This window comes from Natrix helvetica (genome assembly GCF_964273705.1).
Source record: "Natrix helvetica genome assembly, chromosome: 4".
NCBI classification, from domain to species: Eukaryota; Metazoa; Chordata; class Lepidosauria; order Squamata; family Natricidae; genus Natrix; species Natrix helvetica.
This window is the reverse complement of record NC_138550.1, coordinates 143,609,468-144,750,303: the sequence shown is the minus strand read 5'-3', so window position 1 is coordinate 144,750,303 and position 1,140,836 is coordinate 143,609,468. Positions and strand designations below refer to the sequence as shown.

Below are 1,140,836 nucleotides of genomic sequence, written 5' to 3'. Positions count from 1 at the left end.
AGGTGCACGTGAAGGTTCATCCAGGGGGATATTTTTTTTATCTTTTCTTGGACCATTTATCTGTGTTTTCTTCATAGAAAAACATCCCCAAAGGGAATCTTCCTTCTCCCGTTTCCACCTAGGATCCTCTTCTGTAGGATCCAGGGTCTCCTTTGATTCAAAGAACGAGACCAGTGTTAGTTTTCAGCCTTCAGCCCCCTTGTCCTTGAAATCCTGCTGATGGTGGCCCTCCAAGTCATCCATGCTTTTCCTCCAGCTATTTACAAATCCTAAACCTTGATTCCTTGCTAGGTGTTTGTGTTTTAGCACAAGGACTTCCAGAAAACCTCTACTGACCTCAGCAGGATAGCTCTTCCAAAGCCTTGAAAAATTCTGGTCAGTCAATACTGTAAATCTGCAGCTATTTCAGAGCAGAGTTGTTGTTTTTGTTGTTGTTGTTGGTGGTGGTAGTGTCTCTTTCTCTTTAAAGGTGAAGCACACATACATACACAAAATTAGCACACCACACATAATTAGCCTCCTTTCAATTATTCCTGATGCATCTATTAAGGGCGTCCTCTATACGCAGCACATACAAGCTTTTTTTTGAACTGTCTGGAAGAGAGAACTAGATATCACCTGTATTAGCAATTGAATCTCACTTTGGTGTCAGCAACAAATTAGTCACTTCTACCATTCTTGGGGCACCAGGAGTCTTGGATAGACTGTATAACATTCTGATGTTTTCAGAGTCTTTCCCAAGTTAAATCAGGTTAGAGAAATGTATAAGAAAGATAATTTTGGCATGGGAAATAAACAGCAGGCTCAACATTTCCTGATCTCCAGGATCTTCTTAAGGTAGGAATACATAACCTATGGCCCAGAGTTGCATGTGAAAACCCTAGGTGTGCCCCCTGCAAAATCCATCTAAAGGTTGCTGCCACGTTGAAGGTTGTAATGTGGTTTAGGGGGATATTTATTCATCACATGGGGAATACTTTAGCCTTTATCCTGGCTCCACCATCATGGTCTTGTCAGTTGAGAAGAAAAACCACATCTGAGGTATCCTAAATACAGATACAGTCATTCTACACTACAACAAATATGCCAAGCCAGGAAAGGCCCCATAGTTTTTATCCTTGAATCAATAGGTTTTGATCTGAACTAGATGTCTTCTCCACTTTTAGGAGCACGTGTATCCAGGTAGAGAAGTAAAACTGTTGATGCATGAGAATCTACTTTTACTTTCAGCTGTGAAGATCTAACTCTCCCCCCAAAAATGTATCCTGGGCATTTGAATTTGTCTTGTCTCTGGATTTCCTCATTCATTTGCCCCTTTCAAGGCTTCAGTGAGCTTTCCCATGTTCTGAGAGTAGAGATAACCCAGAGAATGAACTGTTGCCTGTGAAGTTAATGTATCTACCTACTTTCGGAATATTATTTTAGCATGTCACTCAAATCTACTTTTCCTCCCCAACTGGTCACCTTTGTTCTAAAGTGGATATATTTTCATTTGGCAAAACAACTTTGAGAGTAGCAAAAGATCTTCCGTTTCTCCACTTCCTCTGAATTTTTGCAATTGCCTATTCTCCAAAAACAAAAAAAACAAAAAGGGGGGGAGAGTATTCTTATCATGACAGCCACCATGTATGAATGTATGAATGAAAATCACAGACGGGGATCTGAAACGGAAACAGAGGCACTCTACAAATCAACTACTTGGCCAATAATCCCATTTTCACAGTGGATACATTTCAGTGGTGGGTTATCAATCGCTTTACTACTGGTTCTCTCATGCTTGCGTATGCCCTCGTTCACTCGCACAATGTGCAGAAGCATCTGGGTGGGTGGGTGGAGCCTCCCACCACCGCCACTACCGGTTCGGTCTAGCCGGGCTGAACTGGGAGCAACCCACCTCTGATACATTTGTATGCACCACTCATATTACTGATACATCTAATAGTGATTCAACCATGTCACACTCCAAATAATTTTAAACAACATGCCTTAGGTTAGACTCCACATAGACTGCCCATATCACACTCTAGATGTACAATAGAGAAAACACTAGTTTTTCAACAGTGCCATCATACTGGTAGAATGGACTCCGCAACGGACATTTGCCTATTTTACTGCAATTTTGTTATCTTGGTTCCTTTTCTCAGGATTTCGCATTTAAGTTCATCTAGCTTGGGTCATGAGTCCTCATGATGTGATTTTACAAGTTTTCAGTATCTCTGAGTGTATTTTATTTCATTTTTCTGAATATGTTTTATTGTACTTTGACATTTTGTTTCATGCTTTAGGGATATTTTTGAAAAGGGTGAGCTGTTGGCTCTGAGAACAAGCAAAATTGTTAGCTGGGACAGCATGTGAATCCATCCTGCCATTTCCAGGCAGCCTGGTATCAACCTGATGATCAGCATAAAATAGGTGCATTTTCTTCTCTTTGCAAATTATCAAGACATACCGTGACCTTTCTCTATATATCTCCTGCGTGATTCATCTCTCTTTGTGTTTTCCAGAAGCTGGAACCACATTGATGCAGCTAAGGGCAAAGCTAATACACTGAAGTTCACAGTTGTAATACTTTTACTGGAAATTAATCTGCCTTATGTCCTCTTTGCAAAGACAGGTAGCACCACGATTTATTGTGGTAATCTCTCAATTAAAACATATTGCTAAACTCTGAAGTGGCACACTTACCTGAGGTCCACTAATGTAGGAGAAGTTTAAGCACATATATCATTCTCTGAAGCTTGGTGTCTTTCCAGAGTCCTTCTAAAATGAGGCATCCAATTGTCCCAAAGGTGCTTTTCAAAAGGCAACTGGACTTTCTTTGTTTTTTTTCTTGAAGATGTTTCATTTCTCATCTAAGTAGCATTCTCAGTTCTAGCTGAATGCTGGGGAATGGAAGGATTTATATTCCTTGCAGTCATCTGGCTGTTAGCACTTTGAAGGATACCACCTATAGACAAAATCTTGCCAGAATAAGCATTCAACTCTCTACATCTACCATACATTCTGTGAAATATTAGAGAGAGGCTCTCTTCACTCTTTCTCTCACACAAAATATGTGGACTGTGTTGTTTCCTAATCCTCTAAAATGCACCCTCTCCTTCCTGGGAATTCAGACTACTACATTTCATTATGCCGTCACACATTAAAAAATGTGATGTTTCAATCACATAGTTGTGGCACCAACTTGTTTTTTTTAAATCTCCACATTGTGGACATTCTGGTCTTGTTAAACTCCCCCCCCCTTTTTTTTTTTTACATTTGAAGATACTTTTTGCAAGTGTCTCACTCTGCAACCGTAGCATCAAGGCATTCTAAAACACGTTACACTTAATTATTACAAGTACATATTATTTACTTTACACTATTTATAACATACTCTAATCCTAGCAGATTCTGAGCAGGCTACAACAAGGTCAGACAAAACAACAAAACACAACACAAATAATTAAAATAAAGCATCTCAAACCTAAACATTACAATACGGTATATGCACCCATGCAATTAAATTAATATTTTAAGCACTGAATGCCTGCTGGAAAAAGAACAGAACTGCTTCAGCTTGTTTACAAAATGCTATCGGAATTGGGGGTGAGGTATACCTCTGGGGAAATGTATTCCATATAATGGGAAGTGGTCCGTGCCCAATGTACAGGGGGAGCCTAGTTTGTGAATGACGTTACCTACTTTGGGTAATGAAATGTCTGCAAGAAAAAAAGAAAGCCCAGAGAGCATCAAGGACCCCTCATTTCAACCCTGACCCACAAATATTCTTGCTTATTAGAACCTGCAATAGTCTCCCTTTTGAGGACCAGATTGGACAGAGAAAGTAAATTCTGCCATGCCATTATCTGATGTATTCCTATGCTGGGCTGAAAAGTGCTTTTGAGATAATGAACAGTACTTTTCATTGGACCTGGAAGCCTTCTAACAACCAGTGAAGCAGTTTCCAAATACTATAAAAGTATAATCCGAAAAAGTAACACCACAAACAGTGTATATCATCTGTACTGTTTGCTATTTGTTGCAAGGAGGCAAATTGCCGGGAGGCAGATTTTTCCCCTTGTCCAACTATGTGGGAATCAAGATGCAAATTATCCTCAGGACCTATTTGTCTATGTAAGTTTGGAAGTAACACAGTGGTGGGATTCAGCCAGTTTGCACCACTTCAGGAGAACTGGTTGTTAACTTTCTGAGCAGTTTGGTGAACTGGTGGTTGGAAGAAATCATTAGGGCAGAGAACTGGTTGTTAAATTATTTGAATCCCATCACTGAAATAACACATAAGTTGCAAAAGGTGGAGGCTCCCCCCACCCATGGTTTCTACCTACTTAAGCAGACACTGTGAGAAAGAGATCTTCCAAGTAAAAAAATAATAATCCATGCTTTTGGGAGGAGTGCAAGGCAGTCCAGAGTATGCACCTGAGCTAATGCTATTAGGTGTTAAGATGTGTACTGACAATTAGCAACTCCGTCCTGGTAGGATTTTGCCCCAGCCAGATCATCACAGCCTCCAAGCACTAGGTCAGGATTTCTTTAGCATATTTGGTGTAGCCAAGGGTAACATAAAGTGAGGGCAGCGCCCACTTTTTAGACTTTTTTAAACTAGCAAAATTCTGGCTTTTTCAGAGGCCCTTCAGAGATTAATTGTGTAAACACCAGCACCTCTATTAATATATTATGGCTGCATATTATAACTTAATACTGCTTATTATTTTGTCTGTTAACAACATAGAATCCCTCTGGATTGAAGCAGGGCTAGATCTCATCAATAAATATGAACAGCATATTGATGCTACCTCATCCTGAACCACTGAGCTCTCCCAATCATTTCATGTAGATATCAAATAACAGTGGTGGTGGTAGTGTTCAGCCCTGAAGTACCCTTCACTGGAGGTCTCAAGGATTGAAGCATTGGCCTCTCCATCACCACCAGCAGAAACCTCTTGCCAAAGTAAGGGTGGAACCACCACAAAACACTGCCTCAAACTTCCAACCTCTGCAGATAGTTCAGAAAGATAGCAGGGTCAATAGTATCAAATTCTACTGTGGAGTTTAATAGGACCAAGAGTGGTGTTCTAAATTCTGATGAAGGTTATTGACCAAACCAACAAATGCCATTTCTGACCCCTTCCAGTAGAGGGCAATTTCAATGGTCTCTCCCCCCCCCACTTTAATATAAAAGGAAAAATTATCTTGTGCAATAGGCTATTAGAGGAAAGTCCCTAATCCAAAAGCATGCTAAATATTTCATGATTAAGTGGAGATTTGAGACTAATTGTGGTCTCTCTAGTATTGAGTTTCATTAGGAACCCCCCAAGAAAACTAGAGTGTTTTAAGCAAAGCGTAATCCAAGTGCCCTGGTGGGCTAATCTAATCCCCTGCAGTTTCCTTCTGAATAAATTAAAACATCTAGGAACGCCTCTGTCTCACTTGTTCTCCTTCCAGAGAATGGGAATGAATCATGCTGAATACATTTTCTGAAGCACAACCACATCCAGTCGCTGGGTAAGCATTTGCTTTTTATTTCTGAGTATCACGCTGTCAGAATTAGGCAGTTCCTTATATGGGCCCATTTAGAAATTTCAGTCTCTGATCATTCCTATGCTGTCAATACACATTCACGAGAACAAGGCTGGATTAAGGTCAATTGATACCCTAAGCCAGGGGTGTCAAACAATTTCATTGAGGGCCCCATCAGGGTTGTGTTTGACCTCGAAGGGGGGGGGGGAGTGCAGAGTGGGTGTAACCAGGGTGGATGTGGCCAGCTTGACATCACTTGTGTTGGGGGTGGCCTGAGCACTCTGCCAGCGAAAATGAATTCCTGAGCTCCATTTTCAGCTGTGATGGCCTCCTGCAACCTTCTGCCAGCGAAAACGGAGCTCAGGAGGGCCACCCCTCCTTTTACTGGCAGAGGCACCACGGGCTGGTCCTTCACTTTTTCCAGAGCAGCCCCATGGGCCAGATCTAAGCATGTCGTGGGCTGGATCTGGCCCCTGGGCCTTGAGTTTGATACCCCAGCCCTAAGGACAACTGATTTCCTAAGCCAAATCTAACAATGGTGGCCCCCTTCATTGCTTAACTACCGTATTTTTTGGAGTATAAGATGCACCAGAGTATAAGATGCAGCAAGGTTTTGAAGAGGAAAATTTTTTAAAAAAGGTTTTGCACTCTGCAATCCTCCCCAAAACGGCCCGTTTTTCATTAAAACGGCCCATTTTTTCATAAAAAAGGCATGAATAGCCCTTAGGAGGCTTGTAGAGTGCTCCTGGGAGGGAGCAAAAATGAGCCCTCCAAAACGAGCAAAAAACAGTCCATTTCTTGTGAAAACGGGCCCATTTTTTGTTTAAAAGGGGCATGGATAGCCTTTAGGAAGCTTATAGAGTGCTGCTGGGTGGGTGGGGGTGGGGCAAAAACAGGCCATTTTCCCACTCATTTCTGCCTTCCCCAGCCCCCAGGAGCTCTCTGAAAGCCTTCTAAAAGCTATGCACAGCCATTTTGGTGAAGGAGTCGGAGTTTCGGGAGGCAGAAAATGCTGTATTCAGTGTATAAGATGCACCCAGATTTTCAGCCTCTTTTTTGAGGGAAAAAGGTGTGTCCTATACTCCAAAAAATATGGTAATAAGACATTAAAGACTCAGTAATTGTTGAAAACCTAAGTCCCACCTCTTTAGTACTTATCTTGACAAAAAGCTGCTGATTTGCCTACAGTCTGGAGGCTGTAGGAATCTCAACCAAAGCCTTTGAGAAATGTATGGAAGCTTCTTGTCCATAGACTCATCTCAGGTTTGTGGACTATAAACAATAGAATCAGCCCCTTTTTTTAGTGCACTCACAAAACCAGTATTGTAATGGTAGGTGGCCCTTGGGAAGCTGCAGACTGGGCAACTCATATATAAGGAATTTTCTCAGCCCACAAAAGGAGGACATAGGAAATATTTTAGAAGAAAGCCTCCCTAGTTTTTCAGCGAATAAAAAGAAGCAACAAGAGAAATACTTTTAGGCTTGGAGTATTCTGCTGATGTATGTAAAGATTCTGTTGATGTATGTAAAGATTCTGCTGATGTATGTAAAGATTCTGCTGATGTATGTAAAGATTCTGCTGATGTATGTAAAGATTCTGCTGATGTATGTAAAGATTCTGCTGATGTATGTAAAGATTCTGCTGATGTATGTAAAGATTCTAGTGATGCATGTAAAGATTCTGCTGATGTATGTAAAGATTCTGTTGATGTATGTAAAGATTCTGTTGATGTATGTAAAGATTCTGTTGATGTATGTAAAGATTCTGCTGATGTATGTAAAGATTCTGCTGATGTATGTAAAGATTCTGCTGATGTATGTAAAGATTCTAGTGATGCATGTAAAGATTCTGCTGATGTATGTAAAGATTCTGCTGATGTATGTAAAGATTCTGTTGATGTATGTAAAGATAGAGCTACTACTCTTGTAGGTCTCAGGCATGAAAAAAGCAGGTCAACACGTGAAGGTTCAATTTAACTGATTTATTGCTAAAAGCCTATGAATAGGAACCTTCTCAACTAATAGATCAACACCTCGTGAGAGCTAGATAAGGTTCAATGACAATCAAGAACAGCTGGTTTCAGTTCTTTGTTGCTACCTAATGACTCTAAACCCATGATGAAGAACCTATGGCACAGGTGACACGTGGAGCCCTCTCTGCAGGCACCCGAGCCGTTGCCCCAGCTCAGCTCCACGATGCATGTGCGCGCATCTCCTGCTGGCCAGCTGATTTTAAGGTCTCTATCACACATAAACAGGAGGTGGGGCTCATGCGGGAGATGTGTGTGCATGCACGGGTGGGACGCATGCATGTGCAGGGGGCAGGGGCAGTGGGGAGGTGTTGTTTTGGGTCCCAAGAGGCTTCAGGGAGGCCTGCTAGGCCCAAAACAGGGGGTGGGGGTGTCACACACACATACGCAGGGGTGCAGGGTGCGCGGGGATGTGTGTCGCGCACACATTGCATGATAGATGTGGCCACACGCTATTGGCATTCAATGACAAAAGGTTAGCCAATCCCTCTTTTTTCCCCTCCCCCTGGGTCTGCCAATCATTCTCCTAGAAGTGGCGCTTCTTATCTGCATTACCTTGCAGAGCTAATAAATACAATAAGTGGAGCAGAAGGTACAATAACGTTGTTTAGCAAAGAAGACGGACCACTATAACCGAGAAGTTTATGATCAGGGAAAGCTTTTCTAACAAATCTAAATTTACTGTTATTTTTCGGGAAATACAGTCTTCCTAATCTGACGCACTTCATATGTACTATCATATCATATTTCAGCTTCTGCGATCCAAAGGCCGTGAATGCTGGGGATGATGGAGGTCAGGATCCAATACATCAGGAAATCCAAGTTATTAACAATGCTTAATAGTCCCTGTAAAAAAAACTGCAGTCAAGATGGACGAGAAAGTGTTGCGATGTGCAACTTGTTCTCTCTACTGCGACAAAAATACCTATGTTAATTTACACCCTTCACTCCAGGCAAAATGACTGAGCTGATTCCTCATTTCTCTTCATATTTGTAAAATGAGCATCAGTCCCCAGATTCAAAAGAGTGTTAAGTAACTGAAGACCTTTTCTTTTCTATTCTTTACCTAGAAATGTCTTAATTGCATGTTGTGAATGTGACAGGTTTATTTTCAAGTTTCAGTCTATTTCAGTCCGAAGTGAGATAATTTGAATTAATGATGGAAAAAGCAGGAAGTGTGATAGAGATTATTATATAGTCTAATTAATCCACAGAGGTTGGAGTCAGCTCAAAAAGGCATTTGACCCCAAAGGCCAGGGCACCTTCCTGCTGTGTGGTTGCTGGCTCAGGCTTCCAGGGAGCAAGCCATCTTTTAAATGTTTATTGCCTTGAGTCAGCTAGATGAAATCGGGCTGATTTATGGAGCATATAGCTAGATATTCTGTATTGAGTGGACACGTATAAAAAAGGGTGTGTATATGTTGAGTGAGTAATATCAATGGTGGGATTCACTTACCTTCCCTACTGCTTTCCAAATGTGAGGGCAAGCGCTGCATCTGCCCAGGCGCACCGCCTTCTGCACATGCAAAGAAGGTCGCACAATAAGTCGGGGCAGGTGGGTGGAGACTCCCACAGCTGCTGCTATCGGTTTGCCCAAATCGGAGAGGACCAGCTGAATACCACCTCTGGTGAGTATGTACATTGTTCATACCAGGGATGCCCAGCCCAAGGCCTGGGACTGCATCTCTTGGGTGTGTCTTCCACTCTTCTTTCCAAATGGCCCTAACTCTATATTTTTGAATAATAGAAGGAAGAAATTGTCAAACACATTAGAGGAATATTCAATCACTTCACAATTAATCAAATATACATGAACATAAATTAAATCAAATTTCTGTTTTCTTCTGGTTCAATTTTGTCCAGGCTGCATTTACTGATGAACCTGAACATAAGGATCTTGGAGTCCTAGTGGGCAACCATCTAAATATGAGCCAGCAGTGTGCAGCAGCTGCCAAAAAAGCCAGCACAGTTCTAGGCTGCATCAACAGAGGGATAGAATCAAGATCACGTGAAGTGTTAATACCACTTTATAATGCCTTGGTAAGGCCACACTTGGAATACTGCATTCAGTTCTGGTCACCACGATGTAGAAAAGATGTTAAGACTCTAGAAAGAGTGCAGAGAAGAGCAACAAAGATGATTAGGGGACTGGAGGCTAAAACATATGAAGAACGGTTGCAGAAACTGGGCATGTCTAGTTTAATGAAAAGAAGGACTAGGGGAGACATGATAGCATTGTTCCAATATCTCAGAGGTTGCCACAAAGAAGAGGGAGTCAAACTATTCTCCAGGACATCTGACGGTAGAACAAGAAGCAATGGGTGGAAACTAATCAAGGAGAGAAGCAACTTAGAACTGAGGAGAAATATCCTGACAGTTAGAACAATTAATCAGTGGAATAGCTTGCTTCCAGAAGTTGTGAATGTCCCAATACTGGAAGTCTTTAAGAAGATGTTGGATAGCCATTTGTCTGAAACAGTATAGGGTTTCCTGCCTAGGCAGGGGGTTGGACTAGAAGACCTCCAAGGTCCCTTCCAACTCTGGTATTGTATTGTATTGTATTGTATTGTATTGTATTGTATTGTATTATATTGTATTATATTGTATAATATTGTATTATATTGTATTATATTGTATTATATTGTATTATATTGTATTATATTGTATTATATTATATTGTATAGGTATTCGGTATACCACTCAAAGATCTACTACTACTGACCTAAAAAAGCTGCACATCCTTGGCGAGATTGATTGACTCTAGATTTCTGACTTTGTTCAACAGGAGGTGTGTTTATGTTTTAATATTGGGGATTTTTAAAAATAGGGAATTGCTTTGATTAGAAGTTGAAAAAGAAGAGTCGCCTTCCAGCTAGAAAGCTTTGGGCTCCTGAACAACTGATTTAATTATCCCAGGTCCTGTACTTGCAGCATGCAGTGATAGGGCAAGTGACTATGGAACAAGATGATTTAATCATGAAGATTTAATTTGTGTGCATCTGGGTGTGTTTATGTTCATGTATTTTTTTTAAATTCAAGAAATCTGAGCACCTGCTATGAAGCTGCAAAATCACGATTCTTCAATTGTATTTTAAAGCCAATTGGCAACTGCAATTGTAATGTACAATCTACAATATGACCATGTCCATTCATGATTTGGTAGTAACAAGCACTCAGTCTTGGCATGTATTACAGAGACCTGATTGGGTGAGGGTGGCAATATCATTCTCTATGAAATCTGCTCTGATGGCTTTTGGCTTCTGCATCAGCCTTGAGGACAGGGCTTAAGTGTGGAAGTGGCATTGATCTACCAGGATACCTTATCTGTGATCAGACTTTTTCTTCCAATATTGGAAAATATCTGTAGCTCAGAGTTGAAATGGGACTAGCACTGATGAGGTTACCCAGTTTGGGTAATAAAACATCTGCAAGAAAATAACCAAGCTCGAAGAGCACCAAAAGCTTCCTTCAGGCAGCGGTGGGTTCCTAACCGGTTTACTACCGCTTTGGTGAGAGAGTGTTTTGCCCTCCCAAGCTCCATTTTCACTGGCAGAGGACTGCAGGAGGCCATCGCAGCCAAAAATGGAGCCAACTAGCTCTGTTTTCAGGACGGGCCCGCGGGCCAGATTTAAGCACCCTGCGGGCCGGATCCAGCCCAAGGGCGTTGAGTTTGACACCCCTGCTTCAGTGCCATTCTGTTGGTTCCAACACCCTTAAGGTAACGAATCATTTTGGTTGATGCATCTTCCTTATACTCTCTTTGGGAAACAGGGAAAGTGTCAGGCTAATGCAAGCATGCTGTTGCTATAGAAATGCAAACTTAGCAGGAAGACAATAAGGACAACTCCAGACACAGATTTTCTACTGCAGCCTTCCACAAAGCCATTGTGCCTTAAAACCTTCATGTATTTTCCTGAATACACACAGCATCCCACTGAGGCATGGTGCAAGCATGCAATTACCTTATTATCGAAAGCCATAAATTTGAAACATGTTCATTCTCCAAACCACAAGGCTGTCTTACAATACAATACAATACAATACAATAGCAGATTTGGAAGGGACTTTGGAGGTCTTCTAGTCTAACCCCCTGCTTAGGCAGGAAACCATGCCATTTCGGACAAATGGCTATCCAACATCTTCTTAAAGACTTCCAGTGTTGGGGCATTCACAACTTCTGGAGGCAAGCTGTTCCATTGATTAATTGTTCTAACTGTCAGGGAAATTTTCCTCAGTTCTAAGTAGCTTCTCTCCTTGATTAGTTTCCACCCATTGCTTCTTGTTCTACCCTCAGGTGCCTTGGAAAATAGTTGAACTCCCTCTTCTTTGTGGCAACCCCTGAGATATTGGAACACTGCTATCATGTCTCCCCTAGTCCTTCTTTCTATTAAACTAGACATACCCAGTTCCTGCAACCGTTCTTCATATGTTTTAGTCTCTAGTTCCCTAATCATCTTTGTTGCTCTTCTCTGCACTCTTTCTAGAGTCTCTACATCTTTTCTACATCGTGGTGATCAAAACTGAATGCAGTATTCCAAGTGTGGCCTTACCAAGGCATTATAAAGTGGTATTAACACTTCTTGTGATCTTGATTCTATCCCTCTGTTGATGCAGCCTAGAACTGTGTTGGCTTTTTTGGCAGCTGCTGCATACTGCTGGCTCATATTTAAATGGTTGTCCACTAGGACTCCAAGATCCCTTTCACAGTTACTACTGTTGAGCAAGGTACTACCTATACTGTACCTGTGCATTTCATTTTTGTTGCCTAAATGTAGAACCTTACTCTTTTCACCATTGAATTTCATTTTGTTATATAGTGCCCAATATTCAAGTTTGTCAAGATCCTTCTTCATTTCCTCAGCTTGTTTGATCTCAGAATGTATTTATCCTGCTCGGCTTGACCACGTCTAACAACAGGAGGTCTACCGATAATTACTTTTTTTTAAAGAAACACACTCTCTTTGGACCCTTTGGCAGAGTTTCTGCCTGAATATATTTTTAAAACTTCAAAAGATGTTTGTTTGAATATGGCCAGGGCATCTCTAATGATTCTTTTAAAAAATATCTTTCATTGTTAATTAGATCTTTCCTTAAAACCTCTGGATTATGCTATGTTTTGAGGCCAAGGAACAACCAAGATACTGACTGGATTCATAAAATTCATTAAGACCTTCTTTATGTGGCAAAGTGATAGCCACCCATCCTGGGGTCTCCACAAATTAATACCATAGCAGCATCTTGTTTCTATTGCCCCTGTTCCTGTTCTGATCTAGGCTTCCCAAGAGCCTGAAGCAAACTCCTTCTCCTGACAAAAACCCCTTTTATTAAGTTACTGTGGATTCCTCTCATTTACATCCAGCAAAGCCTTTCAAGGGAGGATTTACAGTCACAGACCTTATCTGGCTTGGAGAGCTGCCAGGCTGATATCTGCAAAACTTGGCAAGGAGTCTCTGAGAGTCACAAACTGATTAAGCAAAGTAATTGTTTCCTGCAAACTCCACTCCCCTTTTGCTCCTCTTTTATTCCCTATGGGAGGAGCCATTCGCCATCCACCTGTGGCCTTACTCCCAAGTTGACCCTTATTCCTTAGCTGTTCCCTTCGTCTGGCAACTCTGCACATGCACACAGGCTCCAATACAATACAATACAATAGTAGAGTTGGAAGGGACCTTGGAGGTCTTCTAGTCCAACCCCCTGCCTAGCCAGGAAACCCTATACTGTTCCAGACAAATGGCTATCCAACATCTTCTTAAAGACTTCCAGTGTTGAAGCATTCACAACTTCTGGAGGCAAGCTGTTCCACTGATTAATTGTTCTAACTGTCAGGAAGTTTCTCCTCAGTTCTAAGTTGCTTCTCTCCTTGATTAGTTTCCACCCATTGCTTTTTGTTCTACCCTCAGGTGCCTTGGAGAATAGTTTGACTCCCTCTTCTTTGTGGCAACCCCTGAGATATTGGAACACTGCTATCATGTCTCCCCTAGTCCTTCTTTCTCTTAAGCTAAACATACCCAGTTCCGGCAACCGTTCTTCATATGTTTTAGTCTCCAGTCTCCAGCGGTCCGTCTGCCTCACTGATGTCTGACTCTGAAGGCAGCTAATAGCTGGCATACAGCTCTGGCCCCCTCTCTGCCTCCGACACAATCAGAGCCTTCCCCAGACTCCAGGACTGGCCCATGTTCCTTCCCAACCTCCTTACTGTCCGAATCTGCTGCCAGCTGGCCGCTGATGGGTCACAACAGTTCTATGTCACTGACCATCAGGGTTGTGATGGTCCTTCCGTCAGAAACTCAAAACCCACCTGTTTCAGCTAACCGGCCTGGCCTAATTCCAGCTTTCCCACCTCAGTTTTATTTTTAAATTTTTATGATCGGTTTTATGGTCTAAGTTTTTAATTTTTATAAATTCGTACAGGGGCTATTTAATCTAATTTTAGCTATGTATACTATTGTTTGTATGGTTTTTTAAATTTATACCTGTACACCGCCCCGAGTCCCTTCGGGGAGAGGGGGCGGTCTAGAAATCTAATATATTATTATTATTATTATTATTATTATTATTATTATTATTATTATTGTTGTTCTAAATAGCAAGTAGGCTATTTGTTATAAGGCAAGATGATTGGTTTGCTCCTCTGATTTGGCTTCTCTCCCCTTCAAGTGTGCCACCAGCTATGGAGAGAAAAATCCTCCCATCAAGCACTACCTGGATCTGACTTCAGGAAGTTGCTTAAATGAATCTATCCCGTCTCCCATATCTCATTAAAACATCTCCCAAGTTAAAATAATAGTTGGGAAAAGAGAAAAAATATGTGAGGACACCAAGAGAGAAGTAATTCCAGAAAAGAGTATGTCAGAGTGTATAACTGACTAGGTTTCATAAAGGTAAAGGTTCCTCTTGCACATATGTGCTAGGCCAGTGATGGCGAACCTTTTTTGGCTTGCGTGCCACAAGTGGGGGGAGCGCAGGGGGGTCGAGTGCGGGTGTGCCGCACCCATAATGCAATGTGCGACACCCCCCAGTGCGCATGCGCGCACAACGCTCGATCTCCCCCCATTTTTACATGCTTTTTTTGCCCTCCCCAGGCTCCAGGGGCTTTATAGGAGCCTGGGGAGGGTGAAGAGCCTCCCCCGACCCTCCGGAGGCTTCAGGGACCGTCCAGAGGCTTCCCTGAAGCCTTCAGAGCGCTTAAAACCACCCTCTGAGCAAACCGGAAGTGACTTCCGGGTTGCTTGGAGGGTGGTTTTAAGCGTTCCGAAGGCTTCAGGGACGGTCCCTGAAGCCTCCGGGGGGACGGGGGAGGCTCTTTTCGCCCTCCCCAGGCTCCTATAAAGCCTCTGGAGCCTGGGGAAGGCGAAAAATAGCTTTTAAAAAGGTGAACTAAGCTGGCCAGCGCGCGCATGCGCGCTGGCCAGCTCACAGGGCATCGCCTCGCGTGCCCCGACAAATGGCTCCGCGTGCCACTTGTGGCATGCGTGCCATAGGTTCGCCATCACTGTGCTAGTCATTCCTGACTTTAGGGTGTGTGTGCTCATCTCCATTTTAAAGCCAAAGAGCCAGTGCTGTCTCCGTGGTCATGTGGCCGGCAGGACTAAATGCCAAAGGTGCACGGAACACTGTTACCTTCCCACCAAAGTGGCCCCTATTTTTCTACTTGCATTTTTGCGTGCTTTCAAACTGCTAGGTTGGTAAAAGCTGGGACAAGTAATGGAGCTCACTCCTTTATGTGGCACTAGGGATTCGAACCGCCGAACTGCCGACCTTTCTGATTGACAAGTTCAGCGTCTTAGTCACTGAGCCACCGCGTCCCATGTAGGTTTCATAGAAGAGGAGAATTAAAACTGACAAGCTGCAGAACAATCAATGTTTTATTTTTATTTTTTTCATTTGGGGTGAAGGAAGTGAATAAATGGACAAAGAAATGAACTAGCAGAGGTCTGTTCTCCTCCTCTTTGTTGGATGCTGGAAAAGAAAGCTGTGTCAGAAACAGGGGCCAATGGTGCACAGCATCTCCCAATACTTCCAAAACACATCTCTGACTATATCTACTACTGTTTATTCTATCACACTTCCAGGGTAATGGCTGGCAAAACATAATGAAATTTGCACATGTAAAAGATATCTGGAGGTCAGTATTAGAAAGAGAGAAAATACTACATTTATCCCAACGTAGCATGCACATGAAGCATGTTTAGCTCCTGGGCTAAGGACAAAGTAAGGGAAGAGCCGAAAGGACGAGAGGGAATTGCTGCTGTCATCTGATGATAAAGGTGATAATGACAACTTAAATTTGTTTATGATTGCCTACTCCAAAGGGCTGGGCAGTTTAACACATTATTTTACAAAACCATGTATATCAGAGGCCTTCAAATTTGGCAACTTTAAGACTTGTGAACTTCAACTCCCAGAGCTTCAACTCCAGCTGGCTGGAGAATTCTGGGAGTTGAAGTCCACAAGTCTTAAAGTTGCCAAGTTTGGATGTAATATAATGATGTATATAATACATGTTTGGGGCACCACACACACACACACACACACACACTACCCCAGGTTAAGGAAAAGAACCAGGTTCCAAGGGCTTGCTGGAATCCCAGAAAGAGTGGCTGCCATATGTATCTCTGATGGGATGCTATTCCAGAGAGCAGGAACAATGATAGAGAATACACACTTCCTTGGTTCCATGAGATGATGGCATTGAATGAAGGGTACTTGGAGTTATCCACAGTGCCCAACCATATTGGGCAGGCAGAAATAACTGGGGATAGATTGTCCCAAAGATAACCAAGTCCTTAAGTAAAATGGGGTAAACATCTGAATCATCATGGGATTTAATTCTGAGTTTTGTGGCATAGAATTTGGCTCAGTTGTCATTTGAACCAGTCACCGGGGGGGTATCCACATCATGATTCCTAGGTTAACATGATCTGTGGACTCAATCGTTTTTGCTTATTCAGCAAAAAAAAAATACCATACATTGAGATGCATGTTTTCTTCTTAAGGGCTTAAAGATGCTGAGTGACAGATAATGCCACTTTTTTCCCTTTGAAGTTCTTCTTTGCAAACCCAATGCTAGAAATTTGTGTTTTTGTGCTTGCTTTTAAATGGAAAAGCCGAGGAAGGTTCCATAGGGAGAAAGATGTTGCAGATGCATGGTTAAAATAAAATGACTTTTAAAAATATTGCTGTGAATGTACGTAGTGATAAAACATGCGAAGAAGAATCCCTCTTTGCAAGAATGCAAGCAGATAATTATGGAGCAGGGAGAGAGGAACGAATGAAAGTGTCTCTCTGTTGCATATTCAATCTGTTCATTCTGCAGGACTCTTTCCCGATGCAAGAATAGGATGACAAAGATGAAAGGGCACGTCATACAGTATATCTGCTCAGTATGAGGGGAGGGGATGCCAAATCCAGCTCTTTTGCATTTCTGGGGAAAGACTCGGCCATCCCTGACACGTAGCTTGCACTCCTTCAAATGGCAGGAATAGAAACAATGGGCTTTCTTTTGCTCTTCCATTTTCTGAGCTTCATTTGGGATAGTTTTCCCACCCTGTTTTGCTTTGTTTTTGCTCCACCTCAAGGCGTTCCTTGCCTTCTGTGTTTCTAGAAAAATAAAAATTAAAAGTGACAGCCACATCTGTTCCGTGAGTTTCCCGGAGTGCTATCAGATCGGCGGCTGCATTGGACCAGGCAGCATTCAAAGGAAAGCATCTCTTTTCTATGCAGGTGGTCTTGAGGCAAATCAAAATCCTGGTGGTTCCCAGCTCAGGATCTTGAAAGAGCTTTATAAATACCAATTAGCTTGGCTGCAACGCACGCCTTGCATGTGTTTAGGGGGGAAACGGCTGTTAATGTGTAATGTAAATAATGCCTATAAGAAATTGAGTAAAAGGACCTCTGGCTGTTTGCACAGCATTATCTGAACCTCTTGTGAGCTAGCCAGGTGCACCGATGGGTTCTGATTTCAGGAGGAGCATTCCCAAGGCCTCCATTGCCTTATTGGAGGTGCACCGGAGATGGAAACAACAGTCAAAATGGCAGCCATGACAGTGCAGGTAAAGCTCAACCTGGTGTCACCTCTGCATCCCTGTGTTATCCAGTGTGGGATTCAAACGGTGTAACAACCAGTTTGCTGAGAGCTCGCAGTGCGTTTGAAAACTTACCTTCTACTTCAGCCCCGGTGCAAAACAGCTGAGGTGCAGCAACCCGCTATGCCACGGCTATCAGCTGGGCTTCAGAAAAGGGAATATAGGTGAGTATAGCGCAGGAGCGGGCAGGCCCAGCTGAAAGTCAGAGCAACCAGTTCGCCCAAACCGATCCGAATCAGTATAATCCCACCCCTGCTGTTATCCCGTTATCTCTTTGCAGCTTAATCACACTATTTAAAAAATAGAAAAAGGTATAGAATGTGTTGCACTACATTTATTCTGCTTCACCTTTTCCTTCGCCCTCTTTTTATGGATTTCATAGCAATTAGTTGCAATACCAGGAGTAAACATAAACATAAAAGAACAGCTGAGAGGTTTTGCCTGACACTCTTCAATACAGATAGAGGAACAAGATGACATTTCAGTGTTTGAAACATATTATGTTCTCCTGATGGGAAAAAAAAATAATACTTTGGCAATCTTGCTAAAAACAACAACAACATGGATGGGTATTCTCATGATTCAAGAAAGTTTTTTTCCCCCTCTTGAAATGCATCTCATTTCCATTCCAGTAACATTGGCTCCAAGTCAATGATTTGTTAAGACTTGGAGAGTTCTTAGAACAGAATAATCATTCTTCGTGTATTCCTTCCCTTTCTTTGTACGGTTTCTTATGTGATTGTAATTTTTCTCCATTGTCCTTTATAATCAGCGGCTTAGTAAAAATAGGAGTTAGGTTGGGTTTGATTTGATTGGCTCTGTTGGAGAAAAAACATTATCTGTCTGTTCATTCTAAATAATCAAGGCTACAGTACTCTGTAAGCCTGTTCCCCCATTCATACCATTAATCGACCTCAGTGCTGCTTCCCTTAAAAAGGCCTTGGGAAGCATATCATGGTCTTAAAGCCCTAATCACACTTGCCAGGAACAAAGACTTACTGAGTCTTACAAGAAGACTTTCCTGGAAATCTGCATAGCGTTACAGTTCAGCATGGCTGCATTGATTCATAAGCTTAGCCTACTTATTGGGAAAAAATATTCACAATGTATTTATTATTAATTATTATACAAGTTTGAGGCACTGGGCTAGAAACCAAGGCTGGGAGTTCTAGTTCCACTTTAGACATGAAAGTCAGCTGGGTGACTTTGGATCAATCTGTCAGACCTGCCTCAGCCAACCCCATCAGGAAAGCAACACTCTGGAATCCATTGAGTTGAATTAAAAGAACTTTTGCTGAGAGAAACTGGATGCAGCAAAGTCAGCCGGAACCTTAATGATTCATTGCGGGAGAGCAAGTTAAGCGAACAGCATAAGAGGAAAAATCCCAAGCACACCACTGCTGTCTGCACCATCTCTACCCCCCAATAGCATAATGGCAGGACACCATAAAGCAGGGGTGTCCAAACTTGGCAACTTTAAGACTTGTGGACTTCAACTCCCAGAATTCTGGGACTTGAAGTCCACAAGTCTTAAAGTTGCCAAGTTTGGACACCACTGCCATAAAGCATGGTGAATCTGACACAATCACTCTCTTAACCCAATCCACCTCACAGGGTTGTTGTTGTGAGGGAAATTGGAGGAAGAAGGAGTAGTAGGGATGTTCTCTACCAGAGTTATCTATAAAAATAATAAAGGTGGGATAAAAATGTAAAATAAGTAACAATTACTATTTGTTGTTGTTAGCTAGGAAGTTGTGTCTGACCCATTGTGACCCCATGGACAACGTATCTCCATATAAAGGCTCTGGAGCCTGGGGAGGGTGAAAAATGGCCTCAAAAAAAGGCTAAAGTCAGCTGGCCAGCGTGCACACCTTGCGTGCCATGACAAATGGCTCCGCGTACCACCTGTGGCATGTGTGTCATAGATTCGCCATCCCGGGCATATGCCATTCCACAGGTATACTAACCAAACATTGCATATTGTATGAATGCAGTCTCTAAGTCTTTAAATGACTCTGGTAATTGTGCTGGGTAAAGTCCATCGTGTGTGTGTGTGTGTGTGTGTGTGTGTGTGTGAGAGAGAGAGAGAGAGAGAGAGAGATACAATAGATAGATAGATAGATAGATAGATAGATAGATAGATAGATAGATAGATAGATGATAGATAGATAGATAGATATGACTATATATATATTTAGTCAGTGACTCAATGCTCAAAAGACTTAAGGCATTGTGTTTAAACAGGAGCTGGAATTTGCCCTTAAACACAGAATAAGTACTTGACTAGGTAACCAATTACAAGTCAGTGACTCAATGCTCAAAAGACTTACAGCATTGTGTTTACATTTCTCCTTTCTTTAAAAACATCTGCAAGCAGAGGGATTGATCTGATCATTGAACATGAAATGAACATGGCTGAGTCAACACGTAAAATGTTGTCGCTGTAGCTTAAAATATGAAGTCATCAACATCACCACCAAATTGGTGAAGTGACCTAATCATTATTTTAAAAGATGACCTGACCTGGTCAGACAATTGTTGCAGTCCAAATCTGGACCATCAGCAACAGCCAAATTATTCTGTGACATCGACAGAGAGTAAGAGCTAGCATCATAATAAATGGCAATGGCAGACCATCTATTTATTATATTTGTCAAGTATCAGAGTGGATAAAACAAAATTGCAGAAGCCCACATATTAATCCTAGATTATGCTACAGTATTTCAGTGTCAAATGAATCCCACCAAATTATACCAATGGAAGCAGATCTCTTGCTGCAATTACCGCATTTCAACTCAGAAATATGTCCTCTATTCTTCCATCAACCAATAGTTGGGTAGACAAGACATATGTATTCTCCAACCAGATCATGTTTGACCCTTTGAGGATCCTTTTGAGGAGGTAAACATAAGGGATTATTGCTATTCATGTACTGGCTCATTTTCACAGCAACATTAGAACCAAAGGTGGGTTGCTCCCGGTTCAGCTTGGATCGGGCAAACCAGTAGTAGTGGCGGTGGGAGACTCCGCCCACCTGCATGCGCAGAAGTGTCACACCTGCTCGAACCAGTAGTAAAAAAATTGGCAACCCCCCCACTGATTAGAACATTTATCTTGATTCTCAGCTCTTCCAAAGTGAGTTTACAGCAGTCACAGGAAGGTCATCACCATTCATATGCAGTAGAATTCCAATTCCTATTAGTTTTTCTATGGAGTTAGGCAAAGGACCCTAACGTTCACACAATGGCTTCTCCCGATTTATAGGATTAGGACTAAACACTGCAGTAGAGTCTTATAACAATAACAACGGCAAAATCTCTCTCTTAACCTAAAAGGATATTGAGAGGAAGGAAGAACTGGAATATCTTCTTTTATCAGAATAATGTAAGATTAAATTGTGCAAGTGAAATTTCATCCTCCTGAAAAAATATATAAAAACAGTCTTACTGTAAACACGCTAGTTGGAAATTGTTTTTCTTTCTCTATTTATAACCACAGGTTTACTTCAATAGGTGAATACAAATGGGATATTTATAGAGATAAGAATGGGAAGAGTTGTTTTCAAAGAATTATTATTGAACCTGTTGCCCAAGTTTAAAGGATGAGCTCATGCATCTTAAATAACTCAGTGTTTTTTGTTTTGTTTTTCGGAAATGGATTTGTTCTATTCTTAACTGGAGACAGGGCTGCAACCTGGTTGCAAATTTATGAGATGCTGAGACTTGAATCCTCAAAAATCTTTCGGAGCAGCAAAATAAAAATTATCATATGGAAACAAAGAATGAAAAGACATAGTTGGAGAAATCCTGGAAGGTTACAATTAAGCTACTTATATTTTATAGCCTTCTTAAAATATCAATATACTTGGCATCTTGCACCAGCTTAAGCAAATTATAAAGGAAACTATTGCATTTTACAGTTGAACCTTTTTAACATTGGATAATATTTAATTTTTATGGATAACTGGCACCAGTGTAGGTGATTCTTACATTTTATTAAGCCCAATAAGTTGGTTATTTTATCCATTTAGCTAATTCTAGCTAAGTATGTTGTGTGAACCCAGCCATAATAGTTTACAATCATAGTTAATGGTTTACTATTAAACCATTAAGAGTATGGACCAATGCGTGGACCAATTGTGACTTATACAGTAAAGCATAATAACCAACTTATTGGGCAGGAACTGGGTATGTCTAGCTTAAGAGAAAGAAGGACTAGGGGAGACATGATAGCAGTGTTCCAATATCTCAGGGGTTGCCACAAAGAAGAGGGAGTCAAACTATTCTCCAAGGCACCTGAGGGTAGAACAAGAAGCAATGGGTGGAAACTAATCAAGGAGAGAAGCAACTTAGAACTGAGGAGAAATTTCCTGACAGTTAGAACAATTAATCAGTGGAACAGCTTGCCTCCAGAAGTTGTGAATGCCCCAACACTGGAAGTCTTTAAGAAGATGTTGGATAGCCATCTGTCTGAAACAGTATAGGGTTTCCTGCCTAGGCAGGGGGTTGGACTAGAAGGCCTCCAAGGTCCCTTCCAACTCTACTATTGTATTGTATTGTATTGTATTGTATTGTATTGTATTGTATTGTATTGTATTGTATTGTATTGTATTGTATTGTATTGTATTGTATTGTATTGCATGGTTAAACAAACCATGATTTGATAGATTCATTTGTTGTATTATGTGACCCTCAAATTAAGTTGTATTAGATTCCAATCGTAATATAAAAAATGCAAAATAATTAATTTGTTAAGTGAGGACATTTATTATATGGATAATTATATGGATGTGTTGAAAGATTTGCAAAGATAATGAGCTTTCCACCATTTTCCTAGTCCTAGTCATAAAATTTAACATTGTACCACAGTCAACTCTGGTTGATTTATCATCTCCATTGACTGGAGAGTAACATGCACTGATTACTTGCCCGTGGATTCCTGCATGGAATCACAAGCATAATAGTTACATGAAGTGATCCTGTTTTGGATGCATCCCTGGATCCAGGAAAGGTAGAAACCCAATCATAGATAGGAGTGAATAAGAAGCAAGGGTAAGAAGTAAGAACATTTTATATTATCATTGATGGACTTTAGCAGTTGTACTCCAATAAGTTGGGCTGTATTTAGAAAGTTCCATCCTAAAAATAAAACAATAAAAATGTTGTGGTCTGCCGGTGGCCTGCGGAGCTGGCAGCAGAGTCGGACAGTGAGGAGGTTGGGGAGGAACATGTGCCAGTCCTGGAGTCTGGGGAAGGCTCGGATGAGGGCTCTACGTCAGAGGCAGAGAGTGGGCCAGGGCCATCTGGGAGTTATGTGTTGCCTCCGGAGCCTCCAGTCAGACATCAGAGAGGCAGAGGAACTGGGGGATGGGCTGTCCGCAGTGCGCGCATGCGCAGAGCTGCCAGAAGGCAAGAACAGTTAAGACAAAAGGGACAACTTGGGAGTAAGACTTAGAGGGTGATTGGCCACTCCCATAGTGTTGCAGAAAATGACAGGCTTAGACTTCTCAGGATACAGGAAAAGTTTATTTGGCAGCCAGGTTCAGAAAGCTAGCACATAGCTAGCATTGGAAATTCTGAACAATCTTTATTATCGAAGCACGCATTCTTATACATTCTCAAAGACAGTGTAACACGGAAACACTTAACTCATTTCTTATTGGTTACCTTGAGGAAAAAGCCTTATAAGGAGATGGGGGTCTTACTTCTCCTTTTGTTACAGGTAAGGGCTACGTGTCATTAACGAATTTTATTTGAACCTTGTGGTTTTGGACTTTTGACATAGGGACGTTGGCTAGAACATCTTGTGGTTGAAGGCTGATGACATTTCCCTGTCCCTTTAAGCAAGCATCTAACTGTTCCTTTTATGCCACGTCTCCATTCTTATATTTTTAATCCATATTTTATTCCACTTTAATAGGACATAAAGGAGGAGCAAAGGTACATGAGCCTTTGCAGGAAGCAACTTTGTTTGCGCTGATCGGTTTAAATTCTGAAGCTCCATTTTGACTCTTTGCTCTGTGTGGCCTTGCAAGCTAATTGCCAATTAGGTCTTTGGCAGTGTTTCAAGGAAGATAAAGGTGGGTGCTTATCAGCCTTATCCCGAAAAACTTTAGCAGATTACTGTTGGACTCTTTACAAACTATTTGTGACTCATTACGAGCTGTGAATGAACATAATTCACAGCCTTTGAAATAAAAAGAGGGTTTTGGGGACTAAGCGTGTGCTTTTTACTGTATCAGGAAGCCTAGGTCAGAACAAAAAATTACTGTAATTCTCACTTTAAGCCAGTGAATGGATTAAAAATATTTATATATTCTCTTATAAAAATAGTTTTAAAACATCAAGAGGTTTTCTGGACATAAGGTGAGGAAAACAATATTATTTGTTTTTTGTGCCTTTTCTAGGAAGGTTTCCTGACCTTTGCAAAGGTTTCCTTTGCAAAATTTATTGTCTTTTTAAATCTCAGGGATGTTTGAAGTATTATATTTTTTTCCACACTAGATTTGGTCAAGAATCTTCATTGTCTATGTATAATGAGTAACTTCTACACAATTTTGAAACTGGCTATAAAGAATGAGACAAACCCCCACCCACCCCAAAAAAGCTGCAGGTCTAAAATACATCCTTTAAATTGCATATTTTCACTGCTAAAAACAAGACAAAACAAACAATACTGTTGACAAGAATTCTGACCCCAAAAGTCAATTTAAAAGCCAGGGATTTGAGGACAGGAAGGTGGGAATAAAAAAAACTGTGACAAAGGTTAAAATTTGCTTTTCACCTCCAGAAGTGTGTGAGTTTAAGCAAAGTACGGATGCTTTTAAAGAGATTAAAGTATATAGCAACTGGAGAAACTTTATAAACTCTGAGCATCCCATTCTTAACACAGCAAACAGTAACTTAGAAACATATGTGGTGAGCAATAACAGTCATAAATCTTACGAGATTATGTGTTCCTAATGTAAGATTTCAGACCGATCCATTCAGCTCGCAGTGCCAAACTTCAGCAGGGTTCAATCAAGTTTGGCTTAATCTGAATTTATTTACTCTGGGTGAAGATGATGATTCATTGGATATGTCTGTAGTCCAGACTGTTGAACTAATTTATCAGGCATTTTGATGGACTGGTGATTTGTTTTCTCTGAATATTTCTTTGTTTATTTATATCATCATCATTGGATAAGAGTTGAGTTGCGCAGGGAAAGAGCTTTGTGTTCTGCTATGAATTAAACATTCCAAGCAGCCATTCCATCTGTTAGCAACAGTAAACACCTTGCATTCAGGCATTCAGCTGTGGCTGAGCTGGAGACAAATAAACTCATAGAATATGCATTGCTTTCTGAAGATGGAAGACACCATTTTAATCTCTCCCTCTCCCTTGGCCCCCTCTCTCCATCTCTCTCTCCCTCTCCATAATTGTTTTAATCTCCAAGTTAAAGACAACTAGAAAAAGAGATCTTCCATATTTTGGGCTGGTGAATACATTTGGAATTTTGGACTGTTGCGGGGGCTCTCACAAAATGATTACAGTGTGGGGGCTCGCCCATTCACAAAAAGAGTTGGCCACTTACTTTGCCAGAATGTGATTTAAGCGGGATGCTTTGTACAAATTCTGCCATTTTCCAGGCATGGCGATCGATTTTCCAAACAAAATTCAGAACAGGCAATTTAGTGTTGTGTTTCGTTTGCTGTCATCCCGAACGAAGACCAGCAACGATAAGGGAATTATTTATTTATTTGAAATATTTCTATAAGCCACCCGTCTTGGAAACAGCTCTGAATAGCTTACATCCAACAAAACATTGTAAAATCAACAACCATAAAACTAGAAATAGAAGAACAAGAGATGTAGTTCAAAGCTTCAGGCAGACACCAAATTGTCTTCTAAAAAAGGATCAGGGGGGTGAATGTAGGTGGCATAACCATGTTGGGAATTTAAACATATGCTGAAAACTGGAATCTGTTTTTGTTGTATGCCAGGGCTTCCCATTTCTTAAAGTTAAAATATTTATATTTATGCATTGAATGCGAAAGATATATCTAGATTTGTAAAAAAACAAAAGTTAGGTGGATCATAACATCTGGCAGATGGCATGAGATATATCTGTAGCCAGCCAGGGATCCAAGCCATAAATATTTGGAAGGAAATGAAAAAGTGAAGAATTATAATGCTATAAAACCATCTAACCATGATTATATTTAGCAGCATCTAATTTTACCATAATGCTGAGTTTTATTTTAAGCAAGAGCTTGCATTGAATCCTCCCTGAATCCTCGGATGATGGCCCATATATCTGGAGCAAAAATGGCGGGAAAGAACATGCAAAAAAGTTTATCATCACAACTTAATCTTCCGCAAAGGAAGAAAAGAACCCAACTCTTATAACTACATCTCCATTCTGACTACATAGACAATGTATACCACCCACCCATATTCATTTATTGCCCTCAAAGATATACTTCTTGGCAGGGGTGGGTTCCTGCCAGTTCTAACCTCTTCTACAGAAGAGGTTCCACAAATCTACAGTGACGTTTAGAACCAGTTCCAGCTTCCTCCCTCCGCACATCCGCACATCATCAAGATGAAGAGCGAGAGGAAGAATTCTGGGAATTGAAGTCCTCAAGTCTTAAAGCGGTCAAGTTTGAACACCCCTGGGTTTTTTTTTCTAAAGGGTTAGGGGTACAAGGGTCTTGTAACTTGACAGCTTTAAGACGTGCATGCTTCAAATGCCAGAGTTCCTGAGCCAACATGACTGGAGGAGGAATTCTGGGAGTTGAAGTCCACAAGTCTTAAAGCTGTCAAGTTTGAACACCCCTGGGTTTTTTTTCTGAAGGGTTAGGGGTGCAAGGGTTTTGTAACTTGACAGCTTTAAGACTTGCGTGCTTCAAATGCCAGAGTTTCTTAGCCAACATTTTGGTTGCTAAGCAAGAGTGTTGTTAAGTGAGTTTCACCACATTTTACAAGTTGGCCACAACCACCCAATCACATGACTGCCAAGCCACTCCCACAAAGCAGGCCACACCTACAGAAGAGGTTTTTAAAAAATTTGAAACCCACCACTGCTTCTCGGTCACTAAAAGGAGCCTATCATTTACGGTTTCTGTATTTTGAAGGAAATAAAAGCGGTAAGGGACTGAAACAGTGCTTTGGAAATATGTCTATTTGCCAAGAAAAAGTGAAAGCATATCCTGGGAATTAGAGGCCATGAAAATAAATATCTCCAAACTCAGGTAGGGCATTCCAGACGGTGACAACTCTATTACAGAACTCATATTTTTTACAGTCAAGTTTAGAACGATTCACGTTGAGTTTGCTGTTGTTTGCGTGCGTATTATTGCAATTAAAACAGAAAAAGTTATTTACAGGTAAAACATTACTACATATAATTTTGTATGCAATACCTAGGTATGACCACAAGCGTTGCAGTTATCCAAACCAAGAATTTCGAGCCTAGTAGAATAAAGAATTCTATTGTGTACAGAAGAGTGCAAGACTTTTCTCGGGAAGTACTTCTGAACCCCCTCGATTGTGCTGATGTCAGATATGAACTGATATTGTATTGATGTCAGATACCTACTCTTGCACTAACCTAAGGATGTAAACAACAAGGATGTAGGTAGGCGATTTCCTCCATATCCACCTTTGGATTCCTGCATAGAAATGTTGACCATATTGCTTCTTCGGTGTTTCTTGTGCACATCTAAAATTATATAAGAACTCAACAGCAGGACTTTCAATATACATGAGTAACGTCCTACATCATTCTCTTGGCAGTCATCCCTATCGGTTTTTCAGGGCTCACAGAGCAAAAGGGAAGAATATAACCCTAGCAATCCCTCTGCTGTTGCTTTACTGTCAAATAAACCATCCAAGATCTCATTCATTTAAAAACACCACCGTTTCCAGGATCACTTGCATTTTGTCATTTTCAAACTAGAGTCTCGCCAGCTGTTAGATATTGATTGTCCACACTGTGTGTGTTTCTTTCAATTCTCCATTTCCCCCCCCCCCCTCCTCATGATCTGGCAGCAGTTTGCAACACCTCCAATTTGTTATAATTTACTACAATGAATATAAACCAAGTTAACATGCTGTTTATTCCTCTCTTCCAGATCATTAATATAGATGCTAAATAAAACCAGATCTAACGCAGAGCCCTCTAGTATCACACTGGATACTTCCTGATGAACTCTGCGCCTGGCTGTTTATCATTTAATACTCTTTGTTTAAAGGACTCAACCTGTTTCTAATCTATATGACGGTACTTGTATTTCAGCCAATTTACATTTTAAAAAAAATTTTTTTTTAAGGGAATATTGCTGACCCAGAAGCTCCATTCTGGTCTTCCTGTGTTGTATTTATTTAGCTGCGATTACCCATCAGGTTCTCTTAATTCAGTTGGTGCTAGCAGTAGGTCTGCTTCAACACATGTCCTCCATGGACATTATGCCTTCCCCTTCCTACACCACCACTCAGCTTGGGCCTCTGTTTGGCTTCTCAAAGCCACCCTTTTACATCAAGCAGATGGAAGGCAATTAAAATGCCAGCCCCAAGGCACCTGGTCTCTATCACAGCCATATTGCTGCTACTCTTAGGCAAGGTTTCTCAAGCTGTGTTTGCACAGCCTTAAGAATTAATCAGAAATTACATTGAGCTAGATCCTATATTAAACAATCCAATTTCCAATCCTTCCATTTGTAGCGCGGGTGTTTCCATAAAGTTATAATGCTTGTCTACTCATCATTGAGCAGAAGAAGATTACATACAGTCCTTGACTTATGAACACAACTGAGCCCAACATTTCTGTTGTTAAGGGAGACATTTGTTAAGTGAGTTTTGCCCCATTTTACGACCTTTCTTGCCACAGCTGTTAAGTGAATCACTGCAGTTGTTAAGTTAGTAAGCTGGTTGTTAAGTGAATCAGGCTTCCCCTTTGACTTTGCGTGTCAGAAGATCGCTAAAGGGGATCATTTGCTTTGGGACACAGCAAATGTCATAAATATGAACCAGTGGCCAAGCGCCTGGTTTTTGATCTCATGATCATGTGGATGGCTGCAAAGGTGGTAACTGTGAAAAACAGTCATAAGCCACTTTTTTCTGTGCCATTGTAACTTTGAATGGTCACTAAGCAAACTGTTATAAGTTGAGGACTGCCTGTATAGTGTTGGAATATTTTCTTTATTCGTTTACAACACTATAAAGAAGCACAAGAACTGCTGAATAATTAGGTAGTAATGTGCCATACTAAAAAGCAGAGACATCACCCTGCCAACAAAAGTGCGTACAGTCAAGGCTATGGTTTTCCCGGTTGCAATGTATGGCTGTGGAAGTTGGACCATAAGAAAAGCTGAGCATCAAAGAATTGAGGCCTTTGAACGATGGTCCTGGAGAAGACTCCTGAGATTCCCTTGGACTGCAAGACGATCAAACCGGTCAGTCCTAGAGGAGATCAATCCTGACTGCTCTTTAGAAGGCCAGATCCTGAAGATGAAACTCAAATACTTTGGCCACCTAATGAGAAGGAAGGACTCACTGGAGAAGAGCCTAATGCTGGGAAAGATTGAGGGCAAAAGAAGAATGGGACGACAGAGAATGAGGTGGCTGGATGGAGTCACCAAAGCAGTAGGCGTGAACTTAAATGGACTCCTGAGAATGGTAGAGGATAGGAAGGCCTAGAGGAACGTTGTCCATGGGGTTGTGATGGGTCGGACACGACTTCGCAACTAACAACAATAACAACAATGAGCCACAATGAGGTCATTTTGCAGGGCAGAACTTGATCTGTCATTATGGTGAAGCATCACCTTAGATGTGCATAAAGAAGATTAATGGGAGGAAATGCTACATGTGCCATCTTGTGTGCCATGTTTAGCTTAAGAGAAAGAAGGACTAGGGGAGACATGATAGCAGTGTTCCAATATCTCAGGGGTTGCCACAAAGAAGAGGGAGTCAAACTATTCTCCAAGGCACCTGAGGGTAGAACAATAAGCAATGGGTGGAAACTAATCAAGGAGAGAAGCAACTTAGAACTGAGGAGAAATTTCCTGACAGTTAGAACAATTAATCAGTGGAATAGCTTGACTCCAGAATTTGTGAATGCCCCAACACTGGAAGTCTTTAAGAAGATGTTGGATAGCTATTTGTCTGAAACGGTATAGGGTTTCCTGCCTAGGCAGGGGGTTGGACTAGAAGACCTCCAAGGTCCCTTCCAACTCTACTATTGTATTGTATTATCTGCGTCTCCCGAATGAAAAGGAACATAAAATATAGCAAACAAAATATATAAATAAAGGGATATATAGATTTGAGAGGCTGTACAAAAGCTATAGATAAATGAGTAATTAGGTATAGAAAACATGACTTTGATTGTAGAAGAAATAAACTAATCTATAGAACAATAAATGTTGCTGTGGACATTTAGGAATGTGAAAAGTGCAACTCTACCAGCAGACTTTTTGGCAGTTGCAGAGTAGATGTGGCCAAAACTGTATAGGTAGGGCCCAAAATGTCCTAAGCAAGGCAGATGTTAAGTGAGTTGCATCTCATTTTATGATCTTGTTGCCACAGTTGTTAAACAAGTCACTGCAATTATTAATTGAACCGTGCAGTCATTAAGCAAATCTGTCTTCCTCTGCTGATTTGGCGTATGGAAGCAAGTTGAGAAAGTTACAAATGGTGATCACATGATTTCAGGGTAGTGCAGCAGTCATAAATACATGCCAGTTGCCAAGCACCTGAATTTTGATCATGTGATCATGCTGCAATGGTCGTAAGTGTGAAATCCGGTCATAAGTCACTTTTTTCAGCACCATTGTAACTTCCATTCACTAAATGAATGATTACAAGTTGAGTATTGCTTATATATCTCTTCTGCAGTTTGGGAGACTTTGGGGGAAATAAATGTCAAAAGAGGGACTCAGTGGCTCAGTGACTAAGACGATGTCCTTGTCGATCAGAAAGGTCAGCAGTTCGGCAGTTCGAAACCCTAGCGCCGCATAACAGAGTGAGCTCCGGTTACTTGTCCCAGCTTCTGCCAACCTAACAGTTCGAAAGAACGTAGGAACCACCTTTGGTGGAAAGGTAACAGCGTTCCATGCACCTTCAGTGTTTAGTCATGCCAGCCACATGACCATGGAGATGTCTTCGGACAGCGCTGATTCTTTGGCTTTGAAACGGAGATGAGCACCTCCCCTTAGAGTCGGGAATGACTAACACATATGTGCAAGGGGAAATTTTACCTTTACCTAAATGTCAAAATGGGGCATTAAGCTTTTCAGGGACTTAAAGAATCCTCAGAGGTCACACAGGCTGAAAAGTGAAGCGATTGACAATAGAGCAAATTAAAATAGGTAGACCAAGATCAGAATCCAGATGTGCACAAGATAAAGGAAAGCGAGAGAGAGAAAGGTGTAATGGGAAGAGAAATGGTTTTCAGAAACAACTCCTGTCTAGGTAAGGCAACTCTCAAGGTCCATCAAAAGACAATCACAGACAAGTGTGATTTTTCCACAGAGTTCATGCTGTATTTCTATGGCTTGGTGAGCAGACAAGATGACAGGAATGGAAAGTACTAATTTTGACTCAGAAACCTTTCTCTCCTTCTATCACCAAATCAATAGCATTCATTGTCAGCTGTCCCTGCTTCCAGCAGGGGCAAACTTGGAGTCCTAGTGGACAACCATTTAAATAGGAGCCAGCAGTGTGCAGCAGCTGCCAAAAAAGCCAACACAGTTCTAGGCTGCATCAACAGAGGGATAGAATCAAGATCACGTGAAGTGTTAATACCACTTTATAATGCCTTGGTAAGGCCACACTTGGAATACTGCATTCAGTTTTGGTCGCCACGATGTAGAAAAGATGTGGAGACTCTAGAAAGAGTGCAGAGAAGAGCAACAAAGATGATTAGGGGACTGGAGACTAAAACATATGAAGAATGGTTGCAGGAACTGGGTATGTCTAGTTTAATGAAAAGAAGGACTAGGGGAGACATGATAGCAGTGTTCCAATATCTCAGGGGTTGCCACAAAGAAGAGGGAGTCAAACTATTCTCCAAGGCACCTGAGGGTAGAACAAGAAGCAATGGGTGGAACCTAATCAAGGAGAGAAGCGACTTTGAACTGAGGAGAAATTTCCTGACAGAATAATTAATCAGTGGAACAGCTTGCCTCCAGAAGTTGTGAATGCCCCAACACTGGAAGTCTTTAAGAAGATGTTGGATAGCCATTTGTCTGGAACGGTATAGGGTTTCCTGCCTAGGCAGGGGGTTGGACTAGAAGACCTCCAAGGTCCCTTCCAACTCTACTATTGTATTGTATTGTATAAATTTGGCCCACAGCTGCTTCCAGAACCAGGAAAAGTATGATGACCCTCAGAGAAACAGGTCTTGAGTGGCTTACAGATCTAAATCCCAGCAGGGCATACAATATTATGCTTTATCCTGCGGTGACAGTAAACTTAGCTAGTAACAGGCTTGCTTCTGCAAGATTGTAACTTGGAGAGCAGTGTTGAAAAAAGAAAAGTAAGAAAAGATTGTTGCTCCCATTCCATTCTCCTTCTGTTTTTGACTGTGTTTATGCTACCTTGTTAGTCCAAGATTTCAGCTGGATCTCTGTGGGGAATAGTTTCAGCGTATCAGGTTTAAGGCCACTTCTCCTGTAGTCATGTGGCAGAAGACAAACAAGGATATAACTAACTGACAGTTTTCTTTACAAGCTGCTGTTTTGACTTGAGAAAATGTTAGCTGAGGAATGTTAAACCTTCAAGAAAGCCAGTCTAGATCAATAGAATACTTCCAAGTCAAAGAATTAATCAATAGAGTGTGGTTTGTATGTATACAAATTTTATTGAATTTTTTTTCATTTTTAATAATGACTTTTAAGCTTTTTTTATTGTTCTTTATATATCTGATGTTTTATTGATTGCTGTATGCCATCCAGAATCACTTTTTATGAGATGAATGGCCATATAAATGTATACATGTATATACATTTATGTAAATTACATGGTATTATAAATTATATTATACACATTTCATTAGAGAGAAGTTCCCCGAAAATGGGCTCCAGCACAAGTCTGAAAGCTCAGAAGATTAAATCTCTGGTCCCTGTGATTGATCCAGATTGGATCTTGCAAAATTATATGGTTCTCATTGTCGTGGGTTATTTAGGGAATCAGAATCTGCTGCTTCTCCCAACACATGTCAGATTGACATTAAAAATAAGGCACAAAATAACTGTACAAACTATATTTATTCCTCTTCATTATTTGTTGTTGTTGTTAGTTGAGAAGTCATGTCCTACCCATCATGACCCCATGGACAACTTTCCTCCAGGCCTTCCTGTCCTCTACCTCCCCCGGAGACCATTTAAACTCACGCCGACTGCTTTGGTGAGTCCATCCAGCCACCTCATTCTCTGTCGTCCCCTTCTTCTTTTGCCCTCAATCGTTCCCAGCATTAGGCTCTTCTCCAATGAGTCCTTCCTTCTCATTAAGTGGCCAAAGAATTTCAGTTTCCTCTTCAGGATCTGGCCTTCTAAAGAGCAGGGTTGATCTCCTCTAGGACTGACCGGTTTGATTGCCTTGCAGTCCAAGGGACTCGCAGGAGTCTTCTCCAGCACCATAGTTCAAAGGGCCTCAATTCTTTCGCGCTCAGCCTTCCTTATGGTCCAACTTTCACAGCCATACATTGCAACTGGAAAAACCATAGCCTTGACTATACACACTTTTATTGGCAGGGTGATGTCTCTGCTTTTTAGTATGCTGTCTAGATTTGCCATAGCTTTCCTCCCCAGGAGCAAGCGTCTTTTAATTTCTTGGCTGCAGTCCCCGTATGTGGTGTTCTTGGAGCCCAGGAAAATAAAATCTGTCACTGCCTCCATTTTTTCCCCATCTATATGCCAGGAATAGAGAAGGCCGGATGCCATGATATTAGTTTTCTTAATGTTGAGTTTCAAGCCAACTTTTGCACTCTCCTCCTTCACCCACATCAAGAGGCTCTTTAGCTCCTCTTCACTTTCTGCCATTAGACATTTCTTAGTAGTATACAAATATTTATTTATTGAAGTTGTATACTGCAGGTTTTAACCAATACAGTGAGGTATATCTGTCGTAAAACAATCATAAAATTAGTCTTACAATCAAAAAGGCATCACCCACCTGAAAATGTGCAGGGGGAGTTGTAGAAAGACATAGCAAAAAAATCAGGCACCACTCGAGGTGGATATTCCATAAATTTAGGTAGTACCATAAGAAGGGAAAAAAGGCACACTCTGAATACTTTTTGTATATATCTGAAGGCAGCCATGAAAACTCAAAAAAGCTGAAGTGAGATTAAACATTAAGAACTTCATTTGCTGTAAAGTTAAGGTCCCCCACCAGGCAATGTGGGATTGTAAGTAAGCCCATGGACACTTACCATGGCACCTGCCAGATTTCCTGCCTTATCTGAATTGTTTGGGTCTTTTTAAGAAAAGTGACTTTAAAAATAGGAATCTGGCATGCTGCAAAGTAACTTGTCAGCCTTTCTGTGTGTGTAACTTCGACTCAGTACTGAATCCTGGTGACTGCTTGGATTAGTCTCTGCAGTTTTCTTGGACCAAAATTGAGAAGTAGTTTGCCATTGTTCCATCTTAGGTCTGAGAGAGAGCGACTGGCCCAAGGTCCCTCAGCTGGCTTGGTGCCTAAAGTGTTACTAGAACTCACAGTCTCACAGTTTCTAGCCCGGTGCTGTACCAAACTGGCTCTCTTGCAAAACTTTAACTTTTATGAATGCCTCCCAGTTTCCAGCTGGAAACCAGAAGCTAGAAAGCAAAAGAGGTTACAGACAATTGGAAAGGAGGACAAATGGGGAAAAAGAAGGACATATTGTTTAACTTTCTCGGCCTTTCAATTACAATGGTAAACTGCAAAAAAAAAAAAAAAGTATGTAGACCTATATGCATGTTATCTTAATGTTTTTCCAGCATGAGAAAGGCTGATTTTCAACCCCAATTTTTCAAATCTGTATTTTCAAAAACATAAAAGGTAAAGGTAAATGTTCCCCTTTCACATACATGCTAGTCGTTCCTGACTCTAGGGGGCGGTGCTCATCTCCATTTCAAAGCCGAAGAGCCAGTGCAGTCCGAAGATGTTTCCGTGGTCATGTGGCCGGCATGACTAAACACCGAAGGCGCACGGAACGCTGTTCCCTTCCCACCAAAGGTGGTCCCTATTTTTCTATTGGCATTTTTTACGTGCTTTTGAACTGCTAGGTTGGCAGAAGCTGGGACAAGTAACGGGAGCTCACTCCATTACATGGCACTAGGGATTCGAACTGTCAAACTGCTGACCCTTCTGATCAACAAGCTCATCGTTTTAGTCACTGAGCCACTGCGTCCCCTTTCAAGAACATATGCTACCAATAATGTAAAATCAATGACGATGCACTTTTTAAACATCATCATAGAAACATATGATGAGTCCGGTGACCCGCAAAGCACACAGACAGACGGACCAATAGATTTGAAGGGGCTGGATTGACTCTAATTGCTGGAATCGGGAAATAAATAATGTAAATCTGAATCCTTGAGCCTGTCAATAGATGAGGAAAAGAAGCAGACAATTTACACTGTCACAATACACAAACGTCTGAATGACTGCTGTTGTGAAAACAATCCAGAATTTAAATAAACAAAACAAAAAACAAGACACTCAAAAAGCTGGTAAATATTTTATTTGAAGGCAATGGCTGCCAGATGAAAGACATCAGGACAGAAAGGAGAACCTGTTCTCCTTTTATTGAACTCAATAACCTTGAGAGCCAAGAAAATAGAAAGCATTTACTAGATGGATTTTGCACAGGTGGTCCTCAATTCACGTCAGCTCATTTAGTGACTGCTTGAAGATGCAGTGGCACTGAAAAAAGTGACCTATGACTGTCTTTCACACTTACGACCATTGCAACATCCCCAGGGTCACATGATCAAAATTTAGATTCTTGGCAACCAAGTCATAGTTTTGACGGTTGTCATGTCCCGGGGTCATATGACCATCTTTTGAGATCTTCTGACAAGCAAAGTCAATGAGGAAGCCAGATTTACTTAACAATCACGTGACTAACTTAACAATTACAGGGATTCACTTAACAACTGTGGCAAGAAAGGTGGTAAAATGGGCCAAAATTCACTTAACAATTGTCTCACTCAGCAACAGGGATTTTGAGATCGATTGTGGTGGTAAGTCGAGGACCACCTGTACTTAAGATAGACTTCTCTAAAGAATGTTTCAGAACTTGCATTAAGAAAGGTACTGGAGTACACCATTTCTCAGTAACCATTAGTTCGGGTGTCAAAGGTATCACATTAGGCAAGTAGCCTAAAGCTTGGAATTGTGCACCATGGATTTAAAAATATTTATTTTCCCTATTCAAGAATATGATGTTAATAAAGGTAGGAAGAGTTGAGAGCCAGTATTGTGTAGTGGTTAAGATATCAAGTTAGAATTGGGAGTTCTAGTCCCACCTTAGACACAAAACTAGCCTTGGGTCAAAGTCAATGATTGACCTTGGGACAATCATTTTCTCTCATCCCTAGGACGGAGGCCATGGCAAATCACTTCTGAAAAACCTTGCCAAGAAAACTGCAGGGACTTTCCAGGCAGGTCTCCAAGAATCGGACATGACTGAAAGGAAGAAGAGAAAAAGGAAGAGCTGCCTTTTCAAAAGGGAAGTTTAACAAATAAGAGGACCCAAGGATTTGCTGGAGAGCAGAAGTGTCAAACTCGAGGCCCGGGGGCCAGATCTGGCCTGCAGGGTGCTTAGATCTGGCCCGCGGGGCCACCTTGGAAACAGCAAAGGACTGGGCCATGGTGCCTCTGCCAGCAAAAATGGAATTCGGAAATGAAGGGGGCTGACCACACGCACTGTGGCCATGCCCCCCCCCGAGGTCAAACACAACCCTGATGTGGACCTCAATGAAATCGAGTTTGACGCCCTGCCTTAGAGAATGGATTTCCCTTTTACCCAGCCCCAAGCTCTCTTCCCCATCCCCTTATAATGAGAGTTTGCTTTGGATCCAATGTGCAGTCAGCCTGGGCAAGCAAATAACCAGATCATTGACAGACCCAATGGTGAATTAGCTACGGCAGACATACTTGTGCTTATAAATAACCTTATGCTTATAAATAAGACTAGGTTATCCCAGCCAAATTTATGAAGTGTCCAGGGATCAGCTCACAAAAGATCAAATTGTTGACATTTTCATCTTTAAAAGTGTAAAATTATCTAACTGTTAAGAGCTGTTGACCAAACTTGGACTGCAATGGCTATTATGAAATTTATGTTCAGGCCAGTCTTGGTGCTTTTATCCCCTTAGAGCAGGGGCGTCCAAACTTGGCAACTTTAAGACTTGTGGACTTCAACTCCCAGAATTCCCCAGCCAGCATGCTTAAAGTTCCCAAGTTTGGACACCCCTGATCTAGATATATAGCTTTCAATTTTCAGTACTGCTCTGTCAATATGTTTACTGCTAAAACTTGGGGGCATGTCCCAAACTTGGCGCCTTCCAGATGTAGGGATGTCTTTTGTCATACATCTGGAGGACACCAATGTTTTAAAAAGTTCATTTTGGTTACTTCCATATGTTGAATGAAAACCTGAATGAAGTGGACTTCTGGGAGTTGAAGTCCACAAGTCTTAAAGTTGCCAAGTTTGGACACCCCTGCCTTAGAGACTTGGAGCATCGGCTTCTGCGTTTAAAAATGCCCAGTTTTCCTCATAAATTTTTTTTTTAGTTGTGATGTAACCACAACTGCAGGCTTGACATCCAAACTGTTTTATTTATTTTTTCTTCCCCTCACTGGTAAAGATAAGCTTTAGAATAACTTTGCACCTATGCTTACTGACAAAGCAAAGCCTGGGATAGAAGAGCGTTTGGTTGATGCATACCAGGGCAGAAGTTCTGATTTCTTTCTGCAATAGCTCAAAATGATCGTGTAGATAAAAAACAGGCTTTTATTAAAGCTTTGTGAAAAAGCTTGGATGAGCAGGAATATCAACAACTTGGCACAGCAACTAAAAATAGGACATGGCAAATGTCAGATGATAAAGATTCTACTTTGTCCTATAATTCTGGGAAAAATCTGCATGAAACAGGGGTCTTCCATATGGTCTCATCAATGTGTTTTCCTTCAATCTCTCAGGATACACAAAAGTATGTTCGCTTGCATATTACAACCAGTGCTGTCATCATAGATTTCAAGTAGAACAACCACAAGGGAAGTGATTGGTGGATGCAAAACCTTAGAATAGAATAGAATGACAGAGTTGGAAGGGACCTCAGAGGTCTTCTAGTCCAACCCCCTGCTCAAGCAGGAGACTCTATATCAGGGGCATCAAACTCAAGGTCCACGGGCCAAATCTGGCTCATGGGGTGCTTAGATCTGGCCCGCGGGGCTGCCCTGGAAACAGAGGAGGACCAGCCCACCAGTGCCTCTGCCAGTGAAAACAGGCTCCCAATTTCCGTTTTCAGCTGGGATGGTCTCCTGAAACCCTCTGCCCTTCCCAGCTCCATTTTCGTTGGCAGAGGGTTGCAGGAGGCCATATCAGCTGAAAACGGAAATTGGGAGCCTGTTTTCACTGATAAAGCGCTCGGGCCGCCATAGGCACCCCTGACACTAGTGACATCAAGATGGCCATGCCCACCCTGGCCATGCACCCCAGCCCCTCTGAGGTCAAACAAGCTCTCAATGAAATTGAGTTTGACACCCCTGCTCTATTTCATTTCAGACAAATGGTTGTCCAATCTCTTCTTAAAAACTTCCAATGTTGGAGCATTCACAACTTCTGGAGGTAAGTTGTTCCTTTCTCTTGGGTATCTCCAGGCCCTTCTAATAATCTGTAAGATTGAAGATTTGGAGTGTCTCCTCCCCCATATTTTCTCCTGCCCCCGTAATATATTGGGGGGGGGGTCTGCTTCTAAGGGTAAAAGAATAGCTGGAGGATTGTTGAGAAGCCACTTCTAGTTTTAATCTTTTTTTAAAAAGTTGTGCTCTGTGTTTCCAGATTGTTTGGGGACGATAAAAATCCAAGAGATGATTTCAGAAGCAATTTTAGGCAGGGCTACCATCTCGGCTGCAACAATTTGGATGGCTATTAGGTGGAAACAAAGTTTTCTATATTTCTTTTTTGCCCTCTGATGAACGTCTGGAGCAGTGGTAGCAGAGGTGGTATTCTGCCAGTTCGGACTGGCTCGCCCGAACCAAAAGCTGAAATCGTGGCTGGCCCCGCCCGCCCACCCCTACTCTATGGCATCCCAATTTAGGCACTATTTTTAGCCAAAGCGCATGCACAGAAGGCTGAGCCCATGTGCAGACGGGAGAGTGCATGCATGGATGGGAGAGCACACGCACTCATATTTGCAAACCAATAGGGAAAGAAAGTGAATACCACCCCTGACTGGTAGTGTAGCCTTCTGTATGAATCCTTATATTTCCTTGTACAAAATAGCAAAAATTTAAAGATATCATGCTTTTTTTGGGGGGGAACCCATAGGAATGTCCTTACTAAAGTTAACATGACTCTTCAAGCAGCAGCAGCTTTTTTTTAGGCAGGCATGGAAACTTGACAAAGTTGGGCTGAATTAATGAATTGCAGAGCACTGCTGGTTTACCCTGCCATAATTCTAATGCTTGCCATTGACTATAAGAGTCACATGCTTGTGTAATTATACAATATAGCTTTGGATTCAGATTTAATATCATTTAAAGTAAGCCCACTGAAATGAAAGGACCTTAATTAAACCCAGGATTTTAAAAGTGACTGAATATGGATCCATTATCCATTTGCATTCCTGAAGATGAGAGTGCTTTGTCACTACTGCCCATGAATTTAACATCCACAAACTTGCAGCTGTATCTCACATTGCATTTATTTATAAAATGTTTTATTCATGGCCATTACGTGAAGTATTTGCATTGTTACGGTTCCAGAAAAATCAAACCCTTTCCAGAACAAACAGAACACTTAGGCATCTTGCCTGGTGGGGGGGGGGGGGGGAGGAGAGAAAGGGGGCTGAATTCTCCAGATGATGTGACAAAATAGAAAAGAGAGTCAGATCTTAACTGAGTTTCCAGATATCTCCTTGTCCACTTGCACATCTTAGCAGAAACTCCTCAAAAATGTACTTCAAACAACCACTTCCATAGTTACTAACGAATACATTTCTTGCATACTATAAAATGTTGCATGAGTCTAAAATCTAGTGGGTGCAATAATCTTCCTCATTGTGAGCAAATTAGTTTCAATCTTTCTGCCTGGTTTAGCACAGCAACCAAACAAAACAGACACAGACTTCAACTGATAGTTAGGACTACAGTTGTAACCAGCCTGCCTTCCATTGAAGACCTATATACTTCACGAGCTAGAAGGTGGGCTGTGAAAATATCTACAAGACTCCTCACATCCTAGACATAAACTGTTTCAACTTCTTCCCTCAAGATGATGCTACAGGGCATTGCATGCCAAAACAACACAGTTGTCGTCATTGACCTCCCCCATGCTATCACTCTGCTAAACAACTAATTCGCAGTCAAACCACATAGTAGGACTGTCACGATGTTAAAAAGTTTGCTAGATATGAACTGACTGGAAACTGACACTCAAGAGTTAAACTAAGAAAGCTTTATTGCGCAGGTCATAAATGTTATCTGAAAGTGATTTATTGCGCATGCCTTCACACATTCCAGTATATTCCTTTGTTCTTTGTCCGACGGCCAAGCAGAGCTGGCAGGCGGAACATTTATTATCAAAATGTAACAATTAGTTAACTTTTCTGTTTTATTTACTTTTATTATTTTCGTATTAAAGTTTGTTTATTAATTAGAATATACTTCTCAAAGACTTTTATTTTATTTTCTTAACATCTTAATGGTATGCCGCTGGGAATCAGCCCGGTCCATAGACTTCATTTTTCATCAGGGTGTTTTTTCCCCTGACAAGGACTGCATTACTATTATCCTTCTCATCCTTCCTATTACCTAGTTCCTGGGATTCTTTTTTTTTTTTGAAAAAAAATATTTTTATTTTTGCATAAACACAAACAAACCCAACACAAAGAATCCTCTTTCTTTACATACTATAGAAAGTGTGTCAATTGGTTATAAAAAGCTTTTGTGCATCTCTTCCACAGTCATCACCTATAATACATATCAAATCATATATTTAAATCAAATATATTTATAGATATTACTATCATCATACCTCAATTTTCATTTGACTATAATGGTTTTAATGTCCTTTTGCATAGAATATTCCAAAGTTTAAAACATAACCACATAATGGCATTTCGTTATCTATTTTCATTATCATCCAATAACATTAAATCCTTATGACCTATTCTAAATAAAAATCAATAATATTTAGTAACCAAGTTTCTAGTCCTCCTTTCCAAATCACTGTGTACAATTTATATCCAATTTCCTTTTATTAAGCCAATACATGTATATATGTTACAATACAATACAATACAATAGTAGAGTTGGAAGGGACCTTGGAGGTCTTCTAGTCCAACCCCCTGCCTAGGCAGGAAACCCTATACCGTTTCAGACAAATAGCTATCCAACATCTTCTTAAAGACTTCCAGTGTTGGGGCATTCACAACTTCTGGAGGCAAGCTGTTCCACTGATTAATTGTTCTCACTGTCAGGAAATTTCTCCTCAGTTCTAAGTTGCTTCTCTCCTTGATTAGTTTCCACCCATTGCTTCTTGTTCTACCCTCAGGTGCTTTGGAGAATAGTTTGACTCCCTCTTCTTTGTGGCAACCTCTGAGATATTGGAATAATGCTATCATGTCTCCCCTAGTCCTTCTTTCTCTTAAGCTAAACATACCCAGTTCCTGCAACCGTTCTTCATATGTTTTAGTCTCCAGTCCCCTAATCATCTTTGTTGCTCTTCTCTGCACTCTTTCTAGAGTCTCCACATCTTTTTTACATCGTGGCGACCAGAACTGAATGCAGTATTCCAAGTGTGGCCTTACCAAGGCATTATAAAGTGGTATTAACACTTCACGTGATCTTGATTCTATCCCTCTGTTGATGCAGCCTAGAACTGTGTTGGCTTTTTTGGCAGCTGCTGCACACTGCTGGCTCATATTTAAATGGTTGTCCACTAGGACTCCAAGATCCCTTTCACAGTTACTACTACTGAGTAAGGTATCACCTATACTGTACCTGTGCATTCCGTTTTTGTTGCCTAAATGTAGAACCTTACTCTTTTCACCATTGAATTTCATTTTATTAGATAGTGCCCAATGTTCAAGTTTGTCAAGATCCTTCTGTATCTTAAGCCTATCTTCTGGAGTGTTGGCTATTCCTGCCAGCTTGGTATCATCTGCAAATTTGATGAGTTCCCCATTTATTCCCTCATCCAAATCATTGATGAAGATGTTGAAGAGTACTGGGCCTAAAACAGAGCCTTGGGGTACTCCACTGCATACTTCCCTCCATGTAGATGCAGTTCCATTGAGAACTACACGTTGAGTGCGGTTGGTCAGCCAGTTACCAATCCATCTGGTGGTGATGCTGTCTAACCCACATTCTTCTACTTTATCTAGTAGTAGGTTATGGTCTACCTTATCAAAAGCCTTACTGAAGTCCAAGTAAACTATATCAACGGCATTCCTCTGGTCCACTAATTTTGTCACATTATCAAAGAATGCAATAAGATTAGTCTGGCATGATCTGTTTTTGACAAATCCATGTTGGCTTTTGGCTATTTTGGCTTTTGGATATGTTATCATTATCATTATCAATTATTTATTTGACTATGTCATCATAACATTTTTTGACCTAATATTCAAAGTTTAACTAGATTTAATTTAATTTTTTATTATTAGCTTTTATGTCAGAACAAAATTTCTAATCTTCCTTTCATAGTCACCATTTACCATTCATATCCAATTAATTCTTATCAAACCACTACATATGTATACATTATTATCATTGTCAATTATTTATTTAACTATATCCATTATCACTTCATTTTTTACATAATGCTCTAAATGTGACTAAATTTAACTAATTTTTTGTTATAAGCTTTCATATATCAACCTGTATCTTTCCAGTAATAATGCAATCTTATGTCTTTTGCCATTTGTGGAATAAATCTTCTGATTATTTCCTTGATAATATTTGTGCGGACTTTTCTTCGCAGTTCATTGCTTATTGCATCTCTTATATAATCTCGATACCCTCCATCTGTTTCTTTAATCAGCATATCTTTGGTCATCAACAGTGCTTCTGATAAGATTTCTCTCCTTAAATCCATCAATTCTTCTCTTTTTTCTTCTTCTATACCTTGCCATCTAGGGTAGAGTTCCTGGCCATCTAGCTCCCCTTTCCACATTCCACTCTCTCCATTTCCAACCACACTCCATTCACTGTAGATGTCAACACATTTCTTGTCTTCGTGCTCATTTTTCTCTTCCATTTTTAGGACTCTAGCCTCCACTTTTTCCAATTGAAATTCTCCATCATATTTTGCTGTTATATGCTCTATGTTTTTCAGTTTCTCTTCAATTCTCTCAGATACTTCTAGTAATTTTTGAATTCCAAACATTATCTCTTGCAATATTAAAGTTTCTTTTTGAAGTTGATATTGTGCCATTCTTTCAACTGGTAAACACTGCCACTCTGGCTTTCAAAGCTTATTAGATTAACCACAAATTCATTTATAGAGCATATGAGAGCATATGCACCGGAGACAAATTCCTTGTGTGTCCAATCACACTTGGCCAATAAAGAATTCTATCTATCTTCTATCTTCTATCTCATTGAGAGCAATTTAATATATCTTGTAGACTCGGATCAAGTTACATGGTATGTGTGAACCTATGCCCACAGGTATTGCTGTCTCTTTTTTCAGATTAGTTGCGCTTTTTATTACTTTTTTTAAACTGAATCCTAGTTTCAGTGACACAATGAAAAAAATCAATGAAAATTAACGATTTCATCTCTGAAAAAAAAGTACTTTTAAAAAAACTCTGGCAACAGCCTATTATTTAGGGTAGTGTCTGATATTGTAACTTCATCAGTTAAAATGCTTATTTATGGACAAGTTATTCACTTGCCCATATATTTTCCATATATTTTCCTAATGGTTTGCCCTAGCCCTATTTTGTATATGTTCAGTCTTTTTTGGTGCGCTTGACCTATGATTCATCCCAGCTGATTCCTGCTGCTTTATGTCTCTTTTCTAAATATTTCTGGTTCACAAGATTTCCTGCTATCCCTGTAAAATATTATCAGGCACTATACTGATGGCATAATGTTGGCAGTGTAAAACACAGATTCTTCTTTTGGATGGTGTTGATCTAAGGACTTGATTGAATGATGCACTGTCTGTACATCTTATTTCTTTGACTATCTGCACCAGGGAACCTGTCCAGAGAAGATCCATGGAGCTGTGGTGGCGCAGTGGTTAGAGTGCAGTTCTGCAGGCTACTTCTGCTGCCTGCCGGCTGCCTGCAATTTGGCAGTTCAAATTTCACCAGGCTCAAGGTTGACTCAGCCTTCCATCCTTCCGAGATGGGTGAAATGAGGACTGTTGGGGGCAATATGCTGACTCTATAAACCACTTAGAGAGCACTGTAAAGCAGTATATAAGTCTAAGTGATATTGATATTAAGCTCTATTGTTATGGGAAAGTAATTTGTCTTGCGTAGGTCTCTAAGTAGTTTATGGAGATGGCGATAGTCAAGAAGTGTGGATGGCACAACTAAAAGCTGAAGCTGCAGCTTCTTTGACCAAAGATAATAATTAATGATAATTAATGGGAACTGCTTATTTTCCCCCCAATGTCTCCTCATCCCATGTTATTACTGTGTTTTTTAAATTAGAAATAAAAGTAATCAAATGTTAGAATGCAAAGCAAAGTGTTAGCTGCTTGCATCATCTTAATTGATAGGAATACCTGTAACTCCTACATAACTTTATCAGCATTCTTATAATATAAATATAATGGGTGGCTGAAAGCCAATGCTTGTATAGAACTGAGGACATCTGTTTAGAAAGAAAGACTACGTAAAGTGGGGGGTAACGTGTCTCTTGGAAGGCTAGATAAGCTTTCAGAGAGAAAAGTTACCAGCTTGCCTCTTAGAAAATGGGTTGGTAGTGATGGATGATCACTGTATCAAGATGGCAGCCATTTTGTGACAACGCCGATCACAGGCTCTCAAAATTTTAAATATGCTTTGCAGCCCCCAAGTTCTTTGAGCCTGTTGTAAATAAAAGAGCTGCTTAAATACATTCAGCTCCCAAAAGCCAAACTCAAAAGAGAAGTAGCTAATTCATAGAGTGTTGCCTGACAGCACTTGCTGTTCTCAAATTGTTGTATGCAGTACTTATTTTTGCATAACGTGCCTAAATAAGAGAAATATATTTGCTGAAAACCAGAACCAAGAAGTACTTTCTTTTGAAGTTGAATTAACTTGCCCTGAAAGAAGTATAACCATCTAAGGGTGACGTCACATAAGCTACTTCCTTAGACTCCCTTCTCTTGGGAGACTGGTCTCTTTGAGGTCTTAAACTATTTTTTATTTGTAACAAGTATTTATATCCTGCTGTTCTGAATAAGGTTCCTCCCTAAGTGGCCTGTAAGCAATATGAACAACAGTTCATAAAAATGCAGTTAAGTCACTCTACGGATCCCTCCCACTGAGGCTATTGTGGATGATGGTCTTGGGGAGGGAAGAGGAAGATTCTGGTCTGAATGAGCATGGGTGGCTCAAGAATTCTGGGAGTTACAGTTTGTAAAGTTCCATTGTTGCCCATCCTGTGGCGGAAGGTTTTATCCAACTGAACAGACTTCTGAGCTGGTTCACAATGACTGCTTTCCAGAATGCTATTGATCCTGGCTTTTTCTCCAGGCGAGTTTAGGAATTATGTGCTACTATAGGAATAGGGACGCTCAGTGGCGGTGGCTCAGGGGCTAAGATGCAGAGCTTGTCAATCAGAAGGGTCGGCAGTTCAGCGGTTTGAATCCCTAGCGCCATGTAATGGAGAGAGCTCCTGTTACTTGTCTCAGCTTCTGCCAACCTAGCAGTTCGAAAGTATATAAAAATGCAAGTAGAAAAAATAGGAGCCACCTTTGTTGGGAAGGAAACAGCATTTCGTGCACCTTTGGCATCGAGTCATGCCGGCCACATGACCATGGAGACGTCTTTGGACAGCGCTGGCTCTTCGGCTATGAAACAGAGATAAGCACCGCCCCCTAGATTCAGGAATGACTAGCACATATGTGCGAGGGGAACCTTTACCTTTTTATCTTTATAGGAATTACCCAAATGGGATTGTTTTTGTAATCCCAGTTTATGTACACTTCCTGCTTGCGTTGTCTTGGTTTATTTTGAACTGTAGGCCATCCGAGGTTGCTAGGAGGAGCGCGAATTTGGATTATAAATAAGTAAATAAATGGGGTGGTTTTTTTTTGCCAGCTTCCTTCTTTCCCTATCATTATGGTGTCAGAGGAGATAGATAGATGTCCAATCACCCACTGTGGAGATGACTGAGCAGTCTTCCTATTCTGTCACCATAAACAGCTGTGATGCCATATACAATTGGATTTTTAAATTTAAATTTTAATTTATTCCCCTGCCTTTTTACACAGAGGGAATTGAAAGCAATAACAGAAAAAGACAAAAAAATAAATCGATTAAATCTAAGTAAAAGTAATAAAGCCTAACAAAAACAACAATCAAAATCACAAATGAGGGTGAACATATGTGGCCCAGGATAACGTTGAAAATTCCAATCTGGGTTGATCACTGGGTCCAGAGGTTTCATCTCTTTGTGGACTTGTGCTGGAGCCCATCTTTCAGCGAACTTCTCTCTAGCAGAGTACGTGCTTTGTGCTATTCTGTGTGTGGTATTTATCTGGTGACTGGTTGTGTGTAACTTTTGAGTTGTTGATTAGGGTGTTGATGGCCAGCGGTTAAGTCATTAGCTGTTGTTTCCTTGTGCTGCCAAGCCCTGGACTTTTAAGTACTTGATAACTGGTAGTAAATCAACACTCTTGTTTACTGGGGAGAGGCCTGTTTCCCAGACTTCCCTGGCTATTTTTGTGCCTGTTCACCCAACAATCTTAGTAGCTGCAAAATTGAATGTATGTTGTTGTTCATTGCATTCATTGCCCAAAGCACACATTCTGTAGAGAGGAGTTCCCTGAGAATGGATTCTAGCATGAGTCCGAAAGCCCAGAAGACTAAACCCCCTTGTTCAGGTGACCAACCCAGATTGGAACATGCAGCAATTAAAATCATTCATCCAAGAATGCTTCTTTCAAAGACTTCTACTGCACACAGAACCCTTTTTTTAAAACATAAAAAAACCTTGGCAGTTTTCCAAAAAGTCTCAAAGCTTTTTCAAGTTCTTGACTTTTGTGGTGCACAACAGAATCTGTTTCATCAGTTCTCAATTCAGAATGTATGAAATTTATTTTATTTATTTATTTGATTTGATTTCTAGACCGCCCCCTCTCCCCAAAGGGACTCGGGGCGGTGTACAGTCCCGAGTACAATGCAGTTGTAGGCAAATATCTCAGAATGCAGTGAGGATAATAGTAAAGGGATATTACCCAAGCTTTATTGAAAAACCCAATCTCTTTGATTAGCTAGTGGGCAAGTGATATTAATAAAACAAATGTGTAAACATCACACTCTATACCCTGGAGATGGGAAACACTTTCATTCAAAGGTGAAGTTCAACTAATATGCCAAGATGAAACCAAGTGTGAGAACAATCCCCTATTTCTGTTATAACATAAAAAGTGCCAGACAAAGCCACTGATAACTCAACCTCATGTTGAGAGCCTGTATAAATTGGATTCATTTTTTAATCTTAAAAATAGGCCTGTCCTATATTATTTTTTAATACAGAGCCACAAATGGTGTATAGTAGACTGTCTTGTTATTCCAACATGACTCTTAGGAAGGTAGATTCACCCATATAGTAAAGTTTGATTTTCTGGACATCAGAGATGGAGTATTTAATGGAGAAAGTATAAGTGTTCCCAAACACACCAGCTTTCATTTTTTTCATGGTTCAATAAAAGGAGAATGAAGGAAGGGAGGATGGGAGGATAACATCTAAGGTAAAGACCAGATAATGTCTGATCAACTATATTCTCTGCAATGAATGCTGAACATGTCCTGAAACCTAAAGTCTTACTTAAGGAGAAAAGATTTTAGCTAAATTGACTGTATGTACTTTATTTGGAATTCTATATAGGGCTATTGACCTCCTGGTTTTTTTCCCCCCTTGCATCCTCCCTTTCTCAATAAACTCTTTATTACACCTAGAGATAGAGATATAGTTTAATGACTTCAATAAGACAATTTGTCATTAAAAGATTCCAATGGATAAGCTGGTTGAGCAGTTCTCTGGCCACCCCTTGTGTTTCAACATTTATTCTGTTCTGTTCTGTTCTGTTCCATTCCATTCAATTCCCTTCTATTTTATTCTATTCTAAATTGCATTAATTGAGTTAACTGGTGGCTTCTGGCTTCCAAACCACCTATCCAAGGTTAGATGTTCAGATGCTCCCCTTCTCCTGCCAAATGCAACTTCCATCCATTGTAATCTCATTAGTCCTGGTTGGTGGTAAATTTGTTACAGCTATGTTCGCTGTATCCTATTCCTATGGATGGAACAGTTAGCATAACATCCTAGAGATTGGATCCCACCCCAGCTACATAGCAAGGAACCAGGTGTTGGAGTGTTATCATCATAAAACATATCAAACAACTTTCAAATGTGTTATTAAATGTTGTTTAAACATTAGTTAATTATAAAATCATTGCGGAACCAAGATGGTAACGTACATTTCTTTTATTATTGAGTTATATTCTTGTATGTCCTGGCTATGGTTTGTAGCTGTTTTCCTATTATGAACATCTGTGCAAAAGATTTCCTTGTGATTATTTTAGACGAACGACACCTTGGAATCCAGAAACATTCATCTGACTGCTGGCTGGCTGAATAGTGACATTAACATCAGAAATGCATTTTTCTGATGTGCTGCTTTTCACAGATGAAAGGATTGCCCCTTCCTCTCCCTTCCACTCACCCACGGGGTAAGGTGGTAAAGGAAAATCAACTAATCTAATTGTAGAATTGGATTCTACTTTGCAAAGTGGAACCGAAAGGGAAAAAAAGAAAGTCAGACATTTTACTGTGTGTAACTCTGTTTTACGTGAAACCTACAGTCCTTTTGTAGATCAATGGGCCCCCGGATGTCTTGTAAGAGAGGGTTATTGCTTATAGCAAAGTAATGTGGAACAGCCACTTTCTGGAAAGCAAGTAGGATAGTTTGCCTACTCATGCATGTTTCTCTTTAAATACTTTAAATTGATTGCACTCCTTGAGAAACTTCTCTTATACCAATTATAATGCTCAGGGCAGCCATACCTAACAGTGAGCTTCCAAGCCAAATAAGCCAATAAGTGCATACACATTTATGTTTCTCTCTGGGTAATCATGACCCTTCCATGCCATGGTACCGTTAATGCTATAGCTGTCAGTGATATAATACAGACCCATTCCCCCTCCAATCAAACAAAGCTGCGCAGTGAACATGCAATCATATTGGTCTTGAAATAAAGTCAACATACTCACTGACACACACACACAGACACAAACTCTAAGAAAAATAACAAGAAAATGATCGCTGACCATAACCTCTAATCAAAAGAATGGTATGCATTTCAGAATCAAATACATTAGCTTCTACCACCAATATGGTTTCCATCAATTTTGCAAACAAGCTTCACCCTCCTCCCCAACTTCCTTTAGCATGACAGCTGGGGAATCCTGGGAGTTGAAGTTCAGGCATCTTAAAGATGCCAAGATTGAGAACCACTGTTCTAAATATTGATGGATACTATTTTTAGCCCTGGAGAGCAGAGTCACAATCTGGGATAATAGGAACAGAATTTTTTTTTAAAAAAAAACCACCCTAGGGGTCATATATTCTTAGTTCCTGGCCAATGGAATGTGGCAATGTCAAGAAATAGCGTGTAAAATATTACAGCAAAAATACATACGGGAATCATTGTCACTTCTCATTTTTTAATAAGTGTACATGTCTTATACTGACAGCAAAGACATAGCAGACCTAAATCCCGAGAAGGGAAACAAAGAGTCCTCTATTCCTTTTTTTCAGGTAAGCACCCAAAACTTACATCTTTTTACAATTGCAAGAAATTTTAGAGGGATGAGTATATATGTCAAGGTAGGTGGATGAGTGAAAACAGGCTGCCAGGCATGTTGAATATATGCCAGAAACAGGGCTCATCTATGTTTTTATTTTTCTGGTGAAATACTATTGTGACAGATTGAGGGCAAAAGAAGAATGGGATGACAGAGAATGAGGTGGTTGGATGGAGTTATCGAAGCAGCAGACGTGAGCTTAAATGGACTCCAGAGAATGGTAGAGGACAGGAAGGCCTGGAGGAAGATTGTCTATGGGGTCGCGATGCATCCGACACAACATTGCAACTAACAACAAGAAGTATCGTGACATCTTAATTCCACCAATGACTATTGATGCCTGTGGATCAAAGGAGATGGTGCTCTTGAAAAAGAACTCTTATTCAAGAGAAAGATTCTGAGATTAAAAACTCCTTTCAGTACCAGAGGATTAGGTCAGCAATAATCCAAACAACCACTAGATGGCCCAAAGAGACACAGAAGATTCCAACTCTTTGCTGCCACCTAGTGGTTGTTTGGATTTAGCAACAGTCCTTCATAATATTTTATGTCTATGAGAGAGATATTTACAAATACAATACCGGCAGTCCACAATTGAGCTCAAAATTTCTGTTGTTCAGTGAGACATTTGTTAAGTGAATTTTGCCCCATTTTACGACCTTTCTTGCCACGGTTGTGAAGTGAATTACTGAAGTTCTTAAATTAGTGACCCAGTTGCTCAGTGGATCTGGCTTCCCCATTGATTTTGCTTGAAAGAAGGTCGCAAAAGGAAATCACATGATTTTGGGACACTGCAGTTGTCATAAATATGAACCAGTTGCCAAGCATCTGCATTTTGATCACATGATCATGGTCATAACTGAACTTTTTCGGTGCCCTTGTGACGTTGAACGGTCACTATATGAATTGTTCTAACTCAAGGACTACCTGTACCACCACAATCCCAATATTATTTTAGTTTTTTCTCCTGCAGTCCGGGGATATAAATTCTTGCCTTGGACACAACTTTTAGAATGGTTATTAGCCTGCAAAAGTGCAGGGCCTTCCAATAGATAGGTAGATAGACAGAATTCTAACCTGCTTCTGCCAGATTTTTTTCACGCTGGGTATAGAAAAGGCTAACCTTTTCCGGACTGAGTGCCCAAAGCACGTGCATGCAAATGTGTGCATGCACCCTGCCCACCACACATGCCCCACCCCACCCAGCACGTGCTCCACCTCCCATGCATGCATGCACATCCCCCCTATACCCATCCTACCCCACACACATGCGCGGCAGAGACCTGAAGACCAGCTGGCCGGCGGGAGGCACGCGCACATGCGTGGCAGAACTGAACTTGGTCGAAAGCTCACGTGACATCAGAGAGGGCACTGCGTGCCGCCTCTGGCACACATGCCATAGGTTCGCCATCAGGGGTATAGAGGAAACATAACATGCCCTTTTGTCTGTGAGGGAATTTGCCTTGCTGTAACATAAACCAGTTATTTGATAGAGAATTATGAAATAGATTATGGCCTTCTTTCCCAGCTCTTCAGGTACTCATATCCTCTTCAGTTGTCATCTGTCAAGATTAAATGTACCCCATTCCCTCAAAGCCTCTCAGAAGTCCCCTTTTTAACACCTGATCATCTTCATCACCTTCTTTGAACCTATTCTAGAGAGTTTGAGTACTTCCTAAAGGACGGTGCCTAAATATGCATGCAGAACTTGAGGTGAAGCAGGCCAAAGTGAATGTCAGGGTTCCAAGGAACACCCCTAACGAAAGAAGACTTGGAGGCTTGAGGTTCCTCAAAGTTCCATTTCATTAGAGATGTCATATTGGCACATCTGGGAAAACCCAAATCTGAAAACTTCCAGATTTTCCCCACCCAAATGAAAGTCTAAGTCCCTGCCCAGCACCCACATGTCCATCACATGGCCCCATCAGGAACCGTCCCAACTGGAGATGTCTCCCAGTCACACCACTCCAGGTGCAGGCCAAGGTGTCCTTGACTCTCTGAGAAAGGAATGTTGTTATGACTATATATCTCCCATACTCCATATAATCCTTCCTCCCATTTTCCCACAACATTAAATGTGGCAGGTCCGAAGGCCCAATGCAAAAGATGGCTTCCAGGCTTGACAATGGAACTGATGCACCCTAAAATGATTGCCCTTCTTTGCTCATTTCAGTTATTCTGAATCCTTCTTAAGGTTGGTGGGTGTGTAAGAAAGTGTGGCAGAACAATGGCATTTATTAAAACGAGTGATCCGTAAATGAGTCTTGCTCTATGTCCTATTGGTTTCATTGGGTCCATTCTAATTATGGCCCAGCATCCATTTGTTCAGGATAAAACCAAAAGCATGCTTTAATTTCAAGAATCCCTACTTTTTAGCCCTTGTTTAATAGACTAAAAAGCTCATACATTTGAAAGACATGTCCTTCTTTTTATTGCTTGCGTGCTACAGTGATATTAAAAGTAAACCAGCCTGTTGTTGCATTGAAAGAAAATATATATAAATGAAAAGCAGACAAGTGAACAATAACTCAAAGAATCCACATCATGAAAAACTTAAAAGGACACTGTCAAGTTGATTTAGGTTAAAATTTTTAGGTTTTGTGAAATGGGAACAATGCAAAAGTCTCTATTAAACAGGGTTTTTTTTTTCCACTTCTAAAATTTCAAGGGAAAAAACCCCAATTTCCTATATCCATGCATGCTTTCTTTTTCCAAGGATACTTTTCTTATGAGTGAATATATAGTACCACAGGATTTAATTTTTGCAGTGTGCAAAATAGTGACGGCTAATAAACCAAGTAGACCAGCTTTCTCTCAACTTCCTTTTCAGATGGGATAGGTTTCAACTTCTGTAACCATCCAGCATCAGAACAGGAGTTTAACACATCTGGCGGACATTGGTTTGGGAAAGCTGGATTAGACAATCAATGCACTACAAATGCAAATTGATGATGCAAATGCAAATTGATGACATCTTATTTCTTTAAATAAAACATAAATTTGTTTGTTTACTCTATCTTTCAGCAAACCATTGTGGCGTAGTGATTAAGACACCATGCTAGAGACTGAGAGACTCCAGATTTTAGTCCTAATTGAGCCACAAAAGCCAACTGCATGATCCTGAGCCTCCCTCAGCCTTAGGAAAAAGGCAAGCCACTTCTGAAAATCTTGACCAAGAAGCCTTTAGGAACCAGTTCAGGCAGTTAGCAGGGGTCAAGGCTGACTTAATGACATGCATATAAAGCATAGCACTCCGTTGCATTTCAGTGCAAGAGTGCTAAGGGGGATATAGTATTGTGTTTTTAAAGTTACACACCTTCAAAAACATAATGCCAAGCAATAACATTCTGCAACAAAGGAAGAAAGAATCAGACTATGATAATATTTTAAACCAGAAAATATATATCTGTTTTTATCCATTATTTCAAAAGGACAACTTGCGGTGCCAAATAAAGAACTAAAGTACAGGACTTAGAGGTGCCATTACTAAGAAGGCCCTGTTCCTGGAAGCCACCTACTTTACTTCAGGGAAGAACTATTCAAATATTCTTTGCAATGAGTCATCCTGCTTATAGTTTGGGTCTGATTTTTCTAGCTTTCCATGGATATAAGATAAAGTTAGGAGAATATCTGTCTGTCTGTCTGTCTGTCTATCTATCTATCTATCTATCTATCTATCTATCTATCTATCTATCTATCTATCTATCATCTATCATCTATCTATCTCTATCTATCTATCTATCTATCTATCTATCTATCTATCTATCTATCTATCTATCTATCTATCTATCTATCTATTGAATCATCATTGACATGGCCTTCCAAATATTCCAGGAAAGGCTTTTTCTCCCAGCATTTCTGCTCGAGAGCTTGTAAATAGAAGTCAAAATCTAATCAAGGGAATACACGTGTATCTTTCTGATCAATGTCATTTTCATGTAGGTTTGTTCTTCTTCAATGTATCCCATTGTTCCCATATACCCCAAGTGTGACTAGAGTCACCATTACTCATAATATTTTAGGCGTAACTTAAATGAGAGTGAAGAGAAAGTGTGAAGAGCTGAGCTTCTCCACCTATTAAGCAGATATCTCACGGATGAAGATAGTGGAGGACATTTGCATGCTTTCTAAGCTACACATCCTAGCAGACTTTTAAGACTCAAACTCAAGTTAACCATTAGCCAAACAAAGGTGGAAAAGGTTAAGGATCATCATTCTTCTTCATTCCCTGCCTCTCTTTTAAGGAAATCTTTCTGGATGAAGGCATGGCAAATTGGCCAAAAAGGAAAGGAGGAAAAGAGTTGCAGTATGACTCAGTGTTTGCACTGCAAAAAAAAGATTGTCTAAAGACAACTTGTGCAAATAGTCACTGAAATGGATTAAAAAAGAAAAAAAAGAATGGCCATGGGGCAGCTGGGGCAGGATCTATTTCTATTTGTCTCTTTAAAATGCCGTTTCCCCCCCTCCAAACTCAATAATTTACTTAGTTGAGATCCCTGGATGGGTGGATAACACCATATACTTTGGTCACTAGGTAGCACAGGACCTAGGGCACACTCTGAAGGAATCTCTTTCTTTTTTGTCAGAAAGAGACAAAAGCATGACCCTTTGAAACACAAATCCAGGTTAATAAAACACAATCCTTAAGTGCAGGCAATCCCCCCAAACAAATAAACCAGAGTATTGCTTGATTTGATGGCCTGGATAAGAAGAAGGTTGAACTCCCACTGCATGCCGAGCCATAAATTCCCCAACTTGGTTGTAGCACAATGCATTTTGTGCAAACTAAGACCAGGTTTGTTTAACTGTTTTGTCCATTGAGCCTACTGCGATGTGTGCAAATTGTTAGCTTCTAGCCCAGCTGATATTACAATAGTGGAGAATAGTCCCAAACCATACAAAATAAGACAAAAGACAATTTAGCTAATGAGAGTTAATAGATTTTGTCATTTTTTTAAAAAAATGAAGTTGGAAGGGACCTTGGAGATCTACTAGTCCAACCCCCTGCTCAGGCAGGAAACCCTATAACATTTCAGACAAATGGTTATCCAACATCTTCTTTAAAACTTCCAGTATTGGAGCATTCACAACTTCTGAAGGCAAGTTGTTCCACTGATTAATTGTTCTAACTGTCAGGAAGTTTCTTCTTAATTCTAGATTGCTTCTCTCCTTGATTAGTTTCCATCAGTGGTGGGTTCCGGATCCCATTGCAACTGGTATGGTTGCAACAGGGTGCTGCATCCACCACATACACGTGTGCAGCACATGCGTGCGTCCTTACCTCTTGTGACACCTCCACGAGCCTCCATGACGCCACAGCTGCTCGGTGGAGCATCACGGAGGTGCCGTGTGCTCCGTGCGCATGTGCAGAAACAGCGAAGAGGTAAGGAGCTCAGGCAGGCGGGTGGGCTCTCTGGAGCACAGTACTGGAACAGTACCTGGTGCTCCGGGCAGGCACCGGTACGCCCTAATCGGGGCGTACTGCCTGCAACCCACCACCAGTTTCCATCCATTGCTTCTGCCCCCAGGTGCTTTGGAGAATAGCTGGACTCCCTCTTCTTTGTGGCAGCCCCTTAGATCAGGGGTGTCAAACAGCAGCATTGCATGACATATTAGGACTTCCCCCCCCCTTTGCTAAACCAGGTGTGGGCGTGGCAAGCATATGACGCATCCAGCCTGCGGACCGCGCGTTTGACGGCCTTAGATATTGGAACACAGCTATCATGTCACCCCTATCGTGTCATGGGAGATGCAAAGGAACGTGATTCTGTAATCAAAGAATCACAAGGGTGGTAATAGTCAAGTAGCCAAAGCAACTGGCAATTGTATGTATCTTGCCTTTGAGCAAGATACATTATGCAATACAGAGTAGATAACTGTATGGGAAAATGTAATGGGAAAAAGCCCACCTCCCAACCTCATGTTTCTTTCAGACATCCAGTCACTTCCATTGCTTCATGACCCTGCCTCACGGTTGTTAATAAAACTAGTATTCTAGGAATCTCTGTTACCTCTGCCCCAAGGCTTGTCAAAATAACTTGGTTAATGAACTCCCAGCAAGCTGTCCAGCTTTAGACAGGGAAACATATGTAAATGTCTTAGTTTGCATAATATGCACCAGCTGAACAATTCTGGGGATTCTGTGGTTTTTCTAAAAGAAGAAATAACTACAGATCTCCTATCAGAAGGTCACAAAATTCACTTCTTTCCTTTGTGTCACTATGCCTTTTTCTAAGGCTACTGACAAAGAGCCTACATGTCTTTGGAAAGGGGTCAAGGGCAGTAGAATGACAGAATAACAGATTTGGAAGGGGCCTTAGAGGTCTCCTAGTCCAACCCCCTGCTCAAGCAGGAGACCCTCTGCTATTCCAGACAAATGACTATTTGATCTCTTCTATGTTCTACATTCCACAGAAGTTAAAAACCTCCAATGATGGAGCACTCAGAACTTTCCACCTGTAGAAACTGTTCCTGTGATTGTCTGAAGGATTTGCACTCTTGATATATACATGTTAGAAAAAGATGTGGGGCTAGAGGATTCCCAATCCATGCACACAGATCTTTTACAACATTTTTGCATCCTTATGTTGATACAAAATGGTATCTAACAATAAATAGAAGCTGGACAGTGACATTTCTGAGATGCTGTATGTGCCACTTTCCTGCACTGAATTGAGCAGGTGGACTAAATAATTTCCAAGATCCTTTCCACTACTAAATTTCCATAACTACATGATTATGGATTTTTAATTCTGCTTTTAGTTATGTTACTGTTATGCTTGGTTCTACAATTTTAGTTTTGTGAGAGTAGGGTGATCTTGGACCTTTAAGGAGAACTTTAAAAATCCAATCAATCCATCTGTTAATATTGAACTGAGATGCTGAATTTATTATACAGTACTGTAAAAAGGAGTAATTTTTTTCAGGATCACAGAACTGAGATGCTCTGGTTTCCAAACTGAGACTTCCAAGCTCTTGTTGGCAGGAATTACTTTATCAAAAATGCATACCTTTCTCATGCTAAAAAAAATGTTTATGTTGCAAATCACTGAATCAGGACAGAGCAGCTGACTTTAAGGATCTGATCACATTAAAATGTGATCCACATTATAACCTTTATCTTGAATCTAATCCAAAATTCTCATTCCGAATATGTCTTGTAAATCCATCATTCACCTCATAAATATAATCCATTTGCTTAAAATTGTTCTTTTCCCCCCTGTGGAGTACTTGGTATTCCTTGAGCTTAGAATGTCTTTTACTCAATACATGAACTATATTTCTCACTTTTGAAGTACTAAACAATGAGAAAAAACAAAGTTTGTTATAAAAACTAACAAAAATAAACTAAGGTTTGTTTTCAGAACTAGTTTGGTCTAGTGCAGAGGTCTTCCAACTTGGCAACTTTAAGATTTGTGGACTTCAACTGCCAGCTATGTTGGCTGGAGAATTCTGGGAGTTGAAGTCCACAAGTCTTAAAGTTGCCAAGTTTGGGGACCCCTGTTCTAGTGGTTAAGGCACCAGGCTATATAAAGTGTTCTATTCCTCAGGTGTTCTAGTCCTGCCTTAGCCATGAAAGCAAGCTGGGTAATCTTGGGCCAGTCACTCTCTTTCAAAGGTATGTTGGATTCGTTCATTATTTGTAAAAAAAATATAATAAAGGTGAGATGCAAATCAATCAATCAATAAAGCAGTTTAATTTCAAGAGAAAATGAATATGTTAATAGGAAAGGAGGTATTTTACACTTGTTTTTAATCTAGGAGGTACATCATGCAAACCAACCTAGATATAGTTGCTTGCTGCCTTACTGGGCCTCAGTAGGCTCAGACTTGAAAATGCACACTGGGCTAAATATACATTCTGAAGACCTTTCCTTTCCGGAAATGAAAGTGGATTCTGGGCTAACTCTGACCTATACTGTTGAGAACATAAAGCAGTCCTCAACATACAACCATAATGGAATCTGTTATGATGGAATGCACAGGTACAGTATAGGTGGTACCTTGCTCAGTAGTAGTAACTGTAAAAGGGATCTTGGAGTACTAGTGGATAACCATTTAAATATGAGCCAGCAGTGTGCAGCAGCTGCCAAAAAAGCCAACACAATTCTAGGCTGCATCAACAGAGGGATAGAATCAAGATCACGTGAAGTGTTAATACCACTTTATAATGCCTTGGTAAGGCCACACTTGGAATACTGCATTCAGTTTTGGTCACCACGATGTAAAAAAGATGTGGAGACTCTAGAAAGAGTGCAGAGAAGAGCAACAAAGATGATTAGGGGACTGGAGACTAAAACATATGAAGAACGGTTGCAGGAACTGGGTATGTTTAGCTTAAGAGAAAGAAGGACTAGGGGAGACATGATAGCAGTGTTCCAATATCTCAGGGGTTGCCACAAAGAAGAGGGAGTCATACTATTCTCCAAGGCACCTGAGGGTAGAACAAGAAGCAATGGATGGAAACTAATCAAGGAGAGAAGCAACTTAGAACTGAGGAGAAATTTCCTGACAGTTAGAACAATTAATCAGTGGAACAGCTTGCCTCCAGAAGTTGTGAACGCTCCAACACTGGAAGCCTTTAAGAAGATGTTGGATAGCCATTTGTCTGAAACGGTATAGGGTTTCCTGCCTAGGCAGGGGGTTGGACTAGAAGACCTCCAAGGTCCCTTCCAACTCTGCTATTGTATTGTATTATTATTGATCACAAATCATGTCATAAAATGGATCTATCATATGATCAACTTACTTTTAGGATTTCTTTTGTGGCGGTTGTTGAAGTTTTGCTGAAAATTGGAAGTAAGTACATCCTCAAACCCAGGGGTGGGTTTTGCTACCACTACTGCTGGTTTGCACAAGGATGCACCGCACAACAAAAACTGCTCTGCACATGCGCAGAAGGGAAAAACAAGATGGCAGTGCCTATGGCACCCCCGAGAGAACTGGTTCAGGGGCATGGCAGGCCTGGGTCACTGTCAGTTGCAGTGACCCAGGCCGCTAAGTTATTACTGGTTCGGCCAAACCGGTCTGAACCGGTAGGGACCCACCTCTGCTCAAACCCCCATAATTTTAACTTTGAACTGTCTATTGTTGACCTCACCCCATTCCTAAGAGGTCAGTAGGGGGGTACATGAGCAACTCAGTATGCCTAATGTCCCTGTCTTACTGTCTCCACTTATTTGTACCCATTTCCTGTGTTCTTATTCATGTTTATTCTTTCCTGTTATCTTGTACATGAGTGACAAACTAAATAAATAAATAAAACCATAATAAAACAAGGTCATGTGACCATGGGACACTACAAGCAGCCATAACTGAATCCACGGTCCACCCAAAATTCAGTTATTTGACCCCAGAGAGCATCCCACTGTCATAATTTTGATTTAGAGTCCTAAGTAGTCTGAAGGTACAGTAGGTCCCTTGTAATTTTGAATGGTCACTAAACCACCAGTTATAAGTCAAGGACTTCCGGTATATCATAGCTTCAGTTGTTGATTATCTTACTTTATGATTTCATCTTGGAAACAATCAGGACAGAACTCCACAACTTCTTTCTCCACACTCAGGAGAACGTGCAGCTTTTTTTTTTTAGCGCAGCTGTCGTGAATGTGTCTGGGAATGGTTTTCAAAGCCAAGGATTAAGCCACTGATGACACAGCCTGGAGGTGAAATCAAGACTTTCTTGAACTGTCTTCCGCTGAGGGAAAGAATGGCTTTTTTCTCCTGCTTGATCAAGATACATTTATGGCCAATGGAGCACTTTCCTGATCTATGCTGGGCTTCATTTGGCATCCATTTTGACTCCACTGGGGGAAGATAATATTAAAAACTAGAAAAGGAAAAAGGAAGAAAGAAAGAAAAAAAACTCCAATCAGCATTACCAAATGGGAGCCTTCTCCTTCATCTTTGTAATTCCGACATATGGTGTATGTTAAAGAATAGAGCCGTGTTGGTAAACACACCCATGGCAGCCTTTCGAAGGAACTGGTGCCAATCACCAGCAGAACAATAGAGCTCTGAGGCTGAAATTGGCCATGAAGTGTGATATGCCATGCAAAGGCACATGCCTTTGTTTTTCCAAGTGTGTTCATGTTTCCATATGCAGTTTACTAAAACACAGAGCGTCTCCGCAGAGCTGGAAGCGGCTGTCATCTGGCACGAGTCTTGTACCAAACAGAGCATCAGGCTGGGAAAAGAGGAAGCTTGAGAACGATGATGATGTTTCTCCACTTCCTCGCCTGGTATTCTCTCTAAGACAATAATAACTAATATTCTGTCCCTCCATCAAAGGGTTTTCAAGGCTTCCTTTGGAGAGGAGAATCCCTCCATGTCTATGGGGCCACCTCCTGTTTTGATTGTGAGAGGCTGCAGGACCACGCAAAGCAATAGGCCAGTTTGGTCTGGTGGTTAACCAACTTGCCCGGTAGGGGATGGACTAATTTACAATGAGTTCTAGTCTCTCCATTCTCTCTTTAGGCATGAAAGCCAGCTGTGTGACTATGGGCTAACCACCAGGAGATGGTGAGTTCTAGTCCCACATTAGAAATGAAAGATGGCTGGGTGACTTTGGGCCAATCACCAGGAGATGGTGAGTTCTAGTCCCACATTAGGAATGAAAGCCGGCTGTATGACTTTGGGCTAACCACCAGGAGATGGTGAGTTCTAGTCCCACATTAGGAATGAAAGCTGGTTGGGTAACTTTGGACCAATCACCAGGAGATGGTGAGTTCTAGTCCCTCCTTCGACATGAGTAGTAAACTGAAGGGGGGAAAAAATCAAACCATTCCCCACGTGTTGTGTGTTGTTGCAAAGAGGACCAGTTCAAATGGAAACACTCCAAAGTGACATCTTTGAAGAGCCAGTTTAAAGCACAGAACAGCAACTTGGGTGGGGGGGAGGGGGGAGTTGAGGAAAATTACAGCAGAAGTTTCTAATCTGTGTGCAGGATTTGCCCTCTCCAAAATAAATGGATCTGGTAGAAAGAACAAAAAATGGATTACACAATATGATTAAAATGTCATTTAATTATTGAATGATTACATATGACTCCTGCTTCTTTATTTCCATGTAGTCTTCTTTCACATTAAAAAATGGCAATTGCAGTTCTAGGAGAGGTTCTTCTGACAACCATAATCTTAACCCTTGTGGCCCAACCTGCGCATCTTATATTTAAGTCCTGATGTGAACAAAAGCTGGATGCAGCCGCAATGCTAGATGTGTCATTAATATTGCAAGTGAAGGATGTCAGCGTCGTGTTGAAAATACGCCCCTCCCTTCATATAACATTTAGTACTTCCAAGGAAATATTCTAAATTAGTCCATCCCTACTGGGCAAGTTGGCTAGATGCAAGGAAAGTATTGGTTTTAATTGAAAGAGAAAACTGAAAACGAACGCTCTTTCATTTTTTAAAATCTTTCCAGAAAGGCAGGAAAACAGCATCCTTGATCACGATGGGACGCTATCACTCAGCCTGTTTTATCTGCTGCATGTATCAACAAGGATTCAGAGACAAGGTCTGAAATGATAAAATTGTGCATGAGATGAAGATGCCACTTGTTTCAGGCGAGTGACTCACTACTTGAAAATTAGTGAGAGGAGCTTAGCAGGTCAGTATCTCTTTGAGTGAGGTCCCCTGCTGATAAAGTCAAGCTGCAGCAGGCAAAATACATGGTCAAGTACTTTCAGCCCAGAGGCTGCTTTCACACATCATGCTCGCATAATGGGGCTTGTCAGTGTGACATGTAAACCTACCTATTACAGCTTAATGTTCTATATGAGCTAGATCAGGGGTCGGCAAACGTAAACACTCAAAGAGCCATTTGGACCCGTTTCCCACAGAAAAGAAAACACTGGGAACCACAAAGGTCCTAACCGGAAGCCCCCTGTTCAGTTCTGGAGTTGACCGGAAGTTCAGTTCCCCCACCATAGAGTCTCCTCCTAGCGCGGCATACTTTTTCCTCTACCTGTCATAAGCGAAAGCCCTATCAATTGGGGAGACAACTGGAAAACCCTCCCCTTGTCATAGAGTCTTCTCCTGGCGCACTGTGCTTCACTCCCCCCACCACCCGGAACTCCTCTCAAAATTATGGCGCTGACCGGTGACGGAGCTGCAGCAGAGGGAGGAAAGAGCCACATGTGGCTCCAGAGCCACAGTTTGCTGACCCCTGAGCTAGACCAATGTGGTTTGCTCAACACATAAAGTAAGTTAATAGCTTGCTATCTGTGTATGGATAGATACACATTGTGGATACCCTCATGTTGATGTATTAATGTATTAATACCACTTTATAAAGTGTTACTTATAATGCCTCGGTAAGGCCACACTTGGAATATTGCATCCAGGTTTGGTCACCCCGATATGAAAAAGATGTTGAAACTCTAGAAAGAGTACAAAGAAGAGCAACAAAGATGATTAGAGGACTGGAGGCTAAAGCATATGAAGAACGGTTGCACAAATTGGGTATATGTACTTTAGCAATAGCAATAGCACTTAGACTTATATACAGCTTCACAGCCCTTTATACCCGTCTCTAAGAGTCAGCATATTGCCTCCAACAATCTGGGTCCTCATTTTACCCACCTCAGAAGGACGGAAGAATGAGTCAACCTTGAGAAGGCTGAGTCAACCTTGATACTTTAATAAAAAGAAGGACTGGGGTGAAATGATAGCATTGTTCCAATATCTAATGGCCTGCCACAAAGAAGAGGCAATCAAACTATTTTCCAAAGCACCTGAAGACAAAACAAGAAACAATGGATGGAAACTAACCAAGCAGAGATGTAACCTAGATCTAAAGAGAAATTTTCTGACAGTGAGAACAATGGAAAAAAAAATGGGGTGTTTCAACCCTGGAGGTTTTCATAAGAAGAGATTGGACAACAATTTGTCTGAAATAATATAGGGTTTCCTGCTTGAGCAGGGGATTGGATTAGAAGACCTCCAAAGTCCCTTCCATCCTTTCCAACTCTGTTGTTCTGTTTTTCTGTTGTTCATGACAGTTGCCGAAGTCATGTAGTTACATTAATTCACACAACATTTAAAGAAGTTCTTCAGATTCAAACTGAACTGAACTTAGAATTAAGGTGCCTTAGCTCATCTATCTGAGTATTATCCACACTGACTGGCAGTGGATGCACAAGGTTACAGAGGAAAACATTGATCAGCCTTGTCAGGTATATCTTGGTTGAGATTTGGATGAGAGACAACTAGGAATGTTGGGAATTCCAAAAAAGATCCTAGAAGAAAGCAGCAGCAACCACTCGCATGTGGTTGCCAAAAATCCTGTGTGGATGAATTCCTCTAGTTATTAAAAGTCAAGTGTGATTTAAAGGTATTTTTCTCTCTAACCATATGGGAAGATCAGGATGGAATCCTCCAACGTGACTTCTTTTGAAAACAGCTCCATTATGCAAGTATCTATTTGGGGGTCCGAGCTACTCCATAGGAAATGAGAGCCCAATTCTGTCTCATCCCCTTGCCGTGATCACAATTCTACTCATCTCCCACCATTCTAGTGGCTACAAAGAGGAAGACACCTAAGCACAATACATGCAAGTTTGTCTCCTGTCTTTCAGCAGGGGAGGAAAAAATCAAATCTTTCCATGACCCCCAATCCAATTGGTAGAAAAGAGACCAATCTTTTAGAAACATTCATTCTAAAGTTCAACTATTTGAGGTACTTGGTGGGGTAAAATCAGTTGTATAATTCAGAGCAGCTAATGTAATGTAACAGCTAATGTGTGAGGACTCAAAATTTCCATGAAACAATGAAACTGAAGAATGGCATAGGACAGGGTTTCTCAACCTTGGTCATTTTAAGATGGGTGGACTTCAACTCCGGCTGGGGAATTCTGGGAGTTGAAGACCACCCATCTTAAAATGGCCAAGGTTGAGAAACACTGGCGTGCAGTGGCATAGGGCAGAGGTGGTATTCAGCAGGTTCTGACCAGTTCTAGAGAACAGGTAGCGGAAATTTTGAGTAGTTCGGAGAACCGGTAAATACCACCTCTGACTGGCCCCGCCCCCATCTATTCTCTGCCTCCCGAGTCCCAGCTGATCGGAAGGGAATGGGGGATTTCGCAGTATCCTTCCTCTAGAGTGTGGTGGGAATGGAGATTTTACAGTATCCTTCCCCTGCCACGCCCACCAAGCCATGCCCACAGAACCGGTAGTAAAAAAAATTGAATCCCACCAGTGCCGTAGGGTATAACTTCCTCATACCTTTTCTATCCAATCAGAATGCATGTAACAGATGCTTATAAGGAAAATAATGTTTATCAGGGATGCTGACATTGCATTGATCAAAGGGTTGGACTAAATAACTTCGAATCCACATTCTTTGTTTCTCTGACTTTAAGTTGTTAACTGCCTGAATATAGAAACTTAAAGAAAAGAAAAGGCCTTCTCCCACAATGTGTATTTGTCAGTGGAATGATCACAGGTACATTTAAACAATGAATTGGTTGGGAATTGAAAAGGTAAGAGAGTGACCTAGACTAAATAGTAAAGGATGCTCAAATAGGTCACCGCCTAGTCCTCAAATTGATCTTGAGCGCTTCTAAAAGCAGCTGGAAATAAACTGCCAAAGACAGATTCTTTCTTTTATTTTGATTGCAAGATGTGCCTTGAGGTTGGATCTCTTTCTCAGAGGGGCCGTTACACTGTTTGCATCTTCTGGCTAAGCTAATAAAATTGAAGGCCATTGGAAAAGTTTCTTGTCGTACAATGTTGTAGCAATTGCCCTAATTGTGTGTGATTCAAGACTGATGTAAATCAGCAATGCCACCTCTCTCTTTCTCTTTTAATCTGTTTCCTTGGCAGTTGTTCAGTCAACTGCTGAGTTTCAAACACGGTTCATTATAACACACTTGGAGTATTTAGGGGTTGCCCCAGAAAAGACAGGACAACAAAGACAAATGTACCTGACAATGTTCCTTATCAGAAAAAGGGGGGAAATAATGCAACAGTGGTGGTGTCCTGATGCTGAAGAGGTTATGGATCTCAGATCACAGAAGGTGCAGCAGAAGACATCTTTTGGTCTCATTGCTCCAGCCCTGCTTATAATACAAGTTGCCCTTCCTCCAGAGAAACATTCAGGATTCAGTTCTAAACAGTAATGTTTGGGAAAGGCACAATCTAAAACAGACAAATCTGTATGTGTTTAGGTTTTGCTTTCTTTCCACTTTTAAATATTAAAAATTGACTCCAGCTGTGGGGTAAAGTAACGCCCAGCCTATAAAGACTTTGACAAATAAATCACAGTGCAATTTGCTGTGCATTTTTGTGAGGTCTAAACACCGATTCTTGAAGAGAATTTTCCATTATTGCATCTTGGGAAGTGGTCTTTGCCACTACCAGCTCATTTTCATTTTTTTGTTCTTCTAAAATATATGTCCCTGAATTTCAGTAAGGAAGGTTCTGCCATAACTGGCAAACTGATCACAGCATTTAATTCCATGACTGATAAAAAAAGTCTTTCTCAATCCAGCATGCTGGTTGGGAATTCTGGGGGCTGTTACCTCAACGCATCTGGAGGGGGGGTTGCAGAGGTGGATTACTCCTGGTTCGGCCCAGATCGGGCAAACCGGTAATAGCGGCAGTGGGAGGCTCCGCCCACCTGCCCGGATGCTTCTGCACATGCACGGGAATGCACCCGAACCAGTAGTAAAAAAATTGGCAACCCACCTTTTGGGGGTGTTGACTTAAAATCTGTTCTAATAAACTGAAAGGCAACCATGCCTTTAACAAATGCAACAAATGGTGTAAACAAACAATGTATTTCAAACTTAGCAACTTTAAGATGTATGGATTTCAACTCCCAGAATTCCCCAGCCAGCCATATTTCTGGGAATTGAAGTCCATGTATCTTAAAGTTGCCAAGTTTGAAAAACACTGATCTAGCAAGATGATTTTTACTACCGAGTCCATTTCTGGACAAGGCCATATCTACTACCTCTCTAAATTATGATTAGGCTTGGGGTTATTCAGTGAAGGTACACTGAAGGCAAGGTCGTAAATATTTTTCTATTTGTTCTTTGAAGAGATGGTAAGCCACCTTTTATCTCCCACCTGTAAAGATCATTAGAAACCAAGAAGAAAGGGAGGTTTTATATTATTCCTACTAAAGAAAGCTATTTCAAGATGTTTAACTTTGTTAAAAGTAATTAGAACATAGTTTCTGAATTTTAAAGAAATCTGTAATAGATAGAGAAACAAGGGACAGAATGTGAGAATAGATAAGTTTAGCATTTCCTCCGTTTATTTATCTGCAAATACATCTACCATGTCCCACTTTCTCCTTTATTTTAGTGATATACTTGGCAATCTAAACTCATATTATCCCCACCTGAGTTCTGTGAAAAGAGTTTGGCTGAGAGATTGTAACTGGCCTAAAGTCACTTAGTCTGAACTTCCCATCCCGTCTTGCATCTTAACCAATGCATTACATAAGATGTCCTAAGCGCGTGCGAGTGGGGGGGGGATGGGATTATAGGCTAATTTAGAGTTGCCCACAGCTGCCCATAGCCATTGCCACATACTTATGCTGTGAAGGGATTGATGGTGAAAGATAGGTTGCAAATGGCTGCAGATGGGCTGACAGTCACAATTCCCAAATTTCAACTGTGCGTTGTGTGGAGGTGTGCATCTTTCATGTTGAGTGGTTGATCAGACTTCCTGCTCTATGCTTTGCTCTTTGAGTGCTCCCTAGCCAGAGCATTACATTTGCAGAAATATAAATGGAACACCTATGCAACCATTCCCGAATCACAGACGCATACATTCCCTGACATGCATTGCTGGAGAAGTCTGCTCAAACCTTGAATCGCACTGCAATATTGCTACTCAAAGTGATAATAGATGTGGGCTTGATATGGTTGTGTTTATTATTTTTTTATACAATAGTAGAGTTGGAAGGGACCTTGGAGGTCTTCTAGTCCAACCCCCTGCCTAGGCAGGAAACCCTATACCGTTCCAGACAAATGGCTATCCAACATCTTCTTAAAGACTTCCAGTGTTGGGGCATTCACAACTTCTGGAGGCAAGCTGTTCCACTGATTAATTGTTCTAACTGTCAGGAAGTTTCTCCTCAGTTCTAAGTTGCTTCTCTCCTTGATTAGTTTCCACCCATTGCTTCTTGTTCTGTCCTCAGGTGCCTTGGAGAATAGCTTGACTCCCTCTTCTTTGTGGCAACCCCTGAGATATTGGAACACTGCTATCATGTCTCCCCTAGTCCTTCTTTCTCTTAAGCTAGACATACCTAATTCCTGCAACTGTTCTTCATATGTTTTAGTCTCCAGTCCCCTAATCATCTTTGTTGCTCTTCTCTGCACTCTTTCTAGAGTCTCCACATCTTTTTTACATCGTGGTGACCAGAACTGAATGCAGTATTCCAAGTGTGGCCTTACCAAGGCATTATAAAGTGGTATTAACACTTCACGTGATCTTGATTCTATCCCTCTGTTGATGCAGCCTAGAACTGTGTTGGCTTTTTTGGCAGCTGCTGCACACTGCTGGCTCATATTTAAATGGTTGTCCACTAGGACTCCAAGATCCCTCTCACAGTTACTACTATTGAGCACGGTACCACCTATACTGTACCTGTGCATTCCGTTTTTGTTGCCTAAATGTAGAACCTTACTCTTTTCACCATTGAATTTCATTTTATTAGATAGTGCCCAATGTTCAAGTTTGTCAAGATCCTTCTGTATCTTAAGCCTATCTTCTGGAGTGTTGGCTATTCCTGCCAGCTTGGTGTCATCTGCAAATTTGATGAGTTCCCCATTTATTCCTTCATCCAAATCATTGATGAAGATGTTGAAGAGTACTGGGCCTAAAACAGAGCCTTGGGGTACTCCATTGCATACTTCCCTCCATGTAGATGCAGTTCCATTGAGGACTACACGTTGAGTGCGGTTGGTCAGCCAGTTACGAATCCATCTGGTGGTGATGCTGTCCAACCCACATTCTTCTACTTTATCTAGTAGTAGGTTATGGTCTACCTTATCAAAAGCCTTACTGAAGTCCAAGTAAACTATATCAACGGCATTCCTCTGGTCCACTAATTTTGTCACTTTGTCAAAGAATGCAATAAGATTAGTCTGGCATGATCTGTTTTTGACAAATCCATGTTGACTTTTGGCTATTACTTTGTTTGCTTCTAGGTGTTCTCAAATTCGTTGCTTGATTATTTTTTCCAGAATCTTTCCTGGTATTGAGGTCAGGCTGATAGGTCTGTAGTTTCCTGGATCTATTTTTTTCCCTTTTTTGAAGATGGGAACCACATCAGCTCTTTTCCAGTCCTCTGGTAGTTCCCCGGTGTTCCAGGATCTCTGAAAGATATAATTCAGTGGTTCTGAGATCTCATCTGCTAGTTCCTTCAGAATCCTGGGGTGTAATCCATCCGGTCCTGGTGATTTGAACTCATCTAGGGTAGACAGGTGCTCACTTACCATTTTCTTCCCTATTTCAATTTGTGTTCCTAATCTGATTTTTGTGGTGCTGCTTTTGACAGGTTGGATTGTTTTATCCCTTTGTGTAAAGACAGATGCAAAACATGAGTTAAATAGTTCTGCTTTCTCCCTGTTGCTTGTCACCTTCTTGCCACTTTCTCCTAGCAATGGACCAATTGTTTCCTTAACTTTTTTCTTGTTTTTAACATGTTGGAAGAAGCTTTTTTGTTAATTTTTACTTTTGTGGCAAGCCTTTCTTCATTGTGAGCCTTAGCTTTCCTCACTTCATCTTTACAGGCTCGGGCTATTTGCTGATATTCTGCCTTAGTTATGTCCCCCTCCTTCCACTTTTTATACTTACCTTTTTTGTCTTTCAGTTTGTCAGATAGTTCTTTATGCAGCCATGCTGGTTTCTTTTGGGAGCTGATATTTTTCTTCTTCATTGGTATTGTGCTAGACTGGGTTTTTGTAATCTCATTTTTCAAAATTTCCCAAGCTTCTTGAGTTGTTTGTCGAGGAACGAGAGCAAAGTCCTTCATGGCGCTCTGCTTTCTTCTTCTCTTTCCAGGAATTTAATCCCTAGTTTATCCCTAGGTAAGAATTTTCACATTATTATGAAAGCATGTCCCTAAATTAATGTTAACAGCAGCAGAAACTACTATAAGAAATATTCTCTTAAAATAGTCTAGAAATAAAACCATTGATTAGGGGAAATTGTTGGGCTTCCTGTGCTGATAACACAGAAGCTTTTAATTGAGGTGGATGAGTTGTTATGCAAAGAGCAGGATATTATGTGGTTCCCAGCCTACATAATGCAACAGTGATATCCTGATGCTGAAGAGGTTGTGGATCTCAGATCACAGAAGGTGCAGCAGAAGACATCTTTTGGTCTCATTGCTCCAGTCATGTGATTTATTTATTGTACGCCGCCCCGAGTCCCTTCGTGGAGAGGGAGCGGCTAACAAGTCCAATAAATAATAATAATAATAATAATAATAAAAAGTCCTGATTATAATACAAGTTGCCCTTCCTCCAGAGAAACATTCAGGATTCAGTTCTAAACAGTAATGTTTGGGAAAGACACAATCTAAAACAGACAATATGTTGAATCTCTATGTTCATTCATTGAACAATTCATTTATTGCTAGAAGTGGGGGGTGGGGGTGGATTAGTGTTTGAATTGTCCACCAATCCTGGGTTGAATAGCCAAGTCATTGCACTGTATCACTCTGAGGTTGTTCCAAAAATCCACTACAGCTGTAACTGAGGTTCTATGCTTCGTAAAAATTGGAAGATGTCCTATTGTCTGGTTACCATACCTCAGTCTGTTATGACCAAAAAATTTATAAGATTTTTTAAAATAATATTTTTTCAGCGAATCTTCAGTCAACAGTTTTTATATACTGGCTATACCAGGAAAAAAAATTCTTAGCCAATGCTTGAACAAGTTTTCTTGATAACTTGTTAAAATGATTTTTAAGCTGTTCATAGATCTCTGTTATATGAGTGTCTTTTATGCCTCCACAAGGGATTTCTAAAGGAGAACTAAGTTAATTATAATGGAATGAAGCTGTGATTTAAATATGACTCTTTAATGGATGTCTAATGAGAAAACATCTTTCTCTGCCTGTTTTGAAATTGTGACCATTAGAGCAGATTCACCAACACTGACAAGGCAAGCCATTTGATAGCACTGATAATAGCAATAGCAATAGCACTTATTCATAGGCTTCAAAGTGCTTTTACAGCCCTCTCTAAAATGGATTACAGAGTCAGCATGTTGCCCCCAACAATCTGAGTCCTTGTTTTACCCATCTCAGAAGAATGGAAGGCTGAGTCAACCTTGAGCTGGTGAGATTTGAACTGCCAAACTGCAGCTAGCAGTCAGCTGAAGTAGCCTGCAGTGCTGCACTCTAACCACTGCACCACCTCGTCTCTATGATGATGTTATTGGATTGGGTAATTAAACATCTGCAACAAAACAGTCAAGTTCTGCGAACCCAAAGATTCTTCTCCTCCAATAGTTGCAACACTCATTGATATACACTTGGTCCTACACTCCACATTATCGCTTGCAGCAGAGTTCAAATCACAAAGGAGAAGAAATCTTGATCATATATTTATTCTGCGCAGACCAGCATTTTTTTTAAAAAAAGTATATTAGAGGCACGTTCTGTTTCAATGCCTCCGTATTTCTGGTTATTCTATCAATCTTCACTTGTTGAAGATGAAGGACTGCAAAAGAGTTGAAAGGGAATAATATCTTTAGCTAAAATATTTGTTACCTTCTTTGAGCCAGGTGCACTCACAGCATTTTGAAACTCTTATGGTTTTGAAGATACTTGATCAAATTCTCCAGGATACAATTCAATGTTTTTAATAATTTATAAACTTTACTAAAACAAAGGCTGTTAATTCACAAGAACTTTGAAATAAAAAAAAATTACAGGCTCTCTGTTTACAAAATCAATGGCCTCATCTTTTTAAGTACCATCGATGCATCCCCTATCATCTTCATTTGAGTTCAATTTTTAAAAATGAGTTGACAAGACCTCTCAATGGATAATGAAAAAGCATCATTTGTCTAATTGAGGATGGAATCAGCTGAAGGGACTTTAGTAAACATTTGGTGCAAAGGTGGGCTGCTATGGGTTCACCCGGGTTCAGGAGAACCTGTAGCTAACGTTATGGCTGGTTCAGAGAACCTCTAAATCCCAGCCCTGGCTGGCCCTGCCCACCACACTCCTCCAATCTCAGGAGTCTCCATGCGGCCTGTTTTGGATGCGAGGTAAGTTCAGGGCTTCCGCGGAGGCTCGGGGAGGGGGGAAAACAAGCCTCTCCCAGGAGAGGGAGTTTTCACCTTCCCAGAGGTTTGAGGAATGCCTCCGGAGCCTGGGGAAGGCGAAAACACCTCCCCACACACCATGGTGCAGGAGGCTGACTAGGCCATGCCCACCCAGCAACCAGGCAGAGAACCTGTTGCTGAAATTTTGGAAGCCCACTCCTGATTTGGTGGTGTCTTGTTGGCTGGATATTCCTACTATTGTGAACAAGGTTTGTGGAAGAATATTTAAGTTTTGAAGATGTTATTGCTAAAGTACATTCCAAAATTTGAAATTAATCTACCTATGAAGAAATCAAGATTTACAGTTCATGGATTGTTGCTAAAAATATTATGTTTTCATTTTAAAAAAAAGACTTGTGTGTGAGATTTCAAAGCTTGGCTTGATGAAACATGTCAGCTTGCGACCTTTGAATTAACTTTTTATTGGCATAAAAAACCTGAGCAGTATCATTTCATAGGGTTAAGGTTCCTATTTGCTGTTTAAAAACTGGCTTGCAGTAATTTTCACTTAGCTGTAATTATTGAACTTTTAAGTTTTGTTTGTTTGCTTCTCTTATTTGTCCTTACATCATTGTTTTATTTGAAAAGCATTTGTTTTTCTTCTCTTTTGTAGTTGTATAAAAATGATAATAATAAAAAGGCCTGCAAAAGAATTGCAATGAAGCATATTCAACTGAGGTTAGCTACAGACTTCACCGCAATCAGGGATGTTATTCATTCATGTATTCAGTGAATGTCTTCCTTTCATTTCATAGAGTAATTAAGGGGGTTAACAAAAGAAATACCAAAGCAAACTAAACAGTTTAAAAGAAAGGACAAGTGGAAGACACCTTATACCAGATTAAAACTGTATTTTAAGGTTATTATTCACAATGGAGATTTTACTACTGAAAGTGTAAGAATGCCAAGAGATAGACTAAGTGGCTTCTGTCATCTTTTCAACTTCATGATTCCATGCTTTGAAGGAAGAGAGTTGGAACATGGCAATTACTCTATTTTGAAAGCACACGGTCTCCAGTGGTGGGATTCACTTAGTTTACCACCGATTCACAACTGTGAGCATATGTGTGTGCATGCTCACATCACGCATGTGTGCCTTCCATGCATGCATGCGCCCTTCCGTGCATGCACTTTGCTCATGCACACTGTGCACGCATGCGCGTGGCATTGAACACTAGGCTACATAGGATGTTTTGGAGCAGGGGCAGATGGGGCCACCCTCAGTTTGGGGCCCATTCTCAGTTTGGCACTAATTCAGCCAGTTCGGGTGAACTGGTCCGAACCGGCTGAATACCACTTCTGAAGTTCTCCCTGAAGATTCAACAAAAGGGTTGCTACTTAAGTAAATGAGATTGTGCTGATTTGAACAAATGTTGCTGCTGCTAATGAACACAGGGCAAAATCCTTTCCTTCAGAAAAACCAGAGAGTAGCAGAAAGCCTCTTCAGCCTGCCGAGAATATTGTGGTGAGAACTGGGCTGAATTCTAAAACAGGAAAACAGAAGACTTAAACAAAACCTAAAGAAGATAATGCCAATCAGCTCTAAGAAAACATTAAAACAGCAACAAATGTGTTGGCACTGTGGACGTAGAACATATTTGTGCGTCAGCCAAAAGAAGCTTGATACCTATGCAGATGTTTTTCAATGCTTCATCATGGCCAGATGTTGTCTCTCAAGGGGAATGCCTCCAGCAGAATTCATTGGCTTCCTTCCCCAAAAGAAAATGTCCAATGAGTCTGGCCTACTGTAGTGCAATATTCATTGCAGAGTCAATGTGTTTCTGGTTGCTGTACTGTAGTATTATCATGCATGCTTCATTCACATGTATATCATATTTGTATTCCTGTACAGGCTCATTCAAGGGATGCGATGGCTCAGTGTCTAAGACGCTAAGCTTGTCAATCAGAAAAGTTGGCAGTTTGGTGGTTCGAATCCCTAGTGCCGTGTAACGGAGTGAGTTCCCGTTACTTGTCCCGGCTTCTGCCAACCTAGCAGTTCGAAAGCACATGAAAATGCAAGTAGAAAAATAGGAACCAACTTTGGTGGGAAGATAACAGCTTTCTGTGCGCCTTTGGTGTTTAGCCATGTCGGTCACATGACCATGGAGACGTCTTTGGACAGCGCTTACTCTTTGACTTTGAAACAGAGATGAGCACCGCCCCCTAGAGTCAGGAACGATTAGCACATATGTGCAAGGGAAACCTTTTCCTTTACTTTTACAGGCTCATTAGCTAAAGAATCTTCTGCTGTAACATGCATATAACATAATTGTCTGCTATGTATCAACAAAGAAGAATTACTTTGGAATTGGGGAACATTAGATGATATACCCAAATTCAAAATTAACATATTTTTAATATGCATAATCAGAAATGTAAATTACAAAGAGAAAAATATTTATATAATATTGGACTATAATATTCTCTTCCAAATTTCCCTACACAGAGTAATGGAAAAGAGTGGCATTTTTTGAGAAACTAGCATTAAAAAATAAGTGTGAGGAAGTTCTAGAAATGGCAAAGCAAAGGTTGCTGTAAATGAGAAAATCTTGAATGCTGGTGAAATACACAGTAAGGGCAAAATGGATATGAATTAGGGAGATGAGAAGAACTAATGTATATGCACTGATTATTAACCTTTGAAAGACCAAGGGCAGTACAAAGCACATCTGTTCTAGTTTAATCATAGACAAATAGTGTGAATGCAGAATATAAAAGAGGCAAAGACATCTAAAGCCAACTAAAAGACCTTGAAAGATAGTGCATAAAATCATAGGATTGGAAGGAACCTTGCAGGTCTTCTACAGAAGGATCTTGACAAACCTGAACATTGGGCACTATCTAATAAAATGAAATTCAATGGTGAAAAGAATAAGGTTCTACATTTAGGCAAGAAAAACGAAATGCACAGATACAGTATAGGTGGTACCTTGCTCAATAGTAGTAACTGTGAGAGGGATCTTGGAGTCCTAGTGGACAACCATTTAAATATGAGCCAGCAGTGTGCAGCAACTGCCAAAAAAGCCAACACAGTTCTAGGCTGCATAAACAGAGGGATAGAATCAAGATCACGTGAAATGTTAATACCACTTTATAATGCCTTGGTAAGGCCACACTTGGAATACTGCATTCCGTTTTGGTTACCACGATGTAGAAAAGGTGTGGAGACTCTAGAAAGAGTGCAGAGAAGAGCAACAAAGATGATTAGGGGACTGGAGGCTAAAGCACATAAAGAACGGTTGCAGGAACTGGATATGTCTAGTTTAATGAAAAGAAGGACTAGGGGGGACATGATAGCAGTGTTCCAATATCTCAGGGGTTGCCACAAAGAAGAGGGAGTCAAACTATTCTCCAAGGCACCTGAGGATAGAACAAGAAGCAATGAGTGGAAACTGATAGGAAGAAGCAACTTAGAACTGAGGAGAAATTTCCTGACAGTTAGAACAATTAATCAGTGGAACAGCTTGCCTCCAGAAGTTGTGAATGCCCCAACACTGGAAGTCTTTAAGAAGATGTTGGATAGCCATTTGTCTGGAACAGTATAGGGTTTCCTGGCTAGGCAGGGGGTTGGACTAGAAGACCTCCAAGGTCCCTTCCAACTCTGCTATTGTATTGTATTGTATTACTCCTACTCACATAGGAGACTTTATCCTATGCCCAGTTTCTTCTTGAACACCGTCAGCGATGGAGCCCCCACAGCTCCAAAAGGCAAACCATTCCATTGATTAATTCTTCTAGTCAAGACATTTCTTCTTAATTCTAAATTGGATATTCCACTCATTATTTCTTGCCCCATCCTTCAGTGCTTCGGAGAATAAGGTGACCCCCTCTTCTCTGTGACAGCCCCTCAAATACTGGAATTAATCTGACTTGATCATTATTGTATACTGAATAGAATAGCATCATATTCTTCTGATGTTCACGGGAAGATCAAAAGGAAGCTTATTTGCTCTTAGAATTGCAGGATTTGATGCAAAACTAAATGGGGCTGCTCAAAATCTGTCTGATCATTCCAGCCACTGACCTGAAAAGTAGCAACTGACATGTACAATGTGTTTGAATATTAAAAATGCAAGAAGGGAGATCATACCAGCTACGGAGCCAGGCTTGTATATCACTGTATTCCATTTAAAAACCTTCATTCTGTGTATTCAACATAAACTGATCTCACAGAGCAAGTTCCAAAAAGTTATATTCAAGGGAAGAAAGCTAGGAGGGAAAAATCACGAGAAGCAGTTTTGGTAAGTGAGTGAACGTTAGCTTAATCTTAAAGCTGAGCACAACACTCACAAATATGGAAGTTGAGGCAAAAAGAAAACGATCCAAAGTCCTTCAGACTCACAGGTTTCAAAATAAAGAGTAAAAAAAAAATGCAATTAATTTGATGCTGGATTCCAAACAAAGCAGAGCAGATAGATTACCCAGTAACGATGGTGTAATGCAAGAAAATCTTTGAGAACTTCCTAGTTACAATCTACAAATTCATTCTGATTGTCTAAAACCAGAGGTGGTATTCAGCAGGTTTTGACCAGTTCCGGAGAACTAGTAGCGGAAATTTTGAGTAGTTCAGAGAACCAGTAAATACCACCTCTGACTGGCCCTGCCCCCATCTATTCTCTACCTCCCGAGTCCCAAGTTGCAGTAACCTTCCCCTGAAGTGGGGAGGGAATGGAGATTTTATAGTATCCTTCCCCTGCCATTCCCATCAAGCCACACCCACCAAGCCAAGCCACACCTGCCAAGCCACGCCCACAGAACTGGTAGTAAAAAAAATTGAATCCCACCACTGTCTAAAACCCAACTAAATCCAAATCAAGAAGGGACAAATAGGTACAAATAGTTATGATGGAAACAAACATTATAAAGAACAAATATTACAAGTGATAAAAATAGTTATCATGACCTAAACTACCTTGTCAGTTGTAGAATAGGGCAGGATTTATTTTTTTCCCACCAGGACATTGGATTTCCACGTTCCCTTGTGAGCCCCTGCATTAAATAACTATTTGGGCATATTACTACATTCAACCTACTCAAGAAGACATGTAATCCTCCTTTGGGTTAATCATTGGTGGACACTGATTCTCAGCTCTCTGATTCTCTGTGATATTTGAGGCTGTGGTTCTTGCTCCTTTTTTCTGAGGACAAAATGGCTTCCCAAGCTAAGGCATCAGGAAAACGTCAGCAGAAAATGTAAGGGGAAATTACACACCAAGAGTCCATTGGCACAGCTCCTTGGCAACAGTAGCCTTGGCTGTTTGGTTTCTCTGTGAAATGTTGCTTGAATCAGTGAGGCAAATGTTCAAGAAAGCAATCTAATGCTGGATCTGCTTTGGCAGAAGCTGGGCCAGTGATTAAAACAAGGAGGCATGGGTCTCCAGGTGACTGGTTTAGAATAGAATAGAACAACAGAGTTGGAAGAGACCTTGGAGGTCTTCTAGTCCAACCCCCTGCTTAGGCAGGAAACCCCATAGCATTTCAGACAAATGGCTGTCCAATCTCTTCTTAAAAACTTCCAGTGTTGGAGCATTCACAACTTCTGGAGGCAAGTCATTCCACTGATTAATTGTTCTATCAGGTTTTCTCAGCTGTGGGATCCGAGAGGTAGCTGGGCATTTATTCAAGGATAAAATGTGTGCCCTCACATAAAACTGAAACCAGAAGCTTTCCTTTTAGGTTTGATGGATAAAGAGCTTGAAAGAAAATTTGGAAACCCGTTGCTATATACGTGGACAGCAACGAGAATCTTATATGCACAAAGATGAAAAGACACACTAATTCCCACCACCGAAGAACAAATGGTAAAGGTGATGTAGCTGGTAAAGATGGCAAAATGGATTGTTTGAATTCAAGAGAAGAGAACTCTCTAGTTTTGTTTCCACTTGGAAATGGTTTCTGGACTTTGCTCTGCTCAAAACGGGAGGGAGGGGGATGAAAGTTTGATTTTAGGTTTGGTTTTAGGAATGACTTTGTTAATATAGAAATAGCTTAAAATGTTTAGAAATGTAGGGCAAAAGGTTGAGGCTGCAATTGTTTTTTGTATTCTTCTGCACTGAAAAATAATCAGTAGTCACTACTTGCTCTTCCTTTCCTTTTCATTACACCTCTCTTCTTTTCTCTTTAACTTTCCTGATTTTTGTTGTCTATCTGTATTTTATTTTACAATGAATTCTAATAAAATCTTTTTTAAAAGTATAAAATGCATGCTCTGTGTGGCAGGGAGAAGACACCGATCTATTTAAAATTCAGTCCCTCTTTAGTAGCAAAAAAATAATCAGCTCCACGCCATCTGGCTTCTGTGAAAAAAAAATCATATTGCATATAGAAGAGTGTATAGAAGGGCTGTCAATTTACAGTTTAAATAGGGCTCTTATGCATGGTCAAAATTGGGTAACGAGAGATTTCTTATATGTGTTCTGAATTATATCTAACATATACCAAGGGAGGCCAATCATATTCCTTTGCTCTAGCCAGCTTTCTTGGGGAGGGAAACAAGAAAATTATTCACACTTTTAAACACAAACAAATGTAGTCAAATAGGTTGTTTGCAAAAAAAAAAAAAGAGACTTAAAACTGAAAGTGTGTGTAAAGTAAAACTTACACAATGAATAGAATATTTATTTGGGTGACACTGTGGTTGTTTATTACTTTCGCACTGTCAATATGTAGGCTTCCATAGAAAACACAAACAGAAATTTTATCCTACCCTGCAGGGTAAGACAAGAAGCGATGGGTGGAAGCTCCTTAAAGAGAAATCCAACCTGGAACTAAGGAGAAATTTCCTGACAATTAATCAATGGAACAGCTTGCCTTCCAAAGTGGGTGCTCCATCCTGGAGATTTTCAAGAAAGGATTGACCAACTGTTTGTTCGGGATGGTATAATGTCTTGGGATGTGGGTTACAATGGAAGACCTCCAAGGTCCCTTCCAGCTCTGTGATTCTGTTCTATTCCCTTCCGTTCCAGTCCATCATACCCTACCCTACCCTACCCTAAATCCTACATAGAGGAGAGTTTAACAGGGGATGGAAATAGATAGAGATAAAAAATTATGGAGATTGGCTTTAAAGTAAATAATATTAATTCATTTTTAAACCATTAATATGCAGGTACCCAATTAACATTAGCAAATGAGTGCAAAGTATCTTTATATTTAAAACAATGCTTAGGATCACCCAATGTAGATTACAGTTCTCTGTGAAAGGAAGATGCCAGGTATTCAAGATGGATTTGGAAAAGGCCAATAAGCAAGAGGAAGGATTGCTGATACATGCTGGGTAATTGAGAAAGCAAAGCATATCAACAAGAAGTCAGTATGTACTTCATTAACCACAGCAAGGCCCTTGATCGTGCTTCATCATTCCAAGCTATGGAATGCCTTAGAAAAACTGGGATCCCAGAACATCTCCGTGGCCTCATGAGAAACATACAGGAAAACAAAAACAGAATCTGAATGGAAACAAGCCCCATTTCAGACTGGCAAAGGAGTAAAATAAGCCTGTACGCCCTCTCCTCACTTGTTCACCCTACTGTATTTTTCAGAGTGTAAGACCCCTAAAAGAGCGTGGAAATGTTGGTGCGTCTTATACACCAAATACAGCCATTTTTGGCCTCCTGAAGCCCCACCCCTGCATCCCATTTTTGCAGAAAACTGAGGCTTTTTTGCCTCTCCTCAGCCCCAAGCAGCCCTCTGTGGGCTTCAGCAGGTATGGGGCAAGGCAAAAATGTCCCAGTTTTTGTGAAAAATAGGCCGTTTTTCACAAAAACAGAGGCTTTTTTGCCTTCCCACAGTCCCTAGCAGCACTCTGCAGGCTTCAGCAGGGCTGGGGCAAGGCAAAAATGGGGGAGTTTTTACCTTGCCCCAGCCCTGCTGAAGCCTGCAGAGGGCTGCTGGGGGTTGAGGGAAGGCAAAAACTTTTTTTCCCTTACTTACCTCTTCGAAATCTTGGTGCGGCCTATACACCGGTGGGTCTTATAGTCCGAAAATAAGGTATATGTAGAATATACGTATATTGACAGAGGCTGGATTGGAAGAAGACGAGTTTGTTTTTAAAACTGATGACATATAAGAGAATCAATAGTTAAATATTTTTTTAATTAAAAAAATTATAGACACCTTTGCTTTCAAGAAGGTGGATTCGGGGTGGGGAGGTTTGAATTGATATTTTCCACGAATAATTCTAAACAACTTGAAACACCGAGGAAAAGCCTTTATTCTGTTTGCACTTGGACCCAGCACTTCAAGTTTTTAATAACACCCTTCTGTTCCTGCTGCTCCTCTCTCCCTCCCTCCCTCTCTCTCTGTCTCTCTCTGTTCAATGAAGAGCTTAGTTTTCCTTTGTGGTTAGCGTCACGCACAATCTCATCAAGCAGAATCTCATCAAAAGCCACTTCAAAGACTATCGCCCTCCCTTTTTCTTACAACTGTAACATCATCTCTTATGCCTTGGCAGCGCTAGGATGCCATGGAAAATATCTATGGATGGTGGGAGGGAACAATGCATTACAGAAGGAGAGGCATACAGTAACATTCAAGCCAATTAACTGTAACTGCAAGGCATTTCAAGGCCCGGGAGTGGTGGACAGGACTCCAGGAGAGCAAACAGAAGCCAGGAGCATTTCTGATCTCAGTAGAAAAACTACAGCACAGGGAGCCCTGGGCTTTACAATGTCAAGATTGCCATATTTGGCATAGGAGCAACTGTTATGAAGTGGCAGCTATTTCTTAGTTTATATTTAAACATGCACATGTACACAGAGAATAAGTTGCAAAAAATAAATGAATTCCATTTTTGTTCAGCTAACTCTCATTTAGCCTTCAGTATGGAATTTAGCATTCTGTTGAAATTAATGGAGCAAATAGTCTCGTGTTTGTTTGTTTGTTTGTTTATCAAACATGTACAAGATAACAAGTATAGGTATGAACATAAACATGAACAAAGTAAGTAAATACAGATAAATGGGGACAGTAAGACAGGGACAGTAGGCACGCTGGTGCGCTTATGCACGCCCCTTTTACGGCCCTCTTAAGAATGGGGTGAGGTCCACGGTAGACAGTTTGAGATTGAAGCTGTGAGGGTCTGAGGCTGTAACAACAGAGTCGGGTAGAGCATTCCAGGCATTGACCACTCTGTTGCTAAAGTCGTATTTTCTGCAATCGAGTTTGAAGCAGTTTACCTTCAGTTTGTATCGACTGTTTGCCCGTGTATTAGGTTGAAGCTGAAGAAGTTGTGGACAGACAAGGTGTTGTAGCAGGCAACTTTGTGTACTGTGCTTGGATCCGACCAATATACTAACTCTTGAGTTCCCCGAGATCGCTTCTAATGAAGTATGTTTACAATTCTACAAAACTTAAAAATCTCTCCCCCCCCCCCCATAACAGGCAAGGATGGGCAACCTTCAGAAAATATTTAATTGTTTTAATTGTTGATAGGTTTTGTCAACACAAGGGGCATAGGCCTCTTATTCTTTGCAATAGTATCCACCCACTACAGTCCTTGACTCCCCAATATGTCTCGCTTGTCCCCTGTCATCCAAAAGTTGTAGCCCCTTGATTTAACAGAAGCATTTTTCTAAGCAGTTCAGAGGAGTAATTACTGCTAGCATTACAGCTACATGAATCGACCCTGGTACCTATAGAGATTAAACCAAGAGGTTTCCAGGGACCACCGTTGTGGCTGCTACTGCACACATGCTCATCTCACTGAACACATCTACAATATTTTGCAGAAAAAGTCATGCAGAAAGAACTAATGAAAACCCCCAAATAGCTTTCATTTTGTTTCAAATCTTCCTCCCCACAAAAACATTTTAAAAAATCTGATAATTCGGACATAGCCTCCCGTTTTACATCACTGCACAACTCAAGATGGCCCATAGACTCTCCCCAAATGTGAAATGTGGCCTCTGGCCACCAAAAACTGGCCCACCTCTCCTTTAAGTAATGTGTATATCCAGTTTGGTATCCATTTCTAGTACTGGTGTTGGGGTAGCAGAAAGCTGCGTAATAAAACAAGAACTTCTCATTTCTCTTGTAAAGACACTTCCCCCACTCTTGTTTAGACTACAGGTAGACCTCAATTAACAACACATTTGAGCCCCAAATTTCCATTGCTAAGCAAGACAATTGTTAAATGAATTTTTACGAACTTTCTTGTCACACTTGTTAAATGAATCACTGCAGTTGTTAAGTTACACTGTTGTTAAGTGAATCTGGCTTCCCCGTACTTTGTTTGTTAGATGGTCACAAAAGGTGATCAGATGACCCTGGGAAACTACAACCGTCATAAATACATACCAGTTGTTAAGCATCCGAATTTTGATCATGTGACCATGAGATTCGTCATCTATCTGAAAAATGGTCACGATGCCCTTTTTTCAGTGCTGTTATTACTTCAAATGGTCATTTAATGAATGGTTGTAAGTTGAGGATTACCTGTGCAGCTCCAACCAGTATAGGAAGGCACCAAGATGAAAAAAGACTGATAGGACAATTCTATAATCACTCTTTTGAAGTTTTGCCCAAATGAATATGGCATTTTGCAGATCTTAAAAGATCTGCTTGTTGAATCTCTATACTCTGTACAGATAGTAATATTCACCACTCTTTGGGGAGGAAAATAACTGTATACTATACTTTGTAATTGTGATTTTTAAAATCTATGGTAAAGAATTCCTGCATTCTCCCAGGTTTGCCTCTTTTATGGAAACAAAAACTTTTGAGCTGGATTTATAGGAATTCATCATGTACAGTATTTCTGCATGCAGTTCAGACATGCCAAACTATTTTCAATCAGCTGGAAAGTGGTGCTGCCTAACTCCCCACCATGTCATACGTAGGCGGTGGGATTACACTCCCTTAGAACAAGAATCCTGTGTGAGTAAATTACAAAGCAGAAGAAAGCCTGGGGGACTTTGAATAGGGGTGGATTCCATTTATTCCATATGTGTGAAAACTGGACATGTAACAAGATTATCCACAACCACTAAGTCATCTTCATATGTTACACCCATAAGCCTCTCTAATTGAAATCCCCATAAATCTCTTCCATCATTAATCAGCTTCTTTGTCTAGTACAGCTTGATTTCAAGTTGGCGGGCTTTTATTTCTCTTTCCAGCACATTGATCCCTGCAGGAAAAGAAACGGAAGACAATCTCTAAATACTGTATATAAAATAACTTTTAATACACATGGCAAAAATGTTATTTTCAGAAAGAAAGATCAGTTCCTGATGACAAGGCACTGACCTTTCAACTTTCAAATTGCTAGAATATGTTGAAAACATAATAAATATGATAAGGAATGTCCTGTATATTCTAAACATAGAATCGAATTCACAACACGGAAAAAAACTGACCTCCCCACGGAAAGCAGGCAAATTTCACATGACATTTCTGGAAAATATATTTTATATACCGATCATTTTCAAAAATGCTTCAGTAACATTTTTAACCAAAACCTTGTGTGGGATATGTGTGTGTTTGTGCTCTGCATGTGTCCTTTTGAATTAAGCAAAGTGTGTTTCTATTCAGGTAGTGTCTCTCTTTAGAAAACAACCTTTTATTTCAATGTTTCCAAACCTTGGTGACTTCCAGATGTGCAACACCAACTTCAAATCCCAGCAACTGCCATGCATGATAGTGTGTACAGGATTGTGTAGAAAGAGCGATGTAGAGGACATAAAATGTTTGGCCTTAGATTAAGCCAAAGATTAGGGATCCTTGATGCTCTTTGAGCTTAGTTGTTTTCTTGCAAACGTTTCATTACCCAAGCTAGTGCTAGTGAGGGAGATACGCATATTTTCCTCTATTGGTTCCAAAAAATTCTTCACCAAAAGATTCTTCTGAAAGCTGAACAGCCATGGATGAAGAGGGCAGGTCCTCATTGGCCAAGGGACAGGAAACACAGGATAGGAAGGAGCTCCCTAAGATAACTGTTTTTAGAAGCAGGTAATGGATTTTGTGGTTCTGTTTTGTAAAAGAGAAGGTTAGAGGCAGTTGTGACAACAGTTTTACAGAACTGTAAAAAGCAGAAAAGAAGGGAAAGAATTTTAAAAAATAAATTATTTTCTTGTTGCTCTTTCTATCTTTAAAGAAGAAAAATGTGTTTTTTTTTATTAGAAGTTCTAAAATTTTATCCCCAGTATGTTTTTTCCAGCTACCTCTTTAAATTCTACTTCAGACTCTGTGGGAATTCCATTTTGATTCCATAATTTTAACCTCTTGTTTGGCTGGACTCCATCTGCGATGTTACTCTAGAGCTGAGTGTGATGTTGGGATAAGAGGAGGTGCCTTCCAAACCGTCTGTTGCTTTGGACCCCAAATTCTTAAACTGGCCCTGATCTCAGCTAGTTGAGATTTGCACAATTAACAACATGTGTACCCGCTGCGATCATTGATGACAATTACACACATACCATCCTTACATCCCAGCTTGACTATTGCAAGGAGCTGTTTGAAGGAACTGTAGAACTGGTGAATGCAATCCTTTCTAAAACCCTTTTGTTAAGTAGGAGTTCGTTCTGTTTTACTTATTTATTTAGTTTGTCAAACATGTACGAGATAACAGGTATAAGTATAAACACGGACATGAACAAAGGAAATGAGTACAAATAAATAGGGACAGTAGGGACGGAAGGCATGCTGGTGCGCTTATGCACGCCCCCTCACGGACCTCTTAGGAATGGGGTGAAGTCCATGGTAGACAGTTTGAGGTTGAAGCTATGAGGTTTAGAGGATGTAACAATAGAGTCAGGGAGAGCTTTCCAGGCGTTGACCACTCTGTTGCTGAAGTGAAATTTTCTGCAATCGAGTTTGGAGCGGTTTTCCTTGAGTTTGTATCGACTGTTTGCCCATGTATTATTGAGGTTGAAGCTGAAGTAGTCGTTGACAGGTAGGACATTGTAGCAGATAATTTTGTGTACTATGCTTAGGTCAGACCGTAGGTGGCATAGTTCCAGGTTGTCCAATCCCAAAATTCCGTGCCTGGTGGCGCTTTCTTTTATTCCTTTCACTATTGGCCTGGCAAACAGTTTGCCACACTCTTGAATGCCACCCCGGTGTCACACAAAACTTCTTTCCCACCAAGTTTCTTGCATTTATGTAAAACCCAGCCACAGGTTTGTATTTCAAAGAGACGAACACAACATGGCTGGTTTCTGCACTGTGCAAGTTGAGATTCATTGTAGAGGACATCTGAGAATCCTCACAGCACACAGGAATTCAGTGGCAAACGTATGGGTGGCGACTTAGTAAAGTGGGGGGGGGGGGAATTAGTGGAGGAAAGGTCCCTGAGGGAAGTTTGTTGGAAAACCACCAGGGTAGATAATGTGGCTTATATTTGCATGCCTGGCATCTGGCTTTCTTCTGCCAAAACTAAGCTATTTTTAGCATCCCAGTATTCTGCGTGCAAGGATTCTGTTTAAGGAGATATGCTCTGCAGATTAGATGTTTGCAGTCAAAGATGCAGGGCCTGTCTAGGAACTTTAGGAGGTTGGAATAGCAATGGCAGACGATCACATCAAGGAACAAAGGGATAAAACAGTCCAACCTATCAAAAACAGCACCACAAAAATCAGATTAGGAACACAAGTTGAAATAGGGAAGAAAATGGTAAGTGAGCACCTGTCTACCCTAGATGAGCTCAAATCACCAGGACCGGATGGATTACACCCCAGGGTTCTGAAGGAACTGGCAGATGAGATCTCAGAACTACTGAACTATATCTTTCAGAGATCCTGGAGCACCAGGTTTAAGGTTTAAGGTTTAAGGTTTATTTAATTTATAGACCGCCCCCTCTCCCCGTAGGGACTCGGGGCGGTGTACAGACCGTTCATGATCAAAACAACAAAACATAACATAGGACATTGAACAAAAACAACACACACATACTGTCTGTATATAAGACCCCAAAACCAATTTAAATAATTAAAAACAATTTTAAAACCCGTTTAAAACCCCAATATAAAATTTAAAAAGCCATCCAGGAAAGTTAGTAATAGATGTTCCCTGTAAATACATTACGATTATAATTAGGCCAGACCAGCTACTCGAAACAGGTGGGTCTTGAGTTTCTTGCGGAAGGAGCGGAGATCAGAGGTGGTTCTAATATCGGGGGGGAGGTCGTTCCAGAGGGTTGGGCCCATCACAGAGAAGGCCCTCCTCCTAGGCACCGCCCGCCCACATAGTTTAGCGGAAGGTACCCGGAGGAGACCCTCTCTGTGAGAGCGGATTGGTCGCAGGGATGTATGGGGTAGAATGCGATCCCGCAGATAACTAGGTCCCGAGCCATGGAGCGCTTTGAAGATGACGATCAACACCTTGAAACGCACCTGAAAAGCCACAGGCAGCCAGTGCAGCTCACGCAGGAAAGGTGTTACATGGGAGTACCTAGTACTCCCCATAATAACCGGCGCGACTGTGTTCTGAACCAGCTGGAGCCTTCGGGTGCATCTCAAGGGGAGCCCCATGTAGAGAGCATTACAGTAATCAAGGCGAGAAGTCACTAGGGCATGGGTGACTGTGCAAAGGGCGTCCCACTCTAGTAAGGGGCGCAATTGGCGCACCAGGCGGACCTGGTGGAACGCCCCCCTAGCCACGGCCGTCACATGATCATCTAGCGACAGCCGGGAATCTAGGAGGATGCCCAGGGAACTACCAGAGAACTGGAAAAGAGCTGAAGGGGGGAAAAAACAGATCCAGGAAACTACAGACCTATCAGCCTGACCTCAATACCAGAAAAGATTCTGGAAAAGATAATCAAGCAACGAATTAGCGAACACCTAGAAGCAAACAAAGTAATAGCCAAAAGCCAACATGGGTTTGTCATAAACAGATCATGCCAGACTAATCTTATTGCATTCTTTGATAATGTGACAAAATTAGTGGACCAGAGGAATGACGTCGATATAGTTTACTTGGACTTCAGTAAGGCATTTGATAAGATAGACCATAACCTACTACTAGATAAAGTAGAAGAATGTGGGTTAGACAGCATCACCACCAGATGGATTCATAACTGGCTGACCAACCGCACTCAACATGTAGTCCTCAATAGAACTGCATCTTCATGGAGGGAAGTATGCAGTGGAGTACCCCAAGGCTCTGTTTTGGGCCCAGCACTCTGCAACATCTTCATCAATGATTTGGATGAGGGAATAAATGGGGAACTCATCAAATTTGCAGATGACACCAAGCTGGCAGGAATAGCCAATACTCCAGAAGATAGGCTTAAGATGCAGAAGGATCTTGACAAACTTGAACATTGGGCACTATCTAACAAAATGAAATTCAATGGTGAAAAGAGTAAGGTTCTACATTTAGGCAAGAAAAACAAAATGCACAGGTACAGTATAGGTGGTACCTTCCTCAATAGTAGTAACTGTGGGAGGGATCTTGGAGTCCTAGTGGACAACTATTTAAATATGAGCCAGCAGTGTGCAGCAGCTGCCAAAAAAGCCAACACAATTCTAGGCTGCATAAACAGAGGGATAGAATCAAGATCACGTGAAGTGTTAATACCACTTTATAATGCCTTGGTAAGGCCACACTTGGAATACTGCATTCAGTTCTGGTCGCCACGATGTAAAAAAGATGTGGAGACTCTAGAAAGAGTGCAGAGAAGAGCAACAAAGATGATTAGGGGATTGGAGACTAAAGCATATGAAGAACGGTGTCTGCATTATTTTCTGATCTTTCTTGATTGATCTGCTGAGGGTTTGATCTGAAAAACCTCTGAAGCGTACAGAATCTGAATTCATTGGATTCAACTTGTTTATCTCATTCTTCAATTCAAACAGGGGAAGGGGGGAAACAATGCAGTTGCACCTGCCAAGCTAAAATTAATTTGAGGTGTAGGTAATCCTGTCTGTGGGGCAGGAACAGAAGTGGGTTCCTACCGGTTCGGATGAGTAGGTAGTAACTCGGCCTGCCACATCCCCAAACTGGTTCTATCAATGGCAGCGTCATCTTGATTTTCAGTTCTGCGCATGCGCAGAACAGCCTTCATTGCAAAAATGCATTTTTTTGTTCTTTTCTTTGTGCACATGCGCAGACCTTTTTAGGTGTGACTTTTTTGCGCAACGAACTGGCAATAATGCCAGCAGCAACCCATCCCTGGGCAAGAAGCAGCAGTGGTGCAGGGAAATAGCTGCCAATGCACACTTCCAAAAATGTGTCCCATAAGTAGATTTCTCAGAAATGTTATTGCTTTAAATCTCACTCTCGACTTCTATTAGTTTAGTCATGTAATGCAAGCTGGTTCTGCTGGTTCAGACTGGTTTGCCCGAAGTGGTAGCGGAAATCATGGGTGGCCTCGCCCATTTGCCCTGGCTATATGGCATCCCATTTAGGCACTTTTTAATAGCCAAAGCGCATGCAAGGATGGCTGAGTGCTTGCATCGATTGGCACTTGCATTGATTGGCATTGGCAAACTAGATTTCTTAAAATATTTGGGGACTTTCAAGATTGCCAAGGCTCCTGTTTTTACTCCAGCATTCTATTATTTCATGTTTTTTTCAAAATTCAACATACATGCAGGGATGACTAAAAATTCCCCAGCCACCCTCTTGAGGTTGCCAAGGTTGAAAAACACTGCTCTTGTGATTCCTGTGCTGAGTAGCAGGTTGATGTAGAGGACCTTTAAGGTTTCTTTCAACTCGAAGTCTTTGCTTATTATTACTACAAGTACAATTTAGTTGACCTTGCATGTATTTTGATTTCTAAAAACCAGCAAAATGAGAGATAATTTAAAATATTTTGGGGAATAGGGTTGAAACATGAATTCCCTGAAAATAGCTTGTCCATCACTCTATCTCCAAGAAATGGAGAAATGTTCAAACATCCAGAAAAAGGCAATGGCAAACTACGTATTTCTCAGTTATGCCCAGGGTTATTTCCATGAAGCATTATACTATTAAACATGTTCTCTTTTTCAACACATCTACCATAATCTATCTTTGATAAATTGATCAGGGCAGGAAAATGTCCTACAGAAGTTTTAGGTGTGGCTGAATGGGAGTTTTTCAACATAGTTCACATGGTGAATTACCCCAAAGCTACTGAATATAACATGCACAGTATATATTACTTTCAAGTATTCCCTGAAAGAGCATAGGACAGGGGTGTCAAACTCGATTTCATTGATGGCCGCATCAGGGTTGTGTTTGACCTTGGAGGGTGAGGTGGGGGCGTGGCCAGGGTGGGCGTGGCCAGCTCGACATCATTCATGTCGGGGGCACATGCGGTGGCCCGCATGGGGCTGGGGAATTCCTTCCTTCCTTCCTTCCTTCCCTTCTTTTTCCTTCCCTTGAGTTTGACACAGTTTGCATAGGATATACAGTATTCATACCAAGTTTCAACAGATAGAATTCAGCTTAAAACCATTTGTTTAGCCACTGCTCGAAATAACAATGGACTTAGAAAAAGTGGCTTTTGACTAGTCTTTGCACTTAGGATGTTTATAGCATCCCCACAATCAAAATTCAGGTGCTTGGCAACTGGCATGTATTTATGATGGTTGCAGCATCTTGGAGTCATGTGCTTGCTATTTGTGACCTTCTCAGCTGGCTCCTGACAAGCAAAACCAATCAGATTCGCTTAACAAGGGGGAATGACTCACTGAACAACAGCAGTGGTTCATTTAACAACTGTGGCAAAAAGGTCATAAAATTCGGCACTACTCACTTAGCAATTGCTTGGTTTAGCAACCAAAATTCTGGTCCCAACTGTTGTTGTAAGTCAAGGACTACATGCACATCTTTGCAATGAGATATTGCAACGCATTGCTAGATGCTTCAGCTATAATCATGCCATCATTTGCCATGATCAACAATGCTGCCCTTTATAAAAATGCCATTTACTGCATTTGTGGGTACTGAAAGTCAAGGGACAAATTATACAGTGGATTTATTTTTCTGAAAGCAAACACAGGGATTGCTGCACCGAACAAGGATGTCAAATTATCTGGCGCTGAATGTCAGCCTTTCCTAACCGGGGGCCAATCTATATCATTTCAGATTACCGCGGAAACAAACTCATATGATTTGTATGAAAAACAAACATTGTACTTGTCCACAGAACTTTCATGGGAACATGCAACTAAAAAATGATAAAACGAATAACAACTAACAAAGTTAAGAGGAATTTGTTATGCAAGGCTTATGTTCAACATATTTAAAAATGACTTGGATGTGGATTTAAAAAATACGATATGCAAACGTGCAGATGACAGGAACATTGGGAGATGGCAAAGACTTCAGAAGACAGCATCAGGGTCAGGAGAATCTTGACAAGCTGAAACATTGGCAGACACCAGGAAGATGGATTTCAATAGCAACAAATGCTAAATGCTACTTTGGGTAGGAAAAAGGCAACAGATGTGGGATAGAACCTTCCTGCACATGCAAACAGGATGTGAGTGTATCATAAGCTGAACATGAGCCAACAATATGATGCAGCCTAGGACAGCATCCACTTTTGTTTTACAGCTGCAGTCAAGATCAATAAACATTGCCATTCCTCTCTGTACTGCATTATTTAAACCACACCTAAAGTATTGTGTCCAAATTCTGGGCACTGTATTTTAGAAAGAACATTAGCAAAGTGGACCATGTCCAGAGAACCAGGAAAGTGAGGGACCTGGAAGGAATGGTTTGAAGCTCTGGATATATTTAACTGTGGAAGACATGACTGCGTGTTCATGTACCTGAAGTAATGTCACGGAGAAGACAGGGCAGAAAAGAAATTGGATTTCAATTACAAGGAAGTAGATTTTGTTTGGACATCAGGATGAACTTCCTAACAAATGAGAGTTGTTCATAGAATATCAGAGTTGGAGGGGACCTTGGAGGCTTTCTAATCCAACTTCCCTCAAGCAGGAGGCCCTATACCCATGATGGTTAACCTTTTCGGCACCAAGTGCTGAAACTGGAGTGCGTGTGCCAGAGCACCGGAACCCGGAAGATAGCAGCTGGGCGGTGTGCATGCACATGGCAGCCAGCTGCTCTTCCAGGTTCGGTCGTGTGGTGGCCAGTTGCTCTCTTCTGGACACATGCATGTGCCGGAACCTGGAAGAGCAGCTGGCAACAGCGCATGAACCCACAGAGAGGGCTCTGAGTGCAACCTCTGGCACCCGTGCCATAGGTTTGCCATCACTATACCATTTCAGACAGTCTCTTCTTAAAAACCTCCAGTGATGGAACACCCACAGCCTCTGAAGACAAGCATTCTACTGGTTGATTGTCCTAACTGTCAGGAAATTTATCCTTATTTCTAGTTCAATAAGGGATCAGCCTGCCCAGGAAATGGTGAATCTCCCTCACTGAAGGGATTTAAATGATGTCTTGGATGCTGTAAACAGTGGGAACCCATTCTGAGCAGAAAGATGAAATAGGTATCTTCCAGGCCCCTTACAATGTTTATATTATGTGATTCTACAATTTAGGATTGCATGAATAGTCCTGGATCCCATACACACTTGAACAACAATAAGATACAAAATCCAAAACAGATCAGGTAGGTCTGCTCCAATGGATTGTTTTTTTCTGAATATTTCATGATTTAAGAGATAGTGCCTGTTTAAAAAGAATCAGAGTAAAGAGAATAAAATTGCACCAAATTGTACTAAATGTTTCAAATATATTCTCTGCCATTGATGCTTATTGATCAGATAACATAATTCAGGGACCAGTGATTCCATTCATACACAATGCTATTCCAGGTTTTTTAATCACTTTGTCAAGCAAATCAATATTGCCTGGTGGACCCATAACCTTAAACCATATGAATTTGAATGTAATGCTAAGTCCAGTACAAACAAATCACACATTAAGGCTTCATGTTATATATGAACAGGAGGCAAACAGAAGAAATTATGATGATGCCCTATGTGTCATGACATCAACAAGCAAATGGCATGAATTATGTAATTTGTGCCAGCTGTATCATAATGTTATACATTATGTAAAGTTAGAGTTTAGGAGTGGCATAATTTCAGATCAGATCAAAGCCCCAGAATTTGTTTAGTAATAAACATGTCTACCACATAGAGAAGTCAATATGAAAAAACTTCCTTTAAGCCTAATCTTTTCTCTGACATCAAATTTTGGTGTTCAAAGTCATGTTCAGTACATAAGAATCGTAATTTATATTCCTTTACTTGCACTATGACATACAGCATAGCCAAGCAAAATGACAGTGGCTTTGCAGTTGCAGCTCAATTAGCCCTTGATTTTTCATAGATGAAAAAGACCAAACAGAATATTACAGCTTATATGTAATTGGTAGCTCTCCCCACATATATATATATATATACAAACAAACAAACAAGAACCCAATCTCACATCACCAGATAAGGAGATCAAAAGTTTGGGGTTATGTTAATATTATCACAACTGACATTCTAAAGACGTTGTTTGAATAAGAAAAGAGTTAACCATTTAACAAAAGAGCTTGTTTGACAGTCAGCTGTCAAGGTTTAAAAGAGGTCCATTATATAATTGTTCCTTGCATTAAATTCTGGATTAAAATTACATTTAAATTTCACTTCCTTTACTCCATCCTGCTTTTGATTATCTTTAAGAATAGTTGATGGTCTTGTGAGTTGGACCTTTTAAAATTTTTAATATTTTGTGTACATGGACTGGAATTTTATATGAAATTGTGGGTTTGATCTTTGACCTCTGTTTACTATAATACTGATTTCTCTCTAATTTGATAGCATGGAGTCCCTACTAGTACAGTGGTTTATTGTAAACAAGCTGCTCACTTTACATAGCTATGTTTGGCGAGCTCTTAAGTGAAGAAGTATGCATGGTGTATACTTTGGATGCTGTAGTATACTATAGGAATAATAAAACCCACATAATAACTGTTCAGCTTCACAGGTAATATACACATTTGAAAAAAGTGATTGCATGCCTATTACCGGGGAGGGGGGGAACCCACAGTTCAGTGGGAGGTTACCTCCATGCAACTCTACACAGAACTGCAGTTTTATTTTTATTTTAGAGCCATCTTGGTCTAGTGGTTAAAGCACCAGGCTAGAAACCGTGAGTTCTAGTCCCGCCTTAGGCCTGAAAGTTGGCTGTGTGACTTTGGGCCAGTCACTGTCTTTCAGCCCAACTCAACCCACAGTTGTTGTTGCGAGGGGGGGGGGGATAGGAGGAGGAAGGACTATTAGGTATGTTCACTGTCTTGAGTTATTCCTAAAAATAATAAATAAAATATATAAATGTACCCCAATGAATTTAATGGGGGCATCTCCCAGATAAATATATACCAGATTACAGGTTTAATCACTTGATGTTTTATTGCTTTGCATTATTCAGAATGTGAAAAAATCTATGATTTCCTCATTTTATTACCAACCCTAATCTCTGTCACAATAGCTTCATCATTCAAGATATGAAGAGAATGTGTTTCAAATATGTTGGACAAATGCAGAGAACACAGACCTGGAAGGAAATGGCTGTTGTGATACTGTTGTGGATTTTTGCTGTCTCTTCTCATTTATTGATTGTAAACCTTTTTGGAAGGTCATTCAAAATAAATTCCACTTACAAATGAGGCTGTCTCCACTGGTTTGCAATTTGACACAGCTTTACACAATTTAGGAAGCAAATAGCTATGATATTTGTATACTGAGTTTTCCTATTTTTCCTATTGGTAACCTCTGCAGCAATAATATAATATGAACCATGAAGAATCTAACCTAAAAAAAAAAGAATCTAACCTAACAGGTATTTCAAGTTGATATATATTGACATAGTCTAAAGGAGTCCTTTATTTTTGGTTTGCTTTGAATCATCTTTCACTTTTTTAAAAAAATCAACTTTCTTTTATAAGTTTACTCCAGTTCCCATTTTACTCTCCAGCCCATTTTACTATCCAGCCATCACAATTTGTTTGCATTTATGACATGCATTCAAGTATTCATGGGAGAAAGCCCTTACTTTGCATAGCTCAACTGCTTAAATCACACCACATCGGTGCATTTCCTTGCATTTGCTCTCTTTCCTCATACTTCCCCTTCTAATTATGGTTATAAATATTTCTCAGTAGTAATACAAGTGCTTCCTGCCAAAGGAGCCATGAGTTTTTTCTCACAGTCAACGAGCTGAGATACATTAAAAGAGACTGCCGCTATTATTATGGCTGGATGGCTTGTGTTTCTGGGACTCTTGCCCAGTAATAATAACCGAGCCTGGAGGAGAGCAAAGATTGGCTGCCAATCTCATTATTCAATCAAAGAGTTTTGCCTGACAATATGGTCTCCCTGTGCCCCAATGTAAGCAAAGGGCAGCCTCTTTGTAGCCATGGAATATGGGCAGTATTAGAACACTTCAAGGCTCAAAGAAACGACATTCTTTTCTAAATGTTACTGGCATTTTTTCCTCTAATCTTTGTTCCCTAATTATAGCTAATTTCCTAATGACAGAACTACCATTCTGCAGGCCCACAGCTATTTATTAAGCATGTGCTCCTATCCTCCTTGACCAAAGCCAATGGACAATGTTGTCTGAAGAAATTCCATATTTAGCCGTTCAGGGATTCCTATTGTATCAAGTCTTCTTGGATTGGATGACACCAAGACCAGGGGTGAAATTCAGCAGGTTCTGACAGGTTCTGGAGAACCGGTAGTGGAAATTTTGAGTAGTTCGGAGAACCGGCAAATACCACCTCTGACTGGCCCTAGAGTGGGATGGGAATGGAGATTTTGCAGTATCCTTCCCTGCCACGGCCACCAAGCCATGCCCACAGAACAGGTTAAAAAATGTGAATTTCACCAGTGACCAAGACTCGATTTAAATTGTAGTGTTATGAATTGTGGGCTGAGTTTGAACAACTCACCCAATCTTCTATAACTCTGTTCAACGTAGTATACTAAATAGGAATGATCAGCACTGTTGTAATGTTAAGAGGAATGTGAGGTTCTGCTCTACTTATATGACCCCAATATACATGCTACCCAAAAGTTCCCCAAAGGGAGGAGTAAGGAACTGGAGCAGGCAATTCCACAGCCTATCCGACCACTGGCAAATTCTGAATGAGTGGCTGAGGCAGTGCTGGGGTGCCAAAGGAAGGTGTCAGTCTCATATGTAGATCCCATATAAGATATAAGAGAGGGACTTCTCCGGGTGCCGTCCACTAAGCAATGCCAGAGGGCGGCGCCGAGGGGTAGGGCCTTCTCTGTGATGGGCCCAGCCCTCTGGAATGACCTCCCCCCCGACATTAGGACAGCTACCGATCTCCGCTCCTTCCGCACGAAACTCAAGACTCACCTGTTCCAACTAGCCGGCCTGGCCTGAATTATAACTATACTTCTAATCCCCCTGGATAATTTTAAATTTTAAATTAAGTTTGACTTTGGGTATTTTAATTGTTTTAATTGTATTATGCTGTTTTTAACTAATGATTATTTATTTATTGATGTATTGTACAATGTTTTGTATATCTCCTCGTCATTTTTTGTATAATGAATTGTACGCCGCCCCGAGTCCCTTGGTGGAGAGGGAGCGGCCTATAAATTGGATTAATAATAATAATAATAATAATAATAATAAGAAGAAGAAGAAGAAGAAGAAGAAGAAGAAGAAGAAGAAGAAGAAGAAGAAGTCACTGCAATGCAGAAGCATCACACTTACTTTACCACTCCATGCCTACAAATACATTGTGTGTTGACCAATCTCCCAACTTACTCCAACACATGGTGCCATACCATGGGAAGGTCAGGTGGAAGAGCAGAACACATAAAGCTGCACTTGGAGAATGTCAGCCACAGGTGGGAACAGCATTTCCTAACCTCTGCAATTTTAAGCCGCATGGACTTCAACTCCCAGAGGCCACATCGGAATGTGTCTTCATTTTTCCAACTTGTGTTTGCAGCATTGCTCCCCTTTTAAAAAACCCCATGGAATCACCACACTATAGCTATTTGAAATGAACCACTCCATTCCCTTAGCAGTTTGCTTTCAACAGTAGCCAAACCAGGAAGGGGTTATAGTTAAGGTCTTTCTAGCATGAATCTTTTTAGGAGACGCTTGCTGGACAAGATCAAGTGAGGTACTAATACTACTCTATAAAACCTTAGTAAGGCCACACCTAGAGTACTGCATCCAATTTTGTCACCACACTATAAAAAAGATGCTGAGAGTCGAGACTCTAGAACTGTGATTGCAATCCTATAGCATACGTGCCACAGGTGGCACACGGAGCCATTTGTTAAGGCACGCAAGGCGTTGCTGGCCAGCTGACTTCGGCCTTCTTTTGAGGCCATTTTTCACACAAAAAAACGGACCTACGGGGAACCCGGAAGTTTGGGACCAGACTTCCAGTTTGTTCGTAGGACCAGTTTTTGCCCTCCTGGAAGCCCCCTGAAGGCTCAGGAGTGCAAAAATCGGCTCTACGAGCAAACCTGAAGTCACCATTCCCAAACTTCCAGGTTCCCCATAGGTCCATTTTTCGCCCTCCGGAGGCTTCAGGGAAGCTCCTGAGTCCTCCGCAAGGCATCCGGGGGGTGGGCAGGGAGGCTGTTTTCTCCCTCCCCGGGCTCCTAGAAAGTCTCTGGAGCCTGTTGAGGGTGAAAAAAACCGTGCCAAAAGCAGGGGGTGTCGCCGGTCGTGCACACATGCGCACGCAGGGGGGGCCACACGCATAGCATTATGGGTGTGGCCCACCCACGCACAACCCCCCTACACTCCCCCCGCTTTTGGCATGGGAGCCAAAAAAGGTTCGCCATCACTGCTCTAGAACAATGGTACCCAAAGGGGGGCAATTTGATTTTTAATGGGGGTAATTTGAACCTTGTTTAAAACAAGTTAATGGCCTTTTAGGCTTCCTCTGCCATGAGTAGAGTTCACTTTTTGAGTAAAGTAAGAATCATATGTCGGGGTGGGGTCAGAATTTTAGAAATGCTTAGGTGGGGCATGGCCAAAAAATGGTTGGGAACCACTGCTCTAGAAAGAGTGCAGAGAAGAGCAACCAAGATGATTAGGGGATTGGAGGCTAAAACATACAGGACATGGCTAGTCTAGTGAAGAGAAGGACCAGGGGAGACATGATAGCAATGTTCCAATATTTGAGGGGTTGCCACAGAGAGGAGGGGGTCAAGCTATTTTCCAAAGCACCTGAAGGCCAGATATGGAATAATGGATGGAAACTGAACAAGGAGAGATTCAACCTGGAAATCAGTGGTGGGTTCCGGATCCCGGTGCAACCGTACGGTGCAACGGGGCCTGGTGTCTACCACATGAACTCGCGCAGCATGCCCATGCGTCCTTACCTCCTGCAACGCCTCCGCAATGCTCCAGCTGCTTGGCCGAGCGTCGCGCAGGCACCATACGCACCATGCGCATGCACAGAAGCGCCAAAGAGCTCAAATACAGGTAGAGGACGAGCAGGTGGGCCCTCTGGAGCACTGTACAGGAACGGTACCCAGTGTTCCCGGCAGCCACCAGTACACCCATACCGGTGTGTACCGCCTGCAATCCACCACTGCTGAAAATAAGAATTTTTCTGATAGTGAGAGCAATCAACCCATGGAACACCTTGTCTTCAGAGTGGTTGGAGCTTCATCACTGGAAGCTTTCAAGAAGAGACTGGACTGCCATTTGTCAAAAATGGCATATGGTCTGCTTCAGGAGTGAAAAATTCAGCAGGTTCTGGAGAACCAGTAGTGGACATTGTGAGTAGTTCAGAGAACCGGCCAATACCACCTCTGGCTGCCCCCCCCCCCCGTGGGGTGGGAATGGAGATTTGGCAATATCCTTCCCCTGCCACGCCCAACAAGCCACGCCCACAGAACAGGTAGTTAAAAAATTGAATTTCACTACTGGTCTGCTTGGGGGTGGGGTGGGGGGCGTTGGACTAGATGACCTACAAGGTCCCTTCCGACTCTGTTAATCTGTATCTGTATCTACCTATTTAACGGAAGTCAGACAGGTTTATCCTATGTAGTTACTCAAAGATTAGTGAAGCTCGCCTGCCAAAACAAACATTTTCTGCTGCAGCAAAGCGTCTCGCCTCGCTTTGCTGGCCGCCTGCTTTCTTCCCGAATCACGCCCCTTCCAGTCCCCGGTTCTCTTTTGGGCCAACCCCACCCCACCTGTTGTGAAAACATCCGGTCCACGAAGGCAGGAGCCCAGCGCTCCGGCCCCAGGAAGTTCACCTGGGCTTAAAAAACCGGTTTCTTCGGCTCCCAGCGTCGCTTGGGGCGTTGATGCAGCTGAAGAGCCCGGAGAAGCGGGGGCGAAGTAGAGACTATGGGATCGTCTCCCACTTTGGGAGGGGGGGCGAGCAGGCGTGAGTTTCTTTCCCAAGGCTGGTATTTTGCAAATGAGCAGGTAAGGAGAAGAGAGGCTGGCGCCGAGGGCTTTCTAAGGGGCTAGCTTAAGAGCAGCGTTTCTCAACCTCAGCAACCTGAAGAGGGGTGGACTTCAACTCCCAGAATTCCCCAGGCAGCATACTGGCTGAAGAATTCTGGGAGTTGAAGTCCGTCTTAAAGGAGCCGAGGCTGAGAAAGCTTACTTAGAGATCGCCTCTGAAGTAAGATCTATTAAAGCCCCCCCGGGGTTTCTTAAGTAAGGTGAGAACAGCAGCGGTAGAGGACAGTGTCCAACCCAGATGGGCTCTTCTTGGAGCAGGTATATAGAGTCGCCCTGGTTTCAGCTGCTGGACACTGCACGGGTGCAGACACCAAGAATCCCGTTTCTGAGTATAAATAAGGATCCTACTCATTGCTGCACTGCAAGAATCTTAGACGGGGGATTAAAATGGGGTAACTTTACACTGCTCTGTGTATCTCATCAGGCCCAGTTCACATTTCTCCTCCTGTGATTTAGAACCATTGCTATGTGCTAAAAAAAAACAAAAAACAGTATAATCAGATCCTATTCTTTGCTCCACCTCCCCATCCCAAATTTTGAACATGTCTGGGTTCTTATTTCGAATTTGAATCCAGGCACCATTATAATTAAAGGAACAGAAAGGAGTTTGCTCCTGTTGTTAAGCATGCCTAGTGGGGATTAAGCATCACCCTTTGTAGAAAAAGACAACACGCATTACATCAACAACAAATTAAAAATGATAGATAAAATGACAATTTATCAACATGCTTTTAAATCCAAATTGGCTGAAATCTTAAAGGTAAACAGGAAGGAGTTCTTTGGGGAGCTCCTGAACTGGAGAATGTCCATTTGCTAATTTGGGTAAATTATCGTAGGGAAAAAATCTATTTGTTGTTTATTGTTTTAATATTCCAGTTTAAGCATGGTTTTAAAAAATATTTTTTAGCATGAGCTTTGGTGTTAATGAACAATTGTCATTTTAATGAGGGATAAGACACATCTTTAATGGTTTGCCTACTATAACTGGACTTAAATTTGCCAGATGTCTTCCATAGCAAAAATAAAGTATTCCATAGAGTTGGAAACGACCTTTTGGGGGAACTAAGTGTAACCTGCTGTTCATTGTTTTAACATTCCACCGTAGGCGGAATGTAACGTAAGCGTGGTTTAAAAATTACTTTTTTATGTCCCATTGTAATTATTCAATTCAATTCAAGTGGGGAATGGAGGGAGGTGGGTTTGTTGTTACTGCATTTGTTGAGATGAGATTCAGTCATTTCTGATGGTCTAGAGAAGCCACTTGATGGTCTTCTGATGGTCTAGAGAAGCCACTAGAGAAGCCACTTGATGGTCTAGAGAAGCCACTTGATGGTCTTCTGATGGTCTAGAGAAGCCACTTCAGGAGCCACTTGTCTTTTGTGCTGCTAAGAGAATGGTTCATATTCATTGTCTGATTCATATTCCTGTTTTGCATCATGGAAATAAGAGCCAATTTTTCTCTTTTGAAAATTCAAGATTATTTCAAAAGAGGTTTAGCAGTTCTTTAAAACCATTTATAGAAGTTTAGTCTACAATAATGTAACTTTGAATGTTGCTGCTCAGTTTTCTGGAGACTTAAGGCACCGGCTCCCAGCCTTTTGGGCACCAGGGATCAGTTCCACGGAGAAAGATTTTGCCATGGACTGGGGGGGGGGGTATAGTTTTGCGTGCTGCCTGCATATCGCAGATGTGGCTTTACTTGTTTGCATGGCCCAGTTGCTGACATGCCAGTTCATGGATCGGGGGTTGGAGAACCTTTGCCTTACGACATATTTTTTTTAAATCTGTACTGCAGATTAACTGTTTTTACCTGTTTACCTCTTTCCCTTTTATTCTAGTTCCAGTCTATAAGATTTTTCAATAGGTGCAGCCTGATTTTCAGTCAGATTTGCTCTTTGATTATTATCCAAATAAAGTATGGAAAAGGTCAGGAAACACTCTTGGACACTTTTTCCCTACTGGCATGTGCCTTCTGACACTTTTTTCCAGAAAGCAAACACAGTTCTTGGAATTGTTATTTGGAATCATACTCCGTACCCACCTCCTGTCTTCTTTAGGGACAGATAGAATAACAGAGTTGGAAGGGACCTTGGAGGTCTTCGAGTCCAACCCCCTGCCTAGGCAGGAAACCCTACACCACTTCAGAGAAATGGTTATCCAACATCTTCTTTAAAACTTCCAGTGTTGGAACATTCACAATTTATGGAGCCAAGCTGTTCCACTGATTAATTGTTCTAATTTGATGTCAGGAAATTTCTCCTCAGTTCTAAGTTGCTTCTCTCCTTGATTAGTTTCCACCCATTGCTTCTTGTCCTGCCCTCAGGTGCTTTGGAGAATAGCTTGACTCCCTCTTCTTTGTGGCAACCCCTGAGATGAAGCTTTATGATAAGACAAGCAGACACACACACACCGTAAAGGTAGTGAAAAAACACTAAAATTTGATGTCACTTGTGAGTCTTCCAAAGTCAATTTATAGAATACCATAATGTGATCTAAGAAATATTTAAAAATCAAATGATTTTATTAAAAAAAAATAGAAGTACAGGTAGTCCTCAGCTTATGAACACAATTGAGTCCAAAACTTATGTTGTTGAGTGAGAAATTTGTTAAGTGAGTGTGCCCCATTTTACAACTTTTGTTTATGTGAATCACTGCAGTTCTTAAGTTAGTAACACAGTTGTTGAGTGAATCTCGTTTCCCCACTGACTTTGCTTTCAGCAAGTTGCAAAAGGACACCATACGACTCCAGGACAATGCAATCATTATAAATGTGATCCAGTTGTCAAGCATCAGAATGTAAATCACATGACTATGATGCTGTTGCAATGGTCATAAGTCTGAAAAATGGTCCTAAGTCACTTCCAGTGCCGTTGTAACTTTGAATGGTCACTCAATGAATTGTTGTAAGTCAAGGACTACCTGTATTGTTATGTCCTGACGTGTCCTGCCTCATCCTTCGGCCAATCTTTTACATGTATAGGAATAGATGTCAGAAATTTTGAAAATTTTTATCTGACTGACTGATTATATGTATATTTTTCAGACTTTGCTCTTTGGCATCTTATTGGCAATCACAGGAAACATTTTTATCAGCATCTCCTTGAATCTGCAGGTATGAAAACTTCATTGTATTGCAAGCTGTGGAACTATGTGTAGACTGGAAGGGAGGCCATAGATGAAATTGGAATTTAGTCACACTTAAATAGGCTTTTTAAAATAATAGATAAAATTGGTGTGATACTGTTGTGGCCCAGCAGGATCCGGTTGAGCTGCTGATGGACTCGGATAGCGAGGAACCATATGAATCTGCCCTGGACTATGTGGAGGACCCTGTGCAGGGTTCAGACTCAGAGCAGGGACCAGAGAGCGTGGTTGGCCACCAGGAGGTGCCTGAGGCATCGAGCAGTGGGGAGGATCAAAGGCAGTTTGTCCTTGATGCTAGTTTGAGAAGGGCTGAGAAACGGAAGCACCAACTCCATAGGCAGACTTACAGAAGATGATTAAGCACAGGTGGTTGTGGATTGGCCCCTCCCAAGAGAGATTATAGGTGAGGCGTTGGGAGGGGACATTTGCAGGAAACAACCGTTCGAATTAAGAAAATCTATCTGTGTATTCTAGCCGTGTCTGTTCGTTTGGACTATCTGCGTGGCTTCATTTGACTTATCTGGGTTGCTGCAGAGTTAATCTATTGAACGAGAGTTGTCTGGGCCCTCAGCCAAAGGATTCATTATCTCAGTATTTAAATAGTGGCAAACAGCCAAGCCTGTGTTCTGATTTATTCACAGGGGTGGAAGGGGGGGTCAGAACAGATACCTTAAATGTAACTGAGTTCACTAAGATTGACTGGTATAAGTCTAGTATTACTTGATGTTGCTCTGAGATAAAGTAGTTGAGCTACATTATAGTTGCAGTGTGGTTACTGTATGTATTCATATATTATTTATAAATTTGTAAAACATGGCCCATACGTCTTTCTGATTTATATAAATGTGCATAAGTGCAATACAAAACAGATGTGGGCAATACATGGGCTAAAACATCTTAATGTAGAACTATAACCATAATAATAAGAAATGCTTATAAAAATCATTTGTAATAAAATTAAACTCATGTATTGGAACGCTATGGTACACATATCTTTGGGAATCTTTGTGTGTTTTATAGCATTACACCCTGTATTAACATCAGCTTTTGGAGTGGGAAGTTATACATTCACAAATGCAATGAAATAAATAAAAAAATAAATCATAGGAACAACTCTTATGTTAAAGCAAATCACATTTATTTGTATTCTGAGAATCTATGAAAGGCAGTCAATTCTTATAAAAGGTCTCAATTGTATTTTTCGTTCCCTCCATGACTGAATCATTTGGTCGATTTATCTTGCCAATTGATCCATTTAACAATTGATAGATGCTTCTGTATTATGTTTATGCCACCAGTCTTACGAAGCTTGAAAGACATATTATATCACCTTCAAGATACAACTCTTAGGAAGGAAATGACTTACAAAAAAGTTGAAAACTTAGAAGTGGCTTTGGGAGAGAAAGAGAAAAGGAAAGCAGTTCTGTTCTTGCTAACGGAAATTTCTACTGAGTCAAGATCATTTCTCAATTGCTATTCATAGGCATACACAACAGTGGTGGGTTGCAGGCGGTATGCCCCAGTAGGTGCGTACCGGTGCCTGCTGGAAGCCACAGACACCGTACCGGAACGGTGCTTTGGAGGGCCTGCCCGCCTGCCCTCGTTCCTTACCTGTATTTGAAGGAAATGGACCATCTGTGCACGCGCGCGCAGCATATGGCACCTGTGCAATGCTCGGCCGAGCAGCTAGAGCGTCGCAGGCGGTGGGTAAGCATGTGTGCACAGCGCGCATGCCCGTGGTGCATGCCCGGCTCCCATTGCAGCGTACCGGTTGCAACGGGAACCGAAACCCACCACTGATACACAACCAATATTCCTTTTAATTTTTTGATAAATCCTTTTATTTATATTCTCCAGCCAGTTCATGTTACCCTTCTTCAGGCAACAAACACACAAGTGAAGCTTCCTTTCTGATTTCTTAAAACAAAATGCTTCTCTTGGCATTGATGTGAGATCAGTGGTGAAATCCAAATTTTTTTACTACTGGTTCTGTGGGCATGGCTTGTTGGGCATGGCAGGGGAAAGAAACTGCAAAATCTCCCTTCCCTTCCCTTCCCCACTCTGGGGCCAGCCAGAGGTGGCATTTGCCGGTTCTCCAAACTACTCAAAATTTCCACTACTGGTTCTCCAGAACCGTTGAGAACCTGCTGGATTTCACCCCTGTGTGAGACCACCTTAAATATTCAAAGTTTCTGAAATATTTATGCTTGAAAGTCCAAAATATTCCAGCATTGCAAACGTTTGACACAGAATACTAACTCTTGATTCCTGATGTTTTTGTTCTATAAATTCTTATTTAAAGATCAAAGTTTTATATAATAGCTATAATGGCGTATTACAGTGATGGCTAACCTTTTTGTCGTTGTATGCAAAAAGCGCACGCACAAATCCCACCCACAATGCAATGTGTGGATGACACCCCCGTGCCCCCCGCACCCTGTGCATTCACACGTGACCCCCTTACCCTGTTTTGGGCCTAGCAGGCCTCCCTGCAGTCTCCTGGGACCAAAAACAGGCCTGTGTGTGTGTGTTTGTGTGTGTGTGTGCACCACACCCTCTATGCTCCCCCTGTCCATGTGTGCAGGCCCCCTGCACATCTCCCGCATGCATCCTGCCCCCCATGCATGTACGACAGAGAGCTGAAAATCAACTGGCTGACAGGAGTGTGTGCGCATGTGCGTTGTAGCTGAGCTGGGGTGACAACTCATGTGCCCGCAGAAAGGGCTCTGTATGTTACCTGTGGCATGCATGCCATAGGTTCGCCATCACAGCTGTATTATCTCTCTAAGGTGGAAAAATATTTATAGTACCATATTAATGCTCACTTACCATTAATCTATTAATCCATATCTTTCATTCTCATATCTTACTTTCAGAAATATTCTCATCTTCGGTTGGCCCAACAAGTCATCCAGAAACCTTGTTACAGAAGCAAACTCTGGTGGTGTGGAATTATATTTATGGGAATTGGAGAAATTGGGAACTTCGCAGCCTATGGATTTGCTCCAGTTATGGTTGTTGCTCCTTTAGGAGGTGTGGCTGTCATTGGTGAGACTTCCTCTCCTTCATTTTATGTGTGAACCTAAATGATACTGCGGGGGTCTTGCTGCCTTCTGAGCTTCATTGTTTTCTTGAAGACATTTCATTACCCAGCTAGGTAACATCATCAGTTCTAGAAGGGAATGGGATTTTCTAGCACTTATAACATTGCATACTTGTGTAATGAAATGTTTACAAGAAAACAGCCAAGCTCAGACAGTACCAGGGTACCCATAGTTCAACCCTGTACTATAAATATTCTCTTCCAAACAGTACTATTTTAAGGTTCTTGAGAAAGCAATGTGGCAATGTCATAGAACTGTCCTGCTCAGACATTGTGGTCTCTTCCTCTGAATGCTAGTTGGTCTCATTTTGTCTAGCACTGAAAATTGAGTTTGCTATTGATGTTCTCACACACATGACAGTTCTCAGAACTTTTCAGGCAAATGACAGTCCTAGAGAAAAATAATTCCATGCAGATGTCTTACTGTTGTCAACTTGTTCATGCCAAGCTGAATACTGTCTTTGTTCTGAAACAGTAAAAGCAGAAACAGTGCATGGTTGGTACATGTGACTGGTTCCATGCAAGCTGAAACAGCTTAGGATGCTACTGAAAATAAGGGCTGATGCTAATTAAACTCCAAGTCTTAAATTTCAAAATACATTATTACAGCCAAGGTGCCTTTATTTAAAATGAAATAAAACATTGGATGACATCAAGATGGTCAACATCAAGATGGTCAACAAAAAGTTTTAACTATGGGAGATCTTGCATTAGTTGGTGCCTAATTTTCACTGCCACCACACAGTATCTTGCAATAATTTAGGTTATATTGTTTAGGTTTATTGTTTACTGATTAATCAAACGGCCATATCAAATCATAACATGTCATCAAAATAGAGTAAAATTAATATATAAACTGAATATCTGAATTTATAAACATCTTCAGTAAAATAATCCAATAAGATCATCTTTTGGGGAGTTGACCTCAATCTGATCTAGTTAAGAAGTTCTCAGTTGGATGGTTTTAGCTATAAACTTGCCAGTCTTTCTGACTATCCAGATGTTTGTTCCTTGAAGGAGGTAAAACGATTTATTGATGGGTTGTCCGGTCAAATTGGGTTATGGATTTAGAGTTTTGTGAAAAGTAAAATCATCTAAAAGTTCTTCCAGGTGAAGAAGGGATTATGTGTAAGAATGGTAAATGTGTGAATAGATGCTACAGTAAATGACACATTATCCCTTAATTCCATAGGGACAAATACATTTTCTTATATGGGATCTTAGAATACGTAGGTTCTTTGTAATAATGCCAAATGCAAACTATTAGGCCTAGCCCAGAAAATTCATCTTTGCCTCTTGGGAAATGTAAGTGAGGAGAAATAACTGATTACTTTGTTGTAGTACATTCTTTACTTCCATCTGGAATTCTATATTATTCAGTCACCGCAGATTTGTATGTTTCATACAGTCATAGTCTAAAGATCATAGAAGCCTTGCTCTGATAACTCACGTCATTAATTTTTGTCCTATAACTTCAGTTAAACTTGAGGAGACTTTTTAGAGACATCTCATCTTTAGAGAAGATTTGGGCCTAGTTGATAAGTTATATCAGAACTGTACCACTTGCTATATTGCTGAGGCATTTTGGCTCTCCAAAAGCACAATACAAATTCTTCCACATAGATTGGTCGTTTTTGAGGAAAAAGCTCATCATAGCTTCTTTCTCACTAATACTAGAGGTGGTATCCTACCGGTTCGGACCGGGTCTCCAGAACCGGTAATGGAAATCGTGGGAGGTTCCACCCACCCGCGCTCGGCTATATAGCATCCCATTTAGGCCCTTTGTTCGCCAAAAGCGCATGTGCGGAAGGGAAGGGCTCTGTGCATGCACGGAGATTTGCGAAATGTGAAAAAAATGTGTGCACTTTCACATTTGCCAAGTGGTAGGGATGGTAAGTGTCTACCACCCCTGACTAATACATAGCTTTCAATACGAAGGCTATTTGGTCCATTCCCCAAATCCTGCAGGCTAAGGGGATCCATTTGAGATGCAAGACTGAAATTGTGATGTGAGTGGAATTTGGAGGGAACAGTGATTTATATTCTGGAGTGTTTCCCCTCCACATTCACTCCTTTCGATCATTCTGCTGTAGTTTAACGTTGCTTGGATACCAGTACTTTTTGCTTGTGAAAGCTGTCAGCCTAAATCTTTCACATGAAGTGATGATCTAAGTAGATATATATTTTAAGTGCATCTCCAAAAGGATCACATTTTTAAAATCTGCATATGGAACCCGGTAGCTCTTCACAGCTAATATATTTAAATTACTTAAAGGTGGGGGAATTATATTTCCCGGGGAAAGAGAATGCCTACTAAAAGCACACATTTTTGCAGGTGGCTATTTCTCTTTTTAATCCCCTGGGAGCAAGTCAGTTTTCTATTTTTGTGGGTCATTGGCAAAATAAAATACGCTGGATATCTTTTTTTCCCCAAAAAGGAACAGCTGAAGTAAGAAGATTGCCTGAATTTAAAGCCTTCTTGCTAGCAATCATGAGAAATTTTTTTACCAAAGACTGCCAAAGAGTTAATATAATGCCTGATGAGAGCTTGTAGCAGATTGAAACAAAAATTAGGTGGTAGAATCCTAGGAAGATGCAAGTGATAATATTTGAGAGTTTGGCTGCTGTACAGTACACAAAATGCAACAGTTCAGTATAACGGTGCGGTATTATTTTTCTCTCTGTGTGCTAACTACCTGCAGGGAGATCTTACATAATAAGCTTGTGTCCTCTGCGCGTATTATAATTATATCAAGTATTTACCGAATGCTTATAAACACAAATGCTGTGAGTTGCCACCATCATCATCACATATCTAACAGTGTAATAACCAGACTGATGCTTGTCACCGATTACAGGACATTTAAAAGGGAGTTGAATTTCAATAGCTGGCATAATTAGAGTAGAAGAGGAAGGTAAGTCACAGAATTAGACAGGTCGTATTGTTGCGACACTAGAACCTGTGGCCAGGTATGAGCCCGTTAGTGATATGCAATCGATAAAAAGAAAGACGATGTGATGATCCTGAACAGATTCATGTGTAAGAGAACGAATATGCTATGTAAATGTTGCCTTGGCAAGCACAGTCAGTTGACTTTCATCCAGCTCTCTCAGCATGACTCACTTTAAATTATAGATGTGAAGCCGAGGCTTGCATCAAAATAGGAGCTTGATAAAGAGCGAGGTGTTTTTTTTTTTTCTGAAGAAGCTATCTGAGTGGACATAATTAATTCTTTTCACTGGTTTCTCAGTTGATTATTGCTTTGTACAAGCAAAATCTCTGCACTGGTTATTCATTTTTACTCTCTTTGTCAGAATTACAAATAGACTGAAAGCCTGACTGTGGGTGATCTTCTACATCCTCGCTCAGCAACACAGTGTGCAGGGACACACACACACACCCCAACACAGTGTGTAGGAACACACCCCCCCCAAAGCTAAATTGGGGGAAAAAATTAAAATGTTTATTAGAAATGACTGACGTTTGCAATCTTCCTCACTGAAATGAGGAAGCAGCCAGAATAATGTATGCCCAAAATTGGAAAAACAACGTAGTACCAAAGGAAGATGAGGTGATAAGAAAAATTTTAGAGTGTGCGCACATGGATAAACTGACAAAAGAAATACAAGGAAAGGAGGAATCAGAATATTATTTAATATGGAATAAATGGTATAAATGGTTAGAAGATAGAAACAAGAAGTAGGGAAACATAAAATAGCGATGTTGTAGAAGTGTTAAGATATAGTGATAAGATAAGATATAGTTAAGATATGTAAGTTATAGTTAAGATATAGTAGCTAAACGATAGCAAGTATACAGTGTACAATAATGTACAATATATGTAAAGTGATATTCTGATACAAACTGTTGTGTTGAGACCTAAGATAGGTGGACACTCTGGTAGACCAGGGAAGAGGAGCCATGCGGCTGAGAGCTCTTTGGCAGAAGGGATAGCACATTCCGCCAAACCTTTCCCCGCTGGGTGGAATGGAGCAACAGGGGCATGGCGTATGCCTAAGCCAGTTAGGTAGTGCTGGAATTATTCAGAGGTAAACTGGGGCCCATTGTCCGATACGAGCACGTCAGGAAGACCGTGGGTAGTGAACAGAGAGACTAATACGTGAATGGTGGTCCCAGAGGTAGTGCTTTTCATAGGAAATAGTTCGACCCATTTTGACCAGGTGTCGACAACTATGAAGAATGTGAGACCAGCCATAGTACCCATGAAGTCAATGTGGATGTGACTCCAAGGGGCCATGGGCTGTTCCCAGTCCCTGGGCGGAGCGGCGGGAGGCGCCAACCTCACGCTTTGGCAAGGCATGCAGCGCTACACCCAGGCAGCAATGTCAGCATCCATTGAGGGCCACCAGACATAGCCATGGCCCAGACTTTTCATCCGTACAGTGCCCAGGTGCCCTTCGTGGAGGTGGGTGAGTACAGCGTGGCAAAGGGAGGCAGGAATTGCTACATGGTTGCCCCACAGAAGGCAGCCCTGAAGGACTGGCAGTTCTGTGCGGCGGCGGAAGTAAGGAAGGAAGTGGGCATCCCTGGAACTAGAGGGCCAGCCCCTGCGGACAGCGTTTAGGACATAGGAGAGGACGGGGTCAGTCAGAGAGGACTGAGCTATGTCCGTGGCGGACATGGGCAGGTGCAGATCCTCAATGAGGCAGATAGAATTAGTGGTGGCAGGATTGGAGACCTCGATGGGCAGTGGGCAGCGGCTCAAGGCATCTGCATGGCCCATATGGCGACCTGGTTTATGAATTAGGAGTAAGAGTAAGCAGCCAGGAACTCTGACAGTCAAGTATAAATAAGTATGGAATAGTATACACAAATAAGTAAAGAACAAGGGGACCACAAGTGTAAGATATGAATGTATAGGGGGGGAATCTGCAATTGTAAAGATATACCGATATGGAACTGCTGTATGATGGAAAAAGTTTTTGTTCCTTTGTTGCCTTAATCTATGTCTTGTTATGTTTATGTGTTTAAAATTAAATTAAATTAAAAATTAAAAAATAGGAAATGGCTCATATTTTAGAAGGTTGTCAAGATTTTGTCGCTTTCCCATGGGATTTGAATGCCAAAATATTGTGAACTTGTAAGAAAAAGCTAATTAGAACTTTTATGCATTCACGGCCACCCCATCGTGAAAAATTGCACAGTGGATTCCACTCCCCAGACTTCAATCACAAGTGTTCAGTGAACTAATAGGGGAGTAATTGGAACACTTCAGAGGCTGCGGTTAAGTTTTCTTTCTTTAATTTACGATTTGTACACCACCAGCTACAAAGGGGCTTTTGGCAATTTGCAGCCATAAAAATTCCTACGTTAAACTACCTTCGTAGTCTCCCAAACAGTGGCATCCGCAGGGGACGTGTAACCCAGCACCTTTCTTTTTAAAGTACGTTGACAAACAAGCGTACAGAGATGTCTTCATTATGCTGCCATGACATCTTGATTCCCATTGAGCTACTCCCAAACAATGAAGGAGTCCTATATCCTTAAGAAATTTTATAGATGTAGTCCTATTTCTTCAAACTTAAAAGTTCTGAATGGTAAGCAATTTACTATGGCTAAGACAGAACATAATGCCTGTTGCATTAGACCAGTGGTTCCCAAAGTGGGCGGTACCTCCCTCTGGGGGGCGGTGGAATGGCTTAGGGGGGCGGTAAGAGGCAAGGGGGGCGGTAGGGGGGCGGTAAGAGGCAAGGGGCGGCGGCAGAGGAGTGCTGGAGGTGGCCTCCTCTAGTGAGCCATTCAGAACCAGTTCGCTCACTCACCCCCGCCCATCCAGAAGCTGCTCGATCGCTTGCTCCCCCCGCCCATCCGCACTATGCTAGCCCTGCCCACCACTCACTGATTGGCTGGCTCACCAATCGCCCTGCCTGCCTCTAAGAGCCCTATCTAAACCCAGTTACCTTTTTTTTCTGCTTGGCTTTCTATAGATAGGGCTCTTAGAGGCGGGCGGGATGATTGGTGAGCCAGCCAATCAGTGAGCGGTGGGCAGGGCTAGCATAGTGTGGATGGGCAGGGGGAGCAAGTGATCAAAGGGAGACCACTTCGCCTCCCTTCGCTCACACTTTGTCTTGATGAGGTTGCTGCAGCTGCTGGGCGTGGACGGAAGGAGGTAGCCAGAGCAGCGGGGAAGCCCGGGCGGGTGAATGAGTGAGAGAGCTGCCTGATCCTCCATCGCTTGCCCGCCCAGGCTGCTCTGGCTACCTCTGTCCATCCATGCCTGGCAGCTGCAGCGACCTCATCAAGACAAAGTGGGAGGCGAAGGGGCCCTGGTGCCCTGCCTGATCCTCCTTTGCTCGCTCGCTATTTTGCGTGCACGGAGTGCCTCAGCGGAAGCCCTTTGCTGGCGGCCAGACCTCCCCTCCCCGGGGCGACGGCCCGTCCATGCTCACCGTCCCGGTAGCGCTGCAGCCGCCCAGACTACGAAGAGAGTGAGTGAGTGAGAGTGAAGGGTGGGGGAGAGCAGCAGAAGAGGTGGGGGCTCCGCATTCCCCCCCACCGGAGCCTTCCCAGAGGAGGTGGGGCTGGGGAATGTGGGGCGGGGGGCGCTGTCTGGGGTGGGACTAGATGACTTCTGGGGGTCCCAACCGGCCCCTCTGATTCTGGAGACCAGAAGCAAGCAAACACGCGCGCGAACACACACACACAGAGAAAAGTGTCTGGTTTTGAATATAATCCTCCCTAGTGCTTGGGGAAAAAAATAAGAGGAACATTTGGATATACATTTTGAATTAACTTGGAAAGAAAATTGCTAAAATCACTTTTAGCTGTGCTCTGCATTAAGGATTCATGCAGTAGCATTTCTTGTTGAATTAGCAGAGTAATATTTACAACAGCCAGCTAAGATAGTTTTATCTGTCTTATAATGTCCGTGGGTAGAGGACTTAGGCATAAGTGCAATGTTTGCCTGTGATTATATAATAAATTCACAGCTTATACATTTGAATTAGATGTTTTTCAATTCATGTTTAACCTATACTTGATATACTTGTATTCAATACATAAGGTGTTAATTATGTCAATGGAAGAGATAGGAAACTGCATTAGTGATATATACATCAATGTGTTGATTTGTACTAAAAATGTTTAGTTTAAAGAAGTTATAAGGAATCACTAATATGAGTGTGGAAAATGTAATGTAGTTGTGGATGACCCTTTGCATGAGTTGTATTGGGAAAAATTAAAAAAATCATAATAATAATAATTTAAAAAAATAATGATTTCCCAAAGAGGTAAAAAGCTACATTTTGCTAGAGTTATTCTTTGCTTCCAAACTGTTGAGGAAGGGGATTGGACTCCATTGTCTATATTTCCCCTTCCATCCCCATGGTTCTTTAGTGAAAATTATAACCCAAGAACATATATATCTGTTAAAATGTTCCCATTCTCACTTTCCATATTGGGAATCCCTAGGTACCATGCAATAATCTCATCAAATAATTCAAGCAAATGTTGGTGACATTGAGCTGAAGCCAAAGTTCAAGAAATCATACCAAGAGTTTTGGTTACAGAAAGAAATTTCTGATCGCTATCCTGCACTATGGACAGTGGTTAAGGAGCTCCTTGTTGCATTTCCAACATCATATTTGGTGGAACGTGGCTTCAGTGTGGTCATCCAACTTCTTTCCAAGCAAAGAAAATGACTCCAGATTACTGAATGTGGTGATTTAAGACTCCTGCTAAGTGACTTAAAACCAGACGTTGGGAAACTGGTATCACTTCATCAAGCCCATCCATCACATTAAGAATTTACTGAACAGTGAAGTAGTTACTAAATTTTACTAAGTTTACTAAGTTACTAGTTACTAAGGTTCTTGATAAATGACTATCAGACTTTGAAAACCTAGTATCACTGGATCATGTTCAACAATTTTGCTGAATTAACTAACTACAAAGGTTTTTAAATTGGATTTTGAATAAATGTACAATTAATTGTTACAGTTTTGAATTTTACTGTTACTATCTTTATTCCGTCATGCAAACCTCCCAGTCACATGACTCCCCCAGCCATGCCCATCAAGCCACGCCCACAGAACCGGTCGTAAAAAAAATTGAATTCCACCACTGGGTGGGGGGCACTGAGGATCAGTTTGTAGCACCAAGGGGGCGGTGGACTGAAAAAGTTTGGGAACCACTGCATTAGACAAATGCTGTCAGGATTTAGTTGATAGACCTTTACAATTTTGACCCTTCCCCTAGGCAACCTATGTTGGGTTCTTATTTTAGGTGTCCCAAATTTTTCCATTAACCCACTTAGCTTTGCCTATTGCACTGCCCAAATAACCTATCAAGACTAACTACATGTTTAATATATATATATATATATAATATATATATTAACCTACATAATATTAATATTTCTTCCCCAGGTAGTGCAGTTATAGCTGTGTTATTCCTAAAAGAGAATTTTCGATCTCAAAATATATTGGGTAAGTACCATAAATCATTGCCAAATTATTACTTGATGTATTGCTTATTCTGAAAACATTAACTTTGCAAACTCAACATCTTTACTGTAATTAAGCACAATTTAAAAATTAATATAAATGAATGTTTCTGTCCCCTTTTTATACTATCTTAATCACTTACTAAAAGTATTTTAATAATGTTTTGCTGGTGAATCTTTGCAATAAGTTGAACTTTACTTACCATCCCCAGCAGTTTTATATTAATATAAATGGATTAATGTATAATTGATTAATAATTATTCCCTTCAAATATATTTATTCTTTTAGATAGATTAACAGTCCAATGTTATGTTTGGCACTGAAATTACAGCAGTCATTTGCAAATATAACATATTAAAGATAACTGAGGGCCTCAAACTTTATTACAATAATCCTTTTTGTAGCATCCTGTGTCACGGTATGGTATGCTGGCTTAACAGCCGCGGACAGGAAGCCATCACAGAGGGTTATGAGCATACCACAACAAATCATGGGCTGTCCCCTAGCCCCACTGGATGAAATCGCCCAGTCCCGCTGTCTCAGCAGAGTAGGAAAATCCTCAGGGACGATTCACACCCTGGACAGCGTTTCTTTATTCTCCTACCATCGGGCAGGAGATAAAGAAGCATAGCCAGCCAAACAAATAGGAAGGAAAATAGCTTTTATCCATGGGCTGTTAGGCTTTTAAATGCAACATAACATCACAATCAGGCTAATGTGATAGACTTGCAGGGGCAGTATGATGTGCAACAAGTATATATCAATGTAATATAATTGTGTGTGTGTGTGTGTGTGTATGTGTGTGTGTATACACAGATACACACAGATACACACACCATATTTTTCGGAGTATAAGACGCACCTTTTCCCTCCAAAAAAGAGGGTGAAAATCTGAGTGCATTTTATACACTGAATACAGCATTTCTGGTCTCACAAAACCCCGTCCCCTTTGCAATGGCCATGCATAGCCTTTAGGAAGCTTCCAGAGTGCTCCTGGGGGCTGGAGAGGGTGAAAAAGAGTGAAAAACGGGCTGTTTTTTGCTCATTTTTGCCTCCCCAGCCCCCAGGAGCATTCTACAAGCCTCCTAAAGGCTATTGCGTGCCCCTTTTTGACAAAAAATGGGCCCATTTTTGTGAAAAACGGGCCGTTTTTGGGAGGTCTGCAGAGTGCAAAAAACTTTTTTTTTAAATTTGCCTCTTCAAAATCTTGGTGCGTCTTATACTCCGGTATATCTTACACTCCGAAAAAATATGGTGTGTATGTGTGTGTGTGTGTGTGTTGGGCACACCTGGTGCTTTGACAAAACAATCATTCCCCTAGCTCAGCTGATAAGAGGAGAGTTTGTAGGTTAGAGGTTAATATAACTGCCTAACATATAAAAACAGCCCAAGTTCGAATCCCAGTTTCTTTTACTTTAGGGATTTACTGTAGGGATTTATTTTACTTATTCATTTATTGAGATGTATTCTGTGTTCTTGGGTGAGTTGCACCAAGGGAGGCAAATTCAATTTCATTGTACATATGTTGTGCATTGGCAATAAAGGGTTTGTTTGTTTGTTTGTTTGTCAATAAAAGATTGATTTGTTTATGTATTTAAGTGGGACATTCTGATTGATTTTCCTTCTTAGGAACAAATTTCAGAAGCTAATTGTGAAAAAAAGTTATCTTGTTTTCATCTGATTATGGTCGCCATTACGAATGGAGAATTTTCTGTCAGCTATCTGTGAAACATATACAGTATATGATTTATTCATAAGTTTTATGTCTTCATTACTTTGCTGATAAGTGAGCTAATTATTTTAAAAAGAATGGCTCATGTGGCTTGGGAAGTATGCCTATGTTCAAGATTTTTTTGCCCAATAAATAATACAGAGGCATGCCTATGAGAATTGAGCAAAACCAAGAAATAGTGTATTTTACACTCGCTACGGATAGTTGATGCCTAAAGAGTATGAGTCATAATGGCTGTGTGTAAAATTCTCCAGATTCACTGTAAGAAAATAACTGATATTAGGATGCTTGCAAAGAAAGCGTTGAAAGTACAATTGCTCTGCTTCTGTCTTTGAATGTCCCATTATGCTAAATAAAATCATCTCCTTTTGTGTTTTTCCCATTGGTATCTGAGTCTTTTCCCTTTTTCAACAAAAGTTGTTAAGAAGAACATGATGAAAATGGGACAAGGGGTATTCGAATTGATAATGCTAATCCTGAAAAACGGTGTGAACATGTCCCTTGGAGCCTCTCCAAAAAGTTGGTGTCAAATAGCAACTTGTCAAAGAGAAGGCCAAACATACAGGGAGTAACATTTTCGCTTATTTTAATGTTTCATAATGTTAGGTTTAATTTAAATTTAAATGTTGTCCAGTTCTATTACTTCCTTATTGCATCGAAGCTCCCTAGAAGCCTTTGCTTCTTGTGCTCCAGGTCCCTACTTTAGATACCTTCTACACAGTGGCTCAGTGGCTAAGACTCTGAGCTTGTCTATCAGAAAGGTTGGCAGTTCAGCGGTTCGAATCTCTAGTGCTGCGTAACAGAGTGAGCTCTCGTTACTTGTCCCAGCGTCTGCCAACCTAGCAGTTCGAAAGCATTAAAAAGTACAAAAATAGGAACCACCTTTGGTGGGAAGGTAACAGTGTTCCATGTGCTTTCAGAGTTTAGTCATGCCAGCCATATGACCTTGGAGACGTCTTCAACAGCACTGGCTCTTCGGCTTTGAAACAGAGATGAGCACTGCCCCCTAGAGTCGGAAATGATTAGCACATATATGCGAGGGGAACCTTTACCTTTACCCTACAGTATCTTATTGCTTCCTAATCTTGATTATGACCATGTTGGAAGCATCTGCTTGATTAGGCTGGAAAGTAGGATCCCTGGAGAAACTTTCATCAATATTCAACAAGGTTGGTCATAACTAAATGTTATTAGTCCTGGTAGTATTTCTGTTTATTATGCAGTTATAGTTAAGTATAACTTAATTATAATTATACATCTACATAGAATAAAATGGCAATTAATGTGATAACACATTACAATTGATGATCACTTCATGCAGGATTATAAAATTAGAAGCATCTAAACCATAAAGTCCAAGACATACATTAACATCTGTACATTTAAAATAACAGGCAAGAATTTATATTTTCATTGATTTTCAAAAAACTTCATGAAGGGGGTTCATGAAGGATAAATATTTTTAGTGCCTTTGTAACCTTTAAGGATCTGACTCCAAGGTCATCTTGGTTGGAGTCAATTCCAATTACCCAAAGGCAAGTAAGAAAAGACAACTGTGATGGAGCTGATCCAGATGGTAGAACTATATGAGCCTGACTGGTAATTATGTCAAGACTATAGGTTGAAAGACCAATAGTAGGTGAATTTTTTTGGATTAGTTTTGAGAAGCCACAACCACCCACCACTTCTTCCTCTTTAAACGAAACAAATTGTGTGCTTTTTCCTGCCCAAACTTACCATCTTCACATCTTGAAGTATTCCCCTTATGCACAAATTGCAAGAAATGACTTTGGACAAGCTGGTGCCCTCCAGGTGTTTTGGGGTTACAAGCAGGGATGAAATCCAGCAGGTTCTGACAGGTTCTGGAGAGCTGGTAACGGAAATTTTGAGTAGTTCAGAGAACTGGTAGCGGAAGTTTTGGGTAGTTCGGAGAACTGGTAGTGGAAATTTTGAGTAGTTTGGTGAACCAGCAAATGCCACCTCTGACTGGCCCCAGAGTGGGGTGGGAATGGAGATTTTGCACTATCCTTCCCCTGCCACTCCCACCAGGCCACACCATGTCCACCAAGCCACGCCCACAGAACTGGTATTTTAAAAAATTGAATTTCCACACAGGTTACAAGCCTCCCGGGTAATGCTGTGTTAGAGGAAGCTGGTTTTTGAGCTCCTATGCGAATAAACAAGCAGATAATACAACCTATGGAATAGCCTCTAGATTTTTGCACTAACCCTGGAATACGTAGTTGATTCCAGAGAATTTACAGGAATGTGCAGAGAATTTATTTTTCAGCTGATCAGGTTCCTCTTAGGTGCTTCTCATAGTTTGAAGCCACCATCTGCGCTGATTTATTTCTGTGAGTGTCTTTGCCACAGAGGTTTTTAACGATGTGGCTGCATTCCGTTAACATTAGCAATATCATGAGAAAGAGAATGAGTATTCGGAGGATTTGCGTAAGCACATAAATACTTTATAGAATTCTGCCATGCCTCTGCATTTTTCTCCCCCTTTCAAATAATCCCATTAATATTTCTGTAGAGACTTTTGTATCCCCAGATATTCTCCATGGATTGACTATGGAAGCAAAGGATTTTAAACTCAAAAGAAAAAAGATACATGTTTTTCTGGTTAAAGAAAACTTATTTAATGTTTACATATTGTTTACCAATAAAATCATGAAAAAATAAACAATAAACCTTTTAGGTCCTTTCTATTAACATTTACAAAATTGTTACATAATAATGATTTCCTCATTTTTTAAAAATATATTTATATTTATATATATGCTGGTTTTGTTGTATTAAAAAAGCCCAAGCCTGAAGATGGCACGTGAGATCTTGCTGAAACGTTGCCAAGACAATCTCAATCTTACATGGGAAAAGACCCAAATACACAAACATGTATGTATGTATGTATGTATGTATGTATGTATGTATGTATGTATGTATGTATGTATGTATTTGTGTTACAACCCCTGGTATGCTCAAATATGGGAGGGAGCCAATGGGAGGGTATGGCTAGCTAATGAGACCTAAATGGGTTGAAATAGATCTATACTAGTCTCCCTTTATTTATTTATCAGCACAAATACAACATTATATATATATATATATATATATATATATATATATATATATATATATATATATATATATATATATATATATATATATATATATATATATATATGAGCAAATATATATATATATATATTTGCTCATATAATATAGTACAGTCTTTATTGTCATTGTGCAAAATAAATACAACGAAATTGGTTTTAGCCTCACTGGTGCGATCACATGACAACAAATATAAACATAAATAGTGAAAAGAATTATCCCAATGCAAGTCATTAGGGGAAAAGAAAAAAGAAAGAAAAAGAAAAATTAGTCATACATTTCCCTGTGTGCGTGGAGTGATTGTGGTTGTGTTTAAGAGCCTGACAGCCCAAGGATGGAAACTATTTTTAAGACTACTTGCTTGGCTATGCTTTGATGTCTTCTGCCCGATTGTAGAAGTGCGAAGAGACACTGACTAGGGTGTGAATCATCTCTGAGTATCTTCCTTACTCTGCTAAAGCAGCGAGATCTGGCGATGTCATCCAATGGTATTAGAGCGCAACCAATGGTTTCTTGGGCCGAATTGATCACTCTCTGTAGTGCCTTCCTGTCCGCAGCTGTTAAACCGACATACCATACTGTAATGAAGTATGTGAGGACACATACGTATCAATTTAACATCTCATTTTGTTTATCTTCTTCAGGTTGCAAATTAATTTAGCAATTCAGTTATCTATTGGACAGATGTGTATTATCAGTTTTTTAAATGTTTTTTTTTGGTGTATTTTTAAAAATTCAGTAAAAGAAAAACATGTTTATTTAAATGTGTTTCAAGGTGGAACAGTGATGCTTGTGGGAATGTTTCTGTTGGTGACTTTTGCGCCTCACGTTATCCAAAAAGTCACAGCAAGGACGATACAGACCGATTTAGTTAGTTGGCAGTTCTTGGTTTATATGGTGAGTAGAACATTCTTAATTCAGTATATAGAAGCATGACCTGTAACCAATTTTTACACCGTACAGTAGTCTGTTCCTGTTCAGGTTTCTAGCCAGTTTTGCCCTTTTTCTTGATTATTTCACTCTGTTTCTCCTCCCCTCCCATTTCTGTCTCTCCCACCTGAGGGCCTTTGATTGCGGATGGGGCCATTTTGGATGGCTAAGGATTACTGTCCTCAAATGATACATGAAGGATAATTTGAGCATTCTGGTGAAGAGGCAAAAGTTGTTTCTCTTATAGCACGTTCTCTAGAATAAGGATGATGATACAAGCAGTCCTCGACTTACAACAGTTAGTGACCGTTCAAAATTACGACGACACTGAAAAAAGGGTCTTATGACTATTTTTCAAACTTAACGACCATCCCCATGGTCACATGATCAAAATTAAGATGCTTGGAAACTGAGTCATACTTATGAGGTTTGCAGTGCCCTGGGATTAGGTCGTCATCTTTTGCGACTTTCTAGCAAGCAAAGTCAATGGGGAACCCAGATTCACTTAACAATCGTGTTACTAACTTAACAATTGCAATGATTTACTTAAAAACTCTGTCAGGAAAGGTCATAAAATGAGGCAAAACTCTCTTCACAAATGCCTCTCTTAGCAACATACATTTTCGGCTCAATTGTGGTCGTAAGTTGAGGATGACCTGTATTTACCCACTTCAGCAGCTGTGGTATTCCCATTCCTTGGATGAGATAAAAATAATTTTGGAGTGCTTCTCTGTGAGAAACAATGCAGCTTTAAAAAAAGCTAGTCTATTTTCACCAAGATAGAACAAAAGATAAAGCTTAGCGTAACAACGATATTTATATTTTTGTGTAGATTTCATATTCCATAGATGACAATTTGCCAGACTAGTGGCAAATCATGTGACTAGTTATTTGAAATCCTCAAGAATTGAGAATAGTGAAAGACTCTTCAGACAAACCAATGAATTCCCAAATATTTATATTTTTAATTTGCATTTTGCTTAGAAAAAAACAAACTTATTTTATAGCTACCATGCTTCATGCCATAACTACCATGTGTTTCCAATCTCAAATTGGGGGGTGCAAGCTCTCCTGCTGATTTTCAGTAAGCTCAAATATGATGCCAGGTCTACAATAAGGGAACAAAGAAGCAAGTTACAGGAGCTACTTGTAAGTGCAAGTATGAAGTGCATAAAGACATTTGCAACACTTCTACCAATGCCAACTGTAGGTTCTGGTTTGATGATCTCTATGAATTACATTCATATGAGTAAAAATGTACCGTGATGAGTAGAATGATGGTTAAATCTGGAAAGGAGAAAGAGCATTTGTACAGGAGAGAGAAAGCAGATTCGTCTAATCAGTATTAAATATGATTAAAATATTTAATACAACAGGGAGCCAAAGTGTTCCATTCTTTTCTTGTTTCTTCAGAATTGTAAGTGAAAATTTGCCTTGTCAAAAATTTTCACCTTCTAGTCTTTAGACCAACCCAGGAAAGTTTAGACTTTGAGTTAGGAATCACAAATTCCAAGTCTTGAAGCTGAAGTAACCAAAGATTGTCTCTACCAAATTAAAGGTAAAAGTAAAGAATCCCCTCGCACGTATGTGCTAGTCGTTCATGACTCTAGGGGCCGGTGCTCATCTCTGTTTCAAAGCCGAAGAGCCAATGCTGTCTGAAGATGTCTCCGTGGTCATGTGTCATGTCTACAACTTCCACATGCATGGCCATCCTGGCTGAAACTTAAGGTGTTGGGTGACGTATAAATCCAGAGGGCACCAGATTTGGGAAGATGGTTCCACAGAGTATCTTTATAGCATTAGTGCTTTAAATCTGGAGTAACAGTCCTTGATTAGACAATTGGCTAATTCAGGCTTGCACCACTTAGCATACATCTGAAAAGTTGGGTAAACAACTCTTTTAAGAACAATGTCGATGGTTCTTTGTGCATGTGTAGAACAATTTACAGCGGACTGCGCACACGCAGTCACCAAAAATCAAAATGGCGGTGGCACAGCGGCGGTGAGGGAACCAGTTCGGGGGTGTGGCAGGCCTGGGTTGCTGCCGGTTCTGTGACCCAGGCCTGAATTCCACTACCGGTTCAGCCGAACCAGGCCAAATCAGGAGCAACCCACCTCTGGATTAAACACCAAAGGACATGGAGCACTGTTACCTTCCCCCAAAAGTGGTCTCTATTTTTCTACTTGCATTTTTTACGTGCTTTCGAACTGTTAGGTTGGCAGAAGCTGGGACAAGTAACAGGAATTCACTCCGTCACTTTTCACTAGGGATTCAAACCGCTGAACTGCTGACCTTTTGATTGACAAGCTCAGCATCTTAGTGTCTGAGCCACCTTCCCTACCAAATTTTATTGGTCCAATTACTACCAATTATTGATTTGTACCATATATATTTAAAGTATGAATCAAAATTATTTTAAGGCATTTATCATATGAACTGTTGTGTAAATGTTCTGCATCCTTCTGCAGAAAAGTAAAAGAGGGAACTTTTTCAACCATTGTTATTTGCAGAAGAGCAAAGCTTTCAGAGTCATTGAGCCATATTAAAATTAGAAAGAGTTGGGAGGAACTGGTAAGAGAATCTCCCTCATCTCCTTATAATGAAACATGGGAATGAATAATTGATAATTCAATTTCTGCAGTGCAAGTTTTTGCCCTCTATAGCAGGGGTTCCCAGCACCCAGTCTGTGGACCAGCACCGGTCTGCAACATGCTGGAAACCAGTAGGCACAAAAAAGCGAAGTCCCATCTGTGGGATGTAGGCAGCACACAAAGCCATGCCCCCCTCCTGTCCATGGAAAAGTCTCTCTCCATGGAATCAGTCCCTGGTGCCCAAAGGATTGGGGGCCACTGTTCTATAGCATAGAAGAAACATGGAGTCCAATCTTCATCTCTTTATCTCTCTATATAGCCATCAATCTATTATCTATTATCCTTCATCTAGTAGTTGTCCTATCTATATGCAATCTTTATCTATCTATGTATCCATCCATCCATCCATTTATCCATCTATCCATCCATCATCTCTTGTCTGTCTGTCTATCATCTATTTGCAAACTATTTCTCTATGTATCTTTCTATTTATCCATCCATTTATGATTTATTGACTATCATCTATATGTATAATCTTTATCCATCTCTCCATCCATCCATCATCTCTTGTCTGTCTGTCTCTCTATCAGCAATCTTTAACTCTCTACTTATCTATCCGGCCATCCATATATTATCTCTATCTATCTATCTATCTCTATATCTATCTATCTATCTATCTATCTATCTATCTATCTATCTATCTATCTATCTATCTATCATCTATCATAAATCTACCAAATTTATATGGCCACCCATGAAATAAAAAAGCAATTTGACATTGTACAACGATCTTCATTCATTGTGATTTGTGAAGGTGAGAGCATGATTTGTTTAGAAAAAAATGGTTCCAAGAAGAAATAACAGCAAGAATGGTGTCTTTCATATCTATAAGAGCTGAAAGGTGTACATGAAATCAGTCTTTGTTTAAAAGAAGGGAAAAAAGCTTTCCCTCCATGTCTATTATCTTGCTATGGGGGAAATTGCTTTGCAAGTATAATTTATATTTCTGTTGCCCCTGGGACAAACTGTATGAAGTTCAGCTGAAAAATTACTTGAGACCGGGGAGGCGAAAGAAAAATAGGGATTGCTTACCCGCTCATTTGTCATACTACAAATGGATTTTTGTATTAAAGTGGCACCAAATATATATAAATGAATCTCTCTCACATAGAGCCATATAAACCCTAAAAATACAGTTGTAAATGAAGTAAATTTATGTAATTGTAAGGTAAGGACAAGAGGGGAGAAGCAGCAGCTCTTTTATGAAAAATAGGACAGTGAATGATTATAGCTCTTGAGTTGATTCAGATTTTTCCTTTCTAAACACCAGTATTAAAATACACGTTGAAAACCCTAAAGCAAGAAGTGTCTCATGATGCTGATAGACCTAATCAATCTTTTTTAAAAGAGAAGACTACATGACTTACCGACAGAGGAGAATATTTGTAGCTCAGAATTGAACTGTGTGGTCTGTGGTGCAATCTGAGTGTGGCTGTTTCCTTGCAGACATTTCATTACCAAACTAGGTAATATCATCAGTTTACTAATGGTGATTTCATTACCTAGTTTGGTAATGAAATGTCTGGAAGAAAACAGCCACACTCAGACAGCATCAAGGATCCCATGTTCCTTGATTTGCATTTCACACATTAAGTTATCACATCTTAAGTTATCTTTGAAGTATGTACTTCTCAATGCAGTTTTTGGCTAAAAAGTCATATGCAAAAACATACTGTGGCAGTAAATCTAAATCTAAATTTTCATCCATATTTTGATTCTGGAAAATGGAATGAAACAGATTTATTGGCCATGTGAAACTCATCTGGATCAAAAGTAAACAAGTTGTCCATTAGAAGAAGTGTCAATTATTTTATTGGCTCTGGTTTGGAGCCATAGGTCAGAGCATGGAGACATTTAATGATTACCCATGTATTTTTCTTGCTTTGCACAATGCCCAAGAAAAAGAATCTTAACTTGAAGCACGGGTATAGATACAGATGTTTGCAGAATCATTTCCAGGTATCTCCAGGTAAAAGAATCAAGTGGCAAGAAAATATGCTTCTGAGATCTTAAAAGAGTTGTTTACCCAACTCTTCAGATTTATGCTAAATGGTGCAAGCCTGAATTAGCCAATTTTCTAATCAAGAACTGTTACTCCAGAATTACAGCACTAATGCTATAAATATATTCTGTAGATTCTACAGTGTAGAACCATCTTCCCAAATGCAGTGGCCTCTGGATTTATACTTCACCCAATACCTTAAGTTTCAGCCAGGATGGCCATGCATGTGGAAGCTGTAGACCAACATAGCTGGAGGAGATCAAATTGGTGAAAGCTGAAATTCGGTAGCTAATTCCAGAGCAATCTATGGTCCAGATGAAAACTACTTTCAATAGGAAAGTCATGCAGGTTGGGGTGTTGCCGTTAGCTGTGAGACTGCAGGTCTAGGTTATATGTAGTGTTAAGGCAGTCCCATCTGTGAAATGTCTTTCAAAGCAGCCTTTCCCTAGCATACGATTAAACCCTGCTGTATATTTTTCTTTTATGCAACCTTTTGACAAGTAGTTGGCTAGGCAATGATTGAAAGCCAGCGTATGGTTACAAATGCATTGCAGGTGTGTTGAGCTGAACTATAAGTTTATTCTATGTTTTTTAGAGCTTAAGAGGAAGGTAGCTGAATAATAGGAATGATGAATAAGATAGGCCATAGTTTTAAGAATCAAGTCTACAGCTTGCTTATACAGGAGTACTCTCATTGCACTTAGATTATATTTGGCTTTCTTTATTTCCTTTCCTAACCAAGATGATTGTGTACATTTATGGCTCAGTATTATTAAAGTTGGATGCCTTTGTTTGCCAGATTATTACAGCAAAACTCCCCTTCCCCCAGTTCTCCTGCCTTTGTTTAAATCTTTCAAGGCACGTGAAAGGGTAAGATAACATAGGAAGAATGGGAATTTATCTTTGCCTTTGGAAATGTTTATGGAGAATTGATAAATGTGGCAATGTTGCTCTTCTTATTCATCTTAAAAGAGGAAAGTGGATTGTGTTAAAGGTTTTGTTGAAAACTTTTCTTTTTTAACAATTGAAGCTTGCTATCTTTTTTCCTATTTTCAGACGGTGGAAATAGTAGCTTTCTGCATTCTTTTGTATTTCTACAAGAGGAAAGAAGCAAAGCACATTGTGGTTTTGTTAACAATAGTAGCGCTATTAGGTAAGAATGTGGTTCAGCTTGTGTTTTTTTTTGTTAAGTATATATACGATGGTATTTTCTCCACACATTTTGGTGGCTGGGGATAAATTAGTATGGAATCTCAGGGCAGATTAACACAGTTGAAAGGGGCCATTATAGGTCATCTAATCCAACCCTCTGCTCAAGCAGGAAACCCTACACCATTTCTGACAGATGGCAGTCCAATCTCTTCTTGAAAGCCTCCAGTGATGAAGCTTCCATAACTTCTGAAGGCAAGCTGTTCCATTGGTTGATTGTTCCCACTGTCAGAGAATTCCTCTTTATTTCTAGGTTGAATCTCTCCTTGGTCAGTTTCCCTCCATTATTCCATTATTTATTGGCCTTCAGGTGCTTTGGAAGCAGAACTAAGGTCCTGTACTTCGTTTCTCCTCCATGTTAGGATATAGAATCTTATATAAAAGCATTTAGAAATACACTTGTCCTCTACTTAACAAGCATTCATTTAGCAATTCTTCAAAGGTACAACAGAACAGCACTGAAAAGAAAATCTTACAGCCAGTCTTTGTACTTGCAGCATCTCTAAGATTGTATGGTCAAAACTTGGTTGCTTGTCAACCAGTATGTATTTATGACAGTTGGAGCATCTTGGAATTATATGGTTGCCATTCATGACTGTCCCAGCCAGATACCAATACAGTGGCGTAGCATGGGGGGTGCAGGGGGGGCCGGCCGCACCGGGTGCAACATCTGGGGGGGCGCCCTGACTCGCCCCGCGCCACCCTTTGCCGGACTGTGGCCACCTCTTTCCGCGCCCGGCTCGGCCTGTGAACTAATCTCCCCGGCCCGCCCAGGCCCCTCCTGCGCACAGCCTACCTCCCAGCGGAGCCGCCAAGACCTGCCACGCCGCCCCCGTGGGAGCCGAAGGAGAGCGGCTCTGCGCTCCATCTGCCCGCCGCTGCAATGCCACCGCGTCCTCCCGCTCCGCCTGGAGCGCCCCGGGGAGCCGGCGCCTTCCCGAAGCCCCCGGTGCGCCTCCCACCCCCGCGGCACCTGCTTCCCTTCAGTCGAGCCTTTTCCCGCTGCCCTTCGAGCTCCTCCTCGGGAGGAAGGCAGGAGGCCAGCATGGAGAGCCTCACTTGACTGATGCCGACCCAGGGGCAGCTGCAGTCGGGCCGCCCTCGGGTTAGGGGGCGCAAATTACTTGCCTTGCCCCGGGTGCTGACAACCCACGCTACGCCACTGTACCAATAAGCAAAGTCAATGGGGGAAACTTAACGATTGCCTGATTTGCTTAAAAACAAAAGTGATTCGCTTAACAATTTTATTTATTTATTTATTTACTGCGCTTCTAGACCGCCCCCTCTCCCAAAAGGGACTCGGGGCAGTGTACAGTCCATACAAAAAATACATCATAATATAATTAAATAGCTGAACAATTAAAATTGTTAAATAGGTAGAGTTAAATATGGAGGAGGTTAAAAAGAAAGTTAAAAAGAACTGTATGGCAAAAAAAAAAAAGATTATGAAATTGGGCATGACTCACTTAACAACCACATTGCTTAGTTACATAAATTCTTGCCCTTAACCCTAACCCTTTAGGGCAGGGGTGTCCAAACTTGGCAACTTTAAGACTTGTGGACTTCAACTCCCAGAATTCCCCAGCCAGCTCTGCTCTGCTGGCTGGGGAATTCTGGGAGTTGAAGTCCACAAGTCTTAAAGTTGCCAAGTTTGGACACCCTTGCTTTAGGGTCATGGGTTAAGTCAAAAACTAGCCCATAATCAGAAATGGCATAATGTAGCGGTTAAGACTGAAACTGGGGAGACCAGGGTTCAAATCCTCTTTTGATTGTAGGAATTCACTAGGTGCCTTTCAACCAGTCCCTCCCTTCTGAGCCCCAAGGCCAAAATGCAAAATAGTAGCACTGACCAGTGGAACTTTCTGTTCTCACTATGCTCACTTCCTCGGAAAGTGCGTTTGACTCAAATCAAATTCTTCACATTTTCATATATAGCCAGAGAAAGCTTGTATACAGGGAAGATCACTGGAGGTTTTAAAGAAGAAATTGGACAACCATTTGTCTGAAATGGTATAGGGCCTCCTGCATGAACAGAAGGTTGGACTAGAAGACCTCCAAAGTCCCATTAACTCTGTTATTCTGTTATAACTAGATATCAATGGGATTATTCAGAGATCATGTTGGCTCTAAAGGTGGCTGTCTAATAAGGTTTACCCTACCCTTAGTTTTGCTATTTTCAGGAGCATTTCCTACCACACCGGTCTCACAGTTTTCTAAATTATGAAAGACTGGCTTACAAATACGACTAAAAAACCCCCAGTATCTATCTACCATATCTTGCCCTTATGTGAATCTGGGATGCAGGACATTTCTGTTTATGAACCTCATGAAACACACATTAGCTTATCTTTGATGCTGTGGAATCAGAACTTCCAGATGTTTGTTGCAGATCAGGGGTGGGTTCCTGCCAGTTCTAACCTCTTCTATAGAACCTTCTATAGAACCTCCTCTACAGTGCTGTTTAGAACCGGTTCTAGCTTCCTCCCCCCGCCCGTCTGCATATCATCAAGATGAAGAACGAGAGGAGGAATTCTGGGAGTTGAAGTCCACAAGTCTTAAAGCTGTCAAGTTTGAACACTCCTGGGAGTTTTTTCTAAAGGGTTAGGGGTGCAAGGATCTTGTAACTTGACAGCTTTAAGACTTGCGTGCTTCAAAGGCCAGAGTTTCTGAGCCAACATTTTGGTTGCTATGCAAGAGCATTGTTAAGTGAGTTTCACCACATTTCACAAGTTGGCCATGCCCACCCAGTCACATGGCCTGCAAGCCACTCCCACAAAGCAGGCCACACCTACAGAAGAGGTTCTAAAAAATTTTGAAACCCACCACTGCTGCAGATGTATCTGTATAAAGCTGGGCATTGTGGGATTGCTTTGGGCTAGGTTTCTTGGGTTTATACCTTAATTAGCTTTCCCATTTGCTCTTAGGAGGAGCGAATTAGAGTTTCTGTAACATTTTGTTAAAGCAAAAAAGATATTCTGACCAGCACTGGCTGAAACAAACTACACAGTTGCAAGAAAAACTTGTTTCTGTTAAGCACTTTGAGAAAAAGCATATAGAGGCCATACGTTTATACGAGCACCACATAATGTGCTGTCACACGCATATGTATTACATTCAGAGTTAAGATAAACATACAATTGAAGATTGTGCAATTGTTTTCATTCTTTATGACACACCCAAGGTAAAAGATGATATTGTTGGTTACACATCCTAGAAAATTAACCAGATCCCTGGAAGGTTCTTATGAGGTAACCCTGTCAAGTTCATTGATTGAGTTCAGAATGATGCACTGAGTGGGTCTCGGAAACCTAGAGGCACATTGTGTGTCCTAAGATAAAGTTGGTTTTCATAGATTAAGCTCAAGTAAGTAAAGGTTCTGATGGACTATACTATAGCAACTTTCCCCACCCTGGTGCCAGATGTATTGCCATTCAGCTTCCAGTATTCATGGTTCAATGTGATATTGGCACCCAGCAGTTCCTAAAACTCTAGTCCAATACATTCGGAGAACACAAGTTTGTTCTAGAAGGAAGTTGCTAGAACCCATAAGAGTACTTGTTTTGGTTCAGTTTGCCTTGGTCAATATTGGGCAACAATTTTACATCATTCCTATTTGCATGTTACAGTCATCTCCTTGCATTCAGTTTAATCCATGGTTTATGTTTCACACAACATTCCACAACAGCATTAAGCACATGCACATGTGCGGCACGCCCACAAGTTAACTGGCAGTAGTGCCTGCCGGAACCCACCCCTGGTAAGGAGGATGGGAGGAAATCAGAATGCTTTTTGTATTTGACCCACTTGCCTTAATAAGATGTGTCCTTCTTTTTTAATTAGAAAAGAGATTGGATAAGACTGTAGATGGTTTGAGTAAGGCAGTTCTACACAGTGACTCATCGCACAACACTTTGCTTCATGCTTAATCTGGGATGTATAACATGGTTAGAATCAAGAAGCAAAATAGGGACAATGAAAAGGATTTCTATGTCTTCTGCTTTCAAAGTGATGTCATTTTCCAGCTGCTGCCGTTGTAGCCAAGTAGAAATTGTTATAAGAGTCCACAAACCAATCCATCCTCTTTTGGTTCTACATTAACTAAAAATAATAATTGCTCCATTTAAATAATAGATGCTTTTAGAGGCTCCCTGGGCCTGATAAGAGTGGAAATTGCTTCACCATCTCTGATAATACCATCAGTTTTAATATCTTCACTTCTAGCAATACATCTGTCAGCAAGCAGAATGGAAGCGGCAAGTTTTATTGGGAAAAAATTACATCAGTTGACTTCTCTCGTTCCACATGCCAACATTTTAACTTGCTGAGGTCTACCCTCTGTTATTTTACCTTGGTTCTCATGTTGGACAAAAGAGTTGCAGAATAGTGCCAAACATCTGAAATTGCCCCTGTGAATAAAAGCGCAACCACAAATTATATACACACATAGAACGGTTGTACTGTATTATGGAAAAATACCATTTTTCAGTTAATATCTAAGTAGGCTTAACAAAGAGGCACATATTGCATATATTAGTGGTGCAATTTATGGCTCTAGGGAGGCTGGATAAGTTTGTCACCACAAGCAGAGAATTAGGAAAGAACAAGATTATGTTTGCTTTTATATATCCTGACAAAAGATCATTTTGTTCTTCAAATGAATTCAGTGGTGTGATTAGATGAATTATATTATTTAGATGAATGAGGTGGAATTAGATGAAAAAGAAAGACTAGTGCTTATATGCTGATCATACAAAAAAAAAACTATTTATTCGATGGATACAAAATCCAAAGATTTATTGATTCAGACATCATAATCCTACTGTATCAACACGATGCTCTTTATAAGTTCAATTGACCCACTGCTCAAAATTGGCAATATACATTGATGTATGATATTAATTTTACTGCAAAACCGTAAGTTTTCATCTACTTTAGATAAAAGAGGCTGTTCATAAATAATTAACTACCAGCTCCATGTTATCAATTCTTAAAAGTTTTCAGTAGAGGACATTGATAGTTGTTACGTTTTGAACTATATGAGGATGCTTACCAATTTTTCACAGTTGGTTGGTTGATAAAATTGTCTTTATTAATATTCTGTTTTCATCGGCTTCTTTTTATTTTTCTCCAGCATCTCTGACCATCATTTCAGTGAAAGCAGTGGCAACCATGTTGACATTTTCTGTGAAGGGAAACATGCAACTAACCTATCCTATTTTCTATCTTATGCTCATTCTAATGATGTCAACTTGTATATTTCAAGTCAAGTAAGTTTTTAGAAAACGTAAATTAACGTACTGTTTTCTCCATGTTCCCATATTCTTTTAAAAGAGCAGCCAAATCCTGCCAAACTTGGACACGGATGCATTTATGAGTTTATCTTCTACTTTTGTTTTATGACCATGATGCTTTATCTTGCTGTTAACCAGACAGGCAGGTTTTCTTGAGCATACTTTTATGTTTCTCAGGGACTTCAAGCCAGCTACATCTTTTTACTGCTTTGTTGAATCAACAAGGTAGCTTTTAGCTCTATGATCAGTCATTAACATTCATCTTCCTATTCACCTTAATGTCTTTCCTCCCTCTCTGCTTAGTATTCACAAATTTGTTCCTTAGTTTCATGTCTCCATTGTAAGCAAAGTTTGCTTACTAAATATGGATTCAGAATGTTACATCCATATTCTCACATGCTGAGTTTTCAAACTTTTCCTAACTTCGTTCACTTCAGTTGTATAAGATTGCTGATTGGAAACTCGGGCAATTATGATCCCACCACTTCTAGAAGATTTTGGCTAGAGAAGGCTGCTCTGAATTATTCCTCTTTTTTTTTTCCTGGATTAGATTCCATCCTGATGGTGGCAAGAAAGCATAATGATTCTTAAAGCTGAATTAGATGTTATAGGAGAGGTGGTAGATATAACTTAGCAAATAGTTATATCATTTTTATGTCTGCCTCTTTCTCCAACCTAATATTCACCCGATGTATTAGACTTTGATCCAATGTCCTCCAGCAAAGTTGGCCAATGGCAGAAGGCTTGGAAAAACAGTCATATCCATTCTAATCAAGAATAATAAACTTTAATGTATTCCCATCAGTTATGGTCACCTACAGTGATCAGAGAAGAAGTAATTATTAATGTGTTCAAGGCCTAGATTCATACTTCATACTTCAAGCTTCTGCTACAAAGCTCTTTAAGTACCCTGAAGATTGTCACCCCCTATTTGTATAGCTGACTTCTCCATCACCTAGTCTTATTAATGGCTCTTGCTAAAGATTGAGCTTGGGTCCTTCTATGTGCAAAGTCTGCTATCTGGAGCACCCCCAGATAGCTAGCCAAAGTTATTAGAAGGATAAAATGGAGTGATGGAAATGCTTATCTTTAGATTGTGAGAAGAACTTGTTTATGTAGGGTCTTCCCTACATTAAAAGATACAATGTGTGAGTTTTTCAAAAAGGCAAATGAAGGGAAGATGTGAATGTAGATTACAAGTGCCTGTAAGTATTGAAAATTTAGATCAATTTTTTTATTCTTCATAAATATTAGAACTCAGGATCATTTGATGAAATTGTCAGGAAGAAATTTAAGACTGAGATAAAGATGCGGATCTTTAATTGCCCTAATATACAGATATAGAAATGTGGGTCAATTACTGTATCTCAGACTATTTTAGAAGGAAATTATATATGGTCAAGGAAGGAAGGCCTTTCCTAATCTAGTGCATTGCTGTAAACTGAGCAGTAGTCCATAAAAGTACATTCAGAAGAACTAAGCTCTACTTTATTGTAAAGTTGCAATACTGGAAATTGTAAAAAAAAAGAGCTTGCAGGCAAACTTAATGCAAGACTTATTTTGTGGACCATCTGTTTTTGCTTTTTGCAGCATCTTCACACATTTGTGTTGGATTTTCTCAGATTGACGTTAGAACAAATAGCTAAAATCAGAGGAATTTGCAATAACTTTGAAATCTGACTATTCCATAAACATGCAAGTTTTAAAAAATTACTTTGGATCCGTGGAGACTGCTCAGTTATTGCTTTAAAAAGTCACAATAATTCCTAATGGTTAAAACAATTAAGAAACTGGACTTTAAGATGATTTCAAAAGGCTATTTTGGTAGATGATATCATTCAATGGCACACTGTCTTCTGCAAAGTGAGGACTTTTGCATTCAAATTGTGATGGAAGTTTCTTAAGACATACAGTAATAGGTTTCCATCACTTTTATTGGACAGTATTTTAACAATCTGGAAGCCTAAAAAATTGAAATGCCTGGTGGTCAGGAAAGAGGTGCCATTGCTTATGAAATAAAATATACTGTTTCGTTATCTTTAAAAATCTAATAAACACTCACTCTAATAAAATTTGAATAAAATGTACAATGGCATGCAAAGGTTTAACCACCTGTAGGTCAAATTGTATTGGTCAATGAATCCTTATGTGATAAAGTGACCCAACCTTTACATGTTACACAAGGTTTCTGCAAATTTCGATATCTATATACTGTATATAAAAGCCAAATACCACTCACTCATCATGAAATCTACAGAACTGCAAATCCTACTCACTTGAAATTTGGCACATAGGTTCCTCTTGGCTTCTAGCTTCTTGCTAAGAAAGGATTTTTCAAAATGACCATCCGATCATTAATATTTCTTATGCAGTATTGTATTAACACGCTCTAATGCTAAGGAGTTAGCCATTCTACTTCCCCTCCCCACCTGAAAAGAACTCTGTTCCAACTGCCAGTTGCCTTATGTTAACCAAGCCCTATCACATAGTTTCGTAGCGAAGCACGGGTATCCAGCTACTACAACATAAATGTGTAGTGGAACAAAGATTAAAAACAACAAAAACGATGAATATGATGCAGAGAATTGAACACCTTTGGGGTTGAGACTTTGTAACACTTTGGCAGAAGTAACAGCTTCTATGTGTTTCTGTAGGTTGATAGGAATGCTTTTTAGTTACTAGAGAGATAATAATATATCCTCGTTTTTAGATGTTTTCTCTCTCTTCCTTGCAGAGCCCTTCTATCTCAGAACTATTTTTACTGTCTCAGCAAGTACTAAATGTTTCAAAGTCTCTTCACAGATGCTCAATAACATTCAGGTCTAGGATTGTGAAGGCCATTCCAAAATGTTATCCTTTCTTGTAACTATATGCTTCATGATTGATTTCTCTTACTGCGGTGTCCAATCTCTTTCCAGTTCAATTTCTTCACTGAAGATACGTTAGCTTCTAGGGCCGTGATGGTGAACGCAAAGCCATATCTGTAGGCACGCAAGTCATCAGGTCCAGCATGCCAGCCAGCTGATTTTCTGCCTTCCAGAGGGCCTGGGGAGGCCGTTTTCGCCCTCCCCAGGCTTCAGGGAAGCCTCCAAAGCCCGGGGAGAGCAAAAACTCCCCCACACGGGCGGGGTGGGTGGGTGTTCGTGCGCACATACGTTCGGCTCATTTTTTCACCCACCCCAGACTCTGGTCACTCGTGCATGCGCAAGTGGGCAGGGCACATTATATTGTGGGTTTGGCACGCCTTTGTAAAAAGGTTCGCCATCACTTTTCTAGGGTATGTTAACATTTAGTTTTGTCCCTTTTTCCTGCCATCTGCACAATATTGCCTGTGCCACTGGCTGCCACTCAATTCCAAAGCATAAATGGAACTCATCCTCAAAATTTACGGTTGCTAAGGGTTTTTCTCCCCTTGAATTTTATCACCCTGTTTTTCTTCAAATCTATCTTGTGTAGTTGTGGCTGAACACTTCAGCATTTGTTTCATCAGCCCAAAGCCCTTTTCTTCTAAAATATGTAATGCTTATTACACTTTCCTTTGCATATTTTAGACAATGGATTTTGTGATGAGATTGGAGGAAAAGTTTCCTTTTGCAAGTCAATACGCGTAGTTTTAAAATCAATATTGTGTGGTGAGCAGCTTTTTTAGGATCAGCTCAAGTTTTTAGCAAGTTATTTGCAGTGATCTGTGAGTTGTTTTGCAGATCTGACACATTTTCAGGCAGTGGCAGCAAATATTTTCTTCCAGATCTTGCTTTGACATCAACTATTTCATGTGACTTTGTTTCTCACAGTTGAAATTGCTAGCTGGAAGCATTTAGATTTTTTTTATAGCCTTCCCATGCTTTTTAAGAGTGAATTATCTTTACTTTCCAATATGCAAACAGCTGCTTGGAAGCTCCTGTAACTTTTGAATAGATAGAAAAATAGCCATAGTCAAAGAGGTCAGAAACATCAAAATATATGTTGATCTAGGGAATTTCTGATCTGGGTCAGTTGTAAGTCTATCAAGTCAATCTCTTTGGGCCTTATTAATGACTTCGTTTATAATGGAACAGAATCAGCTGGAAAGATGTCCAAGTTCTGCACGTGATCTTTTCAGTTTTCTTATTTTAAATCTGTAAATGATGGCATGTATTTATGACCTGGAGTCATCCTTTTGCAATCTTCTGACAAGCAAAGTCAAAGGGGAAGTCAGATTCACTTAACAACTGTGTTACTAACTTAACTGCTGCAGTGATTCACTTAACAACTATGGGAAGAAAATGTGTAAAATAGGGCAAAATTCACTTAACAATCTCTTGCTTAGCAATGAAAAATTTGGGCTCAATTGTGGTTGTAAGTAGAGGACTACCTGTTTGCCCATTTACATTCATGCAATGCCCAATATATAATTGCATAAAATAGCCCTATAAGTGTGGGGAAAAATAGAGCTCATGATGGCACTTCTCTACATTACTAAATAAAAATCTCCCTTGAATTATATCTGAGGGTTGCATAGAGAAAAATTTATTGGTAATCCATTTTTTTCCTCAATCTAATATACATTTTTTGGCATTTCCAGGCAGTCTCCCATTCAGATGCTAAGCATTAGCTTTTTCAAGATCAGCCAGGTGCTGTCATCGGCCATGTTGTTATTGTTTTTAATTAAATATATGTAGTAAGTTCCCCCCCCCCCCAAAATATAATGTTTTTGCTATGGAAGAAGTGTTGAAATTCAGTTCTTATTTATATTACATTGACATTCTTCTTATAGGTTCTTGAATCAAGCAATGGAGATCTACGGTTCAGCAGAAGTCATTCCACTGAACTACATGCTGTCTACTCTTAGTTCTATCCTTGCAGGTAGGTGTTGATCAAATAAAGGCATCAATCTTTGTTTTCACCTTTTCCGCCAAGTGTGAGACCAAGAGGGGAGAGCTTGTGCTTTGGGGTTTTCTGGAATCATGGACTCTTCCATAGCAACCTTTCCCCAAATCTCAAGTTCTCCAGGCACTTTGGGACTATAACTCCATTAATTCATAAGCACCATGTCTATTGCTTAGTCGGAGTGGGAGCTATAGACCGATTAATATCAAGGGCAAAAGTTGGAGTAACTTGGTTAATCAGTAGAAAGCAGAGGCACAGAGTTGATGAAAGCAGGACTAACTCCCAGGATTGCTTATTAACTTTGATGAAAGTGAATTAATGAGTAGTAATTTTTGTTTAAAAAGATGCTTCAAAAGATGTTGGGCTCTTACCATGAAGTTTTCCCCAAAGCGATTGGCTGACACAGGTACTGTTGCACTAGAAATAAAAATTGTTTTCACCTAGCTATTTTCAGGCTGGCTAAGACTGGCTTGTTTCACAGAGCACCCAGAAGGGTAAAAATAAAAGTGAGTTTTGCAAGAGGATACTCCAGTATGTCCCCTTTTGCATTGCCACAGTACTCTCTCTACCACCTATCTTAAGGATAAACAATTTCCCTTCTGGATGTGAACCAATCAAACCTAAGCATTTCTTAAATTCCTCATCATCCATTAAAGGCTATGCTTATCTCCGCCATTTTTGGTGTCTTAAGACTTATTTGTTTCTGGAACAAGTCTAATGGCTGAAGATCCATTTTGAATAAGACAATTGAGTCATAGGGCACAAAAGTCTGAATATAATTTTCTCAGCAACCATGGTTTCCCTCTGCCTTGCTTTATTGATTTATTACAAGTATTTACATTGACACACAATGGATGTGTTTCTAATACACATTGTGGTTTTTCCATTCCCTTACCTGCTGAAGTAATTTCAGCACTAAAGCAATTCCCAGCCAACCATGTACTGAAGCAGTCCTATTCTGTTTCAACGTGCTATACTTGTAAGGCCAAGGTGAAGAAATTAGAATGAATCCAAGGTCATTTTAAGTTACTTACATTTATCCTGGATGATGTGAAGTGGATATGATTGAAAAGAGGCTCCAGTTCCCAAGCACTCTGTGCTGAGGTAAGACAGAAGCGAGCAAAATGGGACCAATATACTACATTTTCAGTGAGCCAAAAAGTTATTCTTACACTAAATTTTATGATCCCTTTAACACACACTGGGGTTTGTTCAGTCATTGGTTGTTGAAGAGATTTCCATTCAGGAATTCCATTATTTTATATGGATTACTTATTTGGAGCTCACCAAAGTTTGAAAATACAGATTGATTCAGCAGCTGGGTAAAAATTGGCCTCTGTTACTTGATCCAGAGGAAAGATTTACCCCCAAACAGCTGTAATGATGTAACCAAATGGAGAATTTGATTCTCTATGCTTCTGGGCCAACTCCTAAATATTCTTATTCACAGTGAATTTGACTTGCATAAAGTGTCATTAACATTTTTAAAAAGCAATTTGCCTATAGTGTATGCATGCCATATTTATTATTGGGAAACTTATTATTACTGTCAAGGAATGGCTGATACAAGAGGTCTTTTGAAGAAGAGCTAACACTTGGAAAGGCTTCCAGTTTGCTGCATGTGTCCTTGCTAGCTACAAGCATCTATTGGTCCCTTGAAAATAAGAATAGCATGGTGGTTTTGGGGTGAGGTCAGGGAGAATAAAGTCCACAGGTCCCTTGTGGCCACAAAAGCAGAGCCACACTGTTGTGACCATATCTTGATTTTTTTTACACCCTCCCTATAAGGGGTGGCACCAATAAATAGTCAAATAATAATAATGCCCCATAAGCCACAAAAGTAGACATGTGTGTTCTCACTTAACCATAGTCATTGCTCTGGCTCAGGAATTCTTTCATGTGCATTCTATAACACTGGTCATCTGAAATTCAGCATTCTGTACTCCACTACCAAATTGAGGCAGAACATCAAATGATTCTAAATGGGTGTCAACTATCAAGTAATCCGTGAACAAGGCAGAGAAATTGCATGATTATAAACTCGTTAGGAAGCTCCTGATTTGTGTAAACAGCACAAAATGTATCATGGCAATTAAAACCTTTTTAATTAGATGTACAAATGTACTTTTAATTTCAGGATAGAACCTTATTCTCATTTACTCATGCTGAGAATATTCATTTTAATTATCTTTTTTTAAAAAAAACCATTTATTAAATTTATTGTCTATTTCATATTTTTAAAGTCAGTTCAAAATTCTGTTTTACACATACTGCATTCTGTTTATATTCTACTTGAGTAATGAGTGAATGAACTGGAAGTCTTCAATGATTTGGTCTAGAGATCTAGAAACCCCTAACTCCACTAGGGGTGACATGATAGCAGTGTTCCAATATCTGAGGGGCTGCCACAATGAAGAGGAAGTCAAGCTATTCTCCAAGGGCAGGACAAGAAACAATGGGTGTAAACTAATGGGTGTAAACTAATCAAGGAGAGCAGCAAATTAGAACTAAGGAGAAATTTCCTGACAGTTAGAACAATTAACCAGTGGAACAACTTGCCTCCAGAAGTTATAAATGCTCCAACACTGGAAGTTTTTAAGAAGAAATTGCATAATCATTTGTCTTTGCTCCCATTTTGTGATAGTGGGGCAGGGAGTTAGGTGACTGCCAGGTGAGGCCCGAATGAATAAGAGAGCTTGGAAGTTTCTGGCATATTTGAAATTATTTGTTATTTGGGGAGGGGGTGTTTAACTGTATTTATCTCATATCAGGAATTACAGACCTGTAGAAATAAGGTTGTGCTTTTGACTTACTAATATTTAAAATGATAGTTTTACCAATATATTATTATAAACTATTTACCAATAGTTTACTAATTGTCATAGTACACAGTGATAGTGCATTCAGTTAGATGTTTATGGCCTAATCTGTTCAATTTCTGCAATGCATTAGCCAAAATGGAGAACTAGAGAGGGTCAAGCCTAAGATATTTTTTTCAAATTTCTTCCCTAGGCTCAACTTTCTTTTATCTGACTGTTGTCTTGTTTTGGCTCTTTTTTCTATTCCTTAAGCGTATTCTGAATACCCATGATAGAAGATTATGGGCATTCTTCACATGCTGTGAAATTTTTTTGAGCTGGGCATTCTTGCAACCACTTCTTCTATGGTAGAAAACACCATTCTCCAGGTGATATTCCCATAACTTTCATTTCCAGCTGGAATAGGAAAATTAACACATTTCCTACATGAATACAAGAGAAGAGTGCAGTAGCAACAAAAAGTACCTTTTGGGATCTGAAATAGATATAAGTAGTCCTCATTTAGCGATCACAACTGGGACTGGCAATAGAATCATTAAGCAAAGTGGTTGTTAAATGAAAATCACATGACCACAGCCGGGTTTATGATTTTACTTCCGGTTTTGTTTTACACCCAAAGGATAGCATACCAAAGAGTTGGTTGAGAAGAAACTTTCTGGAATTCGGCTAATGGAGAAACTGAGTAAAATGGCAAATGTGATAGTTTGTATGCACTCCCCTCCCTCCCTCCTCCTGAATGGTCACCTGGATGCTGGGATAATGATCAAGAAGGGAATTGATCTTTGTATTTACATTAATTGGATAAGAATGGATTACAAGAGACTTAAGAATGGATTACAAGACGCAATGAACGAGCTGCTTAGGCACCAAAAGAAACCAGTTAGTGCAGAGGTCAGCAACCTTAAATACTCAAAGAGCCACAAAAAAAGCCACACTTAAAGCCCCCAATTCAATTCTGAACCTGAGCGGAAGTCTGGTTCCCCCACCATAGAGTCTCCTCCTAGCGTGGCGTCCTTTTTCCTCTACCTGTTCTAACCAAAAGCCCTATCAATTGTGGAGCTGATCGGTAATGGAGCCGCAGCAGAGGGATAAAAGAGCCACATGCAGCCCCAGAGCTGCAGGTTGCTGACCCCTGATCTAGTGTGAAACGGATTAGGGTTTGCTCAATATTAGGTAGCAGTACAGCCCCACCATAGAGTTCTAATCAGGTGACAGATTGCAATTAGCATTTTTAGAGACATACTAGTCTGTGGAGAAAAGCGGCTCAGGAAGAGATGGTTTGAAAGGAAAGGAAAATAGCTCAGGCCCAGGACAGTGGTTGCTAACTGAGTGGCAAACATGTGACACAGAGGGAGCACTGCAAAAGTTATAAATCTGTGCATTCTTTGCAAAGTTGTTTTTTTTAATCACCATAGTGATGAACAGATAATTGATAGAGAGATGAGAGAGGATTAAGGCTAGAGGAAACGTCATTGCTTTCAAAAGTAACTGATTTTTATTCAAACAATGCTGTTTGGGGTTTTGTCTCAATCCAAGGAGCCATGTTTTATCACGAGTTCCAAGGTGCAGGCTTCCTGAGTAGTTTCATGTCTCTGTTTGGGTAAGTCATTTACTTCCAAAAATTACACTCAAGTTCTTAACTATGTTAAGAGGAAGAAGAACCACATAATGGTTCAAGTCAGTTACAGAGGGTAATCTGGGCTTGCCTGCCCGACTACAGCTTCTCACACTAGAGGACAGCTTTAATAAGGATCACATGTGGGTTTTATTTCACTCAGTTTTCATTCCATGTATGAATGGGAGTTTTCATCCATCAATTAAACGGGGCAGGCTAAGCATTACAAACAGCTTAGGATACTTCATAAATAACACAGGAAAGATAAATGAGAATAAAATACATGAAAACCCCTAATACCGACACACAAAGCCAGGGGTGTCCAAACTTGGGAACTTTAAGACTTTTGGACTTCAACTCCCAGAATTCTGGGAGTTGAAGTCCACAAGTCTTAAAGTTCCCAAGTTTGGACACCCCTGCATAAAGCAAAAACAAATTAGGGAACTACCAGGGAGAAATACCAGAGGTGGGTTGCTACTGTTTGGAATCTGCTGAACCGGTAGTAGCGGCGGCGGGAAGCTGTGCCCGCCTGCCCAGACGCTTCTGCACATGTGCAAAAGCTTCTGCACATGGGCAGAGGCATGGTGTGTGTGAGCATGCACAGGAACGCGCCCAAACCACTAGGTAAAAAATTAGCAACCCACCTCTTGAGATAAACACTAGGAAGGATTCATTCCAGAAGGTTTTCTCAAAAGGGACTCTGACTTCTTGCCCCTTGTAGTTACTTATTTCACTGCAAAGGGCAGGGGCTGCAGAACAATATCTAGCAAAGTATGTTTCTCAAATCCAGAACAATTCATCAATGGTGGTTTTAAAAAAGCCAACACAAATAGTAAAATAGACAAAAAAAATCACACAAAAGTTACAACATTTCCATCTTCGAGCAGCCTCTTACCTTATCCGGTGTCCCACAGAGGTGAAATTCCAGTAGCTCAACCAATTGCAGGTGGTCCTTGACGTATGACCATAATTGAGCTGAGAATTATGGTTGCAAGTTTTCATGGTTGTTAAGCAGATTGCCATGTAACTGCACCCAATGCAGAGGTAAAATTCAGCAGGTTCTGGAGAACCAGTAGGGGAAATTTTGAGTAGTTTGAAGAACCGGCCAATACCACCTCTGGCTGGCCCAAGAGTGGGGTGGGAATGGAGATTTCGCAGTACCCTTTCCCTGCTATGCCCACCAAGCCACGCCCACAGAACCGGTAGTAAAAAAATGTGAATTTCACCACTGATCCAATGTTGTGACCTTTTTTTGTGATGGTCAAGTCAATGCCATTAATCTCTTTAAGCAAACCTATTATATCTGAGGGGTGTTTTGGGGGAGGGACACCAGAGGCAAACCCCAGTTACTGGCAAAAGAAATCCAAAAAATTGTGGTCCCGTTAGTGCAGGCTGGTTGCCAAGCACCCAAAATGTGATCACATGACCATGAGGGGGACAGCTATCAAAACTTTAAAAGTAAAAAAAAACTTTCACAAGTAGCTCTGTGAAGGTTTGTTGTATCTCAGGGGTGTCAAACTGGTAGCCCTCAGGCCGGAGGCGTCACATGCAGGCCACGCCCACCCCAACTCCGTGAAGGGAAAAAACATCATGAAACATCACCTGACAGCAACGTGACGCCGTAAGTTTGACACCCGTGCTGTAACTGAACAGTCATAAAATTTTTGGTCATAAATCAAGGACCACCTATAGTTCACTTTTTAAAAGTGCATCTCTGAGATAAGAAGGTTTAAGATTCTTTTGAGCTTACCAGCAACAGTAAGTGTACTTCAGAGGGATCTTGGAATCCTAGTGGACAACCATTTAAATATGAGCCAGCAGTGTGCAGCAGCTGCCAAAAAAGCCAACACAGTTCTAGGCTACATCAACAGAGGGATAGAATCAAGATCACGTGAAATGTTAATACGACTTTATAATGCCTTGGTAAGGCCACACTTGGAATGCTGCATTCAGTTTTGGTCACCACGATGTAGAAAAGATGTGGAGACTCTAGAAAGAGTGCAGAGAAGAGGAACAAAGTTGATTAGGGGACTGGAGGCTAAAACATATGAGGAACGGTTGCAGGAACTGGGCATGTCTAGTTTAATGAAAATAAGGACTAGGGGAGACATGATAGCAGTGTTCCAATATCTCAGGGGTTGCCACAAAGAAGAGGGAGTCAAACTATTCTCCAAGGCACCTGAGGGCAGAACAAGAAGCAATGGGTGGAAACTAATCAAGGAGAGAAGCAACTTAGAACTGAGGAGAAATTTCCTGACAGTTAGAACAATTAATCAGTGGAACAGCTTGCCTCTAGAAGTTGTGAATGCCCCAACACTGGAAGTCTTTAAGAAGATGTTGAATAGCCATTTGTCTGAAACGGTATAGGGTTTCCTGCCTAGGCAGGGGGTTGGACTCGAAGACCTCCAAGGTCCCTTCCAACTCTACTATTGTATTGTATTCAGTTATACAAAACAGCCTTGCCCTGTTTTGGTGGAATGAGAAGAACAGGTATGACTTGAGATGTATTATAAATTAATTGCATTTATTGTTTGAAGGCTTCCAGGGGTAATGTTAGCTTTATTCTAGTTTACACCCTATACCACCTAGATAAACTTGGCTTCCAAATCTTTCAGCAACAAGAGAGAAGCCCACAGTAAACTCCACTGATTTGGGGCTTCATGTCCCATCACTCCCAGCCATCATGGCCAATGGACTTATGGGAGATATGGACCAAAACATCTGGGAGACAGCTGGTGGTTGTTGCATAAAAGTCACAAGTTGACCACTCTTCTGCAGGTGTTCTCTGATGTTTATTGGCGTTTCTATAATAACCCAGAACAGAAGCAAGGAACATTTGACAACATTTTATATAGACTGTGGACACATTCCTGGTAAGTCAGAGTCTGGAAATATTTTGTCTGTCATTCCTATTCGCACAGCTGAAAAACAACCATTAGCGGGATGGCTGAAGAGAAAAACCACATCAGATACCTCTTCAAATCATCTTTAATAAAAATTACTTTTCACTTAATTTCTTTTCCTATTGCCAGTGCACTTTTTAAAAACAAAGCCTTGAATTATTTCCATCCCGTTGCCATTCTCTATTACAGCAAAACAAAGTGAAGCTTCTAGTGAGAAGCTTTTTAGAAGGAACATAATTAAACATGTTGGATTTGATTTATCATATTTGCTCCAAGCATTTTTATTGTTATTTTAATCCCGCAGGGAAGAAGAAGAAAGGCTCAATACAGCCAGATTCAAATAACCCATCCTATGGTTCTTTATATGAAGAAAGTATCTCTCTCAAGGCTCCAACCAAAGAATAAAAAAAAATATTTTTTAAAAATAGTCCATTGATGTGTTTTGCATTCACTACACTTCTCTCTCCTAATTACGTATCAGATCATTTTATCCTCATAGCTCCTGGGTTGTTGTTTTTTCATAATCTTCCAGAATCCTTTGGTATCACACACTGCAGTGCAAACCAGTAATGCTGCTTGAAGAGTAGCCCATCAAACTTGAATTGGGTGGATCCCTTTGGCCAGTGATGGCTAACCTTTTTGTGGTTGCGTGCCGAAAGAACATGCGTGGCTGCGACAGTGTGTGTGTGTGTCCACACCCATAATGCAATGGGTCTGTGACACACACATCCCGCGCGGCACATACCTTGGGCCTAGCAGGGCCCCCTGCAGCCTCCTGGAACCAAAAATGGGGTGCAGGGGGGCACTGCAACTCCCCTGCATGCCCCCCCGTGCATGTGCGCCCCCCTTCATGCATGCACATGCATCTCCTGCATGTGCCCTGCCCCTGTGCATGTATGGCAGAGATCTGAAAATCAGCTCACTGATGGGAGAGACAGACACGTTTGGTGGAGCTGAGCTGGGGTGATGGCTCGTGCCCGCGGAGAGGGCTCTATGTTCCACCTGTGGCACATGTGCCATAGGTTTGCCATCATGGTCTTAGGCCATTAATTATGCAGCTATTCCTTATTATTTGCAATACTTGGCCTTAGATAAATGTGCCACAGGGTTTCCAATCGCTAGAGTTGTGCAACTCTAGGTTTGTGGACTGCCATTTCATGAAACTAATGGGAAGAGAATAAGTCAAAATCACTCCTGAGCTTATGTTGGCAAGAATGTAGTATGTTTCGGCTGCAGTGCAACTCATCAGCTAATTGCAGTTTAAAAGTTGTGTCAAATGAAATGAAGCAGACCTATTTCTCAGTGCTGCTCTAGTTTACCTTACAGCAGTCTTCCCTAAACTGGGCCGCTTGAAGATGTGTGGACTTCAACTCCCATAATTCTCCATCTAGCATGACTGGCTCAGGAATTCTGGGACTTGAAGTCCGCACATCTTCAAGTGGCCAAGGTTGGGGAACAATGCCTTATAGTATTTAGAATTTAGTATTTAAAAGGAAGACTTTCAGCAATCCTTTTTTTTTTTTGCCTGTTACATTATTGAAGTGCATCATGCAGTTTGCAAAACTATTTGCAGCTCTTCCTGGTAATGATTTTTGTTCCAATTATATGCTCGTCAATAGCGGTGGACAAACCCTATAGCAGCAAGTAGATTCAACTCAAGCAGCTGATGCTTGTTCCAGGAACTGAACTTTCTAACTTCAAAATTGGCAAGTAAATATACAGATGTTGGAAACTAAGCCCAATACACTCAGTTTCCCCCCCCCCCCAATGGGACTTAGAGGAATTTAGGCCTTGGCTTAATCACTGAAGCAGAGGCCATGTGCCACTTCCCACAAGCATTAAAACTGCAGCAGACCACATTCACAGTCAAGCCAACTATTCAGTCATTTTCTCAGTTCTTTCCCAGTTTGCAAACACGCTGCAATCTTTTAACACCAATAGATTGTCATTTACGAAGCTGACCAATTACGTATATAAATGCATGGACATGCACCTACACACACAATAAATTGGGAGTGTGGCTCATAGTTCTGAATAAGTTATCCTCCAAGTCTGGATATTTACTCTAATTCTACTTTGTGTGGTTTGCCCAAAGGGGTGCCTTCAGATGTGTTGGATTTCAATAACTAGATTTTGGGCTGGGAATTGGTCCAGAATTCAAGCACATCTGAAGGGCACCAGATTGGCTTCAGCTGTGCTCCTCTGTTGCAACACCAACTCAATACTGACTCACCTCTTTGCACTGATGTCATAAAATAAATCTCTCAGATAATGAGGGAGGCCATGGCTATGTCAAGCAGCTCGCTCCGCAAAATCTAGAAGTTGAACCTTATTGTTTAATAATAGTCTGCACTCAAATTCTTTTCAAAAGGAACCGAAGAATTGACAGTCACTAATTTACAGGCATAATTTTTCTGGGGCTGATTATTCCTCTTACCTCTTTTCATAGCTAAACTTCTCCCAAAGGAGAAAGTTACAACCTGGTAGATTATCCAAATATGTAATATTCTTTCCTATGTTAATTTACAGTTCTGGTGCGATTTACTATTGTATAAGGCTGTGGTGGCGAACCTATGGCACCTCTCTGTGTGAGCACGCCAGCTGACGCCCCAGCCCAGCTCCACCGTGCATGTGCACATACCTACCGCTGGCCAGCTGGTCTTCAGGTCTCTACCACGCATGCAGGGGGTGGGGCGCATGCATGCGTGTGTATGCTCGCATTGCATTTTGGGGTCTCGTGCAGCGCCCCTGCACCCCGGGGCCTGGGAGGCCTCCAGCACCAACCTGGAAGCCAAAAATGGGCGAGGGGGGGCAGGGGGTGGGGGAGCACAGGGGGGTGTCTCACATACACATTGCATTAAGGATGCAGGCGGGCACGTACTTTCGGCACACGACCCAAAGGTTAGCCATCACTGGTATAAGGTCTCATTTTTGATCCACATTACCTCTGTTCAAAAACAGCTAAAGGAAAACCTAGTACCTTGACTAATTTTGAGAGATAATCATCTCTTAAGTTTTTATCTTTGTATTGCATGCTTTTTTCCTGGGAACAAACTTTTTTTTCTACTTAATTCATGCACAATTGATTGTATTATGGATACAGGTTGTTTCAGATAGATTTATCAGTTGGGGGGCAGCACAGGGGCAGGGACAGATGTTGCGTCGAGCCACTCAAGCAGCATAGATGGGCACAAGATTGAACAGATCTCTTGTTTCAAATATCTGGGATTCGTCCTTCATTCTCCTGGCAGTAGGAAAGCCTACGAGGACTGCATTGCTGAAAATGCACAGAGTAGCTCATTAACCATCCTTAAATTCCTTAAGATAAGAGGCGGTCACTGTATACCGGCAGCAGTGGTGGGTTTCAAAATTTTTTAGAACCTCTTCTGTGGGTGTGGCCTGCTTTGTGGGAGTGGCTTGCTGGTCATGTGATTGGGTGGGCATGGCCAAGTTGTAAAATTGGTGAAACGCTTAACAACGCTCTCGCTTAGTAACCAAAATGTTGGCTCAGAAACTCTGGCATTTGAAGCACGCAAGTCTTAAAGCTGTCAAGTTATAAGATCCTTGCACCCCTAACCCTTTAGAAAAAAAACCCAGGGGTGTTCAAACTTGACAGCTTTAAGACTTGTGGACTTCAACTCCCAGAATTCCTCCTCTCCCTCTTCATCTTGATGATATGCAGACGGGCAGGGGGAGGGAGCTAGAACCAGTTCTAAACGGCACTGTAGATTTGTGGAACCTCTTCTATAGAAGAGGTTAGAACTGGCAGGAACCCACCCCTGACCTACAGCATTCAAATTATTCAAGGCCAAGCAAATAGCTCTTCTTTAGGGTGTTCAGCTGGAGTTCTTCTCCAATTGCATAATTAGAACTTGTACAATCCAAATTTCTAAGATTGGCCGGTTAAGACCCAAAGTGTGTCTCTAATGCCACCGTGAGACTAGAGATAAGCCTCATGAAAGTGAAATCTAGAGTGTGAGTAACCATACTCAATTATTGGCTCACATTATCCTTTTTGCCCCTTTAGCCTTGCTGCATTAGGTACACTAACTATGAGTGATGCTTTTTTCGTCCATATGGAAACAGGCAATGGCAACTAAAATCTTGTCCTTGGGCTTTTCTCCAGTCTTCTACTCAGAATGGGATATGATCAGGCCAAAGTATTCATTAACAAGGTGTAGCAGACACAGCGTGTCCATCAGATCTAGCCAGGTTCTCAGCCTTAATTGCCTGTGAATCAAATAGTATTCTTCCCACCTCCCCACAGCGTACATAAGTAATCTCAAAGTATCTAGATACCAGAGGGCCTTAATTATGGCACAATGTCATGCTCTTCCCTTCAACTGTCCTTGAAGGCTGATATAGGAAGATTCCTTACCCAGAGAAACAAGGCTCCTGGAACATAGAAATCACAGAGCATGTGCTTTTCCAGTCCCTGTGTTACAGAAACCTCTGTACTAGCCTCACTTCCCCAATACTGCACCAATACTCGGCACAGAGAGCAAGACTACACCTCCCTGTTACTTTCAGATACTAATCTGAAGAGGGCTGTGAAAATATATACAGATCCCTCACATCCTGGACATAAATTGTTTCAACTTCTACCTTCAAAACGAGGCTATAGGGCTCTGCACACCAGAATGGCTACACACAAGGACAGTTTTTCCCCGAATGCCATCACTCTGCTTAACAACTAATTCCCACAACACTGTTAATAATTTACTAAGAATGTATTACTATTATTCTTCTCTTCCTCCCTAGTATCTATCTCTTCCCACTTATAACCATGTTGCTTGTATCTTTCAATTTATATTGTTTTTGTTTCTTAGTACAATTTGATAGCTTATTAGTAACCTTGACTATCACTAAGTGTTGCATCTTTTTATTCTTGATGAATGTATTTTATTCTCCTTATGTAAACTGAGAACATACACACCAAAGACAAATTCCTTGAATGTCCAATCACACTTGGCCAATAAAGAATTCTATTCTATTCTATTCTATTCTATTCTATTCCTGCTATAACAAAGAATGTTGCTAGGTTCTGCACAGCACCCTTTAAAATCTGTCAGATGACAACCGCTGCCATAAATCAGACTAAAGGAGCACCTAGTTTGTCATAAAAGAATGCTCTGTAATTTGATACATATGTCACCTACTAATTTTTATGGTCCCCTACACCCATTTAATGCTGTTACCCCTCTTTTTAAACTATTTTACTTTTGTTTCTATATATACTTTGTACTATGTTTTTGTTTTATTTATTTTTTTAGTTTTAAAATTATTTTAGATTATGATGTAACCTTTTAATTTTTTAACTGTATCTTGCCATTTTTAAGACCTATGACCATAAAAAGAGAACGATTTTGATTTGAGGTTGCTTCAACTGATGTCCCTGTATCTCCTCCCCAACCTATCAATCAATTTTGTTCATTTGCTTTCAACCCAAATAAACATGGATAGGGGCATCATATTTGCATGCCCACAGTACTTCCATGGTCATAGAAACATCGAAACTCCACAAGCCAGCTTCCCAGGCTCTCTTGCAATCCTGGGCTCATCGCCGTCTCATCCTGGGCTATGGTTTGCCAACTTTGTCATCAAGGGGAGCCAAATCTTTTTCTGGCTCATGTTCACACTTGACATTTTATGAACTGAGTAAAAACAAAAAAAAAGCAGCATTGGGGAACCAGTGTTGTAGGGATTAAAGTATAGGATGGGAACCTGGGGCATGCCAGAGCGTATCTGTCAGGGTGGAAGCCATTTTTCCTTTTTTCCAGCTTCCTGACTGCCACATATGTTAGCCTGGGAATTTGGGGGGGGGGGATTTGGTTGGAGCGGTAGAGTTTAGCCATAACAACATTCTTTCTTCTGGGAACCAAGGGCACTTGCCTGCACCTGGATGGGAGTGGTTGGAGATTGTCTCCAGTTACGTTTGAACGTTGGATTGGACCATGTGATGAACTTGTGGGTGTGGGGCAAAGGTTGTGAACTTTCAACTGGGTAGGGAAAGCCTGGAAGCTTTCAGATTTGGGTTTCCCCAGATATGCCAACATGACATCTAATAAAGTGGAACTTTGAGGAATTTCAGGCCTTGGGAGTTTTATTTGGTTGGGGTGGGGGTGTTTCTTGGAACCCTGACAATATCATTTGGCCATGGAGAACACCATATTGACCTTGGCCCTCACAAGATTGTTGTGGGGGATAAAAAAAGTAGAAAACTAATGAGTACCCAGAAGAAGGGTGGGCTATAAAAGTAATGCAAATCAATAACAGGTTATGGTATTACTGGCTTATTAATAACAGGAGCACCACCACCACCAAGGGAATGGATGCAGGAAGATAGCTAGCCTCCCCATTTCCATGTGGATTAGGAGCCTGCGTCTTCAGTTCTAAAGATACATCACTGAAAGTTCAGGGGAATCAACGGGATTACCATGCAAACAATTTAAATCAGCTATTGGTTCTCCCCCTTCCTATCATCCTTGCTCTGATTAAGTTCCCAAGCGCTCTCGTGTGCACGAAGCTTAGCTTAGCCTCTGTCCCAGAAGGAGCGTAGATGGTTTGTACTCTGATTGGGATGACTCATTAGCTATTGGCTATTTTTGTGACCAAGACCTCTTCCAGTGAACTAGGGTTACTGCTCTTTTTCCACACATAACATGAAAAATATCCTTCCACAGAGCTGAGTGAGCAAGAGCCCATCTGCTGGAACTTGGCTCTTGTTCACTTAAGCATTACACATGCCCTTTGGTAAAGCAAACCACCTGTTGCTTGTGCACAATTTAGCCCCAAGCATTCGAAATGTTTCTCAGAGGAGGAAATCCATCCAAACCACTGATGGGGAGTGACAACCTTGGCATTCTTTTCAACTCCATTTGCTGGTGTGCCATTTATTGTTCTCTCCACAAAGGCCTGTGGTCTCTGGTGGGGTTTTTGCCCCCGCTAACAAAAACAGAGGAGGGGGTCTGAATAATGCCAAAAGCAAACAGCTTTTGCATTTCCCTGCTTCTCTCTTTCTCCTTTTCCCCAAGTCACCATTCTAGAACCTAAGAAAATATATGGCAAATAAAAACAGACTGATGGGAGAACGAATATCCCACACTTTGCAGCATGAGGTAGTCAACCAAGCTGTTAAACTAATCTAACTTGTATTTGGTTTCTGGCCTGGGACCAAAAATTGACTTTTACTTCAATGTTTTATTTTTAGAAATGCCAGCTAATCAGTAAGTAAGTGCCAAATGTCCATTTCAGGCCAGCTCCCTTGAAGATTTTTTTCAATGTGGGTTTGGCTACCTTTGTGGGGCCACAGGTGCTGCCTTTTGAGCATACCCCTTGCATGGGAAGAGAATGTAAAGGTATCCCACCTGCAAAAAAGCCTGCAGAGCTGCTTTGCATAAGGTAGCTTACTTCTCAGAATGAAAGGGGAGAGGGGGAACAAAATTAGATGTCCCCAATGGTGGCAGAGGGGAAGTGCCTGCTTTGGTTGAATTTAGATGAAAAGTAATCCACATTGAATGTTAAGTTTCTTTAGAAGAAAAGGAGCTTCTCCTGGGCAGCCTAATTTAGCACCGTTATACTCTTACAATACTCACTCTATTTGATTGAATTCCTTAGGCTATTGTAATTGCAAATAAATAAATAAGCAAGATAAGATAGAATAATAAGGGACCTTGGAGGTCTTCTAGTCGAAATCCCTACTCGAGTAGGAATCCCTATACCAGGGGTGTCAAACTCAATTTCATTGAGGCCTGCATCAGGGTTGTGTTTGACCTTGGGGGGGGGCAGGGTGGGTGTGGCAAGATTAGACGAGGCAAGGGTGGGTGCAGCCAGCTTGGCCTCTCTTGTGTCAGGGCCACCTGTGGCGGCCTGAGCATTCTGCCATCAAAAACAGGCTCCCGAGCGCCGTTTTCGGCTGCGACAACTTCCTGCAACCCCTCTGCCAATGACAACGGAGCTCGGGACGGCCACCCGTGACCATCTCGATTTCTGTTTTCGGCTGCAATTGCTTCCTGCCAGGAAAACGGCTTCCTGCCAGCTAAAATGGCATTCTGCAACCCTCTACCAGCTGAAATGGAGCTCGGGAAGGTCGCCTGCGGTCTTTCCAAGCTCCATTTGCCCTGGCAGAAGCACTGTGGGCAAGTCCTGTGCTGTTTCCAGGGTGGCCCTGCGGGTCAGATCTAAGCACCGCGTGGGCTGGATCTGGCCCCTGGGCCTTGAGTTTCACACCCCTGCCCTATACTATTTCTGTCTAATCACTTCTTAAAAGCCTCCACTCATTAACCAGGTAAGCCTGGTCAATTGTTCTCACTGTTAGACATTTCTCCTTAGTTCTAGATGGCTTCTCTCTTGATTCGTTTCCAGCTATTGGCACAATCTTGTAAAACAAAACTTCAGCCACTGATTTTCAGGTATCCCATTAAGCTTCGCATACACTCCAGAGACATTCCTGAAGAAGAAGAGATGGTGAGTGCTGGCAGCCTGGTGCCAGAAGTATGCTGAGTGGATAAAGAATCTCTTAGAAGGCCAGCCAGATGAGCTGAGAAGCAGAGTCCCCTGCTGGCCATCTGGAAGAACAGCAGAATTTTCAGATCTCGACTGCAAAAAGCAGTAAGACTCCCAGAGAGCAACAGAACAGTGCAGAAAACTCCTTATTGCCATCTGACAGTCAGCTGGAGTTTTGATGCAAAACTCTGATAATACTAAATTTGTGATTGACCATGGTTTGCAGTTTTGAAAAAGTGACCTGTTAGATACTTGTTCTAACTACAGTGGTTTCCACCAAGGTTCTCTGTTCCGGCGGGAACAGAGGTTTAATCCTATTGGTCGAAGGGTCTGACAGCTCCCTATAAAAGGGCTGCTGTCAGACTCAATCTTTGCTGGATTGTTCTCACTTGTTGTACTTAATAAAGAGCTGTTGTTACCGTTAAGCCTGTGTATGCCTACCCATTATGCAATCTAACATGACCGTTTGACTTTTACATTTCCAAAAGTGCTCTCCATATTGTAAAACGTTTATGCCAAGATAACATCCTTCTGAAAGGGGATGCGGTGGCTCAGTGGCTAAGACGCTGAGTTTGTCGATCAGAAGGTAGACAGTTCAGCAGTTGGAATCCCTAGCGCTGCATAACGGAGGGAGCTCCTGCTACTTCTCCCAGCTTCTGCCAATCTAGCAGTTCAAACGCACGTAAAAATGCAAGTAGAAACATAGTAATCACCTTTGGTGGGAAGATAACCGAGTTCCGTGCACCTTCGGCATTTAGTCACACTGGCCACATGACCACGTAGACGTCTTCGGACAGCGCTGGCTCTTCGGCTTTGAAACAGAGATGAGCACCACCTCCTAGAGTCGGGAATGACTAGTATATATGTGCAAGGGGAACCTTTACCTTTGCCTAACATCCTTCTGAAGTCTGATAATATGTTAAGAATATCATAAATAGAAATGTTCACCTTATTACCTAGTTCTAAAATAATTTGTATTTATTATGGAACATATTCCCTGAGCCACTTTACCAAAGCTAATTTCCCTTAATATAAATATTACAAATAAGCTATGTCCATGTAAACTACCTACATATACTGCATATCAATATTATAATGTTGGGGCGGAGGAAGTCCCATAAGTTCCAACCATTATAGTAATGACAAGGTTACGATGTCCAAAATATCTCTGCTACTACCATGGAATAATATGCAGTTGCCATATATTTTATTATTTATCTCATATCTTTAGATCAGGGGTGTCCAAACTTGGGAACTTTAAGACTTGTGGACTTCAACTCCCAGAATTCCCCAGCCAGAGTCTGGCTGGGGAATTCTGGGAGTTGAAGTCCACAAGTCTTAAAGTTCCCAAGTTTGGACACCCCTGCTTTAGATAATTCTAATGGAAGAATTGAACTGGGGAGCTGTAGGTGAGCTTAGTTGTTTGCTTGCAGACATTTCATTACCCAACTAGATAACACTGTTGGGAGTATACTCCTAATGTTGGGTAGGCAACATATATCTATATACAATAACAAATGGCCGTTGTTGCTTTAAATGAGTGAATGTACTTATCAGCTGTAATTAACTTCACAATAAGAGGGAGTCAGGAGAGCTCACTCACTCTCTCTCTGCTTGTCCTATGTTCGATAACTACTTGCTCGCTTGATGACTGGAACGTGAACTGTGACTGTAAGCAATTGTTTGTTCTTTGAATTGTGTTTGGACATATATCTACTATCATTCCTTGTGAAGCAATTATTAGTAGTAAAGCTACTTGTTTTTTACTAGCAATGTCTGAAACTCTATTCGTGTGTTTTTTCTACTAGCAACGTTCTTTCTCTCTAGCTGTACATTCTGCTGCGCTATTTTCTGTCTCCCAACGGAGATGCCCCTAATAAACACCAGAAAAATAGATATGATTTTATCTAGTAATGAAACATCTACAAGCAAACCACCAAGCTCAGAGACAACCAAAGATGGCACACTTAAGAAAATTCTCTTTGCAAGCGAGTAATTCTCAAGATCAAGAAAGAGCAGGCTGGTGCCTCATGCTCTGAAGGATTAAAAAGAATAGGTGTGTCAAACTCAAAGCCTGTGGGCCAGATCTGGAGCCAGTGAAGGACCAGTCCATGGTGCCTCTGCCAGCGAAAACAAGCTCCCGGGCTCCGTTTTTGGCTGGGACGGCCTCCCGCAACCCTTTGCCAGCAAAAGCAGAGCTAGGCTTTCACTGGCAGAGGGTTGCAGGAGGCTGTCCCAGCCAAAAATGGAGATCGGGAGCCTGTTTTCACTGGCAGAGCACTTGGGCCACCACAGGCACCCCCAACACAAGTGATGTCAAGCTGGCCATGCCCATCCTGGCTATGTCCACTCTGACACCCCTCCCCCCCCAAGGTCAAACACAACCCTCAATGAAATTGAGTTTGACATGCCTGGTTTAGATGAAGGTGATGAATTAGAACATGTCTTTTTCTTTGGTGCACAGATTCCTATCTTGATCCACACAAGACAGTCTATTTAGTGATCAAATAGTGTTCCAAATTTCTACCAGTTAAAAGATACTTTGCTTTTGTGCCGAGTTGGCACAGTGGTTAGAGTGCAGTACTGCAGGCTACTTCATCTGACTGCTAGCTGAAGTTCAACAGTTGAAATCTCATCGGCTCAAGGTTGACTCAGCCTTCCATCCTTCCGAGGTGGGTGAAATGAAAACCCAGCTTGTTGGGGACAATATGCTGACTCTGTAAACCGCATAGAGAGGGCTGTAAAAGCACTATGAAGCCGTATATAAGTCTATATGCTATTGCTGGAAAGAAAAGAGAAATAGCAGACTGAAAGCTCCAGAGATTCACTGTTACGGACAGCAATATTTTACTTTCTTTTCCTACCTTCTTTTCCCTTGCAGTTCTTTGTGCAAACGGCAATTTTATTAAAATGCTTTTTGGAGCCATTTTAGTACAACAAATATTTTAATGCCAATTCTATGAAGATACTCTCTGCACTATTTTGAAAAGGAAGGGATAGTGTAAATCACTTACTAATCAGCAGTAGAACAATTTTAATTAGTATGGAAATGCAATCAAGAAGAGCAATTATTCTTATATTACATAAGGCAAACAGATTGAATTTTTATATCCAACCTAATATCATGATTAATTTGCTTGAATGTTAACATAATAATTATAGATCAATCAGTATGTCAGAAATGGTTTACTGATGTAGTTTTTGACCATTTTAGAAGCTGATTTACAACAATCTAGAGGAGTGTTTCTCAACCTTGGAGACCCTATGATGTGTGGACTTCAACGACCAGAATTCCCCAGCCAGCTACTCTGGTTGGGGAATTCTGGGAGTTGAAGTCAGCATGTTATAAAGTTGGCAAGATTGAGAAATACTGATCTAGAGAGACCAGAGTTGGAAACCAGATGGTTTAAAAATTAATCTTGTCCATTGACCATTCGTGTACTAAAAATGAATAAATGCTTTGATTCAGTTAAAATTTCTGGTTACACTCATGTACCAACAATAGCTGCACAGATCCTGCTTTTGATATTCCATCCCAAACAGTAGCCAAGGTAACCTATTTAATAGCTTCAAAATCACAGCTGCTCAAAAATATACACAAAAGCTTCTGGGGGAAAAAAATGTCCAATTTCTTGGCCATTCACAAACTGAGAACATTTATCATCCTCTCAATTACATAGGTCTAACTAGTATTCCCAGCTCTCTGTAAAATATATTTCCAGAGGGGAAAAATAGAATTTTAAAAATGATCAGCAGGGAATAATCTACTCAGTTTTCAAAAAAAAACTATGCAAGACTAAATAACGGGAACCACATTGTTATTCTCTGAATAACAAAAGCTTGATCAGGCGTTTTTGGTCCTCAAAAGCCTGATAGGGAGGGACAAATATAGATGCCAATTTTAATTACAACAAAGGAAATCTCACGAAAAGGAGTCAAAGCAGACTCAAATGTGAAACAATACATTGTCTCGAAATGAGAAAGCTGATCTGTACAGCAACTCACTGTGCATTTCATTCACTTCTTGAAAAGAGGGAAAGGGCATCCTACTCGTGGTATCCTACTGGTTTAACAACCGGTTCTCTGAGCACATGCTTTGCGCTGCGTGTGTGTGCACAATTCAGAAAATACTTACCTTCCAGATTGCTGCTTGGGAAGGAAAAGAGCGGAGGCACAGCAATCCACTCTGCTGCGCAACTCACCTGCGAAGATAAAGGTAGGTAAAGCGCAGGGACAGGCAGGCAAGCCCATTTAATCGTGGGAGTGAACAGGTTCGCTCCCAGCTGATCAGCGGAGCTACCGCGTAACGGAGTGAGCTCACTCCGCTAGCTCCCGTTACTTGTCCCAGCTTCTGCCAACCTAGCAGTTCGAAAGCACATAAAAATGCAAGTAGAAAAATAGGAACTACCTTTGTTGAGTAGGTAACAGCATTCAAGACAGAGGCAGAACCAGTAACTAAAAGTGCGATGTGAAATGAGAACACCTTCTCTGGGTGTTCAAGGGGAAGAGGGCCTTCTTTTTGGGGGGAGGGGGGAACCCTCAAGCTATAATAGGTGGTTAGCAGAGCTGGTTTGCAATGCTAAGGTAAGAGAATTCAAGGCTGCCATAGATTATCCAGCCAGCAGCCTTAAGAGGTCCTTATTTTCCTTTCCTTCACTGAAGAGACCAGGATCTAAAATCTGCTTTTGCTTATTAGTTCTGGAAGGACATTTGAGACAATATTACACGCTTCACATTTTTTTGGTTGGAATGGGAGATCCATCACCAAAGATTTCAAAGCAGCAACCATAACATCTGGAGTTACTGTTCTCCTCTATTGATATTCTGAAGGTGCTTGAAGTCAAATTGAATGTACTGGGAGCCTTCACTATCCCCAGCGTGTCTCCAGCTTCTGTGGTACATCAGTGAGACAAATGTAAGAATACTTATTTGCAACACAGTAGTGGGGAGGGAAAGCAAATCTCCCCATTGATCTCCAGGCCTTTGGAACATAGTGGCTTCTATCTCAAGGGATCTCCACCCTTCCCAATGCTCTCTGGGAAAGGGGAGATTAACTATTATCCATCTGTTTTAAATACTATTGATTAAAAGGCGATGAGGAAACGATTGACTTGAAAGGGGTATATTTGAGCTTGGCCCAAATTAATAGGGCTGTAATAACACCAGCATGTCCAAACACAAGCAACTAGTTGATGCTACTCTGCGCATCATAGTATTTCAGAAGTTGCAGAATGACAGAGTTGGAAGGGACCTTGGAAGTCTTCTTGGCCAACCCCAGTTTGAGCAGGAGATCTATGCCATTCAAGACAAATGGCTGTCCCATCTCTTTGTAAAAAAAAAAATTACAGCAGTGGGGCATCCACAACTTTTGGAGTTAAGCTGTTCCCATGGTTCTCACTGATAGGAAATGTCTCCTTAATTCTAGGAGAATCTACAATCTCTCTTACTTCTTGACTTGCCCTAGGGTGCTTTGGAGAACAGATCGACACACAACTCTTCTCTGTAACAGCCCTTCAAATATTGGGAAACTGCTATCAAGAGGGAGATATGCTAGTGTTCCTCTTTGTTAGACTAGTCATTCCCAGTTCTTGAAACCATTCATCATATGGTTTAGCCACCAACCCGCTAATCATCTTTGTTACTATTCCTTGAATTCTTTCTAGACTCTCAAAGGCTTTTTTGTATTGTGGTTAACAGAATTGGACAAGTGTGGCTTTACAAGCGCAGCATAAAGCGATAGTATCATTTGTTTGTGATCTTGATGCTATCCCTCTGTTGGTGCAGCCTAAAACTGCATTGGTTGTTTGTTTGTTTTTTGGCAGCTGCAGCACATTGCTGGCTCATACTTAAGTGGTGGTCTACTAGAACAGGGGTCTCCAACCTTGGCAAGTTTAAGACTTGTGGATTTCAGCTCCCAGAAGTCCTCAGCTTTGCTGCCTGAGGAACTCTGGGAGTTGAAGTCCACAAGTCTTAAAGTTGCCAAGGTTGGAGACCCCTGTACTAGAACGCTTAGATTCTCATTTACTGCTGTTGATATATATGTTGTTCATATCCTTTTGCTCTTTTATTGTTGTTCCAATGTACATATTTTCTAGACAATAGGTTGAGGCACCTTTTATTCTTTGCATCCATAATATATACCGTGTTTCCCAGAAAGTAAGACAGAGTCTTATTTTCTTTTGACCCCTGAAATAGGCACTTGGCCTTATTTTTTGGGAGGTCTTATTATTTTTGAGGTGCATGAGTCAAGCGTGGTCACCTCATGGCTGCTGCTGTGTTGCAATGTTTTCGGGGAGGACTTATTTCCAGGGGAGGGCTTGTTTTAGTGCATGCACTCAGAAGCCTGGTTGGGCTTATTATCCAAGGAGGTCTTATTTTGGGGGAAACAGGGTAGTCCTTTTGAGGAATATGTGCTCCTTACACCCTAGGAATGTCCCAGATGAGGAATCTATAACATGTATTGGACTCTCCATTAGCTTTAGAAACCTGAAGGGAAAGCAGGTAGCACGCCCTAAAAGCCTTTGTTGATAATAAAAACCTTTTGCTGTATTTCATTGCCTCATTTTCAAGACAGGCCTATCTACATATGCTAGCATTGCCCTTCTCCAGAGTTCTAAGGCACAACTGGGACAAATAAGTATTTTAAGGCTTTTGCTTTAAAATTTATGATGGAAGGGCTTGAGTGCGGCTTTTCCCTGGCTGCTTCTAGCAATAAAAATGACTCTGATGTGTTCTGTTTGTCTGTTTGCTTCATCGACAATATTATTCAGCAATGTAGCCACAGGCAGTATTGATGCATTTGTGTTAATAAAGAGAGAGAGAGAGAACCAAATGGAGATATTTTTACAAGATAAAATATAGTACACAATTAAAATTCCACTTTTAAATTTTAAAAAAGCCTGTTTTCCTAATAGAAGGCTTATATCAAATCTATCCCTTTCAAAGTAAACCATTCCTGGTCTTCAGGGAATTTAAAATCTACATGTTTTTGAGGCTTATGCAATAATAAAGAAGTACTTTGCATATTCGCCAGCAGATGTAGATAAACCATCTATATTAGCAAGCAGAAGGTTTCCTAGTATGTAGATCTCTAAACTGGTGCCAAGAGTCAACCATGGCTATTTATTCATTTATTTAAATTCAGGTGCCGTCCAACTCTGGAGACTCATAATGAACAAAAAAATCCAGTTCAAAATAAAACAAGATGAGATCTGGTCACTCCACACAGAAACAAAAACACATCCAACACGGGTCTCCATCCAACGTAATCAGAGGCCTTGGAGAAAACCCAAGTCCTTAGGGCTCTACAGAACTCCAGCAGGATGGGAGCCACACAGATTTTAGGGGGCTCTCATTCCAGAGGGCAGGCATTGCAACAGATGTGGCAGGCTTTCTGAGTCCCAACACATGGTACTATGGCTGCCAGCCTGGCCGGGATTATGAGAGATAGGTGGTTCCTCATATAAGCCCGCCCAATGTCTTCTGTGACCAATACCTTCAACTGCACCCGGAAGTATACTGGCAGCCAAGGTAGTTCATGAAACAAAGGTGTCACACAGGTACAGGTAGTCCTCAACTTACAACCACAATTGAGTCCAACATTTATGTTGCTAAGTGAGACATTTCTTAAGTGACGTTTGCCCTGTTTTATGACTTTTGTTGCCACTGTTGTTAAGTGAGTCATAATTGTTACGTTTTAAGTTAATAAGGCACATGGTGGCTCAGTGGCTAAGACACTGAGCTTGTCGATCAGAAAGGTCGGCAGTTCGGTGGTCCGAATCCCTAGAGTCGCGTAATGGAGTGGGCTTCCATTACTTGTCCCAGCTTCTGCCAACCTAGCAGTTCAAAAACATGTAAAGTGCAAGTAGAAAAATAGGAACCACTTTTGGTGGGAAGGTAACAGTGTTCCGTGTGCCTTAGGCGTTGAGTCATGCCGGCCACAGGACCATGGAGACAACTGGCTCTTTGGCTTTGAAACGGAGATGAGCACTGCCCCCTAGAGTTGGGAATGACTAGCACATATGTGCGAGGGGAACCTTTACCTTTACCTCTATAGTTCTAAAACCACTGTATTTATTTATTTATTTATGACCCATCTTTATTATTTTTATAAACAACTCAAAGTGGCAAATCTATCTAAAACTCCTTCTTCCTCCTATCTTCCTCACAATAACAATCCTGTGAGATGAGTTGGGCTGAGAAAGTGTGACTGGCCCAAGGACCTGGCTTTCATTGAACTCAGAGTCTCCTGGTTTCTAGGCTGATGCCTTAATCATAGGACCAAACTGGCTTCCCAGTTTGTAGATTATTCCTGCTTCTTAAATTTGTTGGCAACCTGAACAAGGTGGAGAAAGTCCATCTTGTCCTTTCTTGCACACTTTTCCTGCAAAATGGACCTACAGAGGTATAGCTGAGTTCAAACAGTTTTCAAAATCTCTAATCTGAAGACATAGAATATTGGAACGTCTCTGTAGAATGGCAGGACCTGGAAGCAGAAGGGAGATTAGCCAAGGAGGAGGAAGAGCCACAAGAGAACTAAATCTATTTCCCCTTGAGTGCTGGTAACCATTATCTAACTCTAAGCAGGTACCAACTGTTAGCTGAGAAGATTCCCATGCAATTAAATCAGTTTAATTGAACCTTCAGTTTGGACCTGGTCTTTCGTGCTTGATCATCTCCTTCAGTTCCAAAATATCTAAGTGTTACATGAAAGTTGGGCAATGAGTCTATTTTCATATTCTTAACGCACTTCTTCCCTTTAAGGTTAGAGCTAGAACAAGTTGTGGTTTTTTGTGTTGCCCATTGTACATAGCCAAATATATGTAGCCTATTTCCATCTTAAGGCTCTTTTGTGCAGCTTGTTGGAAGATAAAAAAAATGTGTATTATTATTATTGCCAAACCCAAGATTAGATATGGTGTGAAAACAGAAGAAAAAATGCAAGGGAAATAAATGGATCAGATGCAAGATTATTAAGGGAGGGGGAGGAGGAAGAGAAAGAATAAGAGTTCAGCTGCTGGAGTAGAGGAGGTTGTAGAGCATTGAACTGGAGAAGTTGGCATGTAGGAACTCTAATAATTGTCTCTCAACAAAGCTCTGCCTTTGTGAAGACATTTTGGGAGTGTTGTTCCTTGTTAGATAACAATGGACAGATGGGAAATATGAAACCATTCTTTAAATTATGTTACATACCGGTACATGAATTGTCACCTTTATGTACTGCTCCAACCCAATCCACAATTTCTGGTATCCTAATTCTCTTTGGTCATAATTATTCTTTGCCTGAGTTCATGCGTTATCCTCAATGCTTTCACTTAACCTATTGCTTCGTTACTCTCAACACTACTATTAACCTAATGCTTACTATTTTATTGGAATATAGACTCAGTCTAACAACCTCACAGTCGTATACTTTCCTTTTAATCTGCAAGAGCTGGTAAAGAAAGATGGGAATTGAGAAAGAGATATGATGTAGTCCATCAACCTGATCCCTTGAGACCCCCTCTAATGAGTTAAACCAGAGTCATTAACTATTTATATCTGCCCTTCTGGTACATCAGAAGATGGCAGTCCATGGATGGGAAGCAATGGATGGGTGCACATCCGGTACCTTGTTCCCATTAATGTACAAAGTTACCTCAAACAAATAGATTTCATAAAGACAACGCAGCTAATCAGATTCCACATGCATTTGACATTAGTAGTCAAGTCCCCCCCTGGATAATGGGCCAACAAATGGGTTTAAAAGGTTGCTCATAGCTACAATCAGCATACTTCCTGTAGGATTAAAAGTAGATTTTAAAAAATCTGATTGCAGAATATGTTGAACTGCTTCCCTGGGCTTTCCTCAATGTTCCCATGCCTTTTTTCATCTGCTTTCTTTTGGAAAGATCTGGTTATAGTTCTTAGCTAATTTGATACATTTTTTGAGATACAATTTTGAGACCCTTGATATATTTGCCAACTGACTTACAAGAGCTATTGCACTCTGAAAGTATTTAGAAAGCCTGGATACAATTAATATGCTGACAAAATGGCTTGCAGAAAGAAGTTACAGCTTTTGTTAACTCTTTAATCTAGCAGCCGACTAGAATGCCACAATTCTGCAGTAGTACAGAAGGCAGTCACGTCTTTTAAAAAGTCACAATATGTTTGAAAATACTAGCACAGGTCCCGGCCTTAGCACACCTCCAGAAAAAAAAAACCACCACTACTTCCAAATAAAGAAAGCATACGTTCAAATCAGATAAACTGATCTGATTAAGCTGAGTTCAAAATCAATATGTGCATGAGAGATACCACACAGTTCGTGACGGGCAACATGAAGCCTAAACTCTGCATTGCAATCATATTCTGGCCTTAAAGTCCATTGTGGTATCATGTAGTATGTCTCACTTTAAAGGAACCAGTGTGAAAGAGGTGCCAGTTTGTAAAAAATAGTTCTTTGAAGACTTAGCCATCAGCTGTGCCAGTGATAAAAGATAAAAAAGAAATCTTAACGTTTTATTGGGCCTGGAAGCTAATCCAGGATCGTTTCTTCTAATCTGGCTCAAATATTTTGGAATTGTCTCCAAAGTGCTGTTTTCTAAAAGGCAACTGGACTTTCTTGTTTTTGTTTTTTGAAAATGTTTCTCTTCTCATCCAAGAAGCTTCTTCAGTTCTATGTTCAGTTTATTTCATGCAGAGGTTCTAGTAGTAGTAACTTACTCTTTGTTTGTGTGTGTGTTTGTTCTGTTTATTTAGTTTTTTTTAAAAGACTACTGTAGATTGTTGATTTTTTTCCTCCGAAGTTTTATTTTAAAGATACTTACTGGGCAAATTAAACATGAAAATCTTGGATTTTCTATTTTTAAGAAGAAATTAATATGCTTCTGCACAGGAAAAACAATGTTGGCTAGCAGCTGAACTCATCACCTATATATTAGTTGAAAATCAATATTAGTTGAAAATCACCTATATATTAGTTGAAAATCAAATTCTGTAATTTTGATTAACAAGTCTTAAAATGTATAGTAAAACAACAAAGGGCCTAGAAGGACATCTTTTTACTATTGATTATTGAATGTTTTAATAACAATACTTGTGTTTGAATTACTGTATCTAAACTTTAGACTCTAAAGGAACATCCAGATGTTTCAACATAGCTACTTTAAATGTTTGTCTTCATTTTGCTTGAAGATTTTAATCAAGTGATGATCCTGTGTTATAGCACAATATTTTCCAATTGAATTAATTCCCTTACATCGAAATCCCTTACATGGAAATCACATATAAACTTACATGTTAAATGTTTAGCAAGATATGAGACTTTTAAATCCTTCACCACAAAGACATTTTTTTCTCAGCTCCAAATCAGAGTTCTTCCCAGCTGGATTATTTTTTAAAATATTTTAATCTTTAATTGAATGCACACATATATCTGATAATGCTCCAGTAATGTTATCAGTTATTATACTAAATATCCTATTTTTCTAAGATGGTTTTAAATACAACATTCAAGGATTTACTTTTTATATGACGGATTAAACAAGATTTTGAATATCTTTAAAAAAAATAATGATGTGCACTTAATGGTTGTTTGGAAACTTTACAGCGTTTGTAGTTATATTATTGCAGATACTTTATGGAGAAAGAAAATTAACTTCTGAACAGCTTCCAGAAAACATTCGGAAAATAAAGTTAAAGAAATTTAAATAATTTATCCTTACTTCAAACATATATTTTTCTGGGATCAGAGCTAATGCTCAGGCCCGGAAAAAGATACCTTTTAAAAGAAATCTCATTTACCTACAACCACTCTGAATCATCGTGCTACATGATCTGAAACAACAGAAATCCTTAATGTGAACTACTAGAGACTTTACAATTAAGATGCATAAGGGAGGGAAAAATACTTAAGGTTTTTTCCCTTCTATGTATAAATTTAAGCTTCTTGGCCTAAATCTATAAATCATTATTGGCCCATATTAGCACTCATATATTTATATTTTATCCATTTTAGAATCAACATTTTGAAATGAAAGAGATAGGACTTCCATATCTGCGTTGCAAAAATGTGAGTCAGCACTAAATTGCAACAAAAAAGCAGGGAACATTTTGGGAAAAAAGTTTACATGAATTAACTTCTTTCTGTATATCTTTAACCAATCTTTTCAATTAAGAAAAAGTATAAAGCAGGCTAGAATCTCAATTGAATGATATAAATTATAACATACCTGAAGAAGAACGGTTTTGGGGAAAGCAAGCTAGCGGAATAAAGGCAACAAATAGGAACTATATGAGAAATGTGGGGAAACAATCCTATTCTTTATCTTGCCTTCACTGTTTCTTTTATTTCAAGTCATCCATTCCTGCACTGAGAGTTGGCTAAGGAAGAAGGGAAAAACTTAGCAGTAGGCCTTAAAAATTATTTTAATCCCTCTGTAAGGTAGTAAATTGAAAAAAATCTAATAACTGACTGCTCTTGATTTATTATCTCAGTGTATTCTGAGTACATGCCAATAAGTGAAAAAAGTGTCCCAAGTTGAAAGAAGGAAGAACCATTAATGAGTAAAATGAAATATGGAATATTAATTGAATGCAATCATTGTTACTATAAGAAACACACATTTAAAGTATTTTTAAAAAATTATTTGCATACATCTTTTTGATGCATTTTCCTACAAACATGAGGGGCAAAATATTGTGCACTGCATTGTTTTTCCTATGGGGACATCTTGTGGCCTGTTTCAGCATTGGAAGAATTAACAATACAGGTGAAACTCGAAAAATTAGAATATCCTGCAAATGTTCATTTATTTCAGTAATGTAACTTAAAAGGTGAAAGTAATATATGAGAGACTCATTACATGCAAAGCAAGATAGTTCAAGACGTGATTTGTCATAATTGTGATGATTATGGCTTACAGCTCATGAAAACCCCAAATCCACAATCTCAGAAAATTAGAATATTACATGCAATCAATAAAACAAGGATTGTACATAGATCAATATCGGACCTCTGAAGAGTATAAGCATGCATATGTACTCAGTATGTGGTTTGGGCCCCTTTTGCAGCAATTACTGCCTCAATGTGGCGTGGCATGGAAGCTATCAGTCTGTGGCACTGCTGAGGTGTTATGAAAGACCAGGATGCTTCAATAGTAGCCTTCAGCTCTTCTGCATTGTTCGGTCTCATGTCTCTCATCTTTCTCTTGGCAATGCCCCATAGATTCTCTATGAGGTTCAGGTCAGGCGAGTTTGCTGGCCAATCAAGCACAGTAATCCCACGGTCATTGAACCAGGTTTTGGTGCTTTTGGCAGTGTGGGCAGCTGGAAAATGAAGCCAGCATCCCCATAAAGCTCATCTGCGGAAGGAAGCATGAAGTGCTCCAAAATCTCCTGGTAGACGCCTGCGTTGACCCTGGACTTAATGAAGCACAGTGGACCAACACCAGCAGATGACATGGCTCCCCAAATCAACAGAGACTGTGGAAACTTCACACTGGACTTCAAGCATATTGCAGTGTGTGCCTCTTCATTCTTCCTCCATACTCTGGGTCCTTGGTTTCCAAATGAGAGATGAAAAGTTGCTCTCCTCAGAAAAGAGGACTTTGGACCACTGAGTAACAGACCAGGTCTGTTTTTCTTTAGCCCAGGTAAGACGCTTCTGACATTGCTTGTTGTTCAGGAGTGGCTTGACAAGAGGAATACGACATTTGATGTCCAGGATCCGTCTGTGTGTGGTGGCTCTTGATGCACTGAACCCCAGCCTCAGTCCACTCCTTGTGAAAGTCCCCAACACTTTTGAATGGCCTTTTCCTGACAATCCTCTCCAGGCTGCGGTCATCCCTGCTGTTTGTGTACCTTTTTCTTCCACTTTTCCCTTCCACATAACTTTCTATTAAGGTGCTTTGATACAGCACTTTGGGAACATCCAACTTCTTTTGCAATTATCTTTTGAGGCTTTCCCTCCTTGAGGAGGGTGTCAATGATGGTTTTCTGCACAACTGTCAGGTCAGCAGTCTTTCCCATGATTGTGATTCCTACTGAACCAGACTGAGAGACCATTGAAAGGCTCAGGAAGCCTTTGCAGGTGTTATGGCTTAATTAGCTGATTAGAGTGGGACACTTTGAGCCTAGAATATTGAATCTTTTCACAATGTTCTAATTTTCGGAGATTGTGGATTTGGGGTTTTCATGAACTGTAAGCCATAATCATCACAATTATGAGACATCATGGCTTGAACTATCTTGCTTTGCATGTAATTAGTCTTATCTCATATTAGTTTTACCTTTTAAGTTGCGTTACTGAAATAAATGAACTTTTGCATGATATTCTGATTTTTCGAGTTTCACCTGTACATGCACGAAAGTGCACTGAACACCTTATTGCCACTTTTGTAAAAAGAAAAAAAAACCAAATTCCCCCCTGCAACTACCTATGATATTGTTAATGCAAAGCATGTTAAATTAGTATAATTAATGTTCTCATTTATATTGTTGTCTATAGAATTGTGACAGGTTTATCACAAGGAGAAATATCCTATGAACTAAATAGAAAAGTTGGTTACTTAGAAAAACACATTTTTCTTAAAAATAGTGTGGCTAATTAGCAGATAATAATTGTACTAAAAAGCTTATCGAAAATTACAAAGAAAGACTCTGGAAATGACTATTAATAATTTCTTCCTAGAATGCATTTATTTCATTACAAGCTTTGGCCTACATTTAAAGTCTATCTATAGCAGAGTTTTAAATTATACAAGTGATTTTAAATATCTGCACATTTTTTAAAAATTGCAAGTAAAATGTGAAGAAACAATACCTTTAGCTCAAACAGTAAAAACTCTGATTCAGCTTATGGAATATAGGTAGCCTTCCCCAAGTTGATTCTCTTGGGATGTGAGGGATTTAAATTAGCCTAATTCTGAAACAGCATGAAAATTGGAGAAATTGAAATCCAATACATTTGGAAGGACTCAAATCTGGGCAAAATGTTCCAAACGCCATTTAGCCACTGTTTGTCCTTAAATCAATAGTCCATCACTCAATGGTTCACATGCTGGACGCATTACGCTTTCTAAACCATGGTTCACTGATCAATGCACAACTGACTAGGTTCACACACTTTAGCAATAAACCACAATTTATAGAGCACGGAAGTCAAAACCAAGCAAAGCTGTTATGGCTTAGCAGAATACTGGAATCCAGCCAATCTTTCCTTTTGTAACAAATTGTTGCTACACAGAAAAAAGGAGATGGCCACATAAATCACTACAAACGCTTGGGAAAAAAAAATAAGCAAATTTGGGTTTTTTTACACTCAAATTTTGGAAGCTTACTTATCTTGTATTTTTTTTTAAAAAAATGTGAACTTTTAACAAAAAGTGCTAGCTATTTAAACAAAATTTCTGCTATTTAAATAATAAAATATCAAACAGAATCTTAAAATAGAGAACAAGATACATCTGTTTCATGTACTGTCTTAACATACATTTGTGTTGTCAATGAAAAAAACATGTCCTTACAGAATTATACTAAAAAATAGCTGAACATTGTTTGAAAAAGTGGCTCTTTCATCAAAGGAAAATCAAGGCCAAAAAAGTTAAATCCATCAAAATGAATGTAAATATTTAAAACCAAGAGTCCATTGCATATGTGTTATTATCCATCTTAATATAAAATAAAGCTTATGATTCAAGTAAGACTTAAATTCCCAACATCATAGAAGGGTTTCTTTCATTCTTTTTGAGGGTTAAAATGCAACAGTGCCACTACTATGTATTTTCCATTATGGTTTGATTCAAATTTTCAGGCACACATGCATGTTATTAGTAATTCTACTACATCTTAAACAAAAGCTCAAATATTATTTAAGATCTGAATTCAACAATTTGAAATCACATAAGGAATTCAACCGTGTCTATGCCAAGTAACAGAGCCATCCTGGGAGGGAAGGGGAAAACTTCACAATTTATCTTCACGTGAGAATTCAAATACAACACATATAGATACAGACACAAACACTAATCTTCTGTTGTAAGAATGTTTATTGCCTTTAAAACATTCTAATATGCTGACTGGTGAATGGGACTTCTCATTACCATCAAAAAGTATGCCTTTGAAGCAGAGGTGGTATTCAGCCAGTTCTGACAGGTTCTGGAGAACTGGTAGCGGAAATGTTTAGTAGTTCGGAGAACCGTCAAATAGGCTGGTCCCATCCCCATTGCTTCCCAGCTTATCTTCTTTTGTTGCCTTGAACAGGAGAACGGAGCTGGAAAGCAGGTTAGTGGGGTGGGGAAGGAATCAGGATTTTGCAGTAACCTTCCCCCAGGAGTAGGGAGGAAGGGGATTTTGCAGGATCCTTCCCCTGCCATGCCAACAAAGCCATGCCACACCCACAAAGCCATGCCCACAGAACCTGTAGTAAAAATGTTTGAATCCCATCACCGCTTTGAAGCAAAGTAAGGCAATTCCACCTTCCAATCATGAAAAATGGCACAGTTTGAAAGAGAAACCAAATTACCTTCTCTTGAACATTGTGAAGACTTTCAGAGTACAAGATAACTACCGAAGTATAATTTGCTTAATCAGAACAGCCAAGGCTAAAACGGGTAGCCGAATCCTTCATGCAGTTAGCAGCCCATAGCTTTATTAATTTTGGTTTCATTCAATGTCATGTCAGATTCAAAGCATGGAAAGTAATATTGTACCATCATGCTATTTTCAGATACAACTCTCTTACAAGGAGTCCATAATCCACTGCCAGCTCCAGCAATATAGTCAAAAGGATATTATTTAAAGTGTCAAAGCTAGCAGTTTCAGGCAATTTGTTTAAACATACAGTGAATGCCAGTTGCTTTTAAAGCAACTTTTAAATGTATGTATACATTTTCAGAAATTTCATATCCCCCTGAATAATGGAAATGGGTACTTGAATCAACCACGAACACAGGTTTTTAAAGCCTGTTTCGTGTTACATATAAACAAAGGTGGCATTCGTTTTTGGAAGGCTTGAGTCTAAACGAGAGAAACTGCGCGTGTGTTTACTGCACATTTTCTTTAGTACCCCTTAAATGTTACATTGAAGTTCAAGGCAAATTAAACTTCAACACTAAGCCTAGCAAATCTGTACTGTAATGAATCTGGATTTCTCAACAGTACAAGCCCCTTCTTGTCTGCCGGCTGATCAATCAACATTTGCAGCAAACCTGTCAGACTTACAAAGCCAAGAGCTTCACCACAGCCAGAGGCCAATGAGAAGTCCCCTTGAGTAACAAAGCCTAAGAGAACTCTGGAGCAGTGAGATACAACATCTGGTAGAGGGTGAGGCCACAACCCCAAAACTAGGTCTTCCTGTATATCTGCCATTACGTCCATGGGTTTCAAAGCACTGTTTTCTGTTACCTTCCCATCATTCGCTTTCTTTCTTCTTCCCTTTCTCTTCGAGAGCTTGTTTTTAAATTGGTCCTTGTGCTTAGGTTCCTGAGGACCACAAAAATGCTGGTCTTTGTCGAGCTGAAGCAAGTCCTCCTTTTCTGGAATGCAAATCATTGTGTGCAATTCAGGATTTCCTTTTCTGAGAAGGGACAAGCTCACCCATATTAGGGCCCTGGGATAATGCTGATTAATACACATTAGAGTATCTTCAGCCAGTTCTTTCTCATTCATCTTGGAAGCACGATGCTGTCGGTACCGCCTTTGGCCAGATGTAGGATGACACCAAAATGATATTTGCCTTAATAATTTTCTGGTCCTGTTGAAAGGATACAATTTATATATATATAAAAGTAAAATACCACTCACGCATCATCATGAAATCTCCAGAACTGTAAAGCCTACAAACTTGAAATTAGGCACGTATGTTCCTCTTGGCTTCTAGGTGCTCGCTAAGAAAGGATTTTTCGAAATGACCATCAGATCATTAGTATTTCTTATATTATTATTAACAAACTCTGATACTAAGGAGTTAGACCTTCTACTCCCCCTCCCCACCTGAAAAGAATTCTGTTCTAACTGCCACTTGGGTGTGGGCATGGCCAGCACATGACTCATCTGGCCTATGGGCTGCGAGTTTAAACATTCTACTCCCCCTCCCCACCTGAAAAACACTCTGATGCTAAGGAGTTAGACAGAGGGAGAGAAGGGGATAAGATAGTAGAGGCCTCTGTGGGGCAAGCCTGAGGGAGAGAAGGGGAATAGGAGAGGAGAGGATTCTGTGGGGCAAGCCTGAGGGAGAGAAGGGGAGAGGAGAGGCTGATCGTAACCACTCATTAATTTTCAAGCTTTAAGTGTCAATTTTTCAAGCCCGAACACATAGTTTCATAGCGGAGCACGGGTATCCAGCTAGTAGATTATATTTTTCTAGTTTATAAAAAAAGTAAAACATTAAAAACTTTGGAATAGAATGCTCCCAGTTCAGACTCTAACCAACTACTCAGTCATATTTTTCTAGAATAATTTATTCCACATTTCCACCTTCTCATTTCATTGTATTTTTCTCCTTCCTAGACATACAAATACATGTACTCTCATGTATAGCATTTATACCCAAATATATTAAATTATTTAAAACCTTGTGGGAGTTTGATTGGCACATAAACTGCACTTACACTGCAATAAAATGTAAAATATTTTTCCTTTTCTGGAAAACCTAGGTGCTCTATACTCTATTAACAATTCTTTCTTTGAATGATGCCTGTTTGGCTACAAAATAAGTAAAATAAAAGGATGAGCACTCAAGATCATTTAATTCATTGTATGAGACAGTCATAAGAGCTGTGGGGATGCAGTGGTTAGAATGCAATATTGCAGGCAAACTCTGCCCACCTACCAAGAATTTGTTCAAAGTTGACTCAGCCTTCCCTACTTCCAAGGTTGGTAAAATGCGGACCCAGATTGTTGGGGGAAATATGTTGGCATTGTAAACTACTCAGAGAGTGCTGTGGTGTAAAGCACTATGAAGCTGTATATTGCTATTCATAAGATTATTACAACATTACTTCTGAACTTTCTAACTTTGCATGTGTGTGGACTGTATTTACTTTGACTTCATGGGACAGAATTTCTTCAAAGTTTAAAATATTTCTTTTTTTTTAACTTGCTGAGACCAATGTTAACTAAACCAAGACACATGAATTAATTTAATTGTCTGGTTTCATTTAGGACCAGGGAGAGTGGTTTCACCCTCAGGCACAGAAGATCACTAGAAGATTTTGGACCAATTACTCTTAGCCCAATTACCTCATAAGATGGTTGTTGTGTGGGAAATGAGGAAAAGACGCTATGTACCATCTTGAACTCTTGAAGAAAACGTAAAATATAACTACTACTGTATTATTATGATTGGTTGTACAGTCAGCCAGATGTTTAGACTGGATTTGATGATCTCTGGAGGGCCAGAGATAGAGGTTGTTCCTCTATCCTGGTCCTATTAGACCTCTCAGCGGCTTTTGATACCATCGACCATGGTATCCTATTGCGCCGGCTGGGGGGGATGGGAGTCGGAGGCACCGTTCTACGGTGGTTCGGCTCCTACCTCTCTGACCGGACGCAATGTGTGTTGACAGGGGGGCAGAGGTCGACCCTGAGGCCACTCTCTTGTGGGGTGCCGCAGGGGTCGGTCCTCTCGCCCCTCCTGTTCAACGCATATGTGAAGCCGCTGGGGGAGATCATCCGTGGTTTTGGGGTTGAATACCATCTGTACGCTGATGATACGCAGCTGTACATCTCAACCCCAAACCACGCCAACGAGGCTGTCGAAGTGATGTCCCGGTGTTTGGAAGCCGTTGGGGTCTGGATGGGGGACAACAGACTCAAACTCAACCCCTCCAAGACTGAGTGGCTGTGGCTACCGGCACCCCGGTTCAGCCAGCTAACTCCATCGCTGACCATAGGGGGTGAACAACTCCCCCTTGTGGAGCGGGCGCGCAATTTGGGCGTCCTCCTAGATGCCCGGCTGTCTATGGATGACCATGTGGCAGCCGTGGCAAGGGGGGCGTTCCACCAGGTTCGCTTGGTGCGTCAATTGCGCCCCCTACTGGACCGGGATGCCCTACGCACGGTCACTCATGCGCTGGTGACGTCTCGCCTGGACTACTGCAATGCCCTCTACATGGGGCTTCCCTTGGGATGCATCCGAAGACTACAGCTAGTCCAGAACGCAGCCGCGCGGGTGATTATGGGGAGCTCAAGATACTCCCACGTGACACCTCTCCTGCGCGAGCTGCACTGGCTACCTGTGGTTTTTCGGGTGCGTTTCAAGGTATTGATTACCATCTTTAAAGCGCTCCATGGCACAGGACCCAGTTACCTGCGGGATCGTATCCTCCCGCACACATCCCTACAACCAATCCGCTCTCACAGGGAGGGACTACTACTGGTGCCGTCCACTAGGCAGTGCCAGCGGGCGACGCCTAGGGGTAGGACCTTCTCTGTGATGGGCCCAACCCTCTGGAATGACCTCCCCCCCGACATTAGAACTACCACTGACTTCCGTTCCTTCCGTCAAAAATTAAAGACTCACCTGTTTCGATTAGCTGGCCTGGCACATTCTTAGTTTTTACCTCCCGGTGGATATATTTTAATGGGTAATTTTGGGTAATATTTTAACTCCTGGGTTATTAGAGCTTTTAATGTACTATATTTATTATTCTATATACAGTCTTGCAACCTCCTCCACCTACGTATTTAATTATTTAACTGTTTTATGTATGTATTTTATAATGCATTTTAGTGACTGTACACCGCCCCGAGTCCCTTTCGGGAGAGGGGGCGGTCTATAAATACGAATAATAAATAAATAAATAAATAAATTTGGCATTATTTTCCACCTATCATGTCCTTCCCAAGGCCCTAGGATAGGCAGATGTTCTGGTTTGATGGTGTTAAAGGTATTACTGCAGAATTATTATTACTAATTATTATTAACAGATCAACATATAGCCTGGGTTCACACAATATGCTGGGCAAAAATATCCTTAATTTCTGGATCAATGTGCAGAGTGAATCCTTTGTGATGTTGGTCCCTTCCTCCATCAACCTCCAGCTGCACTACCATAAGGGGCTTGGAGGTGGCAAATGTGGGGAAGTCGGGGCCCTATGTGACCTACATATTGTTTTCCTCTGTACTATACTAGCATACATGCATACATGGTAAAATGTACTATACTCTGTACTATACTAACATACATGGTAAATGACAAAATAATATTATATGCTTTTTGCACAAATGAAATTCATATTTCTAACTATGTGTTTGAATTAGTAAAATGGATGGGTGCACGTTTGGCATGCTCAACCTTTAAAATATCTAAGGAGTAGCAAAGAGTATGTAGTTTTTTCTGCTGACATCCCACCCTAAAGTAATTCTTTATGTGCATAAGGAATGGCAGGGAGATGCAGAAACTCAACAATTGTACTGTATTGACAACATTTCACAACCAATTCCTGTAATTCAAACAACTGAAGAAAAATTAATAAGCAGAAAGCTCTATCTTGGCTAAAGTGAAAATTCTATATCCTGAAGGTGATGATTTGCTCTATGTCTAGTTTTTCTTTCAAGACAAAGGCATTGCAGGGATTTACATTGCTTGTAAGTTAATTATCCAAGAGTGATTGACAAGGCATACATTTGTTTTACATACCTGAGAATACAGAAGGCCTGACTTGAAATGACCTCATCTGTTTTGCATGGATCTATTGCCTTTTCCTCATTTTCCATCTGCAGAATTTGACAGCATTTATCTATTTGCTGGTCTGCTTTGCTTGTTGGAGCATCTACCACACTTGTTATAGAGCTGGGACCACCAAGGACATGTTCTTCAGAGACACAATCTTCCTTGTCCAAAGCTGATAACTGTGTGGATTCCATATTGACTTTGTGTCTAGTCTCCCAATCCTGTGTGAGTTTATCCCATGGACAGAGGAATGGAGCCAAGGTCCCGTGTTTAATATAATTGGCTCTTTTTGCAGGAGGTCGCCTATGGTAAAAAAAATTGTCGGAGTATGTTCAAAGACTGGAATACACATAGCAACAGGTCACCAATGGAGACTGTTGGAATAGACATGGCAATAGATCAGTCAATGGGGACTATTTGGATAGACATTGCAACAGGTCAGTCCATGGGGACTGTCGGAATAGACATGGCAACAGGTCAGCCAATGGGGACTGTTGGAATACTGAAACGTAGTATTTGTTTGTATAGGGCCATAAGAGATAGTTTTGGAGTCTGGGTTGGCTTAGACTTGCTGTACTGTATATAAGAGTTGGTTTGGCCTCTGTACAATATAGGCCTCTGTATCTCTGTACTCTGTAATGACTTGCTTCTATGAATATTGCTTCTGTGTTCCTGATATTGTATGCTGAATTCTGCTATTTGGTATTGTATATAAAGAAGCTTCTTATATATAATTGAATCCTGCTGAAGTTAATTTACTTGTATGCTTGCTGGATGTGCTGCTGCAAACAAAAAACTCTGACAAAAATATTCTCCATTTAGGAGAAAAGCCCATAATACAATATGAAATTATCTATTCCTACAAAAAATGTATTTTTAAAATTGTTTTCCTCTTCAGTTACATACTGAGCTGCAAGGTTCAAGTTTGCATGTATAACGGATCATAAAAAATAATTTTTCACGTCCATGCAGGTACCTGATAAAATCAGAAGCTTTATTAACACTGGACATTTTTCAACATATCTCAGTTCTTTGATAAATGAGACTTCATTTTCCCATCACTGGCTTTCATGTTAAGATACTTCCAAGTATGCCAGAATAAATTCATTCCTTAATACTATGGCTCATTCTAAATCATCTCTGATCCCAACAGCTGCTGAATCTAGATGTCTTGGCACACTAATGTCTATGGCTCTATTATAAAAAAGACAGTGGCTACTTTGCACCCTCAAATAAATTCTGCAAATATAAAAGGAATTATGTCTGCATCATATGGTACCCAACAGACTACTTCTAAAAATCCCCAGATAGTTTCAAGGGTGGGCTTCCATGCACTCACAGACTAGGAAAAAATTGAATTGCAGCTACCTATTGCAAATGAGTGCATTTGAGAGACTTATTTCCAAATAAATGTAATCATAATACCATTCTATAATATGCCTGTCTACATTTATTTTATCTTTATCCCCTTTGGGGATCTTTATTCGGAAGGGAAAAAAGTATAAACATCACCATAATTCCTCCATTGCACACAAAGTAATAAAATGCTACTGCATATTGCAGGACCGGATTTGTTGATTGCGACACCTCAGTGAGATGTTTACCTTTTAAACTTCTCAAGAAGACTCTCCTCTAGTTCTTTTGCAAACTGGCTACCAGCAGGACAGTCTGGATAATCATGAGGAACATGGGGTGTCCCCTTATACAGGGAGTGCTTCAAAGCTTCTTGTAATCCACCAACTCTTGCACCTTGATATATCTACAAGGTAAGACAATGACATGGTCTTGGATGCTGGTCAGATAAAAGTTATTCTCATTCAGTTTACCGTATTTTTCGGAGTATAAGGCGCACCAAGGTTTTGAAGAGGCAAATTTTTAAAAAAAGTTTTTGCACTCTGCAAACCTTTCAAAAACGGTCCGTTTTTCTTCCAAAAAAAGGCTTGAATAGCCTTTAGGGGGCTTGCAGAGTGCTTGGGGGGGGGGGGGAAATGGCCCATTTTACACAAAAACGGGCCCGTTTTTTGTAAAAGAAAATTGCATGCATAGTCTTTAGGTGGCTTATAGAGTACTCCTGGGGACTGGGGGCGGTCAAAATTGAGCAAAAAACAGCCCATTTTTCACTCGTTTCTGCCTTCCCCAGCCCCCAGGAGCTCTCTGAAAGCCTTCTACAGGCTCTGCACGGCCATTTTGATGAAGGGGCGGGGTTTGGGGAGGCAAAAAATGCTGTATTCAGTGTATAAGACGCACCCAGATTTTCAGCCTCTTTTTTGAGGGAAAAAGGTGCGTGTTATACTCCAAAAAATACGGTATATATCGTCAACAAAATACCATCCTTTTTGGTTTTCTTACCTATGTTCCATGGGCGAAGATTAAAAAATGTGGTGAAAAACTATTTTTCACATGTTCAGTTTACTTACATCCTTGAGTACAATTGTTTAAATTTAAAATGCTGCATTTAAATTAAAAAGTGTTATTCGAGATTTATATCTGTTGCTACTTTGGAGTTGTATTTTTGCACTTTTAGGTTTTCTCCACGAACGTACACTATAGTATCTATATGCAAGCATGGGTGAGATAAAGAAATACAGAAGCTCTTATGGGAAAAATCACAATTGTTATTTACTAATGTATTTGCAAATATGGATAGCCAGAGAAATAGCTTGCCAATAAATTTTTGCATTGTGTATATGCCGTATATTATAAAAATAACTTTTGAATTCCCTCATAATTTTGCGAGAAAATAGAATTTGAATATAAAGAATTTTTACAAGACATCTGTAATTTAAAGTTATCCTATATTTTTCTTTGGAAAAAGGAGCACAACATGATTCAAGAAAATAAATACATGCATGAATGCATGCATGCACATTAGACTGTACTTCCTTTTGTTTTCACAACAAAATTGGATACAACTTACAGTTATATATAAAAGTATATATGAACTTTCAGTGGAAAATGTAAGGCAAACTCTTCTTGGGGCACCAAGCATGAGGTTATATAATACATAATTTAGGTTAATTTCTCCTTATTTCACTTTGAGACATTACTTACAAAAGGCAGCCAGAAGGCCATGCCCCAACCTTTGGGCAGATAAATATCCCAGCCACTTCCCCATCCTAATCGATCATCTCCAAGCATTTTTCCAGGCTGTTGAACCAGAAGTATAGGAATCTTGGATTCTCCCAGGCCCAAATCAAGATGCGATCCTGGTACCAACAGTTTACTTCTCAGACGATTCAAATCCTGGGACAGAAAAGGAGGACAAAGTGCTGTGAAGTCTGGATTAAAAGGTAGTTCAAAAATAAGTCAGATCTTGTTATGGTGAGCTGTGTATCAGGAGCCATTACCAGGCCATAGGAACCAGGCCTCTGAAGTGGCAGATAAGCACACAAATTTTTATTTGCCTCTAGCCTCCATGCAATTTCTTAAGAGATACTGAATATCATATATATTCTATGAGTTTATCCCATGGACAGAGGAATATCTAATATCACAGTAGCAACAGATCCAAATCTAGAATATCCCTCTGAGATGCTGAAGTTAAAGCAAAGCCAATTTCAGAAGTTGGGGCACAAAAATAAAGCAGAACTGTATTTTCTGGGAACCAATACTGATCAGCAGCTACACTGTATGAAAAGCAAATCAGCAGGTTTTTATTATAACATTTGCATGTGGCTAAATGTTTTTTTTAGGCACTTACAAATGTTTTTAGGCTGGTTTGGCTGGAGCAGCCTTCCCCAACCTTCTTGTGATATGCTGAGAACTGCAACTCCCAGAATTATACAGTGCAGTTAGTACAGGTAGTCCTCAACTTACCACCTTTCATTTAGTGACAGTTCAAAGTTACAATGACCTAGAAAAAAGTGATGTTATGAACATTTGGCACACTTAAGCCATTGCAGCATCTCATGATCACATCATCAAAATTCAGACACTTGGCAACTGACTCCTGTTTATGACTGTTGCAGTGTCCCGGGGTCATGTGATCACCGTTTGTGGCCGTCTGACAAGCAAAATCAATGGGGAAGCCATATTCACTTAACAAGCGTGATACTAACTTAATAATTGCAGTGATTCACTTAACAACTGTGGCAAGAAAGGCCCTATAATGGGAAAAAATCATTCAACACATGTCTCACTTAAGAACAGAAATGTTGTGGTCAGTTGTGGTCAAAGGTTGAGGACTATCTGTAAGAGGGCTGCAAAATATAAATGAGAGAGAAAGGGAACAAAACACTGCAAATATATGGTTGGAATGTAGATGCCATCCATGGCAGTCCTCCAACGAACACAACTGTCCTTTGTGGTATGTAATTTTCATGTTAACATAAACATAGATGGGGAGAACATGAGATGTTGTAGCTCAGCAGGTAGGGATCTGGTTGTCTGTACTGCCTAGATGTCCTATATATATATATATTATTTGAGTCCGCAGAGGCAAGACAGAAGGAATGCAATTTTTGTTGGTTTGAATGAGCAGAAATAGTTCATGTTATGGAGGTTAACCAACTGATCAGAGGAGCAGCATCACTCTTGAAAGGACATCATCCTATAGGTTAGTCAACATCCTCTGCTACATATAAAATACATCAAAATCTTTTGATTTATAAGCATATTACTAGACATTGCAAGTCTCAATCAGTATTTAATGTTGTGGAAGATACAAAAGACCCACAGAAAGTGGGACAACATGCAAATTGAACCAAGCCATGTCACGCATGAATGTCATTATAAGAACTTTGGTGTGTTTCCCACCTAAAAATAGACTCACACAGGATTTTAGGAGCTGAACAAAATTCAAGTTCATTCACCCAAGGAAATCTGGTGGACCAGGGAAGATCCTTAGTGTAATTTTTTTCAATCTAAGTTCAATGATCTATTACAGCAACACCCCTGGACATAAATGCAAACAGCCTAGGAAAAAATTCAGCTTATAGTTTTTTTGCATAAACGTACGAGATTTAGGAATGGGGTTTGTTAATATAGTGAAAACTACCTGTTCTGACATTTTATGGTCTGTGACACTCTTACGGACATTGGAGTCCCAAAGAAAGCTCTGAGCACATTCTTCAGATACACCTTCTAACATCAGTTGCTTAACTTTATCTTCTAAAAGAAAAAAGAAAAAAGAAGATCTTGTCATCGTGGAAAGGCTACCATTATATTGTACAAGTAGAAAAGTATTCAAATTAGTAGCTGGGAGAAATAATTCTAATATATGTATTTCTACTAGAGTCCTCATTAATATATTCCTCATTAATTCCACAAAAACTTTACAGGATTCTGTGGAACTGACATCTTAATTACCGTGCACTCTAAATTCTACATAACACTTTTAATTGCAGCTATAAAATGGGAAATTGTGACTTCAGTTTTAGCTTTATCCAGTAAAGTACTGCCTCTTTGCCCTTCAACATTTAAGATATGAAAGCTATATGCATTTTCCTAATTGCATAGTCAAATTGAATACTCTGTCATTAAGAGAATTTTTAACACTTCAACTATGATTTACAGATGCTCAGAAGTTGTGTGCAAAATCCAATGTTGCCTGCATTCTTTAGATTAGAACTAGATCCTATAAATAGTTAATATATCTGAATGTAACTTAAATTTGCTGGGAGATGCTATTTTTTTTGTAAAAGTTTTTTTATTTTTAGACAGACAAAGTCAAACAAAACATAAAACATTAAATCCTCTTCAATTACATACAGCATATTGTTTTGTTATAAGGCTTTTGTGCATCCTTTCCATAGTCCCCACTTTCAGTTGTATATAAAATCACAGATTATCCATCTAGTACAGCGATGGCGAACCTTTTTTGGCTCGCATGCCATAAGTGGGGGGAGCGCAGGGGGGGTCGTGTGTGGGCGTGCTGCACCCATAATGCAATGCGCGACCCCCCAGTGCGCATGCGCACACTACAGGCGCGACCCCATTTTTACATGCTTTTTTCGTCCTCACCAGGCTCCAGAGGCTTTGTAGGAGCCTGGGGAGAGAGAAAAGAGCCTCCCCCCCCCCCCCGGAGGCTTCATGAGCTTCCCTGAAGCCTTCGGAACGCTCAAAACGATCCTCCGAGCAAACCAGAAGTCACTTCCTGTTTGCTCGGAGGATCGTTTTGAGCGCTCCGAAGGCTTCAGGGACCGTCCGGAGGCTTCCCTGACGCCTGTGGAGTGCTCAAAACGACCCTCCGAGAAAACCGGAAGTCACTGATAAAATAGAACAACGATTCTAAAGCTGTTTGGCCCATTTAGCAATAGCATTTAGGCTTATATAAAAATTCCCCATGGTGTTTTACAGCACTCCTTGGGTGATTTACAAGGTAGAAGCATTATTTACATATTGCTCCCAACAATTCAGGTCATTTTACCAACCTCAGAAGGATGGAAGGCTGAGTCAACCTTGAGTCACATTAGGGCTGAACTTCAGGTTGTGGACAGAGTTTGCCTGTCATACTCCACTTTAACCACTGCACCACCATGGCTTTCAATTACGCCCTTTTCCAGTCTAGAATAAATAGATTGCCTCACCAACCCATAAACAGACTCCAAACTGGATCCTCAACTCACAATCAATCAATTACAAATGGCTCCATTATTCAATGATATGCCTAAATTATCTTCTTAGGGGAAATTCATCTCAAGTTAAGAACCATTGCATTAAGAGATATATGTGCATTTAAGACTTTCTTTTTCTTGCCTTAATTCTTCTATTATAAATCACAGATTTAATGGTTGCCTGCTAGTATATACTAGTTATACATTCTTCAAAAACAGAATAAAGATTAAATTTTTAAATGCAGCCAGGCTGTCACACCAGTCTTCCAAAAAATCTGATGCATCCATAATTGCCTCATACTAAGATAAGGTACAGACTTTCTGACATTAAATATGCAACAGTCCCTAGTGCATTTAGACTAGGTAATTAGACCAGGTGCAAGGAAGCCTCCGGAGGGGGGAAAATGGCCTTAAAAGAAGGCCAAAATCAGCTGGCCAGCGCATGCATGCACGCTGGAACTGACAGGGCAACGTCTCGCTTGCCCTAACAAATGGCTCTGTGTGCCACCTGTGGCACGCGTGCCATAGGTTCGCCATCACGGTTCTAGATCAATCAGGGTCAGACTTTAGACAAATGGATAAAACACTTTATTGGGCAAGACTGAAAGTTAGAAAGTAAGGTTTCATAAGGCAAGCTGCATCTGGCCAATGCTGCTGGAAGCAATAGAGATGTTTGCTATAGAAAAATCAAGCATTCATCCTTGTTTTTTCAGAGTTGAAGGATACCAGATGAGGGAGCTAAGAAAGCTTCTGTGCAAAAAGATGGAGAGTGAGTGAAATGCCAGATGACTGGAGGAGAGCAAATGTTGTCCCTATCTTAAAAAATAGAAAACATCTGAAAAGCCACAGACCAATCAATCTGACAGTATATCTCAGAAAATTCTAAGCCGAAAAAGGAATCAATCAGCACATAGTTTTTAATTAAAAATATGCCTGAATCATCAAAAACAAGTCTTGTTGCACTTGTTTCATTTTTGGTTTAGGTGAGTTTTTCAGTAGACTGCGGAGATGCTGTAATACCTTAATTTCAGCAAATCATTTCACAAAATCCTGCACAAAATTAGCATGAGCAAACTAGTTCGATAGGGGCTTGGATGCATGACATTTAAAGAGATACACAAAAGAGTAAAAAATCAAGCTCAAGAAGAGCTCAGTGCAATGTGTCTCTGAGTCAGGTTCCTGTATTTTTATTAATGATTTTGGAGAGGGAGATGGCCAAAAGGCCTACCAGAATTAGAGGTGCCACAAAATTTATTTATTTTTTTATTTTATTTTTCATGCTTCTAGACCGCCCCCTCTCCCAAAAGGGACTCGGGGCGGTGTACAGTCCATGCAAAATATATCAAAATACAATAAAAATTGAATATGTACAGTTAGAATGGAGGAGGTTAAAAATGGAATTAAAAGAACTGTACAAAGCAGTATATATAAATATAGGATTTTGAACCCCTAAAACACACACAATAAATTAAAAACAATACCCCTAAAATAACCAGTTAATAGTACATTTGCCAGGAGGGACAGTTGTAATTATGCCAGGCCTGCTAGTCGGAACAGGTGAAAAGTGGGGCAGCTAATACTCCGGAAGGAACAAATAAAATTTAAAACAATCTTGCTGCTTGGAGAAACAGACTGAAATACAGGTAGCTTACAACCTTACACTAAATAACCGCTCACTAATTACGAGGTTACGACCTACCTGAAAAGGGGGACTTGCAACTTGGATCCGAATTTCCGGAGTTGGAGTTTTACCCATGGTCATTTGACCACACTTCAGAAATGTGTCAACACAGTCACATGTAAAGTTGGTTACAGTGTTCCATGGTCATGTGACCATGTTTTACAACAGTTTTGCCAGAAATTGTCACTTTCAGTTTTTGGCAAAACCATACCATAGCAAAACCATGTGTTCGTTTAATGACCATCACAAGAACACTCATAAAATGATTGTTACATATGTAATAGGCAAGCCCCATTACGGTTGTAACTTGAGGACTACCTGTAATGGATGATGGAGCCAAACACCAAGTCTTTACTTAGGAAAGAGAAATCAAATGCCCAAGTCTAGGACTGAGGATGCTTGGCTTGAGAATGTCACTTGTGAAAAATAATTTGGAATAGTGGTTAATGAAAGGTGATTGAAGAACAAAATAAGTTGCAAAAAGAGCAAATTCTAATGTAGGCCGCAGTAATAGAAGTACAATTTCCAATTCTTGAATGTGAGATTCATAATTTATTGGGCATTGATTAGAACCCACCTCAAGTACTGTGTCCAGTTCTGGGCACCACAGTTTAAAAAAGACAAACTGGAATAGATTCAAAGAATGGTAATTCAGATGATTTGGAGACTAGAAATGAGGTGCTCTAAATAAAAGATTGAAGGAACTAGGAATGAGAAAACTGAAGAGGGCTTTGCTAAAACTTTTAATACCCAAAAAGGTATCATGAAGATGCCAAGGCCTGTTGTATTATCATTTTACAGGAAAGAAAATGGAATAATAGTTTAAGGTCAACCAAATTGGTTAACACAGGGCCTGCTGCAGCCTTGCTGAGGTCTCAAATCACACAACTAATATGTGGCAGCAAAAGGCAAGATTTCCCTGGTACTTTTGTCTTGAACAATAATTGGGCAATCAAGCCACTCCAATTTACGCTATATGCTCAAACTTCCTTCCACCCAGACCAGTGGTGCGTTCTGGATCCCGTTGCAAACGGTATGATTGCAACAGGGACTGGCATGCTCCACATGAACGCACGGGGTGCGTTTTACCTTCCAGTGACGTCTCCGCAAGCCTCTGCAAAGCTCTAGCTGCTCGGCGGAGCGTTGCACAGGTGCTGTACGTGCCATGCGCGTGCGCGGAAGCGCCAAAGGGTTTAAAGACAAGTAAGGAGCGCGGGCGGGCGGGCCCTCCGGAGCACCGTACTGGAACGGTACCCGATGGTCTGGGCAGGCTCCGGTATGCCTGTACCGGGGCATACCGCCTGCAACCCACCACTGACCCAGACTCAAAATGCACCATTAGAATTTGACTGTGCTGATAGTCTGATTTGGGAGAATTTTTTAAAAGAGTAGAAATGGTAGCTGTTTGCCTTCCAGGGGGGTTCCACTCCTTCTCAACTCCCTAAAAACAGGTGAAAATGTTCTGCCCTTTTAGCTGGAGGGGGAAACAAATTGCAGGTTCCAAGTCTAAAAAGTTTGCAATCCAAGATGTAAGAAAACTGGTTCCAGTAGAATGTTAGGGGGGGGAAAGCTTCTGAACTATTAAGAGCAGTTTCACATTGTAAACCAATATTTCTCAATATTTCTTGCAATTATGTGGAACTCAACTCTCAGAATTCCCCAGCCAGCATGCTGATGTAAAGCATTGCTAGAAAGATAGATTGCATGACTTTCAACACAACCTAGACTGCCATCAAATTAGGATCCTCAGCTATTCCTGCATTGAGCAGAGGGCTGGACATGACAACCTTAATGGTTCCTTCAATCTTTATGATTGCATTGCAATTTTCACTGTATAATTGGGTTGGATTATTGATTGCCTATATCAAGTAATGTAGAGATACCTTTAGGAAGACAGGTGGCAAAATGCAGAAGGGTAAACAGATTGTTAAAATTGCGCTGCTAAAAAAGCCATGAGCTACGAGCAAATAAATGGATAAAAGTGAACTCATAATCTTAAGAATCCAATTCCAAGCTGCAACTTGCAATTATCAGCCTATGATTATTACTCCAATTATAGAAAGAAAAAGTTTCTACAGCGAAGCAAGCAGTGTCTGCCAGGAACTCTTAAGACTTCTCTTAAAATATCTATTTCTGGAATAATTTAAACAAAGAGTTATTATCTTGGGTGATGACACCTGTTGGCCTCGCCAGGATTCGAACCTGGATCATCTGTATCATTTAACAGAGGCTTCCATTGAGCACAAGACCAGTTTGGTGCCACACCCCTTCCTCACCGTTCTATTCTCTACATAATGCTTATTGGCCTGGACACATCTAGTTGAATCCCAAGTCTTAAGATGTCCCATGGCAATTTTTAAAAACACATAAACTTAACCTGATATAATATAATTTTGGTTTTGTTACATTATGGACATGACACGTTACCTTGGTATTTTGCTGGATTCGGCATGGCTTTCAATCTCTTTTTTGGTAAATTCACTCGAGGATCCCCAACAGTCAAACCCAGTACAGTACCTGATGGAATGTCTGAGGAAGCTAAACCTTAAAGTATACAAAACAGGTGAAACTTCAAAAATAAACTTTTGTCAACTTTATATTACATAGATTGTACCTAGCAAAATATGAAGAACAGATAAGTAACTTTCTCCTTGCTGTGAGATTGAAGACTTGTTCCAAAATTAAACTCAGAGCAGTAATCCCAATTGTCTTAGTCTGCAGTTCAATTATTTCAAAAGAGAGGCTCAATCCCAGCAATAGAGTGGCTTAAAGTATGGAAAGCTTTTGATTCCAGAAATCAGTTCATAAATCTAGGAATCCCTCTGAATTCACAATTCCTGCCTTAAATCGCAGATGTAGCTAGGATGGCCTTTGCACAGCTTTATCTTAGACCTCAGGTTTTTTCTCAATCATGAGATCTTGCTCCTTGTCACATGTTTTAGCCATCACATACAGACTGCTATAATGCACTCCACAATATTAAAAAGGTAAATGTTCCCCTTACACATATCTGCTAGCCGTTCCTGACTCTAGGATACGGTGCTCATCTCTGTTTCAAAGCCGAAGAGACAGCGCTGTCCGAAGACATCTCCGTGGTCATGTGGCCAGCATGATTAAACGCTGAAGGTGCATGGAGCACAGTTCCCTTCCCACCAAAGGTGGTCCCTATTTTTCTACTGGCATTTTTACTGGCTTTCGAACTGCTATGTTGGCAGAAGCTGGTACAAGTAACGGGAGCTCATTCCATTACGTGGCGCTAGGGATTCAAACTGCCAACCTTTCTGATTGACAAGTTCAGCGTCTTAAATCCACTAATGGCTTCACCTACAGAAAAAAAAATCATAAGGAATACTATTAGACCTTACCTTGCATTGCTTCAAAGTTGGACTCTTGACAATGATGGAGAGATACCCGATCGGGATTTTTGCAATTTTCTACCCACCAACTGTTGATTTCAGGATCTGTAGGATCTAGGTCCTAGTGATCAAAAGAATAGTGATCAGAGGAATAATACAGAAAATATAATCAGCTAACAAAGTTAATTCCTCTCTCTGATACAAAGAGCTAGGAAGCATATGCGTATATGAGTAAAAGTACTGGTTTAGCTATATCGCATTACAAAATCCATGGGCCTTGATCGTGCATATGATAAAGGAAAGCAATAAATACCCACTTCCCAAGTTTTAAAAAAATATTTGATAATAAAAAAAGTCCTTTGAATCTGAAATGCAGATTGTAAATAGAAACTCTAGAGCACTGTTTCTTAATCCTGGCAGTTTGAAGGTGTGCAGAGTTAAACTCCCAGAATTCCCCAGCCAGCAATTTTTAGAAGTTAAATTCATTTTCAAGCTGCTAAAGTTGAAAAACAGAGGTCTAGAGTTCAATGGGTTATACAATGCATTCCTCTCTATTCCTTCAAAAGCCAGAAGCATGACAGATAATCTGAAATAACATAGAGCTCTTGAGACAATTTGTGAAGGCTTGTGCTTCTGTAATACAATAATTATAATTAGGGACATAAAATGTTGAATTTTACATTTATCATAACTGAATAGTATCTTGTACATAAAAAAAAATTACTGAAGTTACTGATTTACTTACTGTATGGACAAATGCAACTTTGAGTGCCTCTGTAAGGACGCAATGTGAGAGGGGACCTATCAATCGATATCGGAGAATCTCCATTGTCAAGTCACTGAAAGAGGTAAGAAATCGATGTAACTGTTAAGGCAGTTTAAATAGCTTACATTTGCGAGGCAAAAAAATATTGGAAAATGATTCAATCATGGCTAGAACAAATGGTGGGAGAACAAATTATGTTTAAACCAGAAACTTTTCTCCTAGGCATAATACCGGAGGGGTTTAAGAAAGATACACTTTATTTAATTATACATATACTAACTGCAGCGCGCATAACCTATGCACAGTATTGGAAAAAAGAAAATACACCATCAGAGCTAGATATAATCAGAAAAGTGTTGGCCTGTGCAGAAGCAGATAAACTTACTCTTGAACTTAAAAATAAAGGGGAATCAGAATATTTTGAAGTATGGAATAGATTTTATGATTGGTATAAGACAAGGTGACAAGACTGGAACTAATGTATATATTGTGATTGGACAGAAGGATAGACAATGTATTAAGTAGTTTAATTGTCAATGGTTGAAACTAACTGTATATAATGTGAATGTATGGTCACTCCGACTCCGCGGTATTGCATTGTTTTAAATGTAAAAATAATAAAAAAATATTTTTTAAAAAAATAGCTTACATTTGCAAACAGTCATGAAAAGTTAGCCATGATCTACATCTACCTTATGGTAATTCCAGTAGTTTGTGATGACCAGCAATATGGTTGGTTTGGATCTCTGGTTCCATCACCAATGATCTTTTTCACTGGAACAACTGTTTCTCCTGCTTTATCTTCCCTTTTTCGTTTGTGGCCAACATGTTCAGGAATGTTTGTTTTATCTTCCTCTTGTGTAAAAGTAACCACAGGTTCAGGCTCACAGGTTTCCACAGGCTCAGAACACTGGAAGACTGATTTTAATTCAGCAAGAATGCCCTACAGAGAAGCAAGAGAAAAAAGGACTTCTAAATATGGGAACCGTCTTTAATGTATCTCTGCCAAGGAAACAGTACTATCCTAGGAACAGGAAGGAATGGAATGGCTGAAAATGAAAGAGCTACAGTACCTAAGGACTTCATTCTCAGAATTCTTATTTAGCCTACCAAGCCTGCTTCCAAACTAATTTGGAAACTAATGTTTCCAAAAGGCATTAGTTGATACTTGACAATAAAACACCTTTTTTTCAAAACCTGCAGCAACATTACACCAGAAGAGAAAATGGCATTGCATTTGTTTTTTTCCCCTTGATTATTTCAGAAGAGATTATAGTTCAGAAGGGTAATATTTACTCTGCAACCATCATTTTTTTGTCAGCTGGTGCCATGTTTTTCTGGCCTTACTCTTCATATTTATCCCCAAAACAAGAACTGATGTTTTGGTATGCAATTACCTACTATCCATCATTATACATAGATAACTTGATTCTATCACATGCCTCAGGCTCAAAGAGCACATTTTTTTCAGTCCTCATTACTTCCTTAACAAGGATCTAATAATTTCAGAATTATTCTGTGCTTTTAAGACATGGAATCAAAGGGAGGGAGGGGGTTAAATGTTATACAATATATCTTCGTATTTCTGAGACAACAAACTCTTTCGAGTGACCTCCCAAAAATGTCTCATGACCAGTATTAAGCCTTGTTCAGCTATTTGTAATGTCATACATCCAAATGACAATCAAAAGATCTTTTGATAGGTTTCCTTTAGGAACATCCAAGGTGACCAAAGATGGACAGTCAAATGCATCAGCCTATAGGTGAAACGTAAAACTGCTTACACTTTTGGGGAACTTTTAGCAACCAGAACAGATGCTACTACTTGGCTGGATCGCTAATACCCTGACCTGGTAAGGCAACTTCCAGTCAAACTATCCAAATGGCAGAGCAAAGAATAAAAGTATTCCCTGGCAATATGTGCATGTAGCATTCTTGTCACTGGTTGCTAACATGAGCCTCTGAAGAAAATATAATAATCAGTCTTCCACTCAGAGGGAAGGCTAATACCAAATTAATTACTGTATTTTTCAGAGTATAAGACGCACCTTTTCCCCCCCCAAAAGAGGGTGAAAATCTGGGTGCGTCTTAACGCACGGAATACAGAATTTTTGGCCTCCCGAAACCTCGTCCCCTTCACCAAAATGGCCGTGCATAGCCTTTAGGAAGCTTTCATAGTGCTCCTGGGGGCTGGGGAGGAAGGAAATAAGCGAAAAGGCCGGTTTTTGCTCGTTTTTGCCCCCCTCCAGCCCCCAGGAGCACTTTGTAGTCCTCTCAAACTCTCTGCACAAAAAAATGAGGCATACAGAGGGTTTGGGCGGCCTACTGAGTACAGAAACTTTTTTCTTAATTTATCTCTTCAAAATCTTGGTGTGTCTTACACTCTGGTGCCTCTTATAGTCCCAAAAATACAGTAAATGAACCAGCCCAAAGCATCACATATTTGTAATATTTCACGCAAGAATCACATGGTGAGCTTTGTACCTGCTTAAAAGCTGGATGTGTCCATATCCACAGTTGCCTGTTTTCAGAAGTCTCACCAGACCCATGTCTGGGTTTCCAAAGGAAAGTAACTGGACCAAGCGTATCCTGAGGATACCGGTCCTTTTGGTATAACACAAGGGAACCTTGACGCTTTCCAGATAGGCAAGAAACAGCTGCGAATGTCGGCCCTGGAAAAGGGGACATCAAGTAAGCACACTTCAAAATAATGTTTTAAGTACTGTCTAGATTCAAAGGACCACCCCAAAGTATCCCTTGCAAGTTTAAATGCTGGGTAAAGGAGGGCCAGGAGAGAAAAGGAATACAACATGTGGGGGAGATTGTCCCCCCCCCCTTTTTTTTAATAGACTCCACTTCTGTTCAAATTATTTTTGAAGATACAAAGGAGTCATGGGGAATGGGAGAGGTTTCCCCCCCTCTTTTTCTAAAGTTATATTACTAAATAGTTATTTTCTTAGCCACTTTCTATTAATGATTCAGAATAAGGATAAATACCAGAATGCAAAGATCTATAGAAAATAAGCTGAGCTCTTCCTTAGAAACAATATCCATACAAACTAGGCTGCTAAATTCTTGAAGATATCCTTTAGGATAGGTTTTTAATAGTTTGAAGAAATGTATTACCTGTGTCTACATTGCACATTCGAGCAAGAGCTGTTAAAAGTGTCTCCTCTTTTCCAATCAATTCCAGACAACAGTAGTAGGATAAATCCTGATACAAAAGAAAAACTACTCAATTTCAGGTGAGGCATCCCAATAAAATTCCTCCAGTCTCCTACTGCAAGCACTCGAGTCTACTGCCTTTATTAATTTATTATTGATTAATCTAAAGAAATACAGCTTAATGTCCTTATCAGGAAGCTGGGCTGATGAGATTCAGATGAGATGGTTAAGTCTGAAGAATTGCTGCAAATAAACATCAAACTATTTTACAAGTTCTATAAAGGCCAAATGTTAATTGAGTTGCTTTGGCTCTATAAGAATAAAACATTCCATTTTTTTAAATACAGGTAGTTCTCAAACCTATGACTGTAATTGAGCCCAGAATTACAGTCATAAGTCATGACAATTTTTAAGGGGGACACCACATGGTCAACCTGACTTTACATTTTTTTACAGTTTTTGCTAAGCAAATCCCTATGGTCATTAAGCAAACCCATTTTCCGGAATGGACTTTTTTTTTTTTTTTTGCCTGAAACCAGAAGTAAATGCTGGTTTCCAGGAAAAGAACATCATAAATTGTGGTTATGTGACCGCAGAATCTGAAAATAGTCATAAATGCAGTCCGATTGCAGAGTGCCCAAAATATGAATGCAGGTCGGGAAAGAAGGCTGTCGTAACTCTGAATCCAGATTGCAAGTACCTCTTTTTTTTAAATCCATTTTATTTTTAAATGTTCACTGAGTGACCAGTCGTAAATTGAGGACTATCTGTATTGAGTATTCTATATTCAATATGAATCATCATCTTTTAATGATCCCCAAATCTCTTCTAGGTGGACTGTGGGCAACTGAATGGATGCCTTTCCTGCCGCCAATGTGGAGTTATTTTCAGCAGATATATTCTCATCGGATGGTCGGATTTCGAAAGATCTCCTGTATGGAGAATTAGTGCAGGGAAAGCGCCCCAGAGGGAGACCACGGCTGCGATACAAGGATACCTGCAAGAGGGATCTAAAGGCCTTGGGAATGGACATTAACAGCTGGGAAAACCTCTGATCGTTCAGCTTGGAGGCTAAAGATGCAGCATGGCCTTCTCCAATTCAAAGAGACACTTGTTCGGCAGGCTGAGGCAAAGAGGCAGTCCCAGAACCAGCGAAATCTGGACCAGAATGTATCTGCCCTCAGTGTGGAAGGGATTGCCGCTCCCGAATTGCCCTTTTTAGCCGCACCAGATGCTGTTTCAGGACCTCTTTCCAGAGCACAATACCATAGTCTTTTGAGACTGAAGGATGCCAACGAATATTCTCATCGTGCCCAGAAGGAGAAATATCTGCCTCTACCAAGGATTGAACTCACACCCTCCTGATTGTGAGGCGAGAGCTCCACCTCTAGGCCACCACACCACTCTCTATATCCAATATGAATGAAAATCTGAAAGAAACCAGCCAGTACATAGAATTTCCCAGATACAGACCAGCCTACTTCGGGTTTTTTATTGCCCAACAGGTATAGCTGACTATGGCAAAGAAAGAACCCATGGAATGCCACTTTCTACAAGAGCAAATGGATTAGCTAACTAAGAATGGATGCATTCATAGTACCTGAAGGAGGCAATGTTGTGTCATGGCTCGGTAACAGGCTCTATAACTCTTCATTGTGGGCTTGTCTCCTAAGCAGTATCCCCATTTCTTCACCATGTGAAACCTCTTGGCATGCCAGATGTGTGTTTCCAGCCAAATGTTCTTCTTCTGCCTGCGGTTGAACTCCAGCGTCAGGTTTATGTGACGGCGCCTGGCTTTACGGCACTTGCTCTTTGGAAGTGCTTTTTTCTGATGTTCCGGTTTCTCTGCCTAGTTTGTTGAAGCAAGGGATAATACTATCATTCACTGCACTGTTTATTAAATTCAGATAACCTATGAATTGTGATTTGGGAAGGAATGGGAAGAAGACATAGTGACCCAAAGATCCAAAACGATTATCTTGGGGACAAAAAATCTCAAGAATCGCCAGCAAAAAATAAAGGGTAGGAAATTGGGGGCGGGGGGGGGGATATCTGAATAGTCCACAGAGGATAAAACTCTGCCATAACATTTACTGGGGTTAGGAATTCTGTAATTTTTTTAAAAAAAGAAATCCCACAATTTTCCAGAATTCTAAACATGGCCATGTTGGCTCGAGAATGCTAGAGATTGAAGTCCCGTATATGTGGAGGACATCTAAAGGTAAAAGTAAAGGTTCCCCTCGCATATATGTGCTAGTCGTTCCCAATTCTAGGGGCGGTGCTCATCTCCGTTTCAAAGCCAAAGAGCCAGTGCTGTCTGAAGTCGTCTCCGTGGTCATGTAGCCAGCGTGACTAGACCCCAAGGGTGACCGGAACGCTGCTACCTTCCCACCAAAGGTGGTCCCTATTTTTCTACTTGCATTTTTATATGCTTTCAAACTGCTAGGTTGGCAGAAGCTGAGACAAGTAATGGAAGCTCACCCCGTTATGCGGCCCTAGGGATTCGAACTGCCAACCTTTCTGATTGACAAGCTCAACATCTTAGCCACTGAGCCACTGCATCCCTTGGAGGACATCTCGATCAATACTTATAACACTTGGCAGCTTTAAGCTGCGAGGACTTCAACCTGCACTAGCCACATTGCTAGTGTGCACAGGTTACCTAGCAGGCAAAGTATTAAGAAAGCTAAAGCGGGTAAGTAAGGAAAAGAAACTCACTTCTATTGTGGCAAGTTCACGGAGACGTCGTGGCAAACGTTTAACATTATGACTCATAGCTCGCCTCCTCATATGTCTAGGCAAGGACTGAAACACCAAAGTATTGGACGACTTCTGTTTAACAGCCTTCAACATAGCCTTAATTTCAGCAGCTCGGGCTTGCACAAAAGGAGACACTGGAAAAAGAGATTTTGCTTAAAAATTCAGTTTGAAGAAGAGACAGTATTCTGAAGCAGATTTTCCCAAACAAAAAGATCCTGACCTGCCGATGTCTTCATTTTTACTTCTGTTTTTTTGTTATTTACAATTTAACAATGCTGGTTTAAGCAGCTGCAAATTCAATGCCAATGTTTGCTTATGCTTGGGGGGGGGGATGCTATTTGCATAATTTAAAAATCAGCTTACTAAAGAATATAGAATCTAGCAAACTATGTTGCTTGGTCAAAACTAGGAACAAAACTTCCAGTATTTTTTGTGCGGCCCTCCTAAGGATGAGCTCAAGGATTGCTATGGGTAATTTTACAGTTCAACACAAAGGAAAGTCTAAAGCAGTGTTTCCCAACCTTGGCAACTTGAAGATGTCTGGACTTCAACTCCCAGAATTCCCCAGCCAGCGAATGCTGGCTGGGGAATTCTGGGAGTTGAAGTCCAGACATCTTCAAGTTGCCAAGGTTGGGAAACACTGGTCTAAAGTACAGCAGGGGAGTGGAGACAAACTGCATAGCGAAGTCTAAGATCAGTTCAGACCAGATTAAAAGTGAATCTTCTTGCCTACTTTATTGCACCTAAATGTAGCATTTCACAGATGGTTGGCTATTCTTGAATACTCACCCGTTATGCATTTTGGCATTTCATGGGAAACTTTTTGATAGAAGCCTTGTTGTGAAGTTTCAAAATGCAACTCTGTTGATAAATCGGGGGAAAGTTTTATATTATAAAATGATTAAAACCTCAGGAGTGTACATAAAAATTTAGCGGCAAATGTCCATTTGATAAATTAAGTATATAAAAATATATTCTATCATTTTCGAAAAAGGTTTGAGATTATTTATACTTCATTCAGTGTGTTGCCACACTACAGAAAATATCTGTATGGTAGTCGTATCCTTTACATGTAAGTTATGTTTATCAGCAATGATCAAACAAATTATGTAAATAGTATTAATACCAAGAATAGCTATTAAGGCCAGCTATGGTGTAGTAACTATTAGAAACAGTTTGGAGTAGTGGTTAATGTACCAGTCTAGAAATGGGAATACTGGGAGTTCTAGTTCTACCTTAGACCAAACCATCTGGGTGACCTTGGACCAGTCACTTTCTCTAACCTTCAAACAATGACAAAATACTCCCAAATTTTGATTGATCTAAAAGCTAAGCAGGATTGGATTGGATAAGTACTTAGATAAGAGACCCTCTAAAATATTCTAAGGCTGTAAATTAGACTGGAAACAAACAAACAACAATATCCTGGAAGGAGACACTAGCAAATCTATTAAAATATTCATGACTGGGAGAGACATGATAACAAGGTCAGCCAAAGAATAGGCATAGCAACAAGATCAGCCAATGGGAGCTGAAACAGTTAGGGGCCAGGGCGTGGTTTAGCTGCAACCTTCTAAGTCTGTGCAAAGAATTGAAACAGAAACTCTGTCTGCTCTGAACTCTGAAATACAAGGAGACCATGAGTTCCAGTCCACCCTTACACTCAAAGCTGGCTGAGTGACTTTGGGTCAGTTACTCTTTCAGCTCAGCCCAACTCATAGGATTCTTGTTGTGGGAAAACAGGAAGTAAGAGTATTATGTCTGTCACTTTGAGTTGTACAAAATAAAGGTGGAATATAAATCAGATCAAACAAATCAATAAACTTCCAGGAACTCTATATAAACTTGGGAAAATCAGTGTTTGTTCTTACAGTTTTAAAAATAACTTGAAAATGGAAAGAATACTAAGTATTCGGTCTTTATGATCTACCTGAAATTCCAAGACTATAAGCTGGACAGTGAAGTTGAATGACAAGCAATAATAATAATATTATTATTCTGTAATGACCACTAACAGATCTCTTGATAGATTTCTTAGATTTATTTTAAATCTAAGAAATCTGTTCAAAGATTTAGCTACTAAACGTAACAAATACCTTGTTTCTTCCGCTGAGGAGTTCTTTCGCCTCCATTCCAAAAATATGCTTCATTGTGACTTGGCCCAGCATCAAAAGGATAGGTCACACTAGCAGGCTGATTTTTCATTTTCTTGCCTCTTCTTTTTTGTTTTGCATTTGACATTTCTGCAGTGGAAAATGCCGCATATTAAAATAGCTTTTATCTCCAGTAGTTTGAAAAACACAACAGAAGTCATAACACACATGCAGTGCTGTAAAACTGCTCATTATTTCTATTTTTCAACATTCTTTAGAGCAACTTAAAAAAAATTATTACAGAATTAACAAAAACAACCTATCCTGAAAACTGAATGGCACCACAACAGCAATGTGCAAACATAATAAAATTCATTATGCATATGTAACCATACATATGTAAAGGGCATACATTGCTTTCTTTTCACATCTTTGGAAGCATTTAGAAACATTTATACAAAAAAAAAAAATGAAGTGTGGCGGATGATAAACTCTTGTAGGTATGTGCACTGAAAAATCTTTTGCATTTACACACATTACCCTCAAGCTGCAGTGAAATAGGTCAGCATCTGTCATGGTGATGCCGCGCAAAAGCTGGTGCTGGACTTTTGCTGCTTTGGTACAGGCATAGATTAGTAATGCTAATGAAGAAGAAACAACAGGAAGGATTTTGCTAATCGTCAGAACTGGTGCTTCAAAACAGGGCGCAGAGCATTAACATTTAAATTTCTGCAGCCTCGCTGTGTACCCAACAGAACTCCAGAGGGATTCTAAACGAAGGTATTTTCTACCACCCAAAAAGCCACCAAACCGGAAGAAAATGGACTCGCCCCAAGGAACATTTTTGCACGGGATAATCTCTCAACTGAAACCGGGCATCAATTCAGGAACGTAGGCAAGCCCTAAAAACCTCTGCTGAACCCACTTCTCACTCGCCCAAGGGGCAGCTTCCCACAGGGCAGTTCAGAGGTAAAGAGCAATGCGCCTTCCCAGCCACACAGTGTTTTTCGGCGGCGGACCTTCAGCCTCCCATAAGCAACCAAGCCTTCATTCCTCGTGGCCCAGCGCACAAGTTCTTCAATTGTGCCGCAGAGGCAACCTTCCCTCTCCTTCAGTCGCCCTACCTATGTTGCCAATCCGGGGCGGGGGGGGGGGACAAAGAGCCTCTCACCGTCCGCGTTCTCCTCGCACGCGGTTTCCAGCCGGATAGAAAAAGGCGGGGCCGCTTCTCCCTCTGGGATCCTTTTCTCTCTTTCCACCAATCGCGTGGTAGCCGCTTCCGCCTGAAAGCAGCAGCCTTCGAGACCAGCTCCTGCAACGTCTCTTACTTTGAAAACCACATCCCCCAGAATCCTTCGCGGCACCTACGGTGGGCGGAGAAGGCCCTAAAAAATGGCTCTTAGGAAAAAGGGCGCCCGCTTTATGGATCTGTCTGACGAGGGGGCGGCGTCGCCGCGGGAGGCGGGGCAGGGCTGAGTTGGGTGCGGATAAAAGTTCAGGAGCAGCGAAGCGTCAGCTTTGTTGGCTTGGCAGTTGCCGAAGGAGTGCTTGTTCCGCTGCTTTTGCCGCTATGGCTGCGTTAGTGAAGAGAATCATCAGTACTACAAGGGCTCCCGCTGCTATGGGTCCCTACAGGTAAGAGGGGGAATGAAAAGTGCTTTTTGACATAACTTAGCCTGTGGAACTCACTGCCACTAGATGTGAGCTTTGCCCAAATTGGTTCTTCCCGGGTCCAGAGGAGAGAGCACGGGTTACAGCAGCTTCAGGTTACTGCACAGGGAGAAATGTCAAATGGGCTAAAGTTTCTTCCCCAATGTGGGAAGAAAGTGAACATGTTGTAGTCTACAATAACTTGATTTGGCAACTCCAGATGTTGCTCAAAAACATTGCAACATCTAAAAATGGGTTTGCTGTTGCATAGGTATAAAACATATAAGTAATGGATAAGGTGACTGTTAAGCATATATCTATCAAACAATGTTTAAAAAGCCTCTTGAAGACTCTCCAGGAGTCTGTTTTCTGTTTTCTCTGAGAGGCAATACAAAATTGTTTGGAGCAAAATCCCCTGGTCTCAATACATTTTACATTTGAATAAATTCCTTTGGAAGGACAGCTATCCAAGCCAAAGCTCAAATACTTTGGAAGATTCATTTGAAAAGACCCCAATGTTGGGAAAGATTGAAGTTAAAAGGAAAAGGGGACAGCAGAGGATGGGATGGTTAAATAGTGTCATTGAACATTGAACATGAATTTGGGCAGGGCAAGGGAGCTGGGGAAGGATGGGGTGGGGGGAGGGCTGGCATGCTATGGTCCAGGGGGTTGCGAAGAATTAGACACAACTGAATGACTGAACAAGACCAGCCTTGCACTTATTTTGAACACATCATCCCTAAGACTGCAAACTTTTATCTGAGAGAAGCTGAACTGAAGTAGTAAATTTTTATTTTTGAGCAGAGTTATAGGAATGCTCTATCAATGTTGCTAGGAATGCCACAAAACATAAGTTTCGTTAAATTTTAAATTGTGATATATATTTTTTCCTATAACCTCAATGTAGCATTGTAGATTCTTTAAGGAAGAGGCTCCCAATCTTTTGAATACCAGAGACCGGTTCCGTGGAGAAAGGTTATTCCGTGGACCGGAGGGGTATGGTTTTATGTGCTGGCTGCATCCTGTAGATGGGGCTTCTTCGCTTGTTTGTGTGGCCCGGTTGCTGGCATGCCGTGGACCGGTGGAGGTCCACGGACTGGGGGTTGGGGACCCCTGCTTTAAGGTGTATCTGCTGACCAGGTACAAGGGTTTATTTACTTAGGATTTTGGAAGCTTTTTTGCATTTTTTTGTTAAATGGTTGAATCAACAAAATAAACTATTATCTATCTGGGTCACAATATGAGAAAAAAATGTATAACATCCAACTCATTTTTTTTTAATTTAAATTTTCATTACTTCTTACTTCGCATTTTTACGAAATAATTCTTGAGCTGTGTAGAAAGCGAACACCCACCTACCCTCCTAGAGAATGAAATGTTTGGGGGAATATTAAAAAGGTAGGATAGAATATTTCCCCTAAAGGAGAAATAGGGGGGAAAAAATCTTAAGGGAGGTAGAGACCAGCACCAGTGTCCCTGCCCCAAGCAGTAACTGGGGAGGCCAGCTTTTAGAAATTCAGATTTGGTAATCCATTCAGAAAGACTGAGTCAGGCAGAAGCTCCAGAAAAGCAATTAAGGTTGACAAGATAAACACTCATGATTTGCATTTGTCCTTCTGCTTATAGAGCAGCTATGATTCCCATAGGAATCTGACAACAGTCATTACAATATTAAAGGTCATTTTCTTGCACAGGAACAGGGAGCTCAAATACAAAGCCCAAAGAAGGTATAAAAACCCACCCACTCTCAACTCCATTTGTTCAGCTGTCCCAGAAATGCATGCTGTAGTTCTGCTCATCAATAAACTTTCTTTCCAATCAACCTCCATTTTTTCCCCAACACCTTTCTCCCAGCTTGGAAATGAACTGGATGAATTTTTCCTTCCTACAATTGCTCAAATGACATAGTTAATGAATACTGTAAAGTTAAAGATTGCTACTCCTGTTTGCTTGAATTCAAATTCCACAGGGTCTTATTTTTTGAAGTGTGCAAATTAAATCTTGCAAAACAATACTGTACTTATTTTCATGTTTATTAAAATAATTCTAATACTATATTACTATTTTACTGGTTTTTAGTCCCTCGAATCAATGTATTGTAGAAGCTCACTCTATGCTTAGTTCAAAGGAAATCTGTAATTCACTTCATATAAAAATAACAGAACTCAGATTAGCAATATCCTCTTTTATACAAAACTAAGGATTTGCATAGCAGCACTGAATAAGCTTAAATGCTTGGAGGTGATTGCCAGTCGCAGAATAGGATTGACAAACTATTCAGACTGGTAGGAAGCAGCTTTGCAAATTCACTGTGTTCACCTGAGAGGACATGTGATTTTAATTTGGAGTATTCACTTGGGATTCACTTTACTTTTTTCTGCATTGGTTGACTACCACCTATACAAAGAGACTTGGACAAAACTACTAATTATTATGGTAAATAATCATTATAATAAACATGAATCAGCTATGTAATAATTGTAAATGCTTGTCTGGAATATAATAAATAGGATAGTTATACCTTTTTGTCACTTCCATTGTTTTTGGTTCGGGCTACAATATTTTAAATATTTGTTCAAGTAACTAATAAAAACATATGTTCATAGCATTTCCCACCTTCTGCAATATTTGCTTTGGGGTGAGATTCCAAATTGGCTCTCATCCAAAATTCTTTTTTTCCCCCCTGCTCAAGGATGCTCAAATTCATGCTTGGTTTCTTTATTTCTAACCTTTCCAGTAACTATGTGTGAATTTTAATCATTCCTGACAACATTTCTTAAAATTGTAGAATGGAAAATTGTATAAGCAGATAAATTGGGCTAGTAATTGCTTCAATAAGTAAGAGTACTGACCTGCTCTCTTTCCATTTTTAGTCATCTCTACAGACGCTGCCCAGACTTCAAAAAACTAATTAGTGTAAAATATAATGTGTAAAAAAAGAATTAATCTTTTCTCAAGGCACAGCAATCAGGAGAAGGCTTTTATGGGATTTAGTGGTTGTTGTTTTTAATTTGTTAGAAGTTGCTTGTATGGCAGAAACTTTTGCCAACAATTCTTGGGTGTTGGAAGAGAGCAATATTAGTCTATCGTAACCAAAAATCGGGAGTGTGGTAGTGTCCTTTCCAAGTAACAGATTTTATTAAAAGGCTTTAATTACTATGAACTTCATTGTGGCTCACTTCATCAGATATATGTTATAGTATAAAGTTGGGCTCTTAACTCCAGCCCTAGTATGTTCTTGGTCAGATGGGAAATAGTGTGAGGTGATTGGACTTTCAATTAAGCTGTCCCAATTTAGTAAGATATGACCTATAGAGCAAGCAGAGCCATCCTTTTGGCTTGTCTGGGACACATTGAGTGAAGAGGAATTGTCTTAGGCCACATACAAAATATATAATATAATTAATGTATATAAATAACAAATTTCATTCATATAGCTTTTGCTACAAATTGTAATAATCATGCGAGGCCACATTACTAGTTGTCCAGCTCCATGGGTTGGACACACTTGTTATAGAGAAAAAACACAAAGATGATACCTTTTTCACTGAGGGTTCAGTAGCTAGAGACTATTCATAACTAAGAAAAAATGAAGAATCAGAAGTTGTATTGATAGACACATCAGGAAATAGAAGTGATTGAAATATATATATTCCATACTGAATAGGAATAGGATAAGACAAATGGTAATGGGAAAGCAACAGCTTAATATATCATTTATAAAAACAAAAACATGTTTTGAAAGTTATTAGAAGCTAAGCTCAATGCCATGCATTCATTGGTGAGACTTTATTTTTCCTATACAAAATTGACTTTGTGGATTTTTCAAAAATTACTTTAAACTTTCAGTATGCGGCCACGTAAACAGAAATGTTGGTCTCAGTCTATATTTATCTCATTTAAATTGACTTGAAATCTTCCCTATATTAGCATTGCAAAATACTGTTCCAAATTAATTAGTTACTACTCTGAACTAAAGAATTTAAAAGGTATTTGCTGAACTGGCATGTGAGTTAAGGTGTGTTATTAAATAGTTAAAAATCAAGTCAGCAGAACTATAAGACGCCTTGGGAATTTACTTCCCAAATAGCCATTTGGTTAATGTCTATTATTTTATAATATTTTAACCCATCCCAATCCTGTTAACATAAACTTTGCAGATTATTGATTAGTTGGCATCATTTATTTCTTTTCAGCAGCATTAACATCAATACCAAAAACTTCAACAGAACTTAGATTAGGTCTGATTCAACCAAGCCCCCCTCCCCCAATAAATAACAAAAATAATAATAATGGTTCCATTGTGTTTTCAAAGAAAAGATATTCAGAGAATCGTCTAGAACATAATTCACTGAAATTTCCATTGTTAAGCAAGGTGATTGATAAATGAGTTGTGCCCAATTATACGATGTTTTTTTGCCATGGTTGTTGAGTGAATCAGGGCAGGTGTTAAGTGAATAACATAGTTGTTAAGCCAATCCATGTTTCCCTATTGGCTTAGCTTGTCAGAAGCCACCTGGAAAGGTCGTCAATGGTGATCATAAGATCCTGGGATGTTGCAACCATAAATATGTACCAAGTGCCCTAATTCTGATCATGTGACTGTGGAGATGCTGCAGAGGTCTTAAAGGCATAGCCTGATTGTAAATCACTTGATTTAGTGCCATTCAGAGGTGGTATTCAGCAGGTTCTGATCAGTTCTGGAGAACTGGTAGCGGAAATATTGAGTAGTTCAGAGAACCGGCAAATACCACCTCTGACTGGCCCAGTCCCCATCTATTCTCTGCCTCCCGAGTCCCAGCTGATCGGGAGGATATGGGGCTTTTGCAGTAACCTTCCCCTGGAGTGGGGAGGGAATGAAGACTTTACAGTATCCTTCCCCTGCCATGCCACCAAACCACAGTCACCAAGCCAAGCCATGCCCATCAAGCCACGGCCACAGAACCGGTAGTAAAAAAAAATTGAATCCCACCACTGGTGCCATTGTAACTTTGGACGGTTACTAAATAAATAGTTGTAAGTCGAGGACTGGCTTGCCATGCTAGCCATGCAATATGACTAATGCTATATTTAAAAGCATATTTATAGAGTAACCTATAATTGTTCCAGTTTGGGAGGAGGTTATTAACGTATTAACGCCTTTTGAGTAATCACTTTGATGCAAGATTTAATATTCTTTGATTCATATTCTTTTGAACTAAATTCTTGCTGCGTAGAAATTGACAAATTTCTAAAATATTTGCCAAAATATTTATTTTTCAGCATTGAACAAACGTACATGTTCAAAATAAAAATCCAAAATCCTTTCTCTGGATTTCCTCTATGGAGGGAAACTCCATGCAATTTGCTACCTGTGTCCACAGAGAGAAAGAAAGTGGTGAAAATAAATCAGGCTTCTAAAAGTTGCCTAGCAAGGTTTTTTGTTACTAGTAATAATAATATATGAATGTCATATATTATATGAATATAATTATTTATATAAATATTTATATATTCAAACAGCAAATCAATTAATATGTCTTGTTCTCTTTCCTGATTCCTCTTTCCCCTTCTTTTTACTATCTTAGCCAAGCAGTGTTGGTAGATCGGACTATGTATATCGCAGGGCAGCTTGGTATGGATCCCTCCAGTGGGCAACTTGTTCCAGGAGGTGCAAAAGAACAAACTGAACAGGTGAAATGTGACCTCACTTATTCTACTAGCACGTCTAATATTACTATTATGGCTTGTCATGTAGTCAGCAAGGTGTTTAGACTGGATTTAGGATGTGGGATAAACAGATGTTGCTGCTTGATGATGATTAATGTAACATTTGTTGTATGAAAAGAACAGATCCACAAAGTTCAAAATAGAAGGTCTGGTATTATATTTCATTATGGAAATAGACAATATTATTCGAGCTCAATAGAGCTGAAATAAAACACATCCCTACTTGCAATTTCAGAGAAGAGGCATCCTCTCAGCAAAAAAAAAAAAGAGTGGATGAACTAAGTCCTGCCATTCACCAGTGCCAAATATTTAAGTCCTTCTGCCTTCTGACTTCCATTGACAAAATCATTAACTTTTATCTGCCAACAAATGTTTGAATTAAAACCGAGTGACCTTCCTGATATTGTGGTTGTGAAAGGGCAATTATGCTGGCTCAGTTCAGCTTAAAAGGCATAAGATAGAAGCATCATATCCTGTGTTTTTTTTTAAATGAACAAACCTTTCAGAGTATTAATATAATTTCCCTAAAGCTTTTGAGAAGGTAAATACATCAAGCAATAAACACTACATCAGTGTTTCTCAAACTTGGCGACTTTAAGTCCTGTGGACTTCAACTCCCAGAATCCCCCAGCCAGCATAGCTGGCTGGGGAATTCTGGGAGTTGAAGTCCACAGGACTTAAAGTCGCCAAGTTTGAGAAACACTGCACTACATGATATCTGTTGGTTGCCGTAATAGACTGTTAAATGAAAAGGTATACTTATAAAATGCATACAGGAGCATGCCAAGCAAATAAACAATTGAACTGGCTATGTAAAATAAAGATCCAGTTAATTCTATATCTTCCAGGAACCACTGCGAACTCTAGCACAGGGTAGAATACCTGCCCTTTTCCACACCATTTCTGTATAAAATTGTGTTTCCTTCAGGATTGCCCTATGGATGGCAGTCGAGCATAAGGAAAAGAATTCAGCTGCTAGGGTGTGTAATTGCCATTTGTTGCACACTTACTTTTCTATCTTGAGAAAGTTCATTTCAGTGAACTAATTGAATCTCTGAGGGGTCCTTGGTGCTCTCTGAGCTTGGTGGTTCTCTTGCAGATGTTTTATTACCCAAACTATCGTGTTTCCCTGAAAATAAGATAGAGTCTTATTTTCTTTTGACCCCCGAAATAAGCACTTGGACTTATTTTCGGGGAGGTCTTATTATTTTTGAGGTTCAGGAGGCAGAAAGCGTGGTCACCTCATGGCTGCTGTTTGTTGCAGTATTTTCAGGGAGGGCTTATTTTAGTGCATGTGCTCAAAAGCCTGATTGGGCTTATTATCTGGGGAGGGCTTATTTTCAGGGAAACAGGGTAGGTAATGAATCAGATGCTAGTGGTATGATGTTATCTAGTTTGGATAATGAAACATGTGCAAGAGAACAGCCGTGCTAAGAAAGCACAAAGGACCCCTCAGTTCAACCCTGAGATACAAATATTCTCCATTATTAGTAACTGAATCTCTCTACACTGGGACTTCCATCGTTTCATGTTTTCTTAGATAGTATGTTTTCATTATCATAAGTTGTTCTTGCGTATATTTCATGATGTTTTACTTCTGTGTTTGCATATGTTTATCATTGTGTCCTGTTCTGAGCTCAAGGGATGATGTTGTCATGTTCAAATAAATTCAACATTGTCCTCATTAGGTCCTCCAAAACCTTTTGGAAATTCTGCAAGATGCTGGCTGTGAACCCTCTAATGGTATGTTTACATTCAAATAAATTAGTGACCTTATCTATAAATGTATAGGCAGAAAAAGATGTTTTTGCCTAATGAGAAAGAACAGCTATTGATTGTTTGTTCAGGATAACTGTTGCAATAGAACCCAGGCTGTTACTCCGTATAATTTTGAAATTTATTGTGTTAAAGATTTTATTATGCTGGTTTTGTTTAAGATTTTTTTAAAAATATCTCTAGACTTTTTGAAGAAAAGTTGTATATAAGTAATTTAAATAATACATATTTTGTGTCATTTCTTGGAATAGTGGATTAGTGCTGCAACTTTTCTGTCTGGTAAAACTACGGGTATTTTGATAATCCTTCTCCTCCAAGATAGTGAGGTTTCGGTTTTGGAGATTATTAGTACACTTTTTCTTCCTTAAGGGTTTTCTCTGTTTTTCAGATTGTCAGATTAAATGACAATCAGAATTAATGTTCATAATACTATTTTTTCTGGGTCAAGAATCACATTTGGCCTTTGTGATAAGATAACATTTCACTCCATTAACATTGAAAGGTACCATATTTTTTGGAGTATAAGACACACCTTTTTCCCTCAAAAAAGAGGGTGAAAATCTGGGTGCATCTTATACACTGAATACAGCATTTTTGGCCTCCCGAAACCCTGATCCCTTTGCAAAAATGGCCATGCAGAGCCTGTAGGAGATTTCCAGAGTGTTCCTCTGGGCTGGGAAGGATAGAAATGAGCAAAAAATGAGCCGTTTTCTGCTCGTTTTTGACCCGCCCCCAAGACCACTCTATAAACCTCCTAAAGGCTATGCATACCCTCTTTTTTTGACAAAAAACAGTCCCTTTTTTTGCGAAAAATAGGCCATTTTTGAGAAGTCTACAGAGTGCAAGAACTTTTTTAAAAATTTGCCTCTTCAAAATCTTGGTGTGTCTTATACTCTGGTGCGTCTTATACTCCGAAAAATGCGGTGATTAAAATTTGTTTCTGTGAACATTTTTGAGTCCACTATCATTGTTCCCTGCATGATGATGATGATATTTTTATCCCACTTTTTATGTAACTCAAACTAACAATCTTACTAGTTGGGTTGGGTTGAGAGAGAGGGACTAACCCAAAGTCACCTATCCAGCTTTCATGTTTAAGGGAGCTCTAAAACACTCTCCTGGTTTCTAGGTCAGCAACTTTAGCCACTGCAACCTAACTCAGCACACTCAGTTTGATTAAGTCATTTAATAACTTCTGGAGGTCTCTGGGGACCATTTGGAATGGGTTGGCCTACTCATAAAAAAAGAATCACAATTCCAAATCACTTGCCAGATAAGACCCTTGCAATACATTTCCTATGAAGGTTTGCTCAGAAGAAATGCCAAACTACTCTGAAGTGTGTGTGTGATGCACAAAGGTTCAGACTTAATTTTTTTGACTGCTGAAATGTTTATAGCTAGGTGATATAAAGCAAAATTGAAGAGAAGGTTTCTTCGTTTTTAGTGGTAAAGACTACTGTACTGATGACCGACATGGAGGATTTTAATGATATTAATGAAGTCTACAAGCAATGTAAGTATGGCTATTGAAATACATTAAATGCATATTTAATGTATTTACCTTATTCTGTGTTTGAATGGAGATATATTCAAATATGTACCTAGGCTTCTGCTAGAACTAAGATATAGAGGTTTATGAATTATATTATCTCAAAGTACAAAGCAGTATTAGAGACTGTAGAGCAGTGATGGCGAACCTTTTTTGGCTCGCGTGCCACAAGTGGGGGGAGCACAGGGGGGTCGAGTGCGGGTGTGCCGCACCCATAATGCAATGCGCGACCCCCCCAGTGCGCATGTGCGCAAAACGCGCGACCCCCCCATTTTTACATTTTTTTTGCCCTCCCCATACTCCAGGGGCTTTATAGGAGCCTGAGGAGGGTGAAAAGAGCCTTCCCCGACCCCCCGGAGGCCCTCCGGAGGCTTCAGGGACTATCCAGAGGCTTCCCTGAAGCCTTCGGAGTGCTTAAAACCATCCTCCGAGCAAACCGGAAGTGACTTCCGGGTTGCTCGGAGGGTCGTTTTAAGTGCTCCGAAGGCATCAAGGAAGCCTCGGACGGTCCCTGAAGCCTTCGGAACGCTTAAAACCACCCTCCGAGCAAACCGGAAGTCAAAGTCAAACCCTCCGAGCAAACCGGAAGTTTTAAGCGTTCCGAAGGCTTCAGGGACGGTCCCTGAAGCCTCCGGGTGGGGGTGGGGGGGCTCTTTTCGCCCTCCCCAGGCTCCTATAAAGCCTCTGGAGCCTGGGGAAGGCGAAAAATAGCTTTTAAAAAGGTGAACTCAGCTGGCCAGCGCACGCATGCGTGCTGGCCAGCTGACAGGGCAGCGCCTTGCGTGCCCTGACAAATGGCTCCGCGTGCCATAGGTTCGCCATCACGGCTGTAGAGGAACATTTGAAGTCTATAATCTGCTAAAAAGCATGCAATTTCTTTCATTTGGCTATCCTTTAGCTAGAAAGTATTTTATATGGGACTAAAACTCTATTGCTTGTTTCTATAAATTCTCATGGTTTACAAGGTCTCACTTGGTATTGTTCATACCTTGCAAACACATTTGTTTCAGGACATGCTCTCTTTTGAAAAAAAAAATGGGGATTTAAATTCTTAGATTGCTAATTTATCCACTTGCATTCTATATGAATTTATATAGAATCAGGAGGCTTTTTCCTTACCTAACTTATAATTCTCTGTGTAACATAGTTCAGCTAAATACAATTCGCTACTTCTGCAGTTAGTTATTAATTGGAGCTATTTATCTACTCCATATAGTTTTCAAGAGCAACTTTCCAGCCCGAGCTGCTTATCAGGTTGTGGCTCTTCCAAAGGTAAAAGTATCAGTTCTTATTTCTATAAACACTGGGAATGAATGTAATGTTTTTTAGATTAGAAAAAATGCAAACCTTTGTCGAATTTTGTTATGTTCTTAAATATAACTTAAATGTTCAGAAACTAGCCACGTCTTTTGTTAGTGCAGTCTTGTCTGTGTTTCTTCATAGATTGTGTGCTATTTCTTTGTCCTCCTCTCATTTGAATTAAGGGACTTCCTCTAATTTGCACAAGACATAATATTTTCTCATTTGAATTAAGGGAATTCCTCTAATTTGCACAAGACATAATATTTTCTGTAATTGCAACATCAGCATGGGATAACTCCTGGATTTTCACCAGCAAAGAGAGAATTAAATTCATATAAACTTGGCTGGAAGGATAAGAAAGAGAGAAGCCAAATTGGTGCGCTCAGGTTGATTATTATACCCTCTGCTTTTTAGATGAGCTGTGTTGGGAACTGAGGTGCAATACCATCAATATGCTTATGATATTTAGCTTTATCTGGCTACCTCAGATTTGCCTGGAAATGCTAAATTTATGTTGCAGGACCAGGAGATTGGATGGGTCAAACCAAGTTAAAGTTGAACCCAAGAAAGATGAAGTTGCTGCTGTTCCTTTGTTAGCTCCAGGGTTTTCTAAGGTGATGGCACTGCTTCTTTGCAAGCAGGCCATCAACCCAGGTTCATAGTTCTGCTGGATGTATAGCTGGTATGCCAGCTGTGTGACTGGAATGGAAGAACCTGGGTACAGTGACTCATGCCCTTACTCACCATTATCTGATTGAACTTCTGTAATAAACGTAGGGCTACTTTTGTAGTCCATACAAAAGCTGCATTTGGTTCAACTTATTATTTGGATCAACTTTTTATTAGTATTTATTAAGTACTCCTTGTTATTTTGAAATTATTACCCATGTTTTGCAGGCCCTCAATAGTTGCCAATAGAATTTGAAGTACAGTTTGAAATGCTAGTTTTGACTATGAAGTCCAATATGGTTTGGTACCAAGATATGTACAGAACTCTTGTCCCACATTGTGTCAGATATGTCTTCTAAGAGAAACCAGTAGATGCCCCATTTTTATGAACTAAGGGGACCTGAGGTCAGAAAACGTTACATTTTGGTGATGGCACAGCATCTCCTGGAAGGGAGATGAGTTCTTTGATAATAGCCTTCCAGAAACTGATACAACCAAGCTTTTCTGAATGGCTTCCAGAGCGTAATTGTCACCAGTTATGTTTTACTGATTTGGTTTGCATATTACTGGGATTTTGTGAGAGGAGATATTGATTAATTTAGGGTTTATTCTGAAAGTGTTCTATCCTTGTAAACTCAAATGTATTTGAATTAAATACATTTAACCAGGGTTCTTCAAAGTAGTCAATAATGACCCCCCAACATTGATGGGACTATCCTATGGGTCAATGTTTGTAGGAGATGACCAGGCTGAACCCAAGGGACGGGTCAATCATCAGTCTTTAGTTCCTTCCCGGCCACAAGAGATCTAAATCCAGCACACTTTGAATTCCATCCCAATTTTAACTGCTGCCAATTTGCTTTGACATTAGTAGTTCAGATTCTTGTAGAGAGCTTAAGCTTGCAATAAACATTCATATTAATTTGAACTGCCTGGATTTTTTGATTTCTCCGGTACTTGACAATGTTGTTCTTATTATTATTATTCATAGCAAAGTAGCATTTATTATTTTCATATTTTAAATTTCTGGGGGAAGGTGCCAATGAATAATCTAAAACACTGAACCTTGGCAACCTGAAGAAATGTGGGCATACAGTAACTCCCAGAATGCTCTATCAGCAAGGCTGGTTGGGGAATTCTGGAAGCTGAAGTCCACATCTCTTCAAATCACTAAGGTTGAGAAACACTGATCTAAAACATCATGAGCTGAAGAATTTGAGGAGTCCTACATTAAACAAATCAACTCTGCCCTGATTTTGTGTGTTATATTTCTTCTTTCCAGGGTGCCTGTGTGGAGATTGAAGCTATTGCCATTTTGGGACCTCTTCAAGATGCCTGACCAGCTAAAATCTCGCAGCTCTGATTTCTTTTCCCATGGTCATTCTCACTATCTATAGGATTCAATTCTGCTACCGATTCTCTCAAATAGTATTATTCCTGAATTGTGAATCTGGCTCATTTATTTGGGTGGGCAGATTGACTTCATAGGCACCACTGCACCATTAAGACTGTCTGTTTATTCACGGTATAGCAGTTTCCTCAGTCTCAGTGACTTTAAGCTGTGTGCTGGCTGGAGAATTTTGAGAGTTGAAGTTCATACATCTTAAAGTCACCGAGGTTGAGAAACATTGGAGTATAGTATGAGTAAAGGACATTACAAGACTAAATACTGCAAGCTGCTTAAAAGCATATTTTGAGGAGGAAAAAGCAATAGAATACTTCAAATAAACTTGTCATAGGTAAGAGAGAGTAGATTTTCTAAAATTTGGGAGTCAAGGTTAACTTCTAGCTGTGTACTACATTAAGCGGAATTGTATACTTTAAAACATTAGAATAAAAATCTATGAAGAATAAATCAAATTGCTATAACACTGATCAGTGTTGATAAATCCATTTTGTGGTCGTCTTCTTTTTTTTGAGAAAATTAGCTGTTAAACTTACCAGTTCACATTTTGCCTGATTCACAAGATAATATTCAAAGCTGTTACAAATTTTGCAATGAAAAACATAACGACATTTTGTGTAGTAGTTATATCTTTTTAAAACTAATTGGCTTTTGAAGGGAAATGCTTAATAATAACTACATCACATCACATTTTTTTATTTTTTTATTTGTAAAAGTATGTTTGGGCTTTCTGAGTAGACCTTTTAATACTCAGATTTAGGGATGTGCTCTATTAAGAAGATTCAGTTTGGATCTTAATTCAGTACAGTGGAAAACAGCTTGCCTGTCCAAATTAGAATGTCAATTCAGAAATATTCAAATGTTTTTTCCTTCACAACAAATCAGTATAATTCTGTGTGTGATTGATAGATTGATCTTACTAGATATTGTCACAAATACTTTTACACCAAATTCCAGACAAACAGGCATTTTAAACAGAGCAGTAGTATTATGCTAGGCACCCTATTTCTCTTAAATGATCAAATTTTGCAATATTAAGATATGGTGTTTAGATACTCCCTAGGAGAACAAGTTTGCCAGCTTTCATATGACTAAAACCAGGGATTGATATTATGCAATTTTTCCATGATTTTATTGCATCTACCTCATAATTATTGATATGCAAGCAATAGCATGTTGGTTTACAAAATGGTCTCCAAATTCCAGCTTGCATAGAATAGCATGAGGGAGAACTGGGCTTTGGTTGCACTTGGGACATGCAGGCCAAAATGTCGGAAAACTAATACTGTCCTTATATGTAATTTGACCATAAGGCAGGATTAGAATTCACTGTCTCTTGAGTTTCCAGCCTGGTGTCTTTAATCATTATACCACACTGGCTGTCATATAAACAAATATAGATAGTATTCAATTGGGACCGACAACTAATTAAATGAAACATCATGGGACAATGCTGAACGTATGTCAGTTCTGCTGTGGCTGTTAAGCAAATAATTTGCTGTCATTAAGTGGAACAGCATATGACTGTGATTTGCAAATTATTGCCAGCTTCTCAACTGGTTGTTTGGCAGAAGCTGCCTGTTAAACCCAAATGGTGATCCTGTGACTGCAGGCTGCTGCAACTGTCTTATATGCTAATTGCCAAATGGCTGAATGGTGGTCACGTGATTGGGAATGCTACAATGGTTATAAGTTTGGGGACCAGTTGTAAAGCTATATTTTGGATGCCAATGTACGTTTCAATAGTTGTTGAACAGGGCAGTCATTAACTGAGGTCTACTGTAGATCTGGCATAAAGGGATGCAGAGTTTGTGAGCAAACCTGGGGAATTCTTGTTCCTAAATATTGGAAATTCTGTACAAAGCATACAGATGAAGATGAACAATATAAGAAACAGAAGGGGTATCATTACCAAAGATTACTACTAATGTCCCAGAGGTTGTGGATAATATCTTCCTAAATACAGATAATCCTTGACTTACAACCACAATTAAGCCAAAATTTCTGCTAAGTGAGATGTTTGTTAAATGAGTTTTGTCCCATTTTACGACTTTCCTTGCCACGGTTGTTAAGTGAATCACTGCACGTGTTAAAATATTAACACAATTGTTAAAGTGAATCTGGCTTCCCCATTGACTTTGCTTGTCTGAAGGGTGCAAAAAGTGATCACATGACCCTGGGACACTGCAACTATCATAAATGAGTCAGTTGCCAAGCATAAGTTGACTGACCTGAATTTCCCTCCCCTCACTTGTGAATGGATCAAAGACTTCCTGACGGATCGTCCACAAACAGTAAGGGTTGGGTCCTTTACATCTTCCACGCTGAAGCTCAGCACAGGCTCCCCTCAGGGCTGTGTGCTCAGCCCATACCTGTACTCGCTGTATACATGATTGCATATCCTCTGATCCATCCAACCTCATAATAAAGTTTGCAGACGACACAATAGTGCTGGGTCTCATAACTGGAGGGGACGAATCAGCATACAGGGAAGAAGTCCAGAAGGTATCCCGCATGGTGCTCAAGAAACAACTTACATCTAAGTACTAGTAAGACAAAGGAGATGGTGCTAGATTTCCGGAAGCACAGAGAGGAACCTGCCCCACTTTATATTGAGGGGGGCTGTGTGGAGAGGGTTTACTCTTTTAAATTCTTGGGAGTGCTTATTAGTCAAGATCTCACCTGGAAAAGCAACACGTCTCTGGTGATTGGCAAGACCCAACAGAGACTTCATTTCCTTAGAGTCCTGCGAAAAAAATCAGGCGGAACAATGGCTGATGACCTCTTTCTATCGGTCCACCATAGAAAGTGTCCTCACATATTGTATTACAGTATGGTATGCTGGTTTAACAGCTGCGGACAGGAAGGCACTACAGAGAGTGATCAATTCAGCACAAGAAACCATTGGTTGCCCTCTGACACCACTGGATGACATCGCCAGATCTCGCTGCTTTAGCAGAGTAAGGAAGATACTCAGAGATTATTCACACCCTGGTCAGTGTCTCTGCACTTCTGCCATCAGGCAGAAGACATCAAAGTATAGCCAGCCAAACCAACAGGTTTAAAGATAGTTTCTATCCTTGGGCTGTGAGACTTTTAAATACAACCACAATCACTCCATGCACACGCTAGGTTTTTTTTCTTTTTCTTTCTTTTTTTCTTTCTGTTATAATTTTGCACCAGTGAGGTTAAAACCAATTTTGTTGTATTTAAGTACAATGACAATAAAGGCAACAGTAAAAATAAAAATAGGGTTTTCTGCCTGCATGGTCTTCTGTGATAAGCCGAAGGACAGAAAGAGGGAGCAGTGACCTTCCTCCCATATTTAGTCATACCAGGGGTTGTAACACAAATACATACATACATACATACATACATACATACATACATACATACATACATACATATGTTGTATTTGTACTGATAAATAAAGGGAGACTAGTATAGATCTATTTCGAGCTAATTAGCTCTCATCAGTTAGCCGTATTTAGTCATTAGCTCTCATCAGCAGCTATATTTAGTCATACCAGGGGTTGTAACACAAATACATTATATATATATATATATATATATATATATATATATATATATATATATATATATATATATATATATATATATATATATATATATATACATACATACATACATACATACATACATATACATATACAACATATATACATACATACATACATACATACATACATATATATATATATATATACATACATACATATCTGAATTTTGATCACACGACTGGAGATGTTGCAAGGCTCCTAAGTCTGAAAAATGGTCACAAGTCACTTTTTTTCAGTGCCGTTGTAACTTTGAATGGTCTCTAAATGAACTGTTGTAAATTGAGGACTACCTGTAAAATTCTTCAAATAATCTGAGATTTGCTAGAAAAGTAACTAAACTTTGGATTGATTTGGGTGGATTGATTTCTCTTGCTGACAGTTTAATTTTTCAGAACATTGGCAAAACAAGGTGGTCAACTCTCCTGACCTAATCTTGATCAACAAGGAATTGGTCAACTGATTGAAGCTTTTAGGCATTTTGAAAGAAAGCAACCATATCAAAGAGTTAACTCGGGAGGAAATGTGAGACGTCAGTCCCATATCTTGGATTTAGATGAAAGATGAGAAGATATCACCTTGAAATTCTGCACCATGCGCGCTCTGGGCAGCTAAGTTCAGCCTTTTTAAAAGCCATTTTTCGCCCACCCAGGCTCCAGAGGCTGGGGAGGGCAAAAAGAGCCTCCCACCACCGGAGGCCTCCGAAGGCTTCAAGAGCTTCCTGAAGCCTCCGGAGCGCAAAAAACCTGGCCCTATGGGCAAACTGGAAGTTCAGGAATGGACTTCCGGTTTGCTCGTAGGGTCGGTTTAAGCCCTCCAGAGCCTTCAGGGACCTTCAGGAGGCTTCCTCCAGAGCCTTCAGGGAAGCCTCCTGAAAGTCCCTGAAGGCTCCAGAGGACTAAAAATGGCCCTACGAGCAAACCAGAAGTGACTTCCGGTTTGCTTGTAGGGTTGTTTTTTGCCCCTCGGAGGCTTCAGGGAAGCCGCCTGAAGGTCCCTGAAGCCTTTGGAGGGTCTCCGGGGAGCGGGGGAGACTGTTTTTGCCTTCCCCAGGCCCCTTTAAAGCCTCTGGAGCCTGGGGAGGGCGAAAAAAGCTTGCAAAAAAAGGGGATGAGCGCCTGTCATGTGCCATGCACACTTGGGGGGTCGTGCATTGCATTATGGGTGCGGCACGCCCACGCACGACCCCTCTGCGCTCCCCCCACTTATGGCACATGAGCCAGAAAAGGTTCGCCATCGCTGTCCTATAAGATGTCTTCCATTTCATAAATTGCATGATTCTAAAATCTATCAGTTACAACAACTTTCTGCTTTCCTGTGTTGTACCAAATGTGTAAGTTAATACATTTTCTTCAATACCCATAGATATTTACCCATATTTGGACAAAATTATCATATTCCACAAATATATTATTTATTTCAAAGTTTAAGGTTACATTTTAGAGACATTTGAGAAGGCTTATGAGACCAACCATATCACACAAATAGCAGCAAAGAATAAATGTGTTTTTGAAAATGAGTGAAGCACAGCTCTGCTCACTTTATTGGTTGCATAGTTTAAAGAATACTGTAATCAATCATTTATTTCATTTTTAGCCTGACATTTGCAATATAATTGTTTTTTTTAGAAGGCTATCTCCTCTAATTTTTAAATATAAACATTCATACTACTGCTCATCTAAGTATTTTGAGGAGCACAATCACTGTTTTCATTAGTTTCAGGAAATAAAATTTGTATTTTCTTTCCTATACCATTTTGAAGGAATAGGATCCATGCTATAAATCAGCCTAACCCCATCTGGTCTCCTTCCAGATAAGAATTACAATTCTTACATGTTTACAAGAAACTTCATCTAAGAAATTTAATGTAATTAATCTGCAAAAACTCCACTGGATTTTGGTCATTTTCACCCTAGTTTAGACCATATACATTCTTAGATCTAAGATTATAATCACATTTACAATTTATATTATTTGTGCTATATTATCCTTCATATTTATTTTCTACCTAAAGCAAGTAAAAGTGTTCTGCAATTTGTAGTTCCATTTGAAAGAATAGCAGGAGGCATTTTCTGGCAGGTGTGATGGTTTAACAACGGAGTTCCCTCAGTGGTGCCTTGGCAACTTGATTTTTCCATTAAAATTTCTTAAAATGGTTTTCACTTAGCATTCAGTAGTTGTGATAGGTTTTTACAAGCTTTTATAAAAACTAGATTTTTGTTTGTCAAACAGAAATATAAATTTTAACTGAGCGATCAAGGATAAGGTCCAGCCAGAAGCCATACATTTTAGCCATGAAGTGCAGCCAGAAGCCCTGGGTCATTCCTCATTGGCTTGTTCTGTAATATAAACACAAAATTTAAAAAGTGATAAAGGTCTTCAAGTGAATAATTTTTGAAGTAAAGGTAATGCACATACCATGAAAATTTGTAAGTGCTTTTCATGTAAAAAACAAAAAAAATAGAATAAGCTTTTTAAAAAGATCAATTTCAGATTGGAAATAGAGATCTTGAATAGAATCCTAAACCAATTTAGACCCTAAAGCTGAACAGAAAGAAGAGATTCTGGAGGCGGGGCTTGACGTCGCAACGACATGACATGCAATCTTGGGGCTCCAGGATTGCTGTTGATATAGCTGTTCCTGGACGGTCCTTTTGGACCTAAACTGTTCTGAAGGAACAGTGATAGAGAAGAGCATGTCCTGCTGATCTCAGGCACATCGCAAAGTTCCTGATTGATCCAAGAGAAAGCTTTTTTTGCTAGCTACAAGAGAAACAGCCAAAATGGCTGCAGAAGGTTGGGACAAGCCCCTGAAATAGAAGCAGTACAGGAGAGACAGTGTGTCAAAATGATGAGAATTTTTTTATTATTAGAGAAGGGGAAATCCAAAAGACTTGGAGTTTAAAATAAAATTGAAGACAGAAGAAAATAAGCGGCGAATTAACTCTGGTTTAAAACTATTGTGTTATCTTTTCTACCTTAACTTTGTTTGTTTTTTATGGATGGACTTTTTATAAATGCCTCTTACTTTTAAACTGGGCTGGTCTCTTTTTTTCCTTCTTCCTCTATACTTTTTCCATTTTTTTGTATTGTGGATTAAAAGTTTCTTCCCTCGTAAGGCTTGGACGGAGCTAATTTTTAAACCTTTTTTTCCCTCTTCCGGAGCTTGGAGTTTACAGAGAGAGGCAAAAATAGATGGAAAAGAGGTAACACTGCCATCTAGTGGCTAGAGGCTTGGCAATATCTGATATTACAAAGCTATAAGCTTTGTTTACTGAAAGGGTCAGTGGAAAATGTTTTGTTTATACAGGTGTTCCTTTGAAGGAAAGAGAAAGCTTTGATTTGAAAAACACTGAATTTTTTTTAACCTAAAAAGTCTCGGATGTTTTGGCAATGTTTATAACCTGGAAAATGGCACAACGTGAAGAAGAAAAGGCACTAACTTTGCAAATAATTTTCTTAGAAATTCAAAAAGTTTTAATAATAACAGAGAGAATTGAAGAGACTTGAAATTATAGATCAAAATACAGAAAGTACAGCGACAGTGATGAAGTTTGATGACAGAGCTCAAAAAATCACAGACATATGAAAGTGATAAGAAAATTGTTGACACTGACAACAAACTGAGAGTGGAGGGAAATGACAAGTGTGAAATATGGATAGGAGAGATCGATGAACTGGAACTTTATTTCAGATGTCAGAACATAGATGTAGAAAGGAGAGAAAATTTGGCAGAAATAATGAGCATAATCTCGGCAGAAGCACTAATGATAACAAAAGTTAAGCTGATAAAAGGAGCAGATAGAGGGTTTCGAATCCTTATAAGACATGCAATGAACAACAAGTTCTTAAGAGAAGTCCACATAAGATTTATCAAAAAAACACTTAGAATACAGACTTTACAAATGGCAAGAAATATTGGACTACACTATTTCTGGAAGGATACAGGATGATGAACTGAAACGTCACAATAAATTTTAGCTAAATGTAGTTAAATTTTGAGTGCTACGTACAATGTAATAATAGCTATAGTCAAATAAATGATTAATAATGATAACAAAGCATTTATATATACTAGATTGATAATATGAAATGTTATACAAACTAAGTGAGGATTATGGAGATGATGTTGAAAAGCCTTTTTATAAAAGATTCTATATAGAATAGAATATAAAGATGTAATATCACTGGATGATTTCAGGATGATGTAATAAAATGTCATAATATAAATTTACTTTAAATTTAATATGCCTTATGTTGAAAGGATGTAATAATAGCTAGGCTTAATGGATGTTTAATAATTACAACCATTTCTATACATGTACATTAGATTAATAATACTAATAATGGGGAAAAAACATGGAATTGAAATAATAGAATTACTTAGAATAGGATAAAAAAATAACTATTATTGGATATATTGAAGATGATATAATGAATCATTATAATATTAATGGTTATATATTTAGAATATCCTGTCTAAAATGGAGAGACAATAGAGATAGTCAAACAAAGGAAGCTTAATAACAATGTATACAAAGATATCTTGATTGACAATATGTGAATTTTAATAAAATTCAAGTGATGACTATGGAAAGGACCCTAACCTTGTAACCAATCGACACACTGTATGTAGTTGAAGAGGCTTTTGTTATATGTGTTGTGTGTTTGTGTTTGTTTGAAAATAAAATTTTTATTAAAAAAAAGAAAGAGATTCTAAAACTGAATAGATAATCTAGATATCCAACTAGATCAAGGATGGATAATTTGTGGCACTCCAAACATTTCTAAAAGAGAACCAGTTTGATGTAAAGGTTAAAGTAACAGGCTAAAAATCAAGAGACTGAATTATAGTTCCACTTTAGGCAAAAAACTGACTGGGTGACCAGTCACTCTCTCCACACAATGGCAAATCACTTCTGAAATCTTGCCAAGAAAATGGCAGGGACATGTTCAGGCAGTTGTTAGGAGCTAGCACAGATTTGGAGGTACCCCCAAAAAATTATTTTATGAACTCCAGCCTCCAGTCTACTCAGCATAACCAAAGACCAATTCCTACCTTAGAGGCCTATATGCTCTCACCGGGTAAAGGAGATCACTCCTTCGCTCAGGGAGGGAGCGATAGAAGACAGTCTAGTGGAAACAATCCAGGTTGTAGTTCATTAAAAAGAAATTTGAAATAAAATTGTGTGTGCATGTGTGTTTGTGTATCTGCACTGTGGTAGCATGTAGCCAACCCTTATGGGTCCTAGTTAGTACTTTGATGGGAGACAGTTACCCTTTTTCCTCCCTGAAATAATTTTAAAAAGAAGGAAGCCTTTGCTATCAGAAACAATAAAAAGATATCAAAGAACAAGAACTGCTTGTTCTTTTTTGTTTGTCTTTACTTGCTTTGACTTCCAGGAAGTCAGATGAGTGAGAATGGGAAATCTCAAAGCTATAGCAATAATCTGATTCTTACTAAAACAAGTTTGGCAAATAGTAACTATGGAATTTAGAGTGTTTAATTAAGCATCTCATTTTCCAAGTACTTCCTGCTATTATTATCAGCTAGTTGGTTTACATCAGAAGGCTATGCTTTCCCTTTTAAAACAGCATCCTGACTGAACAATAGTGTGAGGGTGTAGGAACCAAATGCTAAATCTGTCCAATTTGCAGCTTGCTTTGATGCAGCCTTTCCCCAATATCCATTACAGTATTTCTTTCCTATGGTGCTAAAAAATTTTCAACAATGATCTTTGGAGGGGAGTGATGAGGAGGATTATAGGGGGGGAAAGGAATGACACAAGTAAAGGAAGGTGGAAATCTGAAGGGGCTAACAAGTCACAAGTCAAACATGAACCAGCAGTCTCCTGTACTGCTAAAACAAAAGCAATTACTGTGTTAACAGGAGCATTAATGCTTAGCTCATTGGGATTTAATTGTAGCATTTACGTTACCTTATTCAAACATCATTTATAATTTTTGTCTATTTCTGGATACCCCAGTTCAAAAAAGACAATGAATTCAGAGAAAGGCTACGAAAATGGTGAGTCTTGAAATCAAGCATTTTGAGGAACAGTTAAAGCAGGGGTGTCAAACTCATGTCGTCACGGTATCATCACATGACATATCACAACTTTTCCCCCTTCGCTAAACCGGGCTTAGGCGTGGCCAGTGCATGATGCATCCAGCCCGCAGGCTGTGAGTTTGACAACCCTGAGTTAAAGGGTCTGGGAATGTTTAGGTTACCAAAAAAAATAGATTAGGAGAAATATGACAGCAGTCTTCAAATAAAGACTTGTCACACAGAAGAGGTAATGGACGTATACAGGTAGCTATTGACATGACTGTTACTGAGCATTGAGTGAATTATAATTATTGCGTTGTGCTGGTCATTAAGCAGATTGTGACTGGGACTGATTTTATGACTTCTTTTGTGACAGTCATTAAGCAAATACTGCAGTCAGAAAGTGAACCTATTTTTTGCAATGGGTGTCTTCGCCAGAAACGTAAAGTAAATGCCAGTTTCTGGTAAAAAAATAAATAAATTGTGAATTGTGATCACAGGACTGCAGGACGCTGCAAAGTCAATAAATGTGGACTAATTACCGAGTGCCCAGAATAGTCATGTGACTGGGGTTAGTGAGATGGATGGCATCTGTTAGAACTTTGAATCTAGGTTGTAACTAGTCTGGGAGCTACTTACTTGAATGGTCACTAAGGAAGCAGTCACAAGTTGAGGCCTACCTGTTCTCCCTTGCCTCAGAGGGCAGGACCAGAACTAGTAAGTTAAAACTACAAGGAAAGAGGTTCAAGCCAGATATGAAAAGGCTATTTCTGAATGTACATAGGCTATCACATAAAGTGATGATCTTTTTGCTGGAGATCTTTAAACAGGGCAAAAAGATATATTTATAGTGCACTGAACAAGAGGTGAGACCATATGACTTTTAAGGTCATGTCCATCTATGATTCATCCTATATCTCTAGTTCCCTTTTGAATATGCTTATTCATCATGCCTTCTGAAACACTTTCTCAAAGAAATTCCCAGCAAATATACCTATCAATTCACAGGCTGCTAACCTGACTATCTGCTGTAGAACACACAAGAATATCAATACAATATACTGCGTTCGTAATATATTACATTGTATTACATTTTTGTGTTCTCCATCAACATACCTATCTCCGTGACCAGTGTAGCTTCTCTGGTTTCTTCTTTTGTTTCCGAGGCCCCAGGTATTATCTCGTGGTGTGTCTCAGTTTCCACCTTTTCTCCTGCCTCACCTGGTACAGTAACTATAGAGATCAAGGCAAGGAACACTGAAAAGAGCACTAAGTGTCTCAACAAACTACAGATGTTACTCTTTCAGCCATAGATTTTCTTTAACTAGGAAAAAGCACAAGTGATACCTAGTATTGCTGCTGAGATATAGGTACTTGTTTCTTAGAAATTTAGTCGCGAAAGGCTCTTTTTTTATCATTGCAACAATTTGTATCCTTCATTTAGCTTTTTTTTGTGGCTGAAAAAAAATTGGTAAAACTACTTAGAAATTAAATTACTAAAGCTATATTAAACCATTTTGATTTATTGGCATTCTAAGTCAAAATATGTAAATGCACATAGATCGAATTCCCATTCCCTAAAAAAGTATCTACTTTGTTCAAGTAATTCAATAAAATACTACAGATGCTGTTTCCAGCAGAACACATTTTTCATAGATCCAGTCATACTGATACAGTATAAGAATCTATATTTGTAGGTCACAATTATCTTTAAAAAAGAGTTTGTTGGGTCTTATGTAAAAATGCAGGATCACTATTACTTCCTCTTTTCCATGATCATCTCAATTTCTATGCATTCTTAGAGTGAACAAGATGTACCATAAATCAACGCAATATGGCACTTTGGGGGGGAAATGGATTCCAGTAGTCTAAACCAGGGGTCTCCAACCTTGGCAACTTTAAGACTTGTGGACTTCAACTCCCAGAATTCCTCAGCCAGCATCGCTGGCTGAGGAATTCTGGGAGTTGAAGTCCACAAGTCTTAAAGTTGCCAAGGTTGGAGACCCCTGGACTCTAAACCAAACAACACATGTATTTTGGGTCAACAATTCATACAAGCATGGGAATAATTGTATCTGACCTGAAATACAATATTATCCTTAGCAATGAGCAAATCCATTTCTATATTAGAGATGGTTACTCCTATTTGCATATATTCTCTAAATATACTGCTAGATAGAGCTTTCCCACCTAAAATTACTATCTAATTACCACTTTATCTGGTAAGTTATTGGAGGGAGGAACAAACAAGGAAAAATTAACACCTGATAGCACGCGGTCATTTAATCTTGAACAGCTATTATACCTTTATATTACTTTTCCAAGATAAATTATTGTTATTACTTTTAAATACTCAAATATTTGCTCAAATCCACTGAACAAAATTTTCTGTTCCCAAGCAGAGGACCAAGAAAGTTAAGGGCAATATGCTGACTCTGTAAACTGCTTAGAGAGTGGGCTATAAAGCACTGTGAAGCAAATATATAAGTGTAAGCACTATTGCTATTCACGCATAAAAATAATTGCTTGAACCTGTCCCTTGAAATTGTTGCAAAGGAATATTTATTACCCTCTGTTAGCTGTTCCTCTTCATCCATAAGCAGTTCCGTCACGATTTCTGTTACAAAACATCGAATTTCCTCTGTTGAAGGCTCAGGTGTGCCCCCTTCTGAGGTTTTGGTAGGTTCAGGCTTCTTATCATGGAGAGATTCTGAAGGTGAAGAACCAGCAGCTTCTGCGGCAACTTGAGGATTGCTAGCCAACTCTGTTGACTCTACAGCCTGAGGCCCACCAGCTTCAATGAAGTCTAAAGATAAGCATTGACTTCTGTCAAACTTTTCTTCTGATGCCATTAGCTGAGGCTCTGTACCCTCAGGATCTACTCTGTGACAGGTAGAAAGGTCACATTTTGTTATTTCCTGAATCAAAGCATCAGACTCCTCTTTACAGAGATCCTCATCTGTTTTTTTCCAAGAAGATCCAAGCTTCACCTCCTCTAGGGGTTCAAGTTTAGTCTGGTCAGATCCTGTGTCATTTTTATCTGTGATAGGCAAGCTGTCATCTGATTTCCCAGTGTTGATGAAATGTGTGTTTTAAAGAAGAAAAAGAGAGAAACAGAAATAAATATTTGTGGCCATTTTTAATAATGGAATTACCTTTTTATGAATATTTTGCATTTTGTTTCCTTCTGAATTTGCTATTTATTCACCTCTCATCCTACCCATATGATATATTATGAAACTTATGAAAAGGTTATTCTTAAAGGTACCACATGTTGCTTTGCTATAACTAATCGCTGGGGAATAATACAGACAGAACTGCATGTATTTTAAATACATGTATATCACTGTGGTTACAAATAGGTAAATGAGCTAAGGCTCGGTTTTTCTGAGGACATCAGGCTGATCTTCTTCCTATGTTCAGAAAAATGCCGAAACTGTTCCATAAGGAATAGTACAAGATTCAGCCATCTGTGCTTTCATGTTTGTTTGATCTTTGATTTCCCTGTTACTTAGTGTTTATCCCATTTTCTACACAAGTCGATTTGGAAGAAAGCATATCTTTACATAATTATCTTTAAAACTATTACATAATCCTCATTAGTTTCAGTACAATTCATCTCAACATTTTAGCAATTCCAGTTCAACCATTGTTTTTCGTGATTTGGCAGAAAATGCTGAAAATAAACACTTAAGGACAAACAACTTGCAAGAGAGCAATATGTCATTATTGATTAGTGAGAAATAAGGATGACAGCCCTATGCTAATTGGTTTAAATAGACTCAATTCAACAAAAAGAGCATTCATTCCTCAAGGTCTACTTGCACGTTTCTAGAATGGCATTTTATGACTAAGTCCACCCATAACGAATGATTACATGGTTTCCTCTTTAGATTTCTTCTATGTGCCACAGAGAAGGGACCAGAGCAAAGCTTCATTTTGCAATATGGGGGCCTGGAAATTACCTGCCCTCCGATGATGGAATGGGATACACAAAGGGGAAGTCAACTAGAGCAGCCAAGTTTAGGCGACGTAAGCAGCTCTTCAGTTGCAGACGTTGGAGGGGGGGTGGGGGGTGGGACAGGCTGCATTTCCTAAAATCGTACTTTCTCCGCGTTGATTTAGCTCTCTCTCCAGCCAGAATAAGCTTCTTTTCAGATTATCTCTTTTCCAGCCTTGAATGTCTCTCTCTCACACACACCCCTTCCCTCAAACTTCTTGAAGCGGCGCCTCTTGCGAGGGCGACTCCTCCACTCGGGCGCACGTTAAAAAAAAACCGCCGAGCACTCACCGCACTGGGGTAGCCCGTTGGCCTCCGGGGATTTGGGAGTTTGTCGGCCCAACTCCTTGACTTTGGTCTGAGCGCTGCTCGAGCACCCCATGGCGTGGTTATAGCACCGGCGGCTCCCAAGGGCGCCAGGTATCCAGGTGAGTCCTTCTCGGCTGTGGCTACAGGTGAGACCCCGGCGAGTCCGCTCTCCGCTTCCTGCCAGGGAAGGAAAACGCACAGGTGGTTCCTCCTCGGACCCGTAAAAAAGAAGAAGAAGAAGAAGAAGAAGAAGAAGAAGAAGAAGAAAAGCCCGGCCAAAGCGCACCCCTCCCTTCCCCTCCCGCGTTGTGCTGGCAGAGCAACTCACCCCTTGTCCGCTCGCGCGGGAGAGTGTTTATCGCTCCGGCTCGGTTGCCATAAGAACGGCTCAGTGAGGGGTAGTTTCCAACAAGGCTCCTCTCAGATTTTTGGCATGCCCGGCCTTGGTGCGGGGCGCAGGCGCGTCTGCGGCGGGACTGCAGGAGGGCGAGGGGGTTAATGGGAGCCACACGCGGCGATTCTGCTAAATGGGCTGAATGCAGCCTGCCCTGCCTGGGACGTTTCGCCAAGCGCTCCCTCCTCTAAGCCCCCTCCAAGTTGTGTTGATTCCAACCGATGCATACACAATCCCCAAATCCTTTCTGACCCGACGGGGGTAATTTTGAACAGCTCTTCGCTGCCTTTTCATAACGCCTCAGATCATCTGAATTAACCATCCCTTCAGTCAGTGTGCTCTATGCCTCCATAGCTATAACCCACTTTCCGCCACATATGTGGGCCTGTATTTCCTCAGCCAGGGAGGGCACATCCCGAAGTGCCAAACGCTCTCCTCTTTATTTTAGCTTGTCAAACGTGTACAAGATAACAGGTATAAGTATAAACATGGATATGAACAAAGGAAATGAGTACAAATAAATGGGGACAGTAGGACGGGGACGGAAGGCACTCTGGTGTGCTTATGCACGCCCCTGGCTGCCATGGGGGTGAATGTGATTCAAAAAACACCACCTCAGATTATTTGGGGCTGACCTGCCTGTGGGTAGTGCAATCCTTAACTAGCAACAAAGGACACTTAGGGAGCCTCTAAAAGTTACCTTTGGCAAGGCCAATACTACCTTTTATTGTTACTTTTCTTTTCTTTCATTATTTTTTCCCTATCATATTTTGATGACAGGGGCCTGTGGTGGGGTGCCATTTGCCACCACCACCCCATTCAGACAATAGGCCTATTGATTTAAACAGTTACACCTTTACTTGGTTGTTTGGTGACTTGGTCTGCATTGCTCAGGTACTGTAACCATTATGATTTAGGTTTTGAAAACTAGTTTATTTCCTGGTGAAAGAAAAGCAAAACAAATATTTCAGGTTCTTTAATTATCTTAAATAGCTGTTGCATCAGGTGGTCCATGTGGGTGATGCAGCTAGTAATTGTTTAACCTTCTGAACATTAGCAACTATCAGCCAAACAGATGGGAAATGTGGAACACACAAGCGGGAGGCAAGTTTGTACAAAACAGTTAATCCAAGGCAAACAGTTTTTGTTTTTGATTACAAAACATTCACATGCAATGCAAACATTAATGAATACTGTACAAAGTACACGACTCTTTCATATGTATGTAGTCATAAACATAAAAAGTAACACAGAAGCTATCTAAATATCTATTGAATATCTGTTGCATTCTACAAGTTGACTGATATAATTCATTATATTTCTACTATAGGCTGCTGATAAGTGATTTTTTTTGAGACGGAGTATGTTCTTGAAGGCCACAGTTGACTTCCTATGTTGCCAGTTGAATTTGAAGCCTATTTCAAGTTGCTCATAATCGTTTTTTCATGGGTGACAGGCCAACCAATTTTATAGTGTTCACTCTGTACCTTTAATTCAATGGAACACATTTTGCTGATCCTTCCCTTGGATACATCTGACACCAGTTGTTAATTCTGCTTGATTCATTATGTAGGTCATTCTGTGGAATTGGAATTAGAACAAGTCCTTTCCTTTAATTAGAGTTTACAAATTGGCTCAAAATATGTTAATTTTTTAACTGCTTAACTTTTTAAAACAATTTAATTATTTGAAAATATACATTGTTTTGATTTAATAATGCTTTTAACTTGTGGTGACGTCTATATTCTGGTGACTTCTATATTATAGAAGTCACCAGAAGCCATTAGAAGAGGTTTAATATGCTCTAAATAAATGAACGTGTATTTGTTAGGTTGCATTATCCATCTATTGACTGTATTTTATTTATTTGATTTGTATTTCACTTTTTTTTTGCAATGTACATAACGTTGACTCCTTTTATTTTCCTAACAACAATCCTATTAAGATGGGTTGGGCTGAGAGTGACTGATCCAAAGTCACCAGCTGGTTTCCATGCCAAAGGAAGAACAGTTAGTTTCGAGTCCAACATTTTAACTGCTATATCAAATTTTATATGGATGTTTCTGGCAGTTGATTAATATTTTTGTAGGTTTTGTCTATACTTCTGCAGTCTTTGCTTTATCAGTTTTATTTTTAATCTGTTTCCTGACTGGTGATAGAATGACAAAAATGCCAGTGTTGATTCAGCAGATTGCAACCTTCCAAAATTCTCATTGTGTTAGATTTGGAACAATGAGGTCTATTTGGTTTCTAGACCCTAAGTGAATAGAGCAGTACATGCATCAGAGGTAATTGAATGAGCATGTTTACACTTCTTTTATAAATGATAACTTATCATGAACCTCAGTCTGCCACTTTTAATCCTATAGGAAGAAAACTAATTAGTGTGGTTGCCAAAATGGAATTTTAATAAAGCCCTTTGGTTTGTTTGATGAGAGAAATGCATGAAAGAAATGTCCAATGTCTGCTACTTTTACAGAGTGTTTGGGGGGTTCTGACTATGGTATTAGGATAACAATGTTCACAGTGATAAAATACCAAGCAGAGTTGAAAAGTAGCAGAAGTAAGGTAAATGTACAGGCAGCCCAATTGGGACCAAACTTTCTGTTGTTAAACAAGGCAGCTGTTAAGTGAATCATGCAGTTGTTAAATGGATTCTGCTTCCACCGTTGATTTTGCTTGTTGGAAGGTGGCTGGGAAATGGGGTTCATATGACCCCAGGACACTGCAACTATCATAAATACATGACAATTGCCAAACACCAAAATTTTGATCATATGAATGTGGGGATGATTAAATGTCGAGGACTACCTGTAAATCAAACGAATAAATAATACAACTAACTTAAACAGCGCTTTTGTTTCCAACATCAACATACTTGTCCATTTGCAAACTAACAGATTTCAGAGTCTCATAGATTTGAGAAAATTAACCTGATAGCCTCACCTTCTCAGTGCTGATGCAACTGTCTTAATAGAATGAAGATATGTTGTTGCCCGAATTAAAAAAAAAAGATTCTTCCCCTTTTATATATAAAAGTTGAGTAGACTGATCATCAAACCTTACTGTCACTTTGACGATAAGAGAATATCCGCCACACTATTAGATGTGGTAGCCTGTTGTAGAAGGACCAGGACAGGATATGCATCAATACATTTAGCGGAAGGTATTTAGACTGAGTCCAAGCTATCATCGTTGTACAGGAATCCAAATGAATCCTTTGCTCCTAGTTAGAATTTTACCATTTTCACTTAGCAATTTTCTTTATTTTGAATAGATACATTATATTAGCTTTAGTTAAAATCCCAAGGCAATCTTTGAACATATATATTTATTCTATTCCTCTTGATCAAACTGTATTATTCGGTTACTGCAATCAAATAAGGGGAGTTATCAATCGGGTCTCTGACATACTGGTAAGACATTTATCTTCCTATATTAAGAATGCAGTGCCCACTAGAGGACAGCAGTTAGCCATCACTTGGCTGATCTCAAAAAGCTAAGCTATGTCTAGAAATCCTCTGCATATAAATATTTATAGTTATGATCCACTGATTATTTCCTAAAACAAAGTGAACAGCAAAAAATCTGGTGGGAAAGACATTTATTGTTAATCCAGGTTGGATTACAAAATAGGATGGTGGTTAGCATTTATGTTCAAAGGTGCTTCTTTGATAAGTTGGACAATACAAATTTTACATTCCACAATGTCTAAGTTATCAATTATTCATCCCTGTTTATAAAAATAATATGTTTTAGGTAGGACCAAAGTTTGATGGATCTCTTTAACTCAGATCTCACTATTTCATAGAGAACTGTTTCATTCTTCAATTTAGTACAATAATATTTTCAAAGTGGCTCATCTACCTTCCCCATTATGTTTCCGTTCTTTGATTTTCATGAATCTTGCCAAACACTTTTTCTAATCCCATACCCATTATCCTCCCCCCACAATATATATATATATATAATTTTGTTTCTACACTTTAACAAACATGCAGTTTTTGGAACAACATGACACAGATTTGCCATTGTGTTTTTCTATGATATCTTTTCATTGTTCAATCCAATCTGGAGAACTGCTGTTTACCCATTGTTTCTTTAGCAAGCTGGTCCCACTTAGCTTCCATGGCCAAAAGCTCCAACATGGTAGCACTTGTTGAGACAAAAATTTGTGTACTTCTACTCAAGGTAAGAGCCTGATGGAATGGTAATTTTAAGCTTAATTTGAAGAAAGCAGCAGAAATGTATGGATCTAGAATGGACTTTCCCTAGTTGCTGAGATCAAAGCAGATAGGGAACACAGCAGATACCGGTAATTAAATTAGAGACTTTGCTACCCAAATTCCTTTCCCCTAAAAACTGTGCCTTATCAATGAAAGTTAGAGAAACTGGGATTATCTTTTCCTAGCAATCACAATGCCCATCTTGTATGTCTACCTTTCAGTTTATACGGTGGTATCCACATTTTGGGTGTGTTTTTAACTGTTTACCAATGAAATTATACAGTACTTGTTAATGTCACAATTTCCCCATTGCAACGCTTTAAAACTCACTCCTTAAAACAAATCCATGCACATGTCCCTCAATCCAAATGCTCTCTATTTTGCAAATTAAAGATTTTAAAGAGATTTACATTTTGCATGTTAATTGAGCCAGTTTGTTGGGATAATAATCCAAGTAAGAGTATGGTGCTAATTTTCATTTGAAAATATTCAGGATTCCAAATACAGTATCAATTTGGACTTTCCTTCCTCCAGAGACAAAACTCTCTACATTTAATTGTTATCCATAAAACTCAGGCACCCAAGTTCATGTGGAGTTAAAAAGTACCTAGTCTCAGAATTAGAAATACACCCAGTATCTTTGTAAAGTAGCTTTTCCATCACCATCACCTACCATACAAACCACAAATACTTGAGGCAAAGCAAAAGGCATTAAGGAGGTGAAGTCTTTGTATACTGTATAAAAACAAATGAAACACACTAGATTTAGAATAGAATAAAGCTGGGAGGTCTTCTAGTCCAGCTCAAGCAGGAGAAATGTAGGTAATGTGTCAAAGAAACAAATCAAGCTATAAAAGACATTGATATACAATAAAGACTTTCCTTTGTAAGACTTGAGAAAAGACAGCCACACTTAAAATGTTTCATCTCCTTTCCCATCTATTTCTTTAAGCTTGCAATTGTAATGAAGGGCTTCAGAATACAGTACAGCCCTATTGCCTAACAGCCCCTGAAAGGGCTAGTTTTTGTACATTAAAGGAAATTGCTTTGCTCAAAGGAAAACATGGTTTCCCAAAGTTGAAAAGGACGCAAAGATGCTATGCTAAAATGTTAAAAATGCTAATAATGAACCCTAACATTTTATGCAGCAGTTCTCTACAGCCAAACTGACATCCTCCGATTATTCATTCTTCTTAATGTCCATTCTTCTTAAAGGTGCTAAGGTTGAGAAACACTGCTTTACCCTTTGCACTGTGAACCACGCCCCGCATAAACCTATGAAAAGTCGCTAGTTTTATGAAGCGCGGCAGTCTCGCCATTGTTGCGCGCGCATCCTCAATGTAAGCCAGAAAGCAGCGAGGGTTTTCGGACGGGAGGGACGAGTTGTCTCCTCTCGCGAGAGTCGCTGACCCGCGTGGTCCTCCGCGTTGCCGTGAGAGACTTCCTTCCTTTCCTCGTTTCCCGGCCATCTTGGAGGGGCTCCTCTGGTGAGCTGGGCCTTTGGAGGAGGGGGCCGCCTTGAGCGGGGGTGCGTTTGGCGGGTGGTAAACGGTTGTGCTCGGCCGCAGTGTTGACTCTCTCCCTTTTGCGCAGGCAACGGCAGGGCCGACGTGAGCCGGCAAGATGGTGGCCGCCAAGAAGACGGTGAGTGAGCGTGCCTGCCACCAACCTGGCTGACCTGGCGATAAAAGGGGATCCCGAGGCCAGAGATAGCAGCGCTCCAACGATTGGAGAGGCCTCTGACCCGAGACGGCAAATTTCTGATCAAACGGGGTGGAGGGTTGCTCATCGGAAGAGGCACGGATAACAGCTACGCAATAGCGATTGGGCCTTCTTTAGCGTCCTAGAAGGCCCGGTCCATTTCGGAGCTTTCTGCCCTAGTTATTGCTCCCATGCCGGGTGTCCTATGGAGTGGCAAAGAAAGGTGCTATGAGATATAGAATCATGTAAGAGTCACTGTAGGTCTTTGGGTGATGGCCGTAGGTTTTGCTGCGTGCTGGTGCCGGTACCATCTGTGCCGAGTATGCGCACATGCTGACAGGATTTATATGGAAGATCGCGGCTTTGTTGCAGTTGGGAAAAATGTTTGTGGCCCGGGTTTTTGCCACAGCTGTTTAAATGAGTTTGGATTGCTTAATGTAAAGGTAAAATATACATTAAAATGTCCTAAAATATATAGTCAATAGTCACCAATAAGGGTGTAGTGGCAAGATGATTATTATGATGGTAATATCCATTCAGTCATTATCTGACTCTGGACGATTTTATGACCCAGGTCTCCATATCTTCCAATCTTGCACTGTTACTGAGTTTTAAAGTTGGCTTTATTAAGAAAAATCAATCCATCTGAAACTGACATGCTTTTGAATAAATGCATTCAGTTTATAGGCATTTTAAAGGAAGCTTTAATTTTTGAAAACATTAGGATGAAAAGAAAACACTATTTGGATTCATTTAACACTACTGGTTAAGCACTTCATATTATGAATTCTCTCTTAAAGTTATTCTTTATGGCTTGGGTTGAGGATTGAACAAGAACTGTAATAGAATTATACACATAATTCGCTTTTGCTCCCAAGCCACTTAGTTTTTAAGGCTGGAAGATACGATTGTGTTCTAATAATTCTTGACAGAGCTTTTGAGAAAGAGAAAATTCAACAAATATTAGTTGTGTTTTAAATGGGATTTTTAGATATTTTGATTGCATTCTATCATGTTAAAAAAACTTGCAAACTATTAATATTGAATAAAATGTTACATTTTGTGGTGATGTCAACATACAGAGCCAGGATCTAGGGAGAAAGTAGACAAGGTATTTTGATAGATTATGTATAATAGAAGAGCTAAGAGAGTCTTTGCACAATTTTGTGTTGTGTGCCAGTTGCATCCTTTCCAGGAATATGAGCCCTGTGGCCTGCCACTCGTGCTCTGATCTTCTCTCTGTTGAATTATTGCAACATGCTCTTCATGGGGCTACCCTTGAAGAGTGTTCAGATGCTGCAATTGGTACAGAATGTGGCAGTTCTGGAGGCCTCTTTAATGGCACATGGGATACTGCTGTTGCATATATTACATTGGTTGTCAGTTTCATATGGTTCACTGGTCTAATTCAATATGTTGATCATTATATTTAAAGCCCTTTATAGCATGGCTCCAGGGTCTCTGAAGAGCCATGACATCCGGATGGGACTAGCCCACCCTGCTTGCTTCAGTAGAAGGGCCCCACTTTGGATCCCCTCTGCCTAAGAATTTCAATTGGCAGGGTCCAGGAGAAGGGCCTTTTCTGCTATGTCTCCTGGCTTCTGGAATGCTCTCCTGCTGGAGATGAAGTCTACCCCAACACTCCTGGCCTAGGTCAGACAGCAAAGCCCAGGTTTTCAGGTTCTGGGAAGAGCCTGAGAACTTGGGCTCTGCTATCTGACCTAGGGCCCCAACAGAGTGTGCTATGTTGAGGGTGGCCGATGGCATAGAGAAGATCCCAAACCACAGGTTCCCCATCATCTTGGATTTTAGCTTTCCCATTTAACTACCCTAGTTTTAATTGCCTTTTGTAATCTTTTTTACTTTTTATTATATTGTAAGCTGCTCAATGTTGCAGTGAGATGGGCAGCATAAAAATTTAATGACTGCAGAAAACGCTCTATACATTCACTCTTTTTTTTAAACAGAAAAAGTCTTTAGAGTCCATAAACTCTAGACTTCAGCTGGTTATGAAAAGTGGTAAATATGTACTTGGATATAAACAAACTCTGAAAATGATTCGACAGGGCAAAGCCAAGTTGGTTATCCTAGCCAATAACTGTCCTGCTTTGAGGTAAGTGTGCATTTTTTGATTAGTAGTTTTATTAAAGGATCACATAAAAGAGTTGCTTTCTTATAGTATTAATGAAAATGTTTTATCATCAAACGCAAAAAATCTAATCTACTTATCAATCTTCTTTTACTTTTTTATATAGGTTTTCAAATATATTAAACAACTAGATACTGGATATCAATTTTTTGCTGAAATTAGATTTCAACAATGAAGGGAGGTTGGATGAGACATTCCAACACTGGTTTTGTGATCTTGTATGTTATTAATTTGTTTTTTTTTAAAAAAGCAGGAAGACTACTATATGTGATAGGGTAGCGATGGCGAACCTTTTTTAGCTCGTGTGCCACAAGTGGGGAGCGCAGGGGGGGTCGTGTGCGGGCGTGCTGCACCCATAATGCAATGCGCGAACCCCCCCAGTGCACATGCGCACACAACGGGCGCAACCCCCCCCCCATTTTACGTGCTTTTTTCACCCTCCCCAGGCTCCAGAGGCTTTATAGGAGCCTGGGGAGGGTGAAAAGAGCCTTCCCCATCCCCTGGAGGCCCTCCTGAGGCTTCCCTGAAGCCTTTGGAACGTTTAAAATGACCCTCCGAGCAAACCGGAAGTGACTTCCTGTTTGCTCGGAGAGTCTTTTTAAACGCTCCGAAGGCTTCAGGAACCGTCCGGAGGCTTCCCTGACGCCTTCGGAGCATTTAAAACGACCCTCCGAGCAAACCGGAAGTCACTTCTGGTTTGCTCGGAGGGTCATTTTAAGCGTTCCGAAGGCTTCAGGGAAGCCTCCGGACAGTTCCTGAAGCCTCCGGAGGGCCTCCGGGGGGGGCGGGGGAGGCTCTTTTCGCCCTGCCCAGGCTCCTATAAAGCCTCTGGAGCCTGGGGAGGGTGAAAAAATGGCTTTTAAAAATGGTGAATTCAGCTGGCTGACATGGCAGCGCCTCGCGTGCCCTGACAAATGGCTCCGCGTGCCACCTGTGGCATGCGTGCCATAAGTTCGCCATCACTGTGATAGGGTAATGTGAAGATAAAAGTTCTGAATATATATAATGGAAGAAAACTATGATCCCTTTGTAGGTTGATATGCTTCTGGGAAATGTATTATACTCTTGTATTAGAATGTATAAAGTATGTTCTGCTTGCATATAGCAATTATGGATATATAATGTATAAAGCATTTATGAGATTCTATTTTGCAAAAATATTGCCAGCATCAGTGGTCTCTGGTTAATAACAGGAAGAAACTCAGTTTACTCCTCAAATCTAAGTTCCTACCTGTATTCCAGGTTAAAATAGAATCTAGTCTTCTTAATGCATTAGTCCCATAAAAATTAATGCAGTGTAAATTGAGATTGAATTAAATAGTTGTAGTGCGTGTTTATTTTGTTCACTGTACAGAGTTCGTTTTGATAAACCGATGGCTGTATGTTTTAATAAATAAATGAAATGAATAAACATTAATTGTTAATGTCCTAACAGGAGATTCCATAGAAGTAAAATGTGACTTAATCTGGAACAAAGCCAAATAAGTACACTATGTTTATTTCTGTACCTTTAGAAAATCAGAAATTGAGTACTATGCTATGTTGGCCAAAACTGGTGTGCATCACTACAGTGGCAACAATATTGAACTGGGAACAGCTTGTGGGAAGTACTACAGAGTATGTACACTTGCTATAATTGACCCAGGTATGTATGTAGTATTTAATATCTCTGTGTCTGGAACTGTTAAAATTGGATTTGCCTTTATCATTGTCTATTCACTAGGATTCTCTCATCAATTTTATTCAATGGAAAACTCTGCACTTCGGTATGCTAATGCAAAATCTGTAGTGTTTGTAAAGCAAAAATCGTATAATCTTATTTCATGTGTGGTTTAAGAACTATAAAATAAGATGTTGTGATAGTGAGTTATTTTGTAAAATGCCAGTGCACCTGTCAGGTTAAATGACAATTGGTTGAATCAGTAAATACAGGTAGTGCTCAACTTCATTTAGTGACCATTCAAAGTTACGGCCACACTGAAAAAAGTGACTTATATACCACTTTTCATATTTAAAATCATTGCAGTATTCCTATGGTCATGTGATCAAAACTCAGATGCTAGGCAATTGACTCATTTATGTCAGTTGCTAGATTCACTTTACAACCATGTTAACAGCAGCAGTCGTTAAATTAACTCTGGCAAGGAAGACAGTGAAGTGGGGCAAAACTCACTTAATAACTGTCTTGCTTAGCAACAGAAATTTTGGGCTCAATTATGGGCATATGTGGAGGGTTGCCTGTACAAAACCTTAATAGGCAGTCTTAAAGATAATGTGGCCTCAGAGTAGTAGTTATACCTGGCATCTCTTCAATTGTTTCCTAAAAAATGAGAACCCGGGGCAAGTCAGACTACACTAGGGAGAAAGGTCCATAACTAAGGCATTTTCATTGGGAAAGGTCAACTTCTGACTGTTGCCCCTTGAACACTTGCTGTAATTGCAATGCCATTAGATTCTTCCCTGCTAATCTTAACTTGTGACTTTGATGGGAACATGATAGTTTGCTACTTAAATTTTCATAAACTAATAGCAACATCTTAAAATGTAATAAACACCCAAAACATATATTCTCACTAAAATAAGCTTTTTCCTGATCAGAAGAAAATATGTTTGTCAGGAGGACATTGAAATTGATACCTGACCTGTATGTAGGTCCAGTGGTGCAAATAATTTTAGAATTAAGCATCTGGTAACTAATACAATTCACTCTTTGCTGTGTAGGTTCTTAAAGTGCATTAGAAAGTAATTTATCAGAGGCTAAGAATTGAAACTATGTATAGGATGTGAGAAGTCAATTTATCTTAATGCAAAATTAAATGCGAATATTCTCGCTGTTCTGGTTTGTACAATAATCAGGGCAGGCTAGACATTCGCTATATTACCACTTTGCACTGTGTCCTCAGAGCTAGTTGGTCTTCCTAGTTCTGATTTTTACCTGCAAGTTACATTAACTAATTGAACTTTGTAATATGATCTATAAGGTTATTAAGAAAAATTTTGTAATACAGTATACTGTACATGACAAAGGTGTTTATGAAATTTTGATACTGAAATATGATGTTTTCCCCAACAGGTGACTCTGACATCATTAGAAGCATGCCAGAACAAACCAGTGAGAAGTAAAATTAATAAACTTTACATTTTGTGTAATAAAACTGGCTTTACATCTGTTGTTGGTATGAGTTTTTATAAGTAAGACACAACAAGTTGTATGCAAAGTTTGATGGAGAAATTAAATAGTTAAGGTCTAAATAAAATAATTTAATTTGGAGTTAAAGATCAATGGGATTAAAGAATATAGCCATAGTTGGCTCCCCTGATTGAGTTCTGTATTTACCTATAGAGATATGGCAAAAAAAATACAAACAAACTCAATCTACAATATCCAGATTTCTCATCCATCTTGAAGCACCTACTTCATAAATGTGTATGTACATATGTAAACATATTCAGATTGTACAGCGCATTCGAACAGTTTTTTTTAAACATGGTTAATTTTGTGATTAGAAACCATCTAGAGTCACTTAATTGTATAAATGCAGGAAGGAGGGAACCAACCATCTTCTAATTAAGGCTATGCAGTGTTTCACATTCAGTATGGAAAATTCTGAATGTGCTGAGAGACTTGCAACTCTTTGTAGAAGCTGGTACTGCTGCAGAATACTGTTGCAGAAAAAATGCTAGGTAGGAAATGATAAGTGTGCTAGGAAGAGAGAGAGAAAAATAAACAAAATTGAGGCTGAAGCGAGGGCAAAAAGAAAAGCCCTGTTTAAATATTGTAGAAAAAGTAAAATTTAACAAGCAACCACATTATGTATTATCAGTAAGGGTGAATTTACCTTACCTTACTTGGGGCAACTTCCACACATTAACAGTAAATAAGGATATAGTTAAGCAAATTCAGCCTTTTATTTAGATCAAGAAAGCCAAACAGAATAACTTAACAACTGAAAGAAAAACAATAGATGATGGGAAAAGGTTATTGAACATAATTTATTTTTGGGATAATTCAGCTAAGGCACTTCTTAATTTGTTCTGAAATAATAATACTATAATTCATTCTGTAATGAATTAATTTCCCCATATGATGACTATCCATTCCTCCAAGTTGGCCAACACTGTTAGAATATTTGTGTGATAACATCTGTTTGAGAGTTGTTTTATAAAAATACTCAAATTTTTGGTATATAATTCTAGCAATAAAATAACATTTTATACATTATATCCACAAGCCCTATCCCACATATAAATACCAGTGGTTAACATGAACATAGGGAGTGTGCCTTAAATATGCTGGTTACTACTTCCCAATTTTCCTATCATCAATCACTTATGGGAAGAAGTGCTGCCTATAGGAAGTTTTAAGCACAGAGAAATTATTTGCTATTACTATGGATATTAGCATTACCACTACACGAGAAGCACAAGAACACCATTGTAACATAACGTTTGACTACGTCCATTCAGTACATTATTACAATGAATAGTGAACAATATTTGGCCTTTCCAAATTTCTGAATAGTAAAAATTGCCTTTTATATACTAATATTTTACAACATACAGCTTCTCAATTGAAAAAAAATAGTTTTCTAAAAAGTTTGTATTTTATCTTCGTCAATGCAAAAATACACTATTACATGGCACTGTATTACTGAAGTTATAAATTCTCCTTTTTGTGCAAAACATACCTACCTACATAGCTTTGATACATTTTCTTGTGTGTAATTATCCAACAAAGGTACATTGCTGCTAAGGACATTTTATTAGTATCTTAATCGATTTTCCAATGCTTCTATTCTTTTTGACATTTCTTCCAGTAATTTCAAGTTAAGGAAAACAATTTTAAACTGCTTCAATATTTAATATCCAGAATATCTACACATATAATGGACAAACTTGGGAAATCTAGAGTTACTAAGCTTGGGAAATCTACAATTACTTCTTTTAAAATGAAAAACCCTGAAATGAGTCAGAGTCAGAGCTAGCTGTGTGTATAATTGTATTTCCAAAAATCCAGTATTGATTAGTTCTTGGATATTTCATTTTGGCAATGGGAAGGTGGTGTTTTGTTCTTGCTTTTAATAAACAGCTGAGAGTTAGAAATCCCTATGGAGCTAATGATCAAGAAATGATACAAGTCACATCAATAGTAATACCGTTTGTGGTTTTTCCAAAAGCATCAAGTGAAACAGGATAAACATCCAGTGTTACGTTCAATATGAAACACATACACACACACATAAAATTAGGCTTGTGGAATGAATGCTAAAGAAATATGATGCAACCCATTGTAATAGTTCTTGCAAATATCACTTTTCTACATTTCTATGTTGGAAGTTAAATGGTTTTAATTGTACTTATAAAATATCCAGAACTGGCTTAGACTGAGGCGTCTCTCTTAAGAACATAAAATCATCACTGAAAAAGAAATTAGCAGATTCCTTTTGGCACAAATATTTAGGCCAGCAACTTTTGCTAATACTGTTTACCTGAAAATAAGGCCTAAACTGAAAATAAACCCTACTCTGATTTTTAAGTGCCTAAAAATAAGCTTTAGTGAAGATTGTCATAAGCCAGGGAGAGGGTGGCCACCACTGGAGGCGGTGCAGGGGCTGACGTCTAGCCATAAAATAAACATCTACTTGGGAGAAAGTCTGGCTGATCTAGATCAAATATAAAATGGCAGTTTATATAATATGGTTTGTTGTTCAGTTGGTTCCTTATGCAACCTGATGGGTATCACTAAAATTACCGATGATTATTTCTTTAAATAAGCTCATTATTGTCATTGGCAGTATCTACCCAACGTATTTTCTGTTGGCCAATTTCAACCGCCTTTGAATCATGTTTGGAATGTTTTCCAATAATTTTTGCTGCAGTGTGGGCTCAAAGGTATATAGTGTCCCACGGCAATATTGACCGATGGTGACCCTTCCCATCCATGTGGAGATTTGTATTTTTAGACTGATTTACAAGGAAGAGGCAGTATTAGTACCTCCTAAAATTTGGTGCCTTAGATGGCCATGGCCCTAACATTACATCTCCAAAGTATTCCCAACCATGTTCTCCAGATACCATAATTCTAAGACATTTTGTTCCATCTTTTCTGAAGGAAAATTCAGGCTTTTAAAGCCTAGTTGTGAAAATAAGAGTCTTGATAATACATAATTTTGACGTTAGTGTGAAATCCCTGTTCTGTATTTTGAAACTGCAGCTAGAGGGGGCTTGTGCTTCAGCTTCATCATTAATGTTCTTAAAGAGTGATGCATTAGCTACAGTGTACTAGTAGGCCACATACTCATGGCACTGCCATTCGTGAAAAGACAACAAAACCAATACTGAGATTTAGCATTATTCATCATCATAATTCCCTCTGTACTAAAACACTAATAGATTGGAACAAGAACAGAATATGAGAAAATGAGTGGGGCGTTTGTACATAAACCATATAAAGTTTGCCAGTGGGCAGAATTAGAAATGCCAAATTTGGGCTGCCAAAATCCAGTGAATTGCAAAGAAATAAGCTCTTTGTTGCCATCTAGTGGTCAACTGGATTCAAGCAGCCAAATTCTGCAAGAAATTTTAAAATAACTATGGGGAAAGTACTATATTTGGCTTTGCAACAGAAGCCTTCAAGACCAATTTCATCTCCACTGAAATGGGCCCGATCAGTTTGATCATGCCAGGAAAAGCAGCTGATCATTCCATTTTTCAGAAGTTAGAGTAATGAACTTCCATTGTTAGCCCAGCCCTCTGGAACAGCCTTCTATGAGAAGCATGTTTGGCTTCAATTCTAGCCAACCACCAGAACTTTCTTAAAACAATTCCATAAAACATTTTAAGATTTAAACCTACAGTAGGTGCATTTTCTAAAGCAGTTTTGTCTATGTTTTATTCTTAGGTTTACATTTAAATTGCTTCTGTTGTGAGCTGCCTTTTTGTGGATATGTGCCTTCAAATCATTGTTTATCCCTGGCAACTGCCTGGATAGGTCTGCAGTTGTCTTTGCAAGATCTTTGAAAATGGCTTTTTGTTGCCTTCCTAGGGCTGTGAAAGAGTAACTAAGCCAAGACCACTGAGTTGGCTTTGTGACTAGAACTCAGTCTCCTGGTTTCTAGCCTGGTACTTAATCAATATAGCAGACTAGCTCTGTGAGCTGCCTCAAGTTCCTATATAATTATGATAGGTATTAATGTGATGATAGATAGATGATAGATAGATAGATAGATGATAGACAGACAGACAGACAATTGGGTAAGTATCTGAGTAAGTATTGTGTTACATAGAAGTCAGGCAGTAGCTAGGAGTCAATACTAATTTGAAGGCGCACACACTTACATTACATAAAATTAATAGCTGGCAAGGTAACCCCCTTAATTAATCTCCTTACCATGGAATAGGATTGGGTTTAGGGACAAAGTGTGTTTGGACTGTGTGTATGCCTGTATTCAAAGACAACCCTACTACGGTATCAGCAGATAGTTGGGCTTCTTTTGGTCACAGAATTAGTGTATTCCAGCAAAAGCTATAGTAATCTGGAACATAACTGCCAGGTATGGGAAGAACTGCACTATGGAGTAACAAAGATTAGACATTATTATCTCTCTCTCGTCCCCCCTCTTGCAATCAACTATTTCCCTATATAGAACTAGAAATATAGTTTATTTTCAAATATATTGACTTGAAAATCTGTATGAAAAATTAATAGATATACAGAAAGGATATGTTGCTGAATTAGTTTCCTAAATTCAGTATTTGCAAAATTCTGGAAATTTGTAAGATTCTCACATTTGCATAGGTCTTTCTTGTCATCTGAAGGATTTACTGGGGAAAAAAAACAAGTGGAGTGTATTTGGTTAAATACGGTAGTTAAGGAGAAATATATTTTCATTGAAAGAACAAAATCACTACAAAATATATTTTGTTTTTAGTCTATTGAACTCATTGGAAATATTGAATTCATGGAATGACAAAATAATTTTAGAAAAGTTTCTCTCTCTTTTTTAATTGCTGTAGGAAAACAGAACCATGTGAGATTAAAAAGAGGATAGTTCCATGCAATGCATGTATTTTAATACTGAGTTATGGTAACCACTATAATAAAAGTGCAATTGCCCAAGGTTTAGATGATAAGACTAATTATAAACAAGTGTTTCAAATTACTAAATGGAATTTCAGTGGTTTCACATTTGCAAAAAGACACATAATAAGTGGGAAACTGCCTTTTTCTACAACATATCCAAGAATCCCAGGGAATCAAAGTGGATGCATAGTACAATTGTTTAATATGACAGGAAATAAATTATAGCTATACAAAGTAATGGATGGTCTAAATGGAAATAAATTTTACCTGAAGTTTTTGTCCATAACTGCTTTTCTTTAAAAAGATATTTATGATGCACAGCGAAATTGGAACAGGAAAGAACATCTGTGATTGCTAAGGTAGATGTTTCGGGTTCTACAGAGGACAACACAGTGAGACCAGAAGTGAGATTATATTTCATCCTTTTATGAAGTGGTTTCTTTGTGTGTATGTTTTCAAAAAGACAGCCCCCCACCCCCATTGATGGATATTAAGGAATATAAAGATTTGCATAATTATTTCTCAATTAGAAATATTAACCTGGACAGGGTAGAATTAGTACATGTGTGGTAATATATGGTTTTTGATTGCATTTGTGCCATATTGACCAAAATGTGGCAAAACTGCTGCTGCTTTTACTGTTATCAGTAACTATGTGGCATAAGTGTCACTAAAACTGTTAACCTTCTCTACACATTCTGCAATGAAGAAGTATTATTACACTAAAAATGACACAATGTTAGCTTTTTTTTCTGGCAAGGGCAGAGTGTAAAAGAATCAAACTGAATAAAAACGATATGCACAGTGATAATTTCAAACCTTCAGAAAGTAAATTCATTGAATGAAAGCGATTTGTTGTTTCCTGGTAATCCTTTAGATCTAGAAAAAATGAAATAAAATAGGACATTGCCAAATGCAGTCAGATTGTAATAGTGAGCCACAAACAAGCCAGATACTGCAACAGATTTTGTAATTTAAAAATTGTTGCTAGAACGTTTTGAATATAAATAAAATTAGGGATAGTTGGTTTGTTATTTGTATGTTTGGCTATTCAGATGTGAACTGGGCCATTCATATTGATTTTATAATCTTAGATATTGGGAAATGTTTCCAGGATCACAGAGATTTATGGAAAATATGTAACATAACTTTTTTTTAAAAAAGTGCCTCATGATTCTTTGGAAGCACACAGGAAATAATCTGAAGGACCACAAAGTCCATAACTCTAGTATTTATTGAATGAGAAGACAGTCCATGAAGTTGGACTGTCTCCCATTAGCTCCAGCTTGAATGACCAACGATCAGAGATGATGGATGCTGACACCAGTAAGCAAATAAACCTTTTTCTTTTTCAGACCAAGGATGGTGTTGAGAACACAGAGACTTGCACAAATGGAGTGTATGGAAAGTTTATTTGTATTAAAGAATATCCATCCCACATTCTTTTATAAATAGTCCTAGATAATTTTTAGCAATATATCATAATGCAGTGTGTAAAAAGGGAAGGATTTTCATGGAGTTTTGAGCTCTACATGTCATTTTTGTTAAAGTGAGTGAAGTAGTAGATACTTTAATTTATGACTTTGGCCTTAAAATAAAGTTATACACTTCGTAAGTGATAGATTACAGAAATATTATTTGTCCTACTAGTGTATTGCTCATTGTGTTTTATATATATTCCAGCAGTTATGCAGATGCTCAGAAAGAATGGGCAGAATTATTTATTTTAATCTCTTACTCATCCAAATCCAATGGATCCCCAAATTTCTATCTCTGTTAGTTTTATATAGTTTCTTGTGTAGAATATCATGTGGTGCTTACTTAGTACCTTCACAGATTCTTTTCTGCAGTTTTTCAGTGATCTCTTCCATGGCTTTGAATTCCTGAGCATAAAAAATATTTTTTTCAACAGGTTCAGAAGCAATTGCTCGTAGTTCTTCCTCAATCAATTTCCCTATTCCAACAGCATATATAGTGATTCCTAAAAATGAAACAAGTTTAATTTCATAATATAGTTCAAGATTGAGATATCGCATTTAAGGAATATTAATTAATAGAAAAGAATTGTATTCAAAAATTTATCTACAGAGTATTTCAAAAGCAACAATAAAATGCAAGAGTTCTAATTCAGAAGAGACAAGTTACATTTAATATCACAGAAATCAACTGGGCAAATTAATTCTGATTAAGCTAAGTCCTATTATTTTTATTTATCATGATCAAAACCAAAATATAATGTCCCTCAAATTTCTTACAAGTTGATTACATCTAATGGCTTTGGTGTAAAAATACGTATTTAGTCATTGCCTATTATTGTTACTATGATTGCATAATCATAGTCAGGGGACTCTCAAATGTAAAGAAATTTGGACTGGCATTCTATCGATACATTAATTCATAAATGCTCATGCTTATAATATTTATATGAATTGGTTATTATATATCACTGTATTCTACAGTTAATTTCCGCTAAATACATTTGGATTAAAACTGCCAGAAATAAATGTAGCTTTGGAAAAGGAAAATTTATATTGAGTCCAGTGTAAGATTTCCAAATCTTCCTTAACATCAGACAAGTAGTATGTATTTCATTCCTAGAGATTCTCCAGAATCCTTCTAGAAGTTAATAAAAAACTCTAGATTTAAAAATTGATACCGTATATAACGTAGTAATAGCAGTGTTGCTTTTGTAGCTTTCTTTTGTATTTCTTTTACTGTTTGCACTTCTAATAAATATTCATCCTACCACTTTGCTTTGCTTTTGCTGCCCATTCAGAAGCATCATCTTGGGCACGTCCATCTGTAAACACAACTGACACCCTGGGAACATTTGCTGAAATGCGCCTGGCTCCGTCTGCTTCAGTAAAGCTTCTCTCAGTCATCTGTTTCAGTGCAAGCCCGGTCATGGAGCCTTTCCCCATGTATTTAATTTGTGTCACTGCTTTCTTCATATCTTTGGCTGTCTTGAATTGTTTCAGTGTGAATTCTGTGCGAACCTGGCTGGAATATTGCAACAAACCAATACGTGCAGCTTTGGGAGATATTGTAAGAAAGTCCAAAATTCCCAAGACAAATTCCTTGACAATTTCAAAATTATTTTCTCCTAGACTTTTTGATCCATCTATCACAAATACCAGATCAATTGGGCCTTCATTACATCCTGTTAAAATAAAATGAACAAATGAAATAGTGGAATATTGTCAGTGAAAGAATCTATTTCTCCAACTTGAGGATTTATCACATAATGTTCAATGGAGTTGCAAAGGTACTTACATAAAAACAAAAGTCATCAATATCAATATATTTTTGCTAAAAAATGATGGAACATCAAAACGTTCTTGTTTTTTAATCTCTGCAATGAGGATCTGATGACTGGAGGAAAAAATGGTCACTGAATGAAAAGCCTTTCCTCATTTATACTTTCAACAGGAAAAACATGCTTAAGCAGTGTTTATTCATTTATTAATCAAATTTATATAGCTGCCTATCTAGCAAGAAATAACTCTGGATAGTTCACAACACTTTATTTTAACCTTACAACATTGCTTTACTATGAATACTTTAGGGCAGTGATGGCTAACCTTCACATTGCCATGTGCCTAAAGCACACACACCCATAATGCAATGGGTGCAAAACCCCATGTGCCTCCCCTCGCATGTGCTTATGCCCCCCACTTGCGCCCCACCCTCCATGCATGCACGCACATCCCAGTGCTCCCTGTGCATGCACGTGCAACCCCCCACGTGGCCTCTGCGCATGCATGCATCCCACCCCATGCATCCATACACAACCCCCTTACACTCCCCCCACACATGCGTGCACGTCTCCCACATGCACCCCACCCTTACGTATGTGCGGCAGAGACCAGAAAACCAGCTGGTCGGCGGGTGGTGCACCCACATACACGATGGAGTTGAGCTGGGACGATAGCTCCTATGCCCCCGGAGAGGGCTCTGTGTGCCACCTGTGGCACACGTGCCACAGGTTCACCATCACGGCTTTAGGGTGTTGCAAGTACAGCTCCTCCCTCTGGTCAATTTCCAGAATAATTCTGCTTTGGACAGTCAGAAAATCTGACTCTTTCAAGCTAGGCTCTCTTCTTAGATCTGCCATATATAGCAACTCAGGTCAGAGAGATGGCTTTGAAAGAGGGTTCAATCCAAGTAACACCTAACCACTAGTGAAGGCTTATTCATACAGTAGCAGAGCGAAATCTCCAATACTTCACGATGCAATCCTTTCACTGCCACATCTCACCAATTGCTATTTGGGCTCCTTTTGAAAGAATAGGTAGTGCAAACTAATTAAATACAATAACAATAACTATGTTAACTAATTCTAAGTTAATTGAAATTATCGTACCTTACTGTAACTTAATTCTAATTTCATTAAAATCATTTTCAGTTTCCAACTTAGTCCAAGTATTGCTTCTTTTCCCCTAGCTCCACTTATTTTTGGAACTAGAATTCTTAGAATATTACTTAAATATCAAGTGCAGTTCTTTTTCTCCTTAAAGTTGCACATGTGTGCATTGAGCTTTTATAATATCTGAATATGGTCAGGATCTTTTTTGAGAGACTTCTTCCAATAATAAAATAAATAATGATGTGATAGATATAAATTACTTACTTTTGCATGTTTTCCCATCATTCCATAATATATATCCTTCATAGCATTCACAGACATATGAATCATTAATATTAACACAGATATGTTCACAACCATGGTCAATGGACTTGCAGACATCTCGATCTGGTTACAATCAAAGAGATTTCTCTTAACTTCTTTAGCTGTATATGCAAGCTAGATTTCAAAAAAGTCAATTTCTACAAATTTAGAGAGATATGAGGCCCAGTACTGGGGACAGAAATTGTCAGATCAAAGGAAGTCATGGGAGGCTTGGAAATTTCTCAAAAATAAGATATTGGGTGTATAATCATATAGCATGCTAATGGGAAAAACATGGGATGGAAAACAGGAAATTCAGAGGGACAGGAAATTTTTGACCTAAATAATCAAAAGAGCCAAGCAAAGGAAATGGAAGATCACCGGGGAAGCAAACCAGCAAGTAGCCTATGTTCCCAGAAAAGTGCAAAAGTATAAAAGGAATTTAGGCTTGAAAGCAAAGCTAAACAAAGGGTGGTTTTTGATTTTTTGGTATATCTATAGTAAAAGAAAAAGAAAAAGGAAGCAATGCAGTGACCTGTAGAAGATGGTATAACAGGTAAGGAGATAATAAAAAAGCTCCTCAACTCTTTGCTTTGTTCTTCTCCCAAAGGAGAAAGTATTCAAATAAAGCTAAATAGAACTATTGACACAAAGAGAGAATAAACAAGTGAAAGCAAATAACGACATTTAGGGAGCACTCAACTACCACAAATGATATTAAATCTCCTAGACCAGATTAATATCTAACTGTCCTAAAGGAAATAGAAGAAGTTATCCTAGAGCCCTTTTCTGTGATCTTTGAGCAATCACAGAGGTATGTAATGTCATAGAAAAAAGCAAATCTTGTTGCTTTCCTCAAAAAAGGGGAAAATGGATTTGGATAACTACAGGCAAGTTGGCTTATTGCTAATACTGAACAAAATGTCTGATACCAAATAAATAATTAAGCAGTCATTTTGTAAGCATTTAAAAGAGATAAAAGTATTTTCTTCTACATACTGTGTTGATTAGAGTACACTTAAAATATTGTATTATAATATGCACCTACAATATTGTATCAATTTCTGGGCATTACAAAGACATAAACAAAATGAAAGTGTCCAATGGTGAGCAACCAAAATGATGAAGGGGCTGGAAAGAAAAAGCAACAAGAAAAGCTTGGAAACCCTGGGTATGTTTAGCTTGGTGAAGAGAAGACTAGAAGAAGATATAGTAACATTCTTCATGTTCTTGAAGGGATGACATGCATAAGATGAGAAGACTTGTTCAGAGTTAGTCTAGAAGACAAATAAGGAAAAGATGGATTTAAATCCTAAAGAAGTAGATTTTGATTGGACTTTAATGTTTTTGGTAAAAGTTGTTCAACTGTGAAATAGACTTCTTTAGGGGCATGAAACCTAATCAGTGATGCTGATTAATCATTCCTTTTTTAGCATGATAAACTATCTTCAGGGATGCTTGCTTACTTCTGCAGGTTCTTCTATCCTTGTTTAGTATGAATCCTTCATGACACTTGCAGACATATGATTCACCATCACTGTCACAAAGTTGCTCACATCCATGGTCTGCCAGCTTACAAAGATCTGTACCTGAAAACAATTGACAATGCAATGTATTAAATTGACAAAAAGAAAATTAAAATAAGCATCTATTGCTCTGCTTCCCAACAGCTCCTACCTCATAATCCCTATTTTTATTCCTTGTCTTATTTCGCAAATCTCAAAAAAACAAAGCAAAGCAAAACAAAACCTTAGCCAAGTCAAAATCTATTTCCTGACAATAAGATACTGTTTAATTTATATAGGGGCTGTAGTTATTCAATAACTGCAGTTTTATTATGAATGACAGGCCACACTGACATTCACAGTCAACACATTTCCATGCCAGACAGGCTCAGAAATTCTATCAACCTTTACAAGTACAGATATGTTTTCTTGGTCACACTCAAAATCAAATTTCCCAAGCTCTTCCCTCTGTTGAATTTAGGAGATTTGAGTCCATTTGAAACAAACAAAGAAATTTCTTTGTTTCAAAGGCAGAAACTGATATTTCACATTTTTTCAAGGCCTGAGAATCAACTAATTCAAATTTTCAGGAAGGAAGGAAAATCCACATAAAGAAAAGCAATAAAAACACTTGTTCCTATTTATTTTTAAGAAAAAAATGAACATTTCAGCCAGCAACCTGTATAAGACATTTTTCCTATTGTTAGTTAATCTTTGTTGTCTTTACTAATATCTCTCTATTCAAGGTCAGGAATTCTGTGTATTTCAGGTAGTCTTTTATGCGTATCCTCAGTTTTCGCCTGAGAGTTTTTAATTTCTTTCATTTATAATCCACCTCTTTTTTATGGAGTCTATGGGATAGTAAACTAGTCTTTAGGGGACCAGTACCATCTAGAGGTCTAACAGGAACATTGCATATGCTTTAAAAACCTTTCTTTTCCTTGGTGGTTGAATTTTTAAAAAGACATTTATTTTTTTAAATAAAGTTTTATTTCATTTATCTGTGATGTAAGTAAATCGAAGAGCTGGTATTTCTAGTTACTTACCTTCATTTCTTTCTTTTTCTCATTTTTATTTTTTCACTGCCATTTTATGAATTTGAGATATATTGATACACACACTGGGAATAAGGGCAGGGTGCCAAGTATGGCACCCCCAGAAGATTTTGTAGATGGCAGCAGTGGTAATTATCAAGCAGCTTTGAAGAACAGAGTAAGAGATGGGACAAGGATGAGTATTCTCAGTGGTATTCTGGGAAAGTATGTTTGAAACTTTCAGACTTTTACGGTGTAAATTCAGCCATGCTACAAGTTTATTAATTTATTTTGTGCAATACATATTTAAGGGCAAAAAGATACAGAAGCATTCAACTAAAAGCAAGCTTACGTTTGCAGGCTTTCCCATCACTCTGAAGCACATATCCTTCAATGCACTGGCAAATGTAAGATGTTCCGGAGTTCACACATAAATGTTCGCAGCCATGGTCATTCAGCAAACAATAATCTGCTCCTGAGGACCAGTTTAAGCATAATTAATTAATTTATATAGGTATATAATCTATAATATGCTATTTTAAAAAATGTTGGTTTAATTGTCCCTATTTGTTATGTGAACAATACAGACAACTAATTGGGGTGGGAATGGGAGTTGGGGGTGGGGGGGTGTAATAATGTTTCTTTATTGTAGCCACAAACAGCCCTGCTTTATTTGGGGCTAAAGTAATTGTTCTGTGAACTATTTCCTCTTAAACTCTTATTGAAGGTTTATTTATCATTTCCTGGTTCAAAAAAGAGACAAATTCCTAGGGAAGACAAAAGAAAACAAACGCAAACCAGTAGTAAAAAAAATAGCAACCCACCACCGAGTTTCGTATGCTTAAAAGTCCACACGTAGCTGCACTTACTGACACCTGTGACAAGGCTTCCTTACAATAATTCAAAAGCGAATAGTAATACTTCTTCTCTTTGTTTTGAAATACACCCTTCCTTTTTTATTTCTATTTATTTTCTTCTATTTTACTTCTTTCTATGAAACTGAAATTTACTGATGTGTTTTCTTAATGCAGGGGTGTCCAAACTTGGGAACTTTAAGACTTGTGGACTTCAACTCCCAGAATTCCCCAGCCAGCATAGCTGGCTGGGGAATTCTGGGAATTGAAGTCCACAAGTCTTAAAGTTCCCAAGTTTGGACACCCCTGTCTTAATGGAATCACATTTTGTGGAAAATCTCTCTCCCTATGTCTCAGTTCCTTTTCTGAGTAGTTTGCCAACACGTGCTTTTCTTGACCATTTAATCCAGTGGTTCCCAAAGTGGTGGTACCGCCCTCTGGAGGGAGGTGGGATGACTTAGGGGGGCACTAAGAGGCAAGGGGGGCAGCAGGGGGGCGCGAAGAGGCAAGGGGGGCAGCAGGGGGCGCTAAGGGGACAACCCGAAGGGGACATTCTCCCAGTGGCGTCTCAGGTACCTTTCTCTCTTGCCGCGCAAGGAAGCGAAGCCAAATTTGTTTATTTAACCTCCCGCTCCAGCCTCCCTCGCCCTACTTCATTAAGATTCCCGCACTTCCCATTTCTGCTGGAAGCACGCAGGCCATGTGAGCAAGCAGGTGTGCGAGGCCCCTCGATGATCTGAGGTGAGCCGGGAGGTGCCAAACTCTCCAAGAGCTGCAGGTGGCAGAGAAAACGAGGCTTCTTTGCCAGCTTCCCAGCTGGCAAAACAGAAATTTTCACCAACTGGAAGGTATGCGTGTGTGAGAGAGAGAGTTGGGGTGAGAGAGAGAGAGAGAGAATAAAAGGAAAGAAGAGGGAGAGAGAAAAAAGAGAGAGACAAAGAGAGAAAGAGAGAGAAAGAAAGAGAAAGAAGGAAAGAGAAAGTAAGTGGGGGAGACTGAGACAAGAAAGAAAGAAGGAACAAAGGAAGGAAGGAAGAGAAAGGAAGAAAAGAAAAAGACACACAAAAAAGAAAGAATGGACGGAAGGAAGAAAAAGAAAGGAAAGAAAGAAAGAGGGAAAGAGAGATAAAAGAAAGAAAGAAGAAAAAGAAAGAGAACTTATGATCACAATTGAGCCCAAAATTTTGGTTGCTAAGCAAGAGCATTGTTAAATGAGTTTCACCACATTCTACAAGTTGGCCACTCCCACCCGGTCACATGACTGCCAAGCCATGCCCACAAAATAGGCCACACGTACAGAATAGGTGCTAAAAATTTTTGAAACCCACCACTGGTATATGTGTATGTTTGTGAGGGAGAGGAAGAATAATGAAGGTCATTGATCTAAAGATGAAAAACTTTAGATAAAAGACAAAAGTGTTTACTATCCATTTTGGGTTTCTTACAAGAACATCTTTTTGTGTAAGTTTGTGATATCTTAATGATATCTGTTGCAGTTTTGTGCTTTGTGATAATACCTTACTGAGATTACTTCTTTCAATATCTACACAGGAATTATCATCTACTAAGAACAGTGAAGTTGTTACTAAATTTTACTGAGTTTACTAAGTTACTAGTTACTAAGGTTCTTGATAAATGACTATCAGACTTTGAAAACCTGGTATCACTGGATCATATTCAACAATTTTGTTGAATTAACATTAACTAAAAAGGTTTTTAAATTGGATTTTGAATAAATGTGCAATTAATTGTTACAGTTTTGAATTTTACTGTTACTATCTTCCTTCCATCGTGCAAACCGCCCAGTCATATGACCCCCCCCAGCCATGCCCACCAAGCCACACCCACAGAACTGGTAGTAAAAAAAATGAATTCCACCACTGGGTGGGGGGCACTGAGGATCAGTTTGTAGCACCAAGGGGGCGGTGGACTGATAAAGTTTGGGAACCACTGATTTAATCCAATCACTGCTAATTAACGTGAAATTCTACTTGAATAAAGCTTTGCTAGAAATTATGGAAACAGTGTAAGCACTATTTTGTTTAATTTTATAGAATATCTCGGGCAAGAAACTTACGTGAACAAGTTTTCAGATCCTCATTAATGATGAATCCTTCAGAGCACTGGCAAATGTAGGATTCTCTGGTATTTAGGCAGAGTTGTTCACACCCATGATTGAACTCAGCACAGTGATCTATTCCTGAATTGTTGTGTTGAGCAGTAAAAGAGAAAACATTTGAATTTTCAGGCTATAAAATATCCAGATATGAAAACTTCAGAAACAGAAACAGATACAAAATAGTTTTTATATTTTCTCTTCTACAGGTAGTAAAATCTGTCACAAATGAGAAAGCTTTCTTACCAATAATATATAGGATTGCAAACATAAACCAAGAGAGTTTTATGTATCAGAGATATCCCAAAAAATTAAATGTAGATGCTCATAAATAACAAAAAAGTTGTAGGCATTCTCACTATTTTGGCAACCATCTATATTTGAAAAATAAAGATAAGATTCCTAGAATTAATGTGTTATTCTTTTTGGGGCTTTGTAGCAAATTTGTTATTTATGGAATAAGCAAACTTATTAAGTCACTTAATAAATTAATTTTAAAGGCATAACATTGTTATAGCCAACATATTCCTAGGGGACTCCTGTTCATATGAAAATTATTTCTGATATGCCAATTTACTCCTTCAAATAATCTAACTTACTTCTGCATGTTTTGCCATCATGGTTTAGAATGTATCCAATTTGACATTTGCACATATATGATTCTTCAGTGGTAACACACTCATGCTGGCAGCCATGTTTACCTAAACTGCAGGTATTTATTCCTATGGAAAGAGAAAACTAATAACATGTCAGGTAAAAATGCTGGAAAATAATGTAATTTTTAAAACACTGATTAATAATCAGCATATATAGCTACTAAAAACTGCACCTTTCATTTATGTTCCCAGAAAGCAAAAGCAAAATTAAAAATTACCTAGGCTCTTGAAGGCAGTTGTGTTTGTGCAAGAAGGAGCATCAAGAGGACTAGAGTTTCCAAAACTTTGGGGACTGGTATTTAAAGTTGAGGCCTGGCTTTCAAATTGAGTTTTTTACTGAAGTTGGCAGGCTGGCACTGTATAGTGAACTTGATTAATTGCAGAGACTCATAGCTAGTGATAAGGCCTATTGGCATGATGACAGCCCTGCTTCTGGCCCTTAGTGGCCACAATTGCTTTTTAATTGTCCCAAATTCCTTGGCTTGGGAAATCCATTACTCTAATCTACCTTGGATAAGCCTATATTGGATTTAGTACTAAAATAGGGTAGCAGTTACCTTGTTTTTGTTTACATAAGTCATTAGAACTGGGACACTAAAAAAAAAAAGATAGATTATGAAAATATTTTGGTATAAAATATTAGACAGATTATATACTTCTGTTCTCTATTCAATACTTAAACAATTTTTAATTTGGAATACTTTTATATGGTACAGAAAAGAGCAGGCATTTTTTATCTATCGAGAGCACTTTCTCAGGAGTAATCTGTCTCAAGCAACATTTAAATAATGAACAGGTCTATAGCAAATAATAAATGAGACTTAATCTTTCTAAGACTTTCTTCTTCATATTCTTGTTTTTATCACACTTGAGTTCTTTTCAATACTCAATTTTCTCCCTCTAAAAAACAAACAGGCAGAAAATGAATAGTTAATTCTTCTGAGAGCTTTAATTGCTTATGAAATTAGGCTGAGGGTCACAGATAGTCTTAAGACCCCATTTCCCCTTACCCTATTAGGGTTTTCAATTTAATATAAGTCTGTGACATTTTTGGTAATCTGCTTTATTTACATGGTGTTGCATCAGTTTCCTATTTAAGAAGTGTAAAATCTGTTCTAATCATCCAGACCTTGGCTATCACACTTCTTTTTCCCCTATAAATGTTTAAATCTAGGTTTGGATAGAACTCCAAAAGAAATGGGAATTGTTTCTTATGAAGACTTCTTATGCACATGTTGTACTCTAACTGGGACACAGCTTTTGACAAAATAAAAAAGTATATATACACATGTACTTGAATGAATAAACATTGTCTGTAGATAGGAATGACTATTTGAACTGAACACTTTAAAGAAATGTAGGAAGGAGGAAGTTTCATATGCATGTTCTAAAGTTATAATTGAAGTGATTATAAATTATATGTTATGACAGCAATGTTGATAAATAAAAGCAGATGAACTTACTATACACTTTTAGGGCAACATACTTTTGCAAGTTCTTTTATCCAGATTAAGAGTAAATCCTTGCTTGCATTGGCAAAAGTAGGATTCATCTGTATTGACACATTCCTGCTGACAGCCATGATTTTTCAAAGCACAATGGTCTGGTCCTGAAGATTGAGAATAAACTCTTAGAAGAACAGTACTGGAAAGTACCAAATATACAGAATGTAATGAAGATTAGCACCTTGGCTTTAGTGAGCACTTTTTATCTTTGGAGATTTGCAGGTAGAATATTTTCTTCATATAAAAATTACATAATATAAAATGTACAGTCATTCCTAGAAACATAGGAATGTGTTGTTTCACTCCCCCCACCCCTTGCAGCATACTCCAACCATGCCTTAACATTTTAAAAGGGTGTCTTATTCAAAAACTGACTCTTCAGCATTTCATGGATCACAATGTAAAGTAATGTAGATATGGGCTTGTGGATTTACTGCATGTCATCTCATTGACCATCACTCTGTCTAAGAGATGAGTCAAATCCTTTTGTCTTTTCCTCAGGGCAACGTACACTCTTTGAATCTCCTTCTGATAGGATGTTGCTAGTCGATACTAGTTTTTTTTTTCTATTCCTATTTTTCCCCCTGTAATTAAGTATCCTTTCTGTTACACGTATAAAACTTCTTTAATATTTGCTCAGGTTAAATTTTCATTCTCAGGAACATGCACTCACAACTTCCATCCCCAAAACTAAAATGGCTGTTTCCCTCTTTTCCTGACACAAGTTTTACGTATGAACAATCTGAGTTAGGGATGTTCCCAGGTCTTATTAGTTGCTTAAGTCTCTTGTTGGCATGTCTGTGTCCATCCAGTTGCTGGCACTGCCCTCATAGCCTCTCAGGACTATCACTCTCCTGATACGCAGGTGTATCCTCCTAAGTGTCAGGAATATCAAACTTTGTTCTCTTGATGAGTATTGCTCTGTACATCTAATTTGGACACCTGGTATTTTTCTTATTGCTAAATCAACTGTGAATTAGAAATTACTCTGCAAAAAGTATTTCCTAGGAAAGGGTACATGAAATTATTTCTGTTAGAGATGTTATGGGATGAACCTTCTGCATGCAAAGGAACTACTGAGTAATCTTGCTTTGTGTGCAAGATGGTACATATAACTTTTGAAGTATTAAATAGCAGAATTGAGATGTGGATAACTTACGTTTGCAAGTTTTTTTATCTGGATTTAGAACGAATCCATTATGGCACTGACAATAATAAGAATCTTCAGTATTGATACACTCATGTTGACAGCCTTGGTTATTCAAAGCACAATAGTCCACAACTGAAACACAAGCAAGATCAAATTTAAGACAAGTTACTTTGATACAGAATCTTAAAATTGAATGCATAGTATGTTCATAGTACCTAGTTCTTCACCTACTGCTGACATACCAGCCAAGTTCTATATAAATTTCAGTGGCATAATAAAAAAGCATTGTTTATTTATAAATGTATCCATATTCCTATATTATTGTCATTGTTAAGAATTGAAACAGCCTATTCCAAAACATACTCAGGTAAATGTAATTCTTCAACCAAAATACTGTCTTATCACGTTACCAATTTATAACGGACTGTTGTAAATCAGATGCTGTAACTACAATAAAACGAAGTGTATGTTTGAAATCCACACAGCCCAGTATGTTTGCTACTTCTGTTAAACAGATACATGCAACAAGAAAAAAATGGAGCTATAGATAAGCTCACTACTAGAAGTCTATAAAGGCACATATTGTGTGGTCTGAACTTTGATTTAAAATAATCTTATTGCAATTAATGGAACTGAAATTACTCATTCTTAACAAATCAGAATATGACACTACAGAAAAAATGGAGTTAAGTATTAAAGTTCTCTACATCATTTCACAAAACAAAGGAGAGTACAGAGTGTGGTGGCTCAACTGGATAAAACACTGCAAGCCTGCGTTTGAAACTTGAGTACTGCTATGCAATGGGTGAGCTCTGTCATTTGCTCCAGCTCCTGCCCACCTACCAGTTCAAAAGCATAATCATGAATAGATAAATAGGTACGGTACTACTTTGGTGGGCAATTAACAGGGCATGAAATGAGCCCCCAACCGGGCATCGCCTGGGCAACAGTGTTATTTAATTCTTTCAACCCAGAAGTGCCTTGGTGCTTCTGACACGAAAGCAGCAGCAGTCGATACTGAACAATATTTGGAAGATTTTCATCAGTTATGTCAAGCTTGTTGTGTTATACCCAAGCAGAAGAAATGTGGATTATTTACTGGAAATTACAAATCAAATCAAATTTCTCTTAAATAACATTCCTTTTCAATTGCTTCATGAGACGCAATATTAACACAAATCTTTTATGATCACCACATTTTAGGAGATGATTCATTGATTAATTGCAGTAATAAAGTTTCAATCAATAGGAAAACATTTGTCACAGAAATTATTTAGAAATAATGCAAACAGTAAATTGTAATGCAATTTTAAACAAATTTGTGTACTTCATTTTATACACAGACTTATTTAACAGAAAATATATCACTATTTCTGCCTCTAAGTAAGCAATTAATAACAGCAATACAGGAAGAATAGAGAAAGAGTTTAATTATAATAAGGAAAAAGTCCTATGCAGTGCCTTGCTTCATATTTTAAATTTGTCAACTCCTGCTGAAATAATTCTTGGAAGTTTTTCCCTCCTCAATAAATTGAGCGGTGTGGTGGCAGAGTTGTTCGCCTACCACTTGAAATGTCAAGAGTTCAATCCTAGGTAATGGCAGATATTTTTCTCCTAGTATGAAAAGAAAAAATATCTGTTGCGAACTCCGTGTGATGTCAGGAAGGCATCCTGATCCCACGTAGGGTGGTGTGTCGTGATGGCACAGTGATTAGAATGCAGTATTGCAGGCTAATTATGCTGACTGGCAGCAGTTCAATTGTTACTGACTCAAGGTTGATTCGGCCTTCCATTCTTCCAAGGTCGGTCAAACGAGGACCCAGATTGTTGGGGGCAATGGCTGGTTCTGTAAACCACTTAGAGAGGCCTGGAAAGAACGGTAAAGTGGTATATAAATTTAAGTGCTATTGCTATCCGGCCAGTAAATGCTGAGTTCCAACCAATCATCCCGACTCTACCCCAAATTAGGGGGTAAAAAAGGGTCAGAAATTATTTCCCTTTTCAATAAATATGTCTATACAGCATATTATATGTGCATATATGCATGTGTGTATTATCCCTGCCAGCAACCACACTCTTAAAAGGAACAAGGTGGGACAAAAATATATTCATTGAATGACTAAGCACAGACACACAGAAGTATACATGACTACATCCATTCTCTCTCTCCTCCTGCAACTCTCTTTCCAGAAACAGCAGAAAAGAAGTACAATAAGGAAATAAGACAAAAGGAAGATAAAGCTATGCTGAGAAAGGCAGAGGGGAAAAAAGGAAGAACAAAACTGTGCATAGAGAATATGAGGGAAGAGGTAGGATTTGGTGTATGTCTATTATTTTAGCTTCCTATTTTGATTCCTAGTATCATCTCTTCCAATCCTGCCATTCTTATAAAATATTCATTGTAGAAGTTAAACAAACGTAAGGAATCATGCCTCCTCGTCTCATTCTTTTTCGTTCTCTGAACTATGCTATTCCATTTTAAGCTATTTTGAAATATTCAGTGACATTCATATAAATATTTTATATAATACAAAGAACTTATTATGGTAAAGCAAGAAGTCAACATTCTCACCAGAAATATTTGAATACAGCAAATAATTCAAATGATACAGGATTATGTAGGGGAAATAACAGAAATAATCAGCTACTTTATGAATTAGTGCAATTGAAAACAAATACATACTGAAACAATTCTTCCCATTTTCTTCAAGTTCATAGCCATCATAACATTGGCAGACATAGGACCCAGGTGTATTTATACATATGTGCTCACATTCATGCTTTTCAGTTTCACATAGATCTTGGACTAGAAATTTTATAAAAACAATCAAATATTATTATATGAAGCAAGAAACTGGTAATTATTTCATTAGCTAGGAGAGTTTAAGAAAGTATAATGAAATAATAAGAAATATATAATATTAGTATATAAATATAAATCTTTTAGCTTCCGGATTAAATTAGAGCGGTAACATTTTATTCAGAAAGTGAAACACTGGACATAATATTTTTGAATGTCTGGTTGTACAGAATCCTTTTTATGTTTGTTGGTATACCCAATGATAATTTCTGTCCATCTGCAGCAAATATTATGAGATAATATTTCAGATCAGATGGTTTAAAGCCAAAGTCTTTGTATAATCTTTTGCTCCATAGCAAGAACTTGGAGATGTCATTATTATTTATATCTGGAATTACATTGTATAGTCTATTATGAACACTGATCCCAAAACCCTTCATATGACAGTACTTTGGATTTAACTCTCAATTGCTCTGACAAAGCCAGTGTCACAGTAGCAATTGTTTTTGTCTTCTGCCTCTACGGGAATTGCTGATTAGTTAAGTTTATGTAGGGTTGGCTCTTCAAATGCAAAAAGCCTGAAAACTACTTCATTACAAAACTGCATATCACAATTGCACTTGGGTCAACTGACAGAGGTACAGAATACAAATACAAACATGCAAGGAGGTGCACAATGCAACTGCGAAGATTAAGCAGAGGAATTGGAGAAAATCAACTGTAACAAAACAGTTAAGGTTGCCCCTGTTTTAGAGTGAAATGCCAGATGGCAAGAAACTGGAAAGAAAAGAGTTTCAAAATACAGATGTTACCACAAACTGGGATTGGGATTATTTTTTAAACTGAATGGCAGAGGCAAGATTATTTAAAATATTGAATGTTCATTTTAAAGCAAAACATAATTATTATAAAATGCTCAAAGCAAAGATGAATAAAAATTGAATAAATTCTTAGACTTTACTATTTCATTTGTCAGTCAGCTGCAAATTAAATTAATTAGCTGCAAAACCATCTCTAATAATATTCACTAGGCAAGGATAAGCTTCACAACATTACTGTTAGAAGAAACTGCAACACTGTACTATCAATATTTAGCATACCATTCTGTATACAGTATAGTTTCATTTTTTTACTGCTTTATCCTATACAAATCTACTGAGGAAAACCTACTGAGTTTGTTTGGATTTCATCATAGATAACTGGATTGCAGTCTCAGATTTCAGTATAAGTATAGTTTAATTGAATCCAAAAATGGCGAGAGGAAAGAAAACAGCTGTAGTGCTGTTTTACAAATGCATGTATAGTTATTTAAACTATACATTTAAGTTCAGATATATTTACATTTTATATATAATCATCAGTGATAGATATATGAAGTTTAGAATTATATATCAAAATATATGTGACATTTAGAGTCTAAAATCAACATTTTCTTTAGATATTTATTATTTTGAGATAAATAAATGCTGAAAGGAGCATGAAAATTGGGGGAGAAAGAGGAAAAGAATTGAGTTAAACATTTGCCTACAAAAAAAATCTTAATTCAAGACATAACATAAAACTTGCACAATGCTCTTCAATTCACACTGGACAAAGAATACTGATCTTAAAGCCAACTCTCTAACACATACTGCAGCATTGCTGCCAAGCAGTCAGTGATGTGGAACAAGAAAAAAGACTTGAGCTATATTTTAATAGCCATTACTGAAGGAGAACCTTGATGGTTATATCGATTATATGCCTAATATGTTTCTGCAATATGTAATTCTGCCCTGTGAAATTTTGTCAATACTTTCAACTGTTAGTGCACACAACAAATATATATAAATCTATTCTAATTTCTAAGGAAGGTAATAAATATTTTATACCTATAAAAATATCTGTAAAACAAAATCTGTGTATAAGTAGGGCAATCTGTGACTCTTGCATTGTTGCTGAATGTCAATTCCCATTAGCCCCAATCCATAGTAAAAGAATGTAGTTGTTCAGCAACATTTCAATGGCTACAGAATGTCCAATTTTCCATGTTCATCTGTGTTAAATACTTTGTCAAAGCAGACATCATATTTTTGATAGTGATAAATAAGGTATTACTCCATAAAGACTATAAAACTGATTAGGAGACAAGGTAGAATACTTTCTATTTTAACCCATTAATGTGGATCATAATCACAGATGGAAACTAATAATTGGAAGCATACATATTGGAAAGAGGGAAAATGTGTGCGAATATTATGGTTATGAACTATTTTAAAGTGTGCATATTATATGTGACTACCAGATTTTTTTGGAGTATAAGACGCACCAAGATTTTGAAGAGGCAAATTTTTAAAAAAAGTTTTTGCACTTTGCAAACCTCCCAAAAACGGCCCGTTTTTCGCAAAAATGGGCCCTTTTTTGTCAAAAGGGCATGCATAGCCTTTAGGAGGCTTGTAGAGTGCTCCTGGGGGCTGGGGCAGACAAAAAATGGCCCGTTTTTCGCTCATTTTTGCCTTCCCTAAGCCCCAGGAGCACTCTGGAAGCCTCCTAAAGACTGTGCATGGCCATTTTTGCAAAGGGGGTGGAGTTTTGGGAGGCCAAAAATGCTGTATTCAGTGTATAAGACACACCCAGATTTTCAGTCTCTTTTTTGAGGGAAAAAGGTGCTTCTTATACTCTGAAAAATACAGTAGGTATATTTGCACACCTCTAATCTGCAAGTAATTCAGTCCTTGGGTCAAAATGTTGCATCTTCCCACCATGTTCTGTTCATAAGATAGTGAACTACAAAAGACGTAATACATAAAACTCACTGCTACAGCTTCTCCGATCTAAGTCCAGAATATATCCATGTTTACATTTGCATACATAAGAGCCAGGAATGTTGATGCAGAAATGATCACAACCATGTTGAGTTATACTACACATATGCTGGACTGAGGGGGGAAAGCAATATATAAATTAGCACAAAACGTGACTTCAAAATCCAATTTATGAACACATAAGAATGTCTCCCCAAATATCAACAGAATAGAAAATATGCATGTTAAAGTGATAAAATATGCAAAACTGATCAAAACTGATGTTTATACCTCATTTATATATATTCTAAATTTCGTAAATCTGTACATTTTAGGCATAAATATCAATCTATTGATAAGCACTACAATTTCTTAGAGTAGGGGAACTAAGAAATGGCCTACACTTTCAGGAACACAGCAGGATTTGCTTAATTTATTATGTGTTTCCCAATTCCATGCATTAAATGTTTTTTTTTAAATTAAACACCCATTTATGATTTTCATTCCATTCATGTTGACTTTTCTTCCTGTAATCTCATCACTTTATAATCCTTTCTCTATAGGTAGTTTTCAATTTACGACCACAACTAGGACCAGAATTTTGGTCACTAAGTGATGCAATTGTAGAGCGAGATATCATATGACCACACCTCTTAGCAACTGCAATCCTTACAATCCCCATTGCCATTGTTAGCTGAACAACCATCGCAATCCGAGCCATTCCAGGCCTGGTCCGTTCCAGTCCCAAGCCTCAATAAAATAAGGGACTGCTTCCAACTCTCCTTACCTGCCTATCTCCTCCCTGCCTCTTTGTCCGCCTTGCGCCCTACCTTGTGGGACAGGAAGCAGCCCCCAAATCAGTATGTCTAACACAGCCTTTTAAATATATATTTAATACCTTACCACAGATTTTGGTTTGGAACACAGAAGTCAGTGATTCAATTTGGCTGAAGTTTGCAACCAGAAAAACATGTTCTTCATGCGGTTCACTCCCAATTGATTTTAGTGTGTTCATATCTACCCTTCCCACTCCAATAGCAAATATAAGGATTCCTGAATTTCGGGTTTTTGCTGCAATTTCTGCAACTGGATCCTGTGGTCTCCCATCTGTCACTATCATGATAACTCTAGGTACATTCTCCCTGAGTGGCCGAGCCCCTTCAGATTCTGAAAATGCAATGTTCATGGCATATTGAATAGCTAATCCTGTCATGGTTCCAGTGGCAAGATACATCATCCTTTTTACTGCTCTCTCTACATCCTGTTTCTTCTTAAAAGTCTTCAGTGAAAATTCATTTTTGACGGTGCTGGCATATTGGATTAATCCCACTCTAGTGTTATCGGGACTAATGTCCAAAAATTGCAGGATGTTTAAGATAAATTCTTTCACTTTTTCAAAGTCATAAGGGCGAACACTCCGAGAGCTATCAATGATGAACACAAGGTCAAGACGTTTATTACTGCAAGCATTTTCTGGAATGAGAATAAAACAAGATAAAATGTATATAATCAGCTTTATAAAGCAAAACATCTTCAAAATAAAAGTGTCTAAAAAGTGTAAGAAGTTTTATTTCCAGGTAGAAAATATTAAAATATAAATGTTAGTGCACACAGGGTTTCTCCACAAAAGAATTAATATGGGTTATAGAACTAGAGTGGAACATTGTAAGTTCGTATTTTTAAAAATAGATCTAACTAGTGGTAAGTATTTGTTCTTAAAGAACAGGTTTGTTCTTAAAAGCAACATCGCACCATCATTTATGTATTTTATGTATGTGCCGTATTTTTAAGAAATCACATATTTCACCAATTTACTGAAAAAAGCCTATAAAGAATTTTCCTAGCCACATCACTGAAGGAGCCAGTTACCTTCTATTTCTTATATAGTCTCCCTGGCCTATAGACAGCTTTCTCTTGAATAATACATGGTCAAAAAAAAAGGAAAGGAAACAATATATACCTTTGTTTCTACATTTTAATGTCTGACCCAAATTCTTTCTTAAAGTTCACCATCATTGTGAATCACTGAGCCCAGCAAGATAAAGCCTTTTATTATTTTAGGTTTTTCTCTTCCTGTATCCATTGGGTTGATATTGGCATAATCTTAATTGTTTTTAAATATGATGTAGAAAATGAAAAGCTTCATTATTTCAATTTCAACAATAAATCCATTGCTTTCAACTATAAAAGCATCATCAGCATGTCAAAGGTTGTTAGGCTTTATTTCTATCAAGTGTAATTAAAATGTATATTTTCCCTAGATCAGCATTTCTCATAATATACCTTGCATGTAAACTAACGAATGAAGATATAATACACAATCTTGATGTCTATAGAGATTCTTAATCATCCAGGTCATGTTTGTAATATACAGTCTGGATATATATTTTTCTTAATTCTGCACCATTTAGTTGTGCTACTCTAACTGTTGCTTCTTAGGTGTCATATAACCAAATGGCCCAGTATATTAAGGACTAGCCTCAATTAGTTCTGCATTGACAAAAGTAGTACACGTAGTCAATTTATGGCTGTTCCCTTAACAAATTAACAATGGTGTTGGAAAGGCGGCTTTATGGCATATAAAGCGCTTCTGACCATCACAAAGCATTGTTCACTCCCTCCCCTGGTGGTCATGAAATTGTGATCTGGTTGTCTGGTAACTTGCTCAGACTTACAATTATTTGCCAAGCACCTACAATCATGTGATCACCATTTGCAATCTTCTCTCCTCGTTTCCCAAGGAAGTCCATGGGGAACCCAGCAGAAAAGATACAAACTGTTGCCACCTACCAGTTCCCTCTCATTTATGGGAGGCCAACATTTCCAGTTCCTCTACATTACAAATTGCCACAGAATTATTAATTTCTGCTTTGTCTGCATTTGTGATTGGAACATAAATCATAAGGTCTGACTACTCCATTTCTTCTCTGATTTCTTGTCCATGGTAGAAGATCTGACATGAAGTGTTTTCTTTCAGTTCAATTTAATTCACTAATACACAGAATGACAACATACATTCTTGATATTTCCACTCTAACAAAATTAAATTTCCATTGCTTTGATTCATTATATAAATGATGTGAATTATCACAAATGACATAACATTAATGTAAAATTAATAATATCTGCTTCATTATTTTAAATGCAAGAGATCTATTATTTCACAGGGACACCTGATAGATTTTTGATCCATTTCAATGGAGTTTCACTAAATAGGGTGCATTAAATCTAGATTTCAAAAGGAAAAATAGGGTGAAGGAGAAAAAAATAGTGTTTATGTTGTAATTTGGAGGCCAAACTTCTACTGGGAATCAAGCGTTTATTATACATAAGCAATGGAAAGAAAAATTATGCATTATGTCATACAGTTAAGCTTCCAACAGAGGTTTGTTATCCTAGTTTATTCCAAGATACTGTTATATATTTCAAACATAATACAAATAGACAATTAATCTTACTGAGACTAGTATTTTCCAATATGCATGCTGCATTAGAAGTCCAAATGTATAAATTACATACAGATGAACAAAACATTATCCCAATATGACTTTTTATATTATAAAAGCTACTTCCGGAAAGAAATTTTGGTTGAAAAGGCAGTGGAAGGAATGGAGGAAATTAACTATTTTTCTGCCTATTTTCCTGCTCTAAATTTTATTGTAAAACTAAGAGAAAAAAACTGTTTTAAATATAGAAAAGAAAAACAATAGTAAAGAAAATGGTCATGTACACATTTTTGTAAACTCAATGACTTCTTCAGAAGTGGTTTTTATTTTAAATATTATAGGAATTTATATGCAATATAGTTTTTCCTTAATTTGTTTCCTCAAAATCCTAACTCTAACTTTATTATTTGCCGTTTTACTGATTTATTTCAAAATAAGTCACCAGTCCAGTAAAATATTTAACTTCCCTTTCATTTGCTATTCCTTTTTCTATTGAAATCAATTATTCCACATACACGCAAGTCCCTATGCCTCTTATCTGCAAAGATTAGGAAAATTAAATTATACACATTTCTTTGCTTTACAAACTCACAGCAACTTACCAAGAAAAGTAGCATCATTTCTTTGACTTAAAGGTATTCTTGGAAGCTGTCGTTCCCTGGCTGAAACAGGAAAAAGTCCAACCAGCAAAAGGAAATATAAAATCATTCTTTTCATTTTCAAGAATAGGAAAAAATGAAGCAATAGGTATAATCAGGGCAGAACTCTGTAACAAGATAAAGAAATTATGAACTTTTTCACCAAACCACTGATGCCAGAAGAACAAAATAAACCTTGCTTCTCATTGTCTTTTAACATATATACCATCCTAATAATATTAGCAGAAACTTTAGAATGAATTAGAAAAATACTTTTAACAGATATTTGGGGACTCTGATCCTTTCACATCCATTCATGTATCTACTCATTTGATCTCATTAAGAGATCCACTCTTGATTCTGGAGACAGCTCCTAATATATATCAGAAAATATACTGAAAAACATAGGTTGGGAGGCTGATTGTCAGCATTGAAAAAAAGCACTGGGTACTAGGTATTAATCAGGTTTCAATATTAGATAAGGCAGCAACAAATGCCACTGTTTCCATATGAGAGGTTCAAAACTTTGTTGGAGAATCACGTCCTTATTCCTGCTATGAAGATTTTTAAATGAAATAAATGATTCTTCTTACATGAGATAAGTGATACAAGGCTGTGGGAATGAGTGCTGTAAGTGGAAATATTTGAACAGTGCCAAGATCCATTTAGGACAGTCTGGCAGGACTACCTGTTGGAGGATGAGGGAAGACAATTCAAAGCTAGTTTTAGCTTTGGCAGCAAAGGAAGAGCCCCCCACCCCGCAAAAAAAAATACCACCCACTCTCATTTATCCCTTCGCTTTGAATCACTTATATTAAAGTTTCATACAACGGGTTACACTTCTGTTTCGCTTCAGTAATAATATTCCTTGCCATTCTTTTCCTCTTGATTTTCCCCTCTTGGCATTTCCTCCCTTTGTCCCTTCTCTAAGCAGGTTTGATTTAAGGTATTGCGGAAGTGGGGGGGGGGAGGAACTGGACTGGCCACCGACCCCATAAAACCTTTCTCCCTTCAGTTTAGGGTTCATTTCGGGGTCTGATTTGCCGCCTCTCCTACGCTGGGCTAACTAGACGGATTTTGTTCTGTCACTGACAACGGACCCCTTCTCCAACCCCCAGAAGTGCCCCTTCAGGCCAGAGGGAATCACATTTGCGGGAAAGCCAAGTCCCAGCGCCAAGAATAGGAGTTGGCGCCAAAACATCTCTTCCCCGCTCTTCGCGCGTGCGCCTCTCTTACCTGCCGCGCCAGGTGGGTCCGGGCTCCCGAGCTGAGGCGACGGTGAGGCGATACGCGGCCCGGTTGACGGCGCCTGCAGAGCCGGGGACGCAATTCTTTCCCCGTCCCATCCGAAGAGAGGCGCTGAGCCCTTGTCTATCTGAGCGAAGGGGAGGAGAGACGGCTGGAGGTCAAGCCCCGCCGCGCCGGGAGGCTCTGCGGAAGGGTAGCGCCGCTACCTCAGGGAGCTGGAAAACGGGAGGAGAGGCAACTCCAGAACCGCGCGGCCTGCTGAGCATGCCTCTCTTTTATGTCCCGGCGGAGACTCGCCGTTAAAGAATTTAAAGCCCGATTGAGTCCTGTTTTTTTTATTATTATTATTGAGGCTTCTCGATTTCTGCTGACCCTGTCGGTTGTCGTCGAAGGGACGTTTTCTCCCCTGCTCTTAGGCTACGATCCAGCGATGCTAAGCCTTCTCTTGTTTATTTACTTCGTCTTCTTCAGGAAAATAATATCCAGACTTTTCTTCAAGAGGAAACCAAGATTACTGGCAACCATGAAATACCAAGTGATATGAGATCTAGGATTCTTTTTTTGGGGGGGGGGTCGGAGGGAGGGAGGGCAGAACTAAAGAAAAACCAGACATTAAACCAGAGATCCTCAGGTGCTTTGGGGATATATCTCAGAGGAAGAAACATTTCTCAACTCAGAGCAAAGACAGTGAAGGGACCTCCTGGATTTTGCATGGAAAGGGGACGCTGCCACCACAAAGTCCTTGCTTCTTGGTCCTTACCTTCTTCCCCATATCTGAGGGATCTGGAAGATCCCTCCAATTTGGACAGAGAATCTAAGAAGAATCTACTCTGAAGAAAGTGATCCTACAGATGGCAACCTCCCAAATCTTTTCTTTATTGTGGTTGCCTATGTTCTAATGTTAGCAAGTACTTTGGCTGACTCAAATGAAACCCCATGTATTTATTTTAAATGGTCAACCATTTTGAAAAAACAAAACAAAACAAAAAACCAAAGCCAATTCTTCGTGTTATACTTTATTTATTCAGGTGCTCATAGGGTGTGACAGTTCAGTCTCAGCCTCTTGGTGTTTTATTAGCAGCACCCTAAGGAATTTCCCTTTGGAAAATATGTATAGGCAACATAGCCTTCTTTCAACACAATAGCTATAATCTTGAGGTGTTTCTATTTTTCATTACAATTAACATTAGGCTTAAATCCATGCAGATTCTCCTTTTTACTTTTTTCTTCCCTGCTTCCCAATCTGTTGTCTAGCAAAACAGATTAATCACTCTTTCTGTCCTCAAGTTATAACTACAGAAGATAACAAAAATATCAAAGTCTACTCCTCTTGATCTCTGTGGTCATTGTCATTGATATCTATCTTCATCTCCACTTCCATTAGGAAAATATTCCTCTATTTTGAGGTAGACACTACTAGAAGAAAATACTACAAGAGGAACCACTGGCCTAATGGAACCTCTCAGACTGAATAAGTGGTCACTGTTTATTTTCTTGAAGTAGTATTTTCCAAGTGAGAATGTTATAAGAGTGATGGAGATATCTACAGATATCCTCTTTTCTCCTTTACTTTGCTTCCATTATCCCTAATAATGATTTAATTCTCACATACTAGTTGTAGAGTGCGAAGTTACAGTTTTTGCTAATATTTTTGGGCCAAGAAGGATACTTCATCATTGGACTCATGTCTGTAGAAACTAGTTTTGTGGGTCATCTTAAGACAGAAAGATATTAACTATAATTCCAAATATTTTTCTTGTCAATTATGAAACGTTTACAAGATTGCTTCTTGTCTCTCAAGAGACATTTGAGCATTTCCACAAATGAGGACTACATTGATTTCATTTTTTCTGCTCTAGCCATTCAGATGAAAAATACAGTTTATTACATATGTATACATATTACATTGAAGACTTGTAATGCTTGAGTGTTAACAACTAAAATTTTACACACACACACACACACAACACATATGTATATGTATATATAGAATTTTAGTTGTTAAAACTCAAGTATTTCAAGTCTTCAATGATCCCAGGTTAACAAAATAAAATTTTGTTTCATGGATTTTAGTATTACTGTGCACAATAAATTTAGTACCAGTATCTACATTTCCTAGTTGTAGCCTTGAGTTACTAATATGTTAAATATGTTCCAATATTGAAATTGATTTATGCTTTCACATGCATTCAGACATTAATGTTAAATTAAGATTACATATTTGAATACAGGTTCATGTCAGAAATGTTATAGTTCTGAACCTGATACAAATATTGTTTAGAAAATAGTCAACTTGGGATCTCTCTCTCTCTCTCTCTCTCTCTCTCTCTCTCTCTGTGTGTGTGTGTGTGTGTGTGTGTGTATAAATTGGATCACATTGGGATTATTTTCTACAAACAGCACTTTTATTTGCAGTAGCATCTTCAAAATACTACCTTGTCCTAAAAAGACAATAAATTATAGAGCTTTAAAACATGAGCCTTTGAAATGTTGTTTTCTAATAATAATGGGTTATAGGTTAGAAGTTGATAAAACTATTGTGTGAAACATTTCTATTATTTATCCTCCTTTAAATTCCAAGTTACATATGCCATGGCTGTCATCACATGATAGATATTGACATTCACTTGTATGTATTTAATAAACAAAATTCTTTTAAAGAAGTGGTTGCAAGTCTTTGCTGAATCAATCAGAGTTATATCCCATGTTCCAGAACATAGGCTAAATGATGTTTTTTGTTTGAGGAAAGTTGAGGTAGTAGTAGAGGCGGGTTGCTCCCGGTTTCGGATCAGGTGAACCGGTAGTAGCGGTGGCAGGAGGCTCCACCCACCCGCATGCCCAGAAGTGTTGCTCACGCACATGCAAGCACACACGAATCGGTTTTTAAAAAATTGGCAACCCATTACTGTGTAGTAGTATATTAATCAGCAAGGAAATAATGTTTTCTTTGCTTAATATATTAAGCACGTATAATAAATAAATGGAATTAGTCCATACATACAATCCACAGCTATTTAAAGGAAGGATACAATGAAGTAATTCAGAATAAGACTTCCCAGCTTTTAATAGTCTGTGCCAAATATACAAATATGCATCCAAGGAAAACAAATGTTGAAATGAGAAGGTTGGGTTAGAAATAACAATGCCAAGAATAATTCACAGTAATGGAGATATGAACTTGTTTAACACAAAGGATAAAAAATAGAGGTGTTACATTTGTTACAATACTAGGTTATAGAACATCAAAAGAATATTATGAGAGAGCTAGGTAATATGCTGTCTCAGGTTGAACTGGAATATCAAATTCTAGTATATGGCAACAGCGATAGATTTTACACTGTTCCGTTATATCTGTGCAGGCCAGGTTAGATACTTTACTTTTAAAAGGGAAATTTATCATACATTGCTCTGTGGGTAATATGCTAAATGTCTGAATTGATAATATTTTTGCAGTATTAGGTGCATATTAATGACTGCTGCAAACTGCAAGATAATTACAAAATTGTGATAGTAGCTTCCAAAAAAATGCCATGTGTACAATGCATTATTATGTTTAAAACATGATCATGAAGCGTACTTTCCCATATAGCATTATTAAGTACAGAACAGACTTTAGAAAGGTTTTTCTTTTCCCCGATCTATTGCACTATAATTGCAGGTTTCAATTATTGCTAGGTTTTTTTAAGATTCTTAACTGTCTGTGAATGTACCATATGTGACCATTGGCTACAACTAATGCTCTGCCCGCAAATTCTTTCCTTTCTCAGTCTAGAAGAAAAAAAAGCAGTTGGTTTTTTAACCAAACTTATTTGTTCCCTAGCTTTGCTTTCAGAAGCAGCCTAAATTGTGAATAGATTGGGAGGGGGGAATGACCCCTCCTCAAGGTAGTGTACAATAGAGGCTGCCATCTTGACTTTTTTCACTCCTCCCTCCTGTGAACAACTTGGCCGCCATTCCTGAAAACAATATTGATTTCAATGGAAAAGGAGAGAAATAATGAAAGAAAAAAAAGTTTGGTGAAGGGGCATAAATCTACATAAACATAAGAATTGACTTTACATTTGTATGCCATCTTCCCTCTAGGAGCCAATTTCATGTATGGGACAATTTTAGCTCATTTCCATTAACAACCCAACTCTGAGAATGGCCTCAAATCACCCTATTTCAGATCACTCACTCATTGGCTGAGAGTTGAGTAGATCTTAAACTCAAATATTTCTGATCTGATACTTGAACCAATAATGGAATTTATTGAAAACATGTTGTAAATCATACAAAGATATGAGGAAATAATCCTTTTATTAGAGATCATTTTACCACAAGTTTTGAATCAAAGTATGTATAGCTGTTTTTCATACAGATAATTTAAAATGTCACAAATTAAAAACAACATGAACTCTTAGCATAATAATCCAGACCAGCAGGTAAACCAAAACTGTTAGATAGGGCAATGAGAAGGCAGACTCAGGTTAACACAACAACAGCTCTTTATTCAACAGTCAAATATGTACAATCCAGCAACTGTTAGGTCTGACAGCTCTCCTTTTATAGGGAGCTGTCAGACCTCTCAACCAATCAGATTGAACCTCTGTTCCCACCTAAACAGAGGACTGGAGTGAAAACCACAGCAGTCTGTGTGGATATCTAACAAAAACTAAAGAAAATAGGAATTCAAATTGATTGTAAAGCCTAATCCAGGGTAATAGTGACTTGTATAACAATAAAACAACTCATGTGGAAAATTTCTTGTCAGTGCATTGATTTAGCAAGTAGGACTCACTTCATTGCTTAATCAGCAGATCAGTACATACAGTAGAAATAGCCTGTACTAGAGGTAGGGGTGTCTATCAGTTCTTCCTTTTACATCAGGGGTGTCAAACTCGCGCCCGATGGTTGGATGCATCACATGCTGGTCACACCGCCAGTATAGCGAAGGGGGGAAAAGTTGTGATACGTCACATGATGACAATGTGTTGTCCGTGAGTTTGACCCCCTGCTTTACATCATCCCAGGAGGAGAAAATTGCTTTGTTTCCAGTTCCAGTTCCACTTCGCTACTTTCATTACCCTCAATCCTGTTTTTTAGTTCTACAAGCATTTCAAAAACTTTTGGGGAAAATGGAAGTTTATGTGAATGTAACCAGAACTGAACCCTTGGCTTACTGCACTAAGACATATGTTCTACCAATAGGCTAATAATCGTCAACAGCTGGGCTGAGACTAATATGTAATCTGCTTTAAACATTGGCCAAATGGAGGAATAAATGTCCCTAGTTTCTTCATAATCTTTTTTTTTTTAGTTTACGCATTGCGGTAACCCACATATAACTTTCTTAATGTTGTCATCTGCACAAACCCAGCCAGCTGTGGTTCTTTTAAGCAAACTATGGCTTCATGTAATGCATGACTCATTTAAAAAGTGAGAGGGATTCCATTTTTAAAGGAATGAAAAATAAACAATTTTATTGATTTATAGCTTTGTGACTATATACCAGCTTCTCAAGTAAATCTATGTTTAAGAAACATAGGCTTAAAATCAATAGGACTCAAGACAGTCATGCTTATGTCTAACTGATTTAATGGGTCCCAGATAAGAACCACAAATATTATTTACTTATTCTTTTAGTCAGTTTGTATGCTGACACAGTCATGAAGGCAACCGTAGCCAGCTTATTTATAAGAATTAAACTAGTCATGGAAATAATGGCCTACCCTCTAGGGTAACAATAACAATTAATAACAATTAATAACAATAACAATGCTTTCAATATGTATTACATATTGGAGTGTTAAATTCTTATATTAAAGCAGACAACAAAACACACACAGAATGATGTAACCAACATTAGTACAAAACAGCATATTAAATTTCCCCAAATACCACAGAAATACTGACTGTTCAACTAGCTTTTATTTGCACAAAGTGACAGAGTCACAGTAGATACAAGCAGTACCCCTGAGTTCAATTGGGGTGTGTGTGTTAAAAAATTGTTCAAAAATCCATGAAATCAATGACATTCAAAAATGGTTTACTTCCAGCACTCGTAATTGCCGAGCTGGATTACTTAAGTAGCAATTGCTTAAGTGGACAAAACAATGTTGCCAGAATTGGGAGAGCAGGAAAATTAAGAGTCTGACCTCACGATTAAGAAATCTAAAGCATTATACTGTATTGAGGAATTGTTTAATTTGGGAGTAGATTAAAAGTCTTGATCTGTAGTCCCCAACCTGAAACACTTCCATTATTTTAAATTGCACCATTTTCATATCCTTCAGCCGGTACAGTGGTTGGCTATTACAGCCAGGGATAATGGGAACTGTGGTTCAATTTTTATGGAAACATCAGGCTGATGAAACATTCTGGATTTGTTTGGGGGTGGGACGGTTAGAGTAAGAAAGGAACATAAATAGCAATATCACTTAGACATATACCACTTCACAGTGCTTTACAGCCCTCTTTAAGTGGGTTACAGAGTCACCATATTGCCTCCAGCAATTTGGGTCCCCATTTTATTCACCTCAGAAGGATGGAAGGCTGAGTCAACCTTGAGCCTGGTGAGATTTGAACTGCCAAATTGCAGTCAGCCAGCAGTCAGCAGAAGTAGCCTGCAGTACTGCACTCTAACCACTGTGCCACCATGCCTCATAAATCCCTATTTTTGGAGGAGGGAGATAGATAACGTTATTCCTATCCTTACAAGCCCTACAGTCTGAAATTCCTTTGAAATTTGGCTATTTTGCTACCCAATAGCTACATTGTGATATAAGATGGGGGAGGATTATGTGACCTATAGTTTGCCTGTATCTGGATCAGAGGTGGCTTGCTCCCGGTTTGGCCTGGTTCAGCCAAACCGGTAGTGGAATTCAGGCCTGGGTCACAGAACCGGCAGCGATCCAGGCCTGCCACGTCCCCAAACTGGTTCCCTTGCCACCACTGGGCCGCCATCATTTGGGTTTTTAGTGGCTGTGCGTGTGCAGTTCACTGTAAATTGTTCTGCGCATGCACAAAGAACAATTTACATTGAACAGCGTACACCTGTGCAGCATACATTTTGCGCGGGTTGCAAACCGGTAGTAAAACTGGAAGCAACCCACTCCTGATCTAGATTAACGGAAAGCTAAATCTAAATCCAGTTGAGGATTGTAAATTGATTCTTAAAACTGACTTGAAAATTCTGCCATTTAAACTAGCAAAACTTCCACATTAGGTATGGTGGGAATAAAAATACATCTTACAGGAAAAAAAAAAAAACCTACAATGCGATTATAGTATACTTTGCTAAACTGAGCCAGTTCAGTAATGCTTTCGGCAAAACAAAAAAACACAAAACACATTTTGAAAATAATCTATAAATAAATCTGGGATCTTGCAGGTCCATCTTGAAAGTGAAAGGCTATATTGCTTGGATGATCTGAAAAATAGTATAATTGGTTTTTTTAGGTACACATCACACTTATGCGGCTACATAAGGAGGAGGTGGGGCATCTTTCCCTGGCCCATTTGCAGAGTCTTCATACGATGGCAACAGCACCTGAGGAAAAGAAAAAGAAAGAAAGAAAGAAAGAAAGAAAGAAAGAAAGAAAGAAAGAAAGAAAGAAAGAGAAAGAAAGAAAGAAAGAAAGAAAGAAAGAAAGAAAGATGGTTTTGAAAACTGTAGGATTAAAACAGGGATGTCCAACCTTGCAACTTTAAGACTTGTGAACTTCAACTCCCAGAATTCCCCAGCCAGCTGTAGTCTTTGTCCTACACCCATTCACTTAGTGACCATTCAAATTTACAATGGCACTGAAAAAAGTGACCCAAAGCTGCTTTTTCTTGGATAAGAAGAGAAATGTTTTCAAAGAAAAACCAGAAAGTCCAGTTGCCTCCTGAAAAAAGCCCCTTAGGGGGCAACCATGACTTGGATGGCTGAGACACCGGAAAAAAGCGACCTGCAGTCAGTCTTCACACTTATGACTACTGCAGCATCTCTAGGGTCAAGTACTCAAAATCCGGGTGCTTGGCAACCGGCATGTATTAATGATGGTTGTAGCATTCTGGGTCATGTGATCACCATGTGCAACCTTCCCAAATGGCTTCCGACAAGCCAATAGCTGATTTGGATAGCTGGTTTGGTTTAACAACCACAGTGATTAATTTAAGAACTGGGGGGGGGGGGGGGTTGCAAAATGAGGCGTGATTCATTTAATAACCATATTGCTTAGCAATAGAAATTCTGCTCTCAATTGTGGTTGTATGTTGAGCGTGTAGTGGGCTAAATATATATATATCAGCTTTTACAAGGGAAATATTTCTTTTAACAGGAAAAATAATAGATACATGTATGTATGTATGTATGTATGTGTATGTATGTATGTGTGTATATATATATATATATATATATATATATATATATATATATATATATATATATATATATATATATATATATATATATATATATATATATATATATATACATACATACATACATACATACATATATACACACATACACATACATACATACATACCTGCATGCATACATACATACCTGCATGCATACATACATACGTCAGTGTACCCACAGACCATTTTATTACAACTCTTCCCACTTCGGAGTATTTTCAACTCTTGCTTACAAAATTTAAAATTCCTCCTAAAATAGATCTCACACTTTCAGGAATTTTGAAAGAAATGGGACAAAAAAAGAGGTATTTTCTACATTGGCATTGGCAATTGTGGTTTTAGTCGATACATGTATAACTTTGGAGCCATGGAACCAAAAACTGATTTTGCAGCATCATTCATTAATAAAATAAGACTCAATGGAACAATTCCAAAATGGATGAAGAACAAATTGAATTACAGCAAACAGCAATCCCTACAGGCATTAGGGATACATATGTTTTAACCAATGAATTTGGCTCAAATAAAACTCCACATATTGGTTGTGAATTTCTTTTCTTTTCTTTTGTTAAATCACAGAAACATTCTTTTTACACCAGCACATCTGCACCAAGCACTTAGGAGCAGTAGGAAGCAGAATTATTTCTCATTTAAACATTGTCACAATGCAAACGTGGAATGGCAAATCATTGTACTGGCTGCTAAGTTAACTCCAGCCTTTTCCAGTGCTAATGATAAGGCTATCTGAGATAGCAAACATGCAAGTTAATGATACCATGGTGTATCATCCGAATGCTGATGATATTCAATTATGTATCTCCACCCCCGGTGAATTAAACAATGCTGTTAATTTCCCATCTCTGTGTCTAGATGGGAGACAGCAGGCTTTGGCTAAACCCTGGCAAGATTGAGTGGCTTTGGGTTTTAGGACCTTCTGGACCTGGGACTTTACCATCTTTGGTGCTGGATGAAATTGCAGCTAGTATACAATTCTGTGGTCCTTCTGTACTCATGACACCTGCTCAAGAAGCACATGGCTGTCATGGATAGGAGTACCTTTGCACACCTTCGGGTTCAGTGCTAGTTTCACCATTTCCTGGATCATGAGGTTCTAGGCATAGTTACTCATGCCCTGGTTACCTCTAGAATGGACTATTGTAATGCATTCTCCATGGGGCTGCCCTTGAAGAGAGTCTGGAAGCTTCAGTTGGTGCAAAATGTGATGGCGTGGGCAGTTGCATGTGCCCCTAGAACAGCCAGTGACGTGCAGTCAGGAGAGGCACAGCCTCACCACTGTCATCATGAAAAGGAAAAAGGCGAGAGCTGAGATCAGGCTGAGCTAGTTGCTGCCTCACCGTGGATGACTGCTTAACTGTTTAAAAAAGCCTCTAAAAAGCACCCTCTACTATGAGGCAGGAGAACTGCATGCCTCATCTAGTCTGACTTTAGGCATTTTATGATCACTTGAGTAGAGTTAAGCAAGGGTTAAAAGACTAAAAATTCCTGACGTAGGTGAGGCATGCAGTTCTCCTGCCTCGTAGTAGAGGGCGCTCGTTTGGGCGGGGCTTCTTCAGAGGACCCGAGGCAAGAGCAGAGTTGAAATCCTCTCTGAAACAGCTGGTAAAGGTACACGTGGGTCGGAGGGAGGGGGAGGAATTCAAACTTCATCCTCCTGGTGCGGGGCTTTGGGCAAAGGCTGGAGGGAAGGACCCTGGCTCGCTTGTGTGCTCTCCCTCCCCAAGTGTAGTTTGATTGCAGGCAGAGCCACGTTGCCTTTTGAAACCTGTAATCAGTGAAGCTGGGCTGGATCCTTCCAGGGCTGGGGGAAAGTGTGTGTAATCCAATCCAACTTCCTGTGTGTGTGTGTGTGTGTGTGTGTGTGTTTGAGAGAGGGGGGAGGGAGGGAGAGAGGGAGGAAGGAGGGGAAGGGAGAAGAAAAAGAAAAAGAAAGAAGGAAGCTTCTTTCGCAAAGAAGAAAAACAAATGCTGTCGCTTTAAATCGGAACTGAGCATGCCTGGCTGTGGAATTCTGGGAGTTGAAGTCCACAAGTCTAAAAAAATTTGAAACTCACCACTGGGTCAGTGCCTCACCAGCCATAAACCTCACCGCACGTCATTGAGAACAGCACGTTAGACTTCTGCCCTGTGAGCTGTATTTGCTTCCAGGTTCAATCCAGGGTATTAGTTTTGATCCTTACAACCCTATATGGCATGAGACTAGGTTATTTGAGGGGCCACCTCTCCTGGGTTACATCTATCCATCCCATTAGATTCAGCAGGAGGAATATGTTACAGATCCCATCTGCTACACTCTTCCCTTTGATGGAACAGATTTAACAGATTAACAGAGTTGGAAGGGACCTTGTAGGTCATCCAGTCCAACCCCCCCCCCCCCAAACAGGAGACCTTACACCAGGGGTGAAATTCAGCAGGTTCTGGAGAACTGGTAGCACAAATTTTGAGTAGTTCAGAGAACCGACAAATACCACCTCTGGCTGGCTCCAGAGTGGGGTGGGAATGAAGATTTTGCAGTATCCTTCCCCTGCCACACCCACCAAGCCAAGCTGTTCCATTGGTTGATTGTTCCCACCGTTAGAAACTTTCTCCTTATTTCCAGGTTGAATCTCTCCTTGTTCAGTTCCCATCCATTATTCCTTGTCTGGCCTTTCAGGTGCTTTGAAAAATAGCTTGATCCCTTCCTCCCTGTGGCAGCCCCTCAAATATTGGAACACTGCTATCATGTCTCCCCTGCTCCTTCTCTTCACTAGACTAGCCATGCCCAGGGCCTGTAACCGTTCTTCATATGTTTTAGTCTCTAGTCCCTTGCTCATCTTGGTTGCTTTTCTCTGCACTCTTTCTAGAGTCTTAACATCTTTTTTTATAGTGTGATGACAAAAACTGGATGCAGTACTAAGGCTTAATGGAGTGGTGTTTTTGGAACCCAGGAGATGAGTCTTTTCTGCTGTGATTCCTATCCTCTGGAACACCATTCTCTCTGAGGTGAAATTAGTTCCAGTTCTATTAGCCTTCCAAAAATCCATTAAGGTTTGGAGGAATGCAAACCTCCTGTTCCTCCTTGATCTCTCAGCAGTTTTTAAACCCCTCAACTTTGTTAGATTCCTGGGCCACTTCTGAGCAATTGGAGTGGTAGGCATTGCTCTGCAGTGGTTCTCGTTGTTTCTGAAGGGCCACTGACATTCAGGGTTGGTGGTGACAAGAGATCTGCCCAGAGACTTCTACACTTTGAATGCCTTAGAGATCTTTCCTCTCCTTTAGCTATCTAAAACTGTCTTTTTTGCATCCTGTTGGCAGAGATTTGGTCAGTTTGTCCATTTTGGGCTTCCGTAAAATTGTGAAGACCTATCTGTTCTGTCCTATGCAGTAGCAATAGCAATAGCACTTAGATTGATATACCACTTTACAATGCTTTACAGTCCTTTCTAAACGATTTACAGAGTCAGCATATTGCCTCTGACAATCTGGGTCCTCATTTTACTAACCTCAGAAGGATGGAAGGCTGAGTCAACCTTGAACCTGGTGAGATTCGAATTGCAGACAGCCGGCAGTCAGCAGAAGTAGTCTGCAGTCCTGCATTCCAACCACTGCGCCACCACGGCTCAAAGAAACAACTGCAACTCTTTATTGAATTAATCTGTTTTTGTAACTTTACAATGCACTCCAACTATCTGAATCTTCGTGTGATGGCCAGACCTGGACACAATGGTCTCTACCTGAATATCAACAGCACTTAGACTTACATATCACTTCACAGTGCTTTACAGCCCTCTCTAAACGGTTTTACAGAGTCAGCATATTGCCCTCAATGATCTGGGTCCTCATTTTACCATCCTCAGAAGGATGGAAGGCTGAGTCAACCTTGAGCCTGGAGAGATTTGAACTGCTAAATTGCAGTCAGCCGGCAGTCAGCAGAAGTAGCCTGCAGTACTGCCCTTTAACCACTGAGCCACCATGGCTCATAGAATATATACCCTGGATTGAACCTGGAAGAACCTGAATGGTGTGTTGTAATTGAATGTGATTTTTATCTTTTGTTTTGCTCTTTTTATTCTTATATCTATTTGAAGGTTTAGGACAGCGATGGCGAACCTTTTTTGGTTCGCGTGCCACAAGTGGGGGGAGCGCAGGGGGGTCGTGTGCGGGCGTGCCGCACCCATAATGCAACATGCGACCCCCCAGTGCGCAGGCGCGCACAACGCATGACCCCCCACTTTTACATGCTTTTTTCGCCCTCCCCAGGCTCCAGAGGCTTTATAGGAGCCTGGGGTGTGCAAAAAGAGCCTCCCCCGCCCCCCTGGAGGCCCTCCGGAGGCTTCAGGGACCGTCCGGAGGCTTTCCTGAAGCCTTCGGAACGCTTAAAACCACCCTCCGAGCAAACCGGAAGTGACTTCCGGGTTGCTTGGAGGGTCGTTTTAAGCGTTCTGAAGGCTTCAGGGATCGTCCGGAGGCTTCCCTGACGCCTTCGCTGATGGTCCCTGAAGCCTCGGGGGGGGCAGGGGGGGCTCTTTTCGCCCTCCCCAGGCTCCTATAAAGCCTCTGGAGCCTAGGGAAGGCGAAAAATAGCTTTTAAAAAGGTCAACTCAGCTGGCCAGCGCGCGCATGCGTGCTGGCCAGCTGACAGGGCAGCGCCTCGTGTGCCCTGACAAATGGCTCCACGTGCCACTTGTGGCACGCATGCCATAGGTTCGCCATCACTGGTTTAGGATAATCATTTTATATGTTGTGAGCCACCACACAATCTGGGAATAGGCACCATACAAGTAAAGTAAATGAATAAACAAAAAAACCATAATTGTATGGTTTGCCTGAAACACATATACTAAGGAGCAGCTGGAATTATTTCTCAATAAAATGTCATCTGTCAAATAGTCAAGCTCAGTTTGTCTCTCTGCTTAACTGAGCAGGAAGCAACCTAAATGTTTGTCTATGAGCATTGCCATTAGAAACCACTCTGGAGCAATTACAAATGGAAATGGACTGCCCAGAGATAATTTATAGCTTTGAAATCCTTTGTGTTGCCAAAACATTCCTCAGAAGACATTTATTGTGTGAGAGAATATACAGCTGCCCACATATTTGACAGTATTAACTTTTAGAAAACAAAAGAGCTCTCTCTAGACAAAAAGCATACACTTATCAGGGGAAGTGATATAAAATATACAGTCTACTGTGGCAGGATCATCTGGGAATCATTAAAAGACACCTCCAAGAAATGGGTTTTCTGGGTCTAATTTAGAGCAAAAGTTAACGGAAAAAGTTTCTGTTCCTGGATCGTTTCATATCAGGGTGTGGATAGTTATGAGAATTAAAGCAAAAGGATTCAATTGCATTAATGCACATTAATGGTGCACTTTTTGTTTAAGATTTCTCAGGCTGAGGAACTAAATTTTTTCGGAGAAGAAGGTGAGCAGGTGGTGGTCCTTACAGGAAGTAGGACCTACTGACAGTCCAGTCCAGTCCAGATTCATAAGCTAATATCCCCAAACTGGGAGCCAATGTTTCTAGAAAACTCAAGGTTTCATCTGCTCAATATAAGAATTTTTTAAAAGACCCATTTACTACAATATCTATATCAGCATCAAGGTTGGAACAAATTAAGATGTGAAAATTTAGTTCGGTGTTTTGTTAAATGATGGCTTGTTCTAATTCTAATAGTTCATAAAATAAAATAATAAAAGGCATGCAACAGGCAATTCACTAGAAAATGCTAAATAACAGCATGAAGAAAAGAGAATCTTGTAAGGGAAGAAGCAGCACAAGGATGGTCAACATAGGGACAAGCTAGGACACATCTTGGCAGTGACAATATATCTTTATTCCTGAACAATGCAACTGTAAATATAAGACCACTGAAAGCACCCTATTAGATCTGGATTCATACACCAATCTAAGTCATAATCTACATTTGTTTTTGATTTAATGTACCATGAGCCATTGTGGTTTATAACCTAAGATTCATGACTAAGTGGAGTATTGAAACAACACTAATTTGGGACTATTTACCAAACTATGGTTAAAATCAAGTCTTACCTACATGAACTTACTGAAAAGAAGGTATCTCTGGGAAGCTCAACAGGAAGGCAAAAGCATTCCCTGCTAATATCCCGAAATGCACATTATCCAAAAACCACAGACAAGTTTCTCCAGAAATGAATTTAGCTGATTTTTCCTTGGTGAAACCAGAGCACAGGGAAAGTGATATCTGACTTGGGCAACTTGTATTCTCAGCATAATAGGACCCATCATTGTCGGATAAGTACACAGAAAAGCAATAGCTCTGCTGGTCAAAGTTGCATCCTTGAAGATTTCTATCCCGTTGGATTTTGTACCATTCAAAACAGGTCTTCTCATCTAAACCCAGGAACCTCTCACAGCTCCAGCCAATTCCAACAAAACTTACCGCTGTGTCATTAGTGGTAATGTAGACCAGGACATCAGAGTTGTTTCTGTTATTAATGTAACGATAACAGTTCCATACACAACTGATCAAGTAACCCTGGAAAGAAAGAGGGTGGAGGAAAGGAAGAAGACAAGATGTGTTGAGCTGTGAACTGAATTGCTTCAACCCTGTGCAGTTTTCCTAAATTTTGGTACCTTCAGCTATGACTGTGCTGGCTGAAGACCTCAGGGAAGGTTCTCAAATTGGAGAAGCTGAATCATATGTTATATGTTGCTTAAGAGATCCCTGTTTTTTTCTTCCTGTCTCATTTCCAAAAGCCAACTGTGCAGAACATTGGTTAGTGTGGATACTCCCAAAGCTCTTCTCCTTTCACTGGAACAGTTTTGTACTTATTTAAAGTAGTTACTGTATTTTTAGGGTGTAAGACGTACCTTTTCCCACCTAAAAGAGCATAGAAATTTTGGTGCGTCTTAGACACCAAATACAGCCATTTTTGGCCTCCTGAATCCCTGCTCCCACCTCCCATTTTTGTAAAAAATGGGCCGCTTTTTGCAAAAACAGGGGCATTTTTGCCTTCCCCCACCACCCAGAAGGACTCTGCAGGCTTCAGCAGGGCTGGGGAAAGGGAAAAATGCCCCCGTTTTAGTGAAAAACGGGAGCGTTTTTGCCTTCCCATAACTCTGCTGCAGCTTGCAGAGTGCTCCTGGGGGCCGGAGAGGACAAAAAACTTTTTTTTCTTACTTACCTCTTCGAAATCTTGGTGCGTCTTATACACCGGTGCGTCTTATAGTTCGAAAAATACGGTAAATTTATGGAAAAAAATATATTTAAAATGACAAATTCGAAATAGAGATAGGCTAAGCCTCGAACGTTGGGAGATAAAATGGCAAAACGACTGTTTAAATCACCAGTCACCAACTGGCATTTTTTATATTGCACTAAATCGGGGGTTCTCAAACTACAGCCCCCGGGCTGGATACTTGCAATGAACATTTGTGTTGCTGCAGAGAGTCCTTTTGTATAGATTGGAATTCTGACTTGGGGGTCTGCTTCAGCCTCCTGGTGCCGGACTTTGGGCGAAGGCTGGAGGGAAGCGCTGCTGGTAGTGAAGAGCCAGAGGGCCTTGTTCCAGTGGGACTGCATCATGGCCTGGAACTGGCTGACCATCTCAGCTCTCTGAGCGTTCAGGAATCAGTACCTGGCCTTGCACTCCTACAGGTCTTCCCTCTGCTTGGAAAGCCTATGCTCGTAGTCCTCAGTGAGGTGCTTCTGCTGAGCCTCCTTCTTGGTCAGATCCAATTTGAACTGAGCCAGCGGTTTAACTTTAACTTTAACTTTTATTTGATTTCTAGACCGCCCCTCTCCCAGAAGAGACTTGGGGCGGAGTACAGTCATATTAAAAACAGTAAATATACATAATATAAATATAAAATAAATATAGATGTGGCAGGAGGAGGTAGCAATAGTTTACTGTACAATAGTTAAAGTTAGATCTAAAATTTTAAGAAATTTAAAAATACATTAAAAAACACCCCTAAAAACTATCCCAGGGTAAAATATTTGCCAGGAGGTATAAATGGGACTATAAATGGGCCAGGCCAGCTAATTGGAACAGGTGAGTCTTAAGTTTTTGTCGGAAGGAGGGGAGGTCGGTAGTAGTTCTGATATCAGGGGGGAGGTCATTCCAGAGGGTTGGGCCCATCACAGAGAAGGCTCTACTCCTAGGCGCCGCCCGTTGGCATTGCTTGGTGGACAGCATCCGGAGGAGTCCCTCCCTGTGAGAGCGAATTGGTCGCAGGGATGTATGCCAACTCTTTCTCATGGTGGCTGCTTAGCTCCAACAACTGCTTCCTGTAGGGAGCCTAAGGAGCCCACGTGGGGAGGAGAGGAGTAGCTGGGAGGGGAAGGGTGAGTAGAGGCCAGAGAGGTACCCCTCGATATGAGTGACATGAAGTTGGCCACGCCCATCCTGCCAGTCATTAGGCAGATCCTATTAGTGGTCCGCAGGATTTAAACTTATGAATTTAGTGGTCCCTAAGGTCCAAGAGTTTGGGGACCCCTGGTTTAAATCATTGTAGACAAGTTCCTTTGCTCACAGTAAAAAAAAAAACCTGTAGTCTTCTCTTCGAAAATTCATCTGGGTATTATCGTTCATATTCTACATGCATATCAAGGCTTCAAATATTTCCTTGTCAGGATTAATCTCATCATAAATTTGCTTGCAAGGCTAGATTAATGAGATGTGGTGATATAAGCCAGAGCTAAGGGAATATACAGACACTTTAAAAAGTTATAAAAATGTGCACGGTCATATCACTCCAAATCTACATCTTTCTTTCTTTTTCTTTGAAAGCCAGGTCACAAGTGTTTATTATTAAAAAAAAAAACACCATCAGTTTGCCCACAACTGACACCTGGTAGAACCATCTGTTAACACATGTATCTGAGAATATGATTAACTAAATCCAGCAAGCTGGCAAGACCAATTGCCTTGGAGATTTGCGCACAGAAACACTATTTACATAAACACTGAAATGAAAATTCTTTCTGTCCACCTCTTTCCTGCAGATTTGTCCTTAAAAAACTTTCAGGCTGCTGAAAGATCTTCACGTTGTCATGAACTGATTTTATACTGCACACTTTTCCTATCCAGCAGTAGAGATGGTCAGATTAATTTTTTGAGATTCTACCTCTAAAGATGGCTGGTCTAGCATAATAACGAAAGGCTCTTTTAGAATTATGAAATCCTTGTTTCAAATCTCACTTCTTCTATTTACTCACCCAACAGCCTTGATTGGCTGTTCTCAATCAGCCAGTCTCCCACGCTGACTTTTTTTGTAGTAGAGGAGCACAATATTTTTGGGACTAAGAGCCACATTTGGATTTTAAATACATTCTAGGAACCAGTGACGGATTAAGGCTCACTGGTGCCCTAAACACTGACAAATCTTGGTACCCCCCTCCTTTATACATACTGTACAAATCTTCATTTGTTTTGTTTTCTTTCTCAACTTTGTGGTGCCCCCTTGGTGCCCTAAGCACATGCTTAGTCTGCTTAATGGTTAATACACCACTGCTAGGAACCACCTGCACTCCAAAATAGTGTATGAAACCAGGGCAGCAAGTAAATTTGATTTCATTTTTTAAATATTTCAGGTTAACCTAAAGTAAATATAGCTACCCCAATTACAATTTCCAAGCATTTCCTCTTCTGGCACTTTAAAAACAATTCAATAGTAATTTTTGGAGGTTTCAGGGTGCTATATTCAAAGTTTTGGGTTGCTGTGTATCATCTGGGTTAGGGTAAAACACCCAGAATACCCTAGTAGGAATGTCTGAAATATCCTACATTAAAAGGATATTTAGGAGGTGTGTGTGTGTGTGTGTATCAGAGGACAGAAAGCATATGAACCTGAGAGTTGCTAAAGCTCACTGATTTCGCTGAACTTCAGCTACTGTCTCAAAACTGTAGATCTCAGAAATCCATCATAGCAGGTGTCCAAAATGTCTGTCTGCCTTACGCAGAGTTTATTTGGCTTTTTATACAGTTTCAACAAGCAAAGCAAGAGCATAGGTAGCAACAGCATCTTATTGGTTTATTCTCCTTGTCAATCTCTAAGACCATCCCAGCCAGGGTTGAATCTCGCGTAACTCCCTGGTAGTGCCTGGTTCCACTAATTAGGTGAGCTCATAGATGTTGAGGTAATCGGTTACTAAGATATGGCAGTTTGCTGCGCATGTCTGTACATAATCTTTGTATAACCTCTACAAAAACATTAACAAAAACAAGATCTAAATCAAAGCAAAGAAATATATAAACTCATGTAACTGTTTGCTGCCATTTAGCCGTTGTCTTCTTTTTTATTTTTTGACAGCTGAGATCTTTTTGGGATGCCTTTAAGACAATCTTGTCTCCTGACAATTGCTTGGATAAGTCCCTGCAATTTTCTTGGCAACATTTCAGAAATGGTTTGCCATTATTGCTTCCTTGGTAGAACTGAGAGAGGGTAAGTGGTGCAAGGTTCCCCAGCTGACTTCATGATCAAAGCGGGATTGCAATTCACAATCTCTCAGTTTCTAACCTAGTACTTTTAGCTACTCTGTTTCCCCAAAAATAAAACCTCTGCGGATAATAAGCCCAATCGGGCCTTTGAGTGCATGTGCTAAAATAAGCCCTCCCCCGAAAATAAGCCCTCCTCGAAAATATTGCAACACAGCAGCAGCCATGAGGTGACCATGCTCGCTGCCTCCTGCACCTCAAAAATAATAAGACCTATCCAAAAATAAGGCCAAGCGCTTATTTCGGGGGTCAAAAGAAAATAAGACTTTGTCTTATTTTCGGAGAAACATGGTAGAATACCTGGCTCTCCAGTTGAGACTTGGCAGACCTAATCTGAATAATCCCATTTAACAATAACCCTTAGAACTTTTAAAAACATAATTAAGTATGCTTTCCTTGTTCTTACATTCCATTCTATTAACCGAACATTCTATAAACAAAGCCCAGGAGTCAATTTAAAAGGTTAGAGGATTTATTTATAGCTTTCTTCCTTTTCTACAACAGAAATGGTTTTCTATCTTTCTAACATTTTGCCTTTGCAAATGTTACTATTACAGTAATCTCTTAAACATGATATATATTGTATTAATCAGCATATACTAGCTCAACGGAGTCATCCATTTTTGGTTTAAGCAAATGCAATCTGGGGGGAAGTTTTTAAAACTGCTGGGGAAAAAAAAAGTAAGGCTGGCCAAACATAAAAGAACTCCATGTACAGGAAACCACAAAACAGGGCTGCACGCCTTGCCAAAGATTAATAAGTTCCAGCGATTAGTTTTACAAAGCTTTAAAGGGCTTCTAACACAGCGCAAGGCTTCAATAAATGCCCTAAATGATGATAAAAATTTTAAAATATATTTAATATCAGAAAGTAAAGATTCCCTTGTCTCCATGACTCACAAAAGATATAGGAGTTCATTTCATCTTAATTGAAAACAAACTATCTATCAAAACTTAATTCAAAATTACTTTTCAAGATACTGTATTGATGACCAAGAAATCAGCTGATGGCAGACAACTGACTGATACTGAAGCAAATGAAAGTTGGAACAAACCAGTGGTGGGTTCCTAATGGTTTGGACTGGTTCGGCCGAACCAGTAATGGTTTGGCAACCTAGGTCGTTGGAACCAGGCCTGCCAAACCCTTGAACCAGTTCTCTGGGTGGCGCCATAGGCACCGCCATCTTGTTTTTCAGTTCTGTGCATGTGCAGAGCAATTTTAATTGCACTGTGCATGCGCACATTGCATGCATCAAGGGTGCACAGTGCGCACATGAGCGAACCGCCAGCAGTGCCTGCCGGAACCCACCCCTGGAACAAACCACTAAAATAGAAGGGAAGTGACTTTAAGAGTAATTCTGATGAGAATAAGAGTTGAGATTTATAGCAATAATGTTTAGACTCATATACCGCCCCATAGTACCGTATTTTTTGGAGTATAAGACACACCGGAGTATAAGACGCACCAAGGTTTTGAAGAGGCAATTTAAAAAAAATAGATAGGTAGATAGAGGGATAGACAGGGAGAGAAAGAGAGAGAAATACAGTAGGTAGGTAGGGAGTGAGAGAGTAATTAAGTAGGTAGGTACGTAGATAAAGGGATAGAGAGAGAGAGAAATACAGTATGTAGGTAGGGAGAGAGAGAGAGAGAGTAGGTAGGTAGGTAGGTAGAGGGATAGATAGATAGAGAGAGAGAGAGAGAGAGAGAGAGAGAGAGAGAGAAATACAGTAGATAGGTAGAGAGAGAGAAAGTACTTAGGTAGGTAGGTAGGTAGATAAAGGGATAGAGAGAGAGAAATACAGTAGGTAGGGAGGGAGAGAGAGAGTGTGTGTGTAAGTAGGTATGTAGAGGGATAGAGAGAGAGAGAGAGAAATACAGTAGATGGGTAGGGAGAGAGAAAGAGTAGGTAGGTAGATAGATGTTTCCAGGTGTATTTATCCATGTGCTGGAGAAAGAAATCGCTGATAATCTGCAGAACCTAACACTTTGTTTCTGCTGGCACAGCACTTGATAAATGTAATTCTCATCAATCAGTTAAAGAGCTTTCCAAAGGGGAAAAAAAAGTTTTTGCCTTCTGCAAACCTGCCAAAAACGGGCCCTCCCCCTCCCCCCAAAAAGGCATGAATAGCCTTGGGGGGGGGGGCTTGCAGAGTGCTCCTGGGGGTGGGGTGGGGGGCAAAAACAAGCAAAAAACGGTTTGTTTTTTGCGAAAACGGGCCTGTTTTTTGTCAAAAAAATGCATGCATAGTCTTATGGAGGCTTATAGAGTGCTGCTGGGGGCTGGGGGGGGGCAAAAATGGCCCGTTATGTGCTCATTTCTGCCCTCCCCAGCCCCCAGGAGCTCTCTGAAAGCCTCTATAAGGAATGCACGGCCATTTTGGTGAAGGGGCAGGCGGGGCTTCGGGAGGAAAAAAATGCTATATTCGGTGTATGACTCACCCAGATTTTCAGCTTCTTTTTTGAGGAAAAAAGGTGCATCTTATACTCCGAAAAATACGGTACTTTACAGTACCCTCTGAGCAGTTTACAATGTCAGTGTATTGTCCCCTACAATATGGGTCCTCATTTTACCAACCTCGGAAGGATGGAAAAATGAATCAACCTTATAGTCCCTAAATACCAAATCAGCCAACAGCGTATTGCAAAGAAATCTAAACCTTCTGTATCAGAAGAAGGATCATACTCAGATACATAAGAAATTTTCATTCTTAATAACTTGCATCCAAGAAAAGAGAAATCACAATGGGCTATACATTTATTGCACTAATCATTTTGTCATGAGAACCAAGCACAAAAAACAAAAACAAACTGGAGAAAAGTGTTAAAAGTTTTCAAATATCTGCAAATTACAGTTATACATTGCGCTCTGTCCGACAGATTCTAGAGCAAAATTTAGAGGCACAAAGTAGCTAATTCGTTTCCTGACAAACTCCTTACTACCTTTGCTTTCAAGGAAAGCATTTTGATGCTGTTCACCATTATTTTTATTTTATAATTCTGTTAATTAGACGTTTATAAGATTGCCATTGGCTGGCATTTCACTGTGCCGCACCTCATCTTCCAATTTTCCCTTCATAATTAGAAGAATCTTTAATAGTCAAAAAACAAATCAGATGAGACAGGAAGACAAAGGGGCACCAAGGAAGATTCTGTGGGCGTATTGGCACATGTTGGCAACAGAGTCCCTGTGCTTGTCCATACTCAACCAAGAGGACTGGTTTAAAAGTTGTTTCCCTTTTGCTCTTGCCCACTTTGATTTATGGTGGGCACCTAAATGTAGGCATCATGAAGCTTACCAGATTCACTTGATAGTAAACTGGGTAGCAGATAATTTTAATAAACAAGCAAGCAAACAATAAGCCTTTTTCTCGTTCATATTGTTTCCAGTTTATATTGTTCAGGGGGGTAAAATATGTTATGCTTACCTTGAAAGCCAATGTGATACTTAAACAAAGGAGAAGAATCACAATTAAGCAGATGGAATTCATTGACATAATCTCTTCCTTGTAGGGGAAATTTGCAGGCTGAAAATTAGAAAGAAATTGTTAGCAATCTCATCAAACTTTCTGCTTTCTTTTTAAAATAATTTTACAACACAAACTTCGTTTAACATGGTTGTATCCTGTGAAACTGAGGGATATTTTACAACTTCAGAGTCATCCTACCAGAACAAGTTTTTTGATATGTGTCTGCCTTAAAGTCAATTTTGAATCCTGGTGTTCGCTATCCCTGGAGTTTTTTGGGAAATAGGTTGCCATTGCTAGAAAGAAAGTGATGGGCCCAAAATCACCCAGCAGGCTTCATGCTGATGGCAAAACAAGAACTCACAGTTTGCCAGTTTCCTGCCCAATGCCTTAACCACTACACCAAGCTGATTTTAAAGTTCTTTCTTACTACTCATCAATTTCACAGAGCTTGAAGTGGATTTTATAAAATTACATTCCGAGGGACTCCCAATCTCCAGTCTCCAACATGATACAGGCAGTCTTCAAGTTACAAACATAATGTGGCCTGTGAAACAAGTCGGTAACATTATCAATCAGATTTTTTGGCCTTTTTTTGCAGTGGTTTATTAAATGAATGCTGTAGTCATAAAGTGACCACTCAGATCATTAAATGAATGTCGTGGTCATTAAGCAAACCCATGGTTTGCTATGGGTCGGTTTCACAGAAAACTGGGTGTAAATGCTGGTTTTCATTAAAATCATTGTAATACATTGTAATAACCAATTTCATTGTATTTATTTTGTACAACGACAATAAAGACTATACTATAATACACAATCATGCTGCCAATGGCTATAAATGTAGCTTGGTTACCAAGCACATGAAGTGTGGTCATAAAACTGAGGGGCCAACCATTAGACCATAGAATCTGGGTCGTAAGTACCCCAGGTAGGTCTGTCATAATTTTGAACAGTCACTAAGTGACAGTCCATAAATCGAGGTCTACCTGTAATCTGTTAAAACAAGGAGAAAAGATTAGGGAGACAAGGAGATTTAGCAGTCAGTATACAAAGGAGGAAAATAAGTTTTCAGAACCATAAACTTAATTTGGAAACATAATTCAACTTTCTCAAATAAAAATATTGACACACACTAGGAATAATCATCTCCACAGTCCTATAAGGACCATATTTACATAATTATATGAATGGATAGGAAGACAAGAAAAGATGGTGCCTATGGAACTGACATTTGCATAGAACTTTGGGCATCTTGTATACATAACATTCAATTTGCAGCAAAACTAAACATCAAACTCCAGCAGAGTTTCTGGATGCTACAAAGTTCTTTTCCCTGTGTTGAATTAACTATGAGTCATAGACTGGATTCACACATTGTATAAATTACACCAAATTGTAATTTGTTTGGTTTTGACTTAATCTGTTGCATAAATCTAGGCAGCTGTGATATATTCCCTCAGCTGTGGCTAGAATTCAGCAATTAGGATATTGGGCAGGAATTTACCTCTCCACCCAGCTAAGACCATGTTGCGATTGTCGCTTTCTCAAAACCTAACTTGCCCCCAAAGATTGTTTTGACAATAAAATAAAGAAGCAGAGAGAACCATGCATCCTACTCCCAATTCCTTCTACAAGTTATGCAGTGAAAGTATAAAACTCATATATAATCTTCATTTTCATCACACAATTGGAAAAGGCTATTAAGAGCATTAAGTCCCACCACTTTCCCTATGAAACAGTCTAAATTAAAGAATTTCTGACACATTCTTGAACATGCCTTCACATCTTTGTGTTATTGGCCTTACTATCAAAGTGCTCTTATTGTTCCTAATATTCATTCCAAGCCAGTTTTAACTTAAAATCCTTTTTTGCATCCTGAGTCTGATGTAAGGTTATCCATTATGAAGAGGGTGCTCTTGTCTACAGGTTGTCCTCAACTTACAACTGCAATGTTCAAAGTTATGAGCTACTTCAAAAAGGGGGCTAACAACCAGAAGTGGCATTCAGCCAGTTTGGACTGTGAGTGAACTGGTAGCGCTGACAATCAGTTGGCCCCACCCACCCACCCCTGCCCTATCCTGTCATTTATTTCCTGCTTTCTAACTTATCTCAATCGCGCATCACAGCTGATTTCCCTCCCCTCACTGTTCTACTTACCGTTGCTGACTTGGAAGGTAAGCAACTGAGTTTCTAAATGCTCCATTTTCAATGGTGCAAGCACTTTAGCCATGTACACGCGAAGCAAGTGCTCACCGAACCGATTGTTTAAACCGGCAGCATCCCACCACTGCTTACGACCCAGATCTGAGGTTCCAAGGGTTGAATCCCCCTGTGGTCATGTGACTGCACTTCCGGTATTCAGCAACATGGCTGCATTTGTGGCCGTTTTCGGTGTTCTCCAGTCATGTGACCACATTTGGTTTTGCTGAAAATTGGTGCTTCCATTTTTTGGCAAAACCGCTGCGCTTACTTAACAACTGTGGTGTTTGTCTACACAATGGCCACATTTGCTTAACTGCCACAAAAAAAGTCATAGAATTGGTCTGGTCACAAATCATTTTACAACCATTAATATTATGACCATAATGGACAGTTTCCTTCATAGTTATAACCAGAGAACTACCTGTGTGACATCTTAACCACCCCATCTGAATCTTCATGTGATGTCCAGACCTGGACACAATGGTCTCGACCACAATAGCAATAGCACTTAGACTTATATATCACTTCACAGTGCTTCACAACCCTTACTAAGCGGTCTACAGAGTCAGCATTTTGCCCCCAACAATCTGGGTCCTCATTTTACTGACTTCAGAAGATTGGGAGCTGAGTCAACCATGAGCCTGGTGAGATTCGAACTGCCAAATTGCAGGTAGCCAGCAGTCTGCAGAACTAGCCTGCAGTACTGCATTCCAACCACTGCACCACCACGGCTCAAAGAAGCAACTCTTCATTGAATGTATCTGTTTTTGTAACTTTACAATGCACTCAACAGTGATCTTTTATGTTAGCATTTTAAATTACAGAATTCCAGAGGGAGAAAGGGAGTTCTTTTTCATTTCCAAAGATTGCAGCAATAAATTATTTGATGTTTTTTTGCCAGATCCATTTAAACACAAATATTTCTGCACGCCTTTCTTTTTTGCCAAGTGCCAGCAAGACATTTTCCTCATTTGGAATTTCACTGAAGTGCACCAACTGTTTAATCCCACCAGATGAAGTATAACAGATTGAAGATAAACACTGTACAATCATGTTTTCACTTCTCTATTTAAAGAGGAACTACTCGAGTGCCAAACTAATATTTTCATCACTCTTCACTTTGTTGGGAATTCATGCCTGGTTTTTGAATGATGGTAGTTTGGTCTCTCTTCTCATACAAAGCATTTCCCAATTCAAATAATGTTCAGCATATGTCAGACAAAGTCACTCAAATTTGCTCACTATGGGATACAGGGCTTGCTGTAGGTCCAGGGGAGATGGCTAGGGGTGGGGGTCTTGTCTGCTTATCTGGGAATGGTTTGAATCTGTTGAGCTGAGGAAGTGGACTTCCATCACTGAAAATTTTTAGGAAGAGACTGGACAACCATTTGCCTGAAATAGTATATGGTGTCCTGCTTGAGCAGGGGATTGGATTAGAAGACAACAAAAGTCCCTTCTAACTCTGTTATTCTGGAATAGCTTGTTTCCTGGAGTTGTAGGTGCAAAAATAGATTGGATAACTCTTTGATTGGGATGGTATAAGGTCTCCTGCTTTGAACAGTGGGTTAGACTAGAAGTTCCTTCTAGCCTTATGATTCTATGATCACTAAGCTTCCTGAGAGCATGAAGCAAACTTCTTTCCCCGGCAAAAACCCTTTTGTTAATATACTGTGAATTCTGCTCATTCACATCCAGTGAAGCCTTTCAAGGGGAGGATTTACAGTCACAGACCTTATCTGGCTTGGAGAGCTGCCAGACCAATATCTGCAAAAAAACCTGGCAAGGAGTCTCGGAGAGTCACGAACCAATTAAGCGAACTAATTGTCTCCTGCAAACTCCCCTCCCCTTTCTCTCCTCTTTTATTTCCTCTGGGAGGGGCCACTCACCATCCACCTGTGGCCTTACTCCCAAGTCGACCCCTGTTCTTTAGCTATTCCCTTTGTCTGGCAACTCTGTGCATGCGCACACTGGGAACAGGCTCCAGTTGTTTGTCTGCCTCACTGATGTTTGACTCTGAAGACAGCTGGTAACTGGCATACGGCTCTGGCTCCCTCTCTGCCTCCAACACAGAGTCCTCATCAGAGCCTTCTCCAGACTCCAGGACTGTCCCATGTTCCTCCCCAACCTCCTCACTATCCAAATCTGCTGCCAGCTCCACCTGGCTGCTGGCGGGCCACAACAATCACTGCATTTTGCATTAGCTGAAGCTTTCAAATACTTTTCCAAAACAATTCCCACATAGAGTACATTATAGTAATCCAATCAGGAGGTGATTAGGGTATGAATGATTCTGAGCCTAGCCTTCCAATCTAAGAATGGGTATAATTCAGTGGTGGGTTGTTGGCGGTACGCCCCTGTACGGGCATACCGGGGCCTGCTGGGAGCAGCAGGCACCGTTTCGGTACAATGCTTTGGAGGGCCCACCCATGTTCCTGAGCTGTATTTGACCCAACCGGGCCATTTGCGCATGCGCACGCAGTGTACAGCACCCGAGTGACGCTCCGCCGAGCAGCTGGAGCATCACGGGCAATGGGTGTATATGCGTGTGCAGCACATGTGCATGTGGTGGACACCCAGCCCCGTCGCAGTGTACTGCTTGCGACGGGATCTGGAACCCACCACTGGTGCAATTGACATGAAAGCTGTACAAAAGTCCTCCTAGTCACAACTGCCACTTGCTCTTAGAGCAGGAGCCACAAATCTAGAAGGAGCCCCAAATTGCACACTGGGTTTGTTTGGAGCTGAGAACGGGATCTCTCTCCACCTATCGCCACCAATTGGAGGTGGAGAGAGATCCTGTTCTCAACATTGGAGAAGGGAGGTGAAATGTGATGGATTGTGCCTATGAAGAAAAATGCACATTATACCTCTACTCTCCAAATTGAACTAGTTGCCTGTTTGCTTCAGACAGAAGGAAAAGACCGGAATCTAAGATTAGCATACCACTAAACTCTTCCAGGCTGCTTACAGAGTTAGAGCTATTCCCTCCTTAAAAAAAAAAACTTGCCCTAAGAAGAAATCTTGGAGCAAAAGAGAAATTGAAAGATGAAAGCATTGCAATATTAAAACTATCTGCAATAAATTCTGTGCCCCTCTGAATGGGACACATTTTCCAGTCCAACATTATACTTTTGAGAGTTGTCTCCTCTCCCGTTAATCCTGTCTGTCCCCCGCCCCCTCGCAAGATATAATTTAGAACATTTCCCGTGCCTGGAAAAGATGGGGCTTTAATATAAAGTGGGAGGGGGGAATTCTTCCTTCGTCCTGGGTTAAATAGCACTCTGGCACTGCATATTTTCTTTGGGCATAATGTTCCTCTTATTATTTCCTGGAGCAGTGGAAGCTGATTTAGCATTCCTGACATTCTGATCCAAACATTTTCACACATGCGAAATAGGTTGGCAATTACTACAACAGCAAAAGGAGGGATTAGAGGTACAGATGTCAATGTTTTTGATACTCTTGTCACTTCTAATGCTGATCTGCATTTGCTGTATCCATAAAGCCATCTCCCCCCACATTAGTGTCAGTTTCAGCTAACACCCCCCCCCCCCCAACGTTTGCTCTCAAATTATAGGAAGAAATAAATGCTGCCTTTGCTCTCTATAAAATTTTTTTAGGGTACTCTAGGTTCTGGAAATATCCGACAGATTATAAATATATAAAGATGATAAATATTCTTATAATCTTATGTTTAGCCTGCATGAGTGGCCAGGTGAATCTTATTCTCATCGTCTGTGAATGAAGTCTACAACAATCATTGACATAAACAGTTTGAACATTGAATAAGAAAGTCTTTTACCAGTTGCTGCAGATAATCCCGAACGGTGTTTGGATAAACCAGTATGCTGATAGCAACTAAAGTATTGAGTGCAAAATCAAAGATTTGGTAACAGAAGAAAGGGATGATCCAGGCCGCATGTTGCTAGACATAAACAAATAAAAAGAGAGGAGAGAATGCTGTAGTTGCTTATGGAATTTTAATGCAATTTTTAATCATTTTTTTCTGAACAGGTCAAAGGGGTCCATACATAAAAAGAGTTAGATTATAAAGCATTGGAGCTCTTTCAATCAAATCAATAGGCAGGAATTTTTTAAAAGGCTTTTTATTCAAGGACCAGCACGTTTCATCCAAACCAACATATATATTTAATTAGGTTTAAGTTAGTCATAAAATATAAATTAATCTTGAACTACAGATGTTCTTTCTCTTCAGAAAAAATACATTAAATGAACATCTCTTTATTTATCTTCTTTACAGAACATAATCACGAGTGTAAATATTACTATTCATAAGGGCACAGTGTTAAGTAAAGTGCTATGGTAAAGCAAGTAAACTTTATGAATAATTTACATGTATTCACGACTTCATATATAAACGATTATCCTTAAAATCAAGATTTCCTGAAAAGTCTATGGAGATTCTCAATCATCCTGGTCATTGTTGTCTCAAAAGTGCTTTTTCAACAAGTAACTAGGCTTTCTTGTTTTTCCCCCCCTTGGAGACGTTTCACTTCTCATCCAGGAAGCTTCTTCAGTTCTGACTGAGTGGTGGAGAATGGAAGGATTTTCAACCACACAACATGCATGCACGCTTGAAACCCGAGAATACTAAGGCAGAAGCTTGTGCACTCCAAGGACAAAACACCCAGACACCAACTGTGGTACAACGCACTGAGACATGTGCAGATTTGTACATTGGAGAAGCAAAACAACCACTTCACAAACGCATGGCACATCATAGGAGAACTAACCTATCAGGGCAAGATTCAACAGTCTATCTACATTTGAAAGACAAAGGCCATGTTTTGAAGACAGCAAAGTCAACATTCTGGACAGACAGGACCACTGGTATGAAAGAGAGGTTAAAGAGGCTACTTACCTTAAAATTGAACAGCCCTCTCTTAATAGAAGGAGGGATATGATATGACCTAACTCCTGTTTCAGCACAGGCCTTTCAACAGTTCCAAGAAGGTTCCATGATCCACACCCATTTGCACTATCCAAGGGACCCTGAAGGCACAGATAAACTTCCTAGTGGTCTCAACGGTTTTCAGAGAGAGAGAGCTAATGACCAGATGATTGCAAGGAATATATATCCTTCCATTTGCCACCATTCAGTCAGAACTGAAAGAGCTTCTTGGATGAGAAGTGAAAAGGTCTTCAAGGAAAAAAGTCCAGTTGCCTTTTGAAAAAGCACCTTTGGGACATCTTCCTGAAAAGTTTTTCAAAGCAATTTACTGGTCCTGAGAAAAGTTCACAATGCTTATACTTGTTATTCTAGGAAGACTTTCCCAAGTAGGTGCTCTTTATATTGGGTTATAATTCTTAGAATTCCCAGCTATCGGGGCCACCGAAGACATAATTAAACATAACTGGAGGGCACTAGATTGGGGAATCCATCCTCCCCTATAATTAATCTAGGCTAACTTCTTTATATATTTCTAAATGTAGCCTCATGCTGTTGTGTACGCATCTCCTAGATCCGTGATGGTGAACCTATGGCATGCGTGCTACAGGTGGCGCGTGGAGCCCTGTGGGCAGCTGAGCCGTCGCCCAGCTCAGCTCCACCACATATGTGCGTGCGCCTCCTGCCGGCCAGCTGATTTTCAGGTCTTGGCTGTGCATGTGGGAGACACGTGTAAATGCGTGGGAGGGCAGGGGGGGTCATGCACACATCTGCGGGAACGGGTGAGCGTGCGTGGTGGTGGAGGTGCAGCCTGCCTCCCCATGCCCTGTTTTTTGGTTTCAGGAGGCTTCAGGGAGGCCTGCTAGCCCAAAGTGGGTGCCAGAGGGAGGGGTCGTGCACACATGCGTAGGGGGACCTGGTGCATTGCATTGTGGGTGGGTGCACACGTGCGATTTCAGCACGCAAGAACAAAAAGGTTGGCCATCCCTGTCCTAAACAATGTGTAATATCTTTTCTCCTTATATTCTGCAAAATACATCGTTATTCCATCATGCTTTGGGCCTTACTGACTGTAGATAATCCTTCTTTAGGAATACCTGGCTTTCTTTGTGCTTTGTGGTTTGCTGCCCAAAGCCCCACGACTTATGGATCAGTTTCAAAGTAAGTTAATTAAAACAGAATACAATGCCAAACATTATGCCTCACCTTATACGCACCGTAGGTGGCCATCGCACAAATGAGAATCATGAGAAGAGAGACTGCCGTTGCAATGCACATATCTGAAATAAATCACGAATCAGTCACAGCTCTGTGGAAAGCCAGCATTTTTGTTTTATTACATCAAATGTATTCATTATTATTGGTCCCCAAGGAAAACATTCAGAGATTCAACCGAAACTGCTCCCTTAATAGCATTCCATGTTTTTAACAATACACAATGGTACCAGAGGCCACAGAAATCAAGCTGGCTTTTTCCTCCTAAACAAGCCTCTCCTTGTTTATGAAACACGAACTGGCCTGAGACAAAACTGGATTTCCTTGGTATTATTAGAATGTGTTTCCGGCCTAGTTTCTTCTTCTCCTTTGGCCCAGAAAGTATTTTTCTGGTGCAGGAGCATCCTCTGCTGGAGGACTTGACTTGCAGTGGTGTGTCCAAATGTTTTCAGACTAATGTTTGCAGAAGATAGTGATTTTGGACCAGACAGCTCTTTGGCCTGAGAAAAACATGCCTGAGCTAAACCCCACCCGCTTAACTCTGTATTCTTAGCTCCATCGAACTTATATCCCTGTCCACATTTATGAGTCAGAACAGGGACGGGTTGCTGCCAGCTTTACTGCTGGTTCGGTGGGTGTGCAATTTTGTGTGTGCATGCAATTTTGCGTGCGCACGCTCACTCCGCTCGCGCCCACGCCTGACGCACACTCCACGCACTTGCACAGTTGACCACAAGTAGGTCAGCGCATGTGCAAGACATTTTAAAAAGGGAAAAAAATAACTTTGTGCAATTAAAATAGTTCTGTTCATGCGCAGAACTGAAAAACAAGATGGGAACGCCAACGGAGCCTCCCAGGGAACCGGTTGGGGGGGGGGCATGGCAAGCCTGGATCGCTGTCGGTTCCGCTACCGGTTTGGCCAAAGCAGTCCGAACCGATAGGAACCCACCATTGGGTCAGAACTATCAGGCTATCTTCTGCACCTTCTGCATACTGAAGCTGCTTCATAATCATCATTATCATCATCATCACTAATTTATGCTCTTTTATATATTAAAAAGTTTACTTTCTTAATATAAAATACAAATAGAAATAAAGATAGTGGAAAAATTGGAAAGGAAAGGGAATAAAGGGAATAGAAAACATACAATATAGAATCATTGAGTTGGAAGTTGGAAGTTGGCAGTGATGTGCAGTCAGGGGAGGCAGGGGAGGCAGAGCGTCACCGTTCTCATCATGAAAAGAAAAAAAATGTAAAAGGGAAAAGGCGAGTGCTGAGGTGAGGCTTTAAAAAGTCTCTAAAAAAGCACCCTCTACTATGAGACAGCTAGTTGCTGCCTCACCGTGAAAGACTGCCTAACTGTTTAAAAAAGCCTCTAAAAAAGCGCCTTCTACTATGAGGCAGGAGAACTGCATGCCTCATCTAGTCTGACTTTTTAGGCATTTTATGATCGCTCGAGCAGAATTAAGCGAGGGTTAAAAGCCTAAAAAATCCCGAGGTAGGTGAGGCAGGCAGTTCTCCTGCCTCATAGTAGAGGGCGCTCGTTCTTCCTGTGACTCAACTCTTTCCTTTTTCTTCCCTTCTTGCTTGCCATACAGTGACAATAAAGGAGGAGAGCAGAGACGTACCTTCATCTCTTCATTGATTTCCCTTTTACAGCTTCCTGCTTCTTTTATTTTCTGGAGGTCTCACTTCTTTCTCCATTTCTGACATTTTTTATTTTATTTTATTTTTTTGTTTGGTGTGTGTGTGTGTCTGTGTGGCGCGCATGCGTGTCTGTATGTATGTATCTACTTTGGTGGAGATGAAATGGCTGCTGGTATTATTTGGGAAAAAGCTTTTGGGGGGAAAGGTTGTGGAGAGGAAGGGAGGGAGGACGGGGGTGGCTTTTAGCACTGATTTGTTTCCCTCTCTTTTCCCTCTCTCCCATTCTCTCCTTCCAGCTCTCTTTCATTTCTCTCTATCTAACTCTCTTTCTCCCCTTTTCTCTTTCATCTCTTTCTTGCGCGTGCAAGCAAAATACCCCAGGATCACGGTGGCGGGGACAGCAACTCCTTCTGCTGCGCTGCAGAGAAGAGCCACGCTGTGCAGGAGACTCCTCAGTGCTAACCTCAGGTCAGTGCGAGCTGCGGTCCCCTTCATGTTGGCTCAGGAAGGAGGGGAATGGGACAGCGTGTGCAGGAGACTCCTCACTAGCCTCAGGTCAGCGCGAGCCGTGGTCCCCTTCATGTTGGCTCAGGAAGGAGGGGAATGGGACAGCGTGTGCAGGAGACTCCTCACTAGCCTCAGGTCAGCGCGAGCCGTGGTCCCCTTCATGTTGGCTCAGGAAGGAGGGGAATGGGACCGCGGCTCGTGCTGACCTGAGGCTAGCGCTGAGGAGTCTCATGCACACGCTGCCCCATTCCCCTCCTTCCTGAGCCAACATGAAGGGGACTGTGGATCTCACTGACCTGAGGCTAGCACTGAGGAGTCTCCTGCACAGCATGGCTCTTCTCCGCAGCGCAGCGGAAGGAGTTACTGTCCCCGCAACCGTGATCCTGGGGTATTTTGCTTGCACGTGCAAGAAAGAGATGAAAGAGAAACCAGCTGTGTTTGTGTGTGTGGAGAGCAGAAGCTGGTGCCTGTCCTGGCCAGACGCAAGGCAACAAAATGCAAGGTGAGGTAAGACGGGTGGAAGAGCCCAAAATAACTAGCAATCTGAGCACCACTAGTCAGCTGGTGTTAGTTGAGTTTGCCCCATATGATGCATGCAAGCACCAAACAGAATGAATTAGCAACTGTGGCTGTCAGGACTGCCTTATGTCCAGGGCCGGATTTTCCTATAGGCTAACTAGGCCTCAAGATCAAGAGGGGCCTTTTATTTTTATTTATTATCCGTGCCACCTTTTTTATAAAGGTTAGTACCAATTACAACATGTTTCATTTAATATATTGATATATATCACAGTAATGATGTATTTTATTATCTCTCATGTAATTTACAAACTTAAAAGTGGGAGGTGAAAGGGCCCCATAAGTGGAATAGCCTAGGGCCTCTTTTCATCTAAATCCGGCCCTGCTTATGCCTATCATTTGCAGATTTCCCTGACATTGCATGCCATACGCTAAATAAATAAATAATAACCATCTTCATTGGTGCTGCAAAACTGCAGGACACCATTAGATGTCAGCCAAGTGTTAGATTGTTCTCTGTTTCTTTGCTGCCATCTACTAATCTTCTTCATGTTGGTTTTTTTTTTTTTTTTTTTTTTTGAGCCAGGACTTTTTCCAATTTTCCCGTGTAAAGTTGAGATTGTCTTTGCAACGTTTCGGCAGGATCACACCTGCCATCTTCAAGCTGTGAGCTTAAAATGGGAACGGAGCTGCCGTCTTTTTGTAAGTCTTGGTGGGAGGGGATGGGGTGGTGGCTTTGTTTCAGTAAGTGGAATGATTGGTTGTGTAGTTGTATCATGATTGGTAGATTGGTGCTGATTGGTGCAGGTTGTGTGTGCATTGTTGTTTTGTATTTTAACGGCTTGGGTGGTGGGTGGTGTTCGTTTGTTGGGTAGGGCTGGTTTCCAGATGTTTGGTAGGCGGGAGGTATCATCACGTTTGTTCATGCTGTGGGGGTGTTTCTCTGTTTCGATGGCTTCCATGATTATTCTCTTGTGGAGGTCATGGAATCATGGAAGCCATCGAAATAGAGAAACACCCCCACAGCATGAACAAACGTGATGATACCTCCCGCCTACCAAACATCTGGAAACCAGCCCTAGCCAACAAACGAACACCACCCACCACCCAAGCCGTTAAAATACAAAACAACAATGCACACACAACCTGCACCAATCAGCACCAATCTACCAATCATGATACAACCACACAACCAATCATTCCACTTACTGAAACAAAGCCACCACCCCATCCCCTCCCACCAAGACTTACAGAAAGACGGCAGCTCCGTTCCCATTTTAAGCCCACAGCTTGAAGATGGCAGGTGTGATCCTGCCGAAACGTTGCAAAGACAGTCTCAACCTTACACGAGAAAAGACCCGAATACAACAAAACCAGCATACCTACACCCGTGAAAATCTACGAAAACAAATATATATATATATATACACACACACACACAGCAATTTAATGCCAGCTGTGAAAGTGCTGCCCTGGCACAATATCAGGTCAGTTTAACAGGAGCCAGATTGTAAATTACTAATGAAATGATATATACTTACTGGCATCATCCATAAATTCAAACTCATTGCTTAATTCAGTACCCGCCAAGTGATACTGGCCAGGATCTGTCAAGGCGCTCAATATAATCAGCAGAACCACTGCATTGAGGATCTGGATAAGAAAAGGAAAAAAGACAAAGTGGGAGGAGAATCAGAAGGTCAGACTATCAATTCTGAAGTTGTGTTCTATGATGGAAATCACTAGAAGGGAGCATATTTTGTATTTTTTATTCCATAATGTATACTTAAAATCAGGTGATATTTTTGACATGCTTAATGACCACATATTTTCATTCTGCCAGATATAAAAATACAGGTGTCACTTTGAGGCAGAAAATCCAGAAGACATAAATGTGAACATCATGACCCTTCTTTAGAGATTTTATTTGAAAATGTGTGACCTTTTCAAATATGCAGAAGCATTCTAGGATGTTAGATGCATGATAATTCCATTTGGCAAGACAAATACGATCTAATTGGATTGATGTTACAGAGGATTTCTCATCTCTTTTTTTGGTCATTATTGGACCGGCCCAAGGGATAGCCTCAAGAAAAACTCTAAATAGCAGACAGTTAAAGCGAGACTCTAGAAAGAGTGCAGAGAAGAACAACAAAGATGATTAGGGGCCTGGAGACTAAAACATATGAAGAATGGTTGCAGGAACTGGGTATGTTTAGCTTAAGAGAAAGAAGGACTAGGGGAGACATGATAGCAGTGTTCCAATATCTCAGAGGTTGCCACAAAGAAGAGGGAGTCAAACTATTCTCCAAGGCACCTGAGGGTAGAACAAGAAGCAATGGGTGGAAACTAACCAAGGAGAGAAGCAACTTAGAAGTGAGGAGAAATTTCCTGACAGTTAGAACAATTAACCAGTGGAACAACTTGCCTCCAGAAGTTGTGAATGCCCCAACACTGGAAGTCTTTAAGAAGATGCTGGATAGCTATTTGTCTGAAACGGTATAGGGTTTCCTGCCTAGGCAGGGGGTTGGACTAGAAGACCTCCAAGGTCCCTTCTAACTCTACTACTGTATTGTATTGTAAAGCAAGTCTTAAGATTTTATGTTGTTTATAATTTAGGCTGACTTTTAATGATAACCAAGCTTTAATATAAGGGGTGGGTTGCTGCTGGCATTACTGCCGGTTTGGTGGGTGCGTAATTTTGTGTGTGTGCCAGACGCATGCTACGGGCATATGCGCAGTGCCCATAAATAGGTCTGTGTATGTGCAGAACATTTAAAAATGGGGTAAAAAAAACCATGGCGCACCAACCTGGGAATCAGTTTGGAGGTGTGGCAGGCATGGGTTGCTGCTGGTTCCGGCAGCCCAGGCCAGCAAACCATTACCGGTTCAGCCGAACCAGGCCGAACTGGTGGGAATCCACCTCTGTTTAATATATATTCCTGTGCCATATGCCAACTCTAAACAAATTGCACACATTGTGAGAAGCAATTGTTTTAATTTTCAGGTCAGGAGATAAATTCCAATTGATAAAGAATGCTAAGATTTGTAGGGTAATGGCTAAGAAAAATATCTACAATGAAAACAAATTGGATCAGGCACCTTATCAGGAAACAGATTAAAATTTGAAGAATGTCCATGCAGTAAATCTCTCTTGACCAGATACTTTGTATTTTGCAACTGAATGCAACACAACAGCACATTTCACTCACTTTCTTCTATTGCAGGGGTCCCCAAACTTGGCAATTTTAAGACTTGTGGACTTCAACTCAAGTTGAAGTCCACAAGTCTTAAAGTTGCCCAAGTTTGAAGACTTCTGTTCTATTGGCTTTTAAACTATATCATTGTCCAACATTCCCATTTTATTGAAATATACTTAAAATGTATTTATTTAAATCAATTTTAAATAAATTGCCCGCCCTCCGTGGTGAATTGGAAATTAAAACAAAAACAACAACAAAACAACATAATGAATGAAAAAGAAATAACAACTGATGAAAGGCCCAGATTCAGAACATAAAAAACCTTGTGCCTCTTCTAAATCACAAGGTGTAGTTTCAACTGTGCAGTTTTGCACATGGGTATAATGAAACATTTCCTGATTAGACCAGTGAATCCAAATTTCTCTTGGTTATTGGGAAAACAGAAATATGAAACAAAAGGAAGGCAACTGTCAAAGATATAGACTTCTAAATGAAATCAATACACTCTAGCAAAATTATTTATTTACTACCTCTTTGAATACAGTATGTTCTTGAGTTTCAGTTCAAGATCAGGGCTCACTTCAGAGAGGACACTTATTTTTCTTCCCCGCTTCTTCTCATTCTCCTAAGTTTTATAGAATATCCAGGGTAATGGGAAGCCATTCTCTTCAGGGATGGAGTGGAAACTGGATCTAGTTTAGCACCATCAGAGAAAATGTTCTATCACTGATGTTCTGAGTTTAGCCAGCAGCGGTGAGATTCATTTACCTTCCCTATCCGTTCGCAAATGTGAGTGCACATACCACGTCTGCACATGCGCACTGCCTTCTATGCATGCGCAGTGCTCACACATTACTTCGGGGCAGGTGGACGGAACCTCCCGCATCCGCCGAAACCGGTTCACCTGAACTGGAGAAAACCAGGTAAACCATCTTCAAAGCGCTCCATGGCACAGGACCTAGTTACTTGCGGGATCGCATCCTACCCCATACATCCCTGCGGCCAATTCGCTCTCACAGAGAGGGACTCCTCCGGGTGCCGTCCACTAAGCAATGCCAGCGGGCGGCACCCAGGAGTAGGGCCTTCTCTGTGATGGGCCCAGCCCTCTGGAATGACCTCCCCTCAGATATTAGGACCACCACCGACCTCCGCTCTTTCCGTACGAAACTCAAGACCCACCTGTTCCAACTAGCCGGCCTGGCTTAACTATAGTATTACCTTCTAATCCTCCTGGCAGTTATTTTAAACTATAGGGTAGTTTTTAATGTTGTATTATATTTTACCATTACTGGACTAATTTTACCATTATTGGATTGATTTTAATGAATTGGTTTTATGAGTCCTAATACCTCCTCTATATAAATGTAATATATAAATGTAATTGTATATACTTTATGCAATGTCTATGTAATTATATATGCTTTTAACTTCCGATTGTACACCGCCCCGAGTCCCTTTGGGGAGAGGGAGCGGTTTAGAAATGCAATAAATCTAATCTAATCTAATCTAATCTAATCTAATCTAATCTAATCTAAATACCACCTCTGCTAGCCAATGAATCTAGCCTCACCTTCCCAATGATTCTAGAGAATGATAAACAAAGGCTCTTATAATCTACATTCCCCCACCCAGCTCCAAGGACAGGGTATGGCTTCCCAGCCACAGTGGGAGCTAGGCAACAATAATTAGAATACTAAAAAGGGCACTCAAGCACAGGTCAAAAGTACATTTCACAGCATCTTTATCACATCACAGGTATCTCTATCACAAAGCACCAAAGAATGTATAAAATCCCACCTATCTCAACTCCATTTTGTCAGCCAACCCAGAAGCAGGCTGCTGTCACTGAAGTTTCTGGAAAACCAAATAAACAGAGTCTGCAGCCAGACTCCATTTTATTTCCAGCGTCTTTCTCCTGGCTTAGAACCAGACTGGGTTTTTCTTCCAACAGGGAGATTTTTTTTAAAAAAATAAAAAAATCAGGACTCTCTGTGTGGGGATAATTTTTCAGTTTCTTGTGGGGGCTCATAACCGCTTCCCATCTGCTTAATATTAGCTAGACGAGAAAGAGGAGGCAGAACTAGGAAAGCCTTTGGACTAATTCAGGGGTGTCCAAACTTGGCCACTTTAAGACTTGTGGACTTCAACTCCCAGAATTCCCCTGCCAGCAGAGCTGGCTGGGGAATTCTGGGAGTTGAAGTCCACAAGTCTTAAAGTGGCCAAGTTTGGACACCCCTGGACTAATTCAAAGGGTACTTTGGTATTTTACAATAAAGTGGTCAGCTGTCCCTAACTCGCCACTAAAAGCCATGATTTTCTGCTTCATGTGTTGTGTGAATCCAGGCAAAAATATCTGTAGCGATCGATCATGATTTTAGGTGGGTCTTTGGGAAATAGCTATAAATCTGCACTTGAAAGGATTCCAGAAATTGGAAGCAGGTCAGAATATTGTAGGAGGAGGGGGTGGGAAGCAAAAGACGTCCAGAGGCAAACAAGCACGCAGACAGTATTAGCACATAAGGGATTAAAGGAGGGTGACTGAGCTACAGCATGCTGAGTAATCTGTTTGCCCGCTGTGCAAAATGAAGTTCTGGTTATATAAAGGATAAAGCTTGGGCAAATCACTTAGCATGTAGCTCAGCAATTCCATTCAGTTGATGCAAAATGCTTACGTTTGAAATCATCATCATCTCGTAAGTCTCCCGAGCCATGATGAGAGATACAAAGAAATAAGGCATTTCAGAGAAGACTGTCCCAGTTCACACACGGCACTTAAGGTACTGTGTGTTTTAACATGGTCAAAAGAAGACACGTTAATTATCCACAGTAGCTTGCCCTAGCTGTCTTTGTTAGTCCGGATGTTTCTTTCTGATTTTCTGTGCCTCCAGAAAATCAAAGACCCTAGAGCCGTGAGGGCAAACCTGTGGCACACGTGCTACGGGTGGCACGCAGAGCCCTCTCTTGGGCACGCCAGCTGTCATCCCAGCCCAGCTCTACCGCAGATACATGTGTGCCTCCCACTGACCAGCTGGGGGTTGGGGCACATGCATGGGGGAGCGCTTGCATTGCATTTTGGGGCCTTGTGCAACACTCTGAACCCCGTTTTGGTTTCCAGGTTGGTGCAAGAGGCCTTCCAGGCCAAAAACAGGGGGCAGGGTGTGTGTATGTGCCCCGTTTTGGGCCTGGAAAGCCTCCTGCACCAACCTGGAAGCCAAAAATCGGCATGGGGGAGCACATGCATGGGGATCAGCGCGCATGCGTGGGGTGTGGGGGAATGCAGGTGCACGCGCACATGCTTTTGGAACGCGTCAACAAAATGTTTAGCCATCACTGCCCTAGAGATACGGTAGCAACTTCCAGCTCTTGAATTTCCTTCTATTGCCTTTGGAGATTTTGAAATGATTGCTGAAACAGCACAGTCTCCTGCCATTCTTGGTGGTTAGGAAGGAGTTCTTTTAGGCCTTGGAAGATCTGAGATTTCTCATTCTGTTCCTCGTTTCTTTCAAGAAAGCGAGAGAGTCTTTCATAAGCTTTATGCCCCAGTTTCACAACAGGCAATAACCTTGTCGTCATCTTAGAGGAAGAAAGCAGGATGTAGTCAAATATTGCTACTTCCCAACTAGCTATGACCTATCTCCCTAAGAAAAGATAAAAGGGAAAAGTGAGAGTGTTGTTCAGAAAAGTTAAGAAAAGTTATTCTAGGAAGGCTCAAAGGTCTCCCCCCCCCCCCTTATTCTTGGATTCAGGGAAGTCTTAACACTGAGTGACTTAATTCTAAAATGTGAAAGGAAAGCATGTTGTATATATCTAGGGAGTAGCTTTCTATCTGCTATTTTAGCAGAGGAATTTCCAATTCATTAATTTGATCTTGGGTATGCGATGAGTTGCTGATACAAGCTTTCCAAAGTTGGAGAACAGGCCAGCATTTTCCAAGGTTACCGTGCCACGCATTATACTACAAAGGGTGCCGTAATTTTGCCAAAAACGAAAGTTACCAAATATGTTGCCTGCCTAAGTTTGGTTACCTTTGGGATGGATGGCTCACAGGAGAATGGGGACATTTGATCATAAATGAGTTTGAAAATATTCAAGCTGAGCATAGGTGGAAGAAGATTTTGTATGTAGGCGGCACAGTAGAAAATCCACCACTCGTCATCAAATCCTCAGAAAAGGATTTCTGTTCTCCTCAAGCTTGTTGTCTTTGGTTCTTTGAGCAAAACATCTTGCCTGTATCTTGCATATGTTATCTTTAGCCTGAGGGGCAGGAGGGAAAGAGAAAAAGAAGCCTTTACCAAAATAGTTCTCTCTTCCAAATATTTCCTCCTCCCTGTTTTGTAATTTCCTTTCAAAAGATAAGCCTAGCAGATTTATTGCTAATTTTTAAGCAAGCAGCCTTTCCCATTTTGCAAATAATGTGCATTTAACTTGCCTTCCCCGCCCACATCTTCCCCAAGTATCGTGTACAGACATCCTTACTTAATTAAATTCCAGAGCTTAGAATTTACATTTCTGTTATTGCCACTTTTTTCTGAGCTATTATGGCATATAGTATTCTCAGCTATTCCTTCCTCTCACCAAGATAGGTCACACATTTGACATTATTATTTTTCTCCTTGCAGTATAGGAACACAGCCAAGTCATGAAAACACAAAGGCAGTTTTGGCTTTGATGTCTGCTTTGTTTCCCCATCATTTTGTGAAGGACTTTTGTGAAGCGTGTACATAATCTTCTGCTATAGCGTTACAGTATAATACTCAGCAAGCCTTGTCTAATCTTGGCAGTTACTTGCCCTCCAGGCCTGTACCTAAGTGGCAGATTACCAGGGATTCCATAACCATGGGCTGATTGGGAAGTTGAAAAAACATGACACTTCCATAATGAAATTAAGCAAAATGGGTTAGGCCCTTGATGGCGAACCTATGGCATGCGTGCCACAGGTGGAATGGGGAGCCATATGTGCCGATATGCAAGCTGTCAGCTCCAGCACACATGTCCACATTGGCCAGCTAATTTTTGGCCTTCCAGAGGGCCAGGGTAGGGCATTTCCGCCCTCCCCAGGCTTCAGGAAAGTCTCTGGAGCCTGTGGAGGGCGAAAAACAGACCCAATGGGCCTACCCGAAGTTCATTTCTGAACTTCTGGTTGGCCTGTTGGACCCATTTTCCGCCCTCCCCAGGCTCTGAAGACTTTCCTGAAGCATGGGGAGGACGAAAACAGCCTCCCCCGCCCCCCTGAGGCCATCCAGAATCCAGAATCGGATTATTTCCGAACTTCCGGTTGGTACATTGGGCCCGTTTTTTGCCCTCTCCAGGCTCGGGAGGCTTTCCTGGCGATTGGGGAGGGTGAAAACAACCTTCAACCAGCCCCTCTGGAGGAAATACCAAGCTCAGTTTTGAGGCAAGCAGTGTGGTGCACGTGGAGGGAGTAGGTGGGGGTTGTGCGCGCATGTGCATGTGCAGGTGAGGGGGGGCTTTGTATTATAGGTGCCAGCACCCGTGCATGCTGTTGCACGCAGGCCCTTGCATTTTTGGCACCCAACAACAAAAAGGTTCACCATCACCGGTTTAGGCTCTTACTACACACTACAATAGATAGCCCATTAGTGTAGCAGGTAAGGTGTCGCATTAGAAACAGGAAGTCTGAGTGCTATTCCCACCTTAGGCCCAAAGCTAGGTGTATGACCTTGAGCCAACCATTTTCTCTCAGCTCTAGGAAGGAGGCAATGATTGCAAACCGACTTCTGAGAAAAGGAAATTGCAGGGACTTGTCCAGAGAAGTCTCTGAAAATCTGGCATGATTTGAAAAGGAGGGGAAAGGGGGGAAACACTGTAGATATGGATGTACAAGCCAATATGGTAATAACTGAAGAACCTGCTCTTTTGAAAAGTCTACAATGCTCAGAAAGGTACACAGAAGGATAAGAAGAAAATGAGCACCAGCAGCAAGGAAGATGAATTAATTATAACAGTAATACGTAGATATAAAACTTAAGGTTTAGGGGCAGATCATCCTAGATAAGGACTATCTATATCCGTGATGGCGAACCTATGGCACATGTGCCAGAGGTGGCCCACAGTGCCCTCTCTGATGGCACGCGAGCCCTTGCCCCAGTTGAGCTTCACTGCGCATGCGCATGCCCCTCCCACTAGCCAGCTGGTCTTTGGGTACTTGCCGCACATGCGTGGGGGGTGGGGCCCATGCAGGGAGTGTGTGCATGCATGGGAGGGCAGGGTACATGCAGAGGATTGCACATGCACATGCAAGGGGCATGCGGGGGACCATGTGTGCATGTGCAGGGCACATATGGGGGCGCGCATGCACAGGCATTGGGGGTTCAGGTGCTGTGGGCACTCGGCCCAGAAAAGGTTAGCTATAACTGATCTATATGGTCACTTGACCCTGGAGAAGATTCCTGAGAATATTGTGGAAAAATATACAAATGAATCATTAAACAGAACAACCCAGAATTCTCACTAGAGGCACAAATGAGTCTCAGACTGTCCTACTTCAGATACATTATGCAAAGGTCTAACTCTTTGCAGAAGGCTCTAGTGCTGCCAACAGTAGAAGATAAATAGATGAACAACAGCAAAGTGGAATGGATTCCTTGTTCTGCTGAACATATGAAGAGTGCTAAAAGAATACAGAGAAACAAAATAGCAGCAGGCTCCACTCAAAAGGGGAAAATGTTCATAATGTAGCTGCTTGCAATGCAAAGGGTTGATTTGGCCCTGCTGTTAATGAATACTAATAAGTTTTTGTGATGCAAATGGTACCTTTATTTAAAAAAAATACATAGGATGGGACAGCTGAACTTCTATTTAAATCACACGTTGGAGAGAATGACAGGAAATCCGCTTGTTCTTTAACCCAAGACACTCATTTTACTGACAATCGTCCAAATGAGGAACAAAACACATGGAGAGACTTTTTCTCCTCTCTCCCTCTCATGGTCAGATAGGGTCATTGGTGCAAAAAGACCTTAAACCTTGTTGTGGTTGCCAGTCAATGAAGAAAATTAAAATATACAATGATGCAACTCGTAAGAGTATTCTTTCAATCTAAGCTTTTCATGCAAACAATTTAAAGTGGTAGAATAATAATAATAATAAAACCTACAAATGCGAGGAGCCGAATGGAGTGTAAGAAATAGGAAAGATGTAGTTATATAGTATTCATTTATATCGTAGTTATAATTTTAAAAATACCTTCTCAAGCAAAGTTGGACTCCCAACAACTGCATGCACATGACCATATTATTTTGTCAAATGAGGTCAAGGTCAGTGGAAGCATAGATTTATCTGCAAGCAGTAGTTGTTTTCATATATGTACAAGACACTTCCTTTCCAGGATTGTTTCCATGCATTGATGTAATAAGATTGTGATCCATGAAAACTTTACAATGAATTGTTGCATTTATCCCCAGAAGACTGCTATCCAAATGCATATTGGAAGCAGGCTGTAACATCCCATCAGATAAAAAAATGATCTCTTTGCCATTTCTCCAAACGGTTTGTTACGATCCAGAACAGGCATGTAGCAACCTTATTAGTTCAGCAACCATTTCCACTGACTGTTCCATACAGGGGATGATCCATTGGTGGGAAGACCGTGATACATTGCCTGCTCAGCTAATTCCTGGTCTCCAGAGCGTCCTGTAACAATACCGCAGCTTTGGAGACTTTAGAATATCAATTATCTCTTTCCTCCCTCTGGATTGCTCTCTTTAATTTTAGCTGACAGGTTTACTACGAGACGGAAAAGATTTATTGCATTTAAAAAATTGAACGTTTAGGGGTATTTACAACTTTGGGGTTTAAATGAGACAAGTTAGAGCTATTGGAAAAAACTGCACATATAGAAAGGCGAGATGTGTAAACTTGGCTAGCAAGAGTAAGTCCTTTAAATAGCCAGGAGGCTAGTTTCAGTACAGCTAGATACAAGTCAAACTGAAATATGCAAAAGTCATGACATTAGCCTATTTTAATGTGTTATTAACATCAGTACCCGATAGAAAATATATGAAATATGTATCTGAAGACTATTTGTGTGGGGTGGGCCTTATTGAATCCACAACCCATTTTCTTTTACACAATCATTAATTATATATTTAAACTATACATTTACATTTTAAGAATTGTTTTAATTATTCTTTTCCAGGGTACTTAGACTTGTTCTACCTCCTGCACCTATTGTCAGATCAGAATGTCTCCAAATGTGTCTCAATTCTTCGCCATGTTGCCTGCAGAATTGTATTCATTACCTGATTTGTTGATTTTGGGTCCTGGGCCATGATAAAGAATTGCTGCTATGGTACTTCAAAGTAGGGGAATAAGAAAGTTGGCAACAAGAAACATCAGCGGGGAGATTTCTCCTCTATGAGCCGCATTCATCTGCCATGTCCCAAACACCATGAAATGCAATCTGGATTTCAGTGATACCAACAGAAAAGAATTCGTAGCAAAGGGTTGAATTGTGGGGTCCTTGCTGCTCTCTGAGCTTGGGGGTTTCTTGTAGACATTTCATTACCAAACTAGGTAACATCATCAGTGCACTGTTGGTGTTACCTAGTTTGATAATGAAGTGTCTGCAAGAAAACCATCGAAAGATCTGACAGATTAGAGTGGGTTGCTTTTTTCAGTTTGTTCAGAAATGATCTGAAGGGTGTGTGAGTTGTCTAGTTTTGCTGAACCAACTCATTTGAACTGGGTATGTCTAATGCTGTGCAAAAAACAAAAAAACCCGGAATGTGAGACATTTCAATTTTGAAACATCTATTTTGAGCTTGAAACAACTGTTCTGACCTTTCTGAAAGTGTTCTTATGCAGTTTCAATAGTTCCAGAAATATTCTGAGCCCGAAACTGACATGTTATAGTCAAGAATACCTCTGGCATGTCCAGGGTGGATTGTGAGCAACGTTATAAGGTCAACATAACCTGTGTTGAGCTTGAAAAGTTTTAGACAGCTCTGATTAATACACAGAGAAACAGCAAAGAGCTTCAAAAAGACCTCTGCAAACAAGGACTGGCAACTGCAGGTCAATGTGACTAAATGTAAAGACACAAACCAGGGTCAAAAAGCCCAAAATTCAGACATGCATTAATTCCAGTCTGTGGAAAGAAAATATTGATAGAGCCAGTAGCGCTATAAATAAGTAGTGCTATAAAGAAAAGATAAATGTTTTGTTGGGAATTGTTCAGAAAGGAAACAAAAGTAAAATTGCTTTTATAGAAATCGATGGTATGAACATATGTTGGTTCAGGCACTTCAAGAAAGATATTGCAAAGCTGGAAAAATGCTCCAACATAAAGCAAATTCTTCTGCAGGGTCAACCTTTCATAATATTTTGACACAACATTCACCCCTGTTTGAAAATGCTGAAGCCTGTTTCTAGATTTTTTCCCCCTTCAAAACAGGGCTTGAGTTGCTGCAGCAAAGAAGCTGCTTTTTTTAATTAATGAAAAATTAATTTGCGGCAATTGTCTGCACACCAAGGAAGCAGCCTTTCTTGAGTAACAAAACAAAATACTTTGGGATTGTAAGCCTAGTCGCAGTTTTGTTTAGTGATTGCTTCACTTAATGACCAAGTTGCCACTCCCAACTGTGGTTGCTAGATGAGAATTACCTCTGTATGCAGTGGTGGGATTCAAATAATTTAACAACCGGTTCTCTACCCTAATGATTTCTTCCAACAACCAGTTCATCAAACTGCTCAGAAAGTTAACAAACTGTTCTCCTGAAGTGGTGCGAACTGGCTGAATCCCACCACTGTCTGTATGGTAGTAAATCTACGAAGCCCTTCCAAAAGAATTTCAGCGGTGTCAAAAGTAAGTTCTATTTATACTACAATTAATGTTTAGGCTTCTGTGCCTCTTTTTCCCACCTGCTGTATATAAAGGACTAGAAGTAATTCTCTTTTGGACAACAGATAAAATTTCCATCCATTCCTGGTTTTTGTAATGGCCTGATCTAGTATCAGATTATTTATTTTTGACCACTGAGAACTAACTTTCACAATACCCAAGAACAAGGATAAAGCTATCTGATTTCTCTGAGGAAACAGATAGTGTTTGTTGCTACTTAACACAAGTCTACATATAACAGATAGTATTACCAGCCAGGCCGCATTAATAGATTAATACTTTTAGGCGGAGAACTGCAGGATTATTTTGGATTACATGACTGGGTTGGGAAGAAGAACATGTTGCCAGAGGACAGAACAAGAAGCTATGGGTGGAAACTAATCAAGGAGAGAAGCAACTTAGAACTGAGGAGAAATTTCCTGACAGTTAGAACAATTAATCAGTGGAACAGCTTGCCTCCAGAAGTTGTGAATGCCCTAACACTGGAAGTCTTTAAGAAGATGTTGGATAACCATTTGTCTGAAACGGTATAGGGTTTCCTGCCTAGGCAGGGGGTTGGACTAGAAGACCTCCAAGGTCCCTTCCAACTCTGCTATTGTATATGGGTTAAATTCTGCGTAGTACTCATGGAGATACAGAGAAAACAGGCAAATCTTTGGTTGTTTAAATTAAACAAGTGTTTATAGGGGGCAGCAAAGAAAGACATGTTTATCTTGACATCATCATGCAAAGAATGTGATTTAAATACTTCAATGTCATTGTGATCATGTACCGCAGGGGTGTCAAACTTGATTTCATTGAGGGCCGTATCAGGGCTGTGTTTAACTTCAGGGAGCCAGGGTGGGCATGGCCATGACCTCATTCATTTCAGGGGGTTCCTTTGGTGGTCCTCCTGAGCTCCATTTTCACTGGCAGAGGCCCCGTGGGCCAATTCTTTGCTGTTTCCAGGGCAGCCCCGTGGGCGAGATCTAAGCACTACACAGGCCTGTGGGCCTTGAGTTTGACACCCTTGATGTACAGTATCCTAATTTTGATATCATTGTTGTAGTGTCCTGGCAAGTGACGTCAGGAAGCTTCCTCTAGTCATTGTGACTTATTATGGACACTTATACTAAAGAAGTCTCTCCCTGATCAGCTTTAGATGGGATATACCGTATATAGTTGAGAATCCAGTTACTGTTAGTTTTACAGACGAAAGAAAAAAGAATTGAGATATTATAAATATAGGATTTAAAGAATCTCTCAGAGGAATGTGAGTTATTCTGTTTAGTCCTAACGTACTAACCTTGGTACTAAAAATGAATTAGTTCCAGCTTTCCCCAATCTATTACAGGTTGGTCCTCAACTTATGACCACAATTGAGCCCCAAATTACTGTTGCTAAAAGTGAGACAGTTCTTAAGTGAGTTTTGCCCCATTTTACCATCTTTCTTACACAGTGGTTAAGTCAGGGGTGTCCAAACTTGGCAACTTTAAGACTTGTGGACTTCAACTCCCAGAATTCCAGGCTGGGGAATTCTGGGAGTTGAAGTCCACAAGTCTTAAAGTTGCCAAGTTTGGACACCCCTGGGTTAAGTGAATCATTGCAGTTGTTAAGGTAGTAACACAGAGGTTACGGTAAGTGAATCTGGCTTCCCCATTGACTTTGCTCGTCAGAAGGTTGGAAAAGGTGGGATCACATGACCCTCAGAACAATGCAACTGTCCTAAATTCTGAGCCAGTTGCCAAATGGTCCCTAAAAAATGGTTGTAAGGCTACCTGCACCATCTCTGCATCTGCTAGGATTACGATTCTCAGAAATCTAACCAGCGTAATTCTAAACCAGGCTGGTCGAGACTCATAGCCCCAACATACCTGGTAACAACAACTAACTCGTGGAAAATGCAGCATTCCTACTCAAGCCACTCCAAGCTCTCCCAGCCCATCTCTCTTGATTTTGGGACACCCCTCATAAACAGTTATTTTGAACACTATAATACATCCTTAGAGAACTGGGGTGGAAAGAAAGTCATTTATTCAATACCAGGCAGCCTAATTATCTCAGAAGATTAGCTTAAATCAATTTACTATTCAGCATTTTTATAGATTTGTTTCATTTACCACCTCTCTTCCTATTGAAAGTCCTTTGGAGAAGTGGCTGTATAAAATGATAATAAGCAAACAAATACATTAAGGCAAGCTATTTTGAGATATCCCTGCCAATTTTCCAGGTCTGAATATTGTCAGTGTATTATCACACCATAATATCCTTGATAGTTTTCTGTAAAGGTTTCTTATTCTGTTGCTATGGACAGAAGGGCACTACAGAGAGTGGTCAATTCGGCACAAGAAACCATTGGTTGCCCTCTAACACGACTGGATGACATCGCCAGGTCCCGCTGCTTTAGCAGAGTAAGGAAGATACTCAGATATGACTCACACCCTGGTCAGTGTCTCTTCGCACTTCTACCATCGGGCAGAAGACATCAAAGCATAGCCAGCCGAACAAATAGGTTTAAAAATAGTTTCCATCCTTAGGCTGTCAGACTCTTAAACACAACCACAATCACTCCACGCACACAGGGAAACGTATGACTAGTTTTTTGCATAGGGATTATTCTTTATTCTATTTATGTTGTTTGTATTTTTTGTCATGGATTGCACCAGTGAGGCAAAAACCAATTTCATTGTATACATGATGTACAATGACAATAAAGGCTATTCTATTATCCCCATACTGTATTAACAGACGTATCCTTTTTAGTTTTGTAGAACGGCTAAGGTCAGCCCAAATGTTCACATATTATTCACTTTATTGTGCCCTTTCTAATTTTTCTAAGCTGCCCACAGACATGTTCTTTGACTTGGGCAGTTATACATAAATGCAGTGCATAAATAGATCCTGCCGTTTGGCTACAAACTTACAAATAAGTCACTTGAATTCAGAAAATAAATAATGCATTTTAATATAGTGCCATTGTAGAAAGAATAACATTTCCTGGCAGAGTGTCAGTTTTAATCCCTTACATTCCGGTTGTTCTTTTTTTCTCTCTCTTTATAATGAGATGAGGCAGCAAGTAAAAAGCATTTTCTTATCCTTTTTAAATAAGTGCATCTATAAGTTGAATTAACATCAACTTATATTGCATTTCAGAATGGCTCACATCCATTTCCTATCCTGAATAAATATTCACAGGAGATGTTGTCCAGACAGAAAGTATTCTTAATAGCACTTAATATAACTCCATAATATCAGAATAGCCATCATCAAGCCATTTCATATCTGAACAGCTCATTCATAAACATTTGTAAAAGCTTTTTTAAAGATAGGCCTGGAGGCCAATTATTCTTAGGCCAGAGATTTGATCTGAATGCAAAGTTATAATACATGCAATTCTACAAAAAGCTTCCGGAAATTTACAGGAGAAAAGTAAGGTTTTAGTACAAGATCACATATCTACTGAAGGTGAAAGAGGGTGTGGAATGGAATTTTATTTTAACGCTCTGAATATTCTAACTGCATATGCCTTTAATAATTTGAATGTAGCTCTAGTAAGCCAATTAACTTTCAGAAAAAAAATTAAATCAATTTTTTGCTTATCTTACCTCAGCTATGGTACAGAGCCTCTTTTATAGCTATATAATTGTTGTACAAGATTCCTAAAATGTGCAGATCTGTATATGAAATCAAAATGTTGTATTGAAACCTTATCCAATTTTAACCTGTTCAGATGTGTTGTAGTTCAACAAATTGGAAGACTGCCTGATCAGGGAAGGTTGCAATATAAAAGGCAAATTTTGCCTTTTAAAAATCTCACCCCCCCCCCCATGTCAATAAATATATCAAACATCAATCCATGATACATCATTCCTGGTTTGAAAATGGTTTGATCTACACAAAGTGAAAAACATAATTGTTGACTCTCAAATAAATCTTAGAAATCTTAGCTGATTAATTTGTAGAAAAGTCTTTTCCTTTAATACAGGCAAGATGCTAACAAGATGGGATCCCATATGGGCTGACTTCTAATCTGTTGGACTTCCAATTTATCTAGAGCAGGGGTGTCCAAAATTGGGAACTTTAAGACTTGTGGATTTCAACTCCCAGAATTCCCCAGCCAGCCAGCCATGGAGGCAGGACATAATGACTTTGGCTGTTAAAAAGAAAACCTTCAGGATATAAGGACAGGTTGTGATACCAAAATAAGTTCTAGAAGAAGGCACTGACAGACTATTTCTGTGCTGTTGTGCAGAGACATGGAGATGGACAACGTGTCTACAGTATTGGAATCCCTCATTCATCTTAGCCCCTTATTCTAATAAAAAAATATCTTTCTTGTATGATAGCTCCACAAATACCAAAGATATGTTACAAAAAGACCAAACATTCCTGCATTAAAATCTACATGCAGCTCAAACTTATACAGTGAGACCGAGATGTACAGAAGTACGTACAGTAGACTTCTGGTCACGAACGCTTCTGACCACAACCAAATCGGCTTCCAACCAAAAAATTCACATTTTTTTTTCATGGCTGACTTCCCTTTCACGCCAATTTTTTTGGGTAAGCGCCGAATTTCCAAAATTAGGTTCGGGTCAACCCCAAATCAGTTTGTGACCAAAGTTATGGAACAAATTATGGTCATGACCAGAGGTTCTACTGTATAGAAAATTAAGCTTCATCTATTGCGATCTGTATTTAAATGCTGACTTAGGTGGGTATTCATTGGATGATCATGGGCCACATAATTCTTATAAGGGATAATAGATGACAATAAAAATTCAACAGATAATACAGATGGAACAGCCTAATTAATTGAGTGAACTCAGTCTCAGAAAAAAAGGACAGGGAACAGTTGCTCTTAAGGAGGTACATTCTTAAGTCTCCTCCTGAGAAGCCCTGGAACCTGGGAGGAGCTGCTTTTGATTGGATCATGTGTACCATGAGGATAAGTAAATCCACAATTACATTGCCATGACCTTCTGTGGCAATGCATATGAGCCATGGTGGCGCAGTAGTTACAGTGCAGTACTGCAGGCTACATCTGCTGACTGCTGGTTGCCAGCAGTTTGGCAGTTCGAATCTCACCAGGCTCAAGGTTGACGCAGCCTTCCATCCTTCCAAGGTGGATAAAATGAAGACCCAAATTGTTGGGGGCAATAGGCTGATATTTGTACAGCCCGCTTAGAGAGGGCTGTAAAGCACTCTGAAGTGGTATATCTGCAAGTGCTATAGAGCTTCTTCCATCCACCTGCAACCAAGGTTCTTCTAAAAAGTGGCACATTGAATTTTGATAAGTTGTTCTTCCAGATGATTATCTCTGCTTATCTCACTCTCTGCTATTCTTTAAATGAATATCAGATATGCAGCTCTTTCCAAGTGTTTGAAGCTCAGATCTGGATCACTTTTGTGACTTTTTCAACGTCTGCTGTTAATTTTATACACACCTGCTAAGGAGGGTGGGGATAATAGTTTTAGCATGATTTATAATTAATTATTGATTTATTTATTGGCTTTATATCCTGCCTTTCCCCCAGAATAGATATTATATTTCTCTCTCTCTCTCTCTCTCTCTCTCTCTCTCTCTCTCTCTCTCTCTCTCTCTCTCTCTCTCTCTCTCTCTCTCTCTCTCACACACACACACACACACACACACACACACACCACTTATTCAGAACAGGAACCATTCAGGGGGGAAAGGAAACCCGACCTTATTCACTGCTTTCAAATCATTACCTGTTAAGTCAGGTAACTTATGGATTTTATTCTGCCTTTGTTCTTCTGATGTGCTCCCTAAATGCTTCACCTAGAATATTTTATGGTCTCTCTATAAAGAGAGGAAGGAAACTGCCGGTGGGGTTACAAATAGCAGCAGGAAGGGCATTACTGCATCTCAAAAAGAATTATGTTGCTAATGACTCTTTAGACAGTTAAGCTCTCCAGAAATAACCTCTCTTTTGAAAAGCAGCCTTAGCTGCTGAAGTCAGCATCCCACAGAAGTCTGAAAAGATGCAAGCCTCTGCTAGAATGGGCAAGATGCCAATTTGCAAGGCAAGGAGCCAAGATATTGGAAACCAGCTGGAGCAGACAAGGAGAAGGAAGACAGAATAACAAAGGAGGGATGGAATCTGCCAAGCATCCTGGAGAAGGGTAGAAGGGTGGGGAAACCTGCACCAAGTTCTCCTGCTAAGTAAAAGCTTAGAATTTATTTATGCATGGATGAGGCCTGCCAAGTGGAAGTGGGCTGTTTGGCCATCTTTTCCTGCTCCGCAAGAACTTTTTTTGAGGTCTTCTGGCTGCAATGTAAATTTGAATAAACACAGCAAGATATTCAAGCAAAGTGGATTCTTTTTTTTTCAGATCCTTCAGGAAGAATCAGAATCCCTTTTCCAAAGCAAAAACGGTACAAACAGGCATCCTTGCTCCCTGGCTTCCTTTATGCTCTTCTAATGAATTGGGGTCAAATGCACCAGACTGGGACCTCTCTCCCTCCCCCCTCCCCCCCCGCTCATCTCTATATCTCTCAACTTTGTCTCTATCCATCCATAGTTAACTGAACCAGGCATAATTCAGTTTAGCAGACTGAATAAAAGGGGGCTATAATTTAACAAAGACCAAGGCACTATTCAGCTCACAACATACATTAGTCTAAAAAGCTTGGTTAGCTTGGGGCTGATTGTCCTGGAATTTCACCCCCCCCCCAGGGTGTGTATTCTGGGCTGCAAAAAGAGCTTTTGGCTACCAACGAAAGGTGGTCAGGATTTTTGCAGTCCAAAGGAGCAGCGGCTCTTTCTACCCCTCTCACCAACTAATACAGAGATGGGAAGGAAGTCTCTTTTTCCTGGGCAGGGCAGCAAAGAGGATCAGGTTCAAGGGGGGGAAAATAGTCCAAGATTAAAGAGATGAGGGTCGAGAGAAGATGAGCTAGGATTCCCTGGATCCAATTCACACCTGCCCTGCTGTCCAGAGAAAGAGCAGAAGAAGCTGGTGATGGTGTCCATTTGTGGTCAGCAGAACAGAGAGGCGGGATGAAGACCGGATGGTGGTGGGGGTGGTAGTGGGGTTTCCAGCCTCTGGTTTTCTGAGGATGGGACCCGGCTTAGCCAAGTTCATCAGAGCAGCGGTCCCCAACTGGTGGTCCGTGAGAAAAATTTGGAGGTCCACAGAAAAATTATTTGCATTTTTTAATATTGCACTAAATACTATTTATCTTTTTTTTTTTAAAAAAAAAAGAAATCATATTAGCGGTCCCCGGGATTTAAAATTATTAATTTAGTGGTCCAAAAGGTTGCGGATCCCTGCACCAGAGGAAGAGCAGAGAGGAAGGCAGAAAGAAGGAAACCCCATGCACCCCGTACTTTGCAAAAAGTCGGATCCTGGGAAAAGGAATCTAACCCTCCTGAGTATTTTACTGCATTTAATCAAATCTACAGCGCAGCCTCAGAAGTACAGAACAATTCTCCCCCGCCCCGCTTTTGCAAGGGACAGCGACCTTGTCCTTCTTCCTTTGGCATCAGTCCCCATCCTCGGGAAAGCGAGACCGTTTGCGTTGCGCCACTTCTCTGATCTGGGGGAGGGGGGGCAAGGGGAAGGGGGCATCCGAGGACGTGCCGTTCCAAGTCTCCCCCTCCCCTCCCCAAGAAGAAGAAGAAGAAGAAGAGCGAACCAGCTCCGCTATTGGTCTCCTTGACCCCCGCCGTTCGATTGCAGCCCCCGCCGACCCTTACCAAATACCAGACTCCCAGGATTATGGTGCCAGTGCGGACGTGACAGCACAAGCAGCAGCTGTTGGAGTAGAACCGAGTCCAAGGCGAACCCAGCATCTTCATCGCGTCTTTCCGAACCGCCTCCCGGGCCCTTTCGCAGCGATGCCCAAGCGCCAGGTTTCTCCCTTAAGGACCGCCGGAGAGCGAGAGGGAAAAGCCGCTCGGAGCGGTTGAGGAGCAGCTTCTCCCGGCGCAACACCTCCAGAGGGAAAGGCGAGGTCGCAGCCAGCAGCGCCTTCTATCAGCTGGAGAGGCGGGTGGAGGTGGGGAACCCTCTCTTCCATGACGTCATCGGGCTTTCTAGCCTGCCAAAGAGGAGGAGGGGCGGAGCCTTCCGACCCCAAGACCGGCTCAGCAAAAGGCCGGCAAAACGCTCCCCAGGCGGGAGGGTGAATGGGCCGCGGGGGGATCGGGCGGCGTCGGGGAACATCTAGGCAGGGGCGGAACGCTCCCCAAAAGCTGCGTGCCTGCCTCAAGGCAGATCTCTCGGCCTGGCAAGCGGGCAATGGCTTCGAAATGAATTGTGCGGTTTCTAAGTAGGTTATTCTGCAAAGCGCCAGAGGGCAGAATAGATGGAAGCTGATCAAAGAGAGAAGCAACCCGGAATTAAGGAGACACTTCCTAACAGTGAGGACGATTAACCAATGGAACGGTTTGCCCTGCGGGTGCTTCGTCGCTGGAGGTTTTTAAGAAAAGACTAGGCAGTCATTTGTCTGAGATTGTATACAGTAGTTCTCCCGCTTGAGCAGGGGGCTGGACTAAAAGACCTCCAAGGTCCCTTCCAGATTCTACTCTACTCTACTCTACTCTACTCTACTCTACTCTACTCTACTCTACTCTACTCTACTCTACTCTACTCTACTCTACTCTACTCTACTCTACTCTAAATTATCTGAAGGCCTTTTTATGATAAACCCCCATCAAAGGGGCTAAAACACTGAGCTTGCTTATCAGAAGGTCAGCAGTTCAGTGTTTCAAATCCCTAGCGCCGCATAACGGAGTGAGCTCCCATGACTTGTCCCAGCTTCTGTCAACCTAGCAGTTCGAAAGCACTTAAGAAATGCAAGTAGAAAAAAATAGGAGCCACCTTTAGTGGGAAGGTAACAGTGTTCCATGTGCCTTTGGCGGCCCCATGACCACAGAGACATCTTCAGCAGCACTGGCTCTTCGGCTTAGAAACGGAGATGAGCATTGCCCCCTAGAGGCAGAAATGACTAGCACGTGTGTGGGGGAATGTTTAACTTAAGCCCCCATCATCTGTACAGGTAGTCTTCAACCTACAACAATTCATTTAGTGATTGTTTGAAGTTACAGCGGCACTGAAAAAAGTGATTTACGGCCCTTTTTTCACACTCATGAGCGTGGCAGCATCCACATAGTCACTTGATCAAAACTCAGATGCTTGACAACTGGTTCATATTCATGATGGTTGCAGAGTCCCAGGATCGTGTGATCCCCTTTTGCGAACTTCCAACAAGCAGAATCTATAGGGAAGCCAGATTCATTTAACATCCTCATTGCTAACTTAACAATTGCAGTGATTTACTTAACAACAGTGGCAGGAAAAATCATAAAAGGGGGCAAAACTCATGTAGCAAATGTCTCACAACCACAGAAATTTTGGGCTCAATTGTGGTCATAAGTCGAGGACAACCTTTACTTCACTAATCCTTATTCCTAGGATTCAGCTCTCTTTTTTTTCAACCCCACAATTAAAGTCAACTTAATAGTGTTGGGTTGTCAGAAGACAAAGTGACTACAAATTAGCCGATCACATTTTAGCCCGGTGTTTTGTGTGAATTCTTCCATCTCTCCGCTTAAAAGTTGGGCTATTTATTCATTATGACAAACAGAAGTCTGTCCTTGTTGAAATGTGCTAGATTTCTTCCTTTTTGTTGTACATGCAGCCTCCTTGCCAAAGAACAGATTCAAAGATTCAGTGCACGATTACATAAGTGAGTCATGGCTGTTCTTGAATAGAGCCCAGATTAGCCCCTTCTCTGCCTGTTCTGGATGTAGAAAAGATTGGCTCCTTGCTTCATTTTCAAAGAGGCCTTTTCTTTCCCAATAAGAGAGGAAGGAGCCTCTGAGTATTATGATCTGTGAACAGAGGCTGGGGAAAAGTATTGACTGCATCTTAATCTCAGAAGTCTGGAATTTCCAGGAACCTGGGGGAAGTCCAGTTGAGTGGAACACAGGGGGCTTTGCTTAGGAAAGTGGTCATTTCTATAAAAACAGGCAAACTATCTAGACAAGAATTTGTGCTGAGATTTTTATTTCTATTTGCTATCTTGTCTTGCACTAAATTCTGTCTTTGGAAACATTATAGAACTGGGTACTTAAACTTCAATCTTTATTTTATTATCTTGAAGGAAAATGATCAATTTGCTTAGTTAAAGTACTAAACCATATTTTGTGTGGCATCCAGTTTATCATTGGAGTAGTTGCCCCCATCCTTTTTTCCTTCCAAGTTCCAGAAGATGTTCCATTGTATGAATACATCAAAATACTAGCAACATCATTTCAAACAAAATACTTAGTTTTTCCAAATCTACTTTCATCCAGATGTGTATATTATATCTCCCATAATCCTTTATGGAAAACTGTATGGATAATTCTCGGCGTACAATCATTTGTTTAGAGACTCTTTCAGAGTTACAATGGCAATGAAAAAAGTGACGTAAGTCACTGGTCCTCTCAATTTACAATTGTGACTGGTCCTCTCAATTTACAACTGTTGCAGCATCCTCTCAGTCACCTGATCAAAATTCAGGCACTTGGCAACTGGCATATTTATGATGGTTTCAGTCTTCCAGGGTCATGTGATCACCATTTGAAGCTTTCCCAGCTGGCTTCCAACAAGCAGAGTCAGTGGGGGAAGCCTGATTTATTTAATGATCACATGATTTACTTAACAAATGTAATGATTTGCTTAACCACTGTGACAAAAAGGTTATAAAATCAGGCATGACTCAGTCAACAACTGCCTTGCCAAAATTTTGATCCCAATTATAGTCATACGTTTGAGATGACATAAGTTTGTAGTCTATACTCTGATAGTCAACTAGTTGGGGAATAAAACTGCACTAAACCATACCAGAGGGATAGAATCAAAATCATGTGAAGTATTAATACCACTTTATAATGCCTTGGTAAGGCTGGAATACTGCATTCAGTTTTGGTCATCACGATGTAGAAAAGATGTGGAGACTCTAGAAAGAGTGCAGAGAAGAGCAACAAAGATGATTAGAGGACTGGAGGCTAAAACACATAAAGAACAGTTCCTGGAATTGGGTATGTCTAGTCTGATGAAAAGAAGGACTAGGGGAAACATGATAGCAGTGTTTCAATATCTCAGGGGTTGCCATAAAGAAGAGGGAGTCAAGCTATTCTCCAAAGCACCTGAGGGCAGGACAAGAAGCAATGGGTGGAAACTAATCAAGGAGAGAAGCAACCTAGAACTAAAGAAATCATACTAAATCAGCTGCTCTAATCTGGAATGTAATGCCTATTAACACATCTTTATTTAGGAAAAAAAGTAGCATTTTCCATATGAAGCAATGAACTCCACAAATGTATTTCTGTTGGGTGTCCATGATATGAAATAATTTAGCTTTATTCCCATCCATGGTTTTGTTCCTATATGAAGCAAGCTCTCTTCATTGAGAGCCTTGAATAGCAAACATCAAATAATCTTAATGATCTTTCCGAGCAATATCTCATACATTCATGCAAAGACATTAATTGGTAATTAGTAAGCTAAAACATAAGTCAGATAAAAAGAAAGGACATAGTAAGTTTATCCTTATAATATTCACATTGTATAAAATATGTATGATGTGAATAGACAGGCTATGTCTATTTTCCTTGGGAAATGCTCAGTGAAATGCATTAAAATGTGCTTATGATACTATTCTATAATAATTAGCATTGGGAACTGGCTTAAGTTACATATCTGGTCATTTCTCCTAAATCTCTGCACCTAAACAGATTCTTCTTATATCCTGCTCTAATCAGATTGATTATGTGTATCAAAGATCCTTGGTTTGAGCTCCATTTTAGCATGGTTTTAAGTCACTATGCTTATAGCATCTAAAGAAAGACCATATGGGGGCCATTTTTTCCCCTATAACGTGTCTCCCAAAATTTATTTATTGTAGTTATTTGTATATTGACAATCTCATGGTTCTGGATGGTTTAGTGTCAAATCACAGTACTTTTGACAGTGATCGTGTGAATTTTGGATTCAAGTTCATGTGTGTGCGTGTGTGTGTGTGTATCTCTGTGTGTTCCAGCATTATTTTGACTTGACACAACAGATATAATTCATTCCTTTTCCTGTCTAATACAGGATTAGCATAAATAAATACTCGGACAACGCTAGTTATCAGCTAGTTACCTACAAATATGGCATAATATCAAGTTGTTTTAGGGCCGTGATGGCGAACCTATGGCACGCGTGCCACAGGCGGCACGCGGAGCCATTTCTGAGGGCACGCGAGGCATTGCCCTGTGCGCATGCACCCGCTGGCCAGCTGATTTTTGATAGTTTTTTTTAAATCTCTGGAGGATTCCCTGAAGCCTCCAAAGGGCGAAAAACAGCCCAATGCAAACCAGAAATGAGGAGAGAGCTGCCGGAACGGGGGAAAGACAAGCGGCAAGAAAAGAGGCTTCTTTTACTCGTGCTGGCTGCTCTGTTCCCCCCTCCCCCCTGCTACTAAAAAGGATCTTCATTTCCCTTTGGATTGCAGCGACCAGGCAGGATCCTCTGTGCTAGCACGGGGGAGGGGGGGAAACAGAGCAGCCACCTTGAGGGAAAAAAGCTGCTTTTTCTTCTTATCTTGCCGCTTTTCTTTCCCCTGTGCCAGTAGCTCCCTTCCTCATTTGTCTATTGACTGTAGCGCCCAGGATCCTCTTTAATAGAAGGGGAGAATTTAGCAACTGGACTCACACCTGCCATTGTAAAAAGGGCCCAATCTTTACACAGGAGAATGATAAGGGAAGGTTTTTTGACACAGGAGCACACTTGAGCATCCCCCCACCCCCACCCCAATCTCTGCTGTTAGTGGCAGAGCAACTTCTCCCCTCACTGGGTGTTATCCAAGGGGAAGCAGCCAGAGCAGGGAGTGGCGAGGAAACCTTGTGCAAAAATGCACAGTCCACACAGGTGAGGGGGGACATTAAGTTATGTGGGTGGGCACTCGAGTTCGTGTGATAGCGCGCACGTATGTGCTTTTGGCACCCGAGGCAAAAAAGGTTCGCCATCACTGCTATAGATATAATTCATTCCTTTTCATTTCAGCGGCTCAGGTGTTCCAGATTTATGCTGGAACGACACACACACACACACACACACTCCGAGGAGTGTTAGGGGTGTCTTACCCCCACAGTATTTGTTTCCAGAGAGTAAATCATCTATGTACCAAGTTTGGTTTTAATTGTTCCAGAGTTATGCTGGAACACCCACCCACACCCACCCATTTTTATATATAGAAGATGACCAGCGTTTTGAACTGGGCTCAGAAATATATACATAACTAGCACAAGTACCGAAGCATAAATTATACTGTGCAATAGGATAATAGGCCTCATCTCTGCAGTTTGTATAAATTGTGGCATCTGAGTCATCTTCATAAACAGCTCCAGGTAGTGCGTGTGTGTTGCAGTACTGTAATTGTAAGATAATGAAGGTATGAGTCATTGTTGCCAGGACCTAACTGTCCAGGAAGATTTATAACTGATCTAAAGCTGAAGATGGGAAAAAGCTGTCTTCGCTATGATCTCCTCTTTCTCTAGCACAGTGGTTCTCAACCTTCGCAATGCCGTGACCCTTTAATACAGTTCTACATGTTGTGGTGACCCCCAACCATAAAATTGGTGTCTCGGTTCCTAAGACCATTGAAAATATGTGTTTTCTGATGGTCTTAGGCGACCCCTGTGAAAGGGGTCCTGACCCACAGGTTGAGAACCACTGCTCTAGCAGAAGCATAGTCCAGAAGAACCTCCAAATCCTGCTCTTTCATTGTCCCACCCATAAATGTCACTGGAATTGAGAGCACAGAAGTTTCTGAAAAAAAATCTGTCTTGCTAGAATTCAGTTTTAGATTGTTTTGTCTCATTCAGTCTCTCATAAGTTCCATTGACCAGAACAGTGTTTCTCAACCTTGGCAGCTTTAAGATGTCCCAGATTTCCCTTCTTCAATTCCAGCATAGCTGGTTAGGAAATTCTGGAATTTCTGCAGCATTTTTGGCATAGTCTGATGTAGCAATGTTAAATCAAGAATTATTGACATTCTGATGACACCGGGACACAAACCAAAATATAAGATCTCCTAGTGGTTTTATTTAGACATTAATCAACATGGGGAGACATATAAGCTTTGTGATATTCTACATTAGGGCAACCAAAGCTTTACTGCTCTACCCCAGTGGGTACCAGTTGTAAAATACCCAGTCATAAAATGATTGCTTCCAGTTTTTGAGGGCAATCCAAATGGCTGCCAAGAGGAGTCATTAATATGATCTCAAATCCATGTTCAGGTCTGAATCTGACTGGAATGGATCTAGATAATCTGCTTTATCTGGAATTTTCTTTATCTGACATCCTGTCAACTTCTCCAGAATCTTTTTGCAAAAGGGAAGTAGATCAAGAGATGGTTTCTTTCAGAGACAAAGTACAGGTAGTCCTTGACTTGTGAGCGTTCATTTTGCAACTGTTTGAAGTTACAACTGTGCTGAATAAAAGTGATTTACACCCATTCTTCATGCTTAAACCATTGCAGTGTTCCTCCAGTTATACAATCAAAATTGGGAGCACCTAGCAATCAGCATGTATTTATGATGGTTCACACTATCACCATTTGTGACCTTTCTAGCTGGCTTCTTACAACCAAAGTCAATGGAAAAGCAGTTACTTAATGACCATGTGATTCAATTAACAACCATAGTGACTTGTTTAATAATCACACTGAAAAAGGCCATAAAATCTGGCATGACTCAAAGACCACATTGCTTACCAATGGAAGTTTCAGTCCAAATTGTTGTCTTTAGTTCGGACTATCTTTGTCATGACCTCTTTTAAGTTGATGGCACCTCATCCTCCATCAAAGAGGAATTTTTCATCTCTCCAATCCCCCTGAATTCCTTACCCCCTTGAGAAAATCAGAGGGGCCTGGTTGGGCATAGGTCTACCTAATGATGTCAGGATTTATTCCTAGAAAACCATATCCATTCCCTCAGGCCTCACAAGATTGCCAAAATCCAACTCATATTGGAGGTGGTGACCCTTTGAGAACTGTATGCAATCAAATTTCATTTTAATGTATGCCGCTTAGTGTACATTCAAAGTGACAATAAAGTTGTTCTTATGGCAAGACATAGCCTCTACTATCTTGACTCTGTGCAAATTGCATGGAATCTTAAGCCAATAGGAATGACATTATTTGTAAATACTCTCACAAACGTGTCACAACTGTCTGAAGGTATTGAAATGTATTTGAATGCCTGAATATATATTATTCCACCCTTCCTTCCCTAACAGGTTCCAAGTAATTCTGAACAGGGTACCTGGATGGAAAGTGACGGGTGCAATAAGAGCAATTCAGACATTTTATTTGCCAGATTCAAGTGGATGCAAAAAAAAGATACTTTTTTTGAATCATATTAAATTGAACAACATTCAATTTTTGTGCATGCCAATGTTAGGAAATAATTCCTTCTATTAAATCTTAAATTTCCTTGAGGTTGCCAAGTGATGTCTTAATTATTTTGAAACTACCATGTAGACTTGACACCAACAAAATCTTACAAACCTTACAAACAAGTTGAAATAAGAAATTGGGTGCAGAATTTGGCATCTTAAGAATCTGTTTCCATCTGTTTTCATACAGTTAGTCCAAAACCTCAGTAAGATTTTCAACAATTGGGATGAGATTGTGTGTGCCTTACAGAGATCTTCTCCTATGACTAGAAAATTCCAAAATGGTAAAAAGAACAGCATTATTTTAAAAGAAATATGCAATGACATATACTGCACAGCTAAATAATTTTACTTGTTATTGGCATTTCTTCTATTTCGTTTATTATATATCAAAAACCCTGCACTTTGCATAATCATATATCTTGAAACTACTGGTACAGTTTTTGCTTTGAGAATATTATCTTCTCCTTATGCAGCAAGAACATAATTTAAATCCTGAGTGCTGGCCAGAGTTTTGTTCAAAGTACTAAGGACTAGTATAACACTCTTTAAACTATAAATCCATTTATAATTATATTGCAAATGGTTTACAGAAGCCAAGACAAAAGCATTGCCTATTTGCTAACTGCTTGTGGGTTTTTTTTTGTTTGTGTGTGTGTGCAGTGTTTGAACATTTAGTTCTGTGCAATCTAAACTGATAGTGAATGAAACCACTATGCTATATTTACCTTGGATCATGTTCTTACATCAGAATACTACACACTACAGGCAAATGCACTTTCCGCCTTCATGCATGTTGCTTCAGAGTGTAATAACCTCTAGGCCGGATTTGGGCTGTCTAAGGATATTACAATTATTGCTGATGCACACTGGATAATTGAAAAAGTCAAAGAATATGCAAAAGAACTCAGTATGTGCTTCATGGATTATGGAAATGTCTTCAATTGCATTGATGTCAAAGTTTTGGAATATTCATGGAAATATGGGAATTTCTGGCACACAGTCCAGAAGATGCTCTTGTCTCGGCTTGGAAAGATCATGTGATGGGGGCTTGGATTGAGTTGCATCTGTGTGGACTCTATGCATGGAGATTTGAGAGCACCATGGTTTACTGATAAGCTATCAGAGAAGAAATGGCACAAGAGATGTCTAGAACATTGCTGGAGGAAGGCAAAAAGTGGTTGATTGATCACAAATAAGAACTCTTACTTACAACCAGTCACTTAGCAACACCTGCCCCCTCTGAAGGTAATTATGATCCATTTTCAATTGAAAATTACGTAAATGTCTGCATTTACAACCCTATCTAGATTACCTTTTTTAAAAAAAATTACATTATCTACACAAATAAAACACTTTTGTTATAAAAAGGAATTGTATATGCCACTTATGCCATGTTCCAATGTTTAAACTTAGCAAAGTGTGTTACAGAATTAGATTTAGATCTAACCCAAAACATTTTCTTTCTCACTGTTGCTTTAAAAAACAGATTCTTAAGACATAAAGTCAAGACAAACATGTCAAACCAACCTGTTATGCCACGTTGACAGCAAGTTTGGGGCAGGTGCTTTGTAGATGAAGTTGGCTCTGACTTCCCAAGAAAAATATAAACTTCTGTATAAATTCACACCTGCAGCCTATTGCCCCTGATGTCAGGAAGTGATTTAAATTTGAATTTGGAAGAGTTGGAAGACTGACCTGAAACTTAGAATTCATGCAAGGAACTGAAAAGGTATGTAATTTTAAAAAATATTAAAGAGCAAAGCTTAAAAGGCATTTCTGTATAGATGTGGAATCTTCAAATCTTTAGTAAATATATACTTTTTAATATTAAAAAAATCAGAATGTTTTCATCCAACTTCACCCATTTCTCACTCCAATATACTGATTAGTACTGCAAAGCCTAAAAGAAAAATTAAATATGCATTGATTCTTTTATCACATATTAAAATTTGAGTAAAGTTGTATAACCAACTAAAATTACTTCTTGGAAAACATTTTATGGGCTTTCACTATGTTTAGCTGGCTTGCCCTGTTTGTGTCATAAAAAGATATCAAGTATATCTGGTTATAAAGGCTATTATTAATAATGCAAAAGTGGATGCACACTTTTATTGATTGCCTTCTATACTGATACAACTCTATTGTGGGAAACTGTTGTCATTGTGTAACTTGGTAGCTTAAGTACATGAATGAAATAGTTTTATAGCATTGCCCATTTTCACTACTTAAAATCTTCACATTTTATGAATATCCCATTCTTAGGTGACAAAAATGTCATTTTCATCTTAATGGATTACATATTCTAAAGTTCAAGGAAAAATATGTCATCTACAGGCATTAAATCCTAATGGAACCAGAATAAATGAAAATATCCACATAACTGAACATTTCAACTTAAAAGCTGGATTAGACAATTTAGGATAGTGGTGGACATAATCAGAAAAATGACATTTTCCAGTTCCAGTGGACTGCAGAGATAGATCATTTATAAGTTTTAGTTTCATTAGGTATCATGCATACTGACTTCTGCACAGGAATAGTATTCATGGCAAAGCAATGCTATAAGCATTGAAAAGTCCTGTTTGCAAAAAAAGATTCCACAATGACTAAGAAAAAATGAATTTTGCAAACTCCCACTTTTTAATGAGGAACTATCCAGTTCTTCAAACCATTTTTAAAACAATATAAACTATTCAAAATTGGTTGAATATGAACTCCTGAGAAAGAGACACATATTTGTAAAAATATCACCAAACTGTCCCAAAGCAAGTCTGGCCTTAGCCAAATGGCTAATTTTGCTATTGTTATGAATATCATTTTGAAAGAATCATAGCATGATTTATGGAAAGCTTGATTTCTTTTCAGTGTCAAAAGCTGCTCTTAAAATGGAATAACATGCAGCCTTTTACAAAATGATATCTGGTCAAGTGAAGAATGTCTTCACTGGGAAACTGATTATGTAAACATACTTAAGATACACTTGAAGAATTTAAAAAATCACAATAAAGAGCAGACACAACTAGCATATTCAATACCCTTTTAAAATTACTGTAGTTGTTGTACAGTCTATTTGGGTACCAAGAATTTTCAGGGATACCATTTTATTGTGATAAAATATTTATCCACGATCTCCCTTCCCATAAACAACACAATGCTATCAATTTGCTCAATTTATTTTAACAAAATTGATGTAGAAATGTCACTGAATTAAACAAACATCTGAACATGTAAACATCTGCCATGTTCCTGAAACAGGAGTTAATACCTGTGCACATAAGAATTCATTAGGAACACTTATCAATTAATAAGGCTTGTCTTCAAAACAACTAAATCCAGTTTGTTGCTTTAATTGTTCTTGCATTGCAAGTTATTTTTACGAAAATTTTCAAATGTACATAATTAGACATTATGGGAGAGTTAATAGTACCATTGGTTACAGCTGTTACAAGTTTTCTGTCACATGAAAAAAAAAACTAAGCCAATCACATCAAATAATCATGGCTTTTCTTTAATAGTTGTTCACCAAGTTATGTTGATTATGGTCCTTTAAACACACACAAACATTTCATAAAGGCTATATACAGTTGTACATGGCTGAGCATGCACTATTCATAGATACCTGCCTGTTTAACGTGATGTCATTATAGTACTTGAAAATGATGCAATTCAACTCCCATTTTAATCAATAATTACAAGTGGAAAGATGGTTCATTTCCCATTTTAATCAATAATTACAAGTGGAAAGATTATTTGTTTTACAATTGCTGCTGTTGCATGATTTTTTTAAAAAAAATACAAAACAAAAAACAAAATGCTAACCCCATTTAAGAACTCTAGATACAGATTCTACATAGGTTAAGGCAGTAAAAAAGCACTTCCTGATACAGGTGGTCTCAACATCAATTAAATCTGTTTTGAAGCCAACATTACTCTTTTCATTCTCTACCACAGGGGTGTCCAAACTTGGCAACTTTAAGACTTGTGGACTTCAACTCCCAAAATTCCCCAGCCAGCTGCTGGCTGGGGAATTCTGGGAGTTGAAGTCCACAAGTCTTAAAAGTTGCCAAGTTTGGACACCCCTGCTCTACCACATCTCTGAAGAATTTTAAAAAATCAAATTAAAAAAAGAAACAAAAGAAAAGCAATATAGTGGCAGAGAAATGAATCATGGCTTTCAAAATGACCGGGTACGAAGGTTATAGGGCACCAACTAATTTCCTACTTTAGATAAGGAAAAAAAAATCGAGGCTCACTTGGAAATACTGCCTCAACAACTTAAAATGATCTGAGCATTTAAGTAAGAAACTATTAGAAGCAACATTAGGAACCATGTTGTAGTTCTGATACAGTATTTTTAGTTTCTTGATACAGAAGTTTTTGAGGTTTAATTTAATCCACTTTTTTTGCTGAAAAATGTTTTTATTGATTAATTCTAACACAATTTGAGTGCACACTTACTCTGAAGTCAACTATTATTCAGGCTGAGGGGTTATTCAAGAATAAGGTCTTCAATGATACCAGCTTCTCTGCAATTGTAATTAATTTCATGGTTAGCAGATTCTATTAAATATTAGAAATATATGGCAAATTTGAATAGAGTTCTTTGATCTAGGCATTAAACAGATTCAAGATAGACACCACCATTCAGTGACATGTATCAGTTTTAAAGATGATTAGAGATATTTAAGACAAATCCTCTTTCTCCAGTGGACAGGAAATAGAAATATGTTGTAAACAGGGCACTGTTTTAAAGCCAAGGTTTTAAAAATTACTTTTTCCATAGCTTGAAAATACATTCTTCAATGAGTCTTCCAGTAATGCCATTATTTCCTGTGAAATTAAGTCACCAACTTTTTCATTCAGTTCCTATTCTTAAAGATGGTTGTGTTCAAAGCAGTTTTTTTAAAAAAATCTGTTGAAAGTTCTATAAAATTCTGTACAGTTTCACAAATTATTGCATAAACAGCATAATCTCCACGACAAGTGTTTCTGCAACACACGTCCATTTCAGAAAATTCACGTTTCCCTTCTGGCTTTTTTCTTCTTTTTGATTTGCTTGGGGGATTCCCAGCTCTCTTCAGACTTGGCTAAAAGTGTAAGAGAAATCAAGAAGTGTTTTATATTGTATTTTATTACACTCATTCATACATTGCATTTTACTGACTTAAGCTTCTTCTTCTTCTTCTTTTTGTGCCATATCTGTCATTGGACGTTGGCGATCATATTGGCAATCCTATGACTTAAGCTAGTAAAGCATATTATCAGAAGTCAGCATTATTTTGTCTTTATGGCTATAAACTTCCTTGAGTTTTTCAATATTGTTATTACAACATTGATCAATATTGTTATTACTGAATAATATACTTTTACAACATGGATACAATTTCCATTTAGAAGTTATTCATCATAGGTTGCCAACACACTATAAAATACTAGAAGAGGAAATATTGGACATCTGTAAGCAGAGCACTAGCTTTGCACCTGAGGTAAGATCTATTTGATTATAAATGCAGTTTTAATAGCTACTGTTTGTACATATCTTTTTATAAGCCTTATATGCATTTGATATAAACAATCACTTACTTTGAGGTGGAGGCACACTGTTTTGCTTAACATTAGAAATGACTTCTGCCTCCTGCAGCATCTGTGGCACTTGGGAAATTATCTTTTCAGAGTCACTCTCTGATACAGGTACAGACAGTTCAGTAGAAACAGCAAATGAGGGCATCTCCTTCGGCTACAATAGATAGACATTGTAGTTCAGAATACTGAGTTTTTGACATCATCTAATATCCAATCCAAAAATATGTGGATAGAATGTCTTTTGAAATGTTTGATTAATCATACAGAACACCAAGACCTATTCTTAACACTGTCAACAGCAAAAGCCCCAAATGCATCAAAGTAGAACCTTATAAAATAGCTCCATGCACCAAGTTATAACTCTCTCTCATAAATCTTCTAAGATTTACACCAGAAACATTCATAGAACTAATCTGCTTTTCAAATGCTGTTGTGATTGAAGCTATTTCTAGGTCTTATTAGATGGAAATTCCCATTAAATAGAATCAAGGATTGTTTAAACTGTTTTAGACTGAAACCAGGCATTATGGTGACTGTAGTACCTCCACTTTCACCTGCAAACTGTCACAGTACAACAATGTTGTTGCTGGGTGAATGCTGGGAGAGAATAATTTCTTCTCACTGGTTCATTTTAGTAACATAGTCTTTAGTCAGCAAAATATCACAACTGTTTCTGTGAATCTAACCGAAATCTATTATGCCTATCCAAATGCTGAAAACATCAATTTTAGCATATCTAACACTGTGCCTATTTCAAGCTATTACTGCAGCAGGCTTACACTAACTTTGCAACTTAGCTTAAAGATGGTAGGGTTTACAAATAAACAGACATTAGCATGCCCTTTTAATTTATACCTCAGCTTGTTCACTAGTGCTGATGGTCTTTAAAGAGAAAGTTATCTCCACTTGTTGAACTTTTGAGGTATCTTCTGGAAATTCTTCTCCAGCATGTCTCTCCAGATCATCAGAATCCTAGATGTGGGAGAAAGATGACCTAATTAAAAAAGAGTGAGGTTTGGCGCCATTACTAAAATAACCCAAATGAATGAATGAATGTGGAACCAAGTAAGAAGCTATAAATGATACATTTCCATGCAATGTTAAAACAGAAACCTTTTTCAAATGGTATAATCACATTCATATATTTTCACTCCAATTAGCTTCAAAGATAAACCATGTAAATATGAAGCAAAGGACAAAAGCTCTATTTTTGTCCAGAATAGACCTAATGGGATATACTCCATAAGCAGGCAACACACTTTTCTTTTTAAGGAGGGGAGAGAGCTTCAGAGGGCATGATAATGAGTGGACAGAATCAGTATTGGCTGTTTTGTCAAAAGGCTCTTTCATAATTTAGGCTTGACTTAAGCTGACAGTATAATTTTCACATATTTCCTGTCTCAAAACAGAAAGAAATTGAAGTTAAACAATATTAGATTAAGATTAAGAACAAGTTTTGAGAGCTGCCGGTTGCCCATCCATATTATTCAAAGCATGACTGTGCAAACTCAGTTTGTAGTAAATCCATTTAAAGAGAAAAAAACCCATATAAGTTTTGCATAGATATCAAGAATATTGTGGCTTAATGTGAACCATAAGAAACACAGAAACCATCCAGTTAAGATTTAATCCACCCAGGAGATCACGTCCGGTTTCTGAAGGCGATGGACGTTGGTCTGGTGTTTGCTTCTCCGGTGGGCTCCTTTTAGGAGCAGAGGTCCCTCTTGGAGGGACCACCTGCCGTAGGGTGGCTTGCTGGAACCCCCCGGATAGACGGCAGCCATGGGGGGGTCTCCAGTTTCGCCGGGGAGCGTAGGGGGTGCATAACAGCACCTTCGCTGAATGGATTTTGGAAAGAAAGAGTTAACTACATGCAGCGGCTGAAGTGCTGGAGGTGAGAAATTCGTTCCAATCTCCTTAATTGCTTTCAACTGATGAGCAGCGGCTTTTTTATAAATTGTGGATTCAATCTGTTTGAAGTAAGAAGATTGGAGGGGGGTTGCTTTTTTTCTTCTACCCCTCTCAGGCAAAGTGGCATTTGGACTGTCTCTCAATCTCGGAATGGAGATAGAGAGCAAAAAGTTGAATTAGCCACTTGAACTATGTGAAAAAATTTATATCATAACTGCAAGAGCTGATTGCTGAGTTGTTTTGAAAGCTTTATGGAAATTTTTAATGTTCTGCTCCTGATTCTGAGGAGCAGCCAAGATGGCCTGCTTCCTTCTTCTTCTTCGCACTTATAAATGAAGTCTGCCTTTTGAAACTACCTTTGAAGAAAGTCTGGCTTTATATTATCCCCCCTGAAGGACTCTCGGAGCCTCTCCTGTTACATGGTCTTTCTGGATTTGGATTATTTGATTTCTTTTTTTTCTTTTTTTTTGAGTGACTTCTTGGCTTGGAACTATGACAGAGGGTTAATTTTCACTTTTGGATTTGCCTGTCTTCTCGGACTCGCTCTGCTGCGCGCTTCACAGACGCCATTTCTTTTGCAAAATATTTATACTCTTTCTGAACTTAGACAATGGGGGCCAGAAAACCACCTACAGGCAAAGCAGCCTCGGCACCGACTTCTACTGCATCCAGTCCAATGATTCAACAGACAAAAATTTCATCATTTTCACAAGAAAGGACTGGAGAGAGTTCAAAAGATTTATCTGTTACTCAAATGTTTCAAGCTCTTATGCAGGGACAAAATGAGTTGAAAAAGGAGGTAGCAGGTTTTAGAGAAGAGTTTAAAAGTGTGCAGCAACAAATAACAGAAAATAAACAGAGAATTGGTGTGCTGGAGGAGGGCGCGGCTGGGCTGGGGGAGGAGGTTAAGGCAGTCCAGAAGGGGAATATAGAATTGGAAAATTTTATGGCAAAGATAGAACTTGAAAGAATGTCCTTCTTTCTCAGATTCCAGAACCTTCCGGAGACAGAAGATGAAGATCTTAAGGATATTATGAGTACAATTTTAGCAGAATATATTAAAAGAGATAAAGAACAGTTGTGGTGGGATATGGATCTGGTTTATAGGATTAATTCAGCATATGCCAGAACACATAATGTTCCAAGGGAAGTACATGTTAAATTTCTTAGGAACACCACGAGGGATGAGATTCTAGGGGCTCAGAGGGGGGGGGGCACTAAAATATAAAGATAAAGAAATTGCCATTCTTAAGCAAATTCCGAAAAAAATAAGAGATAAGAGGAGGAAGTATTCCTCCTTATCAAAGAAATTATATAATAAGGGAATTTGGTTTAGAGGGTTATTGCCAGAAGGAATGCTGATCTTCTGGGAGGGAACCAGAATTAGAATTAACACAGTTGTGGAGGCAGAGGCCTTCATTAAAAAACAGTGCCCTCCTAGAGGACGGAAATATAAGAAGTAGTGAAAAAGGCAACAACACACAAGACATGAAGGAGGGAGGGGCTGCGCTCCGCCTGGGGACAGGGGGGAGGGAACAATAATGGAAAGACTCAGGTCACAAAGATAAATATATCTGGAATATCATTCTAATTGTTGATATATTAGAAAGCGGCAAAAGTGATGATTGAACACATGGTTGATACAATGTATAATAAGATGCTGTTTCTGCTTATCTTTTATCTTTTGTTTTTTTTTTCTGTAAAAAGTTGTGAGAATTGGAGATTCCTGCCTCTAGCACGATGGAGCTGCCAAAATTTTTTTTTGTATTTCCACCTACCCTTTCCCCATAAATTTTAAAAACCAATAAAATTCTTTTTTAAAAAAAGATTTAATCCACCCAGGACTCATTCCTAAATTGCCTTCAAAAGACTAATATTTATTGTTTCTTGCCTGTATAGGAGAGTTAGCATCTTCTCCCTGCTTTTTCTTTTTCTTCTTTTTCTTTTTTGATTTGCCACTTGCAGTATTTTGTTGAGCTGCTTCAGGTTTTTCTTTCTCTTCATCTGATGCCTAATAGAAAACCAGAGATATCCATCAATATCACATTTGTACCCTAACCCTAACCCAAACCCAATATATCATTAATGTAAGTTTTAGTTTGAACCTTTCTCAAATTGTAATTTAACAATAAATTACAACACACATGTGAGTGTCATGATGCAAATCCCACTCTTACACACTCACATACACATGTTGTTTGGTGACATGCCTTATAGGGCCAATTTTCCCTCCAACCAATCCTATGGATACCTTGGAGTGTTCTAGTTCTTTCTACAAAGTGAGGACTATCAAACTCAAACAGTACACGTCTTACTAACAATTCCTGCAGCAGCTGTCAATCTGATACCTTTTGAGTTTCAGATAATGCTTCTTCTAGTTGTGGAATGGAAGGTGGGTTTTCTTCTTCAACCCAGTTCCCCCATTCCTCTGCTGGGGCATTCCAGTCAGAAGTTGGATCGGCAGAAGAAAGCCCATCTGTGAGAAATAAAGTTTCAAGTGGATGAACAAGACAGTAAGGCAAGAATACCTGTTTTGCAATACATGTATAATTTCATACTACATATTTTAGTAACAAAAGCCTAGGAGTAGGAATTTAAAATATTCCTTCTCAAAATAAATTTAAAGAGTATTACCTGATCATTAAAGGTAAGTATTAAGTACAATTATAAAACAACTCAATTCTCTGATCTTGCCCTGATACTAAAGGCAACCTTCTACAGATACAAATAGAAAATTCTTAAATTCAAAATAGAATGACAAAAATAAATGATAGTGGACCAATACTTTAGAGGAATCAATTATCATCTTCTATAGAAGAAAAAGTATAAATTTAGAAGCAACATTGCAGTCTAATACTGATCAAGTTATTTTTAAATTTTGCCTTTCAAATGTTTTCTTATTGATATATTGAAATAAAAAAAAGTAGAACATGGCTAAATAAACCATTTAGAAAAAGCCATGTAGATGTTGCATTGATTAAAAAATACATTAATTTTTTTTGTTTATCTCTTAGATTAAATTTGCTTGTATGAACATTTCAAGCATTAATTATTGATCAAGGAATCTATGCTTTATTTTTGCAAAACTATTTTGAAAGCATATGGATAAATATTTGGTGTTGTTTACCAGAACAGTTGTGAATAGGAATATGGATGCAAAAAAGTAAATGCAAATTAAGCAAAATCAGGGAAGATTCTAAAAAGGAACATACTTAATCCAGACCACTCGTCATCAACAGGTGCCTGGTTACGATTTAAATCCCACTGAAAATCTGTTGTACTAGGTTGAGAAACAGATTCGCTATTGGATCCTAAAAAGGGCAGAATACATACCCAGTCACTCCATGAGAATGTAGGCTCATTATTCCACATTAACTTTCATCAGATAGAGGTAGTGCTCAAATCCTTCCTTCCTTCAATTTACAGAGCACTGAATGAACTGTAGCTATATCTATCCCTTGAAATTAGCCATTGCATCACCATAATTGCAGCATTATAAGCATGTGTGATGTCTCCTGTGGATGATGGCTCATCCACATCTTCCTCAGAGGCCTTGAGGAAGAATGATGGCATTCCTGGCACGTCCAGTATTGCTGTCCCTGAACTGTCGGCTGAATATGCCTCGGCTGGGGAGAGCTCGCAGGCCAATGAGAAAGAGGGAGAGGAGCTGCCGACCTTGGTAGATGCTAGAGCATGCAAGATGGAGAGGCAGAGATTGATGGGGGAAAAGCCTCGCCCCCTTAATGGGCTATAGCGGGAGGGGCTATTTAGCAGGCAGAGGGAGGCGTTCCTGGAAACGACATGTATAGGTCGTGGCCAGATGGTTTGTGTTTCTGGAACTCTGCAGCTCATAGAGTTAATTCAGTTGCAGACAGCGTTTATGTTTGTGTTTGGAGCAGCCAGTTATCTGTTGGGTGGACTAATTGGTCATTGCCTGGAAGGTTAGTCTGGAGCTTGTTCATGGCTGGCTTTGATGAAAATGATCTCCCGAACTCCTGGCTTGGACTATTCCTGTGACTTCTCCTTGCAAGTCCTGAAACTCGGACCACTGGACTTGTTGACAAACCTCAGTGGAGGGCACTAACCTCAGAGGGGATTTTGAGCTGTTTGTTTTTGAAACCTAGCCAGGGAAAACCTTTGTTTTCAAGACTGTTTTGGTTTGGCTATACGTTTGTTTAGCTTTTGGTTATCTATTTGGTTGCGAGCCAATTATTGTGCTAAGCTGAAAACCTGAAATGGAACGTTGAGGGAACGGACTGAATAAAGCTCTCTACACCAACCCTGATGTGTGGGTAAGTGGGGGCAGTATAGCATGTGATCAGGCACTTGGCAGTCCATCTGGATTTAAAATCAGCACTTCATCCTTCCTTCCATGCCTATCTCTTACTTGCCCTTTGGCTGCCCTGTGGCACACTTCAGCAGTGGCGCTTGTGCTGGAGTAGACGCCTGAGGCCTTCAGCAGTCTCAGCTGATCACCACTATGCTCCTACTTCAGCCCCACAGAGTATTACCTCAAGCCCGACACCACAGCCATCCACTGCAGACCTACAGAATAAAGCCCAAACTTCCCTAAATAATCTTTTCTCTGCCACTTTGCTACCCTTGCATCCTGCACTCACCGGCCCTGCCACTCCCAGATGATGTCTATCTTCCTCCCAGTGGTGAGGTTTGCCCAGCTAGCCTTATGAAGCAGGTGTTCCTGTGCTGATTTGGAAGACTTCTGAGGCTTTCTGAAACTTTGCAAGAAGGCTGCACTTGTCATTCTCCAAACCGTGGAAAAGGGCAGCAAGGCTGGCAGGGCGAACAGAGTGCAGGGTGGTGAGGGAGGCAGGCCCAGCACAGCCAGTGAAGTGCAAGGCGGCCAAAAGAAGTGCAGAATGTAAGAGGGCAAAAAGGGCAGAGATGGGGGGTAGGAAAGACTTATCGTACAAAGGTTTGGGGTTGGAACTGATCATACTAAGAGGGGCTTGGATTAGAGTGGGACCTCACCTAAGGAACAGTGAGGTTTGGCTGACAATGGCAACAGGGATATTGGGACTGGTGTCGCTAAGTGATGTGGTCATGTGACATCATGCTTTACAACTGCATTGCTTAGCAACAAAAAATCTAGTCCCAATTACCATAACCACCTAAGGACTACCTTTATATGGGATATATGCATCAGATTTACTTCCTTGTCATCAGAATAGAATAGAGTAACAGAGTTGGAAGGGACCTTGGAGGTCTTCAAGTTGAATCCTCTGCCTAGGCAGGAAATCCTATACCATTTCAGACAAATGGTTGCCCAATCTCTTCTTAAAAACTTCCAGTGTTGGAGCATTCACAACCTCTGGAGGCAAGTCGCTGTACTGATTAATTGTTCTAACTGTCAGGAAATTTCTCCTTAGTTCTAGGTTGCTTCTCTCTTTGGTTAGTTTAACATTGACACTAATGATTCAACTTCACTGTTCTAGGCAACACATTATTTTCATAAAAAGAACAAGCACAGTCCTTCTCTATTCCAAATGTTGAAAATGTATTGAGTTGAATTTGCTGAGGCAATAATACTTGAAATTTAGGACTTTACCAGACTAGAACATGCTATGCCATAAATAGGACACACGTGTAGTTCATTTATAAGATGCCTGTTAAAAGCATACCATACCAGAGACTGTAGGATTTAGTCCCAAGGGAGTAAATGAAGCAGAACTTTGTTCGGGAGTATTAATTCTTCCATCCACTCCAGACCAAGCTGTTAACAACAAAAAATAGTATGTGTGTGTGCTCATATCATATATTTTCCCACACTGACAATTAGGAATACATTCCTAAGGGAGGGTCCCACAAATCAAAGTAAATTGGCATACTTCTGCAACTGCATAAAATCTCGTTCCCATTTTAAAGAAGTATAATATCCATATATTATGCATGTGTAAAATCCCACTATAAATTAGTAGATATTCTGCTTTAACTGACAACTGCCCTCCTTCTAGACCAGTGTTTCTCAAACTTGGCGACTTTAAGTCCTGTGGACTTCAACTCCCAGAATCCCCCAGCCAGCATAGCTGGCTGGGGAATTCTGGGAGTTGAAGTCCACAGGACTTAAAGTCGCCAAGTTTGAGAAACACTGTTCTAGACTGAGGTTATTGTACTTTGAAAAGTAAGGGATTAAAAAAAAAATCTAGGATCAGGAAATTAAGGAAACATTCCCATGTTTTTCTAAGTTTTAATTTTAGTCACTTCAGAGAACCAAATCCAAACCAAACAAGCCAGGACAAACAAGCACATTATCTTACCTATACCAGGGAATAAAGTACGTTCGCCCCAGGTTCTGCCAACCAGGGATACTCCCCAATCCTTCCCATTTCCATTATCTCCAGCATCTTTTCCCCAGGCTGATGTCTCAGTTTTCCTCTTGCTACCTGCAGAGGAGCCTGTAGTCCATTTCTCCTCACTTGCACCAATCTGAGGAGCAATCTTAACAGGTTTTTCATTCCAGTTGCCCCCATTTACTGTGGGGCCTTCACTCATCCCTGAAAGTAATTTTAAACAGGGAACAGATAGTTAACTTAGTTTGCTGGTAAACATGGTAGTAAAATAAACATATGCTTTTCCAGCTTTAATTTGGACATTTTCCAGCATTATATTGTTGCTATCATGTTATTAAGAACCAGCTTGTTTCTGGTTTCATATTTCAATATTCCTTTTGATCCATAATTTTCTTCTAGTAATAGTTGGCTGTTCACTATCTCATGATGATCAAAGTTGAGAACACAATTGTTGCATTTGAATTACCAAATGTCAATTTAAATACTTTTGTAGTTCAGACACATAAAAAAGTATAGCAAATGTGATTTTGGGTTTTTTATAAAGAAGGAAAAATTGTGGCTGATCCTCACAATCGTCAGCATAGAGATTAGAGATTCTTTATTAATATACAGCATGAATTATATTGCACTATTACAATATATCTGACTTTTTACTTTGGATATAAATCAATGCACAAAATTCAAGTGAACTTAGAACTTAAAAGAACCACATTGTGAAATATAAACAAACAAACAAACAAATATTGCATACCTGGCTGAAGTGCAGCATCACCTTTTCCAGATTTAGAATTGCTAATTTGAACATTCAGAACTGGATCACCTTATTTAAAAACAAAGGAGATAATTTAATTATCAAATATCTTCAGTCTGTTTTTTATTGCAGATGAATAGGCAGCACAAAGCCTAAACCCAAGAAATCAAAGCTTTTATATTTTATTACAAAACATATCTAGCCATCAATTTTTGAAGCACAATTTTATTTTATTAAAAATGGATTTTGTTGCTTAAGAGTAAATCAGAAATCATATTTATAAGAACTGCAATATGCTGTGAGATACTGCAGATATGATTTCCTTCATTGACATATATATGATTTGTCCACACGATAAATTTTATTTGTACAGGGATTGTGTTGTTGTTGCCATAAATATCGCAGCTAGAGATTTATTCCGTATTCTAAAAATTTAAAGATAATATATAATTCAAAATACTGTATTTTTAATGGGCTGAGCTTATTTATATTTCCTTTTCAAATGTAATAAACAATACTACTATGAAAATATAATTCACTTCTCTTATTTACTATTCTTGCCTAAATTGATTTATTTGACATAAACAATACAAATAATCAGCTTGCTAACATGTGTATTTACTACATAACGGCTAGATTGATATGCCCATAAAATTGAACCATAAACCATAGGTCACAATCCTGAATGGATTAATCCAGGGGTGCTGGCTGGGGAATTCTGGGAGTTGAAGTCCACAAGTCTTAAAGTTGCCAAGTTTGGACACCTCTGGATTAATATATAAGTTTAGGTAATATATAAGGAAAGAAGTGTACATAAATAGGCAAATAAATGAAACAACCATCTTCTAAAACTATTCAAGTAACAACAACAACAAATTGAATATATTCCACCATGTTTAGGAGATCATCAGGGTATTTCAAAAAGTGTCAACTAGCCATAAATACAATTTAGTGTGTGTGTGTGTGTGTTTACAAACTTCATGTGTCCTTCAACTAAATCTCTAAAAGGTCTGACTATGTCTTATAAGAAGCTCATGGTCTTGTCTAACAGAAAAGCTATTGAAGCAGTTATAAAGGTTTAATTTCTTTGCAGAACATAATGTGATTTAATTTATTATTTTTAAACTACATACTTTAGACAGAAATAAATTACACAAAATACGGAATATTTAGAGTTGTATACGGGCTGATTTACTTGCATCAACTAAACACAGTTCCATAACTAACAAAAGAGAAAGGTATAAGGCAAGACTACATATCAGAACAATAGAAACACATTATCTATACTGTAAATATTTATACTCAATGGTTTAATCAATAATAGGGGTTTTATAACGTAATTATATGCAAAGAAGAGCTTTCTTTATGAAGCATTCTTTATGCTATAGTATTTTCTTTTTCTTCCTGCCCTATCCTTAAAGATGAGAAATTAGAAAGTGCTAGAAAAATCATGATTTACCTTTATTTTTTCTAGGACCAACTGAAAATGGTATTGCAGATGTTATCTGTTCAGAAGATACTGTTACTGGGATTTCCAAGGATGGTAAATTTGATTCTGACCCAGCGTCAGTCAGTACCTTATCACGTTTACGTTGCTGCCGTTTTTCTCTGTTGCTGATTTTTGTTTCCCATGCACCTGAAACAATCATAAGAAAGCATTAGTTACAGTCAGTAACATACTTTTCAAAATGTGCACCAGGGAGCTTGAGGTATTACTCAGGAACTTATCAGGAATTATTAAATGAGATTAAGATCCAACATATGATCAGAAGTGCATCTCCAGCAACTGTCTTCGTATTATTTTATTAAATTTGAAGGCTAACAAACCTTTGCAGGCTCACATGGCTTACAACATACTAAAATATAGATATAGCTTCCAGCTCTCACTTTTGAATCTTTATTGCAAATATAGCTCTGCCTGCCCTGAACTCTGTAGATGGAAGTTTTTAGAATGTTAACGAAGACAGCTTATGCTGACAGCTAAATTGATGTTCTTCTAAAAGATTCCACAATGTCTAGCCGCTGGGTTCTTCTTAAGATGTAATGTGCAATAATGCAAGTTTAATTCTGCTTTTTATATATTGGACAAATTTTAATATTCAAAAATTATTCTTAAAGAAAATAGGCAAACTTCAAAAATTAAATGTAAAGATTGAGCTGTTAATATGAAGACTATCACCCTGTTAAAAGGTTAGAAACATTACACCTTTTAAGATTTGAATATGAACTATGAATTCTTTAATTACGGCTTGCATGTAGAATGTGCTTTCTGTGGACATAGAGGACAAAAAGCTCAGGGAATCCTAAAGGAATCCTTTGGGTAAAATGGAAGTAAAGCTTGTAATCTACTTCCTCCCACTGCAATTTCCTCCTAAAATTTGCATTGGATGCTGGGAGACATCTTGTAGTTATAGGGAAATGTAAAGAATGTGTTTTTCAGTACCTTCATCGGCTTCCTTTCCATCACCACGTGACTGATCCTGAGCTGTTTTAGCGTCTCCTTTTGTTTTTTTCCTATTTTTCTTTGACTAAAGTAGAAGGAAAATATTTTCTCTCAGAATAAATTAATGCTATCAAAATGTCTGAAGTTCAGCAATAGGAATGACCCCGGAAACATGATGAAGTTTAATGTAAGCTTTCTATATTTTTATTTTTTTCCAAAAACTATGAACACAAAACCAATAGTATACCTTGATTCGTATTACTTACAGAAGATGCACACTTATATGACAAAGTATCTTAAAGACACAATTTTAGATACACTTCAGCCTCTTTCATCTCATTGGGTCTATCTCATATGTAATATGGCACAAATTTGCATCAAGAAAATCAGACGTTGCTTGTGGGAAGCTGGCGGGGGGCTCAGAAATCACTCCTCTTCCTATTTTCAACTTTACTGAGGGGAGGATGAATGAAGGGAACTATGGACCACAAGGAAAACTGCACCCGGGCTCCCTACCCTGGTGTATTCCCAAGGGCCTGGGAAGCTTCCATGGTCCATGGGTGGGCACTTTTCCTCTTTGGAGGAAGGGACCCCTTGGGATTTTGCCTTTTATGGGGGAGGCTACTTTACACTGCATCCTTTGAGTTTCCTGAGTGTTTAAAGGCATAGATGGCGGGGGGAGATGGGCAGGTGGAGGGAGTTGCAATGCCCTGCGGTCGATCAAAGTGCAGGTGGGTTGCCAAGTGTCCAAAATTTTAACACAAGAATGCGGGGTGTTTAAATGACCATAACTAGACACAAGAACAGTTTTTTCCTGAACGCCATCACTCTGCTAAACAAATAATTCCCTCACCACTGTCAAACTATTCATTAAGGCTGCGTTACTATTACTATTAGTCTTCTCATTGTTCCTATCAACCGTCTCCTCCCACTTATGACTACATGACTGTAACTTTGTTGCTTGTAGCCTTACGTTTTATATTTATATTGTTTCCTGATTGCTTATTTATACCCTATGACTATCTTTAAGTGTTGTACCTTATGTTTCTTGACGAATATATTTTGTCTTTTTATGTACACTGAGAGCATATACACCAAAGACAAATTTCTTGTGTGTCCAATCGCACTTGGCCAATAAAGAATCTATTCTATTTTATTAAACTCAAGGCATGGGTTCCAATTCCCTTTGTTCAGCACTGTCATAATTTCAGTTGCTGAACGAATTGTCATAAGTTGAGGACTCTGTATGCACTTTTGAAGACAGAAAAGACTGTTTTTCTAGTCTTAGAGTTGACCCACTCTGACACAAGACACAAATCATGACATACAAAATCCATTCTTGGAAGGAACTTATTATTTATAACTAAAGTAAACTGTGGCTGATCCAACTTCAGCAAAATATAGCAAAGGCCAGTTTAATACTGGTCTTGAATTGAAAGATTAAAAATATTTTTTTTTTATCAGTCACTAACCAATAACCAACCTTTTCAGTTTTCTTTTCCATATCCAATGCCTGCTTCAGATTCTCTTTTCGTGTTGTCTGTATTATTTCTTCAGACACATCATGAGCTGGTTGACCATTAAGCTGAATACATATATATATATAATGATAAATTTTATGCAATGGAAACAAGCCCGTCTATATTAAATACTTAATTGCTGTACAACATAAATATCAGCATTTTATCAATTTAAATGAAATGTGCCAAGGATATAGTGACTTTAATTGCTTAGATCAGGGGTGTCAAACTCAAGACCTGCAGACCGCATCTGGCCCGCGGAGTGCTTAACTCTGGCCCGTGGAGCTAGCTAGGAAATAGCAAAGGACCAGCTCACAATGCTTCTGGCAGCCAAAACAGGGCATGGAGGGCGCATATGCCCCCCCACGCCCCATTTTTGGCCTGGACGACCTCCTGCAGCACTGCTGACCAAAACGGAACATGGGGGACCCCCACACCACATTTTGGCTGTCTGGGTGCTGCAGGAGGCGTCTGTTCCGTCTCCCCCCCTCCCCAGCTGGCCCGCAGAGGAGAACTACAATGCTGATCTGGCCCTCAAAGAAATCCAGTTTGACACCCGTGACTTAGATGCTGGACAATAGGATTATAATTAATATATTATTATGCTATTCACACATTTCATACTGCCTCCTTTGATTCTATGCAATTATGAAATAATCCATAAATCAAAATTCATCCTCTTTAAACTAGCACAATCATCCAGTCACCATCAAGTCAATCTAATGTCTGTTTAAAAAGGATTTTTCAGGACTTTCCAGAATGCCAGTCATTAGAAATAGCCTTATCTTTGGGAGAAGCAAGTTTTACAATGTCAGGGCAACCAGGGGAAAGGTCTGTGATCTGACTGACACTCTTTTCTCACTCCCTTATACCCGTTAACATCTAAAAATGAAGTAACTTAAAACTCTAACCTTGTCAGAGAAAACTAAAATAGATGCAAACAGTACCACTTCATTACCAGTTAACTGAAGTTAAAACAGTTAATTTAAAGCCTGCTTTCAGTTAAGTATAGACCAAGGCCACAAAAATACCATTTGGGATTGCATTTGGTTTCACAAGAATGATACAATAGAAGCAAAACCCTGTAACAAAGTGTTGCAGTTTAAAGTTCTCCTATTCAGGAATAGACTGAACTGTCATTGCTTTATTCAAAATTTCCAATAGAAAATTACAGTCCTAAATAGGTTTCACATTATTACATTTAAATTATTTGCTTGCCCACTTATACATCCTCTCAGGGCTGTAAAACATAATGTGTTTTAATAGAATCCCATCCAATCTTTTATTTGAATTGTTGGGCTGTTGTAATTTAAACTGATCTTTTAAAAATTGAATATCCATGTTCAATTTAACTATTTTAAGCTTTTTGGGCACACTTATAAGCAGTGTTTAAATGACATGTCTAAAATATATATACATTTATCAGGATTGATTTTTACCATATATATTACATCTTCCGCTTCAATGTTATTTGGTAGAAAAGCAAGAAACTAATTTCTGAAAAATCTATGCATGATTTTCTTTTTCATATGGATTAAGTTGGTACACAAGATGCCCTATTCAGCATTCAAGTTCTTGTACAGTGCTGTAGAGATGTCAATCACAATGTTTACATATGCTTCATTGATTTTGAAAAAGCATTTGATAAAACAAGACACAGAAAACTATTACAAATTCTGAAACAAGTGGGATTAGATGACAAAGACATCCAAATAATAAAGAATCTATATTGGCACCAGGTAGCAAATGTGAGACTAGGCCAAAAATACTCAGATGATGCAGAAATACGAAGAAAGGTCAGACAGGGCTGTATTCTGTCTCCGCTGTTGTTTAATAACTACTCTGAGTCAATTTTCAATGAAGCACTGGAAAACATTGATGCTAGCCTCAAAGTAAACGGTGTTTGGATCAACAATTTAAGATATGCTGATGATACAGTTCTGCTTGCCAGTAAGCATGAAGACCTTCAGCTTCTCATCAACAGTCTCAGAAATATCTGAAAAATACAGCTTGAAGCTTAACGCCTCAAAAACCAAGATCATGGTCATCAGCAAACAACCCATTATTTTATCACTGATAAATTTGGAAGGAATACCACTAGAAAAAGTTGAAAGGATCATGTACCTCGGTTTTAATTTACATAAAAGCTGCGACATGATCAGTGAAGTAAAGACAAAGATAGAGAAACAGCATTCTTCAAAATGAAAAAGGTCTTCTGCAGTCACAACATAAGCCTAAGACTGAAAACCTTGTTTTCAAACCAGGCTTGTCAGATGTTACATCTTTTCTATCCTCTATAGAGTAGAGAGCTGGTCTCTGGCAGAAAATCACTTGAAGAAACTAGAAGCATTTGAAATGTGGATTTACAGACGGCTGTTATGTATAAACTGGGTTGACAAAATCATAAATGAGGAGGTGATAAGCCACCTGGGAAAGCAATGGGAAATCATCAAAACCATTTAAAGGCAAAAATTAGAATATTTTGGACATGTGATGCGACACCCAGAAAAATACGGCTTATTTCACTTAATCCTACAGGGAAAAAGATTGAAGGCAAATGAACTCCAGGCAGAAGAAGAACATCATGGCTTGAAAACCTAAGGGACTGGTTTGGATAAAACTCAGCAACACTTTTTCATGCAGCTGTTGTCAAAAATAGGATTGCCAACACGATCGCCAACTTTTGATGATGGATATGGCACAAGAAGAAGAAGAAGGATTAAGTGGGCAGTCCCTAAGATACCCTGCATAATCTGGAATCTTCCAAATTTGTGTTCAAAAAGTCAGTTAAGGCATAGGATTCTAATAGATTGAGAAGGATAATAAGAAAACATTTGTTTCTCCTGGCTTAGAAAATAATTGGCATGACTATTAGCTATGCTGCTGATACATGCAACTGAAAAAGATTGCAGCGCAAGTGCAGTGGCTAAGATAGTTTTTAGTTGAATGCAAGTTTTAAAGAAAGCCAGAAATGTATGCAAATAATCTAAATGTAGCAATTCAGTTTTGCTCAAGATATATCATATGTTGGAAATCTTATCGAGAACAATAAATATGACATGACAGGTAAATTGAAAGCTCACCCAGATCTAAGAAAAACTTACCAAGAGTAGTACACTACCTCTTTCAGTTATGCTACAGACCATGCCAGATATGATGTATTTTAACCAGATATTGGTTATGCAGTATAAAACACTATAAAAATCTAATACAGGATCCAATAAATTCCTTATATTATTCAAGCATCACCACTGAAAAATATATTAAAATACATTGTTCTAAAGCCAAATTTTCAGTAACAATTCTTGTTTGTTGATATTTTGGATACCAGATTAAATACAATTATGCTCTAACTATGGTTTCCAAAATGTATACTGATGTGATCAAATTTGGAGCATAGGTCCAGATCCAAAAACTACAACTTAATGTTGCTGGGCAGAAAACTCATAGATAAAATAGTTGACCGAATAATTTTTATCACAAATCTCTCTCCTTCCTTCTCCACATATGTGAATATAATATCTTATATAATATAATATATTATATATCTTATATTATATTATATATATTATATATCTTCTCCGACTCTATTGCTCAATACACTCTCTCAGAAGGAATATTGCTTCACATGCCCCAAGGAAGAACATCTCAACATGCAGACAAGCTCTCTGCTGGTGAAGACCAGGCACTCCACTTCACTATTAACACTAAATCTGTGCAGCGCTCTAGATTTGATTGGGTAAAGATGCATTTAGGTACTCACATTAGATCTCTCAGCAACTCCTTTAAAGCAGACATGTTCTTTCCTGGAATAAAGTCCTCTGTAGCTGTTATATAACCCCAGGACAAGATACGTTTAAGGAGTTGCCAGTAGGTGCTATAAGTATTCTAAAGCATCTTCTTCCTTCAAATTCAGAGCATTGCATCATGATAATATCACTGCTAGTTAAATATGATCAGTTTTGTCTTGCAGAATTATACCCTGAATGAACAGAGCAGAATAGTAATTGCCTGCAAAAAATTCCACTGTAAACATAAAGGGATAGAGAATATACAGTACAATCACTGCAGTTTCCTATGCCATTCAATGGGACTGGGAAAAGCACTCAGCAGTTTTCACTCTTCTGTCATTCTCTCATATCTTTTATATTTAAATTTCTATGATGGTCTCTCACATTTTTGGGATCTATTCTGCATTTCTTCTTTCTGGGGCAAAAGGAAAGCCTATTCCCATGATCACTACCCTGCATCAGGATGCAGTTTCTTCATGGAGATGGTTATCTCCTTGGCCTAAAGGATCCACTTCTTCCGCCTCTGTACATAACAAGCAGATTTGTAATAGAGAAGGAATACTGCTTGCACAACTGGAGCAATGCATGCTGGCATCTACTGAATCAGTGACTAAGACCCAGAAGAGCTGCTAATTAAATGATACCCCTCCTTTTATCTTAGCAATTTGGGGCTATAAAATGAACAATAGCAACTTGAATTGTGCCTAGTTTCTGAAGGGCATGGCATAAAAGGAGTTTATCAGAATATATGAAACTGCCAGCTGGCAAGGTTTTTGAAAGAAGTGAATTGCTACACAATGTGAACAAAGTACTTTTAAAATCTTTTTTTTTTTTTTTTTGCAAAAGACACCTCTGCTTTAGCAAGGGAAGTGCTTCATTCGCACAAATGGATATTGTAACAGCTCTTTCAAATGCTTTGCAAAGCCCTACCAAAAAGTAGTTTTCCGGAAGAAAAAGCAATAAGGTTGGCAGATTCCCCTGGAATATTAAAATGCAAAGGTGGATTCAGAAGCACACTAATTGGGATTTCTCTTTCAGAGCATGATGAACTCCAGAACAAGCAATCTAATTCTTTTTAAGAATAATTCCATTCATTGGCTTAAACCAAGTGTAAACAAGCTGCTGCTTCTCAGATAAGTTTGGATTTCAATGAACAATTACTACCTGTATTATCAATCTCAATTATGAAAGTCATTGTCTAAAATTTCCGAAGACTCAAGTTGCCAAGCACTGATTCAGAAATTACTTCACTATATTTGAGTATGAAAATAGTTGAGCTCATCCAAATATATAACCAAGAGCATACAAATCTGAACACAACGTCTCTTAATGGATTTTTCAATTCCATATTAATGCTTCCAATATCATGCCTACAAAATAGTTTATTTCAAATTCATACTGCATTGCTTTAATACACTGAAATTAATAAACAAACAAGATATGTGCCAGAATATGTAGTATTATAAACTTTTGATACTAACTTTGGAAATCTAAGCTTACTGTGCTTTACATATAATTTTAAGCCTATAGATAAATCTTTCAAATATGTCAGTGCACCTGATAATCTGGTCATGTATAATTTGTTTTTGCACATAATTCTGAATAAAATTTTAAAATCTTAAGCACTATTTTATAGAAAACAGAATAAAAATGTTTAAGTGTGCATGACCAGCATATTTCTATTATAGCTATTACAAATAATTTATTCATTAAATATTTCTCTTGATCAAGCAATGAATATTTATGCTGAAAAAAGTTTAACTGAATCAAATCCACTGAATTCTGTATCTAAAATTAGCATTTAAGTTGATTAAGAAACATTTAGAAACATTTATCGATGCCACGTGAGCAAATGTTAAAGTCTGACCTTGTCCTCCAGCCAAGGGTTATTGCTTCACAGATTTTCTGTGTGGCAAAGTTAGGAAACTCAGATATGGATCCTCAAATTTTGTGACACATGCGTAAGTATTCTGATAGATGCATGCTATTTATTTACTGCCTCTTAATTAAAAACCTGACTGAATAGTTAAAGATTACTATGACATTACTTATAAAGAAAAACCAAACTACAGAAAACCAGTAATGTTGTAGCAGCGACCCCTCACGAGAGCAATCACATGAGCACTGCAACGTCAAAAGGCTCTTAGAAGATTGCAAATTATTTTAGTGATATGGGGGGGGGGGAATCTAACTACGCATTACATTGTTCTGGGGAACCCATTTTCTGACGTTAATTTCAGAATATGGAGGTGGGGAGGCATGACAGGGTACACGTGAAGGCATGGACGGACAACTTTTCAAAGCCAAGAGGCATGTAGAAAAACCCAAATCTCAGCCAGAATAAAGCGCATTGAACCCAGGCCCTTGAATCACCCACGTTTCCTTCACAGCCACTTTTGACACCCGTCGCCCTGGCACCCACCCGGCCGGTTTTCTCCGCTGCCTTCTTTTTATTGCGCTTCTTCTGCTCTTCCCCCTTCAGCAGCACCGTCGTGGCAGTCCCAGGAGGCCCCTTGTTCGAGACGCCGCCGCCTCCCGTCAAGCCCGGGGTGGCCGCCGTCACCTCATCTTCTTCGTCTTCCTCTTCCTCCTCGTCGTCGTCCTCCTCCTCCTCGCCCACCTCGGCCGCCCTCCTGGAAGGCTTTCTGCGCGCATCCCCTCCACGGGCGGAGGCCGCGGCCCACAGGAGCCCCAGCAGCAGCAGCAGCGCCAGAAGTGACGTGGAGAGCAGGACGAGCCAGGTGGGCAGATGCTGCGGCTCCAGACCGGCAGGCAGCGGCAGGCCCAGCTCGGAACGCAGCAAACCCACTCCGGTCGACAACACGTCCCGTAGCCGGGCCGACACCTCCTCGGCCTGCTGGGCCACGGCCTCCAGCCAGTTCGGTGCAGCCATGGCTCCAGCGGACACCGAGCAGGCGCTCACGTCACTGCCAACACATCGCCTCGGTACCAATTTGGGAGGCCCTCGGCGGTTCCGCCGCCCTTCCGCTCCGTCGGCAGGCAGGGGTAAAAAAAAGGAACGGCGATTGGGCGCCTCGCTTTGGCGGGGGGAAGCGCCGCCTCGGCCTCCCGCGACCTAAAGACAGAGCAACGTCACCCTCCGCCGCCGAAAGTCGGCGGCCGCAGCGTCCTAGCGCGCACGCGCGCCTGGAAATGCCCCGCACGGGGGCGACGAGGACGGTCACGTGGGGCTCAGAGAGCCGTCGATTGGGGAGCGCGGAGAGCGCGCGAACGCGTCATCTGTCTCCTCCGTCCTGATTGGAGGCGGCTCCCCCACCGCCCAGCTTTTCTTTTATGGTCGGAGCCGAAGAGATGCTCCTTAGCCAGCTTGACAGGGCGCGTCATGGACGGCTTGCGATTGGACGGCTGCGAAGTTGTAAGGAATCTCGACGTGGCAGCGATTTCCTCACGGAGGCAAACGGGAGGAGGAGCTATTGCCCTGGATCTCACCAATCAGGGCCTTCGAAGGAATAAGATTGACACAATCCTTGACAGGAGAAATGAATCACTCCCCCCCTTCCCGTAAAAGATTTATTATTTAATATAATATTAAAACAGAAGGATATTATAATTGCATTTGATGTCCCTGCTGATATTTAATATATCCAATGTGTTCTCATTACAGTTACATTGGATCTTTAATCATAATAACAAGATAACAATAATTACTTTTAAATGAAACTAAAGGCACCCAACCCAGCCTCCAATGCATATTTTCCTTACTGGCAGGAAAAAGGATAAAATTACAGTCGCTCTTTACAGGTAGTCCTCAACCTATGACCACAATTGAGCCCCAAATTTCTGTTAAGTGAGATATTTGCTAACTGAATTTTGCCCCATTTTACAACCTTTCTTGTCACCGTTGTTAAGAGAATCACTGCAGTTTCTAAGTTAGTAACATGGTTGTTAAGTGAATCTGGCTTCGATATTGACTTTGCTTGTCGGAAGATCGCAAATGGGGATCACAGGACCTTGGGATACAGCAATGGTCATAAATATGAACCATCGTGGGGCTGCTGCAGAAATCGTCACTAAACTAACGGTTGTAAATTGAGAACTATTTTGTTCAATGGATGATTTGAAAACACATATGGAGACACACTTTCAGATGGCCACTAGATGGCAACAAAGAGCTCTGCAGCCAGTATTTCCCTCCATCTAGTAGCCAGAGTTTGTACCTCATATATGGTACCCCTATACCAGGGGTCCCCAAATTTGGCATCTTTAAGACTTGTGGACTTCAACTCCCAGAATTCTCCAGCCAGACTGGAGAATTCTGGGAGTTGAAGTCCACAAGTCTTAAAGTTGCCAAGTTTGAAGACCTCTGCCCTGTACCCATGATGGCGAACCTATGGCACGAGTGCCAAAGGTGGCATGCAGAGCACTCTCTGTGGGCACGTGCGCCATCGCCAGCTGCTATTCTGGATTCTGGAACGCCGGCCAGCTGGTCTTCGCAGGTGCTGGAGCGCCGGAAAACTGCCTGAAAAATGGCTTGAAAAAATTGTGTTTTGGGACCATTTTCGGGCCGTTTTCAGGCATCTTCAGGACATTTTCAGGCTGTTTGGGGGGCGTTTTCGGGCCATTTTTCAGGCCAAAACAGACCTGAAAACATCCTGAAAATGCCCCCAAAATGCCCCAAAATTAGGCATGTGCACGCCGACCAACTGGTCAGGTTTCGGGCACTCCAGCATGCACACATGAATGTGCATGCATGTGCGTTCCGGTTTGCACACTCGGTGCCGAAAAGGTTCACCATCACTACCCTATACAAGACTATATCCTTAAACTCCTAGTTAAATGAATCATTTTTAATGTTTCTCTGTTTTAATATATTCAGGGGTTGCTGAACCTGGCAGGTAACTTGCTGTCTCAAGAGGGGACACTAAGAAGGTGTAGGAAGTTAGCACCCATCCCTCTCCTAGGAAAATGAGATGTTTTAGGAAATATTAAAAAGGCAGAATATTTCATCTAAAAGGGAGGCAGAAACTCAGCTCCCCCCCTCCATCTTTGTCAATGGACCATTAAGCCTGGGCTAGTCTATTCTACATAACAAAGATTTACCTCCTTCAGCAGAGCCATAGTAGGAATTGCCCAAACCCCTTTCATTGCATCATCACCCAGCAAGAGTCAACCAAACTTGGGACTCAGGACAGGCCACGGAATTGCCCCTGCATGACCCCATGGGAGTCTGACAACCAATCAGAATACAAGCTCAAATTCAAATCCCCCAAAAGGGTATACATGTCTCTCTCTCTCTCACACACATGTGCCTCTTTGCCCAGGACCTCAAGCCATGTGGTACTGTTCATCAATAAACCTTCTTTCCAAGAAACTTCCATGAATCCAGTGTCTTTTTCCCCACTTGGGAACTGAACCCAGATGGACATTTCTTCCAACAATTATTTTGAGCCCCCTAAACCTAACTTCATTTTACTTGGAAAGGTTTTTCAGAAGTGGTTTTCCATTGCCTGCTTCCTAGGGTTGAAGGAGAGTCATTGGCCCAAGGTCACCCAGATTGCTCAGTGCGTATGGTGGGACTAGAACTGAGAGTCTCCCAGTTTCTAACCTGGTACTTTAACCACTGCACCAAGTTGTCTCTCAGTTTCAAAGTTTGGCAGCCAGAAATTGCCTAAAATGATGATAGAGAACAGATGAGGCTGACCAGTGACTATAGGCAAGGAAGTATGCTTGCATCAGCCTGAACTGTCAGTAAACACCCAGCTGATCCCATTTGCCACCAGTCACCTAACATCACCACTTTTTGAATAAATGGATACTGAAGTGCATCGGATTTAATATATTTTGCCACTGCTGCTGGATGGAGTTGGCCGGGATATGTGTGTGTCTTTCGTACACTACTTTAATACAGATGCATCTAGAATAATGTAAAGCTGCCCAGCTTTGGGTTTAGAAAATACTGAGGGCAATGTCACACGGGCATTGCAATATTGTGTTACTAGGTTGTGGTAGGTGGGGCAATAAGGCAGGTCAGAAAAAAAACACCTAATTGGGAGCAGTACTTATGAATTCAATTTAGGCGCTTAGCAATGCAGCTGGGCATTGTAAAATGAGTTAATGCCAGAATTTTGAGAAATAATAGCTGCAGTTAATTTTTTGCCGATTGGACCATGTATGAATTACTATATTTAGTTCTTGGTGCTGCTTTTAGGAATGAGATTAACATATGGCAGCATACAGTATTCTAAAATAGCATGACGAAGATGGTGAAGGCTCTTGAAACTACATGGGGGAGGCAATGGGTTAAAGAAGGAATGATTGATAAAATATAATGATCCAATTATCTGAAGGCTTGTGATTGAATGGTGGAACGTGCCTGTTATGTATTGCTCTAGAACAGGGAGAGTCAATGACATGTTGTCATGTGACATATCACAACTTTCCCCACTTCACTAAACCGGGGGTGGGGGTGGCCAGTGCGTGATACCTCCGGCCTGCGAGCTGCAAGTTTGACACCCATGCTCTAGAAGCAAGATTGATTCAAGATTAAAAGGTAAAGGTAAGGATTCCCCTCGCACATATGGTCTAGTTGTTCCTGACTCTAGGGGTAGGTGCTCATCTCTGTTTCAAAGCCGAAGAGCCAGCGCTGTCCGAAGATGTCTCCATAGTCATGTGGCCGGCATGACTAAATACCGAAGGCGCATGGAACGCTGTTATCTTCCCACCAAATGTGGTTCCTATTTTTTTACTTGCTTTTTTACATGCTTTCGAACTGCTAGGTTGGCAGAAGCTGGGACAAGTAACGGGAGCTCACTCGGTTACGCGGCACCAGGGATTCGAACCACCAAACTGCCAACCTTCTGATCGATAAGCTCAGCGTCTTAGCCACCGAGCCATCGCATCCTTTTTGAATATTAAGTGTTACCAAATCTTTTTTGACTTCTAGCAACCAAGTAGATTTTCTTCATGAAGATCTATCTCTAACCTGGTCTTTCAAGTCTCCCAATGGAGCATCATCAACATCACTGAAACTGTGTCCAGCCAGGTCTGAAAGGTCTTCTTCCCTTTCCTTCCACCACCTTCCCAGCATTAAAGTCTTCTCCCGAGAGCTGGATCTTTGCATATGATGTCCAAAGTAGGATGATTTGATCCTGGTCATTTATGCCTCTAGTGACATGGATGTCCATAGTATACTCAGGATACCATGGACAGCCAAGACTAGAACTAAATGTCGAAATACCAAAGCAGCTTTCCCCTAAATATTAAGGGAAGAGTTGCCAAATAGACATATAGCATTTTTTTTCCCTATTGGAAGTATATAAGCAGAAAGTGAATAGTTATCCTTTAGAGCAGGGGTCGGCAAACTTAAACACTCAAAGAGCCATTTGGACCTGTTTCCCACAGAAAAGAAAACACCGGGAGTCACAAAGGTCCTAACCGGAAGTCCCCTGTTCAATTCTGGAGCTGACCGGAAGTTCAGTTCCCCCACCATAGAGTCTCCTCCTAGCGTGGGGTAGTTTTTCCTCTACCTGTCATAACCAAAAGCCCTATCAATTGTGGAGACAACTGGAAAACCCTCTCCTTGCCATAGAGTCTTCTCCTGGCGCACTGTGCTTCTTTCTCCCCCACCACCGGAAGCTCCTCTCAAAATTGTGGGGCCAACCGGTAACGGAGCCGCAGCAGAGGGAGAGCTGCGCTTTGCTGGCCCCCTGCTTTAGAGACAAGGTCGTTCTGTCCTGCATTAAACAAGAGACGCGCCAGTGTATTTTGTGATGAATCCTAGTTCTATGATACTGTGAAGCCAGATCGTTTGATTCCTTTTTATATGCTAATAGGATATTCTTGTGAATATAATCTCTTTGCCATGGAGACAGGCTCAGAAATGTGAACGAACTTTAAAGCCCTTTTTGTAGGCAGGCAAAAAGTGCATCACAAGGTTTCTTGGTCTATGAAACATATTCATGTGCACATTTTCTCTCTCCTCTCAATAAATTATTGCTTCAGAGTTCTTTCTGACTTAACAGATCTCTTTCAAAGAATTGCCACCTCTGTTTTTAACTGTTTATTATACATACAGATTTCATTTAAATGCTGTTTAATGAGTATGGATATTGTTAAATAAATGATTGATAATGATAATAATGTAATATTTGTATTGACATGATAAAAGGGAAATTGGATATAAATTGTAAACAGTGATTAAGAAAGGAGGTCTAGAAACTTTGTTATTAAACATAATTGATTTTTATTTAGAAAGTGTTATAAAGATGTCATGTTGCTGGATGATATTGAAAATAGATAATGGAATGTCATCATGTGGTTTTGCTTGAAATTTGGAATATTTTATATAAAGGGACATAAAAACAATTATAGTCATATGAAGAATGAGGTATGATGATAGTAATATATATATAAATATATTTGATTTAAAATATATAACTTGATATGAATTGTAGGTGATGACTGTGGAAGGGATGCACGAAAGCTCTTTGTAACCAATTGACACACTTTTTACAATTTGTAATGGAAGATATTTTTGTGGTGTTGTGTTTTGTCTGGAAAGAGAAAGTGTTTCCAGCTGGTGAGGAATTTTTATTGTTTTAAAAGTGACTGCCTATAAAAAAACTTAAAATTAATAAATTGGAGAACAGAAGAAATAAGTGGCGGAATTAAATTTGGGCTGTTTTTGGACAGTGGGTTATCTTACTTTTTAAATGCTATCTTCACGGATGGAATTTATGCAAGCCTTTTAAAACGAATGGATTAAGTTTCCTTCTTCTATTTTTCTTTTCTTTTACTATTCTCTGTAATCTATGGACTAAAATTCTCCTCTTTCATTACTGTGGGTGTTTTTCTAACTCATTTAAGAATTGGACTTTTTAAAAATTTGAAATACAAAAAAGATACAAAAAGAAACAAAGAAATTGTAACATTGTAACACTGCTACTCAGAGGCTGGAGGTTTGTGTATTGGAAACAAAACACTTTTTTCACTGATTATCCTGGCTTGGCACTTCAAGGTCTCACAGCTTGTTTATAGAGAGTGATAAGAAGATAATTACACAGATGTTCCTTTGAAGTATATTTTTAACCAGAGAAAGGTGAAATGTTATTGTGATGCTTAATCCTGTTAAAACCTTCTAAGCTAGAGCAGCAGTGTTTGTTAGCTGGAGATAATGGCACAATTTCAACAGCAGAAAGAAGTTTTAAGTCTGCAAAAGCTACTCTGAGAAATACAGAAATTATCAGATACACATGAGAGGATAGAGAAGAAGTTGGAAGTTTTTGTCAAGGGGGAGGGGGTTTCCACCCTGAATTAATGAGGCAAAGATCTTGGCATTCCTTATGCCATACAACATACTTCTGAAGACAAGCAAAATAAAACTTGAAGCATGTTCTAATAAAAAACCTTTTAATACAAAATAAAATAAAAATACAAAACTTTGCTAACTCAATTAACTACATCTCTGCAGAGTTATGTTGCCCACCCTCTTGGCAGGCGAACAGAAGATCAGAAAGAAAGTAAAGAATGTGTGATGTATTATGTCTGACATGCACACTAATCATTGTCAGATAAGAAACAGTTCAGTCTACTGTATAACTCAGAATATAAGCACAAGTTGGCAAACCAATTAACGCAGTGACAGTTTTAGTGCATTTAACAGCAAAATATGATGAAGAAGTTGGAGATGTTTATCAAGTGGAAAAAGTGGTGGTTAAAATCCTAACAATCGAAGAGGAAAATGAATATAAAGAAATTAAATTTGCTAATATTTATGGTGATTGGTTTGTCTCTGAAAAGGGAAAGAGTGGAATATTGAAAGAGGAATTAAATGGAGGGAAAATCTACCCCAGATGGCAAGATACAGAAGAAGAGAAAACAAAAGAATTTATGGGTTTAAAGAGAGAAATTTTATTAGCAATATCATTGATAACACTACGACAATCAAAGATAAGCTGATTAAGGAAACAGAAGAAGGACATCAAAATTACATGAGAGATTTTATAAGCAAAGAGTTGCTAAGAGGAGTCCATATGAAGTTGATTAAGAAGATGATTAATTAGAGAACTGACACCACAAATGGCAGAAGATATGAGACTGTTTTGCTACTGGAAAGATACAGGTTGATAGATGGAAGAGTATAATTTAAAATTAGCTAAACTTTAGTGACAATAGATATAAATGAATAATTGATAATGATAATAATGTATACAATGTGTAGTGTTATGATAAATAATAACTGGATATGAATATTGAATGGTACCCATGAAAGGAAGATTAGAAACCCATTTGGATTATATATAAAGGTTAATTAAATAAAGAATTAAGTTGGATTCAGTTAAGTCTTGATTATTAGGGGGAAAATGATATGATGCAGGATATAGTCAAATAAAGGAGGGACAATGATAATAATGTATATATATGTATGGGTACCAGTGACGTGCGGTGAGGTTTATGGCTGGTGAGGCACTGACACAGTGGTGGGTTTCAATTTTTTTTAGACTTGTGGACTTCATTTCCCAGAATTCCACAGCCAGGCATGCTCAGTTCCGATTTAAAGCGACAGCATTTGTTTTTCTCCTTTGCAAAAGAAGTTTCCTCCTTTTTCTTTTTCTTCTCCCTTCCCCTTCTTCCTCCCTCTCTCCCTCCCTCCCCCTCTCTCAAACACACACACACACACACACACACACACACACACACACACACACACGTTGGATTGGACTATCTCTCCTACCTCCTTCCCTCTCTCTCTCACTCTCTCTCTCAAACAAACACACACATGCACACACAAAGTTGGATTGGAGGTAGAGCACCAGCGAGGAGACCACAGGAGGAGGCAGGAAGCCAGTCAAAGAGCCATACTGGAGCACACACACTTTCCCCCAGCCTCGGAAGGATCCAGCCCAGCTTCACTGATTACAGGTTTGAAAAGGCAACGTGACTCTGTCCCTCCAGCCCCACACCAGGAGGATAGTTTGAATTCCTCCCCCTCCCTCCAACCCACACGTACCTTTTCCAGCTGTTTCAGAGAGGATTTCAACTCTGCTCTTGCCTCCAGTCCTCTGAAGAAGCCCCGCCCAAATGAACGTCCTCTACTATGAGGCAGGAGAACTGCGTGCCTCACCTACGTCAGGAATTTTTAGGCTTTTAACCTTTGCTTAACTCTGCTCGAGTGATCATAAAACGCCTAAAGTCAGACTAGTTGAGGCATGCAGTTCTCCTGCCTCATAGTAGAGGGAGCTTTTTTAGAGGCTTTTTTAAACAGTTAAGCAGAGTCATCCACGTTGAGGCAGCAACTAGCTCAGCCTGACTTAAGCTCTCGCCTTTTTCCTTTTACATTTTTTTTCTTTTCATGATGACAGTGGTGAGGCTGTGCCTCTCCTGCCTCACCTGACTGCACGTCACTGATGGGTACAACATAAGGAAATGGGATAAACAGTGATTAAAAAGAAGGATTAGAAAACTTGGTTATGAAATATTATGGATGTTTAGCTAGAATAGGACATAAGGATTTAGTGTCATTGGAGGATTTTAGAAATAGTAAATGAAATAGCAGTATGTGGTTATGTATTAAATCTTGGTATATTTTATGATGAAGGACGTTTAAACAATTATAGTCAAATGAAAATGGAGGTATGATGACGGTAACATGTATAAATATCTGAGTTAAAATACTTGAGTTAATATGAATTATGCTTGATGACTGTGGAAGAGATGAACGAAAGTCTTTTGTAACCAACTGATACACTTTCTACAGTATTGTGCATTTAAGTAGCGGTTGGTGTGTGTTTTTTTCTGGTAGATGGTGTGTCCTAGGGAGCCATTGGGTTTTTTGTATGCAGAGTCCATCACCTCACACGTACAAAACTCACTCCACTTCATAGAAACAATAAAGAAACAAAACCTACAACCCAGCGACCTACTCGTGAGTTTCAATGTCATATCCCTCTTCACCCAAGTGCCTATAAAAGAAGCCTTGACCGCCATCCAGAACAAACACAACCCCCCTAAACACATCCTGGACCTGACCAACCACTGCCTAACCAACACATACTTCATCCATAATGGACAAAGATACAAACAGATAGAAGGAGCACCCATGGGATCACCCCTCTCACCTGTCATTGCAAACTTATACATGGAACATTTTGAAACCAACGCCTTAGACAAATCTGAACACAAACCCAAACTCTGGCTTAAATATGTTGATGACACTTTCGTGATTTGGCTACACAGGAAAGAAAAACTGGACAACTTCCTCACACATCTCAACAGCCTACACCCCAAAATGCAATTCACCATGGAAATAGAAGCAAACAACCAACTTCCCTTTCTGGATGTGCTAATCTACAAAAAACCCAATGGCTCCCTAGGACACACCATCTACCAGAAAAAAACACACACCAACCGCTACTTAAATGCACAATCCCATCACCACCCTGCACAGATCAACTCTGTAGCCAAGGCCCTCATCTCCAGAACCAAACGCCTAGCCGACAAAGACCACCTGAAAACTGAATTACACACTCTCACAAATGTATTAATCTCCAACGGATTCCAAAGAAAAACAATCACCAATCTAATCCAAAAGGAGACTCCCCCAAAAAACCAAGAGACAGAACAGGACAATGGCATCACCCTCCTCCCTTACATCAAAGGCACCACAGATAAAATCAGCAAAATTCTCCATAAGCACAATATCAGGACAGCCTTCACCACTGACCAAAAAATAGCCAACATCTTAAGAAACCCCAAAGACAAAATCCAGCTAGAAAACCAAGGAGTCTACGAAATAACATGCAAAATCTGCCCGGCAACATATATAGGACAAACAAACAGGAGGATAAATGCATGCATCACAGAACACAAGAACGCAGTAAGAAAAAAAGAAAAAACTTCCTCCCTTTTCCAGCACCTTAAAGCTACAGGACATGAAATCAACTTTGAAGGAGACAGGTTAATCTCCAAAACAGAACACCTCAACAAGAGAATAATTATGGAAGCCATCGAAATAGAGAAACACCCCCACAACATGAATAAACTTGATGATACCTCCCGCCTACCAAACATCTGGAAACCAGCCCTAGTCAACAAATGAACACCACCCACCACCCAGGCCGTTACAATACAAAACAACAATGCACACACAGCCAGCACCAGTCAGCACCAATTTACCAATCATGATACAACCACACAACCAATCATTCCACTTACTGAAACAAAGCCAGCACCCCATCCCCTCCCACCAAGATTTACAGAAAGACGGCAGCTCCGTTCCCATTTTAAGCCCAAGCCTGAAGATGGCAGGTGAGATCTTGCCGAAATGTTGCCAAGACAATCTCAATCCTACACGGGAAAAGACCCGAATACAACAAAACCAGCATACCTACACCCGTGAAAATCTACGAAAACAAATATATATATATATATATAAAGATCTTGGGTGAAGAAATAATAGGCGAGATGCTGAGAGTGCCTTAGTTTTATGCCCTCTCTGGGCTTTTGAATTTGAGCTTGTATTCTGATTGGTTGTCAGACTCCCATGAAGCCATGCAGGGGCAACTCTGTAGGCTGTCCTGAGTCCCAGGCTAGGTTGAGCCTTGCTGGATGATGTAATCTTCCCAGGTGCCATGTGGTGAGATGTGTAGAGGGCTTTGGGCAATTCCTACTATGGCTCTGCCTGAAAGAGGTAGATCTTTGTTATGTCAAAATAGACTGACTCAGGCCTTAATGGCCCATTGACAAAGGTGGGGGAGCTGAGTTTCTGTCTCCCTTTTAAGGGAAATATTCTGTCCTTTTAACATTTCCTAAAATATCTCATTTTCTTAGGAGAGGGATGGGTGCTAACTTCCTACAGCATGACTAAAACTCATGGTCTCCTGGTTTCTAGCCTGGTGCATTAACCCTGCATCAAACAGGTTCAATTTATGTACATTCACATACATTTAAATTTATGTATCTGTATACCTCTCCTAAAAGCAGATTCAGGGCACTGAAATTCCATGGTGGATTCTGAATGGCGGTTCTAAAAAATAGGCTTACCAAATATGCATTTTATGAAAAATACTGCATTTCTGTAAATTCACCCAGCTCAATGCAAGAGTTTATTTTAATAGAGAACAAATATTGTTGGCAAAGACAGCATTCTGTCTTATCTCTTAATGGCTTCAGGATCAGATCTCTGCAATGTCTGGGGCATAATTAGCCATTAGCCATTCTCACTGTTTATGCCTGGTAGTTATTTGCAGCTGCTCCATCAGGCCATTTAAACCTTTCCTTTCACCTAACTGCTGCCTGACATTTTCAAAGTCTTATGCACCTAAGCTTTAATTGAGCTAATTCTAGTTTCTGCAGTAAGAATGCCACATGGATGGATAAGTAATAATATTTCAGAAACTGATTAAGCCATCCAGCCCTTTTATTTGTCCCTCTGTACTTCCTCTTTAAACTTTTTCTCAGCAAAAGTCTATCTGAAGAGCTTACAAATGGATTTTAAAGGCATTTTTGGCAACCTTAAAGCAGGCTTTCCGAAACTAAGATGCACCTCTCTTGGGGAGGTTCAGACGGAGTCCAAGGAAGGGCGATGAACTTTATATTTTTAAATATTTTTATTAAAAATAAAGTTTCATTGTACTGTTTCCATTGTTCATTTGTGTTTATTTTAGTGTTTGGATTTTTAGGGGAAGTGCGTATATTAAGATTACACTAAACTAAAGGGACTGTGATGGCAAAAAGTTTAGGAACCCTGCTTTAAAGGAAGAGGAACCATGAAATTGTTTTCTTAGCCCTACTAAGATTGTCAGTACTCTTTCTTTTAGTTTAGCCAAGATCACAAGGGAGGGGGAGTTACCACTAAATAGCTGATAATATATCACTTTGTGGTTTCTTGCCATTTGACAGCTGCCTAAAGCATTTTCCCCCTCTTGTAATACGAAGTTTATCCCGTATGAAAGGTATCTTATTGTGTCTTGAAATGCAAAGATTAAAGAAAACCACTCTATTGAGGGGTTCTATTTTGATAGGTAATGTATTGTAATATATTATAGAAAGTTAGCATCCACCCCACTCCTAGAAGAATGAAATAATAAAAAGGCAGAATATTATAATCCCCTAGATGAAAAAAGGAGAAACATGCTCTTGGAAAGCAGCCCCAGAGGTGGTATTCAGCAGGTTCTGACTAGTTCTGGAAAACCGGTAGCAGAAATTTTGAGCAGTTCGGAGAACTGGTAAATGCCACCTCTGACGGGCCCTGCCCCCATCTATTCTCTGCCTCCCAAATCCCAGCTGATTGGGAGGGAATGGGGATTTCACAGTAACCTTCTCCTGGAGTGATGAGGGAATGGAGATTTTATAGCATCCTTCCCCTGCCATGCCCACCAAGCCACACCCACCAAGCCAAGCCATGCCCACCAAGCCACGCCCACAGAACTGGTAGTAAAAAAATTTGAATCCCACCACTGGGCAGCCCCCACCTTTGTTAATAGCCCCAGAAAGGCTGGGCCATCTTATCTACAAGACAAAAGACCTTCGGCCTCAAGGTGATAGGATTAGCCCTCATTCAAGATCCAAACCAGGAAAAACCATTAAGCCATAATAGGAATTGCCCAACACCCTTTTGCAACACAAGCCTCTTCATTACATCATCACCCAACAAGATTCAACCAAGCATGAGATACAGGCAGCCTACAAGGTTAGCTGGACCCCGCATAGCCCCCTGGGAGTCTGGCAACCAATAGGATACATTTCTTGCACAGGAACAGGAAGCTCTAGGGCAAGGCCCAAGAGAGGGTATAAATATATCTCTCTCTCCACTCCATGTGTTCAGCTGCACCAGGACCATGTGCTTAATGGTTTTGCTCCATTAAACCATCCTTCCAAACAGCCTCCACGTTTCCAGTGTCTTTCTCCTCACTTGAAACTGAACCCAGATGGACATTTCTTCCAGATCATTTTCTCTCAGTCCTAGGAAGAAGGCAATGGCAAACCACACTTTTGATACACCTTACCAAGAAAACTACCTCAAATCCGGTATTACTCTATGTAGAATTAAAATCTGAGTAAAATGATTTTGATTCTTGATTCTTCCTAAGCAAGATGGGTTTTCAATAGAACTTTTACTATGCAACTGCCAATTTACAGACTTTTATTATGGGAGTTAAGCATCTTAAATCTAGGATGGTGATGAGATAATAATTGATGTCAGCATAGAGATCAGGTATGTACACAGAGTGTAGTCAAAACATTCCAGATAGTGTTGTGTCCTCAGAGATACGACCAGTGGCTACCAGTGGAGACAGGAGAAGCCCTGATTGGTCATGATGCGCCTGCCGGCTGGCAGGAAGAATACAGTCCTCCCATTGGTTCCCCGTCGGACAGCTCTCATATATAAATAGCTGTCAGACGGGTGCGTTGTTGTTGTTCAGTTATTCTTGAGTTAACGTTAATAAATAGTTTTGCTGCAACCAGCCTCCTCCTCATTATTGAACAAGGTGGTAGCGGCTATAAAAGATAGTGGTCACAATGATGAGATCAAACCTCTGTTTGGTTTTTATCTGTGTCACAAACCCTTGAAAGAGAGCTCTTTTTCATAGCTCTTTACTATATCTAGAGCTTTGCGACCAAGATATGCTATGTACAGCTGAAGGACTGGTTTTAAATGACTTACTGTATAGCAGCAGGAGAATGGTATAATGTACATACATACATACATGCGCACTTCAGAGAGCCATTTAAGAATAATATTAAATAATGCTTTTCTTCTGGAAGATGTAAAGGAAAATGTACCATTGTGATATAATGGGAAAAGTTGCCTACCAAAAAACATTTTGTTGTTGACTTTCTTTTATCAATTTTCTTTCGTTCTCCTTTTTTCCTTCTACATGTAAAGTTCTTGTCTGAAAAAAAAAGGTTTTAAAATATTCTTTGTGCTATCTAATAAAACAGGTGTTTGAGCCCTTTAACCCCACACATGTGAATTAAAATCTCGCATTGTGGTAAGATGGACAGCAAACAAATTTAATAAATAAAAAAATAAAGAAATAAAAGAGGGGAAAACTCTGTTCAACAGAACTATGGTATCAGCAATCAAAAAGTAATTAAAATTTCCTCTAAACTGTATCTTGAAATCTAAGGTTCTCCCTATTGTGGTGGATTCTTAGGTGAAATCAGACCACAAACTCAAAATATTGATGATCTGATCTACTTTACAAGGATCCATTAATTTTCTTGCATGGTTTAGAAGCAACACAGACAATTACTTTGGTTTTAAGAGCTTTATCAAAATTAGTTGTGGAATAGGTTCTTTCTGCAGTACTGGCAATAGGTTCTGATGACCTCTACTTGAATTCAGAGGAATGTTCTAGTTAGTAGATTGGATTACTTGTACAGTTTGCCTCCAATGATTTATTCTAGTTCATCCTAGCCAATTCGAGCAACATTTTTCAAATCCTTAGGGGAAAGAGATATTGGCTTCATGGCTGAGTAAGTGTCTGATATTAGCCCTCTCTAATAAAACTCGACAAGCTGATAATGCATTATGCATCAACAGAGGGATAGCATCAAGATCACTAGAAGTTATAGTACTACTTTATGCTGCACTAGTGAGATCACACTTGGAATATTGCATCCAGTTCTGTCACCACAATAGAAAAAAAATGTTGCCACCCTGAAAAGTGGGCCGAGAAGTGCAACAAAGATGATAAGGGGGTCTGGAGGCTACATCATATGATGAATAGTTGAAGAAGTTAGATATGTCAAAGAGAAGGATTAGCATAGGGGACATGATAACTGTCTTCCAGTACTTGACCGGCTGTCATAGAGAAGAGGGATTGACTTATTCTAAAGCACCAGAGAGCTGGACAAGAAGTAATGGGTGGGAAGCTTGTTAGAGAGACATCCAACTTTGAAGTAAGAAGAAATTTTCTGACAGTGAGAACAATTCATCAATGGAATAGCTTGCCTCTCAGACTTGTGGGTGCTCCATCACTGGAGATTTTCAAAAATAGAATGGACAACCATTTGACTGGAATGGTATAAGACTCCTGCCTTGAGCAGGGGTTTGGACTAGAAGACATCTGAGGTCCCTTTGAGCTCTATGATTCTGTTGTATGCTAATATCCATCAACATTATCTCCAGCTTTATTAATTTAGTATCAAGCAAGAATTTATCTTGTTTCCCCCCCTAGTTGTTGAGTAATCTGTGCATTTTATTTGAACAATAAAACTACTTTGAAACAGGAGCAGGCATCTACACTAGATACCAAGAATTCCAATTCAGAAATATATATTTTGACAACACAACACAAACTCTATTCTGTGGTATGTGAGTTGCAACTCATCCAAACACATAAGGGCAGAATTTATGTTGCAGTATCACAACATATATTTAGTCACTTGCCCCTTGACTCCCATATCATTGATAGTTGCCGAATTTTGGAAATGGGAGGCAACCCTTTTCAAGCTGAACCCATAATGACATCTGTTAAAGCCAAATTTGTGCAATCTTCTCCCACATTTAATTTTTAAACTATAGTTCAATTCAAGTTCCATTATGTCAATGCTAATGTCATCTTTCTTTTTCTGTGCCTTAAAACTCACCTTGCTGAGTGAATTGTTTTGAAAATGCAAAAGTTCTGCCCATTATTTTGTAACTTTTTGAATTAGTCTAATAAGGGATCTTCTATTGAATTTAGACACTTTTATGTCCAGTGAGGCTATCTTCTATTTGTTCTGTTTTGTTTAAATCTTGTATTTTGTTTAATATGGCAAAGCAACCTACATTTAAAAAAAAAGAAGCTAATATTTGTATGGCCAGCAGATGGCAGTTAATGCTCATCCAGTAAGCACTTCATGATTTCTTTTGCAGTTTTACCAGTTTTTGCAAATTACTATGGGTAATTGAATAACAGTGAAAGGGGACACACATAGTCTAGTTGGAATTATAAGTAATATTGCATTCTCCTTGTTTGGGAATAATGTGGGACCCATTTATATCTAAAGGTTCATTTGCAGTCAGTTTCTGTAATTAATTATGCAAAATTAACAATAAGTATTTCTGCTGTGTAAAATCTTTGTCACGTGACAACTGGTATTCAAAACATCTGTATGATTACATTTTTTTTTGTAACTCAGTTGCATGCATAGCTACTGATATGCACATACAGTGAAAACTACCGGAGATGAATCGATTAAGCCTTCGGTTTGTTGGAGCGTGGCTACACCACAAAATCACATGTCAGTTTGAAACAGTGGAGGCTCAGTCTAAAGACTTCAACTAAGAAATTGAATGGTAATGTTGGGCATGGCTGGATTTTGCGATCCTCCCAAGCTCCGTTTTCATTAGTAGAGGGTTGCAGGAGGCGGTGGCAGCTGAAAATGGTGCTTGGGCGCCTGTTTTCACTGGCAGAAGCACCGCAGGCCAGTCTGCTGTTTCCAGGGCGGCCCCACCAGCCAGATCGAATTATCCTGCAAACCAGACCCAGACTCCAGGCCTTGAGTTTGACACCTCTGCTGTAGGTGCTTGGCGAACTCAGGGAGTGTCTCCTTGTTTTCTGTAAAAAAAGGTACCGATAACTAGATTGGTTGTCCCTTAGGCACTTTCTTTCTTGTCTGCTGATCCTATGTCATTTAGTTTATTCAGTAACTCTAGGAAATGAAGTAGCAAAAGAGATACTTTGGCTCATTAGTGGAGCTGATGTTCTGATCAGTGGGGAAACTAGAAGTTAACTGAATACAGAGAAGAGTTCATGTTCAAGACTACATTGTGGTAATAAAGGTAGTGAAGCGTGCTTACTTACAATCTTCACTGTATCAGTGGTTGAGTTGGTGAGCTATTTGTGCATGTTGAAAGAAATGTCCTTCTGGGTTTGGCTCCAAGTGGGGAAAAAGACACTGGAGACATGGAGGCTGCTTGGAAAGATGGTTTAATGGTGGACAGGACCACATGGCTTGAGTCCTGAACAGAAAAGGTGATCACATGCTTCAGTGTTGGGAAGAAGAAGAGAAGGAAGGACTATGATTCTGAGTGCCTGGTTTTATGCCCTCTCTGGCCTTTGATCTTGAGCTTGTGTTCTGATTGGTTGTCAGACTCCCATGGGGCCATGTAGGGGCAACTCTCTAGGCTGCGTTTTGAATCCAGGCTTGGTTGAGTTCTCAGATGCCATGTGGGGAGTTGGGTAAAGGGCCAATATTATCATGCCTTAATCCCATCCCCCTGGAACTGAAGGGGAGAACTCTTTATTTTGCAAAGGGACTGTCTTGGCCTTCTTAATGGCCCATTGACAAAGTGGGTGGAGGCAGGAAGCTACAGGGAGCTATTCTCAATTTTTCACATCCAGGGAAATATAATATTCTGCTTTTTCAATATTTCCTAGGATATTTCAATTTTCTGGGAGAGGGCTGGGTGATAACTTTCCACATGCAACACTACTAATAAAAATTGGTCAGATTTGCTCATTTCTAGACTCTAAAAGTGTAAGGTCAGAGAAGGTGATCGAGTAGTATTTTGTGGGATTACTTCACAATTCAACCTGTTGATTCTGAAGAAATGGAAAGGTGATATTGAAATGAAGTCTACTACTCTGTGGGTCAGAGAATGGCTAGATCCAGGAGAAGTTGGTCTATGTCAGGTGAGAAGATGAAGCTGGCTATCTTAAGGAAGCTTAAGTGTATCCCCTTCTTCTCTGGATGTGGATAATTCAGAGAAAGCTATTGTGAAGATAGTGGGGCTGCAATTGTGGAACATCCTAACTGAAGCAGATCCTTTTCAGTCTGGGTTCAGATTGTTCTTTGTTGAGACTTTGGTGGGAAGAGTATTTTCCTCTATCTGGGTTGTTCGGCATCTTTCAGTTTTGTGGGCATGGTATCCTTCTGGACTATCTGTGAAAGTTAGAAGACTGTTTCTACTCTTTCCTAAGTGTGCAGTTTCATATGGTCTTGATCAGGGGTGTCAAACTGGCGGCCTGTAGGCTGGATGCGTCACACACTGGCCACGCCCACCCCACCTCCATGAAGGGGAAAAGTGTCATGATACATCATGTGATGGCAACATGATGCTGCAAGTTTGACAGATGTGGTCTTGATGGTGGGAGGAGAGGTCAGTCTAGCAGTTTTTCCCTTGTGGAGTGCCACAAAGTTAATCTCTCCAATTGCTGTCCTTTGCCATTTACATAAACCTACAAGGTCTTCTTCACTCATGATTATTGCTGGATAGCCAGGAGCATGATATGACAGCGTGTGCATGTGTGCATGTATGTGTGCGCATGCTTTCTTTGGTTTTGACTCGTGCATTAATTATGGCCCTCTCGGGAGAGGGTGATCATGGAGACCCATGAGTTAGCCATGCTTTTACCCCATCTAGATTGTACTTCAATGCATACTACATGGCACGGCATTTGAAGATTAACTAAAATTATAATTGGTGCAATTTTTTTGTGCTGGGCCATTAAAAAATGCAGTGGACTGTCTATTCTAACAGTGATGAAAAAGTAACTTTACAACCAATCCTTGCATTTATGACCTTCACAGGTCTATAAAGAAAAGGAAAGCTGAAATAAGATCATATGTACAATTCTGAGTAAAATAGCAATGATCAATTATGTGTTTGTGTGAGGTGAAATTAATACACACCATACCAGTATTATGAGTACTTGCAACCATTTAACATCTAGTTTGACCTGAAGTTACAGTGGGTAGCTTGTGACTTTCTGGAAATTAGTGGACTTTAGCTTAATCACTGGCTAGACTATGCTGTTTGCAACCGCTAAAAATAGGAGTCCCGAGGCTCTCGATTCTTCAAACAGACAATCTGCAAGGTGTATATAACTAGCCCCCAAATCCCTAATTTAGAATTTAAAAGAGAAGACACCGATTTCTGATCATTTTTAATGATTGAAAATTAAGCAGAGCATTTATAAACAACTGATGATAATACATAATATTTTTTGTGGTTTATGAATAAAAGTTTCCTTAATATTTTTTTTTAAAATCAGCAGCTTGTTTCACAAAACCTATAAAGCCATAATTTGGTTGGGTGTGTTGTAAGAGACCAGCCATGGTGGGATCATGTAGGATCACCAGGGTTGATGGAATAGTGTATTGTCCAAATCCAGACTAAAGACTTCTTTTATGGCCCTCTCTTGTAAGTCTTGGCATCTGTAAGCAAAGTAAGAAAATATTTGCAAGTCCAGGAAGTCATATTACATCCTATACCTGTGCTGAGCATAATGACAAGCTGATCAATTTTTGAGGTCCAACGCATATTGTTCTCCAGGGGCCATATTGCTAAGTCTACAGTCAGGGAAGGTGATAACGGAGCAAGAGCAAGAAGAAACGGCAACCTTCTGCATAGAGAAGGGGATAAAAAGCAGGATTAACCACTTCCATTGCTATGGCAATGGTACAAAGAAGTCCTAGTGACTAAGAGATTGCTAAAAAAAGGGGGGGGGGAACTAGCAGCACACTAGTCTTCTCAATACTGCTGGGGCCTCAGTCTTGTTGGAGAACATCTTACGATGTTCTACCTCTACCTATGATGGGCTACCTCTGACTGAAAAAAAGGGATGTACTTTTTCTCAGCATCTGATGTGATGAAGTTAGTTTCTTGGCAGGAAACAAAATAGTTATACATTTCTGATCTCAAGCCATATCAGCAACGAAGAGCACCAGTTTGATTGGGATGGAAAGAAAATCATCGGCCATGTCAACATTTGCCACACATGTGAATTTACGGACGCCTGGTATTCTACAAAAGGGGCAATTAAGATGTCACGATGTTAAAAAGTTTGCTAGGCATGAGCTGACTGAATTGACACTCAAGAGTTAAACTAAGAAAGCTTTATTGCGCAGGTCATAAAACAAATGTTATCTGAAAGTGATTTATTGCGCATGCTTCACACATTCCAGAACTTATTCCTTTGTTCTTTTGTCCGGCTGCCAATTTGGCAGACGGAGCTTTCATTATCAAAATGTAACAATTTAGTTAACTTTCTGTTTTATTTGCTTTTATTATTTTCGTATTAAAGTTTGTTTATTAATTAGAATATACTTCTCAAAGACTTTTATTTTATTTTTCTTAATATCTCAAAAGATATGCTGAAGGGAATCAGCCCGGTTCATAGACCTCATTTTCTCCAGGGTGTTTTTTTCCCCCCTGACATAAGAAGCATATTGATTTAGATCCAACATATGAACATGTAAGAAACCGGACCATTCGAACCACCAATCAACAAGAGAACAGACCAGCTCCTCAGCAGTTAAGTATAGCCAAACCAAACAGCCAGTCACATGACCAACTGACGGCACCAACACACAAAACATATATAAGATAAAGAGGAATAGAAGAAGATATTTCTACTGAAGTCCCTGCTGATGATGTGATTTTGGAATTAAATGGCAAGCTTGGAGAGCAAATCACTGGCAAAAACAAATGGCTGTATTTGTGTGAAGATTAATGCTCCACCTCACCCCAACTCGCACAGCTTTACCCATCATCCATTCTCTATTTGTATATGTGCATGCATGCTCAGCTATGATATTTCACTAGCAGTCCCACCAGAAACAGACAACTGGAATCAGCCTTCAGAGCAACCAACAATTATACAGGTAACAATTTCTTCTATGTCTCCCATCAGTCTTCCCCATCCTCCTCACCACAGGTTTTGTCATCATCACTGAGAAAGAAGGAGAATGGTCTTGCCACTTGGTATCACAAACAAATTGCATGATAACAGACTCTCTTAGGCAGTTGCTGGGGAACAAATCTTTCGGTTCTGCCTGGCTGATCTATGTTATTTTTCTGCAACTGCATGTTACTTTGGCTGATCATTAGAAACCTCCATGTCACTGGCAACTGAGGAACAAGAACTTTTCAATAATAAAAAATAGTCTGAGTGCTTCAGAGTACGGTGTCTCCATTAGCCTGCAGACATTTAAGAATTGGTTCCATCCATCATGGAAACGATGCTTCTGGTTTAAAAAAAATCCCCTGGCTTCCTCATGCTCTGATTATCCAAGTGTTCCAAGCAAGCGTACTTAGATTTTTCTCACTCACTATGAGCCATCCTAAGCTAGAAGGTGCTCAAAGCATTTAAATCATTAATGTCGTTATAATTTAATCATTTAAATTTTAATGCAATCATAGTTCAGTTCTTTTATGAGTTTATTATCAGTTGAAACTCATGCACATTTTTGCATCTAGGAAACCCAGACACAAATTCTATATGCAAAAGAGTTATCTAAAATTGTTAATTATTTGCAAGTCCATCTTTTAATTAATGTCTCACTTTCTTCCCTAATTTTTTCCAATGTTTGGAAGGCTGTATTTTTTTTAAAGAAGTGGTATGACCCAGATTTAGAATAATTCTGTGCTCGCTAACATTGGGGTGAACACAACATCCTTGTATCTCCTAAAGCCACTTCTTCTGCAGCAATGTCCTCTGTGGCCTGCTGCAAGGATTTTCTCAGTTGTTATATGTAATGCTGATCAGAGGTGGTATTCAGCCAGTTTGGACCTGTTTGGGCAAACCTGTAATGGAATTTGTGAGTAGTTCGGAGAACCAGCAAATACCACCTCTGGTTGGCCCTGCCCTCCCACCCGCATCGTTTCCTGTCCTATATTATCTTGGTTTTTTTTTTAGCTCAGCTGATTTGCGTAGCATAGTGGATTGCCACGCCTCAGCTGAGTTAAAAAACAGCTCAGCTCACCAGTACTGAACACCGAGGATGGTCTTTGAGCGCTGAACGCATGCGCGCAAAGCGCTCCCTTATAGAACCAATAGGAAAAGATTTTTAATCCCACTGCTGATGTGATTTCCTAGATTTTGCAATATCTGCCTGAACTTCCAGTATTCATGAAGCCGGAGTAGTTCAAACTACTGGGTTTTAAAATATATATATATATATGTGTGTGTGTGTGTGTGTGTGTAAGTTTTAAGTATTGGGTTTGAGAGGGGGGAGAGATTAGTAAATACCGTAGTAGATAGTGACTCATTTTCTAAAACTGATCTTTTTGAAGTGGAAAGCAGGCTTAGCAGCTTGTCCCACAATTGTGGTTAGCATCTCAAGAGTTTGGTTTAACTAGCAGAATCATCATTCACTCTCACAGCTCCTACCCAATTAGAAAAAAATTACAGGAAAAAATAATTATTTGCTTCCTAACAGCTTTCATTGCCACAAGGCTACAGAAATCTGGTCTAAATTCCTGAGAAAAGAATCTGCATATAAAAAAGAAAGAAAGAAAGAAAGATAGATAGATAGATAGATGATAGATAGATAGATAGATAGATAGATAGATAGATAGATAGATAGATAGATAGATAGATAGATAGATAGATAGATTTCTATTTCTATTTCTATACAGGATGCTAGATGTCCTGAAGTGATCATGAAAACCCAACATAATATGAGCCAAAATTTGTTTTATTAAAAGATTATTTCAGTCTTATGTATTTTGATTCAGATATGTTTGATATTATTTTTACTGATTTTCTTTTTCACTTGAACATTCATGTTTTCTGAACTTTTATTAAGGATAAGTTGCATTTAACTTTCCAGTGTGGTTTTGGACTGACTGAAATGTAAACAATTGGATAATTTAAGAGGAGACTTAATAGACTTCAGAGAAATTCCTCAGCTGGCTTCATACTGAAAACATTTTGATTCCTGGTATTGCAAGTATGCTACAGCATTTGTTTGTCATTAAACAGTGAATAACCACAGTACCAGGATGTGGGTAGCTTTAAAAACTTGTGTCCACATTCATGCCGATGAAATCCTTTGAAAACTGAGTTACTCTTTATCATAAAAGACATAAAGACGTACTTGAGGGATTTATTTTGAAATTTTCAACCGCACATATAAATTCCCGAAGATCGTATTGAACTGAAGGTATTCCATACTGAATAGTTTTTCAGTCACTTCAAACAGAGGCAAAAATAGTGAAACATTTCTGGTCATTAAGCATCTGGAGGGGAAAAAAAGGAAAACATTGTTAATAAAAGATCATCTTTCATAATTTGAAATTCTCCCCCTGTGAACAATTTTCACCTTCCAGATAAATTATCAGTAATTATGAGGTGGAAAAGGTAGTATGACACACCCGTAATTACATGCAACGAACAATTTTTGTCATCGTTGGATTTGCAGTGTGAGCAATTGCAGTTGCTGAGAGACAATTGCTGAATGACGATTGAACATAATTCCCCTTCTGTATCAGATCATTGCTTTGCATTCGAGTTTTTGTGCCTTGTGCAATCTGGATTCTGCTCTGACTAAATGTACTTTGCCTTAAAAGGGGCATAAGGGCCCACCCGTGAGCAAATCATCTCTGTTTCTGATCTAATATGTTGACAGATATGAACTTGCCCATTCTACCTGCAGTGTTTCATGGTAATACTTCAAAATATGGAAATTGCAGTAGAAGCTTTTATTTGGGTTTCGGCATAGTCTCCACTGCTCATAATATTGTCTTAATGACCTCACCTCCTTAGTAAGAATGTCTTCTGCTTCCTCAAAATCCTTGATTTGAATAGCTATACCCATATCATTGGCATAGCAAAATCTTCCAGAGATAATTTCTGGTAACCCACTAGTACATAGATTAAATAGGAGTGGGGCTAGAGCCAATCTAGTGTCTGCAGTCAGCATCTGCTCGCCAGCATGGCCCTGACGATTGATTGGCCGCCCCCAGGCCACGTTCTAGACTTCTTAGCTGATGAGTGGCCACTCCAGGGCATGCTGCTCTGTGGATTGTGCCGCCGGACCCCTCCATGCCTCCCTCTTCACTGAATTGCATGCACACGCTTGTGCCAGGCAGGCATGTGTGGCGCCGCCACCCCAACCCGGGTTCCTCCTTTTGTGTTCTGTTTTCATGCCTTTGGGTGGAGGTAAGCAGACCCTGCACGGCATCCTGGCTCTGCGCTCTGCTCCACATGAAGGCATGGAAACAGAAAGCAAAAAGTTTGGCAGCCTTCAGCCACCTCTCCCCTTTAGACTCGCTGGATCTAGGTGCTCATTTTCCTACTTGGAGGCCAGACCAGGCCCGCTCACCTGCTCGACGCTTTCCCTGATGGCCACCCAGTTGACCAGGCGTGGCCCAGGTTGCAGCCAGCGGGGGCAGAGGGCTAGGTTAGTGCGAATGCTGCTTACCTGTGTATAGGCAGGAGGAGGCTGTTCTGTGGATCCACATGACGAAGGCAAAGCAGGACGCGCATCGGAGCGGGCCAGTTTGGGGGCTTGGCCAGCCAGTGTAATAAAAATTGCTCTGTGCATGCACAGAAGAAAAAATAAGATGGTAGTGCCTATGGCGCTGCTGGGAGAATCAGTTCGGGGATGTGGCAGGCTGCCAGTTCCAGCTACCCAGGCTGCCAAACCACAATTGGTTTGACCGAACCGGGCTGAACCGGTAGGAAGCCACCTCTGTACTTGATGGTCCAGGGTTGACAGTAGTGGGTTAGGCCACTTAATAGAGGGAAGTTTTAAATCGCCATGATTGTTATTCCTGATATTTCAATAGTGATATTTGATGTTGAATTGTTGGGTACAATTGATGATCTTGTATTCTTTGATGTCATGATGGAGATACACTATGGAGCCACGAACATTAGATGGCATGTCAGCTACAATTTCCTTCCCTCGCACTTTGATCTGTTTCTTGTCAGACATATGTGTCTCTTGTAGTGTTATAACGTCTATCCTATTATCTGTGGTCAGTCTGATTAGGTACACACATTTATTTCTACTTAAAGCCTTCTATGTTTAGTTGCAAAATATGGTTCTGAGGTCTAACATCTTTTGTCAATGAGTTCTTAAAAGAACTGTTGTAGTCTAATCGCTGCCTCTGTAGTTTTTGACCATGAGTAATACAATATCTAGATTGGTTGCCATGTGTATACTGTGGATACTGATTATCCACAAAGGTTATCCATTAACCTTCATCAGGGTTATTCCTGGACAGGCAGAAACTACCTTGAAAGAGAAGGTTGTGAGTTGAGGGTCCTGTTAAAATCACAACTCCTGCTAAGGCAGAAGCTAGGGCTAGGAGGGTCTTTGCCAGTTTTGACTGGTGCACTATTTGACATCTCGCTGTAGTAATTCATGCCCTGGTTAGACTTAACATGTACTGTAGTTTCCGTTAATTTAGAAGTGATAATACCGTAAGTTCAGAATGCAGTGGTCCGTATCCCCGACCACTGCAAGCAGATAATCTCTTTGCTATGGACCCCATACTGGCTAAATATTAGTCTTTTTGGTGCAATTTGAAGTGCTGCTTTTTGTTCATAAAGCCCTTTATGGCTTGGCATTATTTCTGAGACTGCTTGCTCCCACCAAAGTCAGCCTGACCTAGAAAGTCACTCAGGAAGACGCTGCCCCTGGAGCCCTACTTTCAGGAGGTAAAGGAAGCTAAGGCCAGAGGTGCTATTTCTTTGTGGTGATAGTGATTTTCTGGGACTGCCTCCCTATGGAAATCAGGCTGGCTTTCTCCTTGATTAAATTCAGAAAAATGCTGAAAACAAAACTGCTCTGCAGGGCATTCTAATTAAATGAGTCCACCTCTGATTTATTTATTTTTAATTGGTTCTATTCCTGGGATCTTATTTTAGTGTTATATTGTTTTGACGTTATCTTGATTTTCCTTCTATCATGGATATTTTCAGCTGTTTTCTATATTATCTTAACTATAGGTAGTTCTTGACTTATGACCACAACTCAGCCCAACATTTCTGTTGCTAAGTGAAACATTTGTTAAGTGGTTTTTGCCCCACTTCATGACTTTTTTTTTGCCACAGTTGTTAAGTGATTCACTGTAGTTGTTAGTAACACGGTTGTTAAGTGAATCTGGCTTCCCCACTGACTTTCCTTAAAAGAAGGTCACAAAAGGAGTCACATGAGCCTAGGATACTCCAACCAATAATAAATATGAGTCAGTTGCCAAGTGTCCAAATTTTGCTCACATGACCATGGGAATGCTGAAATAGTTGTAAGTGTGAAAAATGGTCATGTCACTTTTTTCAGTGCTGTTGTAACTTTGAATGGTCACTAAATGAACTTTTGTGAGTTGAGGAATACCTGTATATTATTTTAACCATTGACAGTCATTTTAATTGTGGCAGGATATAAATAGAATGACTGAATGAGTAACTAAATTCATTGATGTCTTGACTAAGGGTCAATTGCAAAAAACACATTAAGTTCATCATTTAGCTGCTGTGTGTCTTTTAAAGGGTTCAAATCAGTGGTGGGATTCAAAAAAGTTTACTACCAGTTTGGTAGGCTTGGTTGGCGTAGCATGGCTTGGTGAATGTGGGTTGTTGGGCGTGGCATGGGAAGGATACTGTAAAATCTCCATTTCCTTCCCATTCCAGGGGAAGGATACTGTAAAATCTCCATTCCCTCCTCACTCCAGAGGAAGGATACTGTAAAATCTCCATTCCCACCCCACTCCAGGGGAAGGATACTGTAAAATCTCCATTCCCACCCCACTCCAGGGGAAGGATACTGTAAAATTTCCATTCCCACCCCACTCCAGGGGAAGGATACTGCAAAATCTCCATTCCCACCCCACTCCAGAGGAAGGATACTGTAAAATCTCCATTCCCTCCTCACTCCAGAGGAAGGATACTGTAAAATCTCCATTCCCTCACTCCAGGGGAAGGATACTGTAAAATCTCCATTCCCTCCCCACTCCAGGGGAAGGATACTGCAAAATCTCCATTCCCACCCCACTCCAGGGGAAGGATACTGCAAAATCTCCATTCCCACCCCACTCCAGGGGAAGGTTACTGTAAAATCTCCATTTCCTTCCCACTCCAGAGGAAGGATACTGTAAAATCTCCATTCCCTCACTCCAGGGGAAGGATACTGTAAAATCTCCATTCCCTCCCCACTCCAGGGGAAGGATACTGCAAAATCTCCATTCCCACCCCACTCCAGGGGAAGGATACTGTAAAATCTTCATTCCCTCCCCACTCCAGGGGAAGGATACTGCAAAATCTCCATTCCCACCCCACTCCAGGGGAAGGATACTGTAAAATCTTCATTCCCTCCCCACTCCAGGGGAAGGATACTGTAAAATCTTCATTCCCTCCCCACTCCAGGGGAAGGATACTGTAAAATCTTCATTCCCTCCCCACTCCAGGGGAAGGATACTGCAAAATCTCCATTCCCTCCCGATCAGCTGGGACTCAGGAGGCAGAGAATAGATGGGGGCGGGGCCAGTCAGAGATGGTATTTACTGGTTCTCCAAACTACTCAACGTTTCTGCTACTGGTTCTCCAGAACTAGTCAGAACCTGCTGAATACCACCTCTGGTTCAAATGCTTCCTGAAAAGGATAATGCTATATAAAATAGTTATTGGTAACTCTTGCAGAACCCTTAAATAAGGTGGCCTTTGAGAGTCTGACTTAAATCAAAGATGGAGTTTGTCCATCCTGTAGACCTTAACATGATCCACAAGATTCTTCAATCTGGCCCTTGAGACTTTTTTTTATTGGATGTACCCTTCTTTCCATCACCACTCACTTCCTTGCTTTTGACACTAGTGGCTTATTACATTACTTATAGTGTAGAGAAGCAAAATGCATCCCTCTTTCATAGCACTAGAATGCCAGGTAAATCCATAAAACTGAATTATATGAGATTCAGGAGAGACAAAAAAAAGAAGAAGGAATCTTGCCGGCAGAAGATGCAGTGATGCCTGTCAGTGTGGATGGCTTTCAAAACAAGCAAGCATGAGGAGGATCTGGTTATCAGGTTTTATATTCCAACATGGCTTAATGTGGAAGCGGTACGAACCAGTTGGTGGGGTACGTATGTATGAAGATGTTACTGTACTTGTGCTCTTCTTATAGACTTGGTTGGCTTCCGTGGCACACAAATGTTGAGCTATGGCTACAACCATCAGACATTGAAGAAAAAAGTAATGTAGATAGATTGATAAATGTCACTGAACTTGCTTTCTTCTTGTCCTTTCAGACATGTAAATTCTGTTTTCAAATGCTGACTCTCCAAGTAGTCCTCGACTTCCAACAGTTCATTTAGTGACCATTCAAAGTTTCAGGGGCACCAAAAAAGTAACTTATGACCGTTTTTCATCCTTACAACCATTGCAGCATTCCAATGGTCATGGGATCCAAATTTGGATGATTGGCAATTGACTCACATTTATGACTTTTGCTGTGTCCCATGGTGACACGATTATCTTTTGCGACCTTCTTACAAAGCAAAGTCAAAGGGGAAGCCAGATTCACTTAACAACCGTGCTACTAACTTAAGAATTGAAGTGATTCACTTAACAACTATAGCAAGGAAGGTAGGGCAAAATTCACTTCACAAATGTTTCATTTAGCAGTGGAAATGTTGGGCTCAATTGTGGTCGTACATCAAGGACTACCTCTATTATCAGTCCTACTGTCCTATCCTACATCAAAGGGTTTTCTATTTCATGGTTTAAACGGCCTAGGGACATCTTTTCTATGATAATCATTTGTTTATTAATAAGAAAAAGAACCTCTCATTTTTAAAAATGACTTCATGTTTATGAGTTCTTGTTGGCATCATGGATAAATTCAGCAGTCAGTGATGATTACACAATCTGGGAGCATAATATGAACCTCTGAAGGCTATGCCTGTAGTTCTAATAATTTTTCCGAAAGTTGTAGAAGGTCAACAAAAAGCTCACTTTAAATGAAAAATTAGTTGTCTGAAAGTGCAGGTGCCTTACTGATTTTCTTCTTTGGTTCTTTGTTTTAAATTTATTAGCATAATACATTATCCTTGAAAGAAGACATTAGGCCACTGAAGAGGAAAACTCTGTTTTAATTGCATATATTTGCAATAAAAAGTTGCTAATAAATATTTTTAAACAAAGGCTTATATAAGACAACTGTCCTACTTTATGGCAATTGCAGTGAAACTCATAATTAAGGTAAATACTAAAAATAATTCAGGATGTATCCCTTGTTATGGTAGTGGTTTTTATGCAATATAATAGTCATATATTTACATTAATTCCTTGTAACCACTTTTATTTTTAGTTATAAAGTGCTTGTTTGTGGATATGGTATATTGTACAACATGCACTTAAAAAAAAAGATTGATGTAAGCCATCGCCTTAAGAATGTTTGCATTCTATCTCCTGGGTGGAAGTTAATGGGAATGCCATTCACTTATTGCATAAAAACGGTGGCCTCTGAATTAGAATTCAGCTCCTGATGCTACGAGACACAGTTCTGGGGCATAGAATTCCACCCATCGTGTAATTTTCCTAGTTATCGTTAGCACAAATGGCTATTATTCATACTCTGTCTTTAGCGCACATTTCCCTTTTTCATTTGTATGCTTAGGAAGCCAAGAAAAGTCTCAGAGTAATCTGTACAAATTCTCGTTCCTCAAGCTGTGTTGTATGCTAATCAGTTTCATTTAGGGAAAACATCTTTTCCAACAGCTCCTGTGTCAAGTTGTTCTGTTGTTACTCGATGGGCAGCACCTGTCTAGTACAACACTAAGTATAATTTGCACCAAATGGCTATGTCTTACCGTGCCAGCATAGCGGCATTTCTAAAATTGTCTATCAATAGTTGCATCCCATCGTCTTGCAAACAGAGTGGCCACTTTGCTCCCCAAACCCAGCATAAAATGAACCATGTGTAATTTTTGGAAGGATCATATTGAATGAATGAATCACCCATGATTCATTGTAATTTACATATTAACAAGCATTAGCTCATTCCTCACATCCCTGTCTTGCTTGTATGGCTGTCACGAAAAAAAAAAAGGAAAGAAAAGAAAACAAAGCAAAACAAACAGGTGTGTGTGTGTGTGTGTGTGTGTGTGTGTGTGTAAAACAATTGGAATAAATACTGGTAATTTCAATATATAAAAACTACTAGTTCGAGTAAAACAGTCCATCAGAGGGCAGCAGAGGGCATGTTATATCTCCATCTCAGCACACATCCTCTCTAATAAGGAAAAAGGTTCTCTATATAGTAAGGCTTCATTTTTGGTACCATGATTCAGTCCCCATCTGGTCTAGAATGGTTTAATCTCTAAACGTATAAGCAATGTCATTCAGTTACCACAATCAGAAGGTCAAATCCACATCTGCACATCAAAAACAGGCAAATGATGAAAGTGGCATATATGTCTGTGTGTCTGTGTGTGTGTGTGTGTGTTTGTGTGTGTGTGTGTATTCCTAAACTAGAAGATAAGAATACGTGCAGGATTTGGACCTTGCATTACTTTGCTACACATAAAGGTTTGAAATACTAGCTAATGCAAAATGCAATGCCCAGAGTGTTACCTGGTATCTGTTTTATGGATTAGACAAGTAACTGGTTCTTAATGCTGAGGACCGATGAGCTTGGGGTCATGGGTTCAAAAAGGCCACTTTCTTCCAAATAAGCCTATCTAAAGTCGTTTTGTGGTATGCTATTGTCCTGATTTTCAGAAGTGTGATATTGTCGCCTATTCTGCCTAGCAGCTTTCTGGTTGTGGCATTTCCTATGTGGGGGATTAAGCTATCTCTTCTTTCCGCGACATTATTGTATAATTTGTATCAACTCTCTGCTTTTACAATTAAAATAATGGTATGTTATTGACCCATTTGAGGGAGCTTCTTATCAGAAGTGGTATTCAGCAAGTTTTGACCACTTCTGGAGAACCAGTAGTGGGAATTTTGAGTAGTTTGGAGAACTGGTTAATACCACCTCTGACTGGCCCCACCCCCCATCTATTCTCTGCCTCCTGAGCCCCAGCTGATTGGGATGGAATGGAGATTTTGCAATAACCTTCCCCTGGAGTGAGGAGGGAATAGAGATTTTACAGTATCCTTGCCCTGCCACGCTGACCAAGCCACGCCCACTAAGCCACACTCACAAATCTTTAAGAACTCACAGAGACTGGACCTTGTGGAGGGTGGGGTGGCGGAGGCGAGGGGGGGGGTAGAGGCTTTACAGAAGGGGAACAAAGAACTTGACATCCAACAAATGAAAATAGAGTTTGAGAGAATGTCCCTTTATCTTAGATTTCAAAATGTAATAGAAGCAGATGGGGAAAACATAAGGGACATTATGACTAATATTTTAGCTGAATACATACACAAAGATAAACAGCAGATGGATTGGGAGATAGACCTAGCTTATAGAGTGAATTCAGCATATGCCAGAACACATAATGTACCCAGGGAGGTTCACATTAAATTCCTTAGGAAAACCACAAGAGATGAAATTCTGGGTGTGCAAAGGGGGCAAACATTGACATACTGTGACAGGGAGATAACCATTCTAAAGCAGATTCCCAAAAAAATTAGGGAAAAAAGGAAAAATTATTCGCAATTGGCGAATAAATTATACCAGAAGGGGGTGTGGTTTAGATGGTTGATGCCTGAAGGTATGCTAATATTCTGGGAGGAGACAAGAATCAGAATTAATACACCCATAGAGGCACAGGCCTTTATGGAAAAAAACAAAGCCAACCTAGAAAAAACAGAAGATACTACAACGGTCATACAGGACACGGGAGGGGCCGGAGCTCTGCCAGCGGGGGGTGAAGGGGCAACACCAAGAAAGCTCAGATCACAAAAATAAATAAGGAAATCACAATGTTATAAACAGACCGAAAGTAAAAATGAATTTATAACTAGACTATATATTATAATTATATAAATTGATTGAAAATTATTTTTTCTAGAATTAAGATGCTGACTTTTTATGATTATGTATTAAGATTTGATATTTTGATGTAATCTAGGAGTTTGGAGGGAGGGGGCGTCTGCCACATTTGCAACTGCCAAAATTTGTAATTCCACCTACCCCTTTTCCACATAAATGTTTTTAAAAAAAACCAATAAAACTTTTTGAAAAAAACAAAAAAACAAAAAACAAAACGGGTAGTAAAAAAATTTGAATCCCGCCACTGCTTCTTATAGTTCATAACTTATACTTTTTATTATTTTTATTTTCTCATTGACTGAAACAAGACTGCCATAAGATAAATGCAGGTTTTTTTTTTTGTTTCATGGTTTTATTGCAACCTCTCTATTTCCAGCTCAATCCCTACCCCAATCTATTGATGTTAGGGATGATGGTAGAGGTGGTGTTTTATCAATTTTATGTTGAGGATTTTTAATCCTGTAAGACACCTGTAAGTCATGTTTTAGCTTCCAGTCCCCTAATCGTCTTTGTTTCTCTTCTCTGTACTCTTTCTAGAGTCTAAACATCTTATTTACATCGTGGCGACCAAACCTGAATGCAGTATTTCAAGTGTGGCCTTAACAAGGCATTATAAAGTGTATTAACACTTAACGTGATCTTGTTGCTATCCCTCTGTTAATGCAGCCTAGAACTGTGTTGGTTTTTTTTGGGTAGCTGTAGCATACTGCTATCTCATATTTAAGTGATTGTCCACTAGGACTCCAAGATCTCTCTTACAGTTACTACTATTAATATATACTGTCAACTTGCAAATGAGCGTCACTGTTTTGGAGGAAAGAATTATATCTTCTGCAGGAATTATAATATGATTATCTGTAACTACAATATATACCAGCCCATCTGGCCAAATATAAAATGTTTATTGCAAAATATTTTAAAAATCCAAAATACTGACATGTTCTCTGGTCTGACTCTCTGCTACTTCTAACTGAACCATTCTTATGTTTAAGTGTAGGTGGATATGCATGTATGTATGAATGAATGAATGTATGGACAATCCAACAAGGGGATCTGGAAGAGACAAAAAGTCAAAATGGCGGCTGTGATTGTGTGATTGAAGCTGTCCTTTTTATCTGCATCATACATAAAAGAGAGGCAGATTCAGTTGTGTAGTCATGGCCACCATCTTGAGTTTTTGATCCTTACTTTGACCGTCTCAGGATCCAAAAATACTTTACATAATAAATACTTACTAATTGTGAAAAGAAATATTGTCTGATAGCTTTTGTTATGAAGAACAAGAAATGTGCAAAAAGTCTTGAAATGGAATGAAGAACCAGAAAAAGAAAATGTGCAACAGAAGATATTTTAAGATCTGAGCTACTGAGCAACTCTATACTTTAAAAAATATGGTGACAATCTAATTGATGCAATCAACAAGCATTGCTCAGCTGACAAAAAGCATTAACACAGCTATCATTTATGAAATTATAGGCTAGCAGGACAAAGCAAGGGATTTCACAAGTAGCAAAAATACTACTTTAGGGACATACTGTACATAGAAATGTTATAGACTCTGAATTGTTGGCACTCATCATAATCTTTCCAGTATTCTAACACTTTTATTTTCAATGTAGTTTACCATTGCTTCTTAAAATGAGATTTTTTTTCTACTCAGATATGGCTACCTTACTGCAACTGAATAAATATTGAAAGTGCAATAGGAAGTATGGCATTCCAAAAATAGCTTTGGAACAGTTTGGGGCAATAATATTAATAAAAGAATCTTTACCAGATGCTGAAAGAACCAAAATGTTGGTTTTCAATTGGCTTGTCTGGAAAGATCATTCTACAGATAAGCTGCTTACAAGGAAAATATTTTCTTCCTTGAGATCACTCATCCCTCCTCATTTGATAAAGAATTTGGAGAACAGCCTTGATGAGGACCTTGTGACTCAAATATGAATATAGAATTAGACAGTCAGAATGAAACGGAGATTGCATTTCTGTAATCGTAACTTGGAATGTATTTCTGTTTTTAGAAACATTTTTAATGTATTGATATGATGGTGCAGTGGTTAGAATGCAGTATTGCAGGCTAATTCTACCGACTACCAGGAGTTTGATCCTGAGTGGCTCAAGATTGACTCAGCCTTCCATTCAATGCGCTTGCATGTAATTCTTATAATGCTACTGTAGCTAATTTCCAAGTAAATGGCTAATGTACCTTCTTGTGGCCTGACTATTAGTGATTCCTCTAATAAACCAGCTCGTTTTAATCTGCCCACTCTGTCTGAACAAAATGGAACAGGATTAGATGTGATGCTGGAAGAAGTGCCTCTGCTCTGTATAAGTGAGAATAGAATGATTCTCCTTGTTGCCATTGTGCTAATATGCTAACTATTAAATATATCATGCAAGATTGCTCACGATGCATGTTCTCTGGTTCCTTAGAAGATCTGCAGGAAGTAATGCCAAAGGCAGTTGCAAGAGTAGCTGAATTGGACATCCAATGATGAGGCCACGGTCACAATCCCTAGTAGTTTTGTATATAATTACGTGGATTGTGTATATATGTTTACTTCTCTTTTGTCATGTTCTCATCATAGGCGAAATAATGCATAATCTCAGAGACTTAAAGTATGCTACTTTTGGGATCTCAGCTATGCTGATGTTTCCTGTTCTAAACCGTTGTAATAGGATAAAAATTAATTGTTAATTTTATAAATATATCTTCCCTCCCATCATATGCCCAAGTGTCATCTGTATTTATGGCCCATCATTACTGCTTTTCCATTTAATGGGAAGAGGAGCATCCTTCTTTTTGGCTTGGTTAATGAAGCACGGAGGGTCATAATCTTATCTGAAGCATGTTTCATTCTGAATTGGGTTTAGCAGAATTATAGTAGTCAGAGCCTCCAGATCTAGACCTAATGATTCATCTTCTCTATAAACAAACCCTTGCTTCAAAATGCCACAAAATTTATCTCTGTTTCATGTCAATCTTTCCCCACTGTAACATCATCAATCAGCCAGATTGCTCTCATATTTCATTATGTTTCCATAGTGATTTGTCCTGCAAAGTTAAAAATAAAATCCCTGGTTTGTAGATGAAATTTAAAAGGTAGAAATCTCCATAATTGCTTAATAGCTGTCTATATAAGAGAGCAGAAATAGATGTAGAAATAGGTAGGAGATGGAATTCAGCAATATATTGGGGTGGGGGGATTGCTGAATTCTAGATTCCTTCCTAAAGTATGCTAGTTTCCTTCAATATGCTGCATAATTCAGTATGTCCTCAAAACTACTGTAGCCCTAACCAAGACAAATAATTGTGAGGTCCAGCACTACAGATTCTATTAACAATTTGGATATTGCACAAATAGATTTGGAGATGGTGCTGATAAATTGCAAAGCTTGGTGTTTTAATTAAAAAAGAAAGAATTCCAACATAGGAGTGATTACAACCAAAACACCTTCTCTTAAATTGTGTCATAGTGAATTCCTGGCAAATGTAATACATTGAAGTGGATATGCCCATCAAAATCTTAATAAGCAGACTCAGACATTGATAAGAAATTGATTCATTTAATCAGTATTTCTCAATCCTAACAACTTTCAGACATGTGGATTTTAATTCCCAGAATTCCCCAGCCAGCATGTTGGTAAGGGAATTCTGGGACTGGAAGTCCACATATCTTAAATCTGCTGAAATTGAGAAACATTAGCTATTCAGATCCCTAGCTATGTAGGGTTAATGTCATACTAGTACTTTGTCTCAGTCACAATTTAGCAGCCAGTATATAGGTAAGTGTCTGTCTGTCTGTCTCTCTGTGGCACTTAGATATATACCACTTCAGAGTGCTTTACAGCCCTTTCTAAGCAGTTTACAGAGTCAGCCTATTGACCCCAACTATCTGAGTCCTCATTTTACAAACCTCAGAAGAATGGAAGGCTGAGTCAACCTTGAGCCATTGAGAATTGAACTGCTGAACTGCCAGCAATCTATGTTTATAACCCTATCTATCTATCTATCTATCTATCTATCTATCTATCTATCTATCTATCTATCTATCTATCTATCATCTATCTATCTATCTATCTATCTATCTATCTATTATCTACAAACACATATCTCTATATACAAAACACATCCATAATGTATATGGATGTGTTTTGTATATAGAGATATGTGTTTGTAGATAATACATACATACATACATACATACATACATACATACATACATCATACATACATACATACATACATTACACTTTTCAATAGCGTGAATAGAGTATATTTGGCCATTCAGTCTAAAGTTATATACAGTACTAAGAAATATGTTATATTATGTGGCATTTATTTCAATATGTCTTGAAGTCATTTTTAGAAAATAGTACATCAATGTCAGCATATAGATAGACAAAACTACTTCCAAAATGCAAGGGGGTTTACAATAATCTTGGATCTGTTTTTCTCAAAGAACAAATGAGTTGGCAGTCATTGGTAGGCAATCCTTTGCATGCTGTCTAAATTAATCCAGAGACAAAGATGTTCTCAATGTCTCAATTGCAGCCACCTTAATGCTTGTCACAAGAGTTTAGGGGGTTCACAGAATTTGATCCAAGGCAAAGCCCCAGGACACTTCTTGTGAATCTCATTTCTTTTCATTAATAAAACAAGGTGATACAAGTTTCATTTTCATAAAGTTTCACTATCCAAACACAACTTAACAAGCCAATTTCCTTTCTGTCTGCTTTCCACCCTTCCTTACTGGTATGAGCTGATATGACAATAAATCCTTAAAAATAAAAAAAGAAAAGTCAACAGGGACTTGATTGGTATAGAATTGCAAAGCATTTCTATGCAAGACTATTTTTCTACTGGCAAGGTCAAATCTTCTTTTGCAATTCTAGAGTATTGACTAAATATGAATGTTGCTACTTCTACATTCCAACCTTACTTCTTATTTAGATATATGTAAGGGATTAATTATGCTGGTTGGTATTTTCTCTCTCAGGTGTCCCTCTATTTCTCTGGCTGTGAAAGAACCTCTTGCCTTCTTTCTACAGAAGCTATCTGCATTTGAAAGATTTGCCTTAAATTGGTCTTCTTACTCCTTCAATTGCATTGAAAGGCTTGTGTTAGGCTTTCCTGGAAACTGCATACCTTCAACAGCCAACACTGCCTGGAATCCATATTGTTTCATCAACCATTATAGTTATAGTTACATTTCACCTTGTCTTGCCATAAGATTTTTCTTTGGTCTCTAGCTTTCTCCGCCTCCCGCTCAGCAGCAGCTCCTCTTTCATATAGTTATGAAAACTAAGCAACCTCTCTTCTTGTATGGTCTGCTTTCAGATAAAAAAGCATCATATCTGGCCTGGGAGTGAGTGAGTGGATATGGGGGTGGATATGAAGAGAACTCTGAGCAACTCTGCATGTGTGTTCACTATTACCAAAAAGTGGAATTGAGACCCGTAAGAAAGGTAAATGATTTATTAATTGTTTTTCCTTTAAAACTGCTCATGGAAGGAAACAATCTAAATTTGAGGAAAATTGTCTCCAGCGCATAGCTGCTGGAACATCCTGAAACAGATTAACGGCACAGTAGCCCAAACTAGAATGGAATATGGCAGGCTTGGACGCATCTGGGAATTGATTTGAAAATAGTGCATGAGCTGGTTTTTTTTTTTTTTACTTTTCTGGCGATGTTGCTTCTTTGAAAACGGATGGCAAGAAATTGTTCCAATATGTGATATTCTCTGGAGCTGACCTCTCAAACAACTAGAAATGTCACCTGAAATATCTCATTTTTACTGCTTTTCTGATAAATTCAAATGCGTCACAGATGAAAAAAGAAAGAATGAATTGCTATCGTTCTCCTTTTCAGTACAAATCTCATTGTTGCAATGCGGGAAAACTGAATATAAGCTGAGCAAATAAGGCCATTTGTCTGAAACAGGATCAGGACAATGCAGATGGAAATCCATTTTTTTAAAAACCCAATTTGCTCTTCTAGGTGACAGAACCTATATTCCATAATGTGTAATTTCCTTTCTAATTATACTATTGAAAAAAGGCTCAGCCACACTGTTTGCACTGCTCTGTTGCACTGTGTGTTTTTCATGTTGTAGCTTTTTATGTCTTGAAACCATTATCAAAGTTATGTTTATTTCAACATTATATTATTTATTTTATTTGTATGTGTGTGTGTGTGTGTGTGTGTGTGTGTGTGTATGTTCTGTTTTTGTTTTAATGAAGACTATTTGTGGGTCTGGAATTTCAGTCCTCAGTGTATAATTACAAATAATGGCCAAGAATTCAGATTTCTACTACAGAGTGATTTATTCCTTCCCTAAGAGTACAGCAGGAAGAATGATAGTGAGATTGGAAATAGTACAGAAAAAAGGATTAGAAAATAAACAGCAGATAACCACTTAGTTGAGTTGGGTAACTGTAGAAATTGAATAAAGAAAGGAAAAGGAATGGTTCCATCCATTTTTGGCACTGTTGACTCATTGATCATGGTCTGGACTATTGCTCTTAGATCTAATATCATGTGGGGATAGGTTGGGTTTATTATTATTGTTCGTCCCATGGAAGTTCAGACTGGATTTGGCATTTGTCCATCTATTGAGTCCTTTCCAAGGACCTGGGATATTATTATATACACAGCAATATGAAATCACAGCTGCCAGACCTTCATATGCATTGAGTTCTTCCAAGAACCTAGGATGTCTTTATGTATGTATTGGCATAGTGTATGTGTGGATCCAAGCAGTGTGGCCTTTTGTAATTGACAGATGGAAATTTTATCAATGTGAAGATTTTCAAAATGTTGTCCAAGATTTTTTGGTATAGTACCCAGTGTGCCAATAGCCACTGGGACTACCAAGACTGGTTTATGTTGTAACCTTTAAACTTTGATACTTCGTGATCTTCTCCAATTCTTTGTCTTTTATTCTACTATCCCTTTGTATTGCCACATCAATTAGCCACACTTTCTTAAATATGTTGTGTTATGAGCCAAGATTTATTAGTTAATATTCAATAATCCAGAATTATCATCTTAACGGTTCATCACAAAGTCAGTGAGATACTTAGGTTGAATATGGCATTTTTATCCACCTATTCAATCCTTCCCAAGAACCTAGGATAAGCAGATGTTATCATTCAATTTTAAAGGTATCATCATAGGATGTAATCTGTTCCAAACAAAGCTGCCTTTTGCAATTGACTGATAGTGGTTTTGTCAATGCCAATTGTTTGTTTAGTACTTTGTTTATTTTGTGATCCCACCAGGCCTTACTTGCATGGTATGACCTGTATTAAGACAGGCTTCCCAACTTGATATTCTGTAGATGCAATGGGATGACAACTTCCAGAATTCCCAGCTATGCTGCATGAGAATTCTGGAAGCTGTTGTTCCAATGCATCTGGAAGGCAACTCACAGAAAATTCTGACTGTAAGAATAGCAGAATATAGGAGAAGGAAACTCAGAGGACACCAAGAATCCAACAGGTCAACCCTGTGCTCTATAAGATCTTGACTATGGCAATATAAGAATGGGCATGGCCATGCCATACAATAACCCAAAGCAGGAGATGCTGGGGGAGGAACAGATGAAGGCCATAACCAGCATCTGCACAACTATTACAAGCCTTTTAAAATGATTTTTAAACTGTATTTAAGGTAACTGCTACATGAACGATGGTTTTAAAAAGCAAACTGTCTTGGGTGCCTATTGAGTGTGGGAAAAATTGAAAGTACATGGAAATTCAAATTCTAGTCCAAAGTTGGATTTCTTGGTATCATTTATGAGAAGAAAGATGAATAGAAACAACAGCAAAAATGGAACTGATGGCCATTTGGTATTACTATTATTGCTACGAATTGCTGGCAAAGACTGGCTGCATTGCTTCTCTAGTCTATCCTTGTAGTCTTGAAGATGATGTGAAAAGTCATAAGTAATGAAGCTAGTTAAAAATGGTCAGCTTTGTATCACTGCATGATCACGGCAAAATGTATTCTTATGATATATAATTTTTGAGCACTTAATGAAAATATTACATGTAGGCAATTGTTAAACAGCATCTTTCTTGTTTTTCTTTGTATCCTTTTTTTACTGCAGTTTAACAGATTAACTGAGTTGGAAGGGACCTTATAGGTCATCTAGTGCAAACCCCCCCTCCCCGCTCAAGCAGGAGATCTTATACCATTTCTGACAAATGTCAGTCCAATCTCTTCTGTAAAGTCTCAAGTGATAAAGCCCCCACAACTTCTGAAGGCAAGCTGTTCCATTGGTTGTTTGTTTTCACTGTCAGAAAGTTCCTCCTTATTTCTAAGTTGAATCTCTCCTTGGTCAGTTTCCATCCATTATTCCTTGTCTGGCCTTCAGGTACTTTGGAAAATAGCTTGACCTCCTCCTCTCTATGGCAGCCCCTTAAATATTGGAACACTGCTATCATGTCCCCCCTGATTCTTCTATTCTCTAGACTAGCCATGCCCAGTTCCTGTAACCATTCCTCATATGTTTTAGTCTCCAGTCCCCTAATCATCCTGGTTGCTCTTCTATGCACTTTTTCTAGAGTCTCAACATCTTTTTTTATAGTGTGGTGACCAAAACTGGATGCAGTACTCTAGGTGTGGTCTTACTAGGACTTTATAAAGTGGTATTAGTACCTCACTTGAGATTGATTGTATCCCTCTGTTAATGCAATTTAGAATTGCATTGACTTTTTTGGCTGCCACTGCACACTGCTGGCTCATATTTACTTGGTTGATCACTAATACTCCAAGATCCCTCTCACAGTCATTGCTATTAAGCCTAGTTCTGGATTTGCCTTTTAGATAACTGTGTTATTGCTGATGACCTTTTGGGGGGGATGGGGGGGTTTCTTTTCAAGCATTTCTTTTTTTCTTTAATGATCTTATTTTCAATAGCAACTTACATTTCTGACTCATTCTCCCACAGCAGACAGTTGTGACATAAATGCCAGGAAAGGAAAAGTGTCCTATGCTCTTTTTTCTGGAATCAGAGAAACAAACTTAATAGCCCATTTGACATGTAAGTTATTGACTATCTTGTCTTCTTTTCATGAGCCCAAGTTCTTCTCCGATAATCATATTTCTTATTTAAAAGAGAAAAGAGGAGGGAGAATTTCCTTCTTAGCCAGAGACCTTCATAGAAGAGTAATAAATGAGCTGCCATCTGTACTTCTAATTAAAAATGCAATCATATAATGTAATGAGTTTTGGAGGTACAATTAGTGACTGCTGATGGTATCTTTATGGAAACAGCTCTACAATTATGAGACAAATTGACACTATTCATATGTTTTAAAAAGATCAATTTAAAAGTTTGTTCTATCCTTATCTAGCCAAGAATTTACATTTAAGTCACCCAAGTCAAAGGGGACCATTAGGGATTTGCAATCATCCTGGGCATTTTTAAGTGGTGTCTTTGAACACTGCTCTTCCCCTCTATGAAGGAAGGAGCCATATGAACAGGATACAAGTTGGGTCAGCAGTGATGCAAACCAGGCATGGATGTTGTGTGAGTACAGCATGAGATGTAGCAGAATCAAATCCAGATGCAGCTAAATTTTCCCATAGGCTCTAATCCAAATAGCCCAGGTCCTAATGCTAAATGTTCAATTGCCAGAGTGCTACAATACATAATAAAGATAATATCTCTCCATACAAGCTTCCAGAAATACATTTGCAAATTATGGGATTTGGCTGATGAACAAAACAATGATGGCTATTAGGCTTGGGACAAATAACCAAAAATGGCAGCTTTTCAAGGAAATCCATTCATGTTGTTGAATCTTGTACTCACTCCTTGACTAGGGTCTTGGGCTGACATGTCTCTAAAAGGAGGACACTATGTTCATACACTTCCTTTACTAACCACTTCAGAAATTTCAGTCTATTAACTGTTTTTAAGATATGAATAACTTTTGGATCAACACATTTTATAGCATTAGGTAAGTTTCCTTCAATCCATAGTAAAAGAAAATTTCAATATAAGTTTATAAAATTTAAATGCAACTCATTTTTGGGGGGACAAAAATAGCAAAAGACTGATTAAAGTGTTGATTTTAGAAAGTTACATTTGGGCTAGGGATCCAGATAAATTTGAAGTAAGATTTGGAATTCATTATAAGAATAGGTAAAGTTAAACTGTTCTGTAGGGAGAACGAGGCAGACAGGAACCGAGGCAAGGCAGGTTGAAGCCAACACAACTTTTATTAACAGTATAACATGTCAAAATGTAAGGCAAACCTTGACCCAGCAAACAGCAACATTTGACATCTGACAGCCCTTTTTATACTAGAGCTTCAGATGCTGAACCAATAGAATGGCTGCATTCTCCCGCCAGCTGGCTGCTCGCGTCTCAACCAATCAGGGGCCGGCAATGATAGTCAATAGCATCGTAGCCTCGAGGACTTAACAGCCCTCTCCTCCCAGTTAGCACATGCGTAGTCAGCCAAATACGCCGGCCGGCGTCGGCTCCACCCAAATCACCTAAGTTCAGGGGCAGTGGCCAAAGGAGGAGCTGCTGGTGGAGAGTCTTGTGGAACATCAGGAGACTGCCCAGCTGAGTTGGTGGGAAACTTGATTGCCATGGGACTGACCGGATTCTCAGGTAAGCCTGGCGACAAGAATGCATCAGTGGTGGTTGTTGCGTGCGGCTCTGTCTGCGCTGGAGCAACCGCTGTCGATATTAGTTCCCTGGGGCAGGATTGGGCCTGCATCGGGTGTTGGTCTGCTGCGCTGGTGGCTTGCCGTCTCAGCTGGTTGATGTGTCGGCACCACATTCGCCCGTCACTGAGCTGGACCTTATAAGAGTAGGGTCCAGTCAGTTGCCTGATTTGTCTGGGGAGCCACCTTGGTTTGGCCCCATAGTTTTGGGCATAGACTGGGTCTCCCACATTAAAGGCCAATGTGGAGTTGGCTGTAAGGGGGCTTTTCTCTGCTGCATAACCAGGGTGTAGCTGGTCCAGGGTTGTCCAGAGCCGACGACCCATAAGACGTTCTGCGGGATTTTGCTTGGTGATTGGGCACGGGGTTGTATGCTGTGCCAGTAGGTATTGGAACAGTTTGTTGTGCCAATTCCCTGGCCCCAGGCAGCCCAATTCCTCCTTAGCCGACCGGATGGTTCATTCTGACAGGCCATATTTGGCCGGGTGGAACGGGGCTGTCAGGGCGTGTCATATGCTGGCCTAAAAACATCTGGAAGGGTGCCGATGTGAACCTGGGCCCATTGTCGGTCACCACCAAGTCAGGCAACCCATGGGTCGCGAATAACCTCCCCAGCACCCTAATCACGGCCTCCGAAGTGGTGGGATGGCATGAGTTTCAGCCCCACTTGGCGGAAATGAGTCAGGACTGCTCTTAATTTATCGACGAGCTCAGCTTGGTCCAAAGTGGATATAAGCCTCCGAAGTGGTGGGATGGCATGAGTGCCAGCTCCACCCACTTCAAGTAGGCATCTACGAGGACCAAGAAGTTCTGCCCTAAGAACAGGCTGGCGAAATCCAAATGGACTCGTGCCCATGGAGCCCGGGGCATGACCCATTCCGTGATGGGCACAGAAGGGGGAGCCAGTCTAGATTGCTGGCACTGCTGGCAGGTGGCTACCCAGTTTTCTATTTCCTGGCCTTCATGCGCACAATGCCCGGGTGAGCAGTGTGCAGGCAACTTAAAATTGGTGACCTAAGCTTTGGGGGAACTATCAATCTGAGGAGTCTGGCCAAGAGGGGTTTATGGTCGGTCACTAAATGAAAAAAAGACCATAAAAGTAATCGTGAAACCGCTTTACCCCTGCTACAGCAGCTAGGGCCTCCTTATCCAGCTGACTGTAATTTCTTTCAGCTGCTGAGAGCATGCGCAAATAATAGGCAATTGGGGCTTCTGAGCCATTAGGTAGGATGTGATTCAGAACGGCCCCAATGCTATAAGGCGATGCATCGCACGCCAAAGTTAATGGGAGGTGATCACTGTATTGCACTAATAAAGATTTGGATGTAAGGACATCCTTAACTGCTCTAAAGGCTTGGGCTTCCTTAGACCCCCAATGCCAGGGCGTCTTGGAGTCCAGGAGTCTATGAAGAGGCTCTGCCAAAGACGCCTTATGGGGTAAAGAATTGGAGTAAAAATTAAGCAGCCTCAGAAAAGCTTGCAATTCAGCCTTAGAGGAGGGCATGGGGGCTTTCTTAATTGCCTCTACCTTGGACGGAGTAGTGTGGATGCCTTTGGAATCAACTAGATACCCCAAAAATTCTACACTGGGGACCCCTATCCTACACTTTTCTTGTTTGAGTTTCAGCCCCACTTGGCGAAAATGGGTCAGGACTGCTCTTAATTTATCGACGAGCTCAGCTTGGTCCAAAGTGGATATAAGCATGTCGTCGAAATAGGGTACCACCCCTGGCAGCCCCTGGAGCATCCGCTCTATTAGGCTCTGGAAAATACCTGGGGCTACACTGACCCCAAATTGCAAGTGCTTACATTTGAAAGCTCCCCATTGTGTTATGATGGTTTGAGCCATGGCAGTGGCTTCATCCACCAGGAGCTGCTGGTACGCTTGTGCCAAGTCTAACTGTCACACCGATGGCATATTGCGGCTTTGAACCTGCAGACTGACCTTGTATGGTTCCTGTCACAACTCAGGCAACCCGCCTGAGGTAAAAAATCAGCTGAGTCCATTTTTTCCTGGTGGCCAGTTTGAGGTGGCTAATCTTTTCTTCCTCATCCGAGAAGTCTTTTTTGTCATCTTCTTCGTGGTGGACAGCATGGCCCCTGCTGGCATGGTTAGCCGGTGGCAGAAATCTCTGAATTTCTGCGGTGGATTTGTCTGACATTTGATATGCCATGGCTTCATCCACGGCTGCCTGAAGGCTCAGCTCTTTTCATGCCAGCAAGCGTCGCTGAAGTCTGAGGTTTTGATACCACAAACCAGCTGTTCTAACAGGGCATCATCCAGCACAGGAAAGTCACAGTGCAAGGCCACTGTTCTGAGGGAAGCCATGTAATCGCTCACAGATTCCCCTTCTCTCTGGGCCCTCTGCCTAAATGCATAATGTCTGGCTATGCGCAAGGGAGTTGTAGAGTAATGATTTTTAAGTTTCTCCAAAAGAGTCTTCCAAGGCATCGAATGGATGGATTGAGGGGCTGCTAAAGCCCTGGCTGTTCCAAACATCTCGTGTCCACACGCACTGAGAAAATATCCTTTTTTACGGCCACTGGACAAACCAGTGAAGTAGTTTGCCTCCAGGAAGCACTCAAACCGCTCATGGTAGGAGTCCCATGTGTCAGTGGCTGGGCTGAATGCCGTGAATGCCGGTAGATTAGCCATCCTTAGAAGGACAGAACTTGAGGAATTAGCCTTGGAGCGACTTCTCGTCGCCTGTGACTTGAGGCAGCTCTTATTAGTGACTTCGCTTTTCCTTTACCTCAGTCCTGATCCCACCTTCGTCGCCAGTGTTCTGTAGGGAGAACAAGGCAGACAGGAACTGAGGCAAGGCAGGTTGAAGCTAACCCAACCTTTATTAAGAGTATAACACGGCAAGATGTAAGGCAAACCTCAACCCAGCAAACAGCAAAATTTGACAGCTGACAGCCCTTTTTATACTAGAGCTGTCAGACGCTGAACCAATAGAATGGCTGCATTCTCCCGCCAGCTGGCTGCTCGCATTTCAACCAATCAGGGGCCGGCAATGATAGTCAATGGCGTTGTAGCATCGAGGACTTAACATAAATGTTCCCCTCACACATATGTGCTAGTTGTTACTTACTTTGGGGGGGGGTGTGCTCTCTCCATTTCAAAGCCGAAGAGCCAACAGTGTCCGAAGACATCTCCATGGTCATGTGGCCGGCATGACTAAACACTGAAGGCGCACGGAACGCTGTTATCTTCCCATCAAAGATGTTTCCTATTTTTTCTACTTGCATTTTTACATGCTTTGGAACTGTTAGGTTGGCAGAAGCTGGGACAAGTAACGGGAGCTCATTTAGTTATGTGGTGCTCGGGATTCGAACCATCGAACTGCCAACCTTTCTGATCGACAAGCTCAGTGTCTTAGCCACTGAGCCACCGTGTCCCTCTAATATAAGAATACTTCCTGTGAAAATTTTTTTTTTTGTTTTGAACTCTTTTAAAAAACTTGATAATGTAAGATTTTAAAAAATGACACTAGAGAGAACTGAAGATTACAATTAAAGAACATAGTTACAATTTACAAAATGAAGCAAAATGTTCTAACATTGGGCAAATTGAAGGTTGTTTTTGAACAATTGAACCAGAAGATAATTTTAAGTGAGTGCTTCAATAGATAGACTAGGTTTAAAAGAGGAAGAGGAACATGTTTTATTTGACAAGATTTTGTCTGGATTTAAACACAAGAAACTAGTAGAGGAACATGGAAAAAGATGCTACCATGGAAATACAAAATAAACTGGCTGGTATTTCAGTAATTAAAAGGAATAAATAATTAACAAACCAAGTGTAGAAGAAGAAATACAGAGCCTGGGGTGAAGTATAAGAGGAATCATCCTCATCATTGGTTGTTATTTTAAGGTAAGATAATATATTGCTAACATTGTTTAGATTTGTGATGAAAGTAAGAATTCACCTTACATATTTCTTTTTTTTTCTTTGCTATATTCTTATTTTTCCTTTCTTTTTTGTTTTCTATTTTATTTTCTGCACCTTTTAATTCTTTTTTTAGTTTGTATTAGTTTTCATTGTTGTATTTGTAATTCTTTAAAAAAAAAACAAATATGTATACTGATACGTATACTTAAACTTCCAGAATTTCCAGCTAGCGGTATCATAGTTGAGAATCTGGAGTTGAGTCAAGTCCTTCAATTTCTATGGGTTTGCTTGTTACAAAAATGTATAATATTTGGCATTTGAATAACCAGCTGTGGACTGCCTTCCTGGAGAGCAGAACCAGCTGAGGATAAAGCAGTAGGTCAAACCGGGAGAAAGCCCAGTTGATCGGGAGGAAATGGGGATTTTGCACTAACCTTTCCCTGGAGTGGGGAGGGAATGGAGAGTTTACAGAATCCTTCCCCTGCCACGCCCACCAAGCCACGCCACGCCCATCAAGCCACGTCCACAGAACCAGTAGTAAAAATTTTTGAATCCCACCACTGATATGCCCATTCTGTTCTCTCCATAGATTCAAAATTGCAAAGAATTCACAAGCAGTAAAGTTGATGTCCTGCTTATTATTATTAACTTAGAACCACAGCCATAATGCCAGTTTGAGGGGTTCTCCCTGACCTAAGAAGTTTTATAATGCAGACTTGTCATTTAAAAAAAAACCTTTCAATGTCAGTATCCTTTTTGTATCTCCAAAAACAAGCAAACCCCAAACATGCTGTTCAATGTCTGGTGTAATAGATCCATATAGGAAGCTGTACATCTCAACTATATTGCAATATATTTAATACATTTAATGTATTTATAGGCCTGTCACAAATCTATTCTAGAAAACGGATTTGACATTTAAGTAGAGAAAATAATAAATATGTTAATAAAAAAAGCAATACTAGCTGTAATTTATTTATAATATGCCTATAGCTAAGCACATTACAAATATAAGAAAGCTCAAGTAGTCCTTGCCTTCCCAAGATAAAGTAAAAAACAACAACAAATAATATCAGCAATAAGTTAAATGCCATTATAAGTATCAATCTCAGAAATGGAAGTGGCATACAATATGGTTGTCCTTTTAAAAAAAAAAAACAAAATATTGTATGGAATTGGTTTAAAAACATGAATAAAATGTGAACTTACATTCTCTGCCAAAATAACTCAAGGAAGGGTTATTTTCCCCCAGAATGAATTATAGGTATTATTTGATTTTAATTATATGATTATGAAATGGGTATCTATACAAATATGATTCATAAAAAACAAATAAATAAATTGTCATAAATCCCTGTGTAAAAGTGCATTGCAATCTAACCCTCTGACAATTATATTTACCTGAATTATGATCAGTGTGTGTAAGATATTGTGTATTCTCTTGCTATTGTTGTGGGCCTACTGCTTCGTTGTGTTTAAGCCCTCCAGATACATGAGTCCCCTGGATAGTCTAGAAATCAAACAATATTGTGTTTATAGAGCTACTTTGACATCAGCCTCTGCTATTAATTTTCAAAATCGTTCCAGGGTTCATTGATGTAACCATATTGTCTACGGTCTGACTCTACCAACCTCAGGGCAACTGGTAGAATCAATTGTACGGCAAGCTACTTTAAGTCAGTGTTAGGATTACTAATGGGTTTGAATAGAAAATCCTGACAGTTGAAAAGCCAAGCCCATTACCTATTATTACTTCTAGATCTCTTGATTTAATTACCAGTGGGGAGGATTTGAAAAACTATTGCCCATCATGAAGAACTCAGAATACCGAAGCATGCATGCTCATTATATTCCAAGTATGCACAACATTGAGTATGCCAAGGCAATACTAACTATTGATTGGAGGGTTGGGCACATTCTTAAACAGGGCCCAAAATCAGAAATAAATTAACATTATTATTATTTTACTTACTATTAATTAAACATTGATTCCTATCAATGTAATTAATTGAAGTGCATTTCTTTATTTACAATCAAGAGCCAGGAAAATAATTACTACACTAGAGCAACCCATAAAAGCAGGCTCAAATACAATAAGAGCAATCAAGTGGCCATGTAGACCTGCCAATTAAAATTTACACATGTAAGAACAAAAGAGAATGAAATGAAGCAAAGCAAGACAAAACAGATGAAATAAATATTAAGATCAAGGGTTCATTCTTAAGATCTGGATACTTTAAATCAGTGTTGCGTGAAGGGATTCTGGGAATTGAAGTCCACACATCATCAAGTTGCTGAAGTTGAGACACGTTGCCTTAAGCAATAGCTGCTAAGTTGTTATTGGCAGCTCTGTTTGTAATAGCAGGGTTTTGGTATGAGAGTATCTTTATCAATTGCTTGAGCACTCTCCTTCACTGAAAGCTTGATATACATTTATTAGCAGAATGGCTGAGTGACAGGCTGAGATCTCAAACATCTTTTCCTAGGGTGGCAATCTCAATTTGGGTGGCAATGGCTTTTCCTTCGGCATTGGCCCAAGATATCATGTGACCCCATGTGTAATAATTGTTATTAGTGGTTGTGTCTCTACCCCCATCATGGTCGCTTCTATATTATTCTATTGTTTTAACCTTGTAAGTTGCCCAGAGACATTTACAAATAGGTACATTTACAAATAGGTAGCTATAGAAATTGAACTTTACGCACACACATATATATATATATATATATATATATATATATATATATATATATATATATATATATATATATATATATATATATATATATATATATATATATATATATATATATATATATATATATATATATATCCAACTTATTTCAGATGTTACATAGGACCTCTGAGGGGGTGGATGAATATATGTACAGTATGTGGCTATTTTTTTTTAATTGAAAAAGTTTTATACAAACAAATTTTCCCCCTTTTAACCCCCCCCCATACAATGTAAATCTCATACAGATGCTATGCCCCCTCCCCTCCCCCAACCCCCCCAAATTTTTCTCATTCAAATATTATACTAAATACTTTACCCCCTCCCCTCCCCCATCTTAAAATAGATTACTCATTCACATATTATACCCCTCACCTCCCAACAAACATAATATAAGTTTCTCTTAAAGTAACAATAGCCCATTAATCCCATCTTCTAAGTTAATTAAACATATATAAATCATAATATAAATTTCTCTTAAAATAACAATATTTCATTAATCCCATCTTCTAGTTTAATTATGCATATATATTACCCCCCCCTCCACCCTAACCCACCCCAACCTCCCACTCAACCCCCCCCCCCCCCCCCCAGTATGTGGCTATTTTTGATCTGCATGAACTCTGCCATATTTTATACAAACTTCATCATATGCATAACTGTGAAGGCCAACCTTTGTAAAATTAAGGCCATTGTCAGGTTTAATATGTTCTGCCCACCCCTCATAATGAGGATTCTGTTTTGCGAACAGATAATTAAAATGGGAAGTGCTGATTACAACCACTTAGTAACCACTTCAGACTATATTGATTGATTTCAATCTTGCAATTAATTACGATTTGTATTGACACAGATAATTCTGTTGTAATCTTGTTCATGTCTTACAGTTTTATAATTCTTAGCAATAGCCTTTGGTTTGTTTCCCCCCCATGTGACTTAATTCATGCTTGTACCTGTGCTAAACTATATGCTTTGAAACAGTGGGGAAATTCAATTTTTTTTACTACCGGTTTTGTGGGCGTGGCTTGGTGGGCGTGGCAGGGGAAGGATGTTGCAAAATCTCCAGTCCCACCCTACTCTGCGGCCAGTCAGAGGCGGTATTTGATGGTTGTCCGAACTACTCAAAATTTCCACTACAGGTTCTCCAGAACCTGTCAGAACCTGCTGAATTTCACCCCTGCTTTGAAATCACCCCTGGTTTTTTTCCCATTTAATCCTACTGAACAAGAACGATATGTATTGCATGTTATATAAATTAGGCAACATTTAATTCTGATGATAATTCACAATTTTCAGAGCTAGGGGAATGGTGAGGGGCAGGCCAGATATTACTGAATAAGAACTGTGAACATCTATGGGACCAGTAGAAGTAATTTGCTTTTTTGTTTGAGAAAGAAGTTCAAAAGAGTTGTTAATTCATAGAGCACTCGAATTGCAGTAATTGATCCACTGAAATATAAAAAGTCAGAATGTACTGATTAACTTTCTCTATGCTTATCTATTTGGTAGCATGAATTGAATAATGATTGGCTGAAAATACTCTCTGCATGCTATGGACTCATAAGCATCCTCCAAATTTTGAAATCTGCAGATGATAAGGATAATAATTTACAAAAAAACCTCCAGGGTTTAATTCAAGATGCTGGTTGTTTCTTATAAAGCTCTTCACGACACAAGGGTTCGCAATCTAAAGGATCGCCTGTCTCCCAGTGCTTCTTCCAATCTGGCAACTTCTGTCAGAATTGGCATGACCAGGTCCCATCTTTAAAGCAATGTTATTTGACAGGATTTAGGACAGGGGGGACTTGATTTCACTGAGGGCCGCATCAGGGTTGTGTTTGATGTTGGAGACCTGGGGGGCTGTGGCCCAGCTGGTCATGGCCAGCTCGATGTCACTCGTGTCAGGGGCACCTGCGATGGCTCGAGCACTCTGCCAGCAAAAATGAAGCTTGGGAGGACTGTGTGCGGGCCCTCCTGAAGTCCGTTTTTGCTGGCAGAGGCACCGCAGGCCGGTCCTTTACTGTTTCCAGGGTGACCCGCGGGCCACATCTAAGCACCCCACAGACCAGATGTGGCCCACGGGCCTTGAGTTTGACATCCGTGATCTAGGGCAGCGATGGCGAACCTTTTTTGGCTCGTGTGCCATAAGTGGGGGGAGCGCAGGGGGGTCATGTGCGGGTGTGCCGCAACCATAATGCAATGCGTGGCCCCCAGTGCACATGCGCGCACTACAGGCGCTCCCCCTCCCATTTACATGCTTTTCTCGCCCTCCCCAGGCTCCAGAGGCTTTATAGGAGCCTGGGGAGGGTGAAAACAGCCTCCCCCGCCCCCCAGACGCCCTCCGGAGGCGTCAGGGAAGCCTCCGGACAGTCCCGAAGCCTTCGGAGTGCTCAAAATGATCCTCCGAGCAAACTGGAAGTCCAGTTTGTGACTTCCGGTGACTTCTGGTTTGCTCGGAAGGTCATTTTGAGCACTCCGAAGGCTTCAGGGACTGTCCGGAGGCTTCCCTGATGCCTCCGGAGGGCTTCCGGGGGGTGGGGGAGGCTGTTTTCGCCCTCCCCAGGCTCCTATAAAGCCTCTGGAGCCTGGGGAGGGCGAAAAAAGGCTTTAAAAAAGGCTGAACTCAGCTGGCCAGCATGCGCATATGCACTGGCCAGCTGACAGGGCAGCGCTTCGTGTGCCCTGACAAATGGCTCCGCGTGCCATAGGTTCGCCATCACTGATCTAGGGGATATGCCGGTTCTCTGGAATAGTATGCTTCTTGAAATTTCAAAATAGAACAGGTTAGGAAATGAATCTACACAATATAATATTGTGTACACAATATAATATTGCACAATATAATATTGCCTATAATATTGATATATATAATAACTATAATAATCTCTAAAAGTGAATATTTCTCCTTTGCTCCCTCTTATACTAAAGAGAATCAAGGTAAATGTTTTTCATATTATCTTGTTTTCCTGGGAGGGATTCATGCTTTGCTAGTGGTCTTTATATACTTTCACCAAAGTCATTTCTGCCATCCTCAATGCTTGTGGAGGCTCAGGTTGCCCCAACCTGCCAATCCTTTACTGAGGCCTTGAAAACCTGGTTTTCCCCAGGTCTTTGGTCAAGTGGGATATTGTTTTATTGTTTTATTGCACTGACTCTGGCTTTTAACTTGTATGCTGCCCAGAGTCATTACAAATCAGGCAATAGTAATGTAATAGATAAGTAAATAAATGTTCAACTATTATACTCACCACACTTCTAAGACAACAAATCCAATGTTTTTGATTTGGAGGGGGGGGCTAATCTTTGTATCCTTCCCGCAGCAAAACAGTCTTAAGGGAAAAGAAGTTTTCAGACCATAACTGGTGTTCCGGATAATAGAACAAGGTTTACCTGGATTACATTTATGACCAATACAAGAAGCTACATGATCGGAAGGAATTTTAAAGAATGACCCAGGGGAAAAAAAAACCTGAATTAATCAGCAGCAAATTTAGAACTCTTCTTATGAGCCTCTTAAGTTAACAAAAACAGAACAAAATCTATCTGGTAGCAGATAGATGTGAATGTACTGTAATTATCATTAAAGCTGGCACTTTAACATTTTTACTTTTACTGTCTAATTCCTTTTCAGGGGAAGATTCATAAGGACTGTCAAAGTCTGGCTTCAGGTCACAACTTTTCCCAAAACCTTTGCCAAATTTTACATATTTATTTATTTTGTAAATTTATATGGCTGCCCATCTTGCCATCAATTCTTGGCAATAGACAAGCCACACATTTTTTTAAAAAAAGAGAAGCAATAGAAAGAAAAGAATGAAAATTATAAAAATGCCAGGTAAAGATTCCTTACTCAAATTACCAGACAGAGACCAGTCTCCATTAATATGCCATTAAGGCCTGAGGTAAGAGCCAGGTTTCCAAGCCTTCAAAAAGACCAAGGGGTTGTCTGTAGGATGCAGTTCAGTCTTTGCTGTTTTCATATTATAATGTTTAAGGCTTCTGCTTGCTTCCCATTCTAAATGATGTTTATGGGTTTATTTTGTTCCTGGCCACAAGTAGCTTCTTCAGCAGACTGCTTTCTCTACTCTAACCTCTAATTCTTACCACAATGCTTTGTGCACATTGTCTCCACTCTTTGCATTGAGTCTTGAGGTCCAAGAACTGCATTTCACATCCCCAAATTTAAGAAAATAACTGTGTGAGAATAACCATCTGTGCTATTTGTAAGAACAAAAGAGAACATTCTTCAGAGATATTATTCACTGTGAATGGCCTTTTCCCATTGCACCTCTCAGCATGCATGGAGAACGATCACCTTGATGCTTACGAGTAGATATTACAGAGAAACATTTAGTACATATTTTATGCTGCTTGTTTCGGTGCCAGAAATCTGGTAATGCAACTAAAATGGACTATTAACTGCCAGCCAAAGATCTATTTTCAGGACTAAATCCTTGGGGAAGAAGACAGAAAGTATATTCAGTCACACACAATTACTGTTCTGCTCTCTGGTATTGTAATTCTCTTCTCTCAAATTTAGCTGTGATCTTTGCAACAGCACTTGCAAAGGTTGGATGGTCTTGGATGTATTACTTGAATTGTCCTTTCTGAGGATGACAAATGTGTGATTTTTAGGCAAAAGGAAGAAAATGAGTAGAATCTAAGGAAGCAGCAAGGGAGAGGGCAGCATGAGAAATACAGAGAAGAGATGAAGAAAAAAATGATGGAAAAGAGAGCTGAGAAGTTTAGAGGAACAGCATATAGCAAATATTACAATTCTGTCTACTCTGGGGACCCTTTTATAGTATGTATAATTATCCTGTACAGAGTGTCAGCTACTTGGTTGTGCCATTCAGTGTATTCAAGTATTTATGTGTTGAATTTATGGAAGTGGACATGTGGGGTAGACAATGGATCTATGCACCAATCCACATGACCTAATATTTGTACCTAACATTGCAACTCAAGCATAAAAGGTTACATTGTGATATTGGGATCAATGGACATCCTTAAGTATTGGTGATAAATTATTGGAGTAGATCAATCAAAATACTAAAAATAGCAACTTCTGCTCCCCCTGTTTTTCTAGAAAGAGCTCAAGATGATATACATACAGTATATTCTTCAAGTGAAATATTTTTGCTTGTTTATTCGCTTCCAGTTCGCATCATTTGAATATTTTATTGCTGTGACTAGAAAAATAAAGGAAGATATACCTTCTCAAATTTATATTAAAAAAATAAAAATAAGAAAGCAAAATAGGGCAAGTGTGGGCCAAGCAGCCTCATTTTTATATTATTTTACACTTTCAATATAATGACTGATAACCAATCTCTTTTAAACATTCTCTAAAATGTCCAATAGACATGGAAAAAAGTCTGCTGTTGAAATAATTTCACGTGTTGCTTATAAGACATTTAATATTCTCAAAGAGCATTAGCCACTGAATTGTTAATAAGGGATATTTCTAATTTTAACTCTACTATATGGAAAAGTTTATATAATAAGAATTTTATCTGCTAGGTAAATGGCAATTTTTAACTTCTTTACAAGAATATAAATGACTTAATATAAAAGCTGCCTTTCTTACTATCAAAGTAAATATGGCATTCACTTCCTCTTGCATATAATCCAGGAGTGGGTTCCTGAACGGGTTAGTACCGGTTAGTGCCGGCCGCAATTGACTAAAAATTGCTCTGCACATGGACAGAACCATGCCGGCAATGGCAGAAGACACCAGAGAATCGGTTCGGGGGTGTGTTCAGGCCTGGGTCACTGCTGGTTGTGCGACCCAGGCCTGAATTCTACTACTGCTTCGGTTGAACTGGGCCGAACCGGCAGCAAACCACCTCTGATGTAATCTACATGCTTTGAAAATGAAAACAGTCCAGCTGAAGTGGGAACTGATCATTATTAGGACCACAATAAGTGGGGAAGAACAACTTACGCACACTTTCCATTAAATATAGTGGGCCTTATGTCTGTATAAGCATGCACAAGATTGTGCTGAAAAGCAAGTTTCATTTTAAAGTGCTCACAAACAACTACTGCCATTTGCAATGTATTTCCTATGTATTTTTGATAGATGATTGCAATGGATGAGCCTCTGCTTTTTCTCATATGGCATTCAATTTTGGGATGAGTGAACTCTGCTTGTGTTACTGATGAGGAATTTGCTGCACAATTTCCTGTCAAATCGTGGCAGGAAAATAAAAAGATAAGCTGCATCAATCCTTAGCAGATCTTAAACTGCACAAAACAAAACAATCACTCAAATGCCTAGAAAAAACAACAACATCAGTCTTGTCTCCTGGCCATTTGGATGAGTCTGTTACATCATTGACCTCCCTCCGCGTTTTCCAATCACTGATTTTATTAAACAAAGACAAATTTTCCCTAGATATATAATGGAAACCCATTGTAGTATGGCATGTAGACAGATATTTTATAAACAACTTCTGTATGTTTTGATATTTATTTTTGACCGAGCATAAAGATATAAGAAGCCAAAACTAGGCCACAGTTTGCTTTATGACTTAGCCAACTTACTGAAAATGCTAGTCCCAGTTATAAAAATATACTGCATGTAACCAACAGCAAATGCCAATTTAATTAGATTACACATTTAAAGTAATTGAAAGCATAGTAGGAAAAGGCACTTGGAATCATGAGCCACATTAGAAGCTGACCTTAGAATTTATGATGATAGATACAGTCTTAGAGTAATGTAGAGACTCATTGTGATACAATTAGTACAGTTCTGTTTTTCACCTGAATTAATTTCTCACTGTAAAGCTGGTATAAATTTTAATGCTTTTCACCATCTGCTGCTGGAGAACACCATTAACATGAAAATCTCAGAGTGACACGAGTCTCTTCCCCTATTACTTCATGGAGCCAAATTGAGAAAAAATGCTTTTGTCGGGGCTGCTGTCTTTCTATAAATCTTGGTGGGTGGGTAAAATAGAGAAATACCCCCACAATATGAATAAACGTGATGATACCTCCTGCCTACCAGACATCTGGAAACAGCCCTAGTCAACAAACAAGCCCCACCCACCACCCAGGCCATTACAACACAAAACAACAACGGACACACAGCCAGCACCAATCAGCACCAATCTACCAATGTGTTCTGCGATTCATGCATTTATTCTCCGGTTTGTTTGTCCCCTGTATGTTGCCGGGCAGATTTTGCATGGTATTTTGTAGACTCCTTGGTTTTCTAGCTGGATTTTGTCTTTGGCGTTTCTTAAGATGTTGGCTATTTTTTGGTCAGTGTTGAAGGCTGTCTTGATATTGTGTTTGTGGAGAATTTTGCTGATTTTATCTGTGGTACCTTTGATGTAAGGGAGGAGGGTGATGCCGTTGTCCTGTTCTGTGTCTTAGTTTTTTGGGGGAGTGTCCCTTTGAATTAGGTTGGTAATTGTTTTTCTTTGGAATCCGTTGGAGATTAATATGTTTGTGAGAGTGTGTAATTCAGTTTTCAGGTGGTCTTTGTCGGCTAGGTGTTTGGTTCTGGAGATGAGGGTCTTGGCTACAGAGTTGATCTGTGCAGGGTGGTGATGGGATTGTGCATTTAAGTAGCGGTTGGTGTGTGTTTTTTTCTGGTAGATGGTATGTCCTAGGGAGCCATTGGGTTTTTTGTAGATTAGGACATCCAGAAAGGGAAGTTGGTTGTTTGCTTCTATTTCCATGGTGAATTGCATTTTGGGGTGTAGGCTGTTGAGATGTGTGAGGAAGTTGTCCAGTTTTTCTTTCCTGTGTAGCCAAATCATGAAAGTGTCATCAACATATTTAAGCCAGAGTTTGGGTTTGTGTTCAGATTTGTCTAAGGCGTTGGTTTCAAAATGTTCCATGTATAAGTTTGCAATGACAGGTGAGAGGGGTGATCCCATGGGTGCTCCTTCTATCTGTTTGTATCTTTGTCCATTATGGATGAAGTATGTGTTGGTTAGGCAGTGGTTGGTCAGGTCCAGGATGTGTTTAGGGGGGTTGTGTTTGTTCTGGATAGCTGTCAAGGCTTCTTTTATAGGCACTTGGGTGAAGAGGGATATGACATCAAAACTCACGAGTAGGTCGCTGGGTTGTAGGTTTTGTTTCTTTATTGTTTCTATGAAGTGGAGTGAGTTTTGTATGTGTGAGGTGATGGATTCTGCGTAGGGTTGGAGTTGTTTGGCGAGGAATTTGGCAAGATTCTGTAGAGGTGAGCCTATGGAGCTGACTATGGGTCTGAGTGGTGTTCCTTCTTTGTGTATCTTGGGGAGGCCATAGAGTTTGGGGCATCTGGAGGATTTCTCTTTGGGGATGATTCTTTGCTGGATTTCTTCACTGATGGGAGAGGCTTTTATTTTGGATTTGGTGGTTTTTTCCAGGTAGGTGGTGGGGTCTGTGTTTAGAGGTTTGTAAGCGGGGTCTTGGAGTAGGTTAATCTCCAAAACAGAACACTTCAACAAGAGAATAATTATGGAAGCTATCAAAATAGAGAAACAGCCCCACAACATGGATAAACTTGACGATACCTCCCACCTACCAGACACCTGGAAATCAGCCCTAGTCAACAAACGAGCCCCACCCACCACCCAGGCCGTTACAACACGAAACAACAATAGATGCACAGCCAGCACCAATCAGCACCAATCTATCAATCATGATACAAACACACAACCAATCATTCCACTTACTGAAACAAAGCCAGCACTCCACACACACACACCAAGATTTATAGAAAGGTGGCAGCTCCGATCACACTTTAAGCCCAAAACCCAGCCTGAAGATGGTGAGTGAGACCTCGCTGAAACGTTGCCAAGACAATCTCAATCTTACACGGGAGAAGACCCGAATACAACAAGACCAGCACACACACACACACACACACAAACACACACACACACACACACACACACACACAGAGTGTATATGTTTGAAGAAAATTCTGGACATGAAAATAATCATGAAGATCTGTAAAATAGCCTTTACTGCCATTAAATAATGCTTTTCCACCGAAGCATATCAGCACTGAAAGGCAAAAACAGAGGAATTGCCTTGGATATTCAGGATACAATCATATTGAAATAAAAGATGAGTGGAAGTAAAGCTACGGAGGTGATGAACTACCTTCTGAAGATTTCAAAATCTCAAGATTTCAAAATCATCTGAAATTTTTTGAAATCAATCCAGTTGGCCTCCACCAAACTATGCAGTTATAGTGGCTTTAAGAGCTGTGGCTTCTCCTGGCTAATTGTTGGAATCACAGGAGATCAGCTCTTGTGGATCTTTAACACTTAAACAGAATTTTAACTTCTCCCAAGTCATACTGCAGTTTGCTAACTTCTCAGGTTTGCTCTAAATTATCTTATTTGATGGTTCAAATGGAACAATTCCAGTGTAGTTGTCAGATAATTCAAAGTCATCCCTCCAGCCACAAGTACATAATATATATGGGTAGATCAAATTGTTATTGGTGGTTACCAGGTTCCATATGAATATTTACTGTAGTGTTACTGGATTCCAGTTTGCTTATCTGCAGATTTTTTTGCTGCAAATCTGACTGTTGAGATCGGAATTTAGCAGTGACGTGCAGTCAGGTGAGGCAAGTGAGGCACAGCCTAACTTCTCATCATCAGGGCAGCGAGTCATTCGATGGGAAACTTGCCTTTTGGGAGGAATGACCCAGCTTGGCTCCCACTTTCGATCTGCCACCCAACGACCGAACGGAGAAGCGAAGAGGCAGGAGAGGCAAAGCAGGAGCCAAGCCGAGTCATTCCTTCCAAGAGGCAAGTTTCCTATCGAATGACTCGCTGCCCTAGACTCGAGGCTCCAGTCCAGCCTGCGGTGCTTGCAGGACTCCCAAGCTCAGCACCAGAGAGCCGCCGCGAGAGAGGCCGGCCAGGTTGCCTGGGTGGTGGCAGAGGTTCCCTTTGTTCTTTCGGGTGTGGGAAGTGGGGGGGAGAGGCTTCCTCCACTCCGTCCGCTCCCCATCTGTGCTGCCCTCACCCGACAAGCGCGCCCCGGATTCCGCGCAGCTCTGGCAGGTGGTGCCGTGGCCGAATCCCATGTTTTGAGCTTTAAAAGTATTCTGCAGACCAAAAATGCTAATTAGCCACATCTGGAAAATTCATTTCTTTATTCAGTTTAGACATCTAACACTTGCTGTGTGACTCTGAGTGGATAACATCTGGGTAAAAGCGATTAAAAAAATGAAAGGAAAAGTAAAAACATCCAAAGCCTTTGATAAATCCATATAAATAAATCATCTGAAAAGGAGTTCACCAATGCCCTAGTAAGTTTAATGCCCAAGGGAAAATAACATTTTCGCAGCACCTGCAAAAGCCCTTTGAGGCTGGCAATCTCAGGAAACAAGAACTACAATATTTTGATTTCTGAAATTATTTTTGAGTGCTAGTAGTTAATAATAGCACTAAGGGAGTTATAACAATTGCCAAAGCAATTCTCCAAATCAGTTTATATCTAGTCTAATTAAGATTGAGTTATGGTCTTTCCTATGCTTCCTCTTTCTCTTGGAGTAAGGATTTTGGTTCTGTAACGGTTCTACTCCCTCTTCTGTGTTTCCGAGGTCTGCAAGGTATTCCATCACAATGCTTTACAAAAGGCTGGCAGAGTCAGGAGCATTCACAACTTGGGAGATCTGTTGTTCTATGGAGCAAGTGCCCAAACAAAGAAGGAGCCCGTCATAAGTCTCGTGAGATAACCTTATGTAATAGAAATAACCTGGAGCATATCTTGCAAATAACATTCCATTGTGCCACAAAGGCTCTCTGGTGGCAACTAGCATCTTTCGTTCCATATGAAACCAGTACAATATTTAAACTTGTGATATATAAAGGTGCCCCTATAACTGCCTCCCAGCTGCAGTTCTGAGTGGTTTTCAAGGGCAGTCCCAAGCAGCACTCATTGCAATATAATCCAGCCTAGAGGCAATCAAGATATGAATGACCATAAAGATGGCCTCCCAATCCAGGGATTGTAGACAAGAGAGATTTGTGCAAAGAGTCTTTCAGAGTCTCAGTTCCTGCACCAGGTCCATCTAGGGCAGTGATGGCGAACCTTTTTTGGCTCGCGTGCCCTAAGTGGGGGGAGCGCAGGGGGGTAGTGTGCAGGCGTGCCGCACCCATAATGCAATGCGCGACCCCCCAGTGTGCATGCTTTTTTAGCCCTCCCCAGGCTCCAGAGGCTTTATAGGAGTCTGGGGAGGGCAAAAACAGCCTCCCCCACCTCCCGGAAACCCTCTGGAGGCTTGAGGGACCTTCAGGACGCTTCCCTGAAGCCTCCGGGGCAGTCAAAACAAATCTCCGAGCAAACTGGAAGTCCGTTCCCAAACTTCCGGTTTGCCCGTAGGGCTGGTTTTTTGCATGAAGCCTCCGGAGGGCCTCCAGGGGGGGGCTCTTTTCGCCTTCCCCAGGTTCCTATAAAGGCTCTGGAGCCTGGGGAGGGCGAAAAATGGCTTTAAAAAAGGGTAAACTCAGCTGGCCAGCTGACAGGGCAGTGCCTCGCGTGCCCTGGCAAATGGCTCCGCGTGCCACCTGTGGCACGCGTGCCATAGGTTCGCCATCACTGATCTAGGGGAATGTTGCCCTATTCAGAACACATAATGGAAAATCCCCAGATTTAGGAGGCCATAAAATCAATATCCGTTTGGTCTTGCTCTATGCCAGATGGAGCTGTTATGGAGACAGTAACATGGCTACCATTGGGATCATTGTATGTTCTGGACAGTAAAGCTGGAATAGATAACTCTTGTGGTCACTTCCAGCTCCCCAATTCTATGATTGTGCAGGATAAGAAATATGAATGGATCCAGTGGGTAGGGCTGTCATGTGGAACATAACCAGTTATAAATTATTAGAATGTTATATCTACTATTCCTCTTTCAGAATGTTTCTCATTATCCTTGTGTACCTTTGCCTTTTTATGGGCAAGCAAAGAAAACATTGGAATTTATCTTTTCATCCTTTTTATGTTCTAGGAATGCTTGTTATCTGAAGCTGATGCTGGAAAACCACACTTTTTCCTAACATGCCATGTTTGAGATAGATGATGGATAGATGGATGGATGGATGGATAGCTAGCTAGCTAGCTAGTACTGTTGTATTTGTGTCAAATACTGAGGTGCTTACAGGTTGAAAGAATTAGTGGTGACATCACTGTTTTCCAGGGGACACTCATTTGGGGGCTCCTTTCATGTCCCCATTAATGAGTCCACTAAAGTGGCACCTATTTATTTACTCATGTTTGCATGCTTTCAAACTGCTAGGTGGACAAGAGCTTAAGCGAAAGGATGGAGCTCACACAGCAGCACTTGGGTAAGGCATTGTACTCTTATAGATAGCATTAAGGGAGTTATTTTACCTCTGGCACACTGTACATTGATTATAGTTGTTACAATTTTTCTAATTGTTACTGTTTTTAGGATTTTATTTCCTCTCAGCCTTCCATAGTCTCAACAGTGAGATTGGGGAGTCATATAAACTGTTTATATCCATCCATCCACACAAAATTCATGTAGGCAGAATGCCTGAGAAGCATCAAAAAAGGTATCTGTAGAAAGATTCACCCACGAACGGCTAGAGGATAGGTGTAAAGCTTAAGGAAAGACTAAATGAAGAAGACACAGGAGCTAAAAATTAGCAATGTATAGATAGACATAAACAACCATGTATAAGCACAATGAAGGATTGTAAATTAAGGAATGTATATAATAGCATCATATGTATAGACAAAGAGAAATTGAAATAAGTGGGGAGAAGTACCCTATTTTTCAGAGTATCAGATGCGCCTTTTTCCCATAAAGAGAATGAAAATCTGGGTGCGTCTTATACACTGAATACAACATTTTTAGCCTCCCGAAACCCCACCCCCTTTGCAAAAATGGCTGTGCGTAGCCTTGAGGAGGCTTCCAGAGTGCTCCTGGGGGTTGAAGAGGGCAAAAATGAGCAAAAAATTGACTTGTTTTGCTCATTTTTGCCTCCCCCAGCCCCTAGGAGCATTCTATAAGTCTCTTAAACGCTATGCATGCCCTTTTTTTGACAAAAAAGGTCCTGTTTTGGCAAAAAATGGGCTGTTTTGGGGAGGTCTGCAGAGTGCAAAAACTTTTTTTTAAAATTTGCGTCTTCAAAATCTCGGTGTGTCTTATACTCCGAAATATATGGTACATTTACAATGGATGTATACCGAGGTGGAAATGTTGTATAGAAGGAAATTACAAAAAAAATAAAATATTCACCCATCAGTATTTTATTGGAACAGGATTAAGGGAAATGCACGTGAGAACAATGGAAGAATAGGAGCAACTCTTTATATTTAAAAAAAAAAAACCTTGCAAAAGCACATGCAAAGAATACTGTTTGTGTTCAGAGAAATGCAAGTATATATTCACAGCCTGATCCAAACATCTCCCAAACATCATCTCAGCTATCACTTAGGACACCAATCAACCTGAGAAAGAGACCTCTTCTCCATAGAAGTTCTGTCATGGTCAGCAGATCCAGCAGTTGCTCTAGCTGCACCGCCCACCCCTTTTCCACTTAAGTACATTCAGCCGATGCCACTTGACTATAATCTGCAGTTTAATTACCTCTTGTGTTATATACCTGATGGAATGCCTTTGCTTATAAGGAGGGAGTTCTTGATCTTATGAGCTTAACTAGCCTACTTACCCTCAGATCTGTAATGGCAATCAAGGATGAAAAATAATTGAATCCCTTTGCTCAGCGATGAATAATGCATATTCCCGTAGAGCTGCAAAACGTTTTATATATATATATATATAAAGAGGCACTTAAAATGTAATGCACACATCTATACACGCACTTCATTAAATTATATGGCTTTATTTCTTTCTCTCTTTTTTGGCATTTATGGTAGAGTATGGTTTAGCATACTTTAAATTCTATTACGTTCTTTTTATACTCCTTTGCGTTGCCAGCCTCCTCAGTCCCCGTACAGAATATCTTTCAACAGAAGCAGGATAAAAGGATTGTACAAGGGAGGAGAAAGAGAGGAATCTGAATCAAGGGAAGAATGCATAAAATATGCTTTTAATGTGGATGCATCTGGAAAGCATAATAGAAGTGGATTAAATGATCTAAGCGGTCTGAATGGATATGATTACACGGCGGGGCTCTCTACGAAATTCCTGAGAAATGCTGAGGGAGATTGGTTGGCTTGTCTAAGGGGAGCAAAGCAGACGTAAAGTGTTAGATACTTGTTCTAACTACAGTGGTTTCCACCAAGGTCCCCTGTTCCGGCGGGAACAGAGGTTTAATCTTATTGGTCAAAGGGTCTGACAGCTCCCTATAAAAGGGCTGCTGTCAGACTCAACTTTCGCTGAATTGTTCTCACTTGTTGTACTTAATAAAGAGCTGTTGTTACCATTGAGCCTGTGTGTGCCTATCCATTACCCAATCTAACATAAAGTGTCTCTAATCTCCCCACTTTGACAGTTCATTACTCTCCTCCTCTTGGTCTATGTAACAGGAAGCAGATTGTGGTTATGGAAAGGATGAAGGAAAGAGAGAGAATCTGCTTCATGAAATATCTTTTATCAATGCCACTCTCAGTAGATTTTGGGGGTATTGGTTGAGGGGGGACCATATTTATGATGCAGTGATACAAGGTCATCTTTATCAAGTCAAACAGCCATGGTATTCTGACCGAGGCTTCCCAAGAGCATGAAACAAACTCCTTGTCCCGACAAAAACCCCTTTTATTAATTTACAGTGAATTCTGCTCATTCACAGCCAGCAGTGTCTTTCAGTGGAGGATTTACAGTCACACACCTTATCTGGCTTGGAGAACTGCTGAACCTAGCAAGGAGTCTTGGAGAGTCACTAACCAATAAGTGAACTAACTGTCTCCTGCAAACTCCATTCCCCTTTCGCTCCTCTTTTATTTCCTCTGGGAATGTTGGAAATGTAATCAAGCTGAAGGTATCTTTTAACATCTTTGTAGACAGGTAGGAAAGCTAAGAAATTTTGGAATCAGGTTCAAAAAAAATTTGAAAATTGAAATCTGAGTATTTTTATTATGACACCACTAACTCTTGAATAGCTACTTGGTCTGTCCTAAGTACTGAACCTAATTCATATAGTCCTGTTTTTTGAACTGAGGAATAAATTTCAGAAAAAGAAATCTGTATTGCTCTGTGAATCTACCTATAACATTCATTCTTGATCTAACTTCTTAGATGAAAAACTATATCTTTCTTGTTTGTTGGGGGACATCCTTCCTGAAAAGACTGTACATTGTTGGGTGAAAACAGAGGTCCCTTCTGTTACCTGTAGTGTAGTCCTCAGCTTACAACCACAATCAAGTCCATTATTGTTTTATTTCTTCTGCAGTTAGTATTATTTAACAGGATGAAGAGGCAACAGAGTATGACCGCTAGGACAGTCATCTTTCCTATGCAAGTAGCTGTTTTATTGTTTTGTGGGCTTGTTTCATCCTTAATATAGTAGTGCAAGCAATTAAAGTCTTCCTTTCTGTATCTCTTTGTGCAGGCCATTTATTGGAGTCAGTGATATTGAAGGCTGGCAAGGACAGTCATCTTCCTTCTGTAAGTAGCTCTTTTATTGCTTTGTGTACTTATTTTAATCTTATTTAAGTAATAAGTACACAAAATAATAAATTTCCTTTTTTATATCTTTTTTAGATCATCCATTGGGGCAAAGAATTCAGTGACATCGTCTTGGCCACTCCCACCCGGTCACATGACTGCCAAGCCACTCCCATCCGGTCACATGGCTGGCAAGCCACTCCCACCCGGTCACATGGCTGGCAAGCCACTCCCACCCGGTCACATGGCTGACAAGCCACTCCCACCTGGTCACATGGTCGGCAAGCCACTCCCACAAAGCAAGCCACACCTACAGAAGAGGTTTCGAAAATTTTTGAAACCCACCACTGAACCATATGGATCCTGTGGTCCATGGGTCGCCTGAACTGGATAAGGTGCAGGCCAGCTGTTTCATGCTGAACTCTGTCTTTAAAATTTATTTTCTTCAAGAATGCCATCCTAAGGTCAAGAAGAGAGTGAGATTAAATTCTTTCCCATTGGTTTTTGAATTTTTTTCATTTGTAATGTCAGACTAGTGTTTGTTTATTTTATGTAGAGACTAACTATTGAGCTACATACCAGTAGAATATATCAGGCTTTTTATTACCATAAATCAGGGGTGTCCAAACTTGGGAACTTTAAGACTTTAAGTCCACAAGTCTTAAGTTCCCAAGTTTGGACACCCCTGCCATAAATGAATGATATAACTAGAGCTGGAATGCAAAAATCAAGAAAAGTACAGGTAGTTCTCAACTTACAACTGTTCATTTATTGATCGTTCAAACTTATAATGGCATTGAACAAAGTGACTTATGATTATTTTCACAATGACCATTGCAGCATCCCCATGGTCACCTGATCAAAATTCAGACTGGTTCATATTTATGTCGGTTGCAGTGTCCTGGGGTTATGTGATCACCTTTTGCGACCTTCTGACATGTAAAGTCAATAGGCAAGCCAGAGTCACTTAACAATCTCACTTAAAAACTGCAATGATTCACTTAACAGCTGTGGCAAGAAAAGTTGTAAGATGGGGCAAAATTCACTTAAGAAATGTCCCGTTTAACAACAGAAATTTTGGGCTCAATTGTGGTTGAAATTACCAGTACTACTACATGATATCAAAGAGAGTGTTTTTTGTATCTCTTTTCTACCATCTAGTGGTTATTCACACTTTGCAACCCTGATCTGGTAGCTCTAAGTGGCATATTTATTGATTTCTGGAGGGTGACAAAACACTTCATTGTTTTTAATGTCTATGACGTGAGTGCAATTTCTAATATCCAGTAAAAATTATTCCTAGATCATCATGTACTCTTTGATAGGAGTGGGTCTAATTTCGTTTGAGATAGACATGGGTGGATTGGCTTCAAATCTTATTAGCTGTGAATGACTGACTTCTAAATAAACATCCTGGATGTGAGTCTGAAGTTTGTCTTTCTAAAGAAATTATATATAGCAGAAACGTCATGCTTGGATTGTCACCTAACTTAACAAACCAATCTGCCATATTCTCCCCACCCCCTCATTCTGCTGCAGTCATCAGAAGGCAGTCTGTTGGGGGGGGGGGAGTGTATATGTGCCAAAAGTCAAGATTGTGGTGCAATCACCTGACTTTTTGGATGCTCTCTTTCCTGTAGATAACTTGATTATCACACTGTGCAGTGGTTAGTTTTAAATGATGGAAAATGCATATTTTTAAATTTTTCTAGAGTAGAATAAAGCATTTTAATTTCCTCAAAGGTTTATTGTATGCTAACAACAGGAAATTAATGCCACCAGAAAATTACAGGTGATGCCAAATCGCTCCTTACTTTTTACAAGATAAGCCCATCATGTCTAAAAGCCACAATATCTTGAAGAAGCTTTCCACAAAGATTCACTATAACTTCCATCATTCCTTATTGTCATCAGCCATTTGGTTATGTCCGACCCTCTGCCACTCTATGGATCAGCACTCTCTATGCCAGTGGTGTCCAAACTTGGGAACTTTAAGACTTGTGGACTTCAACTCCCAGAATTCCCCAGCCAGCATGGCTGGCTGGGGAATTCTGGGAGTTGAAGTCCACAAGTCTTAAAGTTCCCAAGTTTGGACACCACTGCTCTATGCCCTTCTGTCTCTCACTGCCTCCTTCAGATCCACCATGGTCATCCTGGTGTTCTTCTTTATGGTGTCCAACCAATGGGTACTAAGGCGGCCCCTTCTCCTTTTTTTCCACTGATCACTCCCAGCATGACTGACTTTTCGAGTGAGTCAGCTCACATGACATGACCAAAGTATGACAGCCTCTGTTTGACGATCTCGGCTTCAAGTGATATTTTTGGTGAGATTTGGTCCAGGACATTTTTTTGTTATTTTTGTTATTTTATAATTGTTTGTTAGTTTTGTTATTTTATGATGGGTAATAGTTGCCTCCAGCACCACAGTTGAACAGTGTCCATCCTTCTCCTATCTGCCTTTTTCAGAGACAAAGTTTTGCAACCATATATAGCAGGGGTGTCAAACTGAATTTCTTTGAGGGCCTGAGCGGCACTGTAGTTCTCTGCGAGCCAGCCGGGGAGGGGGGGGTTTGGGGGGAACAGGATGGATGCCTCCTGTAGCACCCTGCCAGCCAAAAAATATGCCAGCAAACCCCCCCCCCCCGTGCCCCGTTTGGCTGCCAGAGGCACGATGGGCTGGTCCTTTGCTATTTCCAGGCTGGCCTCTTAGGCCGTGAGCCTTGAGTTTGACACCCCTGATATATAGCAACTGGAAAAATTATTGTGTTAACTAAGCTGCATTTGGTTGCAAGGCTGGTGTCTTTATTCTTCTAGATGTTTTTCATGCGGACATTGCAGTTCTTCCAAGTTCTTCTGCTTTCATGGCTGCATTCACCACTTTTGTCTATTTTAGAGCTCAGGCAGAAGGATTCCTTTACTGTTTTGGTGGTCTCATTGTCGATCTGCACTCTGACTTGTGTGTTCTCTGCACTTTTCATTATCTTTGTCATTTTGATGTTAAGGTGCAGTCCTAATTTTTCACTATCATCTTTGACGCTATGAATTAGCCACTTAGAATTAGATCCTCCTTGCTTTCCACGAGCAATGTTGTACCATCTGCATATCAGAGGTTGTTGTTGTTCCTACCAGCAATTTTATAATTTCTTATTATCCCTTCTTACTTTGTATTAAGTCAGACTGACTGGGAATTCGGAGAGTTGTAATCTCACATGTCTAGAATGGGGCTGCTTGTTTTTTTAAAATAAAATCTTCCTCCTCACATTTATTTCGGGTGCGTTTCAAGGTTTTGATTACTATCTTTAAAGCGCTCCATGGCACAGGACCTAGCTATTTGCGGGATCGTATCCTGCCCCATACATCCCTGCGACCAATTCGCTCTCACAGGGAGGGACTTCTCCGTGTGCCGTCCACCAAGCAATGCCAGAGGGCGGTGCCGAGGGGCAGGGCCTTCTCTGTGATGGGCCCAGCCCCTCTGGAATGACCTCCCCCCCCCCGACATCAGGACAACAACCGATCTCCGCTCCTTCCGCATGAAACTCAAGACCCACCTGTTCCGACTAGCCGGCCTGGCTTGAATTATAGCTATTCTAATCCCTCTGGATACAATTTTAAATTAGGTTTGACTCTGGGTGTTTTAATTGTTTTTAATTGCTTTTTTGCTGTTTTAATTAATTGATTATTTATTTATTGTGTGTGTATAATGCTTTTTGTATATCTCCTCCTTGTCATTGTCATCATTTGTTATGTAGTAAATTGTACGCCGCCCCGAGTCCCTTGGTGGAGAGGGTGCGGCATATAAAAATGATTAATAAATAAATAAAATAAATAAATAAATATTGGCTGAAGAACATGATTGGTATCATTGGGTGCCTGGGGAGAAATCTATGTCCACTTTTACACTTAATTTTGAATATCTATTAAATTATATATTTTATTTTTATATGGAAAATGAAGTAAACAACCAAAGGTTCAGATCGGATGCTTTGGGGACTATACAAGGACAGATTTAGGGGACTGGAGACTAAAACATATGAAAGAACGGTTGCAGGAACTGGGTATGTCTAGTTTGATGAAAAGAAGGACTAAAGGTGACATGATAGCAGTGTTCCAATATCTCAAGGGTTGTCACAAAGAAGAGGGAGTCAAGCTATTCTCCAAAGCATCAGAAGGCAGGACAAGAAGCAATGGGTGGAAACTAATCAAGGAGAGAAGCAACCTAGAACTAAGGAGAAATGTCCTGACAGTTAGAACAATTAACCAGTGGAACAACTTGCCTTCAGAAGTTGTGAATGCCCCAACACTGAAGTCTTTAAGAAGATGTTGGATAGCCATTTGTCTGGAACGGTATAGGGTTTCCTGCCTAGGCAGGGGGTTGGATTAGAAGACCTCCAAGGTCCCTTCCAACTCTGCTATTGTATTGTATTGTACTTCAACTCTGTCAATCTCCTTTTTCTTTTCTTTTGTAAATATTCATAGCAAAGTGATCCCATGAAACAAGCTATTTTAAGTGTAACTGGGCGATGCCATTCCTAGGACCAACCCAAAGGACAAAAGGAGTGTGCAAACTGTCAAAAACTCATTTTATTATTATATAAGTCTGTTCTTACTTAACTATTTACATAAGTTGGCTATCTTGAATTTTCTTCATTTCTGTGTATCCGATTAGCTGGAAAGATTAAAAAATAATAATTCGCGTTGCTATGGCAAAAAGACTGAGAAGGAAAACCCTGGGCAGAGATCTGCAAGTCTTGATCCACTTCTTTTTTGACACAAAGAAGGAATCCCAAATGACGGAGAAAGCCTGACTGGATGGTTTCCAATATGCCATGTCCCAGCTTGTTCATAGTGCATTTCCACAAAAGCTTGTAGGGAGAAGTAGGGATAAAGTAGGATTCATACTGATGAGCACTTCACTTGAAGAGGGGGTTCCAAGCAGGGGTGGGTTCTAACCTCTTCTAACCTCTTCTATAGAAGAGGTTCCACACATCCACAGTGCCGTTTAGAACCGGTTCCAGCTCCCTCCCCCCTCCTGTCTGCACATCATCAAGATGAAGAGCGAGAGGAGGAATTCTGGGAGTTGAAGTCCACAAGTCTTAAAGCTGTCAAGTTTGAACACCCCTGGGTTTTTTTCTAAAGGATTAGGGGTGCAAGGGTCTTGTAACTTGACAGCTTTAAGACTTGCGTGCTTCAAATGCCAGAGTTTCTGAGCCAACATTTTGGTTGCTAAGTAAGAGCGTTGTTAAGTGAGTTTCACCACATTTTACAAGTTGGCCACTCCCACCCAGTCACATGGCTGGCAAGCCACCCCCACCCAGTCACATGGCCAGCAAACCACTCCCACAAAGCAGGCCACACCTACAGAAGAGGTTCTAAAAAAATTTGAAACCCACCACTGGTTCCAAGCCATGCCTGGTTTATATCTTTGGGTCCATTTCTTTTTTCCTCATTTTCATCAGCAACAGGACTGGCCATTTTTGATATGGTCATCTGGGAATCTGTTGAATATAACTGTCAGGGTTCCAAGTATCACCCCTAACGAAAGAAGACTCCGAGGCTTGAGTTTCCTCAAAGTTCCATTTTATTAGAGATGTCATATTGGCACATCTGGGAAACCTCGAATATGAAAGCTCCCAGGTCTTCTCCACCCAAAGGAAAATTCAAGTCCCTGCCCAGCACCCACATGTCCATCACATGGTTCAATTAGGCACCATCCCAACTGGAGATGCTTCCCAGTCACACTGCTCCAGGTGCAGGGCAAGACGTCCTTGACTCTCTGGGAAAGGAATGTTATTATGACTACATATCTCCCATACTCCATATAATCCCCCCTCCCGGTTTCCCATAGCATTAAAAGTGGCAGGCCTGAAGACCCAATGCAAAAGATGGCTTCCAGGCTTGACAATAATTATAGCACGAGGGCAGGAGGATAATTTGCTTAATTTTATTAAGGACAAATTTACTAAACAAAATCCAGGCCATTCCTTGTTAAAAAAAAAAAACTATCCTGAAAAATCTGTGATGAGGGAGGGATTAAAAAAAACACAAAATCCTGTCAGGTTTGTCCAGTCCCTATTAAGGGGTCAGCAGCTCCATTAAATCCAGCAAGACTTATTTCTCAGTAAACATGAAAATGATTGAACTGTGGATTCAAGTAATTAATTACAAAGCTTCTTTGGTCAAACAGAAAGGGTTCTGATCTCATAACCTTTAGGATCACAGTTCACACTTTGGATACTTCTGTAAAAACAGGGTCATTGTTGGTCTGTTTTCCTTTTCTTTTTGTTACTGAGCGCAGGGCTGGGAACAACTTGTGTTAACAAAAAGAACTGAAGAACTACGTTTGGAGGAAGGCTACCACACACAGACAGGATTCTCTTGCAAATGATTACCAGAAATGGAGTTAAAAATGGTCCTTCTTTTCCCAAAATGTCAAAATTCTGTCTACTTATAGATGTTACAAATACTGTAACGACATCAAGCTGTAAGTTAAAGGATAGCTCTGTTGCCAACGTTTTGTGTGACAATATGTAAAGCCAACTTGTTTTGTCTGTTGAGGAACAAATACTTACAGTAAGACATAAAGCCACTAGAGCAAATGACTCACTCTGTCATTTTGAGTACAGAGATGAGTTTCCCTCAATGTTATGAAAGCTGAAATGGCAACTAGAAAGACACACACATAAAAACTCTTGTCAGGGAAGAAAATTGTTCTGAATTAATTCATGATGAATGATGTGGCAGAAATCCCAAAATGAATTAAAGTAGACTTATCAAGAGAAACCATTTTTAATGCTTATTGCAACCTCACGGGTTGATTACATTTGTATGTTTTACATTCTCCAGTTATCCATGTTTATTAGAAGAATTCTGATTTTCAATTTCCATACTTCTGCTCCAGATAATATAATATCTCAAGGAAGTCCCAGTTTGATGCTATATCTGAGTATATGTGAATGATTGCATAGATAATTTGCTTGTCTTGCATAATTATATGACCATTATTAATTCTGTCTGGAGCTCAATTATTAATTTGCCTTTGCAGACTGAATTCCTCATAATATATGGTTTGATTCTGATTTACTATACAAAAAGCTTTGATTTTGGCTTACTATATTCTCTCCACTCAGCCCTAGTGGTTTGCAAATCATGGTTAGGATTCAGAATGTTGAGTTAACCCAGCTATTTTTGCCTTGTTACATAAATCATGGCTTAGCATGACACATGCATTAAGCAATAGAGGTAGGTAACTGATATATGTTTGGATAACCCATAGGTGATTCAGAGCTAGTGGACTACAAGACCCATAGTTTCAGACAAGTGACCGTATTGTTTTAATTTTTGAAACTCAAAGAACGTTGAATGTTAATTGTTTGAAATTCAGTGGTAATGACTTCCAAATTTCTTTAGGCTGGAGCAAGTGCAGCCCTTCCAAATAAATACCTTTTGGCCTTTTGCAAGAAACTGAAAACTTGGCTTAGCATGATAACTGTCACTGTTCTTGAATGTATTATGCTCTTGCTGTTGTCTTTATTTTGTTTTGGTTACTTTTGTTTACCTGTTTTAACGCAATGTTAGTCACCCAAAGCTACAATTTATGGGTTGGAAACTCATATAAAATGATTCATTGATTCAATAAATGTCAGGAATTTAACCTGGAATCTACTGGATATACAACATTAAATTAAGCCTTAATAAGCTATAGTGGGTTATATGCCATTCTATAAAAAGATTGGCCTCCATTCCAATACCCCCAAGATGCTGAGAAAAATCACCAGATTTTCATCTGTGAAAATATTGGAGAGCCACCTGGAATTTGAATTACTGCCAGGAAGATGTCATTTGCCCCTTTGGTGTAGATTCCCATACAGAGCATCATCAATCTTAATGCAGTTAGCATTGCTTCTTCCTGGCAGAAAGACCACACCTCTTCTCTAATACAATGTGGACAGAACCTTCTTTCATGCATTTAGGATGGAAGCTACCATTAGTATGATGTTTTCCACAATGTTACAACTTTTCAGTCTCTCTTAAAATAATATTTTGGGGTAACCTATCAAAGACGTTTTGTAAATTGAAAGTGCTTAATTCAATGAAAAAAACAGATCCTAGCAAATATTTGCCCTGTAACAGTACAGTACACGCAGTCTAAGAGTCTGAAAGAAGTGCCAACTATATCCATCCGTCCTCGCAAATTTAAATGTCTATTGTATACCTGAAGTTGCCAGAATGTCTACAAATATATTTTCTCTGAGGATTTTGAATGGACTGAAAATGCTGAACAGGAGCTACACCTTGAGAGAAAACATGGATCCCTCAAGGTCACCTTCAGCCTCTTTAAAGTGATCACTGACAGCCAATGTGGTCAAAATATTGAACCTGTGTGTGTGTGTGTGTGTGTGTGTGTGTTCATTCATAGAAGCGCTTTGTCTTTGAAGCAGTCATTTTCTCCCACCCTATCACTAGGTTGTTGCTGCATGGAGAATATGGAGAAGTTGTTTATTTGAAAAAGCCTATTTTAGAGTTTCTGGAGGCAAAGCAGAAGAGAACTCTAACAAAAGAAATAAATGCACACAATTAATTTATTAATCTCCAACCGGTATAATATGGTAGGTAATGAAGCAGCAATAGGAAATTTTTGGATAGGTCATTTATAGTCTTTTTTGCTTTTCAACAAATGCTGCTCATGTATGGAATTAGAGCTACCAGTCTTTAAAATTGCTCCTTGTTTGAAGAGGCCATGGAGGTAAACACATTAAAAGCAAACAAACATCTTGGTTGTTGCTTTTAATTTTTCCCCTCAAGTGCACTGGAGTTGATTGTGTCATTCTTCCATTAGGATTATGGTAGTTTTGTTGCCAAAGTTGGTCAGACCACAGTAGCCTAGTCTACAATTTTCCAGGATAGTTTCCAGTACATCTGTGGGAAGTATAGATATAGTCAACAAATTCTTATGGATGAAGGTTTTATTTGCAAATCATTTCTTCCAGCATGAATGGATTGGTATTTTAACAGGGGCAGATCTCAGATTGATTTAAAATACTGATGAATTCCAAACCCCTTTGCACTTTCCAGAGATAGTCATAGATGATTATAGGTTGTTTCATGCACAATAGTGATTTCATGATCTCTGGGCATGCACACTTAATGAGTAAGTTTTCGCTCCATGGTATGAATTGTTCAAGCTGACTTCAGAACTACACTATGCTACTCAGCAACCTATGCATTAGGTTCCAATTCAGCTTTTGAAACGTGTTGTGTGGCCAGAAGGAACATCTGGGACTAGTAATAGAACTGTAGCTCGATGGACACAACCTAGCAAAACAGGCATATTCATTGTCTTCCTGTTTGGAATCTATAAGCAACTGCATACAATTTGCACAGATGTGATATTTAACTTCATACACAGAGAGGTTGAGTCAGCTTTTGTTCACTTAGGGTGTTGTTGAAGCATACAGCTTGACCAAGGGTGCCTAAACTTGTGCATGTCACTGTATGTACTCCTCATTGGATATAAAAGAGATGAAAACAAAGAGCTTTCAGTGAGGATAATTATGTAACAAACGTGATAAATCAAAAAGGGCTCTGATTTAAAAGCTGCTAAGTCAGGAAATGTTCCACATCTTAACAATCAACTGTATTTGGGGAAAAAAATGATTGCAAATATTTTGTTGGTTTTTAAAAGTAAAATAACCTGGGTGCATCAAAATACCACCTTACTATTGCAACCTATAAAAACGTCTGAATTGTTAATAATCTATGCATTCATTTATTATAGATGGGTAAACCCTTTCTATAGGATTATGGAGTAAGTGCTGGAATCTCCCCAGACTGAAGAAAATCCAGGTAAGTACTGATATTGATATTTGGGGGGTCGACTAATGAGAATTTATAAAATTTCAATTGGCTTCTTCATTAAGGACAGTCCGTCCTTGAGGAACTGTCCTTGTGCTACCAAGGACATTTTTATGGGAAACAATACTTGGTAAAACTCTACTGGAAGTTTTTGTTTCTGGCTAGGCCTTGGTGCTTCTTGTTTTCCCACTACATTTTGTGGTCAGCATAAGCAACTATACATGACTAATATGTCTTGCATTCCATAGAGATACGAACATCTAAATGAACATACTTTCTGATATCTTGCAATTTCTCTTATAGGGCATTGATCAGCACAAGACACATAAATTATCATGCTTCTTGGATGAGTCAACAACTTGCTATGTGAACATTTATACATCTTTTTTTCCCCTTCAAACTTCAGGCTGCAATTCCTATTTGGGAATAATTCCAAGCAAGACATCTGCAGCAATATACACAGAGTTTTCTTGATGGAGTGAAAGATTCTTTCAAATGATACAATATATAGGGATGACCTCTCCCTATTTTTTCCCTTTTGACTGTGGGGCGTGGGTGGGGTGTACATTGATACTCTATTGCTCACTTCTGTCATGATTTATGGCATCACCACCTTCCATAATCTTAATATAGTCACTTCAAGATCCTTCAAAATGTGGATGTTAAGTAACCCAGCAACTGGGCTATATTTTGGGAGAAGTTTGGCAGGGAGATGTCTACCTCAAATTTAGAAAGTTACCGTCTTTCACTAAGAAATGGCAGATCTTTCGAGGAAAGGTACATTTTTCTTAGTTCAGGAATTTTCCTCAAGCATGAATAACTCATTAATATACCATAATGCATTTGAGGATTTAATAGTACATGCAAGTCAAGTTGCCCAAAGTTTTTGATATCTTAATTGATCTGCAAATGGATTCCAGGATTGCTTTCTAAGAGCGCTGTTAATTGACATAACCATATGTCCCATTTTAAAGAGGAAAGGCTTAGATAAGAAGCTATTAAGAATGGAAAGCAAGGTTCTGGAACCTGTTGAAATTACGCACCCACAGTTATCAACTGGACAGCAGATTGAGTAACTCGAGGGCTTAAATATATATTATTTCCCTTTAAATTATTTCCAAATGCACAATGTAACTTTTATCTTCAGTGTCTTTCTTGGGGGAGTATATTGCAGTTTGGCTGTACTTTAACAGAAGGATTGTTTCACTGTTCCTTAATACCCCGTAGAATTAAAACCTTGTTTATGTGTGAGCTTTACATAAGGTATGATTTAGAGGCCACATATAATGGCTCTGAACAGAACAGAACAAAGATCTAGATAAAAACGACCAGGATCAGACATATGGCATACGGAGCATCACTTTTAAAAACACGAGCATACATTTCTAACCACTCCTTGAGGTAGTGATCAAGAACAGAACACTGCACAAGTTAATCAGTTTGGTTGAAAAGCTAGGGAATAAATGACATGTCTTCCTCAAACATCCAGAGTGAAAAACATGCTGCTTCAATAAAAGATCTAAAGCTCTCTTTTGCCAGTTTTCATTCAGATCCTTATTTCATCTGGAAGCAATATTAGCCACAAGGAAAAGAAACTTCAAGGAATGCATTTTTCACAAGATCCTACCTAAGAAAGAAATATTTCTTCCCAACCAGCCTAATCCAATAATTATGACGGAATAAGAACTTTATCACTATTACCATCTCCACAAGCAGTAGATGCATTTGGTCCTTATATTCGCTATCTATATCAGGGGTGGATTCCTGCCAGTTCTAACCTCTTCTATAGAAGAAGGTCCACAAATCCACAGTGCCGTTTAGAACCGGTTCCAGCTGCCTCCCCCGCCCGTCCACACATCATCAAGATGAAGAGCGAGAGGAGGAATTCTGGGAGTTGAAGTCCACAAGTCTTAAAGCTGTCAAGTTTGAACACTCCTGGGGTTTTTTTATCTAAAGGGTTAGGGGTGCAAGGGTCTTGTAACTTGACAGCTTTAAGACTTGCGTGCTTCAAATGCCAGAGTTTCTGAGCCAACATTTTGGTTGCTAAGCAAGAGCGTTGTTAAGTGAGTTTCACAACATTTTACAAGTTGGCCACGCCTACTCAGTCACATGACTGCCAAGCCACTCCCACACAGTCACATGGCTGGAAAGCCACTCCCACCTGGTCACATGGCCAGCAAGCCACTCCCACAAAGCAGGCCACACCTACAGAAGAGGTTCTAAAAAATTTTGAAACCCACCACGGCTATGTTCTTATATTGTAATACCAAAGAAAAAGATGGTGGAACCTGCTGTTTCATTGTGGTATTGAATACTGTAGAATTTTTGGGATAAGAACTATGTATGTAAAGCCCTTTAAGATTTTTTTAAAAATCAGCCTAAACATGTTGCATCTGATTATACAACAGTCTTATTGAGATTGTTTCTATGATGCCTATTTGAATATTTAAAAGAAGATTGTTATGGCTCTGTTACATTTAGTACCTATTTAAATCTAGATGTTAGTAGCCCCATTGTTGATGAATGAATATTTAATGATTCCCAGGAGTCTAAAAAATTAAACCAATTTATTTTAATATTTTGGTCATGGGCAACTCATGATCTCACAACATTGAAAGTGTTAAGATTGGATCTACTGTATATAGTTCTGAATGATCTGCAGTGCAATAAAAACTATACACGAAGTGACTTTTCTTTTGCTGTCCTAAGGAGAGTTTGTGGGTGGGCAACTCTTCTACAGGAATTTTTTTCTTCATTATGTGTTGACTCCTAGCAACTGCCTGTATAAGTCCCTTCAGTTTTCTTGACAAGATTTTGGAAATGGTTTGCCATTGCCTGCCACTCAAAGCTGAGAGAGAGTAACTAGTTCAAGGTCACTTAGCTGGCCTCACACATAGTGGGGCTAGGATTCAGGGTCACCCAGTTTTTAGGCTGGTATCTTACCTACTACATCAAGCTGCCTATTCGCAGGAAATTATTGTTGCCTTATCTTTCCTTCAGACTCCAACTTCTCATGCTTGTTCTATAGAGACTTTCAAAATTAATGGCTGAGACTGCTCACTGCCCTTAGCATGCAACAAAGTGATTGTTCCTTGGAGATTTTGCAGCTACACAATGTTATTGATTTCATTTTCAAGAAACCATCCAACCCATGTAGCTAATATGAAATAGTAATATAACAGTAACTCCACTCCTCTGCTCACAGTAGAATCCCTTATGCCACCAGGCTCAAAATTTTGGGCTTGGACAATCTGGAACTGTGCCACCTGCGGTCAGACCTAAGCATAGTAAACAAAATTGTCTGCTACAATGTCCTACCTGTCAATGACTACTTCAACTTCAACTATAATAATACACGGGCGAACAATTGATATAAACTCAAGGTAAACCATTCCAAACTCGATTGCAGAAAATACGACTTCAGTAACAAATGGTCAATACCTGGAATGCTCTACCCAACTCCGTTGTTACATCCTCAAACCCTCGCAGCTTCAACCTTAAACTGTCTACTATGGACCTCACCCCACTCCTAAGAGGCAGAGATGGATTTCAAATACCGGCACTACCGGTTCACTTATGCTCGTGTGTATGCTCGCGTGTGATGCTTCTGTGCATGTGCAGAAGCGTCCAGGTGGGTGGATGGAGCCTCCTGCTGGTTCGGCCTATCTGGGCAGAACCAGGAGCAACCCACCTCTGCTAAGAGGTCTGTAAAAGGGGCGTGCATAAGTGCACCAGCGTGCCTACCATCCCTATCCTACTGTCCCCATTGACTTGTATTCATTTCCTTTGTTCATGTCGATGTTCACACTTATACCTGCTATCTTGTACATGTTTGACAAACTAATAATAAATAATAAATAAATTAATTAATTGAGATGGGGCATTTGTTGAGGACTGTTCTTTGTACTGTCCAGCTGGTAAGCTGGAAAAAACTTTGATTTGCTCAATATGTTGTCAGTATTTTAAGAGTAAGGGGCAACAAGTCAGCTTGAAACCATTTTTGAGGGATTGGCAAGTGCAAGTGGTGGTGTTTTGAAAGTGTGCTTTGTTGCCTACTTTGATGTATGACAATTTCTGATTCCAGTAACCTGAGGTTAGTTTGTTTGTGCAGCAGAAATTCCCGTAGGCTGCTGGTTTTTTAGTTTGATATACATTCTAAAGAAAGTCAAACAAAACCTGTTTATACATTGGTGAGAACACCTCAAAAGCTCTGGATATTTAGGTTGGATAAACATTGCGATGTTGAGAAATTTATCTACAGTTAATCTACTGAGGATTTAATGGAATGAATTCTTTGGCATCCAACTTTACGTGCACTTAATTTGACAGTGGCAGACACAGAATTTTCAATTCTACAGATTCTGGGCAAAGTCCAAAAGGTGCTTTTTGCACCTTTCCCCCATTGATAAAAAGGGGATATTATCCCTTCATATTCAACACTTGAGGATTTCAGTCATGTCAAACGCAACCTATAAGAGAATGTAAGTGCACAGAGTTGTTCCAATTTCCATACTTTCTGCTATGATTTATTTAATTTCTGTAATTTAAACCCTAGGGAGTTTAGTATAGCACTAAAAGGAAATAATGTGTGATACACAATAAACAGTACAGAATAAAAATGCACATAGAAAAATATATATGAATTGAAAGTAAAATATTTATTGTTGCATGTGTTTGATGGCATAATCAAGGTTGACTACCTTGTTTTTATATAATTATAATCAACAAAGCAATTTATGCTGTGGCCCTTTGATTCTTGGCTATTGTTTTTTTTTCTCAGAATTTTTTTAAATTTTTTATTCTCTTACATACCATTTTAAGTATACATTCACAAAATTGCTATTCTTCTTTACATTTATCATTCTTATACATTTATTATTTCATTTAATAGGTTATAATATACAGTTTGGATTGCTTTGTTTACCATCCCTTTGTCAGGCCTGTAGTTATGTTTCTTTTTAGGATCTTTGGCCTGCCACACTCACAATTAATTTCTTATGCTGTTTCCCCTGACACCCTTCCTCCTGTTGTAACACCACCTTATTTTCCCCTTCTTTTCTCCCTCCCTTCTTTACTTCCTTCCTTCCTCCTCTCCTCTCCCTTCCTTCTTCCCTTCCCTTTCTCCTACTCCTACTCTTCCCCTTCCCCTTCCTACCCTCTCTCCTTCTCTTCCTCTCCCTTCCATCCTCCTCTCCATATCTTTCTTCTTTCCCCCTTCTTCCTTTCATTCTCTCCTCCTCTCTCTCTTTTCTATTATTGTAGGTGTCTCTTTCAGGTATCAGTTTATGTTTCCTTGGGATGGGATTTCCGCAAACCCATATATAATTTGATATCATTTCTTATTCCCTTACCTTTGCTAATCTATCCTAACTATATTTCCCCCACTCTTTATGTTTCGCTCTTGGATATATACTTATATATTTAATATTTTCTTTTCTGTTTTCCCCTTCTCCCCCCCCCCCTTTCCATTTAACAGCGCATCATCTGGGTTCTATATCTTCTGATTCTTGGCCATTGTTATTTGAATCTCAAATGAACAAGACCGTCTGAAACTAGATTAAGCAGGATTAAGCCATATTTCTGCAATGACTGGCCATCTTGAATCTTCAATTACTTTCATTCACATTGTTGGCCAATAACAAAGGAAAATTAAATGTTACACATTGAAGTCATCTCAGTACAGGTTTTGCAAGTCGCAGTTTGAAGATCGGTACTATGTTGTTCTCTACCAATTCTCTGTATCAGCAGCTGAAAAGTAGAGTCCATGAAGGGCCTCAGTCATTCAGGTCATGGTTGTCCCAAAGGTGCTTTTTCCAGGAGGCAACTGGACTTTCTGCTTTTTCTTTAAAGACGTTTTGCTTCTCATCCAAGAAGCTTCTTCAGCTCTGAGTGGATGGTGGGAAATGGAAGGAATTATACTCCTTGCAGACAGCTGGACATTTGCATCCTTTTAGAGCAATGTTTCTCAAACTTGGCGACTTTAAGTCCTGTGGACTTCAACTCCCAGAATTCCCCAGCCAGCATAGCTGGCTGGGGAATTCTGGGAGTTGAAGTCCACAGGACTTAAAGTCGCCAAGTTTGAGAAACACTGTTTTAGAGAGTCGTTGAAGCCACTTGGAGGTTTATCTGTGTCTTCAGGGTCACCTAAGTAGTGCAAATGGGTGTGGAGCAGTGGTGGGATTCAACTGGTGTAACAACCGGTTCACTGAGCATGTGCTTTGTGAGCGCTTGCTTGCTTTGCTCATGCCCGCGCCAAACGCACTCTCTCCGTGCATGCAGTTCATTTCAAAACAACTCTAAAACTTATCTTCTACTGCAGCCCCAGTGAGTAAAACAGCTGAGGTGCGGCAATCTGCTTTGCCACATCTATCAGCGGGGCTTCAAACAAAGGAAATATAGGACAGACTAGAGCAGGGACCGGTGGGCAGGGCCAACTGATTGCTGGAACTACCGGTTCGCGCGAACCGGTCCAAACCGGCTGAATCTCATCCCTTGTGTGGAGCCTTCTTGGCTGCAGGGTGTTTTCCTCCCTGTGTCCCTTCACTGTTGAAGACAGGCGCAGGCTGTTGGGGATGAGTCTTTGTTGTCTGCATCTCAAACTGAACTGCAAGTGGTTCGTGTAGTCTGCAATATTTCTGGAAATCCATTCATAGTAAAGTAGATTAGAGTAAAGTAGAGCTCTCAAAGGAGCCAGTTTGATCTTGTGGCTTAAATGTAGCACCGGAAACTGGGAGACTGTGAGTTCTAGTCCTCCCTGAGAAAAGGAAGCCAACCGAGTGACTTTGGGCCAATCACTCTCTCTTTCTCTCAACCCAACCCGTGTCACAGGGTTGTTGCTGTTGTAGTGAAATTGGGAGGTGGGAGCATTATGTAAATATTCCAAGTTGTCCAAAGTAAAGTCTAAACAGCTGGCTGATAAATGTGAGAAATCATAATAATAACATCATTTCTCCCACCCTATCACTCCACCCATTTCCTTCTTAAGCAGCTGAATCTCCTCAAAAATTTTCTTGTTGCAGCAGTTGAGGAAGTATATAATGGACATATAAAGGAATTCCGACTGTCACATCTCATAGATGAGTATGTGTGTGTCAGTGGTGGGTTACAAGCGGTACGCCCCGGGAGCACCGGGTACCGTTCTGGTATGGTGCTCCGGAGAGCCCACCCGCCTGCCCACCCTCCTTACCTGTATTTGAGCTCTTTGGCGCTTCCGCGCACTGAGCATACGACGCCTGCTCAATGTTCCGCCGAGCAGCTGGAGTGTTGCTGAGGCGTCACGGAGCATCACAGGAGGCAAGGATGCATATGCGCACTGCGCATGTGCTGCGTGCATTTATGTGGTGGACTCCGGGCCCTGTTGCACCATACCGGTTGCAACGGGATCCGGAACCCACCACTGGTGTGTGTGTTTATGTGCAACTATGTGTCGGTGTGGGTGTCTATGTGTTTGGAGGATTTCTTCGCTAAGGGATCATCTTCCAAATCCTAAATGTTGCTAGTGAGTGGGTGCTCTTTCTCACTCCTATCCTATCTAGCCATTCAAAATGAGGCTATTTGCAGGTTGTCCATAATTAAAAGAAAGTTACTATTATTTTTTATTTATTTGGGAACTTACATCAATCTTAAATCTCGCTAACACATGCAGCAAAATGAATGGGGTTGAGTTGATGACATTGTAAGATTCTTCTGCACTGTAGCCTTAAACTCTTGAATTCCCATGAGGAAACCAACTGGAAATGTGGCTGGTTCAAGACATTCCTTTTCTGGAATTTAACTCCTTCTGAGTTATATAAGGTGAGGTTCTGTTCAGACTATATTTACCAGGGCCCCTCCTTGGTGGGCTTTCTTTCTTTCTTGTCCTACCAGGACCTGTTAAAAAAGAGAAAGGGTATCTGTATACGTGTGTATAATTGTATTTATTTATATCCCGCCTTTATTATTTTTATAAATAACTCAAGGCGGTGAACATACCTAATTTTAATAACTAACAATTTAACAGGTCAGAAATTGTTCTCATATCTGAGTATAAGAATTCCTTCCTCCCTCCCTCCATTCCTCCCTCCCTTCTTTCCTTCCAAATAACTCAAGGCAGCGAACATACATAATATTCCATTCTCCTACTATTACAGCAGCAACCCTATGAGGTGAATTTTGGACTGAGATAGAGTGACTGGCCCAAAGTCTCCCAGCTGGCTTTCATGCCTAAGGTCTCCTGGTTTTCAGTCTGATGCCTTAACCATACATAGATCCATATATAGATCTACCATTTTTCTGTCACTTAAACTAGGAACGGAAAATGGCAGATCTCTTGACACATGGGTCTGCAACAGGGGTGGGTTGCAGCTGCTGCTACTGCCGATTCGCTCAGGGTTGCGTTGCACGCACTGCGCACACGCACACACATGCGCAGTAGTAAAAAAAATGTTTCTGCACATGCACAGAAGCCAAAAACAAGATGCCACTGCCTACAGCGCTGCCAAGAGAAGTGGTTCAGGGGTGTGGCAACCCAATTTACTACCTATCCGGCCAAACCAGTCCAAACCAGTAGGACCCCACCTCTGGTCTGCAATGAGAAAGGCCTCTCTATGCCAGGAAAGAGGAAAAAATACTCTGAATACAAGAAGCTGAATTGAGAATTTAGAGCTGACCTTGGGAATAGGGAAGGGATTAATGAGTGTTTATAACAGTTTGATTTATGAAGACACCCATCTCAAAATGTATACCAGTGGGGGGAGGGCTTACAATTTACAATCACAAAAAGATGGAAATACGGGTAGTCCTCAATTAAGGCCAACATTTCCATGGCTGAGCAAGGCAGTGGCTGTTAAGCTGTTAAATCTGAATCACTGCCGTTAAAGAAGTAACATGGTTGTTAAATGAAACTGGTTTCCCCATTGACTTCGCTTGTCAGAAGGTCGCAAAAGGTGATCACATGACCCCGGAACCCTGCAACCATCCTAAATACCTGCTATTCAAGCAGCTGAATTTTGACCCTGGGGATGCTGCATTGGTTGTAAGTGTGAAAATCGGTTGCAAGTCATTTTTTTCAGGGCTGTTATAACTTCAAATGGTCACTAAATTAATGGTTGTAAGTCAAGGACTACCTGTACGAGCTTAAAATATATAAAAGAGTCTAAAGCAGGGGTCCCCAAACTTGGCAACTTTAAGACTTGTGGATTTCAACTCCCAGAATTCTCCAGCCAGCAGGAAGTTGAAGTTCGCAAGTCTTAAAGTTGCCAAGTTTGAAGACCTCTGAATCCAGACTATAAAGGCTTTATTGTACAAAGGAGAATCTTACAAAAAAGATACACAATGCTGAGAAAATAACTCACCTGGATTTTGAGGGGAGAAATTTGGGTGGGCTTTCAAAAGTTATTCTTATACCCCTTCAGCCTTGACCTGACCAGCCTCAAAAGGCTGACAGGAACAAATCCTAAACTATTGTTTACCCAAAATACAAGTTGATCCTAATTATGATCCTGATGATGATATCCTGCTCCTCATCCCTCACAAAAGTTTAAACAGACCCTCCCTAATCTTCCAGGTAATGTTCCCCAAGCCATTTCACCTGTTTTAAGATGAATTGTTTGAGAGGGAAATTATCTATAAAAGCCTTCTGTTCAAAATAGACAAGAAGGTATCTAGCTTTCTATTTAAAGGATGCTCTTATGTAGTTCTATTTTGTAAAAGGGAGCTTTTAAAAATGAGGTGGGGAAAGCCATTGAACCACTTTACACTTTCCCTACCTATCCTCTATTTTATATTAAGACATTTTAACATTTGAAGTACAAAAATAGTGTGAAAATGAATTGTCTGTCTTACCTAGAATTGGGGGATTGATTAAAAAATGTGAACATATTCTTCGTGAGATATGATTAAGTAGAAATATCTATTGGCTCATTTACCTGATGCCTTGCTTTATATTCAAAGGTGACACTCCTAGAGGATAACAAAGTTTGGAAAAGCACAGCAGTTATGGAGATAAACCCGTTCCAATGGAAATGGAATTCCAGATAAGCAAATTCCTGGTTCACATCTTGACATCTTGATAACTTCATTTCCCATCTTTGTTGTTATTGTTAGTTGCAAAGTCGTTCCGACCCATCACGATCCCATGGACAACGTTCCTTCAGGCCTTCCTGTCCTCTACCATCTTCTGGAGTCCATTTAAGCTCACGCCTACTGCTTCAGTGACTCCATCCAGCCACCTCATTCTCTACCAGTGACGTGCAGTCAGGGGAGGAAGGGGAGGCAGAGCCTCACCGCTCTCATCATGAAAATAAAATAAAAATTTAAAGTGATATATCCAAAAAGTGGCTGGGAGAGGCGCGCGGCTTGGTTTAGCCTCCCTGGACATCGCAGCAGCAGCCCCAAGTGCGCTGATCTCACCATTTTTTGCATCGGGCGAGCCCGGGATCCTTGAAAGAGGAATGGCACCACATGTGCAGGAGGCTCCTCAGCACCAGCCTCAGATCAGCGTGAGCCGCGGTCCCCTTCCCCTGCACACGTGGTCCCATTCCCCTCCTTCCTGAGCCAACATGAAGGGGACCGTGGCTGCGCTGATCTGAGGCTGGCGCTGAGGCGCCTCCTGCACACGTGGTCCCATTCCCCTTGCAAGGATTCCGGGCTCACCCGATGCAAAAAATGGTGAGATTGGTGCACTTGGGGCTGTTGCTGCGATGTCCAGGGAGGCTAAACCAAGCCGCGCGCCTCTCCCAGCCACTTTCACGGCTTCCCGGAGTAAGCTGCAACTAAGCGTGGGGCGGGGGGGTGTAACTCCAGGCTCACACACACACACACGTTGCCCAGTAACCCTAACCTAGGTAACATCATCAGTGCTAGAAGGGAGTGGGGGCGGGGGGGAAGGAGGAGAAAGGAGAAGTTTCTCTTCTCAGAAATGTCTTCTCAGTGGAGCTGTGCAGCTTTCCTGTCCCTTTCAGGAGCTCCACTGAGAAGACATTTCTGAGAAGAGAAACTTCTCTGGTTGGGCTGTGCCCGTGCGATCAGAGCAACCACGCGGTTTGATGATGTCACCAGCCTCACCAGCCACAAACCTCACCGCACGTCACTGTTCTCTACCATCCACTTCTTTTGCCCTCAATCTTTCCCAGCATTAGGCTCTTCTCCAGTGAGTCCTTCCTTCTCATTAGGCGGTCAAAGTATTTGAGTTTCATCTTCAGGATCTGGCCTTCTAAAGAGCAGCCAGGGTTGATCTCCTCTAGGACTGACCTGTTTGATCGCCTTGCAGACCAAGGGACTCGCAGGAGTCTTCTCTAGCACCATAGTTCAAAGGCCTCAATTCTTTTGCACTGGACACTTTAATGTCAAGATATAATATATTTTTATGGTTTGAGAGGAGAACAGTTAAAGGGAAAATGGAAATAATTGCTTGGGTGTCATGTTTTCCTTTTTTCCTTTTTCCTTTTTTCATTCAATGCTTGCTTATGTCACTTGAAAGCTAACTGAGATGGCAGCCCAAGAATGTTCTGTTTTGCTTTCCCTGCTTTACTTCCATCCTCTGATGTTTAACTTTCTCTGAACTGTGACTTCTTTCCAGTCATTAACAGACGCCAGCACATTCTCAGAAAGCGTCACTGGGTGGCCCAAGCTTAAGACGGGTGTGAGGAATAAACCCTCATCCACCCTTCAAAGCCTTCAGAGAAAATTTTAGGGCCTGCAATTTCCTCCCTGCTTCCCCCTCCCTGCCCCAATATGTTTCTACAGCCTGTAACCAGACTCCGTAAAAACAAATCATCTGGTACTGGCTGGGTAAAAAATAAAAAATAATAGGAGGAACTGTGTTCACCGTACTCTGCCTTTAGGCAAGGAGGCCCGTTTGTTTTTTATACTATGATGCTATTTGGAATGTACCCATATGGCCTAAAGCAGATTTCTTTCTTTCTTTTTTCATTCCCATTTTTTCCTCTCTCTCTCTCTCTCTCTCTCTCTCTCTCTCTCTCTCTCTCTCTCTCTCTCTCTCTCTCTCTCTCTCTCTCGTCTCTCATAACCTCTCACAGGAAACTCATACTGGCTTTTGCCTTAGGGCTCCCCCGTATGGTACATTTGATACCTCCGAGCTGGTCTTGTATTTGAATACACATAAGAGAGAACTGCGTGAAAGAACCTTTTGACCAGAGTGCCAATGGACGCTGGGCTTTAGCTAGCAATTTCTATAGAGTGGGGTGTTGATTATTCATTTGTGCAGAATGTTTCTTCCGGGTGCATTTTACCCCTGCAAAACCCAGAGAGATCTTGGGAGTATGCCTATGATGTAAATTCAACATGATTTAAACATCAGTGATCCAGTTCAGAAATAATTCATTGTTGGGAGTACAAACGGCATTCGGTGTGTCCTGAGGCATAACCAGTCAAGGAGCTGGCAGAAAGGAGTGCGGGCATAAAGTGTGCTGTTGCCATTGCTGATCCTATTTCGTCTTGCTTTCTTTTTCCTCCCATTGAACATCACCTGTCAGTGGAAAAAGCAACACCCATTAACTCTCCTTAAGGTGTGGTGGGGCAGGAATGGGTAAAGGCTTGGTGAATGGCAGTTGAGCCACCTGTTGAGATGTTCAATTAACAAGCTCCAGGTGCAGAGGTATTCTGTTGCCCTGTTACTGTAAGTCAGTCTTTTGAAAAGGGGCTAGAAACACATCTAAAAATACCCTGGCTGACAGATCACAGATATGAAAGAGGGGGACAACATGAGGCTGGAAGGATCATTTACAATGCTTCGGCTTAAGCAACCCTTCCTCCTTGCCTATGACCTGTCAGGTGAGTTGTTTTGAAACATGGCCCTGGTTCTTTTTAAAACAGTGCAAAGGCTCTGTTCAAAGTAGCTCAGCTGTCAGGTAAGAGTGGTAGAGATGGAGGTGAGAGATGGAGGTAAAGGGTTGATTGAGAACAAGTAAAGGGACCAGCAGGTACATTGAAGACTAGTTCTTCATAGGATAACTGTGCTGCCCTGCTATCTCTCTCTCTGTCTCTGTCTCTCTCTCTGTCTCTCTCTCACACAAACACATAACTGTGGTTTAGTGAGTTGATTAATATTCCCCCAGCAATTCCCTTCGCCAAAACCCAGAACTGTCCCAATTAAGTCCATCCATGAACAGACCAAGATTAGTCCACAGAGCAACGGCCACAGAGTCCACAAAGCACTTGAAAGTTGCTGAAACAAAATAACTCCACCAGACAAACTTAAATCCACACACAAGAGAGCTCACGAGGCAAGAAAAGTCCAGAGTTTCCAAGGCATGATTCAATTCCAAATATGGTGTGAATTCAAGTAAGGCAGGAATCATGACGACCATAAAACACACAGCAACGCCCCCATCTGTCTGCTGTGATAAATAAGCAGCTTCTGTTGCAACCCATCAAGATGGGCGAGGCTTCCTCCTCTTGAGTAGCCTGGCTTACTTTCTCTGCTCCTGCCTTTTCTCTTCCCTATGTGTTCTTAAATCAATTGCAGGAGGCAGTTCCTCCTCCTCTTCGCTGACCGCCTGCAATCGCAAGCTTTCCCCAGCCTGGAGCTTCAGCCAAATCCCTTTCAGACGGCTGTTCGGAGCCATCAATCAACTCAGTTCTTGACGTGCCAGGAATTGGCTCATCCTTCTCGAGCTGACATCTACAGAGGTATCTGGGGAATCGTCCAAGGGAGCCATCTCAGATGGCAATGAAGAGAGTCAGATGCTATGACATCTTTACATCTACAAAGAAAAGAATTGTGCCAACAGTGTATTGAGGTCTTTTTTTGGTGACACTAACACAAGGTCCCTTGCCTGGAAGCAGGATAGAAAGAGTATTGACATTTCTGAACTCTGGTATTGGAGAAGACTTTGGAAAATACTGTTTCAGAAAATTAAAAATAAATAAATAAATGAATCATAGAACCAATTAATCTAGGGATCTTACACAATATCTCATATTTGGAGACATTATGTGAAGCTGTGATTTTCTTGAGAAATAATTAATACTGGGGAAGGTGGAAGAAAGAGAAAAAATGACTAGCAACAAGGTAGGAAGAGTCAGTTACAGTGCCAAAGGTGTTCTTGCAAATCATCACGAAGAAGGTTTATCTATGAGCTTGCTAGAAATTGATATCAACTTAATAGTACACAATCATGTTCAATCACTATAATAAATGTGTTAAGGAAAGGTGTGGATGAACCCTCAGATGTTTGGCTTCCTTCTTCCGTATGTACAAGGCTGGAGTCCCTCCATTTTATTTTGAATAAGCCAGATTTTTCAATAGAAACTTCATTGTTTCTATAAGAAAAAAACCTGTGATTGTAATTCTCAAAACAAATGACAGAATTTGATATTTTGGATGACTTTAAAGTAAGCACATCACTGTTTCCTGAGTTAGAGCATCACTAGAAAATGTTATTTCCTCAAAAATATACTTTTGCATGAGAAAAAAAGAGGTTTTCACAAAAAATCCTTAAAAATAACTCTCTCATTTTACATGTGTGTTTACACTGACAGTTTGTTACTTTTCCCCCAAACGTTTTAAGCCATTTTTCTTTGTTCCTTCGTAATAAAAAAAAAGTAAGTTACCAAGCAAAATTTTAATCTTACTGCTTGGAGAATCTCTCTTTAGCCAGAAATTAATTACTTCTGAAAGGGGTCAGGAAGTGAGGTTCATATTTATTTAGGTCACATTATGACTGTGAGCTTGGTTGAAATCCCTTGACTCCCAAATCCTCCACTCATGAGCCAATCACAAAACCCGCAGTTCCTGCACTCTATTCTATGATGAGTAAGTGTTTGGAGTGCAAATGTGTGATTCATGATCTTTCCTTATTCATGAGAAACGGCACTGGCCAGAATTTACCAGCTGGCTGCCAATCTGGCTCCAATGCTATGGTGATGACCTTTTCTTATCCACCTGGAGTTTTTGAGTCTCAGCTGCTTTTATCAATGCCTGCTTGACATTCCCCCAAACTTTCCTCAGGTTATCCATCCACTCCATCAGGCTGACTAGTGAGGGGGCCTGCCGATGGAGCTCGGGAATAGGGATGAAATCTACCCTGTGTACCACCTTAAAGGGTGTCTGTTCTGTACTGCTGTGTACAGTATTATTATATGCCACCTCTGCGAATGGCAGAATCTCTGCCCAATTATTCTGCTGATAGGTGACATGAGATGGGAGATACTGCTCAACTATCGCATTGACTCTCTTCAGGGACATAAAGGAGTAAAATTGAGGTGCTGCCTGCTCTTTTCAAAAGTAGTTATATTAATGGCATCAGTCATACTATTACCTTGGCATCACAAGCACATCCTCAAACTCAAAGTTTACATCAGGCACCAGAAGATGGAGCAAGAAAGTGATATTACTCTATTGTTTTAATATTATATTATATACTATATTTATGTAAATATGATTATTATATTAAATGTCTCGTGTTTTATGATATTTGTATTGATTGAATTTATCTATTCATATGTTTCCATGTATCATTCTAAGAACTTCATTGATTTGAACATATAACATACAAACAACAAAACACTGTTTATTTTGAGCAGCTTCTGCTTCCCAGTGTCTCTAGCACAGGTTCTTTCAGATCATTCTCCACAGCTTTCTTGAACTGAACGAATCAAGGATTCAACCTGCATGCAAATGTGTCCACTTCCCTTTCTACAGAATGATGGGCCCTCTTCCTTTGGTCCCCTGCTTGTATTTATATGTCCCCCCCCTCCATATTCTCCTTACATAGGGTTTTTTTTTGTCAACCAAAGCACCTGAAGGCAGGACAAAAAGCAATGGATGGAAACTAGCCAAGGAGAGAACCAACCTAGAACTAAGGAGAACAATTAATCAGTGGAACAACTTGCCTCCAGAACTTGCCTTCCAACAGTGGAAGTTTTACTGAAGAGATTAGACAACCATTTGTCTGAAATGATATATAGAGTTTCCTGCCTGAGCAGGACTAGGAGACCTCCAAGGCAGGGGTGAAATTTGGCAGGTTCCGACAGGTTCTGGAGAACCGGTAGTGGAAATTTTGAGTAGTTCAGACAACCGGCAAATGCCACCTCTGACTGGACCCAGAGCTGGGTGGGAATGGAGATTTTGCAGTATCCTTCCCCTGCCATGCCTACCATGCTATGCCCACCAAGCCACGCCCATAGAACCGGTATTTTGAATTTCAATACTGCTCCAAGGCCTCTTCCAATTCTGTTAGCTTGTTAATCTCATTTGTCCACTGCAAGATGTTTATGGAGTCTTTTCATCAGGGCTAGTTAGAAAAACACTGAGGCACAGAAGAGATTAACACAAACATATTTGCCTGGGAACCAAGGTCATGAAGTCATACAGAAGCTTTGAGTTCGCTCAAGATGTCCCCCAATCGAAAAATGTGACACACATATAATTTCCTTTTCCCCTTTCATTCCTGCTAATTGTTTCAGTGACTTTATTTAATAATCATATACTCCTCATGCTTATTATCCTTTGATTGAAATAGCTCCGCTTGCTAATTCCTTTCACTCATAATTTCCTATTTTTTAAAATGTTTCTTTCTTTTCTAGCTTCCTCATCAGGATAAAGAGCTTAATTCTTTCTGCTTGAGCAAACCTCTTTAAAATCTGAATATTTCTCATAGCCTACCAAGAAATCTACCTTCTTGAAATCTTTTTTTTAATGAGCAGTAAATGTATGCCTTGGTGGTTTATGGATTCATTTAATGTATTCTTTATGTTAAAAGAAAACTCATTGAACATGACTTGCTGCTGAATAATACAATAATGGCACAGGTGTGCTTTGTTCTCTGTTTGAACTGTGAGAAAGATGTGCCTTCTAAAATCATGATATTCTGTTAGTACCGCTATGGTATTTCTTATGGGAGAATTTTTACCAAAACAGCATGCATTTCAGAAAAATTGGATTCAGATTTGGCTGAATTATAGGAGCCTTAATATCAGACATTGATTTTATTCAGTGCTATATTTATAGCCCGTTCTTTTCTCTAGCGCTCAATGATGATTATATGGGAGTTCCCCTTCATTTCATCTTGCAATAACTCCGTAAAGTAGGTTTGGCCAAGAAGCACGATTGACCCCAGATCTTCCAAAGAATTTCCATGGCTGAAGATTGAACTTCTGTCTCCAACCCCTTAACCTGTATACTATACTGATTCTCGTAGGACAATTCTATCATAAGGGCTTTATGTCAATTTGGGGCCAGTTCCAGATATCAAGTGGTTTTGAGGGCTGAGCCAATTTTTTTTCTGGCTCTACTGCAATTTCTTTGAAATTGGAGCAAAGCTGGTGTTTTCTTTGAAACCCAGAGGCTCTGGAGAGATTGTTGGAGGTCTGTTTTCCAGTTGGTGGGAATTCTTGCGCCACCCCATCTCCACAAGACAAATATTATGTTAGGCAATTATTTTCTGTACTCACTAGGCCCAGGAGTTTCTGCATCGGATTCCTGATGTCTGCCTGTTGGCTTTGTTTAAAATCTATCTCCCATTCTCCCGACCCTACTTGGAACCACTCTTAAAGCCACTAGGAAAATAGCCAATGGAAAAATGGCAGCATCTATCACAGTTTATAGCAGGAATGGAATTTTTGCAGCCAACTTGGTTATTATAACTACTGGCTAATTTTTTTCAGCCCACCACTACTATTTATACTTCTGAATTTTCTTTAAATGTCTACTTATTGCCTTCTGTTTTTGTTCATGGCAGCTGACAAAGAGGAAAATATAGAATACAAAAAAGAAAGATCTTGAATTACTGCTAATACCAATTAACAGTCCAAGGTCTGGTAAAGGGATGCACTTTCTAAAGGCTGAGAAAGGAGAAGCAGGGTGCAACTGTCAAGGTTTTGTTGCCTAAAAGCAAAGAAGAGGAGTGTTGACTCTGAAGTTGGCCTGACTGAGGCCATCTTTGGGGCTTCAGGGCTGCCACAATGGAGATGAGGGTTAGGGAGGGGGGGGGAATAGAGATAGCTGGGGGTTTGTAGCCAAAACAAAATTCTTTCCCTAGGAACCAAGGACATTCCAACAGGTGGCTGAAGAGAGGAGTGATGTTACCAAGCAACTGGACAGAACCCTGATTGGACCATGTGACTGTTTGGGAAAAGGGGAAAACTTTTACTTTTAATTAAATGAAAACCATGGGAACCTTTAGAATCAGTTTTCACCAATCTGTGTCAGTATGGTATATCCAATAAACTTGTTCTTTGAAGAATCTGCCCGCCCCGGAGTTCTGTGTGCTATGTGAGTATTACTTGGAATCCCGTCAAAGAGGGGAGGAGAGGAGAGGAGAGAACTTCTTATATGTCAGAAACACTTAAATCTTCATGACTAAGTACAGTGTTTCCTCGAAAATAAGACATGCCCTGCTAATGAGCTCAATTGGGCTTCTCAGAGCATGCGCCATAATAAGCCTGCCCCCCAAAATAAGCCCGCCCCCAACTATTTAAGCACATGCGCAACCGGTCCCCGCCATTACCACTGTACCACCTACTGGTACAGATTGCGGGGCAAAAAGAGGGCTTGCCACAAAAACAGCGGCAGGAGAAGCAAAGTGCTTCCACCTCCCGCCCTTCCCTCCCACGCAAAAAGAGCCTGCCGCAAAAACAGCGGCAGGCCGGCAATGCAATCACCCCCTCCCGCCTGTTCCTTCTCGCACAAAAAAACACCGCCCACCCCAATGGTAAAGGAACTCATGAAGTTTTTTTTACAAGGGTATTCACTGGATGAAAGGGTGAGGAACGCAACGGACCTGGAAAGATAAGAGGCGTGCCTCACTTCTCCCCCCCACCTGCCACCCCTCGCTAAAGGGATGGTGGGGAAGGGAACCAGGCAGGCTGCCTTTACCATTGGGGCAAGGTGGGCAGTGTTGGGCTGCGAGGCGTGCCTCTTACCTTTCCAGGTCCATTGCGTTCCTCGCCATTGTGTCCAGGGAAGCCCCTGGTAAAAAAAAAACCTTCTCACGACTTCAAGAAGTTTGATTGAACTCGCGAGAAGGTTTTTTTTTAAACCAGTGGCTTCCCTGAACACAATGGCGAGGAACGCGACGGAGCTGAAAAGGTAAAAGGCGCGCCTCACTTCTCACTTGCCCTAGAAAATAATAAGCCCTCCCCTATAATAAGCCCAAGGCCATATTTCGTGGGGCAAAAGAAAATAAGACCCTGTCTTATTTTTGGGGAAAAACGGTAGGTTTGTGAACAGGAAAAGGCAGCCTCTAGGTAGGCACATTAAACCCTTCAGACGTTAATAATTAGTACAAACATCCTTAGTGATGCTTAGTAAATGAACTCTGTTGCAGATCATATAGACTAGTTTTTGCATCATTCCTATATTTTGCAACGATTAGCATCCTTAGCTTCCCCCTATTGCACCAGTTGCAATCTTCTGGATACTATTTAAGTATCACACAAATGATGTTGCAATTAAAATAATTATAAATCTTGAAATATACATGACTTTCAAGTCCATTTAGCTATAAACATATTTTTGATCCCGTGGCAACAATACAAGTAGCTGTCATTAAGAGGATACCATGTAAATAGCAGTATAGGATAATTGATAAATGAGTGCATGTAGAAAGTTCATCTTCACGACAAAATATGATTTTTGACACTCAGCATAAGTAAGTATTCTAGCCACTTGTTCTATAAGGAAGATGCATTGCTGCTGCCCTCTCCAGTAGAACCAAGAATTCAAGAATATTGATATCTCAGTGGAGCCCAGCTGCTGCTTTGGCATGATATTTCTCTCTCTCTCTTTTTTAAAAAAATCTTATTTGGAGCATTTATTTTGCTTTTGAAATAGCTCCATTATTTTCCTGATGGCATCTATTTTCAAGATTTTTCTTTTTCTTTTTTTTCTTACTCTTTTCTTTCTTTTTCATTTTTTTATTTTTCATTTTTTGTTTTTCCCTTTTTCTTTTTCCTTTTTTCCTTTTTTTCCTTTTCTTTTTTCCTTTTCAATTGGTTGGTGGTTATCAATTTTCCTGAGTACAGTAAGGAACAAATGAGTAGGCGTTTGACTTTAAAAAAAAGTATTTAACAAAGCAACTTGATTAAATGCTTAATTAATTCCACAGCTGTACAGTTAATTGTATTGGAGTATTTTTATTCAGAATTCTTTTTGGGGTCTTTTTGCATTCCGTTGTTCCTGTCAAGTCTTTCAATCTTAGGTGGATGGTGACCATGAGGGGGGGAAGCAATGAAATATGCTGCAAATTCCACCCTTTGTGTTCTTGTGTGCAAAGTTGTGATACAACTGTGAAAGGACAAAGCTTGCACTGTCATGTTACAAGACACTTTATGTTATTTTGTCCTTACTTCTGGATCGCAACTCGCATGCAATGTGTGCGTGCGGGCACTGTTCAAGGTAAATTGTTCTGCGCGCAGTCACAAAAATTCAAAAAGGGAGTGCCCAAGCGGCAGTGAGGGAACCGGTTCAGGGATGTGTCAGGCCTGGGTCACTGTCGGTTCTGCGACCCAGGCCTGAATTCCACTACTGATTCGGCCAAACTGGGTCTAACCAGCAGCAACCCATCTCTGATCATAAGTAGCCTATAGATCAGGGGTGTCCAAACTTGGCAACTTTAAGACTTGTGGACTTCAACTCCCAGAATTCCCCAGCCAGCAGAGCTGGCTGGGGAATTCTGGGAGTTGAAGTCCACAAGTCTTAAAGTTGCCAAGTTTGGACACCCCTGCTATAGATGGATATCAGACTTTTATTTATACACAGGGATTTGGATTCATCTTGTAGATATTCTCAGAAGAGATTTAAAAGGAAATCAGAGTTAGTGAGTCAATAGATTGGTACAAATGGAATTAAAGGCAAAAGTATTTGTTGCAGTTTGCTGTCACCAGGTGTTATCCCATTAGTACAAATTGCTGCTTTAATGAGACTAAACTGAATCAATTTTGTGAATGTCACATAAAAGCCAAGGAGTCAGGTTGCATGTATAAAATGCGAGCATGGAAACATATCATAATTATGAAAGATTAGGTAAAAAAAATAAATGGTTTAAACAGGCCACTGGGCTGGAGGCACTACTCCATATTCTGAGTTGCAAGAGCTACTCTTATGTTGGTCATTTTCAAATATTCGGATGAAAGGCAAAACTGCTTCTTGATCCCTTTATTTCAGACTCCATAATCTGTCAATTCATTGCACAATAGGAAAACGTGCAACGACTTAAGTGAGGTGAGAAACAGCTTCTCTGCTCTGTAGACCTCCCATATTTTGTTCAGAGCTGCAGCAAAGTTGATGATCTCAGCTACAGTGGTGATGAATGCACCGTTGTAAGATTTGAAAGAAGAGGTTAGGAGTAGATTGTCTCGGAGAAAATCGATCAATATATTGATAGGAGTTAAAAATAACCGGATGGCATATAATCAATTAAAAAACATTTTAGCCAAGTGCATCCAAGTGGTGTCTGCGGAAAGAGTCAAATATTCAAAATAAGCGGCTATGACTGCATGACTTACATCTTTTTAATGGCTATCCTAAAACGTGTGGGGCTGTGATTGTGTGACCGTGATCATCATCTTCTGAACTTTTGACCTGCTGCCATGAACACCTCTGACAGCTCACCATGAACTCTCATGGGCACTTATTATAGGTAAAATATGAATAGATAAAACCACTGTAATAGCAACAGCTAGAAGTATTAGTAATAAAATGATTAAGCTGGCTAGGAATATTTTATAATGGTTTCAATAAAGCAGCCATGAAACAAATAACACAAAATGTATGGCTAAACTTCCCCTGAAACGGCCTTCTGGATCACTGAAAAATCTGTTCAGCAGAGACTTCTATTTCTGTGCTTCAGCTGCCAGGTGGTTCTGGAACACGCATAAACAGGTTACTGTCCCGTCCCATCTGTCCTCTGTAATTGGCAAATGCATTGCAAAATTGTATGGATATAGAATGAGTGATTCTGTTGGCTGCATTTGCACAAGGAACAGCTGAATGATTGAGAGATGTGGTCACCTGTGGGCTGATGTGCAGGACAGTGGAAGATTTTTTTCCCTTTAATATCTGCCTTTCTTTCATGCTTATTTTAGCTAATCAGCAGATTCTGCTGATTAACATAATTTGCATCAGGATGCTCCGTGCAAGGTCCCATCTTATCAGTGGAGCTTTCAGACCAGCTGTGCTGACCAACACTTTTGATCACATTTGCCTCAACAGGGTAGTCACAAAACTAATAAAAATATGAAAAATGAATGCATAATCCACCCGCTGCCCTGAGTTAATGGTTGCCGTTGTAGCACTAAATATACAATAATGGCCAGTTGTTCAAAAGCAAAAAGTGTATAATGCCCTTAGTGGAAGATGAGAGTAGCTAGTGTTGATGGTTTTTATAATGTAAAGTCTCCTTCCAGTAATTTAAATATTTTCATAGGTGTCCCTATGTAATTTCCTTGGCAAAACTAAAATGTACTTAACCCCTGCCCAGTTTTAGGATGCTTTTCAAACTTTTGGTTATGCTTGATCTAGAATATATTTAAATTGGTACTCCTATGCATATTTTGGAGGGGGGAAAGTCAAGATTTTCAAAATAAAATTCTGGAATAGTTCTGGGGAGGATAATTTAAAGAAAAGGTGGTTAATTATGGAAATGATTTGCCATTGCCTTCTAAAAGGGTGGCCCTTCTGCTTGTTTGTTTTAAAAATTCTCTCCTTGGAATTAATGGTCTCCCATCCCAATCCTAATCACCTTTAACCCTACCTAACTTTTGAGTCAGCTGTGGTCCTGTAGACACTGCCACCTCCTTGAGAGAAATGTATACATTGATCAATTAATCTGGCAAGAAGAGAATGGGTTGTTTAACATGGTTAATCCTAAACTCCTAAAAGGAATATGACTGCAGGCCTAACACAAGGTGGCACATTGGTTAGAGGGCAGTACTGCAGCCTTCCATCCTTCTGAGGTAGGCAAAATGAGGATCCAGATTGTTGGGGGCAATATGCTGACTCTGTAAACTGCTAAGAGAGGGCTGTAAAAGCACTATGAAGCTGTATATAAGTCAAAGTGCTATGGCTATGGTTGCTTGGATCGAGGGTGTCACTGATTTCCAAGTATCTGTTGCAGTTAATAAAAAGAGGACAAGCTTAAAAAATGTTATTTAAAGTTATTCAGATGCATTCTGAAGTTCCCTCTGCATTCGTGTCAGAGGCACTGTCTAAGGCACTTCTGGGTTGAAAGGTGTTATGTATTATAGTTTTCCCTCTGGTCCGTTCCACTAGAGGGCGCTGTGCTCGTTGCTGATTGGTTCCCTGTTTGACAACTGGCATATATAAAGAGCTGCCAAACAGGACTCAGCTGTTGCCAGTTAGCTGAGACGCGCGAAATATGAACTGCCGCGTTTGGCAACCTGTTATCATTAAAGCTGTTAGCTGCTTGAAGTCCTGGCTCGCCTCCTATTTGTCCAGCCACGTTCTCCCAGCTAGAACATTGGCGACGAGGATGGGATAAGCTTCTCGCCAAAGTGCTTGATTGGACTGTTAGCCGGTGACATCACCATTGTCTGGGGGATGCCTATGAGGGCTCTTTTCATGCCCCTGTCAAGGAGCTGGAGCAAATGATGGGAGCTCGCACCATATGCAACAGCACTTGGGCCTGAAATGCTAACCTCCAACCCAACGTATTAACCACCTGAGCCATCATGCTTCTGGAGTGGTGCTTACCTTTTAACTAATTATTTTTAAAATTCTTTTTCCAAAACTGCACTTGACGTCAAAAATCATCCTGGAATCACATTCCTGACTGACCTCTTGTTCCTACCTGTGTTCAGTTGTTGAGCAATTTAATTTCGGCTCATTTGTGATATCACTGAAGCTGAAGCACAACTAGTTTTTGTTTAAAAGGTTGCAGCTCCAGAGCACCCATAAATGGTCGACTTTTGTCATTTGTAGGAATTGTTATCTCACTATGTCTTCTACCTCTGCCTACCTTCAGCTGCTCCAGGAAGGCTTTGAGGGGGAAAGATGGGCTGAAGGCTTAACAGCCTCCCCTCATAGGAACCATTGGGTGCTTACTGCGTGCATTTATTTATTTATTTATTTATTTATTTATTTATTTATTTATTTATTTATTTATTTATTTATTTATTTATTTATTTATTTATTTATTTATTTATTATTTATTTATTTATTTATTTATTTATTTATTTATTTATTTATTATTTATTTATTTATTTATTTATTTATTTATTTATTTATTTATTTATTTATGCCTATGATCAGAAAAATACAGAACATGAAGGAAAGATGTAGGTAGCAGCAAAAAACAAGCAAAGAGAATAGGCCGGAGGTGTTTGGTTATTGTAAGACCTGTAGCGGTATAATTGCATTAGGATTTCTGTTCAGCATTTCAAGGTCAACAAAGCTAAAAACAAATGCAAAGAATAACCAAATCCCTTTTAAGGAATCAGGGGGTGGAAACAAGAGCAGCATGAAAAAAAAACCAAATGGTTTATGTATGTTTGTTCGGTTTCTTTTAATTGACTATAGCGGACTTGTAATAGTTAATTAAGCAGAGATGGATATATAAAATAGAATAGAATAGAATGCAATGGAATGGAATGGAATATAGAATAGAATAGAATGGAATGGAATGGAATAGAATATAGAATAGAATAGAATGGAATGTGTTAGATATTAGCATATATCGCTGTAAGTCTCCACTCAGGTCGGCCGCTAGAGCGGGAACTAGGGATTGTTCTGATTGGTCGAGAGGCGTACCTGATCTGTTAAGTCACTATTTGTCCGGAGTCTGTTCTCTTGTTGCCCGAATCTAACAGAATGGAATATAGAATAGAATAGAATAGAAGAATGGCATGGCATGGCATAGAATAGAATTCTTTATTGGCTAAGTGTGATTGGACACACAAGGACTTTGGTGCATCTGCTCTCAGTGTACGTAAAAAGACAAGATACATTCATCAAGAATCATAAGGTACAACAATTAATGATAGCCATAGGGTAAAAATAAGTAATCAGGAAACAATCAATATCAATCGTAAAGATACAAGCAACCAAGTTAAGTCATAAGTGGGAGGAGATGGGTGATAGGAACGATGAGATGACCAATAGTATGTGTGTGTGTAATTGTTTTGTTAAAATGAACTTTTTTTGGACCTCTGGCCAGAGATGCAGGTAGAATATTTTGTAAGTCATGCATTTAGTTTATTACCTGTGCTTATTCTGTTTTTGTGAAGATTATCCTTCAATCCACATACAGTATATTGCCAAATATTTGCTCCAAAGAGTTGCAAATCCCTAGTTTCACAGGTAGAAGTTCTCCAGCATAAATTTAATGCATTGAATGTATCAGGGCTGGGAAAGGAATTGCAGTTTGATAACGTGCTCCAATAGTTCAATCAGTGATGTGCCTTCAATGCCTTCTTTGTTCATCTGAAATCTTTTTGGTACAAAGGAGCTCTTTTTTTAATGCTTTGGGAAGAAGCATAATCTTGTGCCTTATCGCAGAATGGTCATGATGGACTGGTATGATCTTGTTGAAAAGCAAAACAGTTTCTCTGTGCTTTCAGCTGCAGATGGGCCTACCTAACTGCTTTTCAGCCATCAATTCAGATTCACGGGTTGTTTTTTTGTCTTCCTCCCTTTACAATGAGAAGGATTATTTGAGAAGCTGTAAAATGTCAAGCATGTCTTCCATCAGCCAGGAATTCTACTACTGCTCAGTCCCTTGAAGGAAACTGTGAAGCTCTTGTTGTAGACCTTAGCTGACCCCTTTTCTGGAATCCCTTCAATCACCTGTTTGTACATTGGCAAAAAAAAAAAGGTTGTAGACTAAATGGCTACAGGTACTGTTCAGGACGTCTATGTTAAGAGAAGTCTTTTTAGAAGAAGAGGGCCCATTATGAATCCTGAAGACTGATCCATGGAACCAGGCCACCTGTGCTTCACATAAAGCAATTTAGTGAGAGATTTTATAGTAGTTTGTTTTGCACATGGAAAATGGGTTGTAAGTGAACTCTGAATCAACCCCAATTCTTTGTGCGTCTGATAAATTTCTTAAATACAGTAAATTAGTTTTCTGTCTTTTGCATTTATACCATTCTAAACGAAAAAGCAGATGGTCTTCATGTATCCTTTTAATGCATACTGTATTTAGCAAAAACCTTTTTTTCTTGATTTCATAAAAGTGTATCTGCTAGTGCAGCAGCCAATAAGATAAAGGTAAAGGTTCCCCTTGCACATATGTGCTAGTCGTTCCCGACTCCAGGGGGCAGTGCTTGTCTCTATTTCAAAGCCAAAGAGCCAGCGCCGTCCGAAGACGTCTCTGTGGTCTTGTGGCCGGCATGACTAAACACCAAAGGCCCATGGAATGCTGTTTTTTATTCTTGTATTTTTATACTTGCATTTTCACATGCTTTCAAACTGCTAGGTTGGCAGAAGCTGGCACAAGTAACAGGAGCTCACTCCGTTACACGGCACTCGGGATTCGAACCGCCGAATTGCCGAGCTTTCTGATTGACAAGCTCAGTGTCTTAGCCACTGAGTTGCCATGTCCCTTTGCAGCAACCAATATATAGGAGCAAATTAAATTGGGCCAATGGAAATAGAACGATAGTAGAATAGGCTGTATTTTATCTCCCCCCCCCAAATTATCTTTCTTTCTTACTTCACCAAAGTAACCACCTTACATGGAACAAGACCACTCTTGCGTTTCCCTGCAAAGCACCCAACTGATCTTGTTGAGTGAATCTTATTTTGAAAGATTCTCCCCCATTCGCAGATGGTATGTGGGACTATGTCCTTCCTTCCAGGGCTCCCTTACTGGAGGCATAGCTTCTCCTATGAAGTTCTGAGTGACATGTCATGCTTTCCCTCCCCAGCATTTTAGATTGGGGTGGGCTTCTGGGGGTTTGCAGGAATTCGGGAGAACCTCTAGCTAAGATTCTGTGCCGTTCGGAAAACCTCCAAAGCCCACTCCTCGCCCACCCTGCCCCTCCCCTCTCAGGAGTCCCCACGCAGCCCGTTTTGTATGCAGGTAAGTGCAGGGTGCATGCAGAGGCTTGGGGAGGGTGAAAAACGGGAAGTTTGGGAAGGCCTCTGGAGCCTGGGGAGGGTGTTTTTGCCCTCCTGGAGGCTCAAGGAAAGCCTCTGGAACCTGGGGAGGGCAAAGACACTGCCTCCTGCCATGGTGCAGGAGGCCGACTGGGCCAGGCCCACCATGGCCACGCCCACCCAGCAACCAGGCAGAGAATCCCTTGCTAACATTTTTGAAGCCCATCCCTGTTTTAGACCCCTTGTGCAAGAGCCAATTCCCAGGCTCTGCTGTGCTTTCAGAAGCAAGTTTCCAGATTGGCTTTCCTCCTGCTACTCCCCACCATCATTTTTTCTCCCCTCCCTCTTTATAACCTTCAACCTTTGCTTTCCTATCCCTGCTGGATCTGGATCTGCATTATTTGAAGTCAAGTATAAAATGTCATTCTATTCTAAGGAACGCAATACATTCCCTGGCTATGTAAACAGAGTTTCTCGTAGTGTTTGCAGTGTGCAGGAGATTCAAATGGCAGCAATCCCTGGTCCTGGTCTTCCACCCCCACCCCCTGTCTGTATCTTTCTTTCTCCCCCTCCTTCTCTCCTAATGGTTTCCAGCTGTGTGTTCTTTGGACATATCTCCTCATCGGCTTTTTCCACAAAGTGGAGCCAGCCCACTTCCAAACCCCAGATGTGCTATTTTATTTACTCGGCAGCATCTGGGTCTCGCTACAGTTCTGTCACTGCAACGTGGCAAACTTGTGAAAAATCAGACTGGCAGCCAGTTAACAAGCGGCATTTCCCTGTGAGAACATTTCAAAGGAGAGAGTTAAAAGCCAGGCAAGAGGGGGCAAGGGGGGGGGGAAAGGGGGAAAACAGACAGTGTTTTTCTGTGCTGTGTTTTACAAGGTTACAGATGACTGGTGGTGTGTTAACACACTGAAAACTGGGGATTTTTGCTCTTTGGGGGAAGATTCCTGTAAAGTCTTTTCATTAGGATGGCCTTTTAGAATTGCATGATTATCCCCAATCAGACAACGGGTGGGATGATACCAAGAGTGGACTAGAAGACCTCCAAGGTCCCTTCCAACTCTGCTATTGTATTGTGTTAAGAGAGGTTAGTTCTTGATATAAATCAGTGTTTTTCAACCTTGGCAACTTGAAGATGTCCCTACTTCAACCTTGGCAACTTGAAGATGTCCCTACTTGAAGTCCGGACATCTTCAAGTTGCCAAGATTGAGAAATATTGATATAGATACACCCTGATTATGCAATTTATTTCATATCCAGTTATGGTTGGTGCCACATTTTGCTTACTTGGACTCTGTCCCTTGGGTGAAGGAGAGTCCAGTTCTTTCAGATAAGACTGCCTATAGCCACATGTCAACTCTCTGGAATTAGCCAGAAAGGAAACATGACCAGATAAGCTAATCCTACTTTATTGTAAAGCTACATAGCAGAACGTTGCAAGTCTGAAAGTATAAATGTCCTGATGTCACATTTAATTGTCTGATCAGTTAGGGTGGGTTCTTCCTAAATTTCTTTGTCTGACCCTTCAAGGGTTTCTCCCACTTTTGTCCGATCATTCCTTAGACAGCATCTCTTTCCCTCACCCTTAATGGTCATTGCCATATATACCATGATTACACTATGAGATCTAGGATACTGCAGTTTTGGTCACCACACTATAAAAAAGATGTTGAGACTCTAGAAAAAGTGCAGAGAAGAGCAACAAAGATGATTCGGGGACTGGAGACTAAAACATATGAAGAACGGTTGCAGGAACTGGGCATGGCTAGTCTAGTGAAGAGAAGGACCAGGGGAGACATGATAGCATTGTTCAAATATTTGAGGAGCTGCCACAGAGAGGAGGGGGTCAAGCTATTTTCCAAGGCACCTGAAGGCCAAACCAGGAATAATAGATGGAAAATGACCAAGGAGAGATTCAACCTAGAAATAAGGAGGAACCTTCTGACAGTGAGAACAATCAACCAATGGTTGCTTGCCTTCGAAAGTTGTGGGAGCTTCATCACTGGAGGCTTTCAGGAAGAAACTGGACTGCCATTTGTCAGAAATGGTGTAAAGTCTCCTGCTTGGGCAGTGGTTGGACTAGATGACCTACAAATTCCCTTCCAACTCTGCTAATCATATAATATAATTAATATCATATCATATCATATCATATCATATCATCTCTGTTCTGATCATGCTTCAAAACCCCACACAGGGTTATGATTCTTTGGCAAAGGAATATTTTATTTTGTCATTGTTTAACCTTTGGCTATTTCTGTTTATTTTAATCCCATTGCTGTATTGTAGAATTGTAAACTGCTCAGAGACAGATGATGATTGGAGCTGCATAGAAACCTAGTAAAATATTAAATACCTAAAAGGGCTAGGGCATAGTGGTACACATTAATTAGTATTAATTAGCATTCATTGTCTTTAGAGTAGAATTTTCTTTGGCAACTGCCTTCTTCTTAGAATGAGAGAGAGTGACTTGCCCAATGTCCTCCAGCTATCTCTGTACCTAAATTGGGACTAGCCTGATGCTTTAACCACTAAGCACATGTGCATACACATGCCAAAAACCTGATGCACTTGCACACACGCACAGACATACAAACCCATATGCACACACACTTCCGAAATGTTTTCTTACATGTATATAGACACATAAACACTCACACAGGGAAAGATGCTAGATATAAAACCTCAGTAAATATAAGCCTATATCAGGGGTGGGTTCCTGCCAGTTCTAACCTCTTCTATAGAAGAGGTTCCACAAATCTACAGTGCCATTTAGAACCGGTTCCACCCGTCCACACATCATCAAGATGAAGAGCGAGAGGAGGAATTCTGGGAGTTGAAGTCCACAAGTCTTAAAGCTGTCAAATTTGAACACTCCTAGGTTTTTTTTTTGTCTAAAGGGTTAGGGATGCAAGGGTCTTGTAACTTGACAGCTTTAAGACTTGCACACTTCAATGCCAGAGTTCCTGAGCCAACATGACTGGAGGAGCAATTCTGGGAGTTGAAGTCCACAAGTCTTAAAGCTGTCAAGTTTGAACAGCCCTGGGGTTTTTTTTCTAAAGGGTTAGGGGTGCAAGGGTCTTGTAACTTGACAGCTTTAAGACTTGAGTGCTTCAAATGCCAGAGTTTCTGAGCCAACATTTTGGTTGCTAAGCAAGAGCATTGTTAAGTGAGTTTCATCACATTTTACAAGTTGGCCATGCCCACTCAGTCACATGACTGCCAAGCCACTCTCACTTGGTCACATGGCTGGAAAGCCACTCCCACCCAGTCACATGGCCAGCAAGCCACTCCCACAAAGCAGGCCATACCTACATAAGAGGTTCTAAAAAAATTTGAAACCTACCACTGGCCTATACATAGTACATACATGTGCCTTCCATCCATGTTGACTCTTGGCAGCTGCCTAGACTAGAACCTTCAGTTTTCTTAGCAGGATTTTGGTAGTGTTTGCCATTCTCTCCTTCCTAGGGCTGAGAGGGAATGATTGACCTATAGTAAATCCCACCGAGTTCAATAGGTTTTAGTCCAAATTAAATATGCCTAGGCTCTTGCTATAGGAGGGATTGAAGTGTTTAGCCTACCTTATTGAATAGTGCTGAGTTGGAAATTCAAGAACAAGATCTTTTTGATATTGAGCTCTTCCTCCTCATTTCTGGAAAATCCCATTAAAATCTCATACTGGTAGGCAGGTATCTATACGTTGACATCAAAAGCAAATAAAAAATGATGTCAAAATGATAACATGCACTTAATGATGTCATCATACATCAGGCATCATTATGTACTTGCTTCCTGTATTTATGCAAGTATGTCAGGCACAGAATTTGCATGATGATGACATCATGAATACTGGTCATTTGGTCTCCCTTGCTCCTTCTGCAAACATCTATGTAAATGTGTAAAAAGGGTTTCTTTTTTTTTTTGCAAAAACCCCTTGTAAGCCCAACCAACATCCCTTCCTCTTCTCATTTAGTGAGAGAGAGTCTATTATGGAGAATATCTCCATGAAAACTCTACAAATGGGGAATCTTGAATGCCTATAAGTTGAGTTGCACCCAACATCATAAGCAGAGGAGACTGTCCATTTTCTCAGTTACATAGGTTTTTATTGGACATTTGTATCCTTCTCTCACCTTGTTTTCTTTGTGGATCTATGATCATATATTTTATATCTTCCCTGAGGGGGAAGATGCAACATTTCCCCAAGCCATTTCCCCAGGATATGAGAGAAATGAAATCTGATATGAATATAAAACATTGGTTGCCGTTGACTTGTGTATAACCAATTGATGTTTTGCTGCAGCTCATGAATTACAGTTATAAATTAATTGGGAGAACAACTGCATATGTGAACAAGTCTGTAAAGTCTATATATATCTTAGTTTTGAAAAGGGAATTGGAGGTTTGGTTATTCCTTTTTCTAAAAATTAAAAAAAAAACTCTAATTCCACATGATACAGAGTCCTCCCTTTTTCTTTGAATAAGAATGGAGGCCACGGAGTTTTTAATTTTAAAACGAATTTCATCTTAGCAGCTTTTCAAAGAAAAGACACTTTCAAGCCAGAAATGTCTTTTCAAAGCCTTCAAAGTGAGTTGTCCCTTGTAAAGCAGATCCATTCTCAGACACTATAGCTGAAATTATTATTATTATTATTATTATTATTATTATTATTATTATTATTATTATTATTATTGTTGTTGTTGTTGTTGTTGTTGTTGTTGTTGTTGTTGTTATTATTATTATTATTATTATTATTATTATTATTATTATTATTATTATTATTATTATTATTATTATTATTTCTAGGATAGTCTGTTATTTCTCATTTTCCCACTCGGATGACATGGACCATTTTCTGGAGATATCTTCCTGCCTATAGGGAATAATTTTAGTAAACAAGAGCCAATACCTGGAGATAGTTCTCTTTCTGCTACAGAATAAGGAGACTTTGTTAATATCTTCCAGCTAATGGTCTACTGGTAGAGCTCACTGGGGAAATGTCTTCAGGAAATGAACATGTTTTTCTATCATTCATCTTCCTTCCCAAAGGTCTGGATGACCAGACCTGCTGACTCTATTTTTGCTTTTATTTGGTCCATCCTTGTTTGGAACAAAGTAGTAATTCTCTTTCAACTGCATCTCCCACCTTTACCCTCTCTGAACTTTAATTGTGTTAAGATTTTGGCCTCCAGGGTCTGTCATAGTGGAAAGCAATTTAACTAACTCTCCTGTCTTTCTTCTCTTGCCTTCTGTATCTGTTAGTGTTTTGCCTTTTAATTTGCTTCCTTTAAAAAAAAAACACTCTAGCAGGCTTGAAAAAAAGAAAAAAGAAGAAGACAAATTATTAGTTGTTTATGAAGGATGTAAAAGGAAAAAAAAGAGCCTCACTCCATCCATTTTTACTGTACAATTTAGATGAGTGTTCCTAAAGATTTTACAACATATATAAGGGAAATAGATTTGTTTAAATTGGCTAGATAGCATTTATTAGTGACTAACATAATGTTTGAATCTATTTTGTTTTGTTTTTTAAATTTACTCCATCCAAATGATGCCTTACTTCCCCCAGCTTTGGTTTATATATGGATAGTTTTGGCTGTCAGCGGATGAGTGTATCTAGTTCAGGGTTTAAAAATAATGCATATTTTAAAATAATTAGTGAAGACAGAGTTATAATCCTGGGGGATTTTAAACAAGAATTTTGAAAGCTTTTATGAAGTATGAAGTTTCTCAGTTAATTTGCAAGAAAAGAATCCTACTGTGAACAGTCTGAGGCAAAGTTTAGCGTCTGAAAATTTAGCAGATATTTTTTTCCCCTTCCAAATATTAAAGATGTTTTAAAAATCAGGCTGGACAAGAAGTCTTGTCGGCAGCATGGTAATTGTTAATGCTTGTAGCCATTAGCTAGGTAAACCGATGATCTCTCTCAGCCTCTCAGTTTAAATTTTAAGTTCAAAGATTTAATGGAAGCAATATAATTCCAATTTCTAAGATGAGTCCAATAGAGATTTTGGTCAGAGCCAGATGTTCAATCCATTGCTTCTTGAACTATATAAAATTTGCTTGCCTAGTTTCCAACTTTGCCTTAATAAGTATGCTGGTATGTGACGCTACCCTTGAAGTTTTAATAAGGAACAAATAAAAAAGTTATTTATGGATTTTTCTGACTTCATTTCTTCTTCTGTTGAGCATTACTGGCAGGAAAACAACCATAATTGCTCTTCCTAACATGGGGATAGGCTAGGGAAGGAGAGAAATTTTGACAGACATATGTGAAAAAACTGGTAGCGTAGCTGTTCTATGGGTGAATGAGGACAGCTTTGTAAATTGAGGACTTCACTTTGCATGCCGGTACACATTTAAAACCTGGTGGATAAAAAAAAAATGTTCTTTCTCAGATCCTCCTACCAGTCATCCTCCCACACCTGGCTGCAGGGAAAGTGAGGATGGACCACCAACTGTTAGCTAATCTGAAAAATAGCTAATAGGTAGTTGGGGCATAGCCTGGTAAAGATCCTCCTCAGCTGCTCTTAGGTGCTATTTTTGAACAGAAATGTAGCATCCTTCACAAAGAGCGCTAGATTTATATTCTGGCTGATGAATATGGATCTAGTACTCTTTCAGAAGTGTGCTAGATCCATATCTAGGTTATAAGGGGAGGAAGGTGGCTTGGTGCAACAGGAGAACTCTTTCCCATCTTCACCCGCAGTCTCTTTGATTCCTCTCAATTATTTTTCAGCACTTTTAAAACCTGGGTTTGGTGCTACAAGTCATGTTGGGAAATAAGCTCTTTTCTCTCGGTGGGTTGAGATAGAATAGAATGACAGAGTTGGAGGGGACCTTGGAGGTCTTCTACTCCAACTGACTAATAGCAGATAAGCAAGGCAGGGAGACATTTTTTTGCACTCATATTGGAAGTCTATCATTTTCAGCTATTGGAAAGCTAATTCAAAAAAATTAACATCTGGACATGTAGCACACCATGAATGCATCTGGCTAGGTACTCTGAGTCTTTCCTATTACAACCTTCCAATGGTAGGCAGAACAAGGACAGAGGAAGTCATGCACGTAAGTATTAAAATAATTGGGGGAAGTTTATGATCCCCAGAATTGACAGAGAAGAACACCGAGGCCTATAGGAAGGGGATACTAAGCATTTTTATCATTTGGGTTTTCCCTCAATAATTCTTTCTGGAATCCTATACATACATAATGTAGGAAAAGTAACAAACAATAAAATTTTATCGTTGGGTAGGATAAGTAAGTAACAATATGTCATGGTAATGATTTAAGAGCTGATTAGATGCTACAATGATGTCATGCTAGGAATGAGTCAGCAAGGTTTTGTGGCTGATATCACTGTAAGAAGTGTAATAAGAAGAGGCCCTGTTGGGGCATATCTCTCTGTCTGCGTGCTTCCATGCTGTAATTGCTGATAGCTGTTTGTTTGAGGTCTGACTAAAGTACGTGTATGTATATATTCTTTGTAGATAAAGCCACTATTTAAATACAAACATCTGTTTGCTGTATTTGCTTTTGGGTTGTCTCACATAGTCACATTGTGCACACTATGTGCACAATAAAATGACTTTCCCTCACCTGTATGCCCTCCAGGTGTGCATCTAATTCCCCAGCCAATAGGACCATAACTGTGCCACCTTTTGCTTATTTTGCACACAGCTCTAGATGAAACAATTGTAAAATAAACAATTACTTTCTCCTCTGTTGCACATGTGTATGTGTATCCATCATTCCATTTCCTTTCAGGACAAACAACTTTATATAAAGTGCAGAAAAAGGAGTAAACAAAGAAAATTAAAGGCATGAAATAAAAGAAAAGAAATTTAAATCTGGTTTACATCAACACAAAACATTCACTGTGTGTCTCCATAATTTTCTTCCTTACAAACCCTTCTTGCTTCCCTCAAGTGCATATTCTACTTCATATATTGCTGTCTATTCTGTAAACATCCCACTTCTTGCTTTTCTACCAGTTGTTGGCTGGGATGGCTGCCCTTACGATTCCAGAGAAGAAATGGGTGACAGAAGCCAGTTTGAACAAATTATTGATTAATTTTGTATACTTAAATACAAAGTATTTAAAGCAATGATAGAGGTTGAAATCATCCATGGGAGGTTGCCTTTATTGGGCAAGTTCAACTCTTATTAAAGTTCAGCTCTTCACTTTCCCCTTCCACCCCCACTGCAGGTTGCTTAACTTGATTTGGGAAAAATCAGTAAAGACATAGCCACACAGTTTAGACATCAGCAAGGGAAGGTTACATGGTACTGAAGATTAGCTATCTTGTTAAATGTCTAATGGGGAATGGGTTCTTAGTAAAGACAAAGCAGAAGATAATTGTCTACCTGAGGTCAGAGTGGGAAGCTCCTTATCATTTGTTGTTGTTGCTGTTAGTTGTAAAGTTGTGATCGACCCATTGCAACCCCACGGACAATGTTCCTCCAGGCCTTTCTGTCCTCTACCATCCTCTGGAGTCCATTTAAGCTCATGCCTACTGCTTCAGTGACTCCATTCAGCCACCTTATTCTCTGTCGTCCCCTTCTTCTTTTGCCCTCAATCTTTCCCAGCATTAGGCTCTTCTCCAGAGAATCCTTCCTTCTCATTAGGTGGGCAAAATATTTGCGTTTCATCTTCAGGATCTGGCTTTCTAAAGAGCAGTCAGGGTTGATCTCCTCTAGGACTGACCAGTTTGATTGCCTTGCAGTCCAAGAGACTCATGGGAGTCTTCTCCAGCACCATAGTTCAAAGGCCTCAATTCTTATCGTTATCATTAGGCTTGTGTAAAACAAGGAAAGTACCTGGGCTTCATTCTAAGGCTTTGTGTGCTGGTCAGAAGTGCGGTTCATTCACAATACATGACCCAACCACACATTTCTTATTTTTCTTTCCTCATAACCCACCCATCTTTCCTCAGTATATGTGTTCTGTGATTTCACCCTCATTCATTTTCTCTATACCTTCATCTCAATATTTTTCTTTCATACTACTCACTCACTTCTAATGAACGAGAATATTTGCAGCTGAGGGTTGAGTTGTGGGGCCCTTGGTATTTTCTGAGCTTGGTGGTTTTCTGCAGACATTTCATTACCCAATTGTGTAACATTATCAGTGCTAGAAGGGTTTGCTCTGAAGTGACTTGGCCTGTCAATGTCGGGAGAATTCTTGGTAGTTCCAAGAAGAGACTGGTTGTTTATTGTCACTCACTTCTGTATCTAATACAAACTCATTTTTGTTTTTGATATTCACTTCTTAAGTAACTCGTGAGCATTGCTGTATATAGAAGAATGAATATAAATTTAAAATTCAACTCTGCCCGAGTTATTTTTATGTTTCTCCTGATATAATGAATAAGCATAATTGACTTCAGGCACATTGTAACAAGTGGGAATCAGAAGGGTTTTATTTATTTTTTCTCTCCAGTCACAAGAAATACATTCTGTTTGCCTGTTTAGCCCCGGAGTCCTTCTTAAAAGCTTTTTTCAAGTCTCTGCAAATGGTCTAAGAATTGGTTGGATAGATACATCAGCTTCAGTCTTGCTACCCTAATGGATCTATTCAGGTTTTTGTTTTCTTGACCCTGACTCTTTTTTTCCACCTAGAGACCCCTAAGATTACCAACATAATTCAGGTCACCCTGAATTTTCTGGCATTGGCCCATTAACGTCTACACACAATGTTCCTAGTGCTAAGTAAAAAGTGAGTAATGGAGAATTTCAAGTCAGAAATGGGTTTTGAGATTTTAGTTAGCTTTTACCTGGAGTAGGCCCTAGGAAACAATAAAAATGGAACAGGAAGATATCGCTATGTATATTCCCACTCCCACCCCCACCTCATGTAGGTTTGATGCAGTTCAGAGTGACAGATTGTTTTCAAATATCACAGAGCTTTCTAGGGGGGAGAAAATGAACCAGGACAATGCAAGAGGCCATTTTCCTAGATGCAGCTAGTTATGTTAGTTAACTTTGAATCCTGTAGGATCAAAAGCCCATATAGGAAGTAGATAGAAGGTAGCACCACCACCTGGGTCTGGGCTAAGTATTAGATTCTCGAGGATATAGGGGCCCCCTGCAGTACTTAGTCGTTGGAAAAGGTACCCATGGCTGAGGCCTCATGGGTGATGAACAGTGGTGGGTTACAACCGGAATGCCCTGGTACGGGCGTACCGGTAGCTGCCGGGAGCACCAGGTACTGTTCTGGTACGGTGCTCCAGAGGGCCCACCCACCCGCCTGTGCTCTTTACTGGTATTTGAAGTTTTCGGGGCTTCCATGCAGGCGCACAGAGCACACAGAGCCTGCGCGATGCTCTGCCGAGCAGCTAGAGTGTCGCGGAGGCGTCAAAGAGTGTTGGGGCAGTAGGTGATGGGTGCCCAGCCCCGTTGCACTGTACCGGTTGCACAGGGATCTGGAACCCACACTGGTGAGGAGCCAAGACATATGGGCAGAAAGACTGATCAACAAGTTTCATAAGGAAAATCCCTTGACGCCTAGGCAGGACAGCCGGGGTGGGGCGCGGGTCCACTAATCTGTGTATGTGCTTGCTCTCTTCCAGATGCGTTCCCCTTGGTAGAGGAGGCCGCTTGTCAACGTCCAAGACAGTGTGCCGTTCAAAGTGGCCACAATGTACTGTTTTGGAGTTGCCACACACGCGTAGGGGGAGGGGGATGCATGGGGCCACAGATGGGTGTTGGGTGATGGGACTCTTGCTGGGAGAGGAGCCAGATGCGGTTGGTTCAGAAGCCATCCAGACCTGAAGAATACTTGCTGGAGTCAGCCAGAGAGCAACTGGGCTCGAAAAGAGTGCTTGCTGGAGCCAGGCCAAATAAATACTTGCTGGAGCCAGCCAGGAGCAACCAGAAAAGGAGGGAGGAGCATATAGCCAGCAGTAATGCTGGCTAGAAACCCTTTTACCCTATTGTTCACCACATGCCAAGCTGAGACGCTGGTAAAGAGACCTGTTCTACTCACAGTGTGGCCTCTTGTTTTGCTGGCTTGGTTTGGAACCGCAACAGGCCATAGTCAGTAGCTCAGCTGCAGTATAGCTGTAGACTGAACAACTTTTGCTAATTCCAATTTCCACAGCTCTTCCTGACCTTGATGGAAAATTTTGGGAGTTGCAATCTGGCATGTTTGAACAAGAAGGTGCTATTTTTTGTTTACTAGCTGATTTTGTACTTTACGTTGTACATTGTATTGTCACTATATCTGATTTTGTATCAGATAAAGGTGATCCATTCTGCCTTGCACTGCAAAACTACCTAGATACCTTCCCATAATCTGCAAGACCGTGCTTTTGCAAAAACATTGCCAATTTCTGCCCCCGCTTCTCTTAATGATGTTTTTTTCTCTACTATATAAACAAGATGCACACTTGTAAGCAAAACTAAGGCAAAGGAGCAGAGACTTGAAGAGTTCTAGAAGGACATCTGTCTCAAATCTCAATTCTCAAAGGAAAATGAGTTACAGTTGGATCTTTTTGAATGTAGATGAGATGCTTCCATATCACTGAATATATTGAAATGTGTAGGTGGAGAGAATCATGCTCTTCTCTTAGTCATGAGAAAGAAGAGAGGTTATCAAATTCTTCCTTGGACCAGTTCACTTTTGATTAAGCAGGAAGAGTGATGCTGATTTTCTAGCCAGTTCTGATCTTTTAGTCTTTTGGGATATGGTTTAATATATGTATTCCAGAAATGAAACTGACGGTATTTGTTATTTTTCTGACATGGCTTTATGTCTATTCATTAATTGTTTGATAGGTAGCTGCCAGGAAGGGAACAACCAATGCATCTGTAGTGAAAATTTTCGTTGCTTCCTTTCCCCTGAATTGGAATTAAAGCCTTAAGAATTATTTGCCTTTGGAATTCATCAATGTCATTAACTGTTGAGGAAAGCATAAAAATATAGGCAAATGTGAAAAAACAAATGCAGACTCCAATCAGGGGATAACAATTGTCTTATACTTGTTATGAACTTGGACTTCTTATAGGTACTGTTGCAGGGGTGAAATCCACTTACTTTTGCTACTGGTTTGGTAGCAATGTGAGCATGCGCAAACATGCTTCACTCTCATGTGCCACCTCCGCGCATGCACAGAGCATCAAAATGATGTCCGGGAGAATGGGGGAGCCTGCTACCAAGCACACCTGGCAAGCGAGTAAGTGAACAGCAAGGTAAGTGAACAGCAAGGGGAGGGGAATCCGCTGTGCCACACAATTTATACCCCTTGCCATTTGCCACCTACCACCCACCGCCCCCACCTCTTGATTGTCATCTAACCAACCTATTATCATCACCCCCCCATCTAAGTCTAATGACTGGACTATTCTGTTTTGCTGCAACCATGCTCTTCAAATTTTTACTGGATTATGACATCTTCAGCACAGACCCTAAGCCCCGACGACGAACTCTTTTAACATTTTATGTATTTAAGGTCAGACCTGATCCTACTGCGAGAGTCCCCCCTCTCGCAGGTGTGGCCCTCCGCCCTTTCGAGGGCCCACCTTGATGACGGATTTATTAATCCCGAGAGGTGGAGGAAGCGGAGACTCAGGGGGTTTTTAGTCAGTTGTTTTTTAAAAATTTGTAGGGGTGGGGTCTCAGGGGTTGTGGGGCGGGTGGGTCAGATCAGGAGCGATGTGAGAGCTGGGCCCCCAGGTGTGGTCGCGAGCAGAAGGGGTGGAAGGGAGGAGGAGGGGGAGGACACCATTCCTATACAGGGCTCTTTAATTCCAACGGTCGCAGGGAGGGGCAGATACGAGGACAGCTTAAGAACTTACGGTTGGTTGGGAGACCGCGGTTGCTGGTTACACCCAGTCGCTTGTACCAACCCCCGCGTTCTAGGTGGTCAAGAGTTACAGACCCAAGGCCTGAAGCTGTTGTTATGCAATGCGAGGTCCGTTGTTAACAAGGCCCCCCTCATTCACGATCTAATTTTAGAGGGGGAGCCGGACCTCGCGGGAATAACGGAGACCTGGTTGGGCCATGAGGGAGGCCTTCCCCTCGTGGAAATGTGCCCACCAGGCTACCGAGCATTTCACCAGCCCCGGGCCCAGGGAAGGGGCGGTGGGGTGGCAGCAATTATTTGGGAGGACTTAGAGCCGAGGGAGTCTACTGTGCCACAGACGTCCGGATGTGAATCCCTTGTTGTGAAATGGGGGCCTGGGAGACAGTTGGGCCTGCTGATAGTATACCTGGCTCCTCGCTATACATCAGCGGCCCTGCCTGAACTCCTCGAGCTGATCGCATCGGTGGCGGTTGAGACCCCCAAACTTTTAGTGATGGGGGATTTTAACCTGCCATCGATGGGAGAAGCATCAGAGGGGGTTCGGGAGTTCATGGCTTCCATGACAGCCATGGACCTGACTCAAATGATTCAGGGCCCAACACACGAGGGAGGACACACTCTGGACCTTGTTTTTGTCTCTGGCCAGTGGCTGAGTGATCTGGGAGGAGGGGACTTAACCATCACTCCCCTGTCATGGTCAGATCACTCACTCCTTCGTCTTGACTTCCCTGGTGCTACCTCCCGCTGCGGGGAGGCGGAACCGGAAAGTTCCAGATGGTTCCGCCCCAGGCGCCTGATGGTACCTGATAGGTTCCAGACGGAGCTTGGGCCACCTCCTGTAACCTTGACCTGCCCCCAGGTAGAGGACCTGGTAGTTGCGTGGAATAATGCAACTACCAGGGCCTTGAACCGGGTGGCGCCTTTGCGGCCTCTCCGGCGGCAACGATCCACCCTAGCCCCTTGGTTTACCGAGGAGCTGAGGGTGATGAAATGCCGCAAGAGACGTCTAGAGAGTCGTTGGAGATCCTCTCGCTCCGAATTTGATCGAACACAGGCACGAGCCCATTTAAGGACGTACCTTGTGGCATTGAGAGTGGCCAAGTGCCAATATTGTGCCACTCTCATTGCATCCACGGAGAACCGCCCTGCCGCCCTGTTTCGGGTGTCCCGCTCCCTCTTGTTTCAGAGGCCGCGGGAGGCCCCCCTACAGGGCAGGGCAGAGGAATTTGGTAAATATCTGCAGGATAAAATCGCTCAAATCCGGAGAGATTGGGTTCCTGTCAGTGATCCAATGGAGACGTCCATGGCGAGTCTTGAGGAATCGATCTGGGAGGAGTTTGACTTGGTTGCCATCGAGGATTTGGACAGATTGCGTGGACGACTGCGACCCACCACATGTTTATTGGACCCGTGCCCCTCCTGGCTTGTACTGGCATCCTGGGAGGTTACACGAGACTGGCTCCTGGGCCTAGTGAATGCTTCACTGAGCGAGGGGTCTCTCCCGGCCGCCTTGAAAGAGGCGGTGGTGAGACCCTTGCTCAAGAAGCCTTCCCTGGACCCTTTGGAGCTGGCCAATTATCGTCCTGTCTCCAACCTTCCCTTTCTGGCGAAGGTTGTAGAGAGTGTGGTGGCCTACCAGTTTCCACGACATCTGGAGGAAAATGATTATCTAGACCCGCGCCAGTCCGGCTTCCGCCCCGGTCACAGCACGGAGACGGCCTTGGTCGCGTTGGTGGATGATCTCTGGAGGGCCAGAGATAGAGGTTGTTCCTCTATCCTGGTCCTATTAGACCTCTCGGCGGCTTTTGATACCATCGACCATGGTATCCTGCTGCGCCGGCTGGAGGGGTTGGGGGTCCGGGGCACCGTTTTGCGGTGGTTCGGCTCCTACCTTTCTGACCGGACGCAGCGTGTGTTGGCAGGAGAAGAGAGGTCGACCCTACGCCCCCTTACTTGTGGGGTGCCACAGGGGTCGGTCCTCTCGCCACTCCTGTTCAACACATATATGAAGCCGCTGGGTGAGATCATCCGTGGTTTCGGGGTGGGATACCATCTGTACGCTGATGATACTCAGCTGTACTTTTCCACCCCGAACCACCCCAACGAGGCCATCGAAGTGATGTCCCGGTGTGTGGAAGCCGTACGGATCTGGATGGATGACAACCGACTCAAGCTCAACCCCTCCAAGACGGAGTGGCTGTGGGTACCAGCTCCCCGGTTCAGCCAATTAATTCCATCATTGGCCATTGGGGGCATTCAACTTGCCCCCGTGGAGCGGGCGCGCAATTTGGGCGTCCTCCTGGATGCCCGGCTGTCCATGGATGACCATGTGACAGCCGTGGCAAGGGGGGCGTTCCACCAGGTTCGCCTGGTGCGCCAATTGCGCCCCCTACTGGACCGGGACGCCTTACGCACAGTCACTCATGCGCTGGTGACGTCTCGCTTGGACTACTGTAACGCTCTCTACATGGGGCTTCCCTTGAAATGCACCCGGAGGCTACAGTTGGTCCAGAATGCAGCCGCGCGGGTAATTATGGGGAGTACTAGGTACTCCCATGTGACACCGTTCCTGCGCGAGCTGCACTGGCTTCCTGTGGTCTATCGGGTGCGTTTCAAGGTTTTGATAACAATCTTTAAAGCGCTCCATGGCTCAGGACCTAGTTACTTGCGGGATCGTATTCTGCCCCATACATCCCTGCGACCAATCCGCTCGCACAGAGAGGGCCTCCTCCAGGTGCCGTCCACTAGACAGTGTCGGGGGGCGGCGCCTAGGAGTAGAGCCTTCTCTGTGGCGGGCCCAGCCCTGTGGAATGACCTCCCTCCGGATATTAGGAATACCTCTGACCTCCGCTCCTTTCGTATTAAGCTTAAGACCCACCTATTCCAAGCAGCTGGCCTGGCTCAACTTTGATCTAACCATATCGCTCCTGACGGAAAATTAAAAATATTTTAATTATATTTAATTAATCTAGGGGTTTTTAAATACTGTATTTTAATTGTTTTTATTTATCAGCCGACCTCCTCCTTGTGTGTGTCTCGGTTTATGTCTCTGTTATATGTTTGTTTTGTCCACATATTTATTTCATATGTTTCATTGTACGCCGCCCTGAGTCCTTCGGGAGAGGGTGCGGCTAAGAAATAAATAATATTATTATTATTATTATTATTATTATTATTATTATTATTATTATTATTATTATTATTATTATATTAGCTAGAAAGCAGGAAATCTTGCGTTCTAGCTAATATAAATCATGCAGCACAGCTGATCGTCAGAAAAACTGGTTCGCCCGAACTGGTAGCATTTTTTTTACTACCGGTTCAGCCAAACAGCTGGCATCTTTGCTACCAGTTTGGGTAAATCGGTCCAAACCAGCAGCATTTCACTTTCAAAATTGCTATGAAAGACAAAAGAAAAGACACATCTGCATGCTATTTGAATAAAACAATTTTAACTAGATATGATCAGATGGATTCACATGAAGAGGTTTAGTGACATCATTTTGAAGGAAAAAAAATTGAGTATATCAATATTCAGTAGCTCCAATAGAAGCCAACTTAAAGATCTTAAACAGTTAACAATCTATGATGAATTTAGACCATTTAATTGAATAAAAGAAAAACAGAGAGCAGATGATTCACTTTAACAGACCATGCAAAGAATTTTTATAGATGGAGAAAGCTGATAAATAGTATCTAAAGGCATTGCAAATTTCTTACCAAAGCAATAAGAGTGGAGCTCAACAAAACTGAAAAAAATTGGAAGTTTATAGAGGTAGCATTCACTTGCAAACCTATATACAACTTGCACAGACCCAGTTTAGACTGGAAAAGAAAATAAGGAGACAAAAACTTGCTTTCCTGTAGAGAAAGGTGGGGGGGGGGGGGAATGAATTCTGGATAAAAGAGAAATCTCCCTTTTTTAAGGCAGCTCTGAGTTGCTTGAGCTTTGTTGCTATTGGAAAAAGGCAGAAAAATGAAACTGTCACAAAAATAAAGGTTTGCATACTACAGGTCCTAAGTCCTCAACTTACAACTATTAGTTTAGTGGGCATTCAAAGTTATGGCACTGAAAAAAGTGACTTAGAACTGGTACTTGCACTTATAACTGTTGCAGCAGTCACACAATCAGAATTTGGGCACTTGGCAACCAGCAAGTATCTACAGGTGTTGTAGTATCCCAGGGTCACATGATCACCATTTGCAACCTTCCAAGCCCATTTCCAACAAGCAGTCTAATGGAGGAAGCGGGATTCTCTTAACGGCTGCCTGATTTACTTAACAACTACAAGGATTTGCTTAACTATCATGGCAAAAAACGTTGTAGAAAGTGTGGGTGCCTTGTTAAATAACCATCTCAATTGTGGTTGTAAGTTGAGGAACAGCGCAGTGGAGGTGGTAGATTGAGTAATAACAGATCCCACCCATCTCCACTTGGCCCCTTTCCCCCCCCCCCCACCACCATATCTCTTTGGTTTTAATGTCTGATTTTAACTTTTTATGTTTTAATTGTATTGTAACTGTAAGCCGCCCATATTTATAAACACACAAACAACCTGTATATAGGAAGACATTCATGGTCTCTGTCTTTTCAGTACTGCTATTATTGAGGACTTTGAGACACAGGGATTTAGTTCAGGAAGGCACCCTTTCAGAAATGATGCTGGGAAAGGCTTTGGGCCAGGTTTCTGATCTGATGGATGGTTTTATCTCCAGGCATGAACAAAGGAGTGACCAAGATGCAAATCCTCTTGGGTCAACTATATAAATATCGAAATATTCATGCAAGCCTATGTATATCTAGATGCCTTTTACTTGGAAGAGCAAATGGGTTATTGTATGGCACCTACTAATCTAGCCATTGTTTAACAAAGATGTGGGAATCAACAATTCAAATAGAGGGAGGTTTAAGACATATCTGCACAACTTTCCATTCACTCAAATACCATTTTGCCCCATAGCACTGCCAGAATTTGCAGTGCTTTCCTGCCAATCTAGGGTCCTTTTCAGACAACTGGGCATCTTTCTAGAACCCTGTTTTTAAACCATCAGAAATTCAGTTCCCATAATTCTTGGAATTGAAGTCCATACAGCTTAAAATTGCTAGGATTGAGCACTATACTAGACAGTAAGAGCACCAACACCACTTAAACTATGAACTACTTACTGTAACCAGTACGTTGGTATGGTTCGGTTAGCATACTTCAGTGGCATAAACATTTTGTGTCACATTATTGGGTACAATTTGGAGAAGGGGAAGCAACTCAGGTAAAACATGATTGCCTTCCTTTACTGAAGGAAAGGGAAACCATTTTAAGATGCCAGCCTGCAATGAAATTTGAGCCAAAAGATTAATAGGAAACTGACAGATCTTGTTTAAGAACATATTTATTCTGTCAAATTTCTTGAGTTGTAGCTATTTCTCAATTCAAGCTGAATGGTGGTATTCAGGCTATATACTTACTCATCTTGACAACTTGCAAGATAAACATGTCATTATAAGATTCATTAAATAGTTTCCCATGGAATCTAGACAGATGTTGGCAGTAGTGTTTACTTCGAAAAGGGGGATCATGACTTTGGAAGCCATAAAGGATCTCAAATTATACCAAAGAAATGCTTTTAAATCAAACAAGTACTTCACCGACAATCACACTTCCTATTCCCATTCCGATGTATCTGCAAAATGTGAATTGGGCTTAGTGATAAAATCTGAACGTGTTCAATTTCTGTGCTTGTTGCATCACATGAATTATTATGTAGACCACCTATGCCTAAAAACAGGGGGGAAAAGACTCTATTTCAATTTGTAACTCATGTAACATGAGAACCAGATCACATTGGGGCAATTCAAGGTGTGTGTGTATGTGTATCTCACCCAATGAGATAGATAGCTGTAACTCACCCATTTCCAACTCAAAAATATCTCTGAAACTTTAGACATGATGCATTGATTGGGATAAAACTATTGCAGCTATGAGAAGAAGAGGCTTTAGCTGGGAAATAAACCCTTTTATATTTGCTTGTGTGAACCCTTTGCTCTTAGAGGAAAGTCAGGAAGATGTGTATGTTTAATGATTGACAGATTGGTCCTCAGCTCAGTGTTATTTTAGATATCAGAGAAATCCCAGAATCCAAAACAGAACCTTTGGATATGGGGTGAGATCATGAGGAAAGAGTCCCTTGGACAATAATACAGAAAACTGCAGAAATCAAGAGAGGAACAGGATGAGTATTAGTCAAATTGCATAGCAAGGAGTTATTGGGAGCTCTGAGGAATAAGGTTTCAATTAAACAGGCATAGCTGCCTTGTTGACTTTTCTTATTCCTTTTCTACCCAACCCCCTTCTCCATGAAACTCATTTGATCACTTTAGACTTGTCACTTTTTCAACTTAACCCACAAACGTTGCCCTGAGCCATTACATGTGGACAAAAAAACATTTTAAACAATGAAAAAATATTGACTAGGTATAATATTTAATGTTGTACTCTGTTAGTTACTTCTTCCATATAATCAGGGAACAATTCTGCTAGGTATTCTATATATTATCCCCTGGAATTACAATACAATACAATACAATAGTAGAGTTGGAAGGGACCTTGGAGGTCTTCTAGTCCAACCCCCTGCCTAGGCAGGAAACCCTATACTGTTTCAGACAGATGGCTATCCAACATCTTCTTAAAGACTTCCAGTGTTGGGGCATTCACAACTTCTGGAGGCAAGCTGTTCCACTGATTAATTGTTCTAACTGTCAGGAAGTTTCTCCTCAGTTCTAAGTTGCTTCTCTCCTTGATTAGTTTCCACCCATTGTTCTACCCTCAGGTGCCTTGGAGAATAGTTTGATTCCCTCTTCTTTATGGCAACCCCTGAGATATTGGAACAATGCTATCATGTCTCCCCTAGTCCTTCATTCTCTTAAGCTAGACATACCCAGTTCCTGCAACCGTTCTTCATATGTTTTAGTCTCCAGTCCCCTAATCATCTTTGTTGCTCTTCTCTGCACTCTTTCTAGAGTCTCCACATCTTTTTTACATTGTGGCGACCAGAACTGAATGCAGTATTCCAAGTGTGGCCTTACCAAGGCATTATAAAGTGGTATTAACACTTCACGTGATCTTGATTCTATCCCTCTGTTGGGATTTGTCTCATTTCAATGGGATTTGTCTCATTTCAATAGTTTATCTGTTTCTTTCAGTGATCTTTGATGAAAATAAAGAGATTGTAGTAAATTAATTTAAGATCACAGAGAATGAACTTTCATCTTGAGGAATATAGGTATGCTGATTTTCATATTTTATTATCTTAAATATGTCCAATTTTAAAGTTATTATTGAGAAAACAATCACAACGATGACTACATACAATTTCCTGTAGTTGATTTTGATGGGATCTTATTTTTTGACTGTGTACAATTAAAACTATTAATTGACACCTGGAACTGGAAGATAAGAACAAAGGCAAGTAAGTCCTGGACAGGAATGACTGAATTATGATGTGATATTATTAAATATAAAAAAAAGATTAGCATAATAGCCTTCAAATATTTGAGCATTCATCAAGAATCCTGCAAAAAGGACTTGCTGAATTTTATTTGCTTGATTAATGAACCAATGATTTAATGATTAAGAGAGACATTTTTAGTTCATCTATGGTAGAAAAAGAATAAAACACTTTAAAACTTTGACACAACTGGTTCTTAAATTGTCAATGATTTTTATAGACAAAGAAAAATTATTTATGTATTTATGCTTGTGGAATGCACATACAATAAGTAAATTCCTCGTTCACTGTGTGAGAATCCAGAGAATAAAAAGTTGGCTTTCTGTTATGCCAATATTACATTCTCTCAATATTCATTTTTCAATATTTGGTACTTGAAAAAAGCTTTTCCTTTTCCTAGGTAAGTGGGCTTTAAAAACTACCTTTATTAAACATGGAAAAAGAAAAGAAAAAGCTCAATAAATGAAAATCTCAATATGTTTAACCTAAAAATATTAAAATTGCAAAGCTAATACAGAATATTTGAATGAAAGCAAAAGAGGAAAAAACACGGAAAAAATCTAAATATTACTCACAGGATAAAAGCTATAAAATTAGATGAAACCTGAAAGCCCTGGTTTATTTTTTAACCTCAGTCTTAAAAAAAAACAAAAGAGGAAAAAGCCAAGACAATTGAAGCATTGAGAGAAATCCCTTTCAAAATTTAGTTTATTAACTTCACGAAAAGAAAAGAAAAAAGAAAAGAAAAGAGCAACACAAAGTGTGGCTATTTAATGATGACTGTTGTAGACATTAGACATTGCCTTTTTCATCCTTAGCTTAAAGCAATAACATCCATCTGTGCCAATTCTATTTTGACAGATTTGTGGAGTTTAATTCTTCAAGAACAAAGTTTAAAATCAGGTATTGAAAGCAAAGCAAAAGGCCAACTCCTCTCCAAAACCAGTACAAGTACATGAGATTCCTGCCCACGAAACACCAATAGTACACACCTTTGGCTCCTGTGGTTACATGAACATGTCCATGTAGTTACCTTAGAGATGATGCAGAACTGGTCTTCTCTGAGGTTTATTGGCTTCCACTCTACTCTCTAGTTGAGGGTTACTGCTAGCTCACCCATATGAGAATAATGCTTCATCAGTTTGGTACAGGGAACCCAAATCCACAAAAACATGTGCTTGGCAAACATAATATTTATGGTGCCACAAATTTGTTCATTTTTTTTTTTGCCTCAAACAATGCAAATTCTCTGCACATTTTTAATGGAACCCTTGGAAGCAGAAGACAGGTAGAATATAGTGTCCATATCTTTGCAACGTTTTACGTCAATTTCCCCCTCCCCCATATTCATTGTTTTTAAAAGAATAAATATAATTATTTTATCAGGCTAATTAATGGACATGTTTTCATACACCTAAGTTAAACAATATATTGTAATCTCAAAATTAATCATTTATGTTTATTTTTTTATGTTTTACTGATTTTATTGTCATTTGTTTTGATTTTGTGAGCTGCTAGAGTCATTGTGAGTTGGGTAGCACACTTCTTCCTCCTCCTCCTCAATTAACAACATCACTTTTTCCTTTCCTCTTTTTCTTCTCAAAGGATGACAAGCAACAGGTACAAAAAGTTAATCGTTACTACTGTCAGTCATATGTGAATTTATCTTCTAGTGTTCTTGAATGATGCCAAACCTCCTGCCCTGGGGTACCAGAATTTTTGATGTCTTGATGAATTCTAAACATAGAATTTGGGCTTTTTCAACATACAAAAATGGATACAAAATAATTTGATATCAGACCCAAATGTGGCAGTAATAGGACAAGCCCAAACCACAGGAGTTAATGTTCCAAGTCCTATTCTGTAAGACCTACCGCAAGGCAGTTGCAACCAATAATTATCAAAAGAGATCCCAAAGGTGCTTTTTCAAGAGGCAACTGGACTTTCTGGTTTTTCTTTGAAGGTGTTTCACTTCTCATCTGAAGAAGCTACTTGGATGAAAAACAAAACATCTTGAAAGAAAAACAAAAAAGTCTTGAGGAAGCACTTTTGGGATAACCATGACCTGGATGATTGAGAATCTCCATAGACATTTAGCTATCAAAAGATATGTCCACCATGCCTATGTGGCAGGGTAAACAACACTGTGATAGTTGTTTAAAGGACTGTTTCTTTCAGGGTAGTTTCCAAGCTATGCGTTTTATTGCGTTGTCAATTTAAACAGACTTCTTGCAAAGAAAAATCGTGTTCTAATACTTGCAGCAGTTTAATTGTGAAGATTGAAGTACAGCGGAACTGAAGCAGTTGTTTAAAATGTGTCTATCAAAAGCGGGAATGAACTGCGAGTGAAGAGGTGAAGAGGCTGCTGAAACAGAGAAAACTGTTCAAGGCTGCTTGTTTGGATGTATGTCCTTCTACTGTTTCCATGGGAATGTATATAATGCTTGATCACCAAGCAATTTTGTGGGTATATGTTTATCTGCTATTGCACAAGTTATCTAAAATGCAAAGCCGCAAACTCTCCCTGACCACTCTGTTAACTGGACCTCTGACTACTTGGGTTCTTTCATGTTCTCATTTCAATGGTGGGTTCCGGGTGGTATGGCACAGTACGGCCGTACCGGTAATAGCCGAGAGCAGCGGCCACCGTACCGGTATGATGGCTCGTTTGGCCCACCCTCCTGCCCACATTCCATAGCTGTTTATAACATGACTGGCCAATTGCGCACGCACGCATAGCATATTGCACCTGCGCGACCTCCCTGAGCAGCTGAGTGTCACAGGGCAGTGGTGTACACATGTGTGCGCAGTGCGCATACCCTACTAGGACGCCCGGCCCCTTGCGCAGCGTACGGGTTGCAACAGGATCCGGAACCCACCACTGTCTCATTTATTGTCATAAATTTCACCAACCAAAGCCCCAAACCCATCCATATAACAAGGAATTAAAGCGGAAGTTTCAAAACAAGAAGTGTAACTTGCTTTCAATGAAAAATACCAGCAATAGGCTATAGCCCTTGATTTGAACCATTTTGAAAAAACTAAAACCCTTAATCTGTTTTAATGGGTTGCCTCAATAGGTAATTGAAACAGATCAGCTAAAGGTCTGTGAGATATAAAATCACACCGATTCAGTTGGCCTGCTCTCAGTGTGGCTAAGGCTGAATTCCATGTTATGTTTTCAATGTTTATTCTAGTTTCTTCTGCATCACTTTCTTGGGCGGGGCGGGGCGGGGGGGGGGGACTATCGGAGGAGAAATGTTGGAAGTAAAAAGCTACAAAACACATTAGCCACTGTTGTTTCATATTTGTTTTGGTTCTTAAAGAAAACTTGGAAGTATGTCTGGCTGATGCTTATCTTAGCATGACATAGTGCTTATATATTTCTCATAGTTAAGTCTCTTATGTTTTCTTTATCTTCAGTTTCAGACTTCATCCCATGAGTCATTTTAATGTAAGATTATTCATATTTTTCCCAGAGAGAGAAAAGAAAGCGTATGTGTGTATGAGAGGATACCAAACTGTAAAGCATTTCCCTCCATTCTGACTGGATATGAAAAAACTATATCTGCGAACAACAGTTTGAGGAAGCTTGCTATATACATTCTTTAATTTTCTAATTTTCAGCCCAAGACTGTAATGCTTAAAAAAACAATTCACCCTCAGTGAATCATAATATTGTAAAATTTCATTACTATTTCATTACTCCAGCATTCTAGCAGTATCTAAACCTATTGGATGATCACTCCTGCAATTTGCAAGTCTTACAGCATTTTTATTCATTTATCAGTATTTATTTTACTTTGATTTCTACAAAGCTGAAAGCCGAATAGCCTACAGAAATGCAATTAAAACAGTACACTAATTCCCAACAAAACTCCAACTTATCAGTAACCTGTTCCCAATCCATCACATTATTTCATCTTCATCTCCAGGGCAAATCAATCTTCCACCTTATCCTCCAAGGCCCTCTGAAAGCCCTATCTTCAGAGCTCTTTGGGAGCTTAGGAGGGAAAGGGCAGTCCTTCCAAACAGAGTAAGAATATTTCAAAGATGGGACTGATTACTAAGAAGTCTCACCCTCTGGGTCATTGATGAAAACATCCCTTTGTTAGAATCCCTTTCTGCCCAAATTCCTTCCAAAGATATGTTTAAAATGAAGACATCCTATAAAAGTCTTGCTAAATCGAAGGGCTCAGTGGCTAAGACACTGAGCTTGTCAATCAGAATGGTCAGCAGTTTGGCGGTTCGAATCTCCAGCACCGCATAACGGAGTGAGTGCCCGTTACTTGTCCCAGCTTCTGCCAACCTAGCAGTTCAAAAGCACGTAAAAATGCAAGTAGAAAAATAGGAACCACCTTTGGTGAGAAAGTAATAGCATTCCGTGCGCCTTTGGTGTTTAGTCATGCCAGCCACATGACCACGGAGACGTCTTCGGACAGTGCTGGCTCTTTGGCTTTGAAATGGAGATGAGCACTGCCCCCTAGAGTCAGGAATGACTAGCACGTATGTGCGAGGGGAACCTTTACCTTTAAATAGAGTTATACACTAATAGAATTAGAAGGTTGCCGAGAGCTGGGCATATACATTTAACTAATAATATTTAATCTTATTTTTGTCCGGAGCCATCACTAAATGCGCTTCTATACTGTACATTCTTCCATGTGTTCCAACATAGTATCTGTGAGAGTGAAGTAGGGAAAGGATATGCTTCCCCATGTGCTCTCTGTCATTGCAAAGATAAATTTTACAAACAAATGTTTCTGGATCAGAGGTTCCTGGTGTGTCCCACTTGATTGATGTATGTTGTGTTGTGATAAATAGTTACTTCCATCCATCTGAAGAAAAAACTGAAAACTCGGGTTTCACTTGAAAAACTTTAGAAAGAGATGCCTGACTTTATTCCTGCTTATAAAAATGATTCTTTCCTTGCACATCAATAAACATTGGCTGTGTGGTGAGAATATCAATCTCACTATTTTTGTTTGTTTTGAACTTTGGGGATATAGAAGGTGTCATTTTATTCTTTCATGTTCCAGAACGTTCCTCAATGCAAGGCTTGGTCTCATCTGCTTCTGATGTAGCTTCTGTTGTGCCATATTAGTTTTGGTACATTTCTTAAACCAACAGAACTTTCCTGCTGCTAATATAATGTGCCGTGTATTAGAATCTCACCTTGTAAAGTTTGCCAATGGCTGATAGTTTACCTCTAATCTATTACCTTAAATGAAAACTTTAAAATAATACACAGAATCTATGTCAGAGATAGAGGAAACCATAGTTGACAATACAGCACATCAAATAAATATTTGTTTATCCCCCCCCCCCCCACTTTGGAGGCATTGTGAATGATGTCAATATAGCTCATTGGTGTTCTGTCTCAGTTTTGTAATGTACAATGTAATGATACATTATAGGAAAATATTGAATTTTACTGATAATGAAATGTGATGACAGCATCTAAACAGCACCTCCAAGTCTAAAAGGTATCCAAGTGGGGTAATTATTAATAATATGCAATTTCAACTCTTTTGTGTTATGAAATGCTGACCCAGGAACGAAAGGTTTGAAAAATGACACTCTGGAGCAACCCATCTTATAAATCACCCATCAGTTTCAAACAATTACTTACTAAAACAGAACAACAACAAAAAAAACCACAACCCAAACTATAAAAAGAAAGATAAAGGAATTCCTTCCCCCACTGCATTCCTTTAAACTCAGAAACATGAATATGATCTGAATGGCATATGGGGAATATTATGAAAAGGGAAAGAGGTTGATGCAAGTGTCCATCAACCAGCTTCCCCATCATGATTAAGTTGATATTTTCTTTATCTTTCATAGCTTTTTAACAATACATTTTGACTCTGCTCATGCTTGATTGAACACATAACGGAGACAATGCATTGGATTACTTATATCTACTGACCAGGGGTGGGTTCCTGCCAGTTCTAATCTCTTCTATAGAAGAGGTTCCACAAATCTACAGTGCCATTTAGAACCGGTTCCAGCTCCCTCCCCCCACCTGTCTGCACATCATCAAGATGAAGAGCAAGAGGAGGAATTCTGGGAGTAGAAGTCCACAAGTCTTAAAGCTGTCAAGTTTGAACACCCCTGTTTTTTTCTAAAGGGTTAGGGGTGCAAGGGTCTTGTAACTTGATAGCTTTAAAACTTGCATGCTTCAAATGCCAGAGTTTCTGAGCCAACATTTTGATTGCTAAGCAAGAGCGTTGTTAAGTGAGTTTCACCACATTTTACAAGTTGACCACTCCCACCCAGTCACATGGCTGGCAAGCCACTCCCACCCAGTCACATGGCCGGCAAGCCACTCCCACAAAGCAGGACAAAACACCTATAGAAGAGGTTCTTTAAAATTTTGAAACCCACCACTGCTACTAACCCTTTGCAAATGTCTTTGATTTTTGTGTGGAACAACGACTGAGGGAAGTTTTACTTTTGTGTAAAAGTGTACATTGTGTACACTTTCCCCTACACTATAGAGGGGCAAAGAATGGGGTGAGCAGGAAATGTGAGACAGATGATGGGTCCAGCATCTGCAGTCTGGTTCTCTATACAATGTTAACACTCTCCCCCAAGCATTTAGTTGAACACCTGAATTTGAGGGATTTTCTAGATACCTATAAAATACAATTTATCTTAAGATCTGCTATTATATGTAGCTCCTCAGTATCTATACATTGAAGCCAGAATATTGCTTGCACCCAATGTCACATATTGCATGATACAGTGGTGGGCTACTGTGTGGTTGTGCACGCTCGGGCGAACCCTTAACTTTGATTGCTGGCTGGGCACACTGACCCACCCTTGTGTTAAGCTATCCATTGATAATTAACTTTCTGGCTTCCCTCTGTCCTCGCTGCCCAGCTGAGTTTCACGCCGCCGCTGCTTTACTCACCTGGGTTGATTACCTGCTTCTTTGAAGCTCCGTTGTACTTTCAAAGGGCTGCGGGCACGCTCACAACCAGTGAACCGCTTGTGAACGTAAGTGTATGATAGGTAGATATGTTGACCTGCAACTGAATCATTCCAGGTTCAAACTTCCTCCCACCCACAAACCCCAATTCATGAAGCTAAATCATTTTTTAAAATCTTTTTCTAAAAGACCTGTGCCATTTCAAAGACTGTTTTGGACTAAGGTACAAACTTGCCATGGTTTTTAAGCATCTTAAATGACCTAAAGTACCATTAATGCACATTTTTTGTTTCCATTAAGGAAAAGAAGGGATACTTAGGAAGACAAGGATCATACAAGCAACGAGAGGTGGTTGTTCCAAAATTGGACCTCCCCCTCTAAGATTAAATATTCTTTGTTTGCAGAGGAGGCATCTCAAACATTCTGCTGGTCCAGCGCCAGGGTGTTCTCTGGAGGGACACCAGTAGAATTACAGCTTGAGAAATTGTTTACTAAATCAATCCACTTAAATGAAGCTCAACAGAAAAATAATTGCCATTATTGCAACTGTCATTAGGCACAAATGGCCTCAGATAAGGAGCATGAGATAAGAAAATGTGTATGTAAGTGGCTCATTAGAACCGAATAGTCACAGATAAGTAAATTTAAAATATTACCTAGCAGAAAGTACAAATTATACTGGAAAGAGAGCCAGAAACATTCCTCCTGATCCAAGCAGGAAATGTATACTCAAGCGTAGCCAGCTGCAGCGTGTCAGCTGAATCACAATTATTGTGACAATTTGGCATAATATCATAGCTCCCCAGTGCATAGGAATTTCATTCCTAATTTATCAGAGTCCTTTTTTAATTAAATAAAAAAATTTAAATACCAAATTTACAAATAAAAATAGAGTTTGTGACGAGGGTGGAGACGGCTAGAAGACCTGAAGTGTGATCAAAGAGCCCAAGAACGAAGAGTAAAAGGCCTTCATTCATTAGAAAGCAAAACTGGCTTTGCAATGAAATACGTTCAGATGGGACTGTTCTGTTGCTCTGTGGCCTTAGGAGAGCAAGGACAGTTTCATCCAGGCACATCCAGGCACAAAACACTTCATTTACACAAGTCAACCAGGCCAAAAATTTCTGGCAAAAGCAGAACAGCCTGTATAAAATATAGAACCAAAGTGCTCTGTGAAAAATCCTAATTATTATAAAGAGGGAGAAAGTAGAAATTTCATTCTATTAACAGGCTTATATAACCAGAGAACATGTACCAATAAAGCTTAAAATATTTTGATACAGTAGTGTATCCAATGCACTAATGCACAAATTTACTCTGCAACCTATTATCGGTGGAAAACTTCCTTTTATAAGGTTGGAGGGGGGTGGGGGGTTAAAGTAGAGCAGATTCCTTTTAGGATACCAGAATCTTGGAAAGTCTTTTTGTAGTGTGGGTTTGAAAAACAGAAGTTGTGCCCTCAAACAGCAATAGCTTCAATGACCTGGTTTGAATTATAAAAAAAGGAACAAAGCAGTGGTGGGTTGCAGGTGGTACGCCATACCGGTGCCTGCTGGGAGCACCAGCTACCGTTCCGGTATGGTGCTCTGGAGGGCCCACCCGCCCACCCGCCTGCTCTCCTTACCGGTATTTGAGCTGTTCGGGGCTTCTGCGCATGTAGCCTACGGCGCCTGCGTGACACTCCACCCAGCAGCTGGAGCGTCGCGGAGGCGTTGTAGGCAGTAAGTACGTATGCACATGCTGCGCGCAAGTACGCATATGCTGCGCACATTCATGTGGTGGACACCGGGCCCCATTGCACCGTACTGGTTGCAACGGGATCCGGAACCCACCATTGAAACAAAGGCCACATGTCACCTATGAATTTACTATCTTGTATTAGATCAAGTGAGGGCTTGGTCTCAGGCAGAAGACGTTGAGACAGAAATGAAGCGAGAGCCATGAACTATGCAATCTGCCTCTAATCTAGCATCTGGTTGGATGGAGATATGCCAGCGACATTGTTGACCAGCTATTTTTTTTTCAAATGGAATGGAAAGAAGGAATGATCTTGTTCTTTGCCTCAACCAATGAAAAATGCCTAGCATTGAACCATTTACTCTATTTAAATAATGTTGTAGTAGCACATCGCTGACTGAATTAAATTTGCACTTGACATAGTTGGTTCAACAAGTGCTGCTGAATAATGGACATTCCTCTTCTATTATAAGAAAAAAAAATATTGATATTTCTGAACCAGAAAAAAGAGTGTTTGAACGAAAGGATAGAAAAAAAATCAAGATGGCGGCTGAAATGTGGCATTGAAAGCTTTGCTTGTGTTTTTTGTTGTTATTGTGGATGGGTGCATTGGTAAAGCTGCAGTCACCAGAGGTGGTATCCAGCCAGTTCTCTCTGGTTCAAGAGAACCAGTAGCGGTGGCTGCGGGAGGCTCTGCCCATCTGCCCTGACATAATGCGCGAACACTGCCCATGAGCAGTGTGTGTGAGCGAAGCATGTGTGCACGCTCACATTTGTGAACTGATATGGAAGGTAAGTGAATCCCACCGATGAATCCCACCATTGTGATTTTGATGAGGATGAGGATGATGTTATCCAAGCAGTTGAGTCCAACTCTTGGCAATTCTATAGGCCAAGACTCTCCACGTCTTCTGATTTTGCTCTATTTCTTTGATTTTTTTCTATGCTGTGGCTGGTGTCAGCTTTGATGTGTCCAGCCACCATGTTCTTTGGCAGCCTGATTTCTTTTTACCGCTAACTCTTCCAAACATAATTGGAAGATAATTCCTAACCCTAACCCAACATAATAGCTTTCTCCAGTGAATTCCCCCGCATGACATTGTCAAAATAAGTGCGATTCAGTTTTGTAATTCTGCCTTCTACTGACATGTCTGGTGTTATGTGCTCCAATACTTGTTAGTCACCTTTGCTATCCAAGGAATACGTAGGAGCCTTCTCCAAGTACACCGCTGTACTTGACTATCTTGACTCTTTGGAGTGATTACATCCTGTGGACACCTCAACCAGAATGGAAAACTGCAGGCACGTAAGTAACATTTTTTATTGAAGAAATGTCTTGCATTTATGCAATGCATCTGGGAGAACAGAGACATTTGCTTTGTTAATTTTTATGCAAGAAACATTGCTCACTTCAACTGGCAATTAATGGTAACATTTCTTTCTCCTGTTGTCATGAGATTTTTATTATGCTAATCAATAAAGAGCCGAAAATTAGTCATTTGGGTACAGTTGAAGCGAATGTATATTTCATGAGGCAGCTATGGATGTTGCGAATACTTTGATGCCCACTGGCAGTAATGGATAAATGGAAGTGGCCCAGATCTTTGAGAATGAAGCTTAAATACATGAATAGTTGGAGATTTAGGGGCTTACTGATGCCTGCAGCACTGAGGTATGTGACTCATATGTTTGACTTTTAGCTTAGGCAATAGTTTTCCTAACATGATATAATTTTATATAATTAGGTGAAGCGTTCAGATCTCAAGTCAGAGGTGAAATTCAGCAGGTTCTGACAGGTTCTGGAGAACCGGTAGCAGAAATTTTGAGTAATTTGGAGAAACAGCAAATACCACCTCTTGCTGGCCCCAGAGTGGGGGAGGGAATGGGGATTTTGCAGTATCCTTCCCTTGCCATGCCCACCAAGCCATGCCCACAGAACCGGTAGTAAAAAAAAATTGAATTTCACAACTGGCTCAAGTAATTTGAAAGGTAAATTGTCCAGTTCCTTGGACCAAGGGTAAGTAAAGTCGAGCTATAATCTATCAGAGTAAATACATTGCAAACATTGAGCTCATTAGCTTAATTTCTCCTTGAGCATAGTTGAGAATGCAGTTTCTTTCTGAATAAAAACATCCAAAAGTATGCATAACTACTTTTTTCTACAATCCAGTTATGATAGAGCTGGGGTGGCGCAGTGGTTAGAATGCAGTATTGCAGGTTGTTTCTACTGAGTGCCAGCAGTTCGATTCTCACCAGCTCAAGGCCTTCCATCCTTCCGAGGTCAGTAAGATGACGACCCAGACTGTTGGGGGCAATATGCTGACTCTGTAAACTGCTTAGAGAGGGCTGTAAAGCACTGTAAAGCGGTATATAAGTCTAAGTGCTATTGCTATACTACAGTGTCCCACACTAGATGCTTCAGTGTGTTTTGAACCTTCAAGGGCTGGAATTAATTTCCAGACTTTGGTCAGATAATGTCTGAAGGATGAACTCTGGGGAAAGCAAACAAAGGAAAGGAAACCAATTCTTGAAGCCCTTCGCTCTCTCCAGACTTTCATCTAGTCTACAAAGTGCCCTACTTTCATGTACCTAAATAAAGAAAAGTCAATATTTGCAAAGCTAGCGCCTGGTGGTCTAGTTGGGATGCCTCCAAGTGTCAGCTATGGCACCTAGTGATGATTGTGGGGGGTGTGGAGAAGCTTTGCTGGAATCCTTAGGACCAGATGGATTGACTTCATAGGCCATAATAGCCTTTGGCCCACAAGGTTCCCAACTGTGTTTTAGGTTTTGTTACACTGACAGTGTTAATTACTCTAAGGGTTTTCTTCACTTCTCAATGTGGTTAGAAAGCCAGTATTACCTGGATTTAGAATCTGCGTACAGGTCATATTACCATTCCCAGCATAAGTGGGTTGCTCCCAATTTGGCCCAGTTGGGCCGAACTGATAGTGGAATTCAGGCCTGGGTCACAGAACTGGCAGCGACCCAGGCCTGCCACGCCCTCAAACCGGTTCCCTCACCACCGCTGGACCACTGCCATTTTGGTTTTTAATGACTGTGCATGTGCAGTTCACTGTACATTGTTCTGTGCATGCGTGAAGAACAATTTACGTTGAACAGCGCATGCATGTATTGCGAACCAGTATAAAACTGGCAGCAACCCACCCGATTCCCAGATTTTGAGAGTGGCAAAGCCCAAGGATTCTTCCAATTGGACTTGCCAAGAATTGATGTTGCTGGATTGGTTGATAATGGTATTTGCAGAATGTGTTTCTCTTTGGAAAGCCTCTCCTCTTATTATCAGCTCTCCATCTAAGTACCACTTTTAGCTATCAACACTCATCCCCCCCCATCTTTTGCATCAATGGGAATGTTTAGGTGTCAGCTATCCTTATTTCAACCCATAAATGTGGGAAGGGGAAACTGTAGTTTTCACTTAAGAAAAATAACGGGCATCTCTTCCCTGCAGAAAATAAAGTTTTCTTCTGTGACTGGCTTTCTGGTTATTGGAAATTTCTCTGGTAGCATTCACTTCTCATTTCGATTTTTCATGTTAGTATGAATTCCAAATTGTAACTGGGATACAAAACAAGACTTAATATTTACAGAACTAAACTTGTTTAAGGAAAGGCTGAATCAATCAAACAGAAACTTTCTCCCATTTTCCAGAATAGAGGAAAAGAGAGAACATCCATTCTTATGAGTTTTCTATAAGGTTAGAGTAAGGTTCTTTTTCTTTGTCCATTTCAGAAGAAGACAGGATAGATACAAGAGAAAACAAGATGCTGCCAAACAACTTATGAAAATATTGTACTCTGGCTGATTTACATGTGTTATTTCTTGTGTAAAGGTAAAGGGTCCCCTCGCAGATATGTGCTAGTCGTTCCCAACTCTAGGAGGCAGTGTTCATCTCCGTTTCAAAGCCGAAGAGCCAGCGTTGTCCGAAGATGTCTCCGTGGTCATGTGGCTGGCATGACTAAATGCCGAAGGGGCATGGAACGCTGTTACCTTCCCAGCAAAGATAGTTCCTATTTTTCCACTTGCATTATACATGTTTTCGAACTGCTAGGTTGGCAGAAGCTGGGACAAGTAACGGGAGCTCACTCCATTATGTGGTGCTAGGGATTCGAACCGCTGAATTGCCAACCTTCTGATTGACAAGCTCAGCGCCTTAGCCACTGAGCCACTGCGTCCCTGCACTTCTTGTGTAGTCATGTGGAGTTGAAATAAGTTATTAATGTAAGATCTGTTTAATTATCCTATTTTGGAAATTCAGCTAGAATTTTGATTTAAGTAATATTAATAATGCAACAGAATAAATATGACAATGTGATTACATGCATTGTATTCTTACAAATTGTGTTGAATCATGATGAACCACACAACTTAATTATATATTTATAGATATTACGTAAGCAAAGCAATAACATTTCAAATATGTAACACAATTGAAATTAGTGACTCATTTGCAGTTGATGTCATAGGGCCTTTCACAAAAAAGCTGGCTATGAGGGAGCTATTTTTTGCCAACTCAAAAAATAGCTGGTTTTCTATGAATGGGTAGCATAAAATGCCTATTTCACAAAGTGGTCATACTGAAAGAAATGTAAGCTCTTGTTCCTTTTTTTGCCTGCTGAAAAGTTTCCCCCTCCAGTCAGTTTCACGCAGCAATTGTTTATGTCCCCTTATTTTGGCTATCTCCTGCTTTACTCACCCCTGCCAAATGGGTTAGAGTTACCGATAGATGGTTGACAGGTACCTCCGAAAATTTATATACCCATGCCATAATCACAACAATATCACACCAATTGATTACATTCACTAAAACTAGTAGTGGACCAAAAAGAACTGAAAAGTAACTTGTGAGGAAACTTCAAGAGTTACATTTAGTGGTATCTAAGTCCAAACATCAAATTGTACAGTTGGCTGCTATAAAGCACAATATATATAAATATTATATATTATAGAGGGGTGACTGGGGATACTCAGAAAAACATGCACAGACTCAGACAATGCATAGAATTGGGGTACTTACCAGTGGCGGGATTCAATTTTTTTTTACTACCAGTTCTGTGGGTGTGGCTTGGTGGGCGTGGCGGGGGAGGGATACTGAAAAATCTCCATCCCCTCCCCATTCCAGGGAAATGTTACTTGCAAAATCCCCTTTTCCTCCTGATCAGCTGGGATTCGGGAAGTAGAGAATAGATGGTGGGGCCAGTCAGAAGTGGTATGTATCGGTTCCCTGAACAACTCAAAATTTCTGCTACCGGTTCTCCGGAACTGGTCAGAACCTGCTCAATACCACTTCTGGTACTTACGCTTAAAGAAAAATCAGGAAAAATATATTTATGCTATGAAAAAGCATTCGGAATAATGAATGAACAAATAGGCTGTACTATCTGAGCTGCCAACATCCAAACGATAACTAGGTGGCAGCAGAGAGCGTTTGTGTTCTCTTTGCTACCATCTTGTGACTGCCTGGATTCTTGCAGAGCACATATGGGAGCTCTACGAACAAGCTGTAGAAGATTTGTATATATTTTAAAACGTGAAATACACAGGCTGGGTATTTGTTTGCTCTATGGCTAGGTGAAATCACTTACCTTTGTTAATTTTCTCCAAGGCCAACCTTACTTAATTGCATTTTTCCTTGTTGTATTCCTGGAAAGGTGGATTGCACTGACTGTTGATGTCACGTTTTACAGCATGCCAGCCTTCCAAATATTTTCATTTATTAAAACAAATGCACAAAACCAGAAGGAATGGGAACCAAATGACACACAGGGATTGTGGTAGCAGGATTTACAGCACCATGGCGAAGACCGCAGACATAATATCATTCTCTAGAATCCCATCAGCATTTAAATGTTATAAAGAATACCATGTTCATCTCACTATATGCTCTTACGGTGTGGGGGGACCATGTGTTAAGGGACCTTTATGACATTTAGTGGCTGGGCAATCATCCAGGCAAGCAGAAAGAAAACAAGATGCGGAGCCAATGATTCAACCCCAGTTTAGAGTTTATTTAGATGTGGGTATGCAAGGGCAAGGAAGAAGAGCCAGCTTGTTCAATGGACATTCTGTAGAGGATCAAATAGTTACATCTTTCAGAAAGTTTAAATAATAATGTTTGGAGATGAAAACATGGCTCAAAGTGGGGCACTTAAATTTTGAGTATAGTTGAGAAAGAGATGCTGAATACAGAGCTAAATCAAATTAAGATGGTCTCATCTTTGAAGAATAGAGCCAGATAGTAGATACTATCTCTTGATAGTAGATGTTTCCTTGTGTTCTGACCTAGGCTTCCCCAAAAAGCACGAAGCAGATTCCTGGTCGCGACAAAACCCCTTTTATTAAACAAATGTGAATTCCTCTCATTCACACTCAGCAAAGGCCTGGTAAACAGTCTTTCAAAGGTGAAGTTATGACCACAGACCTTATCCATATAAATATTTTCCAAAGGCAAATGCTGTGCAAGGAAAGACTTGGCACAGAGTCTCTGAGATTCACAGACAGATCTTCACACTCCTGAAACCAACAAACGAATGAACGAATTGTTTCCTGCAAAAGCCCACCCCCTTTCACTCCTCTTTTATTTCCTGTGGGAGGGGTCATTCACCAACTTTACTCCCAAGTCAACCCTGATTTTTTAGATGCTCTTTTCTTCTGGCAGCTCTGCACATGTGCACACTGGGAACATGCTCCAGCTGTTCCTCTGCCTCACTGCAAAGGCAGCTGAGAACTGCCAGACGGCCTTGGCCCCATCTCTGCCTCCGATACAGAACCCTTGTCTGAGCCTTCTTCAGCCTCCAGGACTGGCCCATGCACCTCCCCAACCTCCTCACTGTCTGACTCTGCTGACAGCTCCACTGGCCGCTGGCAGGCCACAACACCTTGGTACAACTACTCTAGTATTTGCCTTTGGGCACAGTGAGAGAATCAGGTTAATAAACAATATGTGTTATCCCACCGTAATACTTGTTGAACTTTTTCTCTCAGTAATGAGTCCAGCTAGTAGTGCTATCCTTTACAAAGGGACGGTTTAAGGAAAGTGTTGGTGGATTGCTCTGGCTTTATTTATCCTTTCACTGAGCATCCCCTTTCTATCAGCAGAAAAACAGCCACAGATTGCTCTGTCTAATGTGGGGTGAGGCTGGGGGAGAAGGCAGATTTTGACAGATGGCTAGACTCAGGAGTTCGTGCATAACACCATATTTATTTTAAGCATTTAGCAGATAAAAGGGTAACTTAATAATCAGTGACTTTTATGATATTGCTGAGTAAAGATCAAGAACAATAAGAACAAAGCACTGAAATGAAGCATCAGGAAGTTGTCCAAAGAAGAAGGTGTTAGACCCACAATTCAAAAATATGGATACATGATTTAAAAAAGGACATGTTCTGAGTTGAATCAAGAAAAGTTTAGTTTTTGGAAGACACCTAGAGTTTCATCACAGAGTTAGATCAGATACATTCCTGGTCTGTGCTAAAACAATCAATACTTTTTCTTGATTTATTTTTGAATTACACTGGTACCTTCTCCTCCATATCAGCAATCACATAAGACACAACAGTCCAAAGAGCAGCACAGAGATTCATTTTGATTGGATCCTGAACCGTCATTGTGTCGCCTTGCGAATGATGAAACCAGAAGTATTTAGTGATATCGTTTCTCAAACTGGCACCTGTGGAGAACAGCACAAAGGTATTTCCTTGTCATGTGAATGTTATAAATTTAGACAGAATCTTTTAGATTGTGTTTCATTAACTCTGAAACAGTAAATCTGTAATCTGATGGTCTGAGGGAAGACAAAGAAATAGAGAAGGAGATAACCTAGAAAAGAAAGGATGGAATCCAGTAGTATCCTCTCAGCTTCTATTGTTACATTTTTCTGAGGTCAGGAAATCCTGTGATCTTGCCAAATCGGAGCTAGGTTGGCAACAGATTAGGATTAAAAACATTCCATACCTCCCAAGTCTTTTCCATGCCTCCTGATCCATTGGGAAATTTATTTTGTTGTCGAAATCAGGGGTCTTCAACCTTGGCAACTTTTAAGACTGGTGGACTTCAACTCCCAGAATTCCTCAGCCAGCTTTGCTTTGCTGGTCTAAACCATGTTTTCTTTAAATTTTAAGCATGACGGTTGGGGAATTCTGGGAGATGAAATCTACACATCTTAAAATTGCCGAGGTTGAGAAACACCAGTCTAAAATTATCTTCTTCCCAGTACTTGGAATGGGAGGAAATCTTAAGACGTTCCACAGGACGATGGGTAGGTTGTAAATCTATGGTTATGACTTTCCTACTTTCCATAAAGTGTGTGAAATATTTTTAAGTCACTCTGTTTTTGTCACTGCATAATGACTTAAATAATTTGTATCAATCTTGCAAAACTAAATGCAAATGCTGGCTAATTATTTTTAAAATATTGATAATTCTATTTATCGTTTTATTATTCCCCATAGACTAATTTTAGGGAATACCGTTCTCAGGGATATTAGACTTTGAAACATGTTCTGAAGTTAAATCTCTTTTGCCATCTGTGCTTGGAAACACTGAGCAAATAACAAAATCCCTCCTCCTCCTCCTCCTCCTCCCCCTCCTCCTCCCCCTCCTCCTCTTCCTCCTCCTCCTCCTCTTCCTGATATTTTAACACCCTGCCCCCCCCCAAAAACCCAAACTCAACCTCGAACAAATACATTATGCAACAAATCCCACCAAAGGAGGGAAAAATGAGACAAATCGAAATTGGCACTCTCACAAAAATGACAAAATTGAAGGAAATAAAATGGACAGATTCATTCATTCCTAGATGTTTGACCCTTAGCCAAAGTGCTTAATTTTTCCTTTACCCTGATGCTAAACGTTTCTCCCCTGAAATAAATGAAAATATGCCTTTGGCTTTGAGTTGCTTAATAACATCCTGGTTAAATTGAAAACATTATTTGCTGCATTCCAAAAAATTCTTGGCATGTGTCATGAATGATATTGTGGTCTGGACCAAAATCGCATCAGCTTCCAAGAGTTTACTGGGGGCTTAATGATTCCATTGCTCAGAGCATCTGCAAAACTGGGAAATATGACACAAATCAGCTCCCAAAAGATGTTGCAATGAAGAAAACTGACAGGAAGCCTGAGATGGTGCCTAAAATATCTGTTTAAGTAGAAGAAGAGTTTCAACCAGATGCCACATGAGCAGTATCAGGCTTCTGTGTAAGGATAATGGGATGGGTTCAAGCCAATGCACAATAATAATTACATTTATTGGTTATTTGGCATCTAAAGGTTGCACTGCATTTCTCTTCAAGTGCTTTAGTATTTTGAAATATGGGATGAATTCATGCCTATTGCACACCATCCTAACAGACAAGCAGAGAATGGGTGGTCTCAAAAGCTGCATTTCAAATGCATCCAAAGGAAAACAGAAGATGAAAAGAGAAATGAAAGCAACTATTAAAATAGCCAGATGGATGGATGGATGGATGAAACCACAAAGTTCCTCATGGGAGATAGAGAAGGAGCATCTTCCTAGGGGAGCCCGGCCAATAGGAGATGCAATATGAGAAAGTGGTTCCCTTCAACTTTCTACTCCCAGGGTACCTGACATTTAGGGCTGAGTATTCTTTCAGTTTTAATTACAGTCAAGGTATATACTTTAAGCTATTTCCTCCTGCATAAGAGAAGGACAGGCAGAATCATTGACAGTGATAGAGGATATATTTAGCAGGTTCTGAAGTGCAAAACCTTGTTTGCTTTTCTTCACATTATTTCTTACTTGTGTCCTAAGATGGTTCTGCATTAAAGCCCCCAGATTCAAATGCATGCATTTAAAGAAAGGGGGCAGAGAGGAAAGACACTTATTTTATCCATTGGTATGCAATCTTCGTCAACATGGAAACATCCAGATGTGTTGGCACTAAAGCTCCCAGAATTCCCAGGTAGTATTTTTAGCCTCCCAGCGTTAATTCTAATATATCAAAAACACCAGGTTTGATTTTTTTTTACATAGAGCCTAATAAATAGAAATATTGTAATAAAACAATCCATGATTTTCATGGAGAAAAAAGTATATTGTCATGTAGAAAATCAATCGATGTAGTTGCTAAGACTTCACACCAATCCGATGGCACGTAATCAATAAAAGGAAGGGAGGGAGGATCATAAAATGTGGGAAAATGCGGTTTGATAAATCTGAATTTGCATTATCTACTGCTTTCAGAAATTAGGGCTAGCAAGCTGTCTTGAATGTTTGAAGAGCATGGAACTCTGGCGAGAGATGTGAGTGTATTGATGTTGAATAGTAAGTAGATGACTAAGCAGCTTCATTTTTAAGTGATTGGGTGTTGGAAAAGCCAAGCCATGTGCCACCCGAACAATGACTATTTGCACTCCAAAGTGCTTGGCACGTTCTACAAAGCCAAGAGATAGCTTATAATGTAATAAGTAAATTAAAACCATTATGCAGGAAGTCATCATCACTGAATGTCAGGCATGCCTCATTCAGTAACCAAGAAAGAAACCTCTCAACTCCATTGTTTAGGAATTAAAAGTACGTTTACTAGTTATGAATAGATAACAGCGAAGTAAAGCAAGGTCTGAGTCAGAAAAGCGCGAAATCATACATATCAAACATTTGCCCAGCTCCCTCCCTTCAACAACCCCCACCCCATTGCCCAATCTGCAAATCCCTTAGGTGTCATGTGGGTTGCATCTCCAAGAAACATCATCAGGTTGGTATGCAGGACGGTTGGCCATCAGCATGCGCAGAAGATGGTGAGAACAAAACTCCCTTGGTGATCTATCACTCCTGTACTATGGTGACCGATCACTCCTTGACTATCACTCCTGTACCATTTATTCCCAGCCCAAATACTATGCCCCCCCCCCCATTGCCATGGCAGCCGAAAGCAAGTAAGCGAAGCAGAGGCTGACACTGAGAGATAGGAATACATTTAATCCAGGGGTGTCCAAACTTGGCAACTTTAAGATTTGTGGACTTCAACTCCCAGAATTCCCCAGCCAGCAGAGCTGGCTGGGGAATTCTGGGAGTTGAAGTCCACAAATCTTAAAGTTGCCAAGTTTGGACACCCCTGATTTAATCAATCAATCAATCTTACCATTTCTCCCTGGTAGTAGCCACATTCTAGTCTTCTGAAGGCTTCAAACAGTGAGAGCGCGAGCGTGAACGAACCCGTAGCACCGGGATTTGAAACCCACCTCTGGCATAGTGGTACCGTAGTAGTGATAGTGATCCTCGGAAATCACTGCCAACATTGGGATCTACATTCTATAACTTTATCGTCTTTTTCAGAGTCCCTGCCTTGATGAATGTTTGTTTATTTAAAAGTTTTATATGGCTGGCCATATGATAAAGCACAACCCTGGTTGGCTCACTACAGGTAGTCTTTGACTTTCAAGTGTTCGTTTAGGGACTGTTCAAAGTTACAACGTATTTATGACGGTTACAGTATTCTGGACTCATGTGAACTTTTGCGACTTTCTGGCAAGCAAAGTCAAATGGGAAACCGAATTCACTTAACAACCGTGTCACTAAATTAACAACTGCAACGATCCACTTAACCACGGCGGCTAGAAAGTTTGCAAAATGGGGCAAAATGCACTTAACAAATGTCTCACTTAACAACATAAATTTTGGACGGCATGCATCATTTTCAATTTTTTGCTTCGGACGCTGCCATCTCTAGAACTGGCATCATTCCATGAGATTAAAGGGAGCCAATTTGTGCCTTCAGCAACAGCCAATACGCTAAGAACGTTTGTCAAATCGAGCCAAAGTGATCAAGAACTTAATGTAGTTCCAGTGCCATTAAATCTGTCACTGAGTCTCCACACTTGAAATTACTGAGGAAAGTAAATGGTGCTTGAGTTATCCTGCTACAGACCTTGAAATAGTTTCCGGCACTGAGTTTATAAATAACACCAGAAGTCCTGCTGTTTTACCTCCTGATTCACTCTTCTCCAAAGCTTTTAAAATTCAAGATTTAAACAAAATGGAGAAAAGGAAAGCACTGATTCAGCTGCCTTGTGGTTAATTAAATGAGGGTTGCCAAAGGGGAAGGAGGAAAAAAAAATATGTTGCGCGTCCAACTTCCCTTTCTGTTTAATCCATTTTTTATTCATTTGCATTGATGCAATAAATAAGTTGAATTATAGCTCAGATTATCACAGTTACTTTGCAGCACAACTTTCGCTTTTGTGTCACAGAATCTGCTGCAGCAGCTGGAGAGAAAAACTAGGCCTCTGTATACAACTGGTGTGAAATCAGGCTTCCGTGAAGGAAGAGGTTTCACTCTACAGCACAAATGTGGGACAGGAATCTAAAATAATTTATCCTAAATTGCTCCCAAGTTAGCCAAAACAAACGTGGGCTTTGTTTTATAAGAACACTCTGGTGGCATTCTCCATTTCTTCCAGGCATTGTAAACAAAGATTTTCTACTATTAAACAGCATGGATTACCCACTGCCAAACTACTGGATTTTGGAGATTTATACAATGGTTAAGTTTCTCTTTTCTTTCATTTCATGCCCTGTATTTTTCAATTCTCTTTCCATCTGGGATAAGATGCAGTACTGTACAAAAATGGTAGAATCTTATCATTTCATACTGTTCTGACTTGGCTTCTCCAAAAAGCACGAAAAGGAAACGCACTATGCAAGGAAAGACTGTGCACAAAGTCTCTGAGATTCACGGACAGATCTTCACTCTCCTGAAACGAATCTAATGACCGAAGGAACAAATTGTTTCCTGCAAAAGCCCACTTCCCTTTAGCTCCTCTTTATATCCTGTGGAAGGGGCCAATCACTTTCCACCTGTAACTTTACTTCCAAGTCTACCAGTGGTGGGTTTCAAAATTTTTTTAGAACCTATTCTGTAGGTATGGCCTATTTTGTGGGTGTGGCTTGGTGGTCATGTGACTGGGTGGGAGTGGCCAACTTGTAAAATGTGGTGAAACTCATTTAACAACACTCTTGCTTAGCAACCAAAATTTTGGGCTCAATTGTGATCATAAGTTCTCTTTCTTTTTCTTCTTTCTTTCTTTCTTTCTTTCTTTCTTTCTTTCTTTCTTTTTTTCTTCCTTCTTTCTTTCTTTCTTTCTTTCTTTCTTTCTTTCTTTCTTTCTTTCTTTCTTATATCTCTCTCTCTCCCCCTCTTTCTTTCCTTCCTTTTTTTTCTTCCTTCCTTCCATTCTTTCTTTCTTGTGTGTCTCTCTCTCCCTCTTTCTTTCTTTCCTTCCTTTCTCTTCCGGCGTTTTTTCCTGCGTTTTTCCTTGAAACCTGCTGTTCCGGCAACCCCAAGGGGACATTCTCCCAGTGGTGACTCAGGCAACTTTCCCTCTTGCCGCAAAAAGAAGCGAAGCCAACTTTATTTATTTGGTTGGTTGGTTCCCGGACTGTGGGAGGCAATCTGACAGCACTTTTTATGCCCGCGGTGACCCATATCATCGCTTGCCTCTCGCCCCATGGCTCTTGCTTGAGATTCCAGCTGATTTTCTCCCAAGCAGCGACCATGGCCACGAGCACCGGGGAACCTCCCGCTCCAGCCTCCCCTGCCCTACTACATTAAGATCCCCGTGCTTCCCTTTCCCCCGCCCTACTACATTAAGATCCCCGTGCTTCCCTGGAAGCACGCAGGCCACACGAGTGAGCAAGCATGTAAGCCCCTCCGATGATCTGAGGGGAGCCAGGAGGACCAAACTGTGCCCAGCTGTCCTCACTCCCTCCGGGCTAAGGTGGGAGCGCCTGAGTCGCCGCTGGGAGAATGTCCCCTTTGGGTTGCTGGGACAGCAAATTTCAAGACAAAACGCAGCTGCTGGAATCACTGCGCCTGCAACTTAATGCTCTCTGAAAAGCCTGTGTTACCGGAGGCAGCAGAAGCAGCAGCAGTGGGTGCCACTGCCATCCCCAGTGTCCAGCGTCCTCCTTGGGAGCCTCGAGTTGCGGCCATTTGCGCGTCTCTCCCAAGCTTCTCTCGGGAGACCAAATGGGAGGCGCCCCACTGGCAGAGCCTTTGGATGGAAGGCAAGTGAAGGGCACAGTAACAGGAGAGACTGGCTGTCCCTGAAGCCAGCTCTCAAGGAAGGAGGCAGAGATGAGGCCCTGGGCTTGCTTCCCTGCTGGGCAATGGGGAGGGGCTTTCTCGCACGCCTTTGGAAAAAGAAAGAAGGCATGTGAGAAAGCCCCCTCCCTGCCCACTGCCCGGATGTGTGAAGGAAGGAATCTGCAGACTCCTTTGCCCTCGGCTACGCGACCTCCTTTCGTTCTCTGCTGCCCGAACGAGTGAAGTAGGCAGACAGAGAATGAAAGGAGGTTGCATAGCCGAGGCAAAGAAGCCTGCAGCTACCATCTGTCACACATTTGCGCAATGGGGGGGGGCTTTCTTACACGCCTTTGGAAAGAGAAAGAAGACATGTGAGAACCCCCCCCCCACTGCCTCTCAGAGGCGGGACAATTGGTGAGCCAGCCAATCAGTGAGCAGTGGGTGGGGTGTGCGAGCGAGTGAGGGGGGAGGCGGGAGGAAGCATTCCAGTACTGTGCCACTGGATGAACAGGCTCAAAAAGGTACGCTAAATTTCACAAACAGGTTCTAGCATACCGATGCGAACTGGCTGAAACCCACCCCTGAAATCTACCCTGATTTCTGAGTTGTTCTTTTCTTCTAGGAGCTCTGTGCATGCGTACACTGGGAACAGGCTCTAACTGTTCCTCTGCCTCACTGCTGTCTAGCTCCGTAGGCACCTGATCACTGCCAGATGACCTTGGCCCCTTCTCTGCCTCCAACGCAGAGCCTTGTTTGAGCCTTCCCCAGACTCCAGGACTGGCCCATGCTCCTCCCCAACCTCCTCACTGTCTGACTCTGCTGTCAACTCCACTGGACGGCCACAACACATATGTATATCATTTATCTCAATATATCACATATATAACTAAAAGTTTAAATGAGCAATAAATGCCATAAATATATAATACAAATATGTACTCAGACAATTTCTTTCTTACCTAAACTAGTTAAATAGTATCTCCAGTACACTGATATATAAAGGATATATTAAGTATTGAATGAAATTTATTTTCTCTACCTGACCAAAAAAATATATCAAGATTTCTAATTTATGAATAATAGCCTTGTTATCTGGAGAAGAAACAAGAATGGACAGATGAATCTATTTCTAGATTATATCATTTCTATATATCTTAATTCTTAGTTTGCTTGCATTCCTACACAATTCCAAATCCACAAGGTTCCAGGTTTTAATGAATCCTGCAAGAAAATTCGCATTTTATTTCCTATATAGTTTCTCATAAAATATTTGTTTAAAAATGTATTGTCTTATTTTTAATTATTTATTATTGTAGCAACTTAGCCCCATAAACTCTGGGCTATTTACAAATATGGAATAATAAAAACTGTTAAAACCTACAACTCCTTAGGCAGTCTGGACAAAAACAACCAAATAATAACCAATCCAATCAAACCAGTATACTGAGTATTTCCACTGTGAGTTGAAATCACTTAAAGCACAGATGTCAAACTCGATCGCATCACATGATGTATCGTGATGTATTACGATGTTTTTTGCCTTTATGGATCCAGGGTGGGCGTGGCCTATGCGTGACCAATTCAGCCTATAGGCCGCCAGTTTTACAGGCCTGATTTTAAAAAAAAACAGAGAACCAGATCGCACTCTGTTTGAAGGCAGCACTACCAGTTCGGGAGAACCGGTCCGAACCGGTAGGAACCCACCACTGATGAGGAGGCATTTCACTGCAATTTATATTCAGCATTTCCCATATATTTGCAAACACCTTGCTCTGCATTTGTCAGGCTTGGTACCTGATGGTAGTTGGCTTTTGTCATAACTTACATTCCTGTCTTGGGAAACTTCAGCTCCCAATATATCTTCCACAGCTCATTACTGGATCAAGGTGAAAGAAGTGAGTCGGTATAGGCAATACAGATATGTAAGTCTAATACCTAGTACATAGTATAATCAGCCTACGAATACATAACTCTCTATCAGTCAGATTGCCAATTGCATGCCACTCAATCTACTCTGCTGTCTTTGATCAATTGATGTTTCATTTATTTTGCACATATTGATATACTTTAACACACAATGTCCTATTGGCCATTCACTGTGGGCATGATTGGTTCTTATTATTTATCATTTACATTGAACACTTTGATGTTTAGTCAAAGTGCCAAAACTTTGGTTAGAATTCCAGGGATTTGACATTTCTCTGCCTCCCAGTCTTGTTCTTCTTGACTCACATGCTACTTTTAAATTTTATTTTAAGTATCTTAGTCCTTTGAAGCTGCCATATTCATTGCTTAGCAGCCTATTTGCAGAGTGTTGAGAACTTTTGCCCACTCTTTTCCTTTTACAACCCAGATGCAGTCCCTAAAATTTCCTAACATCTTGAAAGTTTCCTTCTGCTTTAATTCTATTTAGCTAAAGTATATTAATTCCAGCAGTATTCAGGGAGACATCTATGTAGGCTTTTTTTTGGTCAACAATATTGAAGCACTGTTGCCTTGCGATGCTCAGTTTACTAATCTACTCTAAAACTCCTAAAATTCTTGGTGATATCTCAGTTGATGATTAATCAGGTCAGAGCGTATTTAGTTTTGCAAAATTAAACAGGTCCAGTAAGACATGCACATTTTACTTAACTAATAAAACAGAAGGTTTTTAAAATACTAATAATAGAATTTTAGATATCCTTTTCAAGAAGAAATAACACTGTAAAAATGACCTTACTGCATTTATGTTGTTGAAGATTCAGCGAAGTTATTGCCTTTTAAAAATATATTGTTCCATTTCATTAAGATGCAATTATGGAAGCAAAATTAATTTGAAATTTAATATTTTCAGATGCTTATATTCTATCTTTATCAAATGGGAGTTAACTTCTGGACCAAAAAGAAAGGGCTTACAGCCAAAAGACTTTCTGTTTGGCATGGAAAGGCAAACAAATGGGTCAACTACTAAGTAGTTTGCAGTATTGATTAATATAGGTGAATGGAATGGAATGAATCACGTTTCAGTTTATTAACATATGTTTTAAATATGTTTGTGTTTTGTTTTACAGATGTTTTTGTTACTTTTCAGTTTTTTTACTTTTGGTGCCTGCCACATAGCGTCCCTAGACTTAATTTTCAATATGAAAGACAGAAATATAATTGGATAATTGATGTAGCAGTCCCTGGAGAGAGCAGAAGAGAAGAAAGAATAGGAGAAATTAAAAAAAGACAAAGATTTGCAAATAGAAATGAAACAACTGTGGCAAAAAAAGGAAAAATAGTGCCAACAATAATAGGTGCCTTGGGTGCAATCCCAAAATAACTGTGCACCACTTGAATACCCTCAACATTGACAAAATTATCATCAGTCAATTGCGAAAGGTAGCTTTACTTAGAACAGCTCACATCCTGCAACAATGTCTATAATATCATCCAACAATAACATTTGCTTGTCCTAGGACCTAGGTGATTGGATGGATACATGTGACAAATCCAGTTTAAACAACTGGCTGACCGTGCAATTAAAAGAGGGAGTCAAGCTATTCTCCAAAGCACCTGAGGGCAGCACAAGAAGCAGTGGATGGAAACTAATCAAAGAGAGAAGCAACCTAGAACTAAGGAGAAATTTCCTGACAACAACAGTTAATTACAACAATTAATCAGTGGAATGATTTGCTTCCAGAAGCTGTGAATGCTCCAACACTGGAAGTTATTATGAAGAAATTGGACAACTATTTGTCTGAAGGGGTATAGGGTTTCCTGCCTAGACAGGGGGTTGGACTGGAAGGCCTCCAAGGTCCCTTCCAATTCTGTTATGCTATTCTATTCTAATTCTATTCTATTCACAACAACAATAATGACAACAACAAAACAGCAGGATCAAACCAGGGCTACATAGATGATGGTTCAACCTAGTTGGATCTCCTTCTGGTTTAGAACTCATTTTTCTCCAAAATAAAGTGTTCAAAAATGCTCTGTGTCACAATTTTTATTTCATTCTGTGGAATAAAAGATTGCATTTTCTTGTAGAAAAAGCCTGGACCTCAGCATTTTATAGAATCTATTTAGAGAATGTACGGTTGGAAGGGATCCAGTGCATAATGTCACAGCAATAAACCAATAGATGGAACATTTTGTCACAGATAAGTCTTCATGAACATGTGAGTCTTTTGAATATCCTTGAATCTATTCATTCTTCTTTTAGGGGTTGTTTTTGTTTGCTAATGTTCTGTTTACTCAGCAAGTCCCAGCAAAGACGGTCAAAACTAAATCTCGAAATTTGCTGTGTGACAATTACTAATTTCTTGCAGCCTGCTTTACATAATTGTACTTGACTAAAGACAAACGTGTGTTAAATTGGATCACTGACGATTTGGCAGCTTAAGGACAACATAATAATCAAATCAATCAGTTGCAATGGTTAGTTTGTGGGCCTTTTCTCACCAAAGACAAATGTTTGATGGTTTTCTCTGTTGCTAGCAACTGTCTCTAAAGTCCAGTGGAAGAGAAATATCACAATTCATTACAAGAGAATTCATGGCAGAATTCTTTCTATCTTCCTAAGGAAAGCTAGTAAATTAAGCAAATCATGTATTGACTACAATAAAATAAAATCATAAAAGGAAATTGACTTTTATACCTAATCGCTATTTTCCCCATCTCCTCTAATGGGTTTCAAATAGGTACTATGATGCTGTGATTCAAGATGCTGTAAAGACATGTTGATGTTACTATTCAATATATGGTTGGCCAGAGCATAGGATAGAAAAGGCTGCAGATTCAATCATGTCCATCTTCACCATCCACCTTGGGTCTTTGTAACTCAGTCTGTGCATAGTTCTTGCACCTACTGTTGAGACTGAGACTGAGATATGAAGACCAGATGTGGGTGATGGAGCAAAAAAAAATTCAGTCTGTGGAGTCTGCAAGAGAATGGGAGTCCTTCTGGGTGGCCTCCAGAACCTCTGGAAGTTGTGTGAGAGGGTCAAGCTCTTGCAGGGCCTCTGGAACCAGTGGTGAAATTCAATTTTTTTTAGTTATGTGGGTGTGACTTGGTGGGCATGGCTTGTTGGGCATGGCAGGGGAAGGATACTGCAAAATTTCCATTCCCACCCCACTTCAGGGGAAGGATACTGCAAAATCTCCATTCCACTCTACTCTAGGGCCAGCCAGAGGTGGCATTTGCCAGTTCTCTGAACTACTCAAAATTTCCGCTACCGGTTTTCCAAAACCTGTCAGAACCTGCTAGATTTCACCCCTGTCTGGAACTCCTCAAAATCATGCAAGAATGGGGAACAATTTAGTGTGGTTTTAGTGTGCACATGGGCATCCTTTGAAGCTGCTTCAAGAACAAAGGTGGTATGACCTGGAGCAGCCCCAAGTAAGCCACGGGGGCCTGTCAACAGAAAGAAAACACCCCCTGAGAGTAAACAGAGTGCACAGATCTTGGGAAACGCTGCCAGAGAACTTGCACCATTCCCCAAGGCTCATGTGAATTTCAGATTTTCAAAACAACTTAATATATGTTCTTCCAATGAAAACAAGATATGTTTGTTTGTCGTGTGTGTGTATTAAACATACTTAACATTTTTTTCTTAGTTCTCTAAGTGCTAGGCAATTAAAACTGCTCCACAGCATATAGTTTATCAGATGTGCAAACTCTTGTCATGTAAGTGGCTTAGGGAAGTTTGTGTGGTTCATGGAAGTGGGCGAAATGCTAAAGAAAACATGCCAATCTTTTTGTAGTATTTCCAGAAATTAAGTCTCCAAATTCTGCTTCCAGAATTTTGGACTTACAGTTTGTGGTGGGGAGTTGAGAATGATAGAGGTCTGGATGTAGGCTGGGAAATGTGAGTTAAAATGTTTAGTCAGCCAGTTTATTCCTAATAAGGATAACAGGAGTGATTCAGTCATGCATTACTAGTTAAAACCACGTGGAAGTTATATATGAAAGGGTGTGAGATCATGGTCACCACTTGGGTCCCATGGATACCATTTATTTTATCCTTAAATTATAATATTAAGGTTAGGAGTACAATTGGTACCGTTGAGTCAGTTTGGCTGGGAATATTTTCTCTCTTCCCTCCCTTCTCATTTTCCTTTTCATTAGAACATAAGATCTATGTTGGATCACACCACAGTCTTCTCTTATCCAGTTCTATGTACCAATCACTGCCGAACAGATTATAAAAAGAAAACTATAAGAAGAGAAAACTAAATAAATGTCCAGAGAAGAAAAGTATAGCCCAGAAAAATATTAAAATGCTGATAGGACCTGTTTAGAACAGAGTTAAAATGTGGAGTCCTTGGTGTTTGTATTTTGTATTTTACTTGCAGATGTTTCATCACCCAACTAGGTAACATCACCAGTGCTGACTATGGGAAGACTGAGAGCTAATTTTTGTATAGTGGTTAAATCAGAGAAACTGGAGACAGGAGGCCCATCAGCCCAAAACCAGGTGGGTGACCTTGGAACAGTCGTTTTCTTTCAGCTCTAGGAAGGAGGCATACCGTTTCTGAAAAGCATTGCCAAGAAAACTGCAGGGACTTGTCCAGGCAGTGTCCAAAAAATTGACCCAATTGAATAGAAGAAAAGAAATGGGAAAATTATGAGTAGGTTCATATCATGGTAATCTCAGTCTAGGATATAAATTGTATATAGTTGCTGCCTTTAAAAAATGGCTCTGAAACTGCAATTTGTACATAACAGGATTGGCTGGCAGGCAGTTAAATCATGATGTTCCCATGTTTTGTTAGATGGATTGCATCAGTTGCCTTCTCTGATCAATTTTAGTCCTGCTTTGATTTTTTTTGAAGCTCTAAAACAGGAGTGTCAAACTCAAGGCCCGCATGCCGAATCTGACCCATGCGGTGCTTAGATTTCGCCTGCGGGGCCACCCTGGAAGCAGCAAAGGACCAACCCCTGGTGCCTCTGCCAGTGAAAATGCAGCTTGGGAGCCCTTGTGAGGTCCATTTTCACTGGCAGAGGTTTGCAGGAAGCCGTCACAGCCGAAAACGAAGCTTGGAGCCCATTTTTGCTGGCAGAGCACTTGGGCCACTACAGGCTACCCTGACATGAGTCACACCAAGCTGGCCATGCTCACCATGGCCACACCCCCCCCCCGAGGTCAAACACAACCCTGATGTGGCCCTCAATGAAATCGAGTTTGACAGCCCTGCTCTAAAAGGCTTGGAACCAGCTTTCCTGAAAGATTAACCTCTTCCTTATAAATGTATCTGATATCTTCTTCAAGATGTCTGCTCTGAGTATCCCTGCCAAAGAAGTGAGATGCAGTGGTATCTGCAGAAAGCTTCAAAACTGCCAAGGTGGCAATTGTGACACCAAAGCCCTGTCCATTTATGTGTATGCAATGTTGACTCGTACACAAAATTGCAATGCCAAGACTCTCATATGCCTTAGGAACTGGATCATGGAAGCAGTGGGAAAGTACACAAAGCTTTATTTGTGCACGTGCGGGATTAGATTGTGCACATGAACCCCCCCCCACCACTGCCACTGGTCCATAGAGCCAAAAAAGGTTGGGGACCATTGCTGTAGACACTACCGTTGCTGTAATGTCAAACTGGCAGCCCACAGGCTGGATGTATCCCGCACAGGCCACGCTCACCCCAGCTCCGTGAATGGGTTAGAGTTACATTGCGAAACATCAACGTGCTGCTGTGAGTTTGACACCTGTGCTGTAGAGCATTTGAAACCGACTAAGATCAGGTTGCTTCAAGACTTGGCTAATCCTCTTTGAGTTTAGGATCTAAATGGCTATGAAATGCGTGATTCCCCAATATAGAGAAATCTATATTGGTCAGGACAGAGTTAAGAATTTGAACTAACACGGAGGATAGAAGGAAATGGGGAAGAAGAATACTATGTAAACTTATACATTTTAATTTGAAGCCTACAATTTAATACTTGGGCTCTACTTGGATTTTAATATTATTTTATATTTATTCTTTGATTGCAAACTACTGATAAAACTTGCATTATAGGATGAATAGGAGTAAACCAATAAATTAGTAATGTCTAGCCAGTTTTTAAACAATTGATTTGACATGTTATGACGCCTTTAAAGGAATGCCTTTATTCCAAATTCCTCTGACACTCTGACATGAAATATTAGTGGACATAGAATTATACATGTTAATCTGATCTGGTAATGACCTGGAGAAGATCAGATTATTATATAAGAATCAGGTATGGGAATGTTAGCAAAATATATAGACCGGCATGGGTGGGAGGTTAAGAATCTTCCCCCTTCAAGGAACATTTCTCACACAAGCAGGTATTAAATTCAATATGCAATCCTTAAAGTATCTTGGTTCAGATACAGAATTTTTCAGTAGTCCTGCTTTTTCTTCTTCTTCTTGCTGGGAGATCCTTGTGAGGTCCAGCAGCCAGAATATTTAGCCATAACAAGGTCACATTGCCTGGGTGCACCACAAGGAGGCTAGTCTACATTGTATACTGGCCATAGGTTTAACCACCCCCACTTTTTTTTTGAAGATGGGAACCACATCAGCTTTTTTCCAGTCCTCTGGCAGTTCCCCAGTGCTCCAAGATCTCTGAAAGATATAGTTCAGTGGTTCTGAGATCTCGTCTGCCATTTTCTTCAGAACCCTGGGGTGTAATCCATAAGGTCCTGGTGATTTGAGCTCATCTAGGGTAGACAGCTGCTCACTTACCATTTTCTTCCCTATTTTAGGGAATGTGTTCCTAATCTGTTTTTTGTTATGCTGTTTTTGATAGGTTGGACTGTTTTTTTCCGTTTGTGTAAAGACAGTTGCAAAAAAAATGAGTTAAGTAGTTCTGCTTTCCCCCTGTTGCTTGTCACTTGCCACTTTCTGCCAGCAACGGACCAATTGTTTCCTTGACTTTTTTCTTGTTTTTAACATGTTGGAAGAACCTTTTTTTGTTTTTGTCACAAGCCTTTGCTCATTGTGAGAATTAGCTTCCCTCCCTTCATCTTTACAGGCTTGGCTATTAATTGCCCAATTCATATTGAACCAGTATGTTTTTTTTTATAGAATTACTTTCCTGGTGAATTTTAGGGAATGTTTATAAACTACAGTCCTTTCAAATAGTAAAATCAAACATTCTCCATGTCTTCTCTTAACCTAGCTGAAGATTCTTTTGCTTGAGTTTTCTTGGGAAGTGTAAAGAAAAGATTGAAATACGTGATCAGCAAGACAAATTCACATGTGTGTGTTTCAAAAATCATGGCTATTGAATTGTTGAAACACGATTGCTTGTAATAAATATGCAATATGCAGTGTTTTATAATTGTAGGACAGTGCTTATGTCAGAGATCTACTTCTTAACGTTCAGTGCTTTAATGTGTTTATTTCTCTCTTTTGTTTTCTCTTTCCTCATCACCATCCCACACACAGACACATGGACGGACAGACGGACACACATTCTGCATATGTATGTTTGTGTATATAATAGACATGTGTATGTAAAATAGTTAGATACATAACCACACACAGAGTTGCACTCATTTGGTTCATTACAGTTACTCCAAAAGCTGTATATATTACGTTCTCTAGTTTCAAAGGTAACTACTAATAGAATAGATCTCAGCCTTGCAGATTCTTCTAATTTATTAGTCATAAATAGTTCCATGTATAAATAGTAACAATTAGTGTGTTGTTGCTGTTTATTTGGCTCATAATGAAAGAAATGCCAGATTTGTTTAAAGGATGACCAGAATTCACACAAGTTTAAATTTTTCCAGAGTTGGTTAGTAAGTCAGCAAAGCCCAAAAATGACAATGCTGATTATTCATTGGTGTCTGGGAAAAACATTAATGATTCTTCCCATAACCTGCAAGGCTGAGTTCATTTAGAAATAGGAAGTGAAGCTCTATTAGTGTTGCAGAAAATGAAATTGGACAGCTCAGTCAGATGAAAGGTGATTTTGGAATTTCTGGTTAATGTAAGTTTTTTTTACACACACAAACAGACATACCCAGAGACATGCAGAAGACCTTGTGGAAGCTGTTGTGCGAAGCGGTACAGACGGCAATCTGTTGGAACACACACCGCAGACACGAAATACTTCAAAATCCCAGCATTCTCACCAAGTTGAACTCCCAAACACATATCAACGGCAGTAAAAAGTAATAATGAAATTGAATTCTTGAAATTAGAACTTTTCTATTAAATTATGGTTTCAGGAGAAATATCTGCTCTTTCAAGAAAGCATGAGTATGGGACATAGTTTGGAGTTATCTATTAAAGTGGAGAAAAATTTATATGGAACCCAAAAAGGGCAGCTCCAATCTTCCATGCTTTTCAGAAGCAAGATAGAAGTATTTTAGGTAGTCTTTTTCTACCCTATGATGCAAGAACCATAAATGTGTGTTTAGGGATGAAAGCACTGTAAAGTGTCAGGAACTTTTGGTCATTTACTGTACTCTATTCCTGTGATTAAACTTACTTCTGTTTCATGATCCAGCTCATGCCTTGAAAAGTCCAGGATGAAAATGTGAAATACTTTTTAACACAAAGGGTTCAGATCACTTATAGCTGGAAGCCCATCCATATGTATGAAGTTAAGTCCTAAATGGAGAGAAGACTTCTCCATTCTTTCTGTAGTTGAGGGTAGGCTTATAAACCAAATCTTTCCAGAACTAGTTCCATCATCTTAACAACTACACCCAACTTGATTTTGGAATGATAGTTGAAGGGGTAAACCACCACCTGTAAGATGTAAGATAGCCTGGCTAGGTGGCTCAGTGGCTAAGACACTAAGCTTGTCAGCCAGAAAAGTTGGCAGTTCGAATCCCTAATATAGTTCTTCTGCGTGAGCAGGGGGTTGGACTAGATGACCTCCAAGGTCCCTTCCAACTCTGTTACTGTTAATGTTGATGAAGAAGAGATATAAAGAGACACCATTCAACAGAGAAGATGGCAAAGAACCAATACTGCTTGGATGTCTCTGGCAGAAGGCTCCAGAGAACTAATACTATATTCTTATCACCAGGAATCCCTATTTAGTCTTTGTAATAAACAACAATTCTGGCTATTCAGTGGTGATATGCTGTGATCTTTTCAATTGTTGCTGACATTCTCCTCTTACCATTTCAGGTGAGGATGCTAAAATGTAATGATATTCAGGAAGTCATTGAAAAGTTTGAAAATTCTACCAGGCCTTGGGGTAGAGTGGATGAGCCACTATAATTTGTTTCATTATTATTTAGAGTTTATCTTCTAAAGATGATATAAACATTTTAAATGCACCTCATTTTTGATGTAAGTTGCCCAGAGTCTAACTGAATGAAGGACTAAATGAATACAGAAGTTACATAATTTTGCCACATTTGGAAGACTAAAATTTATCCACCTCTGGCATAGGTTTCAGTGAGTTCTATTGGGAAAACCAACTGGAGTGAATGTCCCAGATCTTTACAGGATTAGGGTTGGGTAAATCACTGTCTAAAGTGAGTTCTGTCTCCAAGGGCTGCTTTTCAGAATTTGGTGTGATGGTGAGTAAGGATAAGATAAAAATGTTATAAATAAATATCCCTGTGAGAAGTGGTAATAAATCGTTCTAGACAACCTTCCTTTTATTCTGTTAATAGTACTTGTCATTTTGAGAGAGGAAATTATGCCTTCTCTTCTCTTCCAGTGAATGTAGCAATTTAAAATGGATTAGACTGAAAGGAGATATTGCCTGAGTAGAAAGGGTGAATGGAAGGTCAGAGAGCTATTGTGCCTTTCTACTACAGAAGTTCCCTTGTGGGAAAGGGAGTTGCTCAGCATTAATAACCTCATTCTTGCTACAATGAACTGCTCACCTTCAGTATTATTGGCTTCTCCATTCTTCTTACCAAAGACCTGCAATCTTAGGGATGTTCCGGAATCCCCGGGTAGATTTAGACTAGCTTTATGTTTGTATCTTGTCACCGTTTTTCCAGTCTCAAAATAAAGAGAGGAATGGGTAGAAATGGTATTCTTCTACTCATAGTCACTTGCCAGGATTTGATTCTGTTTTTTCATAATAGGAAGGGAAATGATTCAACATCCTTTCATCTTTTCTAGAATTCTCAAAGCAGCCATGTCTTTTTTTAAAAAAAACACCTAGCGTTACTTCAAAAGTTTCAATGGCGGCTTCAGAAAGCATGTGCACACATGGCCACTTTGTCTGGGAAAACGTTTCCACGAAGCTATTTTATTTATTAGATTTGTAAAGTTGCTCAAATCAAAAGCAACTCTATAGCCTGTACCTAGTTGGCTACTCAAACAAGAACCCTACAGCTGCAAACGACTTTTTTCAAAGGATTTGCAAAACCCGGTTTCCGCTTCCCCTATGGGCAGAAGTGCCATTCAGAAGACCATGTGCTGCTGGGAGACTAAATAAATGTTTTTAATGAGTCTCTGGAGAACAAACTTTTACTGTGCATCCCATTAATGTAGCCTTCAGTAGCTTGTCCTATATAGGATAGTTGTGTTTGTATAGCATGGCTTCAGGAGAACTATTGAATATTCTGTGCATTGATTATCGCTTGGCTACAGGTAAATAATATGGAGGGTCAGGGGTGAAATTCAGCAGGTTCTGACAGGTTCTGGAGAACAGGTAGCGGAAATTTTGAATAGTTCGGAGAACTGGCAAATACCACCTCTGGCTTGGCCCAGAGTGGGGTGGGAATGGGGATTTTGCAATATCCTTTCCCTGCCACGCCCACCAAGCCACGCCCACAGAACCGGTAGTAAAAAAAATGAATTTCACCACTGCGAAGGGTCCAATTACTGGTTCAGGCTTCATGTTGGTCACAGTTATTTGTAAGTTGTTTATCTGATTTGTGATATATCGCAATTGCTACCATACAGTAAGGAAATTGTGACTATATAAACTACTTGTGCAGTTAATGACATAGTTTAAATTGATATGGAAACAGGGCTGAAAACAACCTCTATTGCAGGGGGTAGAAATGAACCAGATTGATAAATAATTCAAGCACTGTCAGCAGCTTCTTAGAAAAAGAACCAAGTTTTTATCAGGAAAGACCTAGCCTTTCCATAGTCCTGGAAACTTGCAGGTGGGCTGAAGAGAACTGACCAATCACCAAGCCTGATATTACGGTAGATAACGCATTATGTAACCCAGCCATCATACTATTAAGGAGCTAGATGGTTGTACTCACCAGAGTTCTGAACAATTTTAAACAGATACCAATCCACTATGCACAGTCTACCTGTGACATAATTAAACATGTACCAATACCAGCAACTATGAACTATGGTGCTGGAGTAGACTCCTGTGAGTCCCTTGGACTGCAAGTTGATCAAACTGGTCAGTCCTAGAGGAGATCAAACCTGACTGCTCTTTGGAAGGCCAGATCCTGAAGATGAAACTCAAATACTTTGGCCACCTAATGAGAAGGAAGAAATCCCTGGAGACAAGCCTAATGCTGGGAAAGATTGAGGGCAAAAGAAGAAGGGGACAACAGAGAATGAGGTGGCTGGATGGAGTCATTGAAGCAGTAAGTATGAGCTTAAATGGACTCCAAAGGATTGGAGAGGACAGCAAGGCCTGGAGGAATGTTGTTCATGGGGTCGAGATGGGTCAGACATGACTTCACAACTAACCACAACAAAATACCAGCAATACTGCTGAATCTCCCTTTCTCACTTTATCTGTGTCTTTTTTTCTAACCGTTTTTATTTATTTAATTAAACAGAACAGAAAAAGAAAATGAGAAGAAAAAGAAAGCAAAATAATAAAACTATATTATAGATGAGAGAGATTCTTATACATATGTATATACTTGTATCTAAAATTTTATAGCTTCAGTAGAAGATGATAATCTTTCATTATTGTTGATGTAAGCCTCTTAGAGACCAATGGCCAGAACATCAAAAAAGATCATTCACAATACACAAACAAACAAATAATCATTTATATGTAATTTATGCCTGTTAACAAGTGATTCATCAATAATCTTCTCTGCTTCTGTAATTTTCAGGTTCCTATTTGGATGGTCGAGCTATGTAGAGCTAGTTTGATATAGTGATTAAGGCATCCAGCTAGAAATCAAGAAACAGTAAATTCTAATTCTGCCTTAGATATGAAAGCTAACTGGGTGGGTGACTTTGGGCCAGTTATCTACTTCAGCCCAACCACTTCACAGGATTGTTGTTATGGAGAACATACAATGAGGAAAGAATATTACATATATTCACCTTTTATAAACGTAATAAAAATGGAGTATAATTAAAAAAGGAATGAATGAATGAGAAAGAAAAAGAAGAAAAAGAATTATACTCAGAAATATGAGAACAATTTCTAACTTGTTAAATTTAACAGGATTTTGTCTTGCTCTTTGTAATGGTATCGCTGCTTGCTAACTAAATAAAAACACTGAAACTTATTTTGAATGTTTGAGCTCATACTGTCTCCATGGATTACTAAAAGCACTATGAGTGCACTATGAAGAATTACCTCAGAAACAAGCAGCTGCAAATTAAGCAAGAGTGTTACTTAGTTAAGTATTTAGTAAGTTCCTTGGAGATGGTGGAAAAGATGCTGCCTAGGGCAGTGATGGCTAACCTTTTTGTTGTTGGGAGCCAAAAATGCCAGCGTGTGCATGCAATAGTGTGCATGCGGCCCAGCACTCATAATGTAAAACAGGCACCCACATTTGCATGCACGCACAATCCCCCCCCCCCGCTTCCTCCCCTCACGCCGTATTGCTCACTTCCAAGCTGAGCTTGGTATTTCCTCCGGGGGCCCTGGGGAGGCTGTTTTCGCCCTCGTCAGACTCCGGAGGCTTTCCTGAAGCCTGGGGAGGGAGAAAACAGCCTTCCGCAGCCCCCTGGAAGGCTGAAAATCAGCTGGCTGGCACGCACATGTGCGCTACAGCTGACAGCTCATGTACCAGCAGATATGGCTCTGCATGCCACCTGTGACACGCATGCCATAGGTTCACCATCACGGGCCTAGATAAGAAAGGCCATAGCCCACAACTATATTATGGTAGAGAAAGAGGCTCAGAAAGGACCTCTACAGAAAGTTCTCCAGATGTAAAGAAAACAGAAGGAGATTTGTAATTTCAGACTTTCAAGATTCTGTTAATGTAGCCTTAAGATAAAGTAGAATTAGCATATGTGGTTGTATTTCCTGTCTGGTTTACCTGAGAATGTTGACAGGTATGAAAGCTTAATTAGGGCTATGATGATGATGACGACGACGACGACAACAACAACAACAACAATAATGGACTTTCAAATAGAGATGGATCGTCATTTGGAACACAACATGCCAGATATCACAGTTGTCGAAAACCGAAACGTACAATTTACTGACATTGCGGTACTAGGAGAAGCCAGAGTCGAAGAAAAAGAAAAAATCACGAAATACAGCGACCTGGCCATTGAAACTACACAATTATGGATAAAACATGTAACAGTTATCACTGGGGCACTTGGTACCCTGTCCAAGAATTTTATAAGATACATCAACACGTTGCAGCTCCCTGCAATAACAGCAGCGGAACTGCAAAAAACTGCGCTACTCGGAACATCATATATTTTAAGAAAGTACTTGGTTGATACCTAGGACCCTGGCAGCTACCCGTATCAACCATTAGCACCAGTCAATGGTATTTGTGATGCATTTTTTAGTGTTCAGTTGACCGATTTTCATGTTTAATAAATAAAGTATATAATAATAATGTTTAATGCATAAAAACAACAACAACAATAATAATCATAATAATAATAATTTTGCACCTACAGTCTTGATTATTTTCCATGAATATTAGAATATCTGTCTACTTGAAATTCTAGCATGTATTTCCTATCAAAGAGCAACAAGCAAGTTAGATTCCTTTACAGCAGCATGCACAATGTGTTCTCAACTCAGACACTGTGGGTTAGAATACATGGGGAGTAGTAAATATATTTTTTATGTTTTTATGCAATTGAAGTTCAGAATTGAAAGAAAAATAGATGGAAATTGATTGAGGAGTACTTTCTGCTAATGAAGTTCTATATTATAGGACTGACAATCTATAAAAATCAAAAGCCATCAGATTTAATTGATTGGGGGGGGGGAGTTTCACTACATTTGGTTTGCATTTGGTAGACAGGAAAAGACCACCCATATGTACATACTGTGGACTATTTCAATTAAATTAAGAAAAGCATTTTTGTAGTTTCATGTAGCTATATCTGTAAAAGATTGCCTGATTATAAGAGTTCTTCAGCTCTTCAAAAAAGAAGTGGGTTGTTGAACATGACTCTGTGTATTTACTGTTAAGTAATTTTATTTAGTAAAGTAAAGGTAAAGGTTCCCCTCGCACATATGTGCTAATCGTTCCAGACTCTAGGGGGCGGTGCTCATCTCCATTACAAAGCCGAAGAGCCAGCGCTGTCCGAAGACGTCTCTGTGGTCACATGGTCAGCATGACTAAATGTTAAAGCCGCACGGAATGCTGTTGCCTTCCCACCAAAGTGATCCCTATTTTTCTACTTGCATTTTTACATGATTTTGAACCGCTAGGTTGGCAGAAGCTGGAACAAGTAATGGGAGCTCACTCCATTATGCGGTGCTAGGGATTCGAACCGCCAAACTGCTGACCTTTCTGATCTACAAGCTCAGCGTCTTAGCCACTGAGCCACCGCATCCCTCCAATTTTATTTAGTTTTAAGTAAATTCTACTAGTATAGCTTTGTTTTGGTTAAATTTAGCACATTGACTTTTCCCAACAATACCTGCTTGTTTCCCACCAAATCTGATTTAAACTGGTAGCTCAGTCAGAATATCTTGGCCAGAGAACCTCTTTGAATTTTTTTTTAACTCTCCCTTCCTTCACTCAATGATTATATGGCATCCATCAACGAGAGAGACCAGGAGGTCTATCCATGAAACCTCCATTCATATCAGGTTCTTGGGAATCTGAAGTGGCAACTTCTGAGACAGCACTCATTTTCTTTTCCTTTGTCATCTATCTCCCTATACAATGATTCTCGTATCTGAGATCCTGTCATAGACACACACAGAGACATACTTCAGGAACAATGGATGACTCTAGGAGGAAGTCCTGTTAGCACTGTACATTAAAGGATACCTGCCTATTCTGAAATCAGTTTATTTTCTAAGTAGAGAAAAATGTGTCCAGGCAGGGGTGGGATTCAACTAATTTTACAGCTGGTTCGCCGAACTGGTAGTTGAAAGGACTGGCTGGCCCCGCCCATCCCACCCCTCTCAGGAGTCTCCATGTGGCCCGTTTGGGATGCCAGGTAAGTGCAGGGCCCATACTGAGGCTCTGGGGAGGCAAAAATGGGCCTCCTGGAATTTCTTGAAGTCCAAAAATGGGACCGTTTTTGGCCTCCGGAGCCTGGGAAGGGTGAAAACACCTCCCCCGGTGGTGCAGGAGGCCAAGTAGGCCATGGCCACCATGGCTATGCCCACCCAGCAACCGGACAGAGAGCCGGTTGCTAAAACTTTTCAATCCCACTCCTGGTCCAGGCCATAAGACACGGCTCATAATATGACTGAAAAAACTTCAAGACATTGTTCAATGTCTTTTAAAAACTGTCTGTAATTGTTCTCTTGATTTTGTAAGTCACCTAGGTTTCTGGAGTGAGCAGCCATAACAAATGTGCTTAAATTTAAAGCTTAAATTGCTTAAATAAATAAGTTAAAAAATTACTGTGCTGTGTTTCCCCAACTTCCAAGCTATTTTGCCATTAGTACAAATCAGTCTGACTTTGAATCTATTTTTCTGCAGGGATTTCTTTTACATGTACTATATTATATTGCTGTTACAAACACACACCTCATTCAACCAAGATTGTATGACTTTAAGCTTCCATATAACAAAATGACATATATCCATTCAAACAAGGATGAAGAGAAAATAGGGAATAGCTTATTTGGAGGGGGGAAGCAATTTTGAGAGTGGTAATGAGAAAAGCAGACATGACAAGACCAATTCTTTTCTTTTCCTATCCTGCAATTCAAATTTCAAGTATTGTAACCTCTCACAAAACCATCTGTGAAAATTTGACATGGTTCATTCACTAGTTAACTAGGTGGTGATTTGATGTTTTGGAAAATCTGATGTTCTGGGAAATGAGCAGAAGGAAGGCTCTATTTTAAACTGGAATCAAAATGTATTTTTCAGTCTGAATGTCTGCATTAAGGTGAGCCACACAATCTGAAACACAATACAGAATTACAGAGTTGGATGGGACCTTGGAGGCCTCCTAATTCAACCCCTTGCTCAGGTAGGAGACCTTATAACAGGGATGTCACTGAAGGGAGCCTGCCCGAAGCCATCTTGGAGGCTCCATGGTTGCCATACACTGGTGGGAGGGGGGGAAATAGTTAGATGTAGTTTTGTAGCCAAAATAAATAAATAAATAAATAAAATTTCCTGTGGGAAGCAAGGACATTTGCACAGGTAGCTGGTCAGAGGAGGAGACAGTAACCAAGCGACTGGCCAGCACTTGAATTGGACAACACGACCAGTGACTGGGGGAAGGGGGGAGAAAATGTTCACTTTTAATTAGGTGAAAGCTGCGGGAAAAACTCAGAGTCAGCTTTCAACAGTTTGTGCCAGCTGTCAGAGTTCCGACCGATGCCTTAATGAAAGCAGGAGCCTCAAGCAAAGTTTCAAGAAAAATCCAATTGTTTATTAGGAGCAACATGTCGGCACAGACCAAGTGACACCAGCTTTGACCCCATTCAGTTCGTGGCTTGCCTCTGACCCTGTTTCCCCCTCCCCCCTAGGTGTGTTATCAGTTACATTCCCCAACAAAGCAATTTCACAGGTCATAGAAGTCACTCCCTCCGGCCTTGTATCTTACTGGTTTCTGTGGAGATGGCCTTGACTTTTTGCCGGTTGAGATGTGCGTTGTTTTGACTGAGGTGCAAATTCCTCAATGCAGCTGCGGTGCTTGATTTCCCTAAGCCCCTGTGTATGGCAACTCGGGAACAGGTTAGGGAAGCTTTGTGAGTTGACACCAATATGATGTATCCAATAAATCGTTCTTTGAAGAACTTGCTTGCCTCAGAGTTTTACTTTCTATGAGTGCATTACTTGGGACGCTGACACTTGTGGCATCACTTTGTCGTCATATGATGTGTGACTTTTTTCACCTTCACTCAAACGGGGGAGGGGGTGGCCAACGCGTGACGCATCTGGCCTGCAGGTCACGAGTTTGACACCACTGCCTTAGACCATATCAGATAAATGGCTGTCCAGTCTATCCTTTAAAACCTCCAGGACTGAATACCAACAATCTGTGCAAAGTATCCGTTCCACTGATTAATTGCTCTTATTGTCAGGAAATTTTTCCTTAGTTCTAGGTTGGATTTCTGTGTGTGCACTTCCTTACCAAATGACTGAACGTTCAGAGAATCCATTCTTTTACTCAAGTCTACTTCATGAATCAAGGCACCAAAGCAATATGGAGCACAGAAACATGGGCAAAAGCAGTTTTTTTCAAAACTGATGAGAAAATTTAATTCAGTCACTCCAACTCAACAATCTGAAACAGTTCAAATCTATTCACGGCTGATTCACCGTAGAAAAAAAACAGCATAGATGCCATGGGAGGAGAAAGATTTAAATATATAGCTTTTATAATTATTATAATTACTGGTAGCCCTCAACTTACAACCACAGTTGAGCCCCAAATTTTTGTTGCTAAGTGAAACATTTGTTTTGACTCATTTTACGACCTTTGTTGGCACAATTGTTAAGTGAATCACTGCAGTTCTTAAATTAGAAACACGGTTGTTAAGTGAATCTGGTTTTCCCATTGACTTCGCTTCTCGGAAGATCTCCAAAGGGGACCCTGGGACACTGCAAATGTCATAAATGTGAGTCAGTTTCCAAGTGTCTCAATTTTGATCAGGTGACCATGAGGATGCTATGATGGTCGTAAATGTGAAAAATGGTCATAAGTCACTTTTTTCAGTGCAGGTGGTAAAGTCAAATGGTCTTGAAGTGAACTGTTGTACGTTGAGGACTACCTGAATATAATATTTTTTATAATTAATAATTAATAAATATTTTAGAAAGAACTATATTCTTGTGGCCAAATTGGCAACCCAACTTGTTCTTGTATGGCCGTGTCTGACTCTAAGGGTGGGGGCCGGAAGGAATGACAGTTTGGACAGGTTCGGGCGAAGATCTTGCTTCACTTTCACTGGTTTCATTTCATATCCAGTAAAAGTACCTTTTTTCTAAAACAATGGAATGGGGGGTTTCCTTTCTTGGATTTTGAAGGAGGCATGCTTGACATTAAGCAAGATCTGAGGCAAAAAGGCACGAACTTGTACATATCAAACGTTTACCCAATTCCCCCCACCCCACAATTTACCCCAGCTCAAATGTCCAATCTCCCATCCCCATGGGTGTCCAGCTGGTATGCAGAGACGGTTGACATTGACCAAACCCAAACATGCGCCTTCAGCATGTGCAGAAGATGGTGACAATACAACTCCCTTTCGAGATGTCTCCACCAGCACAGATCCCCTCCCAAATACCATGAACCCCCTCCCTCCCTGTTACTATGGCAGCTGATAGCAAGCAAGCTATATAGAGGCTTACACTCATCTCTGTTTCCTAGCCAAGGAAGCCAGTGATGTCTGAAAACACTTCTGTGGTCATGTGTCTGGCGTGACTGTACACCAAGGCACACTGAATGCTGTTGCCTTCCACCAAAGTGGTACGTACAGTATTTATCTACTTGCACTTCCATGCTTTCGAACGGTTAGGTAGGCAGGAGCTGAGTTAAGAACAGGGGCTCAGCCCATTATGCGGTGCTCGGGTTATCTAATTATTCCATATGATGTTTTAAAACAGAAAAAGAAATGTCATTGCCTCAAAGTGGAAGAATGAACCTTTTACCAGGTTCGCCTGGTACGTCAGTTGCGCCCCTTCCTGGATCGGTATGCTCTGTGCACAGTCACTCATGCCCTCGTCCTTTCTCGCCTGGACTACTGCAACGCTCTCTAACATGGGGCTGCCCTTGAAGAGCACCCGGAGGCTTCAGCTGGTCCAGAATGCGGCAGCACGGGTTGTCATGGGGGTACCTAGGTGCTCCCATGTTACACCCCTTTTAGGCGGCCTGCACTGGTTGCCAGTTGTTTTCCGGGTGCGATTCAAGGTATTAATTATGACCTTTAAAGCGCTCCATGGCTTAGGCCCAGGGTACCTGCAAGACCACCCACTGCCACCAGTAGCCTCCCACCGTCCAGTACGATCCCACAGAGTTTGCCTCCTCAGGGTGCCATCGGCCAGACAGTGTTGGCTGGTGACCCCCAGGAGGAGAGCCTTCTCTGTGGGAGTGCCTTCCCTCTGGAATGAGCTGCCCCCGGAGCTTCGCATAATCCCTGGCCTGTTAACTTTAACTCATTTTTAAATGTATTGTCTTACAAATTCGGTTTGTTTTTTTGGTATATGTATTTAATTTCTTTTTAACTTTTGGGATGTGTGTTTTTTAATGTTGTACGCTGCCCTGAGTCCTTTGGGAGAAGGGCGGCATATAAATCCAATAAAAACAAACAAACAAACAAACAAAGGTAATGTTAAAATGAAATTGTGCAGGAAAGAATCCTTTGGCCTCCAGCCTTCTCACAGTTGAATAGTATACAAAATGGTCCAGGATTCTAGGACTTTTTCTTTAGACACCAACAGCACAAATGCTATGAAGAAGGCAAACTCTTTCATTCCATGAAGTCCCTGTTCACAGCACTGATGGATGTCCCTGTTATGAAATTTTGTTTTCCTTGTGCAGTTTTGAAAAGGAACGAGGCCGCACTGTATAGAATTCTATGCAACTGTGTGCATTATATTGAAAAATCCAATGTATGTTTTCATAAATGCTTATAACTGGTCAGGAGGAATACAATAGAACCAAATTGGAATGCTTTCTGGAAAAAAAGTATGATATTTCACCTCAGAACTACCATCTTTTCCAGTCTTTCGATAATATCAAGCAAGAGCTGCCTGTAACTGTTATAATTTTTCCTTAGGGAATTAGCTAAACCGATCCTTTGAGAGAATGTCACATCTCCAATGATGAATGTAGAAGTAAAGATGTGCATTGTATATTGACTCCTTTGTTAGTCTTGCCACTTTACCTTCTTATCCTCAGCAAGCGGTCGCATTTGATTTTTCTACTTGTCCTTCAGCTTTACATCTTCTTGTTATGACTGGTGAATATATACAATATTTTCATTTTTGGGCTAGTTCAACTGGTTATTTCCCTTTCAGCTTATGAGTGACACCTTTTGAGCTGACACAGTCAAAACAAACCTTTCCATGGCACCAACTTTTCATAATAACTTTTCACTATTTGATTTTTATTGGAAAGTAATGCCAGATGGCTGCTGTTAGTGGAGAGGAGAAAAAGATTTAAGTATGCCATCAGGATGGCACCATGGATTGCAAGAATTGAAGGAAAAGCTGCAAAAACAATCTGTGAAATGATTGAACAATCACACAATACACTACGGGTGTGCTACCTGCAATAATTCTTTTTGAGTCTCACCTAGGTAAAAAATTGTCACAGTGGTCGAAGCTCAAGACACTTTATTTTGCTCATTGATCAGCCTGACTTAATATAAAGAATAAAATAAAATAAGTAAAACAAAATGCAATAAAAATAAATCGAACACTGTCAGCACTTTCGTAGTTCAGGTAAAACATTTTGAACATTGAGACTATTAATGCTAAGCTTCGTTTAAGACCTTCACAAATAAAGCTAGGAACAGTTAAGAAAGAAGGCTAACAGTTATTGTTATTATTAAACTTGGAAGAAGTTTAATTAAATTAAGTTGTGTCTAATAAAGTCACTATTGAATCTTGCTGGCTATTAAACAAAACCTGGTGACATTATAGGGGTATGCGTCAAAGGTGAGTTGCTCCCAGTTCGGCCCAGATCGGTCTTTGCAATTCTGTTATTCTGTTTTGGATGGATGGATGGATGGATGCAGGGCTGAAATCCACTTAACTTTGCTACCGGTTTGGTAGCAATGTGAGCACATGCTCGCGCTTACTTTGCTTGCATGTGCCACCTCCGTGCATGGGCAGAACATCAAAATGATGTCCAGGCGGGTGGGCGGAGCCTGCTACCGAGTGCACCTGGCAAGTGAGTAAGCGAACAGTGAGGTAAGCAAACAGCGAGAGGAGGGGGGGGGGATTAAGCTACTGTAAATCCTAAAGCTTAAAAGAAGATTGCAAACATATTGTCCATATATCATCTGAATTTTTTTTAAAAAAGTCCTTCAAATGTTCATTATGTAGCCAGGCTTAATCCTGACATATGTTCACACATTTAATTTCTGCTTTAGGCTCCAAAAAAGGGCATCACCTAAGAAAGCGAACTCAATTTACCCCTCCTAGCAATTTGTAAAAATCATTCAAGAATCTCACCTGGTATTCCTTCATGAATCCAGTAACTAATGTCTGTTCCTCCGCCATCTTCAAAAACACTGGTAATGTTGAGAGGCTTCAGATGTTTCATTATTTCCTTCATGATACAACGAGCCTTAAGGCTGCCTGTGAAAGCCAGGCCAGTGGGCGTAAACGTTCCTTCATCTGATTCCATAACCATATCAAAGTTGGAAATGTTTACCTGAAAAAACAGAAAGTGAATTTCTGTTCAAATACAGATGATGTTGAAAGGGCAGTTTGGCAAGTACACCATGTCAGTGCTCACTTCACGTCCTGGGATGCCATGAGATTAGACAGGGAAATTATCTACTGCACGTTGTTTTGTTAAACTGCAATTTTAATTACATGACTAAACCATGAAATTCTTTCACTGTTGTCTATGATCCTTGTTTACAGACTAGATTACATTGTACTTTGCAGCCCTTGCTTGTGAGAGCATTTAAAATCCCAGTTTCTAGGTTTGAACATAAATAGTGATTTCTGCTTCGGAAATTATCATACTGGATACAATAAATGTAAACTAGGTCAATAAATTTTTACCTTTTCAAGCGATAAATAATGTGGTATGTATCGTCTTTTATTAAACAAATGCAGGGATATAAAGTACTGCTTACCGCATGCCTTTTCTAAGTTCTATGCAAACATTAATTACATGGGTTTCAAAATGATATTAAGTAGCAAGTAATTATTAGTAAACTGAACACTTCCACTATGGGAGTGCTGATTAATTTCTTGGATGCCCTAAGCGGAAACGTGGAAGTTTGGATTTAGGAGTTGCATTTTTCTTTTTGATCTTGAAACATCTATGTTTAGTTGCAAAAAAGAAGAGACACCATTGGCATTGCCACAGCCATATAACGGTCTTGGCTCTGGAATCCCAGCTTATGTTTCACTTAATAGCACAAGGAGATTTTTTAGCTCATTATGATGGCCTTTCCCAACCAGCTGCCTTTCAGACGTTTTAAATTTCAACTCCCATAATCCTCCAGCGACAATGGCACACCAAATGGTCTATCATACTATGCTGGTAAAAAGCATTCCTTCGCTGCTGCAATCTATATCTCCCCTGTTAGCACTTGCTCAGATAAATCTCTAAATTGCAAACTTGGTCCTCCAGAAGGCATGCAGCCTATTCAGGACTGGTAGCCTGCTCTATTCAGTCTAGTCAGATTTCCTACTTAAAATATCTTCATTCCAGTGTGTTTGTCCTTATCTATTCCACACAGAAAGGGGGAAAGTATATTGCTCAACCCCTCCATCCTCCAGGTTTCTCTGTACAAAGCTATGGGCATATGGTGTCTGATTTGCAAAAATTAAGAGCTGGTAGGAAAGTTACGTGCCATCCTAAGTCATTCTTCCTGCATCAAAATTCCCATTGAAAGCTATGATGATGCCTCAAAATTTCAGTTTTGCAATCAGGTATTTTTTCCTGACAGCTGTGACCTTGGTTGTAGGTTATAGTATATAGTCCTTATAGGTAAATATTGTAGATATGTATGTGTGTGAAGGAGAGGCTAGGCAGTGGTGGGATTCAGCCAGTTTGCACCTATTTGGGAGAATCAGTTGTTAACTTTCTAAGCAGTTCGGAGAACCGATTGTTGGAAGAAATCTCCTTTTGTTTTTTTCCACTTTACAGGGCTAATCCTGTAAGGAAGGCAGGAAGGAAACATTCTGGTATTGTTTGTAGCCTAATCTTAATTGCTCTGCTTACAGAAACTGTGTCAGGCCTGTAGTTATGTTTCTTTTAGGATCTTTGGCCTGCCACACTTTCTTATAATTTCCTATGTGTTTTAGTAGTGTAGTAGTTGGGAGGAGGAATAGAAAGGAGTAGGATTGTGGAATGTATTGTTGTCATTCTTTTATAGAAGCCAAGGTCATCTTTTGTCTCCGCACCTCGACACCTGACCAGAAGCAGAGGGGTGTAGATGCCAGCGTGGAAGATGATGATTGGAACATGTGATGCATTATGGGGTGTGGGGATAGATTATGAACTTTCAACTGGGTGGAATTCCAGGAAGAACATTAGAGTTGGAATTCCATAGACGTGCCAACTTGCCTGTATGATTAAAAGGGAACTTTAAGGATGAAGGTGCCTTGGACTCATGATTTCATACATGATATTTAGAACGCCTGACAAACTGCCTCTCTGGTTAACCCCTATTACATTGTAACAGCTAAGGGGAAGCACCCATTAACGTGAGTGACGTTCAGTTGACCACACCCACCCATGACCACTGAGCCCCGCCTACCTAGCTGGTCATTAGGGCAGAGTACCAGTTGTTAAATTATTTGAATCCCACCACTGATAAGTTAGGATGTTTGGTGAGGCAGGTACATATTGCACATATAAGCAAGAAAAATCAAGGTGGTTGTTTTTCCTGGAAAAAGTTCAGGGTACAAGAGATGGGGTGAGGCTAGAGTTTTTCACAAATGAGAAAATAGCTTTTCCTCGCGTCCCACTGAGCTTCAGCATTGCACATTGCAAAATGGATCTTTTGGAATTGCAGCTGAACCCCTCCACTCCCATTAAAATTTGCAAAGAGGATCTGTCTTTCTCCTTTCAAAGGCCAGTGAGAAAATTAAAGATAAGGGGAGCAAGAAAGAAAAGGAGAATAGGTAGTGGTAGGAAGAGGCAAAAAGGTTGACAGAAGTGAGGATAGCCAATCCTAGCCATTTCAACTTCTGCCAGGCCCCATAATTATGATGGTTGCAGTGTCCTGAGGTCATATGCCCCCCCACCCCATTTGCAAACCAGCAAAGTCAATGGGGATGCTAGATTTACTTAGCAACCGTGTTACTAACTTAATAACTGTGGCAAGAAAAGCCATAAAATGGGACAAAATTCACTTAACAACTGTCTTCCTTAGCAACAGAAATGTTGGACTCAATTATGATCGTACGTTGAGGACTACCTGTACAAGTAAGATCTGCCATGCCTAAGGTTTAAAAAAATCAAAACATATGAATAATTAATAATGGTTGTGGATCACAATAATGTGTATTTGTGTGTATGTATGTGTATACACACACACACACACACACACACATACATATGCTGGTCTTGTTGTATTTGGGTCTTTTCCCATGTAAGATTGAGATTGTCTTGGCAACCTTTCAGCGAGGTCTCACTCGCCATCCTCAGGCTGGTGTTTTCAGCTTCGTGTTTGTGTGAGTAAAGGATGGCCGGAGCTGCCTTCTTTCTATAAATCTTGGGGGGGGGGGGTTGGAGTGCTGGCGTTGTTTCAGTAAGTGGATTGATTGGATGTGTGGCTGTATCATGATTGGTAGATTGGTGCTGATTAGTGCTGGCTGTGGGTCCGTTGTTGTTTTGTGTTGTAACGGCCTGGGTGGTGGGTGGGGCTCGTTTGTTTACCAGGGCTGGTTTCCAGATATCTGGTAGGCGGGAGGTATTGTCACGTTTATTCATGTTGTGGGAGTGTTTCTCTGTTTCGATAGCTTCCATAATTATTCTCTTGTTGAAGTGTTCAGTTTTGGAGATTAACCTGGCTCCTTCAAAATTAATGTGACGATCAGCTCCGATCACACTTTAAGCCAAAAACACCAGTCTGAGGATAGCGAGTGACCTCGCCGAAATGTTGCCATATCACTGCTACCATATAGTCAAGAGTAGGATCATTTTTAATTGTGAACTATGCATACAAACAGCAGCATGACAGGCTGAGGATTGGAATCTTATTAAGTTCTTTTAATGAATGATTTCTAATAGATGGCTTCAAAACAAATGCTTTCAGAGTAAATGAACTAACTAAGGGCAGCTGGCAATGATAACGGTAAGAGGCCAGTCTAAGACTAGGTAAAAGGAATATAAGGAGGAGGAAGGTCCTTGACCTACGACCACAATTCAGCCCAAAATTTCTGTTGTCAAGTGAGTTTTGCCCCATTTCACGACCTTTCTTGCCACAGTTGTTAAGTGAATCACTGTGGTTGATACATGAGTGATACAGTTGTTAAGTGAATCTGGCTTTCCCATTGATTTTGCTTGTCAAAAGGTTGCAAAAGGGGATCACATGACCTTGGGACACTACAATGGTCATAAGTAGGAGTCAGTTGCCAAGCATCTGAATGTTGTTCATATGACCTTGGGAAAGCTGCAACAATCATAAGTGTGAAAAATGGTAATAAGTGTAAAAAATGGTCATAAGTCCCCTTTTTCAGTGCCATTGCAAGTTTGGACGGTCACAAAATGAACTGTTTTAAGTTGAGGACTACCTGTATATGAAATACCAGATGAAACATCAGGGAGTAAGTGAAACAAAAGTATTGGTAGCAGGATTAAGCAAATCTGGTGACCCTGATGACAGGAGAAGCAATTAACAGCTTCTCGGATCTTAGTGTAATTGGAAAGAAGGACAGTGGGATTTTACAAACTGGTGACAACAGGACATTTCTCAGTTGTTAACCTTTTCTGTTAATGGCTCACATCTTTCTAGTATCAAATCCAGAATGGGAAGACCATTAGTATATGATATGGCTACACCTCTCCAAACTTCCATTCCTTATTCTAATTGCTTAATTTGGCACTTAGGTTGACAATGCCTTAAAAACAAGAAAGCTCCTGCAAAAACAAAAAAATCAGAATGAAAAAGAAAGCAAAACACTGGAAGTTTTAAAGAAGAGATTTGGATAGCCATTAGTCTGAAGTGGTGTAGGGTTTCCTGCCTAAACAGGCGGTTGGATTAGAAGACCTCCAAAATCCCTTCCAACTCTGTTATTCTATTCTATTCTGTAGCTACTGGAAAGAATAATTGTTTGACGTGCACTCAGACCTCTGATTAACAATGCATGGTCTTATAGAACCTTGGTATAGATAACCCTGTGAGTCATTTAAGTTGTAAAGCAGATCATTAACTTGTCTCTTCAGCGTTTCTGCTGTACCATTCCATTCTTTTCAGCCTCTGGATTCTGTACTTCTTAGAAAAGAGTGATACAACTGAAATCATTAAAATCACATGCAATCTTCCCAAAGCCTTTGGTGAGTTATCCAGAACTTTTTCAAAGGTTGTCACCTATTTGTAATTTCTAATGCAGGAAAACTGATTAAATATAAATGGCGTAATCATATGAAGCGCACTGAACTTAACCCGACCATCATATGGTCCCATTCATCAACCATATGCCGGTCCCAAGCCTGGATAAATGGGGAGAGTTAAGGAAAGCAGTAGTGAACTACGCTTTAAAAATCTCACAAGAATACTGTTTTATGGCCACATGAGTCAGATGTGGATACCAAGAGCAGATCCTCCAGGCTGGATGATAGCATTGAATGAATTTAGTATAATTTCAGCAATGCTGAAATGAAGTTTTTGTTCTGGCCACATTGTGTTGAAATGTTTCCCTGTTACTCTATTGATAGTCCAAATATTACCCTTGTACTGCAAAGAAAAAAAATACATCCCTATGATAGAACAGCAAACAAAAATCCAAAGCAATAGAACATTTTGGTGCTCAGGACTTTTTTTTTTTAAAAAAAGAAATGCCCAGAACATTTGCAGTTTTGCATCTCAAACTGAAATCATGGCATATAAAGACTGCAGGGCAAAAGTAGTTTGTTGCTACTGTTTTAATAGATACTTTCATTTGGGAACAAGCAGGTTTTATTGCAGAAAAGATTATTAATATGTACTTCATTCTAAAAAGAATGCTGAGATCATCTATAATTTTGTGCATGCCTGGCTGTTTGCCTTCTGACTATAAATAGATATGAAAGATTGTTAGTGCGCCCAGCATTTAGCTTCCATGGGATTCAGTAACTCTTCAGTAATTCTTGAGGGTTTTGTGCATGCCTGGCTGTTTGTTGCTTTTCTCATTTGCAGCTGATTTCTGGGCGATCACTTGGAATTTCCCTGCATGGTAGAACCCTGAGTTATTTTCCTGGGGCAACTGGAAAATGTTGTGTTGTACATACAACAGTTCCTATTAAATCTCATCATATATGTGGACATATGTGTGTCTTTGTCTCTCCCTATCTCTTTTCTGTTCCCTCCAGATAGCAAAAAGGTAACTACTGATGTCAAAACAAGTTCAGATCAAACTGAACTCTTAAGTAATCTCTTAAGTAATTTAAGTCAAGACTGACTACCTGAGGCATAGATTAAATGTGGGCTCAGCTGTTTCTTCCTCCTCTTCTCATATTGGAAGACTCATTCAAATATGCAGGCTCATTAAAATATCAGTCCACTGAGGTAATCACTTTTGTCAGGGAATAATCTGGGCGCTTGGCTCTAACTACAATGTGCAGTGAAAGCTTCCCCACAGGAGTTGTCAACAGAATGGGGAAAATAAGTCAACCAAATTGGATTGATAGGTGTAGAATTTCCCCAAAGTCAATTGAAAGGGCTGAGGGATGAACATCGCAACCAGATCTGAAGCTGTAAGAATATTCTCAATGCCAGAGCTCCAAAATCAATAGGAAAACAAGTGGAGGTCAGCAAGTTGAGGGTAACACCCTGTAAACTAAGGCAGAAGAAGAAGAACAGCTTGCCAATTTGTAAAAAAATTGACTATATTATATACTACCTGATATTACACACCTGGACACTTCTCCTGAATTAAATGTTCATTGCAAATTATGCTGGCTCACTAGGCTAAATTCCAGACCTAAGTCCTTAGAGAAAGGATTTATAATAACTTGCAATACATTTTTCATCTGAGTTCAAAGTGTTAGCAATGATTTTCAAAGCTATAAATGGTTTGGAACCTCAATTTTGATTGAGTACCTCACCTTGTCTAACTCCCTTTTTATGACCCTGAACTTAAACCTTAAAATCTGCTGAGGCACAGAATAATATATGTGAAGACACTTGAAGGGTAATATGAGTGAACATTCTCAAATGGTGAGAAACTCAGTTGGGGCTGCTTCTAGGATTAATGTCTAAAATGTTAAATGATTAATGTTCTCTGCACTCTTTCTAGAGTCTCCACATCTTTTTTACATCGCCACGATGTAAAAAAGATGTGGAGACTCTAGAAAGAGTGCAGAGAAGAGCAACAAAGATGATTAGGGGACTGGAGACTAAAACATATGAAGAACGGTTGCAGGAACTAGGTATGTCTAGCTTAAGAGAAAGAAGGACTAGGGGAGACATGATAGCAGTGTTCCAATATCTCAGGGGTTGCCACAAAGAAGAGGGAGTCAAACTATTCTCCAAGGCACCTGAGGGTAGAACAAGAAGTAATGGGTGGAAACTAATCAAGGAGAGAAACAACTTAGAACTGAGGAGAAACTTCCTGACAGTTAGAACAATTAATCAGTGGAACAGCTTGCCTCCAGAAATTGTGAATGCCCCAACACTGGAAGTCTTTAAGAAGATGTTGGATAGCCATCTGTCTGAAACGGTATAGGGTTTCCTGCCTAGGCAGGGGGTTGGACTAGAAGACCTCTGTTGGATCGGGGCAACGAGAGAACGGACTACGGACACGGAGTGACTTATCAGCTCTTTATTAATAGTAGTAGTGATCCAGCTTGCTCTGTGGTCAGAGGGTTCCCCTTTTATAGGGATCGGGTACGCCCCTCGACCAATCAGAATGATACCTGTTTCCCACTGTAGCAGCGGACCAGAGAGGAGACTTGCCTCGATATATGCTAATATCTAACACCCCTCCCCTCCTAGACGGAACGTTGCGGTAGGTAACATAGTCTTTTAGGTATGTTGGGGGTTGCCTTACTCGGGAGGAGCGTCGTAGTTCTGGTTGGTCAGAAGTGGTTGCAGGATCGGATGCTTTTCCTGTTCCACGTTCTGAAGGTTTCGTGCCCTCGTAGCTGGGGCGTTCCGGAGTCTGCTCGGTTGCGTTGTCTGGGGGTTGCTCTGCTTCATGCTTGCTTTCTTGTTCCGAGCTTGGTTCTCAGGTGTCGTAGTTTTCTATGATGGGGCTCTCGCGTGGCTGACTTTCTGTAGGCAGGAAAATCTCGTCTTCGTTTCGAAGGTCTGAGTGTGCTAGGCGACCCCGAAGTTGATCAATGTGCCTTTTCCAGTTCCGCCCATCTTCCAGCTCCAGCAGATACGATCGTGGACCCGTGATGCCAATGATCTTTGCCGGCATCCACAATGTTCCCCTTGCATAGTTGTGGGCGTATACGGAATCCCCTATGCTAAAAGACCGAATTTTGCTTGTGGAGTCTGGGGGAGCTGTGGCAGAGTAATTTGGGTGAAGACGGTCCAGGTGAGACCGTAAACGGCGGCCCATGAGTAGTTCAGCGGGGCTCCTACCCGTCGTTGCGCTAGGGGTAATATGCTGAATTAAGAGGTAATGGTCAATGCGTGTTTGCCAATCACCTGGACCCATCCTAGCGAGGGCCTCTTTTGCGAATCGCACCATTCTCTCCGCCTGTCCATTTGATGCCGGATGGAATGGCGCGACGAGGGCATGCCGAATTCCCTGACCTGCTAGATATGTCTCAAATTGCATGGCCGTGAACTGGGGCCCGTTATCGGAGACCAGGAGGTCGGGCAGGCCATGGGTGGCAAAAAGTCACCGTAGAACCTTAATGACTGCCTCTGCCGTGGTTGAAGTCATTAGGACTACTTCTAGCCATTTTGAGTATGCATCCACAACTATAAGGAAAGTCTGACCTTGGAATGGCCCTGCGAAGTCGATGTGTATTCGCGACCAGGGTGCTTTAGGTTTCTCCCATTCTGTGGCGGGCGCTTCCGGGGGTGCTGGTCTCGATTCCTGGCATGGGTCGCAAGTGGCCACCCACTCCTCTATTTCTTTGTCCATGTTTGGCCACCAAACGTAACTTCTTGCTAACGCCTTCATCCTAACAATCCCCGGATGACCCACATGTAAAGCCTCTAATACATTCCTACGTAAAGCATACGGAATAACAACTCGATCCCCCCACAATAAGCAACCTTGTAACACTGAGAGTTCGTCCCGTTTTGACCAAAACACTTTGAATTCCGGGCCCACGTTTCCCTTCGGCCACCCCCTCCAAACCCAAGTTTGAACTTGCTTTATTAAATTGTCTTTAGAGGAGAACCTTGCAACGTTGTATGAAGAAACCGGTCCAGAGTCCAAACAGTCAATGAGCAATACCGGTACTTCTGGAGTGGGGTCTGGCAGAATGTCAGGTAATGGGCAACGGCTGAGTGCGTCTGCGTGTCCGAGAGTGGAGCCCGGTCGATGAATCAATTTGTATGAGTACGCAGCCAGGAAAACAGTCCACCTGGTCATGCGTGGAGAAAGGGAGACCGGAGTGGGGCGGTTTCCCGCCAAAAGTCCCAACAGCGGTTTGTGATCCGTAATCAGTTCAAAATCGCGGCTGTAGAGGTATTCGTGGAAACGTTTTACTCCAGCTACAGCAGCTAGCACTTCCCTGTCCATTTGGCTGTAATTCCTTTCGGCCGATGAAAGAGTCCTGGAGTAGAAGGCGATGGGTGCTTCTTTTCCGTCGGGCATCCTGTGGCTGAGGACTGCTCCAACTCCGAAGGGTGATGCGTCGCAGGTCAATACCAGCGGTAGGGTCTGGCTGTATTGGACAAGCAGTGAGTCAGTGGTGAGCAGGCGCTTTACTCCGGCGAAAGCTGCAGCTTCGGATCGTCCCCATTTCCATGGTGCGTTCCTCTGGAGTAGACGGTGTAGTGGCTCAGCAACGGTCGCCTTCTGCCTCAGAAAAACGCTGTAGAAGTTAAGTAGTCCGAGGAAGGCCTGCAACTCGGTCTGATTTCGTGGTGTGGGGGCGTCCTGGATCGCCTTAATTTTCTTTGAAGTGGGGTGTATTCCCTGACCATCGATTCTATAACCCAGGAATTCTACGCTAGGCACGTTAATTTGGCATTTTTCCTTTTTGAGGCGGAGACCCTTTTCTCTGATTCTGGCCAAAACAGTTCTGACTCTTTTATTTAATTGCTCCTCGTTTGCAGCGGACACCAAGATGTCGTCAAAATAGGGGACGACTCCCGGTATCCCTTGCAAAAGCCGTTCCATGATGCTCTGGAACAATCCTGGGGCAATACTCACACCGAATTGTAGCCGGTTGCATTTGAATGCTCCTCTATGCGTCACTATAGTTTGGGCCTCCGCTGTGGCGCTATCAACTGGCAGTTGCTGGTAAGCTTGTGCCATGTCTAATTTAGCAAATACCTTTCCTGGCCCCAACGAGTGCAATAAGTGCTGTACTACAGGCACAGGATATGCGCTCTGTTGTAGCGCGACATTAATTGTGCATTTATAGTCCGCGCAGATGCGGACTGACCCGTCTGGTTTGACTGGGGTCACGATGGGTGTTTCCCAGCGCGCGTGATCCACCGGCTCAAGGATTCCTTGCTCCACTAACTTATCTATTTCCTTATCTATTTTTGGGCGGAGTGCAAAAGGCACTCGTCTCGGTTTAAGTCGGATTGGCGCCACTTTGGGGTCTAAATTGAATGATATCGGTTTACCCACATACTTACCAAGACCGGGGCTGAACACATCCTCGAACTCCTTAAAAATCTGTTCAGCGCTGCTGTTTTCCACGGCGTTGATTCCGGTGACTTCTAACCCCAGGGCTTCAAACCAATCAAGCCCCAGAAGGTTCTGTAATGGCGCGCTGGTGATGGTCACGGGCAGCTGGGCTACGATGTCCTTGAAACGGATCTGGAATGTGCCTTGGCCCACGATGGGGACTTGGTTCCCCTGGTAGTCTCGTAGCAGGACGTCTGGAGCACGTAGTTGGCTCTTTCTGAGGCTAGGGATAGCCTGTTTCATGGATGCCCATGAAATGATCGTCAGGGTTGATCCTGTGTCAACTTCTAGCTCGCAAGGTGAGCCCTCCAAGAGGACTGTGACTCTCAGCCTTTTGGGCCGCTTGGGGCGGAGCTGATTTATCGTGGTGAGATACGTTCGCAACTCCTCTCTCTGGGTCAACTCTATCTCATCATCTATATCCTGAAAATACTCTCGTTGAGCGTCTTGATAGAACGCTCTCTCAGCTCTTTGTGTGTAGTCTCTCTGGGGATACGCTCGCTCAGCTCCTTGTGAGTAATCTCTCTGGGGATACGCTCGCTCAGCTCTTTGGGAACTTTCTCTCTGGGTAAACACTTGTGGATTTCTCTCTGGGCGCCCTTTTTGATTCCGCCAAGCCCCTGGGTTGGGCTTCTGTTGGCGGTACATGGGTGGCTGCCGTGAGGCAGGGACTCCGCTCTGGCACACTCGTGCGATGTGCCCAAGTTTGTTGCAGTGCGAACAAACAACGTTCCTGAACCTACAAGTAGACCTGGGGTGATTCCCTCCGCAGCTTGCGCAGGGCGGCAAACGGGATCCGGGTCTCCCCCCAGGCCTCAAGTGACTGCTCTGCATCAGGTGACTGTCCTCGAACTCGGGATCCTCGTAGTCGGGGCTTGTGTCCTCGTAGTGCACTCTGGTCTGCCTTGGTGCTGGCTGGTTTACGCTGAAACCTCGTTGTATGGTTACCGATGATTTCTCTGCTGACTCTGACGCTCTTGCTTCGTTTAGCGCTATCTGTAGGGTTAAATTCGGGTTTGCCAACAGCTTCTTTTGTAGTGAAATGTCTCTTAACCCACAGATGAGCTGCGCTAAGATGTGCTCGTCCAGATCCCTGAACTCGCAGTGAGTTGCTGCTTTACGCAGAGCTGCAACATATTGATTGATGGATTCTCCCGCCTTCTGGTTCCGCGTGTTGAATTCCTTGCGGCAAACATGGCGGGAAGGTTTTGGCGCGTAATGAGTTTGTAGAGCCTGTTGCAACGCCGTCCACGATACTGCCTGTATTGGAGTAGGCGCGGTGAGGTCTCTGGCCGTGTTGAAGACTTCTTTTCCGCAGTAGCCGAGGAAGATGTTTTTCTTCCGGGCGTCGGTGATCCCCGTGTATTCGTTCGCTTCGAGAAAACACTCGAAACGAATCATGAAGGCTTCCCATTCGTCGTTCGCTGGGTCGAATGGAGCGGGGGGAGTGTGCATCGCCATCTTCTCTCGTTTGAATTTGCCGCGCTGCGGTGACCTGAGATGGCTGCCGGAATTTCTGCCGAATTCCTAGGCTGGATCAAATCCGGAGATTCTGGAGGTAGCGTTCTTCGTCCTATCTGTCTCTCGATCCCACCTTCGTCGCCAATGTTGGATCGGGGCAATGAGAGAACGGACTACGGACACGGAGTGACTTATCAGCTCTTTATTAATAGTAGTAGTGATCCAGCTTGCTCTGTGGTCGGAGGGTTCCCCTTTTATAGGGATCGGGTACGCCCCTCGACCAATCAGAACGATACCTGTTTCCCGCTGTAGCAGCGGACCAGAGAGGAGACTTGCCTCGATATATGCTAATATCTAACAACCTCCAAGGTCCCTTCCAACTCTACTATTGTATTGTATTGTAAGAAGTCTGATCCAGAGGGACAGGCCTGGTTAGCCCCTCCAACTAGTAAAAGACATTAGAGAACCATATACCAATATCCCATAGACTCCAGCAATGGAGTTCAAAATAACATCTGGTCTTTTTTCAGCTACTCTTTCTCTCCAGCTATTTTTCTTTGACAACTTTGAGTAGGAAAAAAGGGTCAGGAGTTTCAATATAGCTGATTATGAAGCTATAGACAAGATTGGGTCATTGAATCTCTGATGGCCTTTTAAATGAATTTTAATTGTTGTACATTAAATGTTTTTCACTGTCTCATTTCATTATTGATTTTTTAATCAAATTGTTCCTGCTGAGGATTGTTTCATTACGGCATTTTTGCATACTGCTAAGGAAGAACAATACACAAATATTCTGTTCTACTATTAGTAATAGTAGCAGTAGCAGCAGCAGCAGTAGTAGCAGCAGCAATATATATGTTGGGATTATGCCCGTCAATTCTAGGGAAATGCTGACAAAGATGCCCTGTTTCAAAATGCTATTATTTTCTTCTGAACTTTGCTATTGTTGTGAACAGAATCCTAATTAAGCTGCATCTTGGCCATTGACTTTCTTGGAACATAGGAATTTCTAGTGAATTGTTATTTATATGCAAGAGGTATTCCTAGTTAACTGAGGAAGTCACAAAAAATCTAATTTATATATTGCAGTCAAAATGTATCCAAGGAAATCAGAATATTTAAAATTACTATTATTGGCATTGATTTGTTTGAATGAATAGATTCATTTAGACATCCGCAATGAAAAAAAAAATTACATGGAAGGCAATGATTAAAACCAAGAAATTTCCTGACTTGGAAAAAGCTGAGACAAATTTGGTCTAAAGCTTTAAAAAAAAGTATCTGGGATTCTTGAGATTCACTGGTCAATGGCAACCATGGTAGAATTCAGTGACGTGCAGTCAGGGGAGGCAGGGGAGGCGGAGCCTCACCACTCTCATCATGAAAATAAAAAAGAATTACTCCAGGAAGCCGTGAAAGTGGCTGGGAGAGGCGCGCGGCTTGGTTTAGCCTCCCTGGACATCTCAGCAGCAGCCCCAAGTGTGCCGATCTCGCCATTTTTTACATCAGGCGAGCCCAGGATCCTTGCAAGGGGAATGGGACGTGTGCAGGAGGCTCCTCAGCTCCAGCCTCAATCAGCACAGCCGCGGTCCCCTTCATGTTGGCTCAGGAAGGAGAGGAATGGGACCACGTGTGCAGGGGAAGGGGATCGTGGCTCTGCTAATCTAATCTGCTACTAGCATTGATAAAGTTGTTTCAATTATTTATCCATCTATTTGATAAATATTGTATTCTACTACTATTTTTTAAAGATAGTTATGTAACATTTGCCATGGCCTTCTGAATTATCATCACATACCAATATAGATGAGATCCTGACGTTTAGCCAATTTATCTATATCAGGGGTGTCAAACAATATTTCACCGAGGGCCACATCAGGGGTGGTGCAGCTGGGGCGGGTGTGGCCAGCTCGACATCACTTGTATCGGGGGTGCCTTTGGTGGCCCAGGTTTTCAGCTGCGATGGCCTCCTGCAGCCCATGTGCGGCCCTCCTGAGCTCTGTTTTCCCTGGCAGAGGCACCATGGGCCGGTCCTTCACTGTTTCCAGGTCGGCCCCACTGGTCATATCTAAGCACCTTGCGGGCCGGATGTGGCCTGTGGGCCTTGAGTTTGACACTCCTGATTTATATTCTACTAAAACTCTCATTGAATTTATGTTTGTACCTAGTACAAACAGTGTATTATAACTTTTTGAATGATCTAAAATCTTAAAGAATGTTAAAGAACTTAACAGATGTGTCAAACATCAGGGATCCATTACTTCTGTGGAACTGAAATTTCCACAAAGTTCACACCCGTTTTATTTGCAAAGTTGAGGCTGTTGCACCATTTCCATGGTCACTTGATCATGATTTCCAATGCTCACTGCAAGGAAAGTCAATGGGACAGCCAGAAGGAAGTTAGAAATCACTTTGGCGTCCACTGTTTGGTACATCGTTTGACTGTTTAGGTAAGTAAATATTGACCTATTATTATTGAAGGGGACAGCATTCCGTGCACCTTTGGCATTTAGTCATGCCGGCCACATGATCACGGAGATGTCTTTGGATGGCGCTGGCTCTTCGGCTTTGAAACGGAGATGAGCACTGCCCTCTGGAGTCAGGAATGACTAGCACATATGTGCAAGGGGAAACTTTACCTGTACCTTATTATTGAAGCTTTTTGTCATTACGATTATTTTTCTATTTATGCTATATGCTCTTCTAGACGAACTTGGGACTGTCAAGAACTAGGGTATAAAAAACACCCCCATGGTTAGCCTAAAATTTAGTGTTTATATTGGTCACATCAGATTGCAGTACCTTTCTCTCAAAGGATGATCGACAGTTTACAAGGTTGTCTAATATTAATTAATTACAATGCTATTTATTTGAGGGTATTTACGTATATACACAAGCAAGAGAAAATAAAGAGAGGACTGGACTTTGTAAAGGAAAATCCAGTCTACCTTATTATTGATGCTTTGTCGTAGCATCTATTTCTTGCTTATCGTTACTCTTTTAAGAGAAAAATTATGTTCAGTTTTGTACTCTGCCAAGCTCATAATAAAACCACTGTGTTTAATGAGCAATCCAATCATTTTTTTAAAAAAACCTTTAAAATGTAAAGATTTCAAGTTTAAATGATGGATCATATGCCTCTTCAATTCAAGTAATTACCAGTTACAAGATGTATTCTGTGAATCCATTTCTCAGAAATATGAACTACATCTCTGCAAAAAGTTAAGAAGATTTTAGTGCGAACAGATTATTTACAACATTAATCTGTTGGGGTTTTTTTTTGCCACACAGTACTTATTAGACATCCCTGCTTGTAGATATATGGCAAAATATACCATAATTATAACAGATCAAATCTGATATCTAAGGAAGGGTTGAAATATTCCTCCAAAAGTACATTTTTTCCTTGATCATTTCTTCCCTTCTCCCCCAGAGCATCTTTCTCCCCCCTTTCCAATGCATGTTTGCAGCATTCAGATTTGATTTAGAGACGCCCAAGGCCTCTTTCCTAGCCCGCTCTATTATTTAGGCAATTCTTTTCATACTTAGAATATAAAATGGAACTATTTATAACATTTTCCTGTCAAATTTTCAACAAATAAGATTAGAAGCAGCACAGAAATACAAACTCTTTGGCAAGCAAAAAAAAATTAGTCTACTAGAAAGTGATGGCAAGGGAAAAATTCAATAGCTGTGTAGGGCAGAATAAATATTGTACACAAATGAATGTAATAAACCCTAGCATCTTTATGTCGTTGTGGAGAAAAAGGGCTATTGGTGCAGGGAGAATTTGGAGAAGAGATGTCAAGAGCATGCTCAATCTTTTCCTTCTCAACTTCTGGTCATAAATGCTTTTTTGGTACCATGGAAGACAATTTTTCATGGAAGACAATTCACGGAAGACAATTTTTTCATGGAAGACAATTCATGGAAGACAATTTTTTCATGGAAGACAATTCATGGAAGACAATTTTTTCATGGAAGACAATTCATGGAAGACAATTTTTTCATGAGCCGGAAGGGGAGCACGCAACCTAGATCCCTCGCACGAGCAGTTTACAGTAGGATTCACACTCCTATGAGAATCTAATGTCATCATGGCGAACCTTTGTTAGGGCATGCAAGTCATGTGCGTGCTGGCCAGCTGACTTCAACCTTCTTTTTTGGCCGTTTTTCACCCTCCGGAGGCTTCCCTGAAGCCTCTGGAGGGTGAAAAACGAACCAATGCGCAAACCAGAAATTCGTGAACGGACTTCCAGTTTGAGTGTTGGGCCGTTTTTCACTGTCCAAAAGGCTCCAGAGGGCCTTGGGGGGGGGAGGCTGTTTTCGCCCTCCCCAGGCTCCTAGAGAGCCTTGGGAGCCTGAGGATGGTGAAAAAAAGTGCGCCAAAAGCAGGGTGGGGTCGTGCACGCATGTGCGCAGGGGTGAGGTTGCACGCATAGCATTATGGGTGTGAGCACGCCTGCACACAACTCCCCTGCACTCCCCCCGCTTTTGGCACGCAATCCAAAAATGGTTAGCCCTCACTGATCTAATGCCTGATGATCTGAGGTGGAGCTGAGGTGGTGATCTTAGCGCTTGGGTGTGGCTGCAAATACAGATGAAGCTTCGCTTGCTCACCCACTGCTCATCTTTAGCTGGGCAGCCCAGTTCTTAACTGGCCACAGACTGGTACTGGTCCATAGCCTGACGATTGGGAAGTCCTGCTGTAGAAGGTTCATCCATACCCTTTTAAATGTTAAAAAATATTTGCCAATACATGCCACCAGAGACATCTAATGGGGTGGCATCACTGGATATAGAACATATTTTGGGGGGCCATTTGAGTGATGGCAAGGAAAGTGACCATTTCAAAACATGTAAAATAGGTGTGCTATGGGCATGGTGCTTGGTGATTTGAGATAGAGGCATTAGATGGAATTCTCTTCCATCTTTCCATGAGTGCAGTTGTTGGATTTTTGGATTCTGTTTGGAACAAAACAGTGAATGAAATATCATTTCAATGTTATAAAGCCAATCAGATTTGGCCAAATTGGGCGAGGGATGATGAAGTTGGGTCCCTTCTGATGTTACTGGACTACAATCCTCATCAACTGGATTGCTGACCATACTGGTTGAAGAAATTCAGTTCCAGTAATCTACAGAGCCAGAGGTTCATTTCTCTTGGCCTAAGAAATGTTACTGAATGCAAATGAAGTCATTTCAAAATGAGGACAAAGCTTTCCAAGCACAAACTTTTAATGAATAAAATGTGTATGTGTATGCCTGTCTGTTTGAGTATTTATGCTTATTAGAAACAGCAAATTGTTTTGTCTGAGCCTTAGAATCACACACAAATATTTTGCAACCATCAACGAAACATAAAGACACTTATGCCGAATGTTTATTTCTTTCATGTTTGAGTAAATATTTGAAATAATTAAAATCAAATTAAGCTATGGAATGTTTATAAACTAATCATATTTAGCTCTGAGACAATTCTATTAAGTTATCCCTCATGCCATATCATGTTTTGAAGAGATAGTTATGAATAAATGCTAGAAGGATGAGATGTCATCCTATGGTTCTTTTAGCTCACTTTTAAATTTTAGAAATAATCATAAAAATATCAGTGATGTTAAGAATATGCCCCATTTTCTACAGATAAAATGCACATTAAATCCTAAACCTTTCATAAAAAACTCTATTGTGTTCAATTTAACATGTCGCAAAGTGTACTTTTAACATAAGTGAAATATATAACATATTTACTCACCCCCTTTTCCATTCACAAATCATAAGAACTTAGTTATTTATGGAAAGTGCTGATGATAACCAAAATATTCAGGCACAACAGAAAACCCTTTTTAATTTTCAAGGCATGTCATATAAAGTATGGACCCTGATAAGATTCTTTGTCTCCTGGCAAGCCTAAACCTAAATTAGCCAGTTAAGTGCCAAATCAAATATTTATTTTAATAATTTGATTATTAATATATATATTTAAAAATTGAATTAAATAACAAGTGAAGGGCCTGTTGTTCTATTTGGTACCTTATGCAAACTGTGTGTAGAGTTATTCCACAAAGAAAATTATATAGCAGTATACAGTACTAGAACTCTGAGTAGTAATAATGGACATGTTTTCCCTCTAAGTATTTTAGCCAAGGGGGTCAGGATTTTCATCTGGATTATAGCTCAAATCCTGAAAATGAATGTGGGAGAACTGTAAATATTGTTGAATATTACGTTGTGACTGACAAACTAAGAACTCGAAGAAGATTCTATAGAGGATTTACTCTATAGAGAATTACTCTTTTATACTGATGAGAACACCAGAAGTTTAAAGAACAAATATTTCTTGCAAAGTGGCTGGTGAAGGGATCTTGCCAGCTGAGAATAATAATCAGAAAGAAAGTAAGCAGCTACAAGGCACTCTGTTCCCAGAATACTACCTGGAACCTCTTTAGCAGAACCTCATGGTGCTATTCCCAACCACCTTTCTTTATCTTCTTTTTGTCTTCTATTAGGAAAGCAAACTTCCAAAGCACAGCTCTTTTATTTGTATTTTTGAAGGAAAATTACAATATCCATTTGGTGTACTTTTGGAAATCGTTGGTGTTGGAGATACATGCTTACAGCATAGCACTTTTCCATTTCTTTTCATTATTTTTGCTCAATGTGTAAAAAGTGAAGTGGAACAAGAAGCTGGAGTACTAAGGAAGGGCATATAGGCAGCCTGGGGACCACATTGAGAATTGCAGATTGAGTTGTTACTTTACCCTTGAAGACTATTGTTTGAACTAATGGGGAGATTCTCAGGGAAAATAGAAAAATGAGGACCCTTGGACGAATCATGTTTTATTAATATGATTGCAGCGGAGGGCATTGGGAACTAAATGACATTTAACGCAAATTGTAATTTGGAAGTCTATCATAAACAGCACCTTTTTTTAATTCCAAAAGGATGCTGTAGATTTTGATATTTCAGTGCCAATCCAGATTTATCAATTTGATGTCTGTGTTTACACAACACATGGGACACTAGCTAATGACGGATTACTCTGGCATGTTGTAAAATCCCGTCTGTGTGGTTAGTTTAAAATTCAGTATGGAATGTGACACCAGAATGTATCTTGAGTTACATACATCCTAATGAAGTTTATTAGAGGTTAGAACAATATTAACTTTAGCCCAGGGGTCTCCAATCTTGGCAACTTTAAAACTTGTGGACTTCAACTCCCAGAATTCCTCAGCCAGCACAGCTTGTGGACTTCAACTCCCAGAATTCCTTTGCTGGCTGAGGAATTCTGGGAGTTGAAGTCCACAAGTCTTAAAGTTGCCAAGGTTGGAGAGCCCTGCTTTAGCCAATTGTTCACTATATTATAGTGTATTTTCTCTGAGAATATGAGCAGAAATTAACCAAATTAACCATAATATCATTATGGCTGCTTGATTTCCTCCCCCTCTTCCAACTCAACTGCTAGCAACTGAAAATTGCAAGAAGAGTGCTAATGAAATATTCATGTATTCGGTATATTCATTTTATTCATCATATTTATATGGCTGCCCATTGCATGAAAAACATGACTCTGGGTGGTATAAATAAAAATAATAAAACAATGATATAAAAGAGCAATGAATCCTAAAGAATTAAACATATTGTCCCATCAAGTTGCTTACTTTATGTAGCTTGTAGTATTGTTCAGCTCCGATTCCCCCTTGCTCTTCTCCAGTCCAAAGCACCAAGCGCAGAGTTCTTTTGGGCTGGAGTCCTGTTATTAGGTAGAAAATAAGCAAAGGTATTTCTCATCTCAGCACTGAAAGCTTCATTTTTAGCATCCCAAGAAGTCTGACTTAGGGCATTAGGAGAAAAATAACATTTTTCCTACCTTGGAAAGTAAAACATTTATTTTAAAAGCATCTCCTGCCAATCTTTTTGTTTCTCCTTTTTTCTTCTCTCGGCACTATTTCTGAAATCTCCACACCCCCACACCCCCGATTTTGGTTTACAATCAAGCTAATTTCTCTCACTTTTTGTCTCCCCATTTAAGCACACACATACACACCAGGTGTGGGTTCCTGTACCAGTTGCAGGGGTGGGTTCCTGCCAGTTCTAACCTCTTCTATAGAAGAGGTTCCACAAATCTACAGTGCCGTTTAGAACCGGTTCCAGCTCCCTCCCCCCGCCCGTCCGCACATCATCAAGATGAAGAGCGAGAGGAGGAATTCTGGGAGTTGAAGTCCACAAGTCTTAAAGCTGTCAAGTTTAAATACCCCTGGTTTTTTTTTTCTAAAAGGTTAGGGGTGCCAGGGTCTTGTAACTTGACAGCTTTGCGACTTGCATGCTTCAAATGCCAGAGTTTCTGAGCCAACATTTTGGTTGTTAAGCAAGAGCATTGTTAAGTGAGTTTCACCACATTTTACAAGTTGGCCACTCCCACCCAGTTACATGGCCAGCATGCCACACCTACAGAAGAGGTTTAAAAAAATTTGAAACCCACCACTGACCGGTTGGTACCAATTTGCTTTGCCCACACTTTGCACGTTGCCCACATGTTGCTCATGCACACGCAGTTGACTGGAAATGTTTCTGTGCATGCGCAGAAACATGCCGGCAACGTCAGAAGAGACCGGGAAACCAGTTCGGGGACGTGGTAAGCATGGGTTGCTGCTGGTTCTACGACCCAGGCCAAATTACCACTATCGGTTCGCCCGAACTGGTAGAAACCCACCTCTGACACACACACATTTTTATGTTTCTTTCTATCTGCTTTCTTCTTTTTCCGCAGTCCACTTCTGCATTCCTAGCACTGCTATTCCATTCTGATTTTTTTTCTTCTGCCCATCATTTTTCTCCATCTTTCAGAATTTCTGAACAAACAATTTATGGTAACTCCCCGTCATTGTAGAATGTGATCCAATGGTCTGCAGGTGATCTGCATTAAGGATTTATGTGAAGGCCAGGTGATACTAGAGTGGAGCTCTTCCTTGCTTTCAGGCTTAAGCTGCACACAAAGGCAACCAATTTGTTAACATTGTTGGTTCCTACAATTGTGTAGGAATAATCTGTTTGGCTTTAGGTTTTAGCTGGAGAAAATGGTCTGGGGAGGAGGAAGAGATAAATAATTCTAGGAAGGGTATGCTTTAGCACTGCTGCTGCCTGGTTCACAAACTGTGGACTAATCATAGGGTCCCAAAACAAAGAAAGCCTTCTAGAACAGTCCCCAAAGGCACCTGTTGCGCCCCCCTCCCCCCAGTATCTGCTGTTTGCTGCCTCTATGGCTGCCTGCCAAAAATTCTGTTTTTCTCCCATGTGCTCCTGCACCAAGAGGAAAGGGTGCGCTTGTGCTGTTGCCAATCAATATCTCTCAGAAGGAAGTTTGCGAACTATGGCAATGAAAGACAAAAGATATGGAATCCCAGGAAGTTTGTTTGTCTGCATCCCAAATGGGGTTTTGTGTAACAAGCAGATAATCCCCTTTCTTCCCATCTAGATTCAGAAAAAAGAATCTATGGATTTTTGAAACTCAATGTTGAAAGGTTTTAAAGCAGTTCTTCTCAACCTTGGCCTACCTGAAGATGCGTGGACTTCAACTCTGCTGGCTGGGGAATTCTGGGAGTTGAAATCCACGCATCTTCAGGTTACCAAGGTTGAGAAACATTGTTTTAAAGCCTTCCTATAGTGCTCTTTAACTGAAGAGACAAGGCAAGGCCATCTGTGTTTTAATGATATTTATGAAGGAATAACCTTAAAATTAAATATAAGCCATTTGAAAGCCACCTAATACATTTAAGTCCATCTATATTAGATTCAGCCCAAGTGAGGCATGTACTAAATCCTTTTACCCTTTCAATAGTTACTTTGTATGGAGAAAAAATTACCCGAGATGAGAAACACAAATAAAGGGAATCCATGTTTCATACACAGCAATACCTGGGTTTACATTGTGAACTAAGTTGTGGTTTCCTTAAGTATATGTTACTGTGAAAGTCCGAAATCTGGTGAATGTCGACATTCACCGGTGAATGAAAGTCCAAAATCTGGTGAATGTCGACATTCACCGGTGAATGTCGACATTCACATAGTCGCTTGGTGTATGTCCTTATCCTCTCGACACCCTTACCCTAATACCCTTACCCTAATACCTCGGCTCCTCGCTTCCTTTTAAGCGTCTTCTATTCGCGGCCTTTTTTTTTTTTTAAACCTGCGATCCTGCGCGGTTAGAACGAGTAGTTTCCAGGACCGCGAATTGAAAAGCCAAAGGAAAGCGTTACGCTGAGATTTCGGACTTTCACAGTAACAATATGTCACCGTGAAAGACCGAAATTGGTATGTGTCGACATTCACCGGTGAATGTCGACATTCACCAACATTCACCGGTGAATGTCGACATTCACCAATTTCGTTCTTTCACGGTGACATATATAGCTCATAACATAAAGTAAGTATCCAAAACATACAAATCCTAAAGAGATGTTTGATACCCCAACAGGAACGCTCATAATCCAAAATCATTTATGGACAGGTATATTGAGTGGAACTTGTTGGGCAGTAGAAATAAGAAGCAAATTCTTCTCAGAATATTAAAAAAAAATGTATTGACTAGGCATGACTTTTCAAAATCCATGCAATTCTCCCTTTTGTCGGCTGGGATTGAAATAGAGCTACACATATGACAACTAAACTGTATATCAATATTAGACAAATAAGATTAACAAATGGAATTGGTCCATCTTTTTTTTTTTTGAAGTTCTTACTTTCTTTCATTACAGATCCATGAGTTGTTTTCTTTTAAATCCATTTAAAAGAGTTGAAGTAAGCATATGACATGTTTCATGAGGATTGCTTATTTACTTTTGGTAGTTTCTCCTGTCATTTCCATTCGGGGGTCATGTTGATGGTGAAAGGAGTGATCTGATTTCACAAGGCATAGGAAATTCCTTGAACGCTGCTAGTATTTAACAGTCTGAGTGGAAATGTATTTGACACCTTTTAAAGACCACCTTATGGCAATGCCCCAGTCTATCTATAACTTGCATGCAGAAAATAAAGCCCAGTAGCTACACATTTAGACATTTATTTTATTACAGCAGCCTTTGCCTCATGTGTCAGATACAAGAATAAATCTATGCAAGGAATGCAATAAATAAATAAATAAATAAATAAATAAATAAAAGTGTTCCCACCATATTCAGAATCACAAATATTACTGTGATAATTCATTGGGTCAGTGGAAAAACTCCAGCCGAGTCCTCTCTTTCTAACAATGCAATCCAACTTTCTAAATTTATACTGTAAAGTAAAATGTTGTTTTTACCAGAAAGGAAGACAACCATTTCTCAAGGCTTAGTTAGGAAGATCTCAGTGACAAGCATGACTAAGGATGGCTCTGATAGTATTAGGGAACACATTTATTGCTCATGGTTGTGTTAATTAAGATTTTCAGGCGCTGTTTCATTTTGTTATTTTTTTGGTTTTTAAACTTTTTTTTACGGTACTATGTTTGATTCTGTTTTTAAACTGTTAGCTACCCAGAATCATGTATGTGAAATGGCTGGAGTCATTCATTCATTCATTTTCCATTTCTATAGCCATCCATTTTCACCAACTGGGCAGCTTACAGTTCTAAAACTGTAAAATAATTAAAAACAGTAAGAGTAAAACATCTAGAAATGAAGCCGAGATAACCAACCGGGGGTGGGTTCCGGCAGCTACTACTGCCGGTTCGCTCATGGGTGCAGTGCGCACACACACACACACTTGATGGGTGCTGCATGCGCATGCGCAGTACAATAAAAATTGTTCTGCGCATGCACAGAACCGAAAAACAAGATGGCAGCACCTATGGTGCCGTTGCCAGTTCCAGCGACCCAGGCCGCCAAACCACTACCGGTTTGAATCGGTAGGAATCTACCACTGTAACCAACTAACAGTAAAGCCATTCTGACCCCAGGCCAAGATACATAGCTAATTTTTCGAAGTCTTATGAAATGCCAGCAGAATTCGGGCTATTCTAATCTGAGGGGGAGAATGTTCCACAAAGCAGGGACTACAGCAGAGAAGGCCCATCTTCTAGTTTCCATCAGTCAACATGCTGGCTGATGGCATGTGCAATGTGTCCAATCCGCCAGATCAAACTGGACAGAAACAGACTCTTGCAATAAGGTGTTCCCTCAAGTCAGCCAAGCGCATGCAGCGCTTAAGGTGACCTTGAACTGCATTTTGAAAACACACCAGCAACCACACCTCACATACCATGTGTCTGGTGCCATTTGCTACCCATTCAGCTTCATTTTGCACCAGTTGAAGTTTCCGAATGCTCTTCAAAGGCAGCCACATGTAGATGGGTTTATTAAGTAAATGAATAAAAAATTGGATAAATAAAATTCCTGCAGGCTCAAGGCACTTGATTAAATAATCTAGGTTATAATGTCAAAGATACATCTGAGAAACAACATGACATATAAAGGGAAAAGAGATATCCCAAGAGACAAGCTCAAGATTTTTAGTCCTGGACAACTTACTTTTTTAGAAAAGTAATCAGTCAATTAAAGATTAATAGACAGGAATAGACATAAGCCTGGAAAAGGCTAGGAGTACACTTGAGAGTAATTGGTGTTGAGACAATAGCTGTGCTCTTTGAGAGGAAAAAACAACAATGTGTGAAGGTGCTATGGAGAATGTTTTTAAGACAAAGATGTCAACAGAGGCGAGAAGATTAAACTTTTGAACTCTCAGCTTGACAATGGCTATTGCAAACTAAAAAAGGAAAATGAAGAAAACGATGCCTTCAAGTCTAGTTTGACTCCTGGTGACGGTTAAGAATTTCTACTCCCTCTCCAGCCTTTGCCCTCCAAGTGGATTTGATTTTGACTCCCTAGCTATCATGGGATGCCCTGTCCAAAACATATAAATCCTGGCATTGAAACCTAACATCAAAGGGGGGGGGGAGTAAATCTTGCCTAACTTCTGATTAGATAACTCCTCAAAGCATTTTTATCAGGCACCTGGAGAGATGATAGGCAAATAAATGATGCAACCGGCTCTTATTCAGTTTTCAAATATACAACTGCCTTCCTTATGACAAATGTGTTGGCCTGTTTAGTACCCTGACTTGCCCTCAATGAAATCATCCCACTGCCATACTTGGAGACAAAGGACTATCATGTCATTTAACACCATACAAAACTCCATTTGCTGCCATCTAGTGATGATCAGGATTGTTGCAGCCCTAGATACAATACAATACAATACAATACAATACAATAGTAGAGTTGGAAGGGACCTTGGAGGTCTTCTAGTCCAACCCCCTGCCTAGGCAGGAAACCCTATACCTATATACCCTATAGATATGGTAGCCCTACCCCATATAAATATTGTAATTTTCGAAGCATAAGATGCTCTGGAGTATAAGATGCACCTTAGTTTTGGGGGAGGAAAATAAGAAGAAAAAAATTCTGCCTCTGCCCACCAGCATCCATGGTATTCAGCTGACACATGGTAACATGGTCAGCCAATAAATAGGCATAGCAACTAAGTCAGCCAATGAGAGCTATTTGGACTCTGAAATTTGCTGCGCGAGCAACAAGGAAACAGGAAGGAGCCTGGCTTAGCCGAGAAATGAAAGTGAAACTGCTTGTATTTTGCTTGTATTTTATGTTCCTGTGTTTTCTGAGTGAAATGTAGACATTTATATTCGATTCATACTTTTAATATAATTTTCTCTTCCTCTCTGTGACACCAACTTCATCTACTTTGATGCCTCACATAACATTCTCTCCAGTGGTGGGTTCCTGACAGTTTAACAACCGATTCGGTGATTGCGCGCTTCACAGTTTAAAGAAATCTTAGCTTACGCATTACTTCAGAGGAGTAACACAGCTGAGATGCAGCAATCTGCTCTGCCGCACGAATCAGAGGTGGCAGATGGGCACATCTGATTGTCGGAGTGAACTGGTTTGCCCGAACCAGTCCGAAGCGGTGGAATCCCACCCGATTCTCTCTCAAACTCCATTTTTATATAATTGCAAACACACGCAAAGAGAGAGAGATAAAACAATGGTGGCAATGGCTGCTTCTGAATACAAAGAGCTATCTAGTATAGTTAAACAGGTGAATGAAAAGACTGCAATTCCTTCAGCACCAGGACATCATGACATGTTCACCAGGGGTGCAGAATCCATGCTCAACTATATAGTGACAATTTGTATATCACTGCTGAACTCCCTAGAAAAGAGTCAGTCAATTAAACAGTAGAACAGCTTGCCTTCAGAAGTTGAGGATGCTTCATCATTGGAGGTTTTAAAGAAGAGACTGGACAGTCACGTGTCCGAAATGTTATACGGGGTCTCTGTCAGGGGAAGTTTCACCCTGAGCTAATGAGGTGTAGACCGTCAGCTTTCCTAACAGCATATCCTCAGAAAAAGCGAAAATAAAACCCGAGAACATGTTCTAATTAAAACAAACTTTAATATGAAAAATAAAATAAAAACAGATCTATCTAATTGTTACATTTTGGCAAGAGCAATTGTTGCCCACCTTCTCCGGTAGGCAGACGAAGATCAGAAGTCTCTGGAATGTGTGGCGTATTAAGAAACGTGTTAAGAAGCATGCACAATAAATCATTGTCAGATAAGGCCTATGACCTGCGCAGTACATCTTCAGCACGGCTAGCAAACAATTAACGCAGTGACACTCCTTCTTTTGCTAGTTGAGCTGATGTCATCAAATCATCAAATAAGGCACATCTTCTTTCACAGATACTCGTGTTGAGCTGCTGGAAGTGGTTTGTTGACCATGTCAGCAATCTAATCATGTGTAGACACATATTGCAATTTAACAAAACCTTGCTTAACTAATTGCTTTGTGTTTTGATAACGAATGTCAATGTGTCTGGACCTAGAACCTGTAAAATGTGACTCAGAAATATAAACCACCAATTCATTATCTTCCATCACGGTGATTGAGCAGGGGGCTGGACTAGAAAGCCTCCAAGGTTCTTCCAGTTCTATTCTAATTGATTGATCTGCCTATGTTGAGAAATGTATGTCAAAATACATGACAATCATAGTGCAAACTTTTGCAAAAGCATTCACAAATTCAAAAAACTAAGGTGGCCACATTCACAAAATCAGACACTGAAACTGTGTTTTTTCTCCCACTCTTGGGCTTCGTCCAATATTATACTACAGATATGATATGCCCCTAGCAGGAACATCTTTCCTTCTATTCTAGTAAACATCTTCTCCGCTATGTTGACTCCCAGCAGCCTTCCTACAGTTTGAGGCCACTAATTTATAAAAGACAACATGAGAACTCAAATAGCTCATCAATGAAGGGCACTGAAGCTGCCTCCTTATTCACTTCACGCTTGGAGCAGAAGAATCTTAATGCAGGTAATGCATTTAGTGTTGTGAGAAACACAACCTTTCATAGGTAAAGACATGCAAAAGCACTTCTGGAAGTTAAATAATTAAGGAAGGACTTCATCCCCAAGTATGGTCCTCTCATTTTGTATCCATTTTCTGTTCGGTTTCTATTAAAGATGCATTGTGATATGTATCCCCTCACCTTGCTGCCAAGAAAGCATCCTCTAAAGATGAATGCTCTTTGCAGCTATTAATCTCCAGGACACTCAGTCCTGAGGTAAAATGACCTCTGTAATTAAGGAGTTGGAACTTCAACCCAGACTCAAAACATGGTTTTCTTCCAACCTCTGTTGAAAGCCAGAGTAGTAGAGGGGGGGAAAAACACCTATCTAAATCTGATAGTTTGAATCTGAATTAAAAGACATGGCCTTATTCCTTTGACTTTTGCACAGGTACATTCAGCCTAACTATTGGTATGACTTTTTTTTTTAAAAAAAAGAACACTTCCCATCTGGGTGCCAGTGTGACTAAGTGAAATGTGAAAGGTTTAGATCAGTTTTCCAAACAAAGGAACAACATGAACACAATAAAAATAAGTTTGCAAACTCTCTAAAATGGTTCCAATGATGTACTGTGGAATGATTTGGCCTTGACATTTCCTCCATGACAAATAAAAATACACAAAACTGCCATAATTAAAACTTTTTCTGCAATGGTCAGGGTACCCACAGATGACAAATAATTCATTTTGACCACCCATGATATATTCTGCTGAAATTTTAAATGGACATGCATTTGCCTTAAGCAGCATTAGACATGTGGCTTGAATGAGGGTAAAAAAAATAAATTACAATTATTTCAAATTCAAATTACAGACGTTTATGATTTCCTTTCCTTCTTTAAACCCAAGCAGAAAATTTAACTTCCTTACACATCTTGGCTACTTTCTGGGCAGTATTCTTATATATACCTTTTTAATATGGAGCAGGATGAGATTGTTTCTCAGAATGTCAATGACCTCTGGATCTCTAGCACAGGAAAATGACAACAGCCTTTCCAGATATTGTCCTAGTTGTGTGCTTCTCTAAGGCAGGAGATCTTTTTTTACCCTTAGACAGCTAGATCTGATATGCTTCATCTTTCAGGAAATTTCATGGGATGACTGAGTTATATTCTACAAAAATAACAGCTGAGTGTAATGCCCTTTGACAGCTCACTCCAATGCTATCTTTGTGTGTGTGTAAGAGAGATGCTTTCAAGTCAATCTACTGGTGACTGTCTAGACAGGTTCTACAGGTTTTTTGGCAATATTTAAAAAAAGGTTAGCCATTGCATCTTTTCTAGGGCTTAGAGAGAGTAACTGTCCAAAATAATCAAACTAGCTTTATGATTAAGGCAAGGCTAGAACTCATGGTATCCTGGTTTCTAATATCGTGTCTTTCATCATTACACCAAACTGATTCTTGCTATCTTCTTTAGAGATAAAGAAATTTGGTGATCTTGTATTTACTCTACAAGATCACCAAATTCTAGATTGTAGAAACTATCTGGAATATTGGATTTCCCCAGACATTTAGGTCAGAGGTTAGATTAGTTCTGTTAATTGATATGGAACTGTCTGGGATTTTTTGTGAATGGGACTATTACCCATCCAATTGATGGTGGGGGCTATGTATGGTGCATTTTTCTGTGTTTTAACCTTTGTAAGCCACTCAAAGTCACTTGGAAGACATGGATGGATGGATGGATGGATGGATGGATGGATGGATGGATGGATGGATGGATGGATGAGGGTACCCAGAAGTGACGACAGTAACAAGCAGGAATGAATCATAGCAGATCAAGAAGAAAACCGAAAAACACATGAGAAGATGAAAGAGGCCAAAGCATGGAAAGCAAAAAGCTTTTGGCCATTCCATATGTACCCTGCAGTTAGTAAACAAATAATTTTGGATAAAGCTAAAATGAATAGGTTTAAGAATGGGCTCCATATGCTGAACACATAGTTGGTTTTAGATTCACATCTTTATATACACATCACCTCTTCCATTATTTTGTTTACAAGCACAATGGAATTTCTAACACTGTAGTGTCAATTTAGCTTATTGAGCCATTTTTCATTGTATAGGGTTAGCTATAAGGTTACAAAAATAATGAAGTTGAATAAAAAGCAAAATCACTGTATTATACTGTATTATATATTATCATTATATAATTATAATTCATTATAATTATAAGCTTTTTTTTTAAATGAAGAAAACCCTCAATTTTATTATGCAGGTTTCTTCGCATTTCATCCATGTAGAAATAAAACATGAGGGAACAAATTGATCACATTTCTACATTTGTTGTCTTTATTTAGACCTATGAACACAGCAAAGATACCTCTGAGATACTTCAGCTCAGTTTTATTTAAAGATTTGAAGATACCTATTTATCTTTCTGACTTTTTATCTCCCATTTGTCTATTTATCTAACTATCTGGACAAACCAGGAGACAGATTCCTTTTCCCATTGTACATAATGTATTTCTCTTAGAATTAGTGCATAAACAATGCTTTTCAGATTCAATCCTAACATTTTATTTAACTTCTTCAACTAATGTCAGCATTTGTTGAACCTGCTATGTAGCTAAGTTTTTTTAAAAAAGTGGTGAGTACTTCAGTAGTATTGGCAATTACCAGCTTCAATAGCTGCCATGATTCAGAATGATTTTCATTAGAAATGCTTCTTGTATTTAAAATTAAATTAGTTGTGCAGAATCTTGACGGAATATTATCCAATGAGCGGCAAGGTAAATAACTTTTACTTTGTGTTCTGTTGAATCATGAAGTTGAGGGCAAAGGTTCTTGGATAAATCTTTTATTTGTTCCACCACTGTTCAGTTTCTTAGAGCTGTTAAAATCATGGCAATACCCTTATTTGTGGAAATGATTTGAAGAATATATATATATATATATATATATATATATATATATATATATATATATATATATATATATATATATATATATATATATATATATATATATATATATATATATATATATATATATATATATATATATATATATATAATAAAACTAAGATTTCCTTTTAAGGAATGAAAACTGGTGGTGGAAAAATATACCATCTCTCTGTTCACCTCCTCATCTCCATATCTTTATCTTACAACATTATTGTTACCTCTATTTCATAAGTGTAATATCAATAGAGGTAATGGCCTCCTATGATTCTGTGACTGGCACACTTTCTACTGACAGTCCAGAACAGGGGTGTACAAACTTATCCAGATTCATATACCAGCAGTCATATTTCATTTTGAGTGGCCATTTAGTTATCCCCTGAGCTTTGAACCAAAAGGATTTGGGACCTGAATATACTTCCATTCTAGAGGGGGTATTCAGCAGGTTCTGACCAGTTCTGGAAAACTGGTAGTGGAAATTTTGAATAGTTCGGAGAACCAGTAAATACCAACTCTGACTGGCCCCGCCCCCATCTATTCTCTGCCTCCCGAGTCCCAGCTGATCGAAATGGAATGGGGATTTTGCAGTAACCTTTCCCTGGAGTGGGGTGGGAATGGAGATTTTACAGTATCCTTCCCCTGCCACGCCCACCAAGCCACACCCACCAAGCCATGCCCTGCCCATCAAGCAACACTCACAGAACTAGTAGTAAAAAAAAATTGAATCCGACCACTGTTCCATTCATTTTGTGCATTTACTGAAAAAGTCTCCTGTTTATAACATCATTCTAACCCAGGCCATTCATTCTGTTGAGAATTTTGTGAGAGAACTCCAAAGATTTCAATCCTTAATTGCTGTTTAACCACAGCAGTTTCTGTGACCATATTTGTAATAATTGTATTTTAACACTTGTAAGCCATGTGATAATATTTTATTTCCAGACTTCCCCCTCTCTTGCACTGCAGTAATTCACTACCAAACAATAGAAATACAGGGAAAACAAATTTTCACTTTTTGTGTGAAATCAGTAATATTATTATTAATAATAATAATATTAATTTGCTATTCATTGTCTGTTAGATCAAAAATAAGTTTCTAAATGTTATGGACATTAGGTATTACAGCCTTTATAATCCAACTCATAGGATTAATGTTACGTTGCTTATCCATAGCCTAATTTATCATCCAAAACTGTTTAATCAAACTACTTTGAGAAAAGATAAGGTACAAACATGGCTGTCAACAAACAGTCAGATCCATCTTTTACAGTCAGAAACTAGACTTATGGTCAACAATAGTGTTACAAACTGTTTTTATCATGGACCACCAGGCACTAAAAAAAAAAAGATTACAAACAAATAGGACATGCTCTTAAATTATTTCAACAAATAAAATTGCACTACTGTCAGAACTATTTTTAATAGGACTTTCAATATTCACAGATGCTTTGGATTTTCCTAAACCACGAATCGAACAAATAAGAAATGTTTGCTATGTTTGAAAATTAAAAACACTACAGTTCCTAAAGAAATAGCTACTGCCAGAAGGAAATTCTGGAAAAATGTATTACCAGAAATAAAGTTAAGGAAGTCTAAGAAGCAAGATAATTCCATAAGCATTATAGCACTATACTATTTATATAGATACTTACCAAGATCCTTAATGAGTGATAATGCTTCCCATGATATAAATGCTCCTCCACCATCATCCATTGCTCCCTGACCCACATCCCAGCTGTCCAGGTGTCCACTAATGAGTACAACCTAATGAAATAAAAAATATTTATCTGAAAAGCTGAATTAGACAGTTCAAGGATAACTACAGTATATAGGCTAATTCTTTCACCAGGTGTAATTCCAGTAATGTGAACCACAATTGGTAGTGTGAACACTCTGATAGTGTAATTAGAATGTGCATTGTGACCCTCATTTTGTTCTAATGGGAAATTATGATAAACAAGGACTTCAAGTGCAAAAGGATATCCATTAACTTCTTACTACTTTTAATACAGAAGGTTTGGCTCTACAAGCTTTCAGTTAGTGGGTATATATTGTGAAACTCACTGACAAGAACAGCTTAGTTATACACATTCAATAAGATTGCCTTTTTGAGATCACTTCCGGTCCCTGGAGGTGACTGACGTTGACGTCCACTGCTCGTCTCTCCGGTGGGCTCCTTTCAGGAGCACAGGGGGTCTTGGAGGGACTACCTGCCATAGGACGGCTTGTTGGAGCCCCCAGAAGCGGCAGCAGCCATCGGGGGGTTTCCAGTCTCGCCCCAGGAGCCGGGGAGCAAAGGGGGGGGCACATAGTGCAGCTGTCGGCTGCCTGCGCCTTCGCCGAATGGATTCCGGAAGGAAATAATCAATCAGAAGTTGCAGTAGAAGTGTTGGAGGTGAGAAGTTTGCCCTAATCTCTTTTAACACCATTTAATTGATGAACAACAGCTTTTTGCAAGTTGTGGATTCAATCTATTTGAAGTTGCAAGATTGGAGGGTTTTTTTTTACACCCCCCCCCCCCGGTTAAAGCGGCATTTGGACTATCTCTCGATCTCAGAATGGAGTGAGAGAGTAAAGCGTTGAATTACCCACTTGTACTAACTATGAGAAGGATTTACATCACAATTGCAAGAAGTGATTCCTGAGCTGTTTTAAAAGCCTTATGGAAACTTTGGATGCTTTGCTCCCTGGTTCCCTGTGAAAGGGGGAGCCAAGATGGCCCACTTCCGTCTTCTTCTCTGCTCTTATAAATGAAATTAGCCTTTTGAAACTACCTTTGAAGGAATTTCTGGCTTTATATTACTATTTCCTCCCGAAGGTCTCCTGGAGCCCTGTCTTGTGGTCTTTCTGGATTTGGATTATTTGATTTTCTTCTTCTGGCCTGGAACTGTGACTAAGGATTAACACTCACTTCTGGGCTTGTCTGCCTCCTCGGCATCACCCAGCTGCGCATTCCACAGGTGCCATTTCTTTTGTAGAAGACTTACACTTATCTCTGAACTTAATAAATGGGGCCTAGAAAACCACCGCTGGGTAAGGCAGCTTCGGCACCCACCTCTTCTATATCCAGCCCAATGACCCAAGAGACAAAAATTTAATCATTTTTACAACAAGAAGGGGCTGGAGAGAGTTCAAAGGACTTATTAGTTACCCAAATGTTCCAGGCTATTATGAAGGGACAAGAAGAACTGAAAAAAGAGCTGACAGATTTTAAAGAACAACTCAGAGGCATACAGCAGCAAACAACAGAAAATAAACAGAGGGTTGGTGTACTGTAGGAGGGCATGGTTGGGTTGAGGGATGAGGTGAAGGCAACTCAGAAGGGGAATAGAGAATTGGAAAACTTCATGGTAAAGATGGAACTTGAAAGAATGTCCCTTTTTCTCAGATTCCAGAACCTACCTGAGACAGAAGATGAAGATCTTAAGGATACAATACAATAATACAATACAATACAATACAATAGTAGAGTTGGAAGGGACCTTGGAGGTCTTCTAGTCCAACCCCCTGCCTGGGCAGGAAACCCTATACCGTTTCAGACAAATAGCTATCCAACATCTTCTTAAAGACTTCCAGTGTTGGGGCATTCACAACTTCTGGAGGCAATCTGTTCCACTGATTAATTGTTCTCACTGTCAGGAAATTTCTCCTCAGTTCTAAGTTGCTTCTCTCCTTGATTAGTTTCCACCCATTGCTTCTTGTTCTACCCTCAGGTGCTTTGGAGAATAGTTTGACTCCCTCTTCTTTGTGGCAACCTCTGAGATATTGGAATAATGCTATCATGTCTCCCCTAGTCCTTCTTTCTCTTAAGCTAAACATACCCAGTTCCTGCAACCGTTCTTCATATGTTTTAGTCTCCAGTCCCCTAATCATCTTTGTTGCTCTTCTCTGCACTCTTTCTACAGTCTCCACATCTTTTTTACATCGTGGCGACCAGAACTGAATGCAGTATTCCAAGTGTGGCCTTACCAAGGCATTATAAAGTGGTATTAACACTTCACGTGATCTTGATTCTATCCCTCTGTTGATGCAGCCTAGAACTGTGTTGGCTTTTTTGGCAGCTGCTGCACACTGCTGGCTCATATTTAAATGGTTGTCCACTAGGACTCCAAGATCCCTTTCACAGTTACTACTACTGAGTAAGGTATCACCTATACTGTACCTGTGCATTCCGTTTTTGTTGCCTAAATGTAGAACCTTACTCTTTTCACCATTGAATTTCATTTTATTAGATAGTGCCCAATGTTCAAGTTTGTCAAGATCCTTCTGTATCTTAAGCCTATCTTCTGGAGTGTTGGCTATTCCTGCCAGCTTGGTATCATCTGCAAATTTGATGAGTTCCCCATTTATTCCCTCATCCAAATCATTGATGAAGATGTTGAAGAGTACTGGGCCTAAAACAGAGCCTTGGGGTACTCCACTGCATACTTCCCTCCATGTAGATGCAGTTCCATTGAGAACTACACGTTGAGTGCGGTTGGTCAGCCAGTTACCAATCCATCTGGTGGTGATGCTGTCTAACCCACATTCTTCTACTTTATCTAGTAGTAGGTTATGGTCTACCTTATCAAAAGCCTTACTGAAGTCCAAGTAAACTATATCAACGGCATTCCTCTGGTCCACTAATTTTGTCACATTATCAAAGAATGCAATAAGATTAGTCTGGCATGATCTGTTTTTGACAAATCCATGTTGGCTTTTGGCTATTACTTTGTTTGCTTCTAGGTGTTCGCAAATTTGTTGCTTGATTATTTTTTCCAGGTGTACAATCTTAGCAGAATACATTAAGAGAGATAAAGAACAGTTGTGGTGGGATATGGACCTGGTTTATAGAATCAATTCAGAATATGCCAAAACACATAATGTTCCAAGGGAAGTCCATGTTAAATTTCTTAGGAAGACCGCGAGGGATGAGGTTTTGGGAGCCCAAAGGGGGAGACCAATAAAATATAAAGATAAAGAAATTGCCATTCTTAAACAAATTCCGAAAAAAATAAGAGATAAGAGGAGGAAGTATTCCTCCTTATCAAAGAAATTATATAATAAAGGAGTTTGGTTTAGATGGTTATTGCCAGAACGAATGTTGATCTTCTGGGAGGGAAACAGAATTAGAATCAATTCAGTTGTGGAGGCAGAGGCCTTCATTAAAAAACACAGTCCCCTCCTAGAGGACGAAACCATAGGAGGTAGTGAAAAAGGTGATAATACACAAGATATGAGGGAGGGAGAGGCTGTGGCTCCGCCAGAGGACAGGGGGGAGAGGGCAATATTGAAAAGGCTCAGGTCACAAAAATAAATTTATTTGAAATATTATTGTAATTGTTGATATATTAGAAAGTGGTAAAAGAGATGATTGAACATATGGTTGATACAATGTATAACAAGATGCTGTTTTTGCTTATCTTTTATTTTTTGTTTTCCTTTCTGTAAAAGTTGTGAGATTTGGAGAGATTTCTACTTTTAACACGATGTAGCTGCCAAAGTTTTTGTATATCTACCTACACTTCCCTATAAATGTTTAAAAACCAATAAAATTCTTTTAAAAAAATAAGATTGCCTTTATGACTATATATGCTTTTATGAATTATTTTGACTTATTTATTCTGGATGTTTGTCTTTTGTGTACTGTTCAGTCTCACAGGATTTGAGTTGGGAACCATACAAAACTTAGAAGCAGTTCCTAGACATTTGACTTAGTTTGGTCTGTTATGATAAGGCTTAGATTCTGGTGTAGACTCAAGACATGGCAAGGCTAAATAAGAATATTTATTCCATACCAGGATTCAGCCACTAAAAACAATGGACTTTCCTCAGTCACATGAAAGAGCAATCACAGTTTTAATTCCAGCACTTCTTTATCCAACTTTCTTCCCATCCTGAAATAGGCAACTATTAGATGTTTATTTTAAAAAATGACATCTCTTTTCTGAAAAAATCTGGCTCTCAGTTCTTACAAATTTGACATTCTGAATGAAAGTCATGGATGATAAAAAGAAGATAGCTGGCATGGAAATTTGCTCATTTATAAAAAGGCAAATGCAATGGCATTTCTGATTTCCCAGAAGGCAAATTGATGAGATCCTTCTCAATCACCTAATTACATTTTTCAACTCTTTCATTCCTTAAGATTATATCTCTCTGGGATCAAAGAACATGGTTAGAAATAAAGCTGATTCGGAAGTTGATGGTTTTCTGTCCCTTCTCACCTCTTAATATCAATGCCTAAGGGTGACACAAACTGAGTGACCAGAGAGGACCTGTTTTTGCAGGACAACCTAGAGCAGTGATGGCAAACGTTTTTGGCTTGGGTGCCAAAAGGGCATGTGTGTGTGTGCCCACACCCATAATGCAATGCCCTCCCCCTGCAGATGCATGCACAACCCCCCCGTGCTCCCCCCTGCCTCACTGAAGCCGCCAGATTTCCAGTAGGCCCATTGGACCATTTTTCGCCCTCGCAAGGCTTCAGGAAAGCCTCTAAAGCCTGTGGATGGTGAAAAACGGAAGTTCATTTCTGAACTTCCAGTAGGCACGTTTTTCGCCATCCACAGGCTCCGGAGGCTTTCCTGAAGCCTGGGGAGGGTGAAAACTGCCTCCCGCACCCTATGGAAGACCGAAAATTAGATGGCCAGCTGGAGCTGACATAGGGCAACGCCTCGTGTGTCCTCAGATATGGCTCCCCATGCCACCTATGACACGAATGCCATCATGTCCCTAGAGACTTGGATGATACTGCTGGAAGGAGTTAATTTACCTCCAAATAAGTTAACTTTAACCCAACCAAGATTATAGTATTTCAGCATTTCATAACAACCTCAGCTATCCAACACCAAGTAATGAGGGAGAGAAAAATCAAAACAATAAGTGATATGTATATAATCTGGCACAAGTGTAAATTGCTTGAGTTATTTCATCAAACACAGATGTCAGAAAATGCTCATAGGTCTTGCAATGAATTATAGGTTAGTTTGTAAATGAATAGGGGGAAAAAACCCCTATATTTAAATGAGGAGCAATGTCTTCTTAGCAACAGTGAAAGATTGCCCTACTAACACAGCATGATGTTCCCTGGCAACCAAAGTGGCAAAAGTATTGCCTGATAGAGAATTATTATTATTATTTTGTTCCTAGGAAAGGAGTCACGCTACTCAGTAGGCAATTTTGAATCAGAAAGTGGTGTGATCTGCCGTGGGATTAGACATGTGTGCCTACAAATTTCAAAATGTTGTTTCCAATGGAACAGTTCTAGCAGATTGAGAAACAAAAGAGGAAAAGCTGCATTTTTCAGGTTAGGCCACTTGTCTTTCTGGCAGCAAACCTCTCTGCTTTGACTGGCAATCCCTCTAGAGTAGTATTTCTCAATCTTGGTAGGTTTCAGATGTGTGGACTAAAACTTCCAGAATTCTCCAGCCAACCTGGAGTTAGAGTCCATACATCTGAAAGCTGCCAAGGTTGAGAAACACTAATCTATGTATAATGGTTTCCATGTTCCATGCTGAAGCAAATCAAGATACAGGATTCTGTATGATACATACATTCTGTATGACAGACTTGAACATAGGGCGCTATCTAACAAAATGAAATTCAATTTTGAAAAAAGTAAGGTTCTACACTTAGGCAACAAAAACGAAATGCACAAGTATTGTATAAATGGTGCCTTGCTCAAAAGTAGTAACTGTTCTAGTGGACAACCATTTAAATATGAGCCCGCAGCATGCAGCAGCTGCCAAAAAAGTCAAAACAGTTCTAGGCTGCATAAACAGAAGGATAGAATCAAGATCACATGAAGTATTAATACCACTTTATAATGCCTTGGTAAGGCCACACTTGGAATACTGCATTCAGTTTTGACCGCCACGATGTAAAAAAGATGTGGAGACTCTAGAAAGAGTGCAGAGAAGAGCAACAAAGATGATTAGGGGACTGGAGGCTAAAACATATGAAGAACGGTTGCAGGAACTGGGCATGTCTAGTTTAATGAAAAGGACTAGGGGAGACATGATAGCAGTGTTCCAATATCTCAGGGGTTGCCATAAAGAAGAGGGAGTCAAGCTATTCTCCAAAGCACCTGAGGGTAGAACAAGAAGCAATGGGTGGAAACTAATCAAGGAGAGAAGCAACTTAGAACTGAGGAGAAATTTCCTGACAGAACAATTAATCAATGGAACAACTTGACTCCAGAAGTTGTGAATGCTCCCACACTGAAAGTTTTTAAGAAAATGTTGGATAACCATTTGTCTGAAGTGGTGTAGGCTTTCCTGCCTAAGCAGGGGGTTGGACTAGAAGACCTCCAAAGTCCCTTCCAACTCTGTTATTCTAAGAGACATTCAACAATGAGTAGAACAATTGTGGTATTCTATAGAAGTGTTACTATTTGTTAGTTTTCCAGATTTTCCATTATCTGAGAGAGGTATTTCATTGTCCCATGACTTTTTCTATCAATGAGCCACTCGGTGGTGCTGAGGATTCTGTAAAAGCTTTTAAGAAGCACAAGTACAGCAGGGTAAGGACATAAACTTTGCACAATTTTTTTCACTTACCATTGACTTTTCTCTTTGAAAAACTCTAGGGAAGCCAAAAATATATATTTATTTTCTTACTTCTTTTATTATTTTTGCCACTCCAATATCTTCCCTGAGCAGATACATAATGTATTCAACAATATTATGGATCAACAAAGGAGAAATTTTAAAACAGCGATTCTGAGACTGAAATTCTAAACACTTCAGCAGAGAAGGATGTCAGGCATTTCTTTGCCTGACATCAAAGATAAGAGTCTGGCAGTTGAGTGAGCTTTTTTGTAGCACCTTTTACAAGCGGGCATGGGAAATTAGATGAGTATTTTTAAAAAAATAGCTATCAACCTTTTTGGAGAACATTTTACAGAACCCGACAAGCAGATATGGAAAGAAGATTAATTTAGTTATGGCTGATCAGATCAACAGGGATTTGAGATAATGCAACAGCAGAAGAACTAACACCATGGAATTCAGTCAGAAAGTTATTATCTATGGGCTTTGGTTTAAGTGATTTTCCCATGACTTCAAAGGGAGCCAATAATCCAAATCCCTGCAATAATTTGTAGTCTGACATTATTAAATTCACGTGTTAAATTCACAAATATACGTGTCCAGGGGTAATATTCAATTTTTTCCTATACCGGTTCTATGGGTGTGGCTTGGTGTGGGGGTTTCCTGTGACTGAGTGGGCGTGGCCAATTCAATGTCACTCACAGCCATGCTTACTCAGTTACAGGACTCCCCAAGTCCCGCCTACATAACCTGGTAGGAAAAAATGTGTGTATGAGCACGGGAAGGGCTCCTAGTGAATGCTGTAGAGAGAAGCAGATTTATTTCTCCCTCCATTCACAGCGGAGCTGCTTCTCCCTTTATAGTCCCCCCAAGACCCCGTCCTCCCATGGGTCGAAGTACCTTAAAGGGACAGGCTGCAGCAGCTGCACTGTGAATGGAGGGAGAAACGTTCGGATTGGGTGGGTGGGTTGAGTGGCTGGAAGGGCCAAGCGAGCAGCTGGAAGAGGTGAGCGGTGACCAGGTGGGCATCGGCAGGGCCAACCAGGGTGATTTCTACTGGTTCGGGGAACCGATTCAAATCGTCCCTACAGGTTCACCTGAGCTGGTCCGAGCCAGTCGAATTTCACCCCTGTACATGTCCCGGGATAATGTTGCAAGATCCAATCTGGGCCAGTCACCAGGATCAGAGCCTTTGTCTTCCAAGCTCTCAGAAATGAAATTCAAAACAATATTGATAGATTAGAAAAATTGGGTGGAAGTAGCAGAATGAAATGTAATATGGATTGTGAAATAGATTTTGGAATTAATACAGTAGTTGACTGCAAACTCAAAGTCAGCAATAGGATATGGCATAAAGAATAGCAAATGAAGGGAGGCATAGTTTCCAGATTATGGGAAGCAGCTGTTCCATTTTATTCTGCTTTGGTAAGACCTCCTGCCCCCCTCATTGCAACTTGTCCCAATACCTTGAGTACTGTGCCTAGTTCTAGGCATTGAGTGTAGCCCCAACACTATGTGCATCCCATACAGTGAAAGAAAGTCGACCATCTGAGTCACTGATTATTAACTCGTTTTATGTTTGCACACACATGTCATAGCAGAATCCTGATCAGAAAAATAAACTAGCACTGATGAAGTTACCTAGTTTGGTAATGAAACGTCTACAAGAAAACTACCAAGCTCAGAAAGCATCAAGAACCTCAGATTTCAACCCTGAGCTACAAATATTCAGTTCTACTGGTACAGAAGAATATTTAGGGAGGGGGGAAATTGCTTTTGGAGAAGCAATGGTGGACATACATATGTGAGTGGGAGGATGAAGAATCACTTTGTTTAGTGTCCTTGTTTTTATTAAATGCAGCTTGTCTGGATCAGAAAACATCACATGACCAATTAGTGCTTGATAATCACCATAATGTTGACATTTAAGGAATTGAATTAGTCATTGTATGTTTGCAATGTACCCAGCATTCAATTTCTCTTTTGTTACGAAGTATAACATCTTTACTACTTATTTAAGGAGGATTGCTCAGTTGTGCAATTGGAGTGCAATTATGTTTCTTGAAAATAGTTTTAATCCCTGGACCCTCTTCTATGAGAGACATAAAATCATTACATTTTTCTGGGGGGTGGGGGGATTTAGACCACTGAGTTCAATCCTTACACCGTATGCTTCCTATATAGTGAAGGAATGCCAGCCATCTGTGTCATTGATTGCAATGTTTTCAATATTATCAAGGGTTGAGTTTGCAGGGAGGGGGAGGGAATCCTCTTACATTGAATTTAGAGAGCCAGTTTGGTGTAGTGTTGAAGGCATCGTGTTTCCTGGACAAAGGATAAATAAGCGTAAGAAATGCAAAATTTGTATGCAGAGATTTTCCACATTATTTACAACTCTGTCCCCATCCCAGGGGTGAAATTCAGCAGGTTCTGACAGGTTCTGTAGAAACGGTAGCGGAAATTTTGAGTAGTTTGGAGAACTGGCAAATACCACCGCTGGCTGGCCCCAGTGTAAGGTGGGAATGGAGATTTTGCAATATCCTTTCCCCAGGGGAGAGGAGGGAATGGGGATTTTGCCGTATCCTTCCCCTGCCACGCCCACCAAGCCACGCCCACAGAACCAGTAGTAAAAAAAATTAATTTCACTATTGCCCCATCCTTTGTGTGTGTGTGCATGTGGGTTTGCTTTCAAATCAGTGCTAATTCCTATCAACTGCTTGGAGAGGTCCCTGTAGTTTTCTTGACTTCACATTTCAGAAATTTGCTATTGCCTCCTTCCTAGGGCTGAGAGAGGGAACTGGTCCAAGGCCTCCCAGCTGACTCCGAGCTAAGGTTAGAGTAGAAATCAGTCTCTCTGTTTTTAGCCTGCTGCCTCAACGACAGAGGTGGGTTCCTGCCAGTTCTAACCTCTTCTATAGAAGAGGTTCCACAAATCTACTGTGCCATTTAGAACTGGTTCCAGCTCCCTCCCCCCACCCATGTGCACCATGCTTGCCCCACCCACCGCTCACTGATTGGCTGGCTCACCAATCGCCCCGCCCACCTCTAAGAGTCCTATCTGAACCTTAAAGTCTTAAAGCTGTCAAGTTTGAACATCCCTGGGGTTTTTTTTCAAAAGGGTTAGGGGTGCAAGGGTCTTGTACCTTGACAGCTTTAAGACTTGCACACTTCAATGCCAGAGTTCCTGAGCCAACATGACTGAAGGAGGAATTCTGGGAGTTGAAGTCCACAAGTCTTAAAGCTGTCAAGTTTGAACACCCCTGTTGTTGTTGTTTTTCTAAAGGGTTAGGGGTGCAAGGGTCTTGTAACTTGACAGCTTTAAGACTTGCATGCTTCAAATGCCAGAGTTTGTGAGCCAACATTTTGGTTGCTAAGCAAGAGCGTTGTTAAGTGAGTTTCACCACATTTTGCAAGTTGGCCATGCCCACCCAGTCACATGACTGCCAAGCAACTCCCACCTGGTCACATGGCCAGCAAGCCACTCCCACAAAGCAGGCCACACCTACAGAAGTGGTTCTAAAAGATTTTGAAACCCACCACTGCTCAACCACTACACCAATTGGCTTGCTAGTATTGTAACTCATTCTCTACAGCCTCTTTTATCCAGTGGAGGGTAATGAAGACGGAGGATCCAGCATAATTATTTTCTTTGCCTATAAAACTTACATATTTTTTTTAAAATGCCTTGAATAGTTAGACTTTATTTAATATTCTCACTATTTTTTTATCATCATTTTTGGAACTCATTTATCAGTTAACAGCATCTAATTAGTTGTATTTATCATTAATTGACTGCTAATTACCAGTTTGCACAAAAAACTCCCAGGAAAAATATATTCCTCACAGCAATCCATAAATATAGTGGGAATATTATAACATCATTTATTTTAATATATTATTTCCTCCCTCCAGATAACTTCATCAAATTTGGAAGTGCTGAGAGAGACACATTAGACAAATTGAAAATTGGATTGGGTCATTGGTAGTAAGGAATGCTTAACTGCTCTGCGTAATTTCTCTAAACTACTCAACCATATACGTACTTAGAGTGTAAGACAATATTGTATAACAGCAGCAAAAATATTATAGTAAAAAATATTTTATATCTTCTGACTTGGTTACTAAAAATGCATTACAAAAAATATTGTCTTATTCTCTTTGTATATCTCATTTTTCTACCAGTGTCTTAGTAAAAATACTTCATTTTAACTATGCTGTTGCTTTCATGTGAGAAAATGTAGTTTATTGTCTGCCCAAACCTAACTAGGTTACACCAAACAAATAGAAGCAATAGTACAGGTTGTCGGCTCAATTTCTATTATATATACCATGAAAGAAATCAAAAGGAAATGTGCAAGAATAATAGTGGGCCTGCATTTTATATATGGGATTCTACTTGAACCTATTGATTACTGTGACAAAAGGTTACCATTTTCTATATAGAGATCTATTAAAGAACCTCAAAGGACCTTTCTGTTTACTTGCTGCTATTCATGAGAAAGTACAATAGCTGTCTGCAAAGGTCTCTAGGAACATACTATGACAGATGCAACATAATACCAAACATGCTCCGTGCATCATTTCTCATCATTGGATCCAATACCATAAGCAGAAAGAGAAAGCAGAAATACACAGGACCTCTCTTGTTATTAATAAGCACGTAATATCACATATACTACTCTTGCCTTTTCTTTTATGCAAAGGTTTTTTGACTTGTGGAAATGCACCCGTGGGATACAAGCGAGTCCCAGTTTCAAGGAGACCTTTGCCAGGGGTCATCCCCCACCCTTGTATTAGTATTGATCCAAATTGGGCAAGGATGCTCACGGATTCAAAGCCGCCCCACTTCATGGATCCTATCCAGAGGTGGTATTCAGCAGGTTCTGACCAGTTCTGGAGAACTGGTAGTGGAAATTTTGAGTAGTTTGGAGAACTGGTAAATACCACCTTTGAAAGGTTCCGCCCCCATCTATTCTCTGCCTCCTGAATCCTAGCTGATCAGGAGGAAATGGAGATTTTTGCAGTAACCTTCCCCCAGAGTGGGGTGGGGGATGAAAATTTTACAGTATTCTTCACCTGGAGTGGGGAGGGAATGGTGATTTTACAGTATCCTTCCCCTACCAAGCCCACCAAGCCATGCCCACCAAGCCATGCCATGCCCACCAAGTCATGCCATGCCCACCAAGCCACGCCCACAGAACCGTAGTAAAAAAAATTGAATCCCACCGCTGATCCCATCACATTTTATTTCAAAGGCAACACATTTTATAAAATCTACTCCTTGGGATATATCCCCCAAAGGCTAAGATTAATTCTTTGCTTTTTGAACAACTCAGATGTGCTCATTATTTGCCTGTCCCAAGGAAAGAGCGAAAGAGCAATTATCTAAAAGTTTGAAAGGGATGCAGGGATGCTTTTAAAGTTGTCTGAAGGTGAAACTAATGTTATTAAAACAGTTCCATTAAAGGATGGAAATGTTCTTTTATGCAGATAAATATTTAGGGTTAATGTCTTGAATGCCATTAAGGAGAATAATCCACTGCTTTCTTCGGGAAGGAATTATAGAACAGAGTTTTTCAAACTGGGTTCTGTAGAACCCTAGAATTTCACAATAATTTGATGGTATCATGTGAGAGACTAAGGTGATGATAATAACCAACAATAATAATTCATTATATATATATATATATATATATATATATATATATATATATATATATATATATATATATATATATATATATATATATATATATATATATATATATATATATATATGTATTTGTGTTACAACCCCTGGTATGCCTAAATACGGGAGGAAGCTCACTACTCCCTCTTTCTGTCCTTCGGCTCATCACAGAAGATCATGCAGGCAGAAAACCATATTTTTATTTTTAATGTTGCCTTTTTATATTTGTGCTGTATTTGTACTGATAAATAAATAAAGGGAGACTAGTATAGATCTATTTCGAGCTAATTAGCTCTCATCAGCTAGCCATACCCTTACTGGGATTTGAACCTGGGCTGTATTATATATTAGGCAGGAGTCTTAGCCACTGAGCCACAGGCTCTCCTCCTTATCAGTTGAGCCAGGGAAATAGGTATGTATTTGTGTTACAACCCCTGGTATGCCTAAATATGGGAGGAAGCTCACTACTCCCTCTAAATAAATATGGTTTTCTGCCTGCATGGTCTTCTGTGATGAGCCGAAGGACAGAAAGAGGGAGTAGTGAGCTTCCTCCCAGTAAGGGTATGGCTAGCTGATGAGAGCTAATTAGCTCGAAATAGATCTATACTAGTCTCCCTTTATTTATTTATCAGTACAAATACAGCATATATATATATATATATATATATATATATATATATATGTGTGTGTGTGTGTGTGTGTGTGTGTGTGTGTGTGTGTGTGTGTGTGTGTGTATGTGTGTGTGTATGTATATATATTATATATTCGTAGATTTTCACGGGTGTAGGTATGCTGGTTTTGTTGTATTCGGGTCTTTTCCCGTGTAAGGTTGAGATTGTCTTTGCAACGTTTCGCCAGGATCTCACCTGCCATCTTCAAGCGTGGGCTTCAAGCGTGGGCAGCTCCATTCCCATTTTGAGATCCTGCCGAAACGTTGCAAAGACAATCTCAACCTTACACGGGAAAAGACCCGAATACAACAAAACCAGCATATATATATACCTGCCAGTTCTAATCTCTTCTATAGAAGAGGTTCCACAAATCTACAGTACCATTTAGAACCGTTTCCAGCTCCCTCCTCCGCCTGTCCGCACCATGCTTGCCCCGCCTACCACTCACTGATTGGCTGGCTCACCAATTGCCCCGCCCGCCTCTAAGAGTCCTATCTAAACCTTAAAGTTTTAAAGCTGTCAAGTTTGAACACCCCTGGGGTTTTTTTCTATGCAAAGAAGCTAAAGAAACAGTTGACCACCTGGTAAGCTGCTGCAAGAAGATTGCACAAACTGACTACAAGCAGTGGCATGACAAAGTAGCAACAATGGTGATTGGTAGATCTGCAAAAAATATCATTTGCCAGTAAGCAAGTACTGATGGGACCATAAAATAGAGAAAGTTATAGAAAATGAAGAAGTTAAATTGCTCTGGGAGTTCAGAATCCAGACAGACAGGCACCTGCCACATAACACCCCGGACTTAACAGTTGTCGATAAGAAAGACAAAAAAGTCTGGATAGTGGATGTGGCAGTGCCTGGAGACAGCAGAATAGTAGAGAAAGAACTGGAGAAGATAAGAAGATACAAAGAGTTACAAATAGAAATAGAGTGACTATGGGAAAGGCAAGCAAGGGTAGTAGCAATAGTAATAGGCGCCTTGGGTGTGGTTCCAAAACAACTGGAGCACCACTTGAACATTATAGGCATTGACAAATTTGCCATCTGTTAGTTGCAGAAGGCAGCGTTACTTGGAACTGCTTCCATCCTGGGACGATATTTGTAACACCATCAAACATCCAGATTTGCCTATCCCAGGTCCTTGGTAAGGACTCGATACGTAGACAAAAATGCCAGACCCAGACTGAACATCTGGCTGACTGTGCAATGATTAATAATAATGTATATAATAGTAATACTTGAATAATGAAATGCTTAGAAATAACAAGATCCAATCAGTAAAAACATGAGAAGATTTGTGGAAAGATCAATGGATCAATGGATCTTTCATGGAAGACACAACTGCTGGTTAATGATAGACTGAGAAAGATAACTACCAAGATAGGAATCTTTCAAGGAAACTCACTGTTACCATCACTATTGGTCATTGCAGTGATTTTCCTGTTAATGATTCTGGCCAAGTTAAGCCGTTGCTATCAAATATCAAAAATATCAGCTAGGCTATCACATCTTCTTTACATGGATGATCTGAAGCTGTATGGAAAAACACCACCTGAAAAAGAATTGCTCTCAATACTGTCTATATATATAGCCAACATATTGCAATGGAGTTTGGACTGAACAAATGTGTCACACTTAACATCAAATTCCAAACTCACTGGACGAAATGCTATCAAGGCAATCAACACCCACATGGTCACGTAGGTGTTTAGATTGGATTTGACATTTTTGTCCATATATAAAATCCTTCCCAAGAACAGATGTTGTTGCTGTTTAATAATATTAAAGGTATTGTTGCATAATATGTAAACTGTTTCAAATAAAGCTGCCTTTTGTAATTGACCGATGGTGATTTTATAAATTCCGATGCTGCTGCAGATGATTTGGACTTGCTCCCAAGGTGCCTCTTACTTTTGGTACTACCTTTGCTTTCTTTTGCTGCAGTTGTTCTACTTCTATTGGCAGGTGTTTATATTTTGTAATTTCCCCCAGTTCTTTGTTCTCTATTCTGCTTTCTCCAGGTATTGCAACATCCATTATTCAGACTTTTGTTTATCTTTTTTATCAACAGTTGTTAAATCTGGGGTGTTGTGTGGCAGATACTTGTCTGTTTGAATGCTAAAGTCTCAGAGCACTTTCGCTTCTTCATTTTCTATTACTTTGTTTTATGGCCCTTCCAGTTCTTGCTTGCAGGAAAATTGTATTTCCTGCAGATCTTCTAGTGCACCATTGTTGCTATCTTTTCATCCTGTTGTTTGTAGTTAATTGCAATAATAATTAAATAGGATTATGTTTATCCTAGTGGTGATAATGGCAGCAACTGTAATGGGAGAAATTACTCACTTTTAGCAGGCTTGCTGGGATGACAGCAATGAAACCTCTCATGTTCTGAATTGGGACGACAGAATGGGATAGAGAAATATACTTCTCCATCCCATTCTGTTTTTAAATGAGTGTGTGTCTGTGTGTGTATGAATAAATAACTGTATAGTATATAAATCATAAGTATGTTTAGATGCATGAATTTGGTGAATGGGAGATGATAGTCTATGGGTAAATTTCTGTGGTCTCCAGCCTGGTACTCAAGCCTTTCCTAGATCCCTTTCTAGAGCCTGAGAAGTACTGATAGGACTTCCTTGTCCCATTGAAAAATATTTCTATGATGTTCAGATGCATGGAGTGGAGGTAGCGTAGTAAAACAGAAAAGCTCAGTAGTTGGGTATTTCTAAACAGCAAATATGTGGATATGTGACATATCCTGGTCCACATTTTATATTATCGAGTTTCAATAGGTCTGAAGTTCTGAAATCCATAGTTCTATTGGGACTAGCAAGGGTAAAAGAAAAAAAAGACCTAATTTTCAGCTACAGTTTCAAGGGTTACAAGCGGAAGAAAATGTTACCAGCCTTGGCAAGCAAAGTAAACAGGTGTGACTAGGATGAAAATGAGTTTAAAATAGTTAGGTGAGAAGCTATTTTATTTCTTTTCAACAATGCCTAAAACACTTTGAAATGGAATAACCTAAAACCATGAAATGCCCTTTTGTGCAGGAAAAAGAAAAGGTTCTTACTTGAAAATTCCATTTAAAAAGCGATGTGGAAAATAGGAAACTCCAGAAAGCAAAAAAAAAATACAATAACTGAGTCATTCTATACAATAGGGAAAGGCAGATGTCACAGTCCTGTAGAGAATGAACACTTTTGGACAAAAGTGTTAGGCTTTGTCTTACAACAGCTAACAAGATAAAAGGCACTATATTTGGAAGTTCGTATGTCTGAGAAACTGTTATCCAAAGTGTCCATAAACACTATATACTTCTAAGGGCTGTAAATACTCAACTGCAATAAGATATACAATATATCAACAACCTTCTTAAGATTATTTAGAAAATATCTAAAGCCCTGGCGCTGTGTTAGTTAGTGCCTCCCATCCTTTAGTTAACTTGCAATGTCACATTTTAAATTATTCTTGCCCTAGTTTATATTTTTATATTTAGTTTTTATGTTTTTAACATTTTATACTGCGTTTCCCTGAAAATAAGACAGGGTCTTATTTTCTTTTGACACCCCCCCCCCAAATTAAGCGCTTGGCCTTATTTTCAGGGAGGTCTTATTATTTTTGAGGGGCAGGAGGCAGCGAGCGTGGTCATGGCTTCTCCTGTGTTGCAATATTTTCATGGAAGGGCTTATTTTCATGGAAGGGCTTATTTTAGCGCATGCGCTCAAAAGCCCAATTGGGCTTATTATCCGGGGAGGTCTTATTTTCGGGGAAACAGGGTATATTTTTAACATTTGATCTGTAGTCCTGCCTGGGTCCCTCTGTGAGCGAGATGGGCAATTTCTAAATGTGACTGATAAATAAATAAAATACAGGTAAATAAATGGCTGAATTTATCAGCAAATCTCTTAGCCAGTTCACAAAAATATCTTTAGCTCTCCAAATATCATAAGATTTCAAGCAAGATGCTAAACAATCAATAGACTTGAACAATCCTGTGTAAGATGGTTGCCCTTTGAGAATTAATTATTTAAAAAGTAATTTAGTTAAGTATATTGATACATTTCTGGGAAACTGGAAATTATCAGCCTACAGGCATGACAGTGCTGACCTGATATATCGATAGCTTTGAAGGTTGCCAAGAAACTTGGATTAGTTGTCAAAACAGTTGTAAAATTGATTTCTATTTTCCTGTTCAGAAAAACAATGGCAGGTTACTAGTTTATCATTTCAATTCTTATCATAAGACTAGGTAAAGAATGAAATAAAACACAAAATCCTCCTATTACTAATTTTACTGAGTAACACTTATAACCTAGTTGCCTGATTAGACTAAATCCGTAATTTAATTTTTTTAGCTGGCCAGTTCTCTATACAAACTCCAGCATCACAACTGAGGGCTTGAAACTATTCTGTTTCAGTAAGGAAGATCAATCAAATATGAATGTGTATTATGAATCATATTACATAGAGTGTTATGATGCACAACTTTTTCTCTTATGTGAAATATTGGCCTACATACCTTTCTGTGGCTTTATAAATTGTTGCCTTAGCATTTCTAATTACATTGACAGGCTCTTGGTGAAGGAATAGCATAGGGCAGAAATTATTTCTGTCAGAAAAGATTTTAAAAAGGTGATATATTCAGTAGTGTCTATGCTTATGTGTGCAACAGATGAAGTGGGTTTTCCCACTTCTCCAACTACTTCCCTCTCTCATCACCACATGGAAGATTTAAGCCCATTATGATATAATCCAAATGCATTTTCTCAATCAGCGCAATTGAAATTAGATATGTTATTACAACTAAAAGGAGACACAACCATGAAATACATGTAACGTGTAGTTACATTTTGCCAGAACTAAGAAATGAGGAAACCAACAAAGTGCCAAGGGATCAATCCATGCCCACTGAAGCATGCCACTGTGTGTACAGGAAGAGATTCAATGTATAATACAATTCCTCTTGTGGTGGCCGCAGAGAATTCATAAGAACGTGAGCTCACATTGCTACCAAACTGGCAGCGAAGGTAAGTGGATTTCATCCCTGCTCCAAGGTCCCTTCCAACTCTGTTATTCTATTTTAAATCTTTATTTATGGTTTTCCCATTTAAACACCTTTTGTACACAACTTCCACAAATGTACACATTTTATGCAAATCTGAGTTTCCAAATATTTTCACAGTACCAATATTTTTGATAGGATAATGGTTTTGAAATGAGCAGCCTCAGATTTGAATTTTCTGTTTTTTTGTTATTTACAGTGAATGTTTTGTCTTCTTTTCCCCAAAAAGCTTGGCCATACATATCAGAAATAATTGTTTTGAATTCCTAGCAACTCTGGGGAAATAGTTAATCCTTAGGGACCAATTATAGAAGCTGTTAAGCATAAGCACATGGACACAAGGACAATACGCCATCCATATGATAAAAATAATTCTTATATTGTGGTTAACATCGATAGAATATGAAGAATATTACCCTACATATGTTAAGAAGAAATTGGTATAATATACTGGAACTTCTAAACTGAGTCGGGGGAGTTGCACATGTGGGATGTTTATAGCACTATTAAGTCGTGGGAAAAAAGCCCACTAAATAAAGAGCCAAAAGATTTGGAGATAATGCAAACAAATATGGTCTACTGCATGCATAAATCTAAGAGAACACAGGACCTCATGTTAAAGAAGCTGAAGAGCCCAAACTATATGCTCTTACAAGGAAATGCTATAAGCTACAAAGGTAATGTAAACTATTATGTGACACTTAGGCCAAGAATGCTACATCAGATAAGTTGAGGGAGTGACCTCACTATAGGGGGTTGCCCTGGTGTCCTCAAATTTGGCATGTCCATTGATGGCACTTCCTCTATTCTTCCTTTCTCATACTAACACCAGCTAACATAAACACTTGTACTTTATTACTTTCATTAAGTGACCCTTTCAAACTTATAAAAAAGACAACTGTCTGCTTCATGTTAGCAGTCCCTTTTCTCTTCAGGGTTATATCCATCCTTATGCTTTCAATTCTTCCTTCGATTTTCCTGTTTATAACAGCCATTTTCTCAGGAAGGTAACCAAGCAAAATTTGCCAAATTTTCTTTATAGCCTCCACCGGTGCCAGTCTAAATGTTCAAATTATACCATGCAAACAGCGCTGTGTATTTTGCAAGATGGGGAATCCGCTCATACATTTAGCGCGCATATTGAATATAGGATTAAATGGACTGCATGCGCTTACAAAAATGCCTCCCCCCCCCCCAGAAATACAGCTATGCATTTCAGAAATGAGATGAGCAGGGAGAAAGAATTTATTGGAAAGAGACCATATCATAAACAAGGAGGTTTCTTTTGATATCCCTGTGTGATAAATGATTAAAGACCAAGCAATAGTATAACTGGGGGGAAAAGTCATCCTTTTAGAAAAAATACACACCAGACAATTGGAGATAACAAGCAAATGTACAGACTAAGTCAGCCAACTCAGAGAGTTTGCCACAACAGATGCCATTGTGTTTGCCTACAAGTGGATATCTATACCATTCCAGGTCTAATTCATGATTTACATTCAGCGGTGGGTTCTGGCTACTGCTACTGATGGTTCTCTCAGGGATGCACTGCGCGCTTTACACACCACAGGCGCAGTACTTTAAAAAATGCTTCTACGCATGGGCAGAAGCAAAAAAAAATACAAGATGGCGGCACCGAGAGAACCGGTTCAGGGGCATGGCAGGCCAAGTTACTACCTATTCAGTCGAACCGGTCTGAACCAGTAGGAACCCACCTCTGTTTACATTCCGTGTAGCCAATTAGCAAGCCTGAGGATATTTTCTAACCAGCAGTGGATAGAGAGAAATAATGTGTCCCTTTATATTCCATTTGTACTCTTCTTTTTTAGTTCTTGAGAGGTCAGAAGGAAAGTAGACATTTTTCTCCCAAGACACAAAAAAGCCAACCCCCTCGTCCACCTACATGTTAAAAGGATGCTGAATCATTCTGCTGGGGGACAAAATGAGAGGCAGAAAAGACTCACTCATCATATTAAAATGGCTGTCAAGCTCATGTGAAGGATGCATACAGTACTGTATGGGTGGCTCTTTTGCTAGACATCCCTCTTAATTTAAGCAGGCCCCAAACACATCACCATAGAAATACGAGCATTAGGAAAGGAGGAGACAATGGAATAATAATAATAAATCCAAAAGCAGATTGTGACGGACTGTTAAATCAAAAGAAAAGTTTATCAGTGTTGTTGAGAACATAGGGTCCTTTCTTCCCCACCCCTATTAACTGGGGTTCTCTGAATTTTGGGAAGAAGGGATGGGATAATTTCAGTTTAAGACAAAGATGGCTTAATACCCCCAACTTTTAGAAAAATTCATCGTTTGCAAGTTCTTATGAATTCTCTGGAGCCACCACAAACCAAAAAAGTAAAGCACCTGGGAGTGTGCTGGAATTTTAAAACCACGGTTTCATTATGCTTAAAAAAAGAAAAACCCTTAGTGACAGAGCATGTAATGCTGAAATATATAAATCACCAAGAAGTCAAAACAAATAATTTCCTTTGATTTATTTCCCTGACAGCGATCCCTGATGGACTGTTGCTCCCACTCTCCCTTTTAAAGGTTTTTGGAATTGGAGTCCCATATTGTGAATAGCTTTCAGGCACCCGAACAAAGTGAAATATCAACCCTTAAGTCTGTTTTTGAACACCAGGCCTCAAGGCACTGATGTGGAGAGCTTTGGCAATTCTACAAAACCCATGCAGAATGGGTGCAGTCTAAACAGGTCAGGCTCTTTGGTTTCTGTTTCTGAACCACTGAATTTGGAAGTAAATTATATCAACCTTGCTCAAAATATCACCAATAGCTCAAATGTGATTAAGAGGCCTCGTTTTCTTTCATCTGAAGTAGCACGGAAAGACATCTCAATACAACTGCTGTTTACCAATGATCTATACTTGGAAAAGCACAGTTGCTACACAGTAATTGTATTCTTAAGCTACAGAGAAGGTTGTGGGTTTTGTTTTTATTTTTTTACAACAGATGAATCCAACAGCAGGCTATTGAGACTGTGGATTCAGGGTTCAGTGATTCAGTGCTCAGTATCCATGATAAATGATGCAGAATTTACTCATCACTGCTATTAGGAATCCTAGCATGTCTGGCTATGTTCATACAATGCACTGAACTGCAGACAAACTGATTGCATATATGTATGGTGTATGAATCCAACTGACTCCTGCAGTCTCAGGACCCTTGTGGCTTTGGGTTAGTCTCCAAATTACAATATCCTTTCTTAAGTGTGATAGACAGAACTGGACATCCTGTTTTCAAGTACTGTCACAGCAAAATGTAGGTAATAAATTAGACCTAGGATGGTATAGATTTCTCAACTTCCAAAGAGAAAGAGAGACCGAAAGGACAGGAATATTTCTGGATATCACTTTGAAAAAAAGAATTATAGAGTTCACAAGGTGCAAAAAAGTTTAAGACAATAATTTTTTTTCACATAGAAGGTAGTGATCTGTATGCCCTTACATGTTGACAGGTTTCACCTAAAGCAAAATTTGACACTAATTTGGAAGTTCTTTTGTCCTCAGGAAACAAAAAATCGACAAATGTCAAAACATTATGACAAGCTCAATAAATTCCCTCTCAGGAGAGAACTACACATATCTTTTCCTTCTATGTTACTTGACTGAAGGAATATAATGTTCATATTACTTGATGTCATTAATTACCCAAAAACCAAACACTCCTGATTGTTAGACATTGGTATTGCGGTATGAATGAGTAGTCAAAGCTGTTTTAGAACCTGTTTTTTTTATAATTACTAGCTAGCTATCAACCTACCATGTTGGCTCAAATTGTCTAGCTGTAGACAATACATTTGAAGGGCCCCAATTAGGGAAGTCTAGCTCTACTCCTATATTAAATTCCTTGTTTACTTGAGTATGTAGTATATACATTAAGTCATATGGATTTTAGTGTTATTGAAATTCATGAAACTTTTGCCCCCATGTAAAAATGCTCATTTTCCCACTGAATGAGTTACTATCCCTTCTACTAGATTGCATCCAAATCTAACATTACCTTCACTGAATTTTCTACTTTTTACTATTCTCACGTTTATCCTTTCTATCCTCAATTTCTTTTTGATGTCCATTTAATGCAAAAACTGGTTATACTGCATTCCTGAATAAGTGATTTGTTAGACAGGGTGAAATAGTTTTTGCCACTGAAAATCTATAAATTCCCTATAAAATACAGCATTAATATGAAGAAGAAAAGGAAACATAACGAATAAGGCAGGGAAAAGTACCTGGAGATCTGTTTCTTGATCCTTTTGAGAAAAAGGTAGCTTGTTATCAGTTAAAACAATAAAAACAGTCTAGAATAATTCCAGGTAATTAAAATTAATGTAATATTCCTTCTGATGGTAGAATTTGTTTCATCTTTTCAGCCATTTGTTCAAATCCCACCTCCTGCAGCAATACGTCTGTTCCATCTTCTATATCAGATGTTCACATATTGCAATTTAATCACAATTATCGTAAATACATACACTGTACCTATTATATCAATGTTTCATTTTTTTGACCCAAATGAAGGTCCAAGACAGCTTACAAATCAGTATAAAAGTCAATAATGTAAAGAAACCCACCATCATTTTCAAATATATATGTAGAAGCATTAATCAAAGACATCAAAACCTCAGCAGGATAAATATTCTCAACACTAAGATAAATCCAAGAATCCCAAAAATCTGTTTTAATGCTCTGGCTTAGTTTACATAGCAAACTTTGCTTGTTTTGGGCTTAGCTCAATTTGTGAATCCTGTCATGGATGTTTATAAGATTCGGTTTATAGTTTAGTATGTGTATTAATCAGTCAACTCTGATTTAGTCAACAAAATATGGTTTAAGATTTTTACTGATTAGCCTAATGTATGAGTATCTATTAAAATACTGACAACAAAGCCTACTTTTTTTTAAAAAAAGAGAGAATTTCATTCAGCTGAAGAAGCTTCTTGGATGAGACCTAAAATGTCTTTGAAGAAAAAAAAATAGAAAGTCCAGTTGTCCCTTGAAAAAGCACATGGGACAACCATGACGTGGGTGACTGAGAATTCCATAGACAGAATTTCATTCCGTTTTCCATAATGGTAGAAGTAGTCACCCAATAATTCTGGTAACAGAGAAACAGAGGAAGTCATAGGCAAATAATGTATTTATATAAGACCAAATTGTTTATTATTAGCATTTTCCTATAAGCTGTTGCTTACATATCAAGCAACGTTCCCTCAAAAGCCTGATGAGGAAGAACCATGTTGATTAGAAAAAGAAATAAGACACACAATGATTTATAAAATGATGCATGTTCCAAAGAAGGAAGTTTTTCTTCCCTCTTTTGAAATGTAACATCTGGTGATCATCCAACAAAACTGAATGGTGGGAAAATAAGAAAAGATAAACAGAACTACTTCATCACACATCAAACCATGTTTCAGTAGATTTAATAATATATAAAATGTTGGCTGGCTGCATTCATGAAAATGTGTTCCCACCAGTTTGATCTAGAGGTTAAGGCACCAGGTTAGAAACCAGGAGACAGTGAGTTGTAGTCCTGCCTTAGGCATGAAAGCGGACTGGGTGACCTTGGGCCAGTCATTTTCTCTCAGCCGAAATAATCTCACAGGGTTGTTATTGTGGGGAAAATAAGAGGGGAAAAGGAGTATGTACTGTAAAGGGAAAATATTGTTAATATATAACCATGCCATTAATGCATTTGGTTCAGTTTTGCAATTGCACTATTGGGATATAATTTACAGTCAATAAAACACTGTTTTCTTTCAAGGTTCCCTCTCAAGATTCACTGTGCAGATTCGTAGACTTTTCAGTGTTGCAGTGGTTTCATATAATTTCTTGTGAATCTGTTTCATGCATTATATAATATGTGCGGCAACTGGTATAGAATATCACATGTTTAGTTATACATCTATGAGTGGTGGGATTAAGCCGGTTCGGGCCGGTTCAAGCAAACTGGTTGTTAAATTTCTGTCTGGTTCTGCCCCCTTCCTGCCCCGCCCATTTCAACCCTGTGTTGGTTTCCAGGTAAGTGCATGGAGATCTACTAGGCCCAAAATGGGGCAGGGGGGTGCAGCGCCCCCCGCCCGCGGCCCATTTTTGCTCCCAGGGGAGTGCAGGAGGCTGAGTGCTGCCTGTCACACCCCCTTGCCACGCCCACCATGGCCACACCCACCCAGCCAGTCAGTAGGGCAGAGAACCGGTTGTTAAATTATTTGAATCCCACCACTGATCTATATGCATTCTATTCATGTAGTTATAGTTAGTTAGACATTTGCTTCAACCACAGTACTTTTAGAATTCTCATAAGCCAGATGAAAAGTCTCAGCTTTTTCCTTTTTTCGGAACTTTCTTCTGCTGAGTTCAGCCTTGGCTTTCCTATGCAGTTCAGTTAAGCAGGTCCTATATATCACTTTCAATCTATCATTTCCCATGTTTCTCTTAACATTCGATTAGATTAAAATTGATAACCGAATTTGTAGAACCTCCTTGAAGTTGCCCAAGAACACATTTAATTATAAGAAAATGAGACTTGACAGGAATAAATCCAAGATGCTTGCACTTGTTTTTCATATAAACTGCTGCGTAATAGGAACTGGCATAGAACCTGTTCATATGGATTAAGAATTGAAAGCCAATTTCTTTAACTTCTTCAAACACACCAAATCTTTTAAAAACTTGAATATTAGTAATTATCCCCAAAGCATCTGAACCTTCATGAAATAGATAGCTTTAAGATTTGGAAGATCAGGTGAGGAAGACACCAATGCATTTATTTACTGAAAAGGGAAGTCATCTTCAAATTCAGCTTGACTCCTGATAACTTCATGGACCCTTTTATATAGGTTTTTGGTCAAACATTTTACAAATGACTTGCTGTTGGTTTCTCCCATGATATTTTACAGACTTCCCATCTGGTTTACTTCTGTACTATTTCTTGGAGGATTCCCATCCAAGGACTAGTCAAAGTCAATCTTTCTTAAATTCAGAATCCAAACAACTCTATCCAGTGATTACCAACCGCAGAGCTGAGTCAATATTTTCTTTAGGGTGCTGTCTTAGACATACCTACCTGACATGATTTGGGATTAGTTTTAATACAGCAAAGCATACTTCCCAGTAAATATGCCTAGTTTCTATTGCAATTGACTTACATGTACTTTTAAGAGAATCCTATAATTTATTTTAAAATGCAATTTAATGCGTTTGGTCATATCCTTAGAGATGCTTCTATGAGAATATTTGACAAAAATGGACAGCACTTGAGCGTCGCAGGTGAGATGGGTGGTATACAAATTTGATAAATGAAATAATAATTGAATGAATAAAAACAAATTGAAATTCAGTTCCATGATTATTTAGGAACTAGATTTATAGATAGCTTCTAGCAAAGGATGAGAAGTAGTTTGAATCCTTAAGGGATTGACCCTTAAGGGTCATTTGAGATCTTCCAAAGATGATGCTGTTAATGGGTAGAAGGTGGCTCCTATACAATGGAACATGAATAGGAGGATTAAGCATGTAGAATACAATGTTTGCATCATTCCCTAAAAGTTTCATCAGCCCTCCTTATATTAGAGTCAGATATACTAATAAATTCAAATAATTGATCAAGTGATAGTGCCAAGCTCATACAGTTTAATCCCCATTCTCTTTCTGATAACTCCTATATTGGTGTCCCAGTAATTCAGCTGTCTGCCATTTCTGTAAAATCAGGGATATCAAATTCAAGGCCCAGGGGGCTGTCCTGAAAAATGTAAGGGGCCAGCCCACGTGGCTTCGGCCCGGTCTACCCAATACGAAGAAGAAACATGCCAGCAATTTGGGGAGTGTGTCAAGCTGGCCATGCCCACCCACCTGGCCATGCTCAGTGAGTGGTGTCAAGCTGGTCACGTCCGTCCAATCACAACCCTGATGCAGCCCTCAATGAAATTGAGTTTGACACCTCTGTGTTAGATGGTGGATGATTAAGGCTAAAATTCCAGGAACCTTAATAATCCTATTATGAGAGGTAAATAGCTAGCAATGATCAAACCAATATCATATTGCAAGCACCTACTGAATATGGTCTTTCTTTCTTTCTTTCTTTCTTTCTTTCTTTCTTTCTTTCTTTCTTTCTTTCTTTCTTTCTTTCTTTCTTTCTTTCTTTCTTTCTTTCTTTCTGGCTAAGATGACTCTCCTTCAATAATGTCTGACAAAAATAGCAAATCTCTCCCTCAACTAAGCAGAAGTTGTTTCCGTTGCATGTTGCTGCCAAACTTTCTGGAACTTAGACAGCCATTCAGTTGTATTTAGAGGAATGTTCTTTTCCTGTGATCTTGTTTTAATTTATGTTTAAAATGTTTTTAACATTGTTTAAATTGTTGGTTGTACGCCGCCCGGAGTCACATTCAGTGAAATGGGTGGCTATATACAGCTAAATGTGTTTTTTTTTTAAATAAACAGATAGAATTCCTAGATGCAGCTTCAGATCCATATGGAAGGCAAGCTAAACTTCTGCTGATCAGACAAAGGCTCTGTTTGGTGCTTCACACAACACCACAGGAAGAGGGAAGTGTGACCTGCCAAAATAGAAAGTACCCAACTATACATCAACTGCTCAGAAAAGGAATCAATTTGCTTCCCATGGCATGCAGGTTTGGTCATGCTGACATAGGAAACCAAACACTCACAATATAGTTCTACAATCCAGAATACATAGTTCTAGCAGCAAACATCCTGAGCGTTAGAGGAACATATTACAAAACAGTGTATATTTATGAAAGAACCGTGCAAAATGCTATATTATGGTAATATTTCAAGAAAATTGATGGAGGCTCCCCCCCTGAATTGCAATGATGTATTTCTGGTTTCTATTTTAACCCACAGGCGGCTACGGTCTTTCAAAAATATACAAATCTGCAATTTTTTGAAATATCGTTAGCATTTAATGCATAATCAGTTCTACGTAATGGATCTGCATTCTGCAATTAACTTCTTCAGCCTAACCCTTATATTAATTTTCAGTATGGTCAAAAAAAAAACAACCATCTTCCTTCCTTCCTTCTTTTTTCTTTCCTTCCCCCCCCCCCTTTCCTTTCCTTCTTCTCATGTTTTCTTTCTTTTTCTCATTGACACAGAACCAGAGAAACAATAGTTACTATTTCATTATTATTATTTTGGTAGCCCACAAAAGTCATAAATAATATTTTGGATTTCCCCCCTCATTATTAGGGCAAAATGATTGCTCTTTTTTGTTTTTGTTTTAAATCTGAGTTTAAAAAATTTCCCTTTCATAAGAGTTGTAAAAAAGACTAAAGGAATGCAACTCTTTATATAACTACCCCCAACAGCCTTTAGGACTGCAGCAGGTGAAGTGTAAAAGAAAAGATAATGCCATCCATTGCCGTTAATACGATGTGACAACTGTCAAGCTGTATTGCCTACAATGAAGTCTCTATGAAGTGATATAAATCAACATCATTTGCCACTAACTATGGAAACTTTTTCTGCCATTCTCTTTTCAGTAAAACAACATTCATGCTTCAATATATTTGGGAGGGAAATCCACTGCTGTAGTTCTACCGACAGCAGCTGCATTTATTTATTTATAGTTTAAACTCAGGATTTCTTAAATGTTTCAGGAAAACCTGGTTTTTTTTTGGGGGGGGGACGACTCCGAGTGTCTCCTGCAAGATCCCCAAGCATATAGCTTTAGCCTATTGTGCAATGCACAGATGATTCCACGTCCAATTTTCATTCCTCGTTGGATCTGCTACAAGACACTCAGCATTCCCAACCACTGCCCTACATGAGATTATTACAGCTGTTACAAACTGTTTTTCTTTACTGAGACCTTTGTAGCATTGGCTAAAACATTTTGCTGTCTGCCCTACCACTTCTGGTCGCTGCCCTTTCTTTTCATTACCTGCTCCCAAAGTGGCTAAACCAGGGATGTCAAACTCAGGGATGCTTAGGTCTGGCCTGTGCTGCTGCCCAGGAAACAGCGAACGACTGGCCCGCGGTTGCCTCTGCCAACAAAAAAAGAGCTGGGGGCAGGGGTGGGTTCCTGCCAGTTCTAACCTCTTCTATAGAAGAGGTTCCACAAGTCTACAGTGCCGTTTAGAACCAGTTCCAGCTTCCTCCTCCCGCCCGTCCGCACATCATCAAGATGAAGAGCGAGAGGAGGAATTCTGGGAGTTGAAGTCCACAAGTCTTAAAGCTATCAAGTTTGAACACCCCTGGTTTTTTTTTTCTAAAGGGTTAGGGGTGCAAGGGTCTTGTAACTTGACAGCTTTAAGATTTGCGTGCTTCAAATGCCAGAGTTCCTGAGCCAACATTTTGGTTGCTAAGCAAGAGCGTTGTTAAGTAAGTTTCACCACATTCGTCCACACAGTCACATGGCTGGCAAACCACTCCCACCCAGTCACATGGCTGGCAAGCTACTCCCGCAAAGCAGGCCACACCTACAGAAGAGGTTGTAAAAATTTTTGAAACCCACCACTGGCTGGGGGGCTGCGTGTTGAACCCTCCAAGTTCTGTTTTGGCCACAACGACCTCCTGCAGCCCTCTGCCAGTGAAAACGGAGCTCAGTGTGTGTGTGTGTGTTTGTGTATGTGTGTGTGTGTGCATGTGGCCTTTCGCTGGCAGAGGACTGCAGGAGGTTGTCGCAACATGAGTGACTTTGAGCTGGCCATACCCACCCTGGCCACATCCACCATGTCTCTGAGGTGAAACTCACCTGGGCTAAACTATAGTACCAGAGCTGGGGGGGGGGGGGGGAGGAGGGAAACTGGATCACCCCTAGACCACTGTAAAAAAAATGCATTAACTCTGTGGCTATCTCATGGTCATCCAGACTTCTGCACTTGGGTTGTGGTAGCTCGAATAAGAGTTTACCCTTGGTTCAAAACTAATAGTAAGCAAGCAAGAACAATAAACCATGCCTTGATTTGTGATTAACGAAGCAAGGGGAAAACGTGTTTTGTTAATCACAAACCCTCCAATCTCAGTCCTTGAAATTGAATGGAGTTTAAATATACCAATAGTGAAGCTTCCTTTGATAGGTTTTCCCGACAGATTGCGAAAATAGTTTGTCCCTGCTTCCTTTGGCAATATTTTGGGACATTCCTGGTGTTCCCTGGAGTTCTCCCATCCGTGTGCTAATCTGCTTAGCTTCTGAGCTCAGACAAGGAAATCAAGCACAACCAACCAATGAAGGCACCGCTGGCTTAGCAAAGGAAAGCAGGAAAAATTAAGATGAAATTTGCACCTTCTGATTTATATACACTGTGCTGTGCCATAAAGGTTTTCTGAGGTTAATAGGATTTGATGGGTGATGCAGTGCCATAGCAACTCCTCTTGGTTTCCCCTGCCATTTATGAGAAAAATACATCAAAGAATGCAGTTTCTCTTAAATTCACCATATTCCTTACTAAATATTAGTTAGCAAGGTGTATTTATTGCTGGAAAGGGCAACAAAAGCATCATTGTTCCTCCTTTTTCCTATCTACCACCACTTTAGACTAATAAAGAATTGCAACAAATATTTTTTTTTCTGTACGGTTTCAAAGTTTTAATGTTCCCCAAACTAAAAGTGCGCATTTCTCTATTTATCAAAAGAAACCCATCTTGTTCCTACAAGAATATCTTTCTATAGTAAACTAAAGTAGGTTCTAATCTCCATTATCAACCACTTAGCACTGTGTTTCTCAAATATGGTAACTTTAGGATATGTGCCCTATTGCTTTAAAGTATGTGTATTTACAATAATAATACAATAGTAGAGTTGGAAGGGACCTTGGAGGTCTTCTAGTCCAACCCCCTGCCTAGGCAGGAAACCCTATACCGTTTCAGACAGATGGCTATCCAACATCTTCTTAAAGACTTCCAGTATTGGGGCATTCACAACTTCTGGAGGCAAGCTGTTCCACTGATTAATTGTTCTAACTGTCAGGAAGTTTCTCCTCAGTTCTAAGTTGCTTCTCTCCTTGATTAGTTTCCACCCATTGCTTCTTGTTCTACCGTCAGATGTCCTGGAGAATAGTTTGACTCCCTCTTCTCTGTGGCAACCCCTGAGATATTGGAACACTGCTATGTCTCCCCTAGTCCTTCTTTCTCTTAAGCTAGACATACCCAGTGCCTGCAACCATTCTTCATATGTTTCAGTCTCCAGTCCCCTAATCATCTTTGTTGCTCTTCTCTGCACTCTTTCCAGAGTCTCCACATCTTTTTTACATCGTGGCGACCAAAACGGAATGCAGTATTCCAAGTGTGGCCTTACCAAGGCATTATAAAGTGGTATTAACACTTCACATGATCTTGATTCTATCCCTCTGTTGATGCAGCCTAGAACTGTGTTGGCTTTTTTGGCAGCTATTTTGTTCACATATGCACCAAACATAGCTAGAATAAAGTTTCTTGCTGTGTCTGACATGTACGTAGGAGTGAATTTATCTTCCATGATGTGTGAAACATTCTTTAGTGTTATTCAATACAACGAATCTCTTATTCCACATTAAATATATTGTATATTAACAGAAACAAATGGACTACAGTTTTTGTATCCTTCCCCATTATTTCAATGTAGAAAACAGATGTTTGAGTTTAAGTGACCTAATAAAAGGTACAACATTCTGTCTGCAAATGCCTTATAAAGTTTTATCAGAAGTTAAAACCTACATTTCTGTGCAGATTTATTGATGCCGATATGGGGTGGAAGGCAAAGAGCACATCAAAGGGAAACTGTAAGAAGAGAATGTATTTCAAGTATAATGCCAGTTACAATGAATATTTCCCTGGAGCAAATCTGGCAAAGAAATGTGCTCAAAGAATACGAAGCCAGACATAAGGGGAAATGGAAATTCATAACAAAAAATAAAAACCTTCCAACTGAAGATCTGTGATGCAATCTTTTAGCAAGATCTTTTGTTCACCTCCTTCTGGGAGTGCCAGAGAAGCAAAGCAAAATGCAACAATATGTTTCCAGTATTGCTTCCTATTTTCATTTATGGAAAGCTGCCTCCCAATTCCTAGTCTCAGTTCTTGAAAGGATCAAAGAGGGGAAGAGAATACTTCATGCTTCATATATCATACATCGGCATTGCCAAGGGTTTAGAATGATGAAACTCAAGATTTCATGGATTATTTTGTTGCCAACAATTAAGACAATATGAGCATAGGAAACTGTTCTTTACTGCGCTAAAGCTCGGGCTTAATGAGTGTATGTGCCTGTCTATTCAGGGTATTTCCAAATGGGGTGTGCGTGTGGAGATCTGTTAGGAAAACTCAGTACATACTTTCCGCAGATAAAGTGCCATCACAGCTTGCAAAGGCTAGAAAGTGTGAACCATTCTGATGCTTCAGTCAAACAAGGAATGGTCTTACCTTATAGTGAATGCCATTGTCTAAACCAGTGGTAGTCAACCTTTTTCTACCTACCGCCCACTAATGGATCTTTCTTGATGGAAAAATTTCCTTACCGCCCACCAGTTTTTGCACAAGTGCAGAATATTTTTTAGAAAGGAGGGTGTTTTTTTAAAAAAAGAAATCTACATACATTTATCTTTTTATTTCTACTTTATGCATGTTATAATGTTTTTAACTTTATAAAGTTTAATTAGAAAACAATAAAGTAAATTGAAATTAGCTTTACTAGTGATTAATGAGATCTTTGAGGCTGATGCTGCGAGACTAAATATTTGATATCTGGTTTGATTTTAGTAAGGAACAAACGAAGGTCTCCTCTTTCGGTGCTTTTCCTTTTTATCTCCTTTTTTAATCTTCCTTAGGGCTATGTACAAAAGTAAGGCTGAGCTAGTTAGCCCACTTATTATTATTAGCCAACAACAATTCTCTCCTGCCTTTTCTTTCTCCTATTTTGCAACTGCTCTGCTTGGCTTCTGCCTGTCTCTGCTAACAGTTTCTACTCCTCCCCTTCCTCTTCCGTGTTTGCAACTGCTCTGCTAACAGTTTCTATTCCTCCCCTTCCTCTTCCCACCTGTTTGCAACTGCTCTGCTTCTGCCTGTCTCTGCTAACAGTTTCTATTCCTCCCCTTCCCACTCGCACAAAAGGAGGTTTTAACCTCCGAAATCCCCACCGCCCACCTGGAATCCCAAAACGCCCACTAGTGGGCGGTAGGGACCAGGTTGACGACCCATGGTCTAAACCATGGGTGTCAAACTCGATTTCATTGAGGGCCATATCAGGGTTGTGTTTGACCTCAGGGGGCCAGTGTGGGCATGGCCAGCTCAATGTCACTGGTGTCAGGGGCGCCTCTGGTGGCCCGAGCGCTCTGCCAATGAAAATGGGCTCCCAAGCGAAGGCCTCCTGCAACCTCTACCAGCAAAAACAGAGTTTGGGAGGGCAGCCTGCAGGCCAGCCCTTTGCTGTTTCCAGGGTTGTCCTGCAGGAAGATCTAAGCACCCTATAGGCTGGATCCGGCCCACGGGCCTTGAGTTTGACATCTGTGGCCTAAACAGTTTCCTTTTTGTGTTCTTGAAGATCTAGCCTGGTCTTTATCTGGAGAAGAATCCCAAGAGCCATGGTGGCATAGAGGTTAGAGTACAGTACTGCCGGCTACTTCTGGTGACTGCTGATTGCCAGCAGTTTGGCAGTTCAAATCCCACTGGCTCAAGGTTGACTCAGCCTTCCATCCTTCTGAGGTTGGTAAAATGAGGACTCAGATTGTTGGGAGCAATTCTGTAAACTGCTTAGAGATGACTGTAAAAGCACTGTGAGGCAGTATATAAGTCTAAGTGCTACTGCTAAATTAAATAAAGCATGCCAGCCTTTTAAAAGGGGATGGAGACACGGAAACACCATGGTGACTAGAATAAAACCAAGCTCCCTCACCCCTACATAACATGCTTATCGTCTTTTTTATCCTTAAGTCATCCACTGCAGCCCTTGGCATCCCAATTATTCTATGTGACCACAAACGATTCCTGCATTAGAGTTTCAAGCAAGAACTATGAAACATACCAATATATATTCCCTAGGCCCTTTTATATTATAAGCCATGGTTCTGACACATTCTTCCTTTGGATTTATCTGTTGGCTGCCACACTACTAGAAAGTGGCAATTCGAATAGGTTCTAGTTTGTGCCTTGATGGATGTATTTCATGTCTTCTGGCAAAGTTATTCTATTTTTCAATACCAGGATACAGAATATTACTTCTAGAGTTATGCCAACATTTCTCAGAATCTTTCTGAAACGTTCTGTTCTTTTTCTTGCCCTAGAAATAGAAAACCATTTTGCTGAATTATCTTCAAACAGTTTCCATCATTCAGTTGTGGCAGCCATCATTTCACAACTCTTCTCTTTGCCACTTGCTGAATTCCTTGGGACAGACAGTTTTAAATTACAGCTAATCCATCATGTAAAACTTTACAGAATTTATTCTTCTGGGTATGTATGATAAAATAAGGTCTGGCAACTCTGAACATGAGCACACTGGGAACAGGCTCCAACTGTTCATCTGCCTCACTGATGTCTGACTCCGAAGGCAGTTGATAACTGGCATATGGCTCTGGCTCCCTCTCTGCCTCCGACACAGAGCCCTCATCAGAGCCTTCCCCAGACTCCAGGACTGGCCCATGTTCCTCCCCAACCTCCTCACTGTCCGAATCTGCTGCCAGTTCTGCTAGCCACTGGCAGGCCACAACACTGGTGTGCTATCAATTATTATTTTAAATGAAATAATTCAACCACATCCCTATTTCACAACAGCTTCAGGTGTCTTAAGTATGCAATAGAGGTAGTCCTCGATTTACAACAGGTCACTTAGTGACCATTCAAAGTTACAATGGCACTGAAAAAAGTGACTTATGACCATAGCAGCATCCCCATATGGTCATGGGATTTACATTCGAATGCTTGGTAACTGGTTCATATTTATGACGGTTGCACTATCCCTGGGTCATGTGATCCCCTTTTGTGACTTTCTGACAAGCAAAGGAAGTGGGAAGCCAGGTTCACTTAACAACCGTGTTACTAATTTAACAACTGCAGTGATTCACTTAAAAACGGTGGCAAGAAAAGTCATAGAATGGGGCAAAACTCATTTAACACATTTCTCACTTAGCAACATACATTTTGGGCTCAATTGTGGTCATACGTTGAGGACTACCTGTACGCTTCTATTGTTTGTCTCTCCAGAACCAATGTGGGGTTTTATATCTTCACTACTGCTGCCAAACCCTTTTGACATGATGTAAGACAGAATGGCGAAACAAATGGTATAATTTTCAAAATAAACAAAATGGTAAAATTATATTCATCATCAGTTTGCTGTTTTTTTATGGGCTGCATCGGTATTGCTTAAACAGCCCTGTAACACAATATATGGAAATTGGGGAAAAGAAAAAGATGAATTGGACAGGGGAAATAATTTAAATTAATTTGCGTGCATTTTGTTAATTATTAAGCCAGAGGCAAAACATTAGCTTGCTTGGATTCTTTTTTTTTTCCTTTTACCATTGGCTTCCCTACAGGATAAACTCCTAAAAAGAAGAGGCATTAAATTCTAATGATACAGTTTGAGTACCACTTTTGATAGGGGTCTGATGTCACCATTTTAAATCCGAGCTACATTCAATAAAGCTGTCAAAATATATCCAAGGAAATAGGCTTGAGAATACAAGCCTAGGGGGGAGGAATTGCTGAAGAGGGATACCAGAATAGGAAATAACCACATAGGGTAATTGAAACCATGAACAAGAATCAATTTATTAAGAATCAATTGTGCTTTGCACTTTCAGGGCCCAGAAAACCAAATTTCTTTAAACAGAGAAAGTCAACAATTACCATTCAGATGCTGCTGAACTACAATTATTAGGGCCACCAACCACTGTCCATGCAGATGGACCAGATGAGAGCTGATAGTGTCTCTTCCTTCCTTGCGAAGTGAAGATTAGAGGGTGAGGATTTTGTGGGGTCAAAGACAATTAGTATGCATGAACCATTTACAATGAAAGTCTTCCCGCATGATAAAAGAGCAACGGTAGAGCCTGTAGCATCTCCCTAATATCCACATTTCATCCATAAAACAGTTGTAGTTCATTAAAATGGTTCCACTGTTGTCAACCTCACCTTTTCAGAAACTTCTTTTAGGTGTTTCATCTGTGGCTTTGTGGCTTCCTGCTAAGCAGGTGTGTTACCATCTTAATTCTAAATTAGCTACAGAGTATGACTCATGGCATTATTCAGATAATAATGCTTGGTTTTCACTAAGGTTTTGTTCTAAATTCATTCCCTGCAATGAACCCAAAATGGATAAAACCTGGGAGAATGAGGCCACGTGTATTGCCAGAGAATAATTTAATATCTTGTTAAGGCAAGAGTAACAGGCTGTTGCTGCTTGGTTACAAGAAACTAGCCATCAAGCACAGGAAATCAGGAGCCAAGGAGGTTCAAAAGAATACAGGTTTATTGCATGCTACCATTCTCTACAAAACTCTGAACCACTAATGGTCAAAGCAAGTTGGCAGTAAATAAGAGCCAATGGAATTCAAGGTAGGCTGGAGTTAGATCTCTTGTGGGCGCGAAGGAACTCAAGACTGATGACATGCTTGACCCTTCTCTTGGGCTCTCTTACATCAGTTATTTTTACATAGATATCAGATGTCCCATTAAAATGTATTACTTTCCTGCAGTGCAAATCCCATTACGGACCCGTTTTTGTTAAGTCTTCTCCATCTGAGCTTCATTGCCTGTACAGATAAAGCATTAGAGGACATTGGAGGACTGGGCTTTGCATTCTTGGGTTGCTGGTGGCATTTCCTTCCCATTCAGTGATTTTTCAGTCTAAGCAAGTGTTGTTTGTCTAACTAAGCATTTCTGATCTTTTGCAATGGTTAATTAAATCTATCACAGTGCACTGAAAATGCTCAATTATTCTCATCATAATACAATGCATCACAATTAAGAATATTTTATTGCATGACTCCATTGTGATCTGGGCTCCTGAATAGACTGTGAAAAATTACATCCAAAATATTAACAGTAATTATTTTAAGTGCTTAACTAAATATGCATTATGCGAGGAATTGGAATTCTTTTTTTAAAATAAAGGTCACATTCACTATGGTAGGGTGGCAAAACTTTCTTCAAGCTGAAGGTCACACTTGGCATCTGATTAGTATGCCAGGAACAGCATCTAAGGAGGAAGCAGGACCAAGCAGAGAAATAGATAGCAACAAGGCAACCATTAATTGAACTGTTCTCTATGATATATACTTATTTTTCCCTTCTGTTTCCATAAATATTACAATTTGGTGGAAACTTTTGGATAGGAGCTATGGTTCTACCTAAAAGGCTTTGACAACTGATATCCAGCTCTGGCATCTGAGGTGTGCATCATGATTTTTGGGAAGACTTATAGGGGTTCAGTGGGGCTCAGCCAAGGGCAAAAGTGGTCAAATGTGGGTTTTTTTTCTTTTTCTGAATTACTTTTCTCTTTTATTTCTTCTTCTCTTTCCCCAGCAGTCAACCAGAGCAGAAGTCACAGGTTCTTTAAATACACTTTTATTGTGTTGTAAAAGCAAGTCATACATAAACCTATATTTCTGCACTTCCGCATTTCCCAATCCAATGCCTTCAGACATGTTAGACCAACTCCTACCCCGTTTCCCTGGAAATAAGACCTCCCCGAATAACGAGCCCAATCAGGCTTTTGAGTGCATGTGCTAAAATAAGCCCTCCCCTGAAAATAAGCCCTCCCCGAAAGCAGCAGCCATAAGGCAACTGCACTCGCCACCTCCTGCACCTCAAAATAATAAGACCTCCCCCAAAATAAGGCCAAGCGCTTATTTCGGGCATCAAAAGAAAATAAGACCCTGTCTTGTTTTCGGGGAAACACGGTGTATTTCTAATGTCTAGAATAGGATTCCTCAAAATACTGAATATTAAACCCCAAGGGTTGATGGGACTATCCATTGTTGTTGTTATTTGTACTACTATTAACGTAGCATTTATGAAACTATTTTAATATAATCAATGATTTGGAGTTAATTAAAATATGAAATTTCATGAAGGGGTCAATTGTCTGAAAAGTTTGGCAACCCCTGGTATAACCATAATCTAGAGATTATGATAGTTGATATCCAACACATCTGAAAGACATGAAGTTAGAAAAAAAATGCTATATATACTAACCTGGATGTTCTATCTTATTGAAATTAATGAGATTCACTTCAGAATAGGTACCTAAAAAATTGGCTACTTTGTCCTTTTAGCCAAATGCAATCAACATGACATTTCTGGTGTATATTTTTACTCCAAAAAATGCACATTTCAGATTAACATGAAAAATTTTTTTCTCTTTTCATTACATGTGGTCCTCGAATTACAACCATTTGTTCAGTAACTATTCAAAGTTACAACAGCACTTATTTATGATCATTTTTCACACTACCAGGTTCGCCTGGTACGCCAGTTGCGCCCCTTCCTGGATCGGTATGCCCTGTCACTCACACCTTCGTCCTTTCTCTCCTGGACTACTGTAATGCTCTCTACATGGGGCTGCCCTTGAAGAGCACCCGGAGGCTTCAGCTGGTCCAGAATGTGGCCGCATGGGTTGTCATGGGGGTACCTAGGTGCTCCCAAATTACACCCTTTTTAGGCGGCCTGCACTGGTTGCCGGTTGTTTTCCGGCTGTGATTCAAGATTAAGATCTTTAAACCGCTCCATGGCTTAGGCCCAGGTACTTGCAAGACCACCTACTGCTACCGGTAGCCTCCCACCGTCCAGTACGATCCCACAGAGTTGGCCTCCTCAGGGTGCCATCGGCCAGGCAGTGTCGGCTGGCGACCCCCAGGGGGATAGCCTTCTCTGTGGGAGCGCCTTCCCTTTGGAATGAGCTGCCCCTGGAGCTTCGCATAATTCCCGACCTCCGGTCCTTCCGGTGCGCCCTAAAATGTTGGCTTTTCCAGCAAGCCAACCTGGCCTGAATAAAATAAATTATTAATTTTAATTGTTAATTTTAATTTAATTTTTAAATCTCATTGTAAATGTCTATTGGGTTTTTTGGATATTTTATTTAATCTTTCTTTTAACTTTTGTAATATGTGTGTTTATGTTGTACGCCGCCCTGAGTCCTTTGGGAGAAGGGAGACATATAATTCCAATAAACCTCAAACCTTAAATCTCAAACCACACTTACAACCATTGCAACATCTCCACGGACACATGATCAAAATTTGGACACTTGGCAACTGGCATTTATTTATAACAGCTGCAATGTCCTGGGGTCATTTGATTCACTTAACAATCACATTATTAACTTAACAACTGCAATGATTCACTTAACAATTGTGACAAGAAAGATCCTAAAATGGGGCAAAAGTCAATAACTGTGTTGCTTAGGAACAGAAATTTTGGGCTCAGTTGTGGTCCTAAGTCAACAACTACCTGTGTTTCCAACTTCTCTTATTTTTAGTTTTAATTTTTTAAAATTGGTTCATTTGAGACATTTTTTAAAATTAAAAGTACTGAATTCAAATCTGTGATATCATATATGAATTTAATTCTTAAATTATCTGTCTTCTTTGGATAAATACACAACTAAGTTTCAAAATGTGAATTCTGAATCAACTCATAATATTGAATGTTTTGGTGCAATCAAGATAAACTAAAAACTTTTCTATTAATGTTCTTTCTTTTCTTTCTTTTAATTGAATACGCCAATAGTTACCAATCACTAATATAAAGGAGCAGATTTCTACTTCCATTTAAAAATACAAGCAATATAGTCTACAATTTTCTATGTGAAGGAACAGAATGACAACCTATCAGAATAAATGTGCTGACTGAAACAGAGCTATCAGCAGACCACATTGGATAGTTATTATTTTCCCTCTCTCTTTTTTTGCCAAATTTTTATTCTGTGCAAAAAGGTTAAAAAGAAAAGAAAGAAAAAATTGCAAAGATAAAACAATGCTAAATGAGAACATTAAATAATGTGACTTGAAAGGTCAAAAAACAAAAACACATTATTTATCCACCCTAGTTAAACATTGAAAAATATACTGCAGATACACTCTATCTAATTATACATATACTGACTGCAGCGCGCATAACCTATGCACAGCATTGGAAAAAAGAAAATACACCATCAGAGCTAGATATAATCAGAAAAGTGTTGGCCTGTGCAGAAGCAGATAGGCTCACTTTGGAACTTAAAAATAAAGGGGAATCAGAATATTTCGAGGTATGGAATAGATTTTATGATTGGTATAAGTTAAGATGACAAGACTGGAACAAATGTAGATATTGTGATCAAACAGAAGGACAGACAATGCATTAAGTAGAATGACTGCTAATGGTTGAAACTAGCTGTACATAATGTGAATATATGATCCACGGCATTGCATTGTTTTAAATGTAAAAACAATATATATAAAGAAAAATATACTGCAGCAGTAATAGTTTATTTATTATCTTTAGGAGTTTTTTTTTAAAAAAAAAACCTTGGTCTTTTTTTCTTGGTCTTTCCCAAATGTTTACGTCATAGTCAAAGGATTGAGTCCTAACCAAAGATAGAATTCTAAAAGATCTGTCCGAGTTCTATTGATTCCAATGATGTTACTTCTGAATAAACACGTATAGAACTATAATTGTAAGCATACTCATGCTTATAATATTCAAACAAATTAAGCACCCTTGAAACTGTGTTAAATTAGAGCCTGGGGATGTAAGCGCTGAGCAGCGTACACTTGATTCTACAAGGCAATACAAAGCCACAAACAAAGTAGACCAGGGGTGTCCAAACTTGGGAACTTTAAGACTTGTGGACTTCAACTCCCAGAATTCCCCAGCCAGCCATGCTGGCTGGGGAATTCTGGGAGTTGAAATCCACAAGTCTTAAAGTTCCCAAGTTTGGACACCCCTAAAGTAGACATACTATAAATCTGCTTTCAGGTTTTTCTTTTATATTTCCAGAGACAAGTGTTGCCCATTTTAAAGTATCAACTGGGAATGCATGTGTGGGTGGAAACATCCTTAGAGCAAACAAGCACAGTATTACTGCTAAATTAAAGAAACAACTGAACAGCAATCCTAAATAAATGGAAACATTGGAACCTTCCAAGTATTTGACTGGTTCTTTCCCACAGAGAAACTATGACAACTGGAAGTAGTCAGTTTCACTGCGGTAATCGAACTGTATTTTTGTCCATATGAGCTGTAATTATTCTTTTAATTATAACACACACATTCCCATATGAATGAAATACAGCTTTCCTGCTTATTTCCATAAAATAATACAGGAGTGCAAATATTGTAATAATAGTTAGCAACAAAGCTACCTAATTTAACTTTCAGTTTCTTCTACAGAAATGTTTTTTTTTTTTACCCTCGACAGGCCTTTTCTCATTAAGTTATTGCTTCTGGAATAGAAGTTTTCTGAATACTCAGTGGTTTTCTGACAGGCGGGGACACATGCTCATTTTCTACACTGCGAAGAAAATGTCCCAAAGATGCGTCTTTAAAAAGCAACTGTACTTAGTTTTTCCTTGAAGACATTTTGCTTCTCATCCAAGAGCTTCTTCGGTTCTGAAGAATGAACTGAATGAATTGAAGAAGCTTCTTGGATAAGAAGTGAAATGCCTTTAAGGAAAAATAAAGTACAGTTGCCTTTTGAAAAAGCACCTTTGGGACAACCATGATCTGGATGTCTGAGAATCCCAATAGACATTTGCTAAGAGGAATAGCTACAAAAAAAACCAGGGTGGGGGGACTTGAAAGAGCAATCCCCAGCATCATTCTCCATCTGAGCTTCATTGGCTCTACCGATAAAGCATTGAAGGGCTGGGGTTTTGCATGCTTGGGTTGCAAAACGTTATGCAGGAGTGACAAAAAACTATGCAGACATGTTTTGAATTGCAATTCTCCTGGATTTAAAAACATTGGAGCCTGTGTAGTTTTGGATAAGGAGGAATTGTCTCTGAGACAGTCCCACCAAGACCGAGTTTGGATGAGACCGAGTTTGGATGAGGAAGAACTGTCTGTTCTGACCTAGGCTTCACAAAATCACAACGCAGACTCCTTGTCCTGACAAAAACTCCTTTTTTTTATTAAGCTAATGTGAATCCTTCTCATTCACATCCAGCAAAGTTCTGACAAACAGTTTTTCAAGGGTGAATTTACAACCACAGACCTTATCAGGCTTGGAGAGCTGCCAGGCCGATATCTTCCAAACGCAATCTTGTACATGAAAATACTTGGCAAGGAGTCTCTGAGAGTCAGGAACAAATCTTCACACTAATTAAGCAAACTAATTGTCTCAACTCAATTCCACTTTCGCTCCTATGGGAGGGGCCATTCACTGCCCACCTGTTCATTTACTCCCAGGTCAGCACTTGTTCCTTAACTTTTCCCTTCTCCTGGCAGCTCTGCGCATGTGCACATCGGGAACAGGCTCCAGCTGTTCTTCTGCCCCACTGATCTCCAATTCCAAAGGCAGCTAATAACTGTTTGGACGGTCTTGGCCCCATCTCTGCCTCTGATGCAGAACACTCATCAGAGCCTTCTCCAGACTCCAGGACTGGCCCATGTGCCTCTCCAGCCTCCTCACTGTCTGAGTCTGCCACCAGCACCGCTGGCTGCTGGCAGGCCACAACACTGTCTCTGAGTCAGTCCTACCAAGACCAAGTTTGGATGAAGAGGAACTGTCTCTGAGTCAGTCCTACCAAGACCCAGTTTGGATGAGGAGAAACTGTCTCTGAGCCTGTCCTCCATTGTTCACCTCTCTCAACTGCTCTGCGCATATGGGCATCTGGAGCAGGCCCAAGGTGTTCTTCCTCCTCACTCATCTCAGCCTCCCAAGGCAGCTGCCTCTCCAGTGGCTGGGAAATGTCAGACTGCCCTGGATCTATCTCTGTGTCTGACACTAAGTATCCATCAGAGCCGTCCCCAGGCTCCAGAACTGGCCCAAGTTCTTCCCCAACCTCTACATTGTCTGAGTCTGCTGCCAGCTCTGCTGGCAGCTGGCAGGCCACAACAATATCATCTAATGGAGCCCAAGAAGCGTTTCTGCTCTGCAACAGAACTTACCCTTGGGAATGAGCCTCCCCCTTAATTATAGATGGCCCCTCACTTTTCTGTTCTTTAGAAGAGCCATAAAGGCCAAGTTGAATGAGACACCTTGCTTTGTGCTTGCCATCTTTTATCTTTACGTTGTATTGATTTTATTGTAACGTCTACAGAGATTTTCAGTCAGCCAGGCCATCCAGTTGCCTCTTGAAAAAGCACCTTTGGGATTTATTGTAATGTTTTATCTTTGAATGAAAGTTGTATGCATTAAGGAACTTGAGAGGGCATTTCAGAATTGTTGAGAGTCAAACAAATTTAAAGTTTAATTAACCGCATCATCCTTCCTACTCGCTCCACTGTATGGATAGATTTGCCCTATATATTGTGGAAAAGTACCCCCCTCCCTGTGTGTGTGTGTGTGTTCAGCTCTTCAGTGTTCATTTTTGTTTTGTTCCCATTCTATATGCCTGAATATAATTTGGAAAGACAAAAACAGATTCCAAGAATAGATTGATTTAGTCCGAAAAGCAAAGCAACAGCAAAAGAAATCTGCTTCTACCTTCTATGTCCAAAATTGCTGGTCAAATCTTAGGAAAGAACTTGGTGTACCACATTTAGCAACTTTATAGTTTACATCATTTCCTAAATTTCTTAAGATTAAAATGTATTTAGGCAACAATATGACTGGGAAGAAAATACAATTATCACTATATTTTTAAATCTAAATATGGAACCAGCTGGGAAGTTCCATGCCTTCCTACTGACAGGGATTATAGTTCCAAAAGTTTACAGAATTTGGCAAACTAATCTGGGAAATCTGTGTCTGCCCAGATTTTGCTTTGTCCCAGATCTCTGGCCATTTTATTTCGGGATTCTGAAATTGCAGCTGAGCAATATCTGAATGCTACAGATTATCTGCCTTTGTTCTGTTTGGCTATTCTGGGAAAGAGTTACCCTACATATCAAGTAGCAGGCATCCTCAATAAATGACTTGATTGTGTTTGGCATGAAGGTATAAACTCTTAAAACCATAGGATAAACATACAAAGTTGTATTTGTTCCACCCTTCTCTAATTTCAAATATTTTGAACTCAAGCTGTCAATATATTCCTATGTGTTTATTTAATACATAGTCTACATACATAATCTTTGAAGAGTTTCTAGATGGTCCAAAATGTGATACCAAATATGTTAACTTATTTGTTCTCTCCTGCTCATGGTTACTGCAGATACCGAAGAAGCTTCTTAGATGAGAAGCGAAATGTCTTCAAGCAAAACAAAGAAAGCCCAGCTGCCTTGTGAAAAAGCACCTTTGAAAGATAGATGCCAGTGTTAAGATTTGTTACTATTTAATAGATTTACAATGATGTGACAGATAGTTAGCATACAGTATACATGAATTTCATCCTTAGAATACATGTTCAAAAGGAAGAAATTATAAGAGTAAATTGAATATGTGATTTACAATAATACAATAATACAATAGTAGAGTTGGAAGGGACCTTGGAGGTCTTCTAGTCCAACCCCCTGCCTAGGCAAGAAACCCTATACCGTTCCAGACAAATGGCTATCCAACATCTTCTTAAAGACTTCCAGTGTTGGGGCATTCACAACTTCTGCAGGCAAGCTGTTCCACTGATTAATTGTTCTAACTGTCAGGAAATTTCTCCTCAGTTCTAAGTTGCTTCTCTCCTTGATTAGTTTCCACCCATTGCTTCTTGTTCTGTCCTCAGGTGCCTTGGAGAATAGCTTGACTCTCTCTTCTTTGTGGCAACCCCTGAGATATTGGAATACTGCTATCATGTCTCCCCTAGTCCTTCTTTCTCTTAAGCTAGACATACCCAGTTCTTGCAACCGTTCTTCATATGTTTTAGTCTCCAGTCCCCTAATCATCTTTGTTGCTCTTCTCTGCACTCTTTCTAGAGTCTCCACATCTTTTCTACATCGTGGCGACCAGAACTGAATGCAGTATTCCAAGTGTGGCCTTACCAAGGCATTATAAAGTGGTATTAACACTTCACGTGATCTTGATTACAATGATAATCAATGTATTAATGTATATTGGGCTGATAACTATTGATTCTATATGTAATTGAAAGCGGTGATGTACAAATGTTTATGACCAAAAGACATGCTAAATAGATATGTAACTGATGATATTTTTAATGTATATTTTTGTTTGTTTTTAAAAAAGTACTTTTGGGACAACCATGACCTAGATCAGTGTTTCCCAACCTTGGCAACTTGAAGATGTCTGGACTTCAACTCCCAGAATTCCCCAGCCAGCATTCGCTGGCTGGGGAATTCTGGGAGTTGAAGTCCAGACATCTTCAAGTTGCCAAGGTTGGGAAACACTGACCTAGATGACTGAAACTCTCCATAGGCAGTTACTGCTGATAGTTGCACTCATCCTCAATTGTTTTCCCAGACATGATTCAAGTCCTATAATGCCTTAAATGGCTGGGTTCTGCAATGCCTTAGGGAGTATCTCTTCTGTGTCATCCTGCCCATTCTCTGTCATGGAAGAATGAGTCAGAAAATTTCTCAGTAGCAACATCAGTGTCAGCCCACATGAAAATGCAGGCTTTTGTATGTCACAAATTATCTTTTATCAATTTGTTTTCAACAGTTGAGCCCATTATCTTGGTTTTACACTGTTGGTTTTTTTTATAAAACTTAATATTATTAATGTTATGTATTCCCTAGATGGTATGTTAGCAGATAATAATAATAAAATAAACATAAATAAAATATCCAAGTAGACCTACAGACATATAGCCTTAGATGAATTTATAACTAATGAATAATCTTCAATTGTAATAGTTGAAGAGTGAATGTATATGTTTTTAGACTATAGAGCAAATGCTTTGCTCTGTTTGATTCTTAGTGGTAGTTATTCGAACTGAAGCTAGCTTAAAGCCCAGGATGTTGTGTTGTGTTCGTTGTAATGTATGTCTGTATATATTCTTCAATACTCCAGTACTCTTCAACATCTTCATCGATGATTTGGATGAGAGAATAAATAGGGAACTCATCAAATTTGCAGATGACACCAAGCTGGCAGGAATAGCCAACACTCCAGAAGATAGGCTAAAGATACAGAAGGATATTGACAAACTTGAACATTGGGCACTATCTAATAAAATGAAATTCAATGGTGAAAAGAGTAAGGTTCTACATTTAGGCAAGAAAAACGAAATGCACAGGTACAGTATAGGTGGTACCTTGCTCAATAGTAGTAACTGTGAGAGGGATCTTGGAGTCCTAGTGGACAACCATTTAAATATGAGCCAGCAGTGTGCAGCAGCTGCCAAAAAAGCCAACACAGTTCTAGGCTGCATCAACAGAGGGATAGAATCAAGATCACGTGAAGTGTTAATACCACTTTATAATGCCTTGGTAAGGCCACACTTGGAATACTGCATTCAGTTCTGGTCACCACAATGTAGAAAAGATGTGGAGACTCTGGAGAGAGTGCAGAGAAGAGCAACAAAGATGATTAGGGGACTGGAGACTAAAACATATGAAGAACGGTTGCAGGAACTGGGTATGTCTAGTTTAATAGAAAGAAGGACTAGGGGAGACATGATAGCAGTGTTCCAATATCTCAGGGGTTGCCACAAAGAAGAGGGAGTCAAACTATTCTCCAAGGCACCTGAGGGTAGAACAAGAAGCAATGGGTGGAAACTAATCAAGGAGGAGCAACTTAGAACTGAGGAGAAATTTCCTGACAGTTAGAACAATTAATCAGTGGAACAGCTTGCCTCCAGAAGTCGTGAATGCCCCCACACTGGAAGTCTTTAAGAAGATGTTGGATAGCCATTTGTCTGAGACGGTATAGGGTTTCCTGCCTAGGCAGGGGGTTGGACTAGAAGACCTCCAAGGTCCCTTCCAACTCTGCTATTGTATTGTATTGTATTGGAGATTGGCAATGTAGTGCTTAAAAGCATCATTAGCAGCCCCTCCAGTTGTACAATAGGAAGCACTTTGAAGCAAAAATGTGAAGTAAAAATGATGTATCTCTAATGCAAGTCTTGGAATAAATAGAGAGTCTTGAAACATGTAATTCTCCACTTATTAAAGTAAAGTCTATTTCAGTGTTTTTTCAAACTTGACAACTTTAAGATAGATTCTGGGAGTTGAAGTCTACCCACCTAAAATTGCCAAAAGTTGAAAAAGCACTTCAATTTGAACTTTTTGAAAGTTTCTTCCCATGTTTCTGCCACTTGGGCTGAGATATATTTATGAAATAAATTATCCATGAATGCACTTTCTGTCTCATGAGTACTGATGTCTACTGTCCAGAGGTGGGTTGCTGCCGGTTCGGTCAAACTGGTAGTGGCAGTGGCAGGAGGCTTCGCCCACCCACCCAGATGCTTCTGCGCATGTGTGCATGCATATGCACGAGCGAACTGGTAGTAAACTGGTTAGCAACAGACCACTGCTACTGTCCCTTCCATTCTTTTTGCAGTCTCTCCCAATCTCTCACTTGCAAACTTTCTTCCAAAATATTAAAATAATCATCTGGAATCTTGTGAGAATTTAGTAATCTCATGCCCAATTTCTTAAATGGGAAAGTCACACATGTTGCCCTCTTTTAATTATAAAAATATCTGAAAAGCATCTGTAAGCATTTCTATCCTAAAAGGGCCTTAGAAATCATACGTACATGTAGCCAGTCATGTTGACTTTCACAATGGAAAATATTTTGATGAGGTTTCCCTGCTTTAAAGTTGAAATATGACATAAATACCGCACAAAGTGGTTCGTCTTCGTATATAAGGCTGTGAATTATAGTCAGATAAAATTTAAAGCGTAATAGTTTTACTGATGAAATTATATCATGTTATGAGAATGGCAAATTGCACAGCAAATTGATTTGTGTCACTACGCTGGCAGTTTATAACTTCACCTAGTGGTGAAGACATGCTAGCAGTAGATGTTTCTCTCTTAGGGTGCAAAGAAAAAATATCTGCTGTGAACTCCATGTAGGCATCAGGAAGGGCACCTGGCCAATAAGCGTAAAGCTCCATCCAGTTGCCTCAATTCTACCCTGAATTAAGGGACTACTGGTCAAAATAAGAAAAAAAGAATGTTAGCCTAGAAATCAATATCTCCCTCCCTCTTTCTCTCCCTCTCTCTATCTCATTCTCTCTCTCTCCCTCTTTCTCTTCCCCCCCTCTCTCCCCCTCCCTCCCGCTTTCTCCCCCCTCTCTCTTTCTCTCTCTCTCCCTCCCCCCTTTCTCTCCCCTTCTCTCTCTTTCCCATCCCCCATATATTTTAGGAAAAGTTCAAAGGCCATTGCTGATCTGAGATTTTTAACAGATTAACAGAGTTGGAAGGGACCTTGTAGATCATCTAGTCCAAGCCCCCGCTCGAGCAGGATGGCAGTCCAATCTCTTCTGTAAAGTCTCAAGTGATGAAGCTCCCATGTGATGAAGATCTTGTACAAATGGGGCTGCAGATGTGACTCAGGGCTTCCTAGCTGAGTCCAGCAATCCCAGAAAAAGAAGATTTAGGAACTCATGACTAAACCATGGCTTGGTTTTTAGAAAACCCCAAAGCTACCATGTATACATTCTTGCCATGTTTAACATTTACAACAACAGCCTTTCAACAACCTAAATGCTGTATGTAAAGAAATGGGATGAGGTTTTTCTCCTGAGTTCATTACATAGAGCAGTGCCTCTTGGCTACATAAGTTTTAAATGGGAATGATGTCATCTCAGAAGTGGCTGAAACATTGCTAAAACGTTTCATTAAAAAAAACAAATAAGGGAGTGAAAATATACACGGAACTTACATTTCAAGGAGATTTTAAATCACAGTACTGCAGTTGAAAGCCACAATCTAAATAGTTTCAGTGTTTTGATCTGTTCCTGCCTGAAGCAGGAATGCTAGCAAATAGTCGGGAGAGAGATCGGCCCTCCTTTACGAGAAGCAGAAGTCTAGACAGTCTGGATTTCTGTGAGAACAAGACACAAATCTTCTTGTGCTGCTACACATTCCACCACTTTTATGATATGTGTACTTTTTTCAATACAACTTGGACTCTGTTTATGAAATCAAGCTTTAAAAGATCCAAGATTTTGCGATCATATTATAAGCAGCTGCATTCTCTTCGCTGATGACATAAAACTATCTAACACCACCGACAATGCTTTTGCCCTACAAAGCAACCTTGGCTATGTGTCGGAATGGTCAAACAACTGACAACTCCAAATCTCAACTAACAAATGCTCTGTCTTACACGTTGGCAACAAAAATCAGAACACCAAATACAAGCTGGGCAGATACGATCTCATAGATGACCCTCACTCTGTCAAGGACCCAGGAGTACTCATCTCTAATGATCTAAGCCCCAGAGCTCACTGTAACAGCATTGCCAAAAAGGCATTAAGGGTTGTTAATCTAATTTTGTGACGCTTCTTCTCTGATAACACTGTAGCGCTAACGAGGGCATACAATAATTTGCCAGACCAATCATCAAATACAGCTTGTCTGCCTGGAATCTACACTGAATATCAGACATTAATACAATTGAGCGGGTCCAGAGGTATTTCACAAGAAGAGTACTCCACTCCTCTGCTCACAATAGAAGACCTTATGTCAGCAGGCTTCAAATTTTGGGCTTAGACAACCCAAGGTACGCCGCCTACGATCTGACCTAAGCACAGTATACAAAATTGTCTGCTACAATGTCCTACCTGTCAACGACTACTTCAGCTTCAACCGCAATAATACATGGGCAAACAATAGATACAAACTCAAGGTAAACCACTCCAAATTCGATAGCAGAAAATACGACTTCAGCAACAGAGTGGTCAATGCTTGGAATGTTCTACTTGATTCCGTTGTTACTTCCTCAAACCCCCATACCTTCAACCTTAAACTGCCTACTGTGGATCTCACCCCATTCCTAAGAGGTCCATAAGGGGGTGTGCATAAGCGCACCAGCATGCCTACCGTCCCTGTCCTATGGTCCTCATTTTTATGTATTCATTTCCTGTGTCCATGTTTATACTTATACCTGTTATGTCGTATATGTTTGACAAACTAAATAAAATAAGATATTACGTGCCCTTACCCTAAATAAATCTAGATCCTAAAATTGTTGTTGGAGGAGGTAACTCTAATTATGGATTTTTGGTAATATGATATATAAAATATTGGATCTTTCCCTATAATCATGGTTTTTTTTCCTCCAGGCTACTGTCCTGCTCTGCCTTCAAATGATGGGGGAAAGAGAAGGCCAATAACTCTGAACTGCTAGAAATCTAATCCTTGCATCCAAAAACAGTTTGTAAAACTCGTTGAGAAAAAGGGTAGTAAAAAAATAGAGAGACAAGCTCAATTTACACTAAGTCATATCATAGTCTGTTTGCTTTGGTTTAATGCAATATGAAGTCATTTGCTGTGGTTTCTAAACTATGATTTATGGTTTTATCCCCACTAACTGTAAGTTCCCCTCAAGATTCAAATCACGCTTTCCACCCAACTGAGATTTCAGGGAGGGGGGCAGAGTCTTGAAAATGTGGGTCTTTACCCAAGCCTTTGGTGAAGACAATTGATACCCCTTTTCTTCTTTTCTCTTATTTCCAGTTTTGCATTCTCTGCCATCTTTGTTTCTTTGTTTTGTTTTTCTGGCATGGCACTTTAAAAATGTTTTTAACAATTTATAATGCACTCAGAGTTGCTGGGAGTCGGGTGGTATATGCACTTAATAAATTATGGCCACCAAGTCAGGGAGATGGTTTGGTATTTTTATCCACTCATCAAGTCCTTCCCAAGGATCTGGGAGAGATAGTTGTTTTATAGGGTTAAAGATACTGTTGCAGGATATAAGCTGGTCCAACTAAAGCTGTCTTTATTAACATTCAATTAACGGTGGCATTTTAAATGTTGTACAATTCTTTTAATAAGGAAAAATTAAAAGAGGAAGGGAAAAGCATAAGGGCAGGGGAAAAAAAGTTGAAATAATAAAAACATCATGCAACATATAGGAAATCATTACCACAAGAATAATTTTCATCATTTGCGTTGCATTAACCCAGTGCCAGTTCAGAAACAAAAAGAAAACACATATTGGGAGTCCTAGATTTTAATTTTTACAGTTGCACCAATCTTTTCAAATTGAAATCTTTCTGCTGCTCCCAATTCCTGCTAATGCTGGTTTAATACAATACAATAGCAGAGTTGGAAGGGACCTTGGAGGTCTTCTAATCCAACCCCCTGCCTAGGCAGGAAACCCTATACCGTTTCAGACAAATGGCTATCCAACATCATCTTAAAGACTTCCAGTGTTGGGGCATTCACAACTTCTGGATTCCACTGATTAATTGTTCTAACTGTCAGGAAGTTTCTCCTCAGTTCTAAGTTGCTTCGCTCCTTGATTAGTGTCCACCCATTGCTTCTTGTTCTACCCTCAGGTGCCTTGGAAAATAGTTTGACTCCCTCTTCTATGTGGCAACCCCTGAGATATTGGAACACTGCTATCATGTCTCCCCTAATCCTTCTTTCTCTTAAGCTAGACATACCCAGTTCCTGCAACCATTCTTCATATGTTTTAGTCTCCAGTCCCCTAATCATCTTTGTTGCTCTTCTCTGCACTCTTTCTAGAGTCTCCACATCTTTTTTACATCGTGGCGACCAAAACTGAATGCAGTATTCCAAGTGTGGCCTTACCAAGGCATTATAAAGTGGTTTATTCAATGCTTATGCAAAACATAGCTTAGTATATTGTATGAAGGCATTGAATAGAGTCACTCTTTCTGCATCAGATTTTGCATCTCATCAGTGAGGATTATGGTTAATTAGTATCCTGAGGGAGTGAAAGAGAATGCCACTGTCAACCTTCTTTATTATTTATTAAAGACATTTAATAACTATATATTGTTGTATCATATTTCTATATTTTTGTACTATGTATTCTTAGATTCAAAACCTGAAGACAAAAGATTGCTTCTCTTATTGACCAGATGACTACATTTCAGGATGAAAGACAGATTATAATTGCCCTAAATCCATTTTCCAGGACCACATGCAGCCTTCAAAATATGTATTTGGCACCTCAGTACCTGCATTAGAACTTTTAAAGCAGCAGAAGAAGAAAATGATTACATGCAGTATATTATTAGCTCCATTTAATTAAATTAAGTCAAACGGAATTTGTTTCTGGTCTATCCAACTTGTTGGCATGGCATGGCTTATTTTCTGGAGCGACACACCATTTAAAAGCCAAATGCTTTTCTCATTCTGGAAGGAGTTTTACGGCCCTGAAGATATATATTTCAGAGCTGATTCAGCCCATGCGTGCCAGATATTCAACTTGTGCAGTCTTTACTGTACTAAATGATTATAAATACAAAAAAAGTTCTCTTTCAGAGCCATGGAACCTAACTAGAAACTCATGAAGAGAATAATTGCCAATCTAAAACTTTGAAGATAAATCCAAAGCAAATGGCATATCAATTAATATCTTTTAAATTGTGTTGACTAAGTTAATGGCGTTCTTCAAGTCCAGCTCTTCTAATTACCTCACAGACAAATCTTGACAATAATGCAGAAGGGCTTTCCCACTGTCTGCTTCTAGGATATTTATTGACTTGTAACTTACAACTCCTAGATTCTCAGGATGGGTCTCCTCCAAGAATTAGCCAGGCCCAGCTCTGCTTAGCTTCCAAGATTAGATAAGATCAGGCAAATGTTGCCACTGCTATGTTGTAGAACAGCAACGTGGAAAACCAGATGGCTCTTGAGAGAATACTTATTAGGCTTTATTAGTTATTAAAGACATTTGGAAAATCTACCCCTTCCGGGGTTTAAAAAGATTCACTGAAATTCAATATCGAGTTAGTTAAAAAGTAACAAAGTTAGAGGTAGGTAGATAAAATTAAAGATAAAATTAAAGTAAGATAGTAGTAGTCTAACACAGGAGTCACCAACTTCAGGGACCACTAAATTCATAATTTTAAATCCCACAGACCATTAATATGATTTTTTAAAAAGATAAATAGCATTTAGTGCAATGTAAAAATGCAAATAATTTTTCTGTGGACCACCAAAATTTTCTCGCAGATCACCAGTGGTCCTCGGACCACCAGTTGGTGACTGGTCTAATAGGCTTAGCTATTGTTGCAAAATTCAAATGGCTGAAAACTGGGCTAATTTTAGAAAGCTTCTAAAGCAACTGTAGTTAACTTCCCAGTTTCGGTAGTGAAACAAAAAATGCATGAAATGATTCTGAAAGTCTGAGAATATGTCCCATATTTTAAACTAAATCACAAAAATCATTTCTGAAGTTTTGTTGGTACATATGCATAGGCATACATGGAAAATACTCCTACTCCTTTTTTGATAAAAAGATAAAACTCCAAGTTTATTCATCTTCTCTCAGATATTTAACATACAGCTGGAACCAAACTGGAATTGATGACAAATTCCAATTGTTACATTGTACTAACATGTGTAGAGTGAATATTCAGAACAGAATAACAAAGTTGGAAGGGACCTTGCAGGTTTTCTAGTCCAATCCCCTTGCTCAGGCAGGAAACTAGGGGTGGGTTCCTGCCGGTTCTAACTGGTTCAGAAAAAGAGGTTCCACAAATCTACAGTGCCGTTTAGAACCAGTTCCAGCGCCTGCCCCGGCTCCTTGGCACCGCCCATCCGGTCGCCGGTCGCTTGCTCCCCCTGCCCATCCGCACCATGCTTGCCCTGACTGCTGCTCACTGATTGGCTGGCTCACCAATTGCCCTGCCCATCTCTAAGAGCCCTATCTAAACTCACTTACTTTTTTTCCTGCTTGGCTCTCTATTGCTGCCTGCCAAGGAGGTAAGTACGCTGGAACAAAGCGCGGGGTGGGGGGGTAGCGGCAGGGCAGTTGGAGCGGCTGCTGTGGCCCTGCACTATAAGCAAGTCTGGTGACCTTTTACAAGTCTTAAATCTGTCAAATTTGTACACCACTGGGGTTTTTTCTAAAGGGTTAGGGGTGCAAGGGTCTTGTAACTTGACAGCTTTAAGACTTGCACACTTCAATGCCAGAGTTCTTGAGCCAACATGACTGGAGGAGGAATTCTGTGAGTTGAAGTCCACAAGTCTTAAAGCTGTCAATTTTGAACACCCCTGGGGTTTTTTTTCTAAAGGGTTAGGGGTGCAAGGGTTTTGTAACTTGACAGCTTTTAAGACGTGTGTGCTTCAATGCCAGAGTTCCTGAGCCAACATGACTGGAAGAGGAATTCTGGGAGTTGAAGTCCACAAGTCTTAAAGCTGTCAATTTTGAACATCCCAGGATTTTTTTTTAAAGGGTTAGGGGTGCAAGGGTCTTGTAACTTGACAGCTTTAAGACTTGCGTGCTTCAAATGCCAGAGTTTCTGAGCCAACATTTTGGTGGCTAAGCAACAGCATTGTTAAGTGAGTTTTCCCACATTTTAAAAGTTGGACACACCCACCCAGTCACATGACTTCCAAAGCCACTCCCACTCGCTCACATGACTGGCAAGCCACTCCCACCCGGTCACATGGCCGGCAAGCCACTCTCACCCGGTCACATGGCCGGCAAGCCACTCCCACAAAGCAGGCCACCCCTACAGAAGAGGTTCTAAAAAATTTTGAAACCCACCACTGCAGGAAACCCTATACCATTTCAGACAAATAGTTGTCCAATGTCTTCTTAAAAGCTTCCAGTGTTGGAGCATTCACAACTTCTGGAGGCAAGTTGTTCCAATGATTAATTGTTCTGTCAGGAAATTTCTCCTTAGTTCTAAGTTGCTTCTCTCCTTGATTAGTTTCCATCCATTGCTTCTTATCCTGTCTTCATGTGCTTTGGAGAATCGGTTGACCCCTCTTCTTTGTGGCAGCTCCTCAAATATTGGAACACCACTATTATATCACCCCTACGTTCTTTTCACTAAACTAGACATACCCAATTCCTGAAACTGTTCTTTATATGTTTTAGAGTCCAGTCCCCTTAATCAACTTTGTTGCTCTTCTCTGTACTCTTTCTAGAGTGTAAACGTATTTTTTACATCGTGGTGAACAAAATTGGATGTTGCTCTCATTTTCTTTTTCTTCTTTTAAATCAGGGTGTCAAACTCGTGTTGTCATGGCGGTGTCACATGACGTATTGCAACTTTTCCCCCCTTTGCTAAACCAGGCAAAGCGTGGTGGGGCCAGGGTGTGACACATCCGGCCCGTGGGCCACCCCTGTCTTAAATGATTTAGTCTAGTCTAGAGAACAACTGACTTCTAGATCTGAGGATGAAGACACCGAGGGAAAAAGTTCACTCTGTGGAATTAGCTTTCCACGGCAAAGCAATTTTGTGGTTCTAATATTTAACATCAGGCCTCAGTGCATTCCAATGACTTTGAAATTTTGAAATCTTAGAAAATGTTTAGTTTGTACGCTAAGCATGAAATATATAAATGTCACTCACCTGCTCCGGGTATTTACTGCCTGTTATTTCAGCAACTGTGTTAAAGGAATCAGCATCAGGATATGTTTTGGCTCCCATTTTCAGAGTTACAACTATCTTGGTACCCCGGGAGAACAATCGGGCCATCAGTTCTGCATCTTCAATGGAAATACAGGCAGTAGGAATCTTAGGCACATCAGAGTCATATGCTTGCATTCCAGTATGTGGGCTGTTAAAAAAAGAAACAGTAAGCATGTTACCTTTGGCTTCATATTTTGAAGGAAGATCATCTGAGCTTTTTAGACCAATGATTCATGATAGTCTGGGTTTACTTCTTGTGGGATAGCTTGTTGCCCAAATCCAACCATGTTTTAATTCATTATTCAATATTATTCAATATATTTTATAAAACTATAAAGCTAATGAATTAATTTGGTACCCAAATCAGGTGTGTTATGTCAACATGAGCTTACAGTTTGTTGGTTTATTAATATTTGAATTTGTTGAAAGAGTATTTGCTGTGCACTGATTAAATATAAATGCATTTAAAGTTGAATAGATTGATCCTTTGGTAGCAAAAGTGAGTGAATAGGTCCCCTAACTGATGCTACCAATCAAAATGAGTCAATATTCTTGGGAACAGTTTTTATCATTACAGGGTCATCAGATTCCTTAAAGAAAACATTAATATTGTCATACAAACTGCCCATCCAGAGTTTAATTTCTGAATGCCTTTCAGAATAGGCTCAATCAGGAGCAGAAATCAATCTACAATGAAGCTCAGATCTCCTACAAGGTTTGTTTGATGTCTCGCCAACAAGGACAAATAGAGAAACAGGAAACTATTGCTGCCACCGCCCCCCCCCCCTGACAGCTAGTAGTCACACTATAGCAGGGGTGTCAAACCCAATCACATTGCAGGCAGTATTGTGACGCATTGGGCCATATTGTGATGTACCAGGATGTTTTTTGCCTTTGCGGAGTCATGGTGGGTGTGGCCTGCGCTGGCTATATCCGGTCGGTGGGCCACCAGTTTGACAGGACTGGTCTAAATAGCGATAGCAAGAGCTTATTGCTTAACCGATCCTATGTTCAGAGGTATTTACAGAGACACCCCAAAACATAAAGATGACTTCTTGGACGTAATAGACAGAGCAATAAAAATTGGGATTCAAAAGCTTATCATCACAGGTGGAAATTTACAAGACAGCAAAGATGCCTTGCAGCTGGCCCAAACCAATGAAATGTTTTACAGTACCGTTGGCTGCCATCCCACTCGCTGTGGAGCATTCGATCAGGGTAATCCTGACCAGTACTTAGAGTAGTTGCAAGATTTAGCTGAGAAGAACAGAGGGGACATATGCCGCTTTACAGTGCTTTACAGCCCTCTCTAAGTGGTTTACAGAGTCAGCATATTGCCCCCAACAATCTGGGTCCTCATTTTGAGCCTGGTGAGATTTGAACTGCTGAACGGCAGCTAGCAGCTGAAGTAGGCTGCAATATTGTTCTCTAACCACTGCACCACCTTGGCTCTATAATAAATGTGTAGCAAGCCATTCCAAGATGTAAGTAGAATTCAACTTCATTTAAATATGTTAAATTGATACAGCTAATGTAATAATTTTCTAACTCCATTGCTTTAATAACATTTCTCTGCGACATTAGAAATTGCAGTTTGGTGGCAACATTAGGAGAAATTCTGGACTAAATACGGGGACTTTGTGTGCACATGACATGAATAACACGAAGTCTTCCCATGCAAGGTCAAATGGTGGTGTATATATGGTACCCTAGGGGTGTGGGAGTGGGGGGTCAAAATGTCATGGTAGTCATGACCATGAGATCTAAATCTAACTCTTGTGAACGTGTTGTCAACACACATACAAAAGGGCTTCAGTCACATAGCTGCAATTGCCTTCTTGATTTTATTGATTCCCCCAGCAAATGGCCTCTGTAACTTACATGATGCCCTTCCTAATATCTTTGAAACAACCAGTCACTCAAAACAAAGTTTGTGAGCAGCTCTCTGAATCCAAATCCTGCCTTTTAATATGTTCTATCAGTCCTATTGACTTAGATGCAATTTCGAAGAGAACAAATCACAACAAATCAAACTGGAAGGTTATTTTTGGATTCCCCCTCCATCTTTTTTTTTTTTTTTTTTGCCCTGGGATAGAACTTTCATATTTGAAATGCATCAGATATCAGATTAGCAATAAATCATTTTCTACACTTTCATCATACGAGATGCAAGCGGGATATCTCTTTAAACTTGGGAGGAAAAATCCAAGGGGAAAAAGCGTTTTTTTTTTCTGTAGGAACTTTATTTCTGTATTTTAAATATATCTTCATTCAGAAAAGAGAAATAACTTTGCTTTTTTCTAGGCTGTATTACTGAAATATTAATTCTCCATATTCTATGCTAAAATTTCATATACAACAACCAAAAATAATTCTCTGTCCCGAGAGTTTATCTTTGTCTATCAAAACTTTGCCCCCTTAACATACCACAGGGGAAAAGCACATTTATAATTAGCAACACAAAACAGAAAGTGAAAAATCGACATATATAATCTTATTTTCTCAGAATCTGGGAATTTGAAGATAATAAATTTATATGACTGCAAAAATGGCAAACTCTTTTGGTTCTTTCAATATATATTTTAGAACTCTCTTTTATGGAGAACATAGCTTAGATTGCTTTTTAAATCCCTTGGAAAATAGGAACCTTTAGTTACACGTTATCTCCAGAGGAGAAAGTATTTATACATTTGAAGAGAAGCTCTGCAATTAGAGAGCCCAAACCTCTCCAATTACAAGGTTTGTAATTTGACTTTTTATTCAAAATTACTCAGCATGTTTCCAGTTATACAGACTAGCGGTCTCAACCTCAGTTACTAAGATGTGTGGACTTCAATTCACAAAGTTTTCCAGCCAGCGTCTTAAAATGGCTGAGATTGAGAAATACTGATATAGATCAGAGGTGGGTTGCTACTGGTTTGCACCGGTTCGGGTGAACCGGTAGTGGAAATTGCAACTTGGTTGCCAAACCGGTAGGGGCGGCAGACTTGCCACGCCCCCGAACTGCTTCCCTGATTGCCGCGGCATGTTTTTTTGATATTTTTAATATTCTGTGCACACATCAGACACACACGCAAATCATGCGCACACCGAGACGGCAGTAACACGGGCAGAAAACCACCCCTGATATAGATGTAATGTTTATTTATGCTTTCTCACATGCTAATGTGTCTGTGAGCCTTACCTCTAGGAAAACAATCTTGCCACAGTTAGGCAGCAGAAAGTTGGATAATCAATAGGCAACAAGAGTTAAACTTTTCTTTTGGTGGTTGTCCAGATTTTTACAGTCCAGATATGGTTTACTGATACAAAGGATCCATGGCTTTTGTTGACTAGAACAACATCCACTTTCTTTGTCATTGTATGCTATAAGTAGCCAAAGGGCCCAATTACTTTTAACCTGATGAAGACTTCTGGAGGAACCAAAAGCTTGCCTCTTTGTGTGTACGTGTGCCTTTCAGTTTCTTTTAATAAAAGAATTGGTAATAATGATTTTGGGATCCAGTCCCCACCATCATAGGAAGCCTTCTAAACATTCTGAATTACAATTCTCAGAACTATTTGCCATATATACATTTTCTCTAGAATCTTCACTAAATAGAAGAACATTGCATAGTAAGGGATGATGACAGTGGGGTCCTTGATGTTTTCTTAGTGGTTTTCTTGCAGACATTTTATTACCAAACAAAGTAACATCATCATGACTTCCGGCATTTCCTGATGTGGTTACCTAGTTTGGATAATGAAATGTCTGCGAGAAAACCACCAAGCTCGGGTAGCATACAGGACCCTACAGTTCAACCATGAGCTACAGTATTTTCTATCAGATGATGACAGTGTTTCAAAATTAAATAATTGTTATTGTTCCTATTATAATTCAAAATGGAATTATCTAACTTGTGATAGACTCATGCTGAACCTTAGCCTCCCAATTTGGTACTTTAGAAAATAAAGCCAAAATATATTCCATGTAGCCCCCCCCCCAAAAAAAAAAATCTGCCCAACTCCTTTAAATATTTTAGTGGAGTCCGAAATCCACAGCATGGATAGACCACATGTGCTGAACACAGCAGTGTTCTGTTAATGGAAGCTCAGCAAATTAATAAACCACATTCTTTAACAAAGCAGCAAAAAGTTGCTCCTTGGGAACAAGTGCAATCAATAGAAACAAAGAACTGGGACCTTGTAGAAGCTAGCAGCTTACAGACTCACTGTTCAAATACAGAGCAATATAACTCTCCATTACTTTAGGGTTCTCATTTGGAGACACCTTTGAAGATCTGGCAAGATATTTGATCTACAAACATTTGGAGAGAAAAAGCTATCGGGAGAAAAAGCATACTGAGTGTATTAATTAGAAAGTGGCTTTAGCTTTGCTTATTATGTCTGATTATGGGGATTGCAACTGATGTTTCAAGGACTGAGTGGCATGTTGATATGATTAGCCTTACGACTTCAGCATCGTCAGATTTCCACTGTTGCCATGTGAACAAAACAAGAGCAAAACCAAGCAAAACAAAATAGATTAATCATAAAAATGGCAACAACAGAAACAGGTGTACTTCCATGAAGTATCGTTTATTACTATTCTAAATGGACCAAATATCATCTGTACTGTCTTGTATGCTTTATAACTTTCACTTGATAGGATATGCATCACCTATCCATAAAATGTTCAGTAATCACATGAGGATGAATTAAAACCTGAGCACTGGATAGGTTTATAACATCTTCCAAAAATGTTTTTGTTTTTCCATTTTTCTTGGAATGTTTGTATTGATCTTTAAAAAAAGAAACAAAGTCAAAAAATGTAGTCAAATATTTGCAACAGAAGATAATTTATATATTCTCAGGAGCTTAAGAAATATTAAATAAAGATACCTATCTTGGATTTATTATTTCTAATTTGACAATTCAACTTTTTTATGTTTGACGTTTTCAATGTTTATACTCAATTTAAGCCATAAAATCCCTCTTATAGTATAAACAGAATTTATTAATTCTAAACAATCAATAGAAAGATTTGGAAAAAGAATTTGCTTTAGGTTTAGACTCCCTCCCCCCCAGTCTTTCAAACAGGTGTCAGCTAAACAGTAAACTCTTGGTTAAATTTAAATGCCCTGGGAAAACTGTGATTCAATGGAACAACAGCTTGGATGACAAATGGTACAATACAACAGATGGCAGTTGCTGAAACAAATGACAGCATCCGAGTCCCACTCTGGGTTTTCTGTGTTCAGGTTTATTTACCTCTTCAGTAATTATTACAAATCTAAATACATTTGCAATCAACTAATGTTTGAATTGTGTATACCAGAGAGTTTATTGGTAATAGAGCTAATTTGGTCTTCTGAATAGAGACAACGCACTTTGTACAAATTGTTTTTCAGAAATTGGATAATTTTTTGGAATCCTTTCTAAGAGGCATTCTTGCTGAATCAGGAAAGCATAAGGAGGTCCATGGTATGTGTGTCCTGATGTACATTAGATTATTATACAGACCTTTTATGTGTTAAGACCTCTCAGCTCAAAATACTGTATAAGCAAGGGTGACATCCTCCAGGTTCGGCCCGGTTCAGGCGAACCAGTAGGGATGATTGTCCCTGGTTCTGCGAACCGGTAGTAAAAACAAAAGCTTCCGAGAATCTCACGGCTCACAAATGATCTGCGTGATTGTCAGAAGCTTTTCCCCCCACTTTTTAAAACATTTCTTTCTTTGCCCAAACCTGTAGGAAAAAAAATGCTTCAAAAAATGAAAAATTGAGCATGCCTACCCAGTCACATGCCCCCCCCCCCAAGCCATGGCCACAGAACTGGTGGGCAAAAAAATTAGATTTCACCACTGTTTATAAGTGACACTATTTACTTATATAAAGCATTGATACCATGCCAAAAATAAGCTCCTGGAACAGGTAAAACAAAAGAGATGGTTTGCACCCATCCAAGAAAGGGACTGAGTTACTTGGCATTAAATTCACAGATTTTCTGGATAAACATTTAAACTGAACACTAGGGACATAGAATTGATACAGAACATTTCTGTTCCCAGCAATCTAAAATTCATAGGGTTATCAGTGCATGTAACACAGATGTTTGTGCGGGTAAGATTATCACTCCCGCTGTCAAGCAAAACCAAGAATTTAATAGTGAGTGCCATACCATGTGCATGAATCATAAAAGTGGCAAGAAAAAAGGGGAAGTCAGGCATAGCACAGGTTATGTAGAAAGTAAACACAGGGTCAATCAAAATGGACTCAAATGTCTATACACCAATGCACAGAGTATGAGGAATAAACAGGGTGAATTAGAAATTCAAGTAAAAGAGGGCAGATACGATATTGTTGCCATTACAGAAACTTGGTGGGATGAAACCGACAAATAGAACATACAGCTACAAGGATTTAAATTATTTAAAAGAAATAGACCAAATAAAAGAGGAGGTGGAGTTGCACTATATATAAGAAATAATTACCTCTCTACAGAAATAGAGCACAACAATGATGAGAACTATCTTGAATGCATTTGGGTCAATATTAAAGGTTGGGAGGGAAATGACATTGTCATAGGTCTATACTACAGGCCATCCAACCAAGCAGAGGAAGTAGATGAACTTTTTGCTAGTCAGCTAACTAAGGTATGTAGGAAGCACACCACAATAGTAGTGGGGGATTTTAACTACCCAGACATCAACTGGGAAACAAACTCTGCACCAAATGGAAGATCCAACAGGTTCCTAACAAACCTAGCAGACAACTTTGTTTCCCAAAAAGTAGAAGGGGATCAGCCATATTGGACTTAATTCTCACTAACAGAGAGGAAATGATAGAAGGTGTTGAAGCTACAGGAACTCTGGGGGCAAGTGACCATGCAATATTGGAATTCAACATTATGCAAACACAAGTAGTAGAACAAAGTGAAACTAGAGTCTTGGACTTTAAGAGAGCTAATTTCAATAGAGAGAGCTTGGCAAAAATTCCATGGATGAGAATCCTCAAGGGGAAAACAACTCAAGAAGCTTGGGAAATTTTGAAAAACGAGATTACAAAAGCCCAGTCTAGCACAATACCAATGAAGAAGAAAAATAACAGCTCCCAAAAGAAACCAAATGGCTGCATAAAGAACTCTCTGACAAATTGAAAGACAAAAAAGATAAATATAAAAAGTGGAAAGGGGGGGGGGACATAACTAAGGCAGAATATCAGCAAATAGCCCGAGCATGTAAAGATGAAGTGAGGAAAGCTAAGGCTCACAATGAAGAAAGGCTTGCCACAAAAGTAAAAAATAACAAAAAAAAAAAAAGCTTCTTCCAACATGTTAAAAACAAGAAAAAAGTTATGGAAACAATTGGTCCATTGCTGGGAGAAAGTGGCAAGAAGGTAACAAGCAACAGGGAGAAAGCAGAACTATTTAACTCATGTTTTGCATCTGTCTTTACATGAAGGGATAAAACAGTCCAACCTATCAAAAACAGAACCACAAAAATCAGATTAGGAACACAAGTTGAAATAGGGAAGAAAATGGTAAGTGAGCACCTGTCTACCCTAGACGAGTTCAAATCACCAGGACCAGATGGATTACACCATAGGGTTCTGAAGGAACTGGCAGACGAGATCTCAGAACCACTGAACTATATCTTTCAGAGATCCTAGAGTACCGGGAAACTACCAGAGGACTGGAAAAGAGCTGATGTGGTTCCCATCTTCAAAAAAGGGAAAAAACAGATCCAGGAAACTACAGACCTATCAGTCTGACCTCAATACCAGGAAAGATTCTGGAAAAAATAATCAAGCAACGAATTAGCGAACACCTAGAAACCAACAAAGTAATAGCCAAAAGCCAACATGGGTTTGTCAAAAACAGATCATGCCAGACTAATCTTATTGCATTCTTTGATAATGTGACAAAATTAGTGGACCAGAGGAATGCCGTTGATATAGTTTACTTGGACTTCAGTAAGGCATTTGATAAGGCACCTGTCTACCCTAGACGAGTTCAAATCACCAGGACCGGATGGATTACGCCCCAGAGTTCTGAAGGAACTAGCAGACGAGATCTCAGAACCACTGAATTATATCTTTCAGAGATCCTGGAAGACCGGGGAACTACCAGAGGACTGGAAAAGAGCTGATGTGGTTCCCATCTTCAAAAAAGGGAAAAAATTAGATCCAGGAAACTACAGACCTATCAGCCTAACCTCAATACCAGGAAAGATTCTGGAAAAAATAATCAAGCAACGAATTTGCGAACACCTAGAAGCAAACAAAGTAATAGCCAAAAGCCAACATAGATTTGTCAAAAACAGATCATGCCAGACTAATCTTATTGCATTCTTTGATAATGTGACAAAATTAGTGGACCAGAGGAATGCCGTTGATATAGTTTACTTGGACTTCAGTAAGGCTTTTGATAAGGTAGACCATAACCTACTACTAGATAAAGTAGAAGAATGTGGGTTAGACAGCATCACCACCAGATGGATTCGTAACTGGCTAACCAACCGCACTCAACGTGTAGTTCTCAATGGAACTGCATCTACATGGAGGGAAGTATGCAATGGAGTACCCCAAGGCTCTGTTTTAGGCCCAGTACTCTTCAACATCTTCATCAATGATTTGGATGAGGGAATAAATGGGGAACTCATCAAATTTGCAGATGATACCAAGCTGGCAGGAATAGCCAACACTCCAGAAGATAGGCTTAAGATACAGAAGGATCTTGACAAACTTGAACATTGGGCACTATCTAATAAAATGAAATTCAATGGTGAAAAGAGTAAGGTTCTACATTTAGGCAACAAAAACGGAATGCACAGGTACAGTATAGGTGATACCTTACTCAGTAGTAGTAACTGTGAAAGGGATCTTGGAGTCCTAGTGGACAACCATTTAAATATGAGCCAGCAGTGTGCAGCAGCTGCCAAAAAAGCCAACACAGTTCTAGGCTGCATCAAGAGAGGGATAGAATCAAGATCACGTGAAGTGTTAATACCACTTTATAATGCCTTGGTAAGGCCACACTTGGAATACTGCATTCAGTTCTGGTTGCCACGATGTAAAAAAGATGTGGAGACTCTAGAAAGAGTGCAGAGAAGAGCAACAAAGATGATTAGGGGACTGAAGACTAAAACATATGAAGAACGGTTGCAGGAACTGGGTATGTTTAGCTTAAGAGAAAGAAGGACTAGGGGAGACATGATAGCAGTGTTCCAATATCTCAGAGGTTGCCACAAAGAAGAGCGAGTCAAACTATTCTCCAAAGCACCTGAGGGTAGAACAAGAAGCAATGGGTGGAAACTAATCAAGGAGAGAAGCAACTTAGAACTGAGGAGAAATTTCCTGACAGTGAGAACAATTAATCAGTGGAACAGCTTGCCTCCAGAAGTTGTGAATGCCCCAACACTGGAAGTCTTTAAGAAGATGTTGGATAGCTATTTGTCTGAAACGGTATAGGGTTTCCTGCCTAGGCAGGGGGTTGGACTAGAAGACCTCCAAGGTCCCTTCCAACTCTACTATTGTATTGTATTGTATTAAAGTAGAAGAATGTGGGTTAGACAGCATCACCACCAGATGGATTCGTAACTGGCTGACCAACCGCACTCAACGTGTAGTCCTCAATGGAGGGAAGTATGCAGTGGAGTACCCCAAGGCTCTGTTTTGGGCTCAGTAATCTTCAACATCTTCATCAATGATTTGGATGAGGGAATAAATGGGGAACTCATCAAATTTGCAGATGACACCAAGCTGGCAGGAATAGCCAACACTCCAGAAGACAGGCTTAAGATACAGAAGGATCTTGACAAACTTGAACATTGGGCACTATCTAATAAAATGAAATTCAATGGTGAAAAGAGTAAGGTTCTACATTTAGGCAACAAAAACGAAATGCACAGGTACAGTATAGGTGGTATCTTGCTCAACAGTAGTAACTGTGAAAGGGATCTTGGAGTCCTAGTGGACAACCATTTAAATATGAGCCAGCAGTGTGCAGCAGCTGCCAAAAAAGCCAACACAGTTCTAGGTTGCATCAACAGAGGGATAGAATCAAGATCACGTGAAGTGTTAATACCACTTTATAATGCCTTGGTAAGGCCACACTTGGAATACTGCATTCAGTTTTGGTCACCACGACGTAGAAAAGATGTGAAGACTCTAGAAAGAGTGCAGAGAAGAGCAACAAAGATGATTAGGGGACTGGAGACTAAAACATATGAAGAACGGTTGCAGGAACTGGGTATGTCTAGTTTAATAGAAAGAAGGACTAGGGGAGACATGATAGCAGTGTTCCAATATCTCAGGGGTTGCCACAAAGAAGAGGGAGTCAAACTATTCTCCAAGGCACCTGAGGGTAGAACAAGAAGCAATGGGTGGAAACTAATCAAGGAGAGAAGCAACTTAGAACTGAGGAGAAATTTCCTGACAGAACAAATAATCAGTGGAACAGCTTGCTTCCAGAGGTTGTGAATGCCCCAACACTGGAAGTCTTTAAGAAGATGTTGGATAGCCATTTATCTGAAACGGTATAGAGTTTCTTGCAGGGCGTTGGACTAGAAGACCTCCAAGGTCCTTTCCAACTTTGCTATTGTATTGTATTGTATAAATAGTAAAAATAAGCCTTTGTGATTCCAAATTCAAAAAAGAAAAGTGAAGGACATTTCTCCGCTAATACTTCATTTTTCAACATCTACATCATCAGAACTTTGGATTTTGTCAACAAAATGGTGGAAAGCTTTTGATCTCGCAGTTATTGTTGCTTATTGGGACTGAGATGCTGACTGGATGATTATGGCCACTGATTGAAGCTCAACATAACAAGCTAGCACTAAACTGGAGAATAGCAAGCACTTAGACTTATATACCGCTTCACAGTGGTTTGGAACCCTCTCTAAGCAGTATACAGAGTCAGCATTTTGCCCCCAACAATCTGAGTCCTCATTTTACCAACCTCGGAAGGATGGGAGGCTGAGTCAACTTTGTGCGGGTCAGAACTGAACTGCCGAACTGCCAGCAGTCGACAGTCAGCACAATTCTCCTGCAATACTGCATTCTAATCACTGTGCCACCACAGCTCTTTAAGATTGAAGAAGATTGAAATAAGACTTCAAGTAACATCAATCTAAGTTGCTGTATTTGAGTGGCTGAATGAGATGAACCATAAAATGGCTCTGTTGACTACCAAATACAAATGCATGGAAAAGTTTCAGAGTAATTTCATTTTAGATTGCAGACTATCAACTCAGATCAACTGTCTTGAACAGAAGACATTCTAAAAGCAAATGAGATTGAACTAGCCAGTTTTACATGAAAAAGAGGCTGCAAAATACACTGAGGGCGATTCAAGCATATCGAAGTTTTGCCAAACAGAAGGGATCAAGTACAGTGAAACATATGGTACAAACAGGAAATGATATCTGAGCCATGAATGCAGGTGCTAGCAACAGTTCCCACAAATTCAACAGCTGTGTTACATTGTGGGTTGACTACATATTAGGACTCGATGTGCTTTGCAAATATTTAGGAAAAGTGCTTTGGACCTCACATGTTCTTCTAATTAATTATTAAAGCAGCATCCCCTTACTAAATCCTTATGGTAGTGTATCTTCTTTGAGGCTGACTCAAGATCTGAAGTTCCATCAAATCATTTTTGAAGTATGTGCAGCCCTCCCTATTAGTCCTCCCAATGTTATGGAAGTGGGATTCATGAACATTTCATCACTTAGCTAGCACAAACATCTTTATGTTTTCAATTAAATGTCTAATATTAGTATTCTCTTTGATAACCTACTCAGTCTGGAGATGTGCCAACGTGTGTTGACTTCAGGATTTTTAATTCCTAGACAGCCTAGCCCCCCCCCCCCCAAAAAAAAATCTGAAGAATATGGGGACTGAAATCAAACTCATTTGGGGAAGGCCACTCAATGAATTCATTTTTTCTTTAGTTATTATTATTAAAACACACTTGACGCTGCAGTTTTATATATACTCACACTGAGTAATGTCCATAGGACCTGCCTATAAAGTGGTAGCTCACTTTGAATTTTTCTTCCTGTTTAATCTTAATATTTTCAAGTTTATTTCAATAATTACCTTCTGGCTTCAGAACAGGCCAAGCACATTAATACAACACATTACCTAAACACTAAATATTTTAATGTTTGTTAAGGTTTATTTCTGCCAAGGTTTTACTGCTCTTGGCCCAGCATCACTAGGACCCCATGTAATGTTGACAAGCCAGGGCCAAAATTTGTCCCTAGGAGAGAAGTGTGCATTGCTCAACAAAGAGTGTCTTTTCATTTCCTATAATATATGGCACTTCCTGGAAGGACTAAGCAGAACCCTTTTCAATATCAACTGCAGAATTATTTTTAAATCAGGATGACTGAGATTTAGCTATAAAAAAAAATAAAGTGGGCAGAAAATGTCAGTTCCTAAAGAAGATCCAGTTATACTGAACTAAAGATGTTTTGTAGAGTAGGCAGGGACAGTGAATGCTACTCTCCTGCCTACCCATCCACAAATTCCGTAAAGAGGTTTGTCCATTAAAATGCACTGTGCCTGTATGAAAATGCATAGACTCCTGAAAATTATAAACAAGCATGTTTATATTTCTGTGAGATGAGCAACCATGACACCGGTTTCCTCATCTGGTCTACCTTGAAGGGGGCTGATAAAGAGTCTGAACTGGCTGCATTCTTCACAATCTCACAGAATCCCAAATGTGTTCTTGGCTTAAAAGAGTTCTGCTAATATTTATGCCTCCCAAAAATGTCCTCTTAGCGCTCAGAAGGGATAGTCTTACAATTTGGCTAAGAAAAGGACAAAGATTTAAAAGAAGATGGGGCTTTCCCCCTGGAAACATCCAAGGTTCAGCCTCTACTGGTACTCCATTATTTAGAAATCAGTTGCTAACTTTTCCTTCCCCTGAGCCAGCAGGCCTCTGGATAGCCTACATATTAAGGAAGCCGTCAGATGGAATCAGCCCTTCCAATCAATCGGTCTAAAATAAAAAACGTTCCAAAAGGAATGCAATGGAAGCTGAAAATACCTCCTGATGCTGGTTGACAAAAGGTGCTGTGTCCAGCTGGGCTGATTCAATGCCATTTGTCAGCAGGACAGAGAAGAAAAGACACCACAGGTGGTGAAGGGGAAGACGGAGAGGCAGAAAAATCTCTGCAGACTTGCACATTGTCTCTTGTCACTTGAAAGCACAAAGGGTAGGTTGTGTCACTGCAGAGTGGCAGCAGTGATATTAGTCCCAGGTGTGGTGCATGGATGAGAAAGAGAGAGAAAGAGACAGGCAGGCAGAGTATTGCTGAAAGAACAATGAAAAACAGCTCAGGTTTTTAAAGCTTAAAACTTTTTTCTTTCACGGACTCCAATACTGCAATATCCTTGAAAGTGACAAATAATACTTTCCGTTCAAGAATGCAGACCCATTGATCTAAAGCAGTTCACTATTCCATCTCTTCATTTAATTAAACTATAGTCACACGTTCTGAAACGTCTGAATAAATCACAGATGGGGAAGTTTATCTAACATACTGCAGGACACATATAGCATATTACAGCGTGACATATTGTATGAATTAGACCTTTTTTTAAAAAACCTGGTTTTAACTATTACATTTGCCTATGCAATAATGCAGTTTGGGGAAAATGCTATTGAAAGGAATGTGTCTATTTGATATATTTTAAAAAAAAAATCTGCATTATAGCAGGCCCTTTTAGGGAGCATTGTGTGACAGCAAAAGGCAGAGCAATGAACTTCAGACATCACCAGTGGGTGAAGAAATCAACTTTAAAAAATATAACCCAAGACTGGCAATAAAATTATTTCATAAATATTAAGCATGCAATTTAGGCAATCTTTGCATGGATGTTTAGGGCTAAAAATTTTAAGTAAACAAGATACTTTAACTAAAGCCAAGATACTTTAAACCAGTATGGTGGCCATGGAAATCTGCAAGTTGAAAATCACACAGGTTGAAATTGCAAAGCATTGCTTTAAAGTTCACTTCCTAGTGTGTTATTATATTTGTCTTCTTCTTCTTAGTTAATATATCTGTTAATATACCTGTTAATATACCTGTTAATATACCTGTTAATATATCAACACTTTAATTATTTGTGTTTGTCTTCTTTTTCAATATTTTCTATAATAAATAGTTGAATAAACTTTTTTTCAACAATGATTTTAAAAAAAAACCCTGCACAGTTGAGTGTAAATATGTCACCTAGGATTGCATTACTGTGATTGGTGGAAAAACGGGATATAAATGAAACAAAAAAGGAATTGATTGTAAATTTAATAGTGGCAGCTAGATTAGTGATGGCTAAATATTGGGGATTAAATTAATTATACGACTTATTATATTTCTAATTTCAAAGAAATATAATAGAAGTATAATAAAATTTGGAGTAGGGCAACAAATGATAAATTAACAACAGAAATTAAATTTAAAAAAGGGATGATTAAAGCAAATAATTATAATGAAATATGGGGAGATTTTATAAAATCAGTGTTGGTGGAAGGCAAAGGGAATAAACCTATTCAAGAATGTATCTTGTTTTGGAGGGGATAAGGGCACAATTGGAATATATTGTATATCGTTTAGTTGCTATAGACCAGGGGTGTCCAAACTTGGGAACTTTAAGACTTGTGGACTTCAACTCCCAGAATTCCCCAGCCAGCTGGCTGGGGAATTCTGGGAGTTGAAGTCCACAAGTCTTAAAGTTCCCAAGTTTGGACACCCCTGCTATAGACGAATAAATATAAGGGTTAAAAAAAGGTCTCGGTGTGTGTGTGTGTGTGTGTGTGTGTGTGTGTGTGTACTGTAATATTTGTTTTTTTCCTTTTTCTTTCTTTTTTTGTATTTAATATGTTTGTATTATTTGTATGTCTTAGTCACCACTGGACAGCAACTTCTAACATTTTTTCTTTGTTTTGGGGAGATAAAAGGTAGCTCTTGTTCATATTGCAATTCTTTATGGGATCACTTGACTACTACACCTGAAGCAACTTTTTTCATAAAGCAGAACTGAATGTCTTCAAACTTGGCTTGAAAATATTGTACCGTACGTCGAAAGTATCATCAATACAGAGAAAACAGAATTCTTGCAAATAATTGAATAATATTCTAGGATTGGCCTAATGTATATTTTGTAAGCCACATTGTAAACTAATCTTCCTTAACCTCCCTTTTCACATATATTTTAAAGGGAATTCTATCTGGAAGCACCAATGTAGATGAGCATTCTGAAAGTTGTAGAATCACACATTTAAAGTACCAGGTTGGGAAAATGTTAAGAAGCAGATTGAGATAGACCGGACTTTTCAATTGGGTTCATTGCATTTTCAGTGCCAAGGCAATGTTTGAGAGATTTTGTTTCCTATGTGCTAAAATAATTTGCTTTCATTGAATGGCAAAGTGGGCACTTTTTCTACTTTCTACTTCAAGTGACAAAATGTCTTGGGACAATACGTGACTGAATATGAAAAGCGTAGGTAGGGCGACTGTTCCTTTCTATCTAAATTTGAAATGTACTGTTTTCCTTTTTAATAACGATAATTTACAATCAATATGTAGAAGCCCTTCATGATTGTATGAAATGCAACACTTTTTTTTACTTTTTTTTTTAAAAAGGCAAGGCTATTATTCCTGCTAACAAAAGCATAAATGGCTCCAATAATTGTGATTCTCCTGTTAGAAAACAGCTTGAGATGTCAGGCTGTCTATTATCACTTAGACATGAAAAACAAACAGAAGATGGTTTCAACAAAAGAGCTTCCTGTACTATAGGAACACACCTGAAAGAAGAGGGGAAGGGTGATTCTCTTTAAACAATAGGCTCCTACCTATTGATAGAAAAGGGAGCAATAGTCCTGATAAGAGAAGCTTTTGCGCCCAATTTAGCAGCTTCCACTGCTCCACGAAGTCGGTAGAGCACTGTTTTACCATAATTGGTGTAACGCTGGTTGTAAACAATAATCTTTCCATGGGCTTCATGAGCTTTCTTGTGTAGGTCGTCAAAAGAGCTTACTACCAACACTTCTGCTGTAATACCTGGAAATGAAAAATCAGCTGTTAGAAATACAGGCCCAGTTTTATTTTATTTATTTATTTATTAACTTTATATGCTGCCCATCTTACCAATAGAGCAACTCTGGGCAAACAAAAATAGAATAAAAACAATTACAATTAAAAAAAGACTTACATAAGAAGATGTAAAGATCAAAGTGGAGAGATGGCATGGGGTGAGACCTTCTTATCCCATCAACCATCTCCAATAAGGAGATGTTAGCAACATTTCAGGGTAAAACAGCCAAATAACTATGGAAATGTCTTTGGTGACTTTAAAATGGATTAGAAGCCTCCAAGTCAGAATATGAGGAGGAGGAAATGACAAACCACTTCAAAACATTGCTAAGAAAACTGCAAGGACTTTTTCCAAGCAGTTGCCAGAAATTCACCTATCAGTGGTTTACCATTGATTTCTTCTTAGGGCAGAGAGAGAGTGACTGGTTCAAAGTTCCCCAGCAGTCTGTCATTTTCTAGCCTCAGCCTCAACCACCACCCCATGTGGTGTGGTGGCTCATATTCTGTCTTGGAGACTTCTAATCCTTTTAGACACCTTTTTTAAAATTAGCTATGCAGCATGTAGTATTCCCTACAACACTCTATGGAAGCAAACATTGGACTTTAAAGTAGAAGAATTGATGCTTTTGACCTTTACATATTATATTTTTATTATTACTTTTGAAGTTTGGTGTAGAAGGTTTTTGAGAATAGTGTGGACAACCAAGAAAATAAACTGATTGGATCATTGAACAAATCAATTCACTCTAGGAACATATTAATCTACTTTGGACAATGTGCAAAGACCCAGCTCTCTGGAAAAGGTTCTAATGCTGGGAAAGGTGAAAAGAAAGAGAAGAAGAGGATAACTAGCAGAAAGACAGGTGGGCTCAGTTACAGTGGCAATGAATGTACTGTTGGGGGACTTGAAAGAACAGGTTAGGGATGGATTGTAATGGAGAAGTCCTATCTATGCGGTCCCTAGGTGCCAAAAATGACTTGATCAATTAATCAAAGGTAACACTACCACTGTCTATAACAAAATACATCTCCTTATTCTCAAGCTAAAGAAACAGTAGAGAAGGTATTCAGATTTCTGATAGAGGCCAGATAATCCCTATCTTCCCATGTGCGTGTGTGGTATACAACACTAGTGTGCATCACTACAGGTATGCAAAAAAGATGAACACTAGGATGAAACAATACATATCACATGATTATACTTAATTTAATTATTTGAAGAAATATTTCTACTGTTCAAATGTAAAAATAACTTAATGTAAAAATAACAATGAATATACAGGCACTTTTTACATGCTGTATGTAAAAGAGTCATGAGCCATGGTGGCCGAGTGGTGAGAGTGCAGTACTGCAGGCTACTTCTGCTGACTGCCAGCTTCCTGCAATTTGGCAGTTTAAATCCCACTAGGCTCAAGGTTGACTCAGCCTTCCATCCTTCTGAAGTAGGTAAAATGAGGATCCAAAATGTTGGGGGCAATATGCGGACTCGGTAAACTGCTTAGAGAGGACTGTAAAGCAGTATATGTGTCTAAGGCAGGGGTGTCCAAACTTGGCAACTTTAAGACTTGTGGACTTCAACTCCCAGAATTCTATTTTGCCCAGATGCTTGGAAAAAAATGAGGACTGTTCCAGGACTTGCAAAACAGCCCATGAACTGCTTGCCCCTGATCCAGGAGAACAAAAATTAATCAAGTTATAGGAAATGAGGTCTTGACTTTTGCATCCAGAAACAGGTAAGAAAGGTGTGAAAAATCTAATGGGCTCACTTTCCTGGCTCTCAATCTACTCTTTTTTTTTTTTTTTTTTGAGTGCAAGATGTGCCCTATTTGCGTACTCAGGTCAAAATCTACTGCTGCTATTGTTGGCATGTAAGTGAAGTAAACTGATAGGCTTCAGCCACTTTTAATGAGTAAGAATTTCGGCTGCATGCTTCAAAAACACCTTAGTGACAGGAGCATGCAAAGCTGGAATTAGGCCAGTGGCGAGGAAGCCAGAGATCTGGAAATTTTCATTTTCCACTAGAAAAATCAAGGTCTCTGCAGGCTGGCACTGCAATCTATGTGACATATCAGCTTTCAAAACTAATGAGTAGAATTGACACCAGGTAATTCATCCTAGCTCTCCATTTATATCCGTGCCAAGTGATAAAACATAATAACAGGGGTTCATGATTGCTCATCAAGGAAGAAAGAATAGTAGCAATTCTTGACAGCTCCTTGTAATAATGAAAGATGCTTCCTGCCAATAAGGTCTCAATATCCTGGTTCCCTTTCACAGCTTATGTAACTAACTTCTTCAACCGGCGTCTTCCAGAGCTGTGGGGATTGCAGAGCACAGAATTCCCCGTCAACATAGCAGAAGTAACAAAAATAATAGAGCCTCTGCTCTGCAGCTGACCGCCCCTAGCAACCCCAGATGGCGAGAATTCCTGTCCAAAACTTTGAGAAGCTACTACAGGTCACTGCAAACAATATTGAGCTACATGAAACAGCTTCCTGTGAGTCACATTTCCAATATTTTTGAAGGGCAACAGAGCTACTCTAAAAATTATTCCAAATTTGGTTTTCCAACCGTATGCCTAGTTTCTAATGAAGAAAACATGTGTTCTAAATACACATGCAACAATAGAGAAAGAAATTAAATAACAGTGATGTGACTCAGCCAATGATTCATGTGATTTTAAAGGATGTAGGACTGAAAGCATCTCCATGCATCTACTGAGGATGGACCATAGCAACACTTGGGAATTGTTGCTGTTGGACTTTCCACGGTTGCTTCCCTGATTGGGACATACTCAGGGTGTTGCTGGGGAGCCTCAGGATCAGGTTCAACATAAAGCTAGATCAATTTTGCTTTTTCAATTTTTATTCATTTATAAAATGAATCCCTGCTAAGTCCATCAACTTTTGCAGTCATTCATCCATTGTGGGAATTGAAATGTCCTTCTATTTTTGTGCATAAAGTAGTCTTGCTTTATGCACAAAATATATATAACATCAAAGTTACAATCCCCCCCCCCCCAAGTCTTTTCCCAGTAAATGAAAAAAAGAAAAATTTCTGGTTTTATCTTTATATTTACTTTCAGAATTTTTTGTATTAGAATGTGAATCCTACTCCAATATTTCTTTGCTTTATCACATGTCCACCATAAATGATAAAAGGCCCCTTATTTACATTTCCAGCATTCATTTGAAATACCTTTATACATTCTTGGTAACTTTTCTGGTATTAAATACCAATGATACACCATCTTATAGAAATTTTCATTTAAATTGTAATTTGATGTAAATTTTAAATCTTTTGTCCACATATCCTGCCATTGTTACAATACAATACAATAGCAGAGTTGGAAGGGACCTTGGAGGTCTTCTAGTCCAACCCCCTGCCTAGGCAGGAAACCCTATACCGTTTCAGACAAATGGCTATCCAACACCTTCTTAAAGACTTCCAGTGTCAGGGCATTCACAACTTCTGGAGGCAATCTGTTCCACTGATTAATTGTTCTAACTGTCAGGAAGTTTCTCCTCAGTTCTAAGTTGCTTCTCTCCTTGATTAGTTTCAAGCTTTTTTCAAGCTTTATATTATATCCAAAGTTCCTTGCCCACTGAATCATGCAATGCTTTACATATTCACTTTCCCAATTCTATTTCAATAATGTTTTATACTGGATCAATTCTGGATTTGATCGGGATGTTTGGAGGATTGGGTTCCAAGTAGAAAAGAGATGTTAACCATCACTAGCGAATAATGAAGAACAATGTTCAAGTGTGATCAGAAGACATACATACAGACTTTAAAAAGGTTTGTAATAAAAATGCAGGAGGTATCAATCTTTCTTAGGCTTTAAGCTATTGGTTTAGCTGTCTCTTAGAAGGCTTAACTTAGGCATTCCTCTATCTTGCACATTATAAAAATATGACTAGGGTCTTTTCTGTAACTTCTTACTGGGAAGAGCAAACTGGGAAAATTTAATAGAATATTACTTAGCAGAACCATCCCTCCTATTATGCAGGGGAAATGGAGGTGGGCTGGGGAATAACTGTGAATAGTGCCACCACTATCCATGTGCTTCAGCAGTGGAAAATGCAGTCTCAACTTCCGCATGGAAGAAAGTTTCAACAACCAGCCTAGGCAGCCAGATATACACGGGAAGGGAAAATCTTGCTTTTTGCCGCAGGAAGCAACCATCTTGGGTTTTTCATACTTCAGGGATGCACAAGATGCAGTCCAAACAACAGCTCCATCTCCCTGAAGTCTTTTTTATGATCCTCCAGAGCTGGGCCCCAAACGGTGACATTTTATAATTTTAAGGGTTCTTAAATCAGTGTTCCCCAACCTTTCCAGTTTTGTGGACCAGCAGGAAGGGGGAGAGGTGATGGTTCCATGCAAGCTACTGTGTGCAGCTCCATTTGTGCAGGCATCGGCCACACACGCCTGCTGCTCGCACAAATGGAGCTGTGCATATGTGCAAAGCTCACTTCCGTGGCCAGGTTGCGAATGGGCCACAGTCCGATACTGGGGCTTGGGGACCCCTGCCTTAAACCATACAGAACAGGTGGGCTTCACCTCTTACAATTCCCTAGCAAGCAGAAAGCTACTGAGGTTGAGAACCATTAAATAAAAAAGGTCATATTCCAAATAAAAAGCAATAGTAAGGGTAGCAACAGTTAAAAATCAGGCAGTCATTACCTTCAGGAGGAGTTGCAATGCTCCCACCAAGCCCCAACATGGCAATGGTATGATTGTATGGTTCAACTATCATTGCACTCTCTTCACCCCTTTCCCAGTGGGGTATTTTTACTGGCTCCAGGTGGACATTTCCTAAGCCATCTTTCCTCAAAGCGTTCTCCATGTACTGGATAGCCAGTTCTAGATTTCTAGAACCACTCAATCGTGGTCCAAAAGTGTCCACAAATAGCGCAAGCCTTTCGTAAGATCTGTTCTGGGCCTTGCCATAAACTGCAAGTTTGATAATCTTCTCAGCAACGTCTGAATAATTGGCTATTTCTCTCGCTATATCCTCAAATGTTCTTTGGTGGCCGTAACTGGTGTTGCTTAATAAACAAGTCATGCTTTCAGAAAATAGGCAGATGGAGATCATTAAAAACAGAAGCTTCATTTTTCTCTATTATTTGTGAACCTGTAGGAGGAAAAAAGACAATATTACATTACAAATCAGCTCAGCAAGTTTTAAGTTATGAAGCGTGACAGCCTGAAAACTAATCCAGTTAAGTAATGTCATATGAAAGTGCAGTGACAGAAATTAAGAAGCCAGGTTTTGTGATGTGAGGAAAGGGGAGAACACAGAATCTCTGCAGCCATTGTCCACTACTTAAAGCACAGGCAAAAGCCTACTGTTTGAAACCAAGAACTAGAATTTCCAGGGAAAGCAGTACATGAATGCATTGCTTTTACTGTTGTCCCTTTTCTACGAGCTTCAAATTTAGATACAGTTTGCCAACATCAACCCTATGGTGGGATTCACATTTTTTTACTACCGGTTCTGTGGGCGTGGCTTTGTGGGCATGGTGTAGCTTGGAGGGCGTGGCAGGGGAAGGATACTGTAAAATCCCCATTTCCTCCCGATCAGCTGGGACTCGGGAGGCAGAGAATAGATGAGGGCAGAGCCAGTCAGAGGTGGTATTTACTGGTTCTCCGAACTACTCTAAATTTCCGCTACTGGATCTCCAGAACTGGTCAGAACCTGCTGAATACCACCTCTGCATCAACCCTCCCAACCTGGTGCTCTTTATTTGTGTTCAACTATAATTTCTCATCTCCAATACATTTAGAGCAGTATTTCTCAAGCTTGGGCACTTTCAGATATTTGGAATTCAGAATCCTGATAGTTAAAAGCCCTCACATCTGAAAGTGGCCAAGGCTGAGAAACATTGTTCTACAGGGATACTATAGAAACAGATTAAATCTTGTTTCCAGACAGCATTTAGCTCATGCTTTAGTTTGGTATTTTGTACTTTCTTAAGGCTTTAAAACATAATGTGTTCGAACATTTTTAAAATAAAACTAAAGCAGGATTTTTTAAATAATGTTTTTAAGAGAAGGCTGTTTTTCTAACAGAAACCATCTTAAAAAATAAGCTGCAGAATGGAAATCAAATATTTATTGTTAAATCTAAAAGAGATCAGAACTGTTAGTCATTATTTTAATATTAGTCAGACTTCAAATGAATTGTCAAAAATTTGACAGGTAGTCCTTGGCTTATGACCAGTCACTTAAGAGACTTGTTTGAAGTTATGAGGGACCTCCCTCAAAGTACTTATTTCTCTGTTCCAAAGTTACATACAATACAATACAATAGCAGAGTTGGAAGGGACCTTGGAGATCTTCTAGTCCAACCCCCTTGCCTAGGCAGGAAACCCTATACCGTTTCAGACAAATGGCTATCCAACATCTTCTTAAAGACTTCCAGTGTTGGGGCATTCACAACTTCTGGAAGCAAGTTGTTCCACTGATTAATTGTTCTGTCAGGAAGTTTCTCCTCAGTTCTAAGTTGCTTCTTTCCTTGATTAGTTTCCAACCATTGCTTCTTGTTCTACCCTCAGGTGCCTTGAAAAATAGTTTGACTCCCTCTTTTTTGTGGCAACCCCTGAGATATTGGAACACTGCTATCATGTCTCCCCTAGTCCTTCTTTTCATTAAACTGAGAGATGGGCTAATCCTGTGATCATGTATTTCAGGTAGCCTGCATTTATGGCTATTTGCAGCATTCTGCAATCAGATGACCACAATGTATGATGTTTTTGTTGAAAATCAGTTACTTCTGCTTTTTGGCAAAAATGTCCCATAGCAAACAATGGGTTTATCTGAGGATTGCAGCAGTTGCTTAATGGCTATGACAGTTTAAGCAGTTGCTTAATGACTCCAGAAGTTGCTTTACAACTGACAAAAAGTCATAAAATCAGGCTGCTCATGTGGTAACCTGGTTTATGACCATTACAATTTATAACCTTGCTGAGCAGGCTCCAGTCCTTTTGTAAGTCGAGGACTACTTACTCACATATATTAAATGGTAGGGGGAAATAAATCTATAGATGTATCTAAATTTATATTTAAATTTGTATTTAAGAGGTGTTTCAACAATAGGATCTCACATTAAAACTCAATTTTTAGCAAAAACTAAGCAGTCCTTAGTTTCTTAGAGTCTCAAAAACTCTTATTAAAAGCTAATTATAATTGCCATAAAAATAAAGTAGGCTTATCTTTAAAGAACTAATCCCAGATGCAAAATTGAATTTTGTTCTACAAAGAATGTTGTTCAAGTTATTCCATGAAGAGGTGGACTGCTAATTAGTTCATTTTTAAAAGTGCTTTGAAATGGCTGTTTCGATTTTCTTTTTTCTTTTTTCCTTTTTTTAAACTCTCCTTTATGTTTTGAGATACGTTTCATGGACTACAGGGGACATTCTGCTGGGAATATCTCTAACTCCAAAGCAATTTCTGTTGACACAAGTAATAACACAGGAAATTTTGTCATCGCAATTAGATGAGCCTTGAATCTAGAACTGAAGCACGGTAATTTAAATACCAAGTTAAATTTAGACACCCCATACAGCTTCAGTCTGGAGATGGAACTCTAAAAGTTTTCGATCACAATTTGTACATCTAGAAGGAATATCTAATACCCTAAAATATAGGTTCAACTTGAACACTGGGCCCTATCTAACAAAACACTTAGGTAAGAAAAATCAAAAGTACATATATAAACTGGGTGAAACCAGGCTTAATAGCAGTGACTGTGAGAGGAATCTTGGCGTCTTAGTGATCAACCAAGTAAATATGAGGCAGCAGTGTGCAGTGGCAACCAAAAAAGCCAACGCAATCCTAAATTGCATTAACAGAGGGATGCAATCAAGATCAAGTGAGGTACTATTACCACTCTATAAAGCCTTAGTAAGACCACACCTAGAGTACTGCATCCACTTTTGGTCACCACACTTTAAAAAAGATGTGGAGATTCTAGTAAAAGAGCAGAGAAGAGCACTAGAATGATTAGGGGACTGGAGACTAAAACATATGAAGAACAGTTACAGGAACTAGGCATGGCTAGTCTAGTGAAGAGAAGGAGCAGGGGAAACATGACAGCAGTGTTCCAATGTTTGAAGGGCTGCCATAGAGAGGAGGGGGTCAATCTATTTTCCAAGGCACCCAAAGGCCAGACAAGGAATAATGGATGGAAACTGACCAAGGAGAGATTCAACCTAGAAACAAGGAAGAAATTTCTGACAATGAGAATAATCGACCAATGGAACAGCTTGCCTTCAGAAGTGGTGGGAGCTTTATCACTTGAGACTTTCAAAAAGAGATTGGATTGACATTCGTCAGAAATGGTGTAGAGTCTCCTGCTTGAGCGGGAGGTTGGACTAGATGACCTAGGGATTGGACTTTGATAGGGAGAACATTTGAAAAATATTAACTCCTTTTGGATGGCAAATTTACAGATCATCTCCAATCATGTGTCTCAATGTTGGAAGCAACTATCTTTGCTTAGCAAGCCCAAATATTTGTGGAACTCTTATTATGCAACATCCAGACTCAAAGAACATGTTTATTATATGTTTATCATGCCTCTATTATTTTACAAGTAATTCAAGATAGCGATTATATATAATACTCCTTCCTCCTCCTATTTGCTCAACAATAACCCTATGAGGTGAATTGGATTGAGAGACAGTGACTAACCCAAAGTCACCTAGTTGGCTTTTGTTCCTAGGGAAGGACTAGAAATCACCGTCACCTGGTTTCTAAGTCATCACTTTAACCACTACACCAAACTGGTTCTACATTAATTACAGAAAGTACTTTTAGTGTTCTACTGACAACTATTTAGTATGGAAGAGCAAGTTTTCTGGGTGTTGTGAGCCCTAACACAAGGTGGAGAGGGCCATGATACAGATGTGGAGAGTTATTTATTCTTTCTTTACTATTATATCTACTTTAAAGCTTTCATTATAGTTTTAGTGTGATTCCCACTTCAAAATGCTATCAGTTTCCAATAGCTGTTAGTCAGGATACCTAGGAGAATATACGTAGTTCGGGATTGAACCATGATGTTACTTAGTTGGGTCATGAAGCATCTGTAAGCAAACAACCAAGATTAGAGAGCATCAGAGATGCTACAGGACACCAAGGACCACAAAAATGGGTTTCAGGGAACAAGCACAGCTGTAGAGCAACAGATTGTTCATCTATAATCCACAGCACAGCAGCTCAGATCAGCACCCCTGTACACTATTTCAACTTCTTTCCAGATGCTGATTTTCCAAAATTGATTCTCACCAAATCCCACTTTTCATCTCCCCCACAATACAGGTAGAGAATTTCCTCTGTCCACATGCTGTGTTACTTATCTGATTCAATGGTTCACTAGCTTTAGAATACAAAGCAGAGAATTGATTACACAGTGCATATTCAATTGAATATATAATTTGATTCACTCTTAGGTGCTAGAACAATAAGATTCATGTAAAAGGTGTGACATTACAAGTCCCTAAAGCAGTTAAAGCTGCTATTCTTGATGCCCTATACATTAAAGAAATCACACTGATATTAATCTGGTTATTCCTAGAAAGCCGTTTCTTAAACCTAAACCTAAGTAATTCAATGTGCAAAGATTATTGTTTACATTTTTAAAAAGTACAAATTTTGTGTGTCAATTATCAATGTTAGAAGGCATAAATGATAGTGAAAAGATGACACAAATAAATTGATACACATTAATACTAAAAATATCATTCCCTAGTGAGACATTACCTTAACATGTTTGTGGAGCTTGTGTGCTTTGAATAAGGTGGGACTTAGGCCAGAGGTTCAACCATACTGGACAGGTCTCATTAGAGGAGTCAGACAAAGAGTGTCTCTCCTATAAAAAATACGATGAGACATAAATTACAGGAACCCATACCAGCTTGGTTGTCATTTGAGTGAACAAGGATTATGCTAAGTATTGGAGTTCCTGATGAAAAATGGGCCACAAGGCTCAGGATTATTGGCTAAGCAACCCAGGGCCAGGAGTTGCAAATCTACTAGGGGAGGGGGGAGTCTTTACCCATCACAAATATTCAGAGATAGAAAACGAAGAAATTATCTGTGTTACAAATTAAGTCCAACAAGGAGAGGATATTTGAAATGAATGCATCGATTCTGAAAAGAACAACATCCAGATTCAGAAATAAGAGAATAAGAGGTTAGCAGATCAACACTGATTTATAATAAATAATAATAATAATAATAATAATAATAATAATAATAATAATAATAATAATAATAATAATAATAATAATAATAATAATAATGTATTTGCTGAAGCAAAATTGAAAGAATTGCAAAGGTCTACCCAGGGCAAAAAAAAATAAAAGCCTTGCCAGAAGTAGCTCACACTGTAGGAGCACACCAGGAGAACTAGGCAGTAGAGGAAGCCAGCATAGCTATTTAATTGTTTTCATTAGAAAATCAGACATCCTCTCCTCTGCCTCTTTAGGAAGGACAAAGCCCTCTAATAATTAAAGAAACAGTAGAAGTGAAACAAAGAATAACTGAGAATCTAGACCAGGGGTGAAATGCTCTGAAGTCTGCTACCTGTTCGCTTAGCTACCAATTCGCTTTGTGAGCATGCACACTGCAGGCGCTACCATAAAGGTGACCAACTTTTTTACAATGAAAAGGAGGACAAATAAATTGGAAAAAATATATCGTAAATAAAAGAAATATTTTATTCATTGCAACAATAATACACTAAAATATGATATATGCATAATAAAAACATTTGCAACATTTTATATTGGAATTATGCTTACATGCCTGTTAATTATTATTTAAATCAGTACTTTTCCGTTGAATTTATATTTTTTGTCAATGTATCATCTTCTAACAATATATTGGAAATATCTGAACAAGAAATATCCTTCATATTGAATTTTACGGCAAGTGCTGCAGCTAGAGTATCAACATTCAATCTCGATTTCTCACTTGTCGAAAAATCATTGGCAATTGAAAAAAACTCTTTCAACTGCTGCATTAGTTCCAGGGCAGCACAACGTAAATTGAACAAGTATAAATTACATGTTCACATGGAATATGTTCATTTTTGAAATGGCTGAAAATATCCACCCATCTTTTATCAATTTCAACATGTTGATTTTCCCATTGTATTAATTTTTCAGAATTTAAATATACATTCAGTCTTCTAATTTCTTCAAAGAGACATTTGTCGTCTATTTTAATGTCTAGCATTTCTTTAGATAAAAATTCAACACAAGATTCAATATCTGTTCAATATACTTGCGATGAAGTAAAAAAAACACCATTAAAAACTGTTTAATAAAACGTGAATTGTATTTACCTCTGTATAATTGAATATTCACTGAGAAAGAAATAATAACCATGAGTCATTCAATTGCCGACGTGCCGTGAGTCTACTGCGTGCGTATGTGCCATGTTGTGCTTCGGTAAGAAGTAAACAAAGCCACTTGCACCCGGCGCTCTCTCTCAAGGTCTCCCGTGCGGAGCGCATGCGCCTCATAATCGCGTCTTATACCGCACTATACCGAGTCTTGACGAATTGTCATGTCAAATACAAATACGTCACATAACACGCAACAGATTAGTCTTCAAATATCGAAAAGGAGGACATGTAGGAGGACACTTTTCGAGGGAGGACAGAACTTACAAAAGAAGGACTGTCCTCCCTAAAGGAGGACGGTTGGTCACCTTACTACCATGCAGTGCTGAAAAAGGAGGTTTAAGAAGCCCTTCTGAGTCTGCAAAGGGAAGTAGAACAGCAAGGCCGGGGGGAGGGGGAGGAAGCTGTGCCACACAATTTAGAAAGCAGGATTTCCTACTTTCTAGTGAATATAAATTGTGCAGCACAGCTGATAGTCACAGAGCTGATCGTCGGAACTACTGGTTTGGGCAAACCAGTAGTAAAAAAATGCTTCCAGTTCGGGCGAACAGGTAATTCTGACAATCAGCTGTGCCGTATGATTTAAATCGTATGGCACAGCTGATTGTCGCACAGCTGATTGTTGGAACTACCGCTTCGCCCAAAACGGTAGCATTTTTTTACTACCGATTCGAGCGAACTGGCCCGAACCGGTAGCATTTCACCCCTGATCTAGACCAACATAAAAACAATAGAATAAGGTTGCCTGCATTGTTTAATGCTTGTGCTATCTTGCTCCAAGTTAGCACAAGCATTAAAAGCTACCAATATTGTAATATCAGATATAAGTACCATCTCACTACAACACACAAGCTAACTAACATACAGCACAGCTGCAGTTATAACTGAATACATGGGAAGCAAAATCTACAAAGAAGTTGGAAAAAAAAGCCAGACAGCACATCATCAAAATGGAAGATCGGGTTGGAAAATAAGATCAACAAGCTAAGATCAGATGCAAGCAAGTTAGAACTGATGAAAGAAAGAAAAAAGCATAAGAACAAGAAAATCAAACAAGATCTTCTCAAGACATCACCTAGAAACAAGGAAGATCAAGGAAGCACTGAAAATAACAAAGCACCAAATGACAGCTACAGACAAGACAATTAGCACATAGGAAGCTGGAATGGCAAATTATAGGCAGAATCTCCAATCAGAAGCATTTCTACCAATCCATCAATGAAGATACTGCAATGAATCAGTCAACACCTGACGAGAAAAAAACACCTCAGTGCAGTTCTGGGCACAGATATGGGATAACCCAAAGAAATACAATAAGTACGCAGCTTGGTTAAAGGAGGTAGAAAAGAATTGTTCATTACCAGGTGAAGATGAACTACTTAGTTTTTGGTTGAAACATCTGACTGGTGGAGACTCTAGAAAGAATGCAGAGAAGAGCAACAAAGATGATTAGGGGACTGGAGACTAAAACATATTAAGAACGGTTGCAGGAACTGGGTATGTTTAGCTTAAGAGAAAGAAGGACTAGGGGAGACATGATAGCAGTGTTCCAATATCTCAGGGGTTGCCACAAAGAAGAGGGAGTCAAACTATTCTCCAAGGCACCTGAGGGTAGAACAAGAAGCAATGGGTGGAAACTAATCAAGGAGAGAAGCAACTTAGAACTGAGGAGAAACTTCCTGACAGTTAGAACAATTAATCAGTGGAACAGCTTGCCTCCAGAAGTTGTGAATGCCCCAACACTGGAAGTCTTTAAGAAGATGTTGGATAGCCATTTGTCTGAAATGGCATAGGGTTTCCTGCCTAGGCAGGGGGTTGGACTAGAAGACCTCCAAGGTCCCTTCCAACTCTACTATTGTATTGTATTGTATTGGTCTATACTCACTTGTTGCCAAGCAGTTTAACAACATATTCCAAGGAGGTGAAATTTAAGAGTGACTAACATCTGACAAAACCTACCTAAAAATGAAAGATCCAGCAAAAGGGGCAGCACCAGGAAATCACAAGCCAATTACCTGCTTACCAACAAATTTTAAATTACTAGCTATTGTGGCTGATGCAGTCCAAGAGCCTCTAGTTGAAAATAAGCTCTTTCCCCTGAGCAGAAGGGAAAGCACCCAAACAAATGTAAACGAAGCCAGAACTCAGAAGGCACTACAGACTGACTACAAACAAAGGCATGACAAAGTAGCAACAATGGTGCATTGAAAGATCAGCAAAAAGTACCATTTGCCTGCAGGCAATAAACTGGTAGGACCACAAAACAGACAAAGTAATATAAGAGGAAGAAGCCTATGTGCTCTGGGACTTTAGACTTCAACAGGCACCTACCAAATAACACTCCAGACTAGTGTCAATAAGAATGGCAAAAAATCTGGATAGTGGATTTGGCAGTACCTGGTGACAGCAGAGTAGAAGAGAAAGAACTGAAGAAGATAACAAAACACAATGACCTGCAAATAGTAATGAAACAACAGTGGCAAAAGCAATCAAAGGGTAGTACCAATTGCCTTGGTTGCAATCTCAAAACAAGTGGAGCACCATTTGAACACCATAGGAATTGACAAAATCACCATCAGTCAATTGCAAAAGGAAGCTTTACTTGGGACATCTTACATCCTGCAACAATATCTGCAACACCACCAAACATCCACTTCTGCCTATCCCTGGTCCTTGGATAGGTGTATAAACTTCATTCTAGCCCAGACTCAATTGGTGAATGAATAAAAATGCCAAATTCAGTCTGAACATCTGGCTGACTCTGAGACAAACCAAATAACATAAAATTTAAGTCTCAATAAAGGGCTAAATCAAAAGTCTCCAGAAGAGCAAAAGCACAAAAGCATTCCAAATTAATAAAATTTGAGCAATACTTTTATTATTTATCTGGTAGACCTTTTAAAGATTCTAACAAACATGAGGATTTTAATAAAGGGTCAATTTGTTTTTAATGCAGAATGACAAATGTGAAAAAGGAAATAAGCTAAGGTTCATGACTAAACTTAATGAGTAAAGTTCTCATATTTTATGAATAATTTGTTTTCTATATTCTCTATTTTACTTTCCTCCAAGGAATACATGAAGTCACTTGCTTATAAATACAAGAGGGGAACTGTTTAACACTGACTTATACTTTAAAACTTCCAGGAAAAGTAAAGTACTTCAAGTACTACATTGATGAGTCCGATTTCATTAGTAGTATGCAGAAGTAAGTTTGTTATGACAGCTGTGAAAAAGTTGGCTCAGAGGTTAGCCGAGTGTGTAGTAAGAAGAGGAATTATGAGTTTTAAAGTTATGGAGCTATTTTCTTTCATGAAAAGAGAGTAAAAAATGGCTGAAAATGGGAATACGAAAGAAACTGAAACTTTCTCCCAGAAAGCATTATCTCTATGCTTTGGGGACTCAGTGCTGCGCTGAGAGGTGTCGATTTTACACAGCACTATTTTGGCCTAATGAAACCCCCTAAGTAAATGAGAACACGTAGACTGTAAAACAAAGCTGCACGTATACGAATACATTCTCCTACTAGTTAGGATCTTCAATATCACTCTGCAAACCTCATCACTTGTTGGGTAACATATTTGGCAAAACCATCTCTTTCTTGCATTTAAAAACTAGTATCAGTTAAGATTTGCTAGAAACAGGCAATCCTTCTTACCTGTTGGGGCATGGCACTATTTCACAGTGCTAGATTTACCCATTTATATTTGTGTATGTTACAAACAGGATACAGTACATCCACCTATAACAGGGGTGTCAAATTCGCGTCGTCACAGCATTGTCACATGATGTATCACAACTTCTCCCTCCTTTGATAAACCAGGCGTGGGCGTGGTCAGCGCATGATGCATCTGGCCTGCGGCCCGCGAGTTTGACACCCCTGACATATAAAGTGAGACACCCTGAGAGAGCTGGATCTTGAAAAATGCCAACCCAGAGGTCTTCATGAGAATAAGAATTCCCCAAAATCATGCACAGAAGAGAAATATACCCAAGATAGGTAAGCAGTGTAATAGGAACATATACAAATTATTATTTTTACTTAATATACATCTATTGATGATTCAAATCAAACTGTCTTCTCCCTGCTCCTTATTTGATCTTTGTTGTTAAGCTCTTGCAGAGACTGTTAAACCGGGCATGGGTTATATTATACCAGCACACAACACACCTGGCCTGTGAGTTTGACAGCTCTAATCCCTTAGATATGCAGTACGGATAGCTTGAAAGGTTTGACAAGTATCATATTTAATCATCTTCTTTTTTTGTTTATACATGATGTCCTCAACTTACAACAGTTCATTTTGTGACCTTTCCAAGTTACAACGGCACTGAAAAATGTGACTTATTATGACACTTATGACCATTGCAACATCCCCTTGGTCATCAAAATTCTGATGTTTGGCAACTGGTTCATATTTATGACAGACGGAGTGTCTGAGGATCAGCTTTTGTTACCTTCTGACAAGTAAAATCAATGGGAAAGCCAGATCCACTTAGCAATGTTACCAACTTAACATCTGCAATGATTCACTTAACAACTGGAGCAAGAAAAGTCGTAAAATGGGGCAAAGCTCACTTAACAAATGTTTCACTTATTAACATAAATTTTGGGCTCAATTGTGATCCTAAGTCGAGGACTACAGTACCTGTATATTCCTCATTAGCTGGGAAATAATACCTACTTATCTAGGTCAAGTCAACTATGGCTCTTGCCATTTTCATGTGACCAGAATTTCCAATTGGCAACCTGCCTTTCTTCGTGTCTTTACCTTTCTTTGCCTCAGATATTGCTCTAACTTCTGCTTCTATTACAAATATTGAGAACAGCTGAAAAAAGTAGGAATTCCTGTGATCACAAGTATCATCCAGTTGGGGAACCTCAATAGGCCATCCTGAAAAAATAGCGTTCATAACATTAAGACATGAAAAACACACAAAAAAGTATTCAGGCAGAAGCAAAACATATAATATTCGGGAGTCTGGGGACAAAGATTTGATTTGCTCTGCTTCTTTCAACAGAACTGCAAGCAAAGCATATCTGGCAAAAGATTAACACACTACATTCCATTTGCCAAGTCAACACTGAAATGAAACAATGAAAAGGTCTCTGGTCTGTCAAAAAGTTTATCAACCCTGAGGTAAGCTGGATAGTGCAAGAAACTGTTACTTGCTGTGAACGTTCTCATGTGTGATATCTTGTCTCTTTTTCTGCCAGCTTCTTGCACTGGGATTCAAAAGTAATCAAATTGTCAAATTACATAGCAGTAATAAAGGCATTTCTTGGGCACCTCTTAGCAAAATGTTCCTCTGAAGCTTCAAAATAAATAACAAATTATGAAACCTGCTGGAAAACGTTTCTGAAAATAGTGGAATACATTGGACTGCAGTTAAATAGTTGTGAGGTTTCTTCATTTGTATATCAGCCTAATTTTCAATACCTTTTATAAACTAGAGATTTCCATTAATTTCAATTGTTACTTGGGAAATATCAAAGATTATTATCCTGTGGTAAAATAATTGGTCAATACATTTGATAAACAAATAAATTACATATCACATTCTTGAAACAGCATTGCGCAGAACTTATTTGTATTTATTTATTTGTTGGTCTCAAAGTTTCTGATTATCTTTCATAGCTGTTGCAGCAATGTCATTATCAATCATGGTCTTCCCATGCTGTCAAATTGATATCCGACTTAATTATAGTTTATTGTGCAATCTTCTTGCAAGGCCCCCATTAATAACATTAGCGTGACACCTTATCACATAGCAGATGGAGGAAGCAATCTTTTTGTAGTTGATATCTATGCACCTTAAATGAATTTCTTCAACCTTCAAGGGCTTGAAGAAGTGTGGCAGTAACAGCATGATGTCACAGAGGAAATGAGGCTGGAATTGATGGTCCTTTTTTGTTTACATATTTTTGGACTTAACACTAATGGTCCATCATCCCACCAAAGGACTTGGCATTGGCAATTACCATAAACTGTTGGTAACTGTTCTACACGTTTTGCTGATGCAATCTTGCGGGACCCTGAAGGATGGAAAAAGGGACCAACAAATTATCTGTACTCAGGTTATCTGACATTGGACAATCTTATTATTTTTTATGACATTAGTTTCACCATTCAACACCTAGATGTCTGATATATTTTAAAGACAAACTTGAATATTGAAAAATAAAAATGCAAAATTAGAATATGGAATATATCTCTGGAAGGATTTTTAGATGGATAATAGTTCCAATTATTACAATCGGTGGGGCCTGCAACCAGATGCCTTTCAGATGACTTTGATCTCAATTCTTCAGAGATCTTCTCAATTCACCTCATTACATACAAGGAAAAAAGGAAAAGCCCTGCTAGACATTTAGAAAGCTCTAGAGAACGCATTTTTATGTTACTCCAAGGGAGACTGTATCACGCTTCTCCCAGCTAGATGAATAGAAAGAGAGCAATTGATAAGTACATTTGCTGTACGAAAAACTAAACAAGTCATTATGAAAGAATTTCTGCAACTGTTGTGTATCAAATGCACGGCCTATTTATAATGAAATCAGATGTACAGTAGATGGTGGATGATGACCTAAGGAAAAATGGGAACTAAAAAAAAAAACCCTCTCCAAAATGGACAAGTGAACTGAGCACTTCTATTTTGTAGGGTGACTGGGGAGCAAGTATCAGTAGATGAACTACTGGGTAGAATCTGGTACTGAGGGATGGGGGAGGACCTGGCCAAAGATGAAGTAAAAAAAGAAGTCCCTGTGGATTTTATTCTGCTAGTGCAGTGCTTCTCAACCTTGGCCCACCTGAAGATGCGTGGACTTCAACTCCCAGAATCCCCCAGAGCTGGCTGGGGAATTCTGGGAGTTGAAGTCCATGCATCTTCAGGCGACTAAGGTTGAGAAACACTGGGCTAGTGGTTGCCGACGATAGGGGTGGTGCTTATTTCCATTTCAAGGCCATTAAGCTAGTGCTGTCTGAATATATTTCTGTGGTTACGTGGCCAGCATGATGTCACGGAGTGTTGTCATTTTTATCTACTCACATTTGCATGCTTCTGAACTGCTAGGTTGGCAGGAGTTGTGGCAGTTCACTCTGTTGCGTGGTGCTTGGGTCTCAAATCCTTCCAGGCCTCAAGCCCAACGTCTTAACCACTGCCGCTAGAGATGTCATAAGCTATCTTTGAAAACATCAGCAACAGCCAGTGCAACATGGTATTCAGATCCTTCTCACATGAAAGTTAGAAATAAAATCCAAGAAAATGGTGTCCAAAGACTCCTATCGAGAGACAATGGGGTTCAGCAGACTGGTTAGTTTGATAGTTAAAGGCTTGATACAGTGGCAAATGTGACATGAAGATTCGTCAGCCTTGACATTTGTTTGGACACAAGACTACCAAAAATCCTTACAGAAAGGTGGATAGACTTAACTGCACACATTGTCTTGCAATCATAGCAAAGCTTCAATATTTCTTCCTTCCAAAGAGGAGAAATATATTGTTAACTGTAAACGTCAACAAGATCTGTTAGCCTGGAGTGCCTTGCCCAAATGGGATCCAAGCTGGAAAAGTAGATTAATATCTCTTTTATGTACATAAGTAAGAACAGGCATCTCACCCAAAAAGAGGGAAAGAGAACAACTTAGAAAGGTAGAAAATCACTTTATTGGTTAGCATCATTTGACTCATTTGTGATGTAGCACATGTGCTCAGAAACTTTATATGTACCATGTAACATTTCATAGCATCCCATAATATTCCTAGCATGAGCTTATGAATGCTCATTTTCATGTTCAAGAGGTGTAGTTATTGCATTATAATGACTTTGTGAGTTACTAAAGTTCAAATCTATGCATGATCCTTTTCCTTGGCAGATGTGAACCATTTTTTTTATTATCAAACTCTACATTCGTCATGGACAACTTGTTTTGTTACTTCAAAGAACTAGAAACATAAATCAAAGAAACTCCTAGCTACTGAAAACATTACTCAAGGAGGCCTCCCTCTCCTGTTGCCATCAATATAACTTGCTGTTGTTGTCATAATCATTGGATCTTAGTTGGTTGTGGTTTGTTTAGTTAGACCATCAAAATGCATATTTAGTTTGGGCATTAGATTAGCTGTTGTTTTTTGCAACTTCCCAGTTCGAGCTATTTCAATGTAGTTTTGCCACGGCTTGACATGATTTATTTATATTATTTATTATATTGTCACATATTAAGGTATAGTATGGTCTTATATTTTAAATTGCCACTAGATTGGAATGTATCCCATTTAGAGCTGATTTATGATTGTCATAACCTTGGGAAATAAATTAATAATGAAGAAAGAAGAATGCAATTATAAGTCCCATCTGGAAACAATCTGTGGGAAATTTCTCTGGGTTGCAAGGATATACCATTCACACTGAACAATGAACACCTTCAAATTTCAAATTCTTATATTTCTCTCTTTAGTCCATGTGATGTAAAAGGATACTTTTGGACAAGAAAAATAGAGAGTTTCCACCATCTTTTGTTTTAGTAACAAGCTGGTCCACCGTCCGTCTATATTTGTTTATAACCATCTGAGAACAGACTATCACACATTATTCAATCCTAAAAAGATTCTTAAACTCAAATTTACATGATATGTGCACACATTAATTGACATAGATGCATGCAGACTAGAAATTAGCAGCATTTATGCTTTGCTGAAGGATGTCAATCTCCTATCCAATTCAACAAGTAAACTAGCCAATTAATTTTCACTCTTCCCTAAATTAGTTTTTTTTTAATTTATCCATTAACCACTACCACCCAAATGATACAAATGAAAAAGCAATTTCTTCACTTAATCAACAAAAATATTTGAAATAAATAGAACGTTGTGTTGTATAGATTTTCTCTCCACTTTGTAAATGTAGAGAACTAATTCTTTTCTTTTTAGAAAAGTTAAGTCTAACTAATGGGTTGCTTTGTGTTGCATGTACAAGCATATGTGCAAAACACTCAAAATGGAAGCATTAAGTGGGCACAGCCATTGTTTCCTTTTTCCAGTGAAACTGGTGTGAAAAGGAAGCAGAGGCAATGCTATGTCTCTTCATAGGAATATCCTGGGAATATTTTACAGACAGAAATTAATTGGATGTGGCCGAGCAGCGTGTACAAATCTCCTTTCCTTTCTTTTAATCATCCAACTGTTTTCAGCCTCCATGGCTTCCTAGAGTTCAAAATCTGAAACTCTCCCTGTTGGACTTCTGCAAATCAAGTAATGTGGGTAGTCAGCCAGTATAGTGTTTCATATGAACAACATTTCCCTCAAAATATCCAAAGCAGTGTTGGGCTGTTGTCATTCAGACTCACTTCTTTTGTGAAACGTGATGCAATGCACAAGATGTATATGCTGCTTTCAACATTTGATGTCACCCACCTTTTGCCTGCAATGGCCTCTGGTAGCCAACAAGAAAGTGATGGATAAGTTTGGAGTAGAAAAAAAGCAATATTATTTACCATAATATAATAGTACGGTACAATCAAAAAGCGTTATCAAAACTGAAGTGAAATACATTCTTAAACAACATGATGGTGAAATTGAAAAAGAGAAGTCAGTTTCAAATGGCATGAGGAAAATGTTGAGAAGTTGAACACGAACAGATAATCTTACATCCCAAAGATGCTTTTTCAAAAGGCAAGTGGACTTTCTTTGTTTTTCCTTGAAGACTGAACTGGACAAGCTTCTTGAATGAGAAATGAAACGTCTTCAAAGAAAAACAAGAAAGTCCTGTTGCCTTTGTTAAAGCACCTTTGGGGACAAACGGCCTGAGAATCTCCATAGACAGATAGTCCTAAAATATGACTAATACAGGGCTTTTCTCTGCTACAAAATTAAAATAATTCAATCTTTCAGTCAGCAGAAAACAATATCAGCATGAAATTGCTGCCCCTGCTGCTAATTTTTATCCTGCATCTATTACTTTTGTTCCAGCTTGCTGCCAAATGATGAAGTCCTAACTTCATATATGCAGAATGGAGATTACACAAAGCAATTGTTTCCTGGCTTTGCTACCCTCTCTTCAAAGTATCACTACTGGCAGGAAATCCTCCTCTAGTCATAGTAATCATAGAAGGATGCAGTAAGGCTGAGGGGCTTGGGAATGTAATGATTGTTGATTCATGGCTTGATCCACGCTGTCCTCCTTTAGGACGCCTAGCAAAACAGGTGAGGGTGAATTCACTAACAACCCCACTGAATAGCTGAATAGTTTTGGGGTTATACAGAGTTTTGAAATAGTTCTAAAATCACACACAAATGCTTTCAAAACTGAGCCTTTCTGGAAAGGCCAAAATATTTAAAGACCAAAAGTCTCCTGCTTTCAGAAGACTGTTTTCAAAACCTGGTATTTCCCAGCTCTTTCCGTGGGACAAAGAAAAAAAAGAACAGTGGAGACTCAATGGAGAGGTTTTCCTCCAGATGAGGAAAGCATTTGTTTTATACCTCTGGGCATAAGACATGGCACAGTAGGGATGATAACAGGGGATGTTCGTACTGTGCAAGATGCAAGAATAAAGCAATGTATTCTTATTCTATTTCCAACAGAAAACCTGCTAGAAACCTATTTAGAACTACCATCATAGCCTAAAGCCAGACACATATTGTACCAAATGCACTACAGACTGCCTTATTGATCATTAAAAATTTATTAGTGACTGAGAACTCAATATCTGAATATTAAATATAAACTCTTTGATGTTGAGATTGTATTTATTTACATGCCAGTCTTGCAATGGATGAACTCTCTATCCAATATGTGCATTGATCACCACAAAAGCCAAAATCCCAATCAATTTCATCAGAGTGCAACTTATTTTTATTTACATAGTACTCAATACAGTTCACAAGAAAAGCCCATAAACAATAAAATATATCCAAACAAAACTAAGCATAGTAGAAAACATTTCAAATTGAAAGTCAACTGCATAATAATCATGTCAGGCATTGTTAGGAAAGAATTTGACAGCAACTTAAAAGTCTGAGGGTGCATGCTTTTTTGCTTGGTATTTCAATGAAACGCAGAGAGCCTAATAGAAAATATCAATCATTTCTTATTCAAGTTGCCAAATAAACATTTGTTTGCTTCCTGTGGCCTTAACTCAGGATGCTTGGATTATATAACACACAGGTTGCTAATGCTGCTTGAAAGCCATTATCTTTTAGGGTGATTTAGCTTTTAAGCAGTAATATCTGACTACATGTGTCATGTTAGCAGAAAAGGATACATAACAGTAGCATCATCTTCATCTATCTATATACGACTAAAACTCTTGAGTCTCTAGCCTTTAACTGGGTGAAACAGAGCATCACAGGGCAAAATGTTTTGAACCAAGATACCTCAAATGGGCTAAACTTACCGAATGCATCCAAAATCCAGGATCCATGACTGTCACGGAATTGAAATTTGGCAAATTTTATAAAATCCTATTATTATTAGAATTTAAGGATATGTTGCAAGGAAATTGCAAGGAGACGAAACTAACAATTACAAGGAAACTAGGCATTCTCTTTCATTGCATTATTAGCTTTACTAGCCCATCATACAAATAGGTTTAATTGGCATATCAGTGTTTCTACAGATACAGATTCAGGTATCACAATGTTACAAGACATCGACAATAGAGATATAAGCCAAAGTTGTGTTTAACTTTAGAAAAAACAAGCAGATCCATGGACTCCTGAGAGATGGAATATACAGAGACAGCTGCTGTACTCTGCAAGCAAATTTTAAGAACCATGGCAATATCAAAACTCAGATGGAGCCATTGTGTTTAAAATTCTGAACTGGGCAAAGGGAGACTTACGGTATATTCAAGTTTCCAGTCAACCCAATTTATATTACAGGATTATTACAGGAGCCGTGGTGGTGCAGTGGTTAGAATGCAGTACTGCAGACTACTTCTGCTAACTACCGGCTGCCTGCAATTTGGCAGTTCAAATCTCACCAGGCTCAAGGTTGACTCATCTTTCCATCCTTCTGAGGTCTGTAAAAAGAGGATTGATGGGGCAATATGCTGACTCTGTAAACCGCTTAGTGATGGTTGCAAAACACTGTGAAGTGCTATATAAATCTAAGTGCTATTGGTATTATTGTAATGATAAGAGCCTTCTCCCCCATGTGCTACATAGAGGTCTTAGAAGTAAGGTATGATATATATGACCATTACTATGCCATTACCATTACACTACTCTGAGATCACTTGGTTACCCATTATCAATATCTCTGCCTTATGCAGATTAACTTTGAATGATAATCTTTACCTCCTCTGTCATTTATGCCACATATTAATTCAAGACCCCAGTTGGACAAGACAGAAAGGCAATGGACATCATTGGCCAACAGAAATATTGGTACTCAAGAATTATATGCTCTATATTTCTCTAAGGTCAATACAACCTCAGAAACCAATGTTCCATTTCCCATTGGATGAAAAATCTACATTGCACTTTTGTTTCATACAATGATGCTGAATGAAGGCTTCCAAAGAAAGTTTCATAGAACTGTAGATTATTCACAATTGCAGATGCCTATAGCATGGTAAAACCGAGATTAGATTTTACCTATATTAGGGATTATCAGGATGGATGAACACAGCCAGAGATAGGATTCATCAATCAAACTATGCCATGATTTGCATAATTATGATTTGTTGAATTAGTTACAGTGGGCTGGTGGCACTAAGCAATAACCCATGACTGATAAACAATGTCTTGATTTAGGTTGTAATTACATTATGGTTAGCATGATGTTGGAATATACTTTATGTTGTTCCTCTTTGTCCCACCTCTCATTTGCCCTTTGTAGCTTTCTCCTTGCCTTACGTTTACTACATGAATTGGCATGAAATGCACCAGTAATCAGATGCTTAATACTTGTGAGCCATGTTGCCTAAAGCCCGATGCGTAACATTTTTTAGGAGGTGAAATTTCTAAGAAGGCTTCCTATGTGGTTTTAAATATGTTAAATATAAAAACCCATGATTGCCTATAAATTATAGCCTTACCACAGCTTCCTTTAGTACAGATATAGGTGAAAATTAAAGTTCTGCTTAAAATCTTTATGCACGGTAATATGATCATGACTTCAAGGATATAAAAATACACACAAAATATAGTAATACTTTGGAATTTGCTGTATCGCAGTTAGCAATCGTGAGAAAATAATGGAATTTGAAGAGACTTAGGCCACTTCTTAAAATATTTACCAAAAACTGTTTTTTTAATAATTAAAAAGAAATTATATTAATGTATTAAATTTATATGACACCTGACTCTTAGGAACTTTGTGGTTTGCAACAATCAAACACCCTGCTTCTTGTTTTGTTCCATTTTCAAATGCATAATTTATTCTGACATTTTTCTATAACTCTCACTGTATTATTTTCTTTTTCAGCTACTGGCTTCAGATAAGATACTGATTTCAAATAAGATCAACTTCAATTTCCTTTGTTTCTAATATAAATTGCAAGGTTGTATGCATCCATCTTTTGGTATAGGTAATTTAAAACCGAGAATGACAAAAAGAGAGAAAAGTAATCTCATTTCTACATGTATCTCCTATAAGAATTTCCAGATAAACTATCTGAAGTTGTTTCAATCTCTTTGGCAAGAAAAATAATATTTTTAGAAACCGTGGAATAAGCATATTGATGAAATGCACTTGTTATGATAGAAAAATTAAGTTTATGAATGTGACCCACAGAAATAAAAACCACCTGTTAAAAAGTGTGATTCCTTTGGGATACTTCAATATTTCAATGTGAAAATTGAAATACGAGAGTCCAGTCCAGATCTCTTTTCAATGGTGGATAGATGTGTATTGCTTCAAAGCTCACATAAACATCTTGTGATTTTTCTATTTGCTCCCAACAATTATTATCCAAACTATGGAAGCTATAACTCATTCTTACTCATTGTCTAAGCCTATTTAGGATTGTCCATAGCTATCTTAAGCCTATTTAGGATTGTCCATAGCTATCTTAAGCCTATTTAGGATTGTCCATAGCTATCTTAAGCCTATTTAGGATTGTCCATAGCTATCTTAAGCCTATTTAGGATTGTCCATAGCTATCCTAAGCCTATTTAGGATTGTCCATAGCTATCTTAAGCCTATTTAGGATTGTCCATAGCTATCTTAAGCCTATTTAGGATTGTCCATAGCTATCCTAAGCCTATTTAGGATTGTCCATAGCTATCTTAAGCCTATTTAGGATTGTCCATAGCTATCCTAAGCCTATTTAGGATTGTCCATAGCTATCCTAAGCCTATTTAGGATTGTCCATAGCTATCCTAAGCCTATTTAGGATTGTCCATAGCTATCTTAAGCCTATTTAGGATTGTCCATAGCTATCCTAAGCCTATTTAGGATTGTCCATAGCTATCTTAAGCCTATTTAGGATTGTCCATAGCTATCTTAAGCCTATTTAGGATTGTCCATAGCTATCTTAAGCCTATTTAGGATTGTCCATAGCTATCCTAAGCCTATTTAGGATTGTCCATAGCTATCTTAAACCTATTTAGGATTGTCCATAGCTATCTTAAGCCTATTTAGGATTGTCCATAGCTATCCTAAGCCTATTTAGGATTGTCCATAGCTATCCTAAGCCTATTTAGGATTGTCCATAGCTATCTTAAGCCTATTTAGGATTGTGTGGTAGCTATCACATCTTTTGGCAGCAAATTATATACATTAAGTTTATGTTGTATAAGTAACCAGACCATAGGTTATCCTGTAGCACCACTAAACTGGCCTTGGTTGGTTTTGGAAATAAAACATTCTTTCTGTAGAGAACTATAGGTAGTTCTCAAATTACCCTAATTGAGCCCAAAATTTCTGTTGCTAAGTGAAACAGTTGTTAAATAAGTTTTGCTGCGTTTTATGACCTTTCTTACACCCGTTAAGTGAACCCCTGCAGTTAGAACAGAATAGAACAACAGAGTTACAAGGGACCTTAGAGGTCTTCTAATCCAACCCCCTACTTAGGCAGGAAACCCTACATCAATTCAGACAAATGGTTATCCAACATCTTCTTAAAAACTTCCAGTGTTGGAGCATTCACAGCTTCTGGGGCAAATTGTTCTACTGATTAATTGTTCTAACTGTCAGGAAATTTATCCTCAGTTCTCCTTGATTAGTTTCCACCCATTGCTTCTTGTTCTGCCCTCAGGTGCCTTGGAGAATAGTTTGACTCCCTCTTCTTTGTGGCAACCCCTGAGATATTGGAACTCTGCTATCATGTCTCCCCTAGTTCTTCTTTCTATTAAATTAGATATACCCAGTTCCTGCAATCTTTCTTCATATATAGCTGTTAAGTTAGTAATACAGTTGCTAAGTGAATCTGGTTTTCTCACTGACTTTATTAGTCAGGAGGTTGCAAAAGGTGATCACCCTGGGACACTACAACTGTCATAAATATGAGTCAATTACCAAGTGTTTGAATTTTGATCACGTGACTATGAGGATGCTGCAATTGTCGTAAGTGTAAAAAATGGTCATAAATCACTTTTTTCAGTGCCGTTGTAACTTCAAATGGTCACTAAATGAACTGTTGTAAGTCAAACACTATCTGTACCTGAAAATTATAGGCTTGTTGACTAAATTTGAGAGTAAAACATAATCTAGTATAAACAAATATGAAAAGTTCAGAGCCCATGACAATGACAACGGTTAAAGCCACTTAGCTTATCATAAACATGTATTATCAGAAAGGTTCTAAAAGAAATATCAATATCTTTGAATTGTAGTGCTGGAGAAGATTGCTGAGAATACCTTGGGCTAGAAGAACAGACTACTCATTGACAGATGAAGTACAAACAAAATGTTCACTTAAAGCACATCTTTAGAAGTATTTGGATATATAATGAGATGGCAAAAATCAAGATCCTGAGGCTTGGACAGAAAACCAATGGTATCTACAATATTTTGTTTATCTATAAAACAAAAGCATAAAATAATATTTTTTTGTTATGGACCGCCATGAATCACAATTCAGTCAAAGTTAAGTGAGGTCAATGTTGTTCTGTCTAGATCTAACTCTTCCTCAAACTCAGCCTTCTTAAGAACATAGATAATAAGCAGCATCTAGGTGGATGGGATTCATCCATCCCCTAACTCAGGGCTGTCAAATGTCAGCTGTCGGATGCGTCACGTGCCGGCCATGGCCACACCCAGTTTAGTGAAGGGGGAAGAAGTCCCAATATGTCATGTGGCGCTGCCGTGACATGAGTTTGACACACCTGCACTGACTAGTCTAGCAGTCTCTTCTCACAGGGGCCAACTAAGTGCACAAAGAAACCCCTTAGTCCAGGCATGTCCAAAGTGCGGCCCGGGGGCCAAATGTGGCCCCTTTTCAAATTTCAAGCGGCCTGCAGCCTCTTCTCCCCACTAGAATTATTTGTTTAGTCTTTCATAAAATACCGTATTTTTTGAAGTATAAAGATGCATCTTTTTCCCCTCAAAAAAGAGGCTAAAAATCTGGGTGCATCTTATACACTGAATACAGCATTTTTTGCCTCCCAAAACTCTGCCCCCTTCACCAAAATGGCTGTGCATAGCCTTTAGGAGGTTTTCAGAGTGCTCCTGGGGGCTGTGGAGGGCATAAATGAGCAAAAAATGGGCCATTTTTTTGCTCAACTTTGCCCCCCTCTAGCCCCCAGGAGCACTCTAGAAGCCTCTTAAAGGCTATTCATGCCCTTTAAAAAAAAGGCCCATTTTCGTGAAAAATGGGCCATTTTGGGAGAGTGCAAAAACTTTTTTTTTAATTTGCCTCTTCAAAATCTTGGTGCATCTTATACTCCGAAAAATATGGTAGTCAATTCGCATTTAATGTTAAGGGTTCAAAGAATGTCAGGCTGAATGATCGGCCCCACACATTTTCACCTCACCAAATCTGGCCCTCCTTGCAAAACGTTTGGACACTAAGGCTTAGTCTCTCAGAAGTTGGCCTCCAGAGATAGTCACTTTTACATTAAGACTAATAGCCACTGATTCCCACGGCTACCATGAATTAGTCTCACTTTTTGTTTGAGCCAGCCAAGGTGATAGCCAGAACCAATCACATGATAGCAAATTTCAAGTTTAATTACACATTGTGTAAAAATACAATCCGTTTATCGATCCTGATTATTCCAGGATTTAATTTCACACAACCTTTCTTAATAGGGAAACTGCTCCAGCTTCTTGATCATCTTAGATGTCGTCCCCCAAATCTATAATTCTCTTACATTCCTTTTAAGGTGTGCTGACCATAACTGCACACAATCTTTCAAATGCAATTACATCACTGGTTTATAATATTGGCATCTACATTTTCAATACTATTTTTATTATCCTTAATAATTATCCCTATTCTACTTAGGTGAAGAAGACTGAGGCAGAACATTTTCAGGCAGCTGAAAGGAAGTTTGGGACATGAAGACTTGTTGCACAATTTAATGGTCTTTAAATTGATGCTGTAGAGTTCTTTTCTTATTTATTTAATTTATATGTTGCTCATATCACAATTGTGGATGGTTCATATAAGCTCCTTACAAAATCTTCTCTCCTAGAAGAACCATTCATTCATATAGGCAAATTGTTTGTTGTTAGCAAGTAGTCAATGAGTAAATTAGCCATGTTAATCTAATTTGCATGTAGTCTACATTATGTTTAAGGAGCTTCTTCCATTCAGATATCTTTATATTTGTTATACAGATAAATCCATTTCTTATGTGTTTGTTGTGTGTTATTATTCAGATAAAATTGGGCTAAAATGCAAATTTTCTGCATGTTAAATAAAGTCAGAAAACTATTGCCAGAATAGCATCAGTAGCTGCATTGGTCCAGGACAGAAAGACCAAATATCCTTGATGATCCATGATAATTTATAAAACACCCTTATTTTCAGATTAGCAGCCTTAGCAAATGCTCACTTTCCCTTTAGGTGTCTGTGCCAACACCTGACCTAAAAGTTCTGCGTTCGAGAATAGAATAGAATAGAACAACAGAGTTGGAAGGGACCTTGGAGGTCTTCTAGTCCAACCCCCTGCCTAGGCAGGAAACCCAACACCACTTCAGACAAATAGTTATCCAACATTGTATGACAGAATGAAGAATACCGCTTACTCCCATGGTAATTTCCGCGTGGTTTGCTTCCCCCCCCCTTCCATTTCAGTAATTCTGAACAATATGCAGCCATGCGTTAACAAGTCAAGCGGGCTGTGACAAGAACGACCAACGCACAGGCACGTCAGAAGGAAAAGAAAGCGTAAAACTTAAAATTAGATTCCCTCCTTTTCCCGCCTCTCCACATTTTCGGGCTCCAAGCACGGGTTCTGGTGGCGAGGGAAGAGGTCGTAGATCAGGGGTGTCCAAACTTGGGAACTTTAAGACTTGTGGACAAGTTTGGACACCCCTGTCGTAGATCCCAAGCTTTCCTTTCGGCCGCTCGGAACAGCCGCACCCGCGCTCTGCCTCCGCGCGCCCCCGAATCAGCGCCCGGGTACGCGCACCCGCTTGAGGCAACTTTTAACTTACCCCCTCCTCGTGGTCCTTCGTCTGTCTTCAGCCTGCGACTTCTCTGAGAAAGAAGCGGAAGCAAAGAGCCTCTCGTGAGCCCTCTCTTATGAAGGAATGGGGCGGCTTCACGGAAGCCCAGACCTTAGAGGAGGAGCCTTCAGGTGTAGATTTGCCTAGGAGTCCATCTCCCCCTTTTATTATCCGCGGGCAGGGGCTTTTGGGGTTGCATCACTGTGAGCTTCCTGAGCCCACCACCAGGTCCTTGGAACAGAGGAGAGAAGTCCTCCCTTATTTTGAGCTGCCTTTAAAATGCCAAATGGGTTTTCAATTACTTTGAAGTGTGCACCCCCACACACACACACATACATCTTCACCCCACTTTTGGCAGGCTGCTGGCTTGTCGACAGGAACAAACTTCATACTCCTTGTAGTAGAATCCTCTTAGCTACAGCCCGGTGGTCTGCTGCAAAGTGAGGGCTATTGAAAGAGGAGGGGGAAATGCAATATAAACAATGTTACAAGTTTTTAAAAACTTTCTAAATGCATGTAGTGGGAAACTCGGTGTGTTAATCTTGGGGGGTTGACTTGAAGTGCACTTCATCTGTCTTGGAATCTGCAGAAAATTAGAGTGAGGAGTTTGTTTGCTGCTTGCTGAACCCTGTCTCTGCTCAGCTACTTGAGTAGCTTGATTTCCCTCTGGCAATGTTTCTCAACCTTGGCAACTTTAAGATGTATGGACTTCAACAAGTCCTCATCCGGCATGGGAGTTGAAGTCTTAAAAGTTGCCAAAGTTGACAAACACTGCTATATGATCATGGGTGCCCAAAGCTTTTGTACACTCAGGGTTGTTTTTCAGCAAAGTCAGGTTAAGGGGGAAAAATACCTTCATGCTGAGATGCTATGGGAAATGCGCTGAAGGCTTTGCGCTTATGAACTGAGGTGGGAGAAAGGCGGTGGGATGGGGATATGGCAGAAAAGAATTGTTGCCATGGCATGTTTTGGCCATTGTTAAGTGCAAGTCTGAACCTTCATATGGATGTCTTTGTCCAATAAACATTATTCTTGAAAGATGCTTCTGTTTGCTGCCAGGGCAAAAGACCTTTCTATGTGGTATTTAAGCAGAGGAAAGTAGCAAAATGCTTTTCTCACTGTTTATTGCCTATGGAGTGTTAACAGTGCTTTCATTCAGTAATATTATCTTTCTCAGATTTTTTTTCCCCTTCTTCCTGACTTACGAAGTTGTCAGGATACATGTAGTACTCAACTTTTGAGCAGAATTAAGCCTGGAGTTGCGGTCATAAGTCATGCTTGTTGTTAAATGGGTCATCATATGATTGTGCCCTGTTTAATGACTTTTTTGTAGTAATCCTTAAATCAGGGGTGTCCAAACTTGGGAACTTTAAGACTTGTGGACTTCAACTCCCAGAATTCCCCAGCCAGCCATGCTGGCTGGGGAATTCTGGGAGTTGAAGTCCACAAGTCTTAAAGTTCCCAAGTTTGGACACCCCTGCCTTAAATGAACCCTTTGTCTGCAAAGGCCATTTTTGCTGGAAACTGAAAGTAAATGGCACATGACTATGGGATACTGTAAAAGAATGACATTGCCAGCTGGTTGCCAAGATCCCCAAACGCAATCACAGTGACCATGGAGCGGGCCTGGCCATTGCAACTTCAAATCTGGCCCTGGGGAGGGCCCATCTTGACTTTGAGCAATTGCTAAATGACTCGCCCTAAATCACGGACTACCTGTAAAATTTCCAATTAGTATATTAGAATTCCAAATGCTTTTCAATTACAGTGCAGAATTGCCAGAACTGCAGTGTTCTTCTGTTTTAGCAATAGACATTAATTGTGCAATTTCATTGTGCAACTGAGTGCTTCTTTCTAACAACAGAATCAGTATTGCACAAACAGTATATTGGTTGCTAGGACACCTGGGAAATTTAGATTTTCTATATTCTAGGAAATTACTTTTTCAGGATCCACGGCACCTGGGACACCGCCTTTACGCATTCAAGGCATGAGGGATGCTTCTCTGTGGCTGCTGTTTCTCCTTATTATCAATAGGAAAACAAAGGTTGGAGAGCAAGGATTTACAGCAAAGTTGGAGGAGCAACCCTACTTGACAATTGGAATTCAAAGATGGGTGAACAACCCAACTATCATGAGTTCCTTCTTTTTGTTCTGAAAAATAATTTATTCTGTTGCTCTGCATTCCAAATAAAGATGTCCTACATTTGCTGTCAGGCCTTCAGGCATTGCCTAAACTAAAAACAATTTTTGGAAAGTTAACTTTTGCCCCCAAGCATGAACTCAGCATTCTTTTCAACAAGATTTATGAAAAGAGTGGAATTTCAGTGGGTGAAATAATTTTCACTCAGCGCAGGGTGCATTAGATGGAAAGTTTGTGAATCTTTTTCTCACAGTTTCATACTACATGAGAGGGAAAGCAGCTCTCTCCACTGTTAATTGAGAAATCTGCAGCTGGTTGTTTATATAATGACCAATTAAATCTTGAACAGTCTGAGAACCAACTCTTACATTTCCTCAGCACTAATTTATCTGCCTAATTTAATACTGAGAAAAGTGTAATCAGCTTTCATCTTCAGACAAAACTTTGTTTCCCCCATATTTTATATTTGAGAAGGAGGGGAGATAGGTGGGGAAATGCCACTTTTTCCTTTAGTGTGTTGAAAGTAATGGTGTGCAAAAATTCACATTGTATTTTTTTAGAAATGTTTTTTCCCTGCAAAAAAAAAAGCGTCTTGATTTTTCTGATTTATTATTTTGGTTGTATTTCTGAACTATTGTTGGAGGTGGTAGAAGATCCTACATCTGGCACTATGATATATTTTCTTTTCCACAACTTTCCATCATTCTGAAGCCTTCTTGGTTGCTCACATTTCCAAATCTGAATAAAATATTGAATTTGAAAAAAATCTGTGAAATGGCTGAAACTCACTAGAGGGACAATTGTACAAAGAGAAAAGTGTATTATTGAGATGCACATTTCTTAGTCCATCTTGTTGAAGTATGCCATATTTTATCCGTGGAAATTCTTCTGAAATTACATTCTCCTGTGACAAAAAAAATATTGAGAAGAAATTCTTATCATGTTGAAAAAGAATTGATAGAGAAAAGGCTGAAAGTTGGGTATTGTTTTGAGGGTTTTCTTTTAGAAGGCATTAATTAGTTCTGAACATTTTATGATGCTGAATTATGTTATGAGCTGAATCTCTCTTGGAGGCAACTGAATTCTGGGAATACTAGGGTACACATGTTTGCAGTGTTAAATTAAGCTTAAAGGATTTGGCATTTAAGAGTAGAAATAATTAACCAAATTTTTATATCTCCAGGGTAATGAATTTCTGGTCAAACATTCACCATCTTCAGATTAGAGAAGAAAGGAGAAGGGAAGGATAAGAATGTGTGAATCCTTATGAAACTCTCACATTTGAGGTCTGCAATTATGCTTAAGTAGGAAAGCAGCATATGACTGGGGAGGTGTCTTCCCCCCTCCAGCTACCAATAGTGCTTTTCCTTTTATAAGAAAATCTCTCCCTTTACCCCTCCCTCCTAACTTGGTATCTTTGTCATATCCTCTATTCGTTCTTACAGAGGAAATAAGATCTTTTCTTTCTACTGGTTAAAAGTTCTTACATTTATTTTTTTCTTCTTGAACTTTCCAGCAAAAACTTATTTAAGTTCAGACTGATACTGAATTTAACCTGAAATTTTGAATGCTGCTATTGCCAGAACTATTGCACCATCTTATTTATAAGGTCTCTCAGTGGCATTTAATGCAAACACCGATTTTTGCACTGCTACTGATAAGAGTACTTTTATATAGTGATTTCCCAAGCAAGACTAAATCCTTCTGATTTGTTGATAAAATTTTAGTTTCAGTTAACTAAATGGAAAGCAATAATAATGTTTCAAGAGCTGCTGACTTTGTGCATCTGTTTCTAGAGTTCGGTTTTTCCTACTAAATAAAAAAATACTGTAAGATGATATCTTTGTCAGCTCTTAGAGCTGCTGTCCTGCCAGGATTTGAAACAATTCAGCCATTTCACATCCCACCAGTCTTTTCCCCCCCTCTCTTTTCCCAACACAATCGTTAAGACGTTAGAGGAAGCAATTACATTTCCTTCTTTCTCTCAATAACCCCCTTACAGATTGCTGGTTTACCATGATGGCTACAGTAAAGGCAAAGGCAAAGTTTATTTTGTGTTGATCATCTGCAAGCTACAAAAGTGGTTTGGCCGCTGAGTTGGCTTTGCAAGCGGCAAACAAATATTGGGATTAGGACAGTACGTTACCTACTCCTGCATCAAACCTGTAATAACATTTGATAGAAGAGATTATGGTGCATAGTTCAATGGAAATTTAATGTGTGTGCATCTGCAATGAAAAAGGCAGATTCCATTTTTAGGATTAATTAAAGAAATTTAAAGCAAAATGGGCCTTTATATATTAAATGATAAAACAAATATGATAATGATGATGGTTATGGTTTTGCTGAGTTCAGCTATGGACACTGGTATATTTTTGTTGGCAGCTATATGGAAGTGGTTTGCCATTGTCTTCTTCCATGATATAGAGCACTGGTATTCTAGGAAGGTCTGCTAAAAACCAACAAAGCTCTTGCCTACTTTCTGAGTCTAAGCAAGATCAGCCCAGTCTTGGCACTGATAAACATCATAAATCAGCCACATTCAAGAACAAGACAGGCAAATTGCTAAGTTTGGCATAGTAGTTACAGGCACTAGGTTAGAAATGGGAGGACTGTGGATTCTAATCCTGCTTTAGGCACAAACCAGCTGATCAAAGCCAAAAAGTCCTATTCATTCTCAACTGGCACTCAAAAACTCTGTCTTTTATTTCTTTTGTTGTTTGATTTGATTTGATTTGAATGGCTGCCCATCTCATTTAAGTTACACTGGGTGGCTTGCAACAGGTAAAATAGTCCAATAAAAACAAATTGAAAACAAATATACAAACATATTAAAAGTATACATTATCATTTTGTTAAAAAAATCACAATTAGCAGCACAATTTTGGTACAGTAGAAAGGAGGATAATAACAGGTGCTGGAAGTTACCATAGCTTCTTAAGTGCAACTTTGCTTTGGATGGGAATTGAACTAGATGATCTCAATGAACAATGAGATGAGCACCGCCCTCTAGCGTCGGGAACAACTAGCACGTACGTGCAAGGGGAACCTTTACCTTTATTAATAAAGAAAGTAGACTGGGAATCCTAATCACAGGAAACATAAATCGGAAGGGGAGAAATTGTCCTCTTATTCTGGTGTTCACTGGCTACCAAGGAAACAGAATGATGGATTAGACAATTTTTTGGATGAATTAACACAGATCTGCTTATATTCTTATATTCTAGTTTAATAAAAAGAAGGACATGGGGTGACATGATAGCAGTATTCTAATAAGGGCTGCCACAAAAAAACGAGGAGGCCAACCTATTCTCCAAATCATCTGAAGGCAGGACAAGAAGCAATGGATGGAAACTGATCAAGGAGATATCATTTAATGGCCCACTCCTCCTGCCTGCTCCATGGTATCAACTTCCAGTCATTGGCCATTTTCCCAAAGGTAATGGATGAAAAAATCTAAAGTTTGTCTGTATTTCAAGGCTACATTTGGATGGTAAGATGGGAATAAGAAGGAAATACAGTTTTTAATATCAGTACAACTATGGCCCTCTTTAAATGTGCCTCAGTCATGGCTGAGGACAAAATGAAGGCAGCGATGTTTGTGCTGTGGTTAGTTAATTCAGAACCAAAGTCTTTAATAAGTGGCATTTAAACAACAATGGATCATAATAAAGCTGCACCCATAAGATGTGATTTCACATTGTAGCTGTATAATCCTGCCATGGATATGAACTTTGGAGAGGGGGTTATTTCTTCCATCGCATTGATGATTGCATTTATCATCAATTTCATATTAAAATCTCTTCAGAGACAGGAAGGAAGAGGAGCTTCAGAAGCATGAGATAGTTTAAGCCATTTGATGTTTTCTGGGTTTTAGGGCAAGGGAGTGATGAGAAAGAATCACCAGATGTTCTGAGATCCTATGGTAGGGATGGGGAATAAGTTCCACAGCTGCAAGCCAGCTGCCAAAAATGCTTATACCACTCGTACTTTTGCAGTTTCATGATTCTTTGGGGTACTGCTTTAGTAGCAGTCCATGAAACACTTAAGAAGGTATTTTTGCGTGAAGTACACTTAGTCCAGGTTCAGAAATGCAGTTGGGAAATAGACTGTTTATTGCAATTAATGAGGCTTTATGCAACTCACAGCTAAAGATAAACAAGCTTTTGGCCAGTGACTGATGTTCTTCCAAAAGAAAAGGGAGGGGGCCATAGCACTTTCTCATGCCAAAATGAAAGTGCTATTCACCAGACATCAAGCTGGCAGAAAACTATACCAGCATAGCATTATTTACTTATTTATTTATTAGTATTATATATTGCCTTAGTCACAGAATGAACCCCCATGGTTAACAATATCAAGCTGATTGGATGAAAGAGTTGAATGATCGTTGCATATTAAAGAAAACATTAAAAATATAGTAGAACAAAATTAAAATAGAATGAAAACTCATCAGAACAGTAATATTCTAACCCAAGCTGGCTGAGGAATTCTGGGAGTTGAAGTCCGTAAGTCTTAACAATTGTCAATACAATACAATACAATACAATAGTAGAGTTGGAAGGGACTTTGGAGGTCTTCTAGTCCAACCCCCTGCCTAGGCAGGAAACCCTATACCGTTTCAGACAAATAGCTATCCAACATCTTCTTAAAGACTTCCAGTGTTGAGGCATTCACAACTTCTGGAGGCAAGCTGTTCCACTGATTAATTGTTCTAACTGTCAGGAAGTTTCTCCTCAGTTCTAAGTTGCTTCTCTCCTTGATTCGTTTCCACCCATTGCTTCTTGTTCTACCTTCAGGTGCTTTGGAGAATAGTTTGACTCCCTCTTCTTTGTGGCAACCCCTGAGATATTGGAACAATGCTATCATGTCTCCTCTAGTCCTTCTTTTCACTAAACTAGACATACCCAGTTCCTGCAACCATTCTTCATATGTTTTAGTCTCCAGTCCCCTAATCATCTTTGTTGCTCTTCTCTGCACTCTTTCTAGAGTCTCCACATCTTTTCTACATCATGGTGACCAAAACTGAATGCAGTATTCCAAGTGTGGCCTTACCAAGGCATTATAAAGTGGTATTAACACTTCACGTGATCTTGATTCTATCCCTCTGTTGATGCAACCTAGAACTGTGTTGGCTTTTTTGGCAGCTGCTGCACACTGCTGGCTCATATTTAAATGGTTGTCCACTAGGACTCCAAGATCCCTTTCACAGTTACTACTGTCAAGGTTGGACAGCCCTGATCTAACCCATCAAATTAAGAGCAACCTGTCCTCATTCCTTGAAAATTCTTTAGAACAGTTCCATCTTTGCAAATGTTTAGAAAACCAGACATCTGGGGTCAACATCTGGGGAAGTACAATGATATGTGAGAAATTTTGTGATCTCCCCTAGTAAATCCTTGCTTAAATAGTGAGCTGGTTGATTCCATTTGGAGATTGCCCTATTCTAACCCATACTCAGTGCAGAAACCTCCACCCTACCGGAGGTTAGAGAAGGTGGGGAAGGGGATGGATTTTAACATATGGCTTGATTGACAATTTTCTTTTGATCTGCTTTCTTTTGCTGCTTTCTTGGCCCAGAATGTTTGTGCAGATGTGTCAAAGAGAGTCCAACTATCAACCAATATCTCTTCACTCTCTTCATAACTGGAACAGGCCTATGTGGGCTGTAAAAGTCCAGATGACTACTACAATAGAAGGCTCAGAGAGAAGACTTATTTGCTAATACCCAGCTTTTTACAACCTACATATGATATCACTAAAGCATAACACTCTAATTTGCATCTAATGAGGCAACAAACTCACCTTCTCAATGTCTTTTCTCCTTTTGGTATTTGTAATATTGCCATCATCTCATTGTCAGTATATACAGGCTTAAGTTGTCCTTAATTGTTAAAGGAATACTGAGACATCCAAGGAGACATAGAATACAATCTTAAGGTACCGTATTTTTCGGAATATAAGACGCACTGGAGTATAAGACACACCAAGGTTTTGAAGTGGCAAATTTTTAAAAAAGTAGGTAGGTAGATAGAGGGATAGAGAGGCGACAGAAAGAGAGAGAAATACAGTGGGTAAGTAGGGAGAGAGACAGAGTAGTTAGGTAGGTAGGTAGGTAGGTAGGTAGGTAGGTAGGTAGATGAAGGATAGAGAGAGAGAAATAGAGAAAAATACAGTAGGTAGGGAGGGAGAGAGAGAGTGTGTGGGTAGGTAGGCAGAGGGATAGAGAGAGAAATAGAGAGAGAAATTCAGTAGATAGATAGGGAGACAGAGAGGGTAGGTAGGTAGGTGGGTAGAGGGAGGGGGGGGAGAGAGAAATACAGTAGGTAGGGAGAGAGAGAGAGTAGGTAGGTAGGTAGATGTTTCCAGGTGTATTTATCCATGTGCTGGAGAAGGAAATCGCTGACAATCTGCAGAACCTAACGTTTTGTTTCTGCTGGCACAGCACTTGATCAATGTAATTCTCATCAATCAGTTAAAGAGCTTTCCAAAAAAAAGGGGGGGGGAGTTTTTACACTCTGCAAACCTCCCAAAAATGGCCCGTTTTTTAAAAAAAAGGCATGAATAGCCTTGGGAGGGGGCTTGCAGAGTGCTCCTGGGTGGTGGTGGCAAAAAACGGCTCATTTTTCGTGAAATTGGGCCCGTTTTTTGTCCAAAAAATTGCATACATAGCCTTATGGAGGCTTATAGAGTGCTGCTGGGGGCTGCAGGGGGACGGCCCATTTTTTGCTCATTTCTGCCCAGTCCCCAGGAGCTCTCTGAAAGCCTTCTAAAGGCTCTACACAGCCATTTTGGTGAAGGGGCAGGGCTTCGGGAGGCAAAAAATGCTGTATTCAGTGTATAAGACGAACCCAGATTTTCAGCCTCTTTTTTGAGGAAAAAAGGTGTGTCTTATACTCCGAAAAATACGGTATGTTATTTTCAACCTAAGAGTGGGTAGGTAGCAACAGAGGGGGATAGACAGGGCTTTAAAACTTCATCTTTACAATTGTTCGTTTTCTGGAGTGTTAGATTATGTACAGTGCGGACTACATCTTACCCTGTCTTGGTGGCTAATTCTATGTGTTGGTCCTTGTACTTTGCTTGGACTTTATTTCTGGTAAACATTATGATAGTTTTGTACTAGTCCATTAGTCCTGAAATACAGCTTGCAGCCAATTAAGAGTAGAAGTGATGCAATTCTGCTCAAAAAAAAGCTGAACTGTTTGGGCAACATTAATGAAATTGCAAGCGTGACATTGGTATCAAAAAGACTGCATTGCTGATGTTATAATTTGAAAATTGAATGCAGGTGATTTTCCTTTTAAGGATGAATATCTACAATAGCTAGCTGAACAAGTATTATCTGCATGTGTAAGATATAACTGAATTTAATCTATGTATTTAATGTAGATGAGAAATGCAAATTAGTTGCACACAACAGACATGAGAAAAGCTGGAATGAAGCCCAGATATATTAGTACTAGAAAAAGGCAGGACTATCTATTTTCTGAATATGTAACAATAACATTGCTTATTTCCATTAACAATATATAAAAGAATATCCACTTGCAATCATTTAGAGAGTGCTAATAGATGCCTTATGCAACTGTATTTTTTACATTAATACTGTCTCATGCAGCGTACTTTTCTCTGATAGGGAAACTATTCCTGCAGCTGGGTTCCCAAGGAAATATTTTGGTGGAAATGATGTACAGAATGGATTTGTGTATCAGTTCAGGGTTTGTATACCTGATCCTGTTCCAACAGAACAGATGCTGTAGATTTTTACTCTTCATAAAGTTAATTTTCTGGAATCAGATGTCATGGGAATCCTGTCAAGTGACAGTGGGAATAATCCATATGAGGGAAAGGATTTGTAGTACAATAGCTTTATTTATTTGCTGGTTTCAAAATACGATTTCCAGATATTCTTCTTGGGATAAAATTATTTTGAAAATATACATAACTGCATCAAGAAGTGTAAAATGTCCAATTCCTCAGGAGGCTGGAGTTATCTTGAAAAAGATGTCTTTTTAGAACAGACACAATAAAATAGAAGTAGCTCCTCTAAATTTTGTTTCTTGCTCCAAAAAATGTTGGAATAACATGAATTTGGATAATTTGAGCAAAAGTATGTATTGGGAGGTAGTTTGATATAGTGCAGTGAAGCCTGGAGATTTTGAGTTCTAGTCCCATCTTACGCCTGACATCAGCTGAGTATCCTTAGGCCATTCATTTTTTTCTCAGCCCTAGGAAGCAAGCGATGGCAAACCACCACAGAAATCTTGCCAAGAAAACTGCAGGGACCAGTCCAGGCCGACACCAGGAGTCAACATTGACTCAAAAGCAGATAAACAAAAAATATTGTGTATCTAGACAAAGTCAGTTATCTTAGTAAATCAGTTACGGTTTGGATCAATATTGATTAGATGTAGCATTCTGCATGCTTTAGCTATGAAGTCTGACAAAAAGCCTTAAGATGAGAGATCTGGTAAAGGATGAACTCATCGTCAGAATGAGTGACTGTTTTTGTGGATTTTCAAAGCTGTCTAGGGCAGCATCAACTCAAAAAATAGGCCAGGGAGTTGAAGGTCCAAACAACTTCAAGTGCTGAGTTGAGACTTTATTAGAAATATGTAAACATTGAAACAAATAAATATTTTGTACCCACTCAAGCATTTCTGGAGGATGGTTATTTAGATGCCTTTGATCACACTAAAAATGTATCATATGTTCCCATGTAATATATGGCCACCTTTAAGGAATTTACTGCAGTGGTTCCGAACCTGTTGCCTGTGCCCCCCCCCCCCCCAAAAAGTCGTCATGGGGTTGTGAAGGCTTGGAAGAAATGCTTGAGTTACGTCTTGGTGGTCTGTGGCCATGGTCCATGTCCACAAAAGGTATTTAATCCGTTCTGAAGAAACGGATGAGAATCACTGATCTATTGTATTGTAAACTATCAGAAACAATGAGAAATAAGCATCAAACTTAGTACAAAGAAAATTGTTTAACCACAATAGTTTTCATCTTAAAACTTTAAATTCATAGTATACTTCACAATAGTAGTTAAGAGTTTTATTTTGCTTTGTTGAGGGGGATAATTGTCAAAATATTACATTCTGCTTTTATCTTACTACTTTGTTAACTCAGCTGTGCCACATATTGTGCAATTAAGGAACACTTGCTGAACACAATTTTAAAATTGCTCAACTTGTGTCAAATTCAAAGTGTAGCATTTCATCAATTTTCAAGTGTTATTCAATAAATTTGCATAGCAGAAAAATAGTTCTTTAACCTCTTATAAGTAATCAAGAAAGAAGGAATTAGCTCAACCAAATACTGAGATTTTAAAAAGTACAAATGATATCGTAATAAAGATTGCATTCAGACAGTTGTAATTTATCTGTATTGCTGTAATCCACGAGATTTAACATTAATTACAGTAGATCGACGTGACCATAACCAAGTTTGTTTTCATGACACATATCCTAAAATGTTTGGTTAATTTTACAGCTTTGTGTGCCCTGAAAACATAATATCAATTTAGATGTCACTCCACATTGGTTTCTGAATTAAGAAAATGTGCAGTTGTCTAGAAAACAAAACCATTTGTTCAGTGGGAAATATGCCATTAAATCTCTCCTGCTCAGATTAACTGGCTTCCATCCTTCTTTTTTCTGTTTTTGATTACATAATTTTCTGTTGGCACCACCATGATCCCCTCCCCTTTCATTCTTTTTGAATATTTCTATATCATTCTAATGATGAACAAGTACTAGAAAAATAGTTAAAATATCTATGGTACCCAAATTACAACATCTGTGCTAATAGCCAGCAAATTAAAGCTCAATTAAAATGAATTAGCTAAAATAGTAATTGAAGCCATCACAAAAAAAAAAACCATCAAAACACAGATAAATTCAATGGATCATCAGAAATTTTCAAGATCCATTTTTACCTGCCTCCAGAAAACAATCACTGAGAGAAGAAATCTAATTTCTTAGGGATAGCTGTTCCATAATACTGAGCTACTCCAGAAAAGCAACATCTGCTTGCTTCAGTCTCCTCCCTTCATGAAAATGATAAACTAACAATAGTTTATCTCATATTATGTAAAGATTTAGATGGAAAGTGGTCTAGGGCAGGGCTGCCAAACTCACGGCCTGCAGGCTGGATGTGTCACACACTGGCCACGCCCAGTTTAGCAAAGGGGAAAAACTCACAATACATCACTTGATGACACCATGACGCCGTGAGTTTGACAAGCCTAATCTAGGGCTTTATAGGTTACCACTGTCACTTTGAATTGCACCATAATCAATGTTCCTGGTAACTAGCAGAGCTAATAAGCAGCCTTCTGTATTTTGATTTAACTGCAGTTTCTAGGTGATTCTCAAAGGCAGCCCTATGAAGAGCTCCTTACAATTGTCATAATAAGTTGGGAAAAATCTAATAATCTAATGTTTGCAATTACATGTTCATTTGTATGTAATTCACTTTCAATTTCTGTCTTATATTATTATCACTGAACATCCATTCACTTTAGATCAGAGCTGTTTAAGTTGAAGCTGATCAATGCCCATCCAGCAGTAGACATAAATCCAGGATGTGCTTCAAATATAATATGCTCATCCAAGACATGTTTGTAGAGACTGCTTGTTGAAAACACTACCCCTTATGAGGTGTGACAAGAGGGGACTTGGGAGCAAGCATTGTCTGCAGCAGCTCTTCCAATCAGGTGGAATTCGTAACAGCATAGCAGAGTTGGAAGGGACCTTAGAGGTCTTCTAGTCCAACCCCCTGCTTGAGCAGGAGACCTTATATCTTTCCAGACAAATGACTGTCCAATTTGTTTTTAATAATCTCCAGTAACTCCTGGAGGGAAACCAATCCACTGCTTAATTGTTCTCACAGACAGGCAGGAGGATTCCACCTTCACTTAGTATTAAAAAGCATTTTTTTCTTTAAAAAAATACTGTACATCCATCTATCCCTCCCTCCCTCCCTCCCTCCAAATTATATCACCACCCAACTATCCAAGGAACCCTCTGGGAAGCAAACAAAACAAAAACAGAAAATTACATTAAAATAGTAAAACTGCATTAAGGTTCAATTAAAAAATAAGACCACTAGGCAAATGCACCCTTGCCTGATAAGCTTTCAAAGGTTTTCATATGCACAATCAATCAAGAAAAAAGATTTAATATAGATAAAAGAACTTGAGTTGAATCGAACAATATAAGACAGAAATTGAAAGTGAATTACATACAAATGAACATGTAATTGCAAACATTAGATTATTAGATTTTTTTTTAATTGGATTTTTTTACTTTACTTTTATTACTTTTATAAGTAACTCATGGAGGCAAAACATGCATAAGCTTTTTGTTAAGAATTGAAACTGGAGATGAAGAGGTTAAGGACTGCATGATGAAATGGCTTATGAGTTTTGGTAATGATATACAAATGGATAAATAAGAAAGAATGTAGATAAATAGACTGAAATTCACATTGTTTTAATTTAAGAGAGAACTTGTATAAAAATATGTACTGCTGGTATATTACTGATGTATATACTGTAGGTACTTCAGATGTTGGAATGCATGATAGACTTATGAAGCAGTTAAAATGTTTAGCTTAAGAGAAAGAAGGACTAGGGGAGACCTGATAACAGTGTTCCAATATCTCAGGGGTTGCCACAAAGAAGAGGGAGTCAAACTATTTTCCAAGGCACCTGAAGGTAGAACAAGAAGCAATGGGTGGAAACTAATCAAGGAGAGAAGCAACTTAGAACTGAGGAGAAATTTCCTGACAGTTAGAACAATTAATCAGTGGAACAGCTTGCCTCCAGAAGTTGTGAATGCCCCAACACTGGAAGTCTTTAAGAAGATGTTGGATAGCCATTTGTCTGAAATGGTATGGGGTTTCCTGCCTAGGCAGGGGGTTGGACTAGAAGACCTCCAAGGTCCCTTCCAACTCTACTATTGTCGATTTATGTCGATTTATTTTATGTAAAATTATGAACACAATTATATAGTGATACAAAAAAATAAAGACTAATACTGAAAAAAAACAGAACTATTTTTATTAGGATTTATGGATAGTGGATTAGGAAAAACACATGAAAGATTCATTTTATATATGGTAACTGCAGCAAAATTATAAGCACAGTGATGGAGAAGTACTGAAATTCCCACAATGGAGGAAAGGACTATGACAGAAATGGCAGAAATTGCAAAAAACAAAAACAAAAACCCCTTTTTAGCCAGGGAGGAAGTGGTAAGTACTTTTCTGGGCTTTTTGCTGAAATTAGAGAAAAGTAAAGTGACAATTTATGGATTTAATGACTGAAAAATAATATGCAGGTGAAGGGATTTTTGTAATATTGGGGACGGAAGGTGGGTAGTCAATTTGTTAATTTCTGTTGCATAGAAAATCAGAAGTCACTTATTTTTGTTTCTTTAGATATTTTTCTTTTTCTTCACACCTTTTCTTTTTCTTTTATTCTCTTTCCTTTTTTTTCATTTAGATATTTCTTATTGTTTAAAAAAATGTCATTTTTTTTTTAAAATATATCCATGCCAGAGTAGGGTATATTAATATCATGATCCCAATATCTGGGATAACTTTTCAAAATGGCCAATTTTTACATCTAAGAATGAATTCTAATCCTTCTGCTAGATTAAGTAGAAATTCTATTAAGCATTGTTCTTAATATAAAGTGAAAAAAATGTGGTTCGCCCATCACATCCAAAATAATACCTGTAGCTTAAAAGTCAAAAATAGTCCATTTGTCACTGATTAATGAGATCACAATCCTTTAAACCATATACCTGTTTTCCTGATGCAATCTCCAAGTCTCAGCTACTCCTAAGAAGCTTTCTGAAATGTAGAAAAGCATAAGATGTCCACTTTTAAGCCAAATGGACAGGAATTGTATTAGTCATGTTTACCTATTTGTTAACATGGTACCAGTCGTTAATACAGAATGTTTGAATTAAGAATCAAATTAATGAAATCCTCGACTTACGAACCACAATTGACCAGAATTCCAGTCATTAAATGCCTTACCATGTGACTGGGCCCGATTTTTGGGGCAGTCATTAAGTGAATCCATTGTCTGCAATGGGTTATTTTTGCTAGAAACCAGAAGTAAACACCAGTTTTCAGCAAAAACCATTGTAAATGGCAATCGTGAACACAGGACACTGGAAACAACTATGAATGTGGATTGGTTGCTGAGCATCCAAAATATGATCATATGTTGGGCTGGTGGGCAGCTGTTGGAACTTTGAATCTGGATTATAAATCATCCTGGGAAGTCCATGGTAACTTCAAATGGTCGCTAAGCAACCAGTTATAAATCAATGAAGTAAAATTTATATAGATAAAACATTCTGAGGGATGTATGTTTGAACGCACAGAAGCTTACGTTTTTCTTGCGTGCAGAGATCTCTGCTTGTAATTTCCTCTGTTCTGTAATTTATAAGCCACTGGAGTAGGTATACTTAAATAACCCCTTCTTGTAAATTGTAACCTCAGCAAAGAATATGATTTAACGCAGAATAACAATTTGCTTACATGAATTGATAAAATGCATTTCATTGTGATATCCTTGTTTGCTTAGCAAGAATGAGCATAGAAGTTCTCAGTCAGCCTCTTGATATTTGGGACCTCTGGCCAAAGGCTACCGATGACCAGAAAAATCATAAGGAAATGAAAGAGAAGACTTTTGGAGAAGGAGCAGTTGGCGAAAATTGGTTTTTTTGGTATATAATATTACTATAAATTAGTTTTCAAATACATCTTAGCAACAAAGGCAGAATTATTTGATTTGTCCTATTCTCGGTTTCAGACTTCTCCCATGTATATCCCCCATACTCAGTGTCTATCAGAACAATCATTTTGGCCAAGCTACAGATATTTTAAATCCTCACTGTTTATTGCTATAGAATAATTGTGCCCCTTCTCCTTAAACTAATTAACATCAAGTTACTAATTTCAATAGCCAAGTAAGGGGGGGGGGGGGGAACCATAGCAATAGCACTTAGACTTATATACTGCTTCATAGTGCTTTACAGCACTCTCTATGTCAGGGGTGTCCAAACTTGGGGACTTTAAGACTTGTGGACTTCAACTCCCAGAATTCCCCAGGGGAATTCTGGGAGTTGAAGTCCACAAGTCTTAAAGTTCCCAAGTTTGGACACCCCTGCTCTATGTGGTTTACAGAATCAGCATATTGTCCGCAACAATCTGGGGACCTCGGAAGGATGGAAGGCTGAGTCAACCTTGAGCCAGTGACACTCAAATTGCTGGCAATCAGCAGAATTAGCCTACAATACTACATTCTAACTACTGCGCCACCCTGGTTCTAAATATACCATATTTTTCGGACTATAGGACGCACCAGAGTATAAGGTGCACCATTATTTTGAAGAGGTAAATTTTTAAAAAAATGTTTTTGCACTCTGCAGACCTCCCAAACCCTCTGCAAGCCTCGTTTTTTGCAGAGAGAGAGGGGGGGGGGGGCATGCAGACCTTGTAGAGTGCTCCTGTGGGTTGGGGGGGAGGCAAAAATGAACAAAAAACAGCTCGTTTTTCACACAAAAAAGAGGGCATGCAGAGGGTTTGGGAGGCTTGTAGAGTGCTCCTGGGGGCTGGGGGGCAAAAACTCGTTTTGCTCATTTTTGCCTCCCCAGCCCCCAGGATCACTTTGCAAGCCTCCCAAACCCTCTGCACATCCATTTTTGCGAAGGGGGCAGGATTCCGGGAGGCCAAAAATGTTATATTCAGTGTATAAGACGCACCCAGATTTTCATCCTCTCTTTTTGGGGGAAAAGGTGTGTGTTATACTCCAAAAAATACGGTAAGCTGCACAGAAATGGCACCTATTACTACTTAAAATCTGTCCTGTGTTAAAGAGAATTAGAAACTTTAAATGCTGAGAAGGCAATATTGATTTTCTACTGCAAAATGTTACTAATGGTCTTCTGAGATCCTTATTTTCACACAAATTCCTTCGTCACATAAAGGTTCCAGTGACGTGCGGTGAGGTTTATGGCTGGTGAGGCACTGACACAGTGGCGGGTTTCAAATTTTTTAGACTTGTGCAGTGGCATAGCGTGGGTTGTCAGCACCCGGGGCAAGGCAAGTAATTTGCGCCCCCTAAAGCGAGGGCGGCCCGACTGCAGCTGCCCCTGGGTCGGCATCAGTCAAGTGAGGCTCTCCATGCTGGCCTCCTGCCTTCCTCCCGAGGAGGAGCTCGAAGGGCAGCGGGAAAAGGCTCGACTGAAGGGAAGCAGGTGCCGCGGGGGTGGGAGGCGCACCGGGGGCTTCGGGAAGGCGCCGGCTTCCCGGGGCGCTCCAGGCGGAGCGGGAGGACGTGGTGGCGTTGCAGCGGCGGGCAGACGGAGCGCAGCGCCGCTCTCCTTCGGCTCCGCCTGGAGTGCCCCGGGAAGCCGGCGCCTTCCCGAAGCCCCCGGTGCGCCTCCCACCCCCGCGGCACCTGCTTCCCTTCAGTCGAGCCTTTTCCCGCTGCCCTTTGAGCTCCTCCTCGGGAGGAAAGAGACGGCCACAGTCCGGCAAAGGGCGGCGCAGGGCGAGTCAGGGCGCCCCCCCAGATGTTGCGCCCGGTGCGGCCGGCCCCCCCTGCACCCCCCACGCTACGCCACTGGACTTGTGGACTTCAACTCCCAGAATTCCACAGCCAGGCATGCTCAGTTCCGATTTAAAGCGACAGCATTTGTTTTTCTCCTTTACGAAAGAAGCTTCTTTCTTTTTCTTCTCCCTTTGCCTCCTCCCCCCCTCTCTCCCTCCCTCCCCCATCTCTCAAACACACACACACACACAATATTATATTAGGTTTTAATGTGGTGTCTGTACACCGCCCCGAGTCCCTTCGGGGAGAGGGAGCGGTCTATAAATTTAATAAAATAAATAAATAAAATAAAATAAATAAGTTGGATTGGACTATCTCTCCTACCCCTTCCCTCTCTCTCACTCACTCTCTCTCAAACAAACACACACACACACAAAGTTGGATTGGAGGGAAGATCACCAGCGAGGAGACCACAGGAGGAGGCAGGAAGCCAGTCAAAGAGCCATACTGGAGCACACACACTTTCCCCCAGCCCCGGAAGGATCCAGCCCAGCTTCAATGATTACAGGTTTGAAAAGGCAATGTGGCTCTGCCTGCAATCAAACTACACCCCAGGGAGAGCACAAGCGAGCCAGAGTCCTTCCCTCCAGCCTTTGCCCAAAGCCCCTCACAGCACCAGGAGGATGACTTTTGAATTCCTCCCTCTCCCTCCGACCCACATGTACCTTTTCCAGCTGTTTCATAGAGGTTTTCAACTCTGCTCTTGCCTCAGGTCCTCTGAAGAAGCCCCGCCCAAACAAGCGCCCTCTACTATGAGGCAGAACTGTGTGCCTCACCTACGTCAGGAATTTTTAGGCTTTTAACCCTTGCTTAACTCTGCTTGAGTGATCATAAAATGTCTAAAGTCAGACTAGATGAGGCATGCAGTTCTCCTGCCTCATAGTAGAGGGCACTTTTTAGAGGCTTTTTTAAACAGTTAAGCAGAGTCATCCACGTTGAGGCAGCAACTAGCTCAGCCTGACTTCAGCTCTCGCCTTTTTCCTTTTACATTTTTTTTCTTTTCATGATGACAGTGGTGAGGCTGTGCCTCCCCTGCCTCACCTGACTGCACGTCACTGAAAGGTTCTATTTGTAATATGCAGGATGATGAAAATAAAAACCCCAAATAATATATTTCAGTATTAGGCCACATGATTTATTCAGTAGTGTTTATGCTTCCAAATTACAATTTATGTCTATCCATGTAAGACTACAAAAGTTACCATTAGAATTGTCTGTGCTTATAAAATATCAACATTTCTTTGTTTTAATGTTATATATTCATTAACACCAGTCTGCAACAAGTTACATAGAATCATAGGCACTTCAAAGGCTTTAAAAGACATTTACTTTAAATGCTTAAAAAAAAGAACAAAGGATTCAGATTCATTTTGAATTCCATCTCGTACCTTCTAATTGAAATTAATAAAAAAAAGTGGCCAAATAAATTGTGCAGCAACCCCTTGCAATACTGTTAAGAGTCTTTTGGTTTATGTAGGCTTGTCAGTAGCTTATTGAAAGATCTCCTATAAAGATTTGTTTTATAAAAGGAAGTTGTAGTAGTCCAATTTTACACATTAATTTGCCGCTTTAAATTTCAATCAAGCTACAGAAACCATTGAGAAACCAACAGGGTAAAATTACTTTCTGACAATAAAATTTATACAAAATGGAGATTAAGGTTTACATAGCTGAAAAAATACATTTACACTAAGAGTTACATTATCTGAATTATATGAACACAAATTGCACTAGGACAACTACAAAAAGGCATTTTATTTTTAATTTTGAAAAACAGATAAATTAATGAAATAAAAACTAACTTGTGAGAGTCATCAGACATGCTGACAAAATGAAACAACTTCCATTGAACCATCAGATAAAACAATCATTTCCACTTATGCATAATTTTTTGTAAATAATTCGGTGAACATCAACGGCTATATAAAATCATATGTTGCCACTGCTATTCACAGAATACTGAAAAATGTTAAGATTTTATTTTACATTTTTTAAAAGGAATACATGAAAAGTTTTAAATACAATGGGATCTCTTTTTTTTTTCCTTATCATAAAGGTGCCATAAAGGCTCTTTAATGAAAAAAAAGTTCTTCATTATTCTAGGCCAAAAAAAAAAAAAAAAGCTTTATTTAAAAAGTTCAGTGATCTCTGAAATAGAGACACTACGTTTAGAGTTTTATGCATAAAACTCTTTAGTGGGTGCCTTCTGATAGGCAGCGCTGGAGGGTTTACGCTCCCCGAGGTCGTAACTCCCTTCGTCCTTCTTTCTCATGCGGTACACCAAAAGCAAGATAAGGAAGATGGCAAAAAGAAAGCCAATGATTCCACCAGCAATAACCGCTGTAAACAAGAAGAAAAAAAGTTCCACTCAATTCCATTAAGTCACTTTTAACCGTGCAAAGTCTATTCTTGAGAGAAAATGGGAATTTGACTTTTCATAAGTGCTTTATTGTAACAACAACATGACTGACTATAACAACTTAAAATGAACATATCCTTGGATTCAATAACTCAGATCATAAAATGGGGATGTGAGGGAAATCACAGTATTTTCTGGAGAGAAAAATATCCAATGTTTCTTGACAGCTCAGTGTTAATCATCATTACTTTTAAGTCCTGCCAAGTTCAAAATGATTTTTTTGGGGCGGCTGTATTTAGCATTGCAGCCTAAGAAGCAACTTCAAAGCGTGTGTTTGAATCTTATACTTGAGATTTTCCTTCTCTTGGGTACAGTCCTTCACAGGTAAAGGATATTTACTTTTTCCCCAGGTTGTCACTCAAGTTGTCCTCTTAGTGTTTTAATATTATCAAGATGTAAGGAAAGGTAATTTCACTCTAAAGTAGCAGCCTTACGTCTTATGGAGGCTCTCTATCATCCAGGTCAGTGTTTCTCAAACTTGGCGACTTTAAGTCCTGTGGACTTCAACTCCCAGAATTCCCCAGCCAGCTATGCTGGCTGGGGGATTCTGGGAGTTGAAGTCCACAAGACTTAAAGTCGCCAAGTTTGAGAAACACTGATCCAGGTCATGGTTGTCCCGAAGGTGCTTTTCTTTTTTCAAGAGGCAACTGGGCTCTCTTGGTTTTTTTACTTTGAAAACATTTTGCTTCTCATCTAAGAAGCTTCTTCAGTTCTAACTGACGAAATGGCGAATGGAACTAATTATGTTTTACGACTGGACTTTGGCGAGGGGGAAGCACCTTTGGGAGAACAGCCTTGTCTTGTTGGCTTAACGTACTTGGGCATAAAAGGAAAAAGGGGGAAATCTATTCAAGTGGGGAAGACACATTGCATAACCTATAGCTGTGATGGCCAACCTATGGCACGCATGCTACAGGTGGCATGCAGAGCCCTCTGCGGGCATGCGAGCTGTTGCCCCAGCTCAGCTCCACCGTGCATGCACACGTGCCTCCCGCCAGCCAGCTGATTTTTGGATCTTTGCTGTGCATGCGCAGGGGTCATGCATGCATGCGCAGGGGGAAAACGGGGTGCAGCGCCCCCTCCCCCACAGCCCGTTTTTGTTCCCAGGAGGTTGCAGGGAGGCCTATTAGGCCCAAAATGGGGAGGGGGGTCGTGCATATGCGTGGGGGCCGGGGGAGCCCCGAGGGGCACACACATTGCATTATGGGTGCGGGCACAAGCGCGCTTTTGGCACGTGACAACAAAAAGGTTAGCCATCACTGGCCTATAGAAATGGGTTGCAAGAACCCATCAGGAACTGTAGACATTTTTTTTGGCTTTTTCTAAAACTATATTGATGCATGGCCCTTACCTGCCAGAACCTCTGTTCTCTGAAAAAGGTTCTCTGAATGTTTCCGAGTAAATACATCAGTATCTTCAATTGGCTCATTTTGAGTATTTCTGTTTTCTGCATCAGGCTTAAGCATTTTTTTATCAATCTCCTCAGGTGACTGTGAGAAAAAGAAGAACACCAAATCAATACAGACCAATAAAATACAGAAACATCCACACGCCTCTTATTCTGGCTTTACATTTCTACAGTGCTCTTTCAGAGCTTGCTACTTGGCACAGGAATATACGGTACATTCCTTTCCTGGAAGCTTCAACTACTGTCTCAAAACTGTACTTGCAATTCAGGTTTTTTTTTTTTTTTTAACAAATCATATAAAATGGTTCAAATATATTATCATATGGTTCAATAATATTTCATCTGGTAATCTGAATGTGGAGATTTATTCATTTTCTTTTAAATCTTTCAACATCAGGTATCGCTCTAAGGAATGTACTGAGTCAAGGACTCTTCGGTTCCTCAGGATACCTGCAATTCCACTTAACCCTGGTCAGATCCTGTACTTCCACAGATTCAAAGGTTAACTGGTATTTTCATTTTATCAAGATGAAGCCACAGCTTGTTTACTCTCCTCCCATCCATCCCAATACTGTCTCCAGGCACCATTTAGATGGAGTGACCCCAGCAAATTGTTGGGAGGAAAGAAAAAGTAGAGTTGCAGAGAATCTGCATATTGATCACACTATGATTGAGTTCTTGGCTTCAAGCATGAAAAAAAGGCAAGACTCCATATAACAGGCAAGAGCTATGAGGCAGAAGAAGAGTTCACATCATTACCTGCTGAATAGTTTCCTTCAGAAAGGACAGGAGCTGTTATAATAGTAAATCCCTCAAACTTACTGTCATGGCTGTTTCCTAGACAATACACAAGCACCTGATTGGACATTTTCAGATACCGGGGGATGGCCGGGATGGTGGTGGTGGTTGAACGGGAACTTTCCTTTGTATTGTTTGCGCAGGAAAATCTCAGATTCAGCTTATGCTATTTCTGTAACCATTTATGCTTCAGTAAAGTTACACTCTTGGCAAAACAAATGGCCAGGAGTCTTTCTATGCTAGATAACTGAGTGGGGATGGCTGACACACCTGCCAAATAATCTAGGATATCATATTTGGTATAGCTGAAAGCCGCTTAGACGCAGTATTTGCATTGCTTCTGCTCATTCCCTAGCTTAAGTAATCCTCCTGGGGAAGCAACCTTCTTTTTGTCACTGAGGAGTCCGCCAACCAGATGTAAATGTACCCAGTTTGCATAATTTCAAAAAATGAAAAGCAATCCTTTTTCTAGTTTCTTATTCAAAACTATCCTGTACCATAAAATCATTTTTTCAGAATTGTGGGATCCAATTTACACATGTATGTGTGCACACATCAAGTGGTGGGTTGCAGGTGGTACGCCCCGGTACGGGCATACTGGTGCCTGCCGGGAGCACCAGGTATTGTTCCAGTACAGTGCTCCGGAGGGCCTACACACATACCCAAGGTCCTTACCTGTATTTGAGCTCTTCTGCGCTTCTGCGCACGGAGCGCACGGTGCCTGGCCGACGCTCCGCCGAGCAGCAGGAGCGTCACGGAGGCATTGTAAGAGGTTAGGACGCATGCGCGTGATGTGCGTGTGTGCTGCGCACGTTCAGGTGATGGACGCCAGGCCCCGTTGCAACCGTACTGGTTGCAACGGGATCTGGAACCCGCCACTGGCACACATACACAGACAGATTAATAATCATTATCAGTTCATATACAGGAGGAATCAAGCTTCCCAAATCCCTCCAGAAGTCCAGATGAGTGCAGTTGTAGCGGAGAGTAAGGATAAAAGTAGAAGTGGGCAACCTGTGTGCTCAAGCATACAGCTTCTGAATTCCATTTCTGTAGCCCTCTGAAACCTCTCTAACCATGACTGTTTAAAACTCAGTTACCTATCATTTTCTAGATGGGAAACAAAAGAAGACTACAATCCTAGCTTTAAAAAAGACGTATCACAATTTAAAAACAAAATAGCATTTCTAAAACATTTCCCTGTCCCAATCACATCTACCTGCATTATATAGTTGCACTTACTCTGGAAGTGTAAGTCTATCCTCCATAAATAACAAAAAGCAGGTCTTGGTTATTAAAGGATTATCCATTCCTTTAACCCAGGGGTGTCCAAACTTGGCAACTTTAAGACTTTAAGCTGGCTGGGGAATTCTGGGAGTTGAAGTCCACAAGTCTTAAAGTTGCCAAGTTTGGACACCCCTGCTTTAACCCATCCCTGATTTGATATATATAATCGAGCAAAGCAAGAATTAAGTGCCTCTGTTTTCCTTTTTAGTACTCAGTTTTGCAGTTATAAGACTGGAAATCCCACTTTCTATCTTTTTGGCTATCTTTTTTGACCCCACTTTCTATCTTTTTACATGAACCTGCCCATGTAAATGATAACATAGCCAAACTGGGTCGATCTTGAAAAGTTAGGGATGGTCAGACCAAAACTGTGCTTTGCGGGGAAAACACCAAGGAATTCCAGGAACATAAATTAGACTGAGAAGTTGAAAAAACATCCTGGAAAAAGGCAACAATAAACCACTTTCTTAGCAAAAAAACCAACAAAAAACATGTTTCTTTAAAGATATCTGATATTGAACTTGACAAAGGAGACTTTATATGTATATTGAACTGGACACAAGCATGTTGATGCTTTGGAGTTAAAGATATTTCACTAGAACAATCTGATACTAGGAAAGAATCTGTCTAACCAATGTGGGCTCTCTATTCCTAAATGGAGAAAAATACTTTTTTTAACAAAACAATTCCATATGTTCTTCTATGCTTTCCGTTAAAGTCTTTTTCCTCTTTGCAACTGAGTTTTCAGCAACAAAGATATAAATAACTGGAAACAATATTGTTTACTTAATATGGTGTCTTATAAAGCTGTTAGGGCTATGCAAATTGTTAGAGTTAAGTGTATCTGGGTATATTCCAAAGTAACACTTTTTATATTGTTATAGCAGCGACATCTTATCCCAGACTTGTATGCTGCTTCAGAAGTTGCTCCCAGCTGTTTTTCCCTCTTTGTGTGTGCATGCATAGGTAAACTTCTAAAATACAGTCATGTGAAAAAGTACACTCCATTGAAATTTTGACTTTTTCAACATATTTCACCATAAAAACATTTGACATTCATTTCAACAGTATTGACAAATAAAGGAGATATAACAAGGAGCATGATTATTTATATGTTTTGGTTTAAATAAATATAGATGCAAATTTCACATGTGGAAAAAATAAGTACACTCCTATATTTATGACATCTCAAATAATTAAACTTATTATCAGGTGCTAATGATTAGAACATTGCGACAGACAATCTGGGAGGAACTTGTTTAATTTAAAAATCTGACATTTGAGTTTGCTCTTCTTGTTGAAGTGTATGACATCACCATGCTTAGATCAAAAGTGTTGTCTGAGACCTTCTGAAAGATTATGGATGCCTATGGATCTGGGAAGAGATTAAAAAGGTTGCCAAATAACTGGACATAAATCATTCCACTGCCTGGAAAATCATCTACAAATGGAGATTTTAAACAGCTGCCAACTTGGCTGTCCCAGAAAGTTCAGCCTTAGAACAGAATGCAAGTTGTTTAAAGAAGTATTTAAGAACCCCAACATTTCATCATGTGACCTACAGTTTGCTTTCCCCACTATCGATGTCAAAGTGCATGATTCTACCATCAGAAAGCAGCTATGCAAATTAGATTTCTATGGCAGATGTGCCAGCAGGAAGCCTTTGCTATCCAAAGAGACTATCAGGGAAAGACTAATGCTTGGTGGTGAAATGTTATGATGCTACATGAGGCCTGGGCAGCTCCTCACAGAATCCACTATGGATTCTTCATTGTACCAAAAAGTTATTGAGGATAATGTGAAGCCAACTGTCAGAAGTTTGATGCTCAGCTGCAAGTAGATTTTGCAACATGACAATGATCCTAAACAATTCACCAAGGAATGGCTGAAAAAAGGGAAATTGAGGTTTGTGAAATGGTCAAGTCAAAGCCCGCATCTATATCCCATCCAGATGTTGTAGGGTGATTTGACATAGGTTGTGCATGCAGGAAACCCCTCAAATATTACACACCGGAAAAAAATTCTGCAATGAAGGAGTGGAGAAAATTACTTCTACTTTATCTCTGAGACTGGTAGACAATTGTAGTAAAAGAAACACCTACTTATGGTTGGTTCTGCCAAAGAGAGTACTACCAGGTATTAAAGCCAAGATTATACTTATTTTTTTCACAGAAGGAAATAGTGTAGCTTTAAATTTTTTGCTGAATTAATGATTGCATAGTCAATTTTTCAGTTTTTTGCTCAATTAACATCACTTTTATCTTTACATACTGTTTGAAGATAACATATCAATATTTCGAAGTATGTTAAAAAAGAAGACTTTACACTGAGTGGACTTACTTTTTCATATGACTGTAGTTACATAAATTTGGAGAAAGATACTGTTGTTTTAATTTTTTTAAGAACTGCTTTACGTGTGGTCACATGAGGATTTGCCTCATTTTAATAGGCATGCAGGACTTTTAACAGAGAAGAACCAAGTCCAATGGTCCTCTTAACAAATACAGTCATCCTTACAACTGATCCACAGCTTTGCACTGAATCTAGTAAATCTTCTTAAAACATAACAAAGTGGTATCTCTAAAATTTATTGCAGTATTTGAAACAAATCAGCACCTCCTTCTCTCCCTCTTTTGTACACACCTTTGTTTGTGTAGGTACCTTGGTCTTTGTTTTCGGTGTAGTTCTCTCAATCGTAGGAGCATCACTTGTGGGCAGCATCTTTGGAAGCATTCTAGTGGTCAGCTCTATTGTGTTTTCTTCTTCCTCTTCTTCTTCATCCCCTAAAGAGTATGAAAAAAGAGATGCAAATTTAATTTTATACAGTTGCTCTTTTTTAGGGTTATGTGTGCTCCCCTTAAGACTAGTTATAATAAAGTTGTTAAAGACATCCTAGTTTTAAGCATTTACATGTCAAATCCAAGACATTCAGAGATGTATTTTCCCCCCAGAACAATCTATAAGGTCACTTAGGAGAAAAAGTAGAAATACATTTCAGATCTCTGGCAGAATTAAAATTTCAATACACATGTTACAAACTCAACTGAAAGTAATCAAAACAATTAGTTTTCTGAACAGAAGAGTTTCATGATCTTAAAAGAAATTACTCAGCAAGTTTTTGTAAGTAATGAATTCCAACAAATGGGCACTGACACTAAAAGGTCTTGCTTCTTATGCTGATTATTACCTATGAATAGCTTGACAACCAATTTTATCTGATGACACAGAAAAGGTAGATGTGGAAAAAGGCAGATGAGACCTGGCAGTAATTTAAGGAGTTATGTTGTTTTAAATAGGGCTGTGTAAACAATTTTATGCTAGATGGTAATTTTAGAAAATTCAGGATCACAGCACATTTATAAAATACAATACAATAGCAGAGTTGGAAGGGACCTTGGAGGTCTTCGAGTCCAACCCCCTGCCTAGGCAGGAAACCCTATACCATTTCAGATAAATGGCTATCCAACATCTTCTTGAAGGCTTCCAGTGTTGGGGCATTCACAACTTCTGGAGGCAAGCTGTTCCACTGATTAATTGTTCTAACTGTCAGGAAGTTTCTCCTCAGTTCTAAGTTGCTTCTCTCCTTGATTAGTTTTCACCCATTGCTTCTTGTTCTACTCTCAGGAGCCTTGGAAAATAGTTTGACTCCCTCTTCTTTGTGGCAACCCCTGAGATATTGGAACACTGCTATCATGTCTCCCCTAGTCCTTCTTTTCACTAAACTAGACATACCCAGTTCCTGCAACCGTTCTTCATATGTTTTAGTCTCCAGTCCCCTAATCATCTTTGTTGCTCTTCTCTACACTCTTTCTAGTGTCTCCACAACTTTTCTACATCGTGGCGACCAAAACTGAATGCAGTATTCCAAGTGTGGCCTTACCAAGGCATTATAAAGTGGCATTAACACTTCATGTGATCTTGATTCTATCCCTCTGTTTATGCAGCCTAGAACTGTGTTGACTTCTTTTGGCAGCTGCTGCACACTGCTGGCTCATATTTAAATGGTTTTCCACTAGAACTCCAAGATCCCTTTCACAGTTACTACTGTTGAGCAAGGTATCATCTATACTGTACCTGTGCATTCCGTTTTTGTTGCCAAAATGTAGAACCTTACTCTTTGATTATTACTCATTTGACTATGTATTACAAGCAAATCTTTAGAAAGGCCAAGATAAATGTAAGCATTATATAGACCAGATGAGGGGAACCTGCAGGCCTCTGGATATAACCAAAGATGATAGATGATGTTTAGCAACATCTGGAAAAGTACTGATTACTCATACCTGATTTAAACCAGCAAACAAAATTACACATGAAAGCCAGTGTTAAGAACACTTAAATAAAACAAAATATTTTTCTCTTTCATCAGCTCTGGAGGTCACAAGTTGAGCCCCTTTTCTTAAAACTGCTTCAAACGTAGTTCTTTTGCTTTTAGTGTTTTTTAAAGCATTAACTCCATTTTGTTGCACTGGGTTATTAAGACTTGTGCTTGACTTTCATACATGATTTCAGTAAGAGGAATTGTGTTAGTGTAACAAAGAGTTTTGCTGCATATGATGTGATAATGGTGATAATCTGATTCGAGCTTTATAAAGAAAAGTGCAGTGTACATTTTTAAATAATAAAAGCCAAAACAAATCTTCAGAACCAATCCATAATGCCTTGGGTTCCTTTCTACCATTTTCAAAAGAAAATAAATGCTAATAGCCATCTTCAAAACATCACTTGTTAGGCAAAGACTTTGATTTTATACAGTATAAGGCAGCTTTGAACTTCAATTTCAGAAAATATCTTTGCTCAATCAGAGGCTCTAAATCTCTATTTATGGTAAAGAAACCTAAGAAATGAAGAAACTACCCGTGTTTCCTCAAAAATAAGACCAGGTTGTATATATTTTTTGCCACCAGGTCATATTTTCGGGGGGAATGTTGTCCACTGACTCACCTCACTTGTGTGTGTGTTGCCCCTGGCCTCTTTTCATTGTCAGAAGCCTTCAGGAACTTCTTCTGCGGCTGGCAAGGCTTTCCTGAAGGCCTCTGCAGCAGTGGTGGGATTCAAAATTTTGTACTACTGGTTCTGTGGGTGTGGCTTGGCGGGCATGGCATGGCGGGTGTGACTTGCTGCGCGTGGCAGGGGAAGGATACTGTAAAGTCTCCATTCCCTCCCCACTCCAGGGGAAGGTTACTGCAAAATCCCCATTCCCTCCTGATGAGTTGGGACTCGGGAAGCAGAGAATAGATGGGGGTGGGGCCAGTGAGAGGTGGTATTTATCAGTTCTCCAAACTACTCAAAATTTCCGCTACCGGTTCTCCAGAACTGGTCAGAAACCTGCTGAATACCACCTCTGCTCTGCAGCCAATAACTGAGCTCCGGATCGATCTGGAGCTCTGTTATTGGCTGCGGAGGCCTTCAGGAAAGCCTTGCCGGCCTTACCGGCTGCAGAAGAAATGGGCAGGCAAGGCAGATGTTGGGGTGTATGAGGCCTGGCTGCAACTATCCGAAGATAAATAGTAGGGCAACTCCACCCATCCCCACGCTAGCTTAATTTTTATCCTTGAACCCTGGAGTGGGTGGGGTCTTAATTAGGGCTTATTTTGGGAGGTAGGGCTTATATTAGGTGCATGTGTAAAAATCAAGCTAGGACTTACTTTTGGGTTAGGTCGTATTTTGGGGGGGGGGAACATGGTATTAGTGGGTTTTAAAAAAAAAACTCATTGGTTAACCCAGGGGTGTCCAAACTTGGGAACTTTAAGACTTGTGGACTTCAACTCCCAGAATTCCCCAGCCAGTCATGCTGGCTGGGGAATTCTGGGAGTTGAAGTCCACAAGTCTTAAAGTTCCCAAGTTTGGACACCCCTGGGTTAAGCCCTTGAATTTTAAACCTTAGTATCGTTTATTATGGCATTTTTTTGGTGTTATACTGTTATTTATATTGAGATTTGATTTTTTTTTCTCCCCAACACAACAACTTTCAATATACAAGCATGTATTCTTATATAGTTGTATTGTTTCCATAAGCAATAGTTGTTTTGGTTATACTATCAGACTTGGGCTGCAAAACCGATATGACAACTAGATAACAGGAAGCAGATAGAGAAAACATGTAGTTGCCATTTACTGTTCATTTGGATTTTGGCAGCCCGAATCTGACATAGTAAATCCAATTTCAAGAATGCTGCGGCATTTTAAAAATTAACAGATATAAAATTAGGGTTTGTGCTTTTGATTAATTTCAAGATATGTACAGAAGTGAGCGCCAATGAGAAGAATTTGTGTTCTTTTAAAAGACAATAATTTGAATATATGAAGGTCATCTGAATGGACAACTCAAATCCATGATATAAGTGTTAGCTGAGCAACAAGTTCTATATTTTCAAGTTTCTATAGGTTGACTCCTCTCTTCTGCCTCTATCCATTGTCTGTCTGTCTGTCTATATCCCACCTTTATTATTTTTACAAATAACTCAAGGAAGTGAAGATATCCGACACCTTCCTACTCCTATTTTCCCCACAACAACAACCCTGTGATGTAGGTCTGGCTGAGAGAAAGAACCTAGCTGGCTTTGAGCCAGTCACAAATCCTCTTTAGCCCTCACTTCTGTGCCTTCATATTATCTGAACCCATGAACGCCAGCTTCTTTCCCAAAATCAATTCCATGGTTCCATATAATTTCATCCAATGAGCCAGTAAAATCATTCTTATGGAACAGACATTTTTTTAAAAAAAAAATGCATCTTGTTTTTGATGAGATGCATGTAATTTTGATAAAAATGCATGCAAACAGCATCACTGTTAGGATGCCTGGCACTTGTGATCTCAGATGAGAAGAGTGGAATCAAACCTATTCACAGAATAGCTTTTGTTCGTTTGTTTTATTTTGTTTGTTTTATTGGATTTATATGCCACTCTTCTCCCAAAGGACTCAGGGCGGTGTACAACATTAAAAAAACACACATCCCAAAAGTTAAAAGACAATACATTTAAAAATGAGTTAAAATTAACAGGCCAGGCCGGGGGGACTGGGGGGGACCTTCAGCCAATCACTCTCTCTCTCAATTTGACTTAGGCCACAGGACTGTTGTTGAGGGAAAACAGATGTAAGAAGGAATATAGGCATGCTATCTGTGTTCCAGGTTATACTTCTAATTCACACACACACACACACACAAACACGTTTTCTGAATTTTCTGCAGTCTATGAATTACGTACATTCTGTACACATTGACTGTAATAAATACACACACACACAAGTATTCCTACACACACATACATTTTTTTCTGAATTTTCTACAGTCTATGAACTAGGTACATTCTGTACGTATTGACTAAATGTTGCCTCACACATTACAATCCGTTAGGAAGACGTAAATACCAGTCACGATGATACATGTAGGGAGCATAGAAAGTTGTGTATTACTGAGTCGGATTACTGCTCTATCTAGTCACTGCCATCTGCTTTGACAACTCATGCTTCACTCCTCTCTAGAGCCAACAGCTGGAAGAGAAAGCCAGACAAAGGTTGCTTTGCTGGCTACGTCTTGAAGTATCTATTGGGTACCCAGCAAACCCACACAGGAGTCTGTGTCTCTTGTCTCCCAGATCTGATTGGAAGAAGTAAAAACACATGGCAGGTAGTTCTTGACTTATGAGAAAATGTCTATTGCTAAGCAAGGTAGTTGTTAAATGAGTTTTGCCCCCATTTACAACCTTTTTTACTCAAAGATTCCTTTATTAGGAGTGCCAGCAGCCTCGGCAAAAAGTTTCTCTCTCACCACAGACTAACAAGTCCATCCGGCTGGGAGATGAATAGTTGTCTGCCACATCAATTCATCACCACTCCCTGACTTTTATCCTCAGAGCTAGGGTGGGCTTTCGCTAGCAGCGGTGGCTCTTCCTTCCCAAGGATCAGCCCACAGATTTCCACTGCTCTCCTCTCCTCTGCGCATCTGCACGTCAGGCACTGGATCGAGCTGTTCCTTCTCTTCGTCATCAGCCACCTCCAGACCTCGGGGCTGTTGGCTCTCCATCTAAGGGCTGATGGACAGCCCAGACTCTGCCTCGGTCTCTCTCTCTCTCTCTCTCTGCCAGCTCCATTACCACTTCCCCCTCAGAGCTCTCAGTTGCCTTTATGCTGACCCCAACTCCTAGGTCTCCTCCTCCTCTGATTCGGCTGCTGGAGGGGCCACAACACCTGCGGTCATTACATGTGGCTTGTACAAAGGGTGATTATATGATTCTGAGACAGTGCAACTATCATAACTACATGCCAGTTGCCAAGTGGCCTGTATTTTGATCACGTGACCATAGGATGCTGCAATGGTCATAGGTATGAATCATATATGCTTTTTCAGGGCTATAGTAACTTCAAACGGTCACTAAATGAATGGTTGTAAATCAAGGACAAGCTGTAGTTTGCTTTGGTTTTGCATGCAACCAAGGTTTGGCGCAGCTTTAGGTGCAAAAACGGGATCCTGGCTTGATTTCAATCTGCAATTCCGCACTGCAGAGTGGTGGGATATTAGGGTGGAGGAGACATTCCTGGCTAATTTCAGACTCAAAAGAAAGATGTTCTTCTTCAGCTCTCCAAAAACTGGCTGTACTAATGAGAATGGCAAGTGAGACGACCGATCTTTCCTATTATTTTTGTGGAAAAAAAACCTCAAAACCCTAGCGACGTTAAGGATTGAATAAATTCTCCCATGCAACATGTTATATAATTCATAATCCTTTCTTCCTATAGGCTAGTGACTTACCGGAGCCTGATCCAGAAATATAATCATCGTCATCAAATGGGTAGACTCCTGATGCCTCTTCAATAGAGCTGTTGTCAAGGTATAAGTCTTTATCAGAGGTCAGTTCTGCTCTCTGGAAATAAGCATAAAACAAATGCATCATTAGTTCACTGCCACATTACAGAAACAACCAAAACAACTTCTGATTTAGAGATGCCCTGGTAAATCAATACTATACAGGAATGGGGGAAGCAACTGCAACAAAAAGATAGTGGCAATTTATTTTAAAATATCAACTTTTAACATGGAACGGTGCCGTGAGACTATAAATCGCAATCAGTGTTGAAATGGATTTACCAAACAGTTAGACAAGAGAAATGGAGGATTCATAAAGTGTCATCTTTGAGCTTAATGAATTGGTTGAAGCTTAAAGTTTGTATTTCTTTGGCTCAAGAGGGCATTAAAAGTTACATTAAAAATTAAAAGGACCCTAGCTCCTCCATCTCTTTGGATACCTATGCACAGGGGTGGGCTGTTGTGGGTTCGCGAGAATCCATAGCTAATGTTATGGCCGGTTTGGAAAACCTCCAAATCCCACCCCTGGCTGACCCCACCTCTCCCACCCCTCCCCTCCGCTCACAGGAGTCTCCACGCGGTCCATTTTGGATGGGAGGTAAATGCAGGTCCTGTGCGGCGGCTCAAGGAGGGGGGAAAATGGGCCTCCTGGAAGTTCCTGGGAACTTCCCAGGAACTTCCTGTTTCCAGCCTCTGGAGCCCGGTGGAGGACGTTTTTGCTCTCCCAGAGGATCGAGGAAAGCCTCCGGAGCCTGGGGAAGGCAAAAATCCCCCCCCCCCCCAGGAGGCTGACTAGGCCACACCCACCATGGTCATGCCCACCCAGCAATAGGGCAGAGAACCCATTGCTGAAAATTTTGAAGCCCACCGCTGCCTATGCATCATAACCTCCAGGAGAATATACCCAATACTGCAAATTGTTAGTTGCTGACATCATCCATGTATTAGAAAAAGGAGATGAGAGATCACTTATTTTCCTTTTATGTGACAATTCACAGATAAATGAGTAAAAGTAGTATGGACAAGCAAAAATCTAGGGTTAGGGTTTCAGTTTAGGGCTTCGGTGCTCCAGAAGAAGAATGGTAGTTTATCAAGCTTCAGCTGTACCAACATGGGGGAAGAAGGCACTGTTTGTTTCAATATCAGAATAAACCACACTATTTTCCAGCTGTTCAAGAAAACAGGTGTTTGTTGATCCTAGTTATAGAGAACTCGGGTGGATTATCTCTGGCTAATATTTCGTCTGCCATTCCAATCATGTGACTAACAAAATAAAAAGGTAAATGTGTGCACGCATATACACACAGATATGCAGCCCACCATCCATTACAACTAATGTAAATATAAGAAGTCATACGCAAGCTTTCCAAAACAGTCAAGCTCCTAATAAGAATTCTCTTTGAACCCTTTTAAAGGGGCAGAGCACTTCCAAGACTACCATATGGTAATCATTGTTCTGTCTCTTTGATAAAAGACATGAAAAGCTGCTGCTCTTTGAATACAAATAATTGATCACCTAAGTAAAGTTTATTCATATCACTTTCAAGCTTAATGTGCAAAAATGGGCAAAAAATATGATTTCAAAAAAAGCTTAAATCAAGGCAAACATGTTTAGTATACAATATGGTACATAACTTAGAAGTAAAAGTGTGAAACAATTATGATTTCAAAAAGCTTAAATCAAGGTAAATATGCTTACGATGCAATACGACACATAACTTAGAAGAAAAATCCAACAAAATTTAGCAGGATTTACTTCCAGAACAGTTTGTGTAGGTTTCATTCTGAGGCATTTAACATTAGACTCATAAAAAAGCTGCAGAAACTCTGTTCAGCACACTTAATCAGGGATTGCATTCCCATCCAGCAGTTATTATCCCACTTATACTGATATTCTTAGAATATAATGCTGAAAAATCCTCTGACCTAAATCCTTCGCATATTATAAGGCAATGATCTTTGGTGCCCAGTTGAATATTGAATAAACAAGAATAAATCCAAATGGATGTGCAATAGATTAGTGCCCACTAAGCACTAAATACAGGTTGCTTCATCTCAAATATCTGCTGAATGCAGACATCTGGAAATAGCTACCCTATTACAAGACATCAACACATTTCAAAATGTATTTCTACAGAAAGTATTTCCTGTTAGACCTACATTCAATGATACTCTCTGGTGTTAAGTTTCAAGAAGAATAAAGTCTATAGGATGGCAATTGCTTCCCTGTTCAGCTAACATATTTAAATAAATAGAAGTATTCTAATATTCATTTTATAATAACTAGAGAAGAAATACAGCAAAGCCAGTATAAAAAATGCTTATTCCGTCGTAACAATATTCATGTATCTACATAAATAGACTCATAGCTATTTCCTTCTATGATATCTATAGTAATTCAATAAAAGATTTAGAGATATAAGAATTCTCAGAATCCTTGTAGAGATTATAACTCTCAAGATGCTTTTTGTTATGAAATGCTGAGATAAGGAAATGATTTTCCATTCCTGTTCATTTTCACTACTTCTTACTTGATATTTGTATAACATATATAGAGTATCTTCAGAATGATAAGCAAAATATTAATGCATATAAAACATTTGCAAAGAATGTAAATAGTTTTGAGAGCATTTCCTTTCTAAATAGATCTATTTAAAAGTCTGTGTAAATGTACAAATAATGGCACTGTAAGACATATACTTTTTTCTGACAGCGAGCGTCTCAGATTCTTCAGCATCAGGGGAGTAACATTTAATAAAGGATCAAGTCTTGGAAGAATCTGCCTCGGGTCTCAATAAGTTTTATTAAGCATGCTTTCTATAGTGAAGTTTTCAGTGACATAGAATATCAGCCCGAAAAAGTCCACCACTGAAAAGGTTGAATGGTGTTCAAAAATTAACTTAAACTTCATTGTTTCCTTTCTTAAACCATTTTTCCTGAGACTGACTAATTGACTGACTGACTGATTGACTGACCAACCGAGATTGTGTCTTTGGACATTGGATATATCTTTACATGTGTTTTATATGATGCTGAGTTCTTGTCCAGACTTAGAAACATCTGCACTTTAAGGGATTAAGACTGATGTCCTTTCTTTAACAACTCTTAACTAATATCATGGCTCTCATAAACCATTTGCTGTCTTGACAAGGGAAAAAATAGATATACATATATTTCAGAGTCTGTATTCAGCAATCTTGTGTTAGCAAAACAACAGTGGAAATGAGCAAACTGTATGGATGCTTCAACATATTCTGGGTATACTCAGCATTTTATTTATGCAGTTCATTAAAACATTATTCTCACCCATTAGCTCAGAAATTGGCAAAGATGTGCCAATGAGACCAACTCACTCATAACCATTTCTCTATGCTCCCATCTTCCTTCACCATCTTCCATTTTTAAAAGAGAACTCGCATTCTGCAGTTCCAATCCGCAGGGTAATGTTTATTCACAGTAATATAATATTCTTAGAAATGAAATGAAAACAACGTATATTTTTTGTTTGAAAATGTGTCCGCCTACTTATAAGGGCAAAGGTAAGTTGGGGAATCACAAGAAATAATAAGTGGGGGGGGGGGAACCACCATTTGCTTTCTCTAGCTTTAAAGTTTCCATGACCACCATGGCATTTAGTCCATAAAATAAGCACATGGCAGCCATTTTTAAAAACTATCCTCAAAAATCCAAAATATTCCTCTCAATGCACAAACAAAAGGTTGCCTATTGATAGAAATTATCATTGTCCTTAATGGTACCCAATGGATTCCTAGCATTTCCAACATCTTCCAGCCAAAGGAAGATGTCTAGAACCCCACAAATGCCTTGGTAAGGCCACACTTGGAATACTGCATCCAGTTTTGGTTGCCATGATGTAAAAAAGATGTGGAGACTCTAAACAGAATGCAGAGAAGAGCAAAAAAGATGATTAGGGGACTGGAAGCTAAAACATATGAAGAACAGTTGCAGGAACTGGGCATGACTAGTTTAAGAGAAAGAAGGACTAGGGGAGACATGATAGCAGTGTTCCAATATCTCAGAGGTTGCCACATAGAAGAGGGAGTAAAACTATTCTCCAAGGCTCTTGAGAGTAGAACAAGAAGCAATGGGTGGAAACTAATCAAGGAGAGAAGCAACTTAGAACTGAGGATAAACTTCCTGATAGTTAGAACAATTAATCAGTGGAACAGCTTGCCTCCAGAAGTTGTGAATGCCCCAACACTGGAAGTCTTTAAGAAGCTGGATAGCCATTTGTCTGAAACAGTATAGGGTTTCCTGCCTAAGCAGGAGGTTAGACTAGAAGACCTCCAAGGACCCTTCCAACTCTGTTTTCTATTCTATTCTATTCCATAAACCTGGGAGGTCATGTTAGTTCGAGGAAACTGAATTTATCCATTGCTTCAGTAAAGGCTAGAAGGAATGCAGTGTTTATTAGGAATTCAGCTCAATACAGAGTGTCTATGTGAATCTATTTTTTTTCATCCAGTTAAAAAAAGATGAAGACATCCTCAAGATGAGTTGATTCCTAATGACTACATGGGAAAGGTCCATGATTTTTCCCCCTTGGCCACAGCAAAGAGTGGTTTGCCATTTGCTGCTACAAGAACTGTGCTCTCTGTGAAACTATCTAAAAGTTCTAAATACAATATCCATTAGGGCTGGTCTTTCTGTTATTATTTGATATACTTACTGAAGTTTTATTGATTTACTGTCAAAACCAAGAAACGAGCAAAATGACAAAGATTGTGTATGAAAGGAATGTATTGAAAACACAGGTTTTCAAATGTTGAGCTGATGACCTATGGAATTTTATATGTAGGTCACTAACTACCTTCCATGATGACATCTTTGCAACCTGCAAGAGAAACCAAATCTGAGCCCAAATTTCAGCAAGGTTTCATGTGAATCTCTACAGCAGGGGTGCCAAGCTCTATTTCGTGGAGAGCCACATCAGAGTTGTGTTTGACCTCGGGAGGCTGACGTCATTCGTGTCAGGGGTGCCTGTGGTGGCTCAAGTGCTCTGACAACAAAAATGGAGCTCCGGGGGGCTGCCCGCAGTCCTCCCAAGCTCTGTTTTTACTGGCAGAGGCACTGCAGGCCAGTCTTTTGCTGTTTTCAGGGTGGCCCTACCAGGCAGATCTAAGCACTCTGCGGGTTGGATCTGGCCCCTGGGCCTTGAGTTTGATATTCCTGCTTTACAGCACGGGTATCTGCAGCAGCTCACTGCTTTCATCAGCAGCATCATGATGTAAGCTCTGCCCCTTTTGAACATACACGTGGCATGACTTGCTTCACAGTGCTATAACGCTACTTTCGTCATGGCTCAGGACCTAGTTACTTACGGGATCGTATTCTGCCCCATACATCCCTACGACCAATTCGCTCGCACAGAGAGGGACTCCTCCAGGTGCCGTCCACCAAACAGTGCCGAGGGGCGGCGCCTAGGAGTAGAGCCTTCTCTGTGGCGGGCCCAGCCCTGTGGAATGATCTCCCCCCGGATATTAGGATCACCCCTGACCTCCGCTCCTTCCGTGTAAAGCTCAAGACCCACCTATTTCAAGTAGCTGGCCTGGCTCAACCATAGTCTGAACATATCGCTCCTGACGGGTTTTTTATTTTTGTAATTTATTTAATTTACTTAGGGGATTTTAATATTGTGATTTTAATTGTCTCCATCCATTTGTCCACCTCTTCTTTGTATATGTCTTTGTATACGTCTATATTATATGTATGTCTGTCTATACCTGTATTTTTATATTTTTATTGTACGCCGCCCCGAGTCCTTCGGGAGAGGGTGCGGCTAAGAAATAAATATTTATTATTATTATTATTATTATTATTATTATTATTATTATTATTATTATTATTATTATTATTATTATTAGCGCCTCCTGCTCCTACTCCTCCGTGGATGCTGCTGCTTCACAGCAATTAAATCAATTTCCTATCTCAGAAACAAATCAGATGTATGAATTTGGACTCTGTAACTTCAAAAAAATGTAGATAATAAAATATCAAATCTTCCCACCAGATACTAGATGTCCTTGTTCTAGATATTTTATGTTTGTTACCGAGTTTGGTGAGTTAAGGATAGCTTTTGAGAATTTGTGAACCTTGCTAAAATGACAGCCTTTTGTTGTTCTTTCCAGATGTTTGAAAAGAAACACCTAAATATTTAAGTACACTAATCTGTCACTAATGTGACAGAGCTGAGGTTGAGACAGCAGAGCATGTCCTTCTATTTTGCCCTATGTATAGCTCGGATAGATCTAGGTTACTGTCTCTTCCTGAAATCGTCCCTTCTGGTCCTGATGGCTGTGATTTGTTTGTGCATTGCCTTGGGGGATGTCTCCTCGTACATCACCTCTCAGGTTTCCAGGTTTTTCTTGAGAGCTGTGACCATTAGAGGAGAGAGCTGTAACCTCCCTTAGTTGGGCTCTTGGTGACTGGCTGCTGTGTCTCTTTTGTAGTGGTCGTGTTTTGGTCTGTGACTGTAAATAAAGTATTATTATTATAAGTACACTAATCAGAAGTAAAATTGCTCATTTTCCAGGAGGGATGACAGATGACAGTTCTTTTGGGGAAAGCAATTATTTTAGCTTTATCATAGTTAACAATCAGTCTTTCCTCTCCTGGACAGAAAAACAAGGCTTGAAGACTCAATCTCAGCCCAACTTTGTGAGAAGAATTACATCTCTACCAACTGACAAAAGAACTGAAATAGGTCTATTGATCAGCTCTGGGTGATGAAACTCATGAACCATGACTTGCTTCATAGAATTAATTTAAAACTGAAAAGAGAAGAGCCACGACATGTCCTGGTTTCACCTTCTGAATGGAGAGTAAGCATGCCAGACAAATTTTATTGCATTCTTTGACAAAGTGACAAAATTAGTAAACCAGCGAAATGCTATGGACATAGTGTACTTAGATTTCAGTAAGGCCTTTGACAAAACAGACCACAACCTACTATTTGCTATGATAGAAAAATGTGAGTTAGACAGCATCACCACGAGATGGATTTCTAACTGTCTGACCAACTGCACGCAACGTGTAGTCCTTAACGAAACTGTATCTACATTGAGGGAAGTATGCAGTTGGATACCCCAAGGCTCTGTCTTAGGCCCAGTACTTTTCATTTATCTTCAGCAATGATTTAGACAAGGGGATAGAAGAGGGAATTTGCAGACAACACCAAGCTGGCAGGAATACCCAACACTCCAGAAGATAGGCTCAAAATACAGAAGGATCTTGATAGATGTCACCATGAGCCCTATCAAACAAAATTAAATTCAGTGATGACAAAAAATTCTACATTTAGGCAAGAAAAACCAAATGCACAGGTACAGAATAGAATAGGTGGTACCTGGCTCAATAGTAGTAACTGCAAGAGGGATTTGGAGCCCTAGTGGACAATCACTTAAATGTGAGCCAGCAGTGTGCTGCAGCTGCCAAAAAAGTCAACATAGTCGTAAGCTGCATTAACAAACAGAAGGATAGAATCAAGATCATGTGAAGTGTTAATGCCACTTTATAATGCCTTGGTAAGGCCACACTTGGAATACTGCATTCAGTTTTGGTCACCACGATATAAAAAGGACATTGAGACTCTAGAAAGAGTGCAGTGAAGAGCAACAAAGATAATTATAGCACTGGAGGTTAAAACATACAAAGAACAATTACAAGAATTGGGTATGTCTAATTTAATAGTAATAATAAAAGGACTACAGGTGACATGATAGCAGTGTTCCAATATGTAAGGGGCTGCCACAAGGAAGACAGGATCAACCTATTCTCCAAAACAAAAGAAGGCAGAACAAGAAGCAATGGATGGAAACTAATCAGGGAGTGAACCAGCCTACAACTAAGGAGGAATTGCCTGACAGTTAAAACAATCAGTGGAATGACTTGCCTCTAGAAATCGTGAGTGGCCCAACACTGGAGATTCTTAAGAAGAAATTGGATAACTAATTGTCTGCAATGGTATACTTGCAGAGCCTTCCTTATGAAAGGGTCAACCAATATTTAGAATTCATACTTGTACACACAAAAGCATTAGTTTACGAATCCAGTGTTTGCCTATGGCAATAAAAACTCCAGATCTCACGATCAAAAATTTTCTAGTATTGTATTGTTTGGATTGTTATCACAGTTACTATATAATGTGGAGGAAGTAACAGCAATATTATTCACATATTGTGTATCTGATGATTGATATTTTCCTGGGGCTGCATAAATAGTGACATAGCAATAGCTGTAAACCTTCATTCTACACCTTTTAAAAAGACACTTTATTAAAAAAATTGCAAACATCTGAAATTACATTAAAATGCTGCATAGTGGGATGAAAGGGATTCTTGAAAGTGAGGTCATCTATCTCTATAAACGTGATCTGAACTGTTAAACATATCTTTGATACGAGAGAGAGGGGGGGAGGGAGGGAGGGGGGGAGGGAGAGAGAGAGAGAAAGCAGAATGTTTTTGAAGATGCTTAATTGCTTCCAAACATTATTATAACATCCATCATCCCCCATAGCAAAACTATGTTATTCCCATATTTATGGACCAACAAATATCTCCATTATCAGCATAGCTGGAGGTCTTCAATGACTGGCTAAAGACAAAAAGTGTAGTCACCCAGTGTGTGTGCAATACTGCCATTGTCAGCCTTGCAATTTTCTTGAGTGCTCCATCTTAAAGATATTTACATTTCTGACTTTCACAACACAAAAGTCTTCCCCTTCCAAGTTGGTAATGATATTTCAACTTAAAGTACCTTTGTTGGACATATGCGGATGACTGCCAATTAACATTCATCTCATTAAATGTTACCATCTACGTATTTCAGTAGTCTCAGGGCAGTTTATAAAATCCAGTACAGGTAGTTCTCATTGACTAACTGCCTTGTTAGCGACATTTAAATTTACAACAAAGTTTCAAAAAAGCTTTATGACCAGTTCTCACAGTTACAACCTTTGCAATGTCCTAGGGATTGCCATTTTGGGCACTCTGCAACTGTCTTTCAACAAGCAGAATTAATGGAGAACATGGAAGTGAAATCAAAGGTTGTAGTCATGTGATGTCTTGTTTAGCAACTGCAGTGTATAGCGATAGAGTTGCTGGTTCAAATTATGGTTGGTTAAGTGAGGAGTACTTGTACACAATACACAGATAAACCTCCAAGTGGCCTTAACGACTCTCTAAAAGGACGCAAATTACCAGCTGTCTGCAAGGCATATAAATCCTCCCATTCCCCACCACTCAATAAGAGCTGAAGAAGCTTCTTGGAGGAGAAGTGAAACATCTTCAAAGAAAAAACAAGAAAGTCCACTTGCCTCTTGAAAAAGCACCTTTGGGACAACCATGACCTCTGGATGACTGAAAATCTCCACACACAACTAAAATGGTTAAAACATACAAGATAAGTATGTCTACCCTGTCTCCCTGAAAATAAGACCTCCCCAGATGATAAATCCAATCAGACTTTTGAGTGTATGGGCTAAAATAAGCCCTCCCCGAAAATATTGCAACACAGCAGCAGCCATGATGTGACCATGCTCAACTCCTCCTGCACCTCAAAAATAATAAGACCTCCCCCAAAATAAGGCCAAGCGCTTATTTCGGGGGTTAAAAGAAAATAATACCCTGTCTTGTTTTCACAGAAACACGGTACTTGTTTAACTGTACACATTTATAGAGTAAAAAGTGTCTTTCAAGCTTTAGATTACTGCAATGTGGAAATGTACATCCTCTCTCCTCATTTTAAGCGCAGCGTCTTAAGTATCCAGACAGGAAACAAACCAAATTATGCAACACTTTCAAGGAAATGTTTTGTACTGTTCTGAGGTAAGGTAAAGTCTATTACTCAATTATTTCTGGCTGTGCATACTCTCTAATTAACATGCCAGTGTGAATTGCATTGCTTCTCTTTCTTCCTCTGACCTCTTTAAAATACTTTTTGACGTTTCCTTTTCATTTAGATTTAACTGTCTACTCCGTTGTATTTCTGTATCGTTTTTTTTAGGAGCCGAAAGCCTCTTCCTCCCACCCCAAAAGAATAACATTCAGTTTTTTTTTTAAATGTTCTGCTTCTGGATTTATTTAAAGTTTGGTGCTTTTAGCTGCCACCATATTTAAGCTCTTGGCTTTCTTTCCGAAATGGTTGGTGTCTGAACATCGCTCTGAAGAAATCTGAAAAAGGCACTTCTGAGAAAATCAACTACTTCAAGACTGGTAAGAGACACTACAAGTTGGAGTTACAAAGAGAATTTGAATTCTTCAAACCATTAACAGCAGCAAGGCAGCAAGCTAACTAGACTGCTGCCTTATCAATGGATTGACTTCAATTAACAGTTCCACATATCTCGCTCTTCCTTATTTGAATAAAAAAAGTCCTTGCTGAAAAGGCTTGAAAACAGCAAAATGCTTGCTGAGATGGAAAACACACATTTTCCGGATTGCCCTAGAGTCAATTTAATGTTCACACATTTGGGACTCTATTTGTTAATGGGCCAGATTTATTCCCTCAATTTATTAACAATCAGGAAGTTCAGGGTTATATATTCATACATATACATTTCCTCCGCCTCCTTTTTTCCCCTTTCCTTCTAGAAGACCTCCCTTCCAGGATAAGTCTATTGTATTATATAAACCCCAAGATAACCTTGCTGGCTTACATGCTGGTAACTCTAACCCTTAACCTTTTCTTTGATCCCGTTTGCCAGGAGTTAAGTGCTGAAATGGCAAGATATCCCCCTGGAAACCTGTTAAATGTTCGTTCGTTCCATCCATCCATCCATCCATCCATCCATCCATCCATCATTGGAAGAAGTATCCATCTGGTTCAGTTACAAGCCGGGAGAAAGACACTGGAAACATGGAGGCTGATTGGAAAGATGGTTTATTGATGGACAAGACCACATGATTTTGAGGTCCTGGGCAGCTGAACCACATGGAATGGAGAGGGGGGGTTATTTATACCCTCTCTGGGCTTTGAACTTGAGCTTCCTGATCCTGTGGCAAGGGCATGCATTCTATTGGTTGCTGTCAGACTCCCAAGGGGCTATGCAGGGGTCATAGCTGAGGTTGTCTGAGCTCCCAGGTTTGGTTGAAGCTTGGGAGGGTGATAATGGAACAAATAGGCTTGTGTTCTGAAAGGGTGTTGGGCAATTCCTATTGTGTCTTAATGGCTTTGCCCTGTTTGGATCTTGAGTGAGGGCTAATCCCATCATCCTGAGGCTGAAGGTCTTTTGTCTTATAGATAGGCTGGCCAGTCCTGCTGGGTCTATTAAAAAAGGTGGGGGCTCCTTTCCAAGAACATGTTTCTCCTTTAGGGAAATATAATGTTCTGCCTTTTTAATATCTATCATCTATCTATCTATCTATCTATCTATCTATCTATCTATCTATCTATCTATCTATCTATCATCTATCTATCATCTATCTATCTATCTATCTATCTATCTATCTATCTATCTATCTATCTATCTATCTATCTATCTATCTATCATCTATATCTATCTATCTATCTATCTATCTATCTATCTATCTATCTATCATCTATCTATCTATCTAACATCTATCTATATCTATCTATCTATCTATCTATCTATCTATCTATCTATCTATCTATCTATCTATCTATCTATCTATCCATCCATCCATCCATCCATCTATCTATCTATCTATCTATCATCTATCTATCTATCTTCAACTGAGCAACTGTACATCAATAAGTAATGGGATGTACCAAGAAAATAATTGGCAACCTACCCCTCCCTATTAAAGTCTCACTGATTGTTTTTTTCCCTGACAGATGGGGTGAAACGTTTATTTCTATTTTTAGGGAAATAGAAATAACAACTCCCCTCGCCCAGTTAAATACCATACCTGAAATAAAAGCCCCATTTCTAAAGCTTACTTTCTAATGTGGAGCAATAACTAGTGTCAACAATGAATGCACTGTATTGTTACATAATACGGTAACACTGAACAGGCAATTAAGACAAATATAACTGGAGAGTTTTTATTAATTTTGAAAAACATTACTACAACCATTAGAGAAATGACATGGTGTTCCTAGTATTATTTTTTATGGCTTACTTGCTCTTTTACTCTTGTACAAAATGCTGCTTTCAGAATAATTGTAATCCACTTTGGGCACTGTTTTCCTTAGGAAAACAGATATAAATCTATAAAATGAACCAATTAAACTTATCAAAATGCTACAGGAATTTTAATATCTATGTTATGGCCAGACCTTTAATTTTCAGGCTCACTGATAAACATTCCAAATAAAATACATCTATCTTTTGTCATTACATTAATTGCTAAAGGCAGCTATGTTCAGAACAGCTTACCTCCTGCAACAATATCTGTAAAAGCATCAAACACCCACATCTGCCTATCCCAGGTTTTTGGGAAGGACTCGATAGGCAAACCAAAATGCCAAATTAAGCATGAACATCTGGCTGACTGTGTGACAAACCGTGACAACAACCAAACAGTATGATAAAGTAGCAACAATGGTATGCTGGAATATCTGCAAATAAAAAGCACTTGACTGTAAGAATACTGGACACCGTAATACCTGGAGACAGTAGGTTAGAAGAGAAAGAAATAGAAAAAATCACACAATATAAAAACCTGCAGGGCTGTGACAAAAGAAAGCAAAGAGAGTACCAATAGTGATAGGAACCTTCCGTGCAATTTCAAAACATCTGGAGGACCATTTGAACAGCATCAGCATTGACAAAATCACTACCACTCAATTCCAAAAGGCAGCTTTACTTGGAAGGCCTTACAATATTCTTCAACGGTACTTTTAATTTTATTAAACATCATCCATTATCCCAGGTCCTTGGCAAGGAAGATAGAGGGATACAAATGTCAAATTCAATCTGAACACCTGACTGACTGTGCAATCAAACATAATAATAATTTATTGAATTTGTATGCCTGACTCTTGGTGGTCCACAACAAAGGAATTATAATTACTGTAAATCAATAGAACATAAAGACAGAATGACAGTCAGAGAAATGGAATCTCTTTTTGAAAATTCTCTTGTGATCATGACGTGTTGGTGTAATAAAGACTAGGCCTGTGATGGCGAACCTATGGCATGCGTGCTACAGGTGGCACACAGAGCCATATTTGCTGGCACTCCAGCTGATTTTCAGCCTTCCAGAGGGCTGGGGGAGGCTGTTTTTACCTTCCACAAGCTTCAGGAAAACCTCCGGAGGCTGGGGAGGGCAAAAAACAGGCCTTGTTGGGGTGGTTTTTCACCCTACCCAGTCTCCAGAGGCTTTTCTGGAGTTAATCCATCAAACATGCCTGGATGGGAAGCAACAGGCTTTGACTCAACCTTAGTAAGACTGAATAGCTTTGGGTTTTAGGACGGGCAACGTTGAGGATCATAGATGCAGTGGTCGGCCGAGGAAACTTAGTGCAGCAGATGAAAGACACATCAAGCTTATTATCCTTCAAAATCGGAAGATGTCCAGCAGTGCCATCAGCTCAGAACTGGCAGAAACCAGTGGGACCCAGATACACCCATCTACTGTCCGAAGAAGTCTGGCCAGAAGTGGTCTTCATGGAAGAGTTGCAGCCAAAAAGCCATACCTCCGACATGGGAACAAGGCCAAGCGACTAAAGTATGCATGAAAACATAGGAACTGGGGTGCAGAAAAATGGCAGCAGGGGCTCTGGACTGATGAGTCAAAATTTGAAATATTTGGCTGTAGCAGAAGGCAGTTTGTTCATCGAAGGGCTGGAGAGTGGTACAATAATGAGTGTCTGCAGGCAACAGTGAAGCATGGGGGAGCTTCTTTGAAAGATGGGGCTGCATTTCTGCAAATAGAGTTGGAGATTTGGTCAGGATCAATGGTGTTCTCAATGCTGAGAAATACAGGCAGATACTTATCCATCATGCAATGCCATCAGTGAGGCATATGGTTGGCCCCAAATTTATTCTGCAGCAGGACAACGACCCCAAGCATACAGCCAAAGTCATTAAGAACTATCTTCAGCGTAAAGAAGAACAAGAAGTACTGTAAGTGCTGGCATGGCCCCCGCAGAGCCCTGATCTCAACATCATCGAGTGTGTCTGGGATTACATGAAGAGACAGAAGGATCTGAGAAAGCCTACATCCACAGAAAATCTGTGGTTAGTTCTCCAAGATGTTTGGAACAACCTATCAGCCGAGTTCCTTCAAAAACGGTGTGCAAGTGTACCTAGAAGAATTGCTGCTGTTTTGAAGGCAAAGGGTGGTCACACCAAATATTGATTTGATTTAGATTTTTCTTTTGTTTGCTCACTTTGCATTTTGAAAATTGACAAAAATAACAATCATTATTTATATTTCTGAAAGCATTCTTTGCTTACAGCATTTTTTACCCCTGCCTACAACTTTTGCACAGTACTGTATGTGTAAAGAGAAGCTAGTCAAGAGTGACTGCTGGTGATTTCAAAAGCATCCATGTTGTTTTCTTGGCAACCGCTCCTTGTACTGAAAGAATGAAAGAAGGCACCCATCCTTTTGCATAAATATATTTTGCATTCTGCATTTGAATATGATTCTGAATTTCCTGGAATCTGTTTTGTGCAATCTTTACACTGACCCTTATTTATTATTTTTCAAATTTTATGCATGCGTGCGCTGGCCAGCTGAGTTCACCTTTTTAAAAGCCATTTTTCGCCTTCCCCAGGCTCCAGAGGCTTTATAGGAGCCTGGGGAGGGCGAAAAGAGCCTCCCCCGCCGCCCCCGGAGGCTTCAGGGACCGTCCGGAGGCTTCCTTGAAGCCTTCGGAATGCTTAAAACCACCCTCCGAGCAAACCGGAAGTGACTTCCGGTTTGCTCAGAGGGTGGTTTTAAGCGATCCGAAGGCTTCAGGGAAGCCTCCGGACGGTCCCTGAAGCCTCCGGAGGGCCTCCGGGGGGGGGAGGCTCTTTTCCCCCTCCCCAGGCTCCTATAAAGCCTTTGGAGCCTGGGGAGGGTGAAAAAAGCATGTAAAAATGGGGGTGTCGCGCGTTATGCACTAGGGAGGGTCGCGCGTTGCATTATGGGTGCAGCACGTCCGCACACGACCCCCCCACGCTCCCCCCACTTGTGGCACACGTGCCAAAAAAGGTTCGCCATCGCTGGTATAGATGTTATCATTTTAATATTAAGAACACATAACATTCTGATTTACCGAGTTTATTTAGCCACTGAGAATAAGAACTACATCGTTGAGCACAGAATAAAGTTGTATGTCACAGCAAATTTAAGATACAAACCTTAATTCAACTCTTGAAATAGCTGAAATACGTTTAGATATTACACTGCAAAATACTCAATATATTATCTTTGCCAAATGTGTAGTGATAGGGAACAATGATACATTTTGCTTCAAATTGAATCTTCATGAAATATATGGCAAAACTCTGTTCTAGTAGCTATATTTCAGTGAAAATCTCGAATATTGAAGCATTGAGATTCTAATGTTTATAACAAAAATAAAGTGAGAGTCAATTACTAATAAATGTCAATCAAATCCTCTACTCATATTGCTGGCTATAATGAAAAAATATATTAATCTTGCTGAGGGAGTTCACTGTCCCTCAGATACCCGGGTGTGAGTCCCTTGGTGTGAACTGGGGCCCAGGGAGGCAGTGGGGCTTGCTGATTGTATACTTGGCTCCTCGCTATGCATCAGCAGCCCTGCCCGAGCTCCTCGAGCTAATCTCAGCGATGGCAGTTGAGACTCCCAGACTTTTGGTCATGGGGGACTTCAACTTGCCGTCAACGGGAGCGGCTTCCGAGGTGGCTCGGGAGTTCATGGCTTCCATGACGGCCATGGACCTGACCCAATTAGTGCAGGGCCCCACTCACGAAGGGGGCCACACACTGGACCTCATTTTTGTATCTGAACAGTGGACGAGTGATCTGGGAATAGGGGACTTAGTCATCACGCCCTTGTCATGGTCAGACCACTCATCCCTCCGGCTGGACTTCCCTGGCGCTATCCCCCACCGCGAGGAGGCGGAACCAGACTCTACAAGCTGGTACCGCCCCAGGCACCTGATGGAATCGGATAGATTCCAGACGGAGCTTGGGCCAATACCTGTAGCCTTGTCCCGCTCCCGCTCCGAGGACCTAGTGATCGCCTGGAATAGGGCGACGACTGGGGCCTTGGACCGGGTTGCGCCTTTGCGACCTCTCCTGCGGCATCGACCCACCCGGGCTCCTTGGTTTACTGAGGAGCTACGGGTGATGAAGCGCCACAGGAGACGTCTAGAGAGCAGGTGGAGGTCCTCACGCTCCGAATCTGACCGAACACGGGTAAGAGCCTATTTGCGGACTTACCTTGTGGCAATAAGAGCGGCCAAGCGTGGACATTGTGCTGCCCTTATTGCGTCCGCGGATAACCGCCCTGCCGCCCTGTTTCGGGTGACCCGCTCCCTTTTATCGCAAGGGACGCGAGAGACACCCTTACAGGGAAGAGCAGAGGAGTTTGGAGAATATCTTCAGGACAAAATCGATCAGGTCCGGAGCGGATGGACCTCCGTCAGTGGACCAGACGAGCCGTCAACAGCGAGTCTTGAGAGACCATTCTGGGAGGAGTTTGACTCTGTTGCCCCCGAGGATTTGGACAGGTTGCGTGGACGGCTGCGACCCACCACATGTTCAATGGACCCGTGCCCCTCCTGGCTGGTACTGGCAGCCTGGGAGGTGACACGAGGCTGGCTTCTGGGCCTGGTGAACGCCTCATTGGGTGAGGGTTACTTACCAACCGCCTTGAAAGAGGCGGTGGTGAGACCCTTGCTCAAGAGACCTTCGCTCGACCCAATGGAGCTAGCTAATTACCGTCCAGTCTCCAACCTCCCCTTCTTGGCGAAGGTTGTTGAGAATGTGGTGGCGCAGCAGTTTCCACGACACCTGGACGAATCCGACTATCTAGACCCACGCCAGTCCGGCTTCCGACCTGGGTACAGCACTGAGACAGCCTTGGTCGCGTTGGTTGATGATCTCTGGAGGGCCAGAGATAGGGGTTGTTCCTCTATCCTGGTCCTATTAGACCTCTCGGCGGCTTTTGATACCATCGACCATGGTATCCTATTGCGCCGGTTGGAGGGGATGGGAGTCGGAGGCACCGTTTTGCGGTGGTTCGGCTCCTACCTCTCCGACCGGAAGCAATGTGTGTTGACAGGGGGGCAGAGGTCGTCCCTGAGGCCACTCACCTGTGGGGTGCCGCAGGGGTCGGTCCTCTCGCCTCTCCTGTTCAACGCATATGTGAAGCCGCTGGGTGAGATCATCCGTGGTTTTGGGGTTGAGTACCACCTGTATGCTGATGACACTCAGCTGTACATTTCAACCCCAAACCACCCCAACGAGGCTATCGAAGTGATGTCCCGGTGTTTGGAAGCCGTCGGGGTCTGGATGGGGGACAACAGACTCAAACTCAACCCCTCCAAGACCGAGTGGCTGTGGGTACCGGCGCCTCGGTTCAGCCAGCTGACACTATCGCTGGCCATAGGGGGCGAGCAACTGTCCCCTGTGGAGCGGGCGCGGAATTTGGGCGTCCTCCTTGACGCTCGGCTGTCAATGGAGGACCATGTGGCAGCCGTGGCAAGGGGGGCGTTCCACCAGGTTCGCCTGGTGCGCCAATTGCGCCCCCTACTGGACCGGAGTGCCCTGCGCACAGTCACTCATGCGCTGGTGACGTCTCGCCTGGACTACTGCAATGCCCTCTACATGGGGCTTCCCTTGGGACGCATCCGAAGACTGCAGCTAGTACAGAATGCAGCCGCGCGGGTTATCATGGGGAGTACACGTTACTCCCACGTAACACCGCTCCTGCGCGAGCTGCACTGGCTACCTGTGGCCTTTCGGGTGCGTTTCAAGGTATTGATTACCATCTTTAAAGCGCTCCATGGCATAGGACCTAGTTATCTGCAGGATCGCATCCTACCACACACGTCCCTGCGACCTATCCGCTCACACAGGGAGGGACTCCTCCTGGTGCCGTCCGCTAGGCAGTGTCAGCGGGCGACACCTAGGAGTAGGTCCTTCTCTGTGATGGGCCCAACCCTCTGGAATGACCTCCCCCCCGACATTCGAACCACCACCGACCTCCGTTCCTTCTGTCAAAAGTTAAAGACTCACCTGTTTCAATCAGCTGGCCTGGCACTCTCTTAGTTTTACCTCCCGGGGATTTATTTTAATTGGGTTTGGGTTTTAATTGGGGATGTTTTTAAGGTTTTAACTGCTTTACTTTAAGATACAGTCTTCTAACCTCCTCATTTAATTTAAGATTTGTGTATTTATATTTATTCCTATGTATTTGTGTTTTAATTTGACTGTACACCGCCCCGAGTCCCTTTCGGGAGAGGGGGCGGTCTAGAAATCTAAATAAAGTAAAGTAAAGTAAAGTAAAGTGTTTCTGTAATTCAGATGTCTCTGTCTCTTCCCTTCCCTTTATATCTAGTTCATTAATAATGCAAGTAATTCATTTTTTTTTATTAGGACCTAAAAGGAAAGAACTTAAATAGTATGTGCGTTGTACCCAACAGTGCTTTTATATTTGCAAAAAATACAAGGGAGAATGCTTAATTTTTTCTATTATCCCCAAATCCTTCCTCCAAAAGCTGCTCTTAAATGTAGAAGAAAATATAAAGAATGGAAGAAAAGGTTGCAGCATGGAAGGAATAGAAACGCTTTCTCTAAGACAAAGAGGCACCATGGGATGTAATCGCATTTGGCTAATTTCAAGAACAAGAAAATTGCAATAAGCAGGCAATAGTAAACAAAAGCAAATAGGAGTTCAAAACTAAATGCATAATTCTTTTTTCTCTCCAAGAGATTAAAGGACTTTCAAAAGCTGCTGTTAGCCAATAAAGAGGTTAATTTACAATCACTGTCATGAGAATCCAGCTTGTAAGAAAACCAACGATATAAATATAGATAGGTTTTTTTTTTCCCTGGTTCTGAACATTAACTTTTAAACATAAAAAATGAAAGTAACACCACCAGGGATGGCTACATAGGAAACTCAGTATGTTTAGTCTTGAAAAAAGATGCCTGAGGGGGCACAATAGCAACATATTTCAGGCATTGGAAGGGTTATCACACAAAAGAAAGTCAAACCCTGTACTTTATCACCCCAGAGGGTAAAATACTGGAAGACAGGAAGTTTCGTTTTGTTCCGCTGAACTTTAACAATAGCAGCAATCGTGAACGGAATGGTAGGTTCTCCTTGACTGGGGATGTCAGAGAAATCTTAATTTGGATTTCTATTCTGATTAGGGCACCAGATTCCACAATCTGAAAGGCCTTTCCCAACACATGGCCTGTTTCAGACTTCTTAGGAAGATGCCTCTACAAAAATCTTTATATTCTTCCCAAAACCAAGTGAGATATTTTAAGAAGCACTTACAGTCCATAACTACAAGCAGCACTTTTCTCTTGAAAACAACACACACCGTTCCGATGTGGTTTATAAAAAGCTTTATGAAATCATTGGTGTACTTTTTGTTCTGAGGACATGAATTCTACACACGCACGCTGACACAATCGAAACACCATAAAGCGTCCCCAAACAGAATTTCATTTAAGCTCTTTGTAGAATGTCTAATATGAAGTAAGAAATGGTTTAAGAAAGAAACGAGTGATGTATGGCCAAAATCAAATAAAAGTTTATTTTAAAGAGAAAATAAGCCCATCTTGAAAGCTAATGTTTTTCCCCCCCTTCCTGCTGTCCACAGGGGAAATTGTTGTATCTTTTACATATTCAAGGGCAGTGGGGTAAAGGTTAGTAATATCTTCACATTCTTCTGGAACCATCTGTCTTCCTGGCTTACAAAGAACTAAAATAGTTACTATATGATGTCATGTTAACTATGCATATTAAAGGAAACCTTACTAGCATCTTTGGAATTTGGACCACTGGAAAATAATTGTGATGTGAAGTGTGGTTTGGAGAAAGAACAGCGATTCAAAGGGAAACAAAACATCTGAGACATATGCTATCCACCCAAAAATATACTCAGCTCTCTTTGCTCCATCTGATTCTTTTTTTTCCTGCTTCTAATTGCATTTTTGGAAAAACCCTCTGGCTTTTTATGATTTTATTCACAAGATGATTTGTTGTAACTGTGCTTGACCAATTTTCTGCAATCTGATTAAAATAAACGCGGATTCTTTTCATATGTTCTTCCTCTCCTACTCAATATTAATGAAGCATTACTTTACATCTTTTAGCTAGCCACTTAGCTACCAGATCTACAAGCCTTCCAGTGACTATACCCTGGAAATTGTAGTCCTTGATTTACAACCACATGTGATGTGATGATCATAAATCAGGTCACCCACATGGCAGACCCAATTTTATGACATTTTTTCTGGTGATAATTAAACAAAGGAACACTTTGCTATGGGCTGGTTTTGATTTTTAAAAATGGAAGTAAATAGTGTTTTGTTTTTTTGACAAAACCATTATAAAATACAGTCATGTGACTGTGGGACACTGAAGTAAAGGTAAAGGTACCCCTTGCACATATGTGCTCGTTCCCGACTCTAGGAGGCGGTGCTCATCTCCATTTCAAAGCCAAAGAGCTAGCGCTGTCCGAAGATCTCTGTGGTCATGTGACCGGCATGACTAAAGACCGAAGGCACACGGAACGTTGTTACCTTCCCATCAAAGATGGTCCCTATTTTTCTACCTGCATTTTTACATGCTTTCGAACTGCTAGGTTGGCAGAAGCTGGCGCAAGTAAAGGGAGCTCATTCTGTTACGTGGCACTAGGGATTCAAACCACTGAACTACTGACCTTTCTGATCAACAAGCTGAGCATCTTAGCCACTGAGCCACCGCTCAGTGTAAATGTAATAATGTAATATAAATTAGCTGTAAATGCAGGATAGTTGCCAAGTGTCTGAATTGTGGATCGTAAGTACCCCCTAGGGAGACACATTTTAACTTCAAATGTTGTAAATTGAGCACCTGAAGGTTTAAAAAATCTGAAATTTGAATTGACATTTCAAAATGCAAAACCTAATTTTCAGTTTTTGATGTAATTGGCTATGTTGCTGAGCATGTTTATCTTTCATAAGACTGAATAGAGTTGGGAAAATTAAGATCCTACTTAAGTGTTGCTGCTACTTGTCTTGTTCTTTGGTGACTATCTTCTAAATTGTGGCTCATCCAACTCTCTGAGGGAACCATTTGGGAAGATCTCATCAATGTTTTGGCAGTGGTGTTTGGAATAGAGAGGGTGTGTTGTAAAAAACTTGAAAGCCAGATAACAATTCCTTTGGACTGCACACAACATTGTTTTTTTTAATGTGTGAATGAAAATGTATTTTTACAACATACAGATGGTGGAACATTTTATCTTGTTAAATTTGAATAACATTCATGTGAAAGTACTATTGCTTGACTCCCAGCTTTTCTGACCTGAACATTGATTCTAAATGCATACACCTTACTGGGGGGAAAAGGAGAACCTTTTCATCTTTTCAAAGTAGCAATCATGGTGCAATCATAGGCAACTGACGAAAACTGTTCATTTCCACTGCTGACATATGTAGAATCTAAAAATACAAGCCCATCAGATTATAGATTTGTACTTTCTTAATTGATGGTTACATAATAACTAACTTGTTTCATATGTAATGCTACAGTTGAAAGTGGTGTAAAACTACGCAATTCACCAGTAAAATGTATAGTATAAAATGTAAACGTGAATATAGCAGTTCACTTACTTACCAAATATCTCTGAAGTGCAGAAAACACTATTCAATGCAGCAAATCTTTACCTCTATAACTACAACTGAAGTCAATTGGTCAATTTACACAACTGTTGGAACTGTCACAACTTACAACCATTCATTTAGTAACCATTTCAAGTTATAGCAGCACTGAACAAAGGAACCTATGACTATTTCAAGATCATGTGAGGCTAATACCACTCTATAAAGCCTTAGTAAGACCACACCTAGAGTACTGCATCCAGTTTTGGTTACCACACTATAAAAAGATGTTGAGACTCTAGAAAAAGTGCAGAGAAGAGCAACCAAGATGATTAAGGGACTAGAGGTTAAAACATATGAAGAACTGCTACAGGAACTGGGCATGGCTAATCCAGTGAAGTGAAGAGAAGGACCAGGGGAGACATGATAGCAGTGTTCCAATATTTGAGGGGCTGCCACAAAGAGGAAGGGGTCAAGCTATTTTCTAAGGCACCCAAAGGCCAGACAAGGAGTAATGGATGGAAACTGGCAGCGCTCCTCGTCGAGTGAGTCGTGATGCCAGCCGGCACTGGCAGCTTCTGGGACTCGTATGCCAGGGAGATGGCTAAGCGGGTCCATCGGCTAATGGTGGAAGATGTTACCCTTTTACCCAGAGCAGAAGGTTGGAAGGATAGGAAAATAGCCTCTGACCTCCGAAAGGAGGCCCTCCGCTTCTCAAGTAAATACGCAGGGCCTGTCGTACATCCAACCGGTGCCACTGCTGTTCCCATTCCATAACTTTGGACAGAAATCCAGAAGGACAAGTTCCTGGGAACAGTGGAAGATGGAATTCACCTTTGGAAGAAAGACTGGATCTAACCTCAAGACGACCCTGTTCTTGTGGAACATGCACAAGTCCTCCCTGGAGGAGAGTGCTACTAGCTCTGAAACTCGTCTAGCCGACGTGATAGCAACTAGAAACACCATCTTAGATTCAGGTGCTTCAGGCTAACCATCCTCAACAGCTCAAAGGGCTCCCCCATGAGACCCCTTAGGAGGGTGGGGAGGTTCCACATGGGGAATCTATGCACCACTGGAGGATGCAGGTTGGAGACCCCCTGAAGGAACCTCTTCACAACGGATAGTTGGGTGAGGGGGACCGGGCCGTCGCCTGGGAGGATCGTGGCAAAGGTAGCTAGTTGCCTGCGTACAGTACCCCGGGCGAGCCCTTTATCCAATCCGTCCTAGATAAATTCCAGGACTTGCGGAACTGAGGCCCTGGTGGGCTCCACCTGGTTTGCCTGGCACCAGGTTACAAAGGAAGTCCAGGTGGAAGCATAGATTCTCATGGTGGATTTCCTGCATGAGGCCTCTTTAGTTCTAATCACCCACAGGGACAGGTGGGCCCTCTCAGGTGCTCCCGCTCAATCTCCACATGGCTAGTTGTAGCCAGTGTGGCTCCGTGTACATAAGCTTCCCTTGGTGCAGTTCTATTTCCCCCTCTGGAATTCACCATGGAGGCCAGACCGACAGGATCTTGAGATCCACGAACCAGGGCCTCCTTGGCCAATGAGGTGCCACCAGGATCAGCTTTGCCTGTTCCCTGACTAGCTTCTGAACTACCCTAGGTATGAGGGGGAGGGGAGGAAAAGCATACAGCAGCCCCTTTGGTCATCTTGTGCGAAGGGCGTTGACCTCTTCCGTTCCCCGAGCTGGGAACCAAGAGAAGAACCGAGGGAGCTGGGAATTGGCCGGAATGGCAAAGAGGTCTACCACTGGTCGTCCGAACCTCTGGCGGATGCTCTGGAACAGCTCCAGGGATAGGCTCCACTCTCCTTTGTCCACCGTCTCTCAACTCAGCCAGTCTGCTTGATGGTTGTCTATCCCCGTGATGTGCTCCACCCGGATTGACCGCAAGTGTCTCTCCGCCCAGTTGCCCAGCGACATCGCCTCGGTGTGCAGTACCTTGAACCATGTGCCTCCCTGTCAGTTGATGTGGGCCTTGGCCGCCACATTGTCGGTGAGGACCAGGATGTGATGGCCCTTGACAGAGGTCCGAAAGTGCCGAAGCACCAGATGGATCGCCCGGAGTTCCAACCAGTTGATATTCTGTTGGAGCTCCTGCCATGACCACCGACCCCACGCCAACTGGGATCCCAGGGTCGCCCCCCAGCCGAAGAGACTGGTGTCCGTTGTGAGGACGAGGCGTTCCTGTTCCCTGAACTCGCACCCCTTGAGCAAGGCTGGAGACAGCCACCACTTGAGAGAGATCAGTACCTGAAGGGGGGCTTCGACTTTGACTGGCGAGCTGCTGGTGTTGGCCCTCTGGAACGGTAGGAGTCGCCACTGCAGAGTCCTGGCATGCAGTCGTGCCCACGGTACAACCTTGATGCAGGATATGAGCTTCCCCAAGAGGCTGGAGAGAAGGGTTATGGGAACATAACGGTCCCTGCGAACCTGTTTAACCATCTTAATCAAACTGGACCTGCGGTCCGGGGAGAGGAAAACCTTCCCTGAACGGGAATCTATAACCGCCCCTAGATGGAGTAACATAGTGGATGGGTCGAGGGAACTCTTTTCGAAGTTAACAGAGAAACCCAACCGTTGCAGGGTATCTGTGACCTACAGAAGATCCACCCTTGTCTGAGTCGGGGATGCCCACTGGACGAGGATGTCATCCAGGTAGCAATTCAATCTAATGGGGAAACCCCTTAGGTTTGCCATCGCTACTGCCAGCACCTTCGTGAATGTCCTGGGTGCAGAGGACAACCCAAAGGGCAAGGTCCTGTATTGCTAATGGTGCCCCAGATATGAAAAATGGAGGAAACGCCTATGCTGTGGGAGAATGGGGATATGGAAGTACGCCTCGGTGAGGTCTATGGATGCCATGTAGTCCCCTACCCATTTGCCCGCCAGGATGGACTTAAGGGATGCCATCTTGAATTTGCGGTAAACTAGATATTAGTTCAAGAGCTTCAAGTCAAGAATAGCCCTTCAGCCCCCTGAAGCCTTTGGCACTAGGAACAAGTTTGAGTAGAACCCCCCACCCACCTGGTCCGAGGGGACCGACTATATTGCGGCAATATCAAGCAGATGTTTAATAGCCTGACGCATCCGCCTGTGCTTGTCTATATTTTGAGATGGGGGGAACGTGCAGAAGTAGTTCAGGGGAATGGAGGTGAATTCTAGTCAAAGCCCATGAGTGACTGTGCTGAGTACCCACGTGTCTGAGGAAATCTCTGCCCAGGCCTTGGAGAAGAGAGCCAGGAGACTGCCAATGGGTGGGGTCGAGATCGACCTATTTGCCCCGGCAATAGGGGTGCCCACCTCCCCCTCGAAAGGGCCGCTTACTCTGTGTCTGGAAGTGGGATCTTTCCCTATTGAAGTTACGTCCAGGTTGCCTCTCTGACCTGGGGAAAGAGTACATGCTCTGCTGAGCTTCCTGTTACAGGGGTCGATACGAGGGCTTGCGGTAGAACAGGGTAGACTTTTGCTCCCCCTTCTTCGCCGAGGTGGGTAGAAATTTTTTCTTATTTTTGTCCTCCACGAGGAGTGGTTCCAGAGCGGCCCCGAAGAGGGAGCCCCCCGTGTAGTCAGCCGACGCCAGCTGCCACTTTGACTTGCTGTCCGCCTGTCACCCCCGGAGCCAAAGGAGGCAACGGGAGGTAACAGATGACGCCATAGCCCTGGAAGCAAACTTCATCACGTTTAGTGTGGTGTCAGCCGAGAACTGCACCACTGCCACTAACTTGTTTAAATCCTGATGCAGTCGCACATCTTCTGGAGGAATGTGTTCCTGGATGTTCTCCATCCACACGATAGCTGTGCAATTGAAGAAGGAAGCCGATGCTGCTGCCTTGATGGCCCAGGCCGCAGACTGGAATGTCTCATTCCTCAGGGTCATCTCCGCCTTCCTGTCATCTGCCTTAAGGTTGTCTGCCACGTCCTTGGCCACCAGAGACGCAGGAGACACCAGGGCCACCACAGGTGGGTCCACAGTGGGTAGCTATAATGCTTGGGAGAAATCTGGCTCAATATTATAGAAGCATCTGTCATTGCTGCCAAGGTTTGGGAAGGCTTCTCCCATTGTTTTTTCATCACCTCCAGGAAGAGGTGAGGAGCAGGGATCTCCTCCTTCACCACCTTGGGCTCAGAGAAGACTGGGCCCCAAGGCTTTTTTGGGGCAGTCCCCTCTGAGGCGCCCTCCTTAGCCCCCTCCTTAGCTCCCTCTAGCCTCCCTTCCTCTTCTACCTGTGTAGTGGCATGCGCTTTGTGTAGAAGAAATCGGAAAATATTAGGGGGGAATAGTCCAGTAAATGCTGGAGGCTCCAGCTTGTCATCCTCCTCAACCTCAGATAGATCAGGATCGCTCTGGGGTCTGTCCCCAGCTACTGAGCCTTCACTAATCAGGGAAGGAGAGGCAGGGCGGCTCACTGGACCGGGTGGAGGGCGAGCCTGGGATGAGCTGGCTCTATGGTTCCCACCTTGATCTGGTGCTAGGGACCGAGCGGCCTGCTGCTGCAATCCATGTGCAATTCCGGAAGAAATTGCTCTTTCGATGACATTCTGTAACCCCCTTGGAAGATTGTCCACATCCAGAGAATCCCAGCCGGAATTCTCTGGATTTTGAGCCACCCCAATTTGGGGAACTAGTGGAGGCCTGGGTAAGGCGTGATCCTCTATAGGATCCACGTGGGCACAGGGATCCTCCAAGTCCATGTCCCGGTCTTCCGGGCAGAGGGGGATTTTTCCCTCAAAAATCTCTCTAGGGAACCTGGAGGGTGTCTAGGCTGGGCCACACACCCCAAGGGAGATCTGGAGAGAGGGTGGGAAGCACTGAGCCTATCCTGTAAGCCCCTCAGTTTCTCAGCCCTGGAGAAGGTCTTTGAAAGGGCCTTGTGCCTCCTCAGTTCGTCCCTCTGGGTGGCACGAGAGGGGTGGAGGATGGTAGCCTTTTGGGCCCTGGCAGAAGCAGTGGGTCGCTGCCTGGTTGATGGGCCCTCCCCAGGTGAGCATGGGGGTGAAGGGGACCGCCCCACCTCCTCCGTCATTCTAGCCACGTGGGAGATAAGGAAATATGGAACTACGCAGCCTCCTGGCTCTCTCTCTTCAGCTGCAACAGTTAAAGGAGAAATCAATGCAGGCTCAGATGCTGCTTCCTCCCCTTCTGGGCAGCCCCTGCCTCAACACCAAGAGCGGTGTGTTTGGGGGCTCGATGTAGCTCTGTGCGCTGTCCGCTGCGCACCCACAATTCAAAAATCTTTTTCACGCTCTTTTCCACGCTCCGCACTTGTTGCGGCTCGAATCCCAGCTGCCGAAGTTGTCCTCCATTGAATTGGAGCAATGGAAGGCCATGGGGCTGGAAATCCCAAGCCTCAAGCCTCCCGATCGCCAAAAGCCCTGGGAATCGGTGCCACAGGTTTGGTGGTGCCGGAAATGGCCACCGCAACCTCTAGCGCTCTCTCCGATCCCAGAGATACAAAGTAACACTCCCTGGTGGCTAGGAAGCAAACCATCTAGAGCTACTTACAGGCTAGAGCAGAGAGCTATTCACAGAGGCTGCAGAGGCAAGGAGGTTCCAGTAGATATAGAATCGCAGGAGACGTTTAAAATAGGTCTCGTTATTTGATCGGACTGAGATGAACTGGAGAAGAAAGGGTGGAGCACAGAGGCGTGTCTTCAGCTTCATCCCAGTCTCGTGGCCAAATGGGCGTGTCAATACCATCCACTGAAGCCTCCTGTCTCTCGCTCCGGAAAATTATGGTCATTCATAGCCCGTAATGATTCACAAACAGTCTGTGAAGATATCTGCTCAAGTTGCCACAGTTTTTCAGGGTAATGTTGGTAAGCACCCACCTTTATCTCCCTTGAAATGCTGCCAGAGACCTAATTGCCAATTAGTTTTGCCAGGCTAAACTTAGCACAGAGTCAAATGGAGCTTCTCAGAGATTGAACTGGTCAGAATGAACTCATTGCTTCCTGCAAAGGCTCATGTCTGTTGGCTCCTCTTTTATGTCTTATGGGAGGGGCCAATCATCTCCAAGTCTTACTCCCAATTGCCCCTTTTTTCTTAATTGTTCTTGCCTTCTGGTAGCTCTGTGCATGCGCGCACTGGGAACAAGCTCCCCTTGTCCCTCTGCCTCACTGATGTCAGACTCCGGAGGCTCCGGAGGGAGCACATAACTACCAGATGGCCCTGGCCCCCTCTCTGCCTCCGACTTAGAGCCTTGGTCCAAGCCTTCCCCCGACTCCAGAACTGGCCCATGTTCCTCTCCAACCTCCTCATTGTCCGACTCTGCTGCCAGCTCCGCTGGCCCTTGGCAGACCATAACAGAATGTTGAATAGATAACTGGCGTAGTTATCAATCAGTGTTGGATCACAGCATGGGAAAAGTGGAACTGGAATCACTTCTCAAACCACCTTTTTAATGTTTCCCCCCCTATGGATGATTGCTATAAGCATTCCAGTTAGGAGCTCTGTTTCAAGCAAATATAGTACTTGTATTGTAGCAGGAGCTCCAGGCTCATTCATTCAAGTTCCTTTCAGAAAGTTATTCAGCAAGAAGCCTGCCAAGACAAATAATAATATCCACAAGAAGTTGCAAAGCAGCTATTTACAGGAAATAACATTCTTACCACAGTTCCTTTTCAAAACATGATACGGAAATTGTATTGCCAAGCAATTAACAGTGATAATATTTTTTTGCCATTGTCATCAATATCTAGACTATACTTTTATGTTGTTTTTATAACCTTTTATAATAGAGATTTAAGATTAATTTTTCTTCAATTTATTTTATCTCCATTGTTCCATGAAGAATTTATTGAGTTTCCATGATGGCTTTGCTATCAAAATGTAGTATTGATTCATTTAAAGAACATATATGGCTGCCCAGCTCATATAATGATTGTAGGCAACTTGCAACAATCCATAAAAACATTGCTAAAAACAAAAATAACTTTTCTCACCAGGGACCAAACCAGTCTCCTAGATCAACCCCTATCATAGCCTAATTCTTGGGGGAACAACCAGGTCTTCCAAAAGGCTAGAAATAAAGGGATCCCTTGCATCTCAGTAGGAGGTTATTTCAAAGGGTTGAGGCAACCACCAAGATCCTATCAAGAGGCAACATTTAAGGGAGGGTAGAAGGCCAGATCCTGAAGATGAAACTGGAATACTTTGGCCACCTAATGAGAAGGAAGGACTCACTGGAGAAGAGCCTAATGCTGGGAAAGATTGAGGGGAAAAGAAGAAGAAGGAGACAGGGAATGAAGTGGCTGGATGTAGTCACCAAAGCAGGCGCCTTGAGCTTAAATGGACTCCAGAGGATGTTAGAGGACAGGAAGGCCTGAAGGAACGCTATCCATGGGGTCACGATGGGTCAGACATGACTTCATAACTAACAACAACCTGGAGTGCATCAAATATTGGGGAAATAATTAATTTAATTTAACATGAATTCTCATCACTTATTTAATGATATTGTGCAAAATATCATTGGCTTTGTAAAAAATATTTTTATTACCACCCTTTCCCATTTTTCTGTTTGTTTGGTTTTTTGTATAAGATTTGAATAACATTGTTTAAACTAAATAATTCATTAATGTTGGAACAACATTCCTTTTTGGCACTGATGATTTCTGCAAGGCTAATATTTAGCAAGTTGTTATGAAGTTTCTACTGAAGGTAATACTGTGAATCCAAAGCCTAAATGAACAATCAAGCAGCAACAGCAATAAAATTGTTGTTTAAATATAAGAACATACTATAGGAAAATAGAAAGCCACAAGGTATGACCTGCAAAGATCTGCCTCATTATCATTACCAAAAATAAATGGTAGCACTTGAAGTAGGATTACACTGAAACTCAAATATCTTAGATCTTAAGATAATTAGGAACTGCTACTCAGATTGTTGGACAAGCAGGTACAGAAACAGCCAGGAAGTGAGTCCTGATTTACCCCCAGCTTATGAAATACTTAGGGAGGGAGGGGCTTGATAGCACAAGGAAACTACAGCCAACAATTTAATAGCCAGCCATCAACACCCCAATCTACATCTAAAAAGCTACAGACAATAGGCACCACACACAAAGCAGCCCAAACCACACAGAGAAGTTCCCTGAGGATGGGCTCCAGCATGAGTCCAAAAGCTTGGAAGACAAACCTCTGGTCTGTGACTGATTCAGAATGGAGCCTGCATAATAAGCAAAAAAACAAGCAAACATTCCATGCCTTTCTTTCCTTCGAGAAATTCAGGAAAATACAGAAAGTCTGCATTACCATTCCCTTAAATGTGCCTTTCTAAAGATGGTTGAGTCTGGCCTACAATCAAAGTAAGGCTGTCCATTCACGATCCATGCATTTGGGGAATGAGATTAATGGAAATGTAGATAGGAGAATTAAGGAAACCATGCCTATGCTACAGATGGCTCAGGGGTTTGCTGAGAAAGTTAGCACCCACCCCTCCTAGAAGAATGAAATAGTTTAGGAAATATCAAAAAGGCAGAATATTATATTTCCCTGGATGAGAAAAGGAGAAACAGGTTTTTAAAGACAAAGAGCAGCTCCCTGGCCCCAGCAGATATTTGGTGCATATTAAGACTGGGCCAGCCTATCTATAAAACAAAAGACCTCAGCTCCAGGGTGATGGGATTAAGGCATCACCCTTCAGGACATAATAGGATTATCTAGCTCACCTCATGGCACAACCAAGCCCCTTCATTACATCACCCAGCAAGGTTCAACCAAACTCAATTCAGAACAAACTTAACTCCCTATGGGAGTCTGCAACCAATAGGATACATGCCCTTGCCACAGGAACAGGAAGCTCAAATTCAAAACCCAAGAAAGGACATAAATAACCTCACTCTCCACTCCATGTGTTCAGCTACCCAGAACTTCAGACCCATTTGGTCCTGTTCACCATTAAACCATCCTTCCAAGCAGCCTCCATGTTTCCAGTGTCTTTCTCCCCACTTGGAACCGAATCCAGATGGACATTTTTTCCAGCACTTGAAATAAACTATAACAAAGAGGAAACTGCTAAATATATAATGCTAGGAAAATATAATCAATATGTGGAGATGGATGAGTATATGTGATAGGATTGACAGAAAAGAAAAAAAAACCGTGAGCTCAGAACAGTTTTGCAGGCTTATTTACAAGGCTAAATTAACACATTTTAAAAACATTAAATTAACACATTTATAAACATACAGACACAACAAACCTGGATTTCTGAACAACATTCATGCATAAAATGAAGATTAAGGACATCTTAGACCTCACTGTTGATTGTGGATCATACAATCACACGTAACACTTGAGTTGAGTTCAACCCTTTCTACAAATACTTGAAAAATCTTACACATTCAGCTGTGCCCCAAAAAAGGAGAAAAATAGATGTCAGAATTAAATTAACAGAAAAGGGATTGACTCCAATCTTTTATTGGCATATGTTCCCCAATCTATGGAAATACAGATTTCAACTCCAATGTTCTAAGAACAGGCAACTTGGTGCAACCCAGCTGTTTTCTACAAACTCAGCAAGCATGACTAACATCAAGAGATTGTGGAAGTTACAGAACAAAATAGATAGAGGCCCCAAAGCTTCCTGCCTGCTCTACACCTCAAAGAACCTTCCACAAAAATACAGATCCAGATATAAAGCTTGGTGCAATATTTGAGCTATCATGCCTAGTTTATCTTTGGCAGTGATGGCGAACCTTTATTGGCTCAAGTGCCATAAAGGGGGAGGGAATGCAGGGGGGTCGTGCACAGGCATGCCACACCCATAATGCAACGTGTGACCCCCAATGCGCATGCAACCCCCCATTTTTTGCATGCTTATTTCACCCTCCCCAGGCTCCAGAGGCTTTATAGGAGCCTGGAGAGGGCGAAAACAGCCTCCCCCGCCCCCTTCGAGACTTTCCGGAGGCTTAAGGGACCTTCAGGAGGCTTCCCTGAAGCCTCCAGAGGACTAAAAAGGACCTTATGACCTTATAAGGACCTTATAAGTCACTTATGGTTTGCTCGTAGGGTCCTTTTTAGTCCTCCAGAGGCTTCAGGGAAACCTCCTGAAGGTCCCTGAAGCCTCCGGAGGGCTTAAACCGACCCTACGAGCAAACCGGAAGTCCCTTCCCAAACTTCCAGTTTGCCCATAGGGCTGTTTTTTTCCACTCTGGAGGCTTCAGGGAAGCTCCTGAAGCCTCCAGAGGGCCTTGGGGGGGATCTTTTCGCCCTCCCCAGACTCCTATAAAGCCTCTGGAGCCTGAGGAAGGCAAAAAATGGCTTTTAAAAAGGCTGAACTCAGCTGACAGGGCAACGCCTCGGGTGCCCTGACAAATGGCTCCACGTGCCACCTGTGGCACGCGTGCCATAAGCTCGCCATCCCAGATCTATGGTTTTCCTGTTCTTCAATTTGGATGGAAAGTCTGAATTGAGTCATTTATTTCTCATTAACAAATGCATTCAGTTTACCAACACTGCCTTAGATTTTCTTCCACTTCTATTTTTTATAAAACACTTTTGAGGAAAAATTCCCAAAAAACTCACAAGCTGGTACACTCTTGCCTATGTCAGCCCTTGGGTTGCCATTCAGAAGGGAGCCTGTCCGTCGCCACACCCTCTTGGCCATGCTTACATGCCGCCGATGTTGCCGCTAATGCCGATGGGGCCGCCTCCGAACCCCTTCCCTCTCTGATGTCAGCAGAACCTGTAGCTGCATGCGGCTCTGTATGGCTTCCTTCACAACTCTGCAGGCACGTCTCCTGGACAACAGCTGCACTTCAGTGCCTATACTGAAGTAACTCTTCTACTCAGTTACAACTGCCTACTCTGATGTAACTTCTGCTCAGGGGCAGCTGACCAGGAAAGAGGCTATGATGACACTGAGTGGGGGTGTGGCTGAGGGTGGCTGAGGGTCATGGTGATTGATACTGGTGATTGGGTGTCATCTGGGGGGAGCTGCCGTCTTTCTGTAAGTCTTGGTGGGAGGGGATGGGCAGCTCCGACCACATTTTAAGCCCACGCTTGAAGATGGCAGGTGAGATCCTGCCGAAACGTTGCAAAGACAATCTCAACCTTACACGGGAGAAGACCCGAATACAACAAAACCAGCATACCTACACCCGTGAAAATCTACGAAAACATATATATATATATATACCCAAATACAACAAAACCAGCATACCTACACACACACACACACACACACACACATAATGAGTGATGGTATTAACTTGGTTAGAACTGACTTTCTGTCACATTCCGGCAGTCACATTGCCTAATTTTAGTTTGTTCCAATTAGGATCACACCCACTATGGATTTTGAATCTTTAAACAAGCAACATAGATACAAGTATTTTGTCTGACAGCTATTTAATATGTAACTCAAACCTTGATCTGAATCTAAATTGTACAGCCCATAGTTTTTACAGAATATACTTAGGTGTTGCATCCTAACTGACAAGTAATCCTTTAACTACTGTATTTTTTGGAGTATAAGATGCACTGGAGTATAAAACACACCAAGGTTTTGAAGAGGCAATTTTTTTAAAAAAGTTTTTGCACTCTGCAAACCTCCCAAAAACGTCCCATTTTTTCACGAAAATGGGCCCATTTATTTTTTTAAAAGGGCATGAATAGCGCTTAGGAGGCTTGTAGAGTGCTCCTGGGGGCGGGGCGGGGGGCAAAATTGAGCAAAAAGCAGCTCGTTTTTTGCTCATTTCTGCCCTCCCCAGCCCCCAGGAGTTCTCTGAAAGCCTCCTAAGGGCTATGCACGGCCATTTTAGTGAGGAGGAGGGGTTTGGGGGGGCAAAAATGCTGTATTCAGTGTATAAGATGCACCCAGTTTTTCAGTCTCTTTTTTGAGGGAAAAAGGTGTGTCTTATACTCCAAAAAATATGGTAGTCACTAGAGTAAATTATGTTTTGGTAATATAATCAATCTTCTTTGTAATTTCAAAAAAGCAGGGAGGAAGAGTCTATATATTTAGTTTTAGTTTGATAATTAGCTTGATTTTTATGCTGCCTAAGCAAAGAATGCAAATAAATTTTGGATGCAATTATAATATGATTAGTTGGTAACCCGGCATTGCCTGGGTATTTATTTATAGGGGGGAAATGTCCAAACCAAATGTAATTTCTAATGTTGGATTTTCCACCTTACCAGAGGGAGTCCCCTTGTGGAGTACTGTGAAGCCATCACCATGGCAACTCCATTGTGCTGTACAGTAGAAGCAGGGGTGGGTTTAAATTTTTTTACTACCAGTTCTATGGGCGTGGCTTGTTTTGTGGGTGTGGCTTGTTGATCATGTGATGGTGGCTCTAACTTGTTGGTTATGTGACTGGGTGGTGTGGCTTCATGGTCATGTGACTGGGTGGACATAGCATAGCCAGACTTTGCCTAGTAAGCCCAGACAGGGCTGGCCAAGTGCTGTCACCTACAGAGGTATCATTATCTATACAATTAGTAACAATTTTGCTCATTTTACAAAGGCAGATGTTAGTATTATCAAGCAGGTAAATGCAAGAGCTATATATCGTAATAGTTTACTTGGACTTCAGTAAGGCATTTGATAAGGTAGACCATAACCTACTACTAGATAAAGTAGAAGAATGTGGGTTGGACAGCATCACCACCAGATGGATTTGTAACTGGCTGACCAACCGCACTCAACATGTAGTCCTCAATAGAACTGTATCTTCATGGAGGGAAGTATGCAGTGGAGTACCCCAAGGCTCTGTTTTGGGCCCAGTACTCTTCAACATCTTCATCAATGATTTGGATGAGGGAATAAATGGGGAACTCATCAAATTTGCAGACGACACCAAGCTGGCAGGAATAGCCAACACTCCAGAAGATAGGCTAAAGATACAGAAGTATCTTGACAAACTTGAAGATTGGGCATTATCTAATAAAATGAAATTCAATGGTGAAAAGAGTAAGGTTCTACATTTAGGCAACAAAAACGAAATGCATAGGTACAGTATAGGTCCGTGATGGCGAACCTATGGCACGCGTGCCGGAAGTGGCACGCAGAGCCATTTCTCCTGGCACGCGGAGCCATCTCCAGTTCCTCTTCCGGGTTCGGGTGCAGCAGCCAGCTGGTCTTGACACGCATTGGCGTGCCAGAAAGCAGAAGTGGAGCCGCCCGGTGCGCATGCGCACACTAGGAACGTGATCTTTTTGTTTCCAGGGTGCACATGCGTGTCGGCCATTTGGTGATCTGGTTCCTGGCACGCATGCACACCAAAAACCAGCAACAGGAAGAGCAACGGCCGCGCGTGCCCAAAGACACAGAGAGGGGTTCCTGGCCATCGCTTCTTAGTAGAGCTGTGGTCGGGGCTTCCTTCCCTCCCCCGCCTGAGTGGGCTACTTGCACAGAAGCAACCGGGCAGCCACCGGCTGGAAGCAGCAGCACAACAGTCTCCGTTACCAGGGGCAAAGGGGTGGCGGTGGCGAGAACGGGCGACCGCCGCCCCTTTGTCTCTTCCCCAACAGCGGCTGTTGTGCTTCCGCTTCCAGCCGGGATGCTGGCGGAGGAGCTGCTGGCGGGGAGGCGAGCTACCTGCATAAAGACGCCGGCGAGGGTTTGGCAGAATATATCCCGGCTGGAAGCGGCAGCGCTCCAGACCATGGATCCTCACCTCTCCGCCAGCAGCTCCTCCGCCAGCATCCCGGCTGGAAGCAGAAGCGCAACAGCCGCTGTTGGGGAGAGGATGAAGGGGCGGTGGTCGCCCGTTCTCTCCACCGCCACCCCTTCGCCCCTGGTAACAGCAGCTGTTGCGCTGCTGCTTCCAGCCGGGACGCTGGATGAGCTGCTGGCAGGGAGGCGAGCTACCCGCATAAAGACGCCGCCAAGGGTCTGGCAGAATATATCCCGGCTGGAAGTAGCAGTGCTCCGGACTGCAGATCTTTATTACAGCCGCGGGCTAGAGCCGTGCAAGCAGCCCGCTCTTGTGGGGAGGGAGGGAAACCCTTGCCCACGCTTGCCACCGCCGCCCCCTCATCCCCAGCGGCTGTCACAGTGCTGCTTCTGGTTGGGATGCTGGAGCATCCAGAAGAAGGAGAAGCTGCCGTGGGGGAGGTGGGCGGGGCAGACACCAATTGCAAATGCTTCTCCCCCAGTGCAGTCCGAGAGACAGCAAAGAGCCTCGGGAGGGTGGGGGAGGCTGTTTTCACCCTCCTCAAGCTCCTTGAAAGCTTCTCGAGCCTGGGGAGGGTGAAAAACGGGTCTATCGCTTGCCAAAAGGGAGGGGTCACACGCATGCGCAGGGCGTGTTTGTGCACATGCGCAACGGGGGGGTCGCGCGCATAGCATAATGGGTATGGCACGCCTGCGTACGATCCCCCCGCGCTCCCCCCGCTTTTGGCACGGGAGCCCAAAAAGGTTTGCCATCGCTGGTATAGGTGGTACCTTGCTCAACAGTAGTAACTGTGAAAGGAATCTTGGAGTCCTAGTGGACAACCATTTAAATATGAGCCAGCAGTGTGCAGCAGCTGCCAAAAAAGCCAACACAGTTCTAGGCCGCATAAACAGAGGGGTAGAATCAAGATCACGTGAAGTATTAATGCCACTTTATAATGCCTTGGTAAGGCCACACTTGGAATACTGCATTCAGTTTTGGTCACCATGATGTAGAAAAGATGTGGAGACTCTAGAAAGAGTGCAGAGAAGAGCAACAAAGATGATTAGGGGACTGGAGACTAAAACATATGAGGAATGGTTGCAGGAACTGGGTATGTCTAGTTTAATAGAAAGAAGGACTAGGGGAGACATGATAGCAGTGTTCCAATATCTCAGGGGTTGCCACAAAGAAGAGGGAGTCAAACTATTCTCCAAGGCACCTGAGGGTAGAACAAGAAGCAATGGGTGGAAACTAATCAAGGAGAGAAGCAACTTAGAACTGAGGAGAAACTTCCTGACAGTTAGAACAATTAATCAGTGGAACAGCTTGCCTCCAGAAGTTGTGAATGCCCCAACACTGGAAGTCTTTAAGAAGATGTTGGATAGCCATTTGTCTGAAATGGTATAGGGTTTCCTGCCTAGGCAGGGGGTTGTACTAGAAGACCTCCAAGGTCCCTTCCAACTCTGCTATTGTATTGTATTGTAATCATTTAATGGAAACTTAGTCATTTTTATAGTTTTGTACAATTGCATAGCATGTTATTAGGTAACATACAGTTGATCTTCTTAGGTTATTTTATTTTTCTTGGATGGGGAAGAACTTGAAAGGAAGTAGATGAAATTGTAATTTAAGTCAGGTCTGTCATATACCAACAGGGGAGATTTAACAGCTGAACATTAATGCTTCTTTTCAAGAATTACATGGATCTTATTCTTCCACAAAAGGCCTCCAATTTTGTTACACTGGTTGTTTTTAACTTTGCATTAAGAACGTTCAGATAATTTTGGAAAGATAGAATCACAGTGGGATGAAAATTCAAGCCAAGTGATATTCTGCCTACTAATCACAAACTAATCAAGTAAATTAGATGCATTTTACAAAGTTAATAAAGCATACAATCTTATCAGAATCAAAATTAGCTCTCTAAATTTCAACAGCATAAATAAATGTATATCCAAACAATTGTTTTTAGTAAAAATGATAAGTATCCTGTTTCCATTATTTTATGGGTTTTCATACCCCTCAAATAATAATTACAATGATATGCACCATCATGAAAGCTCCATGAACTTTTATGTTTAAAGACTCTGAACTTTCAATGAATCTGAACTCTGAATTCAAGGGGGTGGGGGGGTTGTGTGTGTGTGTGTGTAAAGCAAATGAAAATGGTATTTCTACCATTTCAACCTCTATGCAAAGTTTGCAAAGGCAGAATATCAAATGTTAGTCAAATGTAGGGAAGATTAAGGGCTCAGTATTGTAACCTGAAAACAAATCCCCTCCTTTTTGAGCCCTTTATTATGAAATAGCTATTCATAGATTCCTGAAATACCAATAATTCTTTTCATTCACTATTAAGAAACTCTTATAAGCTTAATGAAAGGAAGAAATACTATCCTCAAACAAAGACAAGATGCTTCAGGAAACAGAAGGAATGTCTATTCGGTATTAAAAACCTGCACAGAAACCATTAAGGCAGAAAGTATGGGGAAAGGATATAGATAAAAGGAATCTATGCTTAGGGACTTTTAATAATAGTGAATCTGTTTGCTTAACTGCTAAAACATTTCTGAGCTTTTTTTATGCCTACCCTTACAAAGCAAATGCATTTTACAAAATATTTGAAAATCAAATCAAAATCAAATATTTTCAAGAAATCAAGAATATGAGTATATGTTTGCTTGTTTTACGTGTAGTTCCCTAGAAATGTTTCTAGTGTAACTCTTTTCAAAGGACTTGGAAGTTTTCTAAATCATTCAAATTTCTTCTTTTGTTTCCCATAACATTCAAATCTTACAATATTTTAAACTAATTTCCAAACCAAAGCTAATCAACATACACGAATGTCTTCATTTTGTACTAAAGCTCATGATTGTAATGCGGGCAGTCCCAAAATTCCTTTTTTCTGGAGGGGGGGGGGTGAGAAAATGTTTGTGAGGCTCAACCTGCTCAAAGACTGTTTCAATAGTAAATTAGAAGAAATATTTGGTGTAGACAGAAAAGTCTACCATCTTTGTCCTACTATGATGAAAGTCACCATTAAAGTAATAAAGAAAATAGCGTAAGAGATAATTCAGGGACACAGAGGGAGTCCCACACTTACCATTATCAATAAGATATGAGGTACTGAGGTACTGGGAGGCCATGCCACAAGTCACGTCTTTGACACATTTCAGCATCTTGTAATACAATGAGAAAACCCTGAAGAGCCATTGCCAATTACTGTACAGTAAATAATAAAGAAAGGCATGTGCCAATGAACTAACATCCAAACAAATAGGAATCTATAATCCACATCAAATGCATGAACGTTGCAATAGTAATTCAAAGTGGAATTATAGTAAAATACTGCAGAGGTTTTCTCATTTCTAACAATTTCATAGTAGGATGGAGAACCCGCAAGCAAAGAGAACGGACCAACATAAAATTGGAAGGAATAATACAAAAGGATATTGGTGCGATATGAGGAATAGTTGTACAACACAGTTACTTATAAATGTGTATTGACAAATTTCAGCATCTTCTAATACAATGAGAAAACCCTGAAGAGCCATTGCCAATCACTGTACAGTAAATAATAAAGGCATAAAACAGGAAGGATTATGATTAACAATGCTGAAATATTTTCACTCCAGCCATTATGCCCTGGAGTGCAAGAAATGTAGAAAAATATGAAAGTTTCCTATATCCAAAGTTCATAAGATTTTTTTGGCTGGAACAGCAAATGTCACCAAAGTGCAACCCCCCAAAAATCCAAACGAATACCAGGGCTGTAGATCAAATTGTGGAGTTGGGGGGGGGGGGAAGGATGGACACCAATCCAGAACAAGTCATTTCTATTAACCTCCCCAGGACTAAAAGTCTAAAGAGCCAGATATACCTTTTTTTTAAAAAACCCTGTCCAAATATCCAGGTATTCTATCACAAAGAATCTGTGCAACCACTGTTCTCTGTCTCAATTTGCAATATCTTTCTAAATCAGTTTCCAGAATATTCATTGACCACTTATCCATAGAAGACTTAGCAGCAATTCACTATTTACATTACTTATACACTATAACAACTAAATATAATAAGGAGGTGCCACACATTATTAAGTCTTGTCAGTTGCACCTGGGTTCAAATCTTGATAGTGGGCATTTCTAGTCAATGTACGTATGGAAAACCAGTACAAACCATTAATAACAGAATAACACAGTTGGAAGGAACCTTTTAGGCCATCTATCCAACCCCCTGGTCAAGCAGGAGACCCTACATCATTTCTGATAGATGGAAGTCCAGTCTCTTCTTGAAAACTTCCAGTGATGAAGGTCTCACAACTTTTGAAGGCAAGCTGTTCCATTGGTTGATTGCTCTCACTGTCAGAAAATTTCTCCTTATTTTTAGGTTGAATCTCTCCTTGATCAATTTCCACCTTTTGTCTGGCCTTCAGGTGCTTTGGAAAATAGGTTGACCCCCTCCTCTCTGTGACCCCGCCAGCAATTCACTTTTCTGCTCAACATAGCACTCAAGACTGCTGACAATAATTAAACAAAACATATGCAAAAATGAAAAAAAACAACAACTGAATTACTAATTTAAAACCTTCAATAAAGGGTTTTTAGTAAACTGCTCCTTTAAAAGCAAAAGGTAAGGCACATTTAAAATGAAACAAACGTGCTCCATAGCTCAGAAGTTATAGAAGAAAGGTCTTTGCTCCATGCTCTACGACCAAACAAAACCATTTTTGTTACCTCCATGCAACAGAATGGAACAATTCATCATCTCCTTACCACTCTGCTATAAAAAGATTACTCATTAAAAAAGTTTCTATTACAATACTTATTCTAATATCATCTGAATCAGGGAACATTCACCATACTGTGAAGATAAATGTAGGCAATGTGCAAGTCCAATTTAATTCTGGATTAATTACATCAAATGAACACGATCTTTAAATGAAATGCATTTTGCAGAAATGGATCTCATGAACAGATCATCTGAGGGAAATGAGAATCCATAAATGAAAATGGGACAGGGAAATAGTTTTATAAAAAGGATTGACCTGTCCAATTTTGCAGAGCTAAACTCAGAAATCTGTGGATGGCCATAAGGCTTTGCCAACATCTTAAAACCCAGGTCTTTCCTGAGAAAATGATCAAAGCCCACAAGAGTAGATGCAGATCTGTACTCAGTAATAGCACTTATTAAAATAAAAATGGTAATTGTATAAGAATTGGCTAAAAGTAGTAAATATCCGCATCAAATCCTAGGTTAATATCTGTCATAGACACTTGGTAGGCAAGTAAAAGAATAATAAAATACTTATTTTTCATCATGGCAATAGGAAATTACATACTGCAAAATAGTGAATCAAATCATCTCTAACCTCCAGAATTAGCATGTAATTCCTCACAATGATTGCGAAAAATCATAATAAAAGGAGGAAAAGCCTGTTTATTTAAATTATTCTGATGCAATGTCTGGGGATATGTATACTTACCTACCCATCTGGAAAGGCTTATTTCACATAGACTGTGCTATGTTACACTATGCCTCATTGGATTTAGCAAAGTGCAATGTTTCAACACAGGCACTGTGATTTTTAGAGCATGCTGTAAAGCCCAGATAATAGTGGCTCATTCAACCCAAGTAAATGACCACTATGATTGTTACGTAAACCATACATATTGTACAAGTCCAGCCACATATTAAATTCCCACAGTCCCTGATGTTGTAGAAAATAGTTTGGATTTGGATCTTCAGCTTCATTTTAGAAGATTCAAAATAATTGCCCTCTCCATGTCAAGCAATGGAACTAAATGTCACAATAATCAAACCTTTCACCAACAACATTCTTCCAGAGCTGCGGCAAATAATCTAATGCCTCAGTGTTGACTATGGACTACCCATTCCATGTCTTCCATAACCTATGCTTCCCTACCCCATGCTTCTATTGTAATGAAGCCAGATTAGTCACCACATGGTGGCAGAAAAGGACTATGAAGACCAAAGCAAAATGTTATGGAGTCACAAAAGGGAGACCTGAAGCTACTCACACTAAATGTGTGTTTTATCCTCCTCCAAACAAATCAAATTAAAAGTGTCTTCTTGGTGGCGACTAATGACATACGAATCATATTTCTACTTGCTTTTATTTGACTCCATGATGGTTTCAAAATGATAGCGATGATACGGAACTTAGAATTGAGGTAAAGTCTCCCTGCGCTCAACTTCTAATGAATACATGGTGATGGCATGCTCTTTTGTTGACTTTACCATTGATAGTTTCCAGATTTTTTTCCTGATTTGTTTGGTAAAGTCTACAGTTTTGGGATTTGCTGCTGGTTTGCCACAACTGGTGTGACCTTGCTAATTATTTATTACATTTGTTTGCCCCCCATCTTTTTGGGATCAGCAAGGTCAGCTGGGTACTGTATATCACCTGTTCAAAATTAGAATTTACTTTTTAAAATAAAATGGTTTTTATTAAAAAGTTTCAATTCTGTAGATACTTTCAACGAGCTGTATTCTACGCAACATTTCCTTCAGCTGCCCAAAACAAAATTCAACACTGAATAGGCATTGGCCTCTTTCTATTCTGTGATTTTACATTGAACTTTGATTTATTGTTTCAATGTAAACAGTGTCTTAAAAGTGTTTAGAAATCCAAGGGTTTCTAAGGAAATTTGCAGTAAAGCCAGTAAAATGTCTCCCTAACAAATGCTTTGAGATGGGGGCTATGACCATCTGCAGGATTCCTAGAGAGCTTGAGGACTGAGAGACGGTTTGGGGTGGGCGGGGGAGAGGATAGACCATAGTAACACCAAAGTCAACACCTTGTTACAGATCAAGCAACACATTTTGTGCAAGTTGAAATCATTTAAGAAATGGAAGTCAGAAGGCCCACGGCCATTCTTTCATACAAAATGAAAAGATATTCCCCCTTTCTTCTAATACCATTTAAAATAATGCAAAGGACTTTCTGCATGAAAAAAAGCAATTGCAATTGATGTTAACACTCTGAAGTTAATACCAAGTCATTAGCCCATTTAGCTCAGTATTGTGTGCTATTAGCCCTTCACAAACTGGAAGTCGATGTGTTTCATTGTTGTCCCAAAATGGGTCTTAGTATGTTAGGAAGGAGGTGTGTTGGTATCGGCCTGAAATGGCCATAAAAAAGATGTTGTCTGGATATGCTGTGCTTGTGGTGTGCTCAGATGTCAAGAGGAAAATTTTCAATCAAAATCAAATAGATTTTATAGATAAGCAATGAGAATGTCGCAAAACTCATCTGCTATATTATTCCCCCAACATCACTCTTAGAATTATTGGGGAAGAGATAAAAAATGGATCATGATATACTTGCTCTCTTCTTCAGGTTAAACATTCCCATGCCAGCTGTCCCATTATTCCTCTTGGTTCCTCTCCTCTGAACATGCTCCAGTTTGTCAGCATTCTTCCTAAGGTCGGAAGTCATCATAGTTGCAACCTGACCAAAGGATAACTCCTCTTGATCCTGACGCTATACCTACCTGTTGTAGCCTAGGAAGGCACCTTTTGTTTTGCAGCTGCATCATACTATTGGTCCATGTTTGGTTTGTGATCCAATAAGAAATCTATATTGATTTAACTAAGTATTATAGGTCCATATGACAATATATACCTATAGGTTGCTGCTAGTTATGTCTGATGTGACAGTGAATGGTTATCGTGGATTATCTGGGGATGATCACTGCTGGAAAATTGAGCAAAATTCTGAATGAATACGATTTTGAGGGAAAATATGTTCACTGACATGTGTGAACTAGATGAGAGCATACAGAAAAGGTGACTGGACCTTCTGGAAACCAAGAATAAATGAGATTGTTGACTGGTAAGCATCTATTAAGCATCTGTTCACACATGACAATTGAGTGAATCTTTTTTTTTTCTTCAAACAAAATTTTTATTGGTTTTACCAAAAATTTCAGGAAAAGGGATAGTGGATAGGGTTACAAATTTTGGCAGCTACATTATGCAGGAAATGGCACTCCCCCCAATTCTCATAACTTTCACTTATTAATACATTAAGTTGTTACTACTTAGCAATATTTTGACAGCATATTTTAACCTTTTATTTTCAAATGATTTCAATCTATCTTATATCAAACAGAAAAAGTTCTCTGTATTAGCAATTGCATTGTTTTTCTAATTCACTTTTGTGATCTAAGTTTTCTCGGTGTTGCCTCTTCTCCCCCCACCAGCAAGGCTCCAGCACCTCCCGTGTCCTGTATGTCCCGTGTGGTATCATCAGTTTTATCCAGGAGGACTTTGTTTTTTTCCATGAAGGCCTCAGCCTCCATAGTTGTATTAATTCTAACTCTAGTGTCCTCCCAGAATATCAGCATACCTTCTGGCATGAGCCATCTAAACCAAATCCCTTTCTGGTATAATTTCTTCGCTAAGAGCGAATATTTTTTTCTTTTATCTCTAACTTTCTTTGGGATTTGTTTCAAGATGGCTATTTCTCTATCCTTGTATTTTAACGTCCCCTTTGTGCACTCAGAATCTCATCTCTTGTAGTCTTTCTAAGAAATTTAATGTGGACCTCCCTTGGAACATTATGTGTTCTGGCGTAAGCTGAATTTACTCTATAGACCAAGTCAATATCCCATCCCAGCTGTTGTCTGTCTTTTTTGATATATTCAGCCAATATTTTGTCATAATTTCCCTCAAATCTTCATCATCAGCCTCAATTACATTTTGAAATCTAAGGAAAAAAGACATCCTTTCAAACTCCATTTTTATCTGATGGTTCTCAAGTTCTTGGTTTCCTCTCTGGACCCCCCTCACTTCCCCCCTCATCTCAGCCGTCCCCTCCTCCAAAACTTCCAATCTTTGCGTATTTTGGGCCATTCGGTTCTGATTTTCTCTGAGCTGTTTGTTCATTTCTTTTAGTTGATTCTTCAGTTCCTCCTGCCCCTTTAAAATCTTTTGGAGCATCTGTTGGGTTAGGTCCTCCTCAGGGGGCTTGGGCTGCAACAAAGATGTTAGTGTCTGTTGCCCGCTGGGGCTGGACGTTGAAGACGTTGGGGCAGAACCAGCAAAGCCTGGTTTCCCAGGTGGTAGTCTTTTTGGTGCCATTTTGGTAAGAAGAGCTCAGAAATGTATGTATCAATACAGGAAGAAAGCGATTGTAAAAGTGGATAGCCGAGAGAGATCACGAGGCAGGCAATCCAGACAAATAAAGACCTTTTCTAAAGTTCAAATCCAGGCAATAAAATCCATTGTTCCAAGTCCAGAATATAATGTATCAAGAGATATCTCTGAGTGTCACGGAGACAAAGACAAAATGCCAGCAGTTTCTGTGGGTGGAGTCAAATTTCAGAGTACATGAAGACAACGGAAGTGTGCCATCTTGCCTTGCCAGCACCGGGATCAGAAGGCAACAAACCAAAAGTTTTCAAAGTTTTCAAAAAGTCAGATCATCACCTCATTTTCACAATTGCAGTAAAGTAGATCTGCTGCTTGCTATGAGTGTGATTTCATTCCAGAGCTCTCCCCCCCCTCCTCCTCCGGGGGCAGAGAGCAGTTTAGAGCCGCTTATCCAAGGGGGGGGGGGAATCCCTCTCCCTCCAGTCACACTTCCCAGGAACGGATTGAATGTTTTTAAAAAGCTGGCAGTCCTTTTTTTTTTCAGTCAAGAAAGGGAACGGGGGGGAATTTCCACCTCACCACATTGGAGCTGCAGCCTTCAAATCGTCAATCTCGCCCAGCTGTCTCGACGTGAAAGCGCAAGGAGTCCCTGTGCCTCCCCTTTTGCCTCCTGGTGCCTAGGGCAATGCAGGGAGCCCCCCCCCCCGCGGCTGCCGCCGATGTAGAGGACCCCCAGCTAGCCGCCCCCTCAGCAGGGGCCCCTACAAGGCTCCCTGTGCCCCCCCCCGATCAGGGGGGAGCCCACCAAGAGCGTGCGGGGCGAGCGAAGCACACCCGTCGTGTTCACAGCCGGAACCGGAAGTCGACAATTGAGTGAATCTAAGAGCATTATAATTTGCTTACGATAGAAAGTTATGAGAATTAAGAAAAATAGTGTTATCGTTTTTTATCATTTGTCAAGCATGTATAAGATAACAGATGTAAGTATAACATTGATTATGAATACAGGAAATGGATACGAATGAATGGGGACAGTAGGACAGTGACAGTAGGCACTTTGGTGTGCTTATACACGCCCCTTACAGACCACTTAGGAATGGGGTGAGGTCAACAGTAGACAGTCTAAAGTTAAAGTTTTGGGGGTTTGGGAAAGAAACGACAGAGTCAGGTAGTGCATTCCAGGCGTTGCTGAAGTTGTATTTTCTGCAATCACGTTTCGAGCAGTTTTCCTTAAGTTTGTATCTATTGTGTGCTTGTGTATTGTTGTGGTTGAAGCTGAAATAGTCATTGACAGGTAGGACATTGTAGCAGATAATTTTATGTACTACGCTTAGGTTGGAGCTAATAAGAGCTGTAAATGTGGGATAGGCAATCTGTCATGTCAAAAGTGAATCTTTTGATTAATAAATAAAATAAAAAAAGAATAGAGTAGAGTAGAACAAATTCTAACAGAACAGAAAGGAATAGAATCAACAGCAAGAAAAAAAAGTCCTATATGCAAACATACCAAAAGATAGATTATATTTCCCAGTAGAATGAATGGGAAATAGATATAAAGAAAGAGAATGCAGAAGCTGTTTTAGAGTGAATGGAACTAAATTATGTTCTGCATAAAGGTGTAAAGTTATGCTAATAGAAACTATGAAGAGAGATACTTGGAGGAATGACAAAGTAAAAAGGCTGTGAATATTAGAGAATGATTGCTGGGAAAAATGATGAAACATATTGTGTGTATTAAGAAAAAGATTGTGGCAAAGAATACTGTCAAAGAGAGAAAAGCCGGCGAAGATTCGGCTTATACACAAATGGTCCTAGTAGATAAATTTGCATACCTTGATAGAATGCTTACTAAAGATGGGGAAATGGGTGGAAAACATTTAAGACTCAAAAAGCTGGTACTGCAGAAAAGAAGTGGCTAGCGTGTGGTCTGCTGCGAGGATTTTTTTTTTTTTTTGGCCAAAATAAGCATTTCTTTCTTTATTTTTTTGAAATGTGCTTCTCCTCATTTTATTATGGAGGCGAGAGTTGCATGTATCAAGAGAAAAAATGCAAGGAAACTGAGTGCAGCAGGAATGGCCTACTTACGAAACACATGCTAAAGCAAGAAAAGGATACAGTCAAGAATGAATGGCTGTTAAATGAATGTGGACTGAACACAAAAGTGTATGAAGAATTATATTGAAGTAGCTCAGCCAAGAGGAAGGAGAAGGCTGCAAGTTTTGTGATTGGATGGAGTTGGAGACCCTCCAAAAGGAGGAGATGAGAAGGTTAAGGAATAAAGACACTGCATGAAACAGTGTTTAGATGGGAAAGAGGTTTAAACGGATGGAAAGGAACACAAGATGTATTGATGTAGCCTAGGATTAGCAATAATTCCTTCTCTTTTTCCTAAACTCATGTCTTAACTTCCATTTTAAATCTTTTGTTTTGCTTTTCTTCATTAGATTTATATCCAGCATTTCCTCCAGGAGGTCAAACCAATGGACCGAGTTTTTCTTCTTCCAAAGCTTCTTTATCCTAACAGCCCTATGAAATAAGTTGAGTTGGGGGAGAGTGATGCATCCTAGCATGATGGATGTGTGTGATTTATATTCAAACAAAATCTGACTTCCAGTAATTTAAGCTTATCTCTAGTTTATAGATTTTCTTGCAAAGTAACCAGCACATCATAAATGAAGAAAAAGCTGATGCAATTGGCTAATAACAACAGTACATGTATTTTACCCAGTTATAATTATACAAATCTTTATGTGTCTGTATGTAGCCTATGCTAGAGTACCTATAACTTTCAACAGTAACTTTGCCTTTGTCCCACCCCCCGCCATAATTACAGACTGGTATTGCCCACTCAAAGAAAAGTAGGACCATTAAAGCTTGGTGCCCCACTCCAAAACCTCATAGGTGATCCAGAAAAATACCATGACCTGTAGTATAAAAAAACTGATGACAGATCTAATAACAGCAAGAGAACCGTGCTCTCATCCTACAAATATGGATGTTCAAAAGATCAAGTGTTTTGTTAGCATCCTTCAAATTTATACTCAACATATTTTGTCACTAGCAATCTCAGCAAAACAGAGAGATGTCTTGTTATTTTAACATTTGAAATGATAAAGCATTCCTAAATGTTGACTTATCTCAAATATGTAATATATAAATATATAATAAATGCAAAAGCCAGTTTGGTGTAGTAGTTAAGGTACTTGTTCTGACCGAGGCTTCCCAAGAGCATGAAACAAACTCCTTGTCCCAACAAAAAACCCTTTTATTAATTTACTGTGGATTCTGATCATTCACATCCAGCAAAGTCTTTCAGGGAGAATTCACAGTCACAGACCTTATCTGGCTTGGAGAGCTGCCAGACCAATATCTGCAAAGCTTAGCAAGGAGTCTCGGAGAGTCACGAACCAATTAAGTGAATTAATTGTCTCCTGCAAACTCCACTCTCCTTTCGCTCCTTTTATTTCCTCTGGAAGGGTCATTCATCATCCACCTGTGGCCTTACTCTCAAGTCAACCCCTGTTCTTTAGCTGTTCCCTTCATCTGGCAACTCTGTGCATGCACACACTGGGAACAGACTCCAGCTGTCCGTCTGCCTCACTGATGTCTGACTCTGAAGGCAGCTGATAACTGGCATATGACTCTGTTCCCCTCTCTGCCTCCGACACAGAGGCCTCATCAGAGCTTTCCCCAGACTCCAGGACTGGTCCATGTTCCTTCCCAACCTCCTCACTGTCTGAATCTGCTGCCATCACTGCTGGCTGGTGGGCCACAACACTGCTGGCCTACAAACACCTAATTTGTTTGACTGTGAATTCTAGTCCCATTTTAGGCATGAAAACCAGCTGCGTAGCTTTGGGACAATTCGAAAACCTGACATTCTTGAATGGAAAATGCACAAAAGGGAACCTGAGAGAGACCACTATTGTGGTTACAATCACAAAAAAATAAGACAACAGCCTGCTCTATATAAATTTATTGAATAAATAAAATGAATAAATGTATATATCATGTAGAAGTTTAAACCTTAATTCCTTTTTAATTAGTTTATAATAGAAATACAAAATACAAAAGAAAATAGTGGAAAAGTAAGGGAGGGAGAAGGGAAAAGTGTAGGGCAAAGGGAAAAAGAAATGAAAAGGTGTTGACTTCCAACTCACTTTGGTGCAGTACAATAAGAAAATAGCATCACACTTCAACTTTTTATTTTTACATAGTAACATAAACTAGACATTTCGGTAACAACAAACCTATTAATTGGTTTAAACTTAATTCCTGAACAAACTGAAAACATAAAATGTGAAAACATCATAACATACTAGTCGTTGGAAAAAATAACTAATTGGAAATTATTTGGCTTATTGTAGTATTTATTTTTATTTTTTCCCTACCTTATTAAAAATGTCTTTCCCTCTAACATAGATTTTTCTTTCAAAGTTTATTTGAAACAAAACAATCTCTTCCCCTACAATCTCACTTTAAGGCAGTGCTTCTCAATTATTTTCTGTCATGCCCCCCCTAGGAAGAAGAAAACATTTCGCGCCCCCCCCCCCGCGCGACTGTAAATAGTATAATTTGTCTATAAAATTGTTATAAGTACACCTCTGCATAACATAGCACACCGGTCTTTCCTCGTCTCCCACCGTAGTCACATGCTTTCTTTCCTCTTTCCCTCTTACTTGTCTATCCTTCCTTCCACCCTCCCTTCCTCCTTCCCTTCCTTCCTGCCTCCCTTCCAGTTCCCTCCTTCCTCTTTCCCCCTGTCTGCCTGCCTTCTTTCCTCTTTCCCTATCCTCCTATCCTTCCTTTCTCCCTCCCTCCTTCCCTGCCTCCCTTCCAGTTCCATTCTTCCCTCCTTCCTTCTGCCTCCTTCCTGCCTGCTTGCCTTCTTTCCTCTTTCCCTCTTGCTTGTCTATCCTTACTCCCTCCTCCCTTTCTTCCCTCCCTCCCTCCCTGCCAGCAGCTCCTCCAGCATCCCAGCTGGAAGCAGCAGCACAACAGTCGCCGTTACCAGGGGCGAAGGGGTGGCGGTGGCAAGATCGGGCGACCGCCGCCCCTTTGTCCCTTCCCCAACAGCGGCTGTTGCGCTTCCGCTTCCAGACGGAATGCTGGCGGTGGAGCTGCTGGCGGGGAGGCGAGCTACCTGCATAAAGACGCCGCCGAGGGCATGGCAGAATATATCCCGGCTTGAAGTGGCAGCGTTGGGGACTGCTCAGAGACTCATCAGAGCCGCGGGCTGGAGCTGTGCAAAAAGTCTGCTTGGACTGGGGGGGGGGGAAGGGAGGGAAGCCTGGGACAGCCATGCTTCCCTCCCTCCCACCCCCGCCCGAGCAGGCTTCTTGCACAGCTCCAGCCCGCGGCTCCAATGAAAATCCACAGTCCGAAGTGCTGCCACTTCCAGGCGGGATATATTATGCCTCGCCCACGCCGCCACCGCCGTTGCACCCAGATGGAAAGGGAGCCTTCGCGCCCCCCTTTACGGAGCCTCGCGCCCCCCCAGGGGGGCGCGCCCCACTATTTGAGAACCGCTGTTTTAAGGTAAAGGTTCCCCTCGCACATACGTGCTAGTCGTTCCTGACTCTAGGGGGGGCGGTGCTCATCTCCATTTCAAAGCCGAAGAACCAGCACTGTCTGAAGACGTCTCCGTGGTCATGTGGTCGGCATGACTAAACGCCAAAGGTGCATGGAACGCTGTTACATTCCCACCAAAGGTGTTTCCTATTTTTTCTACTTGCATTTTTACGTGCTTTCTAACTGCTAGGTTGGCAGAAGCTGGGACAAGTAACGGGAGCTCACTCCATTGTGCAGCGCTAGGGATTCGAACTGCTGAACTGCCAACCTTTCAAACTGACAAGCTCAGCATCTTAGCCACTTAGCCACCGCATCCCATGAATCTCACTTTAACTTGCCTAAATTCTCATCTTGTAAGCTTTTGAGGGAAACGTGGAATGCAAATTCATGTTTATGCAGGCACAGGAAAAAAGGAAGACAAATTATCTATTGTCTACCTCCCCAAAAAAGATTCAAAATAATGTTTTAAAAAACAAGAAACACAATCTAGTTCTCCACAGATACCTGTTCTCCTTTTGCTATAAAATATGTCCCTTGAACTATATATAATGTATGACTTCCTGAACAGAAACAATGTTTGTAGATATATTGTTGTTCTCTTTTATTTTGTTGTTCTTTCTTTCCTTTCCACTGAGAAGGAGGTTAATTTCTCCCAGAAGAACTAGATTCCCAGTATGCAAGCACAACAAAGCTTTCAAAAGCAGTGACCTATTGTAGGTAAACAGCATTAATAAGGTCTACACAGTCTTTATTCTACCCAGCTTCAAGAGCTTGAGATGAACCCTTGCAGCCATTACAAAGTTCTTGTGCTGTATTCATTGCCTTAAGGCTGATTTACTGATAATATTGGGCATCTAAAATACACACGGTCCGGTAACTGCATCCTAAAAGAGCAGAAATCTTACACAGAACAGAAACAGTAATGAAGTTACAGCATATGTATGTATTGGAGATTTTTCATTTTCACAATGCGCAAGCTAATAAATAAATTGAAAAATGCAAAGTTTTACAACCAAGTTTTCCCTTTGCCCATACAAAAGTCATACCTGCAAAAGACATATAAAAATCTGTAATAAATATTTGAGCGGTTAAAAAAAATGAAAATGCTGTTTTTCTCTCTGTGTGAGTGTGTCTCTGGAGTTCAAGAGCCTATGTGGGCACTTAGTATTTTACTGAAGAAGGGAAGAGAATAAAATATATTTTGAAATATTACAAAAGTGCACGTCAAAATGGGTACCAATTTGCTTCTGGGTCCAATTCAAGGTGTTGATTATCACTTTTAAACACCCTCATGAGGCCACGTTTTACCTGGGTAACTATCTTGTCCAAATTACAACTTCCCCTCCCACCCAGATAGAGGAGAGAATATCAGAAGTGGTATTCTGCTTGGTTTGAATCGATTTACCTGAACTGGTAGCGGAAATCGCAGGTGACTCCACCTACCTGCCCTGGCCAATGGTGGGATTCAAAATTTTTACTACCGGTTCTGTGGGTGTGGCTTGGGGATGTGGCATGGCTTGGTGGGTGTGGCAGAGGAAGGATACTGTAAAATCCCCATTTCCTCCTGATCAGCTGGGACTCGGGAGGCAGAGAATAGATGGGGGCAGGGGCAGTCAGAGGTGGCATTTTCCGGTTCTCTGAACTACTCAAAATTTCCGCTACCTGTTCTCTAGAACTGGTCAGAACCTGCTGAATACCACCTCTAGCCCCGGCTCTAGGGCATCCCATTTAGGCCCTTTTTTTTAGCCAAAGTGCATGTGCGGAAGCCTGAACATGCACTCACATTTGCAAACCGGTAGGAAAGGTAAGTGAATACCACCCCTGGAGGGTATGCTGAAGATCCCATCATTTAAAAAATTTCTGCTGACAGGATCCAGGAAGAGAGCTTTCTTGGCCACTGCCCCCACATTCTGGAACACCTTAACCCTCAAGAGTCCTGTGGGACCCATTTTTCTGGCCTTCAGAAAGACTGCTACGAACTGGGCCTGCCAATTGTCAAAGTATGCTATGCAACCCTGGGGTTGGTTGATGTTGTGAGGCTGTTCTCTCCACCATGTTAAGTCTTTAACTTTTAATACTGTAACCCTACGTTTAAAATTTTGTTTTTAACTTTGTTCTTATTTGTGCTTTTATGCTTATGACAACTATATGTTTTTTTTTTATTGTCAGCCACTATTATTTAGATGATAGGTGTAGAAATATGACAAATAAATAAATAAAAATTATCTGCTAAACAATTATAGATTTAATCCATGCTGAGAAAAAATAAAATTCCCATTAGCCCTCTAAGGATAAGAATATCTTTTGCATTATGTTTATTAGAATATATGAACCACCTTTCTACATTGTTCCAGCAATCATTGCTTCATGTCTATGGTCTACCAAAGTTGCATAGTTGTTGTTTTTTTTGGGGGGGGGGTATCAATCATTTTGAATCTAAGATACAAAAACTGCTGAGGAACGTCATGAAGAACTGACAACGAAAGAAATCCAGATTTAACACATTATTTATATTTGGGGTTTTAAATAGGGGTTTGTTACAGTAACTTATAGTAGCCAGGATAACAAATAATGTAAAGCATGGTAGAGGAGTTCTTATCAGGGCAAAAAATAGCAAATTATATCGAACCTTATGGTAGTCTTTCTCAACTGATTAGCTTTAGATTAATTCAGACTGCAAGTCTCAGAATTCTCTAGTCAAATTCATATTTACCATGGAAATTAGTGAAGGTTAGCTTAGCATTAGGTATGAAGCAAGTCATTGTGTTTCCAGTGCTACACCGAGCAACTTAAATACTCTCCTGGTATTTTGGACTATATGTCTAATAATCTCTTGTACTCAACTATAATAGCTAATCCAAATATCTTAAGGGGATCAAATTGTATACTTGACAAAGTCAGTACCATTTCAATATTCAATATATCATATTTTTATAGATAGGTTTTGAGCTGAAATAGTTCACAATGGTAGTTTGTAATCAGCTAATTATGGGTAGAAATGCATTCATGTGGAAAAACAACAGAAGCTCTTCAGGAACAAAGCTCAGGACAGACATGGATGGACTATTATAATTCCAGAGTTATACAAATAAAGCGACACAAGCAAGCAATTTCCGAAAGTGATTAGAAAAGAAAGTATACAAATCCAGTGTCCTGACTATAAAAAAGATAGCCATTCCCTCGTCTCCCAGAGTTCTTAACCCACAGAGTTCACGGTCTTGCAATCTACTCGGAAGGAGCAATTGCATGGAGTACTTATGGGTGATCTCAAGTCCTATCTTTATCTGCACAAAAATTACAAAGAGCAGATCAACTCATTGGCTCTTCATTCCGCCAAGGCAGACAATTCTGCTTTCAGCTTAGCCATGTTCACTCCAACATTTCTTCAAGTTTTACAGCACAAGTTTAACTGTTTGTTTTTAGGTAAGAGATGGAATATGCAAAGCGGTCAGTTGTCGTATTTTAAGAAAAGGTTATAAAATGTTAGAATTATTTATACTTGTAATGAAGAGGGAAGCCATTTTTTCATATATTTCTTTTCCTTTTCCTTAATAAATTCTTATTTTTTCTATTTTTCTCTTTCATTATTTTAGTTTTTATCTTTTTAGTTATAATTTTAATAAAATTACTGCTAAAAAAATAACATGGTGCCACTACATAGTACAGTGATGGAGAACCTTTTCAGCACTTGAGTGCCGAAAAAGGAGTGTGCACACGCACACACGCTTTGCGCGCTCGTCTGGGCCACAACCCGGAAGAGAAACTGCCCAGGGGGTATGTGCACTCCAGAAAATGAACTTCCGGTTTCCAGCACCAGCTAGCTAGTCTTCCAGTTACTGGTGCGCATGCATGCTCGATGATCAGCTGGCCGGCAGGCATGCTCACACCAGAAAACGGAAGGCCAGCTCTTCCAGTTTCCAACACAGCTGAACGCACGAAGGCCAGCTGATCATCGCACACGCATACGCGCCAGAAACCTGGAAAAGGAATGGGCGATGCCATGTGTAGCAGGTGACATGGCTCCGTGTGCCACTTCCAGTATTGTTGGAAAATCCAACTCTCTAACCTCTCTGAGAAAACAAGACAAACTAACCTACTTAGCAACTATTTATATTTGCAATGTAGGCTGCACCCTTTGGGTAACTATCTCAATTCTTTGTGCGTGGTAAAACAATTCAGAAAAAAGAGAAATACAAAAGCAGGCATTAATACAGATCTCAAACAGAAAAGATTTAATTCTTGGAAAAGATTCTCAAAAGTCTTGGGAACTTTCTTTAGTTCGGAAGATAATATTCAAAATAATATTTTAAAGCTACATAAAAACACTTGTCCATCTCTTCCCAAGCCATGTTTTTTTATCTACTTCCCTGCTTTCTTTACTCTTTTTTTTAAAATAAAAACCTTCATGCCAACCACATTACAGGGAGATTTTACACAGATTTCAGTCAGCATCAGAAACCCAGCCCTCTGGAATGACCTCCCCCCAGATATCAGGATAACGACGGATCTCCGCTCCTTCCGCACGAAACTCAAGACCCACCTGTTCCAACTAGCCGGCCTGGCTTAATCAGAACTTCTAACCTCCCTGGCAAATTTTAAACTGTATATTTAAATCTTTTGGGTATTTTAATTGTTTTAATTGTATTAATTTTATTGTTATTTATTTTAACTTTGTGGCTTTTACTTTTTGTATTGTTAATTGTTGATGTATTTACCTCCTCCATGCCACATACCTTTATATTTGATTGTAAGTCGCCCCGAGTCCCTTCGCGGAGAGGGCGCGACTGATAAATTGAATCAAATAAATAAATAAATAAATTATCTACTTTTGAGAGGGGGTGGAAGCCACCAAGAAACAGTTAAGGTCCAAGATGTACCAGTTTTGGGTTAATTTGATACATTCTATTACAGAATTCCCTTTGGCACCCTTATTCTAGGGGACGCAGTGGCTCAGTGGCTAAGACGCTGAGCTTGTCGATCAGAAAGTTCAGCAGTTTGAATCCCTAGTGCCACGTAACGGAGTGAGCTCCCGTTACTTGTCCCAGCTTCTGCCAACCTAGCAGTTCGAAAGCATGTAAAAATGGAAGTAGAAAAATAGGAACTACCTTTGGTGGGAAGGAAACAGTTTCATGTTTCAGCCCGGGAATTCATGGCCTCCATGACAGCCATGGATCTGACTCAAGTAGTTCAGGACCCCACACACGAGAGAGGCCATATACTTGATCTTGTGTTTGTCTCCGAACAGTGGACGAGTGATCTGGGAAGAGGGAATTTAGTCATCACGCCCCTGTCATGGTCAGATCACTCACTTCTCCAGCTGGACTTCCCTGGCGCTGCTCCCCACCGCGGGGAGGCGGAACCAGACTATCCCAGATGGTTCCGCCCCAGGCGTCTGATGGAGCCAGATAGGTTCCAGGCAGAGCTTGGGCCACCTCCTGCAGACCTGCCCCACCCCCGGGCAGAGGACCTGGTAGCCGCTTGGAATAATGCGGCCGCCGGTGCCTTAGACCGGGTGGCGCCTTTGCGGCCTCTTCGACGGCCACGATCTACCCGGGCCCCCTGGTTTAACGGGGAGCTAAGGGCAATGAAACGCCTTAGGAGACGCCTAGAGAGCAAGTGGAGGTCCTCCCGCTCCGAATCCGACCGAGCACAAGTAAGAGCCTACGTAAGGACTTACCTTGTGGCAATAAGAGTGGCCAAACGTCAGTATTGTGCCACCCTTATAGCGTCCGCGGAGAACCGCCCTGCCGCCCTGTTTCGGGTGACCCGCTCCCTTTTGTCACAGGGGCAGCGGGACCCCCCATTACTGGGCCGGGCAGAGGAATTTGGAGAGTTCCTGCAGGATAAAATCGATCGGATCCGAAGGGGATGGACCCACCTCAGTGCTCCAGTGGGGACGTCTGAAGCTAGTCTTGAGAGACCATGCTGGGAGGAGTTTGACCCTGTTGTCACCGAAGATTTGGACAGGTTGCGCGGGCGACTGCGAGCCACTACATGTTTATTGGACCCGTGTCCCTCCTGGTTGGTACTGGCCTCCTGGGAGGGCTCACGAGGCTGGCTACTGGAGCTGGTGAACGCTTCGCTGGGTGAGGGCCTTTTACCAGCCGCCTTGAAAGAGGCGGTGGTGAGGCCCCTGCTCAAGAAGCCTTCTCTGGACTCAACGGAGCTAGCAAATTACCGTCCTGTCTCCAACCTTCCTTTCTTAGCGAAGGTTGTTGAGAGTGTGGTGGCTCAGCAGTTTCCGCGTCACCTAGAAGAAGCTGATTATCTAGACCCGCGCCAGTCCGGCTTCCGGCCCGGTCACAGCACGGAGACAGCCTTGGTCGCGTTGGTGGATGATCTCTGGAGGGCAAAGGATGGGGGTTGTTCCTCCATCCTTGTCCTATTAGACCTCTCGGCGGTATCCTATTGCGCCGTCTGGAGGGGTTGGGGGTCGGGGGCACCGTATTACGATGGTTCCGCTCCTACCTCTCTGGCCGGACGCAATGTGTGTTGGCAGGAGAGGAGAGGTCGACCGCGAGGCCCCTTATCTGTGGGGTCCCACAGGGCTCGATCCTCTCGCCTCTCCTGTTCAACATATATATGAAGCCGCTGGGTGAGATCATCCGTGGTTTTGGGGTGGGATACCATCTGTATGCTGATGACACTCAGCTGTACATTTCCACCCCAAACCACCCCAACGAGGCTGTTGAAGTGATGTCCCGATGTCTGGAAGCCGTACGGGTCTGGATGGATGACAGCAGGCTCAGGCTCAACCCCTCCAAGACAGAGTGGCTGTGGCTTCCGGCTTCCCGGTTCAACCAGCATATGCCATCGCTGACCATCGGAGATGATCAATTAGCCCCGGTGGAAGGGGCACGCAATTTGGGCGTCCTCCTTGATGCCCGGCTGTCTATGGAAGATCATGTGACAGCCGTGGCGAGGGGGGCGTTCCACCAGGTTCGCCTGGTGCGCCAGTTGCGGCCCCTTTTGGACTGGGAGGCCTTGCGTACAGTCACTCACGCGCTGGTGACGTCTCGCCTGGACTACTGTAATGCTCTCTACATGGGGCTCCCCTTGAGGTGCACCCGGAGACTGCAGTTGGTCCAGAATGCAGCCGCGCGGGTAATTATGGGGAGATCGAGGTTCTCCCATATAACACCTATCCTGCGCGAGCTGCACTGGCTTCCTGTGGTCTACCGGGTGCGCTTCAAGGTACTGGTTACCACCTTCAAAGCGCTCCATGGCACAGGGCCTAGTTACCTGCGGGATCACGTCCTGCCCCATACATCCCTGCGACCCGTCCACTCACACAGAGAGGGACTACTCCGGGTGCCGTCCTCCAGAGAGTGCCAGAGGGCAGCGCCCAGAAGTAGGGCCTTCTCTGTAGTGGGCCCCACCCTTTGGAATGACCTCCCCCCAGACATCAGAACTACAACCGACCTTCGCTCCTTCCGTATGAAGCTGAAAACCTACCTGTTTCGACTAGCTGACCTGGCATAACTCTACAACCTCCCCAGCCCAGGGCATTTTTAATTGTAATTTTAGTTTTTAAGGGTTAATTTCACTGGGGTTTTAACTTTTTAAGTATTGTAACTTATTTATTTATTCTTACCTCCTCTATACGCTATATAATACCTTTGTACGTCGCCCCGAGTCCCTGTGGGGAGAGGGGGCGACTAATAAGTTCAAGTAATAAATAAATAAATAAATAAATAAATAAATGTACCGTCAGCATTTAGTCATGCCACATGACCATGTAGACATCTTTGGCTCTTCGGCTTTGAAATGGAGATGAGCACTGCCCCCTAGAGTCAGGAACAACTAGCACATATATGCAAGGGGAACCTTTACTTTACCTTTATCCTTATTCTGAATTTTTTAAGAAGACTTAGGAAGTTGCTGAAGTTCTGCTAAAGATATTCACTCCTAAGTAATCTGACTTTTGTTAGCTTTCAATAGACAGACTGAATATATTCAAGGCAAGATTGTCTCACTAATGTTTGAGAGACTTCCTACTCTCAACTTGGTACCTTCCGGATTTGCTACACTATCTCTTGGCGGCCTTCTTTAATTGAAGTCTGATGCTTTGGCAGGTACCAGGTTGGAAGAAAGATGGTCTTCTGAGTTAATACATTGTTCAAAGTTCAGAATGTTCATAAGCACGTCCTCAAACAGCAGCTGCTGAACTGGAGATAATCCATCAAGAGTTGTGTTATGAAGTCTCTGTTCTCTCTTGCTGAGCAAGACAGTTTGGCAGTTGGCCTGAGATTGTTAGACCGTATGTTCCAGACACATTATATGCTTTTGACTGATGCTTCTGACTCAGCGAAAGCCATGAATTTTGAGCCTTTTCTACTGCAAACATAGCATCCTTTTATGGGTTTCCAGGAAAGGAAAGGAAAGGAAAAAAAGAAGGGAAGGAAAAAGGGAAGGGAATGAAAAAGGGAAGGGAAGGGGAAAATTCAATATAATTAGTACGATTTTAGTATTTTTATATGATCTAAATGTGCCCTGACATGAGATAGTTAAAAGGTAAACATTAGAGAGGATGCCAATTAGATGGAAAATATGAAAATCATAGCTTAGGCCAACCTTCTTTGACTAGGTTCTCTCCAGTTGGGGGTAGCAAATGTGAATTGAGTTGTGCTGGCCACATGGCCACAGAAGGACAATGCTGGTTCCCTTGGCTAAGAAACAGAAATGAACATCGCCCCCTAGAACATCGCCAACCACCAAATGCTTAAGTGTTCTTTACACATCATATCCTATGAATAGCACCTCCACACTACTGCTTGCATTACCTTCCACTTTAACAAATGGCAAGCGCCTGCCTGGAAGGCTGGAGCAAAGGTGGCCAGACACAATAAATGCAGACATGAAAGTTGCCCAGTTGGACCAGGATGCTGTGCAGGAATGGTGCAGAAATGTGCACCATTGTGCAGGAATGGTGTTCACCAGTCCAAAACGTGAACCCTGCACCTGAGAGGATAACACGATGATGATTATGATAATGATGATGATTCTTTGATCTCTCTTGCTTACTCCCTCCAGTTCCGCTTGATCTAATATTGCATATGTTAACGACTAGGAAAAGAGATTTAAAATACATCATTCTGCAAATAAGGAGCTGAGGAAAAAGATCTCTTTTAAATAAACACATTATTAGAAGTAAAGAGAACACCCCCAAATTCACCAAATAGGCACCTGCAGAATGGCATACAAATGTACGTTCTTGTTATTCAGGTAAGGAGCAAACTGTTTCAATTCAGCCTCCATTCACAAAAGCTTCAAGCAAACAAATCTCTCATAATAAAGGCTAATTGACAACTGCAGAGCACCAAATGAGGGACTGCCACAACTTAATTGTAGGTCAGTTCTCTTAAGCTTCATGCTATATTTAACACTAGCCCAGCAAAGGCTGCTGTTTGCGCCAGGCTCTATAGCAAAGTTTTGTGTATACAGAATACATGAAAAAATTACCTTGACTTTCCTAACAAAAAAATAAGAAAAAGCCAGAATGCACCCTTTCTCACAACAATAGGTCATGACTTCTCTAAATGGCTCCATTTAAAGACATTGTTTAGAATATTGATAAAATGCTGTTCGATAGATTTAAAAGAGTTATCTAAGAAATAAGTTTATATATAACTATTGCCAGAAAAATAGATGATAGCTGATTTCTTATGGACAGTTTAATCACCTCTGTTCCACAAAATAAGTAATCAAAAAATGATGTATATGAGGAATTTGCATTTTGGGGGCTTTCAAAAAAAGCAACATGGTAACATTTAGCTTTGAAAAAGGGGATCAGGTAATATAACATTCTTCCAAGTACCCTTTCCAAGGAGAACTCACTCCTGTACTCCCTAGAGCTCGAGTATGAACTATTCAACAGTTAATCAACTAGTGAGCACTCAATTTCCAGAAAAGCTTAAGGAGAGGCAAGACAGCAATCTGTCAAGATGCTTTAATTTGGATTCTTGCACCAAGCAGAAACCAGGACTCAGAAGCCTAAAAGCTTTCTTTAAACTCTAAATAATCAACCTTATTTTTTTTATCTCTTTCAAGCCAAAGGGGAGGCTGCAAAACCATTATTTTCCTAGCCAACTATTATCTCAGCAACTGCTTCATAGGGTGGGGTGGGAGAGAAGATAATAATAAAGATAGGAGCCAATATTTATTTCCAATGTATTGGAAGCAAAAATTACTTCAAGAAGACTGGAAAGAGTATGTGCTATCTTATATTTGTCTACTTTATTTATACTTTTGTCCAGGAGCCCAAGAGGTCATGCAAAGTATTCTCTCTTTCCCAAAACAACACTGAGAAATAAATTGGGTTGAGAGTGTATCTGGCCCAAAGTCACCCAGTGGATTTCCAAGGCTGGGAGAGACTCAAAGCTTTGTCTCCTCCGTGCCAGTTCAACATTTCAACATTAACAGATCTCTTTACCATTATAAATCATTCTTCCCCCAATTTATTCCCTTCCAAATTACCGTATTTTTCAGAGTATAAGACGCACCAGAATATAAGACGCACCAAGGTTTTGAAAAGGCAAATTTTTTAAAAAAGTTTTTGCACTGTGCAAACCTCCCAAAAATGGCCTGACTTTCGCGAAAATGGGCCCATTTTTTTTAAAAAAAAGGGCATGAATAGCCCTTAGGAGGCTTGTAGAGTGTTCTGGGAGGATTGGGGGGGGGTGGCAAAAACAAGCAACAAATGGCCCATTTTATGCGCATTTCTGCCCTCCCCAGCCTCTAGGAGCTCTCTGAAAACCTTCTACAAGCTATGCACGGCCATTTTGGTAAAGGGGCAGGATTTCAGGAGGCAAATAAATGCCGTGTATAAGACACACCCAGATTTTCAACCTCTTTTTTGAGGGGAAAAAGGTGCGTCTTATACTCGTACGGTAATAGTCCATAGTAAGGTAAAGGTTCCTAAAGGTTCCCCTCGTACATATGTGCTAGTCGTTCCTGATTCTAGGGGCAGTACTCATATCCGTTTCAAAGCCGAAGAGCCAGCACTGTCCAAAGATGTTTTGGTGGTCATGTGGCTGGCATGACTAAATGCCAAAGGCGCATGGAACACTGTTACCTTCCCACCAAAGTGGTCCCTATTTTTCTACTTGCATTTTTAAGTGCTTTCGAACTGCTAGGTTGGCAGAAGCTGGGACAAGTAACAGGAGCTCACTCCGTTACGCGGCACTAGGGATTCGAACTGGCAAACTGCTGACCTTTCTGATAGATAAGCTCAGTGTCTTAGCATCAAATATTGTGACATAAATAAGGATAGCATTTGCATTATGAAGTCTCTGCATCAATGCCATCATTTTCATGTAATCTTGATTTCCTGAAGATGCCTCTACATTATGCCCCCTGGGGAGCTGTAAAACAGTATTTGGAGGGTCCTGGGCAAAGAAAATTATCATATATTAATCACAAAAGTTACAATATTGCCTGTTTCTGAGTTCCCTGTCATATTAATGACATCAAATTAAAATCTCTGCTTCTCTGTGTCTTATTATTTTATTCCCATTTTGTCTTTGGAGATCGTTGATTATGCTATTTACATTATCTATTTCTGAAGGAATATTTTAATCAACACCATATCCCTCATCACTAGAGGGATATTGTGGTGATTAAAATATCCCTATATTTATATCTCTATATTATAAATACCTCTATATTTTAATCAACATATTTTTACAGATTTATGCTTTGGATGGGAATACTGCATGAAACTTTGTGCAGCATTCAGACCTAGAGTGTATTCTATACCAAATACAAAGTACTAAAAGAAAATAATAATACCAAGCAGCACAAAGAACACTGATCTGGGGGAAAAAACACTGGGGGAAAAAACAGGCTTTGATTTAGTCACATCTCAGCCTCTTCTAACATAAGAGGCACTGATTCAACTGTTAAGCAGAATGTTACCTATAAAAACTATGAAGTAAAGATACAAAGGGAGAAGGAAGTGTTTAAAGAAACTTCAGAATCCATCTTCTGTATTTTCAGAAAGACTGAAAAATCTTCTTTTCAAAAAGATGCACTTGACTCTTGCTTGTTTTAATCTTTCTTATTTTACTCACTGCCCCAACTTTCTACTTCAGACAATGGATTGGGCAGAATCCCACCAAGCAAAGCACAAGTAAATAAACAATTTTGGTTAAAATGCTAAAGGCCCTTCCTCACTCAATTTAGGAAAAATCAGAAGGCCTCCCTGTGATATCACCTCATCTACTCTGCATCTAAGATCTGTACCTCATAACAATGTATTTATGCTTTTCTCCAGTTCTTCAAAATATCAGAACTACTCTAATATACTTTGCTCTGCTCTCATTTCCATCTAAGTATTATTCTGCCTCACTGCTGAAGCTAATGGGATCTCTCCTGCTTCACTGTGCTGATACATATACTGAGTTCCTGTCAAATTTGGAGAGGGTGGGAACAGGCTGACAGGTGGCAGGGAATCAACTCTTTAACCCAGTGCAATCATTGATGGGGCATCTAAAAATACTGCTTCCCTCCCTGCTTCTCTTGCTACTTGCGGTAGGAGGGATAAGCAGGGGAAGTTGGGAGAGCTGGCTCTCTGTTTTGTTTTTGTTTTTTTGCCAATTCTCTTAAGAGGATAAAGGATAAGTAGGATAAAACAAATGGATGGGTACAGAAGGAGAATCTTGCACGATGGAATCCAGTTCTGCCATGAGCAGAACAGACCTAGGAAAAAATGCCCAGAAGCTACAGGGGCACAAAGCAATCAAAAGGAAGAGTAGACTATATTTTCACCATCATAATGCTGTAAATTGCGTTTATGACAAAGCTTGTTTTGGGAGAAGAAGAAAAACACTGCTTTCATATTGGATCAGGTAAATATTAACAATTGGGGACGAGAGATAGACACTGCCACGAAGATCTCCAAAAATGTCAAGTGGTATCCTCAGCCACAAAAGACTGCCCATTCAAGGACAGCAAGGTACAAGACAAGAAGGAGGGGGGTGGGCTGTGGCTTCCTCTGGGGACAGGGAGGAAGGAGCAATATCGAAAAGGCTCAGGTCACAAAAATAAAAGTGTCTGAAATAACAGTAATTGTTGATATTCTAGAAAGTGACAAAGGAAAATGAATGAACACATGGTTGACAACATAGAATAAGACTTTGTTTGCTGCTTATCTTTTATATTTTGTTAAGATTGTAAAAATTGTGAGAATTGGATGGATTTCTATCACTAGTGTGGGAACTGCCAAATTTTTTTATATATCCCCTTACCTTTCGCCATAAATGTTTAAAAACCAATAAAATTCTTTTAAAAAAAGACTGCCCATTCATATCACATTCTTGACATTCTACTTGCATTGCGTGATTGGTAATTGTAATGCCTTCAAGTCAACCTAGAATCCCTAATTTAGCACCACCCAGATTACAGAAGGCTGCCATATTATCTATCTATCATCTATCTATCATCTATCTATCATCTATCTATCATCCATCTATCTATCTATCTATCTATCTATCATCTATCATCTATCTATCTATCTATCTATCTATCTATCTATCATCTATCTATCTATCTATCTATCATCTATCTATCTATCTATCTATCTTATCTATCTATCTATCATCTATCTATCTATCTATCTATCTATCTATCTATCTATCTATCTATCTATCTATCTATCTACCTACCTACCTACCTACCTACCTACCTACCTACCTACCTACCTACCTACCTACCTACCTACCTCCCACCCTCCCCCCTAAATTAAGACCTGATGCCTTTTTTGGCAAAAAAAATAAAAGACATGATCTTATTTTCAGGGAAACAGGGGTATTTATATAATAAATATTACACTATATTGTATTACATATGTTATATTATACAACACTAAATTATACTACACTACATTATATATTATATTATTATACTATATTATATTATCCCGCCTCTATTAATTTTACAAACTCATGAGGGCAAACATATCAATACATCTTCCTCCTCCTCCTATTTTCCCCATAACCACTCAGTTTGATGAGTTGGGTTGAATGATGATCATCACTCATTATGCCATTATGATATTCAATCTGAATGTTTCAGAAAATTTTCTTACAAAACAAATACAGCATTTTTTAGAATACAATGAAACACTGTTAATATTACTAAGTAATATGTATCATTCTTACCACGGTACTTTATAATATCACTCATGCTACTATAATTTGAAAACTATTTAAATAAGTGCTGTAACAACAATTTACTTAGTCTGCACTCATGAATGCAAACAAAATGAGTGGTGTGAAAAAAACTCCGAGCAATCTGAACGAATATCTCTGCATATGGGAGAACAGAGCTGTACAATAATATCTTCTGTGGGAGAGATATATAAGCTCCAATGGGCATTTATTTAACAAACTTGGCATTCTGACAAGCATAAATAGTAAAGCAAAAAGTGCTTCTACAGAGAGCTAATTATAGCAAATTTGTATTTTTCAGCCTCTCATTGCAGAAAATAATACAAGAATACTTTGATGTTTTTTGCAGGAAAAAAAAAATCTTGGATGAGGTTGCTGAATCTTGCAATCCTCATTATGTTATTAAGGGTAGCCCAAGAGAGAATATGCAACAATTCAGGATTCAGAAAACAGTAGCAATCCCAGATCTCACATCTAGCTAATCTTCCAATCATCCTGCAAAATAGATCAATATTAGTACAGTAGCTTGCCTAAAGCCCTCTAAAACAGTGACGGCTAACATTTTCAGCACCAAGTGCCAAAACTGGAACACGCACTTGTGCACCGGATGCCGGAACCTGGAAAAGAGCAGCTGGCCGCCGAGCACATGCGCACTGGCCAGCTGCTGTTTCAGGTTCCATCGCACGCATGCGTGCTGACCAGCTGCTCTCTTCTGGGTTCCAGCGTGCATGTACGCAAAGGAACCCAGAAGAGTAGCCGGCGACGGGGTGTGTCACCTCTGGCCCGCGTGCCATAGATTCCCCATTACAGCTCTAGAGACTTACCCATCGAAGAGCCGTGGTGATTAAAATGCAGTATTGCAGGCTAATTCTGCCAACTGCCAGTAGTTCGATTCTGACCAGCTCAAGGTTGACTCAGCCTTCCAGCCTTCTGAGGTTGGTAAAATGAGGATCCAGATTGTTGGGGGCAATATGGTGACTCTGTACACCGCTTAGAAAGGGCTGTAAAGCACTGTAAAGCGGTGCATCAGTCTAAGAGCTATTGCTATTACTACTCTACCATGGACAGTAAGTCTCTAGTTCAAAGTTTCTTTGCAGCTAAACCTTTTCTCATTTTGCCAAAAATTACAGGGAAGGTTCTGCTACATCTATACAGCTGAAAAGCTAGCTAAGTTTTCCCAATGGAACTTAATGTGGGACATACTACACAAAAGATTTTCAAGAAATACCACAAATTGGGTGACCAAGAGAAAAGGACCTACTGAATGTCTGCATTGATTCAGAGGTTCAGTTTTCAAATAAACATGTACAGTGTTGGGCTGTTATTCAACCGAAAACTGTACTTGGAGGCAGATCCAATTGTAGATCAAGCTGCTAGATATGCAAGTGAAACTATAAACATAAAGCTAATGCCAAACTCAGCAAATTTGTAAAAAAAGAAGAAAATAAATCACAAGGGTTTGACATCCTTTTAGTCTCTGGCATGATTCATGGCATTTTTTATTTTATTTTAAAGCTCACATTACAATTGAAATGCCAAACCTCATAGATAAGTAATAATCAAAAAGACTAGGCTAAAGAAAAAAATGTGCAAACCCACATAATCAAAAAGATTAGGCTAAAGAAAAAAATATTAAACCTTGCTTTCCCATTGTCTTCCTTAGAATTCCATTTCTGAACAAATTTTTGGTTTAAAACAATGGAGGTATGTACAGCCAAATCACATGACAAACATAACTGAGTTCAACTCAGGCTGAAATAACTTTTTACTGCAACTACTATATTAACCAGAACCTCATTTCCACTAAAATATCTTTTGAGTCCTCACCTATTTTAACAGGGACAAAATTCTGATTAATTATGTAACCTTATATCTGGTTACTCTGGCCAGGTTCATTGAGTTCAGCATGAAGTAGCTTTAATGGAAACTTAGTGAAATGGGGATAATATCTATGATATACATCATGATCTATGATATGAAAAAAGGGAGTATTAGTAATGGTGTTTCTTAAAGAAACATTACAGTATTCTGAAGAAGAAGAGTGCAAAGAGTGCATTTGAGTTATAAGTGTGTCCAGCTTATAACTCAAACACAAGTTTAACAAATTTTAGCAAAGCTACCAAAATACATTTACCTTTAGTCTAAAGCTATTTGCACTGGGCTAAAATTTATGCATTAGTGGGTTTAAAAAAAATACCAGCCTTATATATGTTTTGTTCCTTTTAGATATTTATGAGTAATATGAATGCATATAGTTTTTATGTATTTCTTAATAGCTCACATAAAGCAAACTAAGAACCAGACAAAAATAACTCTCATTGCTTGTTGGAAATAGGTCCCTGAAGGTTTAACTCTCTTCATATGATTTTCCCTTAAGAAAATGTGTGGCACTTAAAGATAGTTACATTCTTTTTATATTGCTCCTCAACTAATACAGAACTGAAAACAACAAGCAGCTACTTTTCTTTTTTCCATTCAATCATGTACAATTCTTGGAGTCCTTGCCAAGTGATTTGCCATTGCCTCCATCCCAGGGCTGAGAAAAAGCGACTAGCCAAGGTCACCCAACTGGCTTCATACCTAAGGCAGACTAGAATTCACAATCTCCTGATTTCTAGCCTGATGATGCCTTAAGCAGTACAGGTAGTCCTCAGCTTATGACGAAAATTGGAACCAGAACTTCCCTTGCTAAGTGATTCATGCCCAATTTTATGGCTTTTTTTTTGCCATGACTATTAAGTGAACCATCATGTTTGTTAAGTGAAACATGCAATCATTTAATGAATCCAGCTTCCCCTCGGGAAGACTCGGAAGCTTGTAAGGTAGTTTATATGATGCTGGGATGCTGTAATCATCATTAATCCATGCCAGTTAATAAGGGCCTAAATTTTAATCATGTGACTGCAAGGACTATGACGTTTGTTAAGTGTGAGAACCAGTGGTGAGATTCAAATTTTTTTACTACTGGTTCTGTGGGCGTGGCTTGATGGGCGTTGCAGGGGAAGGATACTGGACAATCTCCATTCCCACCCCACTCTGGGGCCAGCCAGAGGTGGTATTTGCCGGTTCTCCAAACTACTCAAAATTTCCGCTACCGGTTCTCCAGAACCTGCCAGAACCTGCTGAATTTCACCCCTGGTGAGAACCGGTTGTAGGTCTCTTTTTTCAGCACTGTTGTATCTTTGAACAGTTGTTAAATGTATTGTTGTAAGTCATGGACCACGTATACACCAAACTGAATCTCTATTACATATTAAACGAGTTAGCTGATTTTGTTCAAGAGGCCTGCTACACTGTGAACAAGAATGATGTTATATTTGGAGAACTGTTGATACATGGGAGGTCTTAGAATAAATTATTGGGGCAGCAGATCACCAAGCTCTCCCTTGCCTTGTGAGCAGACAATGTGGTCAACAAAACAAAATATTGTTCAGAGAATAATACCCTGAAGTCAATCCTCCAGTCCCAGTTACAACAGAAAGCCATGTCATAACATTTGGTGTGTTGAACTGAACCCAAATTTCTCACTCAACTAAGATGGGAGACAAACAGAAAAAAAGGTGATTTTCTTATTACTTTTACAGAAATGGTGTCTCATGGGGGACTACATACCATCTCTCCATCTTCAAAGCACAGCATAGCTTAAAAGAAATAGTGATGTTCAATAAGATGACAAGGATGCTTTTGAACAACAGGCCAAGTCCCCTTTTATGTCCTATATGACATAAATAATTATTTCCCATAAGTAGAACATTGGAAATGGTGAACTGAAAAATTTTAACTGATTTATTAGGGCAATGCTACCCTGTGGTGAGATCGGTGGCCAATAAATTTAATAAATAAAATAAAATAAAAATGAAATTGTTTAAGAATAATTGAATGAAAAACTAAAAAATCAGTATGTATACACAATTGTCCAAATACTATCAGCATGTGCCTTTTTCTTGGGGCAAACTCTCATATCGAAATAGAAAATTGCAAGGAATCCTATTTATCTGTGCTATTTATTTATATGTTTACATTCACTCCTTACCCTATTTTGGAGCAAATAATTATTCAAACTCACTACCATTAATTTCCTGGTCTTCTCCATGGCTTGCTGCCAATATACAAATCAGCTTACAATCACAATAATAATAATCATAATTATTATAGGTGACAGGCTCTCATTAATCCATCTAAAGATCACCAAAGCATTTCATCTTAATTAGGAAGAAGAAACAGAGTTGAAACTGCCCTGGTTCAAACCCCTACTTGAGACTTAAAGCATCCTTGTATTATTCTGTTCAAAACAGGCAGCTTGTATATCTTGCCATACACAATGGTCCTATTCAGTTATGGTACTTCATATTCCAGAATATACACTATCTTTACGTAACTCATACAATATTTGATGCTGCCCTTCGCCTCTTTAAATGAGCGACTCCATGCAGTTAGCAAAGGAAAAGAGCAAACAAACATTAAAACAGTATTTTTTAATGAAATTATACACACACACACACACACACACACACACCCATAAAACAGCCTGAGAGGACTACTGAAAGGAGAGTTAATGACAAATAGGATAAGCTTCTCTAGAATAAATATCCATTTAATTATAAAGTTCTTCAGATGGTGGCAGAAAACAAATACCAGAACAAAAAATTGGATAAAAGTTTCTACAGGTGGGGAACTTCCACAAGAAATTGTATTGCGATTTTCTATTTATTTTGTCTCTGAAGGCAAGGGCATGTATTCTCTCCCAAACATTAGCTCTAATGCCCCTTAATAGCTCTAACCCCCTCGTTTTTTTCTCTAAAAATTCTTAATATTTCTACAAATATCAGGACTGCTTCAAGCCTTCCTAATATCTCAATCTTGGGTTTGGCTGGTGTCATTCTGGAGGCATATAAACGGCATTCCACTTCTCAGTAGAAGAAATGAATTCCATCTGGCCCTTTGAAATATTTCAGCGGAACTTAAAAGGACTTTTTTTCAAAGCTTCTACCTGTTTGACAAATCTAAGCAAAAATACGGTGGATCTCTCAGATTAATTTTGAATGTAGGTATTAAGTAAAACCTACAAATGAAACCCTCAAGTGACATGGGCCAACCCAAACCACGGTACTCCTCCCCCCATACCTCCCCCCAAAAGAAGTCATCTATTGTGATAGCTGAACTTTACTTCAAAGTGACTGGAGGACATGCAGGACAGATAACAAGAACGCTCGAAGTTCTGCTCTCCGGCACCCTAATATCTGCTTGTCTGAGGCGCCTGCCTCATTTCGTCTATGGAGTCTCCGATGCTTGCTGAGCTCGGTTGTTTGCTTGCAGACATGTCCTTACCCAACTGGAACTGCAACTGCAACCAAACAACCCTCCGAGAACATCAAGGATGTCACAGTTTAACCTTGCGCTGCATATAGGTGGTCCTTGATGTACGACCACCGTTCAAAACAACATCGTTTAACAGTGATTTGAAGTTACCACAGCGCTGAAACAAGTGACTTACCATCTGTCCTCAGAGTTACGACTGTCGCACCATCCCTATGGACACAATTCATATGCTTGGCAACTAGCTACATGTATGATGGTTGCAGGGCCCTGCAGTTCCCTGTTCACAATTTGCTATCTTCCCAACCAGCTTCTGACAAGCAAAGTCAATGGGGGAAGCCAGCAAAGAAGGTTGTAAATTGTAATCATGTGATGTCTCTTCTAATGACCAGGGTGATTTGCTTGATGACTGCAACAACAAAGGTCATAAAAATAAGAGTGCATTAAATGCCTCATTTAATGACAATAATTAATTTCCCACTCCCAACTGCGGTCATAAGCTGAAGACTATCTGTATGTTCTCTTCTACTGGAATCACATTGTCTGCTATCAGGGCCACCCATGGGTGGAATCACAAATTCTCCATGGATCTCTTTCCTGCCTTCTCTTATCCTTCCAGAGAGGAAATCATTTTGAATTTAACAAAACAAAACAACTTCTAATAACAATGAAAGTTGTTTTTTTTAACTGCAGTGTAAAATGCAGATAATTTTCAGAGGGATTCGATTGGGAAAGAAAGGACACATATTTCTAGTCACAAATTGTAATAAATTAAAATTACACTCATAAACATTCATTTTACTGGGTTAACAAGCATCCCCCTTTATTAGATTAATGCTCATAATTCCTTAGCTTTTGCTTGATCGTGGGTTTTGACTTCAACAATCAAATATTGTAGATTTGGCAGATTACGAAGACCCTAGTTTAGCACTTGGTTTCTCATATATAGGAAGTGTCAAACCACATTAACAACTGGCCAGATAAAAGAGCAGGGGAAATAGAAATGTCCTATCACTCCTTAATTAAACATCAGCTTAGCTGGAAATATTGAAATCTCAGCATAGCTGGTGGGCACCAGGTTGGCAAAGACTGAGCTTTGTCATCACAGTGTATAGCTGTGGCTGATGAAATCATATCCTCATAATTGCCTGCAGGAACAATTCTGCAGCTGGAACAAACACTCTGTGGTGGCAACGTGGATGTTTTCAAGACATCCAAATATAGTTGAAGGAGAGGATGCCAAGTACTTTACCACAGTTCTGCCACCACAATTGATAGCTTTCTGCATTTACTGTAATCCTGACACAATTTTCTTTGCAACACAGGCTCCCTCATTTAACACACCACAATGTCTGTAATTCCTTATTTCTCTTGTAACTGCAGCCAGAAAAACAACTCTTCTCCTGTTTTGCTTTTTTTTTTAAAAAGAAAAACAACAACTGTGGACTAGAAGCAGGGGTGGGTTCCTGCCAGTTCTAACCTCTTCTATAGAAGAGATTCCACAAATCTTTAGAACCGGTTCCAGCTCCCTCCCCCCCGCCCGTCCGCACCACGCTTGCCCCGCCTGCCGCTCACTGATTGGCTGGCTCACCAATCGCCTTGCCCGCCTCTAAGAGTCCTATCTAAACCTTAAAGTCTTAAAGCTGTCAAGTTTGAACACCCCTGGGGTTTTTTTCTCTAAAGGGTTAGGGGTGCAAGGGTCTTGTAACTTGACAGCTTTAAGACTTGCACACATCAATGCCAGAGTTCCTGAGCCAACATGACTGGAGGAGGAATTCTGGGAGTTTGAAGTCCACAAGTCTTAAAAGCTGTCAAGTTTGAACACCCCTGGGTTTTTTTTCTAAAAGTTTAGGGGTGCAAGGGTCTTGTAACTTGACAGCTTTAAGACTTGCGTGCTTCAAATGCCAGAGTTTTTGAGCCAACATTTTGGTGGCTAAGCAAGAGCATTAAGTGAGTTTCACCACATTTTACAAGTTGGCCACGCCCACCCAGTCACATGACTGCCAAGCCATTCCCACTCAGTCACATAGCTGGCAAGCCACTCCCACCCAGTCACATGGCCGGCAAGCCACTCCCTCAAAGCAGGCCATACCTACAGAAGAGGTTCTAAAAAAATTTAAAACCCACCATTAACTAGAACTTACCTTTTCAAAGAAACAGAAACAAAACAAATCAGAAAAGAATAACTAGATATGGAAAAGTATAATTATAATGTTTTGGTTTAATGTATCAAATGTATCACCTTATACATTTGAAAATAAGAATCGATAATACCACAACCATAGCATTACTGAGTCAAGGTTATATATATGCTTCCAGCAACACAGAGGAAATCTATATGAAATTATGTAGTCAATTGTAAGTGATAAAATAGAAATTGTACAGAATTGTGGGGATTTTTTTGCATTTAATTCAGAAAGACCCCGAGAAAGTTGAACAAAGAAAGCTGAACAGAAATGCAGTCAGTAAAACACTCCTCTGGATATTCCCTTGAACCACAGTCCCCAATGATTTCACAGAGACTTCAAAGCAAATATACATAAACATTTGCTAAATGTGATTCAGTGTTATCTGAATAGGTACCTTATGTCTCAGACAGTAACCAGTTTGCTGCTTCAGGGTGATGCAACTTGTAGTTAGGATCATATGGAAGAGACCAGATGGAGGAATTTCCTTCTGTTTATCAAAAAAGACATTTCCCAAAGGGCATTTCCACTCTATAATTCTTCAGAGTCTGAATGGAATCAGATTTCACCTTAAAATTTTGAGAACAATGCTATAGAACAGGGGTGTTGAACCTTTGTTGAACCTTTAGGACTGTGGACTTCAATTCCCAGAATTCCCCAGTCATCCCTAGTATAGCAGTTGAAAATTGGAGAAAGGGGAGGAGACAAGAGCTAAATTTCTAGCAGTGGAGAATGGTTGGCTACAGATAAAATGGTTCAAGTAAAAGGACCACATTTGCCTCAATCTCAGATACTTCATACCTGAATCCACAATACATGGACTCATCACTGATACTGTGAACTACTTTGAAGCTGATTTTGAAACAACACAAACTCCCATAAAGAAGGGGCAAAATTATCAGGAAGAGATCTGCTTCAGAATATTCTAATTTCTCCCTAACTCATCTATTCCTTTGCCCTTCCTTCAGTTCAGCTTAACAAGGAACAGGTTCTTTGGACTCATCCTAAACACTTGAATGAATTCATGTTTAATATAACAACATTGATCAAACCCATAATTTTTAAAACCTTAACTTTTATGGGTTTTATAATGGTGGAGGTTCATACAGTCCTTCCTAACAATATTGTTCTATTCAAACAACAATTAGCTCAATTAAGTCAGCCAACCAGAACTCAATGCAACACACACACACACACAATACTTACACACACAACCATCCACACACCACACCTTGCCTCTCTGATGGATCCTGGGCACCACTGAGTCAGGCACTTGAATTTTTTTCAATTATTGCAGTGTGCTATAAGTCAAATTCTCTTTGAAAAAATGATTCCTAATTCCAGTTGGATCATCTCAGAGCTGCTAACATCTTTACTGGCATGGATTAAAGAAATCATATTTCAGTGCTTTAGCAGATATACAGGCAACTAGTCTGCTTCTAGGAGAAACCTGAATTTCACCACATCATTTTGGAGAGATGGATCTAAAGGTAGTTTTCTGCTCTGTTTACCTGTCCAGTCACAATAATATATTCTCTGAAGAAGGATATTCCTCTTCTTTGCTTTACACAATTGATTTCACAAGTGAAATTAAATGAAGAGCTAATCAGATAAAAGGTATTTTCAGCTGCATGGTCTATTATGGGGCATGGCCTCCTATAAAACTCACATGGAATTCTTACTACTATTGGTTCAACACCAGGTAATTTCACTCCAATTCAATGTACCTGTTACCTACTGTTCTGTTAATATGTATTATTTTTAAAAATCTTCATTTTTAAATCTTGATCATGGAAAATTACATTGATTGGTTTTTTTCTATTACATCAATAAAGACCCAGTTCACAAGCAAAATGCATATAAACCTCATCAATCCTAGACTGTAAATCTGGGATAGTTGATAGGGTCTTTCCATCTTAAAAGATTTTTTCTTGTTGCTATCCTTTATGTTCAATATATTTACAACTTTTTATATAATGGGGATTCCAATTTGGGGTATACAATTCAAAATTACATTCACATCTATAAACTAGATTACTGTTCACAAAAATGTGCAGATGTTAGTCCAAAACAGGAGCACAGCAGGTAAGTATTATTCCCTTTATCATTTTTCACTTTCAACATGATGAAATTGACAAGTATCCTTTCCAATGCTCAATTTTCAACAATTAAGACTGAAAATCTTCTACTATATTGCCCCCCTAGCATGCACACACACACCATGCATGTGCATGCACACACACACCATGCATGTGCATGCACACACACACCATGCATGTGCATGCACACACACACCATGCATGTGCATGCACACACACACACACGCATGTGCGGCAGAGACCTGCTGACCAGCTGGCCGGCGGGAGGCATGCAGGCATGTGCAGTGGAACTGAACTAGGGCAATGGCTCGTGTGCCCACAGAGAGGGCGCTGCGTGCCACCTGTGGCACGTATGCATAGGTTCGATATCATGGGTATAGGGACTCCTGCTTGAGCAGGGGGTTGGACTAGAACACCTCCAAGATCCCTTCCAGTTCTATTCTGATTGATTAATCAAAACACCATATGAACTAAGCAACAGTATGACAGTCCTTCAAAAACTAAGAATTATAATCAAATAAAAGTAAATTTAAAAACCTGGAATGGTCTTCATCTGGTAATAAAATAGTGCCAACGTAGGTGCCTGTTGAGCCCTCTGGGAAGAAAAGTCCAAAAATAGGATAATACCAAAGAAAAACCTCCCTCTTTGGAAAGGCCCACCTCATCTCCTTTGATGAAGGGACCTAATTTAGATGGTCTTATAGTCCTGGTAGGTACACATGGGAGAAGATGCTCCTTCAGGTAACCTGGTCCTAAGTCAAGAAACATATATGCAGCTCATTAGGTTTACTCAGAGATACATATCTGAGGTAAATAGGGGCTCATATGACTTCTGTGTAAGCACAATTAATTCTCTCCACATTCGATCCAACTCCCAGTCACCATCACAAGAGATGTGTTATATAAAATATTTAAAGATCTGGCTACCAGTTATAGTAACTCATTACAGCAAACTGAATATCTAAAATCACTCTGAAGGAGATATCTGATTCTATGTAAAGATTACTGAAGTAATTTTTAACATGTTAAAAAAAGAGTTCAATGACAAAAGAAGATTTTAAGCTATGCAGAGGAATTCTCCTCAATTCTTTGGGGGGGGGGACATATCGGGAATCAAACTATGTAAGAACAGAGAAAGTAAAATTGAGGCCACATCAAAACACAGAGAAGGAAAAGGAAAGTCTGAAGCATTCTCAGATTTCAGCTGGGCTTTCACTCTTGCTATTCAAGCAGCAATGCCTGCATTACAAATGGAGAATCACAAATACAAGCATTCTTCTCCAGAGAGTGAAATTCAGTATCTATTGCAAATTTCTCAGATGCAACAGAAGATGAACTACATCTAACCTTGAACAAGGGGAAAAGAAACACTAGAAGAATAAGGCAACAGTATTTTGATTATTCCACAAATATACAGGAATAAGCCACAAAGGCATGTTCAAGATCCGCAGCTGAACTCATATTCTCAAAGGACACGAGCACTTTAACCAGCAGAGATCATCAGGGATTTTATCCACCGAAGAGACTTTCTCTCCAACAACTTCTCCACAGAAGAATTTGGGCAATGGAGGACAGTTTCCTCTGCAATAGATTCAGATATATATATTTTTAGCCACAACTTTATCCATCCTTGACAGAGAATAAACCTTTTGACAAAGTCCAGAGAATATTTGAAGAGACCTGCAAAACGTTGCCTTTTCTTCTCTGATGTCCTTTCTCCCTTACAATAATACACACTGGGTATGCACAAGATGAAATGTACTGGTTTTGCAAATGAGCCAACAACTGCAAATGAAACCCTGATTATTTTAAAAATACCATTTCCCTAAAATCATGAGTTATGATTCCAGTGTTCTCATAAATCCTAATTTACAAGGAAGACTGTTCATCTTCCTTTTTCCCTTCCCAGAGAAAAAACAACAACTGCATCCACCTCTTCCCACAACATAATCCAAATTTCCATTTGGATCTATCAAACACAACTCAGCTAACGCCAGGCTGGATCTGCAAACACATCCAAAACTGCCACATTCAGAATCACCATGGTATCATGTTCTCCTAGAGTCCGGCATTGAATTCAACAGACCGAGGCCACGAAGGAGAGGTTTGAATGATAAATACACCAGATAGTTTAACAACTGGAGTGCTAAATCATCACTCTAACTCTCTCGCCTCCACCCTTCAAAAATTGTTTTTACGCTCCTCTCTTTCAGAGTTTTTCCTGTCTTATCCCATTTTTTTGCCATTTGCAATTTTCGGACAGATTTTTTTGTTCAAATAAAACCGTACCCCAAGAGTTGTCCCTAGCCTTTCCAAAGAACTAAGGCCCCCTCCAGTTCAAAAGCCTGCTTCCCATCCACACACACACACACCGCCAAATCCCAGAAGGAAAAAAACATGTTCTACCCGTCAAATAAAAATATAATGGTTCTCTCCGCCCTTCCCCTCCCCCCGTTTCACATACCATTAAGCAGGGCGCCCCTCCTGTTTAAAAAGTTTTGATCTTTGCAAATGACCTTAGCAAAAGTTCTGCGCAGCAGATGTGGGAACAGCGGGGGCGTCTCATCCTTTCCTCCCGCTCCGGATTGATCCCCGTCCCGCCGCCCGTCTTTCTCCAAGTCGAGGCCGAAGCCAGTTTCCGAACCAAGAAACCGGGATGTCGGTGCTGGTTTTTAAAAATATACCCGCTCTCTTCCCATCGCCCCAGGATCCAGCTAGAAATTGCCCGTTAAGGCAGAACGGCAAAGAGGGGGAAAGTTCCCCAAGAGTTAAGAGCAGGAAAGGAGAGGCACCCGCTGACCCAGTGGACGGAAACCGTCCGAATCCAACACAAGCGCCCCACGCAACAGCCTCTTACCCTGCTTCCCCGCTCCCCAAATGACACGAAAACAAACCCCCTTACCGTCTCGCCCGAGACGGAGGCCGACAAGGCGAAGGCAAGCACCATCCACACGTTCCACATTATCCCCACGTTGCAGCTCTCGCTCCGGCCCGCCACGGAAAAGGAGAGGCGTGAAGAGACGCCCCGCAGATTCCCCCGAAGGAGCGATCCGCACAACCCCCGGGGCAAAGCGCTGACTAACGATCCGGCCGGGAGCGACGGCCTTTCGCTGGCTCCCTTTTCGCTTCTCCTGCCTCTCTCTCTCTCTCTCTCTCTCTCTCGGCTCCTTTCCCCCGTCGCTCCTCACTTGTCGGCGTGCTTCAGGGCGGAGTTGACCGGCTAGCGGGGGAACGGAGGGGGTGGTTGGTTCGTTGGATGGATGGATGGATAGGTGGATGGGTGGGCGGGCTACTGCCCGACGGTCCGCGGGCCCGAGACCTCGCCTGCCCGGCTCTCCCGCTCTCTGGAAGCTGCGGGCGCAAAGAAGAAAGTTTGCAGTCCGGGCAGCAGCAGCGGCGGCGGCGGCGGCGGCGGAGCAACCGAGGCGCGCGCGCTCCCGAGCGTTTTCCTCGCTCCCCCCCTGGAGGATGGGAAGGAAAAGCCGAGCCGAGCTAGGCGAGCCGGTCCTCCTCAGCTGCTTCCACTCCGCCTGGGCTCGCTTTTCTTCCGCCGTCTGCGAGAAGCGACTCCTAGTTAAAGCCTGGCGAAATTCCTGCAGGATTACAACACAGATTGGCAGGTCCTTCAGCCACTGGGAGGGCGCTCGCTGCGGCAGCCCCGGCTCGCTTTGGCCTCTTGCGAAACCCGGCTAATCCCTCCCCGGGACCGCTACCCACCTCTCCTCCTCCGCTTCTTCGCCGCCTGTCTGGCCGGACGGCGGCCCAGCCTCCCCCGCCCCCCCCCCCCGCTCTCCCGCGCCTGCTGCTCCGCATCCACCTTGGATGCCCCGGGAAAGCGCTCCGCCGCCGGTCCTGGCCGCTCCGATCGAACGACGCTCTTCCCCACATCGGCACCGGCGCTTCAGCTTCTCCTGTCGGCGGAAAAGGCAGAGTTTTGAGCGAGAGAGAGGCAGAAGTGCCCGCCGGATACTTGCAGAGGTGCAACTTAAAGGGGGGGCCCTTTGCTGGTCTTTGCTAATGAAGGAGCATCTCCGTCCAATTGAAGAAGCATGTTGGTTTGCTTGGACTATTTAAATGCCCCATGCAGAGGCAGCTGTATAATGGAAGCTTCCCTACGCTTTTTGATCCAGCATTTTTCATACATGCTCTGTAAACGCCAGAGCATTTTTCATTCATGCTCTGAAGAAGCACTTCCCCCAGTTTCCAGTCCATGTAGTCTCCGAGAATCATGCTCCCCCTCCTTCCCTCCCTCCCTCTCTCTGTATGTGTGTTTGTGTATCTTCAAGTCAGTGTTGACTCTCTGTAACTGCCTGGAGAAGTCTCTGCAATGTCCTTGGCAAGGTTTTTGAGAAGTGGTTTGCCATTGCTTCCTTCCTAGGACAGAGAGAGAGAATGACTGGCCCAAGCTCACCCAGCTGACTTTCTGCCTAAGACAAGACTAGAACTCACAGTTCCCCATTTCTATTCTGGTGCCTTAATCACTAGGCCCGAGATGGCGCATTTGACAGCACCCGAGCCATCAGGTCCAGCGTGCAGGCGCACACTGGCCAGCTGGTTTTTGGCGTTCTGGAGGGCCAAACGAGGTATTTCGCCCTTACCAAGCTTCAGGAAAGCCTCCAGAGCCTGGGAAGGACAAAAAACAGGCCCAACGGGCCAATCGGAAGTTTGGAAATGATCCGTTTTCAGCTTCCAGAGATCCTCCAGGAGGCCAGGGATGGTCGGTTTTGTCCTCCCCAGGCTTCAGGAAAGCCTCTAGAGCATGGGAAGGGCAAAAACTCCCCCCCCCATGCGCAAGGCGGGAGTCATGCACGCATGCACAAGTGGGCAGAGCCCATTCCATTGTGGGTGTGGCTGCACATACAATTTTGGCACACCTTTACAAAAAGGTTCACCATCACTGCACTAGGCCAAATTGGTACTGACTCCATTCCCTGACCACAGACCATCTCCTCTAGGTAGCTAAGGAAGAGATTGACTACTGAAAACATTTTTTTTCCTTAGCATATGGCCTTTTTCTAATAGTATTTCCACCTTTGACTACCATGATGGAGTAACAATATAAGCTTAGGTACTTCTCAGTATGAGTTGCTGGAGCAAAAACCAAGCTAGCTGTGGTATTGTCATCATTTCCTATCAAATACATTGGGTACACAATGTCTATTGTTTACCTGATGTTCTCAATATTGTGCCCTTTGTGTACATTAAACTGGGGCATCTTTCTGGCTTCTTCCAACTGGCATTTACATCCTTAATAATTTCCCTAGAAAGTTGGTCGGATTCCAGAGGAAGCTATTACTGTGCCATCGTCCTATTTATTGATCTAATTTCACAGAAGGGACGTGGGATCCAGGACAAAGTCTTTTACTGAAAATCTCTCATTTGGTCTTTTTTTCCTACCCCCCCAAAAAGTATTGACGTACTCTACTGCTTTATCATTACGTGAATGGCATTTGTTTCTGGGGTGAGCTTTTTCTTTTCTTCATTTTTTTTCTAAAATTGAGACATCAGCTATACTAAATTAAATATTGACAGGGAAACAGACATTATGAACACCCTGAATAAGAGGAAACCAAACTGATCAGAAATATTTATCTAGAGCAATAAATCAGTTTCTGCCTATTGGTTCCCATGGTATTGTACCGTAAAAAAATCCCAAAAGATATGACTTTAAATAAATGTTGCTATGCAATCCAAGGAGGAAGCATGTCCAATCCACAGCTCTTGGGGCACATGCAGTCCTGAATAGCTAATAATTTTTTTAAAAATAAGGGAAGTTTGCTGTTTGTACACATTAATTACATTATATATTTTAAATGCAGCCCAAGACAATTCCTCTTCACTCTATACAGTCCAGACAAGCCAAAAGATTGGACATACATGTTGTATAGGTACAAACTGATAATATTACAGAAGGAATAGTCCAGCTAAACTACTAAATGTCGAGCTAGGAAGAACCAATCTTGCAAGAGTAGGAGTTCCATAAATGGGAAATATATTTAAGATTATTATCAGAAGATCTGTAATAGCAAAAAAAAAAAGAAATTGCTAATTGCTAAAAAATAATCACTTATTCTCTAAGTTTAAGGCATCATAGGGCAGGATCAGAAGTAATTGATGGAAAGTTGTTAAAGAGAGGTCCAACCTAGAAATATGGATAAATTTTCTGGCAGTGAGAACAATTAATAAATGGAATTGCTTGCCTCCTAGGGTTTGGGGCGCTCCCACACATGAGGTTTTCAGATAGACTGGACAGGCATTTGACTTTGATTGTATAAGACTTTTGCCTTGAGCAGTGGGTTGTCCTAGAAGACCTCAGAGGTCCCTTTCAGACTACGATTATATGATTTTCTGATTCATTGCTTAGTGGGATCTTGTGACAAAGATGGGTAACCTTCCAAAAACACAACTCATCACAGCTACCACCAGCATGGTCACTCTATTTATAACTTATAGTAGTCATCTTGACAATGGAAGCTGTACGTGTCTCCTTACCTATGCCTCACTGCATTATTTATGGTTTACTTCTGAAGTACAATACAACAGAGTTGGAAGGGACCTTGGAGGTCTTCTAGTCCAACCCCCTGCCTAGGCAGGAAACCCTATACCATTTCAGACAAATGGCTATCCAACATCTTCTTAAGGACTTCCAATGTTGGGGCATTCATAACTTCTGGAGGCAAGCTGTTCTTATTTTTAGTTTTTATTTTCTCCTGGAGTGACAGTTTAAATATATATTTTAAATAGTAGAGTTATTAATATGTTACAGACTTTAAAACAGCTGAAATTCAGATTCCTGATTTCAACCGTTGCTGTACTTGCCATGGGTCCACTCATGCTTTCTTGGGGAAAAGACTCACTGAATTCAGCAGAACTTACGTATTTTCACAAAGGTGTATTTATAACTGATTAGAAAGGGAATCAAGTTTCTTTTTCAACCCATGAACAAGCTTTGAGATGTCTTGGTCAGCAGCATCTAGAGAACCAGAAAGAGCAGGTTCAATGTCCTGCAACAGCAGTAAAACCAGCACTACAAAAGTATTTGGTACAAATCAACATTTGTTGTAGAATGGTTTTCTCTCCTCCGGAAATGGAAGAGAGCTAGAACTGGGCTCACATGAAAAGTATTAAGAAGTTATTAGTCCTCCTTCAGACCTTCAAAGAATCTCAACAAAAAACAAAGTGGGGGATAATTGATTTTTAGCAATTAGGGAAATCATTATCTGAAAGCCAGAAATTCAATTTCCTGTTGTGTATTATATATGTGCATGCACACAGATATGTACTAGTAAAGTAGAATTACAAACATGCATTTCAAAAATGATTAAACAGCTCAAATTTATTAGAACTCATGCTTGTAATTAATTGATCAATTACATGTCATCAAGTCATTTTTAACTCCTAGCCACAGCATACAAATTGCAGTAGTTATTTCTTTTTTAAAAAATCTTTAAAAAACATTTCTTTAGCTTATATAAGTGCCCACTCAACATGCTTCATAACACATCTCCTCTCCGTGAGCAATTAAAATTGAATTAGTAATTGTAGAAAGGAAATATTAACTTAACAAGACAAACATATCACGGACGTTTTCTGAATAGTAGCTCCCTAGATTTATTTTGCTCCAGGCAAGTTGGAGCCAGAATACAATTAACTAATTGTTAATCCTGGAGAATGAAAGAAGTGTGCTTTTAAGTGACTATCTATATGGCAGATTGGCTCAGAAAGTTATTTGTGCTACTTGGGGAGGTTTTGGTTCTTTTTCTGTATTGAATAGATTTATATGTGGTGCAACATCATGGATTTTGATGCCAGGGCATTGACTCTTTAGGAATGGTACATCTAGAGATGAGATGAAGCTGGAATGGTGGGAAAGGATTTAACAGATCCAGCAATTCAGGCAACCCACATGCTCTTAGTATTGAACAGGACAGTTTCATGTGTTGTACGATAAACAAAATCTGCCCTGCTAGAGTTCATTTATATCTAATGATTGATTCTGAGAAAAAAATGTTTATGTCCTTCTGCATCTCACATGCTGTCGGAACAGGTTATAATTTAAATAATAATAGTTAGGAAAAAACAACCAAATACCAATAAAGTAACAGATATAGGACTCTTCAACAAGGCTAAAATAAGTGATGGCCATATGGCTAAAAAATAAATAAATCTACACGTTGTGTAATAACTTTTGACTAAATTCTGATCAGTCTCTGCACTGCACTTTCCACACTTAAATAATACATCCACAGTACAATTCTTGTAGCTATAACTTCAGACGTCTTGGCCCCACAATTGTGGAACGGTGTGGTACATCTGCTCAAGCAAAAGCTGTGCTAAGCACTCTAGTGCCCTCTGATGATATACTTTCAAATACCCATTGCTGTAATCCTTATCTGATCCCCACAGCTGTTGTCAATCCATAAGAACTTTCTCCAATGAAGCTACAATAGGCCCAGTTTCCTTTGTCCTCCATTTCTAAGGGGGCTACTGCAACTGTAAGGAAGGTACTGGCAGCTATACAACCCGAACAGACCGTAATGTAGACAACTAGCAGCATCTAGCCAGCTTGGCTAATCTTAAAAACAATAAGGAGGGTCAGAACCGATTAGTATTTGGATGGAAAACTGGCAGGAAAGGTTAGAGATTGCATGGGGGTGGGTGGTTGTTTGTGTGCGTGGGTGCATGTTTTAACATTCTGGAATGGAAGACAGCAATGGCAAACCATTTGCATGGTGTTGCCAAGAAAACTACAGAGATGTATCCATACAATCAGCAGGAGTCAAGCATAACTGAAACCAGGTTTTCTCTTTTTTGGACAATATTTTTTGTGCCAAAGCTTGGGTTACTTAAGAGATTGGGATGTTGTTACATATGTAAATACATTATTTCATCCTCTTCCTTCCAACAGATCATTTGGAGGGAGAGGGAAGCAATAAGAATTTCATTCTCCCTTCCAACAGCTTTGTTTGAAGGTTGCTTATTCTGTACTGTGGATCATCAGTAATTTTGAGTAGATTCACTGGGAGACAGGGAGAAGCCAAGGTCTGCTCTCAGTACTGTAATTTTGAAAGGATCTTTGAGAAAGAATTCTTTCATAAAAGCGAAATGATCTGCTTGATAAACTATACCAGGAGTCCGCAACCTGTGGCTCAGGAGCCACAAGTGGTTCTTTCATCCCTCTGCTGTGGCTCCCTGTTGCCGGTTGGTACCACAATTTTGAGAGGAACTTCCAGTTGGAGAAGGAGGAGACTCTATGGCAAGGGACGGTCAGCTCCACAATTGATAGGGTTTTCGGTTAGGACAGATAGATGAAAAAGGACACTGCGCTAGGAGGAGGAGACTCTATGGTGGGGAACAGGACTTCCGGTTGGCTCCAGAGTTGAATGGGAGGCTTCGGGTTAGGACCTTTCTGGCCCTTTGAGTGTTTCAGATTGCCGACCCCTGAAATATACACTTGACAATTGGAAAAAGAGGAGGTGTTCCCTAAGGAATGAATGTTTGCAACGAACATGCAGCCTTGAAACCATAGCTTGCCCATATGTACTTCATAGGTTGAATCCTGTGCTTTGCCTTTTATGGATTGGAGGCACTCAAATACTTTTTTTTCAATGGAACAGATTGATATTTAATTGTGGCTTACAATTGCTCTCATCAGCCATTCGGTCATGCCCAACCTCTGGCCATTCTATGGGTCAATACTCTCCATGCCCCTCTGTCTGGCACCATCTCCTTCAGATCCCCCATGGTCATCTGGTGTCATCCTTTATAATGCCAGCCAATAGGTATTAGGGAAGTCCCTTCTCCCTTTTCCACTGATCACTCCCAGCACGCTTGATTTTTCAAAATGAGTCAGCTTGCATGACGTGGTCAAAGTATGATAGCCTTTGGTGATCTTGGCTTCAATTGCCTTGGCTTACAAATGCCATTAGACCAGAAAGGAAAGACAAAGTCCATCATTGCTTAACTTCATAATATGTTTTGTATTTGTAGCTACATAACAATGGCTAGTTTCCATTGTAGCTGGAGCACCCATCAAAGCCCCCGTAGCTTCTCTCCAAATGCTACCAAATTGTAATTTTTAATTGACTGAAAAGGAATAAACATAATACTTTAAAAGTAACATAATTGTACAATTTAGGATTCTGTTGTCAATCTATATTATTTTGGTGTGCAGCCTCTGGCATCATGTAGCCCTTGTCTCTAAATGTCTGCCTAGAAAAATCTCACCCAATATCTGCTGAGGGCATTCCTTTCACATTTTGCTCCCCCCGCCCTTTTCTATTTTCCTTTGTCACACCCAAATCTATATAAGCTCTATTTGCATCTCAACAAATTAGATATATCGAGTGAGGTGCATCCTTTCTTCATATTTTAGCCCAATACTTTTTTAGCGCCATCTATCTACTCTGAATACTATATTTCTCAACTAGACACCATAGTCTCTTTCAAGCTTTTTTGCCTTTTTATTTTTGCATCCATTTGCACTGTATCTGTCTCCTCGGTATGCATATCTATATAAATAAACATGTCAGCTATGGTGCTTTATGCATTTTTATGTTTTTCAGATTGTGTTTTCCAAAGTAATCACAAAGTTTGAGGCATGGCTCAGAATTCGCACTGCCTGTGCTGTTTTGAAATGTGTTGTCTTTTACTATTCAGCTCATTTCCTTTCTCTTTTTTTACATGTACATATGCAGTAAATTTGCCTACTGTTACAGGATGAAACTCATATGCTGAAGAGAGGGTCTCAGATGACATCTTTTTGAGATAAAGAGGCAGCTGCTGCTCCTAACTAGTAGCTAAAAAGAAGGGAACTCTCAACGAGATGTTAAATGAAGGAGGTGGTGATGATAATGATTGATAAATTATATTGATATATATTACAATGGTGTGTTCTGCAGAAGTAGCTATTCTATACTTAGGAAGTCAGAGGAAATAGAAATGGTGGACGCCATAGTTAGTGATGGAAGCCCCATTCCTTTTTAACATATATCATCCCATGGATGTAAAATATAGGTATTGGCTGGGTTTTCGAGTTGTACCTTCCATTTTAACACTGTTTACCACCCCCTGCTGACACCTACACTTATCTTCGTGTGGCATTGGTTTTGGAAATCAGATAAAACAATAATATTATATTATTCCTTGCTCTGTAATGTTTATGCTCATTGGACTGTTCCCTCATTTGATGAGCAAAACCAGAAGAGTAATTATTAGAATGACTTTGTGGCATAATAAATAAATTATGAAGATGCATACAACTTTTAAAAAAAAATTGTGTAAGTGATGGAGGATTGCCATCTTATAGTGACTTTATGTTTGGTGGCTCGATTCAGTGAAGCAATGATTGATACGTCAGCAATGAAAGAGATAGACATGCAAATATATGCATGCAAATCTCTTGTGTCAGCTTCCTGTCTTAAATTAAGAATGGAACAACTTATTGCTAGGATTGCATTATTCGCAACAATCCATCTTGTTTCCCTGGCAATAACAACATAAAAGTAGTTGCCATTCCTTCCTTCAGTACATTTTTTCATCCTCCTAGATTGGATAATATACTAATTTTCTTAGCAATTGCAAGATAAGCCAAGGTCATCTAGTTGCTATTTTCTGAATGAAGGTAAGACAGGACTGTGTAAATGCATACAAAATTCTGCTATTGTAAGGATAACCAACAAAGTTCGTTTGTTTGTTTTCTTTTCGGGGCCTTCAGGTTAGTCTTGATTCCTGGCAATTGTCTGGACTGATTCCTGCAGTTTTCTTGGCAAAAATTTTAAAAAGTGTCTTTTTTCTAAACCCGAGAAACTTCTTCCAGATCTGAACTTTACTATTTCAACCAGCCCCTGGAGATGGATCTGGGACAATTTAGCCCATGGGCAAAATCCAATCCCTATTTTTGATGTAAAGAAACAGTAACACAAATACCTCCCTCAAAATAGCATATAAATCAATATTTGAATAATAAATTATCATGGGGCTTCATTTAGGCTCCTTCACAACTAAGTTACTTAGCCTATATGTGATTCTAATAGGCGCAAACCACATCAACAAAGATCTACTGATGTGGTGACATAAAAGACAAGCATCTGTACACCAGATTTGGTGCCTGAGTTGGAAGCTGTCTGATTTTGGATGTGTCTAATACTGTCTGCCTGCTAATACAAAGATGAACGATTTTTAAAATCACATTATTGATACGATTTATGATTTGGCGGATTGTTGCACATCGTTCCTGGTTGGTGGAAGGTGGGTTATAATATGCTAGCTTGCAAGATAGTTTCTAAATTAAGAAACCCAAGTTGTGTAAAATAGTTTGAGCATGGTTGAGATAAAATGAGGTTTTGAATGAGTTTGTGTGGTACTGATCCAAATGCCAAAACTGACCTGTACCAATTTTACCTCATAAATATTAAATTCAAGGCAATGAAAAATGTTAACAAGATTCAGTTAAAAATCTTGTAGCTAGCTACAAACACATAGGAGGTTTGTCATTAGCCATAACTGAACAGGGAAGGAAGTCCACAAGCAAGGCACCTACACTGAGACTCTCCTCTTTCAGCTTAATGCAAGATACTTTCTTCATAAATGTGACACCATCAAGAGTACATTCCTGCCATGTACTCTTTGATACCAATGGGATTGGTATCAAAAGGAGAAAGCAATATTTTTTATATCTAGATCCTAAATTATATAGGACTGGAAATATGAATATAAGCACCTTGTATTAGTTTGGAACAAAATGGCAGTTTATGTGATTCAGCAATTCGTGAGACAAACTACTCTCTTCCCCAAGAGCTAGCTAAGATGTGACTTTTCATAATCAGATGCTAATAAACTGAAAGGATCCTCAAAGTTCTCCAGCTCTGGGTTGATGATATTCTGGACCTTGGGAAAAAAATCGTAAGTGAAGAAAGAAAAGTAAAACAATTGTCATGAAAATAATGAATCTCCCTGAGCAAAGTTCCATCATTGGGTATCAGCCAATCAACACCAGGTTTATTCTGGTATTCTATTAACATTCTGAATTGCAACGGTGATGAAATGTGTTTCCATTACATGTTTCTTAATATGTTCCAGCTGGTCGTCATCCAGTGTCAAAACAAAAGGGCCATGCAAGCTCACACAGGGTCACAAGGACTTTGATCCTACCGTAGCTGGGCTTTGTAGTTGTGGAAAGAAATGGGAAAATATCAATAAAGGCAGGGGGGGGCTGTAGGATGGAGAGTGGGAAAGGCAAATAATCTTTCTGGGAGCAGAAAAGAAGCATTTTATTAAACATGAGAGAAGAGATAGGCATACGTCTCCTTGTTTTGTTTTTATGATGGTGATGATCATCATCTTTTTTCTAAAATAGGAGTTGCCCGGTTGGTAAAGAGGAAAGCCAGCATGCCTCAAAGAAGAAGAAAAAACTTGTATTGATGAACAAGAAAACTCGACCATTTCATCATTGGGTATCAGCCAATCAACACCAGGTTTATTAAGGAAAATCAGAATGGAAGAGAAAAGCTGATGCCATAAAATAAAGACAAGGGTTTCAACATCCTATCATGCCATAAGGTCATATTAAAGTAGCAGGAGTAACTCAAGAAAAGGCGCAATAGAAAAAAGGCAAAATAAGACTTCATACTATTTAGGACCCTAAATGAGTTGAAAACTAAAAAAAAAAAAAAAAAAGATCTAGCAGTTCCAAAGGGGAATAGACCAATTAGGTCCTCTAGATTACAAATTCAAATCTAGAACTTCTGCCCCTGTGGAGATACTCACCCAGTGATATTTGCACTGATTCAAAGAAATATTTAATAACTATCTATAATGTGTGGTTCATAGACTCTTGTGAGCTTTGTTTAGCTTCAGCTCTGATCTAATTATCAATATTTTTTAGTGACCAGGCATGTATGAAAAACCTATTTGTAAGAAATGACTCACCATGCTAAAATCTGGGAAAGTGATGTCTTTCGAAGAGAGGGTAATAAACCGGGGGGAAATCATTTTAGAGAGAGAGAGACTCATTTTTTGATGCTGAACTACATGTAGAATCCCTGCTGCTAATTCCTCTTTTTTAAATATCAATAATTACAAAAACATACAAGAAATATAATTAAAAGGGTGGGGGGTTTATCTTCTGGTTTTGTTTTTCTTCATCCAAGGTTAGACTACATTTAAAAAAAAAACAGTGGCCAACGATTACCCAATTATTATGGGTTCATTTTCTATCAAGTTGTGTATAATTTCAGCTTTAGGGAAAGGTTTGACGGGTGGTACAGCCTTACTTGATTGTCTCCCCTTCTTAAAAACAACAGAAAATTCCTGTTTGCTTCTAAATTTTGTCAGTGCATACTTGGTGAGTGGGTTACAAAAATAGATATCAAAGCTATATGTCTATATTCAAAAAATTCATATTGTTGTTAGTCGTGTCTGACCCATCGCTACCCCATGGACAATATTCCTCCAGGCCTGTCCTCTAACATCCTCTGGAGTCCATTTAAGTTCACGCCTACTGCTTTGATGACTCCATCCAGCCACCTCATTCTCTGTCATCCCCTTCTTCTTTTGCCCTCAATCTTTCCCAGCATTAGGCTCTTCTCCAGTGAGTCCTTCCTTCACATTAGGTAGCCAAAGTATTTGAGTTTCATCTTCAGGATCTGGCCTTCTAAAGTGCAGCCAGAGTTGATCTTCTCTAGGACTGACCGGTTTGACTGCCTTTTTAGTCCAAGGGACCCACGGGAGTCTTCTCCAGCACCATAGTTCAAAGGCCTCAATTCTTTGGCGCTCAGCCTTTATTAAGGTCCATAAGATTAGTTAACTTATATGAAAAGTTTCCTTGGTGACCTTCAGAACAACCTCAGGATATCATTAGGGAGAGAGGAGCAAGCAAGAGGGAGGGACGGAGAAAGAGAGAGAGAGCACAATTTCACTCATCCACCCACTAATACTAGCTTTGGCTTCATATACAAATAAATGGAGGAGGAAAATGTATTGCTTATGTTTTTTGCCCTGAGTTATTTCTAGAAGTAAACAAGTTGGGATACAAATAACTAAATTTTATTATTATTTTATTAATAATTCAATTTTATTAGTGGTCTGTTATATCAGCCTTCCAAACCTCCGTCTTCCAGATAGATTGAATTATATCCTGCTTCACTACAAGCCAGTATGACCAGATATACAGTAACTCATGTAATGCATGGATGGGAGAAAACAAGTTACTAGATTGTTACCCATTTGGGTCTTCACGATCCAAATACCATTTCAGGCATACTTTAGCTATGGAATAGCCGATTCTCTCAAAGCGCCATTTAATGTCATGACCAGAATTTACCCTTTGCTGCTCAAAGGCCAGATTTTAGATCAGCCATGTACAACTGTCACAGCTAACTGTGGCAAGATCTAAGATGCAAGGACCTTTTTGTCCTGAAACATTGACATTTCCCAACCCGTGTGATGAAATACAAATGTTAAACCTATTGATTTTGGCTCAGGGGATGGAAAACATAGGACAGAAGCTACGGAGTGACTCAGAGAGCATTGGCAGCTGTGAATTCTGATTCAAGAGTGTTACCCTCTGAAAACAGCATACTGGAATATAGTGGAAATATGGCTTGCTTTCTTTGTTTGTTTGGTTGCTTTAAATCCAAGCTTCACTTTGGTTGAAAAGGGAAATGTCTGAATGTGAGCAACAGCTTTAAAAATCTGAGAAGCAAACAGAAACATTTCATCATAAGAGTGTCTTCTTCGGTGGCAAATGCTGCCTGATCCTTTATTTAAACAAGATTGTCAGGCACAAGAAATCAGGCACTAGGATTGTGTAAATGAGTACACATTTATTCCATACTGTTTCTCAACAAGAATCTGAACTATTAATGGTCAAGGCAAATTGGCAGTAGACAAGAATCAATGGACTCTTGAATGGAATTCAAGGAGTGCTAGACTTAGAGCTCTTGTGGGCATGAATAGACTCCAAATTGATGACGTGCTTGATCCTTCCCTCAGCTCAATCTGGTCATCACCTACAAAGATAAATAGCAAAAAAGAGGGATAGATTCTAGGGAGAAGACTATTTCTTATTTACTTAATATGTACTTAATGTATTTCTGTATTGCATCCATATCTTGAAACATCCGAAACTAGTGCACACACACAAAAACCTGTAAAAGGAAAATTTATAAGGATAGAATTATTATATATTTGTTAATTTAAAAAATTAACAAAGTAACATTATGATCAGTTTAAACCAGAGGTGAAATGCTCCCGGTTCAGACTGGTTTTCCCAAACCAGTAGTAAAAAAGTGCTACTGGTTCGGGTGAACCGGTATTGCCAACGATCAGCTGTGACATACGATTTATATTAGTAGAATCGTCATATTTCCTGCTTTCTAGTTAATCTAAATCATGTGACACGGCGGATTCTCCCCCCTTGCTGTTCTACTTACCTTTGCAGACTTGGAAGTCTTCGAAATGTTCCTTTTTTTTAGCACTGCACGGGTGCGCCTCAGCCACACTTGCACACTCTCGGTAGCAGACTCATCAAACCGGTAGCAGACTTCAGAGGAGTTCACCACTGGTTTAAACCATTCAATAAAATCTCCTCCCCGTTCATGCATTACACCTGGAGGAAAAGGTGAATTTAACATCTAAAATAACATTGACAGATGTGCTCTCAGAACCACTGAACAAAATCTTTCAGACCTCCTGGAGCACAAGGAAGTCTCGGGGGACTGGCAAAGAGATTATATTGTTCCAATCTTCCAAAAATGGGTGGAGGAGGAGTAGATCCAGGCAACTATAGAACAATTAGCCTGACATCAATATCTGGGAAAACCCTGCAAAACATAATCAAGGAGCGGATTTGTGAATTAGAGATGACATGATAGCAATCTTCCAGTACTTGAGGGACTGTCACAGAGAAAAGGAGGTCAACCTATTCTCCAAAGCACCCACGGGGAAGACAAGAAATAATGGGTAGATGATCATTAAAGAGAGATTCAACCTAGAACTAAGAAGAAATTTTCTGACAGTGAGAACCATCAGTGAAGTAGCTTGCCTCCAGTCTGCTCAATGCCCAATCATTGGAGGTTTTCAAGAAGATATTGGACAATTGTTTTTCTGGAATGATATAAGATCTTCTGGTGGAGCAGGCGGTTGGACTAGAAGACTTCCAAGGTCCCTTCCAACCTTGTTATTCTGCCTTCTATGTTCTATGTTCCACTTTATTTATTTATCCTATTGAACCAAAATCAGACTGAAACTCAACTTTGTGAAATAGGTCATGCAAACATGACTTGCAGTAGGATTAGGCCCTATTTTTCCATATGAATCATTTCCAGCTGCATCTTCTGGCCATTTCCCAAATATTTGAGCTGAGAGTGCCTATGTTGGCAAAGTAATGTCCTTAGAGATGAGCCGCAGATTATGAATAAGTTATCTATGCAGTCAGAATACATCCTTCCATACACATCATCTGTTTTCCTTTGTGGAAATGATGATATGCAAAGTGGAGAAAACAATTAAGGAATACTATGAGAAATTAAAGGCATGGTATATGGAAAGGAAAAATAGAACAATATCTCATTTACACCAACACCATTCACTGCAATAGTGCCTGTGCTTTCATTCTTATGAACAAGCATTTCTCAACTTCAGCAACAGACTTCAATTCCCAGAATTCTCCAGTCCACATATCTTAAAAGTTGATCAGGTTGAATAACAGTATTGTAAACTATCTTTGCTTCCATCACATCCATGCTTCATATATTATCTGTTCTTTCAACTTGCCTCTTTCTTGTTGAGGGTCTCATCAACTTTATTCAGCTATGACTTTCTCACTTCCCCTTTCTCTTAACTCATTCACTCTTTCATATTTTTGTTTAGCAATTTGTTCTCTTTCATAAGTGAAACATCTTGATGCAGTGCTTCCCAAACTGTATTCGGTGGAATCCTTACATTTCTTCCATATTAGTTCCTTATCAATGAGTTATTGCGGAAGAGCAAGTAAGAGCAAGAGAAGAGGGAGGAGGAGCTTCCGGCGATGGCGGTCACCTCTTGAGCTCCAGGAACTGTAGCGGAGCCCCAATGGGGGGGAAGGGGTTGCTGCCGGCCCTCGTTCCATCCGAGGGCCGAGAGTCGGACTGCTGAACCACCCTGGCCTGCTTTGGACCTATTTCGGTCCGTCAGGGTGGTCGGGGAGGCCGGGGAGACCGGAGAGAGGCCGGAGAGAGGTGAGAGGCTGGAAAATGGATGCGGGGGCTGGGGCTGAAGGCAGGAAGAGGAACGGCGATGGCTCGCATATGTTTGGCGCAGGCGATGGCGGAGGGAGTAAGGAGACGTCCGTGAGAGTGACTGGCAGGGCCGGGACTGGCCGGGACTGGCTGAGCAGAATGGAGCTGAGCAGCTGAGCAGCTGAGTAAACGGCAGAGATGGCAGCGGCGGCAATGAGAAGAACGGGAGAGGAGACGCCGCTGCCAGGGGGCCTTGCTGAAGATCTACTATCTCCGAGCGCCCCCTGGTGGCTCCCCCCGCCTGCAGACCAGCCAGCACTAATAAGGAGACGCCGAAGGCTTAACATCAGGATATTGGAACGCTGGGTGAGAGCCTGGAATATGAGGTTTTTGGGCTTTTTGGGAGGGAGCCAGGACAGAGTCTGGAGTTACAGGACGATGGCTGGGGGTGGTCTAGAACAGCAGAAGCTACCGGAAGATCGGGCCTAGGGCCATGGAGAGGCCGGAGTGGTGCCTGGATTAAGCAGGCCTAGGCTAAGAACGCCCCCCCACCCACTGAGGACCCTAGACTTCTGTCCATGAGCTCATGCTCACCTGGGACCATCTTATGCCCACTCGGGACCATATAGGGCTTTCACCCACTTTTGTCATCTTTTATCATCGTTTATCATCTTTGCCACCTCTATTATGCCTGCACCATCTGGACATTTGGACTTCTATCTGCCCCCCCCCTATCCTCATCCAAATACGAACAGGATTCTGCCTCTTACCCCCCCCCTACTGACTTTGTTAACATCTGCAGCACCTTAACCCCACTGGATTCTTATATCAATTTACCTGAGGTCAGACCTGCTCCGCCTGCGGGAGGCCCCTCTCTCGCAGGCATGGCCCTTGGCTCTCTCAAGGGCCCGCCTCGATGACGGGTTTGTCAACCCCGAGAGGTGCAGGAAACGGAAGCTAAGGGGTTTTTTAATTAAATGCTTTGTATCTTTTTTAGGGGGTTCCAGGGTGGGGGGGAGGGTCCATCAGACCGGGAGGGAAGCCAGTGCCAGGCAAACAGGTGAGTCCAGGAAGGAAGGGAACGAGGTGGGGGGGGAAAGAAAAGGTCATTTCAACGGATGGTTGTTTTATTACAACGGTCGTGGGGAGAGGTGGATGCGAGGACAGGAGAAGATCCCAAGGTCGGTTGGGAGACCGTGGCTGCTGGCTACGCCTGGTCGTTTGTACCAACCCCCGCAGTCTGGGTGGTCAGGAGCTACAGAGCCAGGGCCTGCGGCTGATGCTTTGCAATGCAAGGTCTGTGATTAACAAGGCCCCCCTCATCAATGAGTTGATCTCAGAGGGGGAGCTAGACCTTGCAGGGATAACGGAGACCTGGTTGGGCCACGAGGGCGGTTTGCCCCTCGTGGAAATGTGCCCACCGGGTTTCCGGGCATTTCATCAGCCCCAGGCCCTGGGTAAGGGTGGTGGGGTGGCGGTAGTTATTTGAGAATGTTTGGAGCCGAGAGAGTTCACTGTTCCTCAGATACCCGGGTGTGAGTCCCTTGGTGTGAAATGGGGCCCAGGGAGGCAGTGGGGCTTGCTGATTGTATACTTGGCTCCTCGCTATGCATCAGCAGCCCTGCCCGAGCTCCTCAAGCTGATCTCGGAAACGGCAGTTGAGACCCCCAAGCTTCTGGTTATGGGGGATTTCAACTTGCCGTCGACGGGAGAGGCTTCTGAGGTGGCTCGGGAGTTCATGGCTTCCATGACGGCCATGGACCTGACCCAATTAGTTCAGGGCCCCACTCACGAAGGTGGTCACACACTGGATCTTGTTTTCGTATCTGAGCAGTGGACGAGTAATCTGGGAATGGGGGATTTAGTCATCATGCCCCTGTCATGGTCTGATCACTCATCTCTCTGGCTGAACTTCCCTGGCGCTACCTCCCACCGCGAGGAGGCGGAACCAGACTGTCTAAGCTGGTACCGCCCCAGGCACCTGATGGAACCGGATAGATTCCAGACGGAGCTTGGGCCAATACCTATAGCCCTGACCCACTCCCGGTCGGAGGACCTAGCGGCCGCCTGGAATAGGGCGGCGGCTGGGGCCTTGGACCGGGTTGCGCCTTTGCGACGTCTCCTGCAGCAGCGATCCACCCGGGCTCCTTGGTTTACCGCGGAGCTGAGGGTGATGAAACGCCACAGGAGACGTCTAGAGAGCAGGTGGAGGTCCTCACACTCCGAATCTGATCGAGCACAGGTAAGAGCCTACTTGCGGACTTACCTTGTGGCATTGAGGGCGGCCAAACGTAGACATTGTGCCATCCTTATTGCGTCCGCCGATAACCGCCCTGCCGCCCTGTTTCGGGTGACCCGCTCCCTCCTATCACAGAGGACGCGGGGGGCACCCCTGCAGGGAAGAGCAGAGGAGTTTGGGGAATATCTGCAGGACAAAGTCGCTCAGATCCGGAGCGGATGGGCCCCCTTCAGTGGACCGGACGAGCCGTCAACAGCGAGTCTTGTGAGACCACTCTGGGAGGAGTTTGACTCTGTTGCCCCCGAGAATTTGGACAGGTTACGTGGACGGCTGCGACCCACCACATGTTCAATGGACCCGTGTCCCTCCTGGCTGGTACTGGCATCCTGGGAGACGACACGAGGCTGGCTTCTGGGCCTGGTGAACGCTTCGTTGGGTGAGGGATCCTTGCCAACCACCTTGAAAGAGGCGGTGGTGAGGCCCCTGCTCAAGAAGCCTTCACTGGACCCAACGGAACTAGCTAATTACCGTCTAGTCTCCAACCTTCCCTTTTTGGCGAAGGTTGTTGAGAATGTGGTGGCGCAGCAATTTCCGTGACACCTCGACGAATCCGAATATCTAGACTCACGCCAGTCCGGTTTCCGACCCGGGCACAGCACGGAGACAGCCTTGGTCGCGTTGGTTGATGATCTCTGGAGGGCCAGAGATAGAGGTTGTTCCTCTATCCTGGTCCTATTAGACCTCTCAGCGGCTTTTGATACCATCGACCATGGTATCCTATTGCGCCGGCTGGGGGGGATGGGAGTCGGAGGCACCGTTCTACGGTGGTTCGGCTCCTACCTCTCTGACCGGACGCAATGTGTGTTGACAGGGGGGCAGAGGTCGACCCTGAGGCCACTCTCTTGTGGGGTGCCGCAGGGGTCGGTCCTCTCGCCCCTCCTGTTCAACGCATATGTGAAGCCGCTGGGGGAGATCATCCGTGGTTTTGGGGTTGAATACCATCTGTACGCTGATGATACGCAGCTGTACATCTCAACCCCAAATCACCCCAACGAGGCTGTCGAAGTGATGTCCCGGTGTTTGGAAGCCGTCAGGGTCTGGATGGGGGACAACAGACTCAAACTCAACCCCTCCAAGACTGAGTGGCTGTGGCTACCGGCACCCCGGTTCAGCCAGCTAACTCCATCGCTGGCCATAGGGGGTGAGCAACTCCCCCCTGTGGAGCGGGCGCGCAATTTGGGCGTCCTCCTAGATGCCCGGCTGTCTATGGATGACCATGTGGCAGCCGTGGCAAGGGGGGCGTTCCACCAGGTTCGCCTGGTGCTTCAATTGCGCCCCCTACTGGACCGGGATGCCCTACGCACGGTCACTCATGCGCTGGTGACGTCTCGCCTGGACTACTGCAATGCCCTCTACATGGGGCTTCCCTTGGGACGCATCCGAAGACTACAGCTAGTCCAGAACGCAGCCGCGCGGGTGATTATGGGGAGCTCAAGATACTCCCACGTGACACCTCTCCTGCGCGAGCTGCACTGGCTACCTGTGGTTTTTCGGGTGCATTTCAAGGTATTGATTACCATCTTTAAAGCGCTCCATGGCACAGGACCCAGTTACCTGCGGGATCGTATCCTCCCGCACACATCCCTACGACCAATCCGCTCTCACAGGGAGGGACTGCTACTGGTGCCGTCCACTAGGCAGTGCCAGCGGGCGATGCCTAGGGGTAGGACCTTCTCTGTGATGGGCCCAACCCTCTGTAATGACCTCCCCCCCCCCCCGACATTAGAACTACCACTGACTTCCGTTCCTTCCGTCAAAAATTAAAGACTCACCTGTTTCGATTAGCTGGCCTGGCACATTCTTAGTTTTTACCTCCCGGTGGATATATTTTAATGGGTAATTTTGGGTAATATTTTAACTCCTGGGTTATTAGAGTTTTTAATGTACTATATTTATTATTCTATATACAGTCTTGCAACCTCCTCCACCTACGTATTTAATTATTTAACTGTTTTATGTATGTATTTTATAACGCATTTTAGTGACTGTACACCGCCCCGAGTCCCTTTCGGGAGAGGGGGCGGTCTATAAATACGAATAATAAATAAAATAAATAAATAAATTATGGGTCCCTTTGTTGGAAGAAAATTTCCTGAGTTTGTTCCCAGCTGGGAAGCAGTTAGCAATGCCGAGAAGAAATAGACTTGGAAGCAGCTGCCAGAAAAGGGATCCTTTAATTCAGGAAGGCAAGAAAAGTAGTGATGCAGCTAGAACGTTCCTGACTTGCAAGTAAACTTGGAAGTGTGACTCTAAGACTTTTATGCTTAATTCCCCTTTGAAACTCCTGCAGCTCGATGGGTTTTGATGTGTTTCTGATTGCCCTGGGTATTGTTTTCCTGTTTTAGTGGGTTAATTTGATCCCAGGTCTTCTGTTTTTCCTGTCCCAGGAGTTAGTCCTGTCAGAAAAAAGGGAGTTTTCATTTACTTTGGAGAGTTTATTTATAGCCTGATTCCCCTTATTTTAATGGCTCTACTTAAGCGTTACTTTTGTAACAGCAGTTCTAAGTTTTTCCTGGTTTTCTTAAAGGGGGAAGGGCTGGCTTGAGTCTATTGGCACTGTTTTCTGAGATTTCTGGTGCTGAGAGGTTTCTCGCACTGTCTTTTTGGGGTGTACTTCTAACATCTCAAGGGCAACCAATGCCTAATTTTATTCCAGTTATGCTCACACGCTTGTATACTGGAATCTGTAATATGCAGTCTACATTGAAAACCAACATATTTCTATCTGCATTTCACCAACTTAGAAGTACATGCAATATATTGACCCAGGCACTTTTCAGATCAAGTGAAGTTGATATTATTTCTGCTATTACTATAAAGTAGTAACATCCCTGACTTACAAGCATTCATTTAGTGACCATTCAATGTTATCACAGTGCTGAAAAGTGACTTATGACTGGTCCTTGCACATATGACCATTATTGCATTCCTGGGGTCACAAGCTCTCGATTTGGGCACTTGGCAACTGGCATATATTTAAAACAGTTGCAGGTCATTCAATCACCATTTGTAACCTTCCCATCCAGCTTCCAACAAGCAAAGTCAATGGGAGAAGCCAGGTTCATTTAATTACCTTATAATCCATTTAACAACTGTGGAAAGATATCACCCAGCCCTCTCGCAGAAAAATGAAATATCCTAGGAAATATTGAAAAGGCAGAATATTATATTTTCCTGGATGTGAAAAAGGGAGAAACACATTTTAAACACAAAGTAAATTCCTGCAGCTTCCTGCCCATCCCCACTTTGTCAATGGGCCATTAAGAAGGCCAAGGTTTTCTTTACATAATAGAGAGTTCTCCCCATCAGCTCCAGGGGGATGGGATTAAGGCATGATAATATTGGCACTTTACTCAACTGACCACATGGCATCAGAGAACTCTGAGAATTCAACCAAACCTGGACTCAGCCTAGAGAGTTGCCCCTGCATGGACCCATGAGAGTCTGACAACCAATCAGAATAAATTTCTTACACGGGAACAGGAAACAGAGAGGTGGGACTGAACAGGTTATAAAAAGCCTAGCAAGCCCCTCCCTTGGCCCCTCTCTTCTTCTTCCCAACATTGAAGCATGTGATCACCTTTTCTGTTCAGGACTCAAGCCACGTGGTCCATTAAAACCATCTTTCCAAGCAGCCTCCATGTCTCCAGTGTCTTTTTCCCCACATGGAGCCGAACCCAGAAGGACATTTCTTTCAACACAACCATGCAAAAAAAAAATGACTACAAGTCACTTAATAACCTCATTACTTAGTGGTAGAAATTCTAGTCTCAGTTAAGGTTCCAACTGTACCTGTATGGTGGTTTTATGTATCACTTCATCATTTTTAAAATACTGAGTTCTAATGCATATTTGTACCTTACTTATTCATGCTTCACTGTGTGTAGCAGCATTATACTCTTATATAAGCATTATAGTGTTTTGCTTTTGAACAACAGCAACCAGACAGTTGTTAAGATATAATACGTGTCTGCTACCATCTGTTGCTATAATAAAGAGTTACCTATTGTAAATTTAGATTCAGGAACCAACTTCTTACCATATATTATAATATTATATATTTTGTTTTAAAAAGCAGAGGGAGTAGTAGTATAAGGTGACCAGACGTCCCACTTTTGGCGGGACAGTCCTGATTTTTAACAATTTGTCCTGCGTCCCACGGTGTTTTAAAAAAGTCCTGATTTTTGGAAAGAATGCATGACAAGCTAGGGAACGGTGGGAGAACGGGAAAGGAATATACGGTTTTCGACTACCATGTGGCTGTTTAGCCAGGATCAATGTTCCCTCTAAGGTGTGTGGCTGCGCGGCCGCGCACGTGGCAAGAAAACACCGTGCAGCAGTTTGCAACTGCCGTGCAGCAGGGGAGGTCCTTTGCAGGCGGCTAGAACTAGCTGCCCACAAAGGACCTCCCTGGACTTGTTTTGATGAGCACGAGGCGACTGACGGTAGTTTGTGCCAGCCGCACCCACTCAAACTATTGTCAGTTGCCCCATGTTGAGCAAAGCAAGTCTGGGGAGGTCCTTTGTGGGCAGCCAGTCCTAGCTGCTTGCGCCTGGCACTGTGGCTGAAGTGAAGCCCCAAAGCCCCTGCCGCCACTAGAATAACTGCTGCTGCTGCCACCTCCTCCTCCTCCTCCTCCTCCAACAGCACCACCACATTTGCTGCCCGACGCTGCGGCTGAAGTGAAGCCACCAAAGCTCCCGCTGGTGCCCCTGCCCATGGCAGCGGCGCCTCCCCCTCCGCTTGGAGCACCTGAGCTGGGGCCCCCGTTACCCTTGCTCCACCGTGCCCCATCCTCCTCCGCCGTGCTTTTGAGGAGCCATGAGGCCGCGGGAGCCAGTAGGAAGGCGGTGGAGGGGGCAGGAGCAGGAAAAAAACACCTCATGGCTTCTCAAAAACATGGTGGAGGAGGAGGCGGCAGGAGTAACGCGGGGCCCAGCTCAGGTGCTCTGAGTGGAGGGGGTGGCGCCGCCGCTGCTGCCACGGGTGGAGGCGCCAGTGGGAGCTTTGGCAGCTTCACCTCAGCCGCAGCGCCGGGCAGCAAATGTGGTGGTGCTGTTGGAGGAGGAGGAGGCAGCAGCAGTTATTCTGGTGGCGGCGGGGGCTCGTCAGCATCTTCAGCAGCAGCCCTGCCCCCGGTGAAAAAAAATGAAGATGGAGCAGATCCACGCAGATGATGTCGCCGCAACATGACTGGAGGAGGAATTCTGGGAGTTGAAGTCCACAAGTCTTAAAGCTGTCAGGTTTGAAGACCCCTGAGTTTTTTCCCCTAAAGGGTTAGGGGTGCAAGGATATAGACCAAATTTTTAATCAAGACCCCCCCCCCCCGGTCAATGGTGTCCCGCTTTACCAATGTTAAAATCTGGTCACCTTATAGTAGTAGGAAAAAGGCCACTCAATGATAGAGGCAGATTTTTTTTTTCAACTTAATGCATGACATATCTTACTTGATTTGGTCCCATAGCATTTAAGGCCTCTAAGGCAGGGATGTCAAACTGGATTTCTTCGAGGGCCAGATCAGCATTGTATTTCTCCTCCAAGGGCCAGCCAGGGGGGTGGAGAGACACTCCTGCGGTACTCTGCCGGCCAAAATTGAGCCACCCAGGGAGGGAGCCTCCCGTGTCCCATATTGGTTGGCAGAGGCATCCCGTGCCCCATTTTGGCTGGCAGAGGCATCATGGACCAGTCCTTTGATATTTCCATACCGATCCTGGGGGCCAGATCTAAGCAACCCCAGGTCAGATTTGGCCTGTGGGCCTTGAGTTTGACACCCCTGTTCTAAGGCCTTAAGAGGCCTTAAATTAGTGGACATTGAAAGAAGATATTTGCTCATGTCAGATGATCATTATTAGATAACAAATGCTAGTATATTTTCCATGAAAAGGTGGATATCCAGCTAGTGTAACTCTTTTTTTTACTTTGCTGGAATGTTATTTTCATACACATAAATAACAACAGATAGTTTTGGAGAGATTCCTACTTGAAGCAAAACCTGTGAGGCGTATATGTATTTTCCTGGCATTCTCCCAACTCTTTCCAAAGATAAAGTACATGATGAACATCTGGTTCACACTATTAAAACCTTAATTAAAACTGAATTTCTTTTCCAGAATAACACCATCTGTCATAGCTCAAGCTCTTGCTTTCTAAACAGAGAACCATCTCTTTCCCTCATCCCCTTATCCCATAGAATAATTCTCTAATTGTTTCTATCTGCAAAATGTATTTTCTTGAAGACAAAAATAGCAAGATAAGATCTTGCTGTTTTATTTTTTGCTCCTTTCAAGGAGTCATTGTATTTGATTTAGGAAAACCTAATTTCAGTCATATTTATTGGATTCTAATAGCAAATTCTTAGGCAATTGTGAATAGATTTCTATTTTTCATTAAAAAGTGGGATTAGGAGGTGTTACATTGGTGATTATTCTTTTAAATACTAATGTTTGCATGTGTCTGTGTGTATATAGTCTGCATCCTTTTAAAGAGAAGAGATTTTAAAAGTCTGCATGCCTTGGAAAAGAGATCTATAAGCTTATCCAGACAACTTGCTGAAATGAAAAGATTACCATCTCCAATAATAACAAGTAAACTAAGAGCATATTTTCTTGATTAGGTTAACAAAGCCAAAATATTGCTCAATCAGTCAACCTTTCTTTTTAGTGCTTCTGTTATCACCACAACACAATGAATACATAGTTGGAATTTGAAGTAAATAGTCTGAAGAAATAATGTGAAGCTTTGGATAAAGGTGTGTTGGTTTAATTTTCTTTATAAATATTTTTAGTTATTTTCTGCTTCTTTACAGTCTAATTTTTTATATTTTAATAAAATATAAAATTATTAATATTGCTATAAATAATATTTGATATAATATTAATCATTGTATGTACTTATATATTATTATAATTACTATTTTGTTACACTTCCATCCATTAAAAAATTCAAAATCTTCTTCTAAAGTGAACTCTGACCTTGACTGTTCCTAAAGTTTCTGCCCACTTGCATCAAGACTGATAAAGTCTTTGAGCCAAGAGAAATTGGGCATTCCTGCTATAACACAACAGGCCTTCAAACATCAAATGACACATCTGAACATCCCTCTGAGATCAGCTGGAGTTGCCTTCAGCCCTAATTCTTTGTGCCTCCCATTTTAGACTTTAGGGAGAGCAACTGATGTGTCCTCTCCTCCACCCCTCCACCCTCCCACCAACAGGGAATTCCATCAATCACTGCACCTGAACTTGCCCCGTAGTAAACTGTTAGAACTGAACCTTTCACCGGCCTTGTCACCAAGACAGAGTAGAGGCAGATTGTGCAGAGAGAACAACTCTACTTTATGTTGCTTTCCACACTGGAGGACAGCATACTGGCTGCCTCAGTACGACCAAGGGATAACTTTCTATGGGGCTAAACAAGGTGAGGCAACCATGATGGAAAGCCATTTGGTATGTTTTATTTTGGCACCAATAACTTCACTTTTCATCTACCTTAAGGAAAATTGTCAGAGTTTAAGGATCAGCAGCTAAATGATCTTCAGCAGCTGAACAAGATAAGAGCAAACAAACCAAAGGTTAATCCAGACAAGACAGAAATGTTCTCAATCCTGGAAAGGGCATCAGCCTGTGCTTGATTAGGTGATTATCCTTTGTTTAAATATTCAGCACTGTAGCCTGAATTTGAATGTGAATATCTAGGTTTTTTGTTGTCCAAGATTGCATTTACAAAGCTGCACGCTTCCAAAAGATTTGAAACCAGACATATGCTTATTTATATAGTATAGACCTTTATATAGCCCTACTTTGACATGTTTGATGTTGACATTTATTTATTTTTTGGTTTGTTTGTTTTGAGATAGTTACCTTTCTCAAGTAACTGTGAATAATTCTGAGGAAAAAGTTCTTTGAAATCTAAGCTACTCGAAAAGGTTACATCCAGATTAGTGATCCAAGGGGTACTTAATTCAAAGGCATCTATTTCTAACTATGATGACGCCAAAATGGCAAAATGTACAGTGTGATGTCTCATTTAAGGACATAAAGGTCATGGTGTTACAACAATGTGATGCTTATTTGTTGCCGTCTCCTTCCTATTCTCATTTCCTACAAATGTCTATGATTTATCTGGACACAAATAAAACTAAAACCCTACATCAGATGGAGAAAATTACTGCCTCTCAGATGTTCAACTAGAAGTCTGAGCATTCCTGATGACCTCAGATAACATGGTAGGGGGGAATGATGGAAGCTATAGTTCTGTCACATTTGATAGGGTACAGTGGTTAAGCTACCAGACTAAAAACTGAGAGACAGTGAGTTCTAGTCCCACCTTTGGCATGAAAGCCAGTTGGGTGACTTTCAGTGGTGGATTGCTAACCGGTTTACTACCAGTTCACTTGTGCTCCTGCACACACAACACTTCTGCGTATGCGCAGAAGCATCCAGGTGGGCGGGCGGAGCCTCTCACCGTCACCACTACCGGTTCGGCCAAACCAGGCCAAACTGGGAGCAACCCACCTCTGGTAACTTTAGACCAGTTACTCTCTCTCAGGCCAAACTTCCTCACAGAGTTGCCATTGTGGGGAAAATAGGAGGAAGGAATATTAGGTATGTTGGCTTCCTTGAGTTATTTATAAAAGTAATAAAGGCAGAATGAAAATAAATAAAATACGACCCAATAATCAGAAAGACATTTTCCCAGAGCAATCCACCCAGATTTTAAGACAATGAGACCATGTGAAATGGAGTTCTGGGTGACTGCTTCCAAGTCTTGCCAAAGAAAAGCTGTTATCATTTGAACATTCAGAGTTATTATATCCATGCTGATTTGCTATTAAATCTATTGGATTCTGTTTCTCACCTACCCTCCAACGCCATCTTTGTGAAAGAATGAAGAATTGGGAACTGAAGAAAAGAGACCATGACTAGGGGACAATCAGACAAGAAAGGGGGTGGGAGCCTGAACTCACTGGATGGTCAGAGAAAGAAACTTGGGAAAGACCCACTCTAATTAATCAGATGGCTAAAAGTAGCAGTGGAAGTTGATATGTGCAGACTTGTGAGATTCTATTAATGCAGACTTACAATAAAGTAGACTTAGCTCGTGTAGTCATGTAGTCATGCTTACCTGGGAAGGCTGACAATCTTATTGATTTTGAGTTTCTGAGGGTTAATATTTTAATTATAACTTGATTTCATTGGAGCTATCTTGAACACACTTTTTTTACACTAAATCAGGATAAAGTCTTCCACTGTACCTTCAAGTGAGTGTGAAGCAACTTCAAACAGATAAACACACACACACACACACACACACACACACACACACACACACACACACAGGTCCTGGTCCTTAAGGGCTTTCATCTACTGGGACACAGGAGAGGAAGTATGCCTTTTCTGTAGGATATTAATAGTAGCCTTTTTTGTGTTTATATAACATCTGACACCCAAACCATGTGTACAACTTCATGTACTGAACAATTCTAAATGTTATTTTCCCCCTTTTAGCAATGGAAAGAAATGAAGGGTGGGTTTTTACCAATTCGGTCGAACTGGTAGTGGCTTGGTGGTCTGGGTCGCCGAAACTGGCAGCGACCCAGACCTGCCACGCCCCTGAACCGTTTCTCCGTCTTGTTTTTTGTTTCTGCACATACGCAGAGCAATTTTTATTGCACTGTGCATGCAGCATGCCCACGAGCAAACTGCTGTAACCTACCCAAGGCAGAGGTAACTTTGGCATTTCCTAGCATGGAACGGAACCCCCAGCAGCCCAACCCAGCCCTGCTCCCGTCTCTCAAAGTTATTCTCACAGCCCATTACATGGGGCAAAATGGTGTGTAAATGTAAAATATGTACATGTAACCCTTTGCCTCTATTTGAAAATCACTTTTCATCCCTTACATAATTCATAAATGCTCTCCATGTTAGGGAAATAAGTATGATAGTTTTCTCCACAGTTGTAAAGAAGGCAACAAGATTTGTGACATAACAGAATCTATGTAGAAATTGAATGTTCTTTTGAGGAAATACTGGTGGAACTTGCAAACATCAAATACTTATGAAATTTAAGGCCGTTAAAAAAAATGCCTTATCCAGTAGATTTCTCTTCACATTGGTTAATCAGAGCCAGGGGTAGGCTGCATAATTAACATTAGAGAACCTCCAAATCCCACCCCTGGCTGGCCTGCCACCCCACCTCGCCCCTCCCACACCACACCACCCCGCCCCTCCCAAGAGTCTTTCTGGAGCCTCTAGAGCCCAAAGGAGGCAGTTTTTGCCCTCCCAGAGGCTCAAGGAAAGGTGAAAACGCTTCCCCCCCCCCGCTGTGGTGCAGTAGGCCGACTAGGCCACACCCACCATGGCCACGTCCCCCCATCAACCGGGCAGAGAACCTGTTGCTATAATTTTTGAAGCCCATCCCTGATCAGAGCCTATGAAAAGCTCAGGAGCAAGATATTAGTGTGTGATTGTTTCCTTTCCAATAACTGGGAGAATTATAGAATCACTGATACCAACAGTAATCCATACCAATCATGGCTATTATTCTCCATCAAGGTGTCAAGTCTCCTTTTGGAACACCAAATTGGTAGTCATTACTGACTCCTACCCTAGTGAATCCCAGAATTCAGCTATGTACTTTATGAGGAAATACTTCACAAGGATTATTTTATAGTATCTCTTTTACAGGTGGTTTAACCAATAAATCTCTCTAGACCTTATATGGAGTTTTATTCAAGTAACAGTTTTCTTTATCTACATCTCTTTCTCAAGTCTCTTTCTAGTTTTCTCCTTTTTGACTTCCTTTATTCCTTAGAGAGAATGCTTTGAGGTATATGTACCGCAGAAATATCAACAAAGAGATTCCATCGCTCATCACTAATAAGGATTTTGCCTGGGAGAACGAAAATTCTCCCTATCCACTCTTCCAAATCAGTCTCTCTTTTTCTTCTTTCCCCTTCTAATTTTTCTTCGCCCATGCTAATGCTCAAGGATAATTTATCAACATTGTGGTTATTTACACACACACACACACACACACACACTTCTCTACATGTTTTTCTGGTGTTGTAAAATCTCAAATGCTTAGAAACCCATCAAGCAGTATTTTTCCCTGAGATGATAGAATGAAAATGGGTTATGTTTTATTTTCTTTTTGTCACTAAAATAGTAGAAACTGGAGTTGAGATATTCTTACTATGATCATGCAATTAATATTATGACAGCTCACTGAGTATTCCTATCCTTGATAATATGGAAACAAATTTCAAACTGGCTTTGTGCCATTTCATTTTTTGGTCTTTTATTAGCAGATATTTGGCATTGGTTAAATTCCTTGCAGGAGCCTCTGGTGCAAGTATGACTTTTAAATAGGCACATTAAAAATTGTAAAGAAAAATAAAAACAGTGAAAAGGATATTATGAATGAAGAAAATGATACTCCTTGATGAAAAGAGCTTAAAATTACTTCATGCAAACTATACTTGAATTGTCCTACATTTCTTAACTTAATAACTTTACTTTGAAGAATATTATTAAAAGCTGATAGGTTTCGGTACATTTTGGTGATTCTGAGATTCTGAATCCCTGGCAAAACAGAATCATTATATATGTGAAAAAAAATACTGTGGGCTTTAATCAAAATGGTTACTTTCCAACCAGCAAGCCAACAGAAATCTAACTTTAACTATCCTAATCAAAACATAGAGAATTCACATATCGGTTTGGAAGATCTGATAAACTGGAAGAACATGTGTTCTCCACAGAGTTGCTGATTCCTGGAAATCCTTCCCCCATATTTTTTTATAGATCTAACTAGGCTTTATCCTGTTTTCCTCCGGTTTCCTGATCTTGCTTTTCTGTCTGTCAACATTGTAATCTCAACTATGTAGTAAGACTGGAAGAAAATGTTCTGGTTATGTTGCTACATTTTAATTCTATCTATTAGGGATATATTTATAATTGGCAGGTACAAAAATGTGAACCATCTAATGAAGAAGCATTCTCTTGATCTCAATATATTGGATAATTTCTGACTCTCCTCCAATTTGTGGTTTTGGGCAAGGATGGTGGAGTGTGTGGTAGACTTAGAATAGAATAGAATAGAATAGAATAGAATAGAATAGAATAGAATAGAATAGAATAGAATAGAATAACAAAGTGGGAAGGGACCTTGGAGGTCTTCTAATCCAATCCCCTGGTTAGGCAGGAAACCCTACACCACTTCAGACAAATGGTTATCCAACATCATCTTAAAAACTTCCAATGTTGGACATCCACTTACTAAATAAGAGAAGTTATTTTGAGTCGTCCAGGTAAGATGGAGCTCAGACCAATCTGAAAGAGGATTTTAAAAAAACAACCCAAGCTATAAGAATGATGTGGCAAAAGATGCTACACTGGATATATAAATGAAATTGGCTGATGTCTTAAATACTTAAAAGAGAAATATGAATAATAGACAAAGAGAGTTACCTGGATAATTTTCCTTTGTTAATTTACAAAAGAGGCTTGTTAAAGTTTGAAGAATTTTGTGAAAAAGAAAAAAGAAAAAGTTCTAAGACATTATTTGAATGAGTTTAAAGCTCAAGATTTTTAAAAATAAAAGAAAGGAATACAAGTTGGTTTATTTGATCAAGGTTAAAATAGATATGTCATTATTTCTGATAACACTTAATGGATGTTTTGCTAATCAGGAGGTTTCAAGTATTTGTATGGATATTATAAGATGTATCTTTTTTTAAAGTGCTTTGAAAGTTCACTAGATCTCGTCTGATAAATATGATTCTGATAACCAAACTACAAATAATGTTTAATTTTAGAAAGGCAGGATTCCCAATATAGGTAGCTCTTAGAACCAGTGGATTTTGATAGGAACCTTCCTTGTAAACTGGATGGGAAAAGCAAGCTTGCATGTTTGCTTTGTAATTAACAGGTGCTCTTGACCTGCCTTACTCAGCATGGCAAACTTTTAAAAAAATAAAAAAACCCAATAGATTCTCTCAAAACTTTGAATATGCTATTGGCCCAAAGGTCCAGTGGGATTATTTTGTCCTGATCAAAAAAAAAAGAAGCCCCTGGTCTGTCATCCGAAATGATTTACTGTTTGAATTATTTGCTCCAGATTTTGGGGGCAAAAAAAGGGAGCTGCCCTTACCTTGTAAACTACCCTTCCATTCTCCTAGTTTTCTGAAAGGCCATCAAGACCTATAGACCAAGGGTCTCCAACCCATAGGCTGCAGGCCAATTCTAACCCATAGCCTACAAGCAACCAGGATGCACAAGCAGCAGGTAAGTGAGCCAAATTTCATCTCCGCCTGCACGAGATCTAGGTTGTGTGTGAAACCATCCCTTCCCCAGTCTCTGGAACACAATTTTTCTTCTGAAACTAGTCCCTGATGCCAAACAATTGGGGACCACTGCTATAGATGGTTGTTGGGGCATCCTAGGAAATGACTAGGGTGCCATTTTAAAATACTTTTTGAATTTTTACTGGTTTTATGATTTTATTTATTTATGTTTTGCATTTTATTATTGTTGTGAACTATCTAAAATTGTGCTGTAATATGAGGGAGGAGAGGAGCATACAACTCTTTTAAGTAAATAAATGCAGAGGAGGAAACTATATGAGTTAAACAGGTTGTATGTACTTTATTTCATTAAACATAAAGTTATTGCAACTGAGGCTAATATTGTCAACTTCAAGGGATCTATAAAAATGTTGGCTTTGAAAGATCATTTACTGTAAAGTTCTAGTCCTACCCTTTTGTAAAATGCTTCTGTAGAAAGATATGATGTTCAAGAGAAAAAGCACTGTTCAAATATTTTATATATCATTTTCAAATTTATATTGCATTTTAAGTGATTGCAGTCCAAATTTAATTTTTTTAAATTATATTTGTTATATGATGGGTGGTCTTGAATTCCATGCTGAAATGTAAGTCAAAATACAACAGGGTGCCTTGAAACATTGGCTTTCAGTAACATTCACAGCACTGGATTCAATTGGTAAGAAAATCAGCTATTTTAAATCAATGTTTGATGAGTACTGTTTTGATTTTGATTATAGCTACATTAAGGTCTAAAGCTCCAGCACTTGTCGTTTATTTATTTTTAATTAAAATGGATGATAACCGCTCAACTGGGGGATGTACAAAAATAAAAAAGGGGGGAGAAATCATGAAAACGAAGAAAACCTACCCTAACTCTAACCCTACCTTAAAACTATCTAAAAATAGCACACAACTAGGCAGCTTCTCCCCAGAATGCAAGAGATTAGATTAACCACAGGCCTTGGACCAAAGACAGTATGCTTTTTCATTCTTCACTTGTCTACAGCCATCTACAGTATAGACCACAATATTTAATACCACTCCACCACCTCTGTCAATAGGTATTATGGTACAGATATTTAATACATACGCAGGTTTTCACAGGAGATCTTTATTTTTATTTAGGGGAGAAACTTCCCTAATGTTTTGGGGGATAAACTTCCTTAACTGAGCAATATACAGATGTAAGAGATTAACAGAGTTGGAAGGGACCTTGCAGGTCATCTAGTCCAACCCCCTGCCTAAGCAGGAGACTCTACATTTGCCTCTACCTAGAGCAGTGATGGCGAACCTATGGCACGCGTGCCACAAGTGGCACACGGAGCCATTTGTCAGGGCACGCGAGGCGCTGCCCTGTCAGCTGGCCAGCGCGCATGCGCACGCTGGCCAGCTGAGTTCACCTTTTTAAAAGCTCTTTTTTGCCTTCCCCAGGCGCCAGAGGCTTTATAGGAGCCTGGGGAGGGCGAAAAGAGCCTCCACCCCCGGAGGCTTCAGGGACCGTCCGGAGGCTTCCCTCAAGCCTTCGGAACACTTAAAATCATCCTCCGAGCAAACCGGAAGTGACTTCCGGGTTGCTCGGAGGGTCGTTTTAAGCTTTCCGAAGGCTTCAGGGACCATCCGGAGGCTTCCCTGACGCCTTCGGAGCACTTAAAATGACACTCCGAGCAAACCGGAAGTGACTTCCGGGTTGCTTGGAGCGTCGTTTTAAGCTTTCCGAAGGCTTCAGGGACCGTCCGGAGGCTTCCCTGAAGCCTTCGGAACACTTAAAATGACCCTCCGAGCAAACCAGAAGTGACTTCCGGTTTGCTCGGAGGGTGGTTTTAAGCGTTCTGAAGGCTTCAAGGAAGCCTCCGGACGGTCCCTGAAGCCTCCGGAGGGCCTCCAGGGGGGTGGAGGAGGCTCTTTTCACCCTCCCCAGGCTCCTATAAAGCCTCTGGAGCCTGGGGAGGGTGAAAAAAGCATGTAAAAATGGGGGAGGTCGCGCGTTGTGCGCGCATGCGCACTGGGGGGGGGGTCGCACGTTGCATTGTGGGTGCGGCACGGCCACACACGACCCCCCCTGCGCGCCTCCCACTTGTGGCACGCGAGCCAAAAAACAAATTTGCGAACACCTAGAAGCAAACAAAGTAATAGCCAAAAGCCAACATGGATTTGTCAAAAACAGATCATGCCAGACTAATCTTATTGCATTCTTTGATAATGTGACAAAATTAGTGGACTAGAGGAATGCCGTTGATATAGTTTACTTGGACTTCAGTAAGGCTTTTGATAAGGTAGACCATAACCTACTACTAGATAAAGTAGAAGAATGTGGGTTAGACAGCCTCACCACCAAATGAATTAGTAACTGGCTGACCAACCGCACTCAATGGGTAGTCCTCAATGGAACTGCATCTACATGGAGGGAAGTATGCAGTGGAGTACCCCAAGGCTCTGTTTTAGGCTCAGTACTCTTCAACATCTTCATCAATGATTTGGATGAGGGAATAAATGGGGAACTCATCAAATTTGCAGATGACACCAAGCTGGCAGGAATAGCCAACACTTCAGAAGATAGGCTTAAGATACAGAAGGATCTTGACAAACTTGAACATTGGGCACTATCTAATAAAATGAAATTCAATGGTGAAAAGAGTAAGGTTCTACATTTAGGCAACAAAAATGGAATGCACAGGTACAGCATAGGTGGTACCTTGCTCAGTAGTAGTAACTGTGAAAGGGATCTTGGAGTCCTAGTGGACAACCATTTAAATATGAGCCAGCAGTGTGCAGCAGCTGCCAAAAAAAGCCAACACAGTCCTAGGCTGCATCAACAGAGGGATAGAATCAAGATCACATGAAATGTTGATGCCGCTTTATAATGCCTTGGTGAGGCTACACTTGGAATACGGCATTCAGTTCTGGTCGCCACAGTGTAAGAAAGATGTGGAGACTCTAGAAAGAGTGCAGAGAAGAGCAACAAAGATGATTAGGGGACTGGAGACTAAAAGATATGAAGAACAGTTGCAGGAACTGGGTATGTTTAGCTTAAGAGAAAGAAGGACTAGGGGAGACATGATAGCAGTGTTCCAATATCTCAGGGGTTGCCACAAAGAAGAGGGAGTCAAACTATTTTCCAAGGCACCTGAGGGTAGAACAAGAAGCAATGGGTGGAAACTAATCAAGGACAGAAGCAACTTAGAACTGAGGAGAAATTTCCTGACAGTTAGAACAATTAATCAGTGGAACAGCTTGCCTCCAGAAGTCGTGAATGCCCCCACACTGGAAGTCTTTAAGAAGATGTTGGATAGCCATTTGTCTGAAATGGTATGGGGTTTCCTGCCTAGGCAGGGGGTTGGACTAGAAGACCTCCAAGGTCCCTTCCAACTTTACTATTGTATTATTGTATTAAATATCCCAGTGAGAATCTATCTCCAGATCATACTCATATTACTTAATTTAGATTTGGTAAGCAGTTTCAAACAAAAACTGTTAGCCTAATCGGAAAAGTAAATAATGTGCTTCTATTTTGAACCACAACTTCACCTCCCACATATAAAATGCTGAAATTATTTTTAAAAACCATTCTTGTTCAAACAGAATATTTAGTTTAGCTGACTTGGCAAAAGGAAATAACATTGCTGAACTCCCACTTCATTGGGGAAAGTGGAATATATGTTATGTATAGATGCATCGTTTAATCTCCTGAAGGCAGTGAAGGTCACATCTATGTTATTTGTTCAGTGAAACCAGGCATGCTTCCTTCCTTCTTTATTATTAGGTCTTTAATTCATCTGATGAATTAGATTTCATGCCTGTATGAACTAATGCTAAAGGAAACTACTGCTACCTGTGCATGCAGCTTAATGCATGAAAGGTGACCCTATTCATACATTGCCATTGATGGGTGGGCAGGAAAGGCAGTACTCAATGCACTACAGAAAATGAAGGCATAATAGTTGTGGGCATCAGTTGTAGTCATCACCCTGCTGGCTCAGGAATTCTGGGAATTAAAGTTCACAAGTCATAAAAGGGCCACCGTTTCCTACCCTTGGTTTAGAGCAGTGTTTCTCAAACTTGGCGACTTTAAGTCCTGTGGACTTCAACTCCCAGAATTCCCCAGCCAGCTATGCTGGCTGGGGGATTCTGGGAGTTGAAGTCCACAGGACTTAAAGTCGCCAAGTTTGAGAAACACTGGTTTAGAGGATGGAGGTTCCGTGGAACATCATGGGAGAACATTATGGATAGGACAGCAAGAGAAATCAGGAAGGTCCATAGCAAGTAACTTTATTGAGTTAGCAATCCGCTCGCACAGAGAGGGCCTCCTCCAGGTGCCGTCCACTAGACAGTGTCGGGGGGCGGTGCCTAGGAGTAGAGCCTTCTCTGTGGCGGGCCCAGCCCTGTGGAATGACCTCCCTCCGGATATTAGGAATACCTCTGACCTCCGCTCCTTTCGTATTAAGCTTAAGACCCACCTATTCCAAGTAGCTGGCCTGGCTCAACTTTGATCTAACCATATCGCTCCTGACGGGTTTTTAATTGGGTATTTTAATTATATTTAATTATTTAGGGGTTTTAAACACTGTATTCTAATTGTTTTTTATTCATCAGCCGACCTCCTCCTTGTGTATGTCTCGATATATGTCTCTGTTATATGTTTGTCTCGTCTACATATTTATTTCATATGTTTTGTTGTACGCCGCCCCGAGTCCTTCGGGAGAGGGTGCGGCTAAGAAATAAATATTTTTTTTTATTATTATTATTATTATTATTATTATTATTATTATTATTATTATTATTATTATTATTATTATTTTCCTTTCCCTTTTGACCCTGGATTTCTGGCACGGTTGGGGGATTTACTTTCTTTTTTAAGGCAGTAAATGTTGCTTTCTTTTCTTTTCTTTTTAATTAATGGTACATTGTTTATCTACCCACCTATTTCTATTAATAATCTGACAGCTGTGTTCTGAACTTATTTTTAGTCTTCAAGGTTAAACGTATGCATTCATTAAGTTCAAACTGGGTCACTCTAGGTATACTACTGTAGTCTAAACTGTACTTATACTACAGAGGCATTTAAGGTATTACAGATTTAATACTATCTCCAAACTCTGTAGCTGAGCTTCCAGAGAGGGAAAGATTTCATCCAGTAGCAACAGTAGTACTAGTCTTACAAGTAGCAGTAGAATATTTAGGGCCACAGTGACCATTATATATGCATATAATTATGTACTTATCTATAAAATCCTGAAGGTAAAATTATTTAATACATGCTGTAGCAATTACTATACAACAACCTTAGTGTGCTCCTATGATTCTGTTTTTCTCTCCAGGATTTCTCAACATTTCAATCAATCAATCAATCAATTTATAATTAAATATTGTTAAAATGGGAAGGGTTGGTATCATTTGATTCAATATTTCCAAATTACTCTGGCAATACAGAAACGTTCTTAATGATATAGCTAAAATGTTGTTGACCTAATATTATGACATTCTGCCAAAGAGAGATTATGACATTCTGTCAAATAAAAATCAGCAAAAAAAAAAAAAAAAAAGGAATAATCTGAATTATAAATCACACCACATATATATTTCTACAAGGAATATTTCACAGCAATTAATCAACAAGAACATTTCAATGATTTACAGACTTTCATAATAGAAAAAAAATCAAATATATTAAGAAAAATGCATCTTGCGCCAAATGGCATACTAGGCTACAGTGACGTGCGGTGAGGTTTATGGCTGGTGAGGCTGGTGACGTCATCAGGAAGGCGGGGAATGGGACCATGTGTGCCCGCCTTCCTGAGCGTGCTCCGCCGGCTTGCGCTCCGCAGTCCTCGAAAGCGACTGGGAAACGACGAGAACCTTCCTGCCTCTGCTGGACTTTGCGCGCTCCTCGCAACTGCAATAGACATCCAGAAGTGGCAGGGGCTGTTGGGCTGGAAGCCCAAACCCCATTAGCCACAAAAGCCGCTTCTGGACGTATATTGCAGTCGCGAGGAGCGTGCGAAGTCCAGCAGAGGCAGGAAGGTTCTCGTCATTCCCCAGTCGCTTTGGTGGCTTCGTCATCTGGGAGCGCCGACAACATTTCTGCCTCCGCAGCTCCCGGGCACAGCTGGATGGATGTATATAATATTATAATATTATATATATATATATATATATATATATATATATATATATATATGTATATGTATATGTATATGTATATGTATATGTATATGTATATGTATATGTATATGTATATGTATATGTATATGTATATGTATACGTATACGTATACGTATACGTATACGTATACGTATACGTATATGATGTATATGTATATGTATATGTATACGTATACGTATACGTATACGTATACGTGTGTATGTATGTATGTATGTATATATATATATATATATATATATATATATATATATATATATATATATATATATATATATATATATATATATATATATATATATATATATAAATAATATACTATTATTTCATGAAGAGAGGTGAGGCTCTGCCTCCCTTGCCTCCCCTGACCGCACGTCCCTGCTAGGCTAATGCCTATCATACTTGATAGACCTATTGTAAAGTTTTGTGTGGCAAAATACAATTGTTATCATTCAGTCATAGGCTAGAATCAACTGAGTAACTGTGGCACTCCGGTTTTGTTGAACTAGACATTCCACTGCTGCCTATATTTCCTAGATATAAAATTACAATTGGGCAACTATTTGAGTGCCACAAATTGGTTTTCCCTGGACTAGGACAGGTTTATATAGTTTTTTTTTAAATTTACTTTTGGTCTTTAACTTTCATGCAGTTATGACCCTATTATATGAATTCTGATCACTGAAAGAAAGGAAATGGAGACGAGATTCTAGAGCAAGGGTGTCAAACTCGAGGCCCAGGAGCCATATCTGCCCCTCAGGGGGACAGAGAATGACTCGCCGGTGGTGCTTCTGCCAGTGAGGGTTGCTGGTAGAAGGTTGCAGGAGGCCATTGCAGCCAAAAATGGAGCTTGTGCAACTCTCCTGAGGTCTGTTTTCGCTGGCAGAGGGTTGCAAGAAACCGACGTAGCTGAAACCAGAGCTTGGGAGCCTGTTTTCACTGGCAGAGTGCTCAGGCCACCACAGGCATCCCCAACATGAGTGACATTGAGCTGGCCACGCCCACTGTGGCCACGCCCCTCCCAGCCCCCCTGAGGTCAAACACATCCCTGATGCGGCCCTCAATGAAATTGAGTTTGACACTCCTGTTCTAGACAGATTCTTAATGATCCAGGTCATAGTTGTCCCAAAGGTTGTCCTATAGTTTTTAAGAGGCAACTGAACTTTCTTCTTCTTATTGTTGTTTTCTTGAAAACATTTCCCTCCTCACCCAAGAAGCTTCTTCAGTTCTGACTGAATGATGGGGAATGGAAGGGTTTATATGAATCCTTCCAAGCCCCACCATTCCGTCAGAACTGAAGAAGCTTCTTAGGTAAGAAGCAAAACATTTTAATGGGGGGGGGGGAGAAGAAAGGGGGGGGAACCAAGAAAGACAGTTGCTTTTTGAAAAGCACCTTTGGGATAGAGATTAGATGAGCAGCCATGGGAGACAGTTGTTTTGAGATCTCAGGGGAGGTTGGGGAAGCCATGTCTTCTTTGTTTAAGAACTTTAAAACCTAACCCTGAAGACAGAACATGTGTGTATGCCAGGTCTGATAAAATGGTATCACCAGAATGGTGGACTAATGAAGACAACACTCTTAATAGCTTTCACGCCAGGCTGTTTAAAATCATGGTTCATATTCAGAAGGGCAAACAAAGAGAACATAGTGAATTCATATGGAAGCAAGTAGCAGCTTCTGGAAAGTATTGTGGTCTAGGATAGACAGTAAAATGCTGGCAATAATGTCTATTAATGCCTCTATTTTTACTTACACTTCTTTGAGTCTGACTTAGCTCTTTTACCTGGACTTGGCCTGTTGTTATACTATACTCAGCACTTGATCCAACAGACTTAAACACTTTCTTCTGGTAGAACAGGGGTGTCAAACAATGGTGGGTTGCCAATTTTGTTACTACCAGTTTGGGCACACACCCGGGCCAAACCGGCAGCAACCCACCTCTTGTGTAAAACTCAATTTCATTGAGGGCCGCATCAGGGTTGTGTTTGACCTCAGGTGGGAGGCATGGACGGGGGGGGGGATGGCCAGCTCAACATCACTCATGTCGGGGGTGCCTGTCGTGGCTCGAGTGCTCTGCCAACAAAAACGGGCTCTCGAGCTGTTTTCAGCTGCCATGACCTCCTGCAACCTTTTGTCAGTAAAAATGGAGTTCGGGACGGCTGTGCACAGCCCTCCCGAGCTCCGTTTTTACTGGCAAAAGCTGGTCCTTCGCTGTTTCCAGGGCGGCCCCACGGGCCAGCTCTAAGTACCCCGTAAGCCAAATCTGGACCCCGGCCTTGAGTTTGACATCCCTGTGCTAGAGTTTGAAAATGCTTCTGGCCATAGTGGTGGCAGGGACTGTACTGTAAAACAAGGAATAAGAGATGCAAGGACAAAACTAAAATTGGCTCCATTTCATTTACATTTAAATTTAATTACAAGTACAATTAAATATTTATTCTTGTAAGTCATCTGTACCCTTGTAAATCCTCATATAAACAGAAAGGCGTCGTTAATATTATTGAGTTGTGTACTTAATATGTTTTCACATCTGTTGTATGGAAAATTACCATTTTTAATTGAATTGGTAGCTGTAATTGTAACTGGGGAGGCATTTAAAAGTATGGAAATTGCTTTACAAAAAATACACATAACAATAGTAGTTTGAAGACTGTTACAATTGAAGACAGATTTATTCAAAGGCAGCCACCCTTTTTAATATAGCTAAAATAGAAATACTGAATATGGATGTTTAAAATATTGACATTTGCCTTTAAAGTGATAAAATATGACTATTGAGATAGTTGCATCCATCAAGACTTTTTTAAAAGCCATTTTTCTTTTCTCATTTTATAGTTTATGTACTTTATATATCTAATAAGTAGACCGTTATCTTCTCCTTTTGTTAAACAGTTGGATTAATGGCTTCCAGAAGAGCAGCACGTAAAATTTTTGAAGAGGGGATGAAGCTCCAAAGCTAAGGTTACATATCTCTAAAGCAGGAAGTGTTTAAACATTTCATTCTGTTGTGCTACAGTTACAATATTCTATGCTTTCATTTAGCTAATTATCCTCTCATTGATAGACACTTCCTGGTTTCCTTGTTGTTATACAAAGCATAGTGCTTTGTGGCATGCTGAGATAAGCTTAGACATTTGAAGTGGCTTCTGTCCCTTTGGAACCTAAGGTACTTTAACTACTATTCTCTAGGATGAAAAGTTTGCTTTGCTTTCTTACTTTCATTTATTTATTTATTTAGGATCTTCAAGTCCATTTTGATTTTTGATGATTATCGAGCCAAATTCCTGCAGTTTTCATGGCAACATTTCTGAAGTGATTTGCCATTGCCTGTTCCCTAGGGATGAAGGACTATGACTGGCCCAAGGTCACCAAGCTGGCTTCATGCCTAGGGCACAACAATCTTCTGGTTTCTAGCCTGGTGCCTTAACTACTGTGCCAAAGTGACTCTCTCCTTTGATTTATATGGCCACCTAATTCAAAAGGAGTTGATACTACAGGCCACTTTACTTACAAAACAGAAACAAACAATTTTAATAAGTTTTTGCACCGAGTGCAGTATATAGTTCCTGTTTTGCCTTGCTGCTTTTAGCGATTCCTTTTTACAGATCGATTCGACATCATCCTATGTTTCTAGCTCTCTAAACTTGGCAAATCTAGACAGCATGCTAAAAAGCAGAGACATTACCCTGCCAACAAAAGTGCGTATAGTCAAGGCTATGGTTTTCCCATTTGCAATGTATGGCTGTGAAAGTTGGACCATAAGAAAGGCTGAGCTCCAAAGAATTGAGGCCTTTGAACTATGGTGCTGGAGAAAACTGAGTCCCTTGGACTGCAAGGTGATCAAACTGGTCAGTCCTAGAGGAGATCAGCCCTGACTGCTCTTTAGAAGGCCAGATCCTAAAGATGAAGTTCAAATACTGAAGTTCAAATGAGAAGAAAGGACTCACTGGAGAAGAGCCTAATGCTGGGAAAGATTGAGAGCAAAAGAAGAAGGGGATGACAGAGAATGAGGTGGCGGGATGGAGTCACTGAAGCAGTAAGCGTGAACTTAAATGGACTCCAGAGGATGGTAGAGGACAGGAAGGCCTGGAGGAATGTTGTCCATGGGTCAGACACGACTTTGCAACTAACAACAACAATCTTTCTCTTTTTCTTCCAGTAGTTGACTGCTGGCCTATTTTCAATCCCATTAAGTACTTATGAACTTTTAGAGTGTCATTCATATTGTACAGAACTACTAGACATGTGCCCTATTAGCTGATGGTGTTAGCTGTATCTGACATCTGTTCCAAAGAAACACATAAAACCAATGGAAATATATTTTAGATAAAACTGACAGATCAGAAGCAGTTGACTAAACATCTGCAGGACCTTAGATCACAGTCAATGAAAATCCATACTTTTTATTTGGAATATAGTTTACCATTTGATCATTTGGATGTGAATATAGGAAATTAATAGATTTGTGCATTAAGGGAGGACAATGTTAAATGTGCACAGATAGCACATTTGCATTCCAGTTGTTCTTTTAACATTTTTCTGCTTCAAAAGGGGGATTTTAAAAAATGTGGATGCTAACTGAAAAATGGCTGGCATTAGCTACAGCAGTCTTTGTAAAATAGCCACTGATTTAATACAGTAGGCCAAAACAAGTTGAAGAGCTGCTCTCTCTTTCATTCTTACCAACAACCAAGTAATATTTAGCCTCCAAAACTGGGTCTAATTAGACCTCCTACTTTAATTCATGACTCTAAGATGCCCTTGAGAGCTTGCATAACAAGCGGGAGAAATATATGTCCAGGTTTAAAGGAGAATATTAACATAAACATAACTTACTGGAAGGAAATGAGAAATATTTATTCAAGTTATATGTCTGCTCTGAATAGTAACTCTCAGGACAACTGGCTGCATCTTAACAGAACTCACACCCCGAGGGGTGTTAAGGGTGTCTTACCACCACAGTATTTTTTTCTAGAGAGTAAGTCATCTGTGTACCAAGTTTAGTTGAAATTGCTTGAGGCATTCCAGAGTTATGCTGGAACATACACACACAGAACCATTTTATGGAAGAAGGAAGAAGGAAGAAGGAAGAAGGAAGAAGGAAGAAGAAGAAGAAGAAGAAGAAGAAGAAGAAGAAGAAGAAGAAGAAGAAGAAGAAGAAGAAGAAGAAGAAGAAAACCTATTTTGCATTCCTGCCATTATTCTAAATGAAATTTAAGATAACATTCTTTAAGTTTATGTCCATGAGATATGCAAGAGTACTAGTACCAGATTTCCAAGATAACAATTAACCAAGCAGGCTGGATTTAATGGCACCAGGCTAAAAACCAGGAGACTGTGAATTCTAGTCCCACTTTACGCATGAAGGCCAGTTATTTTTTCTCGGTCCAACTCACCCCATAGGCTTGTTGTTGTGGGGAATTGGGGGGGGGGGGAGTGTTAGGTATGTTTGCTGCCTTAAGTTATGTATAAAAATAATAAAGACAGACTATAACTAAGTAAGTAGTTCAAGCTGGAGGCTATCCATCAGGTGGGTATTAGATTGAGCAAAGCAGTTTTAATTCAATCTGGTGCCCTTTAGATGTGTTGGGCTTCAACTTCCCTATCTGGCCTTGTTGATTAGAACCTAGTGACCATTGCTGGCTGGATACAAGGACTGCTGTTCAGCACATCTGGAAAACATCAAGTCGGAACCACTTGGTGCATACAATACTTTCTCCAAAACCATGGATCCATTTTTATCAGTTCCCTTTCAATGCCTACATTAAATATGATAAAGAAGGTTAGCAATCTGCCACACACATTTTATCCTAGGATTAGTGTTTTTCTTTAACAAAGAGAACAAATAAATCCCTACCTAACAAGTCCCATTAGACCTTATTAAGCTATAAAGATTTAAATGAGTGGAGGGAGACAAAAGAGATTAATAGTTTGCAGCAAAGCCAGATTCCAAATATCCTGGGAAAAACATTACGTGCACTACAAAAAATCTCAATGCAAATGAAATTGAGGCCTTTAATTATTACCTGATCCACGTTTGTTTGGCATCTGTAGCTATTTATACTGGATCAAGAAGAGAATTAATTTAATCACCATTAGAGTCAATGCAACAATTTCACAGTATTTGCTGCCAATAGATACTCCTTCAAGCCATGCAAGTAACTAATACTGGGAGTGGTGTAGGTTAAAAATACTTAATTTATATTGCCATTGCTAATGATGTTGTTATTAGCATCAAATAATTCACAAGATGTTTTAAACCAAGGTCTATTGTAGTCTGGTTTATACACAATGCTAAGGTCTTTAAGAGGATGATCTCTTGAGGTGGCCATATTTAATGCTCTCACTTAGCTATTTTTAATAACCTCACTGTTCTTAATAATATTCTGTTTTAATCTTTCTATTTTATGATTTTATTGTACATTGCCCAGAGTCACGTTCTTTGAGATAAATGGCCATATAAATATGATTTATTAATACATACATGCATACCAGAATGGGTAGATTCAGATACCTAAGACAACAACAACAGTTAAGTGCAATAAAAAGAATAAATACCAAAGGTCAGAATATAAGTAAAACTGCAAATGAATATGAAAGATGAATATATTAAAGACTGTGTGACTAAGTGCCCCCCAAAATGGATATCATATAATGTGGGTGGGAGAATATACTAGAAACCAAAAGAAATGCTATTAATTTTGGGTTTGATGATTAGAATTGTTTATTATAGCTACATTGTGTACTGCTGAATTTTAGATCAGAAGGTTAATGAATGTTATATTTATAATTGTACAGAAGAAGGTTTGAAGTTGTCTGAGAGTGAGTGTGTGGCTGGCTGCCACGCGGTGACCTCATCTGCTTTGGGTGTGGACCCTTGCAAAGGTGAGCCGGAGCTAGGCATCGAAACCCCTGCAGAGGTGAGCCTGACTGAGCTCGGCTATGGGACCCCCCGCTGGGGTGCGCCTAGGTTAGGCGGGTCTGATACTGCCAAGGAAGAACGGACTCCATGGTGTGTTGCAACGCACCAACCAGCTCAGCGAGATCAAAAGACCTCGACTGGCTGATTGAGACGGTATTTATTGAAAACATACAAAAGGTTTCTGTCTTACAGCGTGTTATTGTATGATTGGTTAAAATACTTGTTACTGGGCAAGCTTGTTCACTTGTTACAAAAGGATGTTACAGAAAAATGTTGCAGAGAAATGTTGCAAAGCAGAACCTTGAGCAGGCTTTGTGCAGGATCAACAAGAATGTAATCTCTTTAATGCAGCTAGCATAATCGCTACATCTCCTCTGTTTTTACTTTATTAAAGCTGAAAACATGGAGCTTTTACGTCCATGGAGGTGAGTGCTATTTCAGGTCGCTTGTTGCCCTCCGACCCCAGGCTTCCTGTGTCCGCACCTACCATTCTGTCAGCGTCATCTTCCGAATCATTATCCGAGGAGAAATGTAGCAAGGGTTGCTTACTTTCATCTGTTGGTACCAATATATATGCATTATTCTCAAGCATCATATTAATTTGTGCAGTAGTTTTTGCTTCAGCAATGGCATTCAAACTACGCTTTATCATGAATACAAAAATAGGCAATAAGCAGGGTAATAGTATACATCCCATAGCAATCATTGCAACAAATATAAAAACAGCTTTTAAACCTGGGAATTTGGGTAAAATACCATCGAACATACCTCCAAAATCAAATCCATTCCATGTTTGCACAGGAACATGGGCAATTTTCATCATTTTGTCAGTAATTTCCTTAATTACTTTACCACTTTCATCAATTTCAATACAACAATTGATTAAATTGAATTTTCCACATACTCCTCCTTCTTTAGCAAGCAGGTAGTCTAGTGCAAGTCTATTTTGCATTATGTATGTTCTAGATTTTACACTTTCTTTGGCTAATTGTGTCAGGCCTTTGACGGTCTCATTTGTTATTATTTCTACTACAGCTTGTAAACGAATAAGTCGGTTTAATAAGTAGATGGGTGTGCGGTATCCATACATACCATCTTCGGCCCATGTGGCAGGGCCGTATACTTGTATGATACGTTCAGCTGGCCATTCATCATTTCCCCATGTGCCTTGGTTCCCTCCCACGACAACTTTACTTATTGAGAAAACAACGTCCTTGCGCTTCCTGCGGTGGTTCCCTATCTCGTCGTAAACGGGGACCCCTAAGACTTGTCGTGTGTTTAGTGGGAGGAGAAAAAACCCAGGTCTAATAATGCCCAAGACACATGTTCCGCACCAATTAGCTGGGAGGTGTCCATAGGCCATTTTTCCACATATCCAATACAGCCCATCGGATGCTAACCATGTGAGTGATTGATTGTTTGGATTTGTTAAGAACTTTTTCATGTTTGTAACTTTAAACAAAGCAGTTTCGTCTTGTCCAGCTGAGCTATTTTTTCCTGACCACCATATCCCATTTTCCCATTTCCCAGTACAAATTAAGTTCCCTACTTTTGTACATTTGGAACCAACAGGTCTGGAGAAGCAAACATTTCCCACAAGATTTGTTGTAAGAGTCCAGTCCCCATCTTTCCCTTTTGTGTATGACAAATTACCTAGCTTGTCCATCTCCAATATTTTAGAATAATTCAGTTCTTGGGCTTCCCAGGGCCATTTTTCCCCCATGTTGGTTCCCCCACATACAAAACAATTAGTAACATTCAATGTGTTAGCAATGTCCTCTGCTAGTTGGACAAAAGTGTTAGTAACATGTTGTGGTATTTCGGGGATATTCAATTTCTCAATTTCCTGATAAAATGAACAAAAAAGTCCTTTAGTTGTTCGCAATTGCTTAGTTTGCTTGGTTACTGTCCAGCGTAACGCAATGTGTGGGTCTCTACCACTTGCTTCTATGGCCAGGCCGTATTCTACTTCCCATGTTTTGGTAGATGTGCAAGTTATGGTAATTGGGTTGCACGAATTTCTTGGACACTTGCTGTTGGCTTGCTGTTGGCAAGTTGGTTTCCAACTTGCATTTATGGTTTCCACCAGGTGGATCCCCTGACCACATGCTGACACAGGACCAATATGGACAAAAGCTGTAAGTGTCCCGGTCGGAGCAAGTCCCTTTGTTATTGTAACATATGTATTTCCGTTCGAGCATAAGACTCCTTTCCCATTGTAATGTCCCACAAGTTGCGATTGATTGCTAAACAAGCGTCAAAACTGAGGCGAACTTGCGTGTTGAGGGATTTAAACTCAGTTTTGTTGAGTAATTCTTGTCTACCGCATTCAATGGTGTAAATGGACATTACATATGTAGTAATGGTTTTCGCTTCTTTTGGGTTGTAACATTGAATCTTGTTGTTAAGGGTACACATGTGATAAACAGTATTATTAACTCTACAAGTTGATGGATTAGTAATTTGACAATGTTCAGGTTTGATGGTATGATATATCAATGTCTTAGAGACCTTGCCACTGTGTATTGTGGTGGTGATGCAATCACTACAACTGTGATTGTTAGACGTAAGTGATGCAGCACGCCGAATTCGTGGGGAATGAGAAGATTGTTTCTGGAACAACAATAAAGTCAATCTGGCAGAAGTGGCAAGTCCTTTAACCATTTTGGTAATTTCACACTGATATAGTCCTAAATCTACTGCCTTAGGGTTTTTGACAGTCAATTGAGTAGTACGGAAATGAAATGTTTGTAAATAATGTTCTGAATCTTCAGGAAGCCATGTGTTGTTAAAAAACCATCGCCAAAAAGTACCTTTTTTCTTGATAGGAGATCGTTGTCGACAAGACATGGTGGGAGCGTATGGCACTCCTTGTATGAAGGTATAGCGTACCAGGTGTGTCCGTATGAGGGAATTGTATTTTGGAAAGTCAGGTGCATTTCGGCGAATTCTTGCTCCTGGGAGAGGCTCAGTTACTCCTGGTACATAGTCTGGAATTTCTTTGGCTTTCCATAAACAAGTATTCACATCGCACGGCTCTGGAAAACAGCATGAAAAATGGCGAAGCAAAGTTCTTGAAGAGGGGTGAGGAGAGGTGCAGACAAGAGTCATCCAAGAAAGAAAAATTGAGGATAATGGAGGATAAACCACAGAGGGTGTTGAGTAGAGATAAACAGTTTGGTTAAAATAGGTGTTATTGGACAAAAACCCGATGCACGAGTAGGAGCCAATAGTTTGAGGAGTTACGTATAAAGAAAGACGAACTTGACAAGAGTCATGATATAAGTATTGAATTAATATTAAAGGTTTTAAAGAAGGGAAAAGAAATTGGCCCTGATGCTGCAAGGCATAGGGGCAAGCAGTGAGAAGAGTGTCTTTGAACACAAAAGTCACATGAGTGTCAAGAGGTGCAAAAATCACCTGAGGGTGAGCAACAAATCGAGCAGAGGCATAAGATAACAATGAGAGAAAGAGTTTAAAGAAAAAGGAGTGATATGTCAGGGGGAGAAGAAAAGGCAGGGTCATCTTGATCTTCTTCTGGTATGCGGTGATACGGACGAACACAACGAGCAGGAACCCAGAGAGTCTTGTCGTCAATTTGTACCGCTGCGTAGCCTTTTCCCCAAGTGATCAATTGTGCCGGACCTTTCCACTGTGGATCCGGCAATTGCCTGTAGTAAACAAGAGGTCGGGAGGCAGGGAGAGGAGGTTTAGAAAAGTGACGAGAGGCTGCAGAGGAGGCAGGTGTGCCAGTAAGGTTAAGAAAGTTGATAGTATAAAGACAAGTATTTAGAATGTTTTGCAACATCGGGAGATTGGGGGGGGGGGTAACCCTTTTGACCCCATATGCCGATCAAGAGCTGTTTTCAAGGTTTTATTTGCTCGTTCTACTATTGCTTGTCCTTTTGAATTAAAAGGAATTCCAAATTTGTGAGTAATGGACCACCTATAACAAAACTCAGCAAAGGCAGAGGAGGTATAGGCAGGACCATTATCAGTTTTTAAAATTTTTGGACACCCCAATGTTGCGAAAGATCGAATACAGTGATTAATTGTTTGTTTGGTATTTTCACCCCTTTGCGGGGTTACCATAATAAAACCCGAAAAAGTGTCCACAGAAACGTGAAGGTATTTCCATGGGGCAAAGGGAGAATACTGAGTGACATCCATTTGCCAAGTTTCACAAGCCTCAGTACCCCTTGGATTTACTCCTTGCGGGATACTATTGGCTTGGAGACTACACGTGGGGCATTGTTGAATAATGGCAGTTGCTTCTGCCATTGATATGCCAAATTGCTTCAGTTGTCCTCTTCTAATTTCCTTTCCCTTTTCCATATCCCTATGCACTTTCCTTTTCCATGTTTTTGCCTTGCATATATACATGTAAGGCAGTGGTGGGATTCAAATTTTTTTACTACCAGTGGTGGTTGTGGGTTGGTGGGCGTGGTATGGGTTGGTGGGCATGACGGGGGAAGGATACTGTAAAATCCCCATTTCCTCCCGATCAGTTGGGACTTGGGAGACAGAGAATAGATGTGGGCAGGCCCAGTCAGAGGTGGTATTTACTGGTTCTCTGAATTACTCAAAATTTCCACTACCAGTTCTCCAGAACTGGTCAGAACCTGCTGAATACCACCTCTGATGCAAGATTATGCTGCTCATCAAGAAGCAAAGCTCAAATAAACAAAGAATGGGCATAGGGTAATCCAGTCTTTCCACTTCAAAATATTGCAAAGATATACTGTATTTTTCGGAGTATAAGACACACCTTTTTCACCAAAAAAGAGGCTGAAAATCTGGGTGCATCTTATACACTGAATACAGCATTTTTTTGCCTCCCCAAACCCTACCCCCTTCACCAAAATGGCCGTTCATAGCCTTTAGGAGGCTTAAAGAGTGCTCCCAGGGGCTGGGGAGGGCAGAAATGAGCGAAAAACAGTCCACTTTTTGCTCAATTTTGCCCCCCCCCCCAGCCCCTAAGAGCACTATAAGCCTCCTAAAGGCTATGCTTGCCCCCTTTTTTGACAAAAACGGCCCCATTTTTGTGAAAAATGAGCCGGTTTTTGCTCATTTTTTGGGGGGGGAGGTACCCTTCAGTAGCACTCTACAAGCCTCCTAAAGGCAATTCATGCCCTTTTTTGGAAAAAAATATGGGCCTGTTTTCGTGAAAAACGGGCCCTTTGTGAGAGGTTTGCAGAGTGCAAAAACTTTTTTTTATTTGCCTCTTCAAAATCTTAGTGTTTCTTATCCTCTGATGTGTCTTATAGTCGGAAAAATACTGTAGATAGATAGATGATAGATAGATAGATAGATAGATAGATAGATAGATAGATAGATAGATAGATGATAGATAGATAGATAGATAGATAGATAGATAGAAGATAGATAGATAGATAGATAGATAGAAGATAGATAAATAGATAGATAGATAGATAGATAGATAGATAGATAGATAGAAGATAGATAAATAGATAGATAGATAGATAGATAGATAGATAGATAGAGATAGAGATAGAGATAGAGATAGAGATAGAGATAGAGATGATAGAGATATATACACATACATACATACATACATACATATATAATCGGAACCTTATTGCACTATAAAGAATGGCCCAAGGAGCATTCCTGGCTAAGGTTTTCCAAGCACTAAGCTAAAATGTTTTTTTAATTGTGCACATAAGATAGTACTCAATTTAACCTTGCCTTAATCAATTAATGTACCATTTCTTTCTAATTAGCTGTTCAATAAGGTCAGTACTATATCAGTTCTAAAACAGATGGTTAAATACATAAGGAAACAAACAGATTAAGCTGGTGACCTGTTCTGATCTTAATCTCATGACAGCAGAACCAAGAAAAGCAGCAGAAGCATTTGGAGAATGGGGAAAACGAGTGGAAGAGAAAATTCAGTTGGAACTGCAGTTAGAATTAGGGAGGTTATTATTGTGCATTTTCCTGCATTGCCAAGTCTGCAAAGCAGGAAAATGCACCTTTGATGGCAAGATTATTTTATTTCTATCACATAGATCTCAGCATGTTCAAGACCCAAAAACCATCTTAGAAAAGCTTTCTCGGCACTGTAGGTCTTCCTGTTTTTACAAAAAGAGAAAATAAGATGATAAAATACTCTCAATTCAGTTCCATTTAGACCTCAATCTGTGGAGAAATTTAATTGCTATATAAGCCCAGTTATTATAATATAGTGTATGTGACTAATTTTAATTGGATTGTAATTGAGGTCATTGTTGATTTCTGTCTTAGTATAGAATAGGTTTTTTTTTCCCAGTAGAGGAAATAGGCGAGTTCACCCTCACTTGAGAAACATTTCTATTTTGAAGTCACCCCAAAGGCAATGCTCTAAAAATAATGTAAAATGAATATAATAATAAAACGTAAAATAAAAGACCCATCAAGAAAATACATACAGTACAACAACTCACCACGGCCAACTTGCCCCAGGACAAAAGTTACATAATATAAAAGAAATGGTGGAATAGAACCATTAAAGAAAGGATGCAAAAGGGGGCAGAAAAAAATGTGAATGACAAAAATATTTTTAAATTATTTTAAATAATTAAATAAAATTGTTGAATTGTCCTGCAACAAGTTGGCCGCAGCAAATTGTCCTACAGCAAGTTGGCTGGGGTGAGTTGACCATGGCAAATTGACAGTGGTTAGTTGGCCATGGCCAGTTGTCCCATTCCAGTACACACACACACACACACACACACACACACACACAACCTTCGTTGACATGCCAGTACATATCAGGAAAGCTGTATGAACATGCGCATAAGGCAGCCTAGTCTAATAACAGCTTTTTCCTTGCCTTCACCCTTAGCTCTGACAAGATGAAACAGGAGATTTGGACAAAGAAAGGTTATATGTCCTGTCTGGAGGATACAACTTTGTCATCAGACAGAGAAGAAGTAGTTGCAGTAAGCCTTTCATCTTCCCAGCTTTGCAAGAGTCTAGAATAGTTTCTGAGTCTAGAACCTTTGATACTACAGAGGCGCATTCCACAACAAATGGAATCGACCATAGTATACAGATCTTAGTCACCTAGACTGCAGGATTATAAAGAGGACCTTATGTTCATTTTCATTTATTTATTTTATTCCACCTTTATTATTTTTATATAAATAAGTCAAGGCAATGAACATGCACAATATTCCTTCCTCCTTCTATTTTCCTCACAACAAAAACCCTGTGTGGTGAACTGGGCTGAGAGAAAGAGCGACTGGCCCAAAGTCATCCAGCTGGCTTTCATGCCTAAAGTGGGACTAGAGATCACAGTTTCCTGGTTTCTAGCCTGGTGCTTTAACCACTAGACCAAACTGACAAAGCCCAGTCTGTTGTTCAGTTGCAATTATCATTAATCCCAAGCTTCATGGGTAGTGATGAGGGATTTTGAGAGTTGTAGTTGAGCACCATTTTTGAGCATTCCAGGTTATTTAGCCCTATTTTCATGCATCCCAGAAATAATATCATCCTGCCCAGAGGATTCACTTGGAGCTATCCAAGATCTTGCTTTCTGCTGCTTTCATTACCAGAGTTCCTCCTTTGCCTTAGCCGTACTATAATACCAGACTTCCCATATAAGCCCAGGTAGTCATAAAACAGCACTAGTTTGAAAGAAGGAACCCTTCCTAGGACACTCAAGATATCTGGCAGAAGGGTGTTGCATCAGTCATGGGTAGCATGTATGCAACCAGAACAATAAATAAATGAAATATATTCTCCTCAGAGTTTCTTTCAGTAAACATGGGAGGGGGAGGGGAGATTTAAGACTTTCCAATAAGGCATATAATTATAAACTAATCCAATAAATGTGTCTCCTTGGGTAAACTACTTACTATGAGCTTGTTAGTAGGAGGGTATTTTCTATACCAATTTTTCCACAGCCAGATTTTAGGAAAGTTATGTATGACTTCAATTGTCAGATATCACTGTCTTATCTGTAAACCATATTGGTGTGTAAATAAACTGATGTTAATCGATATTAGATGGACGTAGAGCAATATGAAGCAACTATTCAGTCATCTTTCCTTTTCCCTGACTGGTGGAAGTCCTCAAGTGGCTTTTTAGACTGTCAGTTTCTTCATGAGGAGAAAATATTGGAATTTAATCGTATTTTTGTTACATCCTTTCTTTTACAAATTCAGCCCCGGGGTGATAGACATTCTGCAAAGTAGCATTGTTTTCTTCAAAGCAGCCACATATTTGGGAACTGACTCTTAGTGCACTTGTATTTATTTAGTTAGGAGGTAATTGAGGCATGCTTGTGTGAATGGCCTGCCTTTCATGCCAGCGATCTGAGGTATCCCTGAGGCATCCCTGACTTTCCACACTTCAATTAAATCAATTTTATGCTTACAATTTTATGGAGAATTTTGAAAGGCAACCTAGGCTCAGCTGCATTTCAAATTATGTTCCCCTTTGCAGTATTTTTTATGCTGAAGCAAAGATTCAGATTTCGTGTCTGCCATCAGACAATACAATACAATACAATACAATAGTAGAGTTGGAAGGGACCTTGGAGGTCTTCTAGTCCAACCCCCTGCCTAGGCAGGAAACCCTATACCGTTTCAGACAAATAGCTATCCAACATCTTCTTAAAGACTTCCAGTGTTGGGGCATTCACAACTTCTGGAGGCAAGCTGTTCCACTGATTAATTGTTCTCACTGTCAGGAAATTTCTCCTCAGTTCTAAGTTGCTTCTCTCCTTGATTAGTTTCCACCCATTGCTTCTTGTTCTACCCTCAGGTGCTTTGGAGAATAGTTTGACTCCCTCTTCTTTGTGGCAACCTCTGAGATATTGGAATAATGCTATCATGTCTCCCCTAGTCCTTCTTTCTCTTAAGCTAAACATACCCAGTTCCTGCAACCGTTCTTCATATGTTTTAGTCTCCAGTCCCCTAATCATCTTTGTTGCTCTTCTCTGCACTCTTTCTAGAGTCTCCACATCTTTTTTACATCGTGGCGACCAGAACTGAATGCAGTATTCCAAGTGTGGCCTTACCAAGGCATTATAAAGTGGTATTAACACTTCACGTGATCTTGATTCTATCCCTCTGTTGATGCAGCCTAGAACTGTGTTGGCTTTTTTGGCAGCTGCTGCACACTGCTGGCTCATATTTAAATGGTTGTCCACTAGGACTCCAAGATCCCTTTCACAGTTACTACTACTGAGTAAGGTATCACCTATACTGTACCTGTGCATTCCGTTTTTGTTGCCTAAATGTAGAACCTTACTCTTTTCACCATTGAATTTCATTTTATTAGATAGTGCCCAATGTTCAAGTTTGTCAAGATCCTTCTGTATCTTAAGCCTATCTTCTGGAGTGTTGGCTATTCCTGCCAGCTTGGTATCATCTGCCAATTTGATGAGTTCCCCATTTATTCCCTCATCCAAATCATTGATGAAGATGTTGAAGAGTACTGGGCCTAAAACAGAGCCTTGGGGTACTCCACTGCATGGCTCTGTTTTAGGCCCAGACCTTTGGTTTGGCCTTGACTTCTACTTGGGGGCCCCCTATATTGGGGTACCATCTTCCTGCGCTGTATTTACAATCAAGGTCATTAAGCAAGTGCCTTTCAAATGAAACCGTGTTCAAATGAGCTTGTTTGCTATAATCTAGAAAATGTGTATTTCTATGGAGTATAACCATGACTTCCTATAAAATGGAAGTATTGTTTGTTTAAGCTTTATATCAGTTCCAGGCTTTAAACATTATTATTAAAATACTAAAAGTCCATATTTTCAATTGAGAAAGAGAATGGCTGATCTCTTTCATGCTACTACAAAAAATTAAAAGATACACTATATTGCCAAAAGTATTTGCTCACCCATCCAAATAATCAGAATCAGGTGTTCCAATCACTTCCATGGCCACAGGTGTATAAAATCAACTACCTAGGCATGCAGACTGTTTTTAGAAACATTTGTGAAATAATGGGTCGCTCTCAGGAGCTCAGTGGATTCCAGCGTGGAACTGTGATAGGATGCCACCTGTGCAACAAATCCAGTCGTGAAATTTCGTTGCTCCTAAATATTCCACAGTCAACTGTCAGCTGTATTATAAGAATGTGGAAGTGTTTGCGAATGACAGCAACTCAGCCACGAAGTGGTAGGCCACGTAAACTCATCCAACATCAGTGTGTGACCTCACAAATGCGCTTCTGGAAGAATGGTCAAAAATTCCCATAAACAGACTCCTAAACCTTGTAGACAGCCTTCCCAGAAGAGATGAAGCTGTTATAGCTGTAAAGGGTGGACCGACGTCATATTGAACCCTATGGATTAGCAATGGGATGTCACTTACAGTAAGTTCATATGCGAGTAAAGGCAGGTGAGCGAATACTTTTGGCAATATAGTGTAGCTCTATCATCTCTTCTTAGTTATCATTATTCATATCTGCTTGCTTATAGGTGAAGGTGAAGTTTCTATTTCAAGCAACTAATGAATTAAATACAAAAGATGAGCAAAAGCTAAAAAGCTTTTGCTTTAAAATGTTCCCAATATTTAAAAAATGCTGCCATTCATTTTAAACACTCCTAAATGTTTGATGTAATTAGTGAATACTTTCAAGAGCATTCTGCATGGCTTTGACTATGGACAGACAAAACATAATTCAAAAGAGTAATCTGCAAGACTCGTGTCAAAAAAGAAAGACTATTTTTCATATTACATAGTTTTTAAGGCCAGGAATGCAGGTAGATGGCAACGGCCCATGCTTGTGATAGTTATGTTTATATCCCAGCCTTCTTCCTAGAAGGGACTAATAACAGCTTTGTACTGCTATTCTGACCTAGTCTTTCCAAAAGCATGAAGCTGATTCCTCGTCCCAATAAAAACCCCTTTAATTAGTTTTAAAGTGAATTCCTCTCCAGCAAAGTCCCGGCCAACAGTTTTTCAAGAGATTTCACAACTACATACCTTTATCAGGCTTGGAGAGTTGTCAGGCCGATATCTTCCAAACGCCACTCTGAAGCAGACAATACTTGGCAAGGAATCAGGAACAGATTGAACTAATGAATTGAACTAATTGTTTCCTGCAAACTCCACTCCCCTTTCGCTCCTTTTTATTCCCTATGGGAGGGGCCATCCACGGTCCACCTGTGGCTTTACTCCTGAGTTGAACCTTGTTCCTTAGCTGTTCCCTTCTCCTGACAGCTCTGCACATGCGTACACTGGGAACAGGCTCTAGCTGTTCTTCTGCCCCACTGATATCCGACTCCGAAGGCAGCTGATAACTGTCAGATGGCCCTGGCCCCATCTTAACCTCCAAGGCAGAGCACTTGTCAGAGTCTTTCCCAGACTCCAGGACTGGCCCATGTTCCTCTTCACTGTCCGAATCAGCTGCCAGATCTGCTGGCTGCTGGTGGGCCACAACAACTGCATTTTATTTAAAAATTAAGTAAAGTTGTCAATATAGAAGTCCTACAGGAGAGGAAAGAGCTGATTCCCCACATTATACTAACTAGACTGATCCAGAGTCTTCAATCCAGCCACAAGTTGTAAAAGTTCCTTCAAGGTGGGCTAGTTAAACCTCTAAGACAGTGCTTCCCAACCTTGGCAACTTGAAGATGTCCGGACTTCAACTGGACATATTTTTAAGTCCAGACATCTTCAAGTTGCCAAGGTTGAGAAACACTGCTTTAAGATCTATAAAATTCCTATTTAACTTTAATTTTAAATTCAACAATTAAATATAATATAATTATATTTTATACAATTAAATATAGCTCAGTAGTAGCACCTAATAGAATGGCCCAGATATTACCAGAAAAAGTGGTTGATTAATGACGGTTTGATCTTGGAGGGGGAGCATCATAACAAGGAAAAAAACCCTAGTCCCTCAGACTATAACAATTATCTGAAACAAGAAATCCTTTAATGGAGGGATGTCTAATTCTAAACCTCAGAATTCTGGAAGTTGAAGTCCACAAATCCTAAAGTTGCCAAAGTAGGACACCCCTGCTTTAAAGTAGTTAAAAATGTAATATTCCATTTGTTTTGACTTTTTTTATGCTTATCCTCCAACAGGTTTTTCTAGCACATATAGCTGAATTAATAATACCAATATTTTCCATTTCACTGTAACCGAAAAAGCATCTCCATTAATGTAGGTCAACTCCATGAGAACAGATGTTATCCCACATTCAGTTCCAAAAAGAATTGATTGAGCCTTGACAAAGATCCTAAGTGTCTACTTTCAACTTCTTATTCCTTTGATCCAAAATCTAGCCCAGTCTAATCCTCTGATGCATAATGAAGTCTTCCAAACAGGAATGGTTTTTGAAAAATATAAAAAATTAATAATGGCATCTAGAATAGACAACTACTAATTTGATAGCAGTCAAAAGAGATTCCAAGATAACCTCTCATCCAAAATAAGTTAAATATATTGGAAATATTGAATTTGTTCCAGATCTGATCATCATGTTGCCATTTAGATGTCATTTTCTTGGGTTCCTGCCAGCCATATTACAGCTTGTAAGACAAGAAAAAGAGTCTTCTGGTTCTGCTAGAAGTGTTTGATTGGAAATTATTGCCTTATTTCATAGGGTTTATTATATATCTACTGCCTTAATATAGCTGTGAAGATTTTGGTGTTGTTTTTGCTTTGGGGGCTTCTGCTTAAATCATTTCTTACAGTATCTGAAATATTCATCTGACAATAAATAGTAAGCAATAATACAATTAACAGATTTATCTTCGACAGAGAAAGTTCACTCAGAAGATAAAAGCTTTTTTAAAAATAGCTTTTATTTCTATTTATCTTATAGAGAAATATACTTGGTAAGCATAATAATTGACAAACAATTATGCAAATTCAATAAAATGTGATATATGTTTACTTATTTAATAGCCCAGTTGCCTGTAAAATACTTTATTAAATATTGTGGTTGTATATACATGCAATTTAATTAATGAAATAGTTAGTTAGTTAGTTAGTTAGTTAGTTAGTTAATTAATTAATTAGTTAATTAATTAATTAATTAATTAGTTAGTTAGTTAGATGTTTGCTTTGCATGGAAGATAGCAACATAACATAGAAGGCGATTTGGTTCTTTTGTATATGTGCTGGTTTATATTATATTTTTAGGAAACATTCCATTTTATAATTTAATGGAACAGAGATATAAATAATAATGTAGCCTCCCCTGCCTTAAATTTTGGCTTGTGGGGAAAAACTACTTTTTTGAAATTAATTAATTGATTATGTTCCATCAAGTCAATGATAAATATTAGTGATTACACATATCATATTTAAGACATCCTTTGATCTTGTGAGATCCGTTACAAGAGCATATTTAATTTTTCAGCTCCATTCCTTCTAGTATTAATGACTTAATAACACCCAACTCATGTGTTCTGTAAATGTGAAGGCCATACTATTGTTGGTTGATAGGATCTGGTTCAGTTGCAAAATACAGTTCCAGCTTTAAATCATTATTTCAAGTGGATCCCCATAAAAAGGCAATCTAGATAACCTTTGTTCTTTAACTAATATGTTTTCCATTGTTTAGCCCAAAATAACCAAAAGTCACAGAGTGATAGTCTCTATATAAGATTTTATTAACTTACCAAACCCACTCTCACATTTAGGGAAAATGTTTAGCCTGAAGGGTAGATAGACTAGATCCAGAATTTTATCAAAAAAATAAAACTGTAAACAAGGTAGATATTTAATACAATAGTAGAGTTGGAAGGGACCTTGGAGGCCTTCTAGTCCAACCCCCTGCCTAGGCTGTTTACAGAACAGCTATTGAATAAATGTTTGCTTAACATTACAGTTATTAGCTTTTTCCTTCCAACCAGAGTCCTGTTAATGATTATTGAGGCTGTTCTAAAAAAAAAAAAAAAAAACCCAACCCAACAACAAAATGTTAAGAAAAGATTATTTTGACCCATGTTAAGCACTGATGTCAAAAATTATTAACCGGATTCATGTAGGATGCTCCCCAAGGGATCCTGCATGGGTAGCATGTAGCTTTGGTACAGCTGGATAATTATTAGTAGTTTATATGGCTCTGATTTGCAGCACAGCAGCAAATTTATGATCAAACATAAATGGATAGCCATTAATGGAATCTAATTTACTGCAGTTTTGTAATCTGCATTTCAATTCTTAAAGAGAGCCTGAATTAAGTGTGAGAGAACCATGAAATCATGTTCCAAATATATTAAATGCAGATGGTCTGTTACTGAGTTTTTGGCTAAGAATTCATGTCATGGCTGCATTTCTGATGCCAGTTCCCAGAAACAGCCCTGCCATCAAGCAAGATGGCATAGCCTCCTTAGGCAAGTTTGAGAGCAAGGGTGGGCAACCCTTTCGACACCTTTCAGTTTGACTGACAACAGCTAACAACAATTGAACTACAATGTACAAAATGCACAGCAAAGATTAAAGTACATCTTTAAAACTACAGTATTTGCAGTCTGGTTGAAGGGATAGCTTCAGGGTAAGAGGTATCAAAGACTGCTTTAAAATGAGCAGTAAGAATAAATAAAATATTACTACTGCTCCTTCCTTTTCATCATCATGGGAGCCAGTTTGGTGTAGTGGTTACAATGCTGGCCTAGAACCAGAAGATGGTGTGTTCGAAACCTCCCTAAGACATGAGACACAGCTGAGTGACTTTGAGCCAGTCCCTACCCAGTAGTGGGAGTCAAATAATTTAACAACCAGTTCTCTACCCTAATGATTTCTTCCAACAACCAGTTCACCAAACTTCTCAGAAAGTTAACAACCGGTTCTCCCAAAGTGGTGCGAACTGGCTGAATCCTACCACTGCCTCTCTCCAGGGATGGGTTCCGGCAGGCACTACTGCCAGTTTGCTCATGTGTGCGCCCCACACCTGTGCACCTGCTTGATGTGCGCTGAGAACAATTGAAATTGTTCTGTGAATGCACAGAACCGAAAAACAAGATGACGGTGCCTACGGCGTCGCCCGGAGAACCATTTTGGGAGCGTGGCAGGCCTGGGTCGCTGCCGGTTCCAGTGACCCAGGCCTCCAAACCAGTACCGGTTTGGCCAAACTGATCCGAACCGATAGGAACCCACCATTGCCTCTCGCTCAACTCAATGCACATCATGGGTTGCTGTTGTAGGGAAAATAGTAGCAGGAGCATTAAGTGTGTTTGCTGCCTTGAATCATATATAAAAACACAGGACAAAAATATAATAATTAATAGATAACATCCAATGTCACCCATTGTAACAACTTATGATTTTCTGCCGTCTTAAGGTATTGATATTCAGCTACGAGAGCTGCTGACCTCCAAGCCCTGCCCTCTTAAGCCATCCGTGAACAGATTCTTCTGATGTACATGTTTTTTTCCTATGAGCACATCTCTTGATACATCGAGCCATCTTAATAAAGAACAGTTTTGTCCCTCGGCTTTGGTGTCCTTGAAATTCAAAGCAAGTTTTAAACTAAATCCTCACTTACATAAACCAGGCATGAAGCAAAATAAGTTTATAAGCCATCTAACAAGGCTGGCATCTGGAAAACCAATTTCTTCATAAAACTGTCATGGTGATTTGAAAAGCCCTTTTTACAATAAAAGGGACAAACGTCTAATTCACTACACTGAGAAGGTTTTACTAAGCCAGCCAAAATTTGTGAGGAAGTTCCCTTTCAATTATAATAGAACACAGATGCCTTAAGCAGACCCTCTTACAAGTCTAACAGCTCTAATTCCTATGCAGAATCCTTCTCGGGGACTATCGCCTCCTTGTAACAAGCAGACAGAGGCCACCCAATTTGAATTGTGTCTCAACACAGTGAAATGTACTTTGGGTATGAATGAAGTGCCAAGGCTTGCTTGAATACTACAAATAATATTGAGAAGGAACACTGGGAAGAGAACATCCACTATTCCCATGATAGAAAAATGACAACACCACCAGGATCCTTAGAGCAACATAGAGTGTTTTGACACTTTCTTGGTAGCCTGAGTATTTCTCCCCTTGTATTCTTTTCTCCTCCTTGAAAGGAAACAAAAGAGGCAGAGTTCTGTGCTTAAAAATATGTACACAGAGAGGTGCTCAGTTTTGCTAATTGAAAAATACGTATACTGCAAACAAGGAGAAAGGGCCATGTGCCCCCGAGTCTATTCCTGGATCATGGGAGCCCAAAGGAGAGATAAAAGGGGTCAAAGGATGACTCACGAAGGATGGTATTGCTGCGCAGATGTTGTGACACAGTTACATGAAATCTATTGATGCAAGGTCAAATCATACCATTTGAGCAAAGACATCATCACACAGTCCAAGGGTGGGATTCTATAGGTTTGGACCGGTTCGGCCAAACCGATAGTTCCAACAATCAGCTGGGAGCAAACTGATTTGCTCCAATGATCAGATGGGCCCCCCTGCCCACCCGTGCTATTTTCCTCCCTTTATCTATTCTGCTCGCATGGCAGAGCGCATTCAGCTGTGTCACTCCTCCGAAAAAACAGAAGTAAAGATTTCTTCAAACTGCGCATGAGAACGCAGTGCGCGTGCACAAATTGCGTGATCATCAAACCGGTTGTTAAACTGGGACGATCCCACCACAAATATTCACACCTATGTCAATATTTTGGTTTCACTGTGGTTTAGCCCAGTTAGCATATGGCCGTTAGCCTAATTCTATACAGATACTGAGCCCAGAAAGACAGAAAAATAATAAATGGAATGAGGATCCTAAATGGATCAGTAGAAAGAAATTGAAAAGTTTTTGCAAATATCAGATTAGCTCCCTCTGGTAATCTGTTTTCCTCCCTGGTAATCTGCTAAGTAGGAGGTGGGGAGAGACAGACTAGATGAATATAAAAGAGTAAGCCCTAACTGTAATTAAGAACTGTTAGTTGCTCTATTCTCATGGCATGCTATTTCCCCTCAAATAGATCGTATTATGCTTTAAATCAGTAGCATGATTCACATAATCAGCTGTGACAAGGACTGGTCACCAAAAGCACTGAACCACAAAGGGCCCCACCGTATTTCGCCTGCCTACCCATCCCGAGAAACAGAGCAGTTTGTATGTTGGGGTGGTGGTAGAATAACCTAACCACTTGGGGCCCACTGATCTTACCCCTTCTGCCACATGGGCTCCAACTGATTACTTCTGAAGGAATTGGTTTCATTGTCTCAAGTGACTGGCAACCTCTTGATCTACATCTGTCAGCCCTTTAAGCAGGGGTGGGATTCTACCAGTTTGGATCGGCTTCGGCAAACCGGTAGCTCCAAAGATCAGCTGGGAGAGAACCGGTTTGCTCCGACGATCAGGTGGGCCTGCCTGCTCGCCCCTGCGCTTTACTGACCTATATCTTTTCTGCTGATTCGCGCAGCAGAGTGGATTGCCGCGCCTCAGCTGTGTTACTCCCCAGCAGTAACACGGAAGGTAAGTTCTCTTAAAACCGTGCACATGCGCGCAAAGCATGCAATCACTAAACTGGTTGTTAAACCAGCAGGATCCCACCTCTGCCTTCAAGGTAGCCCATACAAGAAGCATAAATGAATACTAACACAACTTTTATTGTAAGGTTACAGAAACAGACTCCTGCAAGCATGAAAACACTTCTTCCCTTCTTTACTTTTATTTTCCAGAAAACTAGGGAAGGTCCCAGGCTTCCCATGCCCCTGTTCCTCTATGAGCTGAGATGGCTTTTGCATGACAGTTGTCTAATCTGTGGCTCTTCCTTCTGTCTCCCAAAGTCACCCCCACATACTATTGCAGCATCACTGCTCTTTCTATAATTAGGCAGCTACAGCCAATTCTGCGGAGCCCCAGTGGTGAGATTCAGCCAGTTCACACCACTTTGGGAGAACCGGTTGTTAACTTTCTGAACAATTTGGTGAACTGATTGTTGGAAGAAATCATTAGGGCCGAGAACCGGTTGTTAAATCATTTGAATCCCACCATCGCTGAGCCCCATATGTTCCCCGAAGACATGGGTTGTGCCTCAGTGATCCAAACATAGTTCCAAAGTTCTTCTTGGTTTTGTTTGACTTCTACTAAAAATCAATGTGTCTTTGGGGAACTTTAATTTTTGCTTGATAGAGAGAATGCATTTTATGTAAATCTAAGATTTGTTTCATATCAATCTGTTTAGGGAGGATGATTTTGCCTTTCCTCGTGCTTAGTTAACTGCCTTTCGTGGTGAATGGACTGTCCTACTTATTTATTATGACAATCATAAACTTGTGCTCTGCACAGTACCAGCAGCTTGGTGAGGATTGTTGCTATGCTAGGACAGAGGTCGGCAAACTTAAACACTCAAAGAGCCATTTGGACCCGTTTCCCACAGAAAAAAAAAACACCGGGAGCCACAAAGGTCCTAACAGGAAGCCCCCTGTTCAATACTGGAGCTGACCGAAAGTTCAGTTCCCCACCATAGAGCCTCCTCCTAGCGCGGCATTCTTTTTCCTCTACCTGTCATAACGGAAAGCCCTATCAATTGTGGAGACAACTGGAAAACCCTCCCCTTGCCATAGAGCCTTTTCCTGGTGCACTCTGCTTCTCTCCCCCCCCCCCCCCCGGAAGCTCCTCTCAAAATTGTGGCGCCGACCGGTGACGGAGCTGCAGCAGAGGGAGGAAAGTGCCACATGCGGCTCCAGAGCCGGAGTTTGCTGACCCCTGTGCTAGGATGAAGCTCATTTTGAGACAATCAGTCTCTTTTCCTTAAAGCAACAAATGGCAATGGACCTTTATGCTACATCTCTCATTCCAGAGTCTTGTATCATGGCTGGATCAAGAACTAGTATAATAGCAAAAGTTAAGAGTCTAAGCCAGGAAAAAGACCCCTTGTTTTTTCCCCCTGTGCTATTACTTGGTCCTTCAACTGGGGGAGGGGGGTATATTTACACAATAGCTGCAAGGATTATATCTAGGTAGCGCATGGTGTAATACTTAAAAGCAACATATAAATTTTTATTTTGGATGGGGTTTTTTGGGGCTTTTGCTCCAAATGCAGAATTCTGAAAACACAGAGAGTAATGAGCAGGCTGATAGCTCTCAAACAGCAGGGAAGCCAAGTAAAGTGGTGCCCTATGGACAAAAGAGGTTTTCAATGCATTTGTCCCAGTTTTACTTGTAATGAAATGCATGTGTTTAAGCTACAAAAACAAATGGTTCCTGGGAACTCCAAATACTTTGGTAGATGGGATAACATTCTTAATTCCCAAATCTAAGCCCTTTGTGGCGAGAGGGGGCAATTTAGGAAAAGCTGGCACATCTGGACAACAGCTGATGACAACTCTGGAGACTTAATCAAAATATAGAGTTCTAGACAATTTTTCTGAATCTTGAATAGAATGACTCTTTCAGGTGACTAAGGAAAAAACAACTTCCGACCACTGTTTTACAAAGTTCACCCTCTCCTTTCTCTCTGAAAATTCAGTGAACAAAGAAAAATCATGTTCTTCCCTTTTGGAAACAATGAAATTGACTTTTTCAAACATCTCTAAATGTAAATCAAGCAGTACTCATCATTCCAGGAAGAAAAATACATAGATTGGGCAATATTTCCCTCTCTTATTTTTAGAAACAACAATGAAGTGTTAAACTGAAAACCTACAATTCTTTTTTAAAATGTAAAGGTAAAGGTTACCCTCGCATATATGTGCTAGTCGTTCCCGACTCTAGGGGGTGGTGCTCATCTCCATTTCAAAGTTGGCACTGTCCAAAGTTGGCGCTGTCCAAAGACATCTCCGTGGTCATGTGGCTGGCATGGCTAAACGCCGAAGGCGCATGGAACGCTGTTACCTTCCCACTAAAGTTGGTTCCTATTTTTTTTTACTTGCATTTTTACATGCTTTTGAACTGCTAGGTTGGCAGAAGCTGTGACAAGTAACGGGAGTTCACTCCATTACGCGGCGCTAGGGATTCAAACCACTGAACTGCCGACCTTTCTGATCAAGAAGCTCAGCGTCTTAGCCACTGAGCCACCACGTCCCTTTTACAATTCGTTTTATTCCTGTTTCAATGCTTCCAAGAAAACGTGGACAGCCGTTTTCTCACTTTTCTCCACATGTTTCGCCAACAGAGGAAAAAAAGAAAAGAAAACTGATCCTATTTCAGATATTAGATTGTCTATGAATAAGAACCAAGATATCTCGAGTTCCATGGGAAGATCTTAAGAACAGGCTTGTTAGTGGGCTAAAATCTATGTATTTTTATTTATTTATATGTTTATCAAATTTTAAAACCAACTATCTCCCTTTACAGAGGGACTCTTGGTGGTGTACCAATAAAATATTAAACATAAAAGCAATATACAAAACTTTTAAAGGCAAATATGAATTAAAAATCAATGTTAAAGTTAATTGAAAGACAAGGAGAGCCTTTAACCATCCTTCAGACCTGTGCCACCATCACCCTCTGTACCTTACATGGCCTGCAAAACATCTCTTGGCACTGCCAGGCACCCTTACCAACCCACATGGCACCTCTCACACACCACTATGTGACTTATCTGAATTGCACCCTGCAAACTCCTTTGCTCCCTCCCCCACCTAGCGGCAGCATTTACCTGCCTGCTACAACTTCCTGCTGGCTTTCCTATAGTTATTCTCTCTCTGCAAGATTTCCATAAGCAAAGTTAAGGGGGATGCCAGCAGAAATTTGAGGGAGGGAGGGAGGGAGGGAGGAAGAATTAGGAAGGATTAAGAATTAGGATTAGGAAGGAAGGAAGAATTAGCAAGGGTTAGGAAGGAAGGAAGGATTAGGAAGAAAGAAGGAAGGAAGGAAGGAAGGAAGGAAGGAAGGAAGGAAGGAAGGAAGGAAGGAAGGAAGGAAGGAAGGATTAATCAACCAGGAAGATTAGGGGACTGGAAACTAAAACATATGAAGAACGGTTACAGGAACAGGGTATGGCTAGTCTAGTGAAGAGAAGAACAAGGGGAGACATGATAGTAATGTTCCGATATTTGAGGGACTGTCACAGAGAGGAAAGGGTCAAGCTATTTTCCAAAGCACCTGAAAGCCGGACAAGAAATAATGGATGGAAACTGACCAAGGAGAGGTTCAACCTAGAAATGAGGAACTTTCTGATAGTGAGAACAATCAACCAATGGAACAGCTTGCCTTCAGAAGTTGTGGGAGCTTCATCACTGGAGGCTTTCAAGAAGAGATTGGACTGCCATTCGTCAGAAATGGTGTAGGGTCTCCTGCTTGAATGGGGGGGAGGGGTTGGACTAGATGGCCATCCAACTCTGTTAACCTGTCTGTATGTAACCCAATGCTTCCTGCCAGCTTCCCACAAGGAAACTCATTGGGGAACTGGAAGAAATCAGAAGTTGCTCTGGTTCTCACTGCTATTTTGCCCACCTGTGGGCATTCTGTTTCTCTTTTTAGGTAAGGAATTATCTCTGAAAAAATGACGAAATAAGACACAGGTTGTTTAGTTACATACAACTCTGAGGAGGGAAAGATGAATGGATAAACAAACAAACAGACTGGGTCAGAAAACAAAATAACCTCCTTTCAAAGCAAAGAAAACCAGGAAATCCCAGCCCTAACTATTTTGCATTATAGCCACACTTACGAAAAATAATGAAGTGTGTCTTCCTTGACGATCAAAAACTTTCTCACTTTGTGATAGACTGTAATCACAGCTTCACTGAAGTTTATAGAGCTTGGCTCATGACAAATACTTCCTTTTTGAAGATAGCCATGAATGTCAAGGAAGGGGAGGGGGGGGCGAATGAAGGGAAAAAAGCTTCTCAGAAAACAGGTAATTCATCTTGGGAGAGTTTAGATTTTGATAATAACTCTATTTGGTTCAGGCCTGGCAATTTCCTGTGGTTTCAAATACTTTTCTAAAGAGGATATCTGCACTTTGTGCTGATAACCTCTCTTTCAGTTATTGCCCATCACCAGTAAGAAAACATACACTCACACAAGTTCAAATCACTTTAAGAATCCCCAGCAATCAAGCTTCGTTCTACTGCCTGCCACTTATTATTCCAAGCGCACTGCATGACACAGCTGAGAGCATTTCGTGGTTAGCATAAATCATTCCTGTTGCAAAATTGTCACCATTATACAAGGGGAAAAACTTTCTCTCTCTAGACCACATTCAAGATTGTATTATATCTTTTTTTTTTTAATGGAGAAAGTTAAGCTAATTTTCATTTTCAACAGAGTGGAGACAAAATACCAATTGAACTGTGCATAAAAGTTGGGAGCTCAACCAAGGCTTTTAATACACCCTTAATTTCCTGTCCTGAACGTGTAAGTTTTGCTTCCGCGTTCATTTTATTACATTTCTACATCACACCCTGAAGAGTTTAGAGCAGTTTGATAGCCTTCCCTAAAGATAGATGGGTCTTTACCAATACCAAGGCATTGGTTTTCCATGACTAACTGGTCTGATATTACAGTGATGGCTTTGCATGTTAATATCACCTGTAGTAGGAATAATGGGTAAGCTCCATGGCCAAGACTAATAATTTTATTCCCATTCGGGTTCCATTCATTCATTCCTTTCCGTTGTTACATGAAGTCTGGTAGAAGAGGGAAACAACAGCTGTGAGGCCAAAGAAGAAATGTAGTTTCAGTAAATTTCTCAGACTAGAACATTCCTAGTTCTCTGTCCTATAAGGAGAGAGGAGGATAAGGCACAAACAGAAGGTTTACCGTAAACCTATGATAAAAGTAGTTTGAGCATTCATAACTTTGATGTTCAACTCTGTTCCCTACTTTCAAGGGCTGACACAATTGTGCCAGATTATTTGGAATGGACATGGCTTGGAGGAAATAATTCCAGTAGAAAATGCCCAGGAAAATACAAAGATTCAGTAAAGGTAAAGGTTCCCCTCGCCATATGTGCTAGTCGTTCCCAAATCTAGGGGGCAGTGCTCATCTCCGTTTTAAATCTGAAGAACCAGCGCTGTCCAAATACATCTCCATGGTCATGTGGCTAGCATGACTCAATGCCAAAGGCACACGGAACACTGTTACCTTCGCACCAAAGGTGGTCCCTATTTTTCTACTTGCATTTTTACATGCTTTTGAACTGCTAGGTTGGCAGAAGCTGGGACAAGTAATGGGAGCTCACTCCATTACACGACGCTAGGGATCCAAACTGACGACCTTTCGATCTACAAGTTCAGAGTCTTAACCACTGAGCCAATGCATCCTCACTACTTAGCTTTTAATGGAGAAAATGAAATTGTGGGAGTTCCTTCTTATCAGAGCAGCAGAAAAGCAGAATGGCATGCAAGCTTGAGGTACACCTTCCAACATCTGTTTTTGATTCCTCAATATCCCTGGGAGAAAGTTGTGATGTAAGAAATCTTCTAGGTCCTATCATAACTGATCTTTTAAACAACATCTGTCACCTATTTTTATGCAGCTGAAGAGAGAGCAGTGGAGGAAAAGAGCATTGTTCAAACAGCCTCCTGCATTTACCCAATCCTTGGATTGGAAGAAGAACATTTCCAAGGAAAGTTTTTTTTTTTTTAAAAAGTGACTATGTTTGTAAAATACCAACCGTAGTAAAGAAAAGTTTGAGAAAAGGTTAGAAAGTACAGGTAGTCCTCATTTAGTGACCATTCACAGTTTTGGTGGTGATGAAAAAATAATTTTATGATCAATCCTCACATTTATGACCTTTGCAGATCTGTAAAGCAAAGGAAAGCTGAAGTAAGATCATAATAGCAATAGCACTTAGACTTATATACTGCCTTACAGTGCTTTTCATCCCTCTCTAAGGGGTTTACAGAGTCAGCATATTACCCCCAACAATCTGGGTCCTAATTTTACCAATCTCAGAAGGATGGAAGGCTGAGTCAACCTTGAGCCTGGTGAGATTCAAACTGCCAAGTTGCAGGCAACCGGCAGTCAGCAGAAGCATCCTGCAGTACTGCATTCTAACCACTGCGCCACCATGGATCATGCCATGGTTTCAATTCGAGACCACTTCGTTTAATGACCAAGTTTCCAGACCCAATTGTGGTCTGTAACAGCACATCCCAAACTGAATATGAGAAGCAACTGTTATCTTCCAAAATATTCAGAAACATACAAGATCTAGAAAATATCCCTCTCTCCCCATTTTTGTCTTGGAAGTCAGAACAATTTTCCTACTAGAAGATTAACAAAAGCATTTGCTCTCCTCTTCTAAATCAGCTGACTGGGCAAAACCCTGGTCATATGAAATGCTTCAATCTGCAAATATCTGGAGGGCAACATTGCCTTTGGAAATATAGGCAGACATACTTCCTCTGGAAGGCAAGCAGGACACAAGTTGTCCTCTGCTTTCCTAGTACTACAAGATTGTTCCATGATAAGCGACTTCCTTTGATCACTCTATTAATTTGTCATGTGTTTTATTGGATGGGGATGTGTATCAGTGTTCACTCTTTGCCACTTGCAAACTAAGCACAGAGTTAGGGGACAAAAAGAAAAAGTGTGTGCAGGGACTGAAACATTAACAGGACACAGAGGTCATCTCGTCTACAAATATTTAATGTTCATATAGAAGGGAAGAGCAGAACAAGTCTCAAACAAAGGAAGCCAAATTCCCAGTTTTGCTATGAAATCATTGGGTGGGCTCCCTGTATACATAGCAACTGTGTTTGTTTGTTTTACATCCACTGCACCATCTCATTAAGGAGAATGTAAACTGAAATTGTGTAATTGTCAGCCATCTAAAATGATTTGTTTTTAGGTCTGCAGCCCTCTCTACTGAAAATTAGCAGAGCTAATAGGAAAAGTTAAAAAAAAAAGAACCAAAGGTACTACACAAGCATCGTGCATGTGCAATCTATGACTTGACGGGGCAAATGCCAAGATTCACAAATTAAGCCGGCACAAATCATCAGAAGACCCTGCTTGGGGAGGTCTTTAAGCAGCTGGCCTGAAATATTGAGTAATTACAGTTGTTTTGAAGTATCAAGGATGGGCTCCCAAGAAACTCATAGCTTGCAAGTGACATCCTTCATCAGACTATTTGCCCAAACCTACCGTATTTTGTGGCTATGATGCACAGTTTGTGTAGCACTGAGAATGCACAGCAACTAGAAACATACTAAAAGTAAAGCATCTATTTCTTCCATCTCTGGGGTAAATATAACATTTCTGATCTTAAAATTAAAGCTTGGATCATAAACTATGTAAATTGTCAGAATTTTAAGCCCCCCTCCAACATCTTTCCTTACATTTCTCTAGATACTCCCTTACAATACAATACAATACAATACAATACAATACAATACAATACAATACAATACAATACAATACAATACAATAGTAGAGTTGGAAGGGACCTTGGAGGTCTTCTAGTCCAACCCCCTGCCTAGGCAGGAAACCCTATACCGTTTCAGACAAATGGCTATCCAACATCTTCTTAAAGACTTCCAGTGTTGGGGCATTCACAACTTCTGGAGGCAAGCTGTTCCACTGATTAATTGTTCTAACTGTCAGGAAATTTCTCCTCAGTTCTAAGTTGCTTCTCTCCTTGATTAGTTTCCACCCATTGCTTCTTGTTCTACCCTCAGGTGCCTTGGAAAATAGTTTGACTCCCTCTTCTTTGTGGCAACCCCTGAGATATTGGAACACTGCTATCATGTCTCCCCTAGTCCTTCTTTCTCTTAAGCTAAACATACCCAGTTCCTGCAACCGTTCTTCATATGTTTTAGTCTCCAGTCCCCTAATCATCTTTGTTGCTCTTCTCTGCACTCTTTCTAGAGTCTCCACATCTTTTTTACATCGTGGCGACCAGAACTGAATGCAGTATTCCAAGTGTGGCCTTACCAAGGCATTATAAAGCGGCATCAACACTTCACGTGATCTTGATTCTATCCCTCTGTTGATGCAGCCTAGGACTGTGTTGGCTTTTTTGGCAGCTGCTGCACACTGCTGGCTCATATTTAAATGGTTGTCCACTAGAACTCCAAGATCCCTTTCACAGTTACTACTACTGAGCAAGGTACCACCTATACTGTACCTGTGCATTCCATTTTTGTTGCCTAAATGTAGAACCTTACTCTTAAGACCTTGCAAGTCTTATGTCTCTATTTTTGTTGCAAAACCAAGTGGAATTCAAATAGTAGTACAATCATTCCATTCTCATTTGACAAAGAGTTTGAGCAAAAAGTCAGAAAACAAGACTTATACACTGCAAATCTGATAAATATGATAAATTTAATATGTATAGGTTAAAGCAAGAGCCAATGTAAATTCTTGAAAGAATTGGCTCATATTTTTGAGCCCAGGAAAGTGCAAGAATGGAAATATGCACTTAGAATCTAGTGTGATAGAGAAACTAATGAGTAAGCCAAATCCCCCCTAAATTAATAAATAACAATGAGGAAAAGTATTTGTATTGGGAGGTTTTAATGAAAAGGCCTCAAAGAAGTAAGTCAAAAGAGGCATCTGAATCAGACTGAATTAAATAAATAAGTGAAATTATCATAACAGGGACCATATTCTTAGTTGGGCTAAAGAAATAGATCTGATGAGGAATGAGAAGTCACTGGAGGTGTGGCAAAGTAGTTCATAAAAGAAGTTTTCCCAACCCAGAATGCCACTATCTCAAAATGTGTACCTTTAGAATATCTGAACTGTGTTATCTTGAGGGATGGTAATGAGAATTATTTATCACCTCACACATCTAGAGGTAGTAGGTTGAAGAAGCCCCAGGTATGGCCTCAGATGTAGGAGCTAATCCTCAGTGAATTATGAAATTTACTGATTGCATCCTGAATGCATGACTTCTACAGGGCAGGAACCTCGCTTGAATAATTTCATGATCTCAAGCAACATGTCAGTTCTTTCCTCCCCCTAATTATTAAATGATTGTATGGTGAAGCTATATGCAAGACTGTCAATATCTCTCACACTCTCCCATGCAGCCATTAAATTAATATGACATTTTTGTGTCAGTTTTGTGTCAGTCTTGTGAGGTTTGGGTGACTTTAAACAATTATGTTATTTAACTTGGAAAGAACACGCCACTTAGGGGATTAGTAGTCTGGGATACCACATTGTTCTTCCTTACTTTGACCCTTTTCCTGTTATGGCTCCAATCTTCACCTCTGAGTGACAATTAATTGCCAAAGACAATAAGTGTATTATTAGTTTTGGGCAGGGGGTCATTGTGCTTAAGAAGTGGAGGTAAATTCTTCAACTGATATTCTTTCTCTGATAAGAAACCATTTTTTTTATTTATTCAGGACAACAACTCAAATAGTTTGCTTGGTCATTCAACTCCTGCCTGTCTCATTCTACAAACACAAATGCACCTGTTATACCTGTTAATGAGAAGCTTTTAAGTTTATTTAAAAAAACAGTTCAACACAACCGAGAGCACGAAAAACAAGAAAACAGCTTAACATAGCCAGCTTTAGGAGCAGACAGAATGGTATTGAAGTATATGGAAAATAAGGTAAACATTCTTTTCTTTGGCAAATCAAGTCCCCCATTTTCTCTCAATTAGTCCTTTCACAAGTTAGTTGATTAACCTGAGATCACTTCCAAGCTATTTTAGATTTCAACTCCATAATTAACACTAAGCATGGACATTATAAGAGTTCAAATATGGCTGACTAAGTGGACAGCTGGCCAAGGAAAGCTGTTGCAACATGTCCATTGTGAAACCTAGATTTGAACTGGGTATTTCCTGAAAGACCAAAGGCATGTAAAACAGTGACTTTTCATCTTAATAGGTTCTGGACATTGTTTTCAAGAATTCAGTCATTCATGCTTCTAAGGTGCTACAATTATTGTATCCTGCTGGTGTCTATTGTACTTGAAAAAACAAAACAAATTTACCAAAAAAGGGAAAAGTGAGCATTTACAACAATTATACAGTTAAGATTAGTTATTGGTGAATCTATTACTGTTCTAAGCCTCTTTAATATTGATATTTAATGAATTAAATCCAGCCACTCCAAAATTACAGGGATGTGGTGGCTCAGTGGCTAAAATGCTGGGCTTGTCAATCAGAAAGGTGGGCAGTTTGGCAGTTCGAATCCCTAGCGCTGCGTAACAGAATGAGCTCCTCTTACTTGTCCCAGCTTCTCCCAACCTAGCAGTTTGAAAGCACATAAAAAATGCAAATAGAAAAAATAGGGACCACCTTTGGTAGGAAGGTAACAGCATTCCTTTCTTCGGCGTTTAGTAATGCCGGCCACATGACCATGGAGATATCTTCGGACAGCGCTGTCTCTTCGGCTTTGAAACGTAGATGAGCAGCGCCCCGTAGAGTTGGGAACAACTAGCACAGATGTGCATGTGGAACCTTTACCATTTACCTTTACTCCAAAATTAAAAGTAAGAAGAATGACATGCAGATTTCCCCCCTTTATTTATAGGCACTGTAGCTTTTACATGATGAATAGATTTTCTATTGAAGACTGTTATGCCATTATTAATCCTGTTCCACATTGATAAACGTCTATGCTTTCTAGTATGAGGGTTTAATACTCTTCTCGGTATAAAATTGTCAAAAATCTAATGAAAGCAAATTGTTTCCACCTTTGACTTCAGGAAATTAATAATCTTACAGCACAACTACTCATATTTTCTCAGAAGTACATTTATGTGCACATTTCTTATTTTCTCCCTTTTCATCTCTTATTTATTTTTATTTTAACTGGAGGAGAAAACCTTAAAATTATTTCTTGGGTAAATGTGCATGTCAAACATTATCTATTGGTTTAGCTAGAACTATCAATCTGAAGCTCGATAAAACACAGAGCACCATTAGCTTGTTCTTAGCAGGCAACTCAGTACATCTTCTGTGACAATCCTAAATATTCTTTTCTGGGACTCAAAGCACTTCTACGTCACATCAATTCCACTCCATTGGGATAGTCACAGCTATGGGAAGGTACTCAGCTCAGGCTGGAGCCCTGGAGCTACCACTATTGCCAAGTGTGTCAAGCAGGCAAAGGGGTTGAGTTAGATGAATACCAGGTAGCAGTTGCCATTATATCTGAAGGGGCCACTTTTACTCCTTGTTGACAATGAATATCCCTCAACTTTTCTCAAGATTCTTAGGGAAGTTGTAAGTGGGAATAACATAACTGGCAGATGATACTATTCCTCTTTTTGTCTTATCTTTCTCTGTCCCCAGGTCAGATGATTTGGCTAGAACATTCCAGAAGGAGTCACTTATGCCCAGGAGAAGGGAGGATCCTTGCTGGAAAAACAGATGCCCAGCTGCAGCTCCACCCAAACTTAAAAATTCTGATCTCAGACTAAGATTGTAGGGCAGACATGTAGGGGGGAAACATAAGGTTTGCCAAGTGGCAAATTGCATTTTAAAGAATTTGTGGTTCATAAAACTTATACATTTAGAATCTAAAATGCTCTAATTGTTTCATTCAAGCGACATTTGTCAGTGAGCATATTCCTCCAAATGTGTAGATTACAACTCCTAGAAAGCGTGCAGAGAAGAACAACAAAGATGATTAGGGGACCAGAGGCCAAAACATATGAAGAATGGTTGCAGGAACTGGGCATGGCTAGTTTAATGAAAAGAAGGAGTAGGGGAGACATGATAGCAGTGCTCCAATATCTCAAGGGATGCCACAAAGCAGAGGGAGTCAAGCTATTCTCCAAAGCACCTGAGGTTCAGGGCAAGAAGCAACGGTGGAAACTATTCAAGGAGAGAAGCAACTTAGAACTGAGGAGAAATTTCCTGACAGTTAGAATAATTAATCAGTGGAGCAACTTGGCTCCAGAAGTTGTGAATGCTCCAACACTGGAAATTTTTAAGAAGATGTTGGATAACCATTTGTCTGAAGTGGTGTATGGTTTCCTGCCTGAGCAGGGTGTTGGACTAGAAGAACTCCAAGATCCCTTCCAACTCTGTTATTCTGTTCTGTTCTGTTCTGTTCTGTTCTATTCTATTCTATTCTACTCTACTCTACTCTACTCTACTCTACTCTAATGTGGCTAGGTAAATTGGGAAATTATGGGGACTGAAGTCCACATCTCTGATGGGACTCCATATTGGAGCAAATTTTATTTATTTAATAGAGAAAATATATGGCCACCAGTGGTGGGTTTCAAAAAATTTTAGAACGTATTCTGTAGGTGTGATCTGTTTTGTGGGAGTGGCTTGGTGGTCATGTGACCCGGCGGGAGTGGCTTGGTGATCATGTGACTGGGTGGGAGTGGCTTGGCAGTTATGTGACTGAGTGGGAGTGGCTTGGCAGTTATGTGACCGGGTGGGAGTAGCTTGACAGTCATGTGACTGGGTGGAAGTGGCCAAGTCGATGTCACTGAATTCTTTGCTCCAAAGAATTACCTACAAAAAGAAGATATAAAAAAAGGAAATTTATTATTTTGTGCACTTACTACTTAAATAAGAATAAAATAAGTATAAGAAAACAATAAAACATCTACTTACAGAGGAAATATGGCTGTCCTTGCCGGTCTTCAACATTACTGACCACCTTACACACTTCCAGCCCCTCTGCCTCTTCCCTCTTCCTGGATTCACTTGAAGTTTTAAAAACTCACAGCCTGTGCACACACACACACTTCCAGCCCTTCTGCCTCTTCCCTCTTCCTGGATTCACTCGAAGTTTTAAAAACTCACAGCCTGTGCACACGCACACACTTCCAGCTGCTCTGCCTCTTCCCTCTTCCTGGATTCACTCAGATGTTTTTTAAAACCCACAGCCTGTGCATATGCGCACACTCTTCCAGCAGCCCCTCTTCCCTCTTCACCAACATCGTCCCCCTCCCAGCCACTCATCAGTTCTTTCTTCTTCTGAGAACTTTTTGGCAGCATGGTGCGGATGGGGCGAGTGAAAGAGTGAACGAGGGGAGGGAGCGTTCCGGTACGGGGCCTTCTGACCAACAGGTACAGCCGTACCAGTCCATACTGGTCCATACTGGTTGAAATCCACCCCTGATGGCTACCTATCTCATATATATAACTCTGTGGGCTAACAAAATATTCTAAGGTTCTATCCACCTGTGCAGTCACTAGAAATCGTAAATGACTTGATGGTACGTGATCAACCATCCTAAGATTAATAACTGCACCAACTTTTTATTTCCTGTTCAAAATGCCCCATCCATTTTGCAATTCTGAGCTTTTTTCTGACCACACTTTCCAATCAGAATATTGGTGCTCACAGCAAATGAGAGATCCATGCATCTTTCCCATGATTTCCCCATTCAGCCTTCCTCATATATGTTTGAGTTATTCATGATCAGTAGCACAAATAATTTGCAAGTTGCAAAGATGGTGAGTCTAATGCAGATACAAGAAGCACGTAAAGGTTTTCCGTTTCTTCCGCTGGCTTCTTGAGCCTCCCATGAATACAAATGCACCATCATTTTGGAGACGTGTTATTGGGGAAAATAATGGCTTACATAAAAAATATAAATGGGCCATCTTTGTGCTCTGCCACTTTGCCTCCAAATGTTAGAATAGAGTTGAACTACTCTGGTTGCGACAGTGGTGGGATTCAAATAATTTAACAACCGGTTCTCTGCCCTTATGACTTCTTCCAACAACCAGTTCACCAAACTGCTCAGGCAGTTAACAACTGGTTCTCCCAAAGTGGTGCAAACTGGCTGAATCCCACACTGGGTTGGGAGGCACACTTTCTCCTTCCAACCTCATTTTTGTGCTTTGAGGGCATGTAGGGCCTATGCAGGGATAACATGGAACATTACTGAGATGGATTCTGGCACGAATCACAATTCAGTAGCATAGTTTTTAAGGATTACCAGGGATTATGAGGGATTACCTGGTCTGCAAAGATCAAATTGGACTGCCAATAATATGCAAGTTGCCCACCACTGTGTTAAATGTTTTCACAAAAGAAAAAAGAAGTGATTCCTTTAAGCCTAGTGCAAGAGAAAATGATGGCTATTCTAATAATAAATACATTGGGATTAAGATTGTCTTGATAAGGACTAAAACAGCTTTACCTTTTTTGTGTGTGCAATCCAGATATGGTGGACATCAAGACTTATGAGAGTTGAAAATTATGAGAATGGAAGTTGAGCCTACAGAAGGTATCACTTTGAGCTAAGGAAACTGATGCACTGTAATAATACTCTCATGAAAGATACAAAGTCGGGGTGGAGTCTGAATCTTGCTCTGTATTCCGGTAAACAGGTTGACCTTGGGAAAAATCACTTAGCCCTTGTTTGCCTGGAATTCAGTCTATTTGTAAATTCAATTGAGAGAAGCAAAGATCAGCTGTACTGTGTGTGTGTATGTGTGTGTGTGTGTGTGCAGGCGCGCACACGTGCACACATGGGTTTAAATTGTATGTTTGGTAAATTGGGATCCCACCCAAACTGCAGACAGATGTAAAAGTTTGCTGTAAGCAAATGCCAGGAAGAAATGCAAGCCATGCATGCAAACAGCAAACAGAATCTGTTTGTGAGAACCACTTATAAGCCACAGAATTAATTGCAAAAAAGGGGATCATTCATGCAATTTCTAAAGTGCCATGGACACAGGCCAACACATTTGTGAATTGCAATCTCTAAATTACTGTTCAGGACTAGAATTCTGGGTTGAAATATGCACGTGAGATAGCTCAAAGGTAATTAACTGAATGGCAGGGAGGTAATTTTTAAAAAGAGTAGTTAGATGAAGTAAAATTTTCATGCTCACCTTTTCAAACATATTCCCTTGTCACAAAGTCAGACATACCTTGCTTTCCCAATGCAGTACATAAATGTCACTTCAAGAGCAGGCAGAATAATCCGTTATGATTACAGAAACACTGTCTGGGCATCGGTTTGTTGAGATATACTGTATGCATTCCAGATCCATGTCTCTTTTTTCGCAACAGCATTTTGCTTGTGCAAGGGAAAACCCAAAGAGAAATAAATCTATAGAGACAACACCAATTACAAAACTCCTTTTTGGGCATAATACAACTGGTTAAAAACGCCTTTAAGCAATAATTGCTTCAACATGGGCAGCATATCAACTATGGAATTTTGTAGATCACGTGAAGTGTTAATACCACTTTATAATGCCTTGGTAAGGCCACACTTGGAATACTGCATTCAGTTTTGGACACCACGATGTAAAAAAGATGTGGAGACTCTAGAAAGAGTGCAGAGAAGAGCAACAAAGATGATTAGTGGAGGCTAAAACATATGAAGAACAGTTGCAGGAACTGGGTATGTTTACCTTAAGAGAAAGAAGGACTAGGGGAGACATGAGAGCAGTGTTCCAATATCTCAGGGGTTGCCACAAAGAAGAGGGAGTCAAACTATTCTCCAAGGCACCTGAGGGTAGAACAAGAAGCAATGGGTGGAAACTAATCAAGGAGAGAAGCAACTTAGAACTGAGGAGAAATTTCTTGACAGTTACAACAATTAATCAGTGGAACAGCTTGCCTCCAGAAGTCGTGAATGCCCCCACACTGGAAGTCTTTAAGAAGATGTTGGATAGCCATTTGTCTGAAATGGTATGGGGTTTCCTGCCTAGGCAGGGGGTTGGACTAGAAGACCTCCAAGGTCCCTTCCTACTCTGCTATTGTATTATTATATTATTGTATAAACACTTATTACATATTGACTTTTCATACATTGGTTATTCATTTAATTGAGGTTTATTTAAATCCAGATTAAACTGAAATTTGAGGATTCCCAAACCTGGTAGATTCACTTCCAACTAGATTCTAAGATGATTTGCGGCTAGGGATTCCAAGAGTTGAAGTCTAACTGTTCTGAAGATCTTTAGATTGGAGGAAATCACTCCAGAGCGGCAATGTTCAAAATGGCTTCCTCAGAACCCCAGGATTCCATGAGGAGTGGAACACAACCATTTCTGTATACATAATATGAAATGTATTATTGCCGGGTTGCAATACACCAAACATTAATTGTAACATTTTGTTGAAATAAAATCTATTTGAACAAAATTTAAAACTGATTCCATGGAATATTTGTTCAGACCACCATTCCTTGGGTATCTCGAGTTTGAAGATCACTGCTCTAGAACAGTGTTTCTCACCTGTAGCCAATTTAAAATGTGTGATCTTGCTGGGCATGCTGGCAAATTCTGGGAGTTTGGAAAACGGGGTGGGTGGGTGGAGGATGCTGAGGAAAGCAAGGGTGTGGATGATGCTCTCCTCCCACCCCTTAGGTCGAAAAAGCAGTCAGCCTCCTGCAATGTTAAAGAATCTTGTGTTGTCACTGCAGCCTTAGAGTGTTATAACAAAATTAACTTCTGAGGGTTTTCATATACACAAGCATGAAAGAGTACCCATTTATACTCACCATAGGTCATAGGGCTCCACTAATATTGCTGGCATCCAATTATTTAGTGCAGGGGTGTCCAAACTTGGCAACTTTAAGACTTGTGGACTTCAACTCCCAGAATTCCCCAGCCAGCTGGCTGGGGAATTCTGGGAGTTGAAGTCCACAAGTCTTAAAGTTGCCAAGTTTGGACACCCCTGATTTAGTGTGTTTTCTACAGTGAGCTTTCAGAAAAAGTTATACAGCTAAGTTTTGGTCACCACGATGTAAAAAAGACGTGGAGACTCTAGAAAGAGTGCAGAGAAGAGCAACAAAGATGATTAGAGGACTGGAGGCTAAAACACATAAAGAACGGTTGCAGGAACTGGGTATGTTTAGTTTAATGAAAAGAAGGACTAGGGGAGACATGATAGCAGTGTTCCAATATCTCAGAATATGTCACTTCTGAATGTCACAAAGAAGAGGGAGTCAAACTATTTTCCAAGGCACCTGAGGGTAGAACAAGAAGCAATGGGTGGAAACTAATCAAGGAGAGAAGCAACTTAGAGTTTCCTGCCTAGGGGGTTGGACTAGAAGACCTCCAAGGTCCCTTCCTACTCTGCTATTGTATTATTGTATAAACACTTATACAATACAATACAATAGTAGAATTGAAAGGGACCTTGGAGGTCTTCTAGTCCAACCCCCTGCCTAGGCAGGAAACCCTATACCGTTTCAGACAAATGGCTATCCAACATCTTCTTAAAGACTTCTTAAAGTCTTAAAGTTGCCAAGTTTGGACACCCCTGATTTAGTGTGTTTTCTACACTGAGCTTTCAGAAAAAGTTATACAGCTAAGGAAATGCCATCTTCAGTCTTCACCTTCTAGGCTAATGAGAAATGCAAATGATCTTCCACAATGATTCTGTTTTAAACTGCCTGCCTGACTGAAGAAAACACCATCAAAGGAGAACCTCTTGTTTGTTTTCCTTATTCTCTGAAATCTACCAGCAAATGTCATTAAATAACAGTAATACTGAACTTGAAAATCTTAGAAGGCAGCATCTGTCTGACTTTCTCTGGGTTTGGAAGCTAGGATTTGGTTTGCCTGCTACTTGGATAGGAGATCAATAACTACAAACCAGGTTTTCTATGCTGCTACCAAGAAAACTACATGGAAGCGATTATGAAATCACCAGAAGTGAAAAGTGAGAGGAGGAAGACTGTGGTGGCGCAGTGGTTAGAATGCAGTACTGCAGGATACTTCTGATGACTGCCAGTTGCCTGTAATTTGGCAGTTCGAATCTCACCAGACAAAAGGTTGACTCAGTCTTGGGGGCAACAGGCTGACTCTCTAAACTGCTTAGAGAGGCTATAAAAGCACTGTGAAGTGGTATATAAGTCTAAGTGATATTGCTATTGCTATTAATCAATGCAAATTACTTCATTCTCCTGTTGTACCAAAGAAAGGTTCTCAGTTGTCCTGGCATTCAATTGAGGGCCCTGCTAATCCTCCTTTGCACATCCCTTTGCCATTATGCCACCCTCCCATACATAAACTTACAATCCATCTATGCTCCTTGAAAAGCTTCCTTGTAGTTTTCATGACCCAAAGACAACTATATTCACATATAGCCGTGATGCCGAACCTATGGCACGCCTGCCCCAGGTGGCACACGGAGCCATATTTCCTGGCAAGGCAGCCCTGAGCTCTGGCCAGCTGATTTTTGGCATTCCAGAGGGTTGGGGGAGGTTGTTTTCACCCTCCCCAGGCTTCAGGAAAGCCTATGAAGGCTAGAGAGGGCCAAAAACAGGCTTAATGGGTCAACCGGAAGTTCATTTCCAAACTTTTGGTTGGCCCTGTTTTTTGCACTCTCTAGACTCCGGAGGCTTTCCTGAAGCCTAGGGAGGAAGGAAACAGCCTCCCCCAGTCCCCCAGAGGCCTCAGAAGAGTCGACGGAGGCCATTTTCACCCTCCCCAGGCTTCAGGAAAGCTTCCGGAGGCTAGGGAAGGTGAAAATTCCCCCCTGCATGCCAGGTTGCTCGCACATGCGCAGGTGGGGAGGGGCGGTCATGCGTGTATGTGGAGGTGGATGGGCACAATTTTGGCACACCTTTAGAAAAAGGTTAGCCATCACTTGACATATAGCCTTCTCTCTAGTTTTCATGATCCAAAGGCAACTATATATACACACGTCTTCCCCAGTTTCCTGGGTGTCTCTTCAGTGATAAAGCATGCAACTAGCTTTCTTATCATCATGCCCCAATTCCTCAATCCCATTCCATGCTTTATAACCATCTTTCCCTTCCCGATCTATTGAAAGGAGAGGGCTAGATCCTTTGCTAAAATTAGTTTTCAAATAATATCCGAGCACTCAGGAGTTTTCTATTCCAAACTCCCCGAAACCTCACTCGCTGTTATGACTGCAGAAAAAGAAAGCAGGTGCAGTTCTAATGGGGGATGCATTTTGTTATAGAAAAGGGTGAAGGGTGCTTGAGAAGTCAAAGAAAAAAAATGAGCCTCAGATATCGTAAACATGCCTGTCTGCCTCTCTCCTGCATATAATCCTGTTTCAAAATCAGAAGGAAAATGGCTGTGTGGAAGTATGTCAGGCTGAACTGCTTAGCCAGGCTGATCCCAATGCCTCGATTAATGTCGACTCTCTCTGATTCCTTCCCCTTGAGTTACAGGGTCCTGGCATTCAGCCCCCAAATCCAGCTGAATAGCATCATTGAGGACTCTTCCCAAGGCAGCAAGGCAAAAGATCCTTCATGGGCAGCAAACTCTGGTAAAAGAAAATAATCCACTTCTCTTTTGCCTTCTCCTCTGCATGACTTCACATTAGCCAGAGTTCAATCATCTTCATTTGGGTCACCCTTCAAAGGCTTCTCATCACGCCCATTGCAACAGAAACTGTCCTTACAATACAATACAATAGTAGAGTTGGAAGGGACCTTGGAGGTCTTCTAGTCGAACCCCCTGCCTAGGCAGGAAACCCTATACCGTTTCAGACAAATAGCTATCCAACATCTTCTTAAAGACTTCCAGTGTTGGGGCATTCACAACTTCTGGAGGCAAGCTGTTCCATTGATTAATTGTTCTAACTATCAGGAAATTTCTCCTCAGTTCTAAGTTGCTTCTCTCCTTGATTAGTTTCCACCCATTGCTTCTTGTTCTGCCCTCAGGTGCCTTGGAGAATAATTTGACTCCCTCTTCTTTGTGGCAACCCCTGAGATATTGGAACACTGCTATCATGTCTCCCCTAGTCCTTCTTTCTCTTTTCTCTCTTTATGAGAGTAGTTTAAGATCTTCCTCAAAGTAGCCAGTGAAGTGGCTTTCAAGGTGATTTCATTATCCACAAGAGAACAACTGAGCAAAGCCACAACACATGAGCGGAAAATAGAGCTTCTTTGTCAAGTTTTCTTGACTTGGGCGCACTGATGAATCTCTAGAGAACTGAACGAATCGGATCTAGGACAATTCGCCACCGAGGAGGTAGTGGCAATGAACTGTTCCATTCTGGAGGAAATCTACTGGAGATTCAACAGCCCATGTTTCCCAGAAGCACAAAAGCAGGAGTAGGCATGTTATGTTTGTGAAATCCATTTGTGAATCTTATGTTAGCCTTTGAAATCCATTTCAAAGGCTAAAACTGCAGATTCAGTCCAAAGTTACCTGGGATTTAGGTAATTATTTTATTGCTTCTCAGGCTCGCTTCCAGTGCCATACCTTTATTTCCCGAACAGCTTTTAGATGAGGGAAGAGAGAGAAATCATTTCACATGTGGTCAAGGGGAAACTGCTGATCCCAGCACATTCCGAAGGTGGTGAAACATACTAGATACACAAAAATTAGTATGAATCTACCTCATTTCCCTCCTTGGGACTATTTGTATCGGTGACATCTGTAGCTTTTTCGGCACATACCAGGGTAGGTGGTGGGAGAAGGAAAACAAACATCCAAACCAGAACTCACAGTTAATACAGAACTATTTCAAGCAGATCTCACTGCTTTCCTTCCAGTAGTAGTATGTCACTTGAAGAAATTCCTGTTATAAAGCAGATCCTGGTTTCCCCAAATTTCTGTCTGTTCCTCCAAGGATAAGAACCCACATATGCTGAACTTATGGGGTTGGGAGGCAAGGGGGAAAGTATTACATGTGTCACAACGCAAACTCTACCTCTTATGCACTTGTGTGCGATGAAAGGATAGAACTTGTTTCATGATGTCACGTTCTGTCATGTTGGCTTCATCAAGGCTAGCAGCAGATGCTGGCAGCGCTAAGACTTTTGCATTGTATCCATCAAAATGTAGGAAGTTCTAACTCATATCCCATTCTTGTGCCATGCTAGGTGAGCATAGGGTGATGACAGAAAGTAAATGTGTGAAGTGTGGGGATGTAGAGATTTGTATGAACCCCAGGTTCAAATCTCAGCTTGCTGTTATTCAACCTTGTCTGTTGCAGATGGCTGTTGTGGAGGTGGTACAACATTGTGAATAGGAGTGGTGCATGAAGGGAAATGTGTAGGAATGCATTGGGGGGAAAAACAAGCTAAATTAAATGGAGTTAATGACAGGATATGCAAGAAATACGTTTGGACACTATTCAGGTTGGCTAACATTATTATTTTGGTAGTGTAAAATAGATTTCCCACTAATAAAAATAGGGTTCACAAAACAATTTGCACATTCATAGAGAAGCAAGGCCAACGGGTTCAGGTTTCTACTTCATAAATGTGGAAGGGTTGCATCTCTATTCAGAAGTTAGGTGTGCATAGGATCACAACTCACAGCTGAGCTGAACATTGTACACTTCCAGATATTTGATGATCCAAAGCACTATGCCTCTCAAATCCATGGTGATTCGAAACAATGAGTCCTATTTTGTGATGAACATTTCGAGGTTCAACTTACTGTGGGAACATAAAACATAATATTTTAGGATCCTGTGTGCACTCAACCAACATATGAAGCTACAATGTGGTTTCTTTGCTGAGACATGGCAGGCTGTGTGAACATAATAGTGGTATTTTGTTGCGGACGTCAGTATTTTGCACATTCTGTAAATTCATCTGCTGTTTTTACTCTTTCGTCCAGCAGAGGTAGACATGCCTTCCCAGGCAAATTTTCACTTAGCTTTTTTTAACCTCATTACTTCCTACAAGGTCCCTTCCTCTCCTTATTTTTCTAAAACTTGATTTTTACTTGGGCAGAGCTGCCAAGGAGGGTAAGGTTTCTTTTCTAACCAGCTGGGCAGAATGCCACATTCAGTCCTAAAGCATCAGCTATCCCTGGGATAGATAATTGGAAGGCGACTGCACACTTACATTTTTGGACGTTTTGTTTGAACGAGTGATTAAAATCTACTGTCAATTATTGTATTGGTGTTCTGGGATTTGAAACCATAGTTTACCATTTATGTAGATGTCTGTCTAATTCGCTTGTGTCCACAAAAGAGGTTTAGTTCCTCCTCTCAAATCGTTTCTTGGCATCTTTCGTGATATCATAGATCCTCTCACTACTTGCACTCACATTCATGGTGTCAAATACAAACCATCCTGCAGCAGCAAGAGATCCGTTAACTTACATTGTCAACAATAGCACTGAGAAAGGGATGAGGACTATATGCTATGTTCTCCATTCTAAATCAGGTTAAGTAAGGACCATGGATTGGGTTGCGAAAATCTGGGCCACTCATAATGGAAGCTGAAGAAATAGTGGATCACCTGGTTAATTGCTACAAGAAGATCACACAGGCTGTGTACAAACAATGGTATGACAAAGTAACAACAATGGAGCATTGGAAGATCTGCAAGAAAATTCCATTTGCCTGCAAGCAAGAAGCGGTAGGACCACAAAATAGCCAAAGAATTAGAAAATGAAAAAGATAAAACACTTCAGACCTTTTACAATTCAAACTGACAAGCACCTGCTACATAACCATCCAGACTTAACATTTTTAAAAAATTGTTTTAAAAATAACAGAAGAAATTCCAGTTCAATCTCTTTTGTTTTGCTTTGTTTTTCTAGCGTTCTTCCTCTACCAAATGTCTTCAGGCAGACTGTCCAACTGCCGGTAAGGACTGAGCTTCTCATAAAGGGACTGAACCTACCTAGAAGTTCATTTTATTTCACACCACATGGCAAATTAGCTTTCTTGCTAATTAAGGTTCAGTTTTATATGTGCTAATTGCCCTAGGTGCGCTTTAAACTGCACTTTAAAGCTTTGATTAAATGAAGGTAATATTCATAAATCATGCCATGGAAGACCCCCCCCCTCTCCCCAAAAATTAGTGCTTTGACTTTCATTATGTATACCAATATGTAAAAAAAGATGTGAATGTAAGAAAAACAGCTTTAAAGCAAAGAATGTTGTGATTGACTAGCAAGCTTCTCTAACTGGAATCCTCGTTATGTCAGAAAAGCAATTCACCAACATTTCAATTTAACTTGGTCAAAATGCCAGCTCTCAACTCCATCGTGTCTTGAAACTGTCAGGGTTAGGATCATCTGGTAAGGTCAATTTGATGTCTCCAATTAATCCTACAAAAATGTATCCCAAATCATAGACAAGCCAAAATCTTCTACCACTCTCTTCTTCTCAATGCCAGATAATGATTTACAGTTAAGATTTAGTAGAACGCTAAATTTTTAAGCATTTGTCTATTGCTATTATTTGCTGTGGAACCTGGTGGCTCAGTGGCTATAACGTTGAGCTTGTCGATCAGAAAGGTCGGCAGTTTGGCGGTTTGAATCTCTAGCGCCGCGTAACAGAGTGAACTCCCGTTATTTGTCCCAGCTTCTGCCAACCTAGCAGTTCAAAAGCATGTAAAAATGCAAGTAGAAAAATAGGAACCACCTTTGGTGGGAAGGTAACAGCATTCCGTGTGCCTTTGGCATTTAGTCATACCGGCCACATGACCATGGATAAGTCTTCGGACAGTGCTGGCTCTTTGGCTTTGAAACAGAGATGAGCAACGCCCCCTAGAGTTGGGAACGACTAGCACATATGTGCGAAAGGAACCTTTATCTTATTATTTGATAAGTGCCATTATAAATACACTAAAAAAGGAGTTTCGAACAAACTACTACCTAAGTTCTATTGCATTTCTGTGGTACCCTGGAAGTCATGGCATTTCAATTTTTTTAAAAATCCTTTATTTTGCAGGATTACACTAAGAAACAAACACATTTGGTTTTTCAAAGTATGCACATTTAAAATCAGACTCATCCAAGGATGTGTGTCCTAATGAGGCATCCTAATGATGAGCCTCATCATGCTCATTTTGTCTTAAAAGGCAAGTTCATGTCAGGTAATCATATCTAATAGTCCACAGCTAGCTAGCTCCTGTTACTCAATCTGTTTGGGATAGCACCACAGAATAAACTCTTATTATGCTTTGGCAAGTTTGGCTCTAGCAGTGGTTGAGTGCCATCTAGAGAAGGAAAGGTGAACTAAGCCATGCTAGAGAACAACAGAAAGCCAGCACTTCAGAATGCAATGCTAGAAAAAAAGAACTGAGCTCTAATATAGAGCTACAATAGTGAAACTGGTTGAACTTCTCAAATGTTAAAAAGTCAATGGTGAACTATGTATCAAAGCTTTGGAATTTGTTTATCAGGAATTAAGCTTCTATCCAGGGTGGAGGCAGCTGAAGGAAACATGTTGAGGAATTGGAATGTAGTACTATTCCAAACTGTTAAAGAATGTTTGTCAAAAATGGGTGATCTATCTCTTTCGGAAAAGGTAATATGTCCTATAAATCAAAACAATGCAGCAATGGGATACTGTGGTAGACATGTTGATATTATACAATCATATTTTATTGCAGTATAGTCATTAATAAACCAATAATGACCAATAGTCTGCAAGGTCATTCTTTTAGAGATATTTCCTTATCAGATTCCTCAATACCTTCCAAAATGACAAAAATTCTAATGTACTGACTTCACTGGAAAAACCGAGATATAATCAGAGATGTACCCGTTTTGAAAATAGCCCTTGTTGAATTGGAGAACAGTCAAACATCCACACAACATATGTTTCATGACATTTTGTATTATGTCATACACTGTTTTATGATCATTTTTCTGTCGTAAAATACTATATTTTATAAAATTTAAATTCCAGTGTCATGGGTCCCCAATTTTGGATCCATTGTGTAAGTTAGCTCATTTGAGGTACTTTGGTTGAAACATTATTGCCTTATGATGCACCACTTCGTCCAATTAATCATTACAGAAATAAGAGTTTTAGTATTAAATAGCTAAGGTACAGTATAAGGTAGTTTTTCTCTCTCTTTTAGTTTGTATTTTTAGCTTGTTTGGGGATTCTCTTTGCTAATTTTTAAAATTAACTTTAGATTGTTGTGTATGCATAAAACAAATACATAAAAATCAGTGGAGGAAAAGAAGTAGACTAATTGAATTTAACTTACTTTAAAAAGAAACATTTTTCAGAGGTACAAATCATTTGTTAGACTGGAATTTATAGGAGATTGTTTTTGCAATGATCCATTTACCTTAATGAGCAGAAAATCAGTTTTAGGTAAAATTATTTGGGCATGGAAATTGATATTCTAGTTTATAAGACACAAAGAGTTATTCAAGTATCATTCACGCCGATAAGAAACATAGACTAAAAACCAGGGACAACAGCAATTTTCACAGCCTCGTATCTTATTCCATGCTAATGTCTTTGATCTAAAATGAAATGTTAATAAAAGAAACCAGAAAAGTAATCCCAAGCAGTCCAAAGTTTATTTCTCATAGGTGAGAAACAAAAGTACAATGGAAACCAAACTGCATGTATGGTATTGATTGTATATAATCTTTGTATGTAGTATTGCCTTCAACTCGGGTTGAATATTGACGGCAGCAAGATTTGCTCATTCCTAGTCTATATCCTTCTTAGCCTTCATTCTTTGTAGAAATCACTTTGCACCAGACCTTTCTACCCTCCCAAAGGCAATCCAACATCCCCCCACTCCAAAATGACAGGTAGAGCAGTATAGCAATGTTCACAGGAATAACATTTTTTTAAAAAAAAACAAAGAATTCCACATTTAAAAAGTAATTCAAAAACAATCGCAACAAACTGAATCGTATACTAATCTCAAATCTTTTAAAATGGAATGAGGCAACAAGGAAGTTAGAAGGCAAGTCTAGAAATCTACAAATGGGAGCAATTCTGTGTCTTTTCAGAATTCTCAGTATAAAGAAAGTAGCAGTGTCTCTCTTCAATTCAGCAGCAGTGAAGAAAACACTTGGATGGGAGAGATCTGATTCAGAATACACAGCTTCCTTTATTTCTAGCAGCCTAAGTCTAATTGCCGTGGAAAGTAAAGCACAAGTGCATCATCCCTGCAGGCTAATGATGCTTTGAGGCAATATATTTCATTAAAGCTAACCAATACAGAACAGGCCATGAATGAAGACTTTCTTGGATTTCTGAACTAAACTAACATGAAAGTGTCAGATCACAGATGTCTTTCCTGTCCCGTAAAAGTGTTAATTAAGGAGTGTTCATCTAATCAGCTTAGTCATGCATCTTTTAACATGCCATATTTATATATTTTAAAAATATTTAGGCCAGAATCCAAGCTGTGTGCTGAAGCATCACAAGAACGAGTTGATGCAATTGCAGTTGCTGGTCTTCCAAAGGCATATCCCCAGATCCAGGAATTACCAAGAAATTGAAAAACCTATCTCCATACATGGACCAGTTCATCTCAATGTTAGGGAATGTCAACACAAACTCTAGTTTTGCAAGATAGATATGGATGCCCATCCGGTGTACAATAAAGATATCCACGTATGTCATCTATCAAAGGTGTGTCTGTATATTAAACTGTTTTGTAAACCTAATGCCTAACTCTAGCAAGGTGAATAGGAATCTTATTATTGACTTTAGCAGAGCCATGATCCTGCATTTTCCACTATCGGCAAAACAGGAAAGGCTCTTTTAAAAAGTGGGAATTATTAATATATATATATATATATATATATATATATATATATATATATATATATATATATATATATATATATATATATATATATATATATATATATATATATATATATATATATATATATATATATATATATATATATATATATATATATATATATATATATATATATATATATATATATTATATATATATATATATATATATATATATATATATTATATATATATATATATATATATATATATATATATATATATATATATATATATATATATATATATATATATATATATATATATATATATATATATATATATATATATATATATATATATATATATATATATATATATATATATATATATATATATTATATATATATATATATATATATATATATATATATATATATATATATATATATATATATATATATATATATATATATATATTATATATATATATATATATATATATATATATATATATATATATATATATATATATATATATATATATATATATATATATATATATATATATATATATATATATATATATATATATATATATATATATATATATATATATATATATATATATATATATATATATATATATATATATAATATATATATATATATATATATATATATATATATTATATATATATATATATATATATATATATATATATATATATATATATATATATATATATATATATATATATATATATATATATATATATATATATATATATATATATATATATATATATATATATATATATATATATATATATATATATATATATATATATATATATATATATATATATATATATATATATATATATATATATATATATATATATATATATATATATATATATATATATATATATATATATATATATATATATATATATATATATATATATATATATATATATATATATATATATATATATATATATATATATATATATATATATATATATATATATATATATATATATATATATATATATATATATATATATATAATGTTCCTAAGGACAGTAAAATTGGCCAGCTTTGGACTTGAATATGAAGGGAGGAAAACAACAGGTCTGCCTTTCTACAACTGACAAATAATAAAGAAATGGAACTCAGTGAGGGAACCGATATTTGAGAATTATGCAAATATATGTGTGTGGAATAACCAGCTCACAATTTTCAAAATATGGATGAGAAACTACCTTTACTTGGTTCCCCCGTCCCGCCCCAACATGCACAGATTTAGCAGAGTTGCAACAAATAGGTTATAGCAGTTTTTAATGCAAGGGTCACACATTTATGAGTGGAGAAAAAAGGGTTTTCCACAGCTTAGCAGCTGCAGCGTAACTGTTCAAAAAAAGCAGATCTTGCGTAGAACGTGAGGTGGTGTGAATTGTGGTGGCCTTTTTTCTATCTACAGTCCTTTGATTTGTATGCTGAAGCCTTTACAACAGATCAGACCTTGGGTCCATAGCCTGTGGCACTCTCAAAACTAATAATACCTCCCAAACAATGGCAAGGGTGTGGGTTCTCGTTTAATTGATCACCTTGGACAAGATTCTCGTTTAATTGATCACCTTGGACAAGATTCTTGGCATAATCTGACTCACAGCCCACTTGGGACACAAAAAGGAAGTCAAGGCAAAGAAAATGCAAATTTAACTTCTGACACCTTAACGTTTAATACTTCACCTCCTTTTCAGGGAAAGTCTAAGAATCGACATTAAAGGTATATTCTATGATTATTTCATAAGAAATAAAAAAGGGGGGAAATCCAGGAAGACTCGGTGTGAGTTTGTATATAGTGTTCCTTGTTTTCTTTTTCTTTCTTTTTTGTTTAAATAGCAATGCTGAATGGTGCTTTCCTAGAACAAGCACTTTATCAGGCCAAGGAGATTGTTGTAAAAGTGTCAGCATGTATTTGGCTTTAAATCTAAGGTCAAGTTTTACTATTATTGGTCACAAGGCCTACATGATATACTTCTAAGAAGGAAGTGTCTTATGTAAAATACTGTAGCCGCCAGAAAACAAAGGGCGATACGCTTACGTAAGTATCTGTTGCTATGTTAATAAGTACTGTATGGACACAATCCATACATAATAGGATTGTGAATTCAAAGCATTCAACAGAATTAAATATTATTTTAAAAACACTACAAAAATTTGGAATACGCTTTGTAATACTCAGCAGTCTCAGACTCAAAAATGGAAGTGCTGCTTCCTAAAACTGAATATAGCACAGAAGGGCTTAGTTACCAAAAAAAGCAAAGGCAATATAGCAATCAAAAAGTTATGCAGAAGAATGCAAAAATGCAAAACAAAAGTAAAAACACACAGCCATGGGCATATAAACCAACTGGCTGACAGTTAACTTTGGATCATACTTCTCAACTAAACCAAGATCTTCATAAGACCTTCACTCTACCGCGGGGCCTCTCCAGAGCAAGCAACCGCTTTGCCTTTGAAACCTTTTCAACTGTCTTGAGTGTCAAATGCAGAGTCAAGCCAATTGATGGCAAGGGACAGGCAGCTAATGATTTGCAATACACAGATGAATTCCCTCTTAACAAAGTCCAAGACCTCCGATGACTGAAGAGTTTGTTCCCTTCAAATCTCCTCCTCATATCTTGTTGACCTTCAAGTAGGGAATTCAAATCCAGGGCCAGTCTTCCTTCTTTGCTCTCAGGCACAACTCTGGGAGAAATCTAGAAACTCACAGTCTCTCTCTCTCTCTCTCTTTCTTTCTCTCTCTCTTTCTTTATCTCTTGCCAACCCCATTCGTTACTTTTGTTTTTGAATGACGATTTCTCTTCCTGGATGAATGGCTGTCACTGTTGCTTGAGTGTTTGGGTGGACTGTCTTCCATTTCTAATAAACAATTGAGCAGATACACAAAAGCACAGAAGAGGTAATCACTCAATTCACTGTTTGGTTTGGTTCTTCAGTCAAGGGAAATTCTGGATTAAGAATGCATATTGAAAATTTAGTTGAAACCCACATGCCATCTAGTGGTTAAGCTGCCTTCTAACTAATTTTACAAGTCATTAAGTGAGCTGATTATTGTGGAATATTCATGCCGGCTGCCTTTTAAGCGACACCACGAAAGATCTGCTAAACCTTGAAAGGCGAAGTTCCTGCTGGATGGATGTACTTGGTGTAATTTTATATATTACCAAATTTTATGTAATTTTAAAAATCATGGCAATATAAATAAATTTCAATTATTATCACATTTTTGTAATGTGTATGAAATAGTATATAACCTAGATACATTTTTTCTCCTTTTGGACTTAACTCACAGTTCTAGACAAGTTTTTTAATAGATGTATTTTAAATATCATGTTAAGAATACATCAGTTCCATCATATACTGTATACAGCAGACCATCTTTGGAAAGATGCCACTGGAATCCATCAACTATCCAGAAAGACTGAAACAAAAGCTGAATTCTGGTGTTCCCTTCCCTGCTCCTGTTAATAGAGTTATGGAAAATGCTGGAATGCTGTGATGTTGAGAAACTACTTTAATCATTCAAAGAAAAGTCTTTTTTCCTCAGAGTTTTTCACATCGTTTTGGTGCAAAAACTTACTGCTGAACACAGATCCTTCCACCTGTTGAACTTGGGGCTACAGCAACTACCGTATTTTTCGGAGTATAAGACGTTCCGAAGTATAAGCTTTAACCTAGCTTTTGGGGAGGAAAACAAGGGAAAAACATCTGCCTCTGCCTCCCAGCAATTTGCCTCCTTGCAACAAACAGCCAACAGTACAGACAATATACACTGTTTGTAGTGTTACATTTCAGACTATACTTGTACAGATGCTGTTAAAATTGATGTGCTTTCTGGAAGTATAGTTATTCTCTGCTATTTAAAAGAAGATACAATAGCACTGGGCCTCTTCAGATCAAGCATTTATTTTAAAAAGCTTCTTCATTTTGTTAAGCTGTCTAGAACAATAATAAAGCAGTCTTTAAAAATTAAGTCTAATAATTTGAACATTCTATAGGCATTTATAGTTATTGACTTACCTCCTTGCAGCAAACAGCCTGATTAGCACAAGAAAAAAAAATCTGCCTCTGCCTCCCAGCAATTTGTGTCCTGGAGCAAACAGCAAGTTTCACTTTCAATTTCAGAAGGCCTTGATCATCAGCTGTTTCAGGTTGCAGGGATTGATATAGCCTATTGCAGCCTCCACAAGCCCCATTTTCCCCGTTTGTTGAAAGGAGGTAAATTGCTGAGAGGCAGAGGCCAAAGTTGGGGGCTGGTGAGTGGGTGGGGCTACATTCAGTGTATGAGACCAAATATTCAACCAAATATTCACCCTCTTTTAGGGGGGGGGAAGGTGTGTCTTATACTCTGAAAAATACGATATTTAAATTATTAAGTATATTTCTAGCACCTTCGTTTATTATTGCATAAAAAGTTTGGGAGTCACAATAACTCCAAAGGCGAATAATGCAGATGATGGAACTGACTGACCAGGAGCCACAAATGTTTACATAATAATACATTAGCCTTTACAATTCCTCAAAAACTTCTGGAACAGACTGATCAGGTTAGTGACCTCCCCCCCAACATTAGAACCACTACTGACCTCCGCTCCTTCCGACAGAAATTGAAGAAACACCTGTTCCGACTGGCTGGTTTGGCATAATTTATAATGTCTACCTCCTGGCATACACATTCTTACTGGTTTTTAGAGGGATAGTGTTTTAAATTTAACTTGCTATTTTAAACTTTTGTATTGATTTATTTATTTAGCTGTACAGTTTGGCATATTTTATCCTCCTCTCATACATGTATTTATGTAGTTATTTCTATGTTTGAATCTGTTGTATTTTGATACGGACTGTACACCGCCCCGAGTCCCTTTCGGGAGAGGGGGCGGTATATAAACGCTAATAAATAATAATAATAATAATAGTCCTCTAGAATTACTCAATAGATAAAATAATACATAGTTAGATACAGCTCGTTAAATCCCTTTAATTCTTGAGATAATTACAATAGACCCTAAGAATACTATAGAGATCATCAGGCAGCAAAGGGTATGAAACCAGATTGTGTGAATTCACAAGTGATTCATGAAAGCCTGAACTAAATGGAATTTTGGTGTTATTGATATGACAAATAAATATACCAGAGCAAGTGACAATACCTCTAGTGATATTAGGATTTTGCCAGGAAACATCCGGGATGTACAAACTATCTTCACTTTCCGACAATGACTGTTGAGATAAATGTTATAAAATATGTTTGATAATACTTGTAGCAAAGAAACACTATCAGTTTAATAAATGAGATAACTAAGTTAATATTTGGAATTCACTTTTTTATTTCTTCTTCAATTATATGAATTTAATCAAAAAGTAAGAAAGGAACTCTTGCTCTCATCTGTAACTGTATGCAGATGACCGGTTGAGCCCGAGGGAAGGGTCAAACACGTTATAAGTCATAAGTCCCTGCACACTCATAAGAAATCTAAGTCCAGCCCAACTTGAATGTCTTCATTCTTGCTCATTTCCCTTGACCGTTAGTAGCTCAGATTTATGTAGAGAGCTTAAGCTTGCAATAAATCTTTATACTCATTTGAACTGCCTGAATCTCCTCTTGACCACAATCCTCTTTGACATTACCTTTTGCCCTTCTGTTCACACACAAATCATTGATCATTTCCTCTCCAACTCTACTCCATAAGAAAAAGTACATGGAATGCAGAAAAAGACAACTAAGGACAGATTTAGACCCAAGAATTCTGGCTCAATCATAGAAGAGAGCTCAGAAATGGTGAATGTGGATGTTTGCACATCAACCAAATAACCAGTTTCCTCCATTTTTGTACTGCTTGAAACCAGAAGCCTTCAGAAAGTTAAAAGCAGAGAATAAGAGCAATAGCCCTCTGACTATTGCTTCTCTGTTGTATATTGTCGCTGGACATTTTTATTTAATGTATAATCCAATCTCCCTTCTCCAAAATAGTAATAAAAATGAATTAAATTTAGTCACAAATTATGTCTCTATGTAAAAGTTCACCTAAATGTCGACAGGTTATGGCTAACATATTTTAATATGTTTACCCAGAGGGCAACAGTCTATAATGCAAGCAATCTCATGAGCCAGTTTTAGCATTTCCATAGACATTACCTTTTCTCGTCCGTAATGGTCCGCATACCACACCATCCCATACAAACACAGAAAAGTAGTAACTGCCTATAACAGAAGAAAAAGAAGATGGCCTTGAGTTGCTCTTTTAATATTTATTTTTAAAAGGAATTTATGCCCAATCTCTGATGGTATGACATGGCTTGCTAAAAGAGACAATGACGGTATTAAAAATGGAGGTCTTTTTCTATAGCAGTTGGAAAAACTGCTAATATTGCAATAGTTTTTTTTTTTGAAGTAAGGTGCACTTTTACTTGTCTGACCTTGCTTTTACTAGGTAATAAGGCTTCTTATGTATGTGTAGACCTATGTTTGAATCTAAGGTCACTTAAAACACTGAAACAAATACAGGACACTGTATTGCAACCCTTTATACTGACTTCAATATTGTCAGATGATTTATGAGCACTGATTTTTGTTCTCTGTCCCATGCAAATATATTTGGACAGCTACTTTTCTAAATAAGTTAATCAGAATCAATGGTTAAAACCAGTGGTGGGTTACGACCGGTACGCCCTGGTACAGGCGTACCGGTTCCTGCTGGGAGCATCAAGTACCGTTTCGGTACAGTGCTCCGGAGGGCACACCTGCTCGCCTTACCTGTATTTGACCCAACCGGGCCATTTGTGCACATGCACAGAGTGAACGGCGCTTGCGCAATTCTCCGCCAAGCAGCTGGAGCGTCGCAGGTAGTGGGTGCGTATGCGCGCACTGCGCATGTGATGAACGCCCGGCCCCGTTGCAGAGTACCACTTGCAACGGGATCCAGAACCCACCACTGTTTAGAACAGATTCAAGAGACTTTCGTAGACTAGAGCTTTGAAGACTGGTTGTAAATCTCCTTTTTCTGCACGAGGCAGTCATTCACAGAGGACTATCTGGTTTCACAATGTTGGCAATTCTGTGCTTGGAATGCTCAACTGCTAAAATGAAGAATGCAACAGAGAGCCTTCACAAGGGCAACAATGTGGCAGAAGACTTCGATGCAACTGCACCACTCTGCAGATATTCAAAAGGAAAGCTGCAGATTGTGGGATACTGGGAACTAGAAGGAAAGATCTTATTTCCAGTGAAAGAAATCTCATTCTGATCTCCTGCTGTCTTTTGATGCCAAATTTTGGAATGATGCTGTGAATGCTATCATAAAATGGCTACCAGGATGGAATTAGTTTATCATGAGGAAACAATCTTTACAAAGCACTGACTTATCAGACTTCAGTAGTACCAATTTGTATTACTCCTGCTTATGTTAATATCTAAAAAAAATAAAATTATGAATAGGGCTATGATTACATTTTATAAATTGTGTTGATCATGACTTCGATCAAATAATTGATCACCCCTTTCATTGTAAAAGTTTGCGTTTTGGTCTGCAGACTGTTGCATTTTTAATGTTTATTGTTATTTATTGCTTTTTAAGTAGTAAGCCACTCAGCATCTGCTTTGTGGCAGGATGTAAACATATTAATAAATATTGAAGAAATAAAGTAAATCTTTTTATACATACATTTATATGTAAGAAATAAGATATAAGCAGGTTTTTGCATTCTGCTTGTTTTGAACTCCCACAATTTCTATCCTGCCTGGAGCTGAATAAAGTTGAATCAGGAATGAAATTCAGCAGGTCCTGGAAAACCGGTAGCGGAAATTTTGAGTAGTTTGGAGAACTGACAAATACCACCTCTGGCTGGCCCCAGAGTGGGGAGGGAATGAGGATTTGGCAGTATTCTTCCTCTGCCACGCCCACCAAGCCACGCCCACAGAACCGATAGTAAAAAAAAATTGAATTTCACCACTAAGTTGAAGTATAAAATATTTGCAGGATTTATTGTCTTTCATCCTGTCACATTGGTCTTTTCCTATTATGTGAGAGAATGAATATTTGGTGACAGCATGTCGAATTGTAATTGTTGGTCTATATTAAACATTACAATCTTATTATGAATTTGTCAGCATGTATTTAGTTTAAAAAATATAGTTCTTTTCCTACTTAGCAATCTTAATTAATGAAGGCAACTGAAAAAGGTGCTATTGAAGTAAAAAAGTGTTCCACTGGAACAGCACACCTATCTAAAATAGGTTATTGCTATCCTAGCAAAATTTGATATAATATTTACCTATAGAAAGGGAATGAAAATAGCATTTTCCTGGTTATAATAACCAACGAGTTAAAAACAACTTGTCTTAAATAGGCATGTGATTTCTGGGAGGTGTTATCCCAGTAACTCTGCAAGATGCCAAGTTAAGAAATTGGGTTAAAATATAAATGCGTGCAACCTAAATGAAAAAAGATGCACTTACCATACAAAGAAGCCAAAATATAACATACAATATTTGTGTTTTGGAGAAGAGATCTTGACCAAATTTGATGCACACAATAGCTTCAAGGAAACCAATAACTCTAGAGAGATGAAAAGAAAAAACTCGCTTTACCCTAACAATGTCAACTTGTTTTTGGTGCATTTTGAGAAACATTTTCTCATTACTGTCATGTTATGAATCAGAAAGCAAGATGTAGGGATCACCCACCCACCCCATCCCCAAAATAATTGCGCAACTAATTGGATCACAGTGTTTTATACTGAGCTGGCACTGCTTTTTTTCTTGCCTTTTCCTTCCACAACATACTTTCTCATAAGTTTATATTGGCCTCTTTCAGTGTTTTATCAACATATTTTCTCGCTATGTAAGAAAGCTAAACTATCTATACTGACCACAATATTCATACTCATTTTTAAAACCTCTCTTCTTGATTTTCAACAAATGCCAATATAAAGGATCTGTTTTCCTTCTGATGATGAAGTCTGCCATGACAATAAAATCAAAGGCAATTAAAAAAAAAAGCAGTCTTGAGTTCTGTAGGCCATTTGCCATCATTTGTCCAAGAATACCAATGCCTAGTGCAGTCTTGTTGTTGAAGGCGAAGACCCCATCCATTAAATTATATGTCACTGTATTGTTTATGGGAGAGATGCCCTTTACCCAATTCCTCTGATGTGACCTATCCAGTATGGTTGAAATTCTGGCATAACTCGTAAGTACTTTACAGCAAATAACCACATCAAGATAGTGCCTCACTGGGAGATTACTATTATTGATTGTTTTATCACATACTATGAGCAGCCAAGAGCCTGCTAATTAGACTGCCTCAACTGTCAAAACATATTAATTTGGTCTAGCACAGTGTTGGCAACCCTTTTTGGCACAGAGTGCCGGAAACAGGAAGAGCAGCTGCCTGGTGTGCATGTATGCGCTGGGAAGATCTTCTGGTTTCCTGGTCTTCCAGTTTCTGGTGCACACATGCGCACATGAAGATCATGCACACTGGAAACTGCAAGATCATCTTCCCGGTGTGCGCATGCGCACCGGGAGGCTGCTCTTCCAGCTTCTGGCGCTCCCGCGTGCATGAAGACCAGCTGGAACCCAGAAGAGCAAGGGATGATGACTCGTGTCCCCAGAGACATGGCTCGTGTCCCCAGAGACATGGCCCAGCACATGTGCCATAGGTTCACCATCATGGGTTTAGCACCTCTCCATTCTTCATTATTTTAAAGTCATTGATACTATGATTCTAACAAAGATTCACTACAAAAAGCAAGAATATTCTTTGACGATGAATCTTTTTTCTTTCTATCTTTTTTTGTCAGAAAAATGAGTAATAGCTATTCTGAATATAATGACAAGAGGCACTGAGGGTAGATCAGAACAAAGCAAGTGATGACAGGAAAATGTTCCCAACTACCTCCAAGCCAGCTGAAGAAATCAGCATGTTTCTAGTGTAAAACAAGCTTTTCCAAAAGGCCGGAGCATGCTGAATCCTGCTATTTCTGTAACTTCATAATTTGAAAATCTTTTGAAAGGCTAACGTATTTAGATGGGTATTGTTTGCTTTCCTCTCTTGCATTTGCATGCAAGAAAGAGAATAGTGGTTTCAAACAATAGCCTGAAATAGATCGATATCACACAATTTAGCCCAAGCTAATGGTAAAGGTTCCCCTCGCACATATGTGCTAGTCGTTCCCGACTCTGGGGGGGCGTTTTCAACTCTGTTTCAAAGCTGAAGAGCCAGAACTGTCTGAAAACATCTCCGCGATCATGTGGCTGGCATGACTAAATGCCGAAGGCACATGGAACGCTGTTACGTTCTCACCAAAAGTAGTTCCTATTTTTCTACTTGCACTTTTTACATGCTTTCAAACTGATAGGTTGACAGAAGCTGAGACAAGTAACAGGCGCTCACTCCATTACGTGGCACTAGGGATTCGAACCGCCAAACTGCCGACCTTTCTGATCAACAAGCTCAGCATCTTAGTCACCGAGCCACTGCATCCCTTATAAATTACCATTAGTAGTTTATAAACTATGTTTTCCAAACTAGAATGACCAAGCTTACACACTATGCTAAGCCAAAATCATCTGGTGGCTTAAAACGATGCATGAACCCAGCCAGTAAGTCAGATAACCAGAATTTCAAGGATTCTACATTCAACAACTTACCCAAATACCCAGCACTGAGTTCCTACTCTTTTGCACTGTGTGTCTGTGAGATAAGCGTAGTACTGCCTGTAATAACAAAAGCATGATGTTTTAGGGAAATAGACAATGGCATATTAACTGAAAATTATTTAACTGGTTGCCTGTAAATAAATCTGTTTTACAGATAAAATTACGACTATTTTTTCAGTGATGGTTTAATAATAATTCTTTATTGTCAGTGCACAACATATGTATAATGAGATTGGTTGAGCTCCCTCAGATTTGAAATTACAGTCGCGCTGAACAAATGGCACTTATGCCTAGTCCTGAAGGGATGGCTTTTGCAGTGCTCCTGTGGTCACGTGATCAAATTTTGGGGGCTTGGTGGTGCACTGCAGAGACACTTCAACTCTCCCACACATCTCCTCCCATCTCTGCCCTTTTGTCCCGTACTGCAGCCAGCCACGACAGAGCTAAGTCCCTGCTGCTCTGCAGAACTATTAATGTTAGCCGCCAAATTAATAATTGTGCAACGCTGAAAATGTCTAGATAACATAACAATTGAGTTGTACATTAATAAGATCTTTTCAATTGCTACATTAGGAAAAAAATTACAAGCAAATTAATGAGACATTAGTAGCAAGAATCACGATTATATCAATCTTGGATTTTTTTATGACTTATCTCAACAGCAGTAGACTATAATCTGGTATACACTATACATACAGCAATTTTTCAATTGTATAATAACTGTCTCTTTATTTACATTGCAGTAGATCTCCTTGGCATTCTGGGTATGTATGCTAAACTATCATTAATGTTTTTTTCTGTAGCAGGTTTCCATCTCTACATGTGGTAGGTAAAGATTTACAATGATGAACATAAAACAGCCAAATATTACCTCACAGTTGGCGCTGTAATAATTCCAATGAAGAGAATCCTACACCAGCTTAAAGGGTGACTTGCTTGAAAAACAAATATATGTTTCAAGAAAAAGGTGTTCAACTCTGTCAACTAAAAAGAGAGCAAAATCAATATATTCCTCTGGACAAACAAGATAAGAATAGAACCATAGAACAAGTTTGACTTGTTCCGGAACATAACATATACTTAGATCAGGGGTGTCCAAACTTGGGAACTTTAAGACTTGTGGACTTCAACTCCCAGAATTCCCCAGCCAGACATACTCTATCTAATTTCTTTTTTAACTTTTGCAATATGTGTTTTTTTGAATGTTGTACGCCGCCCTGAGTCCTTTGGGAGAAGGGCGGCATATAAATCCAACAAACAAACAAGAGAGAGAGAGAGAGAGAGAGAGGGAGGGAGGGAGGGAGGGAGGGAGGGAGGGAGAGGGAGGGAGGGGGAGGGGGAGAGGGAGAGGGAGAGGGAGAGGGAGAGAGAGGGAGAGAGAGAGAGAGAGAGAGAGGGAGGGAGGGAGGGAGAGAGAGAGAGGGAGAGGGAGAGGGAGGGAGGGAGGGAGGGAGGGGGAGAGGGAGGGAGGGGGAGAGGGAGAGGGAGGGGGAGGGGGAGAGGGAGAGAGGGAGAGAGGGAGAGGGGGAGAGGGAGAGAGGGGAGAGGGAGAGAGAGGGAGGGAGGGAGGGAGGGGGAGAGGGAGGGAGGGAGGGGGAGAGGGAGGGAGGGGGAGAGGGAGAGGGAGGGAGAGAGGGAGAGAGGGAGAGAGAGGGAGGGAGGGAGGGAGAGGGAGGGAGAGAGAGAGAGAGAGAGAGAGAGAGAAATACAGTAGGTAGGTAGGGAGAGGGATAGAGAGAGAGAAATGAAGAGAGATAGAGAGAAATACAGTAGATAGGTAGGGGGAGAGAGAGGGGTTAGGTATGTTGGTTGGTAGAGAGATAGAGAGAGAAAAATAGAGAGAGAAATACAGTAGATAGGTAGGGGGAGAGAGAGAGTAGGTAGGTAGGTATATAAGTAGATGGGGGGGGGGAGAGAGAGAAATACGGTAGGTAGGTAGGTAGGTAGGTAGGTAGATGCTTTCAGGTGTATTTATCCATGTTCTGGAGAAGGAAATCGCTGACAACCTGAAGCACCTAAAACTCATCAACCACTCTAACTAAACAGCTTTCCGAAAGGGAATAAAAAAGGTTTTGCACTCTGCAAACCTCCCCAAAATGACCTGTTTTTCACGAAAACGGGCCCGATTTTTTTCAAATAAAAGGCATGAATAGCCTTGGGGGAGCTTGCAGAGTGCTCCTGGGGGATGGGGTGGGGGGAGAGCAAAAACGGCCCATTTTCTTTTGCAAAAACAGGCCTTTTTTTGTCCAAAGAAATGCATGCATAGCTTTATGGTGGCTTATAGAGTGCTGCTGGTGGCGGGGGTTGGGGGCAAAAACAGCCAATTTTTGCTCATTTCTACCCTCCCCAGCCCCCAGGAGCCTCTCTGAAAGCCTCCATAAGGGTATGCACGGCCATTTTGGTGACGGGGACGGGGCTTCAGGAGGCAAAAAATGCTGTATTCGGTGTATAAGAAGCACCCAGATTTTCAGCCTCTTTTTAGAGGAAAAAAGGTGTGTCTTATACTCCGAAAAATATGGTACTTAGCTGACCAAGTTAGCAAGTTATCTCACAAGCAGCTCATAATCTTATTATTTCTTTTGTAAATACCTTACCCTTTGTGTTTATCTGAAGAGAATTCTCAGGCTTGAATCATTCCTTATATGCACAACTATGGCACTCCTATTTTTAAACAAATATATGTATAGCTAACATTTCCCTGGAATTCAAGCCAGCAAAGGCTTGAATTACATAAATGACATTATTTCATTTGGTTATGGATTAATAAAACAAATATAATGCTGCTCCCCCACAAAACATAAACTAAGATGCCCTAAGTCTTCATTTGTATTTTACCTGCCATATGATCATGAAAAGGTATGTCCCAGCTACTCGTTGAAAGGAGGACGTGGGATCAAACCAGCGAACGTAGGTCCAGCTTGCTGGAGTGAACTGTAAAACAGCTCTCTTGATTTTACCTGTGGTGGTGTGAATGTCCCTAAAAGCAGATAAGGAGGAGATCAATGTTGCAGTTTTGCTTAACAATCATAATTCAAAAATGGTGTCATATATTGATATTGTTGCAGACTTAGGTCCTTTAATCCATTAAGCAAGCAGTTTTCTCAATAGAAATTTGCAATAAAATGCTCATTCACACAAAGGCTTTCCTCCCTAAATGTATCAAAGCTGAAAGAACCATTTTACTAAACAATACCATTTTTTAAAAACTGCTTTCGAAGAAAAGGATTTGAAAATTCTAGGCTTTCCCACACAATTTTTATCATTTGACAGATGTCCTTAGAATTAAGAATTAGAATTAAGGAGAAGTGAATAAAAAGTCAGTGATTATATCAATCTGAATGCTAGCATTTGCAGAAATTTCTATTTGCTTTTTATTTAAACAAACGGTTTCCAAGTACATTTTAAGGAGCTATATGTGATGTTCCATTTCTATTCTACAACAGCAACTTCCATTCCAGCCTCTTCCAATTCTATAGGACTGTGATGGAGAACCTATGGCACATAGGACCTAGCTACCTGCGGGATCGCATCCTGCCACATACATCCCTGCGGCCGATTCGCTCTCACAGGGAGGGACTCCTCCGGGTGCCGTCCACTAGGCAGTGCCAGCGGGCGACGCCCAGGAGTAGGGCCTTCTCTGTGATGGGCCCGACCCTCTGGAATGACCTCCCCCCCGATATTAGAATAACGACCGATCTCCGCTCCTTCCGTAAGAAACTTAAGACCCACCTGTTTAACTTAGCTGGCCTGGCCTAACTGTAGTTTGTGTGTCCCTCTAGCCTGTATTTTAAATTTTTTGGGGTAGATTTTTTAGGTTGTTTTAATTTTTAGCTATACTGTACAGCCTATCATTTAATCGGTTTTATGGGTATTTAAAAATATTTAAGTTTTGTATATTGTTTTATTTGTGGTCTGTACACCACCCCGAGTCCCTTTGGGGAGAGGGGGCGGTCTATAAATTCAATAAAATTAAATTAAATTAATGTGCCAGAGGTGGCACTCAGCGCCCTCTCTGATGGCACACGAACCGTCGCCCCGGTTCAGCTCCGACACGCAGACGTATGCATCTCTGCCGTGCATGCACGAGAATGGAGCACATGGGGGGGGTCGCACGTGCATTCGTGGGGGGCGTGGCATGTGTGTGCACACCCACACATGTGCAGTGTCACACAGGGTGCATGTGGGGGGGTTACACATGCATGTGGGGGGGCAGGGTACACGCATGAGGGCAGGGCGCATGCGTGGGGAGTGTATTGCATTTTGGGGATTCGGGCACACTTTGGCCACTCTGTCCGGAAAAGTTTAGCCATCACTGCTATAGGACTTTCCCGTCCTGCTTTCATATTCCTGATCCTGAAGATCTGGCATCCTCTGGAACAGCAACAGTGTGGCGGAAGGAAGTGGATTTTCCTCTAAATTACTAGGATAAGAAACTTAAAAAACATTCCTTCTTAATGTCTTTCACTGTACCTGGGACACAAATATAACTAAGGATATCCAGTATTAGTTTTGTACTTGTCACAATAGCATCCAGGGAAATTTCTCCCTCTTACTTCAAGCAGGACACAATCAATAATAAAACTTCAAACACTAATTTGAAAATCATTTTTCTGGCATTGTAGCAACTACAACATGAAATCAATTTTATTTCAAGCTCTATGGATTTACTGTTACATGGAGAAATGATTGTGTACGTAATTGAGAAGTATATCAAGAAAGACAGATATGTTCTTCTAATTCTATTGCCAGGATAAAATACATGAATTGTAACCAGAAAGGAAAATAGATAAAACAATTCCATATATATGGAAACCATTTTTTTTCAGACACAGCTCAGAAGATAGTACTATCACGTTTTTTTTAAATGCTCTTACACCAAATTCAACATGGAAAGAAGCAGGAAACATGGGAAACCATTTCCTAATTTCACCCTTCAATGGTATACTTAACAACAAGCAATATGAAACCATTCATTTTCATGCTCCAAGTCCTATTCCACAGAATTATCACAGTAGAAAGGACTTCGTTGAGACCAGTTATTGTTTGCCATTACCATCTCCTGCAATAATTTTTAATTTCTCAATGTAGCGGTAAGGCGTGCCTCATTCAACATCCAAGAAAGGAAACCCCCGACTCCATTTATTTAGAGAAAATTTTACTGGATATGAAATGAAAACTGCGAAAGTGAAGCAAGATCTGAGGCAAAAAAGCACGAACTTGTATATATCAAATGCTTACCCAAATCCCTCCCCCCCAGTTACCCCGGCCCACTGTCCAATCTCCAACCACAAGGGTGTCATGTGGGTTGCATCTTCAGGTGGCCTCATTCAGCTGGTATGCAGAGACGGTTGGCTTGACCAAACCCAAACATGAGCCTTCAGCATGCGCAGAAGATAGTGAGGACAAAACTCCCTCTTTCGAGATGTCTCAACCAGCATGCTTCCCTTTCCAAATACTATAAGCTCCCTCCCTCCCCGTTACTATGGCAGTCGATAGCGAGCAAGCGATATAGAGGCTGGCAGTAGCCTACTTTTCTAAGATGCTCCCGAGTCCCTTTGGGGAGAGGGAGCGGTTTATAAATCTAAATAAAGTTAAGTTAAGTTAAAGGTTGTCTCTCATCCAAGTTCTGTTCAGGTTTCATGTCTTATCTTTTACCAAGACCAGCCTCAATCAGCTAACTTCTAATAAATTTAAACTAATAACAAAAGTTCTTTTTTCAAAATTACTTAATTACTCATGCAAATGAATCTGTAGGTGACTCCATATGACTCTCAACACTCACTGATAGATATAACTGGAAAACTATTCCAAATTATAATTCCTAGCGCAAATACTTTCAAAGAACACAAATATGAGCTTAAACACATCTATTTAAGGGGCCTGTAATTAAATTATCCCTGTAATTGGCAACTTTCACTATACAGGTAGCCGGCTTACAACAGTTCGTTCAGTGACCATTTGAAGCTGCAACAGCATTGATAAAAGTGACTTATGACACTTTTTCACACTAATGACCATTGCAGCATCCCCATGGTCACATGATCAAAATTCCTACACTTGGCAGCTGGCCCATATTTATGATAGTTGCCGTGTCCTGGGGTCATGTGAAAACTTTTTGTGATCTTCTGACAAGCAAATTAATGGGGAAGCCAGAATCACTTAATAAAGTATGTTGCTCACTTAACAACTGCAATGATTCACTTAACAACTGTGGGAAGAAAAGTTGTAAAAGGGGGCAAGCTCGCATAAAAATGTCTCATTTAGCAACCTAAATTTTGGGCTCAGTTGTGGTCATAAATTGAGGACTACCTGTATTCCTATGAAACTCTGCAATATAATATCTCATTAAAACAACCTAATACCTATTTTTTAGATAGTACTTGAGACCTACTTGAAGCTTGCCCAGTGATAAGTCCTCATCTCCAACCAACGGCAAACCACCATGCCCAACCAGATGCCACCTCCGTTACATAATAGGATGTCCAAAATAACTTGATCCCACCAGCATTCAGCAAAATTCGGCAGCAGATGCATGAAGAACAGCTACAGAAGAGAGCAGAAGTTTTGATAAGAAATTCATTCTGATTCTTTTCAACATAAAGAAACAGATTTTGAAGACTTTAATACAATAAATGAATGTGGCTGAAGGCAAACCTATGATTTCAGAAATAAAGGAAGCTTTATTATATTTGAATTTTAAAGACCCACTACGTTCAAAAAAAGAAGACAACACTAATATATTGAGTGATGCATTGAGCTCCTGGTAGAGTCAACGGGTACAAAATAAAGTTAAAGATAATATGCATGCATGCATGCATGTATGTATGTGTGTATGTATATAGATATAATCGTCTTTATATATTTATACACACACACACATGAATGTGTGTATATATACACACACACACGTTTAGTCTTGCCATAAATTATTATATGGTAGTAATAGTTTATTTATTTAATGCCCTAAAGCAGCGGTTCTCAACCTGTGGGTCGGGACCCCTTTGGGGGTCGAACAACCCTTTCATAGGGGTCACCTAAGACCATCGGAAAACACATATTTTCGATGGTCTTAGGAACCGTGACACCAATTTGATGGTTGGGGGTCACCACAACATGAGGAACTGTATTAAAGGGTTGCGGCTTTGGGAAAATTGAGAACCACTGCTCTAAAGACAAACATATTGTATTTTGAACAGTGTTCTATCCTTTTATCCATTGGATGCCAGTAATTCACCATGGAAAAGGTTTGAAGGCTAGCATCTGTATAAACCTGGACTTAATTCAATTAATTTAATACGCAGATGGATAACATAGAATATAATACCGTCATAGCTAACTTCCTGTTTTAAGTCTCAATATGCTCTAGAAAGTAAGATTTTAACAAGCATTCCGAAGAAAATATTGGGCACTTGGGAAGGATGTGTCAGAAATCCTTATAATCGAAAGAACCACTGAGATTTTTTGAGACTTCTGTTGGATAAAACCATTTGGAGCTAGACTGTTGAGTTCAGGAATGAACCTGCTGATTTAGCTTTAGTGTGATCTATTGGACTACACCAAGGCCCTTTAGCATAGGGCTGCCCTTAAAGAATACTCAGATCTGCAGCTGAGCCAATTCTACAGAAAAGAATGATTTATTTGCCACATAAACTAGCTTTAGGAACTTCACATTTACGTCACATTACATGCGTAGGTATCATACGTGAATTTCTTTCCTTTATATAAAGGAAAAGGTGTGCACATTTTGCCACATCTGACTCAGGCTGCCAAACATCTATTCCTTCTAAAAGACAGGATAGATAATACAGATTTCACTCCAAAGATATCCCTTTTATCCCAAAGGTGCTTTTTCGTGCTTTTTTTTTTTTTTTGCATGTCTTGAGAATAACTGATGGTCGGAACCTGAAAGATCTCCTGTATGGAGAATTAGTGCAGGGAAAGCGCCCCAGAGGGAGACCACTGCTGCGATACAAGGATACCTGCAAGAGGGATCTAAAGGCCTTGGGAATGGACATTAACAGCTGGGAAACTTTGATCTCTGATCGTTCAGCTTGGAGGCTAAAGACGCAGCATGGCCTTCTCCAATTCGAAGAGACACTTGTTCGGCAGGTTGAGGCAAAGAGGCAGTCCCGGAACCAGCGAAATCTGAACCAGAATGTATCTGCCCTCAGTGTGGAAGGGATTACCACTCCCGAATTGCCCTTTTTAGCCCCACCAGATGCTGTTTCAGGACCTCTTTCCAGAGCACAATACCATAGTCCTTTGAGACTGAAGGATGCCAAAATGTTGCTTTTTCATATACTTTTTATTTCTGCAACACCACCACTGGGAAAGACTGGTCTACAGTCTCAGTTGCAATGCAGCTCTCGGGATTCTTTGGCACATCCAAGCATCAAGTCATGACAGGTGCCCCATGCATCCATCTTTTTTTCAGTGCCTATTACCCAACCTACCTCTGTCAGCTCCCATGTGATGCTAATAGTCCAACACAATCCATAGCTGCGAATCAACAAAGCCTTCATTGCCCAGCCCCAGAAATGTCCAAAAGCAAATATGTCAAAATGACTTAGGATTCGTTCCCAGGTAATAACATGGCAATTCACAGCATAATCCTGTTGATGATTACAGAGAAAGGATGTAGAGAAGAGAGACAAATAAGGCAGAAGACACTAAAATTTATTTTAGAATAATGTTAGATGAAATAGATAATATACTATTAAAATACATCCTTTTCTGTAGCTCAGCCTTGTTCAGAAGCTCAACTATGTATTACGATAACGTCAAGAACTATTAGACAAAACTGACTAAGTTGCCTCTTTATATAATATTAACTGACACATTTGCTCACAAAATAGAAACATGACTTTAAAAGAAAAAGTGTGAGGATTGATGTAAATAATTCTGGCTATGACTAATGAAATTCACACCAAGATAAACTAGAACCGTGATGGTGAACCTATGGGACATGTGCCCAAAGTGGCACGCAAAGCCATGTCACCCGGCACGCGCAGCCTTGCCTGTTTGTCTTCCGGGGTTCTGGTGCGCATGTGCGCGCAATGATTAGCTGTCCTTCACGCATGCGGCAATGTCAAAAACCAGTATGCGCATACATGCTGGCCAGCTGATTGTCAGGTGCACATGCGTGGCAGTGCTGAAAACCAGTGTGCGCATGTGCGCTAGAACCCAGAAGCTTCCGGAGTGCTGCCCTGACGAGCGCGCATACACGCACTATGTTTCCATGCAAGATTTTCGGCACTCGATGCTGAAAAGGTTCGCCATCACTGAACTAGAGTCTCAACCAAAAATAATTAATCTTATTCTTAGATAAGATTAAGTTGCAAGTCAACCCTGACAAGGCTAGGAGACTTTCCATCTTTGGTCCTGGATGGATAATGCTGCCCTGTTCAGAACTGGAAAGTCTTCTATCCAAAGACCTGCCGAGTACAAGATCCACTCTTGCGGATGGTCACACAACTTCTGAAGAGAATTCACCACTTTAGATGAGGCTTGACAGCTCATGCAGTCAGGAAGTTCCTCATAATTCTAGCCTGATCTTGCTTCCTTGTAGTTTTAATTCATGGGTTCTGGCTGCCCTTTGGGGAAATTAAGAATAATTCCTTCTTCTGTGCAACAACAATTCAGGTATTTCAAGACTGCTATCATTTCTCTTCCTTAGTCTTTTTGTTCTGTAAACTAAACGAACACAAAACCTCTAACCACTCCTCATAAGCCTTTGCACTTAGCCCTCCTCTGAATGCGATCCAATTGGGACTGTACTGTTTGAATGCTTCCAATGGAGTTTCACCAGGGCAGAGCACTGTAGAATAATTACTTTCTGTAATTGGGACTCCGTGTTCTTGTTAATTATCCCAAAATAGTATTTGTCTTTTTAGCAGCAACTTCAAACTGCTGGGTCATGTTTGTCTACTGCTGCTAAACTCACATGTTACTATGAAGATCAAGAAACCAAAATGTTCATTACAGACTATCAGTGTACCCACCATAATGTCTGCTTCTCTTGTTGCATATCGAAGGTTGGGATCCAACCAGTACATCACTGATTTCACTTGTTCAAAGTTAAGGAAGAGCAGGAATACCAGAAGCAGAAAATAAAGTACACTCAAACCTAAAAAACAATAATACTTTGGGTGAATGGCTATTTAATGTACCACATGCAGAAGTACTAGGCAAGCATACACAAGCAAAGTTCATCAAGGGGAAAAAAAGGTAAACATATTTTATTGCCTTAAGGCTCTTAAATTAAGCTTCTGTGTTTTTGTACCAGCTCTCAAGGTCACAGATTTTCTTTTCAATCTATGCGCAATGTGAAAAGAAAATAAGAAAGAAAATGGAGCATAGCAAAACATACAGAAGTATGAGTACTAAGAGAGAGAAAAAGAAAGAGGGAAAGAAAATATGAGGTACAAGGGAAGAAAGAAAAAGGCATTGACTTCTGACTCTTTTTAGCATAGTATAAGATAACATTAAAACTTCGACTTTTTAGTTTGACATATTAGTAAATAACTAGCCATTACTATAACAACAGATCTATCTAATTGGAAAAATCAAAGTCAAAGTTTCGTATTTTTTTTTTCATCACAAGCATAAAATCCAGAAGTGATATCCAAATAAAAAACATAAATATATTCTTGTCTTTGAATAGAACAATCAATTTAACCATTACTCCTATTTTTATTTTTATCTGTATTTTATACATTGATAAAGCAATAAAAGTTACATAAGGAAAAGAAGTATGAATACTACTCTGATTATTTGTATAGCTTACTCACAGTCCTCAACCACATGACAATCCTGCTAGGTTGCTACCCAACTAATCACCAAGGAGAAACTAGACAAGGTGAGAAGGATCAGATACAAATAGAAAGGCAAACATTTGGAAAGAAAGAAGTCAAGAGCTATAATCCAGCTGTAGCTGTTTCAATTTGCCTGAAGATTATGTTCTTTCAAAAGGAACTTGACACTCAACAGGTCAAGTCCTATTTTCCAATGTCCTTTGCAAAATTCTCACTGAAGTGGCAATAAATAAAAGGCTTCCACTGCCAACACTAATCTGGTATTGTGTCCATTCTCTTATTATTTCATGTCCAATGTTACTTTTTAAGAAATCCAACATGCTCACATATAGTGATGCTTAAAAGTTTGTGACTCCTTCTGAATTTGAATTTGACAAAATTGAAAGAACTAATAGCCAATAATGTTTAAGAACGATCTTAATTTAAAAAGACCAGTTATAATAAAATAACATCAATGTACAAATTAATCTCCATTGTTTTCAACCCTTGCTACTCTTGGAGCTGAGTTTTTATTTTAAAGATTGGGTCTATCGTGAACCGCTTTTAAACATTTTAGACTTTAAGAAGTTATGTTATGTTTCAGTGATTATATTGCATGCCATTCAGTGAACGTTCAGAAGAACTGAGTACAAATAAATTATTATTGTAATCTATAAAAAATATTTAATAGACATTACCATACAGAATATATGGTAAATACCATCACAGTTTGACCCTGCAAATTGAATTATGTGATGAATTATTCTAAAGCTTATTCCAAAAATTCTAACTGGTTTTATTTATTTATTAAACACATTTATATAGCCACCCAACTCACCCATTGGTGATTTCTTTTCTTAAGAACCTTAAGATTTTAAAGAGGGAAAACTTTCTCACAATTTCTGAATATTATAACATATCTCTGCAGTAACACGGAGAGCATAAAATATATTCTACTACAAAATGGATTGCTGAAAGAAGCTACCCAGAGATCTGTAACAATTGAAAATGACTTACCAAATACCATGCGCCATATTGCAGGGTGTGGACGGGTGAAAGGACCTATAAAAAGAAAAATGTGATTACTGAAAATGATCTGATGGTTAAGCATTGAAATAATATATCTTAACATTAAGGCTTATCCTCACAGCTTGATTGTCTTGGTGCAAAGACACATTTGGTGGAGATGTATGCTCATGACATCACTTCAATCTCATTTTCAGCCCATTGCTGAGTTACTCTAAGGCAGTGGTACTCAACCTGTGGGTCGGGACCCCTTTGGGGGTCGAACGACCCTTTCACAGGGGTCGCCTAAGACCATTGGAAAACACATATTTTCAAAAAAAAAGTACAGAAAACATAAAATAATTTTATGGTTGGGGGTCACCACAACATGAGGAACTGTATTAAAGAGTCGCGGCATTAGGAAGGTTGAGACCCACTGCCCTAAGGTTTTTGATCATTTTTATATAGCTGCCCATCTCACCAAAGGTGACTCTTGATGATACACAATACATAACACAGAAAATATTAAAAATAACAATTATAAATATAAAAATCATAGTAATAAGGATCCTAAGAACAAACCATAAGAAATGCCCCCCACCTCAACAATGGAGATACCCAGACAAATCTCTAGTTGTCTCCAAGATTCCATGGCAACAATCTAAGATGCCTAGGAGAGGAATCTATAGATGATAAGAGCTATGAACAATACATCTGTTCACCTACATCTGGCCAAACAATTGCTATGGGATCACTGCTTTCCTATCTTACTCAATTTCTGGTCACTGTATTCCTATTACCATTTCGTCTTGGTTGCACAGAAGTTGGACAGTAAAATCCCACCATATTTAGTGTTTCCAATCAGCTGTCATTTCTCCCTCTCCCCCTTTTCCAGGAGCAAATATATCAAGCATAGGAGAGCGGAAATAGCAGCCCAGATAACCAGGAACAGTTTTATAGGGAGAAAACCTCAAATCTGGAGTTAGGAAGCTCAGGGCTCCAAATCTTTCTGGATTTTCAAACATCTAGACAAATGCACAGATAGTTTCAATTATGGGGTGAGAAATTGGTATATCTGCCTTATGCCTTAAAGTGGTACATTTCCCTTGAAGATGTTTCTATTGGCTCTTGGCAGAAACCCATGCTGATTTTGAATGACTTAATATTTGACCTTGGTCTTCATCTCTGAAAACTCTTTATCACTCAAACTTTCATTTCTTCCAGAAGACTGGGAATTTGATATTCCAACAGGAAGAAAGTAAACAAATGAGTAGTTTCTCAGCATCAGCTCACTGCATTTCATAGACAATTTTTTTGGGGGGAGAGGGGGGATTCTGCATACAGTTAACACTGGGAATAGATCACTTACCACCAATTGCTTTCAGTGTCATGCACTAAAACTTTATGGATAATAATAGTGCCTAGCCTATTCCTGAGAATTAATAAAGACAGTGGCAGCAACACAATTTACGACGATACTCCTTCCTCATGACTCAAGGATGGAAGAAAATTATTATTAAAGCATATTAAAGCAGCTGGACAAGCCCTTAGTTTGAAACTAGGGAAAACCTTAATAGCATATAAGATTCCCACTAAAGTCATTAAAAACATTCCAAGGTTGCTAAGCATGTTCTCTGAACTTGTCAAAGACCTCTCAGAATTATTATGGTCACTAAATCCAAGACTTTTGGATCTTCAGAATTATTATTAACAAGTTAGATCTCATTCTCTTCCACAAATGAGGCAATTATCTGCAAAGAAGTGAATATTCATTGGAGAAGATTGAAATGCAGAAGAGATAATTATAGTAATATACTTAATGGTTGATCAGGCTAAACTATAAAAATAAACCTTACTAATGAAAAATCCATAACTATACTGAAGTCCATATGCATTGGTTGAGGTAAGACGTAAAGTAAAAGAATTCTACATATATATGTGAGCACCTAAATATATATCTACTATACATCTCAGTATGTTTCATACGAAATGACCATTGGCTTACCTGAAGGGTCGTTCTCTGTGCACTGCAGGAGTGTCCAAGCAAGGGTTAAATTCTGGCCCACTGCCCAAGGGCTGGATTGAAAATCTTTGGCCACACCCTCTGGCTCCTTTCATCCTCAGTTTTTCAATGAAGGCATGGTCCATCTGAGATGGATGTCCGTCAGGCAAAGCATCCTCACACGGAAAAGCAGGACATCCTGGAAATAATACCCGAGGGTGGGGTTGGACACTCCTGCAGTGCACCGAGAACGATCCTTCAGGTAAGCCAATGGTCATTCTTCGGTGCACTGCTTGGAGTGCCCAAGCAAGGGACATGCCCAAGCAAACTGTCACTAGGGCGGGTGCCTCCAATGAGGTCCACAATCCACATCAAGATTCAGCAGAAACCATTCCATTCCGGTTCCGGCGGCTGACGGCGACGGGCAGAGACTGCTCGCCCCGCGCATCCCCGGTGGGCTCCCCACCCCTTGGGGGGCACAGGACGCCCCGGAGAGGCGTTCTGCCGGAGGAGCAGCGCAGTGGGAGGACCCCTGCATTGGCGGCGGCCGTTGGGGGGCTCTCGCTTCGCTCCAGGCACTGAGGAGCGCAAAGGGGAGACGCGCTGAAGCGTCTTCGCTGTGAGGCTGTCCGGAAGAAAAAAAGAAACTTGAAGGATGCGGCGGCGATGCGGTGAGGTGTAGACTCCTTTCATACCTATCACCAACTTTAAAACTCGTCAGTTGTGTCTAATTGGAACTTTTGGCTAATTTGGAGAGGTGCGGCTGGAGGGGAGGGGGATTTCCCCCCCCCTCGGACAAGCGGCTAGAAACAAACCTGCTCGTAGCCCCAAGGGAAGGAGGAGGGGGAGAGCCAAACCAAAGAGGTCACACTCCAACTAAATGGATCTTCGGATTTAAACCTTTAGGCTTTAAGACAATGGGATCTGGAAGCCTTGGGAACTTTGAATTTTGAAAACTTTATTTGTTGCCTCAGTACCTGAAGTTGGCAGGGCAAGATGGCACACTTCCGTCGTCTTCATGAAAGGTGAACTTGACTCCACCTCTTAGCTTCAGGCTTCCGGTCTTTGTCTCCGTGTTATTTGGATAATTCTCTTGTGGATTGTTTGTTTTTGAACTTTCTGGAGTGAAAAACATCTGTTCACTGCCAGGGTGATTAGAGAGTTCCCTTGTGCCTGGTCTCTCTGCCCCCCGGACTCCCTTGGCTGCTCTACCACTCTGACTGATCCTTCTCTATACTGACTGGACTCTTTATTACCAACAATGACATCTAAAAGACCACCTCCTGGAAAGTCCGGCTTTGCTGCTTCTGCCCCGACATCTGCAACCTCAAGTCCGAGCATACAATCAACATTGACAGCCTTTAAACAAGTTAAAACTACGGACTTGGAGTTTCATCAAATGTTTCAGCAAATTTTACAGGGACAAGAGGAAATAAAGAAACAACTGAAAGAGATGAAAGAAGAAATTAGAGGGAACCAGGAAAAAATTAATAAGAACTCACAGAGACTGGATCTCTTGGAGCAGGGGGCGGCTGAGATGAGGGGGGGGTGGAGGGCGTGCAAAAGGGAAACAAAGAGCTTGACACCCAGCAAATGAAAATAGAGTTTGAGAGAATGTCCTTTTATCTTAGGTTTCAGAATGTGATGGAGACAGATGATGAAAACATTAGGGACATCATGACAACTATCTTGGCTGAGTATACCCAGAAAGAAAAACAACAGATGGGGTGGGAAATAGACCTGGTTTATAGAGTGAACTCCGCATATGCTAGAACACATAATGTCCCCAGGGAGGTACATATTAAATTTCTTAGGAAAAGCACAAGAGATGAAATTCTGAATACACAAAGGGGACAAGCTCTGATATACAAAGATAAGGAGATAACCATACTGAAACAGATCCCCAAGAAAGTGAGGGAGAAAAGAAAATATTATTCGCAATTGGCGAATAAATTATACAAGAAGGGGGTGTGGTTTCGTTGGTTGCTGCCTGAAGGTATGTTAATATTCTGGGAGGAGACAAGGGTCAGAATTAATACACCCATAGAGGCGCAGGCCTTTATGGAAAAAAATAAACTACTCCTAGAAAAACCAGAAGACATCCCAGTAGATGCACAAGACACGGGAGGGGCCGGAGCACTGCCAACAGGGGGAGATGGGGCGACATCAAGAAAGCTCAGATCACACAAATAAGTAAGAAAATCCACATGACACAAATTAATTGAAATTACTTATGAATTTACCACACTGACTATATGTTATTATGTAATATTTGAATGCTATGCAAATGTACACCATGAGTCTGGAGGGGGGGTATACCTACCGCAGTTTGCGGCTGCCACAATTTGTAACTTTCCCCATACCTTTTCCTTTTGTAAAACACCCAAAAACCAATAAAACTTTGTTTAAAAAAAAAAGATTCAGCAGAAACCACGCTCTGCAAGACACGTCTTCCGAAGGCCGCATCTGCAGGGGCGTATTTGTCCAACTTGTAGTGCCTAACAAATAAGGATGGCATCACCCAGATCGCGGTTTTGCAGATCTCCTCAATCGAGGCTTGGGTAGGTGGTAGTCGCTGCGCTTCGGGTTGAGTGCGCTGTCAGTCTGGGAGGTATAGACATACCCTGGTGTTCGTAGGCGAGGGGAATACAAGCCTTGAGCCAGTGACTGATGGTGGAAAATGAAACCTTTCGAAACATTAGGGCAGAGAACCGGTTGTTAAATTATTTGAATCCCACCACTGTCGCAACCAGAGTAGTTCAACTCTATTCTAACATTTGGAGGCAAAGTGGCAGAGCACAAAGATGGCCCATTTATATTTTTTATGTAAGCCTTAACCAATCAGCCCAAACGTTGTTTATCCCCGATATGTGTTCTGCTTTTATGGAACTTACATGACGCTCTGCCCACTGTCCAAGCTCATCCGCCTCCGCCATCAACGTGCTAGATCTGGAGCCGCCCTGGCGATTGATGTGCACTTTCGTCGCCACATTGTCCATCCGAACAAGCACATGATGCTCCTGCAGGTCTGATTGGAGCTTGCACAGAGCAAGGCCCTTAACTCCAGGCAGGTGATGTAGTGGGCAAGCTCGCTGGTGGACAACCTGCCCTGCACTACCTTGTTGCGGAGGTGAGCTCCCCATCCCAAGAGGCTGGCATCCGACGTGAGGATTACGCGCTCGGTTTCTCGGAACAACAAGCCCTTCATCAATGCTGGTGTTTGTCACCATCTGAGGGAGCACAGAACTTTCGGCGATGGGAGAATGCGGGCCCTGGAGTTGCTGACATTGGCTCTTTGCAATGGAAGGAGGAACCATTGCAAGTCTCTTGCGTGCAGCCTTGCCCAAGGAACAGTTGCCAGACAGGAAATCATCTTGCCCAGCAATTGCGACAGCAGGAGCATGGGAACGGTGGGGGACCGTTGAACCTGCCGTACCAGGTCTTGGAGGCTGCAAATCCGATCTGGAGACAGGGACACAAGGCATGACGAAGTGTCAGTCACCGCTCCCAAGTGTAACACTGTTGTGGAGGGAGTGAGATGACTCTTCTTGTGGTTGATGGAAAACCCGTGGTACTGCAGGGAGTCTATGGTGACTTTCAGGTCCCGCAGCATGCGTTTGGGACGACGATTGGATCAAAATGTCGTCCAGATAACATTGCAGACGAATGGGGCGCTTTCGGAGGTCCGCCACCACTGCGGCCAGTATCTTTGTGAAGATCCTTGGGGCCAAAGGGAAGGGCCCGATACTGGTCATGCCGGCCGGCATAATAAAACCGCAGGAATCGCCTGTCGGCCAGTCTTATCGGAACGTGGAGGTAGGCCTCCTATAAGTCGATGGAAATCATCAGATCTCCTGGTCGAAGGCTGCCCAGGATTGACTGGAGGGACTGTGTCTTGAACTTCTTGTAGTCAAGATGGTAGTTGACTTCTTCAAGTCCAAGATGGCCCTCCACCCTCCTGAGCTTTTTGGGACCAGGAAGGGAACAGAGTAGAACCCCCTCCTCTCCTGTTCCAGCGGAACTGGTTCTATGGCCCTTATTTCTGTCAGATGATGAATCTCTGTCTCCATGAGCCCCTTCTTGATGGCACACCTGGGGATGGGACAACAAATGAAATGACGGGGGGGAAATGAACTCTAGGGATAGACTGAGCCTCACTGTTTGCAGTACCCACGCACCTGAGGTGGTTGTTTCCCAACGATCTGCAAACAGTTGAAGCCGACCCCCTATAGGAGTGTGTGACTAATGGTCATTTGTTGTGGTGGAACGGCTTGTTAGGCGATCCGCCTCGAAATGGGCGTCTAGAGAAGGACTGGTGACGGGTCCTGTCCCTAAAAGGCTGCCTGTCCTGGTTACGTTCGGAGCCCTGGGCATAAGGGTGTTGGAAGGAGAAGGAATTGGAAGAAGAATTGGGTTGCGAATCAGCAGCTCGAAAGGACTGCTTCCGAAAGGAAGAGTTTCTGTGGTCCAGTTTACGAGAAACGGAAGGCATAACCTTCCACTTGTCCTTATTCTCAATAAGGACAGAATCTAAGGCATCCCCAAACAACTTGCTACCCTTGAAGGGAGCAGACACAAGAGAGGGTGGAGGGCCATCTTGGACTTGAAGAGAGCTTCCATTTAGCTCTCATGTCCGCGTTCGAATGGCAGAGCCCTAAGAGCCGGCGGGAGGAGGTGATGTTAGCGCCCATGGCTCTGGAAGCAAACTTTGCCACATTAAGAGATGCGACTGCAGTGTATTCGGCTGCCGCCATGATTTTGTTAACATCTTGGCAGAGCCTGGTATCCCCTTGGGGCATACGGGTGAGCAGTTGGCATAACCAGGCAATGGAAGCCCTGCTAAAGAAGGAGGCCGAGATGGAAGCCCTAATGGCCCACGCCGCATCCTGGTGGGTCTTATGACAGGCCCTTTCTGTTCTTTTATCTTCTGCCTTGAGCCTTTCCAAGAGATCTAGGGGAAGAATAGAATTAGAAGTCAGGGCCACCACCGGAGCGTCGACCTCCGGCAATTTGAGAAGATCTTCCATGCCAGACTCTACAGCATAAAGTCGCTTGTCATTACCCCCCGGGGTTGCCTAGGTCCCTGGCTGAACCCACTGATGTTGCACAACGTCCTTGAATAACTTGGGCGCAGGGACCAGGTCCTGAGCTTGGATGATCTCATCAAACAACCCCCCACTGGGGTCAGCAGGGTCTGTAGACTCCTGAGTGGGGGTCGCCTCCTGGTGAGTAATGACCTTTGACATATATAATATAGACTTAAATAAGGAAGGTTTGAACAGGCCTGTAAAGGCGGGCTTATCAGTTACTAGACCCTCATCCTCAGATAGATGTGGTTCAGCTAGATCCTCCCCCTCCGAGACTGATTCAGCACTAAACCATGGAGGGTGGAGGTAAGGAAGGTCTGGGAGTCTTAGACTTGCTCTTGTGGCCCTGGCCTGATTTTTCAGCACGTTCCTTAAGGCCCTGGGCAATGCCTTGGGATATCACGGAAGCAATCACCTCCCTCATTTCGCCTGAGAGAGATGGTCCCTGGTCATCCACTGGGCAGGTCCCCGCCCTGGAAGGAGAACTTGAGGCCGGCCTACAGGGCACAGGAAGAGGGGGAGAATCCTCCTCTTCATCCCCTACCCCACAGTCAAACAGATCTGCACCCCCACCTATAGAAGGGGAAGGGGACCAGGACCCTCCATATGATTGGTCTGAGGAGAACTCCTGTGGTCCCCCCCTGCAGGAGGATGGGGGAGGGGCAGGATGGGAAAGGCCCTGGCTCCCCAGAGACTGAGGTGGATCCTCACAATGGACTTCAGCCACCGTGGTGGTTTGCGTCTGCACCCTCTCAAATTGCTTCTCTAGGGCTTTCTGGTGCCTGGCATCCACTTTATCCTGTCCAGCCGACTCCTTCCTGGAGTAAGGACAGCTGCCAATTCCCCTGATAGCTTCCCTGGTCGTCCTGCCTGCCCTTCTGTTATAGGGCCTATCTACACCGGGGGAGGGCCCTTGTTCAGGAGCTTCGACAATGGAATCTGTGTCCATGCTGCCTGAGCTACCGACAGCCAAGCCTGAGGAGATCTTGGGCCTGGAGGCAGATGTGATTCCGCCCACGCGCTCGTAGAGACTGAGGCGCTGTGGTCAGGAGAAGGGGCGGGGGTCTGTTGGGCCGCAGGTAGAACTTGCTACTGGCAGGGGAAAAGGGCCGTGTAGGATGGCAGCTGCCAAGGGTTCCGAATGCCCAAGCACTTGCCTGAAACTGCTGCAGGGAGAAGGAGTGGGTCCGATGGGTCCTGGAGGTCCAGCAGCAATGGGCGGCAATTCAGCTTTTCGGTGGGAAAAAACCACCTCCAAAATGGCCACCGCCGCTTCCCAAGATGGCCGCGCCAAGTGAGAACATGCTCCGGCAGAGAAATGGCCACTCCTGGTCGATCCCTTGTTGCGCGGCCTCTGGAGACACTGGAAATACCTCCCAAATGCCAGACGGGCTGCCAAAGCTTCAGACAGTCCCACCGGTGAAGATCAGCTGGGCAGCGGCACCGCGGAGGTGATGAGCCACCCAGGAGGCTGAGAAGCGCGCCGCTCTGTCCGGAGCGAATCCGGCTTCTCAGGGCAAGGCAAACAAAGCTGTAGTAAGGAAGGCTAACTAACTGGAATAAAAAAGGAAGGTAAAACAATAAAAATCTAAGCTAAGGAAAATAGTGGTTGAACTTTTGTCAGCTAAGGCTGTTAAATATGTCCAATGGGCTTTGGACTGAATTGAAAAAACTGAGGATGGAAGGAGCCAGAGGGCGTGGCCATAGATTTTCAATCCAGTCCTTGGGCAGTGGGACAGAATTTAACCCTTGCTTGGACACTCCTAGCAGTACACTGGAGAAAATACATTTACATATATATAATCCCTAGGTAAGATTTCCGTTGTTAAAGAGATATGGTCAAATTTATCAATCTTATACTTGTCTCTATGCATGGCACATTAACCTTTTACAATCTGTTACTTTCCATATTTGTTTGGAATTTTATTTAGTTAATTTTTTTGCGAATTGCAATCCCAATCCATTTGGAGAATGCTAGGATACAAAAGGCTGTGCCATATTTTACTTTTGCAGCAGTCATTCACTCACATGCTTGTCAAAGTGATACTTTTTAAAAACAATGGTCAGATTTTGATGTTGCTGTATCAAGGCTATAACTTGACCAGTCTACTAATTTTGTCTTGGGAACTTCTTTAAAACTCAGCTATTAGTTGTACATTTAGTCCGCATGATGAAAGCTAAGGAACATCAGAAATAAAATTTATGTGACATCTGTAGGGCATATATTTTCTATTCCTACTCTGGTAGGTCTTTGGGTTTCCGGCATGCACATGTGCGCTGGCCAGCTGGTCTTTGTGCTGGTGCACCAGAAATCCAAAGAGCAGCTGGCCGGTGCATGCATGCACTGGAAATTAGAAAAGCAATTGGCAATGGCGCATGTGCCCACAGAGAGGACTCTGCGTGCCACGTGAAATCAATATCTTTTAGAATGTACGTGTGCCATACATTTGCCATCACGGATATAGACATAGGTTGGGCTAAGTGAAATTGGCCCAAACTCACCCAGCGAGCTTCTATAAGAGGGCAGGTGTGATTCTGAGTTTTCCTGATGCTAGTTACAAAGTTAGAGCTTGTTACCCAAAGCTCTAAAACTGCACTTTCTAAGCAGATTAGAACCTGCTAAGAACTAGGGAGAAAGAACAAACCACTACAAAGCAAAAACAATGAGGGCAGTTCTTTGCAAATTACTCAGCTATGACTCTCAGCAGGACCCAGAGAGCCTTTTGATGTGATCATAGCATTGTATACTAGCTGAGGATTGAAATCCTTAACATAATTTACTTAATGAACAAACAAACCTTTTAGACACATTGGCGATATACTGTGAGAAAACATAGGATTGCGCAGTAAAGGAAACAGCAATTTCATGCCAAGTTAATTTCATTATTACTTGTTCCCTTGAGTTTAGATGTCTATTTTCAAGTCATTTTTATTTCTCCTTAATTTGCTTTGTTCCAGTGATAGGAAGAGAAAACCAAGAGATCGGTGCTATTGACTGAAGGGCAAGAGAGTCAAAAGGACCAGGTAAACTCTCAATATACTGGACATCAGATATCCAACAGGCTATCAAATAGCAGGCACAAAGGCTGAATTTATATGGAAAACTATTCCACTTGGCTGCAGAACTGAAATCAATACCTTTTAGACATACCACCAAGATCAGACATAAATCTCGATTATGTGGCTCAAAGTAGATTAATTTAAATTTTGAAAGAGTTCTTGACCTACAAATACCCTGAACTGCTGAAAGAACACACCTACTTAGCTTTAGTGTCTTTCCTTTAGTTTTATTTATGCCTGCCATAATCAGGCATCTGGTTTTGCAACATATCCTTCAGAGGTCTCCTGTAAAAAAAAATAGTGTACAATTCCAACTAGACATGATTTAATGACTTATAATTTGAATAACAGCTAATGCTTCTATAAACCACAGCTATATCCTGAGGAAGTATTGCAAAGTGCTTATGCTGCAACTATACAATACAATACAATAGCAGAGTTGGAAGGGCCTTGGAGGTCTTCTAGTCCAACCCCCTGCCTAGGCACGAAACCCTATACCGTTTCAGACAAATGGCTATCCAACATCTTCTTAAAGACTTCCAGTGTTGGGGCATTCACAACTTCTGGAGGCAAGCTGTTCCATTGATTAACTGTCCTAACTGTCAGGAAATTTTTCCTCAGTTCTAAGTTGCTTCTCTCCTTGATTAGTTTCCACCCATTGCTTCTTGTTCTATCCTCAGGTGCCTTGGAGAATAGTTTGACTTCCTCTTCTTTGTGGCAACCCCTGAGATATTGGAACACTGCTATCATGTCTCCCCTAGTCCTTCTTTTCATTAAACTAGACATACCCAGTTCCTGCAACCGTTCTTCATATGTTTTAGCCTCCAGTCCCCTAATCATCTTTGTTGCTCTTCTCTGCATTCTTTCTAGAGTCTCCACATCTTTTTTACATCGTGGCGACCAGAACTGAATGCAGTATTCCAAGTGTGGCCCACCTTACCAAGGCATTATAAAGTGGTATAAAGTTTGGTAACTTAATTACCAAAGCCAAGAATCAGTAAAGTGCCAACTAGCATAGCAAGGGGGAACCCAGACAATTTCAGAGGAATTGGATCCAGGGCATTTAACAGTAACCACATCTTTCATGGGAAACATCATCTGGAATTCAGTCTCTTCCTAAGAACAAATAGTTATAGCTTTTAGTCAGAAAAAACAATATAAACTGGGGGTTTTTTTGGAAAAAGAGCAATAACCATCCACCATAGATAATAATGGCTGAAAAGCTACCCAGTCCCATACTAAACACAACGAGATCATATTTGTGAGTCAAAGAAGGATCAGAATTTTAAAATGCTGAACAGCAAGTTAAACAAGATTTATTGATTGTATGTTCCTTCCAAATCTGAGCTCATGACCACAAAACACTCTCTACATATGTTGAATTATTTTTCAGGCACTGTCCCAAACATGTAAAGGCTACAATTAGGGTCAAGTCTCCAATCACATAAAGTCATATGGGCATTCAAGCATATGTGGACAAACAGTGCTTCTACCCAGGGTGGAAGGCAATTGGTATGCATGCCTCCATCCTGCATTTTAGCACAATTCATTCGGGAGAACACATGAACAGGATTTCTGTTTATTGATAAGTAAAAGCCAAAAAATAACTTCCCAAGAAGAAAACAGCCTTTCTTTGGGAGATACAGATGTACTAATTGGTCAATTAAATTACTGTATAATTTAAAAAGTAAAATAAAATATTAAAAAACATTTTAAATTTAATTCCTTTGAAATAGTAAGATTCATGCCCAAGTAAATATTTGTAAAATCGATCTGTCTTTGCATGATTACAGTATTAGGAACTTAGCCTAAGTCTCAATAATAACCAAAAAACTGCCACAGTTCAAAAACACTGCATATACTTGTATGTAATGTGACAATTGCTTAATCCTTAGAATTTTCAATATAGGCAAGAAATCTGCTACCTATTTTAAATAATTTAGCATATACAGAAAGTGAAACACTGAAGAATAAATAACTGGAATTCTAAAATCTTTTCTTGCAGTAGTTGCCATAGATTTTAACAAGATTTCCTTTAAGTATACATGCTGAATTCAACATTTAATATTCTTTGATTAAGGGATTCCACTCTCTTTTTCAACTCTGTTAATGTGTGTGCATGTCTGTGTTTATTCTATTCTGGAGTCTGGAAATGAAAATCTTATACAAACCTTCAGTTCAGTGTAATTCTTAAAAGAACAATGTTAAATACAGTGCACAGAAGGAACATTATAAAAATACAGTAAATCAATATTCTTGAAAGTCACATACAGTGATGGTACTTACCATTGGGAAAAGCTAGAACACTGATGATTAGAAAGAAAAATACCACACAGAGGATGCCTTTCCAAATATTATCTTCAGGGGTTGAATCATCTCTTTAAAAAAAAGGCAAAGTAAAACATACAATTAAAACACTGTTGTTCGTTTAAATTATCTTCAAGCCCAGTAACTTGTTTTGTCTTTTTGTATAAGAAACAAAAGCTAATCCATACAATCAATATATACATATTTTTCTGGTTCCTCAAAATTGACCATACTTGTTAAAATACGTATAGAAATGCTTAATCATCCAGTTCACAGTTGTCCTAAAGGTGCTTTTCAAAAAGCAATTGGCCTTCTTTTAAGGATTACACTGGAATTTGGAAACTACTTAGATTGAATTTGGAGAATAGTTTAATAGAGGTATATTTCCCAACCTTGATTCTTTGGAAGCTCTGTTCAGACATTTAAACTCAATCCCGTGAAATCCCTTTTGTTTTTCCTACAAAAGTTCAAGTGAAAAGGCTAATTGCCTTTTGAAAATCATCTTTGGGACGACCATACTTGCTACTTAATTAATATGTAGAGAAGTAAAGAGTTGCTGACCAAAATAAAGTATCCAATCTTAAAAACACCATGATCCGCCAACCTTGTTTTAAAACGTTCTTTATATTACCCTTCTCTTATTTCAGACAAATAAAAATTGAAGCTTTCTGTGAAATAAAAAGTTAGTTTAATATAGATGTCTGTGACAAATTATTTCCTTGTAGATAAAAGGATGCTGTTTCTTTCTGCCTCAGTTCAAAGGTATGAATTAATTACATGAAGGCATGTAATTATCAACGATGCAATGACTGCATTCTGGTACCTGAATCATTATGCTAGTAGACATGAGAAAGCTGGAATAATTAATTTAAGTAATTCTATGCCAAAGTATGTGTAAGAGCAAGCAACAGTATTTAAATGAGGAAAAAACCAATGAAATAATTAGGATACACAAGCTAGAATTAGGAATAGAGCGTTCTTGAGTTGATGCATTATGGTTGAGGCAAATGGAACTCATGTTCCTTAAGGCCAACGGCAGAAAAATCCAAAAATCCAGCTCCTGTATACTAGGTGAATCTTTCTCTAGATATGAGAGACTTCATATGTACAATTCTGTACATTTAAAAGTAACTTTTTCTTACATATTGGATTATATGTATTTACTTATCCAAAAGATTGATCACACTTTTGTAAGAATCAGCACTTCAGCACATGGAATTTGACTTTGAATCTTCTGCTAATTATTTTTGGATATTTGTTTATATTATTACCATATTTAACAGCTCTATTTTGTATAGTTAGCATTTCTATTTTCTATAGAAATAAAGCAGAACACTGTGATTTAGTTTCTTCCAATTCACATATAAAGATTTATCACTTTTAGTCACTGCAGTGCAATACACTAAAGGATTTAGCATAAATGACATGCATAGATGATGTGTGTTTTTGGATATATACATCATAATGCATCAGTGAAAATTTGTACAAATGCAACAATCTGTGATGCATGCACATCTGTAAACACACATGCATAATTGTGTAAATTATCAATTATATACAATTCATGCTAGCATGGAAGGTATTTTTACATAAGAATTTGTAAAATTGTAAGGGCAATATGACAGTATCTATAAGTTAAAATTTTTATAAGGAAAAGGTTTCCCCTTTCCAGTCATGTTCAACTCTAGAAGGCGGTGCTCATCTCCATTTCCTAGTTGAGGGAGCTAGTGTTGTCCGATCATGTGGCCAGCATAACTATACAACTGAAGGCACACGGAACACTGTTACCTTCCTGCCAAAGTGGTACCTATTTATCTATTTGCATTTGCATGCTTTGAAACTGCTATGTTGGCAGGAAAATTAAAATACCAAAGAATAAGAATTAATTCAGCAAGTGCATTGAATTGCAAGAGATCTATTTGTGTGCATAATTACAGGAAAACTGACCAATATGTTTGCTGGATGCTGAAAGCTAACTTGTTCCTTTTTTTCCACCAATAGTGAGGTTATCTTTATTTTAGCTGCCTCATACTTTTCCTCTCCAAATGGATTAAGGTTATTGATCGATAGTTGACAGTTACCACTATAAATTTATGTCATCACAACAAGGATATTGCACCAAATGATTACATCTGCAGCAAACAAAACTTTTGGAAGATGAGATTTTAACATTACTGGCAACCAAAATGGGAACAAGAGCTGCTATCAGGTACATTTTCCCCGAAGAACTCATCCACAACATCTGGAAACTGGTGTTGTCAAGGCTTTTAAAACAAAAATGTCTTTATGAACCCAGGAAAAGCTAATTGTTAACAGAAATTGTTGATAAGAAAAGAGTAGGAAGAAAAATTGTAGATAGCTCTTTCTTTAATAATTTTTTTTATCTTATCTTACAATATTATCTGAGCGATATATATTAACTAACTAGGCCTCGATGTCAGATCACATTCACTCATTTTCTTTTTCATTTCTCTCTTCCAAACTCCCTTTTGTTATCTCTCCCCATTGATTTTAGTTGTTATCATTTCTAAAACATCTTGATACCTCCACCCTATCTAGGCCACTAGAGAGAACAGAACTTCTCATTCTTCTTGTTTGACAGTAGAATGAGTCACAGAAATTAAATATACACAACTTGACTTCCCACAAAAAAATGGTAAAGCATAAATATGTGTCTCTCTACTCTGAAGTAAATGGATATCCAAATATTGTTTGAGGTACTGTTCTTGCTAAAGAATCTAAGGCCTATAAACATTAACAAAGGTACTACTTACTCAGCAGGGTGCTTTTAGAGAAAGCACTTCAGTTTTTACTTCTGGTTCACCCTTCTTTGATGAAAATCAATACAACTAATACAGGATGGTCAATCTAAGCTGCATTAGCCAAATCTAAAGGGCATCACTTCTGCAAGGCTGAAACACCGTGTTTTCTTTTAAACTTTTTGCTCTTATCTTCCCACTTTTAAAAATTATGGAGGACATTCAAAGAGCTTTTGCTCGTATAGGTTATCTTTATCAATATTTACCATATTCAGAATTACAAGTGACACATTCATGAAACATTTATTTCACGAATCTTGTAAAAGCATCAATATAAACTCATTAAATGTGAATTAATATTTTTTCGCGAAAACTACCTGTATCTTTCAACAATTTTTTTTAAAAAAACTGAAAAGGCCTTATTTTAACTTTTTTTGCAAATTTCTTCAGAAGACGGCAAATAAATTTGATTTTTCAGACCCCTGAGAGGGTATTAGGGGGATTCCCCAGGGTTCCTGGGACTGCGCATGAGGAAACTCTACATTAAATAAATATATTCGGAAAGCCGTAATGTTACAGGACGATGCTCCCCAAGGCAGCAGACCGGTGCAGAGCGCTTGCACACATACGGTCCATCTCCAGCACCCAAGCCGGGCTGCAAAAAAAAAAAAAAAAAAAAAACCACCACCCTGCCACAAAGCTGAGCCGGTTTAGGGTCGCCCATCCTGTGGCGAAAAGACCAGCAGACGGTCTCTGCGGGCGGCTCGTCCTCGCAGGACAGCCGGGCTGCCACCGCGCCCTACGCCTCTGATCGGATCGCTCCGGCCCCGCCGGTACCTGGTGAAGGCGAAGGCCATGAGGCTGAGGATGGTGAAGCTGAGCAGGGTGATGGTGTGGGGCCGGTAGAAGAACTCCAGGGTGATGTCCTCCACTTGCTGCTCGTTGATCATGCGGAAGTGCAGCCGGTAGTTCACATCGTTCTTGCTCAAAGTGCGACTCCCCACATACGACGCCATGGTGGCAGCGCCTCCTCCTCCTCGGCGGCGACAGCGGGCCCACCACTCCCGCCGCTCCCAACCCTCGCGGCTCAGCGAAAGGGAAGGGAAAGCAGAAGGAGGCGCGCCCGCGGGCAGCGAGGAGACGTAGCCGGGATGGGAGAAGGGGCGGCGCGTCGCTTTAGACGTAGCCCGCCGCTGCCGCCGCCGCCGCCACGAGGAAGAGCTGCTCGGGGCCTCGCCTCCCCCTCTCTGCGTCAGGAGGAGCGCCCTTGCGTGCCGGGGAAGGCGACCCTCGTGAAGGCGAGGAGGGTTTCTCTGCGGCCGGGCAGGCGTTGGATTCCACTCCTTCACTCCCTCTTCCTTCGGGCGCAGCTCCGAGCTGCATGTCCAGCGGATCCTCGAAGGACAAAAAAAAAAACCTCTCCCGGGATCGAGAGCTGCAGCTTTCCCTGGTCCGGAGTGCAGCCGGGTGAGTTGATCGCTTCTGGTGGGTCCTTGCTCGGAAGTAAGCCAGCGGCCTGGGTTTCTGTGCTCGGTGGAATTTACTACAAGTCGGTGTGTGTGGGTGTGTATTTATTCAAGCATGTATTAGGTAACATAAAGGTAAAGGTTCCCCTCGCATAGATGTGCTAGTCCAGTGGTGGATTCTGGATCCCGTTGCAACCGTACTGGTTGCAACTGGTTACAGGACCTGACATCCTGCACATGAACGTGTGCTGTGTGCCTATGCGTCCTACCCTCCAGCGACGTCTCTGTGACGCTCCAGCTACTCGGCGGAATGTCACGCATGTGCTGTATGCGCTGTGCATGTGCGTTGAAGCACTGAATAGTTTAAAGACAGGTAAGAACAGCGGGTGGGCAGGTGGGCTCTCCGGAGCACTGTACCAGAATGGTACCTGATGCTCCAGGCAGGCACCGGTACGCCCATACCAGGACGTACCATCTGCAACCCACCACTGTGCTATTTGTTCCCAACTCTAGGGGGTGGTGCTCATCTCTGTTTCAAAGCCGAACAGCCAGCGCTGCCCAAAGAGGTCTCCGTGGTCATGTGGCCGGCATGACTCAACATCAGAGGCGCACAGAACACTGTTACCTTCCCATCAAAGTGATCCCTATTTTTCTACTTGCGTTTTTACATTCTTTTGAACTGCTAGGTTGGCAGAAGCTGGGACAAGTAACGGGAGCTCACTCCATTACACGGCGCTAGAGATTCGAACCACCGCCCTTTCTGATCGACAAGCTCAGAGTCTTAGCCCCTGAGCCACCTCGTCCCTTGTTTAGATAACATATATAAGTATAAACATGATTTTGAATACATGAAATGGATACAAATAAATGGGGACAGTAGGACAGGGACGGTAGGCACATTGTTGCGCTTATGCACTCCCCTTACTGACCTCTTAGGAATGGGTGAGTTCGACAGTAGACAGTCTAAGGTTAAAGTGTTGGGGGTTTGAGGAAGAAACCACAGAGTCAGGTAGCGCATTCCAGGCATTGATCGCTCTGTTGCTGAAGTCGTATTTTCGAGTTTCGAGCGGTTTACCTTAAGTTTGTATCTATTGTGTGCTACTGTATTATTGTGGTTGAAGTTGAAGTAACCATTGACAGGTAGGACATTGTAGCAGATAATTTTATGTACTATGTTTAGGTCAGACCAAAGGCCTCGTAGTTCTAAGTTGTCTAAGGCCAAAATTTCAAGCCTGGTGGCATAAGGTATTCTATTGCGAACAGAGGAGTGGACGACTCTTCCACAAGTCGTTTTTGGGGAGGCTCATAAGGGATCCTCTTGCCGTTCCTGGAGTATCCCGTCGAGGACACTCTTATCTGGCCATCACCTAAAGGCAACCGATGTTGGAGTAAATATAGTACAGGTAGTTCTCGACTTACAACTGTTCATTTAGGTTAATTGAAGTGACCCTTCAAACTTACAGCGGCACTGAAAAAAGTGACTTATGACCGCTTTTCACACTTATGACCACTGTAGCATCCCCATGGTCATGTGATTAAAATTCAGGTGCTTGACAACTGACTCTTGTTTTATGATGGTCTCAGTGTTCTGGAGTCATGTGATCATCTTTTGCAACCTTCTGACAAGCACAGTCAATGGAAAAGCCAGATTCACTTTACAACGGTGTTACTAACTTAACAACTGCGGTTATTCGCTTAACTGTGGCAAGAAAGGTCGTAAAATGGGGCAAAATTCACTTAGCAAACGGTTTGCTTAGCAACAGAAATGTTGGGCTCAATTGTGGTTCTAAGTCGAGGACTATTAGTATTGCAAATGCATTTTAACTGGACACCCACTGCATTTTCTCTCATTTGGGATCCTGCGTTCTTGTGATGAATGATGCGAAATTTAGTCCAGAAACTCTGAAGGGCCAGAGATTGTAGACCTTTCTGTATTTCATGTTGTCTATAAAATTGAGGCAACAGAGAAAAAGGATGACTGTATAACTACTGAACTGTGTTGCAGATTTTATCTAATTTTGGTTCTGCCAGTATATTAGCTGTAAGGAGAATTTTTTCTCCACACAGCAGCTAGAACCCTACAGAGATCTCATCCCTGATATATAATGCTATTTCAGTCATGTTGGCTGAGGATATAGCAATCTTTTCTTGGGGAAGGGGGGGCAAAAACACCCTATTTTAGAGATGGATTACTGGAGCTGCTAATCATAACCGTCTTGATGGACTGCTCTTTATGAGTCCCACCAGCAGTTTTTAAAGGAAGGCCGATGTTCCCATTATTGTTACAAAGGCAATAGGATGAACTATTGAAAAAACAACATCGAACGCTTTTTAGGTCTTGTTCAACGTGATTAATTAATTTTAGACCTTCTAAATAATCAGGAGTCCCCAAAAGTGGGCTAAAGCAAAAGCAAGATAATGATCCCCAAACTATGTAGAGTACAAAAGCAGACTGGTTCTTATTTTGATATTGATGGTAAGATAACATCCTGATAACAGCAGGACAGGTAGCAGGTTTCTAAATGTAGGAGCAGACAGCTATTTCACCTCAAAGAGTTTTTCTTTCTTTCTTTTTCTTTTGCAGTCAAGGTCACTTCTTTTGTCACTGAACTATGATGATACTGACAATATAGTTTCCCATTGTTTTATTTATTTATTAATTTGATTTAGGCTCTGCCCAACTCCAAATCGACTCATGACTGCACAAGGTTGCAAAAAATAATAATAATTTAACAGGTTTATGTACTTTTCTTCACTGCCCTGTCTGCTGCTCCTTCACCTTCAGCAAATGATTCTATGTTAGAGCAGGTATATCCAGCCCGCAGCCTATGGGCTACATGTGGACGTGGACAGTAATGTAGCCCACAAGACACAAACCCCGCTGCCACCCCCGAAATAAAGTTTGTTATTTATATACATCAGCTGTATTATATATGTTATATGGGGCCCGAGACAATTCCTCTTCGCTCACTGTGACCCAGGCAAGCCAAAAGGCTCATCATGCCTCCTGGGGTACAGTCACTTATCACTTGATTGCAGGGTGGATAAAAATCAATGGTTTTTTTAAAAATGATGTTTTTAAAAATCAGATTTTTAAATTTTAAATTGGACTTTTTTATTTAAATCAGATTTTTTAAATCAAATTTATTTTAATAAAATGCTTTTGGAGTAAAAATCTATCTAAAGATAATTCTCTATTTAAGATACATTAATAATGTAGCTTATTCAGCATGAAATGGAGCATAATTACGTAGCATGAGGCTGCATATTCTGCGATACTGGGACTGTCGGTGAGTCAACAGCAGGTCAGAGGAGGAGCTGCTGCGGGACAGAGATGTCAGTTGCTCTTCAAAAATTATGATTTAAATCAAGTTGATTTAAATCAAGCCTTTTTACTAGTGATTTAAATCGTATTTAAATTGACTTGATTTACGTAAATCAAATCCACCCTTTGATTGGTTGGTGACTGAACTTTTATACCTGTCCATCTCACTAGCATGTGAATCTGAGTGGCAAAGAAAATTAAAACAAAAGCTAAACAAGCAATCCAACTATTAAAACCAATGAAAAATAGTTAAAAAGCTATAATAAGGAAAAAAATGATGAAGAGTGCAGTCTAAATTTATACCAGTCTTTTGACAGGCTCCCCAGTTCCATCGGATCTCCATATTCCATGGCAAAACCAGGTTTTGAGGGCGTTCAAGGTTTCCTATCCTTAACATAATAACAGTTGTCAAGCACAGGAAAACAGAAATCCAGGAAGTTCAAATGAATGGTTTATTGTATGTTCTATACAAGAATCTGAACTACTAACGGTCAAAGAAAATTTGTGGTAGATAAGAGTCAAAAGAATTCAAAGTGGGCTGAATTTAGATCTCTTGTGGGCGTGAAGGGATCAGAACTGATGACTTGTTTGACCCCTCCCTCGAGCTCAGCCTGGCCGTCTCCTACATCGTCACTGCAAACCAGCATTACAAATCCTTATTCTGTCCAACAAATAAATGTAAATGTTCATTTGCTCTTTTCTTACAGATCTTCATCAGTAAGATGCCTTTGTGGACTCGACAGGTATCCAGATGCTGCTCTTTGTTAAATGCATACAATATTACAAAGAGTGCAGAGCTGAGAAAACAATCAGTGAAAATGTGGACACGTTTTCTTGAATCATCAAAGTTGCAGCGCCTATGCCCTTATGGATATTACCGCCACATGCTGTTAAAGAGCTTTAGAACTTTGCATCTGGAGAATCCCAGGCACTTCTGCAGCTCAAGTACTGAACCCCATCAGACTGCACTTTCTTTCATTGACAAGCCAAAACCTGAGATAGTGCCTGCTTTCGACACCGAAGAATTGCTTCAAGGTAAGTAACAAATTACATTTATATGATGTTGAACATGATCCATCTCAGCGCTACGTCTAAAAGTTTTCAATTTTTATTTCCTCTGCCTTCTCTATTAAAAAATTGTTTAGAATTTATTGTTTGCTATAGTATTTAAATCACACCTTTTAACTCAGCCTGAGAAAATTATTTGGTAGAGTTGAGGGTGAATCTTATGCAAGTAGTCCCCAGGTAATAACAGCAAACAAGACTGGAAAAGTAAGTAATCACATGACACATTACTTAGTGACAGAATTCCCCCTTGCCATTGTTAACCAAATCCCACCAAGGGTTAGGTAAAGACCTACTCCGATCCAAGCTACTCCTGGATTGGTCCTTCCCAGTCCTAAACCTCAGCAAGGTAAGGTACCCAATGCACCCCAGCCCTTATCTCCTTTTGTATCTCTGCCCTTTTGGCTGCCTTACACTCCACCTGCCTAAGCTGGTCTTCACTGTCCTCTTCCTGCTAAAATATGCCCATCTAATCCAAGCATTCTTGTCCAAATCATGTGTGGCCTTCATGCAAGACTCCTTGGTTTATGGAGTAATAAAATATTCAGTATATGAATTACCCTCAGCTTCAAAGCTACCTGGGTTCATTGCAAAAACACCTTTCCCCCCTCCCTTTATGCAATGTAATTAGAAATGTCTGATCTCAGCCTTGAGCAAGCCATAGCATACTATTTTATCTAAATTAGCAATGATTAATATTTTTTTGTGCAACTATAAGTATAATTATGCTAAATTTCCAATCAAAATCTAAATTTCCAATTGGGTTCATTCTCTAGGGTTATAACTTTCAGAAATGAGTTATAATTTTCTTCTTCAGAGCCACAAATTTGAAAGTGAAGTTGTGTGTGTCTGCATGCGTGTGTGTGTGTGTATGATTGTAAGCCACCCGGCATTGCCCTTTGGTAAGATGGGTGGCCAATAAAATTTTATTAAAAAATGTGGAGACTCAATCAAACCAAAATTTATTATTTTGCTAGAGATTAGTCATGAGTGCAGATTATTGTACCCACTACCATTTTTATGCAAATAATTGGTAAATTATTTATTCATTGATTTGTTTTATTTATAAAATTTATTACCTACCCATTTTGCCACATGGTAACTGTTGGTGGCTTACAATATTGAAAGATAAAACTGTATAAAACTTAATAATATAAACACAATGTTATAAAATCAACCTAGCTATGTAAAAAGATAGGGGGGAAATATTGTTGAGTTGGACAGATATACTGTAAACATCTATAGCAAAATGGCAAAACCTACTGGGAATCTTTGAGACTCTAAATTGCACCAGATTTGCTTCAGGTTTCATTGGCTATCATAAGAACAACTATCTAATAAAAACTCGGGGGGGGGGGGAGATTCCTAAAGAGTCATATTGTTTTGGGGTTTCTCATTTTTTAAAAATAATAGTCTTCAATAGACTATTTAAAAGGCAGAATCTCTCTTCCCCTATATTTTGAAAACAAATACTGTAATGAAATTGAAGGAATAATAATCAATTTAATCCAGAATAATAAAAGAATTCTCATTAGGGTTATTTATCAGTAGCTAAGATAGCTCAGCTCTGTTCACCATATAAAAGCCATTATTATGTTTGGTATTCTATCACTTCCTTAACTTCAGTTGTTTTTTCACTTTAATGAACTTAAGATTTGGACGATGACTTGCCTATATCTCCCTTGGAGAAAATTTCAGAAGATGAGTCTCTTCAAATCAAAGCTGCACCACCACCTCCGTTAGAATCTTTCTCACTTAGAGATTATGTTGACCATTCGGAAACATTGCACAAATTGGTGCTTCTAGGTAAGTATAGCTCCACTTGCTAATCACTTTGTGATATGTTGGAACTCTGTGATAACCATTTTTTACTATATACCATATTTTTATCATAAAATGGTAGATGGATGGTATATATTGCAGAAATGTAATTGAGGGCAGAAATCATTTTCTTTTGCACAATTTCTTTCTGATAGAAGGGTTCTTAAATCCAAGAAATTCATGAAGAATTTGGAAAACAACTTCTTTAGAACTATTATTTATCTATATGTACTTCAGGATATATACAGTATTGCATATTACCCTTGCAATCAATATATTAACATTTCTGTATCTGTGTCATTGCAATTGCAATTTCACTTAGACTTATATACTGCTTCATAGTGCTTTTACAGCCCTCTCTAAGGGTTTATAGAGTCAGTCTATTGCCCCCAACAATATGGGTCCTCATTTTACCCACCTCGGAAGGATGGAAGGCTGAGTCAACCTTGAACCCATGAGATTTGAACTGCTGAATTGCAGCTAGCAGTCAGCTGAAGTAGCCTGCAGTACTGCACTCTAACCACTGTGCCACCTCTGCTCATATTCATATTCAATATATTTAATATGATATCAATATCATATATCATATTAAATTATTTGGTGCCAGTAATCAATATTCTTCTGAGACCTTTAGAGACCTTTGGAGCTGATCTGTTGATTTTACCAGAATGATAGAAATCAATGAGCCTTGAGCTCTTTCTACCACAATTCTTAATTATTTAGAGTTGCTATATATGTTTACTCAATCACATTAAAAATGACTATAAATGAAAGCTTGTGCAGTAGAACTCAAAATTGTTAAACATTAGGGGTGGATTCAGACATGATCAGACTTAGAATAAACCTGTTGGTGTCAAGGTGACTTAAGATAGTAAATGTGTACCTTAAAGCTGATTGATTTCAGTGGGGCTGTTCCAAGTATGATATTTATAATATTTATATCTACAGTAGAACGCATAGCTTTTACTGTTTGCATGTACAAAATTAGACATGCTGCAGGACAAATATTTATTTTCACTGAATGGCTATGTAATCAGTTTTTGAATTTCCTGCAGGAGTCAACTTGTCCATGTTGGAAAAACTTCCAAATGCAGGCCAGCTTCTTGTAAAACTCGATTTTGAAACTGATATTAAAAAAATCCTTCTATTTCTTAATGATATTGGTTTGGAAGATACACAATTTGGGCCATTTCTCACTAAAAATCCTTATATTTTCAACGAAGAAGTGGAAGATCTCAAAACAAGGTAAGGACATCTGGGCATTCCAACTCCCTCAACCACCAAACCTCAGATATTTAAACCTGCATTGAGTTGGGATCCCTTGGATTTCTTGTTTGCTCCAGTGACACCACTTTAGAATAGTAGGTTCAGTATGGTAACAGGAGCTAAGAAGGTCTAAACAGCACTGCTGGCATGAAGAATAAAAGCTGATGAGAAAAGGAGGTGTACGTGAAGTCTGCATTGGACAGTACATGATTCATATAAGAGTATAGTCTTTTGGGTCGGTAGGTTACTAAGCTTGCTATTTTACAAATGGATTTTGTGACCAAAGTTTTTCCAGTCACAAATTGAACATACCGATAATCCTCATTTAGCAACTGCCTCATTTAGCAACCATTCACAGCTGCAGTGGTGATGAAAAAGTAATTTTGTGACCAACCTCGCATTTACAACCTTCACAGGTCTGTAAAGCAAGGGGAAGCTGATGTAAGATCATGAACACAATCATGGTTTCACTTAGCAACCAATTCACTTAACAACCAAGTTGCCAGTCCTAATTGCGGTTGCTCAATAAAGGCTAATTGTAATGTCAACTGAATGGCTTAAACAAGTACAGCAGCTGCTATTTAGAAAAAATGCCAAGTTCTGTTCATTATTACATACAATTCCTTCCCAAATAGAGCCCAATAAAATGCATGCATTGAATTGTCGTGGAGGTTTTCCTAAAGCTGGAAAAAAAGAGATTTTTGTTTATTTTCAGTAAACAGAATTCGATTGTTGAGACTTGACTAAACACAGACATGTGTTTTTCATTATGGGGCAAAATTAAAATTCCTTGTCAGTAGATAGAAATAAAAAAATAACAGTGGGTTGATTAGAGATTAAATTCATTTTACTTGCCATTTTCTTTAAAGGCTTATCACTCATCACATAATCTGGTTGAAGAGAAAAATAACCTTTTATCAACAGAGGAAATATTTTAGCAGTTACATCTTGAGTATAATATAATTAAAATGGCTTGAAAAGAGATTTAGTATACAATAACATTCTTGAGGTTTGAAATATGTAAGAAAATCAAAATTTTAAGTTTTGCTAAAAGTTATATTTATGATCAACTAAGGAATTCTGTAAATCTCATGCAGTCTTTTTGTGATAACCTGCTCAAGGGAAATGATTACCTCTAACAGCACATATGAAAAATATGTTTTAAAAACGTAGAGTCTGAAGTGCCATAACAGCCCATTGAAGATGGAGAATTCTTAATAAGGCTACAATGCTGGTTGGCTGTTGGTGATAACTTGAAACACTTTCTAGAAGCTTAACTTCACACTACAATCTTTATGCATTTTATTAATGGAGGATTTAAAAATGACTTGGATTTTAAATCGACTCAAGTGCAAAACCAGTATCTCTTAAGTTTCCAGAGGACTTTATATAGCAGCGTTAGGCACCCGTCGTAGAAATTTAGTCACCTCAGATGCTGCTAAATTATGACTGTAAGCCCTAAATCACTTGCTAGTGTGCAAATAATACATAATTAAAAACCTAATTTTCCAGATTTCTCAGCATCACAAGGGAATGTTAAAATCAAAGGAAACCTTATTTTTTCTCCCTTGTAGCACACAAAAGAGAAGAAAGATTAAGCGTCACTGCAATTGCTAAAAACATGGTTTCTGTTATATCTGAATGAAATCAAATTGTGAATACTATTAAAGCAGGTTCTGATGAAATGGTAGATTCAGAAATAGGACAAAAGTATATAAGACTCTTTTAACATAGTTTAAAAAAATGGGAGAATGGAAGGAAATAAAATAAATAACAATTCCCTTATATAATCTTCCTTCTCCCAATCTTCCAAATTTTGATGAGCAGGAAAAGCCTGTAGATTGTTTCTGTGTAATATTTGGAGAATATGCTACCTACATTTGGGGGAGGTTAATTAAAACAAAAAGACAAAAACATTACAGTTGGTTCTTTATGAGTCAGTTGTCAATGCCAAGAACATGTTAATTTTGGGATCCTTTTCAAGTAATTTTTTTTCACTGTCCTTTTGTAGCTACAACATTACAGTGGAAATGTTTATCCAAGTTTGCTGGCCAGTTTATCCTCAATGCTTTCTGAGATACACAATTGACCTTCTGTCCAGAAAGCCTGCCTCCCCCGCAAAGAGGTTTTCATGAACTGAATAGGATTAAGGCTTCTGTTTTAAGAAATAGGCTAGAAGAACAATAAATGTCCAAGATGAATTCTCAGCACTTTTTCCATGGTTATGTCTTTTGAGCAGAGAAAGAATGTAAATCTTTAGAGTCACTGTTTGACGTTTCTTGATTTATTTAAACATGCCATTTAAGTTCATTAACAGCTGTTCCTTAAAATCATAATGTATTTTCATTCAGTTGCAAACATATATTTTTGTATGCTTATTTTAGTTTAAACCATACGGGATATTAAGATCACATCGCAAAACTCAGCTAGTATTGACAGAACTTTTATTTAAATGCAGTTGGAAATTGTTAACTAATTCTTTAACATTTTTACATTATGGTTTTATTCTCATTAATTGGGAATTGTGGTATTTGGCTTTAGTCAAGAGTTTTTCACCGTTCATTTTAGCTGCTTTGCTTGTTAATATTATTGAAATATCTGCTATTTTGATAGATAATGCCGGGGACGTAGTCATTTAGATAAATGGTTGCCACTTTGCTTTATTTCATTATAAATGAATGTATTTCCCTATTTTCCAGGGTCAACTATCTAATATCAAAACAATTTTCCAAAGAAGCAGTTACACAAATGGTTTTAAGGGCTCCATGTTTACTCCTCCTTTCTGTGGAAAATCTGGATGATAGATTGGGTTTCTTCCAAAATGTACTTGGACTAAATCCAAGAAAGGTACCTTTTGCTTTTCTTTAAAGACCATTTTATATTGAAATGAACACTGTGTAGCATTCAATTTGTTTGGAATTCAGCAACAACTGGAGAGATAATGATAATTTCTATTTTGATTACAGTATATATTTGCCCACAATATGTGAAAATATAATGGAAAAAATCATCAAAAATCATAAACAGATAGTAAGAATCTTTTTCATTACAAGAATTTAAAATTTCCTATTAGATAGACATTTATCTAGATGGCAGAGAACAGCCATTATACCCAGTTTTCTGAAAAGAATGTATATAGTGTTGTCATAGGTTAGGGGAAAAAAAATCCATTGCCATGGAAATTGAAGTAATTGAATCATGATGTTCAACATATGTGTATAAATTGTTGAACCTGAAGTCCCGTTAAGATTTTACCCATGTTATAAAATACATTCCTATATTATTCACTCTGGGTTGTATATCTGGTAGATTTTTTCCTTACATAACCATAACACCCAAATAAGAAAATCTGTGTCTGTAATTCCATACCTGAGGCACATGAATATGGCTGGCACTCTAAACAGAAGCATGAGCAAAAATAGAAGATATATCACTGCTTGCTTTTAAAATTACATGTGTATGGAAACTGTCAATATATTAAAGTAAATAGTCTTCCAATGTGATTTTGACATACTATATATGTCCATATTTTTTTCAACTAGAATCATGTTGCCTATATATAAATATACTCTGCCGACAAAATACAAATGTTTATTTTACCCTAAATGTATATTATTTAATACATTTTTATTTGTTTTTGAATGTAGACTAGAAATCTGGTAACCCGTCTTCCAAGATTGCTAACTGGAAAACTTGAACCAATCGAAGAAAATCTTGCAGTAAGTCTCCTTTTTTTAGCAATTATTGTAAAATTATTTCAACTCATAAAAGTTGTTAAGAGTCATGCAGGATAGCAACTGGACCAATTTTCGCAGGTTCCAGTTCTACTTTATACTTATAACATATAATAAGAATAATGCCCTAGTACATGGGTCCTCAAACTAGATAGAGGGAGAGAGAGAAAGAAAGAGACAGAGATAGATTTCTCAAGCTCCTTGGGGCTGAGAAGAATTACTGCAAAACTGAGTTTCCTGAAGTGGACCACTAAACTCCTAAACAACTGAAAAAACGATCTAGTAAAAAGAAAAGGCAACCAAAAGAGTAACATGCAAACAAAAGCAAATAAAACACTCACAGGAGCAAAACAAATTAAAGTTTAATTTGTGTGCATTATTCAATGGACTGTTAAATTGGCAATGTCCACCTAGTCACATGAGCACCTAGCCACACCCACCCAGCCAGTCTGGCCCCCTGAGGGACCGTGAATTGGCCCACTGTGTTTTGCACAAGCCCTGTGACTTTGAAACTAATATGTTCCGTTAAGTTCTTTATAAATACAGAAATACGATGAAAAGCTAGTGTGAGGTAGTTCTTTGTATACTAAGTTGTGTGCTGTTGTAAACTCTAGCAGAGTAATCTTTATACAATATTCAAGTTAGTTAATGTTAGAAAAAAAGTTTGAATGCTCAGTAACAGTAGTTAACATTCTGTGTCTGTGGAAAGCTTGGACTTTATTTTCTGTTTCAGTATTCTAAAGATACTGAGAATACAAAGCACACAAGGATTTTGGAAAGATATTGTAATCTGTTTTATTTTGGCCAATCCACAGAACTGTGTTGAACATGTAATCTTTTTTTAAAAAAATTAAAAAATGCTTCATTTTTTTCCTGTAAATATTGTCCCCCAATATTATCTGTTTCTCTGACATCTTTCAAATTTCAAAATTGATTCATAGCAATCACTCTCTTTTCAGGTGTATGAGGAAGAACTTGGATTTAGTAAGAATGAAATCCGCCATATTGCCCATACAGTCCCTAAAAACCTAAGTACAGGCAAAAAAAAGTTAACACAGATTTTTGATTATGTGCATAATGTAATGGGCATTCCCCACAAACTTATGGTACATTTTCCTCAGGTAAGAATCTTGAAATGTAATTACTAGCGATTGGAGCACAAAATGTGTAAAGTAGTTTAAGGGGAACTCATGCAGATTGTAGACATAATAGATTTATATGATCACCATCTCATATATGTTGTTAAGTAAGTAAGCTACCCGTTAGGAGAGCAAGTGTGCAGAGAAGCATAATGAGAGTGGTATGGAAGAACACGCACAAATCTTAGCCAATTAAAGAAATGTTGAAATGTTTCTGTTTTATTTTTCAGTAAATAGCAGAAACCGTATCTTGAATAATGATCCATGATACTCAAAACATAACAGGCACCTCCCAAACTGGGTTTCATAGGTCCAATTAGATCAGCAAAAACAACTTCCAGAGATCCCTTTGTTTTAAAACCATTCCGTCTGTTTGCTGGAGTAACCTTGCTTTTCTCCTGACTATACACATTGCAATATAAATATTTACTGCAAGGAACTTTACTCCTTCTGACAATTTAACAGATTGTTGCAGCATCTTGAAATTAATGTGCCCCATACGCCTATGTAGTAAATGTATGCATTCATCATGTGGTTTCACATTATCATACATTGAGTTAGCTGTTTGGGCATCAGATATAACATATAAACCATTTGTTAATTTGGCAGTAACCCTATTACCTTCCTTTTCAATGATGCAGTTATCTCCCCCAAAGGTTACTACATAGCCAATATTAACTAGAGCCCTTACTGATAATAAATTAAATTTCAGTTTAGGTACATACAACATGGATAAATGTTCATTTACAAATGAACAGTATGCCATACCTTCACCAGATGCTTTCACCTTCCATCCATTTGCCAAAGATACATGTTGCTTGCTAGCGAACAGTTTTACAAAACAGTTTCTATTTCTAGTAATGCACTGTGATGCTCCACTATCAACAACCCATGAATCATGGTTTATTGGTGCATTGCTAGAGATAGTCAAAGTAGACATAGCTAAGTAGACATTAGTGTTTTTCTTAGCCTTTCTAGTATTCTGTTGTTTTGCATTTTTACAGAATCTAGCTATATGCCCCTTAGCCCCACAAGAAAAACATTTTCTAACAGTATAGGCAGTCGAAGGTGACTCTTCATGTTGTGGAGGTTTCTCTCTCAGTTCTCTTTCCAATCTTCGTCTCGACTCTTCCAACAGTCGTGCAGTTATGTCAGACAATGTTAGTTCATTTCGAGTTAGGACCTCAAGGGAAGATACAAAATCATCATATCTCTCATCCAGTGAGGACAGAATGATGTAGACTTGATGTAACTCTGAGAAAATAAGTTCTTTTTCATGTAGCTCCTGGAAAACTCCTTTCATAAAGTTTAAATGAGCTAACGTATCTCCACCTTTCAGAAGACGTGCCCTAAACAGTTTGCGGGTAAGATTTATATGTGCACCTACAGTGTCACGTACATAAATCCTCTTCAAATTCTCCCAACATCTTGCAGCAGAATTTTCCCCACAAATATGAACTAATTGTTGGTCAGTCAGTGTTAGACCAATTATACCGAATGCTCGTTCATTGCATTGTTGAAACTCTGCTATCTTCTTGGCAGTATCCTCGTCATCTGAATCCCAAAAAGTTACATCCGGTGGATTCTGTACAGCATCCCATAACCCCTCACTACGCAGGAGTAGGCTGCACTTCATAGACCAGGAAACATAGTTTGTTCCATCCAACCAGGTTATTAGTGATAGACTTGCTGATGGGGCGTGTGCCATCTTCTCCATGATAGTAACAATTACAAACTAAACAGCTATCTATATACAGTATTGCGTATTGACACCAACTCTCTGTTAGCTACATCTGGTATACTCTGGGCCCATAACCAGTGTTAAGTAAGCAAGCTCCCCGTTAGGAGAGCGAGTGTGCAGAGAAGCATAATGGGAGTGGTATGGAAGAACACGCACAAACCAGCATACAGAGACACCAAATAGTATAAATAATAGTAGTTTACTATGTGGAAATATAGAGGTATTCAGAGTTCAATTTAAAGTCCAAGTCATACACGGTTCAGTCAGTCAGTTATCAATGTTCTCAGTTAAGGAAAATAATCCTTCGAACACAGTCCAGTATCATATAATCAGTGCAGCACACAAAGTAGCTAGCAGTAGCAAAACCCACAGTAACTCACATATCCACGGATCAGCATCTAACAAACAGAAAGCTAACAGTCATTCTAGCTCCCTCTTATGGCTGCTTGAGGTAACAGCAACCAATCACATTACAGCAGTACTTAAAGCTACAGTACGACCATCATGGTTTATATATTGCTGACCCAACTGTTAGCTTACATTCCTAACATATGTATCTCTGTGTGGCTAACAATTAGAAACAATAAAAACAGTAAAAACCGAAGAAATAACATAAAATAGCATAGCAGCCAAAAACACTGTTAGCATAAAAACTACCAAGAAATAGGGTCACCCAATTCACAAGATGTAAAGATATTGATTAATGTATTTTAAAGCATAAGTGAAATTGTCCATATTTAGGAAAATTATTTGCAAGTCACTAGTTTTAATGACCTGTTGTTCATATTTGCTCAGAAAGGTATGCCACTGATTTCAGTATGACTTGTTTCCAAAAAAGATACATTTCATTTTTTTTTCTATTTTAGATTTTTAATGCAAAGTTATTACGAATCAAAGAAAGACATCTATTTCTTACATTCTTGGGAAGGGCCCAATATGATCCGGAGCAACCAAGCTACATCTCCTTGGAAAAATTGATAGCCTTGCCAGATGATGTGTTTTGCGCTGAAGTTGCTAAAGCAGAAGTAACAGACTTTGAAAAGTTTTTGAAAACGCTGTAAAGAAGAACTGTTTAAAAAATATAAACACATCTGGTAGTATGCCTTCTATCTGCAAATTTTGACAAAACTTTGTCAATAAATAAAATGACTTCTAAATATGCAAACAAATTTAGAAGTAAGATACGATTTATATCCAAATTGCTGATAAATGTTAAATAAGAAAACCAAACATCATAAACCAAATATAAGGATGATTGAGCATTTATCATGGAGGCAGCCACTAGTGTTTCCTACCAATGACTTAGATGCAATGTTTACCTAACAATATCTGGTTTTAGATTTATTCCACAGTGAATAAATCAATATTCACTGTAATAGAGATGTCTGGTAGCATCTTTTCAGACTGACATAAATGTGAGGTACAGCTCACTTCATCAGATGCAGCGGAGTTATGGAAGATTAAACTGGGAATAGGTGGAGGAAGGAGAAGTTGTTAGCTGGGAAGAGGTGGAGGAAGAAGAAGAGGTGGAAGAAGGAGAAGTTGCCAGTACAGGTTACATTTGAGACAAATTAAAATTTCCCTATTAAATTTACTGTGTAACTATAATAATTATAAATCATCTCAAACCAAAAGTCTCTGTTTTTCATCCATTTTAGAGGCTATATTCATCCCATGTCTATGTTTTGCATGACTGCATTCTACAATTGCATAATGTTTTGGCATATTCCAACCCTTACCACAGAAACTTTTTAAGGGAAAAAAAGGATTACTTGATGATTAATGAGAGTTGTTCTTTGCAGTGAATATAAGTGAGATATTCTCTTTAACATTTAAGCATTTAACAGTATGAAAATTAAAAATACGTGGAGATAAGAGTATGTCACCAAAAATGACATGATGTATCACCTGTGGAGTGCATCATATAGGTTTGTCATCAATGGTCTAGAGACAATGGATTCTTTATGCACTTTCATCCCACTCTGAACTCTTGTTTTGCAAGGAATTATAGTGATTTACTGACCTTGGTCTTTATGCAAGTGAGTTTTGTACCGACAGCTCTATTCTAGGTCATATTTGATAATATGATCTTAGGATCACAATAGAACCAGTGCAGAACAGATTTGCTTGTCCAATGTTGAAATTAACTTCCGGGGAGTGGGGGGGGGGTGCTTCCTGGGATGTCCATGATGTACGAAGTCACCATCTGTATTTTAAATGGAAAAGCAGAACTTTCAAGATACTTTTTTCCTTAATTCTTATACCCCCCCCCCGCCCTACTTCTTTTCAATTAACTACCGTAGTCATGTCCTGAAGTTTTTTGAATTTTCTCAGCACTATTAGTATGAGAGGAGCCAGGTAAATGTACTTCCTGACACTGATGTACACCCCTTTTTGCTAGTGGATAAATGACAGTAAAAGTTAGGTGTCTTGTGGCAATATTCTTGCTGCTTCATTTTGCTCTGTGATTGGATCGGTTCCCTAAAGAAGCGTGGATGCAAAATGGAGAAATGATTTCCGTATTTAATTTAAGAAATCAAGTTCAACTAGAGAGCTTGGGCTGTTATTGTGTGAGCTACACCATGGTTCTGCGCCTTACAGGTAATATGATTTGTAATTCCAAAATACATTTTCACATTAAACTATTCTAAAGTAATCCAGATGATTGTGGAGGTTAACTCAGGAGGAAAATGGAAACTTAATATTTGGATACGGTACTTTCTGAAATATAGCGTGAAGATATAATGTACAATTTACTTGTATACCACCCAGAATCCCTCTGTGAGAGAGATGGACAGTTTCTGTATTTGACAAGTAAATAAATAAAAATATTTTATTAACATTGTGGATTTTTATGGTTTTTCATATTGGCATTGGTTCATAGTACAAACAGGCACACAGGAATGTGTTTTTTGTTCAGTGTGCTCATTTACTCTGTGGGAATTCGGTACTTTGCCAGCATTCAACTTGATTATAATCTGGATCATTTGTAAGCACTCTTACCTGGTACTTATGCTAAGATTGTGGGATATTTTATTCTTGTATTAAATGTTTAGCCCACCTTTAATCACTTTATAAATAACTCTTTACATACAGTATATGCATGGGTATATAATACAACAGCGAGGATCTAAAAGCAGAAAGCCACTTGAATTTTAATCTCAAATGATATTCAAGATTTAGTGTGAGATGTATATATCGCTGAATTAATTTGAAATATCTGCTCTTGATAAAGATAAAACTAGAATAACAAAAGTTTGGCTCCTGGAGAATTAAGTCCTGCCTTGCAAAACATTCTTCATGGTTGCTTTGGAGTTAAATTTCAGGCAGTTGACTTGCTGAAATATTCAGCCTTTTATCAATTTTTCACGGTCTTCACAGCATGACAGGATCTTTTCCTGCTTTCACAACCTGGGATTGAATGGAGATTCATCAAAAGATAATACTGGAAATTTTCTCAAAGTTTAAACATTCTCAAGATCTGTAATGCGTACCATTTTCGACAAAATATTTAATTGGAGGCTTTTTCTGCCCTGCGCCAGAAAAATATCATACACAGGAATAATAACCTAGGCTTTCATTTTAGAGCTGTTCGAAGCTACCCTCTTTTAAACCATTTTTAGGAGAAACCTCCGTTACTCCATTTGCCAAATTTAGTAGACTCAATTTTTAAAAGTCGTCTTGACTACCCATTTCCCACTGTCGGCAGCAGCCTTGTTCACTCTCCATTGTCAGAAAACAATGAGGTGCAATTCCTTTTGCTTTAAAGAAAAAAAAAACCACCCATGTATCTTGCAGAAAAGAAAATCTGCCCTTCACGCTTCGATTGTACGCGGCACGCAAAAGACACATCCCTGTCAACGACGTCCAAACGTTAACATTTGAATCGGGCGGACTAACGTGCGGTTAGACGTCGGCGTCACGTGACAACGCGTGGCTGCGAGCACGTGGTTTAAAGACGTCTCTCCTTTTCCCAAGAGGCAGTGCGGTTTTTGGTAGAGGTGAAAATGGCGGCCAGGGCACCCGGTACGTAAGTAAAAAGGATTGGTTTTAGTCCGGGCTGTTTAACCGTCGAAGAAGGCGGCGTAGTTAAGGTGGTGTCGTTTTTGTGACCCAGACAAGCCTGGTTTAATCGGTAGTGATGGTAAGAGGACGTAGACACGATAAGGGGGTTTAGGATAATAAGGGGCTTAGGAAGGTTCTCAACCATTCACGTGTGTATGTGTGTTGTGTACGGCATCGCTTTTGTACGTGGCTCCTTTGAAGACCCCCCCCCCCTTTGAATTTAGCTGTGCTTTGCACTCTGCAAGAAGAGCATATAGGAAAGGGCAGGCACACTGCCTGTTACCACTCCCTTCCTCCAGATCAAGGGTCACCAACCTTTCGGACCTCAGGGACCACTACAAATATAATTTTAAATCCCGCGGACCACTAATATGATTTTTTTTTAAAAAAAGATAAAACAGTATTTAGTGCAATATAAAAAATGCAAATAATTTTTCTGGGGACCACCAAAATTTTCTCGGGGACCCCCAGTCGGTGACCACTGATGTAGAGAGATGTAAGGCAGCTCTTTTATATTAGCAATGCAGTTTTTAAGATGTGACCGTTGCTCCAGATGATAATATCTGTCACCGGATTAGGGGAAGCCACTGTATATTGGTTATTTTTCTTGGGGTTCTTTTTATTTATGCCTAATTGTTTTTAACAGTCATTTATATTTATTTTTTTAACAGCTTATTTTGTTCTACGCTGACCAGAGTCAACTTTAGGAATTGGGGGGGGGGGGGTTTGGAGGCTGTATAAATTTGCTAAATAGAATAATTTCACCAGCCAAAAAGCAGTCGTTTCTAGTCGTTGATGGAGAGGTTGGTTCTTTTATGTTCTCCCCTTCCTGCCAGCTTCTAAATAGGTTGTTGGTTTTACTGCAAGGGCCTACATAGATTTCGACTCCAAAGGAGTCTTCTGTCAAACAATTTTAAAAAAAGGTTTTGATGGAAAAAATAACTTTGGGGCTTCTTTGGGATTATCCTCCTCTTCTGAAACACTTGGAGGTGAAAAGGAACACTAAAAAGATCTTTAGTACAGCTGCTAATAGCACATATTTCCGCCTTGTCCTCTTTGACTTTCAAGTCTCTGTCTTCTCCTCTGGTCAGAATATATGCCTGTATTGCTAGTCTTTCATGAAGTGGTTTCTGAAGGCTATATGGCTGCTTAGTTAGGGGGTAGTTTGAAAAAAAGGTATACTGTACATCCGTCCTAGAGGAAGAGGAACAGGGTAGAAATATGAGATTTGTTTCAGGTCTCTTGATACTGGTGTTAGTGGCCATAGGAGTTTTCCTAGTAGGGGAAGAAATTGCTAACAGCAATGTTATCAGTACGTAATCAAAGGGGCTTTTTTTCCATCACAGCTTTGTATCTGTTTCCTAAATTTGAGTATACAAAAATGCTGCCAGATTTATTTGGTTCCCAAAGTTTTTCCCTTTTCTAATTCCAACTTTATCCTGTACAGTTTTAAAATAAATATTCTGCAATATTGCCAATGTGGTTAGCGTTTTGTATAGGCACAAAAATATAATACCTAAGTTATATAGGGGATTATATAAAGGAAGTCTGATAAGGGAATATGCATTATTCTATGTACTAATATACATTAATTAGGGTATATATGTACTTCAGAATAAGTATTCAGTACTTTTATTTAGTTCAGAATCAAGTATGTATACTTGAGCACGTGTAGCTCACAGGTTTTAGAATAGTGGGGTTTTTGTAAGGTTTTTCATAACACGTGTATACTATTACATAGCCAGCATCTTATTGTATTATTAAATGTTTACATCAATTCATCTTACCATCAACTCCCCAAAAACAATTATTGGCTCTTCTGCTCTCCATACACCATATTATCCATCACTTTCTTCTCCCTCTCTCCTCCCGCTCCCTACCCCCTTTCTTCCCTCTCTCATCCTTCCCTTCTCTACTTCTCCTTCGTCTCTCCTTCTCCTCTCTCCCCTTTCCCCTCCTCATTTCTCTCCTCTTCCCCCCTCCTTGCCCTCTCTCCTAACTCTCTCTTCTTCCCTTACCTCTCCTTTTCTTCCCACTATTCATCTCATTTACTTCATTCATTTCAGTTTCTGAGCAAGCTCCATTTTATTTTGATGGTATTTATAGTTCCTTTTCGATATACATATTTAATTTTAACAAATATTCTCCTTTTTAGAGTTTTGAGAATAGTGTTGATCTTAGCTCATTGTAAATCTGGATGATTTACATACATTTTAATTTCAGCATAAAGGGATAAGGAAGTAGAAGAACAATATTCAGATTGGAATACTGTAAAAGCTTTACAGGAGGTGTTATTAGGTTTTTTAAAATACTGCAGTAGGTGGGAGATTTACTTCTCATATTATTCTTGCAGTTGTATTATTTTAAGGTTTCTAAATTATCATTCTGCACATTCTTAAATCACTCCAATTCTTTGAATTATTGGTCTTCAACTGTAATCACTAATACATTTGAAGTTATATGGCACAAAATAGAAGAAAATATTTTCATCTATAAAATGTGTTAACTAGCAGTTGTCTGATGAAGCCAAAGTTTTATTCTTCTGAATACAGTTAAAACTATGTATACATTAAAGGTAATGGTCACAATTCTGACAGTGTTGGGGTCTGGATATGGAACAGGTGTACCATCTTAAGTTAACCAGTTCATACTTCTAGTTTCAGCTGGCAGTCGTCTGTTTGAGAGAATTCGCAAATGGTATTACAATGCACAAGGATTCAACAAATACGGTGGGCATTTTCTGTGAATATTTTTAAACTATACATTTTATTTGGTAATGTGTTACTGGTGTATAAGTTCTTTGTTGAATTGAAACAATATTTTCAATTAGATCAACATGTACACCATAAAATATAGAAATTTGCTGTTCATTGTATTAGTCGCAAAATAGATAAAAATTAAAATCTGTTACTCTGAGTTATTTATTTTTATTTTGTGACTTTTAAAAGCAACTACCATAGCTATAATTTACATGTTAGTCAGTTTGGCCATATTGTCAATTGTTTGTGTATATTTGACTTATGTGAAATAGCAAATTGCTCCAGCTATATGGACGTCAAGCTATATTTTTTATTTCATTATGTCATCAATTTGGATAGGTTGTAAGGCTGCCAACTTCCAAGCAATCAAATATAAATGTGTTACTGCCAACTATAGCTATAGGCATCACTGAAGATAAACAGTATGAAAACTGTCTACTTGTGCATGTTTATTCAGAAATGAATTTTGTTACAATTAAAGATTAAGATGCCTGTGCTCACATAATAACTAAAGTCATCAGTAACAAAATTAACAATTGTCTATTCCTTGCTGCCGTAATGGTAACCTTCATGAATTTACCGTATTTTTGGAGTATAAGACGCACCTTTTTCTCTCAAAAAAGTGGCTGAAAATCTGGGTGCGCCTTATACACTGAATGCAGCATTTTTTGCCTCCCGAAACCCCATCCCCTTCACCAAAATGACTGTTCAGAGCTTGTAGGAGGCTTTCAGAGTGCTTCTGGGGGCTGGGGAGGGCAGAAATGAGCAAAAAATGGGCTGTTTTTTTGCTCATTTGGGGGGAGCCCCACCCCCCGAGGAGCACTCTACAAGCCTCCTAAAGGCTATTCGTGCCTTCTTTTTTTAAAATGAAAAACGGCCCGCTTTTGGGAGGTTTGCAGAGTGCAAAAACTTTTTTTTTTATTTGCATCTTCAAAACCTTGGTGCATTTTATACTCCGAAAAATACGGTATTTCGCAACTCCCTATGCAGATATTGATTCAGGCTATTGACATTTCTCATAATTTTTGCTATATCAAAGATTATTGCACATTATAGATTTATACATGTCTTTTCAGAATAAGCCCCATTAGGGTCAGTAAGACAAACTACCATATAAGTGCAGTATATTGAAAATCATTGTTTTGGTTTTTATTCAACTCATTGAGAAGATAAGGGTGGCACATTAAAAACAGCAACTGAAGTATTAATATATTTTAATTTTGGTAGTCTTGTTTTAATGTTATTCCAAGAGGACTGGTTCAGAAACTCTAGATAAGGGACTTTTGAATGGCGATGCCATGCCACCCTCATGAAAACATTTTAAAGGGTCTTTTGGTTATGCTAGAGTTGGAGATAGGATGCTGGAGTGACTCATCTATGATCCATTGTCCAGACATTTTTAACAAAGCTACAAAAATTAATTTCTTGATTTCCTATCCAGCAATTGATTGCTCAATGAGTTGCCAAACACAAGCTTCAAGACATTAGTATGCTTTAAATGCTAAATACTTTTTTTCATCTAATTGATTGACCGGTATTTTAGCTAATGTGAGAAATATTTTCTGTTGCAGGATTAAGGCGTGATGATATACTAAATGAAACTGATGCTGTCAAAGAAGCTATAAAGAGACTTCCAGAAGATGTATATTATGAGAGAATATTTCGCATCAAGAGAGCAGCCCAATTGAGTCTGACACATGAGATCCTTCCTAAAGATGAATGGACAAAATATGAAGAGGTATGAATTCTTGCATGCATATTAATAAAAGGAATCCATTGTATAGGGAAGATTGATTCAAAGCAGACAGGAGTATCAGTATTTTTGCTAATCTGAAAAGAATGAATGTGTGTGAGAGATTATAAATAAATACATCTGAATTTAATAATTATCCAATGCAGTGCATTAGACTTTAGTACAGTGTTTCTCAATCTTGGCAGCTTTAAGTTGTATGGACCGTCTCCCATGCTGTCTAGGCCATTCTGGAAAATGAAGTCCATACATCTTAAAATTGCCAATGTTGAGAAACACTGCTGTAGTACATGAGGTCTCTCCATTCTACTTACTGGTTAAGGTTCCTCATTTCTAAGAGGTTTCATCCCTCTTAGGGAAGACATTGAAGCAAAGGCATTCTTTACTCTCCATAGTCATGGCTGTACCTAGCTGTTTTGAATTCTGCCAGTAATCAATAAATCAAGATCAAGACAAGCTATGGTGTAATGCAGTGTGTGAAGCCAGTCACATAATGATTTGAACCTAGAAATATGTTGGTGGGGGAGGGTTCCACCATTAGCATCTTCAGAAGCTGACAATTTCAATAAGCTCGCCTGGTGTAGAATTAACTTAGATATTATATATAGAAAAACGATGTCATGATTAAAACAAGTGAACTGCAAAATGCTGATATAAAGCTGTGTGGATAAAAGCAAAAAATTGTTCACTTTGCTTTTCATTTTATGAACTGAACAACCTTGTTCTCAGATGAAGTAACAAAAGATCTACTTTATATCCTGGAGTTGCTGGAGATGAAAAGCAAAGCTGGCCTTAAACAAGAATACCAAAAATCCAGTGATGAGATCTTTCACCCACCTTAGCTGTATAACAAGTGACGTAGGAGACCAATAAAATGCAGTCCAACCTTCAATACATACTCTCTCAGATTAGAAAAAGATAGTGTGCCCTGTGCATATATCTGCAGGTCAGTAAATAAAGTACAAGAGGAGAACCATATAAAAGAGTCTTTTGCTAGCTGGTAAGTGCTTAGTGAAATATCTACCATAAGGTTAATAGATTTAATATTTTATTTTGCCCTAAAAAGACAAATAGATGTATTGCATATCCTCTGTTATGCCATCCTAGTCATGTATTAATTCAGAAGATTTTAAAGGATAAAGTGCAAAGCTAAAGTACTTAAGACTTTTTCTTTGAGAACTAATTTGACAAGCAATTTGAAAAAAGTTATTTTTCTCATGTATGACAACTGCAGCAAAACTATTATAACCACAAAAGTGGAAAGGTTTTCACTTGAATGATTTGATTAGAGATAAAACAATATTTAACATTTATGGTTGACTGGGAACTCCTTATAGACTTTTTGCATTAAATAGAAAAAAAAATGCATATGACTTGTGATTTTATGATTAGGAAAAAATGGAGTAAGAGGCAGCTTTGTAAATGTATTTATGCTGCAAAGGAAATCAGCTTTTATTTTTTATTCTTTCTTTCTGCATTTTCCCTCTTTTTCTTTACTGCTTCTGCTATTCATTAGCTTGTATTAATTTTTATGTGTTTTGTAAAACTTTAATAAAAAATATCTTCTGTCTTAATTTTTTAGGATAAGCCTTATCTATGGCCACATGTGGTGGAAGTCATACGTGAAAGACGTGAAAAAAAAGAATTCAGAGATAAATAATTTTCTGTCATTTATTTAAGCAAATATTTTCTTTAGAATGTAATTTGTTTGGCCAGAGATTTTGAATATTTCGAATGCTGAGCAAGAATTCTTTACTTAGTAATACTTGGTCATCCGGTTCAAATAAATGTTACCAAATATTTTTGGAATCCTGTTTCCTAAGGTGCAAAGAACTGGTTACAACCTTTTCAGCCACATTACATGTTAACATGATGATCGGCAATTCATTCCAGTTGTTTGAGTAATTCTTTTTGTCATAATACAGACGTTTCCTGCAGTTGGGAGATTAGATAAGCAACTATCCCTTTCTGTTTGTTTCTGCTATTCCAACTCTTTTAAAAAAGAGGTGTTCGTGTACATAATGACTGTAAATATTTAGCTCCTGGAGATGGAAATAGAGATATAAAAATTATGTCAGAGCTGCAAAATCAGGATCACATACTTTCCATTCTATCTTCCCAGAAAGATGGAATGTTCTATTGATATGTTTTTGAAATATGTAATTCCTGCCAAATTTCAAATCCAATCATATCACATAATCTGAATTAGTCATTTAATTAATTTATTAAATAGTTGAATGCAACTTCAGTCTTGACAGATTACTTAAACATACCATCTTGGGCTCATTTTGCAGAAAGATTCCATTAGACTCGATCAATGTTGGCATTCAAAAATTTCAAAATATGTTTATTAAAGTTGAAACTTGTACTGTATAAAGATTGGTCTCTCACTGGCAGTAAGTTGTTATTGCAATGGGGTAAACTCTAAACATGAATAAAAATATTTGTTTTCTGTTCAGATTCCTTATAAATGGGAGAAAAATGGGTTTCCTCACTTTTTATAATCCCTACATTATGATTAACAAACGCTGATGGAATTTGGCATTTACATATCTGTTGAACATTCCTTCAACTGACTCAATAAAAATTGTCAAAGTAGAAGTGCAAATTAAATATGTGCTCCCTGGTTAAGTATGAATTTAATATGCAAAAAGCCATTTCAGACAGCTCCTTTTATTTTTATTTTTTAAAAATAGAGTATTCTGTCAAATTAGGGCATAGTTCTATAATAAACAGGGTATAAATTTTCATCCAGTGGGTATACATAAATCCATCAGAATCAATCTCTGAACTACAAAACAACTTAAAAGTGGGAATTAGGTATTGCAATATCCTTCCAAGGGTTACCTGGGTTATGAAATCATATTTATTTTTTGGAGAAATATATGATACTGCTTAGCTATAAAAATTAAGTATTGTTATTTTAAGTTATTTAAATTGGATTTTATTTGTCTAAGTAAAGGATTTGTTTGTTAATGTGTTGTATTAATATAACTCAACATAGCTTCAAATATTTGTTCAGTTCTGTTACGTTTAGTATAGCTTTTGCTGCACTATAACCACTTACTCAGAGAGTTTCTTGGCAAGAAAAGGAAGGAAAAAATTTGTTAAGTGATGTCAGTGTAAATCCAGAGAATATAGGTGTTACTGATTTCCTTAGTAGGGTCATTCACCAAACATGAACATAACCTCATCCTGAAATACACTGCTGGTTTTTAATATTGCTAATATGTATATCAACTTTGTATTTCTTTATTTTTTGACACCTAATTCTTTATCCTATGAAGAGATGAATTGCAGGATTTGATCCTGCAATAGTGTTAACAGAGTACACATGAAGGTATATTTATTCTGTTGAATCAGATAACAAAACATCAGCTCAAATCTTCAAAAATAGGATCATCCTCACAACAGCTTTTGCATTTCAAGTGCATGGCCTTCAAAGCACAATTTCCCTGATGCCCTAGTACGAAGAAGTTACTTAAGATTTTTCTTTTCAAATGCCCCAAGATAGCATAATTCATCACAAAATTATCTGTATGTTAGAAGACACTTCCATGAAGGGTGCATTGCTGGAAGACTTGAATGGCCAGGTAATTGACATTGATTTGATGGTCTCTAATTAAAATCTGTTAATGTAGTCAGAAACTGTACTTGCCTTTTCTACAGCCATGTCAACTTCCTGCTTATAGTTTGTGAACAATCACAATTTTAAGATTGTATCCTCTAGATATCCCCACTTTAAAATTCTTTTTTCACACTAAAAGAAAAAACAGTTTTGGTGTTCATACACTATTTCCTAGAAATGGTTTGGTTGAAGTCTTGGCTATGGAAGCAAGATCGTTGACCGCAACAGAATGAAATGTTTAAACATATATCTGCACCAGTTTGTATAAGTGGCGTTTTAAGTACCTTTGTAAACTACCCGGAATGTGTACTTTGTGTGTAGAAAGTTCTGGCTTGGTTTTCAAACATTTCCAGATAGTTCTGAGGAGTAGGGGTTTTAAAACCATAAGAAACTGCTGTATACAACCAGTATTCAACTAATTGGTGAGATGCAGAGATGTCCATGTCAGTGAAGTCAAAATGGCATGTGGATCAGGTGGTCAAAATCTCACTCCTTTTTGCATGCAGACAAACTCTTTAAAAGGAGTGGATCTATTGAGATGATTAACCCACACCCTTGGATGTCCCAAGTGATGATGTAATTTGATATGGTATGAGTCCAACAATATTTTAATTAATATGTGTTCAAAGTTCTGTTTTACAATGCCTCGGAGTTGATTAGTGAATAAGACCATGAAGCAGTTTGGATTCAGAACCAAAAGAATATTAAAAACTGGCATAAGACTCCCATCATACAATCCCAAGAAATAATGGCAGCTTTTTAAAGAAAATACATATAGGTGTTATATATATTTCCACACCTGCCCAGAAACATCCCTGGATCCAAAACATTGCACAGACTTAACGTTTGTTTAGATATTAGCTGTGTTTAATTATTAGCCATTTTAAAATGTGTGGATTTCATGCTGGCTGGGGAATTCTGGAAGTTTAAGTCCACATATCTTAACGTAGCCAAGGTTGTGAAAGACTGAGCTAGAGAGACATCAATTAAAAGAAGAAGAACAAGATTGTGGAAATTCTACTATATTTTTCAATAACAATTAACACATTTATAATAAAGATAATGAAGTGAATGACATGGTTTCCTGGTGTCACGACTGATTATCATGAGACTTAATAAGAGATGACATACAGTAATTAAATGCATAAGCAGCTTTTTCTGTATATACACATTCTTAATTTTGGTATTAGCCAGAAGTATACTTTGAATCAACAAAGCAGTTCATCAGCTACTATGAGTTTAAACACATGTTCTGCAAGATGACACCACCTTCAGAGTTTATGACCCACAGGTGAATTTACAACTAAGTTGTATAATGATGTAAAGAAATCTCATACAAAATGAATTATGAGATACTGTTTCCTTTCAGGACCCTTTTTCTCTAATCACTTGTAGTTTTTTTTTCTTTTATTGCTTAGCCTTTAGGTAAATCAGATCACTAACAAAATCTTAGTAAAATCTAGAACTGTTAAGACATGGGCATTATTTTAGATACTTAATATAATCAGTAACAGTGTTGCTGATTTGGGAAGTTGTACAGCAGTGGTAGTCAACCTGGTCCCTACCGCCCACTAGTGGGCGCTCCAGCTTTTGTGGTGGGTGGTAGGGGTTTGCTGTAACTCTGCTTTATAAATTTTATAAAGGAAAGTTACTTCCCTACTTTATAAATCACCATTACTGTGGAACCGGTGGGCGGTTAGAAAATTTTACTAACAGAGATACAAAAGTGAGCAGTAGGTATAAAAAGGTTGACTATCCCTGTTGTACAGGTTAAAGTATATAACACATTGTCTCCAATGAGAATTTTCTTTATAAGGCTTGTCTGAGTATTGAGTTACAAATCTGGGGTTATACTGGAGTAGTTTATATATTTCATGCAGATGTTTTGCCCTGTTTAATTTATCTTTGAAATAGAACATCATTATTGATTCAGGCCTATTGAAGATAGCCTAGGCAAAAGTTGGGACAGGGTAACCTTTAGAGATACATTAAGGGAATGTCGACTGTTATAACAATTATGTTATCACGAACGTTGCTTAGACCACATAAGATCTATGAGGGCTATCAGTAAATTTGAACCAATTGGATTGTTATGGTGAAAGATGATCATGGAATGCTTTTCATTTTGGAAGAACATGAGAAAGACCATATCAACCACTGCTGGCATTATTCTTCAAAGCATCACTTATGACACTGTAAAAGTCCCCCTGAAATACAGCCAAGGCAATATGCAAAAGGCAATATTTGTCCAGAGTAGGAGAAGAGGCAGTAACATTCTGGGAAGAGATTATCAGTCACATAGCTGGATAGATCAAGACTGACTTGGTCACAAAGCAAGCGTGTTATGTGTGTATATTTGTTCTACATGCATACACACACACACACTGTTCTATGGCTTTGTTTCTAAGACTGATGGGACGCAACGACTCTGGTTAAGATGCTGAATCTTAAACCACTAAAGATCTATAGTTTGGCAGTTCAAAACCCGAGTGCCGCAAGACAGGGTAAGCACCCATAACTTGTTCCAGATCCTGTCAATCTAGCAGTTCAAAAGCAGGTAAATGCTGGCTCTTTGGCTTAAGAAACAGAGATAAACACTGCCCCCTTAAAATCAGGCACAAAACCCATGGAGACACCTTTACCTTTTTAAAAAAAATTAACCTAAGGCTAAGCAACCTCAAAATTTTGGGGCAACAGAGTAAATTATGGGTTTGGAAGTGTATTCCAGCCAAACAGAACTGAGCCTTTCTATTATTTAAGGGTCAAGCAGGAAATAATCACCTCAGGGTTCTTATTGAATTATTGTGCTAATATGTCTGCCTCAAAGAAGCTGTAGCTTGAAACAATTCAGAGAGCCAAGGTCTACAAAGGTAAGGCAGAATTTGAACTGATCTTAATTTTTCCAGAACGATTCCTCTCTCACATAAAGTGCACTCTGTATTCAGATCATCTTTCAGTCATGCCAGGAAGGAAATAGAATTTGGCCTCAAGATTAGCATTACAACGGAAATGGTTTACACACACCCTGAGCTGCATAGACATGGGTGCAGTCCAGCCAAAGCAATTGCTGTTGCTATCACTGGCATGAATTCCACTAATTAGTGGCTATAGTTATTTCCCATATTTTCAAGGAAGGGAGTCCTTGTGGATGTCACAATAGCTTTTCTACTGAAAATACATACTGCAAGTATTTTTCCATTAGCAGGCTTTCTTTGTATTTAAGGTATATTGTGCTCATAGAAATTTAAAGCACTTAAAAACTACAATAATAATAAATCTTGATTTCATCCCAAAGCTTTGAGTAGTGACCACTTAAAAGTGAAGATTAAGCAATAATTATTATTTTCAATATATACAAGTGAATATATTCAAGTTTAAAAGGGACTACGCGATTTCTCAACTGTTAAAGCATTTAATCTGCTTTTAAAATATGTTTCCCTTGTGGAAACATGTCAAGACAAACTTCCTCAGAGTCTTCAAAATGGGGGGGGGGGGAAGAACTCAATTAATGAATAGACCAAATTTCTATACTAATTACACAATCTCTGCTATAATCCAAGCACCTAAACCTCTAGTTGGCAAAGTAGATGGACTCTGCTTTTACATGTTTAACTAACGTTTAGGTGGATTTAGTATTTCACACAAACACCAATAAGGAGAGGAGATCCATGGGAGACATTTTAGTCAAAATAATTCATCTTGTGAAAATGTGATGGAGAATTAACAGAATTAACCCTTTCTTCCTGCTCCTGGCACAAACATCCACGCAAAAATGATTAGTTTCATTTGTTTTTCTTAATTTTTCCCATATCAAAATTGAAATGACTCTTCTACCTACAGACCGCTTTTACTAAAAGAGATTACAGCCCAACCATTACAGCAGTTGCATGTCAAAATACTTTTCTTCCAATTCACAGACTAGAAGTCAAGCAGAGCTAAACCAAGTAGATTTTTTTAACGTGGATGTTTTACTAATGCTGTTAATTTAAAGGCAGACTATATAAAGGTGCCCCAGGATTTTAATTTAGTTGGATTCTTCAATGCAAGAGAGATCTTTACGATCTTTGCGATGCTGGCTAAGGAATTTGGGGAGCTGAAGTCCACACCTTGCTAAAATTGAACACTCCTGATCCAAAAATTAGAAACATGGGCTCACCAAAGGAAAGAAAGAAGTCTGATACATTTTTAAATTTTCTTTCAAAATGATGGGTAACCTTCTGTGTTATGCTCTAATAGCCAGGTTGTGCTGTTCCTTCTTTTTTTAATCAAGGAACTTGTTTCATTTTTACATGAGTGTTTCCTTTATCTTCTGTCCACAAGATGGAGATATAATTCCACCAATCTCTAATAATTCCTTCAGATTGAACAAAGATGTCACCCAATAGATACAGTTGCTATTGAAAAATAAAATCTGTGTCCAGATGAGACACACTTCACACAATCCCTCTGAACTTCGGGAATCAGCGATGAAACAAACCCATATAACATTTCTAACTTGCAAAATAATTATGAATCACCGTGCTTATGCTATCTGTAAAAAGACCATCTGATCACATGATCCCCACATAGATTAGCCAGTGAATAGCTCCTTTTACTTAGTGTTGGACTTTTAAAATATATTCTTCATGGAGGACCTTAGGTGATGACATTTGATACCATAGAACTCCTTATTTTATTAAAAAGAAGATCCTACAAAGAAAGAATGTTCTTCCTGAGCTAACTCAGAAAGCTCAGATTGCCCAAGGAACTGTTCTACAAAGGGATTATTGAGTCTGTCATTTGCACCTCTATAACTGTCTGGTTTGGCACAGCAACCAAACAAGACAGACACAGACTTCAATAGATAGTTAGGACTGCAGAAAAAAAATTGCAACCAGCCTGCCTTTCATTGAGGACCTGTATACTGCACAAGCTAGAAAGACGGCTGTGAAAATATCTATAGACCCTACACATCCTGGACACAATCTGTTTCAATTTCTTCCCTTAAGAAGACGCTACGGGGCATTACACACCAAAACAGCTAGATACAAGGACAGTTTTTCTCCTTCCATACCATCACTCTGCTAAACAACTACCGGTAATCCCCACAACACTGTCTTATGCCTCACGGATATCAAACCATCTAGTAGGGCTGTATTACTATTATACTCATCTTTCCTATTACCTATTTCATTAACGTCTTATGACTGTAACTTTCTTGTTTGTATCTTATGATTTATGTTGTTTTTATTTAGTATCATATTATGATTTACATGTTGATTGCTTATTTAATATGCTATGACTGTCATTCAGTGTTTATTATGATTTATGATGGTTGTATTGTATGATTATGATAATGCTTTATCACTTGTTGTGTGTATGTACACTGAGAGTTTATGCACTGGAGACAAATTGCTTGTGTGTCCAATCACACTTGGTCAATAAATAATTCTTTTTTATTCTACTGTACTTAAATTACTTTTGGAATGCAGTTCTGGATATGATGCATGCAACTAGATGCAGGCTTCAACAATCTGTGTTATATACTTCTGACATAGTTCACAAGAAGCTAATCATATCAGGTTAGTGTCCATCTCTAGCTCAATCAATTTTTTCTCTTTTTGAATATAGTCTTGGAAGTAACTTTTTTGAAAATAGAGATGATCCTGGTGGCTCAGAAGTGACCAAAACAAGATACATTGAAGCTTCTGGGCACCATGCTGACTAGCCTTCATTAGCTCATCATTGTCTCAGCAAACATATTCTCAAGCAAAGTTTTGCCAGATCACATGTTTCTTGATTCTTTGAACTGCAGATGCAAGAGATTGATTGATCCAGGAGTTTTATTCATGCAAAAAGAGATAGTTCTCTTCCATTTCCCCAGAGAAAAATCTGGTAAGCAATTTGCTGGACTTTTTAACTTCCATTAACTCTTTATTCTCTGTCACAAGTTATCAGAAATATTCAGCTGAAGATTGGGGCAAGATATTGGTGTTAGCATCCAGAATATATCCAGATATTTTGAAAACCCAAGTTGTATTTCATATGCAGTCCTATATACCTACCCTTGAATTCAGTTGAGGTTACTGCCATTGAATTTATGGACCAACCTTACTCTTAAACCAACTTGGTATCCTCCAGTTGTGTAACTACTTGCACATTTCGCAGCCATTGGCCATCCTATGGTAGAATTCTGGGCAGCATGGTTACAATCCATCTACATGACATCACGCTGGAGGAAGCTATCAGGAATTTTCCAGACTGTGCGTGCCTCTTACATTCTATTAAAGCCAAGGAACTCAAAGCTTTAAAACATTACTGCTTGTTCTATTTATGGGTGGGAAGAAAAACAAATCCATCATGTTGCAAAAGACTGTCAACCAATTTCTGCTGGATCATCTGAGAATTTCTATCACTGGGAACTGTAAAAAGAATGCTGGTCCTAATAAATTTTTTACTGAGCACTGAGCACAGACTTTTAAGCAAGTCTATGATCTCAGAAGGGTCATTTAATCAACAGTTGGAAAGTGAGATTAAATGTGTTTTTAAAACTCTGCACTTCTTTTGCTAATTTAACAACCTTTTTTTAAAAAAATTGAAAAGTGCAAAAAAACCAAGACCATACGTCACTGTTATCAAATAATGTAAGGTAATTATCAAACCGGGGAGCCAGGTGTGATTGTTAAATTGCCAGGCTAGAAACTGGAAGACTGTGAATTCTAGTCTTGGTTTAGGCATAAACCCAGCTGGCCCTCACTCTCTTTCAGCCCTAGGAAGAAGGCAATGACAAAATACCTCCAAAAAACCTTAGTTAATTTTATTTCTTTGTTCGGGATTTTTATAACTGTTCATCTCAATCCAATTGACTCTGGACAGAACCTGTCCAAGACAACTTCATGGAGTAGTCCAGGCAGTTACTAGGAGCCAACCACTTACTCAAGGTCTCACAAACATACACAAGCACAAGCAAATTATTAAGTCTAGAGCTCTAATCCTATTAACAAAGTATCAGTTTATTTTAACTCTTGGATCCTATTCATCTCTCAATGACATTTAACTGAAGCACTAGATCAGAATTTTGCACCTTGGTGAAAAATCAAAGTTCAGTGACATCTCTTCTTCTTTCTCCTTCATTTCTTAATATAATTAACTGCTGCATGCAATGTATTTTGCATTACTACACAGTTTTAGAAGAGAGAAGGACATTAAACTGTTCCTTTCAATTGTAGGCACATAGTATTTGTAACATCTGACCTTGTACTAAAGGTGCTTTTTCAAAAGGCAACTGGACTTTCTTCGTATTTCCTTGAAGACGTTTCGCTTCTCATGCCAGAAGCTCCTTCAGTTCTGACTGAACGGTGGGGAATGGTAGGATTTATATTCCTTCAAGGAAAAACTAAGGAAGTCCAGTTGCCTTTTGAAAAAAACACCTTGGGGACAACCATGACCAGGATGTCTGAGAATCTCCATAGACATCTGACCTGTAACTAACCTGTAGTTTCCCCAGAGCAGTAGAACCAACTCCAGATTTTATTTATTTGTTTCTTTTTCATGTTTCTAGACTGCTCATTTCCCTCAAGAAGAGCTCTGGATTTATGGTTTTGGCGACAAGGTGAAAAGCCACCTGCATTTGAAAGCAAAACTAGAAACTAAACCCTTGTTCATATTACTTTTAATTTTTGAATTATCACTCTCCCTCTGTGTGTGTTCATGTATGTATGTGTGTTATCATTTGAAATGAAAATTTCAGCTGCAAACTTCATTTTTAAGATTAAAGTTTTAAACACTAAGCTAGACAAACGTTTCACATATTTGGATTTTGAATATTCAAATCAAGATGTCTTTTTATCCCTCTTTAAATTGTGTTTTTAGAGAGCGGCTCATCAGAGGCCATACATCTGAAAACATAATTTTATTTGAAAATGGAGTTAAGCTGGGAAAAAAAAACATTAGAAAACTTAATGGTCCATGAATTCAAAAGAATTGTCATCTTTGTATTACAAATAAAATATTTTTTAAAGAAATCATGGATTAGACTGAAGGCATAGTTTATACATTGGATTTGAAGCTTGTTTGTAGCTATTCATCAGAGGAAGTAGATCTTTGGATCTGCTCTAATGATTGCACTGGCTGCATTAATATTTCACTAGGCAACAAAATCTGTTTGAATGATAATCTGCCAGATTTCAGACAGAGCAATAACCTTCCAGTCAACTATTAGTACAGAGTTTCCAAGCCTCAGTTTCTAGTTGTTGTTGGATTACGGATTGGGAACTATGCAAGATAAAGTCCAATAATATATAGAGATCAAAGTTTGGGAAGGAATACACTGAATTATGCTTTGTACGTCTTATACCAATCCAAAAGAGGAGAAGAGGTTCAGGTTATTTATTCCAAGAATCTTTATAAAAAACAGAAAATGGCTCTTATCTTGCAATTTCTGCTTGTTCCCAAACAATTATGAGTTCCTGTTGGTCTTCCAAGTCCACCTCCACCATGATGTTCTAATAAACATTTATAAAATGTCTTATTCATAAAAACATAAAAGTATCTATAAACTGTTTTACTGAAACATAATAAGCATCTATAAACTTATGTATCTATAAAAATGTAATTTAGAAGTCTTTTTTTTATAAATGTCAATGCTAAGTATTTCAAAGTTAACCCAAGCACATAAATATTTTTGTTTTATTTTTAGAAGGCTCATTTTGCTCCAGCTGTTTTATGTACCTGAAACTGCTATTAGAGAAAATGATGTTTTCAGAACCAATTATTAAAATTCCACCTACAGTATTTAACCTGGTACCTAGTATTTTAAATAATGGCTCTAAACATGCATTTAAAATGAGGGAAATGGTTTATCTGAAAAGAAGGATATTTTTTTAATGTAAGAAGGTCAGTATAGATCAGTGGGTCTCAACCTTCCTAATGCCGTGACCCTTTAATGCAGTTCCTCATGTTGTGGTGACCCACAACCATAAAATTATTTTATGTTTTCCATATTTTTTTGAAAATATGTGTTTTCTGATGGTCTTAGGCGACCCCCGTGAAAGGGTCATTTGATCCCAAAGGGGTCCCAACCCACAGGTTGATAACCACTGGTATAGATGAACCTAAGATGATATTTCAGCAATGAAAAGTTTAAGAACATTAAGGGATAAAAGCAGAATGTCTGCTAAACTTTATTAAATATTTGGGCATAAGGATGTTAAAATAATTATTATATGTTCAGAATAAACTCTTTAGAAATATGGCAATATTGAGATGTTTCAAGGTTTTGAAAAGAAAAGAGTCTACTATGAATTGATGTAGCTGTACATTAAATGATATATTCTTATTGGACATTGGATTTTTATCATTTATTTGGGATTGAATCACAGGTGGGTTGCTCCTGGTTCAGCCCAGATCAAGCAAACCAGTAGCAGTGGTGGCAGGAGGTTCCACCCACCTGCCCGGACACTTCTGCGCATGTACAGAAGTGTCGTAAGTATACACAGGAGCACACCCGAACCTGTAGTAAAAAAAATTGGCAACCCATCCAATAGGGGAATTCAATTTTTTTTACTACCAGTTCTGTGGCATGGCTTAGTGGGCGTGGCATGGCTTGGTGGGCATAGCTTGGTAGGTGTGGCTTGGTGGACGTGGCAGGGGAAGGATGCTGTAAAATTTCCATTCCCACCACCAGTAACCACCAAGGTTACTGCAAAGTCCCTATCCCCCCCCCCCCAATCAGCTGGGAGTCAAAGAATAGAAGGGGCAGGGCTAGCCAGAGGTGGTATTTGTTGGTTCTCCGATCTAGTCAAAATTTCCACTATTGGTTCTCCAGAACTGGTCAGAACCTGCTGAATACCACCTCTGAACCCACACTGGATTGAATCACTTCTTTACCAACACTGAATCACTTTGTCCAAGTGCACATTAATTATAATTTATTCTGATTCATTGTAATGCAAGATTTATGTCAATAAATATATTAGTGGAGAATTCAGAACATGCAGATCTAAATTTCTCCCGCTTCTTTCATTTTCTGGAATGTGTTCTTTGTAAATAACTTAATCTGTTCCAGATATGATTAAGTATGATGTCACAAACTTTGAGAACTTTAAGTGGCTATTCCATGCCAGCATGTCACATGACATATTTGTTTAGAAATGATTACTTTTCAGAAAAATGTAGTTGTCAGTGTGTTGTTTGTTGGATCACTTATTCATCCAGTGGGCAATTTATCATCCATGGTTGAGAAATATATGTATGTATGTATACACATACATATACACCCACATACATGTACATATTATATATACATACATACATACATACATCATTCATTCATTCATTCATTCAGTGAATGAATATTATATATGCCGGTATACACACACACACATACATACATACGTACCTACATAAATATACAGCACTAATTTTAATGGCTCCAAGTGGTCAATAAAATATTAATTATATTTTTTTAAAAAAATCTACTAAAATAAAAATGAAAAACTGTAAATGGCCTTCATTTCCTCTTAAACTGTAAGGATAATTTATTCCATATTATAGATCCCCATATTATAGAACCCTACCAATTTGGTTAAAGGTACTGAATACCTTGATATTTTTTTAATTTTTGGAGACCATGAGTTATGAAGAAAATATTGACAATCCAATTCTGAAAAATGTTGCCAAGACAATGGAATGGACTCGTTCCTGCAATCACAAAATCAAGGTTGACTCAATGGATCCTAACAGCCTAAGTCTCATTGCAGAAAATGTCAAAATCTTTATCAATTTCAAAAGTATCTATGATGAACCTGTTTTGTAACCTATCCCAAAAGTGTTTTTTCTTGTGTTAAAGTTCTCTGAACAGTGACCATGAGGTCATGGCAGAATCTCTTTCACACAGTCTCATCAATTGCTCGATACACCTATTGAATCTGGGTGGATGGATATTAGCACCTCCCTAAACATAGTGATGTTGTCGTAAGATAAGAAACCATGTTCTTTCTCATCTGGTTTATTATTGCCTCAGAATAGGCTAGTATATGTCATCTCCCTTCCATCATGTTAAACAGTGGTGTCTTGCAATGGAGAACTTGCATCATTTTTTGTGGACAACGTTGATGGGATCTCTTTGACTTAAACTCATAGCAATGTAATCTCAGCAATTGCTTTTTGTGTAGTCTTGGGGGGGGTTGAATTTTTGTTTAGCTTATAGAGCCATGATGGTGAACCTATGGCACGCATGCCCAAAGTGGCACAAAAAGCCACATGGCCCAGCACGGATGGGCTTTCCTGTTTGTCTTCCGGGTTTCTGGTGCGCATGTGCACATACTCACATGAAGATCAGCTGCCCGCGCATGTGGCAGTGCTAAAAACCAGTATGCATGCATGCCAGCTGATTGTCAGATGTGCATGCACACTAAATCTGGAAATTCAGCTTCTTTTCATTAAACTAGACATACCCAGTTCCTGCAACCGTTCTTCATATGTTTTAGTCTCCAGTCCCCTAATCATCTTTGTTGCTCTTCTCTGCACTCTTTCTAGAGTCTCCACATCTTTTTTACATCGTGGCGACCAAAACTGAATGCAGTATTCCAAGTGCGGCCTTACCAAGGCATTATAAAGTGGTATTAACACTTCACGTGATCTTGATTCTATCCCTCTGTTTATGTAGCCTAGAACTGCGTTGGCTTTTTTGGCAGCTGCTGCACACTGCTGGCTCATATTTAAATGGTTGTCCACTAGGACTCCAAGATCCCTCTCACAGTTACTACTATTGACCAAGGTACCACATATGCTGTACCTGTACATTTTGGTTTTATTGCCTAAATGTAGAACCTTGACCATTGAATTTCATTTTGTTAGATAATGCCTATGTACAAGTCTGTCAAGATCCTTCTGCATTTTGAGATTATCTTCTGGAATATTGGCTATTCCTACCAGGTAATCCAGCCACTGATTTGCTCTCATTTCCCTGCACCAGCCAGATTGCATTTTCCCACCATTCCTTCCCCCATGGCCTTCGATGTTCCTAGGGCTGTGTTTCTTTGAAGCTTTAGAGCCATGATGCTGATACAGTTCTGCGTAGATAGCCATTTCCAGAAGCAGACATGCAAAGGCCTGATCTGCAAATAAGCTCTTCACTACAGATAGTAGGCATGCAGGCAGCCTATGCAGCACACTTCCTTGCTACCAAGCAAAGTGTGGTTTTCTACCAAGTGGTGGATTTCAATGCAGTCTCCACTCAGTGGTTGTGCCGATAGAAACAGAGCTGCAAGGTAGAATTATTTTTCATCTCCACGGTGGTGTAAAGCTAAGCAGATAGTCACTATTGGGAATGCATTGTAAAAGGCTGATCCTCTATGGAAAAAGTTTTCTGCAGGTAGCAAGCAAACAGAAGGCACAATGCATTTGTTCCTGCATGCACAAGTAGACATCATTAGTGAGCCTTCTGATCAACAGAGAAAGCTTAAAAAATAAAGAGGCAGAACCAGTATGTAGAGACACAATGGGAAGCTAGATCCAGTTTCAGCATAGAGTTTGAATACTGTGTATCTACGTATATAGCTGCTAATCTTACGGCCAAATACTGTATATTAAGTTCTGTGGGACTTGCTCCTTTATAAGTGCATACAGAAAAGATGAAGAATATGTAGTTCACTGAATGTTGCTAAACTACAGGTCTCAAAGGGTCTAGCGATTAAAACCACTGGCAAGGATTACTGGCAGTACAGTAGACATTTTGGACAGCTGAAAAACCATAGACCGCCATATTTGGTGCCTAGAATTGCAATGAGTATCTAGCTAATGCTATTAACATTAATGGCATCTTTCTTTTTCTATTTCCTTCCTTTTTTCCTTCTCTTTTTCTCTTTCCTTCCTTCCTTCCTTCTTTTCCTTTCTTTCTTTACTTCTTCCTTTACTTCTTCCTTTCTTTTTTATTTTCTCTTTCTTTCCTTCTTTCTTTCCTTCTTTCTTTTTCTCTTTCCTTCCTTCCTTCTTTCTTTCTTTTTCTTTCTTTCTTTCTTTCTATACTTCTTTCTTTCCTTCTTTCTTTTTATTTTCTTTTTCTTTCTTTTTCTTTCTTTCTTTACCTTTCCTTCTTTATTTCCTTCTATGTCTTTCTCTTTCCTTCTTTCTTCTTTCTTTCTTTCTTTCTTTCTTGTAGGTGATTGTAAATCAAGGGCCCGAAGCCATGATCCTCAATAAATGAAAAAGTTATGGCCTCAGAACAAATCCAAGACAAGAGATTACACCATAATTTTACAGGTAATGCCTTATTTGGGGAATTGAATACTGCACATTGCTTATAGAGTTAGCTGAACAGCTGGGTTAGTCACAGATGATAGTAAAACCAGGGGTTGAATTTTCGTATCTATATGTATTTCTCTAAGCAGAAATACGAATTATGACGAATTAATGGGGACTTTTTCTGCTCTTGTAAATCAACTCTGAATCTGAAAAGCTCTCTTTTCCCAAAGTACTAATAAATAAGAGTATACAGGGGATCTGGTGCAAAGCAACCACATGCTTACAATTTTCCAGTTTGTAAATCCACAGTGTAACATTTCCTGTTTATATTGCTTCTTTAAAGTTTGCAAAGTAGATATCCTTCCAACTCCACTGGTTAACTGATGGTGGTTTTTTTAAAAAATAAAATGAGATTTCTATTTTAGGTTTCATAGAAAATTATAGTTCCAAAGCTTCTTCCTCAGGTATGTGATATAATTACAATTTATAAAACTAATTAACCAACAAACTAACTAACTAAGTAAACAAACAAACAAACAAACAATACATAGTAGATCTAGGTAATAAAGATCCATAAATAGGGATTGTTTTTCAGTCCAAGTCACTGGGCTGTACCAATCTGCAGCCCTGTCTAAACCAAACTATGAGTTGAATTAACCACCATGTTGAAAAATTGCCTTCAAGAATTGTTCCAACTATGGTATTGTACTATATCCTATGCTGGGGCCATTTGGGAAATAGAGAGCTGATAAATCCAGACACTGAAACCCTGAGATTTAGGTAACAAGCTGCCTAAATTTGCTGGGCAGAATCCATGGAAGTTATTAGCTCACATGACGAAAGGGCCTTGCTGGTGAAAATTCCTGTAAGTGTTTTGCTATCTCTGGAGCTTTCCATAACAATCATCTGAGTTAACTGAAAGAAATATGTGGAACACGAATATTTGGAATCTTCCTCATTAATCACACATGCGCATTCGGGTGAAAGGCAGGTGTAATGTGGGACTGGGGAGTAGAGGTGGACTTAATGTCTCCCCTTCTCAATTTACCAGAAAGAAAACTATTGGTCCTATAAAAGGGCCTCAATTCAACATACTCTCCCCCCCCCCCGGTATCATTCATTCTATAAATCTGCTTTAATAATCCCCCCCCTTAGCCATGCAATGTAGGGTAGAAAGTGAGGCCAAGTAAGCTTTCCCCTTCAAAAATGTATCTTTTTCGTGTCAGACCACCTTTTCTTTAAAAGAGTAAAACGAAATAAAACTCTTGCAGATATATACAAATGTTGGTTACAGTCTTTATTTTTTTCAAAGGTAAGAACTCAGTTCTACTTCTTTCAATTGGACTAGGGATTTTTGTTTTGTTTTGTTCTGCCGAATGTTAAAAGCGGTTGTTCTAGGATCCATCTATACAGGAAAGACCGATTTCAGCAGATTGTAATATTCGATTCTTTTGACTTTGAAGATAAAAAAAAGTGGTGGTGATGAGCAACAGAATGATTTCTTTATTACCAGTTCAATGATGCAAATATTCTTCTTGTTTACTCTCACTTACTGACATTCTTTCCCTTTGCTTTCATTTCAGGTGCACAGATATATTCTGGGGCGGCGCCTAGGAGCAGAGCCTTCTCTGTGGCGGGCCCAGCTCTGTGGAATGACCTCCCCCCGGATATTAGGACCACTACTGACCTCCGCTCCTTCCGTGTTAAGCTCAAGACCCACCTTTTTCAAATATCTGGCCTGGCTCAACCATGACTTCGTTACGCTCCTGAGGGGTTTTTAATTTAGCAATTTTATTTAAGGGGATTTTAAACTGTGTTTTAATTGTGTTTTTAGTTGTGTTTATTGTCTTTCACTTACAAGTCTACTCTCCTCCACGCACAAATGAAATTGTCCTTTTTTTGTATGTATGTGTGTCCTATGCGTATTTTATCCTTCTGATTGTACGCCGCCCCGAGTCCTTCGGGAGAGGGTTGCGGCTAATCAAATAAAATTTATTATTATTATTTATTATTATTATTGTTGCTTTTTAGAAATAACAAATTGTGCAATAAATCAGAGATCCTATCAAAATGGGATGTTACAGGGCTGTGTGATAATTTGACATCACTGATGTGTGACTGACATCATTAATAGCAATAGCACTTATACACCACTACACAGTGCTTTACAGCCCTCTCTAAGCTGTTTACAGAGTCAGCATATTGCCCCCAACAATTTGTGTCATCATTTTTACCAACCTCAGAAGGATGGAAGGGTGAGTCAGGCTTGAGCCTGGTGAGATTTGAAGTGCTAAACTGCAGGCAGCCAGCAGTTAGCAGAAGTAGCCTGCAGTACTGCGCTCTAACCACTGCGCCACCACAGCTCCTAACAAGTAACACAAATCTGACATCACTACTTGCAAGCAAAGCAATTTTCATCAGCACTTTCCTGGAATAAGCTCTTCTGTCAAAAAGTGGGGTCAAAAAAGATTCAAAACCAAATTCCGCTTCTCTTTTCAGCTCAGCCTTAGAGAATAATAACAGTGTTCCGTGCGTTTAGTCATGCTGGACACATGACCATGGAGACGCCTTTGGACAGTATTGGCTCTTTGGCTTTGAAACTGAGATTAGCAAAGGTAAGGTGGGATATTGACCTGATATATAGAATTAATTCAGCTTATGCTAGAACACACAATGTTCCAAGGGAAGTTCATGTTAAATTTTTTAGAAAGACTACAAGAGATGAGATTCTAAGGGTTCAAAGGGGGGAATCTTTAAGATATAAGGATAAAGAAATAACCATTTTAAAACAGATACCAAAGAAAGTAAGAGATAAGAGGAAGAGATTTTCCTCTTTAGCTAAAAAATTGTATGAAAAAAATATTTGGTTTAGATGGCTAATACCAGAAGGGTTGTTGATTTTCTGGGAGGGTGGTAGAGTGAGAATTAATACAGTGGTGGAGGCGGAAGCCTTCATGGAAAAACACAAGACTCTCCTAGACGGAACAAGAGACAGTACGCAAGATATGAAAGGGGGAGGGGCCATGGCTCTGCCAGCAGACAGGGGAGAGGAGGCAGCAATGAGGCTCAGGTCACAGAAGTGAATTAAAATTACATTGCAATTGTTGATATAATGAAATGGTTAGAAGTGATATAAAGTAAATGATTGAAGATGTTAAAGAATTCGAGGTAAACTTTAACTACTAATATGTATGTAATAATGATATTTTGATATATACAAAAATAAGAGAGAGAGGGGAGCACCACCTTCCGTATGATGTAGCTGTCAAAATTTTTCTCCACACTTATGTACCCTTTCCCCCAAAATATTTGTAAAAACCAATAAAAAAATTTTCAAAAAAAAAAGAAAAAAAAAGAAACGGAGATGAGCACCCCCCCTAGAGTCGGGGACAACTAGCACATATATGCAAGGGGAACCTTTATCTTTTAACCATGACTCTTGACTATCACTAAGTGTTGTATCTTTTTATTCTTGATGAGTGTATTTTTATTCTCCTTATGTCCACTGAGAACCTATGCACCAAAGACAAATTCCTTGTGTGTCCAATCACACTTGGCCAATAACGAATTCTATTCTATTCTATTCTATTCTATTCTATTCTATTCTATTCTATTCTATTCTATTCTATTCTATTCTATTCTAGCCAAGCCTAGCCTAGCCAAGCCTAGCCTAGCCTAGCCTAGCCTAGCCTAAAACGGGTGAGTTAAGAGTTTGAAAAGGGTAGGGAGGATTTTCTCTACTGGACCGGTGGTCCCTCTTGCCAGAGGGCCCCCCCCCCGGGTTTGAAGACCCGGCGTCCAGCTCTGCCTAATGCCAACTACATGATTCCCTCTTCTGAGCGGGAGGCGTGACCGCAACCAAGGAAGGGGCGTGTCGGGGGGGCGCAGCGAGGAGCGGGGGGCGTGTCCCGTCAGGGCTCTGGCCTCTCGCGCTGGGAACGCCGCGCCGCAGACGGCCGGAGGGAGCTTCGCCGGGCTGGAGGCGCTGGTGCTGGCCGTGGGCGCCGAGCGAGGAGGCCGGGCGGGCGGGCGAGCGCTTTGCTCCGGGGCAGCCGCTCGCTCGCTCGCTATGAATGCGGCCCGGGCTCTGCTCTCCGCCGTGTTCCTCGCGGGTTTCTTCTGGGGGGATCTTCCCTGTTGCCAGCAGGCCACCATCGCCGCCACCGCCGCGCCGTCTCTCCGGGAGCCCGGCAAGGGCAAGCGGAGCTGCCGGGAAGGCGGAACGTCCCGATCAGCTGGAGAGGCGGCCAAAAAGGGACCGGCTGCAGCCCAGCCGCGGGTGGAGCCCCACGAGTACATGCTCTCCCTCTACCGGACCTATTCCATCGCCGAGAAACTGGGCATCAACGCCAGCTTCTTCCAGTCCTCCAAAGCGGCCAACACCATCACCAGCTTTGTGGACAGGGGGCGAGGTAAGAGGCTCAGCACCGCGGACGGGGATCTTCTCGCCTGTGGAACACCACCCACTCACCCACCTTGCCCGCGATCTCTTCCCCGCTTCCCGCCGGTCTACTGCACTGTACTTGGGCGCGCTTCAGTGCACTTCCAGGCAGTGCGTCCGCCGGCCCTTCTGCCAAAGAGCAGACAGGTCCCTGGTCCTGCCGCAGGCGCTTAGGCACCGCTACCCGGCAGGTTCTTTTCCTTCCCCGGGCCGGCTCACTCACAGCTGCTCTCCTGACCGCTTTTGGGATGGGGTGGGAGCACAACAGCAGCACCCAGGCGCCTCTTAGCCCACGACGGCTAAGCTGGCTGCGAGCGATGGGAGTCGTGGTGCAACGTGAATTGGGAAAGCCTCTGTTCGGGGCGTGTTTGTGTGCAAGGTTCCTATTGAGCGGGATCTCCGGGTTTGGGAGGAAGCTTTAGGATTGCTTGCGAGCAACTGCGCACCAGAAGTAAGGCTCCCTGAGTAACAGCATATTAGTTTCGGAATAAGCACACAGGTAATGGACTCTGGCACTTGGTGTTAAAAAGAGCAGCGCCTTCTTGGCTGACTTGTTCAGGATGGGGGCAACCCCCCCCCCCCCCAGCGCTAGGTTTCTTACACGTAGAAACTTAATCTGGCTCGCGTGAGCCCTTTCCTGTCCTGCTTCCTTATTTTCACCAAGCCTGATGGGACATTCACTTAGTAACAGCAGTAGTAGTGGTGGTGGTAGTAGTAGTAGTAGTAGTAATACAACTCTTTCGACTGGCGTGCTCGGTCTTAGAGCGGGAGTCGGAGAAGGCTTAGCCGCGGTTCCCGACGTGCTTTCTTCGTGCTCTAGCCCCAAATCCCGACGCCCGTCCCTTTCTTCCCTATTCGCTTCGGTAAGAGACAACGCTCTCTTTGCACCACGGGGGCTGAATTCGACTTCGGCCCTTCCGTCTTCGAAGGTTACGCCTAAGCAAGAAGAAGGAGTTGAAAAGCGCTTCTTTTTGGACGATTTTGCGCATCCCGGGTTTTTTCGGGATGGAGGAATGGATAGGGAATCTTTCTTTCTTTCTTTCTTTCTTTCTTTCTTTCTTTCTTTCTTTCTTTCTTTCTTTCTTTCTTTCTCCTCTCCTCCTCCCTCCCTTCTCTTCCCTTCTCTTCTCTTCCCTGAATTCCGGAGATCAGGCACAGTTTCCGAGATTCCGATGTGAGGGCAGGAAGTCTGCGCAGACCAAACCAAATCTTGGGATCGCGTGCAGAGCGCTTGACTTGCGTTTTCTCTTACTTTTTCGTGCTTCACCTTCAGGCTTCTTCCTTTGTAGGAAAATAGAGATTCCTGCTCAGAAACCTTTGGGGCTCCATTCTGCGTCGCTTAGTTGCGCCAACTAGCAATTACCGGTTAATTAAACGGCCGTCCCACGGAGTTGCGATTTCCGGAATCCCCACACACCTTTTCTTACCTCTCACTTCCCGTTCTGATCTATGTCCTCCAGACCTAAGCGGGATCCATGAGCTATCTCGGAGGCTGAGGTTCAAAATAAATAAAAGGAAACCCAAAACGCTAGTTCCAAAACGCTAACTCTTTTAGGTTTCTGTGAATCATTGGGTGGTATCCTATAATGGGGGGGGGGGGGAGGTGGAGGCGGCTTTGAAACAACTCCTAAACCATGGAGGGGAGGCGGCGGAGAGAGACGAGTCCCTCTTCCTTTGAGACCAGGCATGGGTACTCTTATTTGCCGCTTGCTTCTCTGTGTCATTTATGGGGTCAAGCAGTCATCATTGCTACTACTTCCCCACGGCATTAATTTTACATCACCTCGCAGTGGTCCATAATGCTTACCATGCAGCCCCAAAATTCTGGAAAATTTTTGAGGAAGAATCGATGGAATTAGTTTGTCCACGGGAGGACTCGGTGTACCGCAAAAGGATTTGGGCAGTGAATTTGAATTTCATCTCCTTGAAGATCCGTAAGAAAAAATTGTTCCGGGGATGCGGTGGGGGAATGGGGACTTTGGAATAGTTGGTTTTGTCCTCCTCTTGGGGAAGAGTTAAGCCCCTGGGGGCGTCAGCATTCTCATTTTTTTTCTGGCAAACGCCGAATTTGGTGGGTGCCCGTCAGTGGCATTTTAAGAATGGATTTCGCATGGACATATTTTTGCAGAACTGCGTTCATAGCCTCGGCTGGAGTGAGCAGAGAAAGAAAGCGTGTCGCGTATCGTTTGTCTAGATTTGCAAGGGGGCCTGGTTGGCCCGAGAGAACTTCTCCGCTCTCGAATAGAATTAAATTATTTATTTGTCGGTGCACACTGCACAACCTATGTACAATGAGATTGGTTGAGCTCCCTCAGTGCACACAATAAAATTCACAGTGAAGACAGAAAATCCCTCACCCAATAAACCATATTAACAAACTCCCAGTCCTATTGCACCAGTGTAAACCTGTTGCACGTTGCGCCGCCCCTGCAAGTCCAATGGTACTACGCGGTCTTGCTTTTAATGACTGACCATTTCATTGCAAAGGGTTAAGCTTCTCAGAAAAACAAAACAAAACCAAAACAATTTCCTTGCCTCTCCTTCTAGGTAGGGCGTACAAACGCCTTTCATTTTTGTAGGCTTGTTTTCATTCTTGGTTGCACACATCGCGCGCCGTTCCCAGTGCCTCTTTTGGTGAGCAAAACAGGAGGGTACCCCGAGATCTTCAGGACTAGGAATCTTGGGGGCGGGGGGTTGAGCAGGAAAAGAGCGGGAGGGAGGGAGGGAAGGCGTCGCGCCCAAGCCTCCTGGTTGGACGGAGAGAAAGGCCTCCTCCCGCCCCCTGATTTTGATTTGATGTGTCAAGGGCTGTGACCTGGCGCTGGAACTTCTGAGCATTAAGTCCCTGATTGGAGTGGTTCAGCAACGCGATCTAATTGAGCGCTGCTGTCATAACAGATCAAATAGTGTCTGGTCTTTCCTAATGAAGTGGGAGCTGCCGACAGCTCCGGATCAGTCCGACCAAGACTCCAGTGTCCCTCCGAAGGGGAAGACGCCCTCCGACGCCCCCTCTCTTGTCTGTTTTTAAAGCCCATCTCCCTCCAGTTCTCCCTTTCGGCTGTTAATTGCTGAGACTGCTTATACTACCCATGCTATTTTTTAAAAAAACAAAGTCGTTAAAAGTCCCCTTCTTGCGGCCTATCCGGTCTCCCGGCTTCCTGCAAATTCCCCAACATGCATCCCTTGGAGCTGCGGGAAAAACAGTGCGGGGAATGGCTGAAGTGCCACTTCAAGAGGCGAAACTTAAGGTCCGATGCCGGGTCCTGCTCTTGGCAGGCGCTCCCCGGAGGGACAGCAACAAAAGTAGTAACCAGAAGGGTCGGTCTTCTTATTATTATTTTGTTTCAAAAACGTCTTTCCTTGCTGTTCCCCAAAATTTTCGAGTGTAGGAGGCATATTGGTGAAATCACGACGCCGCGATAAACAGCAAAGTGCTTATTGATTGCTTCAGCAGGTGGCAGCACCTGGCTGGCATGGTCTGCGCTGGGAAGCTAAACGGGGGCAGATTTAGTTAGCAGTTGGACAGGAGGCCACTAAGCAACCCCGGGGTTCTGGCTAAAATGGGAAGGCTGCCTGCTTTCACACAACGCTAGACAAAGATGTTGGCAAAGAAAACGAGCCAGATTTGCCAGCTCCACTCTAATAAGTCTTTATTTTTCAACACTTCTCCTTATGTCCTTTATGTTCAGCAAAACAGCTTATCTGTCCATTGCCTCCCTGCCCTTCGTCTCCGCTGGGGGACCGCCAAAGACTGGCCAGGTCAGTGGGCCGGTTACTTCCTCAGTTGCCCTCCAATGTGGGAAGAACCATCCCAATGAGGCGGTTGGGAGCCGCGTTGGGTCATATATCCCGTGTCTCAACTCCAGGGCTTGTAGGTTCGAAGTTCGCTTCAAATATGGGGGCTCAGGATCGGGGGGAAAGCTTTGCTAGGGTAGATTTCCTCAAAGGCCCTTGGAGAAAATCCCAGGAATCTTGGATTTCTCCCTACGTGGGGCCGGAGGCTGGATCGCGGCAAAGAAACGGAGCTAATAAGAGCGTAGCTTTGGGATGCCCCGAAGATCGGATCCTCCTTCACCTGCTGTAGTTCCCTGATCGACATCCTGTCTTAGTCTTGGCTTGCTTGAAACCAGGGGGGGGGGGAGGTTGGCATCGAGCTTTTACTTGTAAAATCGCCTCGAAGGATCTCAGACTCCAGATTCTCTAACTCGGCTCAGTCCAAAGAGATCTCCCTCTCAGTAGGCGCCGGGTGCAGTGGCGGATTAAGGCTCATTGGTGCCTTAAGCACTGGCGAATCTTGGTGCCCCCCCTCCTTTGTACACACTGTACAAATCTTCATTGGGTTACCCCCCTCCTTTCTCAACTTTGTGTTGCCCCCTTGGGCTTGGTGCCCTAAGCACGTGCTTAGTTTGCTTAATATACCACTGGCGTGGGGGGGGGGGGGGAGGCTGCCTTGGCTGAAACTGCTTTTAGCTGCCAGGGTCCTCAACCCGCCTCACCCAAAGAGTCTAAGGTGGAAGGGTTCAGCGGCGCCTTTAAAGATAGCAGGTTGCACCAAAACAAGAGTGAGAGAGAGAGAGAGTTGAGGGGGGGGGGTCTGTGTGGAATAGGGGAAAGATTTGAAAACCGATGGTAAACTTCAGAAATTGGGTGGGTGGGGGGCTGTAAACGGTAAGCTACCTCCGGGCAGTTGGGTGCGCACAGCCGTCTAGCCTCAGAAGGCATCTTTTGGCTCTGCCCTCCTAAAAATCCTATGGGACGCCCTATTCTCCTGATATCACCTTGGCTGGCGCAAGTAACCTACCGCCCCGCGCTTTTTTTCCTCCACGGGTTGGGCTTATTTGAAAGTAAGTTTCAAATGGTTTGGGGTTCTGATGAGCAAAGTAGGTTGAGGCGTTTGCTAGGATGGAATTAACCAACAATAAACCAATAAGCCTTTTCCAACAGCCTATCTATCCATCGGTTGTCTTGGATTTCAATCCCATTATTCCCAGCCTGCTGACTGCATCTAGAGGGCACCCGGGCGTAGCAGGCTGCTTCGTCCCGGACCAGATCCACCACCCTGAGCTAAACGGATCCTGAGCTGGGAGGCCTTTTCCTGCAACTCTTTTTGGACATCTTGAGGCGGAATGGGTGGGCGACACCACCCTATGGTCGGGTCTGGCGGGAAGAGAGGCCAGGCGACTCCCGTTTGAAATTCTGGAACTTGGCTGGATTCTAAGCAGATCCTCGGACTGGGCCGGTGGGGCGCCTATGTGGGAATCCCATCTTGACCACACCTTCTCTCCAGTTGGCGTGATGGTTGCGCGCAGTTCTTGGGTGACCTTGAGGTCAGTTGGAGGAGTCCTTTTTTGTGTGAAAAACGCAGTGGAGATCAGAGGGCCGGAGGGGGGCAGAAGACCCCCAATAAAGCAAGGAAGTAGAAAATCGGGGAGAGGAGACCATAAAAGAAGAGTCCTTCTTCTCCCTCCTCCCTTTCCCCCTTCCCTTGGATCCAGTGGCGAATTAAGGGTCATTGGTGCCCTAAGCACTGACAAATCTTGGTGGTCCCCCCCTCCTTTGTACATACTGTACAAATCTTCATTGGTTTTTCTTTCTTTCTCAACTTTGTGGTGCCCCCATTGGGCCTGGTGCCCTAAGCACGCGTTTAGTCTGCTTAATACACCACTGCATGGATCGTTTCTGGATCCAAGACTATGAACCCTATCAAGCAGCTGACCGCTCTGTAGCGTGGACATCGCTGAGCCGAACTTAAACTCCTTTATTTGAGCGTAAAGCTTCCTTCGAGTCGGTAGAACTTATTCTTAAGAAGCGAATCCTGTTTATACATCGATGAACTCGGTAGGCCTCGTCTCCTTCTCGGGGTCGCGCTGCGGGCAATTGTCCTTGGGAGTCGGTGCGTGTGACTCCGCCTACATTTTTGGGCAGGGAGGAGGGCAAAAAGAATTTGCCATGCGGCCAGCCTGTTCAGACTTGCCTGGAATTAGGGTTGGGGGGTGCCTGGGCTCGTTCTCGGGTGGTGTCTCCTGGAGTGGGGTTTGGGAGCGGTGAGTGGACCGATTTGCGCCAAGAAATTCCCTCCTCTTTCTTTTCCCCCTCACTTCCTTTTGGGCTTTTGTTTGTTTTATTTTTCTGCGCCTGGAAATATTGACCTCAGACGTGTCTAAGACGGTGTTTTTCAAACGTGGCAAATGTGTGCACTTTAACTCTCAAAATTCCCCAGTCAGCGTTTAAGCTAAACATCGTAAAGTTTCACCTTTTGAAAAACACTGGGGTGACGCGATGCGCCTGCCTATGCCTAGAATCAGTCCTGGAAAACCTGTTTCATTCGGACCCATATTGGGGCCTCGGAACCTACTATGTCCCCAAAAAAAAAAAAAACCCACCCCAGAAATTTAGGTTTGCGCACAGCTATCGGCTAAAACGGGGTTGGTTCGTTTGTGGGGTACGCTGCGTGTGTGTGTGTGGGGGGGGACACACGACTGAAACACCTGCTCCATCCCAAAGCCCAGCTGTTTTGCCCGCGCACACTTATCGTGTGGTAAGGGCTCACTTAGATTTCCTGACCTGGCCTTCACCTCCGAGAGTTGTGGAGACCTCGATGACCAATACCTACGAAGTCCGTTCAGGCGGCTGTGCAGGTCTCCAGGGAAGGCAGCGCTTTGTAAACGAAGCCCCGTCCTAGTCCCGATCCTATCTCTTGACTTCCAGGGGCGCTTCCTTTCAAGCTCTTGGGCGTAGAAATGCAGGGCTTTGGCCTTAGTTTCGAGCGTCGCTCGCCGGAGAAGAGGCCGTTTAGCGGGCTTGAAGGTGGATTCTTTGCAGGCGGGGATTTCCTGCTCAATGACCTCCCGTTCTATTCAGAGGAAAAGGGCGGTTCAGGCAGGTGGGAGACCTTCTCGGCTGTTCGATTACCTCTTCGGCCGGCGATCCAGCTGCGCTCAACTATTTCTAGCTTCATAGCTGAGAAAATACTTTCGCCATAGCCCTTTACCAAATTTTATTCAAGCAGATGTTAGACTACAATTCCCATCTGTCCCAGGCGGGAGGGAGGGAGGGACAGAGAGAGGGAGGGAGGGAGGGAGGGAGGGAGGGAGGGAGGGAGGGAGAGAGAGAAGTTGGTTTTCCTTTTAGACTTTGGCAAACCAGGTTGTTTCAATTCCATTTTTAAAATGTGAGACCAACGCTGTGAAGCCATATATCACCCTGGCGCCAGGTATGCCTAAAAAAACCAACGGCGTCGTTTTAAACTACCCTGGAGAATGGTGTGTGTGTGTGTGTGTGTGTGTGAGAGAGAGAGAGAGAGAGAGGGGGGGGGAGGGAGGGAGGGAGGGAGGGAGGGAGGGAGAGAGAGAGAGAGAGAGAGAGAGAGAGAGAGAGAGAGAGAGAGAGAGAGATCTCCTGGGATCTCCCGTCTCTCTTTCTCTTAAATGCGGGGCGAGGGGTAGGTGTGCCATAGGAGGAGGTCTTTAGCAGCGTCGACCCCACCGCTGTCTCCAGGAGCCGCCGATCTGCGAGTACCGCACATAAGAGGAAGGATCCCTTTGTTATACTGCATTTGGAGTTAGAAACGAGTTTAAACATCAAAGGAACGGGTGTGGACTTTTATTTCATTTTACCAGAATAGGCTATGACAATCAGGTCTGGATAGATAGATAGATAGATAAGATAGGATAGGATAGGGGAGAGAGAGAGAGAGACAGACAGACAGACAGACAGACAGACAGACAAATTCCTTGTTGTCCAATAAAGAATACTATTCTATTCTACATACATACATACATACATACATACATACATACATACATACATACACACACACACACACACACACACACACACACACACATACTCTTAGTTGGGAAAAAAAGGCGCTGGCGCCCTTTCGCTCTGAGAGGAGGGGAAAAAGACTTGGGGAAGGGAAGCACCTCCTGCTCCCACCAAACGCTCGGCTTTTAGAGTTCAACTCCATCCCGCAAGCTTCCCTTTCAGGCCAGATTGCACCCCAGGCTTTTCTTCCTGGGGTACCTACCCGGGCATTTCCTTGAAAGGACGAAGAAGGCCGCCGCCTCTTTGAAGCTGGAGGGCGACAGCCCAAGAACACCCATCCATCTTCTCAACGCTGCGGCCCCGCTCCATCCCTAAGCCCGTTGACTCCGCCTGAAACCGCCTTGAACAGAAGGCCGTGTTTAAACCCAAGGCCGTGCTTAAACTCTTGGGTACCGTTTGGTGGGCTGCAGTTGTCCGATGCAGGCTTCCTCTTCTTTCCCACAGTAAACGCGCCTGAAGTCGATGGGGTTTCTTCCTAAAATGTGTGCTTTTCAACTTCTTGTGCAAACTGCTTAGTTATAGGCAATTGCTTCGCCGTCTGACTGATACCTAATTCGGATTTACAATTCCTCCGCCTTCCTCCCTTCTTACGCTCCGCCCGCTTTCCTTTCCTTTTCCAAAGGTGTTAAGATCAATGCTGTTCCAACTGCCTTTGGTTCGGCCAGCGTGGCTCTTGTTAGAGAAACTGAATTCGTTGGACACCGCCCGTCCTCCTTTCCTTGTTGACTCGCACGGGTTGACTCGCGGGGATTTGAGAGGCTTTGGCTCATGCTGGTCTTTGAAGCTTTTTCCTTCTAAAACGGCCCAACTAGCCAGGATTTACTATTTGATGCTTCTACTGCTCTTGCTTGGGCGTTTCTCGTATCTATAGGAGACCGTATGTTGTGATTAGCGGGACGGTATCAATAAAGATTCTTTTAATCAAAGAAGTGACGTCTTTCATTCCCCCCCACCAGCTTCAGTTCCTATTCAATTCCTCCTATTAAAGGAAGATACAATTTAACGATGTGGAACCTGGAGGGGGATGTGTTTTAGATATATTTAATTCATCTTTAAACTTCAGTTCCTCCACTGCGGGCACAAGATGAAGAAGTTTGAGGAAGGAAGGAAGAAAAAGAAGGAAGGAAGGAAGGAAGGAAGGAAGGAAGGAAGGAGTAAAACGGATTGTAATGAAGAAACACCGCATGTTTTTCTGTTGGCACTTCAGCTGTGGAAAGAATGAATTTATCAAGCTTCCCTTAAAAACATTAATGGAGATCCTTCAGGTTAAGTCTTGCCTTTGTTTCCTGCTTTGACAAGGGACAATGGTCCGGGAGAAGGAAGAGCCCGAGAGAGCCAACAGAGCCCTTTGAAAGCTTTGGGCTTTGCTACCCTCGAGAAGGGCCCGGCAGCCTGTTATCTTTGTCCACCCTCCTGCTCCTTCTCTGGGTGGGGGAAGTTCAAAGGCCCACCGGAGATAGGAGACTAGGATCAATCAGCTCCCCGCGCTGGTGGGTCCCCTTGTTTTGAGATTTCTGTCGGGAGAGAGGTCAATCCAGAAGCTGGCCAGAACCTTAGAGTTTGGCGTCTTCAGGGGGCTAGAGCGAGCCGGTCTCTTTCAATGAGTCCAGGGGTGAGTGGGAAGAAAGGAAGCATTTTCTACCTACGGTGATAGAAAGGATTCCTGAGTCACCTTCGTGCACCACGAGTGGGATGTTTTCTTTTTCTACATGATGTCTCGTATGACTTATTAACTTTAAGCGTGTGAGAGAAACGTCAACACAATTGTATATAGAAGATGGTGTATATAGCGAGTCTTCTACACGCGAGGAATCGGCTCTTAGCTCTGAAAAATCGAAATTTCCCTAGTTTATAGCTGCCTAGGCCCTAGACCGGCGATCCCCCTTCTCCAAATATTAACTATACCTCCTAAGCTTTTCTTCCCTTGAAGCTCCGCCAAGACTTACTGGCAGGAAGGGCGTGAATTGGGGGAAAGGGAAGGAAGGTGGAGAAGATTCCTTTCCAACAAGCCGGCAGTTTTACATAGAGCAGAGAAATAGCATTGGGGATAACAACAGCAGCCTTCCCTCCGAATCTAGGAAAAGCCCTAAAATAGTCTGTCTGTCTGTCTGTCTGTCTGTCTGTCTGTCTGTCTGTCTGTCTCTCTCTCTCTCTCTCTTTCTTCCCTGAATATGTGTGTTCTCTGTCTGTCTGTCTGTCTGTCATCTATCTATCTATCTATCTATCTATCTATCTATCTATCTATCTATCTATCTATCTATCTATCTATCATCTATCTATCTATCTCATTTATCATAATTTATGTATATGGTTGGACGGGAGAAGGTATTTCTAAGCTTTTCTTCCATCGAACGTCTCTTCATTCGTCTCGAAGACTCCGCAGCTTTATCAGAGATGATAAAATATCCTTCGTGGTTCCCTTAGAAGATATGATATGGGTCTCGTTTAAAATAAACGCCCCACTTTCTCTCGCTCGCTCATCCCCGAGGCCTGTCTGCTTCTGCGCCATCCTGGAAAGGGCCGTTTGTTGTCGCTCCATACCTCGGAATACCTGCTTTGCAGCCGATCTTCCCCTTTGCCTCCTTTATGGCAACTTTCAAGGTGGCATTTTAAAAATCCCATGTTTTGGGGGGCCGGGGAGATTTCCGCTAGCGGGAAATCTATTTGTGGCGGGAGGCAGATTTACAGCCGCTTCGAAATGGGGAGGAAAATGCACTCTCCTTGACGTGTCTTTCATTTGCCGGACAAATACAGCACTTCCTTTAAAAAAAAAAGGAAATCCAATGCCAATATTAATAATGCGCTTTTCCTTGGGGAGGCCAGTATCATCCAAGGTGGAAAGCCGGATCGGGCGCAGCAATCCGGGGGGAATAAACCCCTCCGAACCGTCCAAACACTTTTCCCTGTCGCTGCTGTTACTGTAGAAGCCAGTCTACACACAGCTGTTTCTTTTGCCAGTCACTAAGAAGACCCCCGACGGGGCTTATGGGAAGCGACGCTTGGAAAGGCCCTTCTCCGGAGGCGCCCTGTTCTTTCGCCACTTTTGGAGCTTCGAGGAAAGGGGAGCCAAGAACTCAAAGCCGCAGGCATCCTCCACTCCTGAGGGGGTCGGGAAAGGAAAAGACCATCGAAGAGAAATAAAACTTCCGAGGTCTGGGCATCTGGCAGGTAGCGCTCCCATCTCCAGAGGAAGTGGGGCTCGAGTGCCTTTGATTTAGAACGAAGTCGGCGGAGGGAAGGAAAGAGCGAGCGAGCGAGGCAGGAACCTTTCAGCGCTAGTATTTTGCCATCCAGCGATTTAAAAAAGGATGAAGTTATCCCAAGCCTCGCCTTTCGTTGAGAAAAGCAAGCAAGCGTCGGGAATGAGAGGGCTTGCCAACTAGGCTCTCAGCCAGTTGTGGCCAGGGCCCCTCAGGGTACAAGGAAACCCTGCAAATTAACTTCAAGAGAAATGCAGCTAATATATTTTAAATGGTTTAATTCTAGTACTGGGGCAGAATACCGCCTGCAGGTACCTCCTCTGTAAAGGCGGGGGCGGGGGCGGGGGGAACAGACCAGAAACTAGCAGTGGAATTTTGTATTTTCTACATGGAAAAAATACTAAATTCAATAAGGGCTTATTCTCAGGCCCCTGTGTAGAGAGGACTTTAAAAAAAAAATCTTCCTTTTTAGTAATTGAAAATATAGGGGTGGACTGGAACATCTCAGAGAAAAGACAGTTTAGAGAAGTTTTGCTAAGGATTAATTTCTTCAGGAAATACTGTTACAGAAATAGGATTTTTATCCCCACCCTTCCATTAGCTTGCCTTGCGTTGGAAAGCAGAAACAATTATGGAAGGAGACAAAAGGGATTCCAGTAGGGAATTGAAAAACATTCCAGTATCACCCTTGAGATGTTCAAGATGTTCAAGGAATGAAGATGTTTGCCCACAGTTAATATATCCAGGGAGCAACTTCACTTCTAATTGATGCTGCTATCTCAACTGGTATTAAAGGCTCTATTCTATGATCTATTGAAAAATGAAGGCAGTTCACTCTTCATTGAGTTTATGCAGAATTAAGTTTCATCCAACAAAGCATGATTGACTTTCTCTGTTCTCACAGTGTGTAGGGGGAACAGTTGTTAGCAGGTCATTGCTTATGGCATCTGTCTGAAGGGCTTTCGGAGAGAGAGGAGGAGAAACAGGAGGGAGACATTAGGTTGGAAAATGTAGCCCATGAAAAATTAAATGTCTATGGTTTGCTTAAAACATTTCTCCCCAAATTCTCCGAAGATGGGCCACAAGTGAAAATACAAATGGTCCCAAATGTACTTCCTTGAAATTAAGCTTCATTGCCATCACTGAGTTGTCCTAAATTGAAACTCTGCTTAGTCTGCAGATTTGTATCTCAATTATTTCTGGCTGGACGATGGTGGTGATAGCGGGTATACAGCAAAATAAAATGCTGGCATAAAACTGAATTCTGCTGAAGTGTAGAAATTGTGCATCTTCACTCTTAGAATTAAGGAGTATGCATGGCCACTCAGAAGGAAGCAATGTTGGCTTTTTCTGTGACAGTATGAAACTTAAGTTAGACTTTAAAAAAAAACAGGATAGAGAGCATTGATGCTTTTGAACCTTAGAATGAGAGAAGATTCCTGGGAATACTATGAATGGCAAGAAAGAAAGAAAGAAAGAAAGAAAGAAAGAAAGAAAGAAAGAAAGAAAGAAAGAAAGAAAGAAAGAAAAAAGAAAGAAAGAAAGAAAAGAAAGAAAGAAAAAGAAATCATAGAACAAATCAGAGTTCTTATTTGAAGCTTCAACTATCTTATTTTGGACAGTTATGTGAAGATCTAGGTCTCTGGAGAAGTCTGTAATGCTGGGAGCGGTAGAAGGAAACAGAAGAAAAGGAGAACCAAAAGCAAGGTGGCTAGGCTTGATTGCAGCAAAAATGGGTGAGCTATTGGAAGATTTGAAGACAAATCACCCCAGGGTGTTTACATGGTCAACCTCAACTTGATGGCACATATTCAATCTGCAATCAATCAATCAATCAGTTGCAATGATGAATTCTGGGACTGACTGCTGATTCAATCTTGAGTAGGATCAGATTACAAAACTGGTAGGTAGGAAGAGCTGCACTGAACTCAAGGAAGAATTGCTTCAGACTAAAACCTATGAAGGGTGAAAAGAAACCAACATCCTTCGATTCCCCTGTGGGCAGCAGGCCATTCTAAATTTACCAGAATGAAGCGTTTCACAACTTCAGAAAAATCCAGGGTATCCAAAGAAGTTGAACTAAGGAGGGTGGGAGTGCAGCGGGGAGCAGGGCAGGGTGGGGAGGGAGAGACTCGCCAAGGCGAGAATTATGGTATGATGTCATTTTAACATGTTAACTAGGATTCCACCAAATAAATCATATGTATTTCCAGCCGCCCTTAAGCTACTTTCTTGCAAGCAGGGTCAACTGAAGAAAATGGAATGTAATTTCTGCCTTAGTGGATTTAGGAATAAAGGAGTCGAGATCTCTGTTACACACACACACACACACACACACACAAAACTTTTAAAGGAACAGCCACAATGGTATTACAGCCAAGGGCTGAATTTTAGATCCATGTATGAATAATCATGGTAATTTGCCTGAGTGAAAACAGAGGCCAGCCCAGCCTGCTTTCAAGTTGATGCCCTCCAGATGCATTGGGACTACATGTACCAGAATTACCAACCCTGGGATTTTCTGGCTTAGAATTCTGGGATTTGCAGTCTCAACCAGGCCCCTTTCTGACCTTAAGAAAACCGGAAACAGACTGTCCATCGTGTCTTCCTCACCTCCTTATTCTTTTTGCACTCTACCCAATTTTGTTTCTCTGTTGTCTTTACTGTTTCCACAAATTCTATAGGATGTACATACATTTTCAAAAATTGCAGTTTATGCAAGATGTTTGTTTGGCTGCTAATCAAGATCATAGGATGTCTCTTATTTTTTTACTCATCCCAAAATGAAGCATTGGTGTTAGGGCGGTTAGAGGTCTGGCTGAGGGACAGGCAGTTTTGTTATGAGCTATCCTGACAATGCAACAGGAGAGACCTGTTTGAAGATTTGTCCCAATTCCTTCATTAAAGGCTTCATTATTAGGCATGAGTGGGAGGGGCCCTTCTGCATTGAGTTCAAGCATTGATATCTCATGTTATTTGGCTCTCTGGGTATTTACAAAATGAGACCCAATTTTCCCCAGGCTTTTAAGTATCAGTGTTTTAGCTTGTAATAGTTTGCATTGAGTTAAGTGCTTGTTTGAGCAGAAGGGCAGAGAATAAATAAAAATAAATAAAAGGCTACATGAGATTTATCCACTGAATACAATAATTTAATAAAAAGGGAGTTTGAAGGGATTCCCACAAGACTGAAATCGCTCCAGTGAGTCTGTTTTAACTCATTGCTTTTCTTGCCCTGAATGAACATTTTAAATCCATCGGATCATTTCAAATAATGAACCCAAATTTAGATTATCCTCTCTGGGACTAAATCTGGGGCCTGAGCCATTGGTCCCTCTATCAATACAAAATTTAAGAAAATTTAAATCCAGTTTCTGAGAATAGCAATAATCCAGTCCAATTATAGGATTTTTCTCTGGTGATATATATTGGCATTCCTTTCAGTGTTGTTCCTCAACTTCTTTATTTAAAAAAAAAAACCTCTTATTATTTTAGGTGGGGTTTTATTCTGAGATAATGTGATGAGATTACAGCTTCAAATTTACAAGCGAGCCACTTAGGAGCAGGTTTTTGAAGTAAGCCCAGCAAAAGTCCCTGTCTTCCAATATAGAGCTATTTTACTCGTGTCATGTGGCCATATGGTAGGAACCAAACTTCCAAAGTTTTGTGTTCCCCTTTCTCTGTATCCATCAAACTATGTCAAAAAAGAAAACAGCAAAACGTTAAATTATTACTACAGCTTTTGCTCTATGTCTTTAAACAAACATCTTGTTTCATTTATGGATTAAGCTATGAATCTTAGCACATGAGAGAACAAAACTCAGATTAGTCCAGCTGGATGCAAAACAGGTTATCTGAAACATTACTGGAATTTGATACAGACTAAAAAATGCAGTGTTGTTCTTTTAGTGAACATTATGTTGTTTTAGTCAATCTGCCTACTTAACCGCTAATACATCTGAAACAGTCTGAGCCCTGGGCAGCCACAGGATGGGGTAAAGTGACAGAAAATGGCAGGACCCTGCATACATGTCACCATCTTGACCAATCTTTGGTCCACTACAATAAAGGCCAATGGTCTCGGCCTTTGTAATCTGACGTAAAAATATTGAGCTTCCTTAAGCACTGTTTGGGGGCAGCCAAAGGAATGAATTAATGAGGATAGATGAGGCCAACCAAGGCAATTCAAGAGTTAGGCCCTTGCTTCATTTTCAGTTTACATTGGCATCATATTGTCCTGGCAACCCTTCACTCCAGCTTTATTTTGTTCTGAGCCAAAAATTAAAGCAGTTTTGTGCCATTTCTCCACATTCTCCATTTAAGTAGCTTTTCCTGCTTGAGCTGGCAGATTCTCACTGCAGTTACAAGCTGTGCAAAATCCACAAAACGCCACTCCTTTCTGGGAAGTGAGGTCAGATTACCTGCTCCTGGGAGTTGCCACAAATGTACCTTCTCCATGTGAGGAAATGTGGTCATCTTCTCTAACCTCTGGCTATCAGACTCCCACAACTCAGCATTTGGCCTGGATCTAATTGGGGATTTGGCTAATACAGGGGTGTCCAAACTTGGGAACTTTAAGACTTGTGGACTTCAACTCCCAGAATTCCCCAGCCAGCATGGGTGGCTGGGGAATTCTGGGAGTTGAAGTCCACAAGTCTTAAAGTTCTCAAGTTTGGACACCCCTGTCTTAATTCAACACACTGCTCCATCTCTTTGGCCAACCTCAGGAAATAATACTCTATTATCTACTTCTTTAAAATCTCAAATATAACACCCCTGGGCTAATACCTCCTTTTTCTATAGTTCTCCCCATCACTTGAGTATTATTGATTGACCCATTTCTACAATTGGCCTTCCAGTACATTTGCTCTAAGGTGAATTGCATGGGCAACCTAACAATTATGTTTATTGCTGTTATTGCATAATCATCTGTGATTTTGATCCACATTTATAAAGAGTTGTTGCTTTCCAACCATCGTAGACTGTAACTCCCATCACTCTATCACCACCTCTGTCTGGGGATGATGGGACATAAATTATGCACAGAGGATATGAAGTTTGGAAATCCGAGACATTTAAAAACAGAGCAGCAGAGGAAAAAACACCATTGCTTCTCCTGTTCATATACAGAGCAACTGAAGAACTGTAAAATGGCATCAGGACAAATGCATTGTCCTGCCATTTCTTGTTGTAAGATCCTGATTTGTGCATATTTTCATGCCAACGGGTAACTTCGTCTCAGGGAAAGAGTGGCAGCATTAGAGGGAGATTAATATATACTAATTATTATTAAAGGGGTGCTGAGTTTGACAGTCAGAAAGATCAGCAGTTCGAATTGCTACCGCCGCATAATGGAGTGAGCTCCTATTACTTGCCGCAGCTTCTACAAACCTAGTAGTTCGAAAGCATGTAAAATGCAAGTAGAAAAATAAGGACCACCTTTGGTAGGAAGAAAACAGCGTTCTGTGCCCTTTGGAGTTTAGTCATGCTGGCCAGATGACCATGGAGACATCTTCGGACAGAGCTGGCTCTTCGGCTTTGTAATGGAGATGAGCACTGCCCCCTAGAGTTGGGAATGACTAGCACATATGTGTGACGGGAACCTTTATCTTTAATCCTTCGGGAGAGGGTGCGGCTAAGAAATAAATATTTATTATTATTATTATTATTATTATTATTATTATTATTATTATTATTATTATTATTATTATTATTATTATATATACTAGCAGGATACTGATGAGTTAGTCTCCAATGTCAGTCATGAAGTATTGTTACACATGCTAATGAGGACAGCATAGTTAGGCACCGAGTTGTTACAGGTGTTATAGATGTAGAATTAATCCATCTTTGTCAAACCATCAGAGGTGTGTAATATATGATATCCATCATTCAGAGGCACCAAAACCAGACTGCTCTAAATATGAGGGAGCCAGTATATTTACATACCATAATTGTAGGCATTTTGTATATTTACTTTGATAATTAGATAAAGGCAGTAAGCAGTCTATTAATTCTTCAAAACCAGGCCACATAAGACCTTTCAATTTGTATAACAACTATTACTACCTATCTCTTCCTAATACATTGTTTGTAAATCCTCCAGAATCTCTTAGATGAAAACAGCAGTGTAGAAATTTGAGACATACATACATACATACATACATACATACATACATACATACATACATAATTTTAAATCAAAGACCACTGCATACATTCACATTTACAGTATTTCCTAGCCAACTGTTTCTTTGCATGGTTTCACAAACATATTCATTACCAAATCAACTGATAGATTCATATCTCATAGAAAACAAAGGTTCTACTAGGATTTAAATGATTTAGACCAAATGTTTCAGGTTAATGCAGAATCAATACAAGGTTCAATTTTCAAAAAGGAGACAAGGGAAGTTTATGGTAAAATGGATGTCAGTATGCTGGGGGAAAGGAGGAATCATCCCTTGTAAGAAGAACAATAATTGGCAAATATTTTGTAGAAATCATATGCAAACTGGAATCTTTGTGCTTACGGAGAGATTCCATATCTATATGAGAAAAAATTCTATTGCATTCATTGGGACTTCGGAAGTAAGATCAGGGCACAGAATCATACAATTGGAAGAGACCTTGGAGATCTTGCAGTTGAACCTCTTCTCATAATCCTCATATCATCTCACACAAATGACTACCCAATCTCTTCTTCAAAATGTCCAGTGATGAAGCACCCCCAATTTCAGGAAGGAGGCGGTTCTATCTCTTAATAGTTCTCACAATCAGAAAAATTCTCCCTTGTTTTTAGGTTGGTTGGTTTCTTCCTTCCAGTCCTCTTCACCACTTCTAGTTATCCCAATTCCTATCACCAATAATACTCTGCTAGATTATTCTAACAATGTGATAATCTTCCTGCAAGGTCAGTCTATAATGCGTGGTTGTCTACCCAAAAGACCACTGAGGCACATCAAGCACAGTCTCCTGTTTCCAAAAGCAGGTCTTCCTGATGACTCTTGGAAACTCACAAGACTGTTTCCAATGACTGAATTTGTGCCACACAAATCATAAACTACAAAGTAGTTTATATTAAACATATCTAGTCTAAGTAGAAGGAATTGTTTTCAGTGGGTCTTAAGCCCATTGGAACAGATGTAGATTGTAGGCTGGATCACGACCCATTTCAAGCTTGTTACTCATAATGAAATCTGGCTCATAAGAAAGTTGTTCCAAAATCAAAGCAAAAGTCCTTAAAGACCTCTGATTTCAGAAGATGCTTTTATTTAGAGAAGGAGTTCTGTTTAGGCAGAAATCTTAAATTTTGCTCTGGCATCTTCAAAAACCTCTCTGGGGTCTTTTGACCAGTGATGAAAATACTAGATCAGGAGAACATTTAGTTTGACTCAGTTTGTCCTTGGGGCTGAAGTAGTAATGGGTGAAGGAATTTGTCTCCCAGCCATTCTAATTTTGAATGATGGGTGTTATAGTCAGTATCCATTTGCAAGGTGCTATTTTGGAGAATGCTATCTTAATTTTCTATTTTGGTTAGAAGGATGATGAATATGTGTCACTATGAGTGAAGTGTGTTGTTAATTCTTAGCATGTGCAAATCCACTTCCAGATCTTTGCATCTAGCTTGCATTTTTTTCACTTGGTGTAGCTGGTGGTACACGTAATCCTTGATTTGCAACCATTTGTTTAATGACTGTTACAAATGGTGCTTTAAAAAGTGATTTATGACCAGTTCTGCAATTATAATCATCCCAAGAGTCATGTGAGCAAAATTCGGTGAAACTCCTTTAATGACGTTACTTAGTGATGGAAGTTCTGGTCCCACTTGTGGATCATAAGTTGAGGACTACCTGTGTCTGCCATCTAATGTTTTTTTTTTTCAAAACCAAACCTGCCCTTTCAGGATAAGGCTACCTGCTTCAAGCTGGCTGACAGATAAGGCTGCTACCCATTTCTTTCCAGCAAGCTGTTGCGTATTTTAGCAACTGAGCAGAAGGCACGTGCCCAACAATCATGGGGTCCTTTTTTCACAGAGCAGGATTATGAAAACAAGAACTTTTATCTTTTAATTTCTTAGCCTCACTTCCAAGCATTAGTTTAGATCCAGCAGCAGCAAGGGTTGGGAGTTTCTATTAATCTATATTAAGTGCCAGGGATAATGGGAGTTGCAATCCAACACATCTGGAAAGCCTCTGGAAAAAGGATGAGCTAGCAAAAGGATGAGGTTTAGAACAGGAATAAAAGGGTTCTTATTGGATGGCTTTGGGCCAATCACTGTCTCTTAACCCAGAGAAGTTACTCACCTTTGGCAATTTCTAGCTGTGTGAACTTCTACTCCCAGAATTCTCAGTAACCACTCTGCTGGCTGGCTGGGAAATTCTGTGACTTGGCCCACACATCTGAAAGTTGCAAAGATTGGGGAAATACTAACCTAACACCTTAATTTTGTTAAGCTACAACCTGGTGATGACATTATCTTCAGCTTTTTACACAGTATGGAATACTTAAAAAGGGGATTAGATAAGAAACTCTGCAGGATTCTATCTGTCTTCCTCTAGTTTATACAGTCTAAAACTTACTTTGCATACATGTGTGCATCACTCAGTGCCCAAAATAAAATTCTTCTTTGGTAGGGTTTTTTAACATAATATTAAAGGTGACAAGAGGTGCTATTACTGGTGTTACTTGTTATGCATGTCTTTGTAATTCTGAAACTTCCATGGTCCGAAAAAAGCCCCTTGGGAGAGCTTACTCATACCATTCCTTGGCAATGAATTGAAGTGTGAGAAGCTAGAGAAACTGCAGACAGCTGTAGAGAAGACTATGTAAAGGAACATAATTCTCTTGGCCATCCCTGAGCATTTTTTTAAAAAAAGTAAGTCTTGTCCTTGGAAAGAATTTTTAAAGCTAACTGTCTTTCATCGCTGAGGATACAAAGAAATGCAAAGGAGTTTCTCTGCCCAGCATTAAACTTAAGTGGCCTAGCTTGAATCATAATTTTATATAAGATATGTGGTGCTCAGACCTGAAAAGACACCACTATTCATACACTAATTCCTCTGTTACCACAATGGCAGTATTGAGCATTTAATAGAACCCATTAAGAATGTTGGATACATGTTTACTCAGAAATCAGCTTCACTGAGATGAATGGTGTTTTTTGACAATATTTAAAAGCACAACTGAATTGTATACCTCAAATATTGCTTGTATTTATATTTTTAATACAGTTTAAATGCAGTTATTGATTTCAAATACAATTTAGCAATAATTTCATGTTTACACGGGGAAATAGGTATCCAGCAATCTGGACTGAATAATCCCTACTCATTTCAGCACTATACTATATAAGTGTGGTCACTATATTTTATTGGAAAAAATAAAGGACAAACCAGAAAAGGGGACAAATCTGAAACAAGTTCATAATGATAAAAAATATAACTTTGCTTTACGAAGACAATTCTAGAACAAAACCAAGAAAAACTGTTCAAAAATGCATAAAAAGATATCTAAAATCAAACAGTATATATAAATTTTTTTTAAAGACAATTCAATTTCTTTATTTTTCATATAAATGTAAAATACTGTGATGGTGGTACTATTTATACAGTAACAGTTAAAATGACCAAAATAAAGGGGGAAAGTGAATTAAAAAAAACCCTGATAGCTTTCTGAAATAATGGACTGTCATTTACATAGTAAGGGAGGTATGGTCACTGTATATATAGAGAAATCAGATTTTTTTTTAAAAAAAAACTAGAACTGGCACTGAGATCTCAATATGAACATTATATTGACGTTTGGGCCCAGTTACTTTTCAGGGTTCTTCTGAGAATGGAGAAACTACCTTGGAGGAATCACAAAACATCAACCTAACTATATGAATTTATATGCTGACTAAATATTATTATTTTGTACTGAACTTTGTTTAAATGTATAACATGAGTATGGGGGGAGGGGACACCTGCCGCATATTGCAACTGCCAAAATTTTGTAACCTTTCCCAGCACCTTTTTCCTTTTTATTTTTTTAAAAAAACCAATAAAACTTTTTTTTTTAAAAAAAAAAACATCAACCTAAGAATATTACACATCTCGGTGCATTTATTCCAAGGTACATTTGCAGGGGAACAAGTACAGAGTTGCAATCAAAATATGTTAGAAAAGAACTGGCAATCAATATCTAGCTTTACCCTACTAAAAGATATGGAACAGGTCCTCAAGATTCCAAGGGGGGGGGGGTAATACCGGCTAGAATTCACATTGGATATCAAAGAAAGACCACAAATCTCTTTGCGCCAGTTGGAAGTAAGCCCCAGGTAATTTGATAAGGTACTTATAGGATCACAAATGCATGCATAACCTGGGCATTTACAACGTCTGTCAAACAACCACATGTAAGAAGACTTTCTAAGACATTTAAAACACCCCCTCAACCACTGCCAGGAATTAAAAGGACCACACTGTCACCCAACCATAGGTATCTCCTTGCCTAACAGACATGACAGATTTAATCACTCCAACAATTTAAAGGTAATACCATTCACTTAGCTGGTCTGCTTTGCCTCAGTGTTGGTAAAGTGGCCCTTTGTTCAGCACAATGCAACAGTCCTCAATGCCACTGAAACTGCCACTGGCCCCTTTAATTATGTACTGAGGGATCAGTATGGCAGCCAAAAATGTAGTCTGCAAATACTTACAGGCAGAGTGTGTTTCTTAATAAAAGACACAGCATCAAGCACACAATCTTAGGAGAGGCTTCAAGGCCTATTTCAAAGGTGCCGATTCTGGAATTCAAAACAAAGCATTAAATTGCAGGGATGGATAAAATCCACAAGCCAAAGAAATGATCCTTAAAAGAGGAGAATTATTATTCCCACCATGTTTTTAAACAGGAAGCACTATGAGGTGACCAATATATTTGCTACTGGCAATTTGGCTGAATGTGTACATGGCATTAAAAGTCACAATCCGCTGATGAAGCCAACGGCGTTTGGGGTTCACATTTGCAAAATCAGAACACAGTAAAATAAATGACGGATTAGCACAGTGTGTGAAAGCAATCTTTTTCTTGCTATATTACCTGAAGGTATCATGGTTCCCATCATAAGCATCATAGGAATATTACTGGTGACCCTTGTAATCAATAAATGATAAAGACCATGTAGCGGCACTCCAGCAGGAGACTCTTGGTTGCAATATTTGTTGGTGATATTACTCCCCAAAGACATACAAGTTTTATGACGGTAGCTCTTGAGCAAAACCCCAAAGAAAGGGAGAATTTCTGTGTTTGCCAATTTATAAAGCTTTGTATTGGGAAGTAGAAAAATAAGGTGTGACCTGATTTTTCATAGCCTGCACTTTGCACACAGATGTTTTAAAACAATAAAAAATATTCCAATGTGATTACAATGCCTTCCTGCAATCCACAAATAGGAACTCAGATTTTTAAGCAATGAAAAGTGAGCATACATTGTTGAAAAGATGCTGTCATTATGTGTTTTTTTTAACTTCCCCTTATTCCAATTTGGGAAAGGGGTGCTTCATCTTGAAAACGCAGTACAATTAAGAAATGGATTCATCCCTTAATATCCTATCTGCTTGGTAGTTGTGAAAATATACCGGAATCCAATTTGAACAGCAAACATTAAACAGGTCGAGTTCCCTAACATTCTAGGCAAAAGCAATCATGTCAGATAAACTTAAATTTTACAGTGCCAAATGACTACAGCATGAATGCATTTTGTCCTTTGCACTAAAAGGGCACCAGTTATTAGATATAAACCCCTCCATTTGGAAACCTGTGGGTTGCTTGCTACTGTATTCTAGGACAGGGGTCTCCAATCTTGGAAATTTTTAAGCCTGGCGGACTTCAATTCCCGGAATTCCCCAGCCAGCAAAGCTTAAAGTCCACCGGGCTTAAAGTTCCCAAGGTTGGAGACCCCTGTTCTAAGAAGTTCCAAGGCTTTGGATGGGCTCCCTTTTTTCAGTAACTTGTTGGAGAAGTAACCTGTTGGAGCTTTGCTGGCTAGGGAATTCTGGGAGTTGAAGTCCATCAGGCTTACAGTGGCCAAGGTTGGAGACCCCTGTCCTAGGAAGTCCCAGGGCTTTTGATACTCTTGGTTTCAGCAACCTGTTGGAGAAGAGCCCTCAGTTTCTGGAGCCCTTTCCCTGTCCCCTCTTGCACAAGGCTACCAGAAAATGTCCTCCACACCTGGACAAGCTCCCCTCCCCCTCCCCTCGGCCGTCGAAGTTTTCCCTTAAGAGCTGTAACTGACTGCAATTATCTCTCTCTCTCTCTCTTTATCTTGCAGACGATCTTTCGCCCAGCGCTTTAAGGAGGCAAAAATATTTGTTTGATGTATCGACTCTCTCAGACAAAGAGGAGCTGGTGGGGGCCGAGCTCCGTCTCTTTCGGAAAGCCGCCGGCGATCCTTTCTCCAAGGCTCAGACAGGCTTGGCCCGTCTGCAGGTCTCGCCCTGCCTTTCGGGCCGCCGCCTGGACTCCCGGACTCTGGACTTGCAGGAGGCGGCGCCCGTCCGGCCCGGTGGCGGCGACTGGGAGGTGTTTGATGTCGGGCAAGCTTTGCCGCCCCTCCGCGGGCCCTGGAAGAAGCGGCAGCAGCTTTGCCTGGAGCTGCGGGCCGTCGGGGGGACGCGCTCTCAGCCCCACCCGCAGCTGCTGGACCTGCGGCCCCTAGGCTTGGGGCGAGGCGCCCGGGCCCAGCAGGAGAAAGCGCTGCTGGTGGTCTTCAGCAAGTCCAGGCGGAAGAACCTCTTCGCCGAGCTCCGCCAGGACCCGGGAGTCCGGCTTCCTCCTCCTCCTCCGCACAACGCGGCCGCGCTGCCCTGGGAAGCGGCGGGCCCCGCGCAGCTCCGCCGGATGAAGCGCGCCGCCTATAACCATCGGCACGGCAAGCGGCACGGCAAGAAGGCGCGTCTCCGGTGCACCAAGAAGGCGCTGCACGTGAACTTCAAGGACCTGGGCTGGGACGACTGGATCATTGCCCCGCTCGAGTACGAGGCGTACCACTGCGAGGGCGTGTGCGACTTCCCGCTGCGCTCGCACCTGGAGCCCACCAACCACGCCATCATCCAGACCCTCATGAACTCCATGGACCCGGGCGCCACGCCGCCCAGCTGCTGCGTGCCGGCTAAGCTGACGCCCATCAGCATCCTCTACACCGACGCCGGGAACAACGTGGTGTACAAACAGTACGAGGACATGGTGGTCGAGTCCTGCGGGTGCAGGTAGCGGCGCGCCGCCGATCCCCGCCTGCGACCCCGGAGCGGAAGGGCGGGCGAGGGAAGCCTCGGGGAACTCCCACGGCGGAGAGCGAGCGCGCGACAGTGAAAGACACGCGAGGGAAAGCGGGCGTAAAGCGCGCCACGTGCTGCGAGCCCTCGCTCCGCGCTGGGGAGGGAAGAATGGGCGGTCTGGACTGCGCTTGCGCAGTGTTTGCTTCGGGGGTTCCAGTTCCTGCTCCTTGAAGAGCCAGGGAGAGAAAGAGAAAGTACAATAGCTGACGCCGTTTTGGGAACAATGTTTCCACCTCCAGGCAAAGCCGTCTCCCTTAGGATGGGAGATTTTGGTCCGAAAACACATGGCGAAAGTTCCTCTGTACAGTTGCTCGGCCGATGTTTTCTCCTCGACTGGAGGTTTGGAACTTACCCAAACGAGTCCCGTTTTGCAGAAATGAAGCCTTGATTTTGAATCCGCAAACACAACATTTTCTGGGATAATTCACTGCCCCCTTTCCAGTGGTGCCAGCCATGTGACTGGGTGGGAGTGGCTTGCCAGCCATGTAACTGGGTGGGCGTGGCCAACTTGTAAAATGTGGTGAAATTAACAACGTTCTTGCTTAGCAACCAAAATGCTGGCTCAGAAGCTGGCCAGCATTTTGGTTGCTAAGCACGCGAGTCTTAAAGCTGTCAAGCTACAAGACCCTTGCACCCCTTCAAAAAGCACGTGAGTCTTAAAGCTGTCAAGCTACAAGACCCTTGCACCCCTAAACCTTTAGGGAAAAAAACCCCAGGTGTGTTCTAACCTGACAGCTTTAAGACTTGTGGACTTCAACTCCCAGAATTCCTCCTCCAGTCATGTTGGCTCAGGAACTCTGGCATTGAATTGTGCAAGTCTTAAAGCTGTCAAGCTACAAGACCCTTGCACCCCTAACCCTTTAGGGAAAAAAATCCCAGGGGTGTTCAAACTTGACAGCTTTAAGACTTATGGACTTCAACTCCCAGAATTCCTCCTCTCACCCTTCATCTTGATGATGTGCAGAGGGGGGGGGGAGAGAGCTGGAACCGGTTCTAAACAGCACTGTGGATTTGTGGACCCTCTTCTATAGAAAAGGTTAGAACTGGCAGGAACCCACCCTTGCCCCTTTCCTTGAAGTATATGTCCTTGCAGTTCCTGGAAGAATTTTCTTTTATATAAAAAAATGGAGTATCAGGGAGGTTACCCAAGTTTCTTAAGAGAGGCAACGTGGGGAGTGGTGGTGGTCAGAAATTGAATTGTGGGAATCAGGCAAAGACACGTGTTGTCGGTCCCTTTCGTAAGTGGCGCTAGCCTCGTACAACTCTGGTTGGCAGAGCTTGGCCTTTAACATTCAGGTTTTAAAATGGACTTCTTTTAACTTTTTTTTCTCCCTGCTCCCGTGTCGTTCACCTGTGCTGTGCAGACAATCTGCGCTGAAAATGGCAATCGGCGGTTTCTCATTTCTGACTTGAAGGCAAGGAAGAAATAAGATGAGGCAAACTGCATCACTTCCAATGAATGAAATCTTCCGTTCCAAGAATGTAATCCTGGTAATTCTCTTCTAGATTCTCTTTGAAGAGAGAAGTATGAGGACAAAAGCAAGTGTGGAGAAAGTTTAGTTTGACAATCCTTGAATCCAGAATTGTTTCTGTGTTTCCCTTACAAATATTTCCATCTTGACACAGATTAAGTACTTCCTCCTTCCTCTAAATAAATACGTAAATAAAAATCAGTTCCACTCTATAATTATTAGTTTAGGTGGCCGATCTTTTAAATGTATGAATTAGAAGCTGTGAAAAGAGCTACAGGTGGGACATACTGGGGAGGTTTAGAGGATGGGTCTCCAACCTTGGCAACTTTAAGCCTGGAGGACTTCAACTCCCAGAATTCCCCAGGCAGCTTTGGAGACCTCTGGTTTAGAGGGTTATGAAAGAGCTCCTTAATTTCAAAATGTTCAAAATTCAAAAGTTCCAGGAAGGGCAGGTAGGGAGGTTGGCCAGCTGCAGTAGTGTTTATATAATTAATGCAGATGTGATGCTGAAGGAGACATTAATTAAACACTGATCCACAAATCTGCACCTCTGCACCTCACAAGACTTGGAAATTTTCCTGAGATATTTCCTTGGGGATTCAAGATTTCCTAGAACTTCAAAAGGGTGGGGAAAGTGGAGGAAAGACATATTAGTGTATAAATAAATGGATAAATAATATAAAATGCTAATAAAAGAAAGCCTTCACCAGGAGCGATAATTTAAAAGAAAGTGCACACTTTGGTTTTGGATACAGTGTTTGTTCGTATTGAAGCTGTAAATATTTATTTAAAACAGACTGCAGAATACAAAAATAGAGGTGAGCAATGTACATTTCCCCCTTTCCCTGAATGCCCAGAGAATTATATGCACTCAAGTGTCTAATATTTTTTAAATAGATTTGAGCTGTACAGATTTAAGCATTAATCAAATGTTTCATTTGTATGTCTGCAATGTTACCATTTTCCCCCACTTTAAAATGTTCCTGCAAGATTTCAAATTTCGTGCTAATGAAGAATTCTTTGTTTCTACTGTCTACCTCACTGTGTTGCGAAGGCTTGATCTTCTGGGAAGATTCACCAGTCAGGCCTGGTTCCCATTCATTTCAGTGATGCTCTAAGCAGGACATCTTGCTGGGTTGTATTTCAAATGTTTACAGCATAGCAATCCTCTGCACACTCACCCGGGAATAAATGCCATTAAATAGTTAGAGCTTATCTCTGAGTTAGAATGGATGGGATTGCTGTGTAATGTCCTCTTAAGATCAATTTATGCCTAGAACATTTTTACGGTATACTTTTACTGGATGGTATTAAAACTATGACTGTATTATTAAACTTTTTGCATAAAAATGTTGCTTTTCTGTTATAGTCAAATAGCCTCATATATTTATTTTACCAGAATGTTGACTCTAAATTCTAAAAAAAAAAATGCTCTCAGAAAATTTGAAACAACTTTGACACCTCAAAACACTTCCGTCTGTATTTTATAAAACTTTTTGAAATACTTATGGATTGTCTTTTATTAAGAGGAATGTTAGACCTGGGTTTGTACAAAAATTCTTTTGCTGGAAAGAAAAGTTGTAAACAGTATTGATGCCCAATACTGTTTCAGAGTTGGTTGCCCATGGCAATGATGTTTTGTGAAAATGAACAAGCACTCCTATTTGAAATACAGATTCCTTGATTGCATAGTCTTGTACTTGAACAGGGAACTCTTATACATACATGTTGTTTCACAATAAAGTGGCCATGGTTGAAATGAGGCAGTATATCCCCCCTCAAACCCATTTTTCCAGTGTTTTGCTAATGGAACGATGAGTTTGGCTCAACCATTTAAAATAGCCCAGAGTAGAAACTTAATGCCATGTAGACCAGTGTTACTTTTATTATAAAGCTATAGAAACAGACACTTCCAAGTTTGAGCATGCTTCCTTCTGTCTCCCTTTATCCTCCTGTGAACTTAGGTAAGAGCTTGTCTGAGACATTTACTCACATTACATTCTTGGCCAGGGCTTGGGCTTCTTCTACCTGAGCATTGATAGAAACCCTTTGTTCCTCAAGGCCATTCCCTCTTCACACTACAGCTTGTGACATCCCTGGTAAGCGGGACTGGCTCTTTTCTGTGATTTGTGGGGGAAGCTTCTGTAACAGAGCTATGTTGATTTGGCAACAAGCAAATTTTAGTGGCACAATCTTGGAGACTTTGAGGAATTGTACAAGAGGGGAAGTTTCTAAATTACTGAGTACTTACCTTTGGAGTACACCCATGAAGAAACGTATTATGGAACCAAGTGGAGAATCTCTAGTGTTGGGTTAGCACTGACTCACAGCAAAGCCTGCATATGTGTTGATGGGGTACAACATGAAGATGCCTAAACATGCCAATATCCTGGGAAAATAGAATAGGTTAAGTAGACGTGTCAAACATGCAGCCCGCAGCACGGATCTGGCTTGCTATAGGCCCAGGGTTGTCCCATGGGGCCATCCTGGAGACAGCGAGGGACTGGCCTGTGCCACCCCAGTCTTGACCACACCCACCCAGTCAGTCACAATGACCCCCCCCCAAGGCAAACAAAATACTGATACGGCCCACAATGGGATTGAGCTTGATACCCATAGATCAGGGGTGTCCAAACTTGGGAACTTTAAGACTTGTGGACTTCAACTCCCAGAATTCCCCAGCCAGCCAGGCTGGCTGGGGAATCCTGGGAGTTGATGTCCACAAGTCTTAAAGTTCCCAAGTTTGGACACCCCTGCCATAGATTAAGGCTACAAAGCAGGAGACGGTAACATTCAAATCCCACCTTCACCTTGAAATCCAGTTAGGTCATTTGTGGCCACTCACTCACAGCCCAACCCTTCTCAGAGTTTGTTGTGGGGAAAATAGGAGGAGGAAGATTTGCTGTATATGTTTGCCATTTGGTTGGTTTGTAAAAATAATAAAGGCGGGATACTAATAAGTAAGTAAATATACATCAGTGGCATTTAGGCATCTTTAATATACCCATTATGTAGAAGAAATTAAAAGTGATAAGATGTAGTTCGTAGAAATATAAGAATTAGAGCATCATTCTTTTCTTGCAGCAAGAATAGATGTTTGGCAACACACCTTTTGGAAAAGAATGGTAGTGAGCAATGTGTATTCATATGTTTAGATCAGGGAACAATAAATGTATTCCATTTATTCCCAGGAAATCCTTGCCATTATTCTCCATTGATGCATGCTGTGTCCCCCCCCCCCCCCTAAAATTAAAATTAAAGACATTTTAATGCCTTCGCAAAATATATTTCCATCTATTAGCTGTTTGGGACATTTAGCTGATTTTTATATTAGCTGTATGATGTAAATGGGGGAATCCAGGACAAGAAATACCTACATCAAGCACTTCTATGCTGACTTTCTTGGCAGTTTAAAAATGTGCTTGAAACGTAAGTTCTGATAAATGTAAGTTTAACCAGATTTTTGTGTATCTACCATGTTTTCCCCAAAACAAGACATGGTCTTATTTTCTTTTGACCCCTGAAATAAGCTCTTGGCCTTATTTTTGGGGAGGTATTGTTATTTTTGAGGTGTAGGAGGAGCATGTCTCATCATGACTACCGCTGTTTTGCAATATTTTCAGGGAGGGCCTATTTTGAGGGGGGGGGCTTATTTTAGCGCATGAGCTCAAAATCCATTTGGGCTTATTATCCAGGGAGGTCTTATTTTCAGAAAAACAGGGTACGGAGAAATAGGCCATAGAATTAACCTCCTGTTTTACATTATTTTTGTAATAGATGATTAGTGAGGACAAGGTTTCTAGTATAAGCATGCATGAAATATTCTGTTAAACTGTATTTGCATAGGTAAAAGACTATTCCACAAAGACAAGAGCATTGTGTACAGTTCCAATATCGGTCCCAGACCTTTTTTTCATACTGTCTCTGCAGCTGCACCTGGTAAAATTATGTGGAAGATCTTTCTCCAATTAAAGCAAACAGTGGTAGGCTAGATGAATGAATCACCTGATACAATAATGTAAAGCAGCTTATGTAGCACAGCATGAATCAACCCAAGTCAAAACGATGATAACTAGAAGGAACTATCCATGCTCAGTGCTAAATACTGATCCCATACACCAGAATTCCCCAACTCAGACACTTCCCAGATGTAAGAGGCTCATGTCAGCAGTATATTCTGGAAGCTGAAATCCACTTATCTGCAGTGCACCTGGGCTGGAGATGGTTGCCATATGCTAATAAGAAACAGCCATAGACTTAGATGCTGGTTCTTAATGCAAAGATGTGTTACTATTCAGTCAAAATTAAATATTTTTAAGGCCAACCGATTCCTATGGTAAAAATAAACATTTAATCAAGAAAATAAACTTGTTTCAAAGGCTTTACAATTGGTTGGATTGTGACTTTCCCCCCTTTCTTTTAAAGAAATGAAGCATATCAATTTACCTAGCTGGACGAAAAAAGAGATGCCAAGGTCACAATGAATTCTTCTAGGATCTTTTGTTAAGGCCAAATGCAAAAACTAGAAGTGGCTTCCACGTTTTGTGCTAAGAAAACCAAGTAATGTCTCCATGGGTATAGACAATTTTGTAAAAAAAAATATTAAGTTTCTATTGAATGTAAGAATTCTGAAAGGAGGTGGTCACCTCTACTTGATCTTCTGATCAGTACATTTTCCCTTTTAGATTTTTTTCATCCAACTTTTGGAATATACTAAAACTGAAAAATAAAATCTTTATACAGTATGCATTAATATTTCCTCACTACCAGAAGAGGGAGCAAGATTTGAGCATTGAAAACCAGGTTTAGGATGTCCGGAGGGCTCTGGGAAGGGTTTGAAAGCTACAGGTTGCTTACCTGTGTTCGATAGGGAGTGTATTGCATAATATACTTCCTATAGAACACAATAAACATAATACAAAGTGTTTGGATATTTTTTTTGCACTTTGGATTTTTTTTTAAGAAAATTGTTATAAAATTTTTCATTTCCAAGAAAACATTGCTATTGTCCTTAACTTACTGATCCTAAGGAATCCTGATAATCTGTTTTGACCAATAATTTCCAGGATTCAAAGTCATTTACTTTCCTCCTCTTATATATATGTATTTGTGTTACAACCCCTGGTGTGCCCAAATATTCAAATCCCAGTAAGGGTATGGCTAGCTGATGAGAGCTAAATAGCTTGAAATAGATCTATACTAGTCTCCCTTTATTTATTTATCAGCACAAATGCAACACACACACACACACACATATATATATACACACACACACATACATACACACACATACATATAAATGTATATGGATGGATGGATGATATAATAGATAGATAGATGATAGATGGATAGATGATAGATAGATAGATGATAGATAGATAGATAGATAGATAGATAGATAGATAGATAGATAGATGATAGATATTCCTGGATATAGGTTTTTTCCTTTTAAAAAACCCTCATTTTGGTAGTAACAAAGATAAGATAAGAAGTCTTATCGTGATTGATTAAAAGTTTGTTTTGTTTTTTAGATTCGATGTACGGAGACCACCCTAATTTCAATGTATTGGCATAGTCAAAAGATTTACAATAGAAATTTCCTTAAATGACATAAAAACAAGATTCTTGTTCAGTATTTGATCCAATTTTTCGCAATTCGTCTGGAATTCACATGCAGACACTTTATTGAATTTTGCAGAATTAGATAACAAAGCAAAAGTTGCCAAACTCTAAATTACTAAAAAAAAACATAAGGGGGAGAAGAGATGATGCTATTTAATTATTTCACTCAAGATAAGATTGATCTTCATCTAGGCAGGGACACATTCCTAACAATTAGACTTTTGTATGATAAACAGGCTGAGGTTATAGAATGATTCAGAAGCAATGTTGTTTTTTTGCTTATCTCTAAGCTGGATGTCTGCTTTTGATTTAAAAATCAGTTCCCTCTGTTAAAAATTCTGATAAAGTAATAAGATGGTATGAGGGTTGAATTATTTCTAAAATTTAAGGATCATGTTCCATTGAAACCAAATGTAATATTGGAGGCACACCTAGAAAACATTCAGCTGTTGATTCTGGATGCTCAGATACGAGCCTATGAGTCAGTATGCACTGACATGCATAAAATATAACAATTCCATGTGATGTTCATAATGTTCTACTTGGCACTTTGGAGGCTGAAACCAAATAATTTGATTGTTACAACAGAAGTAGGGGAGAAGTTAGTATAGGGTTTTTTTATTGATTTAAAATGCTTTCCAAGATTAAATGGAATGGAATATACTGTATAGGAGTAGCCACAGTGGCTCAGTGGTTAGAATGCAGTATTGCAGGGTACTTCTACTGACTGCCAGCTACCTGCAATTTGGCAGTTCAAATCTCAAGGCTCAAGATTGACAGCCTTCCATCCTTCCGAGGTTGGTAAAATATTGCTCCCAAATTGTTGGGGGCAATATGCTGACTCTGTAAACCGCTTAGAGGGGGCTGTAAAGCACTGTGAAGAGGTATATAAGTCTAAGTGCTTATTGCTATTGCTAAGTGCTATAGTTTGAGAAACCAGAAATTATATCTTATCAAAATCACCATTTGGGTAGACAATTTGAATTTAGATCTAGAATAGACCATTCAAAACTCTACTCTTTGCCTCTTGTACAGATTTCTAATGAGATGGAGATTATAGATTTTTAGTTATGTCCTAATCCTATAGATCTTTCTAAGAAGATAACAGATCATTCTTGTATTCTATCTAGGGTCTATTCCTTTCTTATATATTATGAGGGATGCCTGAGCTCTTTTGGAAAGCATGTGGCACATTCAGTAGTGCTAGAAAGAACATAGATGAAATCCTCCTGTGCAGCTTATTAAAATAAAACTCATTAAAGAGCACAGCGTTCAATATACATAAAGCATACATATCATGGCTGCCATTCTGCTAAGCTACACATCCCAAGCTGACAGCATGATATCAGAAGCACAGGGGAGGGAGAAGTGAGGGGAGGGACCAGGGGAGGGATCTCAGAGGAATTGAAACCAAGAAGTACCATCCTATGAGAAGCACCATCCGTCTCAAGGTCACTCCAAAAGAATGCGGAGCCAGCAAGCGCACGAAGACAGGACCATTTCCCAAAACAATTTGTTGACACCTGATTGGACATTGATTGATAAGCATGGGGTTGGCTGGAACAAGGAAAGTTAATTGTATCTTTTGTACACGAAAATCTCAGATCCAACTTTGCCTCTTCTGTAACCACTTGGGCTTTAGTAAAGTATGCTTTTGGCTAATCATGAGCCAGGAATTTTTCTTTCCTAATTGATCAAGTTGAAACAGTTGACAATACCTATGAGGCTGGCCCTACCATTAAGTAAGAGTGGCCTCATGCTGTAGTTATTTAATTTATTGTTATTACAATTACTGCTGACATGTTTACTTTCAGAGAGAAAAAATTTGGAATCTTCTGTCTCATCATTCCAGAATTATTTGCTAAGCTTTGAACATCATGCATGTTCTTCAGGGTGGGAGAAATGGGTTGGATGGGTTGGAGGGAGGTAAATTGCTATGGTTGTTCCTTCTTAGGCAGCCAAATTGCTTGGCCACGCTCCGTGAGGAAATGATGTAGACAAACCACTTTACTTGCCAGTCATATTAATGCATTCATTCTGAGTGCCAAGACTTCAAGAAAGAGGCTTAATTTACCCAAGATTATTATTATGCATTGCAATGTTTCAGTACGTTTCACATACTTATATATGTGAAACATGCATAATACTGTATGTGCTGCTGAATTATTTTCAGAAATGAAGAATATTTCTTTCTCCATAAGGACAAGATTCATACTTCCTTTGATGAAAATTTGCAGAAAAATCCTCAATCCAAGAATCTTCCAGCCTTATTCCAGGAAAGCAACTCTACACTTGCACCTCCAAATTGAATCCTTCTAGAATTACTGAGCTGTATTCAGGAATGAAATAGCATCCAAAATTGTTGGAAAACTGGGATGGTTGTATTTGAGATTTTAAAGAAGTAGATAATAGAGTATTATTTCCTGAGGTTGGCCAAAGAGATGGAGCAGTGTGTTGAACTAAGACAGGGGTGTCCAAACTTGGGAACTTTAAGACTTGCGGACTTCAACTCCCAGAATTCCCCAGCCAGCCATGCTGGCTGGGGAATTCTGGGAGTTGAAGTCCACAAGTCTTAAAGTTCCCAAGTTTGGACACCCCTGAACTAAGAGGTTTTCAGACATACCAGAAGAGCGATTATCTGACCTAGCTTGACACAGCAGGCAGAACATAATTGTCCACCTGTCCTCTTTTCTCCAAATCAAAGAGATTCTCCCTTTTAAGGCAGCCAAAAGCAATGGTTTCAGAAATATGTGTGTAACCTGAGGGAAGAGACAGGTGGCTCCACACTGCATGATCTCTGACATGTCTCTATGGGTGTGACAGAATGCCATGTGGTGCAGAGAAAGCAAGACAACCAAGTTTTTGAGACGCTTTCATCCTCACATAAACACTATCCGTACTAATTGCATAGCAGGAAGCCCCCTTTGGTGCAGAGTTTGTTAGAAATAACATTTTAAAAAGCAGTGTTGACTTCTTGATTTGATTTTTTTTTTTAAAGCAAGCTTCTAGTCCTGACTTTCGCAAATATAGACTGTGGGAGCTATGCTACCTGAAGGTAAGAAGCTGAAAAGATTCCAGTATGTTTGACAGAAACCCCTTTTCCATTCCTTTCTTTTCATTCTCACGTAAAGACAGATGACTTGGAAACGTTGCTCCCCAGTTAGAGTGCCATTAAATGGGAAATTGATTTTTAATCCTATATCCGGTGATAAAAGAAAACTCACTGCCATTTTAGCTGTGCAAAATTTTAAAACAATACGTTTCAGTCTGGGAAGAACACAACACTCTCTTTCTGGTCTTGGTGATTGATAATTCAGTGCATTTTCAGAAAATCACTTCTATCTTTTTTCAATAACCTCCCCAAGTTTGAAAAACAAGGTAGAATATCAGAACAGATATTTTTAAAAACATACTTAAAAGTCCACCCACTGCTTTAGAATTGCTGAACTCTAAAGAAATTAAAAGTGAATTAAGCTACAAAAATTCAAAAATGTGAATTCTGAATGAAACATACTTTAGTTTATTTCTATTTAACTCAGTATTTGAATGTGCTAATAAAAACATTTCTTTTCTTTTTTCTTCTCCTTTCTAAATAAATTTCCCTTAGATTTGAGTGGCCTATTAGTACCATTATTATATTGGATTCTGTCTCTAAACTTTAAAATCTAAGAGAAATACTCAGTCCATTATTACAAATGCTGACAAGTTAACTGGAATTAGTTAGTCCAAATGATTATATTCAAGTTCTTTTTAACTGATAACACCTTGGTTTTGTTGACAGATTGTATTAATCTCACAAATGAGATTTTATTTGGATTTGGATTAAACACTTTAAATTGGTGACCCATCCATTTGCGTCTTGTTCAACTAATAGTAGTTTAATATAAGGTGTGAACCTAGTTTGTGGCATCTAGTAGCTTGTACTACTCAATTAACTTACTTACGGGATGGCAGCACAGTCCTCTATTCATAAATATTTGATATCAAAGTTTAGGATAAATTCTTTCCACATTTTTGCTGCGATATTTTCCTATTAATATTTTCACCACTGTGTGGTGGCGCAGTAGTTAGAATACAGTGTTGCAGGCTAATTCTGCTGACTGCCAGGGTTCGATTCCCACTGGCTTGAGGTTACTCACCCTTCCATCCTTCTGAGGTCAGTAAAATGAGGACCCAGATTGTTGGGGGCAATATGCTGACTCTGTAAACCGCTTAGAGAGGTCTGTAAAACATTGTGAAATGGTATAGAACTCTAAGTGCTATTGCTATTGCTAATAATTCTACTTGTATATAATCCATAGGAAGTGCAAAATTTGAGCAAAATGTATTGACTAGTTTCTTCCAAAGAAACATTATAGCTTCAGCCTTTCCTTGGTCCTTTAATCAATTAATTTATAAGTCCATTGATCAATAGATAGGTTCTAAATTTAGTATTTATTTTATTTATTACAGGTAAATTTATGCAACATCATGTGATCCACAGGGACAAAAATGTGAAATATGTAATGTAATAAATAACTTGATATGCTATGGTGATAAATTCCACTTTAATTTCCATAAATATCACAATATATAACAGTGTCATCTACAGTACATCCTAAATATATAATTATCACTTCCTCAATCCCCAAACACCTGCTTAAACACATTTCTACCAACTTTCTCAATATTAATTGTGAGGATGTACTTCTCTGTAAGTTTGCCCTGACAGAAAATGCTCTGCATAATTAGTGGTACATTTTAATTGGAAGATTTAGGCCACTCATTACGATTTCAAAATTTTATTTATTCAGATATAATCATTGGGTTAACTAACTATAATTAAAAGACCATGTTATGCCACCAACCCAAATAAACTTGATGCAGCTTTGAGTTCAATTTTTAAAAAAAAAACAAACAAAAATTTTATTGGATTTTTTAACATTTATAAGGGAAAAGGTAAATGGAAAATTGAGTTCAATTTTTTTTTGTATTTGGTACAGAACGACGGGTTTTTGTGCAGGTTTCCATTTTTTTGCTTCCTCTTTTGCTCCTCCAGAAGGTGTACAGGAATTTTATGTTTAATTTTGAAGTATTACAGTATCTCTGGTGAATTCTCAGCCATTATCCTTCTTTCTGCTCTCTTTTATGTATCACCGTTGACTTGATCCAATAAAAGTATCGTACCTCATACATCACACTCTGTAAGACAGAGCACACACACACCTCACCAGCTTCTCCTGGTACCAAATAGCTCTTTTATCAGCTTCACAAAATTGCCATGCTCACTTCAGAGCTTTTTTGAGGCAGGATCACCACTGACGTTTCTGCCTGGTGACAGAAGTCAAATGCTTCCTGCTTTAATGTTTATTCAGTTAAACATTTTGCATTCCTGAAGAGATACCAGGCTGTCATTAATGGATTGTTGGCTTTCTGCCAGGAGCTAATAGTTTTTTGGGGGTTGGATTGATGGTGTGTGGTGGTTTTTCTTTTTGCATGGGGGGCGGAGAGGTTTCTTTGCAACACAGCTGCTGCATTTATATAGCCATTTGGAGGTTTCCTTCCCTGGTTATTTATCAGAACAGTTGAGATACGCTGGGACATTACCCCAGTGTTTAAAACAAGCCTCTGCAACTTGAAGTTGTCTTGCTTTACTATAACTATGCTATAACTATAATTCCTAAAATTTGCACCCAGTGGCCTGGGAGATAAAATTGAATATTCTAGAGATGATTCTTTTGGAGGAAGCTGCTTTAAAACAATCTCCATTGTTTTCCCTAAAAAGTTAGAGTTGGAATAAGTAGCCTTTATTGACTAAGGCCTGCATTTAATACAGGGAATCCTCGACTTACAACAGTTCATTTAGTGACTATTCAAAATTAGAACGGTACTGAAAAAAAGTGACTTATGACCTTTTTTCACACTTACAAACATTGCAGTATCTCTATGGTTAAGATTAAAATGATTGGCAAATGACTCGTATTTAACGATGGTGGCAGTGTCCCGGGGTCATGTGATCACCTTTTGCGATCTTCTGATAAGCAAAATCAAAGGGGAAACTAGAATCACTTAACAACTGTGTCACTAACTTAAGAACTGCAGGGATTCACTTAACAACTGTGGCAAGAAAGGTTGTAAAATGGAGCAAACTCACTTAAACAAATATCTCGCTTAGAAACAGAAATTTTGGGCCCAATTGCAGTCATACGTTGAGGACTACCTGTATTGTTTGTACATATGTGAGGGCTGTACAGAGAGAAGAGAAGAGGCAAAGTAACCTAAAACATGTAGACAGGTTTCGGTTTTCTGTTTTTCTTGCTTCTGGGGTGGAATTGTGGATTGTTGTTTGGTTTGGTTTTATTGTTTTACCTATTCCACCGAATCTTCTCCAATGGGGTTCCCTGCAGATATATGGATGTCAGCTGCCAGAATTCCTCAGCCAACATGGCCATTACTAAGAATTCTGGGATTTGAAATCTCAGGACGGTTGCTTTATACTATACTAGCCGATAACCTGGTGTTGCCTGCGTATTTATAGATGTCAAAGCATTTGTCTGACAGGGAGCCATTGAGAGGGGCCTTTCTTCCCCCTACTTCCATGCCCATCATCCCTGCTCTCTTCCTTTCCCCTCCCATGTGCTCCTCTTTCCCGCCCTGTCTACGATCCTGGTACTTTGCCCTGAATCCATCAGGCGCTTCCCCATTAGTCCACTGGAGGGCGAACATCATGGCTGGTTTTCCAGAGGAAGCTGCGAAGGAACTGACATCAGAAACAATTGCTACTCTAGGACACCGCACCCGCTCTCTTTAATGGGCCAGGCATTCCAGAGTTATGCTGGAATACACACACACACACACCAGTATTTGTTTCCAGAGGGTAAGTCATCTGTGTACTAAGTTTGGTTTAAATTGCTCGAGGCGCCCCAGAGTTATGCAGGAACATGCATACATACATAAATACATACATACATACCTGCAACCTTTTTAATATTAGATTTGTTCCTTAAAATACAGGGAAATTATGTTTTCAACAATCATAGTCATATGGGCTAAAAAGTCACCCATATCTAACAAGCAAAAGCAGTCTTCGTTTGGTTTTTCTATAAAGCTGCCTGCCCATGTACCAATTTTAGATCAGGTAGACATTTTGTTTTTGCTCTTCTCAGTGGGCAAACGTTCCAATGCTTTTAAGCATTAGTCCTGCAGTCATGAATTCGTATTACAAACTGAAGCATTTCTATGAAGTCAAACATAACATGTATTATTTCGTTCTCCTAAGGGGTTAACAAATACTTTAAAATGACAAAAGCAAAGTAAAAGAGTGAAAACAGTGATTTTTCAGGGCTGTAGGCATAAAATAGGAGAATAAAATTATCTTGTTACAGATAATTGGAGCCCTTGTACTTCTGGAGCTGAGATTTGGATTTTTCCTCCCAGATAACAATCACCATTGGTTTCAGACTTGCATCCAGTTCTCATTTCTTCAAGGCAATTACAATGGTGGTTCTTGCTATTTCAATCTCGGCTTTGAGAGGCAAGGCCGAATGGCCTAATTACTTTTAAAATCCTTTGCATTTGGTTTTTAGTGAAGAATGGAATATACATCTTTGAACACACAGACTGTACACACCTATGCATTTGTTGAGATATGACTGAACAAAAGGGGAATAAAAAATGAATGCTTTCGTGCCTTGGGTCAAGTTTATTTAACCCTGCAGCATTTTAAAAACAGGATGATACCATTTTAGTGAAATGTTCCAGAATAATGCTTTGTGGAGGGGTGTTTTTTTTTTTTTTTAAGTATTTAGAGCAACTGCTACAAATCAAACTGAACAAGTGCTGGGAAAAAATGTGTTAGAAAAACGAAGGCGAGGGATATGGTTAGAAAGGAAGCAGCAATATCCTTTTCTTCTTGGCCAAACTTTCAAATGTGTGACAGCATACTTTTAAAAGAAATCTGCAGTTACAGCCCAATCCATTTTCCTTTTGAAATATTAGTCTTGTATGTCTTGGAGCGAGCTCTGGATATCCAAACAATGAAGCAAGAAAAAGACCAAGAACGACTAAAGTGTTTGCAGAGAGAGAGAGGGAGAGACAGAGGCAGGAGAAAGGGAGGGAGAGGGAGAGAGAGGGGGAGAGGAAGGGAGAGAGATGAAGAGGGGGGAGGGAGGGAGAGGGGGGGAGGTAGAGGGAGAGAGGGAGAGGGGGAGGGAGGGAGAGAGAGGGGGGAGGGGGGAGGGAGGGAGAGGGAGAGAGGGAGGGAGGGAGGGAGAGGGAAAGGGTGGGAGGGAGAGGGAGAGAGAGGGAGAGCGGGGAGGAAGGGAGAGGGAGGGGGATGGGAGAGGGAGGGAGAGGGAAGGAGAGGGGAGAGGGAGGGAGAGAGGGAGATAGAGAGAGGGAGGGAGAGGGAGAGAGGGAGAGAGGGAGAGGGGGAGGGAGTGAAAGAGAGAGGGAGAGGGGGGAGGGAGGGAGAGGGAGGGAGAGGGAGAAAGGGAGTAATGGAGGGAGAGAGAAAGGGAGGGAGGGGGGGAGAGAAGGAGAGGGGGAGGGAGAGAGCAGGAGAGCAGGGAGGAAGGGAGAGGGAGGGAGAGGGGAGGGAGAGGGAGAGAGGGAGAGTGGGGAGGAAGGGAGAGGGAGGGAGAGGGGAGAGGGAGAGAGAGGGGAGAGGGAGGGAGAGGGAGAGAAGGTGGGACAGGGGAGGGAGAGGGAGAGAGGGAGAGGGGGAGCGAGTGAGAGATGGAGGGAGGGAGCAGGAGGGAGAGGGAGAGGGAGGGAGAGGGGGGAAAGGGGGAGGGAGTGAAAGAGAGAGGGAGAGGGGGAGGGAGGGGAGGGTGGGAGGGGGAGGGAGGGATGGAGGGAGAGGGAATGGGAGGGAGGGAGAGAAGGAGATGGGGAGAGAGAGAGCGGGGAGGAAGGGAGAGGGAGGGAGAGGGGAGAGGGAGGGAGAGGGGAGAGAGAGGGAGAGAGGGAGATAGAAAGAGGGAGAGAGGGGGAGGGAGGGAGGGATGGGGAGGGTGGGAGAGGGAGAGAGGGAGCGGGAGGGAGAGGGAGAGAGGGAGGGAGGGGGGAGGAACAAAGAGAGATGGGGGATGGAGAGAGAGAGAGAGAGAACACATTTGAAATTTCCTCTCATTCAGTTCTGATCATTCTTCCTATGTATGTTTGTTTTTCACCATCCCTTTTGGGATTGGGTTGAGGCCATTCCTGGGACATTAGACAGCACCTCTGAATAGATAATCCTCCAAAACAATGAAAAACTTTAAGGCAAAATGGACCGGAAGGTTCTGCTGTGTGAATCTCTCTTAAAAAAACAACAACCTAGGAGAACATTCAGCTCATCCTTATTTAGCAACTATTTCATACAGTAACCATTCATAGTAACACAGTCATAAAACAGCACCCTCGCAACCAATCTTTCCATTTATGATCTTCAGAGGTTTTAAAGCAAAGGACAGTAGCACAGTAGCAGTTTCAGTTAGCGACCACTTCGGTTAATGACCAAGTTGCTAGTCCTAATTGTAGGCAGTTACATGAGGACTACCTACCTATATATCCTCTTTCCCTACATTCTGTTGAAAAGAACCATGTCCCAAGTGAAACTCTCAACACCCGAATTCCGTCTTCACACGGTGTGCTGTGTGAAGAACTTTAATCCAAAATAAATAAACAAATCAGCAAATAAAGAAATCTCCCTCAAGGGTAGCTCTCTTCCACGGTTATTCTCCACCACTGGCAGTCCTTGTTTAGTTAACACAATTGAGATCTTAACATGGTGTCCAAGCGAAACCGTGACCATACTTACGGACTTACTTCAACTTTTTAATTTTTAAATTTTTGCTTTGCAGACCTGCCAAAGGTTCTAAATGCGAGGATTGGTTGCAAAGTTGCTTTTTCATCACTATTGTAACTGTGAATAATCGCGATATGAAGTCGTGTTCAGTAGGTATGTGCAAGTAATGGTATCCTCTTTTCTTCACTACCGGTTCGGTAGTGGGAGCGCATGCGCCTGGGCATGCTTGTCTGGGCATGTGCACAACCTTCTGCGCATGCTCAGAAGGTCCGTGATGATGTCTGGGTGGGTGGGTAGGCGGAGCCTCATGCCACTGCCACTACCAGTTCCCCCTAACTGGTGCAAACTGGATCAATACCACCTCTAGTATGTGCAACATCTACAATTTTGCATCTAAAACGTTATGAACTACTTCCTGTGCTGGAAAATTTACCCTGTTTCCCTGAAAGTAAGACCTCCCCGGATAATAAGCCCAATTGGACTTTTGAGTGCATGCACTAAAATAAGCCATCCCCTGAAAATAAGTCCTCCCCGCAAAATATTCCAACAAAGCAGCAGCCATGAGGTAGCCACACTCACCTCCTCCTGCACCTCAAAAATATTAATACAACCCTGAAAATAAGGCCAAGTGCTTATTTCAGGCTTCAAAAGAAAATAAGACCCTGTCTTATTTTCGGGGAAACACAGTACTTTCGGAAAATTACTGGAATGGCCACCATGTTTTGGCCCAGAAGCAAACTAGAATGCTTGGGATTTTTCCCCAGAACTTTCTATCTCTGGAATACACAGTATATGTGAATGGCCATGATGGTAAATTTTAATGACTGCTCAGCACTGTTGTGCCCTAATGCAGTGATGCTTAACCTTTTCTGGCACAGGTGTGCTAGAGCACTGGACCCTTGAAGAGAGCAGCTGGCTGGTCCGCATGCATGTGGCGGACAGCTGCTCTTCCAGGTTCCAGAGTGTGCATGTGCGCCGGCCAGCTGGTCTTCGTATGAAGACCAGTTGACCGGTGCCCATGTGCCAGTAATGGTATCCTATTTTCTTCCCTACCAGTTTGGTAGTGGGAGTGCAGCTCTGGGCATATATGCAGAAGGTTGATGACATCTCGGTGTGTGGGAGAGCCTCACGCCGCCACCACTATTGCTTTGCCCGAACCGGTGTGAACTGGCATAATACCACCTCTGGCGTGCGCATGCCAGAACCCAGAAGAGAGCAGTTGGCTGGTGCACATGTGTGACAGAACCTAAAAGAGCAGCTGGTGATGGCGCAGGTGCCCACAGAGAGGGTTCTCCGTGCCACCTCTGGCATGCGTGTCATAGGTTCGGCATCATGGTTATAGATCCTAGTTTCATGTCCTAAATCAACCATATCCAGTGAGGCTTCACATGAAAGAGATCTATTGAGATCTATTTCAACTTATGAAAAAAGAGCCCCAAACCTGTAAGGAATGGAACGCACAGTATCATTGTAACACAATACAATAGTAGAGTTGGAAGGGACCTCGGAGGTCTTCTAGTCCAACCCCCTGCCTAGGCAGGGAACCCTATACCGTTTCAGACAAATGGCTATCCAACATCTTCTTAAAAACTTCCAGTGTTGGGGCATTCACAACTTCTGGAGGCAAGCTGTTCCACTGATTAATTGTTCTAACTGTCTGGAAGTTTCTCCTCAGTTCTAAGTTGCTTCTCTCCTTGATTAGTTTCCACCCATTGCTTCTTGTTCTGCCCTCAGGTGCCTTGGAAAATAGTTTGACTCCCTCTTCTTTGTGGCAACCTCTGAGATATTGGAACAATGCTATCATGTCTCCCCTAGTCCTAGACATACTCAGTTCCTGCAACCGTTCTTCATATGTTTTAGTCTCCTGTCCCCTAATACTTGCATGATTTTAGCAAACTGGTTTTTTTGCTGATATTTTTTTTAATGCACTTTTATTAGACTAACTTATCCAAAGTGTTTGAAGGACGAACAGATTTCATTGCTTCTTTTAGAGCAATTCAGTGATTTTGCCGTAGGTTTGTGCTGGAGTAGGTGGAATTGGTTGGTGATCTTCATAAATTCTGCATTTTCCGTTTGCTTATTTTAACACCTGGCATCTGTTCTGCTCTTCCACATGACTTCTGAACTACTCTGTCACTCCCGTGGCTCCCGTCAAAGACAAACCAGTTTGGGACTTCATTAAATGAGCAAATGTGTTTCCCGTTATGGCAGGATACAAATAAAACCAGGATCTTGCTGATCACGGTGCATATTTCCCTAAGGCTGGAAATTAAGGACCAGTAAGAGAAAAGAAATGCTTGGAACCCTTTCTCTCACTCAGCATGGAATCAATCCTAGGAATGTTGCTAACTAGAAAAAGCCACTGAGTCAAACTCTGAAGCAGGGTGTGAAAAAATTTACAACAATTCATCATCTCCGGAGCTGCTGTGCAACTAAGATGGAGGCTATTAAAATTGGTTATTCCTATTGTTTGGTTGTGATTTGATGTTGTTTTAAATTTCTTGTCTCAGCTAGATCATTAATTTTGTTATTCTTCTGGAACTGGCCCTTCCCTTCCCTTCTTTATGGACTTCTCAAGGGAAATGGGTCCTTTGCATAATATACTCAAAATAGGACAATTTGAACCTGATCGTTTTTATCTTGAGTGATATAAAGGAATGTAGAACTTCCTTGGGCAAATATATGAAAGAGAAAAGGATGACTTTAGGCCAGTCACTCTTTTTCAGTCAAACTTACCTCACAGAGTTCTTGCTGTGGGGAAAATAGTTTTAGGAGTTTTAGGCATATTTGCCACCTTAAGTTATTTATTTAAAAATTTATGAAAATAATCAAGGTGGGATAAAAAGAGGCATTAAGGAAGGACTTGGAAAATATATTACACAGTCCAGAGGTTGAAAGAAGTCTGAGAAATAAACATAACCCTTCCTTGATTTTGTTTGGTAGTGAACCTTGGAGAGGCTTTCAGGATTGTTATTATTCCTTATATCAGGGGTGTCCAAACTTGGGAACTTTAAGACTTGTGGACTTCAACTCCCAGAATTCCCCAGCCAGCATGCTGGCTGGGGAATTCTGGGAGTTGAAGTCCACAAGTCTTAAAGTTCCCAAGTTTGGACACCCCTGCCTTATATCAATAACTCTCCTGGAATTTATTCTGTTTCTTGTTCTGGCCTACCTCAAATGGCTGACCAATGAGAACTCTGGATTGATTTGTTCTATGATCCTTTTGTTTGTTTTCTTGGCTACCATGACATTCTCAAGAGTCATCCCCAACACTGAAGTTCAAAAGCATTAATATTCTTTCTATCCTGCTTGTTCAACGTCCAACTTTCACATCCAAAGAGTATCACAGGGAAAACCCATTGACCCAAATGATTTTGCTTCCTTCTGAGATACATTCCATGTATAATTTTCCAAGACTTTCACAGCTACTCTATCAAGTGCTTCGCCTGATGTGTATTTCTTGAATGCTGGTTCCTAAAAGTCCAAAACTTTTCACATTGCCCCGGTGCTTCCTGATATTTTCTGGTGCTTTATTTAAATTAAATTTGTATTCACTGGTGGGATTCTACCGGTTCATACCGGTTCTGGCGAACTGGTAGCTCCGAAGATCAGCTGGGAGCGAACCAGTTTACTCTCACTAGCAAGTGCTGCGCTTTACCTACCATTATCTTCTCAGCTGAGTCGCGTGGCAGACTCTGATTGCTGCGTCTCAGCTGTTTTCCTTCCCAATAAGTAATCTTGAAGATAAGTCTCCTCTAAACTGGGCATGCATGTACAACACGCATCAGGCACGTGCGTGAATGAAGATAGTGCACACCAGTGGTGGGTTGCCAATCCCGTTCCAACTGGTACAGTTGGAACGGGGCCGGTGGCATCCTCATGGACGCAGGCAGTGCATGCGCATGCGTCTTAGCACCTCTGCGATGCTCTGCGACACTCCAGCTGCTCTGCAGAGCATTGCGCAGGCGCTGTATACGCCATGTGCCTGTGCGGAAGCACAGAAGCCTTTAAACACCAGTAAGGAGTGCGGGCGGGAGGGTGGCCCCTCTGGAGCACCGGAACAGAACGGTATCCGGTGCTCCAGGCTGGCTCTAGTACACTCGTACCGGGGCGTACCGCCTGCAACCCACCACTGGAGCACACGCACAATTGTGCGCTCAGCAAACAGGTTGTTAAACCAGTAGGATCCCAACCCTGTTTGTATATTAGTGATTTATATCAGTGATTGCATGATCTCTGTAGATGCCATACACAAAATATTTTTTTTCTTAAGGACATTCCACAATTTGACAGCCTATAGAATCAAAAGTCTTTCTAAATTCAGTGAAATACATATTGGCTTAGACTCAGAGCAACAATGCTTTTTGAGGGATTTTTTTTTGGGGGGGGAGCTTTTCTAAAACAACTGGAACACCTGGCATTTCCCTTTCCATGGAGGCTTCTAATCTGTGCTGGATAATCCTAAACCTTATTTTGCTAGCATATTTGTTCCCTCTGTTAAGTCTTCTTTCTTTGATACTGATAAGCTGATTGACCTCTTCCAATCTCTTGTCCACTATGTCATTCTCCAGATTTCCTGTAATAATTTGGATAGAACTTTTGATGATTCCTCTGTTGTTTACCATACATCTGTCAATAATTCATCAATTCCTGCATATCTATGGAGATTCTCAATTATCCAGTCACGCTTGTCTCAAAGGTGCCTTTTTCAAAAGGCAACTGGACTTTCTTGGGGTTTTTTTCCCCTTTCCTTTGAAAATGCTTGGCTTCTCATTCATAAAACTTCTTCAGTTCTAACTAGTGGGGAATGGAAGGATTTATATTCTTCCCAGTCATTTGGTTGTTAGTATTCTGGCGGTCAGTCAACTCTGAGGGTTGGTCATTAGCACCCTCAGAATCGTTGAGAGGGTGTTACATGTATCCTCAAAGTCACCTGAATCAGAGTGCAAATGGGTGTGGAACTTTCTTGGAACTACTGAGAGGACTATGTTTCCACAGGAGATAGGGGGTGTCATATCCTCTCCCTCTATTGGGGGAAGGCTTTTCAATTTTAACATTGATAGTTTCTTTGGTCATCTACATCTAAGAGACAAGGTTCCCTCACCTGAAGGCAGCAAGGTTCACATTCTGTACAGAGAGGACCACAGGTTTGAAAAAAAAAAGAGTTGAAGAGGCTATTTATATTAAAACTGAACTTTAATGTAGTGGTGTCCTTGTAGTAGCATGAAAGATTTTCAGGTCATTTTCAGTAACATTTGAATGCCATCCAACCTGAAGGCCCCATCATTGGACAGTATATCATTTATCTTTTTATCCAGGTGGTTTTCTTAGTAAAAAGATAGGAGTCATTGACCATTGCTTTTCCCCCCACACAGAAATAATAGCTCATCATCATCATTAAGGTGATTAGGCCACCTCCAGCATCTTCCCATATTGCTGTTACCCAATATAATAAGAGCTTGCTTATTTTAGCTATGTAGCTGGGCTGACCTTCATGCCTTAGATGCCTGTGGTAGGAATATATATTCTTGTTGTGCTCTTCCAGAACTAGTCTTCCTTTGACCTTCCCAGGAAGGGCCATGGTGAAACTGTTTGTTTAAGTTTATTGGCCTCCTAATTCCAGTGGACTTTGGACAGTATAGCAAGATTGGTGGGGAAGAGTAGTTTGCATTTGGATTTCATTTCCTTGAGGTCTGTCATACCAGCAGCCTTTCCATTTGTTATTCATTCCCCACAAGTTATAAAACGAAGACATGGTCTCTCCATTGTTTTCACCATCGGCAGCTCTTCCATGTTTTCAGTGTTGGGGCTGTCTATATGCTGTGAATCTGAGCTTGCGGAGAGCTTTTTCAGCCATTTGCTTAATCCGAGTCACCTGATAGCTGATTTTAGAGAGTATCAGTCATTCTGTTTCAAGTGGGCCAACACCATAAGAGCTTTCACTGCTTTGTGGATTTGTGAAAAGAGAAGGACGTTTGTTTCTAGTACTTTTATGCCAGGGGTGTCCAAACTTGGCAACTTTAAGACTTGTGGACTTCAACTCCCAGAATTCCCCAGCCAGCCATGCATGGCTGGCTGGGGAATTCTGGGAGTTGAAGTCCACAAGTCTTAAAGTTGCCAAGTTTGGACACCCCTGTTTTATGCATTTGTCTACCTGTGTAGGAATAAGCATTTGTTTAGTGATGGTCTGCATAAACATTCCCACCTGATAAAGTACTACGGAGAGAAGACTGATCTCTAAAATGTTTTTTTTTAAATGCACTAGAAATTCAAAACTCTTCCGTTCAACATATTATCAGATGAGCATTGTGGAATAAATCCTGTGACAGTGACATTCTGATGAGCTGTGAAAACTCCTCAAGGCTTTCTCATTAACTGGCTAAATGAAGCACTTAGAGCTGGGCAGCCTTTGTGGGTGGTATGGCAGACAGTCTGCATGACAACACAAACACAGGATGAACTTGTTGGGATCTGAACTTCATTCATTTGAAATAAGAGGAAAATGCAAATCGATTCTTTGAGGGTGGCAATGAAGCAGAAATTTTTGGATATGTTCATCATATTGGCACTGGTCTTTGTTGCCATGTTGTTGTTGTTGTTTTTTACATCAGGTACATTGTCATCTGAATATATATCATTTTAACATTCATATTATACTATATGTTCAATTTAAGTGAAATATGTGTTACAGTTGCAAGTCCATGTATGTTATACCATACACTCCAATAACTAAATTGGAGGTGGTCTGTGGACCCCACTATGAGATCATAGTGTTATGTGATCTGTGTTATGTGTTCATAGTGATCATAGACGTTATAGAGCACTGCACACCAGAACAACTAGACACAAGAACAGATTTTTCCCGAACGCCATCACTCCACTAAACAAACAATTCCTCCAACACTGTCAAACTATTCACTAAGTCTGCATTACCATTAATCTTCTAATCGTTCCTATCACCCATCTCCTCCCACTTATGACTGTATGACTCTAACTTTGTTGCTTGTATCATTACGATTTATATTGATTGTTTTCTAGTATGAATTGATTGCTTATTTGTATCCTATGACTATCATTAAGTGTTGTATCTTATGATTCTTGACAAATGTATTTTTTCTTTTTATGTACACTGAGAGCATATGCACCAAAGACAAATTCATTGTGTGTCCAATCACACTTAGCCAATAAAAAATTCTATTCTATTCTATTCTATTCTATTCTATTCTACTCTACTCTACTCTACTCTACTCTACTCTACTCTACTCTACTCTACCCAACCCTACCCTACTCCACCCCACCCCACCCCACCCCACCCCATCCCACCCCACTCCATTCCACTCTACTCCATTCTATTATCAAGAGGAATATTTATATTTCCAAAGGCAATGGAGTAAATGAAAACAATTCATATGTGGTGGTAGAGATAATCACAAATATGACCTTAGAGAAGGAATGTAATTGTTAGCAAAATACAACTGATTCCTCCTTATTCTCTTTAGTATAAGGAGGAGGGAAAAGAGTGACAGGTGTTCTAGATTCTGTATTATCCAGGTAAAGTGAAACTTTATTTCTTGTAGAATTTGTTTCCTGGTTTGGCTGTAGGTGTGGCTGGGGAATTCTGGGAGTTGAAGTCCACAAGTCTTAAAGTTCCCAAGTTTGGACACCCCTGAATTAGAACCATAACAGCACCCGACAAACAGATATGAGTTGTTTATGGGAAGCTAAAATGGCAAAATGAGCATGTGTGTCTCTAGTTCCTTTTGTAATGATGAAGGCAGTGTTGTGACATTATGCTATACATTTTTCCCCTTTTGGACACACATGGGGTGGTGCTTGAACAAAAAGGGCTGACATTCATAAGACTAGATAGTTTGATATCCCCTGAAGATGCCACTGGGAAAGAGGTTATACAAACTACTTTGAGCAGAGTGAAAAAAAAACCTCTGAGCTACAGAGTGTCACAAGAGTTATGTTGAAAGAAATATAGAAAAGGATGCATGGTGGAACAATGAAGTGAAAAAGGCTATCAATAATAAAATTACATAGAATAAAATTATTGTTGGGAAAAAAAGGATGAAATATATTATATAATGTATATTGGTGAGGGGGGAGCCAAATAGAGTCAAGAACAGTAAGGAGCTTAAAATGTATTTGAATATTAGTAGTTAAGCTTTTGGTTTGAGTTCCAAGCTTGGCAATTTGGTTGAAAATCTTTCAACCCCATTCAAGGAGACATTGTCAGTTCAAAACGCATCGATTGAAAATGCAGTGAAGACGTCTCCTTGAATGGTGATGGAATATTTACAATCAAATTGCCAAGCTTGGAGCTCGAACCAACAACAACTAACAACGAGGAGCAGTTAAAATAAAAAAGAGACAGACACTGATAGAATAAAAGAACATTATACTGAGAGGACAATTTTAAAGATTTGTATAAAAATGATAGTGATACATTCAAATTCATGTCTGAACTGTTCGTGTCCAAGAAAAATTGATAAAAAAGAAATGCTTTGACAATGGTGCAACATGATAAGGCTGAAGAAATATTAAAATATGGCTGTTGCTTGTGCAATAGATTTATGATTTATTTAATTTGTGGGCAAAACTGCCTATCCATGAACAGATGTATCAAGATCAAATGGAAAAAATTAGAATATGACATTAATATATTAATTGTACCAGGAAAGATGTTTGGCAGAATTCTGACCAAAAGGACATGTGAGGTGAGGATGAGGAAAATTTAGAAAATCTACTATAGCTTTACACCAAGGAGAAGGTGAGCTGAGCAGATATTCTTTTGCTCTTCTGCAAGTCTATGGGGATTCTCAGTCATCCAGGTCATGGTTGTTCCAAAGGTATTTTTTCAAAAGACCACTGGACTTTTTTCTTTGAAGACTTTTTGCTTCTCATCCAAGAAGCCTCTTCAAAGAAAAAACAAAGTCCAGTTCCCTTTTGAAAAAGCACCTTTGGATCTTCCGCAAGTCATTGAGAATTGTACCTCTGTGAAAAAGAATATTTATCGTACATTTGTTGACTTAGAGCAGTGAGGGCTAACCTCTTTGTTGTTGTGTGTTGAAAATCCACAGGTGCACTTGCAACAGCACCAGTGGTGGGTTTCAATTTTTTTCAAACCTCTTCTGTAGGTGTGGCCTGCTTTCTGGAGTGGCTTGCCAGCCATGTGATGGGTGGGAGTGGCTTGCCAGCCATGTGACCGGGTGGGCATGGCCAACTTGTAAAATGTGGTGAAACTCACTTAACAACGCTCTTGCTTAGCAACCAAAATGTTGGCTCAGAAACTCTGGCATTTGAAGCACGCAAGTCTTAAAGCTGTCAAGTTACAAGACCCTTGCACCCCTAACCCTTTAGGAAAAAAACCCCAGGGGTGTTCAAACTTGACAGCTTTAAGACTTGTGGACTTCAACTCCCAGAATTCCTTCTCCAGTCATGTTGGCTCAGGAATGGGCGGGGGGAGGGAGCTAGAACCGGTTCTAAACAGCACTGTTGATTTGTGGAACCTCTTCTATAGACGAGGTTAGAACTGGCAGGAACCCACCCCTGGATAGCACCCACGCACGCCCCCATAATGCAATGCGCATGCAACACCCTCCCGTGCCTAGCACCTCATGCCCCTGCACATGAGTGCATGACCCTCCTACAGTCCCCTGCCACTGTGCATGTGTGCATGATCCCCCATGCTTTCCCAACCCCTGGCACATGTGCACACGACCCCCCCCATGCCCCATTTTGTACCTAGTAGGGCTCCCTGCAACCTCCTCGGAGCAAAAATGGGCCACGGGGGCTATGCCACACACCCCATGCTTCCTCCACATGCGCATGTGACCCATGCCCCAAAACATGCACGCACATCTCCCGTATGCGCCCCGCCTCCCATGCATGCACAGCAGAGACCAAAATCAGCTGGCCGGCAGGAGGCGCATGTGCATGCATGGTGGAGCTGAGCCGGGCTGATGGCTTGCGTGCCCGTAGAGAGGCTGTGGGTGCCACCTGTGGCATGTGTGCCATAGGTTTGCCATCACGGACTTAGAGAAAGTATTTAGCATAACAAATAAGCCTGAATTAAAGAGTGAGTAGAGGCCAAAATACTTCACCTATATCTATCCATTCACATTCCCCAGTGCTTCAATGGTGTAGCTTAGATTTGAAATTTCACATTTATTGTCCATTTTCTTACATAAAGAGATCGCATAGAAAATCTGTTGGTTCCTTCGTAGATTTCTCTAGTCTACTTTTCGGTTTGCTGCCTCATTTATTGCTTTTGGTTATAGCAGTTCCTTAAAGTCCCCCTGTCTCTTAGACACACACCCAAACTTTGAGAAAGGATTGTGAGATGCATAATAAAGCTCTACATAGATTCAATTCTTTGGATCTATGTATAGCTTTAAATTCTGCTTAATCCTTCACTGAAATGTATTTGAATATTAATTCTAATCCTCTGCCCTTTAAAACTAAAACAAAACAAAACTGTTACTATTTTCTTCTCAGCCGGAGATCTTAACGGTTAAGATAATCTATGTACTGGAGTTTCTGGGGAGATATTGATCATCTCTTGTTAATCAATCATCATGAAGGATGCTAACTGGGGCAGTTCCTCACTGGAATTGTCAGTACTGCAGACTCTGGGGTCATTTATAAAGAGAAGTTGCCCATGTTGCATCTTCTGTCTTCTGGATTTGCAAGAAGCTCTCTCTGACCTCTCTGGATTTTCAAATGTGATTCGTCTTGCATTCTCGAATACCCGTTCCTCTCAGCTGTGATCAAAAGACCTTTGATGTGGACGACGGTCTACAGGGGAAGACTAAGTGACAGAATCAGTATCCCCTTGTTCTCCTGCTGGTGGTACAGCTTTGCCAGTGATCTGCTTCTTCATTTTAACTTCTTTATATGAAGGACCAAGATCACAAAATACATTTCTCTTCTTTTCTCCTATCGTGTTGCCTATGTTGAAATGAAATGAGCATTTCCATAAGAGCTGAGGAATAGGCTACAACAGTGACGTGCGGTGAGGGTTATGGCTGGTGAGGCTGGTGACGTCATCAGGAAGGCGGGGAATGGGACCACGTGTGCAGGAGGCTGAGGCAGCCTCAGCCTCCAGCACACGTGGTCCCATTCCCCACCTTCCTGAGTGAACATTAAGGGGACCGCGGAGTGCACTGATCCGCATAGCATTGCTTCCTCCACTGGCACCAGTCCCTTCCCCCCCCCACTCCTTCAAGATCTCCCACCAACCCAAAGCCCGATCCCCAGCTCCTTCGGGCCTTCTGTATCCCCCTAACTCCTCCTGCACGGCTTCTTCAGCGTTGTCACCTCAGTGAAGCCCTGCCTTGGCAGCCAGCAAAAGACCCGCCGGCTCCCGGGAACGGCCACACATCAAACGAGAGACTCACCTACAGGGTGGGCCTTTCCCGAGCTGCCAACTCCGAGAAAAAAATCGGGGTGAGGGAGGAAGACGCACAAAATGGGGGCAGGAGCTTCCCAGGGGTGTGGGAGAGGAGGAAGAAGAAGAAGAGCCCATCCAAGGCTTGCAGCCGCTGGCGCCCACAAACGCGGGCCCGTGGTGGTGGGTTGCTTTGCGTTTGCTTCCTAAATACCCGATAGGCGGCGGGCCGGCTGAGTGGTTGTCAAGCAGCTTCACCAATCGCTGCCCAGGAAAAGCAGCTCCGCGGGGCCCGGCAGCAAGGCTTGAGCGGGGTGAATGGGAAAGCAACGAAAGGGGCTGTGCTTTCACCCTGCTCAAGCCTTGCCGCCTGCAGCCACCGCCCGCCCTCGCTGCCCCTTTCGTTGCTTTCCCATTCAGGCGGCTGCGCTTCCCATTCCCATTTCCCATTCAGGCGGCTTCCCATGCAGGCGGCAAGGCTTGAGCGGGGTGAAAGCGCACCCCCTTTCGTTGCTTTCCCATTCAGGCAGCTGCGCTTTCGTGCCTTCGTCATCCGGCAACGCCGACAACATTTCTGCCTCCGCCCTCCGCAGCTCCCTGGCGCAGACGGACGGATGTAGCCACAGCAATGCCGAGGCGGTCCGGATGGACGAAAGAGCGAGCGAGGCAGCCTGATCCTCGGTCGCTTGCCTGCCGGACTGCCTCGGCGCCATTCTGGCTACCTCCGCCCGGGCGCGCCCGGGAGCTGCGGAAGGCGGAGGCAGAAATGTTGTCGCCGCTGCCGGATGACGAAGGCACGAAAGCGACTGTCACTTTCGTGCCTTCGTCATCCGGCAGCACCGACAACATTTCTGCCTCCGCAGCTCCCGGGCGCGGCCGGACGGATGTATATAATATTATAATATTATATATATAGTATATAATATTATATACTATTATTTCATTAAGAGAGGTGAGGCTCTGCCTCCCCTTCCTCCCCTGACCGCACGTCCCTGGGCTACAATATATTTATTTCTCCCAATATATATTTGCAGGCAGAATCAGTTGGTTCCAGAGCATCGTTTTCATGGACTATTCCCATGAAGGCAAACCTATGGCACGCGGAGCCATTTGTTAGGGCACGTAAGGCGTTGCCCTGTCAGCTCCAGCACAAATGCATGCACTGGCCAGCTGACTTTGGCCTTCATTTTCAGCCATTTTTCGCCCTCCGGAGGCTTCCCTGAAGCCTCTGGAGGGCGAAAAACAACCCAATGCGCAAACCGGAAGTTCAGGAACGGATGTCCGGTTTGCACATTGGGCCATTTTTCTCCTTCCAGAGGCTTCAGGAAGCCTCTTGAAGCCCCCGGAGGGTCTCCAGGGGGGTTGGGGGAGGCTGTTTTCACCCTCCCCAGGCTCCTAGAAAGCCTCTGGAGTGTGGGGAGGGTGGAAAACGGGTACATCGTGCACAAAAACGGGGGGGATCACACGAGCATGCCCGGGAGGGGGTCACACATGCATGCACGTGTGTTTGTGGCATGGACATAGAATTATGGGTGTGGGCACACCCGTGCATGACTCCCCTGCACTCTTCCCGCTTTTGGCATGCGATGGACTATTCCAAACAAGTGGCCTTTTATTGTCATCTCCCAGAACTTGACTATTTTCATTCAGACATCATCACACTTTGTGCGCAGGCATGTTTATACATTTGCAAGACAGAACTTGCAGAAAACCAGTAGCCAGTCAACATTTGTCCTTTCTATCCAGTACTTGAGTACAGAGAATTGTTATCCAGGGAGGATATCCATTGCAAAAGGTGGCAGAGGAGAGAGGAGGTGGAATCCAGATCATGATTGCAACCATGCAATTATAGCTCTCATAACACACACACATACACACAGACACTCTGCAGATGTCCTTGTAGTCAGCCAACAGTTCCTTTGGTTTGTAGAATACCCTCATAGCAAATGTTGGAAATGAGGAGATGTCATCTTCAGTCACGTCTCCATTCCCAATTCTCTAAAGTAGCTTTTGAAGGGGATTGAAGCCACAAAAATCTCTACAAGTTCATTGTACTGAACACATCCCCTTGGGTAGAGATCAGTGGTGGGATTCCATGTTTTTTACTACCAGTTCTGTGGGCATGGCTTGGTGGGTGTGGCATGGCTTGGTGGGTGTGGCATGGGTTGGTGGGCGTGGCATGATGGGTGTGGCAGGGGACGGTTAATGCAAAATCCCCATTCCCTCCCAATCAGCTGGGACTCAGGAGGCAGAGAATAGAGGGAGCCAACCAGAGGTGGTATTTACCGGTTCTCCAAACTACTCAAAATTTCTGCTACTGGTTCTCCAGAACTGGTCAGAACCTGCTGAAGACCACCTCTGGTAGAGATGCCTCCAGAATTCCAAGCAATTCTATTATCCTTGCTGTTTTGATTTGTAAGTATGAAGACAGAATATAGGCAATCAATCATTCAACTGAACCTACCTGATACTATTTTTTTCCAGATTCTTAGGCATTTGGGAACACAAGTGAAAAACAGCCTTATGTTTAGAAGCATGAAGTGAGCTGTGAGCATTTACTAGGTAGCCTTAGGCAAAGTTCGGTCTACTTGCAATATGGGAACAATTGTTGTAAGGCTGTTGTGATGCTTTACATGAGTCTCTTTTAACAATGAGGCATTCTGTAAAGGTGCTTAAATAATTCTTTACGTGATTACACATCTGATATCATGTTCTCCTGAGTGTGCCATAGAACACATAGAGACTTGCATGTCTTGTGTTTAAAAGAGAATCTGTGGTTCTTCCACTTTTCACTTCTAGAATGACAGTCCAAAATCGGTTGATAAATTTCTGTTGGTTTTGACACAGCTGACTTCCATTTCCTGATACTGAATTCCTTCATGTTTCCATTGGGATCTCCAAAAGTTCTTGGCTGACACATTCCCCCAGGATGCTGCCAAATTCAATCATGGACCATGCCATTTTTACCATACAGACTTCGGTGTCATTGGACAACACTTGCTTATGAAACAAGGCAGTCTAATGGAATTCTTGCTCCATCAACCCAGATCCAGCTGCACCAAGGGTGATGAGAGCTTCCACCAGGCAAGAATTGCTGCTTCAAGGCACTTCAAACTTCTTGAGGTTTTGACTCCTGATTAACCTAATGGTTGGCAGATCTTTGGGGATTCATCATTTTAAGAAACTTCATTGCAACCTGGAATAAATGGAGCTCAAATGATCCATATTATAATAAATGGTTGCACTGGGCAGGATGTGATTTCCTCAGTTGTACTGAAGGGCTATCTCCCATGAGGATGTACCAACTAAAGAGCAAATCTAGGTTCCATGCCTAAGTATTATGGCATGCTCTCATTACAGCAGGGGAAGTTCTAGTTCTATTGCTATAAAGCAATAGAATTTTACTGAGACTGAAAATGTAAAGGACCAGAAATACTAATTCATTGATTTCCCTGCATGTTTCCTGGATCGGGGAGCAAGAAATAATATTTTATTTTTGCTGATGATGTAACCACATTTTTCCTGCTCAAATGAGAGTAAAATTCAGTAGGTGTTAATGAGGCTAATTCACACAGTGCTAATGTGACAGTAATTATAGACATATGTCAAAAGCTTGTTTTTGCTTACAGAAATATACTTGTTAACAGTTAATCATTCTGTGGCTGCAAAGACTTGTGTCACTCAATTAAAGAACACGTCTGACATATTTTTGAGTCATACCATAAAAAGACATGCTATTCTTCTTTATTTTTAAATAATGGGTTTTAATTCCTGTATATGGAAATGGTTATTTTAATAGGCAACTTACATTTTCTAATTCTTTTGCAATTCCCTAAATAGACCTTTGGAATACACCCTTCCAAAAAACTTATTGCTGCATTTCTTCTATATTCTGATGCATAAAGATTTAAAAACCATAGCTGTATGTATATATTGATGGGGTCTTAGCTGTCTGTTGCAAACTGTGAAAAATATCTTGGAATTGCACAGGTAGTCCTCATTTAACTACAGAAATTGGAACTGGAATTTCCACCGCTGTCTATGTAGAGTGCAATGCCACTTGACTGCACCAAATGCTGGCATATCAGTGCTGGCATATCAGATTGTCATTGTTAAGTGGATCCTGCAACGTTGTGAAGTGCAATGTCACATAATACCGTTTGCCACCAGCAGCTGGCTTCTCTATTACCTTTGCTTGTTGGAAGCAGGCGGAGAGGTTGCAAATAGTGATCATGTGACTGTAGGATGTTACTGGGTCATAATTACAATTTACAACCCACCTGGATCACAAGCGAATGATGCAATGGCTGGAACATCAAGAACTGGTTACAAGGACCACTCAACCAGAGTGGTCTGGCTATCGAAGGGTTGTGGAATGAGTGTTGTTAAGGGAGGATTACCTGTACTAGAGACTCCAATGAATATGCTTGTAATATAACATATTATTATAACTATGAAGGCCGAAATAATCTTCTAGATATATTAGATTTCAGTTCCCATCATCTCTCAGACTGTATGGCTATTAATAGCAATAGCACTGCTCCATAGTGCTTTACAGCACTCTCTGGGGAGTTTACAACATTACCACATTGCCCCCCAACAATTTGGGTCCCCATTTCACCAACTTTGAAAGGATGGAAGGCTGAGTTAACCTTGAGCCTGTCGAATGAACTCCATACCTTGGGCAGAGTTAGCCTGCAATAGTGCATTCTAACTACTCCACCACCAGGGCTCTTAATCTTAGTGATAGACACTTACTGAATGCTGTAATTCATCCTACCTTTAAGGCAGAGCACTGTATCTTTGCAACAGCAGAATAATATCTGCAACGTTGAGCATGAAAAGCAATCAGTAAATCATTTGATTGTCCCCTCTGGAGGTTATAATTTACGTGTGTGCTAGAACTTCCATCATTACCAAAGCGGAGAGCGAGCAGAGCTCCCTTCATAGATGCTTATGTTTTCTGAACCTCTCTTAATATAGCAGTGATTATGAGCTGTACATGTGGGAAATCCCTGACATTTATCATGCTACTGAGGCTGCAGGAATTTGTAGCTCAGTAATATTTAGAGGTTCCCATTTACCTATTGTATTGTACATGGATCTGGAATAAATGAATTCTACTATTCTACTATATCTACCATTATTAAATCTACATGAATATTTATTTATTCAAGCATGCAGAATACAAAAGAGGAAGAGAGACAAAAAGGGATGCTGAAGAATCCAAATGTGGTTCAAAAAGCAAAGACACTGTCTTTAAACAATTAAGGCAATCGAGATGTATCTGGAGGTGGGGATGCGGTGGCTAAGATGCTGAGCTTGTCAATCAGAAAGGTTGGCAGATCGTTGGTTCGAATCCCTAGTGCCGCATAATGGAGTGAGCTCTCGTTACTTGTCCCAGTTTCTGCCAACCTAGCAGTTTGAAAGCATGTAAAAATGCAAGTAGAAAAATAGGGACCACTTTGGTGGGAAGATAACAGTGTTCTGTGCGCCTTCGGCATTTAGTTATACCGGCCACATGACCACAGAGACATCTTCAGACAGCGCTGTCTCTTCGGCTTTCAAACGGAAATGGCCACTGCCCCCTAGAGTCAGGAACAACTAGCACATATGTGCGAGGGGAACCTTTACCTTTAGATGTACCTGGAAGTAAGCCCACTGATCTTGGGTTATATTTCTGAGCAGATATTTGTGCTGCTGTTTCTAAAGGAGTCTCTCTCTTTTTCAGCTGTAACATAACTCTGGATAGGATCCAGTCCATCAAACTCCAGTAAGTCACAAAGCTTAGTGTAATTTTAAAAACATGGAGGCAGACATTGCTTAGCAGCTGTTTCAAATAGCAACCCAATAGCAGCTTGACTTTCAATGTCTCCATTTTTAATGGATTGAATTATGAGAAGGGCTCACATTATCATTTGGATGGAATTCAGTTATTTGCAGATGGAATGATATCCAGAGTCCTTCCTGTATTTCAGGGTCCCCCCCCCTTCCTCCTAAGTAGACCTGATGTTGATTTGTAAAAGGCACAGTGCTCTCTTCCCGCTATCTGACACACTGCATAAGGGTGATTCACAACTGCTAATTAAAAAAAGAATCCAGAATGACAGGCAGAAAGGTTTGCCTGTGACTACTTTGTACACAAGCAGGGTACTATCTGAGTTCATGAATGGTTCATTGATAGTGCACTTTAACTTATCTGCATTTCTTGACTGCTCCCAGTTGGTGAAAAAAATGCTGGATACATTTGCATCGGATACTCGCCAGACTGCACCTCAAATTGATTATCAGCATCAGATCCCAAAATAGCTTGATTCCGTGAAAGGTTAGCTGTTGTTTTCTATTACACTGTATAGTACTCTATTGTCTCTCCTTCCCCCCCCCCCCCCCTGTGGTTTGGAGAACTGGACCTGAAGTGCATAAGGTCACTTGGAGCTTTCTGATGGGATGACAAGGGATCTAAACACTTCCTGTGTGGTGCATTTTCCAAACAATCAGACTCAATAGAAAATACACTTAAACAAGGTAGATGCAAATAAAATTCAGAAACCCCATTTTTACAAGTTACAAATGGAAGATGCTCGTATTAAGCCGGTTAGAAATCTGGCACAGCGTATACAGATGGAAGGAAAGCAAGCATCATCTTGTGGAATACCTGAGTTGAGGGCATTTTATTTGTTTTACTGATTCATAACCCATGAATAAGTAAAATGAATTTTAAGGTGGCTTACAAATTGTCGTAAAATTTACTAATAAAAACACAGCAATAGCAATAAGTAACATAAGAGGCCAGATTAAAATAAGAGCTTTATATTCGTACGAAGCAGGAAGGAGTCCTAAATTTCAGTTGGTCCTTCAACCTAAATATTAAATGTTGCATGTACGGTATCTCGCCACTGAAGTGCCTTTACCACGTTGAGTGCTTTCAATGTCACCTGATTTCAGAAAGTAGTCATAGCTGTGACTGGTTCTAATATGAAGGGAAATCTTTTGTTTCTTCTAAGTGACAGCTATATCCTATATTGTTTGTTTTGTATCTCCTATTCTTCTAATTCAGGGGTGGAAAACTCGGGGTGTCACAGCAGTGTCACATGACATATTGGGACTTCCCCCCCCCCTTTGCTAAACCAGGTGGAGGTGGGACCAGCACATGACACAACCGGACTGCGGGCTTCGAATTTGACACCTCTGTTCTAATTCATCAAATAACCATAAGAAAAAAGTAGAAAAGTATGTCTCCCCATCTTGTTTCTCTAAGCCGTGCATGATTTTGTAAAATGTTGGCTAGTACCCTTTGATTTGCATATTTTTCTTCAATCAAAAAACCATAAATGTTGCTCTGTGTGTGTGTGTGTGAAACAGTTATTCCATTCATTTGATCTTCTTCATTAATTCTTTCTGGTCTTTGTCCTCTTCATCTTATTATATAATAACACTTTAAGACATTATTTCCATAATTTTTTGTTCTCTTCATTGACTTGACTCAATCCCCCCCCAAATATTTTGCATAGATCCATTTATTATTTATTTTGTTTATATTCTACCTTTTTTTATACATAACCCAAGGTGGCAAATGTACCTAATATTCCTCTTTTTGTTGTTTTTTTCACAACAATAATCCTGTGAGATGAGTTGGTTTGAGAGAAAGATAGTGATTGGCTCAAAGATAACAGTAAACATTTGTGTTTTTTATGTTTTTCTAAAAATGTTTTACATTAAAGAAGTTTTTGAAACTCTGGAAAAAGTGTTCTGAAAAGGAGACGCCCTGTGAAACTGCTGATCAAGCAACTACTAGTTGGTGCTGCCTGAAAGCATTTGGGTTGCTCTTTCAGTCCACTGGATATCCCCTCTAAGGTACTATAGATTAGGAAATCATCTATAAATTAAACCTCGGAAAACTGAAGTGTTTGGTTTGCAAATCATAAGAAAAATCTTTCTTTTTTGAGAAATCTAGGAAAGATTATGGTTATACCTGCTTTGGGGTATTTTTCTGATTTCCTGAAGGATAGCTTAAGATAGTGCACACACAATCTCATATGGCTTACCTGCAAATCTTTTGTAAATATTAGAAAGTTTATAAACCAGTTTCCATCTGAATCATAAGAGATAATTATCAGTGAATCTATCAGTTTTAGTCTTTCTTATTTCTTATCTTTATAATTTTATGCACATTGTGAACATTTCTTCAAGTATACACATTTTTGTTGACAATCTTGCCCAACAGATATACGTAAGTTTAGAAGAATATTCTTCAAATACATGCTTGTGAATAATTTGCACAAATATATGCTCCTATAAACAAATATCCCTAATATGCCTGATTTTTTTTTAAAGCTGGCAAAATGCAATGCACTTAAATAAGTTTTGGAGACTACCTGATTTGCAGTTTGTATATGCTTTGAAAACACAGCATTTGATAAGTTTGCATGCAAGCATGAATCTCCCAGCCATGACTAAATTTTATTGGAGATAATCTTTTATTGGATGGATAGCCAAATTCATATGTAAATATAAAGTTCAACAAGAAATGATAGATAGGGCCTTGAATATGAATGCTACTTGTTATCTGATGTTCAGGCAACTTAGTCACTTTGTCTGTATAAATTCTCAGTCATCCAGGTCATGGTTGTCCCAAGGGTGCTTTTTTAGAAGGCAACTGGACTTTTTCGCTTCTCATCCAAGAAGCTTCTTCAGCTCTGACTGGATGGTGGGGAATGGAAGGATTTATAGTCCTTGCAGACAGCTGGTCATTTGCATCCTTTTTGAGGGTCACTGAAGTACTCGGGTGTTTGTGTTCTCGGGATCACCTGAATAGTGCTAATGGTTCCTCTAGTCTGCAATTTTTTTCTGGAAATCCATTCCTACTCCCATGCCATTCAAAGGGGGTTCAACCCAAATTTCATAGCTAAAAGTCTATAGATTCTCGGTCACCCAGATCATGGTTGTCCTGTAGGAAGTTAAAACCCACCCCTCTGCTAGAAAACTGAAATATCCTGGGAAATATTAAGAAGGCAGAATATTATATTTTCCTGGATGTGAAATGGGAGAAACATGTTTTTAAAGATAAAGTAGCTCCCTGCAGCTTCCTGCCCCCCCACCTTTGTCAATGAGCCATTAAAGCCTGAGCTAGTCTACTCTAGATAACAAAGGTAGGATTAGCCTTCTACAGAAACTCACCACAAGGCACCTGGGAAAATTACATCAGCCAGCAAGACAACCAAACTTGGATTCAAAGCACAGCCTACAGAGTTGCCCCTGCAAGGCCCTATGGGAGTCTGACAACCAATCAAAATACAAGATTAAGATCAAAGGCCAGAGAAGGCATATAGCTAGGAACTTTCAGCATCTCACTTTTTCTTCTTCTTCACCCAACATCTTGAAGCATGTGATCCCCATTTTCTGTTCAGGAGCTCAAGCCATATGATCCTGTTCACCATTAAACCATCTTTCCAAGCAGCTTCCATGTTTCCAGTGTCTTTTCCCCCACTTGGAACTGAACCCAGAAGGACATTTCTCCCAACAGTCTCAAAGGTGCTTTTTCAGGAAGCAACTGGACTTTCTTGTTTTTTCTTGGAACAAAGTTAGTCACTTTGTGTTACATACAATCTCAAATTGTTGGATTACTTTCTAAAGGTCCATCCATGCTCTTGAATAAGTGGATGGCAATGTCCATTCTATTTTGCACTGCACCGAGCTGGAATTCAGTTTTTGAAACTTCTACCTAATCAAACCCCGTCTCGCTCTCTCTCTCTCCCACCCTCCCTCCCCCACTCTCTGTTCCCAGAAATTCTAGTACTCAAAATAGCACCATACTCAGAGTCTTCTCTCAATCCACAATTCAGAATTAAAGAAATGACTAGACTATTAATATTGATGAATCCAAATAGTTATCTATTCAAGGTCATCCAAATGCCTTTGTAAAATACAAGCATTTTACATGCATCTGCAGACTGTTTTTGTTTGTGTAAGCAGTGAGCAGAACCTCGCCCTGGTTGCTAGTCGGCAGCTGTTCATTTTGAGTTCTCTTTTCAGGAACAGTATGCAGGGTTCACACCCAATGCCTGTACAAAAATCCCATGAAGATGGCACACCCTCATATATCACATTTTATTTAACCAGTGCCCAGAAGGATTTTGTTTATTGTATCACTCTTGTTAGGCTTGTGGCTCCTCTGTGCCAAGGGAAGTTAAACAGAGCTTGCACAGCTGCAATAATTCTTAAAATAAGGCCATCGATGATGGGGTGGGAGCAAGGGAGATTCATAGCTTTAACTAAGTACAGGTAGTCCTCTATTTACAACATTTCATTTAGTGACTGTTCAAAATTACAGCAGCACTGAAAAATGTGATTCGTGACCATTTTTTACAGTTACAACCTTTGCAGCATTACCATAATCGTGTGATCAAAATTCAGGGGTTTGGCAACTGATTCATACTTATGACCATTGCTGTGACCCAAGGTCATATGATCACCTTTGCAACCTTTTGACGAGCAAAGTCAATGGGGAAGCTAGATTCACTTACCAATCACGTTACTAACTTATCAACTGCAGTGATTCATTTAACAACTGTGGCAACTCCTGGCTTTATAAGTAACTCCTTTACTTCTCTGGGCTTTGATCTTGATCATGTATTCTGATTGGTTGTCAGACTTCCATGGGGCCATGCAGGGGCAACTCTGCCTTTTGGTGAGTTTCTGTAGAAGGCTAATCCTACTTTTGTTATCTAGAGTAGACAGCTCAGGCTTTAATGGCTCATTGACAAAGGTGGAGGGGCAGGAAGCTGAAGGGAGCTACTTTGTTTTTAAAAACACGTTTCTCCCTTTTCACATCTAGGGAAATATAATATTCTGCCTTTTTAATATTTCCTATGATATTTCATTTTCTAGGAGAGAGGTGGGTGCTAACTTCCTACAATCTTTCGAGAGTTATTTCATCAAAGAAAGAGATGAAAACCCTGTATATTGAAAAGTAAGGGTCTCTGGAATAGGGAGAGCAGTGGTGGGTTCTAGCCGGTACGGCCCGGTATGGGCGTACCGGTAGTAGCCAGGAGCAGCTGACAGCGTATCGGTACGGTGGCTCGTTTGGCCCATCTGCCTGCGTTTTATACCGTTTTTTAAAGCAACTAGCCAATTCTGCATGCGTGCACAGTGTGCGATGCCTGCGCAAGCTCTGACAAGCAGTTGGGTGTTGCAGGGGTGGTGGAGTGTGCATGCATGTGCAGCATATGTGCAGGAAAGGACGCGCAGCCCCGTGTCTACCGTACTGGTAGTGACGGGGAGAAGAACCCACCACTGAGGGAGAGGAAGGAAGTTTTGAAAGATTAAAAATCCAGCCCCTTCCACTAGAACTGAGATAAACAGATTCCTATAACTTAGTTTGGTTTTTATTGGCAACTGATATGCTAATAATTCAGGTATTATTAGTTATGTCACTGCTATTCATTTCTCTTTCATTTGGAGTGTCTTCATGGGGAACCCAAGGCCTACCAGAAGTTATGGACTCTTAGATGACTAAGGAGGAGCCAGTCTGATACAGGAGGAAAATTCATAATGTAAGATGAGAAGATGTTTCTTCTTCTGGTCCCTTCATGTTTCTTCCATGGATTCCCTTTGCGTGCTCTTTCCTTGCAGACACTCAGTTGCCTGGTGGACCAGCAGTCAGTGTAAGCATTTGTGAGGGAAATCTCAGGGCAATGCTTTGGAAGACAGCTGTGCAGATTAATCTGCTCACATTCCATGGCCGAATACAGACCTGACCTCATGGCCAGCCATGGTGGGCAAGCTGTTTAGAAAACTAGGCCATAAGCAGGATGAGATAATAATCCCAATTGATGGAACAGTTAGGTGAGGACCTGCCTTCAGTTTGCTGCTGGACCTATTTTCAGGCTAGTCATATTATCTTTCAGTCTGAAGGAGAGCTACCGAGAACATTAATCCTGCACTGAAGACACATTCAAAGAAGGGAAAGAACTGAAAAATAAGATTCTCCCAATGTTTGGTTTGGTTGTAGTATATTCAAATCAGGGACGTGCGGTCAGGGGAGGCAGGGGAGGCAGAGCCTCACCGCTCTCATCATGAAAATAAAAAAAAAGGGAAAGGGGAAAAGGCGCTGAGGAGCCTTCTGCACACGTGGTCCGGGAATGGGACCACATGTGCAGGAGGCTCCTCTAGCCTCAGCCTCCCTCCTGCACACGTGGTCCCATTCCCGCCTTCCTGAGTAAACATGAAGGGGACCGTGGAGCGTGAGCCGCGGTCCCGCAGAGCGCGCTCCATGGTCCCCTTCATGTTGACTCAGGAGTCAGGAAGGAGGGGAATGGGACCACGTGTGCAGGAGGCTGAGGCAGCTTCAGTCTCCTGCACACGTGGTCCCATTCCCCTCCTTCCTGAGTCAACATGAAGGGGACCGCAGCTCGTGCTAATGACGTCACCAGCCTCACCAGCCATAAACGTCACCGCACGTCACTGATTCAAATGATTATGTTCCTAGAATCACAAGTTGGAGGAGGCCATCAAGTCACTGTAGGAATCCAAATTAAAGCAACCCAAACAAATGGTTGTCTTCATTCAATACATTCAGTGAAGGGAAACCTGCTACCCCACTGGGTGATTGTTTCCACTTTCCACTTCTTTTACTGTTATTGTTCCCCCCCCCTAATGTTCAAGTAAACGCTGCTTCCTGAATCTTAAATTCATTCATTATTCCATGTCTTTCACTCAGGAAAGATGAAAAGCACATTGAGACCTATTTCTATGCGACATATATTCAAGTATCTGAAGAATGATATCCTATCTCCTTTCCTTCCTTTCCTTTCCCTTCCCCCTTTTCTTTTCTTTTCTTTTCTTTTCTTTTCTTGATATATACTAAAATTTCAACACCCTTAGTTTCTAGTCCCCTGATCATCCTTGTTTCCTGAACATTTTCCCATTTAAAAAAAAATCCTTCTTAACGTATACTACTCAGAATTGTACACTTTTCAAGGTGGGGGTTTGACCAATGCAAAATATAGAAAACATTGTTTTATCATCTTAAAAACTCTCACCGATGAAATAAATTGGTTTTAATAAAGTACCATTTTCTATGGATATCCGCAAAAAGTCTCATTGGATACACAATGCCAAATCTCTTTCCTGCTCTGTACTGCTAATGTTTGAAGACCTAGGACTTCATTGCATGAATTGCTGGGCTCCATGTTCAAAAATATAAACAGCTTCTTAAAAATATTCTTTCACATCTCTAGTACAGCACATATGATGTCACCGTTGATTTATTCATTTTACTTGCTTAATTTATGACTTTGTTTAGCGAATGTAGATTTTGAAAGATTGCATGTTTGTACTTATGACCTATGAGTAGCGTGTGGAAAGATATATCTGTTGCATTGGAACTCTTAAATTAGCAAGTTTCACTTGCCACTTGGAATTCAGGGGTCAGGCCTTTTTTGGTATGAAAACTGGAAGCTAGTAGAGTTTTTGCTCCACAGTCTTTTGAAACAAAAAGGCCAAAATGTGCTATATAAAATTCATATCTCCAAACATAGTCAAAGATAGAAAGCTTTATAATACCTCTATTGAACCAACTGGCTGAAAACCCTACCAAATTCCCTAGAAAATGTACCCCACAGAAGATAGATGTCAATATTTTTGAAATTGATTATTTCTAGTAGTCTTAGCCTTACATGTCTCTATCTCTTAGACTTTGAATGTGGAGAACTATTTACCTCAGAGGAGAAGAATGTTGCAGTAGTGCTTACCGTATTTCCCCCGAAAATAAGTCAGGGTCTTATTTCCTTTTGATCCCTGAAATAAGCTCTGGCCTTATTTTCGGGGAGGTCTTATTATTTTCGAGGTGCAGGAGGCGACAAGCATGGTCACCTCATGGCTGCTGCTGGGTTGCGCGTTGCTGGGCCTGCCGCTCTTTTTGTGGCAGCCATTAGCGTGACAGAAGTGGCGCAGTGGCTAGGGTTGCAGGAGAGGCTGTTAGGTAAGGGCATGTGGGGTGCATGGGGCATATTCCCCCTCCCTTTCCCCCCTTCCGGCCTCGCCTCCTCACCTCCAGTTGTTTGCATGGCAAGCAACCAGAGCAAATGGCAGGGACCAGCTGTGCATGCGTTTAAATATTTTTCAGGGAGGGCTTTAATTTTAGGGCAGGGCTTATTTTAGCACATGCGCTCAAAAGCCCAATTGGGCTTATTATCCGGGGAGGGCTTGTTTTCAGGGAAACAGGGTAACAAAAACAATCCTAAGAAGTTAACACTCTGAAGGAAAGGAAAGAACTATTTGCAGATTCTATTCTCAAGAGCACGTCAATAATTCTCTATAATTCAGCACTGTAGCCAGATTCTGCTTTGCTTTGGATCTTAGAAACAGGAGCACTTATGATCCATCCTGTGGCTCATACCTGGCAAAGCAATGTTCATTCAGCAGTATGGCAAGTTTCATCCATCAAGAACTGGAGAAGATCTTTAAAAAAGATACTTACTGCAGAAAATTACTGTGCCCTTCCATAGTGAAACAGTCTCAATTGCACAGGGCTTGTGCAATTACTTCTAGGAGAAACTTTCTCCCTAAGTTTCATTCAATTGACCAAGCTACCGTATTTTTTGGTGTATAAGATGCATCTTTCCCCCCCAAAAAAGAGAGTGATAATCTGGGTGCGTCTTATACACTGAATACAGCATTTTTGGCCTCCCAAAACCTATGCAAGTCTATGCATGCCCCCTTTTTTTGGCAAAAACACAGGCCATTTTTTCCTCATTTTTGCTCCCCCCAGCCCCCAGGAGCACTTTGCAGGCCTCTCAAACTCTCTGCATGCCCCGTTTTTCACTAAAAATGAGGCATGCAGAGGGTTTGGGAGGTCTGCAGAGTGCAAACACTTTTTTTTAAAGTTACCTCTTCAAAATCTTGGTGCATCTTATACTCCAAAAAATATGGTATTCTGATTTTGCTGGCTGTTTGGTTGAAATTGGTCCATGCTTCTTGCTCCCTGTGACCTTCCACTATTTAGGTTGACTCAGCCTTCCATCCTTCCGAGGTGGGTAAAATGAGGACCCAGTTTTTGGGGGGCAATATTTTGACTCTGTATACCACTTAGAGAAAGCTGTAAAGCATTGTGAAGCGGTGTATAGGTCTAAGTGCTATTGCTAATATGCTTGGTGAAAAACAATCCTGATCATCACCTTATGAAGCAGACACTTTGTGAATGTGTATCACATTGGTACCCAATTAATGCACTTCTCCCTTCTTTGAATTGTAGGATAAATCTGTTATTAAGCATGCGACTAGAACACACAATATGTATCTGTGAAAAAGAAATTGACCAAAATATACTGTAAACACTAAAATGAGTATGGAACACTAACAGTTAAAAAAGTTTGGCTGTTGAGGAGAGGCCAATTTGCGACGATACGGATGTGTGGTCTCGATGCTCCAAGACCGCAGCCAATACTTTTGCCACTGGGTGGTCCAATCGGACCTAAACCGTCCCGCAGAGACGGTGAACAGGAAGAATACATCTTGCTGATCTCAGGAACATCGCAAAGTCCCTGATCGAGCCAAGAGAAGTTCTTCAAGCCGGTGACAAAAAATCCAGCCATTAGGCTGATGAAGTCGGGCTGGCTCCAAAACGGAAGGATATGGAACGAGAAAGTGTTTCCAGCTGGTGAGGAATTTTTACCGTTTTAAAAGAGACTGCCTATAAAAAACTTAAAATAAATTTAAATTGGAGAACAGAAGAAATACGGGGTGGAATTAAGTTTGGAATGGTTTTGGACAGTGGGTTATCTTACTTTTTAAATGTTATCTTCATGGATGGAATTTATGCAAGCCTTTTAAAACAAATGGATTAAGTTTTCTTCTATTTTTTTTCTTTCTTTTATTATTCTTTGTAACCTATGGAATAAAATTCTCCTCTTTCATTACTGTGGGTGTTCTTCTAACTCATTCAAGAATCGGACTTTTTAAAAACTTGAAATACAAAAAAGATACAAAAAGAAACAAAGAAAATTGCAACAATAACACTGCTACTCGGAGGCTGGAGGTTTGTGCATTGGAAACCAAATACTCTTACTTTTCTCACTGATTATCCTGGCTTGGCACTCCAAGGTCTCACTGCTTGTTTACAGAGAGTGATAAGAAGAAAAGCATACAGATGTCCCTTTGAAGTATATCTTTAACCAGAGAAAAGTGAAAATAAAACATTATTGTGAATCTATGCTTAATCTTGTTAAAACCTTCCAAGCTAGAGCAGCGGTGTTTGTTAGCTGGAGATAATGGCACAATTTCAACAGCAGAAAGAAACTTTAAGTCTGCAAAAGATATTCTCAGAAATACAGAAATTATCAAACATATATGAGAGGATAGAGAAAAAGTTGGAAGACTTAGAGCATCTAACAGTAAAATATGATGAAGAAGTTGGAGATGTTTATCAAGTGGAAAAAGTGGTGGTTAAAATCCTAAAAATCGAAGAGGAAAATGAATATAAAGAAATTAAATTTGCTGATATTTATGGTGATTGGTTTGTCTCTGAAAATGGAAAGAGTGGAATACTGAAAGAGGAATTAAATGGAGGGGAAATCTACCCCAGATGGCAAGATACAGAAGAAGAAAAAACAAAGGAATTTAAAGAGAGAAATTTTATTAGCAATATCATTGATAACACTACCGACAATCAAAGACAAGCTGTTTAAGGAAACAGAAGAAGGGGATCAAAATTACATGAGAGATTTTATAAGCAAGGAGTTGCTAAGAGGAGTCCATACAAAGTTGATTAAGGAGATGATTAGAGGACTGACACCACAAATGGGAGAAGATATGAGACTGTTTTGCTACTGGAAAGATACAGGTTGATAGATGGAAGAATATAATTTAAAACTAGCTAAACTTAGTGAAATTTAGTGACAATAGATATAGTTAAATAAATAATTGATAATGATAATAATGTATACAATGTGTAGTATTATGATAAGTAATAATTGGATATGAATATTGAATGGTACCCATGAAACAGTGACGTGCGGTCAGTAGAGGCAGGGGAGGCAGGGCCTCACCTCTCTTCATGAAATAATAGTATATAATATTATATACTATATATAATATTATATACATCCGTCCGGCCGCGCCCGGGAGACGCGGAGGGAGCAATGTTGTCGGCGCCTCCGGATGACGAACCAGTCGCTTGCTTTCGTCATCGGGAGGCCGACAACATTTCTGCCTCCACGTCTCCCGGGCGCCGAAGCAGTCCGGCGAGCGAGCGAGCGAGGCAGCGAGATCTTCGGTCACTCGTCCACCGGACTGCTTCCGCATTTCCCGGGCGCGGATGGATGAAGGTAGCCAGAATGGCGCCGAAGCAGTCCGGCGAGTGAGGCAGCGAGATCTTCGGTCACTCGTCCACCGGACTGTCTTGGCGCCATTCTGGCTACCTTCGTCCATCCGCGCCCGGGAGATGCGGAAGCAGTCCGGTGGACGAGTGACCAAAGATCTCGCTGCCTCGCTCGCTCGCTCGCCGGACTGCTTCGGCGCCATTCTGGCTCCCTTCATCCATCCGCGCCCGGGAGATGCGGAAGCAGTCCGGTGGACGAGTGACCGAAGATCTCGCTGCCTCGCTCTCTCGCTCGCTGGACTGCTTCGGCGCCATTCTGGCTACCTTCATCCATCCGCGCCCGGGAGATGCGGAAGCAGTCCGGTGGACGAGTGACCGAAGATCTCGCTCGCTCGCTCGCCGGACTGCTTCGGCGCCATTCTGGCTCCCTTCATCCATCCGCGCCCGGGAGATGCGGAAGCAGTCCGGTGGACGAGTGACCGAAGATCTCGCTGCCTTGCTCGCTCGCTCGCCGGACTGCTTCGGCGCCATTCTGGCTACCTTCATCCATCCGCGCCCGGGAGACATGGAGGCAGAAATGTTATCGGCCTCCCGATGACGAAAGCAAGCGACTGGTTCGTCATCTGGAGGCGCCGACAACATTTCTCCCTCCGCGTCTCCCGGGCGCGGATGGACGAAGGGAGCCAGAATGGCGCCGAAGCAGTCCGGCGAGCGAGCGAGGCAGCGAGCGAGGCAGCGAGATCTTCGGTCACTCGTCCACCGGACTGCTTCCGCGTCTCCCGGGCGCGGATGGACGAAGGGAGCCAGAATGGCGCCGAAGCAGCGAGCGAGCGAGCGAGCGAGGCAGCGAGATCTTCGGTCACTCGTCCACCGGACTGCTTCCTCATCTCCCGGGTGCGGATGGACGAAGGTAGCCAGAATGGCGCCGAAGCAGTCCGGCGAGCGAGCGAGCGACGCAGCCTGATCTTCGGTTGCTTCCATAGCCGGAGCGGGATGGAGCAGCCATCGCCTTGGAAGTGAGTCGCGCGGACGGAGCTTTGGGGCTGAGGAGAGAGGCAGGGACGGAGGGAGTGGGGGGAGAGGAGCCGCCCCCCTCAACCCCCAGGCAATGGGGAAAGCTTTCCCGAAATGGGGGGGGGGTGTCACGGGAAATAAAAAGGGCGCGCGCTGGGGGGGGGACGAAGGAGGCTTTGGCGTGCCTTAGAGGCGGCCGGGCAAGCAACGAAAGGAGCAGCGAGGGCGGGCGGTGGCTGCAGGCGGCAAGGCTTGAGCGGGGTGAAAGGGACTGGTGCCGGTGGAGGAAGTAATGCTACGCCGCGGTCCCCTTAATGTTCACTCAGGAAGGCGGAGAACGAGACCACGTGGTCTGCACACGTGGTCTGCACACGTGGTCCCATTCCCCGCCTTCCTGATGACGTCACCAGCCTCCCCAGCCATAACCCTCACCGCACGTCACTGCCATGAAAGGAAGATTAGAAATCCTTTTGGATTATATATAAAGGTTAATAAAAAAGAACTAAATTAGATACAGTTAAGTCTTGATTATTAGGGGGGAAATGTTATGATACAGGATATAGTTAAATAAAGGAGGGATAATGATAACAACGTGTATATAGGTTGGGTACAACATAAGGAAACTGGATGTAAATTGTAAACAGTGATTTGGAAAGGAGGATTAGAAAATTTTGTTATTAAATATTATGGATGTTTAGCTTGAATAGGACATAAGGATTCAGTGTTATTGGAGGATTTTAGAAATAGTAAATGAAATGCCAGTATGTGGTTATGTATTAAATCTTGGCATATTTTATGAAGAAGGACATTTAAACAATTATAGTCAAATGAAAATGGAGGTATGATGATGGTAACATGTATAAATATCTGAGTTAAAATACTTGAGCTAATATGAATTATGTTTGTTGACTGTGGAAGAGATGCACAAAAACCTTTTGTAATCAACTGATACACTTTCTACAGTATGTAAAGAAGGATGTGTTGTGTTTGTTTTGAAAAAAAATTATTAAAAAATGTTTGGCTGCAATGATTTTTCTTACTAATATTATTCAAGATAAATGAACTATAGGGTGATAAAATAATATCATAATACACCTCATAACATAGTACTTCACAATGTTGAGTGTCGTCAAGACTATTACAATCCTAAACACTGTTAGCATACTTCCTAGCCTTAAGAAGGACTGCTATCTCACATGCCAGTATGGATATGTAATTTCTAATGTAAAACCTCTTCTTACCTGTTAGTTCCTTTGATTATTTGTTCCTTGATACAATACATACTGGATGATAATAGAATTCTACAGTTGGAAGAGGCCATTTAGGTCATTGAACCCAATGCCAAAGCAAGAATCCAAACCAAAGCATCCTTAATAGATGGCTGTCTACTTGAACATATCCATCCAGAGACTACCAAACCACTGTAATCAGTACTAGCAACTATGTTGTAATGGTAGGAATCTACCTTCCTTAAGATTCATTCTTTTGTATCTTGTACTGTGTGGAAATGAAGACCAGATATGAGTATTTCTTCATACTTTTGAAAAATACTAATGTATCACTCTTAGGTTGTTACTCATCCTTATATTTTTGTTCAAGTACACCTATATCAATGTTGCTTGCCTCTAGCCTACCAGTCATGCTTTCCTAATTCACACACTTCATATTTGTTGCCTAGGGAGGTTCTGTGATCTCTTTGAAGAATTGTTACAAGATAGTCCCTGATTTGAAGTCTTCAGAAATAGATCAGTTTCTGCCATTCACTCAATTTTCATTATTGCTAGCTATTGGCCAAGCACTACAGTTGGAGTCAGAAGCATCTTGAAGGCAGTCATTTTGAAGAGTTTAAGAGAAGAACTATAAGAAAGGAGAACAACAGGAGACGTAAGTGTATCCATCAGCAATTGTATCCCAGTGTAAAATGAACAGGAATGAGAACACCTGGTCATAGCCTTCCTCACTGTGCTGGAACTCTTCTACTTTTGCAGAGTGTTTCTGAGAATACAATTGAGAGCTAGACTTTCTCAGTGAGAAAATGTGAGTTATGTCAACTATCAGCAGTTGTCCAACTATAAGTCAGGAAGTAGCAATAGCACTTAGACTTATATACCACTTCATACTGCTTTACAGGAGGCAGTTTACAGAGACAGCATATTGCCCCCAGCAATCTGGGTCCTCATTTCACTGACCTTAGAAGGATGGAAGGCTGAATCAATCTTCAGCTTGTCAGGATCGAACTCATGGCTGCGAGCAGAGTAAGCTTGCAATACAGCATTCTAACTACTGCACCACCATGGCTCCTTGTACAAGGCAAAATGTTAATTAAACTATTAGAGAGTAGAGGAAAGAGTTAAATAGCAATGAATATAATGAGGGAATTTGCACATTGACAGAGGGCAAAAACAGTGGCTTCATCCTTGTATGCAATCAATATTTTTATTTAGTTATATCATAACATGCATTTCAGAACATGCCTAGAGTTTAGTCAAGCTGTGCTTGATCAAGTATCCCAGAAATTCTGCTGAGATCTTGCCATGAGTCTGATAGCATTCATGACCATCTCTGTGGCTTATCTGACCTATCTCACTAGTAGCTTCTTGTGGCAAAACTAAACACTGATGCAGCTTATTGCCAAATTAAGCCCTTGGCCTCACAGTGTCTATTCTCTCCTTCAATCAATTAAACTAATCCCATTAAAGTAACAGCTGTTGGAGTGAGTGGGAACACAAGAATGGCATCATTTGGACAGCTGTCCTTTCCCAAGTCTTCTGAATAGTACAGATTTTAGGGGCAAATATTTGTGGGGCAAAGACTTGAAAAGGAATTTTAACACATAACAACTAAAGTGTGGATGGACTTTGATCCATCTTTCCCCAATCTGGTACTGTCTATTCCATAATCCACAGCTAACAGCAGAAGATTAAAAAGAATTGGAGGCCAATTGAGCAGAGAACTGGGCTGTTTGGAGAAGTCAATATCAGGTGTGAAAGTGAAAGCCTAAGTGGCTAAGTTAATGGTCAAGGGTCAAGGTTATTTTGCATCATTTGCAAAAATTTATGAATGAGTGCTTCTCAGTTTTTGTTTTAGCCTTGTGTGGTCTGGAGCAACTAGCAACAGGAAGCTGAATTGGGCAAAAAAATCTGACCAATTCAACTGCTTAGAACAGGGGTGTCCAAACTTGGGAACTTTAAGACTTGTAGACTTCAACTCCCAGAATTCCCCAGCTGGCTGGGGAATTCTGGGAGTTGAAGTCCACAAGTCTTAAAGTTCCCAAGTTTGGACACCCCTGGCTTAGAAGAATCTCATTTGCTTATGACCCTCTTCCATGACAAGAATATTTTTCTTAGTTTATTCTCCTCTTCCAATCACAAAACAACCTTGGCCAATTTGGAGCATCTCTTCTTGTCATACCAACCATACAAACACATCTTTGCTTTTGCCTCAAAGCAGCTGAGTGCTTACAATGCAGGTCAGCCCCATGTGAATTGTAGCCTATGCAGACATGTCTGCAGGAGATGGGATGGATGAATCAAGATGGCGCTCTTGATTGTTTGTTTGCAACTGCCTTATTGGGTTGTTTTTTTTGACATTTCTCCCCAAACAACAAACTCTGTCTAGTTTAATAAATTAAAAGTCTTATTTGTTCCTTGAATCAAGAGTGAGGAGATTTATTTGTTAATAGGAGAGCTAGATAACTTTTTTGTGAATGGTTGACATCTACATATACTTGATCCTCTCACAAAATGGCTACCTGATTAGCCATGACCAATGGCAAAACAACCATTTATTAGAAGATTAAACCAGAGAAGCTTCTCCTAGTAAATACTCATGGGGTGCTTGTAATAGCAATAGTTAATATTTATTCTTGTAATAATGAGAATAATAATTTCAGGCTTGACACCAATTAATTTATTATGGATCGAAAGCAATATCACCCACAGTTTTATCTCATCCATTCTCCCAAAAAATCAGTGTAAAAAGTCTTCTCCTCCATTTTATTTTTACATGAACATTATGAGGAAAATTAGCATGATTTGCCAAAGGTCCCTTTGTGAGTTTTATGGCCAGATCACAGGTTAAACCCACTTTTCCATAGTTTGTGTCAACATTCTAACTCTTAAAATTTAATTGTTTTAATATGGTTTTATTCAAATAGATTGGTTTCCAATAAGTTTCAGAGATAAAGATACATTTGTGCAAATTTGGCAATTTTGGCAAATTCAAAAGGTCTCCAGCTTCCTATCCTGTAGGACTATATATTCTCAATCTTTTCTTCATCATGGACTCTCTTTAAATACCTTTTGTAACCATAGACTACGGTCATGGATTCCCAAGGCTTAACTGAAGATTTAAATCATGCCTTCATGCCTTGCCAGACCTCCTGTGATAACTTCACGGCTCCACAAGGGTCCGGGGACCACAGGTTGAGAATCACTGCCCACAGGAGATGACCAGGCTGAGCCAGCGGGAAGGGTCAAATGCATCATCAGTAATAAGTCCCTGTGCATCCACAAGAGATCTAAGTCCAGCCCACCTTGAATTCCTTTCCATGCTTAAGTCCCGCTAATTTCTCTTGACCATTAGTAGTTCGGATTCTTATAGAGAGCTTAAGCTTGCAATAAATCTTATATACATTTGAACTGCCTGGATCTCCTGATTCCCCTAGTCACTAGTGCTTGACATCTCTTCACATCCACATGCAGAAAACATGGTAACATAACTAATAGTAATAACAGAAATAATGGCAATACAGTATAAATTGAGCCATTCACAAAACAGTGGAAGGTGATTTGCAGCAAACTGTAACACATTTAGCAGAATAAATAAACTGCATTAATTGTAGCTAATTTACAGATTTAAAATTTCCACCAAGTTTTGTTAAAAAGTATGTGCCTAGTGTTGAAATGACATCAAAATTGGATACAACAGAGTAGCAAAGTTGTTAATCACTTGCTGGAAAGGATCTAAGCACACAAACAAACTCCATTAGCACATCTGTTGCAAAGCATCACATTTTCCTAGCCCTCATATTATAATATTTTTTTGTCTCCAGGGACATACAATTTCACTCTTCTTTATGTTCATCTACTGCAATAGATGTTCTTACACTGACTAGATTGCATTCAGAGTTACTAAAAACAGAGTTTTACTCCTAAGATTATTTATATCAATCGCTCCTGGAGGGTTTCAAACCCTTTTGAACTATAAGCACTTCATTTTTTCCCCACCTCTGTACTTTTTCAGCCAATCTCAGTCTGATTTTTTAAAAAAGGAATCATTTTCATTTTATTTTCCCAAGGATTGTTTTAGTTTAATTCCCTTTCCCATTAAGGATTTCCATGCAATATACATAGACCCATCTTGGTGAGATTTGCTCAGATCCAGAAGTGCTGTCAGCTAGAAAGGCTAAGAGCTTGAGGGACAGAGAGATAATTGGAAATGATCACCATCTCTCAGCAATGTCTATGACTTCTCAATGTCTTTTCAATTATCCAGGTCACGGTTGTTACATATTGAAACAGGAGCAATAGGTTCCATCAAGATCCTCCATTCCGGCAGGAAAATACTCAAAACCGATTGGCTGAGCCATCTGACAGCTCCCTATAAAAGGGCTAGCTGTCAGACAGGCCAGCAAATGGATTTGTAAATAGTTGTCTAATAAAGAGCTGTCCTGTCTCATCCATTCATCCTATCTAATAATGATTATCCCAAAGATGCTTTTCCAAAAGCTCAACTGAACCTTCTTGGTTTATTTCCTTGAAAACATTTCGCTTCTCATCCAAGAAGCTTCTTCAATTCTCTCAGCAATAAATTGTGCACACATAATAAGGCACTGAGGTAGAAAAATGGAAACTTCTTTTTTTTTTTTTTAGAGGAAGAGGATTTCAGAAATTGAACAACTAATTTTAGGGGAATCATATTTGGAATGTCAAGGAGGTAAAGCCTGGGTTATCAAAGGAGAAAGAGAAATCAGTGCAAATCACATCATCATTTTCCCCAGGGGATCTGCGGAATCCAAATCTCAAAACCTTTGTGTAAATTCAGTTGCATAAAAGTGAATTGTTCAGTTGTGCATCTTTGGGGCAATACGAATAAGTACGCATAAGACAAAGCAATAATATTTTTTTCAAAATCATGATTAAAATCCCTATTGACTCTTAAGATGAAAATATAGTCATCTAATAATTATCTGTTCATAAGACAAAGTCAATAAATGTAGATTTTTCTACATTGTTGTCGTTTCCCTTAAAACATAGCCTAGTAATATTTTAAATGCATCCACAAAATGAGGAAGTAATATTATATTGAGTGATTTTTCTGTTTTCTTTTTTTAAGGATTACTTTAAAAAAGAATTAACAAGAGATGCAAAGGACAGCAGGTAAAGATATGCTTGATTCATTTTTATGTTTAGATTTCAAGTTCAGTCTTGTTTTCAGAGTCTTTGCCATTAAATGCCCATGTGTCAATAGATCCCTTGCATTCATCATGACTAGAAAGTTCAGTCATGGTTTAAAACAGTGTTTTTTAACTTTGGCAATTAAAGGGCACATGAACTTCAACTCCTAGGATTCTCCAGCCAGCACAGATTTGTGGGAATTGAAGTCCATTGTTTTAAAGTTGCCAAGGTTGAGAAACACTGGCTTAAAATATTCCTTTCTGTTGGGCTACCTCATTCCATATTTCACAACCTGCAGGTCGGGCGGTGTCAGGTTTCCAAAAAATGCCCATCATACCAAACAGCATGTTAAAGAAGACACCTGTAATTAATTAGCTAGATCTAAAAATTATGAAGATTCTCAGTCATCCAGGTTATAGTTGTCTGTTATGTTTTTTCAGGAGGCAACTGAACTGGACTTTCTTCTTTTTTTCTTTGAAGATATTTAGCTTCTCATCCAAAAAGCTTCTTCAGCTCTAAGGATGGTGGGCAATGGAATGATTTATATCCCTTGCAGACATTATTTTCCTTGTCTGCAAGGCATATAAATCCTTCCATTCCCCACCATGCTGTCAGAGCTGAAGAAGCTTCTTGGATGAGAAGCGAAACATCTTCAAAGGAAAAAACAAGAAGGTCCAGTTGCCTCCTGAAAAAGCATCTTTGGGACAATTAGCTAGATCCACCACCAGCTAGCCTTTCTCCACTGTATGCTGGGAGACCCTATAGAACCTTGCAGAAAGCAAGAGAAACATTCATCCTCTTATGTTTTTTGAATGTGTCGAATTGAATAGAATCTTTTCCGATCTGTAAATTTCCCCAGTGGAGTTTTTTTTTTTAATTTGTGGGACCACTCTAGATCCAAGAGCCAGTAGCAAAAGAAGCATATTGAAAATAAAATTAAAGAACAGGGATTCCAGTTAATTAAATTAGCACATTAGAAAAAAAAATATGTTCATCTGGTATTGGAGCTAATAGGAAAGAAGACGGCAACGTTTCCTCATTAGGGAATTCCTGAGCTGAAGTGCTGCTAACATCAGCAAGACTCAAAACTTTACCATCAGCCTTACATGGCCAAGACCTTAGAGAAATTCTGCATAATTCTTTGAGAGATCATCATGAAAACCATTTGCTGGTGGTGGGTGGCTGGAATTATACTGGGCAAACTGGAAACAGACAGCCCCTCCTATTCTTTCTTAAGAATCTGTAGAGAGAGAGAGAGAGAGAAGATATGGAAATAATCTTCTGAAAGAGAATGCAATGCTACTGAACAATTATTACCTATTATGCAGCTCAATTCTTAATAAGAAAATTACTAGTTTTGGAAAAAACTGGAGCAAATTATTCTGATTCTGTGGCTGTTGTGTGATACATTAAGCTTACCTATTCATTCAGAGAGGCACGATCACATATGGAAAAGAATCCAAAATGCAGGAAGAATGGCAGAATTTACCACAGTACAGTGGACAAGACCATCAGCTTCATAGCCTACAGCTTGCCTATAATTTTCTTAATGAATCCATCCATCCATTCATCTATCATCTATCTATTATGTGTCTGTCTGTCTGTCTGCCTGTCTGCCTGTCCACCACTTCAGTCATCTGAGTAATTATAGGCACTACCATGGAATGGAATACTGCAGAAGGAAATAAGTGTTCTTTCAATTTAAAATATATTGCATATCAATCAACTACAGATGGGTTTCTTTTGTTATAATTTACCCATTTGGCTCTTGGACCAAAGCCTGATGGTTGGGAATCTAGACACTGATTCTAGGGTTACTAGAAGGTTTGAAGTGCCCAGTGGTATTTTTATTTCTTTGTTACTGAATAACAAATATAGTAGAAGAAAAGGAGGAGGATTTAGGGGAAATAATTACAGAGATTGTCGCGGACATATTACAAACAAACAAACAAAAAATGAGAAGGGACATAGACAAGGTGTACCAAATCCACACAAATTACGCCAGGAGACACAGGCTCCCAAAAGAAATCCATGTACAATTTACTAGAAAATCAGTAAGAGATGAACTATATAAGAAAGTGAGAGAAGAACAAATAACATATAAAGGAAGAGAAATACAAATTCTGAGACAAATCCCAAAAATAGTGAGGGACCAGAGAAGGCAATATCAATTCCTTACACAACAATTAATAAAGTACAATGTAATGTTCAAATGGTTAACACCAGAGAGAGTGATGATTACCTGGCAAGATAAAAGATATAAAATAGACACAGTTGAGAAAGCACATGAGTTCTTTGAACATCACTTCAACATAGAGGAAGAACCAGAGAGTAGATTGGAACCAGAGAGTAGAAGCCAAGAAGAACAGTCAGTTGAAAACAGGGAGGGAGAAAGAGAAGAAAGAAGAAGATAGGAAAGAGAACAAACAGAACAAGAAGGTAGTAGAATAGGAATAGAGACAAGAAATGCAAGGAAACTAAGGGCGGTACACAAATAATACAATGGAACAAGAAATTATGTTACTCTCACTAAATATGCAGTAAATGGATTAAACTCACCGAAAAAGAGAAGACAAACTTTGACTAGATTACAAAAAATGAATATGGACATAGTATGCTTTCAAGAGGTACATATCAAAAGCCAACATAACAAACTACTAAAATATCCAAAGTTAGGAAAATTATTTACAACGCCAGCACAACAAAAAAAAAAAAAGAGGAATTGCAATATACATTAAAGAATGGATAAACACAAAAAATGCAGATGAAGAGGGGAGGAGTTTAATGATAGAAACAGAACAAAGAACAATTCTCTTCACAGCAATATACACCCCAAATAAAAATCAAAAAGAATTTTACAAGAAATTACACCAAAAAATAAAAATAGAATAAGAGGATATATGTCTGATTGGCGACAATGCTATATAGAGATCAACGATGACTACAAGAGTAACAAAAGAAATAAGAAAAAAAGAATGCTACCATTTACCTTTTTCGAAATGGTACAGGAACTGAACCTGAAAGATGTATGGAGAGAAAGGAACATAGGAAACAAACAATTTATATATTATTCAAATCCCCATAAATCATGGTCAAGGATAGATATGATTTGGTCAACCCAAGAACTGAGAAGAGACACAGAAGAGATTGAAATAATGATAAACACTTGGGCAGATCACAACCCAATGAAAATAACATGGAAAGGACCAAAAAAGAAAAAGAGATGGACAATGAATCAAAGAATATTGAAAGATAAAGAATGTATAAAAATGATAGAAAGGGAATTGAAACTTTTCTATAAAGTAAATAAGAAAGAAGAAACATCGTTACAAAACCTATGGGACACTACAAAAGCTTTTATAAGAGGGTTGACAATAGCATATTTGGCAAGGAAAAACAAGGAAAAGAGACAAAAATAAGAAACATTAGAGAAAAAACTTTAAAAATTGGAAATGGACCTGCAAAAAAAATCCACAAGAAGCAAAAATAAAAGAGAAAAAAGAACTAATAAAACACAAATTAAATTTGATGATACAAGAAGAGATGGCCCAAAAAATTACATTTGTAAAACAAAACTATTTTGAAAATGAGAATAACCTGGGAAGATGGTTAGCACACAATTTGAAAAAAGAAAAAGAAAAAAGAATAATACAAATCTACAAGATGAAAGGGGAAACATACAATACTGGAAAGAGGGGAAAAAATATAGTACAGAAATTTTTTGAGAAACTGTACGGCAAAGAAAATATATTACAAGATAATATTGAACAATACTTAAATAAAAAGAATCTACATGAAATTGAGGAACAGAAAAGAGAAATGCTAAACAAAAAATAACAGTGATAGAATTAAAGGAAGCATTGAAGAGACAAAAAAAAAATAAAACACCAGGCCCAGGTGGTATACCTGTAGAATTTTATAAAGCCACGCAAGAGCAGACAGAAATAGTGATTTTAGATCTATTTAATGAAGCTCTTACAGAAGTGAAACTACCAAAATCATGGAGGGAAGCATATATAACATTGATACCCAAAGAGGATTTGGACCATCAACAAATAAAAAATTACAGACCAATCTCTTTACTAAATGCGGATTATAAAATATTTACATCAATAATGGCAGAGTGAATCAAAAAAATATTAAATGAAGTCATTCACACAGATCAAAACGGCTTTTTACCAAAATGTCAGTTAAAAAACAATATGAGGATAATTATAAACACATTAGAATATTATGAAGAGAATCCGGGAAAACAAGTTGCACTGGTTTTTTTAGACGCACAAAAGGCCTTTGATAACTTGAATTGGCATTTCATTATCACACAGTTAAAAATGATGAGATTTGGAGAAAAATTTATAAAAATGATAGAATCAATTTATTTGGTTCAGACAGCAAAAGTAATAATAAATAGTGACATTACAGAAGAATTTAAAATATGGAAAGGAGTGAGACAGGGTTGTCCATTATCACCTTTATTATTTATACTAACACTGGAAGTTCTACTAACAGAAATTAGAAACAATCAAGAAATAAAGGGATTAAAAATTTAAAAAGAGGAATATAAAACACAGGCATTTGTGGACGATATGGCATTCATATTAGAGGATCCATTAAAATCAGGAATTAAATTAATTCAAAAAATATAGGAATTTGGTAAGATAATGGGACTTAAAATTAATAAGAACAAAACAAAGATCATCACGAAGAATTTCACCAAAAAACAAGAGCAAGAATTAGAGGAAAACATGGGAATGCAAACAGTAAAAAAAAAAGTAAAGTATTTAGGAATTTGGCTGACAGGGAAATGCTCAACAATTAGGGAAGATAATTATGTTAAAATGATTCAGAAAATTAAGATCTGGAAAATTGGAGGAAACTACAAATATCATTAATGGGAAGAATTGCAATCGTTAAAATGAATATATTACCCAAAAAATTATTTTTATTTCAAATGGTACCGAATAGCCTAGGGAAAAACTTTTTTTATAGATTTAAACAAATTAATTGCACATTTTATTTGGTCAGGGAAAAAACCATGAATTAAATTAAAATTGCTACAGGACAGTAGAGAAAGAGGAGGATTTGGACTTCCCGATTGGGAGCTTTATTATCAAGCAGCGGCTCTCACCTGGATAAGGGACTGGATCAATCTAAAAAACAGAAGATTACTAACAATAGAAGGTTATAATTTGGAACTGGGTTGGCACGCCTTCATCTGGGATGAGAAAGACAAAATTCATAGCTATTTCCAAAAACATTTAATTAGAAAAGCTCTACTACAAACTTGGTTAAAAATCAAAACAAAACACTGCAACAAAATCCCAACCTGGCTATCCACCATGGAAGCTCTGATATACCCGAACGTATTGGACATAAACAAGATAATAAGACATAAAGGAATATTAGACAACCAAGAAAGACTGAAAACAAGGAAAGAATTGAAAGACGAGGGAATAGATAAAGGCTGGTGGCCCTATTTACAAATATAGGCAAGGTATAAAAAAGACAGGAAAGGGATGGATTCTATAAGGAGCCGCAAGAGCTGGATAAAATTTTACAGGGAACCAAAGAACCATATATCACTATTTATTAAAATTCAAAATGGAAGAAGAAAATGTGAAAGAAACTATGATAAAATGGGCGATAAATTTTGGGTATAGTATAGAATTGGAGGAATGGGGAAAAATTTGGGAAATAAATTACAAATTAATGATGGCAACGACATATAGAGAAAACATGTACAAGATGTTTTACAGATGGCACCTTCCACCAATTGCGAAGATGTTCCCGGAGTGTTCACCTATCTGTTGGAAATGCAACCAACAACATGGAACATACTACCATATGTGGTGGACGTGCACATCTGCAAAAGAGTATTGGAAAAAAATTAAAGATTAGCTAGAGGAGATTACTAAACACCAAATTGCACTAAAACCTGAATTATTTCTGTTAAAAGGAAATTATGAAAAAAATATTAGATACTTAATTCTACACATAATTATGGCAACGAGAAGTACATTCGCTCAAAACTGGAAAAATAATTATACACCAATAGAAGAAAATGTAATAAAAAAAATATTGGAATGTGCAGAGATGGATAGGCTCATGAAAGAACTAAAAGAGAAAGAAGAATCGGAATACTATTCCATATGGGATTTATTGTACAATTGGCTAGATGAAAGTGGGGAGAAAGGAATGCCAAAAAGAAAGGAAGAAAGATTAACAAATCAATAGACAACTACAAAACCGGAAAATGATTAAAAGATAGAAATATGAGATAGACTATACCAAATAAATATTATATAAAATGACTTAAATGTAGTAAAAATTGTTATATATAGAAAATATAGATTATTATATATAGAATGAAAAAAATGTATGAAATAATGTAAATGCACAAATATATAAAGCTATCGTTATAAAAGACTTACTTGTATAGATAAAAAAAATCACAACAGATATGTAAAAAAATGTCATGTGTTGCAAAGATGTGAAGTTTGTACAAACAAAATAAAATATTTTAAAAAACCAAAAAACAAATATAGACTGAGGAAAATGCATTACCAGAAAGGAGGATAAAGGAGAGCAGGAGACTGCACAATATTCACATGTGGGATGCAAATGTGAAAATGATTGCTATATGTGAAAACACATCTGATAAAGTTGGGAAGGCTGAGTCAGTCTGAAGTCAGATGCTCTTCATAAATGGGTAACTTCAATCCTGCTCTTCCGACTTAGAATTATTTTCAAGTGGAATCTATCAAGAAGAAGACATGGCCAGCTTGGCATAAATTGATAGCAAAAGGCTACTTCCAAGATCCTGTTAAATTCCATATTGCTGGTAAGGTACTGTGTGAGTTCAAAGCTCTCCAAAACTTGGCATTATTTATCAAGGGTCTTGCTAGTCCAAGATGCCCAAATTTGTTGGGCATCTTGCAATGTAGAAGAGATGAATGTGGAATACAGAAGAATTTTGGTAATGGAAGGAAAGGGGTAATTGCTGCAACAGAACCAACAGCTGCATCTTAGAGCCAAGATTAAACTCAGATACATTTTGCTCTGTCGTTTCTGCAGCCTCCGAATTGTTAGGTGATACATTCTGTCTGCAAACCCTGCTTTGGGGGCTTTAGCATATCTACCAGCAAAAAACATTTCAACAAAATTGAATGGAGGAAATAAGTTTAGAAACATGTTTGTCTTAATTACTTTATGTAGTTACATGGAAAATCTACTGCCATGTGTCACTGGAAAACAATTAAAAATGCACCGGGGAACAATCAGAAAGTCAAAATAATCTGCTTCAGATTTTCCTAAAGCTGGTAATTTATTTATGAATTACAGACCTGGGTAATACCACCCACACAGTTAAGTCCATTCTACAGTGACTTTGTTGTGCTGATTAAGATAATGCTGGGGTTTCCTACATTGTGCCCAGGAGATCTGGTAAGCCCACAGATTCCTCCCTTAGCATCTGCCTCTCTTGTTTTTTTTTTTTACTTTGAAGAACAAAACATCGATTTAAAACTCATGAAGCTTAATGTTAAAAAGCCCAAAATTTATCAGTTTTTAAACCCTCAAAAATATTTTGTATCCCCAAATGGAACTTGTACATGTTCACATCAAATAAAAGTGATGGATGGCTGCAGACCACTAGATTTTTAGCATCATTGGCTTACCTGCTTAGAAATTGGAGGGCTAAAGTTGCATGTGAGCTAAAATTCTAGTATACCTACATGTATCTTTGGTTCTTGCCTTCTCTTGGGGAAATTGTTCCACAAATACCATAGGACCTTTGAGGACAATCCTAGTGATTGAATAGGAATGTCTCTATCTCTCTATCAGATGTTCCCAAATAGAGTACATATAAAGAACATAAGATCTTGACCTCACATCTCAGAAGCTAAGCAGGATCAGACCTGATTAGGGATCATTGCGAAATTCCAGGGCAACTGTCATAGTATCTCAGAAGAAGACCATGGCAAGCCCACTTCCTATACACTTGTAGAGAAAACTACTCGGATGACATTGGCCCAGCTAGGTGGCAGTATCTAACCACCTTTGGCTGATCTTAACAAGCTAAGTAGGTTTAGACTTCATTAGTATTTGAATGGGAGACCACCAGAAAATTCCAGGGCTATATGCTTAGGCTGAGATGTAGCTTGGTGTAATGGATAAAGACACCAGTAGCAGTCCTGTCTTAGGCACAGAAGCCAGCTGGATGTTTTTAGGCCAGTCTTATTGTCTTGGCTGTAGGAAGTATGCAACAGCAAGCTATTTGTGAGAAGGTTTAAAAAGTGCAGGGACTAATCCAGGTAATCGCCAGGAGTCAAGATTGGGTGAAAGGCATGCATATATACACAAAAGAAATTGTATGTTGAGAAAAACATTCTGGAAGAAGTTTTTCCATATATTTTAATCCACTTCTGTAGTGCTGCCAAGAAAATAGCAATAGCACCTAGACCAATGTTTCTCAATCTTGGCAGCTTTCAGATGTGCAAACTTCAATTCCAAGAATTCTCTACCTAGAATGGCTGTATGGGGAATTCTGGGAGTTGAAGTCCACAGATTTGAAAATCGCCAAGACTGAGAAACACTGACCTAGACTGATATACTGCTTCACAGTGCTTTACAGCCCTTTCTAAGCGGTTTACAAGAGTCAGCATACTAGCCCCCAACAATCTGGATCCTCATTTTACCCACCTATGAAGGATGGAAGGCTGAGTCAACCTTGAGCCTGGTGAGATTCGAACTGTCAAATTGAAGGCAGCCGGCAGTCAACAGAAGTAGCCTGCAGTACTGCACCACCAGAGCTCATAAAATACAGTAACTTACATGTGTCCATGGAGTGACCAGGAGTTTCAATTCAAATGAAACGTTATCATAAGCACATTTGCAACTTTCCTTCAGACTTTCACTTAATGAGGGGAAGTTGGGGTGCATGGTCAAGGTGCAGGTTTCCACATCTTTTAGAATAACCGAAGAAGTTCTTGATGGTCATTGATCATAGTAGATTTCTGTACACCTTTCCATCAACGAAGCTGTTAAGACTTTCTCCCCTAAACCAGTTTTCCCATTCAAGAACTGAACAGTTTCCATGAAACAAATGTTGCAAGCAGCTTGGCAGTTCAAGACCTATGCAAGTAAGCACCTGCTTACACTCTCCTTTGTGTTTTGAAGTTAGGCCAAAAGTAAATAAGCAGGTGAAGAGGTTAAGATGATGAAAGACAATAGACCATTACCAGAGGCTTAATGGGGTTGTAACAGAGATAAATGTCTTTGAAGTGCCACCCTCCGAAAACTATGACCTCTGGGGTGACCTTTTCTTTCTGATTATAGCACACAGATTATTGTACACTGACCTGTGGAACGGAAGCAGAGAGTAAATTCCTGCATGGCAAACAATCTACATGAACTATTTACATGAACTACCTACACGAAAGAGTCTATGCCCTTTCAATTATGGATTTTAATAGTGGAACACCATGGTTGATTTAGTCTTTGTAGCTTTTCCTTTCCCCAAAAGAGGACATTCAGTCTGATCTGATTTTCCTTACTATGGCCAGAGGTGGTATTCAGCAGGTTCTGACCAGTTCTGGAGAACCGCTAGCGGAAATTTTGAGTAGTTCAGAGAACCGGTAAATACCACCTCTGACTGGCCCCGCCCCCATCTATTCTCTGCCTCCCAAGTCCCAGCTGATCGGGAGGGAATGGAGATTTTGCAGTAACCTTCCCCCGGAGTGGGGAAGGAATGGAGATTTTACAGTATCCTTCCCCAGCCACACTCACCAAGCCACACCCACAGAACCATTAGTAAAAAAAATTGAATCCCACCACTGATTATGGCTGAAACAATATTGTAAGACCATAAGCCCTGGTTTTTCTTTCTATAAATGATTTCCTGTAGCATAATGATTTTTCATTCTTGGAATCCATGGTAATAAGCTTCTTCTCATTGCAGAACTTTCTGAATTGAATAATTCCTCCTCCAAGTTAGGGAAGCATTTCCACAAATAATAATTCCTCCTCCAAGTTAGGGAAGCATTTCCACAAATGCTTTAGTTTCAGTCTTTATATATTTCTGAAAATATTGATGGTAGCATTGTTTCTTTTCTCTCTCACTGATTTGGTAGGAAGTCTGAATTCAGCAGAACGTTTCTGAACTCCTAAATTTCAAGTTTGGTGTCCACGTGGGAGATTTTTCTGGAAAGCTTTCAGTTTCACATATCCTCAATAATGCTTCCAAAAAAGAAGAAATGCACCATTACAGAGAGAATGGGGAGAAAAGGTCATAAAACACCCACATGTTAATTCAGTGTATATAAACATCAATTGGTATTCCATATCATACAGTAGTAGTAAGAGTGGCGTGGTAACCTAGTGGTGAAAACTCTCGCCTCCCACTTGGAAGGTTGAGAGTTCAATCCAACATAGCAGCAGATGTTTCTCTCCTAGATGCAAAGAAAAAATATCTACTGTGAACTCCACATGGCATCAGGAAGGGCATCCAGCCAGTAAATGCTTAGCTCAATCCAGCCACCCTGACCCTACCCCTAGTTAAGGGATTACATTAAAAGAGAATAGTAGCAGTGAGTAGCAGTTGCAAAGCTGGATTGATATTGAAGCACATTTTTCCTATTTTTAAAGCTGGTTTCAACTTCAACCAACGTGTTTGCCATATAAGTCTCTGGCACTAACTGTCAATCTTTTACACAACATGCAGGGATAGGCACAATGCATACACTGTGAGAATCAAGCTTTCTGTGAATTTCCAATATTTTGGGCTCTACTCCATACTTATTTTCAGACTTTTCTTTAAACACAGTTGGAGGCCAATGCTTCGGCAGCAGATATTTTTTTTGTCTGTGGCTGCTTCAGAAAATAAAGTTAATTCTTAATTCACTGACTGGCACAAGAATGTCCCACTAACCAGGTACAAATTGAGAAAACATGTCCATATTTCCCCCCTGTAAATGGGAGCTTTTATTGACTTCATAAATATTTAATCTTTAGTGTACATTTGGAACAAATCAAAAAAATAAAAGCCCACACAATCTGACTTTGCTAAGCATTCTCAGAGATAGAGAATATTCTTTCAAATCAACGGCTTCAGGGGGAAACACCAGCAATGTTCTGTAGTTTAGGCATGTTTGTTTGGTGGAAAACAAATGAGCAGGGCAACTGCACTAATACACTATATAAACTGAAAGTTCACTACATGAGTCTTCACATTATACATAAGTGGACTGGCTGTTCACCTTCTATTACCACTTCCACTCTTTACAAGGACTTGCTCAGGAAGAGAAGACATCTTTGTGATCATTAATTGGCGGTTACGAGTAGAGTAACTGCCCATTCCATTAAAGTAAATGTAGACACTGACCTAAGCGGATAATTCTATATTTAGTTTGAAACAAGCTGAAATCTGCCCTGTAAGACTATTAAATTTGGATACTTGTAGTCCTTGATTACAATTGGGATGACTGGCCTTTCCATCACTAAATAGGATGGAGGTTAAGTAGGAGATCACACATGACTACATAGCTTAGTGATGACAATGCCAGAAATTCTGGTTGCTGTCATAACTCAGACACATAGGTTGTTCAGTGAACTCCCTAATATTCAATTGGAATTGCCTTCCCCTCTCTCTCTCTCTCTCTCTCTCTCTCTCTCTCTCTCTCTCTCTCTCTCTCTCTCTCTCTCTCTCTCTCTCTCTCTCTCTTCCCCTTCCTCCTTCCCCCCTCTCCCTCCCTCCCTCCCTCTCTCCTTCTCTTTTCATATTCTAACATGTATAATCTAATTAGATTGTAAATAAGTGAACAGGATCACATGGCATAAATTTGCAGTAGCCAAACCTGATCTTGAATCTTGCAACATTATCTTCCCTTGGAAGATGCAATGACTGAAATTTCTTGTAGAAACTTGAGCTGAGAAGCAATATTGACATATAACTTTAGTAAGAACCTGCATATTTGGATCTAATTTTCTATGGCTCTGATTCATAGATTTGAAATGGTCCTGGGAAATGGAAGGAACAGGTAGAGAGAAAATGCAGAAGGATTTATTAGCAGAGAGACCGAGTATCAAACCCCAGAAAGTTCCATTTCCCTCTAAATTTTGCCAAGCCTCTTAAATCCTTCCAAAGCCAATAACATTTATAGCATTAGTTTGAGGTTCACCTTTTCACATGTCACTGTCAGTCCAGTACAAATCTCTAAATTATTCCCCCAGCTTTCCTAAAAAACATTTTATTTCCATCAAAGCAGCTGTATCTTAACTCTTCTTTGCACTCTGACCTTATTTTTAAACTATATTTTTCTTTATATGCACAACCTGCACTTTCTCTTAGTTTCATAGGCACACAGTGCATCTATATTGACATATCCTTTCATTTGCTAATTCTTGGATTTCATCCTTTAGTTTTGTTATATTTTAACTCTCAGTTTTAGTTACACCATCTTCATCACTAGATTGGTCCATAGATGCCTTCTGTTGTGGCTCTGGTCAATGGAGATTTTCACATAGTGTCTCTCAGTAACATTGACAAGGTTATGTTTTGGTAGTTTGGGCTTTTAGCCTTAGTTATCCCTTAGTTAGGGACGCAATGGCTAAGACACTGAGCTTGTTGATCAGAAAGATCAGCAGTTTGGCAGTTTGAATCCCTAGCACTCCATAACGGAGTGAGCTCCAATTACTTGTCCCAGCTTCTGCCAACCTAGCAGTTCAAAAGCATGTAAAAATACAAGTAGCAAAATAGGAACCACCTTTGGTGGAAAGGTAACAGTGTTCCGTGCACCTTCAGCATTTAGTCATGCCAGCCACATGACCATGGAGACGTCTTCGGACAGCGCTGGCTCTTCGGTTTTGAAATGGAGATGAGCACCGCCCCCTAGAGTCGGGAATGACTAGCACATATGTGCGAGGGAGCCTTTACCTTTACCTGTCCCTATGCCACATGCAGCACCACTGTGTTAATAATAATACTAATTGGTTTTAACACACTTTGGCCAATATTTGCAACCAGCCCATCGTTAACCCAAATGCGCCACTGAATGCAACCTGCTATCTTGAATCCAGAAACCATCTTGCAAACTGTCAGCTAAAATGATTTAACTTAGGCACTTGAAGCAACCCATTGCAAGGACAAGATCCATACCTTTGTTTTGTTTCCACTCCCCTTCAATTATGCTCTTTGTATGATTTATTCTAGTTAAAAAGTTGCCATTTTCAAATTCATGAATTCCATGACAATTAGGTGAACTCCCCCTTCTCTTTTCATTTTACTGATAAAGTATATAATTCAAATTATCCCAGGTTCATATGCTGTATTTATAACAGAATGACAGAGTTGGGACTTGGAGGTCTTCAAGTCCAACCCCTATATATCAATAGTATATAGAGGAAACTCTATATACCATATCAGACAAATGGTTCTCCAATCTCTTCTTAAAAACCTCCAATGTTGTAACATCCACAACTTCTGGAGACAAGTCATTCTTGTGTTTCAGTGGTTCTTATGTTTATTTGTTTTTCCTATGTATTCAAGATGGACAGTGATTATGTATGTATATACGGTAGCATGTATATATGTATGTTATCATGTGTACACTTTTGAGAGCAGGCAACAGAATTTCATTTTTAATGTATGCCTGAGTGCCCACAGAAAAAAATAAAAACAAAGGTTATCTTCTCTTCTCTTACCTCTTACCTTATCTTAATTTATTAAACCATATCAGCTCAGTTTAGACTAGGAGTGGTAAGAACAAATCAGATGAGCCTCAGCGGTGCAGTGGTTAGAGTGCAGTACTGCAGGCTACTTCTGCTGCCTGTTGGCTTCCTGCAAATTGGCAGTTCAAATCTCATCAGGCTCAAGGTTGACTCAGCCTTCCATCCTTCCGAGGTGGGTGAAATGAGGACCCAGATTGTTGGGGGCAATATGCTGACTCTGTATACCGCTTAGAGAGGGCTATAAAGCACTGACTCAGGTTGACTCAGCCTTCCATCCTTCCGAGGTGGGTGAAATGAGGACCCAGATTGTTGGGGGCAATATGCTGACTCTGTATACCGCTTAGAGAGGGCTATAAAGCACTGTAAAGCAGTATATACGTCTAAGTGCGATTGCTAGATAGCTTAAGCCAAATGCACTATGTCATGGGTGGCAACCTTAAACACTCAAAGAGCCATTTGGACACATTTCCCACAGAAAAGAAAACAGGGAGCCACAAAAACCTTCCCATGCCTGACTATTTCCTAAGCGGCCACAAAACTAGCATATGCAGTTGAATTAAACATCCTGTTTTCTTCTGAAACTTTTCTTTTCTTGGATTTATCCATTGTTGGCCTACCAGGGGTGGAAAAGCTCAATAAATTGCATGTCGGTGGGTGTCGCACATTGGTGGTTGTGATGCATATTTTGAGCAACAGGGAGCCGCAGCAGAGGGATGAAAGAGCCACATGTGGCTCCAGAGCCACGAGTTGCTGACCCCTGCACTATGCTATCTGCAGTGATGGCTGATAATGTCTACTCGCTCCCAACAACCCTGTGTTCTGAAGTGCAAGTTCAAGAGACTTTAGGCTTTGTCAACTCTGCTTGAAAATGCTGCTAACCTTACCTTAAATGCATGAAAGAGAGGGAGAAAGAGAATATCTAATGCCGAAGCCCTCCTGAAAGTACTGTAAAACAGCAATGATTTAGTCATCGCTAAAAGCCTTCATTCATCGCATGAAAGCCTTCTCTCCCCCCCCCACCCCCGAACTTCAGGGGAGAATAAGAACATTAGCGGTAATCTAGATATAATATATGAAGTAAATCACCACATATGCACAGAGAAGGGTGCTTCTGACCATGTACAAAGTACATCCTTTCCTCCCTAGGCAACCCTAGTGGAATCTGCCCATGGAATTCCAGGAGGGCGCTACTGATTTCACCTCTACTGTTGCAATTTAACTACTGGCTTCCTGGAAAGTTGTTCTTTGACTCTTGACACTTGGCTCCAAAGTATTGCTAAACAAGTTGACTCCTCTCATACCAGACATATGAGATGTGCGTCTACATAAAAACAAGGCAATATAACCTTTACTATAACACAAGGATCATCAGCTGCAGCCTGGTAAGAACAACAGCACACGTCAGCCAGCAGAGAAGAGACTTGCAACTCTTCACCTACAGCAGAGGCAAACCAGAAGTCGTCAGCTGGGTGCATCTTTTGATTCACAGAAGCTTGGCTGGAAATTTAATCGTGGAAACAAGAAGAAGCAACTAGGTGAGGAACGTGTCCACACAGAGCACACGGGACTTTTCAGTCCTGCCGCCCCAAAGCTTTTGCTAACCGCTTTGAGCTCTGCAAGAAAGAGGAGGGGGAAAGTATCTGGTTCTCCAAATGAAAAATGTCTTTTCTCTGCAATCATGTCCTGTCAATAAAGTGCTTATTTTCTGGCATGTCAATTAGGAGATTCAAAAGCCAGATGACCATTGCCTTCCATTTAGTGCCTCTCAGCTGGGTTAAATGTCTTAAGTGTTTATCCTTTATGACCAGTGGCATGGATCTGTTCTTAGTCAAGCTGTGCCCTGTGTGACATGTTTCCCTACAGGTTACTTTTCACTCTTTCTCTCTGTAATGTTAGCCATTATTATCAGATCCTAGAAGAAACGGCTGGACGGGACTCTGTCTTTGCTGACAGGGCTGGGTGCGGCTTTGTTTTACAGTGGAATGGGGCAGAAATATGGAACAGATGAGAGGCATTTGCATGGGCTGAAGCAGCCTGTAATTTAAAGGCTGTCCTCAAATGGGATCATGTATCTGCGTTGGGTACTTCAAAGGGAATTGCCGCACACCAAGATCAGTAATTAGCATAGAACATTTTGTCCAGGAACGAAAGCCATTTTTAAAAGGTCTGATTATAGATATTATTGCAATCAAATTAATCCCTTATTTCTTTACAGCAATGTTAAAAATGGGGTGTGATCCTCAGGAGTGTTCGGATGTTGTGGGATGCAAACAAAGGATGTGCACAACCTTTTCCCCATTGCACATTTCACTTATTTTTTGAGGGTATGCTAGAAGCTGCAAGCCGAGATATGCACGTTACACACTTTAAAAAAAAACAGGCAGAGATTTGATCGCGCCATCATGGCTGCCATCTTGACTTTTTTGACCACGTCTTGCAGATACCACTGGTTCAGGCAAAACATCATTTGAGTTAACTTTAATTTCACACGGCTTTAAAAATTCATGTTAATTCAATGAAGTACCGTATTTTTTGGACTATAAGATGCATACGCTGTATAAGACGCACCAAGATTTTGAAAAGGTAAGTAAGGGGAAAAAGTTTTTGTCTTCCCCAGCCCCCAGGATCACTCTGGAGGCTTCAGCAGGGTTGGGGGAAGGCAAAAACACCCCAATTTTTCACCAAGACGGGGGCATTTTCCCTTCCCCCAGCCCTGCTGAAGCCTGCAGAGTGCTTCTGGGGGGTTGGGGGATGCAAAAACACCCCTGTTTTGGTGGAAAACTGCCCGTTTTCCACCCATTTTTCACAAAAATGGGATGCGGGGGCAGGGCTTCGGGAGGCCAAAAATGGCTGTATTCGGTGTATAAGATGCACCATTCAAAATGGCTGTATTCGGTGTATAAGATGCACCAACATTTCCGTGGTCTTTTGGGGGGAAAGGATGCATCTTATACTCTGAAAAATACAGTAGCCATTTCCCCTTTTGTAAATCAAAATAACAATTCATTAGTAGCTTTGAGTTCTGAAACCCATCCATAAGGATTTGGATTCTGCAGGCAAAATTGGGGGTCTCAAGTGATTTAACCCCACCAAAGGTTTTCACTTTTTGGATTTTTATGGCGTCAAATGGTTCGGTTCCGGGTGAAGCAGTAATATGGATAAGCAAACAGACACCTACCACACTCCACCAAGATAGACATTCAATATTCAATATCCAGTTTACCTGTCTCATTTCCATGATGTATTTCCTCTTTACTAACCCTTTATATCAGGGGTGTCCAAACTTGGGAACTTTAAGATTTGTGGACTTCAACTCCTAGAATTCCCCAGCCAGCTCTGCTGGCTGGGGAATTCTGGGAGTTGAAGTCCACAAGTCTTAAAGTTTCCAAGTTTGGACACCCCTGCTTTATATGGTTTGGGCAGACCGGTTCACAATGTAAGGTAAAAAAAAAGGCTGACCATAATGTGAAAAAAAAATAACCTGTTTTTATATGTATCACAGACTACATTTTTATGTTGATCACAAGTGACAATTGCTGGGATTTTTTATCACTGTCACAACTACCATCCTGGGAATGCAAGGTTCACAACCCCAACCCCAACAGGTGACTATCCAGATTCTCTATGAAAACTTCCAGTGAAGGGGAATAAACTATTCCACACAGTAACCAATTCCAATTGACAGCGCTTACTGCCCATAAATTCTTCCTTAATGTCTAATCTACACTTTTGAATTTTCATCCTATTAGTTCTAGTCCTAGGTCTAAACTTTCTACAATGTGGCTGGCCTTCAGATATATGAAGACAGCTTCTCTTCTAAAAGTTACCTACGTTTTTTTTTTAACCATTGTTCTTAGCATTGGGTTTCCAGTACTTTTACTAACCCAATAGTGCTTCTCTAGACAGGGGTCTCCAACCTTGGCAACTTTAAGCCTGGTGGACTTCAACATCATGAAGCTGGCTGAGGAACTCTGGGAGTTGAAATCCACAAGTCTTAAAGTTGTCAAAGTTGGAGATCCCTGCTCTAGACTATTTCCAGTTCATCAATGTCCTTTTTTAAATGCAGTGTGCAGAACTTTCCAAGTGACATATGACCATAGTGCTATTGTTACTGGTAAATTTCATACCCCAGTTTTCATCCAGGAGCTGACAGGGTTACATAACAATACTTCTTTTTCTTCTACTATAAAACAAGCCTGTGAAATAGATCTGGTTAAAAGTGACTGGCTGAAGGTTCTTCCTATTCCAATCCTTTAACCATTACATTAACTGTTGATAGGCATCTTCATGGTGCTTTGTTTTTGAATTGAATCTGAATTGCACTATATTTCGAATATAGGGCTGCCTCTTGTAAAATAAGAAACATATGGCTTGACTAAGACATTCACAAACATCACTATTCTTCAGCAGAATTTTTGCAAGAAATCTAGGATTTAACTCTTCTTACTTTTCTGGAGAGGCATAAAGACCATGGAAGATTACAGAAGAGCTACAACAATTGACAACTTTCGAATGGTCACTTAGCAACTGCTCAAAATTATAATGGATTCCCCAAAAGCTACTTACAACCTGCTTTCAAACTTACGACAGCTGTACCCATTCCCTTGCAGTCACATAATTGCATTTTGGCAACTGGCTCTCCTTTAAGGCATCAGTTATAAAACACCCCATGGTCATGTGACTGCAATTTGCAATGGTTTTTTTTTTTTTTGCTTGTTTATGCCATTTACTTCTGCCAGAAATGCCCATTGGGGAAAACTGATTCGCTTAATGATTGCCTTGTTTGCTTAGTAACGGTCACAAAAAATGTAGAAAATTTTAGCCTGGCCCCGTGATGACTTCTTTTATGACCCCAACAACTGACAACTGTGATTCCATTTTTAATTTTGGCCATAAGTTGAGGCGAACTGATATAGCATTCTCTAAGATATAGTATTCACCACTGGGCTATCAGTCATTAACAGAGGAATTTATGCCATGCAGTCAGAAGATGCCAGGTTCAACCATTCCATTTCCAGTAAAAAGAATCAGGTAGTAAATGATGGGGGAAATGCCATTGCACAATTTCAATACCTGAAATCCCAGCTGGACATGATTGGTCCATGGGTGAAATTCTACCGGTTCAGGCTGGTTTACCCAAACCAGTAGTAAAAAATGCTACCATTTGCCTGACCCGACAGTAAAAAAAAAAAAAATGCTTTAAAAAGTTTTTTAAAGTTCCGTCAATCAGCTGTGCAACAATCAGCTGTGCCGCGCAAACATTGGAATTTTTTTTAAAAATTAGCACTTTTTACTACCTATTCGCCCAAACCAGCAGTAAAAAAAAGGCTTTAAAAAGTTTTTTAAAAGTTTTCACAATCAGCTGTGCAACAATCAACTGAGGTTCCTGCTTGTTGCAGGGGCCATTTTGTGTAAAGTTCAGCTGCTTTTACATTGTGTGTCAGTCAGTTGTGCAGCCACGCCTACCCGGTCACATGACCACCAAGCCACGCCCCACCAAGCCATGCCCACAGAATTTCACCATAGGATTGGGCTATGTAAAACTGGAAGAATGTGGTTTCTCAGGGATATTCCTATGAAAAAATCAGATCAATCTAACTCACTAGACCATGAATATGGTTATAGAAGGATAGCATATCCCATGTCTAGCATTCTATCCCTAGAAGCTTAAATAAATATACCAGTTTAGTATATTTGATACAAAAATAACTCAACTGATACTTTAAAAAAAACATATTTTGTTACATAAAGATATTTAAGAGGTGTTAGCATGCCTCAGACATTTCATGTACAAGGATGAAATATGTACTTGAAGTTGATATAGGAGGTAAGAAATGGAAGATCAAGTGAGATATGACATGGGGGAATTAGAGTATAATTGTTTCTTCTACCCAGCAAGTTTTTAAAACTTGAATGAATTTTTAGGTGGTGGGAAGAATACAACTAGATTTACATCATAACTGGAGATAGAAAGATTGAACCATGGGGCACCTTTACAAGGAAATAGCCACCAAGCCAATCTCTACTCCTCTCCCCAACAGTTTGGAAATGTCTACTATGGAAGGAGTGGAACCACTGGAAGCTGCCAATCACAACTGTTTCAAGAGGATCAGAAGGATGTAATGTTGAGTGGTAACAAAGGCTACTAGTCCAGAATGGACATACGCTACGTTCATCTAAGTGATATTGAAGATCATCCATAGTAGTGACCAATGTCATTTTAATCCCATGCCCTGAACTTTACTGAAAGAGAACCAGATAATTGATCATATGATCGTAAGAGGATGGTGGTGGCAGTCATAACTTCAAGGGCTGGTCATAAGTAGCTTTTTAAAAGCCCATCATAACTTCACTCATTAAATGATAAGTCATAAATTGAAGATTACATGTGTAAGAATAGTTAGATGTATACATTATTAAAAGCAGCTCATTCATTGTTGGCTCAAATAAATTAAAGCATTTTGATGGATTAAAAGGTTATCACCTTTTATCATGACACAACTGATTTTTGAATTAAACTGTTAGATATTAGCATAAACCGCTGTAAGTCTCCATTCAGGTCCGCCACTAGGGCGGGAACTAGGGGTTGTTCTGATTGGACGGGAGGTGTACCCGATCCCTATAAAAGGGGAGCTTCTAGACCCCAAGCCAAGCTGGATCACTACTACTACTAAATAAAGAGCTGTTATGTCACTATCGTCTGGAGTCTGTTCTCTCGTTGCCCGAATCTAACATAAACTGTCATAAAAACATCTGTATATCCCAAAGATAGAAGAAGTGGGAAAAGAATGTGTGATTATTGAAATTATACATATAACCCTAAGATACAATAAAGTTAAGATAAATATGGAGGCTGTTGCTTTCTACCCATTGCTGAAGCCCGTGCAACTCCTAGCAGTCAACTGGCATTACCAATCAAAGGAGATATTTGGAATTATAACTCAGCACCATCTGAAGGACTGACCACTCTTCAACATGAGGGAGATGACCCATGTATTTGTAGAAGAGAATATTTGTAGCTTGGGGTTAAAATAAGGGGTCCTTGGTACTCTCTAAGCTTGGTTGTTTTCTTGCAGATGTTTTATTACCCAAACTTGGTCATTAGGTTATGTAATGAAGCATCTGCAAGAAAAACAACCAAGCTCAGACAGCACCAAGGACCTCTCATCATTAATTCCTCAGAAAATGCAACTTGGGAAAGATTTTGAAAGAAATAATTAGGATGGTTAACATGCTGGAGTTGGTTGGGAAACATACTGGAAGCCTAAAGGAAAGCAGGAGGAGATGGGTTTTCTGTTTAATGAGCAGAAGACTTGGGGATGGCAAAAGATAGTCAAATATCTGATAGTATAATAGAACAGATAGTACAACTAACTGAGCAAATCACAGGAAGGATATATGCATAAAATATCTAAACATTTCAATGGTACTTTTCCCCCTTACAATTCTGTGTAATGTTACAAAAAGAATGCAATTTCAGGCGACAAATATTCATTTGGTTTCAGATCTGGGGACAGAAAATTGGTGGGTCAACAGCCTTCCTATATATACAGGATGCTGGCACTAGCTTTGCTTTCTTTTGCTATAATCATTCCACTTCTATCTCCAAGTTTCTGCATTTTCTGTTCTTTCTCTTCTGCTGCCTGCAGGTACTGCAACAGCCATTATCTAGACATTTTTGTCTTTCTTATCAACAATTATGCAGGTGTGATGTGTATTTACAGTACAGTTCTTTAGATACCTTATAGTTATCTAAAGTTATAGTTTAGTTATGATGCATTATTATAATACCAATCAGAACCATGAAAATGTGGATTTCAAAAGTGAATGTGCCAACTTTTGAAAGAAAGACACCTGGGCTTAGAGATTAATGAGCAGAGACTTATGGACCAAAGCTGTGTAATTTTAAAACACAAGATACTTAAAAGTGTCATGCCTGGCACTCAGTTCTAAAAAGTTGCCTAGGTGTATGCAAAGATCTTTTAGCAACTCATTAAAGCAGCCGTTTCTGTTTCAGGATAATGTGATTGTTAGAATCGTGCCTAGAAATAGATTCAACTGCTTTAATTGGCTCCAACAAGTGCTGCATCTACTTTCCCATGCACTTCAAAGCAAAATTTTGGAATCACATCCAAAGCATTGCACAGCTCTAGTATTAAATTTTGTAATGAATTCTGGCTCAGCTGTTTCAGGAGGAAATTAGTCTTTGTTATTTCTTTGCTCAAGGATGACCATCCATATGCCAATAGTAAAATGTCCTGATGCGATAGAACGTTATAAAACTGTTTTATGCTTTTTAATATCAGTCCTCCTGCTGTCAAATCACTGTCAATTTATTCTTTTTTTTAAAAATAGTTCTTATTAAAATAAGATTTTAGAAAGATTTGAAAAAAGCTACAGAGACAGAAGAATAAAAGATGATGAAAGAGCAAAAGGAAAAGTGAAGAATAACAAGAAAGCAAGAAAGATATCTATAGAATCAGCTTCCAATCTTTGCAGCACAGAGAGTAATTCCCACCCCCACTCTCCCAGATTACATATCAAAGGTCCCTCCATCCCATGAACAGAACTTTTTAATCAATAAATCCCCAAATCAGTATTTTTCCCATTTTCAAAAAAAAACCAACCCTCTAATTGGCTTCCAGTCTTTTATAAAAGTATTTGTAGGTCCTTCCTCGATTCAAGCAAGTTAATTTAGCTATCTCCACTATTTCTGCCATCTTTACAATCCATGCTTCCATTATTTGTGTTTTTGTAGTCTTTCACCTTTGTGTATATAATGGTCTCAGTGTTGTTACTATATATAAAACCAATTGTTTGTGAGCTTCTTTTTCAGCATCCCTAAGTCCCAATAAATAAAGTTCTGATTTCATATGAACGTCAATTTTCAAAACTCTGTATTTGTATTCAATATCTTCTTGCTTTTTCATATCATGCATGATAAAATGTTCCTTCGTGTTTTTTCACATTTCCAACAATAATTAGAAGTGCCTCTATACATCATAAGTAATATCTCTGCTGGCATATATACCAATGAAACATCATTTTAAAAAAAGTTTTCTGTTAAATTGTAAGGCAATGTGAATTTCATTCCTTTTAACCATATACTCTCCCACTGATCCATTTGGCTATTATAAACCAACATTCTTGGCCCATTTTACCATACATATATCTTTAACGTTCCTTCATTACAAGTCTCAACAAAAGTTTTGTTTTCAAATTTCATTTTATCACATTCTATTCTTGGTACTTTTTTATCAGTATTAAATCTTTCCCTTAATTGTGCTTATGAAAACCTTTGAACACTAAATCCTTCTACACACTAATTGCTTCCTTGATTTTATCTTAAGCACCCCATTTTCTTCTGCCTGCAAGGCTATATAAGTTATTTACCTTTGCTTGCTGTCTGTCCACTTTTTTTAAAGCATAGGGTTCAATCCAGGGGTGGGTTCCAGCTTCTGTTACTGCCGGTTTGCTCAGGGGTGCGCTTTGGGCACGCATGCGCTAGATGGCCGCTACGCATGCATGCGCAGTAGTAAAAATGCTTCTGTGCATACGCAGAAGAAAAACAAGATGGTGGCACCTATGCCGCCGCCAATAGAACCATTTTGGAGGGTGGTGGCTGGTCAAGTTACGATCTACTCGGCTGAACCAGTCTAAACCGGTAGGAACCCACCTTTGGCTCAATCATGATATCAATGAAAACTGTCTCAGAGGTTCAAAGTTGAGTATTTTTCCTATTTAGTGATTGGTTGTTTCAGGTCTGCCAATGTTGGGTTTATACAACCCAGGATTGTATTAGCTTTTTTAGATGCTGCTGTACACTGCTGGCTCATATTCAGGGATGAAATACTATCGGTTTGGACCTGTTCACCCGATCCGATAGTAAAAAATTGCTACCGATTCAGGCGAACTGGTATTCCTGATGATCAACTGTTACGCGCAATTTATATTAGCTAGAATCGTCGGATTTCCTGCTTTCTAGCTAATCTAAATCGCGTGGCACAGTGGATTCCCCCACCCCGCTGTTCTACTTACCTTTGCAGACTTAGAAGGCTTCAAAATGTTCCTTTTTTAGCACTGCGTTGGCACGCCTGTGGCACACATGTGTGCAAAGTGCACATGTGTGCGCAAAGCATGCGATCGGTAGCAGACTTACCGAATCAGTAGCAGACTTCGGAGGATTTCACTGCTGCTCATATTCAAGTGATTCTCCAATAGGACTCCAAGATGCCTCTCACAGTAACTGATCATTAAAACAACAATAGCTACTGCTAACCAGTGAAAACATAGCAGCCTCAGATAAAATGGCTGCCTGAGACAGTGATCAGCTGCTAAAGGAGAGGGCATTTGCTGGGTGTGACAGCCAAATATTGCTAGAACCAGACAAAGTGCTGGAAAGACTCTGCTCTGAAGGGCTTAAGGTGGTTCAGATGGGAAAAGTGCCGTTTTGAATCAAAGTTGGAAAGCATGGGTGCTAGAATTTGAGAAGCAGGATGTGATCAGTTCGCATATTCAAGGAAGTGGAGACCAGCCGATACTGTCCATGGGACAAACAGAAAGTTCATTTCTGCCCAACACGAAAGTCTACTCCTTTGTTGGTTAGTTATTTTACTTCTTTATCATAATTAAAATTGTTATTCACTTTTATAATCAACCATTTATTATTTTGTGCACCTTTTCATAGACAATTTGGGAGATTTGTTCATTCTTTTGCACTATTCACTTTATTTTGACATGTTCCATTGATTTCAGGAAGAGATTGCATGGCAAAGTTACTGCTGCAGGTAAGTTTGGGGCTATTCATTTAGAACCATGGTGATTTCAAGCTTTCTACTACTCCCGAAGTATGGAGACAGGTGCTGGAATAATCTCATGCGCAAAATCCTTAGGAGGCACCGGTTCTATGAGTTTTTGGTCACTGGCAGTGTAACATTCTCCTTTTCTTCTAGATCACAATGTCTGTTGTGGCTGCATAAAGCATTTGAATCAGGCTTTTTGCAAATTGTGCAGTGTGAACTGAGCAACCTTCCTTGCAAAATCTGGGTCACCTGGATAATTTAATTTAGTTTTATTTAGTTTCATACCATCTTTATTATTTTTATAAATAACTTAAGGCAATGAGCATCCTAATATTCCTTCCTCTTCCTCTTTTCCTCATCACAACAGTCCTGTGAGATGAGTGGGGCTGAGAGAGAGTGACTGGCTGGCCCAAAATCATCCAGCCAGCTTTTATGCCTAAAGTGGAACTAGAACTCACAATCTCCTGGTGTTATAATCAGGTGGGATTCTACCATTTCGGGTTGGTTCAAGTGGGCCCGCCCGTCCCTGCAGTTTATCTACCTTTATTTTCTCAGCTGAGTCGCACAACAGAGTAGATTGCCATGCCTCAGCTGTTTTCCTTCCCAAGCAGCAAACTGGAAGGTAAGTATTGTCTGAACTGCGCAAAGCATATGCTCAACAAACTGGTTGTTAAACTGGTAGGATACAGTGACGTGCGGTGATGTTTATGACTGGTGAGGCTGGTGATGTCATCAAACCGCGTGGTTGCTCCGATCGCACGGGCGCAGCCCAAACGGAGAAGTTTCTTTTCTCAGAAATGTCAGAAAGAGGCAGGCAGGCTGCCGCAGCTCCACTGAAAAGACATTTCTGAGAAGAGAAATTTCTCCTTTCTCCTCCTTTCTCCCCCCCTTCTAGCACTGACGTTGTTACCTAGGCATTTTTTGCATCTGGCGAGCCCACTATCCTTGCAACGGGAATGGGAAAATGTGTGCAGACGGCTCCTCAGCAGCGCACAGCCTCAGATTAGCGCAGCCGTGATTCCCTTCCCCTGCACACGTGGTTCCATTCCTCTCCTTCCTAAATCAACATGAAGGGAACCGCGGCTGCGCTGATTGAGGCTGGAGCTGAGGAGCCTCCTGCACACGTGGTCCCATTTCCCTTGCAAGGATCCCGGGCTCGCCCGATGCAAAAAATGACGAGATCGGCATACTTGGGGCTGCTGCTGAGATGTCCAGGGAGGCTAAACCAAGCTGTGCGCCTCTCCCAGCCACTTTCGCAGCTTCCCGGAGTATTTTTTTTTTATTTTCATGATGAGAGCGGTGAGGCTCCACCTCCCCTGCCTCCCCTGACTGCACGTCACTGGTAGGGTACCACCCCTGGTTATAATTAATAAGTAATTATAAATCTTAATTTAATAATGATCAATTAATATTAGCATGATAATTTTAAAGGCTTTCTCAAGTTGTGTGGTTGTGTGTATATATGCATAAATAATAATTTCTTTGGGACAGACCTGACAATAAAATTACCTTAATATTTCATGCCAACAGATTTTTAAAACATACTCTTTGAATGCTTTATACAGTTCTGATCTACTTGATTTTCATTTTATGGGCATCAATTTTCTATGATTCTGCAAAGGTTTAGACTCACAAAAAAATTAAATAGGGACAAATATTCCCATTTTATAGATCCATTGTATATAGAGCGGAGGTGGCGCAGTGGTTAGAGTGCAGTAGTGCAGGCTACTTCAGCTGACTGCTAGCTGCAATTTGGCAGTTCAAATCTCACCAGGCTCAAGGTTGACTCACCCTTCCGAGGTGGGTAAAATGTGGACCCAGATTGTTGGGGGAAATATGTTGACTCTATAAACCACTTAGAGAGGGCTGTAAAACAGTGGTTGAAGCGGTATATAAGTCCAAGTGCTATTGCTACATCTGTAAATTCTACTGATCTTGTTGTTTGTCCTACCTATAACTTTCTGTTATTGCTGTATAGTGTTTGTTTCATTTCTAAACAAATAGGAAAGAACAATAAGAAATGTATTGTTAATTTCAGCTCATCCCTGACTGTCCCTATAATTCATAATTAAAATGACTGAGACGGCCATGGCAAACAACTTCCAAAGTCTTGCCAAGAAAACTACAGATCTTGTCAGGGCAGCTGCCAGGAATCGACACTGACTTGAAGGCTCACACACATAAATGTTTCATTTTTCATTTGTTTTAATGCATGTCTCTAAAACACCCCACCCCTTAAAGTATTCAATGTGGGGAAAAGGAATTCCCTATGCCGGCTGGGGAATTCTGGGAACTGAAGTCCACAAGTCTTCCAGTTGCCAAGTTGGACATCCCTGCTATAAACCATTGGAAAAAGCAGAAAGCAATCCCTGTTACCACAGATTCAGAGCTTTTGTGTTTATAATTGCAAGCATATCGACTTGGCTCAGATCTTCAGATAAATGTGTCAGGACAAAGGAAGCAGATCTGTAGCCCACATTCACCAAAACCATATGTTTCCTAAACATCTGAAAAAAATTCCGATACTACTTACACAGAGGTTTTGTGTCCTTCAACATAAATTTATTGCAAGGGTGGTGAGGGGAACTCTGCATGCAGCCTGATCATATATGCTACGTCAAAAAGAACAGCGCTATATCTGAAGGGTGGCCCAGTCCATCAAAAGATGATAACATAATAAGAGCCTGTGAATTTGCTCAATGACAAACTTTGTTCAAGGGATGAAGGTGGGGAAAGATGAAGATGATAATTGTTCAATGCAAAGAAGGGTGGAAGATATAATTCTTTCTTTCTTTCTTTCTTTCTTTCTTGTCTGCCTCTTTAGCTGACTTTTTATCTCTTTTGCACGTGCTTTGTACAATTTTACTATCATTTTGAAAATGTCTAAGCTTTGCTCAACCTGCTGCCAGGTAAATAAGCACATTGACTTTACTCTTTTACTTTATGGTAAATCTATGGAGGTAATTCTACTTAAATCATGGTCCTAGGGAGACTGGGTCTTCCTATTGTTTTTAGTCCTCCCAGTTGCTGTCAGTTGCCTTATTATTTTTTGCAGTTCTTCTTTCATCCAGAAGATTTATTTTATTTCTGAGTATACTGCAGTTCTATCAAGGCTGATACCACTGCAGATAGACATTGTACCCCCTCCCCATAGCCAGGGCTCCTGTGGGTTCGCACTGGTTCGGGAGAACCTCTAGCTAAGAATCTGCCCAGTTCAGAGAACCCGCAAATCCCACCTCTGGCTGGCCCCGCCCACCCTACCTCTCCCCTCCCAGGAGTCCTCACACAGCCCATTTGGAATGCCAGGTAAGTACAGGGGCCGTGCGGAGGCTCAGGGAGGGGGAAAACAGGCTTCTTGGAAGTTCCGGAAGGGCCTGGGGGAAGCAGTTTTCACTCACCGAGAATCGAGGAAAGCCTCCGGAACCCAGGGAGGGCAAAAAGCCCCCCCCCACATTGGTGCAGGAGGCCAACTAGGCCACCCCCACCATGGCCACATCCACCCAGCAACCAGGCAAAGAACCCGTTGCTAAACTTTTTGAAGCCCAGCCCTGCCCATAGCCCTATCTGTCCCCTTTTCATCTGCTCTCTGTAAGGGCATCCAAGTGGAGAGTACTCTTTGGATTCAAAGAAGACACACTGTTGCGCAGTTCATCAGTAATAAGAAAGTGGTGCTGCAGTTCCACTCTGGCAGTATAGAGTCTAGCACAGTGATGGCGAACCTATGGCACGCGTGCCACAGGTGGCATGCGGAGCCATTTGTCAGGGCACGGGAGGCGCTGCCCTGTCAGCTGGCCAGCGCGCATGTTCATCTGGCCAGCTGAGTTCACCATTTTTAAAAGCCATTTTTCGCCCTCTCCAGGCTCCAGAGGCTTTATAGGAGCCTGGGGAGGGCGAAAACAGCCACCCCCGCCCCCTGGAGGCCCTCCGGAGGCTTCAGGGACCGTCCGGAGGCTTCTATAGGGTTGGAGGGTCGTTTTGAGCGCTCCGAATGTGTCAGGGAAGCCTCTGGACAATCTCTGAAGCCTCCGGAGGGCCTCTGGAGGGGCGGGGGAGGCTCTTTTCGTCCTCCCCAGGCTCCTATAAAGCCTCTGGAGCCTGGGGGGGCGCCTTTTGTGCATGCATGCACACTGGAGGTCGCGCATCACATTATGGGTGCGGCATGCACACAGACGACCCCCCATGCGCTCCCCCCACTTGTGGCACACGAGCCAAAAAAGGTTCGCCATCGCTGGTCTAGCACAATGGGAGCACAGTGGAACTCTGTTGTTGTAATAATGATGAATGTTATTCTGTGCTGCCATTTACAGATTTCTATCAAGTTTTGATGATACCTATCTTCCACGCTGGTGGAGGCTTCGTAGCACAGGGCATGCCAGCAGGTTCTGCAGCAGCCACAGCTTCTAGTTCCCGCTATTGGTTATCACATTGGTGTAAGGTTTTTGTATCTTAGTAGCACTTGGTGGATGACCTGGGAGATCTCTGACTTCAGTACACAAAAGAGCAACTGTGAGGCTTGCGGTAGTCGGCCATTCTGACGACACCCATCATATCTGGGCTCTGATAATCAGGGACTCTATGCTGGTGGACTTTGTGTGATTCAAGACCTCCAAGTTGGAGACACAGTTTGCCAATAAATGCCAAGTATAGCAAATGTGCACTTCTGCCAACCTAGCAGTTTGAAAGCACATTAAAAATGCAAGTAGAAAAATAGGAACCACCTTGGAAAGGAAGGTAACAGCATTCCATGTCCCTTCAGCATTTAGTTATGCCAGCCACATGATCACGGAGATGTTTTCGGACAGCGCTGGCTCTTCGGCTTTGAAACAGAGATGAGCACCGCCCCCTAGATTTGGGAATGACTAGCACATATGTCCAAGGGGAACCATTTCCTTTACCTTTTATAGTGAGCATGCATGAGAAATTTCTCCAGTTGTGTGATGTGTCATCAGTACAGAGTCCAGGACTCACAACCATATAGGAGAGAGGAGATAACCACAGCTCTGTAGGCTTCCAGCTTTGTGTGGAGATATATATGTTATATTGATTGAACAATCTAGTTCACAGCTATCTCAGAGCCTGGCTAACGTTGATGATTGTAAAATCAATTTCTTCGTCCAAAGATCCATCCCTCAAGATGATGCTTCCCAAGTATTTGAAGCTGTTTACATCTGTCTGATAGATGTAACAATGATTTTTGGTTCTATGGACTTGAAATTTGGCACTGATAAAATACTTCAGTCCTGTTCTGGCTGATAGTCAGGCTGAAGAACATAACAGTGTCTGAGAATTTGTTCACCATCAGCAATAAATCACTTTGTGTAGCACAAATGTAAGTCATCAGCAAAGAGGATTTCTTGGATAACTGTATGGAGGCACTTCATCCATTCATTTAGTGAAGGTCAAAGAGAGAGCCATCCAGTCCTCACTGAGGAATTCTAGGAGCTGAAGTCTGTACTAGGTTGAGAAACACTGACTTAGAGAAACACTCCAATCACATATCCACATGAATTCAGAAGCATCTCTTCAACAGTTTTCCGGCATTAAAGAAATACACATAAATCTCTAGCTCATACCAATGGTGTTAAAATGGTTTTTGTCCTTGTAATGATCTCTTTTTAGACTGGTGGTAGGGGCAGCAATATGATTCATTCTGTGTCCACCCCCTCCCCCACTTCCAAATCTTTGGAACAAAACAATGCATAGTTTTGACAAGGCTTATAAACAAGGCCTGGAGTTAGTGCTGTGTAACTTAATATTCTTTCCACACAGCTACACTGTCATTCTGATGTCAGATTTCTGCAGAAAATCCTTGTAATGAAAACCAGGTCATCAGGATCCTGTGTTTCTAGGATCTGCTTCCCTCCCCCCCACACACACACTCCCAGCCCCTTGTGTTTTGAGTTACTTACTGGGAGGTGTCACTTCAAATCCATGTGGGTTGCTGAGAAAGCTGACAGATTCCACAAGCTGCATGTTTTGGTAGTTGGCGGAAATGGATGCTAAACACAATGTCATCTAGATTGAGAATAATGGTTCTTAAGTGTTCCCCGTTGTTTGCAATAAATATTTTTTAAACCGCAGCTCATGACTAGCCTTGCCTCTTTTAAATGACTAATAATGTGAAACTTGTCATAATTCTTTACCTATGAGGACTAAAGAGGTCCAATCAAACATTCTAGGAATTGTCTGGAAGGCATAAAGGTAAAGGTTCCCCTCGCACATATGTGCTAGTCTTTCCCGACTCTAGGGGGTGGTGCTCAACTCCGTTTCAAAGCCAGAGAGCCAGCACTGTCCGAAGATGTCTCCATGGTCATGTGACCCGTATGACTAAATGCCGAAGGCGCATGGAACGCTGTTACCTTCCTACCAAAGGTGGTTCCTATTTTTCTACTTGCATTTTTACATGCTTTTGAACTGCTAGGATGGCAGAAGCTGGGACAAGTAAAGGGAGCTCACTCCATTACGCAGCACTAGGGATTTGAATCACCGAACTGCCAACCTTTGTGATCGACAAGCTCAGAATCTTAGCCACTGAGCCACCATGTCCCTAAAGAGATCCAATCAAATAGAACTGTTTGGGAGGCATAGGCAAGTTCTTTCCTACCATTAGTTCAGATGATGAGTCTTAAAATACTAATAAGGATTGGGCCTAATATTTCCATCCAGCAGAGGTGTCCACAGGATGTAGTTAAAAAGACAAATTGGTAGCCATGATGGTGTCATGGAAGCTCCACCAATTTGTACGTGTGTTACCACATTAAGACCACCCAGCATCTAGAATGTCCTTCTATCTTAGATTCCAAAATGTAATAGAAACAGATGGGGAAAATATAAGGGACATAATGACCAATATTTTAGCTGAATACATACACAAAGATAAACAACAGATGGAATGGGAGATAGATCTGGCTTATAGAGTGAACTCAGTATATGCCAGAACACACAATGTGCCCAGGGAGGTTCATATTAGATTCCTTAGGAAAAGCACAAGAGACGAAATTCTGGGTGTGCAAAGGGGGCAAACACTCACATACCATGATAGGGAGATAACCATTCTAAAACAGATTCCCAAAAAAATTAGGGAGAAAAGGAAAAATTATTCGCAATTGGCGAATAAATTATACCAGAAGGGGGTGTGGTTTAGATGGTTGATGCCTGAAGGTATGCTGATATTCTGGGAGGAGAAAAGAATTAGAATTAACACACCCATAGAGGCACAGGCCTTTATGGAAAAAAACAAAGCGAACCTAGAAAAAACAGAAGATACCACAATGGTCACACAGGACACGGGAGGGGCCGGAGCTCTGCCAGCAGGGGGAGAAGGGGCAATACCAAGAAAGCTCAGATCACAAAAATGAATAAGAAAGCCACAATGTTATAAACAAACCGAAAGTAATAATGAAATTATATCTAGATTATATATTATAACAATATAAGCTGACTGAAAAAATTTTTTTTTCTAGAATTAATATGCTGATCTTTTATGACTATGGATTAATGCTTGATATATGGATGTAACCTATGAGATTGGAGGGAGGGGGCCTCTGTCACACTTGCTACTGCCAAAATCTGTAACCATTCCATTTACCCTTTTCCCTATAAATGTTTTAAAAAAACCAATAAAACTTTTTTTCAAAAAAAAAAAAAAAGACCACCCAGCATCTTAATTGTTATTCCCTGCAGATAACTCTGTCTTCTCTCTTCTATGAAGTTTATTTTCTAGTGACTGTACTACTTGGGATGTTTTATAAAGCAATCTTGTCAGGTAAGAATTGCCTTGCCTGTCATCTGAGGAACTTAACCATCAATGAACCTCTGGGCTGAGGATCCTCCCTATTCAAAGTCCACTTGGTTTTTTAATAAATAAATAAAAAAATCTGCACACACTCACATTTGAGAACTGGTGGGGAAGGTAAGTAAATGCCAGCCCTGATGCTCAGGGCCATGCTTCAATACAATACAATAGTAGAGTTGGAAGGGACCTTGGAGGTCTTCTAGTCCAACCCCCTGCCTAGGCAGGAAACCCTATACCATTTCAGGCAAATGGCTATCCAACATCTTCTTAAAGACTTCCAGTGTTGGGGCATTCACAACTTCTGGAGGCAAGCTGTTCCACTGATTAATTGTTCTAACTGTCAGGAAATTTCTCCTCAGTTCTAAGTTGCTTCTCTCCTTGATTAGTTTCCACCCATTGCTTCTTGTTCTACCCTCAGGTGCCTTGGAAAATAGTTTGACTCCCTCTTCTTTGTGGCAGCCCCTGAGATATTGGAACACTGCTATCATGTCACCCCTAGTCCTTCTTTTCATTAAACTAGACATACCCAATTCCTGCAATCGTTCTTCAAATGTTTTAGCCTCCACTCCAAACAGCTCTGGGCTCAATAAGAAGATTTGTCCATGGCCTCTGACCAGAAGTCCTCTGAGGAAATTTATCTGAGATGAATCCCAGGTAGCGGAAGGGAAAGCCGGACACACTGACCTTAATGGAATGAATTTCTCTGCTCCTGGTTGTATTTCAGTTCACTTATTGGCATTTTCCATTTAGTCATTTCTTGTCAGAAAATTTAACTTTGCTGACTATCTGTGTTTTTTGTTGGGGCAACCTAGTCTACCCAATCATGGGACGCAGCATACTGCTTCTGTTTTTACCTTTCTGCCCCAATACAGGAGCCTTCACACAGGCAGTCACTTTCGCGACAAACTTTTTCTGTGTTGAACTTATGTTTTACTGACAAAATAAAGGGAGACTAGTATAGATCTATTTCAAGCTATTTAGCTCTCATCACCTAGCCATACCCTTCTGGGATTCAAACCCAGACTGACTATCTGTACATCTGATTATACCTCCTCATTTCCATACAGGGGTGAAATTCAGCAGGTTCTGACAGATTCTAGAGAACCAGTAGCATAAATTTTGAGTAGTTCAGGAAACAGGCAAATACCACCTCTGGCTGGCCCCAGAGAGGGGTGGGAATGGAGATTTTGCAATATCCTTCCCCCAGGAGTAGGGAGGGAATAGAGATTTTGCAGTATCCTTCCCCTGCCATGCCCACCAAGCCTTTACCTCAGAACCAGTAGTAAAAAAAATTGAATTTCATCATTGTTTCCATATCATGCAAGTGGCAGCCCTGGATGGAATTTTGAAGATTTTATTTAAGCAATCATCAAATGACTAAAAGCCCCACTTCTTCTCTTCCATTTATGTTTAGCTCCCTTTATCCTCCTCCAAATTAAACACAGCCAAAATTGGGAGAGAGCTGTTTGGGGTTCGCTGCCTTTATCAGTGAAAGCTAGCAAGTCCTCCTAAAGCTGATGCTCATTCCATCAGAAGACCTGTGAAAGAAACATCAAAAGGAGACTAATACCAGCTACAGAAGAAGTTGACAGGCAGGATCATCACATACTGGATTTCATGTAGGGTGTACATGGGGGCGCAGGGATGCTAAAGTGGTGCTTGAATTGTGAAAAGATGTGTATCCCCCGGCAGTGACATAATGGCACTATCAGTCTCTGAAAAGTAATCTTTGATTCCTTTTCCAAAGGACAGACTGAAGGGAGGGATTGGATACCTCCCTGCTGTTTTTGGTCTTTATTAGTCAATCAGCCACACCAAGGGCATTAAATGCATTTTAGTTCTATACCTGTGACAGACAATCTGTTCAGAGTTGAATTTCAAACTTATCTTTGAAAAGCTTTTTGCAACGATGTTAACGTTTTGACATATCACTGTCACTTAGAGTAGATAGTCTTGAGCTGACATTTATTCATCTTGCTGTATTTGGGGGTGGCCTGTATATTTCAGTAGTTTCTTACCATCATGGCATTAAAAGGAAGAGTCTGGATAAGTGGGAGGAGGAGAGGAGAGGAGAGGAGAGGAGAGGAGAGGAGGGAAGGGAAGGGAAGGGAAGAGAAGAGAAGAGAAGAGAAGAGAAGAGAAGAGAAGAGAAGAGAAGAGAAGAGAAGAGGGTCATGGCAATGAGTGCAGATTTGGGAGACCTGAAAGAACATGTAAGTAATAGATTGTCATGGAGAAAATCTATGTAGTTTTTAGAAGTCAAAATGACTTAAAGGCACATATCAAATCAACTAAGCAATCAATCTGGATACATTCTTCATCCAATCTTATAAAAAGTTAGATAAAGGTCTAGAAGACACAACTGGTCTTCACATCATCCAGGAGTGTAACTGGCAAAGAAGAAAGAAAGTTGTGTGTCATATTTGTTATAAACCATGTCATGTATTTTATGACTACAGCATATTACAAGCATTTTTAGAACCCTTGGAGAAAATAGAGGTCCAGTGACATCGTTATCATTTTAGGTAAATTAATGGACAACAGCTTCCAAGATATTTGTCTTTTGTACAGGGTGGGTTGCTTTAGAGAAGCTACAAGCACCGGAACAGGGGTAGTACCTCTTCTTTATCATAAAGGAGGAATTGTCAGTGTGATTTCCTGCAGATCAATTCACAGCAAATTGTACCTCAGTTGGTAAAAAAGGGATGGGATGGCTATGTGGCTAAGACACTGAGCTTATCGATCAGAAAGGTCGGCGGTTCAGTGGTTCAAATCCCTAGTGCTGCATAATGGAGTGAGCTCCTGTTACTTGTCCCAGCTTCTGCCAACCCAGCAGTTCGAAAGCATGTAAAAATGCAGGTAGCAAAATAGGGACCACCTTTGGTGGGAAGTTAACAGCGTTCCATGTGCCTTTGGCATTTAGTCATGCCAGCCACATGACCGCAGAGACATCTTTGGGCAGTGCTGGCTCTTCAGCTTTAAAACGGAGATGGGTACCGCCCCCCAGAGTTGGTAACAATTAGCACATATGTATGTGCGAGGGGAACCTTTACCTGGTAAAAGATTGATAACTGAGGCTGTAATGTGCAACCCAGATTCTCGAGTTGGAAGAAAGTCAGAGTTCTTGCCAGGTCACGTTCTGTTCACATGTGCTACCAAAGTAGTTTGAAGGCCTGTTGAAGAACTGAACATAGCACTGGAAGGTCTTCTATTAAATATAGAAATAGTTAAGGGGCCCCAAACCAGTCGTTACACTGTAGAAAGAGAGAGGGGAGAGGGAGAGGGAGAGAATGAGCTTTCTGAAAGCCCAACAATTTCTCCCTAGATCAGTGATGGTTAACCTTTTTGTCCTCATGTGCCGAAATTGCGCATGTGCTCAATAGTACACATGCATGCTTGCTCACACCCACAATGCAATGCGCCCCACACCTCTGTGCATGTGTGCATGCCCCCCCCAATCCTCCTGTGCATGCATGCAATCCCCATGCCCCATTTTAGGCCTAGACCTCCCTGAAGCCTTCTGGGATCAAAAATGGGGGCAGGGAGTGCCACAACCTCCCTGTTCTCCCCCCAAACATGTGCACACAACCCCCCATGCATGCGCACGTCTCTCCCACATGTGCAGCAGAGACCCAAAAATCACCTGGTCGGCAGGAGGCGCACACGCATGCGCGGTGGGGTGAACTGGGCGACAGCTCGCATGCCTGCAGAATGGGCTCCGTTGCCACCTGTGGCTCGTGTGCCATCGGTTCGCCATCACGGCCCTAGACTCTCTGTTCTGTGGCATGTCCTACTCTGAAAACAATTCTGCTGCGGAAGGCCATCTGAATTTCATGTCATTTAGCAATTAATCATGACAAATAAGTCATTTATAAACAATTATTTGCTATGGAATGATTGCAGCTGTCATGGTAGACTCTGCATTCCCCACCCCCCCTTCCAGGACATTATTTTGAGTTGACCCACCATTAAACAACACAGTGCTTGGAGTGTTTGGAAACTGGGTTAAAAGTGCACTTTACCACATGTTTACATTTCTTTATGTGTATAATATTATCTACAAAAGCTTCAGAATCGGGAAGAAAAACTCTGCTGCTAACTAGCTCTAGCTTCAGTTTGGACTCTTCTCTGAACTACAATTGTCTTTCAAATGAATCTGATTTGAGGTGGTTTTATTGAATCAAAAGTTCCACGTTTCTTCAGGTTCAGCGACAATGAGAAAAGCCACTTTCTACAAGCTATACGACCGTCAGACTCATCCAGAATTGCTTACAGTAGCATTTTCAGGCAGGGTTTGAATTTTTTCCTCTGGATGGATTGAATTTATGACTTTCTATAACCGTGATGGCAAACCTATGGCACGCATGCCGGAGGTGGAACACAGAGTCCTCTCTGCTGGCACGCGTGTTGTTGCCCCAGGTCAGATCTCTGTGGCGTTTCTTTCGTGAGCTTCTGTTTTCCTGCAAATGACGAAACAGAAGCTCACGAAAGAAAAAGATCTGACCTCTTGCCACACTGCCGGTGTTGGGATGTCCTGCCTTCCACCGGCCAGCTGGCCTTCGGATCTCTGCTGCGCATGCGTGCATGTCCAGTTTGGGCATGCACGAGGGTGCAGTTTAGGCACTCAATGTCTAAAAGGTTCGCCATCACCGTTCTATAGACTAAAACATAAACACTCCAAACTGTAAGAAACATCAACCTTTGTTGTTGTTGGGATACATGTTTAACCATATTCAGAGTCAAGACCAGGGATGGGCTTCAGAAATTTCAGCAATGGGTTCTCTGCCCAGTTGCCGGGTGGCCATGGCCGTGGGGCGTGTGGCCTAGTCGGCCTTCTGCACCACGGAAGAGAGGCCGTTTTTGCCTTCCACGGGCTCCGGAGGCTTTCCTCGAGCCTTCGGAAGGGTGAAAACTGCCTCCCCCTGGCTCTGGAGACCTTCCAGGAGTCCTGTTTTTTCCCTTCTCTGAGTCTCTGAGTGGGCCCTGCACTTACCTTGCTTCCAAAATGGGCCGCGTGGAGACTCCTGGGTGGAAAGGGGAGGGGAAGGATGGGAGGGGCCAGCCACGGGTGGGATTTGGAGGTTCTCCGAACCGGCCATAACATTAGATACAGGTTCTCCCGAACCCAGGCAAACCTGTAGCAGCCCAACTCTGGTCAAGACTTAAGAAATGTCGCTTTCCTTAAATGTCACATGAAGGGAGGTCAATAGCTAGAAAAATTAAAAGCTGAGCATTCCACGAATCAGAAGTTAAATTGGAGAAAGATTCAACCTTAGAGGTTGCCTCCAAGGCTGACTCTTTCCTGACAGCAAGAAAATCTGGCTTCAAAGGAGACAAAAGGAAACATATCAGGTGAAATCATGTATATCTACTGTAGTCCTCCCTGACTCTCTCTATTATCTCCCACCCACCCAACCCCCCAAAATAGAACCTATGCCAGCTAACATAGTTAGATTCTTTACCATTGCCACAGTCAGAAGGAAATTAAAAATAGGGAACAAGTTGAAGGAGAAGGAAAAAAAATGTGAATCTCTCTCCTGCTTACGTTCTGCCCCACTGCTAGAATTCAGCAGCATACGAGATAGAGAATAGAAGACATAATCATAATTGAGCCCAAAATTTCCATTGCTAAGCGAGGCAGCTGGTGAGTGAGCTTGTTCCGATTTTATTACCGCCTTGCCACAGTTGCTAAGCAAATCACTGCAGTTGCAAAGTGAATCATGCAGTCATTAAGCAAATCTGGCTTCCCCCATTTAGTTTGCTTGTCAGAAGCCGGCTGGGAAAGTTACAAATAGCAATAGCACTTAGACCAGGGGTGTCCAAACTTGGCAACTTTAAGACTTGTGGACTTCAACTCCCAGAATTCCCCAGCCAGCTCTGCTGGCTGGGGAATTCTGGGAGTTGAAGTCCACAAGTCTTAAAGTTGCCAAGTTTGGACACCCCTGACTTAGACTTATATACCGCTTCACAATGCTTTACAGCCAGGGGTGGAATTCTACTAGTTCGGACCGGTTCAGGCGGTAGCTCCGACGATCAGCAAATCGTACAATCACCAAACCAGTTGCCAAACCAGTTGTCAATCTGGGAGGATACCACTACTGTTTACAGCCCTCTCTAAGCAATTTACAGAGTCATCATATTGTCCCCAACAATCTGGGTCCTCATTTTACCCACTTTGGAAGGATGGAAGGCTGAGTCAACCTTGAGCCAATGAGATTCGAACTGCCAAATTGCAAACAGCCGGCAGGCAGCAGAAGTAACCTGCAGTACTGCATTCTAACCACTGTGCCACCATGGCTCAAAAGGTGATCGTATCATCGTGGAACAGTGCAACAGTCATAAAATACATGCCACTTGCCAAGCACCTGAATTTTGATCATATGACCATGGAAATGCTGCAGTGGTTGTACATGTGAAAACTGGGTATAAGTCACTTTTTTCAATGCCATTGTAACTTTGAATGGTCATTTGAATGAACAGTTGTAAGTTGGGGACTGCCTGCATTTATTTTGGCTACAATTGTTCCCTGAATTGTATTTTTCAGAGTATAAGACGCATCTCCCCCCCCCCCAAAAGAGGTTGAAAATCTGGGTGCGTCTTATACACTGAATACAGCATTTTTGGCCTACCGAAACCCCACCTCCTTTGCAAAAATGGACGTGCAGAGGATTTGGGAGGCTTGCAAAGTGCTCCTGGGGCTGGGGAGGGCAAAAATGAGCAAAAATTGAGCCATTTTTTGCTTGTTTTTGTCTCCCCCCAGCCCCCTGGAGCACTCTACAAGCCTCCCAAAGCTCTGCATCCCCCCCCCTTTTTTTTTTTTTGCAAAAAACGAGGCGTGCAGAGGGTTTGGGAGACCTGCAGAGTGCAAAAACTTTTTAAAAAAATTTACCTCTTTTCAAATCATGGTGTGTCTTATACTCCAGTGTGTCTTATAGTCTGAAAAATGCAGTCTATCAGTTAAATATTACATAATGCATTGATACAACTGAAGAAAGGGGAAATGGGGAAGGCCAACTCTTTGCAAGTGCATTAAAATGGATTAAGTATCTTCTGGCATTAAATGGGATTATCATTTTCAGCACTCATAAAGGATTTATAGAATGCTTCCCCCCCTCCCCCTCCAACCCTCCTTGTTCGCAGCATAAAGCCCTTGAAGCATGATTAATCTGGTCTGGTCTCTCCTTTGCAGATGACACGGATGTACAACGATTAATGTCTGTTTAAAATTGGGAGTCAGGAAAGGAAATCTAACAATGAAGATTTGAGTCCATGCCTCATAGGCTTTGTGATGAAAAGAGGAGGAAAAAGACAGTTTGGATTGGCTTGACAGTAGCCAGCCAAACATTTTTATTAAACCTTTGCTCGGAAGATGGACCATCTAATCCAAGAATGTATGGTTTATTCTGAGGCTTTCTTCAAAGACCACAAAAGTGCTCAGCCATGTGTGAAGGATGCCCTGCAACTATAGAGCAGGGTTACAGAACATATTTGCTCCTGATAGCGCAAGCATAAATGGTTGATTCTAGGGAGCCCATGGAGAAAGATTATTTATATGGTTTCCTCCTACTCCTGCCAGGCAAATGTCGCAATCACCTCATAATGTTTACTCTGGCATTTTTCTCACAGAAACACATATTGCATGGTTGATGATACTAATATGCTACCAGGGGTGGGCTGCTGGGGGTTTGCAGGGATTCGGGAGAACCTCTAGCTAAGATGCAGTTCAGAGAACCCCCAAATCCCACTCCTGGCTGGCCCCGCCCACCCCTCCGCTCCCATGACTCCCCACACGGCCCATTTTGGATGCAGATAAGTGCAGGGCAGTGACGTGCGGTGAGGGTTATGGCTGGTGAGGCTGGTGACGTCATCAGGAAGGCGGAGTCTCAGCCTCCTGCTCACGTGGTCCCATTCCCCGCCTTCCTGAGTGAACATTAAGGGGACCGCGGAGTGCACTGTAGCATTGCTTCCTCCACCGGCCCCAGTCCCTCCCCCCCCTCCTTCAAGGTCTCCTACCAACCCAAAGCCCGATCCCCAGCTCTCTCGGGCAAGTCTTGAGCGGGGTGAATGGGAAAGCAACGAAAGGGGCTGCGCTTTCACCCCGCTCAAGCCTTGCCGCCTGCAGCCACCGCCTGCCCTCGCTGCCCCTTTCGTTGCTTTCCCGCGCCCGCTCTCGCTGCCTCTTTCGTTGCTTTCCCACCCGCCCTCGCTGCCTTTCGTTGCTTTCCCGTGCCCGCTCTCGCTGCCCCTTTCGTTGCTTTCCCACCCGCCCTCGCTGCCTTTCGTTGCTTTCCCACCCGCTCTCGCTGCCTCTTTCGTTGCTTTCCCACCCGCTCTCGCTGCCTCTTTCGTTGCTTTCCCACCCGCTCTCGCTGCCTCTTTCGTTGCTTTCCCACCCGCTCTCGCTGCCTCTTTCGTTGCTTTCCCACCCGCCCTCCCTTTCGTTGCTTTCACACCCACCCTCGCTGCCTTTCGTTGCTTTCCCGTGCCTGCTCTCGCTGCCTCTCGCTGCCTCTTTCGTTGCTTTCCCACCCACCCTCACTGCCTTTCGTTGCTTTCCCGTGCCCGCTCTCGCTGCCTCTCGCTACCTCTTTCGTTGCTTTCCCACCCACCCTCACTGCCTTTCGTTGCTTTCCCGTGCCCGCTCTCGCTGCCTCTCGCTGCCTCTTTCGTTGCTTTCCCACCCACCCTCGCTGCCTCTTTCGTTGCTTTCCCACCCGCTCTCGCTGCCTCTTTCGTTGCTTTCCCACCCGCCTTCCCTTTCGTTGCTTTCACACCCGCCTCTAAAGCGCGCCAAAGCCTCCTTCGTCCCCCCAGCGCGCGCCCTTTTTATTTCCCGCAACCCCCCCATTTCGGGAAAGCTTTCCCCATTGCCTGGGGAGTGAGGGGGCGGCTCCTCTCCCCCCACTCCCTCCGTCCCTGCCTCTCTCCTCAGCCCCAAAGCTCCGTCCGCGCGACTCACTTCCAAGGCGGTGGCTGCTCCATCCCGCTCCGGCTCTGGAAGCGACCGAAGATCAGCCTGCGTCGCTCGCTCGCTCGCCGGACTGCTTCGGCGCCATTCTGGCTACCTCCGTCCATCCGCGCCCGGGAGCTGCGGAGGCAGAAATGTTGTCGGCGCCTCCGGATGACAAACCAGTCGCTTGCTTTCGTCATCGGGAGGCCGATAACATTTCTGCCTCCGCAGCTCTCCCCAGCTCTCCCCGGGCTCCGGAGGCTTTCCTTGAGTCTCCTGAAGGGCAAAAATGGCCTCCCCAGGCTTTGGAGGCCAGAAATGGGCCTGTTACTGGCATTCCTGAACTTCCAGTAAGCCCGTTTTCACCTTCCCCAAGCCTCTGTGCACGCCCTGCACCAGTGACGTGCGGTCAGTGGAGGCAAGGGAGGCAGGGCCTCACCTCTCTTCATGGAATAATAGTATATAATATTATATACTATATATATATAATATTATATACATCCGTCCGGCCGTGCCCGGGAGCTGCGGAGGCAGAAATGTTGTCAGCGCCTCCGGATGACGAACCAGTCGCTTGCTTTCGTCATCGGGAGGCCGATAACATTTCTGCCTCCGCAGCTCTCCCCAGCTCTCCCCGGGCTCCGGAGGCTTTCCTTGAGTCTCCTGAAGGGCAAAAATGGCCTCCCCAGGCTTTGGAGGCCAGAAATGGGCCTGTTACTGGCATTCCTGAACTTCCAGTAAGCCCGTTTTCGCCTTCCCCAAGCCTCTGTGCACGCCCTGCACCAGTGACGTGCGGTCAGTGGAGGCAAGGGAGGCAGGGCCTCACCTCTCTTCATGGAATAATAGTATATAATATTATATACTATATATATATAATATTATATACATCCGTCCGGCCGTGCCCGGGAGCTGCGGAGGCAGAAATGTTGTCGGCGCCTCCGGATGACGAACCAGTCGCTTGCTTTCGTCATCGGGAGGCCGATAACATTTCTGCCTCCGCAGCTCCCGGGTGCGGATGGACGGAGGTAGCCAGAATGGCGCCGAGGCAGTCCGGTGGACGAGTGACCGAAGATCTCGCTGCCTCGCTCGCTCGCTCGCTCGTTCGCCCGCCGGACTGCTTCGGCGCCATTCTGGCTACCTCCGTCCATCCGCGCCTGGGAGCTGCGGAGGCAGAAATGTTATCGGCCTCCCGATGACGAAAGCAAGCGACTGGTTCGTCATCCGGAGGCGCCGACAACATTTCTGCCTCCGCAGCTCCCGGGCACGGCCGGACGGATGTATATAATATTATATATATATAGTATATAATATTATATACTATTATTCCATGAAGAGAGGTGAGGCCCTGCCTCCCTTGCCTCCACTGACCGCACGTCACTGGTGCAGGGCGTGCACAGAGGCTTGGGGAAGGCGAAAACGGGCTTACTAGAAGTTCAGGAATGCCAGTAACAGGCCCATTTCTGGCCTCCAAAGCCTGGGGAGGCCATTTTTGCCCTTCAGGAGACTCAAGGAAAGCCTCCGGAGCCCGGGGAGAACAAAAACACTGCCCCGCCCCCCATCATGGTGCAGGAGGCTGACTAGGCCACGCCCACCCAGCAACCGGGCAGAGAATGCCTTGCTAAAAATTTTGAAGCCCACCCCTATATGCTACTCTGAAAGTTGTGTAGGCTAAGCCTCATAAAACAACTGTTCCCCATAGCAGATAGAAATTTAGCTTCAGTCTACCAAGCTTCCTGGTTTTGATCTAAAGGTGCTTGGTGCGTTACATTTCATGGCAGGACCATCTGTGAGGATGAGATATGTCAATTACAGTAACAACCATTTGGTGATTTCTAGCTTCCAAAAAACTGAACGAGGGAAATATGATAGAAGTGTAAACAATTATGCCTAGAGGGAGAAAATGGAGAGAGAAACTGTGTTCAACATCTGTCAAGGTATTGCTAGCCAGAATAATCAAACAACTCAATGGAGGAGTTTGAATTACTACTATGGAATTTACCAACACAAGATACAACATCAGTGGCCAAAAAAAAAAAAAAAGAATAAAATTCATGGACACAAAAAATTGGCAAATAGTTCTACAAGGAGTCGACTTACAACAGTTCCTTTAGTGACTATTCAAAGTTACAATGGCACTGAAAAAAGTGACATGACCATTGTTCATACTTATGACTGTTGCAACATCCCCGTGGTCACTTGATCCAAATTCAGATGCTCAACTGACTTGTATTTATGATGATTGCAGTGTCCTATGATCGCCTTTTGTCACCATAAAGTCTATGGGGAAGCCAGATTGACTTAACAATCATGTGACTAATTTAACAACTGCAGTGATTCACTTAACAACTGTGGCAAGAAAGGTTGTAAAATGGGGCAAGAGTCACTTAACAAGTGCCTCACCTAACAACAGAGATTTGGGGTTCAATTGTGATACTCCTTCATACTTTTTGTTGGGAAGAAGACTAGAAGAACAAGTTTAATGTTAGCAGCTGGTTGGCCACAACGATAACAGAATAGATCATCCTTTGGTCCACCCCAATACACTTTAAATGTTTTAATAATCTGGCTTCCATGTTCTCAAACTCCAATATGTTGCCAAATTTTAAACATGTTTAAAATTTTGATTTTGGCTCAAATCTACAAGCAATCATATGCTGCTTTCCTCAGACATGAATTGTTCTCTTCGGTAGGACTGCCTGCTTAATAGCTCGCTCACTCACTCAGTTCAAATAAACACCAAAGCTTTCAAAATGAAAAATAAATTATTGCTAGCCAAAACTGTCATACTGCATTAGAGGGTTAACATCAATGATGTTTAAATGAAAACCAGTACAATGTGAGCAGAGGTAGATGAGCTGAAATTCTTTTATTAAATAGATACAATCATCAAGGGATTTGGCCAGATCGTACAAGCAAATTATAACTGAAGCAACACTTGTTTAGAAAGAAATAGTAGGGATTTATTATCCTATTAGTTGATGTTTCTTTTGTAGAAGAGAAGCTGTCATGGTGTCCTGGGCAGAAAGTCAAAATTTCCATTTACCCATGATGTTTAAAAAACATGCTCTTAAAAAGTTGAAAGTACCACGCTTTTGACTGGACAGCATAAATAGATTTGAACTGTTGTCACTAGAAACCACGGACCATCTTGCAAATGCTACACGTTCCCCCAGCATAATGTTAATTACATAGTTCTTCCTTCCCAAGGCCCACAAAAATTAGATGCCATTTAAATAAATGCAACCAAAGAGCATAGCTTGGATTCTTAGAGCTCTGATGGGTTCAGTAGGATTTAGGTGAACATAGTTTTAAAGTGACTGAAGATGCATAATCAGAGTCCTGCCAATTTTGACCTCTAATTTGGAGCTGGGTGATGCAATTTGTTTTTAGAGTTACAGATCTGGGCTGCAAAAAAATGCAGATTAGAAATAGATAACAACGAACCCAGAAAGATAGTCTTCTTTATCTCTAGTGCCACCTTGTGACCATCTGGAGTTTTGCAAACGGGAACTGATTGAACTTATGTGAAAGAGACCCTTCTTTATAGATAAGGGTTAAGAATTCTAAAGCTCTTGTGGAAGGTCCATCAATGTCTTTTGACAGCCGGAAATCAAAAATAGGCAAGGACCAGGGTGGGCTGCTACGGGTTTGCCCAGGTTCAGAAGAACCCGTAGCTGTCATTATGGTCGGTTCGGAGAACCTCCAAATCCCACCCCTGGTTCACCATGCCCACCCCACCCCACCCCTGCCACCTCACCATGCCCCTCTCAGGAGTCTCCACGCAGCCCACTTTGAATGCAAGGTAAGTGCAGGGCCCGCGTGGAGGCTTGGGATGAGGAAAAACAGGCCTCCTAGAAGGCTTCCGGAGCCTGGGGGAGGCAATTTTCACCCTCCCAGAGGCTCGAGGAAAGCCTTCAGAACCTGCAAAAGGTGAAAACGTCCATCCCTCCCACCCCCGCTGTGGTGCAGGAAGCTGACTAGGCCACGCCCACCCAGCAACCGAGTAGAGAACCTGTTGCTGATATTTTTGAAGCCCACCCCTGGCATGGATGTGCTTGTGGACACAACTCGACCCCAGATGTTTGGTGATACTGAGAATTCAGGCACTTTTGACATCTACTAGGCCCCTTGCCTACCAGATTTTGTGTCTAGATACTTACGACGTTAAATAGAAGATGTAATATGACAAGGATGCAATTGATCAGTCTCCACATAACATACAGCCATCGAAGATGGTTTAGAAGGTACTACGACTGTGTTCCAAACGAAGCTTGTAAAGATGTACAAAACTTTTTCAATTTAAAATATTTTGAGTTCAAAACATTCCACAGAACAATGGGCCTGAATCTGAAACACACCATATTCTTCCATGTCTGCTAGAAGCATTTTAGCTCAAAACTAACCAAAGGAAAGATATATCAGGGGTGTCAGACTCAAAGCCCACGGGCTGGATCTGGCCAGTGGGGTGTTTAGATCTGGCCCGCAGGAGCGCCCTGGAAACAACAATGGCTTCCTGCAGCCCTCTGCCTGTAAAAATGGAGCTTGGGAGGGCTGCAGGAGGCCATCGCAACTGAAAATGAAGCTCCAAAGCCCATTTTCACTGGCAGAGCACTCAGGACACCAACAGGCATGAGCCACGTCAAGCTGGCCATGTCCACCTAGCCACGCCCACCCCGGCTCCCCCCATCATTGATGTGGCACTCAATGAAATCGAGTTTGACACCCCTGCTCTATATCTTCCTGTGATCCGTGAATAGTTTTGTATGGGCCTGGCAAAGAACTTAGTCCATTCACCTCATGCAGAATTGAGCAGCCTAGTTAGCAATTGCTATGCCAAGTCATTTAGGTGAGATGGGCGGAGTAGAAATCTGATGAATAAATAAATACAAATTATCCAGAATTGGCCTCAGCTACTGCAAAGGAAACAGGAAAATTGCAATAAAAAAAACTGCTGGTGAGCTAGAAAGGCATTTATTGGGCTGTGTATTTTTCTTACTGTAGTCCTTTCCAAAAACTCTCCAAAAGTGCCTTTTCAAATTTCAGCATGGAACCAAAAAAAAAAAAAATGGCAAGGGTTAGGAGATTAACATCAAGATCCCTTTGCCTGTTCTTGGATGTGCTCAAAACCAAATTCTGAAGGAGCGAACAGCTGCAATTTAAGAGTAAGTTCTGTAGTTTTCTTCCAAAATTAACAATCAGGGATATTTGATGCCTCCTGAAGAATAATTGCACATAGGAAGGTTGCTTACACATTGCACCCACCCAGTGTTGGGTTGCTCTTGCCGTTGCTACTGGTATGCTGATAGTGGTCTGTCTGTGCATGAGCCTGACGTGTGCTGTGCACAGGCTTTACCTGCGCTGCGCAAGCATGTGCAACCCACCACCCCTGCAACACCCTAACCCTAACCCTTACCTGTGCACAGTGTGCCTTTTGGCATAAAAACAGCCTATAGAGCGCAGGCGGGCGGGTGGGCCAAACGAGACACCTACTGGTATGCTCTCAGCTGCTCCCGGCCACTACCAGTACAGCCGTACCAGGCCGTACTCGCAGCAACCCACCCCTGGACCCACCCCACAAAAACATTAGGAAATGCAATGGCATTTGTCAGAAGATTCAGCATGCCAGGTACATCATTAGCTGCAAAGATACCCAAGCTGCTTAGGCTACTGAGCACCCAATCATGGTTTGTTTCGAATATAGTGCGTTAAAACTTCTTCTTCCCAAAACAAGACAGAGAGGAAGATATAATGCAAGTCATAATTTCATACATGATGTCTACCTCGTTCATCCTGCCTGTGACATCATTATAGCATCTATGGATACCCCAGTGCATTGAGCCACTGCCAGACATGCCTAAACACTAAATGTAAGTTGTCTACGATGGGAGGCGTTGTCAGAAATTAACTCTTCAAGGGTGACATTTTCTTATGCATCATTGGATGGAGATGCCTTCCTCCCATTAAAAAAAAGAAAAGATCCTAGAGTTCCCCCTCAGGCATTTCAGGTTTGCAGCCAAGATGCTTTTTTGGCACTTAAATATCCTTAATTGTCAATGGATTGCATTTCATTGAAATGGATGGTTTTGTTAAACCCATACACATACATCTCTCTAGAATTGGTGCAAAAGGATTTTTTTCCCTTAAAAGCTCTATGTGCGAATGTTTTTTAACATTTCCTGGAAATGAATTAATTCATGGGGGAAAGCTTCCATTCTAGTAAGCATATGGAATGACTTACTGAGCCATTAGAGCATCAGTTCTCTCTCTTCTTTACAGAGGACACTGCTTTCTTTGAGGCTGTCAGAGAACAATTGAAAATAGCCTCCAAGGGACCAGTTCTGTCTGAGGGTATCAGGGTCCAGTTCAAACTCAGTCTGAAGATAAGAGCCTAGGGAGAACAAGAGCCTTTGCATTTCCCATCCAAGCACTCTTGTTGTTCAGTCACTAAGTTGTGTCTGACTCTTCGTGACTCCTAGACCAAGGGTCATCAACCTTTTGGACCTCAGGTACCACTAAATTCATAATTTAAAATCCTGTGGACCACTAATATGAATTAGTGATGGGATGGGGTCCTTCAGGCACTTAGCTTGGCCACCTGTTAGAGGAGAGAAGCACCCAGGGTCAACCCAAGGTTTGCTGTCCATTGCAGCTAGGAATCTCAAATATGACCAAGAATGAATTTTTGTCTTGTAGCCAGCCCGGGCGCCACATCGGTCCTCTTCAATCTGTCTTTTAAGGAGCCCGGCCGATGTTTCGCGGTTCTCATTTTACCCACCTCGAAAGGATGGAAGACTGAGTCAACCTTGAGCCAGTGAGATTTGAACTGCCGAATTGCAGGTAGCAGTCAGCTAAAGTAGCCTGTAGTACTGCACTCTAACTACTGCACTACCTTGGCTCTATATAGGTCTGTGATGCCAAACCTATGGCACGTATGCCACAGGTGGCATACGGAGTCATATTTGGTGGCATGCCAGCTGTCAGCTTCAGGAAAACCTCAGGAATGAACTTCCAGTTGGCCTGTTGGGGCCATTTTTCGCCCTCCCCAGGCTCCAGAGGCTTTCCTAAAGCCTGGGGAGGGCAAAAAACACCCCCAACGGCCCAACCGAAAGTTCGGAAATGATCCATTTCCGGCTTCCGGAGGGCCGCCAGGGGAGACCGCTTTCGCCCTGCCCAGGCTTCAGGAAAGCCTCTGGAGCCTGGGTGGGGTTGAGCGTGCATGCACAGGGGTGTCACGTATGCATGCACAGGTGGGCAGGAAGGATTGAGTGGGCAAACAATTTTGGCACGTCGTAAGAAAAATATTCACCATCACTGATGTAGGTGCTATCTGCTAAGGTTTATTCTAAAATTATAGTAATCTTTTCCAAAATCAGTCAGGAAATACAAATCAGATGGCAAGAGAAGACATCTTTTGTATTGTTTTGGATAACAGTTCTTTTGTGGGGAGCAATCCAAAATTGGAGAACCTAAGTGTAACCTAATACCCACCTATACTCATTGCACCACATGGGGCTTATTTCTAAATAAAAATTAGGGTTACATTGATATGGAGAAGGATGGACTGAGCTAAAAATCAACAAGAGAATTTTTTTTAAAAAAGAACTTCTATTCCTGGGTTATATATTGCTATGCAAAGTGTACTGATTTCCCTTCATTAATTTCCCATTAAAGAACATCCTTATTTTCTTTTCACATTCCAATAGCCGGCTCTGCAATCCACACATCACTTGTCTAATTTCCAGATTTTGAAATATTTCCACTGACTTCAGTGAGGCAACTCCAGAGTAAGAGGTCGAGGAGTGCATCCCCTGGTGCTAAAGAAACACCTCAAGATGTGGAGTGGTGATATGGATTTTTAATAGAGTGGAGCCCAGCTAGGGTTGGCTGCTTTCCAGTGTTGCTATTAGCTGGCTCAGCAATATGTAGTCACCTGCAGATCCTGCTGGGTTTTCATTCTTTCGTAGGGTTCAGCTGTTTTAAAGAGCAATGCCCTCACGCTGCTGCTCACAAAATCCACTTTTCATTTCCAAGGTAAACAGCCAAGAATTAAGCATACCTTGTCTCTTGAGGACTACTGGCACATGCCCTGATTTGGAGGTTTTGAACCAGGAGTTCAAGGCTACCATATTTTTCGGAGTAAAAGACGCACCTTTTTCCCCTCAAAAAAGAGGGTGAAAATCTGGGTGCATTTTATACACTGAATAAAGCAAAAAAATGTTCCTCCTGGAACCCCACCCCCTTTGCAAAAACGGCTGTGTGTAGCATTTAGGAGGCTTCCAGAGTGCTCCTGGGAGATGGAGAGGGCATAAATGAGCAAAAAAGGGGCCTTTTGCTCATCTTTGCCCCCCGGCCCCCAAAAGCACTCTATAAGCCTCCTACAAGCTATGCATGCCCTTTTTTGACAAAACATGGGCTTGTTTTCGTGAAAAATGGGCCATTTTTAGAAGGTCTGCAGAGTGCAAAAACATTTTTTTAAAAAATTGCCTCTTCAAAATCTTGATGTGTCTTATACTCCGGTGCGTCTTATACTCCGAAAAATACAGTAGTTAATTAGCTAACATTTGGATATAGGATCACCATTCCTAGAGTTTGCCTTTCCTTTTTTTTTGTTGGATGCATCCCAGGTTCAACAGTTGTCCTGATCAAGAAAGATCTTGGGTTGTTTGGGCAAAACAGAAGGTGGAAGCACCCAACTTGAAAGTTAAGCAGGGCTGAATTTGACTAGCAGTTGGAAAGGAGACTGTTAAGGGAAAATGGGGCTGTAAGCTAGCCTGACAGATTGAGAAGTCAAACCGACTCTAAAAAAAAATGCTGGAAGGAGAACAATGGCAAACTCCTCCTGTATTGCTGCCAATAAAACTGCACAGCTGTGTTATTTATTTGTAAGCTACCCATTAGTAAAGGCTCTGAGTGGCTAGCAATCAAAATTGTTTCATAAACTAGAAACAAGTCCCACAAAAATCATATTTTTTTTTATTTTAATTTTTTTCTTAGATTTTTAGACCACCCCTCTCCCAAAAAGGGACTCGGGGCGGTGTACAGTCAATACAAATAAAATCAGTCATAATAATAAAATACATTTAAAATACATTTGGAGGGGGAGATAGGCTGTACTAAGAAATAAATATATTCTAATCCTAAAAACATCACAATTAAAACCCCAAACCCAATTAAAATAAAGTAAATCCCCGGGAGGTAAAACTAAGAAAGTGCCAGGCCAGCTGATTGAAATAGGTGAGTCTTTAACTTTTGCCGGAAGGAACGGAGGTCGGTGGTAGTTCGAATGTCTGGGGGGAGGTCATTCCAGAGGGTTGGGCCTATCACAGAGAAGGATCTACTCCTAGGTGTCGCCTAGGAGTAGATATGTAAAGCCACATCCAAACTCTTGAGTGTTTACAAACGCCACAACTAAACTATATGAACAATGTGAATAACAGAACCATCAAAGGGTATATAAAATCATCCACTCACCCGTTTCAAACTTTTTCTCATAGCAGGCCCTTCTCCTGTACTTGATGGAAAGACCACATCTTAAGCATGCTCTTGAAGCCAGAAGGAAAAGAACAGAGCAAATCTTCTTGGAGAAGGAGTTGCAAAGCATGGGGTCAGTGATACAAAAAATATCATGATGTCATCCCATCAGCTGGCATTCTACTATGAGTGGGGCCCAGAGGGACTTCATCCTGAACGGATGAGCAGGTGAATCCAAAAGAAGGCAATTCTGTGCACTGCGCTTCCTTCATCCACTTTAGGTAATATAGACCCAATCAGCCTTCTCATCCACAATAGCAGGAGAATCTTTCTTACAGTGTTTTGGCCCGTCTGTTAAGTTCTGATAGTGTGCCTGTTTTAGGTCTGTTGTTCAAACAATGCAATCTGATGGGATCTAAGTGATGTGCTTTTTCTGTCTATCCCGATCCCCTCTAACCCCTGGAGGTTCAAGTTACTTAATCCCTATTGTTTTTATCTCGCACACCTCCCAGAATCACTGAAAATCTAATTAGTAAATAAATAAACTGGTCAACCTTAGCATGTGAATACAGCCAGTGATTCTTTCAATTATCTTAATTATTAATTTATATTAATCTGCCCATTAAGTTTGCCTTTACCAGTAGTGCTCAGGTTTTTGAATACTCAATCCTCCTGGGAGATCAGGACCATCACTGAATTAGAGTTGAAAATTATTTGGGTGAGGGATGGAGAGGCTCTTTTTTTAATGAGGTTCCCTTAGTATTCATCTATTGGAAGTCTGAAGAGCCAAAGTTAGAACCTACAGTTGATGGAACCTCCCTTTCTCTTTAACATCCATCCATCACCTCACCCTTCTTTCGCATATACCATTCTTTCTTCTTTCTCTTCTTTTCTGTCCCTTGAGTGCCTACCATTTTTGCTAGAATCTTATACTGATTGCTTTCAGATGGATTTTGCAATTTAGATGTGGGCTACTTACCATTTGAAGGTTACCAACTTCTGATTTGAGCATCATGCAGGTAAGATCTTGATTGGTAAGAAATGGATAAGATTACTTGGATGTTCAGGTTCTTTTCTTAGAGATTGCTCATTGTTACTCACCTGACATGAGCAATGCCAGTAAATTACTACCTCCCATGACCCAGGCTGGTAAAGTTTAAAGAAGTATGGACATTGAAACCTACCTACACCAGAGCAGAAGGGTGACTGCTTCTTCAGTCTGGATGCTGGTACAGCTTAAGTGGCTTTGATTGTTGATGGCCTGTGGATTTTGGTCAGTGGTGCAATTCAGCCGTTTCTATTCAGTTCAGGCGAACCAGTAGTGGTGGCGGTGGGAGGCTCCGCCCACCCGCCTGGACATCATCACATCCCATTTTTGACATCTGCTCATGCGCGGAAGGTCCTGCGCACACTCACTGGTAGTGAAGATAAATTGATTTCATCCCTGGTTTAGGTGGGCAGTTATAATGTATGGAAAGCAGACAGATAGAATCTGATACCATTTTCACACTCTTCTGCCTTTGTCCTTAGACAGCTAAGCATATACAATACAATACAATAGCAGAGTTGGAAGGGACCTTGGAGGTCTTCTAGTCCAACCCCCTGCCTAAGCAGGAAACCCTATACCGTTTCAGACAAATTGCTATCCAACATCTTCTTAAAGACTTCCAGTGTTGGGGCTGTCACTGCGTTAAAATTGTTTGCTAGCCTGAACTGACTGAATTGACACTAAATAGTTAAACTGAAAAAGAGTTACTGCGCAGGTCATAAAAGTTCTTATCTGACAGTGATGTACTGCGCCTGCTCTTCACACATTCCTGAGCTACTTCTGATCTTTTGTCCGGCTGCCAGGAAAACTGGGAGACGGAACTCTTTTATCAAAATGTAACAATTAGTTAGTATTTGTTTTATTTCTTCATTTATTATTTTTGTATTAAAGTTTGTTTATTAATTAGAATATGTTTCTCCAGAAAGTTTATTTCTTTTTCTTCACACCTTAAAGAATATGCCTGTTGGAAACAGCCCCGATCTAAGACCTCGTCTAGTTCAGGGTGAAATAAATCTTCCCCTGACAGGGGCATTCACAACTTCTGGAGGCAAGCTGTTCCTCTGATTAATTGTTCTAACTGTCAGGAAATTTCTCCTCAGTTCTAAGTTGCTTCTCTCCTTGATTAGTTTCCATCCATTGCTTCTTGTTCTACCCTCGGGTGCCTTAGAGAATAGTTTGACTCCCTCTTCTTTGTGGCAACCCCTGAGATATTGGAACACTGCTATCATGTCTGCCCTAGTTTTTCTTTTCATTAAACTAGACATACCCAGTTCCTGCAACCGTTCTTCATATGTTTTAGTCTCCAGTCTCCTAATCATCTTTGTTGCTCTTTTCTGCATTCTTTCTAGAGTCTCCACATCTTTTCTACATTGTGGTGACCAAAACTGAATGCAGTATTCCAGGTTTGGCCTTACCAATTCTTGATAAAGTGGTATTAACACTTCACGTGATCTTGATTCTATCCCTCTGTTTATGTAGCCTAGAACTGTGTTGGCTTTTTTGGCAGCTGCTGCACACTGCTGGCTCATATTTAAATGGTAGTCCACTAGGACTCCAAGATCCCTCTCACAGTTACTACTATTGAGCAAGGTACCCCCTATACTGTACCTGTGCATTTTGTTTTTGTTGCCTAAATGTAGAACCTTACTCTTTTCACCATTGAATTTCATTTTATTAGATAGTGCCCAATGTTCAAGTTTGTCAAGATCCTTCTGTATCTTAAGCCTGTCTTCTGGAGTGTTGGCTATTCCTGCCAGCTTGGTGTCATCTGCAAATTTGATGAGTTCCCCATTTATTCCCTCATCCAAATCATTGATGAAGATGTTGAAGAGTACTGGGCCTAAAACAGAGCCTTGGGGTACTCCACTGCATACTTCCCTCCATGTAGATGCAGTTCCATTGAGGACTACACGTTGAGTGCGGTTGGTCAGCCAGTTACGAATCCATCTGGTGGTGATGCTGTCTAACCCACATTCTTCTACTTTATCTAGTAGTAGGTTATGCTCTACCTTATCAAATGCCTTACTGAAGTCCAAGTTAACTATATCGACGGCATTCCTCTGGTCCACTAATTTTGTCACTTTGTCAAAGAATGCAATAAGATTAGTCTGGCATGATCTGTTTTTGACAAACCCATGTTGGCTTTTGGCTATTACTTTGTTTACTTCTAGGTGTTCACTAATTCGTTGCTTGATTATCTTTTCCATATAGATTGCTAACATTTGACCCCAATATATTTAAGGACATTAAGACCATCTGCAGCTCAACAACCTACATTCTAAGCAGATAAGAGGTGGATAAGGGGGTATGACCCCCTTAGATTAGGGTTACAGCTCACAGGAAAAAATAAAGCATTGGTAGTTTTAATTTCAATTGTTTTCCTAATCATTCCCAACCAGAGCTTCAGTCTGGCTGTCATAATTTTATTAGAAGTACCGTAAATCCTAATGAATTCAATGCAATTAATTTCCAAGAAAAAACAAACATAGGACCTGAAAAAGCTGGAACTTTGCAACACTGGCCTTCAAAGATTATTTTGAACCTTTTATTCGTATTGGGCTAATTTCTCCTAGATTTCATTTGATATATTTATAAAACTGAATAAAATACAGAGAGCGCCATCCCTTTCAAGATGTGCAAATTGCGAGAACAGTTGTTGAGGGGTTTATGTGTTCCTGGCAGGATTTAAGAAATCTTCTGAGTAAAGCAGAATATAAGCAAAGATTTTCCTTAGAAGATCAAAGCTGCCTATCTGGAATCACAGCCTTCCTTTTGATACTTTAAGCCTACAGAATTATCTGTAGATAATTCACAAACAAGACAATAGTTTAAGTTACTAGAAACAGAATGTTTGCCTAACTTTGGTTGGGCTGTCTGTTTTAATAATACTGAAAGCAAATGTGGAATTTAATGTTTCAAAGATCATAGCAAAGGGGAACATATGGAGTATTATAGGAGACTATATTACAGTAAAGAAACCAAAGGACTAAATAGCCAAATATCTTTATCAAAACTTTTCTTGTTTCTAAATCAGTTTGCCCAAATTAGACTGTGTGTGTATGTGTGCGTGTGCGTGTGTGGGACTTTATGTTCAGCTATTCTGAAACCGGATCTATTCTACATTATATTATTACATTCTTGGCAGCTCTAAGTTTTGTTCAGGTCTGTACTTTCTTAGAACTGACTGAAATATGAATGCTTTGGAGGTTTAGCTTATTGATAGAACAGCTTCTAATACAAATTATGGCAGAGACATTATCTTACTCCCTTGAGAGAGTTAAATATCAATAGATTGTATTAAGAATTTCAACTGAACAACCGAGATTAAGTTACCCAATGTAACATATTATATGGAACCCATATTGTCTAAAATCAAAACAACTGAAGGTAGAAGGGCAGGCAGCAGACACAATACTGGTGCTTTCTTCTTAATTTCTTCTTTGCCTTTTGCTTCTCTGTCCTTTGGTTGCAAATAACTAGCAGGAGGGGGAGCCTATATGAAGTTACACATATGGGCTAGATAATCCTGGGAGTTGCAATTCTAAAACATCAGGAAGGTACCAAACTGGGGGTTGGGAAAGTCTGAGTTAAAGTATTCCTAATGCAGAGCAGTCTCAAGGGCAAAATGTGATAGGCATCTCATTTAGGTAGACCAAGTGGTTTGGGAGTTTTCTGGGATTTTTTAAAACAGTCTTCCTCTTCTTCTTCAATTGAGCACTTTACCTAAGAATAGAATATTAGACCTTGGATGAAATTCTCTAGAGAGAGATTCTCTGGGAGGCCGGTCTCTCCCTTGGTTTCCTTCAAATTCAAATATTGATAAATTACCACTCCCCTTATTCACTTCTCAATATAGTAGGGCTGCTTATAATCTGTTCTGACCTAGGCTTCACAAAATCACGAAGCAGACTCCTTGTCCCGACAAAACCCCTTTTTATTAAACTAATGTGAATCCTTCTCATTCACATCCAGCAAAGTTCTGACAAACAGTTTTTCAAGGGTGAATTTATAACCACAGACCTTATCAGGCTTGGAGAGCTGCCAGGCCAATATCTTCCAAACGCAATGCTGTACAAGAAAATCTCTGAGAGTCCTGAACAAATCTTCATACTAATTAAACGAACTAATTGTCTCCTGCGAACTCCACTCCCTTTTCGCTCCTCTTTATTCCCTATGGGAAGGTCCACCTGTGCCTTTACTCCCGAGTTGGCCCTTGTTCCTTAACTGTTCCCTTCTTCTGGAAGCTCTGGGCATGCACACCTCAGGAACAACCTCCAGCTGTACTTCTGCCCCACTGATCTCCAACTCCGAAGGCAGCTGATAACTATCAGATGGCCCTGGCCCCATCTCTGCCTCTGATGCAGAGCACTCATCAGAAACTTCCCCAGACTCCAGGACTATCCCATGTTCTTTCCCAACCTCCTCACTGTCTGAGTCTGCCACAAGTTCTGCTCGCCGCTGGCAGGCCACAACAACCTGTTCTCATATTCTGCATTAGTATTGACCTTCGATATGCAATTTCAACACCTCTGCTCTTCTTTCAGAAGTTTTTTTTTAAAAATCTTTATATTGGACTTTATCAAATACAAGATATCTTTAAATAGTGTCTTTTCCTTCAGAGGACTGCGCTCTGCAAAGTAAAATGTTTGGCTACCTATTGCATTATATATAAAGAGTTGCATCTGTTAATATCTTAAATCCTTCTGCCAAAGAAAACTAGTTCTATTTTTCAGGTTGAAAAAATACTGGTGATTAAGAAAACCTATTATATGCAATGAGTTTATTCTTCCCTCTCTCTTGCCCCATCAAAAAAAGATATTCCCCCAAAAAAGAAGACATAAACCAGAGACAGAGACAGTGCTAACTTCTGGAATGATTCCCTTACAATCATAACACCTTGCTTTCCACATTGTCTTATAAAAGATTTATCTCTTAAATAATCAGAAAAGTATTCAAACAGGGGCCATACTAACTATGTGGAATTTTTTCTATCAAACTTTATTATCCAAGCCATTTTGATGTCAAGGCAACTTTATTTAATTATACATAATGGATTTAGTACACAGATGTTTCAGACTCAAACTTCATAGCCAAGGAGGATTTGAACTTGGAGTTTTCTGCCTGCTGATTCTGCAATCCACATTTCTTATTACTGCACAGCTTTGGTTACAGGCCAATCAATTATCTTGCCACATTCTCCCTGTGATTCTGCTTCTTATTTGGCAAGAGGATAACCAAAAATTCCAATACAGAAGCATTGATGTAAAAGGGAATTTAAACGAGTCCTGTCTGCATTAAATCATCCCCAGCAGATGGTTATCGACCCTTCTTTTGATTATAGTACACTGTATCTAATGGGGCCCCTCACTTCTCTGAGTAGATGGTTCCACTGTCAAGCTTTTCTTATTATCAAGCTTTATTTATTTAGCATTCAACCGGAATCTACTTTTTTTGGGTTATGTTGGACCTCATGTTCTATATCCTGCACTCTGAAACAATAAAGATGGATAACATCTAATGGTAGTGATGAATTTCCATTTTTTGTCATGTTAAATATTACAGTTTGGTAGCAGTTTTGAAATTCCTCAGATCTCTATCTACGTTTTGGAGGGCTTGGGGTCTTAGGTTTTACACTCCTGTCCTAGAAAAAGGGAAAGCAGAAATCAAGCTTAGTGGTTTTCATTAATTCTGGTTTACAGTTGTAGTAATTAAGTTGTGCTATTTTTTTCCCTTAAGAATGTATATGGCTATGTTAATTTATAGCACTGTGGCACACTGCTAGCCTGCATATTGTTTTGAACTTTTTAAAAGAAGTGCTGTTGCAATTTATGGTTTGTTATCCTTCCGAGGGCATTGGCCAGCAACAGAGATGGGAATTTGTAACTTTCAAAGGAGCACGAAACTGTTTTAAAAAGAAAAACAAAACGAGAGCACTAGGATCATATATATAAGGAACCTGCCGAGGGCAGTGTCCAGAAATTGGGCTGTTGAACCTCAACCCACCAAACATTTTAATTATTTTATTTATTTACATAGCTTATAATATGTCCTAAACAACCAACTTTCCATGGAGCATTAAGGATGTTAAGGAGAATGATGGTTATTTTTCCTGCCAGCATGCGAGATTCATCAGAAGATGAAACAAAACAGCAGGAATCCAACAATAACTCAACTTGTTCTGCATTAAAAATGAAAGGATAGCAACCATTCAGTGGCCTCACTACTGAAGTAGAATAGGCCTTGCCATCAAGGGAAACTATTTTTGTCATCATAATTCCCTATCAGCCCAAGAACCGGAAGGATGCCTTTTAATGTGGCTATGAAAAAGAAGCCACAAAGCAGAGTTTCTCAACCTTGGGGACTTGAAGATGTTTGGACTCCAACTCCCAGAATTCCCAGGAATTGAAATCCATACATCTTAATGTGACCAAGAGAAACACTATCTTAGAATGTAAAACCAAGTTCTTCATCATGACTATTCCTTTTTGAATTGTATTTCATTTTCAGAATTTTTGAATTGGGAATTTTAGTCCCTGTTCCACCCCTTTGTAGTTAGCAATCTTACTTTGAAATCTCTGTTGCAAAATCACAAGACCTAATAAATCTTCTTTATTTACATCAGCCTCTAGTAGTCATGCTGCAATGTATACTTTATCCTCCAGTTGTAAACATTCATACTTGTTCAACTGTTTATCTTCCAAACTGTGTTTTCCAAAGCTTAACTCGAGTGAAAGGCTTTTTAAAAAAAAAAACTGGGAGGAGAAGAGGGTTTAGGGGGAAGAGATTATCTTTGATGGAAAAAGCAGAATATATCTCTATTAATTTTTCTTTTAAAAAAAAGAAATTATAAGCATGTTTGTCCCACCAAAGTGTTAAGAAACAATCTCATCTTGCAATTTGAAGTATTGTGTATTGCCTCTCTCAACCTGCATCATTTTAGGGCTTTCTTTAATAAACCATGACTTGATTTTGGCCAAGTCATAAGAAGACAATTGGTTTCACAGTCATTATGACAACCTATGTATCTGCCCAATAGTTCACAATACTTATTCATCTAGCAGATTGCCACCAGCATAGCAATATCAACAGGTAATGCTCAACCTATGACTAGAATTGGGATCAGAATTTCAATTTGCTAAGCACATAGTTAAATGACTTGTGCCTGATTTTTCAAACTTTTTTGCCATGGTTGTTAAGTGAGTGACTAAAGTTGTTAAATAAATCCAGTTTTTCCCATTGTCTTTGCCTGTTGGAAGGTCACAAATGGTAATCACATGACCCTGGGACATTGTAATTATCATAAACGTATGCTAGTTGCCAAGCACCCAAATTTTCATCATGTGACCAGGAGATGTTATCAGAGTTATTGTAAGTCATTGAAGGTCAATTATGGTTCAGTTTCCATTTATTTGTAAAACTTATTTTTATGCCAACAGTTGCAGATTCCTGCTATTTATATTAACTCTTGAAATGAATAGCTAGAAACAAGATCACAATGAGTATAACAATGCTGTACTTCCTAAGTAATGCAAACGTACCTAAATGAATTCCAAAATAGTCTGGTTAGGGCAGAAATCATGCACAATGCATGTATACACACAGCCTGGTCAGCCAAAGTTAATGGAGAGAAAAAGGGAGAGGGATAAACTTACTAAGCCATTCCAAGTAGGGTCTACATACATCCAAATCAGAGGTGGGTTGCTCCTGGTTCGGCCTGGTTTGGCTGAACCGGTAGTCGTATTTTGGCTTGGGTTGTAGAACTGGTAACGACTCAGGCTGGCCATGCCCCCAAACTGGTTCCCTGGTCACCGCTGCATTGCTGGCATGTTGTTTAGTAGTGTGCGTAGTTCATTGTAAATTGTTCTGCACAGGTGCAAAGTGTGCGCAAAGTCTGCACAAAGTGAACCAGTAGTAAAACTGGGAGCAACCCATCTCTGATCCAAGCTATTCCCTTTTGGAAACATTATGCAGAGCTAAAAATTAAAAGTTTGAGTTCAGAAAAGGAAATTAAACCTGATTAAAATTAATATAACTATATTCATATTCCTCTTCATACCTTTCTATCCTTTTGAACTACCTTTGCCTCTACTGAATTCACCCATTGCTACATACATTACCTTTTTTGTTTTTTTAGACTTATCTCTGTCATAATTTCAACTCCATCCAATCATATGTTTTTCAGTCTTCTCCTTCCTTGTAACTAATTCATTTATCCTTTTTAAAAAAACAGAACCAGTGGTGGGTTCCGGGCGGTATGGCCCGGTACAATCGTACCAGTAGTAGTCAGGAGCAGCGGCCACCGTACCAGTATGGTGGCTCGTTTGCCCCCCCCCCACCCTCCCACACTCCATATCTTTTTTTGAAGCAACCAAGCCAATTGCACACATACACACAGCGCGCGGCACCTGCGCGACCTCCGGCAAGCAGCTGGGTGTCGCAGGGACAGTAGAGTGAACATGTGTGCACAGGGCACATCAGGCGCATGCACAGCACACGTCAGGTGCATGCACAAGCAGACCACAAGCAGCATACCGGTAATGACTGAACAGAACCCTTCTAGCAAAGTCAGAGCAGGTTGTTTTGATGCTGGAGCACTTATGGTAAGATCAGAGTAGATATTTAGGCTTTGAAACATTTCTATTGAAAAACATGATGTCCTTCTGATTGTACTGGCTAGATAATTTTAAACAACAGCCCAATTTCCATTTGCAAGCCTCAACACAAAAGGCCAAACAGAGCATTCAGAATCTTGAAACGACTACTCTGAATTTGTAAGATATGAATCAGACAGCACTATACTTGTATCATTTCACTGTTTTCGCATAGTCCAAAATAAGTTTATTGTTTCGTTGCAGGAGGAAGCTAAAAGAACTGACTCATAGATCACTGTAATAACGTTGCCAAAGGGGCATTAAGAGTTGTTAGCCTAATCTTGCCTAGCTTCTTCTCTCGTAATATAGTACTGCTAACCAGAGAATACAAAACATTTGCTAGACCAATTCTCGAGTACAGCTCATCTGTCTGGAACCCACACTGCATATCGGACATTACTACAATCGAGTGAGCCCAGAGATACTTCATGAGAAGAGTTCTCCGCTCCTCTTCTCACGACAGAATACTTTATGCCACCAGACTTGACATTTTGGGCTTAGACAACTTAGAAGTACTCCACCTTCCGTCTGACCTAAGCACACTACATAAAATTATCCGCTACAATGTCCTACCTGTCAATGACTACTTCAACTTCAACCACAACAATACACGAGCACACAATAGATATAAACTTAAGGTAAACCGCTCCAAACTCGACTGCAGAAAATATGACTTCAGCAACTGAGTGGTCAATGCCTGGAATGCTCTACCTGACTCTGTGGTTTCATCTGCCAATTCCCAACACTTTAACCTCAGGCTGTCTACTGTCGACCTCGCCCCATTCCTAAGAGGTCTGTAAGGGGCGTGCATAAGCGCACCAACGTGCCTACCGTCCCTGTCCTAATGTTTCTTTTTATTTGTATCCATTTCATGTATCCAAAATCATGTTTATACATATAAATGTTGTCCAACACATGCTTGACAAAATAAATAAATAAAAATAAACAAATAAAAATATAGTAGAAATGAAAATGAAAATCCTTTCAGTTCAAAGCAGATGCTAGCTGTCAAGAGAAATAAGATGACAAAATGCTAAAAACTGCAAGGTACTCAACTCAAAGAATGACAAGATAAAAAGAAGTTGTGCTTAGCTAATATTGAGATTTGTTGTGGTCTGATGATCCCACCTTAATTTTGAAGGATTTCAGGATCACTGGTTTATGTAGAACATCCTGAGTTCTTTTGGATATGCCTATTCTAAAGCTTGTCTATGTTTCAGAATACTTTTTTTTTATTTCAGTGGTTGGTAACTAAGTTGTTGTAGCCATTGACATGAATAAGGCAGTAGGTAAAATATTAGAACGTCTGAAATAATATCAAATATATATTTTAAGCTTTGACCATTTGAAATGGCTATTTTCAAGGGGTTTTTTTTGTTGCTCCTAGTCCACTCCCCCTATTATTTTCATCTCATTTTGTAAAGTATGACATAATGGCAGTAATTTATATCTTTCTCATGTATGATTTTTTTAAAAACCCAGATCTATTGAACTGAATCTTCCTGCTCTTGAATTATAAATTCAGTTTGAAATTTAAAAGTGTAATAATTCAAACTCAAATCAGATTTTGGCTGCTTTATACTTCCCCTAGATTTTACAGCCTGTATATGTCTCTAGATTATTTTAGAATAAATCTACTGACATTAATGGACAGAAGGTAATCATGATTTCAACAGAATTGCTCCACAAATGCGCTTTCATTCAAGGTACTGGAATTGTAAATCATAACTTGTGTGACCTGACATCAATCAATCACTCCAGAATGCTTTTATGCCCCATTAATTGCTTGACTCTTCAAAGACGTTTATTGCTTTATCAGATGATATCACAAACAAATACTTTAACTATTAAGCCCATTTAGATAACAAAAGTCTTTAAGCTGATTTATAGAGATGACTGACCAAATAAAAGCTGTAGATTTTTTTGATGCAGGGAGGGGAACATACTCTGATAGAAGAAATTAAGAAAATAGTTTCTGTACAGAAAGCTCTTGCTTCTTGCTTTAACTTTTGCACCTGTCATTAGGGGAAAAATCCACTTCACTTAGTCTTCTCTAAATAAAAAGATCATTAAAGGGTATTTAAATCCAGTTGTATTTACCAAGTCATTACTAAATGCATTTCACCTGGCAACATTTGTTAAAATGGGCTCTGTCAATTTTATAAATCAAGAACACATTTTATAGAGGTGTAGGAATTCAAAGCTACTCTTTGCTACGTCTATTATCTCATTATCCCAGAAAGTTTTATTCTGTTTTACTGCAGACTTGGGCAGAAGACTGAAGAGAGTATAGACTCCTGCTGCTGCTACCATCTGGGAAATGTCTTTTAATGACAAATTTAAAACACACTGCATCAGGTCTTCTGTTCATGAAGAATTATGCACTGCGTAATAGAGTGTTGAGCCAAAAGAAGATAAAAATCGTAATGCAGTTTGTATATTGTGTCGAGCTACTAAAGAGCTCCTTCCTCTTGGTGGGGGATCACACCAAGTTGTCAGCTAAGGTTTATAAACTCTAATCCTTAGAGTCTCAATTTGTATAATCTCGGGGGTCACCTAGAGTGGAAACCTAATTAGCTGCTCTGTATTCATATTTCTCAGCAACGAAGTGAAGCCAAAATAGTTTGCAATTTAATCTAGCATTCTTTTCTGTGGGGCAAAAATTGTGGTTTTAGTTTTTATTTTGCTTTTCCACTATTTTAGATTTATTCCACTTACTTGCTTCTGAAAAATTCATCAAGCCTTTGGTTTACTGGCTTTATTCTGCCTATTCAGATACTTTGTTAGTCTTTTCTCACAAACACAACTGGTTGAGAAAAGGTTTTTCCAGTGGTGGCACACAGCAAATGCCTTGCTCCTTGTCAGAGGTGGTATTCAGCTGGCTCAGACTAGTTTTGGTAGCGGAAATCATGGGTGAACCTACCCCACCCCAGCTCTATGCCATCCTATTTAGGCATGTTTTTGAAGCCAGTCTCATGCGCGGAAGTTGCGCACACGAGCAAAGCGCATGCATGGAAGCGGAACATGCACCCGCGAAGAGATCGGGCGTGCCCGCGGGGAACTGATGGTAACAAAATGTGAAACCCACTGCTGCTCTTTGTACTAAAGATGATGCCTTTTCTTTTGCTGTCTTCTATCAATTGGTAAAGACAAAGGTTTCACTTTTCACACATTTTCTGCTGTGAACTTTATTTTTAATCACCTGACTTAAATTCTATTTTATCTCATTTTATTTTTTTTACTAAGCTCACAGTCCTTGTCCAGGAAAGGAAAACCTACATTCAGATTCTTGCTTATTTGTAACAAAAACTGAAATTCATAGAAATAGATATGATCTTCATCTTGCTTTGTTAAGAACTTTAGTGTTCATATTTTACAGAGAAAAAAAGAATACACTGCAAGAGAATTTTATGGACTGTAAAACAGATGATTCATATTGGACCAATTTGTGTTCATCTGGGAGAATGTAAGGAATAGAACTTTGATGTCTTTTATCCTCTGAGGGCATATCTCAAATACACATATATGGAAACAATCCAGATGTACAACTCTGGATCTTGTATTAAACGAGCTTTTGATATGTTTTTAATCATCTCACATTATGAATTATTTATTCCAGATAAATACTGCCCTTATGAAGTAAACTGCAGATATCATGGATCTTGTATGTAGATCAGTTTAATTTGACAGCCTGTCCATTTTTTCCAAGTTAAATAACCTAGTGATGATTACATAATTGGTAAGTATACCTAACAGCAAATGTTATATTTCTGAATTTTTCAAATTTATGTCACTGGACCAAACTGGACAAGACGAAGATGTAATTTCTGACCCCTGTTGTGGTTCTCCTGCACAATCCATTAGTGAATCTGTTAATTTTTTTTAATTTGCAACATATTTATACCACCCTTTCTCAAGACTCAGGATGGCAAACATACCGTGTTTCCCTGAAAATAAGACAGGGTCTTATTTTCTTTTGACCTCCAAAATAAGCGCTTGGCTTTATTTTCGGGGAGGTCTTATTATTTTTGAAGTGCAGGAGGTGGCGAGCGTGATCGTCTCATGGCTGCTGCTGTGTTGCAATATTTTGGGGAAAGGCTTACTTTCAGGGGAGGGCTTATCTTAGCATATGCGCTCAAAAGCCTGATTGGGATTATTATCTGGGGAGGTCTTATTTTCAGGGAAACAGGGTAGTATAAAATAAAATGATCAGCTCCAATTCCATACAACCAGCTAATTGGTTATAAATACTATGGCTCACCAAAAATCATTGCTAAGTATCATGCTATTTAGACATTATGATTTTCACTGCCTTCCCAAATGTGAGTTGTTGTAATCTTCCAAATAATGCAGTGCATGCATTTAATTCCCTTCTGTTTAGAATAATTCTAAATCCTGATAACTATGAATGGACTTGGATAATGATGATAGGAACTTCAAGAGAAGAGGCAAAGAATCTAAAAGAAAACAGGAGTTGTCTGGGGGAGGTCCTGGGAAGCCAAATGCTGATTGGCATCCAGAAACCTGCCTCAGGTCAGGAAGCCTCAGTTGGCTAGGCCCACTGGGGTGCAGGCCTCATACCCTCTATACACAAACACACACCACTCCCAAGAGGCCTGAAATGTCTTTCTGACCCACCACACCTGTCTCCACTTATCTTTTTCTTTTTCTGCAGCTGCCGACAGGTGCACCCAGCCAATGCCAGGCTCTACTAGAAAACTAGTGAAAACCATCTTCCTCAAGGCTAGAGTGGCAACTTTTGTCCAGGTTGGCAGGAACACAAAATAAGCCAGAGAAGTTCTAGTTCCTGGCCAGCCTTGAAAAAAGTTGTCTTTACTAGCTTTCTGGCTATTATGGTTGAGGAACAGAGGGGAAATGTCTATGGAGATTCTCACTCATCTAGATCATGGTAGTCCCAAACGTGTTTTTTTTTCAATAGGCAACTGGACTTTCTTTGAAGACATTTCACTTCTCATCTCATCTTCAGCTCTGAAGAAGCTTCTTGGATGAGAAGCGAAATGTCTTCAAAGAAAAACCAGAAAGTCCGGTTGCCTCTTGAAAAAGTACCTTTGGGACAACAAAGGGGAAAGACATCAATGAGAAAGTCTAAGTATGTCAGGAATTATCACACAGTTTGCTTTTTTAAAAAAAATCAAGATAAGAGACACAATGGTGTGATCAGTTGCATTCTGTGGCTACCAGATTTTTTTTAAATCACACCTTGCAGACATCTCTGTGAGAGATGCTTTCTTGGCTATGTTGGCCACAAGCCAACAGAACTAATGATGTCACTCCTGTAATGTACTCTGACATAGGCTCCCCCCTCTGATTCTCTCTCTCCACAGATCTACAGCAAAGACTTCTGTATGTTGCTTAAAAACAAACAAAACATAAATTCTTCTGTACTTATAAACATATCTATTTTGGAGTTTCTAAAGGCTGAAGAGGAAATTTATCACAACTTTCATCCGTATCATCATATTCACAACTATTTAATGCTAACCTGGGGCTCCAGTATTGTTCCCATGTGCATCAATTACCTTGTAGAGTAGACTTTCTGAATTTTGGCACCCACTAGACTTCCTGCCTAAAATCACTACTTTAAAAAGTATCCCGTTATTTAATTTCAATGAATATTAAATAGGAAGTGGAATTTTTGCAATTCCAGCATCTTTTTTCTTTGCCAAATTTAATGTGTTTTATTAGAAAAAAAATGAACAATTGCAGTGCAATACTTTGCTTGGATATATGCACACCTACTCAGGAAAAAAGAAAGCAGTTATAAAGTGGGTGATAAGACATATCCTGTTATTAGAGGAGTTGTGGGAAGCAACTTCATCATTATTGTTTAGTAATGATATTCTGGGACTGCCTGCACAATCCACAGCAGCAGCCATTTTATGAAAGGACAAGCTTGTCTGTTCTTTCATCTAACAAGGCGAGTTGCTTGCCACCTTCCCAAAATCTTCTGAATCCTCAAAGCATCTATTCAGTTGCTGGGTGAAGATTTTTATTCTTGGATCATGGTCTAATGTAATTTGGGAAATGGACGTGGGGGGGGGGGAAGTTTAAAAAAAAAACAGTCCATCCGTGGAAATGAGGAAACAATTTGTGGCTGGTTCTTTTTAAGTGATGGTTGCTTGAAGGTCGCTCAACAGTCTGGAATGCAAGAAGCCGTCCCAGTAGAATTGAGGCAGAGTACAAGAAGGGAGGTTAGGAGGCCAAAAACAAATGTAATTGATTGTATGATTGGGTAGATTATCACCTACTTGCAACTATCAAGGAATATAGGACTTGTAAAAATCAGATGGTAGAGAATTTTGAAGTGAATTCTGGACTACATATTCCACAGATGTCCAGAACATGGAGTGCCCACCACTTTAGGTGAAGTACTAGAGACATGCAAGTGAGCAAACATTACAGATCTGCTCCAACTAGCATAGAGTGGACTATGGCAGGTTGGCTGGCCACAGTCCATCTTAGATGGTCCTAAACCTGGAACTGAAAAGCCCTTTCATCCTGTTTCAGGACTAGAATTGGAATCTTCAGCATGAAATTAAGGTACTCAACCATTAAGCTACATTCATTTTCCAGTGCAATAAATACAAATTTTTCGTTTTAATTATCCAAAAGAGGCAGAGGCTAAAGGACGTGCTTTTTAATTCCCTATGTTCAGTGGTTGTAAAGGGAGGAAGCCTGTTTCTGTGAAAATTCTGGATATCTCTAGACTTGCCACTATGGTTCTGTGATGAAAAAGTGGTTTTTGATACCTGTCAATGTTTTAAAGCAGCATCAGTGTAATCAAGGTACTATTGGCTTTGCTGTGAACAGAAATTGAATAGCAGCAGCTTTTAAAAGGAGATACAAATAACTGTATGCTGTAGCTCATAATGACTCTAGGCGTAATAGACCATGGGTTATGATCATACAAATTCTCCTAAGTGAGTGAATCTATAGCTTAGGACATAGTGTAGCTCCTTTGTTCTAGACCAGTGGTTCTCAACTTCAATAACTTCAAGATGGGTGGACTTCAATCCCCCGAATTGCCCAGCTTGCACGCTGTTTAGGGAATTCTGCAAGATGAAATCCACACATCTTAAAGTTATTGAGGTTGAGCTCTAGATTAAATTGCCTATCTGCATTGTGCTGCATATTCCTCCTACATAAATAAAGAATATGTATAGAGTAAGTCTCTGAATCATCTGAAGTAGTTAAATATTTGTGAATACATTTAAGGATATCATTATATAATAAATAGTCAATAGTAGTCAAATAGCCATTAAATATCACTTGTAATTGCAAAGGGCTCCAACAGGGGCTTACACAACCTATCATAATACAGAAGCAACCCGCCTTCCATTGATGACCTGCATACTGCACGAGTCAAAAAGAGGGTTGTGAAAATATTTACAGACTCCTCACATCCTGGACATAAATTGTTTCAATTCCTACCCTTAAAACGATGCTATAGAGCACTGCACACCAGAAAAACTAGACATAAGAACAGTTTTTCCCCGAACGCCATCACTCTGCTAAAAAAATAATTCCCTCAACACTGTCAAACTATTTACTAAGTCTCCATTACTATTACTATTAATCTTCTCATCATTCCTATAACCCATCTTCTCCCACTTCTGACTGTATGACTGTAACTATGTTGCTTGTATCCTTACGATTTATATTGATTGTTTCCTAGTATGATTTGATTGCTTATTTGTACCCTATGACTATCATTAAATGTTACACCTTATGATTCGTGGTGAATGTATCTTTTCTTTTAAGTACACTGAGAGCTTATGCACCAAAGACAAATTCATTGTGTGGTCAATCATACTTGGCCAATAAAGAATTCTATTTCAAGTCAACAAACAGGCTGTTTAGCATCAGAAAGTTGCAGGTTATGAGACTCATTTTAACCATTGGTGATTTAAACCATCTGAGTTACAGAAATGTACCAGGAAAAATGGGTTCCTAGTAAAAGGAGCAGGTACTAAACTCCTCCCTTTAAATAAGCTGAATGCAGACCATCAGAATGGATGGAATGGCGGAGGAGGCTAAACATGATTCCTTTAGAAACTACACTGGCACTCGGAATAATTGCTAACAGATTTCAGTTCACAGGTCTCCACTTTCTTTCCCCTTATGGTTCCTTCTTAACTTATCAGCATATTTTATGTTTGAGTTATTAGAAACTGCATCCTTCATTTATTGATTCTTGACAGTTACCAGCCAGCTTCTAATTGTTTCCAGCTCTGGAGGTTTCAAAAGCAGTGATTTTCATTTTTGATATTTTAATCATTTCTGTATCTTTCTCTCCTCCTTAGTATCCTGCATTCATTCTCGGGCATAAGATTTTTGTTAAGCTCTGGGCATCTCAGCATGGCACTTTTTTTTCCTCAGGAGAAGGTGGGCAGGTTTTCTTGTAACACAGTGGCAAGGAAAACTCAGTGGGTGGGAGGAGGTGCTTCATTTTCTTCTTGCTTGTCAGCCATCCTCCTTGACTTTTAAAAATTGTTTACCTAGCCTCTAAATCAGTCTCCTAGATTGAAAGAACGTTCTCTGCAAAAAAAAAAAAAAAAGGTATGTGCAGAGAAAGCAGGGGTGAAATTACTGCACTTTTAGCAAGAAATTAAATTACATTTTTTTACTATCATTCACCTCAATTCAAGATCAAGAGCAGGGAAAGTCTTAGGAGATTAATTTAGAATGCCACAATGACGTCAAAATCATGAAACTGTTGGAAAACAATTGTGCATAATTTCCAATTTGGTTTGAGCCCACCAATTCCCAGTCAATCCCTACATCCAGATTACAGCAATGTCACGTGGCACTGGGTTCCACCAGCAGAAATATAGCTTGATGTTGATATATTAAACGCCAGCAAAGATCAAAATCTATTAACTGGCAAAAATGAGACAAAAGGCAGGGAAAAGCAAATCAGGAAGAAAGACATGAAGTATAAACAACATTATCTATCTATCTCTCTTCTGTCTGTCTGTCTGTCTGTCTGTCTATCTATCTATCTATCTATCTATCTATCTATCTATCTATCTATATCTCAAAAGGAGCAAAAATTTTCAGAACCACTGGAAACAGGACTGTGATACATTTCATGGACAGATGAAAATGTCTTCCAGCTTTAATCCTCAACAGAATAGAATTGGAAAGTAGCGCCAAAAATAATCCCTTCTCTATACTTACCGTTCAAGAAACAATACTGTTAGATGGGCATGATGTATCCAACAGAAACATGCAACAAACATCATAATGCAATGTGACATTTAATACTTGTGTCACTCTATTATTCCTAAGTATGGTGTTTGTATTGCAACACAGTAGCATGCATTTCATTCTTGCAGATGTCCATAGCTAGCACTGCATATCTTTATTAATTTAAATAATTTGTATGGCCACCCATTTCACATCAGAGATTCAGGGTGGCATATAAAATTAAAATTCAGCCATTGGAACAATAACCCATGGCATCCCCAGGAAACAACACCTTCGAATCATTATAAAAACACATCAACAGGGTTAGTCTAAGCCCCTGACCCAAAAGTCTGGAAAAACAGCCACAAAAGGCCTATACTAGGGTTATTATGGATCATCTAGATCACTGTGAAAGATGCTCACATGTTTCAGAAAATGGAAAAAAGTCTTCAAAAAAAAATCCTTCAAAGTTACCACGCAGCAAGAAATGAGTGTGGAGAACAAGTACAAAGTAAATATTGAGTCATGAATACCTAATGCCAGTAAATTACTAAATTAACTGATTCATGAATATTCAGATTCAAATTCTGTATTAAAGATGGTTTTTTTATGTGCATTAGAAGCCTAAATGTGGAAAAATCTTCAAGGATTTAGAACTTTAATAAAAAGTAAATAGAAGATATATTTTGAATTTTCTGTCATTTTGGTAAATATAGCTATGAGTAAACTTATCAAGTCAGGTTTAGCTTGCTTGCCTTTTTTCATATCCAAATGATTTTATTAAAAGAAAGTTCATGTGAAAGTTAGTTTTGGTGCATTTTCTGAATATTTATATTCTTGTTTACATTTCTCCCTCATGCCTGTATTTCTGATATTATGTTTTTGAGTTGCAAATTGCTTCATAACATTTGGAGATATTGAAATTTGGACATAGAACTCATTCCAGTTTTCCTATAGATTCAGGGACATCATATCTGAGTTAGAACTAGAATTCAGTTTTCTTCCCCACTGTTAGATACTGTATATGTGAACTAAATATGATATATTGTATAATACTGTAACCGGAATTTGCCTTCCTCCTTGGAACATCTAACTCAGCAGCAAGACACATGGTTATTGTTGTTGTTGTTGTTGGCAAAGTCATGCCTGATCCATTGCGATCACATGGACAACGTTCCTCCAGGCCTTCCTGTCCTCCACCATCCCCCGGAGTCCATTTAAGCTCACTGTGACTGCTTCAGAGACTCCATCCAACCACCTCATTCTCTGTCATCCCCTTCTTCTTCTTTTGCCTTCAGTCTTTCTCAGCATTAAGCTCTTCTCCAGTGATTTCCTGTAAGTCACAATATTACTTGACGTGGCTATCTTTGCATTTGTGAGGATTCCTTTCTCTACATACAGTATGTTTAATTTTTAGTTTTTGATATGTCAAACAGCCATTCAAGACAAAATGATATTAAATTATTTACACACTGGCTGGGGAATTGTGGGAGTATCTTAAAGTTGATATGGCTGAGAAACACTGCCATAGGGAGTGGTTTGCCTTCCGTTAAAAGGCAACTGTGTGGTGAGCAGAGAGATGGTCTCAGCAGGTTCCAAGTAATTTAAAGAATTAATCCCAACAAGCACATGCAAAACCATAGTGATGTAGATACTTAGAACTACAAAATTTTTGTTGCAACATTTGTCTGCAGAATGTACACTATATTGCCAAAAGTATTCGCTCACCCATCCAAATAATCAGAATCAGGTGTTTCAATCACTTCCATGGCCACAGGTGTATAAAATCAAGTACCTAGGCATGCAGACTGTTTTTACAAACATGTGTGGAAGAATGGGTCGCTCTCAGGAGCTCAGTGAATTCCAGTGTGGAACTGTGATAGGATGCCACCTGTGCAACAAATCCAGTCATGAAATTTCCTCGCTCCTAAATATTCCACAGTCAAATGTCAGCTGTATTATCAGAATGTGGAAGTGTTTGGGAATGACAGCAACTCAGCCACGAAGTGGTAGGCCACGTAAACTCATCCAACATCAGTATGTGACCTCACAAATGAGCTTCTGGAAGAATGGTCAAAAATTCCCATAAACACACTCCTAAACCTTGTGGACAGCCTTCCCAGAAGAGTTGAAGCTGTTATAGCTGCAAAGGGTGGACCGACGTCATATTGAATCCTATGGATTAGGAATGGGATGTCACTTACAGTAAGTTCATATGTGAGTAAAGGCAGGTGAGCGAATACTTTTGGCAATATAGTGTATATTCTGGCTGCTTCTGTGTCTGCTCGTCCAACAATCTGATTAGCAGTTCCTAATTATCTTAAGATCTAAGATATTTGAGTTTCAGTGTAATCCTACTTCAACTGCTACCATTTATTTTGGTAATGATAATGAGACAGATCTTTGCAGGCCATACTTTATGACTTTGGGACTTCTAGTTTCCTATAGTATGTTCTTATATTTAAAAAAACAATTTTATTGCTGTTGCTGCTTGATTGTTTATTTAGGCTTTGGATTCACATTATTACCTTCAGCAGAAACTATATATATATATAATGCATTTTCCAAAAGCATTTTTCATGGGGTCATGTTTTGGAAAGAAATACTTTGAAGGCCGTTATTTGATATAATGTGTCTTGAATTGTCGTTTGACCCATCAAAAGCAAATAAAAATGTTTATAAAAGAAAGCACAAATTATTCATGATATTGGACACGAAAGAATTTTTTCTACTCCCTCGGATTTGTTGTATGGCTTTAAGAAAAATAAATGGAAAAAAATGCCATCTTTTCCCCATCTTTGGCTAATTATACTAATATACAAACATGTAGGAATGTCGTAAAATTTCTGATGATACAGCATATGGAGAATATTTTCCTGAAATGTAGCTTGACTGAGAAGCTGAATCTTTCTTAAATAAATAGTATCGGGATCCTTTGGGGAACCTGCAAGTTCTTTTCTTTTTCAAAAAAAGTGTTAAATGGTTTAAATATTCTCATGTTTCACACTTTTGGCATTCTGTTGTCAATTTTGAAAAAGAGGGAAGACACAGGTCATGGGTGATTGCTATCACTTGGATAAGAGCAGTGATTCTCAACTTTTAGATGACTAGGAACCAGCTCCAAACTGGGCTGGCGAATTCTTGGAGTTGAAATCCACTCATCTTAAAGTTACTAAGATTGAAAAACATTGGATTACAGCAGGCAATACACAGTAAAGGAAACTGAGTTTTTATTGATTAACCAGAAATTTGGCCACTCCACCCACAAATCTAGAAAATGTGCTAACGTACGCTATCCTGTAAATATAACTATTGTTTGTTTGTTTGCTTTTTAAAAAAAATAGGCCAAACACAGAAGGGTGATATTTTCATGTTCTAAAAATATGTCATTCAAAGCATTATGAATGATGCTTAATAGAGCATAAAATGAGGGGAATTGATGGGTTGCTTGTGATCAAACTACAGGATCTTGGAGGATATGTTGGTAAAAGAGGCAGTAGCATATAATTGATCTTGCTGTACCTTGAAACACAAGTAGGATCAAGAGTAGCTAATATTGAAAGAGAAATCCAGGCACTACAATAGGCATCTGGGAAACTCCTAGAAGTCAGTACCAAACCAGTTCTGAACTGGTTCAAGAAAACTATATTGGTTTGTTTGTAAAATTACTTTTCCAGTTTTAATGGTCCAGTTGTTTTTGGCTTATATCAACAATGCTCTATCCTTCAACTATGCCAATAAGACTACGGTTGATAAAAATGGGATTAATTTTGTGTATGTGCTTATCAAGTGTAATACATTGCAGTAAACCACAATTGTTTAACCATATTAACACTCGATTAACATACAACTAAACCCAAAACTATTATTTACAACCATAATGATTTGTAAAACCATAATGGGTGGCTTCAAACAACCCATTAAATCAAAATCAAACAAACCACATGATGATTTAGTTTGTTGTGCAGGGGATGTGTAGGTAATCTTCAATTTATGACCATTCGTTTAATATTTGTTTGAAGCAACAACAGCACAGAAAAAAAGTGATTTTTAAGTCTTCGCACTTAACAATCATTGTAGCATTCTTGGATCGCATGATCAATTCAGGCACTAGGCAACAGGCATGTATTTATGATGGTTGTGGCATCAAGATCAGCATTTGCGATCTTCCCTGGTGTCTTCTGACAAGCAAAGTCAATGTGGGAAGCTGGATTCTCTTAACTGCTGCAGTGATTCACTTAAAGACCATGGCAAGAAAGATAATATTTATTTATTTTATTTATTTTATTTCTTGGATTTCTAAACCGCCCCCTCTCCCAAAAAGGGACTCGGGGCGGTGTACAGTCAAATAAAATGCAGATAAAATACAATAATATAAAACAATTAAATACTAAACATTTGGATGGAGGAGATAAGACTGTACAAGAAATAAATATACTATAGAAACCCTAAAAAACATCCCCAATTAAAATACCCAAACCCAATTGAAATATCCCCGGGAGACAAAACTAAGAGAGTGCCAGGCCAGCTGATTGAAACAGGTGAGTCTTTAATTTTTGACGGAAGGAGCGGAGGTCAGTGGTAGTTCAGATGTCGGGGGGGAGGTCATTCCAGAGGGTTGGGCCCATCACAGAGAAGGACCTACTCCTAGGTGTCGCCCGCTGGCATTGCCTAAAATCAGGTGCAACTCACTTGATGATTGCAGCGCTTAGCAATGGAAGTTCTGGTCCCATTTCTGGTCCCTCAAGGACTACCTGTAATCTGGGTTATAAAGGAACTAAATGTAGGAGGACATGAAGAATTTCCACATTTGGGGCCCATACTTTTAAGATCTTAGGTCTTTGGCATCTAAAGTGTAATGATTGAAAGTAAGTACATTGTTCATACAAATAATTGAGTTACATGAGAATTCAGTCACAGTCTTGATGTCATTGTTTACCACCCTTGCTTCCTTATTGCCAACATAACATGAGCTTCAGAATATTTTTTTTCTCAGTTTTACCGAGCAATCTAATATTTGTCAATTCTAAATATAACATACTGACTTGGCTAGTCAACAAATGTCTGACTTTAAATTCTTCATCCAAACTTGGCAGTCAGAGTTAGCAGGATCTTGCTAAATATTGTATCTTCCTGGGTTATTCATAGTTGTTTCAGTGTAACACATAATGATAAATCTGATAACTGCTCCAATTTAAGAAATAGAGATGTTCCTTTTTCAGATTTGCATCTCACTGATCATCCAGAGACCAGAACAGAAAGTTTCACACATTATTATAAATGGCACATCATATAACAGCTCTCCAAAGGATGGACACATACAGCTGCTCTGTGTTTGTATGTTTAAAAAACAAGATTTATTTTCCAATTGTGTAGCACCTATGGCAAAGGTGTCAAACTCGCAATGACACATTGTCATCAAGTGACATATTGCAAGTTTGTCACCCCTGACCTATGGCAATTATCGATAATTTTATGCACTTCCATCAGTGACAAATCTCCCACGGTTTTCAACTAAACCCTAAAGATTGGCATATTTATTTCAGAATAGTGTCACTGGGGGTCAAAACTGCAAAATGAGCAGTATGTTATATGCAACACACATAAAAGAGACATGGGGCTTCACGCATGTATGCCTGGCCATGTTGACTTTTTTCACCCTCCAATTTCAAGAGCAATTGTACATTTATTTCTTAAAGTTGATCACATTACAGGAGAAAGATATGCCAGTACTCCATATATCACCAGACTTGACTATACATGCACAAATGGAAGTAAAGTCAATCATATCCTAAATAATATCTGAAAGGTACCAAACTCTTAAAATAGCCATCTGTTTTTACCTACCTATCCCATCCATTCACCTATTCAGTTTATTTCCTGTATTGATTCAAGACAGTGCATAAGCACACCAGCATGCCTACCATCCCTATCCTACTGTCCCATTTATACAGTATGTACTCTTTATATGTTTATGGCTATGTTTTGCTTATTTTTATCCATTTGTTTGTGCCATTTGTGTTTTTCCTACTTGTTTCCTTGTACTCGTTGACAAATTTAAATAAATAAATAAAGTGTTCAGGTTGACTAACATTTTTAAACAACCCAAACACTTAAAGCTGTGGTGAAATTCTAATTTTTTTTATTACCGGTTCTGTGGGCGTGGCTTGGTGGGCGTGATGTGGCTTGGTGGGCGTGGCTTGGTGGGTGTGGCAGGGGAAAGATACTGCAAAATCTCCATTCCCACCCCACTCCAGGGGAAGAATACTGCAAAATCTCCATTCCCACCCCACTCTGGGGCCAGCCAGATGTTGCATTTGCCAGTTCTCTGAACTACTCAAAATTTCTGCTTACCGGTTCTCCAGAACTTGTCAGTGCTGGATTTCACCCCTGACTTAAAGTATAAATTAAAATTAACTTCAATGAACTACTGAAAATCCATTCCTAAATTCTGTGAGAGCCAAAGCCAAATATAAATCCAGAAGGAGTGCAAATTCCGCAAACTAGAATGTGTGAGTTGGCTCTAAGAAGGTGCAAGCTGAATTCAACCTCTGGATGCCATGCTCAGAATAGGATCTGGGGCCAGGACAAAGATATGATGAATTTTTCATTTACATTTAACTAGCATTAATTACCGTTAATGCATTTGATTCCAGTCAGGTATTTAATCATTTGTTTCTTTCCTTACATACAATAATAATTGAAAAGGTCTTTGAAGGCAACACCTGAAGCTTTTCTGGGTCATAAGAAGGTCACAGGCAGGGCTTGTGAGTGTGCATTTCTGCTTCAAAGAATAAAGCTATTTAAAACATGAGACATAAGATTCAACCAACCTTACATTTAAAATATTAATAGAATGAGTAGTTATCAGTTTATTATTACAGAAAATAAGTATGTTATCAATCTAGACTTTGGAATTGTTACATTCTTATTCTATATTCTACAACTCAGTTATGAAGTATCAGTTATATTGCCAAGAGTTTTAAAACCTGGAAAAAAATTGTCTTGCTATCTGAGTTCACATCTGTTACAAAATCTACTTTTCCAGGTGCTATTACCTTGGAAACAAGAGGCCAGGAGACTACGAAATGGTTCCAAGGCTCAAGACCGATGCCTAAAATTAATTAATAAAATTATTTTTTAGGTGCTTCATGTTATTTTCATGCTAAGCTCTGCATTTGTTTAAATACTTTCATGCACCACTTGATCTCCTGAAAGCAAAAGCAATGTGGGTTTGCAACAGAAGAGAACTGAACTGTAGGTCACCTGTACTCTTGTGTATAATCTTTTGAGTATTAGAGTTCACAAAGCATAAAAAGGAACCTGGGACCTACTGCTGAATTTTGTATATGAACAGTCTTGGGCTATTAAAGGTTTAATTAAAGTATACAGTGTTTGTTTTTCTTATGATGGTAAAGATTGGCTTGTGGATAGATAGGCAGGGCATATTGGTTAACGTATTAGATGAGGATCATCTTAAGGGATGGGGTGGTTGAATGGCTAAGACACTGAGCTTGTTGATCAGAAAAGTCAGCCGTTCGAATCCCTAGCGCCTTGTAACAGAGTGAGCTCCCATTACTTGTCCCAGCTTCTGCCAAACTAGCAGTTCAAAAGCATGTAAAATTGCAAGTTAAAAAACAGGAACTACCTTTGGTGGGAAGGTAACAGCATTCCGTGCACCTTTGGCATTTAGTCATACCGGCCACATGACCACGGAGATGTCTTAAGACAGCGCTGGCTCTTTGACTTTGAAACAGAGATGAGCACCGCTCCTTAGAGTTAGGAATGACTAGCATATGTGCGAGGGGAACCAACCAGATGAGGACCATGGAGATTCAGGTTGGAGTTCAGTCTCAGCTACCAAAGCTTATTGGTTGACTAATACAGGATATTAAGGAGAAGGAAGCGAGAGTTTTGTTCATGATTCCTCAATCAAGTGAGGTCTTTTCAGGGTCCTGACAATTTCTTTTACTGTTTATATTGATGAATATGAGTTATGCACTTGCCTTAAAAATCAGCAGATCTTGTCCTGTCCCCTCTCTTCCTTTCTAAGACCATCTAAAGAAATTAGGGTATCTAGATAACAGCAACTTTCCTCTCTTTAAACATAGAAAAGGAGGGGGGAGAAATGTCTCATGGTATTGACATGTAGCCAGGGGGATGGAAGAATGAAGGAGAAGGACACGGTTTCTGAATAATGGAAGTAGAGGAGGAGTGGCATGAAGGCTAGGTTGGGAAGAGAAACATGAGGTAGATAGCTCAGAAATCCAGGGATCAAGAAATCTTATTGGCTACCTAAGTGCAAACCCTTGTACTTCTCACATGGAACAACTTTTTCTTGGAGAAGGCTCAGTGTTCAAGCTTATCAAGATCCTTTCGAATCTTGAGTCTGTCTTCTGGGATGTCAGCTATCTCCTCACCCACTTTGAGTCACCTCAAATTTTGTGAGTATTCCTTTTTCTTTTTTAAAAGTTTTTTTTTTTACTTTTAATTTTTATACATCTCATTGCGTGAATGGTTTGATTCCTCGGTGTCATACAGTTCAATACAAATAAACATAACAGTATTATTCCTAATAATTACATTTTTGTGAGCATTCCTATTCTCTCATCTAAGACATTCTATGATTCTTTGGGGAAGGGAAGACTGGTGTGAGTGAGTGTGTGTGTGAGTGAGTGTGTCTGTGTGTGTGTGTGCATGTGTGTGTGTGTTTGTGTTTTAACTATGAGCTATCCATAGTCACAGCTGTGAGATGGGCAGTCATATAAATTAAACAAACAAATAATGAATAACCCCAGAAAAACTAGGTAATGTTGAAATTAAGCATGTTTTGCAAATAGTATGAGTACAGCCACTAGCTCTTTGCTTTGTCTGATTAAACATGCACATAAATAATTTTATGTGTGGTCAGAAAGCCTCACCAAATGAATGAAGAGGCCATGCATTGCAGAAAACACATTTTTATTGTATAAACTAAAGTCCCATTTGTTATTTCTCTCTATTTCAGGTGTGGAAAATGGGCGTCTAAGACTCCAACTCTTCTCATTTCAATATGTCAGCTTACATATTTCTGATGAATTTTCTTGCTCTGAAATATCCCACCATTAGGAGGAAATATTTTGTGCCTTTATTAACATTTGAGGTCTTGTCCATATAAACAACGGACAAGGCCTCAATGCATCATTGATGTAACCTTCATGCATTCTCTCTCCTACATGTTGTAGGAAAGGACTAAGGAGAGAAAAAGATCTGACCAATAATTTGTGGAGATGACCCGATAATGGTTTTGTGAAATGGCTTCTCCTTGAAGTCTGTTTCTCAGAATCTTTTCACTGTTTCTTCAGTCCATTAAGTAAGGATGAGGAGTTTATATAAACAAGGCTGCTGAGGGCCTGCCCTTTCTTTGGTGGGGTATTTAACGCTGAAGTTTTTGAATAAACACTGCTGCTGGAAGAATTATTTCTCCATTTTGTAGGAGCCGGATGTTTTTCTGTAGATATGTTTCACCACTGTGGCATCTCGCAGTGGATGACAAGAGAGGCAATTGGTTTTTTACTCTAGCAGCCATATCGAATATCCAAGAATTAAGAAAATACATCAAAATCTTCTGCATCAAAACCAAAATGCTACTGACATTCATCGTTATTGTTGCTGTTTTCTCTGAAAAGAAGGTTGACACATCCTTGAAGTTCTGATTGCATCAAAATGAACAATGTTATGATGGATAAAATGGGTAAGAATTTATTTTTGTCCATTGTGTACAGACTTCAATTAGAAGTTAAATATTAGGCGGGTAGTCAAGCACAACCTTCCCTGATTCCTAGTTTTCTAAATGCAGGGGCTATTATTTCATGGCAGAATATTTAACCATGTCAACAAGCAGGGTCAAATACTGTAGGATAATTGACATCTATTCTTTATGAAAACTAAGCCTTAATGAGGGTTGCAAGTAGTCCTTGAGTTATGATGGCAATTAAGCAATGAGGTCATAAAGCACAACATCACATGACTGCATGATTTAGTGACAGCAATCCCAGAAGTCCTAGTAGCCATTGAAAGCCCAGATCCATGTGGGAAATGGCAGGAGTCCCAGGCAGAGAGCATTGGGTACTTGATGGGTGTATAGGCAGGTGCTATTGAAGCACAGGCAGCCTGACAGAGGCCTTGGGTGGGAGTACAGAGCACAGGCAGCTTGCAAGGGGGTACACACTATAGAGAATGGGTGATAGTGTTGCCATACAGTTTTAAATCCCTGGGATCCCATACTCCATAATAGGGTTCCTTCGGAGAAAGGGGGATGGGAGTGACTTATGAAAGCAACTTACAACCTTCCTTGCCAGCTTTCCCATTGCTTTTGCTTGTGAGAAGCCAGCAGGAAAGATAATGGTGATCACGTGACCATGGGATTCTGTAACTAACGTTAGTGTGAGCCAATTGCCAGCCACTTAGCATCAGCAGTGGTACAGTGGTTAGAATGCAGTATTGCAGGTGAATTCTGCCGACTGCCAGCAGTCCAATTCTCACTGGCTTGAAGTTGACTCAGCATTCCATCCTTCCAAGGTTAGCAAAATTGTGGCTTTTGTTCAGGGCAATATGTTGATTCTGTAAACCATTTAGAGAGAGCAGTAAAGCACTGTGAAGTGGTATATAAGGGTAAGTGCTATTGCTATCATAACCTTGAACAATCGTTGAACTAGTAGTCACAATTTAAAAATTACATGTACTCCATATGGGCTGGGGTGGGGTGGGGGGAAACTGACAATCATTTGATGGTGGCAAAAAGTTACAGAAAATTCTAACTCTGCTGTGTAGAGATTACTCTTTACTTTGCAACTCAAATTTGATAGCTATACTATAGCAGGCACACACACACACACACACACACACACACAGGGGTAGGTGAGAGAGAGAGAGCATGCAAAGTATTCGTGATGAGTATTATCATATTCAGCTTAGAAAAGCATAACAAAGCAATTCCCCATTACCATTAATGAAGCATTAATGAGTCAACAAGCATTTTAGCCATTTCCAACTTGTAGAATAAATGAAAAATGTTATTGTTTTGGGGGGGGGGGGAGTATGAAGCCTGAAGATTTTATTTCATCTAATGTCTTGATTCTGACTTTTAATGACCCTGCAAGTTCTTAATAATAATAATAATAATTTTATTTGATTAGCCGCAACCCTCTCCCGAAGGACTCGGGGCGGCGTACAATCAAGCAGATAAAAAATACACATAAGACAAACATATATACAAAAACAGAGACATATACATATGTGCATGGAGGAGGATGGACTTAAGTGAAAGACAGTTAAAAAACACAATTTAAAATCCCCTAATAAAATTACCAAATTAAAAAACCCATCAGGAGCGTTACTAAGTTATGGTCGAGCCAGGCCAGCTATTTGGAAAAGGTGGGTCTTGAGCTTGACACGGAAGGAGCGGAGGTCAGTAGTAGTCCTAATATCCGGGGGGAGGTCATTCCACAGGGCTGGGCCCGCCACAGAGAAGGCTCTGCTCCTAGGCGCCGCCCCATGGCACTGTCTGGTAGACGGCACCTGGAGAAGTCCCTCTCTGTGCGAGCGGATGGGTCGTAGGGATGTATGGGGCAGAATACGATCCCGCAGGTAACTAGGTCCTGAGCCATGGAGCGCTTTAAAGATCGTAATCAAAACCTTGAAACGCACTCGATAGACCACAGGGAGCCAGTGCAGCTCGCGCAGGAGAGGTGTCACATGGGAGTACTTGGTACTCCCCATAATCACCCGCGCGGCCGCATTCTGGACCAACTGCAGTCTCCGAGTGCATTTCAAGGGGAGCCCCATGTAGAGAGCGTTACAGTAGTCCAGGCGAGACGTCACCAGCGCATGGGTGACTGTGCGTAAGGCGTCCCGGTCCAATAGGGGGCGCAATTGGCGCACCAGGCGAACCTGGTGGAACGCCGCCCTGGCCACGGCTGTCACATGTTCATCCATGGACAGCCTGGCATCCAGGAGGACGCCCAAATTGCGCGCCCGCTCCACGGGGGCAAGTTGAATGCCCCCAATGGCCAGAGATGGAATTATCTGGTTGAACCGGGGGGCCGGAACCCACAGCCACTCCGTCTTGGAAGGGTTGAGCCTGAGTCGGTTGTCATCCATCCAGACCCGTACGGCTTCCACACACCGGGACATCACTTCGATGGCCTCGTTGGGGTGGTTCGGGGTGGAAATGTACAGCTGAGTATCATCAGCGTACAGATGATATCCCACCCCGAAACCACGGATGATCTCACCCAGCGGCTTCATGTATGTGTTGAACAGGAGCGGCGAGAGGACCGACCCCTGTGGCACCCCACAAGTAAGGGGGCTTAGGGTCGACCTCTGCCCCCCTGCCAACACACGTTGCGTCCGGCCGGAGAGGTAGGAGCCGAACCACCGCAAAACAGTGCCCCGGACCCCCAACCCCTCCAGTCGGTGCAACAGGATACCATGGTCGATGGTATCAAAAGCCGCCGAGAGGTCTAATAGGACCAGGATAGAGGAGCAACCCCTATCTCTGGCCCTCCAGAGATCGTCTACCAACGCGACCAAGGCCGTCTCAGTGCTGTGCCCAGGGCGAAAGCCGGACTGGCGCGGGTCTAGATAATCATTCTCCTCCAGATGTCGTGGGAACTGAGAAGCCACCACACTCTCTACAACCTTCGCCAAAAAGGGAAGGTTGGAGACAGGACGATAATTGGCCAGCTCCGTAGGGTCCAGGGAAGGCTTCTTGAGCAAGGGTCTCACCACCGCCTCTTTCAAGGCGGCCGGGAGAGACCCCTCACCCAACGAAGTGTTCACTAGGCCCAGGAGCCAGTCGCGTGTAACCTCCCAGGAAGCCAGTACAAGCCAGGAGGGACACGGGTCCAGCAAACATGTGGTAGGTCGCAGTCGTCCACGCAATCTGTCCAAATCCTCGATGGCAACCAAGTCAAACTCCTCCCAAAAAGGTTTCTCAAGACTCGCCACTGGCGTCTCGACTGGGCCACTGAAGGGGACCCAATCCTTCCGGATTTGAGCGACTTTATCCAGCAGGTATTTCCCAAACTCCTCTGCTCTACCCTGTAGAGGGGCCTCCCGCGGCCTCTGAAACAGAAGGGAGCGGGACACCCGAAACAGGGCGGCAGGGCGGTTCTCTGCGGATGCAATGAGAGCGGCACAGTATCGACGTTTAGCCGTTCTCAATGCCACTAGGTACGTCCTTAAATGGGCTCGTACCTGTGCTCGGTCCAATTCGGATCGGGAGGATCTCCAACGACTCTCTAGGCATCTCTTGCGGCGCTTCATCACCCTTAGCTCCTCGGTGAACCAAGGAGCCAGGGTGGATCGTTGCCGCCGGAGAGGCCGCAAAGGCGCCACCCGGTTCAAGGCCCCGGTAGTCGCATTATTCCACGCGGCCACCAGGTCCTCTACCCGAGGGCGGGTCAGGGCTGCAGGAGGTGGCCCAAGCTCCGTCTGGAACCTATCTGGTTCCATTAAGCGCCTGGGGCGGAACCATCTAGTGTTTTCCGGTTCCGCCTCCCCGCAGCGAGGGGTAGCACCAGGGAAGTCAAGTCGGAGGAGTGAGTGATCTGACCATGATAGAGGAGTGATGGTTAAATTCACTCCTCCCAGATCACTCAACCACTGGCGAGAGACAAAAACGAGGTCCAAGGTGTGACCTCCCTCGTGTGTCGGGCCCTGAATCATTTGAGTCAGGTCCATGGCTGTCATGGAAGCCATGAACTCCCGAACCCCCTCTGAAGCTTCTCCCACTGACAGCAGGTTAAAGTCCCCCATTACTAAAAGTTTGGGGGTCTCAACCGCCACCGATGAGATTAGCTCGAGGAGCTCAGGCAGGGTCGCTGATGTATGGCGGGGAGCCAGGTATACTATCAGCAGGCCCAACTGCCTCCCAGGGCCCCATTTCACAACAAGGGATTCACAACCGGACGTCTGTGGCACAGTGGACTCCCTCGGCTCTAAGTCCTCCCGGATAATCACTGCTACCCCACCGCCCCTTCCCCGGGCCAGGGGCTGGTGAAATGCTTGGTAACCTGGTGGGCACATCTCCACGAGGGGTAACCCTCCCTCGTGGCCCAACCAGGTTTCCGTTATTCCCGCGAGGTCCGGCTCCCCCTCCAAAATTAGATCATGAATGAGGGGGGCCTTATTGATAACGGACCTCGCATTGCATAACAGCAGCCTCAGGCCCTGGGCCTGCAAATCCTGACCACCTAGAACGCGGGGGTTGGTACAAGCGACCGGGTGTAACCAGCACCCACGGTCTCCCAACCGACTGCGAGTTGTTAATCTGTCCTCATATCTGCCCCTCCCTACGACCGTTGGAATCAAGGAGCCCTGTATAGGAATGGTATCCTCTCCCCCCTCCTCCTCTCTGCTCCTTCTGCTCAAGACCCTACCTGGTGACCTGGCTTCGTCATCGCTCCTGATCTGACCCACCCACCCCCCAACCCCTGAACCCCTAAAAGAATTTAAAAAACATTTGACTAAAAACCCCCTGAGTCTCCGCTTCCTCCACCTCTCGGGATTAATGAATCCGTCATCAAGGTGGGCCCTTGAAAGGGCGGAGGGCCACACCTGCGAGAGGGGGGACTCCCGCAGCAGGAGCAAATCTGACCTCGAGTGTATACTGGGGGGAGCTGCAGCAAGGGCCAGGGTGCTATAGATGTTAATTAAGTCAGCAAGCCAGGTTCCACATCAGATGGTAAGTCAGTACGTGGATAATAGGTAGATGGTGGATAGATGGCAAATAGGTGGAAAGTAGATGGTACATGGTGGGGGCCAATAGGCAATCTGTGGTGTGGGTGGGCAGGCAGTCTAAGTAGATATTTGATGGAGTTTGATGGTAAAATTGATGGTAAATTTGATGGTAAGCGGGTGAAAGCTGGTGAAAGATGGTGGGGGGTAGTCCCGCAGGCACACACAGTAGTCCATAGTTATAGATAGTCAAAATAATAAGTAAACAAGTGACAAGCGGGCGGGTTAGCCATGGCAGGTAAATGGCAGGGGTTGATAAATCCTTTCTCTTCCTGGCACTAAACCTCCTGCCAGTGGAAGCCTCCTGCCAATCTCCTGGGCACAGACCTGTCCTGCCCTTGGTGCCACAGGGCTCCCTCCTTCTGCCAGGCTCCAGCATAGCTCTTTAAGGGCAAGCCCCATCGTAGCCTGCCTCCCCCCAACTTCAGCGGCCCCCCCGGTGTTAGTCCTGGCCCGAGCGCTGCTCCGGCCGGCCTACGGCTCTCCCGCAGGCCTTCTTCGGCCTCCAGCGTCTCGAGCCTCATGCAAACCCCCGAACGGCCTTTCTGCAGTCCTCACCCTCCAATTTGGCCTTGCTAGCATCGCCGATACTGCCCTTGCGCCGCCCGGGTCGCTGGGATGCCGCTGGGATGCCGTCGCTGCCACCCGTTCATCCAGCCTCTGCCCCTATCACCGCAGTCGCCGCCGCCGCCATTCGCCGACCTCCAGCTGAAGCTCCAATGCCGACTCCACCTCCAACTCTCATTTCGGCTCCAGCTGGGGCTATTTCTTCATCTGTCCTGGCTGTTTGACCACCCTGGAGGGCCAATTAAGGCTCCATGGAAAGCCAGGGTGGTCGTTGCTCTTAATTCCCAACCCTCGTGATGGAAAGAGGGCCAGGGGCGCCCCCTCCCCCGTCAAAGAGCTCCGTGGAAGTACGGAGCTCAGCAGTCAGCAGCCATTTCTCACTTTCCACCTCTCTGATGTAAGACAAAAGTACAGATGGGTCTCATAACTTCAACCCAAGAGTAACTTTGTGAATGCCTGGACAACAGAAGTGAGAAGCAAAGCCAAATGCTTCTAACTTACAACTCCTCCAGAGGCAAATCTCTGACAGAGTTATGGTGGGTGCCCCAAACTAACCTTGTAGTGATTGCATCAATCAAGCACAAGTTTCCACATTGTAACTGAAGGGAAACAAAAGATTAGGAAAATTCTTTGGGGTGTACTAATGAATAAGTCAGTGAAAAGTTCAAGACATTTTTGCCAGTGGAAAATTCCTAGCCTATAATGCAAACTGAGACACTTAATCAAGGGAAAACAAGACAAACTCATAAGAGACTATCTTTTGCCCCATAAAGATAGTTTACAGGACTTTCTTTTGTTTAATCTAGTCTAGATAGCTTATAAGTAGACTGCAACTTTTCCCCATTGCTACATATTTGTTTCCACTTTTTGACGCTCATTTATAAAGGATGAACCAATGGAGGGTGATTATATATTAAGTGTAAACTCATGGAGACATTTGGCAGCCTAGAATCAAAATTCTAGATTTACAAGACTGTCCGATAGCAAAGTAAAAATCAATGGAAAGTGATACATTTCCTTGCCTTGAAAAAATTTAGATCAGCTATTTTCTTACGACATTGTAGATCCAGAAGACACGAGTTCTTTGTACATGTACTGATTCCCTCTCATTCTTTACTCAATTACCTCTTCAAATCATACTTTTCTGTAAGGCAGATTGCTTGCCTTAATCGCCAATTGTAATGAAATTGTTTTTTTTTAATGAACAAGGAAGCAAAAGAAATTAGGAATTTCCTGGAAGGATCGTGTTTGGCAGAATTTGTCTCCCCAGAGATATTGAAGTAAATGTAGTTGCCCATTATTCATGGCACCTGAGCCAATACATGACTTCACCCAGCAGTTTCATGTAGATGTTAAATAGGAGTGGGAAGAATGTTGAGCCCAAAGGCATCTGTGCCAAACAAAGGCCTAGATCTGGGCCTCTCCAACAGGAAGAAATCCTTATTCCTAGCCCCTAAGTTAGGATAAGGGGAAAGAATGACTGATGTTATTGAAGGCTTCTGAGAGGTCAAGGAGGATAGATATGTTATCCCAGTCCTTAGCCTACCAAAGATCATCCCCAACCAGAGTCCATGCCACCTCAGCACTATAATCTGCCCTGTACTTAACTGAAAAGGATTCAGATAACCTATTTTCTCCAAGACCTTTGGAGCTGCAAGACTACCACATTTCTAAAGAGAAAGGTTGGAGACTGGAGAAAATGGTCGAGTACCAATGAATCTGGCAATGACTTCTTGAAGAGAAGGCAAACCATGACTTCATTTAAAGTGGTCAGAACCATCCTCTCATACTACAAGCGCTCACTATGACTTGGATCCAACTACACTATATATATATATATATATATATATATATATATATATATATATATATATATATATATATATATATATATATATATATATATATATATATATATATATATATATATATATATATATATATATATATGTAAGGGTATGGCTAGCTGATGAGAGCTAATTAGCTCGAAATAGATCTATCCTAGTCTCCCTTTATTTATTTATCAGTACAATTACAACATATATATATATATATGTGTGTGTGTGTGTGTGTGTGTGTGTGTGTGTGTGTTGTATTTGTACTGATAAATAAATAAAGGGAGACTAGTATAGATCTATTTTGAGCTAATTAGCTCTCATCAGCTAGCCATACCCTTACTGGGATTTGAACCTGGGCTGTATGATATCTTAGGCAGGAGTCTTAGCCACTAAGCCACAGGCTCGCCTCCTTATCAGTTGAGCCAGGGAAATAGGTATGTAAATAGGCAACATTAAAATATGGTTTTCTGCCTGCATGGTCTTCTGTGATGAGCCGAAGGACAGAAAGAGGGAGTAGTGACCTTCCTCCCATATTTAGGCATACCAGGGGTTGTAACACACACACATACATACATACACACACACACACACACACACACACACACACACACACACACACACACACACACACACACACACACATATATATATATATATATATATATATATATATATATATATATATATATATATATATATATATATGTATTTGTGTTACAACCCCTGGTATGACTAAATATGAGAGGAAGGTTCTAATCCCAGTAAGGGTATGGCTAGCTGATGAGAGCTAATTAGCTCGAAATAGATCTATCCTAGTCTCCCTTTATTTATTTATCAGTACAATTACAACACACACACACACACACACACACACACACATATACATATATACATATATACACATATACACATATACACATATACACACATACACACATACACACATACACACATACACACATACACACATACACACATACATATACATATACATATATATATGTTTTTTTTTACTGATAAATAAATAAAGGGAGACTAGTATAGATCTATTTCGAGCTAATTAGCTCTCATCAGCTAGCCATACCCTTACTGGGATTTGAACCTGTGCTGTTATATATCTCAGGCAGGCAACACAAATATATACTTATTTCCCTGGCTCAACTGATAAGGAGGCGATCCTGTGGCTTAGTGGTTAAGGCTCCTGCCTGAGATATATAACAGCACAGGTTCAAATCCCAGTAAGGGTATGGCTAGCTGATGAGAGCTAATTAGCTCGAAATAGATCTATACTAGTCTCCCTTTATTTATTTATCAGTACAAATACAACACAAATATAAAAGGCAACATTAAAAATAAGAATATGGTTTTCTGCCTGCATGGTCTTCTGTGATGAAGCCGAAGGACAGAAAGAGGGAGTAGTGACCTTCCTCCCATATTTAGGCATACCAGGGGTTGTAACACAAATATATATATTATTCAGTGGAACTGAATAAGGCACACTTTTACTCGGGATATATATATATATAACCCGGGTAAAAGTGTGCCTTATTCAGTTCCACTGAATCTGACAGCCAGAATCCAACTCTGGATAAAACCCAATGACTTCATCCATCTCATGCCTTAAACAGTCCTCAGAGCCACCTGCCAAGAGTGGTAGCTGAACACCTACAGACATGATTAGAACAGAGAAACAGGAGGAGTCAGCACCACTCCTGACAAACCAAATGTATTAAAAGGCAAACGCTTTCCTAAGCTGCAGCTCACTTCATCAGAATGAGTGATGCTGGATTAAATTGAAATGAGATGGAGGGAGGGAGGGAGGGAGGGAGGGAGGGAGGGAGGGAAGGACAGGTTGATTGTGGAGATGTGGGTTACATGTGGAAAAGATTACAAATATCTTATCAATTAACAATTTCAATGTGTTTTTAAAACCCAACATTGTTTCCCAAACCTTTCCAACGCAATGATTAGCAGTCCAGTTCCAATTGCCACTCTGTCCTTTGGAAATAAGAGTGAAAAACACCATAAGAACTACAACATTTGAGGCCAATTCTTATCTCTGAGCCACAGTGGCACAATGGTTAGAGTGCAGCACTGCAGGCTACTTCTGCTGCCTGCAATTTGGCAGTTCGAATCTCACCAGGCTGAGGTTGATTCAGCCTTCCATCCTTCCGAGGTGGGTAAAATGAGGACCCAGATTGTTGGGAACAATACAGTATGTTGACTCTTTAAGCCTATTAGAGAGGGCTGTAAAGCACTGTAAAGTGGTATATGAGTCTAAGTGCTATTGCTATCTCTCTATGTCTCATGTTCACTGTGCCAGCTGAAGATGATTACTTCTTCTTTTGACTTGTCACACAGCAGCCACAAGGTCAATTCACTTGCATGATTGACTGATCTGCTTCTGTTGTTGCTCAATCCCTGGGTGTCCAAATCTTCTAGCACATGGAGGATTTCCAGCAGGGGTGGGTTCCTGCCAGTTCTAACCTCTTCTATAGAAGAGGTTCCACAAATCTACCATGCTGTTTAGAACCAGTTCCAGCTTCGTCCCCCAGCCCGTTCCACACCACACTTGCCCCGCCCGCCGCTCACTGATTGGCTGGCTCATCAATTGCCCCACCCACCTCTAAGAGTCCCATCTAAACCTTAAAGTCTTAAAGCTGTCAAGTTTGAACAACCCTGGGGTTTTTTTTCTAAAGGGTTAGGGGTGCAAGGGTCTTGTAACTTGACAGCTTTAAGACTTGCGTGCTTAAAATGCCAGAGTTTCTGAGCCAAAATTTTGGTTGCTAAGCAAGAACATTGTTAAGTGAGTTTCACCACATTTTACAAGTTGGCCGTGCCCACCCAATCACATGACTGCCAAGCCACTCCTACTTTGTCACATGGCTGGCAAGCCACTCCTACCCGGTCACATGGCTGGCAAGCCACTCCCACAAAACAGGCCACACCTACAGAAGAGGTTCTAAAACATTTTGAAACCCACCATCGTTTTCCAGGTACCCATCACTACTGCTGTACACCAGAGTGGCCATCACCTCATCACTATCGTCATTGTTGCCACCAAAATGCAGGCACAGTCAGCTTGGAATGAGACAATTCATTGTGGCCAGGTCATTGACTCCAGCTTGCCTCTGCCAACTCACCCCTGCCAAGTCACTGCAGGGCAACTCAATGTGGACAATTCACTGTGGGGCAATTTGCTGCTGTTAGCCAGGGAGAGAGCTGGGTGGGTAAGCAAATGAGCGGATGGGCAGAATGTCAGCAGCCAGGAGAGTCTCATGTTCACACACTCTCACCACTGTCACTGCCACCATGCCAAGCTCCGGGCTGTTCAGAATTCAGGCTGTTCGATGGCAGCAGAGGATGCAGGGAAGGTGGCAGTGGCCAGGCACATCCAATTTCCACATCCTCTACTACCACTGCTAAACAGCCTGAACACAACGCCAGTGCTGAACTGCTGGCATTGCAAACAGCCTGGAGTTCAGCAAAGCAGCAGCAGCAGCAGCAGAGTGTGTGAAAATGGGAAGCACCCGGCCACTGACGTCACCACTCTGCATTCTAGCCATCTACTTGCCCATCCAGCTCTTCCTCTAGTGGGATGCCCCCAGTCGCTGCTGCCGCTCTGCACTCTGCCCACCTGCTTCTTTGCCCACTCACCTGGTTCTCCCTCTGGCTGCCCACAGCGAGCTGTTCTCATGGTGAATTGGCTGTATTGAGTTGTCCTGTGATGACTTGGCAGTGGTTGGTTAGCAGAGGCAACTTGGTATTGGTGAGCTGGCGGCATGTTCTGGAGGCACCGAGTTGACCATACTGAATTATCCTAGACCCTAGTAGGGTGGCCCCTTCTTCTGCTGCTAATCATCCCAGCATGACTGACTTTTTGAGTGAATCAACTCGCATGACATGGCCGAAGTACGATAGCCTTTGTTTTGCAATCCGAACTTCAAGTGATATTTTCAGTAGCCATTATTTCGTTTCACCAGTAGTTTAACCTAATGAGGCTAATGAAACCTCATCAAATTTGATTCATTATTTATTATTACCTTGTCTCAGAATTCTGCCTGGCTTTGTTGACCTGAAATTTTGAGCAATGTTTATACCTATGTGTGCATGTGATTTTTTTATAAAAAATATTTAATTAGGAACATAGAACATAGAAAGTTGATTAAGTACAGCATCTGCCAAGAGACAATCCAGAGAAAACATTCCTCAAATGATTGTTTTTATTTTTGGTTTTGCTTTGTTATTTTATGTTTTGTTTTTGGAGGAGAAAATTATCATGAGCCCCACAAGAAATGCAGAGCAATATCCCACAATGTGTTTCTTTTTTCAGAGAGTACCTCTAGAGAAAATCTTCTCTAAGAAATTTCAACTCCATTTAATGATGGGTCCCGCTTTGAAACCAATGTACCTTCTCTGAGCTCAATACTTTGACTTCATTCCATAGGCAACCCATGGGCTTCAGCTGTTGATGGGCTTGCTTCTGAAAGAGGTTCTTTGACACTCAAAACATCATAGATATCTCACATGAAGAATAAGGCAGCGCTAGAAGAACTGAAAAAGGCTATAATGGAGCCCAATTATCATTTAGTGTTCATTTTGAACTTGAGTGATTGTGGATAGATTGGTGGTCCCTACATCTGGGGGGTACAAGATCAGAAAATGCTGTTTTATCTTAACCTGGTGTCTGGCACATGAACAGGTTCCCAGACAGTATGATAATGAAAACTGACAGCAGCTACTATTACAAATTATTGAACAATGGAAAAAGAATCTGTAGTGCCTTGGTCAGCTGCTCAAGCATGACAAGTCAATCAGAAAGAGAAAAAGAAAGAAAAGCAGTCTGGTTGCAAAATTCTCCGCAGTCTGGTATGAGAGCACCATGGCATTATTATTCTGGAAGGAAGGGGAGGCTTGGAGCGGAAATGTTGACTTGGAGTTCCCAGCATTAAGAAAATGGCTCACAGTTTTGGAATCTCTGAAGTTTTGCTATTCAAAATGTTGGGCAGCCTAGCTTGCTTGTGAGGTTGGGATGAGGGATGGGGCAAAGGGAGGAAAGGAGCAGTAACAATACCCATGTGATAGTACCCTTGAAGTACACTCTTGGTAACTCTATTGTTCCCACTAACAGAATCTATTGGTCAACTCCCCAGATTAGTGGATAAACATAAACTCATTCCCTACTCGTGCCCCCTACTTGTCTTCCTTTTGGTTTAGTTTGCTTTCAAGCACAAAGCAAATAGGTTTGCTGGATCACACAGGTTTAAACCACATGTACAAGGTGAAAATATGTGATTGTGAGTGATATGCTGACAGTTTTGAGCCTGTACTTGTATTCACCCTAAAGAGTCCTATTACATCTGTTATGCATTTAAAAAAACCTTTTTGCTTGAATTTCTGGAAATATTTGTGGGGTTGAACAGTTCCAGTTTGCCTACATTTCCATATGTTAGAAAGAGCTATAAGGGGAAAATAAGAATGTTGAGATGTCCTTTCAGACCTTTTAAATGGGAAAGGAAAAATCCAGATTTTTTCTCTTCTGATACACATGAATTGTCCCCAAGAACAGTAGTGTAAGGGTGATTTTTCCAGCTAAAACATCTGAAATAGAAAATACAAAAAGGATTCTTGTGATTTAACATAATCATCATTTCCATTAATGCCTAAAGAAAAAGGATGACAATTCAAGAGATTAATTCTTAAGACTAAACTGCACACGACATTAAGAATCATACTTGTATTCAGAATGTTGGTTTTTAAAATATGTAAGCAGAAGCATAATATGCTTTTGATAGTAATTGTAGCAGGGATTCTGTTTTCTGCTACAGATTTTTTAAATATATATATTCCAATTTTTTTAACAGAATTGGGGTCATTGGGAAACATCCACTTGACTGTTTCTTCTACTAAGTTTTTCTATTCAATCTTTATTTTGACTTCATTTCAGTCATTTCTAAATAAAAGTATTCAAGTTTAATTGTTAAAAACATAATAGTGATCATCCTTCTTTGTAGTCTTGCCACATTGGTTCTTGTCTTATTATTTTCAGTTTCTTCAGTTGACATGGATCATGAATTATTATTACAGAGTATCATCAAAAATGTACATTTTGTCACCATGTATGTATGCATGATTCATAGAAAAATTCTACAGATACATCTAAACAGAAGTAAGTCCAATTGAGTTCAGCTGGGTTTATTCTTGGGAAAAAAGATAATCACTTGTCATCTAAAACCAATAAATAGCAATAGCACTTAGACGTACATACCACTTCCTTATTTATCGTGAATATTTAAAATTACCTTGAACAAGGATAACCAATAGAAATCAAGCAGCTATTTTTCTGGTTTGAGAAATGATATTGCTTCTTTAACATACAACAAAAACTGATTTCTCCAATATTTGAGCTCCTAGCTAAACACTGACTATATAAGCTTCAGACCCTGAATTAAAGATTAGGTTTCTCTTCAGTTAAGCACTTCCAGACACTTTATCTGGCATATATCTTACAACTATACTCTATTTGTTACTGTACAGAGAAACACAATCCTTGCCTTATATTCCCAGTGAAAAGCGATTTTTGCAGCATCTTGTCATCGTTTCACAAATGCCGCTTTGAAGCCGTTTTGGATTCTGAAGTCTGTGAATCACAGCAAAGACTTAAGTGCACAACACCGTATTATTTACTCAGATGGGGTTAATTGTTGAATAAAAGAAAGGCCTCTTTCAGTTTACCTTTGTGCTATCTCTCTCACGCTGGATATGGAAGACAGGGAAGTCGATAAATATCAAACTAGCTGATTGGGAGCAAGGTCGGCTTTATTTGAAATATTGAACTTAATCCACAATCAGGAAATGTGGCCACTTGTATTACTGGTGCTGAAAGGAGAAAATGTCCTTTTATTGCAGCTTAACTTTGCCATTGTATTTGGGAACCACTGAAGGTTTAGGGCGAAGTGAGGTAAAAATGCTGAAAGATGAACCAGGTTTACCTTTTAACAAGGAAATTGGGCACAATAGAAATCAAGATACTCCTAGAATGAGTGTGGATGGTTTCTGCACAGGGCGTTTGTCAAAAGAACAAATCCTAAGAAGAACACATTTTTACACTGAGGTAATTACAAACATCTGCAGAAATTTTTCTTTCGGGAAACATTTGTTGAAATGTGCCCGAAATTTGGGAGTCTTACAGCTTGCCAGAAGAAAATGTGACTGAAAGCTGCTGCTGCTCAGAAAACTTTGTGGGTTTTTTTTCATGAAAGTTATTGGTACGCTTGGTAGCAGGAGTGAAGTGCTCCGAGTTCAGACTGGTTCGCCTGAACTGGTAGTAAAAAAATGCTATGGGTTCGAGTGAACCAGTATTTCTGACTATCAGCTGTGACACACGATTTATATTATCTAGAAAGCAGGATTTCCTGCTTTCTAGCTAATCTAAATCGCGTGGCACAGTGGATTCCCCCCCCCTCACTGTTCTACTTACCTTTCAGGCGCACTCGGTAGCAGGCTGCACCCAGCCGCCCGGATGTCATCGCGTCTGTTTTTGATGCTCTGTACATGCACGGTAGGTCCTGTGCAGGCGCGGAGGTGGCGCATGCCCTCACATGTGCAAACCAGTAGCAAAGGTAAATAGATTTCACCCCTCCTTGGTAGATATTCCATTATGAGTGTGGTGGAAGGATGGTGTTGACATGCAAATGTAATGAAAGTAATGGAAATAAGATCAATGTTTATCATTCTATGAGTTTAATAAACAAATGTCCATGTATCATGCATCAACACACGCACAAGAACCCACAGGTACTGAAAGGAAGGCGAGAAAGATAGAAAAGACAAACAAACAAAATCCTCTTGATAGCCTAACATATTAATTTCCTGACAGTTAGAACAACTAATCATTTGGGATGACTTGCCTCCAGAAGTGGTGAGTGCTCCAACATTGGAGAGTTTTAAGAAGAGAAGAGACAACCATTTGTCTGAAATAGTATAGGCTGGCGGTGGGGGGAAAGCTTCAAGCCTTCTCATCCACTCCGTCCCGTTTTATTGCTTTGTGACACTTGGGTTGCAAGAATAAAAGGAATAAGGCAGCGCGTCTCCCCAAAAGCTCCAAGGCTTTTCGTCCTCAGGCAGAACTTCTACATTTTCCCGGGAAATCACACGTGCCCGCCAGCCCGCCCGCCCACCAGTCTTGCCCCTGAGCAGCCGGGGGCTGCAAGAGGCATGGGGGAAATCCCAACCTTTCCCAACCTTTCTCCTGCTCTCTCCCTTCGCTGGTCACCTCCTTCCTGTCTTGGCTTCTCCCTCCTCTTTCCCTTCCTCCAAAGGAGCTGCCGGCAGATAGGCACGGCGCTCCTCTTGTGGTCTCTTGGGCTGTTTGTTCAGCCCGGCCCAGTCTTCGCAGCTGCGAGGGGGAAAAACAGACCCCCCCTCGTTCTTTGGGGCGAGACGCAACCATAAGCTCAAGGAGCCCCGAGGCTTCACAGCCATCGCCTCCTCCAGTCACCCCTCCGCTAGCCCATCTAATTTTACAGTAACTTACAGTCAAGAGAGAGGAGTCGCAGCAGCAAGCGGGAGAAGAGGATCCAGAGAGTTCAGCTTCACGCAAAATGTAAAAGGAGCTCAATTAACTTTCGGTTTCTGTGCGCATGTGCGCGTATTAATGCCAGAAACCAGGAAGACAATTGGGTGAGGCTTGGCGTGCCAGGCGACATGGCTCTGCGTGCCACCTGTGGCACGCGTGCCATAGGTTCGCCATCACGGGTATAGGGCTTCCTATTTGAGCAGGGGGTTGGATTAGAAGATCTCCAAGGTCCCTTCCAACTCTGTTATTCTGCTGCTGATGCAAAATAATACAGACATCTAGCCGTGTTTATTGGATCATGAGCATGTGTAGGCTGCCTGATGAATAGACATGACAAGTTGACACAGCCTTATTTAAATTTGTTTTATGCATACAGTACAGCAAGCTAGTTGCTTCAACAAAATACAATCCAGACATTGAAGGGTTCTGGAAAGAAATACCATTTAGTAGCTTTACCTTCTGAGATCAATCCATATTCTGAGCAAAATACAGAGAAAAAAGAAAAGCTACTCCATCTTAGTAAGCTAATAAGAAATAAGAGAGAGAGGATTACACCTAATGTTTTATTTTATTATTTAATTTTGTTTTGAGGGGCACACAGAGAGAAGACATTTAAATGTCACTATCTTCCATTTACAATGGTCTTCTATTATCCCACCATTTCTTACAACCTTTTTCATAGTGGAACAATGAAAAAAGAGATGAAATGGTTGCCTTAAGGCTATAGCAATGATAGGAGTTCTCTGGAAGTATCTCAAGAGTGGATAAAACCCATTTATGAATGGCTCAAAGGCAGATCTCTACACCATCTGGACATTTCTCTCATCTTGAATGTTCAGACCTTTAGATATTAGAGTTTACATTTAAATTCTAAACATAATGAGGGAGGGTGCATATGAATGTACCTATTTCTCTCACCTGAGTTTTCTGTACTCACGAAAGGGAGTTGTCTAAAAGAGAAACCCTCTTCATGTAGCTCCTACTTTTCTCACAGTTTTGAGATTTATGCCCTTTGCTTCCAAGACAAATACAGATAAGGTTATTCTATGCCATTCTATGCTATGCCATGCGATGTTTGCGCTTGGGAAAATGGCCTCTACCATAATGTTTCACACATGAATCTGACACTCTAGGGCAGGGGTGTCCAAACTTGGGAACTTTAAGACTTATGGACTTCAACTCCCAGAATTCCCCAGCCAGCATGGCTGGCTGGGGAATTCTGGGAGTTGAAGTCCACAAGTCTTAAAGTTCCCAAGTTTGGACACCCCTGCTCTAGGGGGGAAATATAATCAGGAGTATATTTGGGGGAGGATACAAATGAATTCCTGGCATTGATATTCCTTAAGTCCACTGTACCTACAGAAAGTTTTTTAATCAAGTTCCTGTTTGGGGGAAAAAATAGGATTTTAGTAAACAAAAAAATCTTCCCATTCTCAGATGAAATTCATAAAAGCTGCTGATGGCTTTTACTGATTCAGCTGATAACATTTCAAGACCTTTTGAAAAGAACAGAGAATTGGGCTGGTGACGAAAGTGTGAGATACAGCAGGTTGATTAAGTCGACAAATTCATAATAGAAGGACTGACTTCATCAGGTACAAAATAGCTGTTTATGAAGAGTTGTGCAACAATTTCGTTCCAATCTCTAAGAGCTGACATGCAGGGATGCCTTGCCTTGCCCTAAGATCTGCTGGGAAAAAAATAAATGTCCAGAGCTTCTCTAAACCACAGCAGGGCTCAGACAATGTTAATCCAGAGGGATGACATTGCATAGAGCAAGGGCACCTACATATAAAGAACACCTCCAAGGTTCCAGATGATGACAATATTAATAATGGGACCTGCAGTCTCCCTGCCCTACATAACTGGAGAGAGGCAGTTCTACAATTGCTTGGTGTCTCATCTGATTTGAGGCAACAATAGTCCATGCAGGGGTGGACTGCTATGGGAAACCCAGGTTCGGGAGAACCCATAGCTAACGTTATGACTGGTTCAGAGAACCTCCAAATCCCACCCCTAGCTGTCCCCACCCACCCCACCCCTCCCAGGAGTCTCCATACAACCTGTTTTGGATGTGAGGTAAGTGCAGGGTCCATGTGGAGCCTCAGGGAGGGGGGGAAAACAAGCCTCTCGAAAGTTCCAGAAGGCCCAAAACAGGTCAGTTTCTGGCCTTCTGGAACTTCTGGGAGGCCTGTTTCCCCCCCTCCCTGAGCCTCCACACAGAAGGGCCTCTGGAGCCTGAGGGAAGCAGTTTTCGTCCTCCCAGAGGCGTGAGGAAAGCCTCCAGAGCCTGGGAAGGTGAAAATGCCCCTCCCCACCATGGTGCAGGAGGCCAAATAGGCCACGCCCACCATGGCCACGTCCACCCAGCAACCAAGCAGAGAACCACTGCTGAAATTTTTGAAGCCCACCCTTGAGTGCATGGGTAAGCGTTTCATGGTGGCATTCTGTGTGGGTGTGTAGTCACCCTCTTTCTATTGCCGCTGTCATGAGTTAATAGGAAAAAGAGCCAAGAAACAATGCAGGGTTATAATAATGTCTCAATCACAAAGGGAACACAAGAAAGAAACAAAAAGGGATCAGACCAAAATCCAAGAAGCACCTGAAGTCGGGAAATGTCTCTGTGGAGATTGAATAGCAGGGCTAACACAGCTGTATCCATCCCCAAGACACTTTCTAATGTCTTGGCAGAGACCACGCCAAGGCATTTGCCCGTTCTCACCCCATTACATTTTTGGCCCCAGTGAGGGAAGCCAATGAAAGCTGTTGACTGTAAGCCAGTCATTAGTTTGGCACCTGTTGTCAGTATTCTTGTCTTGGAATACCTCTTGCAGGTCAGGAAGTAATAAAGAGCTGAAAGAACGTTAAAGCAAAGGAGGTCTTGCCCCTCAGAAGAACTTTTGAATCTACTGTTACTGATCCCTGGAGCTCTAGCTGTGCATTTTATTCATCCAAAAGTTTGGTGAAAAGCCAACATCTATTCAGTATCCTTGACTGAAGAAACAAATAGATGCATCTAGTACACTTAAGGAAGGTTTCCAAAATTTGGTCAGACTATGAAACTAGAGTGGGGAAAAAATTATATATTTCTAGGTCCTGTAGTCCAAGTGTAAGTCTTTGGTAATAATGTTGCTGTGCGGTGATTATCACAAAAATAAAATTTGCATTAACTAAGCTCAGATCCTGTGCTGAAGACAAATAAAGTAGATTTACTTAATCTGAATTTCATTTTAGGCTGCACACAATACATTATGCTAAATTGCCTCTGTGTTTGGAAGGTCTAGAAGATGAAATCCAAGTCCTTAATAAATACCCTTATGAGACATATGGGGAAGAGAACATAACTGATGGGAATGCTGTAAAAACACATTGCAGAATGTTGCAGTTTTTAAATCATTCTTTTAACAGTGTATGAGATAAAAAAATATTTTTAATAATAAAGCATAATTAAGACCTGTTTTATATATTGAGAGTATGTTAGGGTGTAACCAACAAGTTGGGTAGACAATATATTGCACAAGGAATGTTATGTATCTTTAAGAGAGGAGATCTGCTAATTAGTAGATTACAGCATATAAATTGCAGCTGATGTTCACTGTCTCTCTCTCTCTTGCTTGATGTATGATAACTGCTGTCTAACTGTTATTACTGTTGCTACTACTTACTGTGTGTAAGTTATTGGACTGTTTTTCTCTGTGTATGACTTTTTGGCTGTGTTTATGGATTTTGCTATATTCTTCAGAAAGTAAAGTTTATTTTTGTTACTTTACTATCCATTATTCAGTGTGGTTGCTTTATATATCGCACGCTGCGTATACTTTACAGGGTTGCTCTGTTATAACCTCGACCTGGGGTTCATTGCTAGTGCTTAATCGCACTAGTACCACTAACATTGGTTATGGGCCCAGACGCCCTGCCTTAACCATAATTTTTTTTTTAAGCACCACTTTTTGGATAGTTTATTTTTGTGAATATGGCACATGAACAGTCTGCTGCACTCTCCATGATTACCCGGTTTGATGGAACCAACTATGTTTCCTGGTCCTTGAAGTGTTCCCTACTTCTGCGTAGAGAAGGACTGTGGTCTGTGGTTCAGAACCCACCGGATGTTACAGGTTGGGATCCTGCTGATGATGAGGATGCGAAGAAGATTGTGCAGTTTAACAGGGACAATGAGAGAGCTCTCTGCATTATTGGACTAACACTGAATGACCAGCAACTGGTCCATATTCGTGGCGAAGAGTCTGCTGCTAGGTGTTGGAACACATTGCGGAGAATTTATGTTCGGGACAGTGTGGGTGCTCATATTCATCTCACACGGAAACTGTTTAGAGCCCGTTTGCAAAAAGGTGGTGATATGTTGGCTCATTTAGACTTCATGAAGAAAACTTTGCAGGATTTGCAAGAAAAAGAGTTATTTTTTTCTGAGCTTCAACAGGTGTATATTATTCTATCATCGCTTGATGAAAGCTACGACTCTTTTGTTTCCTCATTGGAAGTTCTTTCACGAGATGAACTGACATTATCTGAGGTTACCGGGAGATTGCTTGAAGAGTCCAGACGAAGAGAGGATAGAGTTCAGTTCAGAGACAATCAATCACAAGAAGAAACACAGTTTTCAACTGTAAATTTTGTTAAGAAATGTTATTCTTGTGGTGGTAAGGGGCATATTGCTAAGAACTGTAAAAATAGCAAGAAAAGGAGTGTTGCTAATAGTAAAAGAAAAAGCAACAATGTTACTGTAACTGTAGCTAAGGTTGATAAGCCTGTAAACCATAGTTTCTGGGTGGTTGACAGTGGCGCATCCCATTCTATAACTAAGGTTAAAGAAAGGTTTGTTACTATGAAGGCTAGCAAACAGCATATTTCCTTAGCAAATGGTTGGAAAATCAAGGCTTCAGGTGAAGGTACAGCTTATTGTGCATGTATTAATGAAAAAGTGGAAATGTTATATGTACCTAAAATGAAATTTAACCTATTATCTGTAAAAGACCTTGTGAAATGTGGGTTTACAGTAACATTTAAGAATGATAGATGCATTATTGAAAAAGAAGGTAATAGTGTTATTGCCAATTTGGAGAATAATTTATTTATTCTACATGAGAACTCTTTAAATATTGCGAGTTCTGAACCTGGTTATAAGAATAAACAGCCCCATGATAACTGTATACATCTACTTCATAGACGTTTAGGCCATGTAAATTTTAAAATGGTACGTCAAACTGTTATTCTATCTAATGGAATCAATTTGAAACCTTGTTCAAAATATCTTAACTGTAATGCCTGTAACCAGGCTAAAAGTAAGGTTACCCCTGCAAACCGGTTTCAAGGATTCAAGACATCTAAACCACTGGATGTAGTGTTTGCAGACCTAATTGGCCCTAAGAAACCTAGCTTAGGAGGTGCCTGCTATATACTCAGCATTATGGACCATTATTCTAGGTATGGTTTCTGTTATGTAATGAAATCAAAGGCAGAAACTTTCCAACATTTTACTAAATGGTTAAAGTTTGTTGAACGTAAGATGGCAAAAGTACTTTGCCTAGTCACTGATAATGGGTCTGAATTCACTAATCATAGGTTTACATCAATGTTGGAGAATGCTGGTATAGAACATAGGCGTTCTGCCCCCTACAGGCCAGACCATAATTCATTTATTGAAAGACGTGGTCAATCATTGCAGGCAATGACCAGAACTATGCTAGTTGATTCTGGTTTGTCAGAAAAGCTTTGGGGTGAGGCTATAATGTGTGCAAACCATATTCTGAACATAGTAGTTAACTCAACTACTGGTAAGATTCCTTATACTCTTTGGCATGGTAGGAAGCCTGATTTGAGTTATTTACACACATTTGGTGTCCCTGCTTGGGTGCATATTCCCTCACAGACTAGACGGAAGGATCAAAGCAGAGCTAGGAAGATGGTTTTTGTTGGGTACAATTCCAATCATAGATCGTTTAGGTTCTGGGAACCTGGAACTCGGAGAATTATGCACAGTGCTAGTGCTAAATTTTCAGAACATGTTGGTTGGGAGAAGCTAGAACAAGAGTTTCACAAGGTTTGTGATGATATAGATGTTGATCGTTTGGTTAATCATGATACACCAAATGAGCAGTTAGAGAATCAGGATGGTCCATCTATTACTCTGAAAGGGGAGGAAGATGTAGATGTAGAATCTACTCGTGAGGTGGAACAGGATGATCCTGCAAGTCCTGTATTGCCTAGGAGGTCTACTAGGGACAGGCATCCACCCGACAGATATCAAGCCAGTGTAGTATTGCAAGTTAGCATAGAACCTTCTAGTTTTGCAGAGTTAAGGCTGTATCCTGAAAAGGAAAAGAAATTGTGGAAGACAGCTATGGAGAAGGAGTTGAAATCCTTACAGGAATTGAAAGTTTATGAAGAAGCTAAGCTCCCTTCAGGGGAGAGTGCAATTGGCTGTAGATGGGTGTTTAAAATTAAAAACGATGCTGCTGGCAATGCTATTTATAAGGCTCGTTTAGTTGCTCAAGGGTTTTCCCAAACTGAGAGGGATTACGATGAGGTTTTTGCTCCGAGCTTGAAAGCCTCTACGTTGAGGGCAGCATTGGTGTGGGCTGCTAAGTATCAGTGTAATGTTACCCATATTGATGTTGAAACAGCGTATCTGCATGCTCCATTGCAGCATACCATTTATATGAAGATGCCACCAGGTGTGGATTCTAATGGCCAGACTGGTTGTTGGAGACTTAAAAAAAGCCTTTATGGTTTAAAACAGTCCGGTTTTGAGTGGAACAGATGCATAGTTAATGAATTAAAAGCTATGGGATTTATTCCAGGTTTGGCTGATCCTTGTTTATTTAGACGGGTGAAAAATGGTTTGATCTCGTTGCTGCTTTTGTTCACGGACGATATAGCTATTATTACTAGGTCTGAACAGGAAGCTATTGACATTGTTTCACAATTAGAGAGTAAATTTAAAATCCGGAATTTGGGTGAAATTAAGCATTATCTGGGCTTAGACGTGGTTAGAACCAGTAAAGGTTTTAAGCTGTCGCAGGCTGGTAAAATTAATCATTTGCTTAAGAAATATAGCATGGAGCTATGTAAGACTGCAAAGACACCAATGGCATTGGAGTTTAAACCTGAGGTTACTGAAGGTACTGGTTTTGATAAGGGAATCTATCAATCTTTGATAGGTAGCCTAATGTACCTAAGTAATTGGTCTAGACCAGATATATCATTTAGTGTGAACCAACTGGCTAGATTCAATGATAATCCTTCAGAGAGGCATTGGCAAGCAGCAAAGCGTGTGCTGCGTTATTTGAAGAAAACTATCCACTATGAATTATATTTAGAACCGAATAGGGATTTAGTTTTGACTGTTTATGCTGATGCGAATTTTGCAGCTGCTATAGATAATAGGAAGTCAACTTCCGGCATAGCCTTTATGCTAGGTGGTGTACTGATTGGATGGAGGTCGATACGACAGAAACACATAAGCTTATCCACAATGGAAGCTGAGTTTTCATGTTTGTCGTTGACGTGTACTGAGCTGATATATTATAAGCAGTTGCTTATAGATATGGGATTAAGTATCAATGAACCTTTTACTGTTTATGAAGATAATCAGGCAGCAATAAAAATGGCGACTAGTTTAGCTATAAAAACGAGATCGAAGTATACTGATTTGAGGTATCTTAATGTTCGACAAAGCATTAAGGATGGCCTGATAAAGTTGGAATATTGTTCAACTGAAGACAATTTAGCAGACAACTTCACTAAGGCACAAAGTTCAGTGAAACATACCTCATCATGTGAAGGTTATCATCTTAGATTGTGAGTGGATATATTGATCTACCCAAAGGGGAGAATGTTAGGGTGTAACCAACAAGTTGGGTAGACAATATATTGCACAAGGAATGTTATGTATCTTTAAGAGAGGAGATCTGCTAATTAGTAGATTACAGCATATAAATTGCAGCTGATGTTCACTGTCTCTCTCTCTCTTGCTTGATGTATGATAACTGCTGTCTAACTGTTATTACTGTTGCTACTACTTACTGTGTGTAAGTTATTGGACTGTTTTTCTCTGTGTATGACTTTTTGGCTGTGTTTATGGATTTTGCTATATTCTTCAGAAAGTAAAGTTTATTTTTGTTACTTTACTATCCATTATTCAGTGTGGTTGCTTTATATATCGCACGCTGCGTATACTTTACAGGGTTGCTCTGTTATAACCTCGACCTGGGGTTCATTGCTAGTGCTTAATCGCACTAGTATTACTAACAGAGTAAAATAATAATAATTTGGCATGGAGATCCAACTGAGTAGGATTCTCAGTCTGCTATCAAATTCCAATTTAGACAGGAACTTGGTATTACACTATACTGTAGAGAGAAAATGTTTTTATATACAATAAGACGTAGGGTGTTCTAATTACTCTATTTGGTACAGTAAATAAAAAAAAGACAAATATGGCTTCTATTCCTATTATAAAAGAAATTCCACCCTCAAATCTTACTCAGTTTTGATGCCTTTATCCAACTGACAGTCACTATTTTTGTATTCATAACTTCCAGTCACAGCTTCATGTATTGTTGTTTAAAATTCTCACTTCAATATTTTCAAGATCTCAATTCTACCATAACTTTCTTGATCTTTCTCTCCCCATTGAGCCATTCAGTCTTCCTTCAGGAATTTATGCTGTGGTTCATTTTTCTTCATCATTCATCTTTATTCCTTTTTCTACGATGATGAAACCATCTCAATATAGTTCATTCAAGTTTGTATTCTGTCCACATTTAACTCCCGTTAAGTTTTATCTTATCTCTTCCCTAAAAGATGGGACCCACATCATACCCTGCCTTCCCATTCTCATTGGTTGGGTGGATATACAGTGGTACCTTGGTACTCAACTTCTTTGAAACTCATCAAATTTGGTGCTCAACACATTTTGACACAAAATTTTTGCCCCAGTACTCATCATTTGGTACTCAATGTACACACTAGAACTTGTCAGTGTTGGCTGCCTTATGACTCACTATATTATTTCTTGTGGCAACAAATTGTTGGGTACTCATCATTTTTGGTACTCATTGCACCTCCAGGAACCAATTAACAATGAATACTAAGGTACCACTGTAATGGGGGAGAGACAGTCCTTCGAATAACCTTGTTCCAAGCCATGTTGATAACAGCATGACTTCTCAATAATCAGTAGGATTGTCCACTCTTTCCTAACTCTCTTCTGCCAGTAACTAGCAAATAATAAGTAGTCAATGTTTTTTACCTGAGATATTTTTTCTTCATCTCTTAATATGTGATCTAAATCTCTGATAGCAAACTTCACATTTACTACATCCCATCTTGCATACAAAGAGCAGTTCTTTTATAGCCATGTCATTTTAAGATAGAATAAAACTGGAGCTTCCAAAGTTGCACATTTATTATTGGGCCCAATTACTTTTGAGCTTACACTTTCTCATGACATTTGCTTTCCAGAGGTGACTTTTTTGAGAGTCATTTAAAGATTAGCTTACATCTGAGAAATCGTCTGTCACACAGGAAATATACATATTTTCAAAGTCTCTGCCTTGGATAATATAAGACTATCTTATAAACCTGGTAATGCAACAAGAAATTCTGAAATCCATGAAGTTTCACCAAAATAGGCTGATGATGCAATGAGGTTGTCCTGCACGTAGAAATCAGCACTAGAGTACCTGCATTCAGGTGTTAAAGAATAGTAAACTTTCACATTGGAGAAGTAATGCTGGGAAAGATTGAGGGCAAAAGAAGAAAGGGATAACAGACAATGAGGTGGCTGGATGGAGTCACTGAAGCAGTAGGCATGAGCTTAAATGGACTCCAGAGGATGATAGAGGACAGGAAGGCCTGGAGGAACATTGTCCATGGGGTCGTGATGGATCAGACACAACTTTGCAACTAACAACAACAAACATTCACAGCCACCTGTTTAGAGTTGTTGCAGATAACAGTGCTTGTACTGCTCTGCTTTCGTCAAAAATGTTAGAGTATTTTACATGCATGTGTATATGAATGTGTGGGTATAACAATTACAGGACATGGCTACAGCTTGCTACGTTATAATATATTACATTATTACATTATTATATACCGTATTTTTCAAAGTATAAGACACACCTTTTTCCCCCCCAAAAAGAGAGTGAAAATCTGGGTGCGTCTTATACACAGCATTTTGGCCTACCAAAGCCCCACCATCTTTGCAAAAATGGATGTACAGAGCCTTTGGGAGGCTTGTGGAGTGCTCCTGAGGGCTGGAGAGGGCAAAATTGAGCAAAAATTGGCTTGTTTTGTTCATTGTTTGGTCCCCCCAACCCCCAGGAGCACTCCACAAGTCTCCCAAAGCCTCTGCATGCTTCTTTTTTTGGGAAAAAATGGCCTGTTTTTTGCTCGTTTGCCCCCCCCCCAGCCCCAGGAGCACTCTACAAGACTCCCAAAGTTCTGTATGCCCCTTTTTTTCTTTTTGCAAAAATTGAGGCATGCAGAGGGTTTGGGAGGCCTGCAGAGTACAAAAACGTTTTTTAAAAAATTTGCCTCTTCAAAATCCTGGTGTGTCTTATACTCCGGTGCTTCTTATACTCCGAAAAATACAGTAATCAGAATATAATTTTCAAAGAGCACACGTCTTTCTTTAGCATGTTTTTCCTCCCAAGCCATTTTCACAGAAAGCTACGCTATACTAAGTTCACCCATTAGTCTGTTTAGAATTAGTGTTCTTTTCTGTCCTATGCCCCTTCCGGAGTTGGAGATAAGCACTCTGTTTATGCATGTGAGCTTCTCTTAGAGTAGACTGACATCTAGAGTAGATCATTGGTTTTTTTTTTAACAATCCTCTCCCACACTTCATTGCTGAGAACCAGTCACTTTGTTCAGTGCCGTTGTAACTTCAAATGGTCACTAAATGAATGCTTGTAAGTTGAAGATTACCTGTATTTTATTTATTTATTTAATATATAAAATACAAAGAAAAATAGAAATAGGAAATTGAGGGTATGAAGTACAAGGGAAAAAACAAAAAAACATGTTGACTTCCAATTCTTTTTAGCACAGTACAAGATAAAAGCATTCTAGCCTCAACTTTTTTGCTTTTACACATTAGTATATAACCAGCCATTTCAATAATGACCAATCTATCTAATCAACAAAACCAAAGTTTCATATTTTTTTCATCATGAGCACAAAATCCAGAAGTGATATCCAAATGAAAAACGTACTTAATATTCTCTTCTTTGAATAAAATGATCAATACCTATATATGTATTGTACCTATACCTAACTATGGTGCTGGAGAAGACTCCTGAGATTCCCTTGGACTGTAAGACGATCCAACCGGTCAGTCCTAGAGGAGATCAATCCTGACTGCTCTTTAGAAGGCCAGATCCTGAAGATGAAGCTCAAATACTTTGGCCACCTAATGAGAAGGAAGGACTCACTGGAGAAGAGCTTAATGCTGGGAAAGATTGAGGGGAAAAGAAGAAGAAGAAGAAGAAGACGGGGAATGAGGTGGTTGGATGGAGTCATCGAAGCAGTAGGTGTCAGCTTAAATGGACTCCAGAGGATGGTAGAGGACAGGAAGGCCTGGAGGAATGTTGTCCATGGGGTCACAATGGGTCAGACACAACTTCGCAATTCACAACAACCTATATAGATTGTCAATAGTCAAATAACATGAGCAGGAGGTATGCCTCTTGCAAAATTGGGAGTTTATAAACGCTGACTTTTTTTAAAAAAATTAAAAATTGGATTACTTCAGAAAAAAGAGAAACCAATTTGAAGAAGCAAAATAAAAAGTGTTACAGCTCGGACCAAGAGGTTTGGACAATAGGAATGCCAGGTCCTATGGATGCAATGCAGACTTTCTTAAAAGTAGAGAATACAGCACAAGAGTGAGCAAGAGAGAATTGAGGAAAGATTGTGTAGCAAAAGCCGAAGCAAAGCGACACTGCTCAGCTCGAGCCATGTGAGAGCCGTTTTCACTGTTTGAGACTAGACTGATAGCGAGGGAGATAAAATTCCTGAAGGCATACTCAGTTGTATTTGCAGACTGGTTTAGAAAGCAAGAATGTCTTTTTTAAAATAACTATTTTTAATGCTATAGCCAGTGACAAGGGGATGTTAAACTCTTTTCTGCTTTAAACAGTTGATTCTCCCTGGGAGTGGGAAAGATAGTTTTGATGTCTGAAGATTTTATTTTGGCAGCTATTCCTTCTTCCCTTTATAGCCTGACAGGACGTTTCCAGGATATCAAATTATCAGTAAAACTAGCTCTTTTTATGGCTCTTCTAACTTCCATTCCAAAGATGTCCACATCACTGAAAGGGCCCATGCAGCAAGGCATTTGAGAAACAGAATACATTTGGTGGCATTTCACATCTGACATCATGCCCAAATATGCCTTTTACAATCCGGCTGATTGTTTAACAAAAACCAGGAATCCCTGCCAGTAAGGCTGGGACAGCTAAGAATTTACTGAAAGAAATCAAGTTCATAGATGGAAACAAAACCAATTACTTTTACCCGCCAATAAACCACATGACTGGGTTTCAAGCTTCAAATTGGTTTCACAATCCAGCAATTTGATAAAAAGTAAACTGGCAAAAAAGGGAAGCAAACTAAAACCTGGGTGGCAATCACTCTGCGCATGAATCAGCTCAAAGAAGAAGCTTGTGCAATTGTTAAAGTAAGGAGAATTGAACATGGCATAAAGGTAAAAAGGTAACGGTTTCCCTCGAACGTATGCGTTAGTTGTTCCTGACTCTAGGGGGTGGTGTTCATCTCTGTTTCAAAGCTGAAGAGCCAGCGCTGTCCGAAGACGTGGCCAGCATGACTAAATGTTGAAGGTGCACGGAACACTGTTACCTTCCCACCAAAGGTGATTACGGTACTATTTTTCTACTTGCATTTTTACATGCTTTCAAACTGCTCGGTTGGCAGAAGCTGGAACAAGTAATGGGAGTTCACTCCATTATGCGGCGCTAGGGATCCAAACCGCCGACCTTTCTGACAAGTTTTAGCCACTGAGCCACTGTGTCCCTGAATATGGCATACATCACTCAAAATTCCACCAAAAGCAACAAGACACATGGAATATAAATCTAGATACAGTCTCGACTTACAACAGTTCATTTAGTGACCGTTTAAAGTTACAACAACAGTGAAAAAAGTGACTTATGACTGTTTTTCACACTTACGACTGTTGCACATCCCCATGGTCATGTGATCAAAATTCAGACACTTGTCAACTGGCTCATTTATGAGGGCTGCAGTGTCCCAGGGTCATGGGATCATCTTTTGTGACCTTCTGACAAACAATGTTATTAACAATTGCAGTGATTCACTTAACAACTGTGACAAGAAAGGTAGTAAAATGAGGCAACACTCACTTAACAAGTGTCTCACTTAGCAGAGAATTATTGAGCTCAATTGTAACTGTAAGTTGAGGATTACCTGTATATAAAAAAGAACTATTGAAATAAATGTTGCAGATCGCAGTCATGGACACTTTTACCTCAAAATGCCTCAGTGTTTTTTGTGGATGCTAGGCAGCTTTGTTCAAGGGATGCGATGGCTCAATGGCTAAGGCGCTGAGCTTCTCGATCAGAAAGGTCAGCAGTTCGGCGGTTCGAATCCCTAGTGCAGCGTAACGGAGTGAGCTCCCGTTACTTGTCCCAGCTTCTGCAAAACTAGCAGTTCAAAAGCACGTAAAAATGCAAGTAGAAAAATAGAAACCACCTTTGGTGGGGAGGTAACAGCGTTCTGTGCACCTTCAGCGTTTAATCATGCCAGCCACATGACCACGGAGACATCTTCGGACAGCACTGGCTCTTTGGCTTTGAAACGGAGATGAGCACCGCCCCCTAGAGTTGGAAATGACTAACACATATGTGCGAGGGGAACCTTTACCTTTAGACAGCCTTGCCTTAATAGATTGGAACAAAGAAACTACCACAATACAATAAATCTCTGTCTTGAAATGCCCTGTCTTCTCTTTTCCTCACCTCAGAAGTATGAAATAGCACTGGAATAGTCTAACCAGTGATTTGGTTTGGACCAAAAGACCCATTTGGTTTTGGAGGGTGCGTGGTGGATTGGGGTGGGTTGCTAACCGGTTTACTACCAGTTCGCTCATGCTCGCGCATGCAAGAGCATCCCGGTGGGTGGGCAGAGCCTGCTGCCTCCACCACTACCGGTTCGGCTGAACCGGGCCAAACTGGCAGCAACCCACCTCTGTGGTGCATGCTGAATTAAGATGGCTGCTCTAGAGAATTTTGACTGGATGGTTCCTATTAGCCCGCCTTAGTCCCTTGCCCTCCCCTCCACCCCCAGAAATGGGCATTGACCTATAACAATTGTCATCGGATCTATCAGGCCCATGAGGAACACAAAAGCAATTTAAACTCTGATCCTTTGCATGACAGTTCCTGTTTGCCTAAGTACCAGTAGTTAGCAGCCCTTGGTAGACCTTGTTTGGGCTCAGCAGCTAAGAAGGCTCGGGATCAACTATTATTTGGATCAGAGATTTCCATAGAAGTCCAAGACTATAGACTAGATTGAGAAGTCAACAACATCTTAGAAGAAATAAGTAGCCAACCATGGTCATGTGGCCAAGAAAACTGCACGTCCATGACCTTGTAGTCACTAGGAGTTAAGCTCAATTTGAAGGAATCTTTATTTTCCTTTTCCTGTTTATATAATGTTTTGATGAAAAGTTATATTTAAAAAATGATGTCGGGTGGAACAGGAAGACTAGTGACGAAGTCCAAGAAAGGCTTTTTTAGGTACAAAAGACTCACTGCTTGCTTGATTGTCTTGAAAAACATTTTCCTTCTCTATTCATAAGGCCCAATTGTACGGGCTGCACATCAGAAAACCATACATTTCATTTACTGAAGGACAGAAGTCCAGTGTTCTTTTCATAACCATCCAGAACAATACTGCATTCTTATCAGGCTTCTGTGGACAGAGGCACACTCATAAACAAAGCAAAGCAAACTGTATCCAATCTAGAGAAGTGTGTCTGTTTGCACAGCAAAAATATTTTTCCACAATACTATGGAGAAAACATCTGCTGCTAATACATTCTTCTAGAAGACAGACTAGTAGCCGTCTCCCTTAGGAAATGGACTGATTTAACAAGCAATAGGGTTTGTTTTAAGAACTAAATCTTCACCAAGCCTCAAATCCTCTCTCTGCATGTTTTTTTTTTTTTTTTTTTTCAAGAAGTTTTATTGGTTTTTTTAAAAACATTTATGCGGAAAAGGGTAAGTGGAATAGTTACAAATTTTGGCAGTTGCAAGTATGGCAGACGCCCCCTCCCTCCAGACTCCTAGGTTACATCAAAATATCAAACCTTATTACATAGTCATAAAAAAAAATCAGCATATTAATTCTAGAAAAAATACTTTTCAATCAGTTTATATAATTATAATATATAGTCTAGTTGTAAATTCATTAATACTTTCGGTCTGTTTATAACATTGTGGTTTTCTTATTTATTTTTGTGATCTGAGCTTTCTTGGTGTTGCCCCTTCACCCCCCGCTGGCAGAGCTCCGGCCCCTCCCGTGTCCTGCATAACCGTTGTAGTGTCATCTGTTTTTTCTAGGTTCGCTTTGTTTTTTTCCATAAAGGCCTGTGCCTCTATGGGTGTGTTGATTCTGATTCTTGTCTCCTCCCAGAATATCAGCATACCTTCAGGCATCAACCATCTAAACCACACCCCCTTCTGGTATAATTTATTCGCCAATTGCGAATAGCTTTTCCTTTTTTCCCTAATTTTTTTGGGAATCTGCTTTAGAATGGTTATCTCCCTATCGTGGTATGTCAGTGTTTGCCCCCTTTGTACACCCAGAATTTCATCTCTTGTGGTTTTCCTAAGAAATTTAATATGAACCTCCCTGGGTACATTATGTGTTCTGGCATATGCTGAATTCACTCTATAAGCTAGATCTATCTCCCATTCCATCTGCTGTTTATCTTTGTGTATGTATTCAGCTAAAATGTTAGTCATAATGTCCCTTATATTTTCCCCATCTGCTTCTATTACATTTTGAAATCTAAGATAAAAGGACATTCTTTCAAACTCTGCTTTCATTTGTTGGATGTCAAGTTCTTTGTTCCCCTTCTGTAAGGCCTCTACCCCCCCCCTCGCCTCCGCCACCCCACCCTCCACAAGGTCCAGTCTCTGTGAGTTCTTAAAGATTTGGGCTTGATTCTGTTTAATTTCATCTTTCATTTCCCTTAACTGTTTCTTAATTTCCTCCTGGCCTTGTAAAATTTGTTGAAGCATTTGTTGGAAGTCTATCTCTGTAGTCTTGGGTTGCATCAGTTCTGATATCTTTGACTGTGTAGCTGGACTAGACGTTGCAGACGTTGGAGCAGAAGTAGCAAAGCCAGGCTTTCCAGGAGGTGGTCTTTTTGGAGACATGGTTTATGAAGCAAGGAGATCAGTCAAAATAGAGACTGGGCAGCTGGAGAGGTAGAGCAGGCAGGCGAATTCAGAAGGCAGAGGATCCAAACAGATGGGGATTTCTTTAGTCACTCTAGCAGTAGATGAAAGTTTTTTTCTCCAAAGAGTTCAGAAAGTAGCAATCCACAAGAAATTCCTCTGGGTGACTCGGAGACAAAGACCGGAAGCCTGAATTTTAAAGGTGGAGTCAGGTTTCACAATTCATGAAGACAACGGAAGTGTGCCATCTTGCCCTGCCAGCTTTGGGCTCAGAGGCATAGTAAAATTTTTAAAAGTTCAAAAAGTTCTCAGTTCATCCATTAGTTCTGGAGCTAGGTCGAATGAAAATCACTTTTATAGGGGTGAGGCATCATTAGTTGGCTCTCCCCCCTCCTCCTCTCTGGGGATGGAAGGAAAGTCTTTTCAAGCCGCTTGTCCAAGGGAGGGGGGGAAATCCCCCTCCCTCTAGCCGCACCTCTAGCAGGGATCCGAAAGTTTAACTTTTTAAAAGTGCTGAAAAGTTCATCAATTCAAAAGCGAAGGAATGCAGAAAGGAAGCCTCTCACCATACTGCCGCTGCTTCGTTCGGAAGTATGTTCTCCGATCGGCATGGGGCGAGACGCGTGCGCACGCACGTCCTCCAAAACTGCTCCCCGATGCCTAGAACGAAGCGGAGGAGCCCCCGCCAGCCGCCGCCGACGCCAGGACCCTCCGCGAGCCGTTCCTTCGGCAAGGCGCCCCTCCAAGGCGTCTTGTGCCCCCCCAGAAGCGGGGGAAGCCCACCGGGAGAGCTGGAGCAGGCAGCGATCTGCCTGTCGCCGTAGCCGCCGGAACCGGAAGTCCCTCTCTCTGCATGTTGAAGTCTAAGATGAAGAATCCAGAAACTACAAAATATGAACCGACAGTTCAAAGGGAGGGGAAGGAACACTTTTTTCCCCTAGGCCCTTAACATTTATGAAGAAACTGTATGCATGGTCTGTTAGAAAACAATTGAAATTGTTTCTTTAAAAACTGCAGATATTGCAGTAGTTCTGCCTCTATTCACAAACTGCTCTCTTTCTCTGAGTATGTAAGTGGCTACCCCAATAATATCCTTGGTAAATGTAGAGGCTCCATCAACAGAAACAAATTATTTCTGTGATTGTAAAGGCCACTTCCAGGTGGGCTTAGTTTGGAATTTGTTTAAAATCTGCACATCCTTATAACTTCTTCAGATTTTGACTCTTTTGACTAATTACACTATGGGGTAAATAAGAGCAAGGGGTCAGCTTTAATGCTAGTCTTCTCTGTTCTAAAGTGTAGAGCTTCTGATGGTCCTTGTCTCCATTGGGGAAAACTCATGGCTCTTTTCTCTGTCTGCCTCATGGCTGTTCGGGTTTCAGGGTTGGTGGCCATGAAGATATGACAGCCCAGCTTCACATTCTCAGGCTTTCCCAGGAAAAATAAAAGAGAAAATCAGGCAGTGGAGGGGAGGGGACTCCTTAAAGTAAATAAGGAAGAAACTACCACTTACTCTTCTTTTGTTTAAAAAGTATTGTCTTAAAATAGGTAAAGGTAAAGGTTCCCCTCACACATATGTGCTAGTCGTTCCCAACTCTTGGGGGCAGTGCTTATCTCCGTTTCAAACCCAAAGAGCCAGTGCTGTCCTAAGACGTCTCCATGGTCATGTGGCCGGCATGACTAAATGCCAAAGGAACCCAGAACACTGTTACCTTCCCACCAAAGGTAGTCCTATTTTTCTACTTGCGTTTTTTACATGCTTTCGAACTGCTAGATTGGCAGAAGATGGGACAAGTAACGGGAGCTCACTCCGTTACGTGGCCCTAGGGATTCGAATCACCAAACTGCCGACCTTTCTGATCGACAAGCTCAGCATCGTAGCCACTGAGCCACCTAGTCACCATGTCCCTTGTCTTAAAATAACATTATGGCAAAAGTAATTCAACCACTGGTGATGACATTTCAGCGCTTTGCCTTGAATAGGGTACCAGACATTCAGCAAAAGGATGACATCTTCTTTTTGTCCTTATGTCCTCCATCCGATAAAACCAAATCTGCTTTTTTATTTGTTTCCATTGTTTGGACTGTTTTTACAGTAGTCATTCAAATTTGCATGTATTGGGATTTCTCTTTCTTTCTCTTTCTTCCTTTCCTTCCTTCTTTCATCTTTCTTTCTTTCTTTCATGTCCTCCTTCTGACAGGCATAGCCTTAAGGTTTAAGGTTTAAGGTTTATTTAATTTATAGACCGCCCCCTCTCCCCGTAGGGACTCGGGGCGGTGTACAGACCGTTCATGATCAAAACAACAGAACAGAACATAAGACATAGAACAGAAACAACACACACATACTGTCTGTATATAAAACCCCAAAACCAATTTAAATAATTAAAAACAATTTTAAAACCCGTTTAAAACCCCAATATAAAATTTAAAAAGCCATCCAGGAAAGTTAGTAATAGATGTTAAATACAATTACGACTATAATTATAATTAGGCCAGACCAGCTACTCGGAACAGGTGGGTCTTGAGTTTCTTGCGGAAGGAGCGGAGATCAGAGGTGGTTCTAATATCGGGGGGGAGGTCGTTCCAGAGGGTTGGGCCCATCACAGAGAAGGCCCTACTCCTAGGCACCGCCCGCCCGCACTGTTTAGCGGAAGGTACCTGGAGGAGACCCTCTCTGTGAGAGCGGATTGGTCACAGGGATGTATGGGGTAGAATGCGATCCCGCAAATAACTAGGTCCCGAGCCATGGAGCGCTTTGAAGATGACGATCAACACCTTGAAACGCACCCGAAAGGCCACAGGTAGCCAGTGCAGCTCACGCAGGAAAGGTGTTACATGGGAGTACCTAGTACTCCCCATAATAACCCGCGCGGCTGCATTCTTGACCAGCTGGAGTCTTCGGGTGCATCTCAAGGGGAGCCCCATGTAGAGAGCATTACAGTAATCAAGGCGAGAAGTCACTAGGGCATGGGTGACTGTGCAAAGGGCGTCCCGCTCTAGTAAGGGACGCAATTGGCGCACCAGGCGAACCTGGTGGAACGCCCCACTAGCCACGGCCGTCACATGATCATCTAGCGACAGCCGGGAATCTAGGAGGACGCCCAAATTGCGTACCCTATCCACTGGGGGCAGTTGTTCCCCCCCGATGGCCAGAGATGGAACATATTGGCTAAAGCGGGGCGCCGGTAGCCACAGCCACTCCGTCTTGGAAGGGTTGAGTTTGAGTCTGTTGTTGCCCATCCAGACCCGCACGGCTTCCAGACACCGGGACATCACCTCGACGGCTTCGTTGGGGTGGTTCGGGGTAGAAATGTACAACTGAGTGTCATCTGCATACAGATGGCACTCAACCCCGAATCTTCGAATGATCTCGCCCAGCGGTTTCATGTATGTGTTGAACAGGAGAGGGGAGAGGACCGATCCCTGTGGCACTCCACACGTGAGCGGCCTCAGGGTCGACCTCTGCTCTCCCGCCAACACACATTGCGTCCGACCAGAGAGGAAGGAGGAGAACCACCGCAAAACGGTGCCCCTCACCCCCATCCCCTCCAGTCGACGCAATAGGATACCATGGTCGATGGTATCAAAAGCCGCTGAGAGGTCTAACAGGACTAAGATGGAGGAACAACCCCCATCTTTCGCCCTCCAGAGATCATCCACCAACGCGACCAAAGCCGTCTCTGTGCTGTGACCGGGTCGGAAACCGGACTGGCGCGGGTCTAGATAAGTAATTTCCTCCAGGTGTCGAGGGAACTGCTGCGCCACCACACTCTCAACAACCTTCGCTAAAAAGGGAAGGTTGGAGACAGGACGATAATTGGCTAACTCAACTGGGTCTAGGGAAGTCCTCTTAAGTAGGGGCCTCACCACCGCCTCTTTCAAGGCGGTTGGCAGGAACCCCTCCTCCAGCGAGGCGTTCACCAGCCCCAGGAGCCAGTCACGTGTAACCTCCCAGGTTGCCAGTACAAGCCAGGAGGGGCACAGGTCCAATAAACATGTGGTGGCCCGCAGTCGCCCGCGTAGCCTGTCCATATCCTCGGCGGCAACAGAGTCAAACTCCTCCCAGATAGGTACCTCAAGACTCGCCTCCGGTGTCTCCTCACGATCACTGAAGGGGACCCATTCGCTCCGGATCTGAGCGATTTTGTCCTGCAGATATTCCCCAAATTCCTCTGCCCTCCCCTGTAAAGGGGCTTACCGCGACCTCTGTGAAAGGAGGGAGCGGGTCACCCGAAACAGGGCGGCAGGGCGGTTTTCTGCAGACGCAATAAGGGTGGCATAATATCGATGTTTAGCCACCCTTAGTGCCACAAGGTAGGTCCGTAAGTGGGCTCTTACCTGTGTTCGGTCAGATTCGGCACGAGAGGATCTCCATCTGCTCTCTAGGCATCTCTTGTGGCGCTTCATCACCCTCAGCTCCTCGGTAAACCAAGGGGCCAGGGTGGTTCGCTGCCATCGGAGAGGCCGCAAGGGCGCCACCCGGTCCAAGGCCCCGGCCGCCGCACTGTTCCATGCGGCCACCAGGTCCTCCGTCCGGGAGCGGGTCAGGGCAACAGGAGGTGGCCCAAGCTCCGTCTGGAACCTATCTGGTTCCATCAGTCGCCTGGGGCGGAACCATCTAAGATCTTCTGGTTCTGCCTCCCCGCGATGGGGGGTGGTGTCAGGGAAGTCCAGCCGGAGAAGCGAGTGATCTGACCATGACAGGGGAGTGGTCACCTGATCCCCTATTCCCAGATCACTCTTCCATCGACCAGAGATAAAAACAAGGTCCAGCATGTGTCCTCACTCCTCTGTGGGGCCCTGAATTATTTGGGTCAGGTCCAAGGCTGTCATGGAAGCCATGAACTCCTGGGCTACCTCGGATGATTCACCCGTCGATGGCAGGTTGAAGTCCCCCATGACTAATAGTCTGGGGGTCTCAACTGCCACCTCCGCAATCACCTCGAGGAGCTCTGGCAGGGCCGCTGAAGCATAGCGAGGAGCCAAGTATGCAATCAGCAGGCCCAACTGACTCCCTGGGCCCCATCTCACACCTAGAGTCTCACATCCGGATATCTGAGGTACGGTGAATTCTCTCGGTGCCAGGACTTCCCGTATAATGACCGCTACCCCACCACCCCTACCCCGGGCACGAGGCTGATGGAATACACGGTATCCTGGTGGGCACATTTCCACGAGGGGCACACCCCCCTCGTGGCCTTAACATCAAATATTATCTGCTTTTTTATTCTTAGTGTTTTGTTTTTGTTGTTTCGATTGTTTTTACACTAGTCATTCAAACTTGTACATTGTTGGGATCTTATACTTTCTTTCTTTCTTTCTTTCTCTTTCACTTGTTCATCGACAGATTCAACAGCCTAGATTTACGTGATTTAATTTATTCCCTTATTCCAGCAATCGGCTTCAATTCAGCCCCTTCAAATCTATGATCACTGCAGTCTGTAGATCATAAAAAAAACATCATATGTTTCTGTGATGGAATTTAAAAAGTGCATTGCAGTCAATTCAATATTATCGCTAGCATATGTTCCTGAAAGTAAATATTTGTTGAAATTGAAAAACCAGCCTTTCTAGTGCGGAAAAAGAAATTTCATATATATGATGGCCTAAATACTTTTTTTTCTCTTTTTGCAGTTTTTGCTCCAATATTGGGTCTCAGGTGCCAAGAAAGTTAAACAGTGTCTCAACCTTTCCCCCACCCCACCCCATTTGTCCTGTTTTCCAATTGTCTGAGTCCTTCGTTTCTCGTACTGTTGCATTTGCAAGATAGGAGGCCATAGAAATCAAATAAATAAGTAAATAGGATGCTCTTAGAGGATCTTTTCTGCATTTTAAAAAATACTTTGATGGGACGCAGGTCTCAATCTATCAGATTTAATCAAAGCATTTCCATTAAGGGCTTAGCCACCCAGCCTCAATGCTTGTGTTTAAGTCAAGGACTAATTTTGCTTTCCTCCTGATAAGGTAAAGGCAAAAACCAATCATTGCTTGATAGGATTCTTTGCTTAAGGCTGATCTTGTACTGTACCAGTGACATGCGGTGAGGTTAATGGCTGGGGAGGCTGGTGACGTCATCAGGAAGGCAGGGAATGGGACCACGTGTGCTGGAGGCACACATTTCTGCCTCCGCCCTCCGCAGCTCCCGGGCGCGCACGGACGGAGGTAGGCAGAATGGTGCCGATCCGATCCGGCGGGCGAGCGACTGAGGATCGGGCTGCCTCGCTCGCTCTTTCGTCCGCCCGGATCGCCTCGGTGTCGCTCTGGCTACCTCCATCTGTGCACGCCCGGGAGCTGCGGAGGGCGGAGACAGAAATGGCGGCGTTTCCGGATGACGTCATCCGGGAGCGCCGACAACATTTCTGCCTCCTCCCTCCGCAGCTCCCGGGCGTGCACAGACGGATGTATAATATTATAATATATATATATATAGTATTATATACTATTATTTCATGAAGAGAGGTGAGGCTCTGCCTCCCTTGCCTCCCCTGACCGCACGTCACTGTACTGTACCTTCCTTCCTAGTTTGCCTCTGAAAATTCCTTTGTTTGGTGTTTTGGTCGATGTGTCTTTAGCTGATTCAATTCAGCTTAATTAAGCTTCGAATCTTAGCTCTCCTTCAGGGGCTCCTGCCTACAGCTTGGGAACTCTGACCACACACTTGCACACACACCCTTAAAATAATGAAGCCATCCCCTTTAACTTCTTTCTCATCCCTGTTTGGCCAGCTTGCAGGCACTTACAGCTTGCCTATTGTTCATTATTTAGCCCTTTTTTTTTTTTTGCTTTTATTATTTATTTGCAGACTCTGCTGCCACCAGATGGCGATTAAGGGAATTTCACTCCCATCGTTCAAAATTGCCAAATTTGTGGTGCTCTCTGAGCGTGCTTGTTTTCCTACAGACGTTCCATTACCCTAACTAGGTAACCTCATCAGTGCTCCAAAACTGCCAAAGCTTTCAATCACTCAAGTTGAAATATGACTGTTAAATAGTCATATCTAACCATCAAATAGTCATGGTTTACAATAGATATCCTCACTGCGTTATCTCTCAGATGTGTAGGATTGCAATTTGTACCCCTACTTCAACAGTAATGCTTGGTGCTGGTTATGAGAGATGTAGTACAACACATTTAGAGTAGAATAACAGATTTGGAAGGGACCTTGGAGGTCTTCTAGTCCAACCTCCTGCTTAGGCAGGAAACCCTACACCACTTCAGACAAATGGTTATCCAATCTCTTCTTTAAAAAGTCCAGTGTTGGAGCAGTCACAACTTTTGGAGGCAGGTTTTTCTACTGATTAATTGTTCTAACTGTCAGGAAATTTCTCCCTAGTTCTAAGTTACTTCTCTCCTTGATTAGTTTCCATCCATTGTTTCTTGTCCAGCCCTCTTGTGCTTTAGGTAATAGCTTGATTCCCTTTTCTTTGACAGGGTGCGAGTGCAGGAAGGTTCATTTAAAGGATTTGCACGTCTGCCCTACACAGCCAACTCTGCTAACCAAATTTGGATTGCATACCATCAATCATATTTTTCAGGGCAAGCTACTGCAACCAAGGAGACAGCAAGCAAACCTCACACTCACTTGTATTCATGAAGTTGCCTAATTGGGTAATGAAATGTCTGCAAGCAAACAGCCAGTGACCTGTTCAGGACAGATTATTTAGAACTGTTTTATCTCGTAAGGAAAAGCCATCTGATAAAAGTTGGAGCTCTAGCAATTTCATTTGCACACAATTGTAAAATAATAGGGCTTTAATGTTGCTTGTAACTCAGTGGTGAGTTGCAGGCGGTACGCCTTGATACGGGCGTACTGGTGCCTGCCCGGAGCACTGGGTACCGTTCCAGTGTGGTGCTCCAGAGGGCCCGTCCGCCCACCCTAGCTCCTTACTACCTGTATTTGAGCTCTTTGGCGCTTCCGCATATGCGCACGGAGCGCATGGCGCCGAGCAGCTGGAGCGTCGCAGAGGCTCTCGGAGACATCACAAGAGGTAAGTACGCATGCGCATACTTACCCACCACTGTTGTAACTATGTATGTCAACAACAAATATCGACGTACGAATAACCAATATGAAAATGCCAAACTAAGATGGTAACGCTGTGGTTTTTAATTGGGTAAGTACTAAGTCAGTGTTTCAAATTGAGCTTCCCAACACCACAGAAGCCCTGGGCCCTCAGGGGGCCAGGCTAAAAGGTTTAGATCTGCTTTACAGGTATGGATTAGGGCATTTTGCCTCATATAGCTCTTGCATTCTCTATCTGTACACTTCAGATACCACAAAATCAAGGAATTATCAACCAACCATTTTGCTGGAGATGGGGTGCTTACAGCCTACGGGCCAGTCCCCCTTCTCAACCCAATAAAGAATAAATGGTTGTTTTAAATGCTGCATTTTACATTCAAACATCATGAAGATCCCGCTGAGCAATATTTAAAAGGATCTAAATCTCACTTGCTTCAGAAAGAAAATAACTGGATAATATAACGCTAAAGCTATTCAAACTGTATAATTCCTAGTACAGGGGTGTCCAAACTTGGCAACTTTAAGACTTGTGGACTTCAACTCCCAGAATTCCCCAGCCAGCAGAGCTGGGAGTTGAAGTCCACAAGTCTTAAAGTTGCCAAGTTTGGACACCCCTGTCCTAGTAAGAATCTTTTTAAAAGGAAAAAAAAGTATTCTTTTTTCCTATACTTTACAGTTATATACTAGTAAGTGTGGGAAACAGTCCTAAGTCACTTTTTTCAGTGCTGTTGTAACTTTGAATGAACAGTCATTAAGTGAACTGTTGTAAGTTAAGGGCTACCTTTATTATTTGTATCTTAAGTACCTTTGAGGTTTATAAACTGGCTTTTTCAAAATGGTAAGTTGACTATTTTAGCTTCCATTGTTATTGTACATACTTGTTCCCAGCAGGTGTCCCGCGGCTCACGCTGCGCGATCCCTCCTCCGCGATCCCTCCAGCCTCCCTCCTGCGCACGTCCCATTCCCCACCTTCCTAAGTTAGCGCGCTCCACGGTCCCCTTCATGTTGACTTAGGAAGGCGGGGAATGGGACGTGCGCAGGAGGGAGGCTGACGTGGTCCCATTCCTCTCCTTCCTGAGTCAACATGAAGGGGACCGCGGCTCACGCTAATGACGTCACCAGCCTCACCAGCCATAAAGCTCACCGCACGTCACTGGTTCCCAGTGCAGTCTGTAATGGTATGTGGGATGACATAGGCCCAGAGACACTGCCTAGGAAATGATCAGATAAGAGACAACAGAGCCCACAGCTGGACTGTGGGCAGATGAAGAGGCTGAGAAGAGACCCTATCTAATTCCCTAGGTTGTGAAGGAGAATTGTACTTTCAGATTGGCAAGATTCTATTAATGTAACCCTACAACAAAGTAGGATTAGCCCACCTGGTCATGTTGCCTGTCTTGTCCACCTTGTAAGCTTGACAATATCATGATCTTTAAAATAAATCCTAATGTGGGGAAAGGGACAGATGTATCACAAATTTGCAGTCAACGACTTTGTCTTGGGCCAATTCTAATATCTCATCCATCTTTCACAATCAAAGCATATTGTATGAAGCACATGAAAAAGTGAAGCATCCTGCTAATAGTTGATGCTGTCCAGTCCTGATATGGGGTTAGAGTTACTCTCTGATAGGTCATGAGAAGTTCTGAACTCATCCTTCTGCTGAAAACACTTGATACGTGGGAGTTAATTCATCACTTGATACCTATGAAAACAACCAGTGGCTTTCATGTAGAAATGAGGCATCTCCCAAGAAATTTTCATTGTTGTTGTTAGCTGCAAAGTCATGTCAGACACATCATGACCCCATGGACAATATTCCTCCAGGCCTTCCTGTTGTCTACCATCCTCTGGAGTCCATTTAAGCTCACGTCTATTGCTTCAGTTACTCTGTCCAGCCACCTCATTCTCTGTTATCCCCTTCTTCTTTTGCCCTCAATCTTTCCCAGCATTAGGCTCTTCTCCAGTGAGTCCTTCCTTCTCATTAGGTGGCCAAAGTATTTGAGTTTCATCTTCAGGATCTGGCCTTCTAAATAGCAGCCAGGGTTGATCTCCTCTAGGACTGACCGGTTTGATCACCTTGCAGTCCAAGGGACTCGCAGGAGTCTTCTCCAGCACCATAGTTCATAGGGCCTCAATTCTTTGGCACTCAGCCTTTCTTATGGTCCAACTTTCACAGCCATATATTGCAACTGGGAAAACCGTAGTCTTGACTATACCCACTTTTGTTGCCAGGGTAATGTGCTTTTTAGTATGCTGTCTAGATTTGCCCTAGCTTTCCTCCCCAGGAACAAGCGACTTCTAATTTCTTGGCTGCAGTCCCTCATCTGAAATGATCTTGGAGCCCAATGTTTGCCTTTTGATTCTGTCCATGGGGTTTTCATGGCAAAGATACTGGAGTGGGTTGCCATTTCCTTCTCTAGTGGATCATGCTTTGTCAGAACCCTCTGCTGTGACCTGTCCATCTTGGGTGGCCCTCAATGGCATAGCTCATCGCTTCATTGAGCTATGCAAGCCCCTTAGCCATGACAAGGCAGTAATCCATGAAAAGGTAAATTTTCATAGTACTTGCCATTTCAAATCAATCTCCATTCAGGAGATGCAACTCATGCAGACGAGAGCCAGCCTGGAGAACGTACTTACCAATAAGAGCTAGGTTTCTATGAGACCAGGCCGTGCATTCAAAACAAAAGAAATTCTGTATTCTGTTCAGGCGAGTTTGTTATCATGTATTCACAACTGAAATGTAGGAACAGCTATGGTGTCCAATTATTCAGAGTGACCATAAGAAAAAAGTAAAATGGAGCCTGAGGAGAAATCAGTGCCCTACAGTAGGTCCATGCCAGAAGTGGTATTCAGTTCTCCCTGGTTCGGGCGAACCGGTAGCAACAGCTGTGGGAGGCTCTGCCCACATTCTCCGACGTAAAACGTGAGCTTCTCTGCATGTGCAGAAGGTGGAATGTGCCTGCGTGGCATGCACGCTCACATTTACGAACCGGTAGGAAAGATAAGTAAATCCCACCACTGGTCCATGCCTTGCTTGAATCATACCTAGCAACTGGAGTTTGAGTTGCTGGAGGGGGGGGCGGTCAGCCTAGCAAAGAGGGTTGTGGACTTTCAGCTGCATGGATGGAAAAAAGGGAGTGGGGAGAGATGAGTATAATTTATTCATCATTGCTTATAAAGGAGATGGGGCAGGAAACTGCAGCTGGATGAGGGAGGGCATTCAGAGGAGATGACTGGTCTTTGGGATACATCCATTAAATCATTTCTTTGAATGGCAGGGAACTGAGGCAGGGACTATGCAGCTGGAACAGAGGGCAAACTCAGCTCAGACATTTGATTTATAAATAGAAGGAGTACAAATGGGAAACATGGGTATGATTTTCGCAGCTGGAAGTGGGAGAGAGCGGGCTTATTGACCTGCCTCGCTCCGATCCTCTGACTCTCAGGGAAACCATAGGGGTGAAAGCTTTTCCAAAGTTGCTAAGCTGGTGGGGTATGCACCGGGGTGCATGTGTGTGTTTTAATATCTTTTTTTTTAGAGGAGTGAGGTGGACAGCTTGTTCACCTGCTGGTAATTTTTTTCCCAATGAACTCTCACAGCTCTATTACAAAATTACTCCATAAACTTACACAACTGGATGCCTGCCAGGAGAATGTCATTATTAATTCTGCTGTAGAAAGTGCCAACAGAACTGAAATGCTCTTGGGGAGACCTCGCTAAGAATGTACAAAAAGGCCCCTAACCCCTAGGAGAATCAGAATGAGCAGAATTCATCCATATGGATCCCATCTGTGCTCCTGGGGGGTTTCATTGTTATTATTATTGTTATTTCTGTTACTAAAATTTGGGCCAGGCATGGACTAGAATGACCAGTGCTAGCTTTTTTACCTTTGAGAAAGGGATTGTATGATTTAAATGAAACAGAAGATCTTCTTTCATCAACCACAATACTTGAAAAATGTGTTTAATCATGAAATGTGAAAGACTTACATTATTGCAGGGAGCATCCAAAGTAGAACAGAAATAGTAATATTAGTAACAAAAATAGTAACAATTGGTCCATTGCTAGGAGAAAGTGGCAAGAAGGTGACAAGCAATTGGTCCATTGCTAGGAGAAAGTGGCAAGAAGGTGACAAGCAATTGGTCCATTGCTAGGAGAAAGTGGCAAGAAGGTGACAAGCAATTGGTCCATTGCTAGGAGAAAGTGGCAAGAAGGTGACAAGCAACAGGGAGAAAGCAGAACTATTTAACTCATGTTTTGCATCTGTCTTTACACAAAGGGATAAAACAGTCCAACCTGTCAAAAGCAGCACCACAAAAATCAGATTAGGAACACAAATTGAAATAGGGAAGAAAATGGTAAGTGAGCACCTGTCTACCCTAGATGAGTTCAAATCACCAGGACCGGATGGATTACACCCCAGGGTTCTGAAGGAACTAGCAGACGAGATCTCAGAACCACTGAATTATATCTTTCAGAGATCCTGGAACACCGGGGAACTACCAGAGGACTGGAAAAGAGCTGATGTGGTTCCCATCTTCAAAAAAGGGAAAAAAATAGATCCAGGAAACTACAGACCTATCAGCCTGACCTCAATACCAGGAAAGATTCTGGAAAAAATAATCAAGCAACGAATTTGCGAACACCTAGAAGCAAACAAAGTAATAGCCAAAAGTCAACATGGATTTGTCAAAAACAGATCATGCCAGACTAATCTTATTGCATTCTTTGATAATGTGACAAAACTAGTGGACCAGAAGAATGCCGTTGATATAGTTTACTTGGACTTCAGTAAGGCTTTTGATAAGGTAGACCATAACCTACTACTAGATAAAGTAGAAGAATGTGGGTTAGACAGCATCACCACCAGATGGATTCGTAACTGGCTGACCAACCGCACTCAACGTGTAGTCCTCAATGGAACTGCATCTACATGGAGGGAAGTATGCAGTGGAGTACCCCAAGGCTCTGTTTTAGGCCCAGTACTCTTCAACATCTTCATCAATGATTTGGATGAGGGAATAAATGGGGAACTCATCAAATTTGCAGATGACACCAAGCTGGCAGGAATAGCCAACACTCCAGAAGATAGGCTTAAGATACAGAAGGATCTTGACAAACTTGAACATTGGGCACTATCTAATAAAATGAAATTCAATGGTGAAAAGTGTAAGGTTCTACATTTAGGCAACAAAAACGGAATGCACAGGTACAGTATAGGTGGTACCGTGCTCAATAGTAGTAACTGTGAGAGGGATCTTGGAGTTCTAGTGGACAACCATTTAAATATGAGCCAGCAGTGTGCAGCAGCTGCCAAAAAAGCCAACACAGTTCTAGGCTGCATCAACAGAGGGATAGAATCAAGATCACGTGAAGTGTTAATACCACTTTATAATGCCTTGGTAAGGCCACACTTGGAATACTGCATTCAGTTCTGGTCGCCACGATGTAAAAAAGATGTGGAGACTCTAGAAAGAGTGCAGAGAAGAGCAACAAAGATGATTAGGGGACTGGAGACTAAAACATATGAAGAACGGTTGCAGGAACTAGGTATGTCTAGCTTAAGAGAAAGAAGGACTAGGGGAGACATGATAGCAGTGTTCCAATATCTCAGGGGTTGCCACAAAGAAGAGGGAGTCAAGCTATTCTCCAAGGCACCTGTGGACAGAACAAGAAGCAATGGGTGGAAACTAATCAAGGAGAGAAGCAACTTAGAACTGAGGAGAAACTTCCTGACAGTTAGAACAATTAATCAGTGGAACAGCTTGCCTCCAGAAGTTGTGAATGCCCCAACACTGGAAGTCTTTAAGAAGATGTTGGATAGCCATTTGTCTGGAACGGTATAGGGTTTCCTGCCTAGGCAGGGGGTTGGACTAGAAGACCTCCAAGGTCCCTTCCAACTCTACTATTGTATTGTATTATATTGCACATCTACACCTCACAGTTGATAAATTGACTATTAATAGTTTTTAGAATGCCAATCCTAAGAGTCTTCAACAGAATTATCTCACTGCTGAATAATATCCTAAAAATAGGGATATACATTCATTTTTACCAATGAGGTTTTAAAAAAATCTGATTAAAAATAATTTGTATAAGATGTTTTACAGGTGGCACCTACCCCCAACGAGAATAGCAAGAATGTTCAAGAACAAGTCAGAAAAGTGTTGGAAATGTTACCGGACACCGGGTTCATATTACCATATGTGGTGGACTTGTATAAAAGCTAAAAAATACTGGGCTAAAATCCACGCGTGGTTGGAGAAAATGATACAAAAACACATAGACTTTAAACCAGAGATTTTTTTATTGGGAATCATACCAGAAACATATAATAAAGATCTGAAATATTTGATTGCAAATGTTTTAATGGCAGCTAGAATTGTATTTACAAAAAAAAATGGAAAAATGAGAAAATACCAATGCAGGAGGAAGTTATTCGAAAAATAATAGAATGTGCTGAAATGAGTAAATTGACATTTGAAATTAGAGAACAAGAAGATGAACAATTTTATAAGGTACGGGATTCGTTCTATCAGTGGTTAGATTAAAAAAATATGGAAATGAAAATTTTTGGAGGTCTTTCATATTGTAATAATAGAATGAGATAGGTGATACCATAAAGACATATTATTATTGAATAGATTTAAATGATGCAGTGGAATATTGGTATATATATGAATTGAATATTTAGAATATTTTGTTTAAAATGAAGGAATAACAATTGTAGCTGAACATATGATGTACAATGATAACAACGTATCTATGTATATTTGATGGACAATCTGTGACTTTATATACAACTGAAAGTGGTGATACACAAGTACAAAATGTTGGAGAATTTTTTCATATTGCAAGAACAATAGGATGTGATACTAGGAAGACATATTATTACTAAATAGACTAATAATGACACAATGGAATGTTGGTATATACATGCATCTAATCTCTAGAAAATTTGTTTAAAATGAAGGAATAACAATTGTAAGCTGATCTATAATAATGGACAATCTGTGATTTTATATATAATTGAAAGCGGTGATGCACAAATGCTTGTAACCAAACAACATGCTATATGTATATGTAATTGATGATGGTTTTATGTTTCATGTTTTGTTGGTCTTTGTTGGTCTAAAAATAAAAAAAACTTTTATACAAAAAATAATAATAATAATTACATTTTAATTGAATTTTCCACTTGAAATTTATTGACTTCATCTGGAAGAGGTAATCCTCAAGTTGCGACCACAATTGAGCCCAAAATTTATGTTGCTAAGTGAAACATTTGTTACCGGTAAGTGAATTTGCCCCATTTTATGACTTTTCTTGCCACAGTTGTTAAGTGAATCATTGCATTGGTTAAGTTAGTAACATGGTTGTTAAGTGAATTTGGATTCCCCATTGACTTTGCTGATCAGAAGGCCGCAAAATCTAATCACATGACCCCAGGACACTGCAACCATCATAAATATGAATTTGATCACAAGCCTTTATTATCTATTGCTAAGAAAGCAAAGGTATATACAAAGAATCATTTCCTAGTCTCAACTAAATGACTTAACTATTGAGTTAATGCCAGGAAAAGATCAGGTACTAGCAAACACATTATCCAGAGTTTTGAAAGTACTGCCAGAGAAAATGCTGCGAAATTTGGTATTATCCATTTCAGCTTGATAGAGAAAAGCTGCCTTGTGTCAGAAGAAACACAGAAATTTGGAGAAGCCACAATAAATGACTTTATTCGTGCTGTAGTCAGTAATCAAGGCTATCACTACAGCTAGTCAGGTCAATTTTCACTTTAAAATAAAGGTAGTCTTCATAATGAAACAGTTCTCAGAGGCCTCGGATATATAGTACCTAAAATATTGCAAAAAGACAATGTTCAGATAATAGATATAAGGCATTTGGGCACTGTAAAATGTGAAAGAGAAAACAAAGATATTATCTTGGGTAATATAATATAGTCAGCCGTGGAAGACGTAAAGAAATTCATAGGCAATAGAAATTTATCCTTATGCAGATGAATTATTATTGTATTGAGTTAGGCAAAATATAAAGGGGATGCTAATATTGTTACATATTCTGATTGAAAATTCTAAGTGCTAATTCAAACACTGTCTTTTCAGGCTCAGATGTAGGAGCATAGCTATCACTCTACTTGCTAGATACGCAGTTGTCAAGGAATCATAATAGTTATGGCAATGGTACTTTTAGTGCTATACTGTTGTAAGAACTGGACGCTGATAAAGAAAAAAAGAAAAAGTAGATAAATGCCTTTGAATTGTGGATTTGAAGATGGTTACTATATATGTCCTGGATTGTAAGAAGAATTACTGTAATTCTCAACCAAATTAAGGTTGGCTGTTCCCTTGTAGCGATGATTAGGAAGTATAAACTATGAGCATAAGATGTAAGCAGATAATGAATTGGAGAAAAAATGATGATGTTTGGCAAGATTTAAAAGAAAGGGAAGGTAACAGATAGGATAAGGATTCAAGTGGAATGTTCTTGGAAATGTTATGAGGCATTATTGAATACAGTCAGGATTGAGATTTGTCCATAAGCAGGAATCAAATTTAACCCAGTAGAATCTAAATAGCTAATTGCAGCATTTAGAAGATCGTGTCAATCTTGCATTATTTAAATTCAGTTGGCTTTCAATGTATCACATTAATCCCATGTTATCCACAATCAAACGTCCCTGCAAATGAAGATTACATACTTTAGCAAACCAGATACAGGTAATCCTTGAGTTACGACCACAATTGAGCCAAAAATTTATGTTGCTAAGTGAAACATTTGTTACCAGTGAGTTTGTCCCATTTTAAGATTTTTCTTGCCACAGTTGTTAAGTGAATCATTGCATTTGTTAAGTTAGTAACATGGTTGTTGAGTGAATTTGGATTCCACATTGACTTTGCTGATCAGAAGGTTGCAAAATCTAATCACGTGACACCAGGACAATGCAACCATCATAAATACAAACTAGTTGCCAAGCATCTGAATTTTGATCATGTGACCATTGGGAGTGCAACTGTCATAAGTGTGGAAAATGGTCATAAATCATTTTTTTCGGAAACGTACCTATGGACGGTTATTAAATAAACTGTTGTAAGTTGAGGACTACCTGTACTAATTTGGGAACAGATCTGTACATACCAATGTTAAATATTAGTGTATTGCCTTTGGTGAAGAAGCAGTATCTGGATGGTGGAAATTGTATCTCTTAGAAAACCAAGAACTTAGCTTCCAGATGTAATGAATTGAACTCATGTACATGTCATTTTGAATGCAGATGAGGCAAGAAGTATACAGTATGCAAAGACCTTAAAAGAATATAGTGAGATGAAGCTGTGTTGTCAGGGAGGAACAGTTTCTGTAAGAAGTTCTGCAGAAAATTAAGTTGAAGAGCTGTCCTTTTTGTCCCATCAAATGATTAAGAAAATGGTGCAGATATAATCTCTTTCCTTTACACCGTCCCTTGAAAGCTTTTCCACTACATTCTTTTCACATTCCTTTTGAATTAATGATGGCTCCATTTGTCACTCCACTTATTCTACTCTTCATTCATGTTGATATTTTTTCCAAAAACAGTAAAATTAGCACTAAAAACAGCATCTTTTTCTCTTTTTTTTTACATTGGCATACTGCCTTCGTATCTGTAGCCCTCCAAAATACTACATTGAACATAATGTTTTTTGAAGCTCCAGGGTAAAGAAAATTGAAGAGAATCTGGAATAAATTGGCCTGGATTAACTCATCTGAATCCAATATACAGTACATCCCTAAGGCACCTTTTTTTAGCTGCTCTAAAGCAGCTTCCTATGTTTCAAATGAGAGACCATGCAATCCACTTAGAGTTTGTAAAAGTAGGGTATGAAGCTTGTAAATAATTAAGTCAATAAGTAACTACTTTTGCCCGTGTAAAATAAAAAAAAATTACTGAATTTTATAGGATCACGTCATGTGAAATTTTAGACATTTAGTCAGGAACCATCAATCATAAAACATTTTATATAATGTTTCCAAAACTCTGCTCTCATTGGCCAAAGTTGAAAATCTCTATATAACATTAATAAGGACCCCTTAAAATCAGCCCCCAATCTTTTCCAGTAATGGACTGTCTTCACCAACAATGGTCGTTCATGTGAAAACTTGTTGAACTCCTGAAAGGATTTTCAGTTTGTTACTTTCCAAAGTTAGTACAAATAGGCGTACATCATCTTCTCATTGCTAACCATAATGGCTGCCTTTTGTATCCTTTGCGTGACAAAAGCACTTGTGATAATAAGATTGGTGACTAGGAAAGGAAATCAGTTTGCCAATTTTCTTGCCAGTGGGAAAAATATTTCCTTCTCTGATTAATATCTCTACAAAACTATTTTCCATAAAAGGACAATTCTCCCCTTGAAATTACAACACTGTATCGTGTTCAGCATTTTGTCAGAGTTTGCAGCAGGAATCATATCCAGAAAGCACATACACAGCTAACTGGTTCAACAGGATTCATTAACGTCTCTTTATATATAATATGACAAATGAAGTAAATATACAGTATCAAAGGCAGGTTCTTCCAATGTGGCAGCAAATATAAGTAAACACAGGCAGAAGGAAAGAACAGTTTCAATTCAGAGCAGCAGACTAGTTTTGAGCTCAGCACAGACTCGGAGCTGCAGAGTTAGCTGACTCCTAGCTGGCTCCTTGTTGGTCACACAGCAAATACTGTTTCAGCTTCTAAACAGGCCTTCATTGGCTGACCTGTTGCCATGTCTATTCCAGTCTATTAACATACTCTGACACAGTTAACCTTCTTTTGATGTGTACTTAGAGCCTTTCCCAAGCTGAGCTGTCTCTCAGATTTAATATTATTTTTTCATTTAAAAAAAAACTATTAGTTTTAGAGAGAATGTTGCCTTTTCAAGACTTCTTTTCAAGATGTTTTATATGACAGCTCAAGATGTTTTGATATTCAGTTCAGGGGTGATTTTTGGCTGCCAACCATAAGATTATATTCTCTTTTCATATATACCATCTTTCTGCCCGTATATCAAGATGGTTATATTTAAAACCTAAACTAATTTGTATTTTATTTATTTAATGTGTTATTGTTCTGTCCCTTGGTCACAAAGTTTTAATTGTGATTTAGAAATCAAAGAATGAAAACCATGCAATAGCTATAGAAAACACACATTTATTAAAAAATTAATGCACTTAATAAGGGAGATTAAAATGATACATCTATGAAAATTCAATAAAATGAATAATAGTGATATGAAGTAAAACTTTAAAAAGAAAAGAAAAAGAACCCTGTTGTGTTAATATGAAACTAAGTCAGTCTTTACCATATTGTTACATCTACATCATGTAGAAATATACTGCTGTAGCTTTTCATTTTTATAATATAAAGACATTCAAAAAATTGACTGAGAACAATTCTTGATCTTTGTATTGCTTTGATTCCGTCTACAAAAGATAATTGTCTTAACTGAACTACACTCAATACAGTGGTGTGTTTAAATTCTACATATACAATTTTAACAATCCACAATTAAGAATCTTTAATAAAGGCCACATGTGAGATTATAAAATCTTATCCCTTGTGACATTTCCTCTTATTCCTGAAAATAAGGTAATCTAGAATAAGTTGCTGAACATCCTGGTGTTTTTTTTCAGGCAGCTACAATGGGTATCAACATCTTTTAAATATTCCAGAAGGATAAGATTTCAAAAATGACCTAATCCCAGTTTTCAGACCATCAGCTTTGAAGAGGAAAATAAGGGTTAAATGTAATAAAGTAAAATAGAAAGAATAAAAATGGGTACATCTTAATGATCCTCACATCTATAGTCCTCATCAGAGAAATAACAGATAATTTAAAGATACAGAAAAAGTAATGCTGAGATTAATTTTATACAACGAAGAAAAAGGAGAGAAAGACAGGGAACTCCATTAGTTATACAATTTAAAATAAACCCACACAGTAAGATAAGTTGGAATCAAATAATTGAGCTAAAGCACTTCTTCATTAAAATTCTACACCAGTTTTGAAGGGGTTTGAGACCTCCATGTTCTCAGGGCACTGGAAATTTGATTTATTTCTAGACCGGCTAAAGTATAGATCATTTTATTCTATTATTTAACAAACTTGTGTAACCCCACACCTACTAGATGGAACTCTGGGCATCGAATTGAATAAGTACACTAAAAATAAAAACACCTTTAAAATAATAAACATTAAAGTCCCAATAAAACTCACATTCATCAATCACATATTTTTACCAACCCCATCAGCATGTTGGCCAGCTGCAGCTTCAGAATGCTCTTCAAGGTCAGCCATGTAGAAAACACTATTATAGTCCAACTGGAAAGTGACTATGAGCTATTCCCTCTAATCTAGGAAGGGACTGGGGGGGGGGAGTTTCTGGCTGCTGCTGCCAGTTCGCTCAGGGATGTGCTGCACGCGCATGTGCAGTACTAAAAAAAAGCTTCTGTGCATGTGCAGAAGCAAAAAAAGATGGCAGCACTTATGGCACCGCCAAGAGAACCAGTTCGGGATCGTGGCTACCTACTCAGCCAAACTGGTTCAAACTGGTAGGAACCCACATCTGGAAGGGACACAACTGATGCATAAGATGTATTGAAACTGCTGCAAAGGATTTTCATTTTGTTTTCCTTTTGAGACCCACCAGCACTAATATCCACTAGAGAGCACTTTTGCTTCACCCCTTCTCTTATATCCTCTAAAGGTAATGCCGGCTTGATGGCTTGATGGCTCCCTCTCAGTAAAGACAGACCACAGAAGAAAGAGAAGTGAAATTGACTTGTGTTTGACAATTGTCCCCTTCTCATAACAACAGATAAGCTAGTCTGGAAAGCATAGTATCTATTTGTTCTTTCTGTGTTTTTTTCTTTCTCTTTGTCAAATGGATATGAGGAGTTTTGTTTTGTTTTTAATTGCAGAATCTGGGGCAGTAATTTCCATCTCTTGCTCTTAGTGTTTCAAAAGTACAAGTCTCTTGACCAGGACTGTCAATGATTGCTCCTAATACCTCTGAGGGTTGGTGTAAAATTGGGGTTGAAGGAAGAGACAGGACTAGCATAGTGACTTCAGCTCTTTATTCAGTAGACCCAGTACATCGAAGTGGCCAGGCTCTCTGACAGCTCCCTCTTTTTAAAGGGACCTGTCAGGCAGCTCAGCCAATGAGAATGCTTCAATTTCCCAATGGACCAATGATCTTAGAGTATGGTAATTCCTTTCAAGAGACGGACCTGAGTGAAGCCTCTGTCTAAAGGCTTCACTCTCTATTTACCTATGTAACAGTTGGGGATTAACAACTGATCGTTTAATGTCATTTAAGGTTTTGGCAGTGTGAATGTGGGATGCCAATGTAGACATCAGGCTTTGGATCTCATTTGACTGGTCACCAAAGAGATGCTACTAAATGGGTGTCTCCGACAATTAGTGGCCGTGATACCACACTTTCCCCGATAATTTCATATAAGTCATTCCTGTTTATTCTTTCCCTGCCTCCCTCTTTCCCTCTCTGGAAGAATTCTGTGACTAAAACTATTTTACAATTAGATGTCAAATATAGCTCAACTTGATGTCTATAGAGATTCTCAATCATCCTGGTCATGGTTGTCCCAAAGTAATTTTTTCAATTATTTTTCTTTGAAGACGTTTCGCTTCTCATCCAAGAAGCTTCTTTAGTTCTGAGCTGAAGAAGCTTCTTAGATGAGAAGCGAAACATCTTCAAAGAAAAACAAGAAAGTCTAGTTGACTCTTGAAAAAAGCACCGTTGGGATAGTTCCACTTCAATTGACCAGCTTGGATTGCTGAAACATCAATTTCAAAATATTGCTGCTCAGAACAATGTTTCCAGTACAGCACTGAATTCGGTTAGTATAGATGGATCAATTTCTAACTTGGGTATTATTTCATGGTGATAAAAATGTATGCTAGAAGAAGTCAGCATCATTATCTGGGACTTAATACTCATTTTTAGGCTCAAAAATAACCTAAATGCAGCAAATTTATCATCATACTCATCATCTGTCATTTGACTTTAGAAAAAGGTTTGATGTAGAAATAGGATTGAAGCTACTTTGAATTACGAGATCTTCCAGCTTACCTGAAGGACACTAAAGTGGGGGAGATGACATAATTCAAAACAGCCAAGTCAAGAAAAGCTCTCTGAGAATCTATGTGAAGAAGCACTCAGCAGTCCTTTAACTGTGGTTTTTAATAGTTTTGTCTTCAAAAAGTGCTCATGGATTTTAGGAAGGGGAGCATAAAGTAAATCTCTTGTAGATACTCTACTTTCCCTAAGTTTTTGTGAAATGTAAGATAC

The 1,140,836-nt window shown here is 40.4% G+C and overlaps 14 protein-coding genes across 22 annotated transcripts; 6 read left to right on the top strand and 8 right to left on the bottom strand.

Annotated features, from left to right (window-relative positions):
* Positions 1-56,354: 56,354 nt before the first annotated feature.
* Positions 56,355-261,431, bottom strand: MATN2 (matrilin 2). 3 transcript variants are annotated; one of them, XM_081952155.1, is made up of 18 exons: positions 260,881-261,430; positions 259,609-259,772; positions 256,464-257,033; positions 255,573-255,695; positions 252,664-252,786; positions 249,990-250,112; positions 248,812-248,934; positions 247,269-247,391; positions 246,631-246,753; positions 244,052-244,174; positions 242,627-242,749; positions 241,122-241,244; positions 239,238-239,651; positions 238,320-238,472; positions 237,311-237,370; positions 236,759-236,866; positions 236,136-236,232; positions 232,383-233,226 (listed from the first exon to the last, which is right to left on the bottom strand). In XM_081952155.1, exons 2-18 carry the CDS (start codon positions 259,721-259,723, stop codon positions 233,172-233,174), a joined length of 2,679 nt encoding a protein of 892 aa, XP_081808281.1. In that variant the 5' UTR covers positions 259,724-259,772; positions 260,881-261,430; the 3' UTR covers positions 232,383-233,171. The 3 variants fall into 3 exon arrangements, 1 of the variants encoding a protein (XP_081808281.1); XR_014175310.1 differs by lacking the exons at positions 232,383-233,226; positions 236,136-236,232 and adding an exon at positions 56,355-56,367 and having other exon boundaries at positions 236,760-236,866; positions 238,313-238,472; positions 260,881-261,431; XR_014175311.1 differs by lacking the exon at positions 232,383-233,226 and having other exon boundaries at positions 236,202-236,232; positions 238,313-238,472; positions 260,881-261,431.
* On the top strand, positions 97,178-141,830 carry NIPAL2 (NIPA like domain containing 2). Its single transcript, XM_081952163.1, has 11 exons — positions 97,178-97,509; positions 100,595-100,663; positions 103,572-103,743; positions 112,187-112,246; positions 117,889-118,010; positions 123,754-123,850; positions 129,038-129,173; positions 133,954-134,042; positions 138,422-138,485; positions 141,279-141,373; positions 141,708-141,830. The coding sequence occupies exons 1-11, from the start codon at positions 97,429-97,431 to the stop codon at positions 141,806-141,808; spliced, it is 1,086 nt and encodes a 361-aa protein (XP_081808289.1). The 5' UTR covers positions 97,178-97,428; the 3' UTR covers positions 141,809-141,830.
* Positions 165,922-193,270, bottom strand: POP1 (POP1 homolog, ribonuclease P/MRP subunit). 3 transcript variants are annotated; one of them, XM_081952152.1, is made up of 16 exons: positions 193,067-193,270; positions 191,946-192,092; positions 190,639-190,710; positions 189,808-189,983; positions 188,690-188,938; positions 187,051-187,138; positions 186,409-186,596; positions 184,617-184,867; positions 183,904-183,997; positions 183,168-183,279; positions 182,230-182,346; positions 176,564-176,676; positions 174,619-174,810; positions 173,172-173,326; positions 171,535-171,870; positions 165,922-167,645 (listed from the first exon to the last, which is right to left on the bottom strand). In XM_081952152.1, the coding sequence occupies exons 2-16, from the start codon at positions 192,088-192,090 to the stop codon at positions 166,991-166,993; spliced, it is 2,943 nt and encodes a 980-aa protein (XP_081808278.1). In that variant the 5' UTR covers positions 192,091-192,092; positions 193,067-193,270; the 3' UTR covers positions 165,922-166,990. The 3 variants fall into 3 exon arrangements, with proteins under 3 accessions (XP_081808278.1, XP_081808279.1, XP_081808280.1); XM_081952153.1 differs by having other exon boundaries at positions 193,114-193,270; XM_081952154.1 differs by having other exon boundaries at positions 192,962-193,080.
* On the top strand, positions 193,414-206,490 carry RIDA (reactive intermediate imine deaminase A). The gene is made up of 6 exons (XM_081952177.1): positions 193,414-193,577; positions 199,160-199,265; positions 200,990-201,044; positions 202,522-202,590; positions 203,843-203,898; positions 205,880-206,490. The coding sequence occupies exons 1-6, from the start codon at positions 193,513-193,515 to the stop codon at positions 205,934-205,936; spliced, it is 408 nt and encodes a 135-aa protein (XP_081808303.1). The 5' UTR covers positions 193,414-193,512; the 3' UTR covers positions 205,937-206,490.
* ERICH5 (glutamate rich 5) lies at positions 210,984-220,451 on the bottom strand. Its single transcript, XM_081953360.1, has 5 exons — positions 220,267-220,451; positions 219,921-220,115; positions 218,199-218,690; positions 216,746-216,862; positions 210,984-211,919 (listed from the first exon to the last, which is right to left on the bottom strand). Exons 2-5 carry the CDS (start codon positions 220,009-220,011, stop codon positions 211,900-211,902), a joined length of 720 nt encoding a protein of 239 aa, XP_081809486.1. The 5' UTR covers positions 220,012-220,115; positions 220,267-220,451; the 3' UTR covers positions 210,984-211,899.
* Positions 225,942-231,579, top strand: RPL30 (ribosomal protein L30). The gene is made up of 5 exons (XM_081952176.1): positions 225,942-226,045; positions 226,152-226,202; positions 228,227-228,372; positions 229,923-230,053; positions 231,482-231,579. The coding sequence occupies exons 2-5, from the start codon at positions 226,182-226,184 to the stop codon at positions 231,529-231,531; spliced, it is 348 nt and encodes a 115-aa protein (XP_081808302.1). The 5' UTR covers positions 225,942-226,045; positions 226,152-226,181; the 3' UTR covers positions 231,532-231,579.
* A 5,352-nt stretch (positions 261,432-266,783) lies between the features above and the next one.
* On the bottom strand, positions 266,784-315,218 carry LAPTM4B (lysosomal protein transmembrane 4 beta). The gene is made up of 7 exons (XM_081952170.1): positions 314,998-315,218; positions 295,768-295,879; positions 291,544-291,617; positions 289,231-289,353; positions 283,185-283,283; positions 275,699-275,794; positions 266,784-268,423 (listed from the first exon to the last, which is right to left on the bottom strand). Exons 1-7 carry the CDS (start codon positions 315,097-315,099, stop codon positions 268,346-268,348), a joined length of 684 nt encoding a protein of 227 aa, XP_081808296.1. The 5' UTR covers positions 315,100-315,218; the 3' UTR covers positions 266,784-268,345.
* A 10,677-nt stretch (positions 315,219-325,895) lies between these two features.
* On the bottom strand, positions 325,896-348,229 carry MTDH (metadherin). Its single transcript, XM_081952809.1, has 14 exons — positions 347,468-348,229; positions 341,218-341,319; positions 339,735-339,819; positions 338,751-338,927; positions 337,292-337,360; positions 336,508-336,744; positions 335,877-335,963; positions 333,445-333,543; positions 332,581-332,708; positions 332,124-332,243; positions 329,177-329,293; positions 328,322-328,475; positions 326,814-327,825; positions 325,896-326,667 (listed from the first exon to the last, which is right to left on the bottom strand). Exons 1-13 carry the CDS (start codon positions 347,936-347,938, stop codon positions 327,755-327,757), a joined length of 1,917 nt encoding a protein of 638 aa, XP_081808935.1. The 5' UTR covers positions 347,939-348,229; the 3' UTR covers positions 325,896-326,667; positions 326,814-327,754.
* Positions 348,230-485,612: 137,383 nt separating this feature from the next.
* Positions 485,613-1,123,650, bottom strand: CPQ (carboxypeptidase Q). 3 transcript variants are annotated; one of them, XM_081952159.1, is made up of 8 exons: positions 1,123,640-1,123,650; positions 623,400-623,850; positions 618,470-618,677; positions 602,558-602,765; positions 547,794-547,905; positions 535,488-535,579; positions 515,874-516,075; positions 485,613-486,101 (listed from the first exon to the last, which is right to left on the bottom strand). In XM_081952159.1, exons 2-8 carry the CDS (start codon positions 623,827-623,829, stop codon positions 485,941-485,943), a joined length of 1,413 nt encoding a protein of 470 aa, XP_081808285.1. In that variant the 5' UTR covers positions 623,830-623,850; positions 1,123,640-1,123,650; the 3' UTR covers positions 485,613-485,940. The 3 variants fall into 3 exon arrangements, with proteins under 3 accessions (XP_081808285.1, XP_081808287.1, XP_081808286.1); XM_081952161.1 differs by lacking the exon at positions 1,123,640-1,123,650 and adding an exon at positions 648,680-648,816; XM_081952160.1 differs by lacking the exon at positions 1,123,640-1,123,650 and adding an exon at positions 634,902-634,921.
* SDC2 (syndecan 2) lies at positions 667,588-758,557 on the bottom strand. 2 transcript variants are annotated; one of them, XM_081952175.1, is made up of 5 exons: positions 757,898-758,557; positions 681,141-681,252; positions 675,048-675,169; positions 670,245-670,383; positions 667,588-668,814 (listed from the first exon to the last, which is right to left on the bottom strand). In XM_081952175.1, exons 1-5 carry the CDS (start codon positions 757,955-757,957, stop codon positions 668,651-668,653), a joined length of 597 nt encoding a protein of 198 aa, XP_081808301.1. In that variant the 5' UTR covers positions 757,958-758,557; the 3' UTR covers positions 667,588-668,650. The 2 variants fall into 2 exon arrangements, with proteins under 2 accessions (XP_081808301.1, XP_081808300.1); XM_081952174.1 differs by having other exon boundaries at positions 675,030-675,169; positions 757,898-758,553.
* PTDSS1 (phosphatidylserine synthase 1) lies at positions 844,852-884,964 on the bottom strand. Of its 2 annotated transcripts, XM_081952156.1 has the most exons (15): positions 884,646-884,964; positions 881,029-881,120; positions 868,606-868,650; positions 866,797-866,921; positions 865,249-865,407; positions 863,187-863,338; positions 859,631-859,772; positions 857,667-857,779; positions 856,787-856,852; positions 854,591-854,690; positions 852,272-852,337; positions 851,286-851,355; positions 847,704-848,994; positions 847,171-847,673; positions 844,852-846,069 (listed from the first exon to the last, which is right to left on the bottom strand). In XM_081952156.1, exons 1-13 carry the CDS (start codon positions 884,822-884,824, stop codon positions 848,885-848,887), a joined length of 1,419 nt encoding a protein of 472 aa, XP_081808282.1. In that variant the 5' UTR covers positions 884,825-884,964; the 3' UTR covers positions 844,852-846,069; positions 847,171-847,673; positions 847,704-848,884. The 2 variants fall into 2 exon arrangements, with proteins under 2 accessions (XP_081808282.1, XP_081808283.1); XM_081952157.1 differs by lacking the exons at positions 844,852-846,069; positions 847,171-847,673 and having other exon boundaries at positions 848,952-849,083.
* Positions 885,010-902,207, top strand: MTERF3 (mitochondrial transcription termination factor 3). Its single transcript, XM_081952162.1, has 8 exons — positions 885,010-885,275; positions 889,307-889,634; positions 891,318-891,470; positions 892,541-892,730; positions 895,451-895,598; positions 896,399-896,470; positions 897,445-897,606; positions 900,232-902,207. The coding sequence occupies exons 2-8, from the start codon at positions 889,322-889,324 to the stop codon at positions 900,424-900,426; spliced, it is 1,233 nt and encodes a 410-aa protein (XP_081808288.1). The 5' UTR covers positions 885,010-885,275; positions 889,307-889,321; the 3' UTR covers positions 900,427-902,207.
* On the top strand, positions 903,303-910,619 carry UQCRB (ubiquinol-cytochrome c reductase binding protein). The gene is made up of 4 exons (XM_081951022.1): positions 903,303-903,391; positions 906,088-906,159; positions 907,761-907,927; positions 909,522-910,619. Exons 1-4 carry the CDS (start codon positions 903,373-903,375, stop codon positions 909,597-909,599), a joined length of 336 nt encoding a protein of 111 aa, XP_081807148.1. The 5' UTR covers positions 903,303-903,372; the 3' UTR covers positions 909,600-910,619.
* Positions 928,812-954,092, top strand: GDF6 (growth differentiation factor 6). The gene is made up of 2 exons (XM_081953100.1): positions 928,812-929,203; positions 952,573-954,092. Exons 1-2 carry the CDS (start codon positions 928,861-928,863, stop codon positions 953,511-953,513), a joined length of 1,284 nt encoding a protein of 427 aa, XP_081809226.1. The 5' UTR covers positions 928,812-928,860; the 3' UTR covers positions 953,514-954,092.
* Positions 1,123,651-1,140,836: the final 17,186 nt, after the last annotated feature.

Excerpts from the sequence above, each read along its gene's own strand:
- RPL30 (XM_081952176.1), top strand. The coding sequence starts at position 226,182 with ATGGTGGCCGCCAAGAAGACG. Across the intron at positions 226,203-228,226 it reads TGGTGGCCGCCAAGAAGACG|AAAAAGTCTTTAGAGTCCAT; the intron begins GTGAGTGAGCGT and ends TTTTTTAAACAG. Across the intron at positions 228,373-229,922 it reads AATAACTGTCCTGCTTTGAG|AAAATCAGAAATTGAGTACT; the intron begins GTAAGTGTGCAT and ends CTGTACCTTTAG.
- PTDSS1 (XM_081952156.1), bottom strand. The coding sequence starts at position 884,824 with ATGGCGTCGTATGTGGGGAGTCGCACTTTGAGCAAGAACGATGTGAAC. Across the intron at positions 866,922-868,605 it reads AATATGGCGCATGGTATTTG|GTTTGAGTGTACTTTATTTT; the intron begins GTAAGTCATTTT and ends ATTGTTTTTTAG. Across the intron at positions 851,356-852,271 it reads ACCATTACGGACGAGAAAAG|TCATTGTCGGAAAGTGAAGA; the intron begins GTAATGTCTATG and ends TTATCTCAACAG.
- MTDH (XM_081952809.1), bottom strand. The coding sequence starts at position 347,938 with ATGGCTGCACCGAACTGGCTGGAGGCCGTGGCCCAGCAGGCCGAGGAG. Across the intron at positions 336,745-337,291 it reads TGATGCTGCACTTCAGCCAG|GGATGAGTGAAGGCCCCACA; the intron begins GTATGCAATATT and ends AATTACTTTCAG. Across the intron at positions 332,244-332,580 it reads CATTATCTGAAACTCAAAAG|GCATCAGATGAAGAGAAAGA; the intron begins GTATCAGATTGA and ends GTTTTCTATTAG.
- MTERF3 (XM_081952162.1), top strand. The coding sequence starts at position 889,322 with ATGCCTTTGTGGACTCGACAGGTATCCAGATGCTGCTCTTTGTTAAAT. Across the intron at positions 892,731-895,450 it reads GTGGAAGATCTCAAAACAAG|GGTCAACTATCTAATATCAA; the intron begins GTAAGGACATCT and ends CCTATTTTCCAG. Across the intron at positions 897,607-900,231 it reads TTATGGTACATTTTCCTCAG|ATTTTTAATGCAAAGTTATT; the intron begins GTAAGAATCTTG and ends TTTCTATTTTAG.
- NIPAL2 (XM_081952163.1), top strand. The coding sequence starts at position 97,429 with ATGGGATCGTCTCCCACTTTGGGAGGGGGGGCGAGCAGGCGTGAGTTT. Across the intron at positions 103,744-112,186 it reads AGGAGGTGTGGCTGTCATTG|GTAGTGCAGTTATAGCTGTG; the intron begins GTGAGACTTCCT and ends TTTCTTCCCCAG. Across the intron at positions 134,043-138,421 it reads TCTTAGTTCTATCCTTGCAG|GAGCCATGTTTTATCACGAG; the intron begins GTAGGTGTTGAT and ends TCTCAATCCAAG.
- MATN2 (XM_081952155.1), bottom strand. The coding sequence starts at position 259,723 with ATGAAAAGAATGATTTTATATTTCCTTTTGCTGGTTGGACTTTTTCCT. Across the intron at positions 242,750-244,051 it reads TGATGGGAAAGCCTGCAAAC|GTACAGATCTTTGTAAGCTG; the intron begins GTAAGCTTGCTT and ends AATTGTTTTCAG. Across the intron at positions 239,652-241,121 it reads TGATGGGAAAACATGCAAAA|GATGTAATGAAGGCCCAATT; the intron begins GTAAGTAATTTA and ends TTATTTTAACAG.
- POP1 (XM_081952152.1), bottom strand. The coding sequence starts at position 192,090 with ATGTCAAATGCAAAACAAAAAAGAAGAGGCAAGAAAATGAAAAATCAG. Across the intron at positions 187,139-188,689 it reads CACAACATTGCCTCCTTCAG|GATTTATCCTACTACTGTTG; the intron begins GTACTATGAATG and ends CTTTTGTATCAG. Across the intron at positions 186,597-187,050 it reads AATGTGCAATGTAGACACAG|GGCCGACATTCGCAGCTGTT; the intron begins GTAATACATTTC and ends CCCCTTTTCCAG.
- SDC2 (XM_081952174.1), bottom strand. The coding sequence starts at position 757,957 with ATGTGGAACGTGTGGATGGTGCTTGCCTTCGCCTTGTCGGCCTCCGTC. Across the intron at positions 681,253-757,897 it reads CCTCCGTCTCGGGCGAGACG|AGAGCAGAACTGACCTCTGA; the intron begins GTAAGGGGGTTT and ends GCTTATTTCCAG. Across the intron at positions 668,815-670,244 it reads GAGAACAGAGGTTCTGGCAG|CGGTTATTGCTGGTGGAATC; the intron begins GTAAGGGCCATG and ends TCTTGTTTACAG.
- CPQ (XM_081952159.1), bottom strand. The coding sequence starts at position 623,829 with ATGAAGCTTCTGTTTTTAATGATCTCCATCTGCCTATTTTCTGAAAGC. Across the intron at positions 618,678-623,399 it reads CATTGCAACTCCTCCTGAAG|GTATTACAGCAGAAGTGTTG; the intron begins GTAATGACTGCC and ends TTTCATTTCCAG. Across the intron at positions 602,766-618,469 it reads GCTCCCTTTTCTATCAATAG|CCCACATACTGGAATGCAAG; the intron begins GTAGGAGCCTAT and ends TTTTTTTAACAG.
- LAPTM4B (XM_081952170.1), bottom strand. The coding sequence starts at position 315,099 with ATGAAGATGCTGGGTTCGCCTTGGACTCGGTTCTACTCCAACAGCTGC. Across the intron at positions 291,618-295,767 it reads TGAATTTATGGATGATGCCA|ATATGTGCATTGCAACGGCA; the intron begins GTAAGTATATAT and ends GATTTATTTCAG. Across the intron at positions 275,795-283,184 it reads GTATCACATTGGCTTTCAAG|GGTTACTTGATCAGTTGTGT; the intron begins GTAAGCATAACA and ends CTTTCTTTCCAG.
- UQCRB (XM_081951022.1), top strand. Across the intron at positions 906,160-907,760 it reads ACAAGGATTCAACAAATACG|GATTAAGGCGTGATGATATA; the intron begins GTGGGCATTTTC and ends TTTCTGTTGCAG. Across the intron at positions 907,928-909,521 it reads AATGGACAAAATATGAAGAG|GATAAGCCTTATCTATGGCC; the intron begins GTATGAATTCTT and ends TTAATTTTTTAG.
- ERICH5 (XM_081953360.1), bottom strand. The coding sequence starts at position 220,011 with ATGGGGTGCTCGAGCAGCGCTCAGACCAAAGTCAAGGAGTTGGGCCGA. Across the intron at positions 216,863-218,198 it reads AGAGGAACAGCTAACAGAGG|TTACTGTACCAGGTGAGGCA; the intron begins GTAATAAATATT and ends TGATCTCTATAG. Across the intron at positions 211,920-216,745 it reads TACACTGGTCACGGAGATAG|AACAAGCCAATGAGGAATGA; the intron begins GTATGTTGATGG and ends TTTATATTACAG.
- GDF6 (XM_081953100.1), top strand. The coding sequence starts at position 928,861 with ATGAATGCGGCCCGGGCTCTGCTCTCCGCCGTGTTCCTCGCGGGTTTC. Across the intron at positions 929,204-952,572 it reads CTTTGTGGACAGGGGGCGAG|ACGATCTTTCGCCCAGCGCT; the intron begins GTAAGAGGCTCA and ends TTTATCTTGCAG.
- RIDA (XM_081952177.1), top strand. The coding sequence starts at position 193,513 with ATGGCTGCGTTAGTGAAGAGAATCATCAGTACTACAAGGGCTCCCGCT. Across the intron at positions 199,266-200,989 it reads CAAAAGAACAAACTGAACAG|GTCCTCCAAAACCTTTTGGA; the intron begins GTGAAATGTGAC and ends TGTCCTCATTAG. Across the intron at positions 201,045-202,521 it reads TGGCTGTGAACCCTCTAATG|TGGTAAAGACTACTGTACTG; the intron begins GTATGTTTACAT and ends CTTCGTTTTTAG.